General features: G+C 50.5%; 2 protein-coding genes across 3 annotated transcripts; one reads left to right on the forward strand and one right to left on the reverse strand.

Moving 5' to 3' along the window:
* Nucleotides 1–42,559: 42,559 nt before the first annotated feature.
* On the forward strand, nt 42,560–110,618 carry LOC144821925 (uncharacterized). Its single transcript, XM_078679073.1, has 4 exons — nt 42,560–42,622; nt 46,270–46,312; nt 72,989–73,737; nt 110,400–110,618. The coding sequence occupies exons 2-3, from the start codon at nt 46,306–46,308 to the stop codon at nt 73,705–73,707; spliced, it is 726 nt and encodes a 241-aa protein (XP_078535199.1). The 5' UTR covers nt 42,560–42,622; nt 46,270–46,305; the 3' UTR covers nt 73,708–73,737; nt 110,400–110,618.
* A 180,468-nt stretch (nt 110,619–291,086) lies between these two features.
* Nucleotides 291,087–960,743, reverse strand: LOC144821588 (uncharacterized). Of its 2 annotated transcripts, XM_078678797.1 has the most exons (15): nt 960,505–960,743; nt 960,241–960,400; nt 785,291–785,343; nt 717,413–717,525; nt 530,722–530,796; nt 496,201–496,335; nt 487,602–487,679; nt 412,189–412,340; nt 409,004–409,058; nt 407,809–407,883; nt 401,119–401,230; nt 325,137–327,662; nt 313,432–313,598; nt 312,108–312,165; nt 291,087–293,032 (listed from the first exon to the last, which is right to left on the reverse strand). In XM_078678797.1, exons 2-15 carry the CDS (start codon nt 960,324–960,326, stop codon nt 292,962–292,964), a joined length of 3,756 nt encoding a protein of 1,251 aa, XP_078534923.1. In that variant the 5' UTR covers nt 960,327–960,400; nt 960,505–960,743; the 3' UTR covers nt 291,087–292,961. The 2 variants fall into 2 exon arrangements, with proteins under 2 accessions (XP_078534923.1, XP_078534924.1); XM_078678798.1 differs by lacking the exon at nt 960,505–960,743 and having other exon boundaries at nt 960,241–960,426.
* Between the last annotated feature and the right edge of the window lie 192,690 nt (nt 960,744–1,153,433).

The raw sequence follows: 1,153,433 nt of genomic DNA on the forward strand, positions 1-1,153,433 counted from the left end.
TTCAAACATTAAAACATTAATTCGAAAGAAATACACACATGTGCACACAAAACAAATACTCAAAGTACTAAGGGGCATATTTACATGTTCTGGCGCATCTCTGCAAATCAGCAGGGATGCGCCAGAACAGATGCGTCATGCAATCCCCTCCTTCCGCCACCACAGATGCGCTGCATTTACAATGCGGTACAAAAGGGGGTGGTGATGGACGGAGCATCTGAATCAATCAAACACTCACACCCAGTCAAAAGATCTGGGTTTAATCCATCACCGTTCTTTAGCCCACTCTGCCACCCCAGTTCAGACATGGCTATATGCAAATCAGTCTGACCCTGTGCCTCATGGGAACAGTCCAGCCCGAACTGTCAAGCCATGCCTTCCCTGGAACGGAAACAAGCTTCCGAGGACCGGTTTCTGGCATTCCAGCCGTCTTCAGCCCGGCTTGCTTGACTCCAGTGGCAAAGTGAGCAAGGGACTCACGTCTGAGCATACCCTGCCAACTTATGGCGAACAAAGCGGTAAAAAAGGGGGTGGTGATGGACGGAGCATCTGAACCAATCAAACACTCACACCCAGTCAACAGATCTGGGTTTAATCCATCACCATTCTTTAGCCCACTCCGCCACCCCAGTTCAGACATGGTGATATGCAAATCAGTCTGACCCTGTGCCTCATGGGAACAGTCCAGCCAGAACTAATATTAATGAGCCTCTCGCAATTTGGAAGCCCATTGGGAATGCCAGCCCTCCCAGCGATGGTGGGCTGCTGGGCTCTGCAAGCCACCATGTCTCGGACTTCTTTTAAATAAAGCAGTTTAAAAAAAAATGCAGCCTGTTTACCATGCAATAAAAAAAAAGAAAATGAAACGTTTTGTTTTCATTTTCTAAGGGCAGGCAGAGGTCCCTGGGACCACTGCCTGCCCTTAAAAAATAATTTTGCATGCATTTGCAAAGGGGAAGGGGTCCATTTGCGAATTCATTACCATCTACTTGAAGTAGGTGGTAATTGTGACCGCAAACATTTGTACATGGTTTTGAGACTCGCTATTTGGAAGGGAATCCTCCTTCCAAATAGCAAGTTGCAAAACCTATTTAGAGAGTCACAAACAAATTGCGATTCGCAAAATGGGCTATATACATGGCTCAATAGGTTTTTGCATGCGCAAACGGGTTCGCGAACCCGTTCACGCATATGAAAACAGATCGTACATATGGCCCTTAGCATTTTATATTGAAGTAATAGCCCCAAATATATCTTTTTAGCAGCATCAGGATAATTAATAACTGGGGCAAAACGTAAGTTACTAACTGGTACTATGCAGTTTGCAAGCAGCTCTTTGATGACAGTTTATAGGTCCCTCTACTAGATTACGATAGTCACTTATAAAGTGCACAGTAACAAAAGAATCTCTGTGACAAAAGCAGTAACCACGAACCTAGGCACATAAAATACTGCTTTTTAAGATGCATGTTACACATTCTTTGCAGTAGGCACATTAACCCTCTGTGCTACATTAGTTAAATCAAAGCTGTCACTGAACAAACCTCTCTTCACTCTCCAGCAGGTACATTAATCACTGGCATTCTCTTGACACTTTTATTGTTGCTGGAAAGCTACTAATTATACAAGAAACGTTTCTGTGCTTTTGAAACTGTTGCCTACGGACCCCCTGGGAATGTGTCACGGACCCCTGGGGGTCCGCGGACCACAGTTTGGGAAACACTGGTTTAGAGAATAAGGCTACTGCTTCTTTTTCCCACTTTCTCACTCTACCTCCCTTTGAAGGTTTTTTAACCGGAGTTATAGCTTGGGGAGTACTAACTTGTTTTACAATGGGACTCTTCCTTTCCAGGACAGAACGCGAAAGATATCTACTCCTTCCTGTTGAGAGGGGCTGTATACGGACTTCCTCCAAGGCTCCAGAATTCTAAAGGTGTCTGAGAGTGTTTGGCCCCTCTAATGCAAGCTGCTCCTGTCCCCGAACTTGTTCCATCTCAGACCCCCCTATCCCTTTTACTGCCTCTGGTCCCCCAGTCCTCAAAATATTCAGAGGTAGGTCTCTTGATGCAGGGTCCTTCTCCTTCTCCATCCACTCCTGGATAGCAATAGACATTAAAGTCTGCTCTTGTGGTGTTATTAAGGGGAAAGAAACTCCGAGAGCTCCCCTGATCCAGCTTCTTTCAACATTCTTTTCAGCACCCTGTGCTTGCCCTTTACGGTCACAAACAATGGAGACACAAGCCTTCCCCTCCTCCCCTCTATATATACATTGTACCCTTGTTATTGCCTTCCGAGCAGTCCTCACACAGGCTGCTGCCCGAACCCAGCTTCCTTGGGGGCAGAGTCGCGTCCTGCTAGAATCGAACCAGTATTAAGGCCCATATGTGAAAGGACACGCGATTATGCAGAGATTGAAATTCAACCCAGAAAGTCCGGGGAATGAGCCCATGGAAGATGCAAACACAGGGAACACAAGATTTTCCTCACCGCGATCCTCACAAAGTGGCTGCTAGGACCGGCATCCCTAAGGGGGGTGGAGTCGCAACCTGGAGTCCGACGAGTGCCGAGGCTTAACGATAAACACACACTATAAAGCACATAAAACCACTTTAATCACAGATGTCCCGAACAGAGATAACCATCACACCCGCCACCTTGCCTTACTTAGTCACAGCATGATTCCGCAAAGTCCGCGAAGTCCGCAATAATTCACTCTCCTGCCGCACAGCACTCCTCCCGACCAGCGTTAGCCAGCCGTCATGTTCCCCAACCGCACAAAGGCATGCCAAAGGCAAGCCCGTCTCCGCCCGTCCTCGCCACGAACCCTGGCCAAACCATTGTCTATTCTTCTCTGGCACTGAGATCGTTAGCGCAACCGCAAGTCCTGTTAACTCACGCTGTATATAACCATATCCTGACCAACGGAATCCTACAAGATCAAGTGGGTCACTCCACTCCATAACCCAAGAGATAGCCATGTGACTCGAGCATTAAAAAGGGTAACCCATAACTTCCCAAATAAAGATGAAATTAAAATCGCCCTAAAAGAGGTAAATAAAAAATTAAGGAAGTTAATTTGGAATGAAAAAAGTGAAGCTAATAATATTCTCTGGACTCTGATTTTTTACGCTAGTAACCAAGGAATCTCAAGGGAATTCTGGAAGATGATAAATAGCCTAACCAGGCCGGATAAAGCGGTAGTCTCATCAGTATTGACTGAAATAGAATGGGTGAATTTTCTGAGTCACCATCTAAATCCACACTCAACAAAACTTGGAACAAAAGAGCATAGCCCTTGGAAGGAAATTGTAATGACAAAGCAAGAACTAGTCCTGGAAATAACGCAAGAACAGATTGTTAAGCTAATAAAGAAACAGAAAGATGGAGCACCAGTTCCGAACGGTATACCCTTTGCTCTATACAAAGAGGATTCCGACGCATGGGCAGAACTTCTTGTAAAGGTCTTCAAAGAAGTAGTTAGTAAAGGGGAGATATCAGAAAGCTGGAGAGGATCTTTAATATCCCCCATATTTAAAAAAGGAAATTGGGCGCTCCCGGAAAACTATCGATTAATAACTCTTCAGGACCCGATGCAAAACTATTTCCAACCTATCTGCTAACAATCCTATCCGACTGGGTAAAGAAGAACAGCATTCTTCCACCAAACCAAACCGGCTTCATTAAAGGACTAGGTACAACTTTCAACATTCTGGCACTATCTGTTTTATTTGAAAAAGCAAATACAAACAATGAATCATTATTCTTATGTGTTGTTGATGTTAAATCAGCTTTTGACTGTGTCGATAGAGAACGCTTATGGGGAAAGCTACATGCACGAGGGATTCCTCACTTTTAATATATCTGATCAGTCTTCTACATACCAAAACTTGGGCTAGAGTACGCATTGGGAACGGCCATTCATTAACTGAGGAACTACCAACGCTAGGTGGAGTGAAGCAAGAGTGTGTATTGGCACCATTATTATTTGACCTGTTTTTAGCTGATCTAACTGAGGCCTTGAACAATATAAATGCACACCCACCCAAGCTTGCAGACAAACATATATTGAATCTGCTATATGCAGACGATGTCATCCTTTTAAGTAGAACAAAGGTTGGGTTGCAAAGGTTAATAACATGCATACAGGAGTACACGATAGAAAACAAAATGGTAATAAATGAATCCAAATCCAAAGTTATGGTTATCTCAAAAAACTTAAGAAGGAAGTACAACTCAAAATGGTTCTTAGGAAAGGAAAACGTGGAGCAAATTAAAACCTATAGATACCTGGGAGTTGTTTTTGATGATAATGGTAACTTAAACTTTAACTTTAACCCTCAGAAATTGGATATCGCCAGGAAAGCGAACGCCCTAACAGGTGCATTTGGGATTATAAAAAAATCTACCAGTAATTTAACTTATCAACCTCTACTTAAAGTCATATCTGCAAAATTGTTACCTTCCTTAACCTACGGTAGTGAGGCGTTAAACGGAAAAGATGCAATAATAATTAACAAAGAAATCTCAAAAACTTTTCGATCTCTTTTCTGTTTACCAAAAAATGCTTCACAATCCCAAATTAGACTGGAATTTGGCTTGAATAATCAACTATATGCACGAATGGGTCACATAATTATAGTATGGAACAGAGTAAAAAATGATAAGGAGAATTTAATTCCCCAGCTTTTATGGAAAGAAATGGAGGGCAATAACAAATCATCTGCCTGGAAATATCTTGATAAGGCTTTGGATGAATTTGGGCTTAAGGGGATTTGGTCTACTACTATTACCCAGGAATCTTTTTTTTAAATTGTGAATAAAACAACTGATCTTCTATCGCTGATAAGTGATAAAGAGACCTTTGTTAAAAGGAAGCATGCTAGGTCCATAATAAACGGTTACAAAAAAAAGAGGCCTCAACAATATTTGAATACAGCATGGTCGTGGAAAAATAAAAATATATTCATGAAAGCACGATTCGGAATATCACCCGGAGATTCCCATGCACTACCGTGGAAAAAACTTGAAAATAACATGTATGTATGTATGTATGTATGTATGTATTTCGATTTATATAGCGCACTAATCACCCAGGGGTCTCAAGGCGCTTGCTTAGGGAACCCGTCCTGGTATTCCCCTGTGAGATACCCCAGCAGGGTATTCACAAGGTGAAAGCCAGGCATCCCGCCGCGAGGGGCCGTAGTGGAGATTAAGCAAGCTATTGCCCAGAGTCGCAGAGTGTGACCCCGTGAGTCGAGTAGGCACCGGAGTGAGAATTGTCGAGTCAGTGGAATTATTTGAGCCCGAGACCCCACCGAGGCAGGGAATCGAACCCTGGTCCACTGCTGATCTCAGCTTCCGGGTCTGCCACCTCTAACCACTGAGCCACGCTTCTCAACATATCATGTCGGGTGTGTAACGCAGGAGAAGAAAACATTATACATCTACTGTGCCTCTGTCCAGAACTAAAAAAGGAAAGACTAACATTGTTAAAAAGGCTATTCAACGAAAGAGCGATAAGGACTTGCAGACAAGCACTGCTGCAGTGTCTTTGCCCAGATGATGTATTAATTGATTCTGCTATTTTCAAAATTTGTAATATTTGCATGGAAAAAACTTGAATTTTTATAATATTAATTGTCATACTGATTATATTATTCTCTCCCGAATTTTTTAATATATGAACTTATTTATTTAAAACAGTTTTATAATGCATGTGTACTATCTTAAAGGTTTATCACTTTTCTCATAGAAGGAAATCAATTTTACTGAATTATCATAATCGAATTGTTAATACTGTGCATTCACTTTTTGTAAAGATTTTAAATAATCAATCAATAAACTATACCATACCATACGACTCAATCAATCAATCAATCAATCAATCACAGCATTTGTAAAGCGCGCTACTCACCTGGGAGGGTCTCAAGGCGCTGGGGGAGAGGGGTATGTTACTGCTCGAACAGCCAGGTCTTGAGCTGCTTCCTGAAGGAGAGATGGTCTTGGGTTCGCCGAAGGTGGGTGGGGAGGGAGTTGCAAGTCTTGGCTGCCAGGTAGGAGAAGGATCTTCCTCCGGCGGTGGCTCTGCGTATGCGTGGTACGGTGGCGAGGGCGTGGCTGGTCGATCGTAGCTGGCGGGTGGGCGTGTAGAAGGTCATGCGGTCGTTGAGGTACTTGGGGCCCAGGTCGTGGAGAGCCTTGTGTGCGTGGGTGAGGAGTCTGAACGTGATCCTCTTGCTAACGGGGAGCCAGTGCAGGTCTCTCAGGTGTCCGGTGATGTGGCTGTGTTGAGGGATGTCCAGGATGAGTCGTGCGGAGGCGTTCTGGATGCGTTGGAGTCTTTTTTGAAGTTTGGCTGTGGTTCCGGCGTAGAGGGTGTTCCCGTAGTCCAGTCAGCTGGTGACGAGTGCCTGGGTGACGGTCTTCCTGGTTTCAGTGGGGATCCATCTGAAGATTTTGCGGAGCATGCGCAGGGTTTTGAAGCATGAAGATGAGACGGCGTTGACTTGTCTGGTCATCAACAGGGAGGAGTCCAGGATGAAGCCCAGGTTGCGTGCATTGTCCGTTGGTTTGGGAGCGGTGCCCAGGGCCGGGGGCCACCAGGAGTCGTCCCAGGCGGAGGGTGATGATCCCAGGATGAGGACTTCCGTCTTGGCTGAGTTCAGTTTAAGGCGGCTGTTCCTCATCCAGTCGGCGACGTCTTTCATCCCTTCGTGTAGGTTGGCTCTGGCGGTGGTGGGGTTGTTGGGGAGGGAGAGGATCAGCTGGGTGTCGTCGGCGTAGGAGATGATGTTGAGGTTGTGTTGGCGTGCGATGGCTGCGAGGGGGCTCATGTAGACGTTGAAGAGGGTTGGACTGAGTGAAGATCCTTGTGGTACGCCGCAGATGACTTCGGTGGCCTCGGATCTGAACGGAGGGAGGCGGACTCTCTGGGTTCTTCCGGCGAGGAACGAGATGATCCACTCCAGTGCTTTCTCTCGGATTCCGATGTTGCTGAGGCGCTTCACTAGGGTGCGGTGGCAGACAGTGTCGAACGCCGCAGAGAGGTCCAGGAGGATGAGGGCCGCTGTTTCCCCGTTGTGGATCAGGGTTCTGATGTCGTCGGTGGCTGCGATTAGGGCGGTCTCGGTGCTGTGGTTGGCCCGGAACCCGGACTGCGAGGGGTCGAGGGATCCGTTCGTCTCGAGGAAGGCAGCAAGCTGCCTGTTGACGGTCTTCTCGATGACTTTGGCCGGAAAAGGAAGGAGCGAGATGGGACGGTAGTTCTTGAGGTCGGTGGGGTCCGCCTTTGGTTTCTTCAGGAGGGCGGTCAGCTTGGCGTGCTTCCAGCTCTCCGGGAAGGTGGCGGTGTGGAAGGAGGAGTTGATGATGTCTCGGAGGTGGGGTGCGATGATGGCGTCGGCTTTGTTGAAGACATGGTGTGGGCATGGGTCGGTTGGTGATCCGGAGTGGATGGAGTTCATCGTGCGGGTGGTGTCTTTGGTGCTGATCGGGGTCCAGTTGCAGAGGGTGGTGGTGGCGGGCGTTGGTTCGGTGGTAGGGTGCGCGGTCTGTGCGTCGAAGGCGTTCTTGCCGTGGAAGAACGAGGCGAGTGAGTTGCAGAGGTCTTGCGAGGGAGTGATGTTGTTGTTTCCGGCGCTGGGGTTGGAGAACTCTTTGACGATGCTGAAGAGTTCCTTGCTGTCGTGGGCGTTGTTGTCCAGTTGTTCTTTGAGTGCCGTCTTCTTGGTGGCGCGGATCAGCTGATGGTGTTTGCGGGTGGCGCGCTTGAGGGCGGTCCTGTTGTCTGAGGTCTGGTCCACTCCATCATCCCCGGCTCCCCATTCCTCCCCCACCATTTGCACCCTCTCAGTTAACCCAATCACTCTTCGTGTCCTCTACCTCAACACTCGTTCCCTGGTTAAGTACCAGCTAGACATTTTCATGCTACTTACCTCAGAAAAACCAGATGTATTGCTGATCATTGAGACCTGGCTTACCAAGGACTCCACACCAGATATTTTAGCGGCTCTCCCCTCAGATTATTATATTCTGAATGTCACTAGCATTCCCCCCGCTGTTAACATGGAACCACTCCAGATTTTCAGTCACTATGAACCATTTATCAGCCATATGTCCTAACACACTTTCAGATCTCATGACCCATTTAAAGTCGGGGTTTCCCAATGACTGCTGCCCACCTCCTGCCCTTAGAGACACTTTCTCTGCCTTACCGCATAGCATTCTCCCTTTCCTGAATGAATCTCTCAGCAAGGGGGTGGTACCCAGTGCCTTCAAGAATGCCGCGATAGTTCATCTTTTAAAAAATCCCGGGGCAGATCCCCTGAATCCCTCCAACTATCGCCCTATATCGCTTCTTCCCTTCTTGGCTAAGATCACGGAGGCCCATGTGGCCAGGTGCTTTTCGAACTTTATTGAACAATCGGAATATTTGGAGGCAAATCAAGCCGGCTTTCGGCCAGCTCACTCAACGGAGTCTGTAATTTTTGCAGTTCTGGATACGTTAACAGCAAATGCTGACATGGGGGTCCCCCAGGATCTTGTGCTCCTGGTTCTGTCGGCTGCGTCCGACACGGTTGATCATAACATCTTGTTGAACCGTGCCGAACACGCATGTATTCAAGGTCCTGCATACAACTGGATCAAGTCTTTTCTTACAGGCAGAACTCAAGCAGTACGTCTTGGTGCCTTTACTGCCCCTAAAGTGTCCACTTTGTGCGGGGTCCTGCAGGGTTCATCCCTTTCCCCACTGTTATTCAATCTCTACCTTAGGCCCTTGATCCACTCACCATAAAACAGGAAAATAACCATCTTCAATTACGCCGACGACCTCCAGTTGGTCTTCCCCCTGGACTCTCCCAACTCCGCCGCGGAATTTCAAACTACTATGCTCTACATCCAGCCTTGGATGTATCTCAACCATTTGAAGCTCAACCCAGGCAAGACGGAACTTGTGCTGCCCGGGAAGAGCGATGTCTGCTGGGGACCGCATTTCTGGCCGAGCGAATTAGGCCCTCCTCCTACCCCTTCCCCCCCCGTGAAAAGTTTAGGGGTTACAATAAACACAGATCTCTCACTCAAAGGACAAGTGGGTGCAGTGATTTACACCAGTCTGTTCCAATTGCGTAAAATCAGGAAGTGATATGATCATAAAGCACGTCCCTCTGCACAATTTACGTTCAGCCCACCTTCACCTTCTCACTGTCCCGGCCATCAAACTCAAACATCAGGGAGGCTGCACATTCTCTTACCTTGCCTCCAGATTCTGGAACTCTCTCCCATTGACAACCAGGAGCTGTGACAACCTATTGGGATTCAGAAGGGCCCTGAAAACATGGCTATTTGGGCTAGCCTATTAAAAGGTCTTCACGCAACAACATTATGCATGATTAGCGCCATGAACCTTCGGTGACTGTGCGCTTTATAAGCTTTTATTAACATAACATAACATAACATAACATAACCATGTGACCCCACAAACCAATACTAGTTCTGTACTATCACCGGTTTCCTCAACATTTTTAACAGGAACATGCATTTAGAAATCAAAGCCTTCAGTTACGACACTAGTGAGAGATTTCCGTCGATCACAAGCCCTAAGCTCTTCGCAGAGGGAGATGGAATCGGAGGTGAGCCCAGTTTACAAAGCCAGTACCGATGGTTCCAGGCGCAGTCCTTGTTGATCATCAGAACTATCTCCGTCTCATGTGCATTCACATAACACGTGTATTTGAAAAGTGCACATATCACCCAAGGGTATCAAGGCACTGAATAATAGATGTTTATTGTTACCAAACTCAATGGTACTCATTAGCATTCAATTCCAATTGGTGAGCTCCATCCAACTGACAAAACATCTCTTATAATATGAAAAGGTGCATGTGGGAAGGAGTTCCTTCTAAGTGGGCTACCACCAGTTGAGAGTCACCTAGGCCTGGGCGGTAAATTTCTCTCCGTTCACAGAGTTTGCGAAGTTTTCTGCACTTAGCACTCTGCAGAGTTTGCAGAGTTTGCAGAGTGCAGAAAACTCCACTTCACGATGTGCAGTAGAGTTTTTTCCCTGCTCGCTATCGTGAACGGTAAGTTCGCGATCGCGAACGGTAAGTTTGTGAGCGCGAGCTGCCGCTCAGGTAGAATTTCTACCCAAGCGGCAGGATTAACAGCACAAACTGCAGTTCGCACTGCACTCCGCCACACACGGAACTTCGCAGAGTTTTTTGTAACTTCATAGCAAAACTCTGCGAACTAAGCCCAGGCCTGGAGTCATCAGCATAATTATGTACATAGTAGCCACTGGAGGCTACCTCCACAAGAAGAGGTTTAATGTAAATTTTAAAAAGATGTGTGGACAGCGAGGACCCTTGATGGACCCCACATTCCAACATAGATGAAAATTACTTCAGCCTAACAGACTGTGTTCACACTTCTCCGAAGGATAGAATCCACTGCAGTGCTTTACATTACACCCCGCTGCCTCCACACAGTCGATCAAGAACTTGTAATCCACTGTGTCAAAGGCTGCAGATGAATCCAGCAGAACCAGTGTGATATCTTTCCCCAAATCGTTTTCCATCCTAATTCATGCAGCACAGTCACAATTACAGACTCTCCGCTGTGTACTGGATGGAAAACTGTTTGAGCCGGATGGAGAATACGGATGTGTCCTGTAGATGGCTACACAGGTGTTGCACCACAAGGGCCTCTAGCAATTTTTCTGGAAAAGGAAGCAATGATAATGGTCTTTATTTTTTTAAGACCGTTGGGTCCGCCCCTTGTTTTTTCAACAGGGGGATTACTTCCACATGTTTGAAAGTGTGTGGCACTATGTCTTCATTAAAGGGATTGGTTGATAATAGTCATCAGTGGAAGATGTGTTACAGCCATAAATTCTTTCAAAAAGGCAGGCGGGCAAGGGTCCTTTTGGGAACTAGATTTTACTTTGGTGTGAAGGGCATCTATTGACCTTTCATCAATTTCCTATAAGTTAGATAATAACAGACTGGTGCCCTCCCTACGGGCACCCCCAAGTCGCGAGTGACCAGAGGTGATACTGTCTTTAATCACCTGTATTTTATTGATGATGAAATCATTTAGGTTATCACAAAGTTCCTGAGAGGTGTTCACTTTATGCCTCACCACTTATGTGGAGATCAGCTTGTGAAGTATCCTATTGTACTCATTGCATTCTAGTGTTGAAGGGAAATTTCCTTTGAGAGAGGTTCCTGGTCTCCTGCATCAAATGGGACGACTTACATCCGTGTGCCATGGAGAAGACATTATTTATAGGCTTTTAAGAAAGATTTTCCAAACCTGATAGTAGATCCAGAGAAATGGTATTCGAACGTTGATAGGATTTGTGGTTTCAATGCAAGACAGTGAGTAAATGACCAGAAAGGGGACTTTAAAGCAATTCACCGAGTAATAAGCCAGAGGTTATAAAGCAATATAATGTGGTTATTGATTATTTGAAAACAAGGTAACCTGAAGAAGGTGAATTGATCAAAAATAATGAGACGAATCCAAAGCACAGATGAGTCAGTTCAAGCACATTATGAGAGACCGGTGCAGGTTTACAGACCATGTAGTGGGGTGAAAGATCCTATTAAGAGGGATTTTGTGTCAGCTTTTATGTTAATATTGAAACCAGAACTGAGCACACAACTTCAACAAAGTGTGATATGCTGGCAAGCAAAGGCAATCAATGAGATTTGAGTTTTTGAAAAATACTGTAGTGATTATTGTGAGTCTAATAAGATGTTGCCAAAGGAAAAGTTGATGACAGCGGACATTGGACTTTTTTCAGAAAAGAGGGCAAGTGACGTTATCCCATGGGAATGCGATGACATCACATCCCATGGTGTCTTGTGGTGTTCAGGTTCCCAGTTCTCCAAGAGGTGGAGTGAGAGATTAAGGTCTAAGTAAAGGAAGAGCATTCAACTATAGGGGTAACAGTTGATTGACGAAGCCTAGATTGTGCCACGTATGTGGTAAAGGCGGGCACTGGGAAGGAGACTGTAGATTAGTGTGAATATACTAGTTGATAATGGTGCTACCCGTTCCACAATTAGACTGTGCGAAGTTCCAAACCTACCCCTCTTGGGAAGAGAAGTACGAACTGTAGGCATTGCAAAGAAACAAGTGGATCATACAATTACAGCTTCTGTTCCAGGGGAGCTAGGAACAGGGACAGAGTTCAGGATTATTGATACAAGCCCTGAATACTTGCTGGGTAGAGATTAAGGGCCAGATGTATTAAAGGGGTTTACTCAGTCTGAGTCTATGAGAAAATTCTTTAGTACATATAGCCCTTACTTTGCAAATTAAATCATGTCATTTATTGTGCACCGGATGGTGTCTACATTCAGAGAAAGTACCCAGATGTTGAGTTTAAATTGAAATCAGAGTCAGAGAAAGTCAATGTTTTTAATAAGAATATGTAAACCAAATGGAAATTGGAGGATAGTCAAGATTTAAGATCAATTAATGGTATATTTGTCCCATGTTGTCGAGAAGTCCCAAAACGAGTGGTGATATTGTTTCAAATTCCAGATGAAGCAGAGTGGCTCACAGTAACTGGTTTACGTTCAGCTTTCTATTCCATTTCATGGGGATAGAAAGTAGCCTTTTGCCTTCAAACTGAAAAATAAAGTACAAAGGTAAAGATTGGCTCATGGGTATACGGGGTCCCCATCAATCTTTACACGAGTTCTCAAGAAAGAACTAGAGGCCCTGAATTACAGTGTGAGGCAGTCCAGATGCATGATACTATGGTCACTATGAAAATAAGAGAGGCTTCTAAATAAGACAAGTTTGCATTGTTAAATGATTTTATCATGAGGGGCACAAAGTCTCACCTTTTCAATTACAATAGTGTCAGACAGAAGGTACTTATTAGGGACCTCAGGTTCGGAAATGAGTGAGGAAGGTGTCCAAAGAGCTGTAACTCTGAGAATGAAGAACCCACCTCATACCAGAGAGATGGGAGATGTTCCTGGGAAAGGTGGCAACTGTCATCAGTGGAGTCCCAGTTTTTCTTTAGCTGCTGAGCCTTTGCGGAGACTGACCCATAGTAACATATAGAATTCAGTGCCCTGGGATGGGGAATGCATAAAAGCCTCCTGGAGCTGAGACATGCCTTGTGTACCGCGTCCGTTATGGGAATGCCAGATTATGAGAGAGACCTCATTTTATATTGTCATGAAAGAGAGGAGGGCCCTGCACATTAAAAGGACCCGTCACATATATTTCTGGAACCCTGGATCAAGTTGCAATTGTTTTTCCTGGATGTTGGAGGACGGTTGCAGCTACTGGTGCATATTACAAAAACATGAAAAGGGGCGTTCCCAATGCATGAAGCGCCATATGAATGAGATCAACCAAAGTCACCCACAGAGTAGCTGAAATATTTTTAGAAAAATGTATTTATTTTTAGATGATCATTTCTTTGATAAGATTCTCAGAACCAAAATAAATTTGGGTCAACTTCTAGTACATAAAGGTTCATAAAGTTATACGGTCATGGAAAAGACATCAGCCCAAAGACTAATAAAACATTAAAAACGTATCACACAGTTCAGTCATTCTAATCATTCATCCACACAACTCTCTCTCAAACAAACCATATAGTCATACTCAATCAGAACATCAGAACATAATACCATGGGGGGGGAAAAAGCGCTGACGCGCGTTTCGGAAGTAAAGAATAATTTAAGAAAGTCCTTCATCAGGGCGCATATGTTCAATCCAGAGATCTGCGCGGTCCTTAAGATCCAATTTGGTAAATCATAATCAGTGTAGGTTTTTATTCACATTCTCTATTTAGGGCTGACGAAGCATATCTGTGGGTGAGAATGGGAAACTGTCAAAGAGAATAGAATAATATAGAAAAACATTCTGCAACAGTTCTAGATCACAAATGCGGGCAAGGCAGTATATGAGCATACGTAATCGGGAGCATGAGTATACATCATTTATACTAAATCAAAACAAAAAATCTAAAGAAAAACCACCTGGTCTAAAAATAATGAAGAAAAAAGACATTGAGATAAATCAAAACATGAATTAACCTGAGTTTTTAAATAATGTTGAAGCAAAAACTGTTTATCAGAAAGGCATTCCAGGAGGTAAATGGGTTCTAGAGATGGTTGATGAGAAACCAACAGTATTAAATGTATTTGTTCATTTGGAGTAATGACCAGAGGGTTAACCCATAATGGATCCTAAAAAGGAACAAATGATATCTTCAAATTATACGGAAGGTGGCCTAAGGAGGGAGAGATGGCTCCTATCTAATGGTCCAAAGCCTTCCATCTTAGAGATTTACACGACATACCTGTAGATGATGTAAACATAGGTACGAGGAGATCAGCTTGATATGCAGCGTTATGGAAATAGAAATGCAAGATGTAATGAATTCCAAGAGTGTCCTCCTAAAGCAGAAAGAGGGAACAATGTAGATAGATACCCGTTTGGACGCTAAAGACTCATAAAGCAAGCGGGGGTACTGACAAATCCATAAGGGCGGTTGAACAAAAGGCACGAAATGTGGGGTTTTCTCTTTAGAAGGTAAACTACGATTAAAAGCGGTAACTACACAAAAAAGTATATTCTATTTGGTAGATTGCATCGAATACCTGTTTATAAGTGAAGGGACAGATATAGAGGATTCAGTTAAAGGTGCATCGTAGCCCTAGACCGTTCTTAGTACGTAGAATTGAAAATGTAACATGGAAGAATTCAACAGTAATTCTCCTAGGATGGAAAAAAGGAACAGCGTGTTAATGCGAAATATCCCCGTTTTTGCTGCTAGTGACTAATAGATTCAAAGATAATCATAAACACGGTTCTATAATTTAATAACTAAAGAACTGCGTGAGTTCCAAAAGGTGAATGACCCCAGAGTAATTCTCCTGCGATGTAAGGAAGGAGCAGCGTATTGGTGAAAAATGTCCAGCTACTGGTGCAGCCATGACTCAGAGTGGACGTGTGCCACACTCAGCGGACACGCATCTGACCCAAAGCCGGACCGGATATCTAACAAGTGCAAGAAAAACTAAATATGAGCTAATAATTCTGGAAGCCCCAACTCTGTCAATCAGAAGATGTGTTACTCTTTTTCCACCACTAGAAGGGAAGAATGAGTTTGACACTGATGATGAAGAACATAGTGGTTTGGAAGTAGCAGAATTGTGCATAAAGCCAAGACCTGACATATAGGGTGAGCCGTTGATTCAAGCTGATTTGGTTCTATTCGCCGATGGCTCTTGTTTAAGAGGCATCGAAGGAAATTTGCCTGCAGCGTGTGCTGTTTGTACATTACCACATATTGGTGAAGCATCGGCTTTGTGCAATGGGTTTCCTTTACAGGTGGCCTAGCTGATTGCTCTCACTAGAGCCCGTTGTATTGCTCATGTACTGAACGTTACAATTTACACTTATGGTCATTGCTCCTTTAGAGCTGGGCATGGTTTTGGCCAGTTGTGGTCACAGTGTAGTCATGACCTCTGCTGAGACACCACTTTGGAGAAAATTCATAATTCTTGGCTTAGTGCGTTTTTTAAGATTGCCATCTAAAATTGTAGTTGTGAAATGTTCAGCACATGGACCTGGGAGTGAGGATGTTACTAATGGAAATAACTACACCGATGCGGCAATGGGCACCGCTATATCAGTGCGGGCTTAGAATCACCTGACACCTGGTCTTACTTTTGTGTCAAAACAAACATTGGATGGGTAGAGGGCAGTACCAGATGCAATGTCAGATAAGAAAAGAAAGAGTGTGAAAAAGCAGTTTGTAAAAAAGGACCGTCTGGTTTCTGGAAAACTAAAACTGGAAGATTTATCATGCCAAATTCACTTTTACCACAGATGGTCAGGTTATTTCATCGTCCAACACGTGTGGGAAGAGATGAGGTAATCAATATATTGAATTTCCACTGCTTCAACCCTCACTTTAGGAATAATTAAAAAATCCAGTATCAGAGTATTTAGTGTATTAGCAAAATAATGTTGGAAAGAGAAATCATGTGGTCATGAGCCATCTGGCAAAGGCACACAGCTCTTTTACTATGTTTATGTTGATTTTGTGGAAATACCACCACGTAATAATCTAAGGAACATCCTGAGGGTGGTGGGCATGTTTTCAAGGCGGTTGACGCGTGGCCTACAATGAGCTGTGAGGTACTGACAGTTGCAAAAGAACTGCTCTGGGATTTAATCCATAGATAATGAATGCAATTAATAACTGAGTTGGAAAAGGGTGGACACTGCAAGAATGACATCATGAAAGTCATCTGTGATGCAATGCGGAATGATCAAATATTTCACTGCACTTACCACCCACAATCATCAGACGCTCTGAAAGAATGAATGGGGTTATAAAGAACATGTTGATGACCGTGGGTGCATCTATCGCTTTGAAATGGCCAGACACACTCCCTCTGGTATTGCTGAGTATGAGGTGGACTCTAACCAAAAGATTGGGTCTTAGCCTTCATGGGATTGATCGGCAGATCCATGGGGATTTCTGGTATTCCGTCATCAATCCTGCTCAGAATTACTGATAATTTGATCCTGGATTATTGCAAACGTATGACTGATCCATTTTATCTCTCACCAGGCGCCGCTTGCTACCGCCTTTGTACTCCCAGTTGCATGTCATGATCTAAAAGCAGGTGGATGGCTAGCATCAGAAGCATGAAAGGAAGGGACAATGCTCTGTACAGGTTCTGCTCCACACATAAATCATACGCGCCTACTTCAGAATAACATTTAATTCAGAATCCTGCATTGTGTCCTGACCCTCTCACCAGTCTTGTGCTGTCGATTGGGAGTGTAGAGTACAAAACACGCTTTGGTCATATCACTCCCTTGACACATTGCCTCAATCAAATCATTCAATCAAAAAACATAAAACGGGCATTGAGGGTACCACACGTCCTGGTGCCAGCACCCCTCCCGGGGCAGGCATGTCATTAATGATGTTAATGTTTAGATGGCTTTAATTATCAAGTATAATACCGGCCATTTATGGGATTTATTTTAGTTTACAAGATGCGGCTTTGAAGTGTGAGCACAGGTCCTGCTACTAATTGGACAGAAACTGGCAGAGTACATTATTAGTGACATGCTGAGCTTTACTATTGATCGATAAGCAGGTCTCTCCCATGATTGGTTTTACCCTAATCCTGCTGGCCATGTTCAGCAAGACTGTCCTGCTCTTCAGACTTATATTTTAGATATTTTGAAAATATGTTTGTCATGTTTTTTCTTCTCCTTAATGTCCTATCTGCTGAATCTTTGGGGCATCTGGAGGGGGGAGCAGAGGGCAGGTGTAGGCTCATAGGCTCCTACCCACTACATCCTCATATGAGAAACAAAGTTTATTATTAACAAGGTCAAAATGATTTGATTTGATTGTAAGATTTATATAGCGCACGAATGCCTGTGGGCGTCTAGGCGCTTTTGCTGGGGAGAATGCCAGAGTTCCAGCTGAGGATGATTTAGGTTAATTTGATAAAAGCCAGGTCTTTATTAGCTTTTTTAATCCGAGCAAAGTTGGGCAACTTTTAATGTTTATCTGAAGCGAGTTCCATAGTTTCACTGTGCCCAGGACAAAGCTTCTTCCATCCCTGTTTACTTTTTTGAATTTTGGTGTCTGATAAGTACATGTGAACATGTCTTGTGTTATCTTTAAGCAGGTTTCAGGGCTGACAACTTCTTTAGGGAACAAAGGGCTCATTTGTGGGAAAGTCACACAGTGCAGCGCAGCAAGTCTGACCTGCCTCACCGATAAAGGGTAGGAATGTGCTGTATTTAAGGGAATATGGCGCATTCCTGCCTGATCCCCTGCGCTGGCGCCATTTTTGCAGCCTAACGGCAATGTAGGCGCCCTTGCCCCATGGTGCGAGGGCGCCCGCGTAGCATGCAGGATTGTTTTTGTGCAGGAAGGGCGCCTTCCTGCACAAATACAATCCTGAGAGGCAAATTCCTCTTTCTATGCATGCAGCGGAATGCAGAACGCATAGCAAGAGGAAGAAGGGAGTAGAAATGGAGATATTTTTCCTCGTTACACCTCCCCAGGGAAGATGTAAAATGTTGGCACATCCCCAGGTTTACAAGTTCTTCTAAATCCGGAATGCGTCAAAATCCAAGAGAGTTGCATGGGAACACCCGCACAACGCCCATCGAATGCCTTCTTAGGGCAGGGTAACACAGCAATATGCACTGTGTTGCGTTACTCGTCTAAAAAGTGGCCTTGCATGGCTTCAAAAATCTATCTTAAGGTTTGCGTTGCTCTTGTCCCGCGTTGCGTGGTGCAAGAGTAACGCAAGCGGCCTCATAGAGAGGTCCCAAAGTTCTTAAAGTAATAGACAGGAGCTGGCAGACCGCATGGAGACTGTCAGTGACTCCTCCCACCTGATTTGGCATCTGACCCCCCTCTTCCCCAACGCTGTGGGGGGGTCTCAGTCTTTTACGTGAAGGTGGGCACTGATACCTTCTTCCTCTCCCCTTGGGAATCTACTGGTATTGAAGCGATGAGAGAGGCTTGTTCCTCTTACCCTATAGTATCTGTGGGATCCCACACCCCAACCCTCCTGGGTATTAATGCTGCAACCCCTGCTGTGTGCCTGTTGCCTCCCCTGCCCGCCGCCTGTTCACCCTTTCCTTCTGTAACCCTCTCCCCCGCTTCGGCTGCCCTCCCCCTCCGGGGTGCTCTTGCCGCCTTCTTCCCGCCACTGCCCTCTGGTGCCTCCGCCCCCCCTCCTGCCCATTGGCCGCCCCGCTCCCGCCACCCAGCTGACCCGCCCTCCCGGCTCCTCACTTATGACGCCCCCAGAGCGACCGAGCAGCGGACGCGCGCAGCGGGAGCACCGAATGAGCGCCGAAGGTGCGCCAAAGGTAAGCCCGTCTGCGCCCGTCCGCGCCTGGCCCGCGCCCAGCGCCAGGACCCCTGGCCCCCACCGACGGAAGCCGACCCGACGGACCTACAACGCCACCGAACTCAACGCACTCAACACCGGCCGAACCCCGGCCTGCTACCGAGCCACACCGAGACGCACCCACGGACCCTTCAGCTGCCACTCCTGCAAGTTCACCTGCAACCGGACCCACGCCACACCAGCACCGACCAAGCCGAACTCCAGCAGCAGCCACCTGAAGTGCATCCTGCTCAACACCCGCTCCGTCCACAGACACGCCGTCGAGCTCTGGAACCTGCTCGATACCACAGCCCCCGACGTCGCCTTCCTCACGGAAACCTGGATGAACGCCTCCTCAGCGCCCGACATCGCCATCGCCATCGCCATCCCGGACGGCTACAAGATCATCCGGAGGGACCGCGTCAACCAGACAGGAGGAGGCATCGCCATCGTCCACAGGAACACCATCCGCATCACGACCGACACCAACGATACCCTCGCACCCGCCGAACACCTGCACTTCCAGATCCACGTCAACCCCAGGACCACCCTCAGAGGCACCCTCATCTACAGACCCCCGGGACCACGCACACAATTCAGCGAAGACATCGCCGACTTCATCAGCCCGCACGCCCTCCCCTCCGCCGACTACATCCTCCTCGGGGACCTCAACTTCCACCTGGAGAACAACAGCGACCGCAACACCACCACCCTGCTGGACAACGTCGCCAACCTCGGACTCAAGCAACTGGTGACCACCCCCACCCACTACGCCGGACACACACTCGACCCGGTCTTCTCTTCCAGCAAGGACATCGCCTTCAGCCACGCCACGGGACTCCACTGGACGGACCACAGCTGCGTCCACTTCAGCTTCAGAAGGACCACGCTCCACCATCACCAGCAACAGGGTCCCCGCAGAAGCTGGAACAAGATCACTGCAGACCAGCTCGCTACTTCCCTGAGCAAGTACCCTCCCACCAGCACAACGAACCCCGAGCCAAGCGGCCACGAACCTCACGAAATGGATCAGCGACTGCGCAGACGACCTCGCCCCGCTGAAGACCCCGCCGAGCAGACCCGGCAGCAAGAAAGCACCATGGTTTAACAACGAACTCAAGAGCTCCAAGAAGAACTGCAGAGCACTCAAGAAAACCTGGCGCAGAGACCCAACACCGGACAACATGACTGCCCTCAAGCTCGCCACCCGAAAACACCACCAACTGATCCACGCCACCAAGAAAACTGCATTCAAGGAACGACTGGACAACAACGCACACAACAGCAAAGAACTCTTCAACATCGTGAAAGAGCTCTCCAACCCCAACGCCAGAAACAACGACATCACCCCTTCGCAAGACCTCTGCAACTCCCTCGCCTCCTACTTCCACAACAAGATCGCGGACATACACAACAGCTTCAGCACTCAACCGACGCACGGCACGACCGAACCACCGCCCCCCACAACCACCCTCCACGCCTGGACCCCGATCAGCACCGAAGACACCGTCAACACGATGAACTCCATCCACTCCGGATCTCCGACAGACCCCTGCCCTCACCACGTCTTCAACAAGGCCGACGCTGTCATCGCACCCCACCTGCGGGACATCATCAACACCTCCTTCGACACCGCTACCTTCCCGGAGAGCTGGAAGCACGCCGAACTCAGCGCCCTACTTAAGAAGCCATCAGCCGACCCCACCGACCTCAAGAACTACCGCCCCATCTCGCTGCTCCCGTTCTCGGCTAAAGTCATCGAGAAGACCGTCAACAAGCAACTGGCCGCCTTCCTCGAGACGAACGGCTCCCTCGACCTCTCGCAGTCTGGCTTCCGGGCCAACCACAGCACCGAGACCGCCCTGATCGCAGCTACCGATGACATCCGAGCCCTGCTCGACAACGGAGAAACGGCGGCCCTCATCCTCCTGGACCTCTTGTGGTTCTGTAAAATCTGGATTCATATAATAGTACTGGACTCGAGAATAAAAAACTTCGTCGAAACAGGACGAATTTGGTATCAAAAGACCGAGAATGACGAGTACATCAAGTACATGTATTTTCGGCATATTCGAGTGACGATTTCACCTCGAAATCGTCATTTACCTTCTAAACCCTTAGCTGCATGTTGCCCTTTACATAGGCCTTAATCCAGTTGAATTTGATTCCACAAGGACACATACTCCTTAATCGACTTCTCTCTGACCCCAGTACAAGTTAGAACCATTGCCCCAGGCTGAACTCGTTAGGTCAGTTCCCTCCCAGTGGCCGAGCAAGATAGCATCTAGGCTCAACCAGCCATAAAACCATTTCAGCGCGCACACCTGCCATATCTCGCTCACATCTTTCTCCACTCCTTTTCCTCACTTGCTTTATGATGGGGAGGTGACCATTTTTATTAGGGGTCCAGCGATATCTGATGAATGTTGGGCCTTGCCGGATGATTTGTTATGGGCCGCACGACGTGAAATATGTACATGTCATCATGACTCTGCTTTTCTTTTGTAATCAGTAACCATAAATGAAATACCACGAATCCAAGGAATGTTTTGCCCAAGGCTGAATATTATGTATAAGAAGAGAAGCCTAACTTCGTGAAAGTGTGCAGTCTCCTGAATATACTGGCATTTGTACTTCTAGGACCCTGTCACCTTGGTTGCAGCCAATAAACTAATCTTTGACTTCACCTGGAAGACTCTGAAGTTTCTGTCGGTCTGACTCAGGAGAACCCGAGGTCTCTGGGTGTTGATCCCCTGGCACCGCTGGGTTACCGGTTCTGTGCCGGTTCTTAAAAACCCAGTACCTCAGTTGGCGCCCAACGTGGGGCGATTCCAGTGGTACCAATCAGCCTGAAGATCGTGAGGAGCTTCGTGTGGAAATTCCGGAGGAGGGCCCACCACCTCATCGACCCCTGCATGTCGACGTGGTCCGAAGGTCTTTACTGCGAGGTTCCCCGCTTCCCGACGGCTACAAGGACTGCTGCCCTGGCTATCGCCCTGATGTTGGACCCTTGAAATTTTCGGTAGAGCGAAACGCTGAGACGAGTCTTCTGGTGAAGCCATCGATATTTTTCAGTTAAGTATAAGTGGAGCGTCTCCCAGTCCTTAGTTGGACTTACTTTGTGGTATCTTGGAGATACATAAGGTTTTTATTGGTTCTTGCAAGCACCATAACCGAAGGACTCGTGTATTCACGAGAAATATCGTAATCGATAAATCCTTTGAAGTTTTGGAACTAGACTAGAGAGCGAGGATGCCTAGTCTTAGACTCGGGAATTGGTTTTGTCTTGGTAGTAATAATAGGGACTCCCGATTGGAGGACTCATGTTCGGTTCCTCCAGTTGGAACTCCGACTTACGAGCTATACGTTAAACATGGGGTAGGCCCCATCGTTTACAACGAGGTATGGATTAAATACACTAGGAAAGACGGTGTTTTAAAATGGCCCCAATATGGTAGCTTTGATTCTGAAATCTTAGACAACCTTGAAGTTAAACTCTTCAAAAAGAAAGCCCGGCCGGCGATGTTTGACTCTTTCCGCTTATGGCGCAAAGAAGCCAAACAAAAAGAAATTAAATTAGCTAAGAAAAATAAGAGAGAAGGGGGACTTTCAGTAATGCAAGCTGCCGTGCAGTTTAAAGATAATGAGGAAGAGCAGATAAATGAGCAGTTGCACAGGCAACGTAAAATGGCAATAGATAAGTGTTATCCAGTTTTGCCGTCTCTTCAGCAAGGGACAGCAAAAGAGCGTGAAAAAGACCAATTAATGTCGCAATTATTAACTTCACCACCCCCCTATGCGCAGAATGCTACAGCACCCCCGCAACCTTTAGTTGCACAAGCTGCGCCTCTGGCTCTTCCACAGCACCCACCAGCTGTTCTTCAGCTGGCTCCTACTTCTTCGGTGCAGCCTCCTCCAGGCCCACCGATCACTTCTGTTTCACCTGTGTTTTCTACGATTTTGCCTACAGTGCTTTCTACATCTCCTAATGCCCCCTCTATGATTTTGCCTAGTACCACATCTATTATTCCTGATACCTCTTCTGCCATCTCTACCCCCGCCTTATCTCACCCCGTTTTTTCATCTGTTTGTCCTTCAGTTTCACCTTCCCTTCGGCAGAAAATGGCCAGCACTGTTACTAATCTTCTTTTACCCCTTTTTGGGTCGCCTGCTACGACCCCTAACATAAGTAGAAGACAGTTGCGAAGTCAACTGCCTGATTATCAAGAGAGAGATTCCCTGAATGGTTAAGCTCGGAAATGGGTCATGGACACTGCAAAATATGATTTACAGTCTGTCATGGAAGTCTTCCATCAATGGGAAGCAGCGACACAGAGATATGTGTTCGAACAAATGTGTGTCTTTCTTGGCGAGGATTTAGAAGACAATGATCAAGAATGCATCCCGCGAGAGATGTGTCGTGTACGATTTAAGTTTGGAGAGGGTATGATTGTAGGTCCCGATGTGGAAAAAGCAGTTGAAATGCTATTATCATATCGAAGTAAGGGAAGCAGTTCTGGGTCACCATCGGAATCCAGTGCATCTAGTAGGAAAAAGGCAAGACAATACCCTATGAGAGAAGTTCCCCCACAGTGGAGAGAGGGTGACGCGGCAGCTGTCCCACCTGTCCTGCCCCACTTTCACCGCGTATGGGTACATGTCCCATGGAAGCGAGCTGAAGTTTTAGCACTCAAACAAACACTACCAGATCCGCGTAAAAATCCTGCAGGGTACTATAAAGAATTGTCGCAAACTGCTGGGTCATGTATAATGAATTTGGCCGATATCGATATGTTATTCGGGAATGTTGTTCCACAGCCTTTATGGGGAAAAATTTGTCATGTAGATCATGACCAGGAATTAGGTGACACATGGGCTAATATTACTGCTGCAGATGCACGACAAGTTGGTGGTGCCAAGCCTGAGCCTCTGATAGCGGAACTACCTGGTAGAATAGTAGATTACATGAAAACGATAATGCCTGCAATACGCGTAAATTGGGATAAGTTATCTGCATGCAAGCAAAAGAAGGAAGAAACTGTTTCAGATTTCTTCACCAGATTTGAAGAAACATTCATTGACCACAGCGGTCAAGATATGACCACAGAAGGTGGTCAGAGATTGTTTGTCGATAAATTTGTGCACAATCTACTTCCAGATTTGTGTAGGAAATTAAAAGATTCGGAAAGTTCTTGGGCAGTCTCATCTTCAGCCCAGATATTAGCTACCGCACAGTACTACGAGAATAGAGACAAAGATGAGAAAGATAAAGTAGAGAAGAAAACTAGAGAACTCAAAACGAAGGTTTTGCTACAGCAAGCCTATCCGCCACGTGGTGGTGGTAATAAAAATAATAATGGTCCGAATCACTACCAGAACACTTTTCAGCAGCCTCAGAGAAACTTGCAGAGATTCGATTACAATCAAAACCGCGTAGGTCCCAACCAGTGTTTATACTGCAAACAAGAGGGTCATTACAAATATGACTGTCCTGCCCTACCACAACGTGCAAATGGAATTACTGGCGTAAGAGGTCGTGGTAGTCAGCAAGCGCCTAGAGGTAGAGGGCGTGGAAACGCCCCTCAGGACGCACGTCCCCTTCCACCACAAAACTCTATGAACAGGTTTGACCAGCAAAATAACGTATCTGACAGGACAGCTCAATACTACGTTGATGAGTATTACACAGAAAATGAGCAGTGGGAGAATAATGATTGCTAGGACAGCCTTAGACAAGGAGAGGGAGTTGTTTCAGTTCCAGTAGATCAGAGTGGACCTTACGTTGAGGTGATTACATCGGGTGTGTCAGAACCTTTTCTGTTGGATACTGGTGCTACAAAGAGTTCTATTATGCACTCCAAACTCCCTGGCGCACCTTTGTCTGGCGAAATGAACATTTCCGTAGGTTTTTCTGGCGCCCCGGTTAGAAATCCGATTTCTGACCCTTTATCTCTTTCTGTTGGTCCTTGTGAATTCGAAGCACCCCTTATTTTGACAACAGGTTGTGGTGAAAATTTGCTAGGATTAGATTTGCTAAAAAGATTGTATGCGACTTTGTACTGTTCTCCCTCAGGAGTACAACTTACTTTAGGTAAGAAAGTGGTTTCTCCCATGTATTTGTCGAGAAATACGCTTCCAGCAGAATTGGCACTTCTTCCAGATATTCTTTGGGCTACTGGTCCGAATGATGTAGGTCTTTTAGAAATTCCACCATATGTTGTAACATTGAAGCCGAATGTCAAAATGCCACGAATTCCACAATACAGAATATCCAATGAGGGCGAAAAAGCTTTGCTAGCGATTGTTTACGAGTTGATCGAAAAAGACGTAATTGAAGAAACACGAGGCAATGTTTGCAATAGTCCTGTTCTGCCTGTTTTAAAACGAACTGACCCTTCTCAGCCACCTGTGTATAGATTCGTGATTGATCTTAGAGAAGTAAATAAGATAGTGGTGCCACAATTCCCAGTTGTCCCCGACATTACAACATTATTGACTATGATTCCAGCCTCTGCATCCTAGTTTTCGGTGATTGACCTGAAGAATGCTTTCTTCAGTATCCCGATTGCTGAGGAAAGCAGGGATATTTTTTCCTTTAGTTTAGGTGGTCGCAGCTTTCGCTTTAAACGCGCCCCTCAAGGCTACTGTGAAAGCCCCTCAATATATAGTCAAGCTCTGAAAAGTCAGCTTGACACAATGGTTTTGCCCAAAGGTTCCACTCTCGTACAGTACGTGGACGATTCGCTCATAGCTGCGGATACTGAGAAAATATGTAAAATGGCCACGTTGGAATTACTGCGTCATCTATGCGATCTACATCACAAGGTGTCACTTTCCAAGCTTCAATATTGCCGACAAGAAGTGACCTACTTAGGTCACCTCTTATCGAAGGAGGGAAGGAAACTGACCCCAGAAAGAATTCAGGCAATAGCTAAATTGAATGTGCCAAGAACGCAGAGAGAAGTACGCGCTTTCTTGGGCATTACATCGTACTGTAGACAGTGGATTCCAAATTTTTCGTTATTAGCCAAACCCTTATTGGCACTAACGTGTACAAATACACCCAATCCCATTCCTTGGTCTGATGAGTGTCAGGAAAGTTTTCTCGAATTACGCACAGCATTATGTTCGGCCCCTGTGTTAGGTAACCCCAACTACAGTAAGCCTTTCACATTATATGTCCACGAGAAGGAGGGCTGTGCATTGTCTGTACTGACTCAGTTATACGGAGATAGACAGCGGCCATGCGCCTATTTTTCGTCAACTTTGGATCCGGTAGCACGAGCATTGCCAAGTTGTTTAAGGGCCACAGCAGCAGCAGCTGTTTCTATTCAACAGTCTGCAGGTCTAGTAATGAATAATACACTAATCGTGATGGTCCCGCATGCAGTAGACACGTTGTTAAATAGGACCAAGACACAGCACTTAACTAGTGCTCGACTGTCCAGTTATGAATTGACACTACTAGCAAGCCATGTGCACATAAAAAGGTGCAGTACCTTGAACATAGCCACATTGTTACCAATTGCTGAGGAATCGGATGCTTCAGAACAGCACGATTGTTTCCTCAGAACAGAGGAAGAGACGAAAGGGAGAGTTGATTTATTCGACACTCCTCTTGCTGAATGTGATGGTACATTATGGGTGGATGGTTCATGCTTTAAACTCCCAAATGGTAACGTGACTACAGCATATGCTGTCACAACTTTGCACACAATCGTTGAAACTGCGCGAATACCACATGGTTCAGCTCAAGCCGCTGAACTTGTGGCACTGACGAGAGCATGTGTGTTATCCAAAGGAATGAAAGTGACTGTCTATACCGACAGCCAGTATGCCTTTGGAGTGGCTCACAGTTTTGGACGATTGTGGAGAGAACGTGGGTTCCTGACTTCGCATGGAGCTAAGATTCAGCATGGTCAGTTGGTGAATGAGCTTCTTGAATCACTGACGTTGCCCCTGAAAGTAGCGATCGTGAAATGTAGTGCACACAAGAAAGTGACTGATGATGTTGGTCGTGGAAATGCATTTGCTGATGAAACTGCTAAGGAAACTGCAAAGAATATGATGAGCCGAATGTATGTTGCGAGCCCAGAAAGATGGACGGGTGATGTTGGAATATGTGAAGACACGATAGAAAGTGTGAAGTCCATCCAAGCTGAGGCCACGGAGAAAGAGTTAAGCATGTGGAGAGAAAGTACAGGGAGAATGGATGCAAATGGTTGTTGGATTGAATCGACAAAGCAACAGAGATGGTTGTTACCCGATGCATATGTGCCTGCAGTGGTTACAATGGCTCATGGGATGGCCCATATCAGTGCGAAAGGGATTTGCGAGTTGTTGGCCCCAGTGTGGAAGAATTCAGGGATTCCCAAGTGTGCAGAGAATGTTGTCAAGAATTGCATGGTATGTCTGAAGCACAATCCTGGTAGGGGAACCCCAACTCCAGCTGGTCATTTTGCACCTCCTACGTATCCGTTCGAGGTTTTGCAGCTAGATTTCATACACATGGAGAGGTGCAACAACTTAAAATATGTGCTCGTGGTTGTTTGTGCCGTCTCAAGATGGGTAGAAGCCTATCCCCTAAGGGACAATACTGCCTTGTCCACAGCGAAAGCCCTTGTGAAAGAGTTCTTCCCCAGGTTCGGAATGCCTAGAATGGTCTGGTCTGACAACGGAAGTGAATTTGTGGGTTGTGTGATGAAAAGAGTGTGTGAAGGTCTAGGCATTAGGCAGAAGTTCCACGCTGCAAATCACCCCCAATCAGCTGGATTAGTGGAATGTTACAATGGCACGCTTAAACTTAAATTGGCCAAAATCCAAGCGAGCACAGGTCTTAAATGGCCTGACGCTCTACCCTTAGCACTCCTATCCACCAGAATGACTGTGCATTCGCGAATGAAACTCAGCCCCTATGAAATAATCTTTGGTCGGCCAGCCAACATATGGGGAGTGCCTAGGCCCACGAAGTTTAGCGAGCTGCAACACCCCATTTTGCTTGACTATTTGTATGAATTGACGGCTAAATTGCGTGTTTTATATCAACAGGTCCACAACACCTTGCCTCCGGTCTCTGAGACACCAGGTCACTCCATTGACCCCGGTTCCTGGGTGCTTATCCGCAATTTCCAAAGAACAAGAAACGACCAGCCCAGATGGACCGGGCCTCACCTCGTCCTCCTGTCTACAAGGTCGACTGTTAGGGTGGAGGGGAAGGCCAATTGGGTCCACGGGATCCATTGTAAGAAAATACCCTTCCCTCTGCCACATGACCAATGGGTCCGAAAAGGAGGCACTGACTCAGAGCGCACAACTGATGAACGTGTGAAAGAAGCCAATCCTGATTGCGAAAGTGGGAACATTTTTCAAGAAACTACGCCGCCATCAGAACAATTGAACTCTGTGGAACCTGAGCTACTATTTCTGGACCAGACAGTACCCGGGAAAAGACACTACCATTTGCGACCAAGAAAAACAGACTGAAGTAAAAGTGATTTATTTTATGATCCTAGAGAAAAAGTTGTGGACTAATAAAAATGTGTGTTTTTCCCCCAAATCCTATTTTTGAAAGTGCAGATTCTCCCATCTAGGTAACTTGCTTATTTTTGTTTTTTTTCGAACCGCCATCCGGGTTCCGCTGCTAGGGTCGCGGTTGATTAAAGACTTTTGGGTGCAGCTGACGACGATAGGTCGCTGGTTCCAGTTGGTCCAAGGGAGCTACCCTAGACTGACGGAAGCATCCTTTAGCAGAAACAACCTACCGCCGCGGGCAGCACCTTAGAGAGGATGGAGTTTCCTGGTGTGGAGAGACCTGCCAAACAAATGAACTTTAAGCAGAGACTTTTGAAAACAATAAGGAATAGAATTTTTATAATAATGTGTATTTTTATGCTATTTAGCGTAATGGTCTTTTTGATAAGCTATGTTTTATTCTCTTTTCATGTGACATTTGCGCCCACTACATCACCCATACCTCCTCCTACTGTTTCCTCTCATTCTTTCCACCCTTTGCCTGACCACGAATCAAATAGGAGATTAGAGTTCATTAATAACTCCTTCGTTCAGTTATTACACCAACACCAACTAGTAATGAACACAACCAACTGTTGGGTGTGTGGTCTCATGCCCCACACCACGGATAGAGGTATCCCCTATTTGGTCCTGCCATTTAGTCGCAATGGGTCAGTATGGGCATATAGGACAATATTCATATATGCACGAGAAATCCAACCCCTACGTTCTGTAAAAGACAACCTCAAGACTAGCGCCCTAGTCAAGGGTATAGTTGACATGATCAAGGAAGTAACTTCTTACGAAGATACCCCGGATGATGAAATACTTGCATATGTAGGTTGGAATGTGACCGGATATGGCACTACATTAAGTGAGAAACAGCAAGCCAAGAGATCGTCCCCTATCTGGATCGTACCCCATCAAGGTCACCTGTGTCTGCAAGGTATTGGTAGGAATCCCAGAGCTCAGCTAAGGAAGAGTGTCTGCACAGAAACGTACGTTTTTGGATCCCAGACTTCCCCTGCCTTTTTAGCCGCTAAGGGTACTTATTTCATCTGCCATGATAGAGCCTATACATGGTTGCCCCCTGACTTCTCGGGCTCATGTTTTGTTTCATTCCTGTTACCTCCCACCTACACAGCAGCGGCAGATTACCATCGGACAAGGGTAGTTAGAGGTGTTTTGAGTAAAGAAGACACTGCAGGTCAAGAATTTGGTGACTTTGCAATGGGTGTTCTGCCGTTCTGGGGAGCCATGGCTAACAGCAGAAACATAAGGCAATTGACAAGGGTAGTTGAATCCACCGTGATTGAAACTGCTGGTGCCCTTAGTAACCTGACTGCTGAGCTCCAGTCGGATCGACTGATGACCCTTCAGAACCGGGTCGCTTTGGATGTAATACTTGCGGACCGAGGTGGAGTATGAAAATTGATCCAGTCCAGTTTTTGCATTTTTATTCCAGATAATGCTCCAACAGTATACGGGGCCATCTCCAAACTACATAAAATCTCCGAATCTATCCATGTGGATAAAGGAGATTGGTCATTAATGGGATGGTTCTGGGGACTGATATCTGCCTGGGGATGGAAAATTCTGATGGTCATTGGGATGGTCTTAGCCATTCTTTTCCTGTTCTGTCTATGCATACAGTGTGCTCCTGCAATATGTGGCCTCTGTGTTACATCATGTGTAAGGAAGCCTGTGTCAAGACATGAGCTCAGCACTAGAATGATGTTGCAGCAACATCTCAATGACTTTGGGAATATAGATCTGGACTCAGATTAACATGAGGATAGATTAATTGCCTATGTAAGGGCAAAAGGAGGGTCTGTGGTTCTGAAAAATCTAGATTCATATAATAGTACTGGACTCGAGAATAAAAAACTTCGTCGAAACAGGACGAATTTGGTATCAAAAGACCGAGAATGACGAGTACATCAAGTACATGTATTTTCGGCATATTCGAGTGACGATTTCACCTCGAAATCGTCATTTACCTTCTAAACCCTTAGCTGCATGTTGCCCTTTACATAGGCCTTAATCCAGTTGAATTTGATTCCACAAGGACACATACTCCTTAATCGACTTCTCTCTGACCCCAGTACAAGTTAGAACCATTGCCCCAGGCCGAACTCGTTAGGTCAGTTCCCTCCCAGTGGCCGAGCAAGATAGCATCTAGGCTCAACCAGCCATAAAACCATTTCAGCGCGCACACCTGCCATATCTCGCTCACATCTTTCTCCACTCCTTTTCCTCACTTGCTTTATGATGGGGAGGTGACCATTTTTATTAGGGGTCCAGCGATATCTGATGAAATGTTGGGCCTTGCCGGATGATTTGTTATGGGCCGCACGACGTGAAATATGTACATGTCATCATGACTCTGCTTTTCTTTTGTAATCAGTAACCATAAATGAAATACCACGAATCCAAGGAATGTTTTGCCCAAGGCTGAATATTATGTATAAGAAGAGAAGCCTAACTTCGTGAAAGTGTGCAGTCTCCTGAATATACTGGCATTTGTACTTCTAGGACCCTGTCACCTTGGTTGCAGCCAATAAACTAATCTTTGACTTCACCTGGAAGACTCTGAAGTTTCTGTCGGTCTGACTCAGGAGAACCCGAGGTCTCTGGGTGTTGATCCCCTGGCACCGCTGGGTTACCGGTTCTGTGCCTGTTCTTAAAAACCCAGTACCTCACTCTCCGCGGCCTTCGACACTGTCTGCCACCGTATCCTAGTACAGCGCCTCAGCAACGTCGGAATCCAGGAGAAGGCACTGAAGTGGATCATCTCCTTCCTCGCCGGAAGGACACAGAGAGTCCGCCTCCCCCCGTTCAGATCGGAGGCCACCGAAGTCATCTGCGGCGTTCCTCAAGGCTCCTCGCTCAGCCCAACACTCTTCAACGTCTACATGAGCCCCCTCGCAGCCATCGCACGCCAGCACAACCTCAACATCATCTCCTATGCCGACGACACCCAGCTGATCCTCTCCCTCACCAACGACCCCGCCACCGCCAGAGCCAACCTACACGAAGGGATGACAGACGTTGCCAAGTGGATGATGAACAGTCGCCTGAAACTGAACTCGGACAAGACGGAAGTCCTCATCCTGGGATCTTCACCCTCCGCCTGGGACGACTCCTGGTGGCCCCCCGCCCTGGGCAGCGCACCCAAACCCACAGACCACGCACGCAACCTGGGCTTCATCCTGGACTCCTCCCTCTCCATGACCAGACAAGTCAACGCCGTCTCCTCGTCATGCTTCAACATCCTGCGCATGCTACGTAAGATCTTCCGATGGATCCCCATCGAGACCAGGAAGACAGTCACCCAGGCCCTCGTCACCAGCCGTCTGGACTACGGCAACTCCCTCTACGCCGGAACCACCGCCAAACTCCAGAAGAGACTCCAGCGGATCCAGAACACCTCAGCACGACTCATCCTGGACATCCCCCGCCGCAGCCACATCTCCGGACACCTGAGAGACCTGCACTGGCTCCCGGTCAACAAGAGAATCACCTTCCGGCTCCTCACCCACGCACACAAAGCCCTACACAACCAAGGCCCAGGATACCTTAACAGCCGCCTCAACTTCTACGCTCCCAAACGCCAGCTTCGATCGACCAGCCACGCCCTCGCCGTCGTCCCCCGCATCCGAAGAGCCACCACAGGAGGAAGGTCCTTCTCCTTCCTGGCCGCCAAGACTTGGAACTCCCTCCCGACCCACCTCCGCCTGACCCAAGACCACCTGGCCTTCAGGAAGCAGCTCAAGACCTGGCTGTTCGAGCAGTAGCGGACCCCCTCCCCCCAGCGCCTTGAGACCCTCCAGGTGAGTAGTGCGCTATATAAATGCTTTGATTGATTGATTGATTATAGTATCTGTGGGATCCCACACCCCAACCCTCCTGGGTATTAATGCGGCAAGTACAGCCGCTTTGGGAGAAATGTCTCCGGTTAGTTTGCTATGAACTGAAATGCGTGAGGACCAATCGACTGGTATATGGGGTTACATTATATGGGACGTGAACCCTGTGGTCCACTAGGCAGAACCCATACGGTGATTATGTCACAACTCGGTGACTGACGTCGTGTGTCGTTGAAACTTCTTTTTTACAACCAGAAGTTCAAACAAGCTTGACGTCACTAATGAGAATCTCAAAGCAGCCCGAATGCGCATGGACAGGGCCGCGGGGTCACCCCACTCTGTAATGGCCGGTCCAATGTAACGAGGAGCTACAGAGAACTTCAACCAGAGTATGGTGAGTGAGTCTCCAGTCAAGCAAAGACCAACTACCGAACTGGCCATAATCCCAGTCTTCTAGTCTCAGAAGCCACGCCTTGTCTCATGGTCCTACCAGGGCAGGCCGTCCCGACAAGTAACTGCAGCTCACTTTACTGAGTTAACTCAGACCAGGTCACCGGTTCTACCAGGCACCGTGGGTCGTTGCTTTTGTAGACTGGTCTCCCAAACCTAAACCGCTGCAAACAGTAGCAGCAGAACCAACCCAACATGCCTGGAATCTCCCAAAGTGGATGGGCACCGCAGACCTGTGTGGTACATGCCGTCTTTCTAGCCCACTTAATGCCACTACCTACTGGCCAAACTTTACATGAGGCTTTCCGTCGCCAGACCAGAGCTCATGCTGTCTGTATCACTGTCCATTCAGCCAGACTCAAACCAAGGCAACACCTGGCCAAGGGGGCATCTGCCAGCGAGAGCCAGACGTGACCACCTAGCGACACAATCCTGTTAGACTCACACTGCTGATGCCTGTGTTTGCAATGTCTGTAAGTCCAGATGTCAGTCCGTGGGGTGCCGTGTCCAGATGTTAGTCCGTGGGGTGCCGTGTCCAGATGTCAGTCTGTGGGGTGCCGTGTCCAGATGTCAGTCTGTGGGGGGCTGTGTCCAGATGTCAGTCCGTGGGGTGCCGTGTCCAGATTTCAGTCCGTGGGGTGCCGTGTCCAGATGTCAGTCTGTGGGGTGCCGTGTCCAGATATCAGTCCATGGGGTGCCGTGTCCTGATGTCAGTCCGTGGGGTGCCATGTCCAGATGTCAGTCTGTGGGGTGCCGTGTCCAGATGTCAGCCCGTGGGGTGCCTTGTCCAGATGTCAGTCCGTGGGGTGCCGTGTCCAGATGTCAGTCCGCGGGGTGCCGTGTCCAGATGTCAGTCCGTGGGGTGCCGTGTCCAGATGTCAGTCCGTGGGGTGCCATGTCCAGATGTCAGCCCGTGGGGTGCCGTGTCCAGATGTTAGTCCGTGGGGGGCCGTGTCCAGATGTCAGCCCGTGGGGTGCCGTGTCCAGATGTCAGTCTGCGGGGTGCCGTGTCCAGATATCAGTCCGTGGGGTGCCGTGTCCAGATGTCAGTCTGTGGGGTGCCGTCTCCAGATGTCAGTCCGTGGGGTGCCGTGTCCAGATGTCAGTCTGTGGGGTGCCGTGTCCAGATGTCAGTCCGTGGGGTGCCGTGTCCAGATGTTAGTCAGTGGGGTGCCGTGTCCAGATGTCAGTCCGTGGGGTGCCGTGTCCAGATGTCAGTCCGTGGGGTGCCGTGTCCAGATGTCAGCCCGTGGGGTGCTGTGTCCAGATGTCAGTCCGTGGGGTGCCGTGTCCAGATGTCAGTCTGTGGGGTGCCGTGTCCAGATGTCAGTCCGTGGGGTGCCGTGTCCTGATGTCAGCCCGTGGGGTGCCGTGTCCAGATGTCAGCCCGTGGGGTGCTGTGTCCAGATGTCAGTCCGTGGGGTGCCGTGTCCAGATGTCAGTCCGTGGGCTGCCGTGTCCAGATGTCAGTCCGTGGGGTGCCGTGTCCAGATGTCAGTCCGTGGGGTGCCGTGTCCAGATGTCAGTCCGTGGGGTGCCGTGTCCAGATGTCAGCCCGTGGGGTGCCGTGTCCAGATGTCAGTCCGTGGGGGGCCGTGTCCAGATGTCAGTCCGCGGGGTGCCATGTCCAGTTGTCAGTCCGTGGGGTGCCGTGTCCAGATGTCAGTCCGTGGGGTGCCGTGTCCAGATGTCAGCCCGTGGGGTGCCGTGTCCAGATGTCAGTCCGTGGGGGGCCATGTCCAGATGTCAGTCCGTGGGGGGCCGTGTCCAGATGTCAGTCCGCGGGGTGCCGTGTCCAGTTGTCAGTCCGTGGGATGCCGCTTGGGTCCTGCCTTAGCCTTGGTCTCAGTCAGATCCTCGTTTTATCATTGAGTGAAATTCGATTGTGAAATCCTGGGCTGATGATATAATTGTTATGTATATTCTTAATCAATGCTGAAATTCATATAAACATTGTTATGGTTTTTATTGACTAAACAACAAAGAGATCAGATCACGAGTGAGTGGTGTAACTGAGCTCCCCATCTAAAGAGGGTCAAACACACCCCTGACCCTGGCACGTGAGGTGCAGCCGGACCTTTGTGTAGAATGAGCTGAAAGCTTCTCAGTCAGAAGGGATTTATTTTTTATTTATTTATTTTGAAAGTTTTATATAGCGCGAACAAGATCTTTGCAGATATCAGAGCGCTTTACATAGAGAGAGTACAAGATCCTAATCAAACAGCTAAGTCAGTAAAGCTAACAGCACAAATCGATGTAGATCAAAAATACAGATAATACAGATAAACAAAGAGGTCGAACAGGGAGTAAGGTCTGTGCATATTCTTTAAGAGTCCGAAGTAGTGGTTCAAGTGTAATTAGTACACTTGAACTACTTGGTGGGTTGGGTTGAGTTGGGTGAGAGTTGTATGGGGTTTGTGCAGAGAAGTTCTTTGATGATGTGCAGTTCTTCTTTGACCTGGATGAGGGTGGCCATGATCTTGTCCAGCGTGGGGTATGCGATGGCGGTGGGAGCGGGGATCAGAGGTGCATGACTGACCCGTGAATTAGCGAGCAGGAGGGGGGGTAGGCTGGTGTTCGTGCAGGGCTCCATTGTGTCAGTGTCCATGTACGGGCCGGAGTTAGGGAGGAGAGAGAGTTTGGGCGGGGCGGTATGGATGAGGTAGAGAGGGGGTTGGTGGAGGGCGGAGGGAGCAGGGTGGAGGCTGGGTGTAAGTTAGTGGTGGTGGGGGTGCAGTAATGGTAGTGAGGACTGAGAGTGGGGGGGGGGAGTGGGACTGATGGTGGACCTGTTGAGAGGTGGGGGAGTTAAGTAGAGAGAGGAAGTGTGTTCTGCGTATTTAGTCAGAGGGTAGTGGGGGCTTAGGATGGGAGGGGATAAAGGGTGGGAATTGTCGTTGTGTGTCGTGTTCCGGAGCTGAGCTAGGTTGTGGGTGGGAGCTGTGATGTCAGGGGAGAGAGGAGTGTGGGTGGGAGCTGTGATGTCAGGGCAGCGAGGAGTGTTTATGGAGTGTGTAGAGGTCCGAGGGGTGGTAGAGGCAGAGTTGAGGGTGCTGTCAGGGGAGAGAGGAGTGTGGGTGGGAGCTGTGATGTCAGGGGAGAGAGGAGTGTGGGTGGGAGCTGTGATGTCAGGGGAGCGAGGAGTGTTTATGGAGTGTGTAGAGGTCCGAGGGTTGGTAGAGGCAGAGTTGAGGGTGCTGTCAGGGGAGAGAGGAGAGTGGGTGAGAGCTGTTGTGTCAGGGGACAGAGGGGTGTTAATGGTATGTGTGGAGGTCTGAGAGTTGGTAGGAGGGGAAGGGGTGGGGTTGTGGGTGAGAGCAGTGTGGGTGGGAGCTGTGATGTCGGGAGAGAGATGAGTGTTAATGGTATGTGTGCAGTTCTGAGGATTGGTGCGTGGGGAGGGGGTGTTGTTGCGGGTGAGGGTAGTGGAGTCCGGGGTGAAGGGGATGGCGGTGAATTGAGTCATCGGTGCCTTACAGGAGGTTAAAAGTTAAAAGTTAAACGGGTGCAGTTTGCCTAAATGTACCGAATACAGGTAGCTGTATGGTGCTGTCAGTATACTGGACAAAATACAACAGCAACAGTAAGTCACATGAATCGCAAGTGACAAAATCGTGAGCAACCAAAAGATATATGCGGTAGCAAATGTTGCAGTACAGGAGTTAAATGTACCAGGTGATACTAGTGAGCACCCATAAGTAAATATGAGGTAGCATTCGGTGCATTACAGGTTATAATACCAATACATAAAAACAGATAGTTGTAGATTATGAGCACCTAAAAATATATGAGGTAGCAATCGGTGCGTTACAGGTAAAACAATTACATAAAAACAGGTTATAGGACCAATACATAAGAAACAAATCGTTGTACACTGTGAGCATCAAGAATATATGTTGTAGCAGTCGATGCATTACAGGTAAAAAACAATTGCATAAAAACAAAATAGATGTAAAAATGCTGCAATAGAAGGCAGACACTATCACAAGAGCGTGTCGATATAGGCTAAGTAAGGTGCGCGGTAGTGGAACTTAGTCTATGTGTCCGGTTCTCAGGTCATGCTCCAATAGTGAGATTGACTAGTCCATGATGGCCGCCACTGAGAAAGATCAGTCTAAAGTGGCCGCCAAGAAGGGGAGTCAGAGACAGTAGTCCTCTGTTTGTTGTTCTTGCTTTGAGAGCAGGGAAGGGCCTTCTAGGAGGGAGTCTTATCTCTATTTTGATGGACCTGTGTGGAGGAGTTATGCCGAGGGGCCTCGTGGGCGTCTGGAGGTACAGGCAGAGATTTATGGTTTCAGTTAGTGACCCCTGCCCTTATGAACAATGGCGGTTTAAAAATGTGAGACGAGTGGAGTAAATAAAATACCTTATGGTTATTTTCAGCTCTGTGGCGCCTTAGAGTTGAGATTGCAGTATTATTGCCGATATCACGCTTTGCAGGCATCCAGGGTCTAGGCAAGAGGTGAAGCAAGCAAGATGCGGTGAACTACTGGCAGGCTGCGTGCAAGACCCCATGCCCAATCCTCGGTCCCCGCCAGCACCGCAAGAAGGCTGTAGGTCCGCAGGTCTGCCCAGCAGGTCCGCTCCTATGGCCCTTGCAGCAGCATGAGAGGGGGGCCACCGGGAGTCACGTCTGCCGAAGGAGCCTCGCTGTTGCCCGCAAATCCAGAGCTCCTACGCTGTAAATGTAAATGTAAATGTATAGGCATTTATATAGCGCACTACTTACCCGTAGGGTCCCAAGGCGCTTCGACCGCTGCGAAACCCTTCCTGGCTTCCCTGAGAGATGGTCCCATAATGGGTATCTCCAGGGTGAGACCAGGCATCCCCGGCGGTCTGGTGGGGCCGTTAGTGAAGATGAGGCAAGCTAATGCCCAGAGTTGCCGAGTGTGAACGCTGATCAGAGTGGGCACCGAGGCGAGAGAATTATCGAGTCCGCTGACCCTGGTCCAGAAACCTGCCGCGCCGGGAATCGAACCCTGGTCCCGGCCGTCCTCTGCTCTCGGGTCTGCCGCCTCTAACCAGTGAGCCACACGCTGCAACCCCTCCCGCCTCGCTAGGCGATGTCGTGTGTCTCCCGCTTTCCTCGCCTTTAGCCTCGGGACTCCACTCTTACCGCATGAGCCCGGGTAGAATCCGCAGAGCAATATGAGGGCAGCTCCCTCGCAGATCCTCACAGGGGGCGTCTCTGCTCCCAGTCAGCGGCCAGGCATCCCCTGCTGGCTCCGGTCAGCGCCCCATCAGCCGGTTCCCGCCGTCCGTTGTGGTTGGGGGCCAGCTCAGTCGACCCCACCGAGCCTGAGCGCCCACTCTCCAATGGGCGCCGCAAGAGTCCGGGCAGAACCGCCGCGCAGCAAGAGGGCAGCTCCCTCGCAGTCCCTCACGAGGGGCGTCTCTGGTCACAGTCTGGTATCCCCTGCTGGCTCCGGTCAGCGCCCCAGCAGGCTCACAGCGGATGTCTCGATCCCAGTCTGGTATCCCCTGCTGGCTCCGGTCAGCGCCCCAGCAGGCTCACAGCGGATGTCTCGATCCCAGTCTGGAATCCCCTGCCGGCTTCAGTCCGCGCCCCAGCAGGCTCACAGCGGTTGTCTCTGGTCCCAATCTGTTCTCCCCTGCAGGCTCCGGTCAGCACCCCTGCAAGCTCCAGGCAGGGACGATTAGGTCCTCTCCCGCGCCGATAAGAATATGTTCCAGTTACTTGAGTTACTGTTGTAGTTACATTCAGTTGCGTAACTACGGATACCCGGGATACTGAGTGCTAACAGGGATTAAATCCAAAATTGGAATCCCAAGCACTCGGAGCTCCTACCCGGCGGCCATCTTGCGGCTTCATGATAGAAACCCCTCTCCAGGATGCTAGGTTTTTGCCCGCTTTGTTTGCGGTACAAAGATTAATAGATTTATATTTATTGATCCAAGTGCCCGCCCTCTCGCTTAGTATTCTGTTCAGTTCATACTTTAATTTAGTCAGGTTTGTGAGTGTGTTCTTGTCCTCTATTCTGGCTATGTGGCTGTTCTCAAGTTTTTTAATTTCTTTCTCTAGGTCTGCAATTCTCTTATTCCTGTCTTTGTTCATCCTGCCCTTGACTGTCATGACTGTTCCCCGGATGGTGGCCTTCAGGGCGTCCCATAGGACCTCCCTGTTTGTGTTTGGTTTGTCGTTCAAGAGTAGGTATTCTTTTATCGCCTCCTCGATCTTGGCTTTCGCTGGGGCGTTTTGGAGCAGACTGTCATCGAATCGCCATCTGCGTGTCGGCTCGTCGTTGTGCTTACCCGATAGTGTTAGGCTTATGTGTGAGTGGTCCGATACAGTTCTGGGTCCTATTTCTGTGTGGTCTATGAGGTGGGTATGTGTTTCTGACATTAGGATGTAATCTATTCGGCTATATGAGTTGTGTGGGTTGGAGTAGAATGTGTACTCCCTGGCATCTGGGTTGCACATGCGGCATGGGTCTCTTAGCCTTAGTTTGGTGCATAGATTCTTAAGGATGGGGGGTTTGCTTGTTGATTGGCTTGGTCTATATGGATGCTTATCAATTGCTGGGTCCAGGACTTGGTTCATATCTCCTGCAACTATCAGCAGATCTCCTAGCGGTAGTGAGTACAGTTGTGCACCCACCCCCTCCCAAAATGATCTGTCATCACTGTTGGGTCCATATAAGTTAGCTACGTGGAATGTCTCCCCCGCTCTTCTGAGTGTCGTTATAAGCATTCTCCCTTGCGTGTCTGCTTGAGAGTCTACAACTTCTATCTTGGAGTGTTTGCTTACAATTGTTACCACCCCATTCTTCTTATTCTGTGCTGGTGATCCCTGCACCTCACCTATCCAATTTGCCCCTATGCGGCTGATGTCTTCTGCTTGTAATCTCGTTTCTTGGAGTACATATATGTCGCTCTTGAGTTTCCTAAGGTGCTCGAGCACTTTCCTCCTTTTCACCGGGCTATTCAGACCCTTGACGTTTAGGGACACAATTTTAATGTCCGACGCTATGCTACTCTGGTTGATGTTTGCCATTTAAACTGCTTTTTTTTCCGCATTTTGCGCTGGCCTTTCTCTGCGTCTTTTCGGTCTCTGGGTTGTGTGCGGGACCATCCCCCTTCTCCTGTGTGCCCTGTTCCCCCATGTGAGTGTAAAGAGAAAGATAAAGTATAGAGAAGATAGAGAAGACAGATGATAGTAAGTCGGCCCATGTAAGTGCTCCCCGCTCCCCCCCGATTCCTTCGCCCCTCCCCCCCCTCCCGTCCCCTCCCTTACTTGCTGAGTGGGTGTGCGACGACAAAGTTCCTTCACTCCGCGTCTTTTCCCTGAGGTAGAGTTTGTTTTCTTCCTTGGTGTAGCTTGATTTGAGGTGAAACAGCATGGCTATCATTTGAGCGCGGTCTACTAAAAGGCATGAACCCTATTACCCTCCTGACAGCCACACGACACCCAGCAGTGAAGGATAACCCCGTCCTCAAGAACACAAAGACAGCTCTTCTGAGCGTCGACAAACTACTGTTAACAAGCATCAGAGGAGGCCAATTTGAATCCCTCTGGCACAACCCCATTTTAAAATACAGAGATAAGGTTCTAGACATGCCTGAGTGGTACAGACATGGCATATCCACGGCCCATGACCTTCAAAGACAGGGCGAGAGCACAACTTTCGATACACTCAAGGAAGCGCACAACCTACAAAACATAGAACTATATAACTTCCTGAAAATAAAAGTAGCAATTAGGAAGGCAAACCTTACAAGCCAGACACCTTCGCTCTTACAGCTTGCAGCCAATCTCAACAAGACAGGACACCAAATAGCACACCTATACAGAGCCCTACGTCCCCAAAACACCAAACTCAATGATAAGGTCACAAACTTCTGGGGGACTTTAGCAGGGAAGGAACTAAGCGAGACCGAAAAGGCAGAATTGTGGAGATCGACCACTAGGAAAAAAATAACTGCTTCACTAAATCAGACCAAATACTGGTTAGTGCACAAGGCATACTGGACACCGGCCCGCCTATCCACCCTGGGAATCCGAGAGAGCGACACATGCTGGAATTGTGACAGTGGAAGGGGGGATTTAGAGCATCTCCTACTCACCTGTCCTCAGATCAAGGATTTCTGGGAAAGAACGGGGAAGCTTATCAATGACATAACTGGAGTAGCCCTACACATAGATTTCCCAAGTCTAGTCCTGGGCTTTGCAGCCCCGTCCATCACAACAACAGAAGACCGTGACCTCATTGACCTACTGTTAACGGCTGCAGTCAAAATAATCCTAAGCAACTGGAAAGACACCACAAAAGCCACACCACAGGAGTGGCTCAACTGGGTCACATTCCTAAGAGGGGCAGATAACATTACAGCGAAACACTCACCGAAAACACACAGACAATCAAACATATGGAGGTCCCTAGACCTCTACCTTTCATCACATAAACCCCCCTAGGCGCAGACACTGGACACCAGATAGCCATCAAGGGACACACGATAGGGACCCACACTCTAATAAAAGAAACCTGCGAGGAAGAACACTCTCCTATCTCCATTCCTACCTCTATCCCTCTCTATCCTCTCTATCGTCCGGGGCTTTATACTCACCAGGCAGCGCAAAGGGGGGAAAGAAGACAACGCCAAAACTCGGAATACGGACTTCTTCTTTTTTGGGACTAGTTGAACTATCCAACCTACGCACCATGGCAAGGAACGAACTATTGCAGGACTATATTTGCTGCACCCCCCCCCCGGCGCCTTCTTCTTTTTCTTTTTTCTTTTTTCCTCCTTCTTTCCGCCACTCATGTATGCTCCATGTAAATATATATTTTTTTATATACAATAAAAAATTACAGAAATCAAAAAAAAAAGAAACCCCTCTCCAGGGACAGAGGCGCGTGGTTCATTCTAGGGCTTCAATTACTCGTTTAATTACCAGAAACAAAGATGCCCGCTCATGATTAAAAGTTGTAAAGCAGGGGGCTGCTTGGATTGCAGGGGGGCTGACCCCCAAAGGCACTTGTGAGTTGTGAAGTGGTACCCAGAACAGACAGGGCCTTTCCCCCTCTCTGTCCCCCCCCCCCCCCCCGGTCTCGCTGCCTCTTACTTCTGTGCAGGGATTTAAACTCTGACATCACCGGTCGGATGCGTCACCTGCTGTGTGACGTCATAACACTATAGATTTTATGTCACCCCACCTGCGCCATTGACGTCACTACCTCTTAAAGTGTTTGGAGTGGAGCTTAAGACTTACAAAGAGGGTCACTCACACCCGCAGTTGTCGGTATTTTTCGATCTGTTTACTTTAAGAATGAACCCGAGGGCTGTGACGACGTCATCTCTTGCAAAGGTCAAATGCCTCAAACACTCTGTAAAATGTCTCCCGCTCCCAGCGGCTCCGGGAGACCTCTAGCAGCTGATTTATGCAAACGTTCGTCGCAAAAAAGTCAAGCTAGCCCTGGCAAAGCCAATAGGTCTGGCCTTTATTTTGAGTCGTGAAAAAAAATATTTAGAAAGCCTACTGCACAAAACAACAAGCATTTGCAATGCAACAGGTCTCGCGTTTTTACGTGTTTGAGCAATTGGCAATCTAAATGACAATGCCTTTTATTTGTGTTTTGGTTTTTGAAACATAAATAAAACGCATTGTCATTTTCAATGCCAGCAGCTCAAACTCTCGCAAATGCGAGACCTGTTGCATTGCAAATGCTTGTTTTTCGTGTCGAGTGTGCACCTGACTTCTGCAACATGCTTGCACACTGACTGACGTCAGAGGCAGCGTCTCAGCTGTGAAGGGGCGTGGCCTGAGGCATATAAGCCGCGGGGGGGGCCGATGCTCGGCTTCAGATCCCTGCGCGCTGTGTGACCCTGGACGCGGCTGCACTTGGAACGCGGGTAAGACGAGAGGACTTGACTTGCACCGGCACTTCCAAACTCTGCACCTTTCTGTAGCGCTTTTAAATGTCGAGGTACGAGCTTTATTAAGTGACGAAGAAGAAGAAGAAGCCAGAGCCACGCCCTTATATCAATGGCTGGAGCTTGAGCTGTGTCCGTCTGAAGTCTTTAAACTGTAGAGTTTGAGCAGCTCTTTCGGGCTGTGTTGAGGGCATTGGTGAGACCAGGGTCGAGCCCTGCGGGGGTTAAGAGGGGCTTTCATTCAGCACTTACAATCGACTTCAGACACCGCATCAAGGTATATGTGGCAGAGTCTCGGATTCTGGCCAGGGGCACTGGGCTCCGCCCCCTTTACTTACAAAGCAAAAATAGCAAAGCTCATATCCAAATGTTTTTTTCATTTAATAATCCCCCTTGCAGTAAGTTTCTAGAAGGTGTGATTGGCTGCGTCACCTCCGTGCTGACCACCTGACAGCCCTGAAGCCTGTGGGGTTGTCAGCTCCGCGAAGACGCAGCTTCAAGGCGCGGCCTCCACCCCTGCTGTGGAGGTAAAGGTAGCCCCAGGGTTTCTTAATTCATGCCCCGTATTGATCAGGGTGGAGAGCATTGCCACCCCACCCTTTCCCAACTCGTTAAAGGGAGGGGGGGGGCGGGTGTCACCACACCACTCCCGTGGGACCCCACCCTGTCTGACACCTGACTTCTTTGATGAGCGCCTTCAATCAATCAGAATACTTGTATAGCGCTCTACCTACCAGTGAGGGTCTTAAGGCGCTGGGGGGGGGAGGGGGGGATGCTGCTACTGCTCGAAGAGCCAGGTCTTGAGGAGTCTTCTGCGGGCGAGTAGGTCTTGGGTCTGCCGTAGGTGGGGAGGGTGTTCCAGGTCTTGGCGGCGAGGTGGGAGAAGGATCTACGGCCGGGGGTCGTTCGTTGGATGCGGGGGACTGTGGCGAGGGCGAGGTTGGTGGAGCGGAGCTGGCGGGTGGGGGTGGGGGTGTGGAAGCTGACTCTGCTGTTCAGGTAGGTATGTTGAGGCTGTCTGTCTGACACATGATTTCTTTGATGAACGCCGTGTTGAGGCAGTCTATCTGACACCTGATTTCTTTGATGCACGCCGTGTTGAGGCAGTCTGTCTGACTCCTGATTTCTTTGATGAACGCCGTGTTGAGGCAGTCTGTCTGACTCCTGATTTCTTTGATGCATGCTGTGTTGAGGCAGTCTGTCTGACTCCTGATTTCTTTGATGCACGCCGTGTTGAGGCCGTCTGTCTGACACATGATTTCTTTGATGCACGCCGTGTTGAGGCCGTCTGTCTGACACATGATTTCTTTGATGCACGCCGTGTTGAGGCCGTCTGTCTGACTCCTGATTTCTTTGATGAACGCCGTGTTGAGGCAGTCTGTCTGACACAATTTCTTTGATGAACGCCGTGTTGAGGCAGTCTGTCTGACTCCTGATTTCTTTGATGAACGCCGTGTTGAGGCACCCTGACTGACACATGATTTCTTTGATGAACGCCGTGTTGAGGCAGTCTGTCTGACTCCTGATTTCTTTGATGCATGCTGTGTTGAGGCAGTCTGTCTCACACCTGATTTCTTTGATGCATGCTGTGTTGAGGCAGTCTGTCTGACTCCTGATTTCTTTGATGAACGCCGTGTTGAGGCAGTCTGTCTGACTCCTGATTTCTTTGATGCATGCTGTGTTGAGGCAGTCTGTCTGACTCCTGATTTCTTTGATGAACGCCGTGTTGAGGCACCCTGACTGACACATGATTTCTTTGATGCACGCCGTATTGAGGCAGTCTGTCTGACTCCTGATTTCATTGATGAACGCCGTGTTGAGGCAGTCTGTCAAGACACCTGATTTCTTTGATGAACGCCGTGTTGAGGCAGTCTGTCTGACTCCTGATTTCTTTGATGAACGTCGTGTTGAGTCAGTCTGTCTGACTCCTGATTTCTTTGATGAACGCCGTGTTGAGGCAGTCTGTCAAGACACCTGATTTCTTTGATGAACGCCGTGTTGAGGCAGTCTGTCTGACTCCTGATTTCTTTGATGCACGCCGTGTTGAGGCAGTCGGACTCATGATTTAACTGCTGGTTGCTGTTGGTATCGGGACCTGTGGACGTCACAGGTGGTGTTAACCAGGTAAGGCTCAAAATACATTGACAGCTGCTGGGCCCAGGCAGGCACATTTTAAAACTTGTAATTAGGGTCGCGGTGTCTGTTAAGCGTGACTACCCGCCCGTAAGGGTCTCAAGGCACGGAGGGGGTTTGCAGGTTCCAGTCCATCAAGAAGGGGGTCTGTTGAAGAGCCAGGTGTTGAGGTTTCTTGTGAAGATGGGGAGCGATGTGGTCTGTCTGAGCTGGAGCGGAAGGGCGTTCCAGGCTCTGGCTGCGAGGAAGGAGCGGCCTCGCGATCTGGTCTTTCTGGTGCAAGGCACTACTGTGTAGGCAAGCTGGACTGATCGTAGGGTTCTTTGGGCTGCATGGAATTTGAGTCGTCTGTTCAGGTATGCTGGTCCGGTGTCGTAGAGGGCCTTCTGAGTGTGGGTGAGCATCTTGAAGGTGACTCTAGCTTCTATGGGGAGCCAGTGGAGTGTACGCAGGTCCTGGGAGATGTGGCAGTGTCTTAGCAGGTTGAGGATCAGTCTTGCGGCAGCGTTTTTGACGTTCTGTAGCTTGCGGGTGAGGTTTTCGTTTGTTCCTGCATAGAGTGCGTTGCCGTAGTAGATTCTGCTGGTGAACAGGGCGTGAGTGACGGTCTTCCTGTGTTCGAGGGGGATCCATTTGAAGGTCTTACGTAGGAGGCGGAGGATATGGAAGCAGGAGGACGAGCCGGAGTTGATTTGGCGGTCCATTTTGAGCTCTGAGTCCAGGAAGACTCACAGGTAGAGTGCGTGGTACATGGGGTTGGGCGGGCTTCAGAGGACGGGGGGCCACCAGGTGTCACTCCAGGCGTCGGGGTTTGGGCCCACGATGAGTACTTCCGTTTTGTTGGTGTTTAGTTGTGGGAAGCTGTTTCTCATCCAGGGTCTTGTTGCATGGATGGATGTCAGAGAGGGGGACCATCAGGGCATGTGTTAATTTAAATTATGCATATTATAAGCGAGTGCCACTACTTATCTGATGTGGTATATATCCCTGGATTCTGAGACGCTTGAATCGTAGGAATAGAAATATTCCTCGTCTGTAATTTCTCCATTTTGTCTCACTTCACATGTCCATGTCACAGTTGTTAAATCAACCACATGGACCCGTTTCCTTCACCGCTAATGTCCTTGTGTAGTGTTGTCACATCATGTCCAGGCAGCGGCCAAAGGGATGAAAGTGAGCAACGCCATGTCACACAATCCTCTTGTCCTATTGGATGGAACAAAAGTGACAATCACACGTCATGAGATGCAATGAAAGAGGCACCCCCCAGAAAGTCATGTATGTTAATGTCACGTAATTTGTTGAAAGTGACGCACTGCACGAAAGGCAACACACGTGACAGAAGCCATGTCACGTGCTGCATCAGTACTCTCCATGGGGGGTGCCCCAGTAATATTCGAGCCTTAGAGCGCCTCCTCACAGAAACCCATCTTTGGACTCTCGTTTGTTGACGTCAGTGAGTGACTGACATTTCTCTGCCCTTTTCCCAACAGGAAGAAGACGCCGATAGCAGAGCACCTCAGAGCATCATGGGAAGTAAGTGACCTGATACAGGGTACAACAGTAAGGGGGAGGAGTGGGGGGCAAGAAGCTGTTGGTATCCTGGTACAACTAAAAAATGCACAACTGAACAAAAGAAAATAAGCACCTTGGCTATATACAGAGATAAAAGACATAAAACAGAAAATTAAAAAGCTGCAACACGCCTGGCTCAAAACAAACGCCAACCAAGACAAACTTCCCCTACAGATAATACAAGTCCGCTATGAAAAAATCAAGGGAGAAATACTATATAGACAGAATTCAAAATGCTAAGGGCCCATTATATCGGGCGGATCGCCGTTGGCGGTGGCGATCCGCCCACCAAATGTTCTTGGTTCACCCCTGCCATATTAGAATGGCAGGGGGCACAGCGGCGGTCGGAAAGACCGTCCACCGCCTCTCCACCGGTCAGATTGCTGGCTGGACAGAAAATCAATAGTAGGAGACTCCACCATGGAAAGTCATGCGGGAAATCACCTTGGGGGCACATTGCGGGCCCCCGGGGGGTTTGGGTGGCTGCACTGGTGGGGTACCCATTGTACCTCCCATCATTGCTAGGCACAAGTTGGCAGGCACCGCACGGTGCCTGTCACGTTGTGCATGACAATGCACTACATGGGCTTAACATTGCGGCAGGTGCTGCTTAAAGCACCGCCTGCCGCAATGTTAAAGTCGAGGATGCGCCCGCCAATGTGGCAGCCCCATCCTAATTTGCCTAGAGGGACTGCTGCAACCTCGGCTGTCAGTCCTGTGCACCGTTGCAGTGGCGGGTGGACTTCGTAATAGGCCCCTAAATGTGCAAATAAAGAATTCTATATAATCCTCAATTTTTTTGTAAACCATATTGCCTAGAAGAAGCTCAAACTGTTGCTTATGAGTTCAGACAAGGCAGACACCTTGGGCTTCTACTTAAAACAGAGACAAGCAGCAGCACTAACTCTTTTATAAAGCTATAAAGCTACAATCCACGAATACTCTAACCCAGCCTCTCCGTTCCTTCCAACACACTTCAACCAATTAATTTATGGATCTGGTCAAAGCAAGCAGGCCTGCCGGCAGCCCTTCTGACCCGTGTCCACCTCAAACCTTCAAGACAATTCACATAACAACCTCTGCTGCCCCTCCAGTTAGAAGAATCATCAACTCCTTAGCTACCAGAATATTTCCAGAGGAACTCAAGAAGTCATACATGTGGCCATTACTGCAGAAAATAAACCTGGATCCGCTGAACCCTGACAACTACAGATCGATTTCAAATGGACCTTTCCTGGGCAAACTGATAGAAAGAGCAGCGTTCGCCCAGGTGTCACAGTTCATTGAAGAGAATGGCTTACTTTCAGACTTCCAAACGGGATTCTGTTATATCCTGCCTATGTATTCATGCTTCTTCCTCTTGAGTCGCGCTTCCAGCTCCTTGCGACACGCAGTCCATCAGAAGGTGTTGAAAATTAGTACGTTTTGGTGAACATTATCTGCGCCATCTTGCCTCTCCCCCTGATGCCACACTTTTGTCGTGCGCGCCCGCCATTTTGTTAGATGCCCCGATCAGAACGAACCCTTTTGCATGCCGCTGGCCCCTGACATAGCCTTTCGCCTTCACTAAGCCTGCACGCTGACCGCCCCCTGCTTGCACCTGCCTTGAGTCATAAACCCCTCTTCGGCGCTGCTCTGCCCCAGGCCCTCATCCTGTTCCCAGCGCGACACCTCCCTGCTTCCCTTTCATGATCTCCGGCCCTTAGATGCAAACCCCCTTTTTCCCCGTGTGCCCGTTTTTTTTTTCTTCCCCGTTCCCAGGCCGACACCCAGCTCTGCCGATACCATCCCTTGCCCCTCCCCGTACAATAGAAAGCTTCCCCCATCAAAGGATCCCCGGGTTGATCAAAGCCCCCACTCCATGAGATCCGACCGAACCCCCCACATTCCGTGAATCGGCGGAATATCCAGCTGCGTGATACTCATCACCTGTTGTGACTAGGGTGGGGACTTCAACTGTAAATGTGTGTGGGAACGGGCCCAAAGGGAATTTCCGGGAATGTCTTTTTCATACATCAAAGCTTTAACATGAATGTGTAATGTACAATAAAGTCATAAACTTGTGTATAAGAGGCCAGGCCTCAGGGATGCAGTTAGAGCACCTCAGAACGATACCTTCTGTCCGTTTCGTTGTGTTCTCCTCCGGAGAGAATAAAAACCTTGTTTCCTGCTTTCCAGTCTCCAGCGCCTGCCTCTTCATTTGATTAAATAACTAGAGGGTCACAGAGGCAATACCGCCGGGCAAATATCGATTGCCCCCGACCCGACTCAGGTTTTTACAAAGGCCCAAAACAGCAGCAGGCACTTCCAAAGAACTCTGGGAGCTGGGGGTTGAAGTCTGTTGTCCCTGAGAATTCAGCAGGAGTCAAGCTCTGTTCCAAGCCCTTGGAGATCCTTCACAAGTTGAAATAAAGCACACAAAGTTCTTTCTCCTTTCTTTGACAGTCAGGCAACCACTGCAGGCCAATCCCCCAAGCAGCACTTCAGCTTAGGGATAGTCTTTCCTCAGTTTCTTCAGGTTCCTCACCTCAACAAAGGTTTCTTCTTGTAGTCCAAAAGTGATCTAATTTCTTGGGATCAGGGTCCCAATATTTATACCCCAAAATCCTTTGCCCTCTGAGGACAGAGGAGCCTTTTCCCAGTTCTGGAGCACTCTGTTTACATGACTCCTTCTTTCCTTTCACAGTGCAGAGCAAACACATCAGACGTCCGACAGGAGGTGGAGCCAACATTGCGGAGGAAAGGCACAGCCCTGGAGCACTCTGTTGACATGATTCTTCCCCTCCTTTCACAGTGCAGGGCAGAGACTTCAGACGCACCACAGGGGGCGGAGCCAGCACTGTGGGGGGCAGGCACAGTCCCATTCAGGTCCCAGGTGCAACTCCTCCCTCCCATCTAGATGCAGATCTCTCTATTCACCACTGGGCTGACTCAGCCTGTCTCCTGGAATTCCCCACAGTCTAGCAGAGGCACAGCCTAGCAGAGGCAGGCTTGGATAATTAGACAAGAAAATAACCTTCTTTCTAAAAGTGGTATTTTCAAACACAGAATGTTAAAACCAACTTCACTAAAAGATGTATTTTATCATTCTGAGTTCAGGCATACTAAACTCTAATTTCTACCATGTTCCCGGAGTCCGTTAGGATTATAAGATGTAATAATCTAACTGCCCATTCTGGTCTATAGAGAACAGGTAGCCTTGCAATAGTGGAACACGAAAATGGCTGTAATTCACTATTAGGACATGCCACACACATCAGGGCTTGTCCTACCTTATACTTACAATGCACCCTGCCATTGGGCAAACCATAGGGGTGTCTGATATGAAGAAAAGGGAAGGTTTAGGGACTGGCAAGTGGGTGCACTTGCCCAGTCAACATGGCAGTACCAGACTGCACGCAGGCTCTGCAAAGGCAGACCTGAGACACACTTTAACAGGCTGCTTCTGTGGCCGGCACAACCTGTACTGCAAGCCCACCAGCAGCATTTGGATTTACAAGCCCATGGCACCCTCGGTGCACCCTACAAGGGTCTGACCAGTAAACCAAATCGGCCAATCATGGAATCACTAATTCACACATCAATTTACAATAGGGAGAGCATATGCACTTTAGCACGGATCAGCAGTGATGAAGTGCCGGGAGTCATAAAACCAACAAACACAGGTCAGACAAAATAAAGGAGGAAGGCAAGAAGTTCATGGATGACCCTGCAAAAAGGGCCAAGTCCAACACAACCCCCTTCCAGCCAAAATGCAGGGTAGACCAATCACTACCTTGATGGGCTTCCCTGCTTTGGGCGATAGAACATGGACCTGGCCCGCAACAGCATATTCCAGTTCTACGTCAATCCTGAACCCATTTCAATTCCTCTGTCCATACACTCAGGGTCCACCAAGCTAATCCATGGGGAACCCTTCTCTTCACCTGTGGACACCACCTGTACAGCATCTAACTTTAACTTGCTCACAGGTGTGCCCCAACAGGCAGACAGCAACTCACAGTGGCCACTGACAGCAGTCAAGGATGAGACCTAGGCCTTATGCCTCTCAGGGCTCTCAAGACTCTGTGGCGTCAGAGTGGGGGGCAGTAGCCCCAGGTGCTAGGCACCCTTTGTCCCCTCTCCCTTCTGTCAGGTCAGGTATGACATCCTGGCACTGACCCACCAGCCTTAGGCCTGTACCCGGCGGCTGGACCAGAGACTGGGGTGGCCTCTTCCACACCCAATCCTCCTCGGTGCTCTGTGCCCTGCCACCTGGAGCGGTACCCTCTTCCAGAATTGTCAGGGTGCCTGTAGCATGTGTCCTGCACAATTCGGCCACCAGTTCAGGTGTTCTATCCAGCAACTGGGCTACCAGGTCAGGAGGGACACCCTGAACCTGGCCCTCCAACCTAGGGTCTGAACCCTCTAGTTGAACCAGGATCAGAGACGAAGACTCCCTCCCTCTGCACCCCCTTCCAGAGCACTGCACCTTACCCACTTTTGTGGTACCCTAGAAGCTACGTCGGTCAGGGCACTGATTACAGTTGCCCCTTCCTCCAGGTCAGACAACACCTGAACCTGGCTTCCCAACCCAGGGACCAACCCCTGCAGTTGAACACTTGCCTGGCAAACCAGGACTTCCTGGGGAGTGCATATACCCTCCCCGAGGGTGGCACATAAATCCTGTGTTGTTTGACAGTCTGCCTGGCGCAGATCTCTCGTCTCCTGTCCATCAGTGTGTGAAGATCCCCCAGGACAGAAGTGGTGTCACCATGGTCATTCACTGGTGATGCAGCCCTTCTGGCTGGCCCCTGACCCACTGGTTCCTCCATTGGGGACTCTTTCCGCCCTCTCACCCCTCAGTCTGGACCTCTGTACCCTCCCAACTGGAGCAGCACTGCCAGACACCAGAACTGATGGAGGTCTGATTACAGACACTCCCATCTCACCAGACACTAGGGGATCCCCCTCAACAGGGGGTCCATCAGGACAGCCTAGGCTCCTCACCTGGTGTTCCCTTAAAGAACCATCCAGGCTCTGAGACTGGGTTTCGGGAACCTTGGGACATGCAGCCCCACACTCACTCCTTCTCCACTGAGACAGGACGTGAGCCCCTACACCCTTCCCACTACAACGGGACCTGACTGGGCTACCCTACACCACTTCCACTACTCTTGGTTGGAAGATACCTGAGCCACTCCCCACAGTCGGTCCCCCATGCCTCTCCAAACCCTCTGGAATCCACCAAAAGGTCTGCCTCCAATATGAGCTCCCTGAGGTCAGATAACTTACACTACAACAGGTGTTGGCATAGCTCTGGAAAACAGGGACTTACAATATGCTCTTCCACAATTGGATCACACAGCCCCCTACAAGGGTTAACCAAACAATCCTTCACCTCACCATCCAGTGCCTCCCACATGTACGCCACACCACTCTCGAGATTGGCAAGACAGTATCTGACTGTCTCTCAACCCACACTCTTCTGAACGGTCTTCACACTCACAGACCACGACTTCAACCTTGGGGGAACCCCTCTCCCTGCACCTCTCATCCAGAGTCAGTAGAGTGTCCCTCCCACCACTAGGATCATGAACCCCTGCGCCAGTTACCTTAGTCCCTTCAGGGACCCTGCGCACTACTGGAGCTACCTCATGTCCTTGAACCTCCTGGTGTATGTTAACCCCCTCCTTCAAGTCACGTGCAACAGCTCTAGGTGTATGTACTGCTCCCCAGCACTAGAAAATTCAATTTTGCTGTCACCATCTGAGCTGGACTCCACCTCCAACTCAGCAAAGCTCAATCTCTGAGCTACACACATTTCTTGTTGCTGGGCTGAGACACTCATGGCCTCAAGCCTCTCAAGCTCTAAATCAAGCTCCCTCATTATCAACTCATGCTCAATTTGCATTCTCTTTTCCTCTAGGGCCAATTTCCTATTCTCTAACTCCAGTTGTCCACTCAACTTGAGCTTGACCAGCTCATGCATCCTACAGCTGTCTTCACAATAAAAATCAACAGAAGCTATGGATGCTGCTTTACTCCTGGTAGTTAAACTTGGCGGTTCTTGGTAAAAAATTGAAAATCCCAAAAAGAAACCTACCAAAAGTATGTGGTTGCGTTTTGGTCTGCACTCACTAGTAGTGTATACCAATCACTGTACATGAGTCACAAATGCAAGTCCAGAATCCTCACCGCTGACAACCAATGTTAGATTTGGGTGTCTCTAGTTGGCAAAGGTAGGTACTTGTGACAAATAAGGACCCTTGCCTCTAGTCAGGATAAGGGGGTACACTCCTAAAATAACCCCTGCGCACCCGCTTGGTAGCTTGGCACGAGCAGACAAGCATATCACAGAGGCAGTGTAAAGCATTTGTGACCTCCTACAGTAGTCCAGTGACAACACTACAGATGGACACCATACAAGTGTATATTAAAAATAAGTATGCTTTATATAGACTTAACTTAAGACCTCGAACAACAAAAATCCACAATACTATATTTAAAATGGTAGTTTTAGCTTAGTTCCGTTCAGTTCCCTAAATGCGACATTATAAGTCCATGTACCTTGCGATGCATGACGCTTCCACAAAAAAAGTGTTGCAGCTATGGAAATGCGGCAAAGTTCCAGTGCAAAGAAATAAAGACGTGAAGATCTTCCAGATGCGGCACGCTTCTCCGATGATTCAAGAAGTCTTGTTTCGATGCGTCAACTGAAGCGGCAACACCCTTATTCAGCGATGCGACGGCAACCGCCTCAGCGGCGGCACTCTTCTCCGACGTTTGCGAGATGCTTCCGCGCAATGCAACAACTACAGCGGTAACATCCAAGATGCGACAGCAGCAGCTCCGATGGCGGCATGCTTCTCCATGGATGCGAGGTGCTTTTCTCAATGCGGTGCAGTGCGACAGCTACAGCGGCGACATCTATGATGCAACGGCAGCAGTGACTGCGACACGCTTCTTCCTCGTTGCGAGACGCTTCTCTTGATGTGGTGCAATGCGACAGCTACAGCGGTGACATCCAAGATGCGATGGCAGCGATGGCGACACTCTTCCTCTTTGTTGCGAGACGCTTCTCTTGATGTGGTGCAATGCGTCCGCTACAGCAGTGACACCCTCCTTCAGAGTTGTGACGGCAGCGGCTGCGACGGCGACACGCTTCTTCCTCTTGAGTCGCCCTTCCAGCTCCTTGCGACACGCAGTCCCTCAGAAGGTGCAAAACAGCACCAGGGACTTCCAAAGAACTCTGGGGAGCTGGGGTTTGAAGTCTGTTGTCCCTGAGACTTCAGCAGGAGGCAAGCTCTGTTCCAAACCCTTGGAGATCTTTCAAAAGTTGAAAGTAAAGCACACAAAGTTCTTTCTCCTCTGGCAGTCAGGCAACCACTGCAGGCCAATTCCCCAAGCAGCACTTCAGCTTAAGGATAGTCCTCTCCTCAGGTTTCTTCTTGTAGCCCAAAAGTGATCTAATTTTTTGGGATCAGGGTCCAATATTTATACCCCAAAATCCTTTGTCCTCTGAGGCAGAGGGGCCTTTGCCCAGTCCAAACCAGTTCTGGAGCACTGTTTGCATGACTCCTTCTTTCCTTTCACAGTGCAGGGCAGAAACATCAGACGCCCCACAGGAGGTGGAGCCAGCATTGTGGAGGTTTAGGGACTGGCAAGTGGGTGCACTTGCCCAGTCAACATGGCAGTACCAGACTGCATGCAGGCTCTGCAATGGCAGACATGAGTCACACTTTTACAGGCTGCTTCTGTGGGTGGCACAACCAGTGCTGCAAGCCCAACATCCCCTTTGGTATCGCTTTGTTCGCCCGAAGTTTGCAGGGTAAGCTCAGACGTGAGCCCTTTGCTCACTTTGCCCTGGATTCAAGCTAGCCGGGCTGATGACGTCTGAAATGCCAGAAACCGGTCCTGGGAAGCTTGTTTCCAGTCCAGGGAAGACATGGCTTGGCAGTTTGGGCTGGACTGTTCCCATGAGGCACAGGGTCAGACTAATTTGCATATGGCAATGTCTGAACTGGGGTGGTGGTGTGAGCTAAAGAATGGTGATGGATTAAACCCAGATCAGTTGACTTGGGGTGAGTGTTTGATTTTCTCAAACGCTCCGTCCATCATCCCCTTTGGTATTGCAAGCCCACCAGCAGCATTTGGACTTACAAGCCCTTGGCACCCTCGGCGCACTGTACTAGGGTCTGACAAGTAAACCAAACAAGCCAATCATGGAATCACAAATCGATACATTAATTTACAGTAGGGAGAGTGTTAGACCTGACACCTTTTGGCGTGGTTCTTCCCCCATCTTTTTGCCTCTGACTCATGTGTTGTGATGCTGTGCTGGATTTCGTTTTTGATGATTAAGATGCTTTGGACACTCTGCCACTGCTGATCAGTGTCAGAGTGTAAGTGCTCCCTCTGTAAATTGTGATATTGATTGGCATATTTGTATCACCACGAAGTCCCTAGTAAAGTGCACTGTGTGTGCCAGGGCTGGTGATGACAAATGCTACTAGTGGGCCTGCAGCGCAGATTGCGCCACCCACATGAGTAGCTTTAAAATGGTGACTCAGGCCTGCCAGCGCAGAGCCTGTGTGCAGTCAGTGACTGCCATGTCAGCCTGGCCAGTGTCCCCACTGGCTAGGCCTAACCCTTCCCTGTCTGTGCACATCAGTCACCCCTATGGAAGGCTCAAGGTACCCCCCCTGGGCAGGGTGCAGTGTATGGATAAGGTAGAGCATGTACTAGTGCAGGTCACATGCTCTGGTAGTGGGCTGCAGCCATTTTATGCGCTCACTGCTGTAAGGCTATCTTGCTCCATAGAGTAACATGGAGGAGGCTGGGCCCATGTGATACCAGCCTATCTTCCCATAGGAACAAGAGGGGACATAAGTGAAAGATATCCCTGAACTCAGAATTTAATGACACATCTTTTAGTGAAGGGTGTTTTTAAATCCTGTGTTGGAGAATAGCACTTTTAGAAAGTGGCTGTTCTCTTGTCTAAACCTTTCTGTGTGCCTGGGTTTGTGGAATGTCTGCCTGGTCTGGATGTGACAGGAAGGGGCTGCAGAGCCCCAGAGGAGAGGGTCGGAGCCAGCCCGGGGATGAAAGGGCACATCTGCCTGCCTGGGAGGTGGGAGGAAGGAATGCCTGATAAGTACTGGGCTGTGCCTGCCTACCTCCCCCACATTAGCTCTCTCCTGGTGGTCAACTGACCCCACTGGCCCTGAAGCTGACAGGAAGAAGAAAACCAGAGACACCTCAGTGCTCCGCAACCCCCAGAACTGGTTTAGACTGGACCAAGGGCCTCCATGCACAAAGACTTCAAAGGACTTCAAAGACATTGAGGGGTATAAGGAAAGGACCCCTGACTACAGAAGTTTAGATTCTGAAATTCTGCAATCAAGAAGGAACCTCTGCTGGAAGGAGGACAGCTAGAGAACTAAAGGAAGACTGCCTTGCTGTGTGCTCTAAGGGCTGACCTGTTCTGCTGTTTGACTGGAAGCTGAGGAGGAGAAAGGGGCTTTGCTGTGTGCTGTGACCCTGCCTGCTTGAAACTGCCAAGACTCTGCTGTGTGCTGTGTCTGCAACTTGAATCTCCAAGGGCCTGAGAAGAGCTGGCCCCCTGTCTGCAACCCAGGGACATAAAGGTTGCCCAAGGACTGCAAGACTCTGCTGTGCCCCCTGAAGCTGCTGTGTGGCAAGGAGATCGTGAAACCTTGCCGGTTGCCTGCTTAGCGCACGGGCTGCTCTCTACTCTGCTTGAGAGCGCCGCGCTGACCCAGCCTGATGAGTGGCCAAGATCGGCGTGTTCATCGACACGCGGGTGTGGGGCTAGCCGGAGACTTGTGGGCCTTCCCAGTGCAAAGCGCACTGAAAACAACTGCCAGCCGTGTCACCGCCGCGGCCCGGGGGCCAGGAATACCCCCCCAAGATCGCCGATCGTTGGGGAGCTGAAGCGGCGAAGAACGAAGCCGCCGCGCTCCCATTGGGGGAGGGAGCCGAGCCCCCTCACTAACGTCGCGACGGGATTGGCCCATGCGGCGCAGCGTCATCAGTGGTGGTGGGCCGGGATTGGCCGAAGGAGCGGAGCGTCACGGCTTGACTGTCCCGGGAGCCGCTCTGCCATTGGCTGACTCCCGGGTGCACCAGAGGCTCGCCCAGACACCGCGACCGGATTGGTCCCCGTCCTCGGGACCCAGGGAAGTGTTGCGCGATCACCGCCGGACCCGGGAAGAAGTGACCTGCCCTCGCCGAGGGATTTCCCAGAGTGTCTTCGGCCCCGGCCTGCCGTCCCAGCCTTGAGAGCCTCGCCCGCTCCCCGCCGCTCGTTGGATTGTCGAGAGCAGGCGGGGGAGCAGGAGGGACCGGCCGGGACCGGAAGCGAGTGAGTTCTGGTGGGCGCAGGGCGCCTGGGGGCACACAGAGGAGCGAGGTGGACCCCGGGGAAGAAAAGAGCCCCCAGGCCTCGCGAGGAAGCGCACTTGCAGCGCTTAAAGGCCAAAAGTAAGATTACACGTGGCATTGTTTTCCTTGCTCGTTTTTAAGAGCACATTTTTGTTTTCTGTAGAACAATCAGTATTACCCATTTTAAGTACTGATTCCCAAAGAGACTTGAGACTGTTCTACGAACTTCCTGAAATTAAGTACCACCTTAAAGATTAACTGCAACCATTAAGATTTAAGCACAACATTTTTCTAATGAAGTGTTTATCGTGCAACTGCTTGATTTACCTTGCTGAAACTAGATAAAGTTATATATTTTTATAAAATATACTTACCTGTGTGGTCTCAGTTTGTGGTGGATTGGGGATTATTGTTGTGTTAAGTGCAAATGTTATCCACATTGCCTCTGAGTTTAGCCTAGACTGCTCGCGCCATGCTACCTAGAGGGTGAGCAGGGGTTATCTCAGAGGGCTATTCCGTCACCCTGACTGGAAGTGAGGGTCCCTACTTGGGCTCAGGTACTTACCTCTGCCAACTAGAGACCCCCGGTTCTAACAGAGAGCATATGCACTTTAGCACTGATCAGCAGTGGTAAAGTGCTCAGAACCAACAAACAGGCCAGACTATACAGGAGGAAGGAAAAAAGTTCAGGGATGACCCTGCAAAAAGGGCCAAGCCCAACACGGGTATAACTTCACAAGTCCATATCGTAACTTCATTTTTTTGTGAAGTTGGGTGAATATTGCGGTGTGCCACATGTAAGTACTTGGCATGGTTTACCATACACAGTTGTTTTCAAACCTAAATTGCACTGTCACCGCGCCAGACGACGAGCGCAAGGCTCACCTGATTCAGTGTCCACGTGGATGCCTCCGAGGATCCTCTCACTACCAACGGCTACGATATGCAGTTCGCGCTCAAGGCTACATGCTGCTTGGAACAGTTTGGTGCACGCATGCAGCGAGAGCCGCTCAGCATTGTGTTGTACTGCGTGCCGGCATCTTTGTCGGTGGCAGCGCGCAGATCTCGACAATACGATTGAAGTCGTTATAGTCGCTCTGCGTTTCAGCCGGTTGTTCTGGCTGCGCATGGAGCACATGGATGCATGGAGGTGCAGTCAATTGATAGCTTACTTTACAATTACAATGCAAGTTTCCAGGTGACTTTGGTATCACCATTCTAGTACTGAAGTGTTTTTTTTCTTTGGACCCATTCTATACTATATGCTAAGTTTGATGACCAGTTTTCAACGAGCTGTTCTGCATATTTCAAATATTCAACAGTTCTGCTGGATATTTCTTCTGACAACCTTCACCTTATTTACACATGGGAGAAGTACTTAAACAAAAACATTAGATGAAATATGGGCCAGTGTGGCATGATACAGGTGTGAGGTCGCTCACCGGAGAAGGGATTCTTTGTTTATGGTTTTGGTGTTATCTTGCCATGTTCTGTAATTTATTTATTTTTTGTCTCCTGCGCATTCTATGTCATTCTCAGTGTTGGCAAATTATTTAATAGGATGTGCATTAGTCCCTTGGTGGGCAAGTTGTTTTTTTTTACCTGTGGCAGTGTTCAGAAAGCCTTGCATTACACATGCTACACATTATGGCTACTCTTAATTTTTTTCTTTTGTTTGGGTGATTTTGACACATGTATACGGCTCCATGTTCATAGTGCTTGTGAGGTTGTTACTCTTACATTATATATCTTTTCTGGCACTACATAGCACATCACATATCCTACATGGGACTGTTTCATGGGTATTGTTTGCGCATTTTCTTTCGTCTTATAGGTAACCCTACATGAGCGGTCCTATAGTCTTAGTGGGTGGTCACCCCTTTTTCTTTTGGACTTTACACACCCTTACATGAGGGTGGTCTTAGTGTTTTAGTGGGTGGTGGTCGCCCATCTCTCGGTTTGTAGTTGAGCACCTTTACAGGAGGGATAATCAAATAGGTGGAATTGGCCTGTATTTGCATTACACGTTGCCTTCCTTTACATGAGGGATGGGAATGGGTTTTAGTCCCATTCTTATACTGTACATGACTAACCCTTTCATGAGGGACGTCAATATGGGTTAAAGTCCCATTCATATTATTTTCTGATCCTTGCATGAGCGGTGGCTTTATGGGCGCCAGTCCCATTTACACAGTTTACATTAAAAACCTTACACGTTGGACGTCTTTATGGGTTACAGCCCCATTTCTGCAAGTTTGACTCTTTCATGAGGGGTGTCAAGATGGGTTTTAGATCCATTTTCACAGCACACATTATTTCTTACATGAGGAATCCCTGGATGGAGTACAGTTCTCCTGTCCACATTTCTTTTTTTTTTTGTTCCCCTTGTATTAGGGTTTGACTTCCCGGGGTGCGTGTCACCTGTTGCTTCACGTTACGATTTTTGCCCTGTTTTAGGATGTATGATCGGGTGTTTTACAGCCATGTCTTCTGTGTCTTTCTGATTCAGTTTCTCATTCAATGCTCTTGACTTTCTCTTGGTCAGCTGTCTAGTTTCTTGTGACAGTTTTGCAAACCTTGTCTATATATTTCAATACCTTTTTACAATGCGGAGGATGGGTGATATTTCTTGTCTGTCTATTCATTCTCTCTGTTTTCTTTATTGTTCAGTCCATCTCGAGATGTATTTTTTAACTTGCATCCCTCGGTTCTGAACTGTTTTCTTTATATGTACATTTTTGTGTATAGTTGTTCCCACTTAGCATTGTTTTAGTTTCCATTTAAAAGGGGGAGGATATGTTATATCCTGCTTATGTAGTCCTGTTAATCCTATGTTACCTGGCTCTTAGCTGCTCACAGTGTAAGTGTTCTGAGTGGAATGTTGGTGTGGTGGAGATGATTGAAATGTGGGGGTGCCTGTGTGGAGTGACAGCCGGAGCAAGGGCTGAGCAGCGGGCAGGCTAACCTGTATCTAAGTCTTAATAAGGAATCTACAAAGATGCTCTTCGGCTACCTGTCTTACATCACAACTGATTCCATCCAGGAAGAGGCACAGAATCTGCCCTCGACATCTGGGATGGCCTGAAGAACACAATTGATTTCAACGGGGTTGCTGCGCTACTTCTCTTGGACCTCTCAGCTGCCTTTGACACGGTTGACCATGACACTGATACAAAGACTCTACGAAGCCGGCATAGATGGGACTGCTCTAGGCTGGATTGCTTCCTAGCTTCGCAGCAAAACTAATGTCATCAATACCCCACCTTTCTCGTCCAAACCGTACTTCACAAAAGCAGGGGTCTCTCGGCTCTATTATCTCGCTCGTGCTTTTCAACATCTACATGAAGTCATTACCAGCAATGATCAATCCATTTCACCTCACGTGCTAGAACTATGCAGATGACACGCAAATACTCCTTCAACTGGAATGCCCGAAAGACATTGGAAACTCGCCAATTTTCAATTGTCTCAGAGCCGTGGATCAATGGCTGACTTGGAGCCATCTAAAATTGAATGCTTCCAAAACAGAAATACTCACGTGTAGCAATTGTAATCAATATGACCCGCTTGCCGCCTGTCCTGATGAACTGGGATCACAGCCTAAAGTATTGAAGGAATTAAGAAACCTCAGAATGACCATGGACTCCACGCTATTGATGAATACTCAAGTGGGAAAAACTAGCAAGATCACGCGTTGTTTCTATATATAACTGTTAGAAATGAGGATCTCTAGTTAGTAAGGGGTTGGCACCTTTGTCCAAGTAGGGACCCTTTCTTCTAGTGAGGATAAGGGAGTTACAGTCCTAAAATAACCCCTGCTCACCCCCTTGGTAGCTTGGCACGAGCGGTCAGGCAGTGTGTAAAGCATTTGCATCTAAACAGTAACCCAGTGCAAGCACTAAAAAGGACACCACACCATTTTAGAAAAATATCCAATATTTGTATATACTTAAGACGACCACAAACTGTAAAAATACAGTACTTAGAAATCTTCAGTTATCAAAATAAACTTGAAGTAAAGTTCCTTGAAGTCAATAGCTCTGTCTGGGGCTATCACAGCTTTGTGAACAACAAATTCCAAACCGCGCTGGCTGATTGTGGCATCGCGGGCGAGCTACGGTGTCTGGAAGACCCGCAAAACTTTACCTTTAGAAATCCAGGAGTCGTCGGGCCCATTAAGTCACGCTCGTTGCAGATCGTTCTCCTTGCGGTTGAAGTCGTTCCTACTGCTGTGAGCTCCAAAACAAACACATTCTAAATCCTTTCCCTCTACTATACTTCCCAATCGAAACAGCTGACTAACATGTTCACTCAAATAACGTTTATATTTCACTATACTAATTCACCATTAATCCTTTATGGGTTCTGGAGCAGCATTCTACTTGCAGAAAAAGTGCTTCAACACCCCATCAGGGGTAGCAAGAGCTACATAAATGCAAACCTTTTCCCTCTTCTACCTCTCCACTATACTTTTCAATCCATATAGCTGCCTAAAATGTCCACCACTCAAACTACTTTCATATTTTTACTATACTAATTCCCCACTAATCCTTTCTGGGTTTCGGAGTAGAGTGCTGCTTGCTGAAAAAACACTCCCATTCCTCGTCAGGGGTAGTAAGCCTTGTATAAATGCAATTACAATACAATATACATGCATGCATACCAACATACACACATACATAAATGCATATATACATACATGCACACATACATACTAGCTACATTCATACAATCAAGCATACCCACATGCGTACTAGCAATACTTACAATCAAGCATACAGACATGCATACATACGTACATACGTATATACATAGATAGAAGGGCTTTCAAAGCTGGTGCACACGTGAAGTTTGGCAGATCTTTGTGTTTCTCTTCACTACAGATAAAACTGCATACACTTGTCACCATCACACTTTCACAGCTGAATGGTCATTATGTACCACACACAGACATATATGCATAAATGTGTATATATACATGCATGAATCTATATCTATATCTATATCTATATCTATATCTATATCTATATATATATATATATATATATATATATATATATATATATATATATATTATGCTCCCAAAGTGTCCACTCGACATAGAAGCACTCAACTCCAGGTGTTAAAGAGCCATTTATTGGTACAGAACAGGAACATCATACCAATTCGTTATTCCAGCTTATTGTCGTCATTTCGCCTGACGCGTTTCAGTGCCCTTCGCACTTTCCTCAGAGGCTCGACAGTCTTTGCAGGCACAGCTGAGCCACCGCCCATAAGTACACAATCACGCCCTCTGATGGGCTGCTTCAATGAGCAACGTGGAATTGTGGGTCAGGTAGTTCATAATAATCTCCCAAATGGGTGCCTTTATTTTCATGGCTGGCGATTAAACACCTGGAGTTGAGTGCTTCTATGTCGAGTGGACACTTTGGGAGCATAATATATATATATATATATATATATATATATATATATATATATTACTGAAAACCATAGGTTTGACACCAGTTATAGTTAGGTGGAAATTTTACTGATATAAAACCAATGAAATTCCACGTTCTAGTTAGTTGGACTCACTATAACTTGCGCGTGTAATGCACTGCTGATGACGTCACATATTACATCACTCATGACATCACTGATGACACCATCCTTGTGACACAGTGACAGACCTCCTTTCACTGTAATCTAACCCTTGAAACACATATTCAAAAATAGAAACTAAAATTTTCAAAAAAATGGATACCCATACCAGTTACAACAACCAATTCAATAATTCCATCATCTATATACACATGCACTAATTCACCAACAGTTCTATATAGTCACTCATACATATATTCACTAATCATATGTAGTGATACACCTACACATCCTGTTACACACCGACAGTCATCCAAAAGTTATTCACACACATACTCACACATGCAAATAAACTATTGAACATCCATTTATTTGCATAAACAGCTGTACACACACTACCACTTTACTTCTAAGGAAACTTACACATACTTACTCTCTTAAAAAATCACTTATAGAAACACATACTAATGTAAACAGGAACTCTTACAATCCCTCACTCTCACATATACTCACTTATATACATCAATATTCACATATACTAGATTAAAACATATGTAGTTACTGATAAAGACACTAATAAGACAGTCATTCACTCACTAACACAGACATATACACACCCATACAGTCCTGCACATATGCTGTCTTCAAAACACATACAAACAGAGACTCAGTCATTCTTGCATCTATGTACTAAGTAATACTCCCACCAAAGCATGCACACACTCATACTGATACTAAGAAAAACATCTAATAACCTATATACATACACATGTACCTACTCATCAACCCATGCAGCCACTTATACACAAAGTGAAACACTAATACATATATTTAAATATTTAAGCATTACTCACTAATATATGTATTCACTAAGATATTCAATAATATATACATATATAACACATATTTATTTTTCAGAAAGACACACATTCACTGGATGGTGTCATCAGTGATGTCATGAGTGATGTAATATGTGACGTCATCAGCAGTGCATTACACGCGCAAGTTATAGTGAGTCCAACTAACTATAACGTGGAATTTCATTGGTTTTATATCAGTAAAATTTCCACCTAACTATAACTGGTGTCAAACCTATGGTTTTTTCAGTGAATTTCATAGGTTTTGTAAATGCTACTTCCTAACTATAACGTGTGTAAAACCTATGGTTTTTTCAGTGAATTTCATTGGTTTTTAAAATGCTAATTCAGAAATATCTCGTGTATACAACCTATACTTTTGTCAATAAAGTTCTGGCAATATTTTTTTCTGAAACAAGCCGTTTTCTTCACTGTTCAAGTTGCATAGAGACTCCTTGTAAAGCGATACAGAATTAGAAAGTCTGTACCTTGCCTTTTTTTCAACGCATTAAAATTTGCCTCTAAATAAAAATAGCCTTTCTAAACTTTCATGCGCGACCCGGTGTGCGCACTCTCGGCAACAGTTCTCAATAAAATGGATAGCGCATTTCCAGGCTTTCGTGCGCGACCGACTGCGCGCACCCGCCTATATATTTCGTGAAAACTTTGCAGTCTGAACTTATTGAATTTCTTCATAGACCCATCAAAGAACTTATAATACGTCAAAGAGACTAAACCTAGGCTTCTTTTTTAATATTATGAACATTTTCATTAAATGGAGCCGAATGTCTTTTTAAACTTTCGTGTGTGACCGAATGTACAGACCTTGGTATTTTGAAAAAATATATAAAAGGTTTTATACTTTAACAATTGTATGCTTGAATCGAGCTCAGAAGATATATTAAATCCGGATATGTTTGGATTTACTCCTTTTCACGTTTTGAAACTTCGCTGAATTAGACCGCTACTTCCAAATAGCGTACGTGACCAGATACTATCACCGCGTACACGTCCTGAGACGCGCATGTGAAGTCATGTGACTTGAAAACAACACTTCCAATTGGTTCTTAGTAGTTTCTATTCTGCAATTTACACGGAGAACTCCACCCACTTCTCTCACTATCTTTTCTACTCTCAAAAGAGAACAACGTTCAACACCCTTCGGAAGACTTTGCTGAAATGGCTGCCGCCCCGCATTCATCTTCCGAATCTGAAGGAAATGAGCGACTACCTTTAAAAAGAAAAAAGGATTCTTTTATTTGGCAATTTTTCACTTATCCTGAAGAACAAAAGAAAGTGAATGCGCCAAAAGTTACCTGCACGATATGCAATAAGGTTCTCTCAAGAGGAAATCCAAGAAAAAAATATTCCTTTTCCATACATACCATGGTGCGGCATGTCAAACAAGTGCACCCTGTGGAATTTGCACAGGCATCGACAAGAGCCCTGGCCACGCTATTACCATCAGAGGTGGCCAGCACATCTTCTGGTGGACGACCTGTATCTCCATCGAGTGCTGTGATGGACTTGAGACCATATCTTGCAAAGGTGCACATGAAATGCAACGAGTGTGGAGAAATTCTTCTGTACGGAGAGCAGAGCCTCATTCTTACTAAACTAAAAATCGAGAGTCATAAATGCCCCGAGAAAAGATACATTTCATTTTGATCCTGTGTCACACATGAAAATGTTGTTGCAAGTTAAAAAAAAATCAAAAACTGCATGACACTCCTGTCAAGGTAGCATAGCTGACGGCCTAGGGGTGGAGGACCGTTGTGCAAATACCCCGGGGAGGACTCTGGATATGCTTGGTCCCTGAGATTCTTAGATGTCACTGCCTTCCACAAATGGCATAAGTCCTGGATGTTCGGTGCCATACTTGAGGGTTTGACCTAAAGACACGTCCTGCGGTGCCCTGGTCCAAAATCAAACAACATAACACTTGTTTTAAAAAAAAAAAAAAAAAGTTCTTTTCAGAACTAACTCATTGTACCAAAAACAGCTCCAGGAGCATATTATAAAGGGGGTTTATCTCCCCTTTTTTGGCTTTCATTTGTGCGCGACCGTGTGCGCGCACCCGCCTATATATTTCGGGGAAAATTCCCGATTGCAACTTATTAAATTTCTTCATAGACCCATCAAAGAACTTGTACTACGTCAAAGACAGTAAACCTAGGCTTCTTTTTTATTATTATGAAAATTTTCATTAAATGGAGCCGAATGTCTTTTTAAACATTTGTGTGTGACCGAATGTACACACCTTGGTATTTTAAAAAAAAATATAAAAGGTTTTATACTTTAACAATTGTATGCTTGATTCCAGCTCAGAAGATATATTAAATCCGGATATATTTGGATTTACTCCTTTTCACGTTTTGAAACTTCGCTGAATTAGACCGCTACTTCCAAATGGCGTACGTGACCAGATAATATCACCGCGTACACGTCCTGAGACGCGCATGTGAAGTCATGTGACTTCACAACAACACTTCCAATTGGTTCTTAGTAGTTTCTATTCTGCAATTTACACGAAGCACTCCACCCACTTCTCTCACATCTCTACCCTGTTATCTGCAATTGTGAACATCAAAAGGAGCTGCGCTACGCCCCTGTAAGAGGCCTCACTCCCACTGCTGCAACGGCTTGGCAGTCCTCCAGATGCACAGGAACAGCCCCTCCGATCCATTGAAGTTCTCTGTCGTGAGAGGCCTCACTCCCACTGCTGCAACGGCTTGGCAGTCCTCCAGATGCACAGGAACAGCCCCTCCGATCCATTGAAGTTCTGTGTCGGTCTCAATACCACTTACGAAATGAAAATAAGCACTGAAGAATATTTATGCTGTAGCAGGAGGAGTACTACATGCTTGCAGAATGCATTCTATTACCTATAAAAAAGTGAAACACCCACGCTACAATCATATAAAATTCTTCCTCTAAAGAAGCCTGTGAATAACTTTCGAACATCAGGTTAACCTTTTTTTACTCTCTCATCATTGTTAAAGATAAGTATTTACAATACTATATTAAACAATGCCATGATTTTTCCTTTTTAATTTTAAAAATCTTGCAATCTTTCACAAACCCAATACTCATGGCTTCTTTTTCGTGACAAAAATCTTGCAATATTACATACCTACATAGAATAACAGAAAAAACATAAAACTACAAAGGCCAAACAGTCTACTAAACGCGAATTTGTAACCTATGGGGCAGATTCATGTTAACTACTTCATACCCAGATATGCACCAGTTAATGTTCACCACAGTATGCTAGTGCTCCGTTACCCATGGTGTGCCACATTTGAAATGTGGCGCACCATGGTACAAAAACACCATACATGCGTAACACATCTGTGCTCAAAAACTAATACATTGCTAGAGTTGCATCGCAACTGTGATGCAGCTCCAGCAAGGCTCACCAATGCACTATATTCACAATGCTGCGTCAATACCTACGCCTGCTTCAAGCACATGCACAGTTTTGAAACAGCATGGGCCTGAAAGTCACTGAGTGAAATATCATACATTAGTCAGCCACTTTCAAGACGCATTCCTTCAGAGGAACACTTACCGGTTATTAGAGGTAGATCGTCCGACTCCACCGGAGGAGACCCCTAATAAAAAAGACATATATAAAATGCGGACTAGCCGCTGTATCGTGCTAGCAAACTTTAACTTAAAAATCGTTAGAAAAAACAAAAGAAATCGAGCAAAATCAGTAGGCCACTGATAGGATCTCTTTTTCACCTCGCTAAAATAGAAACATTAGCAACAACCCCTCATGAGAAATATGAAACTAGTGAGAGAAACCGAGCTCGACGCCATGATGGCTGCAAGATAGCTCGGCTCCGCCGCCCACCCCGCCCAAAATAACGACAAACCCTATACAAATATTATAAATAAATACAACACACCAGCAAAGTAACAGGGTAAAACGTTTTATTAAATAACTATTTACATGGCAGCCTGCTGCAACATGAAAACAACACTTCCAATTGGTTCTTACTAGTTTCTATTCTGGAATTTACACGCAGCACTCCACCCACTTCTCTCACTATCTTTTCTACTCTCAAGAGAGAACAACGTCCTACATTTTTCGGAAGACTTTGGTGAAATGGCTACCGTATCTCATTCATCTTCCGAATCTGAACAAAATGATCGACTACCTTTTAAGAAGAAAAAAAGAATCTTTCATCTGGCAATTTTTCACTTATCCTGAAGATCAAAAGAAAGTAAATGCACCAAAAGTAACCTGCACGATATGTGACTAGTTTCTCTCAAGAGGAAATCCAACAAAATATATTCCTTTTCCTTACATACCATGGTGCGGCATGTCAAACAAGAGCACCCTGTGCAATTTGCAGAGGGATTGACAAAAGCCCTGGCCACGCTATTACCATTAGAGGTGGCCAGCACATTTTTTGATCGACGACCTGTATCTCCATCGAGTGCAGAGATGGACTTGAGATATTTAACTATATATGGTCTATAACCTATGGTTTTTTCAGTGAATTTGCTCCGCCGCCCACCCCGCCCAAAATAACGAGAAACCCTATGCAACTATTATAAATATATACAACACACCAACAAAGTAACAGGGTAAAACGTTTAATTAAATAACTATTTACATGGCAGCCTGCTGCAACATCTCCGCCAGCAGACGGCGTGGGGTGCACTGGAAGGGAGAGGCGGCGCGAACGAGCCTCCCCCACCTCCCCAGGTGGAGGTTTCTCAGCTACACCCCAGCGCTTCACTGATCTCCTTGTCCTCAGTCAAGCATCAATAGTAAGATTTTCATAGGTGAGTGTAGGTTCATAGTTTGCCATCCACAGACTAAAAGCCTGGAGTGGCAGTGAAAAAACCATAACTAGGTAAGAAGGAACGCAGAGGCTGTAGGAAGGACTCTGCATATGCTTGGTCCCTGAGATGCTTCGATGTCACTGCCTTCCACAAATGTCATAAGTCCTGGATGTTGGGTGCCATAGTTGAGGGTTTGACCTAAAGACACGTCCTGCGGTGCCCTGGTCCAACCATCACATATACCTGCGCCAGGAGACGGCGTGGGGTGCACTGGAAGGGAGAGGCGGCGCGAACGAGCCTCCCCCACCTCCCCAGGTGGAGGTTTCTCAGCTACACCCCTAAAGACACGTCCTGCGGTGCCCTGGTCCAACCATCACATATACCTGCGCCAGGAGACGGCGTGGGGTGCACTGGAAGGGAGAGGCGATGCGAACGAGCCTCCCCCACCTCCCCAGGTGGAGGTTTCTCAGCTGCACTTCACTCGACATAGGCGGCCGGCTCCCGGGGTCCGGCGGAACTTTTAGCCTTTTGGTGACTCTTCCATTCTGGACCTTGTCCCACAATCCGTTTGACCTGAAGACACGTCCTGCGGTGCACTGGTCCAACCATCACATATACCTGCGCCAGGAGACGGCGTGGGGTGCACTGGAAGGGAGAGGCGACGCGAACGAGCCTCCCCCACCTCCCCAGGTGGAGGTTTCTCAGCTACACCCCAGCGCTTCACTCTACAAGCTGAGTTGCACCCGCTCCTGCGGCACAGTGCCTCGCTCGGCCAGCTGAATTACGCCTGCTCTTGCTATTACAGCGTCTCACCCGCCATCCGGCTGAATTGCACCCACTCTTCTGGTACAGCGACAGGCGGCTGCCACGGAGCTCAGGAAATGGCGGTCGGCTTCACAGACTTGGGCCTGGCCTGCAAGGATGGCTCTGGACAACCCTGGAACTCGGACGCTTGACTGCTACGGCATGGGCCCCATTCCCAAAAGCGTCCCATCAGCCTTGAAGATTCTACAAGAGTCACCGGGGCCCCCGACTCCCGCAGAGTTCCGGTGGGGAGCTTCTGCCATGATTGCTCGCAGAATGGCCACGACGTAGCCACGGGGTGCTCTCATGTTGACGCCAGCTTCAGTCTGAAACTTCCAGAAACACTGTAGCCTACCAATTCAATCAGTTCCGGTGCAGCCCCAACGACTTATCGCGTTGTTGCATAATGCGTCATATGACACGCTGCGTTAGCGCACCCGGAAGTGCTCCGGTGCGCGAGGCGCGAAGCGCAGCTTCCCGGAAGCAATCCGGGGCGCGGCGCGGAGCGCGTAACGTAAGCATAACAGGTCATGTGACTTGTTAATAAAACTTTTCATTGGTTTAGAAATATTTTTTGTCCCAAATGATGAAAACCCCTCCTTGTTTCCTCTTGACTCCTGCCCCCTCCCCAAGTCTTGCTCGGCCAGCTGAGTTTCGCCCACTCGTGCAGCCTACGACATGGATACGCCGGGGCGTTATGGATCAGTATGAGCAAATATACACTTGGGGATTCACAAGCAACAACAAGCCTTTGTATTTGGGGCTCTAAATCAACAACAGTGAGAGAACAGAACCGAACTAAGCACTCAGAGGCTACGTTTAAACGTAACATCTCCCCAAAGGTACATCACCTTACACACACATGCATCAATAGTATGATTTTCATAGGTGAGTCTAGGTTCATGGATTTCCATCTACAGACTAAAACCATAACTAAGTAAGAAGGAAGACAGAAACAGAATCTTCCTCTGCAACATCCGGCTCTGCATCGCTACTTACTTATAAATGCAGAAAAAACTCAACACAAGGGCTCTTTTCAGAGCCACCTTATATCAAAGCACTCAAACTTCTGATTTATCTCCATTTTCACACTCTTCTAAATAAGTGTGCGCGCACCCCGCAACTTTTTTCAAAAAAATATATATATATTTTCGCCTTTAAGGACCTTACTGCACACCCTGAGAACCTACGCAGCAAAACAATCTCTACCTTCTCCCCTTTCCATGTTCCAACGCTTTCAAATGAACAATATATTTACTCGCAGTGACAAAATGGCGGTCAACACCCGTGCGCACTTACAGATATATAATTGACTTTAACTTTAATTTTCTCAGCAACTACTGAACGGATTTACACCATTCCAAAAAAAGCGTAATCTGCGAGCCGGACTCTACAGTTTTGCCAAATTTCTTATAAACCCATTCAGCCGTTCGACCTGTAGCCGTGTCTAAACGTCCTATGGAAAATAACATGGAGAAAACAAGTTTTGGGACCCCCTTTTATCTCAGCCCCCGCTTCACCAATCCCCCCCAAACTTTCCGGGAAGGAGCGCAGCGGACCGAGCCATCTTCTTTGAGAAATTCGCAAAGATTCATCCACCAGAGCCAAAGTTAATCCAAATAGAATGTTGAGGATTTCCTATGGAAACTAGGTCCTAACTATAACTACCTACTGGCGACCGCCAGTAGGTTATATATATATATATATATATATATATATATATATATATAGATGCATGTATATGCGTGAATTCATATTTATATACATACATGCTTGTGTGCATGCATAATATACATATATGCATACATAAATACATGTACACATGCGTATTACATCGATGCATACATATATGGATACATACAAACATAAATACATACATACCTACATAAATGCATACTTACATACGTACATGCACAGATACATACTTGCATATATACATACATAGGTAAATAGGCCTTCCTAAGACACGCCTATGAATCTGGTCCACACCTGAGGTTGGACAGCTCTGTATTTCTCATCAGTGCAGATGCAACCACACACACCCGCTACCATCACCGGTCCACAGCTGAATGGTCATTATGCACCATATACATACTAGCTTACATACATACAATCAAGCATACCTACATACATAGGTAAAGAAGCCTTCTTAAGACGCTCCTCCGAAGCTGGTGCCCACGTGAAGTTGGGTAGATCTTGTGTTTCTCATCACTACAGATAAAACCACATACACTTATCACCATCACACTTTCACAGCTGAATGGTCGTTATGAATCATATACATACCTACATACAGACATGCATAGATATACACACACATGACTACTTGGGGAAATAGAAACAGAATACCTAATTCGTACAACGAACACGAGTGGGCGCGATACGCTGTTCTTTCGGAAATTAAGAAGCATACCATTGGATTTATCACGATTCGATGGAATAACTAATTCCTTTGTATGGATGGAATTGAACTCCAAAATGGAATTTTAGAACTTGAAAGAGGACAAATGTGTCTCACACATTGGGGCGACACTAATTTTAATAACGAGTGAAAAATAGGAGCTCATGCTTGCGACCATTTACTACGGAAAAGAAAGCTTATCATAAATATTGGAAATATCCTACATTCATGCATGAGCAATATCAATATGGGAACACGTGACTCATAGGTGCTTGAAGAGAGGGAGGAATAAAAACAAGCCTTGAAAAAGCCCTGTGGGCGAAACGCGCGTCAGCTGCTGTCTTCTGCTTGTGATTTGTGAAATTAAAAACAGACTTCGACCCATGAAGACTTGTTTGGATCACTCACTTATTTCTTCTTGAGACTTTTTCGGACTGAATTGCATAGGGCACTGAGACCTTACAGACTGTTTGGAGCAACACTTACATTACCTATATTGGAAATAATGATATTGGTGTGCTTAGGTATTCTGTTTGTATATGTGTGACCCAGGGTCTTTTTGATTCTGGGACTGAAGGACACTTTGGTGGGTAGGTGTCATATACCTTACGCGCACCCTAGCCATAGTTGCATTTGCATTACTAATTGATGTTCATATTACAATTGGCACAACTTTTGGGATGTGCGGCTCAATTTAGGCAAACCCATCTAATCTGTTTATACTACTTGGGGAAATGTCGATTTCAAACATTACAATTTTCTGCTCCAGATCCTAACCATATCCTGCATATGAATTTGGGGTTCAAGGGGCTTATTTATGAAATATTCATGCCGTGCGGTCCCCTTGCTGTGCTGCGTGATAGGGAACGGGCAGGAATTGAAATGGGCCGTGTTTAACATGCAGCACAGTCCTGTCTTTTCCCATCTCTGGGGCACAATGTGCTGCCTAGCACCAATGAAGGCACTCTTGTACCATGGTGCGAGGCGGCATGCGTTGTAAGCAGGGTTTTTTTGGTGCAGGAAGTGGCACCTTCCTGTACAAAATCAATCCTGCGAGGGGCATTTTTTCCTCATTCTACGTGTGCTGCAGAATGCAGCAAACCTAGAAAGAGGAACAAACCAGGAGAAATAAAGATAGTTCTTGTTACGTCTTGCCTGAGGATGTCAAGCGCTTCGATGCATTCACGGGTCTGCCAGTAAAGGTAGATCTGGGAATGGGCCAAAATCCACGGTTGGATGCATGGGAACAGCCAGGCTCCACCCATGGAACGCCTCCCTGGGGCAGAGTAACGCAACGCAGGGATGTGCGCTGCCCTGAGTTACTCTAGATTTATCAAGCCGTGCAGAGCCATGGAAGGGGACCCTGCGTGGCTCGATCAATCAAACTTAAGAGTAGTGTCGCTCTTGTGCCCCGCTGCGTGTCGCAAGGGTGACGCCTCTTTTATAAATATGCCCCCAGGATTTGTTCTATCGCAGCTGTGCACTGTCACAAAAACAACAACTGAAAGATGTGTGACAGTTGCTGTGTTGAAACAAGAGAATCTATTCCTGTGCTACAATGTACAACACATCTCTGTGCATCCCCTTGACTTTTTTTGTTTTCTGATGAGGGCGAAAAGTTTACATTTCCAATGTTTCATTTTCTCTGGTAAGTCGGGAGTACCAAAGGGTAAGGAATGGGTTTAACCTGCCATCCACGCAGCTGCCATCTATGACGCAATACTGTCATGAGTATACTGTGCCAACCTGTTATCCTTCTGAGAACAAATATCAGGTGCAAATAACTTTTTCTCTGTTGCTTTTCAGGTCTGATCTTGTTCACTGTGGACAATCAGGGCGTCATCAGGGCGGGCCCGCCCCCAGCAGCTTACGATGACAATTTCACGTCCAGAGCTCATGTTCTGGGAAAGCTGTGCGATGCGAGCCATGTGCTCTTCAGCCCAGATGGTCATCTGTATGTCGTGAAAGGTTCAGAGCTCTATAGCGGTCCCAAGCCTTCAGACCCATCCAAGGACTGGTTCCAATGTCCTGGAAGGCGCGTAGGGAGAGGAGGCTGGGATGGATTCAAGCGCTTTTTCTTCCACCCCAATGGAGATCTTTATGCCGTCAGTAATGCGGGTGAGCTCTATGCAGGCCCCCCGCCGGCCAATGAAAATCAGAATTGGAAGGGCACACAAGGTGCCAAAGTTGGTAATGGCGGATGGGGTGAATTTTGCGCCCTCTTCTTCGACCCCCAAGGGATGCTGTACGCAGCGACTGCAGATAAGTTTAAAAAAGGAAGTCCTCCGACGAGTGTAACTGATGACTGGTGGGCAAGAAGCCACGTCATTGGCAGTGGTGGATGGAGCGATTTAAGCCACTTCATGTCTTTTGCTCCTGACGACCACCTATGGTGTGTCTCCAAGTCAGATGGGAAGATCTACAGGGCCTGTCCGCCAACCAGCGTGAATGACAACTGGATTGGAAGAGCCCAAAATTTGGGTTTTGGTTACTTCTTTAAATTCATGGCCTTCACAACTCGGTGAAGAGAAGAAGAGCCCAACGCCCTTGTCTACGTAAGTATGACGTCATGCCCTCTTCTTGAACACAATTTCCACAAGAGCTCTTAGTTCAACTTTGCCTTTGAGTTATTCAAGCAACTTTCCAACAGGGAGTTTTCAAAATGCACAGATGCTATTGTCACTGCTGCCAACCCACTCCATCCATCCTCAGTTCTCAAACACCATTGTTTCATCCTAATGAGTGACCAGTATCCCTTTTCACAAGCACCCCTTCACACCAGTCATGGCAGCTGATTGGGGAATATGTTGAGATGTTGGCAGGGGTGCCAGACCTTGGGGGACAGTTTCTCATGCAAGGCAGGAGACGTAAGTAATTAAAACAGCACTTGCCACAGACTTTATCTTTTGATTTTCAGAAATAAAACCTGAAAGCGGGGTTCACTTTTGAAACACTAGACATAAATGTCCTGGATGAGTTGGGGTAGCGTGTATGTGACCACTAATTCTTGCATTACACACATTTAAGGATCAATCAAGGGTGAAACATTGGTGGTCAGAATGTTGAACAATGTCCAGCATTCACCCCAGTACAGAGATCCTGGCCTAAATCCATTGTTTTTGTGCTGCCCGCGCCTCCCCAGGTTAGACCCTGCCGATTGTAGATCAGTCTTCACCCTGTCCTCCATGGGTACAGTCCAGCCCGAACGGTCCTCCTTTAACGTGAAACAAGAATCCTGGGACTGGTTTGGGGGTTTCACTCCTCACCAGCCAAGCTAGCTAGACTCCAGTGTCACGGAGAGCACAGAACCCACGTCTGGGCATACCCTTCCCCCTGGAGGTGACCAATGCGAAAAGAACATATGGTGGACAAAATTTTAAACAATATCAAACATTCACCCAACTACAGAGATCCAGGCTTAAATCCATTTGTTGTGCTTCCCATGCCTTTCCAGTTTAAACCCAGTCCTATGTAATTCAGTCTTGACCCTGTTCCCCATGGGTACAGTCCAGCACGAAAGGCCAGACCAGATCCTCCCTGGCCTGGAAACAAGCATCCTGTGACTGGTTTCGGGATTTCATCCATCATCAGCCAGGCTAGCTAGACTCCAGTGGCATGGAGAGCGCAGTACTCATGTCTGGGCATACCCTTCCCACTCGGGGTGACAAATGCAAAAAACATTTGATGGACAGAATGTTGAACATTGTCATACATTCACCCCAGTACAGAGATGAATGTTTGCATTGTTAAGCATTCCATCCATCAATTGTTGCTTTTGTCGCTTTAAGTGGTAAGGGTATGCCCAGACGTGGGTCCTATGCTAACTGTGCCACTTGATTCAAGCTAGCCTGGCTAATGACGGGTGTTACCCTGAAACCGGTTCTAGAATGCTTGTTTCTGGTCCAGGGATGACCTGGCAGTTCAGGCTGGATTTGCTCCCGAATCTTTTCAGAAGCATTTGTCTGGCCTAGTCATTCCTTTCACTCCTACCGTGTGCCACGAAGTCTTCGGAAAGGCCGGATGGGTCAAAGGCAGTTTATCCACCGTGATGGGGTCCGTGTGAGAGCAAGCATTGAATGGGAAACCACACACAAGGGTGCCTCTCAGATTGAGGAGACACCCCATCAGTTGCACGTTGATTTGGGCTGTACCCTGGCAATCTGGGCACAGGGTCTGGCACACAATGAGATGAGTCTTCGAGACACTTCAGGGTACACAAAGTAGAGTTACAATCCTGATCTTCCCCTGGAAATCAAGCACTACTTCGTGTACACCTGTGACCAAAATCATCTGATGCAACGTACACCAAGGTGTAAGTTCCGCAAAGCCTCATGAGGTATAATTAGACTCTGCAATGGGTGTATCTTCCACCTACGAGGGATGCAACCTGTGAATTGGACACCACACCCAGTGAGCATAAAGTCGGTGTGGCGAATTAGAGAAATGAATCCTAGTTAAGGAAGTGGGCCACTTTGGATCCCACAACCGTGAATCCATTCACCATCAACAAGACACTTATACGTGCCGAGGTCCCTGCAGTAAAGGAACCATTTCATAGCAAATGTAGGCAACTTCTTGAGCTCCGCACTCATTACTCCAAGCACGATTCTGTAGTTCCAAGCTCACAACGCACTGTCTTGCATTCACCAGGCAATGTGGACACTTAGAGCACACCGCTCTCCAGATATCACCGGTAGATGGTGTAGACTCCTCCTAGGAGATCTTTGATATCCCTGAGACCTCCGAGAGAACAGGAGATAAGCCATCTGGTCATTGCAAGCCCACTTCAGGGTGCCACTAATAACAGGTTGTCAGCCCAGACCAGCCACTATTCAGGAAGGCACTCAGTCCTTTCCACAGGCAGTTATCCTCCATGCGCAAGAGTCCTTTGGCGAAGTGCACCACGCCGACCAGGCACTCCAGTCCTGTGTCGCCACAAGGGGCTCTCCCCTTTTGGTGGGGTGGCACTGGGTAGTTATAACCCTATTGGGCCTTTGAAGTTTGGGGAACCTTCAAAGGGTATTCCTTTGAACCACAGATGTGTCCCCTAAATTTCCGTCCTGTTTGCCATGAAGTTGCAGAATGCGGATCTCTATCTTTATGGGGCCGTCCTCTGGCCCCAGAGGCCGGGTGTCACAATCTCTGGCCCCCATTTATTTTGCCAGATCCACAAATGGCAGAGGTCGGCTATCGCAGTTGCATGCCCAGTGGTTTGACGGTCACTGGGGAATGCCCAGATGTGTTCCCATTGACTCCAGCGTTAGCCAGCACTAAACAATGTGGCACACAAAGTTTGGTGCATAGAAATGTCTATTTTCCATAAGTGGCACTTCCATGCAAGTTATGCCAAGCCCACTCTTACCATTGAAATGATTTTTGCCTAGTGAAGCCATTGATGGGAAACTCCAAGAAGCTGTGTCACTGCAATTCACTATTGCTGCTTAAAATCCAGGTGACCCTTTGCCATGCTAGCTTAAGGGAAAGGAAGCCTCCTCGGTGGGGGAACTCTCATGAGTCTTTCTTAATACCTGGACAGTGAACACCCGTAGGTGCCTGCCCAGCCCTTCACCTTCCATCCTAGTTGAGGCCAAAAGCTTCCTCCGGATGGACCAGGTTTGCTACGGGCCAGCAGGAGTACGTGCAGAAGGGCAGTCTCGCAGATCTGTTGGGGCACGTCAGACTCATGGTTTATATGTGCAGTCCATGCACGTGCGCACATCGGCCTTCAACAGCAGGTTAGACACGTAGGTAAACCACCCTAGCGGTGTAAGAGCATAGCCAGGCCACAAATGGCAGACCTGACCTACGTTAACAAACATGTCCGCACTACTTCCAAACATGCGTTGGAAGGGTATGCACATTTTCACACTGCAGCACAGAGGGAAAGGGCCTGGAGTCTAAGGGCTCCACCTGAGAACCAGCAAAACATACAATGAAAAACCAAAAGTTTAGGGAAACGATACCTGACCGGTATGAGGTCCAACAGTCGCTTTGGACACATTTGTGTCGATCCTTGTTTTCCATGTGGAGTGCTGCAGGGGTCTTCCCTTAGCCCCACCTTTTTTAACTTGTATGTCCATCCTTTTGCCAGGCTTCTAAAATCTTTTTATTTTTTATCTTTTCCTTTCAGTAATATCGTATGCTGATGACACCCAAATCGCAGTCTGTGTCCAGTGAACCCGATCATACCGCAGCCAGATTCCAAGACCGCGTGCTACACAAAGGCATACTGGATGAACAGGGTTGGACCTGATACTCGTCATTTAGGGTTTCCCTAAACGTTTTGCTTTTTTCTGCCTGGGTTTTGCTGATTTTCTTGTGTGGCCTCCAGGTTCCGGGCACTTTCCCACTGTAAATAAAGTCTGAGAGTGCACGCGCCCTTTCTACTCATGTTGGGAAGTGGCGCCGACTCTATGTTCTGAAACATGGACCAGTCGGTTCGGCCATTGCAGACCGGTGCGTGCGCCCTGGCATCTATCGTGATTAAACTCATGAGTGACCACCCATTGCATGCCGCTGTGTGTGCTCACCCGCACCTATGGGGCCTGCGAGTGCATACGCAGCCTGCCATCAGAGGACTTTGCTTACACACAGACACCCCTATTAGTAAGCCTGTGTCCAGTCTGCCGCTGCTAACTCGGGTGGATGCACTTGCACTCCTGGTGCTGGGGACTATGTGTTCGACCTGCCCTCGCAGGTCTGTGTGCACACTGGCGCTCATGCACCCAGGTAGTGTGTTGTGTGTCTTTGCTATCGGAGGCTTGCTCTTTCCATAGGGTAACATGGGGAAGTGGTTGGCTTTATTTTGGCTGCTACAGTGGCTTGCAGTGGAGCAGTCCCTTGCTGTGCCAAACCCATTTTGATGGTAAAGGTTGTTTTGGCATAACTCGCGTAGAAATGCCACTTATAGAATAAAATATAGAATTTCTATGCTCCAAGAGTCTTGTGTGCTGTGGTGTCTGCCTCGATTGGACACCAGGGGTCGGGGAGCACATCTGTGCATTCCCCAGTGACTGTTGTAAACTCTCTATATAGTGCACACAATGGGGTTCACTGTGCAGAGAAGTCAATGACCCTTATTGGTTTAAAGAGGCAAAAGTAGATAATACTAGTGCTTTATTTTGTGGTAGTGTGGGTGAGCAGGTAGGCTTATCAGAGGGTAGTGCTCAGCATTTGTTGTACTCGGAGGCAATAAATGAAACACACACTCAAGAATGAAGTCGACCGATTTGTACAAAAAAAAACAGCAAGCCTATTTATATATATATTTTGAACCAAGAACTTGCAGGTAAGCATGTAATGTTTCAGCAATAAGCAAGGTATGTACAGGTAATAAACAGTTGTGTGGTATTACGCACAATGTTATCCTATGGGGAAGAAACATAGAATGCAATAAATCACAGTGCAGTGGGACTTGGGGGATCACTTTCTAGAATTCGAACATTAGGGAGCCAGGGTCCAAAGTTCTACTAGTAGTTACTCTGAGCGTCCCGAATTCGGCTGAGAGCGGGTTGCTGGGGGAGGAAGTAGCTGGTGCGGTACGAAGAAGGGGGGGACACTTAAAAACAGGCTGCACAGGGGGACTTGTAGCCAGGTCCAGAGGCAATCCAAAGGGTGAAGTGTTCGCACAGGCCTGGGGACCGCAGGAGCACAAAGGTTTTGGAGATTCCCTTGCCACTGGGTCGGTCTCAGTTGTTGCCTTTGGGCAATGAGTCCTATTGTGGCTGTCTGTCTCTCCTGTTGCCTGTGGGCAGTGAGTCCTATTGTGGGTGTCCGTCTCGGTTGTTGCCTGTGTGCGGTGAGTCCTATTGTGGGTGTCCGTCTCGGTTGTTGCCTGTGGGCGGTGAGTCCTATTGTGGGCGTGTGTCTCATCTGTTGCCTGTGGGCGGTGAGTCCTATTGTGGGCGTCGGTCTCAGCTGTCGTGGGTCTCCCAGACGATCATGTTTCTGAGTCTTGCCATCACTGCTGGAGCTTTTAAAGAAGCACCCTGAGAGACTGAGAAGATTTGCGAATCCATGGTCCAGAGGAGCGAAGAAGATGAGAGAGACAGTCTGAAGGTGGGACCTCAGGGCGAGGTGAGGGTCTGACCTCTACCAGGGCTCTGTCATCTGTTTCTGAAGAGTGTGCCAAGAAGAAAACAGCACAAAAATGCCATCGGTCCCGGTCGACGCAGAGAACATTGATGCCAAGGAGAGGTATCGTGCCGACCTGTTTGCCATCTATCCATGGCGCAACGTCAAGCAAGTACCGCAGATCAGCGTCGAGGCCAGGAGTATCTACACCGATAACTACTCTGTCGACCCCAGGCCTTGCTGATGTAGAGGATTTGAACATTTACGAGGCCATCAATACGGTCGCCGTGGAGATCCGTGTTGACGTCGAGGCACCGTCCAAGATCGACGTCGAGGCACACTCTCAACATCGAGGCACCTTCGGCAATCACCGTCAACAGGTAGGTCGATGACAAGGTCAGTCGATGTTGAAAACTCTTTCGACATCGTCTAGGCTATAGGAGGAAAGAAAGAAGAGAAGACGCATTTACTCCTCCCAGATTCGGAGTACTCTAAATCATATTCTCCTTCAGGGATCCAAACATCTTGTCCACCATAAGCTCCATCTCCTCCTCATCTGCCACCCCCACGGTCTCCTCCACCACGGGGTCCAGCTTCACTGGCATAGTCACTCCAAGACCCAGATCTTGTTCCAGGTCACGCTATCATTCTAGATGCCATCATCACAGACCAAGGCACACTTCTACCTCTTCCAGGTGCGTTCGCCATCATCATCATCATTCACGATGTCGGTCACAACATCATACGGACATGTCCTCCACTTCTACTGGACGATATTCCCCAATGCTTTCAGACTCTCTACCTCCATGTATATCACCTGTGGATATCATGATATTTCAAGAGGTCCTCGTGAGTGGTGCGACAAAACTTAACATTCCTAAGTTGACTCCAACACCAACGACATCATTATTTTTTAGACTGTACAACACAGGTCAGCATCAAATACTTTGCTGCCTCTATGATCAGGTCTCCTTGAACCTGATATCATCCTCCTCTTGACACCAGCCTCTGTTGAGACCGCACCATCCAGGCGTTAAAAGAAATACCGCCCTCCGGAGCAAGATCCTGCTTTCCTCCGAACAGATCCTACACCAGACTCGGTGATTGTAGTAGCAGCAAAGAAGCAGCATGCCACTACTACCACTTCCACATTGCCTCCAGAAAAGGAGAGTTGAACGTTAGACTCTGTAGGTCGTAAAGGGTGCAGAACGGCAGCAAACACCATGAAAGTAGCCGGAGCCACTGCTCTCCTAGGCAGAAATGACAGGGCACTGTGGGAATCCATTAACCAGTTTGTGGAGATAAGAGTGAAGGCTTCATGCAAATCCTGAAGGAGTATTAATGACCTCATCAGGTTATTAGCACTGCAGCAGAATTTTCCCTATCAGCTCAGGAGTACTAACACGGCCTCGCTTCTAGAAGGCACTCTTGGTTCCGCCTTACATCCCTCAAGCCAGAATTGCAGCAAAGAATATTAAATCTGCCATTCTGTTGCCACTCTATTTGGAAGCCATACCGACGATGAGATGACACGGATGATGGCCAAAATGGAAGCTCTAGAGCAGAGTTCTTCAATCTGTGGGGCACGCCACCTGAGGGGGGCTTGACACCGTCCCAGGGGGGGCACACACTCCACTCTAATCTTACCTTTGTTCCCTGCGTCCGTCCCAAGTCTGCTTGGAGAACTCCGGTATGGTTGGAGGGGGGAGGGAGGGGAAATCGATGGGGCACTACGTGCCCGTTCTTTTGTCTTGTTAACTCTCCCAGGAGGGGGTTAATTCATGGAGCTGAAATGCTGCAGCGAGAGGCAAGGAGTCTCCTCTGCTAAAACCGAAAGCAAACAGACACGCTTGCCTCCCACTGCAGCTGAAGCATTTCAGCTCCATGAATTAGATAACAGAGGCACAGCAAGCGATCCATGGTCCCCATTGCAAGCAAGTGAAATAGGCATGTGATATTAGCTGGGTAGCTAACAAAAGGTAGAATTGAGGTGTTGTAACCAACAGATATAACTGAGGTTCAGAAACCAATGCTACCAATGCAGCTGCTCCGAATATGAGACGTTTTTCCGCCAACAATTACAATGCATACCATCACTCCGCAATTTTAATTTCGTAAAGACAAACACCCCGCAAAAAAATCACAACGCAAACATTTACAACGAATATGCCTTTAGCACGCATGCCATTACAACGCAAAGGCACGCATGCTAAAGGTATACTCATTGTAAAAGTTTTAAAGGTAAGTATGAGTACCCTAACCTACCCTACCCTACACGCTAATGTAGTGCCCCTGCACAACCCACCCTCGACACACAGTCCTTTTCCTACATTTACGCTACCCAGCACGACCCCCCAATACTACCATATACCACTTTTCTTCCCTACACAAACACTACAACACTACATTAATACCCTACCCCTACACTAAACAAACACCACATCACTACCCTACACTACACAAACACTAAAACACTACCGTAAAATACTACCCCCAGCATGACCCTACACTACAACACTACCCTAAACCACTACCACCTGCATGACCCTACACTACACAAACACTACAACACTACCCTAAACCCTAAAACACTACCCCCTGCCTGACCCTACACTACACCACTACCCTAAACCCTATAACACTACCCCCAGCACAACCCTACACTACAAAACCACCACAAACTATACAAACACTACACTACACAATCACTACCCCAGCATGACCCCCCCCACCCCTTAAAAATTAACCCAAACCCCCTTACCTCTCTCGTCGTCGTGGTTCCACACTCCTCCGGGTTCCTTCTTCTTGAAGTCTATTTTTTTTCACAACGCATGTGCATTTACCATACATGCCTTTACAAAGTAATTTGTTGTAAAGGCATGCATGGTAAATGCACATGCGTTGTGAAAAATGCGGAGTGATGGTATGCGAGGTCAAAGACCTCGCGGAGTAATGGTATGCGGACTGAAAGTCCGCGGAAAAAAAGATGCGGAGTAAACATGCCGCACCAGATACTCCACCACTGGGAGCTACGCTCATGTAAGATACGTTTAAGAAAGCCGTACAAATCCCCAAAAGTCATGATGTACATTCAAGGAATGTGAACACCTGTATTGGATGGAAGAGAACGTCAAATATTTGCAAATTGGAAGTTTTGGTTAAAAGTGCATTCCTGGATAGCAACATCCAAAAATACCTCTGCCATAACTAGGGAATAAGAGGCAGAGCAATCATTTCTTAAATTGTGACAACAAACAAATAAATACATACATCCATGCTGTTGACCACATTTGTTTAGGTGGCTGCTGCTGTATGTTGTAAATAGCGTTGTTCTATAATTCATTTTTAATGTGTAAGAGTCTGAGACAGATATTTTGCAGACAAAATGTGTTTATGCATCATGCAACATCCATATTAAAAGTTTATTTTAGATCAATACATGACCTCACATATGACAAATGGAAGGGTGTGACAGATTATTTGCAGTAATATTAGTAAACTGCTGTTGTTACATACTGAAAACACGCATCACTGTCCCTGAATATCCGATGTACACACATTTAGTATTTGACCAAAGAAGGCATGAAAGAGCTGAGACTGGATCATAAAATCAAAGCTGGTCCGAACAGGGGCCCCCAAAATACATTTGGCCCACAGGCCCCAAAATCCTTAAAATGTCCCTGAAAGTTTCTTTTTAAATTGCACAGGCAGGCGCGCACAATGCCAGCCAGCCATGTGTTTAAACAGCTTGTAAGTTGCTAAATATGGTTATAAATAAGAAGTATGTATTCATTTGTAATGTTAACGAGCTCCCGGTCCCCCCTTCTTTTTGTTGATTCATTTGTAATGTGACTTTTCCATCTTTGTTCCCTTTTATTATCAGTCATGGATCATTCAGGAAGCTCTAGAAAACAATTAAAAGTTCTTTCTATTTATATTTGCTGTTCAAAGTCTGCACAGACAAGTGCTTATTTTTATACTATCTGTGACATCAAAATAATGAGCTGGCAACAATAATCATAAGACTGGAAGTGTGTTGAGGGATCAGCACATTATTTATTTCCTCCACCCTGATCCCTGGTTACGGCCATATTAGCAATAGTTTAACACATTTGAAACCCTTCGCTGCCGTCAATAACATGCTGAGTTACTTTAAGTGTCTGGGAATGCACCCAGCATTCAGACCACTCACTCCTCATTCTCGCCCTTCACTTTCACCCTCACCCAGCACTCACACTGATCCCGATGCACTCACACCATTCACCCACTTACCCTCCACTCACAGCGATCACAATGCGCTCACACTGATCACCCTGCACTCACACTGATCCCGATGCACTCACACCATTCACCCACTTACCCTCCACTCACAGTGATCACAATGCGCTCACACTGATCACCATGCACTCACACTTTTCACCCACTCACCTTCTCACCTTGCACTCACACTGATCACCATGTTTTCACACCATTCACCCCCTTACCCTCCACTCACAGTGATCACTCTGCACTCACAGTGATCACTCTGCACTCACAGTGATCACTCTGCACTCACAGTGATCACTCTGCACTCACAGTGATCACCCTCCACTCACAGCGATCACAATGCGCTCACACTGATCACCCTGCACTCACACCATTCACCCACTCACCCCACCCTCGCACTGAGCACCATGCACTCACACCATTCACCTCCTTACCCTTCACTCACCTTGATCACTCTGCACTCACAATGCACTTGCGCTGTTCACCCTGTACCTCACCCTGCAGTCACACGACTCAACCTGCACTTGTGACACTTCACTCACCTGTCCCCCTCACTGCTCAATCTGGAATCTCACTCAAATAAGCCCATCACTAACCATACATTCATTCATCCCACTCTGCACTAACACGCGCACCCAAATTCATATGGTCGCCTCACTCACCCCTGTACACAAGTATGGGCATGTCCTGCCCCATTAAGGTTTTTGTCCTAAATTACAAAAGGAGACATCTAAATGCACTTCAATCCAGCCTTCCAGGGGCCCCTTGATAGACACAGTTCTGTTTTTGCCCTGATGGCCTGGAATAATTCTTAAACAGATTCTTGCAAATACTGTTTTGTTTAATTTCTTTTTAATGTAATTGATGTCAGGGAATCTATTACTATTTGCAGAGAAATGTGTTTGTTTCATGCAACAACCATTAAAAAGTTAACCATAACAAAGTTAGTTCCAAGCGGGTCCGCACATATGAGAAATTGGAGGATATTACAGATATTATTCACTGTAAAATTAGTGGGCTGCTGCTTTGTTACAACAGTGAAAACACATCACTATCTCTGAATATTAGATGTAAACGCTTTTAGAATTTCGACTACGGTTTCTGAGCACCGTTAGTAGCCTGGCTAAATTTGGTATGGCAGAGCTGAATGTAAATCATTTAAACTCAAACCTGTACTGAACAGGGGCCCCCAAAATAGTTTTGGCCCAGGGCACCCAAAATCCCTAACATGTCCCTGCCTTCACAAAGTCTGTCAGACAACATTACTCTGAAGTAAACTAGACAACATCATTAATTTATTATCAGTTCTATTATTTTTTAAACATAAGCCTGACGTGTCCCAAACCCCCACTTCTTCAGGCAAGCAACTTATCGTACCACTACGGATATCTCAATTAGGTGTTCGTTCAGCGCCTTCTCTGTGGACTTTCAACTGTCTTCGGATCCATAACTGGTTGGTGGGCAATTATCCCATTATAATGCTGCTTAAAACATTTGTTAATGATTTCTAGAGAAGATTTGTTTCTCGTGTACCAGCTCTGAGCTAGGGAGTGCTCAAAACATCTGACAACACTGTCTCCCTTACAGTCCCTGTCTTGGCTGAAAATAACTGCAGAATATTCAGCTTTGAGAGAAACTGCTATCAAAACTCTCTTGCCTTTCAGCTCGTCCTATTTATGTGAGATTGGGTTCTCAGCACTTGCGGTATTAAAGACTAAGTACCATTCAAGACTGGATGTGGAGCACAACCAGAGGATGGCAGTAGCAAAAATCCATACACAGGTTGACCGTCTCTGAAAAACAGGCACACCTGTCGCTGGTGGTGTTATTATCAATCCATGTCATAGGTAAAACAAAGCATCCTAGTAAAAACAATTTGCACACATTTTCTCTTGGAAAGTGGTGTTTTGAGCAGTGTAATAATCCTCTGTCATTTCACCACACCCACCCACAAACCTGAAGTTTACTAAACACTCTTATTGTATTGAATGGTATTTGCTGGATATGCCCGGAATGTGCGCGTGGCGGCTGATTCCAGAAATTTCTGTCAGGTGGTGGGGGGGCCCAACATCTAAAAAAATTCAGCTGGGGGGGCTCAACCTACAAAAGTTTGAAGACCTCTGCTCTAGAGGCATTCAGCTTAGAGACACCTAGGGAGCAGAGGAAATATGTCCGAATTTACTGACGCCGCTTCTGTTTCCAGAGGGTTCAAACCCCTCACTGGTATCAGGGCCACCATCAAAGTGGTGCACAACAACAGCACCATCGACGCTACCAATCATATCAAAGAAAACAGCCTAGAGGGAATTCTACACAGCAGTCTGCTCAAGGGGGCAAACAAACATCTGGCTCAAAACCCTGAATCATTACGTTCCCCTCTTCTGTTACTGTTAGCGACTCCGGTGGGGGAAGCATCCGACATTATCTGTCAGAGTGGCAAAACATAACGCAAGACACCTGACTACTTAATATTGTTTGCAATGGATATTGTCTGAGATTCACCAGTCCGGGACTGTCAATACCACCGAAACAATCCAGTTTCCAATTCCCACCATTTTTTTTTTCAGAACAAATAATTCCCACCATTTTGATTGGAGGTCAACATCCTATTGCAAAAGCTGGTGGTGGAACCTGTTCCTCACCAACAATGTGGTACAGGCATTTATTGTTATGTTATGTTATGTTAAGGCCGTACTTTTAGAGCGCACGGCTGCCCAAGAGGGCGTCCCGGCGCTTTGGCAAAGAGACCTGAAACCTAAAAACACAAAGGGAAGCAGCACTGCTGTCACAATGATTACACAGAAAAGAGCAGAGTCTTCAGCTCTTTCCTGAAAGCCAGGAGGTTCGTAGCTTTGCGTAGGGGGAGAGGGAGCTCATTCCAGCATCGAGCTGCCACAAATTGAAAGGATCGTTCTCCCATCCGGAGACGCTTAGCCGGGGGCACCTCCAGTTTAGCCAAATCGGCAGATCGTAACACCCTCCGCGGCACATAGAAGGCAATCCGCTTCCTAATATAATTAGGACCGATGAGATGAAGGGCTTTGAAGGCCAGCGTAAGAATTTTAAATCTGATTCTTTTAGAGATAGGCAGCCAGTGCAGCCTATTCAGAAGCAGTTGAGCGCTGGCTCTCCTTGGCAGGCCGAAGATAGCTCTGGCCGCCGAATTTTGGACAATTTGCAGTCTGGCCAGAAGATACTTGGGCAGACCTGCAAAGAGCACATTAGCGTAATCTAACCTAGATCCCACTAACGCCTGGACTACTGTCTTCCGGTATTGTAGGGACAGCAGAGGAAGAAACTTCCTCAGCATCTTGAGCATTTCCCGGATATCCCCATGATATAGGGGCGAAAGGAGAGATCATCGTCAAGCATCACTCCCAGATTTTTCACTTGGGAAGATGATTTCTCAGGGGGGAACATATCCTGGGGCCACCAGGACTTCCAGCCCGGGTCAGGGGCACAGCCAAAGAAAAGCAACTCAGACTTATCCGAGTTGCACTTCAGGCTGTGTCGCTGAAACCACGCAAAAAACTGCGCTCAAACAGCTCTTAATCCTGCCGCTGTCAAAAGCCTCGCCTTTGCTGCAGGTGAACAAAAGCTGGGTGTCATCAGCGTATGAGATGACCCGGGCCCCATAAGCCTCCGCTACAAGCGCCAGAGGGGCCATATAGATATTAAATATGGTGGGGCTCAGAATGGATCCTTGAGGAACCCCAACCTCTAGCGCTTGCATTTCGGCGGAGAACGGGGGAGCCCAGATCACCTGCCGGCGGTCCGATAGGAAAGAATGGAACCAGTCCAACACCGTCCCCCGCAGGCCGATCTCCCTGAGTCTTAGAAGGAGGCCAGCATGAGGGACGGTGTCAAAGGCCGCCGACAAGTCCAACAGGACTAACATAGCCTTACCCCCAAGATCGAGCGTCTCCCTGATGGCGTTGGTCACCTCCAAGAGGGCCGTCTCCGTGCTGTAATTCGCACGGAAACCAGATTGAGAATCATGCAGAATGTTATTCTTCTCAATAAAGGTGGTAAGTGTGAGTTGAACATGCTTCTCAACCACCTTCGCCAGAGCAGGGAGGAGGGAGATCGGTCTATAGTTAGCCAGCTGCAACGGATCTAACTGAGGCTTTTTGATAAGCGGCAGAATAAGTGCATGTTTCCACTCCCGCGGCACCACTCCGGAACTCAAGGATGAATTGAGCAGGGGGTTCAGCAAGTTAAGTGCCAGAGCCACCCTGCCCAGACACCTTGCTGGACATACGTCCAGGGGCGAGCCAGATTGAAGCCGGGTCAGTAGCTCCAGGGAAGTTGCGCAAGTCAGTTGCGGAAAGACCGATAGTATGGGCACACTTTCGGCTTCTGAAGATGGTACCTGTTCGTTCTGGGCGAAAGCATCAGCTGCCCCGGATAAGTCCACAGGGGGAAACGAGTCCTGAATGGTTTTGATCTTTGTGACAAAAAAGTCTGCAAGCTGTCTGATCCACCCTTCCGTGTGAGAGTGTGGGAGAGCTCCTACAGCAGGATCTACAAACTCCTTGACAATTCTGAAGAGTTCCCTACTCGTATTGTCCGCTCGATCAATCATAAGCTCAAGGTATTCCTTTTTGGCTTCAGCAATGTTTTTATGGTAGCTTTTTATGGCATCACGATATTTAGATTTCTCCATTGGATCATATTTACGCCGCCAAAGACGTTCCACCTTTTTGCAGTCTTGGCGCATAGAACGTAATGTGGCCGTAAACCAAGGAGCAGAATCGTGGCAGAGAGTAGTTCTCGCTAGCTTCACAGGAGCCAGTTCCACGAATCTCGTTCGCAGCCATTCCTGAACCAAAATCAAATCAGTGTCTAAGGTCCCTGTCAAATTACAGGGGTATTGGCAGAGAGCAGCGGATAACATATCCGCTGTCACTAGGTGAAAAGCTCTGGATTGACGAGACACCTCCTTTTGTGTTCTTTGCCTGGGCCTAGTCTCATAAGACATAACAAATTTTATTAAAAAATGGTCAGACCAAAGGACTGGAAGCGGCCGGGATACTACTATCGGCGCCGTGGAAAAAAGTACGTCTAACATATGTCCTTTGACATGAGTGGGGCTATCAATAAAAGCTTTGAGCCCCAAGGTTGCAGTTATTTCCCGTAGTTTTTACGCATTAGCGTCGGATGATGAGTCCATATGTAGGTTTAGGTCACCCAACAGCATACAATGCGCAGAACGCAGACAAGGTATGGAGAGAGCTGCCTGCAGGTCCTCAATAAAAGTACCAATCGGGCCAGGAGGTCTATATACAAGAATCCCTGTGCACGTCTGGGAGGACGAGAGGTTGAGTGTGAAGCCTAAAGCTTCACAACCTGCGATATTCTCCACAGGAAAAGAGGAACAACCCAAGGCCTTATCCACTATCAAGGCCACTCCTCCTCCTCTGCCCCCGATCCTGTCTTTCCTCAGGATGGTGTAGTTAGATGGCAGAGCACAAGCAACATCTGGTTCGGAGCCTACCCCTAGCCATGTCTCGGTTAAAAATAGACATGATATATCAGAATTAGCAAGCAAGCTCCAGATATCCGTCGCATGACACACCAGGGACCTTGTGTTCAAAAGAGCACAATGATGGTTCTGGGTGAGAGGAGGACGAACAGGAGTAGGCGAGTCCATAGGGCGCCATCCACAAGTGGGACAGCCTTTCCCCAGAAGACGCCCTCCGGGGAATAAACATTTACACCCCAACGGATGAGCGCGCAAGGATGTCAAAGCATCCGCGCTGTAAGACAGCACCCCGGACCGTCGTGCGCGACACATCCCCCAAACAAACAGGTCCCCCTGCTATGCTTGTGTCGTCGCCCAGAGTCCCGCCTCGTACGCCTCCGAGACGCTGACGAGCGCAGACGGGCAGGACTCTGGCACGACTCAGGCGCAGGGAGGGCGCTACCACTGTGCGCGACCGCTGCGCGTAGGGTGTGAGCTTTAAGTAGGACTCCCCAAGGGCGTGAGGAGCGCTAGACCGCTCCCTCCTGGAGTGACTCGGTGTCCAGCCCACTCCAAGATGGCGCCCGTCCTCTGACCACCGCCCGGGAACCGGACCCGCGAAACGCGGTGAGAATTCCTTTAAGGTGCAGGTAAAGGGCCCTAAATAACACAGTTAAAATCAGGGGGAAATATAAAGCCAAAAATAACTAAAATGGAAAAAAGGAGAGTTTAAAACAGCGTGCTGAGCGCTAAGCGTTTTTAAGCAGCAGAGCGTTGTGAAGGCTAAAGCATCATTGCCAAGGGCTTACCGGCAAGTGCTCGCCTTAAGTAGGACTCCCCAAGGGCGTGAGGAGCGCTTGACCGCTCCCTCCTGGAGTGACTCGGTGTCCAGCCCACTCCAAGATGGCGCCCGTCCTCTGACCACCGCCCGGGAACCGGACCCACGAAACGCGGTGAGAATTCCTTTAAGGTGCAGGTAAGGGGCCCTAAATAACACAGTTAAAATCAGGGGGAAATATAAAGCCAAAAATAACTAAAATGGAAAAAAGGAGAGTTTAAAACAGCGTGCTGAGCCACGCTGTACTTTATCGTCAAGAAAAAAATACAAGAACAAATTCAGGCCCATTCTGAACCTCAAAACAGCCAACAAGTAGCTTCAGCGAGAAAAGTTCTGGATGCTGGTATTACACCAAATTTATCCCCAATTACAGCAGGGAGATTGGCTCTGTTACAACAACTTTCAAGACGCATACTTTCATATACCAATCGCTAGAAAGCATCGAAGGTTCTTGAGGTTCGTGGTAGGACAGGACCCTTGCCAATACCAAGTCCTCTCATTTGGTCTGAAGTCAGCACCCAGAACATTCTCCAAGTGCATGGCAGTAGGGGCTGGCCATCCCCAGAGATATAAGATATTCGTCTACCCATACCTAGACAATTGGCTAATCAAGGTGTTCATGTCCGAGGAAGCTCAGATATATTACAACTGGACTTGCAATCCCCTATGGAGGCTGGGCCTTCAGATCAATCACAGCAAGTCTGTCTCTATCCCAGTGCAAACCTTACATTATCTGGGAGTCTCCATCGACAGTGTAAGGGCAAAAGGGTGTCCTTCGGGGGAGAGATGCTTATCGATCCTTCAGAAGTGTCATTCTCTCATGAAAGTGGAGAGGTGTGGCTCACTGGTTAGAGGCAGCAGACATGTAAGCAGAGAACGGCCCGGGACCAGGGTTCAATTCCCGACGCGGCAGGGTCTTGGACCAGGGTCAACGGACTCGATAATTCTCGCCTCAGTGCCTACTCTAACCAGGGAACACACTCGGTAACTCTGGGCATTAAGCTTGCCTCATCTCTACAACGGCCCCCCACAGACGCCGGGGATGCCTGGTTTCACCCTGGAGATACCCAGAAAGGGACCATCTCACAGGGAAAACCAGGACGGGTTCCCCAGCGGTCTACAGCGCCAGGACACTCGGGTAGAGTAACAGTGCGCTTTACAAGTATCCAACATTTACATTTACATTTACAAAGCTTCCCATCCAACAGTGAGAACAGTATCCGCCCTCTCAGATCGATGGCCTTTGGCATCTTTCTCACACCGAATGCCCATCTCCACATGAGGTCTGTACAGGAAAGTCTCGGACTAATGGGACCAACTGACAGGCAAACTGAGAAGACCGGATACAATTGTCCCTCCATGCGAAGCTGTCCCTCAAATGATGGTGCTCTCCAAGCAATATCCTCCAAGGCACAGTTTCATCAGGAGATACCACCTCAAACCATAGTCACGAATACCTCACTGCTGGGAATGGGGAGTCCACACGGACCACCTCCAGACCTCGGGAAAGTGGTCAGAGAAGGAATCAACGTACCATATCAATCTCCTCGAGCTCCTTACAGTCCATCTGGCGCTGAATGCGTATCACCCATCGTTCAGGTCCCTCTCGCTGCTTGTTCAAACGGACAATACAACAACCATGTACTACCTCAACAAGCAGGAAAGGATGAGGTCCAGGCCCATGTCACACGAGACCCAGGGGCTTAGAAATGGCTTCTAGCCAGGAACCTGACGATCACAGCAACACACCTGCCAGGTGTACATAACGCTCAGACAGACTCCCTCAGCAGACTCCTGCAAGAAAACCATGAGTGGGACTAAAACGATGATGGTATCCGAAACATCTTTCAATGGTGGGGAACTCTGGCTATCGACTTGTTTGCCATCGCAGAAAATAAAAAGTGCCAACGCTTTTCCTCGAGGTACTTCCACCCAGGGACGCTGGGCATGCCTTAGGGATCAATTGGTCTGGAAAATTTCTCAATGCTTTCCCACTGATTCCACTGATCCCAACAGTCCTCATCAAGTTGTACCAATCGAGAACCAAGATGACCCTCATAGACCTGTAGTGGCCACGTCAATGGTGGTTCACGAACCTCCTTCACCTGTCCGTCCATCCACATCTCAAGCTGCCATGCAGACCAGATATACTAACAAAGTTCGGAGTCCAGATGTTACACATCAATTTCTCCTCTTTGAATTGGCGACATGGCTCCTGAGCTAGTACAGTACGGACAGTTGAATCTGCCACAAGACTGTATGGATATCCTGAAAGAGGCTAAGCGGCCTTCCACCCGTTAAGCATATGCCTTCAAATGGAAGAGATTTTGAAAACTGAGTTCCTCTAAGAGAGTGGACCCTATATCTTGCCAGGAAGATGTCATTCTTCCATACGTACTCCATTTGGCCAAATCTGGTTTGCAATTCTCTTCCATAAAGGTTCACCTGGCAGCTCTTACTGCCTAAAAAAAAACGTCCTTCTCAAATCTTTTTTCAATATCCCCGTCATAAAGAATTTTTAGAAAGGTTGAAGAAGGTTCTTCCTCCCATTAGGCGTCCTTCTCCTCCGTGGGAGCTTAAGATAGTACTTTTGCGTCTTATGCAGGACCCCTTTGAGCCAAGCCACAAAGCCTCCCTACAACACCTTGCTTGGAAGACACCTTTCCTTGTAGCAATAACATCAGCTCGCAGGGTTAGCGAGATCTAAGTGCTTTGTTCTCACAAACCATATACAGTCTTCCACTCTAGCAAAGTGGTCATTAAAACTCACCCAAAATTCCTCCCCAAAGTTATTTTGGACTTTCATGTTAATCAAACCATCTCCTTACTAACATTCTTTCAGAATCTCTCTACTCCATTGAAAGATCTCTTCATTATCTGAATATGAGGAGAGTTTTGAAATTCTATCTCGATAAGGCAAGGGACATCCGCAGAAAGTACCAATTTATCAACTAAGGTGCGGTCCGTACGGGTTCAGTCACTTCCTTACAATCCATCTCCCGAAGGATAATTTCCTGCATCCTTTTGTGCTACCAAAAAGCTGTCAAGACTCTAGTACCTAAACCTAAAGCACTTTCCACTAGAGGTAAAGTGACTGCTGCTGCTTTATGGAGGAATATCCCAATTCCGGATATTTTCAAAGCAGCCACGTGGAGATATGTCTATACATTTACCAAACATTACTGCTTAGACTCGGCTGCTAGAGCAGACGCTCAAGTAGAACAGGCCTGTCTCAGAAATCTATTTCCTTAAATGGCTACTTTAGTTCACTCTGTCTTCTCCACCGTGCTCTGTGGGGATGGGCTTGCTACTTTATTCAGTGTTTGACTACAAAAGGAAATCCCTACCAGAGAAGGAATCATTTCTCACCTGTAACTCCAGTTCTCTTGCTGGGGAATTTCCATTATAGTCATAAGCAACCGTCCCTCCTCCCCGTTGAGTAGACCGTGGTAACCATGGGACCTAAATACCATCACTCATCACTTTTAAAAGGAACTGAAGCAACTGCCACCTGCTGAGCATGACGGGATACTGGTGGTCTCTGGGTTCTTAAAGGCGCAGCCTCTATTTTTAATTCATATAATGACAGCATATGGGGATACTCTGTCCTGTTTCCCTTCCTCTTTATTCTCTGTCAAAAAAGGAGTTGTGAAAGAGATTTTTCCTGTTGTATTAAAACATCATGAAATTATACACCTATTAAATTCTGCTGGCCCCTTTTTAAGTACAAGATGAAGAATTGGGCCATTGTAGCCTAGTCCTACAGGCTGCATAATATTTGTCTTTCTTAAGTACCTCTGCTGGCAAACATCTACACTTAAGAAGATATATTCTGAAAAAGTGCTTCGGGCCCCCTCACTTGGGTGGACTATTCAGTGGTTATGACTATAAATAGAAATTCCATAGGAGAGAACTGGAGTTACAGGTAAGAAACTATTCTTTCTGGACTGTCCCTTTGTATGAAAATGTCAGCTACGGTTTTGAGGTGAATTGAGACATCATTCTCTGGGTCACCCTTTCATTTATTTAGGCGTCTCAGGATTCGTGTTAAGGATTAAACTTTGTTCAGGGTTAGAGCTTGCATTCTTTGAAAGGGTCTATCCTGTGAATACAGGTCAGCGCAAAATCCCAGGTGATGTCATCAAACAAACATTTATTCATGTCTCTTCTTGGTGATTGTTAAAGATGAGGGACTGAACAAAGAGAACTCTTTCCTTCCTCTTCACTGGATTGTGGAAAAGTAAATTTTGCCATGTTCTGTGTCCCTACGCCTCATCCATCATATGTTATGTGTGCATGACCAATATGCATATGTTATTCCCCATGTCCGATTAAAGGCGCAATTACAGTTGTGTCCACCTCTGATATGTCATTTTCCAGTCCTCGTGAATACTACGAATATCAGGCCTATGTAAAGTAATGTTGCCACGTTTCTCAGTGTGCACGTTATTCCATTATAAAGTCCCCGTTTCCAGGCCTCAAAAGGGCCCGGACCCTGGATTCAGCTTCTGTCTCCTGAAAGCCTCGCTGAGGAGCGATACAGCCCCCACCTGTATCCTCGACCCTTCACTTACTTCCTGCCTTGCAGTGCCCGGTGCAGCTTGGCTCTGCCTCTGAGTCTGCCAAAAGTATGTTATAGTTCCAGCTATCAGTTCAGTCCTCCTCCTCTGCATTCCTAAGCTACTGAACTGCATCAATAGTTTCCGTCATTGTCTAGCCTTCTCGTCTCCACGTTAGAGAAATACTGTATTTAATGGTCATTTAGTATTCTTCATCACGCACTTCATGTAGAATAATGCATGGTCCAGTCTTAGAGTCAAGTTAGCCTTTCCCCTCATGACTTCTAGTTTATATCAACATGTTCCCTAAACATTAGATACCAGATAGGGTTTAGGTACATGTCGCTCCGACCCTCCAGACTCTAGTCTCTGCTCCTAGCACAGAGTTCGTAGCCCCCAGCTTCTCCTAGTAACACGTCATTGCCAGTTTTCGCGCACCATTAGGTTAGAGGTCCCGGCTCCTTAGGTAGCCCCCTCCTATGTTTCCGCCCATTCATGACATATTCTGTTACATTTACATCACATGTCTATGTATACGCCCAGTTACACCTCTTTTTACTGTTATCTTTCGCGACTGCTACGCGTCACGCCTTCTGCTCCACCCACTGCTACGCCTACTGCAATGTAATGCTATGTGTTTGCGCTATGTATATATGCCTGTGTTTTGTTATTGAATGTTAGCGCGCTCATCCCAGACCTAGCCCCAGCAGCTGCTGGGCCTCTTTTCCCCTGCTGGGCCCCAGTTGTCCTGCTGGGCCCTGTCACCTCTGTTCTATGCAGGTTGTCCTGATCCTGTCCTTATGCTGTAATAAACCTGCAGAAACTCCTACTACCTCGAATCTTGACTCTTATTTTATTGAGCTATCTGTTATTCATTCATTCATCCAAAAATAGATCCGGTATTATTTATTTATATACCACATAATGGCGCCCGAACAGGGACTTGCCCTTTCCCCACGCGTCGGTGAAGCCACGCCGACCCCCTGACCCTCTGCAGTCGTGACGGAACTCTTCTGCGCAGTGGCAGATATTTCTGCTCAAGTATCCCTCAGGCCCACGGAGGAGACGGAGGAGGCGGTCCAGCATCCGAACGAGACGGTGGAGGAACGCGGCGAGTCCCGACCAGAGCCCAAGCCGAGAGTCCAAGGTCCGAGGTATCCGGAGGCCCACCTGTAACTGAAGTCCGAAGTCCGAAGTTCGTCGTCCGTCGTCCGTCGTCCAGTCCCGTCCGAGGCCTTCCGTTCCGTGCTGCCCGGTGAGTACCATTGCTGGGGTAGTATCTAGACAGGACCAATCTAAATTGACTCCTGGTCCGTGGGTTGGTGGTGCCCAGACTCACAAACGAAGTGTTCACCTAGGTGGATACGGGTCTTGATGTGTCCCTTTATGGGACCGGTATGTTCCGTACTGTTACAGCAGTGCATCCAGTAATTCTAGTCTGTTCCGTTCTCGAGAAAATCTGTTCTATTTCTGTTCTCAGTATTCCAGGTAATATTCTGTTCGAACTGTTATTTATAATGTTCTTTATGTATTTTAATGTTGTGGTATGAGTGCGATGTGATCTCGTGTTTTTATTGTGTATTGTATTGTGTCCAGATTACAGTTCAGTCATGCCTATATTTTCCAAGTTACGTCAGTTAAAAACTAGAAAGGGTCTGTTAGAGGAAGCGGTTCCTGTCCCGCCTAGGGACAGTCCAGGTCATTTTATGTATCAGAAACATGGCATAAGCGCCATAATGTATCTAGATTTATGGGTAGAGTATACCAAACAGTTAGAAGAAAAGTATAGATGGCCCGTATCGGGTACATGGGATGCTGAATGTATCATGCGAGTAGAAGAAGCATTATGGAAAAAGAAAGCCAGACAGTCACAGAAAGATGCCATCGAGTTATGGCGTAAAGAGGCGCATAGAAGAACGGAAAAGGAAGTCAGAAAGTCAGAGTTAAGTAGAGAATCCCAAGAACGAGCTCAAGAAAGAGAATTAATCGAGATAGGTGAACAAGTCAAAGCCGAACAGTCAGACAGACAGAGGCATGCCCTTATTAAGGGTATGTATCCTCTTCTTGCCGAAGGAGTGCCAAAAGCGACCCCAGAGGCATCCAGTAATTTCCCGCCACCATTAATTCCGACCAAACTACGTCACAAACCGACCGCAGCTGATATTTTTATTTCGTCCTATCTGGACGACACAGTCCCCGAATATGCCAATCCTGTTCGCGCTCCGCCAGTCCCTGTAAACCAGGTAATTCATGTTCCTCCAGACACCGGAGTACCTGTTACGGTACCCCCGGTCCAGCCTACAGTTCCATTTCCCATTCTGCCAGGACGTAGAGCCTCAGTAGACGACTCCAGTTTAGGGGCCGCAGGAGGAGCTACTCCTCAAACCCCGCCGCCACACAAGCGTTTATCAGCACTCAAATTACATGCTCAAGCATCACAGCGTACTCCTAAAAGTAATAAGTCTGTTACAGAAATCAGGCAAGCCCTTAACGAATGTGTCTATGATCCAGTTCCAGGCGAATATACTATGGTTTTATATTCCTTACGTGTAAGGAGAGTGACCGAGTATCTAGTCACCCTGCCAAATATGAAAGAAGATCTAGACAGAATATATCGTTTCATCCGTACAGGGGATGATCCAGAAAGTATTGGCGAGATTATGTCTCAAAGGAAAGCCGAGATTCAGCTCATGATATTAAAGTTCCTGATCAATTGTCTAATAAGAGAACAAGATTACCCGTCTAAAGATCCCGCCGAAATGAGAATCCTGACAAGGTGGAGTGATAATATAGCCGAGGGTAAGCACAAGACCGTCAGTGCCATGGAGAGTATGTACAAGAAAATTCGTAAAGAAATAATAAGGTTACACGACCAGCGTAAAGCAGCACAAGTAAGCGAGAAAGAAAGTATCTCTGATCCTGAAGAGGAAGAGAACGAGAATCCCGTCAGAATAGCGTATGTAGGAAAATCCAGATTTCCAGATCGCCATTTACGTCTAGAACCCAAGTCTATTTTTCATCATCTAGCACCAGAACAAGGTTCTCTAGAACAAGTATTTCAAGCTACCGATTACATTCTGAAATCACGAATCGGTTACAGTGGTACCATGCATGAACAAGAACTAGCCCGATCAGCAGTCCGATGGATTACTGATTCTACCACTTTTCCAGACGAAATAGTGGCACAAATGTTTCTGAAACTGCCCCCAGCCGAGCAACGACTGGTGGGTATGTATATGATCCAGTACCTCATTACTCTGTATGAGGGTCAACACTCTGATCCAGGTCCGTTACATGATATCCTGAACGAGTTACTCCAGTATAGATGGAGAGGTCTAGGTACCGATTTAATTAGTGTCATTCTAGAACAGCGCCACAAATATAGAACGTTTCTGAACCCGCATTTTGTTCATGTCTCACCCCCAGAAAGTAAGCCATTCTACATAGACAGACAGAATCCGTTACGAGAAGTCCACCCAGTCCAAGGGGCGGGTGGCGTAATGCAACGAGTGTTTGTATACACTCCAATTTCAAAGATGGAACTTCTTGAAATGAAGAAATTAATTCCCTGTCATGACAAAGATCCAGCAGGGTTCCATAGAGAATTAAAAGACATGCTCCGTATGGGAGAATACACTTACCCAGATATCATTAAAATGTTAAAGGTCCTGTTACCCGCAGGGGTGTATGAAAAGTTAAAGGAAAAAGAATGGGAGGTGGGAGAGAAAAAGATCGATTGGGCAGCTCTAGAAGCTGAAGACAAGGCACGAGTACCAGGTACCGGTCTTGGAGATAAATGTAAAGAATTACCAGAATTACTGATTCAAGTTTTACCCAGATTATTGACAACTAGGAAAGAAGACTGGGATGCAATCTCAGCCTGTAAACAGAAACAAGATGAAGATATTAGTGATTTTTATTCTAGATTTGAAAAATGCTTCAGTATTAATAGTGGTCTCAAGACAAGTAGTGAGTCATACCCTCATCTTTTCGTCACCAAATTAGTCGAGAATTCAAGCCCACAAATTAAAAACCGAGTTTTAAAAGTCGAAAGCACCTGGCAAGCAAATACTCCGTCCCAGATGCTCCAGATGCTCCAGTACCACCAGAATAGAATCAGGGAAGAGCAAGAACACGAGAGAAAACGTATGAAAGACACGAAAATGAAAGTGCTAGTTGCACAATCTGTTCCTCAAGACAGTCAGAAGAGGGGTCCGAATCAAGCCAGTCATCCTGCAGCTCCCGTTAAAGGGAACTGCAATTATTGTAAACAGCCAGGTCATTTTATAAACGAGTGTGCAGTTCTGAAACATAACATAGCTACTGGTAAGACTAAAGAAAGACCACGTCCGCCTAGACAAGAACAAGTTTCACAGATTCCTCAGCCACAGAATGCACAACAGACAGTTTCAGTACCGCAGCCTATTGCTGCAACACAGCATGTTACATCGCAGATGTACCAGTATGCACAGTCTGAGTATCCAGAGTACCAGTCATATTCATGAAACAGCCTAGAGAGGGAGGTAGGCTTGCCTCTCATCGAGATACCTGTAGATCAAGAAGGTCCCTATGTTCATAGTCAAGTATTAGGGAAAGACAGAAAGTTTTTGATTGATACAGGGGCAAGTAGGACCACAATTAGTCATGCCGAAGTTCCAGGGGCTCCGCTCTCAGGCTCAAGAAATGTTTCCCTTGGATTTTCAGGAAAACCAATAGTTAACGAGATATCTAAGCCAGTCACTCTAGAAGTAGGTCCATTGTCCCGCACTACTGATCTGTTACTTACTAAGTCATGTCCAGAAAATCTATTAGGCATTAAGACACTGAAAGAATTAGGTGCAGTTATTTGCTGTTCCCCAGAGGGAATACGTCTGTTCCTACGTGACTTTAAGGGTCACTATGTATTACGAGATTTTGATTCAAGATTGTCTAAAGTACCGCAGCATTTATGGGCGCAAGGTCCAACTGATGTAGGTTATATGCAAATCACACCCCATCGTGTGACTCTCAAGCCAGGTGTAGTGTTACCACGAATCAGACAGTACAGATTGCCACCCGAGGCTGTAGCAGCCTTATCCAAAATTATTGACGAGCTCATGGCTCAAGGAGTAGTTGTAGAAACTGACTCCAATGTATGTAATTCTCCGATCATTCCAGTCATGAAACGTACTGATCCAAATGCACCCCCAGTATATCGACTAGTGATTGATTTACGAGAGCTTAATAAATGTATTATTCCTCAGTACCCAGTTGTCCCAGATATTTCTTCCCTGTTAACAGCCATTGATTCCGAAGCCATGTTTTTCACTGTCATAGACCTCAAGAATGCATTTTTCAGTGTTCCAATTCATCCAGACAGCCAGTTTCTTTTCGGATTTTGTTTAAATGGAAGGAGCTATATGTTTACACGCGCTCCTCAAGGTTTCACAGAAAGCCCTAGTATTTACAGTCAAGCACTCAAGAGACAACTAGACAACATTCACATGCCAACTGACACTGCCCTGCTCCAGTATGTCGATGATCTACTGATCACAGCCCGTTCTGAACGTGCTTGCGAGCGAGCATCCCTTACAGTTCTGTATTTTCTAGCCGAGATGGGGCACAAGGTGTCACCTTCGAAGCTTCAATTCTGTGTCCAGCAAGTGGTATACTTAGGACACTTGCTGTCCAAGAGGGGTAGGCAGTTGACACCCGACCGTATCCAGTTAATAGCGAGTCTTCCCCAGCCCAGAACCCAGAAGGAGGTACGTGCCTTTATCGGCCTTACTTCTTATTGTAGACAATGGATTCCCCAGTATGCATTTCTAGCCAAGCCACTGATACAGTTAACGACACAGGAGGCAGCCGTATCGACTGTCCTCCCTTGGACATCTGAACATACACTTAGTTTCAACGAGTTAAAGAAAGCCCTATGTCAAGCTCCAGTTCTAGCCACACGAACTACAGTAAGCCTTTTACACTTTTCGTTACTGAACGCGAAGGTACAGCATTGTCTGTTCTCACGCAAGATCAAGCAGGACAATACAAGCCCTGTGCTTATTTTTCGAGCACATTAGATCCAGTCGCCCAGGCGTTACATGCGTGCCTCAAGTCAGTTGCAGCCACAGCACTAGCTATCAGACAAAGTGATTCCATAGTTTTAGGACATTCCCTGACAGTACAAGTTCCACACTCCGTAGAAGTTCTTTTAAACCGAACACAAACACAGCACTTGACAATTGCACGTTTAACAGGTTATGAATTGACACTGTTCCAGCCACACATAGAAATTAGACGCTGCAACGTTCTGAATCCCGCTACACTGTTACCATCAGTTAATTCAAATCCAGACCCACACGACTGTGTGGAAGTAGTTAATATTACGACGAAGCCAAGACAAGACCTGACAGATATTCCGTTATCAGATCCGGACCTGACACTTTATGTGGATGGTTCATGTATGAGAACTAGTACAGGAGAACTAGTCGCCGCGTATGCAGTGACTACTGACACTGAAGTTATTGAAACACACCGTATTGATACCCTGTCCGCTCAAGCAGCAGAGCTAGTCGCTCTGACACAAGCCTGTATACATGCCAAGAACCTGAAGGTTAATGTTTACACAGATTCACGTTACGCATTCGGAGTTGTACACGACTTCGGAGTGCTCTGGCAGGAGAGAGGTTTCATGACTTCTCATGGAACCAAGATTCAGCATGGTCTCCTTATTCAAGCCCTGTTAGATGCCATACATTTACCGACATCTATTGCTATCATGAAATGTAAAGCACATACGAAAGTCACTGACATTATCTCCCAGGGTAATGATCTAGCAGACCGCACAGCCAAGCTTACAGCACAGACTCCAGACATTCCAGTTAATCAGACACGTACTCCAGATCTGATTACATGCATGACAGTTAAGGACCCTACACAAGATGTCATAGATATACAGTTACATGCTACTCCCGATGAAATCAAGAAATGGTCTGAACAAGGAGGGGTCCAGACAGATCAAGGATGGTTAACGAAGGGTAGAGCCACATGGTTTCTCCCCGATTCTATGGTTCAAGTCATTATCAATACCGCACATAGTCCAGCACATTTAGGAGAAAAAGCTATGTTAGACAGTATCCAGAACATTTGGTTCAACAAGCATTTACGAGCTGCAGCCAAGCAGAAAGTCCGCACCTGTATGATATGTTGTCAGTTTAATCCAGGTAAAAGTGTCCCGGTGGAACAAGGTGGTTTCCAGCCTCCTGACCACCCTTTTGAGGTCCTCCAGATGGATTATATTCAGATGGAGCGATGTCGAGGTTTCAAGTATGTCCTTGTAGTTGTATGCGCTTTGTCCAGGTGGACAGAAGCATATCCAGTCCCAGATTACACAGCCGCGACCACTGCCAAGCAGTTGGTTCGTGAATTTTTCCCTAGATACGGACTCCCTAGAGTCGTATATTCTGATAACGGCCAGCCATTCTCATCTGAACTCATGAAGCACGTTTCCCTTTTGTTAGGGTACCAGTGGAAGTTCCATTGTGTACGCCATCCTGAAGCAGCCGGTCTCGTAGAGAGACATAATCAGACTCTGAAAATCCGCATTGCAAAAGTCTGTAAGGACAAAGGTGTAGACTGGTTAGTAGCTCTGCCAGTCGCTTTGTTTTATATGCGCATGGTCGCACATTCCAGATCAGGTCTGTCCCCGTACGAGGTCGTATTCGGCCGCCCCCCTAACATGTGGGGTACTCCAAGGCCCCGAAGTATTACCGATGTTTCATGTAATATGCTGACAGATTACCTAGCTTCCTTGATGTCTGCCCTCAACTCATGTCGTTCACAGGTTGCCGCCGCATTTCCAGACAATACCGAGGTGGCACCGCACGAGATCGTTCCAGGCTCCCTTGTGATGATCAGAAATTTTGACAGATCAAGTCCGCTGGAACCACGTTGGAAGGAGCCACGTCAGGTCCTCTTGACCACCCGAACTGCCGTCAAGTTGGAAGGCAGAAAGGGGTGGGTCCACCTTTCTCATGTAAAACTTTTCAAAGGATTGAAACCAGTCTCCAAGAACATTTCCAAGGACTTCCAGGATTCGAAAGATTGCCAGAACATTGTTTTAAAGGACTGTCCCGCACAAGACATTATTACAACCCCTCCCTTGTTAGAGAAAACTCCGCAGCAGGAGTATAAGTTAAAGCTCAGGTCTAGTAAAATAAGTCAGTCAGTTTGATTGTATAAGTCCTCCCCTAGGTGAAACGGTTGGACTGTTTCTGACATGTATAAAATAGACCCCCATAGTGAGAGAGTCAGTCGAAGTTCACTCCAATGTATCGTTTTTCTGAGTTTCATATTATTTCTCAGCATAATGATTTCCTGCACTAGTTACGCACTTTTCCTGTGTTTTCCAGTTCCTCATGCTAATATGTCTACTAATGCTACAGTAGAGCACACGTTTAGTGATCTGCCTCCTCACGAATATTCATACCGCCTCGCTATGCGTAACAACACATTTATCCGTATGTTACATTATTCACACCAGACCAGCAATGCCACTAATTGTTGGGTGTGTGGTCGACTCCCCCCTTTCCAGACACCGAAGGGAGTTCTGCCACTGTTTCCTTATCCATTCTCACATAATGGTTCGTGTGGAGCATGGTCCACGTTAACGTCATCCTCAACAGATATGTCTTTTCTTAACGGTACATGTTTTCCAGACAAGCAAGGTCTTCCCCACAGAACAGGTTTAGATCTAGAAAACGAAGTATATAATTTAGGTAATTATTCGTCGAATTTCATGGTCCTGAATGTTCAGTCTGATACTACTCCAGACTTACCTGCTATTTCAGTACTACCAGTCAAAGGCGAATTATGTGTCCGTAGTTATGGTTCTGTACATGTAGGTCATAGTGAATGTACTACTGTTATCAAGTATAGTGACAGTGGGAAATCTATTTTCAAAGCTTCACGTCATTCTTATTTTATTTGTGGTCAAACTGCATATGTCCGTCTGCCCCTCGATTGGGAGGGAACCTGTTACATTGCCTTCCTACTGCCACCTGTTTTTCTAGCCCCATCTGATTATCACAGAAACACACATCTAGTACACATTAGACATAGAAGGGAGTCCCCAATTGTCGATTATACTGAAACTACTCTAGAACAGTATACAGATTTCAATAAAGGTTTCTTCTTCTTCGTAGGACCTGTCCAGAATAGTAAGCTAATCCGTAGGTTAACAAGAACCCTTGAAGCTGTAGTTAATGAGACTGCCTCTGCTCTAGGTAACCTAACCGAAGAACAATCTGCTATGAGATTTGTCGTTTTGCAAAATCGTCTCGTCCTTGACGTCATACTGGCCGATAGGGGCGGGGCCTGTAGAGTCATCGGATCTAGTTGCTGCATTTTCATTCCAAATAACGCGCCGTCTGTTTATTCAGCTATAACCAGACTCCATAAAATTGCCCATCTGTTACATCAAGATCCAGGCACCTGGACATGGTCCGGTTGGTTCTGGAATATAATTTCCGCATGGGGATGGAAAGTCCTGTCCTTTCTAGGTATTGCAGTAGCGATCATATTCAGCTGCTGCCTCTGTATACAATGTGGCCCTGCGATTTGCAGCATGTGTGCTACCTCTTGTATTCCTAGTCCCAAGCCCCGTTCTAAATCCCGTTCCCAGACAATTCGAGACGAGCAAATGGTACTGTATGAAATGATAGATGGTATCATGAAAATTGATGTTTCCTGATGGAAACGTAGTGACAAGGAGGGAATGTGGAAAAGTAAATTTTGCCATGTTCTGTGTCCCTACGCCTCATCCATCATATGTTATGTGTGCATGACCAATATGCATATGTTATTCCCCATGTCCGATTAAAGGCGCAATTACAGTTGTGTCCACCTCTGATATGTCATTTTCCAGTCCTCGTGAATACTACGAATATCAGGCCTATGTAAAGTAATGTTGCCACGTTTCTCAGTGTGCACGTTATTCCATTATAAAGTCCCCGTTTCCAGGCCTCAAAAGGGCCCGGACCCTGGATTCAGCTTCTGTCTCCTGTTAACAGCCATTGATTCCGAAGCCATGTTTTTCACTGTCATAGACCTCAAGAATGCATTTTTCAGTGTTCCAATTCATCCAGACAGCCAGTTTCTTTTCGGATTTTGTTTAAATGGAAGGAGCTATATGTTTACACGCGCTCCTCAAGGTTTCACAGAAAGCCCTAGTATTTACAGTCAAGCACTCAAGAGACAACTAGACAACATTCACATGCCAACTGACACTGCCCTGCTCCAGTATGTCGATGATCTACTGATCACAGCCCGTTCTGAACGTGCTTGCGAGCGAGCATCCCTTACAGTTCTGTATTTTCTAGCCGAGATGGGGCACAAGGTGTCACCTTCGAAGCTTCAATTCTGTGTCCAGCAAGTGGTATACTTAGGACACTTGCTGTCCAAGAGGGGTAGGCAGTTGACACCCGACCGTATCCAGTTAATAGCGAGTCTTCCCCAGCCCAGAACCCAGAAGGAGGTACGTGCCTTTATCGGCCTTACTTCTTATTGTAGACAATGGATTCCCCAGTATGCATTTCTAGCCAAGCCACTGATACAGTTAACGACACAGGAGGCAGCCGTATCGACTGTCCTCCCTTGGACATCTGAACATACACTTAGTTTCAACGAGTTAAAGAAAGCCCTATGTCAAGCTCCAGTTCTAGCCACACCGAACTACAGTAAGCCTTTTACACTTTTCGTTACTGAACGCGAAGGTACAGCATTGTCTGTTCTCACGCAAGATCAAGCAGGACAATACAAGCCCTGTGCTTATTTTTCGAGCACATTAGATCCAGTCGCCCAGGCGTTACATGCGTGCCTCAAGTCAGTTGCAGCCACAGCACTAGCTATCAGACAAAGTGATTCCATAGTTTTAGGACATTCCCTGACAGTACAAGTTCCACACTCCGTAGAAGTTCTTTTAAACCGAACACAAACACAGCACTTGACAATTGCACGTTTAACAGGTTATGAATTGACACTGTTCCAGCCACACATAGAAATTAGACGCTGCAACGTTCTGAATCCCGCTACACTGTTACCATCAGTTAATTCAAATCCAGACCCACACGACTGTGTGGAAGTAGTTAATATTACGACGAAGCCAAGACAAGACCTGACAGATATTCCGTTATCAGATCCGGACCTGACACTTTATGTGGATGGTTCATGTATGAGAACTAGTACAGGAGAACTAGTCGCCGCGTATGCAGTGACTACTGACACTGAAGTTATTGAAACACACCGTATTGATACCCTGTCCGCTCAAGCAGCAGAGCTAGTCGCTCTGACACAAGCCTGTATACATGCCAAGAACCTGAAGGTTAATGTTTACACAGATTCACGTTACGCATTCGGAGTTGTACACGACTTCGGAGTGCTCTGGCAGGAGAGAGGTTTCATGACTTCTCATGGAACCAAGATTCAGCATGGTCTCCTTATTCAAGCCCTGTTAGATGCCATACATTTACCGACATCTATTGCTATCATGAAATGTAAAGCACATACGAAAGTCACTGACATTATCTCCCAGGGTAATGATCTAGCAGACCGCACAGCCAAGCTTACAGCACAGACTCCAGACATTCCAGTTAATCAGACACGTACTCCAGATCTGATTACATGCATGACAGTTAAGGACCCTACACAAGATGTCATAGATATACAGTTACATGCTACTCCCGATGAAATCAAGAAATGGTCTGAACAAGGAGGGGTCCAGACAGATCAAGGATGGTTAACGAAGGGTAGAGCCACATGGTTTCTCCCCGATTCTATGGTTCAAGTCATTATCAATACCGCACATAGTCCAGCACATTTAGGAGAAAAAGCTATGTTAGACAGTATCCAGAACATTTGGTTCAACAAGCATTTACGAGCTGCAGCCAAGCAGAAAGTCCGCACCTGTATGATATGTTGTCAGTTTAATCCAGGTAAAAGTGTCCCGGTGGAACAAGGTGGTTTCCAGCCTCCTGACCACCCTTTTGAGGTCCTCCAGATGGATTATATTCAGATGGAGCGATGTCGAGGTTTCAAGTATGTCCTTGTAGTTGTATGCGCTTTGTCCAGGTGGACAGAAGCATATCCAGTCCCAGATTACACAGCCGCGACCACTGCCAAGCAGTTGGTTCGTGAATTTTTCCCTAGATACGGACTCCCTAGAGTCGTATATTCTGATAACGGCCAGCCATTCTCATCTGAACTCATGAAGCACGTTTCCCTTTTGTTAGGGTACCAGTGGAAGTTCCATTGTGTACGCCATCCTGAAGCAGCCGGTCTCGTAGAGAGACATAATCAGACTCTGAAAATCCGCATTGCAAAAGTCTGTAAGGACAAAGGTGTAGACTGGTTAGTAGCTCTGCCAGTCGCTTTGTTTTATATGCGCATGGTCGCACATTCCAGATCAGGTCTGTCCCCGTACGAGGTCGTATTCGGCCGCCCCGCTAACATGTGGGGTACTCCAAGGCCCCGAAGTATTACCGATGTTTCATGTAATATGCTGACAGATTACCTAGCTTCCTTGATGTCTGCCCTCAACTCATGTCGTTCACAGGTTGCCGCCGCATTTCCAGACAATACCGAGGTGGCACCGCACGAGATCGTTCCAGGCTCCCTTGTGATGATCAGAAATTTTGACAGATCAAGTCCGCTGGAACCACGTTGGAAGGAGCCACGTCAGGTCCTCTTGACCACCCGAACTGCCGTCAAGTTGGAAGGCAGAAAGGGGTGGGTCCACCTTTCTCATGTAAAACTTTTCAAAGGATTGAAACCAGTCTCCAAGAACATTTCCAAGGACTTCCAGGATTCGAAAGATTGCCAGAACATTGTTTTAAAGGACTGTCCCGCACAAGACATTATTACAACCCCTCCCTTGTTAGAGAAAACTCCGCAGCAGGAGTATAAGTTAAAGCTCAGGTCTAGTAAAATAAGTCAGTCAGTTTGATTGTATAAGTCCTCCCCTAGGTGAAACGGTTGGACTGTTTCTGACATGTATAAAATAGACCCCCATAGTGAGAGAGTCAGTCAAAGTTCACTCCAATGTATCGTTTTTCTGAGTTTCATATTATTTCTCAGCATAATGATTTCCTGCACTAGTTACGCACTTTTCCTGTGTTTTCCAGTTCCTCATGCTAATATGTCTACTAATGCTACAGTAGAGCACACGTTTAGTGATCTGCCTCCTCACGAATATTCATACCGCCTCGCTATGCGTAACAACACATTTATCCGTATGTTACATTATTCACACCAGACCAGCAATGCCACTAATTGTTGGGTGTGTGGTCGACTCCCCCCTTTCCAGACACCGAAGGGAGTTCTGCCACTGTTTCCTTATCCATTCTCACATAATGGTTCGTGTGGAGCATGGTCCACGTTAACGTCATCCTCAACAGATATGTCTTTTCTTAACGGTACATGTTTTCCAGACAAGCAAGGTCTTCCCCACAGAACAGGTTTAGATCTAGAAAACGAAGTATATAATTTAGGTAATTATTCGTCGAATTTCATGGTCCTGAATGTTCAGTCTGATACTACTCCAGACTTACCTGCTATTTCAGTACTACCAGTCAAAGGCGAATTATGTGTCCGTAGTTATGGTTCTGTACATGTAGGTCATAGTGAATGTACTACTGTTATCAAGTATAGTGACAGTGGGAAATCTATTTTCAAAGCTTCACGTCATTCTTATTTTATTTGTGGTCAAACTGCATATGTCCGTCTGCCCCTCGATTGGGAGGGAACCTGTTACATTGCCTTCCTACTGCCACCTGTTTTTCTAGCCCCATCTGATTATCACAGAAACACACATCTAGTACACATTAGACATAGAAGGGAGTCCCCAATTGTCGATTATACTGAAACTACTCTAGAACAGTATACAGATTTCAATAAAGGTTTCTTCTTCTTCGTAGGACCTGTCCAGAATAGTAAGCTAATCCGTAGGTTAACAAGAACCCTTGAAGCTGTAGTTAATGAGACTGCCTCTGCTCTAGGTAACCTAACCGAAGAACAATCTGCTATGAGATTTGTCGTTTTGCAAAATCGTCTCGTCCTTGACGTCATACTGGCCGATAGGGGCGGGGCCTGTAGAGTCATCGGATCTAGTTGCTGCATTTTCATTCCAAATAACGCGCCGTCTGTTTATTCAGCTATAACCAGACTCCATAAAATTGCCCATCTGTTACATCAAGATCCAGGCACCTGGACATGGTCCGGTTGGTTCTGGAATATAATTTCCGCATGGGGATGGAAAGTCCTGTCCTTTCTAGGTATTGCAGTAGCGATCATATTCAGCTGCTGCCTCTGTATACAATGTGGCCCTGCGATTTGCAGCATGTGTGCTACCTCTTGTATTCCTAGTCCCAAGCCCCGTTCTAAATCCCGTTCCCAGACAATTCGAGACGAGCAAATGGTACTGTATGAAATGATAGATGGTATCATGAAAATTGATGTTTCCTGATGGAAACGTAGTGACAAGGAGGGAATGTGGAAAAGTAAATTTTGCCATGTTCTGTGTCCCTACGCCTCATCCATCATATGTTATGTGTGCATGACCAATATGCATATGTTATTCCCCATGTCCGATTAAAGGCGCAATTACAGTTGTGTCCACCTCTGATATGTCATTTTCCAGTCCTCGTGAATACTACGAATATCAGGCCTATGTAAAGTAATGTTGCCACGTTTCTCAGTGTGCACGTTATTCCATTATAAAGTCCCCGTTTCCAGGCCTCAAAAGGGCCCGGACCCTGGATTCAGCTTCTGTCTCCTGAAAGCCTCGCTGAGGAGCGATACAGCCCCCACCTGTATCCTCGACCCTTCACTTACTTCCTGCCTTGCAGTGCCCGGTGCAGCTTGGCTCTGCCTCTGAGTCTGCCAAAAGTATGTTATAGTTCCAGCTATCAGTTCAGTCCTCCTCCTCTGCATTCCTAAGCTACTGAACTGCATCAATAGTTTCCGTCATTGTCTAGCCTTCTCGTCTCCACGTTAGAGAAATACTGTATTTAATGGTCATTTAGTATTCTTCATCACGCACTTCATGTAGAATAATGCATGGTCCAGTCTTAGAGTCAAGTTAGCCTTTCCCCTCATGACTTCTAGTTTATATCAACATGTTCCCTAAACATTAGATACCAGATAGGGTTTAGGTACATGTCGCTCCGACCCTCCAGACTCTAGTCTCTGCTCCTAGCACAGAGTTCGTAGCCCCCAGCTTCTCCTAGTAACACGTCATTGCCAGTTTTCGCGCACCATTAGGTTAGAGGTCCCGGCTCCTTAGGTAGCCCCCTCCTATGTTTCCGCCCATTCATGACATATTCTGTTACATTTACATCACATGTCTATGTATACGCCCAGTTACACCTCTTTTTACTGTTATCTTTCGCGACTGCTACGCGTCACGCCTTCTGCTCCACCCACTGCTACGCCTACTGCAATGTAATGCTATGTGTTTGCGCTATGTATATATGCCTGTGTTTTGTTATTGAATGTTAGCGCGCTCATCCCAGACCTAGCCCCAGCAGCTGCTGGGCCTCTTTTCCCCTGCTGGGCCCCAGTTGTCCTGCTGGGCCCTGTCACCTCTGTTCTATGCAGGTTGTCCTGATCCTGTCCTTATGCTGTAATAAACCTGCAGAAACTCCTACTACCTCGAATCTTGACTCTTATTTTATTGAGCTATCTGTTATTCATTCATTCATCCAAAAATAGATCCGGTATTATTTATTTATATACCACAGGATGACTCTTTTAATAACAACAAAATGACTCTATATTGTGTTTCTTGGTTACTACTCCTTGTAAGACGTCTTCATACTCAAAGGGGAGCAGCTGAGTAGTTTATATATGTTGCATCTTTCACTTTGGGAAGGTCATGGAAATATATAAACGTTTTTTTTGTATTTTGGTTTGTTGTATCTGCTGACTGACTGGAGGGCTAAAATTTAGTTTACAGCTCACACATGTTTCTTTTATTAATTTTACTAGAATGACGCAACAATAAGACAGATGTTTAAAGGGTCTGGAGGAAAGCCAAGACTCCACTCTATCCTGAAATGTTAAGGACCATCTAAGACATGCAGTTCCTGATTGGACGACTGATTATTACAAACCGGCTGAGACCCTCTGGGAGAAAGATCATGTCGCTCTGTTGCTCGCTGTATTTGCATGAATACTCTGCAATTGTTCAATCTATGCATAACCTGTCTTTATGGTTTTCTCACATTTTCAAATAAAGGGTGATTGAAGGGTCAACATTTGTCCTCCCCAACTCTTTCTTTTTGTGTTCTGTCTTTAAAGTGCAGCTGTCACCAGATAATTATGTGCGCATCACTAAAGAGGGGCTTTGGCTCCGCCCACATGTGAACCAGACGTACATGTTTTCTTTGGGCAGACGTTGTGTGCTTCCACGAAAAAAGTACCTGCCGCCACGCAGCTGTGTTCATTTTGTTTTTGTATCCAGCTGCCCAAGCTTGAATTTCAAAGCGTATATATATGACATTCATGCTCCGCCAAAGTGCAGAAACAAACTGAAAATCTGGGTAAACGTTCAGGCTTCGCATTTTATCCTCTATTTAACACAACGAAGAAGAGGCGGTTAACTCTGGATTCTTGCAGTGTGGCGAAAAAAGGGCCATGAAATTGCGGTTTTATTTTTCTCTTTTTATCACACTTTTTCCACCTTCCTTACATTTAAACTTGGCTGAGGCAGCGACCAGGAAAGCCATTAAATGTAAATGTGTGTATACTTGTAAAGCGCACTGCCGCTCTATCTCGGGGCACAGCCGCATAGCTAGGGAGGGGCAAGGGGGGCAGTTCGCCCCAGGCGGCACTGTTTTGGGGGCGGCCATGGCCACGCGACTCTGGTGGCCCTACTGTTGTATTCAACTATTGGATGGCGGCCGCGGGAGGAACAAGCATTTACAATGCAACGGTTTCGCCTTTGAAAAAGTTAGAGCTATTGGCATTGTAAATGACAACATTTTTATGTATGCGTTGGTTTTGAAAACAGATAAATAAATGCCAATAGCTTAATCTCTCGCAAATGCCACACACAAACACACATACCCACACAGAGTCCCACACACATACATACCTACAGAGCCACACACATAGCCACACACACACAGAGCCACACAGAGCCACACACACAGGGCCACACACACACACATACACAGAGCCACATACACATACACACACACCCCCCCCGCCCCCCCCCCCCCCCCCCCCCCGTCGGGACGCACCCTCCAGGGCCAGCATGGACCCTATGGCCAAACGCCATTGAACAGGCCATGCACAGTGCCATTGACTGCGAGAAGAGGTCTGGATGTACGGCTTGGTTTCTGGCCAGGCCCTGCAGCCAACCTGCCCTGTGCATGACTCGTGTTGGTTGCATGCAGTGGTTGGATGCCAACCAACCCCCGCTGGGCACAGCCAAAGGCCATGCACATCAGTGTTTGACATTCCACAGAGGGTGGGTACAGGGCTTGGCTCATTCCCAATCTGTGGGTCTAGCACCAGAAAGGGAATCTTGCATGGGTCCAGGGCAACAGGGAATGGTAGCTTGAGCTAGATTTGCAGATCTCTCTTTGGAGCCACATATCTAAAAAAAATTAAAAAGCAAATAGGACCAGAATCGGGGCAGGTCACCATTGCACAAGGATGGGTAAAGAATTGTGCGCAGTGGGGTATGGCCACCTGCAGTGAGTAGGTGGCATGGTATGGCCAACTTTTGCTGTGCAAGGCGACAGGCTGTGCAAAGTATGCGTTTGTTGCTGGTTGAAGTTGGGGCACATGAAACCCTTGGATGTGGTATATGATTAAAAAGACCTTAAAGAACAAAGGTTAAGGTGAAGTTAATGAATCCTCTGGTTTCATGTCTGCATTGACATCGTAATGCTCATTTACTTCGGCCAGTTCTTCAGGATAGGGTTTAAAGTAAACTACTCCTAATCCAACAAAATGACATTCAGGAGTGTATTGCTTTATTCTTGAATAAAAAGGTTAGCGTTCTAGTTGCTTATTAGAACTCTGTGGTGATGTTGCAGTTGACTACTAGGGAGTTAACCGACTGCTTCTGGTAATGGATTAATGGGTAAATCAATGATGCAAAAAAATATACACTAGGGGGCATATTACCAACGATTAGCGATATTTATCGCTAACGAGGCTTAGCAATGAATTTTTTAACACTAAGCATCGCCGGAAATTATCGCAGAGATAACTTGCTATTAGCAAGGTTTATCTCAGAAGTGATAAAAATCCTGGCGCTAACTGCCAAATGAGAGATTATCACTGGAAAACCAACGATAATCTCTCGGAGTTTGGAGTTAGCTTGATGATAGTGGCTCACAAACTTAACCATGATATCCACCTTCCATAGGATATCATGGCTCAGTCAGGAAAATACCAGGTGTAAAAAAAGCAGCGCTAACCGCGGTTAGCGCTGCTTTTTTATCACTAACAGGGTTAGCGAAATCCTTGATAATAGGAGAAATGTCGCTTAACAACATTTCTCCTATTATTTTTCTCTGGAATGCCCCCTTTGCATCTCGTTAGAGATGCAAGGGGAAGCGTAGAGAAAAAGGGTGCTAACATGCGAATTTGCGTGTTAGCACCCTGTTGCTGATAGGGAGATAATTTTATCTCCGCTTTCTTGGCTTTTAAAGCTAAAAAAGCGGAGATAAATCCCTTGATAATATGCCCCTCGGTGCTCGAAAGAATAGTGCACTGAAAGTGATACACAGCTCACTCACAATTCAGCATTTTGATTGAAATCTTATGGAGTGCAACAAAACTGAACTCGAATTCTGAGTCTCTTCGTGAAGATCCATTTACCGTACCCCATAAGCATAAAATATTGGATTGCTGTTCTTTTTTGGGGTTGGGGGGCAGAATGATTCAGTCCGCCTGCGGAATATGTGGAATTTGGTAAAGAGTAACATGAAGTTCCGGCCAAATTGTGGCAATCCCCATGTGGCAGTATTTTTCCCCCCACAAGACTCCAGAAATGGGAGCGGCTCAAGCAAGATTTGGCAACCCTTGGCGCCATTTTCTAACGTGGGCAGTCGTGGGCGATCATGATCAGAGAGCTGCTTTTCATGTAGATTTTGCTGCCGCTCAAGTATATTTTCTACTCGAGTGGAAGTTAAATCATCTTGCATGGTCGCGCACTCTTGCACACTACATGGTGCCGTTCGCACTGACTTTTCAGCACGGCTAGCACTTCTGGTGCTAAATTGCAGCCCGAGCAGTGCAGCATGCATATTCCCACCTGTTAGCAGAACTCCATGGAATCTCATAGAGTTTTTATGTAAATCTGCGGAGTTCCGGACAACCCTACATTTTTAAAGAAACCCTTCCAAACTTTATGCACTTTTGTCCCTTATCACTTTCACTGTACTGTTCTTTGGAGCATCTGATATATGCATTTTTTGGCATAATTTATTAAACCATGCAGTAATTAAACCATATTCTCCTACAATGAAGTATATCAGGTGTTTTTCCCTTAGAAGCATAGGTGGAAAAAGCTTCTCCCAATGGAACCACTGTCGTTTTCCTAGAAATGTAGTACACAGCATAGTTCTATTTGCACTACAAAATGTCCAACATACCCTCATAAAAAAGGGTTTTGTGTATGCCCCTCCCTCAATTAAGGCAGGCAACAGACATTGTGATGCAATTTAATTCTGATATGCAAACAAGTCATTTGACAAATTAGCCACTTGGGGCCAGATGTAGGTAAATCATATTTACCGACTCTTAAATACCGAATTTTACCGATTCGGTATTTAAGAGTCGGTAAATATGAAGGGGGGAGATGTAGGTATTTCCAGATGTGGAAATACCGAATCGTTAGAATTCGGTATTTACCGATTCGGTAAATACCGAATCGGTATTGCCCATTGATTCCTATGGGCTGTGAAGCCCATGGGAATCAATGGGAAATACCGATTCGGTAATTACCGAATCGGTAAATACCGAATTTTGCAAGGGTGCAGGGGGTGTCACTTTGACACCCTCTGGCTCGCCAAAAACAGGCATGTGCGCCATGTGGCACACAGACATGCCCTAAGGGCATGTCTGTCTGTCACATGGCTAGGTGTGCATGCACACATGTACATGCACACCTGAATTCGGTATTTTAACACCCAATTGGATTGTGTGTTAAAATACCGAATTTGTAGGGCCTTTGGGACTCAGAAGAGTCCCACCTACATCTGGGATTTACCGAATAGGTAAAAATACCGATTCGATATTTTACAGAATCGGTAAATTTACAGATTCGGTAAATTTACCGATTCTGTAAAATTGTGCCCCTACATGCCAATTCTTAAATACCGGTCGGTAACGGACGAAATCGGCCGTTACCGACTGGTACTTAGGCTCCTACATCTGGCCCTTGGTGTGTTGCTTAGGCAAACGAGGCGCTTGCGTTCGAAATTGTAAAATGAAAGCAAATATCCTGATCCTATCGTATTGGGAACAGAAGAGCAAGCGGTGGCAGGGGGCGTGACCCCCTTCATGCATTACCGCTCTACCACTGGTGGAGCACATCCACCATAGTAACCTCAATTAATATCACACCCAAATTATTTCGAAACGGCTCTCCTAGGCTCAGGCTGAGCTTGGTTATGGTGTCAGCGACATTTTCTGTCGTTCGCTTCTTTGTTTTTGCAGCATATATTTAGATGCTGTGATGGTTGTAATATCCCCAGCGGTCTAGTGGTCGCAAGCACACACGCATCCACACATCCGCAAGCCAGGCGTGGCCTGCGGGGTTGGATAAAAGGAGGACGCCCGCTCGGGGACGTCACTTCCGACTACGACAGCGTGTGTGCCTGCAGTCTGTTCGTTGCTCCTGCGCGCTCTGGCCCACGTGCGCAAAGGCCAGCAGTAACCAGGGTGGCCAATCAGGGCCACAACCCCAAAACACTACATTGACGACGAGCGGAGGGGACCCGATTCTCGCCACTGCACCGGAGACCGAAGCGGAGCGCGCTGCTCCTTCCCACGGCCCTATCGCACGCCTGCCTGTGGCATCTGCCCTGCCTGACTCTTCACCTGGCCGCCCCTGCCGCTGTACATCGGTGTCGCTGGAGGTCCCAGTGGCTGCCCCGAAGAGCCAGCGTGTTGGGAGGTGGAACCGGACCGGCAGTGCGACCAGTTGCCATACCTCACGCATCTCGCGTGAGTCGCGTGTACGAGTGGAGCCCTACCAAAACTCACGCATCTCGCGTGAGAAGCTGCAGACACCTCCTGGTGGCCCCAACTGCGCCCTGAAGGGAGTGTGGGCGGTGTCCTGCCTCGCGGAAGGTTTCCAGCAACTCTACACACCCAGACGCCCGTGGAAAAACTCGACGGAGCTGATGTAGGCCGCCCCGCTGCCATGTGGTTGGTGAGAAGGAGGGAACGCTCGGCGGAGGCCCGCACTATCACGACAAGCCTGCAGTAAGGGGGTAGCGGGGGTGATCATCCTAACAAAACCTTACCATGGCGGATGAAGACGCGCCAGCAGCCACCATTAACATTCCGTTCCAACATGCCGCATCTGGGGTCCTACCACCGTTCAGCGAAATGGAGAAACCATCTACGGCATCTCCACGTTGGAAAATATGGCTTGAGAGACTGGAAAACTATTTTGTGGTCACGAGGGAGACAGACAAAGCAGTGAAAAGGTCCCTATTACTACACTATGCAGGAGATGAGATCTTCAAACTTTTCAAACACCTGCCAAACACTGGGGCGGCTGATAATTATGACGCTGCTGTCACTGCCCTTAACGGTCATTTTGACCCACAGCTGAACCTAGACTTTGAAGTCTTCAAACTGGGACAGGCACGTCAGAGGGAAGGCGAAACCATGGACCGTTTTTATGCTCGCGTGAGGGAGCTCGCAAGCACCTGTACTGATGAGGATCAACCGAAGGCCATACGGAGACAGATCATTCAAGGATGTCGAGACAAGGCACTAAGAGGATCAATACTACGCAAGCCAGGGATCTCACTCGAGGACATCCTAATCTTGGCCAGATCACATGACCTCTCGGCCGCCAGGGCTACCGCGATGGAACAAGCACTCCACAAACCCCAAGGTAAAACAGAGACCATTAAGAGTGAACGTGCAGACGCGGTGAGGACCCAGCCACGAGGACCACCCCAAAAGGAATACCGGAAAGACCAGTCCCGAACACGGTGTGGGTATTGCAGACACGAGCCCCACGCGGCCAAAGACTGCCCAGCTCAGGGCAAAACCTGCTCAAATTGTGGGATTCCAAATCATTTTGCGACTGTGTGTCAAAGACGAAACACCCCAAAGACCTTAAAAAAATCACACGCTCCTACCAAAGCAATTCGGCAGTTGTCGGTAACTGATCCATCACCACCGAAAACAGAGAAATATCTACCCACAATGGACGAAGATTCGGAGTCCGAGGATGAAGAGGCGTACATTGTCTCTTTGCGCGGGTACTCAAACAGCGGCGAAGGCCGCAGCCGATGTGCGTTGTACAGATGGCCGGAAACGAAGTTATGGTGGTAATCGATACAGGGGCCACTGTGAACGTCATGGGTTTGCAACAATTCAGAAAACTACGCCCGCGCCCCCAGGTGCTACCGTCCAAAACGAGAATATTCACATATGGAGCCGATACACCACTACCCCTCAAAGGCAAAATCACAGTACCCATCAAGGCTGATGAATCAGAGGTGATGGCGACGATCCTCATAATTGACAGAGAGGCCGACACTCTGCTAAGAAGCCACACGGCCGAAGACCTAAAATTAATAGCGTTCGCCAAGCGTATCAGAGCACACCAGGTGGACGAGCTACTGGGACGATTCCCCGAACTCTTCACGGGCCTGGGCTGTATAAAGTGTGAACCAATCAAATTGCATATTGATAGATCAATCACTCCCATCGACCTATGACATCGCCGGATTCCGTTCCACCCTTCGGCCACTGGTGGAGAGAGAACTTGAGAAGCTGGAAGGTTTAGGCGTCATTGAAAAGGTCACTGGACCCACTCTGTGGGTCTCCCCAATGGTTATTGTGGAAAAGCCGAAACAACCGGGAAAAATCCGGTTGTGCATTGATATGCAACTGCCAAACACCGCAATCCGGAGGGAACGACACCTGACCCCTACCATGGACGACATCATTGCGGATGTAAATGGGTCAAAGTGGTTTTCGAAAATTGATCTGAACGCAGGATACCACCAGCTACCATTGGCGGAGGAGAGTAGTTTTATCACCACATTTAGCACCCACCTTGGATTACGACGGTACAAGAGGTTGAACTTTGGTATCTCCTCGGCGGCAGAAGTTTTCCAAAACACCGTTAGAGAGCTTCTGTCCGGTCTGCCTGGGGTAATCAATGTCAGAGATGACATTCTGATCCATTCAGCCACCGCTTGGGAACATCACAAACATCTCCGGGACGTCCTGAGGAGACTGAGTGCCCATGGAGCAACACTTCACAAGGAAAAGTGTCAGTTTTTCCAGCCCTCAATAAAATTCTTCGGGTACGTCTTCAATCAGGAAGGTATCCAGGTAGACCCGAGGAAGTCCAAGGCAATTAAGGATGCCCTAGCGCCAAAATCCCCAACAGAAATAAGGAGCTTTCTTGGGATGGCCACTTACTGTGGTCGATTTATACCGGGCCTAGCCACCTGGAGTGAACCACTACGGGTGCTAACCAAGGCGGATGCTGTCTGGCAGTGGGGTCCGAAAGAAGACGAAGCATTCCAAGGGATCAAGGATGCTCTCCTGGAAAAAGCCATCCTGTCCTATTTTGACCCCAAGAAGCGAACGGAGGTGCTAGTTGACGCCAGCCCGGTAGGCCTCGGCGCGGTGCTGACTCAGGAACACGAACCCGGCCAATGGACAGCGCTAGCATTCGCCAGCAAAGCCCTCACCCCAACTGAGACCAGGTATGCCCAGATTGAAAGAGAGGCCCTAGCCATGAAGTGGGCCTGTGGCCACTTTCATCTATACTTGCGAGGACATCCATTCGTCATGGTCACCGACCACCAACCCCTAGTGTCCCTCTTCAAGGGAACTGCTCCACATCCGCCACCCCGAATAGAACGATGGGTAATCCAACTCCAACCATATGAGATGGAAGTCGTGTAACGACCGGGAGCCAAAAACCCCGCGGGTTTTCTTTCCCGTCATCCATCGCTACCCGAGCCAGAGTCCGTGGACGGCGAGTGTGAAGAATATGCCCAGTGGGTGGCACTCACATCCTGCCCCCAAAGCATGACGCTAGAAGATGTTAAAGAAGCGGCCGTCACCGACACTGTCTGCCTTAGGTCTCTGAAGGCGGTTCAAGAAGGTTCATGGGCTGAGTACCTCCGCCCCTCCAACTCCTGGTCGGCAGAAGACAGAGAGTCCCTCACGAAGATGTGGAGAGTCAGACATGACTTACGCACTACTGAAGATGGAGTATTGCTAAGAGGGTCTCGTTTGGTCATTCCCCAGAGCCTGAGAGACAGGGCTGTGCAACTTGCCCATGGTGGACACCAAGGCACCACAAAGATGAAGGCGCGCATGAGGGAGAAGGTATGGTTCCCGGAGCTAGAGAGCATGGTGGAGGAGCATGTGCGGAGATGCATGGCCTGTCAGCTGATGAGCGACCCTGACAAACCCCTGCCTGTGATCACTGAAGAAGCCTGCACATCTCCCTGGACCAAGGAGAGCATAGATTTTGGAAGTTCTCCTGGAAAGGGACACACGCTGGTTGTCATCGACTCCTACTCGAAGTATCCACTAGTGGACCAAGTAGCTTCCACTGCCTTCACGCATGTGGGGCCGGCACTGGAGAAGATGTTCTCTATGTTTGGATATCCGCTGGAAGTACGAAGTGACAATGGACCCCCGTTCCAAGGGGCTGAATTTGCCACGTTTCTCCGACAAAGGGGAATTCAACACCGCCGCATCACACCCCAATTGCCCCAGGCCAACTGGGACATTGAAAGATTAATGCGGACCCTGAACAAAGTATTCCGTATAGCCTTAGTGGAACAGGCCGATCCGGAGCAGAGGCTACATGAGTTCCTGCGTGAGTATAGGGGCACCCCTCATTGCACAACCCACAGAAGTCCTTGGACCCTCATGTTTCAGGGGTCACGAAGAGACCTTCTCCCCAATGCCCTGGGGTGGACACCGCCCCCAGCCGACACGGATAAGGCCCAGGAACGGAGGCGACAAGGAAACCAGCGAGCTAGTCGTCGCAGGAAATCCACCCCTAGAAGAATGACCCCGGGGACCCGGCTGATCCTATGGAACCTACGCCCTGGGGGGAAATTTCAAACTCGTTATGAACCAGGCACCTGGACGGTCACGTCCACGAGAGGCACCATGATCACGGCACAGAAGGGAGAGGAAGAAGTGTCAAGAAATGCCTCCTGGTTCAAGGCCATATCATCGGGAGACAGCCATTGCTCAGAGCTAGAAGGAGGGAGCCATGACTCCAGTGCGACAACAGCCTTGGAAGACGACGCGCTGATGGAAAGACAGCCAGAGGAACCGGAGAACGTGTCAGCTCCTCTGACGCCATCCGTCACGGCCAGTAACCCTTGCCGAGATGCCGAGAGCGGAAGGGCCAGCTCGCAGCGGTACAACTTGAGGCCCAACCCGCCACCAAGCCAGAGACTGAGAGACTATGCCTGTTTGCTGAGACCCTGAAGCCATCACCAAGGGACACGCAAGTACCCAGGCTTTGTCTTTTAATGTTGTGATCCGGGACTGTTTTTGTTTGCTTTGCAGGAAAAGAAAAAAAACATATAGTTGGATAGGGATGTAATATCCCCAGCGGTCTAGTGGCCGCACGCACACACGCATCCACACATCCGCAGGCCAGGCGTGGCCTGCGGGGTTGAATAAAAGGAGGACGCCCGCTCGGGGACGTCACTTCCGACTACGACAGCGTGTGTGCCTGCAGTCTGTTCGCTGCTCCTGCGCGCTCCGGCCCACGCGCGCAAAGGCCAGCAGTAACCAGGGTGGCCAATCAGGGCCACAACCCCAAAACACTACAATGGTCTAGAGTCCTGGCACGTCACCTAGGCGCACAGTAAAGAAAGCCATGTCTTTCAGGATGGCCTTGCATGCAGTACTTTTTCTGTAATAATGGCCCATAGGGCGTTATACCAGATGCACCCTGGGTTGTCGAGCTAGGGATCCGCTAAAATGGGGGTGGGAGCCTTGTCCCCATCTGCTCTTTGTGCCTAGCCACGTCCCAGGCCTGCAACAGCGGAGACATCTAGAAACCAGAGACCGTATTGACAGCCTCGGCCCGAAGCCTCATGGAGAGTCCCTGCAGATTAGCCGGCCTGACAATTGTTCCACTTAAGAGCTAAATAAATATTTAAACCCACGGCTTGTTCCGTGTCAATACCAATGTATAGAGACGGGAAACAACCTTTACAACGCGACTTTTACAACGCACTACCATTACAACGGAACTTTTACAACGCAAAAGCCATTACAACGCATGTATTTACAACGCATGTTTTTACAACGTAGGTACCTTTACAACGCATACCATTACAACGTAAGTATTGGTAGGTATATAAATATATTTAAAATGTTATATGTTTGGGTTTTTTTAAGGGGTATTTTTAAGGTTCAGGGTCAGTTTTGGGTTTTTGGGTAAAGGGGTATTTTTAGGGTTCAGGGTCAGTTTTGGGTTTTTGGGTAAAGGGGTATTTTTAGGGTTCAGGGTCAGTTTTGGGTTTTTGGGTAAAGGGGTATTTTTAGGGTTCAGGATCAGTTTTGGGTTTTTGGGTAAAGGGGTATTTTTAGGGTTCAGGGTCAGTTTTGGGTTTTTGGGTACAGGGGTATTTTTAGGGTTCAGGGTCAGTTTTGGGGTTTTGAGTAAAGGGGTATTTTTAGGGTTCAGGGTCAGTTTTGGGTTTTTGGGTAAAGGGGTATTTTTAGGGTTCAGGGTCATTTTTGGGTTTTTGGGTAAAGGGTATCTTTAGGGTTCAGGGTCAGTTTTGGGTTTTTGGGTAAAGGGGTATTTTAAGGGTTTAGGGTCAGTTTTGGGTTTTTGGGTAAAGGGGTATTTTAAGGGTTCAGGGTCAGTTTTGGGTTTTTGGGTAAAGGGGTATTTTTAGGGTTCAGGGTCAGTTTTAGGTTTTTGGGGTACAGGGCTACAGGGTAAAAATAAAGTAAAATTAAATTTAAATTAAATTAATTAAATTAAATTAAATTAAATTATATTACTTTCAATTAATTTACATTTCAAAAATATATATATACTTACCAATACTTACGTTGTCATGGTATGCGTTGTAAAGGTACCTGCGTTGTAAAAACATGCGTTGTAAATACATGCGTTGTAATGGTTTTTGCGTTGTAAAAATTTTGTTGTAAAGGTATGCGTTGTAAAAGTATGAGTTGTAACGTCATACATCCTATAGAGACCCACTGTAGGCATACACCGTCGGCTGCAGGCTTCAGAGTGGAATCTGCAGATCTGTTGTTAGTAAAGAGTAAGCACCAAGTGACGCCTTTCCTTATAAGGAGTGCGCACGTTACGTCAGTCTTATAAATACAACCGTCGTTGACGTAGTGTACATCACTTGCCAATCATAGTGTATGTGCGTGTATGAAGTTATGGTTAAGATGTGGGCAGATACGATTATGGAGTTATGTCTGCACCTTTTTGTCTCTTAACAAAGACAGAATGCACCAATTAATAAGCAAAATTGACTCCTGAAGGCAAATGATAATTCTTTGTCAAATCTAATTACAAAACAAAAGTTGAATGTGCCTTTGAAGATCCGCTTTACAAGGAGAAGCTGACACTGCAATTATATTTCCTAGAATTTAACATGGGCACAATCAATCAAAAAGCATTAAACTTTAATGACAGTGTTAGCCAACTCTGATAATCAAATTAGATTCTACGTGTGGCGTTATTGCAATTAAAGGAAAGTTACCATCTCAGAGCTAAAGCGGTGTAGTCATCTGCAGTGCAGACTAAGTCATGGTGAAAGAACATTAAACGAAACTATAAATGCTGACGTTTATCACTCTTATAGCCATTTGTCAACCTTCATGATGCAATAACAGTTCGTGCAGAGAGCCTGTGATTATGTTAAAGTTAAAAAGGAAAGTGTGGTGATGTGAAGGTGCTGTGCAGCAGAATATCCCATCCTCGTCGCCAGTGAAATGATGGATGCTTGACACAAGGAAGTTAGACTTTGTAGTTAGTTTATTCAGAGATAAGGAGAGCCGTCCCAGTAGACAGGTGAAGACAAGGATAATAACTGTCTGCGGGAGAACTCTCACAGGGAAACATTCTAGGTGACATAATGTAGTTCCATGTTGCACAATACACATCACCACAGAAAGGTATTGGGAGATGTCGACGACACAAAGTGTGAGGGGTGGGGGGGGGAGGAGGCAGTGGACTTTCGTGTCCCATCCCCCCCACCCCCTTTCCCACAGAGTACTGAGCCCCCCTTAGGACTCTGGGTTGCCTCACTCTTGTGTGGAAAAGTAAATTTTGCCATGTTCTGTGTCCCTACGCCTCATCCATCATATGTTATGTGTGCATGACCAATATGCATATGTTATTCCCCATGTCCGATTAATGACGCAATTACAGTTGTGTCCACCTCTAGTATGCCAGTTTCCAGTCCTCGTGAATACTACGAATATCAGGCCTATGTAAAGTTACGTTGCCACGTTTCTCAGTGTGCACGTTATTCCATTATAAAGTCCCCGTTTCCAGGCCTCAAAAGGGCCCGGACATTAGATTCAGCTCCTGTTTCCTGAAGCCTCGCTGAGGAGCGATACAGCCCCCACCTGTATCCTCGACCTTTCACTTACTTCCTGCCTCGCAGTGCCCGGTGCAGCCTGGCTCTGCCTCTGAGTCTGCCAAAAGTATGTTATAGTTCCAGTTATCAGTTCAGTCCTCCTTCTCTGCATTCCTAAGCTACTGAACTGCATCAATAGTTCCCGTCATTGTCTAGCCTTCTCGGCTCCACGTTAGAGAAATACTGTATTTAATGGTCATTTAGTATTCTTCATCACGCACTACATGTAGAATAATGCATGGTCCAGTCTTAGAATCAAGTTAGCTTTTCCCCTCATGACTTCTAGTTTATATCAACATGTTCCCTAAACATCAGATACCAGATAGGGTTTAGGTACATGTCGCTCCGACCCTCCAGACTTTAGTCTCTGCTCCTAGCACAGAGTTCATAGCCCCCAGCTTCTCCTAGTGATACGTCATTGCCAGTTTGCGTGCACCACCAGGTTAGAGGTCCCGGCTCCTTAGGTAGCCCCCTCCTATGTTTCCGCCCCATTCATGACATATTCTGTTACGTTTGCACCACATGTCTATGTACACGCCCAGTTACACATACTTTTACTGTTATCTTCCGCGACTGCTACGCGTCACGCCTTCTGCTCCACCCACTGCTACGCCTACTGCAATGTAATGCTATGTGTTCGCGCTATGTATATATGCCCGTGTATTGTTATTAAATGCTAGCGCGCTCATTCCAGACCCAGCCCCAGCAGCTGCTGGGCCTCTTTTCCCCTGCTGGGTCATCCTATGCAGGTTGTCCTGATCCTGTCCTTATGCTGTAATAAACCTGCAGAAACTCCTACTACCTCGAATCTTGACTCTTATTTATTGAGCTATCTGTTATGCTATATGCCTAGTCAAAAATAGGGTATTATTTATTTATTTACCACATAATGGCACCCGAATAGGGACTTGCCCTTTCCCCACGCGTCGGTGAAGCCACGCCGACCCCCTGACCCTCTGCAGCCGTGACGGAACCATACCGTGCACCGGCAGATATTTCTGCTCAAGTATCCCTCAGGCCCACGGAGGAGACGGAGGAGGCGGTCCAGCATCCAAACGAGACGGTGGAGGAACGCGGCGAGTCCCGACCAGAGCCCAAGCCGAGAGTCCAAGGTCCGAGGTATCCGGAGGCCCACCCGTAACTGAAGTCCGAAGTTCGTCGTTGTAGCAGTCCAGTCCCGTCCAAGGCCTTCCGTTCCGTGCTGCCCGGTGAGTACCATTGCTGGGGTAGTATCTAGACAGGACCAATCTAAATTGACTCCTGGTCCGTGGGTTGGTGGTGCCCAGACTCACAAACGAAGTGTTCACCTAGGTGGATACGGGTCTTGATGCGTCCCTTTATGGGACCGGTATGTTCCGTACTGTTATAGCAGTGCATCCAGTAACTCTAGTCTGTTCCGTTCTCGAGAAAATTCTTGTATTTCTGTTCTCAGTATTTCAGGTAATATTCTGTTCGAACTGTTATTTATAATGTTCTTTATGTATTTTAATGTTGTGGTATGAGTGTGATGTGATTTCGTGTTTTTATTGTGTATTGTATTGTGTCTAGATTACAGTTCAGTCATGCCTATATTTTCCAAGTTACGTCAGTTAAAAACTAGAAAGGGTCTGCTGGAAGCAGCAGTTCCTGTTCCGCCTAGGGACAGTCCAGGTCACTTTATGTATCAGAAACATGGCATAAGCGCCATATTATATCTAGATTTATGGGTAGAGTATACCAAACAGTTAGAAGAAAAGGATAGATGGCCCGTATCGGGTACATGGGATGCCGAATGTATCATGCGAGTAGAAGAAGCATTATGGAAAAAGAAAGCCAGACAGTCACAGAAAGATGCCATCGAGTTATGGCGTAAAGAAGCGCATAAAAGAACGGAAAAGGAAGTCAGAAAGTCAGAGTTAAGTAGAGAATCCCAAGAACGAGCCCAAGAAAGAGAATTAATCGAGATAGGTGAACGAGTCAAAGCCGAACAGTCAGACAGACAGAGGCATGCCCTCATTAAGGGAATGTATCCTCTTCTTGCCGAGGGCTTGCCAAAAGCGACCCCAGAGGCATCCAGTAATTTCCCGCCACCATTAGTTCCGACCAAGCTACGTCACAAACCGACCGCAGCTGATATTTTTATTTCGTCCTATTTGGACGACACAGTCCCCGAATATGCAAATCCTGTTCGCGCTCCGCCAGTCCCTGTAAATCAGGCGCTTCCCGCTCTTCCAGACACCGGAGTACCTGTTACGGTACCCCCGGTCCAGCCCGTCATACAAGTCCAGCCTACATTTCCATTTCCCACTCTGCCAGGACGTAGAGCCTCAGTAGACGACTCCAGTTTAGGGGCTGCAGGAGGAGGTCCTCCTCAAACCCCGCCGCCACACAAGCGTTTAACGTTAGCCGAATTACATGCACAAGCATCACAGCGTACGCCTAGATATCAGTCTGTTGCAGAAATAAGAAAATCCCTTGCCGAATGTTGCTATGATCCAGTCCCAGGCGAGGATAATATGGTTTTATATTCGTTCCGCGTAAGGAAGGTGGCCGAGTATCTAGTCACCTTACCGAATATGAAAGAAGATCTAGACAGAATATATCGTTTCATCCGTACAGGGGATGATCCAGAAAGTATTAGCGAGACTATGTCTCAAAGGAAAGCCGAGATCCAGCTCATGATATTAAAGTTCCTGATCAATTGTCTAATAAGAGAACAAGATTACCCGTCTAAAGATTCCGCCGAAATGAGAATCCTGACAAGGTGGAGTGATAATATAGCCGAGGGTAAGCACAAGACCGTCGGTGCTATGGAAAGTATGTACAAGAAAATCCGTAAAGAGATAATAAAGATACACGAACAGCGTAAAGCAGCACAAGTAAGCGAGAAAGAAAGTATCTCTGATCCTGAAGAGGAAGACGAGAATCCCGCCAGAATAGCGTATGTATGAAAATCTAGATTTCCAGATCGCCATTTACGCCTAGAACACAAGTCTATTTTCCATCATCCAGCTCCAGAACAAGGTTCTCTAGAACAAGTATTTCAAGCTACCGATCACATTCTGAAATCACGAATCGGTTATAGTGAATTAAGTACCATGCATGAACAAGAACTAGCCCGATCAGCAGTCCGATGGATTACTGATTCTACCACTTTTCCAGACGAAATAGTGGCACAAATGTTCCTGAAATTGCCCCCAGCCGAGCAGCGACTGGTGGGTATGTATATGATTCAGCACCTCATTACTCTGTATGAGGGTCAACACTCTGATCCAGGCCCGTTACATGATATCCTGAACGAGTTACTCCAGTACAAATGGAGAGGTCTAGGTACCGATTTAATTAGTGTCATTCTAGAACAGCGTCACAAATATAGAACATTTCTGAACCCGAATTTTGTTCATGTCTCACCCCCAGAAAGTAAATCATTCTACATAGACAGACAGAATCCGTTACGAGAAGTCCACCCAGTCAGAGGGACGGGTGGCGAAATGCAACGAGTGTTTGTATACACTCCAATAACAAAGATGGAACTTCTTGAAATGAAGAAATTAATTCCCTGTCATGACAAAGATCCAGCAGGGTTCCATAGAGAATTAAAAGACATGCTCCGTATGGGAGAATATACTTACCCAGATATCATTAAAATGTTAAAGGTCCTGTTACCCGCAGGGGTGTATGAAAAGTTAAAGGAAAAAGAATGGGAGGTGGGAGAGAAAAAGATCGATTGGACAGCCCTAGAAGCTGAAGACAAGGCTCGAGTACCAGGTACCGGTCTTGGAGATAAATGTAAAGAATTACCAGAATTATTGATTCAAGTTTTACCCAGATTATTGACAACGAGAAAGGAAGACTGGGATGCAATCTCAGCCTGTAAACAGAAACAAGATGAAGATATTAGTGATTTTTATTCTAGATTTGAAAAATGTTTCAGTATCAACAGTGGTCTCAAGACAAGTAGTGAGTCATACCCTCACCTTTTCGTTACTAAATTAGTCGAGAATTCAAGTCCACAAATTAAAAATCGAGTTTTGAAAGTCGAAAGCACCTGGCAAGCAAATACTCCGTCCCAGATGCTCCAGATGCTCCAGTACCACCAGAATAGAATTAGGGAAGAACAAGAACACGAGAGAAAACGTATGAAAGACACGAAAATGAAAGTGCTAGTTGCACAATCTGTTCCTCAAGACAGTCAGAAGAGGGGTCCGAATCAAGCCAGTCATCCTGCAGCTCCCGTTAAAGGGAACTGCAATTATTGTAAACAGCCAGGTCATTTTATAAACGAGTGTGCAGTTCTGAAACATAACATAGCTACTGGTAAGACTAAAGAAAGACCACGTCCGCCGAGACAAGAACAAGTTTCACAGACTCCTCAGTCACAGAATGCACAACAGACAGTTACAGTACCGCAGCCTATTGCTGCAACACAGCATGTCACATCACAGATGTACCAGTATGCACAGTCCGAGTATCCAGAGTATCAGCCATATTCATGAAACAGCCTAGAGAGGGAGGTAGGCTTGCCTCTCATCGAGATACCTGTAGATCAAGAAGGTCCCTATGTTCACAGTCAAGTATTAGGGAAAGACAGAAAGTTTTTGATCGATACAGGGGCAAGTAGGACCACAATTAGTCACGCCGAAGTTCCAGGGGCTCCGCTCTCAGGCTCAAGAAATGTTTCCCTTGGATTTTCAGGAAAGCCAATAGTTAACGAGATATCAAAGCCAGTTACTCTAGAAGTAGGTCCATTGTCCCGCACTACTGATCTGTTACTTACTAAGTCATGTCCAGAAAACCTATTAGGCATTAAGACACTGAAAGAATTAGGTGCAGTTATTTGCTGTTCCCCAGAGGGAATACGATTGTTCCTACGTGACTTTAAGGGTCACTATGTATTACGAGATTTTGATTCGAGATTGTCTAATGTTCCGCAGCATTTATGGGCGCAAGGTCCAACTGATGTAGGTTATATGCAAATCACACCCTATCGTGTGACTCTCAAGCCAGGTGTAGTGTTACCCCGAATCAGACAGTACAGATTGCCACCTGAGGCTGTAGCAGCCTTATCCAAAATTATTGACGAGCTCATGGCTCAAGGAGTAGTTGTAGAAACTGACTCCAATGTATGTAATTCTCCGATCATTCCAGTCATGAAACGTACTGATCCTAATGCACCCCCAGTATATCGATTAGTGATTGATTTACGAGAGCTTAATAAATGTATTATTCCGCAGTACCCAGTAGTCCCAGATATCTCTTCCCTATTAACTGCTATTGATTCCGAAGCCATGTTCTTCACTGTCATAGACCTCAAGAATGCATTTTTTAGTGTTCCTATTCATCCAGACAGCCAGTTTCTTTTCGGATTTTGTTTAAATGGAAGGAGCTATATGTTCACACGCGCTCCTCAAGGTTTTACAGAAAGTCCTAGTATTTACAGTCAAGCACTCAAGAGACAACTAGACAATATTCACATGCCAACTGACACTGCCCTGCTCCAGTATGTCGATGATCTATTGATCACAGCCCGTTCTGAACGTGCTTGCGAGCGAGCATCACTTACAGTCTTGTATTTTCTAGCCGAGATGGGGCACAAGGTGTCACCTTCGAAGCTTCAATTCTGTGTCCAGCAAGTGGTATACTTAGGACACTTGCTGTCCAAGAGGGGTAGGCAGTTGACACCCGACCGTATCCAGTTAATAGCGAGTCTTCCCCAGCCCAGAACCCAGAAGGAGGTACGTGCCTTTATCGGCCTTACTTCTTATTGTAGGCAATGGATTCCCCAGTATGCATTTCTAGCCAAGCCACTGATACAGTTAACGACACAGGAGGCAGCCGTATCGACTGTCCTCCCTTGGACATCTGAACATACACTTAGTTTCAACGAGTTAAAGAAAGCCCTATGCCAAGCTCCAGTTCTAGCTACACCGAACTACAGTAAGCCTTTTACACTTTTCGTTACTGAACGTGAAGGTACAGCATTATCTGTTCTTACACAAGATCAAGCAGGTCAATACAAGCCCTGTGCTTATTTTTCTAGCACATTAGATCCAGTCGCCCAGGCGTTGCCTGCGTGCCTTAAGTCAGTTGCAGCCACCGCACTAGCTATCAGACAAAGCGATTCCATAGTTTTAGGACATTCCCTGACAGTACAAGTTCCACACTCCGTGGAAGTTCTTTTAAACCGAACACAAACTCAGCACTTGACAATTGCACGTTTAACAGGTTATGAATTGACACTGTTCCAGCCACACATAGAAATTAGACGCTGCAACGTTCTGAATCCTGCTACACTGTTACCATCAGTTAGTTCAAATTCTGCCACACACGACTGTGTGGAAGTAGTTAACATTACGACAAAGCCAAGACAAGACCTGACAGACATTCCGTTACCAGATCCTGACCTGACACTTTATGTGGATGGTTCATGTATGAGAACTAGTACAGGAGAACTAGTCGCCGCGTATGCCGTGACTACTGACACCGAAGTTATTGAAACACACCGTATTGATACCCTGTCCGCTCAAGCAGCAGAGCTAGTTGCTCTGACACAAGCCTGTATACACGCCAAGAACTTGAGAGTTAATGTTTATACAGATTCACGTTACGCATTCGGAGTTGTACACGACTTCGGAGTGCTCTGGCAAGAGAGAGGTTTCATGACTTCTCATGGAACCAAGATTCAGCATGGTCTCCTTATTCAAGCTCTGTTAGATGCCATACATTTACCGACATCCATTGCTATCATGAAATGCAAAGCACATACGAAAGTTACTGACATTATTTCCCAAGGTAATGATCTAGCAGACCGCACAGCCAAGCTTACAGCACAGACTCCAGACATTCCAGTTAACAAGACACATACTCCAGATCCGACTACATGCATGACAGTTAAGGACCCTACACAAGATGTCATAGATATCCAGTTACATGCTACTCCCGATGAAATCAAGAAATGGTCTGAACAAGGAGGGGTCCAGACAGATCAAGGATGGTTAACGAAGGGTAGAGCCACATGGTTTCTCCCCGACTCTATGGTTCAAGTCATTATCAATACCGCACATAGTCCAGCACATTTAGGAGAAAAAGCTATGTTAGACAGTATCCAGAACATTTGGTTCAATAAGCATTTACGAGCTGCAGCCAAGCAGAAAGTCCGTACCTGTATGATATGTTGTCAGTTTAATCCAGGTAAAAGTGTCCCGGTGGAACAAGGTGGTTTCCAGCCCCCTGACCACCCTTTTGAAGTCCTCCAGATGGATTATATTCAGATGGAGCGATGTCGAGGTTTCAAGTATGTCCTTGTAGTAGTATGCGCTTTGTCCAGGTGGACAGAAGCATATCCAGTCCCAGATTACACAGCCGCGACCACTGCCAAGCAGTTGGTTCGTGAATTCTTCCCTAGATATGGACTCCCTAGAGTCGTATATTCTGATAACGGTCAGCCATTCTCCTCAGAGTTAATGAAGCATGTTTCCCTGTTGTTAGGGTACCAGTGGAAGTTCCATTGTGTACGCCATCCTGAAGCAGCCGGTCTAGTCGAGAGACATAATCAGACCCTGAAAATCCGTATTGCAAAAGTCTGTAAAGAAAAAGGTGTGGACTGGCTAGTAGCTCTGCCAGTTGCTTTATTTTATATGCGCATGGTCGCACATTCCAGATCAGGTCTGTCCCCGTATGAGGTCGTATTCGGCCGCCCCCCAAACATGTGGGGTACTCCTAGACCCCAAAGTATTACCGATGTTTCATGTAATATGTTGACAGATTACCTAGCTTCCTTGATGTCTGCCCTCAACTCATGTCGTTCACAGGTTGCTGCCGCCTTTCCAGACAATACCGAGGTGGCACCGCATGAAATCGTTCCAGGTTCCCTTGTGATGGTCCGGAATTTTGACAGATCAAGTCCGCTGGAACCTCGTTGGAAAGAGCCACGTCAGGTCCTCTTGACCACCCGTACTGCCGTCAAGCTGGAAGGCAGGAAGGGGTGGGTCCACCTTTCTCATGTAAAACTTTTCAATGGATTGAAACCGGTTTCTAAAACCATTTCCAAGGATTCCCAGGATTTTAAAGACTGCCAAGACATTGTTTTAAAGGACTGTCCCGCAAAAGACATTGTTACAACCCCCTCCCTGTTAGAGAAATCTCCGCAACAGGAGTATAAGTTAAAGCTCAGGTCTAGTAAAATAAGTCAGTCAGTTTGATTGTATAAGTCCTCCCCTAGGTGAAACGGTTAGATTGTTTCTGACATGTATAAAATAGACCCCCATAGTGAGAGAGTCAGTCAAAGTTCAATCAGATGTATCGTTTTTCTAAGTTTCATATTATTCATCAGCATTATGATTTCCTGTACCAGCTATGCGTTCTATCTGTATTTTCCAGTTCCTCATGTAAATAAGTCTGCTAATGCTACAATAGAGCACACGTTTAGTGATCTGCCTCCGCACGAATATTCTTACCGCCTCGCTATGCGTAACAACACATTTATCCGTATGTTACATTATTCACACCAGACCAGCAATGCCACTAATTGTTGGGTGTGTGGTCGACTCCCCCCTTTCCAGACACCGAAGGGAGTTCTGCCACTCTTTCCTTATCCATTCACACATAATGGTTCGTGTGGAGCATGGTCCACGTTAACGTCATCCGCAACAGATATGTCTTTTCTTAACAGTACATGTTTCCCAGACAAGCAAGGTCTCCCCCACAGAACAGGTTTAGATCTAGAAAATGAAGTGTATAATTTAGGTAATTATTCGTCGAATTTCATGGTCCTGAATGTTCAGTCTGATACTACTCCAGACTCACCTGCTATTTCAGTACTACCAGTCAAAGGCGAATTATGTGTCCGTAATTATGGTTCTGTACACGTAGGCCATAGTGAATGTACTACTGTTATTCAGTATAGTGACAGTGGGAAATCTATTTTCAAGGCTTCACGTCATTCTTATTTTGTTTGTGGTCAAACCGCATATGTTCGTCTGCCCCTCGATTGGGAGGGAACCTGTTACATTGCCTTCCTACTGCCACCTGTTTTTCTAGCCCCACCTGACTACCATAGGAATTCCTTCCTAGTACATACTAGACACAAGAGAAATCTCCCGATTGTCGATTATACTGAAACCGCCGCAGAGCAATTTATTGATATTGATAAAGGTGTTTTCCCTTATCTAGGTACAGTTGTAAATAGTAAGCTAATCCGTAGGTTAACAAGAACCCTTGAAGCAGTAGTAGATGAGACTGCCTCCGCTCTAGGTAATTTAACTGAAGAGCAATCCTTTATGAGAATTGTCGTTTTACAGAATCGTCTCGTCCTTGACGTCATACTGGCCGATAGGGGCGGGGCCTGTAGACTCATCGGATCTAGTTGTTGCATTTTCATTCCAAATAACGCGCCGTCTGTTTATTCAGCTATAACCAGACTTCATAAAATTGCCCATCTGTTACATCAAGATCCAGGCACCTGGACATGGTCCGGTTGGTTCTGGAATATAATTTCCGCATGGGGATGGAAATTCCTGTCCTTTCTAAGTATTGCAGTAGCGATCATATTTAGCTGCTGCCTCTGTATACAATGTGGCCCTGCGATTTGCAGCATGTGTGCTACCTCTTGTATTCCTAGTCCTAAGCCCCGTTCTAAGTCCCGTTCCAAGATAATTCGAGACGAGCAAATGGTACTGTATGAAATGATAGATGGTATCATGAATATTGATGTTTCCTGATGGAAACGTAGTGACAAGGAGGGAATGTGGAAAAGTAAATTTTGCCATGTTCTGTGTCCCTACGCCTCATCCATCATATGTTATGTGTGCATGACCAATATGCATATGTTATTCCCCATGTCCGATTAATGACGCAATTACAGTTGTGTCCACCTCTAGTATGCCAGTTTCCAGTCCTCGTGAATACTACGAATATCAGGCCTATGTAAAGTTACGTTGCCACGTTTCTCAGTGTGCACGTTATTCCATTATAAAGTCCCCGTTTCCAGGCCTCAAAAGGGCCCGGACATTAGATTCAGCTCCTGTTTCCTGAAGCCTCGCTGAGGAGCGATACAGCCCCCACCTGTATCCTCGACCTTTCACTTACTTCCTGCCTCGCAGTGCCCGGTGCAGCCTGGCTCTGCCTCTGAGTCTGCCAAAAGTATGTTATAGTTCCAGTTATCAGTTCAGTCCTCCTTCTCTGCATTCCTAAGCTACTGAACTGCATCAATAGTTCCCGTCATTGTCTAGCCTTCTCGGCTCCACGTTAGAGAAATACTGTATTTAATGGTCATTTAGTATTCTTCATCACGCACTACATGTAGAATAATGCATGGTCCAGTCTTAGAATCAAGTTAGCTTTTCCCCTCATGACTTCTAGTTTATATCAACATGTTCCCTAAACATCAGATACCAGATAGGGTTTAGGTACATGTCGCTCCGACCCTCCAGACTTTAGTCTCTGCTCCTAGCACAGAGTTCATAGCCCCCAGCTTCTCCTAGTGATACGTCATTGCCAGTTTGCGTGCACCACCAGGTTAGAGGTCCCGGCTCCTTAGGTAGCCCCCTCCTATGTTTCCGCCCCATTCATGACATATTCTGTTACGTTTGCACCACATGTCTATGTACACGCCCAGTTACACATACTTTTACTGTTATCTTCCGCGACTGCTACGCGTCACGCCTTCTGCTCCACCCACTGCTACGCCTACTGCAATGTAATGCTATGTGTTCGCGCTATGTATATATGCCCGTGTATTGTTATTAAATGCTAGCGCGCTCATTCCAGACCCAGCCCCAGCAGCTGCTGGGCCTCTTTTCCCCTGCTGGGTCATCCTATGCAGGTTGTCCTGATCCTGTCCTTATGCTGTAATAAACCTGCAGAAACTCCTACTACCTCGAATCTTGACTCTTATTTATTGAGCTATCTGTTATGCTATATGCCTAGTCAAAAATAGGGTATTATTTATTTATTTACCACACTTGTTTGTGAGCAAGGGGTTCTTACCCAGAGGGACTACGGCTACCCGTGCCCCCTATTGAGAACACCCCCCACTCACAGACACAAATCGAGCTTTCCTCCTCTTAAACACCGCCGTCACCCCCACCACACCGGGCACTACCAGAGGAGGTAAATCCATTGCGGTCATTGGAGCAAAAGCCTGGAACAAGGTACCCATATGGCTGCGTCAATCCACCACGGAACTAAATTTTAGAAAGCTTTTAAAAACCTGGATTTTTTCCCTGCCCAACTCTGAATGTATGAGGCTCCTAGGATACGATGCGTAGCCAGGTAGCTTTTTTTTACCTCTCTTACCGCCTTTCTGCCTTTAAGGAATCCAAGCGCCAAGATACTCCTTGGAGTGGTAGTTGCGCTATATAAGTGCTGTCTCACATCACATCACACTGAGCTTCCCTGTCGTCCACAGACACACAGGTCTTCTACAGGCAGTGGGCTCCTCATGTCCCCTCATCTAGGGTGTCGAGACCCCCCCCCCCTACTAGTGCCGAGGCCGCTCTGGTAAGAGAGCCCCTTCCTCTGCTCGCTAATGGGTGAGGTAGGAGGAGGCCCCGCCCTGTCTGCCTCAGTTCTCGGCCCCATCTCTTGTACCGTGGATCGGGTTTCCAGCCCACCTGCCGCCTCTTGACTTCTGAACCCTACTGGGAACCTGCTGGCGCCAGCGCCATCAACCCACTGCGTGTGGTTAGGAAGAGGAGAAACACTCGGGTGGCAGAGGGGCCCGGAAGCTTCGAGGAGGCTGCCTGCAGCTCCAATGGCACCTCCGGCCCTGCGGGGGTGGGCGCTGCTTTACTATATGGCTCTATAATGGTGCGTGTCTGCTTGTTGTATGTGTGTGAGTATTCTCATGTTTATGTACATACATATACTATGTGCGTGCTCATATATGTTGGTATGTGATAGAGAGATGTATATAGGTATGTGTGTGTGTGTGTGTATATATATATATATATATATATATATATTCACTGAAAAAAACATAGGTTTCACACCAGTTATAGTTAGCTGGACATTTTACTCATACAAAACCATTGAAATTCCCACGTTATAGTTAGTTGGACTCACTATAACTCGCGCGCCCGCAATCCACTACTGATGATGTCACATATTACATCATTTATGACATGGTCAGTGACATCACTGATGACATCTCAAATGACATCACTGATGACATCACTAATGACATCTCAAATGACATCACTGATGACATCATCCAGTGACTGTGTGTTTCTGTAAAGTTTAAATATGTTTTACATATTCAAGAATGAGTGGGTGTATAAGTGTCTGGATGAAGGATTTAGTTGGTGTGTGACTGACTGTTTTGAGTGAATAATTAAATGTGTCTTACTGAATGCATGGGTTAGTGATTAACTGTCTGAATCTGTGCATCAGTATGTCTGTTGTTGTGTAAGCTGCTGCATGTGTTGATCAGTAGCTATATGAGTGGCTATATGGGTTATTGATTGGTTGCCCAACTATTTGTATGGGAGACTGAGTGTGTGTGTGGGTGACTGGAAGGTGTGTGACTCTGTGCATTGATGTGTGAGCAGTTGATTAACTAGGTGTATGGGTTCAAGAGTGCATTTGGAAACAGCTGTATGGGCGGTTAACTGTGTGCATGGGTGTGTTGGTGAGTGAATGGATATCTCAGTGCTACATGTCCAAGAAAGTACATATGTTAAACACAGTGCATGTGAGAGTTGGCATATATAAATAACTATACATGAGAGCGAGTGATTGTGCGAGTGGCTGTATGGATCAATGTGTACTTGTATCAGTGATTGTATAAGAGAGTAAGTATGTGTTAGTATATGTTTGTATAATTAAGGTGTTGTCTATATAACTGTATAGATGAGGAAATGGGAGTGTGATTAATTCTTTGCATGACTGACTAGGTGTGTGAGTAACTCCATGGATGAGTGGCAGTGTGTGAGTGTTTGTATAGGTGTATGAGTGCATATGATATTGTTGTATTGATGAGTGACTGTATGTATGAAAGATTGTATGGGTGAATGAGTAGATGTGTGTGTAGACCTAGAAATCAGTGAGTGCGTATGTGGTAAGTGGTTTTAGTGTGTCAATGGTTTCAGGGATGGTAGTTTGTATTTAACAATAGTTGTATCATAGGTTAGATTAGAGTGTGAGGAGGTGTATTGTATTATCACATGGATGATGTAATCAGTGATGTGATCAGTGATGTCATTTGAGATGTCATCAGTGATGTCATCAGTGATGTCACTGACCATGTCATGAATGATGTAATATGTGACATCATCAGCAGTGGATTGCGGGCACGCGAGTTATAGTGAGTCCAACTAACTATAACGTGGGAATTTCAATGGTTTTGTATGAGTAAAATGTCCAGCTAACTATAACTGGTGTGAAACCTATTGTTTTTTCAGTGATTTCAAAGGTTTTTTAAATACTAATTCCTAACTATAACAAGTGTTAAACCTATGGTTTTTTCAGTGAATTTCAAAGGTTTTTTAAAAGCTAATTTCTAACTATAACGATTGTGAAACCTATGGTTTTTTCAGTGAATTTCAAAGGTTTTTTTAAAACTAATTCCTTTATATATCGAGTTTGTAACCTACAATTTTTAAACAGTTTTTTTTTATTAGCTGTTTTTTATAACTATTAATTATTTTTGTTTTCAATGTATTTTTCATGTTTTTTTTATCATTTTGTCCTGGGGCGCTCAGGGTGCGCGCATCAGTGAGCTTACCCGTATCATTTTGACTTGGAGCGCTCAGGGTGCGCGCACCGGTAAGCTCTCCGGAGAGCGCAGCGAGAGCGCTATTTCTGCGTTCGTAAAAAAAAAATGTATGAAAACTAAATAATAATGCAAGACATTCAGTACCATACTTATAGAAGTAGTATTTTTGATTTTCTGAATGAAAATGATTTTGTATATCCGTAAAGCAACCAAAACGTCATTCAGGCGCACCGCGTAAGCGCCCCCGGAAGCGCCTACGTTCGCGCCGCGTAGGCGCCCCCCGGAGGCGCTCCGGTGCGCGCAGCTTAAGCGCGTCATTTCATGTGACCTTAAAATAACTCTTTTCATTGGCTGTTAACAGTTTTTTTTACAACTAATGAAAACCCCACCCTTTTCCTTCACTTCTTCTTTCACTTTGGTGACAGCAAGACCTGCTTTTTTCTGTCCTACCATTTTTTGGAAAGAATGGCTGCCAGAGCACCCAGCAGCAGTGAGGAGTCAGATGGTTTCATTGATGAAGACCCTCCTCAGCCCAAGGTCAAAGAACATTTTATTTGGAATTATTTTTCAATACCTGAAGGATTAAAAAAGGTGAATGCTCCCAAAGTTGAATGTAAAATCTGCCAAACTGTCCTTTCCCGAGGAGACCCCAGAAGGAAATACAGTTTTGGAAATTCAACCATGATTCGACACGTTCAACGCAAGTATCCTCAGAACTATGCCCGGGAGAGTGTCCGAGACCTGGCACGTAATCCCCCAAGGGATGGTGCCTCTACATCAACAGGAGGAGCCACAACATCAGGGAGAGGACGTGCAGCGGAATTAGAGATGATTCCAAACATTCAACCTGTTTTTAATGATATTACAATAAAATGCAGGCAATGCGATGAATTGCTTTGCTATGGGGAGCAGAGCATCAACCTCATTACACGCAAGAGGCAAGAACACCGCTGCCCTCCTCAGCCCTAAATTTTTCCCCTTTTTTTTTTGCTCCTGTTAAGCAGTTTTGCATTCCCTGTTTTTGTTTTTGTTCTTAAAAAAACGAAAAAAGAAGAAAAAAACAGTTCTTTTTAGAACTACCTCCAATTCTCAAAAAAGAGCTGTATTCTTAACAAATTAAAAAGGAGTAACTGAAGTGGAGTGCAGTCAAGAGACCCTACCAGGATCTTCTCTCATTTCCCGCCACTCTCCCTTGATGGGCTCGATCTCCTGCTGGATCGGACAAAATCGGCCTCACTCTTGGACCCTTGCCCCTTGAAGACTCTGAAAGACTGTAGGCACACACTTCTGCCGCCTCTTCTTGAAGTGATGAATGGGGCCATGGCTCAAGGTACTTTCCCTTCGGTGTGGAAAAGGGCAATAGTGAAGCCCCTCCTGAAGAAACCCACCTTGGACCCAGAACAGCTTAAGAATTTTAGGCCCATTTCCCTGTTACCCGCCCCCGCAAAAATGCTCGAATCACACCTGAACGTACACCTATCTACCTTTCTGGATTCCTCTGGGTTCTTAGATAGCTCCCAGCATGGATTCAGAAAGGCCCATAGTACGGAATCTGCACTGACTATATTGTGAATAACATCCGTATGAAGGTGGATTCGGGCCAAACCACTGTGTTGGTATTGCTTGACCTCACAGCAGCGTTTGATACCCTGTCTCCCTCTACGCTAACATCGCGTTTGAGGGAGGCAGGGATTGCGGGCTCGGCCTTGAGCCTTCTGCACTCTTTTTTACATCTGAGAGAGCAGAGAGTCATGCTTGGAGAGTTCCTCTCCCCTGCTAAATCCTTGCAGTATGGGGTGCCAGAGGGGTCGGCCTTGAGTCCGACCCTATTCAACATCTATGTGGCTCCCCTTGCCAGGTTAGTAAAATCGCAGGGGATGGAGGTTGTGTCATACGCTGATGACACTCAAATTATGGTGTCCCTGGCCCACTCTGTTACCACTTCCGCCGTCAACTTTAGGACTTGTATGCAGACAGTTGAACGGCGATAAAACTGAGATCCTGGTCTTTGGCAAAGACCAGGATATCTGGTCTAGTGAGTGGTGGCCTTCATCTTTGGGAACGTGTCCATCTCCCTCCCAATCGGCCAGAAATCTCGGCGTTATATTTGACACATCCCTGTCCATGACTCTACAGGTCAATCGAACAGTGGCCACTTGCTGGGGAGTCATCAAGATTCTTAAAAGAATCCTGCACTATCTCTCTCCCCAAGCACGTACGCAGACAGTGGTTGCATTAGTGGGTTCCAGGTTGGATTACTGCAATGCTCTTTATGCAGATGCCAACAAAGGACTCACTCAGTGCCTTTAGGTCGTTCAGAACGGCTGCCGCGCGTTTTGTTCTAGCCCTACCTAACGCATCCTCCGCTACAATGGCCAGAAAGAGCCTGCATTGGCTTCCCATAAAACAGAGGATTTCTTTTAAGATCTTGTGCTTGGCCTTTAGAGCTCTTGCGGCTGATTCTTCAAGCCCCCTGGGCTCCCTGCTAACCCGCCATGTGCCCAGTAGAACCCTCAGATCATCGGAGATGAATCTGTTGGTGGTTCCTAGGGTTAGGAAGGTCCGTTGGGGCAGTAGAGCATTCTCTATTGTGGCCCCTAGGTTGTGGAACTCACTCCCATTGGAGATTAAAGCCCAACCATCCCTGTCCCTTTTTAAAAAAAGCGCTCAAAACTTGGTTTTTCATCAAGGCCTACCTGTAATAGTGCATATTTGCTCCAGCTAGTTTTTGGTTAGGCGCCTTGATGCCCTTTGGGCTTAGTAGCGCTATATAAATCTATTTTCATTTCATTTCAGTGAGAGAGGAAATGAAAATGAGTGAGAAAGCAAAGAAAGGGACGAGAGGGGAAGGGAAGTGAAGTAGGGGGACTGAAAGAAGGTGAGTGTGGGAGGTGAGTGAGGAGAAGGAGAGTGAACATGGGGAATGAGGATAAGTGAAGAAAATGTAGTAAAGGAACGGGGGTGTGGAAGGGTAAGAAAAGAGCAGTGATGTTGAGGAAAGAATGGAGATACAGACTGGATAAAGGCAAGTGAGCGTGAGACAAGGGAAGTAAGGGAGTGAAGAGACAGAGAAAGTGATAGAATAAGTGAGAGTAGAGGACTGAGTGAGGGAGGAAAGAAACATAAGTGAGGGAGTGTGGCTGTGTTATAGGAAGTGAGCGTGATAGAAGAGGAGTGAGAGACTAAGGGAATGGAGAGAATGAGGCTAACAGAGAGAGAATGAGGGAAGGGGAGTGTAGAAGTAAGAGGACAGAGGGAGTAAGCGAAGGAGTTAGTGAAGTGGAGTAAGGAGAGTAAGGGAAGGGAAAAGAGTGAAGGAGCAAAGGATGGGAAGAGAGAGGAAGGAAAGTAAAGGAGAAGGTCTGAAAGAAGGTGAGTGTGGGAGTGTGGCTCAGTTATAGGGAGTGAGCGTGATAGAAGAGGATTGAGAGACTAAGAGGACGGAGAGAATGGGGGTAACAGAGAGAGAGTGAGAGAAGGGGAGTGAGTAAGTTAGAGGACAGAGGGATTGAGAGAAGGAGTTACTGAAGTGGAATAAGGGGAGTAAAGGAAGGGAAAATAGTGAAAGAGCGAAGGATGGGAAGAGAGAGGAAGGGAAGTAAAGGAGAAGATCTGAAAGAAGGTGAGTGTGGCAGTATGGCGGAGTTATAGGGAGTGAGCGTGATAGAAGAGGAGTGAGAGACTAAGGGTACGGAGAGAATGAGGCTAACAGAGAGAGAATGAGGGAAGGGGAGTGTAGAACTAAGAGGACAGAGGGAGTAAGAGAAGGAGTTAGTGAAGTGGAGTAAGGAGAGTAAGGGAAGGGAAAATAGTGAAGGAGTGAAGGAAGGGAAGAGAGAAGAAGGAAAGTAAAGGAAAAGGTCTGAAAGAAGGTGAGTGTGGGAGTGTGGCTGAGTTATAGGGTGTGAGTGTCACAGAAGAGGAGTGGGAGATTAAGGGGACAGAGAGAATGAGGCTAACAGAGAGAGAATGAGGGAAGGGGAGTATAGAACTAAGAGGACAGAGGAAGAAAGAGAAGGAGTTAGTGAAGTGGAGTAAGGAGAGTAAGGGAAGGGAAAACAGTGAAGGAGTGAAGGAAGGGAAGAGAGAGGAAGGAAAGTAAAGGAAAAAGTCTGAAAGAAGGTGAGTGTAAGAGAGGAGTGTGAAAAAGGGGAGTAAACGTGGGTATTGAGAATAAGTGAGGCAAGCACAATAAGGGAACAGAGGTGTGGGAGCATCAAAGAAGAGTAGTGAGGTTAAGGAAAAGAGTATAGGAAAAGTACATTTTGTACATCAAACTTACCTTATAAGTAATGTAAACTTAATTTCATATTTCCATTAAAATTTATATCTGTGAAAGACAAAAAAAAGTTAGAATATTTATAATATATATTTTACAATACAAGAGACAAAGTAGGACATTAAAAGTCATAAAAGGTTTGTAAGAGAGAAAGTAGAAGTGAAGGACTCAGAAAGAAAAACAAAGGAATAAGAGGGAGTAAGAGAAACAGTGAGTAAAGGGCAGTAAGGTGATTAAGGGAAGGAGAATGAGAGCAAAGGAAGGGAAGAAAGGGAACAAAAATGAAGCAAAGGGACTGGGAAAAGGTGAGTACGTGACGAAAGAAAGAAGAAGGGTAGTTAAAGATGATGATTGAGGATAACTGAAGGAACTGAAGTAAGGGAACAAGGGTGAGGGAGGGTGAGTGCAGGAGAGTGAGGTTGATAAAAAAGGGAAAATAAAATGAGGATACAAGCAAATGAGCTTGAGACAAAGGAAGTGAAGGAGTGAGAACATTGAGGTAGCGAAGGAAAGACTGGCAGAAAGAAACTGAGTAAGAGAGCAAAGAAAGATAAGTAAGGGAGTGTGGGTGAGTTTTAGGGAGTAAGCATGACGGAAGAGGAGTGAGAGAGTAAGAGGATCGAGAGACTGAAACTAAGAGACAGGAATGAGTGAAAGGGAGTGAGGATGTGAGAGGACAGAGGAAGTGAGAGAAGGAGTGAGTGAAGTGTAATAAGTTGAGTGAGAGAAGGGGAACTATTGAGGGAACAAAGAAAGAAAACAAGGGGAAGGGGAGTGAAATAGAGTGACTGACAGCTGGAAAGTAGTGGATGGGAGAGGGGGAAAGGGCAGTGAAGGAGTGCTTAATGAGAATAAGTGAGGAAAGTGGAATAAGGGAAGGGAGGTGAGGGAGAGTGAAAAAAGGCCAGTGATGGTGAGTTAAGAGGAGTCATAGAGGGCGGAAATAGGTAAGTGAGCATAAGAGAATGGGAAAATAATATATATTTAATAATAGAAAATACAAAATAACTTGTACAACATGTTATATGGTTTATTTTTGAATATATTGAATTTCACTTAAAACAGTGACTTCAATAGTACTCATCATATAACAGCGGGCAAAAAAAAACACAATCAAAATGATTGTGTTTAAAAAAACCATAAAATATTTTCTTAAATAATGTAAAATTTTGAAAAAACATATCTAAACTCACTGTTGATCCATCCACTTTTCCACGAGGCCAAATAGTATATGGAAAGTCCTTTTCTTTGGAAAAGTAGTCAAGAGCCTTCTTAATCTCTCATTTACCCGAGTTTCCGAAAGAAAAGCTCTAACATCTTTTACATTATGAAACAAGAGTTTTATTTCCACCTCTAGCTTACTTTTTATAAATAATTTGTATAATACTCACAGCACACACTATATGATCTACATATACTATCTCTATGACAACTACATGTTTTTTATTATCTTCATCTTTCTCATTTAGAAAGGAATTTTTGTACAGCAAACTAAGTTATATTAACTGCTGCAATCTTCATAGGCCAATTACCTTCCCTAAAATTTCGGTTGTAAGAACACTACGTAAGAATTTAGTAAGTCAGAAGGCAAACGTTGTTTGAAAGTCAATTGAGTATCATTACAGTGTTTCCAGCCTTTTTGACATTTTAAATAAGCTGTGTAATGTACTGATGTTGTTGAAGGCCCATCATGGTAAATAATTGCTGCAGCTGTAAAGGTTCTTCCTGAAATTGATAATTGAGAAGCCACAACATTTTTAATTAATGTTGTCAATTTAGTTCCATCAGGTCTACATCGTTGGAACATTAAAATAACATACTGTCCATATCTTCGTAAAAATAAAGTTGATAGCATTGCAGATTTACATTGAGTACAGACCATGTTTTGATTTGCTTCTCTAACTAGATTATAAAAAGACACTGATTTGCAGTCTGGTAAAGTCAAATATATAAATCTTTCAGTGTCTACTCTAGTACTACTTGAAAAGGAGCAATTGTCGCAGTCATGTTGCCATTTATAAGAAAGGCCAAAAAGATTTTCTACATCTACACCTTCATCTTGCAATACAACAAGCATATACATTAGAAATTCCTGACAATCTTGCTGAATATTCTGTGAAAATTGATTTAGACTAGAACATATGTCTAAAACCTTTCGAATTTCAGAAACACTTTGTATTTTTGTTCTATCACTGCTACATTTCTCTAATACAGAATTTAATAAACAACAAAATGTTTGATCACGATTTTCGGCAATCTGTTCTTGTACAGTTTGGAGAAAGAAAACAACATTAACCACTATATTAGCATAGCAGTTGACACCAGAACTATTTTCAAACTGAAATCCAACAACATCTTTAACTGAATCCATTTAGTTTCTGCTTACAATTACTGCTTCATCTACCTTTTTTCTTTTTGCTACAACTTCACTACAATTTTTCTCATTTCTTCTTTTTCGGCTTACCACACGCTTTTCAAATAGAGGATAATGAGGTAAATTTGGAGCATACTCTCTTCTTAACCTATTATATTCTTTTACACAATTTAGATCTGCATTAATCTTTGTCTCATCAAAATCAATCAAGTATAATCCTGATAAAGTTCTGACTCGAGATAAAGCAACATATGCCATACCCTCCTTGAACACAGAATTTCCAATATTCACCAAAGCACTATCTACACTTAAACCTTGAGATTTATGAATAGTCACCGCATATGCCAAAGAAACAGGAAACTGTTTTCTGCGGACATATAAATCTTTCACAAGCAAAAAACGGGCAGAACAACGACTGATTTGTTGTACTTCTTCAATACCATCAAATTAAATTTTTATAATTTCAATTCCATCTCTATTTCGGTAATTCACAAAATCCACAACATGACCCATTGCCCCATTTACTAAACCTCTTTCCACATGTAAATTACGTCGTAAAATTATACGACAGTTTAAAGATGCATACAGAGTCATTTCCATACCAGCAGTTTTAGATATTGTCTTCTCTAAAGAATCCAATTTTGATTTCAACTTTTCTAACAAAATAATAGTTGCTCCTTCATGTTCAATTTTATCAATAGCTTCCAGTTTCACAATCTCTTGATTTTCCAACTTTAACATTTTGTTATTGAAGATTGAACATTCTTGCAGAGTTGGCATCAAGCATATGACAGATTTGTTTTCAGGAATTTTCTAAAAAATATTCTCTGGGAGAATATTTTCATTTGGAAACAAATTTGAAATTAATCGTCCATGTAAAGCTTTTTTGCCATGCTCAGTTAGTTTTCCAATTTTTACATCTTGTAGAATATTTTTATAATCTTCATCCTTTGCCTGTCGCATATTTTGAAGCAGTTCTGCATATTTGAAATGTAACCATATGTTAACATTTCCAATGCTTCCTAAGCACTTCCTGGTATCTTCATGCGTAAGCATTTTAAACACTGTAGATCTCCAAAAACAATGATGTGTTTGCCTCCAAATAACACATCATAGTCTGTTTTAAGAATTTCTTGCATTCTTAAATGCACAAAAGCAAGCATTACATTTGATACCATGCTTACTTCATCAATGATAAGAAGTTTCATTTTCTTTAGGACTCTTGAAACTTCACAACAAGCTTCTCCAGATAGCTTGTGGTATTGTAATTTGTTATCATGCTCCACTGGCAGCATCAATAAGCGATGTAAAGTAATCCATTTAATGTTGTGTGCTGCCAACCCAGTTGGAGCAGTAACAACACAAGAGAGCGATGACTCCGTTGTTTTCTGCAAATATGTTGCAATTGCTATAATCAGGAAACTTTTCCCAGTTCCTGCTTCTCCACTCATATATAGTCGGACAGGTACAAATGATGTACATGAGCACTCTTTTTTCTCATGAGATAAACCATGCTCAATGTGTTTTGTGACTTCGTCATATATTTGTCTCTGCTCAACGTTTAGTTCTTTTTCCAAATCTTCTAAGTGAACTCCATCCTCCTGAGCTTGTTCCATGGCTCTTTCAACTTCATCCATGGCAGTGGCAGCTTCATTTTGTATAATTGGTCCTCCTAGTGGATCCTGACTCAATGAAGCAGAACTCTGACTATCTTAAGAACTGTCTCTAGCAATCTCTGCTGCAATTGTAGATTCTTGCTGTATTTCCTCGTTCAACATTTGCAGATAATTTGAAAAAACAGGACATTCTATCGTATCCTTGGTTGCATTGAACGAATCTTCATAAGTAAGAAAATCTCCAAGTAGTTCCTCTTCTGTACGCCAAGGCTTAAAGAGTTGCAAAAGAGATAAGTAATAAAATTCCCTTTTGTCTGGAGAATCACCACTCAATTTTCGATGATTAATCAAATGGCCTTTTCTTTGTTTCGCCAGATAGCCTTCACATCCAATTACAGCATATACACCTTTATTGATGTCTTCTGTGACGTTCTTTTTAAAAATATAGGTTTGCAGAACTTCGTAAAGACAAACGTTCTCAAGATGAGTACTTCTATTTGGATAGTATGTATCCAACATGTTTGTCTTCAAAATATCTGTACTGTCTGGTTCTTCCGCCGCCAAATACTCTATTTCTTGTACAGATTTCAAAACTCGGTTTCGTGTTGCAGCAAGACCTAGACTTACCCAAATGATGGTTCTAGATTTGGCATATAGACTTGCTGATGACAACCGATCAGAACATTCATATGCTCCAATTTCTCGATGCAACAACATCTTCAGACTGTAACTGTATAATTTCTTGCTTAGACTCTTTTCATGTGAAATTTCCTCCCACATTTCCTTCAGTTCCGTCTTTTCTAATTTTGTGATGTAAGATGTCACATATCGAGCCACAGCAATAGAGTTGTCAGCCACATATTGAATATCCATGTTAGCATTCCACATGGACAAAATGACTGGGTTGTAGTCATTTATGAATTTGGATTCCTCATTTCTTCTTACGTTGTATGTATTTTTGGGTGATTTTCTTGTCACAGTATGTCGCAGAGAAGACATAAAATTGTTGACTCTTCCTTTCGATGTTACTGGACGTGGAAATGCAAAACGACATTTCGTGTAGAACTTGTCCTTGGATTTGTATTTTCGACGACAGTATTTCCCACAACGATGGCTTTGAAAGCGTAAAACTTGATGTCTTAAATTGTTTTCTTCTGTATTTTTCTGAACAGCACATGTAGAAAACTGCTCAGTGAAACTCATCAGTTTCTCATCTGAATCTGTTCCAAATTTTGGTGCATCTTTAATCCATAGCAGCATATGTATATGAGGAGCACCTCTTGCTTGATACTCCTCTTGAAATCCAACACCTCTCCAAGCGGAGGATTTTTTTTGTTTGTAATAAATGACATCATAGCTTCAAACCTATGATTGAAATACCTGCATACATTAACTGGATCCAAAGAGCACAGTTCTCCAGGTGTCTTGTATTCAATATTTTCCATGTTTTTATTTGCCTCTCGTAGAAATTCAAGTAAGTGTTCCCAAGCATACTCAGCACAGCTAAGAGCGAGGAACCATGTAGGAGTTCCTAAGTTTCTTAGCATACATTTCAATTCACCATGACGACGGTACCAATACTCGTTAGTACCATGCTGACATGCCATTAAGGGTGGGCGTAGTTCGCGAAGTAGCGCTACGCGAAGCTACGCAAAATGCACTTCGCACTACGCGAACTTCACGTAGCACTACGCGAATTGCGTAGTAGCATGTTCGCACTGTGCAAGATGCGTTTTCAATGATTGCACAGTGCGGACAAGCATCCGGCACTGTGCAAGCATTGAAAACGACATCTTGCACAGTGCGAGCTGTAGTTTTCTGCTGCTCGAGTAGATTATTACTCGAGGGGCAGCTTTCTCAACGCGAACAGGTAGTTTCTCATTGAGAGCGGTCGCGAGCATGCGCAACCACTCACAATGAGAAAACTGACCTCCTCGCGTTGAGAATCTCGCCGGGATGTCATTTTGCTTGCTCGCGGTCGCGAACATGACGTTCAGGACCGCGAACAAGCAAAAAATGACCGCTGCACTACGCTACGCTGCACTACGCATGTTCGCACTGTGCTACGTGCAGCTCGCGTAGTGCGAAGTTGCGAAAACTTCGCAAACTCCGCGAGCGTAGCGTAGTGCTTCGCCCAGGGTTACATGCCATGAGATTAATTAGCTGAGATTCCAAAACACTGTCTTGCAGTTTCACTTTATCCATAAAATCGCTTGCCGAAACATTTTGTAGATGTTATCCACTTTTCAGTATATGGTTTACTGCATAGGAAAGTCCAGACAAGTCACTCTCAAACAGTAGATGGAACAAATATGGAATGCATTGACGAAACCTTGGATCTTCTGCATATAATCTTGAAGTCCGGTATTCAGATGCAGGAATTTGAACAGGTCGGTTGTCATATCGTCCACCTTCACCTGTTGGAAATAACTGTGGAAAACAACGAGCTTCCAAACTTTCTTCCCATACACTAATGGGACTTCCTTCGGCTTTTTTCATCTGAAACAAGTCAATAGCATTCCCCATTACTTCTTTGGAATGCAATGGATGAACACTATAATGTTCATAAATTTCTTCAATTCTTAAGACATCAACTTTTCCTATTTGCCCAGCAGAGACATCAGTTTCGTCTTGTACAGTTGTTTCCTCTTCTTCCACATACACATTTTTATAGTACTGATTATTTTTTATCAGATACAACGTTGCCTTCTTGACTTTTCTAACATCCACTAATTCTTGCCAGATTTTCTTACTCTTTGTTGGAACACCATTAACTAGAATAACCAGAGGTTCCTCTTCTACTTTTTCGACACCAATTGTATCAATATTTTTCTTAAAATCTAGAGGCAAATAAACAACTCTTCCCTTTAATCCTCTCTGTAAATCTGAAGGAAGCAATTTTCCTGTCTTAGGCTCCATGCGAACAATAGCCTGAAAAGGATGCACACATTGAATCAGAATAGACTCATAGGTATTTAAATCCATCAATTCAGAAGGAATGTCTACCAACTCCAGATTATTATGAACAGCTCTAGCAGGCATTCTGTTTTCATTTAATTTATTATAGTAATATTTACAAATACGTTGATCAGAGCCCAAATCAAAACAATTTTCAACCAACAAATAAGTTGCAAAATCCTTCCACTCATTATTATTTATCTTTTCGCTTTTTACATATAAATCAACTAATCTAGTCTGACGCTTATAATGAGTTCGTCGACAACACACACAAGAAAAATTAGGCCTTTCACTTGAATTGACCTTAAACTTTGTAATTTCATTTTCAAATTTTTCTGTACTTAAAATCTCTACATTCTCTTCTATATTACCTTCTATTACTGTATCAATTTCTGCACTGATCTCTTTTTCACCAAAGTAACAAAACTCAATTTCATCACAAATGTTTTTGACATCTAATTCAGTTCCATGCAAAAGAGCACTGTTTAACTGTTTTAGTTTAGGTGCTGGACTTTTTGCATAGTACAACCTTCTCATTAATTTCCTCACTTTATTATGATGCACTGCTAACATCCTAAAATGGTGACATACTTGTCTTTCTTGAAAGACAAGCCAGTGAATGCCCTTGCAAACCTGTTTTTTCTCGCACTCTACAAGGATCTAACTCTTGTAAAATTTTCATTTTTTGTTTCACACTTTTCTTAGTATATGTCCGTAAGAAAGTGCGAAACAAATCAATTGAATCCTGTCGCACACTACAAATACTACTACAATTCCATGTATACACTGGAGCCTTAGGAAATCTCCCTAAAACTTCATCAGCTAACACCTCTTCTGTATTTCTAGACACAATCTCTCCTTTTTCAACCAGACAACAGTCCTTCACCTCATATGCTCGACCACTGGTGTCAACTGCATGCACCAAATCATTATCCTGAAAGTAATTTTCTTCATTAAAAAATGGCTCAGAACTTGAACTATGCTTCCATTCTCCAGAAAAAACATCACAAAAATGTGTCCGATTAATTACTCTCCTCCACTTACATTTTAATTTGAACACATTGATTACCTTATCGAGTCTACGAATTCTATTCATTACTAAACTAAACAATTTATTTTTCACTTTAAATGCTTCATCTACAATCTTAACTATGTTTTTTTTTCTTGTAAAAAGCGGTCTTTTTTTTATTCCTTTTTACATTTTTTAATAAATTAGATATAATTCTGTTATAAAACATTCGTCTACGGATTTAGTGGAGAAGTGTGGCTCACTGGTTAGAAGCGGCAGACCCTGAAGCAGAGGTCGGCCCGGGACCAGGGTTCAATTCCCGACGCGGCAGGGTCTTGGGTCAATGTCCGCGGACTCGATAATTCTCGCTTAGGTGCCTACGCTAACCATGGGTCCCACTCTGCAACTCTGGGCAATAGCTTGCTTAATCTCCACAACGGCCCCAGCAACGCCGGGGATGCCTGGCTTCACCTTGGGGTGCCCTCTCACAGGGAAAGCCAGGACGGGTTCCCCAGCGGTATACAGCACCAGGACGCCACGTAACGAGGCAACAGTGCGCTTTACAAGTATACATACATTACATTACATTTACATTACATTTCAATAAATTGATTTCTCCTTTTTTTGTTGAAGACAATATCATCTCCTTGTACAGGTCTAACATTTTTAAAGGGACACGCTGTCTTCTTTCTAATTGCAGGTGTCTTATTCTTGTTTAAAAACCCACGTTTTTTTTTGACATTTCAATAAGTTCCTGAGAAAATTTTTAGTTTGCTTACCAGGAGCATTATTTTTTTTCTCTGAAGATTTTGTTTTAGTTGAGTCTTGTTTTTCTTTTTCCTTAGACCCTAAATTATTTTTATAAAGTTTTTCACGTCTTCGTTTGGAAAGCATCTTTTTCTTTCTTTGTATAGATGATTATAATCTGTAGTAAACAAAAAATAACATATTATAGACCACTATAAACATATTACATAGCAATTACAATAACTAAACAATATAAACACTAGTATAAAACAAAAGGCTGATTTACATTACATGTGCTTTGCTTTGTATCAAAAACGATTTACTAATTAATGTTATGTATTGCTTATATATAGGTGGCCTGTGTTTGGCCTGTAGAGACAGGGAAATAATATGAGCAGAGACACAGATACAGCATGTTACATGTAATCTACCATATCTTTAAAAAACATGTACTTCCATGTTTTTAAAGACATCAACTAAGCACTTTATTCACCCACATCCATTTAAAATCAAGCTTGACTCACAGTGTGATCTTAGGCAGATGACCAGCATGTTACATGTAATCTCCTATGTCTTTGTCTGCAAGCAGTATATGTGTCTCTGGTCATGTTATTTCCCTGTCTCTACAGGCCAAACACAGGCCACCTATATATAAGCAAGACATAATATTAATTATTCATTACATGTAATCTACCGTGTCTGTCTCTGCAAGCAGTATATGTGTTTTAACTCATACACTTTCACAGTCACTACAGGCCAAAAACAGTCCACCTATATATAAGCAAGACATAACATTAATTACTCATTACATGTAACATCCTGGTGATGTACCTAAGATCACACTGTAAGTGAAGCTAGATTCACCCATCAGTGTGATCTTAGGCACATGACCAGGATGTAAAATGTAATCTACCATATCTTGTTATTTCCCTGTCTCTACAGGTCAAACACAGGCCACCTATATATAAGCAAGACATAACATTAATTACTCATTACATGTAACATCCTGGGCATGTGCCTAAGATCACACTGTGAGTCAAGCTTGATTCACCAATCAGTGTGATCTTAGGCACATGACCAGCATGTTACATGTAATCCACTATGTGAAATGAAATGAAATGAAAAAGTAACTTATAATTGCGCAACTAAAACCCGAAGGCATCAAGGCGCCTATCAAAAAATGTTCAAAGCGGCAAAAACAGAACTACGGGTAGGCTTGAGCAAATAGCCGGGTCTTCAGGGCCTTTCTAAAGGACTGCATAGTGGGGATGGACTTAATTTCAACAGGTAGAGCGTTCCACATTTTAGGGGCTAGGCTAGAAAAAGCTCTGGAAAAGGAAATCCTGTCCTCAATTGGGAGCCAATGTAGAGATTTCCTTGCAGAGGTGGCTGACGCACGTTTGGGTAGGTCTAACACAAACTTGGCCGCCGCATTCTGAACCATTTGTAAGCGCTGGAGCAGCCCCTTATTGAGTCCTGCATACAGCGCATTACAATAATCAAGTCGGGTGCCTATGAGTGCCACCACGACTTGCTTTCTCGCCTGCTGAGATAGATAGTGCTTAATCTTCCTTAAGATGTAGATTAAGCCCCAGCAGGTAGATATTGTTCTGTTCACCTGCTGACGCATACTGAGGGTAGGATCGATCAGGACTCCCAGATTTTTAGCTATGGCAGCAGGTACCGGGCATACTCCCAATGATGCGGGCCACCAATTTGCCGACCAAATGTCATCCTTTTCTCCGAACACCAGGATCTCCGTCTTCTCACCATTTAATTTCAATGAATTGCAAATCATCCATTGAGCGACTGCCTCCATACAGAGTCTAAAATTGGAGGCAGCCAAGCTGACAGGCTGGGAGAGAGAGACCAAGATCTGGGTGTCGGCAGCATAGGAGACTACCTCCATCCCAAAAGATCTAATAAGTCTGGCAAGTGGGTCACATAGATGTTAAAAAGGGTTGGACTTAATGCCGACCCCTGCGGGACCCCACAATGCACAGGCAGGGATGGAGATAGAAATTCGCCCAGCTTAACTCTCTGTTCCCTCTGGTCAAGGAAAGAGGCCAGCAAACTAAGTGCGGACCCCTCTACCCCACTCTCCCTCAGACGAGATGTTAACACCGAGGGAGAGAGGGTATCAAACGCAGCAGTAAGATCTAGCAGGATGAGGAGGGTGGTCTGGCCCCTATCAACTCGGGTGCGGATGTTATCCAACACTATGGTAAGGGCCGACTCGGTGCTGTGCCCCCTCCTAAATCCATGCTGCGAATGATCCAAATGACCAGAGTTTTCCATAAAGACTGCAAGATGCTGGTTTAGATGGGTTTCCAGCATCTTAGCAGGAGCGGGGAGCAACGAAATAGGACGGAAGTTCTTAAGAACCCCTGGGTCCAATGTTGGCTTCTTAAGCAATGGCTTTACCACTGCCCTCTTCCATTGCGAGGGGAAAATACCATCCCTCATTGCCCTATTCATGATATCCAGAAGGGGAGGCAGAAAGGTCTCCTTGCCCAGCTTAAGGAGCTTAAGAGGGCAGTGATCCAAAGGGGAGCCCGACCTGGTCTTATTTAGGAGGTTCTCTAATTCCTGAAGTGAAAGGGGTGGAAAAGAAGATAAACACCCTACAGAGATGTCCTCCACCGGAGTTGGAGCAGAAGCAGAAGGACCAGAGGAATCACTGATTAAAGCCTTCTGTAGCTCTAAGGCCGAGTAGATATCAGCAATCTTTGCCTGGAAGAACAGGGCTATGTCGTTGCAGAGCTGCTGAGAGCCAATAACGGGATCAGGAAACAGAAGGGAAGTGAGGGAATCAACAATTTTGAAAAGCTCTTTCGGGGAGGAGAGTGAGGTGGTACGAGCAGTAAAGTATTCCTGCATAGCTCTTATTACCTCCGCCTTATAGCCCCTCACTAAGATTTTATGGGCTTCCTTCTCCCTCAGATCCCAGCTAGCCCGCCAGAGGCGCTCCTGCCTCCTAACACCCTGCCTAAGGAGTCTTAATGGCTCCGAGAACCAGGGGGCCGACGGCTTTTTCCGGGCAGAGTAGTGCATACGGACGGGGGCAAGTTCATCCAGCGCCGTTATGACGGCCTTTTCTAATTGAGAGACCGCCAAGCACACATCTTCTTCCTGAGAGATGGTCGCATTGGGAATTCTAGGGGCAAGAGTGTCATTAGAGATGTTCTTGAAGTTCTGCCGAGGTTCCAATTTACTCAAACCCTTACCATAGCTATTCATACTGAAACAGGACACCTCTATTGGGACAGCATAGTGATCTGTCCATGAAAGAGGGAGAGGATCTTTAACAGTCAACCTGCCGTCATTTGAGAAAACCCCCTCAAGCGTATGGCCCGCTTGATGTGTAGCACCCCTCACAAGCTGGTTAACGCCACAAGCAGATAGAGCATCCAGCAATGAGTGAGTTTCACTAGACTCCAAGTTCTCTAAATGATAGTTCAGGTCTCCCAGGACCGTTAGATGCTCACAACCAAAGTAGGGTTCTAAGATATTGAGCATATTTTGTCCAAAATCAGCTCTAGACCCAGGAGGTCGGTAGATCAGGACACCTGTAAAGGGAATGTCGAAGGAGCCTTTTAAGGAAAAATACAGGGCCTGAAAAGCATCCTTAGGGTCAGACAGAGGAGAAGTGTGACATAGAAGATTGTCCTTATATAAGATGCCCAGCCCTTCTCCAATACGTCCTACTCTATCCCGCCTGGCCAAAAAGTAGCCTTCTGGGACAGCTTCCACTAGGTCTGGACCCGAGGAGTCTTTTGCCCAAGTTTCAGTGACGAAAACCCAAGAGGGTTTTTTATCTAGGACAAAGTCCCTGAACTCGACATTATGCCTAATTAATGATCGGGCATTAATAAGGAAACCAAATTCCCTCGAAACATTACCTCCCATGTTACTGCTCTGTCCAGACAAATCGGGAACTGAGGGAGAGACAGACCCTGTGTGACCCACTAGGAAACAACCACAGCAGGGGAGGTTAAGGAAATCCTCAGGAGCATTCTTATGGTGGCAAGAAAGATTGGATGGCTTTAGTTTTTAACAGATCAAAACTGGAATACCTGACACCTGTGAACTCACCATCGGCATGTCTGGTCGGCCAGTCGTCCAGCCCGTCCTCAGCGCGGACGGGCGCAGACGGGCCGGACTCTGGCGTGACTCCGGCGTCGCTCCGGCGCACACACAGCGCGCCAACATATCAGAGCTATATAGGGCTCTAGCCAGTCAACCTGATATGTCTGTCTCTGCAAGCAGTATATGTGTCTCTGATCATGTTATTTCCCTGTCTCTACAGGCCAAACACAGGCCACCTATATATAAGCAAGACATAACATTAATTATTCATTACACGTAATCTACCATGTCTGTCTCTGCAAGCAGTATATGTGTTTTAACTCATACAATTTCACAGTCACTACAGGCCAAAAACAGTCCACCTATATATAAGCAAGACATAACATTAATTACTCATTACATGTAACATCCTGGTCATGTGCCTAAGATCACACTGTAAGTGAAGCTAGATTCACCCATCAGTGTGATCTTAGGCACATGACCAGGATGTAAAATGTAATCTACCATATCTTTAAAAAACATGCACTTCCATATTTTTAAAGACATCAACTAATCACATTATTCACCCACATCTATTTAAAATCAAGCTTGACTCACAGTGTGATTTTAGGCAGATGACCAGCATGTTACATGTAATCTACCATGGCTGTCTCTGCAAGCAGTATATGTGTTTTAACTCATACAATTTCACTGTCTCTACAGGCCAAAAACAGTCCACCTATATATAAGCAAGACATAACATTAATTACTCATTACATGTAACATCCTGGTCATGTGCCTAAGATCACACTGTAAGTGAAGCTAGATTCACCCATCAGTGTGATCTTAGGCACATGACCAGGATGTAAAATGTAATCTACCATATCTTTAAAAAACATGCACTTCCATATTTTTAAAGACATCAACTAATGACATTATTCACCCACATCCATTTAAAATCAAGCTTGACTCACAGTGTGATTTTAGGCAGATGACCAGCATGTTACATGTAATCTACCATGGCTGTCTCTGCAAGCAGTATATGTGTTTAACTCATACAATTTCACAGTCACTACAGGCCAAAAACAGTCCAGCTATATATAAGCAAGACATAACATTAATTACTCATTACATGTAACATCCTGGTCATGTGCCTAAGATCACACTGTAAGTGAAGCTAGATTCACTCATCAGTGTGATCTTAGTCACATGACCAGGATGTAAAATGTAATCTACCATATTTTTAAAAAACATGTACTTTCATATTTTTAAAGACAACAACTAATGACATTATTCACTCACATCCATTTAAAATCAAGCCTGACGCACAGTGTGATCTTAGGCAGATGACCAGGATGTTACATGTAATCTACCATGGCTGACTCTACAAGCAGTATGTGTGTTTTAACTCATACAATTTCACAGTCTCTACAGGCCAAAAACAGTCCACCTATATATAAGCAAGACATAACATTAATTACTCATTACATGTAACATCCTGGGCATGTGCCTAAGATCACACTGTAAGTGAAGCTAGATTCAGCCATCAGTGTGATCTTAGGCACATGACCAGGATGTAAAATGTAATCTACCATATCTTTAAAAAAACATGTACTTCCATATTTTTAAAGACATCAACTAATCACATTATTCACCCACATCCATTTAAAATCAAGCTTGACTCACAGTGTGATCTTAGGCACATGACCAGCATGTTACATGTAATCTACCATGTCTGTCTCTGCAAGCAGTATATGTGTCTCTCGTCATGTTATTTCCCTGTCTCTACAGGCCAAACACAGGCCACCTATATATAAGCAAGACGTAACATTAATTACTCATTACATGTAACATCCTGGGCATGTGCCTAAGATCACACTGTGACTGAAGCTTGATTCATCTATCAGTGTAATCTTAGGCACATGACCAGAATGTTACATGTAATCTACCATGCCTTCAAATAACATATACTACCATATTTATAATAGCAGTGTATCTTCATTAAATAAATCATATATCAGATTACACACAGGCACAAAGTAAAGTGAGACACAAGCAAAGAATACTCTTTAAGCTAATTGAGGCAAACTGTTACAAGGCACAGGTGAAATTATTGAAAAATGTGAAAATGTTTTCTCTTCTTTCAAACAGAAAGTCAGTGTAATGCTTCTCCAAAATTTAAAAAGCAGACTTTTTTCCAGAAAAGATTTTGCATACTAAATCGTTTTTGACACAAAGCACAGCTCATTTAAATGACCACTACAGAAACAAACAGAAATCTAACTCATTTTCAAAATACATTGCCAATATGCACCATTTTATTTTTAAACATTACAAAAAAACATGACACAAAATGCAAGATTAAAGAAGCACAATATGCTTCTTAATCTTCCCCATAGTGCATACAACACTCTATCTTTATTAAAAGAATCATTACTCACCTTTAAAAATGCTTTGAAAGATGTAAAACAGTGTCAGTCACACTCAACAGATTTTCTTAAGCAGAATCTCTGAATAATGCTTCTTTCACTGGAGCCTGAGAATAATGGCACAGAATCTTACTCATTTCAGACCCATATTCTTGTACATAACCAATCAAAATTGGTCCTACACAAATTCAAAACCAAACTGCACATTTTAATTGGTTGTACATTTGAAGACTTTGAAACTCACATAACATTCACCCATCTCCCCTGTGCTCATTCACCTTGTTACCATGGTAGCTCCCTCCTAACCCAGCACACAGTTCAGAAGTTCATCATACTTTGTTGCAAAAGAATACAGCAAGGGTGTTTGACCTCTCAATGTACTAGCTAATAAAATGCAGTCCATTGAAATGACTTCTTTAAAAAAAAAAAAGCATGCACCCTAATTTTCAGTGAATATTTTTAAGGAAGCACCAATCATTTCTGGGTTTTCAAATGCACTGAATCTCAACCACTTTTTTTTAATAATCCCTACTTTCAAACTGCCATTTCATTTCCACAACTCATCTGAATAGAAGAGCATCTACCTTCAAGATGCCAAACGTCTGGTTTGTGGGTCATAGCTATGTCTTCTGGAGTTAAAAATTTGCAGCAGAGGGATTTACAATCTTGATTTACCAAATGTGGACATTGTGTGGATTGGACAGAGAGGATTAAGAAGTCACCAATTAATACCATTGATAAAATCCTTTATGCATCTTCCACGCCCTGACCTTATAATTGGGCACTGTGGTGGAAATGACTTGGGCACTTTGACTGGGGTAGGTCTGGAAATGCTTTTAAAGGACATCTTTGGGCAATTGATGTCACTTTTTCCCCAAACTGCCTTGGTATTTTCTAATATATGCCAAAGGCAAAAATGGAACTGGTCCAACCAATTTTGTCCACAGATTGAGAAAGCAAGGAAACATGTAAATAAATCTGTTTCTGCTTTCCTCAGAGACTATGGTATGGGTTCCATTTACCACAACAACTTGCGTTACAACATGCAAGGCATCTATAGGAGAGATGGTGTCCATTTTACAGATGAGGGGAATAGAGACTTCCTCTTGAATTTGAGAATCTGCATTGGTACCTACTTGTAGGTACAAAAAACACCCACATAACACAACAGCTCTTTTCAGAGCTAACTTACCTCTAAACACTCTACATTATCTTTTTACTCTATTTTTTTACACTGTTTTTCCCCGTGGTGCGCTCAGGGTGCGCGTACCGGAGAGCGTACCCAGGAACGCACCCAGCGCTTACTCCGCGAATTTTTTTTTAAAAAAAAGGTTTTTCCCCTTTAGGGTCCTTCTAGGCCCCCCTCAGAAAACCTAGGGGGTCAGGGGGTGTCTACACTACCCCCTTTTAATCATTTCCCCCCTTTTTATTAACCTTTTGTGTCTCGATTCTACCGAGACACAAGATGGCGGACTCTCCGGACTGTTAAGAATGTTGACAGACATCATACAGCCAATCAGCTTTCCGGTTGCGCACTAAATATATCAGATGATTACAACCACTGAAGGCTTGGATGTGCACCCAGACACTCACACGTCACAATGTAATCACCTCAGATGATTATAACCACTTAAGACTTGGATGTGCACATAGACACTCTCACATCACAATGTCAATAATTAGACATAAAACACATCACCAGCTGCAAACTTCATCTTGGCCCACTCCAGTCTGGGGGATTCACAGCCGGGGTCAAGAGACTCAGCAAAACCAGAAACTGCTGTGCTGAAGTAGACATGTCCGCCCCCATTTAGACTCCAAACAAATCCTAGTTTTCAAGTCAGCAAACCCCAGCTTTATAATCTCAAAACACACTAGAGGTTTCCGAGAGGCCCTCCACTATGCCAAGAAAACCTACTGGAGTTGGCCACTCTCCATGCAAGCATTCCAAAGGAACAGGAGTTCTCATGTTCCTTCTGCGCTCTCAGATGTTTCAGTCCGTTATCTAAATAAAGCTTACGAAAGTCTCCGCCGGTACAGAAAACAAAACAACTTTGAAGGTGAATAATCTAAACAACTTGAGTAATCTGGAGGCCTGCTTCTGTGCAAAGCTCAAGCTGGACAGATTCAGAATTCAAGATGGCATGAGAGCATGTCAACGCCAATAGTTAGAACTTCATAATACTTCCCAATGTAAAACATAATGCACATTTGAGCACCACTGCTTATAACATTGCACTTTGAGACCAATAGGTACATTCCAAACCTCTCTCTCATACTTTCAAATGCACATCCCACATGTTCTGTTTATGGCAAGGCTGTTATACTCTGTGAAAGCTATCCCCCTGCTACAAGGAGACACAAAATAAATTTTCAAGGAAACGTGCACAAGCAGCAAAAATGACGTCATACATTCAAGCAAGAATAAGGTAAAATACCGTAAGTCAATTCAAATAATGGCAGTCAGAGGTCAGCACATGGTTTCAATACATCGGAGTGCCGCTAGCACTACATTCCACCCCATGACCTTGGGCTATCATAACATACATATCAAAAAATTAACTTCTTATGTGAATACATGGATATAAAATTAAGCACACATTAAAACACTGACATTATAAAAGCATGTATCATATTACTCCATCTAAAATAGCTCATGTATATCTGATAATAACTCATTACATCATCTAAAATAGCTCATGTATATCTGATATTAACTCCGCTATACAAATAAATCTATGATGAATACACAAAATGAATACACAAATAGAATTGAACATGTTAACTCATTAATGCTCCTAGTGTTATACATGGCTAATCCTGGAACTTCTACTATTAAAGCAGCTAACTCATATTTTATGCTAAAAAATAAAGAAATCTCAAAATCTCCTTCGTCACACTGGACAGCTTCCGCTGTAACACTCTGGATTGGCAATGCTAGAATCCATCATTTCTCTGAGTGAAAGGTACACAGCCTTCTTGCTATCATTAAGATTAAATCTCTTCTTTTTTTTCTTCACTTTCATTAGAGCACATTCAAAAACTGTCTTTGCTATGTAAGTTCATATGGTTGATTGAGCCAAAGGACATCAGCAACGATGTCAGTCTGCGCTGTCAGGTGGTCACTTCGGGGTTGGGAGGGCCCAGACAAAGACACCCACACGCAGGACAGGGACATCAGGTACACCAACATGTTGCATTATGACCTAAAAAAGAAACAAGCATAAATCTTCTTGCAAAAAATATTTTTCAAAAAGCACATGTTCTTTTTTGGATCACATGACAATGTTTTATCTTTTCTGTCTGCACGGTTCATTGCTGGTTCTGGGGAATTATCTGAGGATTCTACCCACACTTTGGTCTCTGGATTCTTGGCAGTGGAGTCAATTTCTCCTTCCACTTGCACAGTAAGAGGGGCTGGGGCAGTCCCCTTCCTGGAAAACTCTCCATACACAGCTTAATAATTACATCCTTAATCATTTGGCATGAGCCCACGGTAATCTATCCGCCCTATCTGCTCTTGTAATTTTCCTTTCTCCAACTGACCCCTCACTATCTGTGGGACTGATCTGCACTGTGCACACTGACAAATAGGAATCACAGTTCTAAGTAAGTCTAGGGGAATATGCATCCCTTCAGTCTCTGCCCACCTGTTAGTAGTGTCTTTCTCTCCTAGGTGCTCGCACTAAGTCATGCCCACCAAATCAGAAGTGTGTGTCACCAACTCTACCTTCAACATTTTAGCGTTTTAATTTGCAAGGGAATCAAAGCATCTATCTAGTAAATGCGTAGGACAATGAACATCTACATGATACACAGAGGTGTGCTTTGCTGTAACATTTCCCACATTTCTTGCCACCACTCCTTGTTCCACTTCACTGGGAAATCTCATGCACCTCAAACACCACCCCTGGATTTTCTACAGGAATCTGCACCAACTGTTCATGCAAGACTGCAGTTTCAACCTGTATGTACCACTTAATCACATTTGCTTCTTGTGCAATCCATATTCTGTGTGACTCAAGGGAAAGTTCGAAATTGACCCTTATTGTCATCTGCCCAGTGTCTGTCAGCGTGTAAAAACCCAAAAGCAACTGTGTCTGCCCAGTGTCTGTCAAAACACAACTCAAAAGCAGCTGTGTCTGCCCTGTGTCTGTCAAAACACAACTCAAAAGCAACTAGGTCTGCCCTGTGGCTATGTAAATGTATGTGTCTTGTAAAGCGCACTGCTGCCCTGAGGCGTCGTGGCGCTGTAGACCGCTGGGGAACCCGTCCTGGCTTTCCCTGTGATATGGTCCCTACTGGGTATCTCCAAGGTGAAACCAGGCTTCCCCGGCGAATGTGGGGGGCCGTAGTAGAGATGAGGCAAGCTAATGCCCAGAGTTGCCGAGTGTGATCCCTGGTTAGAGTAGGCACCGAGGTGAGAATTATCGAGTCCGCTGACCCTGGTCCACAACCCTGCCGCGTCAGGAATTGAACCCTGGTCCCGGGCCGTTCTCTGCTTCCGGGTCTGCCGCCTCTAACCAGTGAGCCACACCACTCCACCTATCAGAGCACAACTCAAAAGCAACTGTATCTGCCCTTTGTCTATTAACGCACAAAAACAAACAAACAACTGTGACTGCCCAGTGTCTGTCACAGTGCATTGGAACACTAGCAACTGTTTTTCAAAGGCTGTAAACCACTCTCCAGCTTCTGACAATGTTTAAGTCTAAAAGCCCAAGAGCGCCCTCTTCTTTTCTTGTTTTTCCCACAGACTCCAAGTAGCACACTGCCCCTGAACTGTCAAAAGGAACTCAGTGTCTCCTTTCTGTATTGGCCACATGTCTGAAACACATTGTATAACCTGTTTTGCAAATTCAAAAGCACATTGCTGCTTCTCTCCTCACTCAGAGTCAAGTTTAAAATTAGCATTTGTCATCATTTCTATTTTCAGAAAACAAGATTTGCCACTCACTGACCAGTCTGACTCCTAACTGCAACCAACAACCGCTAGTTCTAACAGGCTGATTTGTTTATATTCTCTGTAATTTCTAAAACATGTTTGCAATTTACAGTCAAGGATGAGTGCAGGAAACTGTGCTACATTTTCTCAATTCAACATTACTTCAGAAGCTTCTAGTTAAAAGAAAACGTACAAGCCATGTTATCAAATCCTCCTCCGGTCTCTGCTGAAAACTATCCAAAATACCCATAGTTTTTGGCTGAGGAAATTCCTCCAAAGAATTAATAAAAAACCCTCCTGTAACCCTCCTGTGACCCCTGGAAACTGGCATTGGTTCTGCCATTATTGAAAAAACCCCACCTGGAACCTGCTGAGCCTAATAATTACCGGCCCATTTCCAGAATCCCATTCTGCACCAAGGTCTTGGAAAAGCTATTAAACACCCAGCTCGACACCTATGTCTCAGCCCATGATTTGTTGGACCACTCCCAATTTGGGTTTAGAGAGGGTCATGGCACCGAAACGGCCCTCATAGCCTCTAGTGAAGATTTAAGGAAAACTCTGGACATGGGCGAGAAGGCCGCCTTGATATTATTAGACCTATCGGTGGCCTTCGACACCGTTAACCACCAAATCCCTATAAATAGACTAGCGGCGATGGGCGTTCAGGAGTCCACCTTGGCTCTACTCACATCCTACCTCACTGAAAGATCTTTTCGAGTAGAACTGGGTGAAGCAAGATCACAAACCTTTAATCTTCAGTGCGCCGTGCCTCAGGGCTCGTCGTTGAGCCCTACTTTGTTCAATCTGTATAGCGCCCCACTGGCCTACCTGATAAGGCAGTTTGGATTCTCGGTTATCTCTTATGCGGACGACACGCAGATTACGGTGTCTATCCACAATAACGAAGAGAAGGTAGCCGATAGGTTTAACAGCTGCATGACCCAGGTCAATGCATGGATGCACTCAAACTGCCTCAAGTTAAATGGCAGTAAGACCGAGGTGCTCCTTCTAGGCGCCAATCCACTGTCCTGGTCTCGGAGGTGGTGGCCCTATGCGTTAGGGATCTGCCCTACACCGGTCGCGAAGACGAAGAATCTGGGGATTACGTTCGATGGTAGGCTTACCTTCGATAGTCAAACCAACTGTCTCACATCCAGCTTTTGGCTGATTCTGAAATTGATACGGAAGGTGCGACCTTTCGTGCCGCCGGAGGCAGTAAAAACGTTGGTAACTACGCTTGCATTCTCGAGACTAGATTACGGAAATGCATTATATGTTGGTATCCAAACCCAATTCCAGAAAAAGATGCAATGCCTGCAGAATGCCGCAGCCAGAATGTTACTGTACATCCCTAAGCATGAGCCAGTCGCACATCATTTAGGAGCATTGCACTGGCTTCCGGTTAAAAAAAGGATTGCATTCAAGACTCTTTGCATTACATTTAAGGCATTGCATGGTAAGGGTCCTGCCTACCTCACCTCACACATAAAACTCTACATCCCTTCTCGGAGTCTTAGATCCGCACAACGCAGACTTCTGCAGGTGCCTAGGTTCAGACAGAACAGATGGGGAGGAAGGAGCTTTCTGTTGGGAGCTGCTAGACTATGGAACCTTCTCCCGCCATCTATTAAAGAAAGCTCAGACCTTCTAGCTTTCAGAAAAAAAGTAATAACCTGGCTTTTCCAAACTGTCCTTTATCTCTCACTGGTTACTAGTGCTTCACTCCCTGAGTCCACAGCGCCAAGACGCCTCCGGGCATTCGTTGCGCTTTACAAATTTAACATCAAATCATCAAATCAGATCCTGTGAGCATTGTAAATTACCGTGCAGCTGTCCTCCAACCACATTCTTAATCAGCGACTCTGGCTATGTAAACAGTCTGGTAAAGTAAACTGCGTCATACCCCATGTTTCTTTCTTCCAAGTACTTTTGCAACTCTTTTATCAATTATTTATTTTCAAGCAGCATTTTATCAGAATTCTCTTTAACTTCAATTAACCGCTTCTTCTGTGTTTCATTATGTTCTCTTTCTAACTGTGCACATTTTTCATAAACTCTGCGCAATGCATTCAAAATGACACCACTTTTTCTCTCTGGAATACCAAGTTGGTTTCTCTCTTGGAAAGAAACGTCCTGGAAACTTTTAAGTATCTGTGCTTGCCCCTCATCTGTTAAACATGCATTAGAGGCAACTTCCCACCCCAATAACTCAATTGGCATCTGGGAATCTGCAACTGAAAACACTGACATTTTAAAAAACAGCGATGCCAAAATGTATTACTCTGCCCTCCCAAATAATAGAAAATACCACCCTTCCACACCAGGCTGAAACACACAGGAGCAATAAAAACAACCCCAGCTCTTGGAGGGTGTCCTGGTCGATGGTTGTGAGCTCTCCTTCATTGACATCTTTGAAGAGCGCGACAGACTGCTGACCAGGAGGTAATGTTTCTTCCCCTGCAATGTAAAGGGCAGATACTGTTGTATGTGTATGTCCAATTTGGGCCAGCTTTTCAGCATTTAACAATCAGAGGGCATGCCACTTTTCATTCTCTGTTGTTACATAGTTCACTTGTTACATACAGCTTTGTATTGTATGTCAATGTACAAAGTCCCTAACTTTACATTTAGATTGTTCATTGATTTGGACAGCTGCCCTGTATGCCAACAGTGAGGGGCATATTGCTGTGCTCCTGCTGCACCTGTTACATCATCTGCTCAGTCCTTCCTGTGGTGCTGGTCGAGTCACCTTATAAACAATGCAGGATAAATCTACTTCATGTGGCTTAACACTGCATTGTGGATAAGTCACCCGTACAAAGTCAAGTTTGCGTCTGGGTGTTGGTCACTAGGTGTTGAGGTGGAGATTAGACTGCACTCCCCCATTGATGTTGGCGCTGCCGCCTATTTTATGGTGTGGCATGATGAGGGGGACACTCAAAGTCAAGTCAAAAGATTTATTGCATAATTAATTAAAATTATTACAAAATTCACATGATAAAATAACAAAATTAGTAAAAAATGTCTTGGGTTATTGCTTCTCAAGGTCTAGTAAAATTAAGAATGATACAGTTTGAAAAGAAAAAGAAAAAAGAAAAAACTTCCTGGGGCAGGCCTCAGTCTGTCTCAGGGTCTCTTTTTCTGCTCCCAATTTAGGTCCCGGGAGTTAAGGTGTCCCTAATGGCTCTCCGCCTCAATTTTCCCCCGACTCAGGTTGTCCTAGGTATTTTCTCGCCTCAGCCAGGAATTTGACTTCACGGCATGCCAGGATTATGGAGGATCCTCCAAACCAGCTTGTGACAGCGTGTCTGCAGGAGCGAATGTTCAACTCGTTAAAAATGGATTTCAAATAACGTTGTCTCAGTCCTATCAATGCCGGGCATACACAAAAAATATGGGCTAGGGTTTCACTCATGCACTTGAGATCAGGGATACAGTGATGTCCATGTTGAGATGACAAGCAGATGTGCTTGAATTCCCCTAATGTCAGAAGTATCTATGTGTTTCACGGTGGCCAGCTCACATTGACACAGGTCAATCCCATTCATGGATGTTGATGTGCAGGGTGGACCCCCTTCGTGTTCATTGGCAATCATCTGTCCAGACACCCTTGCACTTTGGTGGAGTGGAACTGGTAAAATAATGCAAGCCGGAGGACATGGGGATTTGAGGCAGGCTTCCACGATTGGTGCATTGTTGCACAGCAGACCTTTTTGGACTTCACAGGGATGGGCACATGGATGATACATACTGTTGGGCTCAGGGTAATTGGATGCCTTTGTTACTGGAAGTTGAAGTTGAAGTTGAAAGGGTTTTGTAAAGCGCTCTACTACCAAACGGTTTCTTGGCGCTGCAGCGGGAAACTGACCTGAGGGGAGAGGGGGAGGTGCGTTTAGGAAGAGTAAGCAGAGGAGAAGAGGTGGGTTTTCAGAGCTGCACGGAAATCCAGGTAGGAGGGAATAGATCTCATCGCTGGGGGGAGTGCATTCCAAACAGGGGAGCAAGAGTCGAGAATCTGGAGCCACCCGATTTCTTCTTACGGAAGCGAGGGATATTGAGGAGGCACTGGGTGGAGGAGTGGAGATTTCTGGCTGGAGCATATGCGGTGATTTTTGATCTGATGAAGACAGGGGCAGTGCCAGCTAAGGACATTAAGGTCAGACAGCCCATCTTGAAAAGCGAGCGTTCCCTAATGGGAAGCCAATGGAGAGTCTTTCGCAGAGGGGTGGTATGACTTGATTGAGGGAGTTTATAGATGAGGCGAGCCGCTTGATTCTGGATAAGCTGCAAGCGACGGCGCTCGTAAGCAGGAATGCCCACATAAAGGGCATTACTGAAATCCAGGCGGGACAGAATCATTGCCATGACAATGAGTTTGAGGGCTTCAACCGAGAAGTAGCGCGAGACTTTGCGGATGGTTCTCAGGGACAGAAAACAAGAGGAGACCACCGAACTAATCTGCGGACGCATGGAGAGGTCTTGGCTGATTTTGATGCCCAGAGTTTTCACGGAAGCAGAGGGAGACGGGGGAGAACCAAAAATGGGGGGCCAAAAAACAGAGGACCAGGGATTAGAGGGACCACCAGTGAGAACCAACTCCGTCTTAACGGGATTCAATTTCAGGTGATTAAGGTTCATCCAGTTGTAGATAAAAGTTAAAGTGGAATGAACCCTAGAAATTGAGTCAGGAGAGGAAGAGAGGTTGAAAATGAGCTGGAGGTCGTCAGCGTAATTAAACGCCGTGACCTCCATATCCTGTAAAGCAACAATGAGGGGGTGAATGTAAAGGTTAAACAGGAGGAGAGAGAGTGAGGAGCCCTGGGGAACCCCACAAGAGACAGGGCAGGTAGGGGCAAGAAAGCCTTCCAATCGAACAGCCTGCATACGGCCTGCAAGAAAAGAGGTAAGCCACGCTAAGGCCGACCCCTGCAGGCCGGCGCCCCTGACACGGTCGAGTAAGATGGAATGGTCGACCGTGTCAAAGGCAGCAGAGAGATCGAGGAGGACTAAGGCCTGGGGGAAATTGGTGTCAGCGCTGCGTCTAAGCTCATCCACCACCGAGAGGACAACGGATTCCGTAGAATGTGCAGGCCGGAAACCGGCATGGTGGGCCGCCAAGAGGTGATGGGCCTCAATGTAAGTGGAGAGTGAAGAGGTGATGTGACTCTCCAAGATCTTACCTAGGAGCGGAAGCAGCGAGATGGGTCTGAAGTTGGAGGGGGCAGTGGGATCGGCACTAGGTTTTTTTAAGATGGGGATTACCGTGGCTGATTTGAATGGGTCAGGTACGATTCCAAGGGTAATGGAAGTGTTAAGCAGGGTAATAGGAGGGACTGGGCAGTAGGAGAAAATCTTCCTCAAGATATGTGCCGGGAAAAAGTCAGCGGGGGAGCACGTTTTTACTTTCCCCAATAGAGTGCGGAAGACTTCTTCTGAGATCAAGGGAGATCGATCGAGACCGAGAGAGGAGGGAGGCGGAGGCAGCACAGGGCAGAAAATGAAAGGAGGGGCCAAAGGGATGTTCTGCTTTATGGTGGTGATCTTCTTGATAAAATAATCATTAAGGGCGTTGCAGAGTGATTGAGAGGGAATGGGCCTGGAAGCAGCTCTATCGGAGGCTGCAAGCTCGTGCACAATCGTAAAGATCTCCTTAGGTTTATTGACTGCCTGATGAATTTTGTGGGAAAAGTATACTAGCTTGGCGGTGAGTATTGCCTTTTTATAGGCCCGAAGAAGACTCAGGTATTGAATCTTAAGATTAGGGCAATATCTGCAGCGCCAATGGCGCTCAACCTGTCGAAGTGCTAATTTCTGGGATGGAAGGATCTACAGACATCAATAGCTATGCATTTGTTCACTGCCACTGTTGACTTGGCCTAAGGGCCAGTTTCCACGTATGTTGGTGTGTCTTAAACCACCAAACCCAAGCCCAGGATGACAATGACATACTGCAAACTAAACAACACTAGAAGATAGTTTGACGTTGATGAAAACATTTTGAGGAATTTTGCAAGACAAATGACATGCATTATTGAAACACTGTGAATGACGTCATTTCTCAAACTTTACTTATCATGCACGTAACAGGGAATGTGTGGTTCTATGAGCATTGCAAACAGAACAGACATGTTGTTATTTTAGGGTACGCATTCCTACACTGTACTTTGAAATTCATATCTTTTTACTCAAAAATAAACAGCACATTGGCCCTCCAGTAAGTTCATTTTCGGCAATATGGAATGTGCACATCATTGACACAGAGTGCTTGCAAGAGCAGTGCAGCTTTTGATGTGGGCAACACGGGTGGGTGTACTTTGAGTGGGGGCTCGCCAACAGTTTTACATGTGGTTATGTGTGCTGCATTCAGCGGCACACATACAAGAAGCAGTTAAGCCATTCCATTTGCTTGTGGCATATTTTCAAGGCACTATTGCAACAAGACCATCTTCAATTTTTGGTTTACTGAGGGAAAGCATGCGTCACAATATTTACAAAGCCGTGCTGACCCACTTGATGTGAATTGGCCAGACCTTGTAAAGGAGGCACACTTTCAACATGTTCCTGGGTCATATGTACAAACCTGTAACGTAACTCAGCGTTAGTCATCTTGGATTGACAAAGCGCTCAGCCACTTCTGGGAAGCGGGGCTCAGACTTATTAACTACATTGCGTTGAGGCATGGTATGTCGACATGCATGTGAGAAGTTAGCCTGGCATATGATGTCCACTATTCTAGTGGGCACCTTGCACCAGTCTAAACGACCCTTATTGATGGTGGTTGTAAAGTCAACCTTATAGACAAGCTATCCTAGTGGTAGCATGGACCAGCAGTCTTAGACTAAAACTTCAGAGAGCATGTGAAGACAGCAGTTTTACCAATTATAATCCCTTGAATACCATATGAAAGGACACCACACAAGGTATACATCAAATATATATGTATTTATTTCTAACCCAACCCCTCTGTACTCTTTATGAGGTCAGAGATCGAAGTGCATCACAAGTTACTCAATTAGCAAACTATAAGTTGCACAAATACAGTTCTGCCCTAGGGACCTCACAAACCATATACTAAGTAAATGGTATAAGGACCACTTCAGGAATAGTGAATAGGCCTAGAGCCTAGGGGATCACTGGGGCTATCAATCAATCAATCAGAGCATTTATATAGCGCACTACTCACCCGGAGGGTCTCAAGGCGCTACACAGGACAACCAAAGGATTGGAAGTAGGAGACCCACGGGGGACGCGTGCAGTGTCTAAACACAGTCGCGAGTTACCATAGAGTTATAATGGGAACGTAAAAGTTTCAAAGTAGTTGATTCAGGACACTTCCGGATGGACTACGGTATAACCCTTGTACACTAGGACACTTCGAGAGTCAATACCCCCGGGAGCACCGGAGTACTCGAGTTACCTCACCCAGGGAAGCCGGGTGCATAGGTGTCTTTTCGTGTCGGCTTTCGTCGCTGTTTCCTATGGAGAGCTGCAAAGAAGTGCTGCAGGCGGCCATAGGAAGAGTGTCCGGGTGGATCCAAGGGTGGATCGAGGAACTGAAGAACCTAAAAGCAGAGGGGACAGAGTCTGGGTCACTAGCTAGTGACCGGGAAGGAACCAGGAAGGAACCAGGCGATGTCGAGTGATTTCAGGTGAAGAGGTGAAGCTTGTCTCTGCAGCCACGAGGACCAGGAGGTGTCGCCGATGACCAGGAGCTGGATTCGAGCTGTCCCACAAAGGATCTTGTTGACTGCGGTGTCGGTATCTGGATTGGACCCAACAAGCCTTGGCAAACGCAATCCATGCAGGAGATGAAGATTGGCTTCGGGTCAGACCAGCTTTGGTGCGAATGGCGCTTGGGTCTGGTGCTTCTCAAACCCCAGTGCACAACGTCAAGGGTGCCTCGGTCATTGCACAGTTAGCAAAATTCAGGATGTCCAGGGTATCTGGTCCCACGTCTCTTGTGTCCGCCATGGGTCTCAGCTTTGCTGTGGATGTGGGTCGGAGTCAGAGAAGTCTGGAAGTCCATGCCTGGGTAGCTGAGTCTTCGGGTTCTGGCAGGAGCATCGACAAACCAAACCGGCAAGTTACTGGTGGTGCCTGTTTGCACAGGGTGGTCACTCCTTGACCACGAGGGAGATTTCTACCGTCTTCTAGTCGATGTAGAACATCGAAGGTCCAAGAGTTTTGTTTCAGAGTTTCGTTCCGGGATAATCTAAAGTCTCTAGACACAGCTCCTATCTTTATACTGCTTTTAGGGGCTGGATTACCTGCTAGGTCCCTCCTATGGGTGGACCTGAGAAGGGGGTGGTTATACGTCTTTCCCTTTGTCCAGTATTGCACCAGAGCGGGGCTGGAGTGCCCCAGCAACTGGTTTGAACCGGGCTATGCATGGAGCACATTGTGTGCCACAGGCAGTGTCTGGAAAAGCATCTTTCCATTCAACCCACCCTGCCCCAATACACTACAGGCTGTCTGGGGAGGTGCTAGCACCTCCCTCGACAGGAAACCTATTGTCCAGGCCTCCCTTGATGGAGTTTCCCCCAGCTGCAGGAGGACAGATTCATGTCTGTGGCAGCAGCATCCATTTTGTGATGTTGAGGCTCTGTTTAACTTTAACCGGTTAAAGCAGTAACTACATGTCTTCTCCCTCTAGAAGGGTGGAATGCTACCCCCACCGCCAGGACTGGCGGGGGTAGTATTCCAAAGTGTTTGACACCTTACACAACATGTTTTGATAATGCCAAACCAAAGTTAGCATTAACCGCAAGGATTATGATGCATTTAAGGAGGATGTATGACATTACAACGCATGCTATTACAACGCATGCCTTTACGACGCAAGTTTTACAACGCAACTTTTACAACGACTCGCGTTGGGGGGCGCTGGATAGTGAATAGTTTAATTTACTATTCCAACTCCAGTCCCGTGGATAGTAGGGAAGGTGTTGGAAACTATTCCTTATCCTAGAGCGCCCCCCAGCGCAATTCGTTGTAAAAGTTGCGTTGTAATGGTTGCGTCGTAAAGGTACTTCGTTGTAACAGTTGCGTTGTAAAGGGTGTTTACCCACTTAGGAGTATATGGTATGGCTATATAATAGAACAGCTATAAGGGCATGGTTCCGAAAGCTGCAGAGGGGCTCAGCTCATGCTAGAGCACCATCTCACATAAAACCAAGCACTCTGCCTCCAGGATTGTCAAGGCCTGCCATAGGAGTGACTTGTAGGTAAATATGTGTCTATATAAAAGGGTAGATATAGGTATACTATATTTAAGTAAGGGGTGATTACACCACCTTACCCAAGCTGAGTGATCACGGGTGGCATAATACATGCTGCAGCCACTGGTAGGCCTTGGATGCACCTATGCCCTGGGTACCTAGGGTACACTATACAGGGGCTCACAAAGGTGACCCAATTCCCAAATAGGTATGTACCTAAAGTACATGGTATCAATTTAGAGAGAGAACAGCTGGGCTGTGGGTCTGATTAGCAGGCCCACAGCCACACTAAAGTCGAAAAACCAGTAAAACACAGCAAAAAGTGGGGGTGACCATAGGAAGCAGCCCCAACTCTCCTACAATGCACATGCAATAAATGTAGCTGGCTAGCCCCAACGTAGACACTCTTTTACCATTGTGCACGAGTGCCTGCATTTGTGCTAGACAACTACATTGATCCCCACTGCATGTTGAGGCGCAGGACTGATACAAATGCGTGTTTCTTGACACCAAGATTCACTGTCACATAAGCACTCGAAATATTAATTCATACTCTTTTCAAATAAATGTATTCACATATTTTTATGCTTTCTTTTTCTTTAATTTCCATAGGTATATCGTTTTTCAAAATCATAACTTTCGAAATTCATTACATTTTTTCATTCCTTAAATGCCCGATGCATTTCAAGCATAACTGCTCTTCCTCAGGGGACTTTTTTCTGAAACAATACAATAAATCATATGTCGGTACATGACCACGTAAGTACATAAACACCTAATAGCTAATAAACATAACTTCAATGTATTTATCTCACGTTACCACTGAACATTCATGAGTGTGTTTCACATGAATGTCATGTTAAACCTTATATCCCTCCATGTACGATCACAGATGTAATCACCATCACACTATGCTGCATGCATTATATTCAACACGTTGATAGTTGTGTATGCTATCTAATGTTCCATTAACCACAAATCTGTAAACGTACACTGACCTTAGACGGTACTTCTAATTTCTTGTACCCGCTACTGTGAATGATAAACCACAAAGATCTCCATGTAACTCTCGCATTACGGATGTTTCACCATTTAAAGATCAGTAAAAAGCCACCATCTTTACTAAATCTTGCACTATCTTACCGTGTGTGATTCAAACACCCGCTACAAAGTATTCTCTCTCCATGAGTTACGGCATGCGTCACTCTATCTCCGCTAGTCTCTATGTATTTTTCGGTCCGATCACGTGGTGTGTAGATGCCTAAACACTAAAAACTAAAAACGGACTATGTGTTCGACTCACCACATATCCGGGGTAAATTGTGTGATTATCTACCTATATTCTAGTGTGTCAGTGTATGCGAAAATAAACGTGTTGAAAGTCATCAATTATATATGTGTCGTATAAATGGCCATAATGTTAATAAACAATTCGGTTCAACTCAGTGTGCATTTTATATTGATCTGGGGAACGTGAGCATAGTATTATCAAAAATCATACTGTACACACCATCCAATATCATCAGATAATCCATATCTACTCTTAGTAAATATCACTTCATAGGTAACAACTCAGTTCCATCCGTTCGTTTAACCCCTTAGGGTGAAGGGTGCATAAGAAATTCATCCAGAATGTCTCTCTTCTCAATAACTGATTGTTATTGTCTCTCCCTGGCTGAATGGTGACTACTTCCAGTATACAGAATTTTAATTGAGAAGGGTTGTGTTTGGCTTCATTGAAATGTGTTGCCACTGTTGATTTGAGGTTTTCGTAACCTGATGTCACTCTTATGTTCAATAAGTCTAGTTTTTATTTTTCTTTGTGTTTTGCCCACGTAGGATAGACCACAGGGGCATCTTAACATGTATATCACGTTACTGCTGTCACACGTTCCTGAAACTTTCAATTTTACTGGTGTTCCTTTAGTAGGGTGATTGATAACACTACCTTTGATAATAGCTGAACAGTTTCCACAATTGTGACAGGGCAGTGTTCCTTTATATTTCTCTTTGTCTCCCTTCTTTGGATTCTTGATGAGTTCCTTAATGTTTTTTGTTCTTTCATATGCAAATATAGGTGGATTTGAGAAAGTGCCTTTAAAATCTTCTTCCTGTGCCAACAATGGCCAGTGTCTGATTATTGCTTTCTTGATACTATAACTCCGTGTGGAAAATTTTGAGACAAATACAGTTCTTTGCTCTTCTATTTTTGTTTTCGAGGATAACAGGTGATGTCTTTGTAAGTTGCCTGCTCTTTCTGCAGCGGCGTTCAGAATGGGTTCGGGATATCCTCTGTTTCTGAATTTTGATAGTGTTTTTTGTTTGTGTTTATTGTATAGTTCTTCAGTAGATGCAATCCTTTTTATTCTGAGCAGTTGTGAGAATGGAAGGTGCTTCTTGAGTGGTGGTTGGTGGAAACTGTTATAGTGCAAAAGATTATTTCTGTCCGTAGTTTTTGTGAACAGACTGGTGGTAATCTTACCATCTACGTTTGATATTGCTACATCCATAAATGTTATTTTATTTTTGTTGATTGTGAATGTGAATTGAATTTGTTGATTTATTTCATTGAGATGTTGTAAGGCTTCCTCTAGACTGTCTGTAGTTCCCTTCCATAAGACAAATATGTCGTCAATATACCGCTTATACAGGATCAAGTTGTTTTGCCATATTTGTTGGTTCAGTATATGGTCCAATTCGAATCTGTGCATGAATGTATTGGCATATGTAGGTGCTGCGCAATTGCCCATAGAAGTTCCCAACGATTGTACATAATATTTGTCTTTCCATATGAAGTAACAATGGAACAAGGTGAAATGGATGAGCTCCATGATAAATACCTTCAAATCCTGACTTTTGTCCTCAATCAGAAAGCTTTCAACGGCAGTCATTCCTAAGTTATGTGGGATAGAAGTATATAAGGACTTTACATCCACTGTTGCCATAGTCATGTCTTTTGTAAAGTTGATTTTTTCTTCTTCAAGAATGTTTAGGAAGTGAGTGGTATCCTTTATGTACGTAGACGATTTCTGGACGATATTTTGTAAATGCTTGTCAATGAACTTTCCAATGGGTTCATGTATAGATCCCACAGTAGACACAATTGGACGTAATGGAGGTTTTGTGGCGTGTTTATGGATCTTTGGTGTCATCTAAATGTACGGTATGGAGGGATTAGTTTTAAACAGATACTCTTTGTCTTTTTGGCCTATGATCCCCTTTTCTACTGCGTTTCCAATTATATTAGTCAGAATTTTTTACAATTTATTTCTGGGATCCAATTCCATTTTCAGATATGTATCTTGATCTTGCACGTGGGTGTCAACTTGGTGTTCATAGTATTCAGTGTCCATAATGATAAGTGCAGGACTGAGCCACATTGTGGGACACACAGTGCAGCGCTGCATTGTGAAAGTGGCAGAGGGCTGCGTTGAGCAGAATGGGCTGGCCCAACGCTCAATGACTTTGGGGAATATTTACAAGCCCCTATCACCACTAGAATGTTCCTTTGAGTGACTTTCCTGTGGCAATATGTGCTTCGCCTTATTTACAATGCATCGTTAAGCCACTAAACGTAATTTAACACTGCCGTGTATATGAGACACCCTTTTACACTGTATTTAGCATGGGAGGTTTTGCAGTGGGCGTTCCACCTCAAACCCCACTTTTTTGACAATTATTATTATTATTATTATTATATTTAAGCTTGTAAAGCGCGCAGCTACCCGGAGGTTTCCCGGCGCTAGAACCAAATTAAGGGAGAGAACGAACTGAAGGAAGAAGAGATAGATTATTGGTTAAACAACCAAGTTTTAACTTCTCTGCGGAACTTAAGGTAACAAGATTCAGTGCGCAGGGGAGGAGGAAGGGAGTTCCAGAGGACGGGAGCCAGAACGGAAAAAGAGCGACCACCCATTCTGGCTCTCCTAACTCTGGGAACTTGAAACCTATACTGATAAGATGAACGGAGAGTGCGAGTAGGCCAATACCGGTGAACCAAGGTCCTAAGGTAGGGAGGGGCCAAACCTGCATTGATTCTGTGCATAAAGCAAAGAGCCTTAAATTTCGCACAGCTTTCAATGCGAAGCCAATATAATTTACGAAGGGAATTAGAAGTGGAGGAGAAGTTAGGAAGTTTACAGAGCAGCCGAGCTGCCATGTTTTGGACTGTCTGCAGTTTACGGGTCACCTCTTTGCACGCCCCCAGGAGAAGAATGTTGCCGTAGTCCAGTCTAGAGGTGATTAAGGCCTGGAATACGGTTTTCTGTATCTCCTGAGGGAGCATCCAAATGATCTTGCGGAGCCACTTAATGATGGTAATATAGGTGGAAGAGGTTTTGACCGCATGATGCTTCATGGAGAGTTGGTCATCAAAAATGATGCCAAGATTACGTGCTGTTTTTGAGGGAACGGGGAGGGTACCCATCTGAGAGGGCCAATGTTGGGGCCCCCACAGATTAGTGTTCTTACCAAACAGAAGAAGCTCAGCTTTCCCCCCGTTCAACTTGAGTTTGTTTTCGTACATCCATGTGGCGATGTTACTAAGCCCTACACTGAGGGAGGAGGGAGCGGAGTGAGAATCAGTAGAAAGAGAATAGGTGATCTGTGTATCATCGGCGTATGAGTAGATGATTAACCCAGCTTGTTCCGCAATTGTAGCCAAAGATCTGACATACAAATTGAAAAGTAAAGGGCTCAAAATAGAGCCCTGGGGGACACCATACGCCGATTTATAAGTTTGAGAAACAGAAGAAGAGGAGAAGACCTGGAAGGTACGGTCAGAAAGAAAACTAACGAACGATTGAAGGGCTGAGCCGGAAATGCCAGATGATTAAAGGGCTTTGATAAGGATGGGGTGGGAAACCGTGTCAAATGCGGCGCTCAGATCAAGCAAAATAAGTGCCACGGTTTCCCCCCATCCACTCGGTGTCGAATAGTTTCTGATACCCCCAGCAGAGTGGATTCTGTCGAGAAACCGGAACTAAAACCTGATTGAGATGGATGCTATTAGATTCAACATGCTGGGTAAGTTGTATATTGATATGTTTTCCAATATTTTTGAGAAAACAGGGAGGAGGGAGATGGGGCGGAAATTGGATGCATTATTGGGGTCGGCATTAGTCTTTTTTAATAACGGAACAATCATGGCATGTTTCCATGTGGATGGTACCGTGGCTTCTCTAAGAGAAGAATTGAGTAAGTCCAAAATAAGATTAAGGGAGGAAGTGTCTGAAATTTTTAGAATTTGAGGGTGAAGTGGATCCAGTGGAGAACCAGACTTAATGCTACTGATAATATTGAGAAGTATAGAGCTATTAAGAAGATCCCAATTACAGATATGTTGAACAGGTGAAAGGGGGGTTTCCTCTAAGGCTTCAGATTCGAGAAAGATCACAGGATCAGATCTGTTAGGGGGGCTATTCTGTTGTGAGGGTGTGGGGTGCATGCCCCCTGAAGCCTCAGGATCACAAGAAGTGACTATATCAGGTAATTTAGGGGAGGGAGAAGGGGAAATAGATTTGTCAAAATCGATGTAGATGGTGTCGATTTTAGAAATAAAAAATTCAGCCAAGGAATTACACTGTGAAACATCTAAGCAGGGCGCTTTGGGCTGACAAGCTGCACCCGAAAGTTCTTGAACAACCTTAAAGAGTGCCTTGGGGCGATTTTGTGCCTCGAGTATAGTTGTATTGACATATTCCCTTTTGGCAGATATACAGAGTGAGTGGTAGTTGGTTAAGGCAGTCTTATAAGTTTGCTTGGAGCCTAGATCATAGTGTGAGCACCATTTGCGCTCAAGGTTTTTACATATAGTTTTTTCTATTTTCAGTGCGTCAGTAAACCAAGGTGCAGGAGGATGGTGTAGATTGTGCTTTTTCTTTTGCTGGGGTAGACATAGACTAGCAGCTTGAGTGAGCCAGCTATGAATAATGGCCTCCGCTTTAATGTTGGTGACTTCGGTAAGGGGCCTCGTGTTCTCAAGACAAGAGTTAAGTTTGGTAGGGTCCAAATTTTTCCAGTTTCTGGTAGGTCTGGATTCAGTAGAGGTAGAGGGGATGTTGGACATACATCCAGAGGTAACAGAAAAAGGCACAATATAGTGGTCTGACCATAAAATGGGTAAGGATGGTCTGCATATAATGGTTTCTAGATTTGAAAAGATAGGATCAAGAAGGTTTCCAGCCTTATGGGTGGGACCAGAATTATGTAAAGAGATATTAAGGGCTGCAAGATCCTGAAGAAGATTGGTGCTGATAGAACAAGAAGGATCATTAAAATGCAAATTTAGATCACCGATAATCGAAAAATTGGTGGATTTCTGAAGTAAAGGAGCTATATACTCCGGAAGGACATCGGCCCAGGAACTAGCAGGGCCAGGAGAACGATATAACCGCCCCATCTCGCTTCTCCCATTCCCTGCCAAAGTCATTGAGAAAGCCGTCAACAGTCAGCTCGCCGCCTTCCTCGAATCCAACAAATCCCTCGACCCCTCACAGTCTGGCTTCCGAGCCAAACACAGCACCGAAACCGCCCTCATCGCAGCAACAGACGACATTCGAACACTACTGGACAACGGAGAAACAGTTGCCCTCATCCTACTTGACCTCTCCGCAGCCTTCGACACAGTCTGTCATACCACCCTCATACAACGCCTCAGCAACGTCGGAATACAAGGAAAAGCATTGGACTGGATCATCTCGTTCCTCGCCGGAAGAACCCAGAAAGTCCGCCTCCCCCCTTTTAGATCAGAGGCCACCGAAGTCATCTGCGGCGTACCACAAGGATCATCACTCAGTCCCACCCTCTTCAACGTATACATGAGTCCCCTCGCATCCATCGCCGCCAACACAACCTCAACATCATCTCCTACGCTGACGACACCCAGCTGATCCTCTCCCTCACCAAAGACCCAAACACCGCCAAAACCAACTTACACGAAGGAATGAAAGATGTAGCCGAGTGGATTAAGAACAGCCGTTTAAAACTGAACTCGGACAAAATGGAAGTCCTCATCTTAGGCTCATCCCCCTCTGCTTGGGACGACTCATGGTGGCCACCGGCCCTGGGAACCGCACCCATACCAACGGACCACGCACGTAACCTGGGCTTCATCCTAGACTCCTCCCTCTCGATGACCAGACAAGTCAACGCCGTCTCATCATCATGCTTCAACATCCTATGCATGCTCAAAAAAATCTTCCGTTGGATCCCCACCGAAACAAGAAAAACAGTCACCCAAGCACTGGTCTCTAGCCGACTGGATTACGGAAACACCCTTTACGCCGGAACCACAGCTAAACTACAGAAAAAACTCCAACGCATCCAAAACGCCTCAGCCAGACTCATACTAGACATCCCCCGCCAAGATCACATCTCCAATCACCTGAAAGACCTCCACTGGCTCCCCGTCAACAAGAGAATAACGTTCCGTCTCCTCACCCACGCACACAAAGCCCTCTACGACTTAGGACCCGAATGCCTCAACACGCGCCTGTTCTTTTACACCCCCACCCAACAACTGCGATCGTCCAATCAAGCCCTCGCCGCAATCCCGCGCATCCATAGATCCACCATGGGAGGTAGATCCTTCTCCTTCTTAGCGGCCAAAACTTGGAATTCTCTCCCCACCCACCTCCGCCTTACACAGAACCACCTCTCCTTCAGAAAGCAACTAAAAACTTGGATATTCGATAAGTAAAATACCCCCATCCCTCAAGCGCCTTGAGACCCTCTGGGTGAGTAGTGCGCTATACAAATTTCTGAACTTGAACTTGAACTTGATATATGAGCATCCCTGAGAGGGTGAAATTGGGAGATAACAGAAGTTTAAAATACCCCGCTTCACTGTTAGGTATATCAAGATCCTTCCATTTACAGGAGTAGAGTCTGTTAAAAAATATTGTATATACCTCCACCCTCTTTCTCCACTCTATTTTTTCCTGTGTACGTGCAGTTGTCAGGGAGGGCAGATGCAATATCCGGACCGGAGTAGTCTTTAAGCCAGGTCTCGGTAAGGAATAAAGCCGCTGGTTGCGAAGAGGTGAGGAGATCAAAGATGTCTCTCTTATGTTTAACTAGAGACCTACAATTTAGGCTGATGAACGTGTACACTTGGGAAGGGTTTATATGTATGGACCGAGTTTGAGAAGAGGGGAAATTGCAAGTAGCAGTATTCGTTAGGGAAGGAAGGGAAGAAGTGAAAGATTAGAGTTGGAACAGGATATGGGGGCTAGATGACAGTTCAGAGGCGTGCTGTGTGAGCAGTACGACGAGCTGAGACTGAAGAGAACATCTCTGGAATAGGAAATAAGAGGGTTTGGGGGTAGAATACAGGGGGATGTGGCCCCTAGTCCCGGCCCGTCGCGGACGGGCGCAGACGGGCTGGACTTTGGCGCGACTTCGACGCGCCATCGTCGCGCCCGCTGCACGTCGTCCAGCACATCGGTACAAGAGGGGAGGCGGCGGTAGGAAGCTAGACCGCTCCCCCCTTCCGCCGGAAGTGAGTGAGAGAGAGCAAGAAACTCCCTCCACAACAACGAGCTAGGCTCGGGGTGGACCGGGGAGTGGGAAACAGGTGAGGTACACGTAAAAATTACAAACGTATGCAGTACAGCGCCTAAGATCGCGCCCCCCTGCTCTCTCACAGCAGCAGCGCCAATGCCAGGAGTTATAATGCGCTAAAGAACAAAGTTAAAAACAAACACGCAGTGCGAGCACCTCAATCGTGCCCCCTGCGATGACCGTTAAAAATAATGACAGTCAGCGCAGTACGAGCACCAAACTCGTGCCCCCTGCGATTAAAAGTGAAGCGCTCAGTAAGTAGAGACAGGTAACAGCGCAGCAGCACTCATACCCTCAGATTGGTAGGACAATGCCTCCTATTTGCAAGAGGAGCATAAATGATAGTCATTGCCATTATTAGGACCAGGGAAAGCATGGCCTTAGACAGGCTGACCAAGGAGAAATTTTATATTTCTCATTGTTTTTGCTATATAGGTCCAGCAAAGGGCCATTGAGTGTTGATGTCCAGAGAGGGAGACATTCCTGCACATTAACAATATTCCCCTCAACGCAGGCACACTTGCTCAATGGTGCAAGGGTGCTGGTGCTAAGCTGCTAACCTTTGCACCAGCGCAGGGTGTAAATATGGAGAAACCCTGCATTTCTAAAGTGACGGAGCTTGGTCTTAAGCCAAGGAGGCAGACGTCATGCTCCGCCATTGCTCTAGTGAATCTGCCCCTTGGCTTGTTAATATAGCCCGGAGTTAGACACAAGTGGTCAATTGTCATATTTATATGCATGTGTGCTGGATTTGTCACTTACATCACCATTATGTGTCTTTGTATGTATTTTTAGATGATGCCAACAGCTCAAGTGACATGTGAATGTACGACTAACTACAAATGCATCTAGCATTTAATCTGCACACAGTGTGGGTGGGCACTGAGACATATTTAGATGGACAGAAGCAATATTACTTAATATTGTAAATACGTCGCTACCATGGCAATAGTGTTCGATGAAACACAGCAGCAAGAAAATTGCTGCTAAGCAACGCTAACTTTGCTCAGCGGCAGCTCTTGTAAATATACCACTCAGTGCTTACAACTGAGAAACTGACATGCGTGTTAACATTTTCGAAAACAAAAGTTGTGACATTAGGAGAAAAAAGCTAAACCTACAATCTCTGAGGTTAGACATACAATTATAGAACAAAAAGGCAGCTACATTTATTGGGAATAACAATACTTTCCTTGTCAGCTTTTTATTGCATTACACATTAGGACCACTAAAAAAAGCAATCAAATTTTCTTTCACCAATCAAACTTCATCTTTTATTAGAGCATTAATGATATTTTTAGATTTGGCTTGTGGTCTTTTAAAGACCCCAGCATTTTTGTTTTTTTACCTAGAAAGTATTCAGTTCTTGATGTATTGTCAATTTTCTTCTTCACTAATGACTTATTTAGTTTTATTGGTCTCTGTACTTTTTAGCATATGTGTATTTAATGAAAATATTTTAAGATTATTATGATAGACGTAACCTTAGTACTAATCATAGTCCAAGCTCTGGTCACTTGTATCTTAAGGAGGATTTTGAATTTATCACATTTTCACAAACGAAATGTAATAAGAAAGTGGTCAGTCTATTTTGGGGGGCTACCCTGAAAGACCCAAGCCCCAGCTAAGGTGTGGTCTGCCATGTGAGTAGGAGCGTTAATGAACTTTCTGAACCTACAACTATCACTGTGCGTGGTTAACTCCGATCTGCCTTCATTGGCCATTTTTTCTAAATGTATTTTTTAATGTCCCCTGAACTCACTGAGGGGCATATTATCAAGGACAGGCGATACATTATCGCCGCTTTTATCGGCAGGAAACTGCCGATAAAGCGGCGATAATGGCCTTGATAATATGCCCTATGAATTCCAATCGAAGCCCATGTTAGATGTGAACACATCTAACATGGGCTTCAATTGGAATTCATAGAGCATATTATCAAGGCCATTATCGCCGCTTTATCGGCAGTTTCCTGCCGATAGAAGCGGCGAAAATGTATCGCCTGTCTTTGATAATATGCCCCTCAGTATTTATTGTCTGAGGCAAACACTGATCCAAGAGTGGTGCAAGGGCTGTCTATGGTTCTGACTCTGTGACTGGCTACAGTTCTCCGGGAGGTTTATCAAGGTTGTGCATTGCCCTCGCGTCACGGTAGGGGGCAGAATGGCGATGCAAACCCCAAGTGAGATTTATCAAGCCACACAAGGCCACCTTGCATGGCACCGCAGCTCTTGATTAATCTGTTCCCACACAACCACATATGGATTTTGATACTTTCCAAACTTTACCATTATCAGCAGACCTGAGGATCGCTTAAAACACTACGCCTGCCCAGGCGAGGTGTAACGAGAAGAAATACCTGTCTCCTATTTTCTTTCTTTAGAAAATGCCTCATAGGATTGTTTTTGTGCACCCCCTTCCTGCATGAAAACAATCCTGTCTGAAACGCAGGCCCCCTTGCAGCATGACGCAAGGGGGCCTGTGCTGGCGCAAGGCATCCCATTGTGCACCAGCGCTAGGAATGGACAGGAATGCCCTGGGTAATGTTAAATATGGCCCATTCCTGCCCTTTCGCGCAGCGACGTGGTTGCTGCATTGCACTGGGATGACAAGGCCTTGGACACCTCCACGTCCTGCAAGTCCATGCGCTGCTCCAGGTCAGGAAGGACCTCATGACCTGGCTCTTCGGACGACCCCAGCACTCAAAGGAGCCCCCCCATGACTTGAGTCCCTCGCAGGAGGGTAGCAGCACTTTACCCACCCTCACTCATTGATTGACTGGTTGACTGTGTGAAGAAATTATAATAAGGTCCCCGTTTTGGCTCCTGTACCGGGTAGGGTTATTTGCTGGTCCACGTCTGGATTCCTTAGGACCGCACAGAACAATGTCCGCAGGTTCCTGCTGGTGCAGATACCTCTACGGTTACATCAGCCCGGGGTCTCCATCTTTGGCCGTGGGGTAAACGTTCCAGACTTTGGAAATTGTGCTCAATTTAGGGTCAGAATACAAAGTGTCAGCATTGCTGACGGTGGTCTGAGAGCTCTATGGCTATTTCATTATCAAGACGTCTAGAATGGGCAATGGGCTGGGGGTTATTCGTCTCACTTGTTCCGTTGCTGTCACTAGGCAGCTGGGAGTGAAATTCAAATTGAGTCTTTGTAGTAGGTTGTTGGACTTGGCCCTTCTGGCAGGTTCACCCCTAAACTTTTTGCTTTTAATGGTGACCTGGTGATGGGGATTTTTGGGTTCTGCGCACTTTCACTGTGTCCCAGTGGAAAGTGCGTGCGCACTCTGAGTGCGTGTGTGAGATTGGCCTGCCCTCCCATAGGAATGCATGGGGAATGTATGTGTCCCTGGTAGTTCCTGATGCGTGGGGTGTACAGGCTTGAGTCTGATATGTGCAGACTCGTGAGATTGAATGCTGCGAAATGATGTGTGCGGCGTGTATGTGTCTAGTGTAGAAGGGCCACTTCTTGACATGGCTGTGCGTGTGCTCTAAAGGTGCTGGCGTGTGATTGGCTGGGGCTGGCTGGAGAGCCTGGCTCCAGGAGTCTGGATGGGTCTGCCCGGGGGTGAGTGTGGAGATTAGCATGCTGATGGCTGGGGAGGAGTGCACCTGGCCCTGAATATTTATTTATTTATTTATTTAGAGTTTTGTATAGCGCGAACAAGACCCTTGGGTATCAGATCGCTTCACATTACATGAGGTAGTTATAGTCTGTATAGTTGTAGCAACTTTCACAACATTACGAGGTAGGTACATATATGGCACGTAAAATAAAAATATAAGAACAAATTTCTACAAGAATATAAAGTATATCAACATAAGTAAGAGCCACGGCTTAGTATATGGCACAATATAAAGTGTAACTGAATCCAACGATCCTGAATGTTTATTTTCTGAGCCTGTTTCAATTCCTGTCAATGAACATGCATTCTGACTTCCCATGTTATGACTATGGAAGGAATTTACTCATTAGGAAGATCTTAGTTTCCCTCTTAAAGGATATAGTGTTTTCAATCTTTCTAATGTTTGAAGGAAGTGAATTCCAGATTCTAGGTGCTGCTCCTAACGTAAGTTTTCTTCTTCCGGAAGATGGCTGGTCTCAACATTAGATCCTTTGTGCTCCTGTCCGGTCTGTTCCCTCCAGATAGTTTAATTTTCTGAGCAAGGTAGCTGGGTGTATTGTGGTGGAGCGCTTTGTGGGTTATGCATGCCATTTTTAGCTGGATTCTGGCTTTGTATGGTAGCCAATTTAATGCCTTCAAGTGTGGCGAAATGTGGTCAAATTTCCTTGATCCAGTGATCAGTCTTGCGGCTGCATTGAGACATGCCTTCAGGGGTGCTGTTGAAATTTTTGATAGCCCCGCTAGCGTCGTACATCCATATTCAATCCTCGCGATAACTAGAGACTGAACTGCCAGTTTGAGGTCTGCTTTGGATATGAATGGTTTCAATTTTCTGATGTAGTTCAGATGGTAGCGGGCGCTTTTTGCCATTGTGTTGATATGGGATTTCATGTTTAATTTCTCATCTAGTGTGATTCCTAGTGATTTCGCTGAGCCCACTAGGGTAGGGGTGCAATTTAATGCTGTGATCATATTGGTCCATTCCTTCACTTCTGTGTGTATCTTCGGTGGGGATATTAGTAAGAATTCAGTTTTTTGTGCGTTTAGTTTCAGATGGTTGACAGATAGCCATCGTAATGTCATTTTTAAGGTCTCATTCATTCTCATGATGTCTTCCCTGGATGTGATCTTGATATATATCTGGGTATCATCCGCGTACATGTGGTAGGAGATTTTCGACTTTCGGAGGATTTCAGTGAGAGGTTCGATGTAAAGGTTGAACAGTGATGGCGATAATGTAGAGCCTTGGGGGACTCCAATTGAGGTAGGGCATGCTGGTGAGAGTGATTGGTTGACCTGGAATCTTTGCGTTCTATTCTGCAGGAATGATTCAAACCATTTTAGCACATTTCCAGCCATTCCCATCCTGTCATGAAGCCTGTTCAGTAATTTTCCATGATTTACCGTGCCGAATGCTGATGATAGGTCCAGAAGGATAAGTAAACATGTTTGATTTCGGTCCAGTGCCTGTAGTGCATCATCGACAATATGCAGGATCGCTGTTTCTGTGCTATGTCCTGTCCTGAATCCTGATTGGCAGTCGTCTAGTAGCGAGAAATTAGCTATGTGTTGACTTAGTTGTTTTTGTACGCATTTCTCTATGAGTTTGGCAAGTATAGGGATGTTGGTCACTGGGCGAAAGTTATTTGGATCTGCTGGGTCCGCTGTCGGTTTCAAGATGATGGGGACGACTTGACCTGTTTTGAGGCAGTCTGGAAGGATCCCTTGTGATAGAGAGGCGTTTATTATTTTCGTCCAAATGGGAATCACAATGTGGATTATTTCTCTGACGCATTTTGATGGTAGTGGATCACTATAGTGGTTGTTAGGTTTGATGTCAGATAGTGTTCTGGCTATGGTATTTTGATCCAATAGTTTGAAGTTAACCCATTGTGCCTTGTTTTTTGTCCTATCAAGGGTGTTTTCTACGGTGATATTGGGATTCTGTCTGTCCGTATTGCCAATGTTGTCAGCCTCTTTCCTGAGCTCTCTTTCCAACTTGTTTGCCTTCTCTGTGAAGAATGTTGAGAATTCTTCACAGCTTATTTGCGTTTTTGTGGTTTCTTGGCTGGTTTTAGCTAATTTATTGGACTGTTGTTTTAGAATCTCGAATAATTTCCGAGGTCTATTTTTGGCGTTATCTAGTTCAGATCTGATAAATTCTTTTTTGGAGTTTAGTATCTTTTTGTTGTATTCGCTTCTTATTCTTCTGAGTGCTTTCAGTTCGGGTGATGATGGTCGTTGTCTCCATTTCCTTTCCGCTAGTCTTAGTTTCCTCCTTTCTTCATTCAGTGTTTCACTGAACCATGGGTTTTTTGTCTTCTCTGTGACTCTTTTCATTTTTAGTGGCATCGTAGTGTTGACTATATTCGTCACTGTTTTAGTGTAATGATCAGTAAGTTCCTCTACGCTCTGCAGGTTGTTTGGTGGGATCAGTTTCTTCTCACAGCTTTCAACTAGTAATGCAATATTCGGATCTTTCATGTCTCGCATCCATTTCTTTTGTCTGGTGGGTTGTATGGTCTTGTCCCGTTTGAAATTGTTTCTCAGGAAGGTTATGGCATGGTGATCTGACCAGTCGCACGGCTCAATTGATATGATTGAGGTATTGTTGGTTTTTGATATTATCCAGTCTATCGTGCCTCCTTTTTCGTGTGTTGGCTCTGTGCATGCTTGTTTAAGATTTAACTCTGTAAGAAGTTATTTCAGAGCGTTGACCTGTTTGTCGTGTTTGTATTTCCAGTGTAAGTTAAAGTCCCCCAGGACTATGTTATTAGTTTCTGAATTGGCTTCGGTGGTGATGATTTCCATTAACTTGTCTATGAAGGTAGTGTTATTACCTGGAGGGTGGTAGAGTGCATGTAGATTGCATTTTTGAATATCTTCTGACCTTATCTTGAGATTTAGGTGTTCACATGATTCAAGCGGTTCTGATGGAATTAGTTTGACTTCTATTTCAGATCGGTAAATGCAGGCGACCCCCCCCTGACTTTTTTGGCCTATCGAGTCTCACAATACTATACTGTGGGGGAACTAGTAGGTCCATATATGGAGACGAGGATTCTGATAGCCACGTTTCCGTCAGAATTGTCACATCAATTTCTTTGTTCATGATGAGATCAGCTATGTCTGATGCATGTTTTGCTGCCGACCTACAGTTAAGGAGTAGGCATTTTAGAAGTTTCCCCGTGTTCCTTGTGATCCCGTTCTGTGAGTTCGCGATTAGTTGTATTTGTTGTAGGTTTTTAAGATTGGTTTTCCTTTCATTTAGTCTTGATGTTCTGTTAGCATCGATCCAGACTGTTTTGATTTTTTCCCCTCTCGCTGGGTCAGTGTTTTCGTATTCCCGAAGTAAGGATAGCGTTTCTTCTTCCGATAGCTGATTGAGGTTCCTGTCAGGTCGATTTTGCCTGTTTGATAGGGGCAATGCCATCTTATTTCCCTCTTTTTGAAAATTAAGTAATGCTTCTTGGATGTGCTCGACTTTTTTGTGGGTGCTAACTGTGATTTCAAGCATCTTTTTCATCTCTTGGACCGTGCATAGAATACTGCCCACTTGTGATTGAAGCTCTTTGATTATTCTCCGAGTTTGGAATGAGGTATTAAGTTTGTTCATTTTCCTATTTCTATGCCCTTGTTTTGGGTTTCCTGGTTTGAGTTTTGATCTCTTCCACGGATCTCTTCCCTTCTTATCGATAGTTTTGTAGTCTGCTCCATTTCTGATCAAGTCTTGGACAGCCGAGTGGTCTTGTCTTCAATATCATCCTTACTATGGTAGTCTGCTCCGTTTCTGTTCAAGTTCAAGCCTTGGACCGCCGTGTTGTCTTCGATATCATCATTACTTTGGGAGTCTGCTCCGTCTCTGTTCAAGTCTTGGACCGCCGTGTTGCTTTCGATATCATCATTAGTTAGGTAGTCTGTTCCGTCTATGTCCATGTTGTGTACAGCCTTGTTGTCGTCTATATCTATAATTTCAGTGTTCTCATTTGGTGTCCTATTCGCCGGCGATGACCTGTCTATGATGATAGATGTCGATTCTTCCCTCTTGTAGGGTTTCTGGGTGGCATTCGCAATCAGCGTTTCCACTTCAATTCTTCCTGTGTCCTTTCTGGTCTTGTGGAGTTGTGTTGAGTTTTCCATCTGTGAGATTTCCCTGTTTATGTTTGCACATTGTGTGTCCAATTTGGTTTTTACTTCGTCCCTCCTCAGCTGCGATCTTCTTATTCCGATTATGACCTCTTGATTTGTTGGAAGTATTTGATGCTGGAGGTTTGTGTCTGGTATGCAATCTGACTTGGTAGCTCTGTGATGGTCTATGGTGTTATCTTGTGTGGTCAGGTCTGTATGGGAACTTGTCTTTATTACGCATCCTTTTAAGGTTGAGAACAGGTTGTCAAATTTGTTTAATTCGCTGTCCGCTGCTTGTATGAGCACTATACCGTTCTTATATATCGTTATGCATAGGTCCGCTCTACCTCTAGGTGCTGGTTGGCTCTTAAGTTTTGTGCCATGTGGTATGTTAGTTATATTTTCTATGTTAAGCATTTCTGTGATGATATTGCACCATATCGCCGTTCTTCTAGTGAAGAATATCAAATCATTTATAATCGTTCCTTTATCTTTGTTATAAGATGGGTCCGAGACTAGCGTGTCTGGTTTTTTTCTTAGTAGATTATGTTTGAACTTTTTAGCTGCGTTCTTAGATAGATTGGAAGGGTATTTGATGATATGGGCGTTCGTGCCTTCCCGTTCTAAGTAATGGTCCATCATATTTTGATTGGTATGGAGTGTGTTTGATTAGATGTATATGTATATTACTTTATGTTGGACCCGGCCTCGTGGCGTGGTCCGACCCCTCCCGCATGGCGGGCCCCGGACGACATCGGCCCTCCATCCAGCCCGGGTCGGCCTCGGGCACACCTCTGCACGCCCTCCAACCCACCAGATCCGCCACCCGGCGGCCCACAACCACTGACACGGCACCCTCGGGCCGCCCCAGCATTACCGGTCCGGTGCCCACCCCAGACCCTCATTCCAGGCCCGACGCCATCTTGGGCCCATCACGTCACAGACACGTGGTCCCGGACCAGCCGCGGCCACGGCCCCAGCGAGCCCGCCATCGAGGCACCAAGAACCCTCCGGGTGGTAGAGTGGCCACTCCACCAGAGACAAGGAGAGGGGAGTTTCGATGGCTCTCCAACCGTCCCCGGATGCCTGGTTTTGATCGGCCTCCGGCCTCCCTGAGCGCTGGCTCCACCCCCTGCTGGGTGTCTGGACACCATCATCCCGGCCCCTCTGACCCCCAGGCGAGAGGGTCCGGACATCAAAGGACTCCAGACCTATATCTGGGCCAGCCCCGGAGTAGGACGGCAGTTGTATCCCGGAGTCGAGAAGCCCTGCTGACGCTGTCGCGGCTGACCCTGAGACGAACTCCCCTTGCTGTTCTACCTGGAACCTGCTGGCGCTGCCGCGGTCCATCTTCGCTGTAACCATCTTGGAGTCTGCTGGCGCTGCCGCGGTCCACACTCGCTGAACCATCTTGGAACCTGCTGGCGCTGCCGCGGTCCACACTCGCTGAACCATCTTGGAACCTGCTGGCGCTGCCGCCGTTTACACTCACTGAACCATCTTGGAACCTGCTGGCGCTGCCGCGGTCCACACTCGCTGAACCATCTTGGAACTTGCTGGCGCTGCCGCGGTCCACACTCGCTGAACCATCTTGGAACCTGCTAGCGCTGCCGCGGTCCACACTCACTGAACCATCTTGGAACCTGCTGGCGCTGCCGCGGTCCACACTCGCTGAACCATCTTGGAACCTGCTGGCGCTGCCGTGGTCCCCACTCGCTGAACCATCTTGGAGCCTGCTGGCGCTGCCGCGGCCAACCTCCCGGAACTCCCCAGCTCGAGGATTGAGAGCTGTGCGTAGAGTCTCCTTGCAACCGACCATCTATAAGACTGTCCCGCTACCTTGCCCCTTTGTCACGAGACTTTCCAGATCTCGGGATCTGCTGTATATATTGAAACGATACTTATTGCCAAATAAAGATTGAAAACTCTATCTACGTGTGGTGTCAAATCAAATCAAATCAAAAAAAGCTTTATTCGATTTTCAGGAAATCATAAAAGCGTGCAAGTACAATTTATGCAGGCAATTTAAAAGGAATATTCACATGAACAAAGTTACAAAAATGGGTTTTCAAGGAATCATAAGCAAATACAATTTATGCAAACAAAGTAGACGGAATGTTGACATGTGCAAAGTTTCAAAGATAGATAAAACATTTCTCCGAAGATTACAGTCTACTTCAGTACTGTAAGCAAGTGACCTCGTTTAACCCTAGTCGATCAGTATTGGCACTTGTTGGTTAGCTCATTGTATTTCTAAGTTTAATCACTACCATTAAAAAGCGAGAAACAGCAAAGATAGCGTCCACATCTTCAAGATGCAATAGTTTTGAAAATGCAGGTTTACATGTTCTTATCCCCCAACGTTTAAGTAAGGGTAAAAGGAACAATTTCCTCGGGGTGGTATACAGTTTGCAAAAGAACATAATGTGTATGTTACTCTGTGTTGAGTGGTCATCACATGGACATGTTAATTTCAATGAGGCCCAATCATTCTGTTTTGGCAGGGTGACCAAGCGGAAGAAGATCCCTAGGCGCAGCCTAGTTAAAAGCATGCGAGCATAGGGTGCTTTTTCGATCCCTAGGTAGAGTTGCAAGCCTTCGGAGGGAGTAATTTGCTGATAGCTCAAGATAGTACCTTTGAGTTTCTCAGTGTCCCATCTTACGCTCTCTAAGTGTATGAATAATAATTTTTTAAGGGCAGATCTGGTCAAGGTTTGTGTGGACTCTGGTTCGTCATAGAATTCAGGATGTCCAATGTTAGAAAACATCATTTGGACGTATCGCAACCACTTGACTTTGGCGGCCCCATCCAAAGCCATGCAGTCTTTAATAAGGTTTCTGTTCAAATTACATTCTTCTGTGGTCCAGATCTTATGCCAAAGCAAACAAGGTGATATCTTTATGATATCACTGAGGTATTTAACGCCGGCCTCGATGTGAGTCATAAAGGTCGACGTAGTTTTGGGCACACCTAGTAAATAGCAAATAAAAATATTCTCACATGTTTGCAATGAGGACACATTCTCGAAACCCCAAATACCTGCACCATATGTGGCTGTGGCTATACACTTTGCCTGGTAGATCTGTAGCATTTCTCGGGTGGGTTTGCCCCCAATTTTGGCTGCGAAAGTTCTTAAAGCGCCTATGGCACGGGAAAAGGCAAGTTTCCTAGCTGACACTGCGTGTTTCCACCTTCCCCACCTGTCAAACACAATGCCCAAATAGCAAAAAGAGTCTGTAATTGCAATCTTTTGCTGATCTAAGTATATTGAACATGTTGGTCTGTTATTCTTTTGGGAGCAGGCCATGGAGAAGGTTTTGGATATGTTCACCTTTAAACTTCTTTTACCCATGTAAGATGAAAATTCGTTTACTGCCTTCTGCAGACCTACCTTAGTCCTGGACATGATAGCCGCGTCATCGGCGTATAAAAGGATGGGTACAGGCCTACCATTAACAGACGGGAAATCGCTTGACAGAGTTATTAAGCTCTCAGCGATAGAGTTTATATACAATGTGAAAAGCAAGGGCGCAAGTATGCAGCCTTGCCTTACCCCTCTGTTTATGGCGAATTTCTGTGAACATTGCCCCTGGGTCCCAAATCTTACTCTGGCCCCTGCATCTCTATATAGTTCTTTGATGAATGTGAGGATGGTTGGGTCCACCCCAATGTCTTCCAGTGTCGACCAAAGCAGCGCGTGGTCCACACAATCAAATGCGGAGCTGAGGTCGACAAAGGTAACAAAAAGGTCCCCTTTTTTGGCCTGCGTGTATTTGGAGACTAATAGGGAGAAGTTTAAACATTGCTCCAATGTCCCTAGACCCTTTCGGAACCCATATTGGCACTCCGAGATAACCTTCTTCTCCTCTTCCCAGTGTTGAATCCTCTTAAGGACTATCCTTCCAGCTATTTTCATAAGTCCGTCCAATAAAGATATTGGGCGGTAACAAGCCGGGTCGTCCCTATTCCCTTTTTTAAATATGGGAACTACGATCGCGTCCGACCAAGTGGAAATAAAGCCACATTTATTTCCCATATTTAATACGTTGGTTAACAAGGGAACCCAGAAGTCTGGTTCTGATTTATAGACATCCACTGGGGTTTGATCCGGGCCCGGAGCTTTACCTGATGGGCTTTCTCTGAGGGCATCTTCCACTTCTAATGTGGTGAATACTAGTTCAATGGGATAGGGAGATGCTGAGACGATGGTAAGCTGGTCATCCTGGTTTATGCTGTCTGTGAGGGAGGTCACCTTCCAAGGTTTCGGGGAATTACCCTGTGTATTGTTTGAGTAGAGGTTACCATAATGTTCTACCCAGAGCTCAGCCATTATGGCCACCTCTACAGAGTTATCCCTATCTTTTGAGTTATAAACGGATCTTATGACTTTCCAGAAGGCGTTGCTATCTTTGGTCCTGGCTGCTTCCCCCAGAGCTTCCCAGGCCTCCTGCTTCAAGGTCGCCCTCCGTTGATTGATTGCCAGCTTGTAGTCATGTCTCGTTTGGCGAATTTGAACCCTATCTTTCGGATCGGCGGACAGAACTTTCTTTAAGTTTTTCAGCGTGGAGGTGCATCTGGAGTCAAACCACCCTCGGGTGTGGCTCCCATTGGCTTTGCAGTTCCTGGTCAGAGCGTTTTTTATATGGCGCTGAATGTTGGAGAAAGCAGCCATGATGCTCTCTGGGTCAGTATCTTCCTGTAAGCAAGCAAATATGTCCATGGAACAAGAGCATATAAGTTTTTGAAAGAAGGATGCTGGATTCATTTTTTCCCATTTAATTGCATACCCATTGGTCTTAGTTAGAGTAATCTCGAATGGATATGGGGACCCACTTGGTTCCTTTTCCTTGCTGTCCATAAGATTTACCCCAAAAATAATGGGATAATGATCACTCATAGGGTCTTCCCCCGTTTCCCAAAAGGTTACAAAATCAGGGTGAGTAGATGATATAAGGGCAAAGTCAATTGTAGATCCACAGCCTCTTCCATTAAACGTTGGGGCAAAGGGAACCGGGGGGGGGAACATACCTGGTTGATAAACTTGAGGTCAAAGGTGAATATAACATTGTTAAGGAAAGATCCCATAATGGAATGGGAGAAGTGTAAGGGACCGTCCTCCCCTAGATCTGATAGGCCGCACAAACCTAACTCAGAAGACGGACAGACGGTACAGTTAAAATCACCCACCCACAGTATTATGTGATCCCCAGAACCTTGATCTCTCAGTTTATGAATGTGATGAATCATGATGTTTAAATTTGATTCCACTTCGTTAATTGGCAAGTTATTGTAAAAATTCACAAGAATCACCTTTTGCGAAGTGCCCCATTTAAACAGTGTGATTTGGAAGTACTGATTAGATTTAAAATTACAAACTTTGACATCCCCTGTGTTCGAGATATATGTGCACAGGCCCCCCTTATTGCGCCCCTGGGCTGATGGCGCCGCTGGTGAATGAAGGGTTCGGTAGCCCAGCATGTGTGCTTCCTCTATAAGCCATGTCTCTTGTAGGCATATAATGCCATGCTTCTGCACGATCTCCAACCAAGGTTTGTGGGTGATCTTACTACCTAGGCCTGCTACGTTCCAGGAGAGGAGGGAGTGCATTGGTTTTCCAGTTTCCTGTGGGTGTGACTGATGCCCTCCATTCCCCATTGTATCTTTCAGCTTTTGCGGGTATGTAAGGTCTGCCTGTCGTCTAGCCTGTGCAGGGAGAGCGTGCTGTTTAGGTGGTTTTGAATCTATCCCCATATCGCTTGAAACTTGGGGTGTGGGGTTTAGGTTTTCGCTCGGAATACTCTCTGTTGAGGGGTTTTGGGCGTTGGTCTGAGTTGGAGCGGCACTAATTCCCAGTCAATCCACCTGGTCGAGGCACTCAAACCTGTTCCTAGTGGGCGCTCCTTCCCAGCAGTTATTAGTTGGTTGCCAACCGTCCCCGTATCCTTTCCATCTACGGTTGTGAACTATTGACCAGGCCCCGGATGGCTCAACGATCTGTTTTGGAGGATAGAAGAAGGTTAGGGGTCTGGTGACAATAGAATTGTCAGTATCCTGAGAATCCCATCTGGTGATATGTTGGGCTATGTGGGGGTCTGCAAATGAAACCACGCTCCAGTCTCCAGGGATAGATTTATGGGTACGACCCACCCATGGCACTCTCCTAACCATTAAAACCCCTGTCCTGCCAGGATTGGGGGGCTGTCTGTTTATGTTGAGCCAGTGAATCACCTTATTCTTTAGGGACCAGTGAGTCTCCACAGAATGCGGATCGAGTAGTGGTACACCAGCCAATATGGCAACATAAGGGCCGGCGTCAGGAGGGAGATCAATATAGCCCCCGCGAAAGTTCTGGCGACCATGGTACTGGTTGGCTATAAGCTCAGTAGGGGGGATGGTAGTCTTATTAGGCTTAAAGACAGCGTTAGTGATAGGTTTGGATGAGGTCTGATTGTCGGGGCGTTTTAGCACTGGTATTGGGAGCTTTGGTATTAGTGGAGAGGGAACATTTAACTTAGACCGGGGTTTAGGTATTGGGGTCGATTTTGGTGGGGGTAAGGGTAAGGGCAAAACCGGGGGCATTGTTTGAGGGGCAAGGGAACTAACATTAGATACTGGGGCCGGATGAATACCATCGTCATCATCCTGGGTAATACCTTCAGCGATATCAGGGTGACTTGTTTCCAGTTGTTTTAGGCTCAGGGTGGCCAGGGAGACTAGGGTCTTATCCATCTCGAGTAGGTTGTTCTCGATGCGTGAAAGTCTGAGTTCCAGAGGTGACAATAATTGTTTTAATGTGGCCCAGACTATCTTAAGAAAATCTTCATCGTCATCCCCCTTATTACTGCCCTTCCCTATCTCAGTTTGACCTCCCTCCATTCGGCTCTCACCATAGGTGGGGGAAGGCCCTTGGGTGAGGTCAGGGAGCACATTGAGCTCGCTATGTTCGCTGGCCCCCCCATCTGGATTATTATCCAAGTTGGACGCTTGTATGGTCTCCCCCGTGATTGGTAGTGTTCGCCTACTGTTAAAGAACTGGAGCCTTGCAATTTTAGCTTTTTTGCGGGCATAGGCAGATCTTTTACGGGCATGGGCAGATCTTGCACTGTTTTTCTTTTTTAAATTTGGACCGTCTTTGATTTTAAATTTTGCAACAGGGGCACAAAAGTTGGCTGGGTTTAGACTATCCGGCAGGATAGTAGCCGTTCCTGGTCCAGTGGGCGCTATTCCCTCAGAAGTTTTAGGGGATATAGTGGAAGGAGTGGGTACGGGCTCTAACGGAAGGGAAACAGGTAGGGGAACAGGGTGAACATCAGCGTGAGTTATCAGTGGGTGAGGGCAAGAAGCGTGTTGTGGGGATACAGCCGACGCGATTTTCCCTAGGGAAGATTTTTTGGAATTGGCAAAGGTCTGTGAAAGCCTACGTGCTGCATCGAGCTCAAGTGACACCCTGTTCTGCAATTTGGTAATTTCAGCATCAATTGCTAGATTAGTCTTTACAAGGAAATCATCCAATGTCCCGCTAGGCTTACTCAGCCCCAATGCAGTTTTACTGCGACTCCCCCGTGTATTCATAATATATTTAGATTTCGATACCAGCAATGTACTTACTGCTAGAAGAGGGACAAGTCAGATGACACGGACCAAGGGGGGTGGGCCAGGCCAGTCCTCTATGTCCTCGAACGGCCTCAAACGGCCCAGTCTTTGCCCTGTCTTCGCCCGTGCTGCGTCCCGCGCTGCGGGAGGCGGAACTTATGATATAGGGGGCGTGGGGGGCGGGCCAGCAGGGAGAGCGGACCGGAAGCTCTTCCTTGGTCTTGCAGGGACTTCTGGGAAATGAAGTCCCCGCACACTCGCAGCCCTGCTGACGCCTCGCGCCCACAGCCGCCTTACCGCCTGGATGGTTGCCCCGCAGTCTCTGTGTCCTCAGCTCCCGTCGATGCGGCTCCCGCGAAGCGGGTGCGGCGAGGGGTGGGAGCGCTGCTGCTGCTGCTGGGAGCGCTGGCGGGGGGTTTAAAATAGAGCCTGTTAAAAAAGGGAAGCCGCTGTGCCTCTCAAGTTGCCGCTAAACAAGGTAGGTGGTCCACACGTTGGAGGCCCGGGTCGCCTCTTAAAGGATCTCGTGGTTGGGGGCGGGGGGGGCGGGCCAGCAGGGAGAGCAGACCGGAAGCTCTTCCTTGGTCTTGCAGGGACTTCTGGGAAATGAAGTCCCCGCACACTCGCAGCCCTGCTGACGCCTCGCGCCCACAGCCGCCTTACCGCCTGGATGGTTGCCCCGCAGTCTCTGTGTCCTCAGCTCCCGTCGATGCGGCACCTGCGAAGCGGGTGCGGCGAGGGGTGGGAGCGCTGCTGCTGCTGCTGGGAGCGCTGGCGGGGGGTTTAAAATAGAGCCTGTTAAAAAAGGGAAGCCGCTGTGCCTCTCAAGTTGCCGCTAAACAAGGTAGGTGGTCCACACGTTGGAGGCCCGGGTCGCCTCTTGAAGGATCTCGTGGTTGGGGGTGGGGGGGGGCGGGCCAGCAGGGAGAGCGGACCGGAAGCTCTTCCTTGGTCTTGCAGGGACTTCTGGGAAATGAAGTCCCCGCACACTCGCAGCCCTGCTGACGCCTCGCGCCCACAGCAGCCTTACCGCCTGGATGGTTGCCCCGCAGTCTCTGTGTCCTCAGCTCCCGTCGATGCGGCACCCGCGAAGCGGGTGCGGCGAGGGGTGGGAGCGCTGCTGCTGCTGCTGGGAGCGCTGGCGGGGGGTTTAAAATAGAGCCTGTTAAAAAAGGGAAGCCGCTGTGCCTCTCAAGTTGCCGCTAAACAAGGTAGGTGGTCCACACGTTGGAGGCCCGGGTCGCCTCTTAAAGGATCTCGTGGTTGGGGGCGGGGGGGGCGGCCAGCAGGGAGAGCGGACCGGAAGCTCTTCCTTGGTCTTGCAGGGACTTCTGGGAAATGAAGTCCCCGCACACTCGCAGCCCTGCTGACGCCTCGCGCCCACAGCCGCCTTACCGCCTGGATGGTTGCCCCGCAGTCTCTGTGTCCTCAGCTCCCGTCGATGCGGCACCCGCGAAGCGGATGCGGTGAGGGGTGGGAGCGCTGCTGCTGCTGCTGGGAGCGCCGGCGGGGGGTTTAAAATAGAGCCTGTTAAAAAAGGGAAGCCGCTGTGCCTCTCAAGTTGCCGCTAAACAAGGTAGGTGGTATACGTGTGGTGTATATTTGTAGTGGTGTGGTTACTCTGCTGTACGATTCTAGGAGAGGGCCCTCCCGTCGGAGGCATCCCAACATTGCTCGGTCCCTTCTCTGAAGGAGGGGTTGACCTAGGGGGGTTCAGTCAGACACCTTCTGCCTCCCCCGGGTTCGCCTTTCTAACATTGGTGGCAGGCGCTGCGATCCGAGCCAACGCAAAATCGTACAGAGAGTGATCTACCCGCTACGACGGAAAAACACACAGAGACCATGACGACCCAAGGAACCAACCTACTTGACGAATTCCAGAAAGAGAAGATAGAAGAATACAGCCATAAAGAACTAAAACAATTCTGTAAAGACATGGGTATCGCTACCACTGGCCTGAGCACAAAAGAGGACTTCAAATCGGCCCTTCAAGCCTGGGCGGAAACCCGAGACAGACCACCCCAAGAGGAGAATAGCCCGAACGGGCAACAGGAAACCAGCGCACCCCCGACGGGGGAAAGAACCACAACACTAAACGCGGACCTCATCTATGAAGACGCTCGAGAACGAGAGCGCAACCGGCAACACGAATTGGAGCTTGCACGACTCCGGCTAGACGGAGAACTCCAGCTAGCGGAGAGAAAGATAGCCCTCGAGCAACTACGGCTGGAGGGGGATCTAGAAGAGAAACGGAGACAACGTGACCTCGAAGAAAAACGACTAGCATATGAACACGAACGAGGCCTGAGAGAACTAGAAATCAAGGCCAAGAGCAACGAAGATAGCGCGGCCGGGGCCAAGACCTCGGCCCCTCCCGTGGACACCAAGGTTCACCTACCGAAAGATCTAGTCAAAGAATACTACAAGAACGATGATATCCAGCAATGGTTCAAAGCCTACGAGGTGGCCATGACCGCCCATCGGGTGCCCCTGAAGGATTGGGGCGCCGGCCTGTGGGGAAAGTTCGTCAACGAAGGGAGGGACGCCCTGCTGGAACTCCCTGACACCGAAATGACCTCCTATGAACACATGAAAACGGCCCTACTCACGCGCTACGGACTCACCCCCGAAATGTACCGGCAGAGGTTCCGAGACTGTAAAAAAATCCCCGGTACCACTTGGGTAGAATATGTGAACTTTTTTAGCAGAGCCTTCGAGGGGTGGGTCAAAGGCAGTCAGGTTACTACCTACCAGCAGTTGGTCGACCTTATGTTATGGGAGCACATCTCCAACAACTGCTTCATTGAACTACGACAGCACCTCCTCGACAGCAAGTTGACCGAGCCGCGAAAACTAGCGGTCGAAGCAGATCGGTGGGCGAGCAACCGCGTCCACCGGAACACCACAGGAGAATACGGACGAGGGTCCCCGGGGAACCACCGGCCGCGAGGCGGCGGGTCTGGCATCAGCCGAGGCCGAGACCTTCTGCCGGGGTCTTCACCCGCCTCCTCTACACCAGCCTCCAGCCCGAGGGGGGCCCATCCAGCCTGACCGGGGCCACGCCCCAACATTACGTGCCACAGATGCCAGCGGCTGGGTCACTATGCCAATGATCCTCTCTGCCCCATGAACCAGCGGCCCGGCCCCACCGGGCCCCCCGGTCGACAAATCACTGCAGCTGCTCTGAGCGAAGAAAAGGATGAAGAAGAAGAGGTCCCTATGGAACCAGAAGAATGGGAGTCCGCGGCCATGTGCCTCGCCTCCCTGGGCGACAAAGACATGATCCCCCGAGACCAGATTCCGATCAACACCCAGAAGTACCGCCAGTGGGTCACCATCAACGGACGCCGGGCCGAGGCTCTCCGTGACACGGGGGCCAGCATAACCGCCGTCCGCTGCCATCTGGTGACCCCAGAACAAATCTTGCCCCACGTTCTGTGCCCTGTCCGGTCAGCGGACAATTCCGAGAGCCTGTGCCAGATGGCTCGCATCCCCTTCGAGGGGGGAGGAGTGTCCGGCATGCTGAAAGTCACCGTCCGAGACGATGCTCCGGTGGACTGCCTCCTAGGGAACGACCTGGAAAGTTCCCCCTGGGCACAGATCGAGCGAAGAGAGCATCTGGGGATGCTAGGCCTTCCTGAATGGGTTTGCGTAACGACCCGATCCATGTTCACCCGGGACGCCGTCCCAACCGAAGACAATCTGCCCGAAGAACCTGAATGGCCGGCACCTCTGCTACCTGCCACTGCCACGGCCGAACCCGAACTAGGGCCGCAGGGCCCCAGCCATGAAGAACTTCCCGAGCTCGGGCCCCTTCCCGAACTAGCCCAGTGGCGCCAAGGAGGGGGCCCCACCCGCGAGCAGTTCCGTCGGGAACAAAAGACCTGTCCTTACCTTGAGGGACTCCGACAACAAGCCGCCACGCAAGCCACAGGGGACTCCTCGGGGTCCCACTGGATCTATTGGGACCAGGACCTCCTGTACAGTGAACAAAAGATCGCCGAGCTGGGGGCCGGCCGAGTGCTAGTCGTCCCCCTCCGCTTCAGAGACTTTCTCTTAAACCTGGCACATGACGTGCCCCTCGCCGGGCACCTGGGGCAGGACAAAACCTACAGCCGCCTGGTGACCCACTTTTATTGGCCGAAGATGCGCCGCGATGTGTACAACCACTGCCGAACCTGTCCGACCTGCCAAGCCAGCGGAAAGAGTGGGGGGAAAATCAAGGCCCCACTCCAACCGTTTCCCGTGGTGACCACTCCCTTCGAGCGAGTAGGGATCGACATCGTGGGGCCCCTGGATCCTCCAACCTCTCAGGGGCACCGCTTCATCCTCGTCCTGGTGGACCATGCCACCCGCTACCCAGAAGCTATCCCCCTCCGGACTATCACAGCCCCCGTAGTGGGTCGGGCGCTAATGGGGATCTTCTCCAGAGTCGGCTTCCCCCGAGAGGTCGTCAGTGATCGGGGCACAAACTTTATATCGAAATATATGCGGTCCCTGTGGCAACAGTGCGGGGTCGCGTATAAGTTCACCACCCTGTATCACCCTTAAGGGAATGGACTAGTGGAGCGATTTAATAGGACCCTGAAAGGAATGATCAAGGGCCTAGAAGAGCCCCTCCGGCGCAAATGGGACGTTCTGCTGCCATGCCTCCTGTTCGCCTACCGGGAGGTACCCCAGAAGTCCCTTGAGTTCAGCCCCTTTGAACTATTATATGGACACCCGGTGCGAGGCCCCCTCAGCCTGGTCAAGGAAGGCTGGGAGCTGGCCGCCTCCGATACTCCGCCCGATGTTTTCCGATACCTCTTGACTCTCCGCAACCAGACTCGGAAGTTCCGGGAACTGGCCGAAACCAACCTGAAGGCCAGTCAAGAGGAGATGAAGCGTTGGTATGATGAAAATGCCTCGTCCATTGAATTCGAGCCGGGCCAGCAGGTCTGGGTCATGTCCCCGGTCGACCCCGGCGCCCTCCAGGACAAATGGACGGGGCCCTTCAACGTGGTAGAGCGCAAGAGCCCCGTCACCTACCTAGTGGACATGGAGTCCCCCCGGACCCCCTCCGGGTCCTACACGCCAACCGACTCAAGCCCCACTTTGTCCGCACCGAACTGAGCCTGTTGTTGGCTACCGATGACGGAGCAGAGGACGACTCCGAGCCTCTACCAGACCTCCTGAGCACCTCCGAGAAAGATGGCTCCATCGAGGGAGTCTCCCTCTCTCCCGCGCTGACACCCAAACAGCGCCAGGACTGCCAGAAACTGCTGGGTCAATTTGCGAACTTATTTTCCCTCACCCCCGGAGTCACCCAGTGGTGTGTTCACGACGTCGACACCGGGGACAGTACGCCCGTGTGGCACCGAGCCTACCGAGTCCCCGACCGAGTCCGGGCCTGCATCCAAGCCGAAGTTTCCAAGATGCTACCCCTAGGGGTAGTCGAGCCCTCAGACAGTCAATGGGCCAGTCCCGTCGTCCTGGTCCCAAAGGCCGCCGCCCCCGGGGTGCCCCCGGAGCTGCGGTTCTGTGTCGACTACCGGGGACTGAATGCCGTCACCAGGACCGACGCCCATCCCATTCCCCGAGCGGATGAACTGATCGATTGCCTGGGAGCCGCCAGGTACCTCAGCACCTTCGACCTCACGGCCGGATACTGGCAAATCGGCCTCACGCCAGGGGCACAAGAACGATCCGCTTTCTCGACCCCCGATGCCCACTTCAACTTCAACGTGATGCCCTTCAGCATGAAGAATGCTCCGGCCACCTTCCAGAGACTAGTGAATCGGGTGCTGGCAGGGCTGGAAGAGTTCAGTGTCGCCTATCTGGACGATATTGCGGTGTACAGCCTCTGTTGGGACGAGCACCTGACCCACCTCTGGAAGGTCCTGACGGCCCTCCAACGGGCCGGACTAACAATAAAAGCCAGCAAGTGCCAGATCGGTCAAGGGTCCGTGACCTATCTGGGACACCAAGTGGGGAGCGGCCAAGTGGCTCCCCTTCAACCCAAGATCGACGCCATCCAGGCCTGGGAGCCCCCCGTCACCCAGACCGCCGTCCGAGCCTTCCTGGGGCTCACTGGATACTATCGGCAGTTCATAAAGGACTATGGGAGCATTGTGGGGCCCCTCACAGAACTAACCTCCAAGAGACTACCCCCAAAGGTGCACTGGACCCCCGAGTGCCAAGTAGCCTTTGAGACACTAAAGACTGCCATGTGCACCGCCCCGGTGCTCCAGGCCCCCGACCACAGCCGAGAGTTCATCGTCCAAACTGACGCCTCGGAACACGGCATTGGGGCCGTACTGTCCCAAATGAACTCTGACGGAGTTGACCTTCCTGTGGCCTTCATCAGCCGGCGCCTGCTGGCCCGAGAACAACGATGGAGCACCATCGAGAGGGAAGCATTCGCCGTCGTATGGGCCCTAAAGAAGCTCCGGCCCTACCTCTTCGGCACCCACTTCCGAGTACAAACCGACCACCGGCCCCTGCGGTGGTTGATGCAGATGCGGGGCGAGAACCCGAAGTTGCTACGTTGGTCCATCTCCCTCCAAGGGATGAACTTCACCGTGGAGCATCGCCCTGGCAACGACCACGCCAACGCTGACGGCCTCTCCAGATTCTTCCGCCTTGGCGAGGAGAATCCCCAAGAAGATGGGTGACTCTCCCCTGCCTTCAGCTGGGGGGGACGCGTGTTGGACCCGGCCTCGTGGCGTGGTCTGACCCCTCCTGCATGGCGGGCCCCGGACGACATCGGCCCTCCATCCAGCCCGGGTCGGCCTCGGGCACACCTCTGCACCCCCACCAACCCACCAGATCCGCCACCCGGCGGCCCACAACCACTGACACGGCACCCTCGGGCCGCCCCAGCATTACCGGTCCGGTGCCCACCCCGGACCCTCATTCCAGGCCCGACGCCATCTTGGGCCCATCACGTCACAGACACGTGGTCCCGGACCAGCCGCGGCCACGGCCCCAGCGAGCCCGCCATCAAGGCACCAAGAACCCTCCGGGTGGTAGAGTGGCCACTCCACCAGAGACAAGGAGAGGGGAGTTTCGATGGCTCTCCAACCGTCCCCGGATGCCTGGTTTCGATCGGCCTCCGGCCTCCCTAAGCGCTGGCTTCACCCCCTGCTGGGTGTCTGGACACCATCATCCCGGCCCCTCTGACCCCCAGGCGAGAGGGTCCGGACATCAAAGGACTCCAGACCTATATCTGGCCCAGCCCCGGAGTAGGACGGCAGTTGTATCCCGGAGTCGAGAAGCCCTGCTGACGCTGTCGCGGCTGACCCTGAGACGAACTCCCCTTGCTGTTCTACCTGGAACCTGCTGGCGCTGCCGCGGTCCATCTTCGCTGTAACCATCTTGGAGCCTGCTGGCGCTGCCGCGGTCCACACTCGCTGAACCATCTTGGAACCTGCTGGCGCTGCCGCGGTCCACACTCGCTGAACCATCTTGGAACCTGCTGGCGCTGCCGCGGTCCACACTCGCTGAACCATCTTGGAACCTGCTGGCGCTGCCGCGGTCCACACTCGCTGAACCATCTTGGAACCTGCTGGTGCTGCCGCGGTCCCCACTCGCTGAACCATCTTGGAGCCTGCTGGCGCTGCCGCGGCCCAACCTCCCGGAACTCCCCAGCTCGAGGATTGAGAGCTGTGCGTAGAGTCTCCTTGCAACCGACCATCTATAAGACTGTCCCGCTACCTTGCCCCTTTGTCACGAGACTTTCCGGATCTCGGGATCTGCTGTATATATTGAAACGATACTTATTGCCAGATAAAGATTGAAAACTCTATCTACGTGTGGTGTATATTTGTAGTGGTGTGGTTACTCTGCTGTACGATTCTAGGAGAGGGCCCTCCCGTCGGAGGCCTCCCGACATCGCTCGGTCCCTTCTCTGAAGGAGGGGTAGACCTAGGGGTGGTCAGTCAGACACCTTCTGCCTCCCCCGGGTTCGCCTTTCTAACATTTTAGTTTTGTCTAATTTCTACGTCTGTGTTAACCTTCTAGTGACCTTTAGTCCTCCAATATCTGTATTTATTTATTCATGATTAAATCGCGATTGGAATCTGTTATCTTTTAATGATTGAGAGTTATATGCCCTTCTCCCTATTCAATTCGGCTATTGACAGTACTTTCAAGATGTCCGCCACAGTAACAGTCTTTTTTGTGTGGTAACAGTCTTTGTTCTCTTTCTATTGTAATAGTAGTCCTTTTTCCCTATCTATGAGCTCCTTCTTCCTTTCTATTTTTCTCTCTCATTGTCCTTTTTTCATTTCCGATTTTTATTTTTCACTTGTCTGTGAGCTTCTTTTTCCTTTCTATATCCTTATTGTCATTTATTCCTTTCCGATTTAACTCTTTTGTTGTTTTCCTCGTGTTCGTAATTCTTTTCCTACTTTTTCTCTGCTGATGTTTTCCTCCTCGTACTAGCCTCTACATGTCCATTGTCGCCGCCATTTTGAGGTCAGGCATGCCGTTGTTGACTCTCCGGTTCCTCTCATTAGAACCTTAATCTCCCTCTCCTGATTTCTGACTTCTGTTTAGTATCCGTGTAGCGGAGCAGTGGCTGCGTAGATCCGCTTAGGGTCGATCATCGCTTGGCACTCTAACGGTCTCTCACCTCCGCTTCTCCCGATGTCCTCCGCTACTGTACGTCTCCGCCTCCCGGCAGCACCGTGTGCAGACGCCTCAGCTCCTCTTCATCGCTCCGCTCCTTCGTCCCTCGCTGCATCTCTAGCGCCCTCCGGTTCCTCCTTCCGCCTCCGATCTCGCCATACCGCATTCCCTTATCGCAAGTCGGATCTCTGATATCGGCGCTCCTCTCCAGAAGTGTCCGCCGCGGCATTCATTGATGTTCCGTCCTGGGAAGCACCGGTTCTTGTTCCCGCTGCAACCACGATGTTGGCCGACCGTTCGAGGATGTCCACCGCCGTCTCACCCTGCTGGATATCTCACGCCTTCTTCTGGCCGAGCCATCAATAGTCCTCGGTATGTTTTGCTTCCTTAGTTCCTTTTCTTTTATTCACTCTTCTTCCTTTCTCCGGTCGCTATGTGGATGGATGGTGGTGGGGTGGCAGGGTTAAAACCGGGATTTTTACCATAAAGGCTATCCCTAACCCTGGAGCTCCCGAGTGGGGCTCCTACCTGGCGGCCATCTTGTTTTGTCATCTTGAATAGGGCTGGGCTTTCCCCACACAATGCTGGCTCCGCCCCCTGTGGTGCGTCTAACGACCCTAGCCCTGCCAGTGAATGGAGTGAGGGGCTGAGCACATCAAGAGTGCTCACAAACCAGCTGTGACTGGTTTTTCCCCTCACCCTGAAGTCAGACAAAGGAATTTACAGTATAAGAAGGGGCTGTGTCCCATTACAATTTGTTCTCTTCCTGATCCTACTTGAGGAGGGCTGCTGCTGCTGGCGCCAGGAGGAACCGGCACTTGGGACTGCCTTCCTGCCTGGAGGGCCCAGTGAGCTGGCCCCTGGCCCAGCCTTGCCCCCCCATCTTGCTGCATTCTGAAAGAGTTCTGTTTGCTGGACTTTTTGGTTCCTGATAGCGCTTGGGAGAGCTTTATGGTCCACTTATAGCGCTGGGGAGCGCTGCTTTTTTATCCTCAAGCGCCTGGGAGCGCTTGATTTTCCTCAAAGCGCCTGGGAGCACTTTAGTTTGGCACTAGCGCTTGGAATCCCTGTGATTTCCCCCCGAGCGCCTTGGCAGCGCTCTCTGTGCCAAGCCGGTGCCCACCCGGCATCTTCCCCACTAGTTGCGGCATCGCGAGAGCCCACCTCGCATCTGTGCTGCTGGATGACATATTGGAAGTCACTGGAGCCCACCCCGCAGGGTCGCCGCTTTGTTTAATTATTTAATTCCAGAGGGAGCCTACCCCTCGTTTGCCCGGGGGATCACCACCGCAGGCCCGAGACTCCCCAGCCCCTGAGAAGCCTGCCCTGTGGGCCGCCGCTCTGCCCACGGCGACCCAGAAGTCCCGCCCTTGAAAAACGGAAGCGGACGGGAGCCCACCCCGCGCTCTGGGGTGGCAGGGAGAAGTGCGTGTTGAGAAGAGGTGGCCGGGACTGAGCAGGTGAGGTCCGCGGGGCTCCCTCGCCTGGTAGAGCCCCGCCTACTGCCCAGTCCCGCCTGACGCCGCCAGAGGAGGAGAAGGAGCGAGGAAGCAGAGCCCCGCACCGAGGAGAGAGCCCCGCCTGGAGGAGCCCCGCGGGCGTGCCCCGGGTCGCTCCTCTGCTGGGGGCAGTGGCTGCCCAGATCTTGGAGAGCCCTGAGGGGCTCAAGAGCATTCCCCATCTTGGTGACGGCGAGTCCCCTGAGAGGGACCCCCAACCAGAGGAGGCAGTCGTGTGGTGCGCGGAGCGGCCCCGGTTGGCAGCGGGCCGCTCCCACGTTAAAGGGGCCATTTTGCAGAGCCCACGAGGGCCCCGGGGGCCTTTCTTGATTTAAAGTCCACGGGCATATTCTTGCTTGGAGTCCCCAGAGAGGGACTCCCCCATCCCGGCGGCACTTAGTTGTATTCAGAGCCCCGAGAGGCTCACGCCGCACCATTTTGTTTGTTTAGAGCCCAGCGAGGCTCTGGAGGGCCACATTCATTTCTTAGGGCCCAGAGAGAGGCTCGGGGGGCAATCAGTTCGCCAGAGCCTGCGAGGCTCCAACATTGGCCCCATCATCCTTGTCACAGCTGCCCAGCACTTCGTGGGCAGCTGCTACGTTTAGGCCCCTGACACTGGGACACAGGGCGTCCTAGCCCTAGAGAGGCCAGTTGGCCTAGGGACAGTCACAGGTGGTGACTAATGTGAATTTTGCGCAATTGGGTTTTTCTTCCCTGCACCTCTGAATGTGTTTTAATGCGTCATGTGCCATATTCTTACATCGCTGAATGTATGTTATGCATCATGTGTTTTCCTTCCCTACACCTCTGAATGTGTTGTGATGCATCATGTGTAATGTTCCTATGCTTACACCCCTACAGGTATTGTGATACTTGGTGGTTGTTTTTCTCCTAGTACAGGTGGTGCTAGTGAGGTCCTGGTTCCTTGCGTAATATTTTCCTAAGGTGGTTAGGGTTGCGTAGGTGGTACTTAACCTTTACCAGTAGTTACTGGTTGTGTGTTATTTTGTGCTACAGTGATTTTACATTCTATGTTCTATGTTCTAAGTGATATTCTAAGTGCAAGTTCTAAAAGTGCTGATTCCTGACAGTGGTCCAGGTGGCCCTGTCTTGTACATATCCCCTGAATATTCTGCCCGTGCCTCTGGCACATTGTAAAGTGTGTGTTTTATCTAATGTGTTTTGGTGTAATAAAAAGGCTATTTTCATACATAACCTTGTGTGGAGTTTCCTTTGTGGTGGGCCTTGGGTGTTGTTGCTGGGGTGCGTGCGCAAACACTTAACTCACATCACCTCCAAGTTTAGCCTTACTGCTCGTGCTACGTTACCAAGGGGGTGACAGCGGTTATCTTGGCGTGTAACTCCCTTGCCCTGACGTGGAAGTGGTGGTCTCTGACTGACTTTGGCGCAAGCCCTGGCCAGCCAGGGATCCCATTTCTAACATAGGTAAGCACCGAAACGAAAAGTATTGTATTCCAAAGAGCGCAGCTGTCTAGCTGGAAAATACCTGCCCTGGGCTTACCAACAGTTTCCTTGCTTCGTATTTGATGTCTTGCTTGTCCATCATGTGGTTGTCCCTCCCCTGCAGCATAGCTTCTTTACCATGCTTTTCATTTGGCTAAATTGGCCCTTTTACTGCTCAGTTTTAGAGGACTACTTTATTTTTTTTTAATAGGCTCCACGAGAGTAGATGTGTTTTCTAAGTCCCTCTCTCGTGTGCCCTCCCTCTACCCCCCTGCACTCCATGTGTCTCTCTTGCGTACTTCTGTCCGTCTTTCATCTTGCTCTCTCCCTCATGTTCTTCTCTCCCTTGTGTTGCTCTCACCCTTCCATGCAGCTCTTTCTCTCCCAAGCACTCCCCACCCCCATGCTCCATGTTCTACCAACATAAATACTCTGTTTAGGGTCCATTGTGATAAAAGGAAAGCAGGACGCAAATCAGCACAATCAGTTTGAACATTCTGTCGTAATACAATGTCTGATTTGCTTTCATTGTTGTTCTCTTACACACCACTTACTCCTGGTGACCAAGTGACTACGGACAGATTCATCAAACTTTCACGCATGCAGCATGGCGCCTAGCTATGGAATATATACGGTTAGTACGCATGCTTTACATCGCACGCCATTACAGTGCGGTCGTTATGTGGTGGTGAGCCTCAGCCAGGCCTACCAGTGCTAGGGGTTCGCCCTTCTCTGCACAGAGTCCTCAGACCAATAGGAAGAAGTTGGCACAGAAACTGGAATAGAAAAGACAGAGTTTATTAAACCTCATGAGGTGGAACTACATTCACACAACACCCTTCGGTAGTGTATGAGGTAGCACACTGACTGGAAGGAGCTTGGTCCTTTTATACCCACACAGGGGCTCAAATGAAGGCGGTACAAGTACAAATGCTGGTTTTATGTACATATAAGGTCATACAGAAAATGCAGGGTCGACAAGTAGGAGGAGCTAACAGTGTCTAGTTTCTAGTAAACACATCCTGACAGATATGAATTGACAACAGCTGCAAGCTCAACAGAGCATGTGCGAAGCAGAAGAGGCTAAATATATCTCGTCTCTAAGCAGATTTCGAGAGCAGTTAACAGGAAGGTAGGACAGAGCACATGGCGAGCACATGGTAGCACATGGCAAACAAAATGGTCGACATAAATACAAAATGAATTCCACAAAACGGACAAGAAAGTCTCTAAATACAAGGGGGCATATTAACAAGATGTGCGTTAAAGAACGCACATCGCACATTTCACTATCGCCAGCTATCGCCGGATTTTTCCGCTGTGTTAGCGCGTTATTATCAACGCGCAACACATAGGTGATAGTAAATCCTGCGATAGCCGGCGATAGTGAACATTAGCGCGTGAAAACAAGCATTGTTTTCACGCGCTAATTATTGCCTTGATAATATGGGGGGGTGGATTCAGCTTTATGAACCACACCCCCATGTTATCACTGCCTAACGCCTGGTCAGAGCAGGCGTTGGGAGACCTGCGATAAACAAGTTTATCGCAGGTCTTTTCCTCCCAAAGCCTGCCTTGGTGATAGGGTGTTCCCACCTCCAACCACATTTTACATGTGGTTGGACGTGGGAACGCCCACTTTGCATGTCATTAGCGATGTTTATCGTCGACATGCAAAGTGGACTTGAGGCAGGCGCTGCAATGCCCTTGTTAATAGGGCGCTGGAAGTATCGCCGCTTTCTCAGCGAATTGTGCCGAGAAAGCGGCGATACTTCAGCTTGTTAATATGCCCCAAGATGTCTTCTGCTAATGTTTAACCTAATCGCTGCCAAATTACAACAGTTACAACGACTGCGTTGTTAAAACGCAAACCATTACATCACAAGTCATTTCAACGACTTGCTGTAGGCGGCGCTCTTGACTTAGGAATAGTATAATTTAGTATTCCTACTCCAGTTTGTGCAACAGCAGGGAAGGGGTTGGATTCTAAATCCAACACCTTCTGCCCCCTACAGCAAGTCATTGTAATGACTTGCGAAGTAATGGTTTGCGTTGTAACAACCACTTTGTAATGGCATAGGATGTAAAGCATGCAATGTAAAGGCTGTTTCCCCTAGCTGTGCAGCATGAAAGGCAGGAATGCTCGACCCCTGGAGCACCCATGCTCAACGCCAGGAGCACCAATGCTTGGCCCCAGGAGCACCCATGCCCGACCCCTGGAGCAACCATGCTCGATCCCAGGAGCACCCATGCTCGAACCCTGGAACAACCATGCTTGACCCCAGTGAGGTTCCGTGAAAATCGTTACGGTGTTTCGGGCATTACCGAATATGGACGAGTTTGGTATCTATGAACCGTAAATGGCGAGCTCGGTAAGTGTACGCGTTTTCACTACACTACCTGGCTTGGTTCGCCTTATTTACGTGTTTCTACATCTGAACCCTTGGGTTCCATTTTAGATACGGCATCCATTTTTGTTTCTTGCCCTCACGTAGTCAGTGAACAGGCAACTGTCGCATCGTGACCTTTTAGTTCCCAAGCCACACGGAAGACGCATATTGCTTTCATGCGCCTTTATGACCGGAGGAATGACACTGCAGAGGCAAATGGCTCAGCTTGAGGGTAATCTTGCCGTACCGGCCTATTGTTTCAGCCGTGCATGTGCTGGGATCAAGCTCTTTGATCCTATGATCATGTTTCTAATACTACCCCCACACTCTTTTCTTTAGGTGTGCCTGACTTCCTAGCAGCTGTTCTTGTCTCTTTACTCTTGCTCATTTACAACTCAAGTGGAATGTGCCTAACGATGGGAAGATGTGCTTTTACAGTTGGGAACTGGTAATGTTACTGCGATTATGTTCCAGAGTTCTGAAAGCATGAAAGCGACCCCTTTTGAAGTTTATTGTGGGAACTGGGTTGTAACCTTTTGTTCACATGTTGTGCAATGACAAAATCTTGTATAAAAGAGAGCGACTCACATATGCAATTGAAGCAGACTCGTAGAACCTACACGCTGTTGTACTTCTAGTGACTTTTGCCTCCCTGCAGTAATAAACTCTGATCTTTGACGCCGAAGGAAGTCTCCCGTGTCTCTGTCACTTGTGCGCCGAAACAGGTATCCCACGAAGGTTATAGGTGTTGTTCCCTGGCACCGCTGGGCCTTAAATAGCTCAGTCCTTCAGTTGGCGCCCAACTCGGGGCGACATTGGCGGTACCGGTCCAAAGCCTGACGATTGTGAGGAACTTCGTGTGAAATCTCCGAGGAAAAGGTGCACCCCGCTTCATCGATCCCGTTGTCGAAATAAGTGGTCCGACGATTTTTTCCCGTGAAGATTCCCGCCTCCTGACGGCTGCGACGGACCGGTGCCCTGACTGTCGACCTGTTTTCGACGCCCGGCGTAGACCTTTCGTACGGCGAGACGATAGACGGGCCTTCCTGGTGACGCCATTGAAGTTCTCAGTTAAGTATTTGTGGGTCGCTCCCAGTCCTTAGTTGTTGTCGAGCTTTTTTAAGCTTTGTTGTATGCATGGTTCCATTGCATTTGTGGTTCTTAGTTGTTGGTCCTTAGTTGTTATTTGACAATTGCAATTGCCAAAAACCGAGGGTTTTGTTTTGCACGAAGAATTAGTGTTTCGGTAACCCTTGAAGTTTGATACTAGGTTAGTGTGCACGATGCCTAGCCATAGTGGATTTCTTGGTTTTCTTAAATGTTGCAACAAGGATTCCCGGTTGGAGGACTCGTGTCCGATACCTCCAGTTGGAACTCCGATATATGAGCTCTATAGTCGACATGGTGTGGGTCCTATTATTTATAATAAATATTGGGTCCGTTACACGAGAAAAGATGGTGTCCTTAGTTGGCCACCGCATGGAAGCTTTGAACTTACGATTTTAGATAATCTTGAAGCTAAATTATTTAAAAAGAAAGCTAGGCCAGCTATGTTTGATTCTTTTCGGTTATGGCGTAAAGAGGCCAAGCAGAAAGAAATCAAACAGCTTAAAAAGGATCGAAGAGAAGGTTTCGTTCCGATAATGCAAGTTGTACAACAATGTCAGCGAGATAAAGAAGAGAAAGAAATAGAAGTTTCCACTAGACTACATCATATGAGGATAGACAAATGTTATCCGGTTTTACCAGCTAGTCTTAATATGAAAGAAGAGGATTCGAAGGAGGATCCCCTGTTAGCGTATTTGATGAAATCGCCACCTCCTTATGCACAGGGTGCTACAGCCCCTATAGTTCCTCCAGTAGTCCCGCCTGTCGTTCCTCCTGTTGTCCCTCCTGTTGTTCCGGCGACCGCTGGTCAGCCCGTTGTTAATGCTACGTTTGTCCCACCACCTGTTCCTTTTCCTACTGCACCTTTGCCTGTACCCCCTCAACCGCTAGTTTCTGCTACTTCGACTGTCTCGTCTGTCTCTACCGTTCCTACGTTCACTTCTAATATTGTCGCTCCTGTTCTTTTTCCTACTTCTCCTTCTGCTCGTACCCGTATCCCTAATACTGTTGCTACGCTCTATTCACCACTATCTGGATCGATACTCCCACCCAGCGTTTCTGAAACTTCTCAGAGACGAAGTCAAATCCCTGGTGGAAGGGAGAGAGAGACGTTAGTGACAATGGCACATAGGTGGATACGACATCCTGTTAATTACCCTCCACGAGTGGTCTTCGACACGTTTTCTCAGTTTAATGAGCCTACACAGAGATTCGTGTTCGAAGAAATGTGTAACTTTTTGAGGGAGCAATGGTATAATGATGATTTAGATACCGTACCGCCCGATATGATTGAACTTCAGAGTCAATTTTCGAATGGTATGATTGTAGGTGGAGATGTACGACGTGCCTTAGAGCGATTGTTAGCCCATAGGTCGACAGTGCCTTCTCGAGTGTCGTTTGATGACGACTCTGAGAATTGGAAAGCGGCTCCTGGTCAGTATCCTATGAGGGAGGTTCCGCCAGTATGGATGCCAGGTGATACTAATGCTGCCCCTCCGGTCCTTCCACATTTCCAAAGAGTTTGGATACACCTCCCATGGAAGCGATCAGAAGTCTTACAAGTCAAACAGTCCTTGCCTGATCCACGCAAGAATCCGGCGGGTTACTACAAGGAGTTGTCTCAATTGGTAGATGCTACCATTATGAACCTTGCCGACATCGACATGCTGTTCGGTAATATTGTACCACAGCCGGTTTGGGCAAAAATTCGTCAGGAAAATCATGCGAATGAGTTAGGCGGTGATTGGGCTACAATAATAGCGGCTGATGGCCGACAAGTTGGTGGGGCTAAGCCTGAGCAGGTAATTTCGGATCTGCCCCAGAGAATAATTACGCTCATGAAAACGCTTATGCCGGCGATGAGAGTAAACTGGGATAAATTATCAGCTTGTAAGCAAAAGAAGGACGAGAGTGTCTCCGATTTCTTCACTAGGTTCGAAGAGGCATTTGTCGATCATAGCGGTCAGGATATGGGCACTGAGGGAGGCCAACGTTTATTTGTCGATAAATTCGTATTAAATTTGTTGCCTGAACTATGCAACAAATTGAAAAATTCAGAAAGTGCATGGGCTGTCTCAACCACTGCACAGATATTAGCAACGGCTCAATATTATGAGAATAGGGAGAAAGAAGAAAGTGATCGTGTAGATAAGAAAACGAAAGAGCTCAAAACGAAGGTTTTGTTGCAGCAAGTGTATCCTCCACGTTCGAATCAAAATGAGTCGCAACAACAATATAGACCACAATCACAGTCCTCCAGAACACAGCCACGTTCTGACTCCTCTGACTATAGATCTACACTTGGGTATAATCAGTGTGCGTATTGTAGAAGGGAGGGTCACATAAAATACGACTGTCCCGCTTTGCGTGACCGTCTTAATGGTGTATCGTCACGAGGAAGCCGTGGTGGTCCTCAGCAGGCATCTCGAGGTAGAGGCCGCGGTACTATTCACAATCAGAATGATCGCCCTCAGAATTCATCAGATACGAATAATTGTTTTGACCAGCGAAATGCGGGGTCAGTTAGATCTACACAATATCATGTGGACGATTACTACGTTGAACATGAGACTGTTGCAAACGATCATTACTAGGACAGCCACCGACAAAGAGAGGGAGTAGTATCAGTTCCGGTTGATCAGAGTGGGCCTTACGTCGCAGTAGCTACTTCTGGCGTAGTTGAGCCTTTTCTGTTAGACACTGGTGCGACGAAAAGTTCCATCATGCATTCGAAACTCCCTGGCGCACCTTTGTCTGGCTTAACAAATGTTTCCGCTGGATTCTCTGGCGCCCCTGTTAGCAATCCTGTTTCCAGCCCTTTGCCACTTACGATTGGCCCTCGTGAGCTGGAGGCTCCATTGATTCTATCTACTGGTTGTGGTGAGAATCTTTTGGGCTTGGATTTGTTAAAACGGTTATATGCGACTTTGTATTGCTCCCCTGAAGGAGTAAAGCTTACATTAGGTCAAAGAGTAATCTCTCCTATGTACTTGTCGATCGATAAACTCCCATCGGAATTGAGCTCCCTTCCTGCGTCTCTATGGGCCACAGGTCCCAACGACGTGGGTCTCTTGGACATCCCACCTTATATGATCAAGCTGAAACCAAATGTGCGACTGCCACGTATACCACAGTATCGTATCTCCATTGAGGGAGAACGGGCGCTATTAGCGATTGTACACGATCTGATCAAAAAGGATGTCGTTGAAGAAACTCGAGGAAATGTGTGTAATAGTCCTGTACTACCAATTTTAAAACGCACTGATCCATCTAAACCTCCTGTGTACCGTTTCATAATCGATTTGAGAGAGGTGAATAAAATCGTGATTCCACAATTTCCCGTGGTCCCTGATATCACGGCTTTGCTGACCCTGATTCCAGCTTCTGCCTCCTGGTTCACGGTGATCGACCTAAAGAATGCTTTCTTTAGTATCCCGATCGCTGAGGAAAGCAGAGACCTATTCGGATTTTCATTAGGTGGTCGCAGTTTCAGACTAAAACGCGCACCACAAGGCTATTGTGAAAGTCCGTCGATCTATAGCCAGTCACTTAAAAGTCAACTGGATGCATTTGTGTTACCGACGGGTGCGGCTTTGATTCAATACGTTGACGACCTATTAGTGGCAGCCGATACGGAGGCTATTTGCAAAACGGCTACAGTATCACTATTGCGCTATCTACATGACTTACATCACAAGGTGTCACCTTCCAAGCTGCAATATTGTTGCCAAGAAGTAACCTACTTAGGTCACTTATTGTCAAAAGAAGGGAGAAGGTTGACCCCAGAGAGAATTGCAGCGATTTCTCGAATGACTGTGCCTAAAACTCAGAGAGATGTACGTGCCTTTCTAGGTATTACGTCATACTGCAGACAATGGATCCCAAATTTTTCACTATTGGCGAAACCATTGTTAGCTCTCACGTGCAAGGATGTTCCGACTCCTTTGCCATGGACTGAAGAGTGTCAGAAAAGTTTCTCTGAATTACGTGATGCGTTGTGTTCGGCTCCTGTGTTAGGTACTCCTGATTACAGTAAGCCGTTTACACTGTACGTTCACGAGAGGGATGGTTGTGCGCTGAGTGTTCTGGCGCAACAATTTGGTGACAAACAGCGCCCATGCGCATATTTTTCTTCGACCTTAGACCCAGTAGCTAGAGCTTTGCCGAGTTGTTTAAGAGCAACAGCGGCAGCCACGGCGTCCATTCGACAGTCCGCAGGTCTGGTCATGGATAATATGCTTACGGTGATGGTTCCGCATGCAGTTGACACTCTCTTGAACCGAACGAAAACTCAACATTTGACGAGCGCAAGGTTGTCTGGGTATGAGTTGACGTTACTGGCTAGTCACATACGCATCAAACGATGTAATGTGTTGAACCCAGCAACATTGTTGCCGATCAACATGGAGTCAAGTGGTGAAGCACCACATGACTGTTATCTGAGAACTGAGGAGGAAACAAAGGGTCGTATTGACCTGAAAGATACTCCATTGGTAGATCCCGATGGTACTTTGTATGTGGATGGTTCCTGTTTTAAGTTGCCGAATGGTGATGTGACGACCGCGTATGCTGTAGTGACATTGAGTACGGTTGTAGAAACTGCAAGATTGAGTCAGAATTCGGCTCAGGCTGCTGAGCTGATCGCCTTGACGAGAGCGTGTGTGTTGTCCAGAGGAAAACGGGTGAATGTGTTTACCGACAGCCAGTATGCTTTTGGTGTGGCGCACGGTTTTGGGCGATTGTGGAGAGAAAGAGGATTCTTAACGTCGCATGGCACGAAGATTCAGCATGGACAGCTTGTGAACGACCTTCTAGATGCACTTACATTGCCTAAGCAGGTGGCAATAATCAAATGTAGTGCGCATCGGAAAGTGACAGATGATGTTGGTCGTGGTAATGCGTTTGCAGACGAGATTGCTAAGGACACAGCTAAAGATCTGACAAATCGAATGTATGTTACGAGTTCAGTGAGATGGCCAACGGAGACTAGTATGTGTGAAGACACAGTTGAGAGTGTGAAGGGAATACAGAATGAGGCCACTGAGACGGAAAAGACTAAATGGAAAGAGAGCACGGGGAAGTTGGATGAGAATGGATGTTGGGTTGATTTGTCAGAAAAACAGAGATGGATGTTACCGGATGCATATGTGCTCGCTGTTGTTACAATGGCTCATGGTACAGCACACATAAGCGCAAAAGGCATATGCAAGTTGTTGTCTCCTGTATGGAAGAATGATGGTATTACTAAATGTGCAGTGAGAGTGGTTAAGAATTGTATGGTGTGTTTGATTTATAATCCCGGGAAGGGCACTCCCACTCCACCTGGTCATTTTGCCCCTCCTAAATACCCTTTCGAAGTTATCCAGTTGGACTTCATCCATATGGAGAGATGCAACAATTTGAAGTATGTGTTGGTTGTAGTATGTGCGTTCTCCAGATGGATTGAGGCTTACCCCCTTAAGGATAATACTGCCCTATCCACAGCAAAAATTCTGCTCAAAGAGTATTTCCCCAGATACGGCATGCCTCGGATTGTATGGTCGGACAACGGAAGTGAGTTTGTGGGAAGTGTGATGAAGAGTGTGTGTTGTGGCTTAGGTATAGTACAGAAATTTCATAGTGCTAATCATCCTCAGTCAGCGGGTTTGGTGGAAGGATACAATGGCACCCTGAAACTGAAACTTGCAAAAATTCAGGCAACAACTGGTTTATCATGGCCAGATGCTTTGCCTCTAGCTCTCTTATCGACCAGGGCAACTGTGCACTCTTGAGTAGGGCTTAGCCCATATGAGATTGTGTTCGGCCGTCCTGCTAATATTTGGGGAGTCCCGAGGCCTAAAGAATTTGATAGAATTGAATATCCCATGCTGATTGATTATCTCCATGATCTGACTGCTAAATTGAGTTTGATTCATCAACAGGTCTTTGAGGCTCTGCCGTCACAAACAGAGGGTCCTGGTCATCGGCTGCAACCAGGCGACTGGGTCCTCACCCGTAACTTCGGACGAAAACGAAACCTTGAGCCGAGGTTTGTGGGACCCTTCCAGGTACTACTGGCAACAAGGACGGCGGTTCGGCTGGAGGGACGGAAGCATTGGGTGCATGCCACCCACACCAAGAAAGTCCCGCTTCCTTTGCCGGCGGATACTTGGATAATAAAGGGTTTTTCCTCGTCCGAGACCGACGCTCCACAATGCTTTGTCCCGTTCAGCGAAGCTCAGCCCATATCTGACACCCTTGTTGATTCCCCTCAAACAATTTCCTTTCCATCAACCTTGAAAACTTCAAGTGCTGAACAATTGTCTGAACAATCGAACACTCATTTGCCATCCAATTCACTGTTTGAAGATCAGACTCGCCCTGGGAGCAGCCGATACTTTTTTCGCCCACGCACAAAAGACTAATAAAATAATTTTTTTTTTTATTTTTGGATCCCACAGTTACCCTGAACATTGTGGACATTCTATATGGTGTACCTTTTTCCCTTTTCCGTGCAGCCAAGAACCTTATAATAAATTGAATGTTCAATTTATCTAGAACCTATCATCCGGGTTGGCCGTAGGGCCGCGCGGGTACTTTCTTCTGGTTAGCAGTTATCGACACTAGGTCGGTTTCTTTTGTCAATTTCTGGGAACTCCTGGGAATTGATGATCGCTACACAGAACGAAGTGCGTCAAGAACGTCGCGGACGGTCGTTAGAGGATGGAATTTTCTAAGCTGTCGAAAAGAGAGAAAATGTCGGCGCAAAGATCTGCATTAGATAAGGTGTTGCGTACAAAATGTTTCTTGCTACAGGTTTTCATGTTGTTCCTAACTGTTTCTATGTTGCTGGTGGGTGGAGTATATTATGGTTTTCAATCATTACTGCCTTCTGCCTTACCTACCTCTCCTTCTCATTATCTAAATTTCGTCTCTACTGTTGCTCCACATTCTTTTCACATACTGCCCCAACATGAGCAAGTCAGACGTGCGGAATTTCGAAACAATTCTTTTGTGCAACTTTTGCACCAGCATCAGATGGTGGTAAATACTACAAATTGTTGGGTGTGTGGACTAATGCCACATACCATGGACAGGGGTATCCCGTATTTTGTGCTTCCGTACAGTCCCCAAGGGTCAGCTCGGGCATTCCAAATCATGTTCCATAGTGCACTAGATTCCTACCCCCACCGAGAGCCACGTTCAGCAAGCTTTGGTCCTGGCCCATACCATAAGTCTCTGGCGACAGCGATTGCTGATCTAAAAAGAGACATTTTTGATCCTTCACTTATCCCAGAGGAGGAAGTGCAGGCCTACAAGTACCTTAGTGAGGCTGAGTATAGTATATCAGTGGGTGATAGGCAGCTTAAAAGCTCATCTCCAATCTGGATTGTACCTCACCTAGGCCACTTTTGTCTGCAAGGTCATGGCCGAAATCCAAGAGCCCAGCTTGGGAAGAGCGCTTGTGTGGATACTTACGTTCTACCGATGCTCTCTTCCCCTGTCTTCTTAACTGCCAAGGGTACCTATTTTGTATGTTATGATCGAGCATATACGTGGTTACCTCATGACTTCTCGGGTACCTGCTATATTGCAAATCTCTTGCCTCCGACCTTCACTGTTGCCTCAGATTATCACAGAGCCAGAGTTGAGAGAGGTGTTATTAGCAAAGAAGATACTGCCGGTCAAGAAGCAGGAGACTTCTTTAAGGGTTCCCTACCGTTTTGGGGCCCTATGGTCAATAGCAGAAATCTGAGACAGTTAACTCGTGTAGTAGAGTCAACTGCTAACATAACCGCAAGTGCCCTTGGTAATTTGACAGCAGAGCTTCAAGCGGATAGGCTTATGACGTTACAGAACCGTATGGTTCTCGACATTGTTCTAGCAGATAGAGGAGGTGTGTGTAAGGTCATCCATTCGAGCTGCTGCATATTCATACCTGATAACGCTCCAACGGTTTATCAAGCCATCTCTAAGTTGCACAAAATCTCGGAGTCCATACACGTGGACGAGGGAGATTGGACGCTTCTAGGATGGTTTTGGGGCCTGATGTCGACCTGGGGTTGGAAGATTCTGATGATTATAGGGGTTGTTGTGACGTTCCTGTTCACGTGTTGTCTTTGTGTACAGTGTGGTCCTGCCTTATGTGGCCTTTGTGCTACAACGTGTATAAGAAGGCCGACTGTTTCCAGAGAGGCATTGATGGATAGAATAATGTTCCAGCAACACCTGAATGATCTGATGAATATCGAGATCGATTCTGATTTCGACTAGTGCTTGCCTACATGAGGGCAAAAGGAGCGTCTGAGGTTCCGTGAAAATCGTTACGGTGTTTCGGGCATTACCGAATATGGACGAGTTTGGTATCTATGAACCGTAAATGGCGAGCTCGGTAAGTGTACGCGTTTTCACTACACTACCTGGCTTGGTTCGCCTTATTTACGTGTTTCTACATCTGAACCCTTGGGTTCCATTTTAGATACGGCATCCATTTTTGTTTCTTGCCCTCACGTAGTCAGTGAACAGGCAACTGTCCGCATCGTGACCTTTTAGTTCCCAAGCCACACGGAAGACGCATATTCCTTTCATGCGCCTTTATGACCGGAGGAATGACACTGCAGAGGCAAATGGCTCAGCTTGAGGGTAATCTTGCCGTACCGGCCTATTGTTTCAGCCGTGCATGTGCTGGGATCAAGCTCTTTGATCCTATGATCATGTTTCTAATACTACCCCCACACTCTTTTCTTTAGGTGTGCCTGACTTCCTAGCAGCTGTTCTTGTCTCTTTACTCTTGCTCATTTACAACTCAAGTGGAATGTGCCTAACGATGGGAAGATGTGCTTTTACAGTTGGGAACTGGTAATGTTACTGCGATTATGTTCCGGAGTTCTGAAAGCATGAAAGCGACCCCTTTTGAAGTTTATTGTGGGAACTGGGTTGTAACCTTTTGTTCACATGTTGTGCAATGGCAAAATCTTGTATAAAAGAGAGCGACTCACATATGCAATTGAAGCAGACTCGTAGAACCTACACGCTGTTGTACTTCTAGTGACTTTTGCCTCCCTGCAGTAATAAAATCTGATCTTTGACGCCGAAGGAAGTCTCCCGTGTCTCTGTCACTTGTGCGCCGAAACAGGTATCCCACGAAGGTTATAGGTGTTGTTCCCTGGCACCGCTGGGCCTTAAATAGCTCAGTCCTTCACCAGGAGCACCCATGCTTGACCCCTGGAGCACCCATGCTCAACCCCTGGAGCACCCATGCTCAACGCCAGGAGCACCAATGCTTGGCCCCAGGAGCATCCATGCCCGACCCCTGTAGCAACCATGCTCGATCCCAGGAGCACCCATGCTCGAACCCTGGAGCAACCATGCTTGACCCCAGGAGCACCCATGCTTGACCCCTGGAGCACCCATGCTCAACCCCTGGAGCACCCATGCTCAACGCCAGGAGCACCAATGCTTGGCCCCAGGAGCACACATGCCCGACCCCTGGAGCAACCATGCTCGATCCCAGGAGCACCCATGCTCGGACCCTGGAGCAACCATGCTTGACCCCAGGAGCACCCATGCTTGACCTCTGGAGCACCCATGCTCAACCCCTGGAGCACCCATGCTCAACGCCAGGAGCACCAATGCTTGGCCCCAGGAACACCCATGCCCGACCCCTGGAGCAACCATGCTCGATCCCAGGAGCACCCATGCTCGAACCCTGGAGCAACCATGCTTGACCCCAGGAGCACCCATGCTTGACCCCTGGAGCACCCATGCTCAACCCCTGGAGCACCCATGCTCAACGCCAGGAGCACCAATGCTTGGCCCCAGGAGCACCCATGCCCGACCCCTGGAGCAACCATGCTCGATCCCAGGATCACCCATGCTCGACCCCTGGAGCACCCATGCTCGACCCCTGCAGCACCCAAGCTCGACCCCTGGAGCACCCATGCTCGACCCCTGCAGCACCCAAGCTCGACCCCTGGAGCACCCATGCTCGACCCCTGGAGCAACCATGCTGGATCCCAGGAGCGCCCATGCTCGACCCCTGCAGCACCCATGCTTGATCCCAGGAGCACCATGCTCGACCCCTGGAGCACCCATGTTCGACCCCTGCAGCACCCAAGCTCGACCCCTGGAGCACCCATGCTCGACCCCTGCAGCACCTATGCTCGACCCCTGGAGCACTCATGCTCGACCCCTGCAGCACCCATGCTTGACCCCAGGAGCACCCATGCTCGAACCCTGGAGCGCCCATACTCGAACCCTGGAGCGCCCATGCTCAGGCCCTGGAGCAACCATGCTTGACCCCTGGAGCACCCATGCTCGAACCCTGGAGCGCCCATACTCGAACCCTGGAGCGCCCATGCTCAGGCCCTGGAGCACCCATGCTCGGCGCCAGGAGCACCCAAGCTCAGCCCCTGGAGCACCCATGCTCGACACCTGGAGCACCCATGCTCAATCCCAGGAGCACCCATGCTCGAACCCTGGAGCACCCATGCTCGACACCTGGAGCACCCATGCTCGACACCTGGAGCACCCATGCTCAATCCCAGGAGCACCCATGCTCGAACCCTGGAGTGCCCATGCTCGACCCCAGAAAATCCCATGCTCGACCTCTGGAGCGCCCATGCTCGACCCCTGGAGCACCCATGCTCGACCTCTGGAGCGCCCATGCTCGACCCCTGGAGCACCCATGCTCGACCCCTGGAGCGCCCATGCTCGACCCCTGGAGCACCCATGCTCAGCCCCTAGAGCACCCATGCTCGACCCCTGGAGCACAAATCCCCGAACTCTGGAGCACCCATGCTTGACTCCTGGAGTGCCCATGCTCGACCCCTGGTGCACCCATGCTCGGTCCCTGGAGCACCCATGCTCGACCCCTGGAGCACCCATGCTCGACCACGGGAGCACCCATGCTCGATCCCTGGAGCACCCATGCTCGAGCCCTGGAGCGCCTATGCTCGACACCAGGAAATCCCATGCTCGAACCCTGGAGCGCCCATGCTTGACCCCTGGAGCACCCATGCTCGACCCCTGGAGCACCCAAGCTCGACCCCTGGAGCAACCATGCTCAACCTCTGCCTGGAGCACCCGTGCTCGACCCCTGGAGCATCCATGCTCGACCCCTGGAGCACCCATGCTCGACCCCTGGAGCACCCATGCTCAACCTCTGCCTGGAGCACCCGTGCTCGACCCCTGGAGCACCCATGCTCGACCCCAGGAAATCCCATGCTCGACCCCTGGAGCATCCATGCTCGACCCCTGGAGCACCCATGCTCAATCCCAGGAGCACCCATGCTCGAACCCTGGAGTGCCCATGCTCGACCCCAGAAAATCCCATGCTCGACCTCTGGAGCGCCCATGCTCGACCCCTGGAGCACCCATGCTCGACCTCTGGAGCGCCCATGCTCGACCCCTGGAGCACCCATGCTCGACCCCTGGAGCACCCATGCTCGACCCCTGGAGCACCCATGCTCAGCCCCTAGAGCACCCATGCTCGACCCCTGGAGCACAAATCCCCGAACTCTGGAGCACCCATGCTTGACTCCTGGAGTGCCCATGCTCGACCCCTGGTACACCCATGCTCGGTCCCTGGAGCACCCATGCTCGACCCCTGGAGCACCCATGCTCGACCACGGGAGCACCCATGCTCGATCCCTGGAGCACCCATGCTCGAGCCCTGGAGCGCCCATGCTCGACCCCTGGAGTACCCATGCTCGACACCAGGAAATCCCATGCTCGAACCCTGGAGCGCCCATGCTCGACCCCTGGAGCACCCATGCTCGACCCCTGGAGCACCCATGCTCGACCCCTGGAGCAACCATGCTCAACCTCTGCCTGGAGCACCCGTGCTCGACCCCTGGAGCATCCATGCTCGACCCCTGGAGCACCCATGCTCGACCCCTGGAGCACCCATGCTCAACCTCTGCCTGGAGCACCCGTGCTCGACCCCTGGAGCACCCATGCTCGACCCCAGGAAATCCCATGCTCGACCCCTGGAGCATCCATGCTCGACCCCTGGAGCACCCATGCTCGACCCCTGGAGCATCCATGCTCAACCTCTGCCTGGAGCACCCGTGCTCGACCCCTGGAGCACCCATGCTCGACCCCAGGAAATCCCATGCTCGACCCCTGGAGCATCCATGCTCGACCCCTGGAGCACCCATGCTCAATCCCAGGAGCACCCATGCTCGAACCCTGGAGTGCCCATGCTCGACCCCAGAAAATCCCATGCTCGACCTCTGGAGCGCCCATGCTCGACCCCTGCAGCACCCATGCTCGACCTCTGGAGCGCCCATGCTCGACCCCTGGAGCACCCATGCTCGACCCCTGGAGCACCCATGCTCGACCCCTGGAGCACCCATGCTCAGCCCCTAGAGCACCCATGCTCGACCCCTGGAGCACAAATCCCCGAACTCTGGAGCACCCATGCTTGACTCCTGGAGTGCCCATGCTCGACCCCTGGTGCACCCATGCTCGGTCCCTGGAGCACCCATGCTCGACCCCTGGAGCACCCATGCTCGATCCCTGGAGCACCCATGCTCGAGCCCTGGAGCGCCTATGCTCGACACCAGGAAATCCCATGCTCGAACCCTGGAGCGCCCATGCTCGACCCCTGGAGCACCCATGCTCGACCCCTGGAGCACCCATGCTCGACCCCTGGAGCAACCATGCTCAACCTCTGCCTGGAGCATCCGTGCTCGACCCCTGGAGCATCCATGCTCGACCCCTGGAGCACCCATGCTCGACCCCTGGAGCACCCATGCTCAACCTCTGCCTGGAGCACCCGTGCTCGACCCCTGGAGCACCCATGCTCGACCCCAGGAAATCCCATGCTCGACCCCTGGAGCACCCATGCTCGACCCCAGTAGCACCCATGCTTGACCCCTGGAGCACCCATGCTCGACCCCTGGAGCACCCATGCTCGACCCCCGGAGCACCAATGCTCGACCCCTGGAGCTCCAATGCTCGACCCCTGGAGCTCCAATGCTCGACCCCTGGAGCAACCATGCTCGACCCCTGGAGCACCCATGCTCGACCCCTGGAGCACCCATGCTCGACTCTTGGAGCACCCATGCTCGACCCTTGGAGCACCCTTGCTCGACCCCTGGAGCACCAATGCTCGACCCCTGGAGCTCCAATGCTCGACCCCTGGAGCTCCAATGCTCGACCCCAGGAGCACCCATGCTCAACCCCTGGGGCACCAATCCCCGAACTCTGGAGCACCCATGCTCGACCCCTGGAGCTCCAATGCTCGACCCCTGGAGCACCAATCCCCGAACCCTGGAGTGCCCATGCTCAACCCCTGGAGCACTCATGCTCGAGCGAAGGAAATCCAATGCTCGACCCCTGGAACACCTCCCTGCTGCAGAGTAATGCAAAGCTGCGACTTACACTGTTTTGAGTTAGTCCAGATTTCCTAAGCACTTCAAATCCACACCAGATGGCCTTGCTTTGCGTGATACAAACCGAAGTTAGTGTTGTGCTGCCCTTGTGCAACGCCACACTATCATAAAGTAGGCCTGTATTGTGAACTTTGCTCTGTTCGTGGAGTTTGCGGAGTTCTCTGCTCTCCGGGAGCTCCTGGAGTGCAGAAAACTCCGCTTTGAGATGTGCAGTGGAGTTTTTTCCCTGCTCGCGATCGCAAACATTAAGTTTGTAATCGCGAGCTGCCGCTCTGGTTGAATTTCTGCCTGAGTGGCAGGAATACCAGCACAAACTGCAGCTCGCACTGCACTCCGCCACTCGCGGAACTGTGCAAAGTTTTTTTGTAACTTTGCGTAGTTCCACATAGCAAAACTCTGCGAACTGCCTGGCCCCTATTTAGAGACTGAAGGCTGCAATGTCCGCCCTGGCAGTCGGTGAGAGTTCCATGTAATGCTTCTTGGGGTGCCCTGCCCCCACCCTCACTGATACCCAGGCCTAGGTTTATTGAGTATTCGACATTAGACTTTATTTTCTTAATGGCCACTAGATGGAGCCCCGGCTCTATTTAACGAGACTAGTTTGCAAGTATTGAGAATTTCCCTCCCAGATTTTGTTCTCTGTGAAGTAATTCCTTTCAATGAGGAGGGTACAAACCCGCCTCACTCCTTCCACATAATCAGGAGAACTGGAATTATGCGGCAAGGGAAGGGCCAAATTAGGCATCAGAGTTTACTAAATTTTGCAGCAAGAAAAATGCATATTATGCTGCTTAGTGCGCCAAATGTTGTGTTAGTATCAGTTGTTTTTAATTTTGTATACGTTACCCGTGTCTGGAAAAAGGTTTCACCATATTAGTTCCAGTCTAAAACCCAAATACAGCAATATGGAAATAAAAGGTGAACATTCAACTTTTGTAAAGGGCTTTCCCCTTCACAGCAACAAGTTTACCCGCATTTTAGTAACTGTTCGAGCTGGAATTTCTTTTTTGTAAATTCTGTAAATTATGCAATAAATGATGTATTATGTGGCAAATCCATAACTATGCAAGAAATGTCGCGGCCGCAGAATTACATAATTCCAGAGGCTAGGTCGATAACCAATTAGTTCACGTTTAATTTCCTTGCCTGCATCGCCTCATCTATAAATGCATGTTTTGCTTTTACAGTAACTTTGTTCAGGACTCTTGGAGAAATCAGGAGTTACCGTGAGCCGTTTCTTTACTTATGCATTTGATATGGTGCGAACGTGACCCAGAGGGGATAGTTCGCATTACAGTAAAGGATATTACATAAGTTGTGAAATTAGAAATCATAACACAGGGCAAAGAGTTACATTATCTGGGGCGGTGTGTACGTTAGACATGGGACAGGTTGTTGACCTGTGTATTAAATTGCACGTCATACATACGGCTTTGAGTCAAATTACCCAGAGAGAGTGCGCACCTGCAAGAAGTGACAGCCATGTCTAGTGACGTCAGACTAGAGCTGCGGGCGGGGTGCGGGGGTCTCAGGGTGAGGGTCATTGCTGAGTCCGCACCCCCGGGGTCAAAGGTGAGGAGGGGAAGTCAGCTCAAGGGTCTTTGAGGAGAAGGTTGTTCAGCGGCGGTGCAAAGCTCTCCCTCGAAGTGGGGGTGAGTCGGTGTGGGGGGGGGGGGGTGAAGAGGTCCATATTCTATTGCAGGACAGGAGGCTCCGATTATGCTAGTCTCATTTCTTTATTGAAATGCCCAGCAGCCAAGTAAAAAACTACATTACCCAGAAACACTTGGGTGATAACCATAGAGTCTCGTAGTATAAATAAGCATACAGACAATACCACATCCTCTTTCTTTGCTGCTCCGCAGCCAGTTAAGTGCTTCTTACCTTACTATTGTTGTTTTCATTGCGCTTTGTATTGCTTGCGCAGCTTGCGTTTGGTATTTTCATTGCCGCTTTGTTTCCGCGCTTCGCGCGCTTTCATTCGCCATTCCGTTCGGTTCCCGTTTCGGGGGCGGCGTGGCTGGGTGCGAGGCTATCCACCCTGAGTTCGGGCGCTTTGTGCATGCGTACTCTTTTCATATTGTGGAGTGGATTTAGGGGTCGTAGCAGCCTCGCGCTGTTCGCGCGAGCTGCTCTCCTTCCTGGTAGGCGGCCGGGTTTTTCAACGCGCATGCGCGTTTGGCTCTTTCCGGCGCTCCGTGTTGTTTCCTCACCGGAGCACTTTCAGAAGGACGTCCCCTGCGGCGTTAACGCCCACAGCCTCCAGGATTGACCCTGTAGACGCCAGGCTCTGGAAAAAGATTCTGGTTGCAATAATTGGCATAGGCTTTGCCTAGGGTGACGTTTTTGGTGTCAGTAAGCCCTCCCTCCACTCTCTACTCTTTTGGCCTGTAGTTTTTTCTGCAGTTTGGCTTACTGTGAGGGTTTTTTCACCCCCCTTTACTTGAGCCTTTGGCTTCTATATATATTTCATTCCTCGTGTGTGGGCATATATTTCACACTACTTGTGAAACATGAGTGAATATTTCTATGAGGAGTATGAGGAATTTGATGAGGAGGCTCCAGACGCCATGGAGCAACATCTTGTGGAGGCTTTGGACCGAGGAGTCCAGCACTCTATGAATAAAGCTATGGTGCGTGCTATCACGCCTCTCAAACGGCACTTGACAAAATATGCAGAACAGCAGGGTTGGGTCCCTGCGGCTAAGAAGTCTTCTTCCTCTTCACCTGCTAATCCACATGCTTCTGACTTTCGGAAGTTGGCGCATTCCTTGTCCTCTGCCAAACATCCCGTTATTGTAGAAGATGACGAGAGTGATGACCTGCGGTCCTCTTCGTCCTCAGACCCCGCTCCACCCCCTCCCAAGAAGAAGAAATGTAAAGAACATTTTGTTGATGCTTCAGCACTTCCTCCTGTGCTTACTTTTGAGCCGGCGGACATTGTCCACCCTCAGTCCACGGCTTGGCTCCCTTCCCCGGAGGTGACGGAGTACGTTCAGCAGCACATACGTCAACCCTTCGAGAAGGAGGTACGTGCTCGCCTCCGTTCCGAATGCCCACGCCCAGATTTGGCTGATCACTTGGCGGAGACGCCTGAGGTGGATCCTACCATGACAACGTATTTGCGCAAATTTGCGAAAGATCCGAAAAAGGGTCTCGACAGGTCTTGGCGGGCTTGCCAGGACAAGGTTTTGGATCTCTTGGGGCCCCTCACCAAGATGTTAGACCTAGGCTTTCTAGCGAAGAGTACAAACAGGATGGTTGACCCTGATGAACTCATTAACTGGGCTCAACGTGCCATTTGCCAGTTGGGTAATGCCAACTGTGCGCTCTCTAGCGAGCGGCGCCGTTCCATCTTACTCAAATTAGACCCTAAACTGTCAGAATTGGCGACTTCAGAGTCGGGGCCTGCGGCGCAGGGTCTGCTTTTCGGCCATCCATTTCTTAAGGAACTGACCAACTTCGTAAATACCTTCAGTGGCCTGGATAAGGCACAGGCATCTCTGCGCCGGACCCTTCGTCCGGTTTTCAACAGGGCCGGAAGAAGTAGGGGACGTTCCTCCGGCCGTGGTCATCAACAGCCCTCCCAGAGGGGGTACCAGTCCCATCGTGGAGGCCAGCAGGATTCGGGATATTCCCAGCGTTCCAGCTTCTATCCCTCAAGAAAAGGTCGTGGCCAGTTTAAAAAAGGACGTGCTGGTGGTTCCTCCGGCGGATATCACGATTCCGCCACTTCAGGTGAGAATTCTTCCTGCATGCAGTGTTGTTCTAGGGGGCAGGATTCGCCTTTTTCTAGAGAACTGGCGCTCAATCTCCAGCGATGCATGGGTGCTGGAAACGGTTCAGGGCTTCAAGCTCGAATTCTATCAGCCTGTTCATCAGTCCCATCCTCCCTTTCCTCTCCGCTTCTCAAAGCAAAGTCAAGAGTTCATCACAGACGAACTCCGATCACTGGAGCAGAAAGGGGCGATTGTGCCGACAGTACGCCATCCTCGGGGCTTTGCCAGCTCAATCTTCCTGGTGGACAAGAAGGGAGGGGGATCGAGGTTGGTCCTCAATCTGAAGGAGTTCAATGCGGGAATAGTATACCGCCACTTCAAGATGGAGGGCATCCATCTGTTGAGGGATCTCCTGAGGGAACGGGATTGGATGGTCCGTCTAGACCTCAAGGATGCTTACCTCTCTGTTCCGATTTTTCCGCCCCATTGCCGCTTTCTTCAGTTCCAGTGGCTGGGGATTTGGTATCAGTATCGGGTCCTTCCCTTCGGCCTTTCGTCAGCACCGTGGTGCTTCACGAAACTGTTGCGTCCGGTTGTAGAGTCCCTCCGCAGTCGCGGGGTTCGCTTGATCATTTATTTGGACGACATCCTCCTCCTGGCGGACTGTCCTGTCAAGCTTATGACTCATCTATCGTGGACCACCGATCTTCTTCAGTCTCTGGGTTTTTTGGTCAATGTTCCCAAATCTGTACTTCTTCCTACTCAGGTGATAGATTTCTTGGGGTTCCAAATCAATTCCCTCTCTTGCCAACTTCTGTTACCTCGTCAGAAGATTCGATACATCAAGAGGGAATTGACTTCTGTTGTCTCGAGTCCGACGGTGTCATTGAGATCGTTGGCACGAGTTGTCGGTCTTTTAGCGTCTTCTCTGCAAGCAATCTTTCCGGCTCCGCTACATTATCGAGCGTTGCAGCGCCTGAAGATTCAACATCTTCAGAGGGGCCTTCGTTATTCCGACCACATCCCTCTGTCGGAGGATGCGAAGTCGGAAATGAAGTGGTGGTTGACTCACATGGAGGCCTGGAATGGCAGAGCCCTCTTCGGGTCTTCTCCGGAGATTGTGATCGAGTCGGATGCCAGTCAGTGGGGCTGGGGGGCCCGCTGCGGCTCGGTCACGACGGGGGGCCGGTGGTCCCCCCAGGAACTTTCTCTCCACATCAATTGTTTGGAGTTACTGGCGGGATCGTTCGCGATCAAATGTCTATCTCCGCTTCAGTCCCGCTGCTGTATCCTTCTCCGGATGGACAATGTATCGGCAGTCCGTTACATCAACAAACTCGGAGGGACTCGTTCGAGGTTGTTGGCGGAGATCGCCAAGGAGTTTTGGCATTACTGTCTGCACAACAAGATCACTGTTATTGCGGAATACCTTCCGGGTTGTCGCAATGTTGTGGCGGATTGGAACTCCAGATACCTGAGGGACTTCAGCGACTGGAGGCTCCATCCGCGGGTGTTTCGACAACTTCAACGGACTTGGGGCCCTTGTCAGATCGACCTCTTTGCGTCCCGGCTCAATGCCCAACTTCCCCGGTTCTTCAGTTGGAGACCGGATCCGGAGGCTCTGGCGATGGATGCTTTCCTTCAACTGTGGCCGCCCTCCCTCTGTTATGCGTTTCCCCCGTTTATGATGATCCCCAGGGTTCTGGCCTACGTGACACGTTTCCAGGCGGAGCTGATTCTGATCACTCCTCTGTGGCGGGCTCAACCGTGGTTCCCTGTTCTGCTGGAAATGACTTGCGCATTGCCATTTCTTCTGCCTCGGAAGCGGAATCTCCTGTTAGATCCACTTCTGAATCCGCATCCCCTAGTTCAGTCAGGCTCTCTCCTTCTCCTGGCGTGGCGGATTTCGGGGACCGTTGGGCAGTGTCAGGCCTTTCGACGGACGCTACCAGACTCCTCAGCAACGCCTGGGCCCCGGCTACTCACAAACGTTACAGAGGTTCATGGAAACGTTGGAGTGATTGGTGTGCTCAACGACAAGTTGATCCGACATCGGCTGATGTCTCTTTGATTGTCAATTTTTTGGCTTCTCTGTATTCTGCCTCTGGCTTGGCATACCGTACCATCAACAATTTCCGCTCTGCTATTTCGGCGGGCCATATTCCTATTGATGGTAAACCTGTGGGGGAGCATCCTCTGGTGTCCAAGATCCTTAAAGGTGTTCGTATGGCTGTTCCTCCGCGTCCCAAATATGTTGCTTTATGGGACGTTTCGGTTGTTTTACGTTTTCTGGAAGCCTGGCCTGTCAATGCCTTGCTGTCTCGCAAACAACTTTCGGCCAAGCTTACCATGTTGCTATGTTTACTTTCTTGCAAGCGGATTTCGGATGTTCATGCATTGGATCTTGCTGGACGGAGTTTTACTCCGGAAGGGGTTACATTTCGCCTTTCCAGGCGCACCAAAACTAATTGTTGGACAGGCCGCATGTTCGAGCTGTACCCCCTCCCCGCAATGGGACCAGGACCCTGGCTCTCCCGGCATCCCCAGCCAGAGTCCACCAACGACCACCCGAAGTACCCTGCAATCCCTCCACTACAAGACACCAGCTCCGGACCCAGCTGGCCCGGGTCACCATCTACCCCACGACATCGACCCGGCCGCCATCTTGGGGCACTGCAGCACGAGGCCGCGTGGCCTCAACTCGACCCTCACCCTGGGCCCGGCCGGGCCCGACAGCGAGGCACCAACCTCCCCCCAGGAGGCAGAGTGACCACTTGGCGAGTCAATGGGAGAAGGAATCGTCAACGGCTCTCCTCCGCCAGGTGTCGATCACCCCAGGCCGCCTGGGCGCTGGCTCCGCCCCCCTGCTGGGTGTCTGGACTCCCTCATCCCGGACCTCCCGGCCCCCAGGCGCGAGGGTCCGGACATCAAAGGGGACCAGACCTATAACTGGGGCAGGACCAGACCAGGAAGGCAGTTGTATCCTGGAGTCGAGAGACCCGAGAAGAACTCATCCGTGACTTGGCCTGCTGGCGCTGCCGCGGCCCTCTGCCTCGTGAAACCATCGTCTTGGCCTGCTGGCGCTGCCGCGGCCCTCTGCCTCGTGAAACCATCGTCTTGGCCTGCTGGCGCTGCCGCGGCCCTCTGCCTCGTGAAACCATCGTCTTGGCCTGCTGGCGCTGCCGCGGCCCTCTGCCTCGTGAAACCATCGTCTTGGCCTGCTGGCGCTGCCGCGGCCCTCTGCCTCGTGAAACCATCGTCTTGGCCTGCTGGCGCTGCCGCGGCCCTCTGCCTCGTGAAACCATCGTCTTGGCCTGCTGGCGCTGCCGCGGCCCCTGCCTCGTGAAACCATCGTCTTGGCCTGCTGACGCTGCCGCGGCCCGCTGCTTTAAGAGACTATCACCTTGGCCTGCTGGCGCTGCCGCGGCCCGTTCCACAGACCCTCCAGCTCGAGGATTGTGAGCTCGCCTTTTACCACCACCTGTACCGATCCGGTACTAAGACTGTCCCGCTACCCCCTTTCCCTACAGAGACTAGAAGTGAGAGGACCCCCGGGTCCGAGTTATCCTGTATCGCTGATATCCTTGCCTTAAGAACCTTATATAAAGCCTTGAACTCGACTTGGTGTGGTGCCTGTTTGTGGGGAGGGAGGGTACTTGTCTGTACGATCGCCGGAGACGGTCCCCCTCGGGGATCTCTCCCTCGGTATCCGGCCGACCCGCAGGGTCCCCGTCTAACATTGGTGGCCAGCGACGGGATCCGAACCTACGCATAATCGTACAGAAAGTCACTCGCCCCACCACACACAACAACCATGTCAATAGAGAGCGGAACAACGGAGAAATTTCAGATGGAAAAATTGGAAGACTACAACCACCGGGAACTGAAGCAATATTGCATAGAACTTGGACTTCCAACCACAGGTCTTAGCACAAAGGAAGACTTCAAACGAGCCCTAGAAGCTTGGGCGGAAACGGGTACGGCCGTACCCCGAACACAAACAACCGAGACGAGCCCCGCACCAACTAAAGAAAGAACGGATCTCTCCCTGGAAGAGATCCGAGAAAGAGAAAAAACCAGACTCCACGAATTAGAACTTGCCCGACTTCGCTTGGATGGGGAACTCAAGCTGGCAGAACAAAAAATAACCCTGGAACACTTACGGCTCAGGGAAGAGCGGGAAGACAAGCAAAGACAGAGGGAGCTAGAGGAAAAGAGACTGGAGTACGAACATGAGCGCAATCTCAAAGCACTGGAGGTCCAGAAACAGAATAAAGACCTCGGGCTCCCCGAACGACCGACCCCGTCTGCCTCGACCGAAACCAAGGTTCACATCCCCAAAGATGTCATCCGGGAATACCACAAGAACGATGATATACAGCAGTGGTTTAAAGCCTATGAGGTGGCAATGACCTCCCACCGGATTCCCCGAAGCGATTGGGGGGCCGGTTTATGGGGGAGGTTTGTCAACGAAGGGCGGGACGCCCTGCTACAACTCCCGGACCAGCTGATGACCTCCTACGACCACATGAAGGCCGCCCTCCTCACTCGATACGGGCTCACACCGGAGATGTACCGCCAACGGTTCCGCGACTGCAAACGGATTCCGGGTACAACTTGGGTGGAGTACGTGAACTTTTTTAGCCGAGCCTTCGAGGGGTGGATCAAGGGCAACAAAGTAACCACCTACGAACAACTCTTTGACCTTATCGTATGGGAACACCTGTCGAACAACTGCTTCGTGGAGCTCCGGCAACACCTCCTGGACAGTAAGCTAACCGACCCTCGACAACTCGCCGTCGAAGCCGACCGGTGGGAAAGCACCCGAGTTGGCAGGAACGCACCCAGCGAATTATCCAGACCGTATCGCCCCCGAGGGGGAGGAGGAAGTCAGGGTCGGGGGAGAGACCCCGGCCCCTCGTCACCCCCCAGAAACCCCTCGACCCCGGTTGGCCGAGGAAGCCCTGCCGTCCGGGCCGGTTTCCGGGCCAACATTACGTGCCACAGGTGCCAGCGACCCGGCCACTACGCCAGTGATCCCAATTGCCCAAAGAACCCGAACACTACCCCCCGCCAAGTTGCAGCGGCGGCCCTAGGGGAAGAAATAATCCCGGAAGACCAAGAGGAGTACGAGACCGATCCCTCTGAATGGGCACCCGCCGCCATGGCACTGGTCTGCTTAGGGGAGAGAGACATGATTCCGCGGGCCCCCCTTCCCGCCAACACACAGAAGTACGGTCAATGGGTCAACATCAATGGCCGCCGGGCGGAAGCCCTCCGCGACACCGGGGCCAGTGTAACGGCGGTCCGACGCCACCTCGTCACTCCAGACCAAATCTTGCCGAACATTCTTTGCCCTGTTCGATCAGCCGACAACTCCGAAAGCCTATGCCACATGGCCTGCGTCCCCTTCGAGTGGGGAGGAGTAACAGGGATGTTAAAAGTAACTGTCCGCGATGATGCCCCCGTGGACTGCCTCCTAGGAAACGACCTTGAAAGCTCTCCCTGGGCAGCTGTCGAACGGAGGGAGCACCTGGGGATGCTCGGCCTCCCCGAATGGGTCTGCGTCACGACCCGGTCCATGACCGCCCGCGCGGTCCCCAGCCCAGAAGAGCCCGAGTGGCCAGAACCTCCTCCCGCGCTCATCCCAGAGGAGGCCGCCCCAGAAGCCATTCCCTTGACCCAAACCGAAGAAGGACCCGACCAGCTTCGGGACGTCCCTGACCTGGCACAATGGCGGCAGGAGGGAGGCCCCACGCAGGAACAATTCCGGGCCGAGCAACAAACCTGTCCTTCTCTCGAAGGACTCCGGCAGCAAGCCCTGGCCCAGAGCGCCGGGGATACCTCGGGGGCCCACTGGATCTACTGGGACCAAGACCTGCTCTACAGCGAGCAGAAAATTGCAGAACTAGGGGCCAGTCGGGTGCTGGTGGTGCCCCTTCGCTTCCGAGACTTCCTCCTGAACTTAGCCCACGATGTCCCCCTTGCCGGACACCTGGGGCAGGATAAAACCTACGACCGCCTGGTGACCCATTTTTTCTGGCCCCACATGCGGAAGGATGTCACCAACCACTGCAAGGCCTGCCCCACCTGCCAGGCCAGCGGAAAAAGTGGCCGAAAAATCAAAGCACCATTACAACCCTTTCCTGTCGTCACCACCCCGTTTGAACGAGTGGGAATAGACATTGTGGGGCCCCTCGACCCTCGAACAGCCCAAGGACACCGGTTCATCCTGGTCCTGGTAGACCACGCCACCCGCTATCCCGAGGCCATCCCTCTTCGGACTGTGACGGCCCCCGTGGTGGGCCGGGCCCTGATGGGGATCTTCTCCCGGGTGGGGTTCCCCCGGGAGGTCGTCAGTGACAGGGGCACGAACTTTATCTCCAGATATATGAAGTCCCTCTGGCAGCAATGCGGGGTCACCTACAAATTCACGACCCCCTATCACCCGCAAGGAAACGGACTGGTCGAGAGATTCAACCGCACCCTCAAGGGGATGATTATGGGTCTAGAAGAACCCCTTCGACGCCAGTGGGACGTACTGCTGCCATGCCTCCTGTTTGCCTATCGGGAGGTCCCGCAGAAGTCCCTCGGCTTCAGCCCCTTTGAACTACTGTACGGACACCCCGTCCGGGGCCCCCTCAGCCTAGTCAAGGAAGGTTGGGAGCAGCCGCCCCAGAAAACTCCCCCGGACATCTACCGGTATCTCCTGGCTCTCCGCAACCAGACCCGGCGGTTCCGAGACACCGCCAAAGCCAACCTCGAGGCCAGTCAGGAGGACATGAAGAGGTGGTACGATCAGCACACGTCCTCCATTGAGTTCGAACCTGGACAACAGGTCTGGGTGATGTCCCCGGTTGAGCCCTGTGCCCTCCAAGACAGATGGTCCGGGCCCTTCAAGGTAATCGAACGCAAGGGGCCCGTCACCTATTTAATCGACATGGAGACTGCCCGGAACCCCCTACGGGTCCTCCATGCCAACAGGCTCAAACCCCATTTTGTGCGATCCGAACTCAGCCTCCTAATGGCTACCGATACTGGGACAGAAGAAGACTCCGAACCCCTTCCGGACTTACTGAGGGCCTTCGAGCAGGATGGCTCAGTGGAAGGGGTCCAGCTCTCCGAGGCCCTGTCCCCGGAGCAACGCCAAGACTGCCAAACGCTCCTGAGGCAGTTCACCTCCCTGTTCTCCCTCACCCCCGGAGTCACCCCCTGGTGCCTCCACGATGTGGACACCGGGGACAGCCCTCCTATTCGACACCGAGCATACCGCGTACCAGACCGGGTACGAGCCTGCATCCAGACCGAGGTGTCCAAGATGCTGACCCTAGGAGTGATCGAACCCTCAGACAGTCCCTGGGCGAGCCCAGTCGTCCTGGTTCCCAAGGCAGCTGCCCCGGGCGTTGCCCCTGAGCTCCGGTTCTGCGTGGACTATCGAGGGCTGAATGCAGTTACCCGGACCGACGCTCATCCCATCCCCCGGGCAGACGAGCTAATTGACCGGATGGGGGCCGCCCGCTACCTGAGCATCTTCGACTTAACAGCGGGCTACTGGCAGATCGGCCTCACCCCTAGGGCCCAAGAACGATCCGCCTTCTCTACCCCAGACGGGCACTACCACTTTAAAGTCATGCCCTTCGGCATGAAAAACGCCCCGGCAACGTTCCAACGGCTGGTAAACCAGGTACTGGCGGGCCTGGAAGACTTCAGCGCCGCCTACCTGGACGACATTGCTGTGTACAGCCACCAGTGGACCGACCACCTCCGCCACCTGCGGGAGGTTCTACTCGCCCTCCAGCAAGCCGGGCTCACCATCAAGGCCAGCAAGTGCCAAGTTGGCCAAGGGTCCGTGACCTACCTGGGACACCAAGTGGGAAGCGGGCTGGTGGCCCCTCTCCAACTCAAGATTGCTGCCATCCAGGCCTGGCAACCCCCTACGAGCCAAACGGAGGTCCGGGCCTTCCTGGGGCTCACCGGATACTACCGGCGGTTCGTGAAGGACTATGGCAGCATCGTGGGGCCCCTCACAGAGCTCACCTCCAAAAAGAGCCCCAAAACCGTCAACTGGACCCCGGGTTGCCAATCAGCCTTCGAGAAGCTAAAGACCGCCATGTGCACGGCCCCCGTGCTCCAGGCTCCCGACTACAGCCGGGAATTCATTGTGCAGACGGACGCCTCCGATCATGGTGTGGGGGCCGTCCTCTCCCAACTCAACGCCGAAGGGGTCGACCATCCGGTGGTCTTCATCAGCAGACGCCTCTTGCCCCGAGAACAGCGCTGGAGCACCATTGAGAGGGAGGCCTTCGCCGTAGTCTGGGCACTCAAGAAGCTCCGGCCATACCTCTTCGGCACCCACTTCCGGGTGCAAACAGACCACCGACCCCTGCAATGGCTGATGCAAATGCGGGGGGAGAACCCGAAGCTGTTGCGCTGGTCCATCTCCCTGCAGGGGATGGACTTCACGGTGGAACATCGTCCAGGCCAGGACCACGCCAACGCCGACGGCCTGTCACGCTTTTTCCGCCTCAGCGAGGAGAGTCCCCAGGAAGATGGCTGACTCTCCCCGCCTTCAGCTGGGGGGGACGCATGTTGGACAGGCCGCATGTTCGAGCTGTACCCCCTCCCCGCAATGGGACCAGGACCCTGGCTCTCCCGGCATCCCCAGCCAGAGTCCACCAACGACCACCCGAAGTACCCTGCAATCCCTCCACTACAAGACACCAGCTCCGGACCCAGCTGGCCCGGGTCACCATCTACCCCACGACATCGACCCGGCCGCCATCTTGGGGCACTGCAGCACGAGGCCGCGTGGCCTCAACTCGACCCTCACCCTGGGCCCGGCCGGGCCCGACAGCGAGGCACCAACCTCCCCCCAGGAGGCAGAGTGACCACTTGGCGAGTCAATGGGAGAAGGAATCGTCAACGGCTCTCCTCCGCCAGGTGTCGATCACCCCAGGCCGCCTGGGCGCTGGCTCCACCCCCCTGCTGGGTGTCTGGACTCCCTCATCCCGGACCTCCCGGCCCCCAGGCGCGAGGGTCCGGACATCAAAGGGGACCAGACCTATAACTGGGGCAGGACCAGACCAGGAAGGCAGTTGTATCCTGGAGTCGAGAGACCCGAGAAGAACTCATCCGTGACTTGGCCTGCTGGCGCTGCCGCGGCCCTCTGCCTCGTGAAACCATCGTCTTGGCCTGCTGGCGCTGCCGCGGCCCTCTGCCTCGTGAAACCATCGTCTTGGCCTGCTGGCGCTGCCGCGGCCCTCTGCCTCGTGAAACCATCGTCTTGGCCTGCTGGCGCTGCCGCGGCCCTCTGCCTCGTGAAACCATCGTCTTGGCCTGCTGGCGCTGCCGCGGCCCTCTGCCTCGTGAAACCATCGTCTTGGCCTGCTGGCGCTGCCGCGGCCCTCTGCCTCGTGAAACCATCGTCTTGGCCTGCTGGCGCTGCCGCGGCCCCTGCCTCGTGAAACCATCGTCTTGGCCTGCTGGCGCTGCCGCGGCCCGCTGCTTTAAGAGACTATCACCTTGGCCTGCTGGCGCTGCCGCGGCCCGTTCCACAGACCCTCCAGCTCGAGGATTGTGAGCTCGCCTTTTACCACCACCTGTACCGATCCGGTACTAAGACTGTCCCGCTACCCCCTTTCCCTACAGAGACTAGAAGTGAGAGGACCCCCGGGTCCGAGTTATCCTGTATCGCTGATATCCTTGCCTTAAGAACCTTATATAAAGCCTTGAACTCGACTTGGTGTGGTGCCTGTTTGTGGGGAGGGAGGGTACTTGTCTGTACGATCGCCGGAGACGGTCCCCCTCGGGGATCTCTCCCTCGGTATCCGGCCGACCCGCAGGGTCCCCGTCTAACACTAATACTGATATTATCTCTTACCCTTCTTTTCCGGCTCGTCCCAACCTTTGTGTGGTCCAATGCCTTAAAACTTATGAGGTGAGTACTTCAAATCTTCGTTCTGATATGCAAGGTCAATTGTTGATTGCATTGTTGAAGCCTTTCCGCCCCGTTACCCCTGCTACATTGGCTCGCTGGGTACGGTGGCTTATGGGAGAGGCAGGTATTGATGTTTCTGTTTTTGGTGCTCATTCTGCTCGTGGGGCCATGGCCTCTAAGGATTTTTCTTTGGGAGTCACCTTGAGTGACATTATGAAGGCTGCTGATTGGTCGACTGATTCTGTGTTTAAGACCTTTTACTTTAAACCTGTACCTACGGTTGCTTCTGTGGTGTTGGAAGAGCTTTGAACAAGCATAATCGGAGCCTCCTGTCCTGCAATAGAATTCAAAATTTGCAAACATTCGTGACAAGAATTTTCAATTCTATTAAGGACTAGGAGGCGAGGATTATCCCACCCATGGATTGTACATTGTGTATAATGACACTTGTTATGCATTATTCTGTTTTCCACAGTATCTCTTGCCTTATTTTCCCCACCCTTGTTTTGACATGTTCCTGTTATACTGGACGTGTATTACGGCTTTGTGTCTCTTTTCAGGCTCTGATCCAAAGTGATGTCTCTCCGGTTCACCGTAGGAGTGCCTGTTTTCTTCTCTGAAGATTGTTCCTGTTCTGCCTTCGGCTGTTTGGGTTCTCAGCTGCCGTCTTTTCCATGGACTGCCTTTTGCTGTTGCATTGACTGTTTCGAAATATTTTGCTGTTTCCTGGATTCTCCTCACCAAAGAAAGAGGATGTGGTATTGTCTGTATGCTTATTTATACTACGAGACTCTATGGTTATCACCCAAGTGTTTCTGGGTAATGTAGTTTTTTACTTGGCTGCTGGGCATTTCAATAAAGAAATGACACTAGCATAATCCTCGCCTCCTAGTCCTTAATAGAATTGAAAATTCTTGTCACGAATGTTTGCAAATTTTGAATTCTGTCTGTGTTTCCTGAGAAGGATCAAGCCCCGAGTTCTCCCTGTTGATCGCCCAGGGGTTGATGCCCGGGTCTTGGCATTCTTAGAGGCCCTGGGCCCGGGAAGGATGGAGTCTGTCAGCAGGGGCCCAGAGGGTGAGTGCAGGGCCCTGTGAGGGACACCAGCCGCTGGATGTGGCCCGGGGGTCAGTGGCCCCCAGGGGACAGGAGGCAGCATCGGTGAGCTATGGTCACTTCTTTTGCCCCCCCGGTGACCCGTGAGAACGGCTTCAGAGGAGTGAGGGGGTCTGAGGGGGGTCAATCAGAGGGAGGCAGCCCTCGAGTCTTGGGGCGCTCATCTGACCCGCCAGGATTTCGGGATTTGCAAAAAAAAAAACTGCCGTTTTGTAAAAAGTGCCCGTGAAATTTGAAGAATGGTATCTGATATTTTCTGGGGGGTGAAGAGGCTGACTGAGGGTCGTAGAAAAATAATGGAAAACATACTGAATAGAAATGTTCACCGCTCAGTTCCCAACTTTTTGGCAACGAGGCCATCTTGTGGCCGTCTGTGGGTGTGCACCGACGCGAGGCGAGGCGGGCAATCCGGCTGCAGGCAGCGAGATAGTTTATGGGTTTAGGCACCTGCAGCGATCGGGGCAACATGGGGTTGATTTTGTGTCCCTAGAACTGCGAAAAGTATTCAGTCAGCGACAGAAACGTGACACGATGCAATGTTTAAATATTCTGCCACGTTTTATGTATAGAAACTTTACCTGGATCTGCATAATGTTAATAACACTTGCACACACCGCAGAGAGATGCATTCATTGGGATTGTTATGTTTATGTTTGACCTTGAAGTGATGACCTAAATTGTATATCATAATAAGAAAGTTATTTTTCGGCTTTTATAAGGTTTAGAATGCTTGCTTCAAACCGGAAATCCACTATTCTTGAAAAAAAAAGAAAACAATAGTGTAGAGAGCCATCCGGCCACTACAATACTTTGTGACTGGGCTCGGTCCGAGGGTATAAATAAATGGGCCAGGGTCGCACTTGACCTTCGGCCGGCACAGTATATTGAGTAAGTGTGTAAGGGCCATATGTATCAAAAAGGTATTTTACAATTCTCAAATAGCGATTTTTGCGAATCGCTATTTGAGAATCGCAAAATGCTATGTATGTAGGATTTGCAATACATTTTGCAAATCCTACATATTCCTTAATTGCGAATCTCAAATTGCGATTAGCAATTAAGAAATACCTCCCCATTCATTCCTCTGGGCCGAGGGGCCCATAGGAATGACTGGGAAGACATTCTCAATTTGCGATTCGCAATTAGCAAATCGCAAATTGAGAATGCAATTTCAAAGGTGCAGGGGGTCAAAAGGACACCCTTTTGCACCCCTGAAATAAGCATGGGTGCACATGTGGCACACATACATGCCCTATGGGCATGTATGTGCTTCACATTGCACTTTGAAAAATGCAAAAAAGTGCATTTTTCCAAGAAATCGCAAATTACCCCAACTTGAAGTTGGTGGTAATTTCCGATTCCTTAAGGCCAAATTGCACTTTTTTGGTGCTTCTTACATTGCATTTAAGGAATCGCAAATTTTGCGATTCCTTATTTTCCCTTAATACAAACCATTTGGCAAAATTGCATTCGCAAACGCCGAAATTCTGCGAATTTCGGCGTTTGCGAATGCAATTTTGCTTGATGCATATGGCCCTATGTCTTTTCGGTGCGCAATCCGGGCTGCAACTCATACCTCTGCTGCACCATTGACACTGGTGACGAGGAGGTGGAACGGCCCGCGTCTCCCAAAGCTGCAAATTCGCTTCCCCACCAGACCGTGTAAGAGAGCGTCTGCCCAAGGGAAACTGCCGACGCTCACCGGCCTGTCATCAGGGCGGCCACCCGCTTGCAGCGGCGTGTGAACGGCTCCAGCTGGAGCAGGGAACGGCAGCGTCAGCCCCACTTCAGGCCAGCCCTGTTTTGAGACCCAGGCCCACCACGCGTGTCTCACAATGCAAGGGCGGGACCTTCAGGCCAGACACGTGGAAATCTTCCTGCCAGTGGGAGTCCCATAAGAGACACTGTGGAAAGGCACAGTTTCCAGAAGGCGAAAAGAGCAGCAACACCAAACGCACAGTGCGGGACAGGCAGCTGTTGTAGGTGGAACGTCACCGCAGGCTCATCATGGGAGATCCCCCACCACCACAGCAACCGGCACGAGTACCAATAGCGCCATACTCTTATGCGTCAGTGATGCCAATACCCCCAGTCAGCCAGCTCGCTGACCCAGCCAGGTCCGGGCCCTGATGGAAGCTCTGGGCAGGTCGCCTAAACCACTACTTCACAAAAGACCGATGGGACGGTGAAGCGGTCCCTGCTCATGCACTTCAGGGGAGACAACATCTACGAACTGGTCGAGACATTACCCGACACAGGGATGGCGCACGAATATGATGCAGCCATTGCGGCCCTGAACAGATACTTTGACCCACAAATGAACCCCGACTATGCGCAGTTCAAGCTGCGCCAGGCCCGACAATCAGAGGCGGAAACAGTAGACATGTTCTACGCCAGATTCCAGAAATTGGCACGCACATGCAAAAGCATAGACCAGAACAAAGAGATTAGGGTTCAAATTATACAAGGTTGCAAGTCTGTTGCTCTGCGGTGCCAGACGCTCCTACAACCTGGGATTTCCCTTGATGAGATTCTGGTCCTCAATCACTCCCACGAGATGTCAGACAAGCGAGCCGAAGAGATGGAAGTGGTTTGAGTTAGGAACGTTCCGGCCGCGTAGATGCAAAAAGTAGTGCAGGTGAAAGAAGAGACAGTGGAAGTCGTGGAGAGGCGACCTGCGCCAAGCCAGAGACAAAACACTGGTAGCCGGCTCAGTGGCAGGTGCCGACACTGCGGGTTTGATCACAAACAGCAGGATAGATGCCCCGCAAGAGAACAAACATGCTCAAAGTGTGGCAAGGCCAACCATTACACCAGCGTCAGCCGCTGTAGCAGAGGGAGATCCCGCGGTGGCGCACTCAGAGGGCTGTCGACAACCCTTTGAAACCTCACACTCGAGGAGCGTGAAAACACCGAAGCCCTACCCTAACAAGGTGCTACCACCTACTACGAGGACGACGTTGACACGTTCGTCGTCTCCTTCGCAGGAAGGCCAGGACCCAAGGGGTATCCGCCCCCGATGTGCATCATCAAGGTCAACGGAACCTCGGTACATGCCCTAATTGACACCAGGGCATCAGTCAATGTGATGGACTCTGACCAGTATGAACAGCTGTCACCGAAACCAAGGTTAACACCCAGCGCAACCAAAATCTACACATATAGAGGTACAGAACCAATACCACTGCGGTGGATGATGGAGGTCGAGGTCTCAAATTCCAAGTGTTCTGTGAATACCAAATTCCACATAACCGAAGGAAAGAAGGGAAAACTACTGAGCTGCCACACAGCCAAAGATTTGGAGCTGGTTTTCTTTGTCAAGAAGGTCCACAAGAATCACGCTGAGGACATGATGAGTGAATTCCCACAACCCTCCCAAGGGCTGGGCAAGTTCTGAGTACACCAAGTGAAACTACACATCAACCAGGAAGTCTAACTAAAAGCACTCCGGCATCGCCGCATACCTTTCCACCTCTGCCGCCTGGTAGAGCAAGGACTGCAGATCCTGGAGGACTTGGGAGTCATGGAGAAGGGATGTATGACGTTATAACGCATACTTTTACTCCGCAGACCATTACAACGCGACTTTTACACCGCATACCGTTACAACGCATAGCGCCTTGGGGCGCTGGATAGTGGTAAGTATAATTTACTATTCTAACTCCAGTCCCCGTGGACCCTAGGGAAGGTGTTGGATAGTAAATTATACTTATTCCCTATCCTAGAGCGCCCCCCAGCGCAATGCGTTGTAATGGTATGCGGAGTAAAAGTCGCGTTGTAATGGTAGTGCGGAGTAAAAAATGCGTTGTAACAGGTGTATACCATGGAGAAGGTATCGGGTCCAACTCCATGGGTGTCCCCACTGGTGGTGGCGCCCAAGCCGAAGCAAACAGTCACAATTCGGATGTGCATGGATATGAGGCTCCCTAATCAGGCCATCCGGAGAGGGAGACATGTGACCCCGACGATGGATGATATAGTGGCTGACTTGAATGGCGCCCAGTGATTCTCTAAACTCGATCTGAACTCCAGATACCACCAGCTGGAGCTAGCGCCAGAGAGCCATTACTTAACCACCTTCTCCACACGTGGGCCTCCGAAGTCATACCTGACTCAGCTTTGAGGTGTCATTGATGGCAGAGGTGTTACAGAATGCCATCAAGGAAGCCCTTTCTGGACTCGTAGATGTGATCAACTTAAGCGACTACATCTTGATAGACTCGCAGAGTCCAGAGGAGCATCATGCCAGACTGAGAGCCACATTGCAGAGGTTGCCAGACTGTGGACTCACCCTCCACAAGAAAAAGTGCGCTTAGACTTCTTCGGCTACATTTTATCGAGAGATGGGCTGTGCGTCGACCCCCGCAAGGCGGAAGCCATCAGGAGTGCCCCACTTCCGCAGAATCCCCCAAAATAAGGAGCTTCCTGGGGATGGCGACATACTTCAGGAGGTTCCTCCTGAAGCTCCCCACCCAGTCCAAACTACTCAGAAGACTGGTACACCATGTGAGTGGACGCCCCGGAAGGAAGCAGCATTTCAAGGCATCAAAATGGCACTCCTTGATCAGGCAACGATGGCGTACTTACATCCTAAAAGGAAGACAGAGCTCTTAGTCGACGCTAGCCCAGTCGGGATAGGGGCGGTCCTCCTGCAGGAAGACACCAAAAGAATCTGCGTTCCTGTGGCATACGCCAGCCGCACGCTGTCCCTACAGAAACCAGATATGTTTATTTCAGAAAAAGAGAGGAACCCTTGATCGCCCAAAGGACTAGGGTGAAACTGGAAACAACAAAGAAGACGCCCTCGGGATTTGTTTAAAAACTAATGTGCACACCTAATCACACATCTCCAATCCAACTGCATACACACCACAATTATTCCTAAAGGACATTGCCAACCTGGTGGCCAAAGTATATCGGCACCAAAATTCATACAAGGTCAATAGTGTTTGCAAATTACTAAATTAATTTATTGAAAGATAACAGTTATCTTTGTCTTTAGTCGCCACACCCCAGAATTCTAATCCAAACTTCAGTTTTTTTAAGAAAGCATTAAAAACTCATTTGTGTAAACTTGCATTCTAAAGTTTTTCCTTTGTCTGGCCTTTAGCATCTCTCAATCCGCGCCAGGATACTCATGTAGTAATTGAGCGCGCTACAAAACCGCATATAACATAACATAACATAACATATAATTTGTGCACACACCCTGATATCTTGAAACCATCAATCAAAGTGCGTCAACAGGATTCAAACGGCCACATGCATCATTGTAAGGTTTTGCGATTCCTTATTTGCGATTTTTAGGGAATCGCAAATAAGGAATCGCAAAATGGAATGCATGATTTTATTCGCATAATATTTGCGATTCGGTAAAAATCGCAAATTTTACCGAATCGCAAATATTATGCGAATTCCTAATTGCGATTTCGCAAATCCCATTGATTCCTATGGGCCAAAAGGACCATAGGAGTCAATGGGAAGGCATTTACAAATTGCGAATTTGAAAATGCGATTCACAATTTGTTAATGCATTCCAAGGGTGCAGAGGGGGGTAGACCCCCCCCTGCACCCCTGAAATGTATTTTAAAGTGCATGTTTCACACACACATGTCCTAAGGACATGTGTGTCTGTGACATGAAAGTTTAAAAAATGCATTTTTGAGCATTTTCATAACTTTTCGCAAATTACCACGAGGTTCAACCTCTTGGTAATTTGCACCCCCTAATTGCTAATTCGCAATTTGAAAAACAATTATGCATTGCTTTTAAGGAATCGCACATTTGCGATTCCTTAAAAGCAATCGCATCTTTGGAAATCGCTAAAAATAGCAAATTTCACAAAAATGTATAATGCATCCCAAAAACTTATTTAGGAATTGCAAACGGACGAATTTACTGATTCTCACCGTTTGCACTTCCTAAATAGGTTGATGCATGTGGCCGAAAGTCTTTATCTTATTCCACCTTCTTTATCAAGACAGAAAATTAAAACCTCTTGGGGGGGCGATAGGCAATTATCGCCGATTTAGCGGCCGTTTTCGGCCGCTAAGCGGCGATATTTCTATCGCCCTATTAGCAAGCTGTCGCTAACTGATGTTAGCGACAGTTTTTAGGCGATAGCGAGCGGTTTGGTGCCCGCTTTGCATGTCAGCGATGGTTATCGCTAATGACATGCAAAGTGGGTGTACCCAACCAGTTAGCGACTGAAAGCAGTCGCTAACGTTGCTATCGCCTATTAGCAAGGCAGGCATAGCGTTGGAAATATTCATGCTGAGCGCGAATATCTCCAAATACTAACACCTGCCCAGACCAGTTCTTAGCCATGTTATCCAATGGGAGGTGGATAACATGGCTGAGAGCATTTCATTGCTAATGCGTGAATATCGCTGTATTCTCAGCGTTATTCACGCATTTCGCCGCTATCTCTGGATATTTTAGCACAATGGAGAAAAACGTTGCTAGTAGCATGTTTTCTCCGCTAACATATCCAGCGATAGGCAGCGATAAATAAAACGTCGCTAAGCCTATTTAGCGATAAATATCGCTACTTGTTGGTAATATGCCCCGTTTCTTGTACATTTTTCGTTGTTACCGATTTAAATAATCCAAAGAATTTTTTTGCATGCTTATAAGAAAGGATGATGTTTGTGGTTCTCGGATGTCCCCACTAATCCCTTTGGCATTCCATTGGTCTATCCTTATTGTTTCAATTTCTTGAGGGAATCTTGTGTCTTCATGTGATTCCTCCCACTTTCATACGTTGTAAAGCATCATCCAATTAAGCTCTCTATTAATCTTTATACCGGCGGTCCCTCGATCTGTCCTGGTCAATTTGTGGAGTTTCTTAAGTGTGCAAAAAATTGTTTGCATTATTTAAATCTGTACCAACGCTCTAGGATCACGCTAATTGTGGCTAGAGGGGGTTTTATGATCACCCACCGAAAAATTTACAAGAAACAAGAGGTTTTCATTTTCTGTAGAATAAACTGAAAATGTCTGGAGGCTCTAGAGACCTTCTCGTAATGTGGAAGAGTTAGTGCTTGAGCACCCCTCCTTCAAAAGGGAAAGATTGATGGCACTTGTGATTCATTTGCTCCACCGCTGAGTTACTTCTGTGACGCAGTGGCGGCGTAAAGCAAGCGCCATGCCACAACGGATTTACAGCGTGACGGAGCCGTAAACCCCTACACTACATTATACCTGCGTCAGGTATAATGTGGGCGCACCGTCACAGTGTGGGCGGTGCATTGCAGGAGAGCCTCGGAACAGTGCCTGAGTGAAATCCACAAGAATTCACAGAAGCACGTTTCCGACGCGGCAGCGTCAAAACCTTGCACCTGTTTTAAGCAGTCGTAAGGTGAGACGCAGCATGTTAGAGATAGGCCGGGTCGGAACAGTGCTGGAGTTGCGTTGCCACGGTGCGCCGCATTGTAAATGCGGCGCATCAGTGGTGGCGCACGGGTAGTTTTGCGTGTCGCAGGTTTTCTGGCGCATCCCTACTGATTTGTAGAGATGTGCCAGATCTTGTAAATCTGCCCCTGAATTGGTAAAGTAAAGTAAAGTCCCACATTTGTAAAGCGCACAATCACCCGTAAGGGTCTCTAGGCGCTGGGGGCCGTCGGGAAGATTAAGCGAGCTATTGCCCAGAGTCACATGGTGCTGGGCTAACCTGCCGCCGGAGCCGGGGATCGAACCGTGGTCCCCAGATTCCAGCGTCAGTCGCCCTGGCCGCGGCGCCACACCTCACCTTCACGCTAGTGTTAACGGCTGTTTTCACCGCGGCTACCTGGAACTATCGCCATGTAGCGTCGTATTGTAAATACATCGCTAACAGGGCAATAGTTTTTGGTGATAGGCCGTGTTAAGCAAACTAGCATTAGCGTTAGTTAGCGGCAGTACTTGTACATGTACCCCCTTGTGCCTTATGCCATTGTACATTGAGGAGGATAAAATGTCCAGACTCTGCTGGGTCCAGCACCGGCCTGTAGAGATCTTTCCTGCTAGGATACTGTTAATATGGAATTGGATGCCTTTATCAATCAAAATGTCTTGTGTATTTTAATAGATTCTCCTATTGTGAACTCTAGATCAACCTGAACATGCAAATAGGCAGCCAAGACGGCCCGCAGACCGGGACTTGGGACGGCTGATGGATAGATCACAGGTGGGAGGGTGCGTAGCCAGCAGCTGGAGCTCAGACAGGAAACTTTTGATCAATCCCACAGATAGGCAGCAACATTACAAAGGGTCAAGGGAGATTGCCCCAACAAAGGCATAAAAGTCAGGTGTGACATGAGTTAGGAACACATAGCCAATCACGGCCTAGCACACAAAGTGATCACACCCTCCTCATACCAGACGTCCAGACACGTATCCACTGGCCACATTCAGTCCACGCGAGGTCGAGACCTTCCTGTGGTAATCATTAGCCAATTCATTTATGACTCCAAAGGCAGCAACCAATAATCCTCAACATATATGGGACGCGGGAAACTGTTATAAGCCATCATGTTTTGTATTAAAAAAGGACATATACAGAATGGAAAGTGAGAGAGTCTTAAGACCCTGTGCCTGTAACTGTTCTCCCTTTTGCAATGTTTAATTTAACAAACTGTTCCTGTTTTACCAAACGCCTCTTGACTTCTGTTTTTTAAGGCATTTCAAACTCAAGTAACAATACTATAAAGTTCCCTCCTTGTCATTACATCCAGTGTCACTCTTCATTTTATACTTCATGATACAGGAACTAACTCAGAACTTTCTTAGAATGCCTCAGAGGCCTGCTACGGCACGCTTAAAGCTGTATTAATGGTGTCACTGACCCCTCCCAACTGATATATAAAGAGCCAGGTTTATCACGGTTTTGTGTCACTCGTGTGTCCCTCAAGGGTGAATCAAAACCTAAGACAAACCTATCAAGCCCCACGAAACCACCTTGCCTGGCCCTGTAGGGCTTGCTACATCTAGAGTAATACAGCAGAAGTCAATGCCTTGCGTTATTCTGCCCCAGGGAGGCGTTCCATGGCTGTTGGTTCATTCCCAGAGTTACCATTACCAAAGATGTGATTAAGAGGAAAAAATATTCTGCAACAATTTTGTTGCCCTCTCACATTCAGCTAAGTGCACATAAAATATAACACACGCACCATAAATTATTAATAAGTGATAGTGCCGGGACACTCTTTCGAGTAGCTGTGCGCTATATAAATGCCTTTATTCATTCATTCATTCAAAGTGTTTGGTGGTAAATGCACTCATTTGCGTTATGAAAGCTCAGCTGGATAACGCGATCACTGCAGATGTCTGCGCGTTTAACCAGAGTCACAGAACTGAGTCCTGGTTGGCGCTGTTGGGAACAGTTACTTGTGTATTCATAGTGCTGCGAGGGCCCAGCCTGAGACCGAATGTAAGTAAAAGCGAAAGTACCTGCCTGATTCTTACATTCTGGGTAGGACTTCATCACGTAGAATGTCTACTTGAAAGTTGAATTGTTGGTTGAAAGCGTTCTCTGGTATCAGTGGCACTGGAACAGTTTTCAGAGGGCAATACAATATCCCTTGGAAGGGGTAAAAAAGATGGCGTCCGTGAGGGACGACTGAGAGGCTAGCTCCGGAACGGCTCCTCTCTACTCTAAAGAAAAACTCGTCAGAAAACTTGTAAAATGTGGCTGTAACCCCGGTTTCTTTGTTTGGCAACATCGGAGGAATCATCATCAGACCAGCAGCGTTGAAAAATACTGAGGACGGAGGACGAACATACTTACCGATAGATAGCGGTAATTCGTTGGAGAAGCCGCGGAAACATTACCGGCTGAGACAACAGAGGTTGCGCGTCTACCGGCTTTGATGGAGGCGGCGGTGAAACTGTAATTCACTGGAGAAGCCGCGGAAACACTACCGGCGGAGACAACAGAGGCCTCGCGGCTACCAGCTCTGACGGAGGCGGCAGTGGTGATACAGGGAAAGCCGCGGACCCGATAAGAAAAGCCGCAGGGATTGTCAAAAGTGGATGAAATTGACATATATAACAACAATATTATATTAGGTGCACTGTAGTCCTTGAAACTCTTTTTGATATGGACCACGGATTACAGCGGTAACGATACTATCCACACAGCGATCCACAGGTGCATTGTGGATCCTGAGGTCTCAACAGCTATCCAACCACATGGTGATTCCTCGGATCCCCCGTGACTGTAGCTGAATGCTGTGACAACTGCTGGGGGGAAAAAACTCGGACTGCAGATAATTGGGGTAAGCCTCTAAGAATATAAAGGCATACAATATTCTTAACATTTCATTTGAAAAGTTTTAAAGTCTAAAAGTTAAAAAGAAGACATTGCAGCTTTTTGTCGTAGTAAAAGTACTTCTGACATCTAAAAAAAAAAAGAAGGGGATGGATAGACTGTTTATAGACTATTGAAAAGGTATTGAAAAGATACTGGGCAGTAGCAGAACATATAATATATAGCTACTAAGATATCTGTGATGCCGCCAAAAACTGCACGAGGTGGAAAGAGCAGAGGAGGGATGGATACTCCTCTGGGAAATCGTCTTCAAGAACCACAAATAGGTGGTAGCATTAAAAAAAGAGCCTTGGAAGGGGGTGTTGGAGAGCTAAACCCTGTGAATTCTAAATCGGATGTGAAAGAGGACAAAAACAAGAAAGTACCGCAAATGTTTTCAGCGAGGCAAGATAAGAAGGATAAAAATAAAATATCACAAGATCCAGAGCCCAAACAACGATGCATACCAGGAAATCTAACACAGTTAAAGAATACGAGACTGACAGAAAAGCAACATACTGGGAGTATACCAGGGAAAGCGGATCCGGTGATAATGCAACCTACAGTGACCCGGGACCCTGATAAAACCAAGGAAGTTATCACTGAGCTAGTAGTAGAAAAAGACATACGAATAACTTATGAGAGCAATTCAGGTGAACCCTCCCTATCATTCTCGGACCATACAGATACCTCAGAGGAGGAATTTGATGAATCGAATGAGGTGGAGTCACTGGATGGATCAACAAATAGCTTAGTAAGTGACCAAAATGATTCGGTTATGGACTCGACATCGGAAGAAAGGACTCCTAATGCTACCATGGTATACAAGGAAATGATGGCCAAAGAGACTCAGATTGTAGACAGTGCACAAGCCGGGGGAGGTAAAAGTCTAACTTGGGAAATATCCCTCTCTCCAGAAGCTTACAATGACTCTGAAATTAGCCGTGAAACCGCAGAAGGTGGAGAGGGAGTAATAAAAGAGACTACGCCAGACATATCATCAGTCCCTAGCAACTCTAATGAGATATCACTAAATGCAATCTACAAACTCATAGTAGAACATAGAGCAGAGGCCCGCTTCGAAAGTCAGAAAACACAAGTTGCCTGCCGCAAACTTCAGAATGCAGTCAGAAGGGTCTGTTGGAAATGGGATCCCCGGCTGGCCAGGGCTTTCGCCAAAGTCAGTCAGAGACCACCACTCCCAAGTCAGGGCAAGGGAGTTACACGCCAAGATAACCCCTACTCACCCTCTAGGTAACGTGGCGCGAGAAGCAAGGCTAAACTTGGAGGCGATGTAGGCTAAGTATTTGCGCACGCACCCCAGCAACAACAACCAAAGGCCCACCACAAAGGAAACTCCACACAAGGTTATATAAAAATAGCCTTTGTATTACACCAAAACACATTAGATAAAACACACACTTTACAATGTGCCAGAGGCACGGGCAGAATTTACAGGGGATATGTACAAGACAGGGCCACCTGGACCACTGTCAGGAATCAGAAGTAGCACTTTCAGAAATAGCACTTAGAAGGTAGAATATAAATTTACTTCAGCACAAAATAGCACACAACCAGTAATCACTGGTAACCAGGACCTCACTAGCACCACCTGTACTAGGGAGAAAACAACCACCTATGTATCACAATACCTGTAGGGGTGTAAGAACATACACATGATGCAATGCATAACATTCATTCAGAGGTGTAAAGGCACATGACGCATAAACAATACATTCAGAGGTGCATAGAAAGTACAATTGCGCCAAACTCACGTAAGTCACCACCTGTGACTGTCCCTAGGCCAACTGGCCTCTCTAGGGCTAGGACGCCCTGTGTCCAGTGTCCAGGGGCCTAAACGTAGCAGTTGCCCACAAAGTGCTGGGCAACTGGTGCAATTGAGGATGAGCCAATCGTGGGAGCCTCACAGGCTCTGGAATCAAAATGCCCCTTTGAGCCTCGCTGGGCTCTTCACGCTACCAAATGCCTCCTCTGAGCCTCTCTGGGCTCTGAAACACAATGTGGGCACTCAGGAGCCTCTCTGCGCTCGAATTATGCCAAATTGCGCCCGAGCCTCGCAGGCTCTAAAGAACAAGGCAGCCCGTCGTTGGAGTCCCCCCTCTGGGGGCTCGAGATCACTAACAGGCCCCGGGAGCCTCTCAGGGCTCTCCCACAATGGCGGCACTCACGTTGGAGCCTTGACGGGCTCGAGATACCCACAATGCCCCCAGGTAGGTTCCTGCAACCCGGATGGCACAGGGGGGAGGGGCGGGCACCGGCAATGTGCCCCGACGCCCTCCTCCCTTCGTCTGTACCGACGGAGTCCCCCCAGGCCCGGCTCCACTTACCGGGCGACTTCTTCCTGGAGTGCTGGACTCTTCTCCCACACCGGGGAGCTCCACTCTGGTCCCGGTCGTGCTGCGGCGGCTCTTGGGCTGGGAAGGCAGGCGCCGCTCTCCCTCCTCACTCACCGGATCCCGGGGTCGGCTCCCGGCAGCTTCCGGCTTCCTCTGTCCTCTCGGCTGCGGTGGGCGGGACTTCCGGTCGGCCGCGCACCGATTGGCCGGCCGGACAACCACTTCCGGGTCGTCGCGGGCAGCGCGGCGGCCCGGCTCAGGCACTGCAGGCGGGGGATGAATTTACCGAGGGGTCGGCACCCTCGAGGAAAATGCGCAAAACGGGCGGCAAGGTCCCTGGCAGGGTGGGCACCTGCCAGGCGACAATACCCTCAAAAATAAGCGAGGTGGCACTCGCTTGGGGCGGACAATGCCGGGTGGGCACCGGCCTCCGCAGACAAAGCGCTCCCAGCGCTAGAGGCAATTTACAGCGCTCCCTGCGCTAGGCAGACCATCACAGCGCTCCAAGCGCTATAAACAGGATAAAGCGCTCCCAGGCGCCCTCAGCAAGCAGGGCAGAGTCCCAGCAGTCCTTGGGCAGGCAGGGGGGGCAAGGCTGGGCCCAGAGCCAGCTCACTGGGTCTCCAGGCAGGGAGACACCCCAAGTGGCGGTCCTCTGGCCCAGCAGCAGCAACAGCCCCCTCAGGATCCTGGAAAAGAGAACAACTTCTGTGGGGACACAGCCCCATTTTTATACAGTGCATTCCTTTGTTCAAGGGTGCAGAGTGGGGGCGGAACCAGTCGCAGCTGGTTCTTGAGTACTCTGTTTACCTCAACCACCCTCTCTATTCACTGGCAGGGCTTGGGTCATTAGACACACCACAGGGGGGCAGAGCCAGCATTGTGTGGGGAAAACCCAGCCCATCCAGGACACAGGTACACTCCTCCCACACATCACTCATGCTAATCTCCCACTCACCACCGGGCAGACCCATCCAGACTTCCTGGAGCCTGGCATGCCAGCCAGCTCCAGCCAATCACACGCCAGCACCCTCACAGCACACGTACAGCCATGTCTAGAAATGGCGCTTCGCTACTAGACACATACATGCTGCATACACCGTTGCGCAGCATTCACTCACACGAGTTCACACATACCAGACTCAAGCCTGTACACCCCACGCATCAGGAACTACCAGGGACACATACATTCCCCATGCATTCCTATGGGCGGGCAGGCCTAGCTCAGCACATGCACTCAGAGTGCGCACGCACTTTCCACTGGGACACAGTGAAAGTGCGCAGAATCCCTAAAATCACCATTGCCAGGTCACCATTTCTAGCAAAAAGTCTAGGGGTGAACCTGCCCTAAGGGCCAAAGTCCAACATAACCCCCTTCCAGCCAAAACGCAGGGGAGACCAATCACCACCGTGATGGACTTCCCTGCTTGGGGCGATAGAACACGGACGCGGGCCCGCAACTGCAGGGACACCCTCCTGTTCTATGCCACGGTGAACCCATGGGATTCCTTCTCAACACACTGTCTGGACCAACTGGGCTACCCCACTGGTACTCCCAAGTTGTCCGCGGCCAGGACCAGGCCCTGGGCCACCCAGGTGCCACGGGTCCATGCCAATTCGCAGAGCGGGGGGTAGTAACCCCTGGCACATAGGAGCCATTTTCCACTCTTCCTGTCTGCAAGACAGGACTAGACTGCCACTGGTACTCCAGCCTAGGGCCTACAACCTCAGGCGGACCAGGAGTCTCGGGGAAGGCTCTCCTCCCCCTACCTCTTCTCCTAGGGTTCCTCCTCCCTCTGCGAGGGGTACCCCTAGAACGCCATTCCAACCCAGGACTTATCCACTCAGGTTGCACCGGGGTCAGAGGTGGGCTCTCCCACCCTCTGCACCCCCTTCCAGAGGTCTGCCCTCTCCCACCTGGAGAAGTTCCTCTGGAAGAAGAACCGGTCAGGACACTGGTTACAGTCGTCCTACCCTTCAGGTCAGGCTGATCCTGAACCTGGCCTCCCAACCTCTGGTCTAGAACCTTCGGTGGAACAATTGCCTGGCACTCCAGGACTTCTGGGGATTCACTCGCAATCCCCCTGAGGCTAACAAATGTCACATCTGTTGCGTGACTGTCTGTCTGGCGCAGATCTCCCGCCCTCTGTCCACCTGACAGTGCGTGACGATCCCCCAGACCAGAAGTGGTGTCACCATGGTCACTACACGGGAACCTAGCCCAACTGGGTAGTCCCTGACCCACTGGTCCTTCCACTGGGGAACTCCCCCAATCACTCCTCACTCTGGACTCCTGTACCCTCCCTACCGGAGCGGTACTGCCAGACTCTAGAACCACAGGAGCTCTGGTTACAGACACTCCAGGTCCTCTACTCACTAGGAGATCCTCCTCAAGTGGACTAACAGGACAGCCTAGGTCCCCAACCTGGTGTTCCCTCAAGAAACCATCCAAGTCCTGAGGCAGGGCTTCGGGCGTCTGGGGAACCTTGGTCTCCCCCTCACTCCTGCTCCACTGAGCCAGGCAGTGAGCCCCTACACCCTCCTCGCTATCCTGGGACCTAGCTGGGCTACACTGAGCCTCCTCCACCACGCTGGGCTGGAAGATCCCTGAACCACTACTTTTGGAGTCACTCACCAATGACTCTAGAGAACCTCTGGCCCTTTCCCAGCGGTCGGCTTCCCTTGCCAGTAACTCTGTATCAGTAAATCCAACTTGCAACAGGTGTTGGCGCAACTCTGGCGAACAACCACTGAGCACCTGCTCTTTGACTATAAGATCAAACAAGACTTCAAAATCAGAGTCAGTGTGAACCTCTACCCAAGCCCACAGTGCTCCACAACATTCATCCTCAAACTTCTCCCACGACTGGTGAGGCAGCTTCCTACTGCCCCTGAATTTCAACCTATACTCCTCCTCTTGGGAAACAGGTACCAGACTGGGGGAACTGGGACTGGGATTTCCTACACTGGAATCTAAATAGCTGCCACCACTGGACCCAACCCTCCCTGGGGGATCCAGAAACTCAACACTGCGCGCAGGGGATAGTCTACCCTCCAGAGCTACTTCGCCTCTGGTGGAGGCCCTCTCAGCCTCCTCTATCCTTTCCTGCGCTAAGACCCTCTCGGTCTCTAGCTGTTGCTTTCTAATGCCCAGCTGTGCCATAGCCTGGGCATGCTCCAACCTGAGCCTCTCTAAAGCCAGCTGGTGCTCCCTTTCTCTCCTCCTATCTTCCAGCTCCTCTGGGGACAGGGAAAGGGATGAGGCGCTGCCTCCTATGCTGGACCCAGCAAGGGACTCCCTATCTATGGGGTCCTCACTATCTGCTGGCGTCCCTGTGCTATCATTTTCTTCCTCCTCTTCTGAATCTTCAGGGCTCCCCACAGACCCACCACCCTCCTGGTGTGAAGCCCGGGCCCTTTCCTCACTGCGCTCAAGGTCCCACTGACACTTTTGCCATAGGATCAGGCTGCTCCTAAGTTCGGACTGAGTGTCTAACTCATCCACCCCTATGTCTCTCTCTTCACAGAACCTTACCAACTCTCCCATACTGTATTTAAACAGAACACAGAAATCAAAAGCAGGCTCCATTCTGGCGGACGTTCTAGTGAAGAGATCACACAGGCAACCTAGGGGTCTGAGCTACGCAGGAGTACACAATTCACAAGGTATTCAGCAAGCTCTCTACCCCAGAGAACTCACACTCACTTGACTAGTGCCACACACCATTCATCCACACACAACCCTCCCCTCGGACTGGTAAGGCAGTTTCTACCACCCCTGACTTCTCAACCTGACCACAAGTGACACAGGTACCGACTCTGGGCGCAGGGAGGGGGACAAATGTACTGGACACAATTACACAATGGATACCTTCAGGAGAAGAAAATATGAAACTTCAAAAAAAACAATCCCCTTAAAATGTGGTCATCTAAAATGCAGAGTTTTGTGGTGCAGCCAGCCGCTACTAAGGTACAAGGCAAACACAAATCCTTATCCCGCCGCTTGCCGCCAATGTTGGAAATGGGATCCCCGGCTGGCCAGGGCTTTCGCCAAAGTCAGTCAGAGACCACCACTCCCAAGTCAGGGCAAGGGAGTTACACGCCAAGATAACCCCTACTCACCCTCTAGGTAACGTGGCGCGAGAAGCAAGGCTAAACTTGGAGGCGATGTAGGCTAAGTATTTGCGCACGCACCCCAGCAACAACAACCAAAGGCCCACCACAAAGGAAACTCCACACAAGGTTATATAAAAATAGCCTTTGTATTACACCAAAACACATTAGATAAAACACACACTTTACAATGTGCCAGAGGCACGGGCAGAATTTACAGGGGATATGTACAAGACAGGGCCACCTGGACCACTGTCAGGAATCAGAAGTAGCACTTTCAGAAATAGCACTTAGAAGGTAGAATATAAATTTACTTCAGCACAAAATAGCACACAACCAGTAATCACTGGTAACCAGGACCTCACTAGCACCACCTGTACTAGGGAGAAAACAACCACCTATGTATCACAATACCTGTAGGGGTGTAAGAACATACACATGATGCAATGCATAACATTCATTCAGAGGTGTAAAGGCACATGACGCATAAACAATACATTCAGAGGTGCATAGAAAGTACAATTGCGCCAAACTCACGTAAGTCACCACCTGTGACTGTCCCTAGGCCAACTGGCCTCTCTAGGGCTAGGACGCCCTGTGTCCAGTGTCCAGGGGCCTAAACGTAGCAGTTGCCCACAAAGTGCTGGGCAACTGGTGCAATTGAGGATGAGCCAATCGTGGGAGCCTCACAGGCTCTGGAATCAAAATGCCCCTTTGAGCCTCGCTGGGCTCTTCACGCTACCAAATGCCTCCTCTGAGCCTCTCTGGGCTCTGAAACACAATGTGGGCACTCAGGAGCCTCTCTGCGCTCGAATTATGCCAAATTGCGCCCGAGCCTCGCAGGCTCTAAAGAACAAGGCAGCCCGTCGTTGGAGTCCCCCCTCTGGGGGCTCGAGATCACTAACAGGCCCCGGGAGCCTCTCAGGGCTCTCCCACAATGGCGGCACTCACGTTGGAGCCTTGACGGGCTCGAGATACCCACAATGCCCCCAGGTAGGTTCCTGCAACCCGGATGGCACAGGGGGGAGGGGCGGGCACCGGCAATGTGCCCCGACGCCCTCCTCCCTTCGTCTGTACCGACGGAGTCCCCCCAGGCCCGGCTCCACTTACCGGGCGACTTCTTCCTGGAGTGCTGGACTCTTCTCCCACACCGGGGAGCTCCACTCTGGTCCCGGTCGTGCTGCGGCGGCTCTTGGGCTGGGAAGGCAGGCGCCGCTCTCCCTCCTCACTCACCGGATCCCGGGGTCGGCTCCCGGCAGCTTCCGGCTTCCTCTGTCCTCTCGGCTGCGGTGGGCGGGACTTCCGGTCGGCCGCGCACCGATTGGCCGGCCGGACAACCACTTCCGGGTCGTCGCGGGCAGCGCGGCGGCCCGGCTCAGGCACTGCAGGCGGGGGATGAATTTACCGAGGGGTCGGCACCCTCGAGGAAAATGCGCAAAACGGGCGGCAAGGTCCCTGGCAGGGTGGGCACCTGCCAGGCGACAATACCCTCAAAAATAAGCGAGGTGGCACTCGCTTGGGGCGGACAATGCCGGGTGGGCACCGGCCTCCGCAGACAAAGCGCTCCCAGCGCTAGAGGCAATTTACAGCGCTCCCTGCGCTAGGCAGACCATCACAGCGCTCCAAGCGCTATAAACAGGATAAAGCGCTCCCAGGCGCCCTCAGCAAGCAGGGCAGAGTCCCAGCAGTCCTTGGGCAGGCAGGGGGGGCAAGGCTGGGCCCAGAGCCAGCTCACTGGGTCTCCAGGCAGGGAGACACCCCAAGTGGCGGTCCTCTGGCCCAGCAGCAGCAACAGCCCCCTCAGGATCCTGGAAAAGAGAACAACTTCTGTGGGGACACAGCCCCATTTTTATACAGTGCATTCCTTTGTTCAAGGGTGCAGAGTGGGGGCGGAACCAGTCGCAGCTGGTTCTTGAGTACTCTGTTTACCTCAACCACCCTCTCTATTCACTGGCAGGGCTTGGGTCATTAGACACACCACAGGGGGGCAGAGCCAGCATTGTGTGGGGAAAACCCAGCCCATCCAGGACACAGGTACACTCCTCCCACACATCACTCATGCTAATCTCCCACTCACCACCGGGCAGACCCATCCAGACTTCCTGGAGCCTGGCATGCCAGCCAGCTCCAGCCAATCACACGCCAGCACCCTCACAGCACACGTACAGCCATGTCTAGAAATGGCGCTTCGCTACTAGACACATACATGCTGCATACACCGTTGCGCAGCATTCACTCACACGAGTTCACACATACCAGACTCAAGCCTGTACACCCCACGCATCAGGAACTACCAGGGACACATACATTCCCCATGCATTCCTATGGGCGGGCAGGCCTAGCTCAGCACATGCACTCAGAGTGCGCACGCACTTTCCACTGGGACACAGTGAAAGTGCGCAGAATCCCTAAAATCACCATTGCCAGGTCACCATTTCTAGCAAAAAGTCTAGGGGTGAACCTGCCCTAAGGGCCAAAGTCCAACAGGGTCGCTAAGACCTGTAGTGATATCTCAGAGAGGATAAATGTGGCAGAAGAAAGAATGTAGACGTTAGAAGACCAACTAACGACACAGAAAAAAGATATAGATATGATCTCCGCGGATCATGAAGATTGCGGATTTGGAAAATTGACTCCGGAGAAATAATCTTAAAATACTAGGTATACCGGAGGGGGCAGAAGGATCGGATATTCGCAAATTCGTTCTGGATCTGTTTCAGGAAGCATTCCCTGAGCTAACAATGTGGGACTGGACTACAGAGCTACAGAGAGTTCATAGATTCCCTTTTAAGATCTCTGAGAGGAAAAAAGGTTCTTCGGCAACAGAAAAGTTTCCTAGAGCCATTCTGATTAACCTGAATAATTTTTTTGCACAAGACGCTCTGTACGATCTTGCACGACCCAATAAAAAACGACAAGGGAAAGGGCATCAGTTCTTTGTGAGACCTGAATTCTGCCACCATACAGTGGAGAGGAGGTGGCACTTACGACAACTGATCTCTCGTTTCCAGAACAAGGGTGAACAGGCTTTTCTGCTAAATCCGGCAACTTTAAAAACAATCTTTAAAGGTCATACCCGTTTCTTTATATCAGAGATACACGCCCAAGACTATTTGGATACACTCTGAGACACTATGAGACACTATGTGATACTATGTGATATAAGAACTAATGTTTGCCTGATAACAGAATATCGAATCATTCAACCGTCTATGTATTTAATAGGGGTTAATGCAATTTGAAATGCATAGAAATTGATATACATGGAACATGAAATATAATATTACTGGTGTATATATGCAATATTTAAAAGGCATTTAAATAAAAAAAAAAAAAAGGGAGTGGAGAGGGGACCGGAGCAAAATCTCTTTCCATCGACAAGGGCCATAAGGCCTTTCTTCCTTAGTTTTGGGGTGAAGGGTGGGCGGGGGGAGAGGAGGGTGAGCACAGGTGGGGCGGTGAGAAGGGGGGAGTGGAGAGGTGGGGTCACGGCACGGGGGAAGTGGGGGTGGGTAATGGGGTAGATAGGGTGGGGGGGAGTGGGTTAGAGAAAAATAAAGACAAGATGAAGGTCAGACAGATACAGATGGAGGTAGCAGTGGGTTTGGTATATCATATAAAGATAGCATACATAATAAAGATGAAGGAAAGACAGAACATCCTAAACATCCTAAACAGAGAATATGGCTAGATATAGAATATGTTCATCAAACATGGGGGGTCTAAATGATAAGGCAAAACGTGCAAAGGTGTTTGAAATTATTAATACATTGAATCCTGATGTTTTATGTCTACAAGATGTAAAAAGAGAGGGAGGTCTCCTATAATATCCACTTTAGAGATAATTTTACTCTTTTGTAATTATTGACAACTTTGCACTTATGAGACTGAGATAATTCTGCTTTCTGTAATTTTAACATGCTCTTTATGTGTTTAGGCACATTTTTATTGTTGTAATGTATGATCTTTTATTACTGTTATCAAATATTTGATTCAACGTTTTGTAATAAATCGTGTAATCTTTTTCACAAAAACACTCGTTTGAATCTTGAATTGTGTGTTTATCTGTATACTCGAAATTGCATATCTTCCTTCAATGTGGTTAATTGCTTGAGTAACGAGGGGTTCACTTAGGAGGCTTTTGTAATCACAAATATTGATTTCTGGGACTTTCGTTAGTTCTTTCTTATGTCTACAAGAGACACATATTCCATGGGGGAACAAAAAATGTCTTGAAATGAGAGGTTATAACTTAGTAGTATGCTAGTAGTATGATCTACCCAAACGACAACAACTAGAGGTGTGGCCACATATATTAAACATCAGAGGGGAGTAGTACATCGAACAAAAGCGGATAAATGGGGTCGTTGGGCCATAATGGAGCTATCATTGGGATTCTCTGTAGTTAATATATATGGCTCAAATTTAAACGACCCTAATATATGGGAGGAGCTAGCGGTAGAATTAGCACAATGGTCACGTTATCTGATTATATGTGGCGATTTTAATATTCACATGGAAGGGGATATCTCTAATAAAAGATATATATAGGGAGAAAACCTAAGGTCTTTAAAGCAATTTCCACACTCAAAGGCATTCATGGGCTTATGGATGTATGGGCAGAAAAATATCAGAATGACCCAGGCTTCACATACTACTCATATCCCCATGAAAAGTTTGTTCGCCTGGACTATTTCCTGGCACCTGTACAATGGTTAGACAATATAGACATAGCAAAACTCCCACAATTATATTCCGATCATAATCCACTAATTCTGGAAATCAAGGAAGTTCAGGGTCTGAGTAGGCAATCCCCATGGACTTTTGATAGGAAACTATTACTAGATGATAAATTCTGTATATATATCAAACAGTGGACACAGTGTTTTTTTTACTGTAATAGATTTAGCGCTTCCCGGGCATCAGTGTGGGACTCATATAAGGCTGCATTGAGGGGGGAAATTATAGGATTTGCTGCTCACAATCGTAGAGAACAGATTATCTAATCCATAAATTGGGGAAATTGGAAGTAGAACATATACAAATAATCCATAACGGGGCATCGGAAGATGTATTAAAAGAACATTTGTCTAAAATTGTATTGGCTAAAGCTGATATCAATCAATATTTTTATGAAAAAGCTGCTCAAAAGGTTCAGATATACAGGAAGGAGCTATATGAATATGGAGAGATAACGGGGAAGCTACTCGCGATGAGGACGAGACAGAAAGATGTTAGAAATAATATATAAAAAATAAAAGATTTAGATGGTACAGTGACATCTGATTCTGCGAAGATCGTTAAAAACTTCGAGGATTTCTATAGTAGATTATATCAAGCAGAATTTCTGATAGAAGATCAAGAGGAGCAAGATGATTTACAAGATATAGATAACTGTTGTATATTCCTTCCCAAGATAAGCAGTGAAAGGACCCTAGAATTAGAGCAAGAAATCACACTAGAGGAAGTACAGCAGGCACTATCTTCTCTCTCTTCTATCAAAGCTCCCGGGCCAGATGAAATCCCAATCGAGCTATATAAAATTATATCAACACAAATAATACCTTTTTTGCAAGATTTATTTTTGGATGTACAATATCGTGGAATACCCCCTAGTTCATGGCAAGATACAGATGTTGTGGGTTTTTTAAAGAAAGATAAACCTCCAGAAACACCCTCGTCATATCGCCCAGTATCACTCATGAATACAGATGCAAAGATCTACTCGAAAATCATGGCCAACCGATTACAGAAACGCATTGCTGCAATTATTTCACCATGGCAGCACGGCTTCATCCTAGGCCAGGGGACCACAGATCACACTCGACGGGCAATATCAATATTAGACATAGCGGAGGTTGAGGAGAGAGATGTGGCTGTGGTCCTCCTAGACGCCGAGAAAGCCTTCGATCGGGTGACCTGGAGTTATCAGTGGGATAAACTAGCGGAGAGAAACTTTGGATCAGGATTTATACGGGCTATGCAGGCTATGTATTATAACCCACAAGCCAAAATCCAGATAATGGGCCATACATCCAAAAGATAGAGAGAGGTACTCGCCAGGGATGTCCTTGTTCCCCAACTTTCTTCGCACTTTATTTATATCCTTTTATCTCCTTGATCTTAAATAACCCCATAATTAAACCGGTAATATCTCATAATTATGAGACAAAAATATTAGCGTATGCTGATGATATTGCCTTAATAACACCAGCACCACGGGAAGCAATCTTAGAAGTAGAGAGACTGGCAGAAAGATTCAGGAAAAGATCTGGCTATTTGTTAAATAGTACAAAGACACAAATCATATGCTCTTCTCACTGTATACTGGATGATTCCCGGGTAAAGGAGTCTGCAGTATACCTAGGTGTTAGATTAACAGCAAAAATGAGGGATATTTGGACAATAAATATAGACCCAGTTATGGCCTCCATCAGTAGGGAAATGAAACGATTAGATTATTTACACCTCACAATAATCGGCAGGATAGATGTAATCAAAATAAAAATCTTTGCAAAAATCTTATATCTAATGCGGGCTATTCCCATAGAATTAATGACTAAAAAAATACAGAAAATTGAAGGGATCTTTACTAACTTTATTTGGAGTTACCAAAGAACTCGTCGTGCTTATTAATACCTGAATCAGCCGATTGATCAAGGTGGTTGGAATGCCCCAAATATACAGCTATATTACTGGGCGACGGCTCTGCAAAACCTAGGTATCTTATATTATCATAAGAAGATACAAAACGAACAAACAGATATACCTACTATTTATGAATTATCAATTGGGGAAGCCGCAGCTGGGCTATTTCAACGCCAAAGCGATATGAGGAAATATCAAAGGAAAGGATATAAATGCATCGAGTGTGCAATTAGAAACTGGAAAAAGATCGTGAAAACATGTGAGATCAATAGATATACCAAATATACGTCATAGTGGCATTCTGATCTCTTGCATATGAATATATATGACGATATGGCAAAAAAATGGGGGAAAAAAGGGGATTGTAATGCTGATTGATGTTTATGAAAACTCCGAAATGCGTAGCTTAATAGGAATTGCACAAAAATATGATCTGCAAAGTGATTAATGCTTTAAATATTTACAAATTAAGAATTCTATGAGAGGTATCCCAAAAGAGAATACCTGTTTGTTCCTGGGAGTCTTCACGGCCGGGCTTTGCTCCGCTAAAGCGCCGCACCAGCCACCAAGGGCCGGGCCTTGCTCCGCCTGCTTCCCGGCCGGGCTTGGCTCCGCCGGGCCCCTCCTTCCACCAGCGACGCCCACAAGAGCGCCAGGAGGCGCATAAAGGCAGCGCCAGGGCCGAGCTCAGCGGGGGTACCTGTTTGTTCCTGGGAGTCTTCACGGCCGGGCTTTGCTCCGCCGAAGCGCCGCACCAGCCACCAAGGGCCAGGCCTTGCTCCGCCTGCTTCCCGGCCGGGCTTGGCTCCGCCGGGCCCCTCCTTCCACCAGCGACGCCCACAAGAGTGCCAGGAGGCGCATAAAGGCAGCGCCAGGGCCGAGCTCAGCGGGGGTACCTGTTTGTTCCTGGGAGTCTTCACGGCCGGGCTTTGCTCCGCCGAAGCGCCGCACCAGCCACCAAGGGCCGGGCCTTGCTCCGCTTGCTTCCCAGCCGGGCTTGGCTCCGCCGGGCCCCTCCTTCCACCAGCGACGCCCACAAGAGCGCCAGGAGGCGCATAAAGGCAGCGCCAGTCACTCGTCCCGCGGGACGCGCCGGGCGAAGCCTGGGCAAAGGGCGGGCCCTCTGAGGCCCTCAGAGACCGAAAGAGACTGGACGGGGTCACACCCCTTGGACTTCATTAGTATTCCAGCAAAGGTAGTACCCTCTCACGTTGTATTATAAAGTGTAGCGGCTTGTACTTCACTATGGAGGGTAAAAGTAAAAGTAGAGCTGTGGTTAAAAAGACACCTATGCATACACGTTCTACTACTAGAAAACTTTCATCTGCGCCAACTCCAATACCCACTTTAACCGCCATCGATAGAATGCTGCAGCAAACAATTGGGGTTGTTGTTAATGCGATGGAAAATACTGAAAGAAGACTATCATTACCACCTAGCATATGTTTAATAACCCAATCGCCACAAGTAGCCAATACACCTGCAAATATTACAAACGAAACAACGTCATCACATGACTCCCTCTTATTACAATCTTTTGCAGGCTTGCCATGGAATGACCAAAATCGGATTGCTGTACCACAACCTCTAGAACACACTGTGTTCTCTGCTAGGGAGAGTAGATTATCACTTACGCCCAACTTGATAACAAGTGTCATACCGCTACCCATAACACTGAATGATGTGTCTAATGACATAGGGGAGTTGGATGACAATGATATTAATGGTGTTACCCCTATTGCGGATCCAACCAGCACTAGTTTGCCAAATAGTACAATTGACCACGGGCATGCCCGGCTCAAAAGGAAATCTACTTACAGCAGAAAAGTGTTGGTAGTCACCAAGCAGGGCAAGAGATATAGACGTAAAGGGAAGAGAGTAGCCCAAACTGCAATAGACCATGAGAGGGAGGGTGAGGTACACCAAAATAGTGGTAAAATACATTCAAAGGAAAAAATAACCCCGACCAGTTTTGAGGGACTGGTGCAACATTTAGAGAAAATGATAAAATCCTATATTGCACCAGTAACTGAAATCTTAGAATCTCTAAGTAATAAAATAGAGAATCTGGAAAAACTGGGCGTAGCTAATTTAGACATTCTAGAACATCTGGGCACACAAGTTAAGTCCCCCACAGTTAATGCACCGCCCAACAAAAATACGCCAAGCTTGGCAATCAGAGTTCCTAGTGTACTGACCACGGTAGTGAACTTGGTGGCAGCCACAAGTGGAACAAATACATTAACAACTGCCGCCCCAAATATAACAACTGCCCAGAAAGTTGCTGGAGGTCAAAGGGAGACAGGTGACCGTATTTATAACAACAAGAACTTGTCAGCTCCCAGGCGCCACATTAACAATATCATCCCTGCCACAATTAACCTACCCCCGGAATGCAGACCGTACGTAGCTATCCTTGCAAATGTACCCAAACTGCAGCCTACCCAATTTGAAAATCAGGAAACCCTGAAAAATAAAACCTTGCACTGGCTTGTGAAAAATTGTGGTTTCCCAACGCGAGGGGCTAGCCAGATTATTTCCACTCAGAGGGTAGGATGGGTGGGCCCAAGTAAAAAAGAGATAAATGGGGATTGCATAGTTATAAACTACAGGACCACTGAATGGGCGAGAGATTCGATTCTAAATGCGCCTATACCATCAAACCATGAATATAACATCACGTTGTTCCCCCTTGATTATTTCTATAGGACCCAATTAGGAAGACAAACTACAACCAAGCCTTTCCAGCATCCCAGAGCTATACACATCAACTACCCCAATGTTCCCCCCATTCCATCTTCATTGTATAATATATATGACAACTTTACGGTTCCGATTTGTAACAGATTTCAGGTGTTCAACTCATTAGAGGAGAACGATTGACTGAATGTATCATCTATGGTCTCACTTCCTGAAATTGTTGTATCTGGTGACATAGCTACAATCGAACAAGAACAAGAGCAAGGGGGCCAAAGTGGGTTAGATGATGTAACTGAGTTAAATTTAAACTTGACTAGTACTGAACAATGTATAGACAATGATGCAATTGTGACAAATGTAAATATACCTATGGATACTAATATGACTGAGAGTCTAGGAACATCACCATTGACCAATCATCCTGAGGATACACAAGACACCCCCGTCGATTCTCTTATGGTCACCACTTGGAATATAGCGGGAATTGCCGCTAAACTTTCTACCCCATTCTGGGAAAATTTCATTATACAGGGCTATGACATAATATGCCTGCACGAAACGTGGCACAGAGACCAAACACAAGTTGATGGTTACACCTCTTATAGTGTGGCTGCAGTGGCATCCAAGGCTGGCAGAGCAAAGGGCGGCCTACTGACTTTGGTTTCCACTAAATTAACAGAATTTAATGCTGGGGGATATGTGGAGGTGGGTGAGTACGCGTCAGTATTGCGACTAACACAAAGTAGGGATCTGGGGCCCGATGTAGGTCGGTCGGTAACGGCCGAAAATCGGTATTTTCGGCCGTTACCGACCGGTATCAATCCCTCGGGATGTAGGAGTCCAAAAACCGCCCGAATCGGTAAAAATACAGAATCGGAAAAGTTACCCTTGCGGTAGATTACCGAATCGGAAATTACACCGAATCGGCAATTATACCGATTCGGTAACAAAACCGAATCTGTAAAAAATACGGAATCGGAAATATCACCGATTCGGTGTAATACCGATTCGGGAAACACAGAATCGGGAACAATAAACCGATTCGGTACAGATATCGAATCGGTAAAATTGCCGATTCGGTATAAAACCGAATCTGTGTGAAAAACTTAAGATTGAGATGTAGGAAAGCTCTGAAATACCGAATACGCGTCAAAATCGGTATTTAAGATTCGGTTTTTACCATAGATTGGAATCAGGTGGTAACCAGGTGCAACCTATAAAAAAGGACCCAAAATGCATTTCTGCTTGCACCATGGCAGCTTTTTATGTCATAGCAAGACGGCTACGGCTACAGCAGGATAGAGAGAGGGAATGGCTGAGACAGGAGCAGGTGTATAGACAGCGGATCACCCTGTTCATGCAGACAGATGCAGAGATCCAACAGAGGTACAGGCTGGACCCAGAGACCATCTTAGAGCTCATAAGGGACCTCCAACCCCTGTTGCAGCACCCCACCCCAAGGGCACACGCAATCCCAGTGCACGTGCAGGTGCTATGCAGCCTACACCTGCTGGCGTCTGGCAGCTATCAAAGTGCAGTAGCTTCGGTAGGAGGGGTGAGCCAGAGCTGCCTGTCACGGTTCTTCCACAAGTTCCTTGATGCCATGATTGACAGGATGGACCAATACATTTCCTTCCCTGCAACCCATGCAGAACTGGTACAGACAAAAGCAGACTTCTACCAGATGGCAAGATTTCCCCACATCATTGGCTGCATAGATGGCACACACATTCCGATTTGTCCCCCTGCTGCCACAGAATATGTATACCGCAATCGGAAGTCACGGCACACCATAAATGTGCAGGTGATTTGTAATGCCAAGTGTGTAATCACAGACGTGGTAGCAAAATTTCCAGGGAGTACCCATGACTCCTACATCTTTCAAAATAGCGGAATTTATGCACGGCTGACGGCAGGGGAATTCGGTGAAGGATACCTCCTAGGTAAGACCCAGTGTCAGACCCCCATAACCTAAATAGCAGTGTGAAGTACATGTATGCATGTGAGTAATGTTACCCCTTTTTCTTGTAGGCGACAGTGCATATGCCCTCCGCTCATTCATTCTCACCCCCTACCTCAACCCCTCAACACCCAGCCAAAGGAGGTATAACCGTGCGCACAAAAGCACAAGGAATGTAGTAGAACGGACCTTCGGCATCTGGAAAAGCAGGTTCAGATGCCTGCACAAGAGCGGAGGTGCAAGACAATATACCCCCATCACCTGCTGCAAGATAATTGCCGTCTGTGCAATGTTGCACAACCTTGCGGTCAAGAAGGGCACAGAGGTAGAGTTATCTGACTATGAGGACCCTGACGATGACATTGCTGTGCAACAAACACAACCTGCCGGAGTGCCTACACCAAGTGATGACAGGTTCAGACGTGAGGAGATAACAGACAACTATTTCTGAGTGAGTACAGATGCACAGACATGTCAATGGATGTGGAAAAAAAATAAATTTAATAATGTTGGCACAAAGTAACTGCACTGATGTGCAACAAATTAAACAATAACAGAATAGGTGGGGAATGTAAATTGTCCGGGTTGCCTCACCCACCCTGGCAGTCTTACTTCTTGCTGCGCTTAGCTGACCCACTTGGATGTGGCTCACCCCCTTCTGTGTGTCCGGCTGCCTCAGCGGAGCGCCTGGAGCTCCAGCGCGGCTCAGATACAGCACTGGCCGGGCTGCTGCGGCTGCTGGTGTCCCCAGCCTCGCCCACGTCCAGGGCAGGATTCACCACCGTGTTTGATATAATTAGTGCCTCCATGGCAGTGGTGATGCGGGCCATGCCCCTGGTCACCTCAGCAGTGTTCTTGGTGAGGCAGTCCTCCATGTTAGCCCCTCGGCGGCATAGCTGGGCGGTTGCTGCAGCAAGGCGGTTGAGTGACCGGTTTTGCATGCGGGCATCCCTGCGCCTACAGTGCTCGTGCTCCTCCATCTTAGTGCATAGCTGGGTAATGGCAGTAGTCATGCGCCCCAGTCCAGTAGCTATTTCCTTGTTGCTCTCAACGAAACTCTTAAACCCCTTTGTCATCTCCCCCATGTGCAGGTTGTGCTGCCGCAATTGGTGCTGGCAAGCCAGGATCGACTTGGCCTGCATCCTTTGGATCCGGACCATACTCCCCTCCAGCCTGTGGAATACACTGCCCTCCCGTGCTGGTGAAGCAGGGCTGGATGTGCGTGGCCTGCGCCGATTGCTGCTGGCCTGCTGTGTGGGCTGGTGTGCCACGGGTGTTGCAGGGGTGGGTGCAGGAGCCTGAGCCGCTGCTCCCTCCATGATGTTCAATGGTGCAACGGTGATCCTCCTGGCAGGAGATGTGGCAGGTGCTGGGTGGGTCTGTGGGGGTGAAATTTCCGGTGAGAACTGCAATGTGGGCGTTAGTGACAGTAGGGGGGAGTGGGGAAATGAGAGGGTATGTCCTGTGTCATCCTCATTGACCCCGGCACTGCTGTTCTCCTCCTCCTCCTCCTGTGATGGTAGAATGCTGCTTTGCCCTGCCACCGCACTGGCTGATGGTGCTGGAGCTGGAGCTTGTGTAGCTGCTGCTCCACTGCCTGATGGTGCCCCTAGGTATAAAGAAGCATTTGTGAACTGAGTGCAAATGTCTTACAGTCACTACAATAAAAGCATTGCACATCTCATTGTCAATACTCTGATTCATTTTCTAGGTGCATATCATTTGAATGTGCACTGGCATTTGTTACTACATTAGCTGACTACAGTTACCATGATGCATTGATCATGTATGTTGCTAGCAGTACTGGGCTGGGGTTTGGCTGTGCATTGGGGCTAAAGGGGAGGTGTCTGGTAGGGTGTGTCATGCTGTGCATGCTTCTTACCTTTTGCTGTGGCTCTGGATGAGCTGTCCAGGTCCCCAACTCCCAGCACGCTCTCGCTCTCAATTGTCGTGGACACAAGTTCCTCAAGGTCAGTGAGGGGTGGCGCCGGGTTCCTGCCTCCACCTGTTAGTCCTGCCTGCTTGTGCAGCTCGGCCAGTTTCCTCTTGGTGAGGCTGCGAATGTCATAGAACCTCTTCTTGAGGTCGTCCAGGCTCCTGGTGGTGACACCAACTGCGTTTACCCTCACACCGATTGCAATCCACAGGTTCCTCTTGGTGCTCTCTGGGACTGTGAGGGACAGCCTGCCAAACAGCTGCCTGTGGACCCTCACCACCTCCTCCACCAACACTTGCAGCTCCTTGGTGCTGAACTTGGCCTTGCGCTTGCGCTCATTCTTCTGGCTCTCAGAGCTGCTTGCCATTTCCACACAGTTCAGGATAGTGCTACCACTGCTGCTCACTGTGAATGCTCAGCTCAGGCTGCCTCTCCAGAAAGTTCTAATGAGTTGCACCTGCCTGGGTAGCCACTCCCTGCTAGGGTGGGGGAGGGTGCTTCCACCTCATTGGCTGTTGTCATTAGTTTCACTTTTACTTGCTCGCCGATTCCGTATTTACTGATTCGGTATTTACCGATTCGGTATTCGCCGAATCGGCGATTACCGAATCGGTAAATACCGAATCGGTAAATACAATGCACTCCCATTGGCCATTTGGCCCACGGGGGAGTATTGGAATTACCGATTTGGTATTTGCCGAATCGGTAATCGCCGATTCGGTATTTACCGATTCGGCGAATACTGATTCGGTAGGTATTGAACCACGATACCGATTGTTACCGATTCGGTCATTTTCCGAAATTTTTTCCCTACATATCATTTTCCGATTTCAATATACCGATTCGGTAGGAATCGGTATTTTAAAATCGGTAAATGGGTTTTACCTACATCGGGCCCCTAGTTATTGTGAATTATTATAATAACATTGTGGGGCCAAATCGGGGTAAGATTGTCCCAGATATTGAGTGTGCAATAGAAGAAACAATCGCATGTTCAAATAAAACCCCTGTAATACTCTGGGTAGGAGACTTTAATATCCAAGCATGTAGTCACGCCCAGAAGGGGATTTGTGGACATCGAGAAGAGCATCCGGGTGGTGACAGCACTATCTTTAATCACTTCCCCTACAGTAATTACGGTAGTGCACTGAACAACCTGGTAGCTAAATTAAATCTGGAGCTACTAGAGTGTACAAAGAACAAAATAAATGAAAAACGCCCAACATTTAGAGGGAGAGATGCCCACTCAAATATTGATCATATTCTGGTGTCCAATGGTTTAGTCTACTCTAATGTCTGGGTAATAGAGCAACCAGTGAGTGATCACAATAGTATATCAGTGGAATTAATGGGTTGGGGCCCAAAAACAAATGTGTATGGTAGACCCGTCCAAGGGATCACGGCCGAGAGACCAAACGGCATGAGGATCAAATGGACCAAAATAGACCCTAATAAATTGATGATGGATACTATCAGTAAATGTAGTAGAGAGGTTGACTATTGCCTAGCGCCCAATGTGATTGCACCCACCTTACTTTCTAACTTTTTGAAAATAACGAATACTGTTGAGAAATCTCTGGCCGTAAGAAATAACAAGCCTAAAAGGAAGAAAACTGTGTGGTTTGACAAGCACTGTGCTCAGACATTAAAAAAGTTAAAAACAGCACTTGATGATAAACCAAGAGATAATGATAGAATTAGAGAAGAGCGATATAATTATAAAATTGCCTTAGCATCCAGAAAAAAAGAGTTGCAAAACGATGCGTGGTATAAATTAGATATGGCTGCCGAAACAAAAGACCACAAATTATTCTGGGAAACTATATATGGTCCCTTTTTAAAGAATGACAATATTCCCGAAGTCAGTTCTCATGTTAGCTGCCACGCATGGATTGTTCATTTTTCAGAAATTTTTAACTCTGATTTTAATCTAGATGGGTCCATTTTAAATACTGACATAACACCATGCCGTAAATGGCAGAAAATGCAGTTGTTTTTAACTTTGGATGAAGTTACAGAGGCGATTAAAAATAGTAAGGGTGGTAAAGCACCTGGGCGCGATGGGGTACCCATGGACTTTTATAAACACGAAATGACTCTATGGGCACCCATATTGGCACGCTATTTTAATGCGGCCGTGGAGGACAGCCTACCACTGACATGGGGACAGTCAATCATTGTGCCCCTTTACAAAAAAGGATCCAGGTCCGAAGCTCGAAACTATCGCCCCATCTCACTTCTGGACTCGACAGTCAAAATCCTCAGTCGAGTCCTACTAGTGAGATTGGAAGCCTGGGTTGAGGAAAATGACATCTTATCCCCAGTGCAGTATGGGTTTCGCAGGGGGATGGGCACAATGGAGCAGTGCGTGAACCTGGAACTCATAGTCGGCAAGTACACTAAAGCTAAGGATGGTAATCTTTTCTTGTGCTTTGACGACTTGAGCTCAGCATTCGACTTGGTGGAACACGCACTGCTCTGGCCTACCCTGCTGGAGATGGGGGCCCCTACTGAAATTATCCATCTGCTTGCCAGGCTGTACAATAATTTGTCCAGTAAAGTTAGATTCGGAGCAGATGGAGAGTGCACCCCCTTTTTTAAAACCAGGAGAGGCATCCGTCAAGGATGTGTACTGGCCCCTCTCCTGTTCTCCCTTTTTATAAATCAAGTTGACCACAGCCTAAGACAGACCAATGCAGATGCACCTATCATTAATAGTAACCCAATCCCAATCCTTTTATACGCGGATGACGCGGTCCTTCTTTCTAGAACTCATAACGGACTGCAGCACTTAATTAACCAGTTCCATGTATTTACTGAAAGTAGGAAGCTGAAAATTAACAAAGGGAAGACGGTTACAATGATATGTGGTAAGAAACCAAGAAAATGTAAGTCTTTTTTCCTAGACGGGGAGAGATTAGAATCTGTTAGGAGTTTTTGTTACTTAGGCATTACTTTTTCAGGAGACGGAAGATGGGCCAGTGAACAAAAAAGTGTTCTTTTTAAAATGGTTAAGAATACAAGTTGTATTTTTAGATTTGCTGCTAAATTAGGGGGCCGCAGAATTCATGAAATGTTGTCCATAGTTAAAGTAAGATGTATAACATCAGCCTTATACGGGGCCGGGGTATGGGGGTATGATGCCCAGAGTGCGAACTTGATCCAACGCGAGGAGAATGTGTTTTTAAAACGATTAATTTGCGCCCCGGCTACGGCCTCAACCGAGATAATACACAGGGAACTTGACTTGAATTATGTTAATGATTTAATTGTTTTACGTCCTTTGTCCCTATGGCGCTCAATTTGGGCAAAGGAAGAGACAAAGTTTACCCAGGATGTAATTACTGATTGTATTAAGCTCGAACGTCGATCAAATATTCCCTGGTTAAGCCACATACAACATTGGTACAAAACCCTGTATGGTCTAAATATTTTTAAAGACCCAATAACGGGGCCTACGCTGTCGAAGCGGGAGCTTAAAGTCTCATTCCTTAAATATACAGTCGGGATTAGGATGGAAAGATATGTCAAACAAAGTACGTTTAATCTCTACCTGGAATATAACATTAATGGAGGCTTCCAAACTTATATTACTGTTGTTAGTATTAACTCCCACCGCTTTGTATTAACCCGTCTTCGGTTGGGAATTGTGCATCACTTAGTAGCATTCCCCGTGGGTAAGAAACCTGGTACCTGTCTCTGTCCCTGTGATGATAAATCCAAACAGAGCACTAGTCACTTTATGTTATCGTGTAATTTTTATACTTCTTTTAGGAAATTTTATCTGAAACCCATCTTTTTAAAATACAATACGCGTGGTATTCAAACAGCGATGCAACTGATGTTTAATTTAGAGACCCCTGATGTATGTTTCCATGTGGCCACTTATATTTTAAAATGCATTTCTGTTCGAAAATCCATTACTGTATGACTTCAATTAATGATGCATTTTCTGTATATTTTATCATGCTGAAACTGAATAATTTATACTACCATAGCTAGCAGAACATAGTGAGACAGATTCCCAAAGTATCTGGACTTGTGTTGCTAAATGCACACTGCACTTTAGGAAGGATAGTTTTTGACACTCCGCACTTTATCATGCTAATTTGCACATCTATTAGAGACGGACAAACGCTGCTATTGTACATTGCACTTAGAAAAAATGGTATAGTTGTTTTGCACTTTATTCAGCCATGTTGCACATATTTTAGTGGAAGTATGCTTCATAGATTCAATGCATCTGTAAGGATGACATAATTATTTTTGCACTTTAATATTGCTAAATTTGCACAGTTATAAGTAACCAAATGTACTTGGAACTGGTAGAAATTTGTCTCCATAGAAATTATGCAACTGTGAGGATGATATAATAGATTTTGCACTTCGATACTGCCAGATTTTGTAGATACATCTGTAGACAAACGTACCTAAAAGCATTTTTAAGACTGTCGGATATGTGTCGTCAAATGTATAATGTATTTAAGCAACCTAGGTATTTGGAATCCAAATTGATATATATGTATGTTGTATTTAGATATTTTTTTTTCTATGTTTGTTGCTATATGGTTGTATTTTTACATACCGAATAAAGCATCTTTGAATTTGAATTTGAATTTGAATATTAGTCTTGATCCTATACCAATACTTCATTTTATAGGTAATCCTAAATGCAGAATAAGAGAATTCTATCAGAAATTGCAAAAATGTATATCCAATGATTTAAAGAAAACAGAAGTGAATTGGTCAGCCAAATTAAACGATGGGGATGTTGATATAAATAAAGTGCTGGAAATAGGTAAAAATGTATTTATGGCATCTAACCTGAAGGCTCAACAATATAAGACTGTATACAGCTTATATTACACACCAGTAAAACTCTTTAAATGGGGGAAGAGAGACTTGGATAGATGCCCAAGATGTCAAAACGGGCCAGCTGATATGACACATATGTTTTACTCCTGTGTTAAATTAGACAAGCTAAAAATGGGAATTCAGGGCCAGATGTAGGTAGCCAAATACCGGTCGGTAACGGCCGAATTCGGCCGTTACCGACCGGTATTTGGCTTTTGAGATGTAGGGGGCAGGAAACAGGCCATTTCGGTAATTTTACCGATTCGGTAAATATACCGGTCGGTAAATTTACCGACCGGTATTTTTACAGAATCTGTAAAATTGAGATGTAGGTGGGACTCTTCTGAGTCCCACAAGCCCTACAAATTCGGTATTTTACCATCAAATTCAATTTGATGGTAAAATACCGATTCAGGTGTGCATGCACACCTGTGCCATATGACAGGCAGACCTGCCCTTAGGGCAGGTATGCCTGCCACATGGCCCCCGAACCTTTTTTGGGGGTGCTAGAGGGTGTCAAAGTGACACCCCCTGCACCCTTGTCAAAATCGGTATTTACCGATTCAGTAAATACCGACCAGTAATGCCCCATTCATTCCTATGGGCTTCAAAGCCCATAGGAATGAATGGGGCATTACCGATCGGTATTTACCGAATCGGTAAATACCGACTTTTAAAGATTCGGTAAATCCACATCTGGATTTACCTACATCTCGGTACTTCTATTTTACCGATTCATAAATACCGAATCGGTAAAATTCGGTATTTATGAGTCGGTAAAATAGAATTACCTACATCTGGCCCTGAATCATTTATGCAACAGACATTGGGGAGGAACCTTAAGATTACTGCCACACTAATGATGCTGGGATTTGATGCAACACTGCAAATTGATACACCACAAAGAGATGTTATGTTTCTAAGCTTAGCAATAGCATGTCTTTTGATCGCCACAGTGTGGAAGGATTCCGAACCACCAACTTTCCATCAGTGGCTAAATCGACTAATTTGTATCGGGAAACAAGAAATTGCTTTATATAAATGTAAAGGTTCAAAAAATAGAAAAAAGGTATGAATATCTGGAAACCACTTATTGTTTGGATGGAGGAACGAAATAGGCAAGGAGTAGGGTAAATAAATAGATCTAACATTCTGGCTATACGTTAACACAACAATGGATATCTGTAAAGAAATATGTTACATTTTTTCGTTGCATATGCCTTTTTTTTCATTTTTTTTTTTAAACTTGTTTTTATTGTCATTTCGTTACCTGAAAAGTACAGACCATGTAAGTAATCACATAAGCTAGAAAACGCAGGACAAAATTCAAGGAGAAAGGAAAACAAGCGCAAGCATGTGAGTCACCATCATGGGGATCATTGGATTGGGTCTGCAGAGTCCGTACAGCGGTGTTGCCAAGTAACTGGGGGGATAGAACTCGGGGAGGGAGCATCTGGGCGTTTGCACGGGCATATCAAGAAGAGTTGGGGGTCGGGCGTTAGAGGGGACAATGACTCGCGCTTACAGTGAGGCAGCTGCCAAAGGGCGGGAGTGTCATGTCCGATTGGGCATGGGGCCAGTCGCCCCGGAAGCTAGGTATAGTGTGGGACTGCGAATCGCCAAAGTACGGCACTAGTCGTTGGTCAGGGGCTGCAGGCTCGCGGGGGCGGAGGTGGGGGGATCGGTCGGGGTGGGTGCAGTTGTAGGTGTAGGTGTGGCCGGGTCATCATTGCGCGTTAACTGTCGGAAAAGATGCAGTAGCATGGCCCATCCCATAGAGATGGGGTGTTTACGGGCACCTCTAGCCTCCTCCTCCCGCAGGGCGTCCTCTTCCTCCGCTGCCCATTTACAAACTGCCCCTGTCCATGCTGCTGTAGGGGGGCCCTCTAATGATCGCCAGTGCATAGCTATACATCTTTTCGCTAGCAGTAACACTAGGGATACAAAACGCCTGTGTGCCGGGAGCTGTTTCGGAATGTGGAAAATGCCCAATGCGCTGGATTCCCAGGTGGCTAGAGTTGTGAGACTCGTGAGGTCTTTTAGTGTGTTGTGCACCGTCCGCCACAGAGGGTGGAGGTCCGGGCAGCTCCAGAACATGTGACGGAAATCTGCATCTGGGGAGCGGCATCTGGGGCAAAGGAATTGTGTAGTGGGGTAAAATTTCTGCAGCCGCGCCGGCGTCAGATACGCCCTGTGTAATATGTAATATTGGATGTTTTTAAAACGGGCATTCCTAGATGTACGTTTTGGGGCTTCAAGCGCCTTGATCCATTCCGAGTCGATGCCTTTTTTTTCTTTTACTGTGTATTATATCTAACCTACCCATTGTATAATGCTATAATCCTATATTTTTTTTTCTTTTTTTTCCCTCTGTGTACTCCAATGTATCATGTCTGATTTTCAATAATAAAAAATAAAATAAAAAAAGGAACAGTTTTCAGAGGGGGGAGGGGGTGCCATCAATGTTGCTTCACAGAAGTCAGAAGGATTGTGAAAAATCCAAGTGTCGTTGAAAGAACAAGTGTCGCACATGAGCCACGCAAAGTCAGTAGGAGAGCGCTAATGGTGCGGTGTTTAGCGTGTGTTGCATTTTGGAGCTCACTGTCGCAAGTACATTACTAAAGCACGGTGTGGTAGTCCAACACACTTTCCATTGAAACAGACACTAAATTTGCATGGACAAGCACAGTTAGTGATAAAAGTATTGAGCACACAAACGATAATGTGTGGAAATCGGGTTTCAGAGAATATTTATCGTTTGTGCGCCACCAAGTACAGTGGGCCAGATTCACAGAACTAACTTAAGACAAAATCCTACACTTACTACCATTTTGATATTCACAGAAGACACTTACTCATTTTGGTATTCACAGAAGTTAGGACTCCTAACTTTAGGACTCCTAAATGCCTTCTGTGAATACCGAAAGTTTTAAAATTGGGATTTAAGGTAAAGTTAGGAGTCCTAACTTTACTACTACTAAACTGAGAAAAATCCCAATTTTAAGACTTTCTGTATTTAAAGAAGGCATTTAGGAGTCCTAAAGTTAGGAGTCCTAACTTCTGTGAATACCAAAATGAGTAAGTGCCTTCTGTGAATACCGAAATGAGTAAGTACCTTCTGTGAATACCGAAATGAGTAAGTGCCTTCTGTGAATACCAAAATGAGTAAGTGCCTTCGGTGAATACCAAAATGAATAAGTGCGTTCTGTGAATACCGAAATGAGTAAGTGCCTTCTGTGAATACCAAAATGAGTAAGTGCCTTCTGTGAATACCAAAATGAGTAAGTGCCTTCGGTGAATACCAAAATGAATAAGTGCGTTCTGTGAATACCGAAATGAGTAAGTGCCTTCTGTGAATACCAAAATGAGTAAGTGCCTTCTGTGAATACCAAAATGAGTAAGTGCCTTCTGTCAATATCGAAATGAGTAAGTGCCTTCTGTGAATACCAAAATGAGTAAGTGCCTTCTGTGAATACCAAAATGAGTAAGTGTCTTCTGTGAATACCGAAATGAGTAAGTACCTTCTGTGAATACCGAAATGAGTAAGTGCCTTCTGTGAATACCGAAATGAGTAAGCGCCTTCTGTCAATATCGAAATGAGTAAGTGCCTTCTGTGAATATCGAAATGAGTAAGTGCCTTCTGTGAATATCGAAATGAGTAAGTGCCTTCTGTGAATACCAAAATGGTAGTAAGTTTAGGATTTTGTCTTAAGTTGGTTCTGTGAATTGGGCCCAGTGTCTTGATTTATTTTGATCCTATTAAACCCTTTGTTTCTGTAACATTCAAAATTACAAAACATGTGCTTCATTTGTGTTTTCCTAACTGCTGATATATGATATATTCAGAAATACGTGTACAGTTCTTTTACAGGCATTTAAATGCTGCTTTGTGCAAGATTCTCAGAGTTCATTTTACAAACTCCTCCCACTTTGAGGTCAGGAAAAGAAACCTAAAGACCAATCTCCATGTTAAGAGAAGCAGCAATTTTTCTGAAAACAAAGCCTGACATTTGACCTTTGTTGTTGAACCCACCACATATTGTGACAAGAAGAAAGCAGAATTTAAAGGAATCTTTATTGTTCATTCATCTTCTGAACTTCAGCATGGCTTTTTTGGGGGGTGCTGCAGCGCCCCAAGCATTCTATTTCCAGCAGCTATGCCTGGGATTTGCTTAATTGTAATTGAACTTACACTGCATTTAAAGACAATGCTGCTTAAAAGGTAGGCTGTTTGAAAGGGCCATGTATAGGTTTCGCCTGCACACCGCTATGAGAATCTCTGAGAAATAAAAAAAGGCTTAGACCCCGCCAATTACTTACCATTACTTATCATTGGTTGGCTCCCACTTTACTTTTGTTTCCTTGTTTCTCATTGGACCACATCTCCTCCTCTCCTCCAGCTTCCTCCTGAGGTTCTTCTCTTCCTCCCACTGTGGAGCATGGACCAACTACAACTTCCTGTGGCAGTATCCTTCCGCTGGCCACAGGCTCCTGCAGGTACTCTTTATTTTATTTACCTTTGCACATACACGGTGTCAGCAGTCCCTCCCCTTCACCCCTGCCACCAGTTGTGTTTTGATCCACCCCCTATCCTGCTACCAGCCTCTGTTATGTTTTGACCCACCTCTTTCCCACCCGCACTACAATGTGTTTTGAAACCCACCCACCCCTCTCCCCCTCTCAGTTGTGGTTTGAACTCCAGGAGTGGGCATAGGAGAACTATAAGATTGGGATATTTGACCAGTGCCATCCAGAAACACCACTGCTGGCTGTCGTTCGGAAATTGTTATTGGGTGTGGAAGGTGCACTATCACCAGGAAGAAGCATGTTATATATCGTAGAGATGGAAGATAACCGAGAAAAAATGGTGGAGGACTTGTTGAAATGCACTAGAGACATGGTTGGAACATACAAGAGGTCAATGTTGACAAAGGATTGTATAAAAAAAAATTCTGAGAACTTGAAACATTGAAGGAGAATGAACTTTCCGAAAGGTGGGATGGGGTTACATTGAGAAGCTACTTAGAGAACAAAGGAATACCAAAGGGCTTGAGAATCCTAATATTTCCCACATTTGATGATTTAGATAGTGATTTGTTGACCAAATAGGAGGGAAATGAGTACAATGCGTCATTCAGCATGATGAATACTTAGATACAAAATTGTGATTCGAAGGTAATGATACTGAAAGAACAGATAGAAAAATTTGAGTAAGGAATAGGAGAGATGAATTTAAACGATCTAACAGAGAAAAATGATGTAATTTTGAATAAAATCTTTAAAACACACCAAGAGGAACTAAAGGAAAGTAAGTTAATAAAAATCAGGAGGGACGACCGGGACTATGCCAATGGCAGTTCTTTACATTAGCAGAGCGATTTGATGACGTCCGGACTGGGAAAGATGAAAACAGGATGGATGAAGGGAAAGAGCAGGACACCATCTCGATAAGCACCTGGGAACCCTCCTCAGTTGAGGAAGGGGGAGAGAACAACATACAATCGGCGTGCAACAGTAGGGAAGGTATTGGAATAGTAAATTATACTATTCCTTAGGTTAGCGCGCCCACTACAGCAAGTCCTCGAAACTACTTGCGATGTAATGGATCGCAGTGAAACAAAGCAGTCGTTGTAACGGCCACATTGTAATGGAAGCGCGTTGTGGAAACAGCGTTGTAAACGCTGTTTCTCAGAAAAAAGGAAGACAAAGGGCGGGAGGAGGAAGAACAAACAATACAGGGATGGTAACAAGGAATAGGTCAAATAACAGAATATAGTACTTACTAACAAGGAAGGAGAGCATACAACGGCAGGTTCAGACGCAAACTCACAAATAAGAACTTAAGTGAAGAAGAAGTGGCAGTGTTGGGAAAAGGTCCAGGCCTTTGTGTTTTTGATAAGTGGGATTTGCCGCTTTGAAAGTAGAATGGTTTGAATTCGCTAGATATCTAAAATTGAAAAGTTTCTTGACAAAAAGGAAGGGATAAGCAGGGCTGCTGAACCAGCATTGAGTGAAATGTCGATTGAGGATGTGAATGAGGTTCACATGCTTATGCCAATAACTATAATGATAATGATTTGCTGATTATGGAAGTGTGTGATCAATTGACAGTGGTCTGAGGCCAAATTTCAAGTCTACACTACAAGGGAAACAATTTTCGGGGATAGATATTTTTTCATCTAGAGTTGCCCTACGAGTGCTGTTCGTTGTCATCGCAGTTTGATTGATAGACTGCTCGGAGCAAAGAAAGAGGCTCTTAAAATGATGATGGTGACTCTTATATGGACGGCTGGACCATGATTGGTGGTTATATGTAAAGTACCCTGTGAAATGTAGTTTGTGTAATGTTAAAAAAATGTCATTGGTTGCTGTGTTTTTTGCAGTTAAAGAAAGAGAAGCAATAATCCTCGCCTCCGTGTCCCTAATAGAATTGAAAATTCTTGGCGCGAATGCTAGGAATTTTTTTACACCCCATGAATCCATACATTTGTTGCTGACCTCGCTGGGCTTGTGAGGAAATTGATGCTCTGTTCCGTTTCTTTGCTGCATCGTTTCATTTCCATTTTCCACTTGGGACTCACCGTGCGTAATGTGACTTCTGTTGTGCTGCCTTTCGTTCATTGTAGTTGATGGATTTTCATTTGGACTTGTATTTCTTGAATCTTATCTGCAGTGCATTGGCGCGTACTGAGAAGAGTCATTACTTTCATTTCTCGTTTACCAGGCTTTGAATAGGCCTGGGCGGTGAACTTCGATCCATTTGCAGTTTGCAGAGTTTTCCGCACTCCTCACACCGGAGTTTTTTACTCGCTTGCAAGTTCACGAGCTTGAATGGTAAGTTTAAGCACGATCTACCGCTCGGGTAGAATTTCTACCCGGGCGGCAGGAATACCAGCACAAACTGCAGTTTGCACTGCACTCCGCCACTCGTGAACTTCGCAGAGTTTTTTGTAACTTTGCGGAGTTCCGCGTATCAAAACTCTGTGAACTACACCCAGGCCTGGCTTTGAACCATCTGCAGATTCTTGGAAGAAGTTATTTGGAGCAGCCTCATGAGTCACGGGCCTTCTTGAACCTCTTCGCCCTGTGCTCAAGTGTTTACCAACAGACTAGGTGTTGTATACCTTTGCGTGTTTGAGATTGTGCACATTCTCTCTTTGCTTGATACAGTCTATCCTTCATCGACTCTGGCCCCATCTTATGCTTTGTTCGCTTATGAATGTACAGCATTTATTTATCACTTTTATACTCGCCTTTCTTTCTTTCCTGCTCCAGGCTATCATCGGTGTCAGATCTTAGATGCCTGGTCTGTGCAGCTTTTCCCTGCCTGTTGCTTGGGCTGCACTCTCAAGATGGCTCCCACATCTGGCAGGACTTCTCTTCACTTGGACTTTGGGACAGCACCGCAGATTTATAAATCCTGTTAGTCGCCAGATGTCATGTTATGTATTAGAACATTGGAATGTTGGGAGCTCCATTGCAGACAATGGAGTAGCTCTGGGCTTCTACGGGCCGGTAAAGGCCCGCAGAGCAACACTCCAATGTCTTTCAAAAGCCTCTCAGAGCTTGATGGGATTTAAATCCCCTCGAGCTTCGAGAAGCCTTTGTTTAATTTGTTAGAACATTCTGCCCTCTAGTGCCAGAATGTTCTAATAGCCTTATCGCCCTTCGTAGCAGGGCTTTACCGGCTATTAAAGTCCCACTCCCTTTTTAAAGTCCCTCGCCTTTGGCTCGGGCCCTATAGCCCGCTATGGCAGGCAAAAAGGCTATAGTATACACAAGGTAAGTAAACGCCCATGCTACCACGACCTGAATATTCTTAAATCCCTCACTAATTTTGGATTCACAGTATTATCCTCTGCAGATGATACACAGCTAATAATTTATTTCGATAAAGATCTGATTGAGGCAAAGAAGCGCTTTTTGGCTGGAATGAACTCAATTGCCAATTGGATGACTGAAAACAACCTCCAGTTAAATACTGGAAAAAAAGAAATTATTTTGTTCGGCAAGGCCCAACAACTTTGGGCTGCTGATTGGTCGCGATCTGAACTAGACACCACACCTTCCTCTGAATAAGTAGGTAAGAATTTGGGTATCTGAATCTGTCAATCCCTCCCGATGAAAGGGCAGGTTCTGTCCATTACAAGCACCCGCTTTCTTACCCTCTGCCAGGTGAGCAGAGCCCTCCCCTTCATCCCTCTTTCTGCGAGGAACATATTGGTCCAACATATTGGTCCTGGATTACAGCGATGCCTTACTGGCCTCTGCCAATGAGAACTTCTCATCTAAGCAACAAGTTGTCCAGAACACAGTAGTCCGTCTCACTTGCACCCTCCCATCCGGGGTGGATTCTGCCCCCCTTCTGCACTTCTTAAATTTGCAACCAATTCGGAAAATAATTGTTTTTAAAATGCGCTGCCTAACCCATAATTCTTTGATTGGGAAAGGACCCAGCTGTCTATCTTCAAAGCCCGCCCATCACCGTCCAGTTAGACTTCTACGCTCAAGTGACCAGGCTTTGCTTACTGTCCCTCTGGTCCGAAAGTCTCGCACTGGGGGCGGGCCCTTTTCCTACCGAGCCCCTATATACTGGAATAAGTTGCCTTATTATGTTCGAGCTTGCACTGATCAGGCCACATTCAAGAAATGATTGAAGACAGGGCTGTTTTAATCTTCTTTCTTCCTGCTTGTGTCTCTGCTTTGCGCTGAGCGCGTTTTGCGATAAATATCGCAACCTCTTGCTAATACGCCCCTAGCCGTGATACTATCCTGGGGGATAATGCGCTCTACAAATCTGCATAACATAACATGTCTCAGGAAAACATTGACAAAGACAATAGGTCTCGTATTGGCGAAACCTTTTGGATTTGCCAATGCTTGTTCAACTTCCCATTTTCTTTCTAAACTCCCTCCAAGTCTGGCGTGCTGCAACACCACCTGCACCCATAGTGCCAGTGCCCGGGAGGAGGGTGGGGGTCTAGGCCAGTAGCTAGAGATTAACACCTTCGCTGCGGCGGCTATTCCGACGCAGCGCTTAGGGGGCGGGGGGGGCGCGCGGCGTGCCCATGCTGGTGACAGAACCGCTCCGTCACCAGCCTTCGTTGAGCTGTGCTCATGGCGGAGCGGTTCCGTCATGGTCCCGCCCGCTCAATAGAACGCGCCACACAGGCACGTCGAGCGGGCCATGACGGAACCGCTCCGTCATCAGCACAGCGCCACCGCGGCTGATGACGGAGCGGTTCTGTCATCAGCACGGAAAAGGTTAAGGAAAGAGCTAGAAATGTCTCCCTTCAGGCCAGCCTCCAAGGGATGCTGTGAGGGGACTCTGGGAACTGCTGAATCTGCCGACAACCAGACACACATAAGTCCTGCCTACATGACAAAGGCAGTAGGTTTGGCTTTTGTATGGTGCATGCACTAAGAGGCACTAGATTTATGGCATTGGCTAGCAAAGTGCTGAAACAATGCAGACATTGTCTAACGGACACTGACATTTTTGGCTCCATGGGGTCTGCAGCCCTTTCTGCTCATAAGACAAAACCACTTGGAAGTGGCCAGAGGGGAAACACATTCACCATACAAGAGAGGATGAGGCTTGCGAACTGTACAGACCCCGATCCAACGACCCCTATGGCGGGGACTCGCATGTCTACGGTTCATCTCCTTCTCCAATGCGGAGTTTATTTCCTGTATCCTAACCTGACTACTTGTTTGAATGGTCTGTGATGTTCAGTGGATGAAATGCCAAATTGACTAGGTTTATATGCAGAAAAGTTGCACGAATTGCTGACCGCGGCCGAATGTTGACGCCACGCCAGCTGATGATTCATTCTCTTTTAATGCTTGATGATGCAACAATAAAAAACAAGTTTAGAAAACAAAAAAAACAAGAGGATGAGGCGTCATGGCCAGAGCTGCCGACCTGCGTGCGTCCGGAAGAGAGTTGAGTAACTTCTTTGTACACAAGAAGTGAGCCGGCCAATTGAACAATAAACACTGGTTTAATGTGGAGAGCCTGGAAGAAAGAATGAGCAGTTAGTTGTCCTGATTCCAACTCATCCAAGGGACCAATAAATGTCTGTTAGTCCTTGGTATCTTTCCAGGTTCACCGTCTCTAGTTGCAAAGTGTCTTTACCCAGGAGAAGCACGGCTGTCTCCCCACGGTGTCCACAGAGATCGCCAGCCCGCTCCACCATCTTGACTCCAGACATTGCCTGGACGGGATGTCACCGCCGACCAGTGAATACCACAATAGACACAAAAAAAAACTCACCCACGCCTGCAATAGTCACCCCAGTGTTTATTAGGCACGTGCACTTCCTGAAGGCCAGGTGACAAAGGTCAAAGGTTCATTAGAAGCCCACCTGGACCCAATGTGAACATCACTCACTCAACCAGAAAGGACAAGGCAAGAAGAGACACAGAGATATTCAAAGATTCCTATGTGCATAAAAAGTTATATAGGTATATTAAAGACATGACCCAGGTGGATTTAACATGCACATATACATTAAGGGCACGTAAAGAATAGATAAAGTGTTAGATACATAAAGCATTTACATAGCAACTCACCCACGCTCAAAGTTACACTTCCCTTTGTTACGGATAATATTGATCCATTATGTACAGCACATATCACACAATGCTCTCAGCTCACAGTAGTGTAGCACAAGTCAGCCTGGTTCTACCACCTTCATATCCAGACCACAAGTGTCACTCATTGGGAGTGAGACTCACACCAGGTACAGCCCTATGATTATCTGTCTCAACACAACAATGACTTTATGGAACTCACAATGAAACATCAAGTTGTATCAAATAAAACATTAATTATTAGAAGAAAGCTAGACTCCCATGGATCTTAGGACCTAAACATCTATAATTCTACGACCTAAAAATCTATGGGATCTTAGGACCTAAAAAGCTATGGAATCTTAGGCCCTAAAAATCTATGGAATTTTAGGACCTAAAAATCTATGGAATTTTATGACCTAAAAATCTATGGATCTTAGAACCTAAAAATCTATGGAATCTTAGGACCTAAAAATCTATGGAATTTTAGGACCTAAAAATCTGTGGATCTTAGGACCTAAAAATCTATGGAATTTTAGGACCTAGAAATCTATGGATCTTAGGACCTAAAAATCTATGGAATTTTAGGACCTAAAAATCTATGAAATTTTAGGACCTAAAAATCTATGGAATTTTAGGACCTAAAAATCTATCGTATTTTAGGACCTACAAATCTATGGAAACTTTGTCAGAAACCAACACCGTGTCCTGTTCAGTCCTATTCTGCCCTGTTCTGCCTCAGTTCTAGAATGCAGTCCACTTACTATTTTAGGCTTTCCCGATGTGACACGCACTCCTGCTTTCAACCGTTCCAACATTAAAAAAAATATATATTAATATAACTTTTATTCATAGTCAATCTTATTGTACATCGGTTGTACTTCTAGCTTCGATTCCTACTGGTGTTAATGAGCTGAACGCCACTAATTGTCAAGCCTCTGACTCCAATCCATCGTAAGCTGCTCCATTAAAGCGCCTGCAACGAAATGTAAATCCAGTACTTGCATAGCGCACGAATCACCCCCGAAGGGGTATCTTGGCGCTGGGGACCATTGGGAAGATTAAGCGAGCTATTACCCATAGGTTGCATGGTGCTGGGCAGACTCTGCCGGCGATCGAACCGTGATCCCCAGCGTCCAGTGTCAGTAGCCCTGGCCGCGGCACCACACCTCTCCCCAGGAAACTACTGCTTAAGATATGAGGTGTGAGCGTCACAAAGATAGAGGGGCATATTAACAAGATGTGCGATAATAAAAGGACATCGCACATTTCCCTATCGCCGGCTATCGCCGGATTTAATCGCCGTGATAGCGCGTAATTATCAATGCGGAACACGTAGGCGAAATTAAATCCGGCGATAGTCGGCAATAGGGAACATTAGCGCGTGAAAACAAGCGTTGTTTTCACGCGCTAATGTGTGCCTTGATAATATGGGGGGTGGATTCAGCTTTATGATCCACACCCCCATGTTATCAATGCCTAACACCTGGTCAGAGCAGGCGTTGGGAGACCTGCGATAAACGAGTTTATCGCAGGTCTCCTTCTCCCAACGCCTGCCTTGGTGATAGGGTGTTACCACCTCCAACCACATTTTACATGTGGTTGGACGTGGGAACGCCCACCCTGCATCCCATTAGCGTTATCTATCGCCCCCAGCGCGGGGCGATAGATGACGTCAAGAATACGTCTCTAACTCAGGTTAGAGACGTATTGGTAAGAGTGCGATAAACAAAATGCGTTAGCGACTTTAAAAAGTCGCTGACGCATCTATCGCAGGCTTGGTAATATGCCCCAGAGTTTCTTTTGGAGAAGTGGGTCTCAGTGGCAATATTGAGGAGAATAGCTCCAGCCACAATCAGAATGTCCGAAGCTGCCTGCCTCCTGTAGAGCCCAGAGGTGATCTGGGAGGAGAAGTGACCTATCTGTAACACTGATCCTCCAAAGTCTTTCCGAAGAACCAATGTGCTTAGGGCTTCCACAGTCATTCAAAAAGAGAACGCCAGAGTGTGAGTGGATGAAACGCAAGGCATGGAGTTGTTCTTGCTAAATAATGAACATTCTTTAATAAAAGTCATTGCTGGAGAGTTAAAGATTCTGGAGGAGTAGGAGGCAGGGCCCAACTGGGAACCCAAAGCCGCCCTGACAATTTTCTCGGACGAGCCCCTGGGAGCACAGCCTGGCCCCGGGCAGCTGGACCGCTGGCTTGCCGCTTTTGTTAGACCAGATATTGCAGCACCGTGCAAAACCAGACCCCATCTCTGCAATACCGGCCTCCATCCTTCCAGCCTCCGGGGGAAATGCCCGATAGCAGGTACGGCCAATCCGGCCCTGGTGGGAGGAGGGAGCTCTGCGTGTGAAGGTACCAGACGAGCGCCAGTGGAGGTGGTGTTGCATATGCACAGTGTTGTCGAGGAGATGCAACGCGCCTCTCTACTAAAACAGGACTCACAGTCGAGGCCGGCGGTGAGCACAAGCTGCAGTTGTGCAGCAGGCTGCTCCGGCGGGTGGTCCAAGGTTGCAGGCGAAGAGACAGTGGTGACAAGTGAACGGCCCTGCTGTGGAGCGAGGAGATGCGAGGCAGCAGTTGTTGAGGCATCTGGGGTCCAGGCTCACTGAAGAAGGTACCAGAGCAGCACCGGTGGAGGTGCTGCTCCAGAATCCCAGGGTTGTCGAGGCGATGCAACGCGTCTCAATACTAAAACAGGATGCACAGTCAAGGCCGGCGGTGAGCACAAGCTGCAGTTGTGCAACAGGCTGAAGGGAGGGACTAGGAGGGGCGTGTCTTGATCACAATTAACAACATAAAGAAGACGGATCTGCAAGGAATTTAAAGCCCTTAACAAGAAGGCACACAGTAGGAACTGCAAACTCTTCCTAACAACGCCAACGGCTTCGAATGGCGCCACCTGCTGGCATCTTCTGTGCATGGCCTTATAATCGATACCATGCTGGAGAAGCAGTGTTACAGGTAAGTAACTTATCATTTCAGAGAGGTCTGTGGGCGACCACTAACTCCACAGCAGAAGTCAGAGCTCACGAAGCTCTGACCACTCGCGACAACCGAGGTGGGATGTGCCGGGTTGTGTCCTAGCATCGTATGTGTGCACGGAGGCCCTGCGGAAGTCCGACAGGTACAGGGAGTACCCCCTTCGCCCACTCTGTACTGCGTGAGTGCAGCAGGTGTGCCGGGTCACCTTCCCCCAGGCAGGGGTTATAGCAGAGTGCCTGGAATGCAACCTCCACTAAAGACAGTGGTAGGTGGAAGGTCAGTGGTGGGTGACCCCCCTTCATTCATCGCATCCATCATGGGGGGTACCACCTCCACCACATGGAAAGAAGAGGTCTGTGACGTAACATGTTGGCAGAGACCACCGGCATGCTATGGAGATGAGGTACATGGGTATTAGTAATTGTGGTGTAATGCAAAGTTATGTGTCCCCTTGCAGAATGTGATGTGGGCTCCCTAAGCTCTCATATCTCACAGATATTCATTGACCTTTGCCTAAATTGGTGCCCCCTGGAGGGTTGGGGGAGGCCCTGAAAGGGTGGGGACCACCCTGCTTCTCAGGGTCTGCAGGGGCTTGTGTTACACCCCTGACTGGCAATATACCCCGACAGGGGGGGGGCTTTACTGCTCACAATGGCAAATGAAAATCCACCTTTTAACTGGGGGATGGGGCGGTAAACACAGCCCTGGCAGTGGATTTCATGGAGTTTTGCCTACTTCGCTCTCCGCCTGGAGCGCGGAGTGTCGGAAAAACTTAACGATCCACAGCGTGGCAGAGTTATTCTAACGCGCGAGTCACAAACGTTAAGTTAGCAAGTGTGAGTGAGAAAAATTGAGTGCTAAGAGTAGGACAAGTCCCAGCACGATTTCTCAACAAGGGCGGTCGCGGCAGCTCACTGCTGTTCACGTTGAGAAAGATGCCGCTCGAGTAGAAAATCTATGCGAGAAGCAGCGCCCTCCGGCGTGGGGCGTGGTGCTGTTCAGGCTGATTTTACATCACAGAATAAGCTACCGGCGCTAAAAATCAGTGTGAGCAACACAACGTGCCAAACTCTGCCACTCACGAAACTCAGCGGAATCTCACAGTTTTTAAGTAACTCCACAGAGTAAAACTTCTCAAATTCCGCCCACCCCTACTTTTAACATGTCCACTGGTGAAAATTCCACTGTAGGGGAAGCTAGAAATTCCTCAAAGTAAACCACAAAGAATCCTTTATTAGGTGGTACTCGGGATTGTACACCGCTTGTGAATATATAATAGTTTCAAGGTTTCGACTCAGCACTTCACGAACTCTACTTTGTCCTCAGCTTTGTCCTGGCTTTACATGTGGTGGTTGGTGGTGTGGCCATGATGTGACGTGCACGGAGCCGTTTAGCTGTCAGCTACCCAGCAAGCAGTGGAGTTACCTTCGGATACTCCTGAGTCCCTCTTGTTTCTCTACCTGGAGTGCACGGGTGAGAAACGTAGAGGGTGGCCAGAACTCTTCCAAGGGTGGCCTAGCGATCACACTTCAGACATGGACATGGAGAGCATTCGTAGGACAAGATCGCGACACGCGAGGCACGAACGAAGTCACAGCAGCAACTTTCTGAGGAAGAGGAGAGTGTGAAAAGGTGGAAAGCCGAGTCCCTCACGCGTGACACGCTCAGCCTCAAATTCTTTTCTTCCCTCTGCCATCCAGACAGTGTGGCAGGAAGCGTGGAAGCATGGCCTGTGAAGGGGCATATCACAAGATGAGGTTTAGAAAGGTGCAGACTGAACCTGGGGATTCCCAGGGAAGGCATCCATGGTGAGGTTGTAAGACAGAATATTGAGTAGAAAGATATTGTGGGGTCAAAATATGCAGAAGGGGATTGCATACAAGTACATATAGACTGCTCTTCTTAATTCATTCCATAGCTTTGCACTTTCAAGAAATATATATATATATCCAATGTACATATATGTGGAGTTAGGAATAGTAACCCTATACTTGACTATACATGCTTACCTTCAGCATACTTTGGTTCTTGGCATTTAGGCATCAATATTTTGGTTGAACAATATTTTCTAGTTGATAATCTGGTGAAATACAGGCTGGATGGAAGGCCCAGCAGTCCTACCTGTCCCTGGACAGCCCATTCTTCTGAAATTTAACACATTTTACACTTTGCGGGAGTTTAAACATCACACCTTCTTCCTGCTTCTAATCCGGCAGACAAGACTCATTTTTCTGCACCTGTCCCTCCTTGACATCCTCAGCCATGTCCTCTCTCCCTCAAGCCTCTGTCACTCTCCCTGTTGGGACCTTCTGCTTTTTCCTGCAGTTTGTAAACTCCTTCCTTACCTGACCAAGCTTCCCTTTCAGGACACCTCACTTTGCCTCCCTTCCTTGACCTCCTCGCCCCCCAACTCAGTGACTCCCTACCTCCTCCTCCCTTCATGGAATCCCACCTGTGTCCTTCCTGTGCAGAACTATTTCCAGGTTTCTTCTTTCTGAACTCACTGAATGATCCAGTCTTTCTGCAGCCTGCTGCATCTCCCCATTTTCAACCACCTCCAGCTCCTTGGCTTTTAATGGACCACTGACCATCCCCGTCTTCTAGACTTGAGCCTCATCCACCCTATCTGACCTCAGGCCCCATCCTCCCATCTGAGTCCATCTTCCTCTGCTCCCTAGAATAACTCCCAATCTTCCCTCTGGGAATGCCTTCCTCATTCTTTTCAGAACCACCTCATTGTTGATTATTTCTGAACCCGATGGCCAATCCTGCTGCCTCGTCTGCTCTTCCTGAGTCCTTATCCATCCGTTCTGCATGCTGTGCCCCTCAGCTGCTATTTCTGGAGCCTTTATCCATCCTCACTTCCTTTCTTAATTTCTTGCCCCTCAGCTGCTATATCTCATCTTCTCTTTCTGGATTCTCTAGGAAAGCCACTCTTTCTAACACACCTTTCTTCTACCTCACTTAATTTACCTTCTTTGCATTCACGTGACCCTGTCCTTCTTCTGTGAACCTCCCACCTCGTCCTCGCTCCGTGAAACCTCTGCCTCGTGCTTTATTTACGGACAACATTTGCGGTTTATCTTTTCTGGATCCCTTCCCCTCGATTCCTCTCTCGACCTCTTGGGGTATCCACACCTTCTTGACCCCCAGCCTTACCTTTCCTTTAAGAGTCCCACCTCACTCTATCCAGGGAACCTCTACCTCACCCTCCATTTCCAAGCTGAGCTTCAGGTCTATCCTTTCTGCATCCCAGCCCCATGACTCCTTTCTAGACTGCAGCCACCGTTTCTGGACCACCAGCCTTATCTTTCGTTCGTACTCCCCCCTTTCCTCATTTGCCCTTCATGGAGCCTGTGCCTCTTCCTTCTTCCACAAGACAAGCGTTGTTTCTGGTGCCCGTGGCCCAGTTCACATCCACAAGACAAACAACATTTTATTCCTTCCTTTACTGATGGATGCAACACCCAACACCTTCTCCTCCTTTCTAGAAGCCTGCCATAATACAGGTCCCCAAAAAATGCCTAAAACTAACAAAGGTCGGGAGGGAGAGATTGGGAGGAAGATCTTTCTCTCATCTCGCTCCCAAACTTTGGAACTCCTTGCCTCTGGAATATAGGTTGATGGACAAAGAATTGCAGTTCCGCAATGCGATTAAGACCTGGCTGTATAAGTAATACCTCTAAGGCATGGTTAGCCCCTATTCAGTATCTGACCACTTAGACAACAAAGCAGAAAATACGGTGGACTACCGTTCCTGCGCCCCTACACCAGTTTCACACTCTGTATCGATCCCACGCAACTATCCCAGACACCAACCGTCCTATGATGAAGCTGTGCTGCAGATCCTTAACGGATAATTGACGGGCGTAGGATGAAAAGTGCCCAGGGATTGACAGTAGAATTTTCAAAGTTCTTTATTTATCAAATTTGAAAGTAGGTTCAAAACAGAAAGTTCAGCCAACGCGTTTCGTTCTCATACAGATCTTCGTCAGGGCTTCTGAGGGCAATAACCTTTCCGAAGGGTGAATACGATGGTTTGCCAAGTGTTCAGTATAGACGCATGAACTTGATGTTCTTCTAAGGGCAATTACCTTCCCGTGTTCTGTTCCAGGTGTGGTCTACACCCAGAACAGAACACAAGACCGTCGCTGTGAGGGATCACAGCAAACCGCCAGAGGCCCTTTTTGGCCGCGGGCTAATTCCCTCATTTACTCCAGAGTTACCTACCTTATTGTGTGCTTGTGTCTTTTTTATTCAGACTCACAACACTTCTACATCTTTGATGAGCCCTACAGGATGTTATTAATGACCTCCGAATGAACTATGCTGCATAGAGAACACTAAGCTGTCACCTGGCTCCAACTCAGTTCAGGTTTTTTGTGTTTTTTTACAACGCTTGCCAAGCTATTCTATTTTCCCTTTGGGAAGGTAACTGCCCTTAGAAGATCATCAAGTTTATGAGTCTATACCGAACGCTTGGCAAACCATCGTATTCCCCCTTCGGAAGGGTTATTGCCCTCAGAAGCCCTGACGAAGTTCTCTATGAGAACGAAACGTGTTGGCTGAACTTTCTGTTTTGAACCTACTTACAAATTTGATTGATAAAGAACTTTGAAAATTCTACTGTCAATCCTTGGACTCTTTTCATCCTACGCACGCCCGTCAATTATCTGACCACTTAGCGCTGGGAAGCCTCAGGGCAGCCATGCGCTTTATAAATCCACAATAATAATAACAGAATCTCTGACTCCCCATGCTTTCCCATACATTCCTCATTAGGGTCTGAATATTCCCTCCAAGGACTTCCCCCTACAACCCGCTTTAGCATCCCCCTCTTTGCATAAGCCCCACCTCCTCCCATGCAAGGTTTTCCTACATTTCGCCGCTGCTGACCAGACCCTTTTGTGGATTTCTGATTTTGTGCATCCCTGCCTTTTTCTTATCTTGATCTTTTATTTTTTAAGGAATGTTGTTATTAGTGACATCATCAATTGGTAGAGAGTTTGTGTGTGACATATTTAGGGTTGTGCATAATCTGAATCCACCGATACCTGATTGGGGCAAGAGGTAGGTGGGTGATGGTGACTGGTTGTGGTACAAATCCTAGAACAACACATGGCACAAAAGATGAATCACAAGAGCAGTCAAACTGTCTACTTATGACAAACAAGGCTTGAAAACACACAACAATGAGCTGGACCAGGGCACAGGCGTGAAGGCACCAACAACCGAGTGAGACGCGGCACTGCAGCACGTGATGCACCGAGGCACGAGTTCACAAATGACCAGCTCCCCATTGTGCACATAACACTGAACCCCCAAATCAGCTCTTCTCTCGACCCAGGGTCCCAGATTGTCCCTTTTAGAAGCACATGGAAAGCAATGCTGGCATGGTCTGGCCTGGATTCTCTTTGGAGCAACAAAACGGTGGGTTGGACGAGAGTCTACAAGGATATCTGTACCAGTCTGGTGATGGCGCGGTTGTAAAACCACAGACCGGTGGTTTGAAGCTCTCAGCTCAGAACGAAGCCTGGATTCTCCCGCGAGGAAGCATCTGCGCCACACAAAGTTTGAATCTCTCTGTCGCGGGGGGTTTGTGTCCATGGACATAGAATGTGTGATTTAAAGTCCGATAGAGGCGCTGACCCAAGGGTCATTGGATGTTTGGAGACATGTGTGACACAATGAGCAGTCTCTTTCCGTAGAAGACATTCACAGACCTCTGGATTCCTTGTACACCAGGAGTAGGTACCTCTCACTTCAGGAGGACCCTGACCGAACATCGTTAGGTTTCTCTGTAGAGGATCACACATGTAACTATGGCAGGTGGGCTGGACATCTCTCTTGAACATTCGTGAGCTCTGCTGGATTTCTCATATGTGGAAGAAAGCATGAAACGTTGGGTTTCTCGGTTGCAAAAATGGGTGTCCAATGACTGTGGAGTTTCTCCATAAAGGAGGCATGTGTGACACTGCAGACCAGCGGGTTGAAAATCTGTGTCCAGAGTCCACCCTCAGACCCATGCGCTCTTCTGGCAGAGAAAGCTTTATTTGGACAGCGCCCAACATTCTTTGGCTACATGCAAACAAAGATGGCGGTGTGTCTCTCACATGTAGTCACGGTCTGCCCAGCTGCATCCGTGGAGGTCGTCCGCCAACACTCCAGAGGCTTCCAGTTGGCCACGCTCCATGCTGGAATGACCCATCTCACTGTGGCCAAAGCACTGATGACCATGTGCACCTCAATCTGCATTGGACAGGAACAATTTTTGTCCCTCTGTAGTGTCCTGTGATGCAATATCATAATATTAAATGCTGTGTGTCACTTATGAACATATTCTTTATATTTTTCTTCTGGCGGTCACTGGCGCTCGACTGGACCTTGGAATGTGGAGGGCTCTGCTAATGCCACCTTTGATTTTGAAGTTCGCCTGTGGTCCCCGGAGGTTGCTGTTCTCATCTCCATGCTTAGTCCCTTTGCTAACCTGAGACGGTGCAGTAGGGAATAAATGCCCCGCTTCTCCCAACTACGCTTTGATGTTAAAACCCACTCAAAGGGTCAGGAGTTAGATCCTTAATTCTGGATGCCAAACCCTCAGTCCCTCCCACCAAACACTGTGTCCTGAGATTGTTCATGAAGAAACATCCTTTTCTAAATGGAATCCTGAGAGGTCGGGCTGGCGGCATCAGGCCAGAGGTTGTCCAGAAACCTTGCTCACAACCCACAATTTCAGGTCCTCAAGGCTGGGATCTGGTGCTCTTGTTCAGTGTCCACGTCACTTGTCTGGAGAAGGCCTGGGTGTCCGTCCTGCAGGCATCTGCACCATCAGGCCTCGTTCCTTGTCCCCAGCTGTGGAAGGAGGGATCCGTCGTCCAGCAAGTCCAGGGAATCGTCTTCTGAAAAACACAAGCAGACACAGCTTACTTCACAGGGTAAAACATAGCACAACAGCTTCATAAATAGGGGAGGGCGTAACTTGCGTAATTTACTGTGGCGTAAATAGGCGTAATTACTGCAAGATTCTGTACAATTACATGAGAAGAGTAGTTCGGCATTCATCACTATTTTCTTAGCTTCAGAAATTCCCTCCGCCATCCAACAGGAACCTGAGCATGCATTTTGAGCTCAGAAATAGCACTCAACATAACACAACATGAATAGCACCCCTCACACTCGCTACATTTGTTGTTTATGTGCTTGTTCCCCCCACAAATTACTCTTAATGACGCGAACGGACGTAATTACATAATTATTGGTAATTTTGCATCAATAAGCAACGCAGAATTACCACAACTACTCTGGCGTAAATAACTTTATTCCCAGGTCTAATCATAGAGGGCCACTTGCGAAGAATCATGTCCTGTCACACTCGTATGACAATCATCAACCCCAACACCAATGGCATCAGCACCACACGGGCACCCGCTCCGACTACTGGGCTTCAAATGATGACGGGTCCTTGTTATCTGCCAACGTGTCTTAAAATGAGCCATCGTGGACGATGTAAGAAAAGGTTCATCTCGAGCAGCTCGCCGCTCATTTCCACCACACATCACCAGCCAATGAGCATTCTTGGAATAATACTATTGGCCTTCGGGGAGCAGCAGTGAAGGGGAAAAGGACCTGGGAAATGTCTGGTCTGAGATGGCGTCACCACTCACCTTACCTTCAGGATAAGAGCATTGGGGGCTAAGGTGAGGAGATAAAATGGAGGAACAGCACCAATATTGGTATCCTCCACCCATCCCTTTCAAACGTCTTCAGTAGTAGGGGCGGGATACTCCTCTGAGCACTAGCTTCAAAAGAGGCGACCTCTGAGCATCCCTGGTCCACAGAGGATGAAGGACAAGGCGCAAGAGGCAGAAATTAGGGAGGCGAAGTAACAACATCACAGGTGAAGGGACTTAGATGGTGGATAAGGACAAGTAGGTAGGGTTATAAGGGCCTTCAGGGATAGATGAGGAGACAGGCCGACAGTCATGGGAGTCGTTTATTGATTAGAGAAAGTAAATCATCTGTAAAATGGGGAACGATGAGGAAAAGGGGGTGAATAAGGAAATGTAATTTATCTGTGGTGACTGGTACGAGCTGATGTATAGGGAAAACGAATTCACCTGTAACACTGGGGTGTTGGGGATAAAGTGATCGATAATCAGAAATAATTCACCTGAAACATCTGGGTGCTGGGGATAAAGTGCTAGATAAGAAAAATGAAATCACCTGGAACACTGGGGTGTCAGAGATAAAGTGATCGATAAGCAAAAGTAATTCACATGAAACAGTTGAGTGCTTGGGATAAAGTCATCAATAAGCATAAGTAATTCACCTGCAATGCCGGGGGGTGTTGGGGATAAAGAGATCGATAAGCAAAAGCAATTCACCTGTAACACTGGGGTGTCAGGGATAAAGTGATTGATAAGCAATAGTAAATCACCTGTGATGCCGGGGTGCTGGGGATAAAGAGATCGATAAGCAAAAGCAATTCACCTGTAACGCCGGAGTTTCAGTGATAAAGTGATCGAAAAGCAAAAGTAAATCACCTGTAATGCCGGGGTGCTGGGGATAAAGAGATCGATAAGCAAAAGCAATTCACCTGATACGCCAGAGTGTCGGGGGTAAAGTGATTGATAAGCAAAATTAGATCACCGGTAACGCCAGAGTTTCGGGGATAAAGTGATCAAAAAGCAATAGTAAATCACCTGTAGTGCCAGGGTAGTGGCAATAAAGTGATCGATAAGCAAAAGCAATTCACCAGTAAAGTCTGAGTGCTGGGGATAAAGTGATTGATAAGCAATAATAAATCACCTGTAATGCCGGGGTGCTAGGGATAAACTGATGGATAAGCAAAAGCAATTCACGTGTAACACTGGGGTTTCGGGGTAAAGTGATTGATAAGCAAAAGTAAATCACCTGTAGTGCCAGGGTAGCAGCGATAAAGTGATCGATTAGCACCGAGACCACCCTCATCGCAGCCACCGACGGCATCAGATCCCTGCTCAACAACGGGGAAACAGCGGCCCTCATCCTCCTGGACCTATCTGCGGTGTTCGACACTGTCTGCCACCGCACCCTAGTACAGAGTCTCAGCAACATTGGAATCCAAGGGAAGGCTCTGGAGTGGATCATCTTGTTCCTCGCCGGAAGAACCCAGAGAGTCCACCTCCCCCCTTTCAGATCCGAGGCCACCGAAGTCATCTGCATCGTACCACAAGGATCCTCACTCAGCCCCACCCTCTTCAACGTCTACATGAGCCGCCTCGCAGCCATCGCACGCCAACACAACCTCGACATCGTCTCCTACGCCGACGACACCCAGCTGATCCTCTCCCTCACCAACGACCCCGCTACCGCCAGAGCCAGCCTACACGAAGGGATGAAAGACCTCGCCGAGTGGCTGAAGAACAGCCGCCTGAAACTGAACTCAGACAAGACGGAAGTCCTCATCCTGGGATCATCGCCCTCCGCCTGGGACGACTCCTGGTGGCCCCCTGCCCCGGGCACCACCCCCAAGCCAACGGACCACGCACGAAACCTGGGCTTCATCCTGGACTCCTCCCTCTCGATGACCAGACAAGTCAACGCCGTATCGTCATCGTGCTTCAACACCCTGCGCATGCTCCGTAAGATCTTCCGATGGATCCCCACCGAAACCAGGAAGACAGTCACCCAGGCACTCCTCACCAGCCGACTGGACTCCGGGAACACCCTCTACGGGGGAACCACTGCCAAACTACAGAAAAGACTCCAGCGCATACAGAACACCTCCGCACGACTCATCCTGGGCATCCCTCGCCACAGCCACATCTCGACTCACCTGAGAGACCTGCACTGGCTCCCCGTCAACAAGAGGATCACGTTCAGACTCCTCACCCAGGCACACAAGGCTCTCCATGACATGGGCCCGAAGTACCTCAACAGCCGCCTCACTTTCTACACACCCACCCGCCAGCTACGATCGGCCAGCCTCGCCCTTGCCGCTATACCACGCATTCGCAGAGCCACCGCTGTAGGAAGATCCTTCTCCTACCTGGCGGCCAAGACATGGAACTCCCTCCCCATCCTCCTACGGCTGACCCAGGACCACCTCTCCTTCAAGAAACAACTCAAGACCTGGCTTTTCGAGCAGTAACGGACCCCTCCCCACAGCGCCTTGAGACCCTAGCGGGTGAGTAGCACGCTATACAAAATTACTGATTGATTGATTGATTGCTTAGCAAAAGCAAGTCAACTTTAAAGTCTAAGTGCTGGGGATAAAGTGATCGATAAGCAAAAGCAATTCACCTGTAACGAAGGAGTGTCAGGGATTAAGTGATCGATAAGAAAAAGTAATTTACCTATAACACAGGGTGTCGGGGATAAAGTGATCGATAAGCAAAAATAATTCAGCTGTAGGACTGCGATGATGGAAATAAAGCACAGGAAAAGGAAAAGTAATTGGTGCTGGCTGTATTTCTTGATATAGCGATACAGATTTAATTTTCTGGATGTGAAACATTTATAAATCTCTGAGAACACAAGGAGGCACTGATGCAAAGACATGTCTGTAACTATTGGGAAACATCCTGAACAACAACTCCGTAACAACGATTTCTGGAGGCAAGCAAGCCGAACCACAACCAGCCCGAATAGCGACTTAGCCTTAACCACGCATGTGCGTGGTTAAGGCTAAGTCGGTCTATTATTCGGGATGGGCAGAATTGAGAGGAGCGTCAGACAAGCAGGCCCGGCTCCAGGAATTTTTATTTGGGTGGGCCAATGGTGCATTCGGGTGGGCCACTGAGTTAGTCCAGGCCGGCATGACTCGCGGGGGGAGGGAGAGGGGGTAGGGAGGTCACGCAGGGGCACGGGGTCACAGTGGGGTGTTTTAATTTAATAATATATTTTTTTTTTAATGGAGCTTACCGGGTCCCACGTCTTGTCGGCTCCTGCCCAGGATGCAAGCAGCCAGGCTCCCTCCCTAATGGTGCATAATTCCAGTGGCCCTGGTTATATCAATACACCCCAGCAGGCAGCAGTTAATGACTATGCTGTGTGAACAAATAAACTATGATGTAAACATTTTCAGTTTCGCTGGTTTTGATTGAAAGGGCTTTATTTTTTTTCCAAGGAAGGAGTACATGATCAAACATTTGGTCTCTCAGAAAAAGCATAACAGTTTCTGCGGTGGCCCTCCTTTGATTGAGGTAACTTAAAAGTTACACTGCGGTGGCACTAGGGCCCAGGAAACTCGCTGCCAAGGGCCTCTGCTGACAAGGCCTATACATTACATGCCACATCTCAAAGAGACAGGTAAGGTGGGGGTTGGTTTCTGGTTAAATTCTGAGTTTGAGATGGGAGTTTGGTAGAGCAGTGAGGATGCCTTGCCTGGCCAGAATGAGTTGGAGTCGGGCCAGCCATCCACTGCGAGGAGGGAGGGAACAAAACCCTGTTTATTGCCCCCATCACTTCCTGTTCAAAGGGGAGTGAAAACTCTGGCCCGTCGTAGCAGCATCTCCCGTGGTGAGGCCTCACTGTCATACCCTAAGGCAGTGGTCTTCAAACTGTCTGAGACAAGTAAGAGGGTTTCAGGGGTGGAGGGTTCGTGTTAGTTTTTAGGAGTGGGGATTTTGTGTTAGTTTTTAGGTGGTGGAAGGGGTTCGGGTTAATTTTATGGGGTGGAGGTTTGTGCTAGTATTTATGGGGTGGGGGTTCATGTTATTTTTTAGGGCGTGGAAGGGGTTCAGGTTAGATTTTAGGGGTAGGAATTTGTGTTAGTTTTTAGGGGGTTGGAGGGGTTGGGGTTAGTTTTTAAGGGGTGTGGAGTTTGTGCTAGTTTTTAAGGGGTGGGGTTCATGTTATTTTTTAGGGGGTGGGGGTTAGTGTTAGTTTTTAGGGGTAGGAGAGGTTTGTGTTAGTTTAAGGGGGTCGAAGGGGTTTGGGGTGGTTTCTAGGAGGTAGGGGTGTACTTAGGACTGAGGGGAGAGGAAAGGGGGCGGTAAACGTAGCCACTGATAGGCATTTACCAAGCATGCTTTTACCACAAAAAGTTTTGGTAAAGGAATGCGTGGTAAAGGAATGCGTGGTTAAGACACTTTCGTCTAGAGACTGCGTTGTTAAGGTAGGCATTGTTGAGGAACTCGCTGTTCCGTCATACAATTGTAACTATTCCTACAAACATAAACCGGAACCTGAGAATGCTCTTTAAACCAACGGTTCCTCTCTGTCTCAGTGAATGTTTATGTCAGATGAGTTCAAACCTCGTCTGTTCTCATCACTGGAGGGTAGGCGGTAAGAGGATTTTTCAGAGGCCTCAGGTTAAAGCACACCGTGCCGGTGTCACGTGGTTTGCTTTGGCATCGAGTAGTGTTCACAGCAGTGAGTTAAGTTGAGGAGGCAGTCCTCAGCAAACCCCTTGAAGATACTTCCTTCTACGCGCCATAGCGCCAGGACAACGGTTGGTATTCGGTGCGCTTTATAAGCTGTTGATGTATACTTGAATATATAGGATGCTGTACAATGAGTCGAGGTTTGTGTTTTGCAGTTGTTTTAACTGAATACATCTCGCGTCAGCGGGTCACCTCTGAATGTTACGGTGGCACCGTTATCACCAGTCAGTGTGGACTTGGCACACTTGTAAGATGTCTCACAAAACACTGGCAGTAAAAACATCAGTGAGATGGGCCAACTTTAGAAATAGCTGTAGTAATACTACTACTACTACTGCTACTACTACTACTACTACTACTAATAATAATAATAATAATAACAATATTAATAATAATAACCTGTCTCTCTATTGGCATTGTTGAAAAACCCACACATAATTAATAATTGCTGCCATTCACTCAATGCACTGCATTATCTTAAAAGTCTTTGGGTATCCTGTGCGTGTCTTTTGAGGGAAGAACACTGATAAGTCAAGTGTCTGATTAAAGTAAAAATCAGACCTACCCCAATTTTAATAAAGATGGCTGCCACATCAGCACCACCTTACTTACAAAGAAACTTGTGAAGGAATAATCCACTGACTTGTGAATATTTCGCTGACCTTGCAAGCTTTGATCACGGCAACAAACGTGACTTTCCGAGGAAGAGACTGGGGGCGGATTCACTTAGATTTTGCTTTGGGGTTGCATTACTCTTGTAGAACAGCACCGACAGGAAATCGTTTTCTTTATTTACTAAGCCATGCAAAGCCACTTTGCTTGCTTTGCGTGCTTTGTCAAATAGAATCTAAGGCAAGGTGGAAAACATCCTTTACATCGCGGTGAGTACACCACGATGCGGTTTCAGCGCAGCCGTTACAACGCAAGTTGTTACATCGACTTGCGCTGGATGGCGCTATAACCTAAGGAATAGTAAGATTTACTATTCCAACTCCTTCCCTACTGTATGTCGACTGGTGTTGGAATAGTTAATCTTACTAATCCATTAGTCCAGCGTTATAACGTCTTGCGTTGTAAAAACTGCGATGTAACATACTGCAATCATTTTGATCGCGTTGTTACATCACATATTCGGCAAGGTAGCGCTCCGCGTTCCCTTGCGTTGGGCAGACTGTGGGTCTTTCCACGCATCCACCCATGGATTCTGGCGCATTCCTAGATTAACAAAGACTTGTAAACCCCGGAATACTCCCCCCCCCCAAAAAAAGGCTTTCCCAGTGAGGCGTGACGAGGATTGATATATTTATTTCTCCTCGTTATTTCCTCTTTCCACAGGTACTACATGCATCCTGCAGCTCACATAGAAAGAAGAAAACCCTGTTGAGGACTGTTTTTGTGCAGGAAGGCATCCCGACCTGCACAAATACAACCCTGTCTGTAACGGAGGCACCCTTGCAGCGTGGTTCAAACGGAGGCACCCTTGCAGCATGGTTCAAACGGAGGCACCCTTGCAGCATGGTTCAAACGGAGGCACCCTTGCAGCATGGTTCAAGGGCCGGCATTGGCGCTAGGCAGGACACAGTGCCCGACCGCCAGGAGACAGCAGACATGCATCGCATCTTTGTTGATATTGGGCATTTCTGCCTTCTTTCTTTCACGCAATGCAGCACAGCAACCTCGCTTGCTGCCCTTAGTGAAGAGTGAGTGAATTTGTCACATGAATACACTTTACACTCCAGCGCCCGCAATCACCAAGAAGGCAGACTCGTTCAATGTCGGGTCAGAGCACTTCTTAATTGACTTCTTGGCTGTGAAATATTGAAATTAATTTCTTTAGGGGCCAACTGCCTTATCATGAAAAGGTCAGTCTTTCCTTCTTGAGGGTTTAATCAAGCGGGGTGCTGAGGTTTTATGACCGGTCTTCTCCAGCATTCCCTGATCCAGTGCCTTCGACATTTGCGCCTCTTCGATGCATTGGTCATGGAAGCGGCTGCATCCAGTGGTACTCAGTCTCACTCACCCCAACGCCATCCCAGTAACCTTTCAGCCATGAGACAGTGCAGTGGAGAGCTGATGGGACTGGTGGCCGCACTTCCATCCTTGTGATGGGGGGGCTGAGGGTGCACCTCAATGTTGCTTATAACTTCATCTCTCTTTCTGGATATCACTCGTTCCTTGACATATTTTTCTTTTCACATTACAGTTTCCTTATTGCATTATTATTTTTATTGGAGGGAAGGGGGATGTTATGGTTTTGCATTAGAATTAGAACAGTTGATTCTACACTACATCCAGGGAAGAGTCCATGGGGCATATTATCAAGGGGGTTTATCTCTGCTTTTTTGGCTTTAAAAGCCAAGAAAGCAGAGATAAAATTATCTCCCTATTACCTAGCTGTCGCTAACAGCAGTTAGCGACAGCTAGTAGGAGATAGCGACCATCTTGGGCCCCGCTTTGCATGTCAGTGATATTTATCACTAATGACATGCAAAGTGGGCGTGCCAAGATGTTAGCGACTGAAAGCAGTCGCTAACATCGCTATCTCCTATTACCAACTTTTGGAGATATTCGCGCTAAGCGAGAATATCTCCAAAAGCTAACAACTGCCCTGAGCAGTTCTTAGCCATGTTATCCAATGGGAGGTGGATAACATGGCTAAGAGCATTAGCTCGGTAATGCATGAATATCGCTGACTTTTCAGCGATATTCATGCATTGCGGCCGTTTTTTATCGCATTTGCGATAAACCTTGGTAATACCAAGGTTTATCTGCGATAAAAATCGCCGCAGCTCAGCGGTAAAATTTTGTCTCTAACCAAGCAATAGCGATAATTATCGCTATTGCTTGGTAATATGCCCCCAGGTTTGTAGAGTCGAGACCCGGAGCTGCCCTCGGACCGTTGCTGAGTCCAGATCCTGAATAAATATATCCTTACTTACATCTTTGGATATCGTAGGTGTTGGACTTGGCCCTTAGGGCAGGTTCACCCCTAAACTTTTTGCTTTTATTTGTGACCCTGTGTTAGTGATTTTTGGGTCTCTGCGCACTTTTTCCCTGTGTCCCAGAGTAAAGTGCGTGCGTGTAGTATGGCTGGCCTGCCCTCCCATAGGAATGCATGGGGAATGTGTGTGTCCCTGGTAGTTCCTGATGCGAGGGGAGTGCAGGCTCGAGTTTAGTATGTGTGAACTCGTGAGAGTGAATGCTGCGAGATGGTATGTGCAGCTTGTATGTGTCTAGTAGGGAAGTGCCACTTCCAGACATTGATATGTGTGTGCAGTGAGGGTGCTGGAGCGTGATTGGCTGGAGCTGGCTGGCATGCCAGGCTCCAGGAAGTCTGGATGGGTCTGCCCGGTGGTGAGTGGGAGATTAGCATGAGTGATGTGTGGGAGGAGTGTACCTGTGTCCTGGATGGGCTGGGTTTTCCCCACACAATGCTGGCTCCGCCCCCCTGTGGTGTGTCTAACGACCCTAGCCTCCCCAGTGAATGAAAGGGGTGGTTGGGCCATCAAGGGTGCTCCAAGACCAGCTGCAACTGGTCTCCCCCACCCTGCACCTACAAACAAAGGAGTTATGAGTATAAGAAGGGGCTGTGTCCCCATGAAAGGGGTTCTCTTTTCTGATCCTGCCAGAGGGGGCTGTTGCTGCTGCTGGGGCCAGGAGGACCGCCACTTGGACTGTCTCCCTGCCTGGAGACCCAGTGTGCTGGCTCTGGGCCCAGCCTTGCCCCCCCTGCCTGCCTCCAGCCCTTGCTGGAGCCTTGTCCTGCCCTCCAGTGCTGGGGAGCACTGAGGATTCCTTGCCTAGCGCTTGAGAGCGCTTTATTTGGCCCACAGCGCTGTGAGCGCTTGATCTTGTCCCCTGGTGCTTGGGAGCGCCTTTTCCTCGCTGCTAGCACTTCAAGCGCTGTTATTGTGCTTATCGCGCTGAGAGCGCTGCTCTCTTGTCCTTGGCGCTTGAGAGCGCTTAATTTGTCCGTTTTACATTGCTACTCAGAAGCCGGCATTGCCCCGTGGTTTCACCGCCACAGCCCGGGACCGAGAGAGTGCAGCCGCTGACGTCACCCGGAGAGCCGCGCTGTGATTGGTTACTTGCTGCCGGAGGCTCGCCGGGCGACTCGCGCTGTGATTGGCTGCTGGGCGGACCAGAGAAGCAGGAAGCAGCCTGCCGTGTCTTGAGGAGGCTCCCGAGTGAAGAGGAGCCGCCGCAGAGCCCAGCTGACAGCAAGCCAGTGAGTGACGAGAAGGAAAGGTAGGGGCGCCGGGACACATTGTCGGTATCCGCCCCCCCCCCCCGTAGCGCGATCCCACGCTCAGTACTAGAGTGAAGCCACGAGGGCTTCAAAGGGGCATTACAGGCATCTCGAGTCCCCCAGAGGGGGGGACTCCAAACCGAAGCGCCCCACGTGTGGAGGAGCCCCGAGGCTCCTGGGGGCAATCTGCATATTTCGAGCCCAAGAGGCTCAGGGGCATTCCTGTTCTTTCGAGCCCTGAGAGGCTCTTGCGCCCACAGTCGTTTTGCGAGCCCAGAGATGCTCAGGGTGCCAGTTCCGTGTTCTTGAGCCCAGAGAGTCTCTTCAAGTGTTCAAGGGTCCCCCGTGAGTGGCCCCACTGCCCAGTGAGGCGGCAGTCGTGTGTGAGAGCCTGAGAGAGGCTCTGAGGGTGCCATTTTCTTGTTTTGTGAGCCCTGAGAGGCTCGAGTGCCCAGTTCATTGTTCCAGAGCCCAGAGAGGCTCCTTGTCCGCATTTGTTCTTGTCCAGAGCCCAGAGAGGCCCAGCAGTGCCACAGTGGTGGTTCTTGAGCCCACGAGGCTCCAACGTTGCCCTAACTTTCCCTGCACCAGTTGCCCAGCACTTTGTGGGCAACTGCCACGTTTAGGCCCCCTGACTTTGGGACACAGGGCGTCCTAGCCCTAGAGAGGCCAGTTGGCCTAGGGACAGTCACAGGTGGTGACTTAAGTGAGTTTGGCGCAATTGTTATTGCTACACCTCTGAATGTGTTGATACATCATGTGTTTTGCTTCTTTCCCTTTGCTAGGTGTTGATGCTTAGGTGATTGCTTTTCCTTCCATAGGTCCTGAGACTAAGGTCCTAGTTACCTGCGTGATTTGCCTAGACTGATTAGGGTTATGTAGGAGGGGTTTCCCCCTTACCAGGAAGTCCTGGTTGTGTGCTACATGTGCTATTTTGATACTACAGTCATTATATGATTTATGTGCTGAGTATTGTTTCTACCAAGTATTCTTTCTACAAGTGCTAAGTTCTAAAAGTGCATACCCCTGACAGTGGTCCAGGTGGCTTTGTCCTGTACATTTTCCCTTGTAAATTCCGCCCGTGCCTGTTGGCACAGTGTAACAGTATGTTTTATCTAATGTATATTTATTATAATACAAAGGCTATTTTCATATAACCTTGTGTGGAGTTTCCTTTGTGGTGGGCCTTGGGTGTTGTTGCTGGGGTGCGTGCGCAAACACTTAACTTACATCGCCTCCAAGTTTAGCCTTGCTGCTCGCGCCACGTTACCTAGAGGGTGAGTAGGGGTTATCTTGTTGTGTGACTCCCTTGCCCTGACTTGGGAATGGGGATCTCTGACTGACTTTGGCGAAAGCCCTGGCCAGCCGGGGGTCCCGTTTCCAACAGTAGGTGTGAGGGAACAAACACACTACCGACAGCTCGAGTACAGCGGTGTACCGTGGTGGCCGTGCCCATGTACAAGCTACTGTTATAAGGGTGAGAGAGGTGAGCCAGAGCTTCCTCACCACATATGGAAGTCGTGAGAGAGGACGAAAGCGTAGGCAGATATCCCTGACCAGTTCATCCATAGTGCACCGCCCTGTGACTGGTGAAAGCTGGAGGCAGTGTCAGCATTTTGCGTTCTCTGCTGTTGAAAGAGAACTATGCTTGGCGTTCCCCAAACTTGGAAGCTCTGCTGAAGGACTCACGGGTGGAGTTCACACTCATGGACTTGTTACTGCGCCCTTCCTAAAAGGTCCAAAAGGTCGTTGTCTGCTCCTGAATGTGATGCTATGTGTAAGCTGAGCTGGGAAAAGAGAGTGAGCGCCTCCCTGTTTCTGTTTGTGACGCATTGCTTTCATATTGTCTTTCTTTCTGAGGACCTCTCAGTGGTGAATGTACGAGAGAAAGGCCTTGATTACCAGCTGGATCGCTAGGAGATCTAAATGTTGATGTGAGAAATCCTCTATTGAGCAGTTCATACCCCTGGGCTGCCATGTCCAACGTGGGTGTCCCATCCTTTGAGTGAGGTACCTGGGGTAATGAGAGCGGGCCCTTGAAGGTCCTTTCCTGCAACAGGTTGTTGCTGTTCCACCACTGAAGGGAATGATTAACTGTGAGCCGAATCAACAGTGACCCCCCAGACTGCCCTCCGGCTCTGACCAGTGTGGCACCAGACACCTCTATAAGGGGCACGTGTGTAGCCTCACAAGGGGTACGATGGCTGTGCAAGAGGCCATCATGCCTAGGAGGCGTATTACCGTCCGGACTGGCAGGCGACGATGTGGCTGAAAAAGAGGCAGTTGTTTCTGGAGAAACACATCGACTCGCCATTGTAAAGGCTTGCTGGCTTCCTTCCTCCAAGATCTTCGGGCTCCAAGTAGCCCCAACATCAATCATCTCCTGTGCCCAAGATCTTCATCCTCACCACATCACTTGCAGCGCGGGCCTGCATCTTTCGTGAGCTGCTCGAGGCCCTCTTGCGACTCCAGTGCCCCCAGCCTGTGGGTCCTCTCGAGGGTCTTCTTTGTCTGCAGTGCGCTCCTCTGATTGTTCGGGGCTGCCCTGACTCCCCTGCTCGTGGTGAGCCACTTGAACCTTGCTGGTCCTACTTCTGTACTTTTTTTGCTTGCCACGTTGTTTGCAGTTGCCAAGGCTTGTTGGTTCTCCCGATGGACACCGGCCCTTCAGCTCTCGTCATCCAGCGTGGGACAGCTCCTGCATGGCTTCTGGTCTTCCTCAGCCTAGCCTGGTCCTCACAACTGCAGCTCCAGGGTAACTGTCATCTCTCCCACAACAAGTGACATCGGTGGGCATTTATCTCCCGTGCCTCCTGGTCACTCCTGAGTGGCAGAGACTCCGTCCCCTCTGCTTGCACATACTTCTCAACATGACTCCGCCTTTGGGTTCCACCGGGAACTTTCACCTTCTGCAACAGCAGCATCCTCCTGACGTCCTCCACTGAGTTTGACTTTGGTTTCCGATGACATTTCACACCTATGCACCCGGCTTCCCTGGTGCAGGTATCCAGCTTCCTAGGGTATCCACAGGTGGGGAGGTCTCCAACCTTCTGTCTTCCACTGAGTTTCTTCAGGGTCCACTGGGAAGGGTCCTACTTGTTTAAAATAGCATACGCACCTTACCCGTCGACTTGTATTGAGCATGTGGTCTTGTTCCCACTCTGCACACGACCTCCATGGGGTTCCTGGTTACTTACTACGGGTGGTTCCTTGGATCCCTGGCACTTTGACGTCTTCTGGGTATAGTCTTGACTTAAGTCGTGGTTCGTATACCACTATTTTAGTCTATGGTTTGGTCTCCCCCTGTATATCTCTGGGCAGGAAATATTTGTATGTGTTAGTGAGTGTCTTATAATAAACACATATTTTTATAAATACACTGTGTGGTTCTTTTTCACTTAACCTATAGCATAAGATTTAGTACTGGTAAAACAAGCTGCTTTACACTCCTTCGTAACTAAGCCTGAAGGCTGCTCCCCACAGCTACCCTCAGAGAGCTTTCTTAGGTTGTAGAAGACCTCCTAAATCACCATAAGGGGTGTCTGGATTTGTGCAGGGTGCCCACTTATATAAGTGAGCACCATATAGTAAGCCAGCCTTGAATTGATAATGACGGCCACTTGCTACAAGCCTCAGATATTTGCAGTGAGCAAGATGGAACGAATGTGGAAGTATGCATCTTTGAGGTCGAGGGCTGTCATGAACTCGCCTTCCTATAAAAGTGGTATAACATCTTATAGGGTGACCTTATGAAAATGTTACGATGGAATATATCGGTTGAGAGGCCTGTGGTCTAGCATAGGCGTTAGTGTCTCATTCTTTTTTTGGAATTAAGATGTACACAGAATACACTCCTCTGCCTCGATACTGCCTTGGAACAGGCTCAACGGCCCCTTTGTTAGAAGTGACTTTATTGCAAACTTCAGAAGTTATAAATGTTGTGCACTGAGGATGTTTCTGCGTGGAGGTCTGTTTGGTGGGGTTGATAATATTTCAAGACAAGATCCGTGCTGTACTACTGAAAGCACCCATGGGTAGGTGGTGATGTCTGTCCAATGTGTCTGGAACCCATTAAGTCTGCCCCCGACAGGAGTTCAGTGGTCAGGGCCACGCGAGTAGTGGAGGCACCGTTGTCTGGTGTATCTCTGCCATTCCCTCTGGCTCCATTTCATCTGAGTGAATCATTGCCAAACCTTTTCCTCCTTGCTGATGATAAGCCTGCAGTTGTCCTTGGTAGGTTTGCCCTTGGTCTGAGGTGGCTGGTTTACCTCTGCCTCTTCCCTGCTGCTTCCAAAAGGTCTGGCGTGAGGTGGCTGTTTGTAGTGCACCCATTGCCTTTGCTGTTTCTGTGTCATTTTATTTTTTTTCTAACAGTTTATCAACCTTTCGCCTCGAAAGGTACATTCAGTAGGAGCTGTTGAACCTCCTGTTTAAAACTGAAGATACGCAACCACGCACGATTGGCCCCTCTTGCCGAAGTGTCGGCTGCATCAAGTGCACACCTGATGGTTGCCTTAGAGATAAGCGTCCCTTCATTTGCCAGATCCTCACCTTTCGTCATATCCTCATCTGAAAGATGCTGAAGGATATCTTCCATCTCGTCGTCCCACTGCGCTCGGTTGCGTATAGAGAGCATCCCCACAGAGTTGGCGATCGGCCTGTGATCCGCGCTGCCTACCACCATCCTCTTCCCACAGCATCAGTCCTCTTGCTCTCTTTGCCTGGAGAAGGAGCATCTCCTGTTGCTTGTGCTGCCGCCGGTTTCCATGTCGTAGACACCACTAAGGAATTGGGGGACGGGTGCCCCTAATGTAGAGCGGGTCTGAGGGCTTGTATTTCCTCAGTCTATGTCGGCATTAATGAGTCCTTATTCCGCAAACTCCAGACAATACAGAACACCACCGCCAGACTCATCCTCGGCATCCCCCAACACATCAGCGAACACCTACATAGTCTGCACTGGCTCCCTGTGGAGAAATGAGTCACTTTCAAAATCCTCACTCATGCCTACACAACAACTGACCCAAATACCTCAACAACAGAATCAACTTCCACGTACCCAAAAGAAACCTCCGATCTTCCACCCTTGCACTGGACGAAACCCCGCGCATCCACAGAGCCAGAGCAGGCGGAAGATCCTTCTCTCGCATTGCAGCCAAGACCTGGAACGACCTACCGGCAGACGCGCCCCCTCCCTTATCACTTTCAAGACGACCCTCAAGACCTGGCTCTTCGGCTAAACAGATCTGCAGATCCCTCCTCAGCACCTTGAGACCCTCATGGGTGAGTAGCGCGCTTACAATTCCCTAAAAGATTGATTGATTGAGTACACTAAGAGAAAATACTCTACTTTTTACAGGATCCTTATAAATGCCTGTAGACGGTTTTAGGATAGACTTTATCACAGGTACACACTGAACAGATCTTTCCATTTTGGATAAAGTCTCTATTAAAATGTCCTCCTCTTCAGGGGTACATACATATCTACCTTGTGGTATGCTGCAGCTCTTTGAAGAACACTATGGTAGCTAGGGGCGTCATCTGGCGGGGATGATGGGGAATGGACACTAAATCTGGGCCTCCTGTGGGTCGACATTACCGTCCTCCCAAGGATTATCAGTGCTGGGGATAATCTTGAGGCTCTCACCAATCATCCCCTGGGGAGTAAGGATCTACTCTCCCTGAAGTTGGATGTGTAGGAGGGAGTGATGTAAGTGACTGTGCTGGTGAGCGGTGTGGTAATGGAGGCGGTGCTGGGCTGGTGCCTTCCGTTGACTATATGTCTCTTTTTTGGTGGGAACATCAAAGCTCCTCAAACTCTAGCTTCTTCTTTTTAGGATTACTAAGTTTCCCAGTCTTGGGATCAATGGTCTGCAGACACTTGACAACCTGATGCATCTTTTTCTGAATTGAACCCTCTTCTTCCTCGTCAGCATGGTCTTTTCGGGCTGACTTTGCTTTCGACTCTGAAATGTCCTTGTGAGGGCTTTTCAACCATCTCTGCGATGACTGGTCATTTGAAGCAGAGGGTTTTGATGGCCGTTGTTTTGATGCCAGAGGTTTAGATGCTGAAGACGTTAACGCCAGTGGTGCTAGAGCCATGGGGCAGCCGGAGGTCTGTGACTGCAACACCTCGGCACCCTGCTTTGACTTGTGGCTAGAACCCCGATTGGGATTGAGGTGTCTCTTGTCCTTTCTCTGCTTTGAGGCCTTGACACGTGTGGACTGGAACCACTTGGTTACGGAGCATCAAGACCTCTCATTGCACTGGGCTGCTGGGCCAATCCGCTCTAGGGCGTGGCTTTATAAAGTATTTCACCTGTTCTTTAAGTGTTGGTGCCGAAGGGAAAACGGTGCTCACGACCCATGGTGTAGTCTTCGGCCCCGAGGTTGTCTTGGGGCTCTTACGGAAAGAGATCGATGACTGACCATCGTCATTGCTGCCTCCAGTGTCGATTTTGAAGTCTCCGAAGGCTAAGGTTGGCTACCTGCCAGCTCGGGTCCCTCTTTATTGGCGCTGACGATTTCCTCGCCCTCCGATACCTCGAGCTCAGCTGTGGTCTCCATTCCATGAGGAATTCGTTTTGCTCGATGGAATCTCAAAGTCTTTTTTGACGAGTACTGCTGGCATCCCACACAGTCATGGTCGTTGTGTTTGCAGGAAAGACTGAAGCTACAGACCAGATGCTGATTGGAGTGCAGGGGTGTATCATTGCACTGAGGACACTTTCGATATGCGATCCGTTCCATTACCCCTTCCAGACATTAATGGTTCTGCAGATGGGTTTTGGAGTTGCAGGTGAGTGGTGCTCAGGCAGGTAACAGAGCAGGGTTATAATACAGTGAAGAACAAAAACTTATGGTGCTGCCAGGTCAGAGGTAGACCCAAAACCCCTGGATGTGGAATGAGCAAAAGCCCATAGCCAGACAAACATGTATAAATCCAGGGCACACTTATAAAATCAAAAGTTGATACAAAACTGAAAATTAGACTACAGTCGACACCGGAGATTTTCTTTAAGGGTTGTTTATGTCGTAATGTTCATATAAAAAAAGTAACAACGCCGGCCGACACGTGTTTCGTCAACCTGTGACTCTTCAGGGCTTAAAGCATGTGATAACAGGATCGAAGGACCGGTGATAATTCCAACCCGGTTACGGGTGCAGAAAAAAGCTGTGGATGAGGCCGTCGGAAAAAGATGAATATAACGGGCGGGTGCGTCCGTATATGCGCGAAGCCTGTTGATGCAGGATCCAGCCGTTGCTCATCTCGCCGATGGAGTAAAAGGGGGCTGTACTCTAATTTTCAGTTTTGTATCAACTGTTGATATTATAAGTGTGCCCAGGATTTATACATGTTTGTCTACCCCTTCCAGACATGCTTTGCTCCGAGTTGAAGGTGCTAAGCAGTCGACAAGTCCGTTTTTTCAGTCATCTCCGATGCTGTGCATCCATTGCGGGCCGGGTCCTGTGTGACGGTGTGCGATTCTCCAGGTCTATAAGGCCTTGGGAAAGGATGTTCAGAGTGAGCTTCGACGCCCAAGCCTGATGGAGGAGAGAAACAATCTGAAGATGGAGCCGATGACCATGCACAGTACCTCGAAGTGCAGAAATCACAGGATATTGTGAGTCAAAAGGCTTATTCGAAGACAAGTAATTTGTAAACGTCTAAGTCCAACACTAGCTGTCAGAAGTGTGCAGAACATGTGTATCTACAGGCGCACATGCTACAGTTATGTTGTTTCTTTACAAGCAACCAGGACTTCCACTAATCATCTTTGAGGTCAACAAATTTTGCTTCTGAAATTTGGTAACAACCCATAACTGTGCTACCTTGCCGTCTTTGCATTATAAGCTGCGTGCCCGATTCACAGAACTAACTTAAGACAAAATCCTAAACTTACTACCATTTTCGTATTCACAGAAGACACTTACTCATTTTGGTATTCACAGAAGTTAGGAGTCCTAACTTTACTACTCCTAAACTGAGAAAAATCCTAATTTTAAGACTTTTGATATTCACAGAAGGCATTTAGAAGTCCTAAAGTTAAAAGTCCTAACTTTACTACTCCTAAACGGACAAAAATCCTAACTTTAAGACTTTCGGTATTCACAGAAGGCATTTAGGAGTCCTAAAGTTAGGAATCCTAACTTTACTACTCCGAAATGGAGAAAAATCCTAACTTTAAGACTTTCGGTATTCACAGAAGGCATTTAGAAGTCCTAAAGTTAAAAGTCCTAACTTTACTACTCCTAAACGGACAAACGGCCACATGCATCATTGCACCCGTTTGCGATTCCTAAATTGCGAAAATTAAGGAATCGCAATTCAGAAATCGCAAACGGCAATGCATGAACAATTCGCATTTATTTTTGCGATTCGGTATTTTTCCTTAATTGCGATTCACAATTTGCGAATCGCAATTAAGGAAAACCCTTCCCATTGATTCCTATGGGCCAAAAGGCCCATAGGAATGAATGGGAAGGCATTCACATTTTGCGAATTTCAAATTGCGATTTGCAAAATGTGAATGCAATTTCAAGGGTGCAGAAGGGGTCCAAAGAACCCCTCCCTGCACCCCTGAAATGTAACTTTAAATGCAATTTACACACACACATGCCCCAAGGGCATGTGTGTGTATAAATTAAAACTTACAAAAATGCAATTTGTGCATATTTGAAAGTTTTCGGTAAATTAGCATGAAGTTCAACTTCATGCTAATTTACCACTTCCAAATTGCGAATTCGCAAATAAAAAATGATCATGCATTGCATTTAAGAAATCTGAAATTGCGATTTCTTAAATGCAATCGTAATTTTAGAAAGCGCAACATGGTTGCGATTCCTAAAATTGCGAAATACATGATGCATTCCAAATTAGTCAATTGCATTCGCAAACGGCCGAAAATTGTGATTCGCATAGTTTGCGAATGCAATTGACTTTGATGCATGTGGGCAAAAAATCCTAACTTTAAGACTTTCGGTATTCACAGAAGGCATTTAGGAGTCCTAAAGTTAGGACTCTTAACTTCTGTGAATACCAAAATGAGTAAGTGCCTTCTGTGAATACCGAAATGAGTAAGTGCCTTCTGGGAATACCAAAATGGTAGTAAGTTTAGGATTTTTTCTTAAGTTAGTTCTGTGAATCGGGCCCTGCATTTTTATAAGCAAGGAGAAACAAGTGGCATAGAAAGAACTAAAGAGCGGTGAGATAACTACAAAAAAAAGAGGGCACTAGAAGAGTGCGTCAAGAGTGAACAAAAAGAGGCAAATGGAGCTATGGCCAATAGAAAGGACTGTGTAGTTGGCATCAGAAGTGATAAGAGAATATAATATTGAAGACATGAGCACTCTTACCTGCCGGGTACTCATACGCAGCTCTCATGCAAGCTTTAGGAGTAGATTCCAGCCCCACCTAGAACAGAAGAGCGACAGTCAGTCGAGTGATCCCTACTGACATGTTATCCTTCTCTAGAACACTACATCTGTCCTCCTTCTACCAAAGCCGTGGCATCTTCGACTCATCTTACAAACCACATGACATCAGCGAAATACTGACAACTCCTCAGAGAAACTCGCTCACACTCTACATTTCCTGCGCCCTCCGTACCTCAACCACGGTGGATGCCACCCAACTTATTCTAACTTGTCTAACTTCATTACCAGCCTTTTCTACCCCACCAGATGCTAATGCCCCTTACCACAACACATTACTGTACATGTCAGCAACACACCTGACCTCATCCACTCTACAGTACCTTAATGTACTGAAGGATATACTACCACATTAGTACTATACGCCATGACAGCCTGCTGAATTATGATTCACCCACACAACCCTTCTGTGCTCTGTCCAGATCTCTACAATCACCTCCCGCACACTCCTACACAACCATCCCACCACACTTTACCATTCACAGCTTAACTGTAACACTCACAACAGATTATAACACACGTACACTACCCCATCCCAATCCTTGACCACACCAGACCGCACTCCACCTCATACATCACCCCATCCACACAGCCACTATTTTCAGGTTCACACTTTCCCACGTCACACCACAAAATTGTGCACCACCCTCAGTCGCCACACTTTTCAACTCTTACCACGTCACACCACATATTCGGGGGCCACCCTCAGTCACCCCACTTTATAACTCTTACCACCTCACACCACATATTCGCGGGCCACCCTCAGTCACCCCACTTTACAACTCTTACCACGTCACACCACATATTCGTGGGCCACCTTCAGTCACCCCACTTTACAACTCTTACCCTGGTCCACTCCACCACACGCTGCCCTATGGTTATAGGTATCCCACCCTACACTCTGTCCACTGCAGTCAGACAAAACCCACATGCAGTTCTCATTGGTGAATCCGGCAGACATGGGCTGCAGCCCCCTTTAGCATCTTTTGCTTTCCCTTTTCGTCCATCTATATAAGACGACTGCTCATGGACAGAGTTTGCTTATCCGATGGATTCTGATATACTCTGCATGCAATGCACTCACGTACTTTGGCATTTGTGTATGTTCACACACAAACCAACTCACATACATGGATCAAAGGGAGGCAAAACCCTTCACGTTCCCATCAAATTTAGTTGAAAGCCGGAGTTAAATCAACTATTCATTCTATTTTCCTGGCTTTGTGCACTCTTCCAAGTAAGGTACCTTCTCTCCTTCTTTGTCCTGCTTCGTTTGATGCTGCGGCATCTCTTCTTCCTCCTGCCCTCCGATGCCGTTGAGCCTCGCGCCATTCACCTGAAGCCCCCCCAATGTGTAAGGGACGTCTGCATGAGGAGCACTGGGGTCCTGGCAGGCCGGAGCTGACCCTACACCTGAAGGGGCAGAAAAAGAAACATTCTGACTATTACTGAGGAGCAGCCTGGAGAAGCACAGCTATGGTAGGAGTAACAGTGGTGACCCAACATGATTCCAATCTGTTATGGGGTTAAACCCCCACGGATCAGACCCGCTCAGGCTACTACAATGATTCTCTCCAGTTACTATGGGTCTTGGGGGGACAGCCATAACTCTTCAGGTCACAGTACATTTTACAACACACAAAATACCCTTCCACATAAACCGGGTTGTACCTCAGTGGAAAGATAGGAGGGCAAATACTTACATCACTTGCCACTGTCTGCGGTGAGTGTGGGGAAAAGGAAAATGCTACTTACCAGTATGCATCTGTTCTTGGCATGTAGAGCTGCAGATTCGTACACTTTTGCAATAGATCGCCACCTGGTGTTGGGCTCGGATGATTGCAGGTTGTTGTCTTCTTGGAAGAAGTCTTTGTAGTCACGAGATAGGGGACTCCTCCCTTGGACAATACTGCGCATGGTCATCGACTCCATCCTCAGATTGTTTTTCGCCATGATGGGAAATGATGGAGTTAGTAGAAGTAAAGAGAATGGATGTCCATGCGTGTGCATCTAAGTAAGATGAAAACTGGAACGGATACAAGTCCCGGGGAGGCGGGAGGGCGTGTACGACTCTGCAGCTCTACATGCCAAGAACAGATGCATACTGGCAAGTAGCATATTCCGTTCGAGGCATATGAGCTGCAGATCGTACACTTAGCAACGATTGTGCAGCAGTGTTTCCCCTAGAGGTGGTCGCTTGTATCCGTTGCATTTGTTTGAAAGAGAGTTTTAAGGACAGCTTGGCCTACTGCAGCTTGCTGTTTGGCCTGCACATCAACACAATAGTGTTTAGTGAAGGTGTGTGATGTAGACCATGTTGCTGCCTTGCATATGTCCTCTAGTGGTATATTTCCTAAGAAAGCCATAGAGGCTCCTAGTTTGCGAGTGGAGTGTGCTCTAGGAGGGACTGTCAGTGTACGTTTAGCTTTTTGATAGCAGATTTGTATACACTTTACAATCCACCGTGCAATCCCGCCTTTAGAGATGGGGTTGCCTTTGTGCGGAGGAGAAAAAGATACAAATAATTGTTTTGTCTTTCTAAAGGATTTAGTCCTATCTGTGTAGTATAACAGGGCTCTTCTAACATCTAAGGTGTGTAAAGCCCTTTCTGCAACAGAGTCTGGGTTTTGGAAAAACACAGGGAGCTCTACTGATTGGTTAAGAAGAAGAGGAGTGATAACCTTAGGCAGAAATTTTGGATTAGGCCTAAGAACCACTTTATTAGGATGTATTTAAAAAAAATGTTCTTGTATTGTGAATGCTTGTATTTCACTAACTCTTCTGAGAGCGGTGATGGCAACAAGGAAAGCAGTTTTCCATGTTAGGAATTGCAATTCACACTTGTGTAAAGGCTCGAAAGGGGGTCCCATGAGTCTTGTAAGGACCACGTTTAGGTTCCTCACTGGAGCAGGTGGTTACCTAGGTGGGATTATTAGTTTTAATCCTTCCATGAATGCTTTTATTGCAGATACTCTGAAAAGAGATAGATGTTGCCTATTCTGTAAATAGGCTGCAATTGCTGCTAGATGCAGTCGTATGGAAGAATAAGCTAAATTGGACCTTTGTAGGTGTAGAAGGTAGCAAATAATATTTTGGATGGAAGCATCCAGTGGATCAATGTGATTATTGTTACAATATATTGCAAATCTTTTCCACTTAGCGGCATAACACGCTCTGCTAGTGTGTTTTCTAGCTTCTTTAATTATGTTCATACAGTCTGGTGGTAGGTTTAAGTAACCAAACTCTAAGACTTCAGGAGCCAGATCGCCAAATTCAGTTGTTTTGGTTCTGGGTGTCTTATTTCTCCATGGTTCTGTGTTAACAGGGAGGGCGTGAGCCGTAATTTTTGATGTGGAACCAGAGAGAGGTCTAGTAGTGTGGTGAACCATGGCTGGCGTGCCCATGTGGGAGCTACTAGTATTAGTTTGAGAGACTGTTGTCTGAGTTTGTGTACTACTAGTGGAATGAGTGGGAGAGGCGGAAAAGTGTACGCAAATCTGCCTGATCAGTTCATCCATATCTCATTCCCTTCCGACCGTGGGTGTGGAAACCTGGCGGCGAAGGTTGGGCATTTAGCATTTTCGTGGGTGGCAAACAGATCTATTTGTGGCTGTCCCCACCTTTGGAAAAATGGTTGAAGAACTTGTGGATGTATTTCCCATTCGTGAATCTGTTGTGACTGGCGACTCAACAGATCTGCTATCTGATTGTTAATTCCTGGAAGGTGCTCTACCGTCAGGTGTATGTTTTGAGGCATGGCCCATCTCCAAATGTTCTGTGCGAGCTGGGTCAGTTGCAGAGAGTGTGTCCCCCCCCCCCCTGTTTTTGTATGTAATACATGGCTGTCATATTGTCCGTCCGGATCAAGACAGCTTTGTTTTGTATTTGCAGTTGAAAAGTTTTGAGTGCTAGGAATATTGCTAGCAGCTCTAGATGGTTGATATGGAACAGTTTTTGTTGGTTGTTCCATTGGCCTTGAGTGGTATAGTGTAAGAGATGGGCTCCCCATCCTGTGAGGGATGCGTCTGTCGTGCACTATTTGTGGAACAGGGTCTAGGAACGGCCGTCCTCTTGTCAAGTTTTTGGTGTTCCACCATTGCAGAGAGCGATGTGTGCAGCTGTCCACCAACACCAGGTCTGTGAGCTGACCTTGAGCCTGATTCCACTGTCGTGCTAGACATTCCTGTAGTGGGCGCATTTGCAGTCTTGCATGTGGAACTATAAAGATGCAAGATGCCATCATGCCTACTAATCTCATGAACACTCTGGCTTGGAGATACTGTTGGTGTTGAAAACTGGAGACTAAGGTTTGAATGCTCTGTATTCTGCCTGGATTGGGATACGCTAGAGCTGTAGATGTGTCTATGGTAGCTCCTAGATACTGATGAACGTGCGAAGGCTCTAGGTGCGACTTGGTGTAGTTTATGGTAAACCCTAAGTCGAGCAGTGTTTGTATTGTTTGCTTTGTGTGTTGGACACATTGACTGAATGATTTTGCTTTTATGAGCCAATCGTCGAGGTAAGGGAAGACATGTATTTGTTGTCTTCTGAGATGTGCCACTACTACTGCTAAGCACTTTGTGAACACTCGTGGTGCTGTTGTGACCCCAAATGGAAGGACTTTGAACTGATAGTGCTGTCCTTGTATGACAAACCTTAGATAATTCCTGTGAGCAGGATGTATGGGAATGTGAAGGTAGGCGTCCTTTAGGTCTAGTGTTGAAAGGAAATCTCTCTGTTGTAGTAGTGGGAGCACTTGTTGTAAAGTGATCATGTGAAAATGATCCGATTGTATGTAGTGGTTGAGGGGCCAGAGGTCGAGAATTGGTCCTCATGTCCCGTCCTTCTTGGGGATTAGGAAGTACAGGGAGTAGACTCCTGTTCCTTGTTCCTGTAAAGGGACCACTTGAATAGCATCTTTTTGTAGAAGCGCTATAACTTCCTGTTGAAGCAGAGTCAGGTGGTCTGTAGACATTGGACGCTGCCTGGGTGGTATGTTTGGGGGGGTTGCTGTGAGTTCAAGTCAGTAGCCATGTTGGATAATTTGTCTCACCCACCTGTCTGTTGTGATGGAATTCCAGAGAGGTAGGAACTGTGATAATCTGCCCCCCACAGGAGTGGAATGCTGTAGGGGAGGCAGAGGGAAGTCACTGTTTGGGAGTGGAAGAGGAGCGGATGTTATTACCTCTACCTCTTCCCTTGTTATTATTGCCTCTGTATCCTCCTCTAAAGTAGCCCTTGTTAGAGGAGGTCTGTATGTGCGTTTTGAAAGATGATGTTGTATCTGCGTCGGTTTCCTTAGAGCCTCCTCTATAAAAGGAGCAGCGAAAAGAACTTCTAGTCTGTGTGGATTGTAATGCCCCCATAGACTTAGCTGTGTCTGTGTCTTTTTTCATTTTTTCTAGTGTAGTGTCTACTTCCGGCCCAAACAATTGGTTCTGGTTGAAGGGCTGGTTCAAGATGGTAGTCTGTACCTCCGTCTTAAACCCTGAAATGCGTAGCCACACATGTCGTCTGAGTATAACACTAGTATTGACTGCTCTGGATGCTGTGTCAGCTACATCTAGTGCACATTTAATTGAGGCATTAGATATTAATTTGCCTTCTTGTATGAGCTCTGTTGCCTGATCTTTGTATTGATCAGGGAGGTGCTCAAGTTCAAGTTCAGAAATTTGTATAGCGCACTACTCACCCAGAGGGTCTCAAGGCGCTTGAGGGAGAGGGGGGTGCTTTACTTATCGAATAACCAAGTTTTTAGTTGCTTCCTGAAGGAGAGGTGGTTCTGTGTAAGGCGGAGGTGGGTGGGGAGAGAATTCCAGGTCTTGGCCGCTAAGTATGAGAAGGACCTTCCTCCCATGGTGGATCTATGGATGCGCGGAATTGCGGCGAGGGCTTGATTGGACGATCGTAGTTGGCGGGAGGGGGTGTAGAAGGACAGTCGCATGTTGAGGCATTCGGGTCCTAGGTCGTAGAGGGCTTTGTGTGCGTGGGTGAGGAGACGGAACGTTATTCTCTTGTTGACGGGGAGCCAATGGAGGTCTTTCAGGTGAACGGAGATGTGAGCTTGTCGAGGGATGTCCAATATAAGTCTGGGTGCGGAAGGATCTTTGTCTTTGGGCACCGAAGGGCGTTTTGGCTTTGTTGTCGAATGTTGTCCTATGAGGGAATTTCGCTTGACATACCGGGCATCTCTTGAATGGAGTTCTGTCCATGAGGCGTAGGCCGTACGGCGCCGATAGGCCCAACGGCCCACGTCGACGCACCGGAATGTAGCTGATGATGTTGAAAGTAGTCTATTCGATGTCGATAATGTTTGTATAAAGTTTTGACGCTTCGAAGTTGCTGAAAAAGTCTTTTCTAGCCGGAGCGGAAAACTTTCATCCGAAACCAGTGGCGGAAAAAAACAATCTGAGGATGGAGTCGATGACCATGCGCAGTATTGTCCAAGGGAGGAGTCACCTATCTTGTGACTACAAAGACTTCTTCCAAGAAGACAACAACATGCAATCATCCGAGCCCAACACCAGGTGGCGATCTATTGCAAAAGTGTACGATCTGCAGCTCATATGCCTCGAACATGTCATACTGGAGTTGAATGTCCTTTATCCCCTGGTATTCATGTACCCTCCAGTGCAGACACAAACCTCACACAAAGATTTAAAATATTTCGAAATAAAAGTGGCTACTACGGCTACTGTCATCAGCTGCTGCTAGTGTGAGAAATGTTGACCCAGTGGAACGGGTACCCAGTACAGGGTTGTTTATTTATTGTTGTAGTTTTAAAAGTAGTGAACAAAGCCATGCCAGGCACCGCGGCACCTTATAGAGAAGCAGACAAACTTTATCCGGCATCAATGAGGAAATGATCGGGGTGGATTAACAAACTAGGAACTAGGCAGATAGAACTAAACGAGGATAAGGACAGGCAGTGCATGGGACAATGTAAGAATGACCAAAGCCAGATACCTGCTTAAGAACACACTGATACGGACAGAACATTAAAACTAAATTGATACTAGTGTGCAAAAATGAGAAGAGTAAGGACGCGTAGTCATAGGAGATGAAAGTCAGAGATGAAAGTTACCAGGACTAAGAATAGCTTTGAAACTGAATATCTGTGAAGCAAAGATGCTGTGGTTTGCTGAGATGGTGCACTCTCTGGAAAGAGCTGGAGAAAGTGGCACTGCCTCTTGCAGGATGGAGTCTCAAAGATGTGCCAGGCGCGGGTATCCGCCGATAAAGTCAGGGTATGGGTCAGATTGTCTGGAATGCCCACCAGAATGGCCGTCTGGTCCAGAGAGGCCAGTTTATCGATTCTTCTGACTTTGATCAGAAGCAACTGCAGCGTAATGAGAATGGGTCGAATGCCGTCACGTTTAGCAGCCGCCTGGAGTAGGGCTGTAGGCGACCAACATGGCTTGTAGGAGTGCCTGTAGTAAGAAGACATTCATTGACTGAGGAGAAGAAAGGACTGAATCATGTTTTTGAAGTCTTATTCCAGAATGTCTAATTTGATCCCTTGGATAAATTTCTCTGCACTTGTGCAATGCTGGCCTCCTAATACTTTCCAGTAAATTAACTCTACTCCCAAGAAAGACACGTGGCATTCAGCATGTTCATAGATGGAAGGCTGTGTTTCGAGGATGGAATGGTGGATTTCAAGGATGTTCATTCAAGGTGGGTCTCGACAGGATCAGCAGAAGTACAGGTTTAGCAGGATTGGCTTGGAGGTGTTGTTGGGTCATCTCAATAAATACTGAATTATTTGGGTGGAAGAGAAATGTACTCAAGGAAGAAATCCGAAGCCACAGCTGAGTGCCATAGTGTAGAGATGGTAGGACACGCCTGAACAGTTGAGCAGAGTCCGGCGGGGCTTCTTGTAGAGAATGAAAAGAGGGTCTAAAATAAAAGAGGCCTGTGGGACCCTTTGCGAGCAAGGATTTGTTCTCGAGAGAGAGATTCCCCCCTTATTGTTGTGATCAATTTGTTTGGTCTGCGGAGGACAGTCCGATCGAATATGGCTCCATACACTCTTCTAGAGTTTCTAGGATGGTGACCTGGTTCACAGCATCAAACGGCAGCGACAAGTCACGGAGAACGAGGACGAGGAGGCACGAACCAGAGGAACCCAAAAAACGGAGGCGCTCATGTACGAGGAGGTGGAGATCATGGAGCAACGTCATCGATTAGAAGCACTGGCGACGTCAAGAATGTTCACCAGACTAGGAAAGGTCAGACATGGAGGAAGAGTTTTGCTTTTTAGGCTAATTTAGATTCTTTATCACATTTGCTTTAATTTTGCTATCCTTCTGTTCACAGAGGTTTGGTACCTCATTTCTTTTGGATTGTACTTTCCCTTGTAAAAGATGTCTTATGCTTGTTTGTAGACTTACAGTTTATGCCTCTATTACCACTGGTCGGAGAATGTCTCAAAGAAATACAGAAATTGTGGTAAATGCTACTCTCTCTACAAGGAAAATACATCTGAAAATAAGTCTAGAACTAGAAAACAACATGCAAAATGGTTAGAAAAAACAAGAAATAGTTTTTTGCCCATTTGGCCAGGAAGACAGATTTCTTGTATGGCTGAAACCGGGACGCTACCAAAACATTGGAAGAATCGCTAAATGTAGCTCCATAAGCTATATTGAAGGGCTAATCGTAAACAACCTAGAGTCACCTGATTGAGGCACGCAGCCAAACATCCACGCGGATCTTAATTACAAATTAACCTTTTGTGGTGCATAAACACTTAACCACAAGCTGCAGCCCCAGGGGAAGGTGGAGACATGCAGAGAAGGGAGGAGGCGAAGACATTAGGTATGAGCTGTTGAGTAACATGGCCCTGATTCAACGTATCCAGAGCAGGAGTGGTGTTTTTGCTGGCTCTAAACATGCTTTTCATGAGCCGCTGTGTGCCTTTGGCCTGAAAGCAGAGTAACTGTGGTTGTGCCCTATGAGGCTACTGCTGGTAGGCCTTATACGGTCACTGCTGGTGTGCCATATGAGGGTTCCAGGTGTTGTGCCCTATGCGGTTACTGGTGGTGGGCCCTACGCAGGTATACTAATGGTGTACCCTGTAGGGTTACTGGTGGTGTGCCCTATGCAGTTACTGGTGGTGTGCCCTATGCAGTTACTGGTGGGGTGCCCTATGCAGTTACTGGTGGTGTGCCCTATGCGGTTACTGGTGGTGGGCCCTACGCGGTTACTAATGGTGTACCCTATAGGGTTACTGGTGGTGTGCCCTATGCAGTTACTGGTGGTGTGCCCTATGCAGTTACTGGTGGTGTGCCCTATGCGGTTACTGGTGGTGGGCCCTACGCGGTTACTAATGGTGTACCCTATAGAGTTACTGGTGGTGTTCCCTATGCGGTTGCTGGTGGTGTGCCCTGTGCGGTTACTAATGGTGTACCCTATAGGGTTACTGGTGTTGTACCCTATTCAGTTACTGGTGGTGTGCCCTATGCAGTTACTGGTGGTGTGCCTTATGCAGTTACTGGTGGTGTGCGCTATGCGGTTACTGGTGGTGTGCCCTCTGGGGTTACTGGTGATGTGCCCTCTGGGGTTACTGGTGGTGTGCCCTATGGGGTTACTGGTGTTGTACCCTATTCAGTTACTGGTGGTGTGCCCTATGAGGTTACTGGTGGTGTTCCCTATTCAGTTACTGGTGGTGTGCCCTATGCGGTTACTGGTGGTGTGTCCTATGCGGTTACTGGTGGTGTACCCTATGCGGCTCCTGGTGGTGTGCCCTATGCGGCTACTGGTGGTATGCCCTATGGGGTTACTGGTGGTGTACACTATGCGGTTACTGGTGGTGTGCCCTCTGGGGTTACTGGTGGTGTGTCCTCTGGGGTTACTGGTGGTGTGCCCTATGGGGTTACTGGTGTTGTACCCTATTCAGTTACTGGTGGTGTGCCCTATTCAGTTACTGGTGGGGTGCCCTATGCGGTTACTGGTGGTGTGCCCTATGCGGTTACTGGTGGTGTGCCCTATGCGGTTACTGGTGGTGTGCACTATGCGGCTCCTGGTGGTGTGCCATATGCAGTTACTGGTGGTGTGTCCTATGTGGTTACTGGTGGTGTGTCCTATGCAGTTACTGGTGGTGTGCCCTATGGGGTTACTGATGGTGTGCCCTATCGAGTTACTTGAGGTGTGCCCTATGTGGTTACTTGAGGTTGCCCTATGCGGTTACTGGTGGTGTGCCCTATAAGGTTACTGATGCACACATTTCATCTATGTAGAACCTTTCAATCTTCCCATGACCGCCTGTTCTAGTTGACTCGCGCAATGAGCGCGTTCGTAGACTCGGCCACAGTTGTATACATGGCGCCATCTTGTTGAGGAACACTGGACGACCTGATGTTCTTCGTCGTAAGTGATGAGGACAATTGACCTGTGGGAAGGATATTGTTGAAATAAGCAGCCCACAGGGACCGTCCTCAGGTCCATGCTGATGTTGGGACAATGAGAGTGGGTTGAACTTTGATTCCACTCCATCAATGGGGCATTCTGGATGTTGTAAAAGTTGTGTCACAAAGCACACTTGGCCTCTGTGGGAGATCGAAGCCGCTGAAGATATAGACAGCCCTAAGTGGGACGGGTATGCTCAGATGTGGGTCCCTCGCTCACTTTGCCACTGGATTCAAGCTAACCTGGCTGATGAAGGGTGAAACCCCGAAACCGGTCCTAAGATGCTTTGTTCTAGTCCAGGGAGGACCTGCCCTTGCAGTTCGGGCTGGACTGTTCCCATGGGGAGCAGGGTCAAGACTGCTTTTCCATATAGCTGGGTCTGAACTGGGGTAGCGTGGGGAGCAGAAAAAAAATGATGGATTTAACCCAGATCTCTTCACTGGGGTGAATGTTTGATTTGTTCAGCATTCCGCCGGTCATCTGTTCTTTTTGCATTTGTCGATCTAGACAGCAGTAGACGTGTACCCCACCTTCTTGTGTCTGCTGCTACCACTCACAAGCATTCAATGAATACCCTGAGAGATGATTCAGACGAGAGGATCAAGAAACGGTCGGACACAGCCAATCGTATTGTGGGGGGAAGCATCCTTTAGACCTACGGTGGATGTGTATTAACCCTCCTCTACGGAGGGTTCTGTGTGCTGTTATAAATTATTCTAAGTTACTTTCCAAACTGCGTTGTTAGATGACCCAAGGCCAGATAATGGCCAGTGAGTAACGCGTGTTGTGGTATTAAGCGCCCTCCATGGCTTAGTTCATGCATTTCACATTTTGGGGCCTCTGCTAAGTTTGTACAACATTGAACTCAACATTCTGTGAGTACACTGCAGGTACTACGACAAAAGTTGCTACAACACATAAGGTAATTTAAACAAGTGAGATATGGGCAGTAAACATTGTGGAGCTTCACTCTAATGTAACAATAAACTGGAATTGGACATCTGTACTGTAGTAGTGAATGTGTTAATTGTGTTTATTTGAACATTTGCGCTACATAACGTGTTTTGGCCCACATTCGTTGTCATTGTCAAGGCATAAATCTATGTATGCATTTTGATTAAGCATGGACGGATTTTGCGAATTGGCAATCCGCGAAATTGCGTATTTACGGATTCGCAATCCGCAAAATCCGCGAACTCTCGCGAATTTTGCGGATTCCTTTTTTTTTGTGTTCGCAAGTGTTTCTGCCATTTCGCAAGGGTTTTTTACCAGTTCGCAAACGCGAACTTACTTGTCGGGTAGCAACGGTCGCGACCATGTTGTTTCTACGTCTGGTTCATCACAGCACCCTCTGTTTCACCACTGCCACCCTCTGTTTCACCACTGCCACCCTCTGGCTCACCCATGCCACCCTCTGGTCTCACCCATGCCACCCTCTAGTTCATCACTGTAGATTATGGGGGGAAAAGCACACCTGCCCTGCCTCAACTGACATGAATGAATTAGGGGCTGATTAATGTGTCACTGAATTTGAACTTCCAGGCTGGCACCTGCTTCCTTATCTGTAATTGCTTTCTGTTGCAGTGTAATTTTTTTAACAGGACCTTTGTTGTATACTTGTAGCGATTCTCTGAGCCTGCTGTGAGGGTCAGAGCAGGGTCATAGAATAGTTGCAAGTAGGCAACTGAACTCTGAAGGGGCCCCTCAGGAAGCACTACAGGGAATGGTTACTAATGATAAGATTGAACTTTTGCACCTGCTGAGTGCTTTCAGTTTTGTAAAATTCCAAGGGGCAGATTTATGAAGGCCTTGCGCCGCCAGTGCGTCACTTTTTCCCATGTTAAAAATGACGCACCGACGGCGCAAGGCCTTCATAAATCTGCCCCCAAATATCCAGCAGCATCCACAAAAAGTAATCCTTCCAGGTCAAGATCCAAATCAAAGTGACCAGCACATGAAGAAAGCACTGGGAGGAGCCTGCTAGACAGGATCAGGAAGTTGGAGACTGTGGGGCACTTCCTTCCTCCCACCCCCTCCCCCCCAAATGGACTCCTTGCAAAAAAAAGTGCAGGCAAATGTCAACCTGAGGAGTTATTCTGATAAAAATCATAATTTTAAAGGTTTATGCTGCCTGCTGGTGGATTTCTTGTGCGAAATTGCAAATTTAGCAATCTCGCAATTGCGAGATTGTCGCTGCCCGCCACATCTATGTGTTCGCAAGTGTTTACTCCCGCGAAATTGTATAGTATTCTAGTTGGCAAGTGCGACCAAGCAAAAAATCCGCTTCGCACGGATTTACGGATTTTCGGCAAGTTCGCGAGAGTTCACGGATTGCGAATTTGCCGAAAATCCGCAAAATCCGCGAGCGGAACGGATTTTACGCCCATGCTTAATTTTGATAGAAGACATAGTGCATAGAAACAGTAAAACAGGACTGCATTGACAAATCAGTTGTACGATATAACCAAGATAGTTCTTTGCATCTCCCCACCTTGACATGTAGAAAGACAAGTGTTTACCCCTCCTGCCCAGAATGCCTACCTGTCTGAGGGTCCTTTTCATGACTGTTCACTGAAGCGGCTGTGAGGTCTCTCGGCTGCAGAGGAGGTGGCGTCTCGACTTCTGCCTCTAGAGGAGTGTAATAAGCCAGGGTATGAAAATTTGTGGAAATTGAGACAGTGTCAACTGTAGAAGAAGTGTCTCTGCTGATGACATATTCCCTCTGCCAAGCTTCGTCGACGATGGGCACATGGGCTGGTGACGTTTCCACACCGTCGCTGGTCCTGGTGGGCAGACCATGGGCCAGTGACGTTTCCACACTGTCGCTGGTCCTGGTGGGCAGACCATGGGCTGGTGACGTTTCCACACTGTCGCTGGTGGGTAGACCATGGGCTGGTGACGTTTCCACACCATCGCTGGTCCAGGTGGGCAGACCATGGTCCGGTGACTCAATTCGCAGGTCAGGCACCTGGGCTGCATCATGCATCCTTTGAGAGGTGATGTCCTGGCACTCGACAACCACAGATTCTTCTCTGAGAGGAGCGTCAGGTGGCATCAGTTCTTCACTGGTTGTGCTCAACAAGGAACTCTGCGTTTCTTTGCATATGGTGGCAACGACTGACGACGAAGGTCTAGGTGGACTGCCAGGAGATGCAGGCTCATAGCAAGCTGTCTCGTCAGAGGCAATTGCTTCATCTATGGAGGATATAGCAGAGAATGGAGACGCTGCTGCTTCTGGAATTAAAGCCGGCAGTGACTCGACTGTGGGAGGGATTGCAAGAGGTGGGGAAGCTGATCTAGGTGGGCTGAGAGGCAGGACAGGCTTCACTTCTTGTGTGGTGTCATCAGAGTTTACATCACACCCAGCTGAGGAGGTAGGAAAGTGGAAGTCTGTGGTACTGGAGGTTAAGGAGTGTACTAACTCCACCAGGGAAGGGACTGCGGAGGGTGGAGGCTCAGCTCTGGGTGGGGAGGCAGACGATGTAACATCATCAAGGAGTGATTCATACCCAGATGTAATGACCACAGGTGCGGCCGCTTGGGTAGCAGATGTGAAAGATTGACCGGATTGGTCTTGGAGTGGGATTACAAGAGGTGGGGATACTGCTCTGGGAGGGCTGGCGGACAGAAGTGGCTCAGCACACGGGGCGACATGTTCAGGGATCAGTTCACTCATGGTGAGGGTGGTGGATGATGGACACTCCACTCTATTCGATGTCTCAGAGAGTATTGACTCCTCTGCGGATGGCATTAAGGCAGGCGGGGAGCCGGCTCTAGGTGGGCTGGTAGGTTCAGTAACATCATCAAGGAGCGATTCGTACTGAGGTGTTAGCATCGCGGGTGGTGACTCTGCTCTAAAGGATGTGAAAGATGCCACTGTATCCACCACAGGTGCCATTAGGAGAGGCGGGGATACTGCTCGGGGAGGGCTGGCAGGTATGTAAGGTGAGACATGATCACATATTGGTTCACACCTGGAGGTGACATCAGGGGATTTCAATTCTACTGTATTCGATGTAACTAACAGTGTGGACTCCTCCTGGGGTGGGATTCCCGCAGGTGGAGATGCAGCTCGGGGCGGGCTGGCGGGCAGCAGTGGTTCAATGCATGGTGCATCCTCAGGGATTGGCTCCCGCCTGGTGATGATGGCGGGGCACTCCAACTCTGGGGTAGTCAATGTCAGAGAGGACACCGGCTCCATTTCAGATGTGTCTGTGGGAGCTGGGGGTCCCTCTCTGGGTGGGCTGGCAGGGAGGGCCGCATCCACTCTTGGTGTAGGGTCATGGAGTAGGGATTCACACTTGGGTGAAGTGGCAATGGGCGAGGAATCTGCTCTGTCTGCTGTAAACGCATCAACGGCGTCTACTGAGACTGGAATGATGGGAGGTTGAGTACCAGTGCTGTGAGGGGTGGAAGGCGCGTCTGAGTCAACTCTTACTGAGTTTGTTACGGATACAAAGTCCTCTGTAGAGGGTCTGACAAGAGCCGGAGACTCATGATCGGGCAAGCTGCCCAGAGATCGGAAATCATCTTTGGGTAAACGGGCAGGAGGGGTGGATTCAGCAATGGGTGGACTGGTGGGTGGCTTGGGCTCATCTCTGACTGGGCTTGTAGGAGAGAGAGAGTTACTTCTTCCAGGGCTAACATGGTTTAGAGCCTCAATCCTGTTAGTAGTGAGAGCAGACAAAGGTTGTGATGAAGGAAGGCTAGCTGGGGAAGCCCCCCTAACATTTGGTGGACTGGAGGGTCTCGGAGGCAGAGTTTGTGTTAGACATGCAGCCGGCAGAGAGTCGGCCCTGAAAAAGGGCTTGGGTGGTGGAGCGCCTGGCCTTGGTGGGTTAGCCATGGGGAATCTGCCGCCTCTGGTGGGTGCTCCGGCCTTGGAAAAGATCATGGATGGGGAGCATGTCTCCGGTGGAGTACGGGGACTTGGGGATGCGAAGAATTCATGGCGACGTGCATAGGAGGGAGAAGGAGAGGATGAGACGGGGGACTCTGGCTTTCGAGACATGAAGGATGACTCGGTCAGGCTGCGTTGGTACCGTAGGGCTGGTCTCCTGGTGCCTCCTAGAAGAGAAGTGCGACAAAACAAAATAAGGTGACGGTAACGATCGACACAAATACAGTATTAACCTGTTCACACTCGACTAACATCGATCACACCCCTGTCCACTACGTGGGACCTCAGAGTGGCACAAATCTTAGTGTCTTCGGGCCCGATTCAGAGAACTAACTTGAGACAAAATCCTAAACTTACTACCATTTTGGTACTCACAGAAGGCACTTACTCATTTCGGTATTCACAGAAGTTAGGACTCCTAACTTTAGGACTCCTAAATGCCTTCCGTGAATACAGAAAGTCTTAATGTTAGGATTTTTCTCAGTTTAGGAGTAGAAAGTTAGGACTCAAAACTTTAGGACTCCTAACTTCTGTGAATACCGAAATGAGTAAGTGCGCCATCTGTGAGTACCGAAATGAGTAAGTGCCTTCTGTGAATACCAATATGGTAGTAAGTTTAGGATTTTGTCTTACGTTAGTTCTGTGAATCGGCTGCAGCAGTTCGCTTTTTAAAGTGCTCTAGCAGTATTACCATATCTAGCCCTGCATATGTTTTCCTATTCTACTGTGGGGAACCTTCCATATAAGGGCATGGTTGCCTCTTGGCTGCCATTTTGAAATGCTACATTCTTGTGGCTTTTCAAAGAAGGACAGACAGACAAGTTACTCACCTGCTGTAGCTCTCTCTCTGGTGGATAATCAGTCTAACTGCAGATTCCTCACCTTAGAAAATCCCCAGGGCAGTAGCCTCGATCCAGAGAATTTCAAAGCAGTGCTCCGATCCGCGATAAGTGGCATTGAGCGAATCCACGCTGACTTACCGCCCCAAAAGTGGAGTGGAGTCGCATATGAACTCCACCTCTGTACGCTGACGTCAGTCTCTTCTCTTTTCCCTTTCCACGACCATACATGCAAAGTGTGAACAATTGTTGGTAAGTACTAACTTGGGACCTTTCTAAATGTTAAAAAGAGGCCAGTCCACTGAACTGGGAGGTGGGAAGGACACGAGGAATCTGTGGTTAGACAGAGTATCCACCAGAGAGAGCAGTGCCGAACGACTCTAGCTTGTTCTTCTGACGGATTGGTCCAACCTTAGATTCCACACCTTAGAATAGATACCAAAGAAGGACCTTCCCATGGAAGAGAGTGCAGGGAGTGGCCTAAGAGCAAAAAGTCGTGCAGAACCGTGCAGGCGAGATGTCGTTCCTAGTGGACCTGGCTGTAAAAGGCAATAGGGCTTTATGAACATGCGCACCAGTGTCCACGCGAGGCCGATATCAAGGAGACGCAGTCCTTACACCAACGCAGTGGTAGCGGCCTTAGCCCTGGTGGAATCAGCCCTTCGAAGTACTGGTTCTTGACCAGTGCAGAGCGCATCATTATGCAGAGGACTATACACCGAGACAGGATCTTCTTCTGCACAGCCGTCCCATTCTTTACCCCAGAAAACCCATATATAGCTAATTGTCCACTCAATGGTCTTTTGAGGTAGAATTGATGGAATCTCTCTTCCTCTTTCGAGGGGTGGGGAAGAGAAAAGAACGGTGCTAGAGGGACCGATTGTCCAGCGTCAAAAGAAGTCACAATTTTCAGTAAGAATGTCGCCTGAGACCTCAGAACCAATCAGATAAAAGAAGGTGATGTATGGCAGTCGCTCAGAAAAAGCCTGTGGTTTACTTATATGACAAACTAACTTCATAGCAATGAGGAACAGAGCCTTCAAGATCAGGAGATGCAGCGAGCCGCTATGTTTGGGGTCAAAAGATGTCCACATGAGAAACGTCAAGACCAAGTTAAGGTTCCAGTGCGGCATCTTAAACGGTTTGGGAGAAAACGTGTCAAGCCCATAATGAACCTCAGGACAACAGATCCTTTAAGGTATCAGGAGTAACCCCATAGCAGGATGACCAGCTGCTCTTCTGAACCTCGCTCTGGTGTAGGAGGACTATTGGGTGGGGGTGAGAAAAAAGAAAGGGTGTAGCCCTTCTAAACAATCTGCAAGACCCAGCTGTCGGGCGTGATGGATCGCCAACCCATGAGCAAGCATTAGATCCTGACTCCCACTGGTTGGGCATGCCCACTGAGGGCAATCCAAAGCATTTTTTAGCCACTGTAGCAGGGGAAGAGGACTCAGTGGACCTCATCCAGGAAGGTCAACGATGGACAACACTGGTGCCGGCCACCCAGCCAATGCAGTACTTGGTTTCTAAACCAGCATGGATAACATACTTGGCCAATGCTCTCATCACAAGTATTCTGAGCCAGAGAAGCCTGATACTCCTGAGGGGCTGCCGGCAAGATCTCACTGGCCATGTTCCAACGGGGACTCGTATTTTGGCCCATTAGCCAGACTGTGAGGAAACCAAGTGCATCAATACATTTGGAGTCTCTATGCAGAGGACTGGTTGGAAATGAGTTAGAGGTCACCTTACTGGCCCAGGCCTGTACGATGAAACTTTCCGGAGAAGAGCGCTTGGTGGGAATAACCTGGTCACCAGCTTCCGTCTTCTCACTTACCAGCTAATGAGAAGGCAAGAAGATTGTTTCAACCAGGTAGCCATCAAAGTGTCTGTGAGGGCATCTGTTGCCTGCCGAGGCTGTAGAATTTATGTCAAAATCTTTTTTTCCTTTCGGTGGAGGCCATCGGTCACTGCCGAACCACCACTGCAAATGAGCCACTCTCTTCCGTTGGCTGACAAGTCATGCTTCGCCTTAGAAGCAGTATCAGGCTCACTGCCATTCTGTAAATCAAGGTGTACACCATCATCAGTGAAACAGGATAGGGGAGCAAGCCACCTTCCTCACCATCATCAATGTCCTGAGGTGCAGCTTCTTCTAGCACAGGACCAGACTCAGAACCTAAAAGAATGAAGTCTCTGCTGACACTTGCGACGTGGGACTGACATCTCCTGTGTCCACCTGTGAACAACCGGCTGGACACCAACCCTACGCGGAACATGGAGCGGGAAGCTTCACGGGCTCATAATCCAGAATTGGGAAACTGTGTATGGCGACCAGGCTGGCTGGAGGCGGGTATGTTCCTCATCCTCCAGTTGCCCGGAGGGCAGTGTAGTAGCACAGACAGGAAGTGTGACTGTGCCTTCTCACAGAGGCGCAACGCTTGGTGTCCCACTTTCAGGAATCCTTCCAAGCGTGGTCTTCCGTGGTTCATTGTGTGACAGCCCCCCCTGGGGATGTGCCCTTTCTATCATTCATTCACATTCAGACATGGGCTGTTCATCTGCCCAGCACTGGAGGTGGAACATACCTTGATTAGAAGATTTAAGCCATGGGCAAGCTGCCCAACAGATACAATGAAGCAGAGAAGCTTCAGGCCAACCAATGGCCTGCTGGTTTCCATAACATATAAGAAATTCCCCCGTGGTCACTATTTACTTCATCATGTGATCAAACTCATCAAATTATTCCATTGGCCTTCTAATCAATATAGGTACCACACAATCCGCAATTTCATTTTATAATTTTATTTGTTTTTGCTTTTTCTGTAGTATATAAAAAATATATATTTTTCCTTTTTTCTATTTTAGTTCATTCTTCCATATACATCAGTAACATGATTAATAGTACAAATTCAGTTAATTTATAAAAAGTACAGTGCATCATATCAAAAACATTTGTGACATCTTCCTAGCTCAAATAATTTCACAATACAAATCATCACCCTGATTTATACACATAAATCACCAGACACACTTACACAATCATACAGTTTCACACTTATACTACTATCAGTCTCCTCCCAATCAAAAAACAGATCCTACGGATGAGGCAACACAGTTGTTGCTTGTGTGTAGTTACACGCCACGTCTACGCGCGTTTCGGTGGGATAAGACCACCTTCCTCAGGACCAAGATAGAAAGAGTTTTATTCTTTCTTCTGCGTGTGTATACAGGGTACCTAGTCTTCGTTGTATGGTGAAGATATCTGCATATCTTTATAAGTATAAGGTAACTTTTTCGCTGTTGTAAATAGGTATATGATCACATCCTTACGTTTGTTATAAACCTCGATGCGAAGTATTATTTAACTCAGTCTATTTTGTCGGGCAAGACGTCTCCTGATAAGGTCCTCGTCGCGATAGTCCCTTTTATTTAAAGTGGGATAGCCAAATTCTTTAGTCTTCTTTTATATTTACAGCACGGAGCCCAATTTGTATTTCTTTTAAACGTTCACTCTTTTGATAGTACAACCTGTACAATACTAGATCCCAATTCAGAACACCATCAAAACACACCAACGCAGCAACTAGATCATGACATATGGTGCGTCATCTTCCACTAAAAACAATTTCGGAAATGCTGGCTTTCTTTAAAACAACATGCCGAGTTCTATCATGCAATATTTCTCTTTTATGGCGTGGCGAGGTGCGCGTGTCTCATTTAAATGCAAACCTGCTGGTTTCCATAAACATAGGCATCTATCATCTGAGAGTGACTGCCCACTGCCATCCTACTGGCATCATGGAGACTTAAATTGAGGTCCTCCCAGGCTGTTGATAGCCCTTCTATGCAAAACAATGTTCTGGGTGTACTCCAAGCACCTCAGGGCAGATTTACAATAACTGGTGCATCCCTGCAAATCAGCAGGGATGCGCCAGTTATTGTGCGCCGCAGCTCCGCCACCCTGGATGCGCTGCATTTACAATGTGGCGCACCATGGGGCAAAAACGGCACAGATGCGTCACGCAGCTCCAGCAAGGCTTGGGGTGCTCTATCTCTACAATGCTGCGTCAATCCTTACGCCTGGCGCAGGGTTTTGACGCAGCATGGGCCCTAAAGTGACTGAGTGAAATCTTGTAGATTTCACTCAGCCACTTTTAGGAGGGGTTCCTGCGCCGGAACGCACCCCCCCCCCCTGTGCAAGACACCTCCTTCTGGCGCAGGGCTTTACAACGTGACGTATCTCCCAGATGCGTCACGTTGTAAATACCCCGCACCATGGAGCATCTTTTGCGCCGCCGCTGCTTCACAAAAGAGATGCAATGGCGGCGTAAAAGAGGCACAAGGGGCTTGTAATTCTGCCTCTGCATGCTTATCAAGGGTGCTTGTGTCAAAAATTCTTTTTTTTTAAATAAATTTTATTTTTTGTTGGCGAGGATAAAAAGAAGGCACAAATTATACAAACAGCAAGTCAGTCGGCACATACGGACAAGGTAGGCCAGGTCCAAAAGGGGGCACACAGCCAGTCGTGGCCCACATCCCGGAGGCAGGGCGGCGTCACGGGGAAACCTGTGAACTAAGTAAAGGATTTCGCTCTTGTGCTTCCAAAATCACATATACAATATCAATATCTACGCCAATTTTCATTTATGATGCAGTTCCAACCTAAATAACAACGTAACAGTAATAAGAAACCCCATGAATGGCATTCGTAGCGCTGACACAATCCCATAAGGAGATGAAGGCAAGGGCCCACCAAAACTTGGTCCCCATAGTACTGAGTGGTCAAATGGTAGTCACAATGAAAGACAAACGTATGCAACAAGGAATATCGGCATGGCTCAGGGGACCGTTACACTGCCTCCCGACACCCCGTCCCAGATCCCTCCCCATCTACATCAGACTCCGAGGAAGCGGAGGAAAACAGCTCCGCGCTGGTAGCGTCAGAGTCATCCCCCTCCATCCCCTCAATACACATGGCTCTCCAAGCGAGTAAGTCATCCTGGAGCTTCCCATCCCTTCGTGTGCTCTGCATATGTGTCTCCTCCGCCAAGGCCCATTCCCTGGCGTCACGTAACCAACTAGGGATTTCAGGCGCCCTCTGTCCCATCCAGGTAATGGCCACCCGTCTCCTCGCCAGGACCAACAGGAGTTGCAACAATTTGTAGCATAGACCCCTCTTCCTAGGCCTGGGCACCAGCGCCAGTAAACAGTGAAGCGGGTCTAAGTGCAAGGTGAGGTGTGTAATCCGGGTAATGTGCGCCACCACCTCAACCCAAAAGTCATGTACCAAGGGGCACTCCCAAGCTAGGTGAAGGAATCCTGCCCTTTCTGCACTACACCTCGGGCAAGTATGGCTCCTATCCGGGGAGATACGGTGGAGGGAGGCAGGCGTCATATACGTGCGATGGAGAAAGTTAAAGTGTATCAGTTTGAAACGCGCATTACAAGACACTTTACGCGTCAACAATCCAATTCGCTTCCTCTGAGCGGGATCCAATTCGATCCCTAGGTCTGCTTCCCAAGCCCCCCAAGCTGGCACCAACGGGGGAGTCGAGTCCCTGCGCATGGCTGAGTAAAGAAGGGAGATTAGTCTCCTACCCCTACCACAGGACAAAATGATGTCCAGTGTATTCGTGAGCTCGGGCGCCTCTGGGAATTGGGGCCACGTCGTCCTGGCTACATCCCGGAGACATCCATAATGCAGGTACTGGCCCTCACGTAGTCCAAAGGAGTCCGCCGCCCTCTCAAAGGACACAAACGAGTCGTCCGGAAAAAAGGTCCGCAAGAGTCTCGCAGCCGCCTAGGCGCCACTCTCGGAAGGACATATGCGCCTCTATCTCGAGTATCGGAGCCAGGATCCAAAGGGAGAGCTCCCTGTGAAACGGCGCACGACGCAGAACCCGCTCAACGAACTGCTGCCAAATAGTAGCCGTATGCCGGATGACATAGGGCAGTGCGGTATCAGCGCCCCGACCCTGCATGAGAGCCTCTTGTAAGTCTTTGTCCGATGCCACCCCCGTCAACAATGCCAATTCCCAGTTCTCATCATCAGCAAACCACCTGGCCGCCGGGAGAAGTTGTGCAGCATAGTAGTATAAATCAAATCTCGGGGCCTCAAGGCCTCCCTCATCCCAACACTGCGTCACTGTACGCAACGCAACTCTGCTACGTCCACCCGCCCAGAGCAGGGACGTAAGGAGCGAATTCAGCGTGCGAAACACCCGGGGGGCAAAGGGCATAGGGTATTTTGCAGCACGTACAGGACTCTAGGGAGCATCACCATCTTGGCAACTGCCAGTCGGGCCATAAGGGAGAGCGGGAGCGTGTTCCAAAACGCGACTGATTTATGGAGAGCTACAAGAATCCTGTCTATGTTATGGGTCAAGAGAGCCTCATCGGAAGCGGCCACCTGAATACCCAGGTACCGGAACGCCAAACGTTCACAACGGAGGCCCAAATGCTTGTGTCAAAATTTAGAAAGATCATCGCCGTTCCAGTAGTTTGTTAATTCCCTGTAGCTCTGAGCTCCACGATCGTGCCCCTTCTCCATATCTTTCTTCGATGTTTGTATATGTTTAGTCCCCTACGCCTCTGTTCACAAGACACACTGCAACTTTTGTTCACCCATTTCTGGAGTTTGTTATCTTTGGATACAACCACAATTTAATGTCAAGGACAGAACCCTGAGAAATCTGTCCAGTTTCATACTTGAAAGAGGTATGCTGGAATTCTTGAAAGAATAAAATATCAAGACAACAGCGAGCACACAGAAAACATACATGTGGAGGGGGATAGGTCGGGCAGGCTGCTGGCACATGTTATTAAAAAGAAGGTTGATAGACATCTGGTGACTGTTTGAGAGGAGAGAATGGGGAGGTTGGATCTGCTTTCAGTGATATTACAAATACACTTAGGCACTAAAAAAGCACTTATATACCCAGGGCCTGCCAGTCCCAGGGAGGCCTCTGTGGAATATCTGGCAGAAATGTGCCTGCCAGGCCAATCCTCAGAAGATAGAACTCTGCCCCCTGATGTCCATCACCCCCTTTTGTACCGCTTTGTTCGCCATAAGTTGGCAGGGTATGCTCAGACGTGAGTCCCTTGCTCACTTTGCCACTGGATGCAAGCAAGCCCGGCTGAAGACAGCTGAAATGCCAGAAACCGGTCCTCGGGAGCTTGTTTCCGGTCCAGGGAAGACATGGCTTGGCAGTTCGGGCTGGACTGTTCCCATGAGGCACAGGGTCAGACTGATTTGCATAGAGCCATGTCTGAACTGGGGTGGCAGAGTGGGCTAAAGAATGGTGATGGATTAAACCCAGTTCAGTTGACTGGGGGTGAGTGTTTGATTTGCTCAAACGCTCCGTCCATCATCCCCTTTTGTATCGCCCTGATGCTGGAGGACATCTGGTGTGCGATCCATTCCGTGAATACCAGCAACATCTCAGGTACGGATGGCTTGCGGGACGAATTCTATATGGTGTAGAAGGGATTACTTACTCCTCACTTATAGTAACTTTATAACTCCTTTCGGGATGCGGAACCTATCCTGATACCACCAAGAAAGCACTGATAGTAGGGCTACTAAAGCTCAGGTGAGGTCCCCTGGACGTGGCCTGCTACCCCACCTCTCTCCTCGCTTAACACTGATAAAATATTCCATATTGGAATAATGCAACATAGTAGAAGGAGCGTATTAGAAAATCAATAAAGAAACGTCCAAGGAAAGAGCAAGCACTTCCAGCAGCCACGGTGCCCCCAGCACAGAATAGTGTGCATGAAAAGTGTCATGAGTCTTTTAGAGGGTCCCAGTTGGGAGGAACACAACACAACGCAATACAATCAACACAAAGAGTAACATCCCTCCTTTGCAATCATGTAGATCTTAGTTGAAGATGATAATTATGCGAAAATGAGTAGGAAGGCACCAAACTCCCCTTACAGCACAGAATTGGAGGAGCCAAGCAAGGACATCCCGGAGGAGCTGCTCCAAACATGTGGAGCCTCATCTACTACTTATAAATGTCTCCATAGACATGATTCAAACAGGAACTGACCTCACCGGAAGACTCCATTTCATCTTAGAATGGGAACCAGAGTTCCCTGAACAGACTGCCATCTTGGAAAGGGCAATGCATAAGGATGCCAATGCCTCTTTCCTGTAACTGAAGGTGTCAGCCTAAAAGGTGGAGAAGCTAAAGTTTAGGACTCATTGCCGAGCACAGAACTGCCCCGTCCTGGTGCTGCCCCCCTGTCTAAATTCAGGACACTCATATGGGTGGCTGCATTAAGGGCACATCCTGTGTGGACCTTCAACAAGGGAATACCCAGTGTGGACCTGTGGTATATAAATAAATAATACCGGATCTAGGTTTGACTGGACATAGCAATAACAGATAGCTCAATAAATAAGAGTCAAGATTCGAGGTAGTAGGAGTTTGCAGGTTTAATACAGCATAAAGGACAGGAACAGGACAACCTGCACGGGAACAGGATGGCAGGGCCCTGCAGGGGGGACAGGGAATGAGCGCGCTAGGGAAAAGGAATCGGCGTCCCATTTAATAACAGTACACAAGCATATATACTAAAACAGTTGCATTACAGTGAATACAGTAGGCGGAGCAGTGGGTGTGGTCAATAGCAGTCGCGAAAGATAAGGGTGAAAGTGGGTGTAACAAGAGGCGTATACATAGACATGTGATGTAAACATAACAGAATATGTCATAAATGGGGCGGAAACATGGAGGGGGCTACCTAAGGAGCCGGGACCTCTAACCTAATGGTGCGCGCAAACTGACAATGACGTGTTACTAGGAGAAGCTGGGGGCTATGACTTCTGCGCTAGGAGTAGAGACTGAAGTCTGGAGAGTCAGAGCGACATGTACCTAAACACTATCTAGTATCTGATGTTTAGAGAACATGTTGATAGAATCCAAAAGTTATCAGGGTAAAGGCTAACAGATTCTAAGACTGGTGCATGCATTATTCTACATGTAGTGCGTGTTGAGGAATATTAAATGACCATTAATACAGTATTTCTCCTACATGGAGACGTAAAGGCTAGACAATGACGGAAACTATTGATGCGATTCAGTAGCTTAGGAATGCAGAGAAGGAGGGCTGGACTGATAACTAGAATTATAACATATTCTTGGCAGACTCGTAGGCAGAGCCAGGCTGAGCCGGGCACTGTGAGGCAGGAAGTAAGTGAAGGGTCAGGAATACAGGTGGGGGCTGTATCGCTCCTCAGCGAGGGCTTCAGGAGACAGGAGCTGAATCTGGTGTCCGGGCCCTTTTGAGGCCTAGAAACGGGGACTTTTCAATGAAATAACGTGCACACTGAGAAACGTGGCAACGCAACCTTACATAGGCCTAATACTCGTAGCTTTCACGAGAACTGGAAACTAGCATACTAGAGATGGACACAACTGTAATTGCGTCTTTAATCGAACATGGGGGATACATATGCATATTAATCATGCACACATAACATAAGATGGGGGACACGTAGGGACACAGAACATGGCAAAATTTACTTTTCCACATTCCCTCCTTGTCACTACGTTTCCATCAGGAAACATCAATATTCATGATACCATCTATCATTTCATACAGTATCATTTGCTCGTCTCGAATTTTCTTGGAACTGGATTTAGAACGGGACTTGGGGCTAGGAATACAAGAGGTAGCACAAATGCCGCAAATCGCAGGGCCACATTGTAAACAGAGGCAGCAACTGAATATGATCGCTACTGCAATACCCAGAAATGACAATACTTTCCATCCCCAGGCGGAAATTATATCCCAGAACCAACCGGACCATGTCCAGGTGCCTGGATTTTGGTGTAACATATGGGCAATATTATGGAGTCTGGTAATAGCTGAATAAACAGACGGTGCGTTATTAGGAATGAAAATGCAGCAACTAGATCCGATGACTCTACATACCCCGCCCCTATCGGCCAGTATGACGTCAAGGACGAGACGATTCTGGAGCACGACAATTCTCATAAAGGATTGCTCTTCGGTTAAGTTACCTAGAGCAGAAGTAGTCTCAGTCACTACTGCTTCAAGGGTTCTCGTTAATCTACGTATCAGTTTACTATTCACGACAGTACCTAAATAGGGGAAGACCCCTTTATTGATATCTATGTATTGTTCTAGAGCAGTTTCAGTATAATCGACAATCGGAAGGTCTCTTTTGTGTCTAGTATGTACTAGGTGGGAATTCCTATGATAGTCAGGTGGGGCTAGGAAAACTGGTGGCAGTAGGAAGGCAATGTAACAGGTTCCCTCCCAATCGAGGGGCAGACGAACATATGCGGTCTGACCACAAACAAAATAAGAATGACGTGAAGCTTTGAAAATAGATTTCCTACTGTCACTATACTTGACAATAGTAGTACAATCACTATGTCCTACATGTACGGAACCATTATTTCGGACACATAATTCACCTTTTACTGGTAATACTGACATAGCAGGTAAGTCTGGAGTAGTATCAGACTGAACATTCAGGACCATAAAATTCGAAGAATAATTACCCAAATTATAAACTTCATTTTCTAGATCTAACCCTGTTCTGTGGGGAAGACCTTGCTTGTCTGGAAAACATGTACTGTTCAGAAAGGACATATCATTTGAGGATGACGTTAACGTGGACCATGCTCCACACGAACCATTATGTGAGAATGGATAAGGAAAGAGTGGCAGAACTCCCTTCGGTGTCTGGAAAGGGGGGAGTCGACCACACACCCAACAATTAGTGGCATTGCTGGTCTGGTGTGAATAATGTAACATGCGGATAAAGGAATTATTACGCATAGCAAGACGATATGAGAGTTCATGAGGAGGTAGATCACTAAACGTGTGCTCTACTGTAGCATTAGCAGACTTATTTACATTAGAAACTGGAAAACACAAATAACATGCATAACTTGTGCAGGTAATCATAAGGCTGAGATATAGCAGAAAACATAAAATAATAGTGCAACTTTTAGAGTTCTCACTAACTCTCTCTCTGTGGGGGTCTATTATATACATGTCAGAAACCGGTCTAACCGTTTCACCTAGGGGAGGACTTAGACAATCAAACTGGCTGACTTATTTTACTAGACCTTAATTTTTTCTTATACTCCTGCTGCGGAGTTGTCTCTAACAGGGAGGAATCTGTATCATTGTCTTTTGCGGGACAGTCCTTGAGAATAGTACTTTGGCAGTTTTTAAAATCGGAAATGTTCTTGGGAACAGTCTTTAGTCCGTAAAACTGTTTCACATGAGACAGGTGGACCCAGCCCTTCCTGCCTTCCAGCTTGACGGCAGTACGGGTGGCCAGGAGGACCTGTTTGGGTTCCTTCCAGCGGGGCTCCAGCGGACTTGAACGATCAAAATTCCGGACAAGAACCATGCATCCGGGAACGATTTCATGCGGTGCCACCTCGGTATTGTCTGGAAATGCGGCGGCAACCTGTGAACGACAAGAATGTAGGGCAGACATCAAGGAAGCTAGGTAATCTGTCAGCATATTACTTGAAACATCGGTAATACTTCGGGGTCTAGGTGTACCCCACATGTTAGGGGGGCGGCCGAATACGACCTCGTACGGGGACAGACCTGATCTGGAATGTGCGACCATGCGCATATAAAACAAAGCAACTGGCAGAGCTACTAACCAGTCCACACCTTTCTCTTTACATACTTTTGCAATTCGAATTTTCAGGGTCTTATTATGTCTCTCTACGAGACCGGCTGCTTCAGGATGGCGTACACAATGGAACTTCCACTGCTACCCTAACAAAAGGGAAACATGTTTCATTAACTCGGATGAGAATGGCTGGCCGTTATCAGAATATACGACCCTAGGGAGTCCATAACGGGGGAAAAACTCACGAACCAACTGCTTGGCAGTGGTCGTGGCTGTGTAATCTGGAACTGGATATGCTTCTGTCCATCTGGACAAAGCGCATACAACTACAAGGACATACTTGAAACCTCGACATCGCTCCATCTGAATATAATCCATTTGGAGGACTTCAAAAGGGTGGTCAGGAGGCTGGAATCCACCTTGTTCCACCGGGACACTTTTACCTGGATTAAACTGGCAACATATCATACAGGTACGGACCTTCTGCTTGGCTGCAGCCCGTAAATGCTTGTTGAACCAAATGTTCTGGATACTATCTAACATAGCTTTTTCTCCTAAATGTACTGGACTATGTGCGGTATTGATAATGACTTGAACCATAGAGTCGGGGAGAAACCATGTGGCTTTTCCTTTTGTCACCCATCCCTGATCTGTCTGGACCCCTCCTTGTTCGGACCATTTCTTGATTTCATCGGGAGTAGCATGTAACTGGATATCTATGACATCTTGAGTGGGGTCCTTAACTGTCATACAGGTAGTCAGATCTGGAGTATGTGTCTGTGTCGGATTAACTGAAATGTCTGGAGTCTGTGCTGTAAGCTTGGCTGTGCGATCTGCTAGATCATTACCTTGAGAAATAGTGTCAGTAACTTTCGTATGTGCTTTGCATTTCATGATAGCAATAGATGTCGGTAAATGTATGGCATCTAACAGAGCTTGAATAAGGAGACCATGCTGAATCTTGGTTCCATGAGAAGTCATGAAACCTCTCTCCTGCCAGAGCACTGCAAAGTCGTGTACGACTCCAAATGCGTAACGTGAATCTGTGTAAACATTGACTTTCAGGTTCTTAGCATATATGCAGGCTTGTGTCAGAGCAACTAGCTCTGCTGCTTGAGCGGACAGAGTGTCAATACGATGTGTCTCTATAACTTCAGTGTCTGTAGTCACTGCATACGCGGCTACTAGTTCTCCTGTACTTGTTCTCATACATGAACCATCCACATAAAGTGTCAGGTCGGGATCTGGTAATGGAATATCTGTCAGATCTTGTCTTGGCTTAGTCATAGTGTTAACTACTTCCACACAGTCGTGTGTGGCAGGATTCGAATTAACTGACGGTAACAGTGTAGCAGGATTTAGAACGTTGCAGCGTCTGATTTCTATGTGTGGCTGGAACAGTGTCAGTTCATAACCTGTTAAACGTGCAATTGTCAAGTGCTGAGTCTGTGTTCGGTTTAAAAGAACTTCCACGGAGTGTGGAACTTGTACTGTCAAGGAATGTCCTAATACTATGGAATCACTTTGTCTGATAGCTAGTGCTGTGGCTGCAACTGACTTGAGGCACGCAGGCAGAGCCTGGGCTACAGGATCTAGTGTGCTCGAAAAATAAGCACAAGGCTTGTATTGTCCTGCTTGATCTTGTGTGAGAACAGATAATGCTGTACCTTCACGTTCTGTGACAAAAAGTGTAAAAGGCTTACTGTAGTTCGGTGTAGCTAGAACTGGCGCTTGGCATAAGGCTTTCTTTAACTCATTAAAACTAAGTGTATGTTCAGATGTCCAAGGGAGGACAGTCGATACGGCTGCCTCCTGTGTCGTTAACTGTATCAGTGGCTTGGCTAGAAATGCATACTGAGGAATCCATTGTCTGCAATAAGAAGTAAGGCCGATAAAAGCACGTACCTCCTTCTGTGTCTTGGGCTGAGGAAGACTCGCTATTAACTGGATACGGTCTGGTGTCAACTGCCTACCCCACTTGGACAGCAAGTGGCCTAAGTAGATCACTTGCTGGACACAGAATTGAAGCTTAGAAGGGGACACCTTGTGCCCCATCTCGGCTAAGAAATACAAGACTGTAAGGGATGCTCGCTCGCAAGCACGTTCAGAACGGGCTGTGATCAGTAGATCATCGACATACTGGAGCAGGGCAGTGTCAGTTGGCATGTGAATATTGTCTAGTTGTCTCTTAAGTGCTTGACTGTAAATACTAGGACTTTCTGTGAAACCTTGAGGAGCTCGTGTAAATTGGTAGCTCCTTCCATTTAAACAAAATCCGAAAAGAAACTGGCTGTCTGGATGAATGGGGACACTGAAAAACGCGTTCTTGAGGTCTATGACTGTAAAAAATGTGGCTTCAGAATCAATAGCTGTCAGTAGGGAAGAGATATCTGGGACAACTGGGTACTGGGGAATAACACATTTATTGAGTTCTCGAAGGTCAATCACTAATCGATATACTGGGGGTGCATTTGGATCAGTACGTTTCATGACTGGAATGATCGGAGAATTACATACATTGGAGTCAGTTTCTACAACTACTCCTTGAGCGATGAGCTCGTCAATAATTTTGGATAAGGCTGTTACAGCCTCAGGTGGCAATCTGTACTGTCTGATTCGTGGTAACACTACACCTGGCTTGAGAGTCACACGATGAGGTGTGATTTGCATATAACCTACATCAGTTGGACCTTGCGCCCATAAATGCTGTGGAACATTGGACAATCTCGGATCAAAATCTCGTAATACATAGTGACCCTTGAAGTCACGTAAGAACAGACGTATTCCTTCTGGGGAGCAGCAAATAACTGCACCTAATTCTTTCAGTGTTTTAATACCTAACAGATTTTCTGGACATGACTTCGTAAGTAACAGATCAGTAGTGCGGGACAATGGACCTACTTCTAGAGTAACTGGCTTAGATATCTCGTTTACAATAGGCTTTCCTGAAAATCCAAGGGAAACATTTCTAGAGCCTGAGAGCGGAGCCCCTGGAACCTCGTCGTGACTAATGGTGGTCCTATTTGCCCCTGTATCAATCAAAAACTTTCTGTCTTTCCCTAGTACTTGACTGTGAACATAGGGACCCTCTTGATCTACAGGTATCTCGATGAGAGGCAAGCCTACCTCCCTCTCTAGGCTGTTTCATGAATATGGCTGATACTCTGGATACTCGGACTGTGCATACTGGTACATCTGCTGTGTAACATGCTGTGTTGCAGCAATAGGCTGCGGTGCTGGAACTGTCTGTTGTGCATTCTGTGGCTGAGAGGTCTGTGAAACTTGTTCTTGTCTAGGCGGACGTGGTCTTTCTTTAGTCTTACCAGTAGCTATGCTGTGTTTCAGAACTGCACACTCGTTTATATAATGACCTGGCTGTTTACAATAATTGCATGTCCCTTTAACAGGAACTGCAGGATGACTGGCTTGATTCGTACCCCTCTTCTGACTGTCTTGAGGAACAGATTGTGCAACTAGTACTTTCATTTTCGTGTCTTTCATACGTTTTCTTTCATGATCTTGCTCTTCTCTGATTCTATTCTGGTGATACTGAAGCATCTGTAACATTTGGGACGGGGTATTAGCTTGCCAGGTACTTTCGACTTTCAAAACTCGGTTCTTAACTTGTGGACTTGAATTATCGACTAATTTAGTAACAAAGAGATGAGGGTATGACTCGCTACTTGTCTTGAGGCCACTGTTAATACTAAAGCATTTCTCAAATCTAGAATAAAAATCACTAGTGTCTTCCTCTTGTTTCTGTTTACAGGCTGAGATTGCATCCCAGTCTTCCTTTTTAGTGGCTAATAATCTTGGCAAAACTTGTATTAACAGTTCTGGTAATTCTTTACATTTCTCTCCTAGACCGGTACCTGGTACTCGTATCTTATCTTCAGCTTCTAGAACTGCCCAATCGATCTTTTTCTCTCCCACCTCCCATTCCTTTTCCTTGAGTTTTTCATATACCCCTGCGGGCAACAGGACTTTTAACATTTTAATTATATCTGGATACGTGTATTCTCCCATACGGAGCATGTCTTTTAATTCTCGGTGGAACCCTGCTGGATCTTTGTCATGACAGGGAATTAATTTCTTCATCTCTAAGAGTTCCATCTTTGTAATCGGAGTGTAAACAAACACTCGTTGCATTTCACCATCCGCTGTCCTAACTGGGTGTACTTCTCGTAACGGATTCTGTCTGTCTATGTAAAAGGGTTTACTTTCTGGGGGTGAGACATGAACAAAATGCGGGTTCAAAAACGTTCTATATTTGTGGCGCTGTTCTAGAATAACACTAATTAAATCGGTACCTAGACCTTTCCATCTATACTGGAGTAACTCGTTCAGGACATCGTGTAACGGACCTGGATCAGAATGTTGACCCTCATACAGAGTAATGAGGTGCTGGATCATATACATACCCACCAGTCGTTGCTCGGCTGGAGGCAGTTTCAGAAACATTTGAGCCACTATTTCATCTGGAAAAGTGGTAGAATCAGTAATCCATCGGACTGCTGATCGGGCTAGTTCTTGTTCATGCATAGTACTTAACTCACTGTAACCGATTCGTGATTTCAGAATGTGATCGGTAGCTTGAAATACTTGTTCTAGAGAACCTTGTTCTGGTGCTGGATGAGGAACAGTTTTCTTGTAATCTAGACGTGAATGTCGGTCGGAAAGTCTAGTTCTACCTACGTACGCTATTCTAGTGGGATTCTCGTCGTCTACCTCTTCAGTAGAAGAGTCATTTTCTTTCTCGTTTACTAGTGCTTCTTTGCGTTTCTCGTGTAACCTTATTATTTCTTTACGAATTTTCTTGTACATACTCTCTATACTACTGATGGTTCTGTGCTTACCCTCGGCTATATTATCACTCCACCATGTCAGGATTCTCATTTCGGCCGGATCTTTAGTCGGAGAATCTTGTTCTCTTATTAAACAATTAATCAGAAACTTTAATAACATGAGCTGGATCTCAGCTTTCCTTTGAGACATGGCTTCGCCAATACTTTCTGGATCATCCCCTGTACGGATGAAACGATATATTCTGTCTAGATCTTCTTTCATATTCGGTAGGGTGTCCAAATACCCGGTCACCCGTCTTACACGGATGGAATATATAACTGTACTATCATCACCTGCGACTGGATCATAGCGGCATTCAGTGAGAGCTCGTCGGATTTCTGCAACGGACTTATATTTGGGCGTGCGCTGTAACGCACATTCATGTAACTCGACCAACGTTACACGTTGGTGTGGTGGCGGGGTACCAGGAGGACCTCCTCCTGCGGCCCCTAAACTGGAATCGTCGACTGATACTCTTCGTGCTGGCGCGGCGGGAAATTGTAATGTGGACTGGACCGGGGGTACCGTAGCAGGTACTCCGGTGACTGGAGGAGCAGGATTTACATTATTTACAGGAGCTGGCGGAACAGGATTTGCATATTCTGGGACTGTGTCGTCCAAATAGGACGAAATAAAAATATCAGCTGCGGTCGGTTTGTGACGTAGCTTGATCGGAACTAATGGTGGCGGAAAATTACTGGATGCCTCCGGGGTTGCCTTTGGCAAGCCCTCGGCAAGAAGAGGGTACATACCCTTAATAAGGGCATTCCTCTGTCTGTCTGACTGTTCGGTTTTAACTCGTTCACCTATCTCGATTAGTTCCCTTTCTTGGGCTCGTTCTAAAGATTCTCTACTTAGTTCTGACTTTCTGATTTCTTTTTCGGTTCTTTTATGAGATTCTTTACGCCATAACTCGATGGCATCTTTCTGTGACTGTCTGGCTTTCTTTTTCCATAATGCTTCTTCTACTCGCATGATGCACTCGGCATCCCACGTACCTGATACGGGCCATCTATACTTTTCTTCTAACTCTTTGGTGTACTCCACCCATAAATCTAGATATAATATGGCACTTATGCCATGCTTTTGATACATAAAGTGACCTGGACTGTCCCTAGGCGGGACGGGAACTGCTGCTTCTAACAGACCTTTTCTAGTTTTCAACTGACGTAGTTTAGAAAATAAGGGCATGACTGAACTGTAATCTAGACACAATACAATACACAATGAACACGATAACTACACCACTTTCATACCACGACATTAAAAAATACATGAAGAACATTTAAAATAACAGTTCGAACAGAATAACTACCTGGAATACTGAAAACAGAATACATGAGTTTTCTCGAGAACAGAACTGACTAGAACAGAAACTAGATGCACTGCTGAAACAGTACGAAACTTACCGGTCTCATAAAGAGACACGTCAGGACCCGCATCCACCGAAGTGGACACTTCGTTTTGGGTCTGTGTACCACCAAAACCCACGGACCAGAGTCAATTAGATTGACCCTGTCTAGATACTACCCCAGCAACGGTACTCACCGGGCAGCAAGAACGGAAGGCCTCGGACTGGACTGGACTGCTTCGACGCCGGACGGACGAACTTCGGACTTCAGTTACGGGTGGGCCTCCGGATACCTCGGACCTTGGACTCTCGGCTTGGGCTCTGGTCGGGACTCGCCGCGTTCCTCCACCGCCTCGTCTGGATGCTGGACCGCCACCTCCGTCTCCTCCGTGGGCCTGAGGGATACTTGAAGCAGAAATATCTGCACGTGCACGGTATGGTTCCGTCACGGCTGCAGAGGGTCAGGGGGCCGGCGTGGCTTCACCGGCGCGTGGGGAAAGGGCAAGTCCCTATTCGGGCGCCATTATGTGGTATATAAATAAATAATACCGGATCTAGGTTTGACTGGACATAGCAATAACAGATAGCTCAATAAATAAGAGTCAAGATTCGAGGTAGTAGGAGTTTGCAGGTTTAATACAGCATAAAGGACAGGAACAGGACAACCTGCACGGGAACAGGATGGCAGGGCCCTGCAGGGGGGACAGGGAATGAGCGCGCTAGGGAAAAGGAATCGGCGTCCCATTTAATAACAGTACACAAGCATATATACTAAAACAGTTGCATTACAGTGAATACAGTAGGCGGAGCAGTGGGTGTGGTCAATAGCAGTCGCGAAAGATAAGGGTGAAAGTGGGTGTAACAAGAGGCGTATACATAGACATGTGATGTAAACGTAACAGAATATGTCATAAATGGGGCGGAAACATGGAGGGGGCTACCTAAGGAGCCGGGACCTCTAACCTAATGGTGCGCGCAAACTGACAATGACGTGTTACTAGGAGAAGCTGGGGGCTATGACTTCTGCGCTAGGAGTAGAGACTGAAGTCTGGAGAGTCAGAGCGACATGTACCTAAACACTATCTAGTATCTGATGTTTAGAGAACATGTTGATAGAATCCAAAAGTTATCAGGGTAAAGGCTAACAGATTCTAAGACTGGTGCATGCATTATTCTACATGAAGTGCGTGTTGAGGAATATTAAATGACCATTAATACAGTATTTCTCCTACATGGAGACGTAAAGGCTAGACAATGACGGAAACTATTGATGCGATTCAGTAGCTTAAGAATGCAGAGAAGGAGGGCTGGACTGATAACTAGAATCATAACATATTCTTGGCAGACTCGTAGGCAGAGCCAGGCTGAGCCGGGCACTGTGAGGCAGGAAGTAAGTGAAGGGTCAGGAATACAGGTGGGGGCTGTATCGCTCCTCAGCGAGGGCTTCAGGAGACAGGAGCTGAATCTGGTGTCCGGGCCCTTTTGAGGCCTAGAAACGGGGACTTTTCAATGAAATAACGTGCACACTGAGAAACGTGGCAACGCAACCTTACATAGGCCTAATACTCGTAGCTTTCACGAGAACTGGAAACTAGCATACTAGAGATGGACACAACTGTAATTGCGTCTTTAATCGAACATGGGGGATACATATGCATATTAATCATGCACACATAACATAAGATGGGGGACACGTAGGGACACAGAACATGGCAAAATTTACTTTTCCACAGACCTGCAAAAGGGACAGAGCCTGTGTGGACCTGCAACAAGGGACAGAGTCAGTGTGGACCTGCACCATGGGCAGAGCCAGTGTGGACCTGCAACAGGGGCAGAGCCTGTGTGGACCAGCAACAAGGGACAGAGCCAGTGTGGACCAGCAACAAGGGACAGAGCCAGTGTGGACCTGCAACAAGGGCAGAGCCAGTGTGGACCTGCAACATGGGCAGAGCCAGTGTGGACCTGCAACAGGGGCAGAGCCTGTGTGGACCAGCAACAAGGGACAGAGCCAGTGTGGACCAGCAACAAGGGACAGAGCCAGTGTGGACCTGCAACAAGGGCAGAGCCAGGGTGGACCTGCAACAAGGGACAGAGCCAGTGTGGACCAGCAACAAGGGACAGAGCCAGTGTGGACCTGCAACAAGGGCAGAGCCAGTGTGGACCTGCAACAAGGGACAGAGCCAGTGTGGACCAGCAACAAGGGACAGAGTCAGTGTGGACCTGCAACATGGGCTGAGCCAGTGTGGACCTGCAACAAGGGACAGAGCCAGTGTGGACCTGCAACAGGGGCAGACCCAGTGAGGACCAGCAACAGGGACAGAGCTAGTGTAGACCTGCAACAAGGGCAGAGCCAGTGTGGACCTGCAACAGAGGCAGAGCCAGTGTGGACCAGTAACAAGGGACAGAGCCAGTGTGGACTTGCAACAGGGGCAGAGCCAGTGTGGACCAGCAACAAGGGACAGAGCCAGTGTGGACCTGCAACAAGGGCAGAGCCAGTGTGGACCTGCAACAGGGGCAGAGCCAGTGTGGACCTGCAACAAGGGCAGAGCCAGTGTGGACCTGCAACAAGGGGCAGAGCCAGTGTGGACCTGTAACAGGGGCAGAGCCAGTGTGGACCTGCAACAGAGGCAGAGCCAGTGTGGACCAGCAACAAGGGACAGAGCCAGTGTGGACCTGCAACAAGGGCAGAGCCAGTGTGGACCTGTAACAAGGGCAGAGCCAGTGTGGACCTGCAACAGGGGCAGAGCCAGTGTGGACCTGCAACAGGGGCAGAACCAGTGTGGACCTGCAACAAGGGAAGACCCAGTGTGGACCTGCAACAAGGGAATACCCAGTGTGCACCTGCAACAAGGGAATACCCAGTGTGGACCTGCAACAAGGGAATACCCAGTGTGGACCTGCAAAAGGGACAGAGCCAGTGTGGACCTGCAACAAGGGACAGAGTCAGTGTGGACCTGCAACATGGGCTTTGCCAGTGTGGACCTGCAACATGGGCAGAGCCAGTGTGGACCAGCAACAAGGGACAGAGCCAGTGTGGACCAGCAACAAGGGAAGACCTAGTGTGGACCTGCAACATGGGCAGAGCCAGTGTGGACCTACAACAGGGGCAGAGCCAGTGTGGACCTGCAACAAGGGACAGAGCCAGGGTGGACCTGCAACATGGGCAGAGCCAGTGTGGACCTGCAACAGGGGAAGACCCAGTGTGGACCTAGCAACAAGGGCAGAGCCAGTGTGGACCTGCAACAAGGGCAGAGCCAGTGTGGACCTGTAACAGGGGCAGAGCCAATGTGGACCTTTAACAAGGGACAGAGCCAGTGTGGACCAGCAACAAGGAACAGAGCCAGTGTGGACCAGCCAAAAGGGGCAGATCTAGTGTGGACCTGCAACAAGGGACAGAGCCAGTGTGGACCTGCAACAAGGGGCAGAGCCAGTGTGGACCTGCAACAAGGGACAGAGCCAGTGTGGACCTGCAACAAGGGACAGAGCCAGTGTGGACCTGCAACATGGGCAGAGCCAGTGTGGACCTGCAACATGGGCAGAGCCAGTGTGGGGGGTTTTGAGCAGCGCTCTCGCTTACCTGTGGTCACGCCAGCACTCTGCCTCAGTCCCTGGGTCCCTGGGTTGCCTACGCTGTGAGTCTCGCCGCCATCAACACCCAGGAGCGGCTAGAGACTACAGCTCCCAGTGGGCTTAGCGCGGACTTCCTGCCACCGCTGTTCCCGCGCCCGGAGGCGCTACAAAGCGGAGCCTCGCCCTCGGTGGAGCGGGGGTTTTGAGCAGCGCTCTCGCTTACCTGTGGTCACGCCAGCACTCTGCCTCAGTCCCTGGGTCCCTGGGTTGCCTACGCTGTGAGTCTCGCCGCCATCAACACCCAGGAGCGGCTAGAGACTACAGCTCCCAGTGGGCTTAGCGCGGACTTCCTGCCACCGCTGTTCCCGCGCCCGGAGGCGCTACAAAGCGGAGCCTCGCCCTCGGTGGAGCGGGGGTTTTGAGCAGCGCTCTCGCTTACCTGTGGTCACGCCAGCACTCTGCCTCAGTCCCTGGGTCCCTGGGTTGCCTACGCTGTGAGTCTCGCCGCCATCAACACCCAGGAGCGGCTAGAGACTACAGCTCCCAGTGGGCTTAGCGCGGACTTCCTGCCACCGCTGTTCCCGCGCCCGGAGGCGCTACAAAGCGGAGCCTCGCCCTCGGTGGAGCGGGGGTTTTGAGCAGCGCTCTCGCTTACCTGTGGTCACGCCAGCACTCTGCCTCAGTCCCTGGGTCCCTGGGTTGCCTACGCTGTGAGTCTCGCCGCCATCAACACCCAGGAGCGGCTAGAGACTACAGCTCCCAGTGGGCTTAGCGCGGACTTCCTGCCACCGCTGTTCCCGCGCCCGGAGGCGCTACAAAGCGGAGCCTCGCCCTCGGTGGAGCGGGGGTTTTGAGCAGCACTCTCGCTTACCTGTGGTCACGCCAGCACTCTGCCTCAGTCCCTGGGCCCCTGGGTTGCCTACGCTGTGAGTCTCGCCGCCATCAACACCCAGGAGCGGCTAGAGACTACAGCTCCCAGTGGGCTTAGCGCGGACTTCCTGCCACCGCTGTTCCCGCGCCCGGAGGCGCTACAAAGCGGAGCCTCGCCCTCCGCGTCGCGGACGCGCGCGGACGTCGCCGGGCGGAGCCCGGGCAGAGGGCGGGCCGTCTGTGGCCGTCCGTGGTCGACTGTGGTCGGGCGGGCCACCCCCCTAAGATTTGCTTGAAAGTACGTATTAACATGGCTGATTTTACTGATACCACTACTCAAATTGACATATTATCCCAGGGGGCTGATACCTCCGTCTCTCTACTTACATCTTTTGAAACTTTGATTGATACTGCTTTTAATGAAATAGTAGAGACTGAGAGGAGGTTCTCCATGGGCTCTTTTGCCACTAACAACATACCGAGCGCTACTAACTGTGTAAACGGGAATACACACATCATCCCTGAGGTTACTGTAGTTAAGTCTTTACAACCGTCTGTTAATGTGCCCATTGTTGTGGAAGACGAAAATACTGTTATCTACATAGCTGCAGACCCGGCACTTTTAACAACTGCTGCTGCTAGTCTACAATCAGTACCTTTATTATTACCGTCTGTATCGACACAAGTAGAAACTGTTCCCCAGCGTGATGTTATTACACTAGATATCACTGACTCCGGTAATAACAAATTGGGAGGGGAAAAAAGAAAAAGAGGCACTAACAAACAAAGTGCTAATAAAAGGAAACCACCTTTACTGAATAAAAGTCAGCCCACCCCCCAAAACCTGTGGAACAAACAAAAATCCATGGGGGCGGTATCTGTTCCTATGGAAGACAAAGACTCAGTTGATACAGATAGTATTTCCCCTTCACCCAATATTGAGCCAAGTGGCAATGTTAATACTATATGGACCCAAACAACATTAATGGGAGATAATTTCAATCTCTCTAAACAAAATGGGAACCTTATAGATACTATAGTGGACACTATTTTTAATCGTTTGGAAAAATTAATGATCAACCAGTTTAATAATGTTTTTAAAAGACTGGACAGATTAGACAATCTGGTCAAAAATGATGTAGCCAAAAGGAAGGGATCTATTATCTTGGACCAAATTAGAGCTGATCGTTTACTAAAAGACCTTGATTCCCTAAGTAGCACTTTGTCACTAAAAATACAGGACACTTGTATTGTATTAGATGAGGGTAAGAATAACCCGGGAACAACATTATCATCTTCTAATGAACCACCTACTATCCAACCCCGATCTGTTAATACTGGGGCTAAGTGTGCAAAAATTAGCGAAGCTACTAAAACTATCCCAACCCCCGCACCTAGGAAAACCACCCCCTTGGGAACTAATAATAATAAAAACACCATCAGTAAGGGTAACGCCTCTACCCAACCTATCACAGCAGTAACCTCAGCTGTGGATAACAACAAAGGTATTGATCAAGCTGGGTCTAATAAGCCTCGCAAACATGAAGGGCGCGTTTTACCCTTACACCTGCCACCGGATGCATGTCCGTTTGTCCTGGTTCTGGCAGGAGTACCGGTGCTGAGGGAGGATCAGGGGGAAACATGGGTACAATTACGAAATAAGTGCATAGATTGGCTGACCAAACATAAAGGGGTTGGATATGATATATCAAGAGAAATCATATCGGTCCGTAGGGTGCCATGGATCGGACCATTACCTAAAGATAAGGACGGAGATTGCATAGTTCTTAACTTTAAAAATCCAGGCATCGTAAGGCATTTGCTCAACATAAATGGTAACTGTTCGGCCATTTCTACGGTTGCTACTATGCTACCTTTAGGTTATTTCTACAGACAACCCCCTAAGCATTTTCAACCACCTTTTTTGCAATTTCATCCACCACCTAGGTATTTTCAGCCACCTGCTATGCAATTTCAGCCAGTAGCCTACCCTTTTAATACATATAATAGATTTGCCCCTTTGTCAGATTTGGATATGTTAGATTGACCCTCTCCAACAAAGAAAGTTGACCCAGCCGGTCCATCACCAATTCTGACGACTGTAATTCAAGAAGCTTCGCGTTCCTCGGCAGGGACTTCCGGAAGAGGCCAAACTATGAATAATAATCATGGGGATTCTGTCCTCTCTCTTGTAAGTTGGAATATAGCGGGTCTTAACTCCAAACTGAAAATTAAAGAATGGTTGGAGTGGGTCAACAATAATTGTGACATCTTGTTGCTTCAAGAGACCTGGTGTTTAGCTAATCCCACAGTGGAGGGCTTTTGTTGCTACAACTTAAAGGCCTCCACTTCATCTATGGGACGCCCCAGTGGAGGGCTATCAATCTGGTCTAAGATAAAACCCGGGGTACAAACCAAACAGATCCCTACATTAGGCAAATGTTTTATGGCTGTGAAATACATTAATAGGATGATTTTATGTATAATTAATTTTTATAACAATGATTTTGTTAGCCATCCCAATGGAAATTTTCTGTCTTTATTTAATTTTATTGATGACATCGTGGAGGGGAGGAAGTATGGGTCTTTTGACGGCATCTGTATTGGGGGTGATTTTAATGCTCATATGTTTCGCACTAGTGCTCCATGTCGTAACGGTGAAGAGCTTAAGAATTTATTAGCATCCCGTAACCTAGTTAATTCCATGGAAATTGCTGGAACTAATGCTGAAAATATATCTGCACCCACTTACATAGGTCAAGGCTGTGCTTCTACGATAGATTATATATTTCTTTGTTCTTCCCTGTGTGATGTTATCCAAAAAGCTGAGGTCATTTGTTCTGCATATAGTGACCATTACCCACTTAGAATATATTTAGACAATCCTCAATCCATAAAGGCTGCTTTGAGAACTGAGAATGGGCCACAGAATCTGGTACTGTCTACCGATAGGCTAAAACTAATATGGAAAGGGGTGGATAATAAAGCTATCCTGGCTAAGGTAATTAAAAAGCATCCTCTGATAATAGAGACATGCTTGTCGCTTGATAGTACTGGCGAAGCATTAATTGTTGCTTTCAGTAATTTATGTGGGGCTATTAAAAGGGAATCTTCCAAACCATCTAGGCCCAATATAGATCATAGCCCCCGTTGGTTTGACTCTGCATGTTCAAAGGCCAACAGGGAATTGAGGGCAGTTTTACAACAAAATCCTAGGGATTTTAACCTAGTGAGAGAATTAAGATCTAAATATAAACTCGCCCTGCGGATAAGATCCGAGGCCTTAGTGGTTAACCATTGGGAGTCACTCACACGGACAGCCTCGCTAAAAGACACTGCGGGGTTTTGGAGAGAAGTCAAATCACTCAGGTCCTTTGGTTCAAACATTCAACCTATTAATTGCAATATAAACGGTGAGGTCTGGGTGGAGCATTTCTCCACAATCTATACTGTAGCAGCCCCTATTCCAGATTCTGCATCCTTATTAAATAACGCTAAACAACTGAAGTTTTTAATATCCGAGGTGGAAGATGCAATCTTGGAGAGCGCCAGTAATAAAGCCCCTGGCCCCGACGGTCTATCTATTGACCAGATTAAATCAGAAGTTAATTTTTGGGCCCCTTTGTTATGCAACCTATTCAACAATCTGACCGACAGCTCAATCCCTGAATCATGGTCAAACAGTGTCATCGTACCGATATTTAAGAAAGGCGACAGGTCTGATCCGGCCTGCTACCGTCCGATTTCACTGATTGACAACACACTAAAAGTCCTTGGTAGGGTACTATTTAAGAGGATAAGGGATTGGGCCGAGGATAATAACGTGCTTCATTGCAGCCAACTGGGGTTCAGAAGCCATGTGGGCACGGTAGAGCAGTGTCTCAACTTAAATTTAATCATGGCTAAATATATTATTGTTAAAAAATCCCCACTTTATTTAGGTTTTATGGATTTGAGTTCAGCTTTTGATTTTGTCAACCGTTCTAGGTTATGGTCACAATTGCTCGACTATGGTTTGGATGATGCATTAGTATATTTTCTTTCATATCTACATAGGGACCTCAAGGCAAGAGTACGCATTAATAATGATGGTGAACTATCTGATGACATTTTTATCAGAAGAGGCGTCCGACAGGGCTGTGTACTCGCCCCTTTGCTTTTCATTTTATATATTAATGGTTTGAGCCCTGCCCTGCGTAAGAATTCCAAGGACGTTCCAATTATTAATGGCTCCCCCATTACTACCTTACTCTATGCGGACGACGCAGTATTAATGGGGCGAACCCCTAATGCTTTGCGTTCATTAATTACTGGGTTTGTCGTTTTTATGTCAGATTTAGGTTTAAATACCAATTTTAAAAAATCCTTTATCATGAACTGTGGACCAAAAAGATATAACATTCTTTCCATTAAAAGTGGTGATAATGAATTAAAATGTACCAGCACTTTCCCCTATTTAGGGTTATTGTTCTCCAATACTGGTTCATGGCAGCATCACACTGCCCATGCTAGAAATAAGATTGGTAAATCTATTAACTCAATCTTGTCTCTTCGTCAACCAAGAACGGCTGATGTGATTACGCCCCTACTAAACATCTACCGCACCCAATGCCAGCCATCTGGGACATATGGTGCAGAAGTGTGGGGCTACTGCAACAGTCTGCCATTGCAGTTGGAGGAAAATAGATTCTGTAGGAGGGTGCTGGGTGGCACTTCATGCGCGCCAACTTTCATTTGTCACCAAGAACTTATGTTGCCATATATAGCTGATTTCATTAGGTCAAGGCCTACGCTTTTTTGGATAAAACTATGGACAAATCCAGCGGCTTCCTTGACCCACAGTATAATCACAGATTGTCTATTACATGAACGATCCTATCTCATACCTTGGTTAAATGCAGTTAATACCAGCCTGCTGAGCGTGGGACTTGGCTCTTTGTTTAGCTTTCCACATACAATTGTCCCTGCTCATAAAAATATTGCTAAAAGGGCACTGTTTAAAGTATATAGAGAGGAACGTATGAGAACTGTGCTAATGAAACCTGCAATTGTTAAATATCTTCCACTAACTGAGACAGGAAATGATATTTTAAATAAACCTTACAAACCCTGTAGTTATTTGTTGAAACCTATAGGAAGATGGAACCGGAGCCTTCTATTTAGGTTCCGAGATGGTAGTATTGTAAATTTATTGAGTTTTCCACTTGGCTATAATAAGAATTTAGAAGAACTTGACTGCTCTTGTTCTGCCGGAGGGAAACAAAGTTTATTGCATTACTTTATCTTCTGTGGCCACTATAAACTGTATATTCATCACTATTTAATGCCGATATTTAGAAAATATAACTTGAGAGATTTTAAATTGGCATTTAAATTTTTGCAAATGTTACCAACTGATGATATTATATACACTATAAGCTGCTTCATAAAAGCCTGTGTGAAATCAAGGGCAAGTATGGAACATGCATAATTGGTCTATGTACGTATAATGCACTTTAAACTGAAAATACAACCAGGATAAATGATTAACTATATGTATGGAATTAATGACTATTGGCATTGGCTAAACAGAAATTCAGGATGCATTTTTAAATTGTATAACGTTTTATATTTTCTGAGTCATGCACTTTTATGCAATATGTTGTTTATACCATTGGGTTGTTTTTAATATCTTTAATGTATTTTTAAAATGTTTTATTCTGTATGTACTTTTATGGATTTGTTATAATCCGAATAAAGATCATTTCATTCATTCATTCAGTGTGGACCTGCAACATGGGCAGAGCCAGTGTGGACCTGCAACAAGGGACAGAGCCAGTGTGGACCTGCAACAGAGGCAGAGCCAGTGTGGACCAGCAACAGAGGCAGAGCCAGTGTGGACCAGCAACAGAGGCAGAGCCAGTGTGGACCAGCAACAAGGGAGAGAGCCAGTGTGGATCTGCAACAAGGGACAGAGCCAGTGTGGACCTGCAACATGGGCAGAGCCAGTGTGGACCTGCAACATGGGCAGAGCCAGTGTGGACCTGCAACAAGGGACAGAGCCAGTGTGGACCTGCAACAGAGGCAGAGCCAGTGTGGACCAGCAACAGAGGCAGAGCCAGTGTGGACCAGCAACAGAGGCAGAGCCAGTGTGGACCAGCAACAAGGGACAGAGACAGTGTGGACCAGCAAAAAGGGGAAGATCTAGTGTGGACCTGCAACAAGGGACAGAGCCAGTGTGGACCTGCAACAAGGGGCAGAGCCAGTGTGGACCTGCAACAAGGGACAGAGCCAGTGTGGACCTGCAACAAGGGGCAGAGCCAATGTGGACCTGCAACAAGGGACAGAGCCAGTGTGGACCTGCAACAGAGGCAGAGCCAGTGTGGACCAGCAACAGAGGCAGAGCCAGTGTGGACCAGCAACAGAGGCAGAGCCAGTGTGGACCAGCAACAAGGGAGAGAGCCAGTGTGGATCTGCAACAAGGGACAGAGCCAGTGTGGACCTGCAACATGGGCAGAGCCAGTGTGGACCTGCAACATGGGCAGAGCCAGTGTGGACCTGCAACATGGGCAGAGCCAGTGTGGACCTGCAACAAGGGACAGAGCCAGTGTGGACCTGCAACAGAGGCAGAGCCAGTGTGGACCAGCAACAGAGGCAGAGCCAGTGTGGACCAGCAACAGAGGCAGAGCCAGTGTGGACCAGCAACAAGGGACAGAGCCAGTGTGGACTTACAGACAGGGGCAGAGCTAGTGTGGACCTAAAACAAGGGGATGGATACCCAGTGTGGAACTGCAGCAAGGGAATACCGAGTATCGACCTGTAAAAGGGGCAAAGCCAGTGTGGACTCAAAAACAGGGGCAGAGCCAGTGTGGACCTGCAACAAGGGGCAGAGCCAGTGTGGACCAGCAACAAGGGACAGAGCCAGTGTGGACCTGCAACATGGGCAGAGCCAGTGTGGACCTGCAACAAGGGCAGAGCCAGTGTGGACCAGCAACAAGGGAAGAGACAGTGTGGACCAGCAACAAGGGCAGAGTCAGCGTGGACCTGCAACAAGGGATAGTGCTAGTGTGGCCCTGCAACAAGGGACAGAGCCAGTGTGGACCTGCAACAAGGGACAGAGCCAGTGTGGACCTGCAAAAAGGGACAGAGCCAGTGTGGACATGCAACACGGGGCAGAGCCAGAGTGGACCTGCAACAAGGGACAGAGACAGTGTGGACCTGCAACAAGGGCAGAGCCAGTGTGGACCTGCAACAAGGGACAGAGCCAGTGTGGACCTGCAAAAAGGGACAGAGCCAGTGTGGACATGCAACACGGGGCAGAGCCAGAGTGGACCTGCAACAAGGGACAGAGACAGTGTGGACCTGCAACAAGGGCAGAGCCAGTGTGGACCTGCAACATGGGCAGAGCCAGTGTGGACCTGCAACATGGGCAGAGCCAGTGTGGACCAGCAACAGGGGCAGAGACAGTGTGGACCAGAAACAAGGGCAGAGTCAGTGTGGACCTGCAACAAGGACAGAGCCAGTGTGGACCTGCAATAGGGGCAGAGCCAGTGTGGACCTGCAACAGAGGCAGAGCCAGTGTGGACCAGCAACTAGGGACAGAGCCAGTGTGGACCTGCAAAAAGGGACAGAGCCAGTGTGGACATGCAACACGGGGCAGAGCCAGAGTGGACCTGCAACAAGGGACAGAGAAAGTGTGGACCTGCAACAAGGGCAGAGCCAGTGTGGACCTGCAACATGGGCAGAGCCAGAGTGGACCTGCAACAAGGGACAGAGAAAGTGTGGACCTGCAACAAGGGCAGAGCCAGTGTGGACCTGCAACATGGGCAGAGCCAGTGTGGACCTGCAATAAGGGCAGAGCCAGTGTGGACCAGCAACAAGGGAAGAGACAGTGTGGACCAGCAACAAGGGACAGAGCCAGTGTGGACCTGCAACAAGGGACAGAGCCAGTGTGGACCTGCAACAAGGGGCAGAGTCAGCGTGGACCTGCAACAAGGGACAGTGCCAGTGTGGACCTGCAACAAGGGAGAGAGCCAGTGTGGATCTGCAACAAGGGACAGAGCCAGTGTGGACCTGCAACATGGGCAGAGCCAGTGTGGACCTGCAACATGGGCAGAGCCAGTGTGGACCTGCAACATGGGCAGAGCCAGTGTGGACCTGCAACAAGGGACAGAGCCAGTGTGGACCTGCAACAGAGGCAGAGCCAGTGTGGACCAGCAACAGAGGCAGAGCCAGTGTGGACCAGCAACAGAGGCAGAGCCAGTGTGGACCAGCAACAAGGGACAGAGCCAGTGTGGACTTACAGACAGGGGCAGAGCTAGTGTGGACCTAAAACAAGGGGATGGATACCCAGTGTGGAACTACAGCAAGGGAATACCGAGTATCGACCTGTAAAAGGGGCAAAGCCAGTGTGGACTCAAAAACAGGGGCAGAGCCAGTGTGGACCTGCAACAAGGGGCAGAGCCAGTGTGGACCAGCAACAAGGGACAGAGCCAGTGTGGACCTGCAACATGGGCAGAGCCAGTGTGGACCTGCAACAAGGGCAGAGCCAGTGTGGACCAGCAACAAGGGAAGAGACAGTGTGGACCAGCAACAAGGGCAGAGTCAGCGTGGACCTGCAACAAGGGATAGTGCTAGTGTGGCCCTGCAACAAGGGACAGAGCCAGTGTGGACCTGCAACAAGGGACAGAGCCAGTGTGGACCTGCAAAAAGGGACAGAGCCAGTGTGGACATGCAACACGGGGCAGAGCCAGAGTGGACCTGCAACAAGGGACAGAGACAGTGTGGACCTGCAACAAGGGCAGAGCCAGTGTGGACCTGCAACAAGGGACAGAGCCAGTGTGGACCTGCAAAAAGGGACAGAGCCAGTGTGGACATGCAACACGGGGCAGAGCCAGAGTGGACCTGCAACAAGGGACAGAGACAGTGTGGACCTGCAACAAGGGCAGAGCCAGTGTGGACCTGCAACATGGGCAGAGCCAGTGTGGACCTGCAACATGGGCAGAGCCAGTGTGGACCAGCAACAGGGGCAGAGACAGTGTGGACCAGAAACAAGGGCAGAGTCAGTGTGGACCTGCAACAAGGACAGAGCCTGTGTGGACCTGCAATAGGGGCAGAGCCAGTGTGGACCTGCAACAGAGGCAGAGCCAGTGTGGACCAGCAACTAGGGACAGAGCCAGTGTGGACCTGCAAAAAGGGACAGAGCCAGTGTGGACATGCAACACGGGGCAGAGCCAGAGTGGACCTGCAACAAGGGACAGAGAAAGTGTGGACCTGCAACAAGGGCAGAGCCAGTGTGGACCTGCAACATGGGCAGAGCCAGAGTGGACCTGCAACAAGGGACAGAGAAAGTGTGGACCTGCAACAAGGGTAGAGCCAGTGTGGACCTGCAACATGGGCAGAGCCAGTGTGGACCTGCAATAAGGGCAGAGCCAGTGTGGACCAGCAACAAGGGAAGAGACAGTGTGGACCAGCAACAAGGGACAGAGCCAGTGTGGACCTGCAACAAGGGACAGAGCCAGTGTGGACCTGCAACAAGGGGCAGAGTCAGCGTGGACCTGCAACAAGGGACAGTGCCAGTGTGGACCTGCAACAAGGGACAGAGCCAGTGTGGACCTGCAACAAGGGACAGAGCCAGTGTGGACCTACAAAAAGGGACAGAGCCAGTGTGGACATACAACACGGGGCAGAGCCAGAGTGGACCTGTGTTAGACGGGGACCCTGAGGGTCGGCCGTCTACTGAGGGAGAGGTCCCCGATGAGGACCACCTCCGGCGATTGTACAGATATGTCACCTCCCTCCCCACAAACAGCCACCACACCAGGTTGAGTTCAATACTTTTATATAAGGTTTGTAGGGCACGGATATTGGCGATACAGGATATATCGGACCCGAGGGTCCTCTCACTTCTAGTCTCTGTAGGGAAAAAGGGGGTAGCGGGACAGTCTTGGTACCGGGTTGGTACAGGAGGTGGCAAGAGGTGAGCTCACAATCCTCGAGCTGGCGAGTCTGCAAGTCGGGCCGCGGCAGCGCCAGCAGGCCAAGACGATGGTTTCACGAGGCAGAGGGCCGCGGCAGCGCCAGCAGGCCAAGACGATGGTTTCACGAGGCAGAGGGCCGCGGCAGCGCCAGCAGGCCAAGACGATGGTTTCACGAGGCAGAGGGCCGCGGCAGCGCCAGCAGGCCAGTCGCGGATGAGTTCTTCTCGGGTCTCTCGACTCCAGGATACAACTACCTTCCTGGTCTGGCCCTCCCCCAGTTATAGGTCTGGTCCCCTTTGATGTCCGGACCCTCGCGCCTGGGGGCCGGGAGGTCCGGGATGAGGGAGTCCAGACACCCAGCAGGGGGGTGGAGCCAGCGCCCAGGGCGGCCTGGGGTGATCGACACCTGGCGGAGGAGAGCCGTTGACGATTCCTTCTCCCATTGACTTGCCAAGTGGTCACTCTGCCTCCTGGGAGGAGGTTGGTGCCTCGATGTCGGGGCCGGCCGGGCCCAGGGTTAGGGTCGAGTTGAGGCCACGCGGCCTCGTGCTGTAGTACCCCAAAATGGCGGCTGGGCCGGGGCCGGGGTGCGGATGGTGACCCGGGCCAGCTGGGTCCGGAGCTGGTGTCTTGTGGTGGAGGGATTGCAGGTTACTTCGGGTGGTCGCCGGGGACTCTGGTTGGGGATTCAGGGAGAGCCAGGGTCCGGGTCCCGTTGCGGGGAGGGGGGACAGCCCGACCATACGGCCTGTCCAACATGCGTCCCCCCCAGCTGAAGGCGGGGAGAGTCAGCCATCTTCCTGGGGACTCTCCTCGCTGAGGCAGAAAAAGCGTGACAGGCCGTCTGCGTTGGCGTGGTCCTGGCCTGGACGATGTTCCACCGTGAAGTCCATCCCCTGTAGGGAGATGGACCAGCGCAACAGCTTCGGGTTCTCCCCCCGCATTTGCATCAGCCATTGCAAGGGTCGGTGGTCTGTTTGCACCCGGAAGTGGGTGCCGAAGAGGTAGGGCCGGAGCTTCTTGAGTGCCCAGACTACGGCGAAGGCCTCCCTCTCAATGGTGCTCCAGCGCTGTTCTCGGGGCAGTAGGCGTCTGCTGATGAAGGCCACTGGTTGGTCGACCCCTTCGTGGTTGAGTTGGGAGAGGACGGCCCCCACACCATGATCGGAGGCGTCCGTCTGCACAATGAATTCCCGGCTGTAGTCGGGAGCCTGGAGCACGGGGGCCGTGCACATGGCGGTCTTCAATTTCTCGAAGGCCGATTGGCAGTCCGGGGTCCAGTTGACTGTTTTGGGGCTCTTCTTGGAGGTGAGCTCTGTGAGGGGCCCCACGATGCTGCCATAGTCCTTCACGAACCGCCGGTAGTATCCGGTGAGCCCCAGGAAGGCCCGGACCTCCGTTTGGGTCGTAGGGGGTTGCCAGGCCTGGATGGCAGCAATCTTGAGCTGGAGAGGGGCCACCAGCCCGCTTCCCACTTGGTGTCCCAGGTAGGTCACGGACCCTTGGCCAACCTGGCACTTGCTGGCCTTGATGGTGAGCCCGGCTTGCTGGAGGGCGTGTAGAACCTCCCGCAGGTGGCGGAGGTGGTCGGTCCACTGATGGCTGTACACAGCAATGTCGTCCAGGTAGGCGGCGCTGAAGTCTTCCAGGCCCGCCAGTACCTGGTTCACCAGCCGTTGGAACGTTGCCGGAGCGTTTTTCATGCCGAAGGGCATTACTTTAAAGTGGTAGTGCCCGTCCGGGGTAGAGAAGGCGGAACGTTCTTGGGCCCTAGTGGTGAGGGCGATCTGCCAGTAGCCCGCCGTTAGGTCGAAGATGCTCAGGTAGCGGGCGGCCCCCATCCGGTCAATTAGCTCATCTGCCCGGGGGATGGGGTGAGCGTCGGTCCTGGTAACTGCATTCAGCCCCCGATAGTCCACGCAGAACCGGAGCTCAGGGGCAACGCCCGGGGCGGCCGCCTTGGGAACCAGGACGACTGGGCTTGCCCAGGGGCTGTCTGAGGGTTCGATCACTCCTAGGGCCAGCATTTTGGACACCTCGGTCTGGATGCAGGCGCGCACCCGGTCTGGTACGCGGTACGCCCGGTGTCGAATAGGAGGGCTGTCCCCGGTGTCCACATCGTGAAGGCACCAGGGGGTGACTCCGGGTGTGAGGGAGAACAGGGAGGCGAACCGCCTCAGGAGGGCTTGACAGTCTTGGCGTTGCTCCGGGGACAGGGCCTCGGAGAGCTGGACCCCTTCCACTGAGCCATCCCGCTCGAGGGTCCTCAGTAAGTCCGGAAGGGGTTCGGAGTCTTCTTCCGTCCCGTTATCGGTAGCCATCAGGAGGCTGAGTTCGGATCGCACAAAATGGGGTTTGAGCCTGTTGGCATGGAGGACCCGTAGGGGGTTCCGGGCAGTCTCCATGTCGATTAAATAGGTGACGGGCCCCTTGCGTTCGATCACCTTGAAGGGTCCGGACCATTTGTCTTGGAGTGCACAGGGTTCAACCGGGGACATCACCCAGACCCGTTGTCCCGGTTCGAACTCGATGGAGGATGCGTGCTGATCGTACCATCTCTTCATGTCCTCCTGACTGGCCTCGAGATTGGCTTTGGCGGTTTCTCGGAACCGCCGGGTCTGGTTGCGAAGAGCCAGGAGATACCTGTAGATGTCTGGGGGAGTTTTCTGGGGAGGCTGCTCCCAACCTTCCTTGACTAGGCTGAGGGGGCCCCGGACGGGGTGCCCGTACAGGAGTTCAAATGGGCTGAAGCTGAGGGATTTCTGCGGGACCTCCCGATAGGCAAACAGGAGGCATGGAAGTAGCACGTCCCACTGGCGTCGAAGGGGTTCCTCTAGGCCCATAATCATTCCCTTGAGGGTGCGGTTGAACCTCTCGACCAGTCCGTTTCCTTGTGGGTGATAGGGGGTCGTGAATTTGTAGGTGACCCCGCATTGTTGCCAGAGAGACTTCATATATCTGGAGATAAAGTTCGTGCCCCTGTCGCTGACGACCTCCCGGGGGAACCCCACCCGGGAGAAGATCCCCATCAGGGCTCGGCCCACCACGGGGGCCGTCACAGTCCGAAGAGGGATGGCCTTGGGATAGCGGGTGGCGTGGTCTACTAGGACCAGGATGAACCGGTGTCCTTGGGCTGTTCGGGGGTCGAGGGGCCCCACAATGTCTATTCCCACTCGTTCGAACGGGGTGGTGACGACAGGAAAGGGTTGTAAAGGTGCTTTGATTTTTCTGCCACTTTTTCCGCTGGCCTGGCAGGTGGGGCAGGTCCTGCAGTGGTTGGTGACATCCTTTCGCATTTGGGGCCAGAAAAAATGGGTCACCAGGCGGTCGTAGGTTTTATCCTGTCCCAGGTGTCCGGCAAGGGGGACATCGTGGGCTAAGTTCAGGAGAAAGTCTCGGAAGCGAAGGGGCACCACCAGTACCCGACTGGCTCCTAGTTCTGCAATTTTCTGCTCGCTGTAGAGCAGGTCTTGGTCCCAGTAGATCCAGTGGGCCCCCGAGGTATCCCCTGTGCTCTGGGCCAGGGCTTGCTGCCGGAGTCCTTCGAGAGAGGGACATGTTTTCTGTTCGGCCCGGAATTGTTCCTGAGTGGGGCCTCCCTCCTGACGCCATTGTGCCAGGTCAGGGACGTCCCGAAGCTGGTCGGATCCTTCCTCTGTTTGGGTCGAGGGACTGGCTTCTGGGGCGGCCTCCTCTGGGATGAGCGCGGGAGGAGGTTCCGGCCACTCGGGCTCTTCTAGACTGGGGACCGCGCGGGCGGTCATGGACCGGGTCGTGACGCAGACCCATTCGGGGAGGCCGAGCATTCCCAGGTGTTCTCTCCGTTCGACGGCTGCCCAGGGAGAGCTTTCGAGGTCGTTTCCTAGGAGGCAATCCACGGGGGCATCATCGCGGACAGTTACCTTTAACATCCCTGTTACTCCTCCCCACTCGAAGGGGACGCAGGCCATGCGACACAGACTTTCGGAGTTGTCTGCTGATCGGACAGGGCAAAGAATGTTCGGCAGGATTTGGTCTGGAGTGACAAGGTGGCGTCGGACCGCCGTTACACTGGCCCCGGTGTCGCGGAGGGCTTCCGCCCGGCGGCCATTAATGTTGACCCACTGGCTGTACTTCTGCGTGTTGGCGGGAAGGGGGGCCCGCGGAATCATCTCTCTCTCCGCCAAGCAGACCAGCGCCATGGCGGCTGGTGCCCACTCAGAGGGGTCGGTCTCGTACTCTTCTTGGTCGTCCGGGATTAGTTCTTCCCCTAGGGCGGCCGCTGCGACCTGGCGGGGGGTAGTGTTCGGATTCTTTGGGCAGTTGGGATCACTGGCGTAGTGGCCGGGTCGCTGGCATCTGTGGCACATAACGTTGGCCCGGAAACCGGCCCGGATGGCCGGGCTCCCTCGGCTGGCCGGGGTCGAGGGGCTGCTTGTGGGCGACAAGGGGCCGGGGTCTCTCCCCCGACCCTGGCCCCCTCCTCCTCCTCCCCGGGGGCGATGGGGCCCTGGGTACGGTCTGGATGATTCGCTGGGTCCGTTCCGGCCAACTCGGGTGCTTTCCCACCGGTCGGCTTCGGCGGCGAGTTGTCGAGGTTCGGTTAGTTTACTGTCCAAGAGGTGTTGCCGGAGTTCCACGAAGCAGTTGTTAGACAGGTGCTCCCATACGATAAGGTCAAAAAGTTGTTCGTAGGTGGTCACTTTGTTGCCCTTGATCCACCCTTCGAAGGCTCGACTAAAGAAGTTCACGTACTCCACCCAAGTCGTACCCGGAATCCGTTTGCAGTCGCGGAACCGCTGGCGGTACATCTCGGGTGTGAGCCCGTATCGAGTGAGGAGGGCGGCCTTCATGTGGTCGTAGGATGTCATCAGATGGTCCGGGAGTTGCAGCAGGGCGTCCCGCCCTTCGTTGACAAACCTCCCCCATAACCCGGCTCCCCAGTCGCCCCCTGGAATCCGGTGGGAGGTCATGGCCACCTCATAGGTGTTGGACAGGCCACATGAAGGGCTCGCTCCCTCCCCGCAGGACAGGGCCCGGGCCACCGTCAGCACCATTGCCCGGCCCAGCCGCCATCTTGGACACGGCACCACGCGGCCGCGCGGCCTCAGCCCGACCCCAACCCTGGGCCTGGCCAGGCCCCGACATCCCGGCACCACCCTCCACCCAGGAGGTGAACGGCCCACTTGGCAGGTCAATGGGAGTACGAAGTGTCGATGGCTCTCCCCCGCCAGGTGCCGAGCACCCCCAGCCTCCTCGGGCGCTGGCTCCACCCCCCTGCTGGGTGTCTGGACTCCCTCATCCCAGACCTCCCGACCTCCAAGAGCGAGGGTCCGGACATCAAAGGGCGCCAGACCTATAACTGAGGCAGCCCCAGGACAGGAAGGCAGTTGTATCCTGGAGTCGAGAGACACCGCGACAAACTCATCCTTGACGGACTGTTGGCGCTGCCACAGCCCTGCCTTGTGAACTATTGTCCTGCCTGCTGGCGCTGCCGCGGCCCTCTGCAACCTTCATCCTCGTGGGACCTGCTGGCGCTGCCGCGGCCCTCTGCAACCTGCATTCTCGTGGGACCTGCTGGCGCTGCCGCGGCCCGTTGTAACCTTCATCCTCGTGGGACCTGCTGGCGCTGCCGCGGCCCGTTGCAACCTGCATTCTCGTGGGACCTGCTGGCGCTGCCGCGGCCCGTTGTAACCTTCATCCTCGTTGGGACCTGCTGGCGCTGCCGCGGCCCGTGCCACCTACGACCTCTTCGGGACCTGCCGGCGCTGCCGCGGTCTGACCCCTCCGAACACCGAGCTCGAGGATTGTGAGCCATCACCGTTACACACCCGTACCCGTGGGTACCAAGACTGTCCCGCTACCCCCTTCCCTTACTAGAGACTAGAATTGAGAGGATCATCGTGTCCTGATCGCCCTGTATCGTACCTCTCTACTAACCGAAGTGCCTATAAAAGGTGTTACCATAAGCTTTGTGTGGTGTCCATTTGTGGGGGGGAAGTTACCTGTCTGTGCGATCACTGTGCTCGGCCGACCCTCCAGGTCCCCGTCTAACATTGGTGGCTAGCGGCGCGATCCGAACCAACGCGTACCGTACAGACAGTAACTCACCCTACGACTAAAACCACAATGACGACCAAAGAGAGCGGATCGGCGGAGAAGTTCCAGATGGAAAAGCTGGAAGAATACAACCACCGAGAGCTCAAACAATTTTGCATGGACTTAGGCATTGCTACCACCGGGCTAAGCACAAAAGAAGACTTCAAAAACGCCCTAGAGGCCTGGACAGAGACAAATACCGCAACCCCCCGGGACCCCGCAGCCCCGGAAGTCAACACCACCCGGACGGAGGAACGGAGACCAGGCCCCTCCCATGAAGAGATCCAGGAGCGGGAAAAAAACAGATTACACGAGTTAGACTTGGCACGACTCAGATTAGACGGAGAATTGAAACTGGCGGAACAAAAAATAAACTTAGAACACTTACGGCTCAGAGAAGAGCGAGAGGAAAAACAGAGACAGAGAGACCTCGAAGAAAAAAGACTGGCATACGAGCACGAGTGCAAACTAGCGGAGATAGAAATACGCAAACTGAACAAAAACCTAGGGGTGCCCGAGCAACCGCACTCCCCGGGTCCTACCGAGCAGAAGGTCCACATCCCCAAGGATGTGGTCCGGGAATATCACCGGAACGACGACATACAGCAGTGGTTCAAAGCCTATGAGATTGCCATGACCGCCCACCGGGTCGCTCGAAGTGACTGGGGAGCCGGTCTATGGGGGAGATTCGTCAACGAGGGTCGTGATGCCCTGCTGCAGCTTCCGGACCATCAAATGACGTCCTACGACCATATGAAGGCCGCCCTCCTCAGTCGATATGGACTTACACCCGAAATGTACCGCCAGAGGTTCCGCAACTGCACCCGGATCCCAGGTACGACATGGTTGGAATACGTGAACTATTTCAGCCGAGCCTTCGAGGGGTGGATCAAGGGTAACAACGTAACCACTTACGAACAACTCTTCAATCTCATTGTATGGGAGCACCTCTCCAACAACTGCTTTGTCGAGCTTAGGCAGCACCTCCTCGACAGTAAATTGACTGAACCTCGGCAGCTCGCCACCGAGGCTGACCGGTGGGAGAGCACCCGAGTGGCCCGGAGTGGGCCGAATGAGCAGAACAGAACCAACCAAGGTCACCATCGTCCCCGAGGAGGAGGAGGAGGCCCGGGCCGGGGCAGAGACGCCGCCCCGGCCGCACCCACTAACGCCACCCCGGCCCCATCAGGCCGGGGAAACCCCCCGATGCGCCCGGGGTTCCGAGCTAACGTGACGTGTCATCGATGCCAGCGAGTCGGCCACTATGCCAGTGACCCGACCTGCCCGAAGAACCAGGTCCCCGGGCCCCGCCAGATGGCGGCCGCCGCCCTGGGAGAGGAACAAATCTCCGAAGACACGGAGACCTATGAGTCGGAGCAGTTCGAGTGGGAACCCGCCGCCATGACCCTGGCATGCCTGGGAGGAAGAGACATGGTCCCGCGGACTCCCCTGCCCGCCAACACTCGGAAGTACAGCCAATGGGTGAGCATCAATGGGCGCAAGGCCGAGGCCCTGCGTGACACCGGGGCCAGTGTGACGGCCGTCCGCTGTCACCTGGTGACCCCAGAACAAATCCTACCAAACGTACTTTGCCCCGTCCGATCGGCAGACAACTCGGAGAGCCTGTGTCGGATGGCCTGCGTCCCCTTCGAATGGGGAGGAGTGTCCGGCATGCTGAAAGTAACTGTCCGTGACGATGCCCCCGTAGACTGCCTCCTGGGGAACGATCTCGAGAGCTCCCCGTGGGCCGCTGTGGAAAGAAGAGAGCATCTGGGGATGTTGGGTCTCCCGGACTGGGCATGCGTAACCACCCGGTCCATGGCCACCCGCACCATCCCTAGACCAGAAGAACCAGAATGGGCAGCACCTCCGCCCTCGATCACTCCAGAAGAAGACTTCCTCCAGACCGACCACCCGGACCCCCCCCCAGAGGGGTCCACACAGCCCCCCGAGCTTCCCGACCTGGCTCAGTGGCGTCAAGAAGGGGGGCCCACCCAGGAACAATTCCGGCAGGAGCAAAAGACCTGCCCCTCCCTCGAGGGATTGCGACAGCAAGCGCTCGCCCAGAGCCAAGGAGACACCACCGGGGCCCACTGGGTTTATTGGGACAATGATCTCTTGTACAGCGAACAGAAAATCGCAGAACTGGGGGCCGGGCGAGTGCTGGTGGTGCCCCTCCACTTCAGAGACTTCCTGTTGAACCTAGCCCACGATGTCCCCCTGGCCGGGCACCTGGGCCAAGACAAGACCTACCACCGCCTGGTGACTCACTTTTTTTGGCCCAAAATGAGGAACGACGTATCCAACCATTGCCGGTCCTGCCCGACCTGCCAGGCCAGTGGGAAGAGCGGCCGCAAACTCAAGGCACCCCTACAACCATTCCCCGTGGTGACCACCCCGTTCGAAAGGGTGGGAATAGACATTGTGGGGCCCCTGGACCCCCGAACAGCACAGGGACATCGCTTCATCCTGGTCCTGGTGGATCACGCTACCCGCTATCCTGAGGCGGTCCCCCTTCGTACGATAACAGCCCCAGTAGTGGGTCGAGCCTTGATGGGGATCTTCTCTCGAGTGGGCTTCCCCCGAGAAGTCGTCAGCGACAGGGGTACGAACTTTATCTCAAAATACATGAAGTCCCTCTGGCAACAGTGTGGGGTCACCTACCGATTCACGACCCCCTATCACCCTCAAGGGAACGGACTGGTTGAGCGGTTCAACCGCACGCTCAAAGGGATGATTGGGGGGTTGGAAGAGCCCCTCCGTCGCCAGTGGGATGTGCTACTACCGTGCCTTCTCTTTGCCTACCGAGAAGTCCCCCAGAAGTCCCTCGGCTTCAGCCCTTTCGAACTCTTGTATGGACACCCGGTGCGAGGCCCGCTCAGCCTAGTCAAAGAAGGCTGGGAAATGCCCCCTCTAAAGAACCCTCCAGATGTTTTCAAGTACCTCCTAACCCTCCGCAACCAGACCAGAAGGTTCAGAGAGATGGCAAAAGCAAACATGGAGGCCAGTCAGGAGGACATGAAAAGGTGGTACGATAGAAATGCATCCTCCATCGAATTTGAACCCGGTCAACAAGTGTGGGTAATGTCTCCCACCGAACCATGCGCCCTGCAAGACAAATGGACGGGGCCCTTCAAAGTAATCGAGCGCAAGAGCCCTGTCACCTATCTCATCGATATGGAATCTTCCCGAAACCCTCTCCGGGTCCTCCACGCTCATAGACTGAAACCCCACTTTGTACGCTCCGAACTCAGCCTCCTGATGGCAACCGACAATGGAACCGAGGAGGACTCCGAACCCCTCCCTGACCTCCTACGGTCACGGGAGAAGGACGGCTCCGTGGACGGGGTCCGACTCTCGGAGGCCCTCACCCTGGAACAGCGCCAAGGCTGCCGAGTCCTCCTGCTACAGTTCTCCACCCTGTTCTCCCTCACCCCAGGGGTCACCCCCTGGTGCTTACACGACGTGGACACGGGAGACAGTCCCCCTATCCGCCATCGGGCCTACCGCGTACCAGATCGGGTACGGGCCTGCATCCAAGAGGAGGTGGCCAAGATGCTCACACTCGGGATCATCGAGCCCTCAGACAGCCCCTGGGCCAGCCCAGTGGTACTGGTCCCCAAAGCGGCCGCCCCCGGCGCCACGCCGGAGCTCCGGTTCTGCGTCGACTACCGGGGCTTGAATGCGGTCACCAGAACAGACGCACACCCCATCCCCCGAGCCGATGAGCTAATCGACCGCATGGGAGCTGCCCGCTACCTCAGCATCTTCGACCTGACAGCGGGCTACTGGCAGATCGGTCTCACACCCCGGGCCCAAGAACGATCTGCATTCTCCACTCCTGATGGCCACTATCACTTCAAGGTCATGCCATTCGGCATGAAGAATGCCCCAGCAACATTTCAGCGGCTAGTAAACCAGGTCCTGGCAGGACTCGAAGGATTCAGCGCCGCCTACCTGGACGATATCGCTGTGTACAGCCGCCACTGGTCCGACCACCTCCACCACCTCCGAGAGGTGCTACAGGCCCTCCAACGAGCTGGCCTCACGATCAAGGCCAGCAAGTGCCAAATTGGCCAGGGGTCCGTGACCTATCTCGGGCACCAGGTGGGAAGCGGTCTGGTGGCCCCTCTGCAACTCAAGATCGCGGCCATCCAGTCGTGGCAGTCCCCCATCACCCAGACCGAGGTCCGCGCCTTCTTGGGACTCACGGGCTACTACCGACGGTTCGTGAGGGACTATGGCAGCATCGTAGGGCCCCTCACGGAACTCACCTCCAAAAACCAACCAAAGACGGTCAACTGGACCCCAGACTGTCAAGCGGCCTTCGAGAAGCTGAAGGCCGCCATGTGCTCCGCCCCGGTGCTCCAGGCCCCCGACTACAGTCGGGAATTTATCGTCCAAACAGATGCCTCCGACCATGGCGTTGGGGCAGTCCTTTCCCAGCTGAACCCCGAAGGACTTGACCAGCCAGTGGCTTTCATCAGCAGACGGCTCCTGGCCCGAGAACGACGCTGGAGCACCATCGAGAGGGAGGCCTTCGCCGTGGTGTGGGCCCTCAAAAAGCTCCGGCCTTATCTCTTCGGCACCCACTTCCGGGTCCAGACCGATCATCGACCCCTGCAATGGCTCATGCAGATGCGGGGGGAAAACCCGAAACTACTACGTTGGTCCATCTCCCTGCAGGGGATGGACTTCACTGTGGAACACCGACCCGGCCAAGACCACGCCAACGCGGATGGCCTGTCCCGCTTTTTCCGCCTCAACGAGGAAAGTCCCCAAGAAGATGGGTGACTCTCCCCGCCTTCAGCTGGGGGGGACGCATGTTGGACAGGCCACATGAAGGGCTCGCTCCCTCCCCGCAGGACAGGGCCCGGGCCACCGTCAGCACCATTGCCCGGCCCAGCCGCCATCTTGGACACGGCACCACGCGGCCGCGCGGCCTCAGCCCGACCCCAACCCTGGGCCTGGCCAGGCCCCGACATCCCGGCACCACCCTCCACCCAGGAGGTGAACGGCCCACTTGGCAGGTCAATGGGAGTACGAAGTGTCGATGGCTCTCCCCCGCCAGGTGCCGAGCACCCCCAGCCTCCTCGGGCGCTGGCTCCACCCCCCTGCTGGGTGTCTGGACTCCCTCATCCCAGACCTCCCGACCTCCAAGAGCGAGGGTCCGGACATCAAAGGGCGCCAGACCTATAACTGAGGCAGCCCCAGGACAGGAAGGCAGTTGTATCCTGGAGTCAAGAGACACCGCGACGAACTCATCCTTGACGGACTGTTGGCGCTGCCACAGCCCTGCCTTGTGAACTATTGTCCTGCCTGCTGGCGCTGCCGCGGCCCTCTGCAACCTTCATCCTCGTGGGACCTGCTGGCGCTGCCGCGGCCCTCTGCAACCTGCATTCTCGTGGGACCTGCTGGCGCTGCCGCGGCCCGTTGTAACCTTCATCCTCGTGGGACCTGCTGGCGCTGCCGCGGCCCGTTGCAACCTGCATTCTCGTGGGACCTGCTGGCGCTGCCGCGGCCCGTTGTAACCTTCATCCTCGTTGGGACCTGCTGGCGCTGCCGCGGCCCGTGCCACCTATGACCTCTTCGGGACCTGCCGGCGCTGCCGCGGTCTGACCCCTCCGAACACCGAGCTCGAGGATTGTGAGCCATCACCGTTACACACCCGTACCCGTGGGTACCAAGACTGTCCCGCTACCCCCTTCCCTTACTAGAGACTAGAATTGAGAGGATCATCGTGTCCTGATCGCCCTGTATCGTACCTCTCTACTACCCGAAGTGCCTATAAAAGGTGTTACCATAAGCTTTGTGTGGTGTCCATTTGTGGGGGGGAAGTTACCTGTCTGTGCGATCACTGTGCTCGGCCGACCCTCCAGGTCCCCGTCTAACAATAGGCTTTAAACCACTGCTGTATATCATCGTTCTTGTGGTATTCCCGGATGACCTCTTTGGGGATGTGAACCTTGGGCTCGGTAGAGGCAGGCAGGGTCGGTCGTTCGGGGAACCCGAGTTCTTTATTCTGTTTCTGGATTTCCAGTTCCTTGAGATTGCGCTCATGTTCGTACGCTAGTTTCTTTTCCTCTAGCTCTCTCTGTCTTTGCTTCTCTTCTCGCTCCTCTCGGAGCCGTAAGTGTTCCAGAGTTATTTTTTGTTCCGCCAGTTTGAGTTCTCCATCCAAGCGAAGTCGGGCCAGTTCTAATTCGTGGAGTCTGCTTTTTTCTCTTTCTTGGATCTCTTCCAGGGAGAGACCCGCTCTTCTTTCTTCAATTGGTGCGGGGCCCGTCTCGGTTGTTCGTGTTCGGGGTACGGCCGTACCCGTTTCTGCCCAAGCTTCTAGGGCTCGTTTGAAGTCTTCCTTTGTGCTCAGACCTGTGGTTGGAAGGCCAAGTTCTATGCAATATTGCTTCAGTTCCCGGTGGTTGTAGTCTTCCAATTTTTCCATCTGGAATTTTTCCGTTGTTCCGCTCTCTGTTGTCATGGTGGTTGTGTGTCGTGGGGAGAGTGACTCTCTGTACTATTATGCGTAGGTTCGGATCGCGCCGCTGGCCACCAATGTTAGACGGGGACCCTGAGGGTCGGCCGTCTACTGAGGGAGAGGTCCCCGATGAGGACCACCTCCGGCGATTGTACAGATATGTCACCTCCCTCCCCACAAACAGCCACCACACCAGGTTGAGTTCAATACTTTTATATAAGGTTTGTAGGGCACGGATATTGGCGATACAGGATATATCGGACCCGAGGGTCCTCTCACTTCTAGTCTCTGTAGGGAAAAAGGGGGTAGCGGGACAGTCTTGGTACCGGGTTGGTACAGGAGGTGGCAAGAGGTGAGCTCACAATCCTCGAGCTGGCGAGTCTGCAAGTCGGGCCGCGGCAGCGCCAGCAGGCCAAGACGATGGTTTCACGAGGCAGAGGGCCGCGGCAGCGCCAGCAGGCCAAGACGATGGTTTCACGAGGCAGAGGGCCGCGGCAGCGCCAGCAGGCCAGTCGCGGATGAGTTCTTCTCGGGTCTCTCGACTCCAGGATACAACTACCTTCCTGGTCTGGCCCTCCCCCAGTTATAGGTCTGGTCCCCTTTGATGTCCGGACCCTCGCGCCTGGGGGCCGGGAGGTCCGGGATGAGGGAGTCCAGACACCCAGCAGGGGGGTGGAGCCAGCGCCCAGGGCGGCCTGGGGTGATCGACACCTGGCGGAGGAGAGCCGTTGACGATTCCTTCTCCCATTGACTTGCCAAGTGGTCACTCTGCCTCCTGGGAGGAGGTTGGTGCCTCGATGTCGGGGCCGGCCGGGCCCAGGGTTAGGGTCGAGTTGAGGCCACGCGGCCTCGTGCTGTAGTACCCCAAAATGGCGGCTGGGCCGGGGCCGGGGTGCGGATGGTGACCCGGGACAGCTGGGTCCGGAGCTGGTGTCTTGTGGTGGAGGGATTGCAGGTTACTTCGGGTGGTCGCCGGGGACTCTGGTTGGGGATTCAGGGAGAGCCAGGGTCCGGGTCCCGTTGCGGGGAGGGGGGACAGCCCGACCATGCGACCTGTCCAACAACCTGCAACAAGGGACAGAGACAGTGTGGACCTGCAACAAGGGCAGAGCCAGTGTGGACCTGCAACATGGGCAGAGTCAGTGTGGACCTGCAACATGGGCAGAACCAGTGTGGACCAGCAACAGGGGCAGAGACAGTGTGGACCAGAAACAAGGGCAGAGTCAGTGTGGACCTGCAACAAGGACAGAGCCAGTGTGGACCTGCAATAGGGGCAGAGCCAGTGTGGACCTGCAACAGAGGCAGAGCCAGTGTGGACCAGCAACAAGGGACAGAGCCAGTGTGGACCTGCAACAAGGGACAGAGCCAGTGTGGACTTACAGACAGGGACAGAGCCAGTGTGGACCTAAAACAAGGGGATGGATACCCAGTGTGGAACTGCAGCAAGGGAATACCAAGTATCGACCTGTAAAAGGGACAAAGCCAGTGTGGACTCATAAACAGGGGCAGAGCCAGTGTGGACCTGCAACAAGGGCAGAGCCAGTGTTGACCTGGAACAGGAGCAGAGCAAGTGTGGATCTGCACACAGGGGTGGGGCTAGTGTGGAACTGGAACAAGGGCAGAGCCAGTGTGGACCAGCAACAAGGGCAGAGCCAGTGTGAACCAGCAACAAGGGCAGTGCCAGTGTGGACCTGCAACAAGAGACAATGCCAGGGTGGACCTGCAACAAGGGACAGAGCCAGTTTGGACCTGCAACAAGGGACAGAGCCAGTGTGGACCTGCAACAAGGGACAGAGCCAGTGTGGACCTGCAACAAGGGACAGAGCCAGTATGGACCTGCAACAAGGGACAGAGCCAGTGTGGACCTGCAACAAGGGACAGAGCCAGTGTGGACCTGTACAGGGGCAGAGCCAGTGTGGACCTGCAACAGAGGCAGAGCCAGTGTGGACCAGCAACAAGGGACAGAGCCAGTGTGGACCTGCAACAAGGGCAGAGCCAGTGTGGACCTGTAACAGGGGCAGAGCCAGTGTGGACCTGCAACAGAGGCAGAGCCAGTGTGGACCTGCAACAAGGGGCAGAGCCAGTGTGGACCTGCAACAAGGGACAGAGCCAGTGTGGACCTGCAACAAGGGCAGAGCCAGTGTGGACCAGCAACAAGGGCAGAGCCATTGTGGACCTGCAACAGGGAAAGAGCCAGTGTGGACCTGTAACAGGGGCAGAGCCAGTGTGGACCTGCAACAGAAGCAGAGCCAGTGTGGACCTGCAACAAGGGGCAGAGCCAGTGTGGACCTGAAACTAGAGCAGAGCCAGTGTGGACGTGCAACAAGGGACAGAGCCAGTGCGGACCTGCAACAAGGGACAGAGCCAGTGTGGACCTGCAGCAGGGGCAGAGCCAGTGTGGACCTTCAAAAGTGGCAGAGCTAGTGTAGACCTGCACACAGGGGCAGAGCCAGTGTGGACCTTCAAAAGGGGCAGAGCTAGTGTAGACCTGCACACAGGGGCAGAGCCAGTGTGGACCTTCAAAAGGGGCAGAGCTAGTGTGGACCTGCAACAAGGGCAGAGCCAGTGTGGGCCTGCAACAAGGGCAGAGCCAGTGTGGACCTGCAACAAGGGACAGAGCCAGTGTGGACTCATAAACAGGGGCAGAGCCAGTGTGGACCTGCAACAAGGGCAGAGCCAGTGTTGACCTGGAACAGGAGCAGAGCAAGTGTGGATCTGCACACAGGGGCGGAGCTAGTGTGGAACTGGAACAAGGGCAGAGCCAGTGTGGACCAGCAACAAGGGCAGAGCCAGTGTGAACCAGCAACAAGGGCAGTGCCAGTGTGGACCTGCAACAAGAGACAGTGCCAGTGTGGCCCTGCAACAAGGGACAGAGCCAGTGTGGACCAGCAACAAGGGCAGAGCCAGTGTGAACCAGCAACAAGGGCAGTGCCAGTGTGGACCTGCAACAAGAGACAGTGCCAGTGTGGCCCTGCAACAAGGGACAGAGCCAGTGTGGACCTGCAACAAGGGACAGAGCCAGTGTGGACCTGCAACAAGGGACAGAGCCAGTATGGACCTGCAACAAGGGACAGAGCCAGTGTGGACCTGCAACAAGGGACAGAGCCAGTGTGGACCTGTAACAGGGGCAGAGCCAGTGTGGATCTGCAACAGAGGCAGAGCCAGTGTGGACCAGCAACAAGGGACAGAGCCAGTGTGGACCTGCAACAAGGGCAGAGCCAGTGTGGACGCTTAACAGGGGCAGAGCCAGTGTGGACCTGCAACAGAGGCAGAACCAGTGTGGACCTGCAACAAGGGGCAGAGCCAGTGTGGACCTGCAACAAGGGACAGAGCCAGTGTGGACCTGCAACAAGGGACAGAGCCAGTGTGGACCTGCTACATGGGCAGAGCCAGTGTGGACCTGCAACAAGGGTAGAGCCAGTGTGGACCTAGCAACAAGGGCAGAGCCAGTGTGGACCTGTAACATGGGCAGAGCCAATGTGGACCAGCAACAAGGGACAGATCCAGTGTGGACCTGCAACATGGGCAGAGCCAGTGTGGACCTTTAAAAAGGGACAGAGCCAGTGTGGACCAGCAACAAGGAACAGAGCCAGTGTGGACCAGCAACAAGGGACGATCTAGTGTGGACCTGCAACAAGGGACAGAGCCAGTGTGGACCTGCAACATGGGCGAAGCCTGTGTGGACCTGCAACAAGGGGCAGAGCCAATGTGGACCTGCAACAAGGGACAGGGCCAGTGTGGACCTGCAACAGAGGCAGAGCCAGTGTGGACCAGCAACAGAGGCAGAGCCAGTGTGGACCAGCAACAGAGGCAGAGCCAGTGTGGACCAGCAACAAGGGAGAGAGCCAGTGTGGACCTGCAACAAGGGACAGAGCCAGTGTGGTCCTGCAACATGGGCAGAGCCAGTGTGGACCTGTAACAAGGGAAAGAGCCAGTGTGGACCTGCAACATGGGCAGAGCCAGTGTGGACCTGCAACATGGGCAGAGCCAGTGTGGACCAGCAACAAGGATAGTGCCAGTGTGGACCTGCAACAAGGACAGAGTCAGTGTGGACCTGCAACAAGGACAGAGCCAGTGTGGACCAGCAACAGAGGCAGAGCCAGTGTGGACCAGCAACAGAGGCAGAGCCAGTGTGGACCAGCAACAGAGGCAGAGCCAGTGTGGACCAGCAACAAGGGACAGAGCCAGTGTGGACCAGCAACAAGGGACAGTGCCAGTGTGGACCTGCAACAAGGGACAGAGCCAACGTGGACTTACACACAGGGGCAGAGCTAGTGTGGACCTAAAACAAGGGGATGGATACCCAGTGTGGAACTGCAGCAAGGAAATACCGAGTATCGACCTGTAAAAGGGGCAAAGCCAGTGTGGACTCATAAACAGGGGCAGAGCCAGTGTGGACCTGGAACAGGAGCAGAGCCAGTGTGGACCAGCAACAAGGGCAGAGCCAGTGTGGACTAGCAACAAGGGAAGAGCCAGTGTGGACCTGCAACAAGGGCAGAGCCAGTGTGGACCAGCAACAAGGGACAGAGCTAGTGTGGACCTGCAACAAGGGACAGAGCTAGTGTGGACCTGCAACGAAGGCAGAGCCAGTGTGGACCTGCAAAAAGGGACAGAGCCAGTGTGGACATGCAACACGGGGCAGAGCCAGAGTGGACCTGCAACAAGGGACAGAGACAGTGTGGACCTGCAACAAGGGCAGAGCCAGTGTGGACCTGCAACATGGGCAGAGCCAGTGTGGACCTGCAACATGGGCAGAGCCAGTGTGGACCAGCAACAGGGACAGAGCCAGTGTGGACCTGCAACAAGGGACAGAGCCAGTGTGGACTTGCAACAAGGGGCAGAGCCAGTGTGGACCTTCAAAAGGGGCAGAGCTAGTGTAGACCTGCACACAGGGGCAGAGCCAGTGTGGACCTACAAAAGGGGCAGAGCTAGTGTAGACCTGCACACAGGGGCAGAGCCAGTGTGGACCAGCAACAGGGACAGAGCCAGTGTGGACCTGCAACAAGGGACAGAGCCAGTGTGGACCTGCAACAAGGGGCAGAGCCAGTGTGGACCTTCAAAAGGGGCAGAGCTAGTGTAGACCTGCACACAGGGGCAGAGCCAGTGTGGACCTTTGAAAAGGGGCAGAGCTAGTGTAGACCTGCACACAGGGGCAGAGCCAGTGTGGACCTTCAAAAGGGGCAAAGCTAGTGTGGACCTGCAACAAGGGCAGAGCCAGTGTGGACCTGCCCCTAGGACTTCCCCTAGGACTTCGAACTCTTACTCTGTACCCACAATTTCGGAAACATCTCAAGGCCCACCTATTTATGAAGTTCTTTGAATAATCCCTCGCAGCTTCCCCTGTTTTCTTGCCCTGGATCTCTGTTAGTTGTAGCGCCAAGAAACCGCTGGTGTATGTGCGCTCTTATAAATAATTTTAAACTCAAACTCAAACTCTGCAACAAGGGCAGAGCCAGTGTGGACCTGCAACAAGGGACAGAGCCAGTGTGGACTCATAAACAGGGGCAGAGCCAGTGTGGACCTGCAACAAGGGCAGAGCCAGTGTTGATCTGGAACAGGAGCAGAGCAAATGTGGATCTGCACACAGGGGCAGAGCTAGTGTGGAACTAGAACAAGGGCAGAGCCAGTGTGAACCAGCAACAAGGGCAGTGCCAGTGTGGACCTGTAACAGGGGCAGAGCCAGTGTGGACCTGCAACAGAGGCCGAGCCAGTGTGGACCTGCAACAAGGGGCAGAGCCAGTGTGGACCTGCAACAAGGGACAGAGCCAGTGTGGACCTGCAACAAGGGCAGAGCCAGTGTGGACCAGCAACAAGGGCAGAGCCATTGTGGACCTGCAACAGGGAAAGAGCCAGTGTGGACCTGTAACAGGGGCAGAGCCAGTGTGGACCTGCAACAGAAGCAGAGCCAGTGTGGACCTGCAACAAGGGGCAGAGCCAGTGTGGACCTGAAACTAGAGCAGAGCCAGTGTGGACGTGCAACAAGGGACAGAGCCAGTGCGGACCTGCAACAAGGGACAGAGCCAGTGTGGACCTGCAACAAGGGACAGAGCCAGTGTGGACCTGCAGCAGGGGCAGAGCCAGTGTGGACCTTCAAAAGTGGCAGAGCTAGTGTAGACCTGCACACAGGGGCAGAGCCAGTGTGGACCTTCAAAAGGGGCAGAGCTAGTGTAGACCTGCACACAGGGGCAGAGCCAGTGTGGACCTTCAAAAGGGGCAGAGCTAGTGTGGACCTGCAACAAGGGCAGAGCCAGTGTGGGCCTGCAACAAGGGCAGAGCCAGTGTGGACCTGCAACAAGGGACAGAGCCAGTGTGGACTCATAAACAGGGGCAGAGCCAGTGTGGACCTGCAACAAGGGCAGAGCCAGTGTTGACCTGGAACAGGAGCAGAGCAAGTGTGGATCTGCACACAGGGGCGGAGCTAGTGTGGAACTGGAACAAGGGCAGAGCCAGTGTGGACCAGCAACAAGGGCAGAGCCAGTGTGAACCAGCAACAAGGGCAGTGCCAGTGTGGACCTGCAACAAGAGACAGTGCCAGTGTGGCCCTGCAACAAGGGACAGAGCCAGTGTGGACCTGCAACAAGGGACAGGGCCAGTGTGGACCTGCAACAAGGGACAGAGCCAGTGTGGACCTGCAACAAGGGACAGAGCCAGTGTGGACCTGCAACAAGGGACAGAGCCAGTGTGGACCTGTAACAGGGGCAGAGCCAGTGTGGATCTGCAACAGAGGCAGAGCCAGTGTGGACCAGCAACAAGGGACAGAGCCAGTGTGGACCTGCAACAAGGGCAGAGCCAGTGTGGACCCTTAACAGGGGCAGAGCCAGTGTGGACCTGAAACAGAGGCAGAACCAGTGTGGACCTGCAACAAGGGGCAGAGCCAGTGTGGACCTGCAACAAGGGACAGAGCCAGTGTGGACCTGCAACAAGGGACAGAGCCAGTGTGGACCTGCTACATGGGCAGAGCCAGTGTGGACCTGCAACAAGGGTAGAGCCAGTGTGGACCTAGCAACAAGGGCAGAGCCAGTGTGGACCTGTAACAGGGGCAGAGCCAATGTGGACCAGCAACAAGGGACAGATCCAGTGTGGACCTGCAACATGGGCAGAGCCAGTGTGGACCTTTAACAAGGGACAGAGCCAGTGTGGACCAGCAACAAGGAACAGAGCCAGTGTGGACCAGCAACAAGGGAAGATCTAGTGTGGACCTGCAACAAGGGACAGAGCCAGTGTGGACCTGCAACATGGGCAGAGCCTGTGTGGACCTGCAACAAGGGGCAGAGCCAATGTGGACCTGCAACAAGGGACAGGGCCAGTGTGGACCTGCAACAGAGGCAGAGCCAGTGTGGACCAGCAACAGAGGCAGAGCCAGTGTGGACCAGCAACAGAGGCAGAGCCAGTGTGGACCAGCAACAAGGGAGAGAGCCAGTGTGGACCTGCAACAAGGGACAGAGCCAGTGTGGACCTGCAACATGGGCAGAGCCAGTGTGGACCTGTAACAAGGGAAAGAGCCAGTGTGGACCTGCAACATGGGCAGAGCCAGTGTGGACCTGCAACATGGGCAGAGGCAGTGTGGACCTGCAACATGGGCAGAGCCAGTGTGGACCTGCAACAAGGGACAGAGCCAGTGTGGACCAGCAACAAGGATAGTGCCAGTGTGGACCTGCAACAAGGACAGAGTCAGTGTGGACCTGCAACAAGGACAGAGCCAGTGTGGAGCTGCAACACGGGAAGACCCAGTGTGGACCTGCAACAAGGGACAGAGCCAGTGTGGACCAGCAACAGAGACAGAGCCAGTGTGGACCAGCAACAGAGGCAGAGCCAGTGTGGACCAGCAACAGAGGCAGAGCCAGTGTGGACCAGCAACAAGGGACAGAGCCAGTGTGGACCAGCAACAAGGGACAGAGCCAGCGTGGACTTACAGACAGGGGCAGAGCTAGTGTGGACCTAAAACAAGGGGATGGATACCCAGTGTGGAACTGCAGCAAGGGAATACCGAGTATCGACCTGTAAAAGGGGCAAAGCCAGTGTGGACTCATAAACAGGGGCAGAGCCAGTGTGGACCTGGAACAGGAGCAGAGCCAGTGTGGACCAGCAACAAGGGCAGAGCCAGTGTGGACCAGCAACAAGGGAAGAGCCAGTGTGGACCAGCAACAAGGGACAGAGCTAGTGTGGACCTGCAACAAGGGCAGAGCCAGTGTGGACCAGCAACAAGGGACAGAGCTAGTGTGGACCTGCAACAAGGGACAGAGCTAGTGTGGACCTGCAACGAAGGCAGAGCCAGTGTGGACCTGCAAAAAGGGACAGAGCCAGTGTGGACATGCAACACGGGGCAGAGCCAGAGTGGACCTGCAACAAGGGACAGAGACAGTGTGGACCTGCAACAAGGGCAGAGCCAGTGTGGACCTGCAACATGGGCAGAGCCAGTGTGGACCTGCAACATGGGCAGAGCCAGTGTGGACCAGCAACAGGGACAGAGCCAGTGTGGACCTGCAACAAGGGACAGAGCCAGTGTGGACCTGCAACAAGGGGCAGAGCCAGTGTGGACCTTCAAAAGGGGCAGAGCTAGTGTAGACCTGCACACAGGGGCAGAGCCAGTGTGGACCTTCAAAAGGGGCAGAGCTAGTGTAGACCTGCACACAGGGGCAGAGCCAGTGTGGACCTTCAAAAGGGGCAAAGCTAGTGTGGACCTGCAACAAGGGCAGAGCCAGTGTGGACCTGCCCCTAGGACTTCCCCTAGGACTTCGAACTCTTACTCTGTACCCACAATTTCGGAAACATCTCAAGGCCCACCTATTTATGAAGTTCTTTGAATAATCCCTCGCAGCTTCCCCTGTTTTCTTGCCCTGGATCTCTGTTAGTTGTAGCGCCAAGAAACCGCTGGTGTATGTGCGCTCTTATAAATAATTTTAAACTCAAACTCAAACTCTGCAACAAGGGCAGAGCCAGTGTGGACCTGCAACAAGGGACAGAGCCAGTGTGGACTCATAAACAGGGGCAGAGCCAGTGTGGACCTGCAACAAGGGCAGAGCCAGTGTTGATCTGGAACAGGAGCAGAGCAAATGTGGATCTGCACACAGGGGCAGAGCTAGTGTGGAACTAGAACAAGGGCAGAGCCAGTGTGAACCAGCAACAAGGGCAGTGCCAGTGTGGACCTGTAACAGGGGCAGAGCCAGTGTGGACCTGCAACAGAGGCCGAGCCAGTGTGGACCTGCAACAAGGGGCAGAGCCAGTGTGGACCTGCAACAAGGGACAGAGCCAGTGTGGACCTGCAACAAGGGCAGAGCCAGTGTGGACCAGCAACAAGGGCAGAGCCATTGTGGACCTGCAACAGGGAAAGAGCCAGTGTGGACCTGTAACAGGGGCAGAGCCAGTGTGGACCTGCAACAGAAGCAGAGCCAGTGTGGACCTGCAACAAGGGGCAGAGCCAGTGTGGACCTGAAACTAGAGCAGAGCCAGTGTGGACGTGCAACAAGGGACAGAGCCAGTGCGGACCTGCAACAAGGGACAGAGCCAGTGTGGACCTGCAACAAGGGACAGAGCCAGTGTGGACCTGCAGCAGGGGCAGAGCCAGTGTGGACCTTCAAAAGTGGCAGAGCTAGTGTAGACCTGCACACAGGGGCAGAGCCAGTGTGGACCTTCAAAAGGGGCAGAGCTAGTGTAGACCTGCACACAGGGGCAGAGCCAGTGTGGACCTTCAAAAGGGGCAGAGCTAGTGTGGACCTGCAACAAGGGCAGAGCCAGTGTGGGCCTGCAACAAGGGCAGAGCCAGTGTGGACCTGCAACAAGGGACAGAGCCAGTGTGGACTCATAAACAGGGGCAGAGCCAGTGTGGACCTGCAACAAGGGCAGAGCCAGTGTTGACCTGGAACAGGAGCAGAGCAAGTGTGGATCTGCACACAGGGGCGGAGCTAGTGTGGAACTGGAACAAGGGCAGAGCCAGTGTGGACCAGCAACAAGGGCAGAGCCAGTGTGAACCAGCAACAAGGGCAGTGCCAGTGTGGACCTGCAACAAGAGACAGTGCCAGTGTGGCCCTGCAACAAGGGACAGAGCCAGTGTGGACCTGCAACAAGGGACAGGGCCAGTGTGGACCTGCAACAAGGGACAGAGCCAGTGTGGACCTGCAACAAGGGACAGAGCCAGTGTGGACCTGCAACAAGGGACAGAGCCAGTGTGGACCTGTAACAGGGGCAGAGCCAGTGTGGATCTGCAACAGAGGCAGAGCCAGTGTGGACCAGCAACAAGGGACAGAGCCAGTGTGGACCTGCAACAAGGGCAGAGCCAGTGTGGACCCTTAACAGGGGCAGAGCCAGTGTGGACCTGAAACAGAGGCAGAACCAGTGTGGACCTGCAACAAGGGGCAGAGCCAGTGTGGACCTGCAACAAGGGACAGAGCCAGTGTGGACCTGCAACAAGGGACAGAGCCAGTGTGGACCTGCTACATGGGCAGAGCCAGTGTGGACCTGCAACAAGGGTAGAGCCAGTGTGGACCTAGCAACAAGGGCAGAGCCAGTGTGGACCTGTAACAGGGGCAGAGCCAATGTGGACCAGCAACAAGGGACAGATCCAGTGTGGACCTGCAACATGGGCAGAGCCAGTGTGGACCTTTAACAAGGGACAGAGCCAGTGTGGACCAGCAACAAGGAACAGAGCCAGTGTGGACCAGCAACAAGGGAAGATCTAGTGTGGACCTGCAACAAGGGACAGAGCCAGTGTGGACCTGCAACATGGGCAGAGCCTGTGTGGACCTGCAACAAGGGGCAGAGCCAATGTGGACCTGCAACAAGGGACAGGGCCAGTGTGGACCTGCAACAGAGGCAGAGCCAGTGTGGACCAGCAACAGAGGCAGAGCCAGTGTGGACCAGCAACAGAGGCAGAGCCAGTGTGGACCAGCAACAAGGGAGAGAGCCAGTGTGGACCTGCAACAAGGGACAGAGCCAGTGTGGACCTGCAACATGGGCAGAGCCAGTGTGGACCTGTAACAAGGGAAAGAGCCAGTGTGGACCTGCAACATGGGCAGAGCCAGTGTGGACCTGCAACATGGGCAGAGGCAGTGTGGACCTGCAACATGGGCAGAGCCAGTGTGGACCTGCAACAAGGGACAGAGCCAGTGTGGACCAGCAACAAGGATAGTGCCAGTGTGGACCTGCAACAAGGACAGAGTCAGTGTGGACCTGCAACAAGGACAGAGCCAGTGTGGAGCTGCAACACGGGAAGACCCAGTGTGGACCTGCAACAAGGGACAGAGCCAGTGTGGACCAGCAACAGAGACAGAGCCAGTGTGGACCAGCAACAGAGGCAGAGCCAGTGTGGACCAGCAACAGAGGCAGAGCCAGTGTGGACCAGCAACAAGGGACAGAGCCAGTGTGGACCAGCAACAAGGGACAGAGCCAGCGTGGACTTACAGACAGGGGCAGAGCTAGTGTGGACCTAAAACAAGGGGATGGATACCCAGTGTGGAACTGCAGCAAGGGAATACCGAGTATCGACCTGTAAAAGGGGCAAAGCCAGTGTGGACTCATAAACAGGGGCAGAGCCAGTGTGGACCTGGAACAGGAGCAGAGCCAGTGTGGACCAGCAACAAGGGCAGAGCCAGTGTGGACCAGCAACAAGGGAAGAGCCAGTGTGGACCAGCAACAAGGGACAGAGCTAGTGTGGACCTGCAACAAGGGCAGAGCCAGTGTGGACCAGCAACAAGGGACAGAGCTAGTGTGGACCTGCAACAAGGGACAGAGCTAGTGTGGACCTGCAACGAAGGCAGAGCCAGTGTGGACCTGCAAAAAGGGACAGAGCCAGTGTGGACATGCAACACGGGGCAGAGCCAGAGTGGACCTGCAACAAGGGACAGAGACAGTGTGGACCTGCAACAAGGGCAGAGCCAGTGTGGACCTGCAACATGGGCAGAGCCAGTGTGGACCTGCAACATGGGCAGAGCCAGTGTGGACCAGCAACAGGGACAGAGCCAGTGTGGACCTGCAACAAGGGACAGAGCCAGTGTGGACCTGCAACAAGGGGCAGAGCCAGTGTGGACCTTCAAAAGGGGCAGAGCTAGTGTAGACCTGCACACAGGGGCAGAGCCAGTGTGGACCTACAAAAGGGGCAGAGCTAGTGTAGACCTGCACACAGGGGCAGAGCCAGTGTGGACCTTCAAAAGGGGCAGAGCTAGTGTAGACCTGCACACAGGGGCAGAGCCAGTGTGGACCTTCAAAAGGGGCAGAGCTAGTGTGGACCTGCAACAAGGGCAGAGCCAGTGTGGGCCTGCAACAAGGGCAGAGCCAGTGTGGACCTGCAACAAGGGACAGAGCCAGTGTGGACTCATAAACAGGGGCAGAGCCAGTGTGGACCTGCAACAAGGGCAGAGCCAGTGTTGACCTGGAACAGGAGCAGAGCAAGTGTGGATCTGCACACAGGGGCGGAGCTAGTGTGGAACTGGAACAAGGGCAGAGCCAGTGTGGACCAGCAACAAGGGCAGAGCCAGTGTGAACCAGCAACAAGGGCAGGGCCAGTGTGGACCTGCAACAAGAGACAGTGCCAGTGTGGCCCTGCAACAAGGGACAGAGCCAGTGTGGACCTGCAACAAGGGACAGGGCCAGTGTGGACCTGCAACAAGGGACAGAGCCAGTGTGGACCTGCAACAAGGGACAGAGCCAGTGTGGACCTGCAACAAGGGACAGAGCCAGTGTGGACCTGTAACAGGGGCAGAGCCAGTGTGGATCTGCAACAGAGGCAGAGCCAGTGTGGACCAGCAACAAGGGACAGAGCCAGTGTGGACCTGCAACAAGGGCAGAGCCAGTGTGGACCCTTAACAGGGGCAGAGCCAGTGTGGACCTGCAACAGAGGCAGCACCAGTGTGGACCTGCAACAAGGGGCAGAGCCAGTGTGGACCTGCAACAAGGGACAGAGCCAGTGTGGACCTGCAACAAGGGACAGAGCCAGTGTGGACCTGCTACATGGGCAGAGCCAGTGTGGACCTGCAACAAGGGTAGAGCCAGTGTGGACCTAGCAACAAGGGCAGAGCCAGTGTGGACCTGTAACAGGGGCAGAGCCAATGTGGACCAGCAACAAGGGACAGATCCAGTGTGGACCTGCAACATGGGCAGAGCCAGTGTGGACCTTTAACAAGGGACAGAGCCAGTGTGGACCAGCAACAAGGAACAGAGCCAGTGTGGACCAGCAACAAGGGAAGATCTAGTGTGGACCTGCAACAAGGGACAGAGCCAGTGTGGACCTGCAACATGGGCAGAGCCTGTGTGGACCTGCAACAAGGGGCAGAGCCAATGTGGACCTGCAACAAGGGACAGGGCCAGTGTGGACCTGCAACAGAGGCAGAGCCAGTGTGGACCAGCAACAGAGGCAGAGCCAGTGTGGACCAGCAACAGAGGCAGAGCCAGTGTGGACCAGCAACAAGGGAGAGAGCCAGTGTGGACCTGCAACAAGGGACAGAGCCAGTGTGGACCTGCAACATGGGCAGAGCCATTGTGGACCTGTAACAAGGGAAAGAGCCAGTGTGGACCTGCAACATGGGCAGAGCCAGTGTGGACCCGCAACATGGGCAGAGCCAGTGTGGACCTGCAACATGGGCAGAGCCAGTGTGGACCTGCAACAAGGGACAGAGCCAGTGTGGACCAGCAACAAGGATAGTGCCAGTGTGGACCTGCAACAAGGACAGAGTCAGTGTGGACCTGCAACAAGGACAGAGCCAGTGTGGAGCTGCAACACGGGAAGACCCAGTGTGGACCTGCAACAAGGGACAGAGCCAGTGTGGACCAGCAACAGAGGCAGAGCCAGTGTGGACCAGCAACAGAGGCAGAGCCAGTGTGGACCAGCAACAGAGGCAGAGCCAGTGTGGACCAGCAACAAGGGACAGAGCCAGTGTGGACCAGCAACAAGGGACAGAGCCAGCGTGGACTTACAGACAGGGGCAGAGCTAGTGTGGACCTAAAACAAGGGGATGGATACCCAGTGTGGAACTGCAGCAAGGGAATACCGAGTATCGACCTGTAAAAGGGGCAAAGCCAGTGTGGACTCATAAACAGGGGCAGAGCCAGTGTGGACCTGGAACAGGAGCAGAGCCAGTGTGGACCAGCAACAAGGGCAGAGCCAGTGTGGACCAGCAACAAGGGAAGAGCCAGTGTGGACCTGCAACAAGGGCAGAGCCAGTGTGGACCAGCAACAAGGGACAGAGCTAGTGTGGACCTGCAACAAGGGACAGAGCTAGTGTGGACCTGCAACGAAGGCAGAGCCAGTGTGGACCTGCAAAAAGGGACAGAGCCAGTGTGGACATGCAACACGGGGCAGAGCCAGAGTGGACCTGCAACAAGGGACAGAGACAGTGTGGACCTGCAACAAGGGCAGAGCCAGTGTGGACCTGCAACATGGGCAGAGCCAGTGTGGACCTGCAACATGGGCAGAGCCAGTGTGGACCAGCAACAGGGACAGAGCCAGTGTGGACCTGCAACAAGGGACAGAGCCAGTGTGGACCTGCAACAAGGGGCAGAGCCAGTGTGGACCTTCAAAAGGGGCAGAGCTAGTGTAGACCTGCACACAGGGGCAGAGCCAGTGTGGACCTACAAAAGGGCAGAGCTAGTGTAGACCTGCACACAGGGGCAGAGCCAGTGTGGACCAGCAACAGGGACAGAGCCAGTGTGGACCTGCAACAAGGGACAGAGCCAGTGTGGACCTGCAACAAGGGGCAGAGCCAGTGTGGACCTTCAAAAGGGGCAGAGCTAGTGTAGACCTGCACACAGGGGCAGAGCCAGTGTGGACCTTCAAAAGGGGCAGAGCTAGTGTAGACCTGCACACAGGGGCAGAGCCAGTGTGGACCTTCAAAAGGGGCAAAGCTAGTGTGGACCTGCAACAAGGGCAGAGCCAGTGTGGACCTGCCCCTAGGACTTCCCCTAGGACTTCGAACTCTTACTCTGTACCCACAATTTCGGAAACATCTCAAGGCCCACCTATTTATGAAGTTCTTTGAATAATCCCTCGCAGCTTCCCCTGTTTTCTTGCCCTGGATCTCTGTTAGTTGTAGCGCCAAGAAACCGCTGGTGTATGTGCGCTCTTATAAATAATTTTAAACTCAAATTCAAACTCTGCAACAAGGGCAGAGCCAGTGTGGACCTGCAACAAGGGACAGAGCCAGTGTGGACTCATAAACAGGGGCAGAGCCAGTGTGGACCTGCAACAAGGGCAGAGCCAGTGTTGACCTGGAACAGGAGCAGAGCAAATGTGGATCTGCACACAGGGGCAGAGCTAGTGTGGAACTAGAACAAGGGCAGAGCCAGTGTGGACCAGCAACAAGGGCAGAGCCAGTGTGAACCAGCAACAAGGGCAGTGCCAGTGTGGACCTGCAACAAGAGACAGTGCCAGTGTGGACCTGCAACAAGGGACAGGGCCAGTTTGGACCTGCAACAAGGGACAGAGCCAGTGTGGACCTGCAACAAGGGACAGAGCCAGTTTGGACCTGCAACAAGGGACAGAGCCAGTGTGGCCCTGCAACAAGGGACAGAGCCAGTGTGGACCTGCAACAAGGGACAAAGCCAGTATGGCCCTGCAACAAGGGACAGAGCCAGTGTGGACCTGCAACAGAGGCAGAGCCAGTGTGGACCAGCAACAAGGGACAGAGCCAGTGTGGACCTGCAACAAGGGCAGAGCCAGTGTGGACCTGTAACAGGGGCAGAGCCAGTGTGGACCTGCAACAAGGGAAGACCCAGTGTGGACCCGCAACAAGGACAGAGCCAGTGTGGACCTGCAACAGGGGCAGAGCCAGTGTGGACCTGCAACAAGGGCAGAGCCAGTGTGGACCTGCAACAGAGGCAGAGCCAGTGTGGACCTGCAACAGAGGCAGAGCCAGTGTGGACCTGTAACAGGGACAGAGCCCGTGTGGACCTGCAACAGAGGCAGAGCCAGTGTGGACCTGCAACAAGGGGCAGAGCCAGTGTGGACCTGAAACTAGAGCAGAGCCAGTGTGGACCAGCAACAAGGGACAGAGCCAGTGTGGACCTGCAACAAGGGACAGAGCCAGTGTGGACCTGCAACAAGGGCAGAGTCAGTGTGGACCTGCAACAAGGGACAGAGCCAGTGTGGACCTGCAACAAGGGCAGAGCCAGTGTGGACCTGCGACAAGGGACAGAGCCAGTGTGGACCTGCAACAAGGGCAGAGCCAGTGTGGACCTGCAACAAGGGACAGAGCCAGTGTGGACCTGCAACAAGGGACAGAGCCAGTGTGGACCTGCAACAAGGGACAGAGCCAGTGTGGACCTGCAACAAGGGCAGAGCCAGTGTGGACCTGCAACAAGGGACAGAGCCAGTGTGGACCTGCAACAAGGGACAGAGCCAGCGTGGACCTGCAACAAGGGACAGAGCCAGTATGGACCTGCAACAAGGGACAGAGCCAGTGTGGACCTGCAACAAGGGACAGAGCCAGTGTGGACCTGTAACAGGGGCAGAGCCAGTGTGGACCTGCAACAGAGGCAGAGCCAGTGTGGACCAGCAACAAGGGACAGAGCCAGTGTGGACCTGCAACAAGGGCAGAGCCAGTGTGGACCTGTAACAGGGGCACAGCCAGTGTGGACCTGCAACAAGGGAAGACCCAGTGTGGACCCGCAACAAGGACAGAGCCAGTGTGGACCTGCAACAGGGGCAGAGGCAGTGTGGACCTGCAACAAGGGCAGAGCCAGTATGGACCTGCAACAGAGGCAGAGCCAGTGTGGACCTGCAACAGAGGCAAAGCCAGTGTGGACCTGCAACAAGGGGCAGAGCCAGTGTGGACCTGCAACAAGGGACAGAGCCAGTGTGGACCTGCAACAAGGGCAGAGCCAGTGTGGACCAGCAACAAGGGCAGAGCCATTGTGGCCCTGCAACAGGGAAAGAGCCAGTGTGGACCTGTAACAGGGGCAGAGCCAGTGTGGACCTGCAACAGAGGCAGAGCCAGTGTGGACCTGCAACAAGGGGCAGAGCCAGTGTGGACCTGAAACTAGAGCAGAGCCAGTGTGGACCAGCAACAAGGGACAGAGCCAGTGTGGACCTGCAACAAGGGACAGAGCCAGTGTGGACCTGCAACAAGGGACAGAGCCAGTGTGGACCTGCAACAAGGGCAGAGCCAGTGTGGACCTGCAACAAGGGCAGAGCCAGTGTGGACCTGCAACAAGGGACAGAGCCAGTGTGGACCAGCAACAAGGGACAGAGCCAGTGTGGACCTGCAACAAGGGACAGAGCCAGTGTGGACATGCAACAAGGGACAGAGCCAGTGTGGACCTGCAACAAGGGCAGAGCCAGTGTGGACCTGCAACAAGGGACAGAGCCAGTGTGGACCTGCAACAAGGGCAGAGCCAGTGTGGACCTGCGACAAGGGACAGAGCCAGTGTGGACCTGCAACAAGGGCAGAGCCAGTGTGGACCTGCAACAAGGGACAGAGCCAGTGTGGACCTGCAACAAGGGACAGAGCCAGTGTGGACCTGCAACAAGGGACAGAGCCAGTATGGACCTGCAACAAGGGACAGAGCCAGTGTGGACCTGCAACAAGGGACAGAGCCAGTGTGGACCTGTAACAGGGGCAGAGCCAGTGTGGACCTGCAACAGAGGCAGAGCCAGTGTGGACCTGCAACAAGGGACAGAGCCAGTGCGGACCTGCAACAAGGGACAGAGCCAGTGTGGACCTGTAACAGGGGCAGAGCCAGTGTGGACCTGCAACAGAGGCAGAGCTAGTGTGGACCTGCAACAAGGGATAGAGCCAGTGCGGACCTGCAACAAGGGACAGAGCTAGTGTGGACCTGAAACAAGGGACAGAGCCAGTGTGGACCTGCAGCAGGGGCAGAGCCAGTGTGGACCAGCAACAAGGGACAGAGCCAGTATGGACCTGCAACAGGGGCAGAGTCAATGTGGACCAGCAACAAGGACAGAGCCAGTGTGGACCTGCAGCAGGGGCAGAGACAGTGTGGACCAGCAACAGGGGCAGAACCATTGTGGACCTGCAACAGAGGCAGAGCCAGTGTGGACCTGCAACAAGGGACAGAGCCAGTGTGGACCTGCAACAAGGGCAGGCCCAGTGTGGAGCTGCAACAAGGGCAGAGCCAGTATGGACCTGCAACAAGGGACAGAGCCAGTGTGGACCTGCAACAAGGGACAGAGCCAGTGTGGACCTGTAACAGGGGCAGAGCCAGTATGGACCTGCAACAAGGGACAGAGCCAGTGTGGACCTGCAACAAGGGACAGAGCCAGTGTGGACCTGTAACAGGGGCAGAGCCAGTGTGGACCTGCAACAGAGGCAGAGCCAGTGTGGACCAGCAACAAGGGACAGAGCCAGTGTGGACCTGCAACAAGGGCAGAGCCAGTGTGGACCTGTAACAGGGGCACAGCCAGTGTGGACCTGCAACAAGGGAAGACCCAGTGTGGACCCGCAACAAGGACAGAGCCAGTGTGGACCTGCAACAGGGGCAGAGGCAGTGTGGACCTGCAACAAGGGCAGAGCCAGTATGGACCTGCAACAGAGGCAGAGCCAGTGTGGACCTGCAACAGAGGCAAAGCCAGTGTGGACCTGCAACAAGGGGCAGAGCCAGTGTGGACCTGCAACAAGGGACAGAGCCAGTGTGGACCTGCAACAAGGGCAGAGCCAGTGTGGACCAGCAACAAGGGCAGAGCCATTGTGGCCCTGCAACAGGGAAAGAGCCAGTGTGGACCTGTAACAGGGGCAGAGCCAGTGTGGACCTGCAACAGAGGCAGAGCCAGTGTGGACCTGCAACAAGGGGCAGAGCCAGTGTGGACCTGAAACTAGAGCAGAGCCAGTGTGGACCAGCAACAAGGGACAGAGCCAGTGTGGACCTGCAACAAGGGACAGAGCCAGTGTGGACCTGCAACAAGGGACAGAGCCAGTGTGGACCTGCAACAAGGGCAGAGCCAGTGTGGACCTGCAACAAGGGCAGAGCCAGTGTGGACCTGCAACAAGGGACAGAGCCAGTGTGGACCAGCAACAAGGGACAGAGCCAGTGTGGACCTGCAACAAGGGACAGAGCCAGTGTGGACATGCAACAAGGGACAGAGCCAGTGTGGACCTGCAACAAGGGCAGAGCCAGTGTGGACCTGCAACAAGGGACAGAGCCAGTGTGGACCTGCAACAAGGGCAGAGCCAGTGTGGACCTGCGACAAGGGACAGAGCCAGTGTGGACCTGCAACAAGGGCAGAGCCAGTGTGGACCTGCAACAAGGGACAGAGCCAGTGTGGACCTGCAACAAGGGACAGAGCCAGTGTGGACCTGCAACAAGGGACAGAGCCAGTATGGACCTGCAACAAGGGACAGAGCCAGTGTGGACCTGCAACAAGGGACAGAGCCAGTGTGGACCTGTAACAGGGGCAGAGCCAGTGTGGACCTGCAACAGAGGCAGAGCCAGTGTGGACCTGCAACAAGGGACAGAGCCAGTGCGGACCTGCAACAAGGGACAGAGCCAGTGTGGACCTGTAACAGGGGCAGAGCCAGTGTGGACCTGCAACAGAGGCAGAGCTAGTGTGGACCTGCAACAAGGGATAGAGCCAGTGCGGACCTGCAACAAGGGACAGAGCTAGTGTGGACCTGAAACAAGGGACAGAGCCAGTGTGGACCTGCAGCAGGGGCAGAGCCAGTGTGGACCAGCAACAAGGGACAGAGCCAGTATGGACCTGCAACAGGGGCAGAGTCAATGTGGACCAGCAACAAGGACAGAGCCAGTGTGGACCTGCAGCAGGGGCAGAGACAGTGTGGACCAGCAACAGGGGCAGAACCATTGTGGACCTGCAACAGAGGCAGAGCCAGTGTGGACCTGCAACAAGGGACAGAGCCAGTGTGGACCTGCAACAAGGGCAGGCCCAGTGTGGAGCTGCAACAAGGGCAGAGCCAGTGTGGACCAGCAACAGAGGCAGAGCCAGTGTGGACCTGCAACAAGGGACAGAGCCAGTGTGGACCAGAAACAGAGGCAGAGCCAGTGTGGACCTGGAACAAGGGACAGAGCCAGTGTGGACCAGCAACAAGGGACAGAGCCAGTGTGGACCTGCAACAGGGGCAGAGCCAGTGTGGACCTGCGACAAGGGACAGAGCCAGTGTGGACCTGCAACAGAGGTAGAGCAAGTGTGGACCTGACCACGAGGACAGCCATCAATGGGCACAGTCAATACACTAAACAGACATATAGCGCTTGTTGCCATGAGCCATTAAAATATGAGAAGCATGCATAAAGGACAAGAAACAACCCTGAAGGCCTCTTACTAACCGTTGGCAGCCAGATGTCGGCCATTTAACACCCGCCACTTCCACCCGTCATCCAGAGGGGAAAGTCAATTGCAGTCCTAGGAACTAAAGCTTGGGACAGCTTACTCACCCAGCTGAGATTGCTGCAGTATGAACTTATATTCAAGAAACTCTTAAAAACCTGAGGGCATATTATCAAGAAACAGCGTTAACATTATCGCCACTTTAGCTGCAGAAAATTGCCGCTACAGAGGCGATAATGGGCTTGATAATATGCCTTTGTGAATTCCCATAGAACCCATGTTCTGGTGTGAACCTGGGTGTTGGACAGGCCGCATGGTCGGGCTGTCCCCCCTCCCCGCAATGGGACCGGGACCCTGGCTCTCCCTGCATCCCCAGCCAGAGTCCCCAACGACCACCCGAAGTACCCTGCAATCCCCCCACTACAAGACACCAGCTCCGGACCCAGCTGGCCCGGGTCACCATCCACACCACGACCTCGACCCAGCCGCCATCTTGGGGCACTGCAGCACGAGGCCGCGTGGCCTCAACTCGACCCTAACCCTGGGCCGGCCGGCCCCGACATCGAGGCATCAACCTCCCCCCAGGAGGCAGAGTGACCACTTGGCGAGTCAATGGGAGAAGGAATCGTCAACGGCTCTCCTCCGCCAGGTGTCGATCACCCCCGGCCGCCCTGGGCGCCGGCTCCACCCCCCTGCTGGGTGTCTGGACTCCCTCATCCCGGACCTCTTGGCCCCCAGGCGCGAGGGTCCGGACATCAAAGGGGACCAGAACTATAACTGGGGCAGAGCCAGACCAGGAAGGAAGTTGTATCCTGGAGTCGAGAGACCCGAGAAGAACTCATCCGTGACTGGCCTGCTGGCGCTGCCGCGGCCCTCTGCCTCGTGAAACCATCGTCTTGGCCTGCTGGCGCTGCCGCGGCCCTCTGCCTCGTGAAACCATTGTCTTGGCCTGCTGGCGCTGCCGCGGCCCTCTGCCTCGTGAAACCATCGTCTTGGCCTGCTGGCGCTGCCGCGGCCCTCTGCCTCGTGAAACCATCGTCTTGGCCTGCTGGCGCTGCCGCGGCCCTCTGCCTCGTGAAACCATTGTCTTGGCCTGCTGGCGCTGCCGCGGCCCTCTGCCTTGTGAGACTATCATCTTGGCCTGCTGGCGCTGCCGCGGCCCGATCCACAGACTCTCCAGCTCGAGGATTGTGAGCTCGCCTCTTACCACTACCCGTACCGATCCGGTACCAAGACTGTCCCGCTACCCCCTTTCCCTACAGAGACTAGAAGTGAGAGGACCCCGGGTCCGAGATATTCTGTATCGCTGATATCCTTGCCGTACGAACCTTATATAAAGTATTGAACTCGACTTGGTGTGGTGCCTGTTTGTGGGGAGGGAGGTAACTAGTCTGTACGATCGCCGGAGACGGTCCCCCTCGGGGATCTCTCCCTCAGTATCCGGCCGACCCTCAGGGTCCCCGTCTAACATTGGTGGCCAGCGACGGGATCCGAACCTACGCATAATCGTACAGAAAGTCACCCGACCCACGGCACACGACCACCATGACAACAGAGAGCGGAACAACGGAGAAATTCCAGATGGAAAAATTGGGAGACTACAACCACCGAGAACTGAAGCAATATTGCATAGAACTTGGTCTCCCAACCACGGGTCTGAGTACGAAGGAAGACTTCAAATGAGCCCTAGAAGCTTGGGCGGAAACGGGTACGGCCGTACCCCGAACACCAACAACCGAGACGAGCCCCGCACCAACTGAAGAAAGAAGAGCGGGTCTCTCCCTGGAAGAGATCCGAGAAAGAGAAAAAACCAGACTCCACGAATTAGAACTAGCCCGACTTCGCTTGGATGGGGAACTCAAGCTGGCAGAACAAAAAATAACCCTGGAACACTTACGGCTCCGGGAAGAGCGAGAAGAAAAGCAAAGACAGAGAGAGCTAGAGGAAAAGAAACTAGCGTACGAACATGAGCGCAATCTCAAAGAACTGGAGATCCAGAAACAGAATAAAGACCTCGGGCTCCCCGAACGACCGACCCCGTCTGCCTCGACCGAGCCCAAGGTTCACATCCCCAAAGATGTCATCCGGGAATACCACAAGAACGATGATATACAGCAGTGGTTTAAAGCCTATGAGGTGGCAATGACCTCCCACCGGATTCCCCGAAGCGATTGGGGAGCCGGATTATGGGGGAGATTTGTCAACGAAGGGCGGGACGCCCTGCTGCAACTCCCGGACCATCTGATGACCTCCTACGACGACATGAAGGCCGCCCTCCTCACTCGATACGGGCTCACACCTGAGATGTACCGCCAACGGTTCCGCGACTGCAAACGGATTCCGGGTACAACTTGGGTGGAGTACGTGAACTTTTTTAGCCGAGCCTTCGAGGGGTGGATCAAGGGCAACAAAGTGACCACCTACGAACAACTCTTTGACCTTATCGTATGGGAGCACCTGTCGAACAACTGCTTCGTGGAGCTCCGGCAACACCTCTTGGACAGTAAGCTAACCGAACCTCGACAACTCGCCTTCGAAGCCGACCGGTGGGAAAGCACCCGAGTTGGCCGGAACGCACCCAGCGAATCATCCAGACCGTACCCAGGGCCCCATCGCCCCCGAGGGGGAGGAGGAGGCCAGGGTCGGGGGAGAGACCCCGGCCCCTCGTCACCCCCCAGCAACCCCTCGACCCCGGTTGGCCGAGGAAGCCCTGCCGTCCGGGCCGGTTTCCGGGCCAACGTTACGTGCCACAGATGCCAGCGACCCGGCCACTACGCCAGTGATCCCAACTGCCCAAAGAATCCGAACACTACCCCCCGCCAGGTTGCAACGGCCGCCCTAGGGGAAGAACTAATCCCGGAAGACCAAGAAGAGTACGAGACCGATCCCTCGGAATGGGCACCCGCCGCCATGGCACTGGTCTGCTTAGGGGAGAGAGACATGATTCCGCGGGCCCCCCTTCCCGCCAACACGCAGAAGTACAGTCAATGGGTCAACATTAATGGCCGCCGGGCGGAAGCCCTCCGCGACACCGGGGCCAGTGTAACGGCGGTCCGACGCCACCTCGTCACTCCAGACCAAATCCTGCCGAACATTCTTTGCCCTGTCCGCTCAGCAGACAATTCCGAAAGCCTATGCCACATGGCCTGCGTCCCCTTCGAGTGGGGAGGAGTAACGGGGATGCTAAAGGTAACTGTCCGCGATGATGCCCCCGTGGACTGCCTCCTAGGAAACGACCTTGAAAGCTCTCCCTGGGCAGCTGTCGAACGGAGGGAGCACCTGGGGATGCTCGGCCTCCCCGAATGGGTCTGCGTCACGACCCGGTCCATGACCGCCCGCGCGGTCCCCAGTCCAGAAGAGCCCGAGTGGCCAGAACCTCCTCCCGCGCTCATCCCAGAGGAGGCCGCCCCAGAAGCCAGTCCCTCGACCCAAACCGAAGAAGGATCCGACCAGCTTCGGGACGTCCCTGACCTGGCACAATGGCGGCAGGAGGGAGGCCCCACTCAGGAACAATTCCGGCCCGGACAGAAAACCTGTCCCTCTCTCGAAGGACTCCGGCAGCAAGCCCTGGCCCAGAGCACCGGGGATACCTCGGGGGCCCACTGGATCTACTGGGACCAAGACCTGCTCTACAGCGAGCAGAAAGTTGCAGAACTAGGGGCCAGTCGGGTGCTGGTGGTGCCCCTTCGCTTCCGAGACTTCCTCCTGAACTTAGCCCACGATGTCCCCCTTGCCGGACACCTGGGGCAGGATAAAACATACGACCGCCTGGTGACCCATTTTTTCTGGCCCCACATGCGAAAGGATGTCACCAACCACTGCAAGGCCTGCCCCACCTGCCAGGCCAGCGGAAAAAGTGGCCGAAAAATCAAAGCACCGTTACAACCCTTTCCTGTCGTCACCACCCCGTTTGAACGAGTGGGAATAGACATTGTGGGGCCCCTCGACCCTCGAACAGCCCAAGGACACCGGTTCATCCTGGTCCTCGTGGACCACGCCACCCGCTATCCCGAGGCCATCCCTCTTCGGACTGTGACGGCCCCCGTGGTGGGCCGGGCTCTGATGGGGATCTTCTCCCGGGTGGGGTTCCCCCGGGAGGTCGTCAGTGACAGGGGCACGAACTTTATCTCCAGATATATGAAGTCTCTCTGGCAACAATGCGGGGTCACCTACAAATTCACGACCCCCTATCACCCGCAAGGAAACGGACTGGTCGAGAGATTCAACCGCACCCTCAAGGGGATGATTATGGGCCTAGAAGAACCCCTTCGACGCCAGTGGGACGTGCTACTTCCATGCCTCCTGTTTGCCTATCGGGAGGTCCCGCAGAAGTCCCTCGGCTTCAGCCCATTTGAACTCCTGTACGGGCACCCCGTCCGGGGCCCCCTCAGCCTAGTCAAGGAAGGTTGGGAGCAGCCTCCCCAGAAAACTCCCCCGGACATCTACCGGTACCTCCTGGCTCTCCGCAACCAGACCCGGCGGTTCCGAGACGCCGCCAAAGCCAACCTCGAGGCCAGTCAGGAGGACATGAAGAGGTGGTACGATCAGCACGCGTCCTCCATTGAGTTCGAACCGGGACAACAGGTCTGGGTGATGTCCCCGGTTGAACCCTGTGCACTCCAAGACAGATGGTCCGGGCCCTTCAAGGTAATCGAACGCAAAGGGCCCGTCACCTATTTAATCGATATGGAGACTGCCCGGAACCCCCTACGGGTCCTCCATGCCAACAGGCTAAAACCCCATTTTGTGCGATCCGAACTCAGCCTCCTGATGGCTACCGATAATGGGACAGAAGAAGACTCCGAACCCCTTCCGGACTTGCTGAGGGCCTTCGAGCAGGATGGCTCAGTGGAAGGGGTCCAGCTCTCCGAGGCCCTGTCCCCGGAGCAACGCCAAGACTGCCAAACGCTCCTGAGACAGTTCGCCTCCCTGTTCTCCCTCACCCCCGGAGTCACCCCCTGGTGCCTCCACGATGTGGACACCGGGGACAGCCCTCCTATTCGACACCGGGCGTACCGCGTACCAGACCGGGTACGAGCCTGCATCCAGACCGAGGTGTCCAAAATGCTGACCCTAGGAGTGATCGAACCCTCAGACAGCCCCTGGGCGAGCCCAGTCGTCCTGGTTCCCAAGGCAGCTGCCCCGGGCGTTGCCCCTGAGCTCCGGTTCTGCGTGGACTATCGTGGGCTGAATGCAGTTACCCGTACCGACGCTCATCCCATCCCCCGGGCAGACGAGCTAGTTGACCGGATGGGGGCCGCCCGCTACCTGAGCATCTTCGACCTAACAGCGGGCTACTGGCAGATCGGCCTCACCCCTAGGGCCCAAGAACGATCCGCCTTCTCTACCCCAGACGGGCACTACCACTTTAAAGTCATGCCCTTCGGCATGAAAAACGCCCCGGCAACGTTCCAACGGCTGGTAAACCAGGTACTGGCGGGCCTGGAAGACTTCAGCGCCGCCTACCTGGACGACATTGCTGTGTACAGCCGCCAGTGGACCGACCACCTCCGCCACCTGCGGGAGGTTCTACACGCCCTCCAGCAAGCCGGGCTCACCATCAAGGCCAGCAAGTGCCAGGTTGGCCAAGGGTCCGTGACCTACCTGGGACACCAAGTGGGAAGCGGGCTGGTGGCCCCTCTCCAACTCAAGATTGCTGCCATCCAGGCCTGGCAACCCCCTACGACCCAAACGGAGGTCCGGGCCTTCCTGGGGCTCACCGGATACTACCGGCGGTTCGTGAAGGACTATGGCAGCATCGTGGGGCCCCTCACAGAGCTCACCTCCAAGAAGGGCCCCAAAACCGTCGACTGGACCCCGGACTGCCAATCGGCCTTCGAGAAACTAAAGACCGCCATGTGCACGGCCCCCGTGCTCCAGGCTCCCGACTACAGCCGGGAATTCATTGTGCAGACGGACGCCTCCGATCATGGTGTGGGGGCCGTCCTCTCCCAACTCAACGCCGAAGGGGTCGACCATCCAGTGGTCTTCATCAGCAGACGCCTATTGCCCCGAGAACAGCGCTGGAGCACCATTGAGAGGGAGGCCTTCGCCGTAGTCTGGGCACTCAAGAAGCTCCGGCCATACCTCTTCGGCACCCACTTCCGGGTGCAAACAGACCACCGACCCCTGCAATGGCTGATGCAAATGCGGGGGGAGAACCCGAAGCTGTTGCGCTGGTCCATCTCCCTGCAGGGGATGGACTTCACGGTGGAACATCGTCCAGGCCAGGACCACGCCAACGCCGACGGCCTGTCACGCTTTTTCCGCCTCAGCGAGGAGAGTCCCCAGGAAGATGGCTGACTCTCCCCGCCTTCAGCTGGGGGGGACGCATGTTGGACAGGCCGCATGGTCGGGCTGTCCCCCCTCCCCGCAATGGGACCGGGACCCTGGCTCTCCCTGCATCCCCAGCCAGAGTCCCCAACGACCACCCGAAGTACCCTGCAATCCCCCCACTACAAGACACCAGCTCCGGACCCAGCTGGCCCATGTCACCATCCACACCACGACCTCGACCCAGCCGCCATCTTGGGGCACTGCAGCACGAGGCCGCGTGGCCTCAACTCGACCCTAACCCTGGGCCGGCCGGCCCCGACATCGAGGCACCAACCTCCCCCCAGGAGGCAGAGTGACCACTTGGCGAGTCAATGGGAGAAGGAATCGTCAACGGCTCTCCTCCGCCAGGTGTCGATCACCCCCGGCCTCCCTGGGCGCCGGCTCCACCCCCCTGCTGGGTGTCTGGACTCCCTCATCCCGGACCTCTTGGCCCCCAGGCGCGAGGGTCCGGACATCAAAGGGGACCAGAACTATAACTGGGGCAGAGCCAGACCAGGAAGGGAGTTGTATCCTGGAGTTGAGAGACCCGAGAAGAACTCATCCGTGACTGGCCTGCTGGCGCTGCCGCGGCCCTCTGCCTCGTGAAACCATCGTCTTGGCCTGCTGGCGCTGCCGCGGCCCTCTGCCTCGTGAAACCATCGTCTTGGCCTGCTGGCGCTGCCGCGGCCCTCTGCCTCGTGAAACCATCGTCTTGGCCTGCTGGCGCTGCCGCGGCCCTCTGCCTCGTGAAACCATCGTCTTGGCCTGCTGGCGCTGCCGCGGCCCTCTGCCTTGTGAGACTATCATCTTGGCCTGCTGGCGCTGCCGCGGCCCGATCCACAGACTCTCCAGCTCGAGGATTGTGAGCTCGCCTCTTACCACTACCCGTACCGATCCGGTACCAAGACTGTCCCGCTACCCCCTTTCCCTACAGAGACTAGAAGTGAGAGGACCCCGGGTCCGAGATATTCTGTATCGCTGATATCCTTGCCGTACGAACCTTATATAAAGTATTGAACTCGACTTGGTGTGGTGCCTGTTTGTGGGGAGGGAGGTAACTAGTCTGTACGATCGCCGGAGACGGTCCCCCTCGGGGATCTCTCCCTCAGTATCCGGCCGACCCTCAGGGTCCCCGTCTAACACTGGGCTTCTATGGGAATTCTTTACGGTGTATTATCAAGCCCATTCTCGCCACTTTAGCAGCAGTTTTCTGCCGCCAAAGCGGCAATGTTATCGCCGTGCTTGATAATATGCCCCCTGGATCTTTGTGCCCCATACAATATACTGCTATCACTCATTGGATCTTTTATCCGACTCACACCACAGACCCCCCTTCTTTTGATAGTGCCAAGATGGTCCCCGGAGCGATTGCTGCGCTCTTTAAATGTTCTCATTCATTCATCAATGTGGTCATTATAAAGTAGCAGGTGTTACTCTGATAACTCACCTGGAGGGGGCGATGTCGGGGACAGAGAGGAGGAGGACGAGAAAGAGTTCTCCCTTTGCCGGAAGAACTCCCGTGGATTCAGGGATCGCTGCGACACGAGCACGGCTGCCTCCTGGGGGAGAAATAAAGAAAACATGGCAGTCAAGAGATTTTAACACTGATGTAACATGAGGCACAAGGGATGAGCTCATTGTGGGTACAAAAGAAGCTTCGTAGCTGCTAGTGGTGCAGCTAGTGCAGTAGCACCGGGGCCCGGAGGTGGAAGGGCCATTGGCTGCAGTTCCCTTAGAGCCCCCTACTCTATACATACAACCTGCCTGCGGCCTAGCTCGGTGTTGACTCTTAGAGTAGAGTGGGTGGACAGAAGGAGGGGCGGAGAGGAGAAACGAGAAATGGAGACGGAAAAGTAAAGAGAAGAACGAAAGGTCCCAGGAGGGTGAGGATAGGATGATGCACAGAATGGGAGAAGCAGATAAGGATGAGAGAAATGAGAAAAAGAGAAGCAAAATGGACGAGGAAGGAGCAAGGGGCCAGAAGGAAAGATCTACTAGAGAAAAGGGAGAAAACAGGTAAGGACGAGTGAGACTTAGAAGAAGGGAAGAGAGACCCAAGACGGGGTAATAGGGAGAGAAGGGAATGGGAGGAATATGATGCGAGAAGGAAGGGGTGAAGGGAAGAAAGAGAAATATCGGTAGAAGGAGAAACCTGGAGAGCCGTACGCAGCAGCACAGCTCTTAGTACTGCAGCCGGTGCAGTGACACCGGGGTCAACGGTTGTGTGAGACCTGCTGCACCCGAATCACATCTGCAATTTAATATTGATCCATGGGAACCAGGGAACCATTTCCCTGCATGCATTTTGGCCCAATTCATGGATGTGCAACACTGGACTCCGGCCAAGTAAAGATCCGGGCACCCGTGACCACCTATCGGGTCTGTGGGCCCGATTCACAGAACTAACTTAAGACAAAATCCTAAACTTACTACTTTTGGTAGTCACAGAAGTTAGGATTTTGTCCTAAGTTTGTCTTAAGACAGACTTAAGACAAAATCCTAACTTCTGTGAATACCGAATTTAAGACAAAATCCTAACTTCTGTGAATACCAAAAGTAGTAAGTTTAGGATTTTGTCTTAAGTTAGTTCTGTGAATCGAGCCCTATGTTTTGAACTCCAGTCATTCATGGGCTTCACCCGATAGCTTGGGTACTTGTTTTTTTTCCACAAAATGTGTTCTAGCCTGGAAAGAGTCAGTATTTCTACCTGCACAGCTCTGTGACTCTAAAGCCCTGAACGGCCTAGTCAGGCAGGCAGAAAAGATATGATGTTATACGTTAGGTTATTTCAATATGTTATGCTATATGTTATTTTACGTTATCATTCAATCAAACAGAATTTGTAAAGCGCACACTGCCACCCCTGTGGGTATCTGGGCGCTGTGTCTCTGCGGAAGAGCCACGTCTAGAGCCTCTTTCTGAAGTTCGCCAGCGAGGTGGGCTGTCCAGAGCTGGAGGGGATGGTCGTTCCAGGTCTCGGCAGCGATGTAGGAGAAGGAGTGGCCACCGCTGCGGCTGCGATGGACGTGGGGTGTGTGTGCGAGGGAGAGTGTGGAGGAGCGCAGGTGTCTGGAGGGTTGGAGGAAGTTCATTCGATGGTTGATGTGGGCCGGTCCTGGATCGTGGAGGGTTTTGTAGGTGTGTGTGATGATCCTGAACTGGTATCTCTTCTGGATGGGGAGCTAGTGGGGGTCTCTCAGAGGGGGGACGGTGTGTGTTCATTTGGGAAGGTCCAGGATGAGTCTGGATGTGGCGTTCTGTATCTGGAGTCTTCTGAGGAGCTGGGTGGAGATGCCAGCGTGGAGGGCATTGATGCAGTGGAGGCAGCTGGTGATGAGGGTCTGAGTGGCAGCTTTTCCTGTGTTGGTTGGAATCCACCTGAAGATTCTGGGGATCATGCGTAGTATGTGGGAGCAAGAGGAGGCAGCTGCGTTGACTTGTTGTTTCATGGTCAGTTGGCTGTGAAGGATGATGCCGAGGTCGCGTGCATGGTCGGTCGGTGTGTGTGCAGGTCCAAGTTCTGCCAGCCACCAGCTGTGGTCCCATGCAGCAGTGTTCTTCCCGACGATCAGTACTTCAGATTTGTCGGTGTTGATTTGGAGGCTGTTGTCTCTCATCCATTTGGCTAAGTTGGTCTTGTCATTGCAGAAGTTGGTTTTGGCATTGGAGGGGTCCTCGTGAGCGGGAGGATCACTTGAGTGTCATCTGCGTACAAGATTATGTTGAGTCTGTTGGATCTGATAACGTCTGCAAGGGGGGTCATGTAGATGCTGAGCGGGGTGGGGCTGAGGGATGATCTTTGTGGTGTGTCCAATATGATAACTTGGGGTGCGGAGGTGAAGGCAGGCAATCGGATGCTCTGTGTTCATCCTGTGAGGAAGGAATTGATCCACTTAAGGGCGTCTTGCTGTATGCTTATGTTGTAGAGTCTGTTGATGAAGGTGTTGTGAGAGACAGTGTTGAATGCCGCAGAGAGATCGAAGAAGATCAGGGCCACAGTTTCTCCATGGTCGAGAGGAGTTCTAATGTTGCCTGTGGTGGCAGTAAGCGCAGTCTTAGTGTTGTGGTTGCCTGGAATTCTGATCGTGAGGCGTCCAGTAGGTGGTTTTGTTCCAGGCTGGCCGATGGCTTTCTGAGTACTTTGGCTGGGTAGGGGAGCAGGGAGATCGTACGCTAATTTTTTATATTGTTGGGGTCAGTGGAGGTTTTTATTAGGAGGGGTCTGACGTCAGCGTGTTTCCATCTTTCTGGGAAGGTTGCAGCGGAGATGGAGGGGTTGAGGATGCTGGTGAGTTGCGTGCTGAACGGGTTTGTTGTGAGGTTACAGGAGTGGTGGGGGCAGGGGTCCGTGGCCACCCTGGAGTGGACTTTATTTTATATATTATGTAATATGTTCTCTTATGTTAAGCAATGCTGGTATATAGCATGATATATGTTATATTACCTTATCTTATGTTATGCCATGCTATGTTATGTTGTGTTATGCTATATTGTGTCACTGAGAGCTGTATGGGTGGGTGGTGGTACTTCAGTTCTACCACTGCAGAGTTGTTGACATTCATTCATATTAGAAAGAGTGACGACAAACCTAGCGGTGAGTGATGACGTCCTCCATAATGTGAGAGGGATAATGTTAGCCTGCTCCTAAAGCAGGAAAGCGAGAGTGAGGGCCTCGTGTCAGGTCTGTGTGTGCCAAGGGGCAAAGGCAAACCCTTCAGGGCATCGAGGCTCAGTGGTATGTGCACAGGAGCTACTGACCAGTGCAGAAGACATGAGCTCTCTGGGTGCTGCATGGGGTGGTCTTTCTGACCCTTATCTGAGATCCACAGGGTGGAGGCCCTGGCCCCAGGGGTGGAGGCTGTTTCTCTCCGTGCTCCACATGGTGGAGGCCATGACCCCTTGGGTGGGGGTTCTCTCTGTTAGAGGTCCACACCGTGGAGGTCCTGGGGTGGGATTTTATTTCTATCTGAGCTCCACAGGGTGGAGACACTGACCCCTGGGGTTGCGTCTCTTTTTGTCTGTGCTCCACATGGTGGAGGCACTGACCCCTGGGGTTGCGTCTCTTTTTGTCTGTGCTCCACAGGGTGGAGGCCATGACTCTTGGGGTGGGGGTTGTTTCTTTCTTAGGTCCACAGGGTGGAGGCCATGACTCTTGGGGTGGGGGTTCTTTCTGTCTTAGGTCCACAGGGTGGAGGCGCTTTCTCTCCAAGCTCCACAGGGTGGAGGCACTGACCCCTGGGGTTGCGTCTCTTTTTGTCTGTGCTCCACATGATGGAGGTACTGACCCCTGGGGTGGAGGCTCTTTCTCTCCTGGCTTATGTAATGGGGTTCTTTCCAGAACACAAGTCAAAGGTAGACGTGGGTAGACAGTGCCTGCCCACTTTTTTCAAGGGTGGACGCAGACTACCTTACCAAGAGGCTGGGCCTCACAGAAATAGGCGAAACTTGTCCAGGCATTATTTTCAGACCCTGGAACACATTCAGCAGCGCCTGCACGTCGTCTGCATTCGTTCTGGGCAGTAATGTTCAGGCTGTGTGTGAAGAGCGGGGGTGCTGGTGTTACCTGCCACAGCCTCCCCGCGGCCAAGTGCAAAACTGAGGTGGGGCGTGCTGGCGATGCCTCACCGAGGTGGGGCGTGCTGGCGATGCCACACCGAGGTGGGGCGTGCTGGTGATGCCACACTGAGGTGGGGCGTGCTGACGATGCCACACCGAGGTGGGACGTGCGGACGATGCCACACCGAGGTGGGACGTGCTGGCGATGCCACACCGAGGTGGGGCGTGCTGGCGATGCCACACCGAGGTGGGGCGTGCTGGCGATGCCACACCGAGGTGGGACGTGCTGACGATGCCACACCGAGGTGGGACGTGCTGGCGATGCCACACCGAGGTGGGGCGTGCTGGCGATGCCACACCGAGGTGGGGCGTGCTGGCGATGCCACACCGAGGTGGGGCGTGCTGGCGATGCCACAACGAGGTGGGGCGTGCTGGCGATGCCACAACGAGGTGGGGCGTGCTGGCGATGCCACAACGAGGTGGGGCGTGCTGGCGATGCCACAACGAGGTGGGGCGTGCTGGCGATGCCACACCGAGGTGGGACGTGCTGGCGATGCCACGGGTAAAAGGGGGGAGGCCACCCCCTCCTTGCTGTCCACTGGCTGGGTGAGGACTTATAGATATACCAAAGGCCAAAGTTAAGGGGCCATCAGGCCTCCATGTTTGGGAGTATTCTGGCTGGAAGCTATCGGGAGCCTCACACCTAGATGCAAGGGAGAGGAAACAAAGGCTCACAGTTTGTTATTATTTCACAGGTACTTAAGAGGGCCCTGCGTTTGACTTTGTTGAGACCCTGTATAAGACATATGCATGCACTATAAGAATGGAAGATGTGTTGGTCTTTCCCAGTATTTACACAAATAGCAATTCAAATCCCACTAAGACAGTGAGGGTCACAAGGTGTAGGAGCCACGTGTCCTTCATACCTCATTGTGCTATATGAGCAGTATTACAATTAATGATCTGCAAGTAACAAAAGGATCTCTGTGGTAAAAGCAGTAACTCACTTACTATCCATTTACATTACTTAATAAATATCTGTCATTTGCTTGTCACATAATGTGCTCTGCAAGAGACAAATTAACCCTCTATGAGACTTTGATTCAAATCTGGGACCAGACAAACACAGATCTGTTCAGCAACTCCATTTGCCTCCAGAGTTATCTTACTCTTATTATCTTAGATGAAGCTGTCACACAAAGGTCCTCTTATAGGCAAATTTGGAATCGGATGCGTATAGCTCCTCCTCCAGTGTCTTTCCAACACCTTATATTTCGTTTTCTCAATTTTTTATTCCTCAGTGAACCAAGGCAGCAGGGGACGGTGATTGTTTACTTTTCTTAAGGTGGGAGGGAGACAGGTATCGATGGCATTTAAGGGCCACTTTTGTACGGCACCCGAAAGAGTAGCCAGAATTTGTTTGGAAATGGGAGTATTTGAAGACAAGATGATATTTAAAGCTGCCATGTCTAGTTTTGCCCAATTTCTTGTGGGTTTCCTGAAGGTCGAGCTAACAGGAAAAGAATTTGCTAAAGTCTCCAAATGAAAACCAATGGCAAAGTGATCAGACCAACATAAAGGAAGGGCTGGAGAGCAGTGAACGTTCTCAAGCGCTATGATGTCACTTGCATACCGCCTAACTTGGTTAGTCCCCCCACTTCTTTTTTTCAACGTGTGCACTGGTTCTCTCAGTCTGAGCTCCACAGGGGGCAGCACTGGTCCCTGGAGTGTTTTTAGGTTTTGCCTACGCAATGCGTACGAAGTACGCATGCGCTAGCAAAATCTAATGATATCTCGATATCTCTCTATGTGGGGTCGGGTATCCGCCCCCTCCTCCCATTGGCTAGCTCCATAAATGGAGGCTAGCCATTGGGAGCCGGATCTGTCCGTCAAAGGCCGGACCAGATTCGGGGGCGTTCCCGAGAATGTTTCCCTTTCTGCTCACGTCATGTAGACGTGTTCACTCGGTGGTGCCTTTCTTTTTTGGTTCTTCTCCAGTCTCAAAGACAGGTCAGGCTTGGGTGGCTGTAGTTGGGATCAACGACATTACAAATGAATGGTCCAGGGAAGTACCATCTGAGGCAAGTGAATCTGTGCGAGACAGAGCCCGCTTCAGACGCATCAAAGTCCTAGAGAGACCCCAGAGGGAGGCGCATGCGCAGATGTTGTTGGCGGAAGCAGGAGCAGTCTTGAGGATGACATTAGCAGCTTCTAGGTCTAGAACCAATGATTGTGCAGAGTTCATGCATCCTTGTGTCAGCATGGAACTACGAAGCACGCCATCCTTTGTGCTTTGGGATGAAAAACCGGGACTGGATGGAGGTTAACCTCATGAGATGGGACCAGATGACAACTACGGAATCCTAGAAGGCTGGAGGTAGAGAAGTCACTTGGAAGGAGTTAGGGATGGTGCTTGGAAGGAGTTAATATTGCAGCTTGGAAGGAGTTAGGGATGCGCTCGGAAGGTAAAAGACACATGGATTCTATTGTAGTGACACACGGAGAGGCATCTCGTTCTCAGACCAGATGATGTCAGTAGGGTGGTGTAAACGTGTGCATGTATGTTTCGGTTCATACTCACTGCTGCTTTCTCAATGGATTCACTTCTTCTGAAGCGGTCTCTCATCTCCTCCTCATGCTCCCTTTGCTGCTGTTCCTGTCTCAAAGAGAGAGTAATGAGATGCACGTCACCCCAGATGGGTACCTCAGACCTAGGCATGCTCAGATGTAGCACCTCTCTAAGCACATTCCACCCAGCGTACCCCAAGACTCTTCTGTCATTCCACCGAGTGCACCCCCAGACTCTTCTGTCATTCCACCCAGTGTACCCCCAGACTCTTCTGTCATTCCACCCAGTGCACCCCCAGACTCTTCTGTCATTCCACCCAGTGTACCCCAGACTCTTCTGTCATTCCACCCAGTGCACCCCCAGACTCTTCTGTCATTCCACCGAGTGCACCCCCAGACTCTTCTGTCATTCCACCGAGTGTACCCCCAGACTCTTCTGTCATTCCACCCAGTGTACCCCCAGACTCTTCTGTCATTCCACCCAGTGCACCCCCAGACTCTTCTGTCATTCCACCCAGTGTACCCCAGACTCTTCTGTCATTCCACCCAGTGCACCCCCAGACTCTTCTGTCATTCCACCGAGTGCACCCCCAGACTCTTCTGTCATTCCACCGAGTGTACCCCCAGACTCTTCTGTCAGTGTACTCCCAGACTCTTCTGTCAGTGTACCCCCAGACTCTTCTGTCATTCCACCCAGTGCACCCCCAGACTCTTCTGTCACTCCACCCAGTGCACCCCCAGACTCTTCTGTCATTCCACCCAGTGCACCCCCAGACTCTTCTACCAGGCCTGATAAAGGTCACCCCCCAATATATCTATTGTCCACCAATCAGCTCCTCCCAGTGACGTCACGCCTGCTTGATGCACCATAGACCAATGGGGCTTTGTTGACTCCCTCTCTGACATTCACTCCCACAGGTGGATCCTGCTGGCACGCCTCAGTACTCCACCAACTCACCCACATACGATGGTGCGCTAATCCAGAGCAGAGGCCCTGCTGTCCACCAACTTACTGCCCTCCATCCTCTCACCCACAACTGACAGCCCTTGAACCCAGGGCCAAGGCCCTGTTCTCCACCAACTCACCCAAATGATGGTTCTCTAGCCCAGAACTAAGGAGCTGCCCTCGACCAACTCACCCCCAATCCGCAGGCCTCTAATCCAGGGCTCCAACCCCCCCCCCTTGCACCCAGCACCCCTTCACTCACCCATCTGGACTTCTCTTTCTTCCTCTCCTCCACCTGAAGCCTGGCTTGTTCCTTCCTGGCAGAGATGACAGAAGGGGTTCTTGTTACCAAGGGCAGTACATCCTTCTGCCCCCTTGTCCCCCCCCCCCCCAGGCCTGTTCCCCCACTGTCGGACCCGCATCATTGCGGGATCCTGTGTGTTTGAGGGCTCACAGGTCCTCGCACTGCATGACAGACAGGACCCGGCTCTGGTCTTGAATAGCGCCGCTTCCTTCTAAGCACGCCTCGAAGCGCACGAAAAAAGGAGAAGCGAGAATGGATCAAAGGGCAGAAACATCAGACAAGGCACAGGAAGGATGAAGGGTCCCTCGGGCTGTGTGACAATGGTGAGGGGGGGGGAGGGGGTGGTGTAGGGACCTGTTACTTCCTGCAGTAACACGTGGGGCGGAGAGACATTCGTCGGCTCTTACTCTGTAAGATATGTTGTGATTTCCGAAGAAATTCAAAACTTCCATTGATCAGTGTTTTTTCAGTGACAACCTGGCCTTTTGCACTCCTTTACTGAGATAACTCACTGAAGATCCCTCAGGCCTGGCTCTGCAAGCAGTAGGTATGAAAAGTGGCCTCCAGCCAGAGCCTCTGTGCGCTCCCCTTACCAGTAGTACCTCCAGGACATGGCCTGCACCCAGAGCCTGTGTGCATCCCCCCTTACCTGTGGTACCTATAGGACATGGACCCTCCAACAGCCACACCGGCAAGAAAGCCATCTGGTTCACTGAAAACCTCCAGTCCTCCAAGCGAACCTGCCGAAAGCCAGAGAAGAAATGGCACCGTGAACGAACACCGGACAGCTACGCAGCCCACAAGAAGGCCACCCGCAGAACCATCACCTCATCAAATCCGCCAAAAAGGCCTCCTTCAAAGACCGCCTAGACAACAACGCACACAACAGCAAAGAGCTCTTCAACATTGTGAAGGAACTCTCCAACCTCCGCTCCAACACCAACAACATCCCACCTTCACAAAACCTGTCGACTCGCTGGTCACCTTCTTCCATCGGAAGATCACTGACATCCACGACAGCTTCAACACCACGATCGCCCCGACAACCACTGAGATCTCCGCTCCCACAACCAACATCCGCCCCAACCACCTGCTCTCCTGGACCAACATCAACGACGACAACACCATCAAGATCATGAACACCATCCACTCCGGATCTCCGTCAGACCCATGCCCACACCACATCTTCAACAAAGCCAGCACCGCCATCGCACCTCATCTCCGGAAAGCGATCAACATCTTCTTCGAGACAGCAACCTTCCCGGAAAGCTGGAAGCACGCCGAGATCAACACCTTACTCAAGAAACCCAAGGCGGACCCCAAGAACCTCAAGAACTTCCGGCCCATCTCTCTGCTCCCGTTCCCGGCGAAGGTCATCGAGAAGACCGTCAACAAACAACTGACCCGCTACCTCGAGGAGAACAACATCCTGAACCCGTCCCAGTCATGGTTCCGCAGCAACCACAGCACCTAAACTGCCTTCATTGCCGCCACCAATGACATCAGGACCCTGCTGGACAACGGAGAAACCGCGGCCCTCATCCTCCTGGACCTGTCAGCCGCCTTCGACAAGGTATGCCACCACACACTACGAACACGCCTCCACAATGTCGGAATCCAAGAGAATGCCCTGGAGTGCACCACCTCCTTCCCCTCCGGCAGAACACAGAGCGTCCGCCTCCCCCCCTTCCGCTCCGAGGCCACCGTGATCATCTGCGTCATACCCTAGGGCTCATCCCTCAGCCCAATGCTGTTCGACATCTACATGGCACCACTCGCCCACGTCGCCCGACTGCACGACCTCAACATCATCTCTTACGCCGATGACACCCAGCTGATCCTCTCCCTCACTAAGGACCCCCACACTGCCAAAACGACCTCCAAGAAGGAATGAAAGCCGTTGCAGAATGGATGAGGAACAGCCAACTCAAGCTGAACTCTGACAAGACAGAGGTCCTCATCCTCGGTTCCTCCCCCTCGGCCTGGGACGACTCCTGGTGGCCGGCCGCACTGGGAACAGCTCCAACACCCACCGACCACGTACGCAGCCTAGGAATCATCCTCGACTTCACCCTCTCCATGACTAAGCAGGTCAACGCCGTCTCTTCCTCCTGCTTCAACACCCTCTGCATGCTCCGCAAGATCTATAAGTGGATCCCCACTGAAACGAGAAGAACGGTCACCCAGGCCCTCCTCAGCAGCGGGCTGGACTTTGGAAACGCCCTCTACGCTGGAGCCTCTGCCAAACTCCTGAAGCGGCTGCATGCATCCAGAACCCCTCGGCACGCCTAATCCTCAACATCCCCCACCGCAGCCACATCACCCCTCACCTGAGAGACCTGCACTGGCTCCCCGTCGACAAGAGGATCACCTTCAAGCTCCTCACCCACGCACGCAAGGCAATCCACAACACCGGACCTACGTACCTCAACAGAAGACTCAGCCTCTACACCCCCGGCCGCCAGCTTCGCTCCCTGACCTCGCCCTCGCCACAATCCCCCGCATCCAAAGAGCGACCTCCGGTGGCAGATCGTTCTCCCACCTCGCCGCCAAGACTTGGAACACCCTCCCCATCCACCTACGGCAGACAGAAGACCTGCTGACCTTCAGAAGACTCCTCAAGACCTGGCTCTTCGAGCAGTAGCAGCACCCCTTCCCCTCACCCCCCTTGAGACCCTCACGGTAAGAGGTGCGCTCTACAAATACTATGATTGATTGATTGATTGATTGGACTGCACCAAGAGCCGCTGTGATTTGGGGTTGGGTGAGTGGGGGGGAGTTAAGTCCTGAACCCACACCCTCTTTTCCTCCTTCAGAACGCAGGGGCAGAAGATCTGGGGTGAAGGAGGAGGGGGGCAAGTCGTGAACCCACACCTCCGCTTCCCCCTTCAGAACGCAGGGGGAGAAGATCTGGGGTGAATGGGGGGCCCAAGGCCTGAACCCACACCTCGTCTTCCTACTTCCGACAGCAGGGGGAGGGTGTGAGTCTGGGGCAGATGATCTGGGCTGGAGGGGGAACAAGGTCTGACCTCATCTTATCTGCCCAAGTGTGTTGAACTTCCTCAAGTTTAACCATGAGTGTCCTACGGCGAGAGGCCACATTCATCTACGGCGAGAGGCCATGTTCATGGTGTGCCGCTCACCTTTGCTCCTCGATCATCTGCTCCTTCTCGCGAATCTTGCGATCTCTCTCCTCCGCTTCCCTCCTCTCCTGCTCCATCCTCTCGCGATCCCATCGCTTGCGCTCCTCTTGCAGCCTGCGCCGCTCTTCCTCCTTTCGCTCCTCTTCCTCCCTCTGGAGAACACAAAGACAGATGTCAGAAGGGAGAAGCAGCCAGTGCTTAGTTTGAGGCGGTGGTTTCCGGTGCTCGACACCAGCACTTAATTATGAACACCGGCGCCGATGACAGTCTACCACATGGTGGCACTGTTTATCTAATATAGAGACAAGCACAGCAACAGCTTGGATTATTAATTCAATACACTTTAAAATGGCTATTGCCTGCCTTCCTGGCCAGTCCTACAGCTTTGGGGGCCTGGAATAGTTTAAATTGTCACACTTGTATGGTTTCATGGTCAGTAGCTGTGCATTCTGTTATAGGCGGCGCTGAGAGGAGTAGTGGCTGCAGTGACCGCCTGAAGAGAGCCCCCACGCTTATTTTTTTCACACATTAAGCACTGGAAGCAGCTCGAAGCCAGTGTTGTGTAGTTCATATAACTCTATATAGGATCTGCACGTTTAGACAACATACACTACAGGATTGGTGTCAGACTGTTTCCAGACACCCCCACCGGGTATGTCAGCCTGTACACCAGCTAGCTCACAGTGCCACTAGAAACCCCTCTTAACAAGGAGAGAATAGTTCTTGGCAACTATCGAACATGACAAGCCTGATTCCTCAGGATCGAGGAAACAGTACAGTACTTTTCGCTCAGTCACTCGTGCTCACTTCGTCTCACAGAGATACACAGAATAAATGGTGGGGACGTTTTTCAATTAGTATTTATTGAACCAGCGTCATTCTAGTGTAAAATAGGTGAGCTGAAACAACCATTAGAGAGTAACAGATATAAATGAATATAAGTACGAACTGAATAAAAGGATGGTACATTTCTACCATCGTGCTAAAACAATGAATACAGGCAAGTATATACAATACATGATAGTAGTAAATGCATAGTCTTACGATGCAACCCTAACTAGATGTACTTAAGTGTACTAAACGTGTATGTGGGTGTAAAGCCAAGAATCACTCTAGGATAAAGTCTACCCTAGAACCTAAAGTGAGAGACTGTGGGACCCCGTCTTGGTATCGAGATGGGCACCCGCAAGGGATCCAGACTATTTGGGACTGGTGCACCCAGTCCCTTGGGTGTGCGCACAATTTAATTTAAAACAAAATGTTCCTTGTCGACGTAATCCTTCAGTTTAAACAGTATCTTGATGTTGTTTTGACTGAGCAACCATGAACATAAACATGATTTCACTTATTTTCACAATTTAAATATTGGAGACTGATCTGGTCTTTTCTATCTTTCTCTGTAGACCCCTGAAGAAGGGTCTTGTTTATGACCCGAAATGCATTGGGTGTTGTGAAATAGCTCTTTATTGAAATATAACTTCAAGGAAATTGAAATTGAATTTCGCCATGAATGAATAGATTAATCATGAACAAAATAAATAATTGAAACTTCAAAGACGTTGTGAACTTCTTCAAATAACGAAAGGAATACGTCGAGAAGGAACATTTTGTTTCAAATTAAATTGTGCGCACACCCAAGGGACTGGGTGCACCAGTCCCACATAGTCTGGATATAAGTAGGGCTCTGACAGACACAGTGCAAAGGATGGCGCAGCACACAAAGAACTGTAAATATCATTTAGTCTAAACGCTGTTTAACATACACTATCATGAGAGTGCACGGGGATATCAAACTGCTATTCACCCCGCAAGGGATGTCAGGCCACTGCGAGCTGGAGTGTCTGCGTGCAGGAGCCTCAGCGTCTCGCGTCAGTGTGTCGGCTTGGAAGTCCTTTTCCCCTCTCACTATTTCAGCAAGAGATGATGTATATATACCCAAAGCGGTACCCCCTGGGGATATACTTTGCTGTGTCATGTCGGACTGGGATAACGGAAGGAATGACCCTTTTACATAGTTATTATGCAGGAGATGGTAGGCCTGCTATCCTTCTGTGGTTCCAAGAATCCTCATGCATAATGAATGAGGCTTAAGCTTTTCGAAGAAAACCCCAGGTCTTCTCTGGACATTACCGTAACTAGGTAAAAGGTCAGTACTAAGAACCGTTATATAGTGTAATGGTACGGAGAATATAGGTTCACGGTTAGGTGACTACCTGAGCCTATATTGTGGTACCTATATGGAACATAACACCAGAGTCCACCCTCCCACGACTTCACTTCGTGATCTGGTGACCATCATTGTACAGGACACCGAGTGACGCTCACCACTGACATCTGCTGTCCATGCATGAGTGACAGAGCAGCCATCAGCCGCAGAACGCAAACTGTGGCCTTCAGTCAGACAAACTTGCACTCTGTGGCCTTCAGTTAACAGAAGCAGCAGTCACACAATGATTCAATCTGTGGCATTGTGTTAACACAACTACCAGCCAGACTGCAAACCAGCGGTGACGTGAACCCCCAACTTTAGCAGCTCAAGAGTGGGGTGCCACTGCACCGAGGACCTTGTTTGTAATCTGGGGCTGCCCAGGGCCTTCCACTCTTCTGTCTGCACTCTGCAGAGAACCTGTTAATTGAACCAAGACCAATGAAGGAGACAGAAATGAGGAAACATCTTTAAAGGACAGACAGCAGCAAACAGAGCTATGGGGAAGAGAAAGAATAGAAAGAAAACAATGTGAGGAAAGAACATGGAGAAGAAGGGCAAAGGAAGACAGGGTCAAAGGTGACAGGTGGAAAATATGGAAGAAGGGAAACGTAAAAGGAAAAGTGTAGGGGATGTAGGGTGAAAAGAACACAGTAAGGAAAGGTGCAAGGCTCGGTGGTAGGAAGGGTTAAAGAATGGATGGATTGTAGTGCTATAGGCTCAGTTGAAAGGATAGAAGGATCTATTGATAGGTGGATTGGAGGATTAATAGAAAGAATAAATGCATAGAACAGTGAAACGATTGATTATCGACGTGTGAATGAAATGATCAATAGATGTATGATGGCATGAATTGATGGATGGGTGAAAGGATCGAAAGTTGAAAGGATGGATGGGTGAAAAGATCAAAAGGTGAAAGAATGAATGGATGGATGGGTGAAAGGATCGAACAGTGAAAGGATGAATTGATGGATGGGTGAAAGGATCGAAAGTTGAATGGATGGATGGCTGGGTGAACGGATTGAAAGGATGAATGGATGGATGGGTGAAAGGATCGAATGGTGAAAGGATGAATGGATGGAACAGTGAAAGTATGGATTGTCGATGTGTGAATGAAATGATCAATAGTTGTATGATGACATGAATGGATCGATAGGTGAAAGGATCGAACTGTGAAAGGATGCATGGATGGATGGGTGAAAGGATCAAAAGGTGAAAGGATGAATGGATGGATGAGTGAAAGGATCGAATGGTGAAAGGATGCATGGATGGATGGGTGAAAAGATCAAAAGGTGAAAGAATGAATGGATGGATGGGTGAAAGGATCGAACGGTGAAAGGATGAATGGATGGATGGGTGAAAGGATCGATTATCGACGTGTGAATGAAATGATCAATAGATGTATGATGGCATGAATGGATGGATGGGTGAAAGGATCGAAAGGGGAAAGGATGAATGGATGGATGAGTGAAAGGATCGAACAGTGAAAGGATGAATGGATGGATGGGTGAAAGGATCGAATGGTGAAAGAATGCATGGATAGAACAGTGAAAGGATTGATTATCGACATGTGAATGAAATGATCAATAGATGTATGATGGCATGAATGGATGGATGGGTGAAAGGATCGAAAGGGGAAAGGATGAAGGGAGGAATGGTTGAAAGGATCAAACGGTGAAAGGATGAATGGATGGAACAGTGAAAGTATCGATTATCGACCTGTGAATGAAATGATCAATAGATATGGCCTTCAGATAAGATAACTACAAGCCGCACACTGCAAACTGTGCCCTTCAAATAACACAATTGCAAGCCACACACTGCAACATGTGCTCTCCAGTTTAACACTTCCTGGGTGCCTGAGACGCGAGGAACACTACGGCAGGAAAGGAGCTTATCACGGACTACATTCCTAAACTTCGTCTCAGTTGGATGTCTACTTGAGGATAATTTGATAGAAAGTAATTTTTTCTATGGTTTGGACCAGACCATGTTGGTCTCTAACCACATCAGACCTCTGAAGGCCCCGATTGCACGCCCGTCTTTCCAATATTTATACATACGTTGCCATGGTTTACATGGAGAAGCTGCGTACACACGTCTGAAATATTTAATCACAGAGTACATTCGGATTTCTTTCGCAAGAATCTGTGACCATCAACCTAAAATACTTTAAAGTTGCACTGGACACAACACTACTCCATACGGAAGGCTAGATGACATCCGGATTTGGCCAAACAATCTGCTTTCTTATGCTTTTTTCTAAGCCTTGAAAAAGTCACGCAGTGATGAAACACTTGTCGGCTGTTTGCTGAAGTAAACTAAAAAGAAACCTTGTCAGAGTGGAAAGCACAGAGGAATACAAGGCTACTACATCTGCAAATAACGTGCATTTTATGCAAACTCAGGGGCATATTACCAAGGGCCATTATCACCTCTTTAGCGGGACTTTTTCCCGCTAAAGCGGAGATAATTTTATCGCCCTATTACCTAGCTGTCGCTAACACCAGTTAGCGACAGCTATTAGGAGATAGCGATCATCTTGGGGCCCACTTTGCATGTCAGCGATAATTATCGCTATTGCTTGGTAATATGCCCCTTAATCCTTACTGTTTGGGATTTGTACTATTATGTGAAAACAATGTATGCGTCCTTTGTTTTTGTTTGGTATAAACACCCCCAGCAGCCACAGTTAAATGCCTCCACCAGGCTATCCCCACCTAGGGTTTCCACCTGCCATGTGTCCCCTCAGGAGATCAATTCTGGCACACCCCACTCTGAGGCAGGCCCTAAAAGAGCGCCCGCGTGGCCCCAAAGGCTCTCCTCTCCCTGAGACTGGGGTTAAACACAGCTGGCTCCCGAGATGACATGTGAGCCTTTCAACACCTCAGACACAAGCTGGCACTCACAGGAGGAGCGGATCTCCCAGCAAACCGAACAAAACACTCTCACCCGCCCAGCCTTAAACACACAACTGCTCCTTTCACAGGCTGGCTGGCGAATGCCTCAGGTGTGTCCCTCGTGCTGCAAGGCGGGGCCAGGCAGGCAGGTGAACGTGTGCGGTGTACACAACACACCAGGCTCGCACGTGTTGAAAATGTGTTGAATGGCTGTGTTTAGGGCGAATGTGAGCGTTACGGTGCGTTCTTGTGTGTGAGCACACGTGTGTGGGTGCACGTTTGTGTGTATGTGCGTGTGTGTGGAGGGTATGTTTGAGGGTGTGTGTGTTTGTGTACGTGTGTACCTTTGTGTGTGGAGGGTGTCCGTGTGTGCATGCACTGGTGTGTGTGTGTCTCTATGTCAGAAATGCCAAAAGACCGGATTCAGGAGGGAGACTCCATATTCTTGAAGCAAAAAAGTGCTTTATTTTTCTGTCTCCCACCTGAAATTGCCTCTGCTTCAATAGAAGAACATGGTGAAAATATATTGTCTTGTTTTCTTTCAGTCTCACACTTTCCTGTTCTAAAATGTTGGCTAGCATACTGTGTGTGTGTGTGGTATGTGTGTATTGGTCTATGTGTGTATGTGTGCATGCATGCATGTGTGTGTATTGATATATGTATGCGTGTGTTTGTGTGTATGTGTGTATGGAAGATGTCTGTGTCCATATCAATATATTATATTCCAGGTCACCGGGGAGGGCTCCAATAGGAGCGAGTGACCTCACACACCCGAGAGGTGTCATGCTTCATCATTTGTCTTGAAAGGATGTTTGAAATTAAGTTGAATCAATACAGCTGTGAAAGTAAAATGCAATGACGTGATGCGTTGTATTTCCAAATCTGCATGAGTAACTAGCAGTTCCAAAACTGGTGGCCAGGTCATCCTTTAAAAAAAAAAAAATGCTTCTTCATGTGGGCCGGCGCTGCAATGACGACTGGCACCCACTAGGGGGCGTTCTGCCAGCGATCTTTTCAATGCCGTCAGCTGAAGTGTGGGTGTGTGGGTTCTGTTGTGTAGTGTGGTGATAAGAGGTGGGTTAAAATAGGTGTAGTGATGCTAAGTGTCAATTTAATTATTGAAAAAAGCACACCGCTCCAGATAAAAACGTGGGGGCATATTTACATGTTCTGGCGCATCTCTGCAAATCAGCAGGAATACGCCACAACAGATGCGTCATGCAATTCCCTCCTTCCAACACCACAGATGCGCCGCATTTACAATGCGGCGCACCATGGTGCAAAGAAGGGAAGATGCGTGACGCATCTTGTAGCGTATGGGCGGCACATTGCTGCAGTCGCGTCGCAAGTGTGACGTAACTCCTGCAATGCACAGGGGCCACCCATACTCAACGTGGTGCGTCTCTTCTTACGCCTGCTTCAAGCAGGTGTAAGGATTTGACGCAGCAACGTCGTAAAACTGACTCAGTGAAATCTTATAGATTTCACTGCGCCAGTTTTACGGGGCTTTCCTGCGAGGGAACGGCCACCCTGCGACAGAACGCCCAGATGAAACCTGACGCAGGTTTCATGTGGTGTAGGGCTTTACAACGTGACGCATCTGCCTAGATGCGTCACGTTGTAAATAAGTCACAACGTGGCGCATTGTTTACGCCGCTGCTGCGTCACATAAGTGACGCAACGGCGGCGGAAAAGTGTCGCAAGGGGCTTGTAAATCTGCCCCTTTGTGCTCAACTAAGAAGTAATGGCCTTTACTGAGCCAGATGCAACAAATAGTAGTATAAAGATGGAGGGCAAAGACCTAATGCACAGACTTGCACCTGAGTACGATGAGCACAGGCGTGCTGTCAGAGAGTTGCTAAGACCCTCAGAAGGTGCGTTATCGGCCAGGGAAGGATTGGCCTGTAGCCGTGGCAACGGGCGACTCGTAGTCCAGTGGTGACAGTACTCGGCCAGACCGTAGAGCATTTTGAGGGATGTCGCCCCTGCAATCAGGACCCCCTCACCATCTTTGTGGACCGAGGAATCCCTGTAGGAAGATCCCCCCCCCATTGACTGCATCGCATCAACAGCATCCTTGGAGCATCTCCAGCATCCTTCATCCCTTGCATCAGGACCACTCCATATGAATCCATTGCAACGTGGATAAAGGGCCTGGCGCTGCTGAAGGAGCGCCCTTCCTCTGAAGGGATCTGTTCTTGAGGCCCTTGCATCAGGACCACTCCATAGGAATCCATTGCAAGAAGACCCATCGACCACGTCACATCCACAGTATCCTCGGGGCATCTCCAGCATCCTTCATCCCTCGCATCAGGACCACTCCATAGGAATCCCTGCAAGAAGACCGGTCGACCGCGTCACATCCACAGCATCCTTTGAGCATCATCTGCATCCTTCATCCCTTGCATCAGGACCACTCCATAGGAATCCATTGCAACGTGAATAAAGGGCCTGCCAAAGGCTGAAGGAGCGCCCTTCCTCTGAAGGGATCTGTTCTTGAGGCCCTTGCATCAGGACCACTCCATAGGAATCCATTGCAAGAAGACCCATCGACCACGTCACATCCACAGCATCCTCAAAGCATCTCCACCATCCTTCATCCCTTGCATCAGGACCACTCCATAGGAATCCATTGCAACGTGGATAAAGGGCCTGGCGCGGCTGAAGGAGCACCCTTACTCTGAAGGGATCCGTTCCTGAGGCCCTTGCATCAGGACCACTCCATAGGAATCCATTGCATGAAGACCCATCGACCACGTCACATCCACAGCATCCTCGGAGCATCTCCAGCATCCTTCATCCCTTGCATCAGGACCACTCCATAGGAATCCCTGCAAGAAGACCCATCGACCGCGTCGCATCCACAGCATCCTTTGAGCATCTTCAGCATCCTTCATCCCTTGCATCAGGACCACTAGCATAGAAAAGTCCAGCAATAAGACCCATCGACCGCGTTACATCCACAGCATCCTTCGAGCGTCTCCAGCATCCTTCATCCCTTGCATCAGGACCACTAGCATAGAAAAGCCCCGCAAGAAGACCCATCGACCGCGTCACATCCACAGCATCCTCAGAGCATCTCCAGCACCCTTCATCCCTCACATCAGGACCACTCCATAGGAATCCCTGCAAGAAGACCCATCGACCGAGTCACATCCACAGCATCCTCGGAGCATCTCCAGCATCCTTCATCCCTCGCATCAGGACCACTCCATAGGAATCCATTGCAACGTGGATACAGGGCCTGGCACGGCTGAAGGAGCGCCCTTCCTCTGAAGGGATCTGTTCTTGAGGCCCTTGCATCAGGACCACTCCATAGGAATCCCTGCAAGAAGACCTATTGACCACGTCACATCCACAGCATCCTCGGAGCATCTCCAGCATCCTTCATCCCTCGCATCAGGACCACTCCATAGGAATCCCTGCAAGAAGACCCATCGACCGCGTCACATCCACAGCATCCTCGGAGCATCTCCAGCATCCTTCATCCCTCGCATCAGGACCACTCCATAGGAATCCATTGCAACGTGGATAAAGTGCCTGGCACTGCTGAAGGAGCACCCTTCCTCTGAAGGAAAGTGTTCTTGAGGCCTTTACTGGTCCCCCTGACTATCTCCCTGACCGAGTGGGTCGCCCCAAGCGTTTCTAGCCGACTGCATTGACATTTACTTAAGTTTTCCTTCAAAACATTTCCGAGTGTTCAATTCCTTGACTTTGCTTGATTTAGTGTTGCTTATAAAATCCATGTCTCCGAAGCCCTCCAGTGGATCTTTTTCGTTCTAGTGTCTGAATTCCTAGAAAAATACAGTCTATTTTTTATAAATTGGTGTCGATTTTCTTGAGTGTCACGTTGATTCCTTCGTCATTTGTTTTAATGCTGTTTAAATGCCTTACAGTTTTGCCTCTGTGTAAGTCTTGCTGCCAGCACCACAGCTGCCCAGGGCTGAGCTGAGGGGTTTACAGATGAAACCTACTGGACTTAAAGGGGTTTGGATGTGCATTACACAGTGAGGTCACACAACCGCACCATATAATACTCCCCATTTGCACACACACATACATGTACAATTGGACACATACACACACATATATCTATGCATGCATACATACCGAGTGGAGACCCCAACTCGAAGCTCACTCGCTGAGTGTATTTGTGCATCCTCCGCGCCTCTAAAGGCTTCCTAATACAGCCACTTGGACGACAAGGTAGAGGTAAAGGTCCAGAAATGCCCTTTACTTCTAAACACCCTCGGGATGAGACTTTTAAAGGTGGCAGCAACAGTGTAATGTTTTATTCAAAGTATATATCCAACAGGCAGCTGTTTTAAGCCCATAATTGGAGAACTTTGACTTGTGAGTTTACAGCTTGATTTCTATAAAAGCTGCCAGCAGGTGAAAATATTTGGACAAACTCTCGTGTGCCAACTCTCCAGCTGCAGAGAACTTGCCACTTATGGTCAAGAAAAAGAAAGGATGGCATTGGTAGGAGTTATTACTCCTCGCCCCAAAATGTCCCTTTTAGCTCAGCCTCTCAGTATCGGTAAACACTGCTTTTTCTATACACAGTGGGTACGAAATGCAGACCTCCTCCTTCTGGACAAAGGATATCTTGGCACTAGAACTTCTAGTTGGGCCCTTGTAGCGTGCCGCAAACAGAACTGTCTGAGTTCTAGCTTCATTAGTGCAAGTAAGGTGCAGCTGCGTGTACAACATTCGCTTATTACGTGAGCCCCACCAGGTCTCTGTCGCACAAAGAGACTTTGCTGGCTTCAGGTAGGGCGCCTAGACTCACCAGGGCTCCATGTCTGGCTTCTAAGTGCTTACCACCATGAAGCCAAACTACCTGCAGAATTAAAACAAACACTGCCAAAGCCAGTTGGGCTGGTGTTGGCTTCCAATGTTTTGGTTTTGTCAATGCTGGTTTGGTGTTGGCTTCCAGGGCTTTGGCTTTGTCAATGCTGGTTTTGTTTTGACATTGTTTTTGTTAAACGTTTCTTTTGGAGTGGCTGCCGGGCCATCACCTGTGTATAACAAGCATTTGTAATCCAATAGGTCTTGCATTACTGATAGTTTGAGGGATTGGCCTTCCAAATAATAACGCAACGCCAATACCTCATCCTTTCAGTGATGCGAGATTAAGTGCATTGTGAGCCAGGAACCAGCATTGAATGTCTCGGTGCAGTACCGCAAGCTGCTCCTAGAGGACCCTAGTGAGTAAGGCACAGCACTGCATGTCTCGGTGCTGTACCGCAAGCTGCTCCTAGAGGTCCCTAGTGAGCAAGACACCAGCACTGCATGTCTCGGTGCAGTACCGTAAGCTCCTCCTAGAGGTCTCTAGTGAGCAAGGCACCAGCACTGCATGTCTAGGTGCAGTACCGCAAGCTGCTCCTAGAGGCCCCTAGTGAGCAAGGCACCAGCACTGCATGTCTAGGTGCAGTACCACAAGCTTATCCTAGAGGTCCCTAGTGAGCAAGGCACCAGCACTGCATGTCTAGGTGCAGTACCACAAGCTGCTCCTAGAGGTCCCTAGTGAGCAAGGCACAGCACTGCATGTCTCGGTGCAGTACCGCAAGCTGCTCCTAGAGGTCCCTACTGAGCAAGGCACCAGCACTGCTTGTCTCGGTGCAGTACCGCAAGCTTATCCTAGAGGTCCCTAGTGAGCAAGGCACCAGCACTGCATGTCTAGGTGCAGTACCACAAGCTGCTCCTAGAGGTCCCTACTGAGCAAGGCACCAGCACTGCTTGTCTCGGTGCAGTACCGCAAGCTGCTCCTAGAGGTCTCCAGTGAGCAAGGCACAGCACTGCATGTCTCGGTGCAGTACCGCAAGCTGCTCCTAGAGGTCCCTAGTGAGCAAGGCACCAGCACTGCATGTCTCGGTGCAGTACCGCAAGCTGGTCCTAGAGGTCCCTAGTGAGCAAGGCACCAGCACTGCATGTCTAGGTGCAGTACCGCAAGCTGCTCCTAGAGGTCCCTAGTGAGCAAGGCTCCAGCACTGCTTGTCTAGGTGCAGTACCGCAAGCTGCTCCTAGAGGTCCCTAGTGAGCAAGGCTCCAGCACTGCTTGTCTAGGTGCAGTACCGCAAGCTGCTCCTAGAGGTCCCTAGTGAGCAAGGCACCAGCACTGCATGTCTAGGTGCAGTACCGCAAGCTGCTCCAAGAGGTCCCTAGTGAGCAAGGCACCAGCACTGCATGTCTAGGTGCAGTACCGCAAGCTGCTCCTAGAGGTCTCTAGTGAGCCAGGCACCAGCACTGCTTGTCTCGGTGCAGTACCGCAAGCTGCTCCTAGAGGTCTCCAGTGAGCAAGGCACAGCACTGCATGTCTCGGTGCAGTACCACAAGCTGCTCCTAGAGGTCCCTAGTGAGCAAGGCACAGCACTGCATGTCTCGGTGCAGTACCGCAAGCTGCTCTCAGAGGTCCCTAGTGAGCAAGGCACCAGCACTGCATGTCTCTGTGCAGTACCGCAAGCTGCTCCTAGAGGTCCCTAGTGAGCAAGGCTCCAGCACTGCATGTCTCTGTGCAGTACCGCAAGCTGCTCCTAGAGATCCCCAGTGAGCGAGGCACCAGCACTGCATGTCTAGGTGCAGTACCACAAGCTGCTCCTAGAGGTCCCTAGTGAGCAAGGCACCAGCACTGCTTGTCTAGGTGCAGTACCGCAAGCTGCTCCTAGAGGTCCCTAGTGAGGAAGGCACCAGCACTGCATTGTCTCGGTGCAGTACCACAAGCTGCTCCTAGAGGTCCCTAGGGAGGAAGGCACAACACTGCATATCTAGGTGCAGTACCGCAAGCTGCTCTCAGAGGTCCCTAGTGAGCAAGGCACCAGCACTGCATGTCTCTGTGCAGTACCGCAAGCTGCTCCTAGAGGTCCCTAGTGAGCAAGGCTCCAGCACTGCATGTCTCTGTGCAGTACCGCAAGCTGCTCCTAGAGATCCCCAGTGAGCGAGGCACCAGCACTGCATGTCTAGGTGCAGTACCACAAGCTGCTCCTAGAGGTCCCTAGTGAGCAAGGCACCAGCACTGCTTGTCTAGGTGCAGTACCGCAAGCTGCTCCTAGAGGTCCCTAGTGAGGAAGGCACCAGCACTGCATTGTCTCGGTGCAGTACCACAAGCTGCTCCTAGAGGTCCCTAGGGAGGAAGGCACCAGCACTGCATGTCTAGGTGCAGTACCGCAAGCTGCTCCTAGAGGTCCCTAGTGAGGAAGGCACCAGCACTGCATTGTCTCGGTCCAGCACCGCAAGCTGCTCCTAGAGGTCCCTAGTGAGCAAGGCACCAGCACTGCTTGTCTAGGTGCAGTACCACAAGCTGCTCCTAGAGGTCCCTAGTGAGGAAGGCACCAGCACTGCATGTCTAGGTGCAGTACCGCAAGCTGCTCCTAGAGGTTCCTAGTGAGCAAGGCATCAGCACTGCATGTCTAGGTGCAGTACCACAAGCTGCTCCTAGAGGTCCCTAGTGAGCAAGGCACCAGCACTGCTTGTCTAGGTGCAGTACCGCAAGCTGCTCCTAGAGGTCCCTAGTGAGGAAGGCACCAGCACTGCATGTCTAGGTGCAGTACCGCAAGCTGCTCCTAGAGGTTCCTAGTGAGCAAGGCACCAGCACTGCTTGTCTAGGTGCAGTACCGCAAGCTGCTCCTAGAGGTCCCTAGTGAGGAAGGCACCGGCACTGCATGTCTCGGTGCGGTACCACAAGCTGCTCCTAGAGGTCCCTAGGGAGGAAGGCACCAGCACTGCATGTCTAGGTGCAGTACCGCAAGCTGCTCCTAGAGGTCCCTAGTGAGCAAGGCACCAGCACTGCATGTCTAGCTGCAGTATCACAAGCTGCTCCTAGAGGTCCCTAGTGAGCAAGGCACAGCACTGCATGTCTAGGTGCAGTACCGCAAGCTGCTCCTAGAGGTCCCTAGTGAGCAAGGCACCAGCACTGCATGTCTAGCTGCAGTATCACAAGCTGCTCCTAGAGGTCCCTAGTGAGCAAGGCACAGCACTGCATGTCTCGGTGCAGTACCGCAAGCTGCTCCTAGAGGTCCTGAGTGAGCAAGGCACCAGCACTGCTTGTCTAGGTGCAGTACCACAAGCTGCTCCTAGAGGTCCCTGGTGAGCAAGGCACCAGCACTGCATGTCTAGGTACAGTACCACAAGCTGCTCCTAGAGGTCCCTAGTGAGCAAGGCACCAGCACTGCATGTCTAGGTGCAGTACCACAAGCTGTTCCTAGAGGTCCCTAGTGAGCAAGGCACCAGCACTGCATGTCTCGGTGCAGTACCACAAGCTGCATCTAGAGGTCCCTTGTGAGCAAGGCACCAGCACTGCATGTCTCGGTGCAGTACCACAAGCTGCATCTAGAAGTCTCTAGTGAGCAAGGCACCAGCACTGCATGTCTCGGTGCAGTACCACAAGCTGCATCTAGAGGTCCCTAGTGAGCAAGGCACCAGCACTGCATGTCTCGGTGCAGTACCGCAAGCTGCTCCTAGAGGACCCTAGTGAGGAAGGCACCAGCACTGCATGTCTCGGTGCAGTACCACAAGCTGCTCCTGGAGGTCCCTAGTGAGCAAGGCACCAGCACTGCATGTCTCGGTGCAGTACCGCAAGCTGCTCCTAGAGGACCCCAGTGAGCAAGGCACCAGCACTGCATGTCTAGGTGCAGTACCACAAGCTGCTCCTAGAGGTCTCTAGTGAGCAAGGCACCAGCACTGCATGTCTAGGTGCAGTACCATAGGCTGCTCCTAGAGGTCTCTAGTGAGCAAGGCACCAGCACTGCATGTCTCGGTGCAGTACCGCAAGCTGCTCCTAGAGGACCCTAGTGAGGAAGGCACCAGCACTGCATGTCTCGGTGCAGCACCGCAAGCTGCTCCTGGAGGTCCCTAGTGAGCAAGGCACCAGCACTGCATGTCTCGGTGCAGTACCGCAAGCTGCTCCTGGAGGTCCCTAGTGAGCAAGGCACCAGCACTGCATGTCTCGGTGCAGTACCGCATGCTGCTCCTAGACCCTAGTGAGGAAGGCACCAGCACTGCATGTCTCGGTGCAGTACCGCAAGCTGCTCCTAAAGGTTCCTAGTGAGCAAGGCACAGCACTGCATGTCTAGGTGCAGGACCGCAAGCTGCTCCTAGAGGCCCCTAGTGAGCAAGGCACAGCACTGCATGTCTAGGTGCAGTACCGCAAGCTGCTCCTAGAGGTCCCTAGTGAGCAAGGCACCAGCACTGAATGTCTTGGTGCAGTACCGCAAGCTGCTCCTAGAGGCCCCTAGTGAGCAAGGCACCAGCACTGCATGTCTCGGTGCAGTACCACAAGCTGCATCTAGAGGTCCCTTGTGAGCAAGCCAACAGCACTGCATGTCTAGGTGCAGTACCACAAGCTGCTCCTAGAGGTCCCTAGTGAGCAAGGTACCAGCACTGCATGTCTAGGTGCAGTACCACAAGCTGCTCCTAGAGGTCCCTAGTGAGCAAGTTACCAGCACTGCATGTCTAGGTGCAGTACCACAAGCTGCTCCTAGAGGTCCCTGGTGAGCAAGGTACCAGCACTGCATGTCTAGGTGCAGTACCACAAGCTGCTCCAAGAGGTCCCTAGTGAGCAAGGTACCAGCACTGCATGTCTCGGTGCAGTACCACAAGCTGCTCCTAGAGGTCCCTAGTGAGCAAGGCACCAGCACTGCATGTCTAGGTGCAGTACCACAGGCTGGTCCTAGAGGTCCCTAGTGAGCAAGGCACCAGCACTGCATGTCTAGGTGCAGTACCACAAGCTGCTCCTAGAGGTCCCTAGTGAGCAAGGTACCAGCACTGCATGTCTAGGTGCAGTACCACAAGCTGCTCCTAGAGGTCCCTAGTGAGCAAGGCACCAGCACTGCATGTCTAGGTACAGTACCACAAGCTGCTCCTAGAGCTCCCTAGTGAGCAAGGCACCAGCACTGCATGTCTAGGTGCAGTACCACAGGCTGGTCCTAGAGGTCTCTAGTGAGCAAGGCACCAACACTGCAGGTCTCGGTGCAGTACCGCAAGCAGCTCCTAGAGGTCTCTAGTGAGCAAGGCACCAGCACTGCATGTCTAGGTGCAGTACCACAAGCTGCTCCTGGAGGTCCCTAGTGAGCAAGGCACCAGCACTGCATGTCTCGGTGCAGTACCGCAAGCTGCTCCTAGAGGTCCCTAGTGAGCAAGGCACCAGCACTGCATGTCTCGGTGCAGTACCGCAAGCTGCTCCTAGAGGTCCCTAGTGAGCAAGGCACCAGCACTGCATGCCTCGGTGCAGTACCACAAGCTGGTCCTAGAGGTCCCTATTGAGCCAGGCACCAACACTGCATGTTTCGGTGCAGTACCGCAAGCTGCTCCTAGAGGTCTCTAGTGGGCAAGGTACCAGCACTGCATGTCTAGGTGCAGTACCACAAGCTGGTCCTAGAGGTCCCTATTGAGCCAGGCACCAACACTGCATGTCTCGGTGCAGTACCGCAAGCTGCTCCTAGAGGTCTCTAGTGGGCAAGGTACCAGCACTGCATGTCTAGGTGCAGTACCACAAGCTGGTCCTAGAGGTCCCTAGTGAGCAAGGCACCAGCACTGCATGTCTCGGTGCAGTACCGCAAGCTGCTCCTAGAGGACCCTAGTGAGGAAGGCACCAGCACTGCATGTCTCGGTGCAGCACCGCAGCTGCTTCTAGAGGTCCCTAGTGAGCAAGGCACAGCACTGCATGTCTAGGTGCAGGACCGCAAGCTGCTCCTAGAACTCCCTAGTGAGCAAGGCACCAGCACTGCATGTCTAGGTGCAGTACCACAAGCTGCTCCTAGAGGTCCCTAGTGAGCAAGGCACCAACACTGCATGTCTCGGTGCAGTACCGCTAGCAGCTCCTAGAGGTCTCTAGTGAACAAGGCACCAGCACTGCATGTCTCGGTGCAGTACCGCAAGCTGCTCCTAGAGGTCTCTAGTGAGCAAGGCACCAGCACTGCTTGTCTCGGTGCTGTACCGCAAGCTGCTCCTAGAGGTCCCTAGTGAGCAAGGCACCAGCACTGAATGTCTCGGTGCAGTACCGCAAGCTGCTCCTGGAGGTCCCTAGTGAGCAAGGCACCAGCACTGCATGTCTCGTTGCAGTACCGCAAGCTGCTCCTAGAGGTCCCTAGTGAGCAAGGCACCAGCACTGAATGTCTCGGTGCAGTACCACAAGCTGCTCCTGGAGGTCCCTAGTGAGCAAGGCACCAGCACTGCATGTCTCGGTGCAGTACCGCAAGCTGCTCCTAGAGGACCCTAGTGAGGAAGGCACCAGCACTGCATGTCTCGGTGCAGCACCGCAGCTGCTTCTAGAGGTCCATAGTGAGCAAGGCACCAGCACTGCATGTCTAGGTGCAGTACCACAAGCTGCTCCTAGAGGTCTCTAGTGAGCAAGGCACCAGCACTGCATGTCTAGGTGCAGTACCGCAAGCTGCTCCCAGAGGTCCCTAGTGAGCAAGGCACCAGCACTGCATGTCTAGGTGCAGTACCGCAAGCTGCTCCCAGAGGTCCCTAGTGAGCAAGGCACCAGCACTGCATGTCTCGGTGCAGTACCGCAAGCTGCTCCTGGAGGTCCCTAGTGAGCAAGGCACCAGCACTGCATGTCTCGGTGCAGTACCGCAAGCTGCTCCTAGAGGACCCTAGTGAGGAAGGCACCAGCACTGCATGTCTCGGTGCAGTACCACAAGCTGCTCCTGGAGGTCCCTAGTGAGCAAGGCACCAGCACTGCATGTCTCGGTGCAGCACCGCAGCTGCTTCTAGAGGTCCCTAGTGAGCAAGGCACCAGCACTGCATGTCTAGGTGCAGTACCACAAGCTGCTCCTAGAGGTCTCTAGTGAGCAAGGCACCAGCACTGCATGTCTAGGTGCAGTACCATAGGCTGCTCCTAGAGGTCTCTAGTGAGCAAGGCACCAGCACTGCATGTCTCGGTGCAGTACCGCAAGCTGCTCCTAGAGGACCCTAGTGAGGAAGGCACCAGCACTGCATGTCTCGGTGCAGCACCGCAAGCTGCTCCTGGAGGTCCCTAGTGAGCAAGGCACCAGCACTGCATGTCTCGGTGCAGTACCGCAAGCTGCTCCTGGAGGTCCCTAGTGAGCAAGGCACCAGCACTGCATGTCTCGGTGCAGTACCGCATGCTGCTCCTAGACCCTAGTGAGGAAGGCACCAGCACTGCATGTCTCGGTGCAGCACCACAAGCTGCTCCTAGAGGTCCCTTGTGAGCAAGCCAACAGCACTGCATGTCTAGGTGCAGTACCACAAGCTGCTCCTAGAGGTCCCTAGTGAGCAAGGCACGAGCACTGCATGTCTAGGTGCAGTACCACAAGCTGCTCCTAGAGGTCCCTAGTGAGCAAGGCACCAGCACTGCATGTCTAGGTACAGTACCACAAGCTGCTCCTAGAGCTCCCTAGTGAGCAAGGCACCAGCACTGCATGTCTAGGTGCAGTACCACAAGCTGCTCCTGGAGGTCCCTAGTGAGCAAGGCACCAGCACTGCATGTCTAGGTGCAGTACCACAAGCTGCTCCTGGAGGTCCCTAGTGAGCAAGGCACCAGCACTGCATGTCTCGGTACAGTACCACAAGCTGCTCCTAGAGGTCCCTAGTGAGCAAGGCACCAGCACTGCATGTCTCGGTGCAGTACCGCAAGCTGCTCCTAGAGGTCCCTAGTGAGCAAGGCACCAGCACTGCATGTCTCGGTGCAGTACCGCAAGCTGCTCCTAGAGCTCCCTAGTGAGCAAGCCAACAGCACTGCATGTCTAGGTGCAGTACCACAAGCTGCTCCTGGAGGTCCCTAGTGAGCAAGGCACCAGCACTGCATGTCTCGGTACAGTACCACAAGCTGCTCCTAGAGGTCCCTAGTGAGCAAGGCACCAGCACTGCATGTCTCGGTGCAGTATCGCAAGCTGCTCCTAGAGGTCCCTAGTGAGCAAGGCACCAGCACTGCATGCCTCGGTGCAGTACCACAAGCTGGTCCTAGAGGTCCCTATTGAGCCAGGCACCAACACTGCATGTCTCGGTGCAGTACCGCAAGCTGCTCCTAGAGGTCTCTAGTGGGCAAGGTACCAGCACTGCATGTCTAGGTGCAGTACCACAAGCTGGTCCTAGAGGTCCCTATTGAGCCAGGCACCAACACTGCATGTCTCGGTGCAGTACCGCAAGCTGCTCCTAGAGGTCTCTAGTGAGCAAGGCACCAGCACTGCATGTCTCGGTGCAGTACCGCAAGCTGCTCCTAGAGGACCCTAGTGAGGAAGGCACCAGCACTGCATGTCTCGGTGCAGCACCGCAGCTGCTTCTAGAGGTCCCTAGTGAGCAAGGCACAGCACTGCATGTCTCGGTGCAGTACCGCAAGCTGCTCCTAGAGGACCCTAGTGAGCAAGGCACAGCACTGCATGTCTAGGTGCAGGACCGCAAGCTGCTCCTAGAACTCCCTAGTGAGCAAGGCACCAGCACTGCATGTCTAGGTGCAGTACCACAAGCTGCTCCTAGAGCTCCCTAGTGAGCAAGGCACCAACACTGCATGTCTCGGTGCAGTACCGCTAGCAGCTCCTAGAGGTCTCTAGTGAACAAGGCACCAGCACTGCATGTCTCGGTGCAGTACCGCAAGCTGCTCCTAGAGGTCTCTAGTGAGCAAGGCACCAGCACTGCTTGTCTCGGTGCTGTACCGCAAGCTGCTCCTAGAGGTCCCTAGTGAGCAAGGCACCAGCACTGAATGTCTCGGTGCAGTACCGCAAGCTGCTCCTGGAGGTCCCTAGTGAGCAAGGCACCAGCACTGCATGTCTCGTTGCAGTACCGCAAGCTGCTCCTAGAGGTCCCTAGTGAGCAAGGCACCAGCACTGAATGTCTCGGTGCAGTACCACAAGCTGCTCCTGGAGGTCCCTAGTGAGCAAGGCACCAGCACTGCATGTCTCGGTGCAGTACCGCAAGCTGCTCCTAGAGGACCCTAGTGAGCAAGGCACCAGCACTGCATGTCTCGGTGCAGTACCGCAAGCTGCTCCTGGAGGTCCCTAGTGAGCAAGGCACCAGCACTGCATGTCTCGGTGCAGTACCGCAAGCTGCTCCTAGAGGACCCTAGTGAGGAAGGCACCAGCACTGCATGTCTCGGTGCAGCACCGCAGCTGCTTCTAGAGGTCCATAGTGAGCAAGGCACCAGCACTGCATGTCTAGGTGCAGTACCACAAGCTGCTCCTAGAGGTCTCTAGTGAGCAAGGCACCAGCACTGCATGTCTCGGTGCAGTACCGCAAGCTGCTCCCAGAGGTCCCTAGTGAGCAAGGCACCAGCACTGCATGTCTCGGTGCAGTACCGCAAGCTGCTCCTGGAGGTCCCTAGTGAGCAAGGCACCAGCACTGCATGTCTCGGTGCAGTACCGCAAGCTGCTCCTGGAGGTCCCTAGTGAGCAAGGCACCAGCACTGCATGTCTCGGTGCAGTACCGCAAGCTGCTCCTAGAGGACCCTAGTGAGGAAGGCACCAGCACTGCATGTCTCGGTGCAGTACCACAAGCTGCTCCTGGAGGTCCCTAGTGAGCAAGGCACCAGCACTGCATGTCTCGGTGCAGCACCGCAGCTGCTTCTAGAGGTCTCTAGTGAGCAAGGCACCAGCACTGCATGTCTGGGTGCAGTACCGCAAGCTGCTCCTAGAGGTCCCTAGTGAGCAAGGCACCAGCACTGCATGTCTGGGTGCAGTACCGCAAGCTGCTCCTAGAGGTCCCTAGTGAGCAAGGCACCAGCACTGCATGTCTAGGTGCAGTACCACAAGCTGCTCCTAGAGGTCTCTAGTGAGCAAGGCACCAGCACTGCATGTCTAGGTGCAGTACCATAGGCTGCTCCTAGAGGTCTCTAGTGAGCAAGGCACCAGCACTGCATGTCTCGGTGCAGTACCGCAAGCTGCTCCTAGAGGACCCTAGTGAGGAAGGCACCAGCACTGCATGTCTAGGTGCAGTACCATAGGCTGCTCCTAGAGGTCTCTAGTGAGCAAGGCACCAGCACTGCATGTCTCGGTGCAGTACCGCATGCTGCTCCTAGACCCTAGTGAGGAAGGCACCAGCACTGCATGTCTCGGTGCAGTACCGCAAGCTGCTCCTGGAGGTCCCTAGTGAGCAAGGCACCAGCACTGCATGTCTCGGTGCAGCACCGCAGCTGCTTCTAGAGGTCCCTAGTGAGCAAGGCACCAGCACTGCATGTCTAGGTGCAGTACCACAAGCTGCTCCTAGAGGTCTCTAGTGAGCAAGGCACCAGCACTGCATGTCTCGGTGCAGTACCGCATGCTGCTCCTAGACCCTAGTGAGGAAGGCACCAGCACTGCATGTCTCGGTGCAGTACCGCAAGCTGCTCCTGGAGGTCCCTAGTGAGCAAGGCACCAGCACTGCATGTCTCGGTGCAGCACCGCAGCTGCTTCTAGAGGTCCCTAGTGAGCAAGGCACCAGCACTGCATGTCTCGGTGCAGCACCGCAGCTGCTTCTAGAGGTCCCTAGTGAGCAAGGCACCAGCACTGCATGTCTAGGTGCAGTACCACAAGCTGCTCCTAGAGGTCCCTAGTGAGCAAGGCACCAGCACTGCATGTCTCGGTGCAGTACCGCAAGCTGCTCCTAGAGGACCCTAGTGAGGAAGGCACCAGCACTGCATGTCTCGGTGCAGTACCACAAGCTGCTCCTGGAGGTCCCTAGTGAGCAAGGCACCAGCACTGCATGTCTCGGTGCAGTACCGCAGCTGCTTCTAGAGGTCCCTAGTGAGCAAGGCACCAGCACTGCATGTCTAGGTGCAGTACCACAAGCTGCTCCTAGAGGTCTCTAGTGAGCAAGGCACCAGCACTGCATGTCTCGGTGCAGTACCGCATGCTGCTCCTAGACCCTAGTGAGGAAGGCACCAGCACTGCATGTCTCGGTGCAGTACCACAAGCTGCTCCTGGAGGTCCCTAGTGAGCAAGGCACCAGCACTGCATGTCTCGGTGCAGTACCACAAGCTGCTCCTAGAGGTCTCTAGTGAGCAAGGCACCAGCACTGCATGTCTAGGTGCAGTACCATAGGCTGCTCCTAGAGGTCTCTAGTGAGCAAGGCACCAGCACTGCATGTCTCGGTGCAGTACCGCAAGCTGCTCCTAGAGGCCCCTAGTGAGCAAGGCACCAGCACTGCATGTCTAGGTGCAGTACCACAAGCTGCTCCTAGAGGTCTCTAGTGAGCAAGGCACCAGCACTGCATGTCTAGGTGCAGTACCATAGGCTGCTCCTAGAGGTCTCTAGTGAGCAAGGCACCAGCACTGCATGTCTCGGTGCAGTACCGCAAGCTGCTCCTAGAGGACCCTAGTGAGGAAGGCACCAGCACTGCATGTCTAGGTGCAGTACCATAGGCTGCTCCTAGAGGTCTCTAGTGAGCAAGGCACAGCACTGCATGTCTAGGTGCAGTACCGCAAGCTGCTCCTAGAGGCCCCTAGTGAGCAAGGCACAGCACTGCATGTCTAGGTGCAGTACCGCAAGCTGCTCCTAGAGGCCCCTAGTGAGCAAGGCACAGCACTGCATGTCTCGGTGCAGTACCACAAGCTGCTTCTAGAGGTCCCTAGTGAGCAAGGCACCAGCACTGCATGTCTAGGTGCAGTACCACAAGCTGCTCCTAGAGGTCCCTAGTGACCAAGGCACCAGCACTGCTTGTCTAGGTGCAGTACCGCAAGCTGCTCCTAGAGGTCCCTAGTGAGCAAGGCACCAGCACTGCTTGTCTCTGTGCAGTACCGCAAGCTGCTCCTAAAGGTCCCTATTGAGCAAGGCACCAGCACTGCATGTCTAGGTGCAGTACCACAAGCTGCTCCTAGAGGTCTCTAGTGAGCAAGGCACAGCACTGCATGTCTAGGTGCAGTACCACAAGCTGCTCCTAGAGGTCTCTAGCGAGCAAGGCACCAGCATTGAATGTATCGATGCAGCACCGCAAGCTGCTCCTAGAGGCCCCTAGTGAGCAAGGCACCAGCACTGCATGTCTCGGTGCAGTACCGCAAGCTGCTCCTAGAGGTCCCTAGCGAGCAAGGCACCAGCACTGCATGTCTAGGTGCAGTACCACAAGCTGCTCTTAGAGGTCCCTAGTGAGCAAGGCACAGCACTGCATGTCTAGGTGCAGTACCACAAGCTGGTCCTAGAGGTCCCTAGGGAGCAAGGCACCAGCACTGCATGTCTAGGTGCAGTACCACAAGCTGCTCCTAGAGGTCCCTAGTGAGCAAGGTACCAGCACTGCATGTCTAGGTGCAGTACCACAAGCTGCTCCTAGAGGTCCCTAGTGAGCAAGTTACCAGCACTGCATGTCTAGGTGCAGTACCACAAGCTGCTCCTAGAGGTCCCTGGTGAGCAAGGTACCAGCACTGCATGTCTCGGTGCAGTACCACAAGCTGCTCCTAGAGGTCCCTAGTGAGCAAGGTACCAGCACTGCATGTCTAGGTGCAGTACCAAAAGCTGCTCCTAGAGCTCCCTAGTGAGCAAGGCACCAGCACTGCATGTCTAGGTGCAGTACCACAAGCTGCTCCTAGAGGTCCCTAGTGAGCAAGGTACCAGCACTGCATGTCTAGGTGCAGTACCACAAGCTGCTCCTAGAGGTCCCTAGTGAGCAAGGCACCAGCACTGCATGTCTAGGTGCAGTACCACAAGCTGCTCCTAGAGGTCCCTAGTGAGCAAGGTACCAGCACTGCATGTCTAGGTGCAGTACCACAAGCTGCTCCTAGAGCTCCCTAGTGAGCAAGGCACCAGCACTGCATGTCTAGGTGCAGTACCACAGGCTGGTCCTAGAGGTCTCTAGTGAGCAAGGCACCAACACTGCATGTCTCGGTGCAGTACCGCAAGCAGCTCCTAGAGGTCTCTAGTGAGCAAGGCACCAGCACTGCATGTCTAGGTGCAGTACCACAAGCTGCTCCTGGAGGTCCCTAGTGAGCAAGGCACCAGCACTGCATGTCTCGGTGCAGTACCGCAAGCTGCTCCTGGAGGTCCCTAGTGAGCAAGGCACCAGCACTGCATGTCTCGGTGCAGTACCGCAAGCTGCTCCTAGAGGACCCTAGTGAGGAAGGCACCAGCACTGCATGTCTCGGTGCAGTACCACAAGCTGCTCCTAGAGGTCTCTAGTGAGCAAGGCACCAGCACTGCATGTCTAGGTGCAGTACCGCAAGCTGCTCCTGGAGGTCCCTAGTGAGCAAGGCACCAGCACTGCATGTCTCGGTGCAGCACCGCAGCTGCTTCTAGAGGTCCCTAGTGAGCAAGTCACCAGCACTGCATGTCTAGGTGCAGTACCACAAGCTGCTCCTAGAGGTCTCTAGTGAGCAAGGCGCCAGCACTGCATGTCTAGGTGCAGTACCATAGGCTGCTCCTAGAGGTCTCTAGTGAGCAAGGCACCAGCACTGCATGTCTCGGTGCAGTACCGCAAGCTGCTCCTAGAGGACCCTAGTGAGGAAGGCACCAGCACTGCATGTCTCGGTGCAGTACCGCAAGCTGCTCCTGGAGGTCCCTAGTGAGCAAGGCACCAGCACTGCATGTCTCGGTGCAGTACCGCATGCTGCTCCTAGAGGACCCTAGTGAGGAAGGCACCAGCACTGCATGTCTAGGTGCAGGACCGCAAGCTGCTCCTAGAGGTCCCTAGTGAGCAAGGCACCAGCGCTGCTTGCCTACGTGCAGTACCGCAAGCTGCTCCTGGAGGTCCCTAGTGAGCCAGGCACCAGCACTGCATGTCTAGGTGCAGTACCGCAAGCTGCTCCTAGAGGCCCCTAGTGAGCAAGGCACAGCACTGCATGTCTAGGTGCAGTACCGCAAGCTGCTCCTAGAGGTCCCTAGTGAGCAAGGCACCAGCACTGAATGTCTTGGTGCAGTACCGCAAGCTGCTCCTAGAGGCCCCTAGTGAGCAAGGCACAGCACTGCATGTCTCGGTGCAGTACCGCAAGCTGCTCCTAGAGGTCCCTAGTGAGCAAGGCACCAGCACTGCATGTCTAGGTGCACTACCACAAGCTGCTCCTAGAGGTCCCTAGTGAGGAAGGCACCAGCACTGCATGTCTCGGTGCAGTACCGCAAGCTGCTCCTAGAGGCCCCTAGTGAGCAAGGCACAGCACTGCATGTCTAGGTGCACTACCACAAGCTGCTCCTAGAGGTCCCTAGCGAGCAAGGCACCAGCACTGCATGTCTAGGTGCAGTACCACAAGCTGCTCTTAGAGGTCCCTAGTGAGCAAGGCACAGCACTGCATGTCTAGGTGCAGTACCGCAAGCTGGTCCTAGAGGTCTCTAGGGAGCAAGGCACCAGCACTGCATGTCTAGGTGCAGTACTGCAAGCTGCATCTAGAAGTCTCTAGTGAGCAAGGCACCAGCACTGCATGTCTCGGTGCAGTACCACAAGCTGCTCTTAGAGGTCCCTAGCGAGCAAGGCACCAGCACTGCATGTCTAGGTGCAGTACCACAAGCTGCTCTTAGAGGTCCCTAGTGAGCAAGGCACAGCACTGCATGTCTAGGTGCAGTGCCCCAAGCTGCTCCTAGAGGTCCCTAGCGAGCAAGGCACCAGCACTGCATGTCTAGGTGCAGTACTGCAAGCTGCATCTAGAAGTCTCTAGTGAGCAAGGCACCAGCACTGCATGTCTCGGTGCAGTACCACAAGCTGCTCCTAGAGGTCCCTAGTGAGCAAGGTACCAGCACTGCATGTCTAGGTGCAGTACCACAAGCTGCTCCTAGAGGTCCCTAGTGAGCAAGTTACCAGCACTGCATGTCTAGGTGCAGTACCACAAGCTGCTCCTAGAGGTCCCTGCTGAGCAAGGTACCAGCACTGCATGTCTAGGTGCAGTACCACAAGCTGCTCCAAGAGGTCCCTAGTGAGCAAGGTACCAGCACTGCATGTCTCGGTGCAGTACCACAAGCTGCTCCTAGAGGTCCCTAGTGAGCAAGGTACCAGCACTGCATGTCTAGGTGCAGTACCAAAAGCTGCTCCTAGAGCTCCCTAGTGAGCAAGGCACCAGCACTGCATGTCTAGGTGCAGTACCACAAGCTGCCCCTAGAGGTCCCTAGTGAGCAAGGTACCAGCACTGCATGTCTAGGTGCAGTACCACAAGCTGCTCCTAGAGGTCCCTAGTGAGCAAGGCACCAGCACTGCATTTCTAGGTGCAGTACCACAAGCTGCTCCTAGAGGTCCCTAGTGAGCAAGGTACCAGCACTGCATGTCTAGGTGCAGTACCACAAGCTGCTCCTAGAGCTCCCTAGTGAGCAAGGCACCAGCACTGCATGTCTAGGTGCAGTACCACAGGCTGGTCCTAGAGGTCTCTAGTGAGCAAGGCACCAACACTGCATGTCTCGGTGCAGTACCACAGGCTGGTCCTAGAGGTCTCTAGTGAGCAAGGCACCAACACTGCATGTCTAGGTGCAGTACCACAAGCTGCTCCTAGAGCTCCCTAGTGAGCAAGGCACCAGCACTGCATGTCTAGGTGCAGTACCACAGGCTGGTCCTAGAGGTCTCTAGTGAGCAAGGCACCAACACTGCATGTCTCGGTGCAGTACCGCAAGCAGCTCCTAGAGGTCTCTAGTGAGCAAGGCACCAGCACTGCATGTCTAGGTGCAGTACCGTAAGCTGCTCCTAGAGGTCCCTAGTGAGCAAGGTACCAGCACTGCATGTCTCGGTGCAGTACCACAAGCTGCTCCTGGAGGTCCCTAGTGAGCAAGGTACCAGCACTGCATGTCTCGGTACAGTACCACAAGCTGCTCCTAGAGGTCCCTAGTGAGCAAGGCACCAGCACTGCATGTCTCGGTGCAGTACCGCAAGCTGCTCCTAGAGGTCCCTAGTGAGCAAGGCACCAGCACTGCATGTCTCGGTGCAGTACCGCAAGCAGCTCCTAGAGGTCTCTAGTGAGCAAGGCACCAGCACTGCATGTCTCGGTGCAGTACCGCAAGCTGCTCCTAGAGGTCTCTAGTGAGCAAGGCACCAGCACTGCTTGTCTAAGTGCAGTACCACAAGCTGCTCCAAGAGGTCCCTAGTGAGCAAGGTACCAGCACTGCATGTCTCGGTGCAGTACCGCAAGCTGCTCCTAGAGGTCCCTAGTGAGCAAGGCATCAGCACTGCATGTCTCGGTGCAGTACCGCAAGCAGCTCCTAGAGGTCTCTAGTGAGCAAGGCACCAGCACTGCATGTCTCGGTGCAGTACCGCAAGCAGCTCCTAGAGGTCTCTAGTGAGCAAGGCACCAGCACTGCATGTCTAGGTGCTGTACCGCAAGCTGCTCCTAGAGGTCTCTAGTGAGCAAGGCACCAGCACTGCATGTCTCGGTGCAGTACCGCAAGCAGCTCCTAGAGGTCTCTAGTGAGCAAGGCACCAGCACTGCATGTCTAAGTGCAGTACCACAAGCTGCTCCAAGAGGTCCCTAGTGAGCAAGGTACCAGCACTGCATGTCTCGGTGCAGTACCGCAAGCTGCTCCTAGAGGTCCCTAGTGAGCAAGGCATCAGCACTGCATGTCTCGGTGCAGTACCGCAAGCTGCTCCTAGAGGTCTCTAGTGAGCAAGGCACCAGCACTGCTTGTCTAGGTGCAGTACCACAAGCTGCTCCTAGAGGTCTCTAGTGAGCAAGGCACCAGCACTGCATGTCTCGGTGCAGTACCGCAAGCAGCTCCTAGAGGTCTCTAGTGAGCAAGGCACCAGCACTGCATGTCTCGGTGCAGTACCGCAAGCAGCTCCTAGAGGTCTCTAGTGAGCAAGGCACCAGCACTGCATGTCTCGGTGCAGTACCGCAAGCTGCTCCTAGAGGTCCCTAGTGAGCAAGGTACCAGCACTGCAGGTCTAGGTGCAGTACCACAAGCTGCTCCTAGAGGTCCCTAGTGAGCAAGGCACCAGCACTGCATGTCTAGGTGCAGTACCACAAGCTGCTCCTAGAGGCCCCTAGTGAGCAAGGTACCAGCACTGCATGTCTAGGTGCAGTACCACAAGCTGCTCCTAGAGCTCCCTAGTGAGCAAGGCACCAGCACTGCATGTCTAGGTGCAGTACCACAAGCTGCTCCTAGAGGTCCCTAGTGAGCAAGGTACCAGCACTGCATGTCTAGGTGCAGTACCACAAGCTGGTCCTAGAGGTCCCTATTGAGCCAGGCACAAACACTGCATGTCTCGGTGCAGTACCGCAAGCTGCTCCTAGAGGTCTCTAGTGAGCAAGGCACCAGCACTGCATGTCTCGGTGCAGTACCGCAAGCTGCTCCTAGAGGTCTCTAGTGAGCAAGGCACCAGCACTGCTTGTCTCGGTGCAGTACCACAAGCAGCTCCTAGAGGTCTCTAGTGAACAAGGCACCAGCACTGCATGTCTCGGTGCAGTACCGCAAGCTGCTCCTAGAGGTCTCTAGTGAGCAAGGCACCAGCACTGCATGTCTCGGTGCAGTACCACAAGCTGCTCCTAGAGGTCCCTAGTGAGCAAGGTACCAGCACTGCATGTCTCGGTGCAGTACCGCAAGCTGCTCCTAGAGGTCCCTAGTGAGCAAGGCATCAGCACTGCATGTCTCGGTGCAGTACCGCAAGCTGCTCCTAGAGGTCCCTAGTGAGCAAGGCACGAGCACTGCATGTCATGGTGCAGTACCGCAAGCTGCTCCTAGAGGTCTCTAGTGAGCAAGGCACCAGCACTGCTTGTCTAGGTGCAGTACCGCAAGCTGCTCCTAGAGGTCCCTAGTGAGCAAGGCACCAGCACTGCATGTCTCGGTGCAGTACCGCAAGCTGCTCCTAGAGGTCCCTAGTGAGCAAGGCACCAGCACTGCATGTCTAGGTGCAATACCGCAAGCTGCTCCTAGAGGTCCCTAGTGTGCAAGGCACCAGCACTGCTGGTCTAGGTGCAGTACCACAAGCTGCTCCTAGAGGTCCCTAGTGTGCAAAGCACAGCACTGCATGTCTAGGTGCAGTACCGCAAGCTGCTCCTAGACGTCCCTGGTGAGCAAGGCACCAGCACTGCATGTCTCGGTGCAGTACCGCAAGCTGCTCCTAGAGGTCCCTAGTGAGCAAGGCACCAGCACTGCATGTCTAGGTGCAATACCGCAAGCTGCTCCTAGAGGTCCCTAGTGAGCAAGGCACCAGCACTGTCTAGGTGCAGTACCGCAAGCTGCTCCTAGAGGTCCCTAGTGAGCAAGGCACCAGCACTGCATGTCTCGGTGCAGTACCGCAAGCTGCTCCTGGAGGTCCCTAGTGAGCAAGGCACCAGCACTGCATGTCTCGGTGCAGTACCGCAAGCTGCTCCTGGAGGTCCCTAGTGAGCAAGGCACCAGCACTGCATGTCTCGGTGCAGTACCGCAAGCTGCTCCTAGAGGACCCTAGTGAGCAAGGCACCAGCACTGCTTGTCTAGGTGCAGTACCGCAAGCTGCTCCTAGAGGTCCCTAGTGAGCAAGGCACCAGCACTGCATGTCTCGGTGCAGTACCGCAAGCTGCTCCTAGAGGTCCCTAGTGAGCAAGGCAGCGGCACTGCTTGTCTAGGTGCAGTACCACAAGCTGCTCCTAGAGGCCCCTAGTGAGCAAGGTACCAGCACTGCATGTCTAGGTGCAGTACCACAAGCTGCTCCTAGAGGCCCCTAGTGAGCAAGGCACCAGCACTGCATGTCTAGGTGCAGTACCACAAGCTGGTCCTAGAGGTCCCTATTGAGCCAGGCACAAACACTGCATGTCTCGGTGCAGTACCGCAAGCTGCTCCTAGAGGTCCCTAGTGAGCAAGGCAGCGGCACTGCTTGTCTAGGTGCAGTACCACAAGCTGCTCCTAGAGGCCCCTAGTGAGCAAGGTACCAGCACTGCATGTCTAGGTGCAGTACCACAAGCTGCTCCTAGAGGCCCCTAGTGAGCAAGGCACCAGCACTGCATGTCTAGGTGCAGTACCGCAAGCTGCTCCTAGAGGTCTCTAGTGAGCAAGGCACCAGCACTGCTTGTCTAGGTGCAGTACCGCAAGCTGCTCCTAGAGGTCGCTGGTGAGCAAGGCACCAGCACTGCATGTCTAGGTGCAGTACCACAAGCAGCTCCTAGAGGTCTCTAGTGAACAAGGCACCAGCACTGCATGTCTCGGTGCAGTACCGCAAGCTGCTCCTAGAGGTCTCTAGTGAGCAAGGCACCAGCACTGCATGTCTCGGTGCAGTACCGTAAGCTGCTCCTAGAGGTCCCTATTGAGCAAGGCACCAGCACTGCATGTCTAGGTGCAGTACCACAAGCTGCTCCTAGAGCTCCCTAGTGAGCAAGGCACCAACACTGCATGTCTCGGTGCAGTACCGCAAGCAGCTCCTAGAGGTCTCTAGTGAACAAGGCACCAGCACTGCATGTCTCGGTGCAGTACCGCAAGCTGCTCCTAGAGGTCTCTAGTGAGCAAGGCACCAGCACTGCTTGTCTCGGTGCAGTACCACAAGCTGCTCCTAGAGGTCTCCAGTGAGCAAGGCATCAGCACTGCTTGTCTCTGTGCAGTACCGCAAGCTGCTCCTAGCGGTCCCTAGTGAGCAAGGCATCAGCACTGCATGTCTCGGTGCAGTACCGCAAGCTGCTCCTAGAGGTCCCTAGGGAGCAAGGCACCAGCACTGCATGTCTAGGTGCAGTACCGCAAGCTGCTCCTGGAGGTCCCTAGTGAGCAAGGCACCAGCACTGCATGTCTCGGTGCAGTACCGCAAGCTGCTCCTAGAGGACCCTAGTGAGGAAGGCACCAGCACTGCATGTCTCGGTGCAGCACCGCAAGCTGCTCCTAGAGGACCCTAGTGAGGAAGGCACCAGCACTGCATGTCTCGGTGCAGTACCACAAGCTGCTCCTAGAGGTCTCTAGTGAGCAAGGCACCAGCACTGCATGTCTAGGTGCAGTACCGCAAGCTGCTCCTGGAGGTCCCTAGTGAGCAAGGCACCAGCACTGCATGTCTCGGTGCAGCACCGCAGCTGCTTCTAGAGGTCCCTAGTGAGCAAGGCACCAGCACTGCATGTCTAGGTGCAGTACCACAAGCTGCTCCTAGAGGTCTCTAGTGAGCAAGGCACCAGCACTGCATGTCTAGGTGCAGTACCATAGGCTGCTCCTAGAGGTCTCTAGTGAGCAAGGCACCAGCACTGCATGTCTCGGTGCAGTACCGCAAGCTGCTCCTAGAGGACCCTAGTGAGGAAGGCACCAGCACTGCATGTCTCGGTGTAGTACCGCAAGCTGCTCCTGGAGGTCCCTAGTGAGCAAGGCACCAGCACTGCATGTCTCGGTGCAGTACCGCAAGCTGCTCCTGGAGGTCCCTAGTGAGCAAGGCACCAGCACTGCATGTCTCGGTGCAGTACCGCAAGCTGCTCCTAGAGGACCCTAGTGAGGAAGGCACCAGCACTGCATGTCTCGGTGCAGTACCGCAAGCTGGTCCTAGAGGTCCCTAGTGAGCAAGGCACCAGCACTGCATGTCTCGGTGCAGTACCGCAAGCTGCTCCTGGAGGTCCCTAGTGAGCAAGGCACCAGCACTGCATGTCTCGGTGCAATACCGCAAGCTGCTCCTAGAGGACCCTAGTGAGGAAGGCACCAGCACTGCATGTCTCGGTGCAGCACCGCAGCTGCTTCTATAGGTCCCTAGTGAGCAAGGCACGAGCACTGCATGTCTAGGTGCAGTACCACAAGCTGCTCCTAGAGGTCTCTAGTGAGCAAGGCACCAGCACTGCATGTCAAGGTGCAGTACCGCAAGCTGCTCCTGGAGGTCCCTAGTGAGCAAGGCACCAGCACTGCATGTCTCGGTGCAGTACCGCAAGCTGCTCCTAGAGGACCCTAGTGAGGAAGGCACCAGCACTGCATGTCTCGGTGTAGTACCGCAAGCTGCTCCTGGAGGTCCCTAGTGAGCAAGGCACCAGCACTGCATGTCTCGGTGCAGTACCGCAAGCTGCTCCTGGAGGTCCCTAGTGAGGAAGGCACCAGCACTGCATGTCTCGGTGCAGTACCGCAAGCTGCTCCTAGAGGACCCTAGTGAGGAAGGCACCAGCACTGCATGTCTCGGTGTAGTACCGCAAGCTGCTCCTGGAGGTCCCTAGTGAGCAAGGCACCAGCACTGCATGTCTCGGTGCAGTACCGCAAGCTGCTCCTGGAGGTCCCTAGTGAGCAAGGCACCAGCACTGCATGTCTCGGTGCAGTACCGCAAGCTGCTCCTAGAGGACCCTAGTGAGGAAGGCACCAGCACTGCATGTCTCGGTGCAGTACCGCAAGCTGGTCCTAGAGGTCCCTAGTGAGCAAGGCACCAGCACTGCATGTCTCGGTGCAGTACCGCAAGCTGCTCCTGGAGGTCCCTAGTGAGCAAGGTACCAGCACTGCATGTCTCGGTGCAGTACCACAAGCTGCTCCTAGAGGTCCCTAGTGAGCAAGGTACCAGCACTGCATGTCTAGGTGCAGTACCAAAAGCTGCTCCTAGAGCTCCCTAGTGAGCAAGGCACCAGCACTGCTTGTCTAGGTGCAGTACCACAAGCTGCTCCTAGAGGCCCCTAGTGAGCAAGGTACCAGCACTGCATGTCTAGGTGCAGTACCACAAGCTGCTCCTAGAGGCCCCTAGTGAGCAAGGCACCAGCACTGCATGTCTAGGTGCAGTACCGCAAGCTGCTCCTAGAGGTCTCTAGTGAGCAAGGCACCAGCACTGCTTGTCTAGGTGCAGTACCGCAAGCTGCTCCTAGAGGTCGCTGGTGAGCAAGGCACCAGCACTGCATGTCTAGGTGCAGTACCACAAGCAGCTCCTAGAGGTCTCTAGTGAACAAGGCACCAGCACTGCATGTCTCGGTGCAGTACCGCAAGCTGCTCCTAGAGGTCTCTAGTGAGCAAGGCACCAGCACTGCATGTCTCGGTGCAGTACCGTAAGCTGCTCCTAGAGGTCCCTATTGAGCAAGGCACCAGCACTGCATGTCTAGGTGCAGTACCACAAGCTGCTCCTAGAGCTCCCTAGTGAGCAAGGCACCAACACTGCATGTCTCGGTGCAGTACCGCAAGCAGCTCCTAGAGGTCTCTAGTGAACAAGGCACCAGCACTGCATGTCTCGGTGCAGTACCGCAAGCTGCTCCTAGAGGTCTCTAGTGAGCAAGGCACCAGCACTGCTTGTCTCGGTGCAGTACCACAAGCTGCTTCTAGAGGTCTCCAGTGAGCAAGGCATCAGCACTGCTTGTCTCTGTGCAGTACCGCAAGCTGCTCCTAGCGGTCCCTAGTGAGCAAGGCATCAGCACTGCATGTCTCGGTGCAGTACCGCAAGCTGCTCCTAGAGGTCCCTAGGGAGCAAGGCACCAGCACTGCATGTCTAGGTGCAGTACCGCAAGCTGCTCCTGGAGGTCCCTAGTGAGCAAGGCACCAGCACTGCATGTCTCGGTGCAGTACCGCAAGCTGCTCCTAGAGGACCCTAGTGAGGAAGGCACCAGCACTGCATGTCTCGGTGCAGCACCGCAAGCTGCTCCTAGAGGACCCTAGTGAGGAAGGCACCAGCACTGCATGTCTCGGTGCAGTACCACAAGCTGCTCCTAGAGGTCTCTAGTGAGCAAGGCACCAGCACTGCATGTCTAGGTGCAGTACCGCAAGCTGCTCCTGGAGGTCCCTAGTGAGCAAGGCACCAGCACTGCATGTCTCGGTGCAGCACCGCAGCTGCTTCTAGAGGTCCCTAGTGAGCAAGGCACCAGCACTGCATGTCTAGGTGCAGTACCACAAGCTGCTCCTAGAGGTCTCTAGTGAGCAAGGCACCAGCACTGCATGTCTAGGTGCAGTACCATAGGCTGCTCCTAGAGGTCTCTAGTGAGCAAGGCACCAGCACTGCATGTCTCGGTGCAGTACCGCAAGCTGCTCCTAGAGGACCCTAGTGAGGAAGGCACCAGCACTGCATGTCTCGGTGTAGTACCGCAAGCTGCTCCTGGAGGTCCCTAGTGAGCAAGGCACCAGCACTGCATGTCTCGGTGCAGTACCGCAAGCTGCTCCTGGAGGTCCCTAGTGAGCAAGGCACCAGCACTGCATGTCTCGGTGCAGTACCGCAAGCTGCTCCTAGAGGACCCTAGTGAGGAAGGCACCAGCACTGCATGTCTCGGTGCAGTACCGCAAGCTGGTCCTAGAGGTCCCTAGTGAGCAAGGCACCAGCACTGCATGTCTCGGTGCAGTACCGCAAGCTGCTCCTGGAGGTCCCTAGTGAGCAAGGCACCAGCACTGCATGTCTCGGTGCAATACCGCAAGCTGCTCCTAGAGGACCCTAGTGAGGAAGGCACCAGCACTGCATGTCTCGGTGCAGCACCGCAGCTGCTTCTATAGGTCCCTAGTGAGCAAGGCACGAGCACTGCATGTCTAGGTGCAGTACCACAAGCTGCTCCTAGAGGTCTCTAGTGAGCAAGGCACCAGCACTGCATGTCAAGGTGCAGTACCGCAAGCTGCTCCTGGAGGTCCCTAGTGAGCAAGGCACCAGCACTGCATGTCTCGGTGCAGTACCGCAAGCTGCTCCTAGAGGACCCTAGTGAGGAAGGCACCAGCACTGCATGTCTCGGTGTAGTACCGCAAGCTGCTCCTGGAGGTCCCTAGTGAGCAAGGCACCAGCACTGCATGTCTCGGTGCAGTACCGCAAGCTGCTCCTGGAGGTCCCTAGTGAGGAAGGCACCAGCACTGCATGTCTCGGTGCAGTACCGCAAGCTGCTCCTAGAGGACCCTAGTGAGGAAGGCACCAGCACTGCATGTCTCGGTGTAGTACCGCAAGCTGCTCCTGGAGGTCCCTAGTGAGCAAGGCACCAGCACTGCATGTCTCGGTGCAGTACCGCAAGCTGCTCCTGGAGGTCCCTAGTGAGCAAGGCACCAGCACTGCATGTCTCGGTGCAGTACCGCAAGCTGCTCCTAGAGGACCCTAGTGAGGAAGGCACCAGCACTGCATGTCTCGGTGCAGTACCGCAAGCTGGTCCTAGAGGTCCCTAGTGAGCAAGGCACCAGCACTGCATGTCTCGGTGCAGTACCGCAAGCTGCTCCTGGAGGTCCCTAGTGAGCAAGGTACCAGCACTGCATGTCTCGGTGCAGTACCACAAGCTGCTCCTAGAGGTCCCTAGTGAGCAAGGTACCAGCACTGCATGTCTAGGTGCAGTACCAAAAGCTGCTCCTAGAGCTCCCTAGTGAGCAAGGCACCAGCACTGCATGTCTAGGTGCAGTACCACAAGCTGCCCCTAGAGGTCCCTAGTGAGCAAGGTACCAGCACTGCATGTCTAGGTGCAGTACCACAAGCTGCTCCTAGAGGTCCCTAGTGAGCAAGGTACCAGCACTGCATGTCTAGGTGCAGTACCACAAGCTGCTCCTAGAGCTCCCTAGTGAGCAAGGCACCAGCACTGCATGTCTAGGTGCAGTACCACAGGCTGGTCCTAGAGGTCTCTAGTGAGCAAGGCACCAACACTGCATGTCTCGGTGCAGTACCACAGGCTGGTCCTAGAGGTCTCTAGTGAGCAAGGCACCAACACTGCATGTCTAGGTGCAGTACCACAAGCTGCTCCTAGAGCTCCCTAGTGAGCAAGGCACCAGCACTGCATGTCTAGGTGCAGTACCACAGGCTGGTCCTAGAGGTCTCTAGTGAGCAAGGCACCAACACTGCATGTCTCGGTGCAGTACCGCAAGCAGCTCCTAGAGGTCTCTAGTGAGCAAGGCACCAGCACTGCATGTCTAGGTGCAGTACCGTAAGCTGCTCCTAGAGGTCCCTAGTGAGCAAGGTACCAGCACTGCATGTCTCGGTGCAGTACCGCAAGCAGCTCCTAGAGGTCTCTAGTGAGCAAGGCACCAGCACTGCATGTCTCGGTGCAGTACCGCAAGCTGCTCCTAGAGGTCTCTAGTGAGCAAGGCACCAGCACTGCTTGTCTAAGTGCAGTACCACAAGCTGCTCCAAGAGGTCCCTAGTGAGCAAGGTACCAGCACTGCATGTCTCGGTGCAGTACCGCAAGCTGCTCCTAGAGGTCCCTAGTGAGCAAGGCATCAGCACTGCATGTCTCGGTGCAGTACCGCAAGCAGCTCCTAGAGGTCTCTAGTGAGCAAGGCACCAGCACTGCATGTCTCGGTGCAGTACCGCAAGCAGCTCCTAGAGGTCTCTAGTGAGCAAGGCACCAGCACTGCATGTCTAGGTGCTGTACCGCAAGCTGCTCCTAGAGGTCTCTAGTGAGCAAGGCACCAGCACTGCATGTCTCGGTGCAGTACCGCAAGCAGCTCCTAGAGGTCTCTAGTGAGCAAGGCACCAGCACTGCATGTCTAAGTGCAGTACCACAAGCTGCTCCAAGAGGTCCCTAGTGAGCAAGGTACCAGCACTGCATGTCTCGGTGCAGTACCGCAAGCTGCTCCTAGAGGTCCCTAGTGAGCAAGGCATCAGCACTGCATGTCTCGGTGCAGTACCGCAAGCTGCTCCTAGAGGTCTCTAGTGAGCAAGGCACCAGCACTGCTTGTCTAGGTGCAGTACCACAAGCTGCTCCTAGAGGTCTCTAATGAGCAAGGCACCAGCACTGCATGTCTCGGTGCAGTACCGCAAGCAGCTCCTAGAGGTCTCTAGTGAGCAAGGCACCAGCACTGCATGTCTCGGTGCAGTACCGCAAGCAGCTCCTAGAGGTCTCTAGTGAGCAAGGCACCAGCACTGCATGTCTCGGTGCAGTACCGCAAGCTGCTCCTAGAGGTCCCTAGTGAGCAAGGTACCAGCACTGCAGGTCTAGGTGCAGTACCACAAGCTGCTCCTAGAGGTCCCTAGTGAGCAAGGCACCAGCACTGCATGTCTAGGTGCAGTACCACAAGCTGCTCCTAGAGGCCCCTAGTGAGCAAGGTACCAGCACTGCATGTCTAGGTGCAGTACCACAAGCTGCTCCTAGAGCTCCCTAGTGAGCAAGGCACCAGCACTGCATGTCTAGGTGCAGTACCACAAGCTGCTCCTAGAGGTCCCTAGTGAGCAAGGTACCAGCACTGCATGTCTAGGTGCAGTACCACAAGCTGGTCCTAGAGGTCCCTATTGAGCCAGGCACAAACACTGCATGTCTCGGTGCAGTACCGCAAGCTGCTCCTAGAGGTCTCTAGTGAGCAAGGCACCAGCACTGCATGTCTCGGTGCAGTACCGCAAGCTGCTCCTAGAGGTCTCTAGTGAGCAAGGCACCAGCACTGCTTGTCTCGGTGCAGTACCACAAGCAGCTCCTAGAGGTCTCTAGTGAACAAGGCACCAGCACTGCATGTCTCGGTGCAGTACCGCAAGCTGCTCCTAGAGGTCTCTAGTGAGCAAGGCACCAGCACTGCATGTCTCGGTGCAGTACCACAAGCTGCTCCTAGAGGTCCCTAGTGAGCAAGGTACCAGCACTGCATGTCTCGGTGCAGTACCGCAAGCTGCTCCTAGAGGTCCCTAGTGAGCAAGGCATCAGCACTGCATGTCTCGGTGCAGTACCGCAAGCTGCTCCTAGAGGTCCCTAGTGAGCAAGGCACGAGCACTGCATGTCATGGTGCAGTACCGCAAGCTGCTCCTAGAGGTCTCTAGTGAGCAAGGCACCAGCACTGCTTGTCTAGGTGCAGTACCGCAAGCTGCTCCTAGAGGTCCCTAGTGAGCAAGGCACCAGCACTGCATGTCTCGGTGCAGTACCGCAAGCTGCTCCTAGAGGTCCCTAGTGAGCAAGGCACCAGCACTGCATGTCTAGGTGCAATACCGCAAGCTGCTCCTAGAGGTCCCTAGTGTGCAAGGCACCAGCACTGCTGGTCTAGGTGCAGTACCACAAGCTGCTCCTAGAGGTCCCTAGTGTGCAAAGCACAGCACTGCATGTCTAGGTGCAGTACCGCAAGCTGCTCCTAGACGTCCCTGGTGAGCAAGGCACCAGCACTGCATGTCTCGGTGCAGTACCGCAAGCTGCTCCTAGAGGTCCCTAGTGAGCAAGGCACCAGCACTGCATGTCTAGGTGCAATACCGCAAGCTGCTCCTAGAGGTCCCTAGTGAGCAAGGCACCAGCACTGTCTAGGTGCAGTACCGCAAGCTGCTCCTAGAGGTCCCTAGTGAGCAAGGCACCAGCACTGCATGTCTCGGTGCAGTACCGCAAGCTGCTCCTGGAGGTCCCTAGTGAGCAAGGCACCAGCACTGCATGTCTCGGTGCAGTACCGCAAGCTGCTCCTGGAGGTCCCTAGTGAGCAAGGCACCAGCACTGCATGTCTCGGTGCAGTACCGCAAGCTGCTCCTAGAGGACCCTAGTGAGCAAGGCACCAGCACTGCTTGTCTAGGTGCAGTACCGCAAGCTGCTCCTAGAGGTCCCTAGTGAGCAAGGCACGAGCACTGCATGTCTCGGTGCAGTACCGCAAGCTGCTCCTAGAGGTCCCTAGTGAGCAAGGCAGCGGCACTGCTTGTCTAGGTGCAGTACCACAAGCTGCTCCTAGAGGCCCCTAGTGAGCAAGGTACCAGCACTGCATGTCTAGGTGCAGTACCACAAGCTGCTCCTAGAGGCCCCTAGTGAGCAAGGCACCAGCACTGCATGTCTAGGTGCAGTACCACAAGCTGGTCCTAGAGGTCCCTATTGAGCCAGGCACAAACACTGCATGTCTCGGTGCAGTACCGCAAGCTGCTCCTAGAGGTCCCTAGTGAGCAAGGCAGCGGCACTGCTTGTCTAGGTGCAGTACCACAAGCTGCTCCTAGAGGCCCCTAGTGAGCAAGGTACCAGCACTGCATGTCTAGGTGCAGTACCACAAGCTGCTCCTAGAGGCCCCTAGTGAGCAAGGCACCAGCACTGCATGTCTAGGTGCAGTACCGCAAGCTGCTCCTAGAGGTCTGTAGTGAGCAAGGCACCAGCACTGCTTGTCTAGGTGCAGTACCGCAAGCTGCTCCTAGAGGTCGCTGGTGAGCAAGGCACCAGCACTGCATGTCTAGGTGCAGTACCACAAGCAGCTCCTAGAGGTCTCTAGTGAACAAGGCACCAGCACTGCATGTCTCGGTGCAGTACCGCAAGCTGCTCCTAGAGGTCTCTAGTGAGCAAGGCACCAGCACTGCATGTCTCGGTGCAGTACCGTAAGCTGCTCCTAGAGGTCCCTATTGAGCAAGGCACCAGCACTGCATGTCTAGGTGCAGTACCACAAGCTGCTCCTAGAGCTCCGTAGTGAGCAAGGCACCAACACTGCATGTCTCGGTGCAGTACCGCAAGCAGCTCCTAGAGGTCTCTAGTGAACAAGGCACCAGCACTGCATGTCTCGGTGCAGTACCGCAAGCTGCTCCTAGAGGTCTCTAGTGAGCAAGGCACCAGCACTGCTTGTCTCGGTGCAGTACCACAAGCTGCTCCTAGAGGTCTCCAGTGAGCAAGGCACCAGCACTGCTTGTCTCTGTGCAGTACCGCAAGCTGCTCCTAGCGGTCCCTAGTGAGCAAGGCATCAGCACTGCATGTCTCGGTGCAGTACCGCAAGCTGCTCCTAGAGGTCCCTAGGGAGCAAGGCACCAGCACTGCATGTCTAGGTGCAGTACCGCAAGCTGCTCCTGGAGGTCCCTAGTGAGCAAGGCACCAGCACTGCATGTCTCGGTGCAGTACCGCAAGCTGCTCCTAGAGGACCCTAGTGAGGAAGGCACCAGCACTGCATGTCTCGGTGCAGCACCGCAAGCTGCTCCTAGAGGACCCTAGTGAGGAAGGCACCAGCACTGCATGTCTCGGTGCAGTACCACAAGCTGCTCCTAGAGGTCTCTAGTGAGCAAGGCACCAGCACTGCATGTCTAGGTGCAGTACCGCAAGCTGCTCCTGGAGGTCCCTAGTGAGCAAGGCACCAGCACTGCATGTCTCGGTGCAGCACCGCAGCTGCTTCTAGAGGTCCCTAGTGAGCAAGGCACCAGCACTGCATGTCTAGGTGCAGTACCACAAGCTGCTCCTAGAGGTCTCTAGTGAGCAAGGCACCAGCACTGCATGTCTAGGTGCAGTACCATAGGCTGCTCCTAGAGGTCTCTAGTGAGCAAGGCACCAGCACTGCATGTCTCGGTGCAGTACCGCAAGCTGCTCCTAGAGGACCCTAGTGAGGAAGGCACCAGCACTGCATGTCTCGGTGTAGTACCGCAAGCTGCTCCTGGAGGTCCCTAGTGAGCAAGGCACCAGCACTGCATGTCTCGGTGCAGTACCGCAAGCTGCTCCTGGAGGTCCCTAGTGAGCAAGGCACCAGCACTGCATGTCTCGATGCAGTACCGCAAGCTGCTCCTAGAGGACCCTAGTGAGGAAGGCACCAGCACTGCATGTCTCGGTGCAGTACCGCAAGCTGGTCCTAGAGGTCCCTAGTGAGCAAGGCACCAGCACTGCATGTCTCGGTGCAGTACCGCAAGCTGCTCCTGGAGGTCCCTAGTGAGCAAGGCACCAGCACTGCATGTCTCGGTGCAATACCGCAAGCTGCTCCTAGAGGACCCTAGTGAGGAAGGCACCAGCACTGCATGTCTCGGTGCAGCACCGCAGCTGCTTCTATAGGTCCCTAGTGAGCAAGGCACGAGCACTGCATGTCTAGGTGCAGTACCACAAGCTGCTCCTAGAGGTCTCTAGTGAGCAAGGCACCAGCACTGCATGTCAAGGTGCAGTACCGCAAGCTGCTCCTGGAGGTCCCTAGTGAGCAAGGCACCAGCACTGCATGTCTCGGTGCAGTACCGCAAGCTGCTCCTAGAGGACCCTAGTGAGGAAGGCACCAGCACTGCATGTCTCGGTGTAGTACCGCAAGCTGCTCCTGGAGGTCCCTAGTGAGCAAGGCACCAGCACTGCATGTCTCGGTGCAGTACCGCAAGCTGCTCCTGGAGGTCCCTAGTGAGCAAGGCACCAGCACTGCATGTCTCGGTGCAGTACCGCAAGCTGCTCCTAGAGGTCTCTAGTGTGCAAGGCACGAGCACTGCATGTCTAGGTGCAGTACCACAAGCTGCTCCTAGAGGTCTCTAGTGAGCAAGGCACCAGCACTGCATGTCAAGGTGCAGTACCGCAAGCTGCTCCTGGAGGTCCCTAGTGAGCAAGGCACCAGCACTGCATGTCTCGGTGCAGTACCGCAAGCTGCTCCTAGAGGACCCTAGTGAGGAAGGCACCAGCACTGCATGTCTCGGTGTAGTACCGCAAGCTGCTCCTGGAGGTCCCTAGTGAGCAAGGCACCAGCACTGCATGTCTCGGTGCAGTACCGCAAGCTGCTCCTGGAGGTCCCTAGTGAGCAAGGCACCAGCACTGCATGTCTCGGTGCAGTACCGCAAGCTGCTCCTAGAGGACCCTAGTGAGGAAGGCACCAGCACTGCATGTCTCGGTGCAGTACCGCAAGCTGGTCCTAGAGGTCCCTAGTGAGCAAGGCACCAGCACTGCATGTCTCGGAGCAGTACCGCAAGCTGCTCCTGGAGGTCCCTAGTGAGCAAGGCACCAGCACTGCATGTCTCGGTGCAGTACCGCAAGCTGCTCCTAGAGGACCCTAGTGAGGAAGGCACCAGCACTGCATGTCTCGGTGCAGCACCGCAGCTGCTTCTATAGGTCCCTAGTGAGCAAGGCACGAGCACTGCATGTCTAGGTGCAGTACCACAAGCTGCTCCTAGAGGTCTCTAGTGAGCAAGGCACCAGCACTGCATGTCAAGGTGCAGTACCACAAGCTGCTCCTAGAGGTCTCTACTGAGCAAGGCACCAGCACTGCATGTCTCGGCGCAGTACTGCAAGCTGTCCTAGAGGTCCCTAGTGAGCAAGGCACCAGCACTGCATGTCTAGCTGCAGTACCACAAGCTGCTCCTAGAGGTCTCCAGTGAGCAAGGCACCAGCACTGCTTGTCTAGGTGCAGTACCGCAAGCTGCTCCTAGAGGTCCCTAGCGAGCAAGGCATCAGCACTGCATGTCTAGGTGCAGTACCACAAGCTGCCCCTAGAGGTCCCTAGTGAGCAAGGCACCAGCACTGCATGTCTGGGTGCAGTACCACAAGCTGGTCCTAGAGGTCCCTATTGAGCAAGGCACCAGCACTGCATGTCTAGGTGCAGTACCACAAGCTGCTCCTAGAGGCCCCTAGTGAGCAAGGCACCAGCACTGCATGTCTAGGTGCAGTACCGCAAGCTGCTCCTAGAGGTCCCTAGTGAGCAAGGCACCAGCACTGCATGTCTAGGTGCAGTACCGCAAGCTGCTCCTAGAGGTCCCTAGTGAGCAAGGCACCAGCACTGCATGTCTGGGTGCAGTACCACAAGCTGCTCCTAGAGGTCCCTAGTGAGCAAGGCACCAGCACTGCATGTCTAGGTGCAGTACCACAAGCTGCTCCTAGAGGTCCCTAGTGAGCAAGGCACAAGCACTGCATCTCTAGGTGCAGTACCACAAGCTGCTCCTGGAGGTCCCTAGTGAGCAAGGCACCAGCACTGCATGTCTCGGTGCAGTACCGCAAGCTGCTCCTAGAGGTCCCTAGTGAGCAAGGCACAAGCACTGCATGTCTAGGTGCAGTACCGCAAGCTGCTCCTAGAGGTCTCTAGTGAGCAAGGCACCAGCACTGCATGTCTAGGTGCAGTACCACAAGCTGCTCCTAGAGGACCCTAGTGAGGAAGGCACCAGCACTGCATGTCTCGGTGCAGTACCGCAAGCTGCTCCTAGAGGTCCCCAGTGAGCAAGGCACCAGCACTGCATGTCTAGGTGCAGTACCACAAGCTGCTCCTAGAGGACCCTAGTGAGGAAGGCACCAGCACTGCATGTCTCGGTGCAGTACCGCAAGCTGCTCCTAGAGGTCCCCAGTGAGCAAGGCACCAGCACTGCATGTCTAGGTGCAGTACCACAAGCTGCTCCTAGAGGACCCTAGTGAGCAAGGCACCAGCACTGCATGTCTAGGTGCAGTACCGCAAGCTGCTCCTAGAGGTCCCTAGTGAGCAAGGCACCAGCACTGCATGTCTCGGTGCAGTACCGCAAGCTGCTCCTAGAGGACCCTAGTGAGCAAGGCACAAGCACTGCATGTCTAGGTGCAGTACCGCAAGCTGCTCCTAGAGGACCCTAGTGAGCAAGGCACAAGCACTGCATGTCTAGGTGCAGTACCACAAGCTGCTCCCAGAGGTCCCTAGTGAGCAAGGCACTCAACCCCAGAAGTCGGCTGTAATGCCAGAAACCGGTCCTCGGAAGCTTGTTTCCGGTCCAGGGAAGACATGGTTTGGCAGTACGGGCTGGACTGTTCCCATGAGGCACAGGGTCAGACTGATTTGCATATAGCCATGTCTGAACTGGGGGGCCACAGTGGGCTAAAGAACGGTGATGGATTAAACCCAGATCTTTTGACTGGGTGTGAGTGTTTGATTGATTCAGATGCTCCGTCCATCACCACCCCCTTTTGTACCGCTTTTGGCCGCCATAAGTGTGGCAGGGTATGCTCAGACGTGAGTCCCTTGCTCACTTTGCCACTGGATTCAAGCAAGCTGGGCTGAAGACGGCTGGAATGCCAGAAACTGGTCCTCGGAAGCTTGTTTCCGGTCCAGGGAAGACATGGCTTGGCAGTTCGGGCTGGACTGTTCCCATGAGGCACAGGGTCAGACTGATTTGCATATGGCCATGTCTGAACTGGGGTGGCAGAGTGGGCTAAAGAACGGTGATGGATTAAATGCAGATCAGTTGACTGGGGGTGAGTGCTTGTATTGTCAATGCTCCGTCCATCATTTCCTTTGGTTTTGCCATATCTTGAATACAGCATGTATCGAAGAGACAGCACAAGCGCTGCCTGGGCGAGTCCTAAAAGCCATTGGCTAAAAGCAAAACAGTGTTTTGTGGCCTCATAAAGCACACAATGCTGTGTTATTCCCTGGAACTGAAAGGAACTTGTTTTCTGTGTGGACGCGCCCCCCTTTAAAGAGCAGAGCGTCATCATCACTCATAGTGAGGTTATCCAATGCCTGAAGTGGGCTGACCCACTGCCCCTTGCTGCGTGCTGTAGGGGGTGGAATAAAAATATGAATGACACAACAACTGACCAATGGATGAAGAGGGCTGACTGAGGCCCTCCCCTGGAAGCGAGCATATTGTATGTATAATTTTCCTAAAATCAATAGGTCTTGGCTAACCCCAGAGATAGTGAACGATACTTATAGGAAGCCCCCCTGCCCAGCTGCCAGGAAGTCTTTTGTCTGCTTCCCATGTGGTGTGTGTGAAGTCGATGGACCTCAAGGTCACTGTTGTGACATGGATAAGTCACCTGTCTCTTTAACTTTCTCCACTCACCTCCAGCAGCTGAGTAGAGTGCACTCGGCCGGATGTATGACGTTACAACGCATACATTTACATCGCTGTACATTACATCACGTTTTTTACAACGCAAATCGATACAACGACTTGCGTCGGAGGGCTCTGGACTTAGGAGTAGTATCATTTACTATTCCAACTCCAGTCTACGTACAGTAGAGAAGGTGTTGGATAGTAAATTATACTATTCCTTGTCCTAGAGCGCCATCTAGCGCAAGTCGTTGTAACAACTTGCGTTGTGAAAACCGCGATGTAATAGCATCGCGATGTAATCCCCGCGTTGTAAACGATGTTTCCCACTCGGTCCGCTTCATATTTCTACCACCTCTGTGCACATCAGGGCCGGACGGGGAACCCAAAGCCGCCCTGGCAATTTTTTCGGACCAGCCCCTGGGGAGCACTGCCTGGCCCTGGGAGGCTGGAAATGCTTGTTTGGTGCTTTTGATGCTGCAAACGCGGCCTCCATCCTCCGGGGAAACGCCCGATGCCCGGTAGGGCCAGTCCACCCCTGGTGCACACCCATGCCCCCTCCAGGTGCCCACGATATCTTTGTCACATAGTGGCGCGGGCACGTCTTGGGTACACCTGGCAAAGAACAACTACTGGTTACAGGTTTATTTTTAGCACCCTGAAACGAGTGCCAAGGCGCTGTGTGCTTGCAGCGGCCGGACAGTGTGGGCGGCCCTGGCCTCGCTGCCTCCGGTGTGCACTTTAAATAAATGTGCATTTATAGAGTGCAGGAAATGAGTGGGACCCTCGGACCCGGTGGCTTTTAATGAGCCGGGTCCAGGGTGGCTCCGTGAAGAAGCCTAGATTTATCCTGGTGTCATTTTCCAATATCGCGACACATTCAACACGTAACCTGCAGAGGGCCAGTGGGCTCTGACTGTCACGTGCAGCGGGGCCCAACCCTAAAGGGCCAGGAAAGACGACATGTGCCCTCCAAGGGCCTTACAAGAAACTCCTTAAAATAGCTGACTTTTAAAGCAAACATTTCCTTACATTGTAAACATATCAGGATGCAAGGTTGGCCGCTGTTTGAATGAATGAATGAATGAATGAACGCATTTGTAGCAGGCACAGCTACTCAACAAGCGTATCGCAGACAGGACCAGCAAGCACCTCTAGCCTTGGAAAAACCAGGGTTTTAGAAGCCGTCGGGTCAGTAGAGGCTCTGAGAGCAGTCGGTAGTTGATCCATGCTTTAGCCCCCAGAAACCCAAAAGATCTGCACCCCCATACGAGCCAGGCCTACTCTTGGGGTGCAGCCAATCCCAAGAGGAGGACCCTGAGGGGGGCTGCCAATCCCAGAGAGGAGGGCCTGCGGGTGCAGCCAATCCTAGAGAGGAGGACCTGAGGGATGCAGCCAATCCCAAGAGGTGGGCCTGAGGGGTGCAGCCAATCCAGAGAGGAGGGCCTGAGGGGTGCAGCCAATCCCAAGAGGAGGACCTGAGGGATGCAGCCAATCCCAGAGAGGAGGGCCTGAGGGATGCAGCCATTCCCAGAGAGGAGGACCTGAGGGATGCAGCCAATCCCAAGAGGAGGACCTGAGGGATACATCCAACCCCAAGAGGAGGACCTGAGGGATGCAGCCAATCCCAGAGAGGAGGGCCTGAGGGATGCAGCCAATCAAAAGAGGAGGACCTGAGGGATGCAGCCAATCCCAAAAGGTGGTCCTGAGGGACGCAGCGAATCCCAAGAGGAGGACCTGAGGGATGCAGCCAATCCCAAGAGGAGGGCCTGAGGGATGCAGCCATTCCCAGAGAGGAGGACCTGAGGGATGCAGCCAATCCCAAGAGGAGGACCTGAGGGATACATCCAACCCCAAGAGGAGGACCTGAGGGATGCAGCCAATCCCAGAGAGGAGGGCCTGAGGGATGCAGCCAATCAAAAGAGGAGGACCTGAGGGATGCAGCCAATCCCAAAAGGTGGTCCTGAGGGACGCAGCGAATCCCAAGAGGAGGACCTGAGGGATGCAGCCAATCCCAAGAGGAGGGCCTGAGGGATGCAGCCAATCCCAGAGAGGAGAACCTGAGGGGTGCAGCCAATCCCAAGAGGGGGGCCTGAGGGATGCAGCCACTCCCGGAGAGGAGGACCCGAGGGGTGCAGCCAATCCCAAGAGCGGGGCCTGAGGGATGCAGCCAATCCCAAGAGGAGGACCTGAGTGATGCAGCCAATCCCAGAGAGGAGGACCTGAGTGATGCAGCCAATCCCAGAGAGGAGGACCTGAGTGATGCAGCCAATCCCAAGAGGGGGGGGCCTGAGGGATGCAGCCAATCCCAGAGAGGAGGGCCTGAGGGATGCATCCAATCCCAAGAGGAGGGCCTGAGTGATGCAGCCAATCCCAAGAGGGGGGCCTGAGGGATGCAGCCAATCCCAGAGAGGAGGACCTGAGTGATGCAGCCAATCCCAAGAGGGGGGCCTGAGGGATGCAGCCAATCCCAGAGAGGAGGACCTGAGTGATGCAGCCAATCCCAAGAGGGGGGCCTGAGGGATGCAGCCAATCCCAGAGAGGAGGACCTGAGTGATGCAGCCAATCCCAAGAGGGGGGCCTGAGGGATGCAGCCAATCCCAGAGAGGAGGGCCTGAGTGATGAAGCCAATCCCAGAGAGGAGGACCTGAGGGATGCAGCCAATCCCAAGAGGAGGACCTGAGGGATGCAGCCAATCCCAAGAGGAGGACCTGAGGGATGCAGCCAATCCCAAGAGGAGGACCTGAGGGATGCAGCCAATCCCAGAGAGGAGGACCTGAGGGATGCAGCCAATCCCAGAGAGGAGGACATGAGGGATGCAGCCAATCCCAAGAGGAGGACCTGAGGGATGCAGCCAATCCCAAGAGGAGGACCTGATGGGTCTGGCAGTATATAATGGCTATCTCTGGTTCTTGGATAGCCGGGGCCCTTTCCATGTAGGGCTTTGAACATCACCAGGGCCTTACACTTGACCCCCCCCCCCCTTCAACGGGGGCCAGGGTGACACTTTAAGATGGGGGTCCCGGTGCGTCCCGGGTTCAAGCCGAAAGACCAATCAGGCCGCTGCATTTTGAGCCAATTGAAGGCGCTGGCGGAGGTGACCAGGCCCAGGTACAGAGTGTTTCCGTAGTCCAGTCTGGAAGTCACCGGGGCCCGGGGCCCGGGGCCGCTGATGTCCTGGGGTCAAGAGAAAGAAGAGGAAAAAACTTTCTCAACACGAAACAACAGTATATAGAGGTCACCGCAGGCGTGCATGACCCGGAAGCAAAGGCGTTAGAGCGTGCAGGGGCGTAACACAGGCCCCCGCAGCCCCCGCGGATAGGGGGCCCCCGAGCTGCAGGGGGCCCCATCAGCACAGTACTCGAGCCCAAAAGCTTCGGATTAAATCAGGAGCTGGGGCCCCTCTGTGTACGTGGCAGGGGGGAGCCCTCAACTTTCGTTACTCCACTGAGAGCGTGGGATGGTGCAGCAGGGGCCACAGACTCATGGGCAGCAGGGGCCACAGGCTCATGGGCAGCAGGGGCCACAGGTTCATGGGCAGCAGGGGCCACAGACTCATGGGCAGCAGGGGCCACAGACTCATGGGCAGCAGGGGCCACAGGCTCATGGGCAGCAGGGGCCACAGACTCATGGGCAGCAGGGGCCACGGGCTCATGGGCAGCAGGGGCCACAGACTCATGGGCAGCAGGGGCCACAGACTCATGGGCAGCAGGGGCCACAGACTCATGGGCAGCAGGGGCCACAGACTCATGGGCAGCAGGGGCCACGGGCTCATGGGCAGCAGGGGCCACATGCTCATGGGCAGCAGGGGCCACAGGGTCATGGGCAGCAGGGGCCACAGGGTCATGGGCAGCAGGGGCCACAGGTTCATGGGCAGCAGGGGCCACAGGTTCATGGGCAGCAGGGGCCACAGGGTCATGGGCAGCAGGGGCCACAGGGTCATGAGCAACAGGGGCCCCAGGTACTTGAGCAACAGGGGCCACGGGGTCATGAGGAGCAGGGGCCACAGACTCATGGGCAGCAGGGGCCACAGACTCATGGGCAGCAGGGGCCACAGACTCATGGGCAGCAGGGGCCACAGACTCATGGGCAGCAGGGGCCACGGGCTCATGGGCAGCAGGGGCCACAGACTCATGGGCAGCAGGGGCCACAGACTCATGGGCAGCAGGGGCCACGGACTCATGGGCAGCAGGGGCCACGGGCTCATGGGCAGCAGGGGCCACGGACTCATGGGCAGCAGGGGCCACAGACTCATGGGCAGCAGGGGCCACAGACTCATGGGCAGCAGGGGCCACAGACTCATGGGCAGCAGGGGCCACAGACTCATGGGCAGCAGGGGCCACAGGCTCATGGGCAGCAGGGGCCACAGACTCATGGGCAGCAGGGGCCACAGACTCATGGACAGCAGGGGCCACAGGGTCATGGGCAGCAGGGGCCACAGGCTCATGGGCAGCAGGGGCCACAGACTCATGGGCAGCAGGGGCCACAGACTCATGGGCAACAGGGGCCACAGTCTCATGGGCAGCAGGGGCCACGGGCTCATGGGCAGCAGGGGCCACAGGCTCATGGGCAGCAGGGGCCACAGGCTCATGGGCAGCAGGGGCCACAGACTCATGGGCAGCAGGGGCCACAGGGTCATGAGCAACAGGGGCCCCAGGTACTTGAGCAACAGGGGCCACGGGGTCATGAGGAGCAGGGGCCACAGACTCATGGGCTGCAGGGGCCACAGGCTCATGGGCAGCAGGGGCCACAGACTCATGGGCAGCAGGGGCCACAGACTCATGGGCTGCAGGGGCCACAGGCTCATGGGCAGCAGGGGCCACAAGCTCATGAGCTGCAGGGGCCACAAGCTCATGGGCAGCAGGGGCCACAGGCTCATGAGCTGCAGGGGCCACAAGCTCATGGGCAGCAGGGGCCACATTCTCGTGGGCATCAGGGGCCACATTCTCATGGGCAGCAGGGGCCCCAGACTCATGACCAGCAGGGGCCACAAACTCATGGGCAGCAGGGGCCACAGACTCATGGGCAGCAGGGGCCACAGACTCATGGGCAGCAGGGGCCACGGGTTCATGGGCAGCAGGGGCCACAGACTCATGGGCAGCAGGGGCCACAGTCTCATGGGCAGCAGGGGCCACGGGCTCATGGGCAGCAGGGGCCACAGGCTCATGGGCAGCAGGGGCCACAGGCTCATGGGCAGCAGGGGCCACAGACTCATGGGCAGCAGGGGCCACAGACTCATGGGCAGCAGGGGCCACAGACTCATGGGCAGCAGGGGCCACAGACTCATGGGCTGCAGGGGCCACGGGCACATGGGCAGCAGGGGCCACAGGTTCATGGGCAGCAGGGGCCACAGACTCATGGGCAGCAGGGGCCACAGACTCATGGGCAGCAGGGGCCACAGGCTCATGGGCAGCAGGGGCCACAGACTCATGGGCAGCAGGGGCCACGGGCTCATGGGCAGCAGGGGCCACAGACTCATGGGCAGCAGGGGCCACAGACTCATGGGCAGCAGGGGCCACAGACTCATGGGCAGCAGGGGCCACAGACTCATGGGCAGCAGGGGCCACGGGCTCATGGGCAGCAGGGGCCACATGCTCATGGGCAGCAGGGGCCACAGGGTCATGGGCAGCAGGGGCCACAGGGTCATGGGCAGCAGGGGCCACAGGTTCATGGGCAGCAGGGGCCACAGGTTCATGGGCAGCAGGGGCCACAGGGTCATGGGCAGCAGGGGCCACAGGGTCATGAGCAACAGGGGCCCCAGGTACTTGAGCAACAGGGGCCACGGGGTCATGAGGAGCAGGGGCCACAGACTCATGGGCAGCAGGGGCCACAGACTCATGGGCAGCAGGGGCCACAGACTCATGGGCAGCAGGGGCCACAGACTCATGGGCAGCAGGGGCCACGGGCTCATGGGCAGCAGGGGCCACAGACTCATGGGCAGCAGGGGCCACAGACTCATGGGCAGCAGGGGCCACGGACTCATGGGCAGCAGGGGCCACGGGCTCATGGGCAGCAGGGGCCACGGACTCATGGGCAGCAGGGGCCACAGACTCATGGGCAGCAGGGGCCACAGACTCATGGGCAGCAGGGGCCACAGACTCATGGGCAGCAGGGGCCACAGACTCATGGGCAGCAGGGGCCACAGGCTCATGGGCAGCAGGGGCCACAGACTCATGGGCAGCAGGGGCCACAGACTCATGGGCAGCAGGGGCCACAGACTCATGGGCAGCAGGGGCCACGGGCTCATGGGCAGCAGGGGCCACAGGCTCATGGGCAGCAGGGGCCACAGACTCATGGGCAGCAGGGGCCACAGACTCATGGGCAACAGGGGCCACAGTCTCATGGGCAGCAGGGGCCACGGGCTCATGGGCAGCAGGGGCCACAGGCTCATGGGCAGCAGGGGCCACAGGCTCATGGGCAGCAGGGGCCACAGACTCATGGGCAGCAGGGGCCACAGGGTCATGAGCAACAGGGGCCCCAGGTACTTGAGCAACAGGGGCCACGGGGTCATGAGGAGCAGGGGCCACAGACTCATGGGCTGCAGGGGCCACAGGCTCATGGGCAGCAGGGGCCACAGACTCATGGGCAGCAGGGGCCACAGACTCATGGGCTGCAGGGGCCACAGGCTCATGGGCAGCAGGGGCCACAAGCTCATGAGCTGCAGGGGCCACAAGCTCATGGGCAGCAGGGGCCACAGGCTCATGAGCTGCAGGGGCCACAAGCTCATGGGCAGCAGGGGCCACATTCTCGTGGGCATCAGGGGCCACATTCTCATGGGCAGCAGGGGCCCCAGACTCATGACCAGCAGGGGCCACAAACTCATGGGCAGCAGGGGCCACAGACTCATGGGCAGCAGGGGCCACAGACTCATGGGCAGCAGGGGCCACGGGTTCATGGGCAGCAGGGGCCACAGACTCATGGGCAGCAGGGGCCACAGTCTCATGGGCAGCAGGGGCCACGGGCTCATGGGCAGCAGGGGCCACAGGCTCATGGGCAGCAGGGGCCACAGGCTCATGGGCAGCAGGGGCCACAGACTCATGGGCAGCAGGGGCCACAGACTCATGGGCAGCAGGGGCCACAGACTCATGGGCAGCAGGGGCCACAGACTCATGGGCTGCAGGGGCCACGGGCACATGGGCAGCAGGGGCCACAGGTTCATGGGCAGCAGGGGCCACAGACTCATGGGCAGCAGGGGCCACAGACTCATGGGCAGCAGGGGCCACAGGCTCATGGGCAGCAGGGGCCACAGACTCATGGGCAGCAGGGGCCACGGGCTCATGGGCAGCAGGGGCCACAGACTCATGGGCAGCAGGGGCCACAGACTCATGGGCAGCAGGGGCCACAGACTCATGGGCAGCAGGGGCCACAGACTCATGGGCAGCAGGGGCCACGGGCTCATGGGCAGCAGGGGCCACATGCTCATGGGCAGCAGGGGCCACAGGGTCATGGGCAGCAGGGGCCACAGGGTCATGGGCAGCAGGGGCCACAGGTTCATGGGCAGCAGGGGCCACAGGTTCATGGGCAGCAGGGGCCACAGGGTCATGGGCAGCAGGGGCCACAGGGTCATGAGCAACAGGGGCCCCAGGTACTTGAGCAACAGGGGCCACGGGGTCATGAGGAGCAGGGGCCACAGACTCATGGGCAGCAGGGGCCACAGACTCATGGGCAGCAGGGGCCACAGACTCATGGGCAGCAGGGGCCACAGACTCATGGGCAGCAGGGGCCACGGGCTCATGGGCAGCAGGGGCCACAGACTCATGGGCAGCAGGGGCCACAGACTCATGGGCAGCAGGGGCCACAGACTCATGGGCAGCAGGGGCCACGGGCTCATGGGCAGCAGGGGCCACAGACTCATGGGCAGCAGGGGCCACAGACTCATGGGCAGCAGGGGCCACAGACTCATGGGCAGCAGGGGCCACAGACTCATGGGCAGCAGGGGCCACAGACTCATGGGCAGCAGGGGCCACAGGCTCATGGGCAGCAGGGGCCACAGACTCATGGGCAGCAGGGGCCACAGACTCATGGACAGCAGGGGCCACAGGGTCATGGGCAGCAGGGGCCACAGGCTCATGGGCAGCAGGGGCCACAGACTCATGGGCAGCAGGGGCCACAGACTCATGGGCAGCAGGGGCCACAGTCTCATGGGCAGCAGGGGCCACGGGCTCATGGGCAGCAGGGGCCACAGGCTCATGGGCAGCAGGGGCCACAGGCTCATGGGCAGCAGGGGCCACAGACTCATGGGCAGCAGGGGCCACAGGGTCATGAGCAACAGGGGCCCCAGGTACTTGAGCAACAGGGGCCACGGGGTCATGAGGAGCAGGGGCCACAGACTCATGGGCTGCAGGGGCCACAGGCTCATGGGCAGCAGGGGCCACAGACTCATGGGCAGCAGGGGCCACAGACTCATGGGCTGCAGGGGCCACAGGCTCATGGGCAGCAGGGGCCACAAGCTCATGAGCTGCAGGGGCCACAAGCTCATGGGCAGCAGGGGCCACAGGCTCATGAGCTGCAGGGGCCACAAGCTCATGGGCAGCAGGGGCCACATTCTCGTGGGCATCAGGGGCCACATTCTCATGGGCAGCAGGGGCCCCAGACTCATGACCAGCAGGGGCCACAAACTCATGGGCAGCAGGGGCCACAGACTCATGGGCAGCAGGGGCCACAGACTCATGGGCAGCAGGGGCCACGGGTTCATGGGCAGCAGGGGCCACAGACTCATGGGCAGCAGGGGCCACAGTCTCATGGGCAGCAGGGGCCACGGGCTCATGGGCAGCAGGGGCCACAGGCTCATGGGCAGCAGGGGCCACAGGCTCATGGGCAGCAGGGGCCACAGACTCATGGGCAGCAGGGGCCACAGACTCATGGGCAGCAGGGGCCACAGACTCATGGGCAGCAGGGGCCACAGACTCATGGGCTGCAGGGGCCACGGGCACATGGGCAGCAGGGGCCACAGACTCATGGGCAGCAGGGGCCACAGGCTCATGGACAGCAGGGGCCACAGGCTCATGGGCAGCAGAGGCCACGGGCTCATGGGCAGCAGGGGCCACAGGCTCATGGGCAGCAGGGGCCACGGGCTCATGGGCAGCAGGGGCCACAGGCTCATGGACAGCAGGGGCCACAGGCTCATGGGCAGCAGAGGCCACGGGCTCATGGGCAGCAGGGGCCACAGGCTCATGGGCAGCAGAGGCTCATCGGCAGCAGGGGCCTGTGCTTGATCTCATGGTCACAGGTTCAAATCCCTGCGGGGCCACCCAGCCTTTCATCCTTCTGAGGTCCATAAAATGAGTACCATTGAGTTGGGTAACAATAAGTATCTGTTATTCAGCTCCAAGATACCCTTCTGAGTGAGCGTGCGCTTCACAAATACACGTGTTATGTTATGTTACGGGCAGTGACTGACGATTAAGATGTCATTATCAAGCTGCAGCAAACTAACTGCATTTTTATATATTTATTCTTCCCACTGAGTAATTGCTCAGTATATGTTAAATTTATCTTAATAAAAAAGTTATTGTTCAGATATAAATATTATTGTTCTGATTTTACTTGCATCAGCAGTAGAATGGCACACTGCCAGTATTAACTGTGACCTGAACCAGCCCTAAAACGTGAAGTGTCCTGAAGGAACCCACAGACACAATGGACCCCTGGGGGCCACTGACGTGGACAGCGAGGGCCTCATTTACAAAGAACTGTCGTAGGGCAGCGGCGCAAGTCATTTAGTTGCGCTGCCCTATGCTTATTCGAAAGGGGAGGAATGCACCATATTTACAAGATACAGCGCACTCCCGTCCTTTCAGCCAGCGTCAGCACAAAATTAGCAGCCGACCGCCAACGCAGGCCCCCTTGCACCATGGCGCACGGGGGCCTCCACTGCATTTAGGTTTGTTTGTGTGCCGGGAGGGACCGCTTCCGGCACAAAAACAATCACAGGAGGGGTTTTCCTCGCTCTATGTGCACTGCAGAATGCAGCAGACCTCGAAAGAGGAGAAAACGAAGAGAATGGAAACATTTCTCCTCGTTCTGCCTGCTCTGGGGCGGTGACATTTCTGTTTAAGTGATTTTGTAATTCCGAGGCAGGGTCCAAACCCATGGGTGCTGCGTGGGAACGCCCACAGCACCGCCCACGGAACGCCTCCTTGACGCAGAATGAGGCAACGCATCACTGCGCTGCGTCGCCTCACTCCATATCTATTTGCAAGTATTTGCACAAAGAACATTTTTACTGTTTCTAGAGTATACACTCAGTAGAGGGATTGTACAACTGAATATCGAAGATAGAAATATCATGATATAAGAATATTGTGTGATCGAAGACCAAGGTATCAAAAGTTGAGTACATATAGAGGATGTAAAGGTGTACTATCCCTAACTCCACAGCTACGTGGCTTGAAGATATATGCACGGCGTAGGAACATTTAGGTGGAATTAGGTATAGAAAATGTATACTTAGTTTCCTTGGTGTTCACGACTGCTGTGGTGTCTGCGTTCACCAACCTTGTGGTGTCCCCGCGCGTACCCTCGACTTGTGCCCTGCTTGGGGTGTTTAATCTCAAAGGTCACAGACACCATGCCGCGCGTGTCTACGATACTGCCACTGTGGTGTTCACCACTGCTGTGGTGTCTGTGTTCACTACTCATGGTGAACCCTCGACGTGTGCTCTGCTTGTGGTGTTTAATCTCACGGATGACACGTCATCAGTAAAACATTTCCTCTCTTGGAGCCTCGGAGTCAGACATTCCATCAATTTACAGAACGTGAACTGGAGACAAACCACGGATGCTTCCAAAAAGTGCCTTGGGTGACGAGCTCGGGTGTCCACACACGTGCACGCGCCTTTGTCTCATGCCTGTTATTTCAGCAGCTCCTGTCTGCTGTGACGAGCAGTCGAACATGTAGTCTCAAAGGCCCGGGGGGCCCAGGGCCCCTTCCTCTCTAGTGGGGGCCTGTCTGTGCTCTGATACTTCGGCCTGCACAGCCCTCCCCCCCCCCCTTCCCCCCTCCCGAGGCAGCTCCATCCACGGATCACAATCAATTATCCACACAAGAAAAACACAAAAGAGCCGGGGATGTGACTGCATGAACACGTTTCAGCCCTGCAGAGCCTCTGGCGGAGGGGCCTTCTCCTTTTCAACTTCCGGCTGCAAAACACACAAACCGCTTCCGAGACTGAGAACAGGCTGTGTAAACTCGCACTGGGAGCTGTTAACCCACCCAACGCACACAAACGCACACACATACCCACCCCTCAACACACACACACACACACACACACAAACAGCTTCCGAGACATCTACAGACACAAATAGAAACACACACAGATCCAAGCACAAAGAAACAAACACACACAGGTATAGACACGCACCGACACATAGCACATAGACATAAAGATACACCCGTGTATACTGTTGTTTGAGACATTCTACTTCACCAAGCTGTGGACAAACCAGGCCCGGCTCCAGGAATTTTTATTTGGGTGGGCCAATGGTGTATTTGGGTGGGCCACTGAGTTAGTCTCGTCCGGCATGACTCACTGGGGGAGGGAGAGGGGGCAGGGAGGTCACGCGGGGGGGGGGGGTAATTTAATAATATCTTTTTTTTAAATGTAGCTTACCAGGTGCCACGGCTTCTCAGCTCCTGCCCAGGATGCAAGCAGCCAGGCTCCCTCCCTAATGGTGCATAATTCCAGTGGCCCTGGTTATATCAATACACCCCAGCAGGCAGCAGTTAATGACTGTGCTGTCTGAACAAATAACTATGGCGTAAACATGTTCAGTTTCGCTGGTTTTGATTGAAAGGGCTTTATTTTTTTTTCCAAGGAAGGAGTACATGATCAAACATTTGGTCTCTCAGAAAAACCATAACACTTTCTGTGGTGGCCCTCCTTTGACTGAGGTAACTTAAAAGTTACACTGCAGTGGCCCTAGGGCCCAGGAACCTCGCTGCCAAGGGCATCTGCTGACAAAGCCTATACATTAAATGCCACATCTCAAAGAGATAGGTATGGTGGGGGTTGGTTTCTGGTTAAATCCTGAGTTTGAGATGGGAGGTTGGTAGAGCAGTCAGCAGGGGCGGCTGGTGACATTTGAAAGTGGTGAGCCGTAAAATAATTTGCATATTGCACCGCAGTGAGCGAGCGCAGCAAGCGAGCCCGAACCACCTTGCATCCATCCATACATCATTCATGCATCCACCCACCCACCCATCCTTCATCCATACATCATTCATTCATGCATCCACCCATCCATCCATCATGCATCCACCCATCATGCATGCATCCATGCATCCATCCATACATCATTCATGCATCCACCCATCCATCCACCCACCCTGCATCCATATATCATTCATTCATGCATCCACCCATCCATCCATCCACCCACCCATCCAACCTGCATCCATCATTCATGCATCCATCCACCCATCAAAGAAAAACCAAAGGTGATGATGGACGGAGCGTTGACAATACAAACACTCACCCCCAGTCAACTGATCTGGGTTTAATCCATCACCGTTCTTTAGCTCACTCCGCCACCCCAGTTCAGACATGGCCATATGCAAATCAGTCTGACCCTGTGCCTCATAGGAACAGTCCAGCCCGAAATGCCAAGCCATGTCTTCCCTGGACCGGAATCAAGCTTCCCAGGACCGGTTTCTGGCATTACAGCCGTCTTCAGCCGGGCTTGCTTGACTCCAGTGGCAAAGTGAGCAAGGGACTCACGTCTGAGCATACCCTGCCACTTAGGACGAACAAAGAAAAACCAAAGGTGATGATGGACGGAGCGTTGACAATACAAACACTCACCCCCAGTCAACTGATCTGGGTTTAATCCATCACCGTTCTTTAGCTCACTCCGCCACCCCAGTTCAGACATGGCCCACCCATCCTGCATCCATACATCATTCATTCATGCATCCATCCATCCACCCACCCATCCAACCTGCATCCATCATTCATGCATCCAACCACCCATCATGCATCCATGCATCCATCCATACATCATTCATGCATCCACCTATCCATCCACCCACCCTGCATCCATACATCATTCATTCATGCATCCACCCATCCACCCATCCATCCACCCACCCACCCATCCAACCTGCATCCATCATTCATGCATCCATCCACCCATCGTGCATGCATCCATCCATACATCATTCATGCATCCACCCATCCATCCACCCACCCATCTTGCATCCATACATCATTCATGCATCCACCCATCCATCCATCCATCCATCCACCCACCCATCCAACCTGCATCCATCATTCATGCATCCATCCACCCATCATGCATGCATCCATGCATCCATCCATACATACTTCATGCATCCACCCATCCATCCACCCACCCATCCTGCATCCATACATCATTCATTCATGCATCCACCCATCCATCCATCCACCCATCCAACCTGCATCCATCATTCATGCATCCATCCACCCATCATGCATGCATCCATGCATGCATCATTCATGCATCCACCCACCCATCCTGCATCCATACATCATTCATTCATGCATCCACCCATCCATCCATCCACCCACCCATCCAACCTGCATCCATCATTCATGCATCCATCCACCCATCATGCATGCATCCATGCATCCATCCATACATCATTCATGCATCCACCCATCCATCCACCCACCCATCCTGCATCCATACATCATTCATTCATGCATCCACCCATCCATCCACCCACCCATCCAACCTGCATCCATCCACCCATCATGCATGCATCCATGCATCCATCCATACATCATTCATGCATCCACCCATCCATCCACCCACCCATCCTGCATCCATACATAATTCATTCATGCATCCACCCATCCATCCATCCACCCACCCATCCAACCTGCATCCATCATTCATGCATCCATCCACCCATCATGCATGCATCCATGCATCCATCCATACATCATTCATGCATCCATCCACCCATCCATCCACCCACCCATCCTGCATCCATACATCATTCATTCATGCATCCACCCATCCATCCATCCACCCACCCATCCATCCAACCTGCATCCATCATTCATGCATCCATCCACCTATCATGCATGCATCCATGCATCCATCCATACATCATTCATGCATCCACCCATCCATCCACCCACCCATCCTGCATCCATACATCATTCATTCATGCATCCATCCATCCACCCACCCATCCAACCTGCATCCATCATTCATGCATCCATCCACCCATCATGCATGCATCCATACATAATTCATTCATGCATCCACCCATCCATCCATCCATCCATCCACCCACCCATCCAACCTGCATCCATCATTCATGCATCCATCCACCCATCATGCATGCATCCATGCATCCATCCATACATCATTCATGCATCCATCCACCCATCCATCCACCCACCCATCCTGCATCCATACATCATTCATTCATGCATCCACCCATCCATCCATCCACCCACCCATCCATCCAACCTGCATCCATCATTCATGCATCCATCCACCTATCATGCATGCATCCATGCATCCATCCATACATCATTCATGCATCCACCCATCCATCCACCCACCCATCCTGCATCCATACATCATTCATTCATGCATCCATCCATCCACCCACCCATCCAACCTGCATCCATCATTCATGCATCCATCCACCCATCATGCATGCATCCATCCATACATCATTCATGCATCCACCCATCCATCCATCCATCCACTCACCCATCCAACCTGCATCCATCATTCATGCATCCATCCACCCATCATGCATGCATCCATGCATCCATCCATACATAATTCATGCATCCACCCATCCATCCACCCACCCATCCTGCATCCATACATCATTCATTCATGCATCCATCCATCCACCCACCCATCCAACCTGCATCCATCATTCATGCATCCATCCACCCATCATGCATGCATCCATCCATACATCATTCATGCATCCACCCATCCATCCATCCATCCACTCACCCATCCAACCTGCATCCATCATTCATGCATCCATCCACCCATCATGCATGCATCCATGCATCCATCCATACATAATTCATGCATCCACCCATCCATCCACCCACCCATCCTGCATCCATACATCATTCATTCATGCATCCATCCATCCACCCACCCATCCAACCTGCATCCATCATTCATGCATCCATCCACCCATCATGCATGCATCCATCCATACATCATTCATGCATCCACCCATACATCATTCATGCATCCACCCATCCATCCACCCACCCATCCTGCATCCATACATCATTCATTCTGCAGTGATTGCTTTAGATAACTGAGGTTTATAACGTAAGAGAGTATATTTTTGCAAAATTCGTTTCATTTGCTTTGTTTTATCATTTACTGTGTGTGCGCTTTTTTTTTTTTTAAATATGCAGTTATATGAAGATGATAAAATTACATAGTTATTAGCATGTTGTGTTTACCCTTGAGCCCCGTCTCCCTACTCACTGACAGCGCCCCAGGAAAAACTCAGGATTACAGGTGCAAACTTTTTATGCTGTTTAACTTCTGCATATAAAAGAAGACAGCCTGTGAACTCACCAGATACACGTCGACGCTTGCAGGCGATCTTCATTCACAATTCCTTCCTTGCAGACGCAGTTGTGCCCCCCCTGGGAATGCAATCACGGACCCCCAGGGAGGTGTGCACCACCGTTTGAAGACCTGTGCCCTAAGGCCAGGGCAGGAGCTCCCACCACATGCTGTGCCTGCTGGCTTTGGCCCATTGTCATTCTATATGTGACAATGGGCCGCGATAATCTGTGCTGGGCTGCGCAGAGGCTGCAGCAGCCTCTTGACTTTGAATCAGGAGAGCCAGCCCGAACACTGATGGGGGAGGAACGGCTCACATCAGGCCTCAGGCCAAGGCTCCTGTTTGGGTGGGCCCGGCCCACCCGGCCCACCCTCTAGAACCGGGCCTGGGACAAACCATCAGTAAAACTATCGAATCTTGGAACGACGCTGCAAGAGTTGAATATAATTATTGGACTTTACGTGGGCTCAAGGTGGGCCTTGCTGTATTTGTTATTCCCCCTTCAATGTGGGATATGATGAGGTTAAATTGGTAACTCACCTCTCTCCCTTTCACAGCACCACCATTCAATGTCTGTTTGTTACATACAAAGCCTGACACGTCTGTAGCGCGCAGTCCTTCCCTCCCCCCGTTTTTACCAAACAGTTTGTAAATTGTGTGCTGTGTGGATCACCCACGCTGTGCTTAGCACCGGTGAGCTGTATTCGCCGCTTTACACGTCACACATCCGATGCTGCTGCGCCTCCTGTGCTGTGTTTACTGCTCTACAGGTGCCACATCAGACGGTGCTGCGCCTCCTTATTTTATTTATTTTATTTTTAAAGTTTTATATAGCGCGAACAAGATCTTTGCAGATATCAGAGCGCTTTACAGAAACAGTAGGTAGGATAAACAAGACTCTTAAATCAATATGAGATTCCGTAGACAGTGAGATGCAAAAATAGGGTATCAATCATACAAGAGTATACAGAGTAATAACAATCAAGAAACAATAATATGGAAGCAGTACAATGTCTAAACGGATAAGATTATAGCACCCCAGAGGGTGAGTAAACACAATGTTGAGAGCAAAGAAGTAGTCAGTAGTGGGTGCGTTGCAGGTTATTGAGGCACTCAAGTCCTTGTGTACAATCCAATAGACAAGTTGGAAATCACTAGTATAGCATCCGTGCAATGAATTAGATCCAGAAGCAGACAAAAATGGACTGACATAGATAAATATTCATCCAGCCGATAATGTGGGGGCCAAATACTGTCATTGTTCCAGTATCAATAGTGTTCAGGTGTATTTAGCCATAAGGATGGCCTTCACCTCTTTCTTGAAGAGTATAGTGGACGGGATAAGCCTGGTTTCTGGTGGGAGTGCATTCCAGATCCTAGGTGCCATTCCAGAGAAGGAGCGTTTGTATGTTTTTTCCTTCCGGAATCTCCGTGGTTTCAGGAGGAGAGTGTTTGTGCTTCTGTTGGATCTTGAGCCTCCTGATATGGTCAGCTTATGAGAGAGATAGTTGGGTGCCTTGTGGTGTACGGCCGAGTGTGTCATACAGGCAATTTTCAACTGAATTCTGGCTTCAATAGGCAGCCAGTTCAGGGTTTTTAAGTCAGGGGATATATGCGAGTGTTTTCTTGAGCCAGTGATGAGTCTCGCGGCCGCGTTAAGGGAGGCTCTTAGGGGAGCCGTTGTTGTCAGGGGGAGCCCGCTGAGAGCCACAATTCCGTAGTCTATGCGAGGAATGACTAAGGCTTGTACCACAGTTTGGAAGTCCTTGGGTGGTAGGAAGGGTTTGAGTTTTCTCAGCGTGTTGATTTGGAAGTTGGCTCCTTTAGTTGCTATGGTAATATGCTGCTGCATGTCGAGATTGCAGTCCAGTGTGATGCCAAGGGATTTCGCTGAGTCCACGATGGTGGGTTGGACATTGAGTGCGGTTAGATGATTGAGCCAGGTTTGGGTGATGGCCTTTTTCGCAGGAGGAGAGATCAGAAGGAACTCAGTTTTCAGAGCATTTAGTTTGAGGTGATTGTCGGCCAGCCAAGCTTGGGTGTTTCTTAGTGTGGCATTCAACAGTTTGATGTCTTCAGGGGATTGAAGCTTGAGGTAGAGCTGAGTGTCATCGGCGTACATATGGAAATGTACCTTAGAAGATTGAAGCAAGGTGGTGAGTGGTTCCATGACGAGGTTGAACAATGTGGGGGAGAGGGAGGAACCTTGCGGGACGCCCAGTGTTACTGGCACAGGCGAGGACAGTGCGTTGTTGATCTTGAACCTCTGCGAACGGTTGTGCAGAAAGGACGTGAACCATTTGAGAACCGTCCCGGATATGCCCATTCTGGTATTTAGGAGCTCCAGTAGATTCTCGTGTTTGACCGTATCAAATGCTGAAGAGAGGTCAAGAAGGATGAGGAGGCAAGAATCATTGCGATCAAGAATTTGGAGGGCGTCATCTATTATGTGTGTCATGGCCGTTTCCGTGCTATGCTTTGCTCTGAATCCGGATTGGTGGGAGTTGAGGAGGTCAAACTGCTCAATGTGTTTTGTCAGTTGGAGTTGTACGCATTTTTCTAACAGTTTTGCTAGAGTGGTGATATTGGTGATAGGACGATAGTTGTTTAGGTCGGCCGGGTCAGCTGTGGGTTTCTTGAGTATAGGCGTGACTTGCCCCACCTTGAGGGAGTCTGGGATGAGCCCTTGTTGCAGGGAACAGTTGATGATTTTAGTCCAGAGTGGGAGGAACAGGGGGGTGAGGACTTTAACAGCATTGGCAGGTAGGGGGTCTGTGTGATGATTGGCGGGTTTCAAGGTGACCAGCAGCTTGTGAATTGATTCTTCGGAATAGGTGTCGAAGGACGTCCATGAAGCGTTGTTTTTAGCATGAGTGTTAGTTATGCATAGGGAGCCGGCGAATCGACTTACATCCTTGATGAGATCGCTTCTTATAGTGTTGTTCTTTTGCTTGAAGAAAGCCGAGAAGTCTTCGCAACTTGGGATAGCCTTTGTTAAGTTGTTGGGTTGTGGAGGTTGCGTTTTGGTTTGGGTTTTGACTAACTCGAACAGTTTTTTTGGTCGGTTTTTAGCTTGATCCAGCTGTTGGCTAAAGAATATTGCTTTCGAGCGTTTGATTTTTCTGAAGTAAGCGTTTCTCTTATTCTTAAGCGTTCTAAGGTTCAGTGCTGAGGGGTCAGATCTCCACGCGCGTTCAGCTAAGCGCATCACACGTCTGTCTTCATTGAGTCTGCCATCGTACCATGGGTTCGAGTTCTTGGTGGAGACTCTCTTCAATTGCAAGGGTGCGGCTTCGTTGATTATTGTAGACATGGAGTCTAGGTAGAGGTTGGTCAATGCATGCACATCAGAGACGTCCGTCGGGGGAAGAAGAAGACTGCCTGTGTGGGCAGGCAAGGACTTTGGGATAAGGTTCTTCAGGTCCCTCTTCCAAATCTTGGTTTTGGCAGGTTGCGCCGGGTTAAGTTTGACCTTTTCGTTGATGAAGAAGGTGATGATGTGGTGGTCTGACCAGTCGCATGGTTCGATTGCGACTAGTTGGGTAGAGTCTTCTTTGGCGATGATAAGGTCAATGATAGAGCCTTTTTCATGTGTCGGACCGTTGCAGATTTGGGTGAGGTCAAGCGCGTCGAGGAAAGTCTTAAGGCTCTTCACCACAGTGTCTTTCTGGTCATTCCAGTGGAGGTTGAAGTCTCCCAGGTAAATTTGATTGAGCTGTCGACCGGCGTTGGTGGATATCGTGTCCATTAGTTGTTGGGAGAAGATGAAGTTGTCACCGGGTGGGTGGTAAATAACATGAAGGGAGCACACAGGTTTGCCCTCACTAGTAATATCAAGGCAGATGAGTTCGCAGGAGGAGAGGGAGGGAGAGGGGCCTTCAGTGACAGCTAGGTTGCTCCTGTAGATGCAAGCGATTCCCCCGCCCGTCTTGCCGTTCCTGTCGAGTCTAATAATGAGATAGTTGGGGGGGACTAGTATGTCCATTATAGGTGTGGATGTTTCAGTTAACCACGTTTCAGTCAGAATGGCTAGATCAATGTCCCTTGATAAGATGAGCTCCGCGATGCCAGAGGAGTGTCTCTGGGCGGATCTGCAGTTGAGCAGGAAACACTTTAGTCTAGGGGTGAGGAGGGTGGGAGAATGATCTAAGGAGAGGGGGATATTTTTGAGATTACAGGGGACAGAACTTCTGTCGCTCAGTGTGGGTGGCCTGAGGGGATTTGTGAGAATCGTGGGTATGGGGAGGTGTGTTGTGGGTGAGCGTTTTGTGGGACCTGGGCCATAAGAGCAGAGTAGATTGTGTAAGTCTCGGCCCGAGAGGGTGTTTAGGGTGCGATGGGGACGGCCAGTGGCCTTGCGATCAGGGATAGAGGGCCAGCGCGGGGAGAGCAGGGTGGAGCGGTTTGAGGGGCGCATGGAGTCCTTGTTGGGCGGGGAAGTGTAGGGTAGTGGGTGCCTGGGGTGTGTGAGAAGATGTTCTTTGATGGTGTGGAGCTCTTCCTTGACTTGTAGGAGGGTGGAGATGATCATGTCCAGTGTTGGATTGGGGATGGAATTGGAAGTGAGAGCAGGGGGTGAGTGTTTGAGTCGGGTAATGGGGTGGGAACTGGATCGAATGTGACGGGATGTGCGCGCGGTGGAGCAGGGCTCTGCGGTCCGAGTAGGTGGGGTAGCGTTCGGAGGAAGAGAGAGTTTGTGAACAGGGGGCGGGGATGAGGACAGGGGGCGGTTGATAGCGTGAGTGATGGCGCTTGTGGAAGGCGGTGTGGGTGAGTTGGGGGATGAATGTAGACTGGAGAAGGAAGGAGTGACAATAGGGGGGTGAGGGCTAAGAATGGGAGGGGATAAAGGATAAGGGGTTAGGTTGAGGGAGGTGGTGTGTTCCGTGAGTCTGGCCGATGGGGTGGGGTAGTGGGGAGTGAGAGTGGGGGGGAGAGGGGGTGAGGGTTGGTCATGTCGCGGGGCGCGGGAGGTATGCTCAAGGTGGCGGAGGTGGGTTCTGCGCGAGTTGTGTGAGGAGTGGGGTGGGGAGTAAGGAGGGTGGGGGTATTGGGGATGTGTGATGGGGGATGATAATCACCAATGCATGAGGGGTGTGGGGAAGTGAGATCGGAAGGGTGATCGATTACAGCAGCATCTGCGACGTTCGCAGAGGTTGTGTGGTGGGGGGTGAGGAGGGTGGGGATAACGGGAGTGAGCAAAGGGGGGTGATCTTCGGTAGTGCATGAAGGAATTTGGGGGATATGAGCGGGTGGTATGAAATGGGAAGTATGATCAGGAGGGTGACTGATTACCGCGGATTGGGGAGGGGAGAGCTGTGAGATGTTTCTCAGCTGTGATGGGGTGCGGTTGGTGTATATGGGGGAGAGGTCTATGTCTGTGATTGAGAGGTGTGGGGCAGCTACAATAGGTCGGTGGGTGATTAAGGTGCAGGGGGTAGAGGGGGAGAGATCTATGTCTGTGATTAAGGAGTGTGGGGTAGCTACAGAAGGTGGGTGAATAAGGTGCTGGGGGTAGCGGAGAGGTGCGTGTCGTTTTGGGGCTGAGCTATGTTAGCTGGGTTGTGATTGGAGGCTGTGCGGTTAGGGATGTGAGGACTGGGGGTGCTGTGAGTGGGGGTCCGTGGGTTGGAGAGGTGCTGTTTGAAGGTGGGGAACATGTTGTCTAGTAGTTCCAGGTTCCTGTCTGTGGATTGAATTAGGACAATCCCGTTATTGTAGATAGTGATGGTGGTTCTGCCTGGGAAGAGTTGGGATGGTGTGATGGAGAGTGTTGAGCCATGAGCGGATTTCCTGGTAGAGGAGACGGTGAGTAAGGTGCAGAACACTTTTCTCCATTGGACTCTTCGTGTGGTGTGGAAGATGATGTCAATATTCATGGATCCATTCACCGGTGAGAAATAGGTGTCGACAAAGGGGGTTTCAGGGTGGGTCCTAAGGAAGTTATGTTTAAAGCGCTTAGCGGCTTTTTTGTTGGGTAATGGTGGGTAGAGGATTTTATATGTGTGTTTGCCGATGAGATCCATGTTGGGTAGAGGTAGGCGTAGGAGGGTGTACAATAATGATAACAGGAGCAAAAAACAGGTGCAAACAACAAATTACATGTAACGATAGTGACAATGGTGAGCAGACTGAGTATATGAGGTAGCAGTCAGAATCAACAATGAAATTAGTGACCTTAGTGAGCAATCAAAATATATGAGGTAGCAATCGGTACGTCACAAGAGAAAGTGAACTGGGTGCAGGTTACACAAGTGTATAAAATACAAGTAAAAATATAATAGTGGTATACGAGGTAGCATTTACATTAGTGAGCAATCAGAGTACATGAGGTAGCAATCGGTGCGTCACAAAGAGAAAGTGAACTGGGTGCAGGTTATAAGGTGTACAAGATACAAGTAATAATATGATATAGATAAAACATTGTCTAAACATTAACAGAGGCAAAAACACTGTCTCTAACACAAGAGGTAGTGGATACACCTGGTGTGAACCCAGATAAAGAGGTAGCAGACTGTGTATTACACGTGAAAGTGAACAGAGCGCCAGTTACAAAAATGTCTAACCTGCCGGAAAAAGGTATAATACTGCAAAAATGTCAACAAGACAGGTAGAATAATATAGGAAAAATATAGTGTTGAGGTAGTGATGAGGTAGACCCTAGGAAGTGGAGTAAACACCAGGGTGTAAACCCAAGCTAGCCACCCGAGAGAGAGACTGGGCAAAGATGGCCGCTCCATATGAGGAGAAGAGACAGTAGTCCTCTTTTTATTTTTGTGGCTTTGTGTGCAGGGAGGGCAGTTTCGTTTTCAAGCTAGCCCAGTTCCAGAGTTGCTGTGAGGGAGTCTTATCTTGTCTTGAAGGGGCCTCGTGGGCATCTGAAGGCACAGGAGGTGATTTATTGCCTTTCTTTTTAGCACCCCGCCATTTTGAACAAAGGGTTTTGCAAAAGTACAAGCGATGGTCAAAAGAAATACCTTTTTTTTGTCGTGAAGCCTGTGAGTTAGGGGGGGGGTTGCAGGTTTCCTGGTGAATTAAACAGCGTCCCCGAGCCCTCCACTGCCCTCAAAGGCTGTAGGAATCCTCTGATGTGGGGCGGGGGGTAATTGTGACTGTAGGAACCGGAGAGCTGCTCCCAAGGTCCCGGCGGCAGCCGGTGGGGGGGGGGGGCCGCAGGGTGTCACATCCCCAGAGGAGGAATCCCCGATCTTGCCTGCAGGGCGCTCTGAGCCTTAGTGCTGCAGCCCCTTCCGTCACAGCTGACGGCGCTGTGTGTTTCACTCTGGTCTCGCTGTTAGACTAGGCACCTGCTCTACAGGTGCCCCGTCAGGCGGTGCTGCGCCTCCTGTGCTGTGTTTCCTGCTCTACAGGTGCCCCGTCAGGCGGTGCTGCGCCTCCTGTGCTGTGTTTCCTGCTCTACAGGTGCCCCGTCAGGCGGTGCTGCGCCTCCTGTGCTGTGTTTCCTGCTCTACAGGTGCCCCGTCAGGCGGTGCTGCGCCTCCTGTGCTGTGTTTCCTGCTCTACAGGTGCCCCGTCAGGCGGTGCTGCGCCTCCTGTGCTGTGTTTCCTGCTCTACAGGTGCCCCGTCAGGCGGTGCTGCGCCTCCTGTGCTGTGTTTCCTGCTCTACAGGTGCCACATCAGACGGTGCTGCGCCTCCTGTGCTGTGTTTCCTGCTCTACAGGTGCCCCGTCAGGCGGTGCTGCGCCTCCTGTGCTATGTTTCCTGCTCTACAGGTGCCACGTCAGACGGTGCTGCGCCTCCTGTGCTGTGTTTCCTGCTCTACAGGTGCCCCGTCAGGCGGTGCTGCGCCTCCTGTGCTGTGTTTACTGCTCTACAGGTGCCACGTCAGACGGTGCTGCGCCTCCTGTGCTGTGTTTACTGCTCTACAGGTGCCCCGTCAGGCGGTGCTGCGCCTCCTGTGCTGTGTTTCCTGCTCTACAGGTGCCCCGTCAGGCGGTGCTGCGCCTCCTGTGCTGTGTTTCCTGCTCTACAGGTGCCCCGTCAGGCGGTGCTGCGCCTCCTGTGCTGTGTTTACTGCTCTACAGGTGCCACATCAGACGGTGCTGCGCCTCCTGTGCTGTGTTTACTGCTCTACAGGTGCCCCGTCAGGCGGTGCTGCGCCTCCTGTGCTGTGTTTACTGCTCTGCAGGTGCCCCGTCAGGCGGTGCTGCGCCTCCTGTGCTGTGTTTACTGCTCTACAGGTGCCCCGTCAGGCGGTGCTGAGCCTCCTGTGCTGTGTTTACTGCTCTACAGGTGCCCCGTCAGGCGGTGCTGCGCCTCCTGTGCTGTGTTTACTGCTCTACAGGTGCCCCGTCAGGCGGTGCTGCGCCTCCTGTGCTGTGTTTACTGCTCTACAGGTGCCCCGTCAGGCGGTGCTGCGCCTCCTGTGCTGTGTTTCCTGCTCTACAGGTGCCCCGTCAGACGGTGCTGCGCCTCCTGTGCTGTGTTTCCTGTGCCCCATCAGACGGTGCTGCGCCTCCTGTGCTGTGTTTACTGCTCTACAGGTGCCCCATCAGACGGTGCTGCGCCTCCTGTGCTGTGTTTCCTGCTCTACAGGTGCCACATCAGACGGTGCTGCGCCTCCTGTGCTGTGTTTACTGCTCTACAGGTGCCCCATCAGATGGTGCTGCGCCTCCTGTGCTGTGTTTACTGCTCTACAGGTGCCCCATCAGACGGTGCTGCGCCTCCTGTGCTGTGTTTCCTGCTCTACAGGTGCCACATCAGACGGTGCTGCGCCTCCTGTGCTGTGTTTCCTGCTCTACAGGTGCCCCGTCAGGCGGTGCTGCGCCTCCTGTGCTGTGTTTACTGCTCTGCAGGTGCCCCGTCAGGCGGTGCTGCGCCTCCTGTGCTGTGTTTACTGCTCTACAGGTGCCCCGTCAGGCGGTGCTGAGCCTCCTGTGCTGTGTTTACTGCTCTACAGGTGCCCCGTCAGGCGGTGCTGCGCCTCCTGTGCTGTGTTTACTGCTCTACAGGTGCCCCGTCAGGCGGTGCTGCGCCTCCTGTGCTGTGTTTACTGCTCTACAGGTGCCCCGTCAGGCGGTGCTGCGCCTCCTGTGCTGTGTTTCCTGCTCTACAGGTGCCCCGTCAGACGGTGCTGCGCCTCCTGTGCTGTGTTTCCTGTGCCCCATCAGACGGTGCTGCGCCTCCTGTGCTGTGTTTACTGCTCTACAGGTGCCCCGTCAGGCGGTGCTGCGCCTCCTGTGCTGTGTTTCCTGCTCTACAGGTGCCCCGTCAGGCGGTGCTGCGCCTCCTGTGCTGTGTTTCCTGCTCTACAGGTGCCCCGTCAGGCGGTGCTGCGCCTCCTGTGCTGTGTTTACTGCTCTACAGGTGCCACATCAGACGGTGCTGCGCCTCCTGTGCTGTGTTTACTGCTCTACAGGTGCCCCGTCAGGCGGTGCTGCGCCTCCTGTGCTGTGTTTACTGCTCTGCAGGTGCCCCGTCAGGCGGTGCTGCGCCTCCTGTGCTGTGTTTATTGCTCTACAGGTGCCCCGTCAGGCGGTGCTGCGCCTCCTGTGCTGTGTTTACTGCTCTACAGGTGCCCCGTCAGGCGGTGCTGCGCCTCCTGTGCTGTGTTTACTGCTCTACAGGTGCCCCGTCAGGCGGTGCTGCGCCTCCTGTGCTGTGTTTACTGCTCTACAGGTGCCCCGTCAGGCGGTGCTGCGCCTCCTGTGCTGTGTTTCCTGCTCTACAGGTGCCCCGTCAGACGGTGCTGCGCCTCCTGTGCTGTGTTTCCTGTGCCCCATCAGATGGTGCTGCGCCTCCTGTGCTGTGTTTACTGCTCTACAGGTGCCCCGTCAGGCGGTGCTGCGCCTCCTGTGCTGTGTTTCCTGCTCTACAGGTGCCCCGTCAGGCGGTGCTGCGCCTCCTGTGCTGTGTTTACTGCTCTACAGGTGCCCCGTCAGGCGGTGCTGCGCCTCCTGTGCTGTGTTTACTGCTCTACAGGTGCCCCATCAGGCGGTGCTGCGCCTCCTGTGCTGTGTTTACTGCTCTACAGGTGCCCCGTCAGGCGGTGCTGCGCCTCCTGTGCTGTGTTTACTGCTCTACAGGTGCCCCGTCAGGCGATGCTGCGCCTCCTGTGCTGTGTTTCCTGCTCTACAGGTGCCCCGTCAGACGGTGCTGCGCCTCCTGTGCTGTGTTTCCTGCTCTACAGGTGCCCCGTCAGGCGGTGCTGCGCCTCCTGTGCTGTGTTTACTGCTCTACAGGTGCCCCATCAGATGGTGCTGCGCCTCCTGTGCTGTGTTTACTGCTCTACAGGTGCCCCGTCAGGCGGTGCTGCGCCTCCTGTGCTGTGTTTCCTGCTCTACAGGTGCCCCGTCAGGCGGTGCTGCGCCTCCTGTGCTGTGTTTCCTGCTCTACAGGTGCCCCGTCAGGCGGTGCTGCGCCTCCTGTGCTGTGTTTCCTGCTCTACATGTGCCCCGTCAGACGGTGCTGCGCCTCCTGTGCTATGTTTCCTGCTCTACAGGTGCCCCGTCAGGCGGTGCTGCGCCTCCTGTGCTGTGTTTACTGCTCTACAGGTGCCACACCCGATGCTTCTGTGCCTCCTGTGCTGTGTTTACTGCTCTACAGGTGCCCCGTCAGGCGGTGCTGCGCCTCCTGTGCTGTGTTTCCTGCTCTACAGGTGCCCCGTCAGGCGGTGCTGCGCCTCCTGTGCTGTGTTTCCTGCTCTACAGGTGCCCCGTCAGGCGGTGCTGCGCCTCCTGTGCTGTGTTTCCTGCTCTACAGGTGCCCCGTCAGGCGGTGCTGCGCCTCCTGTGCTGTGTTTCCTGCTCTACAGGTGCCCCGTCAGGCGGTGCTGCGCCTCCTGTGCTGTGTTTACTGCTCTACAGGTGCCCCATCAGACGGTGCTGCGCCTCCTGTGCTGTGTTTCCTGCTCTACAGGTGCCACATCAGACGGTGCTGCGCCTCCTGTGCTGTGTTTACTGCTCTACAGGTGCCCCATCAGACGGTGCTGCGCCTCCTGTGCTGTGTTTACTGCTCTACAGGTGCCCCATCAGACGGTGCTGCGCCTCCTGTGCTGTGTTTACTGCTCTACAGGTGCCCCATCAGATGGTGCTGCGCCTCATGTGCTGTGTTTACTGCTCTACAGGTGCCCCATCAGACGGTGCCGCGCCTCCTGTGCTGTGTTTCCTGCTTCACAGGTGCCCCGTCAGGCGGTGCTGCACCTCCTGTGCTGTGTTTACTGCTCTGCAGGTGCCCCATCAGACGGTGCTGCGCCTCCTGTGCTGTGTTTACTGCTCTACAGGTGCCACATCAGACGGTGCTGCGCCTCCTGTGCTGTGTTTACTGCTCTACAGGTGCCCCATCAGACGGTGCTGCGCCTCCTGTGCTGTGTTTACTGCTCTACAGGTGCCCCGTCAGGCGGTGCTGCGCCTCCTGTGCTGTGTTTACTGCTCTACAGGTGCCACATCAGACGGTGCTGCGCCTCCTGTGCTGTGTTTACTGCTCTATAGGCGCCACATCAGACGGTGCTGCGCCTCCTGTGCTGTGTTTCCTGCTCTACAGGTGCCCCGTCAGGCGGTGCTGCGCCTCCTGTGCTGTGTTTCCTGCTCTACAGGTGCCCCGTCAGGCGGTGCTGCGCCTCCTGTGCTGTGTTTCCTGCTCTACAGGTGCCCCGTCAGGCGGTGCTGCGCCTCCTGTGCTGTGTTTACTGCTCTACAGGTGCCACACCCGATGCTTCTGCGCCTCCTGTGCTGTGTTTACTGCTCTACAGGTGCCCCATCAGATGGTGCTGCGCCTCCTGTGCTGTGTTTCCTGCTCTACAGGTGCTCTACAGGTGCCACATCAGATGGTGCTGCGCCTCCTGTGCTGTGTTTCCTGCTCTACAGGTGCCACATCAGACGGTGCTGCGCCTCCTGTGCTGTGTTTCCTGCTCTACAGGTGCCCCGTCAGGCGGTGCTGCGCCTCCTGTGCTGTGTTTACTGCTCTACAGGTGCCCCATCAGACGGTGCTGCGCCTCCTGTGCTGTGTTTCCTGCTCTACAGGTGCCACATCAGACGGTGCTGCGCCTCCTGTGCTGTGTTTACTGCTCTACAGGTGCCCCATCAGATGGTGCTGCGCCTCCTGTGCTGTGTTTACTGCTCTACAGGTGCCCCATCAGACGGTGCTGCGCCTCCTGTGCTGTGTTTACTGCTCTACAGGTGCCCCATCAGACGGTGCTGCGCCTCATGTGCTGTGTTTACTGCTCTACAGGTGCCCCATCAGACGGTGCCGCGCCTCCTGTGCTGTGTTTCCTGCTTCACAGGTGCCCCGTCAGGCGGTGCTGCGCCTCCTGTGCTGTGTTTACTGCTCTGCAGGTGCCCCATCAGACGGTGCTGCGCCTCCTGTGCTGTGTTTACTGCTCTACAGGTGCCACATCAGACGGTGCTGCGCCTCCTGTGCTGTGTTTACTGCTCTACAGGTGCCCCATCAGCCGGTGCTGCACCTCCTGTGCTGTGTTTACTGCTCTACAGGTGCCCCGTCAGGCGGTGCTGCGCCTCCTGTGCTGTGTTTACTGCTCTACAGGTGCCACATCAGACGGTGCTGCGCCTCCTGTGCTGTGTTTACTGCTCTATAGGCGCCACATCAGACGGTGCTGCGCCTCCTGTGCTGTGTTTCCTGCTCTACAGGTGCCCCGTCAGGCGGTGCTGCGCCTCCTGTGCTGTGTTTCCTGCTCTACAGGTGCCCCGTCAGGCGGTGCTGCGCCTCCTGTGCTGTGTTTCCTGCTCTACAGGTGCCCCGTCAGGCGGTGCTGCGCCTCCTGTGCTGTGTTTCCTGCTCTACAGGTGCCCCGTCAGGCGGTGCTGCGCCTCCTGTGCTGTGTTTACTGCTCTACAGGTGCCACGTCAGACGGTGCTGCACCTCCTGTGCTGTGTTTACTGCTCTATAGGCGCCACATCAGACGGTGCTGCACCTCCTGTGCTGTGTTTACTGCTCTATAGGTGCCACATCAGATGGTGCTGCGCCTCATGTGCTGTGTTTACTGCTCTACAGGTGCCCCGTCAGGCGGTGCTGCGCCGCCTGTGCTGTGTTTACTGCTCTACAGGTGCCACGTCAGACGGTGCTGCACCTCCTGTGCTGTGTTTACTGCTCTATAGGTGCCACATCAGACGGTGCTGCGCCTCCTGTGCTGTGTTTACTGCTCTATAGGTGCCACATCAGACGGTGCTGCACCTCCTGTGCTGTGTTTACTGCTCTACAGGTGCCACACCCGATGCTTCTGCGCCTCCTGTGCTGTGTTTACTGCTCTACAGGTGCCCCATCAGATGTTGCTGCGCCTCCTGTGCTGTGTTTCCTGCTCTACAGGTGCTCTACAGGTGCCACATCAGACGGTGCTGCGCCTCCTGTGCTGTGTTTCCTGCTCTACAGGTGCCACATCAGACGGTGCTGCGCCTCCTGTGCTGTGTTTCCTGCTCTACAGGTGCCCCGTCAGGCGGTGCTGCGCCTCCTGTGCTGTGTTTACTGCTCTACAGGTGCCCCATCAGACGGTGCTGCGCCTCCTGTGCTGTGTTTCCTGCTCTACAGGTGCCACATCAGACGGTGCTGCGCCTCCTGTGCTGTGTTTACTGCTCTACAGGTGCCCCATCAGATGGTGCTGCGCCTCCTGTGCTGTGTTTACTGCTCTACAGGTGCCCCATCAGACGGTGCTGCGCCTCCTGTGCTGTGTTTACTGCTCTACAGGTGCCCCATCAGATGGTGCTGCGCCTCATGTGCTGTGTTTACTGCTCTACAGGTGCCCCATCAGACGGTGCCGCGCCTCCTGTGCTGTGTTTCCTGCTTCACAGGTGCCCCGTCAGGCGGTGCTGCGCCTCCTGTGCTGTGTTTACTGCTCTACAGGTGCCACATCAGACGGTGCTGCGCCTCCTGTGCTGTGTTTACTGCTCTACAGGTGCCCCATCAGACGGTGCTGCGCCTCCTGTGCTGTGTTTACTGCTCTACAGGTGCCCCGTCAGGCGGTGCTGCGCCTCCTGTGCTGTGTTTACTGCTCTACAGGTGCCACGTCAGACGGTGCTGCGCCTCCTGTGCTGTGTTTACTGCTCTACAGGCGCCACGTCAGACGGTGCTGCGCCTCCTGTGCTGTGTTTCCTGCTCTACAGGTGCCCCGTCAGGCGGTGCTGCGCCTCCTGTGCTGTGTTTCCTGCTCTACAGGTGCCCCGTCAGGCGGTGCTGCGCCTCCTGTGCTGTGTTTCCTGCTCTACAGGTGCCCCGTCAGGCGGTGCTGCGCCTCCTGTGCTGTGTTTCCTGCTCTACAGGTGCCCCGTCAGGCGGTGCTGCGCCTCCTGTGCTGTGTTTCCTGCTCTACAGGTGCCACGTCAGACGGTGCTGCACCTCCTGTGCTGTGTTTACTGCTCTACAGGCGCCACATCAGACGGTGCTGCGCCTCCTGTGCTGTGTTTACTGCTCTATAGGTGAGACATCAGACGGTGCTGCGCCTCATGTGCTGTGTTTACTGCTCTACAGGTGCCCCGTCAGATGGTGCTGCGCCTCCTGTGCTGTGTTTACTGCTCTACAGGTGCCCCGTCAGGCGGTGCTGCGCCTCCTGTGCTGTGTTTACTGCTCTACAGGTGCCCCGTCAGGCGGTGCTGCGCCTCCTGTGCTGTGTTTACTGCTCTACAGGTGCCCCGTCAGGCGGTGCTGCGCCTCCTGTGCTGTGTTTACTGCTCTACAGGTGCCACGTCAGACGGTGCTGCACCTCCTGTGCTGTGTTTACTGCTCTATACATGCCACATCAGACGGTGCTGCGCCTCCTGTGCTGTGTTTACTGCTCTATACGTGCCACATCAGACGGTGCTGCGCCTCCTGTGCTGTGTTTACTGCTCTACAGGTGCCCCGTCAGACGGTGCTGCACCTCCTGTGCTGTGTTTACTGCTCTATAGGTGCCACATCAGACGGTGCTGCGCCTCCTGTGCTGTGTTTACTGCTCTACAGGTTGCCCCATCAGACGGTGCTGCGCCTCCTGTGCTGTGTTTACTGCTCTACAGGTTGCCCCATCAGACGGTGCTGCGCCTCCTGTGCTGTGTTTACTGCTCTACAGGTCTCACATCAGATGGTGCTGCGCCTCCTGTGCTGTGTTTCCTGCTCTACAGGTTTCCCCATCAGACGGTGCTGCGCCTCCTGTGCTGTGTTTCCTGCTCTACAGGTGCTCTACAGGTGCCACATCAGACGGTGCTGCGCCTCCTGTGCTGTGTTTCCTGCTCTACAGGTGCCCCGTCAGGCGGTGCTGCGCCTCCTGTGCTGTGTTTACTGCTCTACAGGTGCCCCATCAGACGGTGCTGCGCCTCCTGTGCTGTGTTTCCTGCTCTACAGGTGCCACATCAGACGGTGCTGCGCCTCCTGTGCTGTGTTTACTGCTCTACAGGTGCCCCATCAGACGGTGCTGCGCCTCCTGTGCTGTGTTTACTGCTCTACAGGTGCCCCATCAGACGGTGCTGCGCCTCCTGTGCTGTGTTTACTGCTCTACAGGTGCCACGTCAGACGGTGCTGCGCCTCCTGAGCTGCGTTTACTGCTCTACAGGTGCCACACCCGATGCTTCTGCGCCTCCTGTGCTGTGTTTACTGCTCTACAGGTGCCCCATCAGATGGTGCTGCGCCTCCTGTGCTGTGTTTCCTGCTCTACAGGTGCTCTACAGGTGCCATATCAGACGGTGCTGCGCCTCCTGTGCTGTGTTTCCTGCTCTACAGGTGCCACATCAGACGGTGCTGCGCCTCCTGTGCTGTGTTTCCTGCTCTACAGGTGCCCCGTCAGGCGGTGCTGTGCCTCCTGTGCTGTGTTTACTGCTCTACAGGTGCCCCATCAGACGGTGCTGCGCCTCCTGTGCTGTGTTTCCTGCTCTACAGGTGCCACATCAGACGGTGCTGCGCCTCCTGTGCTGTGTTTACTGCTCTACAGGTGCCCCATCAGATGGTGCTGCGCCTCCTGTGCTGTGTTTACTGCTCTACAGGTGCCACATCAGACGGTGCTGCGCCTCCTGTGCTGTGTTTACTGCTCTACAGGTGCCCCATCAGATGGTGCTGCGCCTCCTGTGCTGTGTTTACTGCTCTACAGGTGCCCCATCAGACGGTGCTGCGCCTCCTGTGCTGTGTTTCCTGCTCTACAGGTGCCACATCAGACGGTGCTGCGCCTCCTGTGCTGTGTTTACTGCTCTACAGGTGCCCCATCAGATGGTGCTGCGCCTCCTGTGCTGTGTTTACTGCTCTACAGGTGCCCCATCAGACGGTGCTGCGCCTCCTGTGCTGTGTTTACTGCTCTACAGGTGCCACATCAGACGGTGCTGCGCCTCCTGTGCTGTGTTTACTGCTCTACAGGTGCCACATCAGATGGTGCTGCGCCTCCTGTGCTGTGTTTACTGCTCTACAGGTGCCCCATCAGACGGTGCCGCGCCTCCTGTGCTGTGTTTACTGCTCTACAGGTGCCCCATCAGACGGTGCTGCGCCTCATGTGCTGTGTTTACTGCTCTACAGGTGCCCCATCAGACGGTGCTGCGCCTCCTGTGCTGTGTTTACTGCTCTACAGGTGCCCCGTCAGGCGGTGCTGCGCCTCCTGTGCTGTGTTTACTGCTCTACAGGTGCCCCGTCAGGCGGTGCTGCGCCTCCTGTGCTGTGTTTACTGCTCTGCATTGTTACCACAAATACATTTTCTGGGTCCATAAGTTATCACTGATACCACAGACCCCCTGGTTCCTTTTCCCTGGTGCATGGTTGTGTGGGGGCACAGACTGTGGGGGGCACAGAGGAGGGGAGTACAGATGAGAGGGGTACAGTGGGGGGGCACAGTCAGAGGAGGGGGGGCACACAGTGGGCTTCACTCACCTCCGCCTGCGCCCAGAAGGAGTCCCTCTTGCTGCGACGCATCTCCAGCGCGGGGTTTGTCTTCCTGTAGTTGGTGCCCTGCAGGAAAAGGAAGCAGAAGTTGTAATTTGTATGCTTGTGACGTCACTTCCCCCTTTGAGAGTTGACAGTGAAGCAGCCCTTACTTTCAGACAGGGGGGGGGGCTGCAGCAGGACGGGGCCCCCACAGGGGGCGATAAGAAGAGGCTGTGCCCCTGGGGGGTCAACAGGCTTCAGACAGGCCAGTGCCTCTAAGAGGCTGGTAGGGCTGGTGCGGTCAGTAACTTATCCTGCCTGACGTCATGGAGGCCATTACGTCAGAGGCACCAAGGTGGTGTCCTGGTTGGCCCTGAGTGCAACAGGCTTGCGCACCCTATACATACTCACTGGTGGCTCACTGGTTAGAGGCGGCAGACCTGTAAGCAGAGAACGGCCCGGGACCAGGGTTCAATTCCTGACGCAGCAGGGTCGTGGACCAGGGTCAACACGGACTCGATAATTCTCGCCTCGGTGCCTACTCTTACCAGGGATCACACTCGGTAACTCTGGGCATTAAGCTTGCCTCATCTCTACAACAGCCCCCCACAGACGCCGGGGATGCCTGGTTTCACCTTGGACATACCCAGAAAGGGACCATCCCACAGGGAAAACCAGGGCGGGTTCCCCAGCGGTCTTCAGCGCCACGACGCCTCAGGGCAGCAGTGCGCTTTACAAGTCCAACACATTTACATTTACACACACACACATTTACATTTACATTTACATACCTATCCTCAGGGTGGCACCCGGGGTGGGGTCCAGGGTGCCCCAGAGGGGGTGCTGTACCCTCCTGGGGGGCTCTCTATCTGGTGCAGGTGTAACCCGTCTCTCTCCTACCCTCCTCAGGTTAGGGTTCGAGGCGCCCCAGTCCCCATGCCTGCGCTTGGCTCTGATCCTCCAGTCACCCCAACATGCCGGCTCCTCCCACAGACAAGGGTGGAGACACTGAACCCTTTCTTCGCGTTTCTCCACCAAAGGTGCAGCCCTTTCCAGGTCAAGACATGACTACACTTCTCCCTGCTAAGGCCCTCTTACTGTTCGTATGTGCACGCTGTACTTTGGGGCCCCGCCTTTGATAAATAAACCTGTTGTTAGTGTTTCTCATGGGGGACTTCGGGCCACCCCTGTCGGTGGGTTTAAGACCCCCTCCCCCCCATATCTGAGACTCTCTGCATCCCACACTCTCAGTTGCCCTACCAGCTTGGGCCTGCAGATGGTGCTAATTATTGTGCCCCCCCCCCACCCACACACCCACTGCTCTCTGAGACACCCCTCTACCTGCAAGAGGTGAGAGAACAGACACAGTGAGACCAGTGTCGGGTCTGGAGTAACCCCGGGCGGAGTTCGCGGAGTTGCGAGACGCAAAACTCAGCGAAGTGGAAAAAACTCTGCCGCACCACACGGAGCTCCGCAAGCAGCGGAGTGCGATAGAAAAATGCAGTTTGTGATGATTTTCAGTGCTGGATGTTGGTCCGCACTACGCAATCATCGCGAACGGCACCATGCACAGCGCAAGCAAGCGCTGCATTCCTTTCTGCCGCTCGAGTATACACGACCACTCGTAATGAGAAACCTGGCCCCCCCGCGTTGAAAATCTCGCCAGGAGGTTGATTTTCCACACTCAAGCTCGCCAACTTGACGTTGGTGAACGCGAGCGAGGAAAAAAACTCCGCTCCGCGCAGCGGAACAGGATTTTTCGGAACTCTGCAAGCTCCGCATAACAAGGAGTGAGGAAAACTACGCAAACTCTGCAAGCGGAGTTCACCACCCAGGCTTAGTCTGGAGTGAACTGGAAGTTTGGCGCCATCTGCTGGGCTCAGGAGCCTGCAGCAACCGCCCTATGGCTAGTTACTCACTTCTCTGGGCAACCCAAGGTGCTGTCCGGCGCCTTCCTTCACTGGGAAAAGGTATCAGAGCTGACCCAACCCTGAGGGAAGGGGGACCTAGGCTACTTGTTGGGCAAGATTCATTCATACAAGCAATCTGAGACAAAGTCCTAACTGTAAGACTTTAGGTATTCACAAAAGGCAGTAAGGAGTACTAAAGTTAGGATTTTGTCTTAAAACCAAAACTTCAGTGAAATTTAAGACAAAATCCTAAATGCCTTTTGTGAAAACCAAAAGTCATAAAGTTAGGATTTTCTTCTTTTGTGAATCGGGCCCTGAGAGAAGAATTAGGCTACAAGGTGCCCCCTACCCTGAGAGAAGCTTGTCTGCACTGAGAGATAAACTGATCCCTAACCCGAGGGAAGCTTGTATACACTGAGAGATAAACTGAACCCTAACCTGAGGGAAGCTTGTCTGCATCGAGAGATAAACTGAACCCTGACCCGAGGGAAGCTTGTCTGCACTGAGAGATAAACTGAACCCTAACCCAAGAGAAGCTTGTCTGCACTGAGAGATAAACTGAACCCTAACCTGAGGGAAGCTTGTCTGCACTGAGAGATAAACTGAACCCTAACCTGAGGGAAGCTTGTCTGCACTGAGAGATAAACGGAACCCAAACCTGAGGGAAGCTTGTCTGCACCGAGAGATAAACTGAGCCTTAACCTGAGGGAAGCTTGTCTGCACTGAGAGATAAACTGAACCCTAACCTGAGGGAAGCTTGTCTGCACCGAGAGATAAACTGAACCCTAACATGAGGGAAGCTTGTATACACTGAGAGATGAACTGAATCCTAACCTGAGGGAAGCTTGTCTGCACCAAGAGATAAACGGAACCCAAACCTGAGGGAAGCTTGTCTGCACTGAGAGATAAACTGAACCCTAACCTGAGAGAAGCTTGTCTACACTGAGAGATAAACTGAACCCTAACCCGAGAGAAGCTTGTCTGCACTGAGAGATAAACGGAACCGTAACCTGAGAGAAGCTTGTATACACTGAGAGATAAACTGAACCCTAACCTGAGGGAAGCTTGTCTGTACTGAGAGATTAACGGAACCGTAACCTGAGGGAAGCTTGTCTGCACCGAGAGATAAACGGAACCGTAACCTGAGGGAAGCTTGTCTGCACCGAGAGATAAACGGAACCGTAACCTGAGAGAAGCTTGTATACACTGAGAGATAAACTGAACCCTAACCTGAGGGAAGCTTGTCTGCACTGAGAGATAAACGGAACCGTAACCTGAGGGAAGCTTGTATACACTGAGAGATAAACTGAACCCTAACCTGAGGGAAGCTTGTCTGCACTGAGAGATAAACTGACCCCTAACCTGAGAGAAGCTTGTCGGCACTGAGAGATGAACTGAACCCTAACATGAGGGAAGCTTGTCTGCACTGAGAGATTAACTGAACCCTAACCTGAGGGAAGCTTGTATACACTGAGAGATAAACTGAACCCTAACCCGAGGGAAGCTTGTCTGCACTGAGAGATAAACTGAACCCTAACCCGAGAGAAGCTTGTCTGCACTGAGAGATAAACTGAACCTTAACCTGAGAGAAGCTTGTCTGCACTGAGAGATAAACTGAACCCTAACCCAAGAGAAGCTTGTCTGCACTGAGAGATAAACTGAACCCTAACCCGAGGGAAGCTTGTCTGCACTGAGAGATAAACTGAACCCTTACCCAAGAGAAGCTTGTCTGCACTGAGAGATAAACTGAACCCTAACCCAAGAGAAGCTTGTCTGCACTGAGAGATAAACTGAACCTTAACATGAGAGAAGCTTGTCTGCACTGAGAGATAAACTGAACCCTAGCCTGAGGGAAGCTTGTCTGCACTGAGAGATAAACTGAACCCTAGCCTGAGGGAAGCTTGTCTGCACAGAGAGATAAACTGAACCTTAACCCGAGGGAAGCTTGTCTGCACTGAGAGATAAACTGTACCCTAACCCGAGGGAAGCTTGTCTACACTGAGAGATAAACTGAGCCCTGACCTGAGGGAAGCTTGTCTGTACTGAGAGATCAATTGAACCCTAGCCTGAGGGAAGCTTGTCTGCACTGAGAGATAAACTGAACCCTAGCCTGAGGGAAGCTTGTCTGCACAGAGAGATAAACTGAACCTTAACCCGAGGGAAGCTTGTCAGCACTGAGAGATAAACTGTACCCTAACCCGAGGGAAGCTTGTCTACACTGAGAGATAAACTGAGCCCTGACCTGAGGGAAGCTTGTCTGTACTGAGAGATCAATTGAACCCTAACCATAGGGAAGCTTGTCTGCACTGAGAGATAAACTGAACTCGAACCTGAGGGAAGCTTGTCTGTACTGAGAGATAAATTGAACCCTAACCAGAGGGAAGCTTGTCTGCACTGAGAGATAAACGAAACTCGAACCTGAGGGAAGCTTGTCTGCACTGAGAGATAAACTGAACCCTAACCCGAGAGAAGCCTGTCTGCACTGAGAGATAAACTGAACCCTAACCCGAGAGAAGCTTGTCTGCACTGAGAGATAAACTGAACCCTAACCTGAGGGAAGCTTGTCGGCACTGAGAGATAAACTGAACCTAACCTGAGGGAAGCTTGTCTGCACTGAGAGATAAACTGAACCCTAACCTGAGGGAAGCTTGTCTACACTGAGAGATAAACTGAAGCTTAACCTGAGGGAAGCTTGTCTACACTGAGAGATAAACTGAAGCTTAACCTGAGGGAAGCTTGTCTGCACTGAGAGATAAATTGAACTCTAACCTGAGAGAAGCTTGTATACACTGAGACATAAACTGAACCCTAACCCGAGAGAAGCTTGTCTGCACTGAGAGATAAACTGAACCCTAACCCGAGAGAAGCTTGTCTGCACTGAGAGATAAACTGAACCCTGACCCGAGGGAAGCTTGTCTGCACTGAGAGATAAACTGAACCCTAACCCGAGAGAAGCTCGTCTGCACCGAGAGGTAAACTGAACCCTAACCTGAGAGAAGCTTGTCTGCACTGAGAGATAAACTGAACCCTAACCCGAGAGAAGCTTGTCTGCACCGAGAGATAAACTGAACCCTAACCTGAGAGAAGCTTGTCTACACTGAGAGATAAACTGAACCCTAACCTGAGAGAAGCTTGTCTGCACTGAGAGATAAACTGAACCCTAACCCGAGAGAAGCTTGTCTGCACTGAGAGATAAACTGAACCCTAACCCGAGAGAAGCTTGTCTGCACTGAGGGATAAACTGAACCCTAACCTGAGGGAAGCTTGTCTGCACTGAGGGATAAACTGAACCCTAACCTGAGGGAAGCTTGTCTGCACTGAGAGATGAACAGAACCCTAACCTGAGGGAAGCTAGTCTGCACCGAGAGATAAACTGAACCCTCACCCAAGGGAAGCTTGTCTGCACTGAGAGATAAACTGAACACTAACCCGAGGGAAGCTTGTCTGCACTGAGAGATAAACTGAACCTTAACCTGAGGGAAGCTTGTCTGCACTGAGAGATAAATTGAACTCTAACCTGAGAGAAGCTTGTATACACTGAGAGATAAACTGAACCCTAACCCGAGAGAAGCTTGTCTGCACTGAGAGATAAACTGAACCCTAACCCGAGAGAAGCTTGTCTGCACTGAGAGATAAACTGAACCCTGACCCGAGGGAAGCTTGTCTGCACTGAGAGATAAACTGAACCCTAACCCGAGAGAAGCTCGTCTGCACCGAGAGATAAACTGAACCCTAACCTGAGAGAAGCTTGTCTGCACTGAGAGATAAACTGAACCCTAACCCGAGAGAAGCTTGTCTGCACCGAGAGATAAACTGAACCCTAACCTGAGGGAAGCTTGTCTGCACCGAGAGATAAACTGAACCCTAACCTGAGGGAAGCTTGTCTGCACTGAGAGATAAACTGAACCCTAACCCGAGAGAAGCTTGTCTGCACTGAGAGATAAACTGAACCCTAACCTGAGGGAAGCTTGTCTGCACCGAGAGATAAACTGAACCCTAACCTGAGGGAAGCTTGTCTGCACTGAGGGATAAACTGAACCCTAACCTGAGGGAAGCTTGTCTGCACTGAGAGATGACCTGAGTCTTAACCCTAGGGAAGCTTGTCTGCACTGAGAGATAAACTGAACCTTAACCTGAGGGAAGCTTGTCTGCACTGAGAGATAAACTGAACCCTAACCCAAGAGAAGCTTGTCTGCACTGAGAGATAAACTGAACCGTAACCCAAGGGAAGCTTGTCTGCACTGAGAGATGAACTGAACTCTAACTTGAGGGAAGCTTGTCTGCACTGAGAGATAAACTGAACCCTAACCCGAGAGAAGCTTGTCTGCACTGAGAGATAAACTGAACCCTAAACCGAGAGAAGCTTGTCTGCACTGAGAGATAAACTGAACCCTAACCCGAGAGAAGCTTGTCTACACTGAGAGATGAACTGAACCCTAACCTGAGGGAAGCTTGTATACACTGAGAGATAAACTGAACCCTAACCCGAGGGAAGCTTGTCTGCACTGAGAGATAAACTGAACCCTAAGCCGAGAGAAGCTTGTCTGCACTGAGAGATAAACTGAACCTTAACCTGAGAGAACCTTGTCTGCACTGAGAGATGAACTGAACCCTAACCCGAGGGAAGCTTGTCTGCACTGAGAGATAAACTGAACCTTAACCTGAGAGAAGCTTGTCTGCACTGAGAGATAAACTGAACCCTAACCTGAGGGAAGCTTGTCAGCACTGAGAGATAAACTGAACCCTGACCCGAGGGAAGCTTGTCTGCACTGAGAGATAAACTGAACCTTAACCCGAGAGAAGCTTGTCTGCACTGAGAGATGAACTGAACCCTAACCCGAGAGAAGCGTGTCTGCACTGAGAGATAAACTGAACCCTAACCTGAGGGAAGCTTGTCTGCACTGAGAGATAAACTGAACCCTGACCCGAGGGAAGCTTGTCTGCACTGAGAGATGAACTGAACCCTAACCTGAGGGAAGCTTGTCTGCACTGAGAGATAAACTGAACCCTGACCCGAGGGAAGCTTGTCTGCACTGAGAGATAAACTGAACCCTAACCCGAGAGAAGCTTGTCTGCACTGAGAGATGAACTGAACCCTAACCTGAGGGAAGCTTGTCTGCACTGAGAGATAAACTGAACCCTGACCCGAGGGAAGCTTGTCTGCACTGAGAGATAAACTGAACCCTAACCCGAGAGAAGCTTGTCTGCACTGAGAGATGAACTGAACCCTAACCCGAGGGAAGCTTGTCTGCACTGAGAGATAAACTGAACCCTGACCCGAGGGAAGCTTGTCTGCACTGAGAGATAAACTGAACCCTAACCCGAGAGAAGCTTGTCTGCACCGAGAGATAAACTGAACCCTAACCTGAGGGAAGCTTGTCTGCACCGAGAGATAAACTGAACCCTCACCCAAGGGAAGCTTGTCTGCACCGAGAGATAAACTGAACCCTCACCCGAGGGAAGCTTGTCTGCACTGAGAGATAAACTGAACCTTAACCTGAGAGAAGCTTGTCTGCACTGAGAGATAAACTGAACCCTAACCTGAGGGAAGCTTGTCAGCACTGAGAGATAAACTGAACCCTGACCCGAGGGAAGCTTGTCTGCACTGAGAGATAAACTGAACCTTGACCCGAGAGAAGCTTGTCTGCACTGAGAGATGAACTGAACCCTAACCCGAGAGAAGCTTGTCTGCACTGAGAGATGAACTGAACCCTAACCCGAGGGAAGCTTGTCTGCACTGAGAGATAAACTGAACCCTGACCCGAGGGAAGCTTGTCTGCACTGAGAGAGAAACTGAACCCTAACCTGAGGGAAGCTTGTCTGCACTGAGAGATGAACTGAACCCTAACCCGAGGGAAGCTTGTCTGCACTGAGAGATAAACTGAACCCTAACCCGAGGGAAGCTTGTCTGCACTGAGAGATAAACTGAACCCTAACCCGAGAGAAGCTTGTCTGCACCGAGAGATAAACTGAACCCTCACCCGAGGGAAGCTTGTCTGCACCGAGAGATAAACTGAACCCTCACCTGAGGGAAGCTTGTCTGCACCGAGAGATAAACTGAACCCTAACCTGAGGGAAGCTTGTCTGCACCGAGAGATAAACTGAACCCTAACCTGAGGGAAGCTCGTCTGCACCAAGAGATAAACTGAACCCTAACCTGAGGGAAGCTCGTCTGCACCGAGAGATAAACTGAACCCTAACCTGAGGGAAGCTTGTCTGCACCGAGAGATAAACTGAACCCTAACCTGAGGGAAGCTTGTCTGCACCAAGAGATAAACTGAACCCTAACCTGAGGGAAGCTCGTCTGCACCGAGAGATAAACTGAACCCTAACCTGAGGGAAGCTTGTCTGCACCGAGAGATAAACTGAACCTAACCTGAGGGAAGCTTGTCTGCACTGAGAGATAAACTGAGTCCTAACCTGAGGGGAGCTTGCCTGCACTGAGAGATACACTGAACCCTAACCTGAGGGAAGCTTGTCTGCACTGAGAGATAAACTGAACCCTAACCTGAGGGAAGCTTGTCTGCACTGAGAGATAAACTGAGCCCTAACCTGAGGGAAGCTTGTCTGCACTGAGAGATGCCCCGTCCCCTAACCTGAGGGAAGCTTGTCTGCACTGAGAGATAAACTGAAGCTTGTCTACCTTTAGAGTTAAGCCGTGGCCATGAAAGTGCTCAGATCCCCCGTGGACTCACCACCAGCTCCTCGGAATTAATGAGTCGAGTCTTCCGTGAGGTGGAGGTGGTCGATGTGAGGCTGGCGAGGGCATGGTGGATGGCGCTGGACGTCACGTCCTCTGCGCGGCGAGCGCTGATGATCACACTGGCTTCCTGGGGAGAGATGACATTGAAGGACATGGTCAGAGAGCTGTGGTCACCTCACACATTTCATAAAGCAAAAACAATACAAACTGAAGAGCAGACTCAGGACCTAACCCCAGTGGTGTCAAAGGTCCTAACGCAAGCGAGCAAGACCCCCCCGTACTCATTTGATGCTTTATAGTGAAATCAGCCATACCTGGGGTGCAGACGCCCCTCAGACCCTAGGCACTGGCGCCACTGCACCTCCTGCACTCAAGAGAGCTTTGCCAAGCAGGGGTCACTGTTTGTTCCTTCACCACTGCCGGCCCAAGGGTTCCCTCTAACTGGGAGCCTGAAACACACCATACACATATCTAGCACACAGTGTCCATCACGCAACCTGGCTGCTCGTGGATCTTGTTAGGGGCGGCACACAGGCCCGCCCATCACACGCCCCCCAACATATCTTAACTAACCCTGGGCGTAGTTCGCGAAGCAGCGCTACGCGAAGTGCACTTCGCACTATGCGAACTTCACGTAGCACTACGCGAACTGCGTAGTAGCATGTTCGCACTGTGCAAGATGCATTTTCAATGATTGCACAGTGCGAACAAGCATCCGGCACTGTGCAATCATTGAAAACGGCATCTTGCACAGTGCGAGCTGTAGTTTTCTGCCGCTCGAGTAGATTTTTACTCGAGCGGCAGCTTTCTCAACGCGAACTGGTAGTTTCTCATCACGAGCGGTCGCGAGCATGCACGACCACTCGCAATGAGAAACCTGACCTCCCCGCATTGAGAATCTCGCCGGGATGTCATTTTGCTTGCTCGCGGTCGCGAACATGACTTGAGGACCGCGAACAAGCAAAAAATGACCGCTGCACTACGCTACGCATGTTCGCACTGTGCTACGTGCAGCTCGCGTAGTGCGAAGTTGCACAAACTTCGCAAACTACGCGAGCGTAGCGTAGTGCTTCGCCCAGGGTTAATCTTAACATTTAATCAGTGCAACAGGCTTAGAAATCACCAGCCGTGCCGGGGTGGGTGCTCTGTCACAGCGAGGTCAGGGCAGTGCCCAGTTCATGGGCATCGTATATGGCATGGATACTCACACCCTGTTCAGTGGGGCGGGGGGAGGGGGTCCTAACAGTCCAATGGTGCCCCAAGGGCACAGCTAGCCAACCACCATGAGGAGCCAGACAGGGCACCACGGTGAGAGCACAATCTCCAGTATGGATTGGGGTGGACCTGGTAGCGGATGGGGAGGGCGGAAGAGTAGTTTATCACTAGAAATAGTAAGGGCCCGAATCACAGAACTAACTTAAGACAAAATCCTAAACTTACTACTTTTGGTATTCACAGAAGGTATTTAGTAGTAGTAAAGTTAGGATTTTGTCTTAAGTTTGACTTAAGACAGGCTTAAGACAGGCTTAAGACAAACTTAAGACAAACTTAAGACAGACTTAAGATAGAGTTAAGACAGACCTAAGACAGACTTAAGACAGACTTAAGACAAACTTAAGACAGACTTAAGACAGACTTAAGACAGACTTAAGACAGACTTAAGACAGACTTAGGACAGACTTAAGACAGACTTAAGACAAACTTAAGACAAACTTAAGACAGACTTAAGACAGACTTAAGACAAACTTAAGACAGACTTAAGACATACTTAAGACAAACTTAAGACAGACTTAAGACATACTTAAGACAGACTTAAGACAGACTCAAGACATACTTAAGACAAACTTAAGACAGACTTAAGACAAACTTAAGACAGACTTAAGACAGACTTAAGTTAGAATTTTGTCTTAAGTTAGTTCTGTGAATCGGCCCGTAAGTCTCCAAGTGGTCCTTGCAGAATATTGGTTCAGACCGCAAGGCCGCCTCCTTCCCCACGTGCAGGCCCCTTCTCGCTAGCGGCATAGCCGTGGGGGGTGGGGGGAGGGGCGTACAGGAGGAGGGGCCGTTCAATATGTCCCAGCACAGCCACCGTGGGAGATGCTGACACTTCAGTGTCTACCAGAGACAATGTCAGACACATTACAACACGTCAGTCCTTTTAGGACACGCCCATTCCAGGTGTATGAGGCCGAAAAGAGGGGCCCAACATCTGGCACGGTTTGTGTCATGTGAGGGGTACATCTGTAGGGTCTGATGGTGTGTTCTGTTGCTGATGAAGAAACTGGAAATTAATTAATGCCAGTCCACTATTCAGTGACAAAACTCCAATCTGACTACAACTACATGACCATTCCTTGTCTGTGAGGGCGTGCCCCAGAGCGGCGTCCACCTTGTTCTAGCTGTAGGACAGGTATGGAGGGACGTGTATATATCATCTGGCGACGAGGCCTCCGCTCAGGGAAGAGTCCGGAGTAGCGACAGAGCCTTGCAGGGTTGAGAGTCTAGAGGGACCGAAGGGGCTGTGAGATTGAGATAAGAGAACCCACTGCCCTGCAACCCTCACCTCTCTCTGCCGCGCTCTGATACCGTGACGGTCATGCTCGTGCTTTATAAAACACAATACATAAATAAATAATCTGTAATAGTGGTGCCAGTCTCACTGGTTAAAGTGGCTTCTTCTGCACATTTACTCTCTGTAATAGGTCACCAATAGTGTTTAGTTCCCAAATTTGAGATTGTATGGAGGAGTCTTCGAAATGCGGGTAGCCGGCAAAGGGGGTATTATGGCCGTGGCCACCATGGTGCGTAAAGAGAGGGGCGTGAGGCTCGTTTTCTGAATCCCTCACTTGCTACCTGCTGTGTAAATGTGCCTGAGTCCATTTCTGATCTCCTGCGGGGTCAATGCGCAGTGATTTGTTCCACCACCAGGGGAGCTGTGTGTGGCGGTGGTTGAATCAGAGGTGGGCGAACTGCGCATGCGCGCAAAGATGATACAGCTGGAAATCCGGGGCTTCTGAACCCTCCCAGTTCATGGTTTTAGCTCGAAGGTTTCTGAGTTTAGAGGGGGCTCTCCCCCCACAAACGCTAATATAATCATGTGTGATCGGAGTGTTTTGAACAATGGTTTGTTTAGTGGAATGGGAATATTGTAATATAAGTAGAGCAGCTTCGGCAGGATGGCCCTTTCCGTTAGGGCCCATCAGGGACACGGAGAGCTCTTTCTTTGATCTCTTACTTTAGATATTACTGTACTGTACTTTCAGCTCTTACCATGTTTCATTAGGCCTGGGCGGTGAAATCCGCTCCGTTCGCAATTTAGTAACCTTCCGTTCGCGTTCAGAAAGCTTCCGTTCGCGTTGAGAAACCTTCCGTTCGCATTGAGAAAGCTGCCACTCAGGTGGATAATCTACTTAGGCCGCAAGAAAAGAAGCAGCTGCTCACGGTGCCATTGGAGCTGACTTTACGGAACAAAGACCCGGTGCTGAAAATCAACACGACTGGCGTGACCAAACGCACTCCACCGCTTTGCAGAACTCCACCTAGAGCGGCGGCGGAGATTTTTGGTCACTTCGCGGAGAACTCTGTGAGCTCCACCCAGGCCTAGTTTTTTTTTGGATCACAGCTGGTCCATATTTCTGAGTATTTAACATGTGAGTGGGTCTTCAGTTCACAAACGCGTGGCGGGGGACATGGAAAAATTGTTGACTTATCCCAGTTTATTGAACTTCTGTACTGGATATCCGCTTCTCTTGCTTGCTAATTGCAACTGAAGGATTATATTGTGGACTAGAGCTGCCCTCCTCATAGTACAACAACCTTTTTATTATAGGGTCTGACAATTGGTTCTGTTGGGGATTCTCAATTGCTTAGGAAAGCCTTATTCAGAACACATGTATGTATTCGAAATTGAATATGGAAATAACAAAAATTCCCCTCTTTCCAAAGTTCAGTGTCACATGTCCAATTGTCCTGTATATAGTGTACTGTCAATATCGCCAATCACTATATGTCACTTTTTTCACCACAGTCACCTATTTCTCACTACAATTGAATTTGCCCTCTTGAATACCACCAGCCTGGCTTCAGATCACGCTGCAGCACGGAGAACTCCACCGTACACATAGCTGACGATGCCCTCTTGAATACTACCAGCCTGGCTTCAGATCATGCTGCAGCACAGAGAACTCCACCGTACACATAGCTGACGATGCCCTCTTGAATACTACCAGCCTGGCTTCAGATCACGCTGCGGCACGGAGAACTCCACCGTACACATAGCTGACGATGCCCTCTTGAATACTACCAGCCTGGCTTCAGATCACGCTGCGGCACGGAGAACTCCACCGTACACATAGCTGACGATGCCCTCTTAAATACTACTAGCCTGGCTTCAGATCACGCTGCGGCACGGAGAACTCCACCGTACACACAGCTGACGATGCCCTCTTAAATACTACCAGCCTGGCGTCAGATCACGCTGCGGCACGGAGAACTCCACCGTACACATAGCTGACGATGCCCTCTTAAATACTACCAGCCTGGCTTCAGATCACGCTGCGGCACGGAGAACTCCACCGTACACACAGCTGACGATGCCCTCTTAAATACTACCAGCCTGGCTTCAGATCGCGCTGCGGCACGTAGAACTCCACCATACACATAGCTGACGATGCCCTCTTGAATACTACCAGCCTGGCTTCAGATCGCGCTGCGGCACGTAGAACTCCACCGTACACATAGCTGACGATGCCCTCTTGAATACTACCAGCCTGGCTTCAGATCGCGCTGCGGCACGGAGAACTCCACCGTACACATAGCTGACGATGCCCTCTTGAATACTACCAGCCTGGCTTCAGATCACGCTGCGGCACGGAGAACTCCACCGTACACATAGCTGACGATGCCCTCTTAAATACTACCAGCCTGGCTTCAGATCACGCTGCGGCACGGAGAACTCCACCGTACACACAGCTGACGATGCCCTCTTAAATACTACCAGCCTGGCGTCAGATCACGCTGCGGCACGGATAACTCCACCGTACACATAGCTGACGATGCCCTCTTGAATACCACCAGCCTAGCTTCAGATGACGCTGCGGCATGGAGAACTCCACCGTACACATAGCTGATGATGCCCTCTTGAATACTACCAGCCTGGCTTCAGATGACGCTGCGGCACGGAGAACTCCACCGTACACATAGCTGATGATGCCCTCTTGAATACTACCAGCCTGGCTTCAGATCACGCTGCGGCACGGAGAACTCCACCGTACACACAGCTGGCGATACCCTCTTGAATACTACCAGCCTAGCTTCAGATGACGCTGCGGCATGGAGAACTCCACCGTACACACAGCTGGCGATGCCCTTTTGAATACCACCAGCCTAGCTTCAGATGACGCTGCGGCACAGAGAACTCCACCGTACACATAGCTGACGATGCCCTCTTGAATACCACCAGCCTAGCTTCAGATGACGCTGCGGCGCAGAGAACTCCACCGTACACATAGCTGACGATGCCCTCTTGAATACCACCAGCCTAGCTTCAGATGACGCTGCGGCACAGAGAACTCCACCGTACACATAGCTGACGATGCCCTCTTGAATACTACCAGCCTGGCTTCAGATCACGCTGCGGCACGGAGAACTCCACCGTACACATAGCTGACGATGCCCTCTTGAATACTACCAGCCTGGCTTCACATCACGCTGCGGCACGGAGAAATCCACCGTACACATAGCTGACGATGCCCTCTTGAATACTACCAGCCTGGCTTCAGATCGTGCTGCGGCACGGAGAACTCCACAGTACACATAGCTGACGATGCCCTCTTGAATACCACCAGCCTAGCTTCAGATGACGCTGCGGCACGGAGAACTCCACCGTACACATAGCTGACGATGCCCTCTTGAATACTACCAGCCTGGCTTCAGATCATGCTGCGGCACGGAGAACTCCACCGTACACATAGCTGACGATGCCCTCTTGAATACTACCAGCCTGGCTTCAGATAACGCTGCAGCACGGAGAACTCCACCGTACACACAGCTGGCGATGCCCTCTTGAATACTACCAGCCTGGCTCAGATCACGCTGCGGCACGGAGAACTCCACCGTACACATAGCTGACGATGCCCTCTTGAATACTACCAGCCTGGCTTCAGATCACGCTGCGGCACGGAGAACTCCACAGTACACATAGCTGACGATGCCCTCTTGAATACCACCAGCCTGGCTTCAGATCACAGTGCAGCACGGAGAACTCCACCGTACACATAGCTGACACCCTCTTGAATACTACCAGCCTGGCTTCAGATCACGCTGCGGCACGGAGAACTCTACCGTACACATAGCTGACGATGCCCTCTTGAATACTACCAGCCTGGCTTCAGATCACGCTGCGGCATGGAGAACTCCACCGTACACATAGCTGACGCCCTCTTGAATACTACCAGCCTGACTTCAGATCACGCTGCGGCACGGAGAACTCCACCGTACACATAGCTGACACCCTCTTGATACCACCAGCCTGGCTTCAGATCGCGCTGCGGCACGGAGAACTCCACCGTACACATAGCTGACGATGCCCTCTTGAATACCACCAGCCTAGCTTCAGATGATGCTGCGGCACGGAGAACTCCACCGTACACATAGCTGACGATGCCCTCTTGAATACTACCAGCCTGGCTTCAGATCACGCTGCGGCACGGAGAACTCTACCGTACACATAGCTGACGATGCCCTCTTGAATACTACCAGCCTGGCTTCAGATCACGCTGCGGCACGGAGAACTTCACCGTACACATAGCTGACAATGCCCTCTTGAATACTACCAGCCTGGCTTCGGATCACGCTGCGGCACGGAGAACTCCACCGTACACAGAGCCGACGATGCCCTCTTGAATACCACCAGCCTAGCTTCAGATGACGCTGCGGCACGGAGAACTCCACCGTACACATAGCTGACGATGCCCTCTTGAATACCACCAGCCTAGCTTCAGATGACGCTGCGGCACAGAGAACTCTACCGTACACATAGCTGACGATGCCCTCTTGAATACCACCAGCCTAGCTTCAGATGACGCTGCGGCACGGAGAACTCCACCGTACACATAGCTGACGATGCCCTCTTGAATACCACCAGCCTAGCTTCAGATGACGCTGCGGCACGGAGAACTCCACCGTACACATAGCTGACGATGCCCTCTTGAATACCACCAGCCTAGCTTCAGATGACGCTGCGGCACGGAGAACTCCACCGTACACATAGCTGATGATGCCCTCTTGAATACCACCAGCTTAGCTTCAGATGACACTGCGGCACGGAGAACTCCACCGTACACATAGCTGACGATGCCCTCTTGAATACTACCAGCCTGGCTTCAGATGACGCTGCGGCACGGAGAACTCCACCGTACACATAGCTGACGATGCCCTCTTGAATACTACCAGCCTGGCTTCAGATCACGCTGCGGCACGGAGAACTCCACCGTACACATAGCTGACGATGCCCTCTTGAATACTACCAGCCTGGCTTCAGATCACGCTGGGGCACGGAGAACTCTACAGTACACATAGCTGACGATGCCCTCTTGAATACTACCAGCCTGGCTTCAGATCACGCTGCGCACGTAGAACTCCACCGTACACATAGCTGACGATGCCCTCTTGAATACTACCAGCCTGGCTTCAGATCACGCTGCGGCACGGAGAACTCCACCGTACACATAGCTGACGATGCCCTCTTGAATACTACCAGCCTGGCTTCAGATCACGCTGGGGCACGGAGAACTCTACTGTACACATAGCTGATGATGCCCTCTTGAATACTACCAGCCTGGCTTCAGATCACGCTGCGGCACGTAGAACTCCACCGTACACATAGCTGACGATGCCCTCTTGACCACAGATGAAAATGACCCCTGCCTCCTCATTTTGCGGAAGCTCTCAGCTGCCTCGGGCACTGTTGACCGTCCCTTTCTTATACGCACCCTCGAGTTTCGAATGGTATTCACTGGCAGTGTCCTTCACTGCTTCTCCTCCTACCTTTCCAACCATCACTAGTGTGTTCACGTGGGCACCTCCAGGTCACAAAAGGTCCCCACCAACTCCAGAGTCCTCCAGGGCTCTCTACTATCTCCTGTCATCTTCAGCCTCCACACGGAGCCGCAACGGTGCTCGATTCACAGATAACAGCATCGAGATTCACAACTCTCCTGAAAAGTGTCTTCTGCTTCAGACACCCAGCGCCTGGATCTCCAGCGCCTACAAGGTGGTCAATGAACTAAGACAGAATCCTGCTATTGCCCAAGGACAAAATACAAACTATAGTACAATCCTGGCTCAATGACACGATCTTGATGGCTTCGAAGCCCAACTTTCATCAGATACCAAGTCACCTGGATTCACTTTGGACACCCACCTCCCCTCAAGGAGCAGGAAGAGGTCCTGGTATCAGCTCCCTCGTCAAAAGAAGATCACAGTTTTCTTCCAGAAAGCGAATCCACAGCTGCAGTTCAAGCGCTTGTACCTTTGATATCTGGATGATGCTAACGCCCTCTCCACAGTCTCCCACACTCCTCCCTGGCACCCCTTAGGGGCACCCGACCCACCACAGCGCGTCTTACCCGGGGCCGGAAGAAATATGCTCACATCACTCTCATCCTGATGGGACTCCACTGACTCCTCGTGCCTCCCCGTACCACCTTCAAAGGCAGGGGCATCATTTCTTCAGAGAAGCTCACCAGCTCTGGGGGTTCTCGGCGCACCCCCAGCCAGGACTCTACAGACTGGAGACTGAGAAGTGTAAAAAACAAGCATTGGCATAGCCAATAGGTCTCGCCTTTGGGACCTTATAAGTGTTTACCCATGCAACAGTTGATGTTGTTGCACCAACGATATTGTGCTGCATAACTAAATACTTATAAGGTCCCAAAAGCGAGACCTATTGCCTATGCCGATGCTTGTTTATTTTTTGTACTGGAAGTGTCCCATCAGTACAAAATATATGCTGGACATCACTATGGTGCAAAGGAGCATGAGGTGTAAGGCAGTCTAAAAGAGCACTAGTGCTAAGGAAGAGAGCGGTGGTAGATGTGTAGCTGTCCTGCTCTCTCCTCCTAGTGCATTGACATTGGTTGCTGTGTTGTGTTGTGCTATAAATCAGTACATCTTCCCCTATATCTGGGAACTTCCATTCCAGGCGTATTGCGACCGTTTGGTAACAATGGTAGAACATGTGTTAAACTGAGGATCTCTAAAATAAACACATTGCTATTCATGATAAGGGCCTGCATTCTTCATGTCTTGACGCACCTGGTGCCAGCAGGCAGTCCTTAAAAGAATGCATCAATTTTATGTCACATATTCAACAATGAATTACGCAGACGAGAGGATTCAGGCAATCTTGCTCTTCCTTCGTATTGTATGTCTTATTATAATAACCACACGCCCTTTTTATTTCAGAATCCAGATGCTTTAGCTCAGTTGATGATGTCCATTCCACTTACAAATGATGGGAAATTCATGCTGCTAAATAATCACATGGAAGACAAAGACAGCGCCAATGAAGGAGCGGAAGCAGTCGAGTCCGAAGCATAGCATTTGTCGCTTATGCCTTAATATTGGACTTTGTGTGCTTACACGATTTTGGGAGTGCTGGTAGTACTTTCTTTCAGATATCTACATGCATAGAAAGTTTGAAGTGAATTAAATTGCAGTTAATTTACTTCTCTGTGCACATCTGTTAGAGTCTATCATAATTACCTTTAAAACAAGGCAGCGCTGGGAGAAACAATGCAGTGCTCGTGAAACTGAAAGCACGGCCGGCCGGCCGTGAAAGCCTTTGATGCCGCAGAGGGTGGAGCGGCACCAAGCTGGGCAACAGATGGCTGACGATTTGATGCTGTGCACGCGCATTTTAGGTCAATGAGCTTGCGCATTGACCTAAAAGTGCACGGGCACAGCATCAAATCGCCAGTTAGTTAAAGTCTGTTTAAGCCCCTATATATCTCGCTCCCGCTCAATGCGCATGCGCATTGAGATAGGTCGCTCGACCTAAAAACTAAGACAGCGGACTGTTTCCATCCGTGCTTCCAGGGTGGGGATCAGCCCCTGCATCCATCAGACCCGCCCAGCGCTGCCCAGTTTAGGAAAGAACTGAGGACGCACCTCTATAAAGAAAATTACATCACGTGCGTTAATGATCCACAACCAGCCACATCCACTATTACTCGATGGGCCCAATTCACAGAACTAACTTAAGACAAAATCCTAAACTTACTACTTTTGGTATTCACAGAAGTTAGGATTTTGTCTTAAATCTGTTTTAAGACAAAATCCTAACTTCTCTGAATACCAAAAGTAGTACGTTTGTCTACATACATGGGTATACCTCACATTCTATGAGGGTGAAAGAGGTCACGTGACTGAGAGGGAAGAGGTGTAGGCCCAATGGGGAGCCAGGGATTGTGGAATTTTAGTTCGTGTACTGAACATCATCTACGCCATCTTGCAGACTCACGTATGAGCATACACGACTGCCATTTTAGGTACCATGGTCTCCCTGTTCACGATCGCCCGTCAGCACACTTCCCTGAACCTTGCAAGCCTTCCCCGCGCACCCTGGCTGCCCCCGCACTCACATGCACAAGTCATGAACCCTCCCCTCCCATGACTCTGTCTCAGGGAATCACACCCCGCGCCTGACCAACACCTCCTGTCCCTCCATGAATACCCCTCCTTTGATGACCTCTTCCTCTGAACCTAATTGTTTGCACGGACCGCTGGTCATCCCTTAGCCCGAGGATACAATTTATTGCCCACTACTGTATGCACTCGTCTTTCTTGAAAGAAGCCACTATTGATCATGACCACCCCACCCCCTGAGATTCGATCAGGCGCACACATTCCAAAGGAATCGGCAGAACACTCAGCTGCGTGATAGCCCCCTCCCAATCATATGAGGGGAAAGGGCCTCTACTGTTGTCATGTGTTGGAAGGGGCCGGAACTGGGGGGTGCCGGGGATGTCGTTCTCATACTTCACAATGTCCTTGTTGTAATAAAGAACGTTCACATGTCTTAAACCAGTGTATAAAAGAGCAGGTCTCAAAGAGGCTGAGAGAGCACCTCGAGACGATACCTTGTTGTCTGATCTGATGTGTTCTACTCCGTCGGAATAAAACTTGTTTCCTGTCTTCCTGTCTCCAGCGCCTGCCTCTTTATTGGATAACTTCGTATGGTATTAGAGGCGTTTTACGCCGGGCAAATTTAACTTAGGAAACATCAACTAAATCGCCTGACCATTTTGAATTGATCTTTATCAATTAGCGTCCCAAACGCGGGGCCCATCAGCGACACGTGGATCCAGTGGGAGAGGTCCCGACGACAGAGTGAACGACTGCAACGATCGGGAGAGCTCCTGTCCGATAGACCCTCGTCTGACAGCCGATCATCTGAACTTCACTGATTTCGAGCAGACCTCTCCCGAGTGATCTACGGTCCTGACTGGGAACCATCAGGAGTGCCGCGATAGCAACAGAGAGTAGAGGACGATCGGGCACTGGAAGCGGAAGACGAGAAACTGTCCATGCGGTCCGGGTAAGGTCGTGACACACGACAAATTGCGAAATTGATTGATTGATTGTTTGAAAATACTAGTATTACTTATTGACTGTTTCTGAGAGATTCTCTATTTGCAAACAAGCACAGAATCGCCATACTCTGTTTAGTCTTTGCAGATAGTGAAGGATAGGTAACGCGGACTTTTGTCCCCCATTGTAATCTGCCTTGCCTATTTTTCTCCCCATTGATTGATTGATTGAATCGAGCATTGAATTGTTCGAAGTTGGTTCTCTTAAGGATCTTCTCTGCCTGCAAACGGGGAAGAATAGGAATATTCTCTCTCCCTTTGCAGATAGTGAAGGGTAGGTAACGCAAACCTTTAACACGTCGTGCCTATTTCGTTCCTCATTGATTGATTGTTTGTCCAAACATTGACTGTTTGGAATTGGTTCTTTCTGGAGGTATTCTCTATTTGCAAACAGCGTAGAATAGAATATTCTGTCCAGTCTTTGCAAGTAGTGAAAAGATAGGTAGTGCAGGCTTTTGCCCCCCTTTGTAATCCGTCATGCCTATCTTCTCCCCATTGGTTAATAGTTGGGTCAACCCGGACCGCTTATTAGAGATGAACCATCCAGCTCCACTGGAAGGCACCCCTAATAAGGACATGTTTACTAAGCAAGGACTAGTCGCCATAGCTTATAGTAAGTTATGGCATAAATATACAAAAAAGGATCCTGAAAGTCAGTGGCCACTGATAGGTTCTTTTGATGAAAATAAAATAAAAACACTAGAAGCAGCTGTAAAAATAAATAAGGCAACGCCCACTATGCTCGATAGTATTGGCATGTGGCGCAAAGAAGCAGAACAGCGAAGGAAAAGAGAAGAAGCAAAAATAGTGAAAGAATTACGAAAAACAGCCCATCTGGCCGCAAAAGAACTAGATGAAGAAATAAGAAGAAGAGAGGAAGTTAAACAAACACAAGAATCAGGACTGGCAGGCCAATGCCCTGTCAGGACCGCCCCTATGCTCTACCCGGAGATGCCCTCCAAACAGCGGGCAAATGACGAGTTACTGCTCGGTCCTCCAATTATCTACATGCCTCCTCCATATGCTCCCTGCCAACCTCTAGCACAACACTCACCAGTTCAAAGTGCAGGCGTGGGTGACTCTAGCGCTAGTGCCCCGGCTCTTACGGCCTTCGCACCAGCCGCATTGGTAAGAACACCAGATGAACTCGAGACTGGCAAACAGCTAACAGCCAGACCAAATAGGTTGAGCAAAGATGAGCGGGATGGAATCGACCAGATAGCAAAGACCCTGGTAGAACGGAAGGAGAGCGAAGAATATACGATGAATATGCATAATTCACATGCCAGTAGTCACAGAGGGCATTTCATTTTACGGTTCAGCTACCACACCCTGAACGCATATGAGGATAGGTACCAGAATAAGGGTCCTGCTAAACTGACGGCTCTATATAGAAGGGTCGATGTTGGAGATGGAACTGAGAGCGATGTGACGGACCTCTTCATGCAAACGCTTGAGGTCTTCCGCCACCTCGCGGAACAGAAACCAGAGGTCAAGATCACAGTCCCTGAGACGATTGAGCCCTCACTAGAAGCAGCCAACACCATGATGCCTATCAGAGAAGCCGCCCCCTACTGGGTTCCCCCAAGAGGTCAGGGAACAAACGATGATATCAACCACGCAGATGCAAAAGGGAGGGTTGTGTACAACTGGGTTTACCAACCATGGGATCGGCAAGATATTTTAACTTTTAGGCAAACCCTGCCCGATTTAAGAAAGAACCCTACAGCATTTTATACCAAACTAGGCACAGCCTTGGGCTCAACCATAATGACTCTATCGGACATTGATTTGTTTTTCGGGTTGTGTCTACCGGCTGATGTGTGGAAGCAAATCCGGAAAGCCGACCACACAGATCTGTTCGGACACACCTGGAAACAACTCGATGAACTAGATAGGCAACGAGAGCCCGGAAAGAAACCTGTAAAAGACATACTGGAACTCCCCGACAAAATAGTGCAGAAGCTAAAGACGTTGATCCCAGAAAAGAAGGTAGACTGGTCAGTAGTCACGGCTTGCCGCCAGAAACCTCAGGAGGACGTATCAGAATACTTCTCCCGATTTGAGACGGTTTTCTCCGACTACAGTGGCCAAGACATGACCACCGCAACCGGACAACACCTATTCGTGCAAAACTACGTAAAAGGGCTATCGCAAGAGGTCTCCCAAAAGTTACAGACGAGCGAGAGTAGTTGGGGAGCCTCCAAACCTGCAGCTATCCTCCAGATGGCTCAGTATTATGAGCACCAAAAGAACGAGAACGAGAGGGCGAATGAGAAAAAGAAAAAGGACTTAAAGGAACGAGTGATGATTGCTCAATTACATGAAGTGACTACAGGAAGGGAACGGTATAGGGGAAACTACCAGTCGAATGCCCCTAGGAATTCGCCCCCTAGAGGCCGCAACCCCACACCTGGTGCTCCACGAACCGACCTCGATGAGAACCAGTGTGCATTTTGTAAAGAATTTGGACATTGGAAGTCCCAATGCCTGGCCCTTCGGGAAATGATTAAAAATAAAGAGACAAGGGACATGACAAATGGCCCAAAAACTGGAGGGCAGGGACGAGGGCAGACCTACGACACCACCAATGACCGACCTGGCAGACCAAACACATTTGACCGCCCCCGACAGAATCAGTGCCAACAGTCCGACTGCAACAATGCTCACGACTCTGCATAGGACTGCCAGGGGCAAGGGAGGGATCCAGTCGAGCTCTGTGTTGACCAGCAAGGTCCTTACGTCACTGCTAAGGTCCTGGGTACAATGTCTCCATTTTTGGTAGACACTGGAGCGACACGTAGTGTATTATCAAAACGACTGATTCCAAGGGCACCCTTGTCTGGCTCACACATTACCTCGATAGGTTTCGATGGAACGCCCTCCACTAATCCCCTGTCTGTACCTATCTCCTTTGACCTAGGAAACAATCCCACTGACACCACGTTTCTGCTCTCCTCCAACTCCCCTGACGCCATTATGGGTATTGATTTACTGAAACATTTCCGAGCTACTATTAGGTGTTCCCCGGATGGAGTCCGAGTCATCCTGTACGACAACCCGAGCATGTCCAGACCCTACCCCGCACGACATATGTACGCCATAACAGATGCTGACCTATCCTTGCTCGATACCCTACCCCTGTACCTATGGGCCAGAAACGACTCGGATGTAGGACGAATGATGATCGATCCTGTACACATAACTGTTCGACCAGATGCAATACTCCCGAAACTCCCACAGTACCGGATATCGCCCGAAGGCGAGAAGGCATTGGTAGCGATTATTCAGTCCTTGGTAGAAGCAGGAGTGGTAGAGGAAGTGGTTAGTAATGTCTGCAATAGCCCTATCCTACCCATTGTTAAGAAGCAAGGTGAGGGAGATGAGAAAGCGTACCGCTTCATCATCGACCTGCGAGAAGTTAACAAAGTGGTGGTGCCACAGTACCCCGTAGTCTCAGACATCGCCACCATTCTGACTCTCATCCCGTCCACTGCCACCACCTTCACCGTTATTGATCTTAAAAATGCATTTTTCTCTATCCCCATCCATCCAGACAGCCGTTATCTCTTCGGCTTCACTTTAAAAAAACGTTCATACCGATTTTGTAGAGCTCCCTAGGGCTACACTGAAAGTCCCAGCATTTACAGCCAGGCCCTCAAAAGACAGCTGGACGCCGTCCAGCTACCAGATGGAGTAGTGTTGATCCAATATGTCGATGATATCCTTTTGGCGGCCGACACCACTCCACTTGCAATCACAGCCACTATCCAACTCTTGCACTTTCTTGCGGAGAATGGCCACAAAGTCTCCAAAAAGAAACTGCAGTTCTGCCAGCCCCAAGTAACATACCTAGGCCATCTCCTGTCCAAAGAAGGGAGGAAACTTACGCCCGACCGAATCCAAACCATCCTAGACACCCCCATTCCAAAAACACAGAAGCAAGTCCGTTCATTAGTGGGCCTTACTTCTTTCTGCCGACAATGGTTACCAAATTTCAGTCTCATTATAAAACCCCTACTTTCCCTGTTGGCCAAAGATGTTCCGTTCCCACTCCCTTGGACTCCCGAATGCCAAGCATCCTTTAAGGAGTTGCGGGATGCCCTTTGCTCGGCACCCGTTCTAGGAACACCAGATTACTCCAAGCCCTTCTCCCTCTTCACTCACGAAAGGGAGGGATGCGCATTGTCTGTTCTAACTCAGCCCATCGGCGCCAAACAACGCCCTTGTGCCTACTTCTCTGCCACTCTTGATCCAGTCGCCAGAGCTCTACCTGCCTGCCTTTGAGCAGTAGCCGCTGCTGCTGTCTCTATCCGCCAGAGTGAGGGAATTGTGCTTTCGAACTCTCTCACGGTATTAGTGCCCCATGCAGTTGACACCCTTTTGAACCAGACCAAGACTCAACACCTGACTAGTGCACGACTGACAGGGTACGAATTGACTCTACTTGCACCCCACATCACCCTGAAGAGATGCACGACATTGAATCCTGCTACACTGTTACCCTTGCCCGAAAATGACCCCGATGTGCCCCCTATACACGACTGTGTGACCCTCACGGACGAACAGACTAGGAGTAGAATTGACCTCCGAGACATTGCTTTTACAGATCCTGATGGAGAACTATGGGTAGATGGCTCCTGTATCAAACTCCCAGACGGCACCACTTCTGCTGCCTATGCGGTGACGACAGCTCGAACAGTAGTTGAAACAGCTCGCATCACACAACGATCCGCACAGGCAGCGGAACTAATTGCCCTCACACGAGCATGTATCATAGCAGCAAGAACCACGGCAAACATTTACACGGACAGCCAGTACGCCTTCGGGGTGGTTCATCATTTTGGGCTCCTGTGGAGGGAAAGGGGATTCCTGACGTCCCACGGCACGCCCATCCTTCACGGAGATTTAGTCTCCGCCCTGATTGAAGCAGTTCTTCTCCCCAAACAATTAGCAGTGATCAAATGCCAGGCACGCAAGAAGGTGACAGATTTAGTTGAACAGGGAAACGCACTAGCCGACATCACTGCCCGAACCACAGCTGAGAATAGGACAACGACACGCATGTATGTGACCAGGTCACAAGCAGAAAAATGGACCGACGCTAGGGAAACGATCAGGGACATCCAATCGGCCAGCACACCTCTCGAACTGACTGAATGGGCACGGGTGGGTCTAAGGGACGATGAAGGCTGCTGGCGGACAAAGGACACGAACAAATGGTTGCTGCCTGATGCATATTTGATCCCCATACTGACAATGGCACACTCCCCTGCACACATAGGCTCTGCCCCCATGATTGAACTCATTTCCAAAGTCTGGCACAACAACAAGATCCCCGATTCGGCCAAACGCCTAGTCCAGCAGTGCCTTATCTGCCTACAACACAACCCCGGGAAAGGAACTGTGGTACCCCGGGGAGGGTTTGGGATCCCCGACCACCCCTTTGAGGTCCTCCAGATGGATTACATCCAATTAGAGAGGTGCCAAGGCTTGAAGTACGTATTGGTCATTGTATGTGCCTTCAGCAAATGGGTGGAAGCCTATCCGACCCGTGATAACACTGCCATGACTACTGCCAAAGTACTACTGAAAGAGTTTTTCCCTCGCTACGGCCTTTGTCGAATTTTATGGAGCGACAATGGCCCCCACTTCGTAGCTGAAGTTATCCAACTAATCCTGAAGGGGTTGGGGGTAAAACAGAGGTTCCACGCAGTCTTCCACCCCCAATCCGCTGGCCTGGTTGAACGACACAACGCTACACTGAAACTGAAACTGTCAAAAATAGTGGCCACCACAGGACTTAAGTGGCCAGATGCCCTTCCACTGGCATTACTATCGATGCGCTCCACTCCCACTAAGCACCACTTGACCCCCTACGAAGTTGTGTTTGGGCGGCCTATGAACCTCTGGACTGCCCCCAAACCGACCTCCATTCACGACGTCCCCGACGTCCTGCTGTCAGATTATTTATACAAATTAACTAAAACGTTGTCTGTCATTCATCAACAGGTGCAGCAGGCCATCCCCGATGCTTCCAGGGGTCCCGGTCACGATATCCAACCGGGAGACTACGTCCTGATCCGGAACTTTCAACGAGCGAAGAGTCTGGAACCCCGGTGGACGGGCCCCTGGCAAGTACTGATCACCACTCGGACGGCTCTTCGAGTGGAGGGGAAAAAGAACTGGCTGCATGCACACCACTGCAAGAAGGTTTCCTCGACCCTGGCCACGACAGACAACGTCAGCACCCAAGAAGAGCTCCTGAACAAAGACCGACCATCACTGAACTGCTATCCTGATACCGAGGCACTTGAACTTGCAAAACACTCTGATCCCACTGTGCCTTCCCGAGAAGGGTATTTCCTGCGTCGAAAGGAGGGAGCTTCGGCTAAGTAGGCCACTGACTAAGTTAAAAATCTCAGAACGGTGACCCAAAGCAACCAAGGGTTACCCGGAGAGAAGTTAAACAAAGTCTGTGGTTCTGCCCACTACCGAGCACCTTGAAGATGAAGATGATGGAAGCGCCAGATAAGAAGATGATGGAAGCGCCAGATAAGAAGACGTCGGAAGCAACAGGAAATACCCACTACAGGAACCCAAAGACTGATAATGTGCACAAATCAAAGACAATCGCTATCTTCATTGTCTTCCTCTTTTGCCTCCTCCTCATGACTTCCTTCTGGATCTTGGAGGACAGCACACCCGCTCACCAGACATTGCTGGCCACTGTACAGCCAATCACCGTGAAAGAGCATCATTTGATCACCCTTTCACCTCAGCTCCGAGAAAGGCGTAAGGAGTTCTGGAACAATTCCTTCGTGCAACTGCTGCACCAGCACAACCTTGCTACAAATGCCACGAACTGCTGGATCTGCGGGTTGCTCCCGCGTGCCACTGAACACTCTATACCTTTCATCCCTTCTCCTTTCTCAGTTCACGGCTCCTGCCTCGCCTGGTTGATCCTCATGCAGGAAAGCCACAAGGACAACGCCGCTTCTGGTCAAACAGTGTCACACTTCTACTATGGGTTCTGGCTGAACAAAACAGGAAAGACGTCTGCTCCCTTTTGTCCTGCAATTTCAGGTTCAACTTTCCTTACGAACATCCCTGCCAAAGAAAGGGTCGAAATGCAAGTGCTCCACAATCCAGCCAGACCCACCATCTCCCACCTGCGGAAACAAACGGCTGCCACCCTGACCGTGGCCCTGTCTGTCATCAATGTCACAGGACTCGTATGCCTCGAAGGACAAGGAACGCAGCTGGTGGGTCACAGTTCTTGTCGCATCACCAAAACATTGGTCTCAGCTGGCCCCCCCTCCTTTATTGCTTCCCCGAATATGTACTTTGTTTGTGGCACCAAAGCTTACACTTGGCTCCCAAAAGGCTGGAGGGGTACGTGCTATATCGCCTTCATTCTTCCTCCCACATATGTGGCTTCAGCCTACCACCACCGGCAAAAGCGCGCCGGAGATGTTGAACAAGCCGACTCCACTGGAGCACAGTTCCTGGATGCAGCAAAGGGACTTGTTCCTCTGTGGGGACCAATGGCCAATAGCCGCGCAATCCGACACCTAACTCAGGCATTAGAAACAACCATTAATATCACCGCTGGCATCCTCGCCAACAACACGGCTGAACTTCAGGCAGTCCGCCTGGTGGCTGTTCAAAACCGCCTTGTTCTAGACGTGGTTCTGGCCGACCGTGGAGGTGCATGCCGCATCATCGGCTCCAGCTGTTGCACCTACGTGCCAGATAACTCACTTTCAGTCTACAAAGCAATCGAACACCTCCACAGACTGTCCTCGGAGGTTCACCAGGAGCAGGAAGGATGGTCGCTTGGAGGCTGGTTCTGGGACACTTTGAAGAACTGGGGATGGAGATTGTTCACGTTTTTATTGATACCAATCATGATACTATGTGGGTGTTGCTTAGGTATTCAATGTTTACCACCTTTATGTGCACTCATTTCCAACTGTATGTGCCCAAAGACTTTGAACTTTAAAACTGAGCACATGAGTCCCCTATACGAGATAGAGGTGCGTGGTCTCATGGGGATTGATCCGAACTGACAAGCTGGCGAGACATGTTAAAGGGAGGACTGTGGAATTTTAGTTTGTGTACTGAACATCATCTACGCCATCTTGCAGACTCACGTATGAGCATACACGACAGCCATTTTAGGTACCATGGTCTCCCTGTTCACGATCGCCCGTCAGCACACTTCCCTGAACCTTGCAAGCCTTCCCCGCGCACCCTGGCTGCCCCCGCACTCACATGCACAAGTCATGAACCCTCCCCTCCCATGACTCTGTCTCAGGGAATCACACCCCGCGCCTGACCAACACCTCCTGTCCCTCCATGAATACCCCTCCTTTGATGACCTCTTCCTCTGAACCTAATTGTTTGCACGGACCGCTGGTCATCCCTTAGCCTGAGGATACAGTTTATTGCCCACTACTGTATGCACTCGTCTTTCTTGAAAGAAGCCACTATTGATCATGACCACCCCACCCCCTGAGATTCGATCAGGCGCACACATTCCAAAGGAATCGGCAGAACACTCAGCTGCGTGATAGCCCCCTCCCAATCATATGAGGGGAAAGGGCCTCTACTGTTGTCATGTGTTGGAATGGGCCGGAACTGGGGGGTGCCGGGGATGTCGTTCTCATACTTCACAATGTCCTTGTTGTAATAAAGAACGTTCACATGTCTTAAACCAGTGTATAAAAGAGCAGGTCTCAAAGAGGCTGAGAGAGCACCTCGAGACGATACCTTGTTGTCTGATCTGATGTGTTCTGCTCCGTCGGAATAAAATTGGTTCCTGTCTTCCTGTCTCCAGCGCCTGCCTCTTTATTGGATAACTTCGTATGGTATTAGAGGCGTTTTAACTTAGGAAACATCAACTAAATCGCCTGACCATTTTGAATTGATCTTTATCAGGATGCTGAGCTGCAGGTGCGGGGTGGGGTGGGGGGCGGGGCACACGTGACGCTGTTGTGTCACTTTAAGCATCAGCACCATGGGGGCAGACAAGCTTCATAGGTCATTTCTGAAGTCACCTTCTCGTGCGCAGAGCGAGGTTGTTCCCCAAGTCCAGTGTGGAAGAGCGCGGCCCCGGCTGGGGGCACAGAATATTTGGGGGTCTCGGCCCTAGCGCCTAGAGTGGGATCTCATGGTCCGATCGGGGCGGTCATTCCAAGACCAGCGCTCAGTGCACGACCAGAGAGTGCACAAAACCGAACCTGTACTCCCTTTCAGTGCACGGATGGCTCAGTGAGTTAAACGCTCACTGCTGACATCGGGCGTCATCTGCAGTAACACCTGAGGAGAATTAAAATGTGCAACAGCAGCACGTGCTACCTACAGCGCATAGAAACACAGCGCCACACTGTGTTGAATGCAAAACAAGCTCTGATGACTGTAATATGTGACATATTCTCAGACCCCCTCTGCTCGCACCCTCAGAGGCCGGAAGCGAGTGCCCTCACCTCTCACGCCTGGCACCGAGGCGCTGAGTCAGGGGCCCAAGTGCAGCTCCCCTCACCAGGGAGGGGCGGGGGGGGGGGGGTCCATGAGAAGGAAAGCTGCACCGTCAGCCTCAAGCAAAGGTCAAAGGGCGAAGGCTGGGACAGACCTGCTGTGCTCAGCCTGGAATGCTACCTTCGAGCTGGGTATGTGCCAGGAAACTCTGGGCATCTAATGCCACGTGCTGGTTTATCAGGCACGCGCAGCCCAATGCTGAACCAGGTATTTATCGTCCCCTCGGTCTAGCACGTGAGGCTCAGCAGAGGGCACAGCCTGGAGGGCAGGATCACACGTGGCGCTCGAGAAGTCACCAGCAATGGTGCCTGGATAGAGGCTGCCCCTGCCAGGCAGGGCCCTCGTGCCAAGGAGAGGAAGAGGCGCTGCCCGCCGCGCGTTCTGGCTTCAGTGCGCTCCACAGATAACCGAGGCTTACCTTCCACCCCACCAATGGAAGGGGGCAGTGGTGGAACTGGGGGGGGATGTAACGGGCACGGCATGCGGATACTTTTTGAATTAAAAGGTAAAAGGGAACTCCTACTTTTAGTGAAAAGACGACCCCCCCCCCCCCCCCCATGCATAATTCTGAGCGTTGAAAAGATTCAACTGAAGTGTAAGGCTGGGGGTCTCCTGTGCTGTGAAACCGAGGGAGGGCAGACAGCTAAACGAGCCTTCCTGCCAGGGTGCTGCTGCCTGAAAGAAATGTAAATGTGCGCAATCTACAAATGTAAAGGGTGCCTGAAACAAGAATTGGATTTAATTAAAGAATTCTGTGAGGAAATGGGGTGTATTCTATGGTGTGTTTGTGCAACCTCACCGTGTAATACACTAACCAACCCACCCCTTTAGGACGCTTGGGGGTCGTTTGTCAAACCCTCAGCTCAACCCTGGGTAGCAGCGGCGCTGAGCAGCAAGGCTTCCACAGAGGAGCACGTGTTAAGCATTTAAACGGCATCAACACAACTCAGAAGAAATCGAAACGACACTCACGATATCCGACAGAAATTTTTTAAAATAGACTGAATTTTTATAAGAATTTAGACACTAGAATGAAAAAGATCCACTGAACGGTATCAGAGTTATTGATTTTGCAAGCAATGATAAATCAAAGCAATTTCATTCAACCTCAAACAAACCTTGGGAAAGTCAACGAATTGGACACAGAAACTTAAAAAAAAAAATCTCAGGTAAGAATCAATGAGGTCAGTTTCAAGTACTTGGGGGGACCAACCCCTGCAGGGAGCTAGTCAGGGGGCCAGCAAAAGCCCTCAGAAAAGTGACCTTCACAGGAGGAGCAGTCCCTCAGCAGCTCTGGGCGCTTTAACCATGTTGCAATTGATTGATTGTGGGTTTCTAAAGCGCTAGAATCGACTCCCGAAGGAGTATCTCTGCACTATAGACCGCTGGGGAACCCGTCCTGGCTATCACTGTGAGATGGTCCCTTTTCTGGGTATCTCCAGAGTGAAACCAGGCATCCCCGGCGTCTGTGGGGGGCCGTTGTAGAGATGAGGCAAGCTTAATGCCCAGAGTTGCCGAGTGGGACCCCAGGTTAGAGTAGGCACCGAGGCAAGAATTATCGAGTCCGCTGACCCTGGTCCAAGACCCTGCCGCGTCGGGGATTGAACCCTGGTCCCGGGCCGTTCTCTGCTTCCGGGTCTGCCGCCTCTAACCACTGAGCCACACCACTCCACTGGCAATGGATCTGTATGGAGTGCTCCTGATGCAAGAGATGAAGGGATGGATAGAGTGAGTCTACGCTCAGGGGAGGAGGGGACCCAGGAGGTGGAAGGAAGGGGCTCCTGGACGAGAAGGTGCAGGCGTCATAGAGATAGACGGCAGAGGGACGCCATGATTCGAGGACTAAAGGGTACCCTCGACAGGAGAGGGACACATGAAGGGAGCAGCAAGAGACCCCCAGACAGAGGTGAATGGACCCCACAGTGCCCATCAATACTGGCCCAAAGGGACCAAAGGCGCCATCACTCCTCTGGACGGAAGCCCCAGGGATACGCTCGAACATAGTCCACCTGACAGGTACCAAACGGACACACGCTGGGCCCGATTCACAGAATGAATGTAAGACTAAATCCTAAAATTACTACTATTTGGTATTCTCAGAATGCACTTACTACTTTCGGGATTCACAGAGTGAACTTACTACTTTCGGGATTCACTGAATAAACTTACTCACAGAATAGATTTAAGACGACCAACTTTACGTCCACACTCGGGTCGGAAATTGCGGCCCGAAGGTGGAGCTTCCGGCTTGGGGCGGAGCTTACAGCCCAGGGGCGGAGCTTGCGGCTTGGAGGCGGAGCTTCCAGCTCGGAGGTGGGTATTTTGCCATGGCTGAAATCTCCACCTCTGGGCCAGAAGCTCCGCCTCTAGGCCGGAATTTCCGGCCCAAGTGCGGACGTAAAGTTAGTAGTCTTAAATCTATTCTGTGAATACCAAAAGTAGTAAGTTCACTCTGTGAATCCCTGCGAATCAATGACAAAAAGGATGATAGTAGCACAGTCCATCTTGGCAAATCTTTTCAATTGGCATCTCATTGTGACAACCTTGTAAAGGAGAAATGTAACGCGGTCTGTACAGGTGGATCTCCGATCCCCTCCGACTCTTTATCGACAACTGTTACCTCTGGCAGATCCAAAACACCAGAGTGGACGACCTCCGACCGCCGACAGCACAAGACGTCACATCAAGAGCAAGAGCATGAAAGAAAGCCACCAACATACTCAAGGAACCAACAGAGCTAAGAATCCTGCCAGCGTAACATGTTTAAACCGCTTGTATAGCTCTTATTATTCTATATTCATCGCACGCTAAGGGCCACGTCCATAACATGATAACCGCACCTCAGTAGTCATCATTCACCAAATGGAAAGACTTCCCACAACGGCTCAAAGAAAAGCCAACACTGTTCCAACCACACACGCACCCGGTACAGCGTGCTAACCTCATGGACAACTGCTTGCACCGCATAGGGGTAGAACGCGCTATACATATAGTATAATACAATACATTAATGTTCTTCAATTATGTAAAGCGCTCAATGTTAGTAAAGGCAATTCACACAATATAAAACCACTAATAAATAAAAAAAAGCTACATTTATATAACCTGTGGATAAGGGACGATGACACCCCAAGAATTGAGGAAAAAGGGGCTGAATGCGTAGACGAGGAAGGAACCGTGGGCCCCATTCACAGAACGAACTTAAGGTAAAATCCTAAACTTACTACCATTTTGGTATTCGCAGAGGGCACTTACTCATTTTGGTATTCACAGAAGTTGGGACTCCTAACTTTAGGACTCCTAAATGCCTTCTGTGAATACCGAAATTCTTAAAATGTGGATTTTTCTCAGTTTAGGAGGAGTAAAGTTAGGACTCCTAACTTTAGGACTCTTAAACTGAGAAAAATCCGTAACTTTACGACTTTTGGTATTCACAGAAGGCATTTAGGAGCCATAAAGTTAGGACTCCTAACTTCTGTGAATACCGAAATGAGTAAGTGCCTTCTGTGAATACTGAAATGGTAGTAAGTTTAGGATTTTGTCTTAAGTTAGTTCTGTGAATTGGGCCCCGTGTGTATAGAGATGAGACGCACCTCAGAGATAGATGAAAAAAAAAGCAGCAGGTATAGAGTTGAAGGACCTACATGGATGGGGGGGGCAGAGATGTAAATGCACAGAAGGTGGCAGCAAACATGTAGACGGGAGTTACAGTGTTCCCATGGGGGTGGGGAGAGGGGGTCCCTGGACTGCCACATAATGGAGCCGGTGAATAGAATGGAAGGAGCACAAGGATCGGGTGGAAGTGACTCAGTGGATACGGGCATAAAGGACGGGGCACAATTAATAGAGGTTGAGGCTATTCCATATTATGCTGCATAAAGGACCCCCTTCCTATGGGAAGCAGGGGCCCCCATCGATAAGGATAGAGGCCACTCCATGGATACGGGAGGCAGGGGCCACCATCGATAAGGATAGAGGCCACTCCCTGGATACAGGAGGCAGGGGCCACCATCGACAAGGATAGAGGCCACTCCATAGATATGGGAGGCAGGGGCCACCATCGATAAGGATAGAGGTCACTCCATGGATACAGGAGGCAGGGGCCACCATCGATAAGGATAGAGGACACTCCCTGGATACGGGAGGCAGGGGCCACCATCGATAAGGATAGAGGCCACTCCATGGATACTGGAGGCAGGGGCCCCATCGATAAGGATAGAGGCCACTCCATGGATACGGGAGGCAGGGGCCACCATCGATAAGGATAGAGGCCACTCCATGGATACAGGAGGCAGGGGCCACCATCGATAAGGATAGAGGCCACTCCATAGATATGGGAGGCAGGGGCCACCATCGATAAGGATAGAGGTCACTCCATGGATACAGGAGGCAGGGGCCACCATCGATAAGGATAGAGGCCACTCCATAGATATGGGAGGCAGGGGCCACCATCGATAAGGATAGAGGTCACTCCATGGATACAGGAGGCAGGGGCCACCATCGATAAGGATAGAGGCCACTCCATAGATATGGGAGGCAGGGGCCACCATCGATAAGGATAGAGGTCACTCCATGGATATGGGAGGCAGGGGCCACCATCGATAAGGATAGAGGTCACTCCATGGATATGGGAGGCAGGGGCCACCATCGATAAGGATAGAGGCCACTCCATAGATATGGGAGGCAGGGGCCACCATCGATAAGGATAGAGGCCACTCCATAGATATGGGAGGCAGGGGCCACCATCGATAAGGATAGAGGTCACTCCATGGATACAGGAGGCAGGGGCCACCATCGATAAGGATAGAGGCCACTCCATAGATATGGGAGGCATGGGACACCATCGATAAGGATAGAGGACACTCCCTGGATACGGGAGGCAGGGGCCACCATCGATAAGGATAGAGGCCACTCCATAGATATGGGAGGCAGGGGACACCATCGATAAGGACAGAGGGCGCTCCATGGATACGGGAGGCAGGGGCCACCATCGATAAGGATAGAGGACACTCCCTGGATACGGGAGGCAGGGGCCACCATCGATAAGGATAGAGGCCACTCCATAGATATGGGAGGCAGGGGACACCATCGATAAGGACAGAGGGCGCTCCATGGATACGGGAGGCAGGGGCCACCATCGATAAGGACAGAGGCCACTCCATGGATACGGGAGGCAGGGGCCACCATCGATAAGGATAGAGGCCACTCCATGGATACAGGAGGCAGGGGCCACCATCGATAAGGACAGAGGCCACTCCATGGATACGGGAGGCAGGGGCCACCATCGATAAGGATAGAGGCCACTCCATGGATATGGGAGGCAGGGGTCCCCATCGACAAGGATAGAAGCCACTCCATGGATACGGGAGGCAGGGGCCACCATCAATAAGGACAGAGGCCACTCCCTGGATACGGGAGGCAGGGGCCACCATCAATAAGGACAGAGGCCACTCCCTGGATACGGGAGGCAGGGGCCACCATCGATAAGGACAGAGGCCACTCCCTGGATACGGGAGGCAGGGGCCACCATCAATAAGGACAGAGGCCACTCCCTGGATACGGGAGGCAGGGGCCACCATCGATAAGGACAGAGGCCACTCCCTGGATACGGGAGGCAGGGGCCACCATCGATAAGGATAGAGGCCACTCCATGGATACAGGAGGCAGGGGCCACCATCGATAAGGATAGAGGCCACTCCCTGGATATGAGAGGCAGGGGCCCCCATCGATAAGGATAGAGGCCACTCCATGGATACGGGAGGCAGGGGCCCCCATCGATAAGGATAGAGGTCACTCCATGGATATGGGAGGCAGGGGCCCCCATTGATAAGGATAGAGGTCACTCCCCAGATACGGGAGAAAGGGGCCCCCATCGATAAGGATAGAGGCCTCTCCATGGATACGGGAGGCAGGGGCCACCATCGATAAGGATAGAGGCCTCTCCATGGATACGGGAGGCAGGGGCCCCCATCGATAAGGATAGAGGTCACTCCATGGATATAGGAGGCAGGGGCCCCCATCGATAAGGATAGAGGGCACTCCCTGGATATGAGAGGCAGGGGCCCCCATCGATAAGGATAGAGGCCTCTCCATGGATACGGGAGGCAGGGGCCACCATCGATAAGGACAGAGGCCACTCCATGGATAAGGGAGGCAGGGGCCACCATCGATAAGGATAGAGGCCACTCCATGGATATGAGAGGCAGGGGCCACCATCGATAAGGACAGAGGCCACTCCATGGATATGAGAGGCAGGGGCCCCCATCGATAAGGATAGAGGCCTCTCCATGGATATGGGAGGCAGGGGCCCCCATCGATAAGGACAGAGGCCACACCATGGATACGGGAGGCAGGGGCCACCATCGATAAGGATAGAGGCCACTCCATAGATATGGGAGGCAGGGGCCCCCATCGACAAGGATAGAGGCCACTCCATAGATACGGGAGGCAGGGGCCACCATCGATAAGGACAGAGGCCACTCCCTGGATACGGGAGGCAGGGGCCACCATCGATAAGGTTAGAGGCCACTCCATGGATACGGGAGGCAGGGGCCCCCATCGATAAGGATAGAGGCCACTCCATGGATACCGGAGGCAGGGGCCCCCATCGATAAGGATAGAGGCCACTCCATGGATATGAGAGGCAGGGGCCACCATCGATAAGGATAGAGGCCACTCCATGGATATGGGAGGCAGGGGCCCCATCGATAAGGATAGAGGCCACTCCATGGATATGAGAGGCAGGGGCCCCCATCGATAAGGATAGAGGCCACTCCATAGATATGGGAGGCAGGGGCCCCATCGATAAGGATAGAGGCCACTCCATGGATATGAGAGGCAGGGGCCACCATCGATAAGGACAGAGGCCACTCCATGGATATGAGAGGCAGGGGCCCCCATCGATAAGGATAGAGGCCTCTCCATGGATATGGGAGGCAGGGGCCACCATCGATAAGGACAGAGGCCACTCCATGGATACGGGAGGCAGGGGCCCCCATCGATAAGGATAGAGGTCCTTCCCTGGATATGGGAGGCAGGGGCCACCATCAATACGGATAGAGGTCACTCTATGGATACGGGAGGCAGGGGCCACCATCGATAAGGATAGAGGTCACTCCATGGATACGGGAGGCAGGGGCCGCCATCGATAAGGATAGAGGTCACTCTATGGATACGGGAGGCAGGGGCCACCATCGATCAGGATAGAGGTCACTCCATGGATATGAGAGGCAGGAGGCAGGGGCCACCATCGATAAGGATAGAGGTCACTCCATGCATACGGGAGGCAGGGGCCCCCATCGATAAGATTAGAGGCCACTCCATGGATATGGGAGGCAGGGGCCACCATTGATAAGGATAGAGGTCACTCCATGGATACGGGAGGCAGGGGCCACCATCGATAAGGATAGAGGTCACTCCATGGATACGGGAGGCAGGGGCCACCATCGATAAGATTAGAGGTCACTCCATGGATATGGGAGGCAGGGGCCACCATCGATAAGGATAGAGGTCACTCCATGGATACGGGAGGCAGGGGCCACCATCGATAAGGACAGAGGCCACTCCATGGATACAGGAGGCAGGGGCCCCCATCGATAAGGATAGAGGCCACTCCATGGATATGGGAGGCAGGGGCCACCATCGATAAGGATAGAGGCCACTCCATGGATATGGGAGGCAGGGGCCACCATCGATAAGGATAGAGGTCACTCCATGGATACGGGAGGCAGGGGCCACCATCGATAAGGATAGAGGCCTCTCCATGGATACAGGAGGCAGGGGCCCCATCGATAAGGATAGAGGTCACTCCATGGATACAGGAGGCAGGGGCCGTTATCGATAAGGATAGAGGTCACTCTATGGATACGGGAGGCAGGGGCCACCATCGATCAGGATAGAGGTCACTCCATGGATACAGGAGGCAGGGGCCGTTATCGATAAGGATAGAGGTCACTCTATGGATACGGGAGGCAGGGGCCACCATCGATCAGGATAGAGGTCACTCCATGGATACGGGAGGCAGGGGCCACCATCGATAAGGATAGAGGTCACTCCATGGATACGGGAGGCAGGGGCCACCATCGATAAGGATAGAGGTCACTCCATGGATATGAGAGGCAGGAGGCAGGGGCCACCATCGATAAGGATAGAGGTCACTCCATGGATATGGGAGGCAGGGGCCACCATCGATAAGGATAGAGGCCACTCCATGGATACGGGAGGCAGGGGCCCCCATCGATAAGGACAGAGGCCACTCCATGGATACGGGAGGCAGGGGCCACCATCGATAAGGATAGAGGCCACTCCATGGATATAGGAGGCAGGGGCCACCATCGATAAGGATAGAGGTCACTCCATGGATATGGGAGGCAGGGGCCACCATCGATAAGGATAGAGGCCTCTCCATGGATACGGGAGGCAGGGGCCACCATCGATAAGGATAGAGGCCTCTCCATGGATACGGGAGGCAGGGGCCCCATCGATAAGGATAGAGGCCACTCCATGGATATGAGAGGCAGGGGCCACCATCGATAAGGATAGAGGCCACTCCATGGATATGGGAGGCAGGGGCCACCATCGATAAGGATAGAGACCACTCCATGGATATGGGAGGCAGGGGCCACCATCGATAAGGATAGAGGCCACTCCATGGATATGGGAGGCAGGGGCCACCATCGATAAGGATAGAGGCCACTCCATGGATATGGGAGGCAGGGGCCACCATCGATAAGGATAGAGGCCACTCCATGGATATGGGAGGCAGGGGCCACCATCGATAAGGATAGAGGCCACTCCATGGATATGAGAGGCAGGGGCCACCATCGATAAGGATAGAGGCCACTCCATGGATATGGGAGGCAGGGGCCACCATCGATAAGGATAGAGGTCACTCCATGGATATGGGAGGCAGGGGCCACCATCGATAAGGATAGAGGCCTCTCCATGGATACGGGAGGCAGGGGCCACCATCGATAAGGATAGAGGCCACTCCATGGATACGGGAGGCAGGGGCCCCATCGATAAGGACAGATGTCACTCCATGGATACGGGAGGCAGGGGCCACCATCGATAAGGATAGAGGCCACTCCCTGGATATGAGAGGCAGGGGCCCCCATCGATAAGGACAGATGTCACTCCCTGGATACGGGAGGCAGGGGCCACCATCAATAAGGACAGAGGCCACTCCCTGGATACGGGAGGCAGGGGCCACCATCGATAAGGATAGAGGCCACTCCATGGATATGAGAGGCAGGGGCCACCATCGATAAGGACAGAGGCCACTCCATGGATATGAGAGGCAGGGGCCCCCATCGATAAGGATAGAGGCCTCTCCATGGATATGGGAGGCAGGGGCCCCCATCGATAAGGACAGAGGCCACACCATGGATACGGGAGGCAGGGGCCACCATCGATAAGGATAGAGGCCACTCCATAGATATGGGAGGCAGGGGCCCCCATCGACAAGGATAGAGGCCACTCCATAGATACGGGAGGCAGGGGCCACCATCGATAAGGACAGAGGCCACTCCCTGGATACGGGAGGCAGGGGCCACCATCGATAAGGTTAGAGGCCACTCCATGGATACGGGAGGCAGGGGCCCCCATCGATAAGGATAGAGGCCACTCCATGGATACCGGAGGCAGGGGCCCCCATCGATAAGGATAGAGGCCACTCCATGGATATGAGAGGCAGGGGCCACCATCGATAAGGATAGAGGCCACTCCATGGATATGGGAGGCAGGGGCCCCATCGATAAGGATAGAGGCCACTCCATGGATATGAGAGGCAGGGGCCCCCATCGATAAGGATAGAGGCCACTCCATAGATATGGGAGGCCGGGGCCCCATCGATAAGGATAGAGGCCACTCCATGGATATGAGAGGCAGGGGCCACCATCGATAAGGACAGAGGCCACTCCATGGATATGAGAGGCAGGGGCCACCATCGATAAGGATAGAGGCCTCTCCATGGATATGGGAGGCAGGGGCCACCATCGATAAGGACAGAGGCCACTCCATGGATACGGGAGGCAGGGGCCCCCATCGATAAGGATAGAGGTCCTTCCCTGGATATGGGAGGCAGGGGCCACCATCAATACGGATAGAGGTCACTCTATGGATACGGGAGGCAGGGGCCACCATCGATAAGGATAGAGGTCACTCCATGGATACGGGAGGCAGGGGCCGCCATCGATAAGGATAGAGGTCACTCTATGGATACGGGAGGCAGGGGCCACCATCGATCAGGATAGAGGTCACTCCATGGATATGAGAGGCAGGAGGCAGGGGCCACCATCGATAAGGATAGAGGTCACTCCATGCATACGGGAGGCAGGGGCCCCCATCGATAAGATTAGAGGCCACTCCATGGATATGGGAGGCAGGGGCCACCATTGATAAGGATAGAGGTCACTCCATGGATACGGGAGGCAGGGGCCACCATCGATAAGGATAGAGGTCACTCCATGGATACGGGAGGCAGGGGCCACCATCGATAAGATTAGAGGTCACTCCATGGATATGGGAGGCAGGGGCCACCATCGATAAGGATAGAGGTCACTCCATGGATACGGGAGGCAGGGGCCACCATCGATAAGGACAGAGGCCACTCCATGGATACAGGAGGCAGGGGCCCCCATCGATAAGGATAGAGGCCACTCCATGGATATGGGAGGCAGGGGCCACCATCGATAAGGATAGAGGCCACTCCATGGATATGGGAGGCAGGGGCCACCATCGATAAGGATAGAGGTCACTCCATGGATACGGGAGGCAGGGGCCACCATCGATAAGGATAGAGGTCACTCCATGGATACGGGAGGCAGGGGCCACCATCGATAAGGATAGAGGCCTCTCCATGGATACAGGAGGCAGGGGCCCCATCAATAAGGATAGAGGTCACTCCATGGATACAGGAGGCAGGGGCCGTTATCGATAAGGATAGAGGTCACTCTATGGATACGGGAGGCAGGGGCCACCATCGATCAGGATAGAGGTCACTCCATGGATACAGGAGGCAGGGGCCTTATCGATAAGGATAGAGGTCACTCTATGGATACGGGAGGCAGGGGCCACCATCGATCAGGATAGAGGTCACTCCATGGATACGGGAGGCAGGGGCCACCATCGATAAGGATAGAGGTCACTCCATGGATACGGGAGGCAGGGGCCACCATCGATAAGGATAGAGGTCACTCCATGGATATGAGAGGCAGGAGGCAGGGGCCACCATCGATAAGGATAGAGGTCACTCCATGGATATGGGAGGCAGGGGCCACCATCGATAAGGATAGAGGCCACTCCATGGATACGGGAGGCAGGGGCCCCCATCGATAAGGACAGAGGCCACTCCATGGATACGGGAGGCAGGGGCCACCATCGATAAGGATAGAGGCCACTCCATGGATATAGGAGGCAGGGGCCACCATCGATAAGGATAGAGGTCACTCCATGGATATGGGAGGCAGGGGCCACCATCGATAAGGATAGAGGCCTCTCCATGGATACGGGAGGCAGGGGCCACCATCGATAAGGATAGAGGCCTCTCCATGGATACGGGAGGCAGGGGCCCCATCGATAAGGATAGAGGCCACTCCATGGATATGAGAGGCAGGGGCCACCATCGATAAGGATAGAGGCCACTCCATGGATATGGGAGGCAGGGGCCACCATCGATAAGGATAGAGACCACTCCATGGATATGGGAGGCAGGGGCCACCATCGATAAGGATAGAGGCCACTCCATGGATATGGGAGGCAGGGGCCACCATCGATAAGGATAGAGGCCACTCCATGGATATGGGAGGCAGGGGCCACCATCGATAAGGATAGAGGCCACTCCATGGATATGGGAGGCAGGGGCCACCATCGATAAGGATAGAGGCCACTCCATGGATATGAGAGGCAGGGGCCACCATCGATAAGGATAGAGGCCACTCCATGGATATGGGAGGCAGGGGCCACCATCGATAAGGATAGAGGTCACTCCATGGATATGGGAGGCAGGGGCCACCATCGATAAGGATAGAGGCCTCTCCATGGATACGGGAGGCAGGGGCCACCATCGATAAGGATAGAGGCCACTCCATGGATACGGGAGGCAGGGGCCCCATCGATAAGGACAGATGTCACTCCATGGATACGGGAGGCAGGGGCCACCATCGATAAGGATAGAGGCCACTCCCTGGATATGAGAGGCAGGGGCCCCCATCGATAAGGACAGATGTCACTCCATGGATACGGGAGGCAGGGGCCCCCATCAATAAGGTTCTATATGAATAGCCAGGTGTTAATGCCTGAAAAAGAGCAGTGTGCCTGGTGGAATGACAAGGCCTTATTATATCTTGATAAAGTAACGTATCTAAGATTGGTTTTATATCGCTCTGACCTCCTGGTTTGGGAGGATATTGAGCCTGGGCTCACTCCTTAATGGAATCACGTGATTCTGTGTCTCACTCCCTCCATTCCTATCCAACGCCGGAGCCAGGCCGGTGCCTGAGGGATGAGAGCCGATGGGGACAGGTGAGCCGCTGCTCGCTGGAGGGCTTCCATAGCCGCGCCCGCGGGCAGTTACCTGTGAGTTGGGTACAGTCCGGATACTGGGGAGCTGGTGGTAAGTTAGCGCAGAGAAGGGTCATGCTGGTAGGGCCGCCTCTCTGGATACGAGGGTCGTTTGTGATGTCATTCAGGAGATCGATGCACCTAACAGTAGGTTCAGGAGAGCGGTCACTTAGACGCTTTTGTGGCCAAAATGTATCTAAGGACACATTATTTATGCTTATGTTGTTCCTTTAGTATAACATGTAACGCTTCTGTTTGCCACTTGTCTGGTTTGTGATATATGTTTTTTTGTACACCAGCATTTTGTCTTGAGAGTAAATGTCTCCATTTTAAAAACAATTGTCTTATTCTGTGTGATAAATATTAACTTTTGATATTGTAAGTATTGAGTTTATGAATTGAAATGCTTCTTCACTCCTTCTTTTTTGTGTATTCACTATTGTTCTTAATTGTCATTGGATGTGCTGAGTCGCGCAGTCTACGTGGCCGCTCTCCTGAACCTACTGCTAGGTGAATCGATCGATTGCCCCTGGTTCAGGGTTGTTGGACAGCCTCTGTGGTCGCTAATGTCGTTCAAGAGATGCCAAGAGGTTGGAGCCTGGTTCAACGGCTCCTAAGGGTTGCGTCAAGCGTCTCTGGGGTACGGTCACCCTGGCATTGGGTCATTGTGGGTTAAGATTCAGCAGTGAAAGTGATCATGTCATAAACTTGCCCACAGCATCAAATTCACTCCAGAGACACAGCAGAGATCTTCTCACCTTGAAAAACGCCTTGATGGCGGGCAGGTGCGTTGCACACGTCTGTCTATACGACTCGTCCACCTTCTCCCCAACCTGCAGAAGAGAATGAAGAAAGGAACCATCAGAGGGGGGAATGCATGATCTCTCCTTGCACCCAAGCACGGAATCCTTGAATGTCATCAATCTCCTGTCCAATGTTACAGTGCCTCTCCGTGCCCCCTCACTGGATGTATATCATTACTACGCATGCTTTTACAACGCATACCTTTACCACGCAAGTTTTACAACGCAAGTCGTTACAACGACTTGCGTTGGGAGGCGCTGGATAGTGAATAGTTTAATTTACTATTCCAACTCCAGTCCCCGTGGATAGTAGGGAAGGAGTTGGATATTAAATCAAACTATTCCCTATCCTAGAGCGCCCCCCAGAGCAAGTCGTTATAACGCTTGCATTGTAAAAGTTGCGTGGTAAAGGTACTGCGTGGTAAAAGTTGCGTTGTAAAGGCTGTTCCCCCCTCACTCTGTACCCCATCATGGCCGGCCTCTTCTGGCCAGTAATCCAGCATCATCTTTGACCCCTCCACTTTCTGCGCACATTTATTCAACTTCCTGGCTCTGCAGGGTGCAAACCCTCCCATGTACCCTAGATTCGCTCCAGACTCCCTTCTCTGCTCTGAAGCACTCACTCTTGGGATCATTCTTTTGTGGCTTGACGGCCGCCCTCTTGGGGGGGGGTCGGTCTCCCCTCTTGAGATATTGCAGCTCTTCAGCTCACCTTCAACGCTTCCTTCTGCCTCTCTCTAAGTTCTGGACTTACATCAGACCTCTCTCTTGCCTCTCCATGCTTCTGCTTCCCTCTTTCTACAGGTACTCCTGGGAGTAGCCGTGTGCTTTATAAATGACATATAACATAACAGATTGCAAAGGAGAAGATATCCTATTTAGCCTTGGCTCTCTTTGCAGAACGTCCTCCTACCCAGGAGACCCCTAAAAACACCTCTGTTTTTATTAACAATGGTGACGGCATCTCTGATCTTCTGGCCCATAGCGCCTGGAAGCCCTGTATGGGGACCATGCTCTTTAACATATCTAACATAAGCCTCTCTCAGTGTCCCCCAGTGTCACTCCTTGCACCATCTCCGCGAGGGCCTATCCTTGCTTCAAAACCTTCGACGTGCGTTTGTTTCTGCTTCTTCCCCCTCGACACCCCTCAATGCCGGTCTCCCCTGGACGTTGGCACCGATTACCCCCTTCTCTGCGTGTTGTGCCATCGATCTAGTTTATGCGGACATCACAGGACTTAATTCCGTGCTTCGATTTTATTTCCCAGGCGCAGAGTCTTGAAGTAACGCAGACCCCGGCACATGCACTCAAGTTATGGGAACAGGTAACCCCCTTTCGGTTCCGTTTTTAATGACTATTCAGTGTTCTAAAGAAGTGGGGCAGCAATAACACCTGCCCGCTCCTCTTTCCCGTAGGTGCATCACTCATGTTGAGATCCCATCGGATCATCAATAAGGTAAATACGGACATTTTCATGAATGTTACTGTAGAGACAAGAACCTATGTCAATAGACTTCACTATGAATATCAATATATCACTCCACAGGGACGATATTTGGAGACAGCTCTATTTCTCTAACAAAGTAACACCCATGATCTTTTTGTCAAATTTTAAACGTTGTGGTTGAACTTGATGCATGTTTTTGCGTGTCACCCCTTGGTATTAACAACACGCATTTTATGCAGGATAAGATCACGGCCCAAGCCCAACCTTGCCCAATGCACTTCGGCTTAATCTATGTCGGCCTTGTCTTAATGAGTAACCTTTTTGTAAACTCATGTACCTCTGTGATCCCCTTTTCCCATTTGCTGGCCTTTTTAGTAATTTCAATCATGTTTCCTATAGAACATGCCATCCCCTTCCCCGTGTCCTGAAGAAGACCCGCCATGTAAGGGACACCATCCCTACGAACAGGGTCGAAACGTCGACTGCTAGACCTCAAACACATGACTAGAGTGTGACGATCAACACCAGTTACAACATGATGCTTTGAATACTATTTTCATTAAAAAAAAATTGGATGCATTCCTGTGTGGGTCCCATGTGAAGCCACTGTCAATTGTTAGAAGAAATTTACAACTGACTTGTCACTTTCTCTCCAGTTGCACTTATCCCTGCACATTGCACCCCCCCCCCTTTTTCCCTGTAGCGTGGGCACTGAAAATGATAAAAATTGTATTTCTGTGTTAAAAAGTTACAATGCAAGAATAAAATTCACAAACACTATGTGAATAAAACAATAGTGTTTTACTAAATAATTTTGTCATTTATTGGTTTTCTATGTAATTTGTTTCGAATAATTCTGACTTGGTCAGGGACCACTCTTTTCATAACATCGATCAAGGCTCAGCACTTCACTCAGGGTCAGTCTTACATTCTGGCTCCTGCTTCTCCCAGGCCTTCCTGGAGTCACTCATAAACTGAACCCCCTCATTTATTTCACCGATTGTGCTGCAGTATTTTGTGGCTATACAAAGAAGTTTCACAAATCTGCTACAGAACTTTTTTTTTTTTTTTTTTTTTTTTTTTTTTAGTTTTAACCAACCTTTATTGCTCTCTGTCAATGAATGAACACAGCCTGTAGCCTACAACCTGGGGGGGCGGCGGCAATCTGTACAGTTAGATATCAAGTCTCTGCGGCCATTGCAAATGTAATGGAGCATCCCTGCCCCTCTTTCAATCAAATCTGCTACAGAACTAAAATGAAATGAACACATAGAGAGACAAAGCGTCGGATTTAGATCTCGGCGGACGGGTTACTCCGTCACAATCATGAAGGACAGCCCATGCGCCGAAGTGTAAGCCCCATGGGATATAATGGGATTTCCAGTTCCGCAGCCGGGATACACGTCACCTTTGTGATGGAGTCACCCATTGGCCGGGATCCTAATCAGGCGCTAAAACTTACAACCTGACTTTTGTTGTGCAGAGTCAAGTGGACGCCACCCCACCAGTGAGCCGGTCTCCGCTCATCTTTAGCACAAACCCCAAAACCCCCATGCCAAGATGCCTGTGGGCATGGGCTGTATTTTATAAGTACATCCAATCAAATCAAATGATAAAATGCTGGTCTGGGCACAACAGAGGTAATTTTTGACATACAGGGCCCCCACCCACAGCTGGAAACAACAGGATTAACTCCTTCCGAGGACCAGTTTCTGGCATTCCAGCCGTCTTCAGCCCGGCTTGCTTGAATCCAGTAGCAAAGTGAGCAAGGGACTCACGTCTGAGCATACCCTGCCACACTTATAGCGGCCAAAAGCGGAAGCTTGTTTCCGGTCCAGGGAAGACATGGCTTGGCAGTTCGGGCTGGACTGCTCCCATGAGGCACAGGGTCAGACTGATTTGCATATGGCCATGTCTGAACTGGGGTGGCTGAGTGGGCTAAAGAATGATGATGGATTAAACCCAGATCAGTTGACTGGGGGTGAGTGCTTGATTTGTTCAGATGCTCCATCTATTACCACCCCCTTTTGTACCGCATCTCCCAGATGCGTCACGTTGTAAATACCTCGCAGCATAGCGCTGGCTTTGCGCTGCTGCAGCGTCACAAAAGTGACGCAATGGCAACGTGAAAGAGGCGCAAGCGGCTTGTAAATCTGCCCCTCTGTCCTCACCAGAGGCTTTCTCTCCGCGTCCAGAGAGGAGCGAAGGGCACCCTTGCCAAGAGTCCTGACTCATTTGGGAGACTCCCGCTTTTATGGAAGCCAAATATGGCTTTATATTGACTGTCTCCCGCCTGAAGTTGCCTCTGCTTCAATAGAAGTCAATGGGAGAAATAGATTCTCCCGATAATTTATTTTTAAATCTCCCACTTTCCTCGTCTAAAATGTTGCCATGCACGGAAGTGTACATGCTCAGGTTTGAGATGGGTGGGGAAGGGGGTCCCCCACGGTGGGGGTACCCCAGTCTTCTATGAATAAAGGGGGCCCCTCATTTTGTCAGCTCGAGTGTATGGGGAATATGCGATGTTACTTCGCATGAGGTACAACGCATGCAATTACAACACAGTCATTACAATGACTGCATTGTTACAACGCATATCATTACATCGCAAGTCGTTTCTACAACTTGCTGTAGGGGGCGCTGGAGTTAGGAATAGTATAATTTACTATTCCAACTCCAGCCTGCGCAACAGTATGGAAGCTGTTGGAATAGTAAATTATATTATTCCTTAATTTAGAGCGCCCCCTACAGCTAGCCGCAGAAACGACTTGCGTTGTAATGGTTAGCGTTGTAACAATGTGGTCGTTGTAACAACCACGTTGAAGTCGCATGCGTTGTACCGCATGCAATATAAACGCTGATTTCCATGTATGGGCATTGCCAGAGGCCCCATCACCATCCCTTGCAGAGGGGCCCCACATTGTATGGGCACCTTTCAATGGAGGACGCCTCTGCTGCGTTGCTTTGTGAAGGATCCGATGGTGACCAAAAGTGAGACAAGGGGAGGGGCGGAAGAGCAACCGCGTGCACGTGAGCACGTGCGCGTGCACCCAACCACATCCCATCCGCCCCGCCGCCACCACCTGCCAGAACAGACAGACTGCTGCATGGGAACGTATGACCTCACACTTATAATTCAGGGTTTTATACGAGATGGTAGTTTAGTGCCCTCGACTGTCTGGAACAAAACAACGGAGGGGAGGCCAGAAAGGGGGCGGCGCTTGTCAGTGTGGGAGGGAAGCTGGATATTATAGAAAAGTTGTGACGTCATGATCCCTGCTTCAACAGGCAGCAGCAAAAGTGAAAGACAGATCAGAGGCCATAACTACAGCTGAAGTTTAAACAAAGAAATGGGGAACTGGTGCTTTTATCCTCCCGTTTCGTCTATTTATTATTTTAAAATGAGCTGTGAACACCAAAAATAGCTACTTATGGGAAAATGCTAGGTTTTTTGCCTGCTGTACGTCTTTTCCAGTGAGATGCAATCTCTATAGATGTTTCTACACATTCTGAGCAAAAGCATTCTTCAAATCCGATTTACATTCAACTAATATCTTTTCACAACAAATTACGGACTGCTTTTTGGTGAGTTTAACTTCACCCTGCAGACTCTACTTCCATTGTTCATGTCGACAGTCATAAGAAAGAGCAAGACCCCAAAGATAAGAGGTTTGCAAGAAGGATGCAGGCAGTATTTCCTGCTCCCCTCTCGCCCCCCTCACTCTCTTGACACTGGTGCTGTGGGCAGTATTTCCTGCTCCCCTCTCTCCCCCTCACTCTCTGACACTGGTGCAGTGGGCAGTATTTCCTGCTCCCCCTCTCGTCCCCCCTCACTCTCTTGACACTGGTACTGTGGGCAGTATTTCCTGCTCCCCTCTCTCCCCCTTACTCTCTGTGACTGGTGCAGTGGGCAGTATTGCCTGCTCCCCTCTCCCCCCTCACTCTCTGACACTGGTGCTGTGGGCAGTATTTCCTGCTCCCCTCTCTCCCCCCTCACTCTCTGACACTGGTGCTGTGGGCAGTATCTCCTGCTCCCCTCTCTCCCCCTCACTCTCTGACACTGGTGCAGTGGGCAGTATTTCCTGCTCCCCTCTCCCCCCTCACTCTCTGACACTGGTGCTGTGGGCAGTATTTCCTGCTCCCGTCTCGTCCCCCCTCACTCTCTGACACTGGTGCTTTGGGTAGTATTTCCTGCTCCCGTCTCGTCCCCCCTCACTCTCTGACACTGGTGCTGTGGGCAGTATTTCCTGCTCCCCTCTCGCCCCCTCACTCTCTTGACACTGGTGCTGTGGGCAGTATTTCCTGCTCCCCTCTCGCCCCCCTCACTCTCTGACACTGGTACTGTGGGCAGTATTTCCTGCTCCCGTCTCGTCCCCCCTCACTCTCTGACACTGGTGCAGTGGGCAGTATTTCCTGCTCCCCTCTCGCCCCCCTCACTCTCTTGACACTGGTGCTGTGGGCAGTATTTCCTGCTCCCCTCTCGCCCCCTCACTCTCTTGACACTGGTGCTGTGGGAAGTATTTCCTGCTCCCCTCTCTCCCCCTCACTCTCTGACACTGGTGCAGTGGGCAGTATTTCCTGCTCCCGTCTCCCCCCCTCACTCTCTTGACACTGGTACTGTGGGCAGTATTTCCTGCTCCCCTCTCTCCCCCCTCAATCTCTGACACTGGTGCTGTGGGCAGTATTTCCTGCTCCCCTCTCGCCCCCCTCACTCTCTGACACTGGTGCTGTGGGCAGTATTTCCTGCTCCCCTGTCGCCCCCCTCACTCTCTGACACTGGTGCTGTGGGCAGTATTTCCTGCTCCCCCTCTCGTCCCCCCTCACTCTCTGACACTGGTACTGTGGGCAGTATTTCCTGCTCCCCTCTCTCCCCCTCACTCTCTGACACTGGTGCTGTGGGCAGTATTTCCTGCTCCCGTCTCGTCCCCCCTCACTCTCTGACACTGGTGCTGTGGGCAGTATTTCCTGCTCCCCTCTCTCCCCCCTCACTCTCTGACACTGGTGCTGTGGGCAGTATTTCCTGCTCCCCTCTCTCCCCCCTCACTCTCTGACACTGGTGCTGTGGGCAGTATCTCCTGCTCCCCTCTCTCCCCCTCACTCTCTGACACTGGTGCAGTGGGCAGTATTTCCTGCTCCCGTCTCCCCCCTCACTCTCTTGACACTGGTGCTGTGGGCAGTATTTCCTGCTCCCCTCTCCCCCCCTCACTCTCTTGACACTGGTGCTGTGGGCAGTATTTCCTGCTCCCGTCTCCCCCCCTCACTCTCTGACACTGGTACTGTGGGCAGTATTTCCTGCTCCCGTCTTCCCCCCTCACTCTCTGACGCTGGTGCTGTGGGCAGTATTTCCTGCTCCCCTCTCGCCCCCCTCACTCTCTTGACACTGGTGCTGTGGGCAGTATTTCCTGCTCCCCTCTCCCCCCCTCACTCTCTTGACACTGGTACTGTGGGCAGTATTTCCTGCTCCCGTCTCCCCCCTCACTCTCTGACGCTGGTGCTGATTGCAGTATCACCTGCTCCCCTCTTGCCCCCCTCACTCTCTGACATTGGTGCTGTGGGCAGTATTTCCTGCTCCCCTCTCGTCCCCCCTCACTCTCTGACACTGGTGCTTTGGGAAGTATCTCCTGCTCCCCTCTCGCCCCCCTCACTCTCTCACACTGGTGCTTTGGGCAGTATTTCCTGCTCCCCTCTCGTCCCCCCTCACTCTCTCACACTGGTGCAGTGGGCAGTATTTCATGCTCCCGTCTCGTCCCCCCTCACTCTCTGACACTGGTGCTTTCGGCAGTATTTCCTGCTCCCGTCTCATCCCCCCTCACTCTCTCACACTGGTGCAGTGGGCAGTATTTCATGCTCCCGTCTCGTCCCCCCTCACTCTCTGACACTGGTGCTTTGGGCAGTATCTCCTGCTCCCCTCTCGCCCCCCTCACTCTCTTGACACTGGTGCTGTGGGAAGTATTTCCTGCTCCCCTCTCCCCCCTCACTCTCTGACACTGGTGCTGTGGGCAGTATTTCCTGCTCCCCTCTCGCCCCCCTCACTCTCTTGACACTGGTGCTGTGGGCAGTATTTCCTGCTCCCGTCTCGTCCCCCCTCACTCTCTGACACTGGTGCTGTGGGCAGTATCTCCTGCTCCCCTCTCGCCCCCCTCACTCTCTTGACACTGGTGCTGTGGGCAGTATTTCCTGCTCCCCTCTCGCCCCCCTCACTCTCTTGACACTGGTGCTGTGGGCAGTATCTCCTGCTCCCCTCTCGCCCCCCTCACTCTCTTGACACTGGTGCTGTGGGCAGTATTTCCTGCTCCCCTCTCGCCCCCCTCACTCTCTTGACACTGGTGCTGTGGGCAGTATTTCCTGCTCCCCTCTCGCCCCCCTCACTCTCTTGACACTGGTGCTGTGGGCAGTATTTCCTGCTCCCCTCTCGCCCCCCTCACTCTTTTGACACTGGTGCTGTGGGCAGTATTTCCTGCTCCCCTCTCGCCCCCCTCACTCTCTTGACACTGGTGCTGTGGGCAGTATTTCCTGCTCCCCTCTCCCCCCTCACTCTCTTGACACTGGTGCTGTGGGCAGTATTTCCTGCTCCCCTCTCCCCCCTCACTCTCTGACACTGATGCTGTGGGCAGTATTTCCTGCTCCCCTCTCGCCCCCCTCACTCTCTGACACTGGTACTGTGGGCAGTATTTCCTGCTCCCGTCTCGTCCCCCCTCACTCTCTGACACTGGTGCTTTGGGCAGTATCTCCTGCTCCCCTCTCGCCCCCCTCACTATCTTGACACTGGTGCTGTGGGCAGTATTTCCTGCTCCCCTCTCGCCCCTCTCACTCTCTTGACACTGGTGCTGTGGGCAGTATTTCCTGCTCCCCTCTCGCCCCCTCACTCTCTGACACTGGTACTGTGGGCAGTATTTCCTGCTCCCCTCTCCCCCCCTCACTCTCTTGACACTGGTGCTGTGGGCAGTATTTCCTGCTCCCGTCTCCCCCCCTCACTCTCTGACACTGGTACTGTGGGCAGTATTTCCTGCTCCCGTCTTCCCCCCTCACTCTCTGACGCTGGTGCTGTGGGCAGTATTTCCTGCTCCCCTCTCGCCCCCCTCACTCTCTTGACACTGGTGCTGTGGGCAGTATTTCCTGCTCCCCTCTCCCCCCCTCACTCTCTTGACACTGGTACTGTGGGCAGTATTTCCTGCTCCCGTCTCCCCCCCTCACTCTCTGACGCTGGTGCTGATTGCAGTATCACCTGCTCCCCTCTTGCCCCCCTCACTCTCTGACATTGGTGCTGTGGGCAGTATTTCCTGCTCCCCTCTCGTCCCCCCTCACTCTCTGACACTGGTGCTTTGGGAAGTATCTCCTGCTCCCCTCTCGCCCCTCTCACTCTCTCACACTGGTGCTTTGGGCAGTATTTCCTGCTCCCCTCTCGTCCCCCCTCACTCTCTCACACTGGTGCAGTGGGCAGTATTTCATGCTCCCGTCTCGTCCCCCCTCACTCTCTGACACTGGTGCTTTCGGCAGTATTTCCTGCTCCCGTCTCATCCCCCCTCACTCTCTCACACTGGTGCAGTGGGCAGTATTTCATGCTCCCGTCTCGTCCCCCCTCACTCTCTGACACTGGTGCTTTGGGCAGTATCTCCTGCTCCCCTCTCGCCCCCCTCACTCTCTTGACACTGGTGCTGTGGGAAGTATTTCCTGCTCCCCTCTCCCCCCTCACTCTCTGACACTGGTGCTGTGGGCAGTATTTCCTGCTCTCCTCTCGCCCCCCTCACTCTCTTGACACTGGTGCTGTGGGCAGTATTTCCTGCTCCCGTCTTGTCCCCCCTCACTCTCTGACACTGGTGCTGTGGGCAGTATCTCCTGCTCCCCTCTCGCCCCCCTCACTCTCTTGACACTGGTGCTGTGGGCAGTATTTCCTGCTCCCCTCTCGCCCCCCTCACTCTCTTGACACTGGTGCTGTGGGCAGTATCTCCTGCTCCCCTCTCGCCCCCCTCACTCTCTTGACACTGGTGCTGTGGGCAGTATTTCCTGCTCCCCTCTCGCCCCCTCACTCTCTTGACACTGGTGCTGTGGGCAGTATTTCCTGCTCCCCTCTCGCCCCCCTCACTCTCTTGACACTGGTGCTGTGGGCAGTATTTCCTGCTCCCTTCTCGCCCCCCTCACTCTTTTGACACTGGTGCTGTGGGCAGTATTTCCTGCTCCCCTCTCGCCCCCCTCACTCTCTTGACACTGGTGCTGTGGGCAGTATTTCCTGCTCCCCTCTCCCCCCTCACTCTCTTGACACTGGTGCTGTGGGCAGTATTTCCTGCTCCCCTCTCCCCCCTCACTCTCTGACACTGATGCTGTGGGCAGTATTTCCTGCTCCCCTCTCGCCCCCCTCACTCTTTTGACACTGGTGCTGTGGGCAGTATTTCCTGCTCCCCTCTCTCCCCCCTCACTCTCTGACACTGGTGCTGTGGGCAGTATTTCCTGCTCCCCTCTCGCCCCCCTCACTCTTTTGACACTGGTGCTGTGGGCAGTATTTCCTGCTCCCCTCTCGTCCCCCCTCACTCTCTGACACTGGTGCTTTGGGAAGTATCTCCTGCTCCCGTCTCCCCCCCTCACTCTCTGACACTGGTACTGTGGGCAGTATTTCCTGCTCCCGTCTCGTCCCCCCTCACTCTCTGACACTGGTGCTTTGGGCAGTATCTCCTGCTCCCCTCTCGCCCCCCTCACTATCTTGACACTGGTGCTGTGGGCAGTATTTCCTGCTCCCCTCTCGCCCCTCTCACTCTCTTGACACTGGTGCTGTGGGCAGTATTTCCTGCTCCCCTCTCGCCCCCTCACTCTCTGACACTGGTGCTGTGGGCAGTATTTCCTGCTCCCCTCTCCCCCCTCACTCTTTGACACTGGTGCTGTGGGCAGTATTTCCTGCTTCCCTCTCGTCCCCCCTCACTCTCTGACACTGGTGCTGTGGGCAGTATCTCCTGCTCCCCTCTCCCCCCTCACTCTCTGACACTGGTGCTGTGGGCAGTATCTCCTGCTCCCCTCTCCCCCTCACTCTCTGACACTGGTGCTGTGGGCAGTATCTCCTGCTCCCCTCTCGCCCCCCTCACTCTCTGACACTGGTGCTGTGGACAGTATTTCCTGCTCCCCGTCTCGTCCCCCTCACTCTCTGACACTGGTGCTGTGGGCAGTATCTCCTGCTCACCTCTCACCCCCTCACTCACTGACACTGGTGCAGTGGGCAGTATTTCCTGCTCCCCTCTCTTCCCCCCTCACTCTCTGACACTGGTGCTGAGGGCAGTATTTCCTGCTTCCCTCTCGTCCCCCTCACTCTCTCCTGCTGGGGCTGTGGGCAGTATCTCCTGCTCCCCTCTCCCCCCTCACTCTCTTGACACTGGTGCTGTGGGCAGTATTTCCTGCTCCCCTCTCCCCCCTCACTCTCTGACACTGGTGCTGTGGGCAGTATTTCCTGCTTCCCTCTCGTCCCCCTCACTCTCTCCTGCTGGTGCTGTGGGCAGTATCTCCTGCTCCCCTCTCCCCCCTCACTCTCTTGACACTGGTGCTGTGGCCAGTATTTCCTGCTTCCCTCTCGTCCCCCCTCACTCTCTCCTGCTGGTGCTGTGGGCAGTATTCCTGCTCCCGTCTCCCCCCCTCACTCTCTGATGCTGGTGCTTTGGGCAGTATTTCCTGCTCCCGTCTCGTCCCCCTCACTCTCTGACACTGGTGCTTTGGGCAGTATTTCCTGCTCCCCTCTCGTCCCCCCTCACTCTCTGACACTGGTGCTTTGGGCAGTATTTCATGCTTCCCTCTCGCCCCCCTCACTCTCTGACACTGGTACTGTGGGCAGTATTTCCTGCTCCCGTCTCGTCCCCCCTCACTCTCTGACACTGGTGCTTTGGGCAGTATTTCCTGCTCCCGTCTCGTCCCCCCTCACTCTCTTGACACTTGTGCTGTGGGCAGTATTTCCTGCTCCCCTCTCTCCCCTCTCTCCCCCCTCACTCTCTGACGCTGGTGCTCTGGGCAGTATCTCCTGCTCCCCTCTTGCCCCCTCACTCTCTGACACTGGTGCTGTGGGCAGTATTTCCAGCTCCCCTCTCGCCCCCTCACTCTCTGACAATGGTGCTGTGGGCAGTATTTCCTGCTCCCCTCTTGCCCCCTCAATCTCTGACACTGGTGCTGTGGGCAGTATTTCCAGCTCCCCCCTCTCGTCCCCCTCACTCTCTGACGCTGGGTCTGTGGGCAGTATTTCCAGCTCCCCTCTCTCCCCCTCACTCTCTGACACTGGTGCAGTGGGCAGTATTTCCTGCTCCCGTCTCCCCCCTCACTCTCTGACACTGGTGCTGTGGGCAGTATTTCCTGCTCCCGTCTCGTCCCCCCTCACTCTCTGACACTGGTGCTTTGGGCAGTATTTCCTGCTCCCGTCTCGTCCCCCCTCACTCTCTTGACACTTGTGCTGTGGGCAGTATTTCCTGCTCCCCTCTCTCCCCCTCACTCTCTGACGCTGGTGCTCTGGGCAGTATCTCCTGCTCCCCTCTTGCCCCCTCACTCTCTGACACTGGTGCTGTGGGCAGTATTTCCAGCTCCCCTCTCGCCCCCTCACTCTCTGACAATGGTGCTATGGGCAGTATTTCCTGCTCCCCTCTTGCCCCCTCACTCTCTGACACTGGTGCTGTGGGCAGTATTTCCAGCTCCCCCCTCTCGTCCCCCTCACTCTCTGACGCTGGGTCTGTGGGCAGTATTTCCAGCTCCCCTCTCTCCCCCTTACTCTCTGTGACTGGTGCAGTGGGCAGTATTGCCTGCTCCCCTCTCCCCCCTCACTCTCTGACACTGGTGCTGTGGGCAGTATTTCCTGCTCCCCTCTCTCCCCCCTCACTCTCTGACACTGGTGCTGTGGGCAGTATCTCCTGCTCCCCTCTCTCCCCCTCACTCTCTGACACTGGTGCAGTGGGCAGTATTTCCTGCTCCCCTCTCCCCCCTCACTCTCTGACACTGGTGCTGTGGGCAGTATTTCCTGCTCCCGTCTCGTCCCCCCTCACTCTCTGACACTGGTGCTTTGGGTAGTATTTCCTGCTCCCGTCTCGTCCCCCCTCACTCTCTGACACTGGTGCTTTGGGAAGTATCTCCTGCTCCCCTCTCGCCCCCCGCACTCTCTGACACTGGTGCTGTGGGCAGTATTTCCAGCTCCCCCCTCTCGTCCCCCTCACTCTCTGACACTGGTGCTGTGGGCAGTATTTCCAGCTCCCCTCTCCCCCCTCACTCTCTGACGCTGGGTCTGTGGGCAGTATTTCCAGCTCCCCTCTCTCCCCCTCACTCTCTGACACTGGTGCAGTGGGCAGTATTTCCTGCTCCCCTCTCCCCCTCACTCTCTGTGACTGGTGCTGTTGGCAGTATTTCCTGCTCCCCTCTCCCCCCTCACTCTTTGACACTGGTGCTGTGGGCAGTATTTCCTGCTCCCCTCTCGCCCCTCTCACTCTCTTGACACTGGTGCTGTGGGCAGTATTTCCTGCTCCCCTCTCGCCCCCCCCTCACTCTCTGACACTGGTGCAGTGGGCAGTATTTCCTGCTCCCCTCTCGCCCCTCTCACTCTCTGACACTGGTGCAGTGGGCAGTATTTCCTGCTCCCCTCTCTCCCCCTCACTCTCTGACACTGGTGCAGTGGGCAGTATTTCCTGCTCCCCTCTCCCCCCTCACTCTCTGACACTGGTGCTGTGGGCAGTATTTCCTGCTCCCCTCTCGCCCCCCCCCCCCCCCCAGGAATCATCTGGCACTTCTTTCTGCTGTACTGCGAGGGACGGAATTTTAATGCACGCCAGCTGTGCCTGTATGTACAGTCAGCTGTGCACCCCTTCCAAGGGTGGGCGGGGGGGCTAGTGTGCAGGAGGCAGGAGAGAGCTGCAGCAGAGAACAGTGTGCAGCAGGCACCATAGTGCAGTGTGCGGCAGATTGCAGTGTGAAGCAGAGTGCAGTGTACAACAAGCAGTCACAGGAGAGGCAATGGTGGCAGTCACAGGAGAGGCAATGGTGGCAGTCACAGAGGAGGCAATGGTGGCAGTCACAGGAGAGGCAATGGTGGCAGTCACAGGAGAGGCAATGGTGGCAGTCACATGAGAGGCAATGGTGGCAGTCACAGAGGAGGCAATGGTGGCAGTCACAGGAGAGGCAATGGTGGCAGTCACAGGAGAGGCAATGGTGGCAGTCACAGGAGAGGCAATGGTGGCAGTCACAGGAGAGGCAATGGTGGCAGTCACAGGAGAGGCAATGGTGGCAGTCACAGAAGAGGCAATGGTGGCAGTCATAGGAGAGGCAATGGTGGCAGTCACAGGAGAGGCAATGGTGGCAGTCACAGAGGAGGCAATGGTGGCAGTCACAGGAGAGGCAATGGTGGCAGTCACATGAGAGGCAATGGTGGCAGTCACAGAGGAGGCAATGGTGGCAGTCACAGGAGAAGCAATGGTGGCAGTCACAGGAGAGGCAATGGTGGCAGTCACAGGAGAGGCAATGGTGGCAGTCACAGAGGAGGCAATGGTGGCAGTCACAGGAGAGGCAATGGTGGCAGTCACAGGAGAGGCAATGGTGGCAGTCAGAGGAGAGGCAATGGTGGCGTCTCAGGGGAGGCAATGGTGGCAGTCACAGAGGAGGCAATGGTGGCAGTCACAGGAGAAGCAATGGTGGCAGTCACAGAGGAGGCAATGGTGGCAGTCACAGGAGAGGCAATGTCGGCAGTCACAGGAGAGGCAATGGTGGCAGTCACAAGAGAGGCAATGGTGGCAGTCACAGAGGAGGCAATGGTGGCAGTCACAGGAGAGGCAATGGTGTCAGTCACAGGAGAGGCAATGTCGGCAGTCACAGAGGAGGCAATGGTGGCAGTCACAGCAATCTCAGAGAAGACAATGGCGGCAGTCACAGGAGAGGCACTGGTGGCAGTCACAGAGGAGGCAATGGTGGCAGTCACAGGAGAGGCAATGGTGGCAGTCTCAGAGAAGGCAATGGTGGCAGTCACAGATGAGGCAATGGTGGCAGTCACTGGAGAGGCAATGGTGGCAGTCACTGGAGAGGCAATGGTGGCAGTCACAGAGGAGGCAATGGTGGCAGTCACAGGAGAGGCAATGGTGGCAGTCACAGGAGAGGCAATGGTGGCAGTGAGAGGAGAGACAATGTCGGCAGTCACAGAGGAGGCAATGGTGGCAGTCACAGAGGAGGCAACGGTGGCAGTCACAGGAGAGGCAATGGTGGCAGTCACAGGAGAGACAATGTTGGCAGTCACAGAGGAGGCAATGGTGGCAGTCACAGAGGAGGCAACGGTGGCAGTCACAGGAGAGGCCATGGTGGCAGTCACAGGAGAGGCAATGGTGGCAGTCACAGGAGAGGCAATGGTGGCAGTCACAGGAGAGGCAATGGTGTCAGTCACAGAGGAGGCAATGGTGGCAGTCACAGAGGAGGCAACGGTGGCAGTCACAGGAGAGGCAATGGTGGCAGTCACAGGAGAGGCAATGGTGGCAGTCACAGGAGAGGCAATGGTGGCAGTCACAGAGGAGGCAATGGTGGCAGTCACAGAGGAGGCAATGGTGGCAGTCACAGGAGAGGCAATGGTGGCAGTCACAGAGGAGGCAATGGTGGCAGTCACAGGAGAGGCAATGGTGGCAGTCACAGGAGAGGCAATGTCGGCAGTCACAGGAGAGGCAATGGTGGCAGTCACAGAGGAGGCAATGGTGTCAGTCACAGAGGAGGCAATGTTGGCAGTCACAGGAGAGGGAATGGTGGCAGTCACAGCAGAGGTAATGGTGGCAGTCACAGGAGAGGCAATGGTGGCAGTCACAGGAGAGGCAATGGTGGCAGTCACAGAGGAGGCAATGGTGGCAGTCACAGAGGAGGCAATGGTGGCAGTCACAGGAGAGGCAATGGTGGCAGTCACAGGAGAGGCAAAGGTGGCAGTCACAGGAGAAGCAATGGTGGCAGTCACAGGAGAAGCAATGTTGGCAGTCACAGGAGAGGCAATGGTGGCAGTCACAGAGGAGGCAATGGTGTCAGTCACAGAGGAGGCAATGTTGGTAGTCACAGGAGAGGGAATGGTGGCAGTCACAGCAGAAGTAATGGTTGCAGTCACAGGAGAGGCAATGGTGGCAGTCACAGGAGAGGCAATGGTGGCAGTCACAGAGGAGGCAATGGTGGCAGTCACAGAGGAGGCAATGGTGGCTGTCACAGGAGAGGCAATGGTGGCAGTCACAGGGGAGGCAATGGTGGCAGTCACAGAGGAGGCAATGGTAGCAGTCACAGGAGAGGCAATGGTGGCAGTCACAGAGGAGGCAACGGTGGCAGTCACAGGAGAGGCCATGGTGGCAGTCACAGGAGAGGCAATGGTGGCAGTCACAGGGGAGGCAATGGTGGCAGTCACAGAAGAGGCAATGGTGTCAGTCCCAGAGGAGGCAATGTTGGCAGTCACAGGAGAGGGATTGGTGGCAGTCACAGCAGAGGTAATGGTGGCAGTCACAGGAGAGGCCATGGTGGCAGTCACAGGAGAGGCAATGGTGGCAGTCACAGAGGAGGCAATGGTGGCAATCACAGGAGAGGCAATGGTGGCAGTCACAGGGGAGGCAATGGTGGCAATCACAGGAGAGGCAATGGTGGCAGTCACAGGGGAGGCAATGGTGGCAGTCACAGGAGAGGCAATGGTGGCAGTCACAGGAGAAGCAATGGTGGCAGTCACAGGAGAGGCAATGGTGGCAGTCACAGGAGAGGCAATGGTGGCAGTCACAGAGGAGGCAATGGTGGCAGTCACAGGAGAGGCAATGGTGGCAGTCACAGGAGAGGCAATGGTGGCAGTCAGAGGAGAGGCAATGGTGGCAGTCAGAGGAGAGGCAATGGTGGCGTCTCAGGGGAGGCAATGGTGGCAGTCACAGGGGAGGCAATGGTGGCAGTCACAGAGGAGGCAATGGTGGCAGTCACAGGAGAAGCAATGGTGGCAGTCACAGGAGAGGCAAGGGTGGCAGTCACAGGAGAGGCAATGGTGGCAGTCACAGAGGAGGCAATGGTGGCAGTCACAGGAGAGGCAATGTCGGCAGTCACAGGAGAGGCAATGGTGGCAGTCACAAGAGAGGCAATGGTGGCAGTCACAGAGGAGGCAATGGTGGCAGTCACAGGAGAGGCAATGGTGTCAGTCACAGGAGAGGCAATGTCGGCAGTCACAGAGGAGGCAATGGTGGCAGTCACAGCAGTCTCAGAGAAGACAATGGCGGCAGTCACAGGAGAGGCAATGGTGGCAGTCACAGAGGAGGCAATGGTGGCAGTCACAGGAGAGGCAATGGTGGCAGTCTCAGAGAATGCAATGGTGGCAGTCACAGATGAGGCAATGGTGGCAGTCACTGGAGAGGCAATGGTGGCAGTCACAGAGGAGGCAATGGTGGCAGTCACAGGAGAGGCAATGGTGGCAGTCACAGGAGAGGCAATGGTGGCAGTCACAGGAGAGACAATGTCGGCAGTCACAGAGGAGGCAATGGTGGCAGTCACAGAGGAGGCAACGGTGGCAGTCACAGGAGAGGCAATGGTGGCAGTCACAGGAGAGGCAATGGTGGCAGTCACAGGAGAGACAGTGTTGGCAGTCACAGAGGAGGCAATGGTGGCAGTCACAGAGGAGGCAACGGTGGCAGTCACAGAGGAGGCAACGGTGGCAGTCACAGGAGAGGCCATGGTGGCAGTCACAGGAGAGGCAATGGTGGCAGTCACAGGAGAGGCATTGGTGTCAGTCACAGGAGAGGCAATGGTGTCAGTCACAGAGGAGGCAATGGTGGCAGTCACAGAGGAGGCAATGGTGGCAGTCACAGGAGAGGCAATGGTGGCAGTCACAGGAGAGGCAATGGTGGCAGTCACAGGAGAGGCAATGGTGGCAGTCACAGAGGAGGCAATGGTGGAAGTCACAGAGGAGGCAATGGTGGCAGTCACAGGGGAGGCAATGGTGGCAGTCACAGAGGAGGCAATGGTGGCAGTCACAGGAGAGGCAGTGGTGGCAGTCACAGGAGAGGCAATGTCGGCAGTCACAGGAGAGGCAATGGTGGCAGTCACAGAGGAGGCAATGGTGTCAGTCACAGAGGAGGCAATGGTGTCAGTCACAGGAGAGGGAATGGTGGCAGTCACAGCAGAGGTAATGGTGGCAGTCACAGGAGAGGCAATGGTGGCAGTCACAGGAGAGGCAATGGTGGCAGTCACAGAGGAGGCAATGGTGGCAGTCACAGAGGAGGCAATGGTGGCAGTCACAGGAGAGGCAATGGTGGCAGTCACAGGAGAGGCAATGGTGGCAGTCACAGAGGAGGCAAAGGTGGCAGTCACAGGAGAAGCAATGGTGGCAGTCACAGGAGAGGCAATGGTGGCAGTCACAGAGGAGGCAATGGTGTCAGTCACAGAGGAGGCAATGTTGGCAGTCACAGGAGAGGGAATGGTGGCAGTCACAGCAGAAGTAATGGTGGCAGTCACAGGAGAGGCAATGGTGGCAGTCACAGGAGAGGCAATGGTGGCAGTCACAGAGGAGGCAATGGTGGCAGTCACAGAGGAGGCAATGGTGGCAGTCACAGGAGAGGCAATGGTGGCAGTCACAGGGGAGGAAATGGTGGCAGTCACAGAGGAGGCAATGGTGGCAGTCACAGGAGAGGCAATGGTGGCAGTCACAGAGGAGGCAACGGTGGCAGTCACAGGAGAGGCCATGGTGGCAGTCACAGGAGAGGCAATGGTGGCAGTCACAGGGGAGGCAATGGTGGCAGTCACAGAGGAGGCAATGGTGTCAGTCACAGAGGAGGAAATGTTGGCAGTCACAGGAGAGGGAATGGTGGCAGTCACAGGAGAGGGAATGGTGGCAGTCACAGCAGAGGTAATGGTGGCAGTCACAGGAGAGGCCATGGTGGCAGTCACAGGAGAGGCAATGGTGGCAGTCACAGAGGAGGCAATGGTGGCAATCACAGGAGAGGCAATGGTGGCAGTCACAGGGGAGGCAATGGTGGCAATCACAGGAGAGGCAATGGTGGCAGTCACAGGGGAGGCAATGGTGGCAGTCACAGGAGAGGCAATGGTGGCAGTCACAGAGGAGGCAATGGTGGCAGTCACAGGAGAGGCAATGGTAGCAGTCACAGAGGAGACAATGGTGGCAATCACAGGAGAGGCAATGGTGGCAGTCACAGGAGAGGCAATGGTGGCAGTCACAGAGGAGGCAATGGTGGCAATCACAGGAGAGGCAATGGTGGCAGTCGCAGGGGAGGCAATGGTGGCAATCACAGGAGAGGCAATGGTGGCAGTCACAGGGGAGGCAATGGTGGCAGTCACAGGAGAGGCAATGGTGGCAGTCACAGAGGAGGCAATGGTGGCAGTCACAGGAGAGTCAATGGTGGCAGTCACAGAGGCGGCAATGGTGTCAGTCACAGAGGAGGCAATGGTGGCAGTCACAGGAGATGCAATGGTGGCAGTCATGGGAGAGGCAATGGTGGCAGTCACAGTAGAGACAATGTTGGCAGTCACAGAGGAGGCAATGGTGGCAGTCACGGGAGAGGCAATGGTGGCAGTCACAGGAGAGACAATGTTGGCAGTCACAGAGGAGGCAATGGTGGCAGTCACAGGAGATGCAAAGGTGGCAGTCACAGGAGAGGCAATGTTGGCAGTCACAGGAGAGGCAATGGTGGCAGTTACAGGAGAGACAATGGTGGCAGTCTCAGAGGAGGCAATGGTGGCAGTCACAGGAGAGGCAATGGTGGCAGTCACAGGGGAGGCAATGGTGGCAGTCACAGGAGAGGCAATGGTGGCAGTCACAGAGGAGGCAATGGTGGCAGTCACAGGAGAGGCAATGGTGGCAGTCACAGAGGAGGCAATGGTGGCAGTCACAGGAGAGGCAAAGGTGGCAGTCACAGGAGAGGCAATGGTGGCAGTCACAGGAGAGGCAATGGTGGCAGTCACAGGAGAGGGAATGGTGGCAGTCACAGAGGAGGCAATGGTGGCAGTCACAGGAGAGGCAATGGTTGCAGTCACAGAGAGGCAATGGTGGCAGTCACAGGAGAGGCAATGGTGGCAGTCACAGGAGAGGCAATGGTGGCAGTCACAGGAGAGGCAATGGTGGCAGTCACAGGAGAGGCAATGGTGGCAGTCACTGGAGAGTCAATGGTGGCAGTCACAGAGGAGGCAATGGTGGTAGTCACAGGAGAGGCAATGGTGGCAGTCACAGGGGAGGCAATGGTGGCAGTCACAGGAGAGTCAATGGTGGCAGTCACAGAGGAGGCAATGGTGTCAGTCACAGAGGAGGCAATGGTGGCAGTCACAGAGGAGGCAATGGTGGCAGTCACAGAGAGGCAATGGTGGCAGTCACAGGAGATGCAATGGTGGCAGTCACGGGAGAGGCAATGGTGGCAGTCACGGGAGAGGCAATGGTGGCAGTCACAGGAGAGGCAATGGTGGCAGTCACAGGGGAGGCAATGGTGGCAGTCACAGGAGAGGCAATGGTGGCAGTCACAGAGGAGGCAATGGTGGCAGTCACAGGAGAGTCAATGGTGGCAGTCACAGGAGAGTCAATGGTGGCAGTCACAGAGGAGGCAATGGTGTCAGTCACAGAGGAGGCAATGGTGGCAGTCACAGGAGAGGTAATGGTGGCAGTCACAGGAGAGGCAATGGTGGCAGTCACAGAGGAGGCAATGGTGTCAGTCACAGAGGAGGCAATGGTGGCAGTCACAGAGGAGGCAATGGTGGCAGTCACGGGTGAGGCAATGGTGGCAGTCACAGAAGAGGCAATGGTGGCAGTCATAGAGGAGGCAATGGTGGCAGTCACAGAGGAGGCAATGGTGGCAGTCACAGGAGAGGCAATGGTGTCAGTCACAGAGGAGGCAATGGTGGCAGTCACAGAGGAGGCAATGGTGGCAGTCACGGGAGAGGCAATGGTGGCAGTCACAGGAGAGGCAATGGTGGCAGTCACAGAAGAGGCAATGGTGGCAGTCACAGAGGAGGCAATGGTGGCAGTCACAGAGGAGGCAATGGTGGCAGTCACGGGAGAGGTAATGGTGGCAGTCATAGGTGAGGCAATGGTGGCAGTCACAGAAGAGGCAATGGTGGCAGTCACAGGAGAGGCAATGATGTCAGTCACAGAGGAGGCAATGGTGGCAGTCACAGAGGAGGCAATGGTGGCAGTCACGGGAGAGGCAATGGTGGCAGTCACGGGAGAGGCAATGGTGGCAGTCAGAGGAGAGGCAATGGTGGCGTCTCAGGGGAGGCAATGGTGGCAGTCACAGGGGAGGCAATGGTGGCAGTCACAGAGGAGGCAATGGTGGCAGTCACAGGAGAAGCAATGGTGGCAGTCACAGGAGAGGCAAGGGTGGCAGTCACAGGAGAGGCAATGGTGGCAGTCACAGAGGAGGCAATGGTGGCAGTCACAGGAGAGGCAATGTCAGCAGTCACAGGAGAGGCAATGGTGGCAGTCACAAGAGAGGCAATGGTGGCAGTCACAGAGGAGGCAATGGTGGCAGTCACAGGAGAGGCAATGGTGTCAGTCACAGGAGAGGCAATGTCAGCAGTCACAGAGGAGGCAATGGTGGCAGTCACAGCAGTCTCAGAGAAGGCAATGGTGGCAGTCACAGGAGAGGCAATGGTGGCAGTCACAGAGGAGGCAATGGTGGCAGTCACAGGAGAGGCAATGGTGGCAGTCTCAGAGAAGGCAATGGTGGCAGTCACAGATGAGGCAATGGTGTCAGTCACTGGAGAGGCAATGGTGGCAGTCACAGAGGAGGCAATGGTGGCAGTCACAGGAGAGGCAATGGTGGCAGTCACAGGAGAGGCAATGGTGGCAGTCACAGGAGAGACAATGTCGGCAGTCACAGAGGAGGCAATGGTGGCAGTCACAGAGGAGGCAACGGTGGCAGTCACAGGAGAGGCAATGGTGGCAGTCACAGGAGAGACAATGTTGGCAGACACAGAGGAGGCAATGGTGGCAGTCACAGAGGAGGCAATGGTGGCAGTCACAGGAGAGGCCATGGTGGCAGTCACAGGAGAGGCAATGGTGGCAGTCACAAGAGAGGCAATGGTGTCAGTCACAGGAGAGGCAATGGTGTCAGTCACAGAGGAGGCAATGGTGGCAGTCACAGAGGAGGCAACAGTGGCAGTCACAGGAGAGGCAATGGTGGCAGTCACAGGAGAGGCAATGGTGGCAGTCACAGGAGAGGCAATGGTGGCAGTCACAGAGGAGGCAATGGTGGCAGTCACAGAGGAGGCAATGGTGGCAGTCACAGGAGAGGCAAGGGTGGCAGTCACAGAGGAGGCAATGGTGGCAGTCACAGGAGAGGCAATGGTGGCAGTCACAGGAGAGGCAATGTCGGCAGTCACAGGAGAGGCAATGATGGCAGTCACAGAGGAGGCAATGGTGTCAGTCACAGAGGAGGCAATGTTGGCAGTCACAGGAGAGGGAATGGTGGCAGTCACAGCAGAGGTAATGGTGGCAGTCACAGGAGAGGCAATGGTGGCAGTCACAGGAGAGGCAATGGTGGCAGTCACAGAGGAGGCAATGGTGGCAGTCACAGAGGAGGCAATGGTGGCAGTCACAGGAGAGGCAATGGTGGCAGTCACGGGAGAGGCAATGGTGGCAGTCACAGAGGAGGCAATGGTGGCAGTCACAGGAGAAGCAATGGTGGCAGTCACAGGAGAGGCAATGGTGGCAGTCACAGAGGAGGCAATGGTGGCAGTCACAGGAGAGGCAATGTCAGCAGTCACAGGAGAGGCAATGGTGGCAGTCACAAGAGAGGCAATGGTGGCAGTCACAGAGGAGGCAATGGTGGCAGTCACAGGAGAGGCAATGGTGTCAGTCACAGGAGAGGCAATGTCAGCAGTCACAGAGGAGGCAATGGTGGCAGTCACAGCAGTCTCAGAGAAGGCAATGGTGGCAGTCACAGGAGAGGCAATGGTGGCAGTCACAGAGGAGGCAATGGTGGCAGTCACAGGAGAGGCAATGGTGGCAGTCTCAGAGAAGGCAATGGTGGCAGTCACAGATGAGGCAATGGTGGCAGTCACTGGAGAGGCAATGGTGGCAGTCACAGAGGAGGCAATGGTGGCAGTCACAGGAGAGGCAATGGTGGCAGTCACAGGAGAGGCAATGGTGGCAGTCACAGGAGAGACAATGTCGGCAGTCACAGAGGAGGCAATGGTGGCAGTCACAGAGGAGGCAACGGTGGCAGTCACAGGAGAGGCAATGGTGGCAGTCACAGAGGAGGCAATGGTGGCAGTCACAGGAGAGGCAATGGTGGCAGTCACAGGAGAGGCAATGGTGGCAGTCACAGGAGAGACAATGTCGGCAGTCACAGAGGAGGCAATGGTGGCAGTCACAGAGGAGGCAACGGTGGCAGTCACAGGAGAGGCAATGGTGGCAGTCACAGGAGAGACAATGTTGGCAGACACAGAGGAGGCAATGGTGGCAGTCACAGAGGAGGCAATGGTGGCAGTCACAGGAGAGGCCATGGTGGCAGTCACAGGAGAGGCAATGGTGGCAGTCACAAGAGAGGCAATGGTGTCAGTCACAGGAGAGGCAATGGTGTCAGTCACAGAGGAGGCAATGGTGGCAGTCACAGAGGAGGCAACAGTGGCAGTCACAGGAGAGGCAATGGTGGCAGTCACAGGAGAGGCAATGGTGGCAGTCACAGGAGAGGCAATGGTGGCAGTCACAGAGGAGGCAATGGTGGCAGTCACAGAGGAGGCAATGGTGGCAGTCACAGGAGAGGCAAGGGTGGCAGTCACAGAGGAGGCAATGGTGGCAGTCACAGGAGAGGCAATGGTGGCAGTCACAGGAGAGGCAATGTCGGCAGTCACAGGAGAGGCAATGATGGCAGTCACAGAGGAGGCAATGGTGTCAGTCACAGAGGAGGCAATGTTGGCAGTCACAGGAGAGGGAATGGTGGCAGTCACAGCAGAGGTAATGGTGGCAGTCACAGGAGAGGCAATGGTGGCAGTCACAGGAGAGGCAATGGTGGCAGTCACAGAGGAGGCAATGGTGGCAGTCACAGAGGAGGCAATGGTGGCAGTCACAGGAGAGGCAATGGTGGCAGTCACGGGAGAGGCAATGGTGGCAGTCACAGAGGAGGCAATGGTGGCAGTCACAGGAGAAGCAATGGTGGCAGTCACAGGAGAGGCAATGGTGGCAGTCACAGAGGAGGCAATGGTGGCAGTCACAGGAGAGGCAATGTCAGCAGTCACAGGAGAGGCAATGGTGGCAGTCACAAGAGAGGCAATGGTGGCAGTCACAGAGGAGGCAATGGTGGCAGTCACAGGAGAGGCAATGGTGTCAGTCACAGGAGAGGCAATGTCAGCAGTCACAGAGGAGGCAATGGTGGCAGTCACAGCAGTCTCAGAGAAGGCAATGGTGGCAGTCACAGGAGAGGCAATGGTGGCAGTCACAGAGGAGGCAATGGTGGCAGTCACAGGAGAGGCAATGGTGGCAGTCTCAGAGAAGGCAATGGTGGCAGTCACAGATGAGGCAATGGTGGCAGTCACTGGAGAGGCAATGGTGGCAGTCACAGAGGAGGCAATGGTGGCAGTCACAGGAGAGGCAATGGTGGCAGTCACAGGAGAGGCAATGGTGGCAGTCACAGGAGAGACAATGTCGGCAGTCACAGAGGAGGCAATGGTGGCAGTCACAGAGGAGGCAACGGTGGCAGTCACAGGAGAGGCAATGGTGGCAGTCACAGGAGAGACAATGTTGGCAGTCACAGAGGAGGCAATGGTGGCAGTCACAGGACAGACAATGTTGGCAGACACAGAGGAGGCAATGGTGGCAGTCACAGAGGAGGCAATGGTGGCAGTCACAGGAGAGGCCATGGTGGCAGTCACAGGAGAGGCAATGGTGGCAGTCACAAGAGAGGCAATGGTGTCAGTCACAGGAGAGGCAATGGTGTCAGTCACAGAGGAGGCAATGGTGGCAGTCACAGAGGAGGCAACGGTGGCAGTCACAGGAGAGGCAATGGTGGCAGTCACAGGAGAGGCAATGGTGGCAGTCACAGGAGAGGCAATGGTGGCAGTCACAGAGGAGGCAATGGTGGCAGTCACAGAGGAGGCAATGGTGGCAGTCACAGGAGAGGCAAGGGTGGCAGTCACAGAGGAGGCAATGGTGGCAGTCACAGGAGAGGCAATGGTGGCAGTCACAGGAGAGGCAATGTCGGCAGTCACAGGAGAGGCAATGATGGCAGTCACAGAGGAGGCAATGGTGTCAGTCACAGAGGAGGCAATGTTGGCAGTCACAGGAGAGGGAATGGTGGCAGTCACAGCAGAGGTAATGGTGGCAGTCACAGGAGAGGCAATGGTGGCAGTCACAGGAGAGGCAATGGTGGCAGTCACAGAGGAGGCAATGGTGGCAGTCACAGAGGAGGCAATAGTGGCAGTCACAGGAGAGGCAATGGTGGCAGTCACGGGAGAGGCAATGGTGGCAGTCACAGAGGAGGCAATGGTGGCAGTCACAGGAGAAGCAATGGTGGCAGTCACAGGAGAGGCAATGGTGGCGGTCACAGAGGAGGCAATGGTGGCAGTCACAGGAGAGGCAATGTCAGCAGTCACAGGAGAGGCAATGGTGGCAGTCACAAGAGAGGCAATGGTGGCAGTCACAGAGGAGGCAATGGTGGCAGTCACAGGAGAGGCAATGGTGTCAGTCACAGGAGAGGCAATGTCAGCAGTCACAGAGGAGGCAATGGTGGCAGTCACAGCAGTCTCAGAGAAGGCAATGGTGGCAGTCACAGGAGAGGCAATGGTGGCAGTCACAGAGGAGGCAATGGTGGCAGTCACAGGAGAGGCAATGGTGGCAGTCTCAGAGAAGGCAATGGTGGCAGTCACAGATGAGGCAATGGTGGCAGTCACTGGAGAGGCAATGGTGGCAGTCACAGAGGAGGCAATGGTGGCAGTCACAGGAGAGGCAATGGTGGCAGTCACAGGAGAGGCAATGGTGGCAGTCACAGGAGAGACAATGTCGGCAGTCACAGAGGAGGCAATGGTGGCAGTCACAGAGGAGGCAACGGTGGCAGTCACAGGAGAGGCAATGGTGGCAGTCACAGGAGAGACAATGTTGGCAGTCACAGAGGAGGCAATGGTGGCAGTCACAGAGGAGGCAATGGTGGCAGTCACAGGAGAGGCCATGGTGGCAGTCACAGGAGAGGCAATGGTGGCAGTCACAAGAGAGGCAATGGTGTCAGTCACAGGAGAGGCAATGGTGTCAGTCACAGAGGAGGCAATGGTGGCAGTCACAGAGGAGGCAACGGTGGCAGTCACAGGAGAGGCAATGGTGGCAGTCACAGGAGAGGCAATGGTGGCAGTCACAGGAGAGGCAATGGTGGCAGTCACAGAGGAGGCAATGGTGGCAGTCACAGAGGAGGCAATGGTGGCAGTCACAGGAGAGGCAATGGTGGCAGTCACAGAGGAGGCAATGGTGGCAGTCACAGGAGAGGCAATGGTGGCAGTCACAGGAGAGGCAATGTCGGCAGTCACAAGAGAGGCAATGGTGGCAGTCACAGAGGAGGCAATGGTGTCAGTCACAGAGGAGGCAATGTTGGCAGTCACAGGAGAGGGAATGGTGGCAGTCACAGCAGAGGTAATGGTGGCAGTCACAGGAGAGGCAATGGTGGCAGTCACAGAAGAGGCAATGGTGGCAGTCACAGAGGAGGCAATGGTGGCAGTCACAGAGGAGGCAATGGTGGCAGTCACAGGAGAGGCAATGGTGGCAGTCACGGGAGAGGCAATGGTGGCAGTCACAGAGGAGGCAATGGTGTCAGTCACAGAGGAGGCAATGTTGGCAGTCACGGGAGAGGCAATGGTGGCAGTCACAGAGGAGGCAATGGTGGCAGTCACAGGAGAAGCAATGGTGGCAGTCACAGAGAGGCAATGGTGGCAGTCACAGGAGATGCAATGGTGGCAGTCACAGGAGAGGCAATGGTGGCAGTCACAGGGGAGGCAATGGTGGCAGTCACAGAGGAGGCAATGGTGGCAGTCACAGAGGAGGCAATGGTGGCAGTCACAGGAGAGTCAATGGTGGCAGTCACAGGAGAGTCAATGGTGGCAGTCACAGAGGAGGCAATGGTGTCAGTCACAGAGGAGGCAATGGTGGCAGTCACAGGAGAGGTAATGGTGGCAGTCACAGGAGAGGCAATGGTGGCAGTCACAGGAGAGGCAATGGTGGCAGTCACAGAGGAGGCAATGGTGTCAGTCACAGAGGAGGCAATGGTGGCAGTCACAGAGGAGGCAATGGTGGCAGTCACGGGAGAGGCAATGGTGGCAGTCACAGAAGAGGCAATGGTGGCAGTCATAGAGGAGGCAATGGTGGCAGTCACAGAGGAGGCAATGGTGGCAGTCACAGGAGAGGCAATGGTGTCAGTCACAGAGGAGGCAATGGTGGCAGTCACAGAGGAGGCAATGGTGGCAGTCACGGGAGAGGCAATGGTGGCAGTCACAGGAGAGGCAATGGTGGCAGTCACAGAAGAGGCAATGGTGTCAGTCACAGAGGAGGCAATGGTGGCAGTCACAGAGGAGGCAATGGTGGCAGTCACGGGAGAGGTAATGGTGGCAGTCATAGGAGAGGCAATGGTGGCAGTCACAGAAGAGGCAATGGTGGCAGTCACAGGAGAGGCAATGATGTCAGTCACAGAGGAGGCAATGGTGGCAGTCACAGAGGAGGCAATGGTGGCAGTCACGGGAGAGGCAATGGTGGCAGTCACAGGAGAGGCAATGGTGGCAGTCAGAGGAGAGGCAATGGTGGCGTCTCAGGGGAGGCAATGGTGGCAGTCACAGGGGAGGCAATGGTGGCAGTCACAGAGGAGGCAATGGTGGCAGTCACAGGAGAAGCAATGGTGGCAGTCACAGGAGAGGCAAGGGTGGCAGTCACAGGAGAGGCAATGGTGGCAGTCACAGAGGAGGCAATGGTGGCAGTCACAGGAGAGGCAATGTCAGCAGTCACAGGAGAGGCAATGGTGGCAGTCACAAGAGAGGCAATGGTGGCAGTCACAGAGGAGGCAATGGTGGCAGTCACAGGAGAGGCAATGGTGTCAGTCACAGGAGAGGCAATGTCGGCAGTCACAGAGGAGGCAATGGTGGCAGTCACAGCCGTCTCAGAGAAGGCAATGGTGGCAGTCACAGGAGAGGCAATGGTGGCAGTCACAGAGGAGGCAATGGTGGCAGTCACAGGAGAGGCAATGGTGGCAGTCTCAGAGAAGGCAATGGTGGCAGTCACAGATGAGGCAATGGTGGCAGTCACTGGAGAGGCAATGGTGGCAGTCACAGAGGAGGCAATGGTGGCAGTCACAGGAGAGGCAATGGTGTCAGTCACAGGAGAGGCAATGTCAGCAGTCACAGAGGAGGCAATGGTGGCAGTCACAGCAGTCTCAGAGAAGGCAATGGTGGCAGTCACAGGAGAGGCAATGGTGGCAGTCACAGAGGAGGCAATGGTGGCAGTCACAGGAGAGGCAATGGTGGCAGTCTCAGAGAAGGCAATGGTGGCAGTCACAGATGAGGCAATGGTGGCAGTCACTGGAGAGGCAATGGTGGCAGTCACAGAGGAGGCAATGGTGGCAGTCACAGGAGAGGCAATGGTGGTAGTCACAGAGGAGGCAAGGGTGGCAGTCACAGGAGAGGCAATGGTGGCAGTCACAGAGGAGGCAATGGTGGCAGTCACAGGAGAGGCAATGTCAGCAGTCACAGGAGAGGCAATGGTGGCAGTCACAAGAGAGGCAATGGTGGCAGTCACAGAGGAGGCAATGGTGGCAGTCACAGGAGAGGCAATGGTGTCAGTCACAGGAGAGGCAATGTCGGCAGTCACAGAGGAGGCAATGGTGGCAGTCACAGCCGTCTCAGAGAAGGCAATGGTGGCAGTCACAGGAGAGGCAATGGTGGCAGTCACAGAGGAGGCAATGGTGGCAGTCACAGGAGAGGCAATGGTGGCAGTCTCAGAGAAGGCAATGGTGGCAGTCACAGATGAGGCAATGGTGGCAGTCACTGGAGAGGCAATGGTGGCAGTCACAGAGGAGGCAATGGTGGCAGTCACAGGAGAGGCAATGGTGTCAGTCACAGGAGAGGCAATGTCAGCAGTCACAGAGGAGGCAATGGTGGCAGTCACAGCAGTCTCAGAGAAGGCAATGGTGGCAGTCACAGGAGAGGCAATGGTGGCAGTCACAGAGGAGGCAATGGTGGCAGTCACAGGAGAGGCAATGGTGGCAGTCTCAGAGAAGGCAATGGTGGCAGTCACAGATGAGGCAATGGTGGCAGTCACTGGAGAGGCAATGGTGGCAGTCACAGAGGAGGCAATGGTGGCAGTCACAGGAGAGGCAATGGTGGCAGTCACAGGAGAGGCAATGGTGGCAGTCACAGGAGAGACAATGTCGGCAGTCACAGAGGAGGCAATGGTGGCAGTCACAGAGGAGGCAACGGTGGCAGTCACAGGAGAGGCAATGGTGGCAGTCACAGGAGAGACAATGTTGGCAGTCACAGAGGAGGCAATGGTGGCAGTCACAGAGGAGGCAATGGTGGCAGTCACAGGAGAGGCCATGGTGGCAGTCACAGGAGAGGCAATGGTGGCAGTCACAAGAGAGGCAATGGTGTCAGTCACAGGAGAGGCAATGGTGTGAGTCACAGAGGAGGCAATGGTGGCAGTCACAGAGGAGGCAACGGTGGCAGTCACAGGAGAGGCAATAGTGGCAGTCACAGGAGAGGCAATGGTGGCAGTCACAGGAGAGGCAATGGTGGCAGTCACAGAGGAGGCAATGGTGGCAGTCACAGAGGAGGCAATGGTGGCAGTCACAGGAGAGGCAATGGTGGCAGTCACAGAGGAGGCAATGGTGGCAGTCACAGGAGAGGCAATGGTGGCAGTCACAGGAGAGGCAATGTCGGCAGTCACAAGAGAGGCAATGGTGGCAGTCACAGAGGAGGCAATGGTGTCAGTCACAGAGGAGGCAATGTTGGCAGTCACAGGAGAGGGAATGGTGGCAGTCACAGCAGAGGTAATGGTGGCAGTCACAGGAGAGGCAATGGTGGCAGTCACAGAAGAGGCAATGGTGGCAGTCACAGAGGAGGCAATGGTGGCAGTCACAGAGGAGGCAATGGTGGCAGTCACAGGAGAGGCAATGGTGGCAGTCACGGGAGAGGCAATGGTGGCAGTCACAGAGGAGGCAATGGTGTCAGTCACAGAGGAGGCAATGTTGGCAGTCACGGGAGAGGCAATGGTGGCAGTCACAGAGGAGGCAATGGTGGCAGTCACAGGAGAAGCAATGGTGGCAGTCACAGAGAGGCAATGGTGGCAGTCACAGGAGATGCAATGGTGGCAGTCACAGGAGAGGCAATGGTGGCAGTCACAGGGGAGGCAATGGTGGCAGTCACAGAGGAGGCAATGGTGGCAGTCACAGAGGAGGCAATGGTGGCAGTCACAGGAGAGTCAATGGTGGCAGTCACAGGAGAGTCAATGGTGGCAGTCACAGAGGAGGCAATGGTGTCAGTCACAGAGGAGGCAATGGTGGCAGTCACAGGAGAGGTAATGGTGGCAGTCACAGGAGAGGCAATGGTGGCAGTCACAGGAGAGGCAATGGTGGCAGTCACAGAGGAGGCAATGGTGTCAGTCACAGAGGAGGCAATGGTGGCAGTCACAGAGGAGGCAATGGTGGCAGTCACGGGAGAGGCAATGGTGGCAGTCACAGAAGAGGCAATGGTGGCAGTCATAGAGGAGGCAATGGTGGCAGTCACAGAGGAGGCAATGGTGGCAGTCACAGGAGAGTCAATGGTGTCAGTCACAGAGGAGGCAATGGTGGCAGTCACAGAGGAGGCAATGGTGGCAGTAACGGGAGAGGCAATGGTGGCAGTCACAGGAGAGGCAATGGTGGCAGTCACAGAAGAGGCAATGGTGTCAGTCACAGAGGAGGCAATGGTGGCAGTCACAGAGGAGGCAATGGTGGCAGTCACGGGAGAGGTAATGGTGGCAGTCATAGGAGAGGCAATGGTGGCAGTCACAGAAGAGGCAATGGTGGCAGTCACAGGAGAGGCAATGATGTCAGTCACAGAGGAGGCAATGGTGGCAGTCACAGAGGAGGCAATGGTGGCAGTCACGGGAGAGGCAATGGTGGCAGTCACAGGAGAGGCAATGGTGGCAGTCAGAGGAAAGGCAATGGTGGCGTCTCAGGGGAGGCAATGGTGGCAGTCACAGGGGAGGCAATGGTGGCAGTCACAGAGGAGGCAATGGTGGCAGTCACAGGAGAAGCAATGGTGGCAGTCACAGGAGAGGCAAGGGTGGCAGTCACAGGAGAGGCAATGGTGGCAGTCACAGAGGAGGCAATGGTGGCAGTCACAGGAGAGGCAATGTCAGCAGTCACAGGAGAGGCAATGGTGGCAGTCACAAGAGAGGCAATGGTGGCAGTCACAGAGGAGGCAATGGTGGCAGTCACAGGAGAGGCAATGGTGTCAGTCACAGGAGAGGCAATGTCGGCAGTCACAGAGGAGGCAATGTTAGCAGTCACAGCCGTCTCAGAGAAGGCAATGGTGGCAGTCACAGGAGAGGCAATGGTGGCAGTCACAGAGGAGGCAATGGTGGCAGTCACAGGAGAGGCAATGGTGGCAGTCTCAGAGAAGGCAATGGTGGCAGTCACAGATGAGGCAATGGTGGCAGTCACTGGAGAGGCAATGGTGGCAGTCACAGAGGAGGCAATGGTGGCAGTCACAGGAGAGGCAATGGTGGCAGTCACAGGAGAGGCAATGGTGGCAGTCACAGGAGAGACAATGTCGGCAGTCACAGAGGAGGCAATGGTGGCAGTCACAGAGGAGGCAACGGTGGCAGTCACAGGAGAGGCAATGGTGGCAGTCACAGGAGAGACAATGTTGGCAGTCACAGAGGAGGCAATGGTGGCAGTCACAGAGGAGGCAATGGTGGCAGTCACAGGAGAGGCCATGGTGGCAGTCACAGGAGAGGCAATGGTGGCAGTCACAAGAGAGGCAATGGTGTCAGTCACAGGAGAGGCAATGGTGTCAGTCACAGAGGAGGCAATGGTGGCAGTCACAGAGGAGGCAACGGTGGCAGTCACAGGAGAGGCAATGGTGGCAGTCACAGGAGAGGCAATGGTGGCAGTAACAGGAGAGGCAATGGTGGCAGTCACAGAGGAGGCAATGGTGGCAGTCACAGAGGAGGCAATGGTGGCAGTCACAGGAGAGGCAATGGTGGCAGTCACAGAGGAGGCAATGGTGGCAGTCACAGGAGAGGCAATAGTGGCAGTCACAGGAGAGGCAATGTCGGCAGTCACAGGAGAGGCAATGGTGGCAGTCACAGAGGAGGCAATGGTGTCAGTCACAGAGGAGGCAATGTTGGCAGTCACAGGAGAGGGAATGGTGGCAGTCACAGCAGAGGTAATGGTGGCAGTCACAGGAGAGGCAATGGTGGCAGTCACAGGAGAGGCAATGGTGGCAGTCACAGAGGAGGCAATGGTGGCAGTCACAGAGGAGGCAATGGTGGCAGTCACAGGAGAGGCAATGGTGGCAGTCACGGGAGAGGCAATGGTGGCAGTCACAGAGGAGGCAATGGTGGCAGTCACAGGAGAAGCAATGGTGGCAGTCACAGGAGAGGCAATGGTGGCAGTCACAGAGGAGGCAATGGTGTCAGTCACAGAGGAGGCAATGTTGGCAGTCACAGGAGAGGGAATGGTGGCAGTCACAGCAGAGGTAATGGTGGCAGTCATAGGAGAGGCAATGGTGGCAGTCACAGGAGAGGCAATGGTGGCAGTCACAGAGGAGGCAATGGTGGAAGTCACAGAGGAGGCAATGGTGGCAGTCACAGGAGAGGCAATGGTGGCAGTCACAGGGGAGGCAATGGTGGCAGTCACAGAGGAGGCAATGGTGGCAGTCACAGGAGAGGCAATGGTGGCAGTCACAGAGGAGGCAACGGTGGCAGTCACAGGAGAGGCCATGGTGGCAGTCACAGGAGAGGCAATGGTGGCAGTCACAGGGGAGGCAATGGTGGCAGTCACAGAGGAAGCAATGGTGTCAGTCACAGAGGAGGCAATGTTGGCAGTCACAGGAGAGGGAATGGTGGCAGTCACAGCAGAGGTAATGGTGGCAGTCACAGGAGAGGCCATGGTGGCAGTCACAGGAGAGGCAATGGTGGCAGTCACAGAGGAGGCAATGGTGGCAATCACAGGAGAGGCAACGGTGGCAGTCACAGGGGAGGCAATGGTGGCAATCACAGGAGAGGCAATGGTGGCAGTCACAGGGGAGGCAATGGTGGCAGTCACAGGAGAGGCAATGGTGGCAGTCACAGAGGAGGCAATGGTGGCAGTCACAGGAGAGGCAATGGTGGCAGTCACAGAGGAGGCAATGGTGGCAATCACAGGAGAGGCAATGGTGGCAGTCACAGGAGAGGCAATGGTGGCAGTCACAGAGGAGGCAATGGTGGCAATCACAGGAGAGGCAATGGTGGCAGTCGCAGGGGAGGCAATGGTGGCAATCACAGGAGAGGCAATGGTGGCAGTCACAGGGGAGGCAATGGTGGCAGTCACAGGAGAGGCAATGGTGGCAGTCACAGAGGAGGCAATGGTGGCAGTCACAGGAGAGTCAATGGTGGCAGTCACAGAGGAGGCAATGGTGTCAGTCACAGAGGAGGCAATGGTGGCAGTCACAGAGGAGGCAATGGTGGCAGTCACAGGAGATGCAATGGTGGCAGTCACGGGAGAGGCAATGGTGGCAGTCACAGGAGAGACAATGTTGGCAGTCACAGGAGAGGCAATGGTGGCAGTCACAGAGGAGGCAATGGTGTCAGTCACAGAGGAGGCAATGGTGGCAGTCACAGAGGAGGCAATGGTGGCAGTCACGGGAGAGGCAATGGTGGCAGTCACAGGAGAGGCAATGGTGGCAGTCACGGGAGAGGTAATGGTGGCAGTCACAGGAGAGGCAATGGTGGCAGTCACAGGAGAGGCAATGGTGGCAGTCACAGAGGAGGCAATGGTGGCAGTCACAGAGGAGGCAATGGTGGCAGTCACAGGAGAGGCAATGGTGGCAGTCACAGAGGAGGCAATGGTGGCAGTCACAGGAGAGGCAATGGTGGCAGTCACAGGAGAGGCAATGTCGGCAGTCACAAGAGAGGCAATGGTGGCAGTCACAGAGGAGGCAATGGTGTCAGTCACAGAGGAGGCAATGTTGGCAGTCACAGGAGAGGGAATGGTGGCAGTCACAGCAGAGGTAATGGTGGCAGTCACAGGAGAGGCAATGGTGGCAGTCACAGGAGAGGCAATGGTGGCAGTCACAGAGGAGGCAATGGTGGCAGTCACAGAGGAGGCAATGGTGGCAGTCACAGGAGAGGCAATGGTGGCAGTCACGGGAGAGGCAATGCTGGCAGTCACAGAGGAGGCAATGGTGTCAGTCACAGAGGAGGCAATGTTGGCAGTCACGGGAGAGGCAATGGTGGCAGTCACAGAGGAGGCAATGGTGGCAGTCACAGGAGAAGCAATGGTGGCAGTCACAGAGAGGCAATGGTGGCAGTCACAGGAGATGCAATGGTGGCAGTCACAGGAGAGGCAATGGTGGCAGTCACAGGGGAGGCAATGGTGGCAGTCACAGAGGAGGCAATGGTGTCAGTCACAGAGGAGGCAATGGTGGCAGTCACAGGAGAGTCAATGGTGGCAGTCACAGGAGAGTCAATGGTGGCAGTCACAGAGGAGGCAATGGTGTCAGTCACAGAGGAGGCAATGGTGGCAGTCACAGGAGAGGTAATGGTGGCAGTCACAGGAGAGGCAATGGTGGCAGTCACAGGAGAGGCAATGGTGGCAGTCACAGAGGAGGCAATGGTGTCAGTCACAGAGGAGGCAATGGTGTCAGTCACAGAGGAGGCAATGGTGGCAGTCACGGGAGAGGCAATGGTGGCAGTCACAGGAGAGGCAATGGTGGCAGTCACAGAAGAGGCAATGGTGGCAGTCATAGAGGAGGCAATGGTGGCAGTCACAGAGGAGGCAATGGTGGCAGTCACAGGAGAGGCAATGGTGTCAGTCACAGAGGAGGCAATGGTGGCAGTCACAGAGGAGGCAATGGTGGCAGTCACGGGAGAGGCAATGGTGGCAGTCACAGGAGAGGCAATGGTGGCAGTCACAGAAGAGGCAATGGTGTCAGTCACAGAGGAGGCAATGGTGGCAGTCACAGAGGAGGCAATGGTGGCAGTCACGGGAGAGGTAATGGTGGCAGTCATAGGAGAGGCAATGGTGGCAGTCACAGAAGAGGCAATGGTGGCAGTCACAGGAGAGGCAATGATGTCAGTCACAGAGGAGGCAATGGTGGCAGTCACAGAGGAGGCAATGGTGGCAGTCACGGGAGAGGCAATGGTGGCAGTCACAGGAGAGGCAATGGTGGCAGTCAGAGGAGAGGCAATGGTGGCGTCTCAGGGGAGGCAATGGTGGCAGTCACAGGGGAGGCAATGGTGGCAGTCACAGAGGAGGCAATGGTGGCAGTCACAGAGGAGGCAATGGTGGCAGTCACAGGAGATGCAATGGTGGCAGTCACGGGAGAGGCAATGGTGGCAGTCACAGGAGAGACAATGTTGGCAGTCACAGGAGAGGCAATGGTGGCAGTCACAGAGGAGGCAATGGTGTCAGTCACAGAGGAGGCAATGGTGGCAGTCACAGAGGAGGCAATGGTGGCAGTCACGGGAGAGGCAATGGTGGCAGTCACAGGAGAGGCAATGGTGGCAGTCACGGGAGAGGTAATGGTGGCAGTCACAGGAGAGGCAATGGTGGCAGTCACAGGAGAGGCAATGGTGGCAGTCACAGAGGAGGCAATGGTGGCAGTCACAGAGGAGGCAATGGTGGCAGTCACAGAGGAGGCAATGGTGGCAGTCACAGGAGAGGCAATGGTGGCAGTCACAGAGGAGGCAATGGTGGCAGTCACAGGAGAGGCAATGGTGGCAGTCACAGGAGAGGCAATGTCGGCAGTCACAGAGGAGGCAATGGTGTCAGTCACAGAGGAGGCAATGGTGGCAGTCACAGAGGAGGCAATGGTGGCAGTCACAGGAGATGCAATGGTGGCAGTCACGGGAGAGGCAATGGTGGCAGTCACAGGAGAGGCAATGGTGGCAGTCACAGAGGAGGCAATGGTGGCAGTCACAGGAGAGTCAATGGTGGCAGTCACAGAGGAGGCAATGGTGGCAATCACAGGAGAGGCAACGGTGGCAGTCACAGGGGAGGCAATGGTGGCAATCACAGGAGAGGCAATGGTGGCAGTCACAGGGGAGGCAATGGTGGCAGTCACAGGAGAGGCAATGGTGGCAGTCACAGAGGAGGCAATGGTGGCAGTCACAGGAGAGGCAATGGTGGCAGTCACAGAGGAGGCAATGGTGGCAATCACAGGAGAGGCAATGTTGGCAGTCACAGGAGAGGCAATGGTGGCAGTCACAGAGGAGGCAATGGTGGCAATCACAGGAGAGGCAATGGTGGCAGTCGCAGGGGAGGCAATGGTGGCAATCACAGGAGAGGCAATGGTGGCAGTCACAGGGGAGGCAATGGTGGCAGTCACAGGAGAGGCAATGGTGGCAGTCACAGAGGAGGCAATGGTGGCAGTCACAGGAGAGTCAATGGTGGCAGTCACAGAGGAGGAAATGGTGTCAGTCACAGAGGAGGCAATGGTGGCAGTCACAGAGGAGGCAATGGTGGCAGTCACAGGAGATGCAATGGTGGCAGTCACGGGAGAGGCAATGGTGGCAGTCACAGGAGAGACAATGTTGGCAGTCACAGGAGAGGCAATGGTGGCAGTCACAGAGGAGGCAATGGTGTCAGTCACAGAGGAGGCAATGGTGGCAGTCACAGAGGAGGCAATGGTGGCAGTCACGGGAGAGGCAATGGTGGCAGTCACAGGAGAGGCAATGGTGGCAGTCACGGGAGAGGTAATGGTGGCAGTCACAGGAGAGGCAATGGTGGCAGTCACAGGAGAGGCAATGGTGGCAGTCACAGAGGAGGCAATGGTGGCAGTCACAGAGGAGGCAATGGTGGCAGTCACAGGAGAGGCAATGGTGGCAGTCACAGAGGAGGCAATGGTGGCAGTCACAGGAGAGGCAATGGTGGCAGTCACAGGAGAGGCAATGTCGGCAGTCACAAGAGAGGCAATGGTGGCAGTCACAGAGGAGGCAATGGTGTCAGTCACAGAGGAGGCAATGTTGGCAGTCACAGGAGAGGGAATGGTGGCAGTCACAGCAGAGGTAATGGTGGCAGTCACAGGAGAGGCAATGGTGGCAGTCACAGAGGAGGCAATGGTGGCAGTCACAGAGGAGGCAATGGTGGCAGTCACAGGAGAGGCAATGGTGGCAGTCACGGGAGAGGCAATGGTGGCAGTCACAGAGGAGGCAATGGTGTCAGTCACAGAGGAGGCAATGTTGGCAGTCACGGGAGAGGCAATGGTGGCAGTCACAGAGGAGGCAATGGTGGCAGTCACAGGAGAAGCAATGGTGGCAGTCACAGAGAGGCAATGGTGGCAGTCACAGGAGATGCAATGGTGGCAGTCACAGGAGAGGCAATGGTGGCAGTCACAGGGGAGGCAATGGTGGCAGTCACAGAGGAGGCAATGGTGTCAGTCACAGAGGAGGCAATGGTGGCAGTCACAGGAGAGTCAATGGTGGCAGTCACAGGAGAGTCAATGGTGGCAGTCACAGAGGAGGCAATGGTGTCAGTCACAGAGGAGGCAATGGTGGCAGTCACAGGAGAGGTAATGGTGGCAGTCACAGGAGAGGCAATGGTGGCAGTCACAGGAGAGGCAATGGTGGCAGTCACAGAGGAGGCAATGGTGTCAGTCACAGAGGAGGCAATGGTGGCAGTCACAGAGGAGGCAATGGTGGCAGTCACGGGAGAGGCAATGGTGGCAGTCACAGGAGAGGCAATGGTGGCAGTCACAGAAGAGGCAATGGTGGCAGTCATAGAGGAGGCAATGGTGGCAGTCACAGAGGAGGCAATGGTGGCAGTCACAGGAGAGGCAATGGTGTCAGTCACAGAGGAGGCAATGGTGGCAGTCACAGAGGAGGCAATGGTGGCAGTCACGGGAGAGGCAATGGTGGCAGTCACAGGAGAGGCAATGGTGGCAGTCACAGAAGAGGCAATGGTGTCAGTCACAGAGGAGGCAATGGTGGCAGTCACAGAGGAGGCAATGGTGGCAGTCACGGGAGAGGTAATGGTGGCAGTCATAGGAGAGGCAATGGTGGCAGTCACAGAAGAGGCAATGGTGGCAGTCACAGGAGAGGCAATGATGTCAGTCACAGAGGAGGCAATGGTGGCAGTCACAGAGGAGGCAATGGTGGCAGTCACGGGAGAGGCAATGGTGGCAGTCACAGGAGAGGCAATGGTGGCAGTCAGAGGAGAGGCAATGGTGGCGTCTCAGGGGAGGCAATGGTGGCAGTCACAGGGGAGGCAATGGTGGCAGTCACAGAGGAGGCAATGGTGGCAGTCACAGAGGAGGCAATGGTGGCAGTCACAGGAGATGCAATGGTGGCAGTCACGGGAGAGGCAATGGTGGCAGTCACAGGAGAGACAATGTTGGCAGTCACAGGAGAGGCAATGGTGGCAGTCACAGAGGAGGCAATGGTGTCAGTCACAGAGGAGGCAATGGTGGCAGTCACAGAGGAGGCAATGGTGGCAGTCACGGGAGAGGCAATGGTGGCAGTCACAGGAGAGGCAATGGTGGCAGTCACGGGAGAGGTAATGGTGGCAGTCACAGGAGAGGCAATGGTGGCAGTCACAGGAGAGGCAATGGTGGCAGTCACAGAGGAGGCAATGGTGGCAGTCACAGAGGAGGCAATGGTGGCAGTCACAGGAGAGGCAATGGTGGCAGTCACAGAGGAGGCAATGGTGGCAGTCACAGGAGAGGCAATGGTGGCAGTCACAGGAGAGGCAATGTCGGCAGTCACAGAGGAGGCAATGGTGTCAGTCACAGAGGAGGCAATGGTGGCAGTCACAGAGGAGGCAATGGTGGCAGTCACAGGAGATGCAATGGTGGCAGTCACGGGAGAGGCAATGGTGGCAGTCACAGGAGAGGCAATGGTGGCAGTCACAGAGGAGGCAATGGTGGCAGTCACAGGAGAGTCAATGGTGGCAGTCACAGAGGAGGCAATGGTGTCAGTCACAGAGGAGGCAATGGTGGCAGTCACAGAGGAGGCAATGGTGGCAGTCACAGGAGATGCAATGGTGGCAGTCACGGGAAAGGCAATGGTGGCAGTCACAGGAGAGACAATGTTGGCAGTCACAGGAGAGGCAATGGTGGCAGTCACAGAGGAGGCAATGGTGTCAGTCACAGAGGAGGCAATGGTGGCAGTCACAGAGGAGGCAATGGTGGCAGTCACGGGAGAGGCAATGGTGGCAGTCACAGGAGAGGCAATGGTGGCAGTCACGGGAGAGGTAATGGTGGCAGTCACAGGAGAGGCAATGGTGGCAGTCACAGGAGAGGCAATGGTGGCAGTCACAGAGGAGGCAATGGTGGCAGTCACAGAGGAGGCAATGGTGGCAGTCACAGGAGAGGCAATGGTGGCAGTCACAGAGGAGGCAATGGTGGCAGTCACAGGAGAGGCAATGGTGGCAGTCACAGGAGAGGCAATGTCGGCAGTCACAAGAGAGGCAATGGTGGCAGTCACAGAGGAGGCAATGGTGTCAGTCACAGAGGAGGCAATGTTGGCAGTCACAGGAGAGGGAATGGTGGCAGTCACAGCAGAGGTAATGGTGGCAGTCACAGGAGAGGCAATGGTGGCAGTCACAGGAGAGGCAATGGTGGCAGTCACAGAGGAGGCAATGGTGGCAGTCACAGAGGAGGCAATGGTGGCAGTCACAGGAGAGGCAATGGTGGCAGTCACGGGAGAGGCAATGGTGGCAGTCACAGAGGAGGCAATGGTGTCAGTCACAGAGGAGGCAATGTTGGCAGTCACGGGAGAGGCAATGGTGGCAGTCACAGAGGAGGCAATGGTGGCAGTCACAGGAGAAGCAATGGTGGCAGTCACAGAGAGGCAATGGTGGCAGTCACAGGAGATGCAATGGTGGCAGTCACAGGAGAGGCAATGGTGGCAGTCACAGGGGAGGCAATGGTGGCAGTCACAGAGGAGGCAATGGTGTCAGTCACAGAGGAGGCAATGGTGGCAGTCACAGGAGAGTCAATGGTGGCAGTCACAGGAGAGTCAATGGTGGCAGTCACAGAGGAGGCAATGGTGTCAGTCACAGAGGAGGCAATGGTGGCAGTCACAGGAGAGGTAATGGTGGCAGTCACAGGAGAGGCAATGGTGGCAGTCACAGGAGAGGCAATGGTGGCAGTCACAGAGGAGGCAATGGTGTCAGTCACAGAGGAGGCAATGGTGGCAGTCACAGAGGAGGCAATGGTGGCAGTCACGGGAGAGGCAATGGTGGCAGTCACAGGAGAGGCAATGGTGGCAGTCACAGAAGAGGCAATGGTGGCAGTCATAGAGGAGGCAATGGTGGCAGTCACAGAGGAGGCAATGGTGGCAGTCACAGGAGAGGCAATGGTGTCAGTCACAGAGGAGGCAATGGTGGCAGTCACAGAGGAGGCAATGGTGGCAGTCACGGGAGAGGCAATGGTGGCAGTCACAGGAGAGGCAATGGTGGCAGTCACAGAAGAGGCAATGGTGTCAGTCACAGAGGAGGCAATGGTGGCAGTCACAGAGGAGGCAATGGTGGCAGTCACGGGAGAGGTAATGGTGGCAGTCATAGGAGAGGCAATGGTGGCAGTCACAGAAGAGGCAATGGTGGCAGTCACAGGAGAGGCAATGATGTCAGTCACAGAGGAGGCAATGGTGGCAGTCACAGAGGAGGCAATGGTGGCAGTCACGGGAGAGGCAATGGTGGCAGTCACAGGAGAGGCAATGGTGGCAGTCAGAGGAGAGGCAATGGTGGCGTCTCAGGGGAGGCAATGGTGGCAGTCACAGGGGAGGCAATGGTGGCAGTCACAGAGGAGGCAATGGTGGCAGTCACAGGAGAAGCAATGGTGGCAGTCACAGGAGAGGCAAGGGTGGCAGTCACAGGAGAGGCAATGGTGGCAGTCACAGAGGAGGCAATGGTGGCAGTCACAGGAGAGGCAATGTCAGCAGTCACAGGAGAGGCAATGGTGGCAGTCACAAGAGAGGCAATGGTGGCAGTCACAGAGGAGGCAATGGTGGCAGTCACAGGAGAGGCAATGGTGTCAGTCACAGGAGAGGCAATGTCGGCAGTCACAGAGGAGGCAATGGTGGCAGTCACAGCCGTCTCAGAGAAGGCAATGGTGGCAGTCACAGGAGAGGCAATGGTGGCAGTCACAGAGAAGGCAATGGTGGCAGTCACAGGAGAGGCAATGGTGGCAGTCTCAGAGAAGGCAATGGTGGCAGTCACAGATGAGGCAATGGTGGCAGTCACTGGAGAGGCAATGGTGGCAGTCACAGAGGAGGCAATGGTGGCAGTCACAGGAGAGGCAATGGTGGCAGTCACAGGAGAGGCAATGGTGGCAGTCACAGGAGAGACAATGTCGGCAGTCACAGAGGAGGCAATGGTGGCAGTCACAGAGGAGGCAACGGTGGCAGTCACAGGAGAGGCAATGGTGGCAGTCACAGGAGAGACAATGTTGGCAGTCACAGAGGAGGCAATGGTGGCAGTCACAGATGAGGCAATGGTGGCAGTCACAGGAGATGCAATGGTGGCAGTCACGGGAGAGGCAATGGTGGCAGTCACAGGAGAGACAATGTTGGCAGTCACAGGAGAGGCAATGGTGGCAGTCACAGAGGAGGCAATGGTGTCAGTCACAGAGGAGGCAATGGTGGCAGTCACAGAGGAGGCAATGGTGGCAGTCACGGGAGAGGCAATGGTGGCAGTCACAGGAGAGGCAATGGTGGCAGTCACGGGAGAGGTAATGGTGGCAGTCACAGGAGAGGCAATGGTGGCAGTCACAGGAGAGGCAATGGTGGCAGTCACAGAGGAGGCAATGGTGGCAGTCACAGAGGAGGCAATGGTGGCAGTCACAGGAGAGGCAATGGTGGCAGTCACAGAGGAGGCAATGGTGGCAGTCACAGGAGAGGCAATGGTGGCAGTCACAGGAGATGCAATGTCGGCAGTCACAAGAGAGGCAATGGTGGCAGTCACAGAGGAGGCAATGGTGTCAGTCACAGAGGAGGCAATGTTGGCAGTCACAGGAGAGGGAATGGTGGCAGTCACAGCAGAGGTAATGGTGGCAGTCACAGGAGAGGCAATGGTGGCAGTCACAGGAGAGGCAATGGTGGCAGTCACAGAGGAGGCAATGGTGGCAGTCACAGAGGAGGCAATGGTGTCAGTCACAGAGGAGGCAATGGTGGCAGTCACAGAGGAGGCAATGGTGGCAGTCACGGGAGAGGCAATGGTGGCAGTCACAGGAGAGGCAATGGTGGCAGTCACGGGAGAGGTAATGGTGGCAGTCACAGGAGAGGCAATGGTGGCAGTCACAGGAGAGGCAATGGTGGCAGTCACAGAGGAGGCAATGGTGGCAGTCACAGAGGAGGCAATGGTGGCAGTCACAGGAGAGGCAATGGTGGCAGTCACAGAGGAGGCAATGGTGGCAGTCACAGGAGAGGCAATGGTGGCAGTCACAGGAGAGGCAATGTCGGCAGTCACAAGAGAGGCAATGGTGGCAGTCACAGAGGAGGCAATGGTGTCAGTCACAGAGGAGGCAATGTTGGCAGTCACAGGAGAGGGAATGGTGGCAGTCACAGCAGAGGTAATGGTGGCAGTCACAGGAGAGGCAATGGTGGCAGTCACAGGAGAGGCAATGGTGGCAGTCACAGAGGAGGCAATGGTGGCAGTCACAGAGGAGGCAATGGTGGCAGTCACAGGAGAGGCAATGGTGGCAGTCATGGGAGAGGCAATGCTGGCAGTCACAGAGGAGGCAATGGTGTCAGTCACAGAGGAGGCAATGTTGGCAGTCACGGGAGAGGCAATGGTGGCAGTCACAGAGGAGGCAATGGTGGCAGTCACAGGAGAAGCAATGGTGGCAGTCACAGAGAGGCAATGGTGGCAGTCACAGGAGATGCAATGGTGGCAGTCACAGGAGAGGCAATGGTGGCAGTCACAGGGGAGGCAATGGTGGCAGTCACAGAGGAGGCAATGGTGTCAGTCACAGAGGAGGCAATGGTGGCAGTCACAGGAGAGTCAATGGTGGCAGTCACAGGAGAGTCAATGGTGGCAGTCACAGAGGAGGCAATGGTGTCAGTCACAGAGGAGGCAATGGTGGCAGTCACAGGAGAGGTAATGGTGGCAGTCACAGGAGAGGCAATGGTGGCAGTCACAGGAGAGGCAATGGTGGCAGTCACAGAGGAGGCAATGGTGTCAGTCACAGAGGAGGCAATGGTGGCAGTCACAGAGGAGGCAATGGTGGCAGTCACGGGAGAGGCAATGGTGGCAGTCACAGGAGAGGCAATGGTGGCAGTCACAGAAGAGGCAATGGTGGCAGTCATAGAGGAGGCAATGGTGGCAGTCACAGAGGAGGCAATGGTGGCAGTCACAGGAGAGGCAATGGTGTCAGTCACAGAGGAGGCAATGGTGGCAGTCACAGAGGAGGCAATGGTGGCAGTCACGGGAGAGGCAATGGTGGCAGTCACAGGAGAGGCAATGGTGGCAGTCACAGAAGAGGCAATGGTGTCAGTCACAGAGGAGGCAATGGTGGCAGTCACAGAGGAGGCAATGGTGGCAGTCACGGGAGAGGTAATGGTGGCAGTCATAGGAGAGGCAATGGTGGCAGTCACAGAAGAGGCAATGGTGGCAGTCACAGGAGAGGCAATGATGTCAGTCACAGAGGAGGCAATGGTGGCAGTCACAGAGGAGGCAATGGTGGCAGTCACGGGAGAGGCAATGGTGGCAGTCACAGGAGAGGCAATGGTGGCAGTCAGAGGAGAGGCAATGGTGGCGTCTCAGGGGAGGCAATGGTGGCAGTCACAGGGGAGGCAATGGTGGCAGTCACAGAGGAGGCAATGGTGGCAGTCACAGAGGAGGCAATGGTGGCAGTCACAGGAGATGCAATGGTGGCAGTCACGGGAGAGGCAATGGTGGCAGTCACAGGAGAGACAATGTTGGCAGTCACAGGAGAGGCAATGGTGGCAGTCACAGAGGAGGCAATGGTGTCAGTCACAGAGGAGGCAATGGTGGCAGTCACAGAGGAGGCAATGGTGGCAGTCACGGGAGAGGCAATGGTGGCAGTCACAGGAGAGGCAATGGTGGCAGTCACGGGAGAGGTAATGGTGGCAGTCACAGGAGAGGCAATGGTGGCAGTCACAGGAGAGGCAATGGTGGCAGTCACAGAGGAGGCAATGGTGGCAGTCACAGAGGAGGCAATGGTGGCAGTCACAGGAGAGGCAATGGTGGCAGTCACAGAGGAGGCAATGGTGGCAGTCACAGGAGAGGCAATGGTGGCAGTCACAGGAGAGGCAATGTCGGCAGTCACAGAGGAGGCAATGGTGTCAGTCACAGAGGAGGCAATGGTGGCAGTCACAGAGGAGGCAATGGTGGCAGTCACAGGAGATGCAATGGTGGCAGTCACGGGAGAGGCAATGGTGGCAGTCACAGGAGAGGCAATGGTGGCAGTCACAGAGGAGGCAATGGTGGCAGTCACAGGAGAGTCAATGGTGGCAGTCACAGAGGAGGCAATGGTGGCAATCACAGGAGAGGCAACGGTGGCAGTCACAGGGGAGGCAATGGTGGCAATCACAGGAGAGGCAATGGTGGCAGTCACAGGGGAGGCAATGGTGGCAGTCACAGGAGAGGCAATGGTGGCAGTCACAGAGGAGGCAATGGTGGCAGTCACAGGAGAGGCAATGGTGGCAGTCACAGAGGAGGCAATGGTGGCAATCACAGGAGAGGCAATGGTGGCAGTCACAGGAGAGGCAATGGTGGCAGTCACAGAGGAGGCAATGGTGGCAATCACAGGAGAGGCAATGGTGGCAGTCGCAGGGGAGGCAATGGTGGCAATCACAGGAGAGGCAATGGTGGCAGTCACAGGGGAGGCAATGGTGGCAGTCACAGGAGAGGCAATGGTGCAGTCACAGAGGAGGCAATGGTGGCAGTCACAGGAGAGTCAATGGTGGCAGTCACAGAGGAGGCAATGGTGTCAGTCACAGAGGAGGCAATGGTGGCAGTCACAGAGGAGGCAATGGTGGCAGTCACAGGAGATGCAATGGTGGCAGTCACGGGAGAGGCAATGGTGGCAGTCACAGGAGAGACAATGTTGGCAGTCACAGGAGAGGCAATGGTGGCAGTCACAGAGGAGGCAATGGTGTCAGTCACAGAGGAGGCAATGGTGGCAGTCACAGAGGAGGCAATGGTGGCAGTCACGGGAGAGGCAATGGTGGCAGTCACAGGAGAGGCAATGGTGGCAGTCACGGGAGAGGTAATGGTGGCAGTCACAGGAGAGGCAATGGTGGCAGTCACAGGAGAGGCAATGGTGGCAGTCACAGAGGAGGCAATGGTGGCAGTCACAGAGGAGGCAATGGTGGCAGTCACAGGAGAGGCAATGGTGGCAGTCACAGAGGAGGCAATGGTGGCAGTCACAGGAGAGGCAATGGTGGCAGTCACAGGAGAGGCAATGTCGGCAGTCACAAGAGAGGCAATGGTGGCAGTCACAGAGGAGGCAATGGTGTCAGTCACAGAGGAGGCAATGTTGGCAGTCACAGGAGAGGGAATGGTGGCAGTCACAGCAGAGGTAATGGTGGCAGTCACAGGAGAGGCAATGGTGGCAGTCACAGGAGAGGCAATGGTGGCAGTCACAGAGGAGGCAATGGTGGCAGTCACAGAGGAGGCAATGGTGGCAGTCACAGGAGAGGCAATGGTGGCAGTCACGGGAGAGGCAATGGTGGCAGTCACAGAGGAGGCAATGGTGTCAGTCACAGAGGAGGCAATGTTGGCAGTCACGGGAGAGGCAATGGTGGCAGTCACAGAGGAGGCAATGGTGGCAGTCACAGGAGAAGCAATGGTGGCAGTCACAGAGAGGCAATGGTGGCAGTCACAGGAGATGCAATGGTGGCAGTCACAGGAGAGGCAATGGTGGCAGTCACAGGGGAGGCAATGGTGGCAGTCACAGAGGAGGCAATGGTGTCAGTCACAGAGGAGGCAATGGTGGCAGTCACAGGAGAATCAATGGTGGCAGTCACAGGAGAGTCAATGGTGGCAGTCACAGAGGAGGCAATGGTGTCAGTCACAGAGGAGGCAATGGTGGCAGTCACAGGAGAGGTAATGGTGGCAGTCACAGGAGAGGCAATGGTGGCAGTCACAGGAGAGGCAATGGTGGCAGTCACAGAGGAGGCAATGGTGTCAGTCACAGAGGAGGCAATGGTGGCAGTCACAGAGGAGGCAATGGTGGCAGTCACGGGAGAGGCAATGGTGGCAGTCACAGGAGAGGCAATGGTGGCAGTCACAGAAGAGGCAATGGTGGCAGTCATAGAGGAGGCAATGGTGGCAGTCACAGAGGAGGCAATGGTGGCAGTCACAGGAGAGGCAATGGTGTCAGTCACAGAGGAGGCAATGGTGGCAGTCACAGAGGAGGCAATGGTGGCAGTCACGGGAGAGGCAATGGTGGCAGTCACAGGAGAGGCAATGGTGGCAGTCACAGAAGAGGCAATGGTGTCAGTCACAGAGGAGGCAATGGTGGCAGTCACAGAGGAGGCAATGGTGGCAGTCACGGGAGAGGTAATGGTGGCAGTCATAGGAGAGGCAATGGTGGCAGTCACAGAAGAGGCAATGGTGGCAGTCACAGGAGAGGCAATGATGTCAGTCACAGAGGAGGCAATGGTGGCAGTCACAGAGGAGGCAATGGTGGCAGTCACGGGAGAGGCAATGGTGGCAGTCACAGGAGAGGCAATGGTGGCAGTCAGAGGAGAGGCAATGGTGGCGTCTCAGGGGAGGCAATGGTGGCAGTCACAGGGGAGGCAATGGTGGCAGTCACAGAGGAGGCAATGGTGGCAGTCACAGAGGAGGCAATGGTGGCAGTCACAGGAGATGCAATGGTGGCAGTCACGGGAGAGGCAATGGTGGCAGTCACAGGAGAGACAATGTTGGCAGTCACAGGAGAGGCAATGGTGGCAGTCACAGAGGAGGCAATGGTGTCAGTCACAGAGGAGGCAATGGTGGCAGTCACAGAGGAGGCAATGGTGGCAGTCACGGGAGAGGCAATGGTGGCAGTCACAGGAGAGGCAATGGTGGCAGTCACGGGAGAGGTAATGGTGGCAGTCACAGGAGAGGCAATGGTGGCAGTCACAGGAGAGGCAATGGTGGCAGTCACAGAGGAGGCAATGGTGGCAGTCACAGAGGAGGCAATGGTGGCAGTCACAGGAGAGGCAATGGTGGCAGTCACAGAGGAGGCAATGGTGGCAGTCACAGGAGAGGCAATGGTGGCAGTCACAGGAGAGGCAATGTCGGCAGTCACAGAGGAGGCAATGGTGTCAGTCACAGAGGAGGCAATGGTGGCAGTCACAGAGGAGGCAATGGTGGCAGTCACAGGAGATGCAATGGTGGCAGTCACGGGAGAGGCAATGGTGGCAGTCACAGGAGAGGCAATGGTGGCAGTCACAGAGGAGGCAATGGTGGCAGTCACAGGAGAGTCAATGGTGGCAGTCACAGAGGAGGCAATGGTGTCAGTCACAGAGGAGGCAATGGTGGCAGTCACAGAGGAGGCAATGGTGGCAGTCACAGGAGATGCAATGGTGGCAGTCACGGGAAAGGCAATGGTGGCAGTCACAGGAGAGACAATGTTGGCAGTCACAGGAGAGGCAATGGTGGCAGTCACAGAGGAGGCAATGGTGTCAGTCACAGAGGAGGCAATGGTGGCAGTCACAGAGGAGGCAATGGTGGCAGTCACGGGAGAGGCAATGGTGGCAGTCACAGGAGAGGCAATGGTGGCAGTCACGGGAGAGGTAATGGTGGCAGTCACAGGAGAGGCAATGGTGGCAGTCACAGGAGAGGCAATGGTGGCAGTCACAGAGGAGGCAATGGTGGCAGTCACAGAGGAGGCAATGGTGGCAGTCACAGGAGAGGCAATGGTGGCAGTCACAGAGGAGGCAATGGTGGCAGTCACAGGAGAGGCAATGGTGGCAGTCACAGGAGAGGCAATGTCGGCAGTCACAAGAGAGGCAATGGTGGCAGTCACAGAGGAGGCAATGGTGTCAGTCACAGAGGAGGCAATGTTGGCAGTCACAGGAGAGGGAATGGTGGCAGTCACAGCAGAGGTAATGGTGGCAGTCACAGAGGAGGCAATGGTGGCAGTCACAGGAGAGGCAATGGTGGCAGTCACGGGAGAGGCAATGGTGGCAGTCACAGAGGAGGCAATGGTGTCAGTCACAGAGGAGGCAATGTTGGCAGTCACGGGAGAGGCAATGGTGGCAGTCACAGAGGAGGCAATGGTGGCAGTCACAGGAGAAGCAATGGTGGCAGTCACAGAGAGGCAATGGTGGCAGTCACAGGAGATGCAATGGTGGCAGTCACAGGAGAGGCAATGGTGGCAGTCACAGGGGAGGCAATGGTGGCAGTCACAGAGGAGGCAATGGTGTCAGTCACAGAGGAGGCAATGGTGGCAGTCACAGGAGAGTCAATGGTGGCAGTCACAGGAGAGTCAATGGTGGCAGTCACAGAGGAGGCAATGGTGTCAGTCACAGAGGAGGCAATGGTGGCAGTCACAGGAGAGGTAATGGTGGCAGTCACAGGAGAGGCAATGGTGGCAGTCACAGGAGAGGCAATGATGTCAGTCACAGAGGAGGCAATGGTGGCAGTCACAGAGGAGGCAATGGTGGCAGTCACGGGAGAGGCAATGGTGGCAGTCACAGGAGAGGCAATGGTGGCAGTCAGAGGAGAGGCAATGGTGGCGTCTCAGGGGAGGCAATGGTGGCAGTCACAGGGGAGGCAATGGTGGCAGTCACAGAGGAGGCAATGGTGGCAGTCACAGGAGAAGCAATGGTGGCAGTCACAGGAGAGGCAAGGGTGGCAGTCACAGGAGAGGCAATGGTGGCAGTCACAGAGGAGGCAATGGTGGCAGTCACAGGAGAGGCAATGTCAGCAGTCACAGGAGAGGCAATGGTGGCAGTCACAAGAGAGGCAATGGTGGCAGTCACAGAGGAGGCAATGGTGGCAGTCACAGGAGAGGCAATGGTGTCAGTCACAGGAGAGGCAATGTCGGCAGTCACAGAGGAGGCAATGGTGGCAGTCACAGCCGTCTCAGAGAAGGCAATGGTGGCAGTCACAGGAGAGGCAATGGTGGCAGTCACAGAGGAGGCAATGGTGGCAGTCACAGGAGAGGCAATGGTGGCAGTCTCAGAGAAGGCAATGGTGGCAGTCACAGATGAGGCAATGGTGGCAGTCACTGGAGAGGCAATGGTGGCAGTCACAGAGGAGGCAATGGTGGCAGTCACAGGAGAGGCAATGGTGGCAGTCACAGGAGAGGCAATGGTGGCAGTCACAGGAGAGACAATGTCGGCAGTCACAGAGGAGGCAATGGTGGCAGTCACAGAGGAGGCAACGGTGGCAGTCACAGGAGAGGCAATGGTGGCAGTCACAGGAGAGACAATGTTGGCAGTCACAGAGGAGGCAATGGTGGCAGTCACAGAGGAGGCAATGGTGGCAGTCACAGGAGAGGCCATGGTGGCAGTCACAGGAGAGGCAATGGTGGCAGTCACAAGAGAGGCAATGGTGGCAGTCACAGAGGAGGCAATGGTGTCAGTCACAGAGGAGGCAATGGTGGCAGTCACAGAGGAGGGAATGGTGGCAGTCACAGGAGAGGCAATGGTGGCAGTCACAGGAGAGGCAATGGTGGCAGTCACAGGAGAGGCAATGGTGGCAGTCACAGAGGAGGCAATGGTGGCAGTCACAGAGGAGGCAATGGTGGCAGTCACAGGAGAGGCAATGGTGGCAGTCACAGAGGAGGCAATGGTGGCAGTCACAGGAGAGGCAATAGTGGCAGTCACAGGAGAGGCAATGGTGGCAGTCACAGAGGAGGCAACGGTGGCAGTCACAGGAGAGGCCATGGTGGCAGTCACAGGAGAGGCAATGGTGGCAGTCACAGAGGAGGCAATGGTGGCAGTCACAGGAGAGGCAATGGTGGCAGTCACAGGAGAGGCAATGTCGGCAGTCACAGAGGAGGCAATGGTGTCAGTCACAGAGGAGGCAATGGTGGCAGTCACAGAGGAGGCAATGGTGGCAGTCACAGGAGATGCAATGGTGGCAGTCACGGGAGAGGCAATGGTGGCAGTCACAGGAGAGGCAATGGTGGCAGTCACAGAGGAGGCAATGGTGGCAGTCACAGGAGAGTCAATGGTGGCAGTCACAGAGGAGGCAATGGTGTCAGTCACAGAGGAGGCAATGGTGGCAGTCACAGAGGAGGCAATGGTGGCAGTCACAGGAGATGCAATGGTGGCAGTCACGGGAAAGGCAATGGTGGCAGTCACAGGAGAGACAATGTTGGCAGTCACAGGAGAGGCAATGGTGGCAGTCACAGAGGAGGCAATGGTGTCAGTCACAGAGGAGGCAATGGTGGCAGTCACAGAGGAGGCAATGGTGGCAGTCACGGGAGAGGCAATGGTGGCAGTCACAGGAGAGGCAATGGTGGCAGTCACGGGAGAGGTAATGGTGGCAGTCACAGGAGAGGCAATGGTGGCAGTCACAGGAGAGGCAATGGTGGCAGTCACAGAGGAGGCAATGGTGGCAGTCACAGAGGAGGCAATGGTGGCAGTCACAGGAGAGGCAATGGTGGCAGTCACAGAGGAGGCAATGGTGGCAGTCACAGGAGAGGCAATGGTGGCAGTCACAGGAGAGGCAATGTCGGCAGTCACAAGAGAGGCAATGGTGGCAGTCACAGAGGAGGCAATGGTGTCAGTCACAGAGGAGGCAATGTTGGCAGTCACAGGAGAGGGAATGGTGGCAGTCACAGCAGAGGTAATGGTGGCAGTCACAGGAGAGGCAATGGTGGCAGTCACAGGAGAGGCAATGGTGGCAGTCACAGAGGAGGCAATGGTGGCAGTCACAGAGGAGGCAATGGTGGCAGTCACAGGAGAGGCAATGGTGGCAGTCACGGGAGAGGCAATGGTGGCAGTCACAGAGGAGGCAATGGTGTCAGTCACAGAGGAGGCAATGTTGGCAGTCACGGGAGAGGCAATGGTGGCAGTCACAGAGGAGGCAATGGTGGCAGTCACAGGAGAAGCAATGGTGGCAGTCACAGAGAGGCAATGGTGGCAGTCACAGGAGATGCAATGGTGGCAGTCACAGGAGAGGCAATGGTGGCAGTCACAGGGGAGGCAATGGTGGCAGTCACAGAGGAGGCAATGGTGTCAGTCACAGAGGAGGCAATGGTGGCAGTCACAGGAGAGTCAATGGTGGCAGTCACAGGAGAGTCAATGGTGGCAGTCACAGAGGAGGCAATGGTGTCAGTCACAGAGGAGGCAATGGTGGCAGTCACAGGAGAGGTAATGGTGGCAGTCACAGGAGAGGCAATGGTGGCAGTCACAGGAGAGGCAATGGTGGCAGTCACAGAGGAGGCAATGGTGTCAGTCACAGAGGAGGCAATGGTGGCAGTCACAGAGGAGGCAATGGTGGCAGTCACGGGAGAGGCAATGGTGGCAGTCACAGGAGAGGCAATGGTGGCAGTCACAGAAGAGGCAATGGTGGCAGTCATAGAGGAGGCAATGGTGGCAGTCACAGAGGAGGCAATGGTGGCAGTCACAGAGGAGGCAATGGTGGCAGTCACAGAGGAGGCAATGGTGGCAGTCACGGGAGAGGCAATGGTGGCAGTCACAGGAGAGGCAATGGTGGCAGTCACAGAAGAGGCAATGGTGTCAGTCACAGAGGAGGCAATGGTGGCAGTCACAGAGGAGGCAATGGTGGCAGTCACGGGAGAGGTAATGGTGGCAGTCATAGGAGAGGCAATGGTGGCAGTCACAGAAGAGGCAATGGTGGCAGTCACAGGAGAGGCAATGATGTCAGTCACAGAGGAGGCAATGGTGGCAGTCACAGAGGAGGCAATGGTGGCAGTCACGGGAGAGGCAATGGTGGCAGTCACAGGAGAGGCAATGGTGGCAGTCAGAGGAGAGGCAATGGTGGCGTCTCAGGGGAGGCAATGGTGGCAGTCACAGGGGAGGCAATGGTGGCAGTCACAGAGGAGGCAATGGTGGCAGTCACAGGAGAAGCAATGGTGGCAGTCACAGGAGAGGCAAGGGTGGCAGTCACAGGAGAGGCAATGGTGGCAGTCACAGAGGAGGCAATGGTGGCAGTCACAGGAGAGGCAATGTCAGCAGTCACAGGAGAGGCAATGGTGGCAGTCACAAGAGAGGCAATGGTGGCAGTCACAGAGGAGGCAATGGTGGCAGTCACAGGAGAGGCAATGGTGTCAGTCACAGGAGAGGCAATGTCGGCAGTCACAGAGGAGGCAATGGTGGCAGTCACAGCCGTCTCAGAGAAGGCAATGGTGGCAGTCACAGGAGAGGCAATGGTGGCAGTCACAGAGGAGGCAATGGTGGCAGTCACAGGAGAGGCAATGGTGGCAGTCTCAGAGAAGGCAATGGTGGCAGTCACAGATGAGGCAATGGTGGCAGTCACTGGAGAGGCAATGGTGGCAGTCACAGAGGAGGCAATGGTGGCAGTCACAGGAGAGGCAATGGTGGCAGTCACAGGAGAGACAATGTCGGCAGTCACAGAGGAGGCAATGGTGGCAGTCACAGAGGAGGCAACGGTGGCAGTCACAGGAGAGGCAATGGTGGCAGTCACAGGAGAGACAATGTTGGCAGTCACAGAGGAGGCAACGGTGGCAGTCACAGGAGAGGCCATGGTGGCAGTCACAGGAGAGGCAATGGTGGCAGTCACAGAGGAGGCAATGGTGTCAGTCACAGAGGAGGCAATGGTGGCAGTCACAGAGGAGGGAATGGTGGCAGTCACAGGAGAGGCAATGGTGGCAGTCACAGGAGAGGCAATGGTGGCAGTCACAGGAGAGGCAATGGTGGCAGTCACAGAGGAGGCAATGGTGGCAGTCACAGAGGAGGCAATGGTGGCAGTCACAGGAGAGGCAATGGTGGCAGTCACAGAGGAGGCAATGGTGGCAGTCACAGGAGAGGCAATGGTGGCAGTCACAGAGGAGGCAATGGTGGCAGTCACAGAGGAGGCAATGGTGGCAGTCACAGGAGAGGCAATGGTGGCAGTCACAGAGGAGGCAATGGTGGCAGTCACAGGAGAGGCAATAGTGGCAGTCACAGGAGAGGCAATGGTGGCAGTCACAGAGGAGGCAACGGTGGCAGTCACAGGAGAGGCCATGGTGGCAGTCACAGGAGAGGCAATGGTGGCAGTCACAGGGGAGGCAATGGTGGCAGTCACAGAGGAGGCAATGGTGTCAGTCACAGAGGAGGCAATGTTGGCAGTCACAGGAGAGGGAATGGTGGCAGTCACAGCAGAGGTAATGGTGGCAGTCACAGGAGAGGCCATGGTGGCAGTCACAGGAGAGGCAATGGTGGCAGTCACAGAGGAGGCAATGGTGGCAATCACAGGAGAGGCAACGGTGGCAGTCACAGGGGAGGCAATGGTGGCAATCACAGGAGAGGCAATGGTGGCAGTCACAGGGGAGGCAATGGTGGCAGTCACAGGAGAGGCAATGGTGGCAGTCACAGAGGAGGCAATGGTGGCAGTCACAGGAGAGGCAATGGTGGCAGTCACAGAGGAGGCAATGGTGGCAATCACAGGAGAGGCAATGGTGGCAGTCACAGGAGAGGCAATGGTGGCAGTCACAGAGGAGGCAATGGTGGCAATCACAGGAGAGGCAATGGTGGCAGTCGCAGGGGAGGCAATGGTGGCAATCACAGGAGAGGCAATGGTGGCAGTCACAGGGGAGGCAATGGTGGCAGTCACAGGAGAGGCAATGGTGGCAGTCACAGAGGAGGCAATGGTGGCAGTCACAGGAGAGTCAATGGTGGCAGTCACACAGGAGGCAATGGTGTCAGTCACAGAGGAGGCAATGGTGGCAGTCACAGAGGAGGCAATGGTGGCAGTCACAGGAGATGCAATGGTGGCAGTCACGGGAGAGGCAATGGTGGCAGTCACAGGAGAGACAATGTTGGCAGTCACAGAGGAGGCAATGGTGGCAGTCACGGGAGAGGCAATGGTGGCAGTCACAGGAGAGACAATGTTGGCAGTCACAGAGGAGGCAATGGTGGCAGTCACAGGAGATGCAAAGGTGGCAGTCACAGGAGAGGCAATGGTGGCAGTCACAGGAGAGGCAATGGTGGCAGTTACAGGAGAGGCAATGGTGGCAGTCTCAGAGGAGGCAATGGTGGCAGTCACAGGAGAGGCAATGGTGGCAGTCACAGGGGAGGCAATGGTGGCAGTCACAGGAGAGGCAATGGTGGCAGTCACAGAGGAGGCAATGGTGGCAGTCACAGGAGAGGCAATGGTGGCAGTCACAGGAGAGGCAATTGTGGCAGTCACAGGAGAGGCAATGGTGGCAGTCACAGGAGAGGGAATGGTGGCAGTCACAGGAGAGGGAATGGTGGCAGTCACAGAGGAGGCAATGGTGGCAGTCACATGAGAGGCAATGGTTGCAGTCACAGAGGAGGCAATGGTGGCAGTCACAGGAGATGCAATGGTGGCAGTCACAGGAGAGGCAATGGTGGCAGTCACAGGAGAGGCAAAGGTGGCAGTCACAGGAGAGGCAATGGTGGCAGTCACAGGGGAGGCAATGGTGTCAGTCACAGAGGAGGCAATGGTGGCAGTCACAGGAGAGGCAATGGTGGCAGTCACAGGAGAGGCAATGGTGGCAGTCACAGGAGAGTCAATGGTGGCAGTCACAGAGGAGGCAATGGTGGTAGTCACAGGAGAGGCAATGGTGGCAGTCACAGGGGAGGCAATGGTGGCAGTCACAGGAGAGTCAATGGTGGCAGTCACAGAGAGGCAATGGTGTCAGTCACAGAGGAGGCAATGGTGGCAGTCACAGAGGAGGCAATGGTGGCAGTCACAGAGAGGCAATGGTGGCAGTCACAGGAGATGCAATGGTGGCAGTCACGGGAGAGGCAATGGTGGCAGTCACGGGAGAGGCAATGGTGGCAGTCACAGGAGAGGCAATGGTGGCAGTCACAGGGGAGGCAATGGTGGCAGTCACAGGAGAGGCAATGGTGGCAGTCACAGAGGAGGCAATGGTGGCAGTCACAGGAGAGTCAATGGTGGCAGTCACAGGAGAGTCAATGGTGGCAGTCACAGAGGATGCAATGGTGTCAGTCACAGAGGAGGCAATGGTGGCAGTCACAGGAGAGGGAATGGTGGCAGTCACAGCAGAAGTAATGGTGGCAGTCACAGGAGAGGCAATGGTGGCAGTCACAGGAGAGGCAATGGTGGCAGTCACAGGAGAGGCAATGGTGGCAGTCACAGAGGAGGCAATGGTGGCAGTCACAGAGGAGGCAATGGTGGCAGTCACAGGAGAGCCAATGGTGGCAGTCACAGGGGAGGCAATGGTGGCAGTCACAGAGGAGGCAATGGTGGCAGTCACAGGAGAGGCAATGGTGGCAGTCACAGAGGAGGCAATGGTGGCAGTCACAGGAGAGGCCATGGTGGCAGTCACATGAGAGGCAATGGTGGCAGTCACAGGGGAGGCAATGGTGGCAGTCACAGAGGAGGCAATGGTGTCAGTCACAGAGGAGGCAATGTTGGCAGTCACAGGAGAGGGAATGGTGGCAGTCACAGCAGAGGTAATGGTGGCAGTCACAGGAGAGGCCATGGTGGCAGTCACAGGAGAGGCAATGGTGGCAGTCACAGAGGAGGCAATGGTGGCAATCACAGGAGAGGCACTGGTGGCAGTCACAGGGGAGGCAATGGTGGCAATCACAGGAGAGGCAATGGTGGCAGTCACAGGGGAGGCAATGGTGGCAGTCACAGGAGAGGCAATGGTGGCAGTCACAGAGGAGGCAATGGTGGCAGTCACAGGAGAGGCAAGGGTGGCAGTCACAGGAGAGGCAATGGTGGCAATCACAGGAGAGGCAATGGTGGCAGTCACAGGTGAGGCAATGGTGGCAGTCACAGAGGAGGCAATGGTGGCAATCACAGGAGAGGCAATGGTGGCAGTCGCAGGGGAGGCAATGGTGGCAATCACAGGAGAGGCAATGGTGGCAGTCACAGGGGAGGCAATGGTGGCAGTCACAGGAGAGACAATGGTGGCAGTCACAGAGGAGGCAATGGTGGCAGTCACAGGAGAGTCAATGGTGGCAGTCACAGAGGAGGCAATGGTGTCAGTCACAGAGGAGGCAATGGTGGCAGTCACAGAGGTGGCAATGGTGGCAGTCACAGGAGATGCAATGGTGGCAGTCATGGGAGAGGCAATGGTGGCAGTCACAGGAGAGACAATGTTGGCAGTCACAGAGGAGGCAATGGTGGCAGTCACGGGAGAGGCAATGGTGGCAGTCACAGGAGAGACAATGTTGGCAGTCACAGAGGAGGCAATGGTGGCAGTCACAGGAGATGCAAAGGTGGCAGTCACAGGAGAGGCAATGGTGGCAGTCACAGGAGAGGCAATGGTGGCAATTACAGGAGAGGCAATGGTGGCAGTCTCAGAGGAGGCAATGGTGGCAGTCACAGGAGAGGCAATGGTGGCAGTCACAGGGGAGGCAATGGTGGCAGTCACAGGAGAGGCAATGGTGGCAGTCACAGAGGAGGCAATGGTGGCAGTCACAGGAGAGGCAATGGTGGCAGTCACAGAGGAGGCACTGGTGGCAGTCACAGGAGAGGCAAAGGTGGCAGTCACAGGAGAGGCAATGGTGGCAGTCACAGGAGAGGCAATGGTGGCAGTCACAGGAGAGGGAATGGTGGCAGTCACAGAGGAGGCAATGGTGGCAGTCACAGGAGAGGCAATGGTTGCAGTCACAGAGAGGCAATGGTGGCAGTCACAGGAGAGGCAACGGTGGCAGTCACAGGAGAGGCAATGGTGGCAGTCACAGAAGAGGCAATGGTGGCAGTCACAGGAGAGGCAATGATGTCAGTCACAGAGGAGGCAATGGTGGCAGTCACAGAGGAGGCAATGGTGGCAGTCACGGGAGAGGCAATGGTGGCAGTCACAGGAGAGGCAATGGTGGCAGTCAGAGGAGAGGCAATGGTGGCGTCTCAGGGGAGGCAATGGTGGCAGTCACAGGGGAGGCAATGGTGGCAGTCACAGAGGAGGCAATGGTGGCAGTCACAGGAGAAGCAATGGTGGCAGTCACAGGAGAGGCAAGGGTGGCAGTCACAGGAGAGGCAATGGTGGCAGTCACAGAGGAGGCAATGGTGGCAGTCACAGGAGAGGCAATGTCAGCAGTCACAGGAGAGGCAATGGTGGCAGTCACAAGAGAGGCAATGGTGGCAGTCACAGAGGAGGCAATGGTGGCAGTCACAGGAGAGGCAATGGTGTCAGTCACAGGAGAGGCAATGTCGGCAGTCACAGAGGAGGCAATGGTGGCAGTCACAGCCGTCTCAGAGAAGGCAATGGTGGCAGTCACAGGAGAGGCAATGGTGGCAGTCACAGAGGAGGCAATGGTGGCAGTCACAGGAGAGGCAATGGTGGCAGTCTCAGAGAAGGCAATGGTGGCAGTCACAGATGAGGCAATGGTGGCAGTCACTGGAGAGGCAATGGTGGCAGTCACAGAGGAGGCAATGGTGGCAGTCACAGGAGAGGCAATGGTGGCAGTCACAGGAGAGGCAATGGTGGCAGTCACAGGAGAGACAATGTCGGCAGTCACAGAGGAGGCAATGGGGGCAGTCACAGAGGAGGCAACGGTGGCAGTCACAGGAGAGGCAATGGTGGCAGTCACAGGAGAGACAATGTTGGCAGTCACAGAGGAGGCAATGGTGGCAGTCACAGAGGAGGCAATGGTGGCAGTCACAGGAGAGGCCATGGTGGCAGTCACAGGAGAGGCAATGGTGGCAGTCACAAGAGAGGCAATGGTGTCAGTCACAGGAGAGGCAATGGTGTCAGTCACAGAGGAGGCAATGGTGGCAGTCACAGAGGAGGCAACGGTGGCAGTCACAGGAGAGGCAATGGTGGCAGTCACAGGAGAGGCAATGGTGGCAGTGACAGGAGAGGCAATGGTGGCAGTCACAGAGGAGGCAATGGTGGCAGTCACAGAGGAGGCAATGGTGGCAGTCACAGGAGAGGCAATGGTGGCAGTCACAGAGGAGGCAATGGTGGCAGTCACAGGAGAGGCAATAGTGGCAGTCACAGGAGAGGCAATGTCGGCAGTCACAGGAGAGGCAATGGTGGCAGTCACAGAGGAGGCAATGGTGTCAGTCACAGAGGAGGCAATGTTGGCAGTCACAGGAGAGGGAATGGTGGCAGTCACAGCAGAGGTAATGGTGGCAGTCACAGGAGAGGCAATGGTGGCAGTCACAGGAGAGGCAATGGTGGCAGTCACAGAGGAGGCAATGGTGGCAGTCACAGAGGAGGCAATGGTGGCAGTCACAGGAGAGGCAATGGTGGCAGTCACGGGAGAGGCAATGGTGGCAGTCACAGAGGAGGCAATGGTGGCAGTCACAGGAGAAGCAATGGTGGCAGTCACAGGAGAGGCAATGGTGGCAGTCACAGAGGAGGCAATGGTGTCAGTCACAGAGGAGGCAATGTTGGCAGTCACAGGAGAGGGAATGGTGGCAGTCACAGCAGAGGTAATGGTGGCAGTCATAGGAGAGGCAATGGTGGCAGTCACAGGAGAGGCAATGGTGGCAGTCACAGAGGAGGCAATGGTGGAAGTCACAGAGGAGGCAATGGTGGCAGTCACAGGAGAGGCAATGGTGGCAGTCACAGGGGAGGCAATGGTGGCAGTCACAGAGGAGGCAATGGTGGCAGTCACAGGAGAGGCAATGGTGGCAGTCACAGAGGAGGCAACGGTGGCAGTCACAGGAGAGGCCATGGTGGCAGTCACAGGAGAGGCAATGGTGGCAGTCACAGGGGAGGCAATGGTGGCAGTCACAGAGGAGGCAATGGTGTCAGTCACAGAGGAGGCAATGTTGGCAGTCACAGGAGAGGGAATGGTGGCAGTCACAGCAGAGGTAATGGTGGCAATCACAGGAGAGGCAATGGTGGCAGTCACAGGGGAGGCAATGGTGGCAGTCACAGGAGAGGCAATGGTGGCAGTCACAGAGGAGGCAATGGTGGCAGTCACAGGAGAGGCAAGGGTGGCAGTCACAGGAGAGGCAATGGTGGCAATCACAGGAGAGGCAATGGTGGCAGTCACAGGTGAGGCAATGGTGGCAGTCACAGAGGAGGCAATGGTGGCAATCACAGGAGAGGCAATGGTGGCAGTCGCAGGGGAGGCAATGGTGGCAATCACAGGAGAGGCAATGGTGGCAGTCACAGGGGAGGCAATGGTGGCAGTCACAGGAGAGACAATGGTGGCAGTCACAGAGGAGGCAATGGTGGCAGTCACAGGAGAGTCAATGGTGGCAGTCACAGAGGAGGCAATGGTGTCAGTCACAGAGGAGGCAATGGTGGCAGTCACAGAGGTGGCAATGGTGGCAGTCACAGGAGATGCAATGGTGGCAGTCATGGGAGAGGCAATGGTGGCAGTCACAGGAGAGACAATGTTGGCAGTCACAGAGGAGGCAATGGTGGCAGTCACGGGAGAGGCAATGGTGGCAGTCACAGGAGAGACAATGTTGGCAGTCACAGAGGAGGCAATGGTGGCAGTCACAGGAGATGCAAAGGTGGCAGTCACAGGAGAGGCAATGGTGGCAGTCACAGGAGAGGCAATGGTGGCAATTACAGGAGAGGCAATGGTGGCAGTCTCAGAGGAGGCAATGGTGGCAGTCACAGGAGAGGCAATGGTGGCAGTCACAGGGGAGGCAATGGTGGCAGTCACAGGAGAGGCAATGGTGGCAGTCACAGAGGAGGCAATGGTGGCAGTCACAGATGAGGCAATGGTGGCAGTCACAGAGGAGGCACTGGTGGCAGTCACAGGAGAGGCAAAGGTGGCAGTCACAGGAGAGGCAATGGTGGCAGTCACAGGAGAGGCAATGGTGGCAGTCACAGGAGAGGGAATGGTGGCAGTCACAGAGGAGGCAATGGTGGCAGTCACAGGAGAGGCAATGGTTGCAGTCACAGAGAGGCAATGGTGGCAGTCACAGGAGAGGCAATGGTGGCAGTCACAGGAGAGGCAATGGTGGCAGTCACAGAAGAGGCAATGGTGGCAGTCACAGGAGAGGCAATGATGTCAGTCACAGAGGAGGCAATGGTGGCAGTCACAGAGGAGGCAATGGTGGCAGTCACGGGAGAGGCAATGGTGGCAGTCACAGGAGAGGCAATGGTGGCAGTCAGAGGAGAGGCAATGGTGGCGTCTCAGGGGAGGCAATGGTGGCAGTCACAGGGGAGGCAATGGTGGCAGTCACAGAGGAGGCAATGGTGGCAGTCACAGGAGAAGCAATGGTGGCAGTCACAGGAGAGGCAAGGGTGGCAGTCACAGGAGAGGCAATGGTGGCAGTCACAGAGGAGGCAATGGTGGCAGTCACAGGAGAGGCAATGTCAGCAGTCACAGGAGAGGCAATGGTGGCAGTCACAAGAGAGGCAATGGTGGCAGTCACAGAGGAGGCAATGGTGGCAGTCACAGGAGAGGCAATGGTGTCAGTCACAGGAGAGGCAATGTCGGCAGTCACAGAGGAGGCAATGGTGGCAGTCACAGCCGTCTCAGAGAAGGCAATGGTGGCAGTCACAGGAGAGGCAATGGTGGCAGTCACAGAGGAGGCAATGGTGGCAGTCACAGGAGAGGCAATGGTGGCAGTCTCAGAGAAGGCAATGGTGGCAGTCACAGATGAGGCAATGGTGGCAGTCACTGGAGAGGCAATGGTGGCAGTCACAGAGGAGGCAATGGTGGCAGTCACAGGAGAGGCAATGGTGGCAGTCACAGGAGAGGCAATGGTGGCAGTCACAGGAGAGACAATGTCGGCAGTCACAGAGGAGGCAATGGGGGCAGTCACAGAGGAGGCAACGGTGGCAGTCACAGGAGAGGCAATGGTGGCAGTCACAGGAGAGACAATGTTGGCAGTCACAGAGGAGGCAATGGTGGCAGTCACAGAGGAGGCAATGGTGGCAGTCACAGGAGAGGCCATGGTGGCAGTCACAGGAGAGGCAATGGTGGCAGTCACAAGAGAGGCAATGGTGTCAGTCACAGGAGAGGCAATGGTGTCAGTCACAGAGGAGGCAATGGTGGCAGTCACAGAGGAGGCAACGGTGGCAGTCACAGGAGAGGCAATGGTGGCAGTCACAGGAGAGGCAATGGTGGCAGTGACAGGAGAGGCAATGGTGGCAGTCACAGAGGAGGCAATGGTGGCAGTCACAGAGGAGGCAATGGTGGCAGTCACAGGAGAGGCAATGGTGGCAGTCACAGAGGAGGCAATGGTGGCAGTCACAGGAGAGGCAATAGTGGCAGTCACAGGAGAGGCAATGTCGGCAGTCACAGGAGAGGCAATGGTGGCAGTCACAGAGGAGGCAATGGTGTCAGTCACAGAGGAGGCAATGTTGGCAGTCACAGGAGAGGGAATGGTGGCAGTCACAGCAGAGGTAATGGTGGCAGTCACAGGAGAGGCAATGGTGGCAGTCACAGGAGAGGCAATGGTGGCAGTCACAGAGGAGGCAATGGTGGCAGTCACAGAGGAGGCAATGGTGGCAGTCACAGGAGAGGCAATGGTGGCAGTCACGGGAGAGGCAATGGTGGCAGTCACAGAGGAGGCAATGGTGGCAGTCACAGGAGAAGCAATGGTGGCAGTCACAGGAGAGGCAATGGTGGCAGTCACAGAGGAGGCAATGGTGTCAGTCACAGAGGAGGCAATGTTGGCAGTCACAGGAGAGGGAATGGTGGCAGTCACAGCAGAGGTAATGGTGGCAGTCATAGGAGAGGCAATGGTGGCAGTCACAGGAGAGGCAATGGTGGCAGTCACAGAGGAGGCAATGGTGGAAGTCACAGAGGAGGCAATGGTGGCAGTCACAGGAGAGGCAATGGTGGCAGTCACAGGGGAGGCAATGGTGGCAGTCACAGAGGAGGCAATGGTGGCAGTCACAGGAGAGGCAATGGTGGCAGTCACAGAGGAGGCAACGGTGGCAGTCACAGGAGAGGCCATGGTGGCAGTCACAGGAGAGGCAATGGTGGCAGTCACAGGGGAGGCAATGGTGGCAGTCACAGAGGAGGCAATGGTGTCAGTCACAGAGGAGGCAATGTTGGCAGTCACAGGAGAGGGAATGGTGGCAGTCACAGCAGAGGTAATGGTGGCAGTCACAGGAGAGGCCATGGTGGCAGTCACAGGAGAGGCAATGGTGGCAGTCACAGAGGAGGCAATGGTGGCAATCACAGGAGAGGCAACGGTGGCAGTCACAGGGGAGGCAATGGTGGCAATCACAGGAGAGGCAATGGTGGCAGTCACAGGGGAGGCAATGGTGGCAGTCACAGGAGAGGCAATGGTGGCAGTCACAGAGGAGGCAATGGTGGCAGTCACAGGAGAGGCAATGGTGGCAGTCACAGAGGAGGCAATGGTGGCAATCACAGGAGAGGCAATGGTGGCAGTCACAGGAGAGGCAATGGTGGCAGTCACAGAGGAGGCAATGGTGGCAATCACAGGAGAGGCAATGGTGGCAGTCGCAGGGGAGGCAATGGTGGCAATCACAGGAGAGGCAATGGTGGCAGTCACAGGGGAGGCAATGGTGGCAGTCACAGGAGAGGCAATGGTGGCAGTCACAGAGGAGGCAATGGTGGCAGTCACAGGAGAGTCAATGGTGGCAGTCACAGAGGAGGCAATGGTGTCAGTCACAGAGGAGGCAATGGTGGCAGTCACAGAGGAGGCAATGGTGGCAGTCACAGGAGATGCAATGGTGGCAGTCACGGGAGAGGCAATGGTGGCAGTCACAGGAGAGACAATGTTGGCAGTCACAGAGGAGGCAATGGTGGCAGTCACGGGAGAGGCAATGGTGGCAGTCACAGGAGAGACAATGTTGGCAGTCACAGAGGAGGCAATGGTGGCAGTCACAGGAGATGCAAAGGTGGCAGTCACAGGAGAGGCAATGGTGGCAGTCACAGGAGAGGCAATGGTGGCAGTTACAGGAGAGGCAATGGTGGCAGTCTCAGAGGAGGCAATGGTGGCAGTCACAGGAGAGGCAATGGTGGCAGTCACAGGGGAGGCAATGGTGGCAGTCACAGGAGAGGCAATGGTGGCAGTCACAGAGGAGGCAATGGTGGCAGTCACAGGAGAGGCAATGGTGGCAGTCACAGGAGAGGCAATTGTGGCAGTCACAGGAGAGGCAATGGTGGCAGTCACAGGAGAGGGAATGGTGGCAGTCACAGGAGAGGGAATGGTGGCAGTCACAGAGGAGGCAATGGTGTCAGTCACAGGAGAGGCAATGGTTGCAGTCACAGAGGAGGCAATGGTGGCAGTCACAGGAGAGGCAATGGTGGCAGTCACAGGAGAGGCAATGGTGGCAGTCACAGGAGAGGCAAAGGTGGCAGTCACAGGAGAGGCAATGGTGGCAGTCACAGGGGAGGCAATGGTGTCAGTCACAGAGGAGGCAATGGTGGCAGTCACAGGAGAGGCAATGGTGGCAGTCACAGGAGAGGCAATGGTGGCAGTCACAGGAGAGTCAATGGTGGCAGTCACAGAGGAGGCAATGGTGGTAGTCACAGGAGAGGCAATGGTGGCAGTCACAGGGGAGGCAATGGTGGCAGTCACAGGAGAGTCAATGGTGGCAGTCACAGAGAGGCAATGGTGTCAGTCACAGAGGAGGCAATGGTGGCAGTCACAGACGAGGCAATGGTGGCAGTCACAGAGAGGCAATGGTGGCAGTCACAGGAGATGCAATGGTGGCAGTCACGGGAGAGGCAATGGTGGCAGTCACGGGAGAGGCAATGGTGGCAGTCACAGGAGAGGCAATGGTGGCAGTCACAGGGGAGGCAATGGTGGCAGTCACAGGAGAGGCAATGGTGGCAGTCACAGAGGAGGCAATGGTGGCAGTCACAGGAGAGTCAATGGTGGCAGTCACAGGAGAGTCAATGGTGGCAGTCACAGAGGAGGCAATGGTGTCAGTCACAGAGGAGGCAATGGTGGCAGTCACAGGAGAGGGAATGGTGGCAGTCACAGCAGAAGTAATGGTGGCAGTCACAGGAGAGGCAATGGTGGCAGTCACAGGAGAGGCAATGGTGGCAGTCACAGGAGAGGCAATGGTGGCAGTCACAGAGGAGGCAATGGTGGCAGTCACAGAGGAGGCAATGGTGGCAGTCACAGGAGAGCCAATGGTGGCAGTCACAGGGGAGGCAATGGTGGCAGTCACAGAGGAGGCAATGGTGGCAGTCACAGGAGAGGCAATGGTGGCAGTCACAGAGGAGGCAACGGTGGCAGTCACAGGAGAGGCCATGGTGGCAGTCACATGAGAGGCAATGGTGGCAGTCACAGGGGAGGCAATGGTGGCAGTCACAGAGGAGGCAATAGTGTCAGTCACAGAGGAGGCAATGTTGGCAGTCACAGGAGAGGGAATGGTGGCAGTCACAGCAGAGGTAATGGTGGCAGTCACAGGAGAGGCCATGGTGGCAGTCACAGGAGAGGCAATGGTGGCAGTCACAGAGGAGGCAATGGTGGCAATCACAGGAGAGGCACTGGTGGCAGTCACAGGGGAGGCAATGGTGGCAATCACAGGAGAGGCAATGGTGGCAGTCACAGGGGAGGCAATGGTGGCAGTCACAGGAGAGGCAATGGTGGCAGTCACAGAGGAGGCAATGGTGGCAGTCACAGGAGAGGCAATGGTGGCAGTCACAGGAGAGGCAATGGTGGCAATCACAGAAGAGGCAATGGTGGCAGTCACAGGTGAGGCAATGGTGGCAGTCACAGAGGAGGCAATGGTGGCAATCACAGGAGAGGCAATGGTGGCAGTCGCAGGGGAGGCAATGGTGGCAATCACAGGAGAGGCAATGGTGGCAGTCACAGGGGAGGCAATGGTGGCAGTCACAGGAGAGACAATGTTGGCAGTCACAGAGGAGGCAATGGTGGCAGTCACAGGAGAGTCAATGGTGGCAGTCACAGAGGAGGCAATGGTGTCAGTCACAGAGGAGGCAATGGTGGCAGTCACAGAGGTGGCAATGGTGGCAGTCACAGGAGATGCAATGGTGGCAGTCATGGGAGAGGCAATGGTGGCAGTCACAGGAGAGACAATGTTGGCAGTCACAGAGGAGGCAATGGTGGCAGTCACGGGAGAGGCAATGGTGGCAGTCACAGGAGAGACAATGTTGGCAGTCACAGAGGAGGCAATGGTGGCAGTCACAGGAGATGCAAAGGTGGCAGTCACAGGAGAGGCAATGGTGGCAGTCACAGGAGAGGCAATGGTGGCAATTACAGGAGAGGCAATGGTGGCAGTCTCAGAGGAGGCAATGGTGGCAGTCACAGGAGAGGCAATGGTGGCAGTCACAGGGGAGGCAATGGTGGCAGTCACAGGAGAGGCAATGGTGGCAGTCACAGAGGAGGCAATGGTGGCAGTCACAGGAGAGGCAATGGTGGCAGTCACAGAGGAGGCACTGGTGGCAGTCACAGGAGAGGCAAAGGTGGCAGTCACAGGAGAGGCAATGGTGGCAGTCACAGGAGAGGCAATGGTGGCAGTCACAGGAGAGGGAATGGTGGCAGTCACAGAGGAGGCAATGGTGGCAGTCACAGGAGAGGCAATGGTTGCAGTCACAGAGAGGCAATGGTGGCAGTCACAGGAGAGGCAATGGTGGCAGTCACAGGAGAGGCAATGGTGGCAGTCACAGGAGAGGCAATGGTGGCAGTCACTGGAGAGTCAATGGTGGCAGTCACAGAGGAGGCAATGGTGTCAGTCACAGAGGAGGCAATGGTGGCAGTCACAGAGGAGGCAATGGTGGCAGTCACAGAGAGGCAATGGTGGCAGTCACTGGAGAGTCAATGGTGGCAGTCACAGAGGAGGCAATGGTGTCAGTCACAGAGGAGGCAATGGTGGCAGTCACAGAGGAGGCAATGGTGGCAGTCACAGAGAGGCAATGGTGGCAGTCACAGGAGATGCAATGGTGGCAGTCACGGGAGAGGCAATGGTGGCAGTCACGGGAGAGGCAATGGTGGCAGTCACAGGAGAGGCAATGGTGGCAGTCACAGGGGAGGCAATGGTGGCAGTCACAGGAGAGGCAATGGTGGCAGTCACAGAGGAGGCAATGGTGGCAGTCACAGGAGAGTCAATGGTGGCAGTCACAGGAGAGTCAATGGTGGCAGTCACAGAGGAGGCAATGGTGTCAGTCACAGAGGAGGCAATGGTGGCAGTCACAGGAGAGGTAATGGTGGCAGTCACAGGAGAGGCAATGGTGGCAGTCACAGGAGAGGCAATGGTGGCAGTCACAGAGGAGGCAATGGTGTCAGTCACAGAGGAGGCAATGGTGGCAGTCACAGAGGAGGCAATGGTGGCAGTCACGGGAGAGGCAATGGTGGCAGTCACAGGAGAGGCAATGGTGGCAGTCACAGAAGAGGCAATGGTGGCAGTCATAGAGGAGGCAATGGTGGCAGTCACAGAGGAGGCAATGGTGGCAGTCACAGGAGAGGCAATGGTGGCAGTCACAGAGGAGGCAATGGTGGCAGTCACAGAGGAGGCAATGGTGGCAGTCACGGGAGAGGCAATGGTGGCAGTCACAGGAGAGGCAATGGTGGCAGTCACAGAAGAGGCAATGGTGTCAGTCACAGAGGAGGCAATGGTGGCAGTCACAGAGGAGGCAATGGTGGCAGTCACGGGAGAGGTAATGGTGGCAGTCATAGGAGAGGCAATGGTGGCAGTCACAGAAGAGGCAATGGTGGCAGTCACAGGAGAGGCAATGATGTCAGTCACAGAGGAGGCAATGGTGGCAGTCACAGAGGAGGCAATGGTGGCAGTCACGGGAGAGGCAATGGTGGCAGTCACAGGAGAGGCAATGGTGGCAGTCACAGAAGAGGCAATGGTGGCAGTCATAGAGGAGGCAATGGTGGCAGTCACAGAGGAGGCAATGGTGGCAGTCACAGGAGAGGCAATGGTGTCAGTCACAGAGGAGGCAATGGTGGCAGTCACAGAGGAGGCAATGGTGGCAGTCACGGGAGAGGCAATGGTGGCAGTCACAGGAGAGGCAATGGTGGCAGTCACAGAAGAGGCAATGGTGTCAGTCACAGAGGAGGCAATGGTGGCAGTCACAGAGGAGGCAATGGTGGCAGTCACGGGAGAGGTAATGGTGGCAGTCACAGCAGAGGTAATGGTGGCAGTCACAGGAGAGGCCATGGTGGCAGTCACAGGAGAGGCAATGGTGGCAGTCACAGGAGAGGCAATGGTGGCAGTCACAGGAGAGGCAATGGTGGCAGTCACAGAGGAGGCAATGGTGTCAGTCACAGAGGAGGCAATGGTGGCAGTCACAGAGGAGGCAATGGTGGCAGTCACGGGAGAGGCAATGGTGGCAGTCACAGGAGAGGCAATGGTGGCAGTCACAGAAGAGGCAATGGTGGCAGTCATAGAGGAGGCAATGGTGGCAGTCACAGGAGAGGCAATGGTGGCAGTCACAGAGGAGGCAATGGTGGCAGTCACAGAGGAGGCAATGGTGGCAGTCACAGAGGAGGCAATGGTGGCAGTCACGGGAGAGGCAATGGTGGCAGTCACAGGAGAGGCAATGGTGGCAGTCACAGAAGAGGCAATGGTGTCAGTCACAGAGGAGGCAATGGTGGCAGTCACAGAGGAGGCAATGGTGGCAGTCACGGGAGAGGTAATGGTGGCAGTCATAGGAGAGGCAATGGTGGCAGTCACAGAAGAGGCAATGGTGGCAGTCACAGGAGAGGCAATGATGTCAGTCACAGAGGAGGCAATGGTGGCAGTCACAGAGGAGGCAATGGTGGCAGTCACGGGAGAGGCAATGGTGGCAGTCACAGGAGAGGCAATGGTGGCAGTCACAGAAGAGGCAATGGTGGCAGTCATAGAGGAGGCAATGGTGGCAGTCACAGAGGAGGCAATGGTGGCAGTCACAGGAGAGGCAATGGTGTCAGTCACAGAGGAGGCAATGGTGGCAGTCACAGAGGAGGCAATGGTGGCAGTCACGGGAGAGGCAATGGTGGCAGTCACAGGAGAGGCAATGGTGGCAGTCACAGAAGAGGCAATGGTGTCAGTCACAGAGGAGGCAATGGTGGCAGTCACAGAGGAGGCAATGGTGGCAGTCACGGGAGAGGTAATGGTGGCAGTCACAGCAGAGGTAATGGTGGCAGTCACAGGAGAGGCCATGGTGGCAGTCACAGGAGAGGCAATGGTGGCAGTCACAGGAGAGGCAATGGTGGCAGTCACAGGAGAGGCAATGGTGGCAGTCACAGAGGAGGCAATGGTGGCAGTCACAGAGGAGGCAATGGTGGCAGTCACAGGAGAGCCAATGGTGGCAGTCACAGGGGAGGCAATGGTGGCAGTCACAGAGGAGGCAATGGTGGCAGTCACAGGAGAGGCAATGGTGGCAGTCACAGAGGAGGCAATGGTGGCAGTCACAGGAGAGGCCATGGTGGCAGTCACATGAGAGGCAATGGTGGCAGTCACAGGGGAGGCAATGGTGGCAGTCACAGAGGAGGCAATGGTGTCAGTCACAGAGGAGGCAATGTTGGCAGTCACAGGAGAGGGAATGGTGGCAGTCACAGCAGAGGTAATGGTGGCAGTCACAGGAGAGGCCATGGTGGCAGTCACAGGAGAGGCAATGGTGGCAGTCACAGAGGAGGCAATGGTGGCAATCACAGGAGAGGCACTGGTGGCAGTCACAGGGGAGGCAATGGTGGCAATCACAGGAGAGGCAATGGTGGCAGTCACAGGGGAGGCAATGGTGGCAGTCACAGGAGAGGCAATGGTGGCAGTCACAGAGGAGGCAATGGTGGCAGTCACAGGAGAGGCAAGGGTGGCAGTCACAGGAGAGGCAATGGTGGCAATCACAGGAGAGGCAATGGTGGCAGTCACAGGTGAGGCAATGGTGGCAGTCACAGAGGAGGCAATGGTGGCAATCACAGGAGAGGCAATGGTGGCAGTCGCAGGGGAGGCAATGGTGGCAATCACAGGAGAGGCAATGGTGGCAGTCACAGGGGAGGCAATGGTGGCAGTCACAGGAGAGACAATGGTGGCAGTCACAGAGGAGGCAATGGTGGCAGTCACAGGAGAGTCAATGGTGGCAGTCACAGAGGAGGCAATGGTGTCAGTCACAGAGGAGGCAATGGTGGCAGTCACAGAGGTGGCAATGGTGGCAGTCACAGGAGATGCAATGGTGGCAGTCATGGGAGAGGCAATGGTGGCAGTCACAGGAGAGACAATGTTGGCAGTCACAGAGGAGGCAATGGTGGCAGTCACGGGAGAGGCAATGGTGGCAGTCACAGGAGAGACAATGTTGGCAGTCACAGAGGAGGCAATGGTGGCAGTCACAGGAGATGCAAAGGTGGCAGTCACAGGAGAGGCAATGGTGGCAGTCACAGGAGAGGCAATGGTGGCAATTACAGGAGAGGCAATGGTGGCAGTCTCAGAGGAGGCAATGGTGGCAGTCACAGGAGAGGCAATGGTGGCAGTCACAGGGGAGGCAATGGTGGCAGTCACAGGAGAGGCAATGGTGGCAGTCACAGAGGAGGCAATGGTGGCAGTCACAGGAGAGGCAATGGTGGCAGTCACAGAGGAGGCACTGGTGGCAGTCACAGGAGAGGCAAAGGTGGCAGTCACAGGAGAGGCAATGGTGGCAGTCACAGGAGAGGCAATGGTGGCAGTCACAGGAGAGGGAATGGTGGCAGTCACAGAGGAGGCAATGGTGGCAGTCACAGGAGAGGCAATGGTTGCAGTCACAGAGAGGCAATGGTGGCAGTCACAGGAGAGGCAATGGTGGCAGTCACAGGAGAGGCAATGGTGGCAGTCACAGAAGAGGCAATGGTGGCAGTCACAGGAGAGGCAATGATGTCAGTCACAGAGGAGGCAATGGTGGCAGTCACAGAGGAGGCAATGGTGGCAGTCACGGGAGAGGCAATGGTGGCAGTCACAGAAGAGGCAATGGTGGCAGTCACAGGAGAGGCAATGATGTCAGTCACAGAGGAGGCAATGGTGGCAGTCACAGAGGAGGCAATGGTGGCAGTCACAGGAGAGGCAATGGTGGCAGTCAGAGGAGAGGCAATGGTGGCGTCTCAGGGGAGGCAATGGTGGCAGTCACAGGGGAGGCAATGGTGGCAGTCACAGAGGAGGCAATGGTGGCAGTCACAGGAGAAGCAATGGTGGCAGTCACAGGAGAGGCAAGGGTGGCAGTCACAGGAGAGGCAATGGTGGCAGTCACAGAGGAGGCAATGGTGGCAGTCACAGGAGAGGCAATGTCAGCAGTCACAGGAGAGGCAATGGTGGCAGTCACAAGAGAGGCAATGGTGGCAGTCACAGAGGAGGCAATGGTGGCAGTCACAGGAGAGGCAATGGTGTCAGTCACAGGAGAGGCAATGTCGGCAGTCACAGAGGAGGCAATGGTGGCAGTCACAGCCGTCTCAGAGAAGGCAATGGTGGCAGTCACAGGAGAGGCAATGGTGGCAGTCACAGAGGAGGCAATGGTGGCAGTCACAGGAGAGGCAATGGTGGCAGTCTCAGAGAAGGCAATGGTGGCAGTCACAGATGAGGCAATGGTGGCAGTCACTGGAGAGGCAATGGTGGCAGTCACAGAGGAGGCAATGGTGGCAGTCACAGGAGAGGCAATGGTGGCAGTCACAGGAGAGGCAATGGTGGCAGTCACAGGAGAGACAATGTCGGCAGTCACAGAGGAGGCAATGGGGGCAGTCACAGAGGAGGCAACGGTGGCAGTCACAGGAGAGGCAATGGTGGCAGTCACAGGAGAGACAATGTTGGCAGTCACAGAGGAGGCAATGGTGGCAGTCACAGAGGAGGCAATGGTGGCAGTCACAGGAGAGGCCATGGTGGCAGTCACAGGAGAGGCAATGGTGGCAGTCACAAGAGAGGCAATGGTGTCAGTCACAGGAGAGGCAATGGTGTCAGTCACAGAGGAGGCAATGGTGGCAGTCACAGAGGAGGCAACGGTGGCAGTCACAGGAGAGGCAATGGTGGCAGTCACAGGAGAGGCAATGGTGGCAGTGACAGGAGAGGCAATGGTGGCAGTCACAGAGGAGGCAATGGTGGCAGTCACAGAGGAGGCAATGGTGGCAGTCACAGGAGAGGCAATGGTGGCAGTCACAGAGGAGGCAATGGTGGCAGTCACAGGAGAGGCAATAGTGGCAGTCACAGGAGAGGCAATGTCGGCAGTCACAGGAGAGGCAATGGTGGCAGTCACAGAGGAGGCAATGGTGTCAGTCACAGAGGAGGCAATGTTGGCAGTCACAGGAGAGGGAATGGTGGCAGTCACAGCAGAGGTAATGGTGGCAGTCACAGGAGAGGCAATGGTGGCAGTCACAGGAGAGGCAATGGTGGCAGTCACAGAGGAGGCAATGGTGGCAGTCACAGAGGAGGCAATGGTGGCAGTCACAGGAGAGGCAATGGTGGCAGTCACGGGAGAGGCAATGGTGGCAGTCACAGAGGAGGCAATGGTGGCAGTCACAGGAGAAGCAATGGTGGCAGTCACAGGAGAGGCAATGGTGGCAGTCACAGAGGAGGCAATGGTGTCAGTCACAGAGGAGGCAATGTTGGCAGTCACAGGAGAGGGAATGGTGGCAGTCACAGCAGAGGTAATGGTGGCAGTCATAGGAGAGGCAATGGTGGCAGTCACAGGAGAGGCAATGGTGGCAGTCACAGAGGAGGCAATGGTGGAAGTCACAGAGGAGGCAATGGTGGCAGTCACAGGAGAGGCAATGGTGGCAGTCACAGGGGAGGCAATGGTGGCAGTCACAGAGGAGGCAATGGTGGCAGTCACAGGAGAGGCAATGGTGGCAGTCACAGAGGAGGCAACGGTGGCAGTCACAGGAGAGGCCATGGTGGCAGTCACAGGAGAGGCAATGGTGGCAGTCACAGGGGAGGCAATGGTGGCAGTCACAGAGGAGGCAATGGTGTCAGTCACAGAGGAGGCAATGTTGGCAGTCACAGGAGAGGGAATGGTGGCAGTCACAGCAGAGGTAATGGTGGCAGTCACAGGAGAGGCCATGGTGGCAGTCACAGGAGAGGCAATGGTGGCAGTCACAGAGGAGGCAATGGTGGCAATCACAGGAGAGGCAACGGTGGCAGTCACAGGGGAGGCAATGGTGGCAATCACAGGAGAGGCAATGGTGGCAGTCACAGGGGAGGCAATGGTGGCAGTCACAGGAGAGGCAATGGTGGCAGTCACAGAGGAGGCAATGGTGGCAGTCACAGGAGAGGCAATGGTGGCAGTCACAGAGGAGGCAATGGTGGCAATCACAGGAGAGGCAATGGTGGCAGTCACAGGAGAGGCAATGGTGGCAGTCACAGAGGAGGCAATGGTGGCAATCACAGGAGAGGCAATGGTGGCAGTCGCAGGGGAGGCAATGGTGGCAATCACAGGAGAGGCAATGGTGGCAGTCACAGGGGAGGCAATGGTGGCAGTCACAGGAGAGGCAATGGTGGCAGTCACAGAGGAGGCAATGGTGGCAGTCACAGGAGAGTCAATGGTGGCAGTCACAGAGGAGGCAATGGTGTCAGTCACAGAGGAGGCAATGGTGGCAGTCACAGAGGAGGCAATGGTGGCAGTCACAGGAGATGCAATGGTGGCAGTCACGGGAGAGGCAATGGTGGCAGTCACAGGAGAGACAATGTTGGCAGTCACAGAGGAGGCAATGGTGGCAGTCACGGGAGAGGCAATGGTGGCAGTCACAGGAGAGACAATGTTGGCAGTCACAGAGGAGGCAATGGTGGCAGTCACAGGAGATGCAAAGGTGGCAGTCACAGGAGAGGCAATGGTGGCAGTCACAGGAGAGGCAATGGTGGCAGTTACAGGAGAGGCAATGGTGGCAGTCTCAGAGGAGGCAATGGTGGCAGTCACAGGAGAGGCAATGGTGGCAGTCACAGGGGAGGCAATGGTGGCAGTCACAGGAGAGGCAATGGTGGCAGTCACAGAGGAGGCAATGGTGGCAGTCACAGGAGAGGCAATGGTGGCAGTCACAGGAGAGGCAATTGTGGCAGTCACAGGAGAGGCAATGGTGGCAGTCACAGGAGAGGGAATGGTGGCAGTCACAGGAGAGGGAATGGTGGCAGTCACAGAGGAGGCAATGGTGGCAGTCACAGGAGAGGCAATGGTTGCAGTCACAGAGGAGGCAATGGTGGCAGTCACAGGAGAGGCAATGGTGGCAGTCACAGGAGAGGCAATGGTGGCAGTCACAGGAGAGGCAAAGGTGGCAGTCACAGGAGAGGCAATGGTGGCAGTCACAGGGGAGGCAATGGTGTCAGTCACAGAGGAGGCAATGGTGGCAGTCACAGGAGAGGCAATGGTGGCAGTCACAGGAGAGGCAATGGTGGCAGTCACAGGAGAGTCAATGGTGGCAGTCACAGAGGAGGCAATGGTGGTAGTCACAGGAGAGGCAATGGTGGCAGTCACAGGGGAGGCAATGGTGGCAGTCACAGGAGAGTCAATGGTGGCAGTCACAGAGAGGCAATGGTGTCAGTCACAGAGGAGGCAATGGTGGCAGTCACAGAGGAGGCAATGGTGGCAGTCACAGAGAGGCAATGGTGGCAGTCACAGGAGATGCAATGGTGGCAGTCACGGGAGAGGCAATGGTGGCAGTCACGGGAGAGGCAATGGTGGCAGTCACAGGAGAGGCAATGGTGGCAGTCACAGGGGAGGCAATGGTGGCAGTCACAGGAGAGGCAATGGTGGCAGTCACAGAGGAGGCAATGGTGGCAGTCACAGGAGAGTCAATGGTGGCAGTCACAGGAGAGTCAATGGTGGCAGTCACAGAGGAGGCAATGGTGTCAGTCACAGAGGAGGCAATGGTGGCAGTCACAGGAGAGGGAATGGTGGCAGTCACAGCAGAAGTAATGGTGGCAGTCACAGGAGAGGCAATGGTGGCAGTCACAGGAGAGGCAATGGTGGCAGTCACAGGAGAGGCAATGGTGGCAGTCACAGAGGAGGCAATGGTGGCAGTCACAGAGGAGGCAATGGTGGCAGTCACAGGAGAGCCAATGGTGGCAGTCACAGGGGAGGCAATGGTGGCAGTCACAGAGGAGGCAATGGTGGCAGTCACAGGAGAGGCAATGGTGGCAGTCACAGAGGAGGCAACGGTGGCAGTCACAGGAGAGGCCATGGTGGCAGTCACATGAGAGGCAATGGTGGCAGTCACAGGGGAGGCAATGGTGGCAGTCACAGAGGAGGCAATGGTGTCAGTCACAGAGGAGGCAATGTTGGCAGTCACAGGAGAGGGAATGGTGGCAGTCACAGCAGAGGTAATGGTGGCAGTCACAGGAGAGGCCATGGTGGCAGTCACAGGAGAGGCAATGGTGGCAGTCACAGAGGAGGCAATGGTGGCAATCACAGGAGAGGCACTGGTGGCAGTCACAGGGGAGGCAATGGTGGCAATCACAGGAGAGGCAATGGTGGCAGTCACAGGGGAGGCAATGGTGGCAGTCACAGGAGAGGCAATGGTGGCAGTCACAGAGGAGGCAATGGTGGCAGTCACAGGAGAGGCAATGGTGGCAGTCACAGGAGAGGCAATGGTGGCAATCACAGGAGAGGCAATGGTGGCAGTCACAGGTGAGGCAATGGTGGCAGTCACAGAGGAGGCAATGGTGGCAATCACAGGAGAGGCAATGGTGGCAGTCGCAGGGGAGGCAATGGTGGCAATCACAGGAGAGGCAATGGTGGCAGTCACAGGGGAGGCAATGGTGGCAGTCACAGGAGAGACAATGTTGGCAGTCACAGAGGAGGCAATGGTGGCAGTCACAGGAGAGTCAATGGTGGCAGTCACAGAGGAGGCAATGGTGTCAGTCACAGAGGAGGCAATGGTGGCAGTCACAGAGGTGGCAATGGTGGCAGTCACAGGAGATGCAATGGTGGCAGTCATGGGAGAGGCAATGGTGGCAGTCACAGGAGAGACAATGTTGGCAGTCACAGAGGAGGCAATGGTGGCAGTCACGGGAGAGGCAATGGTGGCAGTCACAGGAGAGACAATGTTGGCAGTCACAGAGGAGGCAATGGTGGCAGTCACAGGAGATGCAAAGGTGGCAGTCACAGGAGAGGCAATGGTGGCAGTCACAGGAGAGGCAATGGTGGCAATTACAGGAGAGGCAATGGTGGCAGTCTCAGAGGAGGCAATGGTGGCAGTCACAGGAGAGGCAATGGTGGCAGTCACAGGGGAGGCAATGGTGGCAGTCACAGGAGAGGCAATGGTGGCAGTCACAGAGGAGGCAATGGTGGCAGTCACAGGAGAGGCAATGGTGGCAGTCACAGAGGAGGCACTGGTGGCAGTCACAGGAGAGGCAAAGGTGGCAGTCACAGGAGAGGCAATGGTGGCAGTCACAGGAGAGGCAATGGTGGCAGTCACAGGAGAGGGAATGGTGGCAGTCACAGAGGAGGCAATGGTGGCAGTCACAGGAGAGGCAATGGTTGCAGTCACAGAGAGGCAATGGTGGCAGTCACAGGAGAGGCAATGGTGGCAGTCACAGGAGAGGCAATGGTGGCAGTCACAGGAGAGGCAATGGTGGCAGTCACTGGAGAGTCAATGGTGGCAGTCACAGAGGAGGCAATGGTGGTAGTCACAGGAGAGGCAATGGTGGCAGTCACAGGGGAGGCAATGGTGGCAGTCACAGGAGAGTCAATGGTGGCAGTCACAGAGGAGGCAATGGTGTCAGTCACAGAGGAGGCAATGGTGGCAGTCACAGAGGAGGCAATGGTGGCAGTCACAGAGAGGCAATGGTGGCAGTCACAGGAGATGCAATGGTGGCAGTCACGGGAGAGGCAATGGTGGCAGTCACGGGAGAGGCAATGGTGGCAGTCACAGGAGAGGCAATGGTGGCAGTCACAGGGGAGGCAATGGTGGCAGTCACAGGAGAGGCAATGGTGGCAGTCACAGAGGAGGCAATGGTGGCAGTCACAGGAGAGTCAATGGTGGCAGTCACAGGAGAGTCAATGGTGGCAGTCACAGAGGAGGCAATGGTGTCAGTCACAGAGGAGGCAATGGTGGCAGTCACAGGAGAGGTAATGGTGGCAGTCACAGGAGAGGCAATGGTGGCAGTCACAGGAGAGGCAATGGTGGCAGTCACAGAGGAGGCAATGGTGTCAGTCACAGAGGAGGCAATGGTGGCAGTCACAGAGGAGGCAATGGTGGCAGTCACGGGAGAGGCAATGGTGGCAGTCACAGGAGAGGCAATGGTGGCAGTCACAGAAGAGGCAATGGTGGCAGTCATAGAGGAGGCAATGGTGGCAGTCACAGAGGAGGCAATGGTGGCAGTCACAGGAGAGGCAATGGTGGCAGTCACAGAGGAGGCAATGGTGGCAGTCACAGAGGAGGCAATGGTGGCAGTCACGGGAGAGGCAATGGTGGCAGTCACAGGAGAGGCAATGGTGGCAGTCACAGAAGAGGCAATGGTGTCAGTCACAGAGGAGGCAATGGTGGCAGTCACAGAGGAGGCAATGGTGGCAGTCACGGGAGAGGTAATGGTGGCAGTCATAGGAGAGGCAATGGTGGCAGTCACAGGGGAGGCAATGGTGGCAGTCACAGAGGAGGCAATGGTGGCAGTCACAGGAGAAGCAATGGTGGCAGTCACAGGAGAGGCAAGGGTGGCAGTCACAGGAGAGGCAATGGTGGCAGTCACAGAGGAGGCAATGGTGGCAGTCACAGGAGAGGCAATGTCAGCAGTCACAGGAGAGGCAATGGTGGCAGTCACAAGAGAGGCAATGGTGGCAGTCACAGAGGAGGCAATGGTGGCAGTCACAGGAGAGGCAATGGTGTCAGTCACAGGAGAGGCAATGTCGGCAGTCACAGAGGAGGCAATGGTGGCAGTCACAGCCGTCTCAGAGAAGGCAATGGTGGCAGTCACAGGAGAGGCAATGGTGGCAGTCACAGAGGAGGCAATGGTGGCAGTCACAGGAGAGGCAATGGTGGCAGTCTCAGAGAAGGCAATGGTGGCAGTCACAGATGAGGCAATGGTGGCAGTCACTGGAGAGGCAATGGTGGCAGTCACAGAGGAGGCAATGGTGGCAGTCACAGGAGAGGCAATGGTGGCAGTCACAGGAGAGGCAATGGTGGCAGTCACAGGAGAGACAATGTCGGCAGTCACAGAGGAGGCAATGGGGGCAGTCACAGAGGAGGCAACGGTGGCAGTCACAGGAGAGGCAATGGTGGCAGTCACAGGAGAGACAATGTTGGCAGTCACAGAGGAGGCAATGGTGGCAGTCACAGAGGAGGCAATGGTGGCAGTCACAGGAGAGGCCATGGTGGCAGTCACAGGAGAGGCAATGGTGGCAGTCACAAGAGAGGCAATGGTGTCAGTCACAGGAGAGGCAATGGTGTCAGTCACAGAGGAGGCAATGGTGGCAGTCACAGAGGAGGCAACGGTGGCAGTCACAGGAGAGGCAATGGTGGCAGTCACAGGAGAGGCAATGGTGGCAGTGACAGGAGAGGCAATGGTGGCAGTCACAGAGGAGGCAATGGTGGCAGTCACAGAGGAGGCAATGGTGGCAGTCACAGGAGAGGCAATGGTGGCAGTCACAGAGGAGGCAATGGTGGCAGTCACAGGAGAGGCAATAGTGGCAGTCACAGGAGAGGCAATGTCGGCAGTCACAGGAGAGGCAATGGTGGCAGTCACAGAGGAGGCAATGGTGTCAGTCACAGAGGAGGCAATGTTGGCAGTCACAGGAGAGGGAATGGTGGCAGTCACAGCAGAGGTAATGGTGGCAGTCACAGGAGAGGCAATGGTGGCAGTCACAGGAGAGGCAATGGTGGCAGTCACAGAGGAGGCAATGGTGGCAGTCACAGAGGAGGCAATGGTGGCAGTCACAGGAGAGGCAATGGTGGCAGTCACGGGAGAGGCAATGGTGGCAGTCACAGAGGAGGCAATGGTGGCAGTCACAGGAGAAGCAATGGTGGCAGTCACAGGAGAGGCAATGGTGGCAGTCACAGAGGAGGCAATGGTGTCAGTCACAGAGGAGGCAATGTTGGCAGTCACAGGAGAGGGAATGGTGGCAGTCACAGCAGAGGTAATGGTGGCAGTCATAGGAGAGGCAATGGTGGCAGTCACAGGAGAGGCAATGGTGGCAGTCACAGAGGAGGCAATGGTGGAAGTCACAGAGGAGGCAATGGTGGCAGTCACAGGAGAGGCAATGGTGGCAGTCACAGGGGAGGCAATGGTGGCAGTCACAGAGGAGGCAATGGTGGCAGTCACAGGAGAGGCAATGGTGGCAGTCACAGAGGAGGCAACGGTGGCAGTCACAGGAGAGGCCATGGTGGCAGTCACAGGAGAGGCAATGGTGGCAGTCACAGGGGAGGCAATGGTGGCAGTCACAGAGGAGGCAATGGTGTCAGTCACAGAGGAGGCAATGTTGGCAGTCACAGGAGAGGGAATGGTGGCAGTCACAGCAGAGGTAATGGTGGCAGTCACAGGAGAGGCCATGGTGGCAGTCACAGGAGAGGCAATGGTGGCAGTCACAGAGGAGGCAATGGTGGCAATCACAGGAGAGGCAACGGTGGCAGTCACAGGGGAGGCAATGGTGGCAATCACAGGAGAGGCAATGGTGGCAGTCACAGGGGAGGCAATGGTGGCAGTCACAGGAGAGGCAATGGTGGCAGTCACAGAGGAGGCAATGGTGGCAGTCACAGGAGAGGCAATGGTGGCAGTCACAGAGGAGGCAATGGTGGCAATCACAGGAGAGGCAATGGTGGCAGTCACAGGAGAGGCAATGGTGGCAGTCACAGAGGAGGCAATGGTGGCAATCACAGGAGAGGCAATGGTGGCAGTCGCAGGGGAGGCAATGGTGGCAATCACAGGAGAGGCAATGGTGGCAGTCACAGGGGAGGCAATGGTGGCAGTCACAGGAGAGGCAATGGTGGCAGTCACAGAGGAGGCAATGGTGGCAGTCACAGGAGAGTCAATGGTGGCAGTCACAGAGGAGGCAATGGTGTCAGTCACAGAGGAGGCAATGGTGGCAGTCACAGAGGAGGCAATGGTGGCAGTCACAGGAGATGCAATGGTGGCAGTCACGGGAGAGGCAATGGTGGCAGTCACAGGAGAGACAATGTTGGCAGTCACAGAGGAGGCAATGGTGGCAGTCACGGGAGAGGCAATGGTGGCAGTCACAGGAGAGACAATGTTGGCAGTCACAGAGGAGGCAATGGTGGCAGTCACAGGAGATGCAAAGGTGGCAGTCACAGGAGAGGCAATGGTGGCAGTCACAGGAGAGGCAATGGTGGCAGTTACAGGAGAGGCAATGGTGGCAGTCTCAGAGGAGGCAATGGTGGCAGTCACAGGAGAGGCAATGGTGGCAGTCACAGGGGAGGCAATGGTGGCAGTCACAGGAGAGGCAATGGTGGCAGTCACAGAGGAGGCAATGGTGGCAGTCACAGGAGAGGCAATGGTGGCAGTCACAGGAGAGGCAATTGTGGCAGTCACAGGAGAGGCAATGGTGGCAGTCACAGGAGAGGGAATGGTGGCAGTCACAGGAGAGGGAATGGTGGCAGTCACAGAGGAGGCAATGGTGGCAGTCACAGGAGAGGCAATGGTTGCAGTCACAGAGGAGGCAATGGTGGCAGTCACAGGAGAGGCAATGGTGGCAGTCACAGGAGAGGCAATGGTGGCAGTCACAGGAGAGGCAAAGGTGGCAGTCACAGGAGAGGCAATGGTGGCAGTCACAGGGGAGGCAATGGTGTCAGTCACAGAGGAGGCAATGGTGGCAGTCACAGGAGAGGCAATGGTGGCAGTCACAGGAGAGGCAATGGTGGCAGTCACAGGAGAGTCAATGGTGGCAGTCACAGAGGAGGCAATGGTGGTAGTCACAGGAGAGGCAATGGTGGCAGTCACAGGGGAGGCAATGGTGGCAGTCACAGGAGAGTCAATGGTGGCAGTCACAGAGAGGCAATGGTGTCAGTCACAGAGGAGGCAATGGTGGCAGTCACAGAGGAGGCAATGGTGGCAGTCACAGAGAGGCAATGGTGGCAGTCACAGGAGATGCAATGGTGGCAGTCACGGGAGAGGCAATGGTGGCAGTCACGGGAGAGGCAATGGTGGCAGTCACAGGAGAGGCAATGGTGGCAGTCACAGGGGAGGCAATGGTGGCAGTCACAGGAGAGGCAATGGTGGCAGTCACAGAGGAGGCAATGGTGGCAGTCACAGGAGAGTCAATGGTGGCAGTCACAGGAGAGTCAATGGTGGCAGTCACAGAGGAGGCAATGGTGTCAGTCACAGAGGAGGCAATGGTGGCAGTCACAGGAGAGGGAATGGTGGCAGTCACAGCAGAAGTAATGGTGGCAGTCACAGGAGAGGCAATGGTGGCAGTCACAGGAGAGGCAATGGTGGCAGTCACAGGAGAGGCAATGGTGGCAGTCACAGAGGAGGCAATGGTGGCAGTCACAGAGGAGGCAATGGTGGCAGTCACAGGAGAGCCAATGGTGGCAGTCACAGGGGAGGCAATGGTGGCAGTCACAGAGGAGGCAATGGTGGCAGTCACAGGAGAGGCAATGGTGGCAGTCACAGAGGAGGCAACGGTGGCAGTCACAGGAGAGGCCATGGTGGCAGTCACATGAGAGGCAATGGTGGCAGTCACAGGGGAGGCAATGGTGGCAGTCACAGAGGAGGCAATGGTGTCAGTCACAGAGGAGGCAATGTTGGCAGTCACAGGAGAGGGAATGGTGGCAGTCACAGCAGAGGTAATGGTGGCAGTCACAGGAGAGGCCATGGTGGCAGTCACAGGAGAGGCAATGGTGGCAGTCACAGAGGAGGCAATGGTGGCAATCACAGGAGAGGCACTGGTGGCAGTCACAGGGGAGGCAATGGTGGCAATCACAGGAGAGGCAATGGTGGCAGTCACAGGGGAGGCAATGGTGGCAGTCACAGGAGAGGCAATGGTGGCAGTCACAGAGGAGGCAATGGTGGCAGTCACAGGAGAGGCAATGGTGGCAGTCACAGGAGAGGCAATGGTGGCAATCACAGGAGAGGCAATGGTGGCAGTCACAGGTGAGGCAATGGTGGCAGTCACAGAGGAGGCAATGGTGGCAATCACAGGAGAGGCAATGGTGGCAGTCGCAGGGGAGGCAATGGTGGCAATCACAGGAGAGGCAATGGTGGCAGTCACAGGGGAGGCAATGGTGGCAGTCACAGGAGAGACAATGTTGGCAGTCACAGAGGAGGCAATGGTGGCAGTCACAGGAGAGTCAATGGTGGCAGTCACAGAGGAGGCAATGGTGTCAGTCACAGAGGAGGCAATGGTGGCAGTCACAGAGGTGGCAATGGTGGCAGTCACAGGAGATGCAATGGTGGCAGTCATGGGAGAGGCAATGGTGGCAGTCACAGGAGAGACAATGTTGGCAGTCACAGAGGAGGCAATGGTGGCAGTCACGGGAGAGGCAATGGTGGCAGTCACAGGAGAGACAATGTTGGCAGTCACAGAGGAGGCAATGGTGGCAGTCACAGGAGATGCAAAGGTGGCAGTCACAGGAGAGGCAATGGTGGCAGTCACAGGAGAGGCAATGGTGGCAATTACAGGAGAGGCAATGGTGGCAGTCTCAGAGGAGGCAATGGTGGCAGTCACAGGAGAGGCAATGGTGGCAGTCACAGGGGAGGCAATGGTGGCAGTCACAGGAGAGGCAATGGTGGCAGTCACAGAGGAGGCAATGGTGGCAGTCACAGGAGAGGCAATGGTGGCAGTCACAGAGGAGGCACTGGTGGCAGTCACAGGAGAGGCAAAGGTGGCAGTCACAGGAGAGGCAATGGTGGCAGTCACAGGAGAGGCAATGGTGGCAGTCACAGGAGAGGGAATGGTGGCAGTCACAGAGGAGGCAATGGTGGCAGTCACAGGAGAGGCAATGGTTGCAGTCACAGAGAGGCAATGGTGGCAGTCACAGGAGAGGCAATGGTGGCAGTCACAGGAGAGGCAATGGTGGCAGTCACAGGAGAGGCAATGGTGGCAGTCACTGGAGAGTCAATGGTGGCAGTCACAGAGGAGGCAATGGTGGTAGTCACAGGAGAGGCAATGGTGGCAGTCACAGGGGAGGCAATGGTGGCAGTCACAGGAGAGTCAATGGTGGCAGTCACAGAGGAGGCAATGGTGTCAGTCACAGAGGAGGCAATGGTGGCAGTCACAGAGGAGGCAATGGTGGCAGTCACAGAGAGGCAATGGTGGCAGTCACAGGAGATGCAATGGTGGCAGTCACGGGAGAGGCAATGGTGGCAGTCACGGGAGAGGCAATGGTGGCAGTCACAGGAGAGGCAATGGTGGCAGTCACAGGGGAGGCAATGGTGGCAGTCACAGGAGAGGCAATGGTGGCAGTCACAGAGGAGGCAATGGTGGCAGTCACAGGAGAGTCAATGGTGGCAGTCACAGGAGAGTCAATGGTGGCAGTCACAGAGGAGGCAATGGTGTCAGTCACAGAGGAGGCAATGGTGGCAGTCACAGGAGAGGTAATGGTGGCAGTCACAGGAGAGGCAATGGTGGCAGTCACAGGAGAGGCAATGGTGGCAGTCACAGAGGAGGCAATGGTGTCAGTCACAGAGGAGGCAATGGTGGCAGTCACAGAGGAGGCAATGGTGGCAGTCACGGGAGAGGCAATGGTGGCAGTCACAGGAGAGGCAATGGTGGCAGTCACAGAAGAGGCAATGGTGGCAGTCATAGAGGAGGCAATGGTGGCAGTCACAGAGGAGGCAATGGTGGCAGTCACAGGAGAGGCAATGGTGGCAGTCACAGAGGAGGCAATGGTGGCAGTCACAGAGGAGGCAATGGTGGCAGTCACGGGAGAGGCAATGGTGGCAGTCACAGGAGAGGCAATGGTGGCAGTCACAGAAGAGGCAATGGTGTCAGTCACAGAGGAGGCAATGGTGGCAGTCACAGAGGAGGCAATGGTGGCAGTCACGGGAGAGGTAATGGTGGCAGTCATAGGAGAGGCAATGGTGGCAGTCACAGAAGAGGCAATGGTGGCAGTCACAGGAGAGGCAATGATGTCAGTCACAGAGGAGGCAATGGTGGCAGTCACAGAGGAGGCAATGGTGGCAGTCACGGGAGAGGCAATGGTGGAAGTCACAGGAGAGGCAATGGTGGCAGTCAGAGGAGAGGCAATGGTGGCGTCTCAGGGGAGGCAATGGTGGCAGTCACAGGGGAGGCAATGGTGGCAGTCACAGAGGAGGCAATGGTGGCAGTCACAGGAGAAGCAATGGTGGCAGTCACAGGAGAGGCAAGGGTGGCAGTCACAGGAGAGGCAATGGTGGCAGTCACAGAGGAGGCAATGGTGGCAGTCACAGGAGAGGCAATGTCAGCAGTCACCGGAGAGGCAATGGTGGCAGTCACAAGAGAGGCAATGGTGGCAGTCACAGAGGAGGCAATGGTGGCAGTCACAGGAGAGGCAATGGTGTCAGTCACAGGAGAGGCAATGTCGGCAGTCACAGAGGAGGCAATGGTGGCAGTCACAGCAGTCTCAGAGAAGGCAATGGCGGCAGTCACAGGAGAGGCAATGATGGCAGTCACAGGAGAGACAATGTCGGCAGTCACAGAGGAGGCAATGGTGGCAGTCACAGAGAAGGCAATGGTGGCAGTCACAGAGAAGGCAATGGTGGCAGTCACTGGAGAGGCAATGGTGGCAGTCACAGAGGAGGCAATGGTGGCAGTCACAGGAGAGGCAATGGTGGCAGTCACAGGAGAGGCAATGGTGGCAGTCACAGGAGAGACAATGTCGGCAGTCACAGAGGAGGCAATGGTGGCAGTCACAGAAGAGGCAACGGTGGCAGTCACAGGAGAGGCAATGGTGGCAGTCACAGGAGAGACAATGTTGGCAGTCACAGAGGAGGCAATGGTGGCAGTCACAGAGGAGGCAATGGTGGCAGTCACAGGAGAGGCCATGGTGGCAGTCACAGGAGAGGCAATGGTGGCAGTCACAGGAGAGGCAATGGTGTCAGTCACAGGAGAGGCAATGGTGTCAGTCACAGAGGAGGCAATGGTGGCAGTCACAGAGGAGGCAACGGTGGCAGTCACAGGAGAGGCAATGGTGGCAGTCACAGGAGAGACAATGGTGGCAGTCACAGGAGAGGCAATGGTGGCAGTCACAGAGGAGGCAATGGTGGCAGTCACAGAGGAGGCAATGGTGGCAGTCACAGAGGAGGCAATGGTGGCAGTCACAGAGGAGGCAATGGTGGCAGTCACAGGAGAGGCAATGGTGGCAGTCACAGAGGAGGCAATGGTGGTAGTCACAGGAGAGGCAATGGTGGCAGTCACAGGGGAGGCAATGGTGGCAGTCACAGGAGAGTCAATGGTGGCAGTCACAGAGAGGCAATGGTGTCAGTCACAGAGGAGGCAATGGTGGCAGTCACAGAGGAGGCAATGGTGGCAGTCACAGAGAGGCAATGGTGGCAGTCACAGGAGATGCAATGGTGGCAGTCACGGGAGAGGCAATGGTGGCAGTCACGGGAGAGGCAATGGTGGCAGTCACAGGAGAGGCAATGGTGGCAGTCACAGGGGAGGCAATGGTGGCAGTCACAGGAGAGGCAATGGTGGCAGTCACAGAGGAGGCAATGGTGGCAGTCACAGGAGAGTCAATGGTGGCAGTCACAGGAGAGTCAATGGTGGCAGTCACAGAGGAGGCAATGGTGTCAGTCACAGAGGAGGCAATGGTGGCAGTCACAGGAGAGGGAATGGTGGCAGTCACAGCAGAAGTAATGGTGGCAGTCACAGGAGAGGCAATGGTGGCAGTCACAGGAGAGGCAATGGTGGCAGTCACAGGAGAGGCAATGGTGGCAGTCACAGAGGAGGCAATGGTGGCAGTCACAGAGGAGGCAATGGTGGCAGTCACAGGAGAGCCAATGGTGGCAGTCACAGGGGAGGCAATGGTGGCAGTCACAGAGGAGGCAATGGTGGCAGTCACAGGAGAGGCAATGGTGGCAGTCACAGAGGAGGCAACGGTGGCAGTCACAGGAGAGGCCATGGTGGCAGTCACATGAGAGGCAATGGTGGCAGTCACAGGGGAGGCAATGGTGGCAGTCACAGAGGAGGCAATGGTGTCAGTCACAGAGGAGGCAATGTTGGCAGTCACAGGAGAGGGAATGGTGGCAGTCACAGCAGAGGTAATGGTGGCAGTCACAGGAGAGGCCATGGTGGCAGTCACAGGAGAGGCAATGGTGGCAGTCACAGAGGAGGCAATGGTGGCAATCACAGGAGAGGCACTGGTGGCAGTCACAGGGGAGGCAATGGTGGCAATCACAGGAGAGGCAATGGTGGCAGTCACAGGGGAGGCAATGGTGGCAGTCACAGGAGAGGCAATGGTGGCAGTCACAGAGGAGGCAATGGTGGCAGTCACAGGAGAGGCAATGGTGGCAGTCACAGGAGAGGCAATGGTGGCAATCACAGGAGAGGCAATGGTGGCAGTCACAGGTGAGGCAATGGTGGCAGTCACAGAGGAGGCAATGGTGGCAATCACAGGAGAGGCAATGGTGGCAGTCGCAGGGGAGGCAATGGTGGCAATCACAGGAGAGGCAATGGTGGCAGTCACAGGGGAGGCAATGGTGGCAGTCACAGGAGAGACAATGTTGGCAGTCACAGAGGAGGCAATGGTGGCAGTCACAGGAGAGTCAATGGTGGCAGTCACAGAGGAGGCAATGGTGTCAGTCACAGAGGAGGCAATGGTGGCAGTCACAGAGGTGGCAATGGTGGCAGTCACAGGAGATGCAATGGTGGCAGTCATGGGAGAGGCAATGGTGGCAGTCACAGGAGAGACAATGTTGGCAGTCACAGAGGAGGCAATGGTGGCAGTCACGGGAGAGGCAATGGTGGCAGTCACAGGAGAGACAATGTTGGCAGTCACAGAGGAGGCAATGGTGGCAGTCACAGGAGATGCAAAGGTGGCAGTCACAGGAGAGGCAATGGTGGCAGTCACAGGAGAGGCAATGGTGGCAATTACAGGAGAGGCAATGGTGGCAGTCTCAGAGGAGGCAATGGTGGCAGTCACAGGAGAGGCAATGGTGGCAGTCACAGGGGAGGCAATGGTGGCAGTCACAGGAGAGGCAATGGTGGCAGTCACAGAGGAGGCAATGGTGGCAGTCACAGGAGAGGCAATGGTGGCAGTCACAGAGGAGGCACTGGTGGCAGTCACAGGAGAGGCAAAGGTGGCAGTCACAGGAGAGGCAATGGTGGCAGTCACAGGAGAGGCAATGGTGGCAGTCACAGGAGAGGGAATGGTGGCAGTCACAGAGGAGGCAATGGTGGCAGTCACAGGAGAGGCAATGGTTGCAGTCACAGAGAGGCAATGGTGGCAGTCACAGGAGAGGCAATGGTGGCAGTCACAGGAGAGGCAATGGTGGCAGTCACAGGAGAGGCAATGGTGGCAGTCACTGGAGAGTCAATGGTGGCAGTCACAGAGGAGGCAATGGTGGTAGTCACAGGAGAGGCAATGGTGGCAGTCACAGGGGAGGCAATGGTGGCAGTCACAGGAGAGTCAATGGTGGCAGTCACAGAGGAGGCAATGGTGTCAGTCACAGAGGAGGCAATGGTGGCAGTCACAGAGGAGGCAATGGTGGCAGTCACAGAGAGGCAATGGTGGCAGTCACAGGAGATGCAATGGTGGCAGTCACGGGAGAGGCAATGGTGGCAGTCACGGGAGAGGCAATGGTGGCAGTCACAGGGGAGGCAATGGTGGCAGTCACAGGAGAGGCAATGGTGGCAGTCACAGAGGAGGCAATGGTGGCAGTCACAGGAGAGTCAATGGTGGCAGTCACAGGAGAGTCAATGGTGGCAGTCACAGAGGAGGCAATGGTGTCAGTCACAGAGGAGGCAATGGTGGCAGTCACAGGAGAGGTAATGGTGGCAGTCACAGGAGAGGCAATGGTGGCAGTCACAGGAGAGGCAATGGTGGCAGTCACAGAGGAGGCAATGGTGTCAGTCACAGAGGAGGCAATGGTGGCAGTCACAGAGGAGGCAATGGTGGCAGTCACGGGAGAGGCAATGGTGGCAGTCACAGGAGAGGCAATGGTGGCAGTCACAGAAGAGGCAATGGTGGCAGTCATAGAGGAGGCAATGGTGGCAGTCACAGAGGAGGCAATGGTGGCAGTCACAGGAGAGGCAATGGTGGCAGTCACAGAGGAGGCAATGGTGGCAGTCACAGAGGAGGCAATGGTGGCAGTCACGGGAGAGGCAATGGTGGCAGTCACAGGAGAGGCAATGGTGGCAGTCACAGAAGAGGCAATGGTGTCAGTCACAGAGGAGGCAATGGTGGCAGTCACAGAGGAGGCAATGGTGGCAGTCACGGGAGAGGTAATGGTGGCAGTCATAGGAGAGGCAATGGTGGCAGTCACAGAAGAGGCAATGGTGGCAGTCACAGGAGAGGCAATGATGTCAGTCACAGAGGAGGCAATGGTGGCAGTCACAGAGGAGGCAATGGTGGCAGTCACGGGAGAGGCAATGGTGGAAGTCACAGGAGAGGCAATGGTGGCAGTCAGAGGAGAGGCAATGGTGGCGTCTCAGGGGAGGCAATGGTGGCAGTCACAGGGGAGGCAATGGTGGCAGTCACAGAGGAGGCAATGGTGGCAGTCACAGGAGAAGCAATGGTGGCAGTCACAGGAGAGGCAAGGGTGGCAGTCACAGGAGAGGCAATGGTGGCAGTCACAGAGGAGGCAATGGTGGCAGTCACAGGAGAGGCAATGTCAGCAGTCACCGGAGAGGCAATGGTGGCAGTCACAAGAGAGGCAATGGTGGCAGTCACAGAGGAGGCAATGGTGGCAGTCACAGGAGAGGCAATGGTGTCAGTCACAGGAGAGGCAATGTCGGCAGTCACAGAGGAGGCAATGGTGGCAGTCACAGCAGTCTCAGAGAAGGCAATGGCGGCAGTCACAGGAGAGGCAATGATGGCAGTCACAGGAGAGACAATGTCGGCAGTCACAGAGGAGGCAATGGTGGCAGTCACAGAGAAGGCAATGGTGGCAGTCACAGAGAAGGCAATGGTGGCAGTCACTGGAGAGGCAATGGTGGCAGTCACAGAGGAGGCAATGGTGGCAGTCACAGGAGAGGCAATGGTGGCAGTCACAGGAGAGGCAATGGTGGCAGTCACAGGAGAGACAATGTCGGCAGTCACAGAGGAGGCAATGGTGGCAGTCACAGAAGAGGCAACGGTGGCAGTCACAGGAGAGGCAATGGTGGCAGTCACAGGAGAGACAATGTTGGCAGTCACAGAGGAGGCAATGGTGGCAGTCACAGAGGAGGCAATGGTGGCAGTCACAGGAGAGGCCATGGTGGCAGTCACAGGAGAGGCAATGGTGGCAGTCACAGGAGAGGCAATGGTGTCAGTCACAGGAGAGGCAATGGTGTCAGTCACAGAGGAGGCAATGGTGGCAGTCACAGAGGAGGCAACGGTGGCAGTCACAGGAGAGGCAATGGTGGCAGTCACAGGAGAGACAATGGTGGCAGTCACAGGAGAGGCAATGGTGGCAGTCACAGAGGAGGCAATGGTGGCAGTCACAGAGGAGGCAATGGTGGCAGTCACAGGAGAGGCAATGGTGGCAGTCACAGAGGAGGCAATGGTGGCAGTCACAGGAGAGGCAATGGTGGCAGTCACAGGAGAGGCAATGTCGGCAGTCACAGGAGAGGCAATGGTGGCAGTCACAGAGGAGGCAATGGTGTCAGTCACAGAGGAGGCAATGTTGGTAGTCACAGGAGAGGGAATGGTGGCAGTCACAGCAGAGGTAATGGTGGCAGTCACAGGAGAGGCAATGGTGGCAGTCACAGGAGAGGCAATGGTGGCAGTCACAGAGGAGGCAATGGTGGCAGTCACAGGAGAGGCAATGGTGGCAGTCACAGGAGAGGCAATTGTGGCAGTCACAGAGGAGGCAATGGTGGCAGTCACAGGAGAAGCAATGGTGGCAGTCACAGGAGAGGCAATGGTGGCAGTCACAGAGGAGGCAATGGTGTCAGTCACAGAGGAGGCAATGTTGGCAGTCACAGAAGAGGGAATGGTGGCAGTCACAGCAGAGGTAATGGTGGCAGTCATAGGAGAGGCAATGGTGGCAGTCACAGGAGAGGCAATGGTGGCAGTCACAGAGGAGGCAATGGTGGAAGTCACAGAGGAGGCAATGGTGGCAGTCACAGGAGAGGCAATGGTGGCAGTCACAGGGGAGGCAATGGTGGCAGTCACAGAGGAGGCAATGGTGGCAGTCACAGGAGAGGCAATGGTGGCAGTCACAGAGGAGGCAACGGTGGCAGTCACAGGAGAGGCCATGGTGGCAGTCACAGGAGAGGCAATGGTGGCAGTCACAGGGGAGGCAATGGTGGCAGTCACAGAGGAGGCAATGGTGTCAGTCACAGAGGAGGCAATGTTGGCAGTCAAAGGAGAGGGAATGGTGGCAGTCACAGCAGAGGTAATGGTGGCAGTCACAGGAGAGGCCATGGTGGCAGTCACAGGAGAGGCAATGGTGGCAGTCACAGAGGAGGCAATGGTGGCAATCACAGGAGAGGCAATGGTGGCAGTCACAGGGGAGGCAATGGTGGCAATCACAGGAGAGGCAATGGTGGCAGTCACAGGGGAGGCAATGGTGGCAGTCACGGGAGAGGCAATGGTGGCAGTCACAGAGGAGGCAATGGTGGCAGTCACAGGAGAGGCAATGGTGGCAGTCACAGAGGAGGCAATGGTGGCAATCACAGGAGAGGCAATGGTGGCAGTCACAGGAGAGGCAATGGTGGCAGTCACAGAGGAGGCAATGGTGGCAATCACAGGAGAGGCAATGGTGGCAGTCGCAGGGGAGGCAATGGTGGCAATCGCAGGAGAGGCAATGGTGGCAGTCACAGGGGAGGCAATGGTGGCAGTCACAGGAGAGGCAATGGTGGCAGTCACAGAGGAGGCAATGGTGGCAGTCACAGGAGAGTCAATGGTGGCAGTCACAGAGGAGGCAATGGTGTCAGTCACAGAGGAGGCAATGGTGACAGTCACAGGGGAGGCAATGGTGGCAGTCACAGGAGATGCAATGGTGGCAGTCACGGGAGAGGCAATGGTGGCAGTCACAGGAGAGACAATGTTGGCAGTCACAGAGGAGGCAATGGTGGCAGTCACGGGAAAGGAAATGGTGGCAGTCACAGGAGAGACAATGTTGGCAGTCACAGAGGAGGCAATGGTGGCAGTCACAGGAGATGCAAAGGTGGCAGTCACAGGAGAGGCAATGGTGGCAGTCACAGGAGAGGCAATGGTGGCAGTTACAGGAGAGGCAATGGTGGCAGTCTCAGAGGAGGCAATGGTGGCAGTCACAGGAGAGGCAATGGTGACAGTCATAGGGGAGGCAATGGTGGCAGTCACAGGAGAGGCAATGGTGGCAGTCACAGAGGAGGCAATGGTGGCAGTCACAGGAGAGGCAATGGTGGCAGTCACAGAGGAGGCAATGGTGGCAGTCACAGGAGAGGCAAAGGTGGCAGTCACAGGAGAGGCAATGGTGGCAGTCACAGGAGAGGCAATGGTGGCAGTCACAGGAGAGGCAATGGTGGCAGTCACAGAGGAGGCAATGGTGGCAGTCACAGGAGAGGCAATGGTGGCATTCACAGAGGAGGCAATGGTGGCAATCACAGGAGAGGCAATGGTGGCAGTCACAGGAGAGGCAATGGTGGCAGTCACAGAGGAGGCAATGGTGGCAATCACAGGAGAGGCAATGGTGGCAGTCGCAGGGGAGGCAATGGTGGCAATCGCAGGAGAGGCAATGGTGGCAGTCACAGGGGAGGCAATGGTGGCAGTCACAGGAGAGGCAATGGTGGCAGTCACAGAGGAGGCAATGGTGGCAGTCACAGGAGAGTCAATGGTGGCAGTCACAGAGGAGGCAATGGTGTCAGTCACAGAGGAGGCAATGGTGGCAGTCACAGAGGAGGCAATGGTGGCAGTCACAGGAGATGCAATGGTGGCAGTCACGGGAGAGGCAATGGTGGTAGTCACAGGAGAGACAATGTTGGCAGTCACAGAGGAGGCAATGGTGGCAGTCACGGGAGAGGCAATGGTGGCAGTCACAGGAGAGACAATGTTGGCAGTCACAGAGGAGGCAATGGTGGCAGTCACAGGAGATGCAAAGGTGGCAGTCACAGGAGAGGCAATGGTGGCAGTCACAGGAGAGGCAATGGTGGCAGTTACAGGAGAGGCAATGGTGGCAGTCTCAGAGGAGGCAATGGTGGCAGTCACAGGAGAGGCAATGGTGGCAGTCATAGGGGAGGCAATGGTGGCAGTCACAGGAGAGGCAATGGTGGCAGTCACAGAGGAGGCAATGGTGGCAGTCACAGGAGAGGCAATGGTGGCAGTCACAGAGGAGGCAATGGTGGCAGTCACAGGAGAGGCAAAGGTGGCAGTCACAGGAGAGGCAATGGTGGCAGTCACAGGAGAGGCAATGGTGGCAGTCACAGGAGAGGGAATGGTGGCAGTCACAGAGGAGGCAATGGTGGCAGTCACAGGAGAGGCAATGGTTGCAGTCACAGAGGAGGCAATGGTGGCAGTCACAGGAGAGGCAATGGTGGCAGTCACAGGAGAGGCAAAGGTGGCAGTCACAGGAGAGGCAATGGTGGCAGTCACAGGGGAGGCAATGGTGTCAGTCACAGAGGAGGCAATGGTGGCAGTCACAGGAGAGGCAATGGTTGCAGTCACAGGAGAGGCAATGGTGGCAGTCACAGGAGAGGCAATGGTGGCAGTCACAGGAGAGTCAATGGTGGCAGTCACAGAGGAGGCAATGGTGGTAGTCACAGGAGAGGCAATGGTGGCAGTCACAGGGGAGGCAATGGTGGCAGTCACAGGAGAGTCAATGGTGGCAGTCACAGAGAGGCAATGGTGTCAGTCACAGAGGAGGCAATGGTGGCAGTCACAGAGGAGGCAATGGTGGCAGTCACAGAGAGGCAATGGTGGCAGTCACAGGAGATGCAATGGTGGCAGTCACGGGAGAGGCAATGGTGGCAGTCACGGGAGAGGCAATGGTGGCAGTCACAGGAGAGGCAATGGTGGCAGTCACAGGGGAGGCAATGGTGGCAGTCACAGGAGAGGCAATGGTGGCAGTCACAGAGAAGGCAATGGTGGCAGTCACAGGAGAGTCAATGGTGGCAGTCACAGGAGAGTCAATGGTGGCAGTCACAGAGGAGGCAATGGTGTCAGTCACAGAGGAGGCAATGGTGGCAGTCACAGGAGAGGTAATGGTGGCAGTCACTGGAGAGGCAATAGTGGCAGTCACAGGAGAGGCAATGGTGGCAGTCACAGAGGAGGCAATGGTGTCAGTCACAGAGGAGGCAATGGTGGCAGTCACAGAGGAGGCAATGGTGGCAGTCACGGGAGAGGCAATGGTGGCAGTCACAGGAGAGGCAATGGTGGCAGTCACAGAAGAGGCAATGGTGGCAGTCATAGAGGAGGCAATGGTGGCAGTCACAGAGGAGGCAATGGTGGCAGTCACAGTAGAGGCAATGGTGTCAGTCACAGAGGAGGCAATGGTGGCAGTCACAGGAGAGGCAAGGGTGGCAGTCACAGGAGAGGCAATGGTGGCAGTCACAGGAGAGGCAATGGTGGCAGTCACAGAGGAGGCAATGGTGGCAGTCACAGAGGAGGCAATGGTGGCAGTCACAGAGGAGGCAATGGTGTCAGTCACAGAGGAGGCAATGGTGGCAATCACAGGAGAGGCAATGGTGGCAGTCACGGGAGAGGCAATGGTGGCAGTCACGGGAGAGGCAATGGTGGCAGTCACAGAAGAGGCAATGGTGGCAGTCATAGAGGAGGCAATGGTGGCAGTCACAGAGGAGGCAATGGTGGCAGTCACAGGAGAGGCAATGGTGGCAGTCACAGGAGAGTCAATGGTGGCAGTCACAGAAGAGGCAATGGTGGCAGTCACAGAGGAGGCAATGGTGGCAGTCACAGGAGAGGCAAAGGTGGCAGTCACAGGAGAGGCAATGGTGGCAGTCACAGGAGAGGCAATGGTGGCAGTCACAGGAGAGGGAATGGTGGCAGTCACAGAGGAGGCAATGGTGGCAGTCACAGGAGAGGCAATGGTTGCAGTCACAGAGGAGGCAATGGTGGCAGTCACAGGAGAGGCAATGGTGGCAGTCACAGGAGAGGCAATGGTGGCAGTCACAGGAGAGGCAATGGTGGCAGTCACAGGAGAGGCAATGGTGGCAGTCACAGGAGAGTCAATGGTGGCAGTCACAGAGGAGGCAATGGTGGTAGTCACAGAGGAGGCAACGGTGGCAGTCACAGGAGAGGCCATGGTGGCAGTCACAGGAGAGGCAATGGTGGCAGTCACAGGGGAGGCAATGGTGGCAGTCACAGAGGAGGCAATGGTGTCAGTCACAGAGGAGGCAATGTTGGCAGTCACAGGAGAGGGAATGGTGGCAGTCACAGCAGAGGTAATGGTGGCAGTCACAGGAGAGGCCATGGTGGCAGTCACAGGAGAGGCAATGGTGGCAGTCACAGAGGAGGCAATGGTGGCAATCACAGGAGAGGCAACGGTGGCAGTCACAGGGGAGGCAATGGTGGCAATCACAGGAGAGGCAATGGTGGCAGTCACAGGGGAGGCAATGGTGGCAGTCACAGGAGAGGCAATGGTGGCAGTCACAGAGGAGGCAATGGTGGCAGTCACAGGAGAGGCAATGGTGGCAGTCACAGAGGAGGCAATGGTGGCAATCACAGGAGAGGCAATGGTGGCAGTCACAGGAGAGGCAATGGTGGCAGTCACAGAGGAGGCAATGGTGGCAATCACAGGAGAGGCAATGGTGGCAGTCGCAGGGGAGGCAATGGTGGCAATCACAGGAGAGGCAATGGTGGCAGTCACAGGGGAGGCAATGGTGGCAGTCACAGGAGAGGCAATGGTGGCAGTCACAGAGGAGGCAATGGTGGCAGTCACAGGAGAGTCAATGGTGGCAGTCACAGAGGAGGCAATGGTGTCAGTCACAGAGGAGGCAATGGTGGCAGTCACAGAGGAGGCAATGGTGGCAGTCACAGGAGATGCAATGGTGGCAGTCACGGGAGAGGCAATGGTGGCAGTCACAGGAGAGACAATGTTGGCAGTCACAGAGGAGGCAATGGTGGCAGTCACGGGAGAGGCAATGGTGGCAGTCACAGGAGAGACAATGTTGGCAGTCACAGAGGAGGCAATGGTGGCAGTCACAGGAGATGCAAAGGTGGCAGTCACAGGAGAGGCAATGGTGGCAGTCACAGGAGAGGCAATGGTGGCAGTTACAGGAGAGGCAATGGTGGCAGTCTCAGAGGAGGCAATGGTGGCAGTCACAGGAGAGGCAATGGTGGCAGTCACAGGGGAGGCAATGGTGGCAGTCACAGGAGAGGCAATGGTGGCAGTCACAGAGGAGGCAATGGTGGCAGTCACAGGAGAGGCAATGGTGGCAGTCACAGGAGAGGCAATTGTGGCAGTCACAGGAGAGGCAATGGTGGCAGTCACAGGAGAGGGAATGGTGGCAGTCACAGGAGAGGGAATGGTGGCAGTCACAGAGGAGGCAATGGTGTCAGTCACAGGAGAGGCAATGGTTGCAGTCACAGAGGAGGCAATGGTGGCAGTCACAGGAGAGGCAATGGTGGCAGTCACAGGAGAGGCAATGGTGGCAGTCACAGGAGAGGCAAAGGTGGCAGTCACAGGAGAGGCAATGGTGGCAGTCACAGGGGAGGCAATGGTGTCAGTCACAGAGGAGGCAATGGTGGCAGTCACAGGAGAGGCAATGGTGGCAGTCACAGGAGAGGCAATGGTGGCAGTCACAGGAGAGTCAATGGTGGCAGTCACAGAGGAGGCAATGGTGGTAGTCACAGGAGAGGCAATGGTGGCAGTCACAGGGGAGGCAATGGTGGCAGTCACAGGAGAGTCAATGGTGGCAGTCACAGAGAGGCAATGGTGTCAGTCACAGAGGAGGCAATGGTGGCAGTCACAGACGAGGCAATGGTGGCAGTCACAGAGAGGCAATGGTGGCAGTCACAGGAGATGCAATGGTGGCAGTCACGGGAGAGGCAATGGTGGCAGTCACGGGAGAGGCAATGGTGGCAGTCACAGGAGAGGCAATGGTGGCAGTCACAGGGGAGGCAATGGTGGCAGTCACAGGAGAGGCAATGGTGGCAGTCACAGAGGAGGCAATGGTGGCAGTCACAGGAGAGTCAATGGTGGCAGTCACAGGAGAGTCAATGGTGGCAGTCACAGAGGAGGCAATGGTGTCAGTCACAGAGGAGGCAATGGTGGCAGTCACAGGAGAGGGAATGGTGGCAGTCACAGCAGAAGTAATGGTGGCAGTCACAGGAGAGGCAATGGTGGCAGTCACAGGAGAGGCAATGGTGGCAGTCACAGGAGAGGCAATGGTGGCAGTCACAGAGGAGGCAATGGTGGCAGTCACAGAGGAGGCAATGGTGGCAGTCACAGGAGAGCCAATGGTGGCAGTCACAGGGGAGGCAATGGTGGCAGTCACAGAGGAGGCAATGGTGGCAGTCACAGGAGAGGCAATGGTGGCAGTCACAGAGGAGGCAACGGTGGCAGTCACAGGAGAGGCCATGGTGGCAGTCACATGAGAGGCAATGGTGGCAGTCACAGGGGAGGCAATGGTGGCAGTCACAGAGGAGGCAATAGTGTCAGTCACAGAGGAGGCAATGTTGGCAGTCACAGGAGAGGGAATGGTGGCAGTCACAGCAGAGGTAATGGTGGCAGTCACAGGAGAGGCCATGGTGGCAGTCACAGGAGAGGCAATGGTGGCAGTCACAGAGGAGGCAATGGTGGCAATCACAGGAGAGGCACTGGTGGCAGTCACAGGGGAGGCAATGGTGGCAATCACAGGAGAGGCAATGGTGGCAGTCACAGGGGAGGCAATGGTGGCAGTCACAGGAGAGGCAATGGTGGCAGTCACAGAGGAGGCAATGGTGGCAGTCACAGGAGAGGCAATGGTGGCAGTCACAGGAGAGGCAATGGTGGCAATCACAGAAGAGGCAATGGTGGCAGTCACAGGTGAGGCAATGGTGGCAGTCACAGAGGAGGCAATGGTGGCAATCACAGGAGAGGCAATGGTGGCAGTCGCAGGGGAGGCAATGGTGGCAATCACAGGAGAGGCAATGGTGGCAGTCACAGGGGAGGCAATGGTGGCAGTCACAGGAGAGACAATGTTGGCAGTCACAGAGGAGGCAATGGTGGCAGTCACAGGAGAGTCAATGGTGGCAGTCACAGAGGAGGCAATGGTGTCAGTCACAGAGGAGGCAATGGTGGCAGTCACAGAGGTGGCAATGGTGGCAGTCACAGGAGATGCAATGGTGGCAGTCATGGGAGAGGCAATGGTGGCAGTCACAGGAGAGACAATGTTGGCAGTCACAGAGGAGGCAATGGTGGCAGTCACGGGAGAGGCAATGGTGGCAGTCACAGGAGAGACAATGTTGGCAGTCACAGAGGAGGCAATGGTGGCAGTCACAGGAGATGCAAAGGTGGCAGTCACAGGAGAGGCAATGGTGGCAGTCACAGGAGAGGCAATGGTGGCAATTACAGGAGAGGCAATGGTGGCAGTCTCAGAGGAGGCAATGGTGGCAGTCACAGGAGAGGCAATGGTGGCAGTCACAGGGGAGGCAATGGTGGCAGTCACAGGAGAGGCAATGGTGGCAGTCACAGAGGAGGCAATGGTGGCAGTCACAGGAGAGGCAATGGTGGCAGTCACAGAGGAGGCACTGGTGGCAGTCACAGGAGAGGCAAAGGTGGCAGTCACAGGAGAGGCAATGGTGGCAGTCACAGGAGAGGCAATGGTGGCAGTCACAGGAGAGGGAATGGTGGCAGTCACAGAGGAGGCAATGGTGGCAGTCACAGGAGAGGCAATGGTTGCAGTCACAGAGAGGCAATGGTGGCAGTCACAGGAGAGGCAATGGTGGCAGTCACAGGAGAGGCAATGGTGGCAGTCACAGGAGAGGCAATGGTGGCAGTCACTGGAGAGTCAATGGTGGCAGTCACAGAGGAGGCAATGGTGTCAGTCACAGAGGAGGCAATGGTGGCAGTCACAGAGGAGGCAATGGTGGCAGTCACAGAGAGGCAATGGTGGCAGTCACTGGAGAGTCAATGGTGGCAGTCACAGAGGAGGCAATGGTGTCAGTCACAGAGGAGGCAATGGTGGCAGTCACAGAGGAGGCAATGGTGGCAGTCACAGAGAGGCAATGGTGGCAGTCACAGGAGATGCAATGGTGGCAGTCACGGGAGAGGCAATGGTGGCAGTCACGGGAGAGGCAATGGTGGCAGTCACAGGAGAGGCAATGGTGGCAGTCACAGGGGAGGCAATGGTGGCAGTCACAGGAGAGGCAATGGTGGCAGTCACAGAGGAGGCAATGGTGGCAGTCACAGGAGAGTCAATGGTGGCAGTCACAGGAGAGTCAATGGTGGCAGTCACAGAGGAGGCAATGGTGTCAGTCACAGAGGAGGCAATGGTGGCAGTCACAGGAGAGGTAATGGTGGCAGTCACAGGAGAGGCAATGGTGGCAGTCACAGGAGAGGCAATGGTGGCAGTCACAGAGGAGGCAATGGTGTCAGTCACAGAGGAGGCAATGGTGGCAGTCACAGAGGAGGCAATGGTGGCAGTCACGGGAGAGGCAATGGTGGCAGTCACAGGAGAGGCAATGGTGGCAGTCACAGAAGAGGCAATGGTGGCAGTCATAGAGGAGGCAATGGTGGCAGTCACAGAGGAGGCAATGGTGGCAGTCACAGGAGAGGCAATGGTGGCAGTCACAGAGGAGGCAATGGTGGCAGTCACAGAGGAGGCAATGGTGGCAGTCACGGGAGAGGCAATGGTGGCAGTCACAGGAGAGGCAATGGTGGCAGTCACAGAAGAGGCAATGGTGTCAGTCACAGAGGAGGCAATGGTGGCAGTCACAGAGGAGGCAATGGTGGCAGTCACGGGAGAGGTAATGGTGGCAGTCATAGGAGAGGCAATGGTGGCAGTCACAGAAGAGGCAATGGTGGCAGTCACAGGAGAGGCAATGATGTCAGTCACAGAGGAGGCAATGGTGGCAGTCACAGAGGAGGCAATGGTGGCAGTCACGGGAGAGGCAATGGTGGCAGTCACAGGAGAGGCAATGGTGGCAGTCACAGAAGAGGCAATGGTGGCAGTCATAGAGGAGGCAATGGTGGCAGTCACAGAGGAGGCAATGGTGGCAGTCACAGGAGAGGCAATGGTGTCAGTCACAGAGGAGGCAATGGTGGCAGTCACAGAGGAGGCAATGGTGGCAGTCACGGGAGAGGCAATGGTGGCAGTCACAGGAGAGGCAATGGTGGCAGTCACAGAAGAGGCAATGGTGTCAGTCACAGAGGAGGCAATGGTGGCAGTCACAGAGGAGGCAATGGTGGCAGTCACGGGAGAGGTAATGGTGGCAGTCACAGCAGAGGTAATGGTGGCAGTCACAGGAGAGGCCATGGTGGCAGTCACAGGAGAGGCAATGGTGGCAGTCACAGGAGAGGCAATGGTGGCAGTCACAGGAGAGGCAATGGTGGCAGTCACAGAGGAGGCAATGGTGTCAGTCACAGAGGAGGCAATGGTGGCAGTCACAGAGGAGGCAATGGTGGCAGTCACGGGAGAGGCAATGGTGGCAGTCACAGGAGAGGCAATGGTGGCAGTCACAGAAGAGGCAATGGTGGCAGTCATAGAGGAGGCAATGGTGGCAGTCACAGGAGAGGCAATGGTGGCAGTCACAGAGGAGGCAATGGTGGCAGTCACAGAGGAGGCAATGGTGGCAGTCACAGAGGAGGCAATGGTGGCAGTCACGGGAGAGGCAATGGTGGCAGTCACAGGAGAGGCAATGGTGGCAGTCACAGAAGAGGCAATGGTGTCAGTCACAGAGGAGGCAATGGTGGCAGTCACAGAGGAGGCAATGGTGGCAGTCACGGGAGAGGTAATGGTGGCAGTCATAGGAGAGGCAATGGTGGCAGTCACAGAAGAGGCAATGGTGGCAGTCACAGGAGAGGCAATGATGTCAGTCACAGAGGAGGCAATGGTGGCAGTCACAGAGGAGGCAATGGTGGCAGTCACGGGAGAGGCAATGGTGGCAGTCACAGGAGAGGCAATGGTGGCAGTCACAGAAGAGGCAATGGTGGCAGTCATAGAGGAGGCAATGGTGGCAGTCACAGAGGAGGCAATGGTGGCAGTCACAGGAGAGGCAATGGTGTCAGTCACAGAGGAGGCAATGGTGGCAGTCACAGAGGAGGCAATGGTGGCAGTCACGGGAGAGGCAATGGTGGCAGTCACAGGAGAGGCAATGGTGGCAGTCACAGAAGAGGCAATGGTGTCAGTCACAGAGGAGGCAATGGTGGCAGTCACAGAGGAGGCAATGGTGGCAGTCACGGGAGAGGTAATGGTGGCAGTCACAGCAGAGGTAATGGTGGCAGTCACAGGAGAGGCCATGGTGGCAGTCACAGGAGAGGCAATGGTGGCAGTCACAGGAGAGGCAATGGTGGCAGTCACAGGAGAGGCAATGGTGGCAGTCACAGAGGAGGCAATGGTGGCAGTCACAGAGGAGGCAATGGTGGCAGTCACAGGAGAGCCAATGGTGGCAGTCACAGGGGAGGCAATGGTGGCAGTCACAGAGGAGGCAATGGTGGCAGTCACAGGAGAGGCAATGGTGGCAGTCACAGAGGAGGCAATGGTGGCAGTCACAGGAGAGGCCATGGTGGCAGTCACATGAGAGGCAATGGTGGCAGTCACAGGGGAGGCAATGGTGGCAGTCACAGAGGAGGCAATGGTGTCAGTCACAGAGGAGGCAATGTTGGCAGTCACAGGAGAGGGAATGGTGGCAGTCACAGCAGAGGTAATGGTGGCAGTCACAGGAGAGGCCATGGTGGCAGTCACAGGAGAGGCAATGGTGGCAGTCACAGAGGAGGCAATGGTGGCAATCACAGGAGAGGCACTGGTGGCAGTCACAGGGGAGGCAATGGTGGCAATCACAGGAGAGGCAATGGTGGCAGTCACAGGGGAGGCAATGGTGGCAGTCACAGGAGAGGCAATGGTGGCAGTCACAGAGGAGGCAATGGTGGCAGTCACAGGAGAGGCAAGGGTGGCAGTCACAGGAGAGGCAATGGTGGCAATCACAGGAGAGGCAATGGTGGCAGTCACAGGTGAGGCAATGGTGGCAGTCACAGAGGAGGCAATGGTGGCAATCACAGGAGAGGCAATGGTGGCAGTCGCAGGGGAGGCAATGGTGGCAATCACAGGAGAGGCAATGGTGGCAGTCACAGGGGAGGCAATGGTGGCAGTCACAGGAGAGACAATGGTGGCAGTCACAGAGGAGGCAATGGTGGCAGTCACAGGAGAGTCAATGGTGGCAGTCACAGAGGAGGCAATGGTGTCAGTCACAGAGGAGGCAATGGTGGCAGTCACAGAGGTGGCAATGGTGGCAGTCACAGGAGATGCAATGGTGGCAGTCATGGGAGAGGCAATGGTGGCAGTCACAGGAGAGACAATGTTGGCAGTCACAGAGGAGGCAATGGTGGCAGTCACGGGAGAGGCAATGGTGGCAGTCACAGGAGAGACAATGTTGGCAGTCACAGAGGAGGCAATGGTGGCAGTCACAGGAGATGCAAAGGTGGCAGTCACAGGAGAGGCAATGGTGGCAGTCACAGGAGAGGCAATGGTGGCAATTACAGGAGAGGCAATGGTGGCAGTCTCAGAGGAGGCAATGGTGGCAGTCACAGGAGAGGCAATGGTGGCAGTCACAGGGGAGGCAATGGTGGCAGTCACAGGAGAGGCAATGGTGGCAGTCACAGAGGAGGCAATGGTGGCAGTCACAGGAGAGGCAATGGTGGCAGTCACAGAGGAGGCACTGGTGGCAGTCACAGGAGAGGCAAAGGTGGCAGTCACAGGAGAGGCAATGGTGGCAGTCACAGGAGAGGCAATGGTGGCAGTCACAGGAGAGGGAATGGTGGCAGTCACAGAGGAGGCAATGGTGGCAGTCACAGGAGAGGCAATGGTTGCAGTCACAGAGAGGCAATGGTGGCAGTCACAGGAGAGGCAATGGTGGCAGTCACAGGAGAGGCAATGGTGGCAGTCACAGAAGAGGCAATGGTGGCAGTCACAGGAGAGGCAATGATGTCAGTCACAGAGGAGGCAATGGTGGCAGTCACAGAGGAGGCAATGGTGGCAGTCACGGGAGAGGCAATGGTGGCAGTCACAGGAGAGGCAATGGTGGCAGTCAGAGGAGAGGCAATGGTGGCGTCTCAGGGGAGGCAATGGTGGCAGTCACAGGGGAGGCAATGGTGGCAGTCACAGAGGAGGCAATGGTGGCAGTCACAGGAGAAGCAATGGTGGCAGTCACAGGAGAGGCAAGGGTGGCAGTCACAGGAGAGGCAATGGTGGCAGTCACAGAGGAGGCAATGGTGGCAGTCACAGGAGAGGCAATGTCAGCAGTCACAGGAGAGGCAATGGTGGCAGTCACAAGAGAGGCAATGGTGGCAGTCACAGAGGAGGCAATGGTGGCAGTCACAGGAGAGGCAATGGTGTCAGTCACAGGAGAGGCAATGTCGGCAGTCACAGAGGAGGCAATGGTGGCAGTCACAGCCGTCTCAGAGAAGGCAATGGTGGCAGTCACAGGAGAGGCAATGGTGGCAGTCACAGAGGAGGCAATGGTGGCAGTCACAGGAGAGGCAATGGTGGCAGTCTCAGAGAAGGCAATGGTGGCAGTCACAGATGAGGCAATGGTGGCAGTCACTGGAGAGGCAATGGTGGCAGTCACAGAGGAGGCAATGGTGGCAGTCACAGGAGAGGCAATGGTGGCAGTCACAGGAGAGGCAATGGTGGCAGTCACAGGAGAGACAATGTCGGCAGTCACAGAGGAGGCAATGGGGGCAGTCACAGAGGAGGCAACGGTGGCAGTCACAGGAGAGGCAATGGTGGCAGTCACAGGAGAGACAATGTTGGCAGTCACAGAGGAGGCAATGGTGGCAGTCACAGAGGAGGCAATGGTGGCAGTCACAGGAGAGGCCATGGTGGCAGTCACAGGAGAGGCAATGGTGGCAGTCACAAGAGAGGCAATGGTGTCAGTCACAGGAGAGGCAATGGTGTCAGTCACAGAGGAGGCAATGGTGGCAGTCACAGAGGAGGCAACGGTGGCAGTCACAGGAGAGGCAATGGTGGCAGTCACAGGAGAGGCAATGGTGGCAGTGACAGGAGAGGCAATGGTGGCAGTCACAGAGGAGGCAATGGTGGCAGTCACAGAGGAGGCAATGGTGGCAGTCACAGGAGAGGCAATGGTGGCAGTCACAGAGGAGGCAATGGTGGCAGTCACAGGAGAGGCAATAGTGGCAGTCACAGGAGAGGCAATGTCGGCAGTCACAGGAGAGGCAATGGTGGCAGTCACAGAGGAGGCAATGGTGTCAGTCACAGAGGAGGCAATGTTGGCAGTCACAGGAGAGGGAATGGTGGCAGTCACAGCAGAGGTAATGGTGGCAGTCACAGGAGAGGCAATGGTGGCAGTCACAGGAGAGGCAATGGTGGCAGTCACAGAGGAGGCAATGGTGGCAGTCACAGAGGAGGCAATGGTGGCAGTCACAGGAGAGGCAATGGTGGCAGTCACGGGAGAGGCAATGGTGGCAGTCACAGAGGAGGCAATGGTGGCAGTCACAGGAGAAGCAATGGTGGCAGTCACAGGAGAGGCAATGGTGGCAGTCACAGAGGAGGCAATGGTGTCAGTCACAGAGGAGGCAATGTTGGCAGTCACAGGAGAGGGAATGGTGGCAGTCACAGCAGAGGTAATGGTGGCAGTCATAGGAGAGGCAATGGTGGCAGTCACAGGAGAGGCAATGGTGGCAGTCACAGAGGAGGCAATGGTGGAAGTCACAGAGGAGGCAATGGTGGCAGTCACAGGAGAGGCAATGGTGGCAGTCACAGGGGAGGCAATGGTGGCAGTCACAGAGGAGGCAATGGTGGCAGTCACAGGAGAGGCAATGGTGGCAGTCACAGAGGAGGCAACGGTGGCAGTCACAGGAGAGGCCATGGTGGCAGTCACAGGAGAGGCAATGGTGGCAGTCACAGGGGAGGCAATGGTGGCAGTCACAGAGGAGGCAATGGTGTCAGTCACAGAGGAGGCAATGTTGGCAGTCACAGGAGAGGGAATGGTGGCAGTCACAGCAGAGGTAATGGTGGCAGTCACAGGAGAGGCCATGGTGGCAGTCACAGGAGAGGCAATGGTGGCAGTCACAGAGGAGGCAATGGTGGCAATCACAGGAGAGGCAACGGTGGCAGTCACAGGGGAGGCAATGGTGGCAATCACAGGAGAGGCAATGGTGGCAGTCACAGGGGAGGCAATGGTGGCAGTCACAGGAGAGGCAATGGTGGCAGTCACAGAGGAGGCAATGGTGGCAGTCACAGGAGAGGCAATGGTGGCAGTCACAGAGGAGGCAATGGTGGCAATCACAGGAGAGGCAATGGTGGCAGTCACAGGAGAGGCAATGGTGGCAGTCACAGAGGAGGCAATGGTGGCAATCACAGGAGAGGCAATGGTGGCAGTCGCAGGGGAGGCAATGGTGGCAATCACAGGAGAGGCAATGGTGGCAGTCACAGGGGAGGCAATGGTGGCAGTCACAGGAGAGGCAATGGTGGCAGTCACAGAGGAGGCAATGGTGGCAGTCACAGGAGAGTCAATGGTGGCAGTCACAGAGGAGGCAATGGTGTCAGTCACAGAGGAGGCAATGGTGGCAGTCACAGAGGAGGCAATGGTGGCAGTCACAGGAGATGCAATGGTGGCAGTCACGGGAGAGGCAATGGTGGCAGTCACAGGAGAGACAATGTTGGCAGTCACAGAGGAGGCAATGGTGGCAGTCACGGGAGAGGCAATGGTGGCAGTCACAGGAGAGACAATGTTGGCAGTCACAGAGGAGGCAATGGTGGCAGTCACAGGAGATGCAAAGGTGGCAGTCACAGGAGAGGCAATGGTGGCAGTCACAGGAGAGGCAATGGTGGCAGTTACAGGAGAGGCAATGGTGGCAGTCTCAGAGGAGGCAATGGTGGCAGTCACAGGAGAGGCAATGGTGGCAGTCACAGGGGAGGCAATGGTGGCAGTCACAGGAGAGGCAATGGTGGCAGTCACAGAGGAGGCAATGGTGGCAGTCACAGGAGAGGCAATGGTGGCAGTCACAGGAGAGGCAATTGTGGCAGTCACAGGAGAGGCAATGGTGGCAGTCACAGGAGAGGGAATGGTGGCAGTCACAGGAGAGGGAATGGTGGCAGTCACAGAGGAGGCAATGGTGGCAGTCACAGGAGAGGCAATGGTTGCAGTCACAGAGGAGGCAATGGTGGCAGTCACAGGAGAGGCAATGGTGGCAGTCACAGGAGAGGCAATGGTGGCAGTCACAGGAGAGGCAAAGGTGGCAGTCACAGGAGAGGCAATGGTGGCAGTCACAGGGGAGGCAATGGTGTCAGTCACAGAGGAGGCAATGGTGGCAGTCACAGGAGAGGCAATGGTGGCAGTCACAGGAGAGGCAATGGTGGCAGTCACAGGAGAGTCAATGGTGGCAGTCACAGAGGAGGCAATGGTGGTAGTCACAGGAGAGGCAATGGTGGCAGTCACAGGGGAGGCAATGGTGGCAGTCACAGGAGAGTCAATGGTGGCAGTCACAGAGAGGCAATGGTGTCAGTCACAGAGGAGGCAATGGTGGCAGTCACAGAGGAGGCAATGGTGGCAGTCACAGAGAGGCAATGGTGGCAGTCACAGGAGATGCAATGGTGGCAGTCACGGGAGAGGCAATGGTGGCAGTCACGGGAGAGGCAATGGTGGCAGTCACAGGAGAGGCAATGGTGGCAGTCACAGGGGAGGCAATGGTGGCAGTCACAGGAGAGGCAATGGTGGCAGTCACAGAGGAGGCAATGGTGGCAGTCACAGGAGAGTCAATGGTGGCAGTCACAGGAGAGTCAATGGTGGCAGTCACAGAGGAGGCAATGGTGTCAGTCACAGAGGAGGCAATGGTGGCAGTCACAGGAGAGGGAATGGTGGCAGTCACAGCAGAAGTAATGGTGGCAGTCACAGGAGAGGCAATGGTGGCAGTCACAGGAGAGGCAATGGTGGCAGTCACAGGAGAGGCAATGGTGGCAGTCACAGAGGAGGCAATGGTGGCAGTCACAGAGGAGGCAATGGTGGCAGTCACAGGAGAGCCAATGGTGGCAGTCACAGGGGAGGCAATGGTGGCAGTCACAGAGGAGGCAATGGTGGCAGTCACAGGAGAGGCAATGGTGGCAGTCACAGAGGAGGCAACGGTGGCAGTCACAGGAGAGGCCATGGTGGCAGTCACATGAGAGGCAATGGTGGCAGTCACAGGGGAGGCAATGGTGGCAGTCACAGAGGAGGCAATGGTGTCAGTCACAGAGGAGGCAATGTTGGCAGTCACAGGAGAGGGAATGGTGGCAGTCACAGCAGAGGTAATGGTGGCAGTCACAGGAGAGGCCATGGTGGCAGTCACAGGAGAGGCAATGGTGGCAGTCACAGAGGAGGCAATGGTGGCAATCACAGGAGAGGCACTGGTGGCAGTCACAGGGGAGGCAATGGTGGCAATCACAGGAGAGGCAATGGTGGCAGTCACAGGGGAGGCAATGGTGGCAGTCACAGGAGAGGCAATGGTGGCAGTCACAGAGGAGGCAATGGTGGCAGTCACAGGAGAGGCAATGGTGGCAGTCACAGGAGAGGCAATGGTGGCAATCACAGGAGAGGCAATGGTGGCAGTCACAGGTGAGGCAATGGTGGCAGTCACAGAGGAGGCAATGGTGGCAATCACAGGAGAGGCAATGGTGGCAGTCGCAGGGGAGGCAATGGTGGCAATCACAGGAGAGGCAATGGTGGCAGTCACAGGGGAGGCAATGGTGGCAGTCACAGGAGAGACAATGTTGGCAGTCACAGAGGAGGCAATGGTGGCAGTCACAGGAGAGTCAATGGTGGCAGTCACAGAGGAGGCAATGGTGTCAGTCACAGAGGAGGCAATGGTGGCAGTCACAGAGGTGGCAATGGTGGCAGTCACAGGAGATGCAATGGTGGCAGTCATGGGAGAGGCAATGGTGGCAGTCACAGGAGAGACAATGTTGGCAGTCACAGAGGAGGCAATGGTGGCAGTCACGAGAGAGGCAATGGTGGCAGTCACAGGAGAGACAATGTTGGCAGTCACAGAGGAGGCAATGGTGGCAGTCACAGGAGATGCAATGGTGGCAGTCACAGGAGAGGCAATGGTGGCAGTCACAGGAGAGGCAATGGTGGCAATTACAGGAGAGGCAATGGTGGCAGTCTCAGAGGAGGCAATGGTGGCAGTCACAGGAGAGGCAATGGTGGCAGTCACAGGGGAGGCAATGGTGGCAGTCACAGGAGAGGCAATGGTGGCAGTCACAGAGGAGGCAATGGTGGCAGTCACAGGAGAGGCAATGGTGGCAGTCACAGAGGAGGCACTGGTGGCAGTCACAGGAGAGGCAAAGGTGGCAGTCACAGGAGAGGCAATGGTGGCAGTCACAGGAGAGGCAATGGTGGCAGTCACAGGAGAGGGAATGGTGGCAGTCACAGAGGAGGCAATGGTGGCAGTCACAGGAGAGGCAATGGTTGCAGTCACAGAGAGGCAATGGTGGCAGTCACAGGAGAGGCAATGGTGGCAGTCACAGGAGAGGCAATGGTGGCAGTCACAGGAGAGGCAATGGTGGCAGTCACTGGAGAGTCAATGGTGGCAGTCACAGAGGAGGCAATGGTGGTAGTCACAGGAGAGGCAATGGTGGCAGTCACAGGGGAGGCAATGGTGGCAGTCACAGGAGAGTCAATGGTGGCAGTCACAGAGGAGGCAATGGTGTCAGTCACAGAGGAGGCAATGGTGGCAGTCACAGAGGAGGCAATGGTGGCAGTCACAGAGAGGCAATGGTGGCAGTCACAGGAGATGCAATGGTGGCAGTCACGGGAGAGGCAATGGTGGCAGTCACGGGAGAGGCAATGGTGGCAGTCACAGGAGAGGCAATGGTGGCAGTCACAGGGGAGGCAATGGTGGCAGTCACAGGAGAGGCAATGGTGGCAGTCACAGAGGAGGCAATGGTGGCAGTCACAGGAGAGTCAATGGTGGCAGTCACAGGAGAGTCAATGGTGGCAGTCACAGAGGAGGCAATGGTGTCAGTCACAGAGGAGGCAATGGTGGCAGTCACAGGAGAGGTAATGGTGGCAGTCACAGGAGAGGCAATGGTGGCAGTCACAGGAGAGGCAATGGTGGCAGTCACAGAGGAGGCAATGGTGTCAGTCACAGAGGAGGCAATGGTGGCAGTCACAGAGGAGGCAATGGTGGCAGTCACGGGAGAGGCAATGGTGGCAGTCACAGGAGAGGCAATGGTGGCAGTCACAGAAGAGGCAATGGTGGCAGTCATAGAGGAGGCAATGGTGGCAGTCACAGAGGAGGCAATGGTGGCAGTCACAGGAGAGGCAATGGTGGCAGTCACAGAGGAGGCAATGGTGGCAGTCACAGAGGAGGCAATGGTGGCAGTCACGGGAGAGGCAATGGTGGCAGTCACAGGAGAGGCAATGGTGGCAGTCACAGAAGAGGCAATGGTGTCAGTCACAGAGGAGGCAATGGTGGCAGTCACAGAGGAGGCAATGGTGGCAGTCACGGGAGAGGTAATGGTGGCAGTCATAGGAGAGGCAATGGTGGCAGTCACAGAAGAGGCAATGGTGGCAGTCACAGGAGAGGCAATGATGTCAGTCACAGAGGAGGCAATGGTGGCAGTCACAGAGGAGGCAATGGTGGCAGTCACGGGAGAGGCAATGGTGGAAGTCACAGGAGAGGCAATGGTGGCAGTCAGAGGAGAGGCAATGGTGGCGTCTCAGGGGAGGCAATGGTGGCAGTCACAGGGGAGGCAATGGTGGCAGTCACAGAGGAGGCAATGGTGGCAGTCACAGGAGAAGCAATGGTGGCAGTCACAGGAGAGGCAAGGGTGGCAGTCACAGGAGAGGCAATGGTGGCAGTCACAGAGGAGGCAATGGTGGCAGTCACAGGAGAGGCAATGTCAGCAGTCACCGGAGAGGCAATGGTGGCAGTCACAAGAGAGGCAATGGTGGCAGTCACAGAGGAGGCAATGGTGGCAGTCACAGGAGAGGCAATGGTGTCAGTCACAGGAGAGGCAATGTCGGCAGTCACAGAGGAGGCAATGGTGGCAGTCACAGCAGTCTCAGAGAAGGCAATGGCGGCAGTCACAGGAGAGGCAATGATGGCAGTCACAGGAGAGACAATGTCGGCAGTCACAGAGGAGGCAATGGTGGCAGTCACAGAGAAGGCAATGGTGGCAGTCACAGAGAAGGCAATGGTGGCAGTCACTGGAGAGGCAATGGTGGCAGTCACAGAGGAGGCAATGGTGGCAGTCACAGGAGAGGCAATGGTGGCAGTCACAGGAGAGGCAATGGTGGCAGTCACAGGAGAGACAATGTCGGCAGTCACAGAGGAGGCAATGGTGGCAGTCACAGAAGAGGCAACGGTGGCAGTCACAGGAGAGGCAATGGTGGCAGTCACAGGAGAGACAATGTTGGCAGTCACAGAGGAGGCAATGGTGGCAGTCACAGAGGAGGCAATGGTGGCAGTCACAGGAGAGGCCATGGTGGCAGTCACAGGAGAGGCAATGGTGGCAGTCACAGGAGAGGCAATGGTGTCAGTCACAGGAGAGGCAATGGTGTCAGTCACAGAGGAGGCAATGGTGGCAGTCACAGAGGAGGCAACGGTGGCAGTCACAGGAGAGGCAATGGTGGCAGTCACAGGAGAGACAATGGTGGCAGTCACAGGAGAGGCAATGGTGGTAGTCACAGAGGAGGCAATGGTGGCAGTCACAGAGGAGGCAATGGTGGCAGTCACAGAGGAGGCAATGGTGGCAGTCACAGAGGAGGCAATGGTGGCAGTCACAGGAGAGGCAATGGTGGCAGTCACAGAGGAGGCAATGGTGGTAGTCACAGGAGAGGCAATGGTGGCAGTCACAGGGGAGGCAATGGTGGCAGTCACAGGAGAGTCAATGGTGGCAGTCACAGAGAGGCAATGGTGTCAGTCACAGAGGAGGCAATGGTGGCAGTCACAGAGGAGGCAATGGTGGCAGTCACAGAGAGGCAATGGTGGCAGTCACAGGAGATGCAATGGTGGCAGTCACGGGAGAGGCAATGGTGGCAGTCACGGGAGAGGCAATGGTGGCAGTCACAGGAGAGGCAATGGTGGCAGTCACAGGGGAGGCAATGGTGGCAGTCACAGGAGAGGCAATGGTGGCAGTCACAGAGGAGGCAATGGTGGCAGTCACAGGAGAGTCAATGGTGGCAGTCACAGGAGAGTCAATGGTGGCAGTCACAGAGGAGGCAATGGTGTCAGTCACAGAGGAGGCAATGGTGGCAGTCACAGGAGAGGGAATGGTGGCAGTCACAGCAGAAGTAATGGTGGCAGTCACAGGAGAGGCAATGGTGGCAGTCACAGGAGAGGCAATGGTGGCAGTCACAGGAGAGGCAATGGTGGCAGTCACAGAGGAGGCAATGGTGGCAGTCACAGAGGAGGCAATGGTGGCAGTCACAGGAGAGCCAATGGTGGCAGTCACAGGGGAGGCAATGGTGGCAGTCACAGAGGAGGCAATGGTGGCAGTCACAGGAGAGGCAATGGTGGCAGTCACAGAGGAGGCAACGGTGGCAGTCACAGGAGAGGCCATGGTGGCAGTCACATGAGAGGCAATGGTGGCAGTCACAGGGGAGGCAATGGTGGCAGTCACAGAGGAGGCAATGGTGTCAGTCACAGAGGAGGCAATGTTGGCAGTCACAGGAGAGGGAATGGTGGCAGTCACAGCAGAGGTAATGGTGGCAGTCACAGGAGAGGCCATGGTGGCAGTCACAGGAGAGGCAATGGTGGCAGTCACAGAGGAGGCAATGGTGGCAATCACAGGAGAGGCACTGGTGGCAGTCACAGGGGAGGCAATGGTGGCAATCACAGGAGAGGCAATGGTGGCAGTCACAGGGGAGGCAATGGTGGCAGTCACAGGAGAGGCAATGGTGGCAGTCACAGAGGAGGCAATGGTGGCAGTCACAGGAGAGGCAATGGTGGCAGTCACAGGAGAGGCAATGGTGGCAATCACAGGAGAGGCAATGGTGGCAGTCACAGGTGAGGCAATGGTGGCAGTCACAGAGGAGGCAATGGTGGCAATCACAGGAGAGGCAATGGTGGCAGTCGCAGGGGAGGCAATGGTGGCAATCACAGGAGAGGCAATGGTGGCAGTCACAGGGGAGGCAATGGTGGCAGTCACAGGAGAGACAATGTTGGCAGTCACAGAGGAGGCAATGGTGGCAGTCACAGGAGAGTCAATGGTGGCAGTCACAGAGGAGGCAATGGTGTCAGTCACAGAGGAGGCAATGGTGGCAGTCACAGAGGTGGCAATGGTGGCAGTCACAGGAGATGCAATGGTGGCAGTCATGGGAGAGGCAATGGTGGCAGTCACAGGAGAGACAATGTTGGCAGTCACAGAGGAGGCAATGGTGGCAGTCACGGGAGAGGCAATGGTGGCAGTCACAGGAGAGACAATGTTGGCAGTCACAGAGGAGGCAATGGTGGCAGTCACAGGAGATGCAAAGGTGGCAGTCACAGGAGAGGCAATGGTGGCAGTCACAGGAGAGGCAATGGTGGCAATTACAGGAGAGGCAATGGTGGCAGTCTCAGAGGAGGCAATGGTGGCAGTCACAGGAGAGGCAATGGTGGCAGTCACAGGGGAGGCAATGGTGGCAGTCACAGGAGAGGCAATGGTGGCAGTCACAGAGGAGGCAATGGTGGCAGTCACAGGAGAGGCAATGGTGGCAGTCACAGAGGAGGCACTGGTGGCAGTCACAGGAGAGGCAAAGGTGGCAGTCACAGGAGAGGCAATGGTGGCAGTCACAGGAGAGGCAATGGTGGCAGTCACAGGAGAGGGAATGGTGGCAGTCACAGAGGAGGCAATGGTGGCAGTCACAGGAGAGGCAATGGTTGCAGTCACAGAGAGGCAATGGTGGCAGTCACAGGAGAGGCAATGGTGGCAGTCACAGGAGAGGCAATGGTGGCAGTCACAGGAGAGGCAATGGTGGCAGTCACTGGAGAGTCAATGGTGGCAGTCACAGAGGAGGCAATGGTGGTAGTCACAGGAGAGGCAATGGTGGCAGTCACAGGGGAGGCAATGGTGGCAGTCACAGGAGAGTCAATGGTGGCAGTCACAGAGGAGGCAATGGTGTCAGTCACAGAGGAGGCAATGGTGGCAGTCACAGAGGAGGCAATGGTGGCAGTCACAGAGAGGCAATGGTGGCAGTCACAGGAGATGCAATGGTGGCAGTCACGGGAGAGGCAATGGTGGCAGTCACGGGAGAGGCAATGGTGGCAGTCACAGGGGAGGCAATGGTGGCAGTCACAGGAGAGGCAATGGTGGCAGTCACAGAGGAGGCAATGGTGGCAGTCACAGGAGAGTCAATGGTGGCAGTCACAGGAGAGTCAATGGTGGCAGTCACAGAGGAGGCAATGGTGTCAGTCACAGAGGAGGCAATGGTGGCAGTCACAGGAGAGGTAATGGTGGCAGTCACAGGAGAGGCAATGGTGGCAGTCACAGGAGAGGCAATGGTGGCAGTCACAGAGGAGGCAATGGTGTCAGTCACAGAGGAGGCAATGGTGGCAGTCACAGAGGAGGCAATGGTGGCAGTCACGGGAGAGGCAATGGTGGCAGTCACAGGAGAGGCAATGGTGGCAGTCACAGAAGAGGCAATGGTGGCAGTCATAGAGGAGGCAATGGTGGCAGTCACAGAGGAGGCAATGGTGGCAGTCACAGGAGAGGCAATGGTGGCAGTCACAGAGGAGGCAATGGTGGCAGTCACAGAGGAGGCAATGGTGGCAGTCACGGGAGAGGCAATGGTGGCAGTCACAGGAGAGGCAATGGTGGCAGTCACAGAAGAGGCAATGGTGTCAGTCACAGAGGAGGCAATGGTGGCAGTCACAGAGGAGGCAATGGTGGCAGTCACGGGAGAGGTAATGGTGGCAGTCATAGGAGAGGCAATGGTGGCAGTCACAGAAGAGGCAATGGTGGCAGTCACAGGAGAGGCAATGATGTCAGTCACAGAGGAGGCAATGGTGGCAGTCACAGAGGAGGCAATGGTGGCAGTCACGGGAGAGGCAATGGTGGAAGTCACAGGAGAGGCAATGGTGGCAGTCAGAGGAGAGGCAATGGTGGCGTCTCAGGGGAGGCAATGGTGGCAGTCACAGGGGAGGCAATGGTGGCAGTCACAGAGGAGGCAATGGTGGCAGTCACAGGAGAAGCAATGGTGGCAGTCACAGGAGAGGCAAGGGTGGCAGTCACAGGAGAGGCAATGGTGGCAGTCACAGAGGAGGCAATGGTGGCAGTCACAGGAGAGGCAATGTCAGCAGTCACCGGAGAGGCAATGGTGGCAGTCACAAGAGAGGCAATGGTGGCAGTCACAGAGGAGGCAATGGTGGCAGTCACAGGAGAGGCAATGGTGTCAGTCACAGGAGAGGCAATGTCGGCAGTCACAGAGGAGGCAATGGTGGCAGTCACAGCAGTCTCAGAGAAGGCAATGGCGGCAGTCACAGGAGAGGCAATGATGGCAGTCACAGGAGAGACAATGTCGGCAGTCACAGAGGAGGCAATGGTGGCAGTCACAGAGAAGGCAATGGTGGCAGTCACAGAGAAGGCAATGGTGGCAGTCACTGGAGAGGCAATGGTGGCAGTCACAGAGGAGGCAATGGTGGCAGTCACAGGAGAGGCAATGGTGGCAGTCACAGGAGAGGCAATGGTGGCAGTCACAGGAGAGACAATGTCGGCAGTCACAGAGGAGGCAATGGTGGCAGTCACAGAAGAGGCAACGGTGGCAGTCACAGGAGAGGCAATGGTGGCAGTCACAGGAGAGACAATGTTGGCAGTCACAGAGGAGGCAATGGTGGCAGTCACAGAGGAGGCAATGGTGGCAGTCACAGGAGAGGCCATGGTGGCAGTCACAGGAGAGGCAATGGTGGCAGTCACAGGAGAGGCAATGGTGTCAGTCACAGGAGAGGCAATGGTGTCAGTCACAGAGGAGGCAATGGTGGCAGTCACAGAGGAGGCAACGGTGGCAGTCACAGGAGAGGCAATGGTGGCAGTCACAGGAGAGACAATGGTGGCAGTCACAGGAGAGGCAATGGTGGCAGTCACAGAGGAGGCAATGGTGGCAGTCACAGAGGAGGCAATGGTGGCAGTCACAGGAGAGGCAATGGTGGCAGTCACAGAGGAGGCAATGGTGGCAGTCACAGGAGAGGCAATGGTGGCAGTCACAGGAGAGGCAATGTCGGCAGTCACAGGAGAGGCAATGGTGGCAGTCACAGAGGAGGCAATGGTGTCAGTCACAGAGGAGGCAATGTTGGTAGTCACAGGAGAGGGAATGGTGGCAGTCACAGCAGAGGTAATGGTGGCAGTCACAGGAGAGGCAATGGTGGCAGTCACAGGAGAGGCAATGGTGGCAGTCACAGAGGAGGCAATGGTGGCAGTCACAGGAGAGGCAATGGTGGCAGTCACAGGAGAGGCAATTGTGGCAGTCACAGAGGAGGCAATGGTGGCAGTCACAGGAGAAGCAATGGTGGCAGTCACAGGAGAGGCAATGGTGGCAGTCACAGAGGAGGCAATGGTGTCAGTCACAGAGGAGGCAATGTTGGCAGTCACAGAAGAGGGAATGGTGGCAGTCACAGCAGAGGTAATGGTGGCAGTCATAGGAGAGGCAATGGTGGCAGTCACAGGAGAGGCAATGGTGGCAGTCACAGAGGAGGCAATGGTGGAAGTCACAGAGGAGGCAATGGTGGCAGTCACAGGAGAGGCAATGGTGGCAGTCACAGGGGAGGCAATGGTGGCAGTCACAGAGGAGGCAATGGTGGCAGTCACAGGAGAGGCAATGGTGGCAGTCACAGAGGAGGCAACGGTGGCAGTCACAGGAGAGGCCATGGTGGCAGTCACAGGAGAGGCAATGGTGGCAGTCACAGGGGAGGCAATGGTGGCAGTCACAGAGGAGGCAATGGTGTCAGTCACAGAGGAGGCAATGTTGGCAGTCAAAGGAGAGGGAATGGTGGCAGTCACAGCAGAGGTAATGGTGGCAGTCACAGGAGAGGCCATGGTGGCAGTCACAGGAGAGGCAATGGTGGCAGTCACAGAGGAGGCAATGGTGGCAATCACAGGAGAGGCAATGGTGGCAGTCACAGGGGAGGCAATGGTGGCAATCACAGGAGAGGCAATGGTGGCAGTCACAGGGGAGGCAATGGTGGCAGTCACGGGAGAGGCAATGGTGGCAGTCACAGAGGAGGCAATGGTGGCAGTCACAGGAGAGGCAATGGTGGCAGTCACAGAGGAGGCAATGGTGGCAATCACAGGAGAGGCAATGGTGGCAGTCACAGGAGAGGCAATGGTGGCAGTCACAGAGGAGGCAATGGTGGCAATCACAGGAGAGGCAATGGTGGCAGTCGCAGGGGAGGCAATGGTGGCAATCGCAGGAGAGGCAATGGTGGCAGTCACAGGGGAGGCAATGGTGGCAGTCACAGGAGAGGCAATGGTGGCAGTCACAGAGGAGGCAATGGTGGCAGTCACAGGAGAGTCAATGGTGGCAGTCACAGAGGAGGCAATGGTGTCAGTCACAGAGGAGGCAATGGTGACAGTCACAGGGGAGGCAATGGTGGCAGTCACAGGAGATGCAATGGTGGCAGTCACGGGAGAGGCAATGGTGGCAGTCACAGGAGAGACAATGTTGGCAGTCACAGAGGAGGCAATGGTGGCAGTCACGGGAAAGGAAATGGTGGCAGTCACAGGAGAGACAATGTTGGCAGTCACAGAGGAGGCAATGGTGGCAGTCACAGGAGATGCAAAGGTGGCAGTCACAGGAGAGGCAATGGTGGCAGTCACAGGAGAGGCAATGGTGGCAGTTACAGGAGAGGCAATGGTGGCAGTCTCAGAGGAGGCAATGGTGGCAGTCACAGGAGAGGCAATGGTGACAGTCATAGGGGAGGCAATGGTGGCAGTCACAGGAGAGGCAATGGTGGCAGTCACAGAGGAGGCAATGGTGGCAGTCACAGGAGAGGCAATGGTGGCAGTCACAGAGGAGGCAATGGTGGCAGTCACAGGAGAGGCAAAGGTGGCAGTCACAGGAGAGGCAATGGTGGCAGTCACAGGAGAGGCAATGGTGGCAGTCACAGGAGAGGCAATGGTGGCAGTCACAGAGGAGGCAATGGTGGCAGTCACAGGAGAGGCAATGGTGGCAGTCACAGAGGAGGCAATGGTGGCAATCACAGGAGAGGCAATGGTGGCAGTCACAGGAGAGGCAATGGTGGCAGTCACAGAGGAGGCAATGGTGGCAATCACAGGAGAGGCAATGGTGGCAGTCGCAGGGGAGGCAATGGTGGCAATCGCAGGAGAGGCAATGGTGGCAGTCACAGGGGAGGCAATGGTGGCAGTCACAGGAGAGGCAATGGTGGCAGTCACAGAGGAGGCAATGGTGGCAGTCACAGGAGAGTCAATGGTGGCAGTCACAGAGGAGGCAATGGTGTCAGTCACAGAGGAGGCAATGGTGGCAGTCACAGAGGAGGCAATGGTGGCAGTCACAGGAGATGCAATGGTGGCAGTCACGGGAGAGGCAATGGTGGTAGTCACAGGAGAGACAATGTTGGCAGTCACAGAGGAGGCAATGGTGGCAGTCACGGGAGAGGCAATGGTGGCAGTCACAGGAGAGACAATGTTGGCAGTCACAGAGGAGGCAATGGTGGCAGTCACAGGAGATGCAAAGGTGGCAGTCACAGGAGAGGCAATGGTGGCAGTCACAGGAGAGGCAATGGTGGCAGTTACAGGAGAGGCAATGGTGGCAGTCTCAGAGGAGGCAATGGTGGCAGTCACAGGAGAGGCAATGGTGGCAGTCATAGGGGAGGCAATGGTGGCAGTCACAGGAGAGGCAATGGTGGCAGTCACAGAGGAGGCAATGGTGGCAGTCACAGGAGAGGCAATGGTGGCAGTCACAGAGGAGGCAATGGTGGCAGTCACAGGAGAGGCAAAGGTGGCAGTCACAGGAGAGGCAATGGTGGCAGTCACAGGAGAGGCAATGGTGGCAGTCACAGGAGAGGGAATGGTGGCAGTCACAGAGGAGGCAATGGTGGCAGTCACAGGAGAGGCAATGGTTGCAGTCACAGAGGAGGCAATGGTGGCAGTCACAGGAGAGGCAATGGTGGCAGTCACAGGAGAGGCAAAGGTGGCAGTCACAGGAGAGGCAATGGTGGCAGTCACAGGGGAGGCAATGGTGTCAGTCACAGAGGAGGCAATGGTGGCAGTCACAGGAGAGGCAATGGTTGCAGTCACAGGAGAGGCAATGGTGGCAGTCACAGGAGAGGCAATGGTGGCAGTCACAGGAGAGTCAATGGTGGCAGTCACAGAGGAGGCAATGGTGGTAGTCACAGGAGAGGCAATGGTGGCAGTCACAGGGGAGGCAATGGTGGCAGTCACAGGAGAGTCAATGGTGGCAGTCACAGAGAGGCAATGGTGTCAGTCACAGAGGAGGCGATGGTGGCAGTCACAGAGGAGGCAATGGTGGCAGTCACAGAGAGGCAATGGTGGCAGTCACAGGAGATGCAATGGTGGCAGTCACGGGAGAGGCAATGGTGGCAGTCACGGGAGAGGCAATGGTGGCAGTCACAGGAGAGGCAATGGTGGCAGTCACAGGGGAGGCAATGGTGGCAGTCACAGGAGAGGCAATGGTGGCAGTCACAGAGAAGGCAATGGTGGCAGTCACAGGAGAGTCAATGGTGGCAGTCACAGGAGAGTCAATGGTGGCAGTCACAGAGGAGGCAATGGTGTCAGTCACAGAGGAGGCAATGGTGGCAGTCACAGGAGAGGTAATGGTGGCAGTCACTGGAGAGGCAATAGTGGCAGTCACAGGAGAGGCAATGGTGGCAGTCACAGAGGAGGCAATGGTGTCAGTCACAGAGGAGGCAATGGTGGCAGTCACAGAGGAGGCAATGGTGGCAGTCACGGGAGAGGCAATGGTGGCAGTCACAGGAGAGGCAATGGTGGCAGTCACAGAAGAGGCAATGGTGGCAGTCATAGAGGAGGCAATGGTGGCAGTCACAGAGGAGGCAATGGTGGCAGTCACAGTAGAGGCAATGGTGTCAGTCACAGAGGAGGCAATGGTGGCAGTCACAGGAGAGGCAAGGGTGGCAGTCACAGGAGAGGCAATGGTGGCAGTCACAGGAGAGGCAATGGTGGCAGTCACAGAGGAGGCAATGGTGGCAGTCACAGAGGAGGCAATGGTGGCAGTCACAGAGGAGGCAATGGTGTCAGTCACAGAGGAGGCAATGGTGGCAATCACAGGAGAGGCAATGGTGGCAGTCACGGGAGAGGCAATGGTGGCAGTCACGGGAGAGGCAATGGTGGCAGTCACAGAAGAGGCAATGGTGGCAGTCATAGAGGAGGCAATGGTGGCAGTCACAGAGGAGGCAATGGTGGCAGTCACAGGAGAGGCAATGGTGGCAGTCACAGGAGAGTCAATGGTGGCAGTCACAGAAGAGGCAATGGTGGCAGTCACAGAGGAGGCAATGGTGGCAGTCACAGGAGAGGCAAAGGTGGCAGTCACAGGAGAGGCAATGGTGGCAGTCACAGGAGAGGCAATGGTGGCAGTCACAGGAGAGGGAATGGTGGCAGTCACAGAGGAGGCAATGGTGGCAGTCACAGGAGAGGCAATGGTTGCAGTCACAGAGGAGGCAATGGTGGCAGTCACAGGAGAGGCAATGGTGGCAGTCACAGGAGAGGCAATGGTGGCAGTCACAGGAGAGGCAATGGTGGCAGTCACAGGAGAGGCAATGGTGGCAGTCACAGGAGAGTCAATGGTGGCAGTCACAGAGGAGGCAATGGTGGTAGTCACAGGAGAGGCAATGGTGGCAGTCACAGGGGAGGCAATGGTGGCAGTCACAGGAGAGTCAATGGTGGCAGTCACAGAGGAGGCAATGGTGTCAGTCACAGAGGAGGCAATGGTGGCAGTCACAGAGGAGGCAATGGTGGCAGTCACAGAGAGGCAATGGTGGCAGTCACAGGGGAGGCAATGGTGGCAGTCACAGGAGAGGCAATGGTGGCAGTCACAGAGGAGGCAATGGTGGCAGTCACAGGAGAGTCAATGGTGGCAGTCACAGGAGAGTCAATGGTGGCAGTCACAGAGGAGGCAATGGTGGCAGTCACAGAGGAGGCAATGGTGGCAGTCACAGAGGAGGCAATGGTGGCAGTCACAGGAGAGGCAATGGTGTCAGTCACAGAGGAGGCAATGGTGGCAGTCACAGGAGAGGCAAGGGTGGCAGTCACAGGAGAGGCAATGGTGGCAGTCACAGGAGAGGCAATGGTGGCAGTCACAGAGGAGGCAATGGTGGCAGTCACAGAGGAGGCAATGGTGTCAGTCACAGAGGAGGCAATGGTGGCAATCACAGGAGAGGCAATGGTGGCAGTCACGGGAGAGGCAATGGTGGCAGTCACGGGAGAGGCAATGGTGGCAGTCACAGAAGAGGCAATGGTGGCAGTCATAGAGGAGGCAATGGTGGCAGTCACAGAGGAGGCAATGGTGGCAGTCACAGGAGAGGCAATGGTGGCAGTCACAGGAGAGTCAATGGTGGCAGTCACAGAACAGGCAATGGTGGCAGTCACAGAGGAGGCAATGGTGGCAGTCACAGGAGAGGCAAAGGTGGCAGTCACAGGAGAGGCAATGGTGGCAGTCACAGGAGAGGCAATGGTGGCAGTCACAGGAGAGGGAATGGTGGCAGTCACAGAGGAGGCAATGGTGGCAGTCACAGGAGAGGCAATGGTTGCAGTCACAGAGGAGGCAATGGTGGCAGTCACAGGAGAGGCAATGGTGGCAGTCACAGGAGAGGCAATGGTGGCAGTCACAGGAGAGGCAATGGTGGCAGTCACAGGAGAGGCAATGGTGGCAGTCACAGGAGAGTCAATGGTGGCAGTCACAGAGGAGGCAATGGTGGTAGTCACAGGAGAGGCAATGGTGGCAGTCACAGGGGAGGCAATGGTGGCAGTCACAGGAGAGTCAATGGTGGCAGTCACAGAGGAGGCAATGGTGTCAGTCACAGAGGAGGCAATGGTGGCAGTCACAGAGGAGGCAATGGTGGCAGTCACAGAGAGGCAATGGTGGCAGTCACAGGAGATGCAATGGTGGCAGTCACGGGAGAGGCAATGGTGGCAGTCACGGGCGAGGCAATGGTGGCAGTCACGGGAGAGGCAATGGTGGCAGTCACAGGGGAGGCAATGGTGGCAGTCACAGGAGAGGCAATGGTGGCAGTCACAGAGGAGGCAATGGTGGCAGTCACAGGAGAGTCAATGGTGGCAGTCACAGGAGAGTCAATGGTGGCAGTCACAGAGGAGGCAATGGTGTCAGTCACAGAGGAGGCAATGGTGGCAGTCACAGGAGAGGCAATGGTGGCAGTCACAGGAGAGGCAATGGTGGCAGTCACAGGAGAGGCAATGGTGGCAGTCACAGAGGAGGCAATGGTGTCAGTCACAGAGGAGGCAATGGTGGCAGTCACAGAGGAGGCAATGGTGGCAGTCACGGGAGAGGCAATGGTGGCAGTCACAGGAGAGGCAATGGTGGCAGTCACAGAAGAGGCAATGGTGGCAGTCATAGAGAAGGCAATGGTGGCAGTCACAGAGGAGGCAATGGTGGCAGTCACAGGAGAGGCAATGGTGTCAGTCACAGAGGAGGCAATGGTGGCAGTCACAGGAGAGGCAATGGTGGCAGTCACAGAGGAGGCAATGGTGGCAGTCACAGGAGAGGCAATGGTGGCAGTCACAGAGGAGGCAATGGTGGCAGTCACAGAGGAGGCAATGGTGGCAGTCACAGAGGAGGCAATGGTGTCAGTCACAGAGGAGGCAATGGTGGCAATCACAGGAGAGGCAATGGTGGCAGTCACGGGAGAGGCAATGGTGGCAGTCACAGGAGAGGCAATGGTGGCAGTCACAGAAGAGGCAATGGTGGCAGTCATAGAGGAGGCAATGGTGGCAGTCACAGAGGAGGCAATGGCGGCAGTCACAGGAGAGGCAATGGTGGCAGTCACAGGAGAATCAATGGTGGCAGTCACAGAAGAGGCAATGGTGGCAGTCACAGGAGAGGCAATGGTGTCAGTCACAGAGGAGGCAATGGTGGCAGTCACAGAGGAGGCAATGGTGGCAGTCACAGAGGAGGCAACGGTGGCAGTCACAGAGGAGGCAATGGTGGCAGTCACAGGAGAGGCAATGTCGGCAGTCACAGAGGAGGCAATTGTGGCAGTCACAGAGGAGGCAACGGTGGCAGTCACAGAGGAGGCAATGGTGGCAGTCACAGGAGAGGCAATGGTGGCAGTCACAGGAGAGTCAATGGTGGCAGTCACAGAAGAGGCAATGGTGGCAGTCACAGGAGAGGCAATGGTGTCAGTCACAGAGGAGGCAATGGTGGCAGTCACAGAGGAGGCAATGGTGGCAGTCACAGGAGATGCAAAGGTGGCAGTCACAGGAGAGGCAATGGTGGCAGTCACAGGAGAGGCAATGGTGGCAGTTACAGGAGAGGCAATGGTGGCAGTCTCAGAGGAGGCAATGGTGGCAGACACAGGAGAGGCAATGGTGGCAGTCACAGGGGAGGCAATGGTTGCAGTCACAGGAGAGGCAATGGTGGCAGTCACAGAGGAGGCAATGGTGGCAGTCACAGGAGAGGCAATGGTGGCAGTCACAGAGGAGGCAATGGTGGCAGTCACAGGAGAGGCAAAGGTGGCAGTCACAGGAGAGGCAATGGTGGCAGTCACAGGAGAGGCAATGGTGGCAGTCACAGGGGAGGGAATGGTGGCAGTCACAGAGGAGGCAATGGTGGCAGTCACAGGAGAGGCAATGGTTGCAGTCACAGAGGAGGCAATGGTGGCAGTCACAGGAGAGGCAATGGTGGCAGTCACAGGAGAGGCAACGGTGGCAGTCACAGGAGAGGCAAAGGTGGCAGTCACAGGAGAGGCAATGGTGGCAGTAACAGGGGAGGCAAAGTGTCAGTCACAGAGGAGGCAATGGTGGCAGTCACAGGAGAGGCAATGGTGGCAGTCACAGGGGAGGCAATGGTGGCAGTCACAGGAGAGGCAATGGTGGCAGTCACAGGAGAGGCAATGGTGGCAGTCACAGAGGAGGCAATGGTGGCAGTCACAGGAGAGGCAATGGTGGCAGTCACAGAGGAGGCAATGGTGGCAATCACAGGAGAGGCAATGGTGGCAGTCACAGGAGAGGCAATGGTGGCAGTCACAGAGGAGGCAATGGTGGCAATCACAGGAGAGGCAATGGTGGCAGTCGCAGGGGAGGCAATGGTGGCAATCGCAGGAGAGGCAATGGTGGCAGTCACAGGGGAGGCAATGGTGGCAGTCACAGGAGAGGCAATGGTGGCAGTCACAGAGGAGGCAATGGTGGCAGTCACAGGAGAGTCAATGGTGGCAGTCACAGAGGAGGCAATGGTGTCAGTCACAGAGGAGGCAATGGTGGCAGTCACAGAGGAGGCAATGGTGGCAGTCACAGGAGATGCAATGGTGGCAGTCACGGGAGAGGCAATGGTGGCAGTCACAGGAGAGACAATGTTGGCAGTCACAGAGGAGGCAATGGTGGCAGTCACGGGAGAGGCAATGGTGGCAGTCACAGGAGAGACAATGTTGGCAGTCACAGAGGAGGCAATGGTGGCTGTCACAGGAGATGCAAAGGTGGCAGTCACAGGAGAGGCAATGGTGGCAGTCACAGGAGAGGCAATGGTGGCAGTTACAGGAGAGGCAATGGTGGCAGTCTCAGAGGAGGCAATGGTGGCAGTCACAGGAGAGGCAATGGTGGCAGTCATAGGGGAGGCAATGGTGGCAGTCACAGGAGAGGCAATGGTGGCAGTCACAGAGGAGGCAATGGTGGCAGTCACATGAGAGGCAATGGTGGCAGTCACAGAGGAGGCAATGGTGGCAGTCACAGGAGAGGCAAAGGTGGCAGTCACAGGAGAGGCAATGGTGGCAGTCACAGGAGAGGCAATGGTGGCAGTCACAGGAGAGGGAATGGTGGCAGTCACAGAGGAGGCAATGGTGGCAGTCACAGGAGAGGCAATGGTTGCAGTCACAGAGGAGGCAATGGTGGCAGTCACAGGAGAGGCAATGGTGGCAGTCACAGGAGAGGCAATGGTGGCAGTCACAGGAGAGGCAAAGGTGGCAGTCACAGGAGAGGCAATGGTGGCAGTCACAGGGGAGGCAATGGTGTCAGTCACAGAGGAGGCAATGGTGGCAGTCACAGGAGAGGCAATGGTGGCAGTCACAGGAGAGGCAATGGTGGCAGTCACAGGAGAGTCAATGGTGGCAGTCACAGAGGAGGCAATGGTGGTAGTCACAGGAGAGGCAATGGTGGCAGTCACAGGGGAGGCAATGGTGGCAGTCACAGGAGAGTCAATGGTGGCAGTCACAGAGAGGCAATGGTGTCAGTCACAGAGGAGGCAATGGTGGCAGTCACAGAGGAGGCAATGGTGGCAGTCACAGAGAGGCAATGGTGGCAGTCACAGGAGATGCAATGGTGGCAGTCACGGGAGAGGCAATGGTGGCAGTCACGGGAAAGGCAATGGTGGCAGTCACAGGAGAGGCAATGGTGGCAGTCACAGGGGAGGCAATGGTGGCAGTCACAGGAGAGGCAATGGTGGCAGTCACAGAGAAGGCAATGGTGGCAGTCACAGGAGAGTCAATGGTGGCAGTCACAGGAGAGTCAATGGTGGCAGTCACAGAGGAGGCAATGGTGGCAGTCACAGAGGAGGCAATGGTGGCAGTCACAGGAGAGGTAATGGTGGCAGTCACAGGAGAGGCAATGGTGGCAGTCACAGGAGAGGCAATGGTGGCAGTCACAGAGGAGGCAATGGTGTCAGTCACAGAGGAGGCAATGGTGGCAGTCACAGAGGAGGCAATGGTGGCAGTCACGGGAGAGGCAATGGTGGCAGTCACAGGAGAGGCAATGGTGGCAGTCACAGAAGAAGCAATGGTGGCAGTCATAGAGGAGGCAATGGTGGCAGTCACAGAGGAGGCAATGGTGGCAGTCACAGAGGAGGCAATGGTGTCAGTCACAGAGGAGGCAATGGTGGCAGTCACAGGAGAGTCAATGGTGGCAGTCACAGAGGAGGCAATGGTGGCAGTCACAGGAGAGTCAATGGTGGCAGTCACAGAAGAGGCAATGGTGGCAGTCACAGAGGAGGCAATGGTGGCAGTCACAGGAGAGGCAAAGGTGGCAGTCACAGGAGAGGCAATGGTGGCAGTCACAGGAGAGGCAATGGTGGCAGTCACCGAGGAGGCAATGGTGGCAGTCACAGGAGAGGCAATGGTGGCAGTCACAGAGGAGGCAATGGTGGCAGTCACAGGAGAGGCAATGGTGGCAGTCACAGGAGAGGCAATGGTGGCAGTCACAGGAGAGGCAATGGTGGCAGTCACAGGAGAGGCAATGGTGGCAGTCACAGGAGAGTCAATGGTGGCAGTCACAGAGGAGGCAATGGTGGTAGTCACAGGAGAGGCAATGGTGGCAGTCACAGGGGAGGCAATGGTGGCAGTCACAGGAGAGTCAATGGTGGCAGTCACAGAGGAGGCAATGGTGTCAGTCACAGAGGAGGCAATGGTGGCAGTCACAGAGGAGGCAATGGTGGCAGTCACAGAGAGGCAATGGTGGCAGTCACGGGAGAGGCAATGGTGGCAGTCACAGGAGAGGCAATGGTGGCAGTCACAGGGGAGGCAATGGTGGCAGTCACAGGAGAGGCAATGGTGGCAGTCACAGAGGAGGCAATGGTGGCAGTCACAGGAGAGTCAATGGTGGCAGTCACAGGAGAGTCAATGGTGGCAGTCACAGAGGAGGCAATGGTGTCAGTCACAGAGGAGGCAATGGTGGCAGTCACAGGAGAGGTAATGGTGGCAGTCACAGGAGAGGCAATGGTGGCAGTCACAGGAGAAGCAATGGTGGCAGTCACAGAGGAGGCAATGGTGTCAGTCACAGAGGAGGCAATGGTGGCAGTCACAGAGGAGGCAATGGTGGCAGTCACGGGAGAGGCAATGGTGGCAGTCACAGGAGAGGCAATGGTGGCAGTCACAGAAGAGGCAATGGTGGCAGTCATAGAGGAGGCAATGGTGGCAGTCACAGAGGAGGCAATGGTGGCAGTCACAGGAGAGGCAATGGTGTCAGTCACAGAGGAGGCAATGGTGGCAGTCACAGGAGAGGCAAGGGTGGCAGTCACAGGAGAGGCAATGGTGGCAGTCACAGGAGAGGCAATGGTGGCAGTCACAGAGGAGGCAATGGTGGCAGTCACAGAGGAGGCAATGGTGGCAGTCACAGAGGAGGCAATGGTGTCAGTCACAGAGGAGGCAATGGTGGCAATCACAGGAGAGGCAATGGTGGCAGTCACGGGAGAGGCAATGGTGGCAGTCACAGGAGAGGCAATGGTGGCAGTCACAGAAGAGGCAATGGTGGCAGTCATAGAGGAGGCAATGGTGGCAGTCACAGAGGAGGCAATGGCGGCAGTCACAGGAGAGGCAATGGTGGCAGTCACAGGAGAATCAATGGTGGCAGTCACAGAAGAGGCAATGGTGGCAGTCACAGGAGAGGCAATGGTGTCAGTCACAGAGGAGGCAATGGTGGCAGTCACAGAGGAGGCAATGGTGGCAGTCACAGAGGAGGCAACGGTGGCAGTCACAGGAGAGGCAATGTCGGCAGTCACAGAGGAGGCAATTGTGGCAGTCACAGAGGAGGCAACGGTGGCAGTCACAGAGGAGGCAACGGTGGCAGTCACAGAGGAGGCAATGGTGGCAGTCACAGGAGAGGCAATGGTGGCAGTCACAGGAGAGTCAATGGTGGCAGTCACAGAAGAGGCAATGGTGGCAGTCGCAGGAGAGGCAATGGTGTCAGTCACAGAGGAGGCAATGGTGGCAGTCACAGAGGAGGCAATGGTGGCAGTCACAGGAGATGCAAAGGTGGCAGTCACAGGAGAGGCAATGGTGGCAGTCACAGGAGAGGCAATGGTGGCAGTTACAGGAGAGGCAATGGTGGCAGTCTCAGAGGAGGCAATGGTGGCAGACACAGGAGAGGCAATGGTGGCAGTCACAGGGGAGGCAATGGTTGCAGTCACAGGAGAGGCAATGGTGGCAGTTACAGAGGAGGCAATGGTGGCAGTCACAGGAGAGGCAATGGTGGCAGTCACAGAGGAGGCAATGGTGGCAGTCACAGGAGAGGCAAAGGTGGCAGTCACAGGAGAGGCAATGGTGGCAGTCACAGGAGAGGCAATGGTGGCAGTCACAGGAGAGGGAATGGTGGCAGTCACAGAGGAGGCAATGGTGGCAGTCACAGGAGAGGCAATGGTTGCAGTCACAGAGGAGGCAATGGTGGCAGTCACAGGAGAGGCAATGGTGGCAGTCACAGGAGAGGCAATGGTGGCAGTCACAGGAGAGGCAAAGGTGGCAGTCACAGGAGAGGCAATGGTGGCAGTCACAGGGGAGGCAATGGTGTCAGTCACAGAGGAGGCAATGGTGGCAGTCACAGGAGAGGCAATGGTGGCAGTCACAGGAGAGGCAATGGTGGCAGTCACAGGAGAGTCAATGGTGGCAGTCACAGAGGAGGGAATGGTGGTAGTCACAGGAGAGGCAATGGTGGCAGTCACAGGGGAGGCAATGGTGGCAGTCACAGGAGAGTCAATGGTGGCAGTCACAGAGGAGGCAATGGTGTCAGTCACAGAGGAGGCAATGGTGGCAGTCACAGAGGAGGCAATGGTGGCAGTCACAGAGAGGCAATGGTGGCAGTCACAGGAGATGCAATGGTGGCAATCACGGGAGAGGCAATGGTGGCAGTCACGGGAGAGGCAATGGTGGCAGTCACAGGAGAGGCAATGGTGGCAGTCACAGGGGAGGCAATGGTGGCAGTCACAGAGGAGGCAATGGTGGCAGTCACAGAGGAGGCAATGGTGGCGGTCACAGGAGAGTCAATGGTGGCAGTCACAGGAGAGTCAATGGTGGCAGTCACAGAGGAGGCAATGGTGTCAGTCACAGAGGAGGCAATGGTGGCAGTCACAGGAGAGGTAATGGTGGCAGTCACAGGAGAGGCAATGGTGAATGGTGGCAGTCACAGGAGAGGCAATGGTGGCAGTCACAGAGGAGGCAATGGTGTCAGTCACAGAGGAGGCAATGGTGGCAGTCACAGAGGAGGCAATGGTGGCAGTCACGGGAGAGGCAATGGTGGCAGTCACAGGAGAGGCAATGGTGGCAGTCACAGAAGAGGCAATGGTGGCAGTCATAGAGGCAATGGTGGCAGTCACAGAGGAGGCAATGGTGGCAGTCACAGGAGAGGCAATGGTGTCAGTCACAGAGGAGGCAATGGTGGCAGTCACAGGAGAGGCAATGGTGGCAGTCACAGGAGAGGCAATGGCGGAAGTCACAGAGGAGGCAATGGTGGCAGTCACAGAGGAGGCAATGGTGGCAGTCACAGAGGATGCAATGGTGTCAGTCACAGAGGAGGCAATGGTGGCAATCACAGGAGAGGCAATGGTGGCAGTCACGGGAGAGGCAATGGTGGCAGTCACAGGAGAGGCAATGGTGGCAGTCACAGAAGAGGCAATGGTGGCAGTCATAGAGGAGGCAATGGTGGCAGTCACAGAGGAGGCAATGGTGGCAGTCACAGGAGAGGCAATGGTGGCAGTCACAGGAGAGTCAATGGTGGCAGTCACAGAAGAGGCAATGGTGGCAGTCACAGGAGAGGCAATGGTGTCAGTCACAGAGGAGGCAATGGTGGCAGTCACAGAGGAGGCAATGGTGGCAGTCACAGAGGAGGCAACGGTGGCAGTCACAGAGGAGGCAATGGTGGCAGTCACAGGAGAGGCAATGTCGGCAGTCACAGAGGAGGCAATGGTGGCAGTCACAGAGGAGGCAACGGTGGCAGTCACAGAGGAGGCAATGGTGGCAGTCACAGGAGAGGCAATGGTGGCAGTCACAGGAGAGTCAATGGTGGCAGTCACAGAAGAGGCAATGGTGGCAGTCACAGGAGAGGCAATGGTGTCAGTCACAGAGGAGGCAATGGTGGCAGTCACAGAGGAGGCAATGGTGGCAGTCACAGGAGAGGCAATGGTGGCAGTCACAGGAGAGTCAATGGTGGCAGTCACAGAAGAGGCAATGGTGGCAGTCACAGGAGAGGCAATGGTGTCAGTCACAGAGGAGGCAATGGTGGCAGTCACAGAGGAGGCAATGGTGGCAGTCACGGGAGAGGCAATGGTGGCAGTCACAGGAGAGGCAATGGTGAAGGCGCGCGGGTGCATAGCACAACCAGACATCTATAGGTCACTCCACAGTGAGGGCGCACGTATAACCTGGATAGCATACTTCACAAGTTAATTTAAGAGACCAGCAGAAAAAAGAGATTCAAATGTAACAAGCATTGGCAATGCCTCCGGCCTGGCTTGTAATCGAGTCCCTCTTCAGACACTGGTGGGTTTAAGCACTCAGCACGTCATACATCAACTAGTCCCCATTCTTGCCCTCATGCACCCACTCATCCACCCACCGACTCATTCCTTCGTTCAACAACTCACACAAGCAGAACAAAACACAAACACACCAACGAACACAAGAAAAATCAAAAGAATAAAAGTGGAAACAAGAAAACGTCCTGCCCCCTCATCGTAGAAGGCGTGTGTTTGTAATAAGAAGTAAAATTAAACTCAGTTGCGGCGCCATCTTGCAATGGGATTGCACAGTCTGTCATTATTCTAAAAATTCTGCACAGCATGGAAAATATAATGCCATGGCTGGCCTCCGGGATTAGAGACCGTGCCACGCGTGCGGTCCCTGTGACGTCAGTGCTATTACATGGATGGCAGCACCCCCACGCAAGTGCTGTAGAGATGCACGCCAGGCTGCGTGCCAACAGGACAGCTCAGCGGGTTAATGCCACTGCTGCAGAGATAGGTAATAGGTAATCCACATTTGTAAAGCGCACAATCACCCGTAAGGGTCTCTAGGCGCTGGGGGCCGTCGGGAAGATTAAGCGAGCTATTGCCCAGAGTCACATGGTGCTGGGCTAACCTGCCGCCGGAGCCGGGGATCGAACCGTGGTCCCCAGATTCCAGCGTCAGTCGCCCTGGCCGCGGCGCCACACCTCTCCCACGCCAGGCTGCGTGCCAACAGGACAGCTCAGCGGGTGAATGCCACTGCTGCAGAGACGCACGCCAGGCTGCGTGCCAACAGGACAGCTCAGCGGGTTAATGCCACTGCTGCAGAGACGCACGCCAGGCTGCGTGCCAACAGGACAGCTCAGCGGGTTAATGCCACTGCTGCATTGAGGCACGCCAGGCTGCGTGCCAACAGGACAGCTCAGCGGGTTAATGCCACTGCTGCAGAGAGGCACGCCAGGCTGCGAGCCACCAGGACAGCTCAGCGGGTTAATGCCACTGCTGCAGAGATGCACGCCAGGCTGCGTGCCACCAGGACAGCTCAGCGGGTTAATGCCAGTGCTGTAGATGATGGATGATGGATCAAGCCCTGATCTTTGGACTGGGTAAGAGTGGTCTGCTTAATTCAGACACTCTGTTCATCACCACCCCCTTTTCTGTATCGTTTTTGGCCACTATAGGTGTGGCAGGGTATACTCAGACATGAGTCCCTTTCTCACTGCTCCATCAGGATTCAAGCAAGCCGGGCCGAAGAGGCTGAAATGCCAGAAACCGGTCCCCGGTAGCTTGTCTCCTTTCTGGTGAAGAATTGGCTTTGTAGTTTGGTCTGCCCTGTTCCCATGATGCACTGGGCCAGGGACAGACTAATTTGCATATAGCCAGGTTCTGAGCTGGGATGGGGCAGTGAGATAAATAACGGTGATGGATCAACCCTGATCTTTGGACTGGGTAAGAGTGGTCTGCTTAATTCAGACACTCTGTTCATCACCACCCCCTTTTCTGTATCGTTTTTGGCCACTATAGGTGTGGCAGGGTATACTCAGACATGAGTCCCTTTCTCACTGCTCCATCAGGATTCAAGCAAGCCAGGCCGAAGAGGCTGAAATGCCAGAAACCGGTCCCCGGTAGCTTGTCTCCTTTCTGGTGAAGAATTGGCTTTGTAGTTTGGTCTGCCCTGTTCCCATGATGCACTGGGCCAGGGTCAGACTAGTTTGCATATAGCCAGGTTCTGAGCTGGGATGGGGCAGTGAGATCAATAACGGTGATGGATCAAGCCCTGATCTTTGGACTGGGTAAGAGTGGTCTGCTTAATTCAGACACTCTGTTCATCACCACCCCCTTTTCTGTATCGTTTTTGGCCACTATAGGTGTGGCAGGGTATACTCAGACATGAGTCCCTTTCTCACTGCTCCATCAGGATTCAAGCAAGCCGGGCCGAAGAGGCTGAAATGCCAGAAACCGGTCCCCGGTAGCTTGTCTCCTTTCTGGTGAAGAATTGGCTTTGTAGTTTGGTCTGCCCTGTTCCCATGATGCACTGGGCCAGGGACAGACTAATTTGCATATAGCCAGGTTCTGAGCTGGGATGGGGCAGTGAGATAAATAACGGTGATGGATCAAGCCCTGATCTTTGGACTGGGTAAGAGTGGTCTGCTTAATTCAGACACTCTGTTCATCACCACCCCCTTTTCTGTATCGTTTTTGGCCACTATAGGTGTGGCAGGGTATACTCAGACATGAGTCCCTTTCTCACTGCTCCATCAGGATTCAAGCAAGCCGGGCCGAAGAGGCTGAAATGCCAGAAACCGGTCCCCGGTAGCTTGTCTCCTTTCTGGTGAAGAATTGGCTTTGTAGTTTGGTCTGCCCTGTTCCCATGATGCACTGGGCCAGGGACAGACTAATTTGCATATAGCCAGGTTCTGAGCTGGGATGGGGCAGTGAGATAAATAACGGTGATGGATCAAGCCCTGATCTTTGGACTGGGTAAGAGTGGTCTGCTTAATTCAGACATTCTGTTCATCACCACCCCCTTTTCTGTATCGTTTTTGGCCACTATAGGTGTGGCAGGGTATACTCAGACATGAGTCCCTTTCTCACTGTTCCATCAGGATTCAAGCAAGCCGGGCCGAAGATGCTGAAATGCCAGAAACCGGTCCCCGGTAGCTTGTCTCCTTTCTGGTGAAGAATTGGCTTTGTAGTTTGGTCTGCCCTGTTCCCATGATGCACTGGGCCAGGGACAGACTAATTTGCATATAGCCAGGTTCTGAGCTGGGATGGGGCAGTGAGATAAATAACGGTGATGGATCAAGCCCTGATCTTTGGACTGGGTAAGAGTGGTCTGCTTAATTCAGACACTCTGTTCATCACCACCCCCTTTTCTGTATCGTTTTTGGCCACTATAGGTGTGGCAGGGTATACTCAGACATGAGTCCCTTTCTCACTGCTTCATCAGGATTCAAGCAAGCCGGGCCGAAGAGGCTGAAATGCCAGAAAGCGGTCCCCGGTAGCTTGTCTCCTTTCTGGTGAAGAATTGGCTTTGTAGTTTGGTCTGCCCTGTTCCCATGATGCACTGGGCCAGGGACAGACTAATTTGCATATAGCCAGGTTCTGGGCTGGGATGGGGCAGTGAGATAAATAACGGTGATGGATTGGCTTTGTAGTTTGGTCTGCCCTGTTCCCATGATGCACTGGGCCAGGGACAGACTAATTTGCATACAGCCAGGTTCTGAAACTGGGATGGTGCAATGAGCTAAAAACGGTGTTGGATCTAGCCCTGATCTCTTGACTGGGTGAGAGTATTCTGCTTAATTCAGAGACTCTGTCCCTCACCACCCCTTGTTGTAAATATTTTTGTCCACCCTAAGCGTGGAAGGGTATACTCAGACATGATAGCTTGGAGGGGTGAGGGAACGCTATTGAATTCTACCAGGACTCCCACAAATAGTTGCTGGAGGCATGCTTAATGAGAGCCTGTGGATTCTGGTGCTGGGCACCGGCACTTAACCACATCGCTGCGGCGGCTATTCCGCCGCAGCACTAAGGGGCCGGGGGGGCCGCGCAAGCGGGCCCATGCTGGTGACGGAACCGCTCCGTCACCAGCCGCGGTTGAGCTGTGCTCATGACGGGGCGGTTCCGTCATGGCCCCGCCCACTCAATAGAATGCGCCGCGCAGGCGCGAAATCAGCGTCACGCAGGCGCGAAATCAGCACCACGCAGGCGCGAAATCAGCACCACGCAGGCGCGAAATCAGCACCACGCAGGCGCGTCGGGCGGGCCATGACGGAACCGCTCCGTCATCAGCACAGCTCCACCGCGGCTGATCACGGAGCGGTTCCGTCATCAGCACGGAACCGGTTAAATGTCAGCACAGACGTTTTGACAGTCTGTCACAAGGTGGCGCTGTCTGGCTAATTTAGAGATGAGTACAACAACAGTTAATTATTAACTCAATATACATTAAAAATGACTTTTACCGCCTCCAAACCATTCTTATATCTTTGGCGCCTGGAATAGGCTGAATTGTCGCACTTGCAGGAGTGAGATGGTTAGTAGTTGTGTTGTTACCATCATTGGCAGCGCTGGCAGGGGTGATGTGTGGTGCAGCTACAATGGTCTCCTGACAAGAGCCTTGGCACCTATTGTTCACAAATTAAGCGCCGGTGAGGTCTTTTAGGGAAGATATCTCAGACCTCAGGCTCTGGATTCCACAGACCTCTGTCTTTTAATTCCTTTTTAAATAGAGGGACATCTGTTTTAAAATATTTTATATTAGAATAATTGGCCAGCCCCTCATGTTCTCCCTTTACAATTCGTGCCCGGTGTAAGTCACTCTGACACATTTCCTTGGTACAGAAAGTTGATACTTTAGGTTTGAGAGCGGTTTTATGTCTCACTGTGATGCTGTTCCAAAAGTGCGGCCTGGTTCCAACTCTAACCGCTTGAGCCATCGCGTCTGGGGGAAGGGTAAGATTTTAGAGCCAATTCCCTTCTAACTTTTCCCAGCCATGCTTTGATAACCTGATCTTTAAGTCTCTGCCCCATAAAAGATTTGATGAGGGACCATTGCCTTTTATGCAATGAGTAATAGCTCTAAGGAGACCCCGACTTAATCCCTTTTGAATTTAGTTCTTTCTTCTTGTTTCCTGAAAGGGCTAAAGTTCCTCGCCTAGTCGGTGTGTCTGGGCAAGCAAAGTGGGAATGGTTAACCTACCGAAATCATATGTGCATTGTCTCATGGCAATTCAGTGGTTAAGCGTGATATTTAAGGAAAGCATGAATTTTGTAAAGTGATGTCTGCTCACATTTTTAAAGTAATTTGTTTTACATTTTGGGATGAGGGTCAGGGTTCATGCCGAAATTTGTTTGCCAGGTAGATCTGTGTCGTGTAAATAAATAAGTGGTGTTAAATCTTGATGCGGGGTGGTGGGTATGCAAATATGCAAATCCTGATTTTGGCGAAGCCCAAAGATTCTGTGCAAGTAAAAAGCCATGGGATTGCCTCTATGCAGGTCCTAATCTCATATCATAGAAATATCGGTTTTGGAAGTGTCCGGTGTTGTTGTAATAAAGCAGTGCAGCAACATACACAGTGTAACAGGGTCTCTGCTACATATTTGCACGGCCTACATTTAGTTACCTGCTGCAAGCATTTCCATCCTGGGTTGAGTTCCTTAATTGGAACTTGTCTTATCCTGGCCCACTGGATGTCTTTCAAACATTTCTTGCCTAGCACGCTCATCAAATATCGCTGCTCGATGTTGTTTCATAAGAGGAAGTCAGGCCTGGGAAGTCTCCCTTTTCATTCTGTCTGGCTATGTCTTCAGCCCCCTAGAGCAGAAATACTTGTTTATTTAGAGGTTTTTTTTTCATTGTCAGGTCACTCACTTCTTCCAGCGACCATTTGGTGATTGCTAATTTCAATTTGGACACTGTCAATTACATGTAGATGTTCCATTGGTCCACTCCTCCTTCAAAAATTACTTTGAGATTTCTTTTAGGGAGCCTGTACATGCCTTAAGTGTCTGGAAATAGTATATTGCGCGGGCACCTATGCATTCATATGTTTATTTGTACTAATCCGAACTCTAGTCTGGTCAAGCGATTGCTACTCTACTGTTGTTTGTCCCAAAATTATTGGGGTCTCATCCAACAGATTTTATAAGCCCTGAAAGGATCTTACAAAGTTGTGAAGCAAAGAGAGCTGTCAGGCGTCTGTCACTCTTCCCTCCTGAGCTAGGCTGGCCCAGGCAGGAGTGGGGTGAGTCAGACAAAACCTGGCAGAGAATCTCCACCCAAAGTCCAAGCGCAATACGCCCATGCAATGATTATTGTGTCACACTATATCATCATTTATCAGCCACTATTAAGCTAAACATTACCCAGTTTACAATGATTGAAAATACTATAAACTGCTCAGCAAACATTATACACATTAATGCATACATCAAAAATGTCTTAATCATATTTATCAAAAATCCTTAATTAATTAGTCTAATCCTTAACAAAGCTGAAATTAGCTGCCTAACAGCTTAGTCACACCCATTTATTTGCTTCTCTGTGTACTTTTTACGTCATTGGGCTTAAGTTGGAACTTTGTATTTGTGCAACCCTCCAACCTTTCCGTGAGTCTAACCGTGTCAAAAACACCAGTGTCTTATACGCTGCCTTATGCATGATGCTCTATGGAATGAGAAGTCCTCAACCTACACTTGGCACCTGTTTTGTTACAGAGGACAGACAAACACTCTCTTACATGGGAAGTACAGGGGAACTGCATACTACTTTTCATCTTTCCTCCTTCAAAATGGAACTTTGTAGCCACACGTCAGCTGTCATGTTTATTAAAGAGCATCAGAGAATTTCAATCTTCTCTTCTTTAGCTTTTTGTGAACTTCAAACCACATAGCATAAATCAGACACTGTAATGATTCTTACTAGAAATGAGCAGGCCAGATTTCTACGGCTTGTAACTTAATCATACACTCCAATGCATTTAATGCACAAACACTGACCATGTTAACAAACAGCGAGACCTTAACACTGAAAAACACATTACAAAACCTTGCCACATGTCACAACACTTCTGAAAAAAAACAATTTAGAGCATGGGATAGACCAGTAACAAATGACTGTCTAGACACCACCCAGGTTCTAATCTATCTATCAGTAGACAGAAAATAATAAATAATAGTTCATCTGTGCTTCATCGAACATTGTGCATCAGAGCACAGCTAGAAACAAGCCAGCAGCCATCCAGAGACCACTTGCTGACCTACCCCTTTCATGTACACTCTGCAAACCATGTGCACTAGTGTTAACCTCCCTGTGGTATCAAGTAGCAACGCAAATCTAACCCTGGAGTAGGTAGATTAAGCAGACCTTCTGGTCTACAGGTCCACTATCGGGTGGTGTTGGATGGTTCATCGGCAGGCAGGTTTTGCTGAGGCTGTTCTGCAGGCTGGCCCGGCCTGCGCTTGACTGCCGCCTGCCTGTTGGTATTCTATTGGTTTTTCCTCTGTTTGACATTTGGATTAAAACTTTGTTTTTGCCTCGTGGTTTTTGGTGACCATGAAGCTACTTTCGCATTAGCTCACTGCGTTAGTCATGCGGAGTGGAGACTTACGAGGGGGCACTGTCCCGGTTACTTACCTGTAATCTTCATTACTCCGAGTGCAGTCTTCCTCGCCACATGAGTTGCCATTCCCCCCTTTCCAATTTGGCTCACAGCTTCATGTTGTTGGGTGCTAAGGCTTGGTACTTGAACAGGAAGTGGGGTGGGTCGTGGCTCCCCTTGCACGAGGTCAGGGGTGAAGGACGCCGGCCATGTTAGGGTGGGATGCGAGGACTAGTACACTAATTGACTTGGAGGGTTCTGTTGTGGAGCTGAGGCTCACCATATTAGTCATATGGCGAGGAAGACTACACTAGGAGTAATGAAGATTACTGGTAAGTAACCGGGCAATACTGAAGCACCAACTAGCAAGTATACGTAACGCTAACTTACAACACTCAAGCACCAACAAGCAACTAAGTATAAGTAACACTAACTTACAATACTGAAGCACCAGCAAGCAAGCATACGAAACACTAACTTACAATCCTCAACCACCAACGAGCAGGTCAATCAAGTTGTAAAACACTTTCTTAGTACTGGAGCAGTGAGATACTAGGAAGAAATGTTAAAGTTTTCCTTCCAACTCAGTTAGCAGCGTTTTGTAATATATTTTAATGACTGGTAAAACTAAGTTGAGCAAATGTAATTGTGGGAGTTCCTTCTTCCCAGAGGGAATATTGAACTATATCTTTAATTTGTATGAGAGATAAATTTGAATACATGTCTTGAATATATGTGAGAGATATATTTGATTATAATGTGTAAACCTCGAGTAATAACTGTGACACTACTGACAGCCACTGAAAGTAGCAAGGGAGTAGCTTTGATGAAGGTCTGACTACAAGCGTTCCTTCCCACGTTGAGCTCACGATGCCAGAATTCTGACTATGATATCTAATGAAAATGACATTACCAATTGGGTATCGTATTACATATTCATTTTGCCTGGATATCTATCGAAAAGACCATGTTTTAGAGTAGCTCAGGACTAGGAGTGGTTATAGCGATTATCTTTTGGGTCCTGACGAAAAGTCTTGCGGTATGGGGTTGAAACACGTAGACCTGCCTTACACGCATATTAACGTACGTCTCTGAATAAAACACATGTGTTCCTACTCTGCCAGGTATGTTTAACTCTAGACAAGACCCTCCCACCCTTATACCACCAAATTCTTCATAGTAACCACGACTTGCGCTGGAGGGCGCTAAAGGATAAAGAATAGTATATTTACTATTCCAACACCTTCCCTACTATCCACGGGGACTGCTGTTAGAATAGTAAATTATACTATTCACTATCCGTGCCCAACTTGCGTTGTTAAAGACGCGTTGTAAAGGCATGCGTTGAAACGGTACGCGTTGTACCGTCATGCATCCTTCATAGTATTTGACTAAAAGTGCTCCCACATCTCCGTTGGTCGAAGCACGCCCCGCCCCGTTCCACAGCAGGACGGGGAGACCCCGATGATGAAGCATGACGCCAAGGGGATTCTTTGTGGGTGAGGGTCATTTTATGACAGCTTCTGTTTTCCTTAAATAAGATAACCCAAACAGCACAGGTGGACTCTTTTTGGTTGCTAACAGCAAAGAGAGGAGGCTGAGTCCTCTGTTTCCAGACTTCTCTCTCCCTTTTTCTTGAGTTACAGATATTGAAATTCTTCATGTGTAAACCTCTAGAAAATGAATGACCAATATTAGATATTCAAAGACCCCATGTCTAACCCTCTAGTAATAACTGTGACCCTGCCCAGTATTTAAAGGTTCCATGTGACGTACACTCCTCTAGTAAACAAGCATTTACAATGCAATGGTTTTGCCTTTGTTAAGGTTATAGCTATTGGCATTGCTCTTGACATTATTTTTATTTATGTTTATTTTTAACATAAATAAATGGCATTGTCATTTACAATCCCACTAGCTTTATCTCTCGCAAATGACACACACAAACACACACAGAGCCCCCCACACACACAGCCACACAAAGCCCCCCACACACACAGCCACACAGAGCCCTCCACACACCCACACAGAGCCTTCCACACACACCCACACAGCACAAGCAGGCAACAGGGGCACACGGAGGCACCCTGCATAAAAATGTAAACTTGGCTGAAAACCTTCAACCACCCCCTTTTGGGGACTATATCCTGCACTCTTACAGTGCATAATCATCTCCATCCTATCTACTCATCCCACCAACCATATTCATGACCTTACACAACCCCCACTATTGATCACACCCAACGCCTATTAATCTAATCTACCACTAGGAAACAGGACCAAATGCATAAAAGTAATTCCTTGGGAGCACAATACTAATGCCAGTAACCAAAAATAAACACACCAAAGATGATGGGAGGAATGCTTGCATCCCAATCTATCGTTCCTTCTTTGCTCATCATGCCATTTCATTTTGGACTCAGCTATATGTAAATCAGTAAGAACAGTCCAGCCTGAACTGCCAGGACGGGTACTCCCCGAACTGGAAAAGAAGCAACGCAAGACCAGCTGTGCCCTGATTCGATCTGAAAAGGGACTCACTTCTTGTACAACAATGGTGGTGCAGCATCTCCTGTCTTTATACAATTAAATTCTCAATAGCCGCCTACGTGTTTACTAGTTGAAAGAGACTATGGCTCATGGTGGCAAACAAGCAGTGAAGGAGTACTAGGTGTTGTAAGACACCCTTGGTTAATCGGGTCTTGCGATTTGGGTATAACTTGGAGGATGCTGCAAATTGCTAATGAGACAAGTTGCTATTTTATGGCTCATCATCAAACATTGACCATCTTGTAAAAATATAATCATGAGAAGTTATTTCATGTTCTCTGCTCTGAATGGCCCACTCTGTCGAAGCAACATGATTGTACCTGGTACCCACTGGGATTGATTCCAGTTCGTGAAACTGAGGGTTCTGGGGTGGCTTTCAAGTATGAAAACTAGATGAGTAGGTTGTGTGACAGGAGATAGAATATGTGCAATTTATTCTTTTTAGATGCCCAACGATCAAAGTTAATGTGACCAATCAGGAGAGAGGGATTTGCAGACACAGGAGAAAATACATAGTGTGATTACGAGGGTTGTTGACGACTAGATCTGTTATCGATTGATTATTTTAAATTTTAAATATTATTGTAGGTTTGCAAGTGTATATTTATGAAGAAATGTACAGTATGTTATCTAAAATAAAGAAGTAAATAAAGCACTCCCTGTACAAGAAACCTAAATCTTGAACTATGAGTCAACTTGATTCTGTTTCATCCATATATAGATCAAATCCCTTAAGCAGACCGACCGATTTCTCCACGCTCTTCTCATCTTGGTACATTTACCAGCAGAGCATTGATGCATCGGTGAAGAGTGCTGCAGGCTGGAGTGCAGAATGTCATTAAAACCTACCACAGAACCAAGCAGCCTTCAGCAAAATACAAATGCTTGTTGGGAGATTTCCAACTTCCTTCTTGCTCCTTTTCCTTGTCTTGTTCTCTGTGTCTATCTCTGTCTATTTTGCTCTCACTCTTTCTCTCTGAATTTTCCGCATTATCTATCTATCTATCTATCTATCTTCCTATCTATCTATCTATCGACCTATCTATTGATCGATCTAGCTACCTGACATTCATTCTTTCTCTTTTTCAGTCCGTCTCAGTCTGTCTCTCTTCCCCCTCCTTCTACCTGTCCCACCCATTCGCGTTTTCTTTTTGTTCCTTATACCTCTCTCTCCTTCTCATTCTTCTTCTCCCTCTGTGTTTCTCTTTAACAGGACCCTCTCTTGATGTGTATCTATCATTCTTCCTTTCTTTTTTCTCTCTGACATTCTTTCTTTAACCCTGCTCTTACACTCCCTCACTCACCTACTCACCTCTTTGTCCCCTTCTCTCTTTTTTTGTTGCAGTTTTATATAGTGCGAACTCGACCAGAAGGTATTGGAGAGCTTTACATGAGCACCAGTTACCTTACACAAGGACGCATTCATTTTAGGTAGGCAAGTTGAGATTAAGTGATGTGCCCAGAATCACTGGAGGTTGAGCCGAAGCCGAGACACGAATCTGGTTTTCCGGCGCCAAAATCGCCAGGTCTGGCCATTAGGCCACATCCTCTCGATATTTATTTTCCCTTTCTGTCTCGTTTCTCTCCGCTCTCTTTCTTTCCCTCATTATTTCTCTCACATGCACCACTTATCTTGATCCCTCCTCTTGCTTCTTTTCTGTCCTCTCACTTACACACCCCTCCCTTTCACTTTATGTCTCGCCATCTTTGTCTTTCTTGTCTCTCACTCAATCTCTATCTCTCTCTCTCTCTGCCTTTCTCCTGCTGTCCCTCTTTTTTCTCTCTCCCTCCCTCGCCCTCTCTCTCGTTGTGACGTGTCAGATACACTGCTCCCCAGGCGGGACCTCAGACACCCGTCTAAGGCTGTCAGATGCCACAGCTGTTATTCCTGACAGTGGCTTTTAGCAAACACAGCCAGGGACCTCAGCCCAGTCAGCGGAAAACAAGACAAACATTGTAAAGAAAACAATAATGACAACAATAGGGAATGCCCTGTCACATTGTCATGGTAACTGTTTGCATTCATTCTGCTGCTTAGCTCCTCGTGCACAGCCGGTGCATTGCTAATTGTGAGGAACGAGCCTAGGTCATTTGAGAGGAAATATGGCATTCCTTCGCCTTATCCCACTAATAGATTGTGCTAGATACACCAGGTGCTCTAATTCATGACAGACCACCAGGCCCTCTCACGTGTATGCTTATAAAGAGCCTAGTTTATAATAGGACGCCTCGCAGCGCTGTACATTGTATGCCTGGATCTAACTTGGCCTTCTTCACTGGATACAGAATGATTTAGGGGTTCTTTCTGTTATGCACTATGTAAAGCGTTTAGGATGACACCCGTGATTTACACCTGCCTCTCCCCTATCAGGCGTAGGCCCTACTAAGAGCCTCGTTAGATCTGCCTCGGTATTTTGGTGCGGTAATACCGCACCTGGTAAATACAGATATTATGGGTGTCCTATTACCCAGGGGTGGGTTTAACGTATTCTGGTTTCTGCGCCTCCTATTTAGGAATACTGCGGGAATACACTGTACTTTCGCTCTTACCAGGTGTGCTATCTCGGAATGTGAGTATTGTGCCCATACAAATGCTGTCAGTTTTTCCTGACGAAAAGTGTGAGAGCAAAAACACAGCGGTCTAGTAATTACCGTAAAACCCAGAGTCCTAACTCGGGTGCAAACTCTTGTGAAGCTGCTTACAACATCCGCGTGCCACTGTGCACAGCGGTTTATCTGAGGAGCAGCGCGGAGGTTAGAGCACGTATTAATCCCGCTTTTTACAGCACCGGAAGGCTCCTTGCAATGGGTTACTGCGTCCTGCGGCCACACACGAGGTAAACGGAGGAGGGGGGGCGGAAAGGCACGAAGAGCGGGAGGGGGGTCGGGAACGGCCACACACTGACAGCGGGAGGGTGAGGGGCGGGAACAGACACACACACACGGACAAAGCAACAAAGTAAAAAACAAAGCACTCACCTGGACATCTTACGGCAGATCTCTTGCTTCCTGCTCTCCACTCCTCCTCCCGATGACGTGGTGGAGGCTCGGCCGGCTGGGCCAATCCCAGCGCGGCCCTGGCTGGAGGCGGACGGCTGCTTCTTTCGGCTGGCCGGCCTGAGGAGAGGGAGGGAAACGGGCTGCCACGGAGCGGGAGGGAGGGGCTATCGAGCGACTTTTGTGCAATCGTCCCGAGCAGGAAGGCTGATGCAGGTGCCGGCAATGCCGGACCAGATTCGGGGGCGTTCCCGGCTTTTGGCTGACGTCGCGTGACGTAGCCAAAAGGGAAAAATTCTCGGGAACGCCCCCGAATCTGGTCTGGGATTGACAAACAGAGCCCTCTACCAATGGCTAGCCTCCATTTATGGAGCTAGCCAATGGGAGGAGGGGGCAGATACCCGACCCCACATAGAGGATATCATTAGATTTTGCTAGCGCATGCGTACTTCGTACGCATTGCGTAGGCAAAACCTAAAAAGGGGATATTCAGAGACCTCTTCACAAAGTTCTACGACCGAGGGCGATATTCCATCCTCGCCTCTTCCCCCCACTTAGAACCGTGTTTTCTTGTGCATAAACTTTCAAGGACCACACGAGGAAAGCTCTAGTAATATCTGTTGTACCATCAGATATTTAAAGTACTTCGGGGTATATTATCAAGGGGTTTTATCTCCGCTTTTTTGGCTTTAAAAGCCAAGAAAGCGGAGATAAAATTATCTCCCTATTACCAAGCTGTCGCTAACACCAGTTAGCGACAGCTAATAGGAGATAGCGACCATCATGGGCCCCACTTTGCATGTCAGTGATATTTATCACTAATGATATGCAAAGTGGGCGTGCCAAGATGTTAGCGACTGGAAACAGTCGCTAACATCGCTATCTCCTATTACCAACTTTTGGAGATATTTGCGCTAAGGGCTAATATCTCCAAAAGCTAACACCTGCCCTGAGCAGTTCTTAGCCATGTTATCCAATGGGAGGTGGATAACATGGCTAAGAGCATTTGCTCGATAATGCATGAATATCGCTGACTTTTCAGCGATATTCATGCATTGCGGGCGTTTTTTATCGCATTTGCGATAAACCTTGCTAATAGCAAGGTTTATCTGCGATAAAAATCGCCGATGTGCGGCGATAATTTTTGTCTCTAAACAAGTTAGAGACAAAAATTATCGCTAGTTGTTGATAATATACCCCTTCATGTGTAAACTTTAAGTAATAAATATGACACTAACCGTTATTTAAAGACCCGATGTGTGATCTTCTAGAAAAACCATTTGCACCATCACATACTGAAACACCGACGTGTAAACCTCTAGTAATAAGTGTGACTCAAAGCACTGTGTATAAATCTTTAGTGATGGCCATCTCACTTTCAGATATTCAAAGAGTGTGAGGAATACATTCAAACACTCCTTGTGTAACATTCTGGCACTAGCTGTTGCAACATCAGACGTTCAAACACACACCGTGTAACATTCTGGCATTAACTGTTGCACCATCAGACGTTCAAACACACACCGTGTAACATTCTGGCACTAACTGTTGCAACATCAGACGTTCAAACACACACCGTGTAACATTCTGGCATTAACTGTTGCACCATCAGACGTTCAAACACACACCGTGTAACATTCTGGCACTAACTGTTGCACCATCAGACGTTCAAACACACACCGTGTAACATTCTGGCATTAACTGTTGCACCATCAGACGTTCAAACACACACCGTGTAACATTCTGGCATTAACTGTTGCACCATCAGACGTTCAAACACACACCGTGTAACATTCTGGCACTAACTGTTGCACCATCAGACGTTCAAACACACACCGTGTAACATTCTGGCACTAACTGTTGCACCATCAGACGTTCAAACACACACCGTGTAACATTCTGGCACTAACTGTTGCACCATCAGACGTTCAAACACACACTGTGTAACATTCTGGTACTAGCTGTTGCACCATCAGACGTTCAAACACACACCGTGTAACATTCTGGCACTAGCTGTTGCACCATCAGACGTTCAAACACACACCGTGTAACATTCTGGCATTAACTGTTGCACCATCAGACGTTCAAACACACACCGTGTAACATTCTGGCACTAACTGTTGCACCATCAGACGTTCAAACACTCCTTGTGTAACATTCTGGCACTAACTGTTGCACCATCAGACGTTCAAACACACACCGTGTAACATTCTGGCACTAACTGTTGCACCATCAGACGTTCAAACACACACCGTGTAACATTCTGGCATTAACTGTTGCACCATCAGACGTTCAAACACACACCGTGTAACATTCTGGCACTAACTGTTGCACCATCAGACGTTCAAATACACACCGTGTAACATTCTGGCACTAACTGTTGCACCATCAGACGTTCAAACACTCCTTGTGTAACATTCTGGCACTAACTGTTGCACCATCAGACGTTCAAACACACACCGTGTAACATTCTGGCACTAACTGTTGCACCATCAGACGTTCAAATACTCCACGAGTGACCTTCTGGTACTAGCTGTTGCACCATCAGTTGTTCAAATACTCCACGAGTGACCTTCTGGTACTAGCTGTTGCACCATCAGATGTTCAAAGACTCCACGTGCGACCCATGGCACTAGCTGTTGCACCATCAGACATTCAAAGACTCCATGTGCGACCCATGGCACTAACTGTTGCACCATCAGACGTTCAAAGACTCCACGTGCGACCCATGGCACTAGCTGTTGCACCATCAGACATTCAAAGACTCCACATGCGACCCATGGCACTAACTGTTGCACCATCTGACATTCAAACACACACTGTGTAACATTCTGGTACTAACTGCTGCACCATCAGACGTTCAAAGACTCCACGTGCGACCCATGGCACTAAGTATTGCACCATCAGACGTTCAAAGACTCCACGTGCGACCCATGGCACTAGCAGTTGCACCATCAGACATTCAAAGACTCCACGTGCGACCCATGGCACTAACTGTTGCACCATCAGACGTTCAAAGACTCCACGTGCGACCCATGGCACTAGCTGTTGCACCATCAGACATTCAAAGACTCCACGTGCGACCCATGGCACTAGCTGTTGCACCATCAGACATTCACAGACTCCACGTGCGACCCATGGCACTAGCTGTTGCACCATCAGACGTTCAAAGACTCCACGTGCGACCCATGGCACTAGCTGTTGCACCATCAGACGTTCAAAGACTCCACGTGCGACCCATGGCACTAACTGTTGCACCATCAGACGTTCAAAGACTCCACGTGCGACCCATGGCACTAACTATTGCACCATCCGACATTCAAAGACTCCACGTGCGACCCATGGCACTAGCTGTTGCACCATCAGACGTTCAAAGACTCCACGTGCGACCCATGGCACTAACTGTTGCACCATCAGACGTTCAAAGACTCCACGTGCGACCCATGGCACTAACTATTGCACCATCCGACATTCAAACACACACCGTGCGCCGCCTGGATCTGAGGGACCAGGGCCTGAGGGCAGATGAGGAGAGCAACTGACGTCTTGGCAGGCGGGGTCAGAGGTCAGATGTGTCTGCTGGGAGGGGGGGGAGTTTAATGGTTGTGTCCCTTCCATCTTCAGACTCTGCCAGCTGCATGTTTGTCACATTGCGCCCTCTTTACTGCCGACAGGGGGATGTTTGTTTAAAACGTTTAATTAAAGGAATTCTTACAAGCAAAGTCCTGGCTGAGCGCCTAGAAGACGGTGCCCCGGAATGGCACTACTCCTAATAAGGAAGGGGCATATTACCAACAACTAGCGATAATTTTTGTCTCTAACTTGTTTAGAGACAAAAATTATCGCCGCACATCGGCGATTTTTATCGCAGATAAGGTTTATCGCAAATGCGATAAAAAACGGCCGCAATACATGAATATCGCTGAAAAGTCAGTGATATTCATGCATTATCGAGCAAATGCTCTTAGCCATGTTATCCACCTCCCATTGGATAACATGGTGAAGAACTGCTCAGGGCAGGTGTTAGCTTTTGGAGATATTCGCGCTTAGCGCGAATATCTCCAAAAGTTGGTAATAGGAGATAGCGATGTTAGTGACTGTTTCCAGTCGCTAACATCTTGGCACGCCCACTTTGCATGTCATTAGTGATAAATATCACTGACATGCAAAGTGGGGCCCAAGATGGTCGCTATCTCCTACTAGCTGTCGCTAACTGGTGTTAGAGACAGCTAGGTAATAGGGAGATAATTTTATCTCCGCTTTCTTGGCTTTTAAAGCCAAAAAAGCGGAGATAAACCCCCTTGATAATATACCCCGAAGTGTCCAGAGGGCTGCGGTTTAAACAAGCGTCTCATTTCCACCTTCGCAAATCTATTTTTTGTTTTGTTTTCCACCTTCACAAATCTATTTTTGTTTTGTGGCTGGTATTTAAGAGAACATGTGGGGTTATAGCGCCTATTTTTAACAGAACAAATAAGCAAGGGGTGGGAGGAGGGCTGGTTAGCGGCGGGAGGACACCTAGTGTCGCAGCCGCCCCCCTCGTGGGGGTTGGTAGATCCCACTGCACGGTAGAATTAAATGAATTCCACCGAGTTAGACAATACTAACATTTGAAGTGATAGCGCCAAAAGACAGATCAGTTCGTGTTGGGCGCTATATCATAGTGCCAACATCAGCCCATACCCCAGACCGCCCACAACAACTTCCCAAATAACAGACACCACACAATGTTTTGTTGGAGAAAGTTGTTGCAGCTTTATTTGCATAAACATTATGCCAACATGTTGGATTATCTTACGGGCGATCCAGGGTCAGGCCGCCCCTCGCAACCTGCCCACCTGATGAGGCATAGACCCCCTGTGGTGTTAACCGCGGGGGTGTTGTCAATTTGGGGGAAGGGCTAGCCCCTCCCACCGGCGGACCCCCAGTCCACCCCTTACGGCAGCAACGACTGTCTGGTCAAGGGGGAGAGATTCCTGTCCGCGTGGCCGATCGAGGGGCAAAGAGGGCGCCAGGCCCGCGACCCCAGGCCATATAGCCGCGGACAGCCCCTCCCCCGCCGGAAGTACGTCACTGGGGACCCCTGGTCCCCACACTAGACCGCTCAAAGGGGTCTGGGCCATCCTGTGGCACTAAGTGTGGCCGCCCTCTTAGGTGGCCCCCTTCGGTGGCCCGGGGCAGCCTAAAAAAAAAACTGCAGTTCATTTACTAGGACTACTGTCTGATGACGCTGCCAGTGGGGTGTCTTTGTTCTACTCTTAGATGCTTACTTAGCACACAAGTGCATTCTGGGGCTTGTAGTTTTGCTTTAACTGTATCGTTGCAGCATTGCAACGTGTTCATCGATGCTCGATTCATGAACAACAAGCATTGGCATAGCCAATAGGTCTCGCCTTTGGGAGCTTATTAGTGTTTAGCCATGCAACAGTTAATGTTGTTGCACCAAGGATATTGTGCTGGATAACTAAACACTTATAATATCCCAAAGGCGAGACCTATTGGCTATGCCAATGCTTGTTTACATTACTGCTGGCAATCCTGCCTGATGAACTGCAGTGGAGGCTGGTATCCATCCTGAATGGGGTGGTGTTTAATGCAGTCTATTTTGATATAGCCGCTATGACACCACTAATAATATTAGTAGCTCGGGTGATATTCAGTGAACGTAAGTAGCTCCTATTAAAGAAAAGGTTAGAGACCCCAGTGACTGGTGTACATTTGCTCCTGGGAAAATCTTATGAGAGATTGCAGATCCACGTTTCCCCCCGGAGAAAAAGAAATACCCCCTGAAACAACTTATGTTCCTACACCCACTCCATTTTCTGGCCCTTGAGAAAGTTTTACTCCTCTCCCTGTCAAGAGTTTGTCAACTTATAATGTCAGAAGAGATTGGAGAGAAACTGGTAAAAAACCTTAAAAATGTAACTTTGTGATGATACAAACTCAGTGGTTATTCCATCCCTAAAACTCTGCTTCTAGCCCAATTCCAGCCCCTGTATGCAGATTTGCAGAAGGTGGCAAATTATCAGAGCTGCTTTGCTATACCAAAGCTGCCATAACGTCCCACCTCACTACATGGTAGACAAAATGACATTTTTTAACACAGGACAAGCCCACTTTTGAAGTATTGTGTCCCTTGGACAAGTAGATATTTTATAAAAAATTCCACCCCAGTAAGCTGGACCACACCAGCACAGCAGGATGACCAGTTGTCATCGCTTCTAAATAAAGAAGCATAACTCTTGGCACGTTGTTACATCTTACTTATCCTGTGCATTTCCCTTGCTTAGATTTCCCCATGGCTTAGCCACTGCATCTGGTAGAATGTTTGATGACACCTTAGAATGTTTGGTACCTGACTGCTCTGAGTAGAGGCAGTTGATGGCAGGCAGGCTGAGCGAGAGAAGAACTGCTCCTGGTGGGGTTTTTATTATTACATCTTTGGATCATTTTGTTGTTAACTTAACTTGGATTTATTTACAATAAATCAAACCTACTTTTACTTACTGAATTCAAGAACTTTATTTGCTACAAATTGGCGACGAGGTACAGAACAGAACCTATGCGTGGAAAGAGGACTGTTTTAATGAATTACTACTGCAACTAAGGAACTACTTAAGCCGGAACAGAAAAGGTAAAATTACAGAAACGCCCTAGTTAACCCCACCAGTGTCCCCAGTCATCTGGACAGCCTACTATCCCAGGGTGTTTGAATTCTGACTGCGTGATTCGGCTTGAAGCTGAAGGAATTATAACTGCATGATTTAATCTGAATCTGAAGAGAACATGGAGTGAACTACTACGTTATGCCTTCTGTGTTTTAAGGAGAGAGTCTCCCACTGTTTACTTTTGGATTTAAGAAGACCTGTTTTAACTGCTAACTATTTGCTTATGATGATGTCTGTCATGTTTGGAGAGAGACATGCTTCTGTCATCAGCTGTGCAACATTCATTAGTATTCAACGCTTCAAGTGTGTGAGAAATTGGAAAATGACATTAAGTTTTGCCATGGCCCCTGGAGGAGAAATTCTGTTATTATTGAACAGAGCACTGAATGCGGTGTCTGCGGGAACATCGGAAATGCGACTGTTATGGTGTTTTGAAACCGAAGTTTTCTGGCACAGTTTTGATGCTTTCTACTTTTCAACTCTTGAGGCGAATTTTAAAACAAAAAAAAAAAACATAATCATCACCTCGTGTATGCCCTGCTGTCTTCGCTGGCATTGTGGCAGTTGGTTAATTGGAGCAGAGCGATCCTTCCTGACTGCTATCCGTGATCTTCTGATGACGTCGTCGAATGCGCATGGGGAGTTAGTGAAGAGCGTCGCAAGTGTGTGAGCGTACGTCAGACTCTCTGGCCGCTCTAGAATCTCTACTCTTCCCACGGCAATCCAAACAATCTACTTGTCTTGTTGTGCAGGAAACTGTATGTCATGTCACGTTTCTGTGACAATCTTGCGAATCTTTTCATCTGGTACGGTTTGTGCAGCATTATCTGGGAAATATTACAGAGTCCAGGAAATTTATTCTCACCAGTTTTTCATGAACAACTTCGCATCTTGACACTTGGATGATGTCAATTGTCTACATTATTAGTGCTATATGCAGCGTTTACATCGTTCTTCTTCACACGAGTGACTGGACTTCCGCAAGTGACTGTTGTGATAATCTACGTGGATATTGGAAAAGAACTCTTGTCGATCAGCGTTGGATGAGTTCTGCACTTCTCGGGTGAGAGAGTTCGCTCACCGGCGTAACATTAACTTGTTTTCTTTGCAGGGATATTTGTCTTCATGGTTTTATAAGGCAGCGTGTTTTTTTTTGTGGTGTAGTTTGTTTGCTGTGTTTTGGAATTGCTTCAAATTTAAAAGTCCTTTAGTTTGGATACCTTGGGTACGGTATTCAATGGGTGGCATGTTTTAATTTTGTGGCGTAGCTTACGCCTGAGCGGTGCTTGTCACTTTATTTTGGTTGTTAAAAGGCATTTCATGGAGCTTTTTGTGTTATTGAATGGTTTGCTTACATTCTTCAGGTTTACACCCGTGATGTCGTGGTGTGCCTTGTTATTTTGGCTAGTTGAACAATGACTGTAGTGTGGAGTTTATCCTCGTGTTGGTTTACTTTAATTGCTTTGAGCCACTTGTGTGCTCAACTTTAGTTGGGGAGCTCATTATATGTTTGATACTGATATGCTGATTTGAACCACAAGTGTGCTCAATTGTTTTTGAGGTGTTCAATTCAATTTTTTTTTTCCTGAAGCTTAATTGTTCAGCTGTTTGGACTTATTAGAAGTATATTTTGCTGGAGTCATTTCGGTACTCAATTTTGAGGCACTCCATTTTCTAGTTTTAAGTTTGTGAAGAGCCGTAGGTTGCTCAATTTTCTGTACTTTCTGGAAGCCACTTCGGTGCTCATTTTGAGGCGCTCCATTTTCTAGTTTTAGGTTTATGAAGAGCCGTAGGTTGCTCAATTTTCTGGATTTGGACTCTGAGGGGTTCAATTGTTTAATGCTGTGAAGAGCCATAAGTTGCTCAAATGTTCTTGATATGGACTCCGAGGGGTTCAATTGTTCTTTGTTGTGAAGAGCCGCAAGTCACTCTATTTGGCTTATATGAACCACACAAATGCTCTAATGTTCTAGAGACGTTCAGTTTGTTAGGTTTAAAGGAGCCGTTGCTTGCTCTATTTACAAATGTATTTATTTATCTAACCCATCCAATTTCATTCTTGTGGATGTTAATATGTATCAAATCCAAATTTTCCATTCTAGTGGATTTTATTAAGTTATGCATCAAATCCAAATTTTCCATTCTAGTGGATTTTATTAAATTATGCATCAAATCCAAATTTTCCATTCTAGTGGATTCTGTTGTTGATGTTGTTATGTATCAAATCCATAATTTTCCATTATAGTGAATTTTATTATATTATATAATATAACATATTGTATTTATATTTGATATGGAAGTTGTGTGAGCTGTGTACTCCAATTCAATTTTTCTTTTAAGTTTAAGGACCTTTGTGTCCAAGTGGTGGATTATAGGAACATCTGTTTAATTGTTCTTAGGAAGGGGATGGGGTCATTATATTTGAAAGGTCATTATATTAGAAAATGCAATCCTTATTATATTTCAACTGTTATTTAAGAATGCAATGTAATGTGTTCCTTTGGTCATTATATTTGAAAATGTATATTTCAACTATTACATTTAAGAATGCAATGTAATGTATTATCTTATCTTTGTTTGTTGTTTTCTAAGGAAGGGGGATGTGTTACATCTTACTTATCCTGTGCATTTCCCTTGCTTAGATTTCCCCATGGCTTAGCCACTGCATCTGGTAGAATGTTTGATGACACCTTAGAATGTTTGGTACCTGACTGCTCTGAGTAGAGGCAGTTGATGGCAGGCAGGCTGAGTGAGAGAAGAACTGCTTCTGGTGGGGTTTTTATTATTACATCTTTGGATCATTTTGTTGTTAACTTAACTTGGATTTATTTACAATAAATCAAACCTACTTTTACTTACTGAATTCAAGAACTTTATTTGCTACACACGTTCCTTCGGTCATCCCGCTCGCTTTGAAACAAGGGCACATCCGATACTTTGAAAACCCAGCTACACATACATGCCAACATTTCAGAAGAGCAAAGTGGGAGATTTTAAAAAAAAATCGGGAGAATGGGGCCTTGAATTGGGTTACTGGCATGTATGGGCTTTGGAAGTGTGCTGCTGCAGGATCGGACATTTGAAACGCAAATGCACTTTTTTTCTTACCTTTCTGAAGTATGGAGCATAATGGCAGGCATGAGAGAGGGTGATGCAAGTGTTCTACACTGGCCTGGGACAGGTTTCTGGCAGTGCATGCACCACTCCCACCCCACCCCGTAGCAGCCCGGGCTGAAACAGCTTCCCCTGCACACACAAAGCTGCCCCCCCCCCCCCCCCCCCCAGTACTTCACGGGTCTTCAAACGACCATTCCCTTGTTAATGGCGCTTTGTTGTTTTTTTCACCCCATCGAGAGCCCCTGCATCGCCACTCTTTGCTGCAAGAATTACCACTTTAAACAATACCAAGCCCTGTCAGCTGAAACCCCCAAGGAATCGGGTTTTGGCTTGTAGGAATCGGGAGGCGGGAGACTAGCCTTCAAATCGGTAGTCTCACGCCTGAATCGGGAGGGTTGGCATGTCTGGCTACAACCTGCTAATACCACTATCAAGACCCAGAGGACAACCGTTTCGTTTGCGGCTCTCTCACATGCATCTGGCAAAGGAAATGTAAAGAAAAATCACTTCAGGCGTGTTTTACTATTAACGTCTTCTCAGTCCTGGCTTTTGCCGCCCCCAAAAAAGAAAATGACCAACTCTCTGCGATTGTCGGTTTCAATATAAGTAATGGTTGCTCTGAGATATTCAAATATGGGTCGACATCTAACTTTCCATCCGAAGTTTCAATAAAAGTTTGCTTGGCAACTTCCCATGCATTGAAACACTTTTAATGGCGGTTAACTACCTAAAAATACAAACAAATGACTCAAAATGTGCCCGGCACAAAAAAGTCTCCACAACTAATTGCCAAATGAGTTATAAGGGTCTATACAATTTTTACATTACTATAATAGTGCATGCAAGTTTAAGGATTTGTGTTTGCTTTGCTAATAACTTCATCAGACGAGCCGACATGTGGAGTGCCAATACAGAATTTCTCAGTGCGTCAACCTGAGCATGCAAACCGGGACAGCGGTCACCGCAAACAACAGCTAAACACGAGCCCTAGTGTTCCTGCCCCAAAACAAATGAACAACAAGTGGGAGGGGTTAGGGGAGTGCACAGAATAGAAAAGACGCCCTGGGAATGTTTCCGAACGCGCGCGAGAAGCTGCAGCTGTTTTCAAGCACACTCGTGCTTGCGGCGGCATCCGCCTTGCGGGAGCAAGCAGCGGCCAATTAGCATGCGCGCCACAGCTCGCTCCCGCAAGGTGGAGGCCGCCACAAGCGGGAGAATGTGCTTCCAAAAAGAGCAGAGCGACGGCTAAAGGTTGTGAGAAGTTGGCCTGATATGCAGTGCTCACTATTCTAGTGATCACTATGTATCAGTCCAGACAACCCTCATTGATGATTGGTTGTAAGTCAACCTTATAGACCAGCTATCCTAGTAGCATGGATACGAGTAGTCTAAGGCTAAGACTCTAGAGGGCGTGTTAAGCCAGCTGTTTTACCATCACATTACCCCTTGAACACCAAGTGAAAGGACACCACACAAGTTGTTATCAAAAATAAAGTGTATTTATTTATAACAGGACTACCCTGGCTCTTTATGAGACAGGGAGCTAAGCACACAACAAAACTCTTAAAGAAATACTGAAAGTCGCACAATTTACACAAATGCCCGAGGGGCACGAAAAACCATATATACAAGAAGTGGAATGCGAATTACTAGCAGGTAAGTAACTATTCTCATAGACTTTAGAATCGCTAGGCCTACAATACTAAACACTTAGATTAGGAGCAGGAGGCCTGTGGACGTCGTGTGCAGAGTGGGAACTCTCACGCGTAAGGCGGGAAAAAGTCTATGGAGGCTAGTAAATACAAAGTTACTGTTCTCGGGCGAACCCGACTAGGTGGGTCAAAAACAAGAGTAGATCCGAACACTTAGGGTGTTGGACTATGCTGGAGCACCGGAGTACTCAGTTTACCTAGCCCAGGGGCTGCGGCTGCATAGGGTTCAAGTTGCGTCGGAAACCCTCGTTGTCGAACCAGGAGCCTGAAGAAAGAAGTTGCTGGCAGGCGGCCAGTGAAGAAGTTTGTGGAGATCCAAGCCTGGATCAGGGAAGAAGAAGACCTGTAAGCAGAGGGGACCAAGTTCTGAATCACTAGCCAGTGATTAAGTGGGCACCAGGATGGCACCGGGCGAAGTCACCTCGACCAGGTGAGTGGGCGCTGCTGGGCTCTGCAGTCTCTCGGACCAGGAGGCGTTGTCGGCGACCAGGATGGAGGTGCGAGCTGTCCCACGAAGATACTTGCTGTCGACGTCGCTGGACCCAGGATTGGGGCAACAAGTCTTGGCAAATTCAAGCCCACGCGGTGGACTCAAAATGGCGTCTGGAGTGGACCAGGAGGGTCCAGGGTGCTCCTCTGTTGGAGGGGAGCAAGGGCCAGTCTGGAGCAACCAGACCAGCGGTGTTTGTCGTCGTGAAGCGTCGTAAAAGGGCCACTAGCCAACGGGCAAGTGACCTGGACAACGCGGTGAGCAGCAAAGAGCAGAAGGGCCCCACGCAGATCTCGTGGATGCAAGGGGGCTGTACTTCGGTGCTGGAGCTGCTCAGGGTCGGGGCTTCTCTTACCCAAAGCACTCAGTCGAGGGTCACTCGGTGGTCGTGCTGGACAAGCGTCGTGCAGTTCTGAAGATGGCCGGTCCCTCAAGGTCTCGTCACACCCACGAATCTCAGCGTAACTGATGATGTAAGTAGAGGTCAGAGGTGCCAGGGAAGCCGGTTCTCGTCATGCTGGAGCAGTCTTGATCCGGAGGAGAGACTTGCAGCAAACCGCGATGCTTGGTTGGTGCCTGCTGCTGCAGGGTGACTACTCCTTAGTCACAAGGGAGAAATCTTGAGAAGAGTCTTGAGTTCTTCGTGTAGAAGGTCGGTTCAGGATTCAAAGATTGATCTAATTTGGAAGGGGGCCTGCTCCTACCTTTATCCTGCAAAAGGGGGCTGGCACGCGACTAAGTCCTGCCCTATGGGTGGGACCAGGAGGGGGGTGGTTACACCCCTCTCCTTTGGTGGGCTTTCCCCAGCTCAGGGTCTGGTGTGCCCCTGGAACTGGTTCAAGCCGGCCTATGCACAGTGAGCACCGGGGTGCCACTTGCAGTCACCTTCCTCTAAAGCCCTGCCTACCTAGAATACACAAAACCCTGTCTGGGACGGTGCTGGCACCGCCCCTGGCAGGAAACCCTTTGTCCTTGCCTCCTGCTCTGGGAGGACTCCCAGCGGCAGGAGGGCAGACTTGTGTCTCGGTGGCAGCATCCATTTTGTGGAGCTAAGGCTCTGTCTGACTTTAACCGGGGTTATAGGTTACATGCATGTTGTGTCCCTCTAGAAGGGTGGAATGCTAACCCCGTCGCCAGAATTGGCGAGGGGTTAGTATTCCAATTCGTATGACACCTTACTCGACATGTTTTGATAAAGCGATACCAGAGTTGGCATATAACCGCGAGGATTATAATGCACTTAAGAGTATATGGTATGCGATATCATGGAAACGGCTAAGGGATGGATCCCGAAAGCCGCAGACAGGCTCAGCTCATGCCAGAGCACCATCTCACACGATTCCAAGCACTCTGCCTTCAGGATTGTCAAGGCCTGCCATAGGAGTGACTGATAGGAGATCTGTGTGTCCATTTTAGGGTTAGATATAGGTATACTATATCTAAAGCAAAGGGTGAGTACACCACTTTGCCCCCAGCTGTCAAGCAGCCAGTTGTGTCTGTTTAGTTAGTCAGCCCAGGGGTGGCATAATACACGCTGCAGCCCCTGGGAGACTTCTGGGTGCACCTCAGCCCTGGGTACAGGGACTCAGAGAGGGCCCAGTGCCAATTCAGTACCTGGGTACAATTTGGAATAGAGAGAACAGCTAGGCTGTGGGTCTGATTAGCAGGCCCACAGCCAGGGAAAGTCGTAAACCAGTGAAGCAAAAAGCAAAAATCTGGGTGATCATAGGATTGCAGACCCTACTCTCCTACAAAGGTCCTCCTATGTAGCGTATGTGCGCTGTGTAGGTAAGACCTAAAAATTGTCTGAGGACCCTCACCCTAATCTCAGAAGTGTCCCCAGGCTTCCTCATCATCACAGATGGTGAGTGGACCCTTCTGAGACACGGCTGCTCCCTCGGGGTGCAGAGAATCGGAAAGACGGGAGGTGGGGGAGGGGGAGGGGGAGGGGGCTTACCCTCCTCTTCAAGAGACTCATGGAAAGCTCTTGCGTCGAGAAACTCTCCAGGAGAGACTGCAGGGCAGGAAGGTTAAAAGGCCACCTCATGCCCCTCCTCAACCCCCAACATGCTCCTTCCTCCTGATGAACAGACCCCATCCCAGCAGTGGGAGGTGTAAAGATGCTTCAAAGCACAGCGCCCCACAGACAATGGAAATCACAGCAAATGACATGCTATGTGGGGCCCTGACCTCTGGGTCAAACACCATGAGCTAACCTGAACCCAAAAACCATCACACCAAACCTCAACTCTAAAACCATCCCTAGAAAGTGTTCATTGGATATGAAGCAGTAAGTTGAGACGCGAGATGATTCGAAGGAGACGCGGAGGAGGGGAGAGTCTCTAGAAAATGTTTATTGGAAATCATAGCAGTAAGTTGAGACTAGGGATGAGTAGGAGGAGACGCGGAGGAGGGGAGAGTCTCTAGAAAGTGTTTATTAGAGATCATAGCAGTAAGATGAGACTCGGGAAGAGTTGAAGGAGACGCAGAGGAGGGGGGAGTTCCCAGAAAGGGTTTATTGGAGATCATAGCAGTAAGATGAGATTCGGGAAGAGTCGAAGGAGTTGCAGAGGAGGGTAGAGTCTGTAGAAAGTGTTTATTGGATATCATAGCAGTAAGAAGAGACTCAGGAAGAATCGAAGGAGACGCAGATGGGAGAGTCTCTAGAAAGCGTTTATTGGAGATGATAGCAGTACGATGAAACTCAGGATGAGTCGAAGGAGACACAGAGGAGGGAAGAGTCTCTAGAAAGTGTTCATTGGAGATGATAGCAGTAAAATGAGGCTCACGATGAGTCGAAGGAGATGCAGAGGAGGGGAGAGTCTCTATAAAATGTTCATTGGAGATCATAGCAGTAAGCTGAGACTCGGGATGAGTCGAAGGAGACGTGCAGAAGGGGAGAGTCTCTATAAAATGTTCATTGGAGATCAGTGCAGTAAGCTGAGACTCGGGATGAGTCGAAAGAGACGCGGAGGAGGGGAGAATTTCTAGAAAGTGTTCATTGGAGATCATAGCAGTAAGATGAGACTCGGGATGAGTCGAAGGAGACATGGAGAAGGGGAGAGTCTCTATAAAATGTTCATTGGAGATCAGTGCAGTAAGATGAGACTCAGGATTAGTCGAAGGAGATGCGGAGGAGGGGAGAGTCTCTAGAAAATGTCATTGGTGATCACAGCAGTAAGCTGAGACTCGGGATGAGTCGAAAGAGACGCGGAGGAGGGGAGAATTTCTAGAAAGTGTTCATTGGAGATGACAGCAGTAAGCTGAGACTCGGGATGAGTCGAAAGAGACATGGAGGAGGAGAGAGTCTCTAGAAAGTGTTTATTGGAGATCACAGCAGTAAGCTGAGACTCGGGATGAGTCGAAAGAGACGTGGAGGAGGAGAGAGTCTCTAGAAAGTGTTTATTGGAGATCACAGCAGTAAGCTGAGACTCGGGGTGAGTCGAAGGAGACACGGAGGAGGAGAGAGTCTCTAGAAAGTGTTCATTGGAGATGATGGCAGTAAGCTGAGACTCGGGAAGAGTCGAAGGAGACGCAGAGGAGGGGAGAGTCACTAGAAAGCATTTATTGGAGATCACAGCAGTAAGATGAGACTCGGATGAGTCGAAGGAGACCCGAAGGAGGGGAGAGTCTCTAGAAAGTGTTCATTGGAGATGATAGCAGTACGATGAGACTCGGGATGAGTCGAAGGAGATGCAGAGGAGGGGAGAGTCTCTAGAAAGTGTTCATTGGAGATGATAGCAGTAAGATGAGGCTCGGGATGAGTCGAAGGAGACGCGGAGGAGCGGAGATTAGCTAGAAAGTGTTTATTGAAGATCATAGCAGTAAGATGAGGCTGGGGATGAGTTGAAGGAGACGCGGAGGAGCGGAGATTAGCTAGAAAGTGTTTATTGAAGATCATAGCAGTAAGATGAGACTCGGGAAGAGTCGAAGGAGACGGGGAGGAGGGGAGAGTCTCTAGAAAGTGTTCATTGGAGATGATAGCAGTACGATGAGACTCGGAATGAGTCGAAGGAGTCGCGGAGGAGGGGAGAGTCTCTAGAAAGGGATTGGGGAGATCTTGGTAGTAAAATGAGGTTTGGGATGAGTCAAAGGAGGGACGAGTCTTGACAGGGTTATTTCAGAGATCACAGTTGTAGAATGAGCTTCGGGGTGAGTCAGAGGGTAAAGGATATATTGGGAGGGGTGTAGGGTGAGAAAGAGTAGTGCATTGGAGAGAGTCAAATATGTTTTTTCTTCTTCCACAGCAGGAGTAAAGTAATAAATATACAGATACCTAACTTCACATAAAAGCGTATACATGTATAAGGAAGATGATATATCAAACTTTTAAGTGATGCTGTACTTTTTAAGCTAATTTATTTGTGTATTTTTATAACTATTTTTAAAATGTTCGTTTTATCTTTTGTTCAGCATTTCGACAGTGAAGCACTTGTGGATAAAAGAGCTGTGATAATATTTACATAATGTGATAAACAGAGACCCATAAGCATCCAATCAAATACCTTATATGAAAACTATGAAGCGACCTGGATACATGTTAAAAATAGAAGAATATATATTTATTTATTTTTTCACTGAAAAAAAACAAAGGGCACCACAGGGGCGCCTCAGCCAGCCCCAGACTGCACACGCATGCATCCGTGTTATCCTGCACATCTGGAGCCGAGGCCTCCTCTGGAAGGATGGATCCGTGAGACAGCCCTGCAGGAGCGGGTCCACCTTTACTGAGGACAGAAACTCTTCTTGAAAAGGATTTCTCTTGGAGAGAAACTGGGGGAAGTGGTTTCTCACTGCCCTTCTATTCCTCTGTTAGTGCCTTTCTCACTCCAGGATGGAGGGGCTTTTCAACTTCACATGAAAATAGAAAATCCCAACTTTACAACTGTAAAGCGACACTTTTCTTATAGCAAACGTGCTGCAATGATAACATAAGTTATATTTTTAAAGCGCGTGTTCACCCAAAGCGATAAATAACAGATGCATACTGTTGTCCAATTCAATGGTACTCATTTTACCGACCAGAGAAGGATGAAAGGTCGAGTGGTCCCGTTGGGATTTAAACTGTGAACATGAGGTGGAACACAGGACCCTACAGTGGATTCACCCACCCACACTTACACACCCACATTTACCCACCCACGCGTACACACCCACATTTACCCACCCACACTTACCCACCCACATTTACCCACCCACCCACACTTACACACACCCACATTTACCCACCCACCCACGCGTACACACCCACATTAACACACCCACCCACACTTACACACCCACACTTACCCACCCACACTTACCCACCCACATTTACCCACCCACATTTACCCACCCACCCACACTTACACACCCACATTTAACCACCCGCCCACACTCACACACTCACATTTACCCACCCACACTTACCCACCCACATTTACCCACCCACACACACCCACATTTACCCACCCACACTTACCACCCACATTTAACCGCCCACCCACACTTGCACACCCACATTTACCCACCCACCTACGCGTACACACCCACATTAACACCCCCACCCACACTTACAAGTCAAGTCAAGTCAAGTCAAGAGATTTGTATAGCGCGCTACATACCCGGAGGGTCTCAAGGCGCTTGAAGAAGGGTGGGGAATTACATGTCAAATATCCAAGTTTTAAGTTGCTTTCTGAATGCTAGGTGGTTCTGAGTGAGACGAAGGTGAGTGGGGAGTGAGTTCCAGGTTTTAGCTGCGAGGTAGGAGAAGGATCTACCTCCCATGGTGGTTTTATTGATGCGAGGTACGGTGGCAAGGGCTTGGTTGGAAGATCGTAGCTGGCGAGAGGGGGTGTAGAAGGAAAGTCGTGTGTTGAGGCATTCAGGTCCAAGTTCGTAAAGTGCTTTGTGTGCGTGGGTTAGGAGGCGGAAAGTAATCCTCTTATTGACGGGGAGCCAGTGGAGGTTTTTCAGGTGATTAGAGATGTGGTCTTTACGCGGGATGTCTAGTATGAGTCTGGCTGATGCGTTCTGGATGCGTTGGAGTATTTTCTGGAATTTTGCGGTGATACCGGCGTATAGGGTGTTTCCGTAGTCCAGGCGGCTTGTAACCAGTGCATGGGTGACTGTTTTTCTGGTTTCGGTGGGGATCCAGCGAAATGTTTTTTTGAGCATGCGAAGAATGTTTAAGCATGATGATGAAACGGCGTTGACTTGTCTAGTCATAGAGAGTGAGGAGTCCAGGATGACGCCTAGGTTCCGTGCGTGGTCCGTTGGGATGGGTGCTTTTCCAAGGGCCTCTGGCCACCAAGAGTCATCCCAAGCGGAGGGGGAGGTACCTAAGATAAGGACTTCTGTTTTGTCTGAGTTCAATTTCAGACGGCTGTGCTTCTTCCACTCGGCTACTTCTTTCATTCCTTCATGTAGGTTGGTTTTGGCGGTGTTAGGGTCTTTGGTGAGTGATAGGATCAGTTGAGTGTCATCCGCGTAGGAGATGATGTTGAGGTTGTGTTGGCGTGCGATGGTCGCGAGGGGGCTCATGTATACGTTGAAGAGGGTGGGACTGAGTGAGGACCCTTGGGGTACGCCGCAGATGACTTCAGTGGCCTCTGAGTTGAATGGTGGGAGGCGGACTCTCTGGGGTCTTCCGGTGAGGAACGAGGTGATCCATTCCAGTGCTTTTCCTTGGATTCCGATGTTTCTGAGGCGCTGTAGAAGGGTGCTATGGCAGACTGTGTCGAAGGCTGCGGAGAGGTCGAGGAGGATGAGGGCGACTGTGTCTCCATTGTCCAGTAGAGTTCGAATGTCGTCTGTTGCTGCGATGAGGGCGGTCTCCGTGCTGTGTTTGGCTCGGAAGCCGGACTGTGAGGAGTCAAGGGATTTGTTGCTTTCGAGGAAGGCGGCGAGCTGGTTGTTGACGGCTTTCTCGATGACTTTGGCCGGGAATGGAAGGAGCGAGATGGGGCGGTAGTTTTTGAGTTCGGTGGGGTCCGCTGTGGTTTTTTTTCAGAAGGGCGCTAAGTTCTGCGTGTTTCCAGCTTTCCGGGAAGGTGGCGGAGCTGAGGGAGCAGTTGATGACGTCACGGAGGTGTGGTGCTATGATGGAGTCTGCTTTGTTGAAGATGTGGTGAGGGCAGGGGTCTGTGGGGGATCCTGAGTGGATGGAGTTCATCAGGCGGATGGTGTCCTCAGTGGAGATTGGGTTCCAGTCGTTTAGGATGTTCAAGGGAGGTGAAGGTCCTGCAGAAGGTTGGGTGGGTTGGTCTCCGGGTCGGTTGTCGAAGCTGTTGTGGATGTCTGCGATTTTGTTGTGGAAGAATGAAGCTAGGGAGTCGCAGAGGGCTTGAGAGGGGGTGATATCATTGGAGTTGGCTGAGGGGTTGGTAAATTCTTTGACGATGTTGAATAATTCCTTGCTGTTGTGGGTGTTGTTGTCTAGTCGGTCTTTGAATGCGGCTTTCTTGGCAGATCGGATTAGTTGGTGGAGTATGCGGGTGGCGTTTTTGAAGGCGTCCCTGGTGCAGTTGTTTGGGTCTTTTTTCCAGGCCTTCTCGAGGGAGCGACAGAGTTTCTTCGATTTCTTAAGATCATCGTTGAACCAGGAGGCGTTTTTGCTGCCTAGTTTGATTTTACGTTTTTTCAGCGGTGCTAGGATGTCGGCGCTGTTGGATAGCCATTGGGTGAGGTTAATGGCTGCTTGCTTACACACCCACATTTACCCACCCACACTTACCCACCCACATTTAACCACCCACCCACACTTACACACCCCCATTAACACACCCACCCACACTTACACACCCACATTTACCCACCCACCCCTACCCCCAGCGTGCTACCAGTCCCGGAAGACGCTTTGTCATCCCACAGGGGGTAGGCAGCAAAATATACATTCTGCAAAACAATACAAAAGAGGGCCTCACAGAGTCCTCTGTCAATGACACCTTGGCCTCTCTGCTGAGAGTGTCTGACTGATGCCCACTGGCCTGAGGACTGAACCGAGCACCATAGGATCGAACATCTGTCTCACAGACCCCTGATCACCACACAGACCCCTGGGCACCACACAGACAGCCGGGCACCACACAGACACCCGGGCACCACACAGACACCCGGGCACCACACAGACCCCTGGGCACCGCACAGACCCCTGGGCACCACACAGACCCCCGGGCACCACACAGACCCCTGGGCACCACACAGACCCCTGGGCACCACACAGACCCCTGGGCACCACGGAGACCCCCGTGCACCACACAGACCCCCGGGCACCACACAGACCCCCGGGCACCACACAGACCCCCGGGCACCACACAGACCCCTGGGCACCACACAGACCCCTGGGCACCACACAGACCCCTGGGCACCACGGAGACCCCTGGGCACCACACAGACCCCTGGGCACCACGGAGACCCCTGATCACCACACAGACCCCTGGGCACCACACAGACAGCCGGGCACCACACAGACCCCCGGGCACCACACAGACACCCAGGCACCACACAGACACCCGGGCACCGCACAGACCCCTGGGCACCACACAGACCCCCGGGCACCACACAGACCCCTGGGCACCACGGAGACCCCCGTGCACCACACAGACCCCCGGGCACCACACAGACCATTGGGCACCACACAGACACCCGGGCACCACACAGACCATTGGGCACCACACAGACCATTGGGCACCACACAGACACCCGGGCACCACACAGACACCCAGGCACCACACAGACTCCTGGGCACCACACAGACCCCTGGGCCTCACACAGACCCCTGGGCACCACACAGACACCCGGGCACCTCGAAAGGCTTTACATTTCAGCCGCAACGTCCCCGAAGAGGAAGCAGTGTAACTTGCAGACCCCAAACCCAGGAATGTGAGGGGTAGGTGAAGCACCCATGCCAGTACACCCCACTCATGCGGGGGACTCTCTGGGGCAGATTTACAACTGCTGGCGCATCTCTGCAAATCAGCAGGGATGCGCCAGAACAGATGCGTCACGCAATCCCGCCCTTGCGCCACCACGGAGGCGTCACATTTACAATCCGGTGCACCATGGTGCAAGGAGAGGCAGATGTGTGAGCATCTTGTGGCGTACGGGCGATGCATTGCTGGAGTCGAGTCGCAAGCGCAGGGGCCGCCCATACTTAACATGGTGCGTCACTACTTACGCCTGATTCAAGCAGGCGTAAGGATTTGACGCAGCTGCGTCGTAAAACTGACTTAGTGAAATCTTGTAGATTTCACTGCGTCAGTTTTACGGGGCTTTCCTGCGAGGGTACGCCCACCCTGCGCCGGAACGCCCACATGAAACCTGGCGCAGGTTTCATGTGGCGCAGGGCTTTACAACGTGACGCATCTGCCTAGATGTGTCACATGGTAAATAAGTCGCAACGTGGCTCATGGTTTACGCCGCCGCTGCGTCACAAAAGTGCCGCAAAGGCAGTGTAAAAGTGTCGCAAGTGGCTTGTAAATCTGCCCCTGTATTTCTGAAGCAAACATTGTTCCAGCTTTGTTTCCTGCCCCCGCCTGAAACCCCCTCTGCTTCAATAGAAGTAAATTGAGGAGATAGATTCCGCTGATTCTTTTTAATGTCCCGTTTTCCTGTTCTCAGATGTTGGCACGCATGGAGGGGCAGCCACAGGCTGTCTCTCTCCCCTTCTATGGTCATTCTTGAATGCCTCGGTGTCAGTTACTGCTTGTGGGGCCTTTCCACTGTGGTTTCACTGGCAGTGCCAGCTTAGGGGGCTCCGAGGGGGCTCTCTCCCCTCAGCCTGCCACCCCAGGGCTGTGGTAAACCCATTTAAATGCCTGCCTGACTCACAAACACAGACACACGCGGCCCATATATGGGAAAGAGCGGCACGGCTGCTGCCACTTTCCTGCCCGGAGCCTGGCAGTGTGTCCAGGGCTTTAAGTGGGCCGGGGCTCACCGGGTCTGAGCACCGGCAGTTTTTTAAAGGGGCCTCGAAACGGGTCTCTATCGGGCTCTGTTTTGTGCCCGGGCACAGGTGGGCTGCAGTGACAGCGGGCACAACGATGTGCGCTGCCCACGCTGATCACTACTCACTAGTGGAGACGTTACGTCATGACGTCATGCCAGGGAAGCATTGTAGGGGAAGGGAAATCCTTTAAAGAGTCATTTTCTCTCTGGATTTCCTTGTCTTCTTGAAACTCAGGAGCAGCAACATTGTCCTGGTGTCACCGGGGCTTTAAGTGGAAGCTTTTTCAATATTATATACAAGCCATAGTTGCTGCTTATTTATCTTATGCAACTAACAACCATTGACAAACCCAATAGTCCTGACTTGTTGTAGGTATGATGTTACTTGCTGTATCATATATCCGGATGCAATGACAGAAACAGAAAAATACAAGTCGGGCGGCACACTATGCTGAGCACAGATTTTTAGCTAATGTGTTTTTAAGCCACGCCTTTAATTACATTGACCACGTCCCTTTGAGAGACCCCCCAGTTTTTAGGTCTCGCCTGCTAATGCGCTTGCGCATTGAGCTGGCGAGAGATATAGGGGCTTATCGAGAGCTTAACCAAATGGACGATTTGCTGCTGTGCCCGTGAAAAGCAAGCTCAATGGGCAAGCGCATTGGCCTAAAAAGCGCGTGCACATCAAAGCCAGCCATCTGTTCCCCAGCTTGGTGCCTCCAGCAGCTCTTCAAAGGTATCCGCTCCGCCCCTTGCTGCATCAAAGGGTTTCATTTCGCCCCTGTTGTGCCGCCCGACTTGTCTAGCATAAGTAAGTCATACCTTGACCTTACTTTTTCACCCCCGATTATAAGTGTCTAAAGCCTTTCCTGCCGAGCTTTTACATTTTTTTTTCTGCGCCCGCCCGCCACTCTCCTTGTGCCTTTGCGAGAATTAGCTCACCAGCTCTAGCCCTAGCCCTTTGGCTTACAAGCTTACGGCCACGCTCATATACGCTCATACCCTAGACTTCGGCCAGTTTCTGCTGTTGTATGTCGCTTCTAAGGTCGCTACCTGACTCCAGTCCCCGTTTCTCTTTGTGCCTCTTCTCCTCCCGTCTTTCTTCTGACAGTCGCCTACCTTTCTCTTTATTTTTCTAGTTGCATTTACCTCATCTGATGGACCTTGGTAAGCCACACATGTTTACTTTATCTTATGTTTGGCTGACCCACAGTATCATCCAATAATGGCACTTTCTGTTTGTTCGCGGACGCGTTTTTTACTTTCATTTCGTGGCTCTAGCCATTATGCCACATCCTGTCTTGGTGGCCGTGTCTCGCATTTCCCCTCCCCCTCCCCACAGCAATGCCAAGAGCATGTTATGCTAGCACATTCTCGCCTTCATTCTCTGCCACACGTGGTTGGTGTCTGTTGGCTGTACTCCATGTAAGCTAAATATGGACCGACCTGTACATATGTAGGAAGCGAGTTTGACCAGGTTGTTTCCGATTTGGAATTGTTATACACTTTTAGACTTATTTTTGTCTATATAGTTAAAATGTTGTGTGGCACAAACGCTCGCTCCTATTATCTTGCACTGCATACAGTATCATATGTTATTTCAGTTTATCCACCGAGCTAAAATGTGTCCAACACTTGTTTTTTGCTGTTCTGAAAAATGTTTTCCCTGTTCATTTCATGCTGGTGTGGTGCAGCCTCCCCGTGTAGTAAAGCCTGTGAAACCCTTTCTCACTTGCTGGTCCTAACAACTCATTCCGTGGCGGTCCTGGGAGCTTCGAGTCATGCTACAGTTATGTGAGCTCTGATGGACCTTTGCCAACTGTTCATCTGTTATACTTTGACTGTGGGTAATTATTTCTGTCCTCTGGCACGACGCTGCAAACCCTACAGTTGTCCAATACAGGATATTGTTTTATGTTTATAAACATTGGAACTGCACCGCCTATGATCATGATACCATTTTAATAGCGAATATTTTTTAAATAACTAAAGACGGCAGACACGACATTAAGCTCAGGTGCTGGACGCATTTTTTCAGCACCACCACAGCATCACTCAGCACCACCACATTAGCACTCAGCACCACCACATTATCACTCAGCACCACCACATCACCACTCAGCACCACCACAGCATCACTCAGCACCACCACAGCATCACTCAGCACCACCACAGCACCACTCAGCACCACCACAGCATCACTCAGCACCACCACAGCACCACTCAGCACCACCACAGCACCACTCAGCGCCACCACAGAACCACCACAGCAGCACCACAGCACCACTCAGCACCACCACAGCATCACTCAGCACCACCACAGCACCACTCAGCACCACCACAGCATCACACCACAGCATCACTCAGCACCACCACAGCATCACTCAGCACCACCACAGCATCACTCAGCACCACCACAGCACCACTCAGCACCACCACAGCATCACTCAGCACCACCACAGCACCACTCAGCACCACCACATCACCACTCAGCACCACCACAGCATCACTCAGCACCACCACAGCATCACTCAGCACCACCACAGCACCACTCAGCACCACCACAGCATCACTCAGCACCACCACAGCACCACTCAGCACCACCACAGCACCACTCAGCACCACCACAGAACCACCACAGCACCACCACAGCACCACTCAGCACCACCACAGCATCACTCAACACCACCACAGCACCACTCAGCACAACCACAGCACCACTCAGCGCCACCACAAAACCACCACAGCACCACCACAGCACCACTCAGCACCACCACAGCATCACTCAGCAACACCACAGCATCACTCAGCACCACCCCAGCATCACTCAGCACCACCACAGCACCACTCAGCATCACCACATCATCACTCAGCACTACCCCAGCATCACTCAGCACCACCACATTATCACTCAGCACCACCACATTATCACTCAGCGCCACCCCAGCATCACTCAGTGCCACCCCAGCACCACTCAGTGCCACCCCAGCATCACTCAGCACCACCTTAGCATCACTCAGCGTAACCACAGCATCACTCTGCGCAACCACAGCATCACTCTGCGCAACCACAGCATCACTGCGCAACTACAGCATCACTCTGCGCACCCACAGCATCACTCTGCGCAACCACAGCATCACTCTGCGCAACCACAGCATCACTCTGCGCAACCACAGCATCACTCAGCGCAACCACAGCATCACTCAGCGCAACCACAGCATCACTCAGCAGCACCACAGCATCACTCAGCGCAACCACAGCATCACTCAGCACCACCACAGCACCACTCAGCGCCACCACAGCACCACTCAGCGCAACCACAGCATCACTCAGCGCAACCACAGCATCACTCAGCGCAACCACAGCATCACTCAGCGTAACCACAGCATCACTCAGCAGCACCACAGCATCACTCAGCGCAACCACAGCATCACTCAGCGCAACTACAGCATCACTCAGCACAACCACAGCATCACTCAGCGCAACCACAGCATCACTCAGCGAAACCACAGCATCACTCAGCGCAACCACCGCATCACTGGTTCAACTATGTTCTCTCAATGTTTCAAGCTTTATTACAAATCACAAAAAGATGTTAATATTTCACTTCTGTTCTTGGATTTTCGTCACAATAAAAAACACTGAACATAATCTTCACAAAAGTTATCTACAAAAGTTTAAGCTATTGCCATTACAAATTAAATAAATATTTTTTTTTTTAAATGTTAAAACTAAAAGCCATTGTTATTTGTAATATCAATACATCTAAGTCACGTAAATACAAAACATGTTGCATTACAAATGCTATAGGTGTCACATTTGCGAAAGTTATAACTATTGGCATTGTAAATGACAAAGCTATGAATTTAGCTATTTTAAAAAGCAACACATAAATAAAAAAAATGTCATTTATAAGACCGATAGCTCAAACGTTCCTAATGCGAGACCTATTGCATTTCCAATGCTTGTTTTCATTCCGTTTAAAGCCTTGAGTTTGACCCAGCGCTTTGCACTCTGGGGCTTAAGTTTTAAACTTGCTGTTATAATATTGGCCAGGACTGAGGAATGTTTGTAAGAGAGAATAAGTGATCTGAACGATATCTTCAGAGAAAGGAACTGATTGATCAACAGGGGGTAAGACGCCGAGGATCACACGGCTCGAGCTAAGACGCCGAGGATCACACGGCGAGGATCACACGGCTGGATGTAAGACGCCGAGGATCACACGGCTGGAGGTAAGACGCCGAGGATCACACGGCTCGAGCTAAGACGCCGAGGATCACACGGCTGGAGGTAAGACGCCGAGGATCACACACGGCTGGAGGTAAGACGCCGAGGATCACACACGGCTGGAGGTAAGACGCCGAGGATCACACGGCTGGAGGTAAGACGCCGAGGATCACACAGCTCGAGGAGGTAAGAGGCCGAGGATCACACGGCTGGAGGTAAGACGCCGAGGATCACACAGCTCGAGGTAAGACGCCGAGGATCACACGGCTGGAGGTAAGACGCCGAGGATCACACGGCTGGAGGTAAGACGCCGAGGATCACACGGCTGGAGGTAAGACGCCGAGGATCACACAGCTCGAGGTAAGACGCCGAGGATCACACAGCTCGAGGTGAGACGCCGAGGATCACACAGCTCGAGGTAAGACGCCGAGGATCACACAGCTCGAGGTGAGACGCCAAGGATCACACAGCTCGAGGTGAGACGCCGAGGATCACACGGCTCGAGGTGAGACGCCGAGGATCACACGGCTCGAGGTAAGACGCCGAGGATCACACAGCTCGAGGTGAGACGCCGAGGATCACACAGCTCGAGGTAAGACGCCGAGGATCACACAGCTCGAGGTGAGACGCCGAGGATCACACGGCTCAGCTCTTCGTGTGACTCGTTTCCCAGGCGGAAGTAAGGCCGCGTTACTTGTTTTTTCGTGGCTGTTTGTTGGTCACGGTAGGTGCTGATTCTAATTAGAGGTGGAGGGGGCGCTGGAGCGGGGGAAGGGGGGGTCACGGTTGCCCCGATACTCAGGGGGGGAGCGCAACGACCCGGCAATTAGAACTCCTAACAGGGGTCATGTGAGAATTTGACCCGTGAAATCAGTCATTTCCCAATTAGCGCCGGGCCATTATTCAGACCCTCGAGAGGCTTCCTGCGACCTTTCCCCTGGTGTCTCAACGTGGCGGGAAGAGGAGACACAGCTGCTGAAGATCACACAGGGCTTCACATTGGGGGGCTCCGGCACTCGGTGCAATCAGTCCCTCCCACGCGTGACCCCCAGCCCCCCCGGCTCTTTACTCCACCCCATCATGGCTTTTGTGGATTTGCAGTGGTAAAAGAGAACAGGCGCAATCCCAGAATGCACCGCACTGTGGTAAAAGCACCTGTTGCGCGAGTCCAGCTTTATTTATTTACGTCCCACCCGTGAGAAGCCGTTGCAGGCGCATCAGACAAGCACCCCCCCCCCCCCTTGTAGGTCGCTGCAGCCATCATGTACATTCCCCTCCATCCGATCCCAATGGGAGCCCTTTGCTGCCACCCTTCTCCTCCCTCACCCCTCAGGTAACCCTGACACCACCTCTTCCTGGACACGACCCTTCCCTCTTCCCTCACCTTAACCCTAACTCTGACCCTAACAACTCTGACCCGGACCCTTACCCTTGTGCGAACAGTTACTGTGGCCCCAACTATTCATTCCTTTGCCTCTGTGGTTGCCATTTCCTTCCCTCAACACCTACCTTAACCGTAATATGTCATCTTCACCTACGCCACCCTACACTATCTCTCAATATTTAAAAACGGTTTAAGTGAAAGGCGCGGCCGCGTGGTGCTCGCCGCCGCGTACCAATGCCCCCCCGCCCCCCGTATACAAGGAACTGAAATATAATTTATTCCTGTGTGGAGCCAGGAGCATGAAATATAACTACTCGGACACGTATTCTATTGATTAATTGTTGAATGTATTCAAAATTTGATTAAAAATGTGTCAGAAAAAAATATCAAAACTATTTTATATTAAAATCCTAGCTAAACTGTTGGCTAATCGTTTGATTAAGGTGATCGGGGACTTGATCCATCCGGATCAGTCCGGTTTCATTCCTCATCGAAACACCGCCCTTAATCTTCGGAGACTCCACGGAGTTCTCGCGAGAGCTGAGACTCTCACTGAGTCGGCCATTTTAGCTTCCCTTGATGGTACCATGGCTTTCGACACTATCGAATGGCCCTACCTTTGGGCGGCCCTCTCAAAATTTGGATTCGGCCCGTGTTCATCGCTTGGGTGAAACTTCTTGATGAGATGCCCCTTGCCCAGGTGGTGGTTAATGGGAAGGCGTCCGGTGTCTTCACACTTGGACGTGGCACTCGGCAGGGCTGCCCGTTGTCTCCTTTGCTCTTCACCCTCACACTGGAACCATTGGCGGAATGGCTCCGTTGGGAGCCTTCTATAAAGGGCATTCGGTGGGCTCCCGACTTCGAGGATCGTATCTCGTTATACGCAGATGACATTCTTCTATATCTTACTTCCCCTCAGAATTCCTTGAACGTGCTCTTCGATGTTCTGACCTCCTTCGGGAAGAACTCGGGTCTCCTTATTAATTGGACTAAATCCTGTGTCTACGTTTTGGCTGGTGGTCTCCCCCCATTGCCTCGTAGATTTCCGATTCAAGTAACTGAGACCGGCTTCAAATACTTGGGGATCTATGTCTCCTTGGACCCCACCGTTCGCTACGAGTGCAACCTGCTACCCCATCTTCAATGGCTGAAGCTAGATGTTACACGCTGGCGTGATTTGCCACTGTCACCGCTCGGTCGTGCGGCTCTCTTTAAAATGATGTCGCTGCCTAGATTTTTGTACGCTCTTCAGAACTCATTTGACCCCGTTCCCTCTGGTTACTTTCGAGAGGTGGAAAGTCTACAACGGCAACTGGTCTGGGACGGCCGTGCACGCATTGCTCTGTCTAAACTCACGCTTCCGTGGTATGACGGAGGCATCGTCCTTCCTGATATCAGGCGTTACTACTGGGCCTCCCAATTAAGCGCGGTCAATCACGCAACATATGTTTCCGGTCCCGTCCCCGCCTTTGCTATGGATAAACACCTATTGCCGGGGGGGAACTTCAATAGGGCGCTGTATTCCAGGAGGCTCTGTAAATCACTGGCTGGACCCACTAAAATCGCGGTACGTGTGTGGCATGATGCGAATGCGGCCTTGGGATGGAATGATAGACTCACCCGTGCGACCCCGTTGTATGATTCTGAAAGTCTGGGTAATTTATGGCGAACGAAAGGATTTGATAAATGGGATATGATTGGAATCACTAAGGTGGGGGATCTTTGGTCTAAAGGCGACGTTAAGACCTTCGAGGCGCTTAAGACGGAGTATGAACTTGGGGACAGAGAATACTTCAGGTACGCTCAGGTCCGACATGCCCTACTGTCAGTCTTTGCTGTGGGTACAGATATTCCTGAATCCTCGCCCCTTGAGGATCGTATTCTGGATGGATATGTGCCCGACAGCACTATCTCATTAATTTATAAGAAGCTGATCTATAACAGGGCTGACCAGTTGGTGCGCCTGAGGGCCTCGTGGACTGCCGACGGTCTAGAATTAGATGATGAGGACTGTCAGTCCGCTCTGTCCTCGCCGAAAGAAGTTGCTATACCCGCACGCCTTAGATTTGTTCAACTTAAGATCCTCCACCGTGTGTATGTCACTGGCCCGAGTCTGGTGTGCATGGGTTACTCTTTTGATGATTTGTGTAAGCGTGGCTGCGGTACGACTGGTACCTTCCTCTACATCCTATGGGAATGCCCGGTGGTGGCTGAGTTTTGGTCCCGTGTGCATGTCGTGATGGAGAGGGTCACTGGGGTGGCGCTACTGCCCGAAGCCAGGCGCTGCCTCCTGAATGTCTGGGAGCCCAATGACTATAACACGGCACAGATCACCTGGGCGACCCTTGGCAATATGATCGCCAAAAGAGACATTGCACAGCTCTGGGGTTCCCATAGACCGCCGGCTGTAACGTTGTGGGAAGAGAATATGTACTGGTGCATGTTTCGCGAAAAGACGGTGTATCTGTCACGAGGAAGTCCCAAGAAGTGGGGTAGAATGTGGTCGCAATGGAACACATATCGTGGCAATGTATGCACTCCCCCGCAAGATTTGTTTCCCGATGTAACCTTGTCCCCCTGATTGGCATTCCAATTATTGACTTAATTGTATTGTTGTTGGTTTCCTCGCTGCCCCCTTCCCACGAACAATTATGATTGTATTATAATCGCTACAATGATGAAGCACCGAGTACATGGACCCATGGCTGTGTTCCCACTTTACTTTTCTGCCTTGTGTATCTTGTAATTGTTTCTGTTAATTTTCAATAAAATGTTAATAAAAAAAACAACAAAAAAAACTATTTTATATTAATCAATTGTTTAATACTTCTTATAGTAAAGTTTGCAAATGAGTACTGCAGTTTTGCGCCGTCCCCTGCCAAGGGGAGGGGCGGCCCAGAGGAGGGAGCTGTGGGGGTGAGAGGTACTTGGGGGACAAAATAAAAAAATAAAAAAAATAAACAAACTTCATCGCCGCCACCTCCACCGTCCGCTCAAACCCGCTCTTCCTTCTTCTGGGACAGGCTCCCAGACTGCACTGCACCAATCATCGCACCGCATAAAAGCAGCATCAGGATTGGCCCTGAGCACTACAGCTTCACTGAGACGGCCGGCCAAACACCTCATGCGCAGTGAAGGGACAAGGGTGCACTAGCCCCCCCCCACCAGTGTCATATCCTGGACCCGCCCTCAAGACTCGTTGCAGTCCTGGGGGCGGGTCCGGTGTGATTCAAATAAAACAATAATAAACCGGGTTAGAAACCCGTTATATTATCCTTTCATTTGCGGCTGGTGTCAGGTGGGGGTGTGGGGGGGCGGCGCTCCTCCACCCTAATGGAGGGGCCACTGCTGGAGTACTGGTTGTCTGTACATGGTATTCTTAATGTGCTGATCACAATTGTCTAATTCCTACGTTGTTGTTGTAGTCGAACCATCATTCAATTGTAAGGATGTTTTTCACAGGGTACCACCAGCACGTGTTTCGCGGCGACAATGCGGCTTCCTCAGGGCTATATACTTTCTTCTTTCTCAATGTAGGTTTCCACGTGTCTTCTTGTAAGCGCTGGATCTGACGTCGAAGTATAGATCCTGATTGGTAAGAGCCGCCTCATTGTGATACTTTTAAGGGCTGATGCTCACCAGGTTATTGATCCATATCTAATGTCGACCGTTCAGCATATTTCCAAGACACCTTTCGGTCTCGCGATCATCGATATGTTTTCCGTATAGGGATGCAGTTATGCTTTGCAAGTCATCACAAGCGTCTCCCTCCGTGTGAACAAACCTTTGTGACTACTGAAAGTGTGATATAGATAAAGAAAGCTGATGAAGATACAGATTAACATGTAGCCCTGATGAAAGGAGTCGTAGCGGCGAAACACGTGTCGGCGATTTAGCCTTCCAGTGGAATGGTCCTTCTACCCTAACTTTTACCCACACCCTAACTACCCATTCCCTTACCCTTAGGGTTACCTTTTTTCCCTCAGCCCTGGCCTGTCCCAGATGCTTCGTGGATAAGGGTGGTGCACCGCCTGTGGTTTCTGAATCTTTTACTGTGCCTACATGGGAATCACTCCCCTCCTGGAGTGTAAAGTAGATAACTAAACTGGTAGCACCTCTATGAGCCCATAGGTGTGTCTCCCATGGCACCAGTGTCGCTATTTGCTGTACTCATTAACAGCTCAGTTCATGAGAAAAAACGAGTTTACAACATAAAGTTCTTGGTTTTCAAATAAATTGTATTTATATTTTCCATCCAATATTCATGACGTGTAACAACTCATATTAGTTCCAATGCATTTCGGTGTTTATATCCACCTTCGTCAGGGAACGTCTGTTAATTGAACAAAAATATATACAATGTAACGGTTCATCTTATTTACATATGAATTCATATGCTTTACTCAACATTCATACTTGTTGTTTTAATTTTAAATCCTATTAACTCCTTTTGAATGCGCTTTAAATAATGCGGGAGAAGCTCAGGTGATTCGTGTTTATAAAGCGGCGCGCCCCTTTAAAACAAACGGTCTTAAGATTGAATATATACCGGTTCACTTCATACAGTTGCTTAAAGTCACGTTTATGCTAGTTGCTCGAGGGTGCTTGGCCTCTCTACCAGATTACGCTGCGTTCCGCTCGGTATGACCAACTACGTGCGCCTGCTCACCTTATTTGCTGTTAACGCTTAGTCCCGTCTCTCCGTGTGAGTTCTAAACGCGGTATGCGCCTTCTGTCTTTTAAGAGAAATTCCCTCTGACGCTGCGCAGTGTGTGCCCATGCGCAGAGTGTAACTTGCACTTTTTTTAAAAAACTGATGGGTTTAACATAACAAAACTTTAACAATCCTACTTGTTTAACATCATAGACATTTACAACATCGCATGTAATGAGAAATTAATCGCGGCCTCACTTTCTGAACATTTGCTCGTATATAGTTAACAGTTTTCTCTGCTACAATGTCCGATTTGATCATATATAGTGGTATTCATAAAATGTTATTCATAAGTAACATAAAAATTCGGTACGATCGTTTAACCCATGAGGTTTAAGGCTGTTCAAATGATAAATCCAATGGTTCTCACGTTTAAGTAAGTTTTTCTTGTTTAGTGTACCTTCTTTCCTGGGAATAACCTCCAGAACACAAGCTCTCAGTTGATTCAAATTGTGGCGTTTTTCTGTGAAATGTACGGCGACTGTGGATTTGGTAGAGTGAGTCCTAATGTTACTTTTGTGTTCTGTTAATCTCACTTTTAACTTCCTTTCCGTATGTCCTACATAGACATATCCACAAGGACATTTCAACAAATATACCACATTGGTGGTATCACATGTGGAATTTACTTTCAAGGATATTTTGTGTCCTTTCATGGGGTGACTGATGTTTATCCCCTTCATGATGTTGTGACAATTTGCACAATTTAGACATGGAACTGTTCCTCTAAATGTTTGATGTGAGGTGGTTCGCTTAGTTTTCTTCAGTAGTTCCCCTATGTTTTTTCCTCTTGAATGTGCGAATAAAGGTTCTTGGTCGAAGATCCCATTGAAATCCGGTTCCATTTTCACAATCTGCCAATTCTTGTGTATAATTTTTTTGAACCTGGTGCTAACATTAGAACACTTACTTACGCACGTTATTCTCTGTGTTTTACAGATGGTTTTGTAGGTGAGCAGCTCCTGTCTCGTTTTACTCTGTGCTCTTGCCTGAGACTTCTTTATCATTTCATCCGGGTAACCTCTTGCGGTAAACCTACTCGCCATTGTTTGTAGTTGTTCTTGGCATACGTGATCCTCAGAAACCACTCTCTTAACCCTGAGAAATTGCGTGTATGGCAGATGTGCCTTCAATGATGGAGGGTGATGACTGGTGTATTGTAACAAGTTGTTCTTGTCGGTTGGTTTACGATATAGGTTCGTGGAAAGAATTCCATGATTTAGGGTGATTTCCACATCCAGGTATTGGATGATATTGTCATTAATGTTCCACGTGAATTTGATTCTCTCATTTTTCTCATCCAAATTTTGCAACTGTTGTTCTAATGATTCCTTAGACCCTTTCCATATGATAAACATATCATCGATGAATCTCATGTATGTTAGAAGGTGGGGGGCCCACTCTTGGTTATTGTAAATATGTTCCTCTTCGAAGGCTCCCATGAATAAATTTGCATACGCAGGTGCTGCGCAATTTCCCATAGCTGTTCCATTGAGTTGCATGTACCAACGTTTGTCATGGGTAAAGTAGCTGTTCATGAGCGTGAATTCCATCAATTGCATCAAAAAGACTTGTAATTCTTGAGGATACGTGCTGTGTAATAATGCTTTCTCTATGGCTTCTAAGCCTTCTCTGTGTGGTATCGCTGTATACAACGTCTTTACATCTATGGTAGCCATGATGCAGTCCGTTTCCATTTTCACAGTTTGTAACTTAACCAAGAAGTCTGTTGTGTCCTTGATGTACGACAAGTTCTTAATCACCAGTGGTTGCAAATATTTGTCGATGAACTTTCCGACCGGTTCATGGATGCTCATCTTGGTGGATACAATTGGCCTGCATGGAGGTTTTTTTGGATCTTTATGTACTTTAGGTACTAGGTACATAGTGGGGCTCTTTGGGTTCTCTTGTGTCAGGTATCTTTTGGTTTTTTCGTTTATGGTACCGTTGTCCATTGCTTGTTTCAATATGATTTGCAATGTTTTACAGATTTCCATAGTTGGGTCTTGGTCAATCTCCATGTATGTGTTTAAATCACTTAGATGGGTCTTCATGGCTTCATCATAAAACTCCTTGTTCATAATTACTAATGCCCCTCCCTTGTCGGCTTTTTGGCAAATGATTTGTGGGTTATTCGCTATACTTTCAATTGCTCCATATTCGGATTTTTGACCCTTTTGTTGGTGTTTATTTGGCTTATCTCTTGTTTGCATAGTTTTTCAAATAGGTCTATGGTTTTATGTGATATTGGAGGCATGTAACTGCTGGTAGTTTTTAGTCCTTTCAATTCATCTTCTTTAGGAGGTGGTTGGTCAGTGATGACGTTCTCAAAAAAGTGTCTTAGTCTCATTTTACGTGTCAACTTAAACAAACTCACTTCTAATTCAAGTTGGTTGGTGTGAGTGCTTGGTACAAATGATAATCCTCGTTGTAACGTGTTAATCTGAAATTCATTTAAGTTCTGATCTGAAATATTCAAGACTAAGTTCTCTGTTGTTATCAATGGTGTTTTTTTCTGTCTTTCCTTGTCGTCGCTGTCCTCGTTTGTGGTTGGTTTGTTTCTTTTGTTTTTGTTGCGTCCCCTCCTGGGTCTTCTATTGGTGTTTGGCCTACGTCTAAAAAAGGCTCTGAGGTGGATGGCTTATCCGAAGGTTCTGTTCTAGTGGGTTGTCTTCTTTTGTCGGTTCGTTCACTGTCCGTGGATGATGTGTCTGTTTGGGATGTGTATTGTTTGGTTTGACGTCTTCTGGCGTATACTTCCGCCCATGTGTAAACCTCTTGTAATTTGTAATCAAGGGTATCCCTGCGGTATTTCCTAAGTTTGCGTTCGTTGACTTCCTGTGTGTGCTGGGCTAATTGAGACTTGATATCATCTAGGGTTTTCTGTAACTCTTCACCGGTTACTCCTTTTTTCAATTCCTCAGTTACCGTTTCTATTTCTGTTTTCAATTCTTCCAATATCTTAGCCAGTTCCTCTATAATGAGTAATATTAAATCCAGACTGCATTTGTTCAATATAGCGAACCACCGTTCTGTGAATGGTTTTGAATTTTTACAAAGCGACGGTTTCAGGGCTATTCTGAGGCCTCTGGGGATTCGTTGTGCCTTATGGTACTTAATCATAGTATTTGCGTGAAGTCGCTGGTTGATTTCTCTGCGTGTAAGATACAACAGTTGTCTAATTTGTTGTTCCCTGTTTCTCGTTATTTTTGGTTCTGATGTTTCTGTTTGTATCAAAGAGTATATTTCTTCGCTTGCCTCCGTCGGAAAGGCGAAAGTATCTGCCCTTTGGTCAGTAGAATGTGTAATTTCATCATATTGCATTGTCTTGAATCTGGTGTGGCGTGCTACTTCCCTTGTTGGGGGGAATTGCTACAAGCTTCGTGGATAAGGGTGGTGCACCACCTGTGGTTTCTGAATCTTTTACTGTGCCTACATGGGAATCACTCCCCTCCTGGAGTGTAAAGTAGATAACTAAACTGGTAGCACCTCTATGAGCCCATAGGTGTGTCTCCCATGGCACCAGTGTCGCTATTTGCTGTACTCATTAACAGCTCAGTTCATGAGAAAAAACGAGTTTACAACATAAAGTTCTTGGTTTTCAAATAAATTGTATTTATATTTTCCATCCAATATTCATGACGTGTAACAACTCATATTAGTTCCAATGCATTTCGGTGTTTATATCCACCTTCGTCAGGGAACGTCTGTTAATTGAACAAAAATATATACAATGTAACGGTTCATCTTATTTACATATTAATTCATATGCTTTACTCAACATTCATACTTGTTGTTTTAATTTTAAATCCTATTAACTCCTTTTGAATGCGCTTTAAATAATGCGGGAGAAGCTCAGGTGATTCGTGTTTATAAAGCGGCGCGCCCCTTTAAAACAAACGGTCTTAAGATTGAATATATACCGGTTCACTTCATACAGTTGCTTAAAGTCACGTTTATGCTAGTTGCTCGAGGGTGCTTGGCCTCTCTACCAGATTACGCTGCGTTCCGCTCGGTATGACCAACTACGTGCGCCTGCTCACCTTATTTGCTGTTAACGCTTAGTCCCAGATGCTGCCAGAACCACAACTTACCTGTGCACTCATCAAAGACTTCTGTCTCTTACAGATGCGCTTTTATTCACCTCAGAGATTTCGGTCCCACTTTAATGACGTCAGAGGCTCAGCTCAGTAATTTTCCGCCACTTTCTGAGCCTGGCGTTCCTACTTCAAGAAACAGTTCCTAGTTTTCACACACAACTGGGGTAATTCCTCTGGTTTTCATCCAGAACTTATTCACATTAATGTTTCTTAGAGTAAAATACTTCCTAAATAATTTCACCAGCCACAAGAAAAAAGGCAGGAAAATTGTTCAGTGGGTTATGCGCCTCTTGCAGAGATAATTTTGTAACGCAAGTCATAGGTGGGACACCTAAGAGAACCACCACACACTTTCATCCTTCCAACATTGATAAAATAAATTGACTAATATTACAGGTGAGAAATAATGACCCCTTCTGTAAATGTCAAGATGGAATTCTCAGAGGCTGTACAAATGGTATATACATCACATGACGTTTCACTTTAGACCTTGAACAGTCTTTACTGTGGGAATCATGTACCCGTTGCAAACTCACAAGGGACCCTCTGTGCCAGAACTGCCCCACACTGGTGGTGATTCACTACATTTTGCTATTCACCACCACTCCCAGGAGTATGGCTGGGAAGCTGCGCCGGGCGTAGGTTTCCAGACGAGCTACGAGGGGAGTCACGCGACGCCTCCCACGGGGCTCTCGTCCCCTGTCTGGGACTCTGCACAGAGGTACCAGAGGTTCCTTTGCTACTACACATTTTATTTGCTGTCTGCTGGGAAGCCCTTCCCCTAAACCCCAGCAAATCTGGGCGTGATATGTCCCTGTTTCCATCGCTTGGCCGGAGTAAATCTGACCATTTCCTAAGTGTGAAGGGGTCTGACAGGAGATTAGGGTTGTCCACAAAAATATGTGTTTTAGGCCTTCACCAACTTCCAAGGCAAGCCACGCCTCTGATTGTCCACTTTCCACTCCTTCAGTGGGATCCACGTGGGGAAATCTGCAGCAATAAATCCACTTCGATATCCCTTGGTTCATACCTATAAGGCATAAATGGAGGTATTTTTGCCATAAATGCATGTTTAGAATAGGCCTGGGTGGAGTTCGCAGAGTTCTGCGATGCGGAATTCCGTGAAGTGCTGAAAAAAGCTCTGCCTTGCTTTGTGGATTTCGCTGCGGAGTTCAGCAAGCTGCGGTGTGCGGTAAGTCGCACCGCTCGCGCTGATTTTCAGTGCTGGGACTTTGTCCCACACTGCAAAAACAGTGTGAAAGGCACCATGTGCAGCGCAAGAGGGCGCTGCTTCTTTCTGCCGCTCGAGTAGATGTTCTACTCGAGCGGCAGCTTCCTCAACGCAAGTGGCAGTTTTTTCAACGCGAGCAGTAGCGACGTGCCGTGACCGTCCGCGTTGAGAAATCACGCTGGCCAGCTTAACGTAGGCAAGCCGTGCAAAAGGAATAACATTGTTTCGCTGAGTTTTGGGGACCTTTGCGCACTACGCAGAGCACAGAGTGGACAAAACTCTGCAAACTCCGCGGTCGGAGCAGAATGCGTCACCCACCCCTAGTTTAGAAACGAAAGTACCTTCATGGAAAGGCTTCAAAGTGTCTCAAAGGAAATTCAACTCGCCGACCCATAACCATGCATTGTGTGTGGGACACTGCCATAGGTGGGCTGGGTGGATGATGGCGGCCGCAGAGTTATACCTAGTACATCTAACCGGGGGTGGAGGGGCTTAGGTCAGCGAGACACTGTTTGCCCTCTGTGATGCTCACAGCAGAGGAATAACTATACCAGTGGAGACACTTTACAATAAAAGACACAACTATCGGAATTCCAATAACACCTCACAACACCACACCGTCCGCACATCACTACTTTACACCAAGCAAAGTCCATTTTCCCTGCGCTACGAACATGCGCCAATCGAGGCATTCCAGCTCGGAGATGGCCTTTCCCATAAATTAGGATGTGTTCAGTACAAACTGGGCCAATGGTCCTGATTTCACCTTGTTGTGTCAAAGCAAAACACTTCTCCACCGTCACTAGGGTTGTCTATAGAACGTTGAGGCCGCGCCACCTGAGGCCGCGTCACGGAGGTCACGTGGGCAGATGACCTGCCGGAGAGCACCCTTGGGTGCTACAGCTCTCTGACGTAAACTGGTTAAAAGTTTACAAAAAGTGTCGGGGATTGGGGGTCAGGATCTATGGGGGTGTAAAGGACTGTGTCCCTCGTGTTCCGGCTCCAAGGCCGGCCGGGGCATCGGGACCCTCCTGGGTCATTCCTTGGAGCCGCCCTGAAGCCAAAGATCGCGACATAATGAAGGGACCCGGAGGAAGCGACAGTCGCAAACTCAGTGGCCGCTGCTCCGCTAACGTGGAGGAGCGTCGCCCAAAAAGGAAACAAAAATAAAATCATAATAGCAGGAGGTTATTATCATTGTATTTTCCCTGCCGCAGCGGTTTTGGGGCGGGGCTGCTCTGCTCACAGAGCAGGGGGAGGAGTGGCGACCACTTTGCAAGAGCGCATGACTTTTTGGCTGTCCGTCTTCGGCGGCCGTACGCTCATGCGTACTTTGCATGTTCTCTGCCGAGGTTGTATTACATCCTGGGTGGAGAACACGCCCAGGTTCCCACTGCCTGTCTGAGCGCTGAAGCACGGCGCTCAGACCAATCACAATGCTGCATTGCAGCGTTGTGGTTGGCTCAGGAGAGCCTGGGTGCTCCCTGCTTGGTTCTGGCCGGAAGACACGCCGAGAGATGACAGAGGAGGGATGCAGGGAAAGGGTCCGTGTATTTTTTATTTTTCTCACCATCCCGCCTCACTATACCCTATCCATGCCAGCCGCCACTACACCAACCAGTATTTCCCCATGGAATTTTATGAAGGCGCGAGGCCGGACAGGGGATAGGTAGGATCTAAGGGAAGAGGCGGGTGTTAGGCTTAGTATAGGAGAGGGGGGTCAGCCTCTTCCTGACCCCTGAGCACCACTAGCGTGTAGGGGGACTAAAGGCAGGACCACCCACCCACCCCACACACGTGTGAGAGGGGTGGGGAGGATTACTTTACACAGCGATGCCACGACAGGACCGGTTGCACGGGTGTGGGAGGTATTTAGGGGGGTGGAGAGTCACGTGGGCGTGTCCACCCCTCAGGGAGAGTGAAGGGAGCTCAGGTGAAGGAAGACGGGGTGCAGGACTCTGGGAACAGGACAAAGAGGACTCATTGGGGGATGTTTGGGAGGGGATGTGAGAGAGAGACTGGGGAGAGGAAGGAGGCCAGAGAGGGAGAGGGGAAAGAATGAAGCAAGGTTTGGGGCCCTGGGGTGGAAGTCTGGTGAGAAGTGAGAATTGTTTGGTGAAGAAGGGAATGACGTATTAAAGATGTGTTGACATAGTGTTAATGTTGTGTTAAGGTTGATTTTCTGTTTTGCGACCCTGTCCTAATAAAATGGCCTTTTATGCTTCAAGGTGCTATGCTGAGTGATTATTGCACAAAATATTTTCTTCACCAAATCGGAAGTTTTCTGTCTGAAAATAGAAGCCGCGTCTCAGGATGTGACCTCATGGCTGTGACTCAGGGCTGTCACCACCTCCGAGACGGCTCTGATTGCGCATCTCGGAGGCTTCCTCTCTGTAAACCTTCCAAGGAGAGATCACGCAAAGCGTCCGGATGGACCACTGCGCGTCTCTCCAGAAGCCACCGTGACACGCCAAGCTCAGCGCTGGACACTAGCCCAAGCCACCGTGTCACGCCAAGCTCATCACTAGACACTGGCCCAAGCCACCGTGTCACGCCAAGCTCAGCGCTGGACACTAGCCCAAGCCACCGTGTCACGCCAAGCACAGCGCTGGACACTAGCCCAAGCCACCGTAACACGCCAAGCACAGCGCTGGACACTGGCCCAAGCCACCGTGTCACGCCAAGCACAGCGCTGGACACTGGCCCAAGCCACCGTGACACGCCAAGCTCAGCGCTGGACACTGGCCCAAGCCACCGTGTCACGCCAAGCACAGCGCTGGACACTAGCCCACGCCACCGTGACACACCAAGCACAGCGCTGGACACTAGCCCAAGCCACCGTGTCACGCCAATCTCAGCGCTGGACACTAGACCACGCCACCGTGACACGCCAAGCTCAGTGCTGGACACTAGCCCAAGCCACCGTGTCACGCCAAGCTCATCACTAGACACTGGCCCAAGCCACCGTGTCACGCCAAGCTCAGCGCTGGACACTAGCCCAAGCCACCGTGTCACGCCAAGCACAGCGCTGGACACTAGCCCAAGCCACCGTAACACGCCAAGCACAGCGCTGGACACTGGCCCAAGCCACCGTGTCACGCCAAGCACAGCGCTGGACACTGGCCCAAGCCACCGTGACACGCCAAGCTCAGCGCTGGACACTGGCCCAAGCCACCGTGTCACGCCAAGCACAGCGCTGGACACTAGCCCACGCCACCGTGACACACCAAGCACAGCGCTGGACACTAGCCCAAGCCACCGTGTCACGCCAATCTCAGCGCTGGACACTAGACCACGCCACCGTGACACGCCAAGCTCAGTGCTGGACACTAGCCCAAGCCACCGTGTCACGCCAAGCTCATCACTAGACACTGGCCCAAGCCACCGTGTCACGCCAAGCTCAGCGCTGGACACTAGCCCAAGCCACCGTGTCACGCCAAGCACAGCGCTGGACACTAGCCCAAGCCACCGTAACACGCCAAGCACAGCGCTGGACACTGGCCCAAGCCACCGTGTCACGCCAAGCACAGCGCTGGACACTGGCCCAAGCCACCGTGTCACGCCAAGCACAGCGCTGGACACTAGCCCAAGCCACCGTGTCACGCCAAGCACAGCGCTGGACACTAGCCCAAGCCACCGTGTCACGCCAAGCACAGCGCTGGACACTAGCCCAAGCCACCGTAACACGCCAAGCACAGCGCTGGACACTGGCCCAAGCCACCGTGTCACGCCAAGCACAGCGCTGGACACTAGCCCAAGCCACCGTAACACGCCAAGCACAGCGCTGGACACTGGCCCAAGCCACCGTGTCACGCCAAGCTCAGAGCTGGACACTAGCCCAAGCCACCGTGTCACGCCAAGCTCAGCGCTGGACAGTAGCCCACGCCACCGTGTCACGCCAAGCTCAGCGCTGGACACTAGCCCAAGCCTCCGTGTCACGCCAAGCACAGCGCTGGACACTAGCCCAAGCCACCGTGTCACGCCAAGCTCAGCGCTGGACACTAGCCCAAGCCACCGTGTCACGCCAAGCTCAGCGCTGAACACTAGCCCAAGCCACCGTGTCACGCCAAGCACAGCGCTGGACACTGGCCCAAGCCACCGTGTCACGCCAAGCTCATCACTAGACACTGGCCCAAGCCACCGTGTCACGCCAAGCTCAGCGCTGGACACTGGCCCAAGCCACCGTGTCACGCCAAGCTCATCACTAGACACTGGCCCAAGCCACCGTGTCACGCCAAGCTCAGCGCTGGACACTAGCCCAAGCCACCGTGTCACGCCAAGCTCAGCGCTGGACACTAGCCCAAGCCACCGTGTCACGCCAAGTTCAGCGCTGGACACTAGCCCAAGCCACCGTGTCACGCCAAGCACAGCGCTGGACACTAGCCCAAGCCACCGTGTCACGCCAAGCTCAGCGCTGGACACTAGCCCAAGCCACCGTAACACGCCAAGCACAGCGCTGGACACTGGCCCAAGCCACCGTGTCACGCCAAGCACAGCGCTGGACACTGGCCCAAGCCACCGTGTCACGCCAAGCACAGCGCTGGACACTAGCCCAAGCCACCGTGTCACGCCAAGCACAGCGCTGGACACTAGCCCAAGCCACCGTAACACGCCAAGCACAGCGCTGGACACTGGCCCAAGCCACCGTGTCACGCCAAGCACAGCGCTGGACACTAGCCCAAGCCACCGTAACACGCCAAGCACAGCGCTGGACACTGGCCCAAGCCACCGTGTCACGCCAAGCTCAGCGCTGGACACTAGCCCAAGCCACCGTGTCACGCCAAGCTCAGCGCTGGACAGTAGCCCACGCCACCGTGTCACGCCAAGCTCAGCGCTGGACACTAGCCCAAGCCACCGTGTCACGCCAAGCACAGCGCTGGACACTAGCCCAAGCCACCGTGTCACGCCAAGCTCAGCGCTGGACACTAGCCCAAGCCACCGTGTCACGCCAAGCTCAGCGCTGGACACTAGCCCAAGCCACCGTGTCACGCCAAGCACAGCGCTGGACACTGGCCCAAGCCACCGTGTCACGCCAAGCTCATCACTAGACACTGGCCCAAGCCACCGTGTCACGCCAAGCTCAGCGCTGGACACTGGCCCAAGCCACCGTGTCACGCCAAGCTCATCACTAGACACTGGCCCAAGCCACCGTGTCACGCCAAGCTCAGCGCTGGACACTAGCCCAAGCCACCGTGTCACGCCAAGCTCAGCGCTGGACACTAGCCCAAGCCACCGTGTCACGCCAAGTTCAGCGCTGGACACTAGCCCAAGCCACTGTGTCACGCCAAGCACAGCGCTGGACACTAGCCCAAGCCACCGTGTCACGCCAAGCTCAGCGCTGGACACTGGCCCAAGCCACCGTGTCACGCCAAGCTCATCACTAGACACTGGCCCAAGCCACCGTGTCACGCCAAGCTCAGCGCTGGACACTAGCCCAAGCCACCGGGTCACGCCAAGCTCAGCGCTGGACACTAGCCCAAGCCACCGTGTCACGCCAAGTTCAGCGCTGGACACTAGCCCAAGCCACCGTGTCACGCCAAGCACAGCGCTGGACACTAGCCCAAGCCACCGTGTCACGCCAAGCTCAGCGCTGGACACTAGCCCAAGCCACCGTGTCACGCCAAGCTCAGCGCTGGACACTGGCCCAAGCCACCGTGTCACGCCAAGCTCATCACTAGACACTGGCCCAAGCCACCGTGTCACGCCAAGCTCAGCGCTGGACACTGGCCCAAGCCACCGTGTCACGCCAAGCTCATCACTAGACACTGGCCCAAGCCACCGTGTCACGCCAAGCTCAGCGCTGGACACTAGCCCAAGCCACTGTGTCACGCCAAGCTCATCACTAGACACTGGCCCAAGCCACCGTGTCACGCCAAGCTCAGCGCTGGACACTGGCCCAAGCCACCGTGTCACGCCAAGCTCATCACTAGACACTGGCCCAAGCCACCGTGTCACGCCAAGCTCAGCGCTGGACACTAGCCCAAGCCACCGTGTCACGCCAAGCTCAGCGCTGGACACTAGCCCAAGCCACCGTGTCATGCCAAGTTCAGCGCTGGACACTAGCCCAAGCCACCGTGTCACGCCAAGCACAGCGCTGGACACTAGCCCAAGCCACCGTGTCACGCCAAGCTCAGCGCTGGACACTAGCCCAAGCCACCGTGTCACGCCAAGCACAGCGCTGGACACTGGCCCAAGCCACCGTGTCACGCCAAGCTCATCACTAGACACTGGCCCAAACCACCGTGTCACGCCAAGCTCAGCGCTGGACACTGGCCCAAGCCACCGTGTCACGCCAAGCTCATCACTAGACACTGGCTCAAGCCACCGTGTCACGCCAAGCTCAGCGCTGGACACTAGCCCAAGCCACCGTGTCACGCCAAGCTCAGCGCTGGACACTAGCCCAAGCCACCGTGTCACGCCAAGTTCAGCGCTGGACACTAGCCCAAGCCACCGATTCACGCCAAGCACAGCGCTGGACACTAGCCCAAGCCACCGTGTCACGCCAAGCTCAGCGCTGGACACTAGCCCAATCAATCAATCAATCAGGTCATTTATAGAGCGCACTACTCACCCGTAGGGTCTCAAGGCGCTGGGTGGGGGGGGGGGGTGCCGTTACTGCTCGAACAGCCAGGTCTTGAGCTTCTTCCTGAAGGAGAGGTGGTCTTGGGTCAGGCACAGGTCGGTCGGGAGTGAGTTCCAGGTCTTGGCGGCCAGGTAGGAGAAGGACCTTCCTCCTGTTGTCGCTCTTCGGATGCGGGGGACGGCGGCGAGGGCGTGGTTGGTTGATCTGAGGAGGCGCTTGGGAGTGTAGAAGTTGATCCGGTTGTTGAGGTAGCTCGGGCCTTGGTCGTGTAGGGCTTTGTGTGCGTGGGTGAGGAGACGGAAGGTGATTCTCTTGTTGATCGGGAGCCAGTGCAGGTCTCTCAGGTGTCCGGAGATGTGGCTGCGTCGGGGGATGTCGAGGATGAGTCTGGCCGAGGCGTTCTGGATCCGCTGGAGTCTCTTCTGGAGCTTGGCGGTGGTTCCGGCGTAGAGGGCGTTGCCGTAGTACAGTCGGCTGGTGACGAGGGCCTGGGTGACCGTCTGCCTCGTCTCGGTGGGGATCCACCGGAAGATCTTACGTAGCATGCGCAGGATGTTGAAGCAAGACGAGGAGACGGCGTTTACTTGTCTGGTCATGGAGAGGGAGGAGTCCAGGATGAAGCCCAGGTTGCGTGCGTGGTCCGTCGGTTTGGGTGCGGTGCCCAGGGCGGGGGGCCACCAGGAGTCGTCCCAGGCGGAGGGCGAGGAGCCCAGGATGAGGACCTCCGTCTTGTCCGAGTTCAGTTTCAGGCGGCTGGTCGTCATCCATTCGGCTACATCTCTCATCCCTTCGTGCAGGTTGGCTTTGGCGGTGGCGGGGTCGTTGGTCAGGGAGAGGATCAGCTGGGTGTCGTCGGCGTAGGAGATTATGTTGAGGTTGTGTTGGCGTGTGATGGCCGCGAGGGGGCTCATGTAGACGTTGAAGAGGGTGGGACTCAACGAGGATCCTTGAGGGACGCCGCAGATGACTTTGGTGGCCTCTGACTTGTACGGTGGTAGGCGGACTCTCTGTGTTCTTCCGTCGAGGAAGGAGGTGATCCATTCCAGTGCCTTGTCCTGGATTCCGATGTTGCCGAGGCGCTGTACCAAGCCACCGTGTCACGCCAAGCTCAGCGCTGGACACTGGCCCAAGCCACCGTGTCACGCCAAGCTCATCACTAGACACTGGCCCAAGCCACCGTGTCACGCCAAGCTCAGCGCTGGACACTGGCCCAAGCCACCGTGTCACGCCAAGCTCATCACTAGACACTGGCCCAAGCCACCGTGTCACGCCAAGCTCAGCGCTGGACACTAGCCCAAGCCACCGTGTCACGCCAAGCTCAGCGCTGGACACTAGCCCAAGCCACCGTGTCACGCCAAGCTCAGCGCTGGACACTAGCCCAAGCCACCGTGTCACGCCAAGCACAGCCCTGGACACTAGCCCACGCCACCGTGTCATGCCAAGCTCAGTGCTGGACACTGGCCCAAGCCACCATGTCACGCCAAGCTCAGTGCTGGACACTAGCCCACGCCACTGTGTCACGCCAAGCTGAGCGCTGGACACTAGCCCAAGCCACCGTGTCACGCCAAGCTCAGCGCTGGACACTAGCCCAAGCCACCGTGTCACGCCAAACACACCGCTGGACACTAGCCCACGCCACCGTGACACGCCAAGCTCAGCCCTGGACCTGGCCCAAGCCACTGTGTCACGCCAAGCTCAGCACTGGACACTAGCCCAAGCCACTGTGTCACACCAAGCTGGACACTAACACAAGCCACCGTGTCACGCCAAGCTCAGCGCTGGACACTAGCCCAAGCCACCGTGTCACGCCAAGCTCAGTGCTGGACACTAGCCCAAGCCACCGTGTCACGCCAAGCTCAGCGCTGGACACTAGCCCAAGCCACCGTGTCACGCCAAGCACAGCGCTGGACACTAGCCCACGCCATCGTGTCATGCCAAGCTCAGCACTGGACACTAGCCCATGCCACTGTGTCACGCCAAGCTGAGCGCTGGACACTAGCCCAAGCCACCGTGTCACGCCAAGCTCAGCGCTGGACACTAGCCCAAGCCACCGTGTCACACCAAACACACCGCTGGACACTAGCCCACGCCACCGTGACACGCCAAGCTCAGCACTGGACCTGGCCCAAGCCACTGTGTCACGCCAAGCTCAGCACTGGACACTAGCCCAAGCCACTGTGTCACACCAAGCTGGACACTAACACAAGCCACCGTGTCACGCCAAGCTCAGCGCTGGACACTAGCCCAAGCCACCGTGTCACGCCAAGCTCAGCGCTGGACACTAGCCCAAGCCACCGTGTCACGCCAAGCTCAGCGCTGGACACTAGCCCAAGCCACCGTGTCACGCCAAGCTCGGCTCTGGATACTAGCCTAAGCCACCGTGTCACGCCAAGCTCAGCGCTTGACACTAGCCCAAGTCACCGTGTCACGCCAAGCTCTGCGCTGACACTAGCCCACGCCACCGTGTCACTCCAAGCCCAGCGCTGGACGGTAGCCCACGCCACCACGTCACGCCAAGCTCAGCGCTGACACTAGCCCACGCCACCGTGTCACGCCAAGCTCCACGCTGACACTAGCCCACGCCACCGTGTCACTCCAAGCTCAGCGCTGGACAGTAGCCCACGCCACCGCGTCACGCCAAGCTCAGCGCTGACACTAGCCCACGCCACCGTGTCACGCCAAGCTCAGCAGTGGACAGTAGCCCACGCCACCGTGTCACGCCAAGCTCATCGCTGGACAGTAGCCCACGCCACCGCGTCACGCCAAGCTCAGCGCTGACACTAGCCCACGCCACCGTGTCACGCCAAGCTCAGCAGTGGACAGTAGCCCAAACTGATGCACAAAGCCGTACCCTGCTGTGGGGGTGACACTGATGCACACAACTGTACATTCCTATGGGGGTCGCACCGATGCACGCAACCGTACCTGCAAATAACGGGGAATTGGAGAGCATTCTCGCCCCATCTGGAAATAAGAAAATAGAACAATAACATATAACCCATAAAGTTCAGGGGGGCCTCGAGGGCAGTAATATGGCAAGGGACCCCAAAACAAGTTCATTGCACTTGACACTCACCCAGTGAATGAGGACGATGCGCGGCTGTGCTGTGCCGGGGTCCTGCACCTGGCACAGGGCGTACAGGAGGCGTGTGTCCATGAACTTCGGTTCTAGCTCCTCGAGGCCGCCAGCTGCAGGGAGACAGAGAGAAGGGACAGAGTGAGGGCCACGGTTCTTGACTCATGCGTCAGCACCCCTTTAACTCGATAAACACGGAGTCCCGCACAAATCCTGTTCGTGCAAGGGTCGGACGTATGAGCTGTGTGCACGTTATCACACTCAGGGCCGTATGGCACTGTGGCGCAAGAGCGACGCAAACCTTAAGTCATATTGGTGAAGCCGCGCAACGCCACTTTGCATGGCTTTGAGTGACTCAAAACATATAGAGTAATTCACTCCATTGCGTTACTCTGTCCTGGGTAGGCGTTCCACGGGCTTTTGTAGGTGTTCCCACCACCTCCCATGGGGCCCGATTCACAGAACTAACTTAAGACAAAATCCTAAATGTACTACTTTTGGTATTCACAGAAGTTAGGATTTTGTCTTAGGTTTGTCTTAAGACAGACTTAAGACAGACTTAAGGCAGGCTTAAGACAAAATCCTAACTTAAGTTTGTCTTAAGTCTGTCTTAAGTTTGTCTTAAGACAAACAAGAAAAAATCCTAACTTCTGTGAATACCAAAAGTAGTAAGTTTAGGATTTTTCTTATGTTAGTTCTGTGAATCGGGCCCATGGTTTTTTACGCATACGATGGGATCATCTCATATAAAATACTAAAAAGATCTCTATTCTTATAGCCAACTCATATTAGAATCGGCAAACTGAGTAAGAAATCAAAGACTCCCAAATAACAGAATACAAAGTAAGTCCACCAAGTGAACTTTAGCTATTTTAATAAAAAGAAAATGAGAATTTTAGGACTAAGATCACATTTTCTTTATTGTAGTACGTATCAAATAAGAAATACCCAAAGGAAGAGTAAGCTTGAGGGAGCCCAGCACAAAGTCTCATAAAACAGAGCATTAGTCATCCTTGACAAAAAGTAAGTAAGATTCCCACTCATTTAGTCGGAGACGCTAGAGTGGTTTAGAACATGAGGCACCATGGGGTAACAAATAGTAGCAGATCGAACAAATTGTATTTTCATAAAATTGTCTTGTTGATAAGAATTTTTAGCAATAGAGGAAATGTTTGTATAGAATAAAGAAAACATGCCGCAGGATTTTGATGGTTAATGTGACCACAGCGTCAAGAATAGATTCATTATAAGAGAGGTTTTCGATACTAGAATGTTTAGCTAATAACATTTTTTTCCTTTATCTATATCTCCCTATATAGATTGTTTTTAACCTTAAAAAAGCATTGTCCTGAAGAAGGTGTTCAAGCCAGTTCACCGAAACGCCGCGTCGACAGTTATTGGGCTTTTTTGTCTCTTTTTTTAACAACTGTATTGTTTTCTTACATGTTTTTAATAAATTTAATGTGATTGATTTTTATGAAATGCCAATGAATGTAGAACTCGTTTGTCATAATAATCACAATAAATGTGTACATTTTAATCAATAGCGACTCTAGTACTTGATAATTTGACCACCTTTTTTTATTACTCATGCAATTTTGTAATTCCGAATTCTGGTTGAGATACTGTAATAACTGTACAAGTTAAATATATTAGTCTCATTTGTAAATTTGTTACCATGTGGGGTGCCTCATATTAAATTATATTTAGAGTAGAACTTTGAAACGTGATGGGAGGGCTGCCCTCAACAGTCTTATCTATCTGCAACAATCAGGAAAAGGGAAACCTTCTTTTTTTGCATTTACTTTATACCCATTCCCTTTTCGGCAATAAGGGTGTCTCCCTAATCTCTATATTATGTTTACGCATTCCCACATTTACAAGACCATGTAAACCACGGAATGTTCCAAAGAGATATAGATCCGCCTCCACAGGGGAGATATCTTTATACCCCTCCTGGTAGTCCAAATTCACAGCATCCCTCTCGGCCGCACAGTGTACCCTCCCACCCCCTCTTAAATCACACGGGATACAGTTTATGGCAGCTAAAGGCTGCAGTTTGTTACACATTATATCATCAACACATGGGTCAAACGTATCAATATTGGTCGGTCATTGGTAATCGCCATGCTCACTTGATAAACATCACATTTGTCAATGTCATAACACTGTTCCCTTTTATTAACTCCTATCTCCAGTACCCTGACTGACAGCTCTTTGCAGGTGCCTCAGTGTTTGCAGATTCTATGCTTCCCTTGCTACCGATCCTTGTGGGCGGCCGTCTGGCCCGGCCCGGGCGCAGGTGCCGTGTCCACTTACCCCTGACCCTCCTCCCCGTGCCCTGTGAGGCATCCCAAGGGCACTGTTTGAGCAGCTCTTCTACCTAGGTTACTCTTTTCTCTGGGCATCTTTCTGTCCTGTCTCCGCCAGGCTGCCGGCAGTTTTCCGTCGTGGTCCGCTCTCCCAATTGTGCTAAGGGTACGCGTGCCCCTTCGTTTGACCTTGTACTCGCCACGCCCCTCTTGCTTGTATTGGGCGATTCAAAACACGCCGCCAACCAATGCATGCAACTTTCACAGGTTTTTGCCTCCCGCTTCCTAGCGTTCACCGGCCGGCATGAGTTTTGGGGGCGGTGACTTGCCGCCCCTTTGCGCGGCCGGCAAAGGCTGGATTGGATCGGCAGCACCCCCTCCCGCTCTTCCGGACGGCAAAGGCTGGGACCGCCACGGGCAGCACAAGGCCTAGCTACGCTATTGACTTACACCAGTGTGCACACACTTGAATACAGTTTTTAGGCTGAAGCCTACCAGAGGGCACAGCTGTCTGGTTTGCTAACGGCATCTTGGGACATTCCGAAGGCCTCCCTGGGAATGCAATCCGTTCGTTGCTTCCCATCGGCTTCGTGGTTTGTATCTGGCAGTGCTTGTTTTCTTTTTGCTGATTGTATTTGCTTTAGGCTGTCCAGCTTGAGGTCATCCCTTCCCTTGCCCAAACTCCATTTACTGTATTCTTCCACCAGTACTGGATTTCTGTAAACAAGCCTTTAAATCTTGTTCTTATCTTGTCACATTTGCTGTGCATTGCAAGACAGAGGTCAAATGTCAAACTCTCTCTTCCCAGGGAGCTTCTCTCTCTTCCCAGGGAGCTTCTCTCTCTTCCCAGGGAGCTTCTCTCTCTTCCCAGGGAGCTTGGTGTTTACTTTTCTTTCTCTGAATTCAAAGTGAGAGGGTTTATGTGACAATAATGCTGGATATTGGGGGAGTGCTTGAGGGAGGCTGTACAATGGTTTTTTATCTAGTGGATAACAAAATTTAATTTTGGTAATTCTGAAGTGTGGTGGAAAGTGTGGTAAATAAATAAATAATACCCTATTTTTGACTAGACATATATCATAACAGATAGCTCAATAAATAAGAGTCAAGATTCGAGGTAGTAGGAGTTTTGCAGGTTTAATACAGCATAAGGACAGGAACAGGACAACCTGCATAGGAATAGGATGGCAGGGCCCAGCAGCTGCTGGGGCTCGACCTGGGATGAGCGCGCTGACTTTTAATAACAATACATGAGCATATATACATAACGCAAACACATAGCATTACATTGCAGTAGGCGTAGCAGTGGGTGGAGCAGAAGGCGTGACGCGTAGCAGTCGCGAAAGATAAAGGCAAAAGTAGGTGTAACTGGGCGTATACATAGACATGTGATGCAAACGTAACAGAATATGTCATGAATGGGGCGGAAACATTGGAGGGGGCTACCTAAGGAGCCGGGACCTCTAACCTGGTGGTGCGCGCAAACTGGCAATGACGTATCACTAGGAGAAGCTGGGGGCTATGAACTCTGTGCTAGGAGCAGAGACTGAAGTCTGGAGAGTCAGGGCGACATGTACCTAAACAGTATCTAGTATCTGATGTTTAGAGAACATGTTGATAGGAACTAGAAGTCAGGAGGGGAAAGGCTAACTTGATTCTGAGACTGGACCATGCATTATTCTACATGTAGTGCGTGATGAAGAATATTAAATGACCATTAATACAGTATTTCTCTAACGTGGAGACGTGAAGGCTAGACAATGACGGAAACTATTGATGCAGTTCAGTAGCTTAGGAATGCAGAGAAGGAGGACTGAACTGATAACTGGAACTATAACATACTTTTGGCAGACTCAGAGGCAGAGCCAGGCTGTACCGGGCACTGGGTGGCAGGAAGTAAGTGAAGGGTCGAGGATACAGGTGGGGGCTGTATCCCTCCTCAGCGAGGCTTCAGGAGACAGGAGCTGAATCTGGTGTCCGGGCCCTTCTGAGGCCTAGAAACGGGGACTTTATAATGGAATAACGTGCACACTGAGAAACGTGGCAACGTAGCTTTACATAGGCCTGATATTCGTAGTATTCACGAGGACTGGAAACTGGCATACTAGAGGTGGACACAACTGTAATTGCGTCATTAATCGAACATGGGGAATACATATGCATATTTAATCATGCACACATAACATATGATGGATGAGGCGTAGGGACACAGAACATGGCAAAATTTACTTTTCCACATTCCCTCCTTGTCACTACGTTTCCATCAGGAAACATCAATTTTCATGATACCATCTATCATTTCATACAGTATCATTTGCTCGTCTCGAATTATCCTGGAACGGGATTTAGAACGGGGCTTGGGACTAGGGATACAAGAGGTAGCACAAATGCCACAAATCGCAGGGCCACATTGTATACAGAGACAGCAGCTGAATATGATCGCTACTGCTATACCTAGAAAGGACAATATTTTCCATCCCCATGCGGAAATTATATTCCAGAACCAACCGGACCATGTCCAGGTGCCTGGATCTTGGTGTATCAGATGGGCAATTTTATGGAGTCTGGTTATAGCTGAATAGACAGACGGCGCGTTATTTGGAATGAAAATGCAGCAACTAGATCCGATGACTCTACAGGCCCCGCCCCTATCGGCCAGTATGACGTCAAGGACGAGACGATTCTGTAAAACGACAAATCTCATAGCAGATTGCTCTTCGGTTAAGTTACCTAGAGCAGAGGCAGTCTCATTTACTACAGCTTCAAGGGTTCTGGTTAACCTACGGATTAACTTACTATTCTGGACAGGTCCTATAAAGAAGAAGAAACCTCTATTGAAATCTGTATACTGTTCTAGAGTTTGGGGACTCCCTTCTATGTCTAATGTGTACTAGATGTGTGTTTCTATGATAATCAGATGGGGCTAGAAAAACAGGTGGCAGTAGGAAGGCAATGTAACAGGTTCCCTCCCAATCGAGGGGCAGACGAACATATGCAGTTTGACCACAAATAAAATAAGAATGACGTGAAGCTTTGAAAATAGATTTCCCACTGTCACTATACATGACAATAGTAGTACAATCACTATGTCCTACATGTACGGAACCATTATTTCGGACACATAATTCGCCTTTGACTGGTAGTACTGAAATAGCAGGTAAGTCTGGAGTAGTATCAGACTGAACATTCAGGACCATAAAATTCGACGAATAATTACCTAAATTATATACTTCATTTTCTAGATCTAAACCTGTTCGGTGAGGAAGACCTTGCTTGTCTGGGAAACATGTACTGTTAAGAAAAGACATATCTGTTGAGGATGACGTTAACGTGGACCATGCTCCACACGAACCATTATGTGAGAATGGATAAGGAAAAAGTGGCAAAACTCCCTTCGGTGTCTGGAAAGGGGGGAGTCGACCACACACCCAACAATTAGTGGCATTGCTGGTCTGGTGTGAGTAATGTAACATGCGGATAAAGGAGTTATTACGCATAGCGAGGCGGTAGGACAGTTCATGAGGGGGCAGATCACTAAACGTGTGCTCTACTGTAGCATTAGCAGACTTATTTACATGAAGAACTGGGAAACATAGGTAAAATGCATAACTGGTGCAGGAAATCATAAGGCTGGAAAACAATATGAAACATAGAAAAACGATACATCGGATTGAGTTTTGACTAACTCTCTCACTATGGGGGTCTATATTATACATGTCAGAAACAGTCTAACCGTTTCACCTAGGGGAGGACTTAGACAATCAAACTGGCTGACTTAATTTACTAGACCGTAGTTTCTGTTTATACTCCTGCTGTGGAGTTTTCTCTAACAGGGGAGGGGTTGTAACAATGTCATTTGCGGGACAGTCCTTGAGAACAATATTCTGGCAATCCTTTGAATCCTGGGAAATGTTCGTAAAGACGGGTTTCAGTCCTTTAAAAAGTTTAACATGAGAAAGGTGCACCCAGCCCTTGCGTCCTTCCAACTTCACGGCTGTACGGGTGGTGAGGAGGACCTGTCGGGGCTCTTTCCATCGAGGCTCCAGCGGACTTGATCTGTCAAAATTGCGGACCATCACCATGGATCCTGGGACGATTTCATGCGGTGCCACCTCGGTATTGTCTGGAAATGCAGCGGCAACCTGTGAACGACATGAGTTGAGGGCAGACATCAAGGAAGCTAGGTAATCTGTCAGCATATTACTTGAAACATCGGTAATACTTCGGGGTCTAGGAGTACCCCACATATTTGGGGGGCGGCCGAAAACGACCTCATACGGGGACAGACCTGATCTGGAATGTGCGACCATGCGCATATAAAATAGAGCAACTGGCAGAGCTACTAGCCAGTCCACACCTTTTTCTTGACAGACTTTGGCGATGCGGATTTTCAGGGTTTGATTATGTCTCTCAACGAGACCGGCTGCTTCAGGATGGCGTACACAATGGAACTTCCACTGGTACCCTAGCAAAAGGGAAACGTGCTTCATTAACTCTGAGGAGAATGGCTGGCCGTTATCAGAATATACGACTCTAGGGAGTCCATAACGAGGGAAGAACTCACGAACCAACTGCTTGGCAGTGGTCGCGGCTGTGTAATCTGGGACTGGATATGCTTCTGTCCACCTGGACAAAGCGCATACAACTACAAGGACATACTTGAAACCTCGACATCGCTCCATCTGAATATAATCCATCTGGAGGACTTCAAAAGGGTGGTCAGGGGGCTGGAAACCACCTTGTTCCACCGGGACACTTTTACCTGGATTAAACTGACAACATATCATACAGGTACGGACTTTCTGCTTAGCTGCAGCTCGTAAATGCTTGTTGAACCAAATGTTCTGGATACTATCTAACATAGCTTTTTCTCCTAAATGTGCTGGACTATGTGCGGTATTAATAATGACTTGAACCATAGAGTCGGGGAGAAACCATGTGGCTCTACCCTTCGTTAACCATCCTTGATCTGTCTGGACCCCTCCTTGTTCGGACCATTTCTTGATTTCATCGGGAGTAGCATGTAACTGGATATCTATGACATCTTGTGTCGGGTCCTTAACTGTCATACATGTAGTCGGATCTGGAGTGTGTGTCTGTGTCGGATTAACTTGAATGTCTGGAGTCTGTGCTGTAAGCTTGGCTGTGCGGTCTGCTAGATCATTACCTTGGGAAATAATGTCAGTAACTTTCGTATGTGCTTTGCATTTCATGATAGCAATGGATGTCGGTAAGTGTATGGCATCTAACAGAGCTTGAATAAGGAGACCATGCTGAATCTTGGTTCCATGAGAAGTCATGAAACCTCTCTCCTGCCAGAGCACTCCGAAGTCGTGTACGACTCCAAATGCATAACGTGAATCTGTGTAAATATTAACTTTCAGGTTCTTGGCGTGTATGCAGGCTTGTGTCAGAGCAACTAGCTCTGCTGCTTGAGCGGACAGAGTGTCAATACGGTGTGTTTTAATAACGTCAGTGTCAGTAGTCACTGCATACGCGGCTACTAGTTCTCCTGTACTTGTTCTCATACATGAACCGTCCACATAAAGTGTCAGGTCGGGATCTGGTAACGGAATATCTGTCAGATCTTGTCTTGGCTTTGTCGTAATGTTAACTACTTCCACACAGTCATGTGGGTCAGGATTTGAATTAACTGATGGTAACAGTGTAGCAGGATTTAAAATGTTGCAGCGTCTGATTTCTATGTGTGGCTGGAACAGTGTCAATTCATAACCTGTTAAACGTGCAATTGTCAAGTGCTGAGTCTGTGTTCGGTTTAAAAGAACTTCCACAGAATGTGGAACTTGTACTGTCAGGGAGTGTCCTAAAACTATGGAATCACTTTGTCTGATAGCTAGTGCTGTGGCTGCAACTGACTTGAGGCACGCAGGCAGAGCCTGGGCTACAGGATCTAATGTGCTCGAAAAATAAGCACAGGGCTTGTATTGTCCTGCTTGATCTTGTGTGAGAACAGATAATGCTGTACCTTCGCGTTCAGTGACGAAAAGTGTAAAAGGCTTACTGTAGTTCGGTGTTGCTAGAACTGGAGCTTGGCATAAAGCTTTCTTTAACTCGTTGAAACTAAGTGTATGTTCAGATGTCCAAGGGAGGACAGTCGATACGGCTGCCTCCTGTGTCGTTAACTGTATCAGTGGCTTGGCTAGAAATGCATACTGAGGAATCCATTGTCTGCAATAAGAAGTGAGGCCGATAAAAGCACGTACCTCCTTCTGGGTCTTGGGCTGAGGAAGACTCGCTATTAACTGGATACGGTCTGGTGTCAACTGCCTACCCCTCTTGGACAGTAAGTGTCCTAAGTATACCACTTGCTGGACACAGAATTGAAGCTTCGAAGGGGACACCTTGTGCCCCATCTCGGCCAGGAAATACAGAACCGTTAGTGACGCTCGCTCGCAATCACGTTCAGAACGGGCTGTGATCAGTAAATCATCGACATACTGGAGCAGGGCAGTGTCAGTTGGCATGTGAATGTTGTCTAGTTGTCTCTTAAGTGCTTGACTGTAAATACTAGGACTTTCTGTGAAACCTTGAGGAGCGCGTGTGAACATATAGCTCCTTCCATTTAAACAAAATCCGAAAAGGAACTGGCTGTCTGGATGAATTGGAACACTAAAAAATGCGTTCTTGAGGTCTATGACAGTGAAGAACGTGGCTTCGGAATCAATGGCTGTCAATAGGGAAGAGATGTCTGGGACAACTGGGTACTGTGGAATAATACATTTATTAAGCTCTCGTAGGTCGATCACTAATCGATATACTGGGGGTGCATTTGGATCAGTACGTTTCATAACTGGAATGATCGGAGAATTACATACATTGGAGTCAGTTTCTACAACCACTCCTTGAGCCATGAGCTCGTCAATAATTTTGGATAAGGCTGCTACAGCCTCGGGTGGCAATCTGTACTGTCTGATTCGTGGTAACACTACACCTGGTTTGAGAGTCACACGATAGGGTGTGATTTGCATATAACCTACATCAGTTGGACCTTGCGCCCATAAATGCTGTGGAACATTAGACAGTCTTGAATCAAAATCTCGTAATACATAGTGACCCTTAAAGTCACGTAGGAACAATCGTATTCCCTCTGGGGAACAGCATATAACTGCACCTAACTCTTTCAGTGTCTTAATGCCTAACAGGTTTTCTGGACATGACTTAGTAAGTAACAGATCAGTAGTGCGGGACAATGGACCTACTTCTAGAGTAACTGGTTTTGAAATCTCATTTACGATAGGTTTTCCTGAAAATCCAAGGGAAACATTTCTTGAGCCTGAGAGCGGAGCCCCTGGAACTTCGGCATGACTAATTGTGGTCCTACTTGCCCCTGTATCAATCAAAAACTTTCTGTCTTTCCCTAATACTTGACTGTGAACGTAGGGACCTTCTTGATCTACAGGTATCTCGATGAGAGGCAAGCCTACCTCCCTCTCTAGGCTGTTTCATGAATACTGCTGGTACTCTGGATACTCAGACTGTGCATACTGGTACATCTGCGATGTAACATGCTGTGTTGCAGCAATAGGCTGCGGTGCGGTAACTGTCTGTTGTGTATTCTGTGGCTGAGGAGTCTGTGAAACTTGTTCTTGTCTAGGCGGACGTGGTCTTTCTTTAGTCTTACCGGTAGCTATGTTGTGTTTCAGAACTGCACACTCATTTATAAAATGACCTGGCTGTTTACAATAATTGCAATTCCCTTTAACAGGAGCTGCAGGATGACTGGCTTGATTCGGACCCCTCTTCTGACTGTCTTGAGGAACAGATTGTGCAACTAGTACTTTCATTTTCGTGTCTTTCATACGTTTTCTTTCGTGTTCTTGCTCTTCCCTGATTCTATTCTGGTGGTACTGGAGCATCTGCAACATCTGGGACGGGGTATTAGCTTGCCAGGTACTTTCGACTTTCAAAACTCGATTTTTAATTTGTGGGCTTGAATTCTCGACTAATTTAGTAACAAAAAGGTGAGGGTATGACTCACTACTTGTCTTGAGGCCACTGTTGATACTGAAACATTTTTCAAACCTGGAATAAAAATCACTAATATCTTCTTCTTGTTTCTGTTTACAGGCTGAGATTGCATCCCAGTCTTCTTTTCTAGTTGTTAATAATCTGGGTAGAACTTGAATCAATAATTCTGGTAATTCTTTACATTTATCTCCAAGACCGGTACCTGGTACACGTGCCTTGTCTTCAGCTTCTAGAACTGCCCAATCGATCTTTTTCTCTCCCACCTCCCATTCTTTTTCCTTTAGCTTTTCATACACCCCTGCGGGCAACAGGACCTTTAACATTTTAATGATATCTGGGTAAGTGTATTCTCCCATACGGAGCATGTCTTTTAATTCTCTATGGAACCCGGCTGGATCTTTGTCATGACAGGGAATTAATTTCTTCATTTCGAGGAGTTCCATCTTTGTTATTGGGGTGTATACAAACACTCGTTGCATTTCACCGTCCTCTGTCTTAACTGGATGCACTTCTCGTAACGGGTTCTGTCTTTCCATGTAAAATGGTTTACTTTCTGGGGGTGAGACATGAACAAAATGCGGGTTCAGAAACGTTCTATATTTGTGGCGCTGTTCTAGAATGACACTAATTAAATCAGTACCTAAACCTTTCCATCTATACTGGAGTAACTCGTTCAGGACATCGTGTAACGGACCTGGATCAGAGTGCTGACCCTCATACAAAGTAATGAGGTGCTGGATCATATACATACCCACCAGTCGCTGCTCGGCTGGGGGCATTTTCAGAAACATTTGTGCCACTATTTCGTCTGGAAAAGTGGTAGAATCAGTAATCCATCGGACTGCTGATCGGGCTAGTTCCTGCTCATGCATAGTACTTAATTCACTGTAACCGATTCGTGATTTCAGAATGTGATCGGTAGCTTGGAACACTTGTTCTAGAGAACCTTGTTCTGGTGCTGAATGATGGAAAATTGACTTGTGTTCTAGGCGTAAATGGCGATCTGGAAATCTAGATTTTCCTACATACGCTATCCTGGCGGTATTCTCGTCGTCTTCCTCTTCAGGATCAGAGTTACTTTCTTTCTCGCTTACTTGTGCTGCTTTACGTTGTTCGTGTATCTTTATTATTTCTCTACGGATTTTCTTGTACATACTCTCCATAGCACTAATGGTATTGTGCTTACCCTCGGCTATATTATCACTCCACTTTGTCAGGATTTTCATTTCGGCCTGATCTTTAGACGGGTAATCTTGTTCTCTTATTAGACAGTTAATTAAAAACTTTAATATCATACGCTGGATCTCAGCTTTCCTTTGAGACATGGCATCACTAATACTTTCTGGATCATCCCCTGTACGGATGAAACGATATATTCTGTCTAGATCTTCTTTCATATTGGGTAGGGTGACTAGATACTCGGTCACCCTCCTTACGCGTACTGAATATAAAACCATATTATTCTCGCCTGGGACTGGGTCATAGGCACATTCGCCAAGGGCTTGCCTGATTTCTGCAACAGACTTATTACTCTTGGGAGTACGCTGTGATGCTTGAGCATGTAATTCGAGTGCTGATAAACGCTTGCGTGGCGGCGGGGTTTGAGGAGGACCTCCTCCTGCGGCCCCTAGACTAGAATCGTCGACTGATATTCTTCGTGGTGGAGCGGGAAATTGAAATGCTGGCTGGACCGGGGGTACCGTAGCAGGTACTGCATGGGGTGCCCCGGTGTCTGGAGGAGCAGGATGTGCCTGATTTACTGGGACTGGCGGAGCGCGAACAGGATCTGCATATTCAGGGACTGTGTCGTCCAGATAGGACGAAATAAAAATATCAGCTGCGGTCGGTTTGTAACGTAGCTTGGTCGGAACTAATGGTGGCGGGAAATTACTGGATGCCTCCGGGGTCGCTTTTGGCAAGCCCTCGGCAAGAAGAGGATACATACCCTTAATAAGGGCATTCCTCTGTCTGTCTCTCTGTTCAGTTTTGACTTGTTCACCTATCTCGATTAATTCTTTTTCTTGGGCTCGCTCTAAGGATTCTCTACTTAATTCTGACTTTCTGATTTCTTTTTCGGTTCTTTTATGAGCTTCTTTGCGCCATAACTCGATGGCATCTTTCTGTGACTGTCTGGCTTTCTTTTTCCATAATGCTTCTTCTACTCGCATGATGCATTCGGCATCCCATGTACCCGATACGGGCCATCTATACTTTTCTTCTAACTGTTTGGTATACTCTACCCATAAATCTAGATACAATATGGCACTTATGCCATGTTTCTGATACATAAAATGACCTGGACTGTCCCTGGGCGGGACGGGAACTGCTGCTTCCAGCAGACCCTTTCTAGTTTTTAACTGACGTAACTTGGAAAATATGGGCATGACTGAACTGTAATCTAGACACAATACAATACACAATGAACACGATACTTATTCCCCATTCATACCACGACATTAAAATACATGAAAAACATTTAAAATAATCAGTTCGAACAGAATACTACCTGGAAATATTGAGAACAGAACACATAAATTTTCTCGAGAACAGAAACTGACTAGAACAGAAACTAGATGCACTGCTGAAACAGTACGAAACTTACCGGTCTCATAAAGAGACACGTCAGGACCCGCATCCACCGAAGTGGACACTTCGTTTGTGGGACTGTGTACCACCAACCCACAGACCAGAGTCAATTTAAATTGACCCTGTCTAGATACCACCCCAGTAACGGTACTCACCGGGCAGCAAGAACGGAAGGCCTCAGACTGGACTGGACTGCTACGACGACGGACGACGAACTTCGGACTTCGGACTTCAGTTACGGGTGGACCTCCGGATACCTCGGACCTTGGACTCTTGGCTTGGGCTCTGGTCGGGACTCGCCGCGTTCCTCCACCGTCTCGTCTGGATGCTGGACCGCCTCCTCCGTCTCCTCCGTGGGCCTGAGGGATACTTGAGCAGAAATATCTGCCACTGCGCAGAAGAGTTCCGTCACGACTGCAGAGGGTCAGGGGGTCGGCGTGGCTTCACCGACGCGTGGGGAAAGGGCAAGTCCCTATTCGGGCGCCATTATGTGGTAAATAAATAAATAATACCCTATTTTTGACTAGACATATATCATAACAGATAGCTCAATAAATAAGAGTCAAGATTCGAGGTAGTAGGAGTTTTGCAGGTTTAATACAGCATAAGGACAGGAACAGGACAACCTGCATAGGAATAGGATGGCAGGGCCCAGCAGCTGCTGGGGCTCGACCTGGGATGAGCGCGCTGACTTTTAATAACAATACATGAGCATATATACATAACGCAAACACATAGCATTACATTGCAGTAGGCGTAGCAGTGGGTGGAGCAGAAGGCGTGACGCGTAGCAGTCGCGAAAGATAAAGGCAAAAGTAGGTGTAACTGGGCGTATACATAGACATGTGATGCAAACGTAACAGAATATGTCATGAATGGGGCGGAAACATTGGAGGGGGCTACCTAAGGAGCCGGGACCTCTAACCTGGTGGTGCGCGCAAACTGGCAATGACGTATCACTAGGAGAAGCTGGGGGCTATGAACTCTGTGCTAGGAGCAGAGACTGAAGTCTGGAGAGTCAGGGCGACATGTACCTAAACAGTATTTAGTATCTGATGTTTAGAGAACATGTTGATAGGAACTAGAAGTCAGGAGGGGAAAGGCTAACTTGATTCTGAGACTGGACCATGCATTATTCTACATGTAGTGCGTGATGAAGAATATTAAATGACCATTAATACAGTATTTCTCTAACGTGGAGACGTGAAGGCTAGACAATGACGGAAACTATTGATGCAGTTCAGTAGCTTAGGAATGCAGAGAAGGAGGACTGAACTGATAACTGGAACTATAACATACTTTTGGCAGACTCAGAGGCTGAGCCAGGGTGAACCGGGCACTGGGTGGCAGGAAGTAAGTGAAGGGTCGAGGATACAGGTGGGGGCTGTATCCCTCCTCAGCGAGGCTTCAGGAGACAGGAGCTGAATCTGGTGTCCAGGCCCTTCTGAGGCCTAGAAACGGGGACTTTATAATGGAATAACGTGCACACTGAGAAACGTGGCAACGTAGCTTTACATAGGCCTGATATTCGTAGTATTCACGAGGACTGGAAACTGGCATACTAGAGGTGGACACAACTGTAATTGCGTCATTAATCGAACATGGGGAATACATATGCATATTTAATCATGCACACATAACATATGATGGATGAGGCGTAGGGACACAGAACATGGCAAAATTTACTTTTCCACAAAAGTGCAAACAAATATTTTAATACGATCGAAACGAATCAATACACTAGGGGATGACATTCCCACACATTATAATTTGTGTGCTGTGCACTTTTATCAGTAAAACTGTCTGTCTGTCCAGATGTAATGATCATTTCAATTGAAGATGTGTTATCTGTAATGGCAGTGCACCCCCACACTATGCCACTCCACTCTACTCTGCACTCCACACCATGTCCCTCCACTTCATGCCTCTCCACGCTGCGTCACTGCACTCTACTCTCCACTCTCCACCACTTCACTCTACGCCTCTCTACACCGCTCTACTCTATTCAAATACACTCTACCCCAAACTACTCTACTATGCACCTCTGCACTCTTCACCACTGCACTATTTCCCACTGCACTCTACACCACTCCAATTTGTGCCACTCCAAACAACGCCACTCTACTCTGCAACATTACATTCTATGCCACTGCATTCTATGGTAATACACTCTACGCCACTCTAAACTACTCTACTCTCTACACCACTCTACTCTGCGCCACTCAACTCTACTATGCTCTGTGCCACTGCATTCTACTCCACTCTGTGCCACTCAACTCCACTCTGCATCACTGCTCTCTACACCAATGCACTCTGCACCACTCTACTCAAAACCAATGCACTGTACACCACTGCATTCTACGCCAATCTACTCTTCACCACTGCACGCTATGCCGTTGTACTCTACTCTGCCACACTTTAGGCCACTGCACTCACGCCATTGTAGTCAACATCACAGTACTCTATGCCACTCTATTCAACTCTGCACCATTGTAACCTATGCTACTCTACTCTGCGCAACTTTAATTGTGCCACTACTGTGCCCCGCTCTACATCACTCCATGCCAATGCACTCCACGCCACTCTGCTATACACCACTGCACTCTACAACAGTCTGCTCTGCAACACTGCACCCTCTGCCACCGAACTCTACGCCACGGCACTCTGCACTGCACCACTGTATGTCACTCTGCACCACTCTACTCTAGGACACTACCCCATCACCACTGTACTCTAAACCACTCCACTTAAGCCAATACATACCAGTCTGAGGGGCACCGGTAGAGCCACGATACCCCTCAGAACGGAAAGGAGCAGGGGGGCCCGCACCCAGACTGAGGTGCACCGGCCGAGCCGCGAGACCCCCTCAGAGCCGAAAGGAGCAGGGGACCCCGCACACCAGACTGAGGAGCACCGGCGGAGCTGCATTATATTAAGCAGGTGGGCAGCCGGTCGAACTGAGGTTGTAGAACTCCACTTTTGGGGGTAAAGTTGTATCTACAGGTGAGCAGCTGCTGTGTCTTACAGGATGCAGCCTCCTGTCTAAGCCCCATCCTGTGTGCAGATGAGAGACAGCCAGGGAAGGGGCAGAAGTGGTCACCCATTCCCTAACAAGAAGAATATTTGCAACAAACTCACAACTACAGGGGCAGGGTTTGGTGTGTGTGTGTGTGTGTGCGTGTGTGTGTGTGTGGGTGTGTGTGTGCACACACGTACACTGTGATTTCAAGGTCCACCAAACAAGAGATTGAATCCAATGAATGGCGCGGTGATTGGCATTACTGGAGGAACAGCAGCCTCTCCACCCAGGACCCACAGACATGATCACACCCGGCCGCCATGATGGAACTCCAGTGGTTCCATCGTCCGCACCATCTCCAAAATCACACCAGGACACGACCAGACCCCACACGAGGAGCAGAGAAGAAACAACACAAGGCAGTCGCCTTACCCATGGATGTGCCCAGAGTCTGGAACAGCCTCCCCGTGTGCGCCAGGACCGTCCCGAGGCTTTCTAATTTAGTAAAAAATTGAAGACTCACCGTTTTTAAGCACACTACATCACAAGGCGGACCTCAAAGCTCCTTACCTGCTGTAAAGTCAGATTCCCTCTTTCTGGAGGTGGGCAAGCTGCTGAAAACTCGAGCCTGCATGCCTGGCTCTAACTCAATTCCAGGTCCTCTAGCATCTTCAAACCCAAATGAACTGGACTTTGATGGTGCATCTGACTGCCAACCAAACTTTAATCTCATGTGCAAAGAATAAAGACAAAATAGTGACCTTTGTTGTAATACAGGAGAGGAAGAATAATGTTCCCATGGGGCACAGGGTCAAGACTGATTTGCATATGGCTGGGTCCAAAGTGAGGTGGCGTAGTGAGCAGAGGATAGGATGGAGTGCTACTCTGAGACATTGGCAGTGATAGACTTTGTGTTTTCATGAACTGCCCTAAGTGGCTTGGGCCCTATGCTCACTTTGTAACTGGAACCAAATTGTCCCCAATGGATCCGGCCCAAGTATTTCCCATTGGCTGGGGTTAATTCAAGCATTCCATCCATCACTCTCTGTGCACTTCAGTTCATGCTCTTTACGGCACACCTACCTGCCTCCATTCTCGTTACACCACACCTACCTGTCCTCATGATGTTTTTATCTTATGTGGCAAAAAAACTGTAATCCCCACCAGGACACCGTAAAAATAAAATGCTGTCATTTCAGTGGTCCCTAGCAAAAAGTCCTCTTTTACTGGACTCTGCTGCCCTCTAGTGCCCAATGGTGGTTGCGTTGTAAGGCAGCTACACGTGGTGCCATAATATAGCGCACTCCGTGGGTGCATCCAGGGCGCAAGTCGAGGGTACACGTGGGTAAACAGTGTCTACCCACTCATCACAGGGTGAACACCGTCAACCTTGCCAAGCGTTGGGCCCAAAAAAATATGCTACACTTGTCCCTGTGTAATTTTCAGACATTGGGACATATTCAGCAGCGCCTGCTCATTAGCGCCTGCTCATTGCCTGCTTTGGTTCTGAGCAGCAACACGTGCAGGCAAGGAAGGGGCTTATCAGATTCCAGCTCCGCCCAAAACAAAAGCTGAAGTTAAGGGCCATCAGGCCTCCTTTTCTTCGCTTATCCTGGCTGGGAGCTATTCAGAGCCTCACACCGAGATGCAATGGAGAGGAAACAAAGGCTCACAGCCTATAACTTTACAGGTACTTAAGAGAGGCAGCTTTTGACTTTGTTCAGAACCTCTATATAAGAGATATATATGCATGCACGGTAAGAATGTCAAATGTGTTGGTCTGTCCCAGTATTTACACAAATCACACATTAAATGGCACTATTTTATTTCTTTTATAGCGCTACTCATCCCAATGCAGTGTCAGAGCGCTTTACATCACATGTACACATTATACATTGACAATAAATCATATGTATGTAAATCAATGTGTAGGATTTGCTACATAAGACAGTGACAATTACAAGGTGTAGGAGTCACATGTCCTTCATAGCTCAGTGTGCTTATTAGAATTACAATGCATGAACTGCAAATAAAAAATATATATCTCTGTGTTAAAAGCAGTAACCCACGCACCCATTTACATAAAAGAATACAAATCTATCCTCTGCGTGTTACTTAATGTGCTTTGCAAGAATTTTAGTTTAATGAACCACCTTAGACCTTGAACTCACTATTTACCTGGGCTCCCTTGGTGTAATAATCTGTTTATAACAATGTAATCTGTTTATAACAATGTTGTAAAGCGCTCCGATACCTCCGGGTCTGGCTAGCGCTATAGAAAACTCCAAATAAAAACATATGAACCCTCTGTGCTACTTCGATTTAAAACTTGGACTAGAGAAAACACATATTTGTCCAGCAAGTGCATTAACCTCCAGAGTTATTTTACCATTGTTCTTATTCCCTAAGATGTATTTAGCACACAAAGATCTCTGCAGAAGGTGCCTTAACCCCATAAGATACTTTTAAATGCAGACTTTTCAACCAATTGCCCCATTTCCTCATGTAGTGGCGGCTATATTTATAAAAATATTATGGGGCGCCGCAACGCCCAACTCATCATATACTGCTGCCCCGGGTGCGCATCTCTCTCCCAGATCAGCGTCACGAGCAGGAAAGGGAAGGACTTCCTTCCTGTTCAGCCCGGGGTTTGCTGTGTGCTCACTGCGCATGTCAGGCTGGCCGTAGCAATAGAGATGGGGCATCCGACATGCGCACTACAGGGGCAGTTGTAATCCTGCGATTACAGGATTCAGCCCCACCCCCTGCCCTCGCTAACATTGCCGTGCCCTTTTATTTATTCGTGTGTGCTTGCTACGCTCGCAGCAGGTGGGGCGACGCTCGGCCGCGTAAACGGAGGTGGCGCCCCTGCCTTGTTGCCAATTGGTTTGTGCTTGGGTTCTACAAAATACATGTAAAGGTTGAGGCCCAGATTGTGCGTCAAGGTTGCATCACACTTTTTGCACAACCCCAACATAAAATCTAATTTGTTAAATATTGTAATGCGCTCAAGTGCTCTCATGAGAGACCGGCTAAACATGTGTATGAGGACAAAAGATCTGATGTCGCGTCTTACGATGTCACTTCCAGTGAGGTCACTGGGCTGTGAACCAATTTGTGATGTCAAGAGCTGTGATGTCACACAACGTGATGCCATGCGCCATGATGTCACTTGCAGACCGCCTCGCTCGGTTCCGCCACTTCTGTATTGTTAGGACGTGCGCCTACAGGGCGGGGTTACATCTCTGCGCTGCACGCGCTGCACGCGCTGCACGCGCTGCACGCGCTGCTTCTGCAGGAACTTTGCCGCGTCTGCCCGGAACTGTACCCGGAGCCAGCCGGATAGCTGCTTGTCAAAGTCATCAAGCAGAAAGGACCACTAACATTTCAAGACGTAAGGCTGTGACTGGCTGCTTTACCTCCCTGGGCGCCCGCTGTCAGACCTGTCTCCACCGCACTGTAATTGTAACTATTACGTAGATGCATAAGGCATTAAGTGTATTATTACAAAGCATTGACACACATTATACTTCCCAGCCTTGGCTGTGTAGAAGCTGACCAGCCACATAGCGGAGTACAAAACAGTATCAGATGACCAAGCAAACACAAACAGAGAGCGAGACCTCCAACTCAATACAGGAATAAAACACGACCAACCTGAAACGAAACACAACTAAAACACAACCAGAGAACAAGACAATAAACTCAATACAGGAAAAAAAACACAACTAGAGAAACAGACCTGAACTTAATGCATGAATAAATAGTAGAAGAGACGCAGACGTTAAGCAGAATACACAAATAAAACAGAATAAGAGAACTAAACCTGTAACTTAATACACTACTAAAACACAACCACAGAACCAGACATGTAACTTAATACAAGAATAAAACACAACCAGGAACAGCCCTAGACTGGATCCGATCATTCCTCACCGGAAGAAGCCAAAAGATCAGAATGCCACCCTTCCTCTCCGATCCCACGAATATCACATGCGGCGTCCCACAGGGGTCGTCACTAAGCCCGACGCTCTTCAACGTCTACGTGGCCCCCCTCGCCACCATCGTCCGACAACACGGCCTCAACATCGTATCTAAAGCCAACGACACCCAGCTCATCCTCTCCCTCACCAAACACCCCGCTACTGCCAGACTCAACCTCCAGAAAGGAATGCAGGAGGTCACAGTCTGGATGACCAACAGCTGCCTCAAGCTCAACACCAAGATGACGGAAGTTCTGATTCTTGGAAAACACCCCCTCAGCATAGAACAACACCTCGAGGCCGACCTGGCTCGAAAGCCCACTGACTCCCTCGGACCACGCCAAAAACCTCGGCATCATATTCGACTTATCCCTCACCATGAACAAACAGGTCAACGCCGTCTTCTCCAGCTGCTTTCACACCCTCCGAATATTCCGCAAGACTTTCAAGTGGATCCCTCCTGAGTCAAGGAAGACAGTCACCCACGCACTCATCACTCACTCTACACCGGCATAAACAAGTCCCTACTCTGCAAACTCTAAACGATACAGAACACCGCCGCCAGACTCGTCCTCTGCACCTCCCTGCACAAACACATCAACCAACATCTACGAAGGCTCCACTGGCTCCCTGTTGAGAAAAGAATACCTTCAAAATCCTCACCCACGCCTACAAATATCTACACAACACCAGACCCGAATAACTCAACGACAGAATCAACTTCCGCGTACCCAAAAGTAACCTCTGATCTTCCAACCTCACACTGGCCGAAACGCCGAGCATCCAAAGAGACAGAGCAGGTGGAAGATCCTTTTCCCACATCGTGGCCAAAATTTGGAACGAGCTCCCGGTAGACATCCGGCACGCCCCCTCCCTGAACACCTTCAGGAAGACTCTCAAGAGCTGGCTCTTCGACTGAACGGCACTGCTGAATAACACCCCACCCCTCCCCCCAGCGCCTCGAGACCTTCTCGGGTGCGTTACGCGCTTAAAATACCCTGATTGATTGATTGATCGAAGAGAAACAGACCGACTAGAACATACAACAGGAATAAAACATAACCAGTGAAGGAGACCTGTAACTTAATACATAAATAAAACTCGAACAAAAAAACAGACATGTATCTTAATATGTTATAAAAACAGAACCAGACATGTAACTTAATACATTAGTAAAATAGTAGGAGATAAGGAGACCTACAACATACAACGGGAATAAAACACAACCAGAGAACCAGACATCTAACTTTACATATGAATAAAACACAACTAGAGAACGAGACATGCAACTTAATACACAAATAAAACTACAATCAGATAAAACTCAACCAGAAAACCAGTTATACAACTGAATACATTATCAAAACAGAACAAAACATGTAACTCAATACATGCATAAAATGGTAGAAGATAAGCAACCTACAACATACTACAGGTTTAAAACAGAACCAGATCTGTAACTTAGTACATGGATGAAATAATAGAACAGAAGGAGACCTACAACATACAACAAGGCTAAAACAATACCAGAGAATCAGAACAATAGCATACTAGAGGAATAAAACAGAACCAGAGAAAGAGATCTATAACTTAATGCAGGAATAGAAATCAACCAGAGAACCAAACCTGTTACTTAACACACTACTAAAACCCAAACGGAGAACCCGACCGATAGCATACTACAGGATTAAACCAGAACTGGTGCACTATATCTGTAATTAATTAAATGATTAAAACAGTACTGGAGAATCAGATCTAAAATATAATACAGGAATAAAAAAGTTATAGAAACCTACAACGTACCACGGGAATTAAATATTATAGGCAGGCATTCGACATTCAATTCACGCTGCAGGAAAATGAAGGGAGCAGAGAACATCCCCGAGACAGGCTTCAGCAAAACCTAACAGTACCATAAAACTACTGTTATATTCTCTTTTCTTTTGTTCTGTATCTTTAAATGCTTTTCTTTAAAAGCCATTTATGTTTGAATTACAGTTTGTAATCTGCTGCTATGGTACATGATGTTCCATGTTCCATGCAGCAGAAGCTCAGGAGATCTCTGCCTGTGCGGTTGGATGTACTCTGCTGAACGAGAATAAATCTCCAGTTTTATATAGTTTTCTGCTTTGACCTCTTCATTACACATTTGGCGACGAGGATGGGATTCGAACCCATCTGTGCAGAGCACAGGAGCGACTTGTTTTCAAGAACCTTCGTGAAATTTTGTTTTCTTTTTTTTTCTTGTAATTTTGGACCTGAGGAATTTTGCTTTCCTGTTGGATTCACCAATTATTCTACATTTGTTCTAACACTACTCATTACTACTGGACTCATCGTTTCTAAGTCTCATGCAAGATTTTTGTTTTACTTCTCAACAACATCCGTTCACTGGTACTCAGCACTTCCTTAAAAAGCGGTGCACAGCGTTTAGAAGACGCACAACCTAATCTTCCCTGTGATAGCTCTACTCAAAAGGTAAATCGAAATCGGATTTCTAAAAGTGTGTTTTACCTCAACTTTCATATACCTTGGAAGTCATTTTTTAAAATTATTGTGTGTACATTATTTTGAGATAAACACACTCTTCACCATCATTCTCATGATGCAATTTGAACCTCCCTCCAAATTCCTTCAAAGTAAGGGCGAACCACCAATTCCATGGATGAGGTGGAAAGAAGAATGTTTAACTTATCTTACAGCTATTGATGGGGAGAGACTTTCTGCAGAAAGAAAGAAAAATATTATTTTACACTCTTTAGGGTCGGATGGTCAAGTTCTTTTCAGAACACCTCCTCAAACAGATGGCAGTGGTGACAGAAATGTGTTTGAAGATGCCATGGCCTGCTTTGAGATGAGGTTTAAACCTACTTCTAGTGTTGCCTTGAATAGATTTAAATTTGACACAAGGGCTCAAGAAGATTCTGAATCTTTTGATGACTTTCTTACGGCTTTACGTTCTCTTTCCGTAAACTGCAATTTTGGCCCCATCACCGATTAGAGACCAAATCCTTGTTCATGTCAAGAGCAAAAAAATCCAAGAACAGTTATGGATGATTATGGGTGACCCAAAAATAAGAGATGTTATTACAACTGCAAAAGCCGTGGAACAATCAGAAAAATGGACGAAGTCTTTGGATTAGGAAGGAAAGGGAAAAGTTGAAGATGTCTGTGCTGTTAAATCGGAATCATCTCGCAGTACAACAAGTGGTCAATGAAATTTTAAAAAATTGTCCTGCTTTGGGTAAAGAATGCAAGAAGCGTGGACATCGAGGGCATTATGCCAGTGTTTGCAAGAGTAATTATGGGGAAAACACTAATAGAGGGAACATTTGCTGTCTGAATGAGGAAAAGTACGATAACAGCGTGAGTGAGAACAGCAGGGGTATTGTACTTTCTATTGCTGATGATGGAGCCCGGAGAACACTGAGTTTTGTTTAAGACCTCCTAAATGTTCTGTACACGTTCTTGGTTTGACGTTAGAGCTCACGGTCGACTCGGAGTCACCCTGGACTATAAATACCAAGGCATATTTCATGGATAGCTTCAAGGGTGTTATGAGTCTCCAAGATTAAAAAAAGTTTCACATCATTGCTAAAGCTTTTGATGGGACCTTTATTGACATGGAAGGTTTTGCTGAAGTTGATATGACTTTCAAAGGGCGGGTTGCACATGTGACGATGTATGTTGCAGTAAAAGGTATACATGTGCTGAGCTGGAAGGACCAGTGGAGTTTGGGAATAATTCTTAATCCCAGGAACTTTGATCCTGTTATGGTTATATCAGATGGTCTGAAAGTGATTGAGACTAATTAGTGAGGTCATTGAAGCCTTTCCCAAAGTATTTTCAAAGAGTCTGGGAAAGCTCAATAATTTCAGTCATAAACTCAGATTAAAGAATGGTGCCATACCGGTCAAGCAAAAATGTAGGGATGTTCCAGTTAATGTGAGAGAAGATCTCAAATGTTTGTTACAAAATCTTATTGCTGATGATAACATTGAAGGAGTAGAATCCTCCGAGTAGGTTTCTCTCATCGTTTTGGCCAGGAAGGCTAACAAAAGTTTGAGGCTCTGCGTAGATTTGAGGGCGTTGAATGCTAATCTAGTGGTAGATTGCCACCTTCTGCCTAAGATAAATGAAGGGGTGTGTCTGTTGGAGGGAGCTAAAGTGTTTTTCACTCTCAATTTGCGATCAGCGTACCATCAGATCGCCTTTACTGATGATTCTAAGGAATTTACTGCGTTTCTAACACCGCTGGGGCTTTTCCAGTATAAAAGAATGCTTTGGCATCATATTTTCAAGTACTTGGATTCCTCCGTGAAATGTTTCCAAGATGACATACTTGTGTTTTATCCCAGTCATGAAGCACATAAGGAACAGATTATAGAAGTTTGCAAAAGCTTGGAGTCACATGGTCTAACTCTCAAAGATATCAAATGTAAAATGTTTCGTGATTCTGTGGAATATATGGGGCACACTCTATCTGGAGATGGTGTGGTTCCAAAAAAATCTCTTGCTGAAAGCCCCAGCGCCCGATAACAAAGAGAAACGACTGTCTTTTGCTGGTTTATGCGAGTATTACAGTAAGTTTATTGAGGGATTTGCTACTAAAAATGGAGCCCCTATGGAACTTACTAGGCAAAAAACAGAGTTCCAATGGGGGAAAAGGCAACAAAATGCATTTCAGCAAATTAAGGATGAGATTGTGCAGGCACCCACTTTAAAACCTTTCTGTGTGAGCAAGTTGTGCATTGTTACAGTGGATGCCATTTTGTACGGCGTTGGTGGTGTTCTGTCCCAGAAGTGTGGTAAGGATGCGTGGTGTGTTGCTTTTGCGTCCCACACCCTCTTTGACACAGGGAGGAAATACTCTGTCATTGAAAAAGAACTCCTGGGGTGTGTTTGGTGCATTGAGCATTTTCGCAATTTTCTGTGAGGCAACAGATTTCTACTCAGGACGGATGACAAACCCCTAGTATCTATTTTACCACCAGGGGGTGGTCGTAATGCCACTGCACAGATAAGCAGACTCATGTCAAGATTACAAGAATATAATTTTGCTGTGGAATATGTTCCTGGTAAAAACATTGTGACTGCTGACTGCCTTACCCTGCTTACCGTGCCCTGGTGAAGGAAAGTCTGTGACGAATGATTAAGGTTGTTGCAGCTGTGGGTGAATATGGTGCAGAGGAATTATCTGCCATTACAGAAGATTCATGGAGAAGCAGTGTTGTTGGAGATAATAGATGGAATATCTTGAAACAATGCATTTTGGAAGGATGGCCTAAAGTCAGTGAAGTTCCTGCAGAGCTAAGATCCTTTCAACAAGTGTCGAATGAGTTAGGGGTTGAAAGTGATTTTATTTTTTAAAGTGGTAAGTGTGTTCCCCCAGAACTCGTGCAAGAAATTCTTTATCTTGCTCATGAAAGCTCATCCTGGAATGTCCTCAATGAAAAGATTAGTGAGATCAAGTTTTTGTTGGCTTAGAATGGACAAAATGGTTGATAGAGTAGTGAGAGAATGCTCTGAGTGTATCAGTAGTGACAAGATGTTAAAATCTTACCCTGCACCCTTAAAACCTATTCCATGGCCCAATAACCCATGGAAAAAAGTGGCATTTGATGTTTCTGGTCCATTTTATTGTTTACCACAGGAGGCCCGCTTTGCTCTTGTGTAATCAATTATCACTCAAAATGGCCAGAAGTCAGATGTGTCTCTCACGCGACCGCTCAAGTGATGGTTGAGTTTTTTAGGGAAGTCTTTGCACGGGAAGGCAGTCGTGAAGTTTTAATCACAGACAATGGTGTGCAGTTGAAGTCTCATGAGATGGAAGAATTTCTTCAGTTGTGTGGTACTAAACACTTTACTACTCCCATTTATGAACCACAAGGTAATAGTCAAGTAGAAAGATTTAATCGGGCTCTTAAGGAGTGTGTAAATTGGGCCAGAAAATCTGGCAGAGAATGGAAGACTGTTTTAAGGGAGAGGCTTTGGATGTATCGGATCACTCCCCATTCTGTTACTGAGCTTAGTCCATTTCGCCTTTTGAGAGGAAGAGAACCTGTTTCTAAGTTATGTCCATGGTGGATAAAGAAGAAGATGAGATGTAATGTGTCCAATGATTTCCAAAGTACCTCGCTGAGAGTACAACACCACGATAAAATGAAAGAATGTTACTATTCGAAGTGGAAAGTTAAAGTTCCGACTTTTGTTGTGGGTGACTGGGTGAGGATACTTAAGCCTGGTTTCATTGCCAAAGGTTCTTCCAAATATGGTCCTACGCGTAGAGTTGCAAAAGTCAATCTTAACAGTATTGTGAACCATGATGGTAAAGTGTGCAATGTAAGGCGTGTTGTCAAGTGTCGTGTTGGATCGGATTGTGATTTCCGGGACAATGTGGGAAGATACATACTCTGTAAGAACCAATTTTCTGAGTGGTGCTGATAACATTGGTGGGGTGAAGGCACAGGAACCCTTTCGGATAATTTTCTGGGTAATGATTCTGTGGCTTCCAGAGTTAAAGTGAGTGGTAGTATGTATTGCCAGTCCCCCGGTTAAATTCAGAGATTACGTTTAATTTTTTTGTTTCTTCCTCTTTTGTATTTCTTGGGGAAGAGATGTGTTATATTCTCTTTTCTTTTGTTCTGTCTCTTTAAATGCTTTTCTTTTAAAGCCATTTGTGTTTGAATTACCATTTGTAATCTGTTGCTACGGTACATGGTGTTCCATGTTCCATTCAGCAGAAGCTCAGGAGATCTCAGCCTTGGATGTACTCTGCTGTGCTAGAATAAATCTCCTGTTTTATATAGTTTTCTGCTTGGACCTCTTCATTATAACTACACTTACACTACCATTTAATACTACAAGTAAAATAGCTCCAATCAAGCCAGGCCTGTCATGTACTACAGTCAAAGTAATAAAGCACAGAACCAGTCCAATGTAGAGTATAGATTAGAAGACAGAGCCACAGTGCCAGAGAAACCACATACTACAGCAAAAACAAGAGAACAGAAATGCCTTGAGGGATACTAAAGCAAAACAACACAAGACAATAGAAACAGCGTTCCACGTACTACAGGCACAATCAGTCAGCACCATAGAAACAACCTTTCACACACTCCAGGCACAAGACGTCAATACCATAGAAACAACCTGCCATATACTCCAGTCACAAGACGTCGATACCATAGAAACAACCTGCCATATACTCCAGCCACAAGACGTCAATACCATAGAAACAACCTGCCATATACTCCAGCAACAAGGTGTCGGCACCATAGAAACAACCTGCCATATACTCCAGCCACAAGACGCCGATACCATAGAAACAACCTGCCATATACTCCAGCCACAAGACGTCGATACCATAGAAACAACCTGCCATATACTCCAGCCACAAGACGTCGATACCATAGAAACAACCTGCCATATACTCCAGCCACAAGACGTCAATACCATAGAAACAACCTGCCATATACTCCAGCCACAAGGGGTCGGCACCATAGAAACAACCTGCCATATACTCCATCCACAAGACGTCGATACTATAGAAACAACCTGCCATATACTCCAGCCACAAGACGTCAATACCATAGAAACAACCTGCCATATACTCCAGCCACAAGACGTCGATACCATAGAAAACACCTGCCATATACTCCAGTCACAAGACGTCAATACCATAGAAACAACCTGCCATATACTCCAGCCACAAGACATCGGCACCATCGAAACAACCTGCCATATACTCCAGCCACAAGACGTCAGCACCATCGAAACAACCTGCCATATACTCCAGCCACAAGGTGTCGGCACCATAGAAACAACCTGCCATATACTCCAGCCACAAGGTGTCGGCACCATAGAAACAACCTGCCATATACTCCAGCCACAAGGTGTCGGCACCATAGAAACAACCTGCCATATACTCCATCCACAAGACGTCGATACTATAGAAACAACCTGCCATATACTCCAGCCACAAGACGTAAATACCATAGAAACAACCTGCCATATACTCCAGCCACAAGACGTCGATACCATAGAAAACACCTGCCATATACTCCAGTCACAAGACGTCAATACCATAGAAACAACCTGCCATATACTCCAGCCACAAGACATCGGCACCATCGAAACAACCTGCCATATACTCCAGCCACAAGACGTCAGCACCATCGAAACAACCTGCCATATACTCCAGCCACAAGGTGTCGGCACCATAGAAACAACCTGCCATATACTCCAGCCACAAGGTGTCGGCACCATAGAAACAACCTGCCATATACTCCGCCACAAGACGTCGGCACCATCGAAACAACCTGCCATATACTCCAGCCACGAGACATCGATACCATCGAAACAACCTTCCATATACTCCAGCTACAAGATGTCGGTTCCATAGAAACAACCTGCCATATACTCCAGCCACAAGACGTCGATACCATAGAAACAAACTTACATATACTCCAGCCACAAGACGTCGATACTATAGAAACAACCTGCCATATACTCCAGCCACAAGACGTCGATACCATAGAAACAACCTGCCATATACTCCAGCCACAAGGTGTCTGCACCATAGAAACAACCTTCCATATACTCCAGCCACAAGACGTCGGCACCATCGAAACAACCTGCCATATACTCCAGCCACAAGACGTCCGCACCATAGAAACAACCTGCCATATACTCCAGCCACAAGCCGTCGATACTATAGAAACAACCTGCCATATACTCCAGCCACAAGACGTCAATACCATAGAAACAACCTGCCATATACTCCAGCCACAAGGTGTCGGCACCATAGAAACAACCTGCCATATACTCCAGCCACAAGACGTCGATACTATAGAAACAACCTGCCATATACTCCAGCCACAAGACGTCAATACCATAGAAACAACCTGCCATATACTCCAGCCACAAGACGTCGATACCATAAAAACAACCTGCCATATACTCCAGCCACAAGACGTCGATACCATAGAAACAACCTGCCATATACTCCAGCCACAAGACGGCAATACCATAGAAACAACCTGCCATATACTCCAGCCACAAGACATCGGCACCATCGAAACAACCTGCCATATACTCCAGCCACAAGACGTCAGCACCATCGAAACAACCTGCCATATACTCCAGCCACAAGGTGTCGGCACCATAGAAACAACCTGCCATATACTCCAGCCACAAGGTGTCGGCACCATAGAAACAACCTGCCATATACTCCAGCCACAAGACGTCAATACCATAGAAACAACCTGCCATACACTCCAGCCACAAGGTGTCGGCACCATAGAAACAACCTGCCATATACTCCAGTCACAAGACGTCGATACCATAGAAACAACCTGCCATATACTCCAGCCACAAGACGTCAATACCATAGAAACAACCTGCCATATACTCCAGCCACAAGGTGTCGGCACCATAGAAACAACCTGCCATATACTCCAGCCACAAGACGCCGATACCATAGAAACAACCTGCCATATACTCCAGCCACAAGACGTCGATACCATAGAAACAACCTGCCATATACTCCAGCCACAAGACGTCGATACCATAGAAACAACCTGCCATGTACTCCAGCCACAAGACGTCAATACCATAGAAACAACCTGCCATATACTCCAGCCACAAGGGGTCGGCACCATAGAAACAACCTGCCATATATTCCATCCACAAGACGTCGATACTATAGAAACAGCCTGCCATATACTCCAGCCACAAGACGTCAATACCATAGAAACAACCTGCCATATACTCCAGCCACAAGACGTCGATACCATAGAAAACACCTGCCATATACTCCAGTCACAAGACGTTAATACCATAGAAACAACCTGCCATATACTCCAGCCACAAGACATCGGCACCATCGAAACAACCTGCCATATACTCCAGCCACAAGACGTCAGCACCATCGAAACAACCTGCCATATACTCCAGCCACAAGGTGTCGGCACCATAGAAACAACCTGCCATACACTCCAGCCACAAGACGTCGATACTATAGAAACAACCTGCCATATACTCCAGCCACAAGACAGACGTCAATACCATAGAAACAACCTGCCATACACTCCAGCCACAAGACGTCGATACTATAGAAACAACCTGCCATATACTCCAGCCACAAGACGTCAATACCATAGAAACAACCTGCCATACACTCCAGCCACAAGACGTCGATACCATAGAAACAACCTGCCATATACTCCAGCCACAAGACGTCGATACCATAGAAACAACCTGCCATATACTCCAGCCACAAGACGTCAATACCATAGAAACAACCTGCCATATACTCCAGCCACAAGACGTCAATACTATAGAAACAACCTACCACATATACGGTTCCTACGAATCAAGTTGGACTGTGTATCTCGACGCCTGACTTGTCGGACTATGGGGACTGAGTCCACTCATATCATCAGAGTATGTTGACACAACTCCTAGCTGGCGCACAATGCCCAGTTTACCCCCCCTAACACTCCGGGGTACCGAGTGGGATCTGTAACCTCAGAACAAGGAGATTATAGAAACAGATCTACCCTATCGTGGTTACTCAGGCACGCCTAAGGGAGGCACAAGAAAGATACAAATTGGCTTTTTAAACATTTATTGAACAATTGTATTCTTGTGTAAAAGGTGTGAGCTGCAAGTATTAGTTGTATGGAACAAAGCATTGTAACCAGCGTTACAAGAATGGTGAAAAGATAAACATTTCAACCATTAAATGCTACAGTGTTATTATAAGTATATATGGCCATATATCATCCTTTTACTGCTACCTTATACTACCTACACTATCAAGTGCACAGTGGGAGTTTCCTCTGCCAGATCTCTTGGGATAATCCAGCCTGTGTGTGATGTACCAGGAAGCTGTTCTGATGTAGACCAAGCTACCGCCCCTTGCAGGATGAAAGTTAGAGTCAGCAGGGCTGCGTCTCAGTCACAGAGTTCCAGGATAAGCCATACATGTGCTCATCTGCCGAATTTGGCTCAGAGGTGCTTTATATAAGAAACAGCACTGTTCCATCGCACGGTGTCGATGGGGCAGCGCTGATGTGATTGTTTGTCTTAGGACTCACAGCTGTGTCCAACAGCACAACCAAATGCAAGGGCATCACTTACAATGTTTCTTGGCCTTTAACAGAGTGTACGAATGACATGATCAAATGCTTACTAAGAAATGTGCTGCCAGCAGATTCATGTCCATTTGTAAGTGTACGTGCAAGCATGTAAAAAGTCACCATTTAAAAAAGATGCCAAGTTTAAACGTGTAACTAAAATCGAGATGTGAGCAGACCCGATTGAACCTTACAACGCACACAGTACCACCAAAAGAAGTCAGCAACCTAGAAACAGCCTACCACAGACTACAGCCAAAAGTCAACAAATGTAGAAACAACCTGCCACATACCACAGACCAATGAAGACAGCACCATAGGAACACCCTACCAGATATTACAGCCAAAAGACATCAGGACCACAGAAACAACTTCCCACGTACTGTAACCACAAGAAGTCAGCATAGCACCGAAACCGCCCTTCTGGCAGTTACGGGACACCTTCGGAGCTCACTGGATGAAGGCCTCACCTCGGCTCTGATTCTTTTGGATCTGAGCGCTGCATTCGATACGGTGTCTCATCAGATCCTTTTGCAGCACCTAAGGGACATCCGTATCGGAGGTACAGCCGTGAGTTGGAGATCCTTCCAAGTAACTGCCCCCTCTCTGCTCTCAGACGCACGCTGTGAGCCAAGGGGTTCCACAAGGCTCTGCTCTGTTCCCTACTTTATTCAATGTCTACATTCAACCTCTGGCGGCAGTGGCCACGTACAGGGGCCTAACTGTGGTCTCCTATGCGGACGAAACACAGTTAGTGGTCACATTGTCCGATAACTCCTCACAGGATGCTATCAAATTTAAGAACAGCTTGACGGCCGTCGCAGACTGGAAGACATCCAACTGCCTACAAACGAACTTCAATAATCTGAGATCCTTCTCGTGGGCAAAAATGCTCACCTATGGAGCAAACGCTGGTGGGCGTCCACCCTACGCCCCCACCTTCTCCCAAACAGACTGTAAAAAATCTGGGCTCATGGGTCGATTCTGCGCTAACCTACCAGGCACAAACAAGGGTGGTTGCCGGAGTTTGTTTTGGACTCCCATGTGCTCTCAAACCGCTGCTTTGATTCTTCGACGCAAAGACCCGCCAGGTCAACATTCAGGCTAACATACTATCACGGCTGGATTATGCCAGCTCTCTGCGCCTTGGGGCCAATGAAGCAGGATAACAGTGCCTACAAAGGGCACAACACGCTGCCGCACGGATGCTCTTCGGCCTGCCAAGAACCTCCTCCACTTCAAGCTTCTTGCGCAGGCTGCACCGGCTCCCGGTGGACGAAATAATTAATTTCAAAGCCTTGTGCATCTCTCGCAGAATCCTGAATGCCTTGCTGCCCTACACCCCCAACAACCAGCTGCGCTCCACTGGTCAACACCTGGCATGCGTTCCCCGTGCTGGAATGTCCTCCCGGCTAACATCAGAAACATCCAAATTCATGTTTCCTTCCGAGACACTTGCGCCCTCTTCCAGCGGCTCTTCTGTTTCAGTGTTTGCTTTGGGTTCAGCGCAGGGACGCCCCTTCGCTGGAGCAGCTATGCGCTCTACAAAATTAATGCCATAACATAACCGCACATAAACAATCTTCAAAGAAGATTTGCTGTTTCTATGTGTGTTGCACTCCAAAGCACACGTAAAAAGAGCGAAATACGAGGAGGACTGAAGCATTTCTCCTTGTATCGCCATCCGGAGACCAGGTTTTACCTATCCTTGGTTTCTGCGCTGCCCAAGCCTTGTAAACAGGGGGCAGCGTTTAAAATCAATGGGTGTTGTGGTGGAACACCCACAGCCTGCAACGCCCATCAGGCGGCGGAAAGGGCCATATTTTCAAGGTGGCGTTAAACTAAGTTAAGTGGCTTAACGCCTCCTTGTAAATATGGGGTTGAGAGCAGCGCCATGTCAGACAAGCATTGGCATAGCCAATAGACCTCGCCTTTGGGACCTTATAAGTGTTTAGCCATGCACCAAGGATATGCTGCATAACTAAATACTTATAAGGTCCCAAAAGCGAGACCTATTGGCTATGCCAATGCTGGTTTACTTTTCCAATCGGTGTGAGAGGTATTCATGCACTCTAAGAATGTCATATATATCGGCCTATATAATAATTACACTGATAACCTTTTATATAAACTTACTAATAAGTGTTTATTACTACCCGACGTTTTCCTGTTTAGCAATTAAAAAAAAAACACTGACCTAAAACCGCAAGGTTCTAAACGTTTGCTTTGCAGTTTGCAAGCGTCTCGGCAAGTGTAGCAGTAACCTGCAGAGATGTTACAAAAAATACAAATTTGTGACCTACATGTTATAAACTGATGTGCAGAAGACAAAGTAGCTCTCAATGGCATTATATGAAGAAGCAAACCTGTGACTAAATCGCACAAAGACCTCTCCAGCAAGCGCATCACTCTCCTGGTTCGACCGCCAACATTTTAACTCCAATTTATGGGATCTCGGGGTATTTTTTTTTTTTACATTCCCAGCACATCCTAAAAGTCAGAATAAATCTATAAAAGGTCCAGTTATTTTCGTGTATCCAGTAGCACTAGATACAATGTAAGCCGACAAAGTGAAATTCAGTAATAATTGGCAATGTAAATCTGAGATGCCAAAGACATTGTTTTTATGTACCTATCATTCAGTATTCATGTCCTCATTTAATGGGTTTAAAACCTCCCTGCTGACTCTGACCAACACCCATCTCCCCGCCATGTGCTCAGACAAAGCCGCCGGACTGCAGCGGGGCCTGCGCTGCTCCTAATAGGAGTGTAGCCCCTCTAATAAGCTAACTCCAGTGTTCCGGCAAGCTCTCAGCCGCTGTCCACGAGCCCGCGCACGGAAGTGTGCCTTAGGGCGGGACTAGATTTGGACCTCGACCTATGAGAATCGCAGTTTGAGGATGTTCGTTCTACGGAAGGGGGGTCATACAGTTACTAAGAGGAAAGGTCTGTTAAAAACAGGGATAACCCCTGCTTGTCACGACTTAAACACGCTTCCTGTTAATCCGGGTAAACAAACAATTATTGTCTGCCTTCTTCCGGCCTACAGTGGTTTTAGAACGAAAGGAGCGGGTGAATTCCACACAGCAGGGTCCACACAGCGAGTCGCGAAAAAGTTTAAAAGACAAGCATGCAAGACGCAGCGACTATACAAACAACGTAGCGACTATACAAACAACATTGCATGCAAAGAGAGAGTGAACACGGTGTTGTTAATTTGTATAGCGCACTATTCACCCAGGTGCAACTGTTATTTGGTCTTAATGAATAAATGTTATTGTTAACGTTTAGAATAGTGAGGGTAGAATGATGTGAAAGGATATTTGTCAGAAAAAGGGCATTTCCCCGCAAGAGCGTTTTTCTTTTTTGGATCCATTTCACAGGGAAGCAACTGAATGAAAGAGAGGTTGTGAACCGTTCGCGCGCGCTTGTGCGCGTAACCGCAAGCTCTAGGCTGCCTCAAGCAAAAGCGCGTGGTAGCATTTTCTGGAGCCACACACTAAAAGTCTCGCAGAGCAGCAACTGTGCTGGCTCAGCGATACCTAAAAAAGTGACGCTCTGTGACGAAAGCGGCTTGTAAATATGCCCCGCCCTCTGTCTGTCAAGGCAGCCATTACCTGTGGCAGCAGACTATCTTGGCTTACCCAGGGGCTCTTGGGGCAGGGCCCACTGCCAGGCCCCTACAGGGCCGCTGCACTGATGCACATTGACGGATGCTGGTCACGTGCACGGGGTCAAGACCCTTTCCTGGTCGGGATCATGTTAATCGGCTCTCACGATGCTTCACGCATGCAGGCTGCACGTACCTGCTTTTTACCTTTTACTTTATTGTTCATTTTGTCCACTTTTTAAACCTAAACCTGAGGTTTTATGTCCAAATGCTCAATGCAGGGCTCCGGGGGAGGTGAAGACGCAGTCTAGTCTTCCCCCGGGGTCGTTCGCGCAGGGAGGGCCAGGCTGGGGTTAAGGGTGTGGTTTGGGGGGTGGATATAAGAATGCAGGAGAGGAAGGCGACTTCCTCTTCCTGCATTCTGGCATCCTCGGGTGGGGTAGTTAATTAGGGTGTGGGTATAGCTTAGGGATTGTGTGAAGGTGTCTGGTGGTTTCGGTGTGGCCCATTGGTCGGTGGTGCTGGGGTAGGCGGCGGTCGGTGTGCGGTCTCGTCAGGAGGAGCGTGGAGCGTTATGTCCGACGTCTCGGCCGAACAGGTGAGGGAGACCCTGAGGGTGCTGTGGCGGGCCGGCTGGGAGGACCTCCTCCGGCCTGGTGTACTGTCTGAGGCATGGGTGGGGCTCACGCGAGCCCCGAGGGCGGCATCGGACGGTGTATCTGCAGCGGTGGTGGCATGTATGGAGGAGCCACCACCGCCGGGGAGAGGCACGTCCGGCAGGGGGCTTGGTGCAGTGAAGTCGGGTGCGCCACATGGAGCCCGGCGCTAGAGCCTGCCGCCGCGCCTTCAGGAATGCGAGCAGTTGGCTGGGGGCCTTCAGGAGGTGGTGGCGGCACACAACGCTTCCGCAGTGTGCCGTAGTCAGCGGGTCTCATCAGCTGGGCGGGGGGGGGTTTCTATTGATGGTGTGGTTTCAGCGCGGTCTCATTCAGAGCAGGCAGCAGGGCAGGGGGAGTGGGGGCCAGTTAAAGTGCCTCCTGCTGTTGACCTAGTAGAGGTGTTCAGCGATGGAGGAGAGGCAGCTTGTGAGGAGGTTGGGGGCCAGTGGGAGGATGCTCCCATGGACCTCTCGAAGGGTTCGGGTGCCAGTACCCCGGTGCGTCTGGGGGTGCCCAAGTGGAGCATCACGTGGCATTGGGGGCTGGTGGAAGGGGGGTTGTTAATCAGAAGGGCAGGGGGACCCCTTAGGTTCACATGCAGAGTGTGGGGCCTAGGGTATATTGTCCCCCGCTGCTCCCCAGGTGGGATGCACTGCAGGTGGAGGACAGGATCAGGAAGCAATGCCTGTTAGTGCAGGAGTCAGAGGCGCAGTGGGCAGAGTTGGAGGCGGCCAGGGCAGGGGCTGTCTGGGATGAGGAGGCGGTGGGACCCCCACACCCACCTCAGAGGAGGAACTGTGGTCGGAGCAGGAGGAGGAGGAGGATCGAGTGGACAGGGCCAGGAGGGAGCAGGCAGGGGGTAGACTGGGGCGTCAGTGGCAGTTAGGGACGGCCAAGACGGCGGTGAGTCACGACCGTGCCGGAGCCCGCCCAGGTTGGAGCGACCTGGGGGTAGGGAGGGATCCCAGCTGACGGATGGTGGCTGTGGGGTGGGAGGCACGGCGGGCGCAAGACGGCCCCTGGATGCCACCTTGAAGCAGCAGGGGGGGCCGCAACGGCCTTCCTACTGGTGCGGGAGTGGGCAACGGCACCGTGTGCGGAGCGGGAGTGTGGTGATGGTGTGCGGCTGAAGAAGGGTGTGAAGAGAGCGGTGCGTGAGGTTTTGTGGAAGCCTGTGGAGGATGAATCTGTGTTGGAGTTGGACTATGGTACGGAGAGTGATGAGTTGGAGGAAGGGGAGGTGAGGGATGAGGTTGACAGGACAGGGGTGCGGAGCAACAGTGGTCTTGGTGTTTTACAGGCCTCACAGAAGAAAAGAAAGGCAAGGCGAAGGCAGGCACCACCAAACCTAGCACCTCCAGAGGACGGTCAGGGGAGACGCAGACTCCTTTGCCAGGTGAGGGGTCTTTGTCGTCAGCTTGGGACAAGGGGCCGAAAAAAGGCCTGTAGGTCGGTGGGTGTGGGGGACGGGTCAGTTAGGGACGCCGGGGGGGGCAGCCACCAGTGGGTCCGGGGTGGGGATGCCCAAGACGGACGCAGGTAAGGTGGTGGTGACGGCGAGGGTCCAGACTGACAAAATTGACGGGAAGGAAGACAAAGACGAGAAAGGGGGAGACAAGCACCAGAAAAGGCTGCCGTATATGGGTTTGGCTAAGCCACTGGGCTCCCACTTATCGGACAAGAATAAGAATAGGATTTGGAAGCATGAATATGTAGAAGTGTTCAAGCTATTACACAGGGAGGTGCAGGCGAAAGAGGGTTCTAAGGAGGAGGAATGGGAGCTGACAAGTCGGCCCAGGGTGCCAGTGAACATGGAGGATTGGACGTCCGCCTTCCTCATTTACGCAAGTATATATTGCGAAAAACACTTGGACAGAGCTGTCCCCCTGTTGAAGTACATGGATATTATAAGGAAGGCTCAGTTGCGATTCGAGGGGTTTGCCTGGTTGAGTAATGATGAGGAGTTCCGGGCCCGGGTTAGCGTGAACCCCGACAAGCCTTGGGGGGAAATCGATCAGGAGCTGTGCATGCAGTGGATGGCGTTGACACACTCGTCGGCGTCCAGTGGGTTGTCGGTCTCTTACCGGTCCTTTCCGCCATGACGTGCCCACTCTGGGGCGAGAGGGGCTGCTGCACCCGTGGGAAACACCAGTCAAACAGCAAAGCCAGGCACCAGCACCACAGGTGCATGCTGGAGCTCCAACAAGGAATATAGCACGCAGTACCCTTGCAAGTTCAAACATGAGTGCTCCAAATGTGGAGGCCAGCATGCCGTCACGAAATGGTTCACCTTGGTCACGCCTTCGGAGCAGTGGTGAAATGTAAATGCCAAGGGTAGGGGGCAGCCTGGACAGAAGGGAGCCTACTCCGGTTAAGGTGGAGGCGATGGCCCCGTGGCTCTCGTGTTACCCAGACAGGGCGGTGGCTTTGAAGTTGTAGTGGGGTTTCACAGAGGGTTTTCGAGTGGGCTATCAGGGACCGAGGGTGCGGAGATTGGCGGACAATCCTAAATCAGCTAAAGAATTGCCAGGGGTGGTGGCGGCCAAACTGCAGAAGGACGTGGTGGAAGGCAGGGTAGCAGGCCGTTTGTGGATTGGCCCCTTGAACATTTAATCGTCTCCCCATTAGAAGTCATGCCAAAGGAGGAGGAGGGTGAGTTTCGCATGATCCATCACCTCTCGTGGCCGGAGGGAGAGTCCGTAAACGATTTTATCGCAGAGGTAGACTCCCGGGTGCTCTAGGCGTCAGTAGATGGCGCGATCCGCCTTGTGCGGTTGTGTGGGCCAAGGGCGGAACTGGCAAAGTGTGATATCAAATCTGCTTTCCGCCTTTTGCCAATACACCCTGCGGATTTCTCTCTGCTGGGGATGCAGTTTGCAGGGGCACTCTATGTGGACAATGTACTGCCCATGGGATGTGCCATTTCCTGTGCGCTTTTCGAGATGTTTAGCCCATTCCTGCAATGGGCTTTTACACAGATTAGCGGGCATTGTGACATGACTCACTATCTGGATGACTTTCTCTTTCTTGGGAAGGCTCAATCAGGGGACTGGCAGGGCCCTGTCACAGTTTCAGGAGATGGCGCATCGGTTTGGAGTCCCTTTGGCGCCTGAGAAAACAGCTGGGCCCAGCTGCTGTTTGACGTTCTTGGGAATTGAGCTGGATTCCATTCGCTGGATGGCTCGCCTCCCGCAGACAAAGGTGGCCGAGATACAGGCATGCCGGTTGTGGGCGATTGGAGAAAAGAGGATTGCTTTGAGGGCAGTGCAGCAACTGTTGGGCTTCCTGAACTTTGCATGTCGGGCAGTGAGGGCTGGACGGACATTCTGCATGCGGCTCGGCATGGTCATGTCGGGGGCAGTCTTACCACACCACAGGGTCCGGATTTCCATTGGGGGTACGGGCTGACTTACGGACATGGCTGACATTCCTCACTGATTTCAACGGGGTGTCACCCGACTCTGTGGAAGAAAGGATGGTTTGGCAAATCCAAATTTACTCTGACACAGGTTTTGGCATTTTTTGGGATGGCAGATGGTGCGCTGAGGATTGGCCGCCCCATTGGGTGAAGCAGGGGAGGAGCATTGAGTTTCTGGAGTTTTTTCCCTAGTTGGTGGCATTGGAGGTGTGGGGGTCGGAGTTTCAGAACAGATCAGTGTTGTTCCATGTGGACAATATGACGGTGGTCGAGTTGGTCAACCTGCAGAGGGTGATAGATCTGAGAGTGCTGCGTTTGTTGAGGAGTTTCATGCTAAAATGTTTAAGGTTGAATGTGGTTTTTCGAGCCAAGCATGTCCCTGGGGTGAATAATGACATTGCGGTTGCTCTGTCTCGGTTGCAGTGGCAGTGGTTCCGGAGACTGGCACCTGGAGCGGATCAGTGCAAGACCAGACTGCCAGCCGGTATCTGGGCCTTAGGGGAGTGAGGGTTTTAGGCCTGGTGCAGAAATATGTAGCAGACTCAAAAAAGCAGACCTACAGGCTGGCGTGGGCAGAGTTTGGCTCATTTATTGGATGGAGACAGGAGGCGGCTTGTGGAGATCGTTCAGTGGTGGAGCAAGGGGTGTTGCAGTTTGTATTACATTGCATTGACAAGGGGTTGTTGTCCACGACCATTGCTGGGAAGTTGGCGGGGCTGTCCTTTTACGGTAGCTTGTTTTTTGGTTTTGACCCTACGAAAGATGTGGTCATAGGTAGGGTGCTCAGGGGTTGGGGTAGGGAGCAGAGGGGGGAGGGGCATTGAGGGAAGCCGTCACATTTGATTTGTTGGGCAAGTTGGTTGAGGTTTTACCGTTGTGTTGTTATGACAGTTTTGAGGTTCGTATTTTCCGTTTGTGCATGGTATGGATGTTTTTCGGAGCGTTCAGGGTCTCTGAGCTGCTGGGGACGAGGGCCAGCGGCGGCAGGAGGTATGAAGAAATCAGGTTGGATGCTGGCAGTCTGGGGATTTGGTTGGGGCAGTCTAAAACCGATCCGTTGGGGCGGGGTAAGTGGGCTTGGTTGTGTGAGGCTGGCTGTGGGGGAGCTTGCCCAGTGGCTGAGTGGAGGGCATTTCTGGGTTCCTCTGTGACTTCATTTGGTGAGATCTTTTGTCATGCGTCTGGGACTAGAGTCACGGCTGCACAATAGTTGGCGGTCTTGCGCATGGCTTTGAATAGGTTGGAATTGAACCGGCGGGCTTTGGGACTCATTCTTTCCTCATTGGGGCGGCGACGGCAGCTTCACAGTTGGGTTGGTCATGGGACAGGATCTGGCGGATTGGTAGGTGGAAGTGTCGGTGTTGTGAGCGTTATGTCCGGAAGTAGGGTCCTGGTCTGGGTTTTGGGGAGAATGGAGGAATGGGGGGTTTGGAGAGCTGTGTTTCAGGATGTTTGCTAATTCCTTTTTCTTCTCATATGTTGCGTGGGTGGCCCAGGGGCCAAGACGGTGACCTGGGATTGTGGGTCATTCGTTCGTGCACTGGCCTCCAAGTATGCAGAGTAGCAGGTGTACGGCCGTAACCTGGGACTCAGAGGACAACAACATGAGGTGCATTGGTGGGGTAAAGGGGGATGCGATGGGGGGCACTATTGCCCTGGCTCGCAAAGATGGTCCCTCAGAAAGGATATCCGGATCTCTTGATTATCCATTTGGGGGAGAATGACTTGATTCAGCTGTCGGGTTTGGTGCTCTTACAGCTGATGCAAAGAGACTTGGAAGTAATGAGGCAAAAATTGGCTGGGACTTGTATTGCATGGACTGAATTTGTCCCTAGACGGATTTGGAAAGGGGCAATCAAACATGGGGCAGTGGAAAAAGCTCGCAGGAAATTGAACCGAGCTATGAAGGTTTTTTGTGAAGAAAAAGGTACCCTGGAGTACGACTGGAAGAACCGCTACTCATTAGGGACGACGGTGTGCATCTTTCGACAATGGGGAACGCTTATTACATGATGGAAATGAGAGACATGGTCAGCAAGTTGTGGAATGAGGCGATGTGGTGTCACAGAAATGCTTAAATTGATTGGGAGCAAAAGATGCACAGCGGTTCCAGGGCGGGGGGGCAGTTAACCGCCCTAAAGGGGGTTACCTGGTTGGCGGTACTTGTGAGGGGTGGGTGAGTTACTAGTGGGCGCACCCACCTCTCGTGGGGGGGAAGAGTGAATAATGGGGGGTGCTGGAGGCATGAGTGTAATGCCAGGATGTACTGTTTTTCTACTACACAACGCAATAAAGAAATCAAAATTGAGGAGCCTTGTTCATGTTATTGTTTGGATCTGAACTTGCCTTATTGTTGGTATTTTGTGGTGCACCTGTGCTTATATTTGTGCCTGGGATATGGCTATTATTGCACGTGCCTGGGATATGGACAACATTGCATGTGCACGTGCGTGGGATATGGCTAACATTGCACGTGCATGAACTGGGATATGGCTGTTGTCGCGCGTGCACGCTCTGGGATTTGGGGGGCCCTGCATGCCTTCTCTTCCGGGATGGGGCTCCTCACCTCCTTGATTGTAAAAGGTTCATCTTGAGGCTACCTCACCAAATGCACCACATGTTTTCAGCCTGGAGCCCTGATTGGTCGCAGGAGAAAGTTGCCCTCACCCTACTGCTGTCAGAATGATGACTGACACAGCTCTGAGAATCATGGCTGATACAGCTCTCAGAATGATGACTGACACAGCTCTGAGAATCATGGCTGATACAGCTCTCAGAATGATGGCTGACATATCTCTCAGAATGATGGCTGACACAGCTCTCAGAATGATGGCTGATACAGCTCTCAGAATGATGGCTGACACAGCTCTCAGAATGATGACTGACACAGCTCTGAGAATCATGGCTGACACAGCACTCAGAATCATGGCTGATACAGCTCTCAGAATGCTGATTGACACAGCTCTGAGAATCATGGCTGGCACAGCTCTCGGAATGATGGCTGATACAGCTCTCAGAATGATGGCTGATACAGCTCTCAGAATGATGACTGACACAGCTCTGAGAATCATTGCTGACACAGCTCTCAGAATGATGGCTGACACAGCTCTCAGAATCATGGCTGACACAGCTCTCAGAATGATGACTGGCACAGCTCTGAGAATCATGGCTGACACAGCTCTCAGAATGATGACTGACACAGCTCTCAGAATGATGGCTGATACAGCTCTCAGAATGATGACTGGCACAGCTCTGAGAATCATGGCTGACACAGCTCTCAGAATGATGACTGACACAGCTCTCAGAATGATGGCTGATACAGCTCTGAGAATGATGGCTGACACAGCTCTGAGAATGATGGCTGACACAGCTCTGAGAATGCCGCCTGACACAGCTCTGAGAATGATGGCTGACACAGCTCTGAGAATGATGGCTGACACCGCTCTGAGAATGATGGCTGACACGGCTGTGACAATGATGACTGACACGGCTCTCAGAATGATGGCTGACACAGCTCTGAGAATGATGGCTGACACGGCTCTGACAAAATTGAGGAGCCTTGTTCATGTTATTGTTTGGATCTGAACTTGCCTTATTGTTGGTATTTTGTGGTGCACCTGTGCTTATATTTGTGCCTGGGATATGGCTATTATTGCACGTGCCTGGGATATGGACAACATTGCATGTGCACGTGCGTGGGATATGGCTAACATTGCACGTGCATGAACTGGGATATGGCTGTTGTCGCGCGTGCACGCTCTGGGATTTGGGGGGCCCTGCATGCCTTCTCTTCCGGGATGGGGCTCCTCACCTCCTTGATTGTAAAAGGTTCATCTTGAGGCTACCTCACCAAATGGCACCACATGTTTTCAGCCTGGAGCCCTGATTGGTCGCAGGAGAAAGTTGCCCTCACCCTACTGCTGTCAGAATGATGACTGACACAGCTCTGAGAATCATGGCTGATACAGCTCTCAGAATGATGACTGACACAGCTCTGAGAATCATGGCTGATACAGCTCTCAGAATGATGGCTGACATATCTCTCAGAATGATGGCTGACACAGCTCTCAGAATGATGGCTGATACAGCTCTCAGAATGATGGCTGACACAGCTCTCAGAATGATGACTGACACAGCTCTGAGAATCATGGCTGACACAGCACTCAGAATCATGGCTGATACAGCTCTCAGAATGCTGATTGACACAGCTCTGAGAATCATGGCTGGCACAGCTCTCGGAATGATGGCTGATACAGCTCTCAGAATGATGGCTGATACAGCTCTCAGAATGATGACTGACACAGCTCTGAGAATCATTGCTGACACAGCTCTCAGAATGATGGCTGACACAGCTCTCAGAATCATGGCGGACACAGCTCTCAGAATCATGACTGGCACAGCTCTGAGAATCATGGCTGACACAGCTCTCAGAATGATGACTGACACAGCTCTCAGAATGATGGCTGATACAGCTCTCAGAATGATGACTGGCACAGCTCTGAGAATCATGGCTGACACAGCTCTCAGAATGATGACTGACACAGCTCTCAGAATGATGGCTGATACAGCTCTGAGAATGATGGCTGACACAGCTCTGAGAATGATGGCTGACACAGCTCTGAGAATGCCGCCTGACACAGCTCTGAGAATGATGGCTGACACAGCTCTGAGAATGATGGCTGACACCGCTCTGAGAATGATGGCTGACACGGCTCTGACAATGATGACTGACACGGCTCTCAGAATGATGGCTGACACAGCTCTGAGAATGATGGCTGACACGGCTCTGACAATGATGACTGACACGGCTCTCAGAATGATGACTGACACCGCTCTGAGAATGATGGCTGACACAGCTCTCAGAATGATGACTGACACAGCTCTCAGAATGATGACTGACACGGCTCTCAGAATGATGGCTGACACCACTCTGAGAATGATGGCTGACACGGCTCTCAGAATGATAGCTGACACAGCTTTCAGAATGATGGCTGACACAGCTCTCAGAATGATGGCTGACACAGGTCTCAGAATGATGACTGACACAGCTCTCAGAATGATGGCTGATACAGCTCTCAGAATGATGACTGGCACAGCTCTCAGAATGATGGCTGACACAGCTCTCAGAATGATGGCTGATACAGCACTCAGAATGATGGCTGACACTGCTCTCAGAATGATGGCTGACACAGCTCTGAGAATGATGGCTGATACAGCTCTCAGAATGATGACTGGCACAGCTCTCAGAATGATGACTGGCACAGCTCCCAGAATGATGGCTGACACAGCTCTCAGAATGATGGCTGACACAGCTCTCAGAATGATGGCTGACACAGCTCTCAGAATGATGGCTGACACAGCTCTGAGAATGATGGCTGATACAGCTCTCAGAATGATGACTGGCACAGCTCCCAGAATGATGGCTGACACAGCTCTCAGAATGATGGCTGACACAGCTCTCAGAATGATGGCTGACACTGCTCTCAGAATGATGGCTGACACAGCTCTGAGAATGATGGCTGATACAGCTCTCAGAATGATGGCTGATACAGCTCTCAGAATGATGGCTGACACAGCTCTCAGAATGATGGCTGACACAGCTCTTAGAATGATGGCTGACACAGCTCTGAGAATGATGGCTGATACAGCTCTCAGAATGATGGCTGATACAGCTCTCAGAATGATGGCTGACACAGCTCTCAGAATGATGGCTGACACAGCTCTGAGAATGATGGCTGACACAGCTCTCAGAATGATGGCTGACACAGCTCTGAGAATGATGGCTGACACAGCTCTCAGAATGATGGCTGACACAGCTCTGAGAATGATGGCTGACACAGCTCTGAGAATGATGGCTGACACAGCTCTCAGAATGATGGCTGACACAGCTTGAGAATGATGGCTGACACAGCTCTGAGAATGATGAGTGACACACCTCTAAGAATGATGGCTGACACAGCTCTGAGAATGATGAGTGACACAGCTCTGAGAATCATGGCTGACACAGCTCTGAGAATGATGGCTGATACAGCTCTCAGAATGATGGCTGACACAGCTCTCAGAATGATGGCTGACACAGCTCTCAGAATGATGGCTGACACAGCTCTGAGAATGATGGCTGACACAGCTCTGAGAATGATGAGTGACACAGCTCTGAGAATTATGGCTGACACAGCTCTGAGAATGATGAGTGACACAGCTCTGAGAATGATGGCTGACACAGCTCTGAGAATGATGGCTGACACAGCTCTGAGAATGATGGCTGATACAGCTCTCAGAATGATGGCTGACACAGCTCTCAGAATGATGGCTGACACAGCTCTCAGAATGATGGCTGACACAGCTCTGAGAATGATGGCTGACACAGCTCTGAGAATGATGAGTGACACAGCTCTGAGAATGATGGCTGACACAGCTCTGAGAATGATGAGTGACACAGCTCTGAGAATCATGGCTGACACAGCTCTGAGAATGATGGCTGATACAGCTCTCAGAATGATGGCTGACACAGCTCTCAGAATGATGGCTGACACAGCTCTCAGAATGATGGCTGACACAGCTCTGAGAATGATGGCTGACACAGCTCTGAGAATGATGAGTGACACAGCTCTGAGAATGATGGCTGACACAGCTCTCAGAATGATGGCTGATACAGCTCTCAGAATGATGACTGGCACAGCTCTCAGAATGATGACTGGCACAGCTCTCAGAATGATGACTGGCACAGCTCCCAGAAGGATGGCTGATACAGCTCTGAGAATGATGAGTGCCACAGCTCTGAGAATGATGGCTGACACAGCTCTCAGAATGATGGCTGACACAGCTCTCAGAATGATGGCTGATACAGCTCTCCGAATGATGACTGGCACAGCTCTCAGAATGATGACTGGCACAGCTCTCAGAATGATGACTGGCACAGCTCTCAGAATGATGGCTGACACAGCTCTCAGAATGATGGCTGAAACAGCTCTCAGAATGATGGCTGACACAGCTCTCAGAATGATGGCTGATACAGCTCTCAGAATAATGACTGGCACAGCTCTCAGAATGATGGCTGACACAGCTCTGAGAATGATGGCTGACACATCTCTGAGAATGATGAGTGACACAGCTCTGAGAATGATGGCTGACACAGCTCTGAGAATGATGAGTGACACAGCTCTGAGAATCATGGCTGACACAGCTCTGAGAATGATGGCTGATACAGCTCTCAGAATGATGGCTGACACAGCTCTGAGAATGATGGCTGACACAGCTCTGAGAATGATGAGTGACACAGCTCTGAGAATGATGGCTGACACAGCTCTCAGAATGATGGCTGACACAGCTCTGAGAATGATGGCTGACACAGCTCTGAGAATGATGGCTGACACAGCTCTCAGAATGATGGCTGACACAGCTTGAGAATGATGGCTGACACAGCTCTGAGAATGATGAGTGACACAGCTCTAAGAATGATGGCTGACACAGCTCTGAGAATGATGAGTGACACAGCTCTGAGAATCATGGCTGACACAGCTCTGAGAATCATGGCTGATACAGCTCTCAGAATGATGGCTGACACAGCTCTCAGAATGATGGCTGACACAGCTCTCAGAATGATGGCTGACACAGCTCTGAGAATGATGGCTGACACAGCTCTGAGAATGATGAGTGACACAGCTCTGAGAATTATGGCTGACACAGCTCTGAGAATGATGAGTGACACAGCTCTGAGAATGATGGCTGACACAGCTCTGAGAATGATGGCTGACACAGCTCTCAGAATGATGGCTGACACAGCTCTGAGAATGATGGCTGACACAGCTCTGAGAATGATGAGTGACACAGCTCTGAGAATGATGGCTGACACAGCTCTGAGAATGATGAGTGACACAGCTCTGAGAATCATGGCTGACACAGCTCTGAGAATGATGGCTGATACAGCTCTCAGAATGATGGCTGACACAGCTCTCAGAATGATGGCTGACACAGCTCTGAGAATGATGGCTGACACAGCTCTGAGAATGATGGCTGACACAGCTCTGAGAATGATGGCTGACACAGCTCTGAGAATGATGAGTGACACAGCTCTGAGAATGATGGCTGACACAGCTCTCAGAATGATGGCTGATACAGCTCTCAGAATGATGACTGGCACAGCTCTCAGAATGATGACTGGCACAGCTCTCAGAATGATGACTGGCACAGCTCCCAGAAGGATGGCTGATACAGCTCTGAGAATGATGAGTGCCACAGCTCTGAGAATGATGGCTGACACAGCTCTCAGAATGATGGCTGACACAGCTCTCAGAATGATGGCTGATACAGCTCTCAGAATGATGACTGGCACAGCTCTCAGAATGATGACTGGCACAGCTCTCAGAATGATGACTGGCACAGCTCTCAGAATGATGGCTGACACAGCTCTCAGAATGATGGCTGATACAGCTCTCAGAATGATGGCTGACACAGCTCTCAGAATGATGGCTGATACAGCTCTCAGAATGATGACTGGCACAGCTCTCAGAATGATGGCTGACACAGCTCTGAGAATGATGGCTGACACATCTCTGAGAATGATGAGTGACACAGCTCTGAGAATGATGGCTGACACAGCTCTGAGAATGATGAGTGACACAGCTCTGAGAATCATGGCTGACACAGCTCTGAGAATGATGGCTGATACAGCTCTCAGAATGATGGCTGACACAGCTCTCAGAATGATGGCTGACACAGCTCTCAGAATGATGGCTGACACAGCTCTGAGAATGATGGCTGACACAGCTCTGAGAATGATGAGTGACACAGCTCTGAGAATTATGGCTGACACAGCTCTGAGAATGATGAGTGACACAGCTCTGAGAATGATGGCTGACACAGCTCTGAGAATGATGGCTGACACAGCTCTCAGAATGATGGCTGACACAGCTCTGAGAATGATGGCTGACACAGCTCTGAGAATGATGAGTGACACAGCTCTGAGAATGATGGCTGACACAGCTCTGAGAATGATGAGTGACACAGCTCTGAGAATCATGGCTGACACAGCTCTGAGAATGATGGCTGATACAGCTCTCAGAATGATGGCTGACACAGCTCTCAGAATGATGGCTGACACAGCTCTCAGAATGATGGCTGACACAGCTCTGAGAATGATGGCTGACACAGCTCTGAGAATGATGAGTGACACAGCTCTGAGAATGATGGCTGACACCGCTCTCAGAATGATGGCTGATACAGCTCTCAGAATGATGACTGGCACAGCTCTCAGAATGATGACTGGCACAGCTTTCAGAATGATGACTGGCACAGCTCCCAGAAGGATGGCTGATACAGCTCTGAGAATGATGAGTGCCACAGCTCTGAGAATGATGGCTGACACAGCTCTCAGAATGATGGCTGACACAGCTCTCAGAATGATGGCTGATACAGCTCTCAGAATGATGACTGGCACAGCTCTCAGAATGATGACTGGCACAGCTCTCAGAATGATGACTGGCACAGCTCTCAGAATGATGGCTGACACAACTCTCAGAATGATGGCTGATACAGCTCTCAGAATGATGGCTGACACAGCTCTCAGAATGATGGCTGATACAGCTCTCAGAATGATGACTGGCACAGCTCTCAGAATGATGGCTGACACAGCTCTGAGAATGATGGCTGACACATCTCTGAGAATGATGAGTGACACAGCTCTGAGAATGATGGCTGACACAGCTCTGAGAATGATGAGTGACACAGCTCTGAGAATGATGGGTGACACAGCTCTGAGAATGATGGCTGATACAGCTCTCAGAATGATGGCTGACACAGCTCTCAGAATGATGGCTGACACAGCTCTCAGAATGATGGCTGACACAGCTCTGAGAATGATGGCTGACACAGCTCTGAGAATGATGAGTGACACAGCTCTGAGAATGATGGCTGACACAGCTCTGAGAATGATGAGTGACACAGCTCTGAGAATGATGGCTGACACAGCTCTGAGAATGATGAGTGGCACGGCTCTCAGAATGATGGCTGACACAGCTCTGAGAATGATGGCTGACACAGCTCTGAGAATGATGAGTGACACAGCTCTGAGAATGATGGCTGACACAGCTCTGAGAATGATGAGTGACACAGCTCTGAGAATGATGGCTGACACAGCTCTCAGAATGATGACTGACAGCTCTCAGAATGATGGCTGACACAGCTCTCAGAATGATGAGTGACACAGCTCTGAGAATGATGGCTGACACAGCTCTCAGAATGATGACTGACACAGCTCTCAGAACGATGGCTGACACAGCTCTCAGAATGATGAGTGACACAGCTCTGAGAATGATGGCTGACACAGCTCTGAGAATGATGGCTGACACAGCTCTCAGAATGATGACTGACACAGCTCTCAGAACGATGGCTGACACAGCTCTCAGAATGATGAGTGGCATGGCTCTCAGAATGATGGCTGACACAGCTCTGAGAATGATGGCTGACACAGCTCTGAGAATGATGAGTGACACAGCTCTCAGAATGATGACTGACAGCTCTCAGAATGATGGCTGACACAGCTCTCAGAATGATGACGGACACAGCTCCAGGGGTTCAGCTCTGCTGCGGATCTTGCAGTGACCCCCTCAGAGGCCTCCTCGATCCCCAGCCCTTCTAGCTCTGAACAAAGACACTATGAGGGGTGGCCCTACACCTGACCCCGAGGGCCCCTACTGCCACATTCTCCAGCACGCGGGCCCCCGGTTGTGTAACACTGATCCATGCCAGAGTGCAAGAATAAACACTTTATACATTTCCTTCATTTAGATCAGTTTAATGTAAATGTATCTCGCGTGGGCTTCTGGGAAACAGACCTCGGACCCGGATTGAGACATTTCTGTCCCGGATCACCGGGCGCGGGGCCTGCTCGTGGCAGAGAGGCAGAAAGACCTCTTCAGACTCCAGGAGTCCAGATGTGGGACCCCCTGTGGAGTGTCCGACCCTAAACATGCACGCGGCCTCCACGTGCTTCAAAGAACCCGCACATTGTAAGTCCCGCGCGAAGATACACCCGTGTGCAGGGCAGGTCCGTTCCACCAAAAATGTAGTTTTACATCTTTCGATGTATTAATCGTGTTTGCTTTTTTTCTACAATTCAGATTTTCTTGTTTTTTTCCAAAATTGCGTCTCCGACTAATTACGAGACTTCCGGCAGCGGCTACAGACGGAAACCGGAAGGGAGCTGGGCGAACAAACATTCCCCCCCCCTCCATTGAAAGTCATTTCTCTCATCAGAGCGGGGGCTTCCTGCAAAGAAAGCTCAAAGGCCCCCAAAGACCCGGGGCTGAGGCTAATGAGGAAAGGGCGCCCCCCCCCCCTGGCTATGGAAAGAGTCAAAACAACCCCAGGGGGTCCGCCCCGGTGGGGGGGGAACAGTGCCATGAAGAGACCCCCTGAAGCAGCACTCCTTCCACGAGCTGTACCGAGAGCACCCCGAACTCACCCCAACCTTAAAGCAAACCCAACAGACACCAAACCACTGAAACAGGAAAGACTAAGACAAACCCAAGAAACATCAAACCACTGACAGAGGAAAGAATAAGAAAAACCCAAGAAACATCAAACCACTGACAGAGGAAAGACTAAGAAAAACCCAAGAAACATCAAACCACTGACAGAGGAAAGACTAAGAAAAACCCAAGAAACATCAAACCACTGACAGAGGAAAGACTAAGACAAATCCAACAGACATCAAACCACTGAAGCAGGAAAGACTAAGGTAAACCCAAGAAACATCAAACAACTGACAGAGGAAAGACTAAGACAAATCCAACAGACATCAAACCACTGAAGCAGGAAAGACTAAGGCAAACCCAACAGACATCAAACTACTGACAGAGGAAAGACTAAGGCAAACCCAACAGACATCAAACCACTGAAACAGGAAAGACTAAGGCAAACCCAACAGACATCAAACTACTGACAGAGGAAAGACTAAGGCAAACCCAACAGACATCAAACCACTGAAACAGGAAAGACTAAGGCAAACCCAAGAGACATCAAACCACTGAAAGAGGAAAGACTAAGACAAGCCCAATAGACATCAAACCACTGAAACAGGAAAGACTAAGACAAACCCAACAGACATCAAACCACTGAAAGAGGAAAGACTAAGGCAAACCCAACAGACATCAAACTACTGACAGAGGAAAGACTAAGGCAAACCCCAACAGACATCAAACCACTGAAACAGGAAAGACTAAGGCAAACCCAACAGACATCAAACTACTGACAGAGGAAAGACTAAGGCAAACCCAACAGACATCAAACCACTGAAACAGGAAAGACTAAGGCAAACCCAACAGACATCAAACTACTGACAGAGGAAAGACTAAGGCAAACCCAACAGACATCAAACCACTGAAACAGGAAAGACTAAGGCAAACCCAAGAGACATCAAACCACTGAAAGAGGAAAGACTAAGACAAGCCCAACAGACATCAAACCACTGAAACAGGAAAGACTAAGACAAACCCAACAGACATCAAACCACTGAAACAGGAAAGACTAAGGCAAACCCAAGAGACATCAAACCACTGAAAGAGGAAAGACTAAGACAAGCCCAACAGACATCAAACCACTGAAAGAGGAAAGACTAAGACAAACCCAACAGACATCAAACCACTGAAAGAGGAAAGACTAAGGCAACCCCAAGAGACATCAAACCACTGACAGAGGAAAGACTAAGACAAGCCCAACAGACATCAAACCACTGAAAGAGGAAAGACTAAGACAAACCCAACAGACATCAAACCACTGAAAGAGGAAAGACCAAGACAAACCCAACAGACATCAAACCACTGAAAGAGGAAAGACTAACACAAACCCAACAGACATCAAACCACTGAAAGAGGAAAGACTAAGGCAAACCCAACAGACATCAAACCACTGAAAGAGGAAAGACTAAAGCAAACCCAACAGACATCAAACCACTGAAAGAGGAAAGACTAAAGCAAACCCAACAGACATCAAACCACTGAAAGAGGAAAGACTAAGACAAACCCAACAGACATCAAACCACTGAAAGAGGAAAGACTAAGACAAGCCCAACAGACACCAAACCACTGAAACAGGAAAGACTAAGGCAAACCCAAGAGACATCAAACCACTGAGAGGGGAAAGACTAAGACAAGCCCAACAGACACCAAACCACTGAAACAGGAAAGACTAAAGCAAACCCAACAGACAGCAAACCACTGAGAGGGGAAAGACTAAGACAAGCCCAACAGACATCAAACCACTGAAACAGGAAAGACTAAGACAAACCCAACAGACATCAAACCACTGAAACAGGAAAGACTAAGACAAACCCAACAGACATCAAACCACTGAAAGAGGAAAGACTAAAGCAAACCCAACAGACATCAAACCACTGAGAGGGGAAAGTCTGAGACAAATGAAACAACTTCAAACCAAAGTCTAATATAAACCCAACAGACATCAAACCACTGAAACAGGAAAGACTAAGGCAAACCCAAGAGACATCAAACCACTGAGAGGGGAAAGACTAAGACAAGCCCAACAGACACCAAACCACTGAAACAGGAAAGACTAAGGCAAACCCAAGAGACATCAAACCACTGAGAGGGGAAAGACTAAGACAAGCCCAACAGACATCAAACCACTGAAAGAGGAAAGACTAACACAAACCCAACAGACATCAAACCACTGAAACAGGAAAGACTAAGGCAAACCCAAGAGACATCAAACCACTGAAAGAGGAAAGACTAAGACAAACCCAACATACATCAAACCACTGAAACAGGAAAGACTAAGGCAAACCCAAGAGACATCAAACCACTTAGAGGGGAAAGACTAAGACAAGCCCAACAGACACCAAACCACTGAAACAGGAAAGACTAAAGCAAACCCAACAGACATCAAACCACTGAGAGGGGGAAGACTAAGACAAGCCCAACAGACATCAAACCACTGAAACAGGAAAGACTAAGACAAACCCAACAGACATCAAACCACTGAAACAGGAAAGACTAAGACAAACCCAACAGACATCAAACCACTGAAAGAGGAAAGACTAAAGCAAACCCAACAGACATCAAACCACTGAGAGGGGAAAGTCTGAGACAAATGAAACACACAGCAAACCACTGAAAGAGGAAAGACTAAGACAAATCCAACAACTTCAAACCAAAGTCTAATATAAACCCAACAGACATCAAACCACTGACAGAGGAAAGTCTGAGACAAGCCCAACAGACATCAAACCACTGAAACAGGAAAGACTAAGGCAAACCCAAGAGACATCAAACCAATGAAAGAGGAAAGACTAAGACAAGCCCAACAGACATCAAACCACTGAAAGAGGAAATACTAACACAAACCCAACAGACATCAAACCACTGAAACAGGAAAGACTAAGGCAAACCCAAGAGACATCAAACCACTGAAAGAGGAAAGACCAAGACAAACCCAACAGACATCAAACCACTGAGAGGGGAAAGTCTGAGACAAATGAAACACACAGCAAACCGCTGAAAGAGGACAGACTAAGACAAATCCAACAACTTCAAACCAAAGTCTAATATAAACCCAACAGACATCAAACCACTGACAGAGGAAAGTCTGAGACAAGCCCAACAGACATCAAACCACTGAAACAGGAAAGACTAAGGCAAACCCAAGAGACATCAAACCACTGAAAGAGGAAAGACCAAGACAAACCAACAGACATCAAACAACTGAGAGGGGAAAGACTAAGACAAGCCCAACAGACATCAAACCACTGAAAGAGGAAAGACTAACAGAAACCCAACAGACATCAAACCACTGAAACAGGAAAGACTAAGGCAAACCCAAGAGACATCAAACCACTGAAAGAGGAAAGACTAAGACAAACCCAACAGACATCAAACCACTGAAACAGGAAAGACTAAAGCAAACCCAACAGACATCAAACCACTGAGAGGGGAAAGACTAAGACAAACCCAACAGACATCAAACCACTGAAAGAGGAAAGACTAAGGCAAACCCAAGAGACATCAAACCACTGAAAGAGGAAAGACTAAGACAAACCCAACAGACATCAAACCACTAAAACAGGAAAGACTAAGACAAACCCAACAGACATCAAACCACTGAAAGAGGAAAGACTAAAGCAAACCCAACAGACATCAAACCACTGAGAGGGAAAAGTCTGAGACGAATGAAACACACATCAAACCACTGAAAGAGGAAAGACTAAGACAAGCCCAACAGACACCAAACCACTGAAACAGGAAAGACTAAGGCAAACCCAAGAGACATCAAACCACTGAAAGAGGAAAGACTAAGACAAACCCAACAGACATCAAACCACTGAAACAGGAAAGACTAAAGCAAACCCAACAGACATCAAACCACTGAAAGAGGAAAGACTAAAGCAAACCCAACAGACATCAAAGCACTGAAAGAAAAAAGACTAAAGCAAACCCAACAGACATCAAACCACTGAAAGAGGAAAGACTAAGACAAACCCAACAGACATCAAACCACTGAGAGGGGAAAGACTAAAGCAAACCCAACAGACATCAGACCACTGAAAGAGGAAAGACCAAAGCAAACCCAAGAGACATCAAACCACTGAAAGAGGAAAGACTAAGACAAGCCCAACAGACATCAAACCACTGAAACAGGAAAGACTAAGGCAAACCCAAGAGACATCAAACCACTGAAAGAGGAAAGACTAAGACAACCCCAACAGACATCAAACCACTGAAACAAGAAAGACTAAGGTAAACCCAAGAGACATCAAACCACTGAAAGAGGAAAGACTAAGACAAGCCCAACAGACATCAAACCACTGAAAGAGGAAAGACTAACACAAACCCAACAGACATCAAACCACTGAAACAGGAAAGACTAAGGCAAACCCAAGAGACATCAAACCACTGAAAGAGGAAAGACCAAGACAAACCCAACAGACATCAAACCACTGAGAGGGGAAAGACTAAGACAAGCCCAACAGACATCAAACCACTGAAACAGGAAAGACTAAGGCAAACCCAAGAGACATCAAACCACTGAAAGAGGAAAGACTAAGACAAACCCAACAGACATCAAACCACTGAAACAGGAAAAACTAAGACAAACCCAACAGACATCAAACCACTGAAAGAGGAAAGACTAAAGCAAACCCAACAGACATCAAACCACTGAAAGAGGAAAGACTAAGGCAAACCCAACAGACATCAAACCACTGAAAGAGGAAAGACTAAAGCAAACCCAACAGACATCAAACCACTGAAAGAGGAAAGACTAAAGCAAACCCAACAGACATCAAACCACTGAAAGAGGAAAGACTAAAGCAAACCCAACAGACATCAAACCACTGAAAGAGGAAAGACTAAGACAAACCCAACAAAAATCAAACCACTGAAACAGGAAAGACTAAGGCAAACCCAAGAGACATCAAACCACTGAAAGAGGAAAGACTAAGACAAGCCCAACAGACACCAAACCACTGAAACAGGAAAGACTAAGGCAAACCCAAGAGACATCAAACCACTGAAAGAGGAAAGACTAAGGCAAACCCAAGAGACATCAAACCACTGAAACAGGAAAGACTAAGGCAAACCCAAGAGACATCAAACCACTGAAAGAGGAAAGACTAAGACAAACCCAACAGACATCAAACCACTGAAAGAGGAAAGACTAAGGCAAACCCAACAGACATCAAACCACTGAAACAGGAAAGACTAAGACAAACCCAACAGACATCAAACCACTGAAACAGGAAAGACTAAGACAAACCCAACAGACGTATTACAAGTGAAAGAGGAAAGACTAAGGCAAACCCAACAACTGCAAACCAAAGTCTAATATAAACCCAACAGACATCAAACCACTGACAGAGGAAAGTCTGAGACAAGCCCAAAAGACACCAAACCACTGAAACAGGAAAGACTAAGGCAAACCCAAGAGACATCAAACCACTGAAAGAGGAAAGACTAAGGCAAACCCAAGAGACATCAAACCACTGAAAGAGGAAAGACTAAGACAAGCCCAACAGACACCAAACCACTGAAACAGGAAAGACTAAGGCAAACCCAAGAGACATCAAACCACTGAAAGAGGAAAGACTAAGAAAAACCCAACAGACATCAAACCACTGAAAGAGGAAAGACTAAGGCAAACCCAACAGACATCAAACCACTGAAAGAGGAAAGACTAAAGCAAACCCAACAGACATCAAACCACTGAAACAGGAAAGACTAAGGCAAACCCAAGAGACATCAAACCACTGAAACAGGAAAGACTAAGACAAACCCAACAGACATCAAACCACTGAAAGAGGAAAGACTAAAGCAAACCCAACAGACATCAAACCACTGAGAGGGGAAAGTCTGAGACAAATGAAACACACAGCAAACCACTGAAAGAGGAAAGACTAAGACAAATCCAACAACTTCAAACCAAAGTCTAATATAAACCCAACAGACATCAAACCACTGACAGAGGAAAGTCTGAGACAAGCCCAACAGACATCAAACCACTGAAACAGGAAAGACTAAGGCAAACCCAAGAGACATCAAACCAATGAAAGAGGAAAGACTAAGACAAGCCCAACAGACATCAAACCACTGAAAGAGGAAATACTAACACAAACCCAACAGACATCAAACCACTGAAACAGGAAAGACTAAGGCAAACCCAAGAGACATCAAACCACTGAAAGAGGAAAGACCAAGACAAACCCAACAGACATCAAACCACTGAGAGGGGAAAGTCTGAGACAAATGAAACACACAGCAAACCGCTGAAAGAGGACAGACTAAGACAAATCCAACAACTTCAAACCAAAGTCTAATATAAACCCAACAGACATCAAACCACTGACAGAGGAAAGTCTGAGACAAGCCCAACAGACATCAAACCACTGAAACAGGAAAGACTAAGGCAAACCCAAGAGACATCAAACCACTGAAAGAGGAAAGACCAAGACAAACCAACAGACATCAAACAACTGAGAGGGGAAAGACTAAGACAAGCCCAACAGACATCAAACCACTGAAAGAGGAAAGACTAACAGAAACCCAACAGACATCAAACCACTGAAACAGGAAAGACTAAGGCAAACCCAAGAGACATCAAACCACTGAAAGAGGAAAGACTAAGACAAACCCAACAGACATCAAACCACTGAAACAGGAAAGACTAAAGCAAACCCAACAGACATCAAACCACTGAGAGGGGAAAGACTAAGACAAACCCAACAGACATCAAACCACTGAAAGAGGAAAGACTAAGGCAAACCCAAGAGACATCAAACCACTGAAAGAGGAAAGACTAAGACAAACCCAACAGACATCAAACCACTAAAACAGGAAAGACTAAGACAAACCCAACAGACATCAAACCACTGAAAGAGGAAAGACTAAAGCAAACCCAACAGACATCAAACCACTGAGAGGGAAAAGTCTGAGACGAATGAAACACACATCAAACCACTGAAAGAGGAAAGACTAAGACAAGCCCAACAGACACCAAACCACTGAAACAGGAAAGACTAAGGCAAACCCAAGAGACATCAAACCACTGAAAGAGGAAAGACTAAGACAAACCCAACAGACATCAAACCACTGAAACAGGAAAGACTAAAGCAAACCCAACAGACATCAAACCACTGAAAGAGGAAAGACTAAAGCAAACCCAACAGACATCAAAGCACTGAAAGAAAAAAGACTAAAGCAAACCCAACAGACATCAAACCACTGAAAGAGGAAAGACTAAGACAAACCCAACAGACATCAAACCACTGAGAGGGGAAAGACTAAAGCAAACCCAACAGACATCAGACCACTGAAAGAGGAAAGACCAAAGCAAACCCAAGAGACATCAAACCACTGAAAGAGGAAAGACTAAGACAAGCCCAACAGACATCAAACCACTGAAACAGGAAAGACTAAGGCAAACCCAAGAGACATCAAACCACTGAAAGAGGAAAGACTAAGACAACCCCAACAGACATCAAACCACTGAAACAAGAAAGACTAAGGTAAACCCAAGAGACATCAAACCACTGAAAGAGGAAAGACTAAGACAAGCCCAACAGACATCAAACCACTGAAAGAGGAAAGACTAACACAAACCCAACAGACATCAAACCACTGAAACAGGAAAGACTAAGGCAAACCCAAGAGACATCAAACCACTGAAAGAGGAAAGACCAAGACAAACCCAACAGACATCAAACCACTGAGAGGGGAAAGACTAAGACAAGCCCAACAGACATCAAACCACTGAAACAGGAAAGACTAAGGCAAACCCAAGAGACATCAAACCACTGAAAGAGGAAAGACTAAGACAAACCCAACAGACATCAAACCACTGAAACAGGAAAAACTAAGACAAACCCAACAGACATCAAACCACTGAAAGAGGAAAGACTAAAGCAAACCCAACAGACATCAAACCACTGAAAGAGGAAAGACTAAGGCAAACCCAACAGACATCAAACCACTGAAAGAGGAAAGACTAAAGCAAACCCAACAGACATCAAACCACTGAAAGAGGAAAGACTAAAGCAAACCCAACAGACATCAAACCACTGAAAGAGGAAAGACTAAAGCAAACCCAACAGACATCAAACCACTGAAAGAGGAAAGACTAAGACAAACCCAACAAAAATCAAACCACTGAAACAGGAAAGACTAAGGCAAACCCAAGAGACATCAAACCACTGAAAGAGGAAAGACTAAGACAAGCCCAACAGACACCAAACCACTGAAACAGGAAAGACTAAGGCAAACCCAAGAGACATCAAACCACTGAAAGAGGAAAGACTAAGGCAAACCCAAGAGACATCAAACCACTGAAAGAGGAAAGACTAAGACAAGCCCAACAAACACCAAACCACTGAAACAGGAAAGACTAAGACAAACCCAACAGACGTATTACAAGTGAAAGAGGAAAGACTAAGGCAAACCCAACAACTGCAAACCAAAGTCTAATATAAACCCAACAGACATCAAACCACTGACAGAGGAAAGTCTGAGACAAGCCCAAAAGACACCAAACCACTGAAACAGGAAAGACTAAGGCAAACCCAAGAGACATCAAACCACTGAAAGAGGAAAGACTAAGGCAAACCCAAGAGACATCAAACCACTGAAAGAGGAAAGACTAAGACAAGCCCAACAGACACCAAACCACTGAAACAGGAAAGACTAAGGCAAACCCAAGAGACATCAAACCACTGAAAGAGGAAAGACTAAGAAAAACCCAACAGACATCAAACCACTGAAAGAGGAAAGACTAAGGCAAACCCAACAGACATCAAACCACTGAAAGAGGAAAGACTAAAGCAAACCCAACAGACATCAAACCACTGAAACAGGAAAGACTAAGGCAAACCCAAGAGACATCAAACCACTGAAACAGGAAAGACTAAGACAAACCCAACAGACATCAAACCACTGAAAGAGGAAAGACTAAAGCAAACCCAACAGACATCAAACCACTGAGAGGGGAAAGTCTGAGACAAATGAAACACACAGCAAACCACTGAAAGAGGAAAGACTAAGACAAATCCAACAACTTCAAACCAAAGTCTAATATAAACCCAACAGACATCCAACCACTGACAGAGGAAAGTCTGAGACAAGCCCAACAGACATCAAACCACTGAAACAGGAAAGACTAAGGCAAACCCAAGAGACATCAAACCAATGAAAGAGGAAAGACTAAGACAAGCCCAACAGACATCAAACCACTGAAAGAGGAAATACTAACACAAACCCAACAGACATCAAACCACTGAAACAGGAAAGACTAAGGCAAACCCAAGAGACATCAAACCACTGAAAGAGGAAAGACCAAGACAAACCCAACAGACATCAAACCACTGAGAGGGGAAAGTCTGAGACAAATGAAACACACAGCAAACCGCTGAAAGAGGAAAGACTAAGACAAATCCAACAACTTCAAACCAAAGTCTAATATAAACCCAACAGACATCAAACCACTGACAGAGGAAAGTCTGAGACAAGCCCAACAGACATCAAACCACTGAAACAGGAAAGACTAAGGCAAACCCAAGAGACATCAAACCACTGAAAGAGGAAAGACCAAGACAAACCCAACAGACATCAAACCACTGAGAGGGGAAAGACTAAGACAAGCCCAACAGACATCAAACCACTGAAAGAGGAAAGACTAACACAAACCCAACAGACATCAAACCACTGAAACAGGAAAGACTAAGGCAAACCCAAGAGACATCAAACCACTGAAAGAGGAAAGACTAAGACAAACCCAACAGACATCAAACCACTGAAACAGGAAAGACTAAAGCAAACCCAACAGACATCAAACCACTGAGAGGGGAAAGACTAAGACAAACCCAACAGACATCAAACCACTGAAAGAGGAAAGACTAAGGCAAACCCAAGAGACATCAAACCGCTGAAAGAGGAAAGACTAAGACAAACCCAACAGACATCAAACCACTGAAACAGGAAAGACTAAGACAAACCCAACAGACATCAAACCACTGAAAGAGGAAAGACTAAAGCAAACCCAACAGACATCAAACCACTGAGAGGGAAAAGTCTGAGACAAATGAAACACACATCAAACCACTGAAAGAGGAAAGACTAAGACAAGCCCAACAGACACCAAACCACTGAAACAGGAAAGACTAAGGCAAACCCAAGAGACATCAAACCACTGAAAGAGGAAAGACTAAGACAAACCCAACAGACATCAAACCACTAAAACAGGAAAGACTAAAGCAAACCCAACAGACATCAAACCACTGAAAGAGGAAAGACTAAAGCAAACCCAACAGACATCAAAGCACTGAAAGAAAAAAGACTAAAGCAAACCCAACAGACATCAAACCACTGAAAGAGGAAAGACTAAGACAAACCCAACAGACATCAAACCACTGAGAGGGGAAAGACTAAAGCAAACCCAACAGACATCAGACCACTGAAAGAGGAAAGACTAAAGCAAACCCAAGAGACATCAAACCACTGAAAGAGGAAAGACTAAGACAAGCCCAACAGACATCAAACCACTGAAACAGGAAAGACTAAGGCAAACCCAAGAGACATCAAACCACTGAAAGAGGAAAGACTAAGACAACCCCAACAGACATCAAACCACTGAAACAGGAAAGACTAAGGTAAACCCAAGAGACATCAAACCACTGAAAGAGGAAAGACTAAGACAAGCCCAACAGACATCAAACCACTGAAAGAGGAAAGACTAACACAAACCCAACAGACATCAAACCACTGAAACAGGAAAGACTAAGGCAAACCCAAGAGACATCAAACCACTGAAAGAGGAAAGACCAAGACAAACCCAACAGACATCAAACCACTGAGAGTGGAAAGACTAAGACAAGCCCAACAGACATCAAACCACTGAAACAGGAAAGACTAAGGCAAACCCAAGAGACATCAAACCACTGAAAGAGGAAAGACTAAGACAAACCCAACAGACATCAAACCACTGAAACAGGAAAAACTAAGACAAACCCAACAGACATCAAACCACTGAAAGAGGAAAGACTAAAGCAAACCCAACAGACATCAAACCACTGAAAGGGGAAAGACTAAGGCAAACCCAACAGACATCAAACCACTGAAAGAGGAAAGACTAAAGCAAACCCAACAGACATCAAACCACTGAAAGAGGAAAGACTAAAGCAAACCCAACAGACATCAAACCACTGAAAGAGGAAAGACTAAGACAAACCCAACAGACACCAAACCACTGAAACAGGAAAGACTAAGGCAAACCCAAGAGACATCAAACCACTGAAAGAGGAAAGACTAAGACAAACCCAACAGACATCAAACCACTGAAAGAGGAAAGACTAAGGCAAACCCAACAGACATCAAACCACTGAAAGAGGAAAGAGTAAAGCCAACCCAACAGACATCAAACCACTGAAAGAGGAAAGACTAAAGCAAACCCAACAGACATCAAACCACTGAAAGAGGAAAGACTAAAGCAAACCCAACAGACATCAAACCACTGAAAGAGGAAAGACTAAAGCAAACCCAACAGACATCAAACCACTGAAAGAGGAAAGACTAAGACAACCCCAACAAAAATCAAACCACTGAAACAGGAAAGACTAAGGCAAACCCAAGAGACATCAAACCACTGAAAGAGGAAAGACTAAGACAAGCCCAACAGACACCAAACCACTGAAACAGGAAAGACTAAGGCAAACCCAAGAGACATCAAACCACTGAAAGAGGAAAGACTAAGGCAAACCCAAGAGACATCAAACCACTGAAAGAGGAAAGACTAAGACAAGCCCAACAGACACCAAACCACTGAAACAGGAAAGACTAAGGCAAACCCAAGAGACATCAAACCACTGAAAGAGGAAAGACTAAGAAAAACCCAACAGACATCAAACCAAAGTCTAATATAAACCCAACAGACATCAAACCACTGACAGAGGAAAGTCTGAGACAAGCCCAACAGACACCAAACCACTGAAACAGGAAAGACTAAGGCAAACCCAAGAGACATCAAACCACTGAAAGAGGAAAGACTAAGGCAAACCCAAGAGACATCAAACCACTGAAAGAGGAAAGACTAAGACAAGCCCAACAGACACCAAACCACTGAAACAGGAAAGACTAAGGCAAACCCAAGAGACATCAAACCACTGAAAGAGGAAAGACTAAGAAAAACCCAACAGACATCAAACCACTGAAAGAGGAAAGACTAAGGCAAACCCAACAGACATCAAACCACTGAAAGAGGAAAGACTAAAGCAAACCCAACAGACATCAAACCACTGAAAGAGGAAAGACTAAAGCAAACCCAACAGACATCAAACCACTGAAAGAGGAAAGACTAAAGCAAACCCAACAGACATCAAACCACTGAAAGAGGGAAGACTAAGACAAACCCAACAAACATCAAACCACTGAAACAGGAAAGACTAAGGCAAACCCAAGAGACATCAAACCACTGAAAGAGGAAAGACTAAGACAAGCCCAACAGACACCAAACCACTGAAACAGGAAAGACTAAGGCAAACCCAAGAGACATCAAACCACTGAAAGAGGAAAGACTTAGACAAACCCAACAGACATCAAACCACTGAAACAGGAAAGACTAAAGCAAACCCAACAGACATCAAACCACTGAAAGAGGAAAGACTAAAGCAAATCCAACAGACATCAAAGCACTGAAAGAAAAAAGACTAAAGCAAACCCAACAGACATCAAACAACTGAAAGAGGAAAGACTAAGACAAACCCAACAGACGTCAAACCACTGAAAGAGGAAAGACTAAAGCAAACCCAACAGACATCAGACCACTGAAAGAGGAAAGACTAAGACAAGCCCAACAGACATCAAACCACTGAAATAGGAAAGTCTAAGGCAAACCCAAGAGACATCAAACCACTGAAAGAGGAAAGACTAAGACAAGCCCAACAGACATCAAACCACTGAAACAGGAAAGACTAAGGCAAACCCAAGAGACATCAAACCACTGAAAGAAAAAAGACTAAAGCAAACCCAACAGACATCAAACCACTGAAAGAGGAAAGACTAAGACAAACCCAACAGACGTATTACAACTGAACGAGGAAAGACTAAGGCAAACCCAACAAACATGAAACCACTGAGAGGGGAAAGACTAAAGCAAACCCAACAGACATCAGACCACTGAAAGAGGAAAGACTAAAGCAAACCCAAGAGACATCAAACCACTGAAAGAGGAAAGACTAAGACAAGCCCAACAGACATCAAACCACTGAAACAGGAAAGACTAAGGCAAACCCAAGAGACATCAAACCACTGAAAGAGGAAAGAGTAAGACAAACCCAACAGACATCAAACCACTGAAACAGGAAAGACTAAGGTAAACCCAAGAGACATCAAACCACTGAAAGAGGAAAGACTAAGACAAGCCCAACAGACATCAAACCACTGAAAGAGGAAAGACTAAGGCAAACCCAAGAGACATCAAACCACTGAAAGAGGAAAGACCAAGACAAACCCAACAGACATCAAACCACTGAGAGGGGAAAGACTAAGACAAGCCCAACAGACATCAAACCACTGAAACAGGAAAGACTAAGGCAAACCCAAGAGACATCAAACCACTGAAAGAGGAAAGACTAAGACAAACCCAACAGACATCAAACCACTGAAACAGGAAAGACTAAGACAAATCCAACAGACATCAAACCACTGAAAGAGGAAAGACTAAAGCAAACCCAACAGACATCAAACCACTGAAAGAGGAAAGACTTAAGCAAACCCAACAGACATCAAACCACTGAAAGAGGAAAGACTAAAGCAAACCCAACAGACATCAAACCACTGAAAGAGGAAAGACTAAAGCAAACCCAACAAACATCAAACCACTGAAACAGGAAAGACTAAGGCAAACCCAAGAGACATCAAACCACTGAAAGAGGAAAGACTAAGACAAACCCAACAGACACCAAACCACTGAAACAGGAAAGACTAAGGCAAACCCAAGAGACATCAAACCACTGAAAGAGGAAAGACTAAGACAAACCCAACAGACATCAAACCACTGAGAGGGGAAAGACTAAAGCAAACCCAACAGACATCAGACCACTGAAAGAGGAAAGACTAAAGCAAACCCAACAGACATCAAACCACTGAAAGGGGAAAGACTAAAGCAAACCCAACAGACATCAGACCACTGAAAGAGGAAAGACTAAAGCAAACCCAACACACATCAAACCACGGAAAGAGAAATGTCTAAGACAAACCCAACAACATCAAATCACTGAAATGGGAAAATCTAAAACGAACCCAACAGATTTCAAACCACTGAAGGAGGAAAGTCTAAGACAAACCAAACACACAGCAAACCGCTGAAAGAGTAAAGACTGACAAACTCAACAACATCAAACAACTGAAAAAGGAAAGTCTAAGACAAATCCATCATCATCAAACCACTGAAATAGAAAAGTGAAAGGCAAACCCAACAGACATCAAAACCACTGAAAGAGGTAAGTCTAAGACAAACTCAACAGACACCAAACCACTTAAGGAGGAAAGTCTTAGACAAACCTATCAGACATTAAACTACTGAGAGAGGAACATCTAAGACAAACCCCACTGAAAGGAAAGTCTCACACAAAACCAACAGAGATCATACCTCTGAAAGAAGAAAGTCTAAGACAGACCAAACAGATGTCAAACCAATGAAAGAGGAAAGTCTAAAACAAACCCCGCTGACATGCATAAAGAACAGATGGTCCAGTGTATCCACTAACTCTAAGACTTTGAGCGTAGAGATGGGTCATTCAGGGAAATGTTTGGCTATTTATGAAAATCAGTCATTCGATTGGTAATTTTACTTTGTTGATCAACATTTATTTAAAGAAGACCCTGAGTGTCATTAAAATAAGGATGTTCGACAAAGGCAAATAAGTGCTTCCCCTATCACAGGATGAATGTGCCATCTACTGAAACATGTGACATGTGGCCAGTGACTTCCATCAGAACTGGAGAGCCTATGAATTGTGAAGGTGTGATTCAAAGCAAATCCTAACCAAAGCTCAAACAAAGTCAGGGGCGGCTCCTCCACTAGGGCGGAGGAGCATTGCCCCACTGCTTTCTCGCAGTGCGAGAAGCAGAAACATAAAATGGTAAAACTACCATTCTATGTTTCTGCTTCTCGCACTGTGAGAAAGCAGAAGGGTTTGGTTGCAGGCGGGTGGGCAGGGCTGATGTATGAGCAGGGCACGGGAGGAGTGGTGCCCACTCCTGAGTGAGCATGACTGGTTTGGTCGGCCCTCTGAGGCCGCCCAAACCAGTCATGCGCACACTGCCCTTTCTGCATGCAGGCTGCAATGCAGTCTACATGGAGAAAATGGCCTCCCCATAGGCGCCTGGCTGGGCGGCGTCCCCACCAGTCACAACTCTGCCATTGCAGCATTGTGATTGGCTTAGGGAAGGGGAGGGAGGCTGCCTGCTTCCTGTTCCTGCCGGAGGCAGGTGTGCAGGAACCAGTGCTGCAGCTGCAAAAAAGCAGGACCCAGCCCGGCCGGTGGACTGGTACATTTTTTTATTATTCATTATTAAATTTAACCCCACGGCCCACCCCGCCAGCAATTAATGCCGGCCGTGACTGAGCAAAGTATGTCCAACATACAGCAGTCGATCAAGCAAAGTGTTGCCAATGTACAACCGAAGGCCAAGCAAGGTGCACCCAATGTAAAATCAATAATCAAAGGCCCCCCAAAGGATTCTCAATGTATGACTGAAGGCCAAGCAGTATATTTATTAGTAGGGGTGCACACCTGCTGTACTCCTGCTTGGTTTAAAAAAATAAATAAGGGGTGCTGGAACATACAAGAGCTGTCAACTCTTGTTTCTAGTAATACCTGGTTATAACAAGCATCAAGGCTTGACCTAGTTGCGCACACTTCACCTGGTGTGCTGACACCAATATATAAACCAATTTTTAGCAGTATATAACAATATTTATTTTCGTATTTTCAAAAAGTATTTTTTAACACAAAGACAATTTTTCAACATTGTACTTTACATTCCCAATGTGTCAATGAATTGTTCATACAATCATTGTCAACCCTCAAATATATGTACAAAAAACAAAATGAATATTAATAGACATTTTCGCAATTTCATTTGCTGTTGAATGTTGGCGCCCAATGCATTTCGGAACTGAATGCAGTTCCTTCCTCAGGGGATAATCTGTGAATGAAACATATAATAGACCATGTTTGGCTCAAAAACACTTCACATATCCATGTGTACAACCCAAAGCAACCATTCTGTGGATTTTTTAGCATGCTGATACCCAATGTGTGTGTAATGTGTATCCTACCTTCCTCTATTGTACGTGAGCCTCAGCACCCAGTGTGCCTGTATAAAAAGACTGAAACCAACCAAAGACGCCAATATTTAATGCCACTCCGCTATGAATGGTTGCTCATTTCATGTTGACTACAACACTTGTATTTCCATCTCTTACCTCAACCTTACCAAAAGCTCCCATCTTGAATTGGGAATGTAAAGTACAATGTTGAAAAATTGTCTTTGTGTTAAAAAATACTTTTTGAAAATACAACGGAAGGCCATTAAGGGTTTCCAGTGCAGATCTGAAGCTCAACAAACGTATTCCCTTCGTAAAACCAAAGGGCCTACCAGTGTTCTCAACATACAACGGAAGGTGCACAAGATCACAGGCTGTCAAACCTCTACCAATGTCCAACAAAAACTAACCAGAGTGTTCCCAATGTCCACCCAAAGGTCGCTCCCAATGCCCCTCTGAGGGCCATCCTCCTGAGAAGCAACCAATAGACTCTCAGGGCCTCATTTACAACAATTTGACGCAGGGAGGCGCTGCACGTCATTTTGAAGCGCTGCCCTGCTGCGTCAAAAGAAAAGGGCAGGATGCGCTGTATCTATCAAGTACGGCACATTCCTGTCCTCTTACACTGCGCTTGCGCCCAAATGGCTGCCGTGCACCAACGCAGGCACTCTTTCACCATGGCGCAAGTCTTCCTTCGCAGAAACAACTGTTACGCCACCCCTGGGGAGGCGCAGTATTCTGACGCAGTCCCAGATTTTGCGATATGTTGTAAATCAGGGGATGTGTGTTAAAATCAATTGGCCTTGGGTGTGAACACTCACCTCCACGCCGATGGCATTCTTCCCCGAGGCAGTGTGCGGCAACGCAGTGACTTGCGCTACGTTCCCTTAGGCCATATGTACGAAGCAATGAAAACCACGCAGGGGGCTTTCCGTGGCCTCGTAGATATGGGTCTGCACTGTGCGCCACCGGAGCGTCAAGAAAAGTGAAGTTGTGGCGGCATATATTGCGGACAAAAGTCACACGTCTGTCAGGTTTCACACTATCTGCGAGGCACCCGCACACCAGCTTCTCCCATACGCTCCCACCCCAGGGCCCTCGGCTCCTTATAGGTGAGAGCTGATGGAGGGGGCCCTAAAGTGAGGCCCCCATGACATTGGGGGTCTGCGTGATGCACCTCGTACCCACCACAGACGCGGGCCATATTTGGAGACCGCGGTTTGTATGTGGCAGCCTCCTCTGGAGTTCCTTACATGCGTACATTGGACAATAGAAACCCACCAATGAACAGACACACTCCTCAGGTGCAGGCTCCATGGGGGAGCAGAGGCAGCCTTACCTCCCGAGTCCAGGAGCTTCAGGTCGTTCCGCTTCTCATAGGTGAAGATGGCCCTGCGCAGAGACAAAAAGAGGCATCAGAGGGGGTTCTGGGTAACCGGCTTCACAACACTGTCAGCTGTGTCACACATTCACGTTTCAATACTTCTTACATTCTGTTTGCTTTCGATACTTGCACAAGTGCCACCATTGCCCACGTAACGTTTGTTCTTGTGTTTGAGTGTCCTCCATTTATTGCAGTCTTATACCTTGCTTTACTTGTACTTTGTATGCTTTTGTAACCTGCACACTTGTCACTTTTTCCTCCTGTAATGCACCGTTTGCTACCTCTTGTATTTTGTTGGCTCACGATTGTCATGTTTGCCTGATGTAACTTATTGTTTGCTTTTGTAATTTGTTCACTTGTAAGATTCCCCTCATGTATCAGTTCTGTTCCTATTGTGAAGCGCTCTGACGCCTCCGGGGAAAGTCCGCGCTATATAAAAATGCATAAAATAAAAATAAAATTAATAAATAAAATTCCCAAAGGTACATCAGAGACCAGGTTTATTGCATCATGAACGTCATGTCCCAAGCCTTGCTACCATACCGCTCCTCCCACAGCACTCTCTGCAAGGTGTGGTAAAAAGAGAGATTTTTTCACTTTATATTTTGAAGATCTATTGATATTTATAATATCAAATTTTTTCAGAGAGCGTGCTTTGTGTAGCCTGACAAATGGATTGTATTAATAGGAAAGAGAATCTTTAACCCCGCCCCTCCCACCCAATGTCCAACCATAGTGGGGCACTCTTCTCTGCGTCATTCTGACATCATCAGCCCAGATACCCTCAGGGGTGAAGAGCAGCACTTTATAAATATCTGATTGAGTGATTGATTGATTGATTGATTGATTGATTAGCCGATTATGAGGCTGATAGTCACTCACTTCTGCCCCCTGACCCATTCAGTCCAATCACACGCCTCATGGATCCCACTCTCACTCAGGCCCCGCCTTCTCCTGAATCAGGGCAGGTCCTGGCCTGGATTAGGCCCCTCCCTCTGCCCCGAGCCTCCTCGCGCACTCTTACGACAAGAGGTCAAGAGGTCATTTTCAGGCATTCTTCAGTGACGTCATTCCCTTCCACAGGGAAGGGAAGTGGTAGAGTTACCAATCCCAGAACAACATGTGGGTGGCTGAGACTACACATCTATCAATCTTTTGGTATCTTAGGGGGGCCTCGGGCCCCCCCCTCACTAACTGCCTGAGGTGATTGGACCCTCAGCTTCATCGCCTCTAGCTCAACAGCTGCCCCTCCCTCTCTCCCTCTCTCTCTCTTTCTCTCTCTTTGTCTCTCTCTCTCCCTCTCTCTCTCTCTCTTTCTCTCCCTCTCTCTCTCTCTTTCTCTCTCTCTCTCTCTCTTTCTCTCCCTCTCTCTCTCCCTCTCTCTCTCTCTTTCTCTCTCTCTCTCTCTCTCTCTCTCTCTCTTTCTCTCTCTCTCTCTCTCACTCCCTCTCTTTCTCTGACTCTCTCCCTCCCTCTCTCTCTCCCTCTCTCTCTCTCACTCCCTCTCTTTCTCTGACTCCCTCTCTGTACCGCTCTCTCTTCTCCCTCTCTTTCTCTCTCTCTCTCTTTCACTCTCTGTTAGAAATGGGATCCCTGGCTGGCCAGGGCTTGTGCCAAAGTCAGTCAGAGACCACCACTTCCACGTCAGGGCAAGGGAGTTACACGCCAAGATAACCCCTGCTCACCCTCTAGGTAACGTGGCGCGAGCAGCAAGGCTAAACTCGGAGGCGATGTAGGCTAAGTACTTGCGCACGCACCCCAGCAACAACACCCAAGGCCCACCACAAAGGAAACTCCACACAAGGTTATATGTAAAAATAGCCTTTGTATTACACCAAAACACATTAGATAAAAACACACACTTTACAATGTGCCAACTGGCACGGGCAGAATTTACAGGGGGATATGTACAAGACAGGGCCACCTGGACCACTGTCAGGAATCAGCACTTTTAGAACTAGAAATACTGTTAGAAATAGCACGTTGTAGATCATGGAATAATAATCACTTTAACACACAACCAGTAACCACTGGTAACCAGTAAGTACCACCTACGCAACCCTAACCACCTCAGGAGAATATTAAGCAGGGAACCAGGACCTCACAAGGAACACCTGCACTAGGAGAAAACAACCACCTAAGTATCACCATTCATTTAGGGGTATAAGCATAGGAACATTTTACACATGATGCATCACAACATTCAGAGGTGTAGAGAAGGAAAACACATGATGCATAAACATACACAGTCAGAGGTGTAAGAACAAGGCACATGATGCATCAAAACACATTCAGAAGTGCAGCACAGGAGAACACATGATGCATAAACAACACATTCAGAGGTGTAAGAACAAGGCACATGACACATTAAAACACATTCAGAGGTGCAGCACAGAAGAACACTTTGCAGAAATCACATTAGCATGAACACATAACCATACCCAGGCCAACTGGCCTTGTTGGGGCTAGGACGCCCTGTGTCTCAAAGTCAGGGGGGGCCTACACGTAGAAGCTGCCCACTAGGTGCTGGGCAGCTGAAGCAACACTGGTGGGGACAACGTTGGAGCCTCACAGGCTCTGGCGAAAGCACTCGAGTCCCCCTGAGCCTCTCGTGGGCTCTAAAACAACTGTGGGGCCCTGGAGCCTCTCTCTGGGCTCGAACTACTAATGCCCCCTGAGCCTTTCAGGCTCGAAACGCAATGTGGGCTGTGAGCCTCTTGGGCTCAGGATAACACAACTGTGCCCCCTGAGCCTCTCAAAGATAACTGTGCCCCCTGAGCCTCGTGGGCTCTCGAAACAACGGTGGCGCCTTGAGGAGCCTCTCATGGCTCTGGAAAACAAATGGGCACCCGGAGCTTCGGGGCTCTAGAACCAATGCCCCACTCGTCGGAGCGGCCCTCTGCCAACTGGGGCCGCTCTAAGGGAAAGGAAACTGCCCCCTTGAAGGTGGAGCCTCACTGGCTCCTGCTGCGGAATGCCCCCGGAGCCCTCCGTGGGCTTTACGACAATAATGCAGGGGCCGCCCGGGAGACCAACTGAGACAGCCCGCACTCACCGGCTGGGGGGGCGGCGTCTCCTCTCCTGCGGCGTCTCCTCTGGGCGGCTCTCTTCCTTGGCGGCGGTAGCGCTTGGCGGGGCTCTCTCTCCTCATGGGAGACCCGCATTCACAAGGCGCCCGCTTCGCTCTTCACCCGGTCCCCCATCTCGGGACCGGGACTTAGAGTGGAGCCGTGATGCTCCTGGGCACAACGGTATCCGGGGCTCCCTCCTGGTCACGGGAGCCCCGAGACGCTCGCGCCACTTCCTGCTTCAGGGGCAGGACTTTGGGATCTCCTCGGGCCGGCAGCCAATCCCAGCGCGGCCCGGGGAGGACGTCACGAGGGGTCACGGGCCAGCGGCAGTGAACTCGGGGAGACTACGAGGGGTCGGCTCCCTCGAAAATGAGGCAATAATTCATAAAGCGAGGTGGGCACTCGCTGGGGGCCCAGAAACCTTCACAGGAACGGGGCAAATGCCGGGTGGGCACCGGCTGAGATAAACAGCGCTCCCAAGTGCTAGGTACACGAAAAGCGCTCTCAAGCGCTAGGAGCCAAAGGAAAGCGCTACCAGGCGCTAGGGCAACAGAAAGCAACAAAGTCCTTGAGGGGTCCAAGACCTCAGCAGTCCAGGGGCTGGGCAGGGCCCAGGGAGGCAAGCCTTCCCCTGGGCCCCAGCAGCAGCATGCCCCTGGTAGATTCGAGTTGGGAACAAGAACATTTTAGAAGGAGACACAGCCCCTTTTTATACATTGAATTCCTTTGTCTAAAGGTGCAGGGTGGGGGAAAACCCAGGCGTAGCTGGTTTGGGAGTACTCTTGATGTGCTCAGCCCCTCACTCTATTCACTGGCAGAGCTAGGGTCGTTAGATGCACCACAGGGGGCGGAGCCAGCATTGTGTGGGGAAAGCCCAGCCCTATTCAGGACCCAGGTGCACCACTCCCTCACATCACTCATGCTAATCTCAACACTCACCACCGGGCAGACCCATCATGACTCATGGAGCCTGGCACCCCAGCCAGCTCCAGCCAATCACACGCCAGCACCTTTACAGCACATGCACAGCCATGTCTAGAAGTGGCACTTCCACACTAGACACATACACGCGGAAAACATCATTTCGCAGCATTCAATCACACGAGTCCGCACATACCAGACTCGAGCCTGCACACCCCACGCATCAGGAACTACCAGGTACACATACATTCCCCATAAATTCCTATGGGAGGGCAGGCCTATCTCACCACATGCACTCATAGTGCGCACGCACTTTCCACTGGGACACAGTGAAAGTGCGCAGAAACCAAAAATCACCATCACCCGGTCACCATTAAAAGCAAAAAGTTTAGGGGTGAACCTGCCAGAAGGGCCAAGTCCAACACTCTCTCTCTCACTCACTCTCTTTCTCTAACTCCCTCTCTCTCCTTTCTCCTGCCTGCTTCCCTTCCTTCCTGAGCCCCTCTTGCTAACTATCCTTGCCCACCCTGTTCTGTCTGCTGAGCCGCCTCCTCCTCTCACTCTCAGACCTCTGTAGCTTTCCTTCTGTCTCAGCCTTCGCCTCTGAGGGCCACAGCTGGAGCCAGGGTCTCTTTGGGGTGTACCCTTTAAGCGGGTGATCTCCAGAACAGTGGACAGGGGGATCCTAAAAGAAGTGGGTGGAATGTCTCATGGATTCTCTTATGGGTTATCTGGGGCCACCCGGGGTTTAGGCTAGAGGGACCCTTCCATGGACCCCTCCTCTGCGCTCTCTTCCTCTGACAAGGATGTGTTGTCCACTTCGACCACTCTTCGTCCTTGCACCCTTGGCTGTTTCCACACTTTTGGGGGTACGGGATGTGGAGAAGTCATAGGGAGCAGATCAGCTACCCAGCAGAAGGGATGTGGGTGCGATGCCAGCGGGGGCCACTTCTCACAATCAGAGCCCGCCATACTTTGAGGGGTGTGGGCCTGGCACCTTTTAAGATGGCGGCGCCGTGCTGAGGTCCGTATCGGGGACTTCCTTTGGGAGCGGCCCACTGGGAACGGCTTAATACTGATTCTGCACTTTTACTCTCCCCATCCTTTACTCCCATAAATGTGTCTTCTTTACTGCACTGGTCAATGCCGACCCTGGGAGATTGTTTCCAATAAATGCTGCCATATACCTGCCAATATGACAGGTGTTTCGGTCACGCTTTTTTCAGAAAACACCCTTTAAATCACGTTTGGTCATCTTTTCTTCAGGAAACCTCCCTTTCATCGTGCCTCATGGAATTAACACTCTCAACATGGTGCAGGCATTGTTTTTCCTTATAGTCTTTGCCTCCTCTTCAAATTTTTCTCAATTTTCTCAAGATTAACACTGAATTTTGTTTCATGCAGTTTGTCATAATGCCTCTCAGCCCATGAGTCTCGTAGCGCTTCGAGTGAATACATTTCTACTACTAGTTATTTCTTTCTGTTCAATGAAGAGAACTTAGGGCCTTCCTTTACACTACAATCCTTGGTCCGTCTCACTAGACCCTTTAGCATATGGGGGAAACGAGAAAGCTTAAACTTAACGGTTCACAGACTAAATTCACAATCTCAGAGTTTCAATGCTCACAAGAAATGGAGGACTCTACAACCGAGAAACCAGACAATGGTCCTGTATCCAACTGAAAACCCTCTACGTCTACTAAACTACCATTGGGATCTAACAAATGGCCTAAAAAGGATCCTCCTTTTCCAGTTAAACCATCCTCCTTATCAATGGAAGTAATACTGGATGAAATGTGTGCTTTAAATCCCATTTGTGGAGCAAACAAAGACTACTTTACAGCATCTATTTGACAAATGTTCATATTTGAACTAGGCGTGGATGTGAAATTCTCCTCCGCTTATGGAGGTTGTGGAGTTTTTCCCTCTCCGCGTAGCATACGGAGTTCCAAAAAACTCCACAGGGTGGAGATTTTTCCTTGCTCATGCTCTCCAATGTTAAATTGGTGAGCACAAGCGAGGAAAATCTCACTCCAGACCCCCTCCCTGCAGGATTTCTCACATGCAGGTGGTCACTGCTGCTCACGTTGAAAAAACTTCAGTTTGCGTCAAGGAAGCTGCAGCTGTAGTAGAACATCTACTCAAGCGGCGGAAAGAGGCAGCACCCTCTTGCGCTGTGCGTGGTGCCATTTGCCCTGATTTTACAGCATGGGACAAACACCCGATGCTGAGATTCAGCGAGAACGGACCAATGTAATGCACTCCACTGCTTGTGGAACTTCACGTATCCTGGCAAAGTCTTTTAGTCACTTTACAGAGTTCCGTGAACTCTGCCCAGGCCTACATTGGGCACCCATATATCATTAGTAGAGCAGAAGGTTGACGACTTACAGGATACATCTTTGTGTATAGCTCATCTAGAATCAGCAATCTCTACATATACAGAAGATCTTGAAAATTGGAATCAAAGAAACAATCTCCAAATCTATGGGCTTTCTGAAGGAACTGAAGGTCCGATCCCATCACTTACTTTCAAACCTTTCTTCCATAACTTCTGGATTTACCTCCTACCATGAATTTGTTCAGTTTTATACACATTTATATATTCCAGACATAAATACCTCTCCATCAGACATATCTACTTTCTTACAAAATATTGATTCTCCACAAGCGCCTCATGTATATTTTACATCTTTAGAGAGGCATTTCACTTTGACTAACATCATTAACACAGAAGCTCTTATTAAAACGGGAAAAGCCAGTGGACCACGTGGTTTTTCATTGAATTCTATGCCCAATTTGTGAAAATTCTTCTTATATATCTTCTACTTTTTATTTTTATTATGACATAAGATGCTCTCAGGGTATCTTTCAGGAAGCAATGATTTGTTTATTTCCAAAAGATAACAGATATCGTAATTATTGCAAAAACTACCAACCCATTTCTTTAGCTAACACAAATTATAAGATTCTTGCAAATATACCAGCCATGCTTATATACCCCATTTTCCCAGACATTATTGATGTAGTACAATCTGGCTTTGTCACATGCAGACTACTTTTTTATAATGCCTGTGTTTTCTTCAACGTCATTGGTAATGCTTTTTCGTTAGATTTTCCATTGGCCACTATGACCTGTGACACCAAGAAAGCATTCGACAGGATTGGATGGGTCTACATGTTTGCAGCACTAAAATGGATTGGTTTACCCCAAAAATGTTTTAGCTTAATTTCCTGACTCTACTCCGGTCCTAAATCTGCCATTTTTGTTAATGGTATTATATCTGATAATTTCCCCACACTGAGAAGAGTGTGTAAAGGTTTCCCCTAATCCCCTCTCATTCATCATTGCACTGGTACTTTTATTTTATTTTATTTATTTATACAGGATTTGTAATGCGCATGGCTGCTTCAGCGACGAGGCGTCCCAGCGCAGCCAGAAACCAGAAGAGAGACAGGCAAACTCAACAAGCAACAAATATCAGATAGTGGGGAACAACCATGTTTTTAGGGACTTCCGAAACGTCAGAAGATTAGGGGTGGCTCGGATGCTTACTGGAAGGTAGTTCCACAGTTTGGCTGCCAAAAGGCCAAACGAGCGACCCCCTGCCCTCGCTTTCCTTACTCGAGGGACACAAACCAGACCATGGTTGGCAGAATGCAAAGCGCGCCTGGGCAAATAGGGCTTCAGTAAACCCGATAACCCCATAGGGGCTTAATGCCTCGGAATTTTGTGCGCGATGCATAGCACATTAAACTGAATGCGGGCTTCAATTGGCAGCCAGTGCAACTTCAAGAGCACCCGGGCCACTGATTGAGATCTTGGGAGTGCCACTAGCATACGTGCTGCCGCGTTCTGGACCCTCTGCAGGCGTTTGATTCTAGCTTTATTGGCACCTAGATATAAGGCATTGCCATAATCAAGCGTCGCAAGAATGGAGGCCTGCAAGATGGTTTGACGTACTCTGGGAAGAAAGAAGCCAAGCAAGGGCCTGTTTCCTCTCAAGAGCCCAAAGCAAACTGCGGCAACAGCTCTTGTCTGCTTCTCAAATGTTAGTCCGGTGTCAAACCAGACACCCAAGTTCTTTACCGTCTCCTTCGGTGACGGCGCGGGTTTCAGATGATCAGGCCACCACTGCTCTGACCAGAGCTCCTGGTCCTTGCCATACAGTAGAATCTCGGATTTACTGGCGTTAAGTTGGAGGCAGTTAGCCTTCATCCAGTCCGAGATAATCGATAGATCCTCCTTGAAATTCTCCAGGTTGGCACGACATTTTTTAGAAAAAGCGATCACCAGCAGGGTGTCGTCTGCATACGACACCAAGGACAACCCCCTGCCTCTGGCCACCTCCGCCAAAGGTCCCACGTACAGATTGAATAAAAGTGGGCTCCAGATGGAACCTTGAGGTACCCCCCAGCACAGGGCGTGTTCCTGAGAATGGAAAGGCAGCACAGACACTTGGAACGACCGCCCAGCCAGGATGGAGCGGATCCACTCCAGGGCATCATCCCTAATTCCGACCGTCCAAAGACATTGAAGAAGGATCGCATGGGACACCCTATCAAAAGCGGCGCTTAGATCCAATAGGACCAAGGCTGCAGAGTCACCTACATCCAGCCTGCTTCGGATGGATTCTGTGACCGCAAGAAGAGCTGATTCCGTGCTGTGTCGGGGGCGAAACCCATGTTGGGATGGGTCAAAGATGTTATGCTCTTTTCCTGACTAAAATTCAACAATATCCCAATGTTTCCAGTTTTCAACTTGGAAAAACCACATTCAATTGTCTGTTTTTATGCAGGTAATATTCTTTTGTATTGCTCCAATCCATCTTGCTCTGTTCCATCTTACATGGAACAGTTTTCTGATTTTTCATGCTTGTCAGGTTAAAAGCTAAATATTGATAAATCGGAAATACTCCCTTTAAATATTCACTGTACCAAACAACAATTTGGTTCTGTTGATTTCACCTGTCAATCACCTAAAAAAAAGGTCTTGAGGATTATAGTTTGCAAGTAACATCAAAGACACTATTAAATTAAGATGTTGATCGTATCACTAAAACTTTCAACGATTCAATTACCAGATGGAATCCATTATTTCTCTCTTGGTGGGGTAGATTGGACTCAATTAAGCTTATGTTACCCCTGATATGTTATACAACATTTCAATGATCCCAACTCAAATCCCAAATTCAGATTTTTTTAAAATTGACACCCTAATCTCCCCTTTCTAATGAAAGGGTGAGAAATCTCGGATAGCATTTTCAACTTTAAAGAAAATCCAATCTGAAGGAGGCTTCAATTTCCATACTTTCAAACAATATCATCATGTCTTTTCCTTGAAACAATCTTCTCATTGACTTCATCCTTCTGACTCGTCCCACACTCCCTTATGGCTTCAGCTGGCAAAATCCCTTATAGAACCTTTTAACTTTGCAGAATTATTGTCATTACAACTTATATGTCCCATACACCTGTCATCACACACTCACACCATTTCTGTCATAACTACATTTTTTACTCACGCATTTCTTCCCGATCTTCTTCAACAATCTATCTGGCACAATCAAAGCATCCAAATTAATAATCAGGTCCATCGATTGGAAATTTTGGAGGAGACCCTCGCCGGTCGGACAGACTCACGCCAGGGTGGGGACCGCGAGAGACCCTCGCCGGCCGGACAGACTCACGCCAGAGTGGGGACCGCGAGTGACCCTCGCCGGCCGGACAGACTCACGCCAGAGTGGGGACCGCGAGTGACCCTCGCCGGCCGGACAGACTCACGCCAGAGTGGGGACCGCGAGAGAGGCTCGCCGGCCGGACAGACTCACGCCAGAGTGGGGACCGCGAGAGACCCTCGCCAGCCGGACAGACTCACGCCAGAGTGGGGACCGCGAGTGACCCTCGCCGGCCGGACAGACTCACGCCAGAGTGGGGACCGCGAGAGACTCTCGCCGGCCGGACAGACATGGCAAGGGGTCCTCGCTGGCAATCACACCCCCTCCCAGGGGCTCCAGGACTGTGTGATGGACCCCCGAATCGGGGCCCCATCAGTTTCCAGTCCAGGGCCGGTGGGGCCGATACCTTTCGGTTCAGAGTGCGCTGTGAACTGTAGAGTTGTGGGCCCTGGGCCCACATGTTACTAAAGGAGTGACACGGACGGAGTCATAATACTTACTGAACTGGCTACGAGCACGTGCACCCGGGCACTTTTATTGACGAGGCCACGTCACTCGTGGCACCCGTGATGGATGGGAGTGGGGCTGCAGTGTGTCCAGCCCTCGAGGGAGTGCGGAGCACTAGAACGTGTCCCGCAGGACGCTACATCCACCATGGTGGGCGGAGTGTAATGTTGAGGCCGAGTGGGGATCCGTGGACCCCCGGCCACGTGAGCACATATTACACACACTGACACAAGATCACACGGCGCGACCGGAGAGAGCAGAGAAGTACAAACATGAGACTCCCAAGAGCGGTGCCAAGGCCTCACCCACTGGGACACTCAAGGCCTTCCTGCTTCCGGTCGTGACCTGCGCACAAGTCTTGCACTATTTGCACGGTGTCTTTTCCTTGCCCTTGGCCTCGGGTCAGACGAGGGGGGGGGGGGAGGAGTGGGGGCCCTCCAAGTCGAAGGAACACTTCTACACTCCTTACCTGTCCCATGGGTTAGCATTTCTGATTGGCAAAGATGGTATCAGCCACGTGACCCTCCCCTTCCCCCCCGCCTCACCAGGGTGGACCAGGCTCGTGCCTCCAGCCACCGAGGCAGGTCAGCGTGGACGAAGGAAAAACACAGACCAGACTCAGCAGATATGACAAGAAGCCAAGTTAATTGCACCGCATTCCTGGGGCGACCTCTGACCCCGGCTCGCAGCACGGACAGGAACGGGTCGGTGAGAGGCCAGACACAGTCTTACGAAAGAACAACCACTTCTTGTGACCTCTGAGCTGCCGGACTTTAGACACGTGCCTTGGGGTTCTTTACTTCTAGTCCCTGTAACGCACAAAGGTGAAAGGGTGGATCAACAAAGTGTGTTTCCAGTCCCAAAAACCCGTAATTCGGAAAATCAAAGTGTCAGGATGACAAAACAGCTTGTTGCTTCGTGCTAAACCCTTTTTGCAAGTCAGAAATGCGTTTGCAACTCGAACAAGCATTGGAAATGCAATAGGTCTCGCCTTTGTTTAAGTTGAAGCCATTTGCTTTGCTAATGGTATTGTATTATACGTTTGTATTATTTAGTGTTTGTTTGTGTAAAGTTGTGGGTGTATGTTGTTAGAATTGTTTTTGTCGGCTGTGTAGTAGTTGAAAGCATAGCGTCAGTAGGAGAAGAGCCGTGTTTAATAATTGTAAAGGAGAATGATTAGAAGATAGCATGAGGGTTGATGCAGTACAGTGAGGAGTAGAATATAATGAGGCCGATGAAAGGTGCGGGGGAGCATAAAGGGAGAAGGAAGGAAGCGTGGCGGAGGTTAGCGTGACTTTGAATGAAGGAAAGTGTGGAGAGCGGTATGATGCAAATGAAGGATAGATGGAAACCAGTCGATTGCAGCCGACCAAGTTCTAGAGTTGCAAATCAAAAGGACTTTTTAAACCCCACATCAAGGTTTACTGGTTCAATGTCTCCAGAGAGCTCTTCTCAACCCGGGCACAACACCCCCCCCCCACACACACACACACACTCCCATTAAACTTGTTTTACAACTGGAATCAAACAACAACCACCCTCTATCACGAGGCAAGATTACACTTTAAAACAACGAGGCGCATAGGAATGAATTGCATTCCTCATATTCCCACCACAAGGGTGGAAACTACTCGTTTGCACCAAACGATTTACCTTACAACAGTAAATCAACATACTTAGCATCAACCTCGCCGCATCTACAATCGGAAGTAGTGTCCTCACACACAACAATCAAAAATAAAACAAATTCGTTGACACCTCACCAACAAACTACTGCTCGAACACAGTGTAACCAACCCTCTTGCAGCAGTGAGTCTGGGACCTGTTTTCATTGTTAATTGGTAAAATGTAAATTGTAAATTGATACTTGTATAGCGCACTACTCACCCGCAAGGGTCTCAAGGCGCTTGTACAAATACTGCTGTGGAACCCATCCTGGCTTTCCCTGTGAGGTGTCCACTCTTGGGCACCCCCAAGGTGAAGCCAGGCATCCTTAGCATTGTGGGGGCCGTTGTGGAGATTAAGCAAGCTATTGCCCAGAGTCGCAGAGTGGGACTCCATGATTGGAATAGGCACCGAGGCGAGAATTATCAGGTCCGTGGAATTTTGAGCCCAAGACCCGCCGAGGCGGGGTATTGAACCCTGGTCCCGGGCCAGACCTCTGCATCAGGGTCTGCCGCTCTAACCATTGAGCCACACTTCTCCACTTGTCCACATTCGCTACTGCAAGGCGTGGATTGCTAAACTTATGACAAACTGATGCAGACAACCCAGGCCAACAGGTGGCCCCTAACAAACATTGAATAACGGAATATGTACGACCACGATATCATTCCCTCTCCCTCGTACAGCAATGGTGTTATTCTGTTGTCTGCAGACAGGCTTTTTATCATCGCGTAAATTAAGAGGACTTACTGCTTATACGCAAGTCTTCCTAACAATGTACGTACCTACCAACTACCTTTTAAGGAAGCGTTGCTTTTCAGGGAACTTCTTTTTTATGCATTTCAATGCAAAGAAAAAGCATAACGCATTACACTTAAAGAAAGACTATCGACAAAAGATTTAAGTAAAGTGCCATCCTGGTTAACTACAAATGTTCTAATAATGCTAATGTTCTGAAATGGATGGAAATACCGGGAACCAAGCCTAAAATTCCAGAACAAGGCATTACATTGCCTAAAAGTGACACGCTGGGTGCACGTCATATGTTCGGTCCAGTTTTAGCTGGTACCCGATGCTCTACCAGTATACTGGTACTTAACTGGTGATTTAGATGTGAATGTTGATACATAAGTTGCTTCGAACTGCAAACCGAAGGTGACAAGGGGAGCGGCTGCATAACAGGTTGCATGTAGGGGTGGGAGGAATTTGCGTAATCGCTTTACGTTACGCAAATCTCCACGAAATGGTAAAAAATCTCCGCGAACACACAGAAATTCCACGAACACGCAGAATTGCTAGTTCGCGATGCTTTTTTCCTGTTCGCAATTGGTATTTGCGTGCTTGGGGGAAATATCTCACGAACACGCATTTTGAGAACGCGAACAAGCAAAAAATTTCGCGAAGTCGCGTACGCAGATTTTTGGGCAATTTCGCATTCTCGACGAAACACCAAATTCCACAAATTCCGCAAATTCCACGAGCGGAACGGAATTTACCACCCAGGCCTAGTTCCATGGATAAGAAGGAACACTTAAAATGAGCGGGAGTACGGAAGCTTGTGGTCTCTGGGTAAAGGGGAGGCAGCGATCTGAGCAGCTAGGTGGAGAGAAGGGAACTGCAGCTGAGCAGTCTCGGAAGGTAACAGCAGTGTTTGCCCAGCACTGGGAGCTACTAGGAGTGTTCAGCGGTCTCAGGGACGCACAGACTGGGATGGGAGAGTCCCTGGGCACAGGTGGAGCGACTGAGGTAGGGAGCAGAGAGAAGTAGGATGGCGCCTGGACTGCACCACAGAGGCCGTTGTGAGACAGGGTCTAGACGACTAAGCCTGCAGTGATAACAAATCTACTTACGTACATGGATCGCATTTCAATCACGGGTGGCTCTGTTTGTTCTTAATCCAGGAAGCTGGGTCGACGATAAACACCTGAGTTTCCACCGAGAACAATGACTCAGTACAAATCCAGCATCTTCCCACTTGCTTCGCTCTAGCCAACCCACCGTCGATAGGTGGGCACGTGCAGCAGCTAAAGACTATTCAAGGGATACGTGAGCTTTCTACAGCCAAGGAACAATTGAGAAGCTTTCTTCCCACCTAACCTAGACAAGTCTACAATTTTTGGGCTTAGACAGCCAATAAAATAACTGAGTGCCGTCAGACATTCCTAGGCCATAGTATATGATCCGGGGTTTCTAAGCCAATGAATCTATGACATTAGCCCCCAGCCAAACTTACAAGAGGAATTTCTCCAACAACAAACCTCACAGTACTAGAATTTCATCCCCATCTACTTCGCTGGATTAGAACGGAGGCAGAGATTGCCTCTTTACAGATGGTGCAGAGTCACAGACACTTGTTTCCTAAGAGTGCGCGGTGGAAAGTCCAATCCCCTCTATTCGACCGTGGTGGGCGGAGTGTAATGTTGAGGCCGAGTGGTGATGGTTGAGCACATATTATGCTGCCTGTGTGGATTTTGTGGCCCGGTGTACAGGGGGTGGGGGGAGACCACTCCTGGTTTAGAGGGAGGGGCACCTTGGGGGTAGCCTACCTCTCTCACCCGGCGACACAACAGGGACCTAAGGTCAGGTGAGGGGAGAGATCTTTCCAGGACTCCAAGAAGACGTGAAGAGGGACAGCCATTCTAGGATTATCACAAAGATGCTTGTGTAGGGTCCTAAGAGGCCAGAGGGTGGCGTTGGACCAGGGTCCTAAGAGGTAAGAGGGTGGCGCCGGACCAGGGTCCTAAGAGGCAAGAGGGTGGTGCTACAGCGCTGTCCCAGGGTCATAAGAGGCCCGAGGGTGGCTCTGTCCCAGGGTGCAAAGAGGCCAGAGGGTGGCTCTGTCCCAGGGTGCAAAGAGGCCAGAGGGTGGCGCTGGACCAGGGTCCTAAGAGGCCAGAGGGTGGCGCTGTCCCAGGGTCCTAAGAGGCCAGAGGGTGGCTCTGTCCCAGGGTGCAAAGAGGCCAGAGGGTGGCGCTGGACCAGGGTCCTAAGAGGCCAGAGGGTGGCGCTGTCCCAGGGTCCTAAGAGGCCAGAGGGTGGCGCTGTCCCAGGGTCCTAAGAGGCCAGAGGGTGGCTCTGTCCCAGGGTGCAAAGAGGCCAGAGGGTGGCGCTGGACCAGGGTCCTAAGAGGCCAGAGGGTGGCGCTGTCCCAGGGTCCTAAGAGGCCAGAGGGTGGCGCTGGACCAGGGTCCTAAGAGGCCAGAGGGTGGTGCTGGACCAGGGTCCTAAGAGGCCAGAGGGTGGCGCTGGACCAGGGTCCTAAGAGGCCCGAGGGTGGCGCTGTCCCAGGGTGCAAAGAGGCCAGAGGGTGGCGCTGTCCCAGGGTCCTAAGAGGCCCGAGAGTGGCTCTGTCCCAGGGTCCTAAGAGGCCAGAGGGTGGCTCTGTCCCAGGGTGCAAAGAGGCCAGAGGGTGGCGCTGTCCCAGGGTCCTAAGAGGCCAGAGGGTGGCTCTGTCCCAGGGTGCAAAGAGGCCAGAGGGTGGCGCTGTCCCAGGGTCCTAAGAGGCCAGAGGGTGGCTCTGTCCCAGGGTCCTAAGAGGCCAGAGGGTGGCGCTGTCCCAGGGTCCTAAGAGGCCAGAGGGTGGCTCTGTCCCAGGGTCCTAAGAGGCCAGAGGGTGGCGTTGTCCCAGGGTCCTAAGAGGCCCGAGAGTGGCTCTGTCCCAGGGTCCTAAGAGGCCAGAGGGTGGCGCTGTCCCAGGGTCCTAAGAGGCCCGAGAGTGGCTCTGTCCCAGGGTCCTAAGAGGCCAGAGGGTGGCGCTGTCCCAGGGTCCTAAGAGGCCAGAGGGTGGCTCTGTCCCAGGGTCCTAAGAGGCCAGAGGGTGGTGTTACAGCGCTGCTCCAGGGTCCTAAGAGGCCAGAGGGTGGCGCTGTCCCAGGGTCCTAAGAGGCCCGAGGGTGGCTCTGTCCCAGGGTCCTAAGAGGCCCGAGGGTGGCTCTGTCCCAGGGTCCTAAGAGGCCAGAGGGTAGGACAAATGGCTTCTTTTCAAAATAAAAGAGACACCGCTCTAGGTGTCGCATTGTACAAAAGAAAGAGCGCGCTGTCCCTGAAGCAGGCACCGCGCTCCGAATCAAAGTAAAAATAAATAAATAAACGGAGCACGGTGTCTCTAAAGCGGGCACGGTGCTCCGAACTAAAGTAAACAAGCACTTAGAAAAGAAAATAAGCAAGGCACATTAAAACAAGCGCGGCCGAGGTGGCCCGCGCTCAAAATGACAAAGAAAGAGGGCTTCCAGACTTATAAAGGAGAGCGTGTAACTCTGCGAGTACACGATCCAGTCCAGGTGGGCGGGCCAAAAGTGGACAGGGCGGTAACAAGGAGGGACTAAGATGCCTCCTTTTCAATCGCAAGCCAGCGTTTAGCATGGAGGATGACACCAGCGAACGAAAAAGATGGGCGGGGCTTCAAGTCTGCTTCTGAAAGCTTCTGAAACCGTATTGATTCCAAGAAGCCCTCACAAAGCGAGCACCGCATGCGAGCTGCAACGCCAGGCGAGACCTAAAAATGAGTTTACTGACCCATTCGGAATGGTAATTGGGAAGGGGAAGGACGGGGCAGCACTTCTTAATTGAGGCTGAGACCAGCCGCATCAGTGGGTTTCAACTGCAATTGTGGTCGCACACCGTTGCAAACTTACCGCCTCTTGAAGGAGCTGAAAACTTACCGCGTCCTGAAGGAGGTGCGAATTTAAAGCCTCGCAATCGAGGTGCAAACTTACCGCCTCTCAAAGGAGGTGCAAACTTACCGCCTCTCAAAGGAGGTGCAAACTTACTGCTTCTCGAAGGAGGTGCAAACTTACTGCTTCTCGAAGGAGGTGCAAACCTACATTGAAGGAGGTGCAAACTTACCGCGTCCTGAAGGAGGTGCGAATTTAAAGCCTCGCAATCGAGGTGCACACTTACCGCCTCTAGAAGGAGGTGCAAACTTACCGCCTCTCAAAGGAGGTGCAAACTTACCGCCTCTCAAAGGAGGTGCAAACTTACTGCTTCCCGAAGGAGGTGCAAACCTACTGCCTCTTGAAGGAGGTGCAAACTTACCGCCTCTCAAAGGAGGTGCAAACTTACTGCTTCTCGAAGGAGGTGCAAACCTACATTGAAGGAGGTGCAAACTTACCGCCTCTCAAAGGAGGTGCAAACTTACTGCTTCTCGAAGGAGGTGCAAACCTACCACCTCTAGAAGGAGGTGCAAACTTACCGCCTCTCAAAGGAGGTGCAAACTTACCTCCTCCTGAAGGAGGTGCGAACTTAAAGCCTCGCAATCGAGGTGCAAATTTACCGCCTCTAGAAGGAGGTGCAAACTTACCGCCTCTCAAGGGAGGTGCAAACTTACCGCCTCTCGAAGAAGGTGCAAACCTACCGCCTCTTGAAGGAGGTGCAAACTTACCGCCTCTTGAAGGAGGTGCAAACGTACCCCCTCTTGAAGGAGGTGAAAACGTACAGACCCTCGAAGGAGAGGAAAACTTAGACTCTCAAATAAGGTGCTAACTTACTACCTATAAAAGGAGGTGTGAACTTACCGCCTCTCAATGGAGGTGAAAACTTACCAACTCTCAAAGGAGGTGCGGACTTGCCGCCTCTCAAAAGAGGTGCAAATTTACCACCTCTCAAAGGCGGTGCGAACTTACCACTTCTAAAAGGAGGTGTGAGCTTACCGCCTCTCAAAGGAGGTGCAAAATTACTGTATCTCGAAGGAGGTGCAAACTTACCGCCTCCTGAAGGATGTGTGAACTTACCTACTCTCCAAGGAGGTGCAGACTTACTGACTCTCCAACGAGGTGCGAATTTACTGCCTCTCAAAGGAGGCGCAAACGTACCGACTCTCGAAGGAGGTGATACCATATTCACAAAGAAGGAGTTGCACCGCTGGTTAGTTTCTCCTTTTGGAGATTGGGGGCCTCCCTGGGGAGCAGCGGTGGTCCCCAATGTACTCCCTTTTTTAAAGCAGACTGTTATCGCAGGGCTCACAGATAGTGAGGTATGAGGGAGGCAGGCGGTTCTTTGACCCTTCCCTGGTGGCGGGAGACGCTGCAGTGCAATCTAATGGTTCACGGTCCCACCACTAAATAAACACTGATCACAAAGGACAGCACGTGACTTGGGACCACTTTTACTGGCCAGTATTTTCACACATCACTCCTGATTTTCATTTTTCAATCAATCAGTCATGGATCGATAAAGCGCCGGAGGGCCTCAAGCCGCTGGAGCTGCTCGCTGCTTCGCGGTGCTGTGTTCATTCGAACAGCCAGGTCTTGAGTCCTTTCCTGAATTGCTGGAGCGATGGGGCGGCCCTGAGGTGACGTTCTTAAAAATAAAATCTCTTAACATGCCCATCGATTCTCACATGGAAAGATCTTGCTCCCTAGTTCCTAGAGTGGTGGCATGTGCCTTCTGGGCACGGCAGGGGCGGTGTGTCAGGGCCTGGGCAGTGTGACGGGGCCTGGGCAGTGTGACGGGGCCTGTGTGTTTTGGGAGTACAGTAAACACAACAAGATGATGGACGGAGCGCTGAAACTTTTCAACCACTCACCCCAGTCAAGAGATCTGGGTTTAATCCATCTTTGTAAATCTCACCATTGCACCCAAGTTAGGACTCAGCCATATGCAAATCAGTCTGACCCTGTGCCTCATGGGAACAGTCCAGCCAGAACTGCCAAGCCAGGTGCTCCTTGGACAAGAAACAAGCATCCCGGGACGGTTTCAGGGGTTTCACCGCTCATCAGCCATGCTAGCTCGACTCCAGTGGCACAGTGAGCCCAGGAACCATGTCTGGGCATACCCATGGCCACTTTTGGGAGTATATCCTGCCACTGCTTTTTTAGTCCTACTCATAAGAGTGTACAGGGCAGGGACGGGGAGATGGAGACTGTCTTCAGAAATGGCACATTTCCTCATGCCTGAGACTCTCATTAACTAGCGCCTTGATGACGCGTGCAGAGACTGAGGCGCTTATCCGACAAGTGGTTCTTCACTGAGAAGGTGCCCCGGGTGAATGACAAAGGCCGTGGTGAGACCCTACTCTTCTCTGCCAAAGAAGGCGATGTGGGTGGAAGACTCTGACCATGCAGTGCCCACTCATCACAGCGGTGCCAGGGAAGGAGCTGGTGCCAACACAGCGCCCACCGGGGTGTACTCAGAGGCAGTTCTCGGCCGGCAGGCCAGTAAAAGAAGGCGAGGCGCTACTGTCGCGATACGTAAAGATGAAACCTTTGCAGTCTTCATTACGGAGTATCTGGTGTGCACATCTTACACTGACTCTTTTGCAGTTGCACAAACTGTTCTCTGGTTACAAATCTCCTTGAGATTAGCCTTTTAATAACATCTGGCACCAGGTTATATTTGTCCACATGGCACTGGTCAAAATATAACACCCAAGTTGTTGTGCAGCCTTTGTTCTGTTGTCTCCAAGGAAGAGAGGTGTGGCTTGTTTCTGTCTGTTTGAGTCTTGCCTGCTAAGCATGGCGTACGCTGTCTGTTGCGAGACACCTTGTGGGCTTACCCTGAACATGCAGCAGGCTCAGAACCCGCCCAGCGTTTCCCATTGGCTGGCTTTGTTGTCATTCTCCCTTGCTTGCTTCTTAATTCGAAGGCTTCCCTTGTCCGCCTTACCACTGTCCTATCCTTGGAGCGTTTACAATTAATTTGAGTCCCTTCACCGCTCACTTCTGGGGACCTACTTTTTAGGTCTTGGTTACTAGACAGCACATGTGCTGTCCGTTGCAAGACCTATGGTGGACTTAGCCTCTTTACTGCCACTTTTGATTGGCTGGCTTCTATGCTTCCACAGCTTGCCTTTCAAGCACTACTTTTTTATTTTTGGTTAAGCACTCGGTAAGACTGCATGTTTTTCTAGCTGTCTCACTTCTGTACTTCTCTCTCACTGCACTCCATGTTACTCGCTGTCGTCTGTTTACTTCCCCCCCCCCCTCTAGGATGCGCTCATCCTCATGTGCTGCCTCTATTGCTGTCTCTCTTGTGGGCTTCTCCTCTACCCGCTCCACATTGCTCTTTCAATCGTTGTTTCTCGTCCCACCCGCCCTCTGTGTTGCTTCGCATAACCGCGCACTCCTCTTTCACCGTTGCTTCTCCTCCCACCTGATGGAGCAAGGACTCGTGTAAAAGAGACCTGTTCGGACGCAATCCTCTCATATAATCCCGTAACGAAGTATTAATAATGTCTGTAATACTAATTTTGCACAACATTCCATATGTTTCTAGAAAAGGGGAAGCTTGCCTATGTGTTTTACTAACAAGTAAACTGAATGTGAATAAAGATAGCTGCTAACCCGAGAAAATGTACTGCGCATGCGTCAGCTGCATGACGTCTTAACGCTTGGAGGGAAAATTCTGTTCTGCGCAATTGCATCTAATATGCTCGCTTGGAAACTCACGTGCTAAGCATCTGCTTTGCTGAAACTAAACCGAGTTATATACTAAGTGCTAATGCATAAATAGTTTTTATAAGTAAATGGGATTAGAGTAGAGATAGGTGGTATACAGTGAAATCATTTTATTTTTAATTTAATACTTTGTCTTTTGACCTCTCTATTAGTTCATATTTGGGCCTCTGAGCGATGCTAAGGTCTGACACCCACGTGGGTTTTCCCGCATGCGCAAGAGGGACAACTCCGAAGCAGTGAGCTCAAGTCTTGGGACTCGTCCAAGGACGTTCTCCAAACATGTCCTGGGAACCAGCTGAACATCCTGAAGATTCGATGGACAACTGTGAAATTGTATACAATGTTGTCGATAAAGTTTACAAATATGGGCGGGAAATAACGCTTGGGAGAACAAATTAATGAGCGAGAACTTAAAACAATGAACTTAAGAAAAGTATTAAACTTAGCAAGGTGTGATGATCATCCCCTCAGCTCGTCCAATCAGAAATAGGAGTTTCATAGGGTTGAAACATTTAGGGGTGGTACATGACATTAAGAAAGTATAATTGGGTAGTTAGTTAGATTACTTAGAGCAGTCACTGCCAGAACGCTGAGAGACAGAGATGCTGTCCAAATGCTGATCGAATACTTGAAGAAGCAGACTTAGAATTTTCAAAGTAAATAGAATTAGAGGAAGATCGCAGAAGAATCGAGGAGGTAATAGAATTAGAAGAAGATTGCGGAAGAATCGAGGAGGAAGTTAGCATCAGAGAGGGGTGAGACACAGACGTAAAATCCAGAAGAGGTCATCTGTCCTGTCCTATCCTGTCCTGAAGTACCTGTCACATGAATTTTCCAATTGGGCGCATTAACTCTTGGCCAGAGGGGTCTGATTTTCACACCATCCTAGGTAAATCTAAATCTGTGTATTGTGTCAGTGTACTTTCTCTCTCTATCCTCTTTTTCCTGAGGTACTTGTTATTGTGAAATCTTATTTTAATTGGAAAGAACGATCTTACTTCCTCCGGAAGAGGGAGTTAACACTGTAATTTGTTTTGCTCTTATGATTAATTTAGATAAACATTTAAACTTACCCGAGTCTGTGGTTATTCAATGAGAAAATCAGGTAAATGAGACCTATGTTAATATCATCAACCCACCCCCCGTGTTGCTTCCCCACATCTGTGCACTCCTCTCTCGCCCTTTGCTTCTCCACCTACCTCGCTCTCTATGTTGCTTCCCCACATGCGCACACTCCTCTCTCGCTCTTTGCTTCTCCACCCACCCCGCCCTCAATGTTGCTTCCCCACATGCGCACACTCCTCTCTCGCCCTTTGCTTCTCCACCCACCCCGCTCTCAATGTTGCTTCCCCACATGCACACACTCCTCTCTCGCCCTTTGCTTCTCCACCCACCCCGCCCTCAATGTTGCTTCCCCACATGCACACACTCCTCTCTCGCCCTTTGCTTCTCCACCCACCCCGCTCTCTATGTTGCTTCCCCACATGCGCACACTCCTCTCTCGCTCTTTGCTTCTCCACCCACCCCGCCCTCTGTGTTGCTTCCCCACATGCACACACTCCTCTCTCGCCCTTTGCTTCTCCACCCACCCCGCTCTCTATGTTGCTTCCCCGCATGCGCACACTCCTCTCTCGCCCTTTGCTTCTCCACCCACCCCTCCCTCTGTGTTTCTTTCCCCCGTGCGCACACTCCTCTCTCGCCCTTTGCTTCTCCACCCACCCCTCCCTCTGTGTTGCTTCCCCGCATGCGCACACTCCTCTCTCGCCCTTTGCTTCTCCACCCACCCCGCTCTCTATGTTGCTTCCCCGCATGCGCACACTCCTCTCTCGCCCTTTGCTTCTCCACCCACCCCTCCCTCTGTGTTTCTTTCCCCCGTGTGCACACTCCTCTCTCGCCCTTTGCTTCTCCACCCACCCCTCCCTCTGTGTTGCTTCCCCGCATGCGCACACTCCTCTCTCGCCCTTTGCTTCTCCACCCACCCCTCCCTCTGTGTTTCTTTCCCCCGTGCGCACACTCCTCTCTCGCCCGTTGCTTCTCTACCCACCCCGCCCTCTATGTTGCTTCCCCTCATGCGCACACTCCTCTCTCGCCCTTTGCTTCTCCACCCACCCCGCCCTCTGTGTTGCTTCCCCACATGCGCACACTCCTCTCTCGCCCGTTGCTTCTCCACCCACCCCGCCCTCTGTGTTGCTTCCCCACATGCGCACACTCCTCTCTCGCCCGTTGCTTCTCCACCCACCCCACCCTCTGTGTTGCTTCCCCACATGCGCACACACCTCTCTCGCCCTTTGCTTCTCCACCCACCCCGCTCTCTATGTTGCTTTTCCACATGCGCACACTCTTCTCCCGCCCTTTGCTTCTCCACCCACCCCTCCCTCTGTGTTTCTTTCCCCCGTGCGCACACTCCTCTCTCGCCCGTTGCTTCTCTACCCACCCCGCCCTCTACGTTGCTTCCCCACATGCGCGCACTCCTCTCTCGCCCGTTGCTTCTCCACCCATCCGCCCTCTGTGTTGCTTCTCCACATGCTCACACACCTCTCTCGCCCTTTGCTTCTCCACCCACCCCGCCCTCTGTGTTGCTTCCCCACATGCGCACACTCCTCTCTCGCCCGTTGCTTCTCCACCCACCCCGCCCTCTATGTTGCTTCCCCAAATGCGCACACTCCTCTCTCGCCCATTGCTTCTCCAACCACCCCGCCCTCTGTGTTGCTTCCCGACATGCGCACACTCCTCTCTCGCCCGTTGCTTCTCCACCCACCCCGCCCTCTGTGTTGCTTCCCCACATGCACGCACTCCTCTCTCGCTCGTTGCTTCTCCACCCACCCCGCCCCCTATGTTGCTTCCCCACATGCGCGCACTCCTCTCTTGCCTGTTGCTTCTCCACCCACCCTGCCCTCTGTGTTGCTTCCCCACATGCGCGCACTCCTCTCTCGCCCGTTGCTTCTCCTCCCACCCAGCCCTTTGTGTTACTTCCCACATGCGCGCACTCCTCTCTCGCCCGTTGCTTCTCCACCCACCCGACCCTCTGTGTTGCTTCCTCACATGCGCGCACTCCTCTCTTGCCTGTTGCTTCTCCATCCACCCTGCCCTCTGTGTTGCTTCCTCACATGCGCGCACTCCTCTCTTGCCTGTTGCTTCTCCATCCACCCCGCCCTCTGTGTTGCTTCCCCACATGCGCGCACTCCTCTCGCCCGTTGCTTCTCCACCCACCCCGCCCTCTGTGTTGCTTCCCCACATGCGCGCACTCCTCTCTCGCCCGTTGCTTCTCCACCCACCCTGCCCTCTATGTTGCTCCCCCAAATGCGCACACTCCTCTCTCGCCCGTTGCTTCTTCTCCACCCACCCTGCCCTCTGTGTTGCTTCCCCACATGCGCGCACTCCTCTCTCGCCCGTTGCTTCTCCATCCACTCGCCCTCTGTGTTGCTTCCCCACATGTGCACACCCTTCTCTCGCCCGTTGCTTCTCCACCCACCCCGCCCTCTGTGTTGCTTCCCCACATGCGCGCACTCCTCTCTCGCCCGTTGCTCCTCCTCCTACCCCCTTGTCCTTCCCCCCACTACCTGCTCCATGATGCTCTGTCATCCGTTCCTTCTCCTCCCCCACTCACCCCCCTGTGTTGCTTGCACCCCCTACTCCCCCTACCCCAACCATTTTAATTCATAAAAATCAGGGGCGGGCGCTGGAAAGACCCGCCTCGCTCCTGTAAGGAGCTCAGTTACTAGTGCCCCGTAAGAATGAGTTTCTTCCTCGTCTGCCTTGTTATTTCAGCCGGGTCTAGTAGTCTAGTATAGCGCCTAGGGTGGCCTTGTGGCGCTGTGAGTTTACTGCTTGCTGGTCTTTGATGGTCCTGGCAGTGGTCTAGACCGGAACCTCGGCGCACCGGTGGTGAGGAGAGACCCAGGCCCCTCCCCCATCACTAGGGTACCCCAGGCTGAGCTGGGCTCAGACTATAGCGCCTTGAGGACACAATGTCGGCGATATACATCCATTCTGTCAGACTGGAGGCAGGGCTTTAAGTGGGATACAAAAACTGGGAGGTCCTCAAAGGGGCGTGGCCAATGTGATTAAGGGCGTGGCTTAAAAACACATAAGCCAAAAATCTGTGATTAACATTTTGTGAGCCGCACCTGCTTGCATTTTTCTGTTCCTGTCATTGCATCCAGATGTTTGATACAACAAGTAACATCATACCTACAAGTCAGGACTATTGGCTTTGTCAATGGTTGCTAGTTGCATAGACAGATAAGCAGCAACTATGGCTTGTAGATAATATTGAAAAAGCTTCCACTTAAAGCCCCGGTGACACCAGGACAATGTTGCTGCTCCTGAGTTTCAAAAAGAGAAGAGAAATCCAGAGAGAAAATGACTCTTTAAAGGATTTCGTTCCCCCACAACGCTCCCCTGGCATGACGTCATGCCGTAACGTCTCCACTAGTGAGTAGTGATCAGTGTGAGCAGCGCCCATGGATGTGCTGCTGTCCCTGCAGTCCGCCTGTGCCCGGGCACAAAACAGAGCCCGATAGAGACCCGTTTCGAGGCCCCTTAAAAAACTGCCGGTGCTCAGACCCGGTGAGCCCCGGCCCAGTTAAAGCCCTGACTGGAGGTGTTGACGCGTGGACCACAGGGAGTGGGGAAGACTCAGGTTAACTTAGTTAGTTGACTAGTTAGTTATGCATGTTTATGTCGCTCACGGCTCAGCTCCTCCAAAGGCGCGAGAGCGCTTCTCAGTTCAACAGGTCTTTCCATGAGCTCCAGAATTACAAAAAATAAGATTGTTCCGAAAAGGTCACTGCTTGAGGACAGAAATTACGAAACAGCAGAGCGGGGTCCGAGTGCAGGACTGACGGTACTGATGGTCGGGAGCCTCTGGAGGGCGTCGGTCTGTCCACCAGTCAGGACTGGTCAGAGTCACCGCCGCCTCGTGAGAAGGAGGCATTTTAACTCCAGGTCCTTCCGCCGTGTGACCTTGGGCGGACGCCTCCGTCACGTGTGGCTGCGGCCTCAAGACACGAGCAGAGGTCGGGGGGGAGGGGGGGGCCACAGAAAAACAAGTTAATGATTACGAAACATGCAGCAGCCCCTGCTGGAGCCGCCCCCGTGAGGCGCTCGCTGCTGGCCTCGGAGGTGACCCAGATAGAGGGCGGACAGGAGCAGCAGGACACGAGGGTGGGGGGGGGGCGGGGGGGGGGGGGCAGCTGCCCTGGGTAAAGACAGTGCTGTGGGGGCTGTAAGAGGAGGTCACGTGCGGCGTCCCTGGCGCTGCCTCGTGGAGCTGTGGCAAGAACTTCAAGATGACACCTGTCCAGCCCTGTACACCTGAGGTGACACCTGTCCAACTCACTACACCTGAGACGACACCTGTCCAACTCAGTACACCTGATGTGACACCTGTCCAGCCCTGTACACCTGAGGTGACACCTGTCCAACTCACTACACCTGAGACGACACCTGTCCAACTCAGTACACCTGATGTGACACCTGTCCAGCCCTGTACACCTGAGGTGACACCTGTCCAGCTCAGTATACCTGAGACAACACCTGTCCAGCCCTGTACACCTGAGACGGCACCTGTCCAACTCACTACACCTGAGGTGACACCTGTCCAACTCAGTATACCTGAGACAACACCTGTCCAGCCCTGTACACCTGAGGTGACACCTGTCCAACTCACTACACCTGAGACGACACCTGTCCAGCTCACTACACCTGAGACGGCACCTGTCCAACTCACTACACCTGAGGTGACACCTGTCCAACTCAGTATACCTGAGACGACACTATCCAACTCAGTACACCTGAGACGACACCTGTCCAACTCAGTACTCCTGAGGTGACACCTGTCCAACTCACTACACCTGAGACAACACCTGTCCAGCCCTGTACACCTGAGACGGCACCTGTCCAACTCACTACACCTGAGACGACACCTGTCCAATTCAGTATACCTGAGACGACACCTGTCCAACTCAGTACTTCTGAGCTGTGACCTGTCCAGCTCTGTACTCCTGAGACGACACCTGTCCAACTCAGTATACCTGAGACGACACCTGTCCAGCTCACTACACCTGAGGTGACACCTGTCCAACTCAGTACACCTGAGACGACACCTGTCCAACTCACTACACCTGAGACGACACCTGTCCAACTCAGTATACCTGAGACGACACCTGTCCAACTCAGTACTTCTGAGGTGTGACCTGTCCAGCTCTGTACTCCTGAGACGACACCTGTCCAACTCAGTATACCTGAGACGACACCTGTCCAGCTCACTACACCTGAGGTGACACCTGTCCAACCCTGTACACCTGAGACGACACCTGTCCAACTCAGTATACCTGAGACGACACCTGTCCAGCTCACTACACCTGAGGTGACACCTGTCCAACCCTGTACACCTGAGACAACACCTGTCCAGCTCAGTACTCCTGAGACGACACCTGTCCAACTCAGTACACCTGAGGTGACACCTGTTGTAGGAGAGTAGGGTCTGTTTCCTGTGGTCACCCCATTTTTTTGCTTTTTGCTTCACTGGTTTTCGACTTAATGTGGCTGTGGGCCTGCTATTCAGACCCACAGCCTGCTGTTCTCTCTCTAAATTTCACTCCATGTACTTTAGGTACATCACCAATTGGGATTTGGGTCACTCTTGTGAGTCCCTGTACAGTGTACCATAGGTACCCAGGGCATAGGTGCACCCAAGGCCTACCAGGGGCTGAAGCACGTATTATGCCACCCCTGGCTGGCCATCCAAACTGACACAACAGGCTGATCCCTCAGCTGGGGCAAGGTCGTGTAATCACCCCTTGCTTAGATATAGTATTCCTATATCTAACCTTATATCTAGACACATATACATCTATAAGTCACTCCTATGGCAGGCCTTAACAATCCTGGAGACAGAGTGCTTGGTTTTATGTGAGATGAGGCTCTAGCATGAGCTGAGCCTGTCTGCAGCTTTCGGAACCATGTCCTTATAGCTGTTCTAGGATATAGCCATACCATATACTCTTAAGTGCATTATGAACCTCGCGGTTAAATGCTAACTCTGGTTTGGCTTTATCAAAACATGTCGTGTAAGGTGTCAAACACTTTGGAATACTACCCCCTCGCCAGTTCTGGCGACGGGGGTTGCATTCCACCCTTCTAGAGTGAGAAAACATGTTACTTCCACTAATCCCGGTTAAAGTTAACCAGAGCCTCAGCATCACAAAATGGATGCTGCTGCCACAGACACAAGTCTGACCTCCTTCTGCTGAGAGTCCTTCCAGCGAGGGAGGCTTGGACAATAGGTTTCCTGTCACAGGGTGGTGCTAGCACCACCCCAGACAGGAGATAGTGGATTGGGGCAGGGAGGGCTGAATGAAATGAGACACTGCCTGGGGCACACAAGGTGTCCCATGCATAGTCCAGTTCAAACCGGTGCTGGGGCACTCCAGCCCCAGCTCTGGCGCGAAACTGGACAAAGGGAAAGGGGTGTAACTACTCCCTTCCTGGGTCCCACCCATAGGAAGGACCTAGCAGGTAATCCAGCCCCTTGATTTGGTATATAAGTAGGAGCTGAGTCCCAAGACTTTAGATTTATCCTGACTGAAACTCTGATACGAAACTCTGGACCTTTGACATCCTACTCGATGTAGAAGACTGAAGAATCTCCCTTGTGGTCAAGGAGTGACCACCCTGCACAAGCAGGCACCATCAAGCGATCAACGGTTTGCTTTGTCGACGCTCCTGCCGGAGCCCGAGCACAGAGCCTGACAAGACCCGGACTTCCAGACTTCCAACAGCCCGATCCACAGTCACAGCAGAGCTGAGACCCATGGAGGCGACGAGAGACGTGGGACCGGCCATCTTGGAAAGCCAGCGAATTGCTTTCCGTGCAACTTCTGAGGCATCCTCGAAGTTGTGCACTGGGGATTGAGAAGCCCCAGCCCGAGCACCAACTGCACTGAAGATCAGCCCTCCACACTCCACGAGTTCTGCGTGGGGCCCTTCTGCATTTTCCTGCTCAACTCGTCTGTCCGGTCACTTGCCCGTTGGCTAGTGGCCTCTGTGACGATGAAACCTTTGATTTACAATGCTGGTCTGGTTGCTCCAGACTGGCCCTTGCTCCCCTGAAAAGGAGCAGCCCATCAGACCTTGCTGGTCTGATTAAGAAGCCATCTTTCTTTTCTGCGTGGGTTGCCTTTGCCAAGGCTTGTTGACTCCAATCCTGAAGCCGACACCGCCGACAGCGAGATCCTTCATGGGACAGTCCATATCCAGCTCCTGGTCATCGTCGACACCTCCTGGTCCACGTGGCTGCAGAGACAAGCTTCACGACATCACCTGATTGCTTTGCGACATTGCCTGGTTCCTTCCTGGTCACTGGCTAGTGACCCAGACTCTTTCCCCTCTGCTTTCAGGTACTCTTCATCCTCGATCCGCCCTTGGATCTACCCGGACACTTCTCTCCTGGTCGCCTGCAGCATCTTTCTCCAAGGCTCCGTAGGAATCAGCGACAAAACCCGACACACTTTGACACCTATGCACCCGCTTCCTGTGGGTGAGGTAACGCGAGTATTTCGGTACTCCTGTGGGTATTGACTATCCTAGTGTCCTAGTTTCAAGTAGCTTTTTCCTAGTCCATCCGGAAGTGTCCTAAAAGAACTAGTTTCCATTTCCTTCGTTCCCATTCTAACTCTATGGTAACTTGCGTGCGTGTAAAGACACTGCACACGCCTCCCGTGGGACTCTTGCTTCCTATCCTTTGGTAGTACAGCGTAGCCCCAGCGATTCTCCAGGCCCTAGGCCTTTCCTTTGTTCGTGACGTGGTTCTCATACCACTATTTTAGTATATGGTTCGAAGTGCCCCTAGGACATTACTGTATTTTGTGCAACTTATTGTATGTTGATTAAGTATCTTGTTATGTACTGGTGCCTCTGACCTCATAAAGAGTTCAGAGGATTGTGTTAGAAATAAATACATATATATTTTGATAATACAACCCGTGTGGTGTCCTTTCACCTGGTATTAAAGGGATTGCATATGGTAAAACAGCTGGCTTCACATGCCCTCTTGAGTTTAGCCTAAGACTGCTTTGTCCATGCTACCACTAGGATAGCTGGTCTATAAGGTTGACTTTACAACCATCACCATACGGGTTGTTTGGACTGGTGCAAGGTGTTCACTAGAATAGTGAACATCATATACCAGGCCAACTTCTCACACCTGTCCAGCTCTGTACTCCTGAGACGACACCTGTCCAGCTCAGTACTCCTGAGACGACACCTGTCCAACTCAGTACACCTGAGGTGACACCTGTCCAGCTCTGTACTCCTGAGACAACACCTGTCCAGCTCAGTACTCCTGAGGCGACACCTGTCCAACTCTGTACACCTGAGGCAACACCTGTCTAACTTAGTACTCCTGAGATGACACCTGTCCAACTCACTACACCTGAGGCGACACCTGTCCAGCTCAGTACACCTGAGACGACACCTGTCCAACTTAGTACACCTGAGACTACACCTGCCCAACTCAGTATACCTGAGACGACACCTGTCCAACTCAGTACACCTGAGACGACACCTGTCAAACTCACTACACCTGAGGCGACACCTGTCCAACTCAGTACACCTGAGACAACACCTGTCCATCTCAGTACACCTGAGACGACACCTGTCCAACTCAGTACTCCTGAGACGACACCTGTCCACCTCAGTACACCTGAGGTGACACCTGTCCAGCTCTGTACTCCTGAGACAGCACCTGTCCAGCTCAGTACTCCTGAGACGACACCTGTCCAGCTCAGTACTCCTGAGACGACACCTGTCCAGCTCAGTACTCCTGAGACGACACCTGTCCAACTCTGTACTCCTGAGACGACACCTGTCCAGCTCAGTACTCCTGAGACGACACCTGTCCAACTCTGTACTCCTGAGATGACACCTGGCCAACTCTGTCCAGCTCAGTATTCCTGAGGTGACACTTGTCCAACACTGCACTCCTGAGACGACAGCTGTCCAGCTCAGTACTCCTGGGGTGACACCTGTCCAGATCAGTACTCCTGAGACGACACCTGTCCAACTCAGTACACCTGAGAAAACACCTGTCCAACTCAGTACACCTGAGACAACACCTATCTAACTTAGTACACCTGAGGTGACACCTGTCCAACTCACTACACCTGAGGTGACACCTGTCCATCTCAGTACACCGGAGGCGACACCTGTCCAACTCACTATACCTTAGGTGACACCTGTCCAACTCACTACACCTAAGGTGACACCTGTCCATCTCAGTACACCTGAGGTGACACCTGTCCAACTCAGTACTCCTGAGGTGACACCTGTCCAACTCAGTACACCTGAGACGACACCTGTCCAACTCAGTAAACCTGAGGCGACACCTGTCCAACTCAGTACACCTGAGACGACACCTGTCTAACTCAGTACTCCTAAGGTGACACATATCCAATCAGTACACCTGAGGTGACACCTGTCCAACTCAGTACACCTGAGGCGACACCTTTCCAACTCAGTACACCGGAGACGACACCTGTCCAACTCAGTACACCTGAGATGACACCTGTCCAACTCAGTACACCTGAGACTTCACCTGTCCAATTCACTACACCTGAGGTGACACCTGTCCAGCCCAGAACACCTGAGAGGACACCTGTCCAGCTCAGTACTCCTGAGAAGAAACCTGTCCAACTCAGTACTCCTGAGACGACACCTGTCCAACTCAGTACACCTGAGACGACACCTGTCCAGCTCAGTACTCCTGAGGTGACACCTGTCCCACTCAGTACACCAGAGGTGACACCTGTCCAGCCCAAGACACCTGAGACGACACCTGTCCAGCTCAGTACTCCTGAGACGAAGCCTGTCCAACTCAGTACACCTGAGGTGACACCTGTCCAGCCCAGTACACCTGGGAGGACACCTGTCCAGCTCAGTACACCTGAGAGGACACCTGTCCAATTCAGTACACCTGAGACTACACCTGCCCAACTCAGTATACCTGAGACGACACCTGTCCAACTCAGTACACCTGAGACGACACCTGTCAAACTCACTACACCTGAGGCAACACCTGTCCAACTCAGTACACCTGAGACAACACCTGTCCAGCTCAGTACTCCTGAGACGACACCTGTCCAGCTCAGTACTCCTGAGACGACACCTGTCCAGCTTAGTACTCCTGACACGACACCTGTCCAACTCTGTCCAGCTCAGTATTCCTGAGGTGACACTTGTCCAACTCTGTACTCCTGAGATGACACCTGGCCAACTCTGTCCAGCCCAGTATTCCTGAGGTGACACTTGTCCAACTCTGTACTCCTGAGACGACAGCTGTCCAGGTCAGTACTCCTGGGGTGACACCTGTCCAGATCACTACTCCTGAGACGACACCTGTCCAACTCAGTACACCTGAGACAACACCTGTCCAACTCCGTACACCTGAGACAACACCTATCTAACTTAGTACACCTGAGGTGACACCTGTCCAACTCACTACACCTGAGGTGACACCTGTCCATCTCAGTACACCGGAGGCGACACCTGTCCAACTCACTATACCTGAGGTGACACCTGTCCAACTCACTACACCTAAGGTGACACCTGTCCATCTCAGTACACCTGAGGTGACACCTGTCCAACTCAGTACTCCTGAGGTGACACCTGTCCAACTCAGTACACTTGAGACGACACCTGTCCAACTCAGTAAACCTGAGGGGACACCTGTCCAACTCAGTACACCTGAGACGACACCTGTCCAACTCAGTACTCCTAAGGTGACACATCTCCAATCAGTACACCTGAGGTGACACCTGTCTAACTCAGTACACCTGAGGCGACACCTTTCCAACTCAGTACACCTGAGACGACACCTGTCCAACTCAGTACACCTGAGATGACACCTGTCCAACTCAGTACACCTGAGACTTCACCTGTCCAATTCACTACACCTGAGGTGACACCTGTCCAACTCGGTACACCTGAGGTGATACCTGTCCAGCCCAGAACACCTGAGACGACACCTGTCCAGCTCAGTACTCTGAGATGAAACCTGTCCAACTCAGTACTCCTGAGACGACACCTGTCCAACTCAGTACACCTGAGATGACACCTGTCTAGCTCAGTACTCCTGAGGTGACACCTGTCCCACTCAGTACACCTGAGGTGACACCTGTCCAGCCCAGTACACCTGAGACGACACCTGTCCAGCTCTGTACTCCTGAGATGACACCTGTCCAACTCAGTACACCTGGGACGACACCTGTCCAACTCAGTACACCTGAGATGACACCTGTCCAACTCAGTACTCCTGAGATGACACCTGTCCAGCTCAGTACTCCTGAGGTGACACCTGTCCCACTCAGTACACCTGAGGTGACACCTGTCGAGCCCAGTACACCTGAGACGACACCTGTCCAGCTCAGTACTCCTGAGACAAAACCTGTCCAACTCAGTACACCGGAGGTGACACCTGTCCAGCCCAGTACTCCTGAGAGAACACCTGTCCAGCTCAGTACTCCTGAGACGAAACCTGTCCAGCTCAGTACTCCTGAGACAACACCTGTCCAACTCTGTACTCCTGAGATGACACCTGTCCAACTCAGTACTTCTGAGGTGTGACCTGTCCAGCTCTGTACTCCTGAGACGACACCTGTCCAACTCAGTACACCTGAGGTGACACCTGTCCAACTCAGTACACCTGAGACGACACCTGTCCAACTCAGTACACCTCAGATGACACCTGTCCAGCTCAGTACACCTGAGACTACACCTGTCCAACTCACTACACCTGAGGTGACACCTGTCCAACTCACTACACCTGAGGTGACAGCTGTCCAACTCACTACACCTGAGGTGACACCTGTCCAACTCACTACACCTGAGGTGACACCTGTCCAACTCAGTACACCTGAGACGACACCTGTCCAACTCACTACACCTGAGGTGACACCTGTCCAACTCACTACACCTGAGGTGACACCTGTCCAACTCACTACACCTGAGGTGACACCTGTCCAACTCACTACACCTGAGGGGACACCTGTCCAACTCAGTACACCTGAGATGACACCTGGCCAACTCAGGACTCCTGAGGTGACACCTGTCCAACTCACTACACCTGAGGTGACACCTGTCCAACTCAGTACTCCTAAGGTGACACCTGTCCCACTCAGTACACCTGAGACTACACCTGTACAACTCAGTACACCTGAGGTGACACCTGTCCCACTCAGTACACCTGAGGTGACACCTGTCCCACTCAGTACACCTGAGGTGACACCTGTCCCACTCAGTACACCTGAGGTGACACCTGTCCAACTCAGTACACCTGAGACTACACCTGTCCAACTCACTACACCTGAGGTGACACCTGTCCACTCTGGGGTATCTGACATATCCCCTCTGCAGCCCAGGAGGTGAGAGATGTCACCTGTCCACTCCAGCACGTCAGGGATGTCACCGGTCCCGACCATTACATCGCAGTTGTCATCTCCCCACCCCATTCCATATTTGACAAACACGTCATCCATCCGTCCAGCATCCTTCTAAGGTTTCCACATTTTGGAAGCTAACGTAGCGCGACCAGAGAGAGGGCCCAGGCCCAGGATCAGACAAGTGCTCAGGCAGGAGAGCCGGGATGAGACCTTCGGCCAGCCAACCCGCCACGAAACGTCATCTTCGATTTTAGGCTGGAGAGGCCATGGGCCAAATCTCATGCCCATCCTGTCATTGCCCTGTCTGATGAGACACATAGATTTGGGGGAGCAATGGTGAGATTCGGGCGTAGTAATGGTGGGAAACCGGGTGTTGGCATTGTGAGTGGTGGACGAGCTCGTGCTCCCAGAACCAACTCCGGTCACCAGACTGAGATTATTCGCTGTCAAAGGGCAAGTGGGTCGAGAATTTTCTGTGCAGTGTGCATAGGATGTTCTGTGCAGCGCACATAGGATGTTCTGTGCAGCGCACATAGGATGTTCTGTGCAGTGTGCATAGGATGTTCTGTGCAGCGCACATAGGATGTTCTGTGCAGCGCACATAGGATGTTCTGTGCAGTGCGCGTAGGATGTTCTGTGCAGCGCACATAGGATGTTCTGTGCAGCGCACATAGGATGTTCTGTGCAGTGTGCATAGGATGTTCTGTGCAGCGCACATAGGATGTTCTGTGCAGCGCACATACGATGTTCTGTGCAGCGCACATAGGATGTTCTGTGCAGTGCGCGTAGGATGTTCTGTGCAGTGTGCATAGGATGTTCTGTGTAGTGTACATAGGATGTTCTGTGCAGTGCGCGTAGGATGTTTTGTGTCGTGCGCGTAGGATGTTCTATGTGCATAGGATGTTCTGTGTAGTGTTAATGGGATGTTCTGTGTCGTGCACGTAGGATGTTCTGTGCAGCGCGCATAGGATGTTCTGTGCAGTGTGCATAGGATGTTCTGTGTAGTGTACATAGGATGTTCTGTGCAGTGCGCGTAGGATGTTTTGTGTCGTGCGCGTAGGATGTTCTGTGTGCATAGGATGTTCTGTGTAGTGTGAATGGGATGTTCTGTGTCGTGCACGTAGGATGTTCTGTGCAGCGCACATAGGATGTTCTGTGTAGTGTGAATGGGATGTTCTGTGCAGTGTGCATAGGATGTTCTGTGTCGTGCGCGTAGGATGTTCTGTGTGCATAGGATGTTCTGTGTAGTGTGAATGGGATGTTCTGTGTCGTGCACGTAGGATGTTCTGTGCAGCGCGCATAGGATGTTCTGTGTAGTGTGAATGGGATGTTCTGTGCAGTGCGCATAGGATGTTCTGTGCAGTGCACGTAGGATGTGCTGTGCAGTGCGCATAGGATGTTCTGTGCAGTGCGCATAGGATGTGCTGTGTCGTGCGCTTAGGATGTTCTGTGCAGTATGCATAGGATGTTCTGTGCAGCGCGCATAGGATGTTCTGTGCAGTGTGCATAGGATGTTCTGTGCAGTGTGCATAGGATGTTCTGTGCAGCGCGCATAGGATGTTCTGTGCAGCGCGCATAGGATGTTCTGTGCAGTGTGCATAGGATGTTCTGTGTAGTGTACATAGGATGTTCTGTGCAGTGTGCATAGGATGTTCTGTGTCATTCGCGTAGGATGTTCAGTGTGCATAGGATGTTCTGTGTAGTGTGAATGGGATGTTCTGTGTCGTGCACGTAGGATGTTCTGTGCAGCGCGCATAGGATGTTCTGTGTAGTGTGAATGGGATGTTCTATGCAGTGTGCATAGGATGTTCTGTGTTGTGCGCGTAGGATGTTCTGTGTGCATAGGATGTTCTGTGTAGTGTGAATGGGATGTTCTGTGTCGTGCACGTAGGATGTTCTGTGCAGCGCGCATAGGATGTTCTGTGTAGTGTGAATGGGATGTTCTGTGCAGTGCGCATAGGATGTTCTGTGCAGTGCGCGTAGGATGTTCTGTGCAGTGCGCATAGGATGTGCTGTGTCGTGCGCTTAGGATGTTCTGTGCAGTATGCATAGGATGTTCTGTGCAGCGTGCATAGGATGTTCTGTGCAGCGCGCATAGGATGTTCTGTGCAGTGTGCATAGGATGTTCTGCGTAGTGTACATAGGATGTTCTGTGCAGTGTGCATAGGATGTTCTGTACAGTGTGCATAGGATGCTCTGTGTAGTGTGCATAGAATGCTCTGTGTAGTGCGGATAGAATATTCTGTGCAGTGTGCATGGGAGGTTCTGTGCAGTGCGCATAGGATGTTCTGTGCAGCGCGCTTAGGATGTTCTGTGCAGTGCGCATAGGATGTTCCGTGCAGTGCGCATAGGATGTTCTGTGCAGTGCGCATAGGGTGTTCTGTGCAGTGCACTTAGGATGTTCTGTGCAGTGCGCATAGGATGTTGAGGGAGAGGAGTGGCGCCGCGGCCAGGGCGACTGACGTTGGAATCTGGGGACCACGGTTCGATCCCCGGCTCCGGCGGCAGGTTAGCCCAGCACCATGTGACTCTGGGCAATAGCTCGCTTAATCTTCCCGACGGCCCCCAGCGCCTAGAGACCCTTACGGGTGATTGTGCGCTTTACAAATGTGGACTTTACTTTACTTTACTTTCTGTGCAGTGCGCATAGGATGTTCTGGGTCGTGCGCATAGAATGTTCTGTGCAGTGTGCATAGGATGTTCTGTGCAGTGTGCATAGGATGTTCTGTGCAGTGTGCATAGGATGTTCTGTGCAGCGCACATAGGATGTTCTGTGCAGTGCGCATAGGATGTTCCGTGCAGTGCGCATAGGATGCTCCGTGCAGTGCGCATAGGGTGTTCTGTGCAGTGCGCTTAGGATGTTCTGTGCAGTGTGCATAGGATGTTCTGTGCAGTGCACATAGGATGTTCTGTGCAGTGTGCATAGGACGTTCTGTGTCATGAGCATAGGATGTTCTGTGCAGCGCGCATAGGATGTTCTGTGCAGCGCGCATAGGATGTTCTGTGTAATGTGAATGGGATGTTATGTGCAGCGTGCATAGGATGTTCTGTGCAGTGCGCATAGGATGTTCCGTGCAGTGTGCATAGGATGTTCTGTGCAGTGCGCATAGGATGTTCTGTGCAGTGCGCATAGGATGTTCCGTGCAGTGTTCATAGGATGTTCCGTGCAGCGCGCAGAGGATGTTCTGTGTAGTGTGAATGGGATGTGCTGTGCAGCGTGCATAGGATGTTCTGTGCAATGCGCATAGGATGTTCCGTGCAGTGTGCATAGGATGTTCTGTGCAGTGCACATAGGATGTTCTGTGTAGTGTGAATGGGATGTTCTGTGCAGTGTGCATAGGATGTTCTGTGCAGTGCGCATAGGATGTTCTGTGCAGTGTGCATAGGATGTGCTGTGTCGTGCGCATAAGATGTTCTGTGCAGTGTGCATAGAATGTTCTTTGCAGTTCGCATAGGATGTTCTGTGCAGTGCGCTTAGGATGTTCTGTGTAGTGTGCATAGGATGTTCTCTGCAGTGCGCATAGGATGTTCTGTGCAGTGCGCTTAGGATGTTCTGTGTAGTGTGCATAGGATGTTCTCTGCAGTGCGCATAGGATGTTCTGTGCATTGTGCATAGGATGTTCTGTGCAGTGCGCATAGGATGTTCTGTGTAGTGTGCATAGGATGTTTTCTACAGGGGGCATAGGATGTTCTGTGCAGTGCGCTTAGGATGTTCTGTGCAGTGCACATAGGATGTTCTGTGCAGTGTGCATAGGATGTTCTGTGCAGTGCGCTTAGGATGTTCTGTGCAGTGCGCATAGGATGTTCCGTGCAGTGCGCATAGGATGCTCCGTGCAGTGTGCATAGGGTGTTCTGTGCAGTGCGCTTAGGATGTTCTGTGCAGTGCGCATAGGATGTTCTGTGCAGTGCCCATAGGATGTTCTGTGCAGTGCGCATAGGATGTTCTGTGCAGTGCGCTTAGGATGTTCTGTGTAGTGCGCTTAGGATGTTCTGTGCAGTGCGCATAGGGTGTTCTGTGCAGTGCGCATAGGGTGTTCTGTGCAGTGCGCTTAGAATGTTCTGTGCAGTGCGCATAGGATGTTCTGTGTAGTGCGCATAGGATGTTCTGTGTCGTGCGCATAGAATGTTCTGTGCAGTGTGCATAGGATGTTCTGTGCGGTGCACAAAGGATGTTCTGTGCAGTGTGCATAGGACGTTCTGTGTCATGAGCATAGGATGTTCTGTGCAGCGCGCATAGGATGTTCTGTGCAGCGCGCATAGGATGTTCTGTGTAATGTGAATGGGATGTTATGTGCAGCGTGCATAGGATTTTCTGTGCAGTGCGCATAGGATGTTCCGTGCAGTGTGCATAGGATGTTCTGTGCAGTGCGCATAGGATGTTCTGTGCAGTGCGCATAAGATGTTCCGTGCAGTCTTCATAGGATGTTCTGTACAGCGCGCATAGGATGTTCTGTGTAGTGTGAATGGGATGTGCTGTGCAGCGTGCATAGGATGTTCTGTGCAATGCGCATAGGATGTTCCGTGCAGTGTGCATAGGATGTTCTGTGCAGTGCACATAGGATGTTCTGTGTAGTGTGAATGGGATGTTCTGTGCAGTGCGCATAGGATGTTCTGTGCAGTGTGCATAGGATGTGCTGTGTCGTGCGCATAAGATGTTCTGTGCAGTGTGCATAGAATGTTCTTTGCAGTGCGCATAGGATGTTCTGTGCAGTGCGCTTAGGATGTTCTGTGTAGTGTGCATAGGATGTTCTCTGCAGTGCGCATAGGATGTTCTGTGCAGTGTGCATAGGATGTTCTGTGTCATTCGCGTAGGATGTTCAGTGTGCATAGGATGTTCTGTGTAGTGTGAATGGGATGTTCTGTGTCGTGCACGTAGGATGTTCTGTGCAGCGCGCATAGGATGTTCTGTGTAGTGTGAATGGGATGTTCTATGCAGTGTGCATAGGATGTTCTGTGTTGTGCGCGTAGGATGTTCTGTGTGCATAGGATGTTCTGTGTAGTGTGAATGGGATGTTCTGTGTCGTGCACGTAGGATGTTCTGTGCAGCGCGCATAGGATGTTCTGTGTAGTGTGAATGGGATGTTCTGTGCAGTGCGCATAGGATGTTCTGTGCAGTGCGCGTAGGATGTTCTGTGCAGTGCGCATAGGATGTGCTGTGTCGTGCGCTTAGGATGTTCTGTGCAGTATGCATAGGATGTTCTGTGCAGCGTGCATAGGATGTTCTGTGCAGCGCGCATAGGATGTTCTGTGCAGTGTGCATAGGATGTTCTGCGTAGTGTACATAGGATGTTCTGTGCAGTGTGCATAGGATGTTCTGTACAGTGTGCATAGGATGCTCTGTGTAGTGTGCATAGAATGCTCTGTGTAGTGCGGATAGAATATTCTGTGCAGTGTGCATGGGAGGTTCTGTGCAGTGCGCATAGGATGTTCTGTGCAGCGCGCTTAGGATGTTCTGTGCAGTGCGCATAGGATGTTCCGTGCAGTGCGCATAGGATGTTCTGTGCAGTGCGCATAGGATGTTCTGTGTAGTGCGCTTAGGATGTTCTGTGCAGTGTGCATAGGATGTTCTGTGCAGTGCGCTTAGGATGTTCGGTGCAGTGCGCCTAGGATGTTCCGTGCAGTGCGCATAGGATGCTCCGTGCAGTGCGCATAGGGTGTTCTGTGCAGTGCACTTAGGATGTTCTGTGCAGTGCGCATAGGATGTTGAGGGAGAGGAGTGGCGCCGCGGCCAGGGCGACTGACGTTGGAATCTGGGGACCACGGTTCGATCCCCGGCTCCGGCGGCAGGTTAGCCCAGCACCATGTGACTCTGGGCAATAGCTCGCTTAATCTTCCCGACGGCCCCCAGCGCCTAGAGACCCTTACGGGTGATTGTGCGCTTTACAAATGTGGACTTTACTTTACTTTACTTTCTGTGCAGTGCGCATAGGATGTTCTGGGTCGTGCGCATAGAATGTTCTGTGCAGTGTGCATAGGATGTTCTGTGCAGTGTGCATAGGATGTTCTGTGCAGTGTGCATAGGATGTTCTGTGCAGCGCACATAGGATGTTCTGTGCAGTGCGCATAGGATGTTCCGTGCAGTGCGCATAGGATGCTCCGTGCAGTGCGCATAGGGTGTTCTGTGCAGTGCGCTTAGGATGTTCTGTGCAGTGTGCATAGGATGTTCTGTGCAGTGCACATAGGATGTTCTGTGCAGTGTGCATAGGACGTTCTGTGTCATGAGCATAGGATGTTCTGTGCAGCGCGCATAGGATGTTCTGTGCAGCGCGCATAGGATGTTCTGTGTAATGTGAATGGGATGTTATGTGCAGCGTGCATAGGATGTTCTGTGCAGTGCGCATAGGATGTTCCGTGCAGTGTGCATAGGATGTTCTGTGCAGTGCGCATAGGATGTTCTGTGCAGTGCGCATAGGATGTTCCGTGCAGTGTTCATAGGATGTTCCGTGCAGCGCGCAGAGGATGTTCTGTGTAGTGTGAATGGGATGTGCTGTGCAGCGTGCATAGGATGTTCTGTGCAATGCGCATAGGATGTTCCGTGCAGTGTGCATAGGATGTTCTGTGCAGTGCACATAGGATGTTCTGTGTAGTGTGAATGGGATGTTCTGTGCAGTGTGCATAGGATGTTCTGTGCAGTGCGCATAGGATGTTCTGTGCAGTGTGCATAGGATGTGCTGTGTCGTGCGCATAAGATGTTCTGTGCAGTGTGCATAGAATGTTCTTTGCAGTTCGCATAGGATGTTCTGTGCAGTGCGCTTAGGATGTTCTGTGTAGTGTGCATAGGATGTTCTCTGCAGTGCGCATAGGATGTTCTGTGCAGTGCGCTTAGGATGTTCTGTGTAGTGTGCATAGGATGTTCTCTGCAGTGCGCATAGGATGTTCTGTGCATTGTGCATAGGATGTTCTGTGCAGTGCGCATAGGATGTTCTGTGTAGTGTGCATAGGATGTTTTCTACAGGGGGCATAGGATGTTCTGTGCAGTGCGCTTAGGATGTTCTGTGCAGTGCACATAGGATGTTCTGTGCAGTGTGCATAGGATGTTCTGTGCAGTGCGCTTAGGATGTTCTGTGCAGTGCGCATAGGATGTTCCGTGCAGTGCGCATAGGATGCTCCGTGCAGTGTGCATAGGGTGTTCTGTGCAGTGCGCTTAGGATGTTCTGTGCAGTGCGCATAGGATGTTCTGTGCAGTGCCCATAGGATGTTCTGTGCAGTGCGCATAGGATGTTCTGTGCAGTGCGCTTAGGATGTTCTGTGTAGTGCGCTTATGATGTTCTGTGCAGTGCGCATAGGGTGTTCTGTGCAGTGCGCATAGGGTGTTCTGTGCAGTGCGCTTAGAATGTTCTGTGCAGTGCGCATAGGATGTTCTGTGTAGTGCGCATAGGATGTTCTGTGTCGTGCGCATAGAATGTTCTGTGCAGTGTGCATAGGATGTTCTGTGCGGTGCACAAAGGATGTTCTGTGCAGTGTGCATAGGACGTTCTGTGTCATGAGCATAGGATGTTCTGTGCAGCGCGCATAGGATGTTCTGTGCAGCGCGCATAGGATGTTCTGTGTAATGTGAATGGGATGTTATGTGCAGCGTGCATAGGATTTTCTGTGCAGTGCGCATAGGATGTTCCGTGCAGTGTGCATAGGATGTTCTGTGCAGTGCGCATAGGATGTTCTGTGCAGTGCGCATAAGATGTTCCGTGCAGTCTTCATAGGATGTTCTGTACAGCGCGCATAGGATGTTCTGTGTAGTGTGAATGGGATGTGCTGTGCAGCGTGCATAGGATGTTCTGTGCAATGCGCATAGGATGTTCCGTGCAGTGTGCATAGGATGTTCTGTGCAGTGCACATAGGATGTTCTGTGTAGTGTGAATGGGATGTTCTGTGCAGTGCGCATAGGATGTTCTGTGCAGTGTGCATAGGATGTGCTGTGTCGTGCGCATAAGATGTTCTGTGCAGTGTGCATAGAATGTTCTTTGCAGTGCGCATAGGATGTTCTGTGCAGTGCGCTTAGGATGTTCTGTGTAGTGTGCATAGGATGTTCTCTGCAGTGCGCATAGGATGTTCTGTGCAGTGCGCTTAGGATGTTCTGTGTAGTGTGCATAGGATGTTCTCCGCAGTGCGCATAGGATGTTCTGTGCAGTGTGCATAGGATGTTGTGTGCAGTGCGCATAGGATGTTCTGTGTAGTGTGCATAGGATGTTCTCTGCAGTGTGCATAGGATGTTCTGTGCAGTGCGCTTAGGATGTTCTGTGCAGTGCGCATAGGATGTTCTGTGCAGTGTGCATAGGATGTTCTGTGCAGTGCGCTTAGGATGTTCTGTGCAGTGCGCATAGGATGTTCCGTGCAGTGCGCATAGGATGCTCCGTGCAGTGCGCATAGGGTGTTCTGTGCAGTGCGCTTAGGATGTTCTGTGCAGTGCGCATAGGATGTTCTGTGCAGTGCGCATAGGATGTTCTGTGCATTGCGCATAGGATGTTCTGTGCAGTGCGCTTAGGATGTTCTGTGCAGTGTGCATAGGATGTTCTGTGCAGTGCGCTTAGGATGTTCGGTGCAGTGCGCCTAGGATGTTCCGTGCAGTGCGCATAGGATGCTCCGTGCAGTGCGCATAGGGTGTTCTGTGCAGTGCACTTAGGATGTTCTGTGCAGTGCGCATAGGATGTTGAGGGAGAGGAGTGGCGCCGCGGCCAGGGCGACTGACGTTGGAATCTGGGGACCACGGTTCGATCCCCGGCTCCGGCGGCAGGTTAGCCCAGCACCATGTGACTCTGGGCAATAGCTCGCTTAATCTTCCCGACGGCCCCCAGCGCCTAGAGACCCTTACGGGTGATTGTGCGCTTTACAAATGTGGACTTTACTTTACTTTACTTTCTGTGCAGTGCGCATAGGATGTTCTGGGTCGTGCGCATAGAATGTTCTGTGCAGTGTGCATAGGATGTTCTGTGCAGTGTGCATAGGATGTTCTGTGCAGCGCACATAGGATGTTCTGTGCAGTGCGCATAGGATGTTCCGTGCAGTGCGCATAGGATGCTCCGTGCAGTGCGCATAGGGTGTTCTGTGCAGTGCGCTTAGGATGTTGTGTGCAGTGTGCATAGGATGTTCTGTGCAGTGCACATAGGATGTTCTGTGCAGTGTGCATAGGACGTTCTGTGTCATGAGCATAGGATGTTCTGTGCAGCGCGCATAGGATGTTCTGTGCAGCGCGCATAGGATGTTCTGTGTAATGTGAATGGGATGTTATGTGCAGCGTGCATAGGATGTTCTGTGCAGTGCGCATAGGATGTTCCATGCAGTGTGCATAGGATGTTCTGTGCAGTGCGCATAGGATGTTATGTGCAGTGCGCATAGGATGTTCCGTGCAGTGTTCATAGGATGTTCAGTGCAGCGCGCAGAGGATGTTCTGTGTAGTGTGAATGGGATGTGCTGTGCAGCGTGCATAGGATGTTCTGTGCAATGCGCATAGGATTTTCCGTGCAGTGTGCATAGGATGTTCTGTGCAGTGCACATAGGATGTTCTGTGTAGTGTGAATGGGATGTTCTGTGCAGTGTGCATAGGATGTTCTGTGCAGTGCGCATAGGATGTTCTGTGCAGTGTGCATAGGATGTGCTGTGTCGTGCGCATAAGATGTTCTGTGCAGTGTGCATAGAATGTGCTTTGCAGTGCGCATAGGATGTTCTGTGCAGTGCGCTTAGGATGTTCTGTGTAGTGTGCATAGGATGTTCTCTGCAGTGCGCATAGGATGTTCTGTGCAGTGCGCTTAGGATGTTCTGTGTAGTGTGCATAGGATGTTCTCTGCAGTGCGCATAGGATGTTCTGTGCAGTGCGCATAGGATGTTCTGTGTAGTGTGCATAGGATGTTCTCTGCAGTGGGCATAGGATGTTCTGTGCAGTGCGCTTAGGATGTTCTGTGCAGTGCGCATAGGATGTTCTGTGCAGTGCCCTTAGGATATTCTGTGCAGTGCGCATAGGATGTTCCGTGCAGTGCGCATAGGATGCTCCGTGCAGTGCGCATAGGGTGTTCTGTGCAGTGCTCTTAGGATGTTCTGTGCAGTGCGCATAGGATGTTCTGTGTATTGTACATAGGATGTTCTGTGCAGTGTGCATAGGATGTTCTGTACAGTGTGCATAGGATGCTCTGTGTAGTGCAGATAGAATATTCTGTGCAGTGTGCATGGGATGTTCTGTGCAGTGTGCATAGGATGTTCTGTGCAGCGCGCATAGGATGTTCTGCGCAGTACACATAGGATGTTCTGTGCAGTGCACATAGGATGTTCTGTGTAGTGTGCATAGGATGTTCTGTGTCGTGAGCATAGGATGTTCTGTGCAGTGCACATAGGATGTTCTGTGCAGTGTGCATAGGACGTTCTGTGTCATGAGCATAGGATGTTCTGTGCAGCGCGCATAGGATGTTCTGTGCAGCGCGCATAGGATGTTCTGTGTAGTGTGAATGGGATGTTCTGTGCAGCGTGCATAGGATGTTCTGTACAGTGTGCATAGGATGTTCTGTGCAGTACACATAGGATGTTCTGTGCAGTGCACATAGGATGTTCTGTACAGTGCACATAGGATGTTCTGTACAGTGTGCATAGGATGTTCTGTGCAGTACACATAGGATGTTCTGTGCAGTACACATAGGATGTTCTGTGCAGTGCACATAGGATGTTCTGTGTAGTGTGCATAGGATGTTCTGTGTCGTGAGCATAGGATGTTCTGTGCAGTGCACATAGGATGTTCTGTGCAGTGTGCATAGGACGTTCTGTGTCATGAGCATAGGATGTTCTGTGCAGCGCGCATAGGATGTTCTGTGCAGCGCGCATAGGATGTTCTGTGTAGTGTGAATGGGATGTTCTGTGCAGCGTGCATAGGATGTTCTGTACAGTGTGCATAGGATGTTCTGTGCAGTACACATAGGATGTTCTGTGCAGTGCACATATGATGTTCTGTACAGTGTGCATAGGATGTTCTGTGTCGTGAGCATAGGATGTTCCGTGCAGTGTGCATAGGATGTTCTGTGCAGCGCGCATAGGATGTTCTGTGTAGTGTGAATGGGATGTGCTGTGCAGCGTGCATAGGATGTTCTGTGCAATGCGCATAGGATGTTCCGTGCAGTGTGCATAGGATGTTCTGTGCAGTGCACATAGGATGTTCTGTGTAGCGTGCATAGGATGTTCTGTGTCGTGAGCATAGGATGTTCTGTGCAGTGCACATAGGATGTTCTGTGCAGTGTGCATAGGACGTTCTGTGTCATGAGCATAGGATGTTCTGTGCAGCGCGCATAGGATGTTCTGTGCAGTGTGCATAGGATGTTCTGTGTAGTGTACATAGGATGTTCTGTGCAGTGTGCATAGGATGTTCTGTACAGTGTGCATAGGATGTTCTGTGTAGTGTGCATAGAATGCTCTGTGTAGTGCGGATAGAATATTCTGTGCAGTGTGCATGGGATGTTCTGTGTCGTGAGCATAGGATGTTCTGTGCAGTGCACATAGGATGTTCTGTGCAGTGCATATAGGATGTTCTGTGTAGTGTGCATATGATGTTCTGTGTCGTGAGCATAGGATGTTCTGTGCAGTGCACATAGGATGTTCTGTGCAGTGCACATAGGATGTTCTGTGTAGTGTGCATAGGATGTTCTGTGTCGTGAGCATAGGATGTTCTGTGCAGTGCACATAGGATGTTCTGTGCAGTGCATATAGGATGTTCTGTGTAGTGTGCATAGGATGTTCTGTGTCGTGAGCATAGGATGTTCTGTGCAGTGCACATAGGATGTTCTGTGCAGTGCGCATAGGATGTTCCGTGCAGTGCGCATAGGATGCTCCGTGCAGTGCGCATATGGTGTTCTGTGCAGTGCGCTTAGGATGTTGTGTGCAGTGTGCATAGGATGTTCTGTGCAGTGCACATAGGATGTTCTGTGCAGTGTGCATAGGACGTTCTGTGTCATGAGCATAGGATGTTCTGTGCAGCGCGCACAGGATGTTCTGTGCAGCGCGCATAGGATGTTCTGTGTAATGTGAATGGGATGTTATGTGCAGCGTGCATAGGATGTTCTGTGCAGTGCGCATAGGATGTTCCGTGCAGTGTGCATAGGATGTTCTGTGCAGTGCGCATAGGATGTTCTGTGCAGTGCGCATAGGATGTTCCGTGCAGTGTTCATAGGATGTTCCGTGCAGCGCGCAGAGGATGTTCTGTGTAGTGTGAATGGGATGTGCTGTGCAGCGTGCATAGGATGTTCTGTGCAATGCGCATAGGATGTTCTGTGCAGTGTGCATAGGATGTTCTGTGCAGTGCACATAGGATGTTCTGTGTAGTGTGAATGGGATGTTCTGTGCAGTGTGCATAGGATGTTCTGTGCAGTGCGCATAGGATGTTCTGTGCAGTGTGCATAGGATGTGCTGTGTGGTGCGCATAAGATGTTCTGTGCAGTGTGCATAGAATGTTCTTTGCAGTGCGCATAGGATGTTCTGTGCAGTGCGCTTAGGATGTTCTGTGTAGTGTGCATAGGATGTTCTCTGCAGTGCGCATAGGATGTTCTGTGCAGTGCGCTTAGGATGTTCTGTGTAGTGTGCATAGGATGTTCTCTGCAGTGCACATAGGATGTTCTGTGCAGTGTGCCATGGATGTTCTGTGCAGTGCGCATAGGATGTTCTGTGTAGTGTGCATAGGATGTTCTCTGCAGTGGGCATAGGATGTTCTGTGCAGTGCGCTTAGGATGTTCTGTGCAGTGCGCATAGGATGTTCTGTGCAGTGCGCTTAGGATGTTCTGTGCAGTGCGCATAGGATGTTCCGTGCAGTGCGCATAGGATGCTCCGTGCAGTGCGCATAGGGTGTTCTGTGCAGTGCTCTTAGGATGTTCTGTGCAGTGCGCATAGGATGTTCTGTGTAGTGTACATAGGATGTTCTGTGCAGTGTGCATAGGATGTTCTGTACAGTGTGCATAGGATGCTCTGTGTAGTGTGCATAGAATGCTCTGTGTAGTGCGGATAGAATATTCTGTGCAGTGTGCATGGGATGTTCTGTGCAGTGTGCATAGGATGTTCTGTGCAGCGCGCATAGGATGTTCTGCGCAGTACACATAGGATGTTCTGTGCAGTGCACATAGGATGTTCTGTGTAGTGTGCATAGGACGTTCTGTGTCATGAGCATAGGATGTTCTGTGCAGTGCACATAGGATGTTCTGTGCAGTGTGCATAGGATGTTCTGTGTCGTGAGCATAGGATGTTCAGTGCAGTGTGCATAGGATGTTCTGTGCAGCGCGCATAGGATGTTCTGTGTAGTGTGAATGGGATGTGCTGTGCAGCGTGCATAGGATGTTCTGTGCAATGCGCATAGGATGTTTCGTGCAGTGTGCATAGGATGTTCTGTGCAGTGCACATAGGATGTTCTGTGCAGTGTGCATAGGACGTTCTGTGTCATGAGCATAGGATGTTCTGTGCCGCGCGCATAGGATGTTCTGTGTAGTGTGAATGGGATGTTCTGTGCAGCGTGCATAGGATGTTCTGTACAGTGTGCATAGGATGTTCTGTGCAGTACACATAGGATGTTCTGTGCAGTGCACATAGGATGTTCTGTACAGTGCACATAGGATGTTCTGTACAGTGTGCATAGGATGTTCTGTGCAGTACACATAGGATGTTCTGTGCAGTACACATAGGATGTTCTGTGCAGTGCACATAGGATGTTCTGTGTAGTGTGCATAGGATGTTCTGTGTCGTGAGCATAGGATGTTCTGTGCAGTGCACATAGGATGTTCTGTGCAGTGTGCATAGGACGTTCTGTGTCATGAGCATAGGATGTTCTGTGCAGCGCGCATAGGATGTTCTGTGCAGCGCGCATAGGATGTTCTGTGTAGTGTGAATGGGATGTTCTGTGCAGCGTGCATAGGATGTTCTGTACAGTGTGCATAGGATGTTCTGTGCAGTACACATAGGATGTTCTGTGCAGTGCACATATGATGTTCTGTACAGTGTGCATAGGATGTTCTGTGTCGTGAGCATAGGATGTTCAGTGCAGTGTGCATAGGATGTTCTGTGCAGCGCGCATAGGATGTTCTGTGTAGTGTGAATGGGATGTGCTGTGCAGCGTGCATAGGATGTTCTGTGCAATGCGCATAGGATGTTCCGTGCAGTGTGCATAGGATGTTCTGTGCAGTGCACATAGGATGTTCTGTGTAGTGTGCATAGGATGTTCTGTGTCGTGAGCATAGGATGTTCTGTGCAGTGCACATAGGATGTTCTGTGCAGTGTGCTTAGGACGTTCTGTGTCATGAGCATAGGATGTTCTGTGCAGCGCGCATAGGATGTTCTGTGCAGTGTGCATAGGATGTGCTGTGTAGTGTACATAGGATGTTCTGTGCAGTGTGCATAGGATGTTCTGTACAGTGTGCATAGAATGCTCTGTGTAGTGTGCATAGAATGCTCTGTGTAGTGCGGATAGAATATTCTGTGCAGTGTGCATGGGATGTTCTGTGTCGTGAGCATAGGATGTTCTGTGCAGTGTACATAGGATGTTCTGTGCAGTGCATATAGGATGTTCTGTGTAGTGTGCATAGGATGTTCTGTGTCGTGAGCATAGGATGTTCTGTGCAGTGCACATAGGATGTTCTGTGCAGTGCACATAGGATGTTCTGTGTAGTGTGCATAGGATGTTCTGTGTCGTGAGCATAGGATGTTCTGTGCAGTGCACATAGGATGTTCTGTGCAGTGCACATAGGATGTTCTGTGTAGTGTGCATAGGATGTTCTGTGTCGTGAGCATAGGATGTTCTGTGCAGCGCGCACAGGATGTTCTGTGCAGCGCGCATAGGATGTTCTGTGTAATGTGAATGGGATGTTATGTGCAGCGTGCATAGGATGTTCTGTGCAGTGCGCATAGGATGTTCCGTGCAGTGTGCATAGGATGTTCTGTGCAGTGCGCATAGGATGTTCTGTGCAGTGCGCATAGGATGTTCCGTGCAGTGTTCATAGGATGTTCCGTGCAGCGCGCAGAGGATGTTCTGTGTAGTGTGAATGGGATGTGCTGTGCAGCGTGCATAGGATGTTCTGTGCAATGCGCATAGGATGTTCTGTGCAGTGTGCATAGCATGTTCTGTGCAGTGCACATAGGATGTTCTGTGTAGTGTGAATGGGATGTTCTGTGCAGTGTGCATAGGATGTTCTGTGCAGTGCGCATAGGATGTTCTGTGCAGTGTGCATAGGATGTGCTGTGTGGTGCGCATAAGATGTTCTGTGCAGTGTGCATAGAATGTTCTTTGCAGTGCGCATAGGATGTTCTGTGCAGTGCGCTTAGGATGTTCTGTGTAGTGTGCATAGGATGTTCTCTGCAGTGCGCATAGGATGTTCTGTGCAGTGCGCTTAGGATGTTCTGTGTAGTGTGCATAGGATGTTCTCTGCAGTGCACATAGGATGTTCTGTGCAGTGTGCCATGGATGTTCTGTGCAGTGCGCATAGGATGTTCTGTGTAGTGTGCATAGGATGTTCTCTGCAGTGGGCATAGGATGTTCTGTGCAGTGCGCTTAGGATGTTCTGTGCAGTGCGCATAGGATGTTCTGTGCAGTGCGCTTAGGATGTTCTGTGCAGTGCGCATAGGATGTTCCGTGCAGTGCGCATAGGATGCTCCGTGCAGTGCGCATAGGGTGTTCTGTGCAGTGCTCTTAGGATGTTCTGTGCAGTGCGCATAGGATGTTCTGTGTAGTGTACATAGGATGTTCTGTGCAGTGTGCATAGGATGTTCTGTACAGTGTGCATAGGATGCTCTGTGTAGTGTGCATAGAATGCTCTGTGTAGTGCGGATAGAATATTCTGTGCAGTGTGCATGGGATGTTCTGTGCAGCGCGCATAGGATGTTCTGCGCAGTACACATAGGATGTTCTGTGCAGTGCACATAGGATGTTCTGTGTAGTGTGCATAGGATGTTCTGTGTCGTGAGCATAGGATGTTCTGTGCAGTGCACATAGGATGTTCTGTGCAGTGTGCATGGGATGTTCTGTGCAGTGTGCATAGGATGTTCTGTGCAGCGCGCATAGGATGTTCTGCGCAGTACACATAGGATGTTCTGTGCAGTGCACATAGGATGTTCTGTGTAGTGTGCATAGGATGTTCTGTGTCATGAGCATAGGATGTTCTGTGCCGCGCGCATAGGATGTTCTGTGTAGTGTGAATGGGATGTTCTGTGCAGCGTGCATAGGATGTTCTGTACAGTGTGCATAGGATGTTCTGTGCAGTACACATAGGATGTTCTGTGCAGTGCACATAGGATGTTCTGTACAGTGCACATAGGATGTTCTGTACAGTGTGCATAGGATGTTCTGTGCAGTACACATAGGATGTTCTGTGCAGTACACATAGGATGTTCTGTGCAGTGCACATAGGATGTTCTGTGTAGTGTGCATAGGATGTTCTGTGTCGTGAGCATAGGATGTTCTGTGCAGTGCACATAGGATGTTCTGTGCAGTGTGCATAGGACGTTCTGTGTCATGAGCATAGGATGTTCTGTGCAGCGCGCATAGGATGTTCTGTGCAGCGCGCATAGGATGTTCTGTGTAGTGTGAATGGGATGTTCTGTGCAGCGTGCATAGGATGTTCTGTACAGTGTGCATAGGATGTTCTGTGCAGTACACATAGGATGTTCTGTGCAGTGCACATATGATGTTCTGTACAGTGTGCATAGGATGTTCTGTGTCGTGAGCATAGGATGTTCAGTGCAGTGTGCATAGGATGTTCTGTGCAGCGCGCATAGGATGTTCTGTGTAGTGTGAATGGGATGTGCTGTGCAGCGTGCATAGGATGTTCTGTGCAATGCGCATAGGATGTTCCGTGCAGTGTGCATAGGATGTTCTGTGCAGTGCACATAGGATGTTCTGTGTAGTGTGCATAGGATGTTCTGTGTCGTGAGCATAGGATGTTCTGTGCAGTGCACATAGGATGTTCTGTGCAGTGTGCTTAGGACGTTCTGTGTCATGAGCATAGGATGTTCTGTGCAGCGCGCATAGGATGTTCTGTGCAGTGTGCATAGGATGTTCTGTGTAGTGTACATAGGATGTTCTGTGCAGTGTGCATAGGATGTTCTGTACAGTGTGCATAGGATGCTCTGTGTAGTGTGCATAGAATGCTCTGTGTAGTGCGGATAGAATATTCTGTGCAGTGTGCATGGGATGTTCTGTGTCGTGAGCATAGGATGTTCTGTGCAGTGTACATAGGATGTTCTGTGCAGTGCATATAGGATGTTCTGTGTAGTGTGCATAGGATGTTCTGTGTCGTGAGCATAGGATGTTCTGTGCAGTGCACATAGGATGTTCTGTGCAGTGCACATAGGATGTTCTGTGTAGTGTGCATAGGATGTTCTGTGTCGTGAGCATAGGATGTTCTGTGCAGTGCACATAGGATGTTCTGTGCAGTGCACATAGGATGTTCTGTGTAGTGTGCATAGGATGTTCTGTGTCGTGAGCATAGGATGTTCTGTGCAGTGCGCATAGGATGTTCTGTGCAGTGCGCATAGGATGTTCTGTGCAGTGCACATAGGATGTTCTGTGCAGTGCACATAGGATGTTCTGTGTAGTGTGCATAGGATGTTCTGTGTCGTGAGCATTGGATGTTCTGTGCAGTGCACATAGGATGATCTGTGTAGTGTGCATAGGATGTTCTGTGTCGTGAGCATAGGATGTTCTGCGAAGTGTGCATAGGATGTTCTGTGCAGTGCACATAGGATGCTCTGTGCAGTGTGCATAGGACGTTCTGTGTCATGAGCACAGGATGTTCTGTGCAGCGCGCATAGGATGTTCTGTGCAGCGCGCATACGATGTTCTGTGTAATGTAAATGGGATGTTATGTGCAGCGTGCATAGGATGTTCTGTGCAGTGCGCATAGGATGTTCCGTGCAGTGTGCATAGGATGTTCTGTGCAGTGCGCATAGGATGTTCTGTGCAGTGCGCATAGGATGTTCCGTGCAGTGTTCATAGGATGTTCTGTGCAGCGCGCATAGGATGTTCTGTGTAGTGTGAAGGGGATGTGCTGTGCAGCGTGCATAGGATGTTCTGTGCAATGCGCATAGGATGTTCTGTAGTGTAGCTCCTATTTTCCCAATAGGCTCTGCGCATTGGAATAGTACCTACAGCAGTAAAGGCCTAGGCCAGACGTTAACTAGGTCTACTACTATCGATACTAGACTTAATTTTTGGGTTTGCCAGCTAAGCTCAGAGTTCGCTAGAAACTTTCTCGAATGTTCAAGGAAGGATTAACTTCCCTGATTAGACAAGAAGGGATTTAGTTTCTGACAACCATAGAACATGACAACTTTGCTCTCCCCTAATCAAGAGTCAATCTCAAGAGTCGTGTGAGCACAAGGCAATTATTTTACTCAGTCAGTACGTGCATTCTTAGTCTCATCAGAATGTAGAGAAAAGGAAGAGACGGGCGTGTTCAATAAAAGATGTTATTTATTGATCAGTCTCTTTTCTCGTACAAGAGAAATGGATCGATATTATTGCGATACTTATAGTTAAGTAAAGTGCATACATTAGAAGCAATAGTATAAAATAATACTGTAAAAACATTGATATGGTTTCTGAGCCATATGATGTTTAAAATGATTAAAATATATTTACATACACATATACATTTGACTAAACGTACTCAACTGGTGTTTCTAAATACGCCTACCCCGTGTACCTGACCTAAGTCTAATACGTGGGCGGGAATAGAAAGTTACAGTTTAAGTTAAGTTTGTTTTTGCCAAGTGAATAACTAAAGAATTCTCTAGGAGGGGTTATTCAGTTCTGTACCTGGAATTTAGGATGGATGAGGAATAGTATCTCTTTCTCTGCTCTCGATATTCCAGGCTGCCTGCGAGGGCTGCCCAGAAGCGCCGGTGCTGGGTCTCTCGGCTTGAGATAGCAGCGCGTCTCTCAGCGCATCAGGAAGGCGGGGCTGCTGCCTGCGGGGTCTGCTTCGGCTCTCTGCTTCGGCAAGTATGGCTGCTCCGTCTTGTCACCACGCGTGTGTTTTGCATAGGGCAAGGTCGGCAATATTTATACCTTAAAGGTGCCGGGATTGACGTAAGGATGGACATAGGTACGTCAATAAAGATGTCATGCGACTTGCTCGTTAGCACATTCTTTACTAAAGTTCTCTGTGAAATCAAAACAATGGCCGCACGGATTATCCAGGTTGTCATAGGTTTGATTTGTTATGAGAACGTCGTATGCCTTATCAGGGGCTGGAGGAATATCGCTTGTCTAATTAGATCTCAAGCGTTATGACCTAATCAGATAACACGTTCCTGTGCCGTAGTGTGACTGCGTCAGATAACGGTATCTGCATCATGGGGGATTTCTTGCCTCATGGGCTGACTGCTAGTTAACTAGCTAGTAAGTTTAACCAGAATAGGGTCAGGAATAGGGGGATCGATTCAGAACCTATAGAAATACACGACACCCACTCCACGCTAACTATGGTCATATCTACTAATCTATGCATAGTATAACATAGTACAACATACTATAGAGTATAGTGTATACCTTACCACCCCAAAATACATAAATGCATTTTGAAATTTTCAAATATACTGAAAAATTGCAGTCATATATATTGTATGCACTTAAGCTATGAATTAAATGCAAAAGTAAACACGCATTGTTATGCATTATTGCTTGTTGGTATATGAGAAATACACATGAAATGGCTCTTAATATGGCTATACAGAAAAAAAGTCGAAACCATTTCATCACATAAAATCTATTGTGAACATACCAGTGGGCAGCTAAAGTCTATATAAAGTCTATAAAGTATCTAAAAAAAATTGAAATCTTAGTTCTCTAGGAATAGTTTCTTACTTTAAGCAGAAGATCAGTGTCCCGGGAAAAAATATATAGAAAAATATTTTAGGGGCTTGCTGAAAAAAGTTGCTGTCTGTGAACTGGATTGTAATTGTTCATGTGACTTTATTTTTAAAGTTGAAGGCCGAATTCAGGGAACGCCGTGTGCGAGTTTACTCAAAAGTCTCTATTTCTGTTCCGGAGAGAACATCATATCATTCAGGCTTTCGAAAAAACTGTCAACAGCTTCATGGGAAAGTTCCTCTAAGTCGGAAATAGGGGTAACATGCATTCGTGCGCATGATTGTCTCCATTGACATTCTGATTTGCATTGCTGACAGAAGGTCGTACCTGTTCGATGCTGCTTTCATCTTGAACTTCACTACCCCTTAATCGTAGTGGTGAAGATTCCAGGAATGCCGTCATCAGAATTGGCAGCCTTTGAGGGCAGCACAGTGCGTGAACCTTGGTAGGAACCAACAGTGTATCTGCATCCACCGGCGCATCCGATTGTAGCGTCAGACAGGTGTCTTAACACGCATTCTTCTCCGCATAGCAGACACCTTAGTACAGGTAAAACACACCTTTGCCACATTGGTCGAAATGATAGAAACCAAGTCATGTTTAGGTCTCTAAGCCGGGAGAGTCCCAGGATTTTTGATATCCGGTCCCGGTATCCAATGGCTAGGATCGTATCTTCCATTGTCGTGAGATTTTGTTCTGTGACATGGGTTGCCATAACGAAAAATAAGGACTAGGAATAGGATTCCTGCAATTAGTCCTAGGATCAGGGGAAGTCCGCCAAAAATCGAATGGACGAAATCTGGAAAAATACCCAGTATGGCTTTGAATGGTGTTAATGCCATCGAAAATACTGTCTTAAATACCTTTGAGACCCCAGTGGTATCAGAAATATTTAAGATTTCGCTCAGGATTTCCGCGAAATGTACGGGGGAATTAGTTGATAATAATGTATGTATCTCTGCAGTCGTCCTTGCGACTTGTAGATCATACGTTTCTTTAGATGACGTGAGCCTTGTAGGCGTCTGAAGAAGCACTGTTTTCATTCTGCTTAAAGTGTCTATTCGAATAGAAGTAATTTTCAGACCGGGCCATGCCCTTGCCTCCCTGTCTGGAAAGGAGCTGGGGAACAAAGAACGTCCACAGCACTTGACCTTCGCCGTCGTAGTGACGAGATAAGGAGTCCCGGGCATAAGACTACAGCATCTGCGGTCTACAATAAGAATGTAACTCCCATTATAGAGTCTTTGAAAGAATGGTTCTATTTCAGTTGCAGGTGCGCCTTGCTGGTGACATGAAAGGTTGTATGAATTCCCTTCACAGGCTCCGTGCAAACTAATACCGTTACACAGAAGCGTGCCGCTTAGTGACATAGCACAATTGTTGCCACTAAGAAACACTTTCTGTCCTTTGTTACTGACACATGCATGTGAATAGGGCAGGTTCCAAGTTGTTTTAAGGTACCCCTTTCCCAATTTCTCGTACATGCCAGCCTGTATATATTTTTGGCAGTATTGAAACCTGAAGGTTGAGATTGGAATATTTATGATTCCGTGGATTATCCATTCACTGACAGGTCGTTCTGACATTGTCATTGGTAATCTTTCTAGTTTTTCAATGCTCAAGATTGTATAATCAGCACCCTTCTGCGCCATACCGATTTGTCTATCAGTAAGGTTAAAGATTTGGAATAGTGACGTTGTGTTGATTAAACGCCAAGGCACGTAGCCTGAACGCAGATTTTGTAACGTCCAGCCAAGCTGTACAATAGAACGCAATTGTGACTGACCATGTTGTAATAACAGTAAGTCTTGCGATAATATATCGATTGCTGAAGACACAATGCTGTCCAATGAAAAAATTCTGGAGGACAGAGTCATTAACCCATTGTCCACTACAGAAAGTGATTTTTCCAAATTAATACGGTCAATTTCCCGTATTCTTTCTGCTGTCTCAATTTGAGTAACCTTCCAGGCCTCATTGTATGCTGCATATACAGAGGCTGCTATGAAACGCTTATGACGCTGTTTGCGTGGTCCCAGTATGAAATCACGCAAGTCAGCACCATCAGTAAGTAAAGTTAGGTGTTGCTTAATTTCAGGCAGTGTGGAAGTTTGTAGCCATTGAAGGCATAATTTGCCCACACTGTAGGTTGTTATTATCCCTGGGTGATGTCTTTGAGGATATCTAGGGTCTGGCCTGTTCATTTTGAAACCCTGTGTTTTATTCAGGAATCTATCTTGACAGTTATTTGTATCTGTGGGCCAGATCAACCATTGTTTCCAATCAGGATGTGTTCTGTTTTGGTTAAGTATATGGTTTATGTCTATATCAGAGTTATTGCTAAACATTGTTGGCTTTGGAATAGACAGGTTATTTAAATCTTTGATTTTTGCTAGGCCAAGACAGGTGGTTTGTTGAACGGTGTCATTTAAAAATATCATTTGTTCTGGGATCATGCAGGCTCTAAACAAAGCTTCTAAACCCTGTACTTGCCATTCTTTTGTACCCCAAACACTTTTCAAATCAACATGTTTATCCCAATAATCAAATCCAAAAGTATTCATTTTTTCAAAGAAAGAATCTGAATATATCAATTTTGTGTTGGTTATCATGGTTTTCATCCCTGTCTTGTTTGACAATTTGTAATAAAATGTTTCAGCATTAGTTATGTTAAAACCTGAAAAATATGAATATTTGCCATACACGGTTCTTGAGCTCCCTTTTGGAGGTGTAGCACAATGTTCCCATTGATTAAAATTTAAAACATTTCTAGGTTGTGCAGATTTATGCACGAAATGGTTACCATAATGGTTATAGCAATACATACTATCATAATTTGTAGAACCTTGCAAATAATCATGTTTTGTAAATTTAGCAGACATTACTAAGTCAGACATCATATTGTTAATACTTTCAAAGTCCCAATCATCAGCAAATGAGTTTGGTTTTGCAAAGTCACTCAAGGAGATCTTGATTTGGTGTGGATATTTCAGGATCTCGACCGGACCATAAATTTCATAGTCAGTGTTGTCCCAGGCTACCCCACCAGGTATTGGAATTGCTGTGAAGTTGGCTGAAGAAAGTTCTGAAGAAAGTTCTCGTTTCTCGACGTGTGAAGATGTGTGTGGTTTGAGGACCAAGTTGATGTTCTGACTTGCTGTGTCCATTTTAGCATATTTTCCCTCAATGAAGCGTCCCAAGGTAAATACCATGATGAGCCAAAGTATGAGGATAAATGCACCAAAACCCACCCAAAATTCAATCCATGGAGAAATCAGATATGTTTCTTTTAGTTGTTTCAAAAGTTCCTTCGCTTTGTCTTTAAAGGATTTTGATGATGGCTGTGTCTTTTGTTCGCTGAAACCGTCAGAGGAATCATCGAAGTTGATGAAGTAACCGGATGCAGTTCTGTCAATTGTTCCAATTGGTTCAGGATTTTTGTTTCTTGCATTTTCACTTGGTACTTCTGTATAGATTGGTGTGTCTCTGCTAAATGTCTTTATTTGGGTTTTCAGAGGTCTTAGTTCTATTGCATTGTTGCATAGTCCTTGTTGTTCTTCTTTAGGCGTTTCGAATGTGATGAGCCTCTTCGTTAGGACCTCTGTACTGGTAGCAAACCTTGGTGTTCTGCTACTTATTGGGAGTCCACTTGGCCTACCGTTGGTTATCGGCCACATGTTGTGGTTTTACCAGGTCGATGGATACAACTCGGTTCTCCTTTTTTCCAGCAAGTGGCGGTAGTACAACTGATCTTGTCCCGTTGACAGACAAGACAGGAACTGCTTTTCTGTAAGAAGGCCCAAATTCCTTCTTTACCGCGATCTTCTCCCTGACTAGATCCCCGACTTTTGGAATCCAGACAGGTCTTGCTGGGACAGGTGGTGATTCTTCAGTGGTTGTTGGCTGTTGTTTCAACTGTATGTTGCTCAGGTCTTTTCTTGTTTTGTTTAAGTCCTGCAAAATAGCCAAACGGTCTTTGACATCAAAGCTTTTTTCTGTTACCACTGAAGTCTGACTATCAAGGTCAGAGATCAACATCCTAGTTCCGAATAATAATTCGTACGGACTGAATCCCTTCAGAGAATTTCTTGGCAAGTTATTTAGACTACGTTGGACACTTATTAGATGTTTGACCCACCCAGCTCCCGAACCTAATATCCTTTCTATTATAGATTGCTTTCTGTCTTGGTTTTTTCTTTACACCATCCCATACCCTCAGGAAGGAAGTGAGAAGATTCCCGCTGGGCTGTGCTCATTTGGCCATTCTTTCCCCCCCCCAGGCTGGATTGCCTGAGAAAAAGAAAAAATTGGTCGAACGTAGCATGCTCTTAGCGTATATGCCATTTAGACTCGCAAATCTTGTATAACAGTCCGGACGTCAGCCGAGTGCTGTGGATCTACATTATAAGTGGGAACTAGCCTGTATATGTTAATCGCAAGCCATTCTTTTTAGTGGTGATGTTATCTGCCCTGATACGACGAGGTATTAAACTGCTTCTCTCCCCACTGCGATCTCTGTTGCAGTTTGGGCAGTTTTTTACAAACATGGTGTAGTGCAGGCTCATGCCTGGCCACCAGTACCGTGATTGTAATTCTTCCAGAGAATCTTTTAATTTAAGGTGTCTGAGACCCTCGCCCATGTGTGCGTCTGCGATTAACAAGTTTCTCCTGTCCATGTTTGGAATCACTCTATCCCCCACTCCAGGGATTCGAGCAAAAGGAATGGAGTTTGCATCTATGATGTATGTGTAATTGAGTGGATAGTTGATCGGTAACGCCGAGCAGTCGCCTTTTGATGACGTTTTTACTGCCAGCAATGTTTCGCCGTCAATGTATTTTAATGTACGCTTTTTTCGATCTACGGGAGCCGGTTTACTGGCTGCCGCTGCGGCTATTTCAGCCAATGAATTCCCTACAACGTGAACGCCATCACGCTGGTGACTCAGTGAGTGTGTCACGTGAGTCTTTGGTAGTTCTTTTTTCAAAAGAGCTACCTGTTCCCAGAGCAGTCTCTGCTTTATTGGTGCATCCGTGTCATCTTTGTAATCGTTCTGAATCCAGGTCTGCAAATCCTTGTTATATGCTTTGACGCAGAAATATGAATCTGACACTATAAGTGTCGGGAATTCGCGATCCGCATTATCTAGCGCCATTTTCAAAGCTAATATTTCAGTTTGTAGTTCTGAATTAGTTTCTACTGAGTGTGATTTTGTTAATAGAGGTCTTAGTTTACCTCCGTGCCACACTTCTTTTGTAATCTCACATGTGGGATTGTATGCATGTTCTCCCCAAACGGAGGGTTGAGCATGTCCGTCTGTATAGATTACACAGGCGTAATGTCGTAGAGGCAGAATGTCGATTGGCAGAGGATACGTTTTTTCATATTTTAGATTTTTTAATTCTTCTAGTTCTTAAAAGACTGTCAACCAGGCAATACTTGATAATTCATATCCTCCGTACTGGATTTTCAGATGGGCAATTCTGGACTTTTTGAAGTTGAATTTGTAACCCTCTGCAGCGAAACCAAGTATTATGGTGTTCACTCTTTTCAAGTGAGTCTCCAAGTCATCATCTGTTAAGTAAATGTCATCGACATAAGATAATGCTTCATCATCATATAGTTGTAGTAATTCTGTTACTCTCGCTGAGAATACCCCCGGGCTGTTCTTGTACCCCTGGGCTAACCGACAGAATTGTTTTTGAGTGCCATTTACTGAGAATGCAGTTAAATATCTGCTCTCTGGTGCTATGTTTTGACAAAAGAATCCGTTGGAGATGTCCAAGGTTGTTTTGTATTTTTTGCGCACTATGTTATTCATTAGTGCAGCACTGTGTGAGTTTTGCACTGCAAAAGTTTTGCAACATGTGTTAAGGTGTCGGTAATCCAAAACTAGACGGTACGAATTGTCTGGTTTGGAGACCGGAAACAAAGGATTGTTCATTTGTGAGGTGCAAGTTTCAATCACCCCCTGGTATTCTAGCTGATCTAGTATTTCATTTACTTGTTTTTTAGCTTCTTGCTTAATTGGGTACTGCCTTTGTGCAGTAGGTTGTGATTTTAACTGGATTTTGTGAGGAGGAGAATCCTCATCCCATCCTACATGATTTTTATATAAAGCAGGTGCTAAGGCCACTGCCCACTTTCTAGCAAGTGTATATTTTTTATGAATCGGTATTTGATTCGAGAAGGCAGGCATAATTACTTCTTCGCCATGAGGGCACTCCCTGACAAACTCTGGTGGCCAGTCTTTTTCAGCTAGAAGGATGTCATAGCCTTTGGATAGGTTATCCCAAAATAGTCCCCTTATTTTCCTAGTCTTATCTCCCTCTATACGTAATGTTATCTCGTATATTTTGTGGGGCTTGCTAACTCTGGTATCTGCAGTTTCCACTTGAAGATATTCATTCGTGTCCACTGTCTCCAGATGATTCATAAGGACTTTGCGAGCTATGCTCACCTCTGCTGCGCTGTCTAGCATTGTCTGAGCCCATTCTCCGTATTTCAGTTGTGTCCTCAGTATTCTCGGCATTGTTAACTACCTTGATACTGGCTACCTTCTTTTTTGGAAATTGTAATTTCTTTTTCAGTTGATCAGGTTCCTTGTCTTTGGACTTGGCGTGCTCTTCTGATCGTCCTCTTCTTTCCGATTTCTGCGAGGAATTCTGAAAAGATTGAGAGGGACGTGTATCAATGTCTTGATATCTATCAGGTTTTTTAATATTATCCCTATTTCTAAGGTTATATCTATTCCCAGAGGGTTCACTCTGAGGTGACCTTTGTCTCGGGTTTGGAGATTTCTCTCTTCGCCTAGGAGACCTTCCTCTGGACTGGAATTTCTTTTCTTTTGGATTGGATTGTTTGTTTCCATCCCAGTTCTTTTTTGGTGAATTATTATTATTATTAAAAAACATTTTTTCTGGACTTGTAGTCAGTTGCGGTTTTACTGGTATTCCACCTAGACTATCTCTGCCTAGTTCTTCATAGGATTTTTCTATGATTCTGGCAATTTCAGCTGGTTGGTCTGCTATATCTGTCTCTTTTAACCTCTGGCGGATCGCCACGTTTGCTGCTTCACCCTTTATGTTGGCTAGTAATATAGCCGAGACCTGCTTGAAGTCTTTTAGTAATTTCATACCAAGAGTTAAAGCAGGTTCTGGACCATATTCATCTTGAATTTGTTTTAGCACATCTGGTATTACCGAAATGGATGGAACACCGTGCGTTTTTGTGTAGATGGAAGCAAAGACTGTACCCCAAGTGTCACAGTCCTCAATGTGTGGTGCGATTCCCATTGGGAGACATATAGTCAGAATCCTGTGTTTTTCTAATGGGGTGGTGTCAGGAAACACCGCCTCTATTTGGGTAATTTTCTGTGCCAACCAGAATGGTATCTGTTCCCGTTTAGCTGGAACTTTACCTAGGCAGGATTGGATGTTCTGTGGTGTAATTTTATTTGTGTTCCCCTGGTGAGGGGTCAGCTGTGGAAGTTTAATCGCTGGCTGAATTGTTGAAGTCCGCATTACATACTGAACTAATTGTCTGTGAATTTTTAGTAGTTGTTTTAGCTGTATTAACAGCTCTGCTGCAGGCATTCTTTCGATGTCTGGATATGGTGTGTATCCGGCTAAGACCGGCCACGTTGCTCCTGGTCTTCCTAAAGGACCGAGCCTTGTAATGTGATTATTATGTTTTAGGGCGCCATCAAATAAGAGCAAATGCTCTTGGAATTTGAGTGGTACTTCCACCTCCTCGAAAGGAGTGTACTCATTAGGAGGTTCCTCTACTTTGTAATAGTGGAAGTACTTTGTTATAGTATTAGCTGCTGGAAAATGTATCCATGTATAGTATACCTCTGTCTGCCGATATTCGTGTGCCTCGATTACGAATATGACTGTGCCACCTCTAGGTGTCAGTCCATTTTCTATAAGTTTTAAGGTTATAGATCTCCTTTTGGCGACCGGAATAAGTATTATATCCGCGTCTGCTGCTTGCATGGTAGCATCAGCATCTGCTATTTCAGTAGCTAATCTAGTAACCTCTCGTTCTTCATCGCTGTCCATTTTGCTGACAGGATGGTATTATGTTTATTTGCAGATCAGGTTTCTTTATGGAAACAGAGATTAGGAGCACAATATTTTGGAACTGTTTTATCCTTCAACGTTGACTAGACCAAGAACCATACATAGGAGTTCCCTCCTGCGAGGTTTTGGAGGATATTATAACCTTTCACCCACTCCAGACGTCTTTGGAGTATTTGGGAAAAGGGGTCTGAGTGAGAAAGCACGACTGAGTTACTCTAAATGTCTTACGTTAGTTTTATCGCCCTTTCCAAACGCGTTGGGCGCCATGTAGTGTAGCTCCTATTTTCCCAATAGGCTCTGCGCATTGGAATAGTACCTACAGCAGTAAAGGCCTAGGCCAGACGTTAACTAGGTCTACTACTGTCGATACTAGACTTAATTTTTGGGTTTGCCAGCTAAGCTCAGAGTTCGCTAGAAACTTTCTCGAATGTTCAAGGAAGGATTAACTTCCCTGATTAGACAAGAAGGGATTTAGTTTCTGACAACCATAGAACATGACAACTTTGCTCTCCCCTAATCAAGAGTCAATCTCAAGAGTCGTGTGAGCACAAGGCAATTATTTTACTCAGTCAGTACGTGCATTCTTAGTCTCATCAGAATGTAGAGAAAAGGAAGAGACGGGCGTGTTCAATAAAAGATGTTATTTATTGATCAGTCTCTTTTCTCGTACAAGAGAAATGGATCGATATTATTGCGATACTTATAGTTAAGTAAAGTGCATACATTAGAAGCAATAGTATAAAATAATACTGTAAAAACATTGATATGGTTTCTGAGCCATATGATGTTTAAAATGATTAAAATATATTTACATACACATATACATTTGACTAAACGTACTCAACTGGTGTTTCTAAATACGCCTACCCCGTGTACCTGACCTAAGTCTAATACGTGGGCGGGAATAGAAAGTTACAGTTTAAGTTAAGTTTGTTTTTGCCAAGTGAATAACTAAAGAATTCTCTAGGAGGGGTTATTCAGTTCTGTACCTGGAATTTAGGATGAATGAGGAATGGTATCTCTTTCTCTGCTCTCGATATTCCAGGCTGCCTGCGAGGGCTGCCCAGAAGCGCCGGTGCTGGGTCTCTCGGCTTGAGATAGCAGCGCGTCTCTCAGCGCGTCAGGAAGGCGGGGCTGCTGCCTGCGGGGTCTGCTTCGGCTCTCTGCTTCGGCAAGTATGGCTGCTCCGTCTTGTCACCACGCGTGTGTTTTGCATAGGGCAAGGTCGGCAATATTTATACCTTAAAGGTGCCGGGATTGACGTAAGGATGGACATAGGTACGTCAATAAAGATGTCATGCGACTTGCTCGTTAGCACATTCTTTACTAAAGTTCTCTGTGAAATCAAAACAATGGCCGCACGGATTATCCAGGTTGTCATAGGTTTGATTTGTTATGAGAACGTCGTATGCCTTATCAGGGGCTGGAGGAATATCGCTTGTCTAATTAGATCTCAAGCGTTATGACCTAATCAGATAACACGTTCCTGTGCCGTAGTGTGACTGCGTCAGATAACGGTATCTGCATCATGGGGGATTTCTTGCCTCATGGGCTGACTGTTAGTTAACTAGCTAGTAAGTTTAACCAGAATAGGGTCAGGAATAGGGGGATCGATTCAGAACCTATAGAAATACACGACAGTTCCGTGCAGTGTGCATAGGATGTTCTGTGCAGTGCACATAGGATGTTCTGTGTAGTGTGAATGGGATGTTCTGTGCAGTGTGCATAGGATGTTCTGTGCAGTGCGCATAGGATGTTCTGTGCAGTGTGCATAGGATGTGCTGTGTCGTGCGCATAAGATGTTCTGTGCAGTGTGCATAGAATGTTCTTTGCAGTGCGCATAGGATGTTCTGTGCAGTGCGCTTAGGATGTTCTGTGTAGTGTGCATAGGATGTTCTCTGCAGTGCGCATAGGATGTTCTCTGCAGTGCGCTTAGGATGTTCTGTGTAGTGTGCATAGGATGTTCTCTGCAGTGCGCATAGGATGTTCTGTGCAGTGTGCATAGGATGTTCTGGGCAGTGCGCATAGGATGTTCTGTGTAGTGTGCATAGGATGTTCTCTGCAGTGGGCATAGGATGTTCTGTGCAGTGCGCTTAGGATGTTCTGTGCAGTGCGCATAGGATGTTCTGTGCAGTGTGCATAGGATGTTCTGTGCAGTGCGCTTAGGATGTTCTGTGCAGTGCGCATAGGATGTTCCGTGCAGTGCGCATAGGATGCTCCGTGCAGTGCGCATAGGGTGTTCTGTGCAGTGCGCTTAGGATGTTCTGTGCAGTGCGCATAGGATGTTCCATGCAGTGCGCATAGGATGTTCTGTGCAGTGCGCATAGGATGTTCTGTGCAGTGCGCTTAGGATGTTCTGTGCAGTGTGCATAGGATGTTCTGTGCAGTGCGCTTAGGATATTCTGTGCAGTGCGCATAGGATGTTCCGTGCAGTGCGCATAGGATGCTCCGTGCAGTGCACATAGGGTGTTCTGTGCAGTGCACTTAGGATGTTCTGTGCAGTGCGCATAGGATGTTCTGTGCAGTGCGCATAGGATGTTCTGTGTCGTGCGCATAGAATGTTCTATGCAGTGTGCATAGGATGTTCTGTGCAGATTGCATAGGATGTTCTGTGCAGCGTGCATAGGATGTTCTGTGCAGTGCGCATAGGATGTTCCGTGCAGTGCGCATAGGGTGTTCTGTGCAGTGCGCATAGGATGTTCTGTGCAGTGCGCATAGGATGTTCTGTGTCGTGCGCATAGAATGTTCTGTACAGTGTGCATAGGATGTTCTGTGCAGTGTGCATAGGATGTTCTGTGCAGCGTGCATAGGATGTTCTGTGCAGTGCGCATAGGATGTTCTGTGCAGTGCGCATAGGACGTGCTGTGTCGTGTGCATAGGATGTTCTGTGCGGTGCATAGGATGTTCTGTGCAGTGCGCATAGGATGTTCTGTGCAGTGCGCATAGGATGTTCTGTGCAGTGCGCATAGGATGTTCTGTGCAGTGTGCATAGGATGTTCTGTGCAGTGTGCATAGGATTTATTTTATTTATTTTATTTTATTTTGAAAGTTTTATATAGCGCGAACAAGATCTTTGCAGATATCAGAGCGCTTTACAGAGCAGGGATAAAAACGGGAGAGTGAATAACAGGCCATTAGGCATAGCGTAGTTGTAGGAAATAAGTGGGGTGGGGTAGGTACATGAGGGAGCATAGTCAAACAGGTACATCAAAAATGATAATAGTACAAATAAGTGGGAGCATAGACAGTCAGGTAAGTCAATAATACAAGTAATACAAATAATCAAAGGGATCGAACAGATAATACAGATCGATGCAGAGTCTTTAAAAAATCCACAGTAATAGTTCAAGTATATTTCGCCATGAGGATAGCTTTTACTTCTTTCTTAAAAAGTGCAGTGGAGGAGATGAGCCTGGTTTCAGGAGGGAGTGAGTTCCAGATCCTGGGTGCCATTCCTGAGAAGGAGCGTTTGTAAGTTTTTTCCTTCCGGAATCTTCGAGGTTTCAGCAGAAGATTGTTTGTGCCTCTGGTGTTTCTAGAGCCGCCAGAGATTGTCAGCTTCTGGGTGAGGTATCGTTTTAGATACCTCACCCAGATTAGATAGGATTGTTAGAAAGGCGGTCCCGGGGGAGGCAGAAGATGTCTGACTGACCACCCCTAGGTCCACCCCTCCGTCGAGAAGTAGCCGAGCGTTAGCGAGAGGCCTCCTGGGTGAGGGTCCCCTCCTAGGTTCGTACAGCAGAGTAATCACACCACTACAAATGGACACCACACAGGAGGATAAGTTCTTTAGGCTTTTATCAAGAATAAAAGGTTGTTTGTCTTCAGCGATAGGTACAGGCAGATCGAGGGATCTGAAAAGTCTCGTAAATAGGGGACAGGGTAGCGGGATAGTCTTTGTCCTGAGGACGGAAGGGATACCCTGCGCACAGCGCTCAATCCTCGAGCCGGGGTTCCGAGAGGATGGGCCGCGGCAGCGCCGGCAGGCCCTGAAGATGGTTCAGCTAAAATGGACCGCGGCAGCGCCAGCAGGCTCCAAAGATGGTTCAGCTAAGATGGACCGCGGCAGCGCCAGCAGGCTCCAAAGGTGGTTCAGCTAAGATGGACCGCGGCAGCGCCAGCAGGCTCCAAAGATGGTTCAGCTAAGATGGACCGCGGCAGCGCCAGCAGGCTCCAAAGATGGTTCAGCTAAGATGGACCGCGGCAGCGCCAGCAGGCTCCAAAGATGGTTCAGCTAAGGTGGACCGCGGCAGCACCAGCAGGCTCCAAGGATGGTTGCAGGTTTCAGGGAAAAGGAGTTCGTCTCGGGGTGAGCCGCGACAGCGTCAGCAGGGCTCTCGACTCCAGGATACAACTGCCGTCCTACTCCGGGGCTGGCCCAGATATAGGACTGGGGTCCTTTGATGTCCGGACCCTCTCGCCTGGGGGTCAGAGGGGCCGAGATGATGGTGTCCAGACATCCAGCAGGGGGGTGGAGCCAGCGCCCAGGGAGGCCGGAGGGCGATCGATACCAGGCGTCCGGGGACGACTGGAGGGCCATCGAAACTTCCCTCCTCTAGGATCTGTTGAGTGGCCACTCTACCACCCGGGGGGGATCTTGGTGCCTCGATGTCGGGGCTTCGCTGGGGCCTTGGCCGGGGCCGAGGCCACGTGCTCGGGACGTGGTGGTCCAAGATGGAGTCGGATGAGGCCTTGTGCTTGTACCGTGATGGGCCCAGGATGGAGTCGGGCCGGTGGGGTTGGGGAGATGCTGGGTCCGCCATGTTCCAGGGGAGGAGAGCGATGGTGTGTCAGGGGGGTTGCTCTCATTGGTAGTTCGTGTAAGGTCGGGCCAAGGGGCGCCCGGGGTCTGATGGAGGGCCGTTGTCGTCCTGGGCCCGCCATGCGGGGAGGGTTAGGACCACGCCGTGGGGCCGGGTCCAACAAGGATGATCTGTGTTGTGCGCGTAGGATGTTCTGTGCAGTGTGTATAGGATGTTCGTGCAGTGCGCATAGGATGTTCTGGGCAATGCATATAGGATGTTCTGTGCAGTGCGCATAGGATGTTCTGTGCAGTGTGCATAGGATGTTTTGTGCAGTGCGCATAGGATGTTCTGTGTCGTACGCATAGGATGTTCTGTGCAGTGCGCATAGGATGTTCTGTGCAGTCCACATATGATGTTCTGTGCAGTGCGCATAGGATGTTCTGTGCAGTGCGCATAGGATGTTCAGTGCACTGTACATTGCTCACAAGCAGCCCCCACACTCTCTATGCGGTTCTCCTCCAAGTGAAGCAATGTACAGAATACTTAGATGAAGCTACAGACAAACCTTCCTGTTCATGGAGTAAACCCGGAAGTCTCCTCGGGTGCTAGGGGCGGCCTGGAGCCGTCCCAGCCGCGGAAACCACAATATTTCACTTCCTTCTTTTGGTTTATTAAAAATAAAATAACACGTTTTTCTTGTCCTATTTGTGGCAGGTGCCAGAGCTGTGACTCACGGGAATCAATCCTGTGACCGGAAGGGGCGTGGCTTGGGGTGAGCTGGGCTCCCCTCTCTGCAGAGAGTGGCACATTCCGCCCTCAGTGCCACATCCATGGGGTGACCGTGTTCTGGGTTATTCTGCATTATCAGAGTCATGAGTGTGGGGGTCAGGGGTGCGGGTGGGGGCAGCCTGGCCGGGACCCAGGATCGGTAGGAGGATTCCTGCCAAGGATCAAACGGGTCAGGGGATCTGCGAGTAGAGGACCCGGGATATGTGACTGCCAGGCAGGGGGTCTGTGAGGGCCCAGGATGGGTGGACTGCCTGGCAGGGGTCTGTGAGAGCCCAGGATGGGTGGACTGCCTGGCAGGGGTCTGTGAGAGCCCAGGATGGGTGGACTGCCTGGCAGGGGTCTGTGAGAGCCCAGGATGGGTGGACTGCCTGGCAGGGGGTCTGTGAGGGCTCACGATAGGTGGACTGCCTGGCAGGGGTCTGTGAGGGCCCAGGGTGGGTGGACTGCCTGGCAGGAGGTCTGTGAGGGCCCAGGATAGGTTGACTGCCTGGCAGGGGTCTGTGAGGGCCCAGGATAGGTTGACTGCCTGGCAGGGGGTCTGTGAGGGCCCAGGATGGGTGGACTGCCTGGCAGGGGTCTGTGAGAGCCCAGGATGGGTGGACTGCCTGGCAGGGGTCTGTGAGAGCCCAGGATGGGTGGACTGCCTGGCAGGGGTCTGTGAGAGCCCAGGATGGGTGGACTGCCTGGCAGGGGTCTGTGAGAGCCCAGGATGGGTGGACTGCCTGGCAGGGGGTCTGTGAGGGCTCACGATAGGTGGACTGCCTGGCAGGGGTCTGTGAGGGCCCAGGGTGGGTGGACTGCCTGGCAGGAGGTCTGTGAGGGCCCAGGATAGGTTGACTGCCTGGCAGGGGTCTGTGAGGGCCCAGGATGGGTGGGCTGCCTGGCAGGGGGTCTGTGAGGGCCCAGGATAGGTGGACTGCCTGGCAGGGGTCTGTGAGGGCCCAGGGTGGGTGGACTGCCTGGCAGGAGGTCTGTGAGGGCCCAGGATAGGTGGTCTGCCTGGCAGGGGTCTGTGAGGGCCCAGGATAGGTGGACTGCCTGGCAGGGGGTCTGTGAGGGCCCAGGATGGGTGGACTGCCTGGCAGGGGGTCTGTGAGGGCCCAGGATAGGTGGACTGCCTGGCAGGGGGTCTGTGAGGGCCCAGGATGGGTGGACTGCCTGGCAGGGGGTCTGTGAGGGCCCAGGATGGGTGGACTGCCTGGCAGGGGGTCTGTGAGGGCCCAGGATGGGTGGACTGCCTGGCAGGGGGTCTGTGAGGGCCCAGGATGGGTGGACTGCCTGGCAGGGGGTCTGTGAGGGCCCAGGATAGGTGGACTGCCTGGCAGGGGTCTGTGGGGGCCCAGGATAGGTGGACTGCCTGGCAGGGGGTCTGTGAGGGCCCAGGATGGGTGGACTGCCTGGCAGGGGTCTGTGAGGGCCCAGGATAGGTGGACTGCCTGGCAGGGGTCTGTGAGGGCCCAGGATAGGTGGACTGCCTGGCAGGGGGTCTGTGAGGGCCCAGGATGGGTGGACTGCCTGGCAGGGGGTCTGTGAGGGCCCAGGATGGGTGGACTGCCTGGCAGGGGGTCTGTGAGGGCCCAGGATGGGTGGACTGCCTGGCAGGGGGTCTGTGAGGGCCCAGGATGGGTGGACTGCCTGGCAGGGGGTCTGTGAGGGCCCAGGATGGGTGGACTGCCTGGCAGGGGGTCTGTGAGGGCCCAGGATGGGTGGACTGCCTGGCAGGGGGTCTGTGAGGGCCCAGGATGGGTGGACTGCCTGGCAGGGGTCTGTGAGGGCCAAGGATGGGTGGACTGCATGGCAGGGGGGCTGTGAGGGCCCAGGATGGGTGGACTGCCTGGCAGGGGTCTGTGAGGGCCAAGGATGGGTGGACTGCCTGGCAGGGGTCTGTGAGGGCCCAGGATAGGTGGACTGCCTGGCAGGGGTCTGTGAGGGCCCAGGATAGGTGGACTGCCTGGCAGGGGTCTGTGAGGGCCCAGGATAGGTGGACTGCCTGGCAGGGGTCTGTGAGGGCCCAGGATAGGTGGACTGCCTGGCAGGGGGTCTGTGAGGGCCCAGGATGGGTGGACTGCCTGGCAGGGGGTCTGTGAGGGCCCAGGATGGGTGGACTGCCTGGCAGGGGGTCTGTGAGGGCCCAGGATAGGTGGACTGCCTGGCAGGGGGTCTGTGAGGGCCCAGGATGGGTGGACTGCCTGGCAGGGGGTCTGTGAGGGCCCAGGATAGGTGGACTGCCTGGCAGGGGGTCTGTGAGGGCCCAGGATGGGTGGACTGCCTGGCAGGGGGTCTGTGAGGGCCCAGGATGGGTGGACTGCCTGGCAGGGGGTCTGTGAGGGCCCAGGATGGGTGGACTGCCTGGCAGGGGGTCTGTGAGGGCCCAGGATGGGTGGACTGCCTGGCAGGGGGTCTGTGAGGGCCCAGGATGGGTGGACTGCCTGGCAGGGGGTCTGTGAGGGCCCAGGATGGGTGGACTGCCTGGCAGGGGGTCTGTGAGGGCCCAGGATGGGTGGACTGCCTGGCAGGGGTCTGTGGGGGCCCAGGATAGGTGGACTGCCTGGCAGGGGGTCTGTGAGGGCCCAGGATGGGTGGACTGCCTGGCAGGGGTCTGTGAGGGCCCAGGATAGGTGGACTGCCTGGCAGGGGGTCTGTGAGGGCCCAGGATGGGTGGACTGCCTGGCAGGGGGTCTGTGAGGGCCCAGGATGGGTGGACTGCCTGGCAGGGGGTCTGTGAGGGCCCAGGATAGGTGGACTGCCTGGCAGGGGGTCTGTGAGGGCCCAGGATAGGTGGACTGCCTGGCAGGGGGTCTGTGAGGGCCCAGGATGGGTGGACTGCCTGGCAGGGGGTCTGTGAGGGCCCAGGATAGGTGGACTGCCTGGCAGGGGGTCTGTGAGGGCCCAGGATAGGTGGACTGCCTGGCAGGGGGTCTGTGAGGGCCCAGGATAGGTGGACTGCCTGGCAGGGTCTGTGAGGGCCCAGGATGGGTGGACTGCCTGGCAGGGGGTCTGTGAGGGCCCAGGATAGGTGGACTGCCTGGCAGGGGTCTGTGGGGGCCCAGGATAGGTGGACTGCCTGGCAGGGGTCTGTGGGGGCCCAGGATAGGTGGACTGCCTAGCAGGGGGTCTGTGAGGGCCCAGGATAGGTGGACTGCCTGGCAGGGGTCTGTGAGGGCCCAGGATAGGTGGACTGCCTGGCAGGGGTCTGTGGGGGCCCAGGATAGGTGGACTGCCTGGCAGGGGTCTGTGAGGGCCCAGGATAGGTGGACTGCCTGGCAGGGGTCTGTGAGGGCCCAGGATGGGTGGACTGCCTGGCAGGGGTCAAGCAAATCCGGGTCCGAGGGGACGTGTTTGTGGGGCTCCTTGGGGGCCAAGCAGGTCCTGTGGGCGGTCAGGTGCGCTGAGAGGGCTGGGGCAGGGAGCAGCTCCCAGTGCTGGTCACTTCCAGAGTAGCCAATGACGCTCCCTCCTCGCAGGCGCTTAAACCTGTCGCTCCCACAGCTTGAGCTGTCATCCCTGCAACTGTCCTAATATCATTGTAATTCATTTTAATCTGCCTTCCTTGGAGCAGGTCTCCACACGTGTGAAGGAGACATACATGCATCTTTGCAGCCATGTTTTCTGGGTCATGCTAACTCTCCCTAAAGGAAGATTCTCCAGCATATTGACCCCGGAAGCAACAGCTGATTCACCTGAAACGAATAGTTTTCTTACCTGTCGGTGTAGTTTTGCAGCTTGAAGATCTTTCTGGATTCACTATGCTGTGCATTATTCCGTGGTCTTGTGGTTGGGTCCGGATTCGTAGTCTTTTCTTAGTTTTTTTTTTTTTTTTGTAGCCCAGGTGGGCGTCGGCGTCACACCCCCTTGGGTGTATTTCCGGTGACGTCGGCATGCTTCCTGCGGAAGCTCCCACTCTTGGGCGCCATCTTCGGGTTCTTTTTTTCCGTGTTTCTTTAGTTTCCGAAGTAATGACAATGTTCTATTTAGGTGATATTTTACCGCTTGTACTTTAAAAGGTCCTTTTTTTTTTTTTTAACCACCTCTTCTCTCTCCAGCCTCATCTTTCTGGCGGAGGTGGGTGGGTTCGCTAGTGAATCCAGAAAGATCTTCTAGCTGCAAAACTACACCGACAGGTAAGAAAACTATTCGTTTTGCAGTGTGAATCTTTCTGGATTCACTATGCTGTGCATAGATTTTGTAGCGATTTCTCATCTCTGTGGCGGCTGGGTGGAAGATGAGCGTTGGTTATTGGATATGTGCTGGAGCACCTTTTGTCCGACTTGTGCTTCCTTGTTCATCTGTATGTCCACACAGTAGTGCTTCGTGGACGTGTGCACCGAAGCCCATGTTGCCGCCAGGCATATGTCTTGTATGGGTGTGTTAGCCAGGAAGGCTATTGTAGCGCCCTTTTTCCTAGTGGAGTGGGCACGCGTCCCCTCTGCTAGTTCTTGTCCTGCACGTTTGTGGCAGAGTTGGATTGTCTGTGCGATCCATCGTGCAATAGTCTTTTTGGTTACTGCTTTTCCCATGAAACTGTTGGCGAATGACACAAAGAACTGTTTTGTTTTCCTGTGTCCCTTCGTCCTCTCAATGTAGTGCATGACTGCCCTTCTGGCGTCCAGGATGTGCAGAGCTCGCTCTGCGCTAGTTGTTGGTTTTTGGAAAAAACTCGGTATCTGTATAGACTGGTTCATGTGGAATTTGGATACCACCTTCGGCATGAAGTGTGGGTCAGTCCTCATCACAACTCTATCATTGTGTATTTGTTTGTAGGGTTCTTGTAGCGTTAGCGCCTGAAGCTCGCTTACTCTGCGTAAGGACGTTATTGCAACCAGGAAAGCTGTTTTCATAGTTAGCATCTTTAGGGACGCCTTGTGGAGCGGTTCAAAGGGCTCCTTCATGAGTTCCGTTAGGACTGTGTTCAAGTTCCATGCAGGTGGCGGCACCCGCTTGGGTGGTGCGATCCTTTTCGCTCCTTCCAGGAATCTCTTCACCACCTGTGATGTGAAGAAACTCCTGCACGTTTCTCCCCTTGTGTAGGCGACTATCGCTGCCAAGTGAACTCTTAACGAGGATGAGCTAAGGTTCTTCTCCAGCAAGTGTGTTAGGTACTTTAGCACTGTGGGGTCTTTCTTCATTTTATTGTGAAGTTTTTCTTTCCTGCACCACATTGTGAATCTTTTCCACTTCGCAACGTAGCACTTCCGAGTGCTGGGCCTTCGTGCCTCCCGAAGGACCCTCAGGGTGCTTTCTGGCAGTCTCAAATGTGCGAACTCTATGTCCTCAGGAGCAACGCTACTAGGCTCAGGCTCTCTGGCTCTGGGTGTAGCACCTCTCCGTTCTGCATGGAGAGCAGGTCTTTCCTCTTGCCGAATCTGTGGGGTGCACACTGTCATCTCCATGATCTGCAAGTACCATGTCTGCCTGGCCCACTGTGGCGCGACCAGTATCAGGGTCATGTTGCTCGCTCTGCACCTGCTCAGCACTCTGTGCATCAGTGGTATCGGGGGAAAGGTGGAAGCAAATGTCCCGGACCAATCTATCCATAGGGCATTCCCCAGTGACCCCTCCTGGGGCTGCCTGGATGCGAAGTTTTGGCATTTTGCATTCCGGCTTGTGGCAAACAGGTCCACTGATGGCGTTCCCCATCTGTCGAACAGCCACCTTGTCTCCTGAGCATTGAGCTCCCACTCGTGGGATGCCGATGTCTGTCTGCTGAGCCAATCGGCTTGTATGTTGTCCTTCCCTGGTAGGTGTATGGCCAGCAGGTCTATCTTGAGAGGGATGGCCCATCTCCATATCTCCTGCGCCAGCGTTGAAAGCGGGGCTGACTGTGTGCCACCCTGCTTGTTGATGTAGAACATCGCGGTGGTGTTGTCGGTCTGTAGCAGCACCTTGTGTTTGTACAGTCTTGTTTGAAAGGCTTTCAGTGCAAGGAAGATTGTCTTCAATTCTAGGTAATTGATGTGCTTTGTCGCATCCGTCGGTGTCCACAGTCCCCTCACCTTGAGCTCCTCCATGTGAGCGCCCCATCCCTTCAGGGATGCGTCTGTGGTGATGGTCACTGTTGGCGTTGGGGGCGATAGAGGCTTTCCCCTTGCTATGTTCTCCATGGTCCACCATGTCATCTCCTTCTGCACTGCGTGCGTTACAACCACTAGATCCTCCCAACTGCCTGTAGCTTGTGACCATTGCTCCTGTAGCCATTCTTGAATGGGTCTCATGTGGAGTCGTACATTCGGTACCAGGTGGATGCATGATGCCATCATCCCCATGATCTTGCTCGCCGTCCTCACTGTCCGAGCTTGTCCCTTCCGGTAGAGGCGAGTTTCCTTCACCAGCGCCCTCGCCCTCTTCTCGCTGGGGAACACCTTGCCCTGTAAGGTGTTGATCTGTGCTCCCAGGAAGATCTTCACTTGTTCCGGCTCCATTGATGATTTCTTCCAATGGATGGAGAACCCCAGGTTTATGAGCGTGGTCGTCACTGTATGTGCGTGCAGCTTGCATTTCTGGTATGAGTTTGCTTTCACCAGCCAGTCGTCCAGGTAAGGGTATACGTGTATTCCCTGCCTTCGTAGGTGCGCTGCGACTGCTGCGAGGCACTTTGTGAAGACCCTTGGTGCTGATTTTAGCCCGAAGGCTAGTGTCGTGAACTGGTAGTGGCTTTCTCCGATGGTGAGGTCATTTTGAATTTTTGCGTTCTTATGAATTTGTTCAGGAACCTTAGGTCCAGAATGGGTCTCATTGTCTCGTCTACCTTTGGTACCAGGAAGTGCGTTGAGTATATTCCTGTGTTTCTTTCCTTGAAGGGTACCCGTTCTATGGCCTGCTTCTGCAGGAGTTCTTTTGCTTCTTCCTGAAGGCACTGTAGCTGTTTGCCTGCTAGTGTTTTTCTTTTTGGTTTTCTGCTTGTTGGTCTCCCCTCCAACTCTACGCAGTATCCGAATTGGATGATGTTGAGGATCCATTTGTCTGATGTGATTTCTCTCCACTCTCGGAGGTGAAATCTTAATCTTCCTCCCACTGGTGTCCTGTGGTCGTAGGTGTCTAGTTTGTCTTGACCCCTCTGTACGTGCTGCCCCCTGGGATCTTTTCTGTGGGCGGGCACACGGGGTTTTTTGAAGTCACTTAGAGGCGGGCTGCTGTCCCCCTCTTCTATTTTGTCCCCGTCCATTTCTCCCGCGAAAGGACTGGCCTCTTTGTTGGTACTGCCAGGACTGCTTCTGATGACCCTGCTGGGCCTGCGAGTCTGCCTGGTGCGTTTGCTGGAAAGCCTGGTGTGATGTACCTGGCTGGTTTCCGCCTCTCCCGCCGGGCCTCCGTGACGGGGTGCCCCTCTTGTTCCCTCTGAACTGCAATGCTCCCATGGACCTTGCTGTTTCGTTATCTTTCTTCAGTTGGCTGAGCGTTTCATCAACTGTTGTTCCGAAAAGCGTGCTGCCGTTGAACGGTGTGTTCAGGATGCTGTGTTGCACCTCCGGTTTGAAACCTGAGATCCTGAGTCAGGCGTGCCTCCTTTCCGTGACACCCATCATCATGAGCCTGCTGGCGGTGTCTGCCCCATCCAGGGCCGTCTTAAGGCAAGAATTTGCCGTGTTCTTCCCTTCTTCAACCAGTTTTTCGGCCTTTTGCCTGGCATCCTGGGGCAGGTTCTTCACCAACTGCCCTAGTCCCTTCATGATCTGGTACATGTGCCTGTTTATCAGGGCGTTGGAATTAGCCATGCGCCAGTGGGTCGCGGCATTCCGTTCGATCCTTCTGCCCACCAGATCCATCCTTTTACTCTCCTTATCCGGAGGTGGTCCAGAGGTAGTGGGTACGTTAGCCCTCTTCCTTGCTGTGGCCTTGATAATGGAGTCTGCGGAGACCGTGCCCTGAATGTAGGCCGGGTCCTTTGAGGAATGTTTGTATTTCTTCTCTGTTCTGGGAGTTACTGCCTTGCATGTTGCATGTTGCATGTTGCCCTGAATGCTTCCTTCCCCTGAGCCAAGACGCTGTCGGGCATTGGCAGGTACTGGCTCCTTGTTTGTGTGGGGAGCAATGTCTCTAGAAGGAAGTCTGCTTTCTGCTTCTCTTCGTCGAGCTTGAGTTTGAAAGCCGCTGCGGCAGACCTTATCACCGAGTTGTAGGCCCCGATGTCGTCCGGCGGCGAGGGCCTCGAGGGATGTGTCGACCGCCTCCTCTGGGCTGTCGGTGTCGACATCTAGGTAATCCACCTCCTGTAAGTCAGAGGGGGCCGAATCTGCGTCCGTCCTGCTGTCCTCTTCCTCCCCATAGTTGTAACTATCGTAGGGATTCTCGTCCTCTTCCTGGTCGCCGACCACCTCGACGTCCGGGTCTTGTTCCTCGGCGACCTCGTCTTCCTCCTCGACCACCTCCACCACTGGTGGCTTGGTCTTGTGTGGAATCGTGAAGGTTTTCATCTTTGCGTCGAATTCTTTCTTCCGCTGCAAGATGTTTTCCATTTCGGCCTCGAGGCGCCTTCTCTTTTTCTCCATCTCGGCTGCGTGTTCCGCGTCGGATGGTTTGGCCGCTCTCTTCGGTGGTTGGCTCGGCGCCGTGCTTTTCGGTGCCGAAGTTTTCTACGTCGAACCGGATTTTGGGTCTCTGGTCGGCGTCGGTAGTTTAGGGTCCTTCTCCCTCGGCGTCGATCGATCCTTTTCGGGGACGATTTTCAACGACTTCTGCTGTTCAACAGCTCTCGGCGCCGGGGACTCCTTCTCAGAGGATCCGCTAGGCCTCGCGGACGCCAGGTGTTTTGGCGTCGGCGCTTTTGGGGCCTTGCCCTCGTTTTTTCGAGACTCAGAGTCTCTCGGGTTCTTGGGGGCCGGAGAGTCTCCTACCTTATCAGAAGTCTTCATGTAATCGGTCTCTACGACCGTGTAGCTGTCGTCTTCGGCGGCAGCGTTGTCCTCTTCCTCGGAAGACATCCCCAGATCGTAGAGGGACGGAGTCGGGCCTTCCCCTGCAGGGAGGTGTGCGCTACCTTCTGTCTCTTCCTCACACGAAGGGTCTTCGGGGCGAAGGCAAAGCAGGTGTTGCGTCCTCGCTTTCGTGATTTACAGGTAGACAAAGGTTGCATACCGGGTGCTGGTCCTTCTGCGCGTACTTGTGGTGGCAGTTACGGCAGAACTTGAACGGCGTGTTGTCCATCATCGAGCGCTCAGGGCCTCCCTGGTCGCGTGTTCGTCGACGTTTGTCGAAGATGTCGATGGATTCACCTTTTCCTTTGCTGACTCCTCGTCGATGGAAGTCTCCTGGAGTCTTCAGATGACTTTTCTTTCTAATTTCTGTATTTTCCTTCTTCTTTCTCCAAAAATGTCTGGAGCCCAAACGGGAACGATCCAGACCCGACCGCGGAAAAAAAGAATCTGAAGATGGCGCCCAAGAGTGGGAGCTTCCGCAGGAAGCATGCCGACGTCACCGGAAATACACCCAAGGGGGTGTGACGCCGATGCCCACCTGGGCTACAAAAAAAAAGAAAAGACTACGAATCCGGACCCAACCACAAGATCGCGGAATAATGCACAGCATAGTGAATCCAGAAAGATTCACGCTGCAAAAGCACATTTACGTTCTAGTTGCATTTGAAGGTCCTCCCCTTCCTGTCTCATGACCTCAGGCTCCAGCACACATGTGGTTTCCATGTGAAACCTGCATATGAACACTCTGGATTTCCGCCTTCTTCTTGCTTTCTGCTCTTATTTTAACTCTATTTGTCTCTGTTTTGTGTCCTAGCAGGTCCACCCACCCTTTCTTCTTTCTGGGGGTCCTTAAAATGAGTATAATTATTACTGTAAACCGGGTAAACGCACAGTTTGAAAATACATTTTATGCTAAGCACTTATGCAAAAAGATTTTTTTTGTTTTGAAGCTTATCAAACAAATTATATCAAAATTCGTAGGTCTGCTTTTAATTTCTTTAATTTCATAGTTCGGCCTTTTTATATTGCTGCGTGTTTTGTAGTTTTCTTTCTTTATTTTGTCCTCTCATCGTGACTGGAAGCGGATACTGTGGGTCTGTTTGTAACTACACTCGGATGGGGGCGACGGACAGACCCCCCCCTCCACAAACCCCGCATACTAGAGCCCCCCCCCCTCTCTTCTCAGGGAGGAGCGGTGTAACCTCCTCTGTGCGCCTCTTGGGGGGGGGGCACACTCCAGAGTTACACACACTCTTACAACAGCTGTAGCGCCCCCCCCTAGCGCCTTGAGACCCCCGGGTGAGTAGTGCGCTATATAAATGCTCTGATTGATTGACTCTCTTGTGCACACAGAGGCAGCTCGTCCTGTTCATAGAATCATTTCCATCCATTTAAACTCAAAATCCAGGTTTTGGGAATCATTGGGGGCCAAGAGCCCCCCCCCCCCCCCCATCGATGTCAGCCCCTCCCTGACCCTGCTGGCCTCTGCCCCCCTCCTCCCCCCTCCCCCTGGCCACAGCAGTGGGAACACGTTTCGAAGCAGAGACTGTTCGCGAAGCTCTCAGTAGCCCCCCCCCCCCCCCATAGCCCCCCCCCCCTTCGAGAGGTCTCATTGCGCGGGGGGGGGGGAGTGGGGGGGGGCAGATCTTTCTGATGCAGACGCATGTCATTAGCCTTCAGGGGGCTGCACACCACATACGACGGACGGCTCCGTCTGCAACAGGATGTGGCGAATCGCACCGCTTGCGACCTTTCAAAGTTTTCATGATATTTCCTCAAAGGTGCGAACGACGCTTCTTCCGCCCCTTCGTGTATTTCAATGTTAAACTTCTCTAGAGCGTCGCACACACGAGGGGGGCCGAGCACTGCTCGTAACATCGGATAAATAATGCGCCTTAAACAACACACAAGCGAGTCAGTGCCTCCCCGAAGCGCCCACGCGCCTCCGCAGCGCTTTGATCTGCGGCCGGAGCGCTTCCTGCATGGAGGGACACTGGGGCTCCCCCGTGCACCCCCCACGTGCCGCCCCCTCGGCCCTCCAACCCCTCCCCCTCGTCCCCCCAGGGCCTTAAGCGTTTCCTTATGCGCTGCCCCAGGCCTGGCCTCACAGTCACTGGAGCAACAGGCAGGGGGCGGGGCCTCTTCCATCACATGAATAAGCCCCGCCCCTCCCCATCCCTGGGCCTCACAGGCACTAGAGCAGGCAGGGGGCGGGGCCTCTTCCATCATATGAATAAGCCCCGCCCCTCCCCATCCCCGGGCCTCACAGTCACTGGAGCAACAGGCAGGGGGCGGGGCCTCTTCCATCATATGAATAAGCCCCGCCCCCCCCATCCCCGGGCCTCACAGGCACTGGAGCAACAGGCAGGGGGCGTGGCCTCTTCCATCATATGAATAAGCCCCGCCCCTCCCCATCCCCGGGCCTCACAGTCACTGGAGCAGGCAGGGGGCGTGGCCTCTTCCATCACATGAATAAGCCCCGCCCCTCCCCATCCCCTGGCCTCTCCCCCAGCCCTGGCTCTGTCCCCTTAAATGCTGTTCTCTTCCGTGACGTGGCTGCTACCACCGCCTCCATCCTTCCTGGTTCTTAGCAGAAGTTTCTGCAGATTGAAAGCAGGCGGCCTCTCTGACCATCACACTGTCCTCTCTGACCATCACACTGTCCTCTCTGTCCATCACACTGGCCTCTCTGTCCATCACACTGGCCTCTCTGTCCATCACACTGGCCTCTCTGTCCATCACACTGGCCTCTCTGCCCATCACACTGGCCTCTCTGCCCATCACACTGGACTCTCTGCCCATCACACTGGACTCTCTGCCCATCACACTGGCCTCTCTGCCCATCACTCTGGCCTCTCTGTCCATCACACTGGCCTCTCTGACCATCACACTGGCCTCTCTGTCCATCACACTGGCCTCTCTGCCCATCACACTGGACTCTCTGCCCATCACACTGGCCTCTCTGCCCATCACTCTGGCCTCTCTGTCCATCACACTGGCCTCTCTGACCATCACACTGGCCTCTCTGTCCATCACACTGGCCTCTCTGCCCATCACACTGGACTCTCTGCCCATCACACTGGCCTCTCTGCCCATCACTCTGGCCTCTCTGTCCATCACACTGGCCTCTCTGTCCATCACACTGGCCTCTCTGTCCATCACACTGTCCTCTCTGTCCATCACACTGTCCGCTCTGTCCATCACACTGGCCTCTCTGTCCATCACACTGGCCTCTCTGCCCATCACACTGGACTCTCTGTCCATCACACTGTCCGCTCTGTCCATCACACTGGCCTCTCTGTCCATCACACTGTCCGCTCTGCCCATCACACTGGCCTCTCTGTCCATCACACTGGCCTCTCTGCCCATCACACTGGACTCTCTGTCCATCACACTGGACTCTCTGTCCATCACACTGTCCGCTCTGTCCATCACACTGGCCTCTCTGCCCATCACACTGGCCTCTCTGTCCATCACACTGGCCTCTCTGACCATCACACTGTCCGCTCTGTCCATCACACTGGCCTCTCTGCCCATCACACTGGCCTCTCTGCCCATCACTCTGGCCTCTCTGTCCATCACACTGGCCTCTCTGACCATCACACTGGCCTCTCTGTCCATCACACTGGCCTCTCTGCCCATCACACTGGACTCTCTGCCCATCACACTGGACTCTCTGCCCATCACACTGGCCTCTCTGCCCATCACTCTGGCCTCTCTGTCCATCACACTCGCCTCTCTGCCCATCACACTGGACTCTCTGTCCATCACACTGTCCGCTCTGTCCATCACACTGGCCTCTCTGCCCATCACACTAGACTCTCTGTCCATCACACTGTCCGCTCTGTCCATCACACTGGCCTCTCTGTCCATCACACTGTCCGCTCTGCCCATCACACTGGCCTCTCTGTCCATCACACTGGCCTCTCTGCCCATCACACTGGACTCTCTGTCCATCACACTGGACTCTCTGTCCATCACACTGTCCGCTCTGTCCATCACACTGGCCTCTCTGCCCATCACACTGGACTCTCTGTCCATCACACTGGACTCTCTGTCCATCACACTGTCCGCTCTGTCCATCACACTGGCCTCTCTGCCCATCACACTGGACTCTCTGCCCATCACACTGGACTCTTTGCCCATCACACTGGCCTCTCTGTCCATCACACTGGCCTCTCTGTCCATCACTCTGGCCTCTTGTCATCACACTGTCCGCTCTGTCCATCACTCTGGCCTCTCTGTCCATCACACTGGCCTCTCTGCCCATCACACTGGACTCTCTGCCCATCACACTGGCCTCTCTGTCCATCACACTGGCCTCTCTGCCCATCACACTGGACTCTCTGCCCATCACACTGGACTCTCTGCCCATCACACTGGCCTCTCTGTCCATCACACAGGCCTCTCTGTCCATCAGGCTGTCCTCTCTGTCCATCACACTGTCCTCTCTGTCCATCACACTGTCCTCTCTGCCCATCACACTGTCCGCTCTGTCCATCACACTGGCCTCTCTGCCCATCACACTGGCCTCTCTGCCCATCACTCTGGCCTCTCTGTCCATCACACTGGCCTCTCTGACCATCACACTGGCCTCTCTGTCCATCACACTGGCCTCTCTGTCCATCACACTGTCCTCTCTGCCCATCACACTGGCCTCTCTGTCCATCACACTGGCCTCTCTGACCATCACACTGGCCTCTCTGTCCATCACACTGGCCTCTCTGTCCATCACACTGTCCTCTCTGCCCATCACACTGTCCTCTCTGCCCATCACACTGTCCTCTCTGCCCATCACACTGGCCTCTCTGTCCATCACACTGTCCTCTCTGCCCATCACACTGTCCCCTCTAACACCACAGACCCCCCCACCTCACACACAGTGGGCCCGGCCACAAAGGTACACTACACTTGCACTTTTGTGAAACTTCACCACTTTTCGGTTTTCACAAAGAGAAAGTTAGACCAAAAGTCTGACTTTACTAGTGATAACTTGCCTTTGCGAATACCGATAAGTAGTAAAGCTACACAAAAGCGCAAGTTGACCCTTGTGAATCGCTCGGTGTCTACTCCCCCCTCCTGCCCCAGGCTAGAGACCCCTCTTTCCACGTGTTCCAGCCCTGCTGCAGCCTCACACGTACCCCTCGACCTAAGGATGTCTGTGTGTACCCCACAGTCAGGTACCTGCAACCTTCCACCTTGATTAATGAAAACAATCTTAGAAGATACTTCCAGCAGCACAAACACAACTCACCCTCTCTGCCCCCCCCCAGCACCCCCCTCTCACCTCACACCTCCACCTAGAGCCCCCGGGGGCCTCTTCTTGCACTTCTAAACCCAGAACTAGAAACATTCAGAGAGATATGGTACATCGGGTGTGGCCTCCAGAAGCGGACAGAGTATTCCAGATTTGGCCTCCACACAAGAGATACCATACATCAGATGTGGCCTCCAGAAGTGGGCAAAGTGCTCCAGATGTGGCCTGCACAGCAGGAGAGATACTGTACAGCGGATGTGGCCCCCAGAAGCAGTCGCAATATTCCATATGTGGCCTCAACAACAAGAGATATACCGTACATCAGACGTGGCCCCCAGAACAAGTCACAATATTCCAGATGTGGCCTGCACATCAAGAGAGATACTGTACAGCGGATGTGGCCTCCAGAAGTTGACACATTATTCCAGATGTGGTCTCCACAACAAGAGATACCATACATCAGACGTGGCCCCCAGAACAAGTCACAATATTCCAGATGTGGCCTCCACAACAAGAGATATACCGTACATTGGATGTGGCCTCCAGAAGTTGACACATTATTCCAGATGTGGCCTCCACAACAAGAGATACCATACACCAGATGTGGCCTCCAGAAGCAGACACAATATTCCAGATGTGGTCTCCACAACAAGAGAGACCATACATCAGATGTGGCCCCCAGAAGCAGTCACAATATTCCAGATGTGGTCTCCACAACAAGAGATACCATACATCAGATGTGGCCCCCAGAAGCAGTCACAATATTCCAGATGTGGTCTCCACAACAAGAGATACCATACATCAGATGTGGCCCCCAGAACAAGTCACAATATTCCAGATGTGGCCTCCACAACAAGAGATATACCGTACATTGGATGTGGCCTCCAGAAGTGGACACATTATTCCAGATGTGACCTCCACAACAAGAGATACCATACACCAGATGTGGCCTCCAGAAGCAGACACAATATTCCAGATGTGGCCACCACAACAAGAGAGACCATACATCAGTTGTGGCCTCCAGAAGCAGACACAACATTCCAGATGTGGCCTCCACAACAAGAGATACCATACATCAGATGTGGCCCCCAGAAGCAGTCGCAATATTCCATATGTGGCCTCAACAACAAGAGATATACCGTACATCAGACGTGGCCCCCAGAACAAGTCACAATATTCCAGATGTGGCCTGCACATCAAGAGAGATACTGTACAGCGGATGTGGCCTCCAGAAGTTGACACATTATTCCAGATGTGGTCTCCACAACAAGAGATACCATACATCAGACGTGGCCCCCAGAACAAGTCACAATATTCCAGATGTGGCCTCCACAACAAGAGATATACCGTACATTGGATGTGGCCTCCAGAAGTTGACACATTATTCCAGATGTGGCCTCCACAACAAGAGATACCATACACCAGATGTGGCCTCCAGAAGCAGACACAATATTCCAGATGTGGTCTCCACAACAAGAGAGACCATACATCAGATGTGGCCCCCAGAAGCAGTCACAATATTCCAGATGTGGTCTCCACAACAAGAGATACCATACATCAGATGTGGCCCCCAGAAGCAGTCACAATATTCCAGATGTGGTCTCCACAACAAGAGATACCATACATCAGATGTGGCCCCCAGAACAAGTCACAATATTCCAGATGTGGCCTCCACAACAAGAGATATACCGTACATTGGATGTGGCCTCCAGAAGTGGACACATTATTCCAGATGTGACCTCCACAACAAGAGATACCATACACCAGATGTGGCCTCCAGAAGCAGACACAATATTCCAGATGTGGCCACCACAACAAGAGAGACCATACATCAGTTGTGGCCTCCAGAAGCAGACACAACATTCCAGATGTGGCCTCCACAACAAGAGATACCATACATTAGATGTGGCCTCCAGAAGTGGGCAAAGTGCTCCAGATGTGGCCTGCACAGCAAGAGAGATACTGTACCTCGGATGTGGCCCCCAGAAGCAGTCGCAATATTCCATATGTGGCCTCAACAACAAGAGATATACCGTACATCGGATGTGGCCTCCAGAAGCGGACACATTATTCCAGATGAGGCCTCCACAACAAGAGATACCATACACCAGATGTGGCCTCCAGAAGCAGACACAATATTCCAGATGTGGCCTCCACAACAAGAGATACTGTACATCAGATGAAGCTTCTTAACCCTTTGACTTCAGTGGAATCTGGGGCCCCCTGTGGATCAATATTAGAATTCGGGGAACTCCAACTAAGTCGTTATTGGATTCCTGGGACACCCCCGGAATCAATATTCAAATTTGGGGACCCCCAGACTCATCATGGGATCCGGGGACCCCGACCGAAGATGTTTTCCAGAATTTGAACTGCACACCTATTCTATTCCATATTCTATTTTTTATTTATTTTATTTTATGCATTCTTATAAAGCGCGGACTTCACCCGAAGGTGTCGGAGCGCTTCACAATAGAACCAGTGACGTTACATGAGAGCACTGGTACAATATAGAAGCCGCGGTGCCCCCGGGGGCCTCAGTGCGCGAGCGGTGCGGGGCGCAGCTTCTGCCGAGGGTCACACGGTGTGGAGGAGGGACCCGCTCAGCCGTCCGGTGCCAGGGAGGCCGCGGGCCTCGACATTCAACGTGTGATAGTGCCCGGGGGCACCACATCCTTGGGGGGGGGGGCTGATGCTGAGTACACACTGTAGGGCACCCCTCCCTACACCCAGGGCCCGCACTGCGCAGTCACCCCCCCCCCCCCCCCCCCCCCCCCCGCGGTGCCAGCATTGACCCCCGGGCTCCCACGGGGGCCACAGCTGCATTCTTCCGGAACATCACATCTGGATGTCACATTCCGCGGTGCATTGTGGGCGCACAATGACTGCCCGGCTGTGTGCACAAAGGTCACGTGCACAGAGCGCTGTTTGTCCACAGCACACGCACCGGGCGTGGGGGGGGGGTGCGGAGGGGGCCCTGGAATGCCCCGGGAGGGGCCAGCCCGCGGTGGGCCCCGAGGCAGACCTCTGTGGGCGCTGAGGAGGGCGCTATGCTGAGTGCATACATGCACCACCCTCAGGGGAACACCGGCTGCCGCATAACTGCACCGCAGGGGTCCGCACCAGCACCCCTGGGGGGGGGGGGGGGGGGGGTAGCACTGCTCTGGGGGAGCCTGGGCGGGGGGGGGGGGTCTGGGACAGACAGCTGGAGGGTCTGAGGAGGGCGCTATGCGGAGTGCATACATGCACCGCCCTCAGGTGAACACCGGCTGCCGCATAACTGCACCGCAGGGGTCCGCACCAGCACCCCTGGGGGGGGGGGGGGGGTAGCACTGCTCTGGGGGAGCCTGGGCGGGGGGGGGGTGTCTGGGACAGACAGCGGGGGACTCTGAGGCATCTGCTCGATGTAAACACGTCTCATCTTACAGGTGGACATTTAACTGCCACATAAGTGCACCGCAGGGGTCCTCGTAACTACCCTTGTGGGTCTAGCGGGAGCTAGGAAGGCGGGGGGGGGGGGGGGGGGCAGTGTGGCTGGGGCGGACGCTTCAGCCTTCTCCAGATCCCGAGCTCAGTGTAACAGGCCTGATTCACAGAACTAACTTAAGACAAAATCCTAAACTTACTACCATTTTCGTATTCACAGAAGGCACTTACTCTTTTTGGTATTCACAGAAGTTAGGAGTCCTAAGTGTCTTCTGTGAAGTCCGAAATGGTTGTAAGTTTAGGATTTTGTCTTAAGTTAGTTCTGTGAACCGTCAATCTATCCCATTATGGAGGGACACTTGGTAAACGTGAAAGTCTCAAAGTATGAATATAGAAACAGTCGTGACCCCCGACCCCCGCCCTGATGAAGACCCCATGAGTGAACCCAAGAGACACGTGTCGCATCCCTAAGGCCTATGTCAGAGGTCCCCCACCTGTGGTCCGGGACCCCTGGCGTCCGCGACGGCAGCTCAGGGGGTCTGCGTCTGCTTAGAAATGGAACACTACTAACAACTTAATAAAGGGTATGTAAAGAAAGATGCAAAATGTGCAGGTACAAATATTAAAATGTTCAGTGCGTGTAAGGGAGTTGGAAATGTTGCCTCAGATAGATTTACGGCAGCAGTGACCCGCATTAAACACAACAGAGTAAGAATGAGGGGTGCTCTCAGCTGAATTTAGAAAAGCCCCAACCTTCCCATTACATTTTTTTTACATTAGTTTGAGTAGTCAATAACATATCTAATAATTTGTGTATTTGTTTGATCAATACTTGCTTCTGGATTTCTGTTGATCATTTTGAAGTTCAAATCATCGAAATTGCTTCAGCCAGGGCCCCCGCTTCCATTAATGACGCAGTGGGAGACCCCGGATTAAAGTAGGGGCCGATTCACAGAACTAATCTGAGATAAAGTCCTAAACTTACTACTTTTGGTATTCACAGACGGCATTTAGTAGTAGTAACGTTAGGACTCCTAGCTTTACTGCTCCTAAATGCCGTTTGTGAATACCCAAAGTAGTAAGTTTAGGATTTTGTCTCAGATTCGTTCCGTGAATCGCCCCGTAATGGTTACGTGCGTCCTCACAGAAGTATGAAAGTGAAGGACCACTGGCCTATACTGTCGCTTCAAGTCGCTTCATGGCGCTTTCAGATGTGACACTCAATTAAAATGAGACAGAGAGGAGTATTGATTCGACTGGGATCACACAGTTTCCTCAAGGTGGAAGCTGGGATTCGAGCGCTCGGCTTCCTAGTTACGCACCTTTCACTTCAGTCACTAGATTTATATTTCTTGTCTGGCCCATTTAACACCAGAGTACAGAGCTCTCTGTTCAATTCTATCACAAGCTGAACAGTGCACTCTGTCAATGACACCATCATATGTAAATTCAATATTACACAAAATGTATTTTCCTTTCAACATTAGTAAGTGCAAAGGTCAGATCCGGGAAGACAGGAGGCCTGATGTGGTTTATGCTTCAAATCCCCAGACTTAACAAAGGGAATGATTTCAGGAGTTGCTCAGCAGCAAAGACAGAGGCAGCAGAGATACCAGAGTTGGCTCTCCAACTCTGGGAAGAGGATGTGGCCTAACGGCTAGAGTGGCCAACCTCGAAGCTGAGGAACCGGGTCCGAGTCTCGCTTAGCGTCCTGTGATTCTGGGCAAATCACTTACTCTCCCCGTGCCTAACAAAACGAATGTGTCTGTCTGTAAGGAAAATGGTGCTCACATAAAGCGCTCTGATACCTTCGGGGCGAGTTCGTACTATATAAAACTCCCCAAAAATAATGATAGTCTTCGGTGAGACAGATGGAAGTGCAAAGGGTCGCAGAGTTGCACACGCTTTCGTAACCTGAACTGCAAAAAAAAAAAAACGATGCGGAAATGCACCCATTAGATTTGATATTTGCGCTCATCTACCCTGCGCTTACCAACTCTTGTGTTAAGAACAATTATTACTATGGAGGGTGCACGACCTGCCGGCCGGGCTCTTTATTAGGTCTCGCCTAAGACACTGCATGGCCGTCCCTTGTGAGAACTTTTGTTACTGTGCAGGGGGCTCAGAGCCCACACACTGCTTACCATTGGTTGGCTTTATTGTCACTCTCAGGATTAGAGCCCGCCCACTGCTAACCATTGGTTAGCTTTATTGTCACTCTCAGGATTAGAGCCCGTTCAATGCTAACCATTGGTTGGCTTTATTGTCACTCTCAGGATTAGAGCCCGCCCACGGCTAACCATTGGTTGGCTTTATTGTCACTCTCAGGATTAGAGCCCGCCCACTGCTAACCATTGGTTGGCTTTATTGTCACTCTCAGGATTAGAGCCCGCCCACTGCTAACCATTGGTTGGCTTTATTGTCACTCTCAGGATTAGAGCCCGCCCACTGCTAACCATTGGTTGGCTTTATTGTCACTCTCAGGCTTAGAGCCCGCCCACTGCTAACCATTGGTTGGCTTTATTGTCACTCATTTCTTTGCTTCTTATTCGTCAGCTCACATAGGCTTCCTTCCTCTTTGTGTGTTTTTGTTTCTCTAATCCTCACTGTGTAGGGTTTTGGAATATCAGCAGTATGGCGCTCTGTCTAGTACGTGAAAGGTGTTAAGTGTTCTGGGTGAATACGGTGCTGCAGGTCAGGGGAATTACCCTTAAACCCCTGCGTATGTGTGGGTGGGAGCCTAAACAAATGAAGAGAAACCGAGTCCTGGGCACACGTTATAAGGCTAATGTTCTTGGTTAGTAAAGTATCGCAGACTGAGAGGATGACCAGTGTGGTTGACACGGGTATATTTCTTAGGTCACTTTTATTCCTTATTGAAAAAGCACACAGATCTGTAATGTCGCTCTGCCAGTGAGAATTCCCGACCCGGCTGGTAAGCAGGACATGCAAAGTCAAGCGTGCTGAAGGTAAAACAAGCATTTGCAATGCAATAGGTCTCACATTTATGCAAGTTTGAGCTATTGACACTGCAAATAACAATGCCTTTTATTTTTGTTTTTGTTTTAAAAACATAAATAAAAGGCATTGTCATTTACAATGCCTCTAGCTTAAACTCGGGTAACTGCGAGACCTATTGCATTGCAAATGCTTGTTAGATGTGTGTGCAGTTGATTCAACTGTAGCAAATCGGTCACTTCCAGAATGCAGTAACTTGTTCACTGAAAGTCCGGTTCCCGAATCAACTTGTCACGTGACAAGGACATTCCATAACCTGTGCTTCAAACCCTGTGTCCCTGCAACTAACCCTTTCAAGTGTACCAGTGATACGGTACGTTGCTGTGTAGAAAATAATTTTCAGTCGCCTGCCTCTTTCAGTGCTGGTTCCGCATCTATCCCACTCTTTAAAGGTTCGACAGGTACAATTTTTTTTTGCTCCCAGCAAACTGTCTTCTTGGGGGATTGAGTGAGGGGGTGTAATGCATAGCAGCCCCCTCACTCCCAACCTCACACTCCACTAAAACCTATTTTGTCCGTTTCGGGCCAAGAAGAGTATATAAACTTCAAAGGTGACTGTCTATTAAATGTAACTAACCTCCAGTAAGTGAAATTACTGAGGTGCCTTATGGCATCTCAAAAATTGATTCCCAGTAGAGCTGTTTGTAGCACAAAAAAAAAGCACAGAAGCAGCTTCATTGGTAGGAATTTTAGGGCCTTGTAAATATTAGGCGCTGTAACACATTATCACACATTCCTGCGACGTAGCTTCGCTCACACGTATTTTTAGCACAATAACATCCCCAGATGACTGTAATCACCACAAGACATTAAATCATTTTGAACTTGTCAGTGACTCCTGTGAATACTGTTTCTGATTAACAAAAAGCACCTGCATTTATTACCACCAGAGAAGGAAGACATGCAAGCAAATTTGGTTACAGTTACACTACGTGATTTCAGCGAGAAAACCAATATTTTATGTAGGGAGAAAAACAACATGGCTACATTTCGTAACAAAGCATAGCCACAGCAACGCATTTCTGGCCCTTTGCAACGTTAAAATTGGAACTACAGATTGCAACCTGATTTAGGTATGGAAAAACCAGTGTGGCTGATAGCGCCTTCACACATGCAATACGACAACTGCTACGTGTACATTAACACCTGAGACCTTCCCAAGAAACACTGACAGTGCTGAATACGTACTTGGGAGGTCTTCCGGGGCAGTGCAACTTTGTAAAGCCCCTAGGGTGGTGCTTACTGCTCACGCTCCCTCTCCCCTTGAACGGAAAAAAAGGCCGTCAAGAAATGCACTCACTTAGGGAATTATGACATAGCATTCCTAAAACAAGTGTTTTGAACGAAAGAAAAGCGTGTCCGTGCGCAATGACATGTTAGGTAGTAAACTCGAGCCCCGATGTATACAAATACACTCACGTGCAAAATTAATCACAGCTGGACTCTCTTACCGATACTTGCAAATATACCCCGACCATGTTAAAGTTGAAAGCGCGTTAAGTTTAAGGCGTGTTAAACATCCAGGGATGAAATAAATAACTGTTGAGAAATAAAAAAAGATGAATGCAATACAGTGCAGATGACAGCGAGAGCGAGGCCTGACACGCAAATCGGATTTCCGGGCGAGAAAAAGGAGAGGCGTGACACGCACGAACTGTCCGGAAGGGGCGGAGAAACAACGGAGTGGGCTGCGGAGTCTGGACACAGTGAGGAACAGGACGAGAGGAGTATAACAGACCCGGTGAGGGGGGGCGTCGGGGCACATTGACGGTGCCCGCCCCCCCAGTGATGGAAGCCCTGCGTGTGCCCGGTGAGTGGGGTTGGGAGGGTGTGTGTGTGCGCGTTTGTGTGTGTATGTAAACCCTGCGTGTTCCGGGGGTGGGAGGGGGGTGAGTGTGTGCGCGCGGGAATGTGTGTGCGCATGCGTGAGTGTGGCTGTGTGTGCGCGCGGGCGAGAGCCTGTCTTGCTGTGAATCTGAGGCAGGGGCTGGGCGTGCGCGCCCACGAGGTTAAGTCGACGCTCGTGCCCGGCCCCTGTCTCACATTCCCAGGAGACGGATGACTATAGTTGTCCAGCTGGACTAAGCAAGCTTCGCTTGCTTTCTCCAAGGCTCGACCTAAAAAAAGGGATAAAGCTGAATGCCGGTGATCCCAGGAGTTCAGTGCCTGAAAGCGCGGTAGAGGAAGGTAAACAACTCTAACCGTTAACCTGCAACGAGTGTGCTGCAAGCCGTCTCGACACTGGTTCTGCCTCTGTTGCAGATCAACGGTTAGAGTGGTTTACCTCCCTCTACCGCGCTTTCAGGCACTGGCTTGACTTTGCCTGTGCTACTTACCAGCCGGGTCGGAATTATCACCGGCAGAGCGACATTACAGACCTTACACACCTTCAATTACAGCCCTGAAGAAGTCACGGGATATGTTCCCTTGGTGACGAAACACCTGTTGGCTGGTTGTGTGCTTTTTCAATAAGGAATAAAAGTAACCTAAGAAATTTACGCATTTGGCGACGCACTGCGCGCAACGAAATTCGTTTTATTTATTTTTATGTTTTCTTACCTGTAATCGGCCGTAATCCATAGTTTACTACCCCCATCCTGCCCCTCCCCCTCCCCACGTCACTGCCCAGCAGCACTCCCACCACCGACCTCTACTGGATTCTATCACAGTGAAAAGGCCGTTAGATAGGGTGACCAGGCGTTCCGGATTTGCCCGGACAATACCGGTGTTCCTCCAGCTGTCCCGGTAGATTTCAGGAGATGAAGCCCGTGTCCTGGTTTTTAGAGAGGCTCGGCTGGAAACGGCGGGAGGTATCTTTTGATGTTTTGTAAAGCAGGGATAGTTAGCCGCTTCAAAAACCGCATATTATGTATGTTCGTAATGCCTCTTCTGTAATTCTCTGCTAAGGAGCGCTGTCATTCTGTACGCTGGGGTTGAAGTACAATTGTAGTCCTTCTTCTATTTTTGGGAAATGTCCCGGTTTTTGGCTTTAAAATTCTGGTAACCCTGGCTTTAGGCGCTGCGTCACCACGTTCACAACTGGCGCAGTTTGTGTCTCAACAATGAGACTTCTTGGGGGTCATAAAATGAAGCTAATATCTTGCGGAAGAAGTTTGTGCTCTGAGACAAGCCCACAACGAAATACACTAACTTTGTGGTGGTTGTGATGCGACGAAGAAGGGGCGTGGTCTGTGACAAGGTGACGCCACACACCGAGAACAGGGGGTAGCACCAGAGTGCTTTAAGGCTGTGACCCGCGCCACCTTCCCAAGAAGTTCCTTCAACCCCATGCCTGTTCAAGTTGGAACCATGCAGTCATGAGCCACGGGCGGCGTGTGCTGTCATGCGCCTGACGCTCCGCCAACGTGGCATTAATTCCTTGCCTGTGCGGGTGAATTAATGAGCAGGCAGGGCCGTGACGGAACCACGCCGTCATGAGCACATGCCGCCCGTGACTCATGACGCCATGGTTCCGTCACGAGCACAGCAGTGCCGCCCTCACCCCCCACACCGCGGCGAAATTCGCGCCTCGGCCAAGGGGTTAAAATCCACATTTGAAAGAGAGTTTGGATTAGGGCGTTCATAAAATAGTCCAATAATATAAGGACTGCCGAGCGAGCCCACATGTTCCCGCGCCTTTGTAGGAGTATCCAGTGGCCCCCATCACAACAGGAATATGTATCCAGGGGCCCCATCACAACAGGAATATGTTGAAAAAATGGAGAAAGACAGCGCGTTTGAAGGCACATTATCTAAAAGAAATGGTGTCTTTCTGAACCCATTGATAATTGAATGAATGAATAAATGTCAAAGGCTGACATATCGCACGCCTCTCAAAGAAAAAGACCCTGGTGTGCAGGGTATGCCCAGACGTGAGTCCCAGGCTCTCCACACCACTGGATTCAAGCAAGCCTGGATGAAGACGGCTGTAATGCCAGAAACCGGTCCTGGAAAGCTTGTTTCCGGTCCAGGGAAGGCATGGCTTGGCAGTTCGGGCTGGACTGTTCCCATGAGGCACAGGGTCAGACTGATTTGCATATGGCCATGTCTGAACTGGGGTGGAGGAGTGAGCTAAAGAACGGTGATGGATCAAACCCAGATTGACTGGGGGTGAATGTTTGCATTGTTCAGGATTCCGTCCATCATTTGTGTGTCTTTTGCTTAATGTATAAAGGCCAGACTCTAGTTTACTTATTACAGTCGAGTAGTGACAACCCTGAAAAACCTGCTCAACTGTAACAACTTTTTACAGTTCAGTTGTGAGGTCACAATGGTGTTCACAGAGCTGCAGTGAAGGTCCAGTTGAAACAACCCAATGGAGCGCTGGCTTTTCATTCTTAAGATCTAGTTTATAAAATGATGTGTCAGCACATATATATTGTGCACGCATAGATTACTACAAGACAGATTGGACCTCACTGCTGGTTTCCACACGTTCAGTGCTGCAACCGTAGCGACAGGGCTGGACTGGGAACGAAAACCGGCACTGGCAAAGTGCTCCCCCACCCTCCCCCGTGGGGTTGGGGGTGCAGCCGAGCTGTTTGCCGTGGCCGGTTTCGGGCGATTTTGTTACAGGGGCCAATATTGCAGCTATGCTTCAAAAGCAGCCCGGTAACAAAAACGGCCCCCAGGGCCCAAAACTGGCCTCCACCCTGGCGGCCCACTGGGGAAACGCCCGGTGCCCGCTTCGGCCCGTCCGGCCCTGCGTAGTGATCTTATATAGATTACACTGATTCTAATATCTTTTTGCAACAAATTACTAACTGCCTTTTGGCTTGTTGAGCTTCACACTAAGGATTTTGCTTTTGATCTTCAACTCAGAAACCATGCTACATCTTTCAAGGATACTATAAGGAATAAAGTACACCCTGCCGTACATTAGAAGGCTATTGCAATTCACTTCAGTGTTTCATGACCTTGTGAAGGAACTTGCCCCCCTGCCTTGTTTGTCTATATGGTCACGGACGTCCTCTTGACTTGCAATGTCCTTAGAATGTAAGTAAGGCAGGGCGTACACTGCCCGCATGTAATACAGGCAAACCTACGGCCCCTGTAAAACAACATTGCTCTAATGTTCTTATTACAGTCTAGTTGTGACAACACTACAATAAGGAAATGATGTAGCTGCTGAACTGTAATAGGGTATTACAGTTTAGTTGTGACTTTCACACAGATGGCATGTTGCAGCCAGCACACAGTGTGAAGGCAGGTCACTGAGCAGAAATACAAAGGCTGTTTAAACCCCAAAGGGGGGGTATCTTTCCCGCTCTTTCGTAAATGGGCAGTCTAGCAAACAGGAGACTTTGGTATCTTTTATTTTTACTTTTTACAGAGTTTTATATAGCGTGAACTTGACCCGAATCGTGTATCAGAGCGCTTTACAGTAGCTCCAGTTGCATTACATGGGACACATTCATTTTTGCTGGTCACGGGGAGATTAAGTGATCTGCCCAGAATCACAGGATGTTCAGCGTCATTGCCGAGACTCGAACCCAGTTCCCCAGATTTGAGGTCGACAGCCCTAGCTTTTAGGCCAGCCGGAGGATCAGCTACGGCGCCAGGGGCGGCCTTAGGCATGTGCGAGCTGTGCACCTGCACAGGGCCGCCAAACCCCAGGGGCCGCCACGCCAATATATATCCTTAATAAAATAATCCTCTGAGGATGGATACATATTTGCGTGGCGGCCCCTGGCAGGGATTTGGCGACCTCCGGCTCTGTTCCACTTCCACACACCCTGACCCCCGTCGTCCGGCCCCCCCCCCCGGACTCCCTCTACCGGGGCCCCCTACCTACGCTCCCTGCCCAGGGCCGCCATGAGCCTAGAGCCGCCCCTGACGGAGCAGCTAGCCTCAACCACTCCAAGAAGGAGTCGAGGTGCTTAGTAGCACTCATTACGAACTACAAACTTACAGTAACTGACTCCTGTTGTTACGCCACATCACTAGCAGCAGACACGTGTGTTTACTTCCAAACTACAGATTCCTCCTTTATTCTTCATATCAGCCTTTCACACGTGCCCAGGATTTCTAGGAGGGCTGGGGGAAGGGTGATGGTGTAACCATGTATTATAAGGAATAAAATACCCTCTACCTTACGTACAGGAGGGTGTAGTGCAAGTCACCTCATAATGCCTTCGGCCTTGTTCCCTTATATGGTCACAGAACTCCTCGTAACTTGCGCCCTCCTATGACGTATGGTAGGGGTGACCGGTCACTTACTTATCCATGACTGGTGGTCTGTGTGATGGAGTCTATGGGTGACATAGCAGGCCCCATGTTGCCCTGAAGTTAAAGGCATTCCACGCAGGACTGGGGGCTGCAGAGCAGACCATGGCGTGATCCCAGATGGGGGCCCAGGGGGGCCACACATCATGTTTATTTCCCGGTTTCCTGTTGCCTCCTCGTCCGGGTGTCTGGGGGAGTCTGGAATGTGAGCAGCCTGGAGCGGAAGACGTCTCGGCCGCAGGGAGGCATTTCCGGTGCATTTGGCGCCAACCCAAGAGGCTATTGTCCTGAGCCGGGAGGGGGGGCCAAGTGCTCCTGGCGCCCCACAGCCCCCCAAGGAACACTCCACAGCAGGCCTGAGCATCTGGAGCAAACAAGCATTGGCTGCTGCAAAGAACATTCCAGAGCACGCCTGAGCATCTGGAGCAAACAAGCAATGTCTACTGCGCAGAAAATCCAGAGCACACCTGACCATCTGTAGCAAACAAGCATTGTCTACTGCGCGGAACATTCCAGAGCACGCCTGACCATCTGGAGCAAACAAGCATTGTCTACTGCGCGGAACATTCCAGAGCACGCCTGACCATCTGGAGCAAGCAAGCATTGTCTACTGTGCGGAACATTCCAGAGCACGCCTGACCATCTGGAGCAAGCAAGCATTGTCTACTGTGCGGAACATTCCAGAGCACGCCTGACCATCTGGAGCAAACAAGCAATGTCTACTGCGCAGAAAATCCAGAGCACACCTGACCATCTGTAGCAAACAAGCATTGTCTACTGCGCGGAACATTCCAGAGCACGCCTGACCATCTGGAGCAAACAAGCATTGTCTACTGCGCGGAACATTCCAGAGCACGCCTGACCATCTGGAGCAAGCAAGCTTTGTCTACTGCGCGGAACATTCCAGAGCACGCCTGACCATCTGGAGCAAGCAAGCATTGTCTACTGTGCGGAACATTCCAGAGCACGCCTGACCATCTGGAGCAAGCAAGCATTGTCTACTGTGCGGAACATTCCAGAGCACGCCTGACCATCTGGAGCAAACAAGCATTGTCTACTGCGTAGAACATTCCAGAGCACGCCTGACCATCTGGAGCAAGCAAGCATTGTCTACTGCGCGGAACATTCCAGAGCGCGCCTGAACATCTGGAGCAAACAAGCATTGTCTACTGCACGGAACATTCCAGAGCGCGCCTGACCATCTGGAGCAAACAAGCATTGTCTACTGCAGAGAACATTCCAGAGCACGCCTGACCATCTGTAGCAAACAAGCATTGTCTACTGCGCGGAACATTCCAGAGCACGCCTGACCATCTGGAGCAAACAAGCATTGTCTACTGCGCGGAACATTCCAGAGCACGCCTGACCATCTGGAGCAAGCAAGCTTTGTCTACTGCGCGGAACATTCCAGAGCACGCCTGACCATCTGGAGCAAGCAAGCATTGTCTACTGTGCGGAACATTCCAGAGCACGCCTGACCATCTGGAGCAAGCAAGCATTGTCTACTGTGCGGAACATTCCAGAGCACGCCTGACCATCTGGAGCAAGCAAGCATTGTCTACTGCGCGGAACATTCCAGAGCGCGCCTGAACTTCTGGAGCAAACAAGCATTGTCTACTGCACAGAACATTCCAGAGCGCGCCTGACCATCTGGAGCAAACAAGCATTGTCTACTGCAGAGAACATTCCAGAGCATGCCTGACCATCTGGAGCAAACAAGCATTGTCTACTGCAGAGAACATTCCAGAGCACGCCTGACCATCTGGAGCAAAACAAGCATTGCTTGCTGCACAGAACATTCCAGAGCACGCCTGACCATCTGGAGCAAAACAAGCATTGTCTACTGCAGAGAACATTCCAGAGCACGCCTGACCATCTGGAGCAAGCAAGCATTGTCTAATGCGCGGAACATTCCAGAGCGCGCCTCAACATCTGGAGCAAACAAGCATTGTCTACTGCGCGGAACATTCCAGAGCGCGCCTGGCCATCTGGAGCAAACAAGCATTGTCTACTGCAGAGAACATTCCAGAGCATGCCTGACCATCTGGAGCAAGCAAGCATTGTCAGCTACAGAGAACATTCCAGAGCACGCCTGACCATCTGGAGCAAAACAAGCATTGCCTGCTGCACAGAACATTCCAGAGCACGCCTGACCATCTGGAGCAAAACAAGCATTGTCTACTGCAGAGAACATTCCAGAGCACGCCTGACCATCTGGAGCAAGCAAGCATTGTCTACTGCGCGGAACATTCCAGAGCGCGCCTCAACATCTGGAGCAAACAAGCATTGTCTACTGCGCGGAACATTCCAGAGCACGCCTGGCCATCTGGAGCAAACAAGCATTGTCTACTGCAGAGAACATTCCAGAGCACGCCTGACCATCTGGAGCAAGCAAGCATTGTCTACTGCAGAGAACATTCCAGAGCACGCCTGACCATCTGGAGCAAAACAAGCATTGCCTGCTGCACAGAACATTCCAGAGCACGCCTGACCATCTGGAGCAAAACAAGCATTGTCTACTGCAGAGAACATTCCAGAGCACGCCTGACCATCTGGAGCAAGCAAGCATTGTCTACTGCGCGGAACATTCCAGAGCGCGCCTCAACATCTGGAGCAAACAAGCATTGTCTACTGCGCGGAACATTCCAGAGCGCGCCTGGCCATCTGGAGCAAACAAGCATTGTCTACTGCAGAGAACATTCCAGAGCATGCCTGACCATCTGGAGCAAACAAGCATAGTCTACTGTGCGGAACATTCCAGAGCACGCCTGACCATCTGGAGCAAGCAAGCATTGTCTACTGCGCGGAACATTCCAGAGCGCGCCTCAACATCTGGAGCAAACAAGCATTGTCTACTGCGCGGAACATTCCAGAGCGCACCTGAACATCTGGAGCAAACAAGCATAGTCTACTGTGCGGAACATTCCAGAGCACGCCTGACCATCTGGAGCAAGCAAGCATTGTCTACTGCGCGGAACATTCCAGAGCGCGCCTCAACATCTGGAGCAAGCAAGCATTGTCTACTGCGCGGAACATTCCAGTGCACGCCTGACCATCTGGAGCAAACAAGCATTGTCAGCTGCGCGGAACATTTCAGACTACGCGTGGCCATCTGGAGCAAACAAGCATTGTCTACTGCGCAGAACCTTCCAGAGCACGCCTGAGCATCTGGAGCAAACAAGCATTGTCTACTGCAGAGAACATTCCAGGGCACGCCTGACCATCCGGAGTAAACAAGCATTGTCTACTGCGTAGAACCTTCCACAACACGCCTGACCATCTGGAGCAAACAAGCATTGTCTACTGCGCAGAACATTACCATCACGCCTGACCATCTGGAGCAAACAAGCATTGTCTACTGCTCAGAACCTTCCAGAGGACGATTGACCATCTGGAGCAAAGAAGCATTGCCTGCTGCGTGGAACATTCCAGAGCACACCTGACCACCTCGAGAAAAACAAGCATTGTCTACTGCGCAGAACATTCCAGAGCACTGATAGAGTAAAGCACTCACCGTCTTCAACTGGAAACATTCTAGACCGAGGCTAACCATCTGGAGCAAACAAGCATTGTCTACTGCGCGGAATATTCCAGGGCGCGCCTGAGCATCTGGAGCAAACAAGCATTGTCTACTGCAGAGAACATTCCAGAGCATGCCTGAGCATCTGGAGCAAACAAGCATTGTCTACTGCGCGGAACATTCCAGGGCGCGCCTGACCATCTGGAGCAAACAAGCATTGTCTACTGCGCGGAACATTCCAGAGCACGCATGACCATCTGGAGCAAACAAGCATTGTCTACTGTGCGGAACATTCCAGAGCATGCCTGACCATCTGGAGCAAACAAGCATTGTCTACTGTGCGGAACATTCCAGAGCACGCCTGACCATCTGGAGCAAACAAGCATTGTCTACTGCAGAGAACATTCCAGAGCATGCCTGAGCATCTGGAGCAAACACGCATTGTCTACTGCGCGGAACATTCCAGGGCGCGCCTGACCAACTGCAACAAAACAAGCATTGTCTACTGCGCGGAACATTCCAGAGCACGCGTGACCATCTGCAACAAAACAAGCATTGTCTACTGCGCGGAACATTCCAGAGCACGCCTGACCATCTGGAGCAAACAAGCATTGTCTACTGCAGAGAACATTCCAGAGCATGCCTGAGCATCTGGAGCAAACAAGCAGTGTCTACTGATGGTTAGCCTCGGTCTAGAATGTTTCCAGTTAAAGACGGTGAGTGAAAAATCGGTAGATCTTTCGGAGCATGCGCAGGGTGTTGAAGCACGAGGATGAGACGGCGTTGACTTGTCTGGTCATCGACAGGGAGGAGTCCAGGATGAAGCCCAGGTTGCGTCCGTGGTCAGTTGGCTTGGGAGCGGTGCCCAGGACCGGGGCCACCAGGAGTCGTCCCAGGCGGAGGGTGATGATCCCAGGATGAGAACTTCCATCTTGTCTGAGTTCAGTTTCAGGTGGCTGTTCTTCATCCAGACGGCGACGTCCTTTATCCCTTCGTGTAGGTTGGCTCTGGCGGTGGTGGGGTCGTTGGTGAGGGAGAGGATCAGCTGGGTGTCGGCGGCGTAGGAGATGATGTTGAGGTTGTGTTGTCGTGCGATGGCTGCGAGGGGGCTCATGTAGACGTTGAAGAGGGTTGGACTTAGTGAAGATCCTTGTGGTACTCCGCAAATGACTTCAGTGGCCTCAGATCTGAACGGGGGCCCCTTTACTTCCAGTGTTGTACAACATTACTTTCTTCCCGTGGCTTCTCCTCCCAGCCCCCTCCCGCAGGCCGTGCCTTCTCGCCCCCCCACTCCCGTTGTTTGTGCCTTCTCGCCCCCACTCCCGTTTGCAATGCAATAGGTCTTGCGTATATGCGAGTCCTATTGAATTGCAAATGCTTGTTTAACTCCCTTATATATCAATCCACACATCTATTGGTCTGGCAGTCATGGCAGACAGTATTTATAATTACTCAAAAAGCAACCCCATTTCCGCTTTTATCCACATTTAAAATAGATACAGATGAGAAAATGAATGTTTTCCGTCTGTATTTATTTGTAAAAATCAGTAAAAATCAAAAACAGGGAGCCTTGATCATAAACCTCACACTTCTTCCCAGAATGCTCCTGGTGGAAGCTGGAGTATCCCACACTGAAGTTTGCTCTTCGTGGAGCAGTTATAACCCCCACATTCTCCAGAAAGGTTTGGGGAAAGGTTGCAATGACGCCCCCGTGAGCTGCAAAGGGCTGTGTGGAAAGGGGTCGGGGCTGCACCCCAGGAGCTGAGCCCCACCCGAAGCAGCCCCCCCACCTGCACAGTATTCTGGGTGGGAAATGATGTGGACTACACTCCAAAAGTGAACCCCACTCAAGGCAGCTTCCCCGCCCGATCGCACCCCCCACCTCCGTGCACAACATTCTGTGTGGGAAAGGACGGGCGCTTCACTGCAGTTACTCATTATTAAAACAAAACTTAGCAAAGGGCATTTCTCAGAAATGGACGGGATTCGTTTCGAACAGCCTATAATGGAGCCTGCAAAGAAAACGGTGCAGCGAATGCAAACTAAAAGACGACATTGCCTGAGCATCGACGGGTCTAATCTAACATGTTCACTCGAGAACTGAACCCCACCCAAGGCAGCCCCCCTCCCACTCCCGCCCTGCACGACCTGGGCCCCAGGTACCTCAACAGCCGCCTCACATTCTACACACCCACACGCCAGCTACGATCGACCAGCCATGCCCTCGCCGCCGTTTCACGCATCCGCAGAGCCACCATGGGAGGAAGATCCTTCTCCTACCTGGCGGCCAAGACCTGGAACTCCCTCCCCACCCACCTACGACTAACCCAGGACCATCTCTCCTTCAGGAAGCACCTCAAGACCTGGCTGTTCGAGCAATAGCGGACCCCCTCCCCCATGCGCCTTGAGACCCTCCAGGGTGAGTAGCGCACTTTACAAATGCCGTAATTGATTGATTGATTGATAGCCTTGGAAGGATACAAATTGAATTGAATTGAATTGAATTGAAAGGAGTTTTATAAAGTGCGAACAGCTGCCCTGAGGCGTCCAGGCGCTGGTGAGTAAAGGAACTTCTGCTGGGGTGGATCACTGGTGGGGGTGAGTTATTAGAGTTTTGTAGTTATTGACATGGCGGTCATAAGGAGGGACTAACAAGCCTATAACCAATCGGAAGGTAGCATTTAGGAAGGACAAAGACACAAGCCAATGAAAAATATGGGCGGCGGAGTGTGCGTGGCTTCTCCCCCGTACTCTCCTACAACAGATCAACCCCAGAGCAGCAGATGTTGCGCACTGGCTCAGGGCTCGACCTAAAAGGAAAGGCATTTTAGTAAAGAGGCTTTAACAGCAGTAGATATGCACAAGGTTGATACTGAAATGAGCATGGTTTCATATCAGTGCACTGATTTATCTTCTTGGGTGTTCACAGCACTGAAACCTGGCAGACAATCAAGTGTGACTGCATATTTATCGGTTAAATAATTGTAGAAATAAACTAATTTCAGCCCACTTTTTCCACTAAACCCAAAATAAATATGGATCAATACAGATAAAATTAGCAAAAAATAAATATAGATGACTACAGACGGAAATAGCAAAAAAAATAAATATCATAAAACCGGGAGCCCTATTCATGATTAAACTTCGTAAACAATACTCCTGGGATGGAGAACTAACTTCAGACGGGGACTGCGCGATGATGCGTACGCGTGCATGCGTCACCGTGCACGCGGGCACGTATGCATCCTTAGGCTGCAGCAGCCATTTTTGCCTTGTAATTAATTTACTGCTTTAAGATGGCGGGCCCCATCCTAAAGTGCATCATTTTCTTATACGAGGGTTTTCAAAAGTGCGTTATCGAGAAAGTAGTGGCCCCGTACAAATTACAGCTGCTGGGCCCTATGAAAAAGAACAGAGAAATACAAATTTAAAAAACAAAAGGAGACGGGCCGGGGTGGGAGCAACGAAGGAGGTGGGGTGCCTAGGAGTAAAGCAGCCGAGCGCCTCTGAGTAGCAGAAAGCAAGACAAAGTTGAGCACAAAGGGACAGTGGAGCAACAGGGGAGTTGGGGGGAAGGATGAGGAAAATTTGCCAAAATAGAAAAAAAAAAGTCTGAAAAAGCTGAATGGGAGCACATCATAGGTGCTAGGGTACAGCACAGCGTGCGGGTCGGGATTTGAGAGGTGAAGCAGCACATGGGGTAGAGCAGGAAAAAGCATGCACTCGCCTTTGGGACCGATCACAGCAATGAGCGAGAGAGAAGGCGGCGCGGGGAAACAACTCAGAGGGTGAGGAAGGAGCAACGGGCAAGAGAGCAAAGTGGAGCAAGCGAGGGAGAAGCAATGAGAAAGAAAGCAGCGGGGGTAAGTACGCGAGGGCAACATGGAGGGGATTGGGGAGAAGCGCACGGGTAACAGATAACAGCACAGGATGAAAGGTGGAGAGAAGTACATAAGGGAGACCGCTGGAAAACACATGCACTCCTATAGGGTACTTATGACAAAAGAAACAAGCATTTGCAAAGCAATAGGTCTCGCATTTATGCAAGTTTGAACTATTGGCATTGTAAATGACAATGCCGTTTATTTATGTTTTGGTTTTTAAAACATAAATGAAAAGCATTGTCATTTACAATGCTAATAGCTTACACTCTCGCAAATGCGAGACCTATTGCATTGCAAATGCTTGTTAAATTACTCTGGCAGCTCCTAGAAGAGACCTCCCTTTTACCTCCCCGTTTTGTTTTAAATCAGTAACTTATTTGCAGTTTATAATTGGTGGCAGCTTGTGGTGCAGCCGCTCACAAGTGAAAGTCGAGCAGAGTCATGTGGGATGTCTACCGTTGCATCGCTTGTGCCACTCACGAGTTGCAAGAGAAACCGCACAGCTAGTTGTAAGAATGTGTTTTCTTATTGGACTGAGAGGTGTGGGACACAAAAGATAGCATTGGGGCCGGAAAGCTACACAATGCTGGAACGGAACATGAGGCATTCAAATGTAAATACAATTCCAGAGGTTTGTGTACTGTTTAAGTGTTTATGCCATATCACTGGGAGTAATGTACGCTTCCTCGACAGCTCTCACAACAAGCAGCGTCCAGACAATGGTGCAAGCAAAGCAGCGTTGTTTCAGAAAAGCATGTCGTGTCTGCAGAAGGAGAAACTCATTGAAGAAAATAGTGCTCACAGACAAAAAAAGAAATACTGTCTAACAACCGAAGTAAAAGGTCCAGTGGTTATGGGAGGTAACAAATGCAGATGACGCGGTACAAAGGAGGGAAAAAGAAGCATAATAACGACTCGGAAGTCAGCGTTTACGAAGGGCAATGACAAAGGCCAATTAAAAATATGTGCGGAGAGTGGGCGGGGCTTCAAAGCCATACTCCACTACTGCACGCCTCGCACCTGCGCATACGCGCTGCCACTAGGCGTGACCTAAAAAATAGTGCCTGAAAAGCCTGTGATGGAAGCACAGAAGGCAAGCAATCGAAGGTCATGGTAAGGAGTCTATGCTCCATGGGAGGGACAAACACAAGATTGACAGGCTGGCACGTGAATAAGAAGCAGGCAAATGAGAGTTGCAACCAATGGTAGCAGTCGTCTGACCCAAAGTCCAGTGTCAGCATTTGTACTGTCCACAACAGCTCTTCAACAACTGTCTGTAGGTGAGGTTTAAAGAGTACCCTGAATGTAAGCAGTGGAAGGAGACGACTCATCCAATCAGAACACTATAAACCAAACTATGCTCCAGGAGAGGGAGAGACTCAAGAACAGGAAGCAAAGCCATGGACACAGACACAAGCCGATGGGTTTACAAAACACACTCCAAGAACTGGCACTGTACGAGGCAGGGTTGTAGTGAGAACTCAACCTGCAGAGATTCACCCTACTTTTCAAAATCTGCCCGTAGAACCCCTCCGCAGAGCCGGACTCACTCACTGACCCTACTTCGTCTACTATGGGTCAGCTGGCATTGCGGCATGTCCCGGGCGTGGGGGGGGTATTTACCGGGCGCCATCTTGGCTGCTCTTCTCTGCACTGTTTGTTGGAGGGGCCTTTGTCACAAGACACAATATTGCAAATGTGGCAGGTGCCGCCTTCAGATCACGCCAGAACATTCCAGATGTGGCCGCCGGGTCTTAGTACAACATTCCAGATGTGACTTTTCAGAGCTTAACATAACATGTGGCCTGCAGCACTTGGTACAACTTTGCAGATGTGTCATTCAGAACTTGACACAGCATTCCAGATGTGGCCTCCATAAATGTGACACAACATTCCAAATGTGGCCAGCCCATAGAACGCAACACAACATTCCATATGTGGCCAGCCTCTACAACGCAACACAACATTCCATATGTGGCCAGCCTCTAGAACGGAACACAACATTCCAGATGTGCCCAGCCTCTAGAACGCAACACAACATTCCATATGTGTTCAGCCTCTAGAACGCAACACCTCTAGAACGCAACACAACATTCCATATGTGTCCAGCCTCTAGAACGCAACACAACATTCCATTTGTGGCCAGCCTCTAGAACGCAACACAACATTCCATATGTGTCCAGCCTCTAGAACGTAACACAACATTCCATTTGTGGCCAGCCTCTAGAACGCAACACAACATTCCATATGAGGCCAGCCTCTAGAACGCAACACAACATTCCATATGTGGCCAGCCTCTAGAACGCAACACAACATTCCATATGTGGCCAGCCTCTAGAACGCAACACAACATTCCATATGTGGCCAGCCTCTAGAACGCAACACAACATTCCATATGTGGCCAGCCTCTAGAACGCAACACAACATTCCATATGTGGCCAGCCTCTAGAACGCAACACAACAGTTCACATGTGGCCTCCATAAATGTGACACACCATTCCGCATGTGGCCAGCATCCAGAACTTAACACAACATTCTAGATGTGCCCTCCAGAACATGACACAACATATTTTACATGTAAGCTCCTTAAATGTGACAACATTCCAGATGTGGACGGCCTTCAGGACCTGACACAACATTCCACCTGTGGCCTCCATAAAAGTGACAATTGCCCAGATATGGACAGCCTCCAAAACTTAATGCAACATTCCAGATGTGGCCTCCAGAGGTCGGTGGAGCCGGGGAGAGTCAGTCACTGCAGGCAGTACATTAGACCTCGTGATCTGAAGCGTTCCTGCAGCCCCGGAAGCTGTGGGGGGTCTCTTCAGACCGCAGGGGGCGCCGGTAATTTACTGACAACAAATGAGAGGAAAGGAAGCGATAATTATAGCTTCCGCCGGACCCTGTCCCTGTAAACAGTGGTTAAGGGGCCCCCACAGCTCACCCGGTCCCTCAGAGCCCCTCCTGCCCCACACACCTGTAATTATATCAGACAGCCTGGAGCTGGGGGCTGGGGGGGTGGGGGGGCACAAACACCACACACCAGGCACCGGAGTCCTTTGTTAGCTCTTTCAAGACACAGGGTTTTATTTACAAACAGATTGCGCCACCGCTGCGCATCTTTGTTTGGCGCACCGGCGGCGCACTGGGCTTCCCCATATTTACGAGGCCACGTGCAGCCACCCTGCGTGACTTTGTTGGGCGCACCAGGGGCGCACTGGGCTTCCCCATATTTACAAGGCCGCGTGCAGCCGGCCTGCGTGACTTTGTTGGGCGCACCAGGGGCGCACTGGGCTTCCCCATATTTACAAGGCCGCGTGCAGCCGGCCTGCGTGACTTTTCATGGCCTTGCACGTATGGCCCCCTTTCACGCATAGTTTACTCGGCCTGCAAGGGGCGTCCCGTGGGTGCTGCGGTGGGAGCTCCCAGCAACACCCAAGGAACCTGACGCACCCCCGGATTTACAACCTTTTGTAGAGCTTGGATCGCGTCAGAACCCGACACTTCCCCGGGGGAGGCGTGGGCGTGGCGCAACATAGAGAAATACTTGTATTTCTCTTCCTATGCGTGATACAATGAGGAAAAAGGCATTTAAGATTGTTTTTGTGCAGGAAGGGGTCACTTCCTGCACAAAAACAATCATCCCCGCAGGGCGGGCACCCTCGCAGAATGACGCTAGCGTGCCCGCACTGGCGCGTGGCAGCCAATTGTGAGGCAGGGGAGAGCGCGGGGACGCGTCGTATCGTTGAAATTCATTCAGTATCCATTATTTGTAAAGCGCAAACTAATCACCCCTAGGAGTCTCGAGGCGCTGGGGGCCATCGGGATATTAAGGGGCATGTTTACAGCAGGATGGAGAAGGATGGCATTAAGCAAACATTGCTAACGCCACGCTTCTCCATTCTGAAAACGCAGGGATGCCCCGTATCCACAAGAATGCAGCACACCCCTGCGTTTCCCCGAGCACTGGTGCTGAGTTCAGCTCCCTGGCGCCAACGCAGGGACCCTTGCACCATAGTGCCACTGTGTGTGCATTGGACGGAAGAATGTCTCTGTGCAGGAACGGCTCCTTCCTGCACCTAAACAATCTTTAAATGCTGTTTTGTAACTTCTGTGTGTGCTGCTTAATGCCGCACACAGAGAAGTTGCAAAACTGTCGTTGTTTATAATGCTTGTTCATGTGCAGGACGGGACACCTTCCTGCACATAAACAATCACAGGCAATTTGCTGTTTCCATGTGTGCTGCAAAAGGCAGCGCACGTGGAAACAGCCAAAATGAGGAGAAATAAATCATTTCTCCTCGTTTTGCCTGTTTAAGACCAGGCTCACCACAACACCCATTGCCCGCCCCTTTCACGGTAAATACAGCGTGAAAAGGTGCCTTATTTACAAGGCAGCGTAAGCCACGTTAAGTGGCTTAATGCTGCCTTGTAAATAAGGCAAGCCCCTATCGCCACCACAACATCATGAAAGTGACGCCGCGGTGTCGGTAGGGGCTTGTAAATATGCCCCTAAGTGAGCTCTTGCCCAGGGTCACAGGGTGCTGAGCTGATCTGAGGCTGGGGATCGAACCGTGAGCCCTGTGCTGTTAACACGACGCATCCCCGTGCTTTGAAAATGATGCCGCTTGGCGCCGCAAAATGGCTTGAGGCCCATCATGGGGAGCAGGGGTAGGATGGTTGTGTATTTTTTGGGGGTTGGAATGGTGAGTGGGGTGTTTGAGGTTCGCAGGGGCCTTTTTTGTCAGATTTTGAACATTTTCTTGCGAGGTAGGTTGGTTTGTCGGTGTAAAGAGCTTTGTGGGTTATGCATTAAGGAGGGAAAGGGCAGTCCCTCGGAGGGCTTCTCGGGCTCCATATCTGCTGTCCATCAGCCAGGGACAGACACTAGACTGTGGGCAACACTCCAGTGTGCTTCTCACCCACCTCTACGGCACCAGTTCTGAACCTGTGCCCAACCCTCTGGTAGCGATGGCCACCGAGCAGGCAGGCTTGCCGCTGACCGCAATGGTGTGCAGGTTGGATACACTTACCAGGTTTGTCCTGATCAAAGAGTTTACCTCTTGACTTTGAGGGACATATTCACAAAGAAGTGGCGGATCGCAAAGTTAGCCTCTTGGCTTAACACCGTGCTCCGCCACTTCAGAAACGCAGGGCTGCACCATATTTACAAGAATATGGCGCACCCTGCGTTTCTCCCTGCGCTGTCGCTAATTGCAGCTGCCTAGCGCCAACGCAGGCACCTTTGCACCACTGTGCAAAGGAGCCAGCGTCACACGGAAAAAATTGTTGATGTGCAGGAAGGTGTCCCTTCCTTCACCAACTGTGTTCTGTAACTTCCATGTGTGTTAAAGAATGCAGCAAACACAGAAGTTGCAGCTCGTCATTTTTAACATGATTGCTTATGTGCAGGAAGGAACACCTTCCTGCACATAAACAATCAATGGTGTTATGTTGTTTCTACGTGTGCTGCACAATGCAACACAGAAAAACAGCAAACACGAGGAGAAATGAAGCATTCTCCTCGTTTCTCCAGGGTAAGGACAGTTTTTTTTGTCCTCATTTTGGCGCTGCTCCATATTTACGGCACCCTTGTAACTATGGGGCAGCGTCCAAATCAATGGGTGTTGAGGTGGAACGCCCACCACAACACCCATTGCCCGCCCCTTTCACGCTAAGTACAGCATGAACAGGAGCCTTATTTACAAGGCAGCGTTAAGCCACGCTACGTGGGCCATGCTCCATGGGAGGATTCAAACACACAAAGAGGAAGTGAAGCTGACACGTGCTAACCAAAGAGAAGCAATGAAATACGAGTGACAATGAATCCAACCAATGGGAAGCAATAGGATGAATATAAGCGCAGTCAGATAAAATAACATTTAACAAGAGACAGTGCACGCGCCATCTCAGGCCAGACCTAAAAACTAGTTTTTAGTGGAGAATTGACTTTCAGACCTGGGCACCATGGAGACGCTGCACTCGCCCCTACCGCCTACTAGTGAAAGTAGAATCTCTCCTCTGCCCAATATCATGTTGAGGGGGGCTACTGCGGCAGCCCTTAAAGCGATCTACCCTGCACGTGAGGTGGGCTTCTACTCGCTACGGGTGGTCTTCAGCTTGCTAGGCGTGGTCGCGTTCCGTGTTAGGATGGCCTCTATCCTTATTGGGTAGATCTTCCCTTCACCATGTTGTGAGCACAGCTGGGCACATACAGCTGGTGACTGAAAGACTTACAGGTGAGAAGGACGCGTCCCAGGCAGCCGGCCTCTCACAGCCCAGCCCAGTGGTGCGACTCCGTTGATGTCAGTGGGGTTCACTGGCGGTGAATGCATGCGTCATGTCATGTTATGTTACGTTATGGTGTTGCCCTTTGTTGTTATGTTTGGTCACGTCACGTTACATTACGTTCTGTTATGTTCTGTTGTTATGTTATGGCGCTAATCACCCGTGAGAGGCAGGTCCTCCGGTTCCTGCGAAGCTTGAGGAGCACCGGGTGAAGCCTCTGATGTGATGCGGGAAGTCCTTCCATGATTTGAGGGGATACAAGAGAAAGTGCGTCCTTCGGCTGTGGTTGTGTGATTGCGGGGTGCGTGTGAGAGTCTGACTGGGCAAGGACTCCTGGGAGGTATGTGGAAGCATACACGGCTGTTGAGACAGGCTGGACCCATGTTGTGTAGAGCTTTGTATGTGTGTGTGACAGCGATACCAATGGGGATGATGGACGGAGCGTAGGAGCAAATCAAACACTCACCCCCAGTCAACTGATCTGGGTTTATCCATCATCATTCTTTAGCTCACTCCGCCACCCCAGTTCAGACATGGCTATATGCAAATCAGTCTGACCCTGTGCCTCATGGGAACTGTCCAGCCCGAACTGCCAAGCCATGTCTTCCCTGGACCGGAAACAAGCTTCCTGGGACCGGTTTTGGGTTCATAATCCTCATCAGCCAGGCTATCTTGAATCCAGTGGCCAAGTGAGCAAGGGACTCACGTCTGAGCATACCCTGCCACACTTAGGGCGAACAAAGCGATACCAAAGGGGATGATGGATGGAGCGTTTGAGCAAATTAAACACTCACCCCCAGGCAACTGATGTGGGTTTAATCCATCATTATCATTCTTTAGCTCACTCCGCCACCCCAGTTCAGACATGGCCATGACGTGAGTTCTGTGCTCTCCATGCCACTGGAGTCCAGCTATCCTGGCTGATGAGGGCTGAAAGCCCGAAACCGGTCCGAGGATGCTGGTTTCCAGTCCAGGGAGGACCTGGCTTGGCAGTTCAAGCTGGACTGTTCCCATTGGGCGCAGGGTCAAGACTGATTTGCATATGGCTGGGCCCAAACTGGAATGGCATGGTGAGCAAAAAATCGATGGACTTAGGCCCAGATCTCTGTACTGGGGTGAATGTATGACATTGTTCTGCATTCTGTCCATCAATTGTGTGTGTGACAGACCAGCCAACTCACTGAAACATTTCACTGTGTGGGAAGGGGGCGAAGCAGTGAAAGGGGCGGGGCCTCGTGCTGAGAACTGCTTCTGTAAGAAGCACTTCTGACCCCTCCCCGCTCAATTACCCCACTCCAAAAAACAAACAAAAAAAGAAGAACAAAAGTTTGCCGAGGCGCCTGCCGCCGATGTCCTGGGGTGCTAATTGACATCGGCTACTCAGGATCTTCAGGAACAGCTGAAAAGCCGCTGTTGTGCAGTGGTTTCGATCTGTTTTCCCTCCCACCGTGTGATATCGGCTCCTCACCAGGTGACCGTGTGAGGGAAGGAGATATCATGTGGCACCGAGACACACAGTGTGTCTCCGGCAGGTCTTGTGTGAGGAGTTTGAAGTGAGTGTGTTTATCAGGAGCGAGTGAAGTTTCCTGAGGTGTAGGAGGATGTGGGTGTGGCGAGGTACAGTGGTGTAACGATAGCCCCTGGGGTGTGGGGGGGCCCTGGCGCTCCAGGGGCACCCTCCGGCCAGTGGGTCTCTGGTTTGAGAGCTCCTGACTGGGTCTGGGCGTCCACTCCATGTACTTTGCAGGGGGTCCCCTCAAGGTTTGTTACACCAATGGTGATGTAGGTTGAAGACGAGTCTTGCCGCTGTGTTTTGGATGGTTTGAATCCTGTTCTATGGAGGGTGTGGCCTTCGTCCAGTCTGTTGGTAATTAGGACCTGCGTGCACATTTTGCTAGCGACCTCTGGTAGCCGCTCGAAGGTCTTCCGTCACATCCTCAGGGTGTAAACCAGGTGGAGGTCACTGCATTCTCCTGCGCTGTCGTGTCGAGCTGGTCATCCAGGATGGTTCCTACGTTTCGGGTGTCGGTGGTGGGGGTAGTTGTGGGGATGAGGCCGCTTGGCCACCAGGAAGAGTCCAAGACAGAGGTTTTCCTTCTGACGAGCACCACTTCAGTTTTGTCTGTGTTGAGGCACTTGGATTTCGTCCATGTGGTTACCGCCGTCATGTAGGTGGCGAAGCTAGATAATGTTGGGGGGTCGTGTCTGAGAGAGAGAGGATCAGTTGGGTGTTGTCTGCCGTGTGATCTGATGAGGTCTGCAGCGGGGTTATGCAGATGCTTGATAATGTCAGGCTTAGAGTAGACCCTTGGGGGACTCCACAGAGGAGGTTTTTGGCCTCCGACGTGTACGGAGAGATGCTGAGATTCTTCACGGTCAAGGATCGAACGGATGCTGCCTGTTGCTGCGGTGAGGGCAGTCTCGGTGCTGTGGCTGGCCAGGAAGCCCCATTGTCTGGTGTCTAGGAGCTGGTTTGTGTTGAGGCAGTGAACGCGTTGCTCGTTGTTTGCTTTCTCCATGAGACATCATTGCTGCGCTACTTTCACCCTCTCCTGACGCACGGACTCGGGTGCGATCGCCATCCCTTGCGTTCCTTCTGCTTTTGTCCTGAGATTTCTCCCCTTGGAGAGGCCTACGCTCCTATACACGCTCCTGCGCCGATACTGCCGTCACGGAAGAAGTCCCCGGATAGTGGGCTGAAGGGAAGGCTGGTCTGTTCTTCGCCAGGACGCCCCTTTGCTGGGGCAGCTGTGCGCGGTACAAAAGCAGCTAACATAACATAACATAACATAACATCTCCATTTCCTTACCTCTGGGCACCTGGTCTCAACTCCCTAGAGTAAATCTCGGTTTCCCTGTGGTTTGTTATTACTGAAACCGTCCTGCCTCCTTTCTAGGACATGGCGGTGACCCCCCCCTCTGACTCACCCCACAAGATGGCGCATACAGCAGCCTGGACCTGGAGACCCGCTGTGCATCTCCCCGAATTTGCATGGACCGTGACCGTGGACACAGCTTTTTTGACCAATGCCCGGTGGAGCTACCCGATAGCTAAAGAGGAGATGGGTTGTGGACTTCCCCCTCGGCCGTCACCTACCCAGCCAGACTTTGGGCAGACTTTCCTTTATCTCTCAGTCGCATTCTCCCTCCTACCCCTTTACCCTACCCTCTTACCCCGTATATTCTCCATTTATCTTGTCCCCTATGCTCTCTAAACGTTTTCCAGTTGAGACCTGGCTTTTTGACCGATGCCCGGTGGAGCTACCTGATAGCTAAAGAGGAGATGGCCCGTGGACTTCCCCCTCGGCCGTCACCTACCCAGCCGGATCTTGGGCAGACTCTCCTTCGTCTCTCCATCCTATTTCAATCCTACCCCTTTATCCTACACCCTTCCCCTCCTAAGCTCCACTTGTCTCGTCTTCTACGCTTGTTAAATGTTTTTCTAGTAACTGTTGTAACTTGTAAATTTTCTAACTTTGTGGAACCTTATGTAAAGTGCTTTGATACCTCCGGGTCTAGCCAGCGCTATATAAAACTCAAATAAATAAATAAAAAATAAGGTTTGTTTAGCAGTGCGTTGACCATCGCTTACTTCCTGGCTTCCAAGAGCATTGCAATGGTGATGGAGTCGTTCAGGGTGCAGGCGAGGACCTTAGCTAGTAGGGGGGGCACCCAGATTGTAGATGTGGTGGCGGCAGGGGCCCATTGGTGCCCCGGAGTGGATGGTCCTCGTGATGTCGGCTGGTTCTTCAGCGGTGGGTGTTTTCCAGGAGCCAGGGTAGTTCCCTGGTTGTTTGGGGGTTGGTCGGAGTGAGGGTGCAGGGGTTCGGTTGGAGGTCGAAGTTGGTGTTAGTGTCTCAGAGGGGGCTTAAAGTGGGCCGGGTCCTGGCAGTGCTCAGCAACGGCAGCTCTAAACTGAGATGCTCCTTATCGGGCTCTCAATTGTTGCCCTCAACCTCAGGTTGAAAAAAAAGTGTCAACTCTATGGCAGTTCACTGCTTTTTATGTACGTTTTTTTCCAGCTTTATTTATAAAGCACAAACTTGACCTAAAGGTATCAGAGCACTTTTCATGAGCACCAATTACATCACACTAGGACGTATTCATTTTATTTTTCGGTATGCACAGGGATTTTCCCAGAGCCAAAGGACATTGAGCTGATAACAGACTCGAACCTGCTTCCCCCAGATCCAAAGTCAGCAGCTCTAGCCAGTACGCCACAACTTCTCCCATAAGAGGGAGGCGCTAGGTGGCGCTGGAGTGTGATGGCCGCTCTGGCGTAGAGCTCCTGCCCGATCAGGGACACCAATACACATAACCCCCATCCTGGCCACATAAGGACGATTACAGAAGCCCGCAATTCCTTCAGCGGGTCCTCCTCCACACTCGGTCGAAGTTTCAGGCCGGTAACCCCTGCGGCGAGCCCGGGAGGCGGCCGTGAAGTAGCTGCGGGACGGGACTGCGGAGGGGCCTGACCGGCTCGGCGGCTGAGGCGAGCAACTGGAGGCCGATGCGGTGGGGCCTGGCGAGCCGCTCCGGATACAAAGCCCGGCTTCCCCGAGCGACATCCTGAGGTGAGCGGGACACTCACCGCTGTGTCCAGTGCTGCTCCCCCTGGGACCAGCGGAGACCGGCGGCTAGTGCCGGAGTGCCGGCGACCCCTTCCTCTCCCACCGACATCCCATGCATTGATTCCGGCGGGGCCGCAGGACATCCTATGGGGGCCCCCCGCCTCCCTGTTCCATGACTCCTACACACCTGGCTGGGGGTTGAGCTGTCCGGGGACCTGCTGGGCTGTGCACCGCCGACTTTACGGACCCACACACTTCTGCTGCCCTGGCTGCACTACGCTTGCGGGATAGCCTCCAGGCTCCTGGTCTTCTCCCGCCTCCCGAATGCTGACCGCCATTTTGTGGCGCTGGTGACACGCATACAACACGCCTGGCCCTGTTAATGTCTTCGTGGCCTCCGGGGACGCCTCAAACTGCTGAGGGTAGGTGGAAGATACTGTGCTGGTGCCGTCTCCGCTGCCTGTGGCTCCTTTCACTGGGGGGCCATCCACGTGCTTCGTCACTGAGTGCCCATTGACCCTAAAAGGGGGGACTTCGTTTGCTCGTCGACGCTGCTTACACATGGTGCGTCAAGGACATTAGACCCTGTTCCTCAAGTTCATGCTGACCCTGCCGGCCCGGCTCCCACGCTCGCTATTGACCTGTCCTGAGTGCATTTGGGCTGGATTTGCGCAGCCGAGTGGGGGAGGGTGGATTGCCTGTCCGTGGCCCGTATCGCCGGGGCGCCTGCTCGGCCCAGTCTGTCGGGATGGGGAAAACTGAACCCAGGCAATCGAAGCTACCATTTGAAGGACGGAGGACACCGGGTGCCAGCTCCAAGAATCCGGTTGAGACGGAACCCCCAGAGACGCGAGACGACGGCTGGAAAGCCCTACTGGTCAACATGCAAAAAAGCCTGACCTCAATAGACGCCAAAATAGATTCTATGAATCTGAGGCTGGACAATGTGGTGGCCAAGTTGGATGGACACGAGGAACGTCTTACTGAAGCTGAACAACGGATTTCGGGCCTTGAGGATGGCGCAACTGCAACTAGACAGCAGGTGACACAGATGGACAAACTCTTGAAGGTAATTGCAGACAAAAATGAGGAGTTGGAAGCACGCTCCAGGCGAAACAACGTGCGCCTCCTAGGCCTAGCAGAATCCACAAACACTGGCCGCCTGGAGGATTACCTAGAACGCTTGCTGAGCGACATGTTTGGCCGTGACTCTTTTTCAGCGCACCTAGTTATTGAACGGGCACATCGGTCGCTGGCGCCCAGACCCCCTCCGGGAACGCCGCCGCGTCCGATTATCATGAAATTTCTCAACTACCGAGACAGGGACACTTTGCTACGCCTGGCAAGAGAGAAGGGAGAAATTCGCTTTGAGAACACCATACTATCCTTCTATCCGGACTTCACGCAGGCGGTGCAGGAGGCTCGACATAAATTTCTGGCGGTGAAGAAGCAGCTCCAATCTCGCAGTATCCAGTATGCAATGCTCTATCCTGCACGTCTACGGATCCACCATCGAGGCCGCCAGCATATCTTTCACACGCCTCATCAAGCTGAAGAATACTTGAAACATGACAGGAGGTCGGTCTCCCGGGAGGCTGCGGCCAGGCATCGGTCCCGCTCTCGTTCACCCATGTCGGAACCCTCCTGAGGTGTCCACTTCACGATGCACTCAGCCAGCGACGGAAGTCCCCATCCGGGAGCCGAGACGACATCCTGCTGACCGGTGATGTATTGCTTTATAGTAGCCCACAAACTTTCTAGTGTCCCTGAACTGCTCCTCTCCATCCCGTTGTTGTCCGCCCCTGAGACCCAGGTGGTGGTAGATGGGTGAAATAGGGAGAGGGAGCATTATGGGCGGGAGCCCCTAGCGGCCCTCCTTTTCTAAGGGCATTCCCCGTTGAGACTTAATGACTTTCTTTTGTTGGGACTGTTACTGCTGGGAGCAGCTTCTCAGTGGGAGGTTTATGGGGGGGGGATGGCCTTTTCCTGGCATGTTGGGGTAGCCAGTGTGGGAGGGGGAGGAGGGGGGGAACACAGTTGTCCTATGTCCGGAGCACCCTTTCTACGTCATGTACAAATGCTATGTATTGCTAGTACTGCAGTTATTTCACCTATGTGCACTCACTCGCTAGCTGCGCCACCGTTCTCTACTATGCTCTTTTCCCCAACATCATGACCCGCACCGCTCAGGCGCAGAGTGTAAGGTTACTGTCCTGGAATATAAGAGGCTTGAATGACCCTAGAAAGCGTAGACAAGTGCTGGGATACCTAGACAGACAGGGGGTAAATGTGGCCCTCTTGCAGGAGACGCACCTATCCCCCGGCCAAACTCCTGCTTTTGCAACTAGATGGGCCTGTTGTCGCACCTTCTCACAATATTCCAACTACGCTAGGGGGGTCACGATTTTAGTCAAAAAGGGGGTGGCCTTTATACCTGCTGGATGCGACTCGGATAAAGAGGGTAGATTCTGTTTGGTATGGGGTCGTCTTTGCTCACATGATATACTATTGGCCAACTTCTATGGCCCCAACATAGACCAGCCAACCACCCTGATGATGTTATGGAGTAAAATACACACTTTAGGTATCACTCACGTGATTCTAGGCGGGGATTTTAACACTGCTATGAACCCATCTGTCGATAGGTCCCGCCCACTCCCCACGCATTACACTAACATGCAGCGCGCCCTGTGCGAGATTGTGGCAGATAACAACCTAGTAGATACGTGGCGGCATCTCCACCCTACCACGCAAGAGGGCACACATTACTCGTCCCTACACTCCACATGGGCAAGGCTTGACTATGTGTTTGTCTCTGCTGGACTAGCTCCCTGGTTGACCCGAGCTGTACACCTTGCTCGCACTTTCTCTGACCACTCACCGGTCCTTGTAGAGCTCCAGTTACCCCTTAATGTCTCCCCCTACCTAGCGTGGCGTCTCAATCCTGCTCACCTCTGTGACGCGGCTTTTCGGGCCGAACTCGAACAAGATATCCGTGACTTTTTTGTACGAAACATTTCCTCTGTAGATAGTATGTCCACTGTTTGGGAGGCCTTTAAGGTTACCGTCAGGGGGTGGTGCATCGCAAAGGGGGGCGGAGTGTTGAAGTCCCTGCGCAATGACCTACATAAACTAGACATCGAGCTTAAAGAATTGGAGAAGGCCAATACGCGCAATCCAGGAGACCCCGACATTCTCTTGCGTTTACGCAACAAAATTTCTGAATACACACAGGTGGCGGATGCGGAGGGAAAGTTTTTGGGGCGCCCACACTTGGCACGCATATATGGTGAAGGGGACAGACCGGGGAAAGCGTTGGCAAATGCTGTTAAACCCCCTAGATTTACAACTTACGTCACGGAGGTACAAGATGACAATGGGGACGTACACAGGAACCTCCATGATATCCTCCGCGTGTTTCGTGACCACTATCGTGCACTATACACATCACACAGAGGGGAACCCATTGACCTCCCAACATACTTTGAAGACGTCGCGTTGGCATGGCTGGGTGAGGGACAACAAAAGTTCTTGCACGCTCCATTGGAACTCGAGGAGATAACTGACGCCATTATGAGTATGCGTTCTGGCAAAGCCCCGGGGTCCGATGGTCTCCCTATTGACTTTTATAAACTCTATGCCCCTATATTAGCCCCCATCCTGAAAAGGGTATACTACGCAGCCATGGAGGAGGGCAGCCTGCCCTGCACCATGAGGGAGGCGCTTATTACTTCCCTGCTTAAACCCGGTAAGTCCCCTTCACACTGCGACTCCTACCGACCCCTCTCCCTTATGAACAATGACACTAAAATACTAGCCAAGGACTTAGCCACGAGACTCAATCTCCTCATGGAACGTTTAGTTCTTCCTGACCAAGCTGGGTTTGTACCCAATTGGGCCACTTCCCATAATCTCCGCACACTTCATGCCGTGATCCAAGATCTCAATCCCAAATGCGACGCTGTTGCGGTCTTTCTCGATGCAACCAAGGCATTCGATTCCCTTGAATGGGACTACTTGCTGGGTACACTACAATACATGGGGGTACCGTTCAGCTTCCTGGACTGGGTGAAACTACTATATCATCAGCCTACTGCTACGGTACTCCTCAATGGCTCCAGGGCCGCTCCATTTCATGTCCAGCGAGGGACCCGACAGGGCTGCCCCCTGTCCCCCATCCTCTTTGCCTTGGCAATTGAGCCCCTAGCTGCGCTACTTAGGCAAAAACACAACCACCGCTCCCTCATTTATAGCTCCCGACCTCTCCTGGTGTCGCTCTATGCTGATGACATCACCTTGTATATCGAAAAGCCCAGCATGAACCTAAACCCGATACTTCGCGAAATTACTAAATTTGGAGGTGTAACTGGCATTCAAATTAATTGGTCTAAATCTGCTCTCTTCCCACTCACGGATAATACGCACACTTTCCAACTTGACTACCCATTGAAGTGGGAACAGGAGGAGGTGAAATATCTAGGGATCCACGTACTCAGGGACAAGGAAGCCATGATGCGTGCCAACTATGGCACCACTATGGACAAGATTACGGATAACATTTCGAAATGGCTACACCTTCCCCTCTCCATGGCGGGCCGCATATCACTGATAAAAATGAACATACTACCCAAGCTGCTATACCTATTTGTTAATATCCCATACAATCCTGGTGCCGTCTTTTTCCGCACCCTCAATTCCCAACTTTCGCGTCTTATATGGGGAGGGAAACAAGCCAGACTTAGTCTAGACACTCTTATGCTCCCTTTCCATTTGGGGGGCTTTGAAGTACCCAATTTTGAGAGATATTATGACTGCGCTCAGGCCCATTTTGCGGTTTACTGGTTTCACCCCCCGCCATATATGGCTCACTTGGCCGTTGAGGACGGTTATATGAGTCCTGCTGTCCCCACTGGCTATATTCATACCCATGTCAGTCAGAGGAGCCGAGACCCTTCCACTGTGGACTGCACTGTACAGGCGTGGGGTCGTCTACTCGCCGCACTAGGTAACCCGTTTGCTTACTCGCCCAACCTACCCTTGCTTAATGACCCTAGGCTCCAAGTAACATGTGAGGTAATATGTCATGTGATGTTACGTAAATTTAATCTACAGTGCTGGGGAGACCTGTATGTACAGGGTACATTCCGCACGGCGGAACAATTTTTCGGGAACGTGGCACCTTCTACCATGGACACCTTTCTCTTTACCAGACTGCGGCAAAATGTGCGAGCCTTAACTCCCTCTTTCCCCGCTGAACCTGATATACTCGCCCCGCTGCATGCGTTGGTACAATCTGAAGCTCCCCGACACGTCATATCCATGCTTTATAAACACGCGCTGACTGCACCCAGTGCTGCCCATGCTAGAGCTAGACTGGAATGGGATGGAGACTTGGACTCACCCCTCACGGACGACCAGTGGGAAACCAGCTGCACTCACACACAGGCAATTACCAGTAACAATAGGTTGCGGCTCCTTCATTATAAATTTCTTCACAGGCTCTACCACACACCTGCCAAATTACATAGGTTTCGCTTAAGGGACACTGATTGTTGTCTTCGCTGCGGCGCCGCTGGAGCCGATTTCATTCATTTAGCCTGGTTTTGCCCCCAAGTGGCTAGATACTGGGATCAGGTATTTGAGGGACTCACGAGCATGCTTGGTATGAATATCACCCCCTGTCCACTCATGGCACTGTTGGGACTAACACAATCTGTGGTCACTGTACACAAAAAATTCCTAGCCATGAGTCTGTTGCTTGCTAAGCGTTTAATTGCATGCCGCTGGGGTAGGGGCCGCGCCCCCAAGTTTAAGTGCTGGATTCACTCCCTGGCCACATGGCAAGAGAGGTTACATGACTATGCTGAGCTCCTCCCTCTCACCTCGCAGCCGAAAGACATATGGGCACCACTCACGGCATATCTTCTTAGATTGAGTGCAGAGGAAGAAGACACACGGGCTGGGGAGGGTCTACCCAATACAACGCTACTCACTATAGCATCTGAGTGTAATCGTAATCGCCTACACAATGCCACTGCTCACTGGCTATGGGACATGTATTTACATTTGTTGCTCGCTTTGAGTCTGTGCGGGGTGGGGCCTACTTATGAGTTCTGGGTCAAGGTCGAGACCTGATTGATATGTCTCTTTACTGGCAGCTGGGAGGGTGAGGTGCAGAAGGTGGACGACACCTTTACATCGTATTTTGCACACTTGCTATGCATATGGACTGCTTTCGGACTACTATGGACTTTGCTTTCTTTGGATTCATTCATGTTATGTACAGGGAGGGAGGGGGGGTTGGGGCAACTTTTGATTCTCCTCATACGTTTAGGGTGATGACTCTTACAACATTGCATGCGAAGATGACCTCACTTTGCTTTCTAATGTTTAATGTCATTATTCGAAGATTGTGCATTGATGTACCATGCTTTATGACTCAATAAAGGTTTTTGGAAACAAAAAAAATAAATAAAAAAAAACCTTCTCCCATAAGAACTAAAGCCTTTTCAATATTCTATACAACAAAGCCATAGGTGTTGCCTGACACACCCACCCAGACACAGCCACCCAGACACAGCCACCCAGACACAGCTAACCAGACACACCCACCCAGACACACCCACCCTGACACACCCACCCAGACACAGCCACCCAGACACACCCACCCCGACACAGCCACCCAGACACAGCCACCCAGGCACAGCCAGCCGGGCACACCCACCCAGACACACCCACCCAGACACAGCCACCCAGACACACCCACCCAGACACACCCACCCCGACACACCCACCCCGACACAGCCACCCAGACACAGCCACCCAGGCACAGCCAGCCGGGCACACCCACCCAGACACACCCACCCAGACACAGCCACCCAGACACACCCACCCAGACACACCCACCCCGACACACCCACCCAGACACACCCACCCAGACACACCCACCCAGACACACCCACCCAGACACAGCCACCCAGACACACCCACCCCGACACAGCCACCCAGACACAGCCACCCAGGCACAGCCAGCCGGGCACACCCACCCAGACACACCCACCCAGACAAAGCCACCCAGACACACCCACCCAGACACACCCACCCAGACACACCCACCCAGACACACCCACCCAGACACACACACCCAGACACACCCACCCCGACACACCCACCCCGACACACCCACCCCGACACAGCCACCCAGACACACCCAGACACACCCACCCAGACACAGACACCCAGACACAGACACCCAGACACAGCCACCCAGACACAGCCACCCAGACACAGCCACCCAGACACAGCCACCCAGACACAGCCACCCAGACAGACCCACCCAGACACAGCCACCCAGACACAGCCACCCAGACACAGCCACCCAGACACAGCCACCCAGACACACCCACCCCGACACAGCCACCCAGACACACCCACCCAGACACAGCCACCCAGACACAGCCACCCAGACACACCCACCCAGACACACCCACCCAGACACAGCCACCCAGACACAGTCACCCAGACACAGCCACCCAGACACAGCCACCCAGACACAGCCACCCCGACACAGCCACCCCGACACAGCCACCCAGACACAGCCACCCAGACACAGCCACCCAGACAGACCCACCCAGACACAGCCACCCAGACACACCCACCCAGACACACCCACCCAGACACAGCCACCCAGACACAGCCACCCAGGCACAGCCACCCAGACACAGCCCCCCCGACACAGCCACCCAGACACAGCCACCCAGACACAGCCACCCAGACAGACCCACCCAGACACAGCCACCCAGACACAGCCACCCAGACACAGCCACCCAGACACAGCCACCCAGACACAGCCACCCAGACAGACCCACCCAGACACAGCCACCCAGACACAGCCACCCAGACCCACCCACCCAGACACAGACACCCTGACACAGCCACCCAGACACACCCACCCAGACACACCCACCCCGACACAGCCACCCAGACACAGCCACCCAGACACACCCAGACACAGCCACCCAGACACATCCACCCAGACACAGCCACCCAGACACACCCACCCAGACACAGCCACCCAGACACACCCACCCAGACACAGCCACCCAGACACACACAGCCACCCAGACACAGCCACCCAGACACAGCCACCCAGACACACCCACTCCGACACACCCACTCCGACACAGCCAGCCAGACACACCCACCCCGACACAGCCAGCCAGACACAGCCACCCAGACACACCCACCCAGACACAGCCACCCAGACACACCCACCCAGACACAGCCACCCAGACACAGCCACCCAGACACAGCCACCCAGACACAGCCACCCAGACACACCCAACCAGACACAGCCACCCAGACACACCCATCCAGACACAGACACCCAGACACAGACACCCAGACACAGACACCCAGACACACCCATCCAGACACAGCCACCCAGACACAGCCACTCAGACACACCCACCCAGACACAGACACCCAGACACAGCCACCCAGACACAGCCACCCAGACACACCCACCCAGACACAGCCACCCAGACACACCCACCCAGACACAGCCCCCCCGACACACCCACCCAGACACAGCCACCCAGACACAGCCACCCAGACACACCCACCCAGAGACAGCCACCCAGACACAGCCACCCAGACACAGCCACCCAGACTAAGCCACCCAGACACAGCCACCCAGACAGACCCACCCAGACACAGCCACCCAGACACAGCCACCCAGACACACCCACCCAGACACAGGCACCCTGACACAGCCACCCAGACACACCCACCCAGACACACCCACCCCGACACAGCCACCCAGACACAGCCACCCAGACACACCCAGACACAGCCACCCAGACACATCCACCCAGACACAGCCACCCAGACACACCCACCCAGACACAGCCACCCAGACACACCCACCCAGACACAGCCACCCAGACACACACAGCCACCCAGACACAGCCACCCAGACACAGCCACCCAGACACACCCACTCCGACACACCCACTCCGACACAGCCAGCCAGACACACCCACCCCGACACAGCCAGCTAGACACAGCCACCCAGACACACCCACCCAGACACAGCCACCCAGACACACCCACCCAGACACAGCCACCCAGACACAGCCACCCAGACACAGCAACCCAGACACAGCCACCCAGACACACCCACCCAGACACAGCCACCCAGACACACCCATCCAGACACAGACACCCAGACACAGACACCCAGACACAGACACCCAGACACACCCATCCAGACACAGCCACCCAGACACAGCCACTCAGACACACCCACCCAGACACAGACACCCAGACACAGCCACCCAGACACAGCCACCCAGACACACCCACCCAGACACAGCCACCCAGACACACCCACCCAGACACAGCCCCCCCCCGACACACCCACCCAGACACAGCCACCCAGACACAGCCACCCAGACACACCCACCCAGAGACAGCCACCCAGACACAGCCACTCAGACACAGCCACCCAGACACAGCCAACCAGACACAGCCACCCAGACACAGCCACCCAGACACAGCCACCCAGACACAGCCACCCAGACACAGCCACCCAAACACAGCCACCCAGACACAGCCACCCAGACACAGCCACCCAGACACAGCCACCCAGAGACAGCCACCCAGACACAGCCACTCAGACACAGCCACCCAGACACAGCCACCCAGACACAGCCACCCCGACACAGCCACCAAGACACACCCACCCAGACACAGCCACCCAGAGACAGCCACCCAGACACAGCCACTCAGACACAGCCACCCAGACACAGCCACCCAGACACAGCCACCCAGACACAGCCACCCCGACACAGCCACCCAGACACAGCCACCCAGACACAGCCACCCAGACACACCCAACCAGAGACAGCCACCCAGACACAGCCACTCAGACACAGCCACCCAGACACACCCACCCAGACACAGCCAACCAGACACAGCCACCCAGACACAGCCACCCAGACACAGCCACCCAAACACACCCACCCAGACACAGCCACCCAAACACAGCCACCCAGACACAGCCACCCAGACACAGCCACCCAGACACAGCCACCCAGAGACAGCCACCCAGACACAGCCACTCAGACACAGCCACCCCGACACAGCCACCCAGACACAGCCACCCCGACACAGCCACCAAGACACAGCCACCCAGACACAGCCACCCAGACACACCCACCCAGAGACAGCCACCCAGACACAGCCACTCAGACACAGCCACCCAGACACACCCACCCAGACACAGCCAACCAGACACAGCCACCCAGACACAGCCACCCAGACACAGCCACCCAAACACACCCACCCAGACACAGCCACCCAGACACACCCACCCAGACACAGCCACCCAGACACACCCACCCCGACACAGCCACCCAGACACAGCCACCCAGGCACAGCCAGCCGGGCACACCCACCCAGACACACCCACCCAGACACAGCCACCCAGACACACCCACCCAGACACACCCACCCAGACACACCCACCCAGACACACCCACCCAGACACACACACCCAGACACACCCACCCCGACACACCCACCCCGACACACCCACCCCGACACAGCCACCCAGACACACCCAGACACACCCACCCAGACACAGACACCCAGACACAGACACCCAGACACAGCCACCCAGACACAGCCACCCAGACACAGCCACCCAGACACAGCCACCCAGACACAGCCACCCAGACAGACCCACCCAGACACAGCCACCCAGACACAGCCACCCAGACACAGCCACCCAGACACAGCCACCCAGACACACCCACCCCGACACAGCCACCCAGACACACCCACCCAGACACAGCCACCCAGACACAGCCACCCAGACACACCCACCCAGACACACCCACCCAGACACACCCACCCAGACACAGTCACCCAGACACAGCCACCCAGACACAGCCACCCAGACACAGCCACCCCGACACAGCCACCCCGACACAGCCACCCAGACACAGCCACCCAGACACAGCCACCCAGACAGACCCACCCAGACACAGCCACCCAGACACACCCACCCAGACACACCCACCCAGACACAGCCACCCAGACACAGCCACCCAGGCACAGCCACCCAGACACAGCCCCCCCGACACAGCCACCCAGACACAGCCACCCAGACACAGCCACCCAGACAGACCCACCCAGACACAGCCACCCAGACACAGCCACCCAGACACAGCCACCCAGACACAGCCACCCAGACAGACCCACCCAGACACAGCCACCCAGACACAGCCACCCAGACCCACCCACCCAGACACAGACACCCTGACACAGCCACCCAGACACACCCACCCAGACACACCCACCCCGACACAGCCACCCAGACACAGCCACCCAGACACACCCAGACACAGCCACCCAGACACATCCACCCAGACACAGCCACCCAGACACACCCACCCAGACACAGCCACCCAGACACACCCACCCAGACACAGCCACCCAGACACACACAGCCACCCAGACACAGCCACCCAGACACAGCCACCCAGACACACCCACTCCGACACACCCACTCCGACACAGCCAGCCAGACACACCCACCCCGACACAGCCAGCCAGACACAGCCACCCAGACACACCCACCCAGACACAGCCACCCAGACACACCCACCCAGACACAGCCACCCAGACACAGCCACCCAGACACAGCCACCCAGACACAGCCACCCAGACACACCCAACCAGACACAGCCACCCAGACACACCCATCCAGACACAGACACCCAGACACAGACACCCAGACACAGACACCCAGACACACCCATCCAGACACAGCCACCCAGACACAGCCACTCAGACACACCCACCCAGACACAGACACCCAGACACAGCCACCCAGACACAGCCACCCAGACACACCCACCCAGACACAGCCACCCAGACACACCCACCCAGACACAGCCCCCCCGACACACCCACCCAGACACAGCCACCCAGACACAGCCACCCAGACACACCCACCCAGAGACAGCCACCCAGACACAGCCACCCAGACACAGCCACCCAGACTAAGCCACCCAGACACAGCCACCCAGACAGACCCACCCAGACACAGCCACCCAGACACAGCCACCCAGACACACCCACCCAGACACAGGCACCCTGACACAGCCACCCAGACACACCCACCCAGACACACCCACCCCGACACAGCCACCCAGACACAGCCACCCAGACACACCCAGACACAGCCACCCAGACACATCCACCCAGACACAGCCACCCAGACACACCCACCCAGACACAGCCACCCAGACACACCCACCCAGACACAGCCACCCAGACACACACAGCCACCCAGACACAGCCACCCAGACACAGCCACCCAGACACACCCACTCCGACACACCCACTCCGACACAGCCAGCCAGACACACCCACCCCGACACAGCCAGCTAGACACAGCCACCCAGACACACCCACCCAGACACAGCCACCCAGACACACCCACCCAGACACAGCCACCCAGACACAGCCACCCAGACACAGCAACCCAGACACAGCCACCCAGACACACCCACCCAGACACAGCCACCCAGACACACCCATCCAGACACAGACACCCAGACACAGACACCCAGACACAGACACCCAGACACACCCATCCAGACACAGCCACCCAGACACAGCCACTCAGACACACCCACCCAGACACAGACACCCAGACACAGCCACCCAGACACAGCCACCCAGACACACCCACCCAGACACAGCCACCCAGACACACCCACCCAGACACAGCCCCCCCGACACACCCACCCAGACACAGCCACCCAGACACAGCCACCCAGACACACCCACCCAGAGACAGCCACCCAGACACAGCCACTCAGACACAGCCACCCAGACACAGCCAACCAGACACAGCCACCCAGACACAGCCACCCAGACACAGCCACCCAGACACAGCCACCCAGACACAGCCACCCAAACACAGCCACCCAGACACAGCCACCCAGACACAGCCACCCAGACACAGCCACCCAGAGACAGCCACCCAGACACAGCCACTCAGACACAGCCACCCAGACACAGCCACCCAGACACAGCCACCCCGACACAGCCACCAAGACACACCCACCCAGACACAGCCACCCAGAGACAGCCACCCAGACACAGCCACTCAGACACAGCCACCCAGACACAGCCACCCAGACACAGCCACCCAGACACAGCCACCCAGACACAGCCACCCCGACACAGCCACCCAGACACAGCCACCCAGACACAGCCACCCAGACACACCCAACCAGAGACAGCCACCCAGACACAGCCACTCAGACACAGCCACCCAGACACACCCACCCAGACACAGCCAACCAGACACAGCCACCCAGACACAGCCACCCAGACACAGCCACCCAAACACACCCACCCAGACACAGCCACCCAAACACAGCCACCCAGACACAGCCACCCAGACACAGCCACCCAGACACAGCCACCCAGAGACAGCCACCCAGACACAGCCACTCAGACACAGCCACCCCGACACAGCCACCCAGACACAGCCACCCCGACACAGCCACCAAGACACAGCCACCCAGACACAGCCACCCAGACACACCCACCCAGAGACAGCCACCCAGACACAGCCACTCAGACACAGCCACCCAGACACACCCACCCAGACACAGCCAACCAGACACAGCCACCCAGACACAGCCACCCAGACACAGCCACCCAAACACACCCACCCAGACACAGACACCCAAGCACAGCCACCCAGACACAGCCACCCAGACACAGCCACCCAGACACAGCCAACCAGAGACAGCCACCCAGACACCGCCACTCAGACACAGCCACCCCGACACAGCCACCCAGACACAGCCACCCAGACACAGCCACCCAGACACACCCACCCAGACACACCCATCCAGACACAGCCACCCAGACACACCCACCCAGATACACCCACCCAGACACACCCACCCAGACACACCCACCCAGACACACCCATCCAGACACAGCCACCCAGACACAGCCACCCAGAGACAGCCACCCAGACACAGCCACTCAGACACAGCCACCCCGACACAGCCACCCAGACACACCTACCCAGACACAGACACCCAGACACAGCCACCCAGACACAGCCACCCAGACACAGCCACCCAGAGACAGCCACCCAGACACAGCCACCCAGACACAGCCACCCAGACACACCCACCCAGACACAGCCACCCAGACACACCCATCCAGACACAGACACCCAGACACAGCCACCCAGACACAGCCACCCAGACACAGCCACCCAGACACAGCCACCCAGACACAGACACCCAGACACAGACACCCAGACACAGCCACCCAGACACAGCCACCCAGACACAGCCACCCAGACACAGCCACCCAGACACACCCACCCAGACACAGCCACCCAAACACACCCACCCAGACACAGCCACCCAAACACAGCCACCCAGACACAGCCACCCAGACACAGCCACCCAGAGACAGCCACCCAGACACAGCCACCCAGACACACCCACCCAGACACACCCACCCAGAGACAGCCACCCAGACACACCCACCCAGAGACAGCCACCCAGACACACCCACCCAGAGACAGCCACCCAGACACACCCACCCAGACACAGCCACCCAGACACAGACACCCAGACACAGCCACCCAGACACAGCCACCCAGACACAGCCACCCAGACACAGCCACCCAGACACAGCCACCCAAACACAGCCACCCAGACACAGCCACCCAGACACACACACCCAGAGACAGCCACCCAGACACACCCACCCAGAGACAGCCCCCCCCCGACACACCCACCCAGACACACCCACCCAGAGACAGCCACCCAGACACACCCACCCAGACACAGCCACCCAGACACACCCACCCAGACACACCCACCCAGAGACAGCCACCCAGACACACCCACCCAGAGACAGCCACCCAGACACACCCACCCAGACACAGCCACCCAGACACAGCCACCCAGACACAGACACCCAGACACAGACACCCAGACACAGACACCCAGACACAGCCACCCAGACACAGCCACCCAGACACAGCCACCCAGACACAGCCACCCAGACACACCCACCCAGACACAGCCACCCAAACACACCCACCCAGACACAGCCACCCAAACACAGCCACCCAGACACAGCCACCCAGACACAGCCACCCAGAGACAGCCACCCAGACACAGCCACCCAGACACACCCACCCAGACACACCCACCCAGAGACAGCCACCCAGACACACCCACCCAGAGACAGCCACCCAGACACACCCACCCAGAGACAGCCACCCAGACACACCCACCCAGACACAGCCACCCAGACACAGACACCCAGACACAGCCACCCAGACACAGCCACCCAGACACAGCCACCCAGACACAGCCACCCAGACACAGCCACCCAAACACAGCCACCCAGACACAGCCACCCAGACACACACACCCAGAGACAGCCACCCAGACACACCCACCCAGAGACAGCCCCCCCCCGACACACCCACCCAGACACACCCACCCAGAGACAGCCACCCAGACACACCCACCCAGAGACAGCCACCCAGACACACCCACGCAGACACAGGACAGGGTGAAGGCAGAGACAGTAACGAGGCGGGGGCACCCCTCTCTGCACCCCCTGCCAGACACACTCACCCAGACACAGCCACCTCCCCCCTCCTCACCTGCCGCAGCCCCCCCCCCCTGCTCCCGACCCCCCCCCCCCCCCCCCCCCCCCCCCCCCCCCTCAGCACGGGGAGCCTGGAAACAGCGCTCGCAGCAATGTCACTACCACAATAAACATGAATTATAAATTGTTCAAGAGCGGAACAGTTCAGCCCCCCTCCACCCCCCTCCCCCCCCCCGCACCCCTCCCCTCCCTACAGCACGTGCTCCGTGCAAACAACTCAATCAAAACACAAGAGCCATGAATATTTCATCAGACACAGGTGGAAAACAGCCGCGTCCAGCGCCTGCGGGGCGCCTTCTGTGGGAGGCGCTATGGCAGCGGGCGGGAGGCGCTACAGGCGCTGTGGCACCGGCCGCTGCATTGGGGGGGAGGGGGGATCAATCTTAGCGCTGTCGGAATAAAAATACAGGAACACAAGTGTCTACAGTGGCGGGAGATCCAGCCGTGTCCTTAAACGCCTAAAACACGTCCAGCGCACTGGGCTCGAGTGTGTGTGTGTCTTGCCTCACACTCGGGCGTTAGGGTGACCAACGGGCATGGGTGCAAATTCAGGACAAAACTTCAGGACAATAGGTACGTTTTACTGACACATCAGAGGTCGTGCAATAGTATATAAGTAAGCCCAGCCATTTCCAAACATATTCAACGGTTTGCAAACCTATCCATCATGTATCCTTCCATCTATCATTTCACTCATCCATCCATCCTGCATCCATCCACCCTTTCACCCTATCCATCTATTCACTCATCCATCCAACCTTTTACTCTTTCACTCATCCATCCACCCAGTCACTCATCCTTCCTCCCTTTCTCTCTCCATCGACCCTTTCGCTTAGCCATCCTTCCTTCCACCCATCCACTCATGAATCCATACATTGACCCTATCACTCATCCATCCATTCTCTCATCCATTTATCCTTTCACTCCTTCACTCATCTATTCATCGTTTTGTCCATCTACCCTCCCTTTCACTCACTCATCTATCCTTACATCCGCCCTTTCTCTCATCCGTCCATCATTCACCCTTGCACTTATCAATTCATTAATCCATCCATCCTTTCACTCATCCAGCTCCCCTTACATTCATACATCCAGCTCTTTACCTTTTCTCTCTTCCACCCTTCCACTCACTCATCAATCCACCCATCCTCTCTCATTGTCCATCTATTCAATCTTCCATTCATCCATTCACCCTTTCACTAATTCATCCATCCATCCACCCATCCCTTCACTTACTCACTCGCCCACCTTTTCATATTAATTTTGAGCTGAGCCCTTTTGAGAAGAGGCCCATCAAGAACTTCACCCTCGCTGCAGGGGCCGTTCCAGGACTGGGACAGAAGCCACCCAGGGCGGAGACAGGATCCACCCTAGGGGGGGGACAGGATCCACCACAGGGGGGGACAAGAGCCATCACAGGCAGGGGCGGGGGAGGAGCCACCACAGGCGGGGGGGGGGGATAGGAACCACCACTGGGGGGGAGGAGCATCACAGGAGGGGGAACAGGATCCACCACAGGGGGGGACAGGAGCCATCACAGGCAGGGGCGGGGGAGGAGCCACCACAGGCGGGGGGGGGATAGGAACCACCACTGGGGGGGACAAGAGCCATCACAGGTGGGGGTGGACTGGAGCCACAACATGGGGGGACAGGAGCCATCACAGGAGGGGACAGGAGCCACCACAGGTGGGGGGGGGGTTCAGGAGCCGTTACAGGAGGGAGTGGGGGGGACAGGAGCCACCACAGGGGGGGGACAAGAGCCATCACAGGTGGGGGGGGGACAGGAGCCACCACATGGGGGGACAGGAGCCATCACAGGAGGGGACAGGAGCCACCACAGGTGGGGGGGGGGGGTTCAGGAGCCGTTACAGGAGGGAGTGGGGGGGACAGGAGCCACCACAGGGGGGGGACAAGAGCCATCACAGGTGGGGGGGGACAGGAGCCACCACATGGGGGGACAGGAGCCATCACTGGGGGGGGGGCAGGATCCACCAGGGTGGGCACAGGGGTGGGCGGGGGCATGCAGTATTCTAGTATCATCTAGGGCTCCTTACCCCCTCCTGGACAAGACAACGAGAAGACAGGCTCTCTGTCCAAAATGCCATCCCCCACTGTGATGTACAGTACTTACAGGAGATACTCTAAGAGAACTGATTGAACTGGTTGTCCTCCATACTTTGTTAATCAGTGTGGGTGCGATTGTGCCATTTCTTTATTGTATTACATTATAGCCTTCATGTTTGAAGAACCGAGGTTTGCTTACAATTTAGTGACGGTAATTACGCTCAGAACCACGTGCTGCCTCGGTGTAATCAGGGGTGTAATCTGGCCGAGTCTCGGATGTTTGGGGCCCTGGGCTGAGGGGAATGTGCGAGGCCCTTTTAAATAGCAGAGACGTGACCATTCAGGGCTGTTTGCATCTGATAAGTGCCCCTGATCCTGAAGTTGCCCCCCCCCCTCTCAGTCACCTTCAAGCGCCTTTTTACAGCTCATCAAGGGCTGGAGGTGTGAGGGTTGCCATCCCGCTGTGCCTTTCCCATGCTGCTGGGTATCTGAGCTTTGGTACAGCATCCAGTCTGTTACACCCGACCTCAGCAGCATCGGAGTCTGTTACACCCGACCTCGTCTGTTACACCCGACCTCAGCAGCATCGGAGTCTGTTACACCCGACCTCAGCAGCATCGGAGTCTGTTACACCCGACCTCGTCTGTTACACCCGACCTCAGCAGCATCGGAGTCTGTTACACCCGACCTCAGCAGCATCGGAGTCTGTTACACCCGACCTCAGCAGCATCGGAGTCTGTTACACCCGACCTCAGCAGCATCGGAGTCTGTTACACCCGACCTCAGCAGCATCGGAGTCTGTTACACGCGACCTCGTCTGTTACACCCAACCTCAGCAGCATCGGAGTCTGTTACACCCGACCTCAGCAGCATCGGAGTCTGTTACACCCGACCTCAGCAGCATCGGAGTCTGTTACACCCTACCTCGTCTGTTACACCCAACCTCAGCAGCATCGGAGTCTGTTACACCCGACCTCAGCAGCATCGGAGTCTGTTACACCCAACCTCGTCTGTTACACCCGACCTCAGCAGCATTGGAGTCTGTTACACCCGACCTCGTCTGTTACACCCGACCTCAGCAGCATTGGAGTCTGTTACACCCGACCTCAGCAGCATCGGAGTCTGTTACACCCGACCTCGTCTGTTACACCCGACCTCAGCAGCATTGGAGTCTGTTACACCCGACCTCAGCAGCATCGGAGTCTGTTACACCCGACCTCGTCTGTTACACCCGACCTCAGCAGCATCGGAGTCTGTTACACCCGACCTCAGCAGCATCGCAGTCTGTTACACCCGACCTCAGCAGCATCGGAGTCAAGATGGAGGTGGGTGGAAGCTGTGCCGGCTTTAGGGTGGGGCGACCGGTGCCCGGTTAAAATTACAGACAAACAGCGTCCATTAAAGAATCCTTCACGGACAACGGACAGACGGCCGAAATTACGGACTGTCCGTGAAATTTACAGATGGTTGGTCACCCTGTCGGGCGTGTGTGCATCACTCCTCAGTCTCCACTGCGCATGTCTGCCCCAGGCCTCGGTGCACAAGAGCCAGGCACACACACGCCCGAGGGGTGGAGGCCTTCCTGGCCAACAACCTACAGCTACAAAACAACACACACTCTGGCGCACAAGGAAGGGCCGCGGTGGGCGGTGCCCTGCAGGGCTGCCTCGGAGTGTCTCACTAGCATTGTCTCACTGTTCGTGAGTCTCCTGTGCACACTCACAGAGCCCCCCCCCTCAGAGGGACACCAGAGAGGGGGCGGCCCATGGAGGGCCAGAGGAGCAGACGAGCACACGTCTGTCCTCAGACACGCGTGAGCAGGGGGGATGCGCCAGGCGTGTGAATTCAAGTCACAATCGGACATGACCTCACGGGGGACTTGTGTGTGCCTGGTGGAGAGTGACCTATGTATGTGTGCGCGCGTCTGTGTGTGTTTCTGTGTATGTGTGTGTGTGTGTATGTGTGTCTGCATCTACATGTGTGTGTGTGTATGTGGGTGTGTGTGTATGGACGTGTGTCTGTGTATGTGTGTGTGTGTCTGTGTGTGTCTGTGTGTGTGTGTGTGTCTGTGTTTGCACATGTGTCTGTGTGTGTCTGTGTATGTGTGTGTGTGTCTGTGTGTGCACGTGTTTCTGTGTGTGTGTGTGTGTCGGTGTGTGTGTCTGTGTTTGTGTGTGTGTGTCCGTGTGTGTGTCTGCATGTGTGCAAGTGTGTGTGTCTCTATGTGTCTGTGTGTGTGTGTCCGTGTGTGTGTGCATGTGTTTCTGTGATTAATTTTAGATAAATAAATAAATAAAGTTTACTTACCTTCGCCGGCCGGGTCCCACGTTTTCTTGGCTTCTGCTTTCGTTCTGCTGCCTCTGGCATGAACAGGACACAGGCAGCCACCCCCCACTCCCCTAAGCCAATCACAACTCTGCAACAGCAGCGTTGTGATTGGTCGGGACGCCGACCAGCTAGGGGCCTATGGGGAGGCCATTTCCTCCATGTAGGCTTCATACAGCCGACACGGAGAAAAGGGAGTGTGCGCACGACTGGTTCAGGCAGCGCCCTTAGCAGTGGGCAAGCCCCTCCTCCCCTGCCCTAGACCAGGACCGCCCACCCGCGCGTCCTCAACCAAACCTTTCTGCTGCTTGCACTGCGAGAAAGCAGTGGGGCGACGCTCCCCCGCCCTAATGGAGGAGCCGCACCTGAAAATACACAGCATCGCAGAGGATGAGAGCGGCCCCGTTTGCACAATGCGCGACTATGTGCAATGCGCCCCCAACAGACGCGTCTCTCTTTTCACATCAGGACGGCGCCTGTTTGAGCCAAACTAATTTTCAACTGTTCTGAAGGGATGTATGACGTTTCAACGCATGCTTTTACAACGCATGCCATTACGACGCAGGTTTTACAACGCAAGTCGTTACAACGACTTGCGTTGGGGGGTGCTGGATAGTGAATAGCTTAATTTACTATTCCAACTCCAGTCCCCGTGGATAGTAGGGAAGGTGTTGGATAGTAAATTAAACTATTCCCTATCCTAGAGCTCCCCCCAGCGCAATGCGTTGTAATAACTTGCGTTGTAAAATTTGCGTCGTAATGGTAGTGCGTTGTAAAAGTTGCGTTGCAAAGGATGTTCCCCGTTCTGAAGAAGGGCCATGGGGCGGCCGGCTCCCCCATGGGCCATTGCGGAAGTCTTCTCTTTAGGCGGTCTGGCTGATTGGCCGGGAAGAGAAGGGGACCACTTCTGCCAGTGGTAACAACGCAGCTGGTCAGGAGGGGGCCACCGGACGCCGTGGTGATCCATCTGGGTGGCAAAGGCCTGACGTCACAAGGCAGGCGGACGCTCCTGTCCAGCATGAGGCCTGACCTATCTAGACAAGTACGGCCTGCGGACAGACGTTGGTCAGAAATCATCGCGCGGGTTGAGTGGTGGAGAGCCAAAGGCCACGGTGCGGTGGAAAGGTCGAGGAGGAGGATGAACGTTGCCATGAGCACGCTGTGCCCGGGCATTGGCTGGGAGTCTGTAAGATGCCAGGCTCTCTGCAGGGGGTCGAGTCCACCTCTCAGGGGCGGGATGGATATGTTCCACCTTATCATAGTGGGGGCAGTCGCGGCCAGCATGATTCACGGGTGGAGGGGCTCGTGCTGGGGTGGGGGGGGGGGGGTCAGAAATAAATAATGAATAAAAAAGAACTCACCTCCAACAGGAACAGGAAGCAGGCAGCCAGGTTCCCACCCCTAAGCCAATCACAAGCTGTGATACAGCATTATGATTGGTCGGAGGGCTATGACGGCTGTCAGTCAGGGGCTGGAGCGGTGGGCACGTTCTCCATGAGGGCCGACCAAACAGTCATTGTGCACTTTAGGAGTGGGCAAACCCCTCCGCCCCTGCCCTGCTCAGAGAGCACTGCAGCCCCGCCCGCCCGCCAGCACCCCTGCAAAGCAGCAGGACAGAAACATAAAATGACAAAAACCCTCAGTTTATGTATCTCACTGCTGAAAAGCAGTGGGGCGGCGCTCCTCCGCCATCGAGGGGAGCCGCCCCTGGGTCCTGGAGCTGGTAAGGGGGGCTCATAAATTGTCAGTTGCGGAATGGAGGGCACCCAGTGGTGGAGGAACCACCAGGCAGCGTGGCCGGGTCAGCACCATGGGTCAGCACCATTTCACAGACACCAATGACCCCCAGAGGGTGCCCGGCAGGCGGGGAGAGGGCAACGGGGTGCCAGCGAAGGAGTCCTTGAGGGTCTCACTGCAGGGGCACTGAAGGGCAACAAAGGTGCCCAAACGAGAGTGGCACTGCGGGTGCGGCCCTTGCAGCCCGGGCATGACCATGCCGCACAATGGTCGCGAGGGAAGCCGCGACCCGCTCTGCAGAAGAACCAAAGGGTCAGCGGGGGGGGGGGGAGGAGTTACATGTAGAGGTGCAAGTAAGGAAGGCCGGCAGCGACTCGCGTCGTTATTGAAGGCGTGGCCTCCAAGCACGGGGACATGATATGTTTCTGATGTGTATGTACAACGCCTTACACGTGAGAGCTGGGAGGCCTCGGGCAGCCATGCGCTCTGCAAGCCCATAGAATAGATCAGAGCCACAGCTCCTTGAGGACAGTCACGTTCAATGACCGCTGCTCTCGCGATGGTTCATGGTCAGGGGTGTGTGTACTAGACACTGTCAACACACTGCTGTGTGTATGGTGTGTCTGTGTGTGTGTTACCACTGCAGAGAGGAGCGTGGGGTAGGATACGAGGGCGGTGGGCGTCTGGGCAGCGCAGCAAGAGAAGCTGGAAACCTCGGACGGTGGGCGGTCCACCCACCTGGGGCATGGGCAGTCCACCCACCTGGGGCATGGGCAGTCCACCCACCCGGGACGGTGGGCAGTCCACCCACCTGGGGACGGTGGGCAGTCCACCCACCTGGGGACGGTGGCCAGCCCACCCACCTGGGGACGGTGGCCAGTCCACCCACCTGGGGACGGTGGGCAGTCCACCCACCTGGGGAAGGTGGCCAATCCACTCGCCTGGGGACGGTGGGCAGTCCACCCACCTGGGGCATGTCCAGTCCCCCCACCTTGGGCATGGGCAGTCCACCCACCTGGGGACGGTGGGCAGTCCACCCACCTGGGGACGGTGGCCAGCCCACCCACCTGGGGACGGTGGCCAGTCCACCCACCTGGGGACGGTGGGCAGTCCACCCACCTGGGGAAGGTGGCCAATCCACTCGCCTGGGGACGGTGGGCAGTCCACCCACCTGGGGCATGTCCAGTCCCCCCACCTTGGGCATGGGCAGTCCACCCACCTGGGGACGGTGGGCAATCCACCCACCTGGGGACGGTGGGCAGTCCACCCACCTGGGGATGGTGGGCAGTCCACCCACCTGGGGACGGTGGGCAGTCCACCCACCTGGGGCATGGGCAGTCCACCCACCTGGGGACGGTGGGCAGTCCACCCACCTGGGGACGGTTGTCCACCCACCTGGGGCAGGTTGGTAGTACAAAGTTCATCCCTCTGCACGTGAGGTCGCGCAGGGGCGTAGAAAGGGGCCGTGAGCCCTCAGGGCAAGCGAGGGTTTGGGTCCCACGACCACAGTTAGAAGAATACAGCCATAGAGGAGCCCATAGACTCCTCAGACCACCGGGACACGGGGCCACTGCACCTGCGGGGACCCCCAACCCGGTGCCACTGCACCTGCGGGGACCTCCGGTCCGGTGCCACTGCACCTGCGGGGACCCCCGGTCCGGTGCCACTGCACCTGCGGGGACCCCCGGCCCGGTGCCACTGCACCTGCGGGGACCCCCGGTCCGGTGCCACTGCACCTGCGGGGACCCCCGGCCCGGTGCCACTGCACCTGCGGGGACCCCCGGCCCGGTGCCACTGCACCTGCGGGGACCCCCGGCCCGGTGCCACTGCACCTGCGGGGACCCCCGGCCCGGTGCCACTGCACCTGCGGGGATCACGAGCCCGGTGCCACTGCACCTGTGGGGACCCCCGGCCCGGTGCCACTGCACCTGCGGGGACCCCCGGCCCGGGGCCACTGCACCTGCGGGGATCACGAGCCCGGTGCCACTGCACCTGCGGGGACCCCCGGCCCGGTGCCACTGCACCTGCGGGGACCCCTGGTCCGGTGCCACTGCACCTGCGGGGACCCCCGTCCCGGTGCCACTGCACCTGCGGGGACCCCCGGCCCGGTGCCACTGCACCTGCGGGGACCCCCGGTCCTGTGCCACTGCACCTGCGGGGACCCCCGGTCCGGTGCCACTGCACCTGCGGGGACCCCCGGTCCGGTGCTACTGCACCTGCGGGGACCCCCGGCCCGGTGCCACTGCACCTGCGGGGACCCCCGGTCCGGTGCCACTGCACCTGCGGGGACCCCCGGCCCGGTGCCACTGCACCTGCGGGGACCCCCGGCCCGGTGCCACTGCACCTGCGGGGACCCCCGGCCCGGTGCCACTGCACCTGCGGGGACCCCCGGTCCTGTCCCACTGCACCTGCGGGGACCCCCGGCCCGGTGCCACTGCACCTGCGGGGACCCCCGGTCCTGTGCCACTGCACCTGCGGGGACCCCGGGGATCAAGAGCCCGGTGCCACTGCACCTGCGGGGACCCCCGGTCCTGTGCCACTGCACCTGCGGGGACCCCGGGGATCACGAGCCCGGTGCCACTGCACCTGCGGGGACCCCGGGGATCAAGAGCCCGGTGCCACTGCACCTGCGGGGACCCCGGGGATCAAGAGCCCGGTGCCACTGCACCTGCGGGGACCCCCGGTCCGGTGCCACTGCACCTGCGGGGACCCCTGGTCCGGTGCCACTGCACCTGCTGCACTATTGAACCTTTCGGTCCTGCACTGGTGGACACACCAGGCGGGAACACAAGTCCGCCCCTCGCTGGTCCCCTTAAGGACCCCTCTGGCCGGCAGTTTTAGAATACATTCCTGTTCTCCTCACTTCCTCGCTCCTGGAGTTATCCCTTGTTTATCCGCAGCTGCCTCGGGGTCTTTCCACATTCCTCCTGTCCCCAGGTCCTGATGTACAACACCCTATAAAGTACCCCCTGCAGATGGGGCTGTCACGGCGTCCTGGGCTCTGGTGGGGGCTGGAGACCCCCTGACCCGTGGCTCGTGATTTACACCCGGGGGCCCCAGGGGCCACATTGTCCTCATTACAGGATCTCACGTGCAGGGCGTGTTCTGCACACGTGTGTTATTTATGAGAGGACACGGGCCATGACAGCGCTGCACACGGGGAGGGGGGGGGGGAGAAGGAGGATGGGGGGGGGCGGGGGCGGGCAGAGGGGGGGGGAGATACACTCGAAGGGTCCCAGACTGCACCATGTCAGGTGGGGAGGGGGAACTCTAATCCAGGCCAGGCTTTTTCTTCCTTTGAAAGTCGAGCTGCAGTTGATTTTCCCTGGAGTTGAACCGACCGGATTAAAGCCCCTAGAATCGCGCGCTTTGAAGCAGACGAGGCCGGATGGCTGTCCTGGGGGGTTGGACTATCCGGCCATGAGCTGAGGACCGAGGAGACTCGGGTCCCATCCCACCTCCGAGGTGCGGCGCACCGTGTGATCCTCAGCACATGCGACTCTTGTCACCGCTCCTTCCGCCTCCAGGACGGGGAAGGCTCACGGAGGCCCTTGTGGTCTCAAAGATGACTCTTCAAGCGCAGCCACAGAGGGATCCATACAAAAATCAGAGGAAATCCTGGCGCCTCTGCCCTGGCCATGCCCCGACAACGGCCAGGATCTCTTCACCAAGGAGCAAAGGCCGCAAGATCACACGGTGCGGCCTCAAGCCAATGGGCGAGCGCGGGATCCATCGGGTCCATCACCAAAGCGACCCGGAGGCCCAGGAGCAGAAAGAGCCGCGAAGAAGCCACCGACGTCTTTCGCAAAAACAACAGTTGATGGACAGAATGCAGAACAATGTCTTGCATTCACCCCAGTACAGAGATCTGGGCCCAAATCCATCGTTTTTTTAGCTCACCATGCCATTCCAGTTTGAACCCAGCCATATGCAAATCAGCCTTGACCCTGTGTCTCATGGGAACAGTCCAGCCCAAACTGCCAAGCCATGTCATCCCGGGACCGGAATCAAGCTTCCTAGGACCGGTTTCTGGCTATCAGCCGTCTTCAGCCTGGATAGCTTGACTCCAGTGGTATGGAGAGCCTGGGACTCACGTCTGGGCATCCCCAGCCCACATTGTCTTTTGCAAATATTGCCCTAATTGGGAAGGGTACGCCCAGACGTGGGTCCCTTGCTCGCTTTGCCACTGAATTCAAGCTATCCTGGCTGCTAAAGGGTAACACCATGAAACCGGTCCTAGGATGCTTGATTCTGGTCCAGGGAGGACGTGGCTTGGCTGTTTGGGCTGGACTGTTCCCATGAGGCACAGGGTCAAGACTGATTTGCATATGGCTGGGTTCAAACTGGAATGGCATGGTGAGCTAAAAAATGATGGATTAAACCCAGATCCTGGTGACTAGGGATGAATGTTTGCATTGTCCAGCATTCCGTCCATCCATCATTTCTTTAGCATATGTTGCCCTATGAAACTATGGCCTGCCCCCTCACACCACCACAGACAGAGCCGGCACCAGCAGCCTCTGTTTTGGATGAAGGGTCTACGACGTCATTCCACACCAGCCTACGTGGGAAGAGGCCCTAGTCCCAGCAGCCAGGCCCACTCCAGACGCACGAGCAGCATAGGAAAGCCAAGACCACGAGCGTCTGTGGAAGAGATGTGATGCTGGCGAAAGACCACCCGGGGAGCAAGGTCCGACTCCCGTTCGAACTCCTACTGTGGCAAGTCACGAGGATGCAAGGAACCAAGGTCCGGCTCCCGTTCGAGCTCCTACTGTGGCAAGTCACGAGGATGCAAGGGACCATGGTGCCAGCAGCACGAGCCCGAGAGGCGGTCACCAGGAACTGTTCCACGTCGCCTGGACACAGGAACGTAATCCCCGCTGATGACGTCCTCGACAGCCTGGATTTCTATTTATTTATTTATTTTATTTTGAAGGTTTTATATAGCGCGAACAAGACTCTTGCGGGTATCAAAGCGCTTTACAAGATAAACATCGCAGACACATAGGCATATGGTAAATAACATATAGTTCCATAAAAATCACGGATAATAGAATCCACACATGAAAGATACATAGGCATATGGTAAATGATATGTAGTTCCATACAAATCAAGCCTAGTAGAAGGCTGATCTACACCCCGAGGAACCAGTCGCCCCCTCCGCGACCCACGTCTGGGCCCGGACTAACAACTCAGGCCACCCAGTCGGAAGCAGAAGAAGACACCGGGGACCCCACCCCTAGGCAGGAGGGGCACGGATGTGGTTTACCCCGGTACAATCTATGGAAGTCCCCCGCTAAAGACACCGTGATATGCCGATGACGCTCAGATTATGATATCTATTTCTAAAGACACTCAGGGTACCGCAGATAATTCAGTCTCTATGGCCAATAACAACTTGATGCTGAATGTTGAGATCAATCAATTCGGGGTTTATATAGCGCGCTACTCACCCGAGAGGGTCTCAAGGAGCTGGGGGGGGGAGAGGACTCCGGATCAGTCGAAGAGCCAGGTCTTGAGGTCCTTCCTGAACGTGTGTAGGGTCGGGGAGCGTCTGAGGTTCACGGGAAGCTCGTTCCAGGTCTTGAGGTCCTTCCTGAACATGTGCAGGGTCGGGGAGCGTCTGAGGTCACGGGGAGCTCGTTCCAGGTCTTGAGGTCCTTCCTGAACGTGTGCAGGGTCGGGGAGCGTCTTATGTACACGGGGAGCTCGTTCCAGGTCTTGAGGTCCTTCCTGAACGTGTGTAGGGTCGGGGAGCGTCTGAGGTTCACGGGGAGCTCGTTCCAGGTCTTGAGGTCCTTTCTGACCCTGTGCAGGGTCGGGGAGCGTCTGAGGTTCACGGGAAGCTCGTTCCAGGTCTTGAGGTCCTTCCTGACCCTGTGCAGGGTCGGGGAGCGTCTGAGGTCACGGGGAGCTCGTTCCAGGTCTTGAGGTTCTTTCTGAGCGTGTGCAGGGTCGGGGAGCGTCTGATGTTCACTGGGAGCTTGTTCCAGGTCCTGAGGTCCTTCCTGAACGTGTGCAGGGTTGGGGAGCGTCTGAGGTTCACAGGGAGCTCGTTCCAGGTCTTGAGGTCCTTCCTGACCCTGTGCAGGGTCGGGGAGCGTCTGAGGTCACGGGGAGCTCGTTCCAGGTCTTGAGGTCCTTCCTGACCCTGTGCAGGGTCGGGGAGCGTCTGAGGTCACGGGGAGCTCGTTCCAGGTCTTGAGGTCCTTCCTGAACGTGTGCAGGGTCGGGGAGCGTCTGAGGTCACGGGGAGCTCGTTCCAGGTCTTGAGGTCCTTCCTGACCCTGTGCAGGGTCGGAGAGCGCCAGAGGTCACGGGGAGCTCGTTCCAGGTCTTGATGTCCTTCCTGACCCTGTGCAGGGTCGGGAGCGTCTGATGTTCGCAGGGAGCTCGTTCCAGGTCTCGGCTGCGACATAGGAGAAGGGTCTCCCGCCGGTTCTGTTTCTGCGGATGCGGGGATCTCTGCCAGGGCGAGGTCGGCGGAGTGGAGGTTGCCAGAAGTACTGCTTTTTGGTGGTCTTACGTTGATTTGGAATAGCAACTCGTGGCCAGACCTGTTCGGCACACTGCTTACTCCAGCGGACACTGCTAGAAATCTTGGTATCCTTCTGGATAATGCGTGGTTTCGGGACCATAGAGTTTCAACGTGTTTCTGGACGATTAAAATGCTGAGGAGGGTATTTTTAGTTTATGGCCCTGCCAGCTCATAAGGACCTCGCTCTTGCTTTCGTCTCCTCCAGGATAAACTATTGTAATGCGATCTACCTTGAGACCAACAAGTCAACTCTAGCAGAGCTGGAGCTTGTGCAGAATGCGCCGGCACGGCTCACGTGGGACACTCCTAAGCGGCATTCGGTGTCGAAAGGACTCTGAGAGCTGCACTGGCTTCTGGTAGAGAAACGTGGATGGTTTAAGACCCTACGCATGGTACATAAAGCTCTGTATGCGGCAAGTCCAGTTGACATCAAAGTCATGTTTAAATGGTATGTGACCACTAGAAATCCCCCCTTAGCTTTTTTTACAGAGTTTTATGTAGTGCGAACTTGACCTGAATCGGGTATCAGAGCGCTTTACATAGCACCAGTTGTGTTACATGAGGACACATTCATTTGTATCACTATGAGATGAATCCGTGATGCACGAGACCAGGCCGAAGCTGCTACGGGCTTTGACAGCCGGCATTCTCCGGCCCACGCGGGAAGTGTTTTTGCTGTATGTGCTCCCTGGGATGCAAACGTGGATTTATTTGTTTAGTCTAGAGTTTTGTGTTATCCTTTTTTGTTGTGTGTAAAGGAGGAATGTAATGTTGCAGTCTGAGGGGTGTTCCATGAGTACCCCCCGCCTCAGATTGAATACGGTTAGTTCGAGGGTCGCGCAGGGCGGCGGCGTTCGTCGGCAGCTCTGCACCGGCCATACAGCGAGTGCTCGTGGGTACCTCACTGTCCACGCAACGCCCCCACTCACTGTACCCCGGCGCGGCGGGAATTGAACCCTGGTCCCGGGCCAGACTTCTGCATCAGGGTCTGCCGCTCTAACCATTGAGCCACACTTCTCCACTCTGGCTAGCTCTGCACCGGCCATGCAGCGAGTGCTCGTGGGTACCCCACTGTCCACGCAACGCCCCCGCTCACTATACCCCGACGCGGCGTGACCGTGCCACCACGTCCCTGCGACACCACGGTGGGGCTTACATTTGCTTCTCGCTTTTATTTCGTCTTATTGACTAGTCTGAAGGATGTATCGACACTGTGGCTTACATTATAGCGCTACCTATAACCCTCTGAAGGGCGCCTGGGCCCTGCTGGCGCTACGACGAGACGAGCTGCTGCAGCTTCCAGGACAGTTTGTCGTCTAGCTAGCCTCATCTTAAGGATTTGGGGGGCCTCAGGCAAGACATATTTTAGGGGGCCTGTAAGGGATACATTTTGAAACGTATTCCCCAGATCCTGGTAACTCAAGCCCACTGATGCCAAAAAATACTAAAAATAGTCTCATAAAAACAGTTGGAATATGTCTTATTTGGACCCAAAAAGCCCTTTAAATGCCACAGAGGCACAGACAGGAAGAGAGGGAGAGACGATTAGACAGAGAAACAGAATCGACAGAAGTCAAAGAGAGAAAGTAGGGGGCATATTACTAAGGGTGGCGATAGGCAATTATCGCCGGTTTAGCGGCCGTTTTCGGCCGCTAAGCGGCGATAATTCTATCGCTCTATTAGCAAGCTGTCGCTAACAGATGTTAGCAACAGCTTTTAGGCGATAGCGAGCGGTTTGGGGCCCGCTTTGCATGTCAGCGATATTTATTGCTCATGACATGCAAAGTGGGCGTACCCAACCTGTTAGCGACTGAAAGCAGTCGCTAACATCGCTATCGCCTATTAGCAAGGCAGGCGTAGCGATGGAAATATTCCCGCTATCGCCAAAAACCAACGCCTGCTTAGACCAGTTCTTAGCCATGTTATCCAATGGGAGGTGGATAACATGGCTAAGAGCATTTCGTCGCTAATGCGTGAATATCGCTGTATTCTCAGCGATATTCACGCATTTCGCCGCTATCGCTGGATATTTCAGCACAATGGAGAAAAAAACGTTGCTAATAGCATGTTTTCTCCGCTAACATATCCAGCGATAGGCAGCGATAAAAAAATCGTCGCTAAGCCTATTTAGCGATAATTATCGCTACTTGTTGGTAATATGCCCCTAGATTTTTCCAGTGACGCCCTTGGCGGTGGGGGCCCTTGGAAGGTGGGGCCCTTGGAAGGTGGGGCTCTGGGCAAATGCCCACTGTGTCCAGGTCTTCAAACGCCCCTGCGTCCGGCTGCATTAAATGTCCCGGATGTTTCAGTTCACTTCCGGGTCTAGGCCCTGACCTGGGGCAGGAGGCCCCCCCGAAAAGACCAGACTCCTCTATCCTTGACACTGAGGCCTTTCTCTGGGGGCCCAGAGCTGCTGAGCCCTGGCAGAGGGCAGGGCTGACAGGGCTTCAGTCTGGGATTAACCACACAAGCTTCCCCCATGGGCAGGGCACATGTCTCTGTTTGCTTCAGTGTCAGCAGTGCCAGGGGCACACTGGCAGTCTGAGTGAAGAGCGACCCATGGGAACCCTTCACCTGCTGCCATGGTTTCCATCAAAAGAATCTAAAATGACAGTTTCCCAGGCTCCCCACAGTACAGAGGCAACCCCAGTTTGGAAAATCGATTTCAGGGGGAGCAGGGCAGATAAAAGAGGGCTGGCGCCTCATTTGCATATGCATTCATCCAGAGTGCGGCCGCTCTTAGCGCTTCACCCTTCCCAAAGACCCTCAGGATGGAGAAATGAAGGGTCTCTGGTGCCCCGGGGGCATCAAAACCCGGGCAGGCAAGGGATCCCTGGTGCCCCAGGGGCATCAGAACCCAGGCAGACAAGGGATCACGGGTGCCCCAGGGGCATCAGAACCCAGGCAGACAAGGGATCACGGGTGCCCCAGGGGCATCAGAGCCCATGCAGGTCTGCATAGAGAAGGGGGTATCAGGGGCGGCATGTGCAAGCTGTGCACCTGCACAAGGCCACCAAACCCCTTAATATAATAATCTTCTGAGGATGGATACATATTTGCGTGACGGCCCCTGGCAGTGATTTGGCGGCCTCCGGCTCTGTTCCACTTTCAAACACCCTGATCTCCCCACGCCCCCTCTTCACTGGCCTCCGCACTCCGCCCCACCCGAACCCCCTCTTCCGGGGCCCCCTACCTAAGCTCCCTGCCCAGGGCTGCCATGAGCCTAGAGCCGCCCCTGGGGGTATAGTGGCCCAGGGGCATCAGAATCTATGCATACCGTCATAGAGAAGGCATCAGATCCCATGCATACCTTCATAGAGAAGGGGTCCCTGGTGCCCCAGGGGTATCAGATCTCATGCATACCTTCATAGAGAAGTGGTCTCTTATGCCCCAGGGGCATCAGATCCGAGGCAGACCTTCATAGAACCGTGGGGTAGGCCTCTGGTGCTTTGGGGGTTTCAGAACCCATGCATACCTTCATAGAGAAGGGGTCCCTGGTGCCCCTGGGCATCAGATCCCAGGCAGACCTTCATAGAACAGTGGGGTAGGCCTCTGGTGCCTTGGGGGTTTCAGAACCCATGCATACCTTCATAGAGAAGGGGTCTCTGATGCCCCGGGGGCATCAGATCCCAGACAGACCTACATAGAAAAGGCATCCTTGGTGCCCCAGGGGCATCAGAACCCATGCAGGCTTACATGGAGAAGGGATCACTGGTGCCCCAGGGGCACCAGAACCCATGCATACCTTCGTAGAGAAGGGGTCCCTGGTGCCCCGGGGGCATCAGATCCCATGCATACCTTCATAGAGAAGGGGTCCCTGGTGCCCCGGGGGCATCAGATCCCATGCATACTTTCATAGAGTAGGGGTCTCTGGTGCCCCAGGGGCATCAGAACCCAGGCAGGCCTTCATAGGAAGGGGTCCCTGATGCCCCAGGGGCATCAGAACCCAGGCAGACCTTAATAGAGAAGGAGTCCCTGGTGCCCCAGGGGCATGAGAGCCCATGCACGCCTACATAGAGAAGGGGTCTCTGGTGCCCCGGGGGTATCAGAACCCAGGCAGACCTTCAGAGAGAAGGGGTCCCTGGTGCCCCAGGGGCATCAGAACCCAGGCAGGCCTTCATAGAAAGGGGTCCCTGATGCCCCAGGGGCATCAGAATCCAGGCAGGCCTTCATAGGAAGGGGTCCCTGATGCCCCAGGGGCATCAGAACCCAGGCAGGCCTTCATAGGAAGGGGTCCCTGGTGCCCCAGGGGCATCAGTACCCAGGCAGGCCTACATAGAGAAGGGATCCCTGGTGCCCCAGGGGCATCAGAGCCCATGCAAGCCTACATAGAGAAGGGGTCTCTGGTGCCCCGGGGGTATCAGAACCCAGGCAGACCTTCAGAGAGAAGGGGTCCCTGGTGCCCCAGGGGCATCAGTACCCAGGCAGGCCTGCATAGAGAAGGGGTCCCTGGTGCCCCAGGGGCATCAGAACCCAGGAAGGCCTACATAGAGAAGGGGTCCCTGGTGCCCCAGGGGCATCAGAACCCAGCCTGGCCTACATAGAGAAGGGATCCCTGGTGCCCCAGGGGCATCAGATCCCATGGAGCCCTTCATAGAGAAGGGGTCCCTGGTGCCCCAGGGGCATCAGGTCCCATGAAGACCTTCATAGAGAAGGGGTCCCTGGTGCCCCAGGGGCATCAGCACCCAGCCTGGCCTACATAGAGAAGGGATCCCTGGTACCCCAGGGGCATCAGAACCCAGGCAGACCTTCATAGAGAAGGGGTCCCTGGTGCCCCAGGGGCATCAGAACCCAGCCTGGCCTACATAGAGAAGGGGTCACTGGTGCCCCAGTGGCTTCAGAACCCAGGCAGAACTTCATAGAGAAGGGGCCCCAGGTGCCCCAGGGGCATCAGATCCCATGCATACCTTCATAGAGAAGGGGTCCCTGGTGCCCCAGGGGCATCAGATCCCATGCAGAACTTCATAGAGAATGGGTCCCTGGTGCCCCAGGGGCATCAGGTCCCATGAAGACCTTCATAGAGAAGGGGTCCCTGGTGCCCCAGGGGCATCAGCACCCAGCCTGGCCTACATAGAGAAGGGATCCCTGGTACCCCAGGGGCATCAGAACCCAGGCAGACTTTCATAGAGAAGGGGTCCCTGGTGCCCCAGGGGCATCAGAACCCAGCCTGGCCTACATAGAGAAGGGGTCACTGGTGCCCCAGTGGCTTCAGAACCCAGGCAGACCTTCATAGAGAAGGGGCCCCTGTTGCCCCAGGGGCATCAGAACCCAGGCAGACCTTGATAGAGAAGGAGTCCCTGGTGCCCCAGGGGCATCAGAGCCCATGCAAGCCTACAGAGAAAAGGGATCACTGGTGCCCCAGGGGCATTAGAACCCAGGCAGACCTTCATAGAGAAGGGATCCCTGGTGCCCCAGGGGCATCAGAACCCAGCCTGGCCTACATAGAGAAGGGATCCCTGGTGCCCCAGGGGCATCAGAACCCAGCCTGGCCTACATAGTGAAGCGGGGTCTATGGTGCTCCAAGGGCATGATGAAATGAAATGAAATGAAACGATTACGCACTTGTATAGCGCACGACTACCCGTAGGCATCTCGGTGCTTGTACGAATACCACCGAGTAACCCTTCCTGGCCTTTCCCTGTGAGGAGCCCACTCCTGGGCACCCCAAGGTGAAGTCAGGGATCCTAGCGCTGTTGGGGCCGTTGTGGAGATTAAGCAAGCTATTGCCCAGAGGTGCAGCGTGGGACTCCATGATTAGAATAGGCATCGAGGCGAGGATTATCAGGTCCGAGGAAATTGAGCCCGAGACCCACCGAAGCGGGAATTGAACCCTGGTCCCGGCCAGACTACTGCATCAGGGTCTGCCGCTCTAACCATTGAGCCACACTTCTCTCTCTCTGGGCATCAGAACCCAGGCAGGCCTACATAGAGAAGGGATCCCTGGTGCCCCAGGGGCATCAGAACCCAGGCAGACCTTCATAGAGAAGGGATCTCTGGTGCCCCAGGGGCATCAGAACCCAGGCAGACCTTAATAGAGAAGGGGTCCCTGGTGCCCCAGGGGCATCAGAGCCCATGTATGCCTACAGTTAAAGGGATCACTGGTACCCCAGGGGCATCAGAACACACGCAGGCCTACATAGAGTAGGGATCCTCGGTGCCCCAGGGGCATCCGAACCCAGGCAGGCCTACATAGAGAAGGGGGTATAGTGGCCCAGGGGCATCAGAACCCAGGCAGGCCTACATAGAGAAGGTGGTATAGTGGCCCAGGGGCATCAGAATCTATGCATACCCTCATAGAGAAGGCATCAGAACCCATGTATACCTTGATAGAAAAGGGGTCCCTGGTGCCCAACCCATGCATACCTTCATAGAGAGGGGATCCTTGGAGCCCCAGGGGCATCAGAACCCAGGCAGACCTTCAGAGAGAAGGGATCCCTGGTGCCCCAGGGGCATCAGAACCCAGGCAGACCTTCATAGAGAAGGGGTCCCTGGTGCCCCAGGGGCATCAGAACCCAGGAAGGCCTACATAGAGAAGGGGTCCCTGGTGCCCCAGTGGCTTCAGAACCCAGACAGACCTTCATAGAGAAGGGGCCCCTGGTGCCCCAGGGGCATCAGATCCCATGCAGACCTTCATAGAGAAGGGGTCCCTGGTGCCCAAGGGGCATCAGGTCCCATGAAGACCTTCATAGAGAAGGGGTCCCTGGTGCCCCAGGGGCATCAGCACCCAGCCTGGCCTACATAGAGAAGGGATCCCTGGTACCCCAGGGGCATCAGAACCCAGGCAGACCTTCATAGAGAAGGGGTCCCTGGTGCCCCAGGGGCATTAGAACCCAGCCTGGCCTACATAGAGAAGGGGTCACTGGTGCCCCAGTGGCTTCAGAACCCAGGCAGACCTTCATAGAGAAGGAGTCCCTGGTGCCCCAGGGGCATCAGAGCCCATGCAAGCCTACAGAGAAAAGGGATCACTGGTGCCCCAGGGGCATTAGAACCCAGGCAGACCTTCATAGAGAAGGGATCCCTGGTGCCCCAGGGGCATCAGAACCCAGCCTGGCCTACATAGAGAAGGGATCCCTGGTGCCCCAGGGGCATCAGAACCCAGCCTGGCCTACATAGAGAAGGGATCCCGGGTGCCCCAGGGGCATCAGAACCCAGCCTGGCCTACATAGAGAAGGGATCCCTGGTGCCCCAGGGGCATCAGAACCCAGCCTGGCCTACATAGTGAAGCAGGGTCTATGGTGCTCCAAGGGCATGATGAAATGAAATGAAATGAAATGAAATGATTACGCACTTGTATAGTGCACGACTACCCGTAGGCATCTCGGTGCTTGTACGAATACCACCGAGTAACCCTTCCTGGCCTTTCCCTGTGAGGAGCCCACTCCTGGGCACCCCAAGGTGAAGTCAGGGATCCTAGCGCTGTTGGGGCCGTTGTAGAGATTAAGCAAGCTATTGCCCAGAGGTGCAGCGTGGGACTCCATGATTAGAATAGGCATCGAGGCGAGGATTATCAGGTCCGAGGAAATTGAGCCCGAGACCCACCGAAGCGGGAATTGAACCCTGGTCCCGGCCAGACTACTGCATCAGGGTCTGCCGCTCTAACCATTGAGCCACACTTCTCTCTCTCTGGGCATCAGAACCCAGGCAGGCCTACATAGAGAAGGGATCCCTGGTGCCCCAGGGGCATCAGAACCCAGGCAGACCTTCATAGAGAAGGGATCTCTGGTGCCCCAGGGGCATCAGAACCCAGGCAGACCTTAATAGAGAAGGGGTCCCTGGTGCCCCAGGCGGGCATCAGAGCCCTTGCAAGCCTACAGTTAAAGGGATCACTGGTCCCCCAGGGGCATCAGAACACACGCAGGCCTACATAGAGTAGGGATCCTCGGTGCCCCAGGGGCATCCGAACCCAGGCAGGCCTACATAGAGAAGGTGGTATAGTGGCCCAGGGGCATCAGAATCTATGCATACCCTCATAGAGAAGGCATCAGAACCCATGTATACCTTGATAGAAAAGGGGTCCCTGGTGCCCAACCCATGCATACCTTCATAGAGAGGGGATCCTTGGAGCCCTGGGGGTACCAGAATCCAGACAGGGCTTCAGAGAAAAGGGGTACCTAGTGCCCAAGGGGCATCAAAGCCCATGCATACCATCATAGAGAAGGGGTCCCTGGTGCCCCAGGGGTATCAGATCCCATGCATACCTTCATAGAGAAGGGGTCACTGGTGCCCCGGGGGCATCAGATCCCATGCAGGCTTTCATAGAGAAGGGGTCTCTGGTGCCCCAGGGGTATCAGAACCCATGCATGCTTTCATAGAGAAGGGGTCACTGGTGCCCCAGGGGTATCAGAACCCATGCATGCTTTCATAGAGAAGGGGACTCTGGTGCCCCGGGGGCATCAGATCCCAGGCAGACTTTCATAGAACAGTGGGGTAGGCCTCTGGTGCCTTGGGGGTATCAGAACCCATGCATGCTTTCATAGAGAAGGGGTCTCTGGTGCCCCAGGGGTATCAGAACCCATGCATGCTTTCATAGAGAAGGGGTCTATGGTGCCCCGGGGGCATCAGATCCCAGGCAGACCTTCATAGAACAGTGGGGTAGGACTCTGGTGCCTTGGGGGTATCAGAACCCATGCATACAGTCATAGAGTAGGGGTCTTTGGTGCCCCAGGGGCATCAGAACCCATGCAGGCCTACATGGACAAGGGATCACTGGTGCCCCAGGGGTATCAGAGCCCATGTATACCGTCATAGAGTAGGGGTCTTTGGTGCCCCAGGGGCATCAGATCCCAGGCAGACCTTCATAGAACAGTGGGGTAGGCCTCTGGTGTCCAAGGGGCATCAGAACCCATGCATACCGTCATAGAGTAGGGGTCTTTGTTGCCCCGGAGCATCTGATCCCAGACAGATAGGGTGACCAGTGTAGGAGAGTAGGATCTGCTTCTTATAGTTACCCCCACTTTTTGCTGATGTTCCACTGTTTTTCGACTTAGTCAGGCTGGGATCCTGCTATTCAAGACCCCAGCCTATCTGCCTTTTCCCTAAATTGGTTGTCATGTACTTTAGGTACACTCTAGATTGGATTCTGGGGTGCCCGTATAAGTCCCTAGAACATGGTATACTATGTACCCAGGGCATAGGTACCCCAGAGGCCTCCCAGGGGCTGCAGCATGTATTGTGCCACCCCTGAAAAAACAGTCAAAATGGCACCAGAGGTCTGTTACTGCAGCCTGTGTAAGGTGGTGCATGCACCCCTTACTTAGATATAGGTTCACTATATCTACCTTATATCACTGACACATCCTATCAGTCACTCCTATGACAGGCCTTATCAATCCTGAAGGCAGGGTGCTGGGTTTTGTGTGAGAGGGTGCCCCTGCATGAGCAGAGCCCCTCTGCTGCCTTCAGAATAAATCCTCTAGGGTTGTTAGGGATGCAGCCTAGACCATATACTTTTAAGCAATTATAACCTCGCGGAAAATGCTAATTTTTAAACGGCTGCACAGAACCATGTCGTGTTTGGTGTCAAACACCTTGGAATCATACCTCCAATGATTCCTCCATGGTAGAAACATAGTGTGGGGCACCGGGCTGCCCGGTACCAGCTTTCCTTAACCCTGGCACCACAAAATGGATGCTGCCAGTCACAGACACGAGTCTGCCCTCCTGCTGCTGAACGAAACTCCGACAGGGGAGGCCTGTACAATAGGTTTTCTGTCACAGGGAGGTGCCAGCACCTCCCAGGCAGGCTTTAGTGCATTGGGGCTGGGTGGGTGCCCTCTGAGAGTGCTTTAAGTCTGCACTGGGGGCACATTTGGTGTCCCTGTGCATAGTCCAGTTCAAACCGGTTGCAGGGGCTACCAGCCCCTGCTCTGGCACGAAACTGGACAAAGGAAATGGGTGTAGCCACCCCTCTTTCTTGACCCTCCCATAGGTGGGTCCCCAGAGTTTGTCCCACTCCTTCCTTGGGTATAAAGTAGAAACCCCTGGCTACAGGACTTTAGATTTACCTGGACGAAACTCTGACACATAATCCTGGAACTTCAACGATCTACAAATCGCTAGATGACTGAAGAATCTCCCTTGGAGTAAAGGAGTTACTCCCCTGCTTGGCAGGCACCAAAGATGCATTCGTCCGGTTGGCATCTCCGAAGATCCTGAGGACTCCGAAAACTTTTGTCACACAGGAGGTGGATTTCAAAGCATCCCCGAAGCTGACCCGTGTTCTCAGCAAACCTGAAACTAACCCTGGGCATAGTTTGCGAAGTAGCGCTACGCAAAGTGCACTTCGCACTATGCGAGCTACGCGTAGCACTACGCGTACTGCGTAGTACCCTGTTCGCACTGTGCAAGTTGCCGTTTTCAATTATTGCACAGTGCGAACAAGCATCCGGCACTGTGCAATCATTGAAAAGGGCATCTTGCACAGTGCCAGCTGTAGTTTTCTGCCGCTCGAGTAGATTTTTACTCGAGCTGCAACTTTCTCAACGCGGACTGGTACTTTCTCATCGCGAGCGGTCGCGAGCATACGCGACCACTCGTAATGAGAAACCTGACCTTCCCGCGTTGAGAATCTCGCCGGGAGGTTTATTTTCCACGCTCGCGATCGGCAACTTGATGTTGTTGATCGCGAACGAGGAAAAAGTCTCGCCGGGATGTCATTTTGCTTGCTCGCGGTCGCCACCTTGACGTTGAGGACTGTGAGCAAGCAAAAAATGATTGCTGCACTACGCTATGCTACGCGTGTTTGCACTGTGCTATGTGCAGTTTGCATAGTGCAAAGTAGCGCAAACTTTTACCATCAGGTGCTTATCAGCAGCTGCTGAACGCTCATTGGTTCGCTGATCTTCAGTACTGAACGCTCATTGGTTCGCTGATATTCACTGCTGAACGGTCATTGGTTCGCTGATATTCACTGCTGAACGTTCATTGGTTCGCTGATCTTCGCTGCTCAATTCTCATTGGTGCACTGATCTTCACTGCTCAATGCTCATTGGTTCGCTGATCTTCACCCTACCTCTCCTATCCATTCAGCTTGTCCAGATACCCCAACAGATCCCAACAGATCCTGGTAATCTGCAGTGTCTCCTAGGGATCCATTATCTCCCTGTGATCTTCAGCTTTTATCTTGCATCAGTCGGAGTCCTCAAGACTCAGCAGGGCGCAGGAGACCCCAAACTGCGCCTAAGTCTTAGCCAAGACCCCCACTGCTCCGAAGACACCCTCACCCAGGCGTGGGTGGAGATGGGCATGATGGGCACAATGTACGGCCTTCATTGGCAGCGCCAGGCAAGCCCAGGTGGGCTCCACAGCAGAACCACAGACTCTCACCAGAGCCCACAGACCTCCATTGACACAGAGGCACCTTAAAACCACCACCAACCCAAACTCCCTGAGCTCCTCTGGTGACCCCGGCCTGTCCTTCAAGTACCACAGTGTCATGGAGTCCAGCTTGAACCCTAACTCCCTGAGCTTCTCAGGTGACACTGACCTGTCCTTCAAGCACCACAGTGTCATGGAATCCAGCTTGAACCCTAACTCCCTGAGCTTCTCAGGTGACACTGACCTGTCCTTCAAGCACCACAGTGTCATGGAGTTCAGCTTGAACCCTAACTCCCTGAGCTTCTCAGGTGACACTTGTTGTGTCGCCATGCCTAACTAGGTCCCGGACCTCCGGGTCAGACATGGCCGGATGAGGAGGAGAAGGGGCGTCGCGAGTGCGCGCCCCAGTCGTAAGTCGATAGAGGGACGTTAAAGACGGCTTCTTAAATAACGCTCGTGTTGGCGCCTTTATATGAAGCGAACAACATTAAAACACTGACCTGTCCATCAAAGACCACAGTGTCAGGGAGTCCGGCGTGGCTTCAGCGCCGCCCACCAAGGTTCTAGTTCACACACCTGAACCCTGCAGGGTCTCGTGGAAACGTCCTGAGCGGGTTCAAATCAAACTGGAGCAGTCACCCCACTGGCCAAGCCCGGAGACCCCACCACCAAGGTGGGTTGATGGGTCCCTCCGGGGTCAGGCCTAGCGCCAACTGTACCCAACGTCCGCGTGGAGCCACTAAGCACAAGGCGCAGCCCGGCACCAATACGCAGATGACAGCCTCCTTTATTTAGGAACCTCAGCAATTAAAGCATATTTAATTTAAGACACTGGTGTTCGACTTATAAACCTGGATGAGAGAGAACTTCGCCCAATCAAACCCCCGGGAAACCACAGTCCCCGCCTCTCCACCCCCATCAAAAGGCACTGGACCAGCCTGGAGGGGCCTCACCAACCTGCCCGGTGCTTGGGCTTCACCCAAGACCCACCTCCGACACTGGACCCTTAGGTAAACAATGTGGTCGCGGGTGGCATCTTCCACCTGGAAGGAAATGTGTCACCTGATCTCCTGGGACCATCTTAAAGGGCCCCTCCGCTCTCTAGCTGTCTCCGGGCGGGCCTTCAGAGATGCCACTTCACCCAGAGCCCCCAAACCCCTACTGCCCCCGACAGAGCCACCCTCACCTCTGTGCCAAGGCTGGTGCACTCAGAGAGCTGATTGAGACACATCACTGACTCCAGTGGAGACTTATGTGCCAAGGTCACCTTGAGCGCACCCTGCTTCTATACAGTGCCACCCTGACCTCTGTGCCAAGGGCCCAGCCTGACCTGTGTGCCAAGGGTCCACCCTGACCTCTGTGCCAAGGGCCCAGCCTGACCTGTGTGCCAAGGGTCCACCCTGACCTCTGTGCCAAGGGCCCCACCCTGACCTGTGTGCCAAGGGTCCACCCTGACCTCTGTGCCAAGGGTCCACCCTGACCTCTGTGCCAGGGGCCCCACCCTGACTTCTGTGCCAAGGGTCCACCCTGACCTCTGTGCCAGGGGCCCCACCTTGACCTCTGTGCCAATGGGCCCCTTCAGCACGTGCTGCTCCTGTATAGAGCCATCCTGACCTCTGTGCCAGGGGCCCCACCCTGACTTCTGTGCCAGGGGCCCCACCCTGACCTCTGTGCCAAGGGCCCCTTCAGCACGTGCTGCTCCTGTACAGAGCCACCCTGACCTCTGTGCCAAGGGCCCCACCCTGACCTCTGTGCCAAGGGTCCACCCTGACCTCTGTGCCAAGGGTCCACCCTGACCTCTGTGCCAAGGGTCCACCCTGACCTCTGTGCCAAGGGCCCCACATTGACCTCTGTGCCAGGGGCCCCACCCTGAACTCTGTGCCAAGGGTCCACCCTGACCTCTGTGCCAAGGGCCCACCCTGACCTCTGTGCCAAGGGCCCCACCCTGACCTCTGTGCCAAGGGCCCCTTCAGCACGTGCTGCTCCTGTACAGAGCCACCCTGACCTCTGTGCCAGGGGCCCCACCCTGACCTCTGTGCCAAGGGTCCACCCTGACCTCTGTGCCAGGGGCCCCACCCTGACCTCTGTGCCAAGGGCCCCTTCAGCACGTGCTACTCCTGTATAGAGCCATCCTGACTTCTGTGCCAGGGGCCCCACCCTGACCTCTGTGCCAAGGGTCCACCCTGACCTCTGTGCCAGGGGCCCCACCCTGACCTCTGTACCAAGGGCCCCTTCAGCACGTGCTGCTCCTGTACAGAGCCACCCTGACCTCTGTGCCAAGGGCCCCACCCTGACCTCTGTGCGAAGGGCCCCACCCTGACCTCTGTGCCAAGGGCCCACACTGACCTCTGTGCCAAGGGTCCACCCTGACCTCTGTGCCAAGGGCCCCTTCAGCACGTGCTGCTCTTGTACAGAGCCACCCTGACCTCTGTGCCAAGGGCCCCACCCTGACCTCTGTGCCAGGGGCCCCACCCTGACCTCTGTACCAAGGGCCCCTTCAGCACGTGCTGCTCCTGTACAGAGCCACCCTGACCTCTGTGCCAGGGGCCCCACCCTGACTTCTGTGCCAGGGGTCCCACCCTGACCTCTGTGCCAAGGGCCCACACTGACCTCTGTGCCAAGGGCCCCACCCTGACCTCTGTGCCAGGGGCCCCACCCTGACCTCTGTACCAAGGGCCCCACCCTGACCTCTGTGCCAGGGGCCCCACCCTGACCTCTGTGCCAGGGGCCCCACCCTGACTTCTGTGCCAGGGGCCCCACCCTGACCTCTGTACCAAGGGCCCCTTCAGCACGTGCTGCTCCTGTACAGAGCCACCCTGACCTCTGTGCCAGGGGCCCCACCCTGACCTCTGTGCCAGGGGCCCCACCCTGACGTCTGTGCCAGGGGTCCCACCGTGACCTCTGTGCCAAGGGCCCCTTCAGCACGTGCTGCTCCTGTACAGAGCCACCCTGACCTCTGTGCCAGGGGCCCCACCCTGACTTCTGTGCCAGGGGTCCCACCCTGACCTCTGTGCCAAGGGCCCATACTGACCTCTGTGCCAAGGGCCCCACCCTGACCTCTGTGCCAGGGGCCCCACCCTGACCTCTGTACCAAGGGCCCCACCCTGACCTCTGTGCCAGGGGCCCCACCCTGACCTCTGTGCCAGGGGCCCCACCCTGACCTCTGTACCAAGGGCCCCTTCAGCACGTGCTGCTCCTGTACAGAGCCACCCTGACCTCTGTGCCAGGGGCCCCACCCTGACCTCTGTTCCAAGGGTCCACCCTGACCTCTGTGCCAAGGGCCCCACCCTGCCCTCTGTGCCAAGGGCCCACCCTGACCTCTGTGCCAAGGGCCCCATCCTGACCTCTGTGCCAAGGGTCCACCCTGACTTCTGTGCCAAGGGCCCCAGCCTGACCTCTGTGCCAAGGGTGCCATCCTGACCTCTGTGCCAAGGGTCCACCCTGACCTCTGTGCCAAGGGCCCCACCCTGACCTCTGTGCCAAGGGTCCACCCTGACCTCTGTGCCAGGGGCCCCACCTTGACCTCTGTGCCAAGGGCACCTTCACCACGTGCTGCTCCTGTATAGAGCCATCCTGACCTGTGTGCCAGGGGCTCCACCTTGACCTCTGTGCCAAGGGCCCCTTCAGCGCGTGCTACTCCTGTACAGAGCCACCCTGACCTCTGTGCCAAGGGCCCCTTCAGCACGCGCTGCTCCTGTACAGAGTCACCCTGACCTCTGTGCCAGGGGCCCCAACTTGACCTCTGTGCCAAGGGTCCACCCTGACCTCTGTGCCAAGGGTCCACCCTGACCTCTGTGCCAAGGGTCCACCCTGACCTCTGTGCCAAGGGTCCACCCTGACCTCTGTGCCAAGGGTCCACCCTGACCTCTGTGCCAAGGGCCCCACCCTGCCCTCTGTGCCAAGGGCCCACCCTGACCTCTGTGCCAAGGGCCCCATCCTGACCTCTGTGCCAAGGGTCCACCCTGACTTCTGTGCCAAGGGCCCCAGCCTGACCTCTGTGCCAAGGGCCCCATCCTGACCTCTGTGCCAAGGGCCGCACCATGACCTCAGTGCCAAGGGCCCCATCCTGCCCCATCCTGACCTCTGTGCCAAGGGCCCCACCCTGACCTCTGTGCCAGGGGCACGTTCAGCGCGTGCTGCTCCTGCCCGCGTCCTTACCTACCACGGAGACTGAGACGTCATCAAACTCTCCCCGTGACCCTGTCCTAGACTCAGACATGAGCTGTTCAGCAGCCGTCCCTCCCCGGGGCTGCCATGGCAACGTAGAAACCTCCCCCCCCTCTCCCCGTCAGCTCGGTGACCGTGACCTCCACTCAATCTTTCAAGCAACCCACGGCACACCTTTCTCGAGGCGCTATAAACAAAACTTCGGACTTAAGGCGAACCTGTTCCGGCTGAGACCAGTTTCGAAGGGATCAGGACCCCCCCCACCCCCCACGCTCCTCCAGCGCACAGTGTGCTCCTCTGCAGGCCCCTCGCAGGTTTCTATGGGTGACCCTGTACCCTCTGCCCAGCCTCGGATTGGTAACGCGGGCATTCGGGCTGAGTTCCTGCTGTGGGCTGCTTTTTTTAGCAGTCTGGGGGGCATTTGGGCGCTGCCTCTATGGTTCGAATACAGTCAGTGGCCCCGTGGGTGTCTGAGTGGCCTTTCTAGAGGCAGGTGGGCGTCATTACCTCAGTTTAGCAAGAGGTATCACTCCCTTTGTCTCGCGGGCCGGCCCATTAATGAGTGCACATACTGAGTGGGGGCAGGGGGCCTGAGTAGAAGTGGCCTCACTTGTTTCACCACTGTAAACTAACTAACTAACTCTTCCTCTCTGAAAAAAGGTGAGGGGGCGTGGCCCCTTCGCCCATATGGGCGGGCCGCAGCTGAACATTAGTAGTACCACATAGTACTCCTACAAAATGCTTTTCGGAAAGCTGCATACAGATGTAAATCTCTCCTATTTTGTATACGTAGAGCTCTCCCCTCTAACGGCGGGGATCTCCCCACACAGGCTGCGTTTAGAAGTAAATGTGGGTGGAACGGGCGTGGCCGGGAAATGCGGAATGCTTGCTACTAAATGGGAGTGGTTAAGGGAGGAGTAAGGAGGGGATTAGCGATGGTTAAGGAGCGGGTTACGACATGCCCACCCACAAAACAGCAACCCTATTGATGTTCAGACTCCATTTCTATAGCTATACTCGCGCTTCAAATCCCCATCAGGGGTAGCAAGCGCTATATAAACACAAACCTCTTTCCCTCTTCTACCCCGCCACCTACCCTTCTCTATCCAAATAGCTGAATAACATATCCACCACTCAAAGTACTTCATGTTTCATTATACTAATTTTCAGCAGTAATCCTTTATGGGTTCCAGAGTAACGTGCTACTCGCCAGAAAAGCGCTTCAACACCCATCAGGGCTAACAGACGCTATATGAATGCAAACCTTTCTCTCCCTTTTATCCCTCCGCTATCGTTCTCACGCCAAATAACTGACTAATATCCACCACTGAAATTACTTCATATTTCACCATATTAATTCACCACTAATCCTTTATGGGCTTCCAGAGTAGCGTGCTTCAACACCCCATCAGGGGTAGCAAGCGTTATATAAATACAAACCTTTTTTCCTCCTCTATCCTTTGGCTATCATTCCAAATCCAAATAACTGAGTAACCTATCCACCACTTAAAATGTACTTGCATGTTTCACTATACAAATTCAACACTAATCCTCTGTGGGTCCTGGAGTAGCATGCTACCTGCCGAAAAAGCGCTTTGACGCCTCGTCAGGGGTAGTAAACGCTATACAAATGCAATTACAATACAATACAATTAAGCAAATATGGGCCGATTTTTTTTTTTTTTGCGTGCCCGGGCCGATTTACAATCCCAATCCAACCCTGTACCCTCTGCCCCGCCCGGGTAAACAGGCTTCAGGAGCCACTGGGAGGGAGGGAGGGAGGGATAGCTCGGCTGTCTCAAGGACTGACTGACACCTGGGTCACAGGGAGGTCACAGCGGGGACCCCCGGAGAGTCATGGGGTGGGGAGTGACTGGTGGGGCGTTAATGAGCAGCAGAGGGGCCGCTCCTGAGACTGCCGACCTACCCAGAGTGCACTGCTGCTCACCACACCGGAGGGGGCCTGCAAACACGTCATCGGATGCGCACCCCCCCTGTAAAGGCTGTGTTGATACATGTATCCACCCTTTCTTTGTCGATATCCCTGATTCACGCATTCACTCAGGCCCTGCAGTGGAGAGGGTTACCGCCCCAGCCGCGCCGCCCTCCAGTGCTGAGGCCCCCCCTAATGCCCCCAGGCCATGACCTCCCCCTTCAAGCCACTGGCAGCCGCGGATGTATGTTGTTACAACACATGCTTTTTCCACGCATGCCTTTACAACGCAGATTTTACAACGCAAGTCGTTACAACGACTTGCATTGGGGGGCGCTGGATAGTGAATAGTTTAATTTACTATTCCAACTCCAGTCCCCGTGGATAGTAGGGAAGGTTTTGGATAGTAAATTAAACTATTCCCTATCCTACAGCGCCCTCCAGCGCAAGTCGTTGTAACGACTTGCGTTGTAATTCCTGCGTTGTAAAGGTACTGCGTGGAAAAAGTTTCATTGTAAAGGATGTTTCCCCCAGCCGCTGACCTGCCAGCAGTCATGTCCAGTAAAGGTAGGGTCAGGTGAACAGAGTGTATAGAGCAGAGGAGGCAATTAGAAGATAAATACTTATTTATTTAAATAGAAGAAGTGACCCACTGGTGCTCAAGCGAAGGAATCGAACCTCCGCTCCAAACAAGCTTCGATCCACGTGACCTATAAAGATTCTTAATGATGTACAACAATTCTAACCAAAGTGAAAACTACAGATTGACCTCAGTAATTAAGAAACTACAAAAGAAAGAAACGAAAGACATATTCACCACACAGATCTTGAGAACAAAAAAAAGGGGCATTTCGGAAAAATAGAAGAAGGACTACAATTTGTCATCCACGGAATGGCGCAGAATGACAGCTCTTATCAATATAGGATAACAAAAGATAAATTAAAAATAAATAAAATGTAATTTCTACAACCAGCATCATACCTATTAATCAAATTGCTTCCTTATAGCAGCTGCTAACTAGCTCAGCTTTAGAACACACAATAAAGTGCCTCTCACTGTTGTCAGCCGACCCCCCCCTCTAAAAACCGGGACAAGAGACAAACTTGCCGAAATCTGCCGGGACAACAGGTGAAAAACCGGGACTGTCCGGGCAAATCCGGGACGGCTGGTCACCCTGAGTAAAAGGGGGGGAGGAAGGGGTTACTGGTACCCATGTCCAGTGCCCTAAGCCTGCCAGGAGTGAACCCCGCAGGGGCAGCTCTAGGCTCATGGCGGCCCTGGGCAGGGAGCGTAGGTAGCCCCCCCCCCCCAGGAACAGAGCCGGAGGCCGCCAAATCATTGCCAGGGGCCCCCACGCAAATATGTATCCATCCCCAGAGCATTATTATATTAAGGATATATATTGGCGTGGTGGCCCCTGGGGTTTGGTGGCCCTGTGCAGGTGCACAGCTCGCACATGCCTAAGGCTGCCTCTGAACCCCGAGAGGACCAGCCCCCCCCCCAATCATGGACTCCGGCCCCCCAAGTCTCCGAGGCCTGTGTTTGCAGCTCAGCTCCGCTGCAGACACAAGATCAGATTAACCCTTTCATTCTGGCCTGGATGGACAGTGGTCGCCAGACGAGTATGTGAGCATCACGAGAGGGGACTCTGGCTCCGCCCACATGTTGGTAACAGGAGCACATGTTCCGATTGGGCAGAAGTTGTGTGCTTCCACGAAAAAAGTGTTGCCCCTGCCCGCAGCAGTGGTCTGTGTGTTGAGTTATCCAGCTGCCTCAGCTTGAACTTTCAGGCGCACACACAAACGCACACACACGCACACACGCACACACGCACACACGCACACACGCGCGCGCCATTGTAAGGATACTAAAGTGTCTGAGGTCACGTGATCATATATGTTGGTTCTCTCTGGCAGCAGCACAGATCCGAGGAGGGCAGCCACTAACCTACATGCATTTTTAGGTCTGGCTGGACAGTGCAACTGTCATCTGACCTTTTACCCCACCCCACATGTATTCTACCGCTCTTTGCTTCCACACAAACACACGTCTATCCCCACGCTATCCACCAGGAAAGCTTCACATTCCCATACAACATTCCTTTAAAGCCAGGCCTATTGGCATTGCCAATGCTTGTTCGGATTTTGTGCCCTTGGTTCTCCCATGTTTAGCATTTTTCCGCCAGATGCATCAACAACCCATTTTGCGATTCCTTAAGAGCGAAAAATACCGATTCTCTATTAAGGAATAGCAAAATGAAATGCATCAAGAAATCACAAAAAAAATAGCAATTTCTTAGAATTCCTTAATTGCGACTCGCAAATTGCGAATCGTAATTAGCGAATCTCAAATTGAGTTTGCGATTTAAAGGGCGCAGGGGTGTCCAAAGGACACCCTGGGCACCCCCTGAAATTGAACTATGCACATATGTTGCGCACACACATGCACTTAGGGCATGTGTGCACGCAACATGAAACTTTGAAAAATGCACTTTAGTGCATTTTTCAAAGTTTTTGCAAATTACCATGAAGTTGAACTACATGGTAATCTGCTCCCCCTATTAGCAAATTCGCTATTTTTAAAACTTTCATGCATTGCAAATGCAAATAATCACAATTTAGCGATTTCTCAATTTGCGATTTTTGCATTTGGGATGATGCATCCCAAATGCAAAAATACCGGTCGCAAAGGGGCAGATTCTGAGAATCTGCCCCTTTGCGAGCGGATTTTTGTTTGATGAATCTAGCTGATAGTCTTTTAAAGATGCAGGAGGAAATCACAAACGCAGCGCCTGGAAAGCTGGACTAGCGGCCACATGCATCATTGTAGGATTTTGCAATTCCTAAATTGCGAAAATTAAGAAATCGCAATTTAGGAATTGCAAAATCCTATGCATCAAGAAATCTTTAAACTTTTTAGGATTTCTTCATTCTCGGTATTTGCGATTCCTTAATTGCGAATCCCAATTAAGGAATGGCATTACATTGATTCCTACGGGCCTAGAGGCCCATAGGAATCAATGCCTTTTTGCATTCTTTTAATTTGCGAATCGCAATTTGTTGATGCATTTCAAGGGTGCTGAGGGGGGTCCAACCGACCCCCCCTGCACCCTTGAAATTTTTTTTAAGTGCAAGTTTCACACACACATGTGCAAAGGACATGTGTGTGTGTAACATGACACTTTCCAAAATGCATTTTTGAGCATTTTTGAAAGATTTCGCAAATTAACACGAGGGTCAATCTCGTGTTAATTTGCACCTCCTATTTCCAAATTCGCATTTTAAAAAAAATTCATGCATTGCATTTAAGGAATCGCACAAATGCGATTCCTTAAATGCAATCATATTTTTGGGAAATGCAAAAAATTGCGGTTCTTTAAAAATTGTTTCATGCATCCCAAAAAGTGAATTTGGAATCGCAAACGGCCGATTTTTCCGATTCGCACCGTTTGTGACTCCAAATTCACTTGATGCGTGTGGCCGTAGGAGCTGTTTCGTTCAATCATCCCCCCAGGGTCTGGAGCGGACCGGAGCCAGTCAACCCCACCCCAAGGGACTAGAGCCAGAGCCAGTCCCCCCCCCCCCCCCCCCCGGGTCTGGAGCCGACCGGAGCCAGTCAACCCCACCCCAAGGGACTAGAGCCAGAGCCAGTCCCCCCCCCCCCCCCCCCGGGTCTGGAGCCGACCGGAGCCAGTCATCCAGCTCGGCCCGGGCTTCAGTCCCGCCCGCCCCGAGAGCTTTGGAACAGCTGGAGACGGGGCTTCAATGCACCCGGAATGTGCGCGCGCTGTCGATGCTGCTGCTGTCCCAGCACATAGCGCTTAGAAGTACCCTCGGCGTGCATAGGCGCTTTACAGAGGAGTTGTAGAAACAAACGAGGGACGGCAGAAGCTGGGCCTCCCATCCCTCTCTCCACCCAACAGCTGCATGAAGGCGCCTGTGTTTCCCACCCTGCCCTGGGAGGTGCAATCAGGCGGAGCAGCCGACGTCCCCATGGAATATAAAGAATATTTGTGGTCGCAAAAGCGCCTAATTAAGTTGGAGGCAATGAAGCTAGCGCTACTTAGTTCTGGCCTCTAGAGCAGAGAACGCGCAAAGGGCGCCCTAGTGTCACCCGGGCAGGCAGCATGTCTGTGCTGCCGCGCTCTTATTGGACATGTTGCGCTTTGAAGAGCCCAGTCTAAGCACTTTGCAACAGTTGACTCCCTGGCATAGCACATAGGCTCGTCTATCTGTGATAGAGCCACAATCGCCCCGAAGAAGCTATAAGTTGCGTGAAGCGCTATATCTACTGGTGACAAGTAGCAGGGGTCCAGCCGCCGGGCTCCTCCAGGCGCTATAGGCACCCCCAGCCGCTATAGGCACCTCCAGGCGCTATATCCAATGGTGACAAGCACCAGGGGTCCGGCCGCCAGGCTCCTCCAGGCGCTATATCATCCAATGGGGACGGGTACCAGAGGTCCCGCCGTCAGGCACCTCCAGCCGCTATAGGCACCTCCAGGCGCTATAGGCACCTCCAGGCGCTATATTCAGTGAAGTGAAGTGAATGAATATCTTTATTCGGCAATTTTTCACCATAAAAGAATGCACATACATAAACATTTCATACCAATAAAAGATTATAAAATACAGTAAAAACATGGACACATCATTCATCATATGGCAATCAATAAAAATCATCCTCAGCTAGTAATATCTTCAGTTTGTGGTTTCAGTAACCGGGAACGTGTCAACCACGCACTTCCTAAAAACTTAGCCACCCCACAGATCATACTGGCAGATGAGGAATCTGTAGAAAGGACACGTAGTGCCTGGCTGTGGCACCTCAGCCCCATTTCCCTGCAGACAGGTTTCAACCAAAATTTCCGTGCCCCTTTGTAAGCTGGGCAGGCAAAAAACAAGTGAGCCACCGATTCCTTAGGGGCCGCACAGCCCGGGCAACCATGGGAGCAAACATCTGTATTCAGCCATCTCACCGTAAACTCATTCACCGGGAGCGTCCCATATCGCAGTTTAAGGTACAGCGCTCGGTCCAATGGTTTGGTTATTAAGTCTAAAAAGGGTTCCAGTTTACGCACAGACTTAATAGACAAAAACTGGTCAGTGAGTGAACCCAAATTCATAGACCTCATAGTATTATTCTGTACCCAATCCCAGTACAGTTTTTTTAAAACGTCTTTTGGTGGTGGTGATTGCGACTCCCATGCCTCTCTAAGACCCAAGCTAAAAACCAATTCTTTCAATTTGTTTAACCATCTTATTTTTTTACAGGTATCCAATAGTAGCAGTTCATCCAGCCCTTCTGCGTACTTTGCGAGCTCCTCAGTTCTTCTTAGTCGGGACCAGAATAACAATGGACGAAGCCTCACTAAATCCTTTACTGTTTTCCTGCCCAGATCTAATCTAAGAGGGATCATAGGGGTGGAAGTGGGGAGAGCTACCACACTCCTAAAAAATTTGTTTTCCGCTCTCATCAAGGCAGAAACCCCTTCAAATCCCCACAGTTCAGAGCCATAGAGTGCTGCAGGAAGGATCTGGCCCTCGTAGATGGTCATAGCTGGGGAGACCGGTTTGCTGGTTGACTCCCGAATCTCCTTCAACGTCACCCCAGATACTCTATGATGGTTTAATAGCATCTTAGACAAATGATCCTTCCAAGTCATGTGACTGTTAATTCGGACACCAAGATAGTCAAAAGACTCGACCAGCTCAAGGGGGGCGCTATTAAGCACAAAATTATTTCTAAATCTTCTTGAGGGTGCAAAAGCCATCAGTTTGGTTTTCGATGTATTGATAGTTAGACCTCGATTGGTACAAAAGGAGCTAAACCGATTTAAGAGTTTCTGCAAGCCCACCGGGGATTTAGAAATTAATAGGGTGTCGTCAGCGAAGAGAAGTGTGGGGATTTTCTCCCCCGCCAGGGATGGGGCATCCGACTCCTCCCCCATCAGATGGTCAACCACTCCATTTACGAATAGGGAGAAGAGGGTCGGAGCCATGACACAGCCCTGACGCACTCCTCTTCGCACAGGGATCCTATCAGTAAGTTGACCCTGGGATCCCCATCTCACCCTCGCATAATTCCCTTCGTGCAGCTTGACGATTAGGCTCAGAAGACCACTGGGAATACCCATCTCACCTAGAATTCCCCAAAGTTTAGTACGAGGGACCAGGTCGAAGGCGGTTTTAAGATCAATGAAGGCCATATACAAACTACCCTTCATGATAGTAACCGCCTTCCAATAGATGGCATACAATCGAAAGACCTGGTCCATCGTACCTACCTTCCTTCTGAACCCCGCTTGTAAATGGGAGAGAATACTAACCTCCTCTATCCAATCGCCTACTCTTGAAATGATGACCCTGCCGACCACTTTCTGGATTATGTCTATCAGACTGATGGGTCTGTAATTTGCAGGGTCATCTCTAGCCCCCTTCTTGTACACTGTAACTACCTCGGCCCCTTTCCAGGAGTCTGGAACCTGGTGTCCCCTCATAATCAGGTTCATTATAATCGCGATTAGTTTAGCCCAGGCCTCAGGCTCCACCAACAATAGATCCCCTGGGATCCCATCCTGCCCAGCGGCTTTTTTGGGGGTTAGGTGTCTAATCGCCAATACTACCTCTCCCGTTGAAAACAGAAGCTCGGTATCATCCACGGGGGCCCCTTCACCCAGGCTATTCACCCCAGGACTAGTTGTTTCATCCGAGTCTCCATATAGGGATGAGAAGTGTGTAAACCATTGCTGGCAAGTTATATGATCAGACAATGGTTGCGATTTTCTCTGCCTTGATCTATTAACTAGTTCCCAAAAGAGGTTTGGATTCCTACCACTCACTGCATTGGAAAGATCCTGCCAATGCTGTTCCTCCCACTCCCGTTTGGCCGATGACAGTTCTTTCAGGTAATCCTTCCTGGCCGCTCTAACCAGTGGAGGGTCCCCTGAAAGTAGAGCTTCTGTCAATTTTTTCCTTTTGCTTTTACAAAGTTCATTATACCAAACTTTGCTAAGAGTAGAGGGTATAGCAGGAGCCCTATTACTTTTCCCCCTTGAGATAAAAAATTTCCCAACTTGGTCTATTGTGGATTTATAGGCAGAGTCAAGGGAGGGGTATTGGGAACCAACGGTCCTATTTTCACCAGCCCATATTTCTAAGGTGGAAGACAAACCCTCAACCATTTCTTTGATGCTCCCTATGTCGCCCTCATTAAGCTTAGCCTTATCCCATTTCAATCTACGGTTGTTATTAAATGGGATAACTTCTTTTGTTGTTTTTAGGGTGACCATTGCACACCTGTCATTCCGAATGCCCCAATGGAATTTACAACACAAGGGGTTGTGGTCACTATCCTGGCTTGGAACGACCTCCATATCAATTAGGTCCGGCCAGAATCCAACATCCATTAGGATGTAATCGATTCGGGACGGACCGGAAAGTCTATTAAAGGTCCAAGCCCCTGACTGATCTGATATGGTCCTGCCATTAAGGGCTCTTAGTTTATGGTCCCTTGTCAGTGCATTAATTTGTATGGCCCTAGACGACCACTTCCTAACAGGGGACAGGGAAAGAGTTGGAATAGACCATTTTGAGTCCTCCTCTTCGATTCCTAAGGGGTCGTCTCCGAGGAGGGGTTCAAAGGTACAATTAAAATCACCCCCCACCAGAATTTTAGCTAAGCTGGGGCAATTGGCTAAGGCCAAGTCCAGGGATGTTAGGGTCAAAGAGGGGGAGTCACCCTGTGTCCCTCTTGCATAAACATTAAAAAGGTCAAACCTATCAACAACCTCCCCTCCTTTTGCCGAGAGGTGGAGTATATCATTACACTCCACGATATGTCTTGTAACCACCCAATTCAGATCTATTTTTATCCAGATAATGAGCCCGCCCGATGGTCTGCCCTTGCCCTTACTTACTGCGGGCACACAGTGGGTGATATACCCCGATTTATGTAATGGAACTAAACTCCATGTCTCCTGGAACAGGCAGACATCAAACTGCTCAATTTGTATATGCCACTCTGGAATATCTAACTTCCTCTTTAGCCCAGCAATATTCCAAGAGAGGAGGTTTATTACCCTCCTTCCTCTGGGCATGGAAGTATAATCCACCATTGGCAACCTCTCATTAACAACCCTAGTCAAAGGGCACCCCCCCTCCTGGGCCAATGAAGTCACGGCTACAGAACAGTCCACCGTACTCATCACGGGCCCAATTGGCCTAAAATCCTCATTAATGACAATGGTGGTCACCATGTGGTCTGTAGGTAGAATAGCTTCTTTAGTAACAGTGCTACCCCAGATTGGACGAGGATCCTCCACCCCTAGAGATTCGTTGTCAGTTTCCCCCCCCCCATGGCCCCACCTTCAATCGCAATCTTCCAGCCCTGACAGCTGAGAAAACCGATTGTAGGTGTCCAATGGGGTAAAGGGCATCAAATGGTTCATGCTGGGACCTTGGTTCTGCCTATGTCCATGAGGGACTATGGACCAGGCGGAGTGTAGATCGGGCACCCTAGTCAGCTGATGACCATACTGAGGTTGGTTATTAATATAGGGCGGAATAAAGGGAGGCCTATAAAGTTGTGGTCTGTTTAAATATTTAGAGTTGGTAATTTTTGCCCTGGGATAAAAGTATGTTAAAGCCCGTGGGATAACACAGGTTTCCCCACTCCCAGGTGGCCAGTTTAGGATGTAATCAACTGCCCGAGGGTCTCTAAAGTTGACCACCAATAGGTCCCCCTCAATATCTTTAGTTCTACTCCCCAGCCAATTGGTCCGTCTAACATGAACTATGTCCCCATCTATATTAGGTGCTATCGGCCTGTGCAACCGCAACCAATGGATAATTTTATTTTTAAGGTCGACAAATCCCTCCTTCTTATTTTCAGTTAGCTGCGGGACCCCAGTTAGGATCACCACATAGGGCACAGCTTCAGGGGGGATCTCTATTGGTGGAACCCTTTTCTGAGGCATTCTGCTTTTCCCATCATCCCCCTGTGCACTCTGATTGCTACTCGTCGGGGCCTTTAGAGATGGGTTGGAGGGGTCTGCTCCCAACCCTGTAGCTGGGGCTTTAGGTTGTTTAGGCTGCGGTGTATTATGGGTTGGGGGCACAGCTCCCCCCGGCAGCTGGCAATTTTGCTTAGCCGGAGCAGGGACAGGAGGCATTCTAGATTTACTTTGAAGTCCGGTAGAAGGGGGTTTGGGATGTACCGCCACACTTCCTTTATTTTTGGTATGAGTAGACATACTAGTTATGGCGGCTTCCAATATGGTTAGTCTAATTTCCACCTTTTTAATTGACTCATTAATGGGTAGAAGGAGAGATCTTAGCAAGAATTCCAGATTCCCTGATACTGAAGAAGGAAGTGCAGGTGAAGTGATAGGTGGGGCGACTCTAGTGTTCTTATCGAGAGCCTCAACTTGTATGGTTACTGAAGATGGACTATGACCCGGTGAATCAACTACCTGTGGAGTATGTTCCTGGCCTATTACTATAGGAGTCTCAGTTGTAACCGGGATTATTATCCCTTTACCAAAATCAGTGTGCGATGTTTTTGCTTTACCTGCTACCACCCTTTGCTTCCTTCTTTTTTTACTAGGGGGCGGGCGGTGGATCTGGGCTGCAGGAAAAATATTAACTTCCTGCTTCCTAGCTTTGACTTTATCGGCCATACAACTACCACTAGGGGTGGGTGAAACAGTTATAACATTATTATTATCTGCAGGCAGACAAGGAGTAGCTACAAAGTCACGAAACAATAGTGGGACTCCATCTTGACTTACATTATCCTCACTTAGGCCAGTCATATCACCTTCACGATTTAATTCAAGTAGGCTATCGGTGAGGGGTCTGTGTTTCATATTTTCAACAGAGCGACGCCGCTCTGCCCTACGCTCCGCTAGGGTGGAATCCTTTTCTCCCTCGCTCCTCTTGGGAAAATAGTTCTCCAGGGATCCATTGCGTAACCTTGATTTTTTCCCCGGGGTTTCTTCCTCTGTTGCCTTATCCATTATATAATGAACAATGTCCTCCGGAGTGCAAGCGAAAGAGAGCAGGCCCAGCCCGGCCTCCTCCGGCCCCGGACGGCCACAGACGGTCCCGCCCTTGTCCCGGGCTTCTCCCGGTCGCTCCCGCGCGCTCCCGCGCAGCGGGGGTTCGGCCCACCTTTAGGTGTTGTAGCTATGTGATAGGCGGGGGGGCGTGGCCAGCGGGGAGAGCAGCCCAGGTGTTGCTAATTGGGCGTGCAGGGGCTCCTGGTCGCTGGAGTCCCCTGCTAGCTCGCAGCCCCGCTGGTTCTCTTACCTACCCCCGCACTCCTCCTTGGCTCCTTCTGGTCAATCCTTTGGTGGACGACGCGCTGCGGGACCCGCGGAGCGGGTCCGGCGAGTCGTGGGTGTAAAAGCAGGTCCGCTGGGCAGCTGGTGTAACGCGTTCCTCCTTCAAACAGCAAGGTGCGTGGAAAGTGTCCCACAAACACAGGGACAACAGCAGCTTTAGGCTCCGTTGGCGGGGGGGCGTGGCCAGCGGGGAGAGCAGCCCAGGTGTTGCTAATTGGGCGTGCAGGGGCTCCTGGTCGCTGGAGTCCCCTGCTAGCTCGCAGCCCCGCTGGTTCTCTTACCTACCCCCGCACTCCTCCTTGGCTCCTTCTGGTCAATCCTTTGGTGGACGACGCGCTGCGGGACCCGCGGAGCGGGTCCGGCGAGTCGTGGGGGTAAAAGCAGGTCCGCTGGGCAGCTGGTGTAACGCGCTCCTCCTTCAAACAGCAAGGTGCGTGGAAAGTGTCCCACAAACACAGGGACAACAGCAGCTTTAGGCTCCGTTGGCGGGGGGGCGTGGCCAGCGGGGAGAGCAGCCCAGGTGTTGCTAATTGGGCGTGCAGGGGCTCCTGGTCGCTGGAGTCCCCTGCTAGCTCGCAGCCCCGCTGGTTCTCTTACCTACCCCCGCACTCCTCCTTGGCTCCTTCTGGTCAATCCTTTGGTGGACGACGCGCTGCGGGACCCGCGGAGCGGGTCCGGCGAGTCGTGGGGGTAAAAGCAGGTCCGCTGGGCAGCTGGTGTAACGCGCTCCTCCTTCAAACAGCAAGGTGCGTGGAAAGTGTCCCACAAACACAGGGACAACAGCAGCTTTAGGCTCCGTTGGCGGGGGGGCGTGGCCAGCGGGGAGAGCAGCCCAGGTGTTGCTAATTGGGCGTGCAGGGGCTCCTGGTCGCTGGAGTCCCCTGCTAGCTCGCAGCCCCGCTGGTTCTCTTACCTACCCCCGCACTCCTCCTTGGCTCCTTCTGGTCAATCCTTTGGTGGACGACGCGCTGCGGGACCCGCGGAGCGGGTCCGGCGAGTCGTGGGGGTAAAAGCAGGTCCGCTGGGCAGCTGGTGTAACGCGCTCCTCCTTCAAACAGCAAGGTGCGTGGAAATAGTGACAACTTACCAGGGGTCCCGCCGCCAGGCACCTCCAGGCGCTATAGGCACCTCCAGGCGCTATATCCAATGTGATAAGTACCAGGGATCCCGCCGCCAGGCTCCTCCAGGCGCTATATCCACTGGTGACTAGTGCCAGGGGTCCCGACGCCGGGCTACCCCAGGCGCTATATCTAGTGGCATCAGCGCTTGGAGAGTGCCCCCCGAAGAAAGGGCATGTGAACCCCAATGGACCCTTTCTGTAGAGAGAGACGTTTTCTGAGCCAGGGCACCGCATCGTGCCACGTCCTGCCACATACTAACACATCTTGCCACATACTGCCACATCTTACCACATACTGCCACATCTTACCACATACTTTTTAAATAAATAAATAAATAAATCTTACCACATACTGCCACATACCGCCACATCTTGCCACATCTTACCACATACTGCCACATCTTACCACATACTTTTGAAATAAATAAATCTTACCACATACTGCCACATCTTGCCACATCTTACTGGATACTGCCACATCTTACCACATACTGCCACATCTTACCACACACTGCCACATCTTACCACATACTGCCACATCTTACCACATACTTTTGAAATAAATAAATCTTACCACATACTGCCACATACTGCCACATCTTGCCACATCTTACTGGATACTGCCACATCTTACCACATACTGCCACATCTTACCACACACTGCCACATCTTACCACATACTGCCACATCTTGCCACATCTTACCACATACTGCCATATCTTGCCACATCTTACCACATACTGTCACATCTTGCCACATCTTACCACATACTGCCACATCTTACCGCATACTGCCACATCTTGCCTAATCTTACCACATACTGCCACATCTTACCACATACTGCCACATGTTGACACATCTTACTAGATACTGCCACATCTTACCACATACTGCCACATCTTACCACACACTGCCACATCTTACCACATACTGCCACATTTTACCACATACTGCCACATCTTACTACATACTGCCACATCTTACCACACACTGCCACATCTTACCACACACTACCATATCTTGCCACATACTGTCACATCTTACCACATCTTACTACATACTGCCACATCTTACCACACACTGCCACATCTTGCCACATCTTACCACATACTGTCACATCTTACCACATCTTACCACACACTGTCACATCTTACCACATCTTACCACACACTGCCACATCTTACCACACACTGCCACATCTTACCACACACTGCCACATCTTGCCACATCTTACCACATACTGCCACATCTTACTACACACTGCCACATCTTACCACACACTGCCACATCTTACCACACATTGCCACATCTTACCACACACTGCCACATCTTACCACATACTGCCACATTTTACCACACACTGCCATATCTTGCCACATCTTACCACACACTGCCACATCTTGCCACATCTTACCACATACTGCCACATCTTACCACACACTGCCACATCTTGCCACATCTTACCACACACTGCCACATCTTACCACACACTGCCACATACTGCCACATCTTACCACATACTGCCACATACGGCCACATCTTACCACATACTGCCACATCTTACCACAAGTTACCACATACTGCCACATACTGCCACATCTTACCACATACTGCCACATCTTACCACATCTTACCACTTCTTACCACATACTGCCACATACTGCCACATCTTACCACACACTGCCACATGTTACCACATCTTACCACATACTGCCACATCTTACCACATACTGCCACATCTTACCACATACTGCCACATCTTACCACATACTGCCACATCATGCCACATCTTACCACATACTGCCACATCTTACCACATACTGCCACATCTTACCACATACTGCCACATCTTACCACATACTGCCACATCTTACCACACACTGCCACATCTTGCCACATCTTACCACATACTGTCACATCTTGCCACATCTTACTACACACTGCCACATCTTACCACACACTGCCATATCTTGCCACATACTGCCACATCTTACCACACACTGCCACATCTTACCACACACTGCCACATCTTACCACACACTGCCACATCTTGGCACATCTTACTACATACTGTCACATCTTACCACATCTTTCTACACACTGCCACATCTTACCACACACTGCCACATCTTACCACACTCTGCCATATCTTGCCACGTGTTACCACATACTGCCACATCTTACCACACACTGCCACATCTTACCACACACTGCCACATCTTACCACATACTGCCACATCTTACCACACACTGCCACATCTTACCACACACTGCCACATCTTGCCACATCTTACCACACACTGCCACATCTTGCCACATCTTACCACATACTGCCACATCTTACCACACACTGCCACATCTTGCCATATCTTACCACATACGGCCACATCTTACCACATCTTACCACATACTGCCACAAGTTACCACACACTGCCATATCTTGCCACATCTTACCACACACTGCCACATACTGCCACATCTTACCACATACTGCCACATCTTACCATACACTGCCACATCTTACCACATACTGCCACATCTTACCACATACTGCCACATCTTACCATACACTGCCACATCTTACCACATACTGCCACATCTTACCACATCTTACCACATACTGCTACATCTTACCACATACTGCCACATCTTACCACATCTTACCACATACTGCCACATCTTACCACATCTTACCACATACTGCTACATCTTACTACACACTGCCACATCTTACCACACACTGCCATATCTTGCCACATACTGCCACATCTTACCACACACTGCCACATCTTACCACACACTGCCACATCTTACCACACACTGCCACATCTTGGCACATCTTACTACATACTGTCACATCTTACCACATCTTTCTACACACTGCCACATCTTACCACACACTGCCACATCTTACCACACTCTGCCGTATCTTGCCACGTGTTACCACATACTGCCACATCTTACCACACACTGCCACATCTTACCACACACTGCCACATCTTACCACATACTGCCACATCTTACCACACACTGCCACATCTTACCACACACTGCCACATCTTGCCACATCTTACCACACACTGCCACATCTTGCCACATCTTACCACATACTGCCACATCTTACCACACACTGCCACATCTTGCCATATCTTACCACATACGGCCACATCTTACCACATCTTACCACATACTGCCACAAGTTACCACACACTGCCATATCTTGCCACATCTTACCACACACTGCCACATACTGCCACATCTTACCACATACTGCCACATCTTACCATACACTGCCACATCTTACCACATACTGCCACATCTTACCACATACTGCCACATCTTACCATACACTGCCACATCTTACCACATACTGCCACATCTTACCACATACTGCCACATCTTACCATACACTGCCACATCTTACCACATACTGCCACATCTTACCACATACTGCTACATCTTACCACATACTGCCACATCTTACCACATACTGCTACATCTTACCACATACTGCCACATATTACCATACACTGCCACATCTTGCCACATACTGCCACATCTTACCACATCTTACCACACACTGCCACATCTTGCCACATCTTACCACATACTGCCACATCTTACCACATACTTTTTAAATAAATAAATAAATAAATCTTACCACATACTGCCACATACCGCCACATCTTGCCACATCTTACCACATACTGCCACATCTTACCATACACTGCCACATCTTACCACATACTGCCACATCTTACCACATACTTCCACATCTTACCATACACTGCCACATCTTACCACATACTGCCACATCTTACCACATACTGCTACATCTAACCACATACTGCCACATCTTACCATACACTGCCACATCTTACCACATACTGCCACATCTTACCACATACTGCTACATCTTACCACATACTGCCACATCTTACCACATACTGCTACATCTTACCACATACTGCCACATCTTACCACATACTGCTACATCTTACCACATACTGCTACATCTTACCACATACTGCCACATCTTACCACATACTGCTACATCTTACCACATACTGCCACATATTACCATACACTGCCACATCTTGCCACATACTGCCACATCTTACCACATCTTACCACACACTGCCACATCTTGCCACATCTTACCACATACTGCCACATCTTACCACATACTTTTTAAATAAATAAATAAATAAATCTTACCACATACTGCCACATACCGCCACATCTTGCCACATCTTACCACATACTGCCACATCTTACCATACACTGCCACATCTTACCACATACTGCCACATCTTACCACATACTTCCACATCTTACCATACACTGCCACATCTTACCACATACTGCCACATCTTACCACATACTGCTACATCTAACCACATACTGCCACATCTTACCATACACTGCCACATCTTACCACATACTGCCACATCTTACCACATACTGCTACATCTTACCACATACTGCCACATCTTACCACATACTGCTACATCTTACCACATACTGCCACATCTTACCACATACTGCTACATCTTACCACATACTGCCACATCTTACCACATACTGCCACATCTTGCCACATATTGCTACATCTTACCACATACTGCCACATCTTACCATACACTGCCACATCTTGCCACATACTGCCACATCTTACCACACACTGCCACATCTTGCCACATCTTACCACATACTGCCACATCTTACCACATACTTTTTAAATAAATAAATAAATAAATCTTACCACATACTGCCACATACCGCCACATCTTGCCACATCTTACCACATACTGCCACATCTTACCATACACTGCCACATCTTACCACATACTGCCACATCTTACTACATACTGCCACATCTTACCATACACTGCCACATCTTACCACATACTGCCACATCTTACCACATACTGCTACATCTTACCACATACTGCCACATCTTACCATACACTGCCACATCTTACCACATACTGCCACATCTTACCACATACTGCTACATCTTACCACATACTGCCACATCTTACCACATACTGCTACATCTTACCACATACTGCCACATCTTACCACATACTGCTACATCTTACCACATACTGCCACATCTTACCATACACTGCCACATCTTACCATACACTGCCACATCTTGCCACATCTTACCACATACTGCCACATCTTACCACATCTTACCACACACTGCCACATCTTGCCACATCTTACCACATACTGCCACATCTTACCACATACTGCCACATCTTACCACTACATACTGCCACATCTTACCACATAAATAGACACTGTGCTTCGTCCACAGTCCTCTACTGCATCAGAGCGGAGTCTTTTCCCCCCAGTCAGCAGGCTGCACCCCCAGACCCTCACCTCCCCCCCCCCGGCCCCTTACCAGTTGGTGGAGCACCTCCCGCTCAGGATGTCCTCCTTGGCCGTCAGCAGGGACAGGCTGTGGGTGTCCAGGTTGACGGAGCCCATGGTGGCCCCGGGTCCGGAGAGGCCGATCTCTGCGCCCCCACTCGGGTCCGACGATGCCCTCCGCTCGGTCCACTCTTTACTCTCTTCTCCTCACCCCTTTCTCCACCTCGCTCTCTTCTCCTCCTCTCTCTCCACTCCTCTGTCCACCTCGCTCTCTCCTCTCCTCCTCACGGTCCACTCTCCCCTTTCTTCTCTCTCTCTTCTCCCCTCCTCTCCTCTCTCCCCCCTCGTCCACTCCTCCTCGGCGCCCCCCAGGCTCCTCTGGCCCCTTCTTCTCCCCCTCCTGCCCCTCCAGCCGCTTCTCACGCCCCCGGGCACGCACGGGCTGGCAGCGGGCGAGGCTGGCACTGGGCACCGGGCACCGCTCACTGGGCTCCGGGGGAAAACTTCTGGAGTGAAAAGAAACTCAGCCTTGGCTCCTCCCAGCCCTCGGCACCCTCCCCTGACCGGAGCCAGAAACAAACCGACGGGGAGGGGAGGAGGGAGCTGTGGAGACTGAAGGGGGAGAGCAGGAGGGAGCTGTGGAGACTGAAGGGGGAGAGCAGGAGGGAGCTGTGGAGACTGAAGGAGGAGGAGGGAGCTGTGGAGACTGTAGGGGGAGAGGAGGGGGGCAGGAGGGAGCTGTGGATACTGGAGGGGGAGAGGAGGAGGGCAGGAGGGAGCTGTGGAGACTGGAGGGGGAGAGGAGAGCAGAGGGAGCTGTGGTGCCCGGTGGAGGAGGGAGCTGTGGAGACTGGAGGGGGAGAGGAGGAGGGAGCTGTGGAGACTGAAGGAGGAGGAGGGAGCTGTGGAGACTGAAGGGGGAGAGCAGGAGGGAGCTGTGGAGACTGAAGGAGGAGGAGGGAGCTGTGGAGACTGTAGGGGGAGAGGAGGGGGGCAGGAGGGAGCTGTGGATACTGGAGGGGGAGAGGAGGAGGGCAGGAGGGAGCTGTGGAGACTGGAGGGGGAGAGGAGAGCAGAGGGAGCTGTGGTGCCCGGTGGAGGAGGGAGCTGTGGAGACTGGAGGGGGAGAGGAGGAGGGCAGGAGGGAGCTGTGGAGACTGGAGGGGGAGAGGAGGAGGGCAAGAGGGAGCTGTGGAGACTGGAGGGGGAGAGGAGGAGGGAGCTGTGGAGACTGGAGGGGGAGAGGAGAGTAGAGGGAGCTGTGGAGACTGGAGGGGGAGAGGAGGGGGGCAGGAGGGAGCTGTGGAGACTGGAGGGGGAGAGGAGGAGGGCAGGAGGGAGCTGTGGAGACTGGAGGGGGAGAGGAGAGCAGAGGGAGCTGTGGTGACCGGAGGAGGAGGGAGCTGTGGAGACTGGAGGGGGAGAGGAGGAGGTCAGGAGGTCAGGAGGTCTGTGGAGACTGGAGGGGGAGAGGAGAGCAGAGGGAGCTGTGGTGACCGGAGGAGGAGGGAGCTGTGGAGACTGGAGGGGGAGAGGAGGAGGGAGCTGTGGAGACTGGAGGGGGAGAGGAGGAGGGCAGGAGGGAGCTGTGGAGACTGGAGGGGGAGAGGAGGAGGGCAGGAGGGAGCTGTGGAGACTGGAGGGGGAGAGGAGAGCAGAGGGAGCTGTGGTGCCCGGTGGAGGAGGGAGCTGTGGAGACTGGAGGGGGAGAGGAGGAGGGCAGGAGGGAGCTGTGGAGACTGGAGGGGGAGAGGAGGAGGGCAGGAGGGAGCTGTGGAGACTAGAGGGGGAGAGGAGGAGGGCAGGAGGGAGCTGTGGAGACCAGAGGAGGAGGGAGCTGTGGAGACCGGAGGAGGAGGGAGCTGTGGAGACCGGAGGAGGAGGGAACTGTGGAGACTGGAGAGGGAGAGGAGAGTAGAGGGAGCTGTGGAGACTGTAGGGGGAGAGGAGGGGGGCAGGAGGGAGCTGTGGATACTGGAGGGGGAGAGGAGGAGGGAGCTGTGGAGACTGGAGGGGGAGAGGAGAGCAGAGGGAGCTGTGGTGCCCGGTGGAGGAGGGAGCTGTGGAGACTGGAGGGGGAGAGGAGAGCAGAGGGAGCTGTGGTGACCGGAGGAGGAGGGAGCTGTGGAGACTGGAGGGGGAGAGGAGGAGGGCAAGAGGGAGCTGTGGAGACTGGAGGGGGAGAGGAGGAGGGAGCTGTGGAGACTGGAGGGGGAGAGGAGAGTAGAGGGAGCTGTGGAGACTGGAGGGGGAGAGGAGGGGGGCAGGAGGGAGCTGTGGAGACTGGAGGGGGAGAGGAGGAGGGCAGGAGGGAGCTGTGGAGACTGGAGGGGGAGAGGAGAGCAGAGGGAGCTGTGGTGCCCGGTGGAGGAGGGAGCTGTGGAGACTGGAGGGGGAGAGGAGGAGGGCAGGAGGGAGCTGTGGAGACTGGAGGGGGAGAGGAGGAGGGCAAGAGGGAGCTGTGGAGACTGGAGGGGGAGAGGAGGAGGGAGCTGTGGAGACTGGAGGGGGAGAGGAGAGTAGAGGGAGCTGTGGAGACTGGAGGGGGAGAGGAGGGGGGCAGGAGGGAGCTGTGGAGACTGGAGGGGGAGAGGAGGAGGGCAGGAGGGAGCTGTGGAGACTGGAGGGGGAGAGGAGAGCAGAGGGAGCTGTGGTGACCGGAGGAGGAGGGAGCTGTGGAGACTGGAGGGGGAGAGGAGGAGGTCAGGAGGTCAGGAGGTCTGTGGAGACTGGAGGGGGAGAGGAGAGCAGAGGGAGCTGTGGTGACCGGAGGAGGAGGGAGCTGTGGAGACTGGAGGGGGAGAGGAGGAGGGAGCTGTGGAGACTGGAGGGGGAGAGGAGGAGGGCAGGAGGGAGCTGTGGAGACTGGAGGGGGAGAGGAGGAGGGCAGGAGGGAGCTGTGGAGACTGGAGGGGGAGAGGAGAGCAGAGGGAGCTGTGGTGCCCGGTGGAGGAGGGAGCTGTGGAGACTGGAGGGGGAGAGGAGGAGGGCAGGAGGGAGCTGTGGAGACTGGAGGGGGAGAGGAGGAGGGCAGGAGGGAGCTGTGGAGACTGGAGGGGGAGAGGAGGAGGGCAGGAGGGAGCTGTGGAGACCAGAGGAGGAGGGAGCTGTGGAGACCGGAGGAGGAGGGAACTGTGGAGACTGGAGAGGGAGAGGAGAGTAGAGGGAGCTGTGGAGACTGTAGGGGGAGAGGAGGGGGGCAGGAGGGAGCTGTGGATACTGGAGGGGGAGAGGAGGAGGGAGCTGTGGAGACTGGAGGGGGAGAGGAGAGCAGAGGGAGCTGTGGTGCCCGGTGGAGGAGGGAGCTGTGGAGACTGGAGGGGGAGAGGAGGAGGGCAGGAGGGAGCTGTGGAGACTGGAGGGGGAGAGGAGGAGGGCAAGAGGGAGCTGTGGAGACTGGAGGGGGAGAGGAGGAGGGAGCTGTGGAGACTGGAGGGGGAGAGGAGAGTAGAGGGAGCTGTGGAGACTGGAGGGGGAGAGGAGGGGGGCAGGAGGGAGCTGTGGAGACTGGAGGGGGAGAGGAGGAGGGCAGGAGGGAGCTGTGGAGACTGGAGGGGGAGAGGAGAGCAGAGGGAGCTGTGGTGACCGGAGGAGGAGGGAGCTGTGGAGACTGGAGGGGGAGAGGAGGAGGTCAGGAGGTCAGGAGGTCTGTGGAGACTGGAGGGGGAGAGGAGAGCAGAGGGAGCTGTGGTGACCGGAGGAGGAGGGAGCTGTGGAGACTGGAGGGGGAGAGGAGGAGGGAGCTGTGGAGACTGGAGGGGGAGAGTAGAGCAGAGGGAGCTGTGGTGACCGGAGGAGGAGGGAGCTGTGGAGACTGGAGGGGGAGAGGAGAGCAGAGGGAGCTGTGGTGACCGGAGGAGGAGGGAGCTGTGGAGACTGGAGGGGGAGAGGAGGAGGGAGCTGCGGAGACTGGAGGGGGAGAGGAGAGCAGAGGGAGCTGTGGTGACCGGAGGAGGAGGGAGCTGTGGAGACTGGAGGGGGAGAGGAGAGCAGAGGGAGCTGTGGAGACTGGAGGGGGAGAGGCGGAGGGCAGGAGGGAGCTGTGGAGACTGGAGGGGGAGAGGAGGAGGGCAGGAGGGAGCCGTGGAGACTGGAGGGGGAGAGTAGGAGGGAGCTGTGGATACTGGAGGGGGAGAGGAGGAGGGCAGGAGGGAGCTGTGGAGACTGGAGGGGGAGAGGAGGAGGGCAGGAGGGAGCTGTGGAGACTGGAGGGGGAGAGGAGGAGGGCAGGAGGGAGCTGTGGAGACTGGAGGGGGAGAGGAGGAGGGCAGGAGGGAGCTGTGGAGACCAGAGGAGGAGGGAGCTGTGGAGGTTGGAGGGGGGGAGGAGGAGGGAGCTGTGGAGGTTGGAGGGGGGGAGGAGGAGGGAGCTGTGGAGACTGGAGGGGGGGGAGAGCAGAGGGCAGGAGGGAGCTGTGGAGACTGGAGGGGAGAGGTTGTTTGAGAGGAAGGAAGAGCTGCAGAGTGGAGGGGGGTTTTAAGTGAGAGGAGTGGGCGCTGCTGGGGGGGTTGCTGCAGGAATGAGCAGGGGGTCTCTTCAGGGGGGAGCTGGGGTGAGGGGGGGCAGGGGGTTGTAGGAAGGAGTAAGGGTGAAGGGAAGGGAAGGGAAGCCTCAGAGACGTCGGAGAGGAGGGAGGGACTGGAGTAGACGAGTGAGGTTATGGAAGGCGAGGGGGGTAATGGAGAGGGGGGAGGGGTGATGGAGGGAATCTGTTAGTGTGTAATGTTTCTCATTATGTTTCATTTATGTTCCTAATGTGAAGCGCTCTGACGCCTTCGGGTAAAGTCCGCGCTATAGAAAAATGCATAAATAAATAAATAAATAAGGGACAGCAAGTTTATGAAACAAGAGGGGGCGCTCGGTAGCAAGGGGGAGGGGCAGGGGGCTTCAGTGAATGAAAGGGGGCGGGGGGAAAGAGTGAGGGTTTCAGTGAATGGGGGGGGGGCGAGTTTTAGGAAGGGGGGCGGATGATTCAGGGAAGTCAGTTTATGTGAGGGATTATAGAGCTGTTGAGGCGGAGTGGTGGACAGACCAGGGTGGACGGAGGGCCAGGGGTTTATGGAGTGGGGGGGGGGTGCTAATGAGGGGGGTCGGACTGGCCTCTCGGGCAGTCCCCTGCTTGGCTGCTGTGGGTTGTTTTATGCTCGGCGGGGGCGGTGTTTCCCCACAGCCCCGATTTACAAAGGGGCCAGTTTTTGGGTCTGGCTGCGCAGCGCGGCTGGCATCAGACCTCATGTCATGTGACCGCCTCTGAGCAGTGATAAAGAGACTGGGCTCTGGCTCCGCCCACACGCCGCTGGACCCCAGCACACCTTTTGATTGGACGGAAGTTTGTACTTCCACAGCGAGCGCCTCCCTTCCTTGCAGCTGGGATTATTTGTTTGTTAACCAAGCTCCATGGGCCAGAGCAGCATGGCTGCCTTCAGAGGACTTTCTAACAGCATCAAACTTACAAGGGGGTGGAGCTTGACCTGGGGGGTAGGGGGGACACTCACATGGCGCTGTCATGCTGTCAAGTGTCTTAGATAACTCGATAATGTATGTGTTTGTTTCTCCAGCAGCATGGCTGCCTAGACAAGGCACTAAAACCCAAAAGGTGCCACGCCTACATGGGATGGAGCGGGAACCTTCAGGGGCAGGTACAAGGCAGTGTTAGAATGTATGATGTTACAACACATACATTTACTACGCATGCCTTTACAACGCAGTTTTACATCACAACATCCTTTACAACTCATTCTTTTACATAGCATGCCATTACATCGCATTTTCAAAAATTACCTTTACAGCGCATTCCATTACATTGCATCATACCTTTACAACGCATACCTTTACAACACATACCATTACATTGCATTTCAGGTAAGTGTTGCATAGTATATGGGTAAAAATGACTATTCTAACTCCAGTGAGTGCAACAGAAGGGAACATGTTGGATAGTGTAAGGGTACTATGCGTTGTAATGGTATGCGTTGTAATGACTTGTGATATAGTGCCTTCATTGTAGTGACGTGTTGTAGTGACATGCAATGTAATGGCTGCGTTGTAATGACATGCGATGTAAAGGATGTTGCGATGTAATGACTGCGTTGTAAAGGTTGTTTCCCCCTAGAGAAGGCTCACTAACACCCATAAAGTGCCAAGCTTTCCATGGGATGGAGCGGGATCATTCAGGGCAGGCACATGGCGCTGTAATGCTGTAACGTATCTTAGAAAAGTAGATCATTTGCAGTGCACCACAGGCCCTCTCCACCATTAACTTTAGTGCAGGTGAGTGATTGAGAGCAGCAGGTGACGCTCAGAGCTACATTAATAAAGGTGCATTTTTAGGTCTGCCTGCAGAGCACGGCTCGCGCTTCAATTGAGAGTTCAACAAAAAAAAGAGCTTTCAGAGCACAGAGAGCGGTGTTTGGACGCCACTCACATGCTGGTTTCCCTAAGAGAATTTGAATGGACCGGATGTGTGTGCTCCCACGAGAAAGACTGCTTGGATTGCATTATTTCTCTTGTGGCAAAGCTTGTACAGCAGGTTTCAGCTGGTTACGGGGGCAAGTCAGTGATGAGGGTATAGGCCTGATCTGTTTACTGTAAAATGTTACAAACAAGGCATTAAGCCTGATGTATTTTAGAATGAAAAGTATGTGGTAAAATCAATAGCTAAATAACAGTGGATTGTTAGTACGCCGTATGAAGTCTACAGATAGGTATTTAAGAGTGGATTGTTAGTACGTCGTATGAAGTCTACAGATAGGTATATGTGTGGATTGTTAGTACAACGTATGAAGTCTACAGATAGGTATTTGTGTAGATTGTTAGTACACCGTATGAAGTCTACAGATAGGTATTTGTGTAGATTGTTAGTACACCGTATGAAGTTTATAGATAGGTATATGTGTGGATTGTTAGTACACCGTATGAAGTTTATAGATAGGTATATGTATGGATTGTTAGTACACCGTATGAAGTTTATAGATAGGTATATGTGTGGATTGTTAGTACACCGTATGAAGTCTACAGATAGGTATTTAAGAGTGGATTGTTGGTACACCGTATGAAGTTTACAGATAGGTATATGTGTGGATTGTTAGTACACCGTATGAAGTCTACAGATAGGTATTTGTGTAGATTGTTAGTACACCGTATGAAGTTTATAGATAGGTATATGTGTGGATTGTTAGTACACCGTATAAAGTCTACAGATAGGTATTTGTGTAGATTGTTTGTACACCGTATGAAGTCTACAGATAGGTATTTGTGTAGATTGTTAGTACACCGTATGAAGTTTATAGATAGGTATTTGTGTAGATTGTTAGTACACCGTATGAAGTTTATAGATAGGTATATGTGTGGATTGTTAGTACACCGTATGAAGTTTATAGATAGGTATATGTGTGGATTGTTAGTACACCGTATGAAGTTTATAGATAGGTATATGTGTGGATTGTTAGTACACTGTATGAAGTCTACAGATAGGTATTTGTGTAGATTGTTAGTACACCGTATGAAGTTTATAGATAGGTATATGTGTGGATTGTTAGTACACCGTATGAAGTCTACAGATAGGTATTTGTGTAGATTGTTAGTACACCGTATGAAGTTTATAGATAGGTATATGTGTGGATTGGTAGTACACCATATGAAGTTTATAGATAGGTATATGTGTGGATTGTTAGTACACCATATGAAGTTTATAGATAGGTATATGTGTGGATTGTTAGTACACCATATGAAGTTTATAGATAGGTATATGTGTGGAATGTTAGTACACCGTATGAAGTTTATAGATAGGTATATGTGTGGATTGTTAGTACGCCGTATAAAGTCTACAGATAGGTATTTAAGAGTAGTTTATTAGTAAAGCGTATGAAGTCTACAGATATGAATTTAAGAGTGGATTGTTAGTACGCCGTATGAAGTCTACAGATAGGTATTTGTGTAGATTGTTAGTACACCGTATGAAGTTTATAGATAGGTATTTGTGTAGATTGTTAGTACACCGTATGAAGTTTATAGATAGGTATTTGTGTAGATTGTTAGTACACCGTATGAAGTTTATAGATAGGTATATGTGTGGATTGTTAGTACACCGTATGAAGTCTACAGATAGGTATTTGTGTAGATTGTTAGTACACCGTATGAAGTTTATAGATAGGTATATGTGTGGATTGTTAGTACACCGTATGAAGTCTACAGATAGGTATTTGTGTAGATTGTTAGTGCACCGTATGAAGTTTATAGATAGGTATATGTGTGGATTGTTAGTACACCGTATGAAGTCTACAGATAGGTATATGTGTGGATTGTTAGTACGCCGTATGAAGTTTACAGATAGGTACATGTGTAGATTTTTAGTACGCTGTATGAAGTTTACAGATAGGTATATGTGTGGAATGTTAGTACGCCGTATGAAGTCTACAGATATGAATTTAAGTGGATTGTTAGTACCCCGTATGAAGTCTACAGATAGGTATATGTGTGGATTGTTAGTACACCGAATGATGTCTACATATAGGTATATGTGTGGATTGTTAGTACACCGAATACATTTTACAGATAGGTATTTAAGAGTGGATTGTTAGTACGTCGTATGAAGTCTACAGATAGGTATATGTGTGGATTGTTAGTACACCGTATGAAGTCTACAGATAGGTATTTGTGTAGATTGTTAGTACACCGTATGAAGTCTACAGATAGGTATTTGTGTAGATTGTTAGTACACCGTATGAAGTTTATAGATAGGTATTTGTGTAGATTGTTAGTACACCGTATGAAGTTTATAGATAGGTATATGTGTGGATTGTTAGTACACCGTATGAAGTCTACAGATAGGTATTTGTGTAGATTGTTAGTACACCGTATGAAGTTTATAGATAGGTATATGTGTGGATTGTTAGTACACCGTATGAAGTCTACAGATAGGTATTTGTGTAGATTGTTAGTACACCTTATGAAGTTTATAGATAGGTATATGTGTGGATTGTTAGTACACCATATGAAGTTTACAGATAGGTATATGTGTGGATTGTTAGTACACTGTATGAAGTCTACAGATAGGTATATGTGTGGATTGTTAGTACGCCGTATGAAGTTTACAGATAGGTACATGTGTGGATTTTTAGTACGCTGTATGAAGTTTACAGATAGGTATATGTGTGGAATGTTAGTACGCCGTATGAAGTCTACAGATATGAATTTAAGTGGATTGTTAGTACCCCATATGCAGTCTACAGGTAGGTATATGTGTGGATTGTTAGTACACCGAATGAAGTCTACAGATAGGTATATGTGTGGATTGTTAGTACGCCGTATGAAGTTTACAGATAGGTTTATGTGTGGATTGTTAGTACGCCGTATGAAGTTTACAGATAGGTATTCAAGAGTGGATTGTTAGTACGCTGTATGAAGTCTATAGATAGGAATTTGAGAGTGGATTGTTAGTACGCAGTATGAAGTCTACAGATAGGTATATGTGTGGATTGTTTGTATGCTGTATGAAATCTACAGATATGTATATAAGAGTGGATTGTTAGTACGCCGTATGAATTTTACAAATAGGTATAAGAGTGGATTGTTACTACACCGTATAAAGTCTATAGATAGGTATAAAAGATTGCCTTGTTAGCACGACGTATGAAGTCTACAGATAGGAATTTGAGAGTGGATTGTTAGTACGCCGTATGAAGTCTACAGATAGGTATATGTGTGGATTGTTTGTATGCTGTATGAAATCTACAGATATGTATATAAGAGTGGATTGTTAGTACGCCGTATGAATTTTACAAATAGGTATAAGAGTGGATTGTTAGTACACCGTATAAAGTCTATAGATAGGTATAAAAAATTGCCTTGTTAGCACAACGTATGAAGTCTACCAATAGGAATTTGAGAGTGGATTGTTAGTACGCCGTATGAAGTCTACAGATAGGTATATGAGTGGATTGTTAGTATGCCGTATGAAGGCTACAGATAGGTATATGAGTGGATTGTTAGTACGCCGTATGAAGTCTACAGATATGTATATAGGAGTGGATTGTTAATACGCCGTATAAAGGCTACAGATAGGTATATAAGAGAGGATTGTTAGTACGCCGTATGAAGTCTACAGATATGTATATAGGAGTGGATTGTTAATACGCCGTATAAAGGCTACAGATAGGTATATAAGAGAGGATTGTTAGTGTGCCGTATGAAGGCTACAGATAGGTATATAAGAGTGGATTGTTAGTAAGCCTTATGAAGGCTACTGATAGGTATATGAGTGGATTGTTAGTACACAATATGACGTCTACAGATATGTATATAAGAGTGGATTGTTAGTACACCTTATGAAGTATACAGATATGAATTTAAGAGTGGATTGTTAGTACGCCGTATGAAGTCTACAGATTGGTATATAAGAGTGGATTGTTAGTACGCCGCATGAATTTTACAAATAGGTATAAGAGTGGATTGTTAGTACACCGTATAAAGTCTATAGATAGGTATAAAAAATTGCCTTGTTAGCACGACGTATGAAGTCTACCAATAGGAATTTGAGAGTGGATTGTTAGTACGCCGTATGAAGTCTACAGATAGGTATATGAGTGGATTGTTAGTATGCCGTATGAAGGCTACAGATAGGTATATGAGTGGATTGTTAGTACGCCGTATGAAGTCTACAGATATGTATATAGGAGTGGATTGTTAGTACGCCGTATAAAGGCTACAGATAGGTATATAAGAGAGGATTGTTAGTACGCCGTATGAAGTCTACAGATATGTATATAGGAGTGGTTGTTAATACGCCGTATAAAGGCTACAGATAGGTATATAAGAGAGGATTGTTAGTGTGCCGTATGAAGGCTACAGATAGGTATATAAGAGTGGATTGTTAGTAAGCCTTATGAAGGCTACTGATAGGTATATGAGTGGATTGTTAGTACACAATATGACGTCTACAGATATGTATATAAGAGTGGATTGTTAGTACACCTTATGAAGTATACAGATATGAATTTAAGAGTGGATTGTTAGTACGCCGTATGAAGTCTACAGATTGGTATATAAGAGTTGATTGTTTGTACACCGTGTGAAGGCTAAAGATAGGTATATAAGAGTAGATTGTTAGTACGCCGTATGACGTCTACAAATAGGTATATAAGAGGAGATTGTTCATACGCCGTATGAAGTTTATAGATAGGAATTTAAGATGCCTGTTCTACCCTCTGAAAAAGTTTGAGGCCAGTATCCGTCTTGGGGATTGCAATAAGTGAACCCCTGTGCAACACATCCAACTTGCAGTTGCAAAGGCTTGTTAGTTTCTTTCCAAGAAGATCTTTGGACTCCAAGTAGCCCCAACCTCGAGCACCTCCAGTGACCAGAATCTTCAGCCACAATGCATTGTGTGCAACGTGGCCTGCCTCTTTTGGTGAACTGCTTGAGGTGGTCTTGCTACTCCAGTCCCTCCAGCCTGTGGGTCCTGTTGAGGGTCACACTTCTTTTCTGTTGGGCTCCCCTGACTTCTCCGGGCCTGCCCTGACTCCTTTGCCTTTGGAGAGACCCTGGACCTTGCTGGTCCTGATGTTGCTCCTTCTTTTATTACTGCGTGGCTTGCCTTTGCCAAGGCTTGTTGGTGCTACGGCCGGACACTGAGCCCCTGAGCACTCGACATCCTTTATGTGTGAGAGCTCATGCATGGCTCCTGGTCCTCCTCGGTGTCACCTGGTCCTCACAGCTGCAGAGTCAAGGTCCTCGTCATCCATCCTGCAACACCCAACATCGTAGGGTATTCGTATTCCAAAGTCTTCTCCTGGTCACCCCTGAGTGACATAGAATCTCTCTGTCAGAAATGGGGTTGCCAATTCTACAGGGGGTAGCATGAAGCAGAGCGGGCAGGCCAAACTCCTGAGGACATGTGTGAAGCATCCACGCAGTACCCACAGACGACACACCAGGCACACTACAAAAGAGACACAACACCACTTCTGGTTGGAAAAAGAATACGTTTAGTATTGTCTCCAACCTGCAAAGGTAAAACACAGCAAAGCCCAGTAACCACAATAGGGCGCCAACGGGCGCCAGGGCAATGGATGTCAGGGGGATTATTTACAAGGACAATGGGGAAAAGAATAAAAGGTAAGTAAGTCCATTAGTGTCCAGCTGAAATAAAAAGAATGTTATCAAATACATGAAACACCGGATCAGTATTGCAGGGCCAACACAGGTAATAATCTTTAGCGTCACCTTAGTAGTGGGCTGTAAGCGCAAAATAAAGCATTAGGCACAAACACCGCATGACTTGTATTAACACCTCCTGCAAAGCGGAATAATAGGCCCACAATACTAACATCAGGCCTAGGCAGGCCTCATGGGGCAGGAAACACCTGCGGCAGGAACATCTGCGAATACATTTCATAGCCTGACTTGCACCCTAGGCATGAAAAGGTAACAGGGAACCAATAGGCATCAAAACATTATGCAGGACCTTAGCGTGGGAAACATTAGGCACACTTCCAACAGTGGCACAACACCTGGGCGTAAAAAGCATTAACACCAGACACATCGAATCATGAACAGGGGGCGCAGTAACCTAGCACCCAGTAGTGGCCTAAGTAGGGTCAAGGGAAACGGTATTGCAGGGGGCACTTCAACACTGAACATTTCTTTAAACAACACCAATGTATCGCAGTCCCTGGGCATGGGGATCATCCAGACATGTGTGCGGCTAACGCCCAGTGCAGGCCTCAGTCCCTTTTAGGCCCTCCTCAGTTTAACAGGGGCCAGCGGGGCCCAACAGCGGTTTCCAGCCGGGCAACCTCCGTCGCAGCAATGAGTAGTCCCGGGGGCGGGCACCGACCAAATGCCCTGACACACCCCCCTACCACAGTCTAATGGGGCCCCCACTCACCGGGCACCTCGGGATCTTCCTGTGGCTCCGGGCTCTCACTGGCGCCAATGCAGCAGGGGGGCAGGCACCAACAATGCGCCTCGAGGCCCCCCTCCATTTCCTCCAGGCAGCGCGATTCGGGCACAGCGCTTAGAAGCCACAGCGCTCAACTTGACGCCATGTGGGGCACAAGGGCAGCCTCTTCCAGCTGCGCAACGCTAGCAAGCACGCAGCGCTTCTTCTCAGCACAGCGCTCCCCAATAACAGTTCTCCGGGGGAACCACAGCGCTTCCAGGCTATAGCGCTTAGCAGGTAATCAGTTCCTTTGTGGGCCACATGGCGCTCAGCAGACACGGCGCTATGAAGGGGGCACCAGCACTTCGAGATTATAGCGCTTGGCGGCAGCACAGTGCTTCCTGGCACACAGCGCTTCTCCAAGGGCCACAGCGCTCTGGGGACACAGGCAGTCACAACAGCGTTCACAGCACTCAGGCCAGCAGCAGGCAGTACAGCGCTGCCACGATTATAGCGCTTAGCAGGCACACAGCGCAAGGGGGGCGGACAGTCCCAACAGCCAGCCTCAGGGTTACTCTTCTCACCTCCTGGGTGGTGGGGTCCAAGATGCTCCTTCCTTTCTCGGCGCTTCTTTGCGCAGCGCTTGCGTGGTGCAAGGTCCTGGCAGCTTCAGGGACCTAGGGTGCCCTCCTTCCTCAGGGGCTCGGGGGACAGAGCAGTAGGCACTACTGGGCCAGGTCAGCAGGTAGTGGGGGCATCATCAAAGCAGGGTGGTAGGCTTTCACCATCCCCCCTGCAGCGTGGCCCTCCTCCTACACAGCAGCCCTGAACTCCTGGGGGGGCTCCACAAGCCCTGGGGACAGTAGGGGGGTTCTGGATGGGTGCAGGGCCCAGCACACAGGCCCAAGTGGCAGTTTCCCCTTGCAGCAGGTCCCCTCACATTCCTGTCCCAGCTCTGTCTGCCCATGGCATCTCTACTGCTCTAACTATACCAGAAAGGCTGGAAACTTCTAGGCAATGTTGTAGCACAAATATTGAAAGCTACCACTTTCTATAGGGGGTTGTTTGTAGATAAATGTTATGTGTCTTTCATTAATTGATTAGGAATTTATCAATGATCTTCATTCTATTTGTATACATACTGTATGAAGTGATGTGGAGAATTTTGTTTTAATATTATAAAGTAACATGTACAATGTTGTTTTAAAAGAATTGTTTTACTTTGATATGCTTTCAGGGAAAAAAAAAATTCTGCTGAAATTTTAAACTGATGTATGTAGGTTACCGGTTTGTCCAGAAATAATCTCTTTTTAAAAAAAATAAAAGACTATAAACGTTACATTTTAGTGTGGTAACTCTAACTGAGTGCTTCTTTTTGAATAATGCATGCTGGATGAACGAGATATCAAAGTTTGGGAGCATATTTGGCCCAATAGCTAAGTTTTTTCCAGGGATTCTCCTTAGACTTTCCAGCTTCTAGAAGGTCCCTGGCAGTTCCAGTCTAAGGGTGGGCGTAGTTCGCGGAGTAGTGCTACGCGAAGCTACGCGAAGTGCACTTCGCAGTACGCGAACTTCACGTAGCACTATGCGAGCTGCGTAGTAGCATGTTCGCACTGTGCAAGATGCGTTTTCAATGATTGCACAGTGCGGACAAGCATCCGGCACTGTGCAAGCATTGAAAACGGCATCTTGCACAGTGCGAGCTGTAGTTTTCTGCTGCTCGAGGAGATTATTACTCGAGCGGCAGCTTTCTCAACGCGAACAGGTAGTTTCTCATTGAGAGCGGTCGCGAGCATGCGCAACCACTCACAATGAGAAACCTGACCTCCTCGCGTTGAGAATCTCGCCGGGATGTCATTTTGCTTGCTCGCGGTCGCGAACATGACGTTCAGGACCGCGAACAAGCAAAAAATGAGCGCTGCACTACGCTACGCTGCACTACGCATGTTCGCACTGTGCTACGTGCCGCTCGCGTAGTGCGAAGTTGCAAAAACTTCGCAAACTCCACGAGCGGAGCGTAGTGCTTCGCCCAGGGTTATTCCAGTCTCACTTTCACTGCAACCACTAGACCGCTAACCCACTTCAGACAGGCGAACTAGTTCTAACTGGCTCAGGGGGAGGAGTAGAGCACACTGGGTGCCAGGCTTTCCCTCCAAATGCAGGGGTGGCTGGGTACCTAACAACTAGACTGCTAACCTCCTGCAGTCAGGTGGCACAACGCATAGCCTTGGCAGCCATTTTAAATGCAAAACACGAATGCAGCATTTCACCAGGGTACATGTTTACAATGGGGGAAAATAAATGTACACACCTTTGCATTGCATTTAACATTAACATGGCGTCTCACACCACACATGGCCTATTCAGTGACCTTCACCATGGGGGAGACATCTCGAATTAGGGGTGAAAAGCGAATAATTTGGGGGGGGGGGAAAGGCCCAAGTCCAACACTCTCCCCTCTGCTTGCAGGTACCTTCCATCAAGAATCCATTCTTGGATTCCGTCGAACACTTTCTCCTTCCTCCAGAGCGGCATTTCCTGAAGTCCTCCATTGGGTTCGACAGCGGTGTCCGACACCACTTCACACATATGCACCGGCTTCTCTGGTGTAGGTAATGTGGGTACTAGGGTATCCACGGGTTGGGTGGCTCTCCAACCTTTTATCTTCCACGGGGTTTCTTCAGGGTCCACTTGGAAGGGTCCTTAATCTTTAAAAATCCAACCGCGACTTACACGTAAAGTTGCACAAATGCCACAGTCGTGTTCCCATACTGCACACGCTCTCCGTGGGGTCCCTATCTACTTAACCTTGGGTGGGTCCTTTGGGTCCCAGCATTTCTATGTCCTCTCTACACTGCCCTGACTTGAGTCGTGGTTCTTATACCACTTTCTTAGTATAGTGTTCGGTCCTCCCCTGGGGCCACTGTGAATTTTGTGCTATTTACTGTGTTTCTTTGCAAAGTATTGTGTGCATTGTGCATATCTCTGGGTAGGAGATATTTGTATGTGTTGGAGAGTATTATTTAATAAATACATATTTTTATAAATACCTTGTGTGGCTCTTTTTCATGTAATCTATACTATAAGATTGCATTCTGGTAAAACAAGCTGCTTTACACTCCTTCTGGACCAAGCCTGAAGGATCCTCTCCACTGCTACCATGTTGAGACCTGTCTAAGGTTGTCTAAGACCTCCTAAATCACCATAAGGGTTGTCTGGAGGGGTGCAAGGTGTCCCTTACATAAGTGGACATCATATACCAGGCCAGCTTCTCACATTTGATACCTTCAATGATATCTTCGTGACAGAATCTTTCTAGTTCTCTTTTGAATTGTCCCAGCATTATCATGGGCATGTTGAAAACACAGAGAGCTTTAGATACCACGACATCTTTTAAGATTATCGTGTTCATGAATCCTTTCAACAAACCACAACTGTAACTATAGACCCCGGGGTGCCTGGGTTTCTCATTTCTAGTTTTCTACTGCACACTTCTCTTCTTTAACAGGTGATGAGGGTCTAACCTCGTCTTGAGATCTGGCCATCATCGGCGGCCCAATAAACATGAACCATCCTTTTCAGCGTGCACCTTTACCACCCTTAAGCTTCTTGCACTCTCAAAACATCCCACAACCTCTATGGATGTATTCTTGCATGTTCTTCAGGGCTTTAAGTGGAGGGGGTCTGTGGGGTTCTGAGCCCCCTCAGTTTTTTTTTTTGGGGGGGGCCTCGAAAGGGGGGTCTTAAGGGACTCTATTTTCAGCCTCAAAGGTAGAGTGACCAGACGTCCCGGTTTTTGTTTGGTGTTTCTAGTGTGGGTAACATGTCTTGATAGTGAAATACTGCCTATTTCGTTTTTCACTATTGAAAGACTATCTTGCCCATAGGATAACATAGGGAAGGTTGTGTAACATGTTTACCTGCATATCTTCCCATCACAGCAAGATAGACACATGGAATCTGGTATCCCTGAACTCAGAATTTAATAACACATCCTTTAGTGAAGATTTTTTTAAATTCTAAGTTTGGAAATAGCACTTTTAGGAAGTGGCTATTTTGCTGTTCAACCTTTCTGTGTGCCTCTGCCTGGCTGTGTATTGACTGTCTGGTTTGAAAAGAAAATTGTTGTGAGAAACCCCAGCAAAATAGACCCAGTGAATATCTTCAAGGGTTTTAGGAAATCCTGCAATAGATTTCTAAGTAATGTAAATAATTTGTACATGTTTTTTGAAAGTGTTTGGTATTTGATGACTTATACTTAATAAATATACCTTTTTGCCTATTTTATTATCCTTTGCTGGGTGCGACTTCAGGATTTTCTTAAGCACACAATGCTAATTATCTTGATTTAGACCACACCCATACTCGGATAGGCCACACCCCTTTAAGAATTGTGCCACGCCCCTTTTAGAGCACCACTAGGTTTTTTCCCACTTAAAGCCCTGATGTTCTTAATTAGAAGGTATTGTTATTTTACTAGCTCTAGTAACAGATCCAGGTGTACGCAGGATCTGCTGGCACCTGTGCTTCCGGGTCATCTCTGATCTGGATGCTGCCGGGTGGATTATCCTTCTGGATCCATCGGTTTCACTGGATGGATCAATAGCTCAATGTCAAAGCTCTCTCTTTGAACACGTTGAGGCTTTGCTGCTTTATACGGAGCTCTTTTGCCTTCACACTTTCTGGCAAGAAGTCCTCAACCTTTGCAAATCTGGGCACTGAGGAACCACGGCAGAGCGGTCCAGTCAACCAACCAATCGATCAATCGATCAGGTGTTTGTTAAGCGCGACTACTCACCCGTGAGGGTCTGCAGGTGATGGGGGTGGGGGTGCAGGTTCCAGTCCATCAAGGAGGGGGTCAGTCACACTCATCATGAACATATTATCACTTACACACGTCCTTCAGTTTCATCTTTTCCCAGCACGTGTCCCTCCACTTCTTGTTTCTGATGGAGCTGGCATCTCCCTATTCCAATGTCACCTCCAACAGTTCCTCAGTGCTCCCAGGTGTGGCCTCGCTTGTGTGACTTCAGCCGTCTTTTGTACTGTCAGATGTTCGCTCTTCTGGTCCCCCCTCCCCCCCCAGACTGCCCCCCCCCCCCCCAGTCCGCCCCCCTCACCCCTCCCTCAGTGGAAGGGTCCAGGCTTCAACTGTGTTGGACACAGTGAGTTTCTTGGGTAGCTTAAAATGCCTCCAAATGTGCCTTATATGGGGGGGAGGGGAACGAGAAATTTGCGCAATTTGCTTTTGTGTAATTGCACAAAATGTGAGGAAAATGATGCAAAATGACCTGTCATTAAAATAAACGCAAACCGGCGTTCGATGCATATTGATGGTGTTCACACACAGGGGCCACAGGCTGCAGCCGCTCCCAATCAGGTCCTTGTGTTGTCCTGTGATGTCACACATCTTTTCTGCAATCAGATTGCACAACCTGGTGTAATCACATAATTTAGAGAGTTTTGCATAACAACCGTGACACGAAATGACTACAATTACGCGAGATTACGCCGGCGTAACGGAGATGTAATCGGGGCCTACTTTAAATTCTTCCTCTCCTGGCGCCCAGTCTGAAGGGTGTTCACTCGGGCTCTCCAAAAGGAACGGTGGAGGGGGCGGGGCACAAGGGGGGCAGGCATTCCTTCCATGGCTTTTATTTTTGTCTGTTCCTTGTGACCATATCTGCACACACAGGTCAATGTTCCCCCCATCTTCTTAACCTTGCTGGAGCAGGACCAATCAGCACTGCTTGTGTTACAGGTACAACCCCCAAACAAGAGAGGCCCCGCCCTGTCTGCCCTTGGGTGGGAATGTCCAGACAGGGGGGAGCCTAGGAGCTGACGGATCAGGAGGGGGGACAGAACGTTTGACAGAGGTCACTTCTTTTTCCAATGGATGTTGGTGAATTTAGTAATGTCACTTCCTGTTGGGATAGATGCTGGGAAATGGAATCTGTATGTCTAGTTTCTTCTTTATGTCTTGACTACAGCATTGCTTTAGCAATGCTTGTTTGTCGAGATTATAGTAAGGCTTTCAAAACTCTACCCAAACTGCGGATCGGCTACAGTTCATTTGAGCCAGGCGCATGCACATCGCCAGCCACATCGCGCACCATTTGTCTGAGCCTCAGCATCAAACTTCAAAGGAATCCGCTCCCCCGCCCCCCCATCAGACTTCAAAGGAATCCGCTCCGCTCCCCCGCTCCCCCACTGCCACGCAATGCCGGGACCTTGTTTTTCACTGCTCCGAGAGGCTTCTTTGTATCAGCCTGACTGCATGCTTGTTTTTGAATGTGGAGGATACTCACTGCCATCTAGTGGCCATGTTTTATTGTGAAAAGCTTCAGTTTTTCCAGTAGGTTCATATAGGATCACTGCCGGTCTCTTGTTTACTTTGTTATTATTTTGTTTCACTCTTTCCCCGCTTGTTTAAGTACTAATGAAAAAGCTTCGTAAAAATGCATTCCATGTACCGACATGAAATACATTTTTGCAAAGCATTTTCATTTGTACTTAAAAAGCAAAACCGCAGAATGTAAACTGCCATTTTTCAGATCTCCTCCTTGCCACTACTGCTCCTACCTTCCACCCCACACCCTCCTTCCCACCCTCCTACATGTCTCTGCCAGTCCTATCCTCAACAGCCCTGTGGCCGCCCACCCCCCTTATGGTCTCTGCCCCTGGGTGTTCCACACTGCCCTGCTCTTCCTACTCCTTGTCCCTACGGCCTGTCCTCTCCCTGCCCCGCCTCCTTCGCCCCCCGCCTCCTCTGCATGTCCCTACCTCCTTCTCTCTCATTCTCTCCAGCCTCCTCTCTCTCCCTCCTCCCTCGCCACTCTCCCTCAGTATTTACATTAAAAGGGTGCCCCCCCGGTTGTGTGTTATGTAAATGTAAATGTAAATGTGTTGGACTTGTAAAGCGCACAGCTGCCCGTGAGCGTCCCGGCGCTGAAGACCGCTGGGGAACCCGTCCTGGTTTTCCCTGTGAGATGGTCCCTACTGGGTATCTCCAAGGTGAAACCAGGCATCCCCGGCGTCTGTGGGGGGCCGTTGTAGAGATGAGGCAAGCTTAATGCCCAGAGTTGCAGAGTGTGATCCCTGGTTAGAGTAGGCACCGAGGCGAGAATTGTCGAGTCCGCTGAACCTGGTCCACGACCCTGCCGCGTCGGGAATTGAACCCTGGTCCCGGGCCGTTCTCTGCTTCCGGGTCTGCCGCCTCTAACCAGTGAGCCACACCTCATACCAGTGTTCCTCTCCGTGACTCCTTGGTTGAGCCCTCCTCCTCTGACCCTCTGCGCCCATCCCTCCAGTGCAATTCTCGGCGCTAGCCTCACATACATGCACATAGGCTGTGTGCCCCCAACCGTCTTTTCCGCCTCTTTTACCTCCACCCCTACAGTACCATGCCCTCTTCACCCACCCCCTCCCTCCCAAATCACCGCAACACCTCAGCTGCCTCCTCCACATCCGTCTCTCCTGCCCTCCTTCCCCTCCCATTATCCCCACTCCGCTGTGCCGTCTCGCAGGCCTCCTGCCCGTCCCCGAGCCTCATCCTCCCTGCGCGGCCTCAAGTGCCATTGCTCCAGGGCTCCAGCCTCACGCCGCTTCCCAGCCTCGCATGTTTCCTGTCCTCTCGCCCAACCCCAGCAACGCACTCTGCCTCACGCGCTGCCCTCTTGTGCAGCTTCCCCTCTAACGCATACACCCCTTCTTTGGATGGCTCCCACGCGCGTTATTTCCTTCCTTCTGTTTTTATTTCTTTATTGCACACAAACACAACCCCACACACACACACAACCCCCCACACACGCACACCCGGACACACACCCAGATCCCCCCACAAACCCCCACACACCCCACACACACAACCCCCACACACACAACCCCCCACACACACCGACACACACACGCCCACACTCCCCACACACACAAACCCCCCACAAACCCCCACACACACCCCCACCCCACACACAAAACCACCCCCAAACACAACCCCCCACACACACAACCCCCCACACACAACCCCCCCACACACACAACCCCCCACACACACAACCATCTATCTATCTATCTATCTATCTATCTATCTATCTATCTATCTATCTATGGCCCTCACTCTATCTATCTATGCTCCTCACTCTATCTATCTTATCTATATTATCTGTCGTATCTGTCTTATCTGTCTTGTCTGTCTTATCTGTCTTGTCTGTCTGTCTGTCTGTATATCTGTCTATCTGCCTATCTATCTATCTATCTATCTATCTATCTATCTATCTATCTATCTATCTATCTATCTATCTATCTATCTATCGCCCTCACTCTATCTATCTATCTATCTATCGCCCTCACTCTATCTATCGCCCTCACTCTATCTATCTATCGCCCTCCCTCTATCTATCTATCGGCCTCCCTCTATCTATCTATCGCCCTCCCTCTATCTATCTATCGTATCACCACAACAACTGGTTCAAATATCTATACCTATCTATCTATCTATCTATCTATCTATCTATCTATCTATCTATCGCCCTCACTCTATCTATCCCCCTCACTCTATCTATCTATCTATCGCCCTCACTCTATCTATATATCGCCCTAACTCTATCTATCTATCGCCCTCACTCTATCTATTTATCTATTGCCCTCTATCTATCTATTGCCCTCACTCTATCCATCGCCCTCACTCTATCTATCGCCCTCACTCTATCTATCTATCGCCCTCACTCCCTCTATCTATCGCCATAACTCACTCTATCTATCGCCATCACTCTATCTATCTATCGAATACCCTCACTCTATCTATCTGTCTATCTATCTATCACCCTCAGTGTATCTCTCTATCTATCTATCTATCTATCTATCTATCTATCTATCTATCTATTGCCCTCACTCTATCTATCTATCTATCTATCTATCTATCTATCTATCTATCTATCTATCTATCTATCTATCTATCTATCTATCGCCCTCACTCTATCTATCTATTGCCCTCACTCTATCTATCTATCGCCCTCACTCTATCTATCTATCTATCTATCTATCTATCTATCTATCTATCTATCTATCTATCTATCTATCTATCTATCTATCTTTCTATCTATCAATCTATCTATCTATCGCCCTCACTCTATCTATCTATTTATCTATCTATCTATCTATCTATCTATCTATCTATCTATCTATCTATCTATCTATCTATCTATCTATCTATCTATCGCCCTCCCTCTATCTATCGCCCTCACTCTATCTATCCATCGCCCTCCCTCTATTTATCTATCGGCCTCCCTCTAGCTATCTATCGCCCTCCCTCTATCTATCTATCGCACTCACTCTATCTATCTATCGTATCACCACAACAACTGGTTCAAATATCTATCTATCTATCTATCTATCTATCTATCTATCTATCTATCTATCTATCTATCTATCTATCTATCTATCTCCCTCACTCTATCTATCTATCTATCTATCTATCTATCTATCTATCTATCTATCTATCTATCTATCGCCCTCACTCTATCTATCTATTGCCCTCACTCTATCTATCTATCGCCCTCACTCTATCTAACTATCTATCTATCTATCTATCTATCTATCTATCTATCTATCTATCTATCTATCTATCAATCTATCTATCTATCGCCCTCACTCTATCTATCAATCAATCTATCTATCTATCTATCTATCTATCTATCTATCAATCTATCTATCTATCGCCCTCACTCTATCTAACTATCTATCTATCTATCTATCTATCTATCTATCTATCTATCTATCTATCTATCTATCTATCAATCTATCTATCTATCACTCTATCTATCTATCGCCCTCACTCTATCTATCTATCGCCCTCCCTCTATCTATCTATCGCCCTCCCTCTATCTATCTATCGCCCTCCCTCTATCTATCTATCGCCCTCCCTCTATCTATCTATCGCATCACCACAACAACTGGTTCAAATATCTATACCTATCTATCTATCTATCTATCTATCTATCTATCTATCTATCTATCTATCTATCTATCTATCTATCTATCGATCGCCCTCAATCTATCTATCTATCTATCTATCTATCTATCGATCGCCCTCAATCTATCTATCTATCTATCTATCTATCTATCTATCTATCTATCTATCTATCTATCTATCTATCTATCTATCTATCTATCTATCGCCCTCACTCTATCTATCCATAGCACGCACTCTATCTATCTATCAACCTCGCTTTATCTATCTATCGCCCTCTATATCTATCTATCTATCTATCTATCTATCTATCTATCTATCTATCTATCTATCTATCTATCTATCTATCTATCTATCTATCTATCTGTCTATCTATCTAACTATCTATCTATTCCCCTCACTCTATCTATATATCTATCAATTTATCTATCTATCTATCTATCTATCTATCTATCTATCTATCTATCTATCGCCCTCACTCTATCTATCGCCCTCACTCTATCTATCTATCGCCCTACCTCTATCTATCTATCGGCCTCCCTCTATCTATCTATCGCCCTCCCTCTATCTATCTATCGCACTCACCCTATCTATCTATCGCATCACCACAACAACTGGTTCAAATATCTATCTACCTATCTATCTATCTATCTATCTATCTATCTATCTATCTATCTATCTATCTATCTATCTATCTATCAATCTATCTATCTATCTAGCTATCTATCTATCTAGCTATCTATCTATATCCCTCACTCTATCTATCTATCTATCTATTTATCTATCTATCTATCTATCTATCTATCTATCTATCTATCTATCGCCCTCACTCTATCTATCTATCTATCTATCTATCTATCTATCTATCTATCGCCCTCACTCTATCTATCTATCTATCTATCTATCTATCTATCTATCTATCTATCTATCTATCGCCCTCACTCTATCTATCTATAGCCCGCACTCTATCTATCTATCAACCTCACTTTATCTATCTATCACCCTCACTCTATCTATCTATCTATCTATCTATTTATTCCCCTCACTCTATCTATCTATCTATCTATCTATCTATCTATCTATCTATCTATCTATCTATCTATCACCCTCACTGTATCTATCACCCTCACTCTATTTATCGCCCTCACTCTATCTATCTATCTATCTATCTATCTATCTATCTATCTATCTATCTATCTATCTATCTATCTATCTATCTATCTATCTATCTATCTATCTATCTATCTATCTATCTATCTATCTATCTATCTATCTATCTATCTATCTATCTATCTATCTATCTATCTATCTATCTATCTATCTATCTATCTATCTATCTATCTGTCTATCTATCTATCTATCTATCTATCTATCTATCTATCTATCTATCTATCTATCTATCTATCGCCCTCACTCTATCTATCTATCTATCGCCCTCACGCTATCTATCTATCTATCTATCTATCTATCTATCTATCTATCTATCTATCTATCTATCTATCTATCTATCTATCTATCACCCTCACTCTATCTATCTATCGCCCTCACTCTATCTATCTATCTATCGCCCTCACTCTATCTAACTATCGCCCTCCCTCTATCTGTCTATCGCACTCACTCTATCTATCTATCTATCACCCTCACTCTATCTATCTATCTATCTATCTATCTATCTATCTATCTATCTATCTATCTATCTATCTATCTATCTATCTATCTATCTATCTATCTATCGCCCTCACTCTATCTATCTATCTATCGCCCTCACTCTATCTATCTATCTGTCTATCTATCTATCTATCTATCTATCTATCTATCTATCTATCTATCTATCTATCTATCTATCTATCTATCACCCTCACTCTATCTAACTATCGCCCTCCCTCTATCTGTCTATCGCACTCACTCTATCTATCTATCTATCGCACTCACTCTATCTATCTATTGCATCACCACAGCATCACTCAGGGGCACCACAACATCACTATGCGCTACCACAGCATCAATCTGTGCAACCATTCAACAACTGGGTCAAATATGATCTCTCAATGTTTCAAGGTTTATTACAAATGTCACAAAAAGATGTTAATATTTCACTTCTGTTCTTGGATTTTCGTAACAATAAAATACACTGAACATAATCTTCACAAAAGTTATTTACAAAAGTTTAAGCTATTGCCATTATAAATTACAATAACTTTTATTTAAGTATTAATTATTTAAAAAAATTAAAAGCCATTGTTATTTGTAATATCAATACATCGAAGTCACGTAAATACAACACATATTGCATTACAAATGCTATAGGTGTCACATTTGCGAAAGTTAAAACTATTGGCATTTTAAAGGACAAAGCTATTAATTTTGCTATTTTCAAAACTAACACATAAATAAAAAAATTGTCATTTACAATACCAATAGCTCAAACTTTCCTAATGCGAGACCTATTGCATTGCAAATGCTTGTTTTAAAGAAGGATACAACTTTCCTCACATTTGGCCTGTCCGGGAAAGTGAAGCAACCATTCCCTGGGTCTCCTATCTGGGACAAAAGCAGTCCCAGGGGCTTCATACCCGAGCAGGCCACTATTTTATTTATTTGTATTTTATTTTATTTATTTTATTTTATTTAATGCAATTTTTTATAGCGCGAACATTACTCGAAGGTGTCAGAGCGCTTTACAAAAGAACCAGTTCCAAAACATAAGGACTTCGGATTACATGAGTTACATAAGAGATACAAACAGAAAAAAATTGCAAATGTACAAGTTGTAAAGTCACTGGAGGAGGAGATACAAACGGAAAAACTCTAAAATCACATGGTAGTAAGTACAAAGGTCTACAACATATACTAGTGGTTAGAGTTCTGTATATACACAAATAATAAATTCACTCAGGATTACATTTTAACAGCGATTAGGCTTGGAGCATTATATATGACATATTTTTACACTAGTCAGAAGGAGGCCACTGCTGTGAGCAGGAAGCAGCCAGGAGTCACCCTCAAAGCATCCTTCACAACCCCTTGAACCTGACACCGGCCGGAAGAAACAACACGTTCTCATTCACCGACCGGAAGAAGCTGCATCTATGGCTCTCAGCCAATCGCAGGGCAGGATGCCAAATTTGAACTTGCATTTAGCACACAAGATAAACACGGAATTGTTTCCCATTCAAAAGGCTACATTGTGTACTGATTAAAGGAGGACTTCACGCTAAGAGGTTTCCTTTCTTCTAGTGAATTTCCACAACTCCTCTCGACTTCCGCTTTGTCAACACGGCACCTCTCAGACACGCTGATTTTACCACCCAGAGCTGAACTATTTTGAAGCACATTGTATGTTATTAGTTATTTTTGTTTGTTTGCATTCCTTGAGTTTACTATGACTTCTTTCGTATGGCCGTATCAAGCCGAGCTGATGACTTTAGCAATGCTTGTTGCCACTGGCATATGAACGCCTACCTCAAGAGTCAGAATTTAATGATTTTTTTACAGCAAACGCTATCCAAAATGGCCGCTGATGCTCTGGTACCCCTACAAAGTACATGGAGCCCCCACCCCCCTGTTAGAAAGGCGATCCCAGGGGAGACAGAAGATGTCTGACTGACCACCCCGAGACCCACCTCTCCGTATGGAACTGGCCGAGCGCCGTCGAGAGGCCTCCTTGGCGAGGCCCCTCTCCTACAATCGTAACAGCCGAGCAATCACACCACTACAAAGGGACACCACACGAGAGTAGATTCTTAAGAGTCTTTATATAAAGAATAAAGGCAAGTTCTCGAAGCAATATGTACAGGGGGATCGAGGGATCCTTAAAGTCTCGGTATCAGGGGAAAGGGGTATCGGGACAGTCTCGGTAGCAACTGGTACTAGGATACCCGGCACACAGCTCTCAATCCTCGAGCTGGGGGGTGCAAGGAGCCGCGATGTCGTCAGCAGGGCTCTGAGAATGGTTCAGCGTGGTCGGGCCGCGACACCCTCCATGCTCCGAACCCAGTCAGGAGCACTCAGGCTAGTGGCCCGTCACCTGTGTACAGTCCTGGATGGTCCCCCTGGATCTCAGGCCCCCCAACTGCAGGAGCTGCTGAGGCTATTGTTACACCACTGAGCTCCTAGGCAAAGGTCACATTATGTTCCTGATCTTTTCAACTTGCAGATGAACTTAATTACACTATATACGTGCCCCGTGGCGAGTTTTAAATTGAGGGATTAAGTCCCCTTGTATCCTGAGGGTCCCTGGGGGCCAACTAGCCCACCATGTACCTTCAGTAAGAGCAACAGACTTGCGTTAAAAAGAGGTGAAAAAAGGGGCGTGGTCTCGGACTACCTCTCTGCAACGCAGCCCTGTGGCACTTCCTGGAGGTACCTGGTGGGATAGTTGGCCCCCAGGGGTCCTCAGGATTCAAGGGGACTTAATCCCCCAACTTAAAACACGCCACAGGACGTGTTTGCACACGTGTCACATCAGACCCCATCCCCCTCCCTGCCCCACTGTGCAAACGCGCCCCGTGTTGTGTTTGCACAGCTGACCTGGGTAGACTTTTTTGTGGAGAATTGCGCCATGATTCGTCAAACGATGCCAAAGTTATTAGCAAATCAAAAAACACTTTTCCTATGGAAACTAGGTTCTAACTATAACTACCTACTGGCGCCTGCCAGTAGGTAATATATATATACATATATATATATCACATCCAAAATCCATCCCCTTCAGAAAGAATAAAGCGCACACAGGTTCACAGGAACTCCCACTTTATTTAACCCTTTAAGCACGGCGGAAATTCCGCCGCGGTGCGGGTGATTTATGGCGTGGGCATGGTTCGGAGGGCCCCCGGCCCCCAGCCGTCCTCCGCACACGCACACCTTGACGTCGGACAGCCGTCCGCCGTCCGACGCACGCAAGGGGTTAAGCAACACTGATCTGGTATGACACGTTTCGGCTTGAATGCCTTTGTCAAATGCCGCTATCAACCATGTTGCGCAAAGTTCACCTTTAGATACAGAACGCCTCACTGCTGATTGGTTGGAGATGCTCTGACAGGCAAAGAGAGGAGGATGTTCCAAACTCTGTGCTCCGGGTTCGTCGGCTGCAGCAATTAGGTTGTAAGTACTTCCCCAGTGGGCGGTGCCTGCAGCTTCACCTTTCAAGCCTGGACGTTACTTTGGCGATGACGCGAGTTACCACTGTCATAGAAGAATACGACCCATCAAAAACACTGTGACATCCAATCATGATGAGCAAGGGGCTGACCCAAAGCCCACTCTTGAGTAAATGGTAGCTGGTGTCCACCCCCACCCACCTCGCCGGACACACACTCGACGCAGTCTTCTCTTCCAGCACAGACATCGACTTCTGCCACGCCACAGAGCTGCAATGGACGGACCACAGCTGCGTCCACTTCACCTTCAAGAGAACAACGACCCACCACCACCAGCAACAGGCAGCCCGCAGAAGCTGGAACAAGATCACAGCAGACCAGCTCGCCACCTCCCTGAGCCAGCACCCTCCTGCCAGCTCAGCGAACCCCAGCCAGGCCGCCGACAACCTCACGAAGTGGATCAGCATCTGCGCGGACGAGCTCGCCCCGATGAGGACCCCGCCCAGCAGACCCGGCAGCAAGAAAGCCCCGTGGTTCACCGACGAACTCAAGAGCTCCAAGAAGAACTGCCGAGCCCTCGAGAAAGTCTGGAAAAGGGATCCTACACCAGACAACAGGACCACCTTCAAGCTGGCCACCCGGAAGCACCACCAGCTGATCCGCGCCGCCAAGAAAACTGCATTCAAGAACCGGCTGGACAACAACGCACACAACTACAAGGAACTCTTCAACATCGTGAAAGAGCTATCCAACCCCAGCGCAGGAAACAACGACATCACCCCATCACAAGACCTCTGCAACTCCCTCGCTTCATACTTCCACAACAAGATCAAGGACATACACAACAGCTTCAACACCCAAACAACGCACACCAAGACCGAACAACCACCCCCCACCACCACCCTTCTCGCCTGGACCCCAATCAGCACCGAAGACACCATCCGCACGATGAACTCCATCCACTCCGGATCACCGACCGACCCCTGCCCTCACCACGTCTTCAACAAGGCCGACGCCGTCATCGCACCCCACCTGCGAGACATCATCAACACATCCTTCGACACCGCCACCTTCCCCGAGAGCTGGAAGCACGCCGAACTCACCGCTCTACTCAAGAAACCCACAGCGGACCCCACCGAACTCAAGAATTACCGCCCCATCTCGCTCCTCCCGTTTCCCGCCAAAGTCATCGAGAAGACCGTCAACAAGCAGATGACCGCCTTCCTCGAGACGAATGGATCCCTCGACCCCTCACAGTCCGGCTTCCGAGCCAATCACAGCACCGAGACCGCCCTCCTCGCCGCCACCGACGACATCCGAGCCCTGATGGACAACGGAGAAACAGCGGCCCTCATCCTCCTAGACCTCTCCGCAGCATTCGACACTGTCTGCCACCGCACCCTAGTGCAACGCCTCAGGAACGTCGGAATCCAGGAGAAGGCACTGGAATGGATCATCTCCTTCCTCGCTGGAAGAACACAGAGAGTCCGCCTACCACCGTACAAGTCGGAGGCCTCCGAAGTCATCTGCGGCGTCCCCCAAGGATCCTCGCTGAGCCCCACCCTCTTCAACGTCTACATGAGCCCCCTCGCGGCCATCGCACGCCAACACAACCTCAGCATAATCTCCTACGCCGACGACACCCAGCTGATCCTCTCCCTGACCAACGACCCCGCCGCCGCCAGAGCCAACCTGCACGAAGGGATGAAAGAAGTAGCCGAGTGGATGACGACCAGCCGCCTGAAACTGAACTCTGACAAGACGGAGGTCCTCATCCTGGGCTCTTCACCCTCCGCCTGGGACGACTCCTGGTGGCCTCCCGCCCTAGGCACCGCACCCAAACCGACAGACCATGCACGCAACCTGGGCTTCATCCTGGACTCCTCCCTCTCCATGACCAGACAAGTCAACAACGTCTCCTCGGCTTGCTTCAACATCCTACGCATGCTACGGAAGATCTTCTGGTGGATCCCCACCGATACCAGGAAGACCGTCACCCAGGCCCTCGTCACCAGCCGACTGGACTACGGCAACGCCCTCTACGCCGGTACCACCGCCAAGCTCCAGAAGAGACTCCAGCGGATCCAGAACGCCTCAGCCAGACTCATCCTCGACATCCCACGAACCAGCCACATCTCCGGACACCTGAGAGACCTCCACTGGCTCCCCGTCAACAAAAGAATCACCTTCCGCCTCCTCACCCACGCACACAAAGCCCTACACGACCAAGGCCCGAGCTACCTCAACAACCGGATCAACTTCTACGCTCCCAAACGCCACCTCCGATCAGCCAACCACGCCCTCGCCGCCGTCCCCCGCATCCGAAGAGCGACTACAGGAGGAAGGTCCTTCTCCTACCTGGCCGCCAAGACCTGGAACTCCCTCCCGACCGACCTGCGCCTGACCCGAGACCAGCTCTCCTTCAGGAAGAAGCTGAAGACCTGGCTGTTCGAGCAGTAGCGGCACCCCCCCTCCCCCAGCGCCTTGAGACCCTACGGGTATGTAGCGCGCTATATAAATGTCATTGATTGATTGATTGAATGGTATGTATTGGAAGCAAAAGGTCGGCCAGCATGCAGCTAAAGCTGCCTCTTGTCAAGACTTAAAATATGATATACATGTATTGTCTGCAATGGGTCTTGTACAGGGTTCCTACCCCTACATATGATCTGTGAAGCCAGGCTACCTTACCTCCAAGAAACTAATGAGCATCTTTAACTGTAGTACCTTTAATACCGCAGGTAGTAGCTACGGTGTTGGCAGAAACTACGCTGTACAAAAACACGCTTTGCATGGGGACCCACAAGCACAATGTGACAACTAATATCTGTGTTTATTTCGCCTGAAGCTGACGGATTGATCGTCAGATAAAATATAGGAAAATGTAAGCACTGATTGGCATCCATTGGTGACCCAGTGGTAGAAGAGAGTCCTTAGTCCTCGAAACTAGTCAGCCCTGTCAGCTATTCAGAACCCTGATCCTATATCCTAGCTCCAACATAAACCCTAGCCCTAGGAACCCTAGTTCTATCAACCAATCAGAAATCTAGCCTTAAGCCCTGGATCCGATACAAACCCTAGCCTAATCAACCAATCACAGCCCTAACCCTGACTGCGAACCAAAACCCTAGCCCTAAGCTCTGGGCTCAATATCATTAAGGATTATTTGTATTTATCTCTATGGGGCATATGTAGGTAGGCGTTTGCGATTCGCAAACGCCAAAATTCGCCGTATTTCGGCATTTGCGAATCGCAAACGCCCCTTTTGGTATGTAAGTGGCACTTAGCAAAAAAAAGAATTGCAAAATGTGCGATTCCTTATTTTGCTTATAAATGCTATGTAGGGGTGCTTTAAAAATTGCGATTTTGGCATAAGGAATCGCAAAATACCACCTACTTCAAGTAGATGGTATTTTGCGATTTCCTTTAAAAATGCATTTTTTAAAAAAATTCAAAGTGCCAAATAGCGATTCCTTAAAAATCGCTATTTGAGAATCGCAAAATGGAAATTACCTACATATGCCCCTATATTCTTTACTTGCAAAGTAGCAACTTTTGTCCTTATGTAGTAACAGGTTTCACCCTGTTATTAGAAAATACAATCTTTGCTTGGATATTTTCTGTAACTGGCAATTTGACAATTGGATTTGTCTCTGTGTTGATATGGTTTTCCGTTATACTTACACCGCTCTAATATGGCGAGGCAACTTTCAATATGTTATTTTGTCTGCAGTATGACTTTTTGAGGCAATTCCATGTGATTACGATACAGTGAATTACGCGTTTTATACCCACCATTCATTCTAATCCATGGCCCGGAACAGGTCCAGAAACAGGAACCAAAACACTGTCATCTCTGAATGGAATGAGTCACTTGCAGTGAGGCATCCCAAATGCAAAAATACCGGTCGCAAAGGGGCAGATTCTGAGAATCTGCTTGTTTGCGACTGTTTTTTTTTATAATGCATGTGCCTGTTAATGCCTGTGGTGGCGATGAGCGAGATCTGGCAGGGTCCCTGTCGGCAAACCTGAAATACAGCCTCTCTTTACTGCACGCACACCGACAGCCAATCGCCGGGCTGGAGTTACTGGCACGCCTTGGTCGGACACCCGGGTAAGTATCTTCAATCTCAGAACAGAAACTACAGACATGAATAAGCTTTCTGCAAGACTGCGTCATCATTCAGTTTCAAATGACATTTTGTAAGTGGGGCGGTCCATCAAGTGGCCCTACAGACAGCCGTGGTGCAATGCCGCGCATCGGTGGACGCCATTGGCTTGTGCAACGGTCAACAAATACTTTTATGGTGTTTGGCTGCACTTGGAAGACGTGTCCTCTGACAGGGAGGGTGGTAAATGTAAATGTAAATGTAAATGTCCAGTATTTGTAAAGTGCAATTACCCGAAGGTGTCAAGGCGCTGGGGGCCGTCGGGAAGATTAAGCGAGCTATTGCCCAGAGTCACATGGTGCTGGGCAGACCCCTGCCGCCAGAGCCGGCGATGGAACCGTGATCCCCAGCGTCCGCGTCAGTCGCCCTGGCCGCTGCGCCACACCTCTTCCTTAGATTACCTATAAACTCATTCATGGAGTTCTCATCAGCTGGTGCTTTTCTTGTCTTTGCAGACATCTTGAACAGGGAGACAGCCCCAGAATCTGCAGAGCAAACTGAGACAGGCTTGGTTGGAGATGTCCAGGTGTCAGAGAAGTCTACACAACTCGCAGCACCAATGACGTCACCAATCAATGCCCAGCAATAGCTGCTTCATACATAGATGCCATCACCAGAGGAGGCCATGTAGTCTTCGATCCCACATGGATTAGTCGAGGACCTTATCATTTTTTAAAAGCCTTAACACCGGCTAGAGACGAGTTTGGGTTACAACGTTTGTGGGTGACACCTCATCGTGCGCTCTGTCCCAGTGTCCATAAAAGCTATTCCAGGCTGGAGCGAGATGTAAATACTCAGTGCATCTAAGACAAAGTACAGAACTCACCACAAGAATGTAAACCACTTGGATCTGAAGGAGTCGAGAACTTGGCAAATGAATTTGATAACAATAAAGACGCCGCGCTCTAGAGTTAATGAATGATCCATTAAACATGACTTTCAAGAGACTCTCACTGAAGGAGTTTATAAGAGGTATTCTGGGGAAACGCCAAATACTACTCGGGGAAGAACTTTCCCATAGTTTACCCCCGAGGAGGGGCGAGTTGGGAAATATCCTTTGAGAACATGAAAGAAACAACGAGACGAGGGGAAAAATGAAGGTTACTGCGTCAGAGTTAACATGGAGTTATTTATTTATTTATTTTAAAGGTTTTCTACAGCGCTGGCTAGACCCAGAGGTATCAGGGCACTTCACAAGAATGTGAGGAGGTACAGTATACAAGAACACTTAATAATAAACATTGCAAAAAGAGTCCATATAACCAAGAAAGCAGATAAATACGAATGCTATTTACAAGAGAAATCAAATGAGTTAACTTTGGAAGTTCGAACTAAGTTTAGGGTAAGTGGGAGAGGGTGAGAGAGAAGGGTTGAGAGGGAGACAGAGAGAGTAGGAAAATGGGGGGTTAGAAAACCAGTGGGAGGTCGTGTGTGTGGTTAGAGGCAAGTTCTCAGTTTCAAAAGCAAAGAGCGCATGCTTTAAACACCGTGGGCCTCATTTATGAAAAGTGACGCATCGCTGCGTGAAAACAGCGATGCGTCACTTTTCACTGCGCTCTCCCTGCGACATGATTGATGCGTCATATTTATAATATGACGCATCATGTCGCAAGGAGTTACAGATACGTCAGTATTTCTGACGTATCTGTAGGCGCAAAAGTGACGCATTGCTGGAGTGTGTCACAAAAGTGACGCAACTCCAGCAATGCTTCCTTTCACATGGGGAAAGCCCCATGTGAAAGGGCCTGCATCAGTCTTACGCCTGCTGTGAGGCAAGCCCAAGATTTTGACGCAACAGCGTCCTAAAAGTGACGCAGTGAAATCTCATAGATTTCACTGCGTCACTATTACGAGGCTTTTTGCGGGTGAACGCCCCCTCTGCATACATTATACCTGACGCAGGTATAATGTAGCGCAGGGGTTTACAAAGTGACGCATCTGCTTAGATGCGTCACTTTATAAATAGTGCGCATCAGGAGGCAAGTTTTACACCGCCGATGCATCACAAAAAGTGACGCATCAGAAGCGCAATATCCACGCAAGGCCTCATAAATGAGGCCCCAGGAAAAAAGGCAGAGTTTGGAAAATACTAGGGGGCATATTTACAATAAGTGGCACATCCCTGCATATCAGCAGGGATGCGCCACTTATTGTGCGCCATGCCTACGCCAACATGGTAGCGCTGTATTTACAATGCGGCGCACCATGGGACAAAAACGGCACAGATGCGTCAGGCATCTGTGCCTTAAAAGTGTTGCATTGCTGGAGTTGCGCCGCAAGTGCGACGCAGGTCCGGCAATGCTTTGGGGGGTCCTATCTTGTAAATTCTGCGTCAATCCTTACGCCTGCTTCAAGCAGGCGCAGGGTTTTGACGCAGCATGGGCACCAAAATGACTGAGTGAAATCTTGTAGATTTCACTCAGTCACTTTCAGGAGGCGATCCTGCGCCGGAACGCCCCCCCCTGCGCAGGAACGCCTACTTCTGGCGCAGAGCTTTACAACGTGACGCATCTCCCAGATGCGTCACATTGTAAATACCCCGCACCCTGGCACATCTTTTGCGCCGCTACTGCGTTACAAAAGTGACGCACCAGCGGCGCAAATGCGGCGCAAGGTGCTTGTAAATATGCCCCTAGATGTGTCCCACTTTGAAGGTACACCAGGATGCATCACTATGGGAAGAGTTCACAGCCCCTGGGGTTTCTACAGATGGACCTGGCGGAACCCTTGCAGGCGTGAATCTTCCATTTCATAGGTACCAGCGCCTCTCGTTCCGATAGCCACGTGCAGGGCCCGCAGACCACTCGTCGCCCAGGTACGAGGCATATTAGAGTGCATTGGCCAAGCCGCTGGCATACACCGAGCGCGAGGCCAGATGTGGTCAGCAGTGCGCGCACAATATGAGACCAGTGTTTTGCAACCAGTTCCATACTTTGAAAACCGTTCGAGGCACTAATAGATCGGTTTGCAAAATGCCGAATTGTAGTCGATCACAATTCCACCTACGTATTGATGAGGCAGTTCGCAAACTGAGACCCACTATGATTCGCTGACATCACAGGGAAGGTAGCGTGCTGGGTTCAGCAGACCCCCGTGTCTGTGATTGCTTTTAAATTAAAAAAAACATGTTTTTTTTTTAAAAATGCAGCCCACTTTCCTTAAAGGAAAATGGAGTGAGTTAAAAAACAAAATATGTCAGCATTCACAAAGGGGATGGGTCTGTGATCAGTTTAACACAACCTTTCAGTAGTCAGTAAAATAATAGTGTTTTGCAACTGGATTTCAGTCACAAAATATTAATATATCTCATTCCAAATTGCTACTTTGAAGGAATGCCCTAAACATGCCCCTGCAAAATAACAAATAAGAGAAATATTTATGAGATTCTGACGCAATGCACAAAGTCATCTTGCTTTGCTGCGCTAGCGGGAAATGGGCAGCTATGCGCTTTATTTAAAGTCCTGTTCATTGCATTTACCATTTCACGTGGTGCAACCATGATGCAAGCTTCTCAGAAATATGCCCCACAGTATGTAGTTTAAATCCAAATCTTATAACATGTTATCAAATCACAATTTAGGTTTGGCATATAAAAAAAGGTCACCTTGCAGTCACAAATGGTCCGTTTTTGCATATCGGACCCTTTGCGATCACGAAAAGCCTCTGCACAACTGCCCTTTTGTTCTGAACACAGATTAAACCAAGTCATTGAACTCCAGTCCAACATCCATTGCCAACCCAGGACATGTTCCAGTAGAGTCACCCTTAATGATCGCCAACCCAGGAAATGTCCCAGTAGAATCAGCCTTAATGATTGCCAACCCAGGAAATGTCCCAGTAGAATCAGCCTTAATGATTGCCAACCCAGGAAATTACACCTAAGAATCAGCCTTATTGATTGTCAACCCAAAGAAGTGTCACTGAATAATCAGCCTTATTAGTTGTCAACCCAGGAAACGTCACCTAAGAATCAGCCTTATTGATTGTCAACCCAGGAAATGTCACCTAAGAATCAGCCTTATTGATTGTCAACCCAGGAAATATCACAGAATAATCAGCCTTATTGATTGTCAACCCAGGAAATGTTACCTAAGAATCAGCCTTATTGATTGTCAACCCAGGAAATGTCACAGAATAATCAGCCCTATTGATTGTCAACCCAGGAAATGTCACCTAAGAATCAGCCTTATTGATTGTCAACCCAGGAAATGTCACCTAAGAATTAGCTTTATTGATTGTCAACCCAAGAAATGTCACTGAAAAATCAGCCTTATTGATTGTCAACCCAGGAAATATCACAGAATAATCAGCCCTATTGATTGTCAACCCAGAAAATATCACAGAATAATCAGCCCTATTGATTGTCAACCCAGGAAATGTTACCGAAGACTCAGTCTTATTGATTGTCAACCCAGGAAATGTCACCGAATAATCAGCCTTATTGATTGTCAACCCAGGAAACGTCACCTAAGAATCAGCCTTATTGATTGTCAACCCAGGAAATGACACCAAAGAATCAGCCTTATTGATTGTCAACCCAGGAAATATCACAGAATAATCAGCCCTATTGATTGTCAACCCAGGAAATGTCACTGAAGAATCAGCCTTATTGACTGTCAACCCAGGAAATGTCACAGAAGAATCAGCCTTATTGATTGTCAACCCAGAAATTGTCACCTAAGAATCAGCCTTATTGATTGTCAACCCAGGAAATGTCACAGAAGAATCAGCCTTATTGATTGTCAACCCAGGAAATGTCAATGAAGAATCAGCCTTATTGATTGTCAACCCAGGAAATGTCACCTAAGAATCAGCCTTATTGATTGTCAACCCAGGAAATGTCACCAAAGAATCAGCCTTATTGATCGTCAATCCAGGAAATGTCACCTAAGAATCAGCCTTATTGATTGTCAACCCAGGAAATGTCACCTAAGAATCAGCCTTATTGATTGTCAACACAGGAAATGTCACAGAATAATCAGCCCTATTGATTGTCAACCCAGGAAATGTCACCTAAGAATCAGCCTTATTGATTGTCAACCCAGGAAATGTCACCTAAGAATTAGCCTTATTGATGGTCAATCCAGGAAATGTCACGTAAGAATCAGCCTTATTGATTGTCAACCCAGGAAATGTCACCTAAGAATCAGCCTTATTGATTGTCAACCCAAGAAATGTCACTGCAAAATCAGCCTTATTGATTGTCAACCCAGGAAACGTCACCTAAGAATCAGCCTTATTGATTGTCAACCCAGGAAATGTCACCTAAGAATCAGCCTTATTGATTGTCAACCCAGGAAATGTCACCTAAGAATCAGCCTTATTGATTGTCAACCCGGGAAATGTCACCTAAGAATCAGCCTTATTGATTGTCAACCCTAGAAGTGTCACTGAATAATCAGCCTTATTGGTAGTCAACCCAGGAAACGTCACCTAAGAATCAGCCTCTTTGATTGTCAACCCAGGAAATGTCACCTAAGAATCAGCCTTATTGATTGTCAACCCAGGAAATGTCACCTAAGAATCAGCCTTATTGATTGTCAACCCTAGAAGTGTCACTGAATAATCAGCCTTATTGGTAGTCAACCCAGGAAATGTCACCTAAGAATCAGCCTTATTGATTGTCAACCCAGGAAATGTCACCTAAGAATCAGCCTTATTGATTGTCACTCCAGGAAATGTCACCTAAGAATCAGCCTTATTGAATGTCAACCCAGGAAATGTCACCTAAGATTCAGCCTTATTGATTGTCAAACCAAGAAATGTCACTGAAAAATTAGTCTTATTGATTGTCAACCCAGGAAACGTCACCTAAGAATCAGCCTTATTGATAGTCAACCCAGGAAATGTCACCTAAGAATCAGCCTTATTGATTGTCAACCCAGGAAATGTCACCTAAGAATCAGCCTTATTGATTGTCAACCCAAGAAGTGTCACTGAATAATCAGCCTTTTTGGTTGTCAACCCAGGAAACGGCACCTAAGAATCAGCCTTATTGATTGTCAACCCAGGAAACGTCACCTAAGAATCAGCCTTATTGATTGTCAACCCAGGAAACGTCACCTAGGAATCAGCCTTATTGATTGTCAACCCAGGAAATGTCACCTAAGAATCAGCCTTATTGATTGTCAACCCAAGAAGTGTCACTGAATAATCAGCCTTTTTGGTTGTCAACCCAGGAAACGTCACCTAAGAATCAGCCTTATTGATTGTCAACCCAGGAAATGTCACCTAAGAATCAGCCTTATTGATTGTCAACCCAGGAAATGTCACCGAAGGATCAGCCTTATTGATTGTCAACCCAGGAAATGACACCAAAGAATCAGCCTTATTGATTGTCAACCCAGGAAATGTCACAGAATAATCAGCCCTATTGATTGTCAACCCAGGAAATGTCACAGAATAATCAGCCCTATTGATTGTCAGCCCAGGAAATGTCACCTAAGAATCAGCCTTATTGATTGTCAACCCAGGAAATGTCACCTAAGAATCAGTCTTATTGATTGTCAACCCAGGAAATGTCACAGAATAATCAGCCTTATTGATTGTCAACCCAGGAATTGTCACCTAAGAATCAGCCTTATTGATTGTCAACCCAGGAAATGTCACCGAAGAATCAGCCTTATTGATTGTCAACCCAAGAAATGTCACTGAAAAATCAGCCTTATTGATTGTCAACCCAGGAAATATCACAGAATAATCAGCCCTATTGATTGTCAACCCAGAAAATATCACAGAATAATCAGCCCTATTGATTGTCAACCCAGGAAATGTTACCGAAGACTCAGTCTTATTGATTGTCAACCCAGGAAATGTCACCGAATAATCAGCCTTATTGATTGTCAACCCAGGAAACGTCACCTAAGAATCAGCCTTATTGATTGTCAACCCAGGAAATGACACCAAAGAATCAGCCTTATTGATTGTCAACCCAGGAAATATCACAGAATAATCAGCCCTATTGATTGTCAACCCAGGAAATGTCACTGAAGAATCAGCCTTATTGACTGTCAACCCAGGAAATGTCACAGAAGAATCAGCCTTATTGATTGTCAACCCAGGAATTGTCACCTAAGAATCAGCCTTATTGATTGTCAACCCAGGAAATGTCACAGAAGAATCAGCCTTATTGATTGTCAACCCAGGAAATGTCAATGAAGAATCAGCCTTATTGATTGTCAACCCAGGAAATGTCAATGAAGAATCAGCCTTATTGATTGTCAACCCAGGAAATGTCACCTAAGAATCAGCCTTATTGATTGTCAACCCAGGAAATGTCACCAAAGAATCAGCCTTATTGATCGTCAATCCAGGAAATGTCACCTAAGAATCAGCCTTATTGATTGTCAACCCAGGAAATGTCACCTAAGAATCAGCCTTATTGATTGTCAACACAGGAAATGTCACAGAATAATCAGCCCTATTGATTGTCAACCCAGGAAATGTCACCTAAGAATCAGCCTTATTGATTGTCAACCCAGGAAATGTCACCTAAGAATTAGCCTTATTGATGGTCAATCCAGGAAATGTCACCTAAGAATCAGCCTTATTGATTGTCAACCCAGGAAATGTCACCTAAGAATCAGCCTTATTGATTGTCAACCCAAGAAATGTCACTGCAAAATCAGCCTTATTGATTGTCAACCCAGGAAACGTCACCTAAGAATCATCCTAATTGATTGTCAACCCAGGAAATGTCACCTAAGAATCAGCCTTATTGATTGTCAACCCAGGAAATGTCACCTAAGAATCAGCCTTATTGATTGTCAACCCGGGAAATGTCACCTAAGAATCAGCCTTATTGATTGTCAACCCTAGAAGTGTCACTGAATAATCAGCCTTATTGGTAGTCAACCCAGGAAACGTCACCTAAGAATCAGCCTCTTTGATTGTCAACCCAGGAAATGTCACCTAAGAATCAGCCTTATTGATTGTCAACCCAGGAAATGTCACCTAAGAATCAGCCTTATTGATTGTCAACCCTAGAAGTGTCACTGAATAATCAGCCTTATTGGTAGTAAACCCAGGAAATGTCACCTAAGAATCAGCCTTATTGATTGTCAACCCAGGAAATGTCACCTAAGAATCAGCCTTATTGATTGTCACTCCAGGAAATGTCACCTAAGAATCAGCCTTATTGAATGTCAACCCAGGAAATGTCACCTAAGATTCAGCCTTATTGATTGTCAAACCAAGAAATGTCACTGAAAAATTAGTCTTATTGATTGTCAACCCAGGAAACGTCACCTAAGAATCAGCCTTATTGATAGTCAACCCAGGAAATGTCACCTAAGAATCAGCCTTATTGATTGTCAACCCAGGAAATGTCACCTAAGAATCAGCCTTATTGATTGTCAACCCAAGAAGTGTCACTGAATAATCAGCCTTTTTGGTTGTCAACCCAGGAAACGTCACCTAAGAATCAGCCTTATTGATTGTCAACCCAGGAAACGTCACCTAAGAATCAGCCTTATTGATTGTCAACCCAGGAAACGTCACCTAGGAATCAGCCTTATTGATTGTCAACCCAGGAAATGTCACCTAAGAATCAGCCTTATTGATTGTCAACCCAAGAAGTGTCACTGAATAATCAGCCTTTTTGGTTGTCAACCCAGGAAACGTCACCTAAGAATCAGCCTTATTGATTGTCAACCCAGGAAATGTCACCTAAGAATCAGCCTTATTGATTGTCAACCCAGGAAATGTCACCGAAGGATCAGCCTTATTGATTGTCAACCCAGGAAATGACACCAAAGAATCAGCCTTATTGATTGTCAACCCAGGAAATGTCACAGAATAATCAGCCCTATTGATTGTCAACCCAGGAAATGTCACAGAATAATCAGCCCTATTGATTGTCAGCCCAGGAAATGTCACCTAAGAATCAGCCTTATTGATTGTCAACCCAGGAAATGTCACCTAAGAATCAGTCTTATTGATTGTCAACCCAGGAAATGTCACAGAATAATCAGCCTTATTGATTGTCAACCCAGGAATTGTCACCTAAGAATCAGCCTTATTGATTGTCAACCCAGGAAATGTCACCGAAGAATCAGCCTTATTGATTGTCAACCCAAGAAATGTCACTGAAAAATCAGCCTTATTGATTGTCAACCCAGGAAATATCACAGAATAATCAGCCCTATTGATTGTCAACCCAGAAAATATCACAGAATAATCAGCCCTATTGATTGTCAACCCAGGAAATGTTACCGAAGACTCAGTCTTATTGATTGTCAACCCAGGAAATGTCACCGAATAATCAGCCTTATTGATTGTCAACCCAGGAAACGTCACCTAAGAATCAGCCTTATTGATTGTCAACCCAGGAAATGACACCAAAGAATCAGCCTTATTGATTGTCAACCCAGGAAATATCACAGAATAATCAGCCCTATTGATTGTCAACCCAGGAAATGTCACTGAAGAATCAGCCTTATTGATTGTCAACCCAGGAAATGTCAATGAAGAATCAGCCTTATTGATTGTCAACCCAGGAAATGTCACCTAAGAATCAGCCTTATTGATTGTCAACCCAGGAAATGTCACCAAAGAATCAGCCTTATTGATCGTCAATCCAGGAAATGTCACCTAAGAATCAGCCTTATTGATTGTCAACCCAGGAAATGTCACCTAAGAATCAGCCTTATTGATTGTCAACACAGGAAATGTCACAGAATAATCAGCCCTATTGATTGTCAACCCAGGAAATGTCACCTAAGAATCAGCCTTATTGATTGTCAACCCAGGAAATGTCACCTAAGAATTAGCCTTATTGATGGTCAATCCAGGAAATGTCACCTAAGAATCAGCCTTATTGATTGTCAACCCAGGAAATGTCACCTAAGAATCAGCCTTATTGATTGTCAACCCAAGAAATGTCACTGCAAAATCAGCCTTATTGATTGTCAACCCAGGAAACGTCACCTAAGAATCAGCCTTATTGATTGTCAACCCAGGAAATGTCACCTAAGAATCAGCCTTATTGATTGTCAACCCAGGAAATGTCACCTAAGAATCAGCCTTATTGATTGTCAACCCAGGAAATGTCACCTAAGAATCAGCCTTATTGATTGTCAACCCGGGAAATGTCACCTAAGAATCAGCCTTACTGATTGTCAACCCTAGAAGTGTCACTGAATAATCAGCCTTATTGGTAGTCAACCCAGGAAACGTCACCTAAGAATCAGCCTCTTTGATTGTCAACCCAGGAAATGTCACCTAAGAATCAGCCTTATTGATTGTCAACCCAGGAAATGTCACCTAAGAATCAGCCTTATTGATTGTCAACCCTAGAAGTGTCACTGAATAATCAGCCTTATTGGTAGTCAACCCAGGAAATGTCACCTAAGAATCAGCCTTATTGATTGTCAACCCAGGAAATGTCACCTAAGAATCAGCCTTATTGATTGTCACTCCAGGAAATGTCACCTAAGAATCAGCCTTATTGAATGTCAACCCAGGAAATGTCACCTAAGATTCAGCCTTATTGATTGTCAAACCAAGAAATGTCACTGAAAAATTAGTCTTATTGATTGTCAACCCAGGAAACGTCACCTAAGAATCAGCCTTATTGATAGTCAACCCAGGAAATGTCACCTAAGAATCAGCCTTATTGATTGTCAACCCAGGAAATGTCACCTAAGAATCAGCCTTATTGATTGTCAACCCAAGAAGTGTCACTGAATAATCAGCCTTTTTGGTTGTCAACCCAGGAAACGTCACCTAAGAATCAGCCTTATTGATTGTCAACCCAGGAAACGTCACCTAAGAATCAGCCTTATTGATTGTCAACCCAGGAAACGTCACCTATCAATCAGCCTTATTGATTGTCAACCCAGGAAATGTCACCTAAGAATCAGCCTTATTGATTGTCAACCCAAGAAGTGTCACTGAATAATCAGCCTTTTTGGTTGTCAACCCAGGAAACGTCACCTAAGAATCAGCCTTATTGATTGTCAACCCAGGAAATGTCACCTAAGAATCAGCCTTATTGATTGTCAACCCAGGAAATGTCACCGAAGGATCAGCCTTATTGATTGTCAACCCAGGAAATGACACCAAAGAATCAGCCTTATTGATTGTCAACCCAGGAAATGTCACAGAATAATCAGCCCTATTGATTGTCAACCCAGGAAATGTCACAGAATAATCAGCCCTATTGATTGTCAGCCCAGGAAATGTCACCTAAGAATCAGCCTTATTGATTGTCAACCCAGGAAATGTCACCTAAGAATCAGTCTTATTGATTGTCAACCCAGGAAATGTCACAGAATAATCAGCCTTATTGATTGTCAACCCAGGAAATGTCACCAAAGAATCAGCCTTATTGATTGTCAACCCAGGAAATGTGGCAGAATAATCAGACCTATTGATTGTCAACCGAGGAAATGTCACCTAAGAATCAGCCTTATTGATTGTCAACCCAGGAAATGTCACCTAAGAATCAGCCTTATTGATTGTCATCCCAGGAAATGTCACCGAATAATCAGCCTTATTGATTGTCAACCCAGGAAATATCACAGAATATTCAGCCCTATTGATTGTCAACCCAGGAAATGTCACTGAATAATCAGCCTTATTGATTGCTAACCCAGGAAATGTTACCGAAGACTCAGTCTTATTGATTGTCAACCCACGAAATGTCACCGAATAATCAGCCTTATTGATTGTCAACCCAGGAAATGTCACATAAGAATCAGCCTTATTGATTGTCAACCCAGGAAATTACACCAAAGAATCAGCCTTTATTGATTGTCAATCCAGGAAATGTCTGTTGGAACGTGGAGTAGGCTTCCCCTCTCTCCTCTGGGACGAGCGGCGTTGTTTAAGATGATGTCGCTCCCCCGATTTCTCTATGCGCTTCAAACCACGCTTGATGTTGTACCGGCCGGATATTTTCGGGGGATTGAAGGCCTCCAGCGGCAATTGCTATGGGGGGGCCGTTCTCGTATTGCCCTTTCGAAGCTCACGCTCCCGTGGTACGATGGCGGCATCGCTCTCCCTGACATCCGTCGCTATTATTGGGCCTCTCAGCTGGGGGCCATCAACCATGGCACATACGCTCCTTCGCCAAACCCGGCCTTTGCGATGGACAAATGGTTGCTACCCGGCGGTGACTACAACAGGGCTCTATACGCGAAGTCGACCGTCAGGTCGCTTACGGGCCCCACTAAAACAGCCGTGCAGGTGTGGTATCGGGCTACAGCTGCTACAGGGTGGGCTGACAAGCCGACCAGTGCCACGCCGCTTTATGCTTCAGATAAACTTGGTTCCCTATGGCAGTCGAAGGGGTTCGATCGGTGGGACATGATTGGGATCAGCAGGGTTGATGATGTGTGGGTCAAGGGTAGAGTCAAGTCGTTTGAGGAACTGAAAGTTGAATACGGGCTGAATGATAGGGAATCCTTTAGATATGCGCAGGTCCGACACGCGGTCCTGTCTGTTTTTCCCCTGGGCTCGGCCGTCCCGGAAGCGTCCCCGCTTGAAGATCGGATACTGGATGGGCATGTCCCTGATAGCACGATCTCGCTCATTTATAAAAAGTTAATCAATACCAGGATTGATCTACTGGATAGCCTTCGAGAGTTGTGGACTAGTGATGGTCTGGAGCTCAATGACGAGGATTGGCAGGCTGCGCTCTCTTCTCCGAAGGAGGTGGTTATTCCGGCGCGCCTTCGATTTGTCCAGCTCAAAATTCTTCATAGGGTGTATGTGACTGGTCCGCGTCTGGTGCTCATGGGATTTTCGACGGATGGATTGTGCAGACGTGGTTGCGGTATGGTGGCCACATTTCTACATGTCATTTGGGAATGTCCTGCTATACAGCGCTATTGGGCTCGTGTGCATGATGTTATGAGTGAGGTCACGGGTGTGCGGTTGATGCCTGAAGCGCGGAGATGCTTGTTGAATATCTGGGAACCGAATGATTGTACCCAGGCGCAGCTTCGATGGGTGACATTGGGTAACATGATAGCCAAGCGTGACATTGCTCAGCAATGGGGCGCTCAGAGGCCTCCGACGATTTTAGTATGGCAACAGAACATGGACTGGTCCATGTTTCGAGAAAAGACCGTGTATGTCTCCCGAGGCAGGCCTGGCAAATGGGGGAAAATTTGGACTCAGTGGAACGCATACCGTGGAGATATATGTACCCCCCCCCATTTCGGAATTTGATACCGACCTGTCTTCCTCCCAACCTGATGTTTCCTCCGCAGGAATATAGATGTATTGCTTGCTTCTGGTCTCCTTCTCTTCCCCCCCCCAGTATTTTTCGACTGCAATGATGTCTGATTTACATTTGTACCCCCCCACGAATCACGTGGTGACACGTTAAAAAAAAAAAAATCCAGGAAATGTCACCTAAGAATCAGCCTTATTGATTGTCAACCCAGGAAATGTCACCTACGAATCAGTCTTATTGATTGTCAATCCAGGAAATGTCACCTACGAATCAGTCTTAATGATTGTCAATCCAGGAAATGTCACCTACGAATCAGTCTTATTGATTGTCAATCCAGGAAATGTCACCTACGAATCAGTCTTATTGATTGTCAGCCCAGGAAATGTCACCTAAGAATCAGCCTTATTGATTGTCAACCCAGGAAATGTCACCTAAGAATCAGCCTTATTGATTGTCAACCCAAGAAATGTCACTGAAAAATCAGCCTTATTGATTGTCAACCCAGGAAACGTCACCTAAGAATCAGCCTTATTGATTGTCAACCCAGGAAATGTCACCTAAGAATCAGCCTTATTGATTGCCAACCCAGGAAATGTCACCTAAGAATCAGCCTTATTGATTGTCAACCCAAGAAGTGTCACTGAATAATCAGCCTTATTGGTTGTCAACCCAGGAAACGTCACCTAAGAATCAGCCTTATTGATTGTCAACCCAGGAAATGTCACCTAAGAATCAGCCTTATTGATTGTCAACCCAGGAAATGTCACCTAAGAATCAGCCTTATTGATTGTCAACCCAAGAAGTGTCACTGAATAATCAGCCTTATTGGTTGTCAACCCAGGAAACGTCACCTAAGAATCAGCCTTATTGATTGTCAACCCAGGAAATGTCACCTAAGAATCAGCCTTATTGATTGTCAACCCAGGAAATGTCACCGAAGGATCAGCCTTATTGATTGTCAACCCAGGAAATTACACCAAAGAATCAGCCTTATTGATTGTCAACCCAGGAAATGTCACAGAATAATCAGCCCTATTGTTTGTCAACCCAGGAAATGTCACAGAATAATCAGCCCTATTGAATGTCAACCCAGGAAACGTCACCTACGAATCAGTCTTATTGATTGTCAATCCAGGAAATGTCACCAAAGAATCAGCCTTAATGATTGTCAACCCAGGAAATGTCCCATAAAAACAGCCCTTCTGCACACCAACCTCACTTTCATGCTCAAATATTTGCCAAGCTCTTTACATTGAATTTGAGAAGAGAATGTTCCTGCCTTGTTGACTCAAGCGGCCGAAGCCGTTGTTCATAAAGGTAGGTTTATTTAGTAAAGAGCATATGCAGCAACAGCAGCTGGACACCATGACCGCCGGCCAACAGCAAACCCCAGAAGCTTGGTCCACGCTTGACCATTCCAGAATCCCTGACCCGCACGCGGCGTGGACTCTGGAACGCTCAGGCACGCGCCAAGCACACATAAGAACAGAAGATTAAGGCTCCAGTTTTCAGTTTTTATAGATTTTTACAGTTAATTTCAGACAGAAAACTATCTATTTTCTTGTCTGTATTTATTTTTAGATATGGATAAATATAGAACATACATTTTCTTTTGGACGATACTCACTACTATAATCATGAGTGCTTGGTCAATAGCGGTGTAGATTAATAGGGGGGATGTTAATTAAAACCCCGAATAATGCTTAAACAACTGCAGCAGGGCAGCGGTTCAAGCTCTTCTATAATGCAAGTGGTTTCATATTACTGTATTATACTGTAAATGGCTAAAATCCATTGGGAATTCAAACATAAGTAAACATTTGTTGGTTAAATAAATGTGGAAATATATATTCCCATTGGAGCTTCATTTTTACACCAAGCACAAAATATGGATAAATACATTGTGATGTATTCCTATAGGTTCTGTATCGATCCCCCTATTCCTGACCCTATTCTGGTTAACAAGTTAACTAGCAGCCATCCCATGAGGCAGAAAACCCCCATGATGCAGGAACCGTTATCTGATTAAGCCACACTACGGCACAGGAACGTGTTATCTGATTAGGTCATAACGCTTGCCATCTAATTAGACAAGCGATATTCCTCCAGCCCCTGATAAGGCATACGGAGTTCTCAAAACAAATCAAACCTATGACAGACCTGGGAAAAACCCTGCGGCCATTGTTTTGATTTCACCGAGAACTTCAGCAAAAGAATGTGCTAACGACCAGGTCGTATGACATCCTTATTGACGTATCTATGTCCATCCTTACGTCAATCTCGGCACCTTAAAGGTATAAATATTACCGATATTGCCCTATGCAAACACACGCGGTGGTGACGAGATCGGAGCAGCCAGACTTGCCGAAGCACAGAGCAGAGCAGACCCCGCTGGCGCAGCCCCGCCTTCCTGACGCGCTGAGAACGAGACGCTGCTTTCTCCTGCCGAGAAATCCAGCTCCGGCGCTTCCGGGTAGCCCTCGCAGGCAGCCTGGAATATCGAGACCAGAGACGAGAGATACCATCCCTCATTCATCCTAGACTCCAGGTACAGAACTGAATAACCCCTCACAGAGAATTCTTGAGTCAGTCACTTGGCAAAACAAACTTAACTTAAACTGCTACTTTCTACTCCCGCCCACGTATTAGGCTTAGGTCAGGTACATCTGGGGTAGGCGTAGTTAGAAACACCAGTTGAGTACGATTAGTCAAATGTATATGTGTATGTATCTATTTTATCCATTTTAAACCATCATATGGCTTAGAAACCATATCAATGTTTTTACAGTATTATTTTATACTTCTGCTTTTAATGTATGCACTTTACTTAACCATAAGTATTGCAATAATATCGATCCATTTCTCTTGTATGAGAAAAGAGACTGATCAATAAATAACATCTTTTATTGAACACGCCCGTCTCTTCCTTTTCTCTACAATCTGGTGAGACTAAGAATGCACGTACTGACTGAGTAAAATAAGTCGTCTTTTGTTTTCACACGACTCTAGAGATACACTCTTGATTAGGGGAGAGCAAAGTTGTCATGTTCTATGGTTGTCAGGAACTAAATCCCTTCTTGTCTATCCAGGGGGGTTCAACTCCTTGCCTAGTCGAGAAAGTTTTTAGTGAACTCTGAGCTAGCTGGCAAACCCAAAACTTTAAGTCTAATATCGACAGTAGTAGACCTAGTTAACGTCTGGTCTAGGCCTATACTATTGAAGGTATTATTCCAATGCGCAGAGCCTATTGGGATAATAGGAACTACACTACATGGCGCCCAACGCGTTTGGATGGGCGATAAAACTAACGTAAGACATTTAGAGTAACTCAGTCGTGCTTTTTCACTCAGACCCCTTTTTCCCATAATACTCCAAAGACGTCTGGAGTGGGTGAAAGGTAATATCCGCCAAACCTCGCAGGAGGAAACTCCTATGTATGGTCCTTGGTTTAGTCAACGTTGAAGGATACACTGTTCCAAAATATTGTGCATCTAATCTTTGTTTCCATAAGAACAAGATCTGCAAACAAACAAAATAACCTTCCTGTCGGTAAAATGGTAGACAGTCAACGTAAGAAAATCTATAACTTTAAAACTTATAGAAAATGGACTGACACCTAGAGGTGGCACGGTCATATTTGTAATTGAGGCACACGAATATCGGCAGACAGAGGTATTCTATTCATGGATACACTTTCCAGCAGCAAATGCTGTAACAAAGGTCTTCCACTATTACAAAACAGAGGACCCTCCTAATGAGTACACTCCTTTCGAGGAGGTGGAAGTACCACTTAAATTTCAAGAGCATCTGCTCTTATTTAATGGCGCCCTAAAACATAATAATCACATCACCAGGCTCGGTCCATTAGGTAGACCAGGAGCAACGTGGCCGGTTCTAGCCGGATACACACCACATCCAGACATCGATTGGATGTCTGCAGCAGAGCTTTTAACACAGCTAAAACAATTAATAAAATTACATAGACAATTAGTCCAATATGTAATGCGGACTTCAACAATCCAACCAGCAATCAAAATTCCACAGCTGACCCCTCATCAGGGGAACACAAATAAAATTACACCACAGAACATACAATCCTGCCTAGGTAAAGTACCAGCTAAAAGGGAACAAATACCATTCTGGTTAGCACAAAAAATCACCCAAATAGAGGCGGTGTTTCCAGACACCACCCCGTTAGATAAACACAGGATTCTGACTATCTGTCTTCCAATGGGAATCGCACCACACGTGGAGGACTGTGACACTTGGGGTACAGTCTTTGCTTCCATCTACACAAAAACGCACGGTGTTCCATCCATTTCGGTAATACCAGATGTGCTAAAACAAATTCAAGACGAATACGGTCCAGAACCCGCTTTAACTCTTGGTATGAAATTACTGAAAGACTTCAAGCAGGTCTCGGCTATATTATTAGCCAACATAAAGGGAGAAGCAGCAAACGTGGCGATCCGCCAGAGGTTAAAGGAGACAGATATAGCAGACCAACCAGCTGAAATTGCCAGAATTATAGAAAAATCCTATGAGGAACTAGGTAGAGATAGTTTAGGTGGAATACCAGTAAAACCACAACTGATTGAAAGTCCTGAAAAAATATTTTTTAATAATAATTCAACATCACAAAAAAAGAGCTGGGATGGAAACAAACAATCCAATCCTAAAGAAAAGAAATTCCAGTCCAGAGGAAGGTCTCCTCGGCGGAGAGAAAAATCTCCGAACCAAAGACACAGGTCACCCCAAAGTGACCCCTCTGGGAAAAGATATAACCTTAGGAATAGGGATAATATAAAGAAGCCTGATAGATATCAAGACATTGATACACGTCCCTCTCAATCTTTTCAGACTTCCTCGCAGAAATCGGAAAGAAGAGGACGATCAGAACAAAGAGAAGAGCACGCCAAGTCCAAAGACAAGGAATCTGCTCATCTAAAAAAGAAACTACAATTTCCAAAAAAGAAGGTAGCCAGTATCAAGGTAGTAAACAATGCCGAGAATACTGAGGACACAACTGAAAAACGGAGAATGGGCTCAGACAATGCTAGACAGCGCAGCAGAAGTGAGCATAGCTCGCAAAGTCCTTATGAATCTTCTGGAGACAGTGGACACGAATGAATATCTTCAAGTGGAAACTGCAGACACCAGAGTTAGCAAACCTCACAAAATATATGAAATAACTTTACGTATAGAAGGGGATAAGACTAGAAAAATAAGGGGACTATTTTGGGATAATCTCTCCAAGGGCTATGACATCCTTCTAGCTGAAAAAGACTGGCCACCAGAGTTTGTCAGGGAGTGCCCTCATGGCGAAGAAATAATTATGCCTGCCTTCTCAAATCATATCCCAATTCATAAAAAATACACACTTGCCAGAATGTGGGCAGTAGCTCAAGCTCCTGCTTTATATAAAAATCATGTAGGATGGGATGAGGACTCTCCTCCTCACAAAATCCAGTTAAAATCACAACCTACTGCACAAAGACAGTACCCAATTAAGCAAGAAGCTAAAAAACAGGTAAAAGAAATCCTAGATCAATTAGAATACCAGGGGGTGATTGAAACTTGCACCTCACAAATGAACAACCCTTTGTTTCCGGTCTCCAAACCAGACAATTCATATCGTCTAGTTTTGGATTACCGACACCTTAACTCATGTTGCAAAACTTTTGCAGTGCAAAACTCGCATAGTGCTGCACTAATGAATAACATAGTGCGCAAAAAATACAAAACAACATTAGACATCTCTAATGGATTCTTTTGTCAAAACATAGCACCAGAGAGCAGATATTTGTCTGCGTTCTCAATAAATGGCACTCAAAAACTATTCTGTCGGTTAGCCCAGGGGTACAAGAATAGCCCAGGGGTATTCTCAGCGAGAGTAACAGAGTTACTACAAACATATGATGACGAAGCATTATCTTATGTCGATGACATATACCTAACAGATGATGACTTGGATACTCACTTGAAGAGAGTGAACACCATAATACTTGGGTTCGCAGCAGAGGGTTACAAATTCAACTTTAAAAAATCTAGAATTGCCCATCTAACAGTCCTGTTCTTAGGATACGAATTATCAAGTGAAGGCAAAAGCCTGGCTGACAATTTCCTAGAGAAATGTGCCGTACTCCAAGCACCTAGAACACTAAAAAACCTACAGTCAATTCTAGGCTTCCTAAATTTCGGAAGAACATACATTGCAAATTACGCAGAAAGGGTCAAACCCCTTTATGATCTAATAAAACCAGATTTTAAAAGAACCAATTGGACTCAAATACACACAGAAATTTTGAGATCCTTACAAACAGACATGTTAATTAAAACAAAATTAGAAACACGTGATAACACACGCAATCTTGTGATTCGAGTCATCCCAGGAAGATGCGGATTCACATACCTGACCTCTAATGAGGGAGAAAAGGTACCAATTGCATTCAAATCACACTTGTACACAGAAGCTGAAAAGAAATTCAGCATTAAAGAAAACATTGTTCATGCAGTTCAAACCGTAATAGCTAGAGAAAAAGATCAAGCGGACGGTAGACACATCACAGTCAGAACAGCGGAATCAGCCTTTGAGGCATTAACAACACCGTGTAATTTACCAACAACAACATTGAATCCGGAATGGATACAATGGGTGAATTCAATTACAACGGACAAAGTATACTACTACTTTGATCCAGAACTAAAGGAATTGAAAAATCTAGAATATGAAAGAACATTCCCTCTGCCTATCGACATTCGGCCCTTACGACAATACGCTTGTGTAATCTATACAGACGGACATGCTCAACCCTCCGTTTGGGGAGAACAAGCATACAACCCAACATGTGAGATTACAAAAGAAGTGTAGCGCGGAGGTAAACTAAGACCTCTATTAACAAAAACACACTCAGTAGAAACTAATTCAGAACAACAGACTGAAATAATGGCATTGAAAATGGCGCTAGATAATGCGGATTGTGAATTCCCGACACTCATAGTGTCCGATTCATATTACTGCGTCAAATCATATAACAACGATTTGCAGACATGGATTCAAAACGGTTACAAAGATGACACAGATGCAACAATAAAGCAGAAACTGCTTTGGGGACAAATAGCTCTTTTACAAAAAGAACTACCAAAGACTCACGTGATACACTCACTGAGTCATCAGCGTGATGGCGTTCACGTTGCAGGGAATTCATTGGCTGAGACAGCCACAGCGGTAGCAACTAAATCGGCTTCCGTAGCTCGAAAAAAGCGTACAGTGAAGTATATTGACGGTGAAACAGTGCTGGCGGTGAAAACGTCATCAAAAGGCGACTGCTCAGCACTACCGATCAACTATCCACTCAATTATACATACATAATCGATGCAAACTCCGTCCCTTTTGCTCGAATCCCTGGAGTGGGGGATAGAGTGATTCCAAACATGGACAGGAGAACCTTGTTAATAGGAGACACACATATGGGCGAGGGTCTCAGACACCTCAAACTAAAAGATTCTCTGGAAGAATTACAATCAAGGTACTGGTGGCCAGGCATGAGCCTGCATCATACCATGTTTGTAAAGAACTGCCCAAACTGTAACAGAAATCGCAGTGGTGAGAGAAACGGTGTAATACCGTGTCGTTTCACTCCAGAAAAAATCAACAGTAAAAAGCAAAGCGTCCGATTAACATATACAGGCTAGTTTCCACTTATAATGTAGATCACCAGCACTCGGCTGACGTCTGGACTGTTATACAAAGATTTGCGAGTCTAAATGGCATATACGCTAGAAGCATGCTACGTTTGACCATTGTTTTCACTCTAGCCCTCCAGCCTGAGGGGAAACATGGCCAAATGAGCATAGCACAGCGGGACTCTTCTCACTTCCTTCCTGAGGGATACGGGATGGTGTAAAGAAAAAACCAAGGCATAAAGCTATCTATAACAGAAAGGATATTAGGTTCGGGGGCTGGGTGGGTCAAACATCTAATAACTGTCCAACGTAGTCTAAATAACCTGCCAAGAAATTCTCTGAAGGGATTCAGTCCGTACGAATTATTATTTGGAACTAGGATGTTAGTCTTAGACCTCGACAGTCAGACTTCAGTGGTGAAGGAAAAATGCTTTGATATCAAAGATCGTTTGGCTATTTTGCAGGACTTAAACGAAACAAGAAAAGACCTGAGCAACATAAAGTTGAAACAGCAGCCAACAACCACTGAAGAACCACCACCTGTCCCAGCAAGACCTGTCTGGATTCCAAAAGTCGGGGATCTAGTCAGAGAAAAGATCGCGGTAAAGAATGAATTTGGGCCTTCTTACAGAAAAGCAGTTCCTGTCTTGTCTATCAACGGGACAAGATCAGTTGTACTACCGCCGCTTGCTGGTAAAAAGGAGAACCGAGTTGTATCCATCGACCTGGTAAAACCACAATCATGTGGCCGATAACAAATAGTAGGCCAAGTGGACTCCCGAAAAGTAGTAGAACACCAAGATTTGCTTCAAACACAGAGGTTCAATCTAAGAGGCTAATCACATTCGAAACGCCTACAGAACTACAACAAGGACTATGCAACAATGCAATGGAACTTAGACCTCTGAAAACCCAAATAAAAACATTTAGCAGAGACACACCAATCTATAATGAAGTAACAAACGACTATGCAAGAAACAGTAATCCTGAAGCAATTGGAACAATTGACAGAACTGCATCCGGCTACTTCATAAACTTCGATGATTCCTCTGAAGGCTTCACTGAATCAAAAACACAGCCATCAACAAAAACCTTTAAAGATAAAGGTAAAGTACTTTTGAAACAACTGAAAGAAACATATCTGATTTCTCCATGGATTGAATTTTGGGTGGGTTTTGGTGCATTTATCCTCATACTTTGGCTCATCATGGTACTAACTTTGGGACGCTTCATTGAGGGAAAATATGCTAAAATGGACACAGCAAGTCAGAAAATCAACTTGATCCTCAAACCACACACATCTTCACACGTCGAGAAAAGAGAACTTTCTTCAGTCAACTTCACAGCCAATCCTATACCGGGTGGGGTAGAATGGGACATCACTGACTACGAAATTTATGGTCCGGTTGAAATCCTGAAATATCCACACCAAATTAAGATCTCGTTGAGTGACTTTGTAAAACCAAGCTCATTTGCTGATGATTGGGACTTTGAAAGTATAAATAATATGATGTCTGACTTAGTGATGTCTGCTAAATTTACCAAACATGATTATTTGCAGGGTTCGACAAATTATGATAGTATGTACTGTTATAACCACTATGGTAACCATTTTCTACATAGATCTGCACAACCTAGAAATGTTTTAAATTATAATCAATGGGAACATTGTGCAACCCCTCCAAAAGGAAGCTCAAGAACCGTTTACGACAAATATTCATACTTTTCAGGTTTTAACACAAGTAATGCTGAAACATTTTATTTCAAATTGTCAAATAAGACAGGGACAAAGACCATGATAACAAACACGAAATTGATATATTCAGACTCATTCTTTGAACAAATGAATACTTTTGGTTTTGATTATTGGGACAAAAACGTTGAAGTAAAAAGTGTTTGGGGTACAAAAGAATGGCAAGTACAGGGTATAGAATCTTTGTTTAGAGCCTGCATGATCCCAGAACAAATTATATTTTTAAATGACACTGTTCAACAAACTACCTGTCTTGGCCTAGCCAAAATCAAAGACTTAAATAAACCGTCTATTCCAAAACCAACAATGAACAGCAATAGCTCTACAGATGAAGAGATAGACGTAAATTATGTATTGAACCAAAACAGAACACATCCTGATTGGAAAAAGTGGTTGATCTGGCCCACAGATACTAATAACTGTCAAGACAGATTCCTGAACAAAACACAGGGGTTCAAAATGACCAGGCCAGACCCTAGATATTCCCAAAGACAACACCCAGGAATAATAACCACCTACAGTGTGGGCAAATTAATGCTTCAATGGCTACAAACTTCCACACTGGCAGAAATTAAGCAACACCTAACTTTACTTACTGATGGTGCTGACTTGCGTGATTTCATTATGGGACCGCGCAAACAGCGTCAGAAACGTTTCATAGCAGCCTCTGTATATGCAGCATACAACGAGGCCTGGAAGGTGACTCAAATTGAGACAGCAGAAAGAATACGGGAAATTGACCGTATTAATTTGGAAAAATCACTTTCTGTAGTGGACAATGGGTTAATGACTCTGTCCTCCAGAATTTTTTCTCTGGACAGCATTGTGTCTTCAGCAATCGACATAATATCGCAAGACTTACTGTTGTTACAACACGGTCAGTCTCAATTGCGTTCTATTGTACAGCTAGGCTGGACGTTACAAAATCTTCGTTCAGGCTATGTGCCTTGGCGTTTAATCAACACAACGTCACTATTCAATATCTTTAACCTTACTGATAGACAAATCAGTATGGCACAAAAGGGTGCTGATTATACAATCCTGAGCATTGAGAAACTCGAGAGATTACCAGTGACAATGTCAGAACGACCTGTCAGTGAATGGATAATACATGGGATAATTAATATTCCAATATCTACCTTCAGGTTTCAATACTGCCAAAAATATATACAGGCTGGCATGTACGAAAAAATGGGAATAGGGTACATTAAAACAACATGGAACTTGCCCTATTCACATGCATGTGTCAGTAATAAAGGACAGAAAGTGTTTCTTAGTGGCAATAGTTGTGCGATGTCACTGAGCGGTACACTTCTGTGTAATGGAATTAGTTTGCATGGAGCCTGTGAAGGGAACTCAAATAACCTTTCATGTCACCAACTAGGCGCACCTGCTACAGAGATAGAACCATTCTTTCAAAGACTCTATAATGGGAGTTACATTCTAATTGTGGACCGCAGATGCTGTAGTCTTATGCCCGGGACTCCTTATCTCGTAACTACGACTGCGAAGGTCAAGTGCTGTGGACGCTTATTGTTCCCCAGCTCCTTTCCAGACAGGGAGGCAAGGGCATGGCCCAACTTGAAAATTACTTCTATTCGAATAGATACTTTAAGCAGAATGAAAACAGTGCTTCTTCAGACGCCGACAAGTCTGATCTCCTAGTCGCAAGGACGACTGCAGAGATTCATTCATTGTTATCAACTAATTCCCCCATACATTTCGCAGAAATCCTGAATGAAATCTTAAATATTTCTGATACCAGTGGAGTCTCAAAAGTATTTAAGACAGTATTTTTTGATGGCATTAACACCATTCAAAGCCATACTGGGTATTTTTCCAGATTTCGTCCATTCGATTTTTGGCGGACTTCCCCTCATTTTGGGACTATTTGCAGGAATCCTATTCCTAGTCCTCATATTTCGTTATGGCAAACCATGTCACAGACAAAACACCTGCGACAAGGGAAGAAACAATCCTAGCCATTGGATACCGGGACCGGATATCAAAAATCCTGGGACTATCCCGGCTTAGAGACCTGAACATGACTTGGTTTCTTTCATTTCGACCAATGTGGCAACGATGTGTTTTACCTGTATTAAGGTGCTTGCTGTGCGGAGAAGAATGCGTGTTAGACACCTGTCTGACGCTACAATCAGATGCGCCAATGGATGCAGAAACATTGTTGAGTCCAATAAAGGCTCATGCTTTGTGCTGCCCTCAACGGCTACCAATCCTGATGACGGCATTCGTGGAAGCTTCACCACTACGATTAAGGGGTAGTGAAGTTCAAGATGAAAGCAGCATTGATCAGGTACGACCTTCGGTCAGCAATACTAATCAAAACGTCAATGGAGACAATCATGCGCACGAATGCATGGTTACATCTTTTTCCGAGTTAGTGGAACTCTCCCAGGAAGCTGTTGACAGCTTTTTCGACAGTCTAAATGATATGATGTTCTCACCAGAGCAGAAATAGAGACTTTTGAGCAAGCTCGCACACGGCGTTCCCTGAATTTGGCCTTCAGCTAGAATAGCAAAATACCATGAACAATTTCCCTCCAGTTTACGGACAGCAATTTTTTTCAGCAGCCCCAAAATATTTTTACATGTTTTTTGGGACACTTATCTTCTGCTTAAAGTAATAACTATTCTTAGAGAACTAAAAATTTCTTATTTTAGATAGTTTATAGACATTAGCTGCCCGCTGGTATGTTCATTATTATTTTATTCTGTGATGGAATGGTCTCGAACCTTTTTTCTGTATTAAGAGCCATTTCATGTGTAAATTCTCGTATACAAATTAGTGATAATGTATAGATATGCGTGATTACTTTAGCATTATTCTACAGCTTGAGTGCATATATTACATGTGACTGTTATTTCCGTATATTTGATAATTTCAAAATGCATTTATGTATTTTGGGGTGGTAAGGTATACACGATACTCTACAGTATGTTTTACTATGCATAGATTCGTAAATATGTCCATAGTTAGCGTGGAGTGGGTGTGATGTATTCCTATAGGTTCTGTATCGATCCCCCTATTCCTGACCCTATTCTGGTTAACAAGTTAACTAGCAGCCATCCCATGAGGCAGAAAACCCCCATGATGCAGGAACCGTTATCTGATTAAGCCACACTACGGCACAGGAACGTGTTATCTGATTAGGTCATAACGCTTGCCATCTAATTAGACAAGCGATATTCCTCCAGCCCCTGATAAGGCATACGGAGTTCTCAAAACAAATCAAACCTATGACAGACCTGGGAAAAACCCTGCGGCCATTGTTTTGATTTCACCGAGAACTTCAGCAAAAGAATGTGCTAACGACCAGGTCGTATGACATCCTTATTGACGTATCTATGTCCATCCTTACGTCAATCTCGGCACCTTAAAGGTATAAATATTACCGATATTGCCCTATGCAAAAACACGCGGTGGTGACGAGATCGGAGCAGCCAGACTTGCCGAAGCCCAGAGCAGAGCAGACCCCGCTGGCGCAGCCCCGCCTTCCTGACGCGCTGAGAACGAGACGCTGCTTTCTCCTTCCGAGAAATCCAGCTCCGGCGCTTCCGGGTAGCCCTCGCAGGCAGCCTGGAATATCGAGACCAGAGACGAGAGATACCATCCCTCATTCATCCTAGACTCCAGGTACAGAACTGAATAACCCCTCACAGAGAATTCTTGAGTCAGTCACTTGGCAAAACAAACTTAACTTAAACTGCTACTTTCTACTCCCGCCCACGTATTAGGCTTAGGTCAGGTACATCTGGGGTAGGCGTAGTTAGAAACACCAGTTGAGTACGATTAGTCAAATGTATATGTGTATGTATCTATTTTATCCATTTTAAACCATCATATGGCTTAGAAACCATATCAATGTTTTTACAGTATTATTTTATACTTCTGCTTTTAATGTATGCACTTTACTTAACCATAAGTATTGCAATAATATCGATCCATTTCTCTTGTATGAGAAAAGAGACTGATCAATAAATAACATCTTTTATTGAACACGCCCGTCTCTTCCTTTTCTCTACAATCTGGTGAGACTAAGAATGCACGTACTGACTGAGTAAAATAAGTCGTCTTTTGTTTTCACACGACTCTAGAGATACACTCTTGATTAGGGGAGAGCAAAGTTGTCATGTTCTATGGTTGTCAGAAACTAAATCCCTTCTTGTCTATCCAGGGGGGTTCAACTCCTCCTTGCCTAGTCGAGAAAGTTTCTAGTGAACTCTGAGCTAGCTGGCAAACCCAAAACTTTAAGTCTAATATCGACAGTAGTAGACCTAGTTAACGTCTGGTCTAGGCCTATACTATTGAAGGTATTATTCCAATGCGCAGAGCCTATTGGGATAATAGGAACTACACTACAACATTTGACATTACAAAAAATAAATATAAAATTAATAGGGATAAATACAGATGGAAATGTTAAAAAAATAAATACCTTAAAACCCAGAGCCCTATATAAGAGGTATCCTCGGCCAGGATGTGCTCTTTACCACAGAAACACATCTGCTCACATCTGTAGAATTCTTCTTGAGCAGGCAATGAGCAAAGCTGACAGCACCACTGAGGACTGCTATCACATATGGACAAAAAAAACATTTTAATGGACTGCTTGGGGCACCCTTCACTGATACTGTTACCCAGAAACCGGTCTCAGGAAGTTTTTTTCCAGTCCAGGAAAGAGCTGGCTTGGCAGTTCGGGGAGAACTATTCCCATGAGGCACAGGGTCAAAACTGATTTGCATATAGCTGGGTCTGAACGGGGATGGCGAAGTGAGCTAAAGAAAGATAATGGATTCAACCCAGATCTGTGACTGGGAGTGAGTGTCTGAAAAGTTTCAGCCCTCCGTCCATCATCTCCTTGTGTTTGCTTTGTTTGCCCGAGTTGGCAGGGTATGCCCAGACGTGGGTCCCTTGCTCACTTTGCCTCTGGATTCAAGATAGCCTGGCTGTTGAGGGGTGTTACCCTGAAACGGGTCCCAGGATGCTTGTTTCCAGTCCAGGGAAGACCTGGCTTGGCAGTTAGGGCTGGACTGTTCCCATGAGGCATAGGGTCAAGACTGATTTGCATATGGCTTGTTCCAAACTGGGGTGGCGGAGTGGGCTAAAGAATGATGAGGGATTCAACCCAGATCTGTGACTGGGGGTGAGTGTCTGAAAAGTTTCAGTGCTCTGTCCATCATCTCCTTGTGTTTGCTTTATTACAAATTAGGCGCTGCTGGAGTTCTGAGTGTGTCTCAGAGTTGGATGAAGATTCCCCTGGTGGGGCAGTGCGGGGGCATCGCAGGGGGAAATACTACAAAATAAAAATAAATGTGCATTTACCTTCCACTGTCACCTTTGTGATCGTTCGCTCCCACGCCACGCCTTGTGATCCTCTGCTCCCAGCACTGTAGTCACCATGGGCACAGGCTCTCAGACTCCCCACCCACTCCCGACGCTACTCTCAAGCTATTACATCTTGTGCCTTTCAGCAGTGGGGCGACGCATCTCCACCATAATGGAGCAGCCGCCCCTGCTTGCACCATCCATTGCCCGTGTGGGCGCTGCTAATGACACAACTGCTAACCATCACACTTCTACAAGAGTGACAATTCAGACTATTCCAGGCCCCCAAAGAAAGCAGGCTCACTCGGCTGGCAGGTAGTAGTCATTTTAATATCTATTAAATTAGTAAACAGTTATCGTACTCTTCTCTGTAATAGACCACACCGCCACCTTGTGGCAGACTGTCAGAAGTGCTGGTGTTTAGAATGTAATGTGGGTGCCGAGCACTGGTAAATGCCTGCTCAAATTAAGCACTGAATTGCACCCAAACTTTTTCAAAGTGACCATTATCCTCTGATCGGGCAGAGAGGGCCTTGAAGCAGGAGCTGTATCTTAAGGTATCACCTGCCAGGGCAATATATCTCCTGGCCTCTCTTGCTAAATATCTCAAATTTCAAATCTTTATTTCGATCGAAAAGATCATAAAAGATATACAATAGCACATCATTTTTAAAAATTTCAAATCATCAATAATTCATTTGTATTAAGTACATAAATTTAAAAGATGTTAAAATGTGAATAACAATATATCAAGGAGAAAGTATTTTCAAGAGTCTCCTGCCACCTTTAAATAGCGAATTCGAGCATGCCACATTGCTGTTAGAAATTTGGCTAGGGCGAACACAGTTGGTGGGGATAAATCTGTTTTTAGAACTCTAAATGCGGGGAGAAATGTTCTGAAACCCAAGTTTCTAAGCAGGGGGACGAGCCAGAATTGCCTGCTTTTTCGGTAGGCTCGACAGAAAAAGATAACATGTACTTCGTTCTCCTTAGTGCGAGCACAAGCAGGGCACTTCTCGTTTGGGGGCCGGCCAGACCATGCTGAGGTGAAAGACATTAGAGGTAGTGTCCCATACCTCCATTGCAGGAATAGTTTTCTTGTTAAAGCAGGAGACATTCCGTACAGGACACTTTCAAAATTGTAAAAATCTTTGATTGTAATAAAACGATGTGTCAGGGAACCCTCTCGTGCACTGTCCAGGACTCCGGAAAGCATTTTGTCATAATATACTCTAGAGAGTACTTTCCTTGGGATCCTGGTACTTGTTCGTTCTGGGTCGGACCACAATTCTAGTATTCCAATGGTCTCGCATGTTCTCTTGATATATTTTAACCAAGGGACCATGGTTGCGTTAGGTAGAGATAAATATTCCTGTAGCTCAGCTCGATAGGAGGTGAGGTCTTGGCTACTCCAAATGCGACGCCAGAATAATAAGGGTTTGAGCCCTAGTTCCTCCGTGATGGGCCTCAGACCCAGGTCCAATCTTAGTGGCAGGAGTGGGGTGCTTGGCGGAAGAGCGGTCAACTGCCTTAAAAATTTGTTTTCTGTAGTTTGCAAATTGGAGGATGAGGTGTAGCCCCACAACTCTCCCCCATAAGTTACTCCCGCCCGCGCCTGAGCTTTGTATATTTGAATGGCAGGGGTCAGGGGGCGATAGGTTGACTTAGTCGCAATTCTCATAATGCCACCCACCTTCTGGGCCAGCTTCATATTCGCTTTGGTCTGATGAGCCCCCCACGTGAGGTTTTGGTTTAGGGTAATCCCCAGATACTCTATTGTGAGAACCCTTTCCAGTCATACTGTGCCAAGCAAAGGATTTGGGCGTTTCGGGGACTTAGGATTTAAGATCATGAATTTTGTTTTATGTGGGTTGATTTCAAGACCCCTTTCTGTGCAGAACTCTAGAAAGCCATCTAGCACCCTCTGTATGCCCATAGGGGTTTTGGACAGCAGCAGGGTGTCATCCGCAAACATAATTGCGGGCACCCTGCTGCCAGTCAGTTTTGGGGCATCGGTTTTGGCAATCCCGGTCAGGTGTGCGATTACACCATTCACAAAGAGGCAGAACAGGGTCGGTGCGAGCACACAGCCCTGCCTCACCCCTCTGCAAACGGGGAATCTTTCGGTTAGTTTACCACTTCTCCCACACCTGACCCTTGCAAAGTTGTTATGGTGTAATTTTATCAGAATTGCAAGAATGTCTTTTGGGACGCCTAGCAATGCCATTACCTCCCACAGTTTTGATCTTGGCACTAAATCGAAGGCGGCACGCAAATCCACAAAAACCGTGTATAACGTGCCGCCCTCGATAAGTGCAGTCCTCCAGTACATGAGGTTCAGTCTAAGGACTTGGTCGATTGTGGAGACCCCCCTCCTAAATCCTGCCTGGTATGGACTAAGAGTGTCCGTCTCCTCCAACCAATTCTGCAGCCGATCCTATATTAGCCTACAGAAGAGTTTCTGTGAAACATCGATAAGGCTTATCGGACGATAGTTGGCTGGGAGCAGAGGGGATCCCTTTTTAGGGCTCGGCCTACGTCACCACGAAGTGGGGCGGAGCTCCGAGCTCTATTGTAAAAGAAAAAAAAGTGTCTTTAGGGGTCCGGGCAGCAACATTCCTTAGTGCGCAAGCTTTTTTTATGGCATCTGCATGGTGATTCGTCTTCGCTGTGCTGTCTTTTTAGTAGCCTTGACGCGATAGGCTACATGTAATTTCCGGTCGCCATTGTTGGCATTTTCTGTGTGGTTTCGCGCACGGCAGTCCATTAATTTTAATTAGGAGCTGTCAGAGTGCCGCGTTCACGGCGGAGATAATTAAAAGCATATGCCTGCAGTGGCGCGCGCGCGAGGCCGAGAGCTGAGCACGATGACTCCATGCAACAGTGTAAGAAAGCGTCCGCATCAAAGGAAAGTGTAAAACCTTTAAAAAAAAAAGAAGTGAAAAAGCGAGAAGTTTCCTGTAGCTTGAAGGCCAGTCACAGTACTTTTTAAGATACCTCGCAGATTCTTCAAGCTAAGACAAGCACCCTTGCCTCGCCAATCCGCGTGTCTTCTAAAATAAAAGTGCGCAGGCTTTCAAGATTTCTGAAAAGATATTTCTAGAGTTGCACGAACATTTGCCTCTTCTCTGCGAGGAGTGATTTCCGTTGCTGTTTTCTCCTCCCTTCAATATGTTAGAGTTTAACAGAGATTTTCGCAATAAACAAAAACACCTATGTAGATTGCGGCGTGTGTTATTTACCATCACCTTGAGTTGATTTCTACGTACGTATTTCACACACACGTTCTTCCAGGTTTGAGTACATATATATTTTTTTACCCCCATAATAACGCTTCATCGCTTTGCTTCCGCACCACAGACCTTGTTTTCTCACAGTTTTTAAATATATTTAATTTGAAGTGAAACGTGTTCCTGCAAAGGCCTTTTCTGGTCCTTAAGGTTCGTGTTTAATAGAAGTGTATAAAAGGGGACTCTTTTGCGTCTTTATTTGAAGTAATTCCGCCAGTTATGTAGCATGATGCGCTATTCATTTCATGTGTATAGCGCTTACGGGAAGCTGTGTTGAAGCGCTCTACTAAGTCATGTTAGTACTTGCAAGTGGTAGCCAATGACATATAAAAACGATATGACAATAGTCACCATTTGCAGCGGTACCACATTTAATATTTTCAATATTAGGATTACTGCCTAAACTCGGTGCTTATATTGTCAATGTCTTGTGTATTTGGGTCGGAGTGTGGTGAGCCTGGACTCAGGAGTTAATATAATATTTTTCAAAAACTGATGTAGAGGACACTGCGCGGTGCTTATGGCGCTTTACTGGCCGTTGTTGGTATTTCCACCAAAAGGATTCTCCTTTTATCCACATCAAAAGGATGAAATGCTGAGCCAGTCCCCGCTTTCATTCAAACCTGCGAAGTGAAGCTATCAGGCAGCACTCACAACCTGCCACACGCGACTGCAGCAGGCGCACGCTGCCACTGAGCTATACGAGGAGCGCGGGAAATTAAAGGAGGCGCTTCAGGGGGTTCTGCCAAAACAGAGAATATTCGTGCAGTCTGCACTGTTCTGGGTGAGGTGAGAGGACGGACGGAAAACAGAGAGAGAAGAGGGCCGGGTCAATATAAGAAGAACAGCACGGCACATGGAAGTAAAGAAAACACGGCATGTGTGCCGCAGAAAGTGATTAGATGCTAAATTTTGAGGAAAAGAGAGGACTTAAGGTAATAGAAGTGGGAGAAAGGTGTAAAAAAAGGAAAAACACGATGCCAAAAGAAGCGTTGCACGTGGTCGGAGGTAGATCAACAACCGCTAAAACAGAGAAAGAAAGATGGAAATAGCAATAAAGAGACAAAAGACATAAAAACGTAGAAAATAAAAATTGAAGCAATAGTAATAACATTAACAGGAGCATAGGACATGCGTACAGTAGGAATTAAATTAATAGAAAGAAAGAAAATATATTAAAGAAAAAGGGCAAAACATAAAAAGGCACATGGAAAAAACTGAGCAAGAAAAAGAATAAATAGAGTAAGATGAGAAGTAAAAATTTAAAAACGTAATAACGAGTAAGGAAAAGACAGAAGTATTGGCAGAAGAAAGAGAAATAGGAAATAAAGACTAATTCTCCTCCTAAATTACCACATCGCAAAAGAAAAAAAGAGATAGAAGGAATTTAACAGAAAGAAGAAACGGCACCCAAAATAAACCAAAAACGGCAGAAATAAATCACAAAAGGCAAAGGTGAAACAAAGGGCAAAACAGAGCGAAGGTCATGGAGGCAGAAACTGTTGTTAAGGGAAACGGAGGGATGAAGGAACAGACAGAGAACAACAGAGAAAAGTAGGAGAGAACATGAACGAATGCAAACCAACCTTAAATAGAGAGGCAGGGAAAGATGGGAACCGCAAGTGTGACAGAAAAAGACAGGCACATTTGAATCTGGAGTCCATTTATTTATTATAATAATTGTGACCTAATTGTGTCGTAGGTGGTAAAAGGGATGCACAGAAGCCACTTTTCTTAAATATTACTAATTAGTACAACCCCGCGATGCCACACGTTAGCCGAGAGAGAGACGCCACCTACCCACTCCTTCCCTCCGTTGCTATGGTATTTATTCTTTACCTGCTACTCTGTAAACTTACCGCAGTAGTTTTCGCGTATTGGTGTCCAACTTAGGTCCAGGAGGGCCAGTCCATGGCGATGTTTTAAGATACCCACTGATTCTGTGGATGACTTCCATTTATATTAGATTTATATAAATGTGTCTTTTCTGAATATCCTGAAAATCCGAATTTACAGGTTAGCACCTGTTGCCAAAATCTGTGTGACACAAGGATGGTTACGATGAACTAGGGCCGGCTCCGCCATTTATTATTTCATGGTTGATGAGATGAGCACCGTAGGATTAGGTGTCACTTGGGCAGCAAAGTGCAGCGCTGCTTGTGCTGCGCATTTTATAAGGACCTGCGCTTTATTTCCGATTACGTGGGACATGTTGGTTGGCTTTTTTGCTTTGGAAGACGCAAGGAGGTATAGATAAAAGACTAATCGATGAAAGGCTAGAATATCTATATTAACAAGGTAGACATAAAACAACACATATGGTGTGGATGAACATCAGAGCTACAAGGGAAGAAGCAGAAAGCTCTGAGGAAGTGCCCTTGAAAGAAGGCCAAGGTAATTTGAGGTGAAGTGCCTGCCAGCTGCCGGAATCTGTGGGATTTGCGGGGACTCCAGCGTCTTTGGGTATGGGTAGAGTGTGCAGAGTAGTGAGTAGTGAGTGCAGAGTAGTGAGTGCAGAGTAGTGAGTAGTGAGTGCAGAGTAGTGAGTAGTGAGTGCAGAGTAGTGAGTAGTGAGTGCAGAGTAGTGAGTTCAGAGTAGTGAGTGCAGAGTAGTGAGTAGTGAGTGCAGAGTAGTGAGTTCAGAGTAGTGAGTGCAGAGTAGTGAGTGCAGAGTAGTGAGTAGTGAGTGCAGAGTAGTGAGTAGTGAGTGCAGAGTAGTGAGTGCAGAGTAGTGAGTAGTGAGTGCAGAGTAGTGAGTTCAGAGTAGTGAGTGCAGAGTAGTGAGTGCAGAGTAGTGAGTAGTGAGTGCAGAGTAGTGAGTAGTGAGTGCAGAGTAGTGAGTAGTGAGTGCAGAGTAGTGAGTAGTGAGTGCAGAGTAGAGAGTGCAGAGTAGTGAGTAGAGAGTGCAGAGTAGTGAGTGCAGAGTAGTGAGAGCAGAGTAGTGAGTGCAGAGTAGTGAGTAGTGAGTGCAGAGTAGTGAGTTCAGAGTAGTGAGTGCAGAGTAGTGAGTGCAGAGTAGTGAGTAGTGAGTGCAGAGTAGTGAGTAGTGAGTGCAGAGTAGTGAGTAGTGAGTGCAGAGTAGTGAGTAGTGAGTGCAGAGTAGTGAGTAGTGAGTGCAGAGTAGTGAGTAGTGAGTGCAGAGTAGAGAGTGCAGAGTAGTGAGTAGAGAGTGCAGAGTAGTGAGTAGTGAGTGCAGAGTAGTGAGTGCAGAGTAGTGAGAGCAGAGTAGTGAGTGCAGAGTAGTGAGTAGTGAGTGCAGAGTAGTGAGTAGTGAGTGCAGAGTAGTGAGTGCAGAGTAGTGAGAGCAGAGTAGTGAGTGCAGAGTAGTGAGTAGTGAGTGCAGAGTAGTGAGAGCAGAGTAGTGAGTGCAGAGTAGTGAGAGCAGAGTAGTGAGTGCAGAGTAGTGAGTAGTGAGTGCAGAGTAGTGAGTAGTGAGTGCAGAGTAGTGAGAGCAGAGTAGTGAGTGCAGAGTAGTGAGTGCAGAGTAGTGAGTAGTGAGTGCAGAGTAGTGAGCAGTGAGTGCAGAGTAGTGAGTAGTGAGTGCAGAGTAGTGAGTGCAGAGTAGTGAGTGCAGAGTAGTGAGTAGTGAGTGCAGAGTAGTGAGCAGTGAGTGCAGAGTAGTGAGTAGTGAGTGCAGAGTAGTGAGTGCAGAGTAGTGAGTGCAGAGTAGTGAGTAGTGAGTGCAGAGTAGTGAGTAGTGAGTGCAGAGTAGTGAGTAGTGAGTGCAGAGTAGTGAGTAGTGAGTGCAGAGTAGTGAGTAGTGAGTGCAGAGTAGTGAGTAGTGAATAGTGAGTGCAGAGTAGTGAGTGCAGAGTAGTGAGTAGTGAGTGCGGAGTAGTGAGTGCAAAGTAGTGAGTATTGAGTAGTGAGTGCAGAGTAGTGAGTGCAGAGTAGTGAGTAGTGAGTAGTGAGTGCAGAGTAGTGAGTAGTGAGTGCAGAATAGTGAGTAGTGAGTGCAGAGTAGTGAGTGCAGAGTAGTGAGTAGTGAGTGCAGAGTAGTGAGTAGTGAGTAGTGAGTGCAGAGTAGTGAGTAGTGAGTGCAGAGTAGTGAGTAGTGAGTAGTGAGTGCAGAGTAGTGAGTGCAGAGTAGTGAGTAGTGAGTAGTGAGTGCAGAGTAGTGAGTAGTGAGTGCAGAGTAGTGAGTAGTGAGTAGTGAGTGCAGAGTAGTGAGTGCAGAGTAGTGAGTAGTGAGTGCAGAGTAGTGAGTAGTGAGTGCAGAGTAGTGAGTAGTGAGTGCAGAGTAGTGAGTAGTGAGTGCAGAGTAGAGAGTGCAGAGTAGTGAGTAGAGAGTGCAGAGTAGTGAGTGCAGAGTAGTGAGAGCAGAGTAGTGAGTGCAGAGTAGTGAGTAGTGAGTGCAGAGTAGTGAGTTCAGAGTAGTGAGTGCAGAGTAGTGAGTGCAGAGTAGTGAGTAGTGAGTGCAGAGTAGTGAGTAGTGAGTGCAGAGTAGTGAGTAGTGAGTAGTGAGTGCAGAGTAGTGAGTGCAGAGTAGTGAGTAGTGAGTAGTAAGTGCAGAGTAGTGAGTAGTGAGTGCAGAGTAGTGAGTGCAGAGTAGTGAGTAGTGAGTGCAGAGTAGTGAGTAGTGAATAGTGAGTGCAGAGTAGTGAGTAGTGAGTGCAGAGTAGTGAGTAGTGAGTAGTGAGTGCAGAGTAGTGAGTAGTGAGTGCAGAGTAGTGAGTAGTGAGTGCTGAGTAGTGAGTAGTGAGTAGTGAGTGCAGAGTAGTGAGTAGTGAGTGCAGAGTAGTGAGTAGTGAGTGCAGAGTAGTGAGTGCAGAGTAGTGAGTAGTGAGTGCAGAGTAGTGAGTGCAGAGTAGTGAGTAGTGAGTGCAGAGTAGTGAGTAGTGAGTAGTGAGTGCAGAGTAGTGAGTAGTGAGTGCAGAGTAGTGAGTAGTGAGTGCAGAGTAGTGAGTGCAGAGTAGTGAGTAGCGAGTAGTGAGTGCAGAGTAGTGAGTAGTGAGTAGTGAGTGCAGAGTAGTGAGTAGTGAGTGCAGAGTAGTGAGTGCAGAGTAGTGAGTAGTGAGTGCAGAGTAGTGAGTGCAGAGTAGTGAGTAGTGAGTGCAGAATAGTGAGTAGTGAGTGCAGAGTAGTGAGTAGTGAGTGCAGAGTAGTGAGTAGTGAGTGCAGAGTAGTGAGTAGTGAGTAGTGAGTGCAGAGAGACAGTGTGTAAGGGTGCAGGGTGCACATTGTGTTAGTGTGCAGAATGAGTGTACATGATAAACAGTGTGTGACTATGCAGGGTGACATTGGGAGCCCGTAACACACCACATGCACACACTCCATCACACATGAGGAAAACACATTGCCATTTACAATGCCATTAGCTCAAAATCAAATAAATCCGAGCCCGATTGCATTTCTAATGCTTGTTAAATATTGGGACCACCTCTGCGCCCAGCCAAGTATCGGGGACCTCCATGCCCTTGAGAACCACGTTGAATATCAACAGGAGGTACGGGGCCCATATCCCTGGTTCCTGCTTAAAAAGATCTCCTGGGACCCCGTCCAGCCCTGGAGCTTTCCCTCCTGCCAACCCCGCAATTGCAGCACGGACGTCTTTTTCTGTGAAGGGATCGCCCTCCTGGTCACTCAAAATGGTGAAATGGGGGGTGCTCTGGGACGCATCCTCCATTGCAAATATCTAACTCGTCCCCCTACACCTCACCCAACATCCTTCCTATAGGTAACATATATGAAGAGTTTATGCTCACTGTGCATGAATGAGGTAGGTGAGCTTGGACTACGTAGTCTATGCTTCACAGTACAGGGACAGCGGTCCTTCCTGGAACTCTTCGGTGTCGATGGCTGAGAGGATGAGACTGAAGACAAGTCTGTTCTGTGCTTCACTGCACAGGGACAGCCGTCCTTCATGGAACTGTTGATGTGGATGGCTGAGAGGATGAGACTGAAGACAAGTCTGTTCTGTGCTTCACCAAAGGGAAAGCGGTCCTTCATGGAACTGTTGATGTGGATGGCTGAGACGATGAGACTGAAGACAAGTCTGTTCTGTGCTTCACCGAAGGGACAGCGGTCCTTCATGGAACTATTGATGTGGATGGCTGAGAGGATGAGACCGAAGACAAGTCTGTTCTGTGCTTCACCGAAGGGACAGCGGTCCTTCATGGAACTGTTGATGTGGATGGCTGAGAGGATGAGACTGAAGACAAGTCTGCTCTGTGCTTCATTGCACAGGGACAGAGGTCCTTCATGGAACACTTGGGTGTCGATGGCTGAGAAGATGAGACTGAAGACAAGTCTGTTCTGTACTTCATCGAAGGGACAGCGGTCCTTCATAGAACTCTTGGTGTCGATGGCTGAGAGGATGAGACTGAAGACAAGTCTGTTCTGTGCTACCCCAAAGGGACAGCGGTCCTTCATGGAACTCTTGTGTGTCGATGGCTGACAGGATGAGACTGAAGACAAGTCTGTTCTGTGCTTCACCGAAGGGACAGCGGTCCTTCATGGAACTCTTGGTGGTGATAGCTAAGAGGATGGGGCTGAAGACAAGTCTGTTCTGTGCTTCACAGAAGGGACAGCGGTCCTTCATGGAACTGTTGAATTGGATGGCTGAGAGGATGGGCCTGAAGACAAGTCTGTTCTGTGCTTCACCGAAGGGACAGCCGTCCTTCATGGAACTCTTGGTGGCGATGGCCCAGAGGATGGGGCTAAAGACAAGTCTGTTCTGTGCTTCACCGAAGGGACAGCCGTCCTTCATGGAACTCTTGGTGGGGATGGCTGAGAGGATGGGGCTGAAGACAAGTCTGTTCTGTGCATCACCGAAGGGACAGTGGTCCTTCATGGAACTCTTGGTAGGGATAGCTGAGAGGATGAGACTGAAGACAAGTCTGTTCTGTGCTTCACTGAAGGGACAGCCGTCCTTCATGGAACTCTTGGTGGCGATGGCCCAGAGGATGGGGCTAAAGACAAGTCTGTTCTGTGCTTCACCGAAGGGACAGCGGTCCTTCATGGAACTCTTGGCTGTCGATGGCTGAGAGGATGAGACTGAAGACAAGTCTGTTCTGTGCTTCACCGAAGGAACAGCGGTCCTTCATGGAACTCTTGGTGGGGATGGCTGAGAGGATGAGACTGAAGACAAGTCTGTTCTGTGCTTCACCGAAGGGACAGCCGTCCTTCCTGAAACTCTTGGTGAGGATGGCTGAGAGGATGAGACTGAACACAAGTCTGTTCTGTGCTTCACCAAAGGGACAGAGGTCCTCCTGGAACTCGTGTGTGGATGGCTGAGAGGGTGAGACTGAAGACTAGTCTGTTCTGTGCTTCACCGAAGGGGCAGCGGTCCTTCATGGAACTCTTGGTGGGGATGGCTGAGAGGATGGGGCTGAAGACAAGTCTGTTCTGTGCATCACCGAAGGGACAGTGGTCCTTCATGGAACTCTTGGTGGGGATAGCTGAGAGGATGAGACTGAAGACAAGTCTGTTCTGTGCTTCACCGAAGGGACAGCCATCCTTCATGGAACTCTTGGTGGCGATGGCCAAGAGGATGGGGCTGAAGACAAGTCTGTTCTGTGCTTCACCGAAGGGACAGCGGTCCTTCATGGAACACTTGGCTGTCGATGGCTGAGAGGATGAGACTGAAGACAAGTCTGTTCTGTGCTTCACCGAAGGAACAGCGGTCCTTCATGGAACTCTTGGTGGGGATGGCTGAGAGGATGAGACTGAAGACAAGTCTGTTCTGTGCTTCACCGAAGGGACAGCCGTCCTTCCTGAAACTCTTGGTGGGGATGGCTGAGAGGATGAGACTGAACACAAGTCTGTTCTGTGCTTCACCAAAGGGACAGAGGTCCTCCTGGAACTGTTGATGTGGATGGCTGAGAGGTTGAGACTGAAGACTAGTCTGTTCTGTGCTTCACCGAAGGGACAGCGGTCCTTCATGGAACTGTTGATGTGGATGGCTGAGAGGATGAGACTGAAGACAAGTCTGTTCTGTGCTTCACTGCACAGGGACAGAGGTCCTCCTGAAACTCGTGTGTGGATGGCTGAGAGGATGAGACTGAAGACAAGTCTGTTCTGTGCTTCACCGAAGGGACAGCGGTCCTTCATGGAACTGTTGATGTGGATGCCTGAGAGGATGAGACTGAAGACAAGTCTGTTCTGTGCTTCACCGAAGGGACAGCGGTCCTTCATGGAACTGTTGATGTGGATGGTTGAGAGGATGAGACTGAAGACAAGTCTGTTCTGTGCTTCACCGAAGGGACAGCGATCCTTCATGGAACTGTTGATGTGGATGGCTGAGAGGATGAGACTGAAGACAAGTCTGTTCTGTGCTTCACCGAAGGGACAGCGGTCCTTCATGGAACTCTTGGTGTCGATGGCTGAGAGGATGAGACTGAAGATAAGTCTGTTCTGTGCTTCACCGAAGGGACAGCGGTCCTTCATGGAACTCTTGGGTGTGGATGGCTGTGAGGATAGGGCTGAAGACAAGTCTGTTCTGTGCTTCACCGAAGAGTCAGCGGTCCTTCATGGAACTCTTGTGTGTCGATGGTTGAGAGGATGAGACTGAAAACAAGTCTGTTCTGTGCTTCACTGCACAGGGACATAGGTCCTCCTGGAACTCATGTGTGGATGGCTGAGAGGATGAGACTGAAGACAAGTCATTTCTGTACTTCTGTCAGACGAAGTCTTCCTCAGGATCTGATGTGATGATATAAGGGCCCACCTCTCGATACCTCCAATTCTGATTGTAGTAAATACACAGAATATTGAAGTGATCAAGCAGGGGGGAAAGGGGATTAGGAAGGGAACAGCTGGGAAGGAGATCTGAAAAGGAAAAGTTATTGTTGCAGGTATTCTATAGCTTCTTTTAAATCCAAAAAATAAAATTTAATACAAAGATTATGCCAGTTCAATAATGAAATCTACTTAGTTTTCAGTAGTAAAAGACTGATCACATATTTATGCATACGTATTATTATTCCACTTTCTTTCTTATTTTGTAGTCCTTCTCAAACTAAGGTATTTGCGGAATTAGACTCCCAAGAATTAACACACGAAATTAGTGACTTTAGAATCTGTAAATATCCTCTTTACATTAGTCACCAACACTAGAAGCTTGCATCTTTATAGTATCAGTAAATGAATTCTTTACATAATACTCAATACTTCGGAAATGTTTCACTTTGCAACAATGTCAAGATAACTCAAAATGCACAGCAATTTTACAGGTAACTTTGAAGGTTAAATGCACCACAAATATTCAAAGATCATTGAAATGCAGCGAAATGCGGTTAGGAAATGACATTACAGTCTTACAAAAATCTATACTCAATTCCAAAGGTTTTAGCAATATCTTTTAACTTTTAGAGTTTAAGTTTGAATTCTGTTTTTTAACTGGAGTTCCTCCTACCTGTAGAGTACGACCTACTCTACAATACAGAAAGGGCGTGACAGCTATTCTGGACTCATGAAGATGCTTCTCCTTGATGAAATTCGACCCGGATCAGCCTCTCCGCCTTGAGACACGAAGAACACGAAACGAACACACCCACTGGAAAGGCCTGCTCACCGCTGGAATTCCGCTCTGAAATAAAGTCAAAATACCCCAAAACAAATCGGAGCACCTGGAACTGCCTGCTACTCCCTCGAAGGATTCAGAATAGTGAGCACGGACAACAGGGCGCGGTCGCGTACATCGACGTGACTACGCCCTTGCTAAATCCCACGCATGCGACCAGTATGCTAAACCTCACGCATCTGGCGGACGCGTCAAAGGTGCGAAAACTCACGCATCCGGCGGACGCGACAAGGGTGTTAAACCTCATGCATTTGGCGGACAGTACATAAATAGGTGTTTGAACACATACAAGATCAAAAGGCTTTCCGACAACTTCACAACTAAAGCCCGTTTGTACATTTCTGCCACCAACGTCCTCCCAGATCAAACTGGTGCATTTTCCCACATAAAGGCACCAGACATGGCGGAAGATAGTAACTTCTGTTGAGAGGGGCGGGCCCTAACCCGCAAGCCACCCTAGTCCTGACAGTATTCCCCCCTCCCTGGAGCGGTCTAGGGCCCGGCTTCGAAGGGTGAAGGAGGTGGAATCGTCGCAACAAGCGAGAGGCATGAATGCTTTCAGCCGGTTCCCAAGAGTCATTCTCGGAACCATATCCTTTCCAAGACACAAGATACCACGGTTTTGTACCTCTCCGTTTAGAATCTAATATGTTCCGTACTTCGTATTCCCAATTGCCATGGACTAGGACCGGAGCCGGTCTGGGCGCAATGTCTTGTCTAGCTGGTTTCAACAAGGAAGTATGAAACACAGGATGAATTCGCAAGGTTTTGGGGAGTTGTAATTTATATGTCACTGGATTGACTTGACGAAGTACTGGATATGGGCCGATAAATTTGGGACGAAACATGTTTTTGTGTTTGAAATGCAAATTCTTTGTAGACAACCATACTTTATCACCAGAAACATACATTGGTCCTGATCGATGACGTTTATCATATTGTTTCTTGTATTTTTCTTTACTTTGCAATAAACGTTTGTGGATTTGTTGGTGAACAGTTTGCATAAGTTGTACAGTGTCTTGCACAGCAGGTGCGTCACTCTCAGTTTTGGGCAAAGTTAAAGGAATAGTATTAGGCAAGTAACCATAAAGAGCTTCAAAAGGAGAAGATCCTGTAGATGAATGAGGTGATGTATTATAAGCTATCTCAGCAATCCAAACCAAATCTAACCAGGATCCTTTGGAATCCGCAATGTAACATCTCAAATACTGCTTCAAAGTCTGGTTTAATCGTTCAGTTTGACCATCCGTTTGTGGATGGTAACTAGTTGACATATTTGAAGTAATTTGCAAGCTCTGACACCATTGTTGCCAAAATGTGGATGAAAATTGAGAACCACGATCTGACAGTAATACTGAAGGCAATCCATGTAGACGTACTATATTTTTCAGAAATATTTGTGCTAATTGACCAGCTGTTGGCAATTTTTTTCATGCACTGAAATGAGCATATTTTGTTAAACTATCTACCACAACTAAAATCACTGAATGTAGATTGATCGGTGGTAGGTTTGTAATGAAATCCAAAGAGATATGCTCCCAGGGTCTAGTCGGTGTTGGTAAAGCTTGTAACAAACCTTTTGGTTTACTATGATCAGTCTTAAATCTTGCACAAGTTTCACAATTTGGAGCCATCATCGAAACATCTTTCTGTAGAGTTGGCCACCAGAATAATTGTTGTACTTTTTCTACAGTCTTTTTTGAGCCTGGATGTCCTGCCATAGGATGGGAGTGTAACCAATCAAACACAGTTTCCTGTAATTTTTTGGTAGGAAGATAAACTTGCTTTCCATGGAATGGTATTCCTTCTTTGATTGTTTGATTTTCTTCTTTGTTCACCCATCGTTTCCATTGAGATGGAGGAAAATGTTCATGAATGTTATCTAGAAATTGGTCTGCAGTCAATAAACAGATTACTTTGTCAGGATCTATTATTGCTTGTGGAGCGCCTTCAAATCTGTGCAATGAAGAGTCTTTTCTAGAAAGAGCATCAGCCTTTTTATTATCTTGTCCTGGACGGTAAGTTACTATGAAATCATATTCTGCAAAGAACATCATCCATCTTAACTGTTGAGGAGTTAACATTCTGGCAGAACTCATGAATTGTAAATTCCTATGATCCGTATATACAGTCACAGTGAACTTTGCTCCCATTATATAATGTCTCCATTCCTTGAAGGCTTCAAGTATAGCAAGTAATTCTTTCTCTGCGATGATATAATTTTGTTCTGCAGAGTTCAGTTTTCGAGACATATATGCAACTGGATGCATTTGACCCGTTTTGTGGTGTCTTTGAGATAAGATGGCTGCTATAGCTACATCACATGCATCAGCTTCAATTATGAAAGGTGCATTTACGTCTGGATGCATTAAAATCGGAGCTTCTGTAAAGGCTTTCTTCAAACTCTGAAACGCATCATTGGCTTCTGAAGTTCATTCAAATTTCACTTTTTTTCTTAACAGACGAGTGATGGGAGCTACCACTGCAGAAAAATGGTCAATAAAACTACGACAAAAATTTGCAAAGCCTAAAAAACATTGTACATCTCGAACTGAATTTGGAATTGGCCATTCTGCTACTGCCTGGATTTTTCTATCAGTCATTTTCATGCCAGATGGTGTGAGTAGCACTCCCAGGAATTCAACTTCAAAGACATGAAAGTTACATTTAGATAGTTTGCAGTACAGATTATGCGATTGTAAGGTTCTTAGGACCTTTTTGACATGTCCCTCATGCGTTGCCACGGAATCTGAATAAATTAAAATATCGTCTATGTAGACGATAACGAAAAGATCCAGAAATTCTCTTAAAACGTCATTTAGAAAAAACTGAAAAGCCGCTGGTGCGTTACAAAGGCCAAATGGCATTACCAAATATTCAAATAGCCCATATCGAGTTTTGAATGCAGTTTTCCATTCATCTCCCTGTCTAATACGCACCAAATGATAAGCGCCTCTAAGATCAAGTTTTGTGTAGATTACAGCTGTTTTAACTTGATCCAAAAGAACTGGGATCAGCGGCAAAGGATATTTGTTCTTGATTGTAATTTTATTCAACGCCCTGTAATCAATACATGTTCTTAGTTCCCCATTTGCTTTTGGAATAAAAAACAAAGGGGAGGCGGCTGGTGACTTAGAAGGGCGGATAAAACCATTCTCCAAATATTGATCCAGATACTGCCTCAAATGTTGGTTTTCTTTTTCGGACAGGGCATATATTCTGCAATTTGGTACACAAGAACCTGGTATGAGATCAATTTGGCAATCATAACTACGGTGAGGAGGAAGAACTGCTGCTTTTTTTTCACTGAATACCTCTTGATACATTCCGTAACATGTGGGTAAAATCTTTTCCTTTTCCTCAGCAGTCGCTATTTGACTCACTGTTGATGTGAAAGACTTTAAACAGAATGAATGATAAAAATCAGAGAGAAATACAAGTTCTCTTTTTTGCCAATCAATTAAAGGATTGTGCAAACAAAGCCATGGCATACCAAGAATAAATCCATACTGAGGTGCTTGGATTACATCAAACTGAACTTCTTCCTTATGTTTTTGTTTTTTAGAATCCTCACAAAGCATAGTCACTTTTGTAGTTTGCATAGTTACAGGGCCTCCAGACAATATTTTTCCATCTACTGCTTGAACAATTTCTGGAGTTTCTTTCTTTTCACAGATTATACATAATCGTTGTGCAGTTTCCAGATCTGCAAAATTTCCTGTGGCACCTGAATCAATTAAAACTTCCATTTGCCAAATGTTTTGAGTTAACTGTATTTGAACTGCTAAACGAAAATGAGCTTTATAATTGGTCACACAAGAGTTTATTGAAGGGAAGGCGATGGTTCCCAAGAGATTTCCCTCTAAACATCTTGGGCATGTTAGTTTTCCGACGTTTGATCTGTTTTTTCGATAACTACTGCCTTGTTGACATTTGGAGACTTGCCTTTTGGTTTCATCATACAGTCTTTCACAAAATGTCCTTTACGACCACAATAGAGACATTGTCCATTTTTAAGTCTGTTGTTTTTTTCTTCTTTAGACAAAGGCTGTCTAAGAGTTCCAATTTCCATTGGTTCAAAGTTTGATTCGGAGAGGGCAAATTGAGTTCGAGATCTATTTTCGATTTTCCAATTAGGTTTGTCACCTCTTTTCTTGTCCGTTCTTCTCTCAGAAAGTCTGTGATCTAAACGTAAGGTTAGATTTATCAAATCCGAACAAGCTGTCGGTTGTGGGTCAATTTGAGCTAAAACATCTTTTAAATCGTCTTTCAGTCCCTGATAAAAAAGAGCCGCTCTCTTCTCTTCCGGCCAAGAGGTTTCTGCAACAAGTCTATTGAAATGTGATAGGTATGTAATAAGATCTCTATTTCCTTGTCTTAACTGTAACAACTCACGATCTGCAGATAAAGTTACTGTTCGTCTATCAAATACTTTCTCGAATTCTTCAACAAAGCATAGCCAGTTATACAATAATGTGCTGTCTTGTCTAACAAACGGGACTGCCCAATTTGCAGCATCTCCAGACAGATAAGAAATTAAAAACGCAATTTTAGACTGGGGAGTAGGAAAAGCTGCTGGTCTACAAGAAAAATGCAACTCTATTTGTGTTAAAAAAATTTGCACCTTAGTAGGATCCCCTGAAAAACGCTCTGGTGAAGCCAAAGGAATTTGTGGTGGAACAGTGACTGCAATATTTGTGGATGTCCTTGCGCCAGTGTCCTAAGCCTCATCTGGAAGTGGAGTGTTCAATAGCTGAATATGATCTACCTTATCAGACAATAATGCGGTAGCATTCATAGTTTTATTTAAATCAGCCTGCATCTGAACAATTACCGTCATCAAGTCATCGATGGTGGCCATTATGACAGCACAATCAGATCGGGAGGAAAATGATTCGTGGGCTCACTATTCTGTCAGCCGAAGTCTTCCTCAGGATCTGATGTGATGATATAAGGGCCCACCTCTCGATACCTCCAATTCTGATTGTAGTAAATACACAGAATATTGAAGTGATCAAGCGGGGGGGGGAAGGGGATTAGGAAGGGAACAGCTGGGAAGGAGATCTGAAAAGGAAAAGTTATTGTTGCAGGTATTCTATAGCTTCTTTTAAATCCAAGAAATAACATTTAATACAAAGATTATGCCAGTTCAATAATGAAATCTACTTAGTTTTCAGTAGAAAAAGACTGATCACATATTTATGCGTTCGTATTATTATTCCACTTTCTTTCTTATTTTGTAGTCCTTCTCAAACTAAGGTATTTGCAGAATTAGACTCCCAAGAATTAACACACGAAATTAGTGACTTTAGAATCTGTAAATATCCTCTTTACATTAGCCACCAACACTAGAAGCTTGCGTCTTTATAGTATCAGTAAATGAATTCTTTACATAATACTCAATACTTCGGAAATGTTTCACTTTGCAACAATGTCAAGATAAATCAAAATGCACAGCAATTTTACAGGTAACTTTGAAGGTTAAATGCACCACAAATATTCAAAGATCATTGAAATGCAGCGAAATGCGGTTAGGAAATGACATTACAGTCTTTCAAAAATCTATACTCAATTCCAAAGGTTTTAGCAATATCTTTTAACTTTTAGAGTTTAACTTTGAATTCTGTTTTTTAACTGGAGTTCCTCCTACCTGTAGAGTACGACCTACTCTACAATACAGAAAGGGCGTGACAGCTATTCTGGACTCATGAAGATGCTTCTCCTTGATGAAATTCGACCCGGATCAGCCTCTCCGCCTTGAGACACGAAGAACACGAAACGAACACACCCACTGGAAAGGCCAGCTCACCGCTGGAATTCCGCTCTGAAATAAAGTCAAAATTCCCCAAACCAAATCGGAGCAACTGGAACTGCCTGCTACTCCCTCGAAGGATTCAGAATAGTAAGCACGGACAACAGGGCTCGGTCGCGTACATCGACGTGACTACGCCCTTGCTAAATCCCACGCATGCGACCAGTATGCTAAACCTCGCGCATCTGGCGGACACGACAAAGGTGCGAAAACTCACGCATCCGGCGGACGCGACAAGGGTGTTAAACCTCACGCATTTGGCGGACAGTACATAAATGGGTGTTTGAACACATACAGATCAAAAGGCTTTCGGACAACTTCACAACTAAAGCCCTTTTGTACATTTCTGCCACCAACGTCCTCCCAGATCAAACTGGTGCATTTTCCCACATAAAGGCACCAGACATGGCGGAAGATAGTAACTTCTGCTGAGAGGGGCGGGCCCTAGACCGCAAGCCACCCTAGTCCTGACAACTTCACCGAAGGTGAGGAAAATTATATTTTGCCCTGTCATGTGTCCCTACGTGTTCCCCATCGTATGTTATATGTGCATGATCGATATGCATATGTTCCCCCTTGCCCGAATAAAGACGCAATTATAGTTGTGTCCAACGTTAGTATGCCAGTTATCCAGTCCTCCTGAAAGCAACAAGTATTAGGCCTATGTTGCCAACATTTTTACATTGTGCACGTTAATTCATCGAGTTGTCCCCGTTCTCTAGGCCTCATAGGGCCCGGACACCAGATTCAAGCTTCGAGTCTCCTGAACCACCGAGGAGCGATGCAGCCCCTCCCGCATCCCTGACCCTTCACTTACTTTCTGCCAAGCAGCGCGGTGCCCGGCCTGGCCTGCCTGCCTGTCTGCCAAGAATATGTTATGCCTCTAGTTATCAGTTCAGCTCCCCGGTTTCACATTCCTAAGCTAACGAACCGCATAAACATCTTCAGCTATAGTCTAGTCTTTCTGTCTCCATGCAAGAGAATTACTGAATTAATATCCATAGAAGATTCATAGTACACGCAATACACTAAGAATATATGCATGCACTAGCCTTAGTGACAAGTAGCCTTTACCCTGATGACATTTAGATTCTATCAACATGTACTCCAAACACAAGATACCAGATATGCTATAGGTACATGTCGTCTTGACATCCCAGACTTTAGTCTCCTCTTCTAGTGCAGAAGTCAGAGCCCCCAGCTCTCCCTAGTTACACGTCATGGCCCGTTTACGCGCACCAGTAGGTTAAAGGTTCCAGCTGCCCAGGTAGCCCCCTCCATGTATCCACCCATTTATGACACTTCTGTGACGTTTACATCACATGTCTCCGTGCACGCCCTGTGCACGCCTTCTTTTCACGCCCATGTGTTCTTATCTTTCGTTTGTCACTTGTTACGCCTACTGTATGCCATGTAATTGTACTGTTTTACTATATATATTGTAAGATGTTAATATGACATTAGGCTTTTTTCTTTCCCCTTGTGTCTGTCCCTTCCTGAACCTTTGCAGGTGATGGAACCCGATGGTCCATTGGCTCGAGCCATCTGATTAAAGCCCATTCTGACTCAGATTCCACGGATCCTGCCTCTTATTTATTGAGCTATCTGTTTTCAGTTAATGCATAGAAAAATAGTACCGGTAATTAATTATTTATTTACCACATAAATGGCGCCCAAACAGGGACGAGCCCCTTCCCCACGCGCCGGCGATGTAACGCAGGCCCCCTGACCCTTCTACAGCCGTGACGGACCCTACTGCGCACGTGCAGATATTTCTGCTTCAAGTCTCCCTCAGGCCCACGGAGGAGACGGAGACTGCGGTCCGGCATCCAGACGAGGCGGTGAGGAAGGCGGGTCGTCCCGACCAGAGCCCAAGCCGAGAGAGCAAGGTCCGAGGTATCCGGAGGCCCACCTGTAACCGAAGCCCGAAGCCCGAGGCGCATGCGTAGTGCGTAGTAACCAGACGTCGTAGCAGTCCAGTCCAGTCCGAGGCCTTCAGTTTGCTTCCCGGTGAGTACCGTTGCTGGGGGTATCTAGACGGGTTCATTAATTTGTGCCCGGTCCGACGGGTTTGGGTACACAGATCCGGTCCGACGTGTTCACCTAGGTGGATACGGTATGACGTGTCTCTTTAGGAGACCGGTATGTTCTGTACTGTTTAGCAGTGCATCCGATTCTGTACTGTTTTAGCAGTGCATCCAGTAATTCTAGTAAGTCTGTTCTCGAGAAGTTCAAGTATTATGTTTTCAATGTATCAGGTAGTATTCTGTTCGAACTGTTATTTATGTGTTCTTGATGACGTGGTATGAATGATTGTTTTGCTATTCATTACTGTGTTTATTGTATATTGTGTTCAAGTTCAAGTACGGTTCAAATATGCCGCTGTTTTCTAAGTTACGTCAGATAAAAACCAGAAAAGGGTTACTCGAAGAATCAGTTCCTGTCCCTCCTAGGGACAGTCCTGGACATTTCATGTATCATAAGCATGGCTTAGATGCCATACTGTATCTAGATTTGTGGGTTGATTACACCAAGCATCTCGAAGAGAAATATAGATGGCCTGTTTCAGGAACATGGGATGCCGAGTGCATCATGAGAGTAGAAGAAGCATTATGGAAAAAGAAAGCCAGACAATCCCAGAAAGATGCCATAGAATTATGGCGTAAAGAATCCCATAAAAGAACATAGAAAGAATTCAGAAAAGCAGAATTAAGTAGAGAATCCTTCGAAAAAGCCCAAGAAAGGGAATTACTAGAAGAAGGTGAACGAGTTAGAGCAGAACAGTCAGACAGACAAAGAAATGCCCTTATTAAAGGAATGTATCCCCTTCTCGCCGAGGGTTTGCCAAAGGCGACCCCGGAAGCGTCCAGTAATTTACCGCCACCATTGGTCCCGACTAAGCTACGTCATAAACCGACTGCAGCCGAAATTTTTCTTTCTTCCTATTTAGACGACACTGTCCCAGAATATGCTAACACGAATCCTGTCCCGCCTGTTCAAGTTCAACCTCCTGTTAATAACGTAATTACCGTGCCTCCAGTCGTTGGTCCCGGGAATCCTGTCCATGTGCCAGTACCCCCGGACCAACCCACGTTACGTACTCCTACTTTACCAGTCACGTTACCAGCAGCCGCACATTCAGTATTAACTGACGATTCCAGTTCAGGAGGAGCAGGGGGAGGTACTCCTATCACCCCGCCTCAAACAAAACGACTGACGCTGAGAGACGCAGCGTTACAACACACGCCAAAGGTAGCCACGTACGAAGCCCTCAAAAAGTTCCTTACTGATAGTAAATATGATTGTAGATATGATCCAGTGCCAGGTGAAGATCACATGATCTTGTATTCCGTACGTTTACGACGAGTTGCAAACTTCTTGGTCACCATATCAGATATGAAAGAACATCTAGACAGAATATATCATTTTATCCGAACAGGGGAGAATCCAGAAAGTATTCGCGAAGCTATGGCACACAGGAAAGTCGAGATTCAAAGCATGATTTTACAGTTCTTGATAAATTGTTTAATAAGAGAACAGGATCGTCCTGATAAAGAAAAAGACGAGATGAAAGTCCTGACAAGATGGAGCGACAATATAGCCGAGGGAAAACACAAGACACAAAATAGTATAGAAACCATGTACAGAAAGATCCGTAAAGAAATTTTAGGCATACACGAGAGGGAGAAAGCAAGAATAGTAGCAGAGAAAGAGAATGAATCTTCAGACGAAGATGTAGACAACGAGAACCCCACCAGAATAGCGTATGTAGGTAGGACGAGACCTTCAGATAGACATTCACGTCTAGATTACAAGAAAGTTTTTCCTACTCCCGTGCCAGAACAGTGTTCTCTTGAACAAGTATTCCAGGCTACCGATAAAGTTCTGAAATTACGAATAGGTTATAGTGAGCTTAGTACCATGCATGAACAAGAACTAGCCCGATCAGCAGTTCGATGGACTAGTGATTCTACCACGTTTCCAGACGAAGTAGTGGCTCAAATGTTTCTGAAACTGCCCCCAGCCGAGCAGCGACTGGTGGGTATGTACATGATCCAGCACCTCATTACACTGTATGAGAGTCAACATTCTGATCCAGGTCCTTTATATAATGTACTGAACGAGTTACTCCTAAACAGATGGAAAGGTCTAGGTACCGATTTAATTAGTGTCATTTTAGAACAGCGCCACAAATACAGAACATTCCTGACTCCGCATTTTGTTCCTGTTTCACCCCCATTCTACATAGATGGACAAAATCAGTTGAGAGAAGTGCATCCTTTTAAGGGAACGGGGGGTGAGCTCGAACGAGTATTTGTTTACACCCCTATAACGAAAATAGAGCTACTAGAAATGAAAAAGTTAGTGCCCTGTCACGATAAAGATCCAGCAGGGTTCCACCATGAATTAAAAGATATGCTCCGTATGGGAGAATACACGTATCCAGATATCATCAAAATGTTAAAAGTCGGGGGAGGAGCCTAGCTCGCGACCGAGATGGCCGCGTTTTAGCTCGGCTCCGTCCGGCCGCCTGTTTATCTTCATTTATCCTGTATTCCTCTTGCCCCGGGAAGCCCTCCTTGCTGTGTTTCGGTACTCCAGTCACTTAGCGGACACTTACCCGTTGCTCCGGTGATCCTGCGTGCTGTCGATCCTGTGCAGTGATCCCGCTCGGAGCCTCCGGGGCGGTCTGGCCGGGCCTCCTTGCTACGCTGGGCCGTGACGGAACATGTTGGTCGGCCCTTGCTGGCGCTGTGGAGCTGGACGCGGAGGCTGATGTGTGAATTGGCCGGCTGTGCCCCTTGACGGACCCGACTGGCCTGGGCCCAGAGGTACGAACGCTGCTCCTCGCGGGAGAGCCTACTCAATTGTCTGGTTGGGTCCCCCTTCTATTCCCCGGCCCGGCCATTTTGAATTTTTCCGCCCGGGCTCGGAGAACGGGGCCGGCGGTACGGGGGGACCGACGGACATCCTTCTTCTGGTGGCTCTCCTTTCGGCCTTGGGGCGCCCTGCCGCAGTCTGGCTGACCTCCTTTTGCTCTGGTGTTACCCCGGCCGGGGTTCCCGACGACCGGGGACGTGCTGGGCTCTTAAGATGGCGGCCGGCCCTGGGAGTCTTTGCCGGGCCCGGGCGAGCACTGGGGGCCCGCCGCATGGCCCGGATGTCGGATCTTGTAAAGAGTTTCCTGCGCTTCGAGTTGTCCTGGATGCACTGAACTCCTGGCGGACTACCGTGGCTGCGTCTGTCTCCACTGTGGAGGCGGACCCTCATTTTGAACAATGCGGGCCCCCGTCATCGGATTTGGCCTCCTCGTCGATGATCGCGACTGATGTGCTCCTGGACTCTGTGCCCCCGGCGGGGACCGCATCCTTGGCTCGGAGAGTCTCCGACGCCCCCCGTTGTCCTGTCTGGTTGCCTCGGCCACTGGGCTGCAGTCCGCTTGTATCCTGGCCTGGCGTCGACGATCCTTCCAGTCTCTCTTCGCGTCGACTCCCCGACCGAGAAGTATGTTCCGGCCCGGCTGGGCCTGCCTCGTTCGAACTGTCCTTGGAACTCTGTCTGCAATACGATTGTTGTACTGTGTCTTTCCTGGATCTTCAATATTTTCTTTCCAGTTTCTTCTTTGGACTGCCGCGAAATTTTCTCCTGAGCCCTGTGTCCCTCATCGTTTGCTCTTTGTTTGTTCGGATGGTCACAACCTTGGACAAAAGTGGACAGGGCTGAAACGACTTTTATATGCGGTAGTCTGGTTTCTTTGTTATGTGATTGACAAGTGCTGTTGTGATGTTCCTGTAATTTTATGGGACTCCTGAAACTTTTTCTAATATCGTTAACTTCCCATGGGCTATACCCTTCCCTTGTAGCAGGTGGCGGGATGGCAGCAGATGATACTGATTTTTCGCCCTCCCCCGTGTGCGTTGTTCCTTCCCTTCCCCTGCCCCTTCCCTTTTGTCTTTGTTTCTACCCTGTTCCTTTTCTTCTATATTTCGGGTTCTATTTAGGGCGACAGGCACGCTGCCGGGGGGTAGGCCATAGCCCTCTGCAGGGGTGTAGGGAGGGCTTGTGGGGTGGGTGGGAGGGTCTGTTGTTGTTTTTGGAGGGGTCTTTCTCTCCTCCTTTTTTTCTCCCTACTTGGTTCTATGGCCCTTGTGTATCCCCTTTTTCGGGGCTCTGTGTCGCCGTCTGTCCCCCGGGTGTCTTTCTGGTGTATTTTTCCGGTATTACGAAGATGGTGATTTGTTCTGTTTGTCTTCCTATTTTGTGGTCGATTTTGTACCGGAATTTTGTTTTTCCTGCTTTGTCACCTGGGGGCGGGTGGTTGGGTTGGGGTCCCTTCCTTTTCCTTTTTCCCCCTTTCCCTTCCCTCTCCCCCCCCTTTTTGTGGGGTTTTTTTCTATTTGGGGGTGCATTTCGTATCGTTTTGGTATTTGGGTCCTTTATTGTGCTGATCGGTGGGACGGGTGGTGGCTGCGGTGGGCGGGCAGTGGATTGTGTGCACAATTGCTTTTCTTTCTACCCGTTGTTTTGCCCGGTACTTACTGGTATACCTCTGTCGTATTTATTTCTCCTGTGTCTTTAAGATCGCTGCGTTGCTGCCCGCCGCGACCCCGCCCCTCTGGCTTGTGTTATGGCCCGCCAGGCTCCTGACCTCCCAAACCCGTTCTTTAAAAAAGAAAACTACCTTTCTATTTGTTTGCTCCTGAGATTGCTCTAAGATGCTTGCTCTTTCCCCTGATTTGTTGCCTTAGTATATTGTGACACCTGATATATGTCTCCTGCTGTTTTTGTTATGTGGTGGCCAGCCCTGGTGGGTTGTAGGCCCGTATTTGTGAGCTTTCTCTGTTCAATAAAGGTTTTCAAAAAAAAAAAAAAAAAACAATAAAATAAAATGTTAAAAGTCCTGTTGCCTGCGGGCATATATGAAAAACTGAAAGAAAAAGAATGGGAGGTGGGAGAGAAAAAGATTGATTGGACCGCGTTAGAGAACGAAGATAATACACGAGTCCCAGGTACTGGTCTTGGGGAAAAAGCTAAAGCATTGCCCGAGTTATTAATACAAGTCTTGCCAAGATTACTAGCCATGAAAAAGGAAGACTGGGATGCCATCTCAGCCTGTAAACAGAAACAAGATGAAGACACTAGTGATTTTTACTCCAGATTTGAGAAATGTTTTATTATTAATAGCGGTCTGAAAACAAGTAGTGAGTCGTATCCACATCTTTTTGTTACCAAACTAGTTGAGAATTCTTTACCACAAGTTAAGAATCGAGTATTGAAAGTCGAGAGTACTTGGCAAGCTAATACCCCGTCACAGATGCTCCAGATGTTACAGTACCACCAGAACAGAATCAGGGAAGAGCAAGAACACGAAAAGAGACGTATGAAAGACACGAAAATGAAAGTACTAGTTGCACAGTCTGTTCCAGCAGATGGTCAGAAGAGGGGTACGAATCAAATTAGTCATTCTGCAGCTCCCGTTAAAGGGACATGCAATTACTGTAAACAGCCAGGTCATTATATAAATGAATGTGCAGTTCTGAAACACAACATAGCTACTGGTAAGACGAAAGAGAGACCGCGTCCTCCTAGACAAGAACATGTTCCGCAGAATACGCAACCGCCGCAGAACGCACAACAGACAGTTACAGTACCGCAGCCTATAGCTGCCACACAACACGTTACACAACAGATGTACCAGTACGCACAGTCAGATTATCCAGAATATCAGCAGTATTCATGAAACAGCCTAGAGAGGGAGGTTGGCTTGCCTCTCATCGAGATTCCTGTAGATCAAGAGGGTCCCTATGTACACAGTCAAGTATTAGGGAAAGACAGAAAGTTTCTGATTGATACAGGGGCAAGTAGGACTACCATCAGTCATGACGAGGTTCCAGGGGCTCCACTCTCAGGCTCAAGAAACGTTTCCCTGGGATTTTCAGGAAAGCCTATTGTTAATGAAATATCGAAACCAGTTTCCCTAGAGGTTGGTCCATTGTCCCGAACTACAGACTTGTTACTTACGAAATCATGTCCAGAAAATTTACTAGGTATTAAAACATTGAAAGAATTAGGTGCAGTCATATGCTGCTCTCCGGAAGGAGTGAGATTGTTTTTACCTGATTTTAAAGGTCATTATGTGTTACGTGATTTTGATCCAAGATTATTGAATGTACCACAGCATTTATGGGCGCAAGGTCCAACTGATGTAGGTTGTATGCACATTACACCCTATCGTGTCACTCTGAAACAAGGTGTTGTATTACCACGAATCAGACAGTACAAATTGCCACCTGAGGCTGTATTAGCCTTATCCAAAATTATTGACGAGCTCATTGCTCAAGGAGTAGTTGTAGAAACTGACTCCAATGTATGGAATTCTCCCATCATTCCGATTCTTAAACGTACTGATCCAAATGCACCTCCAGTTTATCGATTAGTGATTGATCTCCGAGAACTTAATAAATGTATCATACCCCAGTACCCAGTGGTCCCAGATATCTCTTCCCTATTAACTGCCATTGATTCCGAAGCAGAGTTCTTTACAGTTATTGATCTCAAGAACGCATTCTTTAGTGTCCCCATTCATCCAGACAGTCAGTTTCTTTTCGGTTTCTGTTTAAATGGAAGAAGCTATAAATTCACACGAGCTCCTCAAGGTTTCACAGAAAGTCCTAGTATTTACAGTCAAGCACTTAAAAGACAACTAGACAGTATTCACATGCCAACTGACACTGCCCTGCTACAGTATGTCGATGATCTATTAATCACAGCCCGTACGGAACGTGACTGCGAACGTGCGTCACTTACAGTCCTGTATTTTCTGGCCGAGATGGGGCACAAGGTGTCCCCTTCCAAACTACAATTCTGTGTCCAGCAAGTGGTATACCTTGGACACTTACTGTCCAAGAGGGGTAGACAGTTGACACCAGACCGTATCCAGTTAATAGCACATCTTCCACAGCCCAAGACACAGAAGGAGGTACGAGCTTTTATCGGCCTCACTTCTTACTGCAGACAATGGATTCCTCAGTACGCATATCTAGCCAAACCACTGATACAGTTAACGACACAGGAGGCAGCGACATCGACTGTCCTCCCTTGGACCCAGGAACATACACTTGTTTTTAATGAGTTAAAGAAAGCTTTATGTAATGCACCCGTATTAGCGACACCGAACTATAGTAAGCCTTTTACACTCTTTGTTACTGAACGTGATGGTACAGCATTATCTGTCCTCACGCAAGATCAAGCAGGACAACACAAGCCTTGTGCTTATTTTTCTAGCACATTAGATCCAGTAGCCCAGGCTCTGCCTGCGTGCCTCAAGTCAGTTGCAGCCACAGCTCTAGCTATCAGACAAAGTGATTCCATAGTGTTAGGACACTCCCTGACAGTACAAGTTCCACACTCCGTGGAAGTTCTTTTAAACCGAACACAGACTCAGCACCTGACAATTGCACGTTTAACAGGATATGAACTGACACTGTTTCAGCCACACATAGAAATCAGACGCTGCAACATTTTAAATCCTGCTACATTGTTACCCTCGATTACATCAAACCCTGCCACACATGACTGTGTGGAAGTTATTAACACCATGACAAAGCCAAGACAAGACTTGACTGATATTGCATTACTTGATCCCGACCTGACACTTTACGTGGATGGTTCATGTATGAGAACAAGTACAGGAGAGTTAGTAGCCGCGTATGCAGTGACTACTGAAACTAAAGTTATAGAAACACATCGTATCGACATCCTGTCTGCTCAAGCAGCAGAGCTCATCGCTCTGACCCAAGCCTGCATACGAGCCAAGAACCTGAAAGTAAACATATATACAGATTCACGTTATGCATTCGGAGTCGTACACGACTTTGGAGTACTCTGGCAAGAAAGAGGTTTCATGACCTCTCATGGAGCCAAGATTCAGCATGGCCCCCTCATTCAAGCCCTGTTAGAGGCAATACATTTACCGAAAGCCATTGCCATTATGAAGTGCAAAGCACATACGAAAGTCACTGACATCATTTCCCAGGGTAACGATCTAGCAGATCGAACAGCCAAGCTTACAGCTCAGACTCCAGACACTCCAGTTAACACGACAAAGACAGATGTTCTAGATCAGACGACTTGTATGACAGTTAAGGACCCTACACAAGACGTACTAGACATACAGTCACATGCTACCCCAGATGAAATCAAGAAATGGTCTGAACAAGGAGGGGTCCAGACAGATCAGGGATGGTTGACGAAGGGAAAAGCCACATGGTTTCTCCCCGACTCTATGATTCAAGTCATTATTAATACCGCACATAGTCCAGCACATTTAGGAGAAAAAGCCATGTTAGATAGCATCCAGAACCTCTGGTTTAACAAGCATTTACGAGCAGCAGCAAAGCAGAAAGTACGTACCTGCATGATATGTTGTCAATTCAATCCAGGTAAAGGTGTTCCGGTGGAACAAGGTGGATTCCATCCTCCTGACCACCCTTTTGAAGTCCTCCAAATGGATTATATTCAGATGGATCGATGTCGAGGTTTCAAGTATGTCCTCGTAGTTGTATGCGCTTTGTCCAGATGGACAGAAGCATATCCAGTCCCAGATTACACTGCCGCGACCACTGCCAGGCAGTTGGTTCGTGAGTATTTCCCCCGCTATGGTTTGCCCAGGGTCGTGTATTCAGACAACGGCCAGCCATTCTCATCCGAACTTATGAAACAAGTATCTCTTCTGTTAGGATACCAGTGGAAGTTCCATTGCGTACGACACCCCGAGGCAGCTGGCCTCGTCGAGAGACATAATCAGACTCTGAAAATCCGCCTTGCAAAGGTCTGTGCCGAGAAAGGCGTAGATTGGATGGTAGCACTGCCAGTCGCCCTTTTTTATATGAGAATGGTCGCTCACTCCCGTTCAGGTCTGTCCCCCTTCGAGGTTGTTTTCGGTCGTCCCCCGAACATGTGGGGTACACCAATGCCACGTAAAATTACAGATGTTGACAGTAATATGCTGACAGATTACCTAGCTTCCTTGATGTCTGCACTACTCTCTTGTCGTTCACAGGTCGCGGCTGCCTTTCCAGACAACACCCAGGTGAAACCGCACGAGGTCGTTCCAGGAGATTTGGTGTTGATTCGCAATTTTGATCGTTCAAGTCCGCTGGAACCCCGCTGGAAGGAGCCGAAGCTCATTCTGATGACCACAAGGACCGCCGTCAAAGTGGAGGGCCGCAAGGGATGGCTCCACTCCAGCCACGTTAAACGTTTTCATGGACTCCGTCCAAAGACTTTTTTTAAGGACTGCCCAGATACTGACTCTAAACTTCCCCTGTTAGAGAAAACTCCGCAGCAGGAGTATAAATTAAAGCTACGGTCTAGTAAGTCAGACAGTTTAATTGTTTAAGTCCCTCTCGGGTGAAGCGGTTAGACAGGTTCCTGACATGTATGAGATAGACCCCCATAGTGAGAGAGTTAGTCGAAACTCCAAGAAAATACGTTATTGTAAAAATCTGCGCAGCATCTTTGTTCTGAAAAAAAAAAATCTGCGCAGCAGATGTGTAATTACCTTATTGTTTATGTTATTTCTGAGTCTTACGGTTACATGCATAAGTTATGTTTTACATGTATATTTTCCTCCTATTGATTCACATGTACATTAGTCTTCTAATGATACAGTAGAGCATACTTTTAGTGAACTACCCCCTCACGAGTTATCTTATCGACTTGCCATGCGCAACAATACTTTTATCCGAATGTTACACTATTCACACCAGACCAGCAATGCCACTAATTGTTGGGTGTGTGGTCGACTCCCCCCTTTCCAGACACCGAAGGGAGTTCTGCCACTCTTTCCCTATCCGTTTTCACACAATGGTTCGTATGGAGCATGGTTTACGTTAACATCATCCTCAGACGATAAGTCCCTTCTGAATAGAACATGTTTCCCAGACCAGGAAGGTCTTTCCCATAGAACAGGGTTAGATCTAGAAAATGAAGTATATGATCTAGGTAATTATTCCTCGAATTTCATGATTCTGAATGTTCAGTCCGAGACTACTCCAGATTTACCTGCTATTACAGTCCTACCAGTGAAAGGCGAGTTATGTGTTAGAAAGAATGGTTCAGTACATCTAGGACACAGTGATTGTACTACTGTGGTCGAGTATAGTGACAGTGGGAAGTCTACTTTCAAAGCCGCACGTCATTCGTATTTTGTATGTGGTCAGACCGCATATGTACGTCTGCCCCTCGATTGGGATGGAACATGTTACATTGCCTTCCTACTGCCACCAGTTTTCCTGGCCCCATCCGATTATCACAGAAATACACATCTAGTACACGTCAGACATAGAAGGGAGATCGAGTCCCCAATTGTCGATCAAACTGAAACTGCCTTAGAACAGTATACAGACTTCAATAAAGGTTTCTTTTTCTTCATAGGACCTATCCAGAATAGTAAGCTAATACGTAGGTTAACCAGAACCCTTGAAGCAGTAGTGAATGAGACTACTTCCGCTCTAGGTAACTTAACTGAAGAGCAATCTGCTATGAGATTTGTCGTGCTTCAGAACCGCCTTGTTCTTGACGTCATACTGGCCGATAGGGGCGGAGCTTGTAGAGTCATCGGATCTAGTTGCTGCATTTTCATTCCTAATAACGCACCGTCTGTTTATTCAGCTATAACCAGACTTCATAAAATAGCCCATCAGTTACACCAGAATCCAGGCACCTGGACATGGTCCGGTTGGCTCTGGAGTATAATATCTGCCTGGGGATGGAAAGTACTGTCATTCCTATGAATAGTAGTAATGATCATATTCAGTTGTTGCCTATGTTTACAATGTGGCCCTGCGATTTGCGGCTTGTGCGCTACCTCTTGTATTCCAAGTCCTGAGTCCCGTTCCAAGGAGATAAGAGACGAGCAAATGATGCTCTATGAACAGATAGATGGTGTCATGAATATTGATGTTTCCTGAAGGAAACGTAGGGCACAAGGAGGGAATGAGGAAAATTATATTTTGCCCTGTCATGTGTCCCTACGTGTTCCCCATCGTATGTTATATGTGCATGATCGATATGCATATGTTCCCCCTTGCCCGAATAAAGACGCAATTATAGTTGTGTCCAACGTTAGTATGCCAGTTATCCAGTCCTCCTGAAAGCAATAAGTATTAGGCCTATGTTGCCAACATTTTTACATTGTGCACGTTAATTCATCGAGTTGTCCCCGTTCTCTAGGCCTCATAGGGCCCGGACACCAGATTCAAGCTTCGAGTCTCCTGAACCACCGAGGAGCGATGCAGCCCCTCCCGCATCCCTGACCCTTCACTTACTTTCTGCCAAGCAGCGCGGTGCCCGGCCTGGCCTGCCTGCCTGTCTGCCAAGAATATGTTATGCCTCTAGTTATCAGTTCAGCTCCCCGGTTTCACATTCCTAAGCTAACGAACCGCATAAACATCTTCAGCTATAGTCTAGTCTTTCTGTCTCCATGCAAGAGAATTACTGAATTAATATCCATAGAAGATTCATAGTACACGCAATACACTAAGAATATATGCATGCACTAGCCTTAGTGACAAGTAGCCTTTACCCTGATGACATTTAGATTCTATCAACATGTACTCCAAACACAAGATACCAGATATGCTATAGGTACATGTCGTCTTGACATCCCAGACTTTAGTCTCCTCTTCTAGTGCAGAAGTCAGAGCCCCCAGCTCTCCCTAGTTACACGTCATGGCCCGTTTACGCGCACCAGTAGGTTAAAGGTTCCAGCTGCCCAGGTAGCCCCCTCCATGTATCCACCCATTTATGACACTTCTGTGACGTTTACATCACATGTCTCCGTGCACGCCCTGTGCACGCCTTCTTTTCACGCCCATGTGTTCTTATCTTTCGTTTGTCACTTGTTACGCCTACTGTATGCCATGTAATTGTACTGTTTTACTATATATATTGTAAGATGTTAATATGACATTAGGCTTTTTTCTTTCCCCTTGTGTCTGTCCCTTCCTGAACCTTTGCAGGTGATGGAACCCGATGGTCCATTGGCTCGAGTCATCTGATTAAAGCCCATTCTGACTCAGATTCCACGGATCCTGCCTCTTATTTATTGAGCTATCTGTTTTCAGTTAATGCATAGAAAAATAGTACCGGTAATTAATTATTTATTTACCACAAAGGGACAGCGGTCCTTCATGGAACTGTTGATGTGGATGGCTGAGAGGATGAGACTGAAGACAAGTCTGTTCTGTGCTTCACCAAAGGGAAAGCGGTCCTTCATGGAACTGTTGATGTGGATGGCTGAGAGAATGAGACTGAAGACAAGTCTGTTCTGTGCTTCACCGAAGGGACAGCGGTCCTTCATGGAACTGTTGATGTGGATGGCTGAGAGGATGAGACTGAAGACAAGTCTTCTCTGTGCTTCACTGCACAGGGACAGAGGTCCTTCATGGAACACTTGGGTGTCGATGGCTGAGAAGATGAGACTGAAGACATGTCTGTTCTGTACTTCACCGAAGGGACAGCGGTCCTTCATAGAACTCTTGGTGTCAATGGCTGAGAGGATGAGACTGAAGACAAGTCTGTTCTGTGCTTCACCAAAGGGACAGCGGTCCTTCATGGAACTGTTGATGTGGATGGCTGAGAGGATGAGACTGAAGACAAGTCTGTTCTGTGCTTCACCGAAGGGACAGCGGTCCTTCATGGAACTCTTGTGTGTCGATGGCTGACAGGATGAGACTGAAGACAAGTCTGTTCTGTGCTTCACCGAAGGGACAGCGGTCCTTCATGGAACTCTTGGTGGCGATGGCTAAGAGGATGGGGCTGAAGACAAGTCTGTTCTGTGCTTCACAGAAGGGACAGCGGTCCTTCATGGAACTGTTGAATTGGATGGCTGAGAGCATGGGGCTGAAGACAAGTCTGTTCTGTGCTTCACCGAAGGGACAGCGGTCCTTCATGGAACTCTTGGTGGCGATGGCTGAGAGGATGGGGCTAAAGACAAGTCTGTTATGTGCTTCACCGAAGGGACAGCGGTCCTTCATGGAACTCTTGGTGGGGATGGCTGAGAGGATGGGGCTGAAGACAAGTCGGTTCTGTGCATCACCGAAGGGACAGTGGTCCTTCATGGAACTCTTGGTGGGGATAGCTGAGAGGATGAGACTGAAGACAAGTCTGTTCTGTGCTTCACCGAAGGGACGGCCGTCCTTCATGGAACTCTTGGTGGCGATGGCCGAGAGGATGGGGCTGAAGACAAGTCTGTTCTGTGCTTCACCGAAGGGACAGCGGTCCTTCATGGAACTCTTGGCTGTCGATGGCTGAGAGGATGAGACTGAAGACAAGTCTGTTCTGTGCTTCACCGAAGGAACAGCGGTCCTTCATGGAACTCTTGGTGGAGATGGCTGAGAGGATAAGACTGAAGACAAGTCTGTTCTGTGCTTCACCGAAGGGACAGCCGTCCTTCCTGAAACTCTTGGTGGGGATGGCTGAGAGGATGAGACTGAACACAAGTCTGTTCTGTGCTTCACCGAAGGGACAGAGTGTGAGAAGTTGGCCTGATATATAGTGCTCACTATTCTAGTGATCACTTTGTATCATACCAAACAACCCTTATTGATGATTGGTTGTAAGTCAACCTTTCAGACCAGCTATCCTAGTAGCATGGACACGAGCAGTCTTCAGGCTAAACTCTAGAGGGCGTGTTAAGCCAGCTGTTTTACCGTCACATATACCCCTTGAACACCAAGTGAAAGGACACCACACAAGTTGTTATAAAAATATAGGATATTTATTAATAACAGTTCTACCCTGAACTCTTTATGAGTCAGGGAGCTAAGCACAATACAAAACTCTTACGAAAATACTTCAAGTTGCACAATTTACACAAATGCCCGAGGGGCACGAAAAACCATATACACAAAAAGTGGAATGCGAAATACTAGCAGGTAAGTAACAAGATCCAGAGGCTTCAGGATCGCTAGGACTACACTACTGAACCCTAAGGTTAGGAGCAGGAGGCCTAGGGAGATCGGGTGGAGAGTGTGCACTCTCACGCGGGATGCGGGAAGAAGTCTATGGATGCTAGATTTCGTAAAGTTAGTGTTATCGGACGAATCCGACTAGTTAGGCTGAAAACGAAAAAGGATCTGGACACTTAGATAGTGAACCTACGTTGGAGCACCGAAATGCTCGAGTTACCTAGCCCAGGGGCTGCGGCTGCATAGGGTTCAAAAGACGTCGGGAATCCTCGTTACAGTCTATGGAGCCTGAAAGAAGAAGTTGCTGGCAGGCGACCAGTGATGAAGTTCGATGGGACCCAAGCCTGGATCGGAGTTGAAGATGACCTGAAAGCAGAGGGGACTCAGTTCTTGATCACTAGCCAGTGATCAGGTGGGCACCAGGGTGGCACCGGATGAAATCACCTCGACCAGGTGGGTGGGCGACGCTGGGCTCTGCAGTCTCTCGGACCAGGAGGCGTTGTCGGCGACCAGGATGGAGGGGCGAGCTGTCCCACGAAGGTGTCTGCTGTCGGCGCTGCTGAAACCAGGATTGGAGCAACAAGCCTTGGCAAAGTCAAGCCCACACGGTAGACTCAAGATGGCGTCTGGAGTGGACCAGGAGGGTCCGGGGTGCTCCTCTGTTGGAGGGGAGCAAGGGCTAGTCTGGAGCAACCAGACCAGCGATGGAAGTGTCGTGGTTCGTCGTCAGGAGGGCCACAAGCCAGCAGGCAATTAGCCGGACAACGCGGTGAGCAGCAAAGAGCAGAAGGGCCCCACGCAGATCTCGTGGATGCTGGGGGACTGGACTTCGGTGCTGGAGCTGCTCAGGGTTAGGGCTTCTCAAACCCCAGTGCACTTACTCGAGGGTCTCTCGGGGGTCGTGCTGGTGAAGCGTCGTGCAGGTCTTGAAGATGGCCGGTCCCACGGGTCTCGTCACACCCACAAATCTCAGCTGGGCTGGATGATGTAGGTAGAGGTCAGAGATGGCGGGAAGACCGGGTCTCGTCGAGCTGGGCAGTCTTGATCCGGAGGATGGACGTGCAGCAAACCGTAAGAGCTTCGATGGTGCCTGCTGGTGCAGGGTGGCTACTCCTTAGCCACAAGAGAGAGTCTTCAGAAGAGTCAAGAGTCCCTTTCGTGGAAAGTTGTTTCAAGATTCAAGATTATCTAATTTGGGAAGGGGGCCTGCTCCTACCTTTATCCTAAGAAAAGGGGCTGGCACGTGACTAAGTCCTGCCCTATGGGTGGGACTAGGAGGGGGGTGGTTACACCCCTCTCCTTTGTCCGGTCTCCCCCCAGCTCAGGGGCTGGTGTGCCCCAGGAACTGGTTTGAGCCGGCATATGCACAGTGAGCACCGGGGTGCCACTTGCAGTCACCTTCCTTTCAGCCCTGCCTACCTGGGATGCACAAAATCCTGTCTGGGATGGTGCTGGCACCGCCCCTGACAGGAAACCCTTTGTCCATGCCTCCGTTGCTGGAAGGACTCCCAGCAGCAGATGGGCAGACTTGTGTCTCGGTGGCAGCATCCATTTTGTGGAGCTGAGGCTATGTCTGACTTTAACCGGGGTTCACAGTTACATACATGTCGTGTCCCTCTAGAAGGGTGGAATGCTAACCCCGTCGTCAGAATTGGCGAGGGGTTAGTATTCCAATTCGTATGACACCTTACTCAACATGTTTTGATAATGCTATGCCAAAGTTAGCATTTAACCGCGAGGATTATAATGCACTTAAGAGTATATGGTATAGCGTTATCATGGAACAGCTATTTGGACTTGGTTCCGCAAGCTGCAAACGGGCTCAGCTCATGCCAGAGCACCATCTCACATAATTCCAAGCACTCTGCCTTCAGGATCGATAAGGCCTGCCATAGGAGTGACTGATAGGAATATATGTGTCCATTTTAGGGTTAGATATAGGAATACTATATCTAAAGCAAAGGGTGTTTACACCACCTTGCCCCAGCTGTCGTGCAGCCAGTTGTGTCTGTTTGGGTGGCCAGCCAGGGGTGGCATAATACATGCTTCAGCCCCTGGTAGGCCCTGGGTACACCCATGCCCTGGATACCTAAGGTATGCTGTACAGGGACTGATAAGGTGGCCCAGTACCAATTGGTAAAATGCACCTAAGGTACATGGTTGTAATTTAGAGAGAGAACAGCTAGGCTGTGGGTCTGATTAGCAGGCCCACAGCCAGGGAAAGTCGTAAACCAGTGAAGCAAAAAGCAAAAATCTGGGGTGGCCATGGGATTGCAGACCCCACTCTCCTACATAACCTCCCCCCCCCAAACTTAGGGACATTAAACTAACCTTGACCAGGTGAGTCTTCTTGCTCTAAGTGGAAGTACCTGGAGAGACCATCTGCATTACCATGGTCAGTTCCTGGGCGGTGCTCCACTGTAAAGTCCATCCCCTGTAGGGAAATGGACCACCTAAGAAGTTTGGGGTTTTCACCCTTCATTAGATTTAGCCATAAGAGGGACTTATGGTCGGTCTGAACTTTGAAGTGAGTACCAAACAAGTATGGCCTCAACTTCTTCAGGGCCCAAACCACAGCAAAGGCCTCCCTCTCAATAGCTGACCAACGTTTCTCTCTAGGGGTCAGCCTTCTGCTTATAAAAGCAATGGGCTGGTCATGACCATCAATATTCAGCTGAGATAGAACAGCTCCCACACCCAACTCAGAAGCATCTGTTTGGACAATGAATGGCTTGGAGTAGTCTGGACTCTTGAGAATAGGTGCAGTGCACATGGCCTGCTTTAGGTCATCGAATGCCTTCTGACAGCTAACTGTCCACTGAACTTTCTTTGGCATTTTCTTACTTGTCAGGTCATTAAGTGGAGTCACAATGGTTCCATAATTTCTGACAAATTTCCTGTAATAACCAGACAGGCCCAAGAAAGCTCTGATCTGTGTCTGGGTGGTTGGAGGAGCCTAGTCCTTTATGGCCTGTATCTTGCTCTCCAGAGGTTGAACTTGGCCTCCACCTACCAGGTGGCCCAAGTATACAACTTGACTCTGCCCTATCTGGCACTTAGTAGCCTTGATAGTGAGGCCTGCCTTTTGCAGGGCCTCTAAAACTTTCCTCAGGTGGATCAGGTGATCCTCCCAGGTGGAGCTAAAGACAGCAATATCGTCCAGATATGCTGCACAAAAGTCATCCAACCCAGTGAGAACTTGGTTCACCAACCTTTGAAAAGTGGCAGGGGCATTTATCAAACCAAAGGGCATCACCACAAATTGGTAATGACCTCCTGGGGTAGAAAATGCTGTCTTGGCCTTGGCATCCTCAGCTAACCTGATTTGCCAATAACCAGCTGTCAGGTCAAATGTGCTCAAGAACTTGGCAGAAGCCAATCTGTCAATGAGTTCATCTGCTCTTGGTATTGGATGGGCATCTGTCTTAGTGACAGCATTGAGACCCCTGTAGTCTACGCAAAACCTCATCTCTCTCTTACCATCCTGGGTGTGAGGTTTAGGCACTAGAACTACAGGACTAGCCCAAGGGCTCTCTGAGGGTTCAATGACTCCCAATTCCAACATCTTTTGTACTTCTTTCTTTATGCAGTCCCTGACGTGGTCAGGTTGCCTGTAGATTTTACTCTTTATAGGCAGACTGTCTCCAGTGTCCACCTCATGTGTGCACCAGTTTGTCTGACTGGGGGTCAGAGAAAACATTTGTCTGAAGGATTGAAGGACCTGCCTACAATCCTGTTGCTGAGGCTCAGAGAGGCTGTCAGAAAAGACTACACCATCTACTGACCCATCATCAGGGTTCTGAGTGAGCAGGTCTGGGAGAGGGTCACTCTCTTCCTCCTGCCCCTCATCTGTGGCCATGAGCAAGCCCATGTCCTCCCTGTCAACAAATGCTTTGAGCCTATTCACATGAAGTACTCTGTGAGGGCTCCTGGGAGTTCCCATGTCAACCAAGTAGGTGACTTCTCCCTTTTGTTCAATGATGATGTGGGGTCCAGACCATTTGTCTTGGAGAGCTGCTGGGGCCACTGGCTCCAACACCCACACCTTCTGTCCTGCATGGTATACAGTTAGGACAGCCTTTTGGTCATGCCAAGCTTTTTGAAGTTCCTGGCTGGCCTCAAGGTTTTTGGATGCCTTCTCCATGTACTCTGCCATCCTGGAGCGGAGACCAAGTACATAGTCCGCTATGTCAAGTTTAGGCTTTTTGAGAGGTAACTCCCATCGTTCCTTCACAAGACATAGGGGTCCTCTTACAGGATGTCCAAACAAAAGCTCAAAAGGGCTGTAACCAACCCCCTTCTGTGGGACCTCTCTGTAAGCAAACAGAAGGCAGGGTAAAAGGATGTCCCATCTTCGCCTAAGCTTTTCTGGTAACCCTTTTATCATCCCTTTGAGGGTCTTGTTGAATCTTTCAACAAGCCCATTGCATTGTGGGTGATAGGGTGTGGTGAATTTGTAATTGACACCACATTCCTTCCACATAGCAGTCAAGTATCCTGACATGAAGTTTGCACCTCTGTCAGAGATCACCTCCTTAGGGAACCCCACTCTGGAGAAAACTCCAACCAGGGCCCTTGCCACAACAGGAGCTGTAGTGGTTCTAAGGGGAATAGCTTCTGGATACCTGGTGGCATGATCCACTACCACCAGTATAAATCTGTGCCCAGATGCTGTTGGGGGGTCCATTGGTCCAACAATGTCAATCCTCACTCTTTCAAAGGGAACCCCCACCACAGGTAGTGGTATGAGGGGGGCCTTTGTGGTACCACCTGATTTGCCACTGGCTTGGCAGGTGACACATGAACGACAAAAGTTCTTGGTGTCCTCAGACATATGAGGCCAGTGAAAGTGTGGGGCAAGCCTGTCCCAAGTCTTGTTCTGGCCTAAGTGACCTGCAAGGGGAATTTCATGGGCCAAGGTGAGAAGGAAACCTCTCAGAGTCAAGGGGATGACCAGCCTCCTGGTAGCACCAGGCTTGGGGTCTCTTGCCTCAGAGTAAAGGAGTCCATCGTCCCAGTACACTTTATGGGCACCTGTGGCATTCCCTGCAGCCTCAGCAGCAGCCTGCTGTCTGAGGGGTTCAAGAGAGGAACAGTCTAACTGTGCCTGCCTCAAGTCTGCCCTGGAAGGGCCCCCTGTCCCAAGAAACTCAACCTGTTCAGGCTCAAGTTCTTCTAGGACAGTTCCTTCTGGGGTCTTGGAGTCAGTCTCCTGAGAGAGCTGATCCTGTTCCTGAGGCAGGGGGGAAGAGTCAATCTTACCCCTACTGCTCTTTGTCTTGGGTAGTGTCTGGTCCATTGTTCCAGGATCCAGCACTAGTTCAGCTGGGCATTTCTTGGCCTGTGACCTAGTCACAGCAAGGACATGTGCTGACAAACCTAACATTTCCACATGAGTCCTATACTCCACATCTGACCATAAGGAGGATTCCAAATCATTGCCCAAAAGACAGTCCACGGGGAAGTCTGAACTAACAACAATCCTTTTGAGGCCATTTACCCCTCCCCAGGAGAAGTTAACAAGTGCCATACTATGGGAGGTAGTGGCATTGCTAGCATTGGTCACCAGGTAGTCTGCTCCCAGTATTACCTGGTCAGGGTCCACAAAGTTAGGTGTCACCATAGTGACACTGGCACAAGTGCCCCTGTAGGCCTGAGCCATCTTTCCATTGATCAAAGGCGTTTGCCTGTACTTGCCCAGAGTACTGGGACTTATTGTAGGGGTCATATTCATGTCCCCAGTACAAACAAGAACAGCCTGAGTAGGTGTTCTGACTAAGTCAGAGCCCGCCTCAGTTCCCAGGGTTAACCCCACTATCGCTTTAGGAGGATTACTACCACTACTAACTGTACTAGGGGGTGCAGGTGCCTTAGGGGCAGTTGTGGTAGGAGTTGGGCCTTTCTTGGTGCACTCACTAAACCAGTGAGTATTACTTTTGCAGTATTGGCACCATGGTTTCTTCTGACCATTCTTCTTCTTTTGGGAATTCTGGGACCCACCCTCTTTAGATTGTTGGGGCCCTGTTGAAGACTTCTGGTCATTTTGCCTATTTTCATTACCCTTGGGATCTGCTTTCTTCTGGCCACCACCCTGGTTCTGGTTCTGCTGCTTGACCCTTGTCCTGACCCATCTGTCTGCCTTCTTTCCCAATTCTTGGGGAGAGGTCAGATCTGAGTCAATAAGGTGCTGATGCAACAACTGATTTTGACAATTACTTAAGATTTGTTCTCTCATAATTAGATTATACAATCCTGTGTAATCAGTAACTTTACTTCCCAGTAACCAGCCTTTAAAAGCCTTAGTGGCACAATCTACAAAGTCAGCCCAATCTTGAGACTGAATTTTCTGGGTGTCTCTGAACAGCAACCTGTACTGTTCAGTGGTTAAGCCAAACCCATCAATCAGTGTATTTTCAAGACTTGGTAATTGTTAGCATCCTCAGCTCTAGTAGTGAGGAGCTTATCTCTACCTTTACCTTCAAAGGAGAGCCACAAAATAGCTGCCCACTGACTCTGGGCGATGCACTGGACAGTGCAGGCCCTCTCCAAAGCAGTCATCCACTTGTGGATGTCATCCCCTTGTTTAAAGGGGGGCACTATTTTACTCAGGTGTCTAGTGTCAAAACTCCTGTCTTTATCCTTAGGGATATTGCTGCCACCAGTGGGGACTACCCCACTCAACTGTTGCTCTCTAGCAAAGGCAAGCTTCTCCTTGGCAAGGGCAAGTTCTTCCCTCTGAATCCTCAGATTAGCCTGTTTCATCCTTGCTTCATGTTCTCTTCTCTGAGGGGAAGTCAGTCTCCTCTGGGGAGAGATCATTCTCCTCTGAGAAGAGGCATTAGAGTGCACAGAGATGTTGGAGTCCCTAGAATGAGATCTATCTCTTCTAACTCCAAAGTTAGGCCTGCTTAGGGTCAGTACTGGGGGTCCCCCAGATCCTTCCCTATGCAGGTCTAAGTTGGCCCTAGTAAGCCTGACTAGCTCAGGACCATTGTCTGCCTCATCCCCAGAGACTTCCTCTTCCTCCTCCTCCTCCTCTTCTACATTTTCTGTTTCAGGGAGGTTGGAGTCTGGGTCACCACGAGTACCTTCTAAGGCTGGCATGCTCCCATCTGTCTGAGAAGCCTTTCTTGCATCATATGTCTCTAAGAGACCTAACAGAAAAGGAGTGGTGGGGTTAGAACCCTGTTTTAGTTTCCTGGAGGTACACAATTGTCTCATCTCCTGGAAACTGAGAGCTGCATATCTGGAAAGGACCTGTGGAGGGTCAACAGCCACAAGGGGAGTCTCTGAAGACTCTCCATGGGTAGACATGCTTCTAGTGTGGTGTAAGTGATGCACCTACCTACACGATGGGTTTAACTACTGATCCCTTGCGAAGAGTTGTAGTCAGGGTGTGCTAAGCCCTGTTACACTACAACAGCTGGTTCAGTAGAACTCAGAGTATTCTAAGTTAAGTTATATGTACCTGGGTACTTATGTGATCTTTCAAATGATATTCTTAGGATACGTGAATGGTAAAAACAACAGCAAGCTCAAATCCCAACCGCTGCACACCAATGTGAGAAGTTGGCCTGATATATAGTTCTCACTATTCTAGTGATCACTTTGTATCATACCAAACAACCCTTATTGATGATTGGTTGAAAGTCAACCTTTCAGACCAGCTATCCTAGTAGCATGGACACGAGCAGTCTTCAGGCTAAACTCTAGAGGGCGTGTTAAGCCAGCTGTTTTATCATCACATATACCCCTTGAACACCAAGTGAAAGGACACCACACAAGTTGTTATAAAAATATAGGATATTTATTAATAACAGTTCTACCCTGAACTCTTTATGAGTCAGGGAGCTAAGCACAATACAAAACTCTTACGAAAATACTTCAAGTTGCACAATTTACACAAATGCCCGAGGGGCACGAAAAACCATATACACAAAAAGTGGAATGCGAAATACTAGCAGGTAAGTAACAAGATCCAGAGGCTTCAGGATCGCTAGGACTACACTACTGAACCATAAGGTTAGGAGCAGGAGGCCTAGGGAGATCGGGTGCAGAGTGTGCACTCTCACGCGGGATGCGGGAAGAAGTCTATGGATGCTAGATTTCGTAAAGTTAGTGTTATCGGACGAATCCGACTAGTTAGGCTGAAAACGAAAAAGGATCTGGACACTTAGATAGTGAACCTACGTTGGAGCACCGAAATGCTCGAGTTACCTAGCCCAGGGGCTGCGGCTGCATAGGGTTCAAAAGACGTCGGGAATCCTCGTTACAGTCTATGGAGCCTGAAAGAAGAAGTTGCTGGCAGGCGACCAGTGATGAAGTTCGATGGGACCCAAGCCTGGATCGGAGTTGAAGATGACCTGAAAGCAGAGGGGACTCAGTTCTTGATCACTAGCCAATGATCAGGTGGGCACCAGGGTGGCACCGGATGAAATCACCTCGACCAGGTGGGTGGGCGACGCTGGGCTCTGCAGTCTCTCGGACCAGGAGGCGTTGTCGGCGACCAGGATGGAGGGGCGAGCTGTCCCACGAAGGTGTCTGCTGTCGGCGCTGCTGAAACCAGGATTGGAGCAACAAGCCTTGGCAAAGTCAAGCCCACGCGGTGGACTCAAGATGGCGTCTGGAGTGGACCAGGAGGGTCCGGGGTGCTCCTCTGTTGGAGGGGAGCAAGGGCTAGTCTGGAGCAACCAGACCAGCGATGGAAGTGTCGTGGTTCGTTGTCAGGAGGGCCACAAGCCAGCAGGCAAGTAGCCGGACAACGCGGTGAGCAGCAAAGAGCAGAAGGGCCCCACGCAGATCTCGTGGATGCTGGGGGACTGGACTTCGGTGCTGGAGCTGCTCAGGGTTAGAGCTTCTCAAACCCCAGTGCACTTACTCGAGGGTCTCTCGGGGATCGTGCTGGTGAAGCGTCCTGCAGGTCTTGAAGATGGCCGGTCCCACGGGTCTCGTCACACCCACGAATCTCAGCTGGGCTGGATGATGTAGGTAGAGGTCAGAGATGGCGGGAAGACCGGGTCTCGTTGAGCTGGGCAGTCTTGATCCGGAGGATGGACGTGCAGCAAACCGTAAGAGCTTCGATGGTGCCTGCTGGTGCAGGGTGGCTACTCCTTAGCCACAAGGGAGAGTCTTCAGAAGAGTCAAGAGTTCCTTTCGTGGAAAGTAGTTTCAAGATTCAAGATTATCTAATTTGGGAAGGGGGCCTGCTCCTACCTTTAACCTAAGACAAGGGGCTGGCACGCGACTAAGTCCCGCCCTATGGGTGGGACTAGGAGGGGGGTGGTTACACCCCTCTCCTTTGTCCGGTCTCCCCCCAGCTCAGGGGCTGGTGTGCCCCAGGAACTGGTTTGAGCCGGCATATGCACAGTGAGCACCGGGGTGCCACTTGCAGTCACCTTCCTTTCAGCCCTGCCTACCTGGGATACACAAAATCCTGTCTGGGATGGTGCTGGCACCGCCCCTGACAGGAAACCCTTTGTCCATGCCTCCGTTGCTGGAAGGATTCCCAGCAGCAGGAGGGCAGACTTGTGTCTCGGTGGCAGCATCCATTTTGTGGAGCTGAGGCCATGTCTGACTTTAACCGGGGTTCACAGTTACATACATGTCGTGTCCCTTTAGAAGGGTGGAATGCTAACCCCGTCGCCAGAATTGGCGAGGGGTTAGTATTCCAATTCGTATGACACCTTACTCGACATGTTTTGATAATGCTATGCCAAAGTTAGCATTTAACCGCGAGGATTATAATGCACTTAAGACTATATGGTATAGCGTTATCATGGAACAGCTATTTGGACTTGGTTCCGCAAGCTGCAAACGGGCTCAGCTCATGCCAGAGCACCATCTCACATAATTCCAAGCACTCTGCCTTCAGGATCGATAAGGCCTGCCATAGGAGTGACTGATAGGAATGTATGTGTCCATTTTAGGGTTAGATATAGGAATACTATATCTAAAGCAAAGGGTGTTTACACCACCTTGCCCCAGCTGTCGTGCAGCCAGTTGTGTCTGTTTGGGTGGCCAGCCAGGGGTGGCATAATACATGCTTCAGCCCCTGGTAGGCCCTGGGTACACCCATGCCCTGGATACCTAAGGTATGCTGTACAGGGACTGATAAGGTGGCCCAGTACCAATTGGTAAAATGCACCTAAGGTACATGGTTGTAATTTAGAGAGAGAACAGCTAGGCTGTGGGTCTGATTAGCAGGCCCACAGCCAGGGAAAGTCGTAAACCAGTGAAGCAAAAAGCAAAAATCTGGGGTGGCCATGGGATTGCAGACCCCACTCTCCTACACAGAGGTCCTCCTGAAACTCGTGTGTGGGTGGCTGAGAGGTTGAGACTGAAGACTAGTCTGTTCTGTGCTTCACCGAAGGGACAGCAGTCCTTCATGGAACTGTTGATGTGGATGGCTGAGAGGATGAGACTGAAGACAAGTCTGTTCTGTGCTTCACTGCACAGGGACAGAGGTCCTCCTGGAACTCGTGTGTGGATGGCTGAGAGGATGAGACTGAAGACAAGTCTGTTCTGTGCTTCACCGAAGGGACAGCGGTCCTTCATGGAACTGTTGATGTGGATGGCTGAGAGGATGAGACTGAAGACGAATGTCTGACAAAATATCGAAATCAAAAATATCGAAATACAAAAATATCGGGACAAAAATATCGAAGTCAAAAATATAGGAATCCTATCCCTAACAAGGTAAGTACAAAAATATCGAAAAAATAATATCGTAGTACAAAAATATCGTATTTAAAAATATCGTTTTTTTAAATGTATTAATAATAATGTAAAAATAATTATAAAATACATATAATGTTACAAATATTAAATAAAAATATTAAAACATAATTAAAAATTTAAAACTAATACATATACATTTAAAATAAATTAAAACTTAATAATGTAATGTAATTTTATATTTTTTAATTTCATTTAATTGATTTAATTTAAATTAATTTTATTTTTACCCTGTACGACTGTACCCCAAAAACCCAAAACTGACCCTGAACCCTAAAAATACCCCTTTACCCAAAAACCCAAAACTGACCCTGAACCCTAAAAATACCCCTTCACCCATGAACTGAAAACTGACCCTGAACCCTAAAAATACCCCTTTACCCATGAACTGAAAACTGACCCAGAACCCTAAAAATACCCCTTTACCCAAAAACTGAAAACTGACCCTGAACCCTAAAAATACCCCTTTACCCATGAACTGAAAACTGACCCTGAACCCTAAAAATACCCCTTTACCCATGAACTGAAAACTGACCCAGAACCCTAAAAATACCCGTTTACCCAAACACTGAAAACTGACCCTGAACCCTAAAAATACCCCTTTACCCATGAACTGAAAACTGACCCTGAACCCTAAAAATACCCCTGTACCCATGAACTGAAAACTGACCCTGAACCCTAAAAATACCCCTGTACCCAAAATTAATTAATATTATTTAATTACCAATTAATTATTAATTAACAATAACAATAAAGTAAATATATTAGCACATTTGCTGTAATTAATTTAATTTAATAATTAATATTATTCTGCACAATTAATTAATTAAGAATAACAATAAATTATATATAAAAAAATTACTATAATTAATGTAATTAAATAATTAATAATAATTAATTACCAACTAATTAATAATTATAAATATGTAAAAATTATAATAATTAATTAACTAATTAATAGAAATTAATGACCAATTAATTATTAATTAAAATATGTACAAACATATATCAATTAATTAATTATTATTAAATTACTTCCCACCCTATTCCCCTATAAACCCATAACCCGCTACAGAACATATTTATCTATTAATAAATTAATTAAAAATAATTAAAAATTAATTCTCAATTAATTAATTAATAATTCCTACTAATTAATAATTAATTTAACATAATTAAATTACTTCCCACCCTATTCCCCTATAAACCCACAACCCGCTACAGTAGTAAAAGACAATATTTAATAAAATAACATTAAAAATAAATAATAAAACATAATAAATACAATATAATATACACTAAATTTATTTAAAACTTGATATTAGTAACATCAAAGTTATTAATTTCGATATTATTAACATCGATATTTACAACTTCGATATTACTGATATCATGCCAATATCGATATTTAGACTGTCGATATTACTTACCTTCGATATTTTTGTATCTCGATATTTAAACTTCGATATTTTGTCTTTCCGATATTTTATTTTCGATATTTTGTCTGTGTACCACTGAAGACAAGTCTGTTCTGTGCTTTACCGAAGGGACAGCGGTCCTTCATGGAACTGTTGATGTGGATGGTTGAGAGGATGAGACTGAAGATAAGTCTGTTCTGTGCTTCACCGAAGGGACAGCGGTCCTTCATGGAACTCTTGTGTGTCGATGGTTGAGAGGATGAGACTGAAGACAAGTCTGTTCTGTGCTTCACCGAAGGGACAGCGGTCCTTCATGGAACTCTTGTGTGTCGATGGTTGAGAGGATAGGACTGAAGACAAGTCTGTTCTGTGCTTCACCGAAGGGACAGCGGTCCTTCATGGAACTCTTGGGTGTGGATGGCTGAGAGGATAGGACTGAAGACAAGTCTGTTCTGTGCTTCACCGAAGGGACAGCCGTCCTTCATGGAACTCTTGTGTGTCGATGGTTGAGAGGATGAGACTGAAGACAAGTCTGTTCTGTGCTTCACCGAAGGGACAGCGGTCCTTCATGGAACTCTTGTGTGTCGATGGTTGAGAGGATAGGACTGAAGACAAGTCTGTTCTGTGCTTCACCGAAGGGACAGCGGTCCTTCATGGAACTCTTGGGTGTGGATGGCTGAGAGGATAGGACTGAAGACAAGTCTGTTCTGTGCTTCACCGAAGGGACAGCCGTCCTTCATGGAACTCTTGTGTGTCGATGGTTGAGAGGATGAGACTGAAGACAAGTCTGTTCTGTGCTTCACTGCACAGGGACAGAGGTCCTCCTGCAACTCTTGGTGTGGATGGCTGAGAGGATGAGACTGAAGACAAGTCTGACTGTGTCTGTTGCTGGTTGACGGAAGGTCTATGACTCGTTGCAGACTTCGGAGAGCACTTGGACGACATCCTCCCCTTCCCTGATTTTGAGTTTGGCACAGTATTATGAACACAGGGAAAATAAGGAGAAGGAGAAGGTGGAGAAAGAGCATAAGGAGTTGAAAAAAAGGTGTTGTTACAGCAGTTGTCTAGGGGTGATGGAAGGGGACTTGGTACTTGTTCAGCCCGGCAGCTTCCCCGTACTAGCAGGAATGCTGCACCTGTAGGGCCAAATCAGTGCACATATTGCAAAGAGGAGGGGCACTGGCATAGCCAGCGCGCAGTGTTATTGCAGAAAGTCACAGCCCCTCGAGGACAGGGTTCTTGTGGACTGGGTCTCCGGAGGATGGGACATTGCAGGGTCGCTCTGATCTGAACCATTCTGATGACCCTTGCGGGAGACAGTATTATCACGATAATTATGATCTGGTCGAAGTGACAGGGATGTCCCACAGCTAGGACAGCCAGGGACAGGGTGAGGGACCAGTTCAGATACCTCTAGATCAGCTCGGTCCCTATGTCAAGGCTCAGTTAAGAAATCTTTAGTGGACACAGGTGCAATGAATAGCTCTGTTTCTGGTTCGCTAGTCCCCGGGGCAGCTCTGCCTGGCCAAAATAATGTTTCTGTATGCTTTTCAGGTGCACCCGTTGTGGGCCCCATTTCCAAGCCATTTACCTTGACTATTAGTCCCTTTACTGTGGATTTGTCCTTTTTATTGACATCCAATTGTGAAGAAAATCTAATGGGTTTAGATTTATTGAAGAAGCTGCATGAAACCATTTTTGTTCCCCGGATGTTGTCTATATGACAATGGGAGTAAATACGACGAGTTCCAAGCAATGTTTGTCCAAAGATATGCCCCTTCCTGCTGAGTTTACAGATGTGCCACCCACTTTGTGGGAGACGGGTGATACGGATGTGGGACTCTTACAAATTTCCCCAGTTTCCATCAAGGTAAGGACAATGCTGTTTTGCTGGTATTCCCCAGTACAAAATACCACAAGCGGGGGAGCGAACTTTATTACGTATTATACATGACTTGATTGAGTCAGGGGTAGTTGAGGAGACAGCATAGAATATGTGTAACAGCCCTATTCTTCCTACTTTAAAAAAGACATCCCAAGATTCCCCTGATGACATCACAGATGTTTATTGTTTTGTGATTGATCTGCGCGCAGTTAACAAAATAGTGGTTCCTCTGTTCCCGGTGGTGTAATCACCCCTTACTTAGATATAGTATATCTATATCTATATACCTATATAGACACATATACACCTATAAGCTACTCCTAAGGCAGACCTCGACAATCCTGGAGGTAGAGTGCTTGGTTTTATGTGAGAGGGTGCCCTAGCATGAGCTTAGCCCCTCTGCAGCTTTCGGAACCATCTCCTTTTAGCTGTTCTATGATATAGCCATACCATATACTCTTAAGTGCATTATCATCCTCGCGGTTAATGCTGACTTTGGTTTGGCTTTATCAAAACATGTTGTGTAAGGTGTCAATCACTTTGGAATACTACCCCCCGACAGTCCTGGCGGCGGGGGTAGCATTCCACCCTTCTAGCGGGAGAAGACATGTAGTTACTGGTAAACCCGGTTAAAGTTAAACAGAGCCTTAGCATCACAAAATGGATGCTGCTGCCACAGACACGAGTCTGCCTTCCTGCTGCTGGATGAAACTCCGGCAGGGGAGGCCTGGACAATAGGTTTCCTGCCCAGGGAGGTGGTGGCACCTCCCCAGGCAGGGTTTTGTGTATTGCGGCAGGGAGGGCTGCATTCAGTGAATGCTTTCCAGACACTGCTTGGGGCACACTAGGTGCTCCATGCATTTCCCAGTTCAAACCGGTTGCTGGGGCACTCTGCCCCAGCTCTGGCATGAAACTGGACAAAGGGAAAGGGTTGTAACCACCCTCTCCCTGGGGCCACCCATAGGTGGGACCTAAAAGGTAGTCCAGCTATAAGTATAGGATCCCAGTCCCTAGGATTTTAGATTACCCCGGACGAAACTCTGAAACAGAAATCCTGGACCTTCGACATTACAGTTCAACTGGAAGATGGAATACATATCCCTTTTGGTCAAGGAGTGAATACCCTGTTTAAACAGGCACCAACAGCAACTTTGCCGGTCTGCAGGTTCAAGGCTCTCGCCAGATCCCGAAGAATCTGCCACACAGGACACAGACTTCTAAACATCTCTGACCCCGACCTTCGATCACAGCAAGGCTGAGACACGTGGTGGACACGAGAGACATGGGAATGGAACTCCTGGACATCCTGCATTTTGCAAGCTGTACCCACTTCACGAGGTAACTCGAAGTTGTGCATTGGGGTGCTTGGAGCCCCAGACCTGAGCACCATTTGCACTGAAGCTCAGAGGCCCACACTCTACGAGTGTCCCGTGGGCCCCTGGGAGACTCCATTTTAAATCTAACTTGCTTCCCTGGTTGCTCAAGGCTCGTTCCAGCTTCCCTGCAAAGGAAAAGCACCACAGACCTTGCTGGTCGGCAACAAAGCCAATCTTGACATCCTGTGTGGGTTGCATTTGCCAAGGTTTGTTGGGTTAAATCTGGATACCAACACCGCAGTCGACTAGATCCTTTGTGGGACAGCTTGAATCCAGCTCCTGGTTGTCGTTGACACCTCCTGGACCTCGTGGCTGAAGAAACAAACTTCACCTTTTCACTTGAAATCACCCGACAGCGGCTGGCAGCTTTCCATCGCCATCCTGGTCACTGGCAAGTGACCCAGACTCTGTCCCTTCTGCTTTCAGGTTCTTCAGATCTTCGATCCACCCTTGGATCCACCCGGACACTTTTCCTCTGGTCGCCTGCAGCACTTCTTTGCAGCTCTCCATTGAAATAGACGACGAAACCCAACATCAAAAGACACCTATGCACCCGGCTTCTGTGGGTGAGGTAACACGAGTACTCTGGTAGTCTCGAGGGTATTGGCCCTCCTAGTGTCTAAGTCTAAAAGGGTTCCGTCCTAGTCCATCCTTAAGTGTCCTTAAACTGTAAACTTGTAACTTGTTTGTTTCCCATGGAAAGTCAATGGTAACCCGCGGCTGTGTTTAGACACTGCAGGCGTCTCCCGTGGGCCTCCTACTTCCTAACCTTTGGTTGTATAGAGCAGCCCCAGCGATTCTACAGGCCTCAGGCCTGCTTTCTAATTCTCACGTGGTTCTTATACCACTATTTTAGTATATGGTTTGTGAGGCCCCTAGGAGAAAAACGTATACTGTGCAACTTATTGTATGCTAATTAAGATTCTTGTATTGTACTTTTACCTCTGATGTCATAAAGAGTGCAGCGGGGTTGTGGTAGAAATAAATACATATAGATTTGATATATACCTTGTGTGATGTCCTTTCATTTGGTATTCAAGGGATTATAATTGGTAAAACAAACTTGCTTCACACGCTCTCTAAAGTCTTAGCCTGATGACTGCTGGTCCATGCTACCATCAATAACCTTATCCAACACCCTGTCGGGAAGCCAAGAATCTTGGAGTTTGGCTTGATGCTGATCTGTCCTTTGGACCTCAGATAGGCCGGGTGATGGGTATTTGTTTCAGCGTCCTAAAAAGTTTGCGGAAGGTCTTAGATCTACTTCCCATGTCTGCCCGCAGGACGCTGGTGCATGCCCTCATCACATCATGCCTGGACTACGGCAACCTACTGTACCTAGGAGCAACCAGTAAGGTATTAAATCGTCTCCAGGTGCTGCAGAACGCGGCAGCCTGCCTTATTCTGAAGCTTCCTAAAAGATTGGCCTCCAAAGTAGCCCTTCAGACTCTTCACTGGCTTCCAGTGAAGAGCAGGGTCGAGTTTAAGGCCCTCTGAACCTGTCATCGTATCCTTAATGGGAGGGGACCAGCACCACTCCAGAGTCTGGTCTCCAGGTATGAACCTACGCGAGCGCTGCGCTCCTCCCATGATGGCCTCTTAAAGGTCCCGAGGACAAGAAAGGCTCGCATGGGAGGTAGATCATTTTGCTACTTGGTGGCGAAGGGTTGAAACGCTCTACCCTTGGATCTTCGCCTAGAAGTGTCTGAAGCCAACTTCAGGAAGAAGCTAAAAACACATCTCTACACACGATAACTCTAGCTGACTCTGCGGCCTGCCTGCATGAGTTTTTTCTGTCCTAGCGCAGGGACACGCTAGTTGAGCGTAACCGCACGCTTTATAAAACTCCCTTATTATTATTATTATTATAGCTGATCTATAAGGTTAACTTTACAACCACCATCAATAAGGGTTCATTAGACTGGTACAAGGTGCCCACTAGAACTAGTGGACATCATATACCAGGCTAACTTCTTACATGTACTTTCCTCCATTATTACGTTTGGTGGTACTGCTATGGCCAGGGGTGAAAGGGCTAGGGAATATTTTGGATGTAAGCGGCAGTTACCGTCTAACTCTACAGTAGCGGCTTTACGTGACATCACCACCCAGTTGGAAAGTATGCGAACAGACTCCGAGCAAACAAGATATGCAGTTGATTTCATCTAAGCTAAGAACGGTGGTGTGTGCGCAGCAGTAGGAAGACCAGTGTGTAGTCGGGATCACAAATATGCAAACAAATATTACCAAACACATTTTGGAGAATGTCAAGGGAATGGAGAGCGGAGATTGGGGTTGGGCCCTCTTTGGTGGATGGGGTTGGATTCTGGAAAAGGTGATCTCCTTTGTTGTGATTCTAGTTGTCTGTTGCATTCTGGGGCAGTGCCTTCCCTTATGCTGTTCTTACTGTACAACGCTCCTCACCCCTAAGCAGCAGAGGACAGACCGTGACTCTACTGCGATTATGTTGCGGAAGGATATTCACGTAATGATGCAAGTAGATGAGGGCATTTTTGGTTCTACCACCTCCCTTGCAACTTATATTCCTGATATTGAAAATGTGGATAATTTTCTGTGTTGATGTCCCTATGCATCTCAAACAACACCCCTAATGAATATACAGGCTACCAACGACCTAATGTTAATTCCTGAAGGGTATTTTATGAATATTACTGATGGGAGTACAGGCATAGACTGATAGTCCTTCTACTTTGCATAGAGCATTAGACAAAATAGGCTGGTCAGACAGGACTCCGCTCGAGCGAATGCTAACAAAATACCTTTGGTTTGTATTCTCTACTCTCTGACCAACTTTTCATTTGTATGGAAGGCTGAGAGGTGGCCGTGAGTGACATGGGTGGCCCTAATCGGGTCACTTCGTTCAATGTGTGCTGTACATCACAGCACATACGCAAAGTTGCAAAACTTGGGAGGAAAGAAATACTTTTTTCCAAAGTTACACCAGCGTCGAAGAGGCGTACATTTTTGTCACTAAGCCCTGCGTACCGCCATGCGTGGTTGCATGGGAACGCCCATTCATGACACGTGGCACGCCCCCTTGATGCGCTGTATCGCAGCTTTACTTTATGGCTGCTTTCCAGCACAAAACGAGCATTGTGCTGTAAGTAAATTAATTTTTTATTTATTTTATTTTATTTAATGCGATTTTCTATAGCGCGAACATTACCTGAAGGTGTCAGAACGCTTCACAAAAGAACCAGTTGAGATACATAAGGATTTAGGATTACATGAGTTACATAAAAGATACAAACAGGGAAAAAAATGCAAATGTACAAGTTGTAAAGTCATGTGTGAGTAACATCCTGAATAAGATAGCTAACATGGAAAGGTCTTAAATTAAAAAAGATACTCACAAGTTTGATCAGATAAAAGCTGCTATTTCGTTTAATAAGTTTTTGGTTTAAAAAAACAACATATACAGTTTACAAAAATTATAACTTCACAATAAATTATTTAAAAACAAATCCTAAGCAATTATCCTAGAGTTAATGGCACAAATTATATGCTATATATACATAAATTCACAATAAGTGGCAAACACTATTGCCTCTACATCAAGATTAAAATAAACCATTTCACAGTAGGTGGCAAGCAATAATCTTTCGACGCGCGTTTCGGCGTTTCAGCAAACGCCTTCTTCAGGAGCCACGAATTTTTATCAATAAAAAACTGGATCTTCGTTAGGTCTAAATACTTCTTGTTCGCTTTCTAAATAATCTGTTTATGATCGAGGAGATATGTCATAAAGTCTCCAGTTAAGACTTTAAGGGAATCATTAACTTGTCATGGATATTTTCTTCATTCTGAAATGCCCGCTAAATGATATATTTTTGTTGTTATAAAGCATTACTTCTTGGCCAATCGAGATGATAGACTCCGTTACTAGCAGGTAGTATATTCTCCACGTTACCAGATACGGAAACGATAAATCTTTGATTAGGCTCTCCTAACCAGTAAGTCCTTTGATTTGGACTTTTACTGGTGTTTCCTTTAATGCGGAGCTGGAGAGTCGATAGACGTGAGGCCGCGGAGCTGCGAAATCGATCTGCTGGCGTCTCCCGACCGATACAAGTTGTAAAGTCACACAGGAAAGAGATACAAATAGAAAAAATTGCAAATGTGCAAGTTGTAAAGTCACTCAAGGAAGAGATACAAATGGATAAACTCTAAGAATCACATAGGAATGGTAGAGAGTACAAAGGTCTACTGCATACACTAGTGGTCAGAGTTATCTCTATATACATATATATATACAAATAGTAGATTTTCTCAGGATTCCATTTTACCAGCGAATCGGCTTGGACAAGTATATATCACATATTTACAGAGTGAAAAGAGAAATCAAAATCAAAATCTCACTTCGACCCGTGTACATCACTTGTGTGACGTCAACCTGGCAGAAAGTGTTAGCAGATCTGGGCCTGGGTGTGCACAAGGAGGGTGGACTCTTCCCCTCAGCAGAGTGAGGGTGACCGGGGACAGTCGGGTATTAATGGCCTGTCCTGCTTGAGAGGGTCGCAGACTCTCCTTCAGGGGTCGCCCTCCCTGCCCTGGGAGGGTCAGGTGCCCGCAGGAGGCCCTGGTATCCACCCCAAGCACTGCCCAGTGACCCCTGCCTGCCCCGGGCACTGCCCGGTGACCCCTGCCTGCCCCGGGCACTGCCCAGTGACCCCTGCCTGCCCCGGGCACTGCCCAGTGACCCCTGCCTGCCCCGGGCACTGCCCAGTGACCCCTGCCTGCCCCAGGCACTGTCCAGTGACCCCTGCCTGCCCTGGGCACTTCCCAGTGACCCCTGCCTGCCCCGGGCACTGCCCAGTGACCCCTGCCTGCCCCGGGCACTGCCCAGTGACCCCTGCCTGCCCCGGGCACTGCCCAGTGACCCCTGCCTGCCCCGGGCACTGCCCAGTGACCCCTGCCTGCCCTGGGCACTGCCCAGTGACCCCTGCCTGCCCCAGGCACTGTCCAGTGACCCCTGCCTGCCCCGGGCACTGCCCAGTGACCCCTGCCTGCCCCGGGCACTGCCCAGTGACCCCTGCCTGCCCCGGGCACTGCCCAGTGACCCCTGCCTGCCCCAGGCACTGCCCAGTGACCCCTGACTGCCCCGGGCACTGCCCAGTGACCCCTGCCTGCCCCGGGCACTGCCCAGTGACCCCTGCTTGCCCCGGGCACTGCCCAGTGACCCCTGCTTGCCCCGGGCACTGCCCAGTGACCCCTGCCTGCCCCAGGCACTGCCCAGTGAACCTGCCTTCTCCGGGCACCTCCAAAGCCCCTCCTACACACGTGTAAATACACACAGGGCAGCTGGGGGGCATCTAAACAAAGACAGAGTGCCCCCCCCCCCGGGGGCAGGCCGGGGCTTTAACAGCCTGAGACGTGAGCCTGGGGTGGGGGGGGGGGCTGCCCCTCTCATCACTGCGAGGTCACCGCCTTGCCCTGTTCAATCCCTGTGGCCACTCAGCCTCTACAGTGACTGTCTGTCAACAGGCCACAGGACCAGAGGTTATCAGCGAGGGCCGAAGAGCAAACACTGGTCACTCCAGAGCAAGGGGGGCTGGGGCGGCAGGTGCCTCAGATCACACGGTCTGGCAGAGTCAGCTGCTGCTGCTGCTGGGATCCCGGGCTCCGACCTGCGGCCAAGGAGGCGTTTTAATATATTCGTGAGTTTGTTGCTGAGTCGTGCAAAGTACCTTATTCCTTATATTCCGACAGGATGGAATGAACTGTGCAACCCTTGTGTCCTCGTGATCGGCCATGGGCCCCACGCTTGTGAGGCTCGTGTGCAAAGTAAGGTCTCCTGGGATTGGCTGTCTATAGGAATCAACCTGTCTCTTTCATCTGCATTTACAGGACGAAAAGTGATTACAAGTTTTGCACCTTTTGTTTCCCATAATTCAGTGTTTGAAAGCGTCCTCTGAGCGTGAGGTTTGTTGAAGTAGGTTTTGCATTTTAATGAGTGTGATAGTTGTGTGGTGAAGAGTGCTCGTGTGCTGGGCCTGGCTGTCACGGTGCTTTGTTCCAGAGAGATGCTGTCCTTTGGTGTGAGTGTGACATTCATTGGATAAAGTGGGGCGGTGCACGTGCTGTGAGTGTGACATTCATTGGATAAAGTGGGGCGGTGCACGTGCTGTGAGTGTGACATTCATTGGATAAAGTGGGGCGGTGCACGTGCTGTGAGTGTGACATTCATTGGATAAAGTGGGGCGGTGCACGTGCTGTGAGTGTGACATTCATTGGATAAAGTGGGGCGGTGCACGTGCTGTGAGTGTGACATTCATTGGATAAAGTGGGGCGGTGCACGTGCTGTGAGTGTGACATTCATTGGATAAAGTGGGGCGGTGCGCGTGCTGTGAGTGTGACATTCATTGGATAAAGTGGGGCGGTGCGCGTGCTGTGAGTGTGACATTCATTGGATAAAGTGGGGCGGTGCACGTGCTGTGAGTGTGACATTCATTGGATAAAGTGGGGCGGTGCACGTGCTGTGAGTGTGACATTCATTGGATAAAGTGGGGCGGTGCGCGTGCTGTGAGTGTGACATTCATTGGATAAAGTGGGGCGGTGCGCGTGCTGTGAGTGTGACATTCATTGGATAAAGTGGGGCGGTGCACGTGCTGTGAGTGTGACATTCATTGGATAAAGTGGGGCGGTGCACGTGCTGTGAGTGTGACATTCATTGGATAAAGTGGGGCGGTGCGCGTGCTGTGAGTGTGACATTCATTGGATAAAGTGGGGCGGTGCACGTGCTGTGAGAGTGACATTCATTGGATAAAGTGGGGCGGTGCACGTGCTGTGAGTGTGACATTCATTGGATAAAGTGGGGCGGTGCGCGTGCTGTGAGTGAGTTATGAGTTTGGGGAAGTGGGGCGGTGTGCGTGCTGTGAGTGAGGTATGAGTTTAGTGAAGTAGGGCAGTGCACGTGCTGTGAGTGTGACATTCATTGGATAAAGTGGGGCGGTGCACGTGCTGTGAGTGTAACATGAGTGTGGTGAAGTGGGGCGGTGCGCGTGTTGTGAGTGAGTTATGAGTTTGGTGAAGTGGGGCGGTGCACGTGCTGTGAGTATGACATGAGTTTAGTGAAGTAGGGTGGTGCACGTGCTGTGAGTGTGACATGAGTTTGGTGAAGTGGAGCGGTGCACGTGCTGTGAGTGTGACATGAGTGTGGTGAAGTGGGGCGGTGCACGTGTTGTGAGTGTGACATGAGTTTGGTGAAGTGGGGTGGTGCACGTGTTGTGAGTGTGTTATGAGTTTGGTGAAGTGGGGCGGTGCGCGTGCTGTGAGTGTGATATGAGTTTGGTGAAGTGGGGCGGTGCACGTGCAGTGAGTGTGACATGAGTATGGTGAAGTGGGGCGGTGCGCGTGCTGGGAGTGTGATATGAGTTTGGTGAAGTGGGGCGGTGCACGTGTTGTGAGTGAGTTATGAGTTTGGTGAAGTGGGGCGGTGCGCGTGGAGTGAGTGTGACATGAGTTTGGTGAAGTGGGGCGGTGCGCGTGCAGTGAGTGTGACATGAGTTTGGTGAAGTGGAGCGGTGTGTGTACTGTGAGTGTGACATGAGTGTGGTGAAGTGGGGCGGTGCACGTGTTGTGAGTGTGACATGAGTGTGGTGAAGTGGGGCGGTGCACGTGCAGTGAGTGTGTTATGAGTTTGGTGAAGTGGGGCGGTGCGCGTGGAGTGAGTGTGACATGAGTTTGGTGAAGTGGGGCGGTGCACGTGCAGTGAGTGTGACATGAGTATGGTGAAGTGGGGTGGTGCGTGTGCAGTGAGTGTGACATGAGTTTGGTGAAGTGGGGCGGTGCGCGTGTTGTGAGTGAGTTATGAGTTTGGTGAAGTGGGGCGGTGCACGTGCTGTGAGTATGACATGAGTTTAGTGAAGTAGGGCGGTGCGCGTGCAGTGAGTGTGACATTCATTGGATAAAGTGGGGCGGTGCACGTGCTCTGAGTGTAACATGAGTGTGGTGAAGTGGGGCGGTGCGCGTGTTGTGAGTGAGTTATGAGTTTGGTGAAGTGGGGCGGTGCACGTGCTGTGAGTGTAACATGAGTGTGGTGAAGTGGGGCGGTGCACATGCTGTGAGTGAGTTATGAGTTTGGTGAAGTGGGGCGGTGCACGTGCTGTGAGTATGACATGAGTTTAGTGAAGTAGGGTGGTGCACGTGCTGTGAGTGTGACATTCATTGGATAAAGTGGGGCGGTGCACGTGGTGTGAGTGAGTTATGAGTTTGGTGAAGTGGGGCGGTGCACATGCTGTGAGTGTAACATGAGTGTGGTGAAGTGGGGCGGTGCACGTGTTGTGAGTGTGACATGAGTGTGGTGAAGTGGGGCGGTGCACGTGTTGTGAGTGTGACATGAGTGTGGTGAAGTGGGGCGGTGCGCGTGCTGGGAGTGTGATATGAGTTTGGTGAAGTGGGGCGGTGCACGTGTTGTGAGTGAGTTATGAGTTTGGTGAAGTGGGGCGGTGCGCGTGGAGTGAGTGTGACATGAGTTTGGTGAAGTGGGGCGGTGCGCGTGCAGTGAGTGTGACATGAGTTTGGTGAAGTGGAGCGGTGTGTGTACTGTGAGTGTGACATGAGTTTGGTGAAGTGGGGCGGTGCGCGTGCAGTGAGTGTGACATGAGTTTGGTGAAGTGGAGCGGTGTGTGTACTGTGAGTGTGACATGAGTTTGGTGAAGTGGGGCGGTGCGCGTGTTGTGAGTGAGTTATGAGTTTGGTGAAGTGGGGCGGTGCGCGTGTTGTGAGTGAGTTATGAGTTTGGTGAAGTGGGGCGGTGCGCGTGTTGTGAGTGAGTTATGAGTTTGGTGAAGTGGGGCGGTGCACGTGCTGTGAGTATGACATGAGTTTAGTGAAGTAGGGTGGTGCACGTGCTGTGAGTGTGACATTCAGTGGATAAAGTGGGGCGGTGCACGTGCTGTGAGTGTAACATGAGTGTGGTGAAGTGGGGCGGTGCACGTGTTGTGAGTGTGACATGAGTGTGGTGAAGTGGGGTGGTGCACGTGTTGTGAGTGTGACATGAGTGTGGTGAAGTGGGGCGGTGCGCGTGCTGGGAGTGTGATATGAGTTTGGTGAAGTGGGGCGGTGCACGTGTTGTGAGTGAGTTATGAGTTTGGTGAAGTGGGGCGGTGCGCGTGGAGTGAGTGTGACATGAGTTTGGTGAAGTGGGGCGGTGCGCGTGCAGTGAGTGTGACATGAGTTTGGTGAAGTGGAGCGGTGTGTGTACTGTGAGTGTGACATGAGTTTGGTGAAGTGGGGCGGTGCACGTGTTGTGAGTGTGATATGAGTGTGGTGAAGTGGGGCGGTGCGCGTGCAGTGAGTGTTACATGAGTTTGGTGAAGTGGGGCGGTGCGCGTGCAGTGAGTGTTACATGAGTTTGGTGAAGTGGGGCGGTGCGCGTGCAGTGAGTGTGACATGAGTTTGGTGAAGTGGGGCGGTGCGCGTGCAGTGAGTGTGTTATGAGTTTGGTGAAGTGGGGCAGTGCGTGTGCAGTGAGTGTTACATGAGTTTGGTGAAGTGGGGCAGTGCGCGTGCAGTGAGTGTTACATGAGTTTGGTGAAGTGGGGCGGTGCGCGTGCAGTGAGTGTGTTATGAGTTTGGTGAAGTGGGGCAGTGCGTGTGCAGTGAGTGTGACATGAGTTTGGTGAAGTGGGGCGGTGCGCGTGCAGTGAGTGTGACATGAGTTTGGTGAAGTGGGGCGGTGCGCGTGCAGTGAGTGTGTTATGAGTTTGGTGAAGTGGGGCAGTGCGTGTGCAGTGAGTGTGACATGAGTTTGGTGAAGTGGGGCGGTGCGCGTGTTGTGAGTGAGTTATGAGTTTGGTGAAGTGGGGCGGTGCACGTGCTGTGAGTATGACATGAGTTTAGTGAAGTAGGGTGGTGCACGTGCTGTGAGTGTGACATTCATTGGATAAAGTGGGGCGGTGCACGTGCTGTGAGTGTAACATGAGTGTGGTGAAGTGGGGCGGTGCACGTGTTGTGAGTGTAACATGAGTGTGGTGAAGTGGGGCGGTGCACGTGTTGTGAGTGTGACATGAGTGTGGTGAAGTGGGGCGGTGCACGTGTTGTGAGTGAGTTATGAGTTTGGTGAAGTGGGGCGGTGCGCGTGGAGTGAGTGTGACATGAGTTTGGTGAAGTGGGGCGGTGCACGTACTGTGAGTGTGTTATGAGTTTTGCGAAGTGGGGCTGTGCACGTGCTGTGAGTGTGACATGAGTTTGGTCTTCCTTATTAAATCCTGTCGCTCTCATAGCTGTAGTCCGTATTTTATAAGTTTATCCAGGGCTACAAATCCCAGAAAACAAAAGGGAAATCCATATTTAGTCATCAACGCAGCCGCAGCTGTGTCTCTAGTTCCAGTTGTAATTCCTCATTCATAGTCCTCAGGACAATGCTGCAGCTGTGTCTCTGTTCCCAGTTGTCATTCCCCATTCATAGTCCTCTACGCAGTGCTGCAGCTGTGTCTCTGTTCCCAGTGGTTATTCCCCATTCGTCATCCTCTAAGCAGTGCCCCAGCTGCGTATCTCGTCCCAGTGGTAATTTGGCATTAAGAGTCCTGTAGACAGTGATGCTGCTGTATCTCTATTCATAGTGGTAATTCCTCATTCTGAGTCCTCTAGACAATGCTGCTATCTGCTTCTCTGGTCCCATTGGTTATTCCTCATTCTAAGTCCTCTAGACAGTGCTAAAAGCTGCTTCTCTGGACCCATTGGTTATTCCTCATTCTAAGTCCACTAGACAGTGCTGTTAGCTGCTTCTCAGGTCCCATTGGTTATTCCTCATTCTAAGTCCTCTAGACAGTGCTGGTAGTTGGTACTGTGGTCCCAGTGTTAATTCCTCATTCTTACTCCTCCTTGAACCCTCACACTCGCTCTTCTTCCACCAGCTTTGAACCCCCACACTCACTCTCCTTCCATCAACCTTGAACCCCCACACTCGCTCTTCTTCCATCAACCTTGAACCCCCACACTCACTCTTCTTCCATCAACCTTGAACCCCCACACTCACTGTCCTTCCATCAACCTTGAACCCCCACACTCGCTCTTCTTCCACCAGCTTTGAACCCCCACACTCACTCTCCTTCCATCAACCTTGAACCCCCACACTCGCTCTTCTTCCACCAGCTTTGAACCCCCACACTCACTGTCCTTCCTTCAACCGTGAACCCCCACACTCACTCTTCTTCCATCAACCTTGAACCCCCACACTCACTCTTCTTCCATCAACCTTGAACCCCCACACTCACTCTTCTTCCGTCAACCTTGAACCCCCACACTCACTGTCCTTCCATCAACCTGAACCCCCACACTCACTCTTCTTCCACCAGCTTTGAACCCCCACACTCACTCTTCTTCCATCAACCTTGAACCCCCACTCTCACTCTTCTTCCATCAACCTTGAACCCCCACACTGTTTCTTCTTCCATCAACCTTGAACCCCCACACTCGCTCTTCTTCCATCAACCTTGAACCCCCACACTCGCTCTTCTTCCATCAACCTTGAACCCCCACACTCGCTCTTCTTCCACCAGCTTTGAACCCCCACACTCACTCTCCTTCCATCAACCTTGAACCCCCACACTCACTCTTCTTCCATCAACCTTGAACCCCCACACTGTTTCTTCTTCCATCAACCTTGAACCCCCACACTCGCTCTTCTTCCATCAACCTTGAACCCCCACACTCGCTTTTCTTCCACCAGCTTTGAACCCCCACACTCACTCTCCTTCCATCAACCTTGAACCCCCACACTCACTGTCCTTCCATCAACCTTGAACCCCCACACTCACTGTCCTTCCATCAACCTTGAACCCCCACACTCACTGTCCTTCCATCAACCTTGAACCCCCACACTCGCTCTTCTTCCACCAGCTTTGAACCCCCACACTCGCTCTTCTTCCATCAACCTTGAACCCCCACACTCACTCTCCTTCCATCAACCTTGAACCCCCACACTGGCTCTTCTTCCACCTGCTTTGAACCCCCCACACTCGCTCTCCTCCCACCAGCCTTGAACCCCCACACTCACTCTCCTTCCACCAGCCTTGAACCCCCACACTCACTCTCCTTCCATCAACCTTGAACCCCCTCACTCACTCTTCTTCCACCAGCTTTGAACCCCCACACTCACTCTCCTTCCATCAATCTTGAACCCCCACTTTCACTGTCCTTCCATCAACCTTGAACCACCACACTCACTCTCCTTCCATCAACCTTGAACCCCCACACTCACTGTCCTTCCATCAACCTTGAACCCCCACACTTGCTCTTCTTCCATCAACCTTGAACCCCCACACTCGCTCTTCTTCCACCAGCTTTGAACCCCCACACTCGCTCTTCTTCCACCAGCTTTGAACCCCCACACTCGCTCTTCTTCCACCAGCTTTGAACCCTCACACTCGCTCTTCTTCCACCAGCTTTGAACCCCCACACTCACTCTCCTTCCATCAACCTTGAACCCCCACACTCACTGTCCTTCCATCAACCTTGAACCACCACACTCACTCTCCTTCCATCAACCTTGAACCCCCACACTTGCTCTTCTTCCATCAACCTTGAACCCCCACACTCGCTCTTCTTCCACCAGCTTTGAACCCCCACACTCGCTCTTCTTCCACCAGCTTTGAACCCCCACACTCGCTCTTCTTCCACCAGCTTTGAACCCCCACACTCACTGTCTTTCCATCAACCTTGAACCCCCACACTCACTCTTCTTCCATCAACCTTGAACCCCCACACTCACTGTCCTTCCATCAACCTTGAACCCCCACACTCACTCTTCTTCCATCAACCTTGAACCCCCACACTCGCTCTTCTTCCGTCAACCTTGAACCCCCACACTCGCTCTTCTTCCACCAGCTTTGAACCCCCACACTCACTCTTCTTCCATCAACCTTGAACCCCCACTCTCACTCTTCTTCCATCAACCTTGAACCCCCACACTGTTTCTTCTTCCATCAACCTTGAACCCCCACACTCGCTCTTCTTCCATCAACCTTGAACCCCCACACTCGCTCTTCTTCCATCAACCTTGAACCCCCACACTCGCTCTTCTTCCATCAACCTTGAACCCCCACACTCGCTCTTCTTCCATCAACCTTGAACACCCACACTCGCTCTTCTTCCACCAGCTTTGAACCCCCACACTCACTCTCCTTCCATCAACCTTGAACCCCCTCACTCACTCTTCTTCCATCAACCTTGAACCCCCACACTGTTTCTTCTTCCATCAACCTTGAACCCCCACACTCGCTCTTCTTCCATCAACCTTGAACCCCCACACTCGCTTTTCTTCCACCAGCTTTGAACCCCCACACTCACTCTCCTTCCATCAACCTTGAACCCCCACACTCACTGTCCTTCCATCAACCTTGAACCCCCACACTCACTGTCCTTCCATCAACCTTGAACCCCCACACTCACTGTCCTTCCATCAACCTTGAACCCCCACACTCGCTCTTCTTCCACCTGCTTTGAACCCCCACACTCACTCTTCTTCCATCAACCTTGAACCCCCACACTGTTTCTTCTTCCATCAACCTTGAACCCCCACACTCGCTCTTCTTCCACCAGCTTTGAACCCCCACACTCACTCTCCTTCCATCAACCTTGAACCCCCACACTCACTGTCCTTCCATCAACCTTGAACCACCACACTCACTCTCCTTCCATTAACCTTGAACCCCCACACTCACTGTCCTTCCATCAACCTTGAACCCCCACACTTGCTCTTCTTCCATCAACCTTGAACCCCCACACTCGCTCTTCTTCCACCAGCTTTGAACCCCCACACTCGCTCTTCTTCCACCAGCTTTGAACCCCCACACTCGCTCTTCTTCCACCAGCTTTGAACCCCCACACTCACTGTCTTTCCATCAACCTTGAACCCCCACACTCACTCTTCTTCCATCAACCTTGAACCCCCACACTCACTGTCCTTCCATCAACCTTGAACCCCCACACTCACTCTTCTTCCATCAACCTTGAACCCCCACACTCGCTCTTCTTCCATCAACCTTGAACCCCCACACTCGCTCTTCTACCACCAGCTTTGAACCCCCACACTCACTCTTCTTCCATCAACCTTGAACCCCCACACTCGCTCTTCTACCACCAGCTTTGAACCCCCACACTCACTCTTCTTCCATCAACCTTGAACCCCCACACTCGCTCTTCTTCCATCAGCTTTGAACCCTCACACTCACTGTCCTTCCATCAACCTTGAACCCCCACACTCACTCTTCTTCCACCAGCTTTGAACCCCCACACTCGCTCTTCTTCCACCAGCTTTGAACCCCCACACTCACTGTCTTTCCATCAACCTTGAACCCCCACACTCACTCTTCTTCCATCAACCTTGAACCCCCACACTCACTGTCCTTCCATCAACCTTGAACCCTCACACTCACTGACCTTCCATCAACCTTGAACCCCCACACTCACTCTTCTTCCATCAACCTTGAACCCCCACACTCGCTCTTCTTCCATCAACCTTGAACCCCCACACTCGCTCTTCTTCCACCAGCTTTGAACCCCCACACTCACTCTTCTTCCATCAACCTTGAACCCCCACACTCGCTCTTCTACCACCAGCTTTGAACCCCCACACTCACTCTCCTTCCATCAACCTTGAACCCCCACACTCACTCTCCTTCCATCAACCTTGAACCCCCACACTCACTCTTCTTCCACCAGCTTTGAACCCCCACACTCGCTCTTCTTCCACCAGCTTTGAACCCCCACACTCACTGTCCTTCCATCAACCTTGAACCCCCACACTCGCTCTTCTTCCATCAACCTTGAACCCCCACACTCGCTCTTCTTCCACCAGCTTTGAACCCCCACACTCACTCTTCTTCCATCAACCTTGAACCCCCACACTCGCTCTTCTTCCACCAGCTTTGAACCCCCACACTCGCTCTTCTTCCATCAACCTTGAACCCCCACACTCGCTTTTCTTCCACCAGCTTTGAACCCCCACACTCACTCTCCTTCCATCAACCTTGAACCCCCACACTCACTGTCCTTCCATCAACCTTGAACCCCCACACTCACTGTCCTTCCATCAACCTTGAACGCCCACACTCACTGTCCTTCCATCAACCTTGAACCCCCACACTCGCTCTTCTTCCACCAGCTTTGAACCCCCACACTCGCTCTTCTTCCATCAACCTTGAACCCCCACACTCGCTCTTCTTCCATCAACCTTGAACCCCCACACTCGCTCTTCTTCCATCAACCTTGAACCCCCACACTCGCTCTTCTTCCACCTGCTTTGAACCCCCCACACTCGCTCTCCTCCCACCAGCCTTGAACCCCCACACTCACTCTCCTTCCACCAGCCTTGAACCCCCACACTCACTCTCCTTCCATCAACCTTGAACCCCCACACTGTTTCTTCTTCCATCAACCTTGAACCCCCACACTCGCTCTTCTTCCACCAGCTTTGAACCCCCACACTCACTCTCCTTCCATCAACCTTGAACCCCCACACTCACTGTCCTTCCATCAACCTTGAACCCCCACACTTGCTCTTCTTCCATCAACCTTGAACCCCCACACTCACTCTTCTTCCATCAACCTTGAACCCCCACACTCACTCTTCTTCCGTCAACCTTGAACCCCCACACTCGCTCTTCTTCCACCAGCTTTGAACCCCCACACTCGCTCTTCTTCCACCAGCTTTGAACCCCCACACTCGCTCTTCTTCCACCAGCTTTGAACCCCCACACTCACTGTCTTTCCATCAACCTTGAACCCCCACACTCACTCTTCTTCCATCAACCTTGAACCCCCACACTCACTGTCCTTCCATCAACCTTGAACCCTCACACTCACTGTCCTTCCATCAACCTTGAACCCCCACACTCACTCTTCTTCCACCAGCTTTGAACCCCCACACTCGCTCTTCTTCCACCAGCTTTGAACCCCCACACTCACTGTCTTTCCATCAACCTTGAACCCCCACACTCACTCTTCTTCCATCAACCTTGAACCCCCACACTCACTGTCCTTCCATCAACCTTGAACCCCCACACTCACTCTTCTTCCATCAACCTTGAACCCCCACACTCGCTCTTCTTCCGTCAACCTTGAACCCCCACACTCGCTCTTCTTCCACCAGCTTTGAACCCCCACACTCACTCTTCTTCCATCAATCTTGAACCCCCACTCTCACTCTTCTTCCATCAACCTTGAACCCCCACACTGTTTCTTCTTCCATCAACCTTGAACCCCCACACTCGCTCTTCTTCCATCAACCTTGAACCCCCACACTCGCTCTCCTTCCATCAACCTTGAACCCCCTCACTCACTCTTCTTCCATCAACCTTGAACCCCCACACTGTTTCTTCTTCCATCAACCTTGAACCCCCACACTCGCTCTTCTTCCATCAACCTTGAACCCCCACACTCACTCTTCTTCCATCAACCTTGAACCCCCACACTGTTTCTTCTTCCATCAACCTTGAACCCCCACACTCGCTCTTCTTCCATCAACCTTGAACCCCCACACTCGCTTTTCTTCCACCAGCTTTGAACCCCCACACTCACTCTCCTTCCATCAACCTTGAACCCCCACACTCACTGTCCTTCCATCAACCTTGAACCCTCACACTCACTGTCCTTCCATCAACCTTGAATCCCCACACTCACTGTCCTTCCATCAACCTTGAACCCCCACACTCGCTCTTCTTCCACCTGCTTTGAACCCCCACACTCACTCTTCTTCCATCAACCTTGAACCCCCACACTGTTTCTTCTTCCATCAACCTTGAACCCCCACACTCGCTCTTCTTCCACCAGCTTTGAACCCCCACACTCACTCTCCTTCCATCAACCTTGAACCCCCACACTCACTGTCCTTCCATCAACCTTGAACCACCACACTCACTCTCCTTCCATCAACCTTGAACCCCCACACTCACTGTCCTTCCATCAACCTTGAACCCCCACACTCGCTCTTCTTCCACCAGCTTTGAACCCCCACACTCGCTCTTCTTCCACCAGCTTTGAACCCCCACACTCGCTCTTCTTCCACCAGCTTTGAACCCCCACACTCACTGTCTTTCCATCAACCTTGAACCCCCACACTCACTCTTCTTCCATCAACCTTGAACCCCCACACTCACTGTCCTTCCATCAACCTTGAACCCTCACACTCACTGTCCTTCCATCAACCTTGAACCCCCACACTCACTCTTCTTCCATCAACCTTGAACCCCCACACTCGCTCTTCTTCCATCAACCTTGAACCCCCACACTCGCTCTTCTACCACCAGCTTTGAACCCCCACACTCACTCTTCTTCCATCAACCTTGAACCCCCACACTCGCTCTTCTTCCACCAGCTTTGAACCCTCACACTCACTGTCCTTCCATCAACCTTGAACCCCCACACTCACTCTTCTTCCACCAGGTTTGAACCCCCACACTCACTGTCTTTCCATCAACCTTGAACCCCCACACTCACTCTTCTTCCATCAACCTTGAACCCCCACACTCACTGTCCTTCCATCAACCTTGAACCCCCACACTCACTCTTCTTCCATCAACCTTGAACCCCCACACTCACTGTCCTTCCATCAACCTTGAACCCCCACACTCACTGTCCTTCCATCAACCTTGAACCCCCACACTCGCTCTTCTTCCATCAACCTTGAACCCCCACACTCGCTCTTCTTCCACCAGCTTTGAACCCCCACACTCACTGTCTTTCCATCAACCTTGAACCCCCACACTCACTCTTCTTCCATCAACCTTGAACCCCCACACTCACTGTCCTTCCATCAACCTTGAACCCTCACACTCACTGTCCTTCCATCAACCTTGAACCCCCACACTCACTCTTCTTCCATCAACCTTGAACCCCCACACTCGCTCTTCTTCCATCAACCTTGAACCCCCACACTCGCTCTTCTACCACCAGCTTTGAACCCCCACACTCACTCTTCTTCCATCAACCTTGAACCCCCACACTCGCTCTTCTACCACCAGCTTTGAACCCCCACACTCACTCTCCTTCCATCAACCTTGAACCCCCACACTCACTGTCCTTCCATCAACCTTGAACCCCCACACTCACTCTCCTTCCATCAACCTTGAACCCCCACACTCACTCTTCTTCCAGCAGCTTTGAACCCCCATACTCGCTCTTCTTCCACCAGCTTTGAACCCCCACACTCACTGTCCTTCCATCAACCTTGAACCCCCACACTCGCTCTTCTTCCATCAACCTTGAACCCCCACACTCGCTCTTCTTCCACCAGCTTTGAACCCCCACACTCACTCTCCTTCCATCAACCTTGAACCCCCACACTCACTGTCCTTCCATCAACCTTGAACCACCACACTCACTCTCCTTCCATCAACCTTGAACCCCCACACTCACTGTCCTTCCATCAACCTTGAACCCCCACACTCGCTCTTCTTCCACCAGCTTTGAACCCCCACACTCGCTCTTCTTCCACCAGCTTTGAACCCCCACACTCGCTCTTCTTCCACCAGCTTTGAACCCCCACACTCACTGTCTTTCCATCAACCTTGAACCCCCACACTCACTCTTCTTCCATCAACCTTGAACCCCCACACTCACTGTCCTTCCATCAACCTTGAACCCTCACACTCACTGTCCTTCCATCAACCTTGAACCCCCACACTCACTCTTCTTCCATCAACCTTGAACCCCCACACTCGCTCTTCTTCCATCAACCTTGAACCCCCACACTCGCTCTTCTACCACCAGCTTTGAACCCCCACACTCACTCTTCTTCCATCAACCTTGAACCCCCACACTCGCTCTTCTTCCACCAGCTTTGAACCCTCACACTCACTGTCCTTCCATCAACCTTGAACCCCCACACTCACTCTTCTTCCACCAGGTTTGAACCCCCACACTCACTGTCTTTCCATCAACCTTGAACCCCCACACTCACTCTTCTTCCATCAACCTTGAACCCCCACACTCACTGTCCTTCCATCAACCTTGAACCCCCACACTCGCTCTTCTTCCATCAACCTTGAACCCCCACACTCACTGTCCTTCCATCAACCTTGAACCCCCACACTCACTGTCCTTCCATCAACCTTGAACCCCCACACTCGCTCTTCTTCCATCAACCTTGAACCCCCACACTCGCTCTTCTTCCACCAGCTTTGAACCCCCACACTCACTGTCTTTCCATCAACCTTGAACCCCCACACTCACTCTTCTTCCATCAACCTTGAACCCCCACACTCACTGTCCTTCCATCAACCTTGAACCCTCACACTCACTGTCCTTCCATCAACCTTGAACCCCCACACTCACTCTTCTTCCATCAACCTTGAACCCCCACACTCGCTCTTCTTCCATCAACCTTGAACCCCCACACTCGCTCTTCTACCACCAGCTTTGAACCCCCACACTCACTCTTCTTCCATCAACCTTGAACCCCCACACTCGCTCTTCTACCACCAGCTTTGAACCCCCACACTCACTCTCCTTCCATCAACCTTGAACCCCCACACTCACTGTCCTTCCATCAACCTTGAACCCCCACACTCACTCTCCTTCCATCAACCTTGAACCCCCACACTCACTCTTCTTCCAGCAGCTTTGAACCCCCATACTCGCTCTTCTTCCACCAGCTTTGAACCCCCACACTCACTGTCCTTCCATCAACCTTGAACCCCCACACTCGCTCTTCTTCCATCAACCTTGAACCCCCACACTCGCTCTTCTTCCACCAGCTTTGAACCCCCACACTCGCTCTTCTTCCATCAACCTTGAACCCCCACACTCACTCTTCTTCCACCAGCTTTGAACCCCCACACTCACTCTTCTTCCACCAGCTTTGAACCCCCACACTCGCTCTTCTTCCACCAGCTTTGAACCCCCACACTCACTGTCCTTCCATCAACCTTGAACCCCCACACTCACTGTCCTTCCATCAACCTTGAACCCCCACAATCACTGTCCTTCCATCAACCTTGAACCCCCACACTCACTCTTCTTCCATCAACCTTGAACCCCCACACTCGCTCTTCTTCCATCAACCTTGAACCCCCACACTCACTCTTCTTCCATCAACCTTGAACCCCCACACTCGCTCTTCTTCCACCAGCTTTGAACCCCCACACTCACTGTCCTTCCATCAACCTTGAACCCCCACACTCGCTCTTCTTCCATCAACCTTGAACCCCCACACTCGCTCTTCTTCCACCAGCTTTGAACCCCCACACTCGCTCTTCTTCCATCAACCTTGAACCCCCACACTTGCTCTTCTTCCATCAACCTTGAACCCCCACACTCGCTCTTCTTCCACCAGCTTTGAACCCCCACACTCGCTCTTCTTCCACCAGCTTTGAACCCCCACACTCGCTCTTCTTCCACCAGCTTTGAACCCCCACACTCACTGTCTTTCCATCAACCTTGAACCCCCACACTCACTCTTCTTCCATCAACCTTGAACCCCCACACTCACTGTCCTTCCATCAACCTTGAACCCCCACACTCACTCTTCTTCCATCAACCTTGAACCCCCACACTCACTCTTCTTCCATCAACCTTGAACCCCCACACTCACTGTCCTTCCATCAACCTTGAACCCCCACACTCACTGTCCTTCCATCAACCTTGAACCCCCACACTCACTCTTCTTCCATCAACCTTGAACCCCCACACTCGCTCTTCTTCCATCAACCTTGAACCCCCACACTCACTCTTCTTCCATCAACCTTGAACCCCCACACTCGCTCTTCTTCCACCAGCTTTGAACCCCCACACTCACTGTCCTTCCGTCAACCTTGAACCCCCACACTCGCTCTTCTTCCACCAGCTTTGAACCCCCACACTCGCTCTTCTTCCACCAGCTTTGAACCCCCACACTCACTGTCTTTCCATCAACCTTGAACCCCCACACTCACTCTTCTTCCATCAACCTTGAACCACCACACTCACTCTCCTTCCATCAACCTTGAACCCCCACACTCACTCTTCTTCCATCAACCTTGAATCCCCACACTCACTGTCCTTCCAACAACCTTGAACCCCCACACTCACTCTTCTTCCATCAACCTTGAACCCCCACACTCGCTCTTCTACCACCAGCTTTGAACCCCCACACTCACTGTCCTTCCAACAACCTTGAACCCCAACACTCACTCTTCTTCCATCAACCTTGAACCCCCACACTCGCTCTTCTACCACCAGCTTTGAACCCCCACACTCACTCTTCTTCCATCAACCTTGAACCCCCACACTCGCTCTTCTACCACCAGCTTTGAACCCCCACACTTGCTCTCCTTCCTACAACCTTAACCCTTACCTGATAGTATTTTTGTTAACGCCCCCGTCCGGCTCTCTCTCCTCTTATGCAGGTCCGGTGCCCTCCTAGGGCCATCCACATTCTCTGGATTCTCTCTCCCTGAACCTGCGATGATGCAACTCACCTGACCGACCTGTTGGGTGGCTTCCCTTTGCTGCTAGAGTCTGTCCCAGGCACCTTGCTGAGTGACACTGACTCAAGCTAGGACTGGACCCAACCATCAACTTCTTAATTCAGGGTCAACGGCTGCGGCGTTGACTCACTGGGAGTGAATATTGAGTCAAAGAACCTTCTTGCAACACAGGCTGACACACCACGAGCACCGATTCTAAAGTACTGGGTCTTCATCATGATGTGGCCTGAACAGTTGCCACAAACCTCTGTCTTTAATAGTAGCTACCTGTTCAAGATAGTCCAAAAGATATTGGGTTGTTTGTGAAGCATAATCACCAGCTAGCATGTGAGTGACTGAGTGTAGGAAGGTGGCTACCTGACTATGGTTACCCCAGATTTTTTGCCTTGTGTTTAGCTGGTTTTTGACTTAGTTGACCTGGTTCCCTGCTAATCAGGGCCCAGGCCATCTGCTCTCTCTGTAAAATGGATTCCATGTACCCTAGGTATATACCACAATTGGAAAAGGACTCCTTGTCAGCCCCTGTATAATGCACTATAGGTGCCCAGGGCATAGGAGCCACCAAGGCCTACCAGGGGCTGCAGCATATCTTTTGCCACCTCTGGCTGGTTCTTAAATTGACACAACTGGCTGATCACTCAGCTGGGATAAGGTGGTGTAATCACCCCTTACTTAGATATAGTATACCTATATCTAAACCTATATCTGGACACATATTAACCTGTGAGCCACTCCTATGGAAAGCCTCATCAATCCTGGAGGCAGAGTGCGTGGTTTAATGTGAGATGGAGCTCTAGCATGAGCTGAGCCTGTCTGCAGCCGTCGGGAACAACTCCCTAAGCTGTTTCAGGATAAGGCCATACCATATACTCTTAAGTGCCTTATAATCCTCGCGGTTATATAGCAACTTTGGTTTGGCTTTATCAAAACATGTCGTGTAAGGTGTCATACGATTTGGAATACTATCCCCTCGCCAGTTCTGGCGACGGGGATAGCATTCCACCCCTCTAGAGGGGTAAGACATGTTACTTTACTTAAATGCGGTTAATTTCTAAAAAGGCCTTAGATCCACAAAATGGATGCCTCTGCCACAGACAAGAGTCTGACCCCCTGCAGCTGACCGAAACTCAGCCAAATGGGGCCTGGACAAAGGGTTTCCTGTCGCAGGGGGATGTTACCACCCTCCAGACAGGAGATAGTGGATTGTAGCAGGGAGGTTTGAAAGAAACCAGACACTGCTTGGGGCGCACAAGGCTGCCCCTTGCATAATCCGGACAAACCGGTTCTGGGGCACTCCAGCCCTCGTGCCAGGGCGGCCTGGATCAAAGGAAAGGGGTGTATCCACCCCCTTCCTGGGTCCCACCCATAGGAGGGGACCTAGCAGGTAATCCAGCCCCCCAGATTCGAATAAGAGTGGGAGCAGTGCCAAGACACGGCAGATTATCCTGATGAAACATAAGAAACGAAACTCTGGACCCTTCGACATCCTACTCGACGTAGAAGCCCGAAGAATCTCCCTTGTGGTCAAGGAGTGACCACCCTGTGCAAACAGGCAGCATCCAGCCATCGATGTCTGCTTTGTCGCAGTTCCCGCCGGAACTCGAGCAACAGAGATCGACGAGATCAAGCTTGCCTGCCTTCCAACAGCCCGATCCACAGTCCCTGCAGAGCTGAGACCCGTGGAGGCGACCGGAAGCGTGGGGCACGCCATCTTGGAAAGACCACGAGACGCTGACCGTGCAGCCCATGAGTGACCCTCGAAGCTGTACACCGGGGTTTGAGAAGCCCCTACCCTGAGCCACACTTGCACCGAAGTTCAGCCCTCCACACTCGACGAGTGCTGCGTGGGGCCCTTCTGCTTCTTTTGGCTCAACGCATTGGCCCGGTCACTTGCCAGCCGGCTTGTGGCCCCTGTGTCAACGAAACTTGATATTTGACCTGCGATTCTGGTTGCTCCAGATTTGCACCAGCTCCCCTGAAAAGAAGCCCCCACTCTGACCCTCCTGGTTCGAGTGAGAAGCAATCTCCCGGTTCCGCGTGGATTGCTTTTGCCAAGTGTTGTTTGCTCCAATCTTGAAGCCGACAGTGCCAACGGCGAGAGCCTGCGTGGGACAGATCGTGACCTGCTCCTGGACGTCGTAGATGCCCCAGAGCCCACGTGACAGTGGAGAGAAGCTCCTCGACGACCACCTGATTGCGCCCGACATTGCCTGGTTCCGTCCTGGTTCCACCCTGGTCACTGCTGAGTGACCCAGACTCTGTCCCCTCTGCTTTCAGGTACTTTTCGACTTGAGTCCACCCTTGGACTCCACCGGACACTTCTCCTTCACCCCGCCTGCAGCCCTTTCAGCTTCAAGCACCAAGAGCCTGCGTGACGAAACCCGACTCAACTTCGACCCTGTGCACCCGCTTCCTGTGGGTGAGGTAACTTTGCTCCGCCGGTGTTCCCACACTGGTACACATCTCTAGGGTCTGTGTCTTAAGTTTTGTTCCTCTAGGTTCAGCGGAAGTGTCCTTAAACTTTAACTTTACAACTTTTACGCACCATTGGTTAACATTGGTGCATGCGTGCGCTTTCCGCACTGCACCCGAATCCCGTGGGCCTCTCCCGACTTCAGCATTGCTTGTCCCGACTGCTCCCAGCGATTCCCTAGGCCCTAGGCCTAACCACTGTTCGATTGGTATCTCTTATACCACTTGTTTAGTATATGGTTTGAGTGGCCCCCCGCCCTCATCCATAATTGTGCAACTTTGTATGTTTAAACTGTGCTTTTGATTTAACGCTTGTGCCCCTTTATTCATAAAGAATACTGGGGATTGTTTTTAGTAATAAATACATATATTTTTATAATATATACTTGTGTGGTGTCCTTTCATTTGATATTACAGGATTGTATGTGGTAAAACAGCTCGCTTAACACGACCTCTTAAGTTAAGTCTTTAGGCTGCTTAGTCCATGCTACCCCTAGGATAGCTTGTCTAATAAGGTTGACTTACAACCAGACACCATAAGGGATTGTTTGGTCTGATAACCGGTGGTTCCAGAATTGGAAACATCACCTATCAGGCCAACTTCTCACACTGAGGGAATGTATGAGTGAGTGTGTGATTGTGTGACTAACAAAGTGAGTGAATGAAGGATTGAGTGAATGGATATGAGTGTGACTGATTTTGTGACTGGGTGGGTGATTGTCTAAATATGTGAATGAGCGAGGGAGTGAGTGAGTGAGTGAGTGAGCAAGTGAGTGAGCAAGTGAGTGAGCAGGTGAACGAGCAAGTGAGTGAGCAAGTGAGTGGAGAAATATGTACATAATAGATAAGGTTGGAGAAAATCACCTAAGTTAAGAAACACCATCCATTGCACTGCCCTGCAGCAGTCCCTTTGTAAAAGTTTAACTGGTCTCCTTTTAGCTGCTGATTGCTCTATTAAGGTTTTAAGCTGGTTAGTAAAGACAATATTAATGTGTTTTGAAATGGTAAATGAGTGAAATAATGCTGCCACAGAATTTGCAACTTTTTTTTGTTTGTTTTTTGTTTAATAAAGTTTTATTGAGAATTTTTGCAGAGTACAGAATATATGCCAAAAGTGAACATATTATTATCATGAATAGGAGAATAAAAAGAAAACAATCTGGCAAAGTATTATACTATCAAGTAAATCTAAAAAGGATGGGCAGGGCATGGGATAGAGGGGAAGAAGATAGAAGAGAGGGAGAAAGAAAAGAAGAAAGGAAGAAGAAAGAGAGAAAAAGAAAAGAAAAGAGAGAGCAAAACTCATCAGGGTAGCAGAGGAAAGATAAGAAGTAAAAGGAAGCCATAAAAGATCAGATTTTATTTTTTGAGGGATGGAGGAAGAGGAAACAGTAGCAATCCTATGCTCATCACAAACAAAGTTCCACCACATAGGTAATGATAATTTAGAATTATCTTTCCATGATGATAAGACAACCTTGAAAGCTAGAGCAATAAAAAGGTCAAACAGCTTAGAGTCTTAAGCTGGTAGCGCCCCTAAAGCTTCCATGGTGTTTACGTGTTCAGATTCTGATTCAAATCCTAACAGTTCTGAAATGGAAGACCTTCCCCCTCAAAAACCTGTATTTCTTCAGGCGCTATTTCAAAAACACAGTTTTCCAGTACACTTCCAGCTATTTCTACCAAGACCCAAAAAAGATCCACCTTCTCCTGAAAAATCCTCTCAGTCAGCCATAGAGATGATACTTGAAGAGATCGGAGCTCTAAATCCATTCATAGAGGAAACCAATAAAACTTAGCAAATTTTAAATGATAAATGGTCCTCATTGGAGTCACGAGTGCTCATTGTTGAACAGCAAACTGAATCTCTTGAATCTCCATGCTCACGTATTTCATCTCTGGAATCTGAAGTGTCTCTTCCTAAAAAACAGGCAGAAGATTTCGAAAATAGGAATCGCAGAAACAACCTCCGACTCTATGGACTTCCTAAAAATATTGAAGAGTCCAACCCTACTACCTTTTTTCAGTCCTTCTTGCCTAAATGCTTGGACTTACCTGCTACCACTTCACTCAATATTCAAAGAGCTCATATGCTTGGCCGTGAAACCTCATGGTGTGATCATGCTTTTTCTGCAGTACACCGATCTCCTTCAAGTTCTCTCAGCGGTCAAATCCAAGATACAGGTTTTTTGGGAAGGCCATTGTTTCTTTTTCTCTCAATATATAGCTACAATCACAGCAGATCACCGGAAGAAATTTCTTGATCTTCGTCCTCAAGTACATTCACTCAACGCCAAATATGGCCTTCTTCATCCATGTATCTTCAAGGTTACGTATAAAGACCTAACTACAACTTTTGAAGACCCCACAGCGCTGCAGAAATTTCTTACTTTTCATGGAGCTGATAGTATGGACACTTCAAGAACTGGTTACATATTATATGTGTTTCATGTTACAAAGTTGGTGTTTCTTTTTATTTGTGCCCAACTTGTTAAGTGATGGCTGTTTCTGTTTCTATCTCTATAATACCTCTATAATGTTACACTGTTACTTCTCTTACTTCACTTTTATCTCTTCATAATTTTGCTTATATTTTTCTAACTTATGAATATTTCTTTTTCATTAATTCTTTCTTTTCTTTTTCACTTACAGGTCATTTTTACCTTCAACAATGTTATCCTCCCCTGATCCTTCTGTAACATTAACATCCCTGCCTCTGGTTCTTCTTACTTCAAAGGATTTTCATAGCTGTCATTGTCTTCTCCTGGTGTAGACTCCCCCCAACTGTGTTGTTTTGTAGGTATGATGTTCAGTCGTCTTTCTAAGACATGTACTGTCCCCTTGTCTCCTATCCTTTTCTTTTTCCTGTTTCTTTTATTGTTTCTTCCTTTCCATATGCTCTGATTTCCTTCTTTCTTTTTCTCTTTATATTTTTTACTTTTTCACTTTCTCTGTTCTTTTTTTAAACTTGGTATTCTATACATTTTTACACTTTACATATCTCTAAGTTCTCTTTTAACTTGGAAATACTTTCCTCCTTTCCATTTATTTTTCCCTACATTCAAAACGTCAACTTGACTGCTTTTTCTGTAAGCATAGTGCTTGTTCATGCTCTTATTAGCAAAGTACATTTCGGGTTACTACCTGGAATATTAAGGGATTGAATAACACTATTAAAAGGCAACGGGTGTTATCTCACTTAGCAAAGTTGAAAACGGACATTGCGTTACTTCAAGAATCTCACATCTCTGATACTGAGGCTTCCAAGTTAAAGAGATGCTGGGTAGGTCATGTATTTATTTCCCCTGCACTAGGTAGAAAAAGGGTGTTTTGATTCTATGTCATAAAAAATTGAATGTTTCCATAATTCATCAAGAGGTGGATTCGGAAGGTCGTTGGGTTATTGCTAAGTTGCTTATAGATGAGATTCCCATTGTTATTTTCAATGTATATGGTCCTATTTTGATTGACAAACTTTTTTGGCCTAACCTATCAGACAAACTACTTACATTTGTCGATGATTATGTTATATTTGGGGAAGACTGTAATCAAATCCTAGATCCCCTTCTTGACCGACACTCTACTGTTAAGTTTACATCGTCTAAAATGCACGCTCAATTTGTTTCTTCCATTAGACGTAAAGCTTTAGTTTATATTTGGAGATTATGCCACCCTGACCTTAGAAAATACAGTTTTTATTCTGCTGCTCGCCACTCACATCCCTGTCACAACATACCATTCATTCAGAGATAGGCTCTATTTTAATATCTGATCATGCCCCTGTTCTTGTTGACATTCTCCCAATCCCCTTTTCTCCTCACCCTGGTAGATGGCGTTTTAACAACTTTCTCTTACTTGACCCTACTTTTTGTCAAAAGTTTAACTCTTTTGCCTTAGAATTTTTCGCCATCAACAACACTTCAGAATCCACTTTTGTGATGGTATGAGACTCCTTTAAAGCCGCCAGAGGTTTTATTATGAGTTTTGTGTCACAAAAAGAGAAATCTTTTGAAAGCCAATCTTCTCAATTACTTAACAAAATAAAACAATTGGAATACACATATTACCACTCTTACAAGGAATCCAACCGGAAAAATCTTCTTGATGCTAACATTACGTTTAATAAATTGACTACTGATGCAGCTTCCAATTATCTCCTGAAAAGCAGTTCTCATTACTATGGTGGCCAAAACAAGATGGGTAAACTTTTGGCTAATTGTTTAAAGATCAGAAAAGATAGAACTAAAATAGAATCCTTACAAGGTCCTACAGGTACTCCTATTTATAAAGATAAGGACATTTTGAATGAATTTGTTTCTTTTTATAAATATCCCTACACTCCTGATTCTACGCCGGATAATGCTGATCTTCTTTCCTATTTTCGGTCCATTCCCTCTCCATTGCCCAGTCATGTTGCCCTTGATTCTTTGGGAACTGACATTTCCTTAGCAGATATAACTCAAGCTGTTTCAGTGTTGCGTCGGGGGAAAGCGCCTAAATATTTTACTATTGAATTTTATTCTCACTTTGCAAATATTCTTTTACCTAAACTTTTATGTCTCTTTCAATCCTTTGAAGCTGCGACCACCTCCAGTGGTACCTTTCAAGAAGCATTGATCTGTTTAATTCCTAAGGATGACAAAGATCATTCTCTTTGTAAAAATTATCGTCCGATCTCATTAGTAAATACTGACTACAAAATTTTTGTGAAGATTTTGGCTTTACGTATTGATCCTATTTTACCGGACCTCATCGGTCCTGAACAAGCGGGCTTTGTCAAAGGACGACTGGCCTCTGATAATTCTCGAGTCTTTTTCAGTATACTTAGCAAGGCCTCCTCTTTAGATCACCCGATTGCAGCAATTTCCCTAGATGCTGAGAAAGCTTTTGACAGGATTGGTTGGGACTTTATGTTTCAAGCGTTAAGTTGGGCCAGTTTTCCTCCGAAACGGATAACTTTAATGTCTCTATTATATTCTAATCCCCGCATCCATATTCGCTAATGGTCACTCTTCTGATTTCTTCTCACTTCGAAGAGGAGTGAGACAAGGTTGCCCTCTGTCTCCTTTATTATTTTTCGTTGCTCTAGAACCTTTTCTAACTAATATTAGACAGGATGACCGAATCACAGGCTTCCAATCTGGTTCACAGCAAGTTAAACTATCAATTTGTGCTGATGATATTCTTCTGTATTGCTCCAATCCTGAAACATCCCTCAATCCCTTTCTTCAACAAGTTTCCTTCCTTTCTAAACTCTCAGGTTATCGTTTGAATGCCGATAAATGCGAAATTTTGCCTTCAAATATTCTGTGCCAAAAACATCTCATTGATTCTTCCGGTTTTTCTTGGCAACCTACTAAAATAAAATACTTTGGTTTAAGGTTCACACCTTCATTAACCAACACGCTCAAAGTAAATTTTGACTGCACTATTAAACAATTAAATGATAATATCAATCGAAGGCACCCTCTCTTGCTCTCTTGGTGGGGTCGGTCAGACTCTATTAAAATGATGCTTTCTCCTTTGGTACTCTATAGGATATCGATAATTCCTATGCATATTCCTCAGTATTATTTCAAAAAAATCGATTCCATCCTGATAAAGTTTTTATGGAAGGGTAAATCTTCGCGTATAGCTTTATCTTCTCTCAAAAAAGATAGACCCAATGGCGGCCTCAAGTTCCCCGACTTTAAGACTTATCATGTAGCATTCTCACTAAAACAAGCTGCTAAATGGATCTCTGCAGATCTTCCCCTATATCCACCTCTCTGGCTACAATTAGAAAAAGATCTTATTACCCCTTTTGGCTTCCAAGAAATTTTAACTTTCACTGCCAAAGTTACATTTTTGCGCTTCCTGGTCATTTCTCATTCTCGTAAACTTGTATTGCCTCTGATATCTTCATCATTTTTTCTAGTACCTCTCTCCATAATCAACCTATTTGGCATAATAAATCTTTGCAGATTCGTAATCGATCTATTTTCTGGAAATCTTGGCACTCTAAAGGCTTATGCTGGATCTCACAATTTATAGACAACAACAAACCTTTTCTTTTCCTGATCTTCAATCTACATTTTCTTTACCTTCATCGTTCAGATCACAATATAATAATCTTTATCTTTCCTTCAACAATTTTCTCCCAAAATTACCTACTGCTCCTGACTCTTTTATATCTTCTGAATCTTTTCTTTCACTTCTAGAAGGTTCTCCCTCAGCATCAAAAATGTACCAGCTATTACTATTCTCCACTGAAAGACTTAAATCAAAAACTGAGAAATTGTGGGAAAAATATTTTGCTCAAGAGTGGCCAATCACTACCTGGAATAACATTTGGTCTAAACTACATAAAACCTCTCGAGCTGCAATTGCCACACAAACCCTTTTTTTCATTTATCATAGATTATTATTCTCCCCTATGTCCTTAGCATCTTTTTCAACTGACTCATCCTCTGTTTGCTGGTCCTGTCCATGTCCCACTGCAGATTTAAAACATATGTTATTTGGATGTCCCCCAATTCAACAGTTTTGGCAATTAGTCTGGTCCCAAATTCTGCTAATTTTTAAAGTCCAACTTCCATTTTCCTTTATTAATACATTTTTAGGCACTCTATCTCCCCAATTGCCTCAATCACCTCTAAGTTTCAAACTTTTAGATTTATTAGTAGCTATTGCCTTCCACTTAATAACTTCCAACTGGAAACAAGCTGATAAAGTCACTTTTCGAGCATGGTGGAACGCTGTATGTTTGCATCACAGACCAGACACTAATTATGTCTCCCCCATATCCTTCGCAATCAAAACAGATCTTTTATGGCTCCCCTGAACAACGTATTTATCTCATTCTGCCTCCTCTTCTGCTGCTCTTGAAAATATACCTGATGAAGTTCGGAAGCCACCTTAATTTTGCTCGTTTCGCCTTTTTATGCTTATTTGTTTAATGTTATCTCTTAGATATTAAACATTGTTACAATCTTCTTTTCACTCTTTCATTCAATAATATGCTTACAATGTTACACTCTATGTATATTTATATAATGTCTCTGACTGTATCTTATTGATTACTTATGTTTCCCCTTTCTTTTGTCCCTCACTTCCTCGATTGCCTCTACCCCCTTTCGATTCTCCCAAAAACGTATACTTGTTTGCTTATTTATTATATAGCATAAATGTAATTCCTATATTGTCGTCTCATTGTATATAATTATTTTACTGTTCAATAGGAAAGATTTTGTTGTTTTATTGCTTTTTGTTTTGCTTGTTATCTCTTAATAAATCAAACTTTAATAAAAAGAAACGTGTGTATGTGTGTAATTTAAATAGCCAACGTCTCAGTGTTCTGTCTTCTACTGTCTCAGTTACATGTTCACACTTTCAGCCTCACCCAATCCTGGCCTCACCTGGACCTTACACATCAAAGAGCTTCAATGCAGTTCTTCCGGCTCAGACACACCTTAAATCATGAAATAATCTACTTAAAACACCTGCCGCACATTACAGCTAGACCTGTGTGATGTGCAATATCTTTCATGTACCTCATCTATCTGTCTAGGGCAGTGCTTTCCAAACCTTTTGAAACCACCACCCATTTTTAGAACAGCAAACATTCTGGTCCCACCGCGCTTGCTTGAGGCAAGGTATTTTTATTGTAACTGAAGCATTGTGTGGCAGTCACTGTAATTTACAGACAGAACATCTTCCATTGAAATTACCACTAAATTTGCACAGACATCGAGTTTTACTGATAAGACTTTACTGCACACAAATGAGAATGTGTGGAAATCAGGCTTCAGTGAAATATCTATTCTTTGTGCATCACCAGGTGACGTGTCCTCATTTGTTCTGAAACTATTAAAAATCTCTAGTTCGAAAGCACTTCAGAATTTTCCCAAAAAATTGCTTCGTTTTTGCTTTCCTAACAGCTGAATGTGTGCAGCTCATGTACAGGTGTTTACATTTTGTTGAGTTTTACAAGAAATTACATCCTACTGTCTTTCCTTTCTTGCTCTGTGTAACCCAGCGAGATTGTCACATAATTCACTTTACCTTTCTTTCTCTGACTGCGAAGTGGGAGGAGTTTGCAAAAAACAGTCCCACGTTAAGCAGCAATTTGTCAGAACACAGAGCCTGAAATTTGATCTTTCTCTTTGAAGTGCAGCAAATGTGACAAGATAAATGCAGAATGTAAAGGCCTGTTTATTTATTGCTAGGGCTTTCACCACCCACCAAAGATCTGCTCATGACGCACCAGTGGGTCCAGTGAGGTAACTTGGTCGTCCCGGCTGTCAGGCGATAAGCTCTGAAGAGTGGAATTCAAAACAGTTTGAAGACTGAGCTTTTCCATTAATGTACTCTGTGACCTTCTTCCATGTGCTTTGGTTCACTCTTCATGTTCATGACTGACTCACTCTGGGCACCTCCAGCCTCCATGTCAGCTGCGTATCGATCAGCCGCTCTTCAGCCCTGGCAGCCATGAGGACTCACTCCAGGCTGAGAGTCTCTCACCATCAATCGTGTCAATGAATGTGAGAAGTATCCATCTATAACTCTGAGACGTATAGCTTATTCATTAAATTCATTGCACTTACAGTGCTTGATGAGGGTGTCCAGTTTCACACCAAATTCATCAAGGTTTTATCCCACTTCCTGTCGCTCTTGACTGAACATATATCTTTCGTTATCCGCAGTTGGCGCTGGATTGAACTTGGGATTCAAAGTTGCTTTGATTTGACGGTCTGTGCTTTCATCAACTTGTGGCATTATCTTTTACACCTTCACCTGCACGATTCTTGAGATACTTGATAATCTTCAGGCAAAACGAAAAAGAGCCTCATTTAGCTGTGAAACCTTCTGAACCCGGTTTAACAACAACGGTTCCCAATTCAGTTTTTTATTAAAAAGGTTGCCCAAATAATTGAAATTATCAACTTTGTCTATGCCAAACTCCCTCACCTTGAAGTTGCGGGTTTTCGCATTCTTCTTTTGACCACACATCATGGTGAAGGATTTGCTAAAATTGACCCCAAGATCTAAGTTTCCCATGAATAAATCAAAGGCATTCAGACAAGTCTGCATGCTATTGGGAGTAAGGGTCATTAGCACAGTATCATCAGCATATGACAACATTGGGATCTTTTTACCATTAATCTTAGGAAAGTCAGCACCAGTTTCAATCAAAAAACTTTCTAAACCGTTGTGTAAACCAAAAATAAAAAGGGAGCTACACACATTCAGCTCTTAGGAAAGCAAAAATGAAGCACGTTTTTATGTAATTCTGAAGTGTGAGGGAAATGGAGCTTTTAATAGGTTCAGAACAAATCACGACCCTTCACCTGGTGATGCACAAATGATAAATATTCACTGAACCCCGATTTCCACGCATTCTCATTTGTGTGCAGTAAAGTCTTATCAGTAGAACTCTATGTCTGCGCAACTTCAGTGGCCATAAAAATGGAACATGTACTGTCTGTAAATCAAAATCGCCTGCCTCAAGCAAGCAAGGTGGGCCCAGATTGTTTGTTGTTCTAAAAAATCGGTGGTAGTTTTAAAAGGGTTGGAAGGCACTGATCTAGACAGATAGATGAGGTACATGAAAGATATTGCACATCACACAGGTCTAGCTGTAATGTGCGGCAGGTGTTTTAAGTAGATTATTTCATGGGTTAAGGTGTGTCTGAAGCCAGAAGAACTGCATTGAAGCACTTTGATGTATAAGGTCCAGGTGAGGCCAGGATTGGGTGAGGCTGAGAGTGTGAACATGTAACTGAGACAGTAGAAGACAGAACACTGAGACGTTGGTTATTTACATTACACACACACACGTTTCTTTTTATTAAAGTTTGATTTATTAAGAGATAACAAGCAAAACAAAAAGCAATACAACAACAAAATCTTTCCTATTGAACAGTAAAATAATTATATACAATGAGACGACAATATAGGAATTACATTTATGCTATATAATAAATAAGCAAACAAGTATACGTTTTTGGGAGAATCGAAAGGGGGTAGAGGAAATCGAGGAAGTGAGGGACAAAAGAAAGGGGAAACATAAGTAATCAATATGATAGAGTCAGAGACATTACATAGTGTGTAACATTGTAAGCATATTATTGAATGAAAGAGTGAAAAGAAGATTGTAACAATGTTTAATATCTAAGAGATAACATTAAACAAATAAGCATAAAAAGGCGAAACGAGCAAAATTAAGGTGGCTTCCGAACTTCATCAGGTATATTTTCAAGAGCAGCAGAAGAGGAGGCAGAATGAGATAAATACGTTGTTAAGGGGAGCCATAAAAGATCTGTTTTGATTGCGAAGGATATGGGGGAGACATAATTAGTGTCTGGTCTGTGATGTAAACCTACAGCGTTCCACCATGCTCGAAAAGTGACTTCATCAGCTTGTTTCCAGTTGGAAGTTATTAAGTGGAAGGCAATAGCTATTAATAAATCTAAAAGTTTGAAACTTAGAGGTGATTGAGGCAATTGGGGAGATAGAGTGCCTAAAAATATATTAATAAAGGAAAATGGAAGTTGGACTTTAAAAATTAGCAGAATTTGGGACAAGCGGGCTTTGTCAAAGGACGACTTGCCTCTAATAATTCTTAGAGAATTATCAGAGGCAAGTCGTCCTTTGACAAAGCTCGCTTGTTCAGGACCGATGAGGTCCGGTAAAATAGGATCGATACGTAAAGCCAAAATCTTCGCAAAAATTTTGTAGTCAATATTTACTAATGAGATCGGGCGATAATTTTTACAAAGAGAATGATCTTTGTCATCCTTAGGAATTAAACAGATCAATGCTTCTTGAAAGGTACCACTGGAGGTGGTCGCAGCTTCAAAGGATTGAAAGAGACATAAAAGTTTAGGTCAAAGAATATTTGCAAAGTGAGAATAAAATTCAATAGTAAAACAATCAGGCGCTTTCCCCCGACGCAACACTGAAACTGCTTGAGTTATAACTGCTAAGGAAATGTCAGTTCCCAAAGAATCAAGGGCAATATGACTGGGCAATGGAGAGGGAAAGGACCGAAAATAGGAAAGAAGATCAGCATTATCCGGCGTAGAATCAGGAGTGTAGGGATATTTATAAAAAGAAACAAATTAATTCAAAATGTCCTTATCTTTATAAATAGGAGTACCTGAGGGACCTTGTAAGGATTCTATTTTAGTTCTATCTTTTCTGATCTTTAAATAATTAGCCAAAGGTTGACCCATCTTGTTTTGGCCACCATAGTAATGAGAACTGCTTTTCAGGAGATAATTGGAAGCTGCATCAGTAGTCAATTTATTAAACGTAATGTTAGCATCAAGAAGATTTTTCCGGTTGGATTCATTGTTAGAGTGGTAATATGTGTATTTCAATTGTTTAATTTTGTTAAGTAATTGAGAAGTTTGGGTTTCAAAAGATTTCTTTTTTGTGACACAAAACTCATAATAAAACCTCTGGCGGCTGCATTAAAGGAGTCCCATACCATCACAAAAAGGGGATTCTGAAATGTTTTGATGGCGAAAAATTCTAAGGCACAAGAGTTAAACTTTTGACAAAAATTTGGGTCAAGTAAGAGAGAGTTGTTAAAACGCTATCTACCAGGGTGAGGAGAAAAGGGGATTAGCTGAATATCAACAAGAACAGGGGCATGATCAGATATTAAAATAGTGTCAGAAATGGGATCCCTGGCTGGCCAGGGCTTGCGCCAAAGTCAGTCAGAGACCACCACTTCCACGTCAGGGCAAGGGAGGTACACACCAAGATAACCGCTGCTCACCCCCTTGGTAACGTAGCACGAGCAGCAAGGCTAAACTTGGAGGCGATGTGAGTTAAGTGTTTGCGCACGCACCCCCAGCAACAACACCCAAGGCCCACCACAAAGGAAACTCCACACAAGGTTATGTATAAAAATAGCCTTTGTATTACACCAAAACACATTAGATAAAAACACACACTTTACAATGTGCCAACAGGCACGGGCAGAATTTACAGGGGATATGTACAAGACAGGGCCACCTGGACCACTGTCAGGAATCAGCACTTTTAGAACTTGAAATACTGTTAGAAATAGCACTTAGAACATAGAGTATAAATCACTTTAGCACACAACCAGTAACTACTGGTAACCAGGTAAGTACCACCTACGCAACCCTAACCACCTTAGGAGAATATTGCGCAGGGAACCAGGACCTCACTAGCACCACCTGTACTAGCAAGAACAACCACCTAAGTATCACAATACCTGTAGGGGTATAAGCACATTACACATGATGCATCACAACACATTCAGAGGTGTAGGGAAGGAAAACACATGATGCATAACATACATTCAGAGGTGTAAGGAACAAGGCACATGACGCATTAAAACACATTCAGAGGTGCAGCACAGGAAAACACATGATGCATAAACAACACATTCAGAGGTGTAAGAACAATTGCGCACAATCACATTAGTCACCACCTGTGACTGTCCCTAGGCCAACTGGCCTTGTTGGGGCTAGGACGCCCTCTGTCCCAGTTTCATGGGGGGCCTAAACGTAGCAGCTGCCCACGAAGTGCTGGGCAGCTGTGAAGACAATGATGGGGCCAACTTGGGAGCCTCGCAGGCTCTGAACGAATGACTGCCACTGAGCCTCTCTGGGCTTGTAGAAATGAATGAGGCACTTAATAGCATCTCTGGGCTTTAAACAAACAATGCCCCAGGCGGTGGGAGTCCCCCTCCTGGGGACCCGAAATACACTTATGCCCCCGGAGCCCTCTCAGGGCTCTAATTAAGCAAAGGTGCGGCTTGTTGGAGTCCCTCGTGGACTCCAGTGACAATGCCTCAATGTCCCCTGGGAGTTGGAGTCCCACTCGGGGGACTCAGGATCGGAAAACTGCCCCTGGAGCCCTCACTCGTCGGAGCCCCTCCTCTGGGGACTATTACGGGGATGATGCTCCCCCCCGTGTCGGAGTACCGGAACAGCACTCACTGGGACTCCTGGGGCGGACGCTCCTCCTCTGCACTGCTTCTCTTCACCGGCAGAACTCGGGGGAGCCTCGCACCTTCCACCTCAGCCGGCTTTCACTCCCCGGCTTCCTGGGGTGTAGTGCGTCTCCTTCTCTTCACGGCAGCAGGCGGGGCTCTACCATAACATGGGAGCCCCGCAGACTTCACCTCCTTGCTCCCGGCCTCACTCCTCTGCACTGGGGCGCGGGGTGAGCACCCGTCTGCTTCCGGTTGATGCTGGCAGCACTTCCGGGTCGTCGCAGGCAGCGGCGGCCCGGAGGGGGGGAAAGAGAGCGGCTCACGGCGGAAATCCGGGGTAGGCTCCCGGTGAATAAAATAAATAAAACAGGGCACGTAGGCGGCGTGGGCAGCCACGGTGAACAGAAAAGCGCTCCCCCACGTTTTGTGGAAATTTAAGCGCTCCGTGGCGCTATAGCAATAAAGTGTTCCCTAGCGCTATAGGACCAACAAAGGTCCAGAGTAAGAACAAGCACTGGCGTTGCCAATAGGTCTCGCAGTATGAAAGTTTGAGCTATTGGTTTTCTAAATGACATTTTTTTTTTTGTTTTGTGATTTACAATGCCCATACTTTTAACTTTTCCCATTCGGAAAGTTTGAGCGATTCGTATTGTATTGTATTGTATTGTAAATTACACTTTTTTAATTTATGTGTTGGTTTTGAAAATAGCAAAATTATTAGCTTTGTCAGTTACAATGTCAATAGTTTTAACTTTTCGCAAATGTGACACCTATTGTATTGTATTGTAAATGAGATGATCTTATTTCAATAACATTTAAATTTGTGTCTGCAATTACAATGTGATACAACCTATGTCCATCTAATTCTTTCAAAATGCCATGTGCCTCAAATATAAAAGACATGCACTGTTTATTCAGCACGTTTTATGCTTTTTTTTGTCGCAGTGAACACTCCGAACTCTATCATTGGCTATTTAGTCACACAAAAAAACGAGCATGCATTCCATCTAGACATTATTGACACTATGCAGCTCTGGGGCCTAGCATTTGGGCTTAAACAGCCTCTGAAAACTGAATCCAAGGGACTGTTTCGTTTGGCAGGAGGGAAATATAGCGCCAGCTATGGGATTTATTACGCTGGCATTAACTTAGCCTAACAAGTCACTTGTGTAACATTAATATTTAAATGAGCCTGTGTTAAAGTTTACACCAGGGGATCCCCGCTTCAAAAGGCTCAATCGAGTATTACAGGCCATTGATTTGCTGGCACTGCAAGGACCAGCGAGCAGACCCCACTGCAACACACTGGAAAGAGAACTGAAAACAAATATCTGAACAGCGCACGATCAAGGCAGAGGCGTCGCGGCTGTTCGCTCAGAAGCAAACTGCGTTTTTAAAGGAGATTATGAATTTGGCAGCGTTCAGCCCTTCAAATCCTATAAGTAATTTTGACTACATCTATTGCCGTTTTTGCGGCTTTCTGCAGCCTTTGTAGTCCGGGAGTTAAACGCGTGTTTACTGCACACATTTATTATAGCAATATTCCACTTGGTAACAATACTTTTAAACCGTCTTAATATCAGGTAAACCACAGAACCAAATAAAGAATAAAAATAACGTGTGTGCTGTTGTTCAGTGGGTGTGCCGGTTTCTACTTAACCAAGCATTGAGTAGCCGGCTCCAGTGAAGGCACTCATTAGCCGGGAGCGCCTTCGGTTTCACTCGGTGTCAGACACATGTCACCCCTTGAATGGGCTGTTGTGGTGCACAAGATATGGAGCCGATCGATACGTGTGCAAGCTTGATTTAAAAACAAGCTAAAACCGGGAAAGCAAGAAAAAATAAAGCAGAGGGGACAAGGAAAGCCGTAGGGGGGGGGGAGGGGGGAGGGGGGGGTCGGGAATGCGAACGAGGGGAGAAGTGTGGCAGGCAGATGGCTGCGCGGAGGGAAGCCGGATGGGGGCGGGAGAGCCTGGTGGGGGGGGGGGGGGCGGGAAGGTATAGAATGACGAGCAACGTGATGAGAAAGGGAGGGGGAAAACAAGAAAACAATGGGAATCGAAAACTAGAAACGAAAGAAAAAATGACAAGCTAAAACCGGGAAAGCAAGAAAAAACAAGGAGAAACACGAGAGACGGCCTGCGGCCGTCAAAGTGAAAGTACGAGGAGAAATGCGACACGGCGGGCAGGGGAGGGGGCGGAGCGGGGAGAGCGGCATGAGGGTGTGAAGCAGCAGGGGCCTGAGACGAGGCCGCCTTGCCTTTGATGTGGTAATGCGAGGCAAGCGGCTGGTGGCATTGTGCACGCGCTTTCACGTGCACTGGAAGAAATCGCCTGGGAATCGCCTGATCTCGGTAAGCTCTGTTTAAGCCACAATATATCGAGCTCCCGCTCAATGCGCATGCGCATTGAGATAGGTCGCTCGACCTAATAAAGCGCTTCTAGGCACTTAGGGATGATGCAGCGCTTCCAGGCGCTATAGGAGCAAAGAAAAGCGCTCCCAGGCGCTAGAATAGCAAATAAAGCGCTCCCAGGCGCTTAGAGGCCCACAAGTACAGCAAAAGTCCTCCAAGACTTGCAGCAGGCAGGGGAGGCAAGGCTGGGCCCAGGGGCCAGCTCACTGGCCCTCCAGGCAGGGAGGCAGTCCAAGTGGCGGTCCTCCTGGCGCCCAGCAGCAGCCCCCCTCCAGTAGATCAGGAACAGAACAGTTTGTGTGGGGACACAGCCCCTCCTTTATACACAGCATTCCTTTGTTCTGGCACAGGGTGAGGGGAGAAACCAGTCGCAGCTGGTTGGTGAGCACTCTTGATGTGCACAGCCCCTCACTCTATTCACTGGTAGGGCTAGGGTCATTAGACGCACCACAGGGGGTGGATCCAGCATTGTGCGGGGAAAGCCCAGCCCTATTCAGGACCCAGGTGCACTCCTCCCCAGCCATCAGCATGCTAATTTCCACACTCACCACCGGGCAGACCCATCATGACTCATGGAGCCTGGCATCCCAGCCAGCCCAGCTCCAGCCAATCACACGCCAGCACCTTTACAGCACACGCACAGCCATGTCTAGAAGTGGCACTTCCACACTAGACACATACACGCCGCATACATCATTTCGCAGCATTCAATCACACGAGTCCGCACATACCAGACTCGAGCCTGCACACCCCATGCATCAAGGACAACCAGAGACACAGACATTCCCCATGCATTCCTATGGGAGGGCAGGCCAACCTTACTCCACGCACTCAGAGTGTGTACGCACTTTCCACTGGGACACAGTGAAAGTGCACAGAACCCAAAAATCACCATCACCAGGTCACCATTAAAAGCAAAACGTTTAGGGGTGAACCTGCCAGAAGGGCCAAGTCCAACACAACCCCCTTCCAGCCAAAATGCAGGGGAGACCAATCACCACCGCGATGGACTTCCCTGCTTGGGGCAATAGAACACAGACGCGGGCCCACAACTCCAGGGACACCTCCTGTTCTACGCCACGGTGAACCCATGGGATTCCTTCCAAAACCACTGTCTGGAACAACTGGGCTACCCCACTGGTACTCCCAAGCTGTCCACGGCCAGGACCAGGCCCTGGGCCACTCAGGTGCCACTGGTCCTTGCCTATTCGCAGAGCCGGGGGTAGTAACCCCTGGCTCATAGTAGCCATTTTCCACTCTTCCTGTCTGCAAGACAGGACTAGACTGCCACTGGTTCTCCAGCCTAGGGTCTATACCCTCAGGCGGACCAGGAGTCTCGGGGAAGGCTCTCCTCCCCCTACCTCTTCTCCTAGGGTTCCTCCTCCTCCGGCGAGGGGTACACCTAGAACGCCATTATAACCCAGGGTTTAACCTATCAGGTTGCACCGGGGTCAGAGGTGGGCTCTCCCACCCTCTGCACCCCCTTCCAGAGGTCTGCACTCTCCCAACTGGAGAGGTTCCTCTGGAAGAAGAACCGGTCAGGACACTGGTTACAGTCGTCCTACCCTTCAGGTCAGGCTGATCCTGAACCTGGCCTCCCAACCTCTGGTCTAAAACCTTTCGTGGAATAATTGCCTGGCACTCCAGGACTTCTGGGAATTCACACACCATCCCCCTGAGGCTAACAAATGACACATATGTTGTGTGACTGTCTGTCTGGCGCAGATCTCCCGTCCCCTGTCCACCTGACAGTGCATGAAGATCCCCCAGAACAGAAGTGGCACCACCCGGGTCCCCCAAAGAAGATGTAGCCCAACTGGCTAGTCCCTGGTCCACTGGTGCATTCACTGGGAAACTCATCCCCCAATCACTCCTCACTTCGGACTTCTGTGCCCTCCCTCCTGGAGTAGCACTGCCGGACACTGGAACCCCTGGAGCTCTAGTTACAGATGCTTCAGGTTCCCTAGACACTAGGAGATCTTCCTCAAATGGACTAACAGGACAGCCTAGGTCCCCAACCTGGTGTTCCCTCAAAAAACCATCCAAGTCCTGAGGCAGGGCTTTGTGCGTCTGGGGACCCTCGGTCACCCACTTACTCCTGCTCCACTGAGCCAGGCAGTAAGCCCCTACACCCTCCTCGCTATCCTGGGACCTAGCTGGGCTACACTGAGACTCTTCCACCATGCTGGGCTGGAAGATACCTGAACCACTACTTTTGGAGTCACTCCCTAATGACTCTGGAGAACCTTTAGCACTTTCCAATCTGTCTGCTTCCCTTGCAAGCTCCCAAGGATCAAAGGTCTCCAACCTCAACAGGTGTTGCCGCAACTCCGGCCAACAACGACTGAGCACCTGCTCCTTGAGAATAACATCAAACAGTTTGTCAAAATCAGGTCCCGTGGGAACCCCTAACCACTCAATCAGTGCACACTGACAGTCCCCTGCAAACTCCTCCCAAGACTGGTGAGACAGTTTCCTGCTGTCCCTGAACTTCAACCTATACTCCTCCTCTGGGGAAACAGGTACCACACTGTGGGAACTGGGGGTGGGGCTTCTTGCACTGGGCTCTATATAGCTGCCACCACTGGACTCAGCCCTCCCTGGGGAATCCAGAAAAATAACACTGCGCGCAGGGGATAGTCTACCCTCCAGAGCTACTTTGCCTCTGGTGGAGGCCCTCTCAGCCTCCTCTATCCTCTCCTGCGCCAAGACCCTCTCAGTCTCTAGCTGCTGCTTCTTAACCTCCAGCTGCGCCATAGCCTGGGCATGCTCTAACCTGAGCTTCTCTAAGGCCATCTGGTGCTCCCTTTCTTTCCTCCTATCCTCCCACTCCTCTGGGGACAGGGAAAGGGATGAGGCGCTGCCTCCTGCGCTGGACCCAGCAAGGGACTCCATACCTATGGGGTCTTCACTCTCTGCTGGCGTCCAGGTACTGTCATCTTCTTCCTCCTCTTCTGAATCTTCAGGGCTCCCCACAGACACACCGTCCTCCTGGTGTGAGGCCCAGGCCCTTACCCTACTGCGCTCAAGATCCCTTTGATCCCTATACCATAGGATCAGGTGGCCCCAAGTTCGTACTTAGAATCTGACTCATCCACCCCTATGTCTCTCTCTCTCTACAGAACCTTTCCAACTCCTGCATACTTTACCAAGCTAGATCACTGAGATCAAAAGCAGGTTCCATTTTGGCGGACGTTCTTGAGACAAGATTACACAGGGAACCTAGGGGTCTGAGCTTAACACAGGAGTACACAATTCACAAAGGTATTCAGCAAGTTCCCTATCCCAGAGAACTCACACTCACTTGTCTAGTGCCCCACACCATTCATCCACACACAATCCCCCCCTCGGACTAGTAAGGCAGTTTCTACCACCCCTGATTCCTCAACCTGACCACACGTGACACAGGTACCAAACTCTGGGCGCAGGGCGGGGAACAAATGTACTGGACACAATTACACAATGATACCTTTAGGAGAAGAAATATGGAACTAAAAAAAAAAACAATAATCCCCAAAATGTGGTCATCTAAAATGCAGAGTTTTGTAGTGCTGCCAGTTGCCACTGTGGTACAACGCAAACACAAACCCTAATCCTTTCCGCTGCCGGCCAATGTTAAAAATGGTATCCCTGGCTGGCCAGGGCTTGCGCCAAAGTCAGTCAGAGACCACCACTACCACGTCAGGGCAAGGGAGGTACACGCCAAGATAACCCCTGCTCACCCCCTTGGTAACGCAGCACGAGCAGTAAGGCTAAACTCGGAGGCAATGTGAGTTAAGTGTTTGCGCACGCACCCCCAGCAACAACACCCAAGGCCCACCACAAAGGAAACTCCACACAAGGTTATGTATACAAATAGCCTTTGTATTACAACAGAACACATTAGATAAAAACACACACTTTACAATGTGCCAACAGACACGGGCAGAATTTACAGGGGATATGTACAAGACAGGGCCACCTGGACCACTGTCAGGAATCAGCACTTTTAGAACTTGAAATACTGTTAGAAATAGCACTTAGAACATAGAGTATAAATCACTTTAGCACACAACCAGTAACTACTGGTAACCAGGTAAGTACCACCTACGCAACCCTAACCACCTTAGGAGAATATTGCGCAGGGAACCAGGACCTCACTAGCACCACCTGTACTAGCAAGAACAACCACCTAAGTATCACAATACCTGTAGGGGTATAATCACATTACACATGATGCATCACAACACATTCAGAGATGTAGGGAAGGAAAACACATGATGCATAACATACATTCAGAGGTGTAAGGAACAAGGCACATGATGCATAAACAACACATTCAGAGGTGTAAGAACAATTGCGCAAAAATCACATTAGTCACCACCTGTGACTGTCCCTAGGCCAACTGGCCTTGTTGGGGCTAGGACGCCCTGTGTCCCAGTGTCAGGGGGGGCCTAAACGTAGCAGCTGCCCACGAAGTGCTGGGCAGCTGTGAAGACAATGATGGGGCCAACTTGGGAGCCTCGCAGGCTCTGAACGAATGACTGCCCCTGAGCCTCTCTGGGCTCGGAGAAATGAATGAGGCACTCAATAGCCTCTCTGGGCTTTAAACAGACAATTCCCCAGGCCGTGGGAGTCCCCCTCCTGGGGACCCGAAATACACTTATGCCCCCGGAGCTCTCTCAGGGCTCTAATTAAGCAGAGGTGCGGCTTGTTGGAGTCCCTCGTGGACTCAAGTGGCAATGCCTCAATGTCCCCTGGGAGTTGGAGTCCCACTCGGGGGACTCAGGATCGGAAAACTGCCCCTGGAGCCCTCTCTCGTCAGAGCCCCTCCTCTGGGGACTCTTACGGGGATGATGCCCACCCCCCGGTCACCGGGACTCCTGGGGCGGACGCTCCTCCTCGGCACTGCTTCTCTTCACCGGCAGAACTCGGGGGAGCCTCGCACCTTCCACCTCAGCCGGCTTTCACTCCCCGGCTTCCTGGGGTGTAGTGCGTCTCCTTCTCTTCACGGCAGCAGGTGGGGCTCTACCGTAACACGGGAGCCCCGCAGACTTCACCTCCTTGCTCCCGGCCTCACTCCTCTGCACCGGGGCGCGGGGTGAGCACCCGTCTGCTTCCGGTTGATGCTGGCAGCACTTCCGGGTCGGAGGGGAGGAAAGAGAGCAGCTTGCGGCGGAAATCTGGGGTAGGCTCCCGGTGAATAAAATAAATAAAACAGGGCACGTAGGCGGCGTGGGCAGCCACGGTGAACAGAAAAGCGCTCCCCCACGTTTTGTGGAAATTTAAGCGCTCCCTGGCGCTATAGCAATAAAGCGCTCCCTAGTGCTATAGGACCAACAAAGGTCCAGAGTAAGAAAAAAGCGCTTCCAGGCGCTTAGGGATGATGCAGCGCTTCCAGGCGCTATAGGTGCAAAGAAAAGCGCTCCCAGGCGCTAGAATAGCAAATAAAGCGCTCCCGGGCACTTAGAGGCCCACAAGTACAGCAAAAGTCCTCCACGACTTGCAGCAGGCAGGGGGGGGCAAGGCTGGGCCCAAGGGCCAGCTCACTGGCCCTCCAGGCAGGGAGGCAGTCCAAGTGGCGGTCCTCCTGGCACCCAGCAGCAGCAGCAGCCCCCCTCCAGTAGATCAGGAACAGAACAGTTTGTGTGGGTACACAGCCCCTCCTTTATACACAGCATTCCTTTGTTCTGGCACAGGGTGAGGGGAGAAACCAGTCACAGCTGGTTTTGGAGCACCCTTGATGTGCTCAGCCCCTCACTCTATTCACTGGCAGGGCTAGGGTCATTAGACGCACCACAAGGTGTGGGGAAAGCCCAGCCCTATTCAGGACCCAGGTGCACTCCTCCCCAGCCATCAGCCTGCTAATCTCCACACTCACCACCGGGCAGACCCATCATGACTCATGGAGCCTGGCATCCCAGCCAGCTCCAGCCAATCACACGCCAGCACCTTTACAGCACACGCACAGCCATGTCTAGAAATGGCACTTCCACACTAGACACATACACGCCGCATACATCATTTCGCAACATTCAATCACACGAGTCCGCACATACCATACTCGAGCCTGCACACCCCACGCATCAGGAACTACCAGGGACACAGACATTCCCCATGCATTCCTATGGGAGGGCATGCCAACCTTACTCCACGCACTCAGAGTGCGCACGCACTTTCCACTGGGACACAGTGAAAGTGCGCAGAACCCAAAAATCACCATCACCATCACCAGGTCACCAATAAAAGCAAAAAGTTTAGGGGTGAACCTGCCAGAAGGGCCAAGTCCAACAAATAGAGCCTATCTCTGAATGAATGGCATGCTGTGACAGGGATTTACTTAAGAAAAGATAATCAATACAGGATTGTGAGTGGTGAGCAGCAGAATAAAAACTGTGGGGCATATTATCAAGGGCCATATCGCCGCTTTAGCTGGACTTTTTCCCACTAAAGCGGCAATATTTTTATCGCCCTATTAGCAAGCTGTCGCTAACAGCAGTTAGCAACAGCTTGTAGGCGATAGTTACAGGTTTGGGGCCCGCTTTGCATGTCAGCGATATTTATCGCTAATGATATGCAAAGTGGGCGTACCCAACCTGTTAGCGACTGAAAGCAGTCGCTAACACAGCTATCGCCTATTAGCTAGGCAGGCGAAGCGATTAAAAAATTTGCGCTAAGCGCGAATATCCCTAAAAACTAGCGGCTGCTCAGAACAGGACTTAACCTGTATAGCCAATGGAAGGTGGATATTCAGGTTAAGTCCCCATTAGCGATAATGCCTTAATATCGCTGGATTTCCAGCGATATTCCCGCATTGAGCTGCTATCACCGGATATTTTATCGCTTTAGAGATAAACGTTGCTAATAGCACGTTATCTCAGCGATAATATCCGTCGATGCGCGGCGATAAAAAGAAAATGCGCTAAGCACATTTAGCGATAATTAACGCTATTTGTTGATAATAGGCCCCCCGTATTCTCTGAGGTCAGGGTGGCATAATCTCCAAATATCAACTAAAGCTTTACGTCTAATGGAAGAAACAAATTGAGTGTGCATTTTAGATGATGTAAACTTGACAGTAGAGTGTCGGTCAAGAATGTGATCTAGGATTTGATTACAGTCTCCCCCAAGTATATCATAATCATCGTCAAATGTAAGTAGATTGTCCTGGGTTAGGCCCAAAAAATTTGTCAACCATATACTTTGAAAATAACGATAGGAATCGTATCTATAAGCAATTTAACAATAATCCAACGACCCTCCGAATACACCTCTTGATGAATTACATAATGACATAAAATCAAAACACACTTTTTCTTACCTAGGGAAGGGGAAATAAATACATGACCTACCCAGCATCTCTTTAACTTGGAAGCCTCAGTATCAGGGATGTGAGATTCTCGAAGTAACGCAATGTCAGTTTTCAACTTTGCTAAGTGAGAAAACACCTGTTGCCTTTTAATAGGGTTATTCAAACCCTTAATACTCCAGGTAGTAACCTGGAATGTACTTTGCTAATAAGAGCATGAACAAGCATGCTTACAGAAAAAGCAGTTAAATTGACTTTATAAACGTAGGGAAAAATAAATGGAAAGGAAGAAAGTATTTCCAAGTTAAAAGAGAACTTAGAGATATGTAAAGTGTACAAAATGTATAGAATACCAAGTTTAAAGAAAAGAACAGAGAAAGTGAAAAAGTAAAGAACATATAGAGAAAAAGAAAGAAGGAAAATCAGAGCAGATGGAAAGGAAGAAACAAAAAAAGAAACAGGAAAAAGAAAAGGATAGGAGAAAAGGGGACAGTACATGTCTTACAAAGACGACTGAACATCATACCTACAAAACAAAACAGTTGGGGGGAGACTACACCAGGAGAAGACAATGACAGCTATGAAAATCCATAAGTAAGGAAGGACCACAGGCAGGGATGTCAACGTTACAGAAGGAACAGTGGAGGATAACATTATTGAAGGTAAAAAAGCACCTGTAAGTGAAAAAGAACAGAAATAATTAATGAAAATGAAATATAAGTTAGAAAAATATAAGCAAAATTATGAAGAGATAAAAGTGAAGTAAGAGAAGTAACAGTATAACATTATAGAGGTATTATAGAGATAGAAACAGAAACAACCATCACTTAACAAGTTGGGCACAAGTAAAAAGAGAACAACATTGTAACATGAAACACATACAGTATTCAAGCAGTTCTTGAAGTGTCCATAGTATCAGCTCCATGAAGAGCAAGAAATTTCTGCAGGGCTGTGGGGTCTTCAAAAGTTGTAGTTCGGTCTTTATACGTAACGTTGAAGATACATCGATGAAGAAGGCCATATTTGGCGTTGAGTGAACGTACTTGAGGATGAAGATCAAGACATTTCTTCTGGCGAACTGCTGTGATTTTAGCTACATCCTGAGAGAAAAAGAGACGTTGGCCTTCCCAAAAAACCTGTGTCTTGGATTTGACCGCTGAGAGAACTTGAAGGAGATCGGTGTACTGCTGAAAAAGCATGATCACACCATGAGGTTTTGCTGAGATTTTCGGGCCAAGTCTAGGAGCTCTTTGAATATTGAGTGAAGTGGTAGCAGGTAAGTCCAAGAGTTTAGGCAAGAAGGACTGAAAAAAGGAAGTAGGGTTGGACCCTTCAATATTTTCAGGAAGTCCATAGAGTCGGAGGTTGTTTCTACGATTCCTATTTTCTAAATCTTCTGCCTGTTTTTTAAGAATAGAAACTTCAGATTCCAGAGATGAAATACGTGAGCATGAAGATTCAAGAGATTTAGTTCGCTGTTCAACAATGAGCACTCGTGACTCCAATGAGGACCATTTATCATTAAAAAATTGCAAAGTTTTATTGGTTTCCTCAATGAAAGGTTTTAGAGCTCGGATCTCTTCAAGTATCACCTCTATGGCTGACTGAGAGGATTTTTCAGGAGAAGGTGGATCTTTTTTGGGTCTTTTGGTAGAAATAGCTGGAAGTTTACAGGAAAACTGCGATTTTGAAATAGCGCCTGAAGAAATATCAGGTTTTTGAGGGAGAAGGTCCTCCATTTCAGAACTATTAGGATTTGAATCAGAATCTGAACACGTAGACACCTTGGAAGCTTTAGGGGCGCTACCAGCTTAAGATTCCTCAACTTCCCCATAAAAGGTGTGATAAAGAAACAGTAAAATATCCTTAAAGCAGTTGCGTAGAAGTGTGACAAATCCAAACATAGATATCCACAAAATAAAATAACACTTGTTGCAAGCTGTAGGTTGTATATTCTAAAAAGATAAGCTCAACAGTGCGCAGCGTAAAGCAGCAAGCGAATAAAAGTTACCATGAAGGTAATGAAAGTCGCTCATGAAGGGAAAATATGCATGAGAGGAAATAGTGGCTGCTTTATATATAGCAGAATACAAAAAGGAAAGCATTTGTAATATTGAAAGTCCAAACGTGAAAAGGACAGTTCCAATCGTCATGAGAATAAAAGTCTAACTGTGACAGGTATGCATGACTCTCTAACTAAGAGGAACTAATATCAGCCAGGTCTGTGTCTAAAGAGATATCAATCCTGCAACATGAGGCTTTTAATAATGTTCATGCGAATAAAACAGGGCAGAAAACTGCAACAAAGGGTGCCAGATGCGTGTTTCTTTAAGCGTCACATACTGATTCTCTTCAGCGCGGCCGAATAAAGAAAGCTCCTCAGCGCCATAGTTACAAAGAAAATAGCGGCCGCAATTTACAGCGGAGCTGCCTCTTAACGCGCTTTTGAAGCAATGCTGTGAGCAGGTTGAGAAAGTGAGAGGAGAGGGGCTTAGGGTGAGCCGCCTCTCCTAAGACAACTATTTCCGTACCCTGAGCAACATATGAAAGGCGAGAGGCGCAGTTGGTCCGTAGATAGTTGCAGTCTTCCCCGCAGAGTCAGGGACCCACCGCCATCTTCACCGGGCGTAGCCACACCCCCCAATGTTTCTTTTTATTGAGACATATATTAACTATTGAAGGGGCAACTGTTGAAACCAGGATTAGCACAAAAACATCTCTTCTGAACGGCAGTGATACACTCACGCACATCTTCCCACATCATTCCAAACGTTGTTACTGCTTTGTAACATCTGCACACATGTTCAATAAGGTGAATTTGATCATTTAAGTGCATTTGGGGAAGATGGCTAAAGGGTAAAAGGTGTAATGGGGCCCACACATGTATGAACTTACTGTGCTGTGAGTTAAGTGAAAGGTAACCTAAGTGTGAGTTCAGTCACCTCTGAAGTGAGTGAGCTGAAGCTGTGCCCTGTCTGTTCTGCAACATATGGAATAAACATTGGGTGCTTCTTGAGTTTACTGTATGTGCTACAGCAGAGCCACTGGAAGTGTCCGGCAATGGAAGGCCATGTTATGTGGCACCTTTGACTACATTGCACAGAAAAAAATGTCAGTTCATGTGGTTAAAAGTTGCAAATTCTGTGGCAGCATTATTTCACTGATTTACCATTTCAACACACATTAATATTGTCTTTACTAACCAGCTTAAAACCTTAATACAGCATTTAGCAGCTAAAAGGAGACCAGTTAAACTTTTACAAAGGGACTGCTGCAGGGCAGTGCAATGGCTGGCGTTTCTTTACTTAGGTGATCTTCTCCAACCTTATCTATAATGTACCCATTTCTCCACTCACTCGCTCGCTCACTCACTCACTCACTCACACACTCCCTCACTCACTCACTCACTCACTCACTCACTCACTCCCTCACTCACTCGCTCGCTCGCTCACTCACTCACTCACTCCCTCACTCACTCACTCACTCACTCACTCACTGGCTCGCTCACTCACTCACTTACTCACTCACTCATTCTCATATTTAGACAATCACCCACCCAGTCACAAAATCAGTCACACTCATATCCATTCACTCAATCCTTCATTCACTCACTTTGTTAGTCACACAATCATACAATCACTCATACATTCCCTCAGTCACTGACATGCTAGCTGGTGATTGTGCTTCACAAACAACCCAATATCTTTTGGACTATCTTGAACAGGTAGCTACTATTAAATACAGAGGTTTGTGGCAACTGTTCAGGCCACATCATGATGAGGCCCCTACTTGAGCTTGTTTCACCCAGTACTTTAGAATCGGTGCTCGTGGTGTAACAACCTGTGTTGCAAGAAGGTTCTTTGACTCAATATTCACTCCCAGTGAGTCCACGCCGCGGCCGTTGACCCAGAATTAAGAAGTTGATGGTTGGGTCCAGTCCTAGCTTGAGTCAGTGTCTCTCAGCAAGTTGCCTGGGACAGACTCCAGCAGCAAAGGGAAGCCACCCAACAGGTCGGTCAGGTGAGTTGCATCATCGCAGGTTCAGGGAGAGAGAATCCGGAGAATGTGGATGGCCCCAGGAGGGCGCCTGCATAACAGGAGAGAGAGCCGGAAGGGGGCGTTACCAAAAATACTATCAGGTAAGGGTTAAGGTTGTAGGAAGGAGAGCGAGTGTGCTGGCACAAAACTGGTGGAAGGAGAGTGAGTGTGAGTGTTCAAGGTTGATGGAAGGACAGTGAGTGTGTGGGTTCAAGGCTGGTGGAAGGGAAGTGAGTGTGGGGGTTCAAGGCTGGTGCAAGTTGAAGAGTGTGAATGTTAAAGGCTGGTAGAAAGAGACCGAGTGTGGGTTCAAGGCTGGTGGAAGGAGAGCGAGTGTGGGGGTTCAAGGCTGGTGGAAGGAGAGTGAGTGTGTGGGGGTTCAAGGCTGGTGGAAGGAGAGTGAGTGTGGGGGTTCAACGCAGGTGGAAGGAGAGTGCGTGTGGGGGTTCAAGGCTGGTGGAAGGAGAGCGAGTGTGGGGGTTCAAGGCTGGTGGAAGAAGAGTGAGTGTGCGGGGTCAAGGCTAGTGGAAGGAGAGGGAGTGTGGGGGTTCAAGGCTGGTGGAAGGAGAGCGAGTGTGGGGGTTCAAGGCTGGTGGAAGGAGAGTGAGTGTGGGGGTTCAACGCAGGTGGAAGGAGAGTGCGTGTGGGGGTTCAAGGCTGGTGGAAGGAGAGCGAGTGTGGGGTTCAAGGCTGGTGGAAGGAGAGCGAGTGTGCGGGTTCAAGGCTAGTGGAAGGAGAGGGAGTGTGGGGGTTCAAGGCTGGTGGAAGGAGAGCGAGTGTGGGGGTTCAAGGCTGGTGGAAGAAGAGTGAGTGTGGGGGTCAAGGCTGGTGGAAGGAGAGCGAGTGTGGGGGTTCAAGGCTGGTGGAAGGAGAGCAAGCATGCGGGTTCAAGGCTGGTGGAAGGAGAGTGAGTGTGGGGGTTCAAGGCTGGTGGAAGGAGAGTGAGTGTGGGGGTCAAGGCTGGTGGAAGGAGAGCGAGTGTGGGGGTTCAAGGCTGGTGGAAGGGGAGCGAGTGTGGGGGTTCAAGGCTGGTGGAAGGAGAGCGAGTGTGGGGGTTCAAGGCTGGTGGAAGGAGAGCGAGTGTGGGGGTTCAATGCTGGTGGAAGGAGAGCGAGTGTGGGGGTTCAAGGCTGGTGTAAGGAGAGTGAGTGTGGGGGTTCAAGGCTGGTGGAAGGAGAGCGAGTGTGCGGGGTCAAGGCTGGTGTAAGGAGAGTGAGTGTGCGGGGTCAAGGCTGGTGGAAGGAGAGTAAGTGTGGGGGTTCAACGCAGGTGGAAGGAGAGTGAGTGTGCGGGGTCAAGGCAGGTGGAAGGAGAGTGAGTGTGCGGGTTCAAGGCTAGTGGAAGGAGAGGGAGTGTGGGGGTTCAAGGCTGGTGGAAGGAGAGCGAGTGTGGGGGTTCAAGGCTGGTGGAAGAAGAGTGAGTGTTGGGGTCAAGGCTGGTGGAAGGAGAGCAAGTGTGCGGGGTCAATGCTGGTGGAAGGGGAGCGAGTGTGGGGGTTCAAGGTTGATGGAAGGAGAGTGAGTGTGGGGGTTCAAGGCTGGTGGGAGGAGAGCGAGTGTGGGGGTTCAAGGCTGGTGGAAGGAGAGCGAGTGTGGGGGTTCAAGGCTAGTGGAAGGAGAGCGAGTGTGGGGGTTCAAGGCTGGTGGAAGGAGAGCGAGTGTGGGGGTTCAAGGCTGGTGGAAGGAGAGGGAGTGTGGATGTTCAAGGCTGGTGGAAGGAGAGTGAGTGTGGGTGGTTCAAGGCTGGTGGAAGGAGAGCGAGTGTGCGGGTTCAAGGCTAGTGTAAGGAGAGTGAGTGTGCGGGTTCAAGGCTGGTGGAAGGAGAGCGAGTGAGGGAGTGTTCAAGGTTGATGGGAGGAGAGCAAGTGTGCGGGGTCAAGGCTGGTGGAAGGGGAGCGAGTGTGGGGGTTCAAGGCTGGTGGAAGCAGAGCGAGTGTGGGGGTTCAAGGCTGGTGGAAGGGGAGCGAGTGTGGGGGTTCAAGGTTGATGGAAGGACAGTGAGTGTGGGGGTTCAAGGCTGGTGGAAGGAGAGCGAGTGTGGGGGTTCAAGGCTGGTGGAAGGAGAGCGAGTGTGGGGGTTCAAGGCTGGTGGAAGGAGAGCGAGTGTGGGGGTTCAAGGCTGGTGGAAGGAGAGTGAGTGTGGGGGTTCAACGCAGGTGGAAGGAGAGCGAGTGTGCGGGTTCAAGGCTGGTGGAAGGAGAGTGAGTGTCGGGGTTCAAGGCTGGTGGAAGGAGAGTGAGTGTCGGGGTTCAAGGCTGGTGGAAGGAGAGCGAGTGTGCGGGTTCAAGGCTAGTGGAAGGAGAGCGAGTGTGCGGGGTCAAGGCTGGTGGAAGGAGAGCGAGTGTCAGTCTTCATGGCTGGTTTAAAGAGACAGAGTGTGGGTTCAAGGCTGGTGGAAGGAGAGCGAGTGTGTTGTAAATCTTATTCGGCTAAAATGCACAGTCTTATCGTCTCTGCCCTGATCCTCTCAGTTTAACCTCCGTCAGAACAGATTTGTCCGTGGGATAGTTGAGCTCCTACATCAATGTCTGTTCGGATAGTCTGACGTGTCGCAATAAAGGGCGTTACTGTGAATAGTATGGGAAACCTAAAGGATAATTGTCATCTTCCCTCTACATCGTTGATAAAGAAATGTATGGACCTCTTTGATCTTTTTCATGCAATAACCCAATCTCTCTGTCTCACCCATAGCGAAGGCCAAACCCTAGGTATTTCTGTCCCAACTAACAATGTAAAGCCACCCACCCTATTATTCTGGAACCACACCCTACCCTTTTTGTTTGCATTTCTCTATGAATTTCTCAGGTTTATAACAGGTAGATAGTAATGTGCCCTGAGATTAAGTTCAGGAGGTGGGACACTGTCTCAGCAGACTCTTCAGTTGAAGAGATTACACCTTGGTGTTGAGATGTCCTCGCATCCCTCAACGCTGCTGAATCTGGATTACACCTCTGTTTTTCTTCAAAAGAACTCACTTAAGGTTTTCTGTAATATTTTCCATGTTAGTTGCAGATATATGGCTTTTAATTGTTCAAGATGTTTGTGGTATAAAATAGACCACATAACAATCTGGGCGCTGCACTCAACTGGAGGAATGAGCATCAAAGAGTTGAGAGGGCAGGAGATGGGACTGGTTCAGTGGGTGAGGGATTGGCGGAGGGGGGTTTTGAACCATTCAGTGCTTACGACATGGAGGGCCCGATTCACAGAACTAACTTAAGACAAAACCCTAAACCTACTACCATTTCGGTATTCCCAGAAGGCACTTACTCATTTCGGTATTCCCAGAAGGCACTTACTCATTTTGGTATTCACAGAAGGCACTTACTCATTTCGGCATTCACAGAAGGCACTTACTCATTTCGGTATTCACAGAAGGCACTTACTCATTTTGGTATTCACAGAAGGCACTTACTCATTTCGGTATTCCCAGAAGGCACTTACTCATTTTGGTATTCACAGAAGACACTTACTCATTTTGGTATTCACAGAAGGCACTTACTCATTTTGGTATTCACAGAAGGCACTTACTCATTTCGGTATTCCCAGAATGCACTTACTCATTTTGGTATTCACAGAAGGCACTTACTCATTTCTGTATTCACAGAAGGCACTTACACATTTCGGTATTCACAGAAGGCACTTACTCATTTCGGTATTCCCAGAATGCACTTACTCATTTTGGTATTCACAGAAGGCACTTACTCATTTCTGTATTCACAGAAGGCACTTACGCATTTCGGTATTCACAGAAGGCACTTACTCATTTCTGTATTCACAGAAGGCACTTACGCATTTTGGTATTCACAGAAGGCACTTACTAATTTCTGTATTCACAGAAGGCACTTACGCATTTTGGTATTCACAGTAGGCACTTACTCATTTCTGTATTCACAGAAGGCACTTACGCATTTCGGTATTCCCAGAAGGCACTTACTCATTTCGGTATTCACAGAAGTTAGGACTACTAACTTTAGGACTCCTAAATGCCTTCTGTGAATACCAAAAGTCTTAAAGTTAGGATTTTTCTCAGTTTAGGAGTCGTAAAGTGAGGACTACTAACTTTAGGATGCCTAAATTCAGAAAAATCCTAACTTTAAGACTTAAAGTTAGGATTTTTCTCAGTTTAGGAGCAGTAAATCTGCATTACTCTCCAGATGGACTCGGACCCACACCCCCACCTGTCCCTTGTGTATAAAATCTGGCCATGGGCATCAAGTCAAGTTTCCACAGTGGTGAAATCCTGTTTCTTTCAGCTTCAATCCCTAAGGCGCACCCCCCATCGATTCAACCTATCTCAGGAGCTTCAGTTACTGAATATATTTCTCTCACCTCAGCTGTAATTACATCTATCCTGAACTTCCACTCTACCAGGTGCATAGGCTGCACTTCAACTAAAACTATGCTGCCAGCATCACCCCAGGGCACTGAGCCAGACACCATATGTTGAGTATTCTTTCTTCCTTGCACTGGAGTCCAGTGAAGTAATGTGTTATTTTTAAATTGTTGTTTCTGATGCATAAAGTGGTCTTCGTGCCACAAGGCCCATGGTTATACCATAGATGTAGCTGGTTCTTTGCCAATCAACAGCTTAGATCTGGGAATCAGAGGCTGTTGATGGGCCTTCAGATATAACACTGTCAGGGCAGAGTCTTCTGTGGGGCTCCCAACAACCATTGGAATTCTCTGCAAACCCAGAATCCAACCTGCTGAAGGCTTTGAAACTTTGCAAGCCTGGGTATGTCCCACTAGTGTGGTCCTCTTCACACCTTCACTTTATTATTGGTCAATGTGCATGGTGTGGTTAAGATTTGTTTCAGCGCCAAGAAGCCCAGGGTAGGAGTGAGCCACACTGTATAAACCCCCAAAAATAAATCAACTGAATTAATTTGCTGTTTAAACACAGTTAATATGAGATAAAACTGTTTGCTGTTTTCTGTATTATATATTTGCCTCTACGACTGTCACACTTGTTTATAACAGCTAGTGAATAAGGTCAACATCATCGTCATCAATAGCGCTAATCGGATCGATCACTTCATCAGCGACTTTACATCAAGGGGAGCACCGCACTGAATACCACGGCACTGAGTACCACCGAACTGAATGTCACTGCACTCTAGTAGGTAAGGGTATTAAAAACATTGAGGTTAGAAAATTAATGTCACATTAAGTTTAAATTAGGTTAAACCAGTAAAAGCAAAGTTAACTTATTCAATTGATTAAAAATTATGAAGATAAAACAACTATCCGAGAGTTTTCAAATGTATTACTTTAAATTAAATTGAAATAAAAAATGAATAAGGCTACACTAAAGAATACATTAAATATATATATTTTTCAAAATTATAATGTATTTAAATTACTGAAGGTTTCTGTTGAAAAGATTAATTAAAAGTCAATATTTAAGCATTCAGGTAAATATAAGAATTAGTTTAAAGGAAAATAATTAAAAAATAAAAATGGATATTAAGGAGTTAAGGTTAGCATTAGGATTATAATAAGAAAAATATGAAAGAGATAAAAGAATCATATAAATAATTTAGTTTGAGGGTTAGGATTAGAGCCATGATATAATATTGAAGGCAGACAATTAAAGGGTCACAATATCGTGACCAGAGTATTGAGTGCCACAATATCAAAGAGGTAAGTGCACACAGGAAGGTATTGATTAACTGTTCTTAACTCCACATCTACATATCTTGAATAGATTTTCTATACCTAGCTTCCACATATATATATATATAGTGAGAGAGAGAGAGGGAGAGAGAGAGACAGAGAGAGAGAGAGAGAGAGAGAGAGAGAGAGAGAGGGAGAGAGAGAGACAGAGAGAGAGGGAGAGAGAGAGACAGAGAGAGAGAGAGAGAGAGAGAGAGAGAGAGAAAAGGTGGGGAAGAGAGAGACAGAGAGAGAGAGAGAGAGAGAGAGAGAGAGAGAGAGAGGGAGAGAGAGACGAGAGAGAGACAAGAGAGAGGGAGAGAGAGAGAGAGGGAAAGAGAGAGAGAAAAGGTGGGGAAGAGAGAGACAGAGAGAGAGAGAGAGAGAGAGAGAGAGAGGGAGAGGGAGAGAGGGAGAGAGAGAGAGAGAGAGAGAGAGAGGGAGAGAGAGAGAGAGAGAGAGAGAGAGAGAGAGAGAGAGAGAGGGAGAGAGAGACGAGAGAGACAAGAGAGAGGGAGAGAGAGAGAGAGAGAGAGGGAGAGAGACGAGAGAGGGAGAGAGAGAGAGAGACGAGCGAGAGAGAGAGAGAGATATTTGATATTTATTTGATATTTATTGGTTTTTTGTAAAGCGCTTCTTTCGCTCCGGAGGGAGCATCTTGGCGCTAGGCCCACAGCAGATCTACTTGGATAGCGAGAGAGAGAGAGGGAGAGAGAGATGAGAGAGGGAGAGAGAGAGAGAGAAGAGCAAAAGAGAGAGAGAGAGAGAGAGAGAGAGAGAGAGAGAGAGAGAGAAAGAGAGAGAGAGACAGAGAGAGAGAGAGAGAGGGAGAGAGAGACGAGAGAGGGAGAGAGAGAGAGAGACGAGCGAGAGAGAGAGAGAGAGAGGGAGAGAGAGAGACGAGTGAGAGAGAGAGAGAGAGAGAGAGAGAGAGAGACGAGCGAGAGAGAGAGAGAGGGAGAGAGAGAGAGGGAGAGAGACGAGTGAGAGAGAGAGAGAGAGAGAGAGAGAGAGGGAGAGAGAGAGACGAGCGAGAGAGAGAGAGGGAGAGAGAGACGAGAGAGGGAGAGAGAGAGAGAGACGAGAGAGGGAGAGAGAGAGACGAGCGAGAGAGAGAGAGAGAGAGAGAGAGGTGTGGCACAGCGGCCATGGCGGCTGACTCCAAAGTGCAGGGCTCACGGTTTGATCCCCGCACCAGCAACAGCTCAGCACCATGTGACTCTGGGCAATAGCTCACTTAATCTCCCCAATAGTCCCAGCGCCTTGAGACCCGTAGGAGGGGTGATTAGTTTGTGCTTTACAAATACAGGGTTATATACATATTTATATATGTTACCTGCTGGCGGTAAATCTATGAAAAAAACCTTACCTTTCGACATTTTTTCCTTCATATTCTGTTCATGATAATGTGATGCTTCGATATTCCGTCTTCAGTATTCCTAATCCACGCCGCTAAAATAGAAACCGTCATACAGTTCCTACGAATTAAGTAGGACTGTGTATCTGGGCAACACCTCTGTCAGAATACGTGAAATATTTCAACACATATAATCAGAGAATGTGGGCCAAATTTCTAGCTCGCTCATGTTGTGTTATTTGGACCCTTAACGTCACAGGGTACAAATTGTCCAAGGAAATCGTGGAAACAGATCGATCCTTTCATTGTTACTCAGCCATGTCCAAAGGGAGACACAAGAGCTCTACAAATTGACATTTCAAACATTTATTGAAGCAATTGTATTCTTGTGTAAAAAACATGAACTGCAGTTTTTAGCAGAAGGAAACAAAGCATTGTAGCCAGCATTACAAGAATGGTGAAAAAGAAACAGTTCAACCATTATAACGTTACAGTGTGATTATATGTAAATGTAAATGTAGGCGTACTTGTAAAGCACACTGCTACTCCGGAGTGTCCTGGCGCTGTACTCATACCGCTAGGGAACCCTTCCTGGTTTTTCCCCATGAAATGTCCACTCCTGGGCATCCCCAGGGCGCAACCAGGCATCCCTAGCGCTGTAGGGGGCCGTTGTGGAGACTAAGCAAGCTATTGCCCAGAGTTGCAGCGTGGGACCCATGCTTAGAGTAGGCACCGAGGCGAGAAATCAGGTCCGAGGAATTATGAGCCCAAGATCCGCCGAGACCGGAATTGAACCCTGGTCCCGGGCCAGACCTCTGCACCAGGGACTGCCGCTCTAACCATTGAGCCACACTTCTCTATCTTACACTCCTATCCTAAAGCTACCTACACTATCGAGAGCGCAGTGGGAGTTTCCTCTGCCAGATCCCTTGGGGCAATCCAACTCCCCACACCTGTGGGGGATGTATCAGGAAGTAGATCTGGTGTAGAGCAGACTACCGGCCTTTGAAGGATGATGATTAGAGCCAGCAAGACTGCATCTCAGTTATGTACTAGCCATGCTGAAACTTACGACAAAACAATGAATTAAACAAACTGTTAGTGATAATAATCAAATGCATTAAAACATTAAATTTACATAAACAAATTATAGTTTGAAAAATTCTAAAAAATATACAGATATAAAAATAATATATTTAAAAAAATTGATGTTCCTGTTGGGACAATGTAGCAAGTGTCAATGTAATGGTAAATGAAATTACACACAGGATCTTATAGTGTTTGATTGTGTAGTGATCTTGATGAAACCTTGATGAAGCTGTAGGTTGATGTAGTAGATGTTGATCAGCAACATGCAATGGAAAACGTTCATACAATATAGTAAGACTGATTGCTCTATCAGCCATGGGAACATCTCCACCCTTGAAACATGGGTAACCTAGGGTGGTCAACAAGTGTCTTTGCAGAATAGGTTTTTTAAGTAACATCACTGTTGATATATCAATGGACACACAAAAACATTGGTCATACATGAGTGATACGCAGACAGACACCAAAATGCATCTGGGTAGGTCATCTTCCCAGATTTATTTTGGCGCCAATGCTTCTTTTTAATCCACCATTCCACCATGGCTGCACATGTTCACGCACAGCCGTAGCGTTCCACATGTTTTATCCTCTCGCATAGACGGTTGCATGCTAATTATAATAGTTCAATAATAAGTATGCCAGTGGGTGTCACAACCCACAATTATTGAACTTAACTTAGCACTAACCTTCAGTTACTTGGTCTTGACGGAATATTGTGGGGCCACTAATCTCCCCTCTCTTGCCAGCCAGTCATTAATTATTCCCAATAACAGACTACCTTGTGAGTGGGGGAAAGAAAATGGGGGTTGTAGGAGATAAAGACAGCCCAATCTTCCTGATGGAGAATTCTTCTTCAATTGAATTCCATACAAAATTAAAGAAAATGTTTTTTTGGGAGATTCAGCTGGTCCTCCCAGGGTTGGGGAGTCGCACCAGAATTCTACAGTAGCAGACGCCCTGATTGGCTCAGCCTGTCCCTCAAGGGATGATAGAAAACTGTCCTCATTACCCAGTGAGCTATTCCACCCTATACTTCTGAGCAGGACCAGTCACCAGGATGATCAAGAAACCCAAGATGGATTCAACGTGAGCTGCATTTTCCTTCCATGCCTGGGTGCAGGGTCTGGGGGGACTGTACTCTGTAGACCCGGCCCTAAGAAATTAGTGCCGGTGCTAAGCACCGGAAAGCACCGGTCCAAATTAAGCACTGGTGGGCTTTAGAAAGTGTTTCTGTGACTAACTTGCACCCGGAGAGGAATCTTCCAGTCAGACAGGAGGAGCTCAGTGTACTGACTGCCCATACAGAAGTCCAGCATGAAACCAGCTACCTGCAAGGACCTGTGGGGCGTGGCTGTGGAAGGGCGAGCGCCTTGAAGCCCAGGGAGACTCCAGGCAGACGCTGGAGATAAGGGAGCTTGCTGCGCATCAGCATCACAAGGAAACAGGAAGTGCCTCACTGGCACAACATGACTACATTTGAGAGGGCCATATCTGTGGGCGTGTCCAATCACCTTCCAGAACTGGAGGGGAGTGCCCTGTCAAAGAACTTACCATCGGATCTCTGGTCCTTATCCAGGGCCGGGGCAATGTCAAGGGTTTACCCCGGCTTGTCCTAGGGATGCAGCCAGCTATACTGTCGGATGTATGTCACTACAACGCATGCTTTTACAACGCATGCCATTACGATGCAAGTTTTACAACGCAAGTCGTTACAACGACTTGCGTTGCGGGGTGCTGGATAGTGAATAGTTTAATTTACTATTCCAACTCCAGTCCCTGTGGATAGTAGGGAAGGTGTTGGATAGTAATTAAACTATTCCCTATCCTAGAGCGTCCTCCAGCGCAATTCGTTGTAATGACTTGCGTTGTAAAAGTTGTGTCGTAATGGTAGTGCGTTGTAAAAGTTGCGTTGTAAAGGATGTTTCCCATACTGTCCCTATGCATGACCTCTCACTAGAAACTCAAGGCTGTGACTAGTGCGCTCGAGGCACAGGCCCGCCCCCTTTGTGTCATCTGAGGGTATCAGGGTGGACTGCCCACCAGAGATGACTCTCCCACGCCAAGCCCTTTGACTACTGACTCCTGACTGTGCCTAGAAGCAGGCCCCTGGAGCTGCACCGTTGACGCCCGAGAGGTGCCCTCTCTGAGGATGGGCAGTGGTGGGACAGTGGCAGGACAGGTAACGTTTCCAATTATTGCAACCGAGGAAGGCAGATCTGTACTACAAGCACTGGTACCGATGATCTAGCTTTGAGAAGTAACTGTTACCTGTTTCAAAAGCGCTTTTGATCTAGGCACTATCATACTGTTTGAGGTCAGGACACCGGCCCAGGGCAGTATAGACTTCTGTTTTTCATTATTTATCTTATTTTTATCTGTATTATATATTTTTGATACATAAAGTACTATTCTTATATAAAGTACTAACTAATAATGGCATTACCTCTTTCATTGTGTAGAGTGTGTTCCCAGCACCTACTCTACCTCGCATCCTGGAGTGAGCCTTGCGCTGCTCTGTGGTGCCTCCCTGAGAGTCCCAAGTGCTGGACAGGAGTGTGAGAAGTTGGCCTGGTATATGCTGTCCACTATTCTAGTGGGCACCTTGTACCAGTCCAAACGACCCTTATTGATGATAGGTAAAAGACAACCTTTACTGAAAGCTATCCTAGTGGTAGCTGTGGAGAGCAGCCTTCAGGCTATGTCTCGAAGGAATGTAAAGCAGCTTGTTTACCAGATCAGAACCTCTTGAATGAGCAAATGAAAGGAGAACCACGCAAGAGATATATAAAATATATGTATTTATTACTAAACACTCTCTACTAACCTCTTTATGAGATTAGGGAACAAGACATACAATATTACAGTACTAGAACGACAATAAATAGCACAATACACAGCTGGCTCCAGGGGTAGACCAAACGATATACTAAGAAAGTGGTATAACAATCACGACTTGACTAGACACAAGGCTTAGAGCCTGTAGAATCGTTGGGACCACAAGGAACCACCCAAGGTAATGACACAGGGGATCCACGGGGACGCGTGCGGTGTGAGAACACAGCAGCGAGCTCCATACAACTCTATTGGAAAGTGGCTGTTTGAATTTTAAAGTTTAAGGACACTTCGGAGAGGACTTGGAGCAAATCCTTTGAGACTTAGAAGGTTCTAGGGCCAACACCCACGTGAGCACCGTAGTACTCGTGTTACCTCCCCCAGGGAAGCCGGGTGCATAGGTGTCAAATGGTGTCTGGAATCGTCGTTGATTTCAGTGGCGAGATACTGCAAAGTGCTGCTGCCGGGAAGAGGAGAAGTGTCCGGGAGGATCCGAGCCTGGATCGAAGATGAGACGAACCTGAAAGCAGAGGGGACAGAGTCTGGGTCACTTGCCAGTGACCAGGGGCACGATAGTCGAATGCCCACCGATGTCAGGTGTTTCAGGTGAGATGAGGTGAAGCTTGACTCTGCAGTCACGGGGACCAGGAGACGTCAATGACAACCAAAGTCCACAGGCAAGCTGTACCCCAAACGATGTAGAGTGCTGGGGGGTCAGTGTCCGGATTGACCACCAACAATCCTTGGCAACTTCATCCCACACTGTGAGAGAAAGGATGCTTCGGTGAGGACCAGCAAGGTCCTAGGGACTCCCCAAGTGATGGAGAGTCAGGGCACGTCTGGAGCAACCAAGAAAGTCCTTTGGAAGTAAAAGTTGCCTTCACAGGGACCCACAGGCCAACGGACCAAGGGTTGCAAAGGGACCTCGAGAGGAATCATAAAACACCAGCCCACGGAACACTCGTGGAGGGTAGGCTGGTAATCTTTAGTGGAATCACTGCTCTGGGTTTGGAAAGGTCAAAGTAGCCCAAAGCACAGCTTCAGGGATTGCCGGAAAGCAGATGCTTCTGCAAATGGACACGCTGCCCAGGGGTTCGGGTTGCATGGTCCCCATGAGGGATACTGGTCTCAGGTTTGCTGAGAATGCTAGTCGACCTCGGGGACACTTGGAAACCCACCTCCTGTGTTGCAAAAGTCTTCAGAGTCCGCAGGGGTTTGGAGATGCAAACCGGTCAGATGCGTCTTTGGTGCCTGCTTAGCAGGGGAGTAACTCCTTTACTCCATGGAAGATTCTTCAGTCATCTAGCGCAGTGCAGATCGTCAAAGTACTTTGTTACTGTAGCAGAGTTTTGTCCAGGTAAATCTAAAGTCCTGTAGCCAGGGGTTCCTACCTTATACCCAAAGAAGGGGTGGGAAAAATCTGGGGACCACCTATGGGAGGGTCAGGACAGAGGAGTGGCTACACCCATTTCCTTTGTCCAATTTTGCACCAGAGCAGGGGCTGATAACCCCTGCAACCGGTTTGAAATGGACTATGCACGGGACACCAAATGTGCCCCCAGTGCAGACATCAAAGCACTCTCAGAGTGCACCCACCCAGCCCCAATACACTAAAACCTGTCTGGGAGGTGGTTACACCTCCCTGTGACAGGAAACCTATTGTCCTGCCTCGTGCCGGAGCTTCGTCCAGCAGCAGGAGGGCAGACTGTGGCTGGCAGCATACATCTTGTGATGCCAGGGTCAAGGAAAGCTGCTACCGGGTAGCCCGGTGCCCCAAATTAGTGGTTCTACCATGGAGGAATCACCAGTTAGTGGTGTGGAGGTATGATTCCAAGGTGTTTGACACCAAACACAACATGGTTTTGTGCAGCCGTTTTAAAGTTAGCATTTACCCTAAGGTTATAATGCACTTAAAAGTATATGGTATGGCTGCATCACAGAACAACCCCGGTGAATAGATTCCGAAGGATGCAGAGGGGCTCTGCTCATGCATGGGCACCCTCTCATATAAAACCTAGCACCCTGCCTTCAGGATTGATAAGGCCTGTCATAGGGGTGACTGATAGGTTTATATGTGCACTGATAAGGTAGATATAGTGAACCTATATCTAAGTAAGGGGTGCATGCACCCCCTTACACAGGCTGCAGTAACAGACCTGTGGTGCCATTTTGACTGGTTTTGTCAGGGGTGGCACAATACATGCTGCAGCCCCTGGTAGGCATCTGGGGTACCTATGCCCTGGGTACATAGTATACCATATTCTAGGGACTTATAAGGGTACCCCAGAATTCAATCTGGAGTGTACCTAAAGTACATGAGCAACCAATTTAGGGAGAAAGCAGAAATACTGGGGTCCCGGATAGGAAGATCCCAGCCAGTCTAAGTGAAAACCAGCAAAACACCAGGAAAAGAGTGGGGGTAACCATGCAGTCAGATTCCACCTTCCTACAAGGAGGACTTTGTTGCCCACTCTGGGGTGCCACCCCGAGAGACCCAAGTGCTGGACAGGAGGACTTTGTTGCCCACTCTGGGGTGCGCCGCAGGAAGGAGAGACACCCCAAAGCAGTGGGGTACCAGAGCCCCCCTGTCTGCAGGAATCTCTGTTCACAGCATTAGCCAGACCCAGGGAAGGCAGAATTTCAACCCAGTGGCATCTGAGGACCACACGCACCCCCCACTGCTGGTGGAGGAGATCATAGTGAGGGCAGAAGATCTCCTCACCCCTGATCTAGAGCAAGTGATCAGCCCTCCCCTCCCCCTCTCCCCCTATCAATGTGCAGAGTCTGTGAGGAGACCTGCCAATCCTTGGCTGCTCTGTGAATGCAGGGTGTTAGGTGGAGTTGTAGAGTTCTAGAGCTGTAGGAATGTAGAGCTGTAGGTTGTATAGCTGGAGAGCTGTAGGTGTCTAGAGCTGTAGGTCATATAGGTGGAGAGCTGTAGGTGTCTAGAGCTGTAGGTCATATAGGTGGAGAGCTGTAGGTGTCTAGAGCTGTAGGTCATATAGGTGGAGAGCTGTAGGTGTCTAGAGCTGTAGGTCATATAGGTGGAGAGCTGTAGGTGTCTAGAGCTGTAGGTCATATAGGTGGAGAGCTAAAGTGTAGTAAAATTGCAGAGTTGGAGCGTTGTAAACTTATAGAGTTGTAGAGGTGTAGAGCTTCAGAGATGTACCGATGTAGAGATGGAGAGTTGTAGAGTAGCAGAATTGTAGAGTTGTACAGCTGTGGAGTTGGAGAGATGGAAACCTATAGAGTTGTACAGTTGTAGAGCTGTACACTTGTGGAGCTGTAGAGTTGCAGAGCTACAGAGATGTAGGGTTGTAGAGTTGCAGAGCTACAGAGGTCCAGAGATGTAGGGTTGTAGAGTTGTAGAGGTGGAGAGTAACAGAATTGTAGAGCAGTACAACTGTAGAGTTGGAGACGTATAGGGCCATATTTGCAAGCCCCTATCACCACAGAAAAGCCACGTTTTCAGACATTGTGATGGTGATAGGGGCTTTGTCTTATTTACAAGGCGGCCTTAAGCAACTTAACCCTTTGCGTGCTGGTGACGGAACCACTCCGTCACCAGCCACGGACACGCTGTGATAATGACGGAGTGGTTCCGTCACGGCCCAGCATCAATTCCACGCCTGCGCTGAGCGTTCTATTGAGTGGGCGGGGCCGTGACGGAACCACTCCGTCACAAGCACAGCACGCCTGTGGCTCTTGACGGAGTGGTTCCGTCACAAGCATGGCGGCGTCGCGCGGCCCCTCTCCTCCCCAGCGCCGCGGCGGAATTACTGCCACGGCCAAGGGGTTAATGTGGCCTGCCCTGTAAATGAGGCCTCCTTTCACACTATGCGTAGCGTGAAAGGGGTGTGCAGTGGGTGTTGCGATGTGCGTTCCACGGCAACACCCATTGATTTTTATTGCTGCCCCCTATTTACAACGGTGGCGTAAATATGGGGGAGCTCCAAAATTAAGACCAGTGAAAACCTGGTCTTAACCTGACGCAACGAGGAGAAATGCTTTATTTCTCTTGTTTTTACTGTTTCTATGTGAGCTGCATTGAGCAGAACACATCAAAACAGCAAAACACCATGAATGATTGTTCATGTACAGGAAGGAGTCCCCTCCTGCATATGAACAATCACTTTAAAAATGACGAGTTGCAACTTCTACGTGTGCTGCTCAATGCAGCACAGATAGAAGTTACAAATTGCCATTTAAGATTGTTTATGCGCAGGAAGGGACTCCTTGGATGGCAACACGGCTTTAAGTGGGCCGGGTCCGTCTGGGTCTCAGACCTGGCAGTAATTAAAAACGGACATTGAAGGGTCCCTATATTCATGTCTTTAACTCTACTGGCAAAAACACAGATTGATTTCTGAACAATGAACTTTAAGAACGTTAATGTAATCCATGTCAGGGATTTAATTCCTGCCTTTCTTGCCTTCTCTTAAGAGTGTTATTTTGTGTTTCTGTGTTTTTTTACCCGTGGTCTGTTGTCCTTGGATAGGGCATATGTTGAACTGAGTCCCCTCCAGGGGGTTATAATGGCCACGACTGAGGATGAAGGCAGTGCGAGCTTCACACGGTGCTTGTCAGAGGATCAAATCAGGTGGTCAGAATATTTGGTCATACAATCCTTGGCTTCTCTGCAGAGCTCACAGATCAAGGTGCCCGATTCACAAACGTAAGCTTGCACTTTTGGGCCATTGCACTACTTTTTGGTATTCACAAAAGGTAAGCTTAGACCAAAAGTCTAACTTTACTACTTTTACACCCCGACAACTTTTTAGATCCTGCTCTAAGACCTGGAGGACGACATCTCGGCTCTGACCACTGCCCCAGCGCCACCGGCCTCTCACCCTGCAGGCACTCCCACTCACACGATGCTGGCTGGCAGCCCTCAGGGGGACGGGCCCTGGGGCCCCTGGGACAGCAAAGGGCGCAGGTGAGCGGGAGCTGAGCAGGTAACCAGCAACCGTGGGAGGCCTGTGGTGAAAAGTGGCGGTTGTTTGGCGTGATTATCTTTGTTATGAATCTTACTAGCCCGCAGCACCCTCCTGAGACGTCATACATGAGCTATTTTGACAGGCGCTGCACTTACCGCATACCGGCAGAGTTCATCCTGTGGGGTAAAAGTATAGCTCTGGCGACCCGACAATCATCCGTGTCTTTAATCAGGGCTCTTTGTTAAACACAACGTGTGTGCTGACCTGTGTATGTGATGACAGGTGCAGGATAAAATGCTGAGTTCAAGTACACTGACTGTGTGTGTGGTGACAGGTGCAGAATAGCATGCTGAGTCCACGTGCACAGAGGCCGTGTGCGGTGACAGGTGCAGGATAACATGCTGAGTCCACGTGCACAGAGGCCGTGTGTGAAGTAAGAGGTACAAGATAACATGCTGAGCCCATGTTCACAGAGGCTGCTAGTGATGACAGGCACAGGATAACATGCTGAGCCCATGTTCACAGAGGCTGCTAGTGATGACAGGTGCAGGATAACATGTTGAGTACATCTGCACAGAGCCTGTGTTAGACGGGGACCTGGAGGGTCGGCCGAGCACAAGGGGAGAGGCCTCCAGTGAGGGCCGTCTCCAGCGATCGTACAGACAAGTAACTTCCCCCCCACAGATGGACACCACACGAAGGTCAGCTTAACACCTTTTATAGGCAATTCTTTGAGTAAGGTGGTACGATACAAGGAGATTAGGACACGATGATCCTCTCAATTCGAGTCTCTAGTTGGGGAAGGGGGTAGCGGGACAGTCTTGGTACCTACAGGCACTGAGGTGAAACGGTGGTAGCTCACAATCCTCGAGCTCGGCGTTCGGACGGGTCAGACCGCGGCAGCGCCGGCAGGTCCCGAAGAGGTCGTAGGTGGCAATGGGCCGTGGCAGCGCCAGCAGGTCCCACGAGGATGACGGTTACAACGGGCCGCGGCAGCGCCAGCAGGTCCCGAAGAGGTCGTAGGTGGCAACGGGCCGCGGCAGCGCCAGCAGGTCCCAATGAGGATGACGGTTACAACGGGCCGCGGCAGCGCCAGCAGGTCCCACGAGGATGAAGGTTACAACGGGCCGCGGCAGCGCCAGCAGGTCCCACGAGGATGAAGGTTGCAGAAGGCCGCGGCGGCGCCAGCAGGCAGGACAATAGTTCGCAAGGCAGGGCTGCGGCAGCGCCAGCAGTCCGTCAAGGATGAGTTCTTCTCGGTGTCTCTCGACTCCAGGATACAACTGCCTTCCTGTTCTGGGGCTGCCTCAGTTATAGGTCTGGCGCCCTTTGATGTCCGGACCCTCGCACTGGGGGGTCGGAAGGTCCGGGATGAGGGAGTCCAGACACCCAGCAGGGGGGTGGAGCCAGCACCCGGGGAGGCTGGGGCGATCGGCACCTGGCGGGGGAGAGCCATCGACACTTCTTTCTCCCATCAGCCTGCCAAGTGGTCCGTTCACCTCCTGGATGGATGGTGGTGCCGGGATGGCGGGGCCTGGCCGGGCCCAGGGTTGGGGTCGAGCTGAGGCCACGCGGCCGCGTGGTGCAGCGTCCAAGATTGCGGCTGGGCCGGGCAATGGGGCTGCCGGGGGCCCGGGCCCGTGACACAGAGATATCCGGGAGCAGGCGTCCCGGAGGGGACGGGTTGTGGGTTGCTTCTGCGGGTAGGCCCCGGAGAGCCGGTGTCTGGGCCCTGTCATGCGGGGAGGGAGCGAGCCCTTTGTGGGGCCTGTCCAACATGCGTCCCCCCCAGCTGAAGGCGGGGAGAGTCACCCATCCTCTTGGGGACTCTCCTCGTCGAGGCGGAAAAAGCGGGACAGGCCATCCGCGTTGGCGTGGTCTTGGCCAGGGCGATGCTCCACAGTGAAGTCCATCCCTTGCAGGGAGATGGACCATCGCAACAGTTTGGGGTTCTCCCCCCGCATTTGCATTAGCCATTGCAGGGGCCGATGATCTGTTTGTACCCGGAAGTGGGTTCCGAAGAGGTAAGGCCGGAGCTTCTTGAGGGCCCATACTACTGCGAAGGCTTCTCGCTCAATGGTGCTCCAGCGCTGTTCTCGGGGCAGGAGGCGTCTGCTGATGAAGGCCACTGGTTGGTCGACTCCCTCGGGGTTCAGTTGGGAGAGGACGGCCCCGATGCCATGGTCTGAGGCATCAGTCTGGACGATGAACTCACGGCTGTAGTCGGGGGCCTGGAGCACAGGAGAGGTGCACATGGCGGCCTTCAGCCTCTCGAAGGCCGCTTGACAGTCGGGAGTCCAGTTGACTGCTTTTGGGTTGGTCTTGGATGTGAGTTCCGTGAGGGGCCCCACAATGCTGCCATAGTCCCTTACGAACCGCCGATAGTATCCGGTGAGCCCCAAGAAGGCTCGGACCTCGGTTTGGGTCACGGGGGGGCGCCAGGACTGGATGGCAGCGATCTTGAGCTGGAGGGGGGCCACCAGACCGCTCCCCACTTGGTGTCCGAGGTAGGTCACGGACCCCTGGCCGATTTGGCACTTGCTGGCCTTGATTGTGAGGCCGGCCCGTTGGAGGGCCTGCAGGACCCCTCGGAGGTGGCGGAGGTGGTCTGACCAGTGGCGGCTATACACCGCGATGTCGTCCAGGTATGCGGCGCTGAACTCTTCGAGGCCCGCCAATACCTGGTTCACAAGTCGTTGAAACGTGGCTGGAGCGTTTTTCATGCCGAATGGCATCACTCTGAAATGGTAGTGTCCATCCGGGGTGGAGAAAGCGGATCGTTCTTGTGCCCTGGGGGTGAGGCCGATCTGCCAGTAGCCCGCCGTCAGGTCGAAGATGCTTAGGTAGCGGGCCGCCCCCATGCGGTCAACTAGTTCGTCGGCTCGGGGGATGGGGTGAGCGTCGGTTCGGGTGACAGCGTTCAGACCCCGATAGTCGACGCAGAACCGGAGCTCGGGGGTGGTGCCCGGGGCCGCAGCTTTGGGGACCAGTACAACCGGGCTGGCCCTGGGGCTGTCCGAGGGTTCGATGACTCCGAGGGCGAGCATCTTGGAGACTTCTTCTTGGATGCAGGTGCGTACCCGATCTGGTACCCGGTACGGCCGGTGTCGGATAGGAGGACTGTCGCCAGTGTCCACGTCGTGCAGGCACCAGGGGGTGACCCCGGGTGTGAGGGAGAATAGGCGTGCAAATTGCAGCAGGAGGGCCCGACAGTCTTGGCGCTGCTCCGGGGTCAGAGCCTCGGAGAGTTGGACCCCGTCCACTGAACCATCTTTTTCCCCGGCCCCCAGTAGGTCAGGGAGGGGCTCGGAGTCCTCTTCCGCCCCACTGTCTGTAGCCATCAGCAGGCTGAGCTCCGAACGCACGAAGTGGGGTTTGAGTCTGTTGGCGTGGAGGACCCGGAGGGGGTTCCGGGGGGATTCCATGTCGATGAGGTAGGTGACGGGGCTCTTACGCTCGATCACCTTGAAGGGCCCCGTCCATTTGTCCTGTAAGGCACAAGGTTCGATGGGGGACATCACCCATACCTGCTGGCCAGGCTCGAATTCGATGGAGGAGGCATGTTGATCGTACCACTTCTTCATGTCCTCCTGACTGGCTTCAAGATTGGCTTTGGCGAGCTCTCTGAATCGCCGGGTCTGATTACGGAGGGTCAGGAGGTACTTGTAGACGTCTGGAGGGGTCTTCAGGGGGGCCATTTCCCACTCTTCTTTAACGAGGCTGAGAGGCCCGCGAACAGGGTGTCCGTACAGGAGTTCGAAAGGGCTGAAGCCGAGGGACTTCTGGGGGACTTCTAGGTAGGCGAAGAGGAGGCACGGTAGTAGCACGTCCCACTGGCGGCGTAGGGGTTCTTCCAGCCCCATGATCATCCCCTTGAGAGTGCGGTTGAATCGCTCGACCAGTCCGTTTCCTTGCGGGTGATAAGGGGTCGTGAATTGGTAGGTGACTCCGCACTGTTGCCATAGGGATTTCATATATTTTGAAATAAAGTTCGTGCCCCTGTCACTGACGACCTCCCTGGGGAAGCCCACTCGAGAGAAGATCCCCATTAAGGCTCGACCTACCACTGGTGCTGTTACAGTTCGAAGGGGAACCGCCTCAGGATAGCGGGTGGCGTGGTCCACCAGGACCAGGATGAATCGATGCCCTTGTGCTGTTCGGGGGTCCAGGGGCCCCACAATGTCTATTCCCACCCTTTCGAACGGGGTGGTCACAACGGGGAATGGTTGCAGAGGTGCCTTGAGTTTGCGGCCGCTCTTCCCGCTGGCCTGGCAGGTCGGGCAGGACCGGCAGTGGGTGGAGACGTCATTTCTCATTTTCGGCCAGTAAAAGTGAGTCACCAGGCGGTTGTATGTTTTGTCTTGCCCCAAGTGTCCAGCCAGGGGGACATCATGGGCCAAGTTCAGAAGGAAGTCTCTGAAACGGAGGGGCACCACCAGCACTCGACTGGCCCCCAGCTCCGCTATTCTTTGTTCGCTGTACAGTAGGTCATTGTCCCAATAGATCCAGTGGGCCCCTGCGGTGTCTCCTGCGCTCTGGGCGAGCGCTTGCTGTCGCAGTCCCTCGAGGGAGGGACATGTCTTTTGCTCTTGCCGGAATTGTTCTTGGGTGGGCCCCCCTTCCTGACGCCACTGAGCCAGGTCCGGAAGGTCTTGGGGCTGAGCGGGCTCTTCTTGGGATTGTTCCGGGTTGTCGGTAGGGATGGAGTCTCCCTCCGGAGCGATCGGGGGAGGAGGTGCTGGCCATGCGGGTTCTTCAGATCTAGGGATGGTGTCGGCGGCCATGGACCGGGTTGTTACGCACGCCCAGCCCGGGAGGCCTAACATCCCCAGGTGCTCTCTTCTTTCAACGGCTGCCCACGGGGAACTCTCGAGATCGTTCCCCAGGAGGCAGTCCACGGGGGCATCGTCGCGGACAGTCACTTTCAGCATCCCGGACACTCCTCCCCATTCGAAGGGGACGCAGGCCATCCGACACAGGCTCTCCGAATTGTCGGCCGATCGGACGGGGCAAAGAACATTTGGCAGGATTTGTTCTGGGGTCACCAGGTGACAACGGACGGCCGTCACACTGGCCCCGGTGTCACGCAGGGCTTCGGCCTTACGCCCATTTATGTTCACCCACTGGCTGTACTTCCTGGTGTTGGCGGGTAGGGGAGCCCGCGGGATCAGGTCTCTCCCCCCTAGGCAGGCCAGGGTCATGGCGGCAGGTTCCCACTCGGGCTGCTCCTGCTCGTACTCTTCAGATCCTTCGGAGACTTGCTCTTCTCCTAGGGCGGCGGCAGCCACCTGGCGGGGCCCGGGGGTCTGGTTCTTTGGGCAGGTCGGGTCACTGGCATAGTGGCCGACTCGCTGGCATCGATGACACGTAACGTTGGCTCGGAACCCCGGGCGCATCGGGGGGTTGCCCCGGCCGGCCGGGGGCGGGGTGTAGTTTGCGGGAGCGGCTGGGACGGCATCTCTCCCCCGGCCCGGGCCTCCTCCTCCTCCTCGGGGACGATGATGACCTTGGTTGGTTCTGTTCTGCTCGTTGGGCCCACTTCGGGCCACTCGGGTGCTCTCCCATCGGTCAGCCTCGGCGGCGAGCTGCCGGGGGTCGGTCAATTTACTGTCGAGGAGGTGCTGCCTGAGCTCGACGAAGCAGTTGTTGGAGAGGTGCTCCCACACAATGAGGTTAAAGAGCTGTTCGTAGGTTGTTACGTTGCTACCCTTGATCCATCCCTCGAAGGCTCGGCTGAAATAGTTCACATATTCTATCCAGGTTGTACTCGGGATGCGGGTGCAGTTGCGGAACCTCTGGCGGTACATCTCGGGCGTCAGCCCATATCGACTGAGGAGGGCGGCCTTCATGTGGTCATAGGACGTCATTTGATGGTCCGGAAGCTGCAGCAGGGCATCACGGCCTTCATTGACGAACCTCCCCCATAGACCGGCTCCCCAGTCACTTCGAGCGATCCGGTGGGCAGTCATGGCGATCTCGTAGGCCTTGAACCACTGCTGTATGTCGTCGTTCCGAAAATATTCCCGGACCACATCTTTGGGGATGTGGACCTTCTGTTCGGTAGTACCTGGGGGGCGCGGTTGTTCGGGCACCCCTAGGTCTTTGTTCTGTTTGCGCATCTCTATCTCCGCTAGCTTGCACTCGTGTTCGTATGCCAGTCTTTTTTCTTCGAGTTCTCTCTGTCTCTGCTTCTCCTCTCGCTCTTCTTGGAGCCGTAAGTGTTCTAAGTTCATTTTTTTTTCTGCCAGTTTCAATTCTCCGTCTAACTTGAGCCGTACCAGCTCTAACTCGTGAAGTCTATTTTTCTCTCGTTCTCGGATCTCTTCCCGGGAGAGATCCGTTCTCCTTTCTTCTGTCAGAGTGGTGTTTGGTTCCGGGGCTTCGGCGGTATTCGTCTCTGCCCAGGATTCTAGGGCGTGTTTGAAGTCCTCTTTCGTGCTCAGACCGGTGGTAGCAATGCCTAGTTTATGCAAAATTGTTTTAGCTCTCGGTGGTTGTACTCTTCCAGTTTTTCCATCTGGAATTTCTCTGCAGATCCGCTCTCTCTGGTCGTCATTGTGGATTAGTCGTAGGGTGAGTTACTCTCTGTACGGTTACGCGTTGGTTCGGATCGCGCCGCTGGCCACCAATGTTAGACGGGGACCTGGAGGGTCGGCCGAGCACAAGGGGAGAGGCCTCCAGTGAGGGCCGTCTCCAGCGATCGTACAGACAAGTAACTTCCCCCCCACAGATGGACACCACACGAAGGTCAGCTTAACACCTTTTATAGGCAATTCTTTGAGTAAGGTGGTACGATACAAGGAGATTAGGACACGATGATCCTCTCAATTCGAGTCTCTAGTTGGGGAAGGGGGTAGCGGGACAGTCTTGGTACCTACAGGCACTGAGGTGAAACGGTGGTAGCTCACAATCCTCGAGCTCGGCGTTCGGACGGGTCAGACCGCGGCAGCGCCAGCAGGTCCCGAAGAGGTCGTAGGTGGCAACGGGCCGCGGCAGCGCCAGCAGGTCCCAACGAGGATGACGGTTACAACGGGCCGCGGCAGCGCCAGCAGGTCCCACGAGGATGAAGGTTACAACGGGCCGCGGCAGCGCCAGCAGGTCCCACGAGGATGAAGGTTGCAGAAGGCCGCCGTCAAGGATGAGTTCTTCTCGGTGTCTCTCGACTCCAGGATACAACTGCCTTCCTGCTCTGGGGCTGCCTCAATTATAGGTCTGGCGCCCTTTGATGTCCGGACCCTCGCACTGGGGGGTCGGAAGGTCCGGGATGAGGGAGTCCAGACACCCAGCAGGGGGGTGGAGCCAGCACCCGGGGAGGCTGGGGCGATCGGCACCTGGCGGGGGAGAGCCATCGACACTTCTTTCTCCCATCAGCCTGCCAAGTGGTCCGTTCACCTCCTGGATGGATGGTGGTGCCGGGATGGCGGGGCCTGGCCGGGCCCAGGGTTGGGGTCGAGCTGAGGCCACGCGGCCGCGTGGTGCAGCGTCCAAGATGGCGGCTGGGCCGGGCAATGGGGCTGCCGGGGGCCCGGGCCCGTGACACAGAGATATCCGGGAGCAGGCGTCCCGGAGGGGACGGGTTGTGGGTTGCTTCTGCGGGTAGGCCCCGGAGAGCCGGTGTCTGGGCCCTGTCATGCGGGGAGGGAGCGAGCCCTTTGTGGGGCCTGTCCAACAGCCTGCTAGTGATGACAGGTCCAGGATAGCATGCTGAGTCCATGTGCACAGAGCCTGCTAGTGATGACAGGTGCAGGATAACATGTTGAGTACATGTGCACAGAGGCTGCTTGTGGTGACAGGCCCAGGATAACATGCTGAGCCCATGTACACAGAGGCCGTGTGCGGTGACAGCTGCAGGATAACATGTTGAGTCCATGTGCACAGAGTCCTTGTGAGGTGACAGGTGCAGGAGAGCATGCTGAGTCCATGTGCACAGAGGCCGTGTGCGGTGACAGGGGCAGGATAACATGTTAAGTACATGTGCACAGAGGCTGCTTGTGGTGACAGGCGCAGGATAGCATGCTAAGTCCATGTGCACATAGGATATGTGCGGTGACAGGTGCAGGATAGCATGCTGAGTCCATGTGCACAGAGGCCGTGTGCGGTGACAGGGGCAGGATAACATGTTGAGTCCATGTGCACAGAGTCCGTGTGCGGTGACAGGTGCAGGAGAGCATGCTAAGTCCATGTGCACAGAGTCTGTGTGTGGCGACAGGTGCATGATAACATGCTGAGTCCATGTGCACAGAGGCCGTGTGTGGTGACAGGTGCAGGATAACATGCTGAGCCCATGTGCACAGAGGCCGTGTGAGGTGACAGGCGCAGGATAGCATGCTGAGCCCATGTGCACAGAGGCCGTGTGTGGTGACAGGTGCATGATAACATGCTGAGTCCATGTGCACAGAGGCCGTGTGTGGTGACAGGTGCAGGATAACATGCTGAGCCCATGTGCACAGAGGCCGTGTGAGGTGACAGGCGCAGGATAGCATGCTGAGCCCATGTGCACAGAGGCCGTGTGAGGTGACAGGCGCAGGATAGCATGTTGAGTCCATGTGCACAGAGTCTGTGTGTAAAGTGACAGACACAGGATAGCATTCTGAGTCCATGTGCACAGAGGCTGTGTGTGATGACAGGCGCAGGATAGCATGCTAAGTCCATGTGCACAGAGGCCGTGTGTGGTTACAGGCGTAGGATAACATGTTGAGTCCATGTGCACAGAGTCTGTGACAGACACAGGATAGCATGCTAAGTCCATGTGCACAGAGGCTGCGTGTGGTTACAGGCGCAGGATAACATGCTGAGTCCATGTGCACAGAGGCTGTGTGTAAAGTGACAGGCGCAGGGTAGCATGCTAAGTCCATGTGCACAGAGGCCGTGTGTGGTTACAGGCGCAGGATAACATGTTGAGTCCATGTGCACAGAGTCTGTGACAGACACAGGATAGCATGCTAAGTCCATGTGCACAGAGGATGTGTGTGGTTACAGGCGTAGGATAACATGTTGACCTCAGATGGATGAAAGGCCCACCAGGATTTGAACCTGTGACTATGAGGTTGAACACAGGCCCCTGCCGTAGACGCATTGGTCCACTGAGCCACCAGACACAGGTAGAGTCCATTGAGTCAACTGCACCATCTGATAAGGCTACTCTCAAGTCTTATTTAGGGCTTTGTGATTTTTATTCACATTTATTTCAAGATTTTCCCTTTCGCAAGTGCTTATAAAGGGTTTTCCATTTGAGTGGAGTGTTGATTGCCAGAGAGTGTTTGAGTGGGTCAAGGAACAACTTATTTCACCAAAAGTGTTGAAACATTATCACCCGGATCTTACCTTCACTTTGACTGTGGAGGCTAGTGATGTAGGTGTGGGTGCTGTTTAGAGTCCAACAAAAGGTGATGAGGTCAGGACCATTGGATTTGCTTCACGGGTTCTTTCTCCTGCTGAAAATAAGTATTCCGTCATCGAGAAGGAGTTGTTGGCTTGCTGGTGGGCGGTGATGAAATTTAAAAATTTCTAAATTTCATTTGGGGAAGAAGGTTTTGTCTCCAGACTGACCACAGCTTTTAGTTCGCTCCTCGTTTTGCTCGGTTGTCGTCTCAACTGCTCCAGTTCGATGTTTCACCTGTGTACATTCCTGGAAATAAGAATGGCTGTGCCGACTATCTTTCTCGTTCTTCTGACACTGTGGAGGATGAGTTCGACATTGGTGAGGAGGACAAGGAAGAGTTTGTTGTTGCAGCTGTTGATATCCCACAGTCGTGTGCGATCACCGAGAATGAGTGGTGTTGTCCTCTTAGTGAAGACGTGTCATTGTTGACTGTCATGAAGTATATGGACGTCAGCACAAGAAGGTTTGGGTCCTAACAACTGGCCAGCCTGGACCTCAATACTTGAAAAAACAGAACAGAATGGCTTGCCAGGAAATTTTTGAATCCTATTTGAAACCCCCACAGCCCAAAAGTACTGCGTGGTCAAGCTAGATCTTTAGCAAAACATTTAATGATTTTACATTCAAATTTCTGGTTCGTGGTGCAGGTAATTTTCCGCTTTACGCACGGGTGGGTAGACAGAGAGGCCCCTTCACTTGTGACACTAGTGGTCTGACACCATCCCCTTTGCTTAATTTCTTTCAGTGAAGATTGTATCCAGTCCCCGTCCTGAGGAGAACCGTCAATCATCTTAGTTCGAAACGCGTTGACCCCCAGCCTGTGCTAAAATAGAGGGGTGCAGCTAGGGATTAAAATAATCCTACATGTGTGGGCCCTTGCGTGCAACCAGATACATTACCTCAGTCACAGGTTTTGTGAGACAGGCAGGCAGTTGTTCCACCTTAAATTCCGCCTGTCCACTGGTGTTTCAGTTTATAGGACTGGCTTGTGTTTTACATGTTGAATATTTTCCAATTTTTAATCTATGTGATATGTTTGTATTGTATTCTAAAATTGTATTTTGGTGTCATGTAATTTGTTGATGATGTAGTATTCATGTCTGTAATTTCTGGACCTATTGTGCACACAAATGTTTGTTTTTGCATTTGACTTGGCTGTTTTATGACAGCGTTTTCTTTTTGGGCGCCATGTATGCTTGAATTTTGCAATTTGAATGTAAAATCATTAAATGTTTTGCTAAAGATCTAGCTTGACCACGCAGTACTTTTGGGCTGTGGGGGTTTCAAATAGGATTCAAAAATTTCCTGGCAAGCCATGAAGTATATGGAGACGGGTTGACCTAAGGAAAGAAACCTGGGTTTTGGATTGAAAACATATGTACAGGTTGCGGATGAATTGTCCCTTGAGGATGGCTTGCTGCTGAGAACTGATAAGTTGGTTCCTCATGTATGTTTGAGATCTGGTATCATTGTACCATCAATCAATCAATCAATACATTTGTAGAGTGCGCTACTCACCCGTGAGGGTCTCAAGACGCTAAGGGGAGGGGTGCTGTCATTGCTCGAATAGCCAGGTCTTGAGGTGTTTCCTGAAGGTGAGATGGTCCTGGGTCAGTCGAAGGTGTGCGGGGAGTGAGTTCCATGACTTTGCGGCCAGGTAGGAGAACGAACTTCCTCCAGCGGTGGTTCTGTGGGTCCGTGGAATGGTGATGAGGGTGAGGCTGGCTGAGCGGAGCTGGCGGGTGGGGGTGTAGAACGAGAGGCGGTCGTTGAGGTATTCGTGTCCTTTGTCGTGGATGAGGAGCCTGAACGTGATCCTCTTGTTAACCGGGAGCCAGTGCAGGTTTCTCAGGTGGGCGGATATGTGGCTGTGGCGGGGGATGTCGAGGATGAGTCAGGCGGAGGCATTTTGTATGCGCTGTAGTCGTTTCTGGAGTTTGGCTGCCATGCGCTTAAGAAATCCATTTTCATTTCATTTCATTCATTTCATTTCATTTCATTTCATTGGCTGTGCTTCCTGCGTAAAGGGCCTTTCCGCAGTCCAGTCAGCTGGTGACGAGGGCCTGGGTGACGGTCTTTCTGTTTTCGGTGGGGATCCACCGGAAGATTTTTCAGAGCATGCGCAGGGTGTTGAAGCAAGATGAAGAGACGGCGTTGACTTGCCTGGTCATCGAGAGGGAGGAGTCCAGGATGAATCCTACATTACGTGCGTGGTCCATGGGAGTAGGCGCGAAGCCCAGCGCTGTGGGCCACCAGGAGTCGTCCCAGGCGGATGGGGATTGTCCGAGAATGAGGACCTCCGTCTTGTCTGAGTTCAGCTTCAGACGGCTGAGCTTCATCCATTCAGCGACGGCCTTCATTCCTTCCTGGAGGTTGGTTCTGGCGGTGGCGGGGTCTTTGGTGAGAGAGAGTATCAGCTGTGTGTCGTTGGCGTAGGAGATGATGTTGATGTTGTGTTGGCGTGCGATGGCGGCGAGGGGGCTCATGTAGATATTGAAGAGGGTTGGGCTGAGCGAGGAGCCTTTGGGAATGTCGCAGATGATCTTGGTGGCCGTTGAGCAGAAGGGAGGGAGGCGGACTCTCTGGGTTCTGTCGGAGAGGAACGAGGTGATCCAGTCCAGGGCCTTTCCTTGGATCCCAGTGGTGACGAGGCGGGTTATTAGGGTGCGATGGCTAACGGTGTCAAACGCTGCTGAGAGGTCTAGTAGAATGAGGGTGGTTGTTTCTCCGTTATCTATCATGGTCCTGATGTCATTGGTGGCTGCGATGAGAGTGGTTTCGGTGCTGTGGTTTGCTCGAAATCCAGACTGGGACGGGTCGAGCGAGTTGTTTGTCTCGAGGAAAGCGGTCAGCTGTTTATTGACGGGCTTCTCGATGACTTTGGCCGGGAAGGGAAGAAGAGAGATGGGGCGGAAGTTCTTGAGGTCTTTGGGATCCTCCGTGGGTTTCTTCAGTAGGGCGTTGATCTCTGCGTGCTTCCAGCTCTCCGGGAAGGTGGCTGACGTGAAGGAGCTTTTTATGACGTTCCAGAGGTGGGGTGCGATGATGCTGTCGGCTTTGTTGAAGATGTGATGGGGCATGGGTCAGAAGGGGAGCCGGAGTGGATGGTGTTCATGACGTGGGTGGTGTTTTCAGTACTGATGGGTGTCCATGCGATGAGGGTGGTGGTGGGGGTCGTTGGTTCTGTGACTCGAGGCGGAATCTGGGGTCCGAAGCTGTTGTGTATATCTGCGATCTTACGGTGGAAGAACGTGGCGAGGGACATTTGGGACATTTGGGAGCCACCATGACAAAGAGAAGGGTGACGCTCTCTTTTTGGTGGCCCTCTATGGACAGGGAGGTGGATGAAATGGTCACGTCTTGTGTCATTTGTTCTAGCTGTGATAAAACTGCTAAGTTGTGCACCCCCTCCTCTTTTTTCTCATAGAGTTGCCTTTGGCACCTTGGGTGAAATTGGGGCTTGATATTGTTGGTCCTTTTCATGCGCCTGATGCCTCTTCAAGGTTTGCTTTAGTCATGATGGGCTGTTACTCTAAGTGGCCTGAAGTCAAGTTTGTGAGAGAAGTTACATCAAACGTTGTTTTTGAATTTTTAAAAGATGTCTTTTTGAAGGAAGGTTTTCCGGAGTTTCCTGTGACTGACAATGGTATTCAGTTTGTCGCAAGTGAAGTAGAGGATTTTCTTCTTTCTAGTGGAATCAAACATCTCAAGAGTTCACTCTATCACCCTCAGACCTATGGTCTTGTTGAACGTATGAACAGGGTGTTGGGGGACTGTATACAGTGGGCTTTGTCCAATAAGTGCGTGGTTGCTAATTCTGTCAAAAGTATGCTTTGGTTCTATTGTACCACTCCTCATTCTTCTACTGGTGTGTCGCCTTTTGAGTTGTTGCGTGGACGAAGAGCTACCGCTTCTTTCTCTATCAGTTGGATGAATAGATGGGTTAAAGGTGGACAGTGGTCTGATGCAGGTGTTAGGATACTAGTGAGTCTTACTCAGGAAAAGCAAAAAAAATACTATGACACTAGGAAGAATGTTAAGGTGTTAGAGTTAGTTGTTGGTGATCGTGTTCGAGTGAAGAAGCCTTTTCATGTGAGGAAGGGTGGTTCCAAGTTTGGCCCATCTATTGAAGTAGTGGAAGTCATGGGCGAGTCTGTGAAGCTTGTGAATGGCCAGTGGTGGAACAAGTGTTTCTGGGTGAAATCTGGTGTGGTTGATGAGCCATTTTGCGGTTGTAGCGTGGGTGGTGATAGGGGTTCTTCATATGATAGTCAGACTATTTTAAAACGCAGTTCCAGGACCAGAAAGGTTCCTGCACGTTATAGGGTCTGAATATTTATTACTGTGTTTTTTTCCCTACAGGAATTGTTGTTATATCTTACCATTTTGTCATTGTGTATTTTGCACATTTTGATACCTTTTGTTTTCACAGGTATTTTTTCACTCTTAGTTGTTATATCTTTTTCATCTTCTCTTTTCTCCTTCCACTTTTCTTGCTTGTGGTTTTCCTTCTTTCTTTTCTTTTGTATTTTGGGGGAAGGCCCATGTAGTAGCTCGTGCTTTGCTCTGGATGAGAATCTTCATCGTTGCAGAACCTCACTGCGTGAGTGTTCTGTACTGAGCGTTGGGGCGCGACAGTTGATGGCTGTCGACGCCATGACTGCTTTGCCCTTGATGGTTCAGACGCGCAATTAAACAATTTATTGCACTTACCTGCTTCCCGCTTCTTCATTACGACAGACTCTTAGGGATCGGGGAAGTATATGATGCAGTAAGCCCGCTAAGCACCTGCATCGATGGTCCAGTGGACCGTGAGGGTTCAGGTAACACTAAATGAGGGGACTGAATAGGACCCAGATGACTTAGGGAGTGAGAACGGTTATGTGAGATTGGGGTCATCCTGGACGTGGTGGGGGTGTGAGAGTGATATCAAGTGTGATAGGATGGTTTAGGTAGGGATCAGTGGGCGTAGAGATCACCGCTTTCTTGAGGATAGAGAAGATATTATCCATATTAGCTAAATTGTCATTAGAGGCTTGAATTAGAATAATACCGCTGTTGTAAAGGGTGATGGTGGCATTCGTATGGAAGAAGGGCGAGGCTGATAATTTGAGGCCATGCAGAGTTTTCCTGGTACCCGTTATACGAAGCATGGAGTTAGAAGACGTTGCTCCAACATGCCTGTTTTCTGGAGTAGAAGATAAGGTCATTAGATAGTTTACCCTTGTTGGCACAGAAGTAAACGTTTCAGGTTGGGTTTTAAGTAGCAGGTGTTTGTGTTTTTGGGCCGCATTTTTGGAGAGGTTAGTCGGATAAATATACTGAAGTCATTGTAGCCGGGGGGGGGTCAAGTCTTCTATCCATTCTGTGAAGGCCGAAGTGAATCCTTTTGAGGGAAGGGAGCAAAATTACTACAACAAAAAAGGCAGGTGAGTGAGTGCTAATTGCGCTGGGAAGAAACACAAGTAAAATTCGGTAATATGTTCAGCTCTAAGGATAAGATCCTGGTCAATCTCCACGGATCAAACATTGTGATTTAAAATAAAACACAAATGTAAAGCAGAAAAACAAGGGGTATATCCTGAGCTTCAAGCCAAGTGTTAAAGTTCACAATTCAATTCAATCAGACTATAGTCCTCATTTCATCTTGATTTATTTCAATCTTCTTCAAACGAACAAACACTAGCCGCCAACACGTGTTTCATCCTGGTATGGTCACAAAAGGACTTCTTCAGGGCTAAGGCTAGATTCAGTAAGTCGAGATACAAGTACAGTGGGCCTTCTTAGGTCTACGTAAAACACCGGAGCGAATGTTAAAGTATAAATTCCAAGTATAATTTGAGGGGTCAGTGTTCTTTCAATATGATATAACGGTCTTCAATCCTTCCATGCTCTTAAGTATTAAACATCAGCCTCGTAGTGGAAAGGCATTCCGTGGTAAAATCAATATTGCCAGCAACCTCCGAGTACGGGGAACGGACCAATTGCTCCTATGCAACTATCGGCGGTTTACTAGTTCATGATGGTGATAGTGATTTTTCCATAATTAAAGTTTAGACAAATTACTGATGGACCTGATGGCTAAGTGGAGCATCATGTAGTCTGTAGTTATAGTAATTTGTATTTAATTTGAGAGTAAACAATCTGGCGATGGACCAAATAGCCAAGTGAAACATCAGGTGGAATGGAAGGGGTCGGAGTAAAAACAGACAAGCCAATCTTGGACAATGAAAGAAGACCCATTACAATATGGCCGATCCTTAGGTCGATCCAAATGCATAGTCCTGTCTTTTTCGTCACTGCATTGTTAAATTGCACAAAGCCTAGTCCTACCTTCCTTTTAATGCCATTGAATGCTCACTGCAGTGTTACAATGCATAAAGACTAGTCCTACCTTCCTTTTAATGCCATTGAATGCTCACTGCAGTGTTACAATGCATAAACACTAGCCCCACCTTCCTTTTAATGCCACTGAATGATGCAAAAAGTCCACTTTTATATTCTACGCAGGGCTGAGCCTATACTCATATGTCTGTTACCATTGAGCTAGGAATGGGCGCCATCTTGAAGATGAGGATTCCTGGTAAACAAATGGGCTCATCCCTTGCCCAGGTGATCCAGGACCCTTAATTGCGACTCTCCCCCAGCTGCTGTGATCAACCAGCCCGGAGCATGACTTCAAATGCTGGCATTTCTGGGTGATGGTCGCCAAGAAGAGGAGATTGGGGTTTTGGTAAACACCAGGGGAGGAGATGGGAGATCCGGCCAGGATCCTTAGAAGTTAGATCATGCGGGAGCCTAGGAAGTTCGGTCAGGTTTTGTTGGGCTCAATTGTAGATTGGGAGGTGGACGGGACATCAACAAGACTAGTTGTGTGGTGTGGAGGTGGTGAACCCTCTATAAAGAAGTTCGGGCCGTTTATCCATACTACTCAGAAAGCACAAGGCATGGACTCCAGGCGCGAAATGGCGGTCTCCTAAATGACTGGCCATAAAAAGCACACTAAAAACAGGTACCAGTGCGTGAGTACCCTGCAGCCGAGAGCGAGCATGAGGCAGGGTGGGCTCAATGGAGAACGGATTAGTGTCAACGAGCCCTGTTGTATGGTGCTGAGGTGGCAGACTCGCTGGGCCCGATTCCCAGAACTAACTTAAGACAAAATCCTAAACTTACTACTTTTGGTATTCACAGAAGGCATTTAGTAGTAGTAAAGTTAGGATTTTGTCTTAAGTCTTTCTTAAGTCTGTCTTAAGTCTGTCTTAAGTCTGTCCT

The sequence above is a fragment of the Lissotriton helveticus genome, chromosome 2_2 (assembly GCF_964261635.1).
Source record: "Lissotriton helveticus chromosome 2_2, aLisHel1.1, whole genome shotgun sequence".
Classification (NCBI taxonomy): Eukaryota; Metazoa; Chordata; class Amphibia; order Caudata; family Salamandridae; genus Lissotriton; species Lissotriton helveticus.

Bases quoted from the DNA above. Each gene is read 5' to 3' on its own strand.
- LOC144821588 (XM_078678797.1), bottom strand. From the start codon at position 960,326: ATGGGCTCCGTCAACCTGGACACCCACAGCCTGTCCCTGCTGACGGCC. The intron at 717,526-785,290 runs GTAAGGCTGCCT...GTCTCCCTGCAG, and splicing joins GAAGCTCCTGGACTCGGGAG to CTGGCGGCCTCGAGGAGCTA. The intron at 412,341-487,601 runs GTGAGTGAAGCC...TGTGTTCTCCAG, and splicing joins CCTTCTGGGCGCAGGCGGAG to AGGGAGGAAGAGGAGCGAAA.